This window comes from Bos javanicus, chromosome 22, assembly GCF_032452875.1.
Source record: "Bos javanicus breed banteng chromosome 22, ARS-OSU_banteng_1.0, whole genome shotgun sequence".
NCBI classification, from domain to species: domain Eukaryota; kingdom Metazoa; phylum Chordata; class Mammalia; order Artiodactyla; family Bovidae; genus Bos; species Bos javanicus.
The window spans coordinates 35,247,355-36,400,787 of NC_083889.1; the positions used below are offsets into that span (position 1 = coordinate 35,247,355).

At 40.9% G+C, this 1,153,433-nt stretch overlaps 2 protein-coding genes and 1 long non-coding RNA gene across 25 annotated transcripts; 2 read left to right on the top strand and 1 right to left on the bottom strand.

The window, feature by feature from the left end:
• The first annotated feature begins 157,256 nt into the window (after nt 1–157,256).
• On the top strand, nt 157,257–802,448 carry MAGI1 (membrane associated guanylate kinase, WW and PDZ domain containing 1). 23 transcript variants are annotated; one of them, XM_061396466.1, is made up of 25 exons: nt 157,257–158,217; nt 536,645–536,761; nt 669,657–669,776; nt 684,819–685,025; nt 692,963–693,164; nt 701,998–702,080; nt 705,981–706,019; nt 711,550–711,607; nt 713,408–713,517; nt 716,250–716,342; nt 722,051–722,233; nt 722,762–723,382; nt 755,192–755,223; nt 765,697–765,913; nt 769,503–769,586; nt 772,399–772,490; nt 774,793–774,985; nt 777,926–778,219; nt 781,243–781,446; nt 790,131–790,224; nt 790,364–790,424; nt 791,404–791,547; nt 794,662–794,800; nt 796,851–796,939; nt 798,848–802,448. In XM_061396466.1, exons 1-25 carry the CDS (start codon nt 157,905–157,907, stop codon nt 798,902–798,904), a joined length of 3,846 nt encoding a protein of 1,281 aa, XP_061252450.1. In that variant the 5' UTR covers nt 157,257–157,904; the 3' UTR covers nt 798,905–802,448. The 23 variants fall into 23 exon arrangements, with proteins under 23 accessions (XP_061252450.1, XP_061252456.1, XP_061252452.1 ...); XM_061396468.1 differs by having other exon boundaries at nt 157,258–158,217; nt 781,246–781,446; XM_061396467.1 differs by having other exon boundaries at nt 157,258–158,217; nt 705,984–706,019.
• A 104,025-nt stretch (nt 802,449–906,473) lies between these two features.
• Nucleotides 906,474–921,425, bottom strand: LOC133235246 (uncharacterized). Its single transcript, XR_009732495.1, has 3 exons — nt 921,238–921,425; nt 909,493–909,591; nt 906,474–906,849 (listed from the first exon to the last, which is right to left on the bottom strand). It is a non-coding gene; the product is annotated as an uncharacterized LOC133235246 (long non-coding RNA).
• On the top strand, nt 914,319–918,221 carry LOC133235244 (thymosin beta-4-like). The gene has a single exon (XM_061396474.1). The coding sequence runs from the start codon at nt 914,319–914,321 to the stop codon at nt 914,451–914,453; it is 135 nt and encodes a 44-aa protein (XP_061252458.1). The 3' UTR covers nt 914,454–918,221.
• Nucleotides 921,426–1,153,433: the final 232,008 nt, after the last annotated feature.

The following is a 1,153,433-nucleotide window of genomic DNA, read 5'->3' on the forward strand; positions in this document are numbered from 1 at the left end:
TTTCGTCCATCTGCCTTCTGTCTGTACAAAAACTTTTCAAAGAATACATTTAATCAGAGAAGTGACAAAATGCAGAAAGAAAGGAAAACGGTCAAGCAAGACAAGATAATAATACTTTGGCCATTAAACAGTCAAGAAAGGACCTTTAGTTCTTCCTCAAGGACTATAGATAATATCCTAAGTCATGTTCTTTGAGTTGTTTTGCAGATACTGAAACCCCCACCAGGTGGAAGAAGTTAACTGTGTGCTGCGCACAAACATGTAACCTCAGACCAATTAGAACCACAGGTTATATACTGACTCCTAATTACCTCACTACCAATCAATCAGAAGAATGTCCACAAGCTGATCACGCCCTATTCCTTAAACATGATAAGGCTCCTCGCTACCCACTCCAGAGTGGGACTCACAGTCTTAAGGGCATTATTCTGCTGTTGCCCCTTTGCCTGGCAAAGCAATAACTATTTCACCCAAAGCTCTGTCTCTGAGATTTAATTCAGCACCAGTGGACAGAGGCTGAATTTCAGCAACAAGCCTGTCTCAGTTCAGACTCAGGGTCTCTCTGATAAGACTGCAGTCAAGGTATTGGCTAGGGCTATATCTGAAGAGTTGGTGAGGACTGGAGGATCCACCTCCAAAATGGCATCTTTCCATGGCTACCAAAGTAGTGCCAGCTTTTGGCAGGTGGTCTCAGTCCCTCACCTCATAGACCTCTCTCCAGGATTGCTTGAGTGTCCTCAGCTGGTGAGTAACCTAAGAGAGAGCAAGACAGAAATGTTACATTCTATTGTACAGAGGTAAAAGCTCCATCAGGTATTTCATGATGCCACTGGAAAGCCTTTAGGAAATACAGATAAAACAAACATGACCTGGGGCCCCTGTTCTGTGAAATGCTTACCAGAAGATCCATTACCAGTTGTGCATGCCTTTTAAATGGAAAATTACAATGCATTGTCATTGTCACCACATTGCAAGGAGAGTATATACTCAGATCTTCTATTTCAAAAAAAAAATGGGAAATGCAATAACTACTGGTTTGCAGAAACATGTGAAATTATACTAATAATATTGTTTTCTTCCATTAAATCTACCTCTGTAAGCCAAGTTTACGTTTAAACAAGTTCTGAAATATTGAAAGTATTTATAAAAATAAGGAAGACATCAAAAACAATATATCAGAAAACAAATTAGGGGACTTCTCTGGTTGTCCAGTGCTTAAGATTCCATGCTCCCAATGCAGGGGGCCCAGGTTCGATCCCTGGTCAAGGAAGTAGATTCCACATGCCACGACTAAAAGCGATGCAGCCAAGTAAAAAAAACTTATATCCACATTAGGGGAAATAAAGGACATAATCTTTAACCAGAACTAGACCCAAGTTCTAAGTTCCTGTTACTGATCTTTATTGAAAGATAAAATAATAGAATCATTTTCAATACAAATATTCACATATCTTAACCCATATGCAAAGAAAATACAAAATGTAAAAATTCTGTTTTAAATGACAGTCTTCTTTTTGAGTGAAGTAAGTCAGAAAGAGAAGGAGAAATCTCATATGACATCCCTTATATGTAGAATCTGAAAAGAAATGATAAAAATGAAATTATAAAACAGAAAGATACTCACAGGCTTAGAGAATGAACTTAAGGTTTCCCAGAGGAAGGATGCGGGGAAGGAATAGTTATGCGGTTTGGGATGGACATGTACACACTGCTAAATTTAAAATGGATAACCAACAGGGACCTACACCTCTTTAGCTCGTAGAACTCTGCTCAACGTTATGTGGCAGCCTGGATAGGAGGGGAGTTTGGGGGAGAATAGATCCATGTATATATATGGCTGAGTCCCTTCCATGTTCACCTAAAACTGTCACAACATTGTTGATTGGGGTATACCCCAATACAAAATTAAAAGTTTAAAGAAAAAAAAGGACAGTCTTCTTTTAAGTAATAACAACAAGGTTATGCTTTCCATGCGGGTTTGTGTTTTCATTTCATATGAGTAAGGAAAAAAAAAAAAAAAACAAGGCTGTCCTTTCAATAAATGGCTTTGAGACAGTTCAGTTCAGTCGCTCAGTCGTGTCCGACTCTTTGCGACCCCATGAATCGCAGCACGCCAGGCCTCCGTGTCCATCACCAACTCCCAGAGTTCACCCATACTCACGTCCATCGAGTCAGTGATGCCATCCAGCCATCTCATCCTCTGTCACCTGCTTCTCCTCCTGCCCCCAATCCCTCCCAGCAGCAGAGTCTTTTCCAGTGAGTCAACTCTTCGCATCAGGTGGCCAAAATACTGGAGTTTCAGCTTTAGCATCATTCCTTCCAAAGAAATCCTGGGGCTGATCTCCTTCAGAATGGACTGGTTGGATCTCCTTGCAGTCCAAGGGACTCTCAAGAGTCTTCTCCAACATCACAGTTCAAAAGCATCAATTCTTCAGCGTTCAGCCTTCTTCACAGTCTAACTCTCACATCCATACATGACCACAGGAAAAACCATAGCCTTGACTAGACGGACCTTTGTTGGCAAAGAAATGTCTCTGCTTTTGAATATGCTATCTAGGTTGGTCATAACTTTCCTTCCAAGGAGTAAGCGTCTTTTAATTTCATGGCTGCAATCACCATCTGCAGTGATTTTGGAGCCCAAAAATATAAAGTCTGACACTGTTTCCACTGTTTCCCCATCTATTTCCCATGAAGTGATGGGACCGGATGCCATGATCTTCGTTTTCTGAATGTTGAGCTTGAAGCCCACTTTTTCACTCTCCTCTTTCACTTTCATCAAGAAGCTTTTTAGTTCCTCTTCACTTTCTGCCATAAGGGTGGTGTCATATCTGAGGTTATTGATATTTCTCCCGGCAATCTTGATTCCAGATTGTGCTTCTTCCAGCCCAGCGTTTCTCATGATGTACTCTGCATATAAGTTAAATAAGCAGGGTGACAATACACAGCCTTGACAAACTCCTTTTCCTATTTGGAACCAGTCTGTTGTTCCATGTCCAGTTCTAACTGTTGCTTCCTGACCTGCATACAAATTTCTCAAGAGGCAGATCAGATGGTCTGGTATTCCCATCTCTTTCAGAATTTTCCACAGTTTATTGTGATCCACACAGTCAAAGTCTTTGTCATAGTCAATAAAACAGAAATATATGTTTTTCTGGAACTCTCTTGCTTTTTCCATGATCCAGCGGATGCTGGCAATTTGAGACAGTTAGATGACCCTTTAGATGAAAATTATGTTTCATCCCTGTCTCATAATTTACCTCCAAAACCAGTTCCAAATGGGTTTAAAATTCTCACTTGACATAATTTGACTATTAAACTACTAGAAGGAAAAGGTAAATATTTTAATATTCTTAAGGTAAATAAACAGGTTTATGCATGAGTTTTTTTAACTAGGAAAAAATATTTGCAACACATATGACAAGAATGAATTCTTAATACTAAATAGCTCCTGTAAATTGAAAAGGGACTTCCCTGGTGGTCCAATGGCTAAGACCCCAAGCTCCCAATGCAGGGAGCCTGGGTTGGATCTCTGGTCAGGGAACTAGATCCCATATGCCACAACTAAGACCCAGAGCAGCCAAATAAATATACATTAAAAAAGAAAGAAAGAAAAACACCAATATCAATAGAAAGAAATGGAGAAAGTCACAAAGGAAGAAAAATAAGTAGCTAATGAACCTGTGAAAATATTTTAAATTCCTTAATAACATTGAAATGAAAATTAAAACAATACATTTTTTAAACTTATCAAATAGGCAAAGACTTTTCTAGAGTGTGTGTTTGTTTAGTCGCTGAGTTGTGTCTGACTCTTTGCAATCCCATAGACTGTAGCCCACCAGGCTCCTCTGTCCATGGGATTCTCCAGGCAAGAATCCTGGAGTGGGTTGCCATTTCCTTCACCAGGGATATTCAAGACACAGGGATCAAACCCTCAGCTCCTGCCACATATCCTGCATTGCAGGAAGATCCTTTTACCACTGAGCCACCAGGGAACCCCAAGATTTTTCTAAGGGGAGCATCAAAGCAACTTTTCTGGTGAGTGATATGGCAAGATATCAAAACCCTAAAAAATGTTTTCTATTCCTCAATTTTTCTACTTATTCCATTGTACTCTAAGGAACTATTTTTTTTAATCCATAGAAATATGACTATAAGGATACTCATTTCACAGTTATCCAGAGCAAAAGAAGAATTTTTCTACAACCAAAAATGTTCATCATTGCATGATTGAGATAATGTGGTTATAGTATCCATATGTATCTGTTTAAAGCCATGATGTAGAAGAATCTTTAATGATACAGAAGGATGGTAAACATAAAAACAGTTGCACAGGGACCTACCTGGTGGTCCAGTGGCTAAGATTCGAAGCTCCCTATGCAGGGGACTCAGGTTCGATCCCAGGGGATCAGGGAACTAACTAATTTCCACGTGCCTCAGCTAGGTGTTCATGTGCCACAACTAAGACCTGACGTAGCCAAATAAATAAGTAAACAAATAAAAATATTTTTTTAGAAACGTTGCACAAGAGCACTTGCATATGTTGGTTTCTCTCTTTATGCCCCAGCAAATCCACTCTCTATTTTCTCTTCTCTAATTTTCTGTCCTAGAGAGCCGACCCTTAGGAATTGCTCCCTAGTTTCCAATATGGTTTGGCCAATGAAAGTCATGGACAGATGTGAAGATTGCTGGAGAAAGAGGTCAGGGTAATTCGTCTGTGCTCCCTCCCTGCGCCCACCCGGATCCCTCCCATGGAACAGCTTCCACTCTCAGGCTCCCTTTCCCCTGCAGGTCTAGGGAGCATGATGGCTTCCCACTGTTGTAAGCACTGGCTCCCTCTTTGTACCTTATTGATTTTCCAACATTGCCCAAGTTTCTCTTCAAAATCCCAGTTGGGTGCCTTCTGTTTGCTGCTAGAACTCTGACTGACAGAAGACACTCTAATCCAGTTTTCTGAAACATTTACATAGTAATTATCTATTGCTACAATAACAAACTACCCTAATAACTTGGCAGCTTAGAAACATGTCCCACCTAAGAGTTTTTGTGGGTCTAAAATCCGGAAGTGGCATAGCTAGGCCAGGCTGCCTCAGAGTTTCCCATTACGCTGCAGTCAGCCAGGGCTGCAACCCCATCTGACGGCTCAAATGGAGACCTTCTTCCAAACTCACTCATATGGTTGTTGCCAAGATTCAGTCCTGCAAAGAGTTGGAGTGAGTGGCTCAATTCCTCAATGTCTGTCAACTGGAGGCCTCCCTCAGTTTCTTGCCACGGGGGCTTTACATATGGGAGCTTTCAACATAGCCCCTGGCTTCCATCAGAGAGAGAGCACCCGAGACAGAAGCCACAATCTTTTATAATCTAATTACACTCAAAGGGAGGGGATTATACAAGGGTAGGCTATAAGGCAGCGACAATCAATGGGGACAATCTTACAGGCAATATATCAATATAATTTACAAATGCACAGAAAAAATCTGTATGACGACTGGTTATCTTTGGGTACATTAAAAATGATTTCTATTTTCTTCCGGCGTTACTGGCCATTTCTAATGAATAAACATTACTGCTGCAAATTGTTACCATCATTTATTGTTTCTGACCCTCCAGCCAACAGCCACTCACATGATATTGCTTAATTTCTTTGCCTTTTCCATGGGCCAATTTATATAAACCTGCCTAGATTTCACCAAGCATGAATCAATTATGTCCCATTATTGGATTTTGTTTAGTATTTGACCCAAGAAGAAGCTCTAGCTATGTTTCTAAAACACACATTAAAATAATCAGGGTGAAATTTGCTCAGCTAATTTTTACATTTCTCTGACAAAGATCTCCACTTCGTTGGATGTGGGGAAAAAAAAGTTGTTCAGTCGTGTCCGACCCTTTGTGACCCTATGGACTATACAGTCCGTGGAATGCTCCAGGCCAGAATACTGGGAATGGGTAGCCTTTCCCTTCTCCGGGGATCTTCCCAACCCAGGGATCAAACCCAGGTCTCCCGCATTGCAGGAGGATTCTTTACCAGCTGAGCCACAAATTATCCTAAAACCTTGTGCCTTGTGCATCTACTGCCCATCAATTTGGCAAGCCTGTCACACTGAAATACAACAAGGAAGTGCCTTTGCTGTAATTGCTCTCCTCTGTTCAAGTGGCAAGTGATAATTATGTCACCTGTGTGATCCCTGACACAGATGACAACAGCAGGTGATTTTTCTCAGCCACTCACTACTGAAGTTCAAGGACAAATTGAGCTTTTTTTTTCTTTCTCTCTGCAGTAGAGGAAATAATGGGAATACAGAAATGAGGTCCATAATCTTCCCATTTTAGGAATTTAAAACAAAAATGTCCACCATTAAACCACAATCTTCTGGCTAATCACAAATAAGAACTTTATTAGTCTTCAAATTAATTCCATCAGCAAGTGCTAACCACATTGGTGTCCATAACAGACTTTCTTCTTTCTAAACATCTGATCTTCCCAACTTCATTTTTTATCATGGTGTTCCTTGATTCTTACAATCTGCTAGGCTAAGAAGCCTGCCTCTTGTCCAATTTCTTAATTATCCCTGATGCCTAAACCATTGCCTAATTCTTTAGAGGACTTCTTCCTCTCCTTTCTGCAAAACGACTTGGTTTAAGCCTTCATAAATCAAAACTTAATGACCGAAAAGATCATAAAGACCTTCTCCCAAATCCATATCCCCATTTCCAGTTCATCTGGACAACTATGCAAGAGTAAAGGAAAAAAAAAAAAGAACCATCTTATCCCAGGCCTTATGTAGATGACTGATTTCCCTATCAATTTTCTCAGTTAATTTACGCTGCCGACACCTGTGACTTAGGTATTAAAATCAAGTCTGGGCTCCTGGTTTTTGAAAGGAAAACAGTAAAACCCAAAAGGAAGTCATTGACACTTTGAAGGACAGTTTGGCAGTTTCTTACAAATCCAAATGTAGTCTTAACATATAATCTGCGAATTGTGTTCCATGGTATTTATTTCGTGTATTTCAAGTCAGTCAAAAACTTATGTCCACTCAAAAATCTGCAGATGGATGTTTGTAGCAGCTTTATTCATAACTGCCAAAACTTGGAAGTAACCAAGATGCCATTCAGTAAGTAAATGGATAAATAAACTGTGGTCTACCCAGATAATAGAATGGTATTCAGTGTTGAAGAAAAATGAGCTATCAAGCTGTGAAAAGACATGCTGGAACCTTAAACACGTGCTACCATTTGAGAGACGTCAATCTGAAAATGCTGTATACTGGATGATTTCCAACATTCTGGAAAAAGGCAAATCGAGACTCTTCTATGTGATGCTATAATGGTGGATATATGTCATTACGACTTGTCAAAACTGATAGAATGTACACTACTGAGTGATTCACCTAATGTAAAGTATGGATTTGGATGATAATAAAGTTTCAATGTAGACTTATCAGCTGTAACAAACACACGCCTCTCACGAGGGATGTTGATAGTGGGGGCAGCCGTGGGGTGTGGGCGGACAGGAACCAGGGAGCATATGGGAACTCCCCAGTGAGTACTGCACATGGAGCACTCTCTGCTCAGCTTTGCTGTAATCTAAAACCGCTCTAAAAGATAAATTATATAGTAATAATTTTGTAAAAGGTAGTCATTGTACTATACCCTGAGATTCCCACTGAAAACAAACTTCAGTCAAATTCTATCCTCCTTCTACGGGGGTTGGAGCTTCCCTGGTGGCTCAGAGGATAAAGCGGCTGCCTGCAATGCGGGAGACCAGGGTTCGATCCGTGGGTTGGGAAGATCCCCTGGAGAAGGAAATGGCAACCCACTCCAGTATTCTTGCCTGGACAATCCCATGGACAGAGGAGCCTGGTGGCCTACAGTCCACCGGGTTGCAAAGAGTCGGACTCCACTCGACTTCACTTCCACTTTCACTTTCTACAGGGGTTGGGATTAGCAAGGAAGGAGAGAAGGGAGGGATGGGAGAGAGGGAGGGAAGGGGAAAGGAAGCAAAGAGAGTGCAAAGAAAAAAGGGGATATAAAACTATATATGAAAAGAAAAATATGTTGTCTCTGCTCCATGGGCTGGAGATGCTTTTTCTCCACCCTAAATGTTCATTGACACATGAATAAACAAAATGTGGTGCATACATACAGTGAAACCGCATATGTATGCTCATTCACTAAGTCTTGACCGACTCTTTCACAACCCCATGGCCTGTAGCCCACCAGGCAAGAATACTAAAGTGGGTTGCCATTTCCTTCTCCAGGGGATCTTCCCAACCCAGGGATCAAACTCACGTCTCCTTCATTGATAGGCAGATTCTTTACCACTGAGCCACCTGGGAAGCCCATTTGCTTATTACCTTAGGTCAAACAAACAGCAGTCCTCCATTCAAAAGGACATGACCTTTTACTCTGGGTTACCAGCATGAGTCCTAAATGAACACTTTAGGCTTCGTGCTACACACTGAATAATCGTCTCCATCCATCCCCAGGTGAACCAATTAGAGCTCAAAAAATCACTTTTAAAAGGTGACTTAATAGCTTTGTCATGTCTCAGGTCTAATGTTACTGACATTGCAAAATGGCCTCTGTTCCCCCAAATAATCACAAGAGAGCGTTGTGTCACTTAGGTGCAAGTCCCATGTACTCTTAATTTTTAGTTCCTCTTGCAGGTTTTATTCCTCAACAGACATTCCTCAACAGCAGCTGAAGCTACTGCTTCAAGCTCGTGGCCTGCCAGGCACCTTTCTCTGCTCTTGATCCCCCAGGGAAGTTGATCTTCTCCACACCTTCTGCCTCAGGGCTTGTGCACAAACTCAACCCCTACTTCCACACCTTTCCTTCTTACTTGACCTTTACTGACGGCTCAGCTTACTGTGGTTTCCTGACACGTTGTCTTCTGTCACATCGCCCTCATCGTACTATATTTCTCCTGTAGCTTTTCCCCCGCACTTATCGTAATTTGTAATTCTATGTTTGTATGCTCATATGTCTCCACCATTAGATTATAGAAGACATGAGTGGGGACTTCTCTCTCAGTCCAGAGATTAAGAATCTGCCTTGCAGTGCAAGAGATGCGGGTTCCATCCCTGGTCAGGGAACTAAGATCTCACATGCCATGCAGCAACTAAGCCTGCGCAGGACAACTAAGACCCGGTGCAGCGTAATATATAAATAAGAATAAAATCCATGAAGACAAGGTCCACGTCTATCAAGTTCACCACTGTACTCAGCACCAGACACATAGGAGGAGTTCAGTTGTTGGAAGAATGAAGAACAGACAGGAGAGAGGAAAGGAGGAAGGGAATGAAGGAGACCATAAGAAATAGGTGCATCTTCAGGCATGTAGCAAAGCTGATGTGCATTGGGAAGATTCATCGGGAAGCCAAGACTTCTGGAGACCAATTCTAGAGGGTCTGTAATGCTATGTGAATCTTCAGGTGTCCTTTGCTCCAGAAAACTATTCCTCCTCTATGTCTGAGGGTTGGAAAGCAAAGGATGTCAATTCAGAGCATGTGGTCCTGACAAAGGAGCATATGTAATCCATACAGCAATCCCTAGCCTAATTTCCCTGATCCCTTCCCCTCCCAGAGTTCACTGTCATTGGCCTGCCATGGTATTTATTCAAAAAATGAGCTCTCCGGACTTCCCTGGTGGTTCAGTGGCTAAGACTCCGAGCTCCCAGTGCAAGGGGCCTGGGTTTGATCCTGGTCAGGGAACTAGATCCCACATGCTGCAACTAAAAAAGATATTGCATGCCATAACTAAGACCCACTGCAGCCAAAATAAATAATTTTTTTTTACAAAAAGAAATGAAACAAGCTCTTTCAGTAGCACAAGTGAATCCAACCAGTGCCATGAGAAACCAGTTGTGCTGTGACCTGGTTGGAAATATAGAATGGCCATTTCACAAAAGCAGGTAATCATCTCTCTTTTTAAAAGTCATTGAGATGATCGATGAGATTGTGTTGCTTGCAGATATTAAACATGAAGACTAAAGAAGAATCTAGATTTTATCTTAGTAAATCCAGAGAAAAAAATCATTAAAAATAATCTTCAAAAAAGCTAGAATACAGTTGGCAAATCCCTCAGAAACAAAGTGATTTTTCTGTAGTGTTTTAATTATAAAGTCTTTTCCCATGCAATATATGGTTTACTCTCGGCAAGTACTCAGCGAGTACTCAACCTACACAAGTACTCACAGTATGCTTACTTTATGCTTGCATATAATGAATTTTCTAAAAAGTTTTAATTGAATTTGTTACAATATTGATTCTGTTTTACGTTTTGGTTTTTTGGCTGTGAGGCATGCAGGATCTTAGCTCTCCGACCAGGGATTAAGCCTGCATCCCTTGCATTGGAAGGTGAAGTCTTAACCACTGGACCACCAGGGAAGTCCCTACAATGAATTTTTAAATCATGAAAAATAGGCAGAACTACTGTTGTGCTGATAAACTGTTTCAACAATTGATCAATAGTAATCAGTTCAGTTCAGTTCAGTCTCTCAGTCATGTCCGACTCTTTGCGACCCCATGAGCATGCCAGGCCTCCCTGTCCATCAGCAACTCCCGGAGTCCACCCAAATCCACGTCCACTGTGTCAGTGATGCCATCCAACCATCTCATCCTCTATTGTCCCCTTCTTCTCCTGCCCTCAATCTTTCCCAGCATCAGGGTCTTTTCAAATGAGTCAGCTCTCCGCATCAGGTGGCCAAAGTATTGGAGTTTCAGCTTCAACATCAGTCTCTCCAATGAACACCCAGGACTGATTTCCTTTAGGATGGACTGGTTGGATCTCCTTGCAGTCCATAATAGTGAAGAAGAAAAGTTAAAATTTTTACATAACCTCCTGCCCTTTCTGCCTCTGTAACTCAGCTTGCTCTTTGCAAAGTCTAGATCATATAGGTCTCAGAAAGTGGGGACTCACAATACTAGGAACTGGAGCTTATCTCATTCACTCTTGTCCTACTCTTTGCAATCGCCCTAGCCCCTACAAACCCGCAAACCCGCTTAATCATGCCTGTCCGTGTATAAAAACTCTGTAACCCCTTTGCGGCTCAGAGGTTGGCATGTTAACTCCTCTGGGCCTGCCGGCATAATAAACCTGAGTTCTCCAATCCTCCAAGTGTGGTGCTTGGTTTCCCAAGTACTGGTTTCTGCAATAATAGTAGATGATTATATCATACTGTCTTTCTTCTCTACTTGTATTTCTTCTCAGCTTCTAAAATAGTCCTCTAAAAGAAAGCTTAGATGGACAAGAAAATTGGGACAGTACTTATGATCAAGATTTAAAATTATAGCAAGACATATATTTCTAAAATGTGTATTATGTGCCTATCTTCTTTTCTAAATATTTTACAATTAATGATGAGACTCATTTGTAATTTTTTTAAAGGTTGATTTTAACTATGTATTTCTTTTAAATGAAAGTTTATATTGTTGTTGTTTAGTGGCTCAGTCATATCTGACTGCGACTCTGTGCACAGGATTTCCCAGGCAAGAATACTGGAGTGAGTTGCCATTTCCTTCTCCAGGGGATCTTCCCAACCCAGGGATCGAAACTGTGGCTCCTGCCAGGTCTCCTTCATTGCAGGTGGATTCTTTTAACTGCTGGGTCACCGGTGAAGCCCAAAGCCCATGAAAGTTTGTAGCATTTGTCAATTGCTTTAGGTAGGAATTTGAAGATGAGGGCCAAGTTTCATATGCATTGTATTCTTATTCATCAAAGAATCATGCAAAATATTGCAAGTGAATCATGCACAATATTGCATCGGGCCCTGGGCTGAACCAAGATCTGCCTTTGAAACCACTTCAGAGTGTGTCTTCTTGTAGTTCTGTCTCATTGGAAATGACAAACTAAGATACACATGGAAGGTTTTATCTGCCTTGTTTGCTGTGAAACATCTAATTGTTGGGACAATACCGGACTAGAATGGTCTAAAGGATTGGTAGAAAACTGAGACTGCAAACTCTCGGAGCTAATGTAACACACCTATACCTTGTACGCATGGCAGCTATGCCTGTCCATGTAGGTGAGGAAGGCCAGAGGACTGGGAATTTGAATAGCAGCTGGGTCCCTCAGTGAGGTGCAGATGCTGTGTGTGTGGTCTATATCCATCTAAAAAGCTAAGAAAAGATGCTGTTAGGCAAAGGTTTCTGGATCTCCAGAGTCTGACGGCCATTTAGAATCTGTAACTACCACTGGGCTGATACAATCATATTAACTGAAGTCCCTTTTTTCCTGAAATGTCTTCTGTCTGATGCTTTACAAAAATTTATTCACTCTTGCAAAAATAATATCTACCCTTCAGACTTTTTTTAATATAAAAGAAACTGTGTGGGGACTTCCCTGATTTAGTGGCTGACTCCACACTCCCAAAGCAGAGGGCTCAAGTTCGATCCCTGGTCAGGGAACTAGAACCCACGTGCTGTAACTAAGAGTTCAGAAGCTGCAACTAAAAATCCTGCATGCCGCAACAACGATCAGGTGGGGTGGTGCAACTGAAACCTGGTGCAGCTAAATAAATACATACATACATAAATAAAGAGAAACTGAGTGTACAGCTTTGCAGGTTGTGTGCCACATGGCTCCAAGAGGAGACAATCACAGAGTAGTTCTCGTGAACGTTTCACGCAGTGCTCATTGCACAGCTCTGGGAGACAAACATTACATTTCATTCCGTGTAACTGGCAAGCCTCGGAGCGGTAGTGCACAGCCTACCCAGCCTTACATGGCAGCCCTCGATCTACCTCAGTTTGATGTTTGTTAGTTCTAAAACTGGACCTGCCTTGGAGTAGAGAAAGTGAGGATTTTGCACTAAATGATACTGCTGCTTGGCCCCATATCTCTTTGGTTCGCCGGCAGTTGTAAACAGTCCCTGGCACAGTGACAACATCTCAACTCAGCAATCAGTGTCTCTTGTCCTCTATCTGAATGCTCTCCTGCTCCAAGAGCTTGGCGGGCACCATCAAGAAGTGTAGGTAAATCAATGCTCCACCCTTCACTCTAACAGGGACATTTTGTACATGTTCTACATCGTTTCTCAGAGGTTCCCCAGGATAACTGAGCCCTAGTAGCCCCTAGCCCTAACCGGCTATTTTATGCACACTTTGTCACTTTTTCCCCTTTCCTGTCTCACTTTTTCCACTTCCTCGTTTGTGCTTCCAGGAAGTGTCTCCCCCCAGAAACTACCTGCATCCAAGTCTTTGTCTCAGGATCTGTTGTAGAAGAAACTGAAATTGAGACAGATGCCCTTAGGAACAGATGACCTTAGTTGGTTCTGTAACCTGAGTGCTGGTCTGGGGCAAAATGCTTATTGGATGAATGAATGAATAATTCTCACACAGGGCAATGGACTGCCTCTACTCATCAGGAAGGTGCAAAGTGACAACAAATTAAGCAATGAGTTTTCAGGCCTCAAACTGCATCTGTGACAACATAACGGGAAACTCAGCTGCCCATCACAGAGCCAACAAAGCGTGCTGCATTCCAGATGAAAATGACTGCTCCTTGAGCAAGCACTGACATAGTTCACCTTGTAATTTTGAGTGGGGAGAAGTATAAGACCCTTTGTATTTATGCTATAGAGGGTCTTTCTCCACCTCTCAGATTCTCTTCAAGCTCTTAGTAAAATAGCTGCAGACACCCCTAGTCTGATCTGGGACACAAAGCCTTGAGATAATCTAGCTTTGGAAAAATGACAAGTGCATCTGCTTTCTAACCAGAGAAAGATATAAGACTCTGGGGATGAGGAATTATAAATCCATTTCTTTGTTCTTTAAAATCACTGCTTTATCTTTGAGCCTCAACAATGCTTTTTTTCTCCCTCTCTAATTCAGGAAGGAATACATGTGCAAAGAGTGTGAAATTAACAGAATGCATGCACAATCTTAATAAATAAACATGAAAACCTTTTCGTTGCACATCACTAGCTTCATTCAATTAGTATCATGTTAAAACACTGTTGCATTGCACAACCTTTTGATTTGTGGAAAAACTAAATAAAACAAACAAAAAGCTAGTGAATAAAAAAAAAGCCTAAACCTCTTCTATTTCCACCAGAGTACTCAGCCAAACATGGAAGCAGCAAAATCTGTCTTCCAGAATTCTCATTTCCATCTCAGAACCCCTTTAGTCCTCCTGGTTAATACACTTCTCCCATCCAGTACCACAGTCTTCCTCTTTGCAGTCACCTAACTGTCCAGAATGTTAGCTGATACCTAAGGCAAGGAGAGTGGTTTAACACACTCATGGCAAACATATTACAAAAATCCTCACTTTGCCTCATTTTGTACATGCAGACATTGCTAATCTATTGCTGAAACAACATCACTCAGCTCAACGAATTGCTGCCAGCAGACAGCAGCTATTAATAAGAATTGGTACCAGAAAGTCACTCCTTCAACTAATCTTTACAGAACTCCAACTACGTTCCAGTCACTATTCTTACTCAAGGAATGAAAATGAAAATGAAAGAGCAGTGTCCTTGATGACATGATAGAGTAGTGAACACAACAGACAGTATGTGCCTGTCTGTTGAGTATGAGGCATCAGCATTTTAACAAGTGCTTTTGAAAACAGAAAACTCTGAATATCCAAAAGAGTGAACCTACAGGAGTAAATGTTACGGGTGCTTTCGGCTGCATACACCATCCTGACACTTTCATTAAAGCTTCCAGCTATATGACAAGCAATTCTAGTACTGTATCATTAGGTCAATTATCTCATATTGATTACAAATTCAGACACAAAGGAAGGAGGTACATAAACTGAGTAGAGTATCCCTTTTTTTCACTTCTTCCCAACACTCTGCATGAGCACTATTTGCAGAGATGGTGATTGACAGGGAGGCCTGGCGTGCTGCACTTCATGGGATCGCAAAGAGCCGGACACGACTGAGCGACTGAACTGAAGTGAACTGAACTGAAACTATGCATGAGGATACAAAGATGACTAAGTTCCATTCTCTGCCATTGTACTGCTCACAGTGTCACAGGGGTTATGAGGACATCTTTACATTGTTTCTGACCTCCCCACCCTTGTAGCTTACTTGACATTCAACCTGGCTCTGACTCTAACTATACCCAGATCTTGACTCTGATGCTCACCCTAACCATCATACTACCTTCACCCTGGACCTGACCCTCACCCTACCTTGACTCTGATAATGACCCTGACCCTGACTATATACACCTTCACACTTGTGTCACACTGATACTAAATCTGACTCTGATCCTCACCCTGACTCTCCCCTAAACAGTGACCTTACATTCCCACCTTTTCCTTGATCTTAATCCTCACCTTGTTTCTGAAGCTGAACTCAACTTTACCCCAGATTTGACCCTTATGTGGCCTCCCTCTGTTCCTGATTCCCACAGTGAACCCAAGAGTAACCTTGATCTCCACCTGCCCTCAACACCCTGACACTGACCTAACAGCACACTCGCCCTCAACCTGATTCTGATTTCTACTTTCACTCTGACTATAAACCCTTCATTGGTCATGACTCTTAGGTTGACCTCAACACACATTTTGACCCTGATTCTGAGCCTGATCCTTTCTGTGACCCGAAGCTCACACTCACCGTGACAGTGACCCTGAACCTCACCGTCAAGCCTGTCTGTGATCCTCTTCTTGACACAAAACTTGGTCCTGACCCTCATTATTAACCTCACTGTGACCTGAAACCTACCCTCATCCTGAACCTGACAGCCTCTGTCATCATGAACCACTTAAACAATACCTTGACCCTTTCCAGAGCCTGATACTGACCCTCATTCTTATTATGACCTGCGCTCTGATGTGAGCCTTGCCTTCATCAGGAGGAATTTAAATATAAAATCTTGTACAATTATACTCTGGTTTATCAAGATTCCTTGTAACTCAAGATAAGAATGTATTTTTGAAAACTATGTATATACACTTTTGAAGTTTTGAACTCATACTGCATGCTTTCAAATATGCTGTTTTGATTTGTGTTAAGATAGTCTACTTCAAAGTAAGAAAGTGCAGTTGAGAAGAATGTGTGGTCCTCATTGATTTGCCTCAGAGAATAGGCTCAGTTTTGTTAATTCTAACAGTCATTAAGAATTTTCTTTAGATATGAAGGTTTTCTTTTCCTTCAGCTAAATAAAAGTAAGTTTTTCTTTTTTGGTAGCATCAAGACCATCATCTTTATTAGAGATGAAACTTTGATTCTGAGCTTGATTTCTTCTTTACAACTTGTCTGAACACATATATACAGTTTTCAACTATGTTTGCTTTAACTTACAAAAAGAAGTTATTGTTGGAAACAATTCATAAATACGAGCTCTTTCACATACACAACTTAAGTTCAGTTCAGTTCAGTTCAGTCGCTCAGTCGTGTCCGACTCTTTGCGACCCCATGAATCCCAGCATGCCAGGCCTCCCTGTCCATCACCAACTCCCAGAGTTCACCCAGACTCACATCCATCGAGTCAGTGATGCCATCCAGCCATCTCATCCTCTGTCCGTCCCCTTCTCCTCCTGCCCCCAATCCCTCCCAGCAGCAGAGTCTTTTCCAATGAGTCAACTCTTCGCATCAGGTGGCCAAAGTACTGGAGTTTCAGCTTTGGCATCATTCCTTCCAAAGAAATCCCAGGGCTGATCTCTTTCAGAATGGACTGGTTGGATCTCCCTGCAGTCCAAGGGACTCTCAAGAGTCTTCTCCAACACAACAGTTGAAAAGCATCAATTCTTCAGCACTCAGCCTTCTTCACAGTCCAACTCTCACATCCATACATGACCACAGGAAAAACCATAGCCTTGACTAGACGGACCTTTGTTGGCAAAGTAATGTCTCTGCTTTTGAATATGCTGTCTAGGTTAGGCAAGCCTTAAGCTTGAAGCTTGTTCAAACTCATAGGAAGAAAAAGCAGTTGAGATGAAATGCATTTGAGTTTTTTTTGTTTTTTCCTCACATAAATCTTGCATATGTCTCAGTTTAGGCAAACAAGAAACAGTATTGAGAACAATTCATATTGGTGCAAATCAGCTCAGCCTCACACAATCCTTTCATAAGAAAGTCCTTATTTCTCCTTAGAGTAAACCGAGATAAACGTAAGGACAGCAAAACAGATTCATTTCAAAGGTACACGCTTCCCTGAAGAAAAAAAATATATAAAACATTGTTTATAAACCATAATGACCCCATATTAACTGACTCCATATTTCTTAAATTATCAGTGAGTTAAAATATGCACAAACTTTTGGGTGATAATACATATATATTTGTATTTGTCTTACCAAAATGTTTAATTAATATGAGATAACGCTGACACCAAAAAATTACCGGGATGGCTTTTAACTTTCTGTCCTCTAGGTGTCACTTATGACTACAGAAAAAGAAAGAAAAGAATGATTACTTCAATTAAAAATAATAATTAATGTAGTTGATTGAGAGATTCTATTCGATTTTCTATGTGTTTATTTTACAAAGTTGCTGCAGTTCATTCACATAATAAATGTAATATGACCTATATATTGCTTTATTTAGTAAACTGGCAATTACATTACATTTTAGAGCTGTAAGTATAAAGTTTAAATTACTACCTAATTATGAGTCTGTGTATCCACAAAAATACTGGATTGTAGAACTAGCCCCGTTTTCTAGCAACAGCCAGTCTACAGCAAAGCCTTCACTTCCCTGGGCCTTCCCCAAATCACCCAACAAAAGACCAAATTCTGTAAGAGTTGTTTGTACCAGTCTCCTACTGAGACGCCCTGTGGCACACCAGAGCTGTGCATTCTCCCTCCATGCAACCAGTAATAAGCCCAGGTTATTCAACAGCTATGTTCCCAGGAGTCACTGATTCAAGGGCACTGACAAATCAAATGCACGCATGGGCTCAGGCCTTGTGGGTCAGCCTGCGTAGAGTTAGAATACCTTTTTTCTTGTTTTCCTTAACATTCAAAAATGTTAAAATAATAGAAAATAAAGACTATTTTCAGAAAAAAAGCTGGATGGTTTTAAACTTTCTACCCTCTGGGTATCTTTAATGTTTAAAGAAGAAAATAGGAGTTGCTTACTTTAATTAAAGATACTAAATAATTAACAGTATTAACTAATTGATGCTAATTTATATAAATTTCAATAGAAACTATACGAGGTATAACGATTTCACAGACATACAGACCTACATATAGGGTAATTAAAGCTATTGCCAGAAACTTGAAATTATCTCCTATTTATATGTTTGCATATATGTGTGTGCTTGAATTCATACAAATAAATGTATATCAATAGACCCTTTACTAAAATGCATTACATAAATAATGTTAAGAAATAAATTTGAATTTAAGATTTTCGTGTAAAATTACTTTAATCCGGATAAACAGAGGTTCCTTTTGTCACCAAATTATTGTTAATTCTCAATGCTTTATGCATACTCTTCAACTATTCTGTTGAGATTCCCTTGCATAGCCCTGACCTAATTTTACTTGTTAATGGTAAAAAAAAAAAAAAATGCCATCGCAAACTTGAATCCTTGCCTAAAGTATGGACCACAGACCTGCAGGTGGAGACACCCAGCGCGTGCCGTTGAAGCGAGCCCGCTGGCCTTCCCAGCGCAAGCGCACTTTCTCGAAGGAACAGGTAGTCACAATCTGATATTTATCTGAGCTTCGACCCTGCCTGCTGTGTTGTTCTTCCTTTTGAGGAAAGAGGAAGATGCAACAGATCTCCCTGTAAACCCTTCTCCTTGCCGCTAACGGGCACTCCAGGGGCTGCGTAAGGGTTCCCTCGAGCTGGAATTTGCAAAGACCCAAGGGACAGAGGAACCTGGTGGGCTGCAGTGCATGGGGTCACAAAGAGTTGGACACGACTAAGTGACTCACACACACACACACACACACACACACACACAAGGGTTTTTGAAACCTTAGTTAATTTCAGTTCTAAAATTCCTTTAGTCTTCTGGGTTGTTTGTGACTTGTAGGTGATAAGGACAGTGGAGTTTCTGTGTAAAAGCACTTAATCGCAGTGATAGTGAAATGAGTATCTCAGTCATTAAAGGAGTAACTGGGAATTCCCCTGGTGGGAAAACAAAACCCACCCCCCGACCCCCACTCCACCCCAAGTTTGGGCATAACTCTCCAGCAAGGAAAAGCTTAGATGCACTCTGACAGTAAATATCCAATGTAAGCAACAAATTCCTAATTTACTTCAAAAAGTATTTGTATGAAGTCCATTCGGAAGTATTTAAAGGACCCTGGGGCTCTTGGTTCCTGTTCTGGGTCCACCCACCTTGACAGTTTAAAGGTTGTATAATTGGCAAGTAAGACTTGTTTTGGAAACATCCCTGGTGTCTACTTGTAAAATTAGGCCACTGGTGTTGATCTGATACTGTTGCAGGTTTATCTTTGCTTCCTAGGCAACATTATGAAATACTGTTGTACAACTCCCTTCTGCAGTTGTTTATGGAGAAGGCAATGGCACCCCACTCCAGTACTCTTGCCTGGAAAATCCCATGGATGGAGGAGCCTGGAAGGCTGCAGTCCATGGGGTCGCTGAGGGTCGGACACGACAGTAACTTCACTTTCACTTGTCACTTTCATGCATTGGAGAAGGAAATGGCAACCCACTCCAGTGTTCTTGCCGGAGAATCCCAGGGACAGGGGAGCCTGGTGGGCTGCCGTCTATGGGGTCGCACAGAGTCGGACACGACTGAAGCGACTTAGCAGCAGCAGCAGCAGCAATTGTTTTGGCATAATCAGCCATCCAGAAATGTAATGAACATCTTAAGTTGAATTAGGGACGTGTTTCTGACATTTTTTGAATTTCTCAAAGATTTCTCTTGTCTGCATGATTATAAGAGTATTTATCTAGGTAAAAAAAAAATTTTTTTAACATCGTAACGGTCTGCTGAAGCGTTGCTATGAGATTATAAGTCTTATTCTTTGACCTTTTATTTTTCATTACAGCTATTTTCTTAGGTACTAACAAAGTACCTAAAAGTTCTTTAATGTGTTGTCCACTTTATTTAGATTTTCAAGGTTAGAAAAAACTTTTTTTTATATATTTATTTAATTAATTTGTTTGGCTGCATTGGTTCTTAGCTTCAGCATGTGGAATGTTTGATCTTCACTGAGGAATCTTTTTGTTATGGCATGCAGGATCCTTTAGTCCCAACATGCAGAATCTTTGGTTGCAGAATGCAGTTATTTGTTCCCTGACCAGGGATTGAACCTGGGCCCCCTGCATTGGGACCAAGGAGTCCTGGCCACTGGACCACCAGGGAAATCCCAGAAACACCTTTGTTTCTAAGTAACTCTGAATTTGTGAGCTACCTCAAGAGCATATTTGTATAAATATTTGCACTTTTATTTTTTGAGAGCAGGCAATCACGAATGAGGACAATTATGCTAGTCATCTGAGCTCATTTATTTGTGGAAGCTGTCTGTCTAAAGGATGACTTAACTTTGTTAAAAAGGATGCTTTTTAACTTTCAACAAATTGGGTCAAGGCTATCCAAGGGACTTGCCGAGAAAGTGGTTGAAGAGTATGCAAAAAACATAAGCGTTAATAATTAACCAACAGTTAACATTTGGTGACAAAAAGGAACTTCTGTTGATCTGGGCATAAAGTAATCATTTTACAGAAAAGTCTCAAATTTTAATATTATTCTTTGGGTACTTCACTTGTGTGACAAATTGTAGCAAAAGATCCACACCTATTCCGTATGCACCAAGACGTGTGCCTCTGTGTGCTCGGTCACTCGGCTGTGTCTGACTCTTTGCAACCCCTATGGACTGTAGCCTGCCAGGCTCCTCTGTCCATGACTTTTCTAGTCAAGAATATTGGAGTGAGTTGCCATTTCCTCCTTCAGGGGATCTTCCCAAGCCAGGGATCAAACCCGCATCTCCGGGGTCTCCTGCTTTGGCAGGCAGATTCTTTACCCCTGAACCACCTGAGAAGCTCAAGAGATAAATAGATATAAAACATATGAGTAGATAATTTAAAGTTTTAAACTTTAAACTATAATTGTCAGTATACTAAATAAAATATCATCTTAAATTTATTATGTGAATGAAGTGCACAACTTTTAAAAATAAACAGAAAATCGCTTCTTATGCTCACACCTGTATCTCTGCAGTTCAGTAGCTGTCCACACCAAGTACTTTCTTTAAATAATCCTTCCTTTCTTTTCTCTCTAGACATAAGGGACACCTAAAGGACAGAAAGTTAAAAACCATGTAGGTAACTTTTTATAAGCATTTATGTCATATTAATTAAAGGCTCTGAGAAGGCATATACAAATAAAAATGTATTATTCATCAAAATATTTGCATATTTTTTAATCCATGGACATTTTAAGAATAAAGGATTAATTAAAAATTACTTAGTAAACAGTAAATTTTTATCTTTTTGTCTTTTTAATAAGAATGTGCCTTTTCAAGTGTTATGCTGCACTTATATTTATCTTGCTTTCCTCTGAAAAGCAATACAGAGTTATCTTTGAAAAGAATGTCTGAAACTGAGCTTGTTTATACAAATACGGACTCTTTTCCCGACTGCTGCTTAGACTCTTCCTCATTGGCTCTAAAGGTGTGCCTTTGAGACGAACATCCACACTTGTGTTCATCTTAGTTTACTCTGAGAAGCACCAAAGAGTTTCTTTTTCGAGAAATATCTGAGACTGAGCTTTTTTTCCATTAATACGAATTTTTTTCCATTCTCCTTTCCGTTTGCCTACGCACAAACATATGTAAAATTTATACAAGCAAAAAACCCTCAGAAACTCACCCTCATCTTCACTGCATTTTCTTCCTGTGAGTTAGAACAAGATAAGAGGACTGTACCCCATATTTATGAAAATAAGTTCATATTTACACACTGTTCTCTATAGTAACTTCTTATTGTGAGTTAAGGCATGTATCACTGAAAATCACATTTGTGTGAAGAAACTAGCAGTACAGAAATCAGATGTTAATCTCTAAAGAAAATTCTTATTGAGAAATCAATGAGAACCACACATTCTCAAAAGTAGACCCTATTAACACGTCAAAGCAGGACATTTGAAAACATACAATACAAATGTAAGAAAGTTCAGAACTATACAAAGTTCTCAAAAGTATGTTCTTGTTGCTAGTTGTAAGAAATCTAGGTGAAATTAGTATGAGAGTATACAAGATTTCATGTTCAGACCCAACTTGGTGATGGTAGGTAATTGTTAGGGGCAGAACCATTCTGAAAAGCATTATGAGAGTCAGAGTCACATTGAGGGTCAGGCAAGGTGAGGTTAGGGGTCAAAGTCACAATGACAGTGAGCTTTAGGATCATGACGAAGGTCAGGATAGGTGTTAGGATCTGGGTCAGGGTATACGTTGAGGTCAGGATCAGTGAGGGAGTTACTGTCAGGGTGACAGAAGAGAAGGTCTGGTACAAGTTCAGAGTGAGGGTGGGTGTACATTTCAGAGTCAGTGTCAGGGTGAGGGTCAGGTTGAGGATCAGTGATCACCATCAAGGTCAGGCTAAGGGTCCTAATAAGTGTTAGGGTAAATATGTGAATGAATTTCAGGGTCAAGGTGGAAGTGATGATGAAACGCAGAGTAATTGTCCTTCTTCATATGAGGGACAGGATGAAGATTTGCTCAGGTTGAGATTCCAGTCAGGTTCACTGTCAGTGTGAGGAAAAAGTCAAGGTATGATCAGGATTAGGGTCATGTTGAGGATCAAAAAGGTGACAAAAAAAGTCAGGGTCAACTTCAGGGTGAGAGTAAGCAAGGGTCAAGGTCAGGGTGCTAATCAAGTTCAGAACGATGAACAGGGTCAAGATCACCCAAGAGTAATACTGGGGGCTTAAGGAAGTCAGATAGAGTCAGGGTGACGTCAAGGTCAGAGTCAGTTTGAGGTAAATAAGGTAAATATGGGCATTAGGGTCAGAGTGAGGATCAGGTTGATGAAGCAGAGGTTCTGTGTATTTAGGGTCAAGTTTATCGAAATGGTGAGAATAAGGATGAAGTTCAGGGACAGGGTCAGGGTCAGAGAGTCAGAGAAAGGGTTAAGTTCAAGCCACATTCAGAGAGAGGTAGATGGTCAGAGTAAAGGTTCATTGATGGTTCTGGTCAGAGTCAGCATGAGGGATATGTTAAAAGTCAGCGTAAAGCGTAGAATCAGGTCAAATCCAGTTTCTGGGTCGGTGTGAGAGTAGAGTCTGCATCAAGATCAGGGAAAAGGTTTTCAAAACAGGGTGATGATGCGGGTCCAGTTAAAGGCAGGGACAAGTTGAGAATCAATTCACGTAAGGCTCCGGGGTGGGAAAGTCAGGGGCAATGTGAAGGCTGACCTTAGAGTCAATTCCACTGAGAATGAGGGTCACAGTGAGGGTCAGGTTGAAGGTCAGTGTCAGGTCAGATCTGGGGACAAGGTCACTGTGGGGCTTGGGATTAGGGTCATTATTTATGCACAGAAAGCCGATAGCTACTTCATGATCCTCCACATTTTTACTGTCCAGTCCACCATGTCGGGTCTTTGGAAAGACCTACCTGAAAATCCGTGGCCTCTTAGGGCACATCTAGAACGGCAAGAAGTATCCGCAACCTCCATTGCAAAAGCTTCCATCACGTCCCTTGAGCCAGTGCCCTGGATGAGTCCTAGCCTCCTCCAGGCATATTTTAATTCTCTGTCAAAGAATTAGAGCACGGCTGCTTGGAGGTTCCCTAGCTTTTCACCCACACTCCCCTCCCTGCAAGCGCTGGTGAGGCCCCAAAACCACTGGCCCTCCAGCCAGAGACTTCTCTCTGGGTCTTAGTTGCCTCACCTGTAAAATAAGGAATTGGATGGTCTTTTCAGACTCCACGCGATCCTTTCAGGTGCTGACTCCTAACTTTCAGGCCCTGCTTCTCTTCTGAAGACTGGAGAATAATGTCTCCCAGCTTTTAAAACTCCCATCCCACGCAGCCCAAAATACAGGGTGATTGTCTCACCTCACAATTCAGAGCCTACCTCCTACACAGTTTCAGGGGTCAAGGAGATTCAGCCGAGCTGTGATTTCTATAGTTTGTGTTGTGAGAATAAGAGAGATTTTTGACGTTTCCCCAAACATGAACATCATAATGTGAGATCTGCTTTTTCAAGCAACACCGCATCCCTCACTCCCTTAGAAGAGCCCAGCGAGCTCTCTCAGGCTGTCATTTTCAGCTCTCTTTTCAGCTCTCTTTTGGGAATCTCTGTTCTCAAATCACTGAAAGATATTGATTATCTGCTCTACCACTGCCGTGTTCTCCTTCTTTTTGTCCTGATTGCCACTGTTTGCTGTCAGTTTTCAGATAAGAAAAGAGAGTGCTGTTGAGGCTCTATTTATAATATGTCCTTGAAGACTGAGTGCCGACTTCTTTGAGCTAAAAACTGGCAGGTTAGCAGCAAAGACTCAAGGTGGAGGGTGGTCCTCAGGCAGGTGTGTGTGCACGCACACACACACAGCACACACTTAGCCTCCAGGTCAAAATGAATAAAGAGAAAAGAAATATAGATTCAGGGAAAGAGGGGAAATGCCAGAAGCATAATAGAAACTCCATACAAGTTTGGTGAAAAAAAGACCAGAAAAGAGAGAATGAGAGAGGAAGGGAAGAATTCAGAGAGATAGCAAATTTAGTTCAGAAAGCACGAAACTTGACGTCAGGGGACTTACATTCGAAGCCTTTAGATTAGATTTGTTAGGCAATCGAGCTTGGGAAAGTTTCTTGGCTTCTCTGAACTTGGGTATCCTCTTCCCTCAAGTGGTTGTAATGTTTCCTTTCCAACGAATCTTAGATCAGATCAGATCAGATCAGATCAGTCGCTCAGTCGTGTCCAACTCTTTGCGACCCCATGAATCTCAGCACGCCAGGCCTCCCTGTCCATCACCAACTCCCACAGTTCACCCAGACTCACGTCCATCGAGTCAGTGATGCCATCCCACCATCTCATCCTCTGTCATCCCCTTCTCCTCCTGCCCCCAATCCCTCCCAGCATCAGAGTCTTTTCCAATGAGTCAACTCTTCACTTGAGGTGGCCAAAGTACTGGAGTTTCAGCTTTAGCATCATTCCTTCCAAAGAAATCCCAGGGCTGATCTCCTTCAGAATGGACTGGTTGGATCTCCTTGCAGTCCAAGGGACTCTCAAGAGTCTTCTCCAACACCACAGTTCAAAAGCATCAATTCTTCGGATGGCTATAAAAACCAAATGTAATCATAGTTATGGAAGCTCTTTGTAAACTCAAAATATTGGGGGGAAAAAAAAGCAAAAAACCTGAAAATACACAAGGCTCCCACCCTCCTTGACAGAGCTGCGATTTAGTAGAGCAAATTTAGTAGCAGCCTTTATGACTTGCTCTGCATACATTAAAGCATCTAACCTCACAACCATCTTGCAGGTATAAAGTACTACTATTCCTCTTCGGCAGATGAGGAGCCGCCAGCCATACAGAGAAACGGTCTTTTGGTGGAGGTCACGCCCTTAGGGAGCCATTAACTAGGATTTGAACAAGACCCTAGTGCAGCAGCCACTTCCCTTAACCACAGGGCCGCCTCTCAGACCCTAACATGCATCCTGAGCTGTTTAACATCCCCTTACGTGCGCTTAGTCACTCAGTCGTTCTCTGTGTGACCCATGGACTATAGCCTACCAGGCTCCTCTGTCCCTGGGGATTCTCCAGGCAAGAATACCGGAGTGTGTGGGATCATGCCCTCCTCCAGAGGATCTTCCCAACCCAGGGATCGAACCCAGGTCTCCTGCATTGCAGGTGGATTCTTTACCATCTGAGCCACCAGGGAAGCCCTTAACATCCCCATTGAGAAGAAATCCATCTCCCAGTGTTAATTGACATTGACACTGTGTGAGTTAGGGAGGGCCGCCACAAGAGAACACCACAGGCCAGGTGGCTTCCACAATAGCAGTGTATTCTCTCACGGTTCTGGGGCTGGAACTCCAAGAGTGAGGCGCCAATACGGCTGGTTTCTGGTGGGAGCTGTCTTCCTGGCTTGCAGATGGCTGCCTTGTGTCTGGGTCTGCACGTGGCCTTTTCTCTGAGTTTGTGGAGAGACTGGGATCTGTGGTGTCTCTTCCTTTCTTCCAAGGACACCAGTCCCATAGGGTTAGGGACCCACCCTATGACCTCATTCAGTATCAGTTACCTTGCTGCTGCTACTGCTGCTAAGTCGCTTCAGTCGTGTCCGACTCTGTGCGACCCCATAGACGGCAGCGCACCAGGCTCCCCCATCCCTGGGATTCTCCAGACAAGAACACTGTATTGGGTTGCCATTTCCTTCTCCAGTGCATGAAAGTGAAAAGTGAAAGTGAAGTCGCTCAGTCATGTCTAACTCTTCACGATCCCATGGACTGCAGCCCACCAGGCTCCTCCATCCATGGGATTTTCCAGGCAAGAGTACTGGAGTGGGGTGCCATTGCCTTCTCAGTTACCTTACTAAAGGTCTTATCTCCAAATAGTGTCACATTAATGGGAAAGGGTCAGGATTTCAACATACGAATTGGGGGAGGACGTAATTCAGTCCACACTAGACACATACTCCAAAAAATAAATAAATACTCTGTCAACTTTTTCTCCCCAAGGAGGAAATTTTTTAATCCCATCAGCTCAACAGCAGCCACTGCAGTATAATTCTTGAGCTCTGAGTCCTGCTCAGATAACTCCCATAATGACAAGCAGCTCTGCTGTCAAAGGAATGAAGCGGGTTTCGTGAAAAATACTTAAAACGTTCCAGCTCGCTCCCTCCCTCCTCTCCAGAGCATTCCGCAGAAGTGAAAGGTCTGTCCCTTGTTCCCCTCTTGCCAGGAGTTCCTATTTATAGTTTCTGGCACTGACGCGTCAGAAGAAGTCAAGAGTTTTCACATCACTTCCAAGGCTTTACAGCATGCCACCCCTTCCCTATCCCCCAGGCCATTATAAATTATTATTCCTTGTTCCCACAGGGTAGGAGCTGGGGGAGAAGGGAAACAGAGAGGTTTGCAGTATGCAAAGCTACAAGTTCTTTTAAAAAGCAAAGCAAAACAAAACCTAGAGGAAAAGGCATTCTGCTTTGTATCTCTATAGTGCTTTCTGTTGGCTGGCGGTGGTTTAGTCAAGTTGTGTCTGACTCTTGCGACCTCATGGACTATGAGTCCCATGGAGCCCTGCCAGGCTCCTCTGCCCATGGGATTTCCCAGGCAAGAATATTGGATTTCTATTTAGGTCTCTTCAGAACCAAGCCCTCCCCATCTGTTCCTTAAAACTTAGAGAAAAATTTCCTGTGGACTTCATCCTTGAATCCTACTTCAGAGAGATGCTGATGCATTCGAGGGGAGAGAGACAAAGGCCAGAAAGGTTTGTTGCCTGGAGGCCAGAAGCCATTAAAGCGTTTTACAACTCATCTCCCCACTTGTGCCTGCACATGATAAATTACCAGCATCCATCTATCTAACAGGATCAGACTTCAGAATTTGTGAGCCATATGCTCACGTCATTGCTTTGTGCAAATAGAGACTCTAAATATGCAACAACCTGGCACATTTCATGCGTATTTGTCAAAATGTTCTCTTGTCTCCCAACACGTATTAATATATTAATAAAAAATAATACTGAATAATTCCAAGTGGCAGCTGTGCACATGATTCCAAACTGGAAGTTCAGTTTGCACATTTAATGAAAGTTATTTTTAATCATTTGAAGGGGGAAAAAAATAGCCCAGCAACCAGAAGTCCTTATAGAAGATAGAATGAAGCTCATATGTTTACAGTTTTTATAGATGGCTGCAGTCCATGGGGTCGAAAAAAGCCGGACATGACTGAGCGACAGAACAGCAACAGAGGAAGGATAGAAATGTGGCTGAACTAGATTTATCCCCAGTAAAAATTCTGGATTGGGGGATCAGCTATGCGGGGCAATAGCAAACACTTTACTTTGGGAGCCTTATCCAGGTGACAGGGAAATCGATCACACCCCATCTTTACCCCCATAATGCTAATCTCACAAGATTCTGGAGAAGAAATTGATACATTTTTAAAAATTTGTCTGTTACCTGTGCTTCCCCCTTGGTTACTGTAGTCAACAACAGAAGCTTTGGGCTTCTAAAGAAAGCAATAAAGTTGCATTTCAAGGCAACAAATTATAAGTTAGAAAAAAAAAATCTGGAGGAAAATATATGGAATTGAGACTACAGGTTGTAGCTTTGAGCTGAATTTATGTAGGTCATTTTAAATCTTTTTTTAAAGTTTGAATTCACTGACTTACTAGGAAACATGTAATACTGCTTTAACTTTCTAATCAGGGAACATTTTAAAGTACATATTATGAGAAAATATAATAAATGCCTGCATACTTTGCAACCAAAATGAACAAATGTTAATATTCTGTCCACTTCAAATCTTTTCTTTAAAATACATAACAAAAGTTACAGATTAAGTTGAAATCCTCTCTGGAGCCCTTGCAAGCTCCATTTTCCTGTTTACTTCCCCAGAGGTGGCCACCACTGTGAATTAAGAATGCATCCTTCAGCCATAAGCACAGGTAGCCCATCAATTACATATGATATTGTATGTCCTTTGACAATTGTATACACATCTTACTGTATCATTCTTCAACTTAATTTTGCCTTATTATATGCATACTTGGGCTTCTCTGGTGGCTAAGTGGTAAAGAATCCACCTGCAATGGAGGAGCCACAGGAGACTTGGGTACAGTCCCCGGATTGGGAAGATCCCCTGGAGCAGGGCATGGCAACCCACTCCAGTATTCTTGCATGGAAAATTCCACAGACAGAGGGGCCTGGCAGACTATAGTCCATAGGGTTGCAAAGAGTCGGACACAACTGTAGTGGCTTAGCAAGCAAGCACATGCATTCTTAGGGCTTCTCTGGTGGCTCAGACGGTAAAGAATCTGCCCGCAGCGGAGGAGACCCAGTATCAGTCTCTGGGTCAGGAAGATGCCCTGGAGAAGGGCATGGCAACCCACTCCAGTATTCTTGCCTGGAAAATTCCATGGACAGAGGAGCCTGGAGAGTTACAGTCCATGGGGTAGCAAAGAGTTGGACACAACTGAGCAACTAACACTTCCACTTTCATGCATTCTTGAAGGCATTCCTCCTAATACTTGATGACATTTTTTTAAATGTTTAATAAAATTTTTTAACAATTTACATTTTTACTTTAATTTGCAGGAGGAGACATTTCATAAGCTCAATAAGTCTAAGTAATTGGGAGACACCTATATAGTTCCAGTACTTCACAGAATATTATCAGAGAACGGCACTCCCTCAATGATTTACTTTGGGAACCTCTAAGACAAAGATTTTGGGGCAATTAATCTCTTGAGAGTCCCTTAGACTGCAAGGAGATCCAACCAGTCCATTCTGAAGATCAGCCCTGGGATTTCTTTGAGGGAATGATGCCAAAGCTGAAACTCCAGTACTTTGGCCACCTCATGCGAAGAGTTAACTCATTGGAAAAGACTCTGATGCTGGGAGGGATTGGGGGCAGGAGGAGAAGGGGACGACAGAGGATGAGATGGCTGGATGGCATCACTGACTCGATGGACGTGAGTCTGGGTGAACTCCGGGAGTTGGTGATGGACAGGGAGGCCTGGCGTGCTTCGATTCATGGGGTCGCAAAGAGTCGGACACAACTGAGTGACTGAACTGAACTGAACGAATCTATTGAGAGAGTCCCAGGAAGCAAATGAATGAGAAAGTGTGGGTGAGAACGTCAGTACCAATGAATATGACTGAAACTGCTTTGGGTGGGGCCACAGAGCCTCAATACCACCAGGACCTCTTGTAAACACACGAAACACTGCCCAGGATTATCGGTCTAAAGGCGTGGCGGATGAGAAATTCAACCCTAAGTTCCTCTTCTCCACTGGTTGACGATGGGCTCCAGGGCATTAACTTCCCCCAAACTTCAGGGCTGCACCTTCCATGGATGGCAGGGGCATCAGGAGACACCCCAAAGGAGAATAAGACAGAAGCCCACCAGGATGCAGCCAGCCAAGGTGGAGCTGAGCTCACCCTGAATTGCTGGACCTTCTGAACCCCGACCTCCAGCCGCAAAAGCTAGAACACAGCTAGTGGCAGATCTTTTTGCCTTACAACTGAATCTGATTTCTCCACACAGAGTCGGCTTTGTCTGTCTTTAAACAATTAGAGAAGCATCTTACTGTGTCATTCTGCACCTTATTTTTGCATCCTCATTAGGCTTTCTTGAGGGCTTTCCTTCTATGTTACTTGCTCTGGCATTTTAAACATAGTTATTACATTTTAACAATTTACATATTTAAAATGTAATTAGCAGGAGAAGACAGTACATCACCTTAGTAAAGTCAAAGTAACTGAGAAACCCCCTCTATTACTTTGAAGTGAGCCTACTTGGAGAGAGTGGGCTGCTCCCGCAAATTCAACAAATATCAGGAAAATCAAATTTTTTAAGTCTAAAGAGCTGTCTCAAGTAGAAAATTCCACACAAGGGGTCACCATCTTTGAAGTCACCCATCTCCTATAGCCCAAAAGACAACCAAAGAAATAAATCAATTCTGTTTAGTTCACTCATTTTACCACTTTCTCTCCCAGAAGTAGAATAAGAGAGCAGCTGTCCAACAGTGTGAGAAAGCCAACAACATCTTCCTCTTAGGCCTGTACTTGACTAAAGTTAAAGGGAATGAGCCACAGCGGTTCATAAAACTCCAGCACAGGGACTATCCTGGTGGTCCAGAGGATAAGAATCTGCATGCCAATGCAGCGGACACGGGTTCAGTCCCTAGTCGGGGAAGATTCCAAATGCAGTGGAGCAACTAAGCCCCGCGTGCCACAACTGACCATGCGCACCTAGAGCCTGTGCTCTGCAACAGGAGAAGCCCCTGCAATGAGAAGCCCACAGACTGCAACGAAAACCCAGCCCAGCCAAAAGTAATAAATAAATGAGTGAACTAACTACTTAAAAAAAAAACCTTCCAGCACATAATAAATGCTCAGTAAACATATTGTGAACCGTTGACCCCACTTTGTACCTAAAATGCCAACTTTACTTAGCATGATTCTTGAAGGAAGGACAAGTCCATACCCTGAGGGTTTCATACACCATCTGGGTCACCCAGCGATCTCACTAATCCCCATCTCCTGGACAATCACAGGACGGACAGAAGATGGGTACCTCAGAGACATACAGGGGACCATTGCATCTGTTCTATGTGGGGGCAAAACGTAGCATGTGGATTCTATCTGAGGTGGAGGGGACAAGAGATGCTTGCCAGGAAGGGTAGGAGCTTGAAGTGTGTTAATCACTCAGTTGTGTCCAACTCTTTGTGCCCCCGTGGACTGTAGCCCTCCAGGTTCCTCTGTCCATGGGATTCTCCAAGCAAGAATACTGGGGTAGGTTGCCATGCCCTTCTCCAGGGAATCTTCCTGATCCAGAGACTGAACCCAGGTCTCCAGCATTGCAGGCAGATTCTTTACCATCTGAGCCACCAGGGAAGTCCTTGGTAGCTCAAAGCAGGAGAGCTGCTCACCAGGAAGTGTTGTGAATTTTTACTGAAAACAAGTTTCACTGGAGGTCCACTGTGATTCTCCTTTTGTCCTTTATTCTAGTGGTTTTGGGAATAGTTGCTCTGTTCAGAGCCTCCTTGTTACTTATCATTATCACTAAGATTGCCGAAACCTAATCTACTGTGTTCAATCCTGCTATGTCAGCAGTTCCAAAATTCTGCAGGCTAGAGATCACATCATCTGATGTTCACTGTGGTACCCAGGGAACCGTCCATTCACTCAGTCAACAGGGCCCATCCTTCGATTAAACCTGCCAAGCTCCCAATGCCAAAGGGAAGCTGAGGATGACAGTGATTGACCGGATGACCCCCACCATCACCTCGCTTTTGCCAAAGTGTGATTCTTACATTAATTGCTTGATGACTGGAGGGAGACTTTATTCTTAGAATTATAAAATTATAAGACTAGAAAGAAATCTAAGAAGGTCATTTATCTCCAGGACAATGAGCTCAGTTATGTGGTACAAAAAGATGTAAAGAACAGACTGTTGGACTCTGTGGGAGAAGGCGAGGGTGGGATGATTTGAGAGAACAGCATTGAAACATGTATATTAACATACGTGAAATAGATTTCCAGTCCAGGTTCGATGCATGAGGCAGGGTGCTCAGGGCTGGTGCACTGGGATGATCCAGAGGGATGGGATGGAGAGGGTCAGGATGGGGGACACACGTACACCCGTGGCTGATTCATGTGAATGTATGGCAAAACCACCACAATATTGTAAAGTAATCAGCCTCCAATTAAAACTTTAAATAATAATAATAATTTAAAAAAAACAATAAAAAAAATAAAAAAATAAAAATTGAAAAAACCAGAAAGATATGAGACACCTCTTCCTTTCCACGCGTAGTGGATGGGGGTTGGGGAGGGGAGAGATTTGTTACCCTCCCTGCCCTCATCCTTCCCAGGTGGCGCAGTAGTAAAGAGCCAGGAGATTCAAGAGATGCAGGTTTGATCCCTAGGTTGGGAAGATCCCCTGGAGAAGGAAATGGTAACCCACTCCAGTATTCTTGCCTGGGAAATTTCAAGGACAGAGGAGCCTGGCGGGTGATAGTCCGTGGCGTTGCAGAGTCGGACACAACTGAGCGCACGAGCATTGCTCTCGCTCTGTCTTACCAGCTTTCACGCCTTCCCCAACAAAAGCAACCAAAAATGAAGTCCTCAGCAGATCCTACAGATTCTGAAGTGTCCCTTAGGATCAAAGGATAATGCAGTTGAGGGGATGGGTGAAATGGGCGAGGGGGGGTAGGAGGTACAAACTTAGAGCGATAAGTAAGTCACAGGGACGTGATGGACAACACAGGGAGCAAAGTTAAAAACGTTGCAGGAACTCTGGATGGTGGTTGATGGCAACTAGACATAGTAATCATTTCATAATGTGTGAAGATATAAAAGCATTGTGGTATACACCTGAAACTAACATAATATTGTGTGTCAATTATAATTCAGTTAGAAAAAGGACAGGGACTTCCCCGATGGTTCAGGGGTTAAGACTGTGTGTTTCCACTACAGGGCGTGTAGGATCGATCCCTGGTCAGGGAACTAAAATCCCACAGGCTTCACGGCACAGACAGAAAAAAGAAAAAGGACAGTGTAAGCTGTCCTTTGACACCTGTCTTCAATGACCATTTATTTTGTTGGCTAGATATAAGGTGATGTTAGACTTGGAAATGGTGAATTTAAGTATACACAGACGCCTGAGAGCTTCTAAATTCCCACCCTCTGCTTTTGGCTGATATTTTTTCCTTAACAGTCTCAATTTTCCGGCAACATCCTGTAGCTGCAAATAGGTTTCAGAAGATTTGATTTCTTATTTAATCAATAAGGCTCAAATCTACTTTTGATTTACTGAGCTCCAAGGCATCCTCTGAATTTGTATTAGAGCAGCCTGCAACAGGCACAAGGACTGTCATTTGTAAACAATGCCACCATTCACCAGCTCTCTCTGTGTTTCCCTCTTCCGGCTGTAACAGCGTTCGTCATTTCCAGTTTGGGGGGTTTTTATGGTTATATAACACCTTAGTCGGAGAAGGCAATGGCACCCCACTCCAGTACTCTTGCCTGGAAAATCCCATGGACAGAGGAGCCTGGCAGTCTGCAGTCCATGGGGTCTCGAAGAGTCGGACACAACTGAGCGACTTCACTTTCAGTTTTCACTTTCTTGCATTGGAGAAGGAAATGGCAACCCACTCCAGTGTTCTTGCCTGGAGAATCCCAGGGACGGGGGAGCCTGGTGGGCTGCCATTTATGGGGCTGCACAGACTCGGACACGACTGAAGCGACTTAGCAGCAGCAGCAACACATCAATACTTTTCTCAGGTTTGATGGAAGATGCCAGAATATTTGCTCCAGTTTTTCTCTCTTTCTTAAAGAACTCTATGTAAGCCATAGACAGCTTTTTGAAACCATTACTTGGAGGTGTAATTCTCTTATACCACAAAGTAAAAACAGGATGAAACACTCCCTTTGACACGGCACCTCCTTAACGATGGGAAGAAAAAAAAAATCCAGGTGTGGGTTTTCAAAGATTCCGTTTATCTAAACACCATATTCAAGCCAAAGATCAAGTGCACTTATGATATTCTAATGACTAAAGAAAATTTGCCTTTTTTTAACTTCATAGTGGTTGCCATTTTGCCAAGTGCTTTCCTTCGACACTGTGCCCTGTAATCTCACAGGTTAATTATTTAATCCTCAAAATGACCATAAGGGCCACATATATTTATTGCCATATTGTAGATGAAGAAACTGACGCTTAGAAGTCAGGTGTTCAGATAAACTGTATGCTCAGTGTACCAACTGTGTTTCATTCAACACAGAAACACAACTTACTTTCTGGATTAACTAAACCAATGCAACTTACTTTTGGAATTAACTAAAGTGGGAAGCCAGGTAAACTGAAATGGACCCTCTGAACCTGTAAAGCTTCGAGTGCTATGCTCTGCATAGCAATAGTTGGTGACTTTTCATAATGCATTTTCATATGTCTGACATCATTTCATTTTAGTTTTCATTTAGAAATAATGATGAATATTAATAAGTGCTCAAGGCACTGTCTTTTCTTATGAGAGCCTTATCACACAAGTGGGAGAGCGTCTAAAAGTTTGGTTCAAAATGGAAATGTGGATATAAACACTGAAGTGCTGAGATGTGGGGATTCTGGGCTGCATAACTTAACTACAAGTCTGCAAACTGCTCCCTAGCCCTGATGAGTTTGGGGCGACTGTACTTTCCAGGGAGAGTCGTTTGTCGGCCATAACTTTATACAGAAGAGGAAAATAACTCAAATTTGGTTGAATACTGAACAATGGCATCCTATCTGTTTTCTGCTGCTTGTTATGTCAAAGACAAAGAAAGGCAGAAAACCACCTGGGCTGGGACAGCGGCAGCCTCAGGAGAAACCAAACCTGTTCAAACCTTGACCTTGGATTTCTACCCCCAAATCTGTGACAGTAAAGAACTTTGCTTTTGAACAAAAATGTCCACCAACAGATCAACGCACAAAGAAGTCGTGCTACACATATACAATGAACTATTACTCAGCCATAAAAAAGAAGAATGAAATAAAGTCATCGGCAGCAACATGTGGACACCGAGAATGATCATACACTAAATGAAGTAATTCAGGCAGAGAGGGACAAAGAGCCAATCACCTCACTTAAAAGTACAATGGGAAGAACAGATACAGCAGTTCATTTTGTAAAGAATAAATTTACAAAAAAGGAAACACACAAAGTTAAACCACCAACATAGGATTACACACTGGAAAGGTTAAGGAAAAAGAACACATTAGAAGGTCTGGATTCGCATGTACACAGAAATATAAAAGTAATAGGAATTCACGAGCAATTGACTTCAGACAAGAAAATCTACTCCACCTCCAGCTCTAACTGCTATGGGAAAATAATCAGAAAACTACTAGATGCACTGTGATATATGTATAAATGAAATTTTTGGCTGTACATAGAAAAAGCACACCATTGAAAACCAATTATTTTCACATCAAAACAAATATCAAGTTTCAAAAAAAAAATAATACAGGAATGGGAGTTATATTGGTTTCAGTCCTCGGGGACCTGGGCTGGAGACAGATCCCTGGACCCAGAGCAGCCTTGACTCCCAAGACTGGACTGGGCTGAATACAGGGTGCCAGGGGACAAGGGACTAGCGAAAGGAGCACAAATTTAAACAGAGAGCATTGAGGCCTGTGAACGGGACGTCAAACTACAGATCCTGGCAGTCTCTGCTGCTGCCGCCGCTGCTGCTAAGTCGCTTCAGTCGTGTCCGACTCTGTGCGACCCCATAGACGGCAGCCCACCAGGCTCCCCCGTCCCTGGGATTCTCCAGGCAAGAACACTGGAGTGGGTTGCCATTTCCTTCTCCAATGCAAGAAAGCGAAAACTGAAAGTGAAGTCGGTCAGTCGTGTCCGACTTTTAGCGACCCCATGGACTGCAGCCTACCAGGCTCCTCTGTCCATGGGATTTTCCAGGCAAGAGTACTGGAGTGGGGTGCCATTGCCTTCCCCGTGGCAGTCTCTAGTACACTTCAAGTTAGCCTGATGCATCTCAAGGACACTGGATCCTCTGGACTGAAAGCTCTTGAAAAGACACTTGGCCTCAGACTGCCAGTGATGGCGTTCCCCACAGCAGTCTGTTTCTCCTGAGACTCCGGGCCCCTTCAGACAGGACCCTGAGCATAGCTGTTTTGACAGGATTGGGGATTTTTCTGGGGGCGGGGTGCAGGGGAAGGGAAAAAGTCAAAAGACATGCGCCTTGGCACAGGTTTGCCACTCAAATCTATAACCCTGGAACTCAGCTCTGTTGGCAGAGGGACCCCAGTAAGGCATGAAACAGTGCTGCCGCCTTGTGGACATTTCTAGTAACAGCAAGAGGAAAACCGGTGCTTCAGTTCCGTTCAGTCGCTCAGTCGTGTCCGACTCTTTGCGACCCCATGAATCGCAGCACGCCAGGCTTCCCTGTCCATCACCAACTCCCGGAGTTCACTCAGACTCAAGTCCATCGAGTCAGTGATGCCATCCCGCCATCTCATCCTCTGTCGTCCCCTTCTCCTCCTGCCCCCAATCCCTCCCGCATCAGAGTCTTTTCCAGTGAGTCAACTCTTCGCATGAGGTAGCCAAAGTCCTGGAGTTTCAGCTTCAGCATCATTCCCTCCAAGGAAATCCCAGGGCTGATCTCTTTCAGAATGGACTGGTTGGATCTCCTTGCAGTCCAAGGGACTCTCAAGAGTCTTCTCCAACACCACAGTTCAAAAGCATCAATTCTTCGGCGCTCAGCCTTCTTCACAGTCCAACTCTCACATCCATACATGACCACAGGAAAAACCATAGCCTTGACTAGACGGACCTTTGTTGGCAAAGTAATGTCTCTGCTTTTGAATATGCCATCTAGGTTGGTCATAACTTTCCTTCCAAGGAGTAAGCGTCTTTTAATTTCATGGCTGCAGTCACCATCTTTAGTGATTTTGGAGCCCCCAAAAATAAAGTCTGACACTGTTTCCACTGTTTCCCCATCTATTTCCCATGAAGTGATGGGACTGGATGCACTTCTATTCACAAAGCCTGAAGGGCTGAGAATGATACCTGACCTCAAGCAACGCCCAGGGTAGATTGTTGAAAACACCTCAACAGGGTAGACTTTCAAGGACCCAATCTCTAGAGTTCAATTAACAAAAAGCATTTTGGTTTGTTTTTTTTTTTTTTAAGTCCATGAGAAGCTGATCCACGTCCCTAAATATCACAAAAAATATGAAAGCTGCAATAAGGAATCACCTGGCAGCCCTCAGAACTGCCATCATGAAAAAATTAAAACTGCAGTTTTGGGGAGAATGGATATGTGGGAATGGATGGCTGATTCTCTCCACTTTTCCCCTGAAACTCTTCAGTCTCAGTTCAGTTGCTCAGTCATATCTGACTCTGCGACCCCATGGACTGCAGCACGCCAGGCTTCCCTGTCCATCTTGAGCAAGCTCCAACTGCTGGAGCTTGCTCAAACTCATGTCCATCAAGTCGGTAATGCCATCCAACCATCTCATCCTTTGTCGTCCCCTTCTCTTCCTGCCTTCAATCTTCCCCAGCATCAGGGTCTTTTCCAGTGAGTCAGCTCTTCCCATCAGGTGGCCAAAGTATTGGAGCTTCAGCTTCAGCATCAGTCCTTCCAATGAAAATCAGGACTAATTTCCTTTAGGACTGACTGGTTTGATCTCCTGGCAGTCCAAGGGACTCTCGAGATTCTTTTTCAACACCACAGTTCAAAAGCATCAATTTTTTGATGCTCAGCTTTCTTTATGGTCCAACTCTCACATCCATACATGACCACAGGAAAAACCATAGCTTTGACTAGATGGACCTTTGTTGGCAAAGTAATGTCTCTGCTTTTGAATATGCTATCTAGGTTGGTCATAGCTTTTCTTCCAAGGAGCAAGTCTCTTTGAATTTCATGGCTGTGGTCACCATCTGCAGTGATTTTGGAGCCCAAGAAAATAAAGTCTGTCATGGTTTTCATTGTTTCCCCATATATTTGCCATGAAATGATGGGACCAGATGCCATGATCTTAGTTTTTGAATGTTGGATTTTAAGCCAGCTTTTCAACTCTTGCATTGATGCTAATTGGCTCTTCTCCACAGTAAAGTAAAAAGTTGAAGGAAAAAATACAAAGAAACAAACACAGCACCTCAGGGTACAAGGAGTAACAGTGTGAGAGGGCATGGAGAACTGATAACGCAACTACACTTCTCGGGGACTGTGTAGTTGCTAATAGTCAGGACAGAGGACAATAAAGAGATTGCTTAAAAAGCTGGAAATTGAGATGCCGCACAACTGGTCCTTTTCACTCCAGGCCTCTTCTGGGAGAAAGCTGCGATTCTGGAATGACACAAGCAACGTTCACTGCAGCATGACTTACATTCAGCAAAAAGAGAAGCACCCAAAAGTTCCAGGGACGATGGATGGAACAAGAAGCCGTTTCATATACCTACAATAATATGCCTCAGCCAGAGAAAATAATGAGCTAAAATCTTGTCCAGCAGCATGGACGTACTTGCAATGATCATACTAAGTGAAGGGAGACTCCGATAGGACAACAAAAGGTCTGGGATATCCCGCATGGGGGAAATATGAACATCCATACACATGGACTGGTTTTAAAAAGAGAAACCGACTCTGAAACGTAGAAAGGAAACTTCTGGTTACCAAAAAGAACGGTCAGGTTCAGGGAGGTTTAAATACAGAGGTTGGTTTGAACATATACACAGTAGTAGAGGCAATGTAAATAGTCCAACAAGACCTAAGGCATAACTCAGGGAAATCTACTCCATGCCCTGTAATAGCACCAATGGGAAAAGAGCCCCAAGAATACACATAGGTATATGGATACCGAACACAGAAGCCACCACTGCTTTTTAATCAGCTCCACTCCGGTATACAGTGATAACTCAATTTAAAAAAAGAAGAAAACCTCAGAAATAAATGCCTGGGGTATTGGCCTCAGGCCTAGGAGACCTGGGCTGGTGACACGTCCCTAGACCCTGAGCAACTGTGGATGTCGAGGCTGGACTGTACTGAATCGGAGGGTGTTAGGGAGCATGGATCAGCAAAGGAGCCCCACTTTAGAAGGGGAGTCCCCTGTGGCCTGTGGATGGGACCCTGATCTTCAGATGCAGGCATGTCCTCGGACACCCCCCCCCCGGACTGCTGCTGCTGCTGCTGCTAAGTCGCTTCAGTCGTGTCCGACTCTGTGCGACCCCACAGACGGCAGCCCACCAGGCTCCCCCGTCCCTGGGATTCTCCAGGCAAGAACACTGGAGTGGGTTGCCATTTCCTTCTCCAATGCATGAAAGTGAAAAGTGAAAGTGAAGACACTCAGTCGTGTCCGACTCTTCACAACCCCATGGACTGCAGCCCACCAGGCTCCTCCATCCATGGGATTTTCCAGGCAAGAGTACTGGAGTGGGGTGCCCTTGCCTTCTCCTAGTGCACCCAAAAGACAGCGGGGCTTCTGGGCAGAGAGCTCCTTGAAAACTCCCCTGGCCTCCGAGACTCTCAGTCCCGGGCGTCCCCGCTGCAGCCTGTGTCTCCCGAGACTTCGGGCCCATTCTGAAATTACCCTGAGCATCACTGTTTGGGCAGGACTTGGGAATCTGCCGGGGAGGTGGGGGGAAAGGTGCAGGGGAAGGAGAACAAATGTCAAAAGACACGAGCCTTGGCACAGGCTTCCCACTCGAACCCGGGAACGCAGCTCTCTGTAGAGATCCAGTTAGCCTAGGAGCCCCAGTAGCGTATGAGACAGTGCTGTCGCCTTGTGGACATTTCTGGTAACAGCAAGAGAAAAAACGGTGCTTTAGGGACACTTCCGGAGAAGGCAATGGCACCCCCACTCCAGTACTCTTGCCTGGAAAATCCCGTGGATGGAGGAGCCTGGTGGGCTGCAGTCCATGGGGTTGCGAAGAGTTGGACACGACTGAGTGTCTTCACTTTCACTTTTCACTTTCATGCATTGGAGAAGGAAGTGGCAACTCACTCCAGTGTTCTTGCCTGGAGAATCCCAGAGTCGGGGGAGCCTGGTGGGCTGCCGTCAGTGGGGTCGCACAGAGTCGAACACGACTGAAGCGACTTAGCAGCAGCAGCAGCAGGGGCACTTCCGATGCACAAAGCCTGAAGAGCTGAAAAGGATACCTGACCTCAGGTAACTGTCCAGGGCAGATAGTTGAAACAAACTCAACAGAGCCCATCTTCAAGAATCCAATCTCAAGAGTTCAACTTAACAAAAGTTGTTTGTTTGTTTTTGAAAGCCCTTGTAAGGTTGATCCACGTCCCTAAATGTCAGAAAAATGAAAATGGAAACTGCAATGAGGCAACCCTCAGAACCACAGTCATCAAAAAATTAACAAGTTCTGTTTCAGGAAGAACGGATATATGGGAATGAACAACTGAGCCTCTGGCTCTTCACCTTATACTGTCACATTCACGCTAATCAGCTGCTCTCCACAGTAAAGTAAAAAGTTAAAAGAAAAAAAAAAGGGCATTGGGGTACAAAGAGTAAATTCACGAGAGGGCATGGAGAACAGAACCGTACTACACTTCTTGGGAACCGTGTAATTGGCAACAGGACAGAGGACAGTATGGAGTTTCCTTAAAAAATGGAACATTGAGATGCCACGTGACTGATCCTTTTCGTTCTAGGCCTCTTCCTAGAGAAAGCCGGGACGTGGGGATGACACAAGCACTCCAGCATTCACTGCAGCATTATTCACATTTAGCAAAAAGCGAAGCACCTACAAGTCCCAGGGAAGATGGATGGATCAAGAAGCTGTTTCGTATACCTAGAACAATATGCCTCAGCCATAGAAAATAGAGAGCTAAAGTCATTTCCAGAAGCATGGGCGGACGTGAGATGATTACACTGAGTGAAGACGGACTCCCAGAGGATGACAAGATTTCTGTGACACCCTGATGGGGGGAACATGAACAGCTATACAAATGAACTGGTTTTAAAAGGAAAAACCGACTCAGAGACTTGGAAATGAGATTTCTGGTTACCAAAGAAGAACGGTGGGGTTCAGGCAGGTTTCAATACAGAGCATGGTTTGAACATCAACGCAGTAATAGAGGCAATATAAATTATCCACAAGAAGCTAAGGCTTAACTCAGTGAGCTCTACTCAACACTCTGTAATACCGCAGACGGAAAAAGAATCCAAAGAATACACGTTGACATCTCTATAACTGAATCAGGATACCGAACACCCAAGACAACACCACTTTGTTCATCAACTCTACCCCAGTAGGCAATGATATCTAAATAAAACAGAGAAGAAAAACTCAGAAACAAATGGTTTCCAAAGTTGGGATTTACTTCTGGGGTGAGGGGTTATGGTGAGGAAAGAACCCCTTGGGGTTTTTTTTTCCCCCTTTGGCTGCCTGGCAAATGGGATTCTAGTTCCCCCAAGAATTGATCCAGTTGCTGGATCAAATAGAAGCATGGAGTTTTCACCACTGGGCCACCAAGGAAGTCCCGTTGGGTACTTGTTCTAACACATAACACTTGAATTTGCAACCCGGGAACGGAACTTTCCATAAAGCTCTTGTCTGAGTAACCAGAACTGGGTATGAAGAAATCCTGCCACCTTGTGGCCATTTCCCATAACAACAACCTTAAAACCGGGGCTTAGGGACACTTCGTGGTAACAAAGACGTTCCCTTGGTAGGCTCAGACGGTTAAGAATCTGCCTGCAATGCAGGAGACCCAGGTTCGATTCCAGGGTCAGAAAGATCCCCTGGAGAAGGGTATGGCAATCTACTTCAGTATTCTTGCCTGGAGAATCCCATGGACAGAGGAGCCTGGCGGGCTACAGTCCATGGGGTTGCAAAAGAGTCGGACACAACTGAGCGACCAACACTTTCACTTCACAAGACCTGGGGGGCTGTAAATGACCCCTGCCCTCAAGAAAGGTCCTGTGTGGTAGGGAATCAGAAAAGAATGTAAAACACACAGCCTGCAAAAAAGTCGATTTCAAGACGTAACTTTTACTCACACTGTTTAAAAATATAACACATGACATGATGCTCAACATTCGTAATTATTAGAGAGATGCAAATCAGAACTACAACGAGGTATCGCCTTGCACCAGTCACAGCGGTCATTCTCAGAAATTCTACAAATAAAAGTAGCTGGAAAGGGTATGGAGAAAAGGGAGCCCTCCTAAGCTGCTGGTGGGAATGGAAACCGACAATCTCTGTAAAGAACAGTATGGCAGTTCCATAAAAAACTTGAAAGAACATTATCAGGTGATCTGACAGCTCCACCCCTGGGGTTTATCCAGAGAAAGCCAGTATTCAAAAAGACCCTCAACCCCAATGTCCATTGCAGCAGTTATTTACAAAAGACAAGACATGGAAGCAATGAAAATGTTCACAGACAGATGAACGGGTCAAGAACATGTGGTATATACAATGGAATACTACTCAGCCATTATAAAAGAATGAAATAATGCCATCTGCAGCAACACGAATGGGCCCAGAGATTATCATACTAAGTGAAGTGAGTAGAAAGAGAAGGATGAATACTGTAAGATACCACTGATATGTGGGATCTAAAATATGACCCAAATAAACTTGTCTATAAAACAGAAACAGACTCATAGGCATAGACAAGAGTTTTGTGGTTGCCTAGAGGGAGGGATGGATTGGGAATTTGGGGTTGGCAGATATAAACTATTAAATATCGAATGGAAAAACAGCAAGGTCCTACTGTATAGCACTATACAGGGAACTATATTCAATATCCTATAATAAACCATAACAGAAAAATACGAAAAGAATATACATACATATCTGAATCACTTTGTGGTATAGCAGAAATTAACACAATGTTGTAAATCAACTATACTTCAATAAAATAAATTAAATGGGTCTATATATATATATATATCTCTGTCTCTATACTTCTTGTTTAAAGCCATCCATCATGGAGGACTTTGTTAGGATAACCCTAACACATGCATACGGAGCCACTGACCAGTCTTGCCTGAACTTGATTTGCTAGAATTTTCAGTTTTCTGAGCCTATGTGTGGGTGTATATATATATATATATATACACATATTTTTTACTTAATCCAATATGATTGAGTTTCTAACACTTGATACTTAAGAGAGAATAGGATGGTGTTGGACTAAAACTGTGTCAACTAGGCACGGTTGAAGAAGCTGGGGATATTTAATCAGCAGAATGACAGCGCAGGAAGGGAGTAAAGGAGGACTGAGGCTATTTTACATGATCTCCAGGAGAGCAGGACCTTTTCCTGAGAGGTTCCGTGCTGTATCGCCAGTGCTTGCCACAAAGGAGTTGCTCTATAAATATGTGATGAACAAATGCCATGAAAATGGCAGAGGACTTAGTTGCAAGTAATAGCACATGTTTAACAACAATAAGGTGGGGCAGGGTTTATTAAAAGGCTACTGAATAAACCAAATAATTTCTGGGATGACTAGAGAATCTGATCAGAGGAAGCACACTGGGTCATAATCAAAATCATGCTACCAGGCACTTCCTGGTGGTCCAGTGGTTAAGAATCCACCTGCCACTGCAGGGGACACTGGTTGGATCCCTGGTCCAGGAAGACCCCACATGCCACGGAGCAACTATTGAGCCTGTGCCCCAGAGTCCATGAGCCACAACTACTGAACCCATGTACCGGGAGCCTGTGGCTCTGCAGTAAGAGAAGCCACTGCAATGAGAAGCCTGTGCTTTTTTGCATCCAGGTAATATTCTTTGAGTGTCTACCCTGCATCTGGCATAGTTTCTAGAAGCTGGTGATACAGATGTGAACAAGGCGAACAGGCCTGTGTCCTTGGGGAATTGAAATTCTAGGGGCAAGATTATAATAAATACAAAAAGCAAGATACAGAACGAGATGAGATACAGTAACCAAGAGTGACTAATAGGTGGCTGTTTTCATGGGTTGGGCAGGGTAGGTCCTTAGGAGTCTTTTGTGTTGATACCTAAATGGTAAGCCCAATGTTTAAAGAACTAAAAATTGTACTCCAAGGCAGAGGAAATACACAGTGCAAAGGGTCTGTCTAGGTAATGAATATGGTCTTAGAGGAATAGAGATGGGACCAGTGTAGGTGGCATATAGTAAATTAACACTGGATTTGAGGCCCCAGTAACTCAATAGTGCAATAAGCTTAGTTTCTGACCACTTCGTAACTATTTAATAGGCTTTTAGAAATAGACTCTGTGTGTACTAATGACAATTTAGGAAACCTGAAAGTCCTTGTAAAAATTCAAGAAAGGGCCAGCACTTTTAAAAATTATTAATTACCATTTTAGGAAGACCTGTGGGCTATAGATCAATTTTTAGAAATTACTTGACCTAGGTGGGTTCTGAAGGGCTCCAAACCACCTCTATCAGTTGGAAGCTCTAATTCACCAAATTTTTAGATTTCACTGCAGCCCCTACTTTCACTTCAACCGTCGACTCTTCAACATCTCTAAATTATACTCCAAAATGTCCTACTTTTAGAGAAAAACACAAAGTCCCATGTTTCCAGCAGAGATATTTCAAGTTTGGAGGAAAGAATAAGACTAATTATGGTTCCGACTTGAAGTCAAGGCTCCAAAAGGACTCCCTAAAAATGCTTTAGAAATGCAAGCTTTTGTAAAGAGCTCCCCACTCCAAAAGAGAGAGAAGTTAATTTGAGAGAACATCTGCAAAAGTTTTTCCCTCCTTCAGAATTTCAGGAATGTCACTGTAATAGATTCATCTTAGTGCAGATAAAATCAAAGGCAGTGAATGTTGGAGTGTTCTATCATCCAAAATGGCAGCCATTTCACTGCAATTTAAGCAAAACATTAAGGGAGCAATGGTTTCCTTAAGGTTCTTGTTATGCAAAAAGCTGTTTGCACTTAACTCTGAGCAGCGAGGCATTTTTAACCCATACGGAAAGAAGACAGAGCTCTGTCAGGTTATTATGTAGTTCATTGAGAAATTCAATAAATGAAACACATTAGCCTAATATCAAAGGAGGGAAAATTGAACATTTTCTCCACCATCAGGGCAACACAACTGCAGGACTGTGTTGAAGGAATCACGTTTATTGTGCACTTAAGGACACCTGGAGAGATTAAAGGATCAGCTCCAGAGAACATTATGGCAGTTTTTACACTTTCTGCTGGACAAAAGGTTTTCAGATATTTTTCTTGTCCTCATAATAACTCTTAGAGTTCGCAGGCTAGTAAGGATTCTTTAGGTTGCAGGTGAAAGATACATGTCTTAAGCATGCTTAAGCATAAGAGGGAATGTATTAGCATATATAAGTGTGTGTTAGTTGCTCAATCGTGTCTGACTCCTTGCAACCCCATAGACTACAGCCCGCAAAGCACCTCTGTCCATGGAATTCTCCAGGCAAGAATACTGAAATGGGTTCCATTCCCTTCTCCAGGGGATCTTCCTGACCCAGGGATTGAACCTGGGTCTCCTGCTTTGATTCAGATTCTGTACATCTGAGCTACCCGGAAGCCAATTGGCATATATAAAATGTATTATATTCAGGTCTGGCTGGGTCCAGAGGTCAAACAACCTCTCTCCCTCCCTCTCTTTCATTCTCTCTTAACCCTTCCCTCATGTATCTTGGTTTCATTTTTCTTGAACACATTAGTGTGATCTTCTTCTGTTGCAGATGGCTTCCTACAAGCAGCTAAAGCTTATGTCATCCTTGTAGATCGTACCTCCACATGAAGCAGAAATCAGATCATGTGGGGAGATTCTAACGGGCCCTGCCTCAGTCATGTACCCATCCCTTGAGCCAACCTCTGTGAACACTGGAGCAGTTTGTCACCGTTAGCTGGGCTCACGTGTATGGTTACTATGGTGACCAGACAGTAAATGTGATTGACAGTCCAGCTACAGCCACATGGAATTAGGGCTGGGGGTACTATTTCTGCAATGGAAGGAGGCATGCTACGCTGACAAAGGCTACAGATAGGCAGAGCCAATATCGTTAGTTCCATTTTGCCAATATACAAATTTTAACAGTGGACTTGCCCAAATTAAAACATGTCTGTTAATCATGACCTCGTTAAACTTCATTCCATAAGACAGATGAGGTTTAAAGTGTATGGTAACACAGATAAGTTAAACCAACATGGAAGAAAAAGTTCAAGATTCTGCTGAGAGTCAGTCTTATGTAGGAAGATGTATATAGTCTGTTTATGAAGGAGGAAGGAGGAAACACAGTAAAGAGAGTTATTTGAGTCCTTGTCACTTCCCCTCTAGACTGCAGACTTTTTTGAGGAAAGAGTCTGTGACTTCCCCCCCTTTCCCCCATGTAGGTCTTGGCAAATAATCGCAAGCAGCAGTAAATGTGTGCTGAATAAACAGAAATAAATTAGCACCTTTCCTTTTCCTCTTTTCCTTGGTAAATTGATGTGAGTTCACTATATCAACCTCAGCACTATGTCCATCTGATAGACAAAGCTGACCTTCTACATTAGCAGGAACTGAAGGCGTTGACAGGGATCTAAGAGCAGTACAAAGAAGCTGGAAGCATGAATTTGCAGATTAGAGCTGAGTTTTAAATAGCCTATGATTCAATTCCTCCAATTTTACATATCAGAGAATGGATGCCAGAAAATGCATATCAAGCCCCAAGTTGCCTGTGGAGGGAAGAGGCAGAGGTGCACAGGCTACTGTCCTTGGTTCTGAACCATTGCTTTTCCTAATGGTGGACACTTGTATGCCAGTCCAACCTCTCCTGGTCCTATGGGTGCTTTTGTATTTCTGTCTTTGAGATAAATGGGGAAAAAAGATAAGTTATTTACTGCCTCAGAGAAAATAACTGAGACTTGTATCACAATATATAGGTTATTCTACAAGCATTTGATAGTTCTCTCATTTTTTTTCTGACAACTATACCCTCTTCTTCCAAGATGTGCTTATGTCATCCCAAGAAGTGAGTCAGTTTGCCTCAAAGTTCACAAATGAAGCAGAGATCCCAGGCTTCCTGAGTCCTAGTCTGTTGGGTTTCTACCCACCTCTCCCTACTACACCTTACTGTCTTACTAATATTTGAAAATTCCATTTCAAAAGTCTTAAGACTAAGGCTTGTGTAAACTAATCACCCCAAAACTAAGGGACTTAATCAATATGTATTGTCTTACAGTTCCTGTGGGTCGGGAATTCGGAAGCTGCTAGCTGAGTTCTGGCTCAGGACCTCTCATGAGGTTAAGATATGAATCAGAGCTGCAGGCAAGCCGAAGGGTGTCTGGGTCTGGAGGAGCTGCTTCCAGGGACATTCATCCACACGGCTGACAAGTTGGAGCTGGTCGTGGGTGGGAAGCCTCAGCTCCTCTCTTTGTGGGCCTCTCAACAGTTCCTTACATTGTTCTCACAACAAGGCAACTACTTTCCCCCAGAATGGGCACTTCAAGAGAATGAGGGAAAGGCAGCAGTGTCTTTTAGGACCTAGCCTCCAAAGCCATATGCCGTCACTTCCATTAGTCAAAAAAACCAACCTAATACAAGCAGATAAATACTAGGAAGCAGGGATCATTGGGGCTCATCTAATGGCAAGAGCCTCTTTTATGCATTCTTATCACAGCACTTGTCCTGATGTGCTGTAATTACCTTTTATTTGCACACCCTTCTGTAGCATACACAGCTGTCTGCTTACCAAGAGTCTTTATTCCCATTCTCCTTGATAATAGAACGCTGCTTTTGTTCAGGTATTAGAAAGCAATTTTTCCAGGTATTAGCAAACTATGATCCATTGAGCTAAAGATAGTTTCAACAGTTATAAAAATTAAAAGAAGAATGAGCAACACAGACCATATATTGCACTCAAAGCCTAGAATATTTTCTGTATGATCCTTTACAGAAAAAGTTTGCTAATTCCTGATGGTAATCTCATTCCCAACTTTCCCTGAAGGGTTTAAGGACAGGTAGGGGTCCCAATTCTAGTCTGAAGAATAAAGAGAAAGCCTACTGGGCTTGGGGAGCTTTTGGAAAGATTTTTTTCTTCTTCATAAGAAAGAAATGATATCACTAAAGGAGATCCCATATACTTTTCATCTATCCTGCTTTTGGGGTTGTTTTGCAGTCAGCAAAAACAAGACCGGTAGCTGACTGTGGCTCAGATCATGAACTCCTTATTGCCAAATTCAGACTTAAATTGAAGAAAGTGGGGAAAACCACTAGACCATTCAGGTATGACATAAATCAAATCCCTTATGTTTATACAGTGAAAGTGAGAAATAGATTCAAGGGACTAGATCTGATAGATAGAGTGCCTGATGAACTATGGACGGAGGTTCCTGACATTGTACAGGAGACGGAATCAAGACCATCCCCGAGAAAAAGAAATGCAAAAAACCAAAATGGCTGTCTGAGGAGGCCTTACAAATAGCTGTGAAAAGAAGAGAAGTGAAAAGCAAAAGAGAAAAGTAGAGATATAAGCATCTGAATGCAGACTTCCTAAGAATAGCAAGGAGAGATAAAGCCTTTCTCTGCGATCAATGCAAAGAAATAGAGGAAAACAATAGAATAAGAAAGACTAGAGATCTCTTCAAGAAAATCAGAGATACCGAGGGAACATTTCATGCAAAGATGGGCTCGATAAAGGACAGAAATGCTATGGACCTAACAGAAGCAGAAATTAAGAAGAGGTAGCAAGAATACACAGAAGAACTATACAAAAATGATCTTCATGACTCAGATAATCATGATGGAGTGATCACTCACCAGAGCCAGACATCCTGGAATGTGAAGTCAAGTGGGTCTTAGGAAGTATCACTACAAACAAAGCTACTGGAGGTGATGGAATTCCAGTTGAGCTATTTCAATTCCTAAAAGATGATGCTGTGAAAGTGCTGCACTCAGTATGTCAGGAAGTTTGGAAAACTCAGCAGTGGCCACAGGACTGGAAAAGGTCAGTTTTCATTCCAATCCCAAAGAAAGGCAATGCCAAAGAATGCTCAAACTACCGTGAAATGACACTCATCTCACAGGCTAGTAAAGTAATGCTCAAAATTCTCCAAGCCAGGCTTCAGCAATACATGAACCGTGAACTTCCAGATGTCCAAGCTGGTTTTAGAAAAGGCAGAGGAACCAGAGATCAGATTGCCAACATCCTCTGGATCATGGAAAAAGCAAGAGAGCTCCAGAAAAACATTTACTTCTGCTTTATTGACTATGCCAAAGCCTTTGACTGTGTGGATCGCAATAAACTGTGGAAAATTCTGAAAGAGATGGGAATACCAGGCCACCTGATCTGCCTCTTGAGAAACCTGTATGCAGGTCAGGAAGCAACAGTTAGAACTGGACATGGAACAACAGACTGGTTCCAAATAAGAAAAGGAGTACATCAAGGCTGTATACTTTCACCCTGCTTATTTAACTTATATACAGAGTACATCATGAGAAATGCTGGGCTGGATGAAGCACAAGCTGGAATCAAGATTGCTGGGAGAAATATCAATAACCTCAGATATGCAGATGACACCACCCTTATGGCAGAAAGTGAAGAAGAACTAAAGAGCCTCTTGATGAAAGTGAAAGAAGAGAGTGAAAAAGTTGGCTTCAAGCTCAACATTCAGAAAATGAAGATCATGGCATCCAGTCCCATCACTTCATGGCAAATAGATGGGGAAACAGTGGAAACAGTGGCTGACTTTATTTTTGGGGGCTCCAAAATCACTGCAGATGGTGATTGTAGCCATGAAATTAAAAGATGTATACTCCTTGGAAGGAAAGTTATGACCAACCTAGACAGCATATTAAAAAGCAGAGACATTACTTTGTCAACAAAGTTCCGTCTAGTCAAGGCTATGGTTTTTCCAGTGGTCATGTATGGATGTGAGAGTTGGACTATAAAGAAAGCTGAGCACTGAAGAATTGATGCTTTTGAATTGTGGTGTTGGAGAAGACTCTTGAGAGTCCCTTGGACTGCAAGGAGATCCAACCAGTCCATCCTAAAGGAAATCAGTCCTGTGTGTTCATCGGAAGGACTGATGCTGAAGCTGAAACTCCAGTATTTTGGCCACTTGATGTGAAGAGCTGACTCATTTGAAAAGACCCTGATGCTGGGAAAGATTGAAGGCAGGAGGAGAAGGGGACAACAGAGGATGAGATGGTTAGATGTCATCACCGACTCGATGGACATGAGTCTGAGTGAACTCCGGGAGTTGGTAATGGACAGGGAGGCCTGGCGTGCTGAGGTTCATGGGGTCCCAAAGAGTTGGACACGACTGAGTGACTGAACTTAGTGACTGACTGTGAGAATGGTGCTGTGGCAGCCACTTTGTAAATATGAAAGGAAAGCCAAGAATATTCTGGAGAAGTTGACTCACACCTGACATTGTTGAGTTGCTTAGTTAACCAATCCTAAAACAACCTATTTCCATATTTTTGTTACATGAGAAAATTTAAACTATCTTTAAGCCAGTCCTTGGGATCTTGTTACTGGCGGCTTAAATCACACCAAATTATATATACCTTCCTCTAGACAGTGAATTTTTAGAGGGTAAAAATGCATGCTTATCACCGCCACCGCCGCCACCAAGTCACTTCAGTCGTGTCCGACTCTGTGCGACCCCACGGACTACAGCCTACCAGGCTTCTCCGTCCATGGGATTCTCCAGGCAAGAACACTGGAGTGGGTTGCCATTTCCTTCTCCAATGCATGAAAGTGAAGTCACTCAGTCGTGTTTGACTCCTAGGGACCCCATGGACTGCAGCCTACCAGGCTCCTGCGTCCATGGGATTTGCCAGACAAGAGTACTGGAGTGGGGTGCCATTGGCTTCTGCCATGCTTATCACAAAATCTTTTATTTCTACAATAAGGCCTGGCATAAAGTCTAAAGTATCAGTTGTATAAATCACGGTTTCTCCACCTCAGCATGACTGACTCTGGGGCCAGATAATTCTTTGTTGCAGAGGCTGTCATGTGGATTGTAGGATGCCTAGCAGCATCCCTGGCCACCACCCCACTAGATTTTTACTTTTTTTTTTATTTTGACAGCACCACTCAATATACAGGATCTTAGTTCCCCTACCAGGGATTGAACCCAAGACCCTTTCAGTAGAAGCACAGGGTCTTAACCACTGGTCCGCCAAGGAAGTCTCTCTACCTACTAAATCTCACAAACACCCTTCCCTTATACTGTGACCAAAAAAATGTTCCCAGACGTTTCCACATGCCCCCTGGGGAACAAAATCACTCCTGGTTGAGAATTAGTGGTATTGCGGAATGATTCCTAGGATATTCGTTTCTAGTGTACGTGATGTATTATGCAAAACTTTAGATCAAGTGTGGGGTTCGGCAGAGAGGCCTTCAAGACAATGGGTACATTGAGAGAGGGTGATGGAACCATAAAAGCAAAGGAAGAGGAGGGAGGTGGGCACAGTGGAAATCCTGGCTGTTCCTCAGGCTGGAGAGGGTACAGAGATAACCACTCCCATCTCCTCTTCTGATGCTTTTTGTTGTTGTTGTGTGGAAGTTATTGGGCATGATGACAAAGTTTCTTGGTCTGGGTCTTGGACAAAATGGTCCTGGGGACCATAAAATTTCTGATGATGAAGATGAAAAGAAAGAAATGTAATCTTGCTAACAGTACCCAGGCTTTAGGGAGGCCATGGCCCTTTGGGGCCAAGGTTTTGATAAAGGATGGGGTAGTGGGCTGGGGGGAGATTAAGTAGCACCCAGGACTTCCCTGGTAGTACACTGGATAATAATCCACCTGCCAATGCAAGGGAGATGGTTCGATCCCTGGTCCAGGAAGATTCCACATGCCTCTGAGAAACTAAAGGCCGTGCTCCACAACTACTGAGCCCAGGTGCTGCAAGTACTGAAGCTCGAGCACTCTATGGCCTGTGCTCCACACAAGAGAAGCCACTGCAGCGAGACGCCTATGCACGGCAACTGGAGAGTAGCCCACAGGCAGCAATGACGACCCAGTGCAACCAAAAATAAATAAATAAACCAATCAATTAAAAAAAAAAAAAAGGAGGTAGCACCTAAAAGTGGTTGAGAAAACATAACTCAGCAATGAGAAAAATCACTGTATCAAGAGTGGTTCCCAGCAATATGCCTATCTCTTTTGAAAACACAACAGAAAAGCTTCCAGCAAACTGTTTTCTGTCAAACGCTGGCCCCTGACAGATTGTGGCATATGGAGTGTGGTTTGTCTCTTAAGTCATTGGGGTTTTCTCACTCAACATCACCAAATGGTGGCTGTAATTATGGCAGTCAATGCTTCTCAAATGACAGCTTTCTTTCTGCCTTAAAAGGGTGAATGTTTTTAACAAGGCTGTGGAGTAGACCACAAAGAAATATGTGCTGCAGGGCTTTTTGGAAGGGCGGCTAGAGAATGCAGTTGATCACTCAGAAAGGAAGCTGGTTTCCTAGAAAGAGCCTGGGGTGAAGAGTGAGAGAGCCGAGTTCCAACCTGGATCGCGTCTCTGCCTCACAGGCCAGCTTGGTGACCTTGGCTGACAGGTCCCTCTGTCTCTCTGAGCCACGGTTTTCTCAGCTGTGACTTTGGAGGATTGAACAAAAACATCTTCATGAAAGAGCTTCTTTAACTGCACCTACATAAGCAAGGAGGATTCTTACCCTTATTACCTCCACAAATTGTATTCTACGAAAGGTGCGGGAGTTCTTCCCAGGTGGCACTTGTGGTAAAGAACCCAATGGCTGTGCAGGAGCCACAGGAGGCACAGGTTCAGTTCCTGGGTCAGGAAGATCCCCAGAGGAGGGTATGGCAATCCACTTTGGTATTCTTGCCTGGAGAATGCCATGGACAGAGGACCCTGGCCAGCTATGGGGCATGTGGTTGCAAAGAGTTGGACATGACTGAAGCAACTTGGCATGTGTGAAAGGTGAACAGCCTCCTGACTGCTTGTGCAAAGTCTTGCTACGTAAACATGCACTCTTGAGCAGCCTCTAGATACTACATTAATATAAATCTGATGTTCAGCCTTTTGCTTAAAATCCTTCCCTGTACCTCATTGTCCCAATGTTACCTTGGATGGCTGGGCATAGTCTAGCCTTTCTTATGCTCCAGCCCCAAATCTTATTGCTTTCCATGTTACTTCTAGGCTCTAGCTACCCCAAAGGACATGCAGTTTCCTGCAGCTGCCATGTCCTCTAACTTGCCTTGATAAATAGATATATGTGTACCTTTGGCACAGAATGGTCTCCCTCTACCCAGCCCTTCACCTGACTGAATCCTACTTTTGGTTCAAGTCCCAGTTTAAAAGCCCCTTCTTCTGTGTTATGGGCTGAATTGTGTCAGCCCTCAAGTTCATGTGCTGAAGCCCTAACCCCCAGTATTCTGAATGTGAGTATGTAGAGATAGAGCCTTTTGGTGGTTCTGGGTGTTCATTGGAAGGACTGATGTTGAGGCTAAAACTCCAATACTTTGGCCACCTCATGCGAAGAGTTGACTCATTGGAAAAGACTCTGATGCTGGGAGGGATTGGGGGCAGGAGGAGAAGGGGACGACAGAGGATGAGATGGCCGGATGGCATCACCGACTCGATGGACGTGAGTTTGAGTGAACTCCGGGAGTTGGTGATGGACAGGGAGGCCTGGCGTGCTGCAATTCATGGGGTCGCAAAGAGTCAGACACGACTGAGTGACTGAACTGAACTGAACTGAAGGTGAAATGAGGTCTTATGGGTGTACCTGATCCAGTATGACTGGTGTTCTTATGAGAAGAGATTAGGACACAGATATACACAGAGGAAAGACCAGGTGAAGATGGCTGTCCAAAAGCCAGGGAGTGAGGCCTTGGGAGAAATCAGCCCTGCCCACATCCTGACTTTGGACTTCCAGCCTCTAGAACTGTGAGGAAATAAATTTCAGTTGTTTAAGCCACCTAGTCTAGGGTACTTCATTGTGCAGCCCAAGCAAACTAATATACCCTAGGAAGTCTTCCATGAATTCCAGAAGACCAGCTATGACCTTCTGTCGCCATCCTTTATTTTTCTTTTCCAAACACTTATCATATTGAAATGTTCTGTCTCCTTAGTGTCTGAGTGTGTGGGCGTTGATGGCCTTGAGTTGTGGGCCTTGAGGGGTGGATGACTGAAAGTCTTGAAATCAGGGATTATGTATCTTATGTATCATCAAGACCTCCCTGAATGCCTGCAGGCATATAGAAGGCATGCAATGCAGTATGTTTCCATAGATGAATGGATGGGTATGAATGGAAAACATCATGTCAGTTATCCAGTAATTTAGGTAAACAAAACCTCTCTCACTTAAGAAAAGACAGATTCGGAGCGGCATTTCCCAGTTCTTCTTCCCTTCCCTTCGCTCAGTCGTGTCCGACTTTTGCGACCCCATGGACAGTAACCTACCAGGCTCCTCCATCCATGGGATTTTCCAGGCAAGAATACTGGAGTGGGCTGCCATTTCCTTCTCCAGGGGATCTTCCCAACCCAGGGATCGAACCCGGGTCTCCTGCATTGCAGACAGACGCTTTACCGTCTGAGCCAATAGTTTACCTAAATTCAGTAATTTCTAATCAAATTATCTATACCTCACTAGATCTATGAAGGTACACATTTCAAATGTTCCCCAAATTTGGCCTGAGAATCATGAATAGTCAAAGAAAATTTTCTGGTGGGTTTTCCATTATTTATCTATTTATCTAGGTTCTGTGTCTCACCATGTCTGTTTCACTCACATTCCCCATAAGAGTAAGAGTAAGTGACGATGGGAGGAGAAGATGAAAGAGAGAAGAGTTTCTTGGTGCATTTGCTGCTGCTGCTGCTGCTAAGTCACTTCAGTTGTGTCTGACTCTGTGCGACCCCATAGATGGCAGCCCACCAGGCTCCTCCATCCCTGGGATTCTCCAGGTAAGAACACTGCAGTGGGTTGCCATTTCCTTCTCCAATGCATGCATGCATGCCATCGCTTCAGTCGTGTCCGATTCTGTGCGACCCATGGACAGCAGCCCACCAGGCTCCTCTGTCCACGGAATTCTCTAGGCAAGAGTATTGGAGTGGGTTGCCACTTCCTTCTCCACTTGGTGCATTTAGGGATCCACAGTCTGGAAGCATCTTAATATCTCCTGTGTGCTCAGTCTCTCAGTTGTGTCTGACTCTTTGTGATCCCAAGGACTAGCCCACCAGGCTCCTCTGTCCATGGGATTTCCCAGGACAGAATACTGGAATGGGTAGTGATTTCCTTCTCCAGGGGATCTTCCTGACCCAGGGATGGAACCCACATCTGTTGCATCTCCTGAACTGGCAGGTGGATTCGTTACCCACTGAGCCACCTCATCAGCCCTAATACCTCCTGCTGCACCTCAAATCCATGTATGCTGATTCCATAGGAAAGCAATTGGCCTCCACTTTCTATGTAACCACCAATCATAGCTCAAAATGATAAGAGTTTAAAGGAATAAATACAAGACTGGAGAAATTCTTTAGAAAATAAAATCCTATTTTGCATTTTCAGTAATTAAAATCACCAATAATACCCAGACAAGATCCGCTTTCTTGATATTTGGATAATGAACAACTGAAAGCCAAGGCAGCCAGAGGGAGCAATTAGGGAGAAAAAGAAAATTAAGAACTTGCCAATACATTCTATCTGTCAACTTCATCAGTGAAGTGTTCCCTTTAATTGCTATTGATTTTCGTAATAGTTTATTAACCCAATATGTTAATTTAAGTTTGTCACAGGCTATACATGTAGAATAATGCATTTTTTTGTCTTGTTGTGGGGGGAGGGGGGCTAGTGTAATGGGAATAAATTTATCCCCCTTACACTTTTGTGTCTGATTTTTAAAAGTTGTTTTGCTTGGGCAGAACTTTATTTTATTTTGGGCAGAACTGACCCAAATGGATCAGTCATCCTGACAGTGTTTTGGTTTCCAGCATTAGCTTCTGAAGCACTCTATTTACTCGTTGGCTTTGGAGAGTGGTGGTGGTAGAGAAATGGGAGACAGACTGATTTGACAAATTAAGTCAATAAAACCATCTTATAACTTTCATTATCAATGTCTTATGAATGCAGCCTAGGACTTGTGTAGAACTGAGAGAATCACTGTCAGAACTCATTTGTTTTGCCACTGAAGACACTTTGTAAACCTCATGAGTTAAAAAATGCGGCTTCATGAACTTCCTTGGTGGCAGAGTGGATTAGAATCTGCTGCCAGTGCAGGGGACATGGGTTTGATACCTGGTCTGGGAAGATCCCACATGCTGCCGGAGCCGCTAAGCCCAGGCACCGCAACTACTGAGCCTGCGCTCCTAGAGCCCGGGCTCTGCAACAAGAGAAGCCACCACGATGAGAAGTCGTGCACTGCAGCAAAGAGTACCCCTGCTCACCCCAACTAGAGAGAGCCTAAGTGCAGCGAGAAAGACCCAGCACAACCAAAAATAAATTTAAAATAAATTTATTTTTAAAAAATGGGCCTTCACGATACCTGCTTCATCTTACCTTCTCAAGTGGGCACAGGGCCCACATCAGATCGTGGAAGGGCTTCTTAAAGGTAAGAACACAAAAAGAAAAGATGTTACAGGCTTCCTTGTTTACCGGAAAGTATCTTTAACCTCCAAACACTGAAGGACATAGCAGACTCTCAGAGCAAACGCCTGGAACCAGAAGCTTGCAAGATTTACCAATCTTGGCTAATAAAATAGAAATTAAACCCCGATTACTACAGAAGGGAAATCAGATTAATGGGGTGGTACCTTATCTGAATAATAATTATGAATTAGGAGATTCCATTACAAGGCCCAGGCAGGGCATGCTTTATTGGTTCATCAATAAGGCATGCATTCTAATGGACTGGCATAAAACATGCTCTGAGGATCTTCCCGCTCGATACCAGAAACTCAAAATAATTTACATGGTACAAAATCGCTTTTCTTCCAATCTGTAAAACACTCATGAGAAATACTGGGCTTTGTAGAAATATGAGGGTTTAAAAGGTCATGGATGCTTCCATCTTTCCTTCCTTCAGTAGGATTACAGCTACTGTGCTTATACTTGTCAGGCCTAGAATTCCCTAAAAGGCAAAAAGCAACAGTGGATTTGCACAAGGGTCTTTGAGGTAGGGCCACGGGATGTGATCATGGTAGTTGTTAGCCTATGGGTTAAAGATTCATTCCCAGATCGGGCTGACACTTACCCCCGAGCCCTTCCATGTGACAGTGCGTTCTCGCACCCAGGCCTCTTTGTGGAAGCCACTGCCCACCAGCTCATGTCCCTCAGCCACCTCCTTGTTGGCCTTCATTCCAGCATCAAAATGGGGACACAGTTCTCACCATATTGAACCCCATCCTTTGGGTCCCAAAGCATCCTGCTGGGGCACAGAGTATTATTACCAGGTGTTTCAGGAACTTCTTGAGCTCTAACTATTTACTCTCTTCCCTGAGACTCGAGATCAATTCATGAGACAAGGTTGTCTCTACCTTTCCCTTCTTCCCCTGCCTCTTCACATATAAAGAGATAACAAAAAACTACCTTATATAGTAATTGGTGAACAAAATACCTATAAGATACCAAAACACCCTATACCAACAAGAGAAACCTATAAAATACCTATAAAATACCAAAACACCCTATAACCAACAAGAGAAACAACAGCACTTAGGTTTGTACTTAAGGGAATTAAAAACAAGCATGCACAACACTTCTACGTACATGTTTGTTGGTGGCAATGTTATTCATAACAGCCAAAACGGAAAGCAACTCCAATGGCTATCAACTGATGAACAGACAAATAAAATGAATTACATCCACACAATAGAACAGTATTAAGCTTTAAAAAGGAACGAAGTACAGATACGTGCTACAACACGGATGAACCTCAAACATATGTTAAGTGAAGGAAGCTGAACACAAAGACTGCATGCTGTCTGATTCCATTTATATGAAAAGTCCAGAACATGTAAAGTCAGAGAGACAGAAAGTCAGCAGGTAGTTGCCAGGAGCTAAGGGAAGAGGGGAATGGGGAGTGACTGTGGGTTGATTTCCTTAACTGTAAAATGGGGATTATAATTGTACCTCATAGTATAATTGTAGAAATTAATACATGTAGAGCTTTTAGAACATAGCTGTGAGACTTCATTTTAGAACAAGAAATATATATTTGGTCTTCATCCCCATTTCTGGCACAGAGCTCCTAAAACCCTAAGTGATAAGTGTCAAAGGTGTCTTTTTATGTTAACAGGTGTGGGACTGAGTTCTTCACCTGTGGAACCTGGAGCTATCTCTCCTTAGAGACTGTCAGAATTGACTTGAATTGTAGGACACCCAGCTGACAGTGTAGAGTATCCTCTCTTACTCTGAAATTGTTGACCAGAATAGTTAATTGCTTCTTATAATTAAGTTTGCAGTAAACGTTATCTGTTGCTATTTCAAAGGATTCTGAGAGAATAGACTTGCCCATTGCTGCCTCCTTTCTGTGGAAGACTACTGGGAAAAGTCCAAGATGACTTGAAGTTAAGATAAACAGATGAACGTCTCTCCCATGCACTCCCTCGGCTCCCCCCACCCTGCTGATGCCGGCACTAGACAGGCCCCCAAAGAAAGCAAAGGTAGGTGGCTCTTCGAATATGGCTTGTCCTGAGCTATGGAGAGTTAGAGAAGGTGACTCCTGCACCTGGTTCTTCCTAAACCAGCCCAAACTCCATTCCTTGCCGCAGATTGTTCTTCATATCATGATAAGCACAGAGAGAAGTGCAAGGAACATTCTGGACTCTACTCTTAAGTCCTTCTTCAAAAATAGAACAACCAGATCCTGGCACTATTTTGGGCCATAATGACAGACTAAAACACTGTAAGTAGCCATTAAAAATAACCACCTCACTCCTTGCCCCATCGTCTTACATTATATTGCCAGTTCCTCCATGCACTTATCTGAAGTTATCCTGCTAGTGTTCACATTTGCTGTAATGTACAATTGTTGGTCTTGTAGAATGAGGGCTCCGGGAGGACAAAGTTCCTGACTGTCTTCCTTGTCGCTGCTGGATCCCAGCACCTGGAATAAAGACCAGAACATGGCAGGCATTTAGCGTCTATTTCTAAAATAATGAATGAATGGTCCTTGCCCCAGCACTCAACACAGTGCCGACGTTCCAGACACAATAATCTCTCTCGAAAATCACCGCTCAGCCTCCATTCCCGCTCTGAGAGAACCAGTCAGCGTTTGCCCTCTGCACCTCTGCTTCTGGGGCCCCTCCACACTGGGGGTGGCTCAGAGGACCTCCCTCACCACACACACTGCCTCTGCCATCATGGCTGGTTAGACCTGGGCTAGATTCCTTCTCTAAGCTGAGACATTCCTAATTTTGTTCTGGAAAATTTGGGCTTGGCACTCAGAGATTCCGATGAATAAGAGTTGGTGCTTAAAATGTGAAGCTGGAGAGGTCTGGATCTCAAATATATTCAAAGCAGAAGGAGCTAATATGAAGGTAAAGAGAATAAAACTCACTGGCACCCCACTCCAGTACTCTTGCCTGGAAAATCCCATGGACGGAGGAGCCTGGTGGGCTGAAGTCCATGGGGTTGCTGAGAGTTGGACATGACTCAGTGACTTCACTTTCACTTTTCCTTTTCATGCATTGGAGAAGGAAATGGCAACCCACTCCAGTGTTCTGGACTGGAGAATGCCAGGGATGGGGGAGCCTGGTGGGCTGCCGTGTATGGGGTCGCACAGAATTGGCCACGACTGAAGTGACTTAGCAGCAGCAGCAGCAGCAGAGAGGAAGTGAAGAGATGGGAGAAGAGTGAGGAAGAGAGAGGGAGAGCTAGTCCGGGCAAGTGAACTCATTGACTGGAGCATGCTGGTTTCCAGTTTTTCATCTTGCCCCTCAAGACTCGGCTGTGCTTCTAGCCTTGGTTATTTCTTTCACTTTACATTAGTTTGACTGGGTTTCTGTTTCTTGCCCACAAAGAATTCCTGACCACTAAACCCTAGCATGTGGGAGGCATCCTCAAAACCTTTGTTGACTTGACTTCATTTTTCATATATTCGTTCATTTGTTCACTTACCCAACAAGTATTTATCAAGCTGGGCACTGACCTAGAAAATAGAGGAAAACAGATGTGCAGAAAGTTAGACACTGCCTCTGCCTTGGTGGAATTAGGGCAGGGAGACAGCATTCATCAAATAAAGACAAGAAGAGAAACAGTGAATGTTTGCATCGTATACTGTCTGGTATGTGCCAGGAATGTGTTGGGCTTAGGTCATCATCAGTATTAAGGGGACCAGCATCTGCTTAGAATGGGGACCCACATACAGTTCTTTACCAACTAAAGAACCAAGCACTAATACACATTTTATCTGATTTGACCCTCAGACTGATCCCACATAATTGATTTTTAAAAGATGTCCATTTTATAGGCATGTTTGTAAAACTGAGCCCCACCCACAAGGGTTAAGTGACTTATCCAAAGTCAGTGAGGCTGGTCAGAGGCAGAGCCTGGACTTAACTGCTGTCTTCTGTCTCCAAAGCCCAGTAGGGTTCTTTAGCAGCCATCCTGCAAAATGCTGCCTCTACGAGGAGATGACAAGTGTGGCAGAACCATACACACTGCACAACCCTGAAGAAACATCGGGCAGAAGGTATCCAGGCAGGACTCTGCTCTGCTATTTTTAGGATAAATTCTGCTAAAACTATGCAAGCAGCAAAGGGAAGAGGCAGTTAGTTAGCTGTGGCTGCTGGAGCAGCGTGTCTATGCCCAGTGCTGGGTCTCTGACAGAGGCCCAGGATCCCCCACCTCAGGAGGCAGGATGGATGGCTGAAGTTCACGAGGCCTCCTATCTCTTCCCTAAATCTCCGGGCAGCCAGGGTCTGGTACCTGGGGGTTTCACATGCAGGCATCACAGTGAGATGATAAACACAGTCCTGGCCACAGAGCTTCTAGGAGGCTCAGACTAGGCTCACTGCAACTACATTAAAAGACTCAAATAAACTGGATGTTCCTGTGGTGGGGTTGGGGGGGGGGTGGTATCTTGTTTTTCTTTCTGACTCATCTCTCAGCATTCTCAGAAAGGAGAGAATTTACCTCCTCAGAGCTATAAAAACGAATGTCAGTGAAACCTTCAGAACTTGCTTGGTGCACTGGAACCCTGTCTTCAGGCAATCTTTCCTCCAAAGAAGACGAGAGCTGGGTTTTTATTTGATTTTACAAGGACAAGCAACATTCTGTTATTGTTTCTCAAGGTGTGCTCTGTGGAACACTGACATTCAAATCAACTTTATCAGAGTAAGTGTTCAGCTAACTGGACTCTCATTTCAGATTGGATGAATTAATTCTTCAGAGCATGGGACCCAGGACGTTTCATTTTAAACAAGTACTCTTCCTAATCCTTAAGTACAATAAAGCTTGAAAACAACCATTCTACACTATATGTTCCCCTACCAGGGTGCCAGAATACGCTGCAAACAAATGACTGGTTCTAACATCTTGGCCCTCTAGGTCAAATGTTCTCCACTTCCATACTATCAACACCTGGGCCAGGTAGTTATTTTTGCAGATGGGGGTTTATCCTCTACATTATAGAATGTTTAGCATCATCCTATTAGATACCTATAATGACTTCCCTCCAGTTGTGGCAACCAGAAACAGCTCCAAATGTCAATAGAATGTCAATGACCAATGACAAGTGTCCCCTGGGGACAGAACCCCCCCCTTTACACCCTACTGAGAAGCACTGTTGTAGATAAGTGGGTTCCAATCCCGGGTGAACATTGGAATCACTCAAGGATCTTTGTCAAACTTGGATTATTGAACTTAACCCTAAGAAAGTCTTGTTTGTTTGAGTTGGGGTGGAAGCTAGGCACCATTAAGTTTTCCCAGATGATTCAATATGGCAGAGTTGAGAATCCCTGCTCTAGGGAGATGCTGGAGGCATGAGTCTACACGTATGTTTGTGACTTCATGGGAGCTATAAACACTCAAGTCACATTGATGGCATTATCTGAGCACCTATGTATCATCAGGACCAGGCACCCAGATAGGATGACAAAAGCCACCTCTTTTGAAACTAACAAACACAGAGCTTCAGCCAAATACATTATAAATTCCTCCCATCTCACCCCACATATGACCTAAATCAGAATTTAAAACAGAACTTTTCTTGATGGCTAGGAAAACAGATACACTTTTTTCTACTGGACAGTAAAATATAGAGATATGACAGCTGAAAAAGCTGCAGTCATTTTGCTACTATCAAAGAAGTGGACCAAATATGGAAAGGGTGCTCAGAGGAGGGCAGCACCAAAAGAATCACAGAGCAACAGAGCTATAGCCTTGATCCAATTGTACCTGAATTCCACCCTGCCAAGTTGTAATCAGTTACACGACGAGATAAACCATCTTTATTTTTTAAGTAAGCCAGCTTGAGTGGGTTTTCTGTTACCTGCAATCCAAAGCACTCTAACTGATATACCACTCCAGACCAGCATCCTCTTGCAATTATAGATGGTCCCCAAATTACAGTGGTTTGACTCACAATTTTCCAACTTTATGATGACGTGAAAGAAACACACATTCAGTACAAACTGTACCTTAATTTTGAATGTTGATCTTTTCCAGTCTAGCAATATGATATTGTCTTGAGATGCCGGACAGGGCAGCGAGTGTAGCTGCCAGTCAATCATCAATCACAAGGTAAACAACTGATACACTTAGAACCATTCTGTACTCTGAGAACCACTCTGTTTTTCACTCTCAGTATAGCATTCAATAAATTACATGAGATAGTCAAGCTGCTGCTGCTGCTAAGTTGCTTCAGTCGTGTCCGACTCTGTGCGACCCCACAGACGGCAGCCCACTGGGCTCCTCTGTCCCTGGGATTCTCCAGGCAAGAATACTGGAGTGGGGTGCCATTTCCTTCTCCAATGCATGAAAGTGAAAAGTGAAAGTGAAGTCACTTCAGTCGTGTCCGACTCTGTGCGACCCCATAGACAGCAGCCCACCAGGCTCCTCCATCCATGGGATTTTCCAGGCAAGAGTACTGGAGTGGGTTGCCATTGCCTTCTCCGGAGATAGTCAAGACTTCATTATAAATTAGGGTTTGTGTTAGATGATCTTCCTCAACTTTAGGGTAATGTAGCTGGCACAGTGGTAAAGAATTTGCCTGCCAGCACAAGAGATGCAAGAGATTCAGGTTTGAACCCTGGGTCAGAAAGATCCTCTGGAGTAGAAAACAGCAACCCATTCCAGTATTCTCACCTGGAAAATTCCATAGACAGGGGAGCTTGGTGGGCTACAGTCCAGGGAGTCACAAAGAGTCAGACATGACTGAGTGACTGAGCACACACACATACAGGGTAATGTAAGTGTTCTGAGCACTTTAAGGTAGGCTAGGCCATGGTAGAACCATGGTATTCAGCAAGTTAGATACATTAAATGCATTTCCAACGTATAATATTTTTCAGTTATGATGGGCTTATCAGATATAAACTCATTATAAGTCAAGGAAGATCTATATAGTATATTGCTTAGAGCTAATGAAACGAAATAATTTTTAAGGTAGGGCAAGAAAAGAACTTAACATAAAATTTTCTCTATCTTTTGAGCTCCTAACCCTCTCCCTTTAGTGTGCATTGTACCTTAACTAGATCCCCTAAGAAGACTCAGGAATGCCTACTAGTCAAAAAAAAAAAGAAGAAGAAGAAGCAATTTCTTCCCCCAGCAAGGTAACACCCTTTAGGAGATGACATTCCTTTCTCAATTCTGTAAGGGGTTACAGTGACCCATTACTAGTTTTATTTTAATGTATAAAAATATACTAGTTTGTCTCCAAAACTTATATAAATGTGGTTTGACCTCTAATGGGTGGAACAGTCCTCAGAAGTTCCTGAACAACTGTCTCCTGGGTTATAATCCTCTGATTGGCCTGAATAAAATGTTCCATTTCTTTCTTAGATTGACTATCGATTAATTTTTTTTTATCAACAAGCCTTGATGAAGAGTGGTCCTTGAACCAGCAGCCTCAACATCATCTAGGAACTTCTTAGAAATGCAGAATCACAGGCTCCTCTTCAGATCTAGTGAATCAGAAACTGTGCTGTATTAAGAACCCTGAGGGACTCATATGAACATTAAAGTTTAAGAAACCTGGACTTAGGTAACTGGTCTCTTAAGCACTGAGCTAGATAATAGGGAGCCAAGGATAAGCAAAGAACAGACTTGGTTACTTGGTTCTATGACTTGGTTAAATGCCCTGTTTTATACTTGCCAACACTTCAACTCCATCAGTTCATCCATTCTTTCACTTATTCAACAAATATATATTTAGCACTACCTTTATGAGTTAAGGGCCTCCCTGGTGGCTCAGTCAGTAAAGAATCCACCCGCAATGCAGGAGTCTACCTGCAATGCAGGGACAAAAGTAGCAGAAACATTAAAAAGTGTGCTCAGAGAAGAGAGAAGAGGCATACTCTGCCCTTTAAGAAGCCCCTTGTGCATTTGAGAAAACAGATACCGAAATCACACAGATAAATGTTAACGTGCCAATGATACAAGTGCTACCCTGGAGAGGTCCTGTGGGGGTTCCTCCCATCCGGTTCCTCCGTGGGGGATATTTGATTTTATCTGAGTGGTCAGGCAAGACTGCCCTGAGGAGATCTGAAGGGCGAGTAGAGAAGAGTGGGACACATAAAGAGGAGAATATTTGAGGCACAAGGGAAGACAATGTGTAAGCTTTTCAAGCTGGAAGAAGCGAGTGAACGCAACAGTTGCCAGGAGCAGGGAGCAGGGAGGGTCAGAACGAGATCAGGTAACCAAGGGTCAGCGTCTTTAACAATATAAAAACCACGTTAAGGATTCCTCCCTTAATCCTCATAAACTAACAGCACTGATGCATTTTAATATTTATTTCACTTTGATAGGAATACTTAACATGAAATCTACCCTCTTACCACATTTTTACATGTACATTATTGTTGACTTTAGGCTGACAATGTTATACAGCATTTCTAGAGCTTATTTATCTTCCCTAACTGAAAGTTAATGCCTGTTGATGAGTATTTCCCTGTATCCCTCACTCCCAGCCCCTAGCAACCACCCTTCTTTGATTTTATAAATTTGACTATTTTACATATCTCAAATAAGCAGGGTCATGTAGTATTTGTCTTTCTGTAGCTGGCTTATTTCATTTAGCATAATATCCTTGAGGTTCATCCATGCTGTTGCATATTGCAGAGTTTTTTTTTTATCAATAGTATTCCCCCATGTGTATATACCACATTGATTTTATTCATTCATCCGTCAATGGACTTTTAGGTTGCTTCCACACCTTGTCTATTGTGAATACTGCTGTTTTGAACATGGAAATGTTAATTTCTCTTTGAGACTCTGATTGCAGTTCTTTGGATCAGATACCCAAAGTTGGGACTGCTGGATCACATAGTAGCTCTATTTTTTTTTTTTAAACTTTTTTGAGGAATCTCTATACTGTTCTCCATAGTGGGTGCATCAGCTTGCATTCTCACCAGCAGTGTGCAAACCTTCCCATCCTGGCCACAACCTCCACCTCCTCGCCAACATTTGCTGCCTCTTTTGAAAACAGCCATCCTGGCAGGTGTGAGGTGAGACCTGATTATGGTTTTGATTTGCATTTCCCATGGCAACCCACTCCAGCGTTCTTGCCTGGAGAATCCCAGGGACGGCAGGGCCTAGTGGGCTGCCGTCTACGGGGTCGCACAGAGTCGGACACGACTGAAGCGACTTAGCAGCAGCAGCAGATAATTAGTGATGTTAAGCACTTGTTCATCTGCCTGTCAGTTGTCTGTTTGTCTTCTTTGCAGAAAAGTGTCTTCAAGTCCTTAGCCCATTTAATCAAGTTTTCAGTTATCTTGCTATTGAGTTGTAGGAGTTTCTAATACACTTGGACATCAGATTTGTGGTTTCCATGTATTTTATCCCATCCCATAGGATAGCATCACCATGCTGATTCCTTTGCTGAGCAGGAAGTCATTGACATCTTTTAAATATAGTGCTTTCCCACATAGCACAGTTTGTCAGCTGAGAGTGTACACAATCTGAGCCCTTGTCCCAACACCTTTCGTTTTTGTCTTCCCCCTCCTTGCCTTATCACCCAGCAGAGTAGACCAGCATGGCCCCTAGCTTGTTCACACCACACTTGTTATTTGGGGCTGACAGACAGAATGGAGCTGTGGGTCAGGCTGACTTGAACCCAGTCCGTTTCTATATCTTCGTTGCTGTGAGGGCCACAATGACAGTGATTACAGGTGACAGCATCACAGCGTGCTCAGCACTCCACCACACACCTGGGCACAAAGAAGGGCAGACTAGGGACTTCTCTGGCGGCCCACTGGTTAACATTCCGTGCATCCAAGGCAGGAGGTATGGGTTCCATCTCTGGTTGGGGAACTAATGTTTAATGGTGAAGCCAGAAAAAAAAAGGACAGACTAAATAATCATTAGGTGAATGACGTAACCCAGGGAAGCTGCTGGGGGCTTCCTTAATCATCACCCCTAGTGACTGCTGGCATCAAGACTCCCTGGAGAGCTGGCTCTCTGTCTACTGAGGGAGGCGCCAGGTGGATGTGCCAGTGGGGTACTCAGAAGGACCCCTGGCTTTGCAGAGGCAGCTCTGGAAGCCCAGGTCTATGGTCTAGGCCAGGAAGCCTTGAACTTGGGCCTGCTTGGTCAGGATGCATGTCCTGTCCCCGGGAGAACCTTCTTATGCAATGTTCTCCAGGTCTTCGCATGAGAGCCAGTCAGCCTGGTCCCCCACGGAGCGTGCCCGCACATGTGTGGTTTTGGAGCCGTGTGTAGAGCTGGTGTGCTGGGGACGTGTCTACTTCTGCAGCCAAGAGTGTCCTGAGCAGGATTGTCCTGAGTGTCCTGCTTTTGTAGACAGCTCTACGGTTTCAGAAGGCTCCCCAGGCGGCACTAGTGGTGAAGAGCCCCGTGCCAATGCAGAAGACATGAGAGATGTGGGTTTGATCTCTGGGTTGGGAAGATCCCCTGGAGAAGGGCATGGCAATCCACTCCAGTATTCTTGCCTGGAGAATCCCATGGACAGAGGAACCTGGCCAAGCTATAGTCCATGAGGTTACAAAGAGCCGGACATGACTGAAGTGACTTAACATAACATTGTTAAAAAAATGTGAAAATATAAAAAAGAAAAGAATCACACCTTATCTCACCCTTAAAGGTGATGATTACGTGCATTTTGGGATATACTCTTTCATAATTTATTTTTTGCAGGTAAATACATATGTACACAAGGCTGTGGTTCATGTGATTAGTTTGATTCAGTTCAGTTAAGCCGCTCAGTCATATCCGACTCTTTGCGACCCCATGGACTGCAGCACACCAGGCTTTCCTGCCCATCACCAACTCCCAGAGCTTGCTCAAACTCATGTCCATGGAGTCAGTGATGTCATCCAACCATCTCATCCTCTGTCGTCCCCTTCTCCTCCCACCTTCATTCTTTCCCAGCATCAGGTTTTTTCCCATGAGTCAGTTATTTGCATCACATGGCCAAAGTATTGGAGTTTCAGCTTCAGCATCAGTCCTTCCAATGAATATTCAGGACTGGTCTGCTTTTGGATGGACTGGTTGGACCTCCTTGCAGTCCCAGGGATTCTCAAGAGTCTTCTCCTTCTTTTGGATCATCAAAAAAGCAAGAGAGTTCCAGAAAAACATCTACTTCTATTTTATTGACTATGCCTTTGACTGTGTGGATCACAACAAACTGTGGAAAATTCTTCAAGAGATGGGAATACCAGACCACCTGACCTGTCTCCTGAGAAATCTGTATGCAGGTCAAGAAGCAACAGTTAGAACTCGACATGGAACAACAGAATGGCTCCAAATTGGGGAAGGAGTATGTCAAGGCTGTATATTGTCACTGTGCTTATTTAACTTCTATGCAGAGTACATCATGAGAAACGCTGCGCTGGAAGAAGCTAGAATCAAGATTGCCGGGAGAAATAGCAATAACCTCAGATATGCAGATGACACCACCCTTATGGCAGAAAGTGAAGAGGAACTAAAGAGCCTCTTGATGAAGGTGAAAGAGGAGAGTGAAAAAGCTGGCCTAAAACTCAATATTCAAAAAACTAAGATCATGGCATCCAGTCCCATCACTTCATGGCAAATAGATGGGAAAACAATAGAAAGTGAGAGACTTTATTTTCTTGGGCTCCAAAATCACTGCAGAGACATTACTTTGCTGACAAAAGTCCATCTAGTCAAAGCTATGGTTTTTCCAGTGGTCATGTATAGATGTGAGAGTTGGACTATAAAGAAAGCTGAGCGCCAAAGAATGGATGCTTTTGAACTGTGGTGTTGGAGAAGACTCTTGAGAGTCCCTTGGACTGCAAGGAGATCCAACCAGTCCATCCTAAAGGAAATCAGTCCTGAATATTCATTGGAAGGACTGATGCTGAAGCTGAAACTCCAATACTTTGGCCACGTGACGCAAAGAACTGACTCATGGGAAAAAACCCTGATGTTGGGAAAGAATGAATGCGGGAGGATAAGGGGACAACAGGATGAGATGGTTGGATGGCATCACCAACTCAATGGACATGAGTTTGAGCAAGCTCTGGGAGCTGGTGATGGACAGGAAAGCCTGGTGTGCTACAGTCCATGGGGTCAGAAAAGGTCGGAAATGACTGAGCGACTGAAGTGAATTGAACATATATACATATTTTTTTAAACAAAGGTGAGATTATTATTCAGTTTTTAAATTAAAAGTTCTCAAAAGTGAAAAGTGCATAATAGTCTACCTTTCCTATTAAAACAAATCATAGGAAGTTAATGTTCTCAGATTAAATTTCAATCATACAAAAGATAACGTTATCTTTGCAGAACATTATTATTATTATTATTATTATTATAACATCACCTTTTCCCAAAACAATTACAAAAAACATATTTTCAGAGTTCTGGTTTATAAAGAAGTGACTTAACTTTCAAATTTTACTCAGGCTGGGAAAAATAAACGTGGGGAATATTTTTTTACTTAGCTGGTTTTCAGTGAATTTCTTCTATGATCATAGAGGAGAAAGGGGAAAAAAAGAATTAAAATAAGATAGCACATTTTCTAGTTTCAATTTCCATCTGGAGAGGTTATATTTAGCTTAAAATGAGAATATAACATTTTCCCTAGGTACCTCACTTTCAAAGGAAAAAAAAAACTGCCAAATGATGATGAGTATTAAAAAAAAAAAAAGGTATGTGTTTCACGATCTGAATGGAATGCTGAGTCAGCAATGCCTGTCAAAAAGGCAAGGGAATTTGGAATTTTGTATATTACCAAGGACTATCTTATAACTGGATGCCTGGACATGGCTGAAACCACGCAGAACATTCTCACTGGTTGGTACTTCCACAGATGTACTGAATATGAAGTACACTTTGGAACCTGATATGGCCAGCAATGGGCTTCCCAAGCGGTTCAGTGGTAAAGAATCTGCCTGACAATGTAAGAGATGTAGGTGGCACGGGTTCAACCCTTGGGTTGGGAAGATCCCTGGAGGATGAAATGGCAACACACTCCAGTATCCTTGCCTGGAGAATCCCATGGACAGAGGAGCCTGATGGGCTACAGTCCATGGGGTTGCAACGAGTCAGATGTGACTCAGTATGTACCTAAGGACATGATCAGCAATGAGCTACATTATTTGTATACTTTACACCCCACCACCCAATTCATATGTTGAAATTCTATCCTTAGTGTGATACTATTAGTTGGGGGAGGAGGGACTTTGGGAAGGTAATCAGTTCCCAAAGATGGAGCCCTCATGAATGAGATTAGCGTCCCATTTATTAGATCCTTTATAAAAGGGACCTGAGACAGCTCTCTCATCATCTTTCCACCATGTGAGGATACAGTGAAAAATCCATCTTTCCACCTAGAAGAAGGATCTCACCAAACCCAACCATGCTGGCACCCTGTCCCTAGAATTCCAGCCTCCAGAACTATGAGAAATAAATATTTGTTGTTTAAGACATCCAGTCTGTGGTAGTTTGTTACAACCACTTCAAATGACTGAAGCAGTGTCCTTTAAAATGAATATGATCACATTTATCTGTCCGTGCATGATCTAAGATAACAAAGTGTTTATCTAACCAAAAAGAACTAGGAAATATTTATTCATGAAAATCCTGTGAAGTGTTTATAGGGCCACATGATCGTTTCTGTGATCTGATATCTTCATTTTCTCCTCTTAGATGATACTCATTGCTGTTCTCTCTCAGTTTCTAGTACTAGCATGCTATGGGAAGACTTGGCGCATACAGGTTTCCCACCACGCCCCCAGTCTCCAACTTTATTAGCTCAGTTTTTTAAACCACTGATTTTACAGTAATTCCTAAAATATTCCTTTTGGACTGCATCACCTCTCTGAGTCACCCATCCTGCCCTCATGGCTCCAGAAACTTCTTGGCTTGGGTGTAAACCCTACTTCTTGGGCCAGGGCTTCCCCAGTTGCAGAAAGAACTGCTAGGTCAGCCAGATGTCTGACTGTTTCACCTACTTAGCGCTTGTAAATGCTGTCTGGCATCATGTTCTCCACATTCTTCCCAGTTTCCAGAGTACTGAAGTTTTGAAGGCATGCTGTGAGGGATGAAGGGACACGGAAGCCCTCAGCAGTGATGGCAACGCAGCGTCCGCTCCCGTGTCTGGGTGGTGCGTGCAAGAGTGTGCACAGAAGTCATTCTGTGCTCTTGGCCTCAGTTTAGCCTCCTTCCCCCCACGACTCTGCACTTAGAGACTCCTCTTCTAGTCCATCCCAGGAGATGGTCTTTGACCCTAGCTAGCATTATGGTATGCTTCTTAACATTGACTTGCATCACATTCTCCACACACACCACATCCGGCCACCCCTCAGCTCAGCACTCCTACAGACAACCACAAATTCTCTGTGAAGCAGAGTACATTTTACACATGCAGTGAAATCTGACCCCCACCCCGGCCCCCGCCGAGAAGGACCTGGGGAGCAGCGGTGTGCCACGTTCTGTTCATTGAGAATGATGGGTCCAGAGTCTAAAGTTACAAGCTTCACTGCCTTCACTCCAAAAACAGGTCCCAGTTTTTACTGAGTAGAATTGTAAAAACTCGGGGGCCCTCTTCCAGGAACGTATGGTTAGAAATCATACTTCAACACATGCTGAAGTCACAGGCTCCAGCCACAGTGGCCTGATTCTGTTGTTTTGGTTCTTTAACTACACCAAGAGCATTTACGCCTTGGGGCCTTTGTTCAGTCTATTCCATCTGCTTGGCTGCTCTGCCCTTAGATGGAGATAAACTGTTTCCTTTTTATCATCCAGGTCTGAGCTTGAATATAACCTCAGAAAGGCCCTTCCCCACCACCTACACTAAGTAGCTCACACATTCCTGCTTGTTGCTGCTCATCAAGTATCCCCATTTCATGTACTTGTGGGTGCTTGGCAGCTGAAATGACCATACTTATGTTTTTGTTGTCAGGATCAGCTTCAGCATGAGTGACACGTAAGTTCTCTTGGAATCCCGTGTTTATTCGGGTTCTCCATGTGGTTTAATGCTCTGCTGTCACTGTCTTGGGATTCTAACTTTTTTTTTTTCCAAGAAGACCTTCATTTTCATTTTATACCACAAGTTATGCACCTCTCCAGCTTACTGTTTATTATCTCTTTGCTAGTAGGTACCCAGGAGAGCAGGGTATCTCCTAGGTTCAATATTGTGTTGTCAGTACTTAGGACATTACAGAGAATACTGTAGCTGCTCAATGAGTATTTGTTAAGTTAGATAGAGGATTATTATGTGACCCAGCAATTTCACTCCTAGGTATATACCCAAAAGAACTGAAAACAGATGTTCAAGCAAAAACTTGTATACCAATGTTATAGTGGCACTATAACTAAAAGGTGGAAACAACTCAAATTTCCATCAGCTGTTGAATGGATGAAGAAAATGTGCTATATCTGTAAAACAGAATATTATTTGACCAGGAAAAAGAGTGAAACACTGATATGTGCTCTGATATGGATGAATGTTTTCCATAGCAAAATATTATGCTGAATCAGTCAGTTCAGTCACTCAGTTGTGTCCGACTCTGCGACCCCATGAATCGAAGCACTCCAGGCCTCCCTGTCCATCACCAACTCCCGGAGTTCACTCAAACTCATGTCCATCAAGTCCGTGACGCCATCCAGCCATCTCATCCTCTGTCGTCCCCTTCTCCTCCTGCGCCAATGCTATGTCAAATCAAATACAAAAGATCACATATTTATAATTCTGTCTTGTGAAGTATCCAGAAACAGTTAATCTGTAGAAATAGGAAGTAGATTGATGGTTGCCAGAGGCTAGAGGAGGCAGGGGAGGAAGGAGAGATGGAGAATAACTGCTTGACGAGTATGGGGTTTTATTTTGGTATAACAAACATGGATGGAGTTGGATAGAAATGGTGGTTGTGAAGTGAAGTGAAGTGAAAGTTGCTCAGTCGTGTCTGACTCTTTGCGACCCCATGGACTATACAGTCCATGGAATTCTCCAGGCCAGAATACTGGAGTGGGTATCCTTTCCCTACTCCAGGGGATCTTCCCAACCCAGGGGTCGAAACCAGGTCTCCCACATTGCAGGCAGATTCTTTACCAGCTGAGCCACAAGGGAAGCTGTTGTCGCACAAGCTTATTATGAATGTATATTACTAAATGCTGCACAATTGTTTCTTTTTAAAAGGTTAGTTTTGTTTTAACTGTGTATTGTTTTAAGTTTACCTTGTTTTTTTAAAAAAAGAAAACTGAAAAAAAAATAAGTATTTGTTGAAAGAATACATATTTATAGAACTTGTGACCAAACTCTTTCCAAAACCAAGTATAGCGTATTCTTAACTTAGCCTAGGGCTTCAGTAATTTCAGTCCATGAAGATAAGGGCACATTCACACCTTTCTTTGAAAAAACATTTTAAGTACTTGCTTCCGTCAAGTAACCTTGAGAGAAGGTTAAGGTTACTTCCAACTTCAGACCTTGTTATCATTAAGATGCCAACTTTTTTCTACATTTTTTTTTTTTGGTGGTTGTTTTGTTTGTTGGTCTTATGGTATCTTTATTTAAAAAAAATTGTAAAAGAACTTTTTAGATAATTATAGATGCATATGCAGCTGTAAAAAATATTATACAGAGAGATCCTGTGTTCCTCCTCCCAATGGTAATATCTTTCAAAATTATAGAACAATATCACAACCAGGAAATTGATATTTATACAATCCATCCATCTCATTCAGATTCAGTGGTTTTATCTGTACTCATTTGTGTGTGTGTGTTCTGTCTCTAGACTGAAATGTAACAACAGTTCCTTTTAGTATTTCTATAGTCTGTCAATGAGTAAGACATTCCAGAGAGATTGTGGCACAACCAGAATAACCACAAGTAAATGACTCTGAGCACAAGTTAAAAGAAAGAAACATTTCCAAAGAAGTAACAGGGGCCTAGCAGTCTGGAACCTGTTAGGTCAGCCATGCCTTATTTACATTCAGTTGACCCTTTCAGCGCCAGGATTCTCTAAAGGGCTGGCACATATTTTGGTTAATTCAACAGACTGAGGGATGGGGTACTCTAAGATACTCCTCTTTCATTTGAGAAAATGGGAAATGTAAAAGCCAGCAAACATTGGTGGGAGCATAGAAAAGATGCCAGCAAGATTGTTTTTACCTGTTAAGAACACGTGTTATTTCGTCCTGGTAACAAACGTAACTTGGAACTCCGCAGGCAAATACATAGACTTGAGGACATTTCCCAGTGTTGATGTAGGCTCCATCCTGTGTATTAACTTAATTTATGTGAAGGTTCTAGTGAATGTTCCTTTCTACATTGCATTTGTTAAAGGGTCAGACATCTCTTTTGCCTTGTCAACATCCCTTCACCATCATCTGCTAATAGCATGTAGGTTTTCCCTTGAAGGGCCACTCACCTCCTCCCTGGTTTTGGTAGTGTTACGTACAAACACCTCACCTCTCTACTTGTTTTGGTAGTGCAACGTACAAACCCTGTTTTCTCCCGCTCTGCCCCTCTGTCACCTCCCCCACCCCTGCCCTGACACACACACTCATGGCTCAGTGGAAGGACTCCATCAAAACATGTTTTTCTTCTGGACACAGTGATTGGTTCAGAAAATGCACATATTCAAAACTGGTCAAAGAGATGTAATCCATGATCTTGCCCGATTATGGGAAATGACGAAGAATCTCTTTCCATTGGGTTTGAAGGTGTTAATACATGTGGAGACCGTCAGGGATGTCATGCTGGAAAGGAAGCCAACAGGGAAGGGAGCAGAATTGACAGCCTTATTGATGGTTCTAAGTGTCTAGAACCAGCTATATCTAAAGCTCTGAACTTCTTAGTTACATGAACTAATAAGATTAAAAAATTACATTTTGGGGTGTAGTTTAATTTTTGTTTTGGTTTGGTTTTTTGGTCACTTGCAACTCACTGAGTAGGATCAAAGTACATAACATTCATTAGGCTAAGCTTGGAGCCATAAATCCTTAAGCTAATTTTAGTCTCTGTCCTCTCATCGTTCAACAATCCCCTTATCTTCTCATGTGTCTGCATTACTGCCTGCAATAATTTGCCTGACCCAGGCTTTGGTGCTTACTGCAAAAGAAGGAACTCAAGTAGCGTGAATGAATGGCACTGGGAGTACATTAATTCTCCTGCCCCTACAATGCTGTCTTTTAAATAGGTTATGCATGCGTCATGCTGCAGCTGACCATCTGTACTGATTATTTAAGTTCTGTAATGAAATGGTCAGGTCTCTCATTGTTTATTTATGTGATGCAGACAGCCACTCTCTAAATCCTACTTCAATCTTCAGTCACTGTTTTGTAGGCTACGCGCTCTAATGACTGCAAAAGAAATGTTTGCTGCTTCAGATGGTGTTATTAAAAGAAAATTGTTCCCAAAGAAATTCTTATCTCCTGATGGGGGGAGCTAAATCACTATAAATTATGGAAAAGGAAATTGCAAATGTGTCTTGCTTTCTCTTTATTGGAGGCATTGTTTTATCACAACTGTCAAGGAGAGCGCACACCTATTTTGAAAGCTTTTTACAGCTTTGAATTAAGCCCAAATGGAGAAATAAGAGGCTGCACGATTAGAGCAGCTGACTGGAGTTGTGCTTTGCAAGGCAAAGGCAGGGTTTTACTTTCTTATTCACAAATGGCACCAGCGAGGGGGTGGGGCGGGGCAAGGCGGTGGAAAAGCCGAGAAAAGCAACAGCAAAATACAGTTAAGAAAAACAACCGAAGAGATCACCGGAGACCTGGCAGGAGGATAATAAGAATCTTGAAAAGGAAAGGGGAGACCTTTAGAATTGCATTACTCTGGGGAGGAGACGGGAGGGGGGTTGCGGATTCTCATTTGTTTCAACCGAATAAGCACAATCAGTCAATCCATCAGTGTTGCTGTAAACTTTGTCCTTATAAAAATTGCATAAAGGGTGGCTGTTCCTCGTCTGTCCATCACAGGCGATTTCAATGGACTCGGCTCAAAGCATCACGCAGCGAATGTGTTCGCGGAGGCCAGCAGAGGGAGCGCGAGATTAATGGGTGGGCTCCCAGCGTCACCAAGGCGACCGGCTCCTCGCTCAGGACTGCCCAATCCAGTTTGTGCAGGTGAAGCTGTCTCCATAGCTCCTTTCCTACCCACCACCCTGCATCTCCTCTTCCTGACCTGCCCCCGAAAACAGCCATGAGCTCCCTCCAAGCTGTCTGATTGGTTCATCTGGGACCATTTCTACCCAAGGGTTCACAGGTTGACGTTCTCTCGGCAGATCCCACGATGAGCGCAAAAGCAAGGCCCTACTGCGGGGAAACATTAAAAATGGTGCTGAGGGAAAAGAATTCCGTAACACCAAGTAAAAGGCTGATGATCTAATGTTAAGTGAAGATAACTGGTTGCAAAACTGTGTATACAGTAGTAGCCTGGCGGGCTACAGTCCACAGAGTCGCAAAGAGCTGGACGAAACTGAGTGCACACGAGCACTCACACATATACATATATATATTTTTTTTAAATTATAGAAACACTGAATTTTGACAAGTTAAGAATGATTGACTTTGATGCGTGATGTGTGTGTGTGTGTGTGTGTACAGGGAGGTGGAATTTGAGGGAGGCCTTTTTTATTTGCTTTATTGTCTTTTCGTATGTTTCAAATGTGTATTCTGGGCACAGCGTATACAATGTGTACACTGACCACATACAGCTTTGATAATTGTGGGGGAAATGAAAGACTGGAAATGCTTGTATGTATTTCATGTGTTCATATGGTATACTCTCTACTTTATAATGACACAGGGAATCATGTGAGAACACCAAGTATCATCACAGAAAGAAAGAAGCAAACGAGGCTCTAATTAAGTCCTGTGTGCTAAGGACTGTGTGCGAAGCTGAAGGATTAAAAAGATAAGCTAGGTATACTCTGGGAAGCTTATAGTCACCTGTATCATCTTATTCCTTTGTCACAATGACTCTGGGAGGTAGATGGTAGTGTTCTCAGTTTGATGGCTAGGTTCCTAGAGGTGGTAATCGACCCAAGGCCACTTACTTAATACACAGCTGACTGTTTTTCATCTGGATTTTCACCTCCAAAGACTCTTCTCCATCCTAAATTTGAGGCCTCGTAAAACTCATTGGAAAAGACCCTGATGCTGAGAAAGATTGATGACAAAAGGAGAAGAGGGTGGCAGAGGATGAGACGGTTAGATAATTTCACCGATTCAAAGGCCATGAATCTGAGCAATCTGGGAGATAGCGAAGGACAGGAGAGCCTGGCATGCTGCAGTTCATGGGGTCACAAAGAGATTCGATTTAGTGATTGAACAACAATAAGAGTCATGGTATTTGCCATCTCCTAGTTCATCACTTCATGGTAAATAGATGGGGAAACAATGGAAATAGTGGCTGACTTTATTTTTGGGGGTTCCAAAATCACTGCAGATGGTGACCACAGCTGTGAAATTAAAAGACACTTGCTCCTTGGAAGAAAAGCTATGACCAACCTAGACAGCATATTAAAAAGCAGAGACATTACTTTGCTGATAAAGGTCCACCTAATCAATGCTATGGTTTTTCCAGTGATCATGTATGGATGTGAGAGTTGGACTATAAAAAAAGTTGAGCACCGAAGAATTGATGCTTTTGAACTGTGGTGTTGGAGAAGACTCTTGAGAGTCCCTTGGACTGCAAGAAGATCAAACCAGTTAATTCTAAAGGAAATCAGTCCTGAATGTTCACTGGAAAGACTGATGCTGAAGCTGAAACTCCAATACTTTGGCCACCTGATGTGAAGAACTGACTCATTGGAAAAGACCCTGATGCTGGGAAAGACTGAAGGTAGGAGGCGAAGGGGACGACAGAGGATGAGATGGTTGGATGGCATTACTGACTCGATGGACATGAATTTGAGCAAGCTCTGGGAGTTGGTGACGGACAGGGAAGCCTGGTGTGCTGCAGTCCACGGGATCACAAAGTGTCAGACACAACTGAGCAACTGAACTGAACTGAGTTCATAACTGTTATTGCAACCTATTTTTGACAGCAATCTATTTTAAGAGAAGTTTTATACTACTAAGGCAAATTCAAAACAGAATAATTTTCCATAAATAAAAGATAACCATTAAATAAGCACAATAAAAACAAACAAAAATAATTAAGTATTGACCGTGCTGGGGAAGCTCTGAGGCTCTCTTTGTTGTAGGAGAGTAGCAAGAATGAGAGAGATGTGAAAGGCTCACAGCCACTACATTGAGGCTTTCTTCTCGAATAATCAGAAGACCTGAGCGAGAACTGAGAGGGAGTAGCCACGTATGCAATTTAATGCATACCTTAAATGAGACCAACCGAAGCTTTCAGAAATATGGTATCATTTGATGCAAAGCCAAGAAAAACATCCCCACCAAAGCAGAACAGAGAAACCTAGCAGTTAGAAAGACAAAGCTGAGGTGTGAGACTGTATAAATCAAATTTATTATGAATCTCAAGATTATGGGGTATCCTTTTTTTTGATAACAAGTAATGACTTTGAATATCAGCATCAACTGGAACATAAAGCTAAAAGCAATCTTTTAATGCATAAAAATCTGTTTCTCAATAAGAAGGCAGTGCTAAGGGATAGAACAAAACAACAGTTTAGGAAGTGAGTGGACAGGATTCAAGTCCAGGTCGGCAGTTTATTGCCTGTATACAATACTCTGAGTTTCTGTGAGCCTAACTCTCTATCTATAAGCCTAGGGAGAAAACCTATAAGAGGTTTTCTATGATTCAGTGGCCATTTGTATAATACCTTAGGTTAAAGGATAATTTTCACAAAAAGGTAAAGGCATGACTCTCCTTAGATACGAAGGGTGAAGTGAAAGTGGAAGTCACTCAGTCCTGTCTGACTCTTTGTGACCCCATGGACTATACAGTCCATGGAATTCTCCAGGCCAGAATACTGGAGTGGGTAGCCTTTCGCTTCTCCAGGGGATCTTCCCAACCCAGGGATTGAACCCAGGTCCCCTGCATTACAGGTGGATTCTTTACCAGCTGAGCCACAAGGAAAGGAATACCTTGTAAATATTTTATTTCACTATCAGTGAAATGTGACAACTCATTCAAAGAAGAAGTCAAAGAGAAGAGACATGTATAGATGGGAATGCTAAAATAAATTTACAAATGGATACAAAGCTGTCTTCTTCCACAACGAGAGGAAAATCAATAGACTGTTCACGGGACACTCTTTGCTTGTCTATGGACAAGAATTATTTGTATTACTAGAGTTTCCTCATCAAACTCTGAATTGTTGTGGTCAACTAAAATAGTTTTCAAGTTGAATTTTAGCTCAATGGACTTGTAAAATAGCTTAGTCACAGATAAAAATGTGTGTTCCTGTAGGGGTACGAGATCCCCAGAGGTATCAGTATTCTGCTGAAAGACTATCCAGTCATCTCTTTTTTAAAATTCCAAAGTCTTAAATATTTCCTTATGCTTATGTCAAGACCTGATGTGCAGAAGTTAACACCACTTTGAAAATAAATTTATAATACAAAATAGATGAAGTAGGGGGAAAAGTGTGCTCAGAAGCTCAGTGGTGTCTGACTTTTTGTGACCCCATAGACTGTAGCCCACCAGGCTCCTCAGTCCTGGAATTCTCCAGGCAAGAATACTAGAATAGGTTGCCATCTCCTTCTCCAAGGGATCTTCCTGACCCAGGGATGGAACCTAGATCTCCCGCATTGCAGGCAGATTCTCTAGTATCTGAGCCACCAGGGAGATGAGGTGGGAAACCTGGGGAGGGAAGGGGAAGGGCTTCCCTGGGTGGCTCAGTGGTAAAGAATCTGCCTGCCAATGCAGTAGACAGAAGAGATGCAGGTTCGATCCCTGGGTCAGGAAGATCCCCTGGAGGAGGAAATGGCAGTGTTCTTGCCTGGGAAATCCCATTTCAGAGGGGCCTGGTGGGCTATGGTCCATGGGTCTGCAAAGAGTTGGACACGACTAGGTGACTGAGCACATAGTAATCATCTAACTAATGGAAAAGATGGGACAGAAAAGGCCCTTTCCAATTCTCAAATTTTAGGGTCCCATCACCTAGCAGTTTATTTACATTTTACAAAAAGCTAAGTTTTAAAAAGGCTGGGAGTAAATTGAAAATCATCCTGACACAGCCACTGTGGAAAGAAATATGGAGGTTTATTCAAAAACTAAAAGTAGAACATTCCAGCAATTCCACTCCTAGAATATACCAAAACCCCCCAAAAACACTAATTTGAAAAGACACATGCAATATCATCAAATTCACTTAAAAAAATCAACTTGAAATAAAAATAATTGCTGAAATTAAAATGTAAGTCAAGAAAAAAGAACTGCTTATAGGAAAACAAAATTAAATAACTTTCAGTAAAAGGTGTTATATAATCCCAGACTTTTCCTTATTTAAGAAATACTGACAAAGAATGACACTATCAAAGATGAAAGGTGGCAGAAGCTCTAACTCAATGTTCTGATCAATACAGAAATATATGGTAAAACAATTTCTGAGACTTTCTTCAAAGTGACCAACATAATGATTTTAAACTCATTCTTTTGCAAAGTTCTCTAACACTGTTTCAATAACAAAGAGTATCATTTTTTAATACAGTCAAAAAGGTAAACCAAGCTAAATTTCCTAACCAAATTAAGGTAGCTTGTGAGCATCCGAAAGTTGATTTCCTAATTTCACTAATTTCTTAATTTTACTGTGAACTCCAATTTCCCAGGAAGCTCTGTAAGTCTCTGAAATAGTTCACCCCAGCCCCTAAATGGACTGGTTCTTATGGTCAGTGCAGGGGCCGTTCCCAATGACAGATCCACAATCCAATAATTCTCTCTAAGCCTCTTAAACCACCCAAGCCTTCAAATAAATTTAGTGAACAAAGCAAAGGAGTTCAAGTGACATTTCCTTCTATTCACAAAAACTTCAACTTTTATGTTCAGTAATTAATGGCACTGTTTAACCAGGAACGACACTACAAAATGAGGGCAGTTGTTATTTACCATCACCGTGAAATAGAGTGTCAAAGGTTATCACAACAGGATATCTGTGTTTAAATGGAAAGAGATAAAGAGACAAAGTCAAGCTAGTTATGCCTGTTTTGTTTTCCAACTGGAGGGAAGTCTGCTAAAATAGACTTCTGAATACCTACAGCTGCCATCTCAGCACCAATGGTAATTTTGATGTTCTAGCCCTTCTTTCCTTTCAATTGGGGGTGACCGAAATGAACATTAGAATACAGCAGTTCTGAGTGCCTGCAATGTGAATTATTTTACTGGCATCTTCTCTTGATCCGGATGGAGTATGCATTTTCATTCTCATATTATAGAAGGAGGGTTGGTAGGTTCTAGAAGCAGTCTAGAAACACTGATAGTGAGCCTGTGCTGATGTTGGTTTGGGGAGTGCAGACATCCCCATGTCTTCACTTTAACCGTGAGAGATTGTGCTTTCTCACAGATTCCTCTGCCATCTTCTTATTAGGATTCATTAACAACTGTCATTTTGACCCTTCATCTTTATTTTTATTGAAAAAGGCACAGCTTTAGAGAAACACTCTTCCCTCTCCCTGAACTTATCTAGGAGAGATGTTGAAGCTTAGAGGTTTAGCTTGTATGTGCAGTCAGTAACCCACTGGATTCAAACCCACATCTGCTCAGTTCCTAAGCTGATGTTCTTTCTTCTTCATGCACTCTGTCCTCGTTGAATGTGTATTCATTTAAAAATTGCTTTTAGGAAATTCCCTGGTGGTCCAGTGGTTAGGATTCGGTGCTTCCAGCGCAGGGAGCATGGGTTCGATCCCTGGTTGGGGAATGAAGACCCCACAAGCTTCAGTTCGGCAAAAAAAAAAAAGAAAAAACATTGCCTTTACCTGTTCCGTGTAAAAAGAACTTAAACTTTGCAAGTAAAAGCAAAATAAGAAAGTAAAAATAACTCAAACTTCTATCCTACAATGTTTAATACATAAATATGGTGTTTTCCTGGTTTTTTAATGCATCTTAGGAAACTGGAATCATTCAGTAATTACATTATTTCATATCTTCCATATTTTTATTCAAGACATACTGCTGCTACTGCTGCTGCTGCTAAGTCGCTTCAGTTGTGTCCGACTCTGTGCAACCCCATAGATGGCAGCCCACCAGGCTTCCCCTGTCCCTGAGATTCTCCAGGCAAGAATACTGGAGTGGGTTGCCATTTCCTTCTCCAATGCATGAAAGTGAAAAGTGAAAGTGAAGTCGCTCAGTCATGTCTGACTCTGCGACCCCATGGACCGCAGCCTACCAGGCTCCTCCGCCCATGGGATTTTCCAGGCAAGAGTACTGGAGTGGGTGCCATCGCCTTCTCCTCAAGACATGCTAACATCATATTAATGTTTTTTAGAAAGTGGTTGCTAGTACTTGCAAGTAATTCCTTTGTATTCATGGACCAGTTTCTTCAAACCATTCAAGAAACATTTAAAAATCATTTTGATTATCAAAATCTTTCATCATAAATCTTTATCCTATAAGTAGAATTATTACATCAACAAGCTATGGAATTCAGAAATTGAGAGCATAGGGTTTTGTTGTCAGCAGTTTCAAATACAACTGAATAAGCAGCAGGGACTTCCTCTAAATAGATTATTAGCAAAAAAAGTTGTAGGTGATAAAAACATGAAAAGGTCTGAATCATTATAACTCAGATTTTTCACAATTAAAAAGAAAAATCTTTCACTTAGGCAGCATTTACACAGTACCAAAACATCCAGATAAAGAATGAAAAACCATCTTGATGTGGCAGTTTTGTTGAAGTGCTGAATCATCTGGGCAATCTTGGTAACATCAGGGGTAAAAGAAAGCAACACACAGCACAACACTGCAACCAAAAAGTGAGATGCAAAGGAAAGCCTTTTAAACATCTGTATGCAAAGTATAGGACTTCCCAGCGGGCTCAGTGGTAAAAAATCTGTCTGCAATGCAGAAGACCCAGGTTCGATCCCTGGGTCGGGAAGATCCCGTGGAGAAGGGAATAGCTATCTATTCCAGTATTCTTGCCAGGAAAATCCCATAGACCAAGAAGCCTGGTAAGCTACTGTTCATGGGGTTACAGAGTTGGACACGACTGTGCAACTGAGCACACACACACACACACAAAGCATAAAAAGTCACTGGTGAAGGTAACGGAAGGTAGTATATTATATCCATGTTACAGTCCCAGTGCTCACTGACATTGTTCCACCTTTCTCCTTAATGATTCTCTTGAAAGTGGACTTGGATGCACCTGAGGATTTGGGTGTAGGAAAGAGTTTTAGGAACCATACTTGTCAATTTGCACAAAGGTGCTATTATAGCATAAAAGGATTGGGAGAAAAAGAACTGGCAGCAGGAGACCATACATTAGCCCAGTCTCAAGAAAAAATAAATCCGATAGCATTTGAATTTGCAATTATGGTCAACAAACTTTCTAGATGCAAAAATAACATATCTGTTGCCATTTCCTTCTCCAGGGGATCTTCCCGACCCAGGGATTGAACCCAGGTCTCCTGCATTGCAGGCAGACACTTTACCCTCTGAGCCACCAGGGAAGCCCATCTTATAACACCTGAGCACCTGAGAACCTTTCTAAGGCTGTGTGTGAATCAGAACATAACACAGAGTTTCACCCAACACGGCAGCCTCTGGACGCTAAAACATCAAGCTCTCAAAATGCATCTTCTTTAATATTAACCTACATTCAAGAGGATATATGTACACATATAACTGATTCACTTTGCTGTATTGCAGAAACTAACACAACAGTATAAAGTCACTATACCCCAATAAAATTTTTTAAAAAATTAGTACATTTACCAGATGGGCTCATGATTGAACAGAATGTCTCTAAAATTACTCCCTCTCTTATAAATTGCCTGCATCCAGTTTATTTTCTGGAAACATTTTTTTCTTGCATTTGCGTATACCAAGCTTTAAAAACAAAACGAAACAATGCCCTCTGACCCCTCCATCTCATGATCATTTACCATTATTTCCAGGAACAATATCACTTTTGCTCTGTGTGTCAGGGAGAAGAGAGGAGAGAATTTTAAAAAGCATCAAAAAGGAGAAAAGGACTCATCACAGCTTTGAAAGAATGTTTAGGAAAACTAAGGATGATTTATCCCACTTCTTGAAAGCTGGATTTTATAGAACTAGGCAGACATGGTTATACTGCTTCCTTGTCCTGGATTAAATTATAACCAACAAAGGATCAGTAAAATTGCAATTGATCTTGGCAAGATTGTTTGTTTCCTCCTTGAGAATTCAGCTGAAATGTCACCTCTTTGGACAGCTGCTTCCCTCACTTCTAGGTACAATGTAGCATCTGAGTCACTCTAATGTCTCCCCTTATTTTACTACTGCAGCTGTTTGGCATTGTTGGTTTCTGGCAAGTGGGTATGTATTTACCGATGGGTGTGTGTTTGCTTTCTGGTTTTCTGTTTGCCTTAACTACAGTGACAGGTCTGAGGGAGTATGGTTCTTAGAAGTCTCGGGGCAGCTGGCATTGCTAGCCGCTTACTCCAGGATGCCTTTAATTGTACTCTTTTCCCCAATTTTGTTTATGAAATAACACAGCTGACCAAAGAAAATGAAGTAAACAAAAAATGCTGTGTTTCTTAGTATTGCTGCTAGGTGGCCAAGAGATGGGTACAAAGAAGTAAGTGGAGATTGTGCGGGTAGAACTTTACAGGAAGAGATTGATCGTAGGCTGAGGAGTCCTCTGGAACACACATTTTCCTTTGGCCGTTCCCCTGTTCCTGCCGGGAATCCAGACACTGACAGAGTCGAGGCAGCAAACTTGGGACCGCATGGAGAAGGCAGAAGCAGACAGGGTCCCTGGTGGCCCCTTGGAGCCACTGCACGAGCCCTGGACTGCCTTCGTCTAGACTTCTAATTATACGAGAAAAATAAAACCAACTCAGTTTAAGCCGTTGCTTCCGGTGTTTCTGCCTTCCAAAAGCCATTCCTAGCTACTATAAAGCGACGTTCCTAGTATTTAAACAGTGCCTGGTAGTTGACAGTCAACATTTTTGAGAGAGCATGAGGGCCGTTGAAGGCCATTCATAATCAGGTCCTAACGGGTATATGTTAGCATGTGTAGATGTCAATTAATCATATTTTTTCATCTCTTGGGGATTATAAGTCAATTGACATAGAGACACAGGACACTAATAGAGACTTTTTAAAATGACCTTTCATTCATTCATTTCATTCATAAATATTAAATCACTTTTCATTTTCATTTAATATTTATTGAACATCTACTATGTACCAGCCACCAGGCTAAGCATTGCAAGTAAAGCCACAAACACAACAGACCAAAATTCTGCCCTTGTGGTGCCTCTGTTAAATGGGGTGAGAAAGACAGTGAGCAAGATACACGTGTATGTTAGAAGTGGAGTGGCAATTTAAATACGGTGATCAGGTAAGGCCTCGCTGAAGAGTCATTTGAGCATAAACCTAAGAGGTTAAAACTCAGTCATCAAAGGGAAAAGCGTTCCAGGCAGAGCAAATGAGTGGGGCTGTCGTGGACATTTTCAGGGTCTTGCCCTTATGCCTCAGGCTTTATTAGTAGAGGGCCGGCCTGACGTCAAATTACCAGCATTTTTATCCTTTCTGCCTGTAGGCTTTCTCTGGGCGCTGGAGCCTTCTATGTTCACACAGGCAGATAGATGGACATACACACACACGACTAGCTGGCAGTACTGCAATCAACAGCTGCCAGCGACAGGAGAGAGTTGGGGCATCACCTCCAGGCTCCGTGCCTCTCGGGAGGGCTGACCCTGCCGTGTCCGTTCCCCACTGGCTCCCACACTTTGCCAGTGGAACTGAAATCAGTGGTCCACAGTGGCGGCTGCCTCAGTCACATTCCATATTAGGAGACTTTCCTTTCCAATCTCCCTTCCCAATGTCCTGTGGTATTTCCTTCACTTCCCCAGCTAAATAACTGACACTCAAATCCTTGTCTCTTGAGTCTGCTGCTGGGGGTGCGGGGGGACACAAACAGAAAGGCCCTGAGTGTGGGCACAGAAGGAGGCCTGGATTGTTGTATGGAAGGAGGCAGGGGAGTAACAGGAGAGAAACTCAGAGAACAAGACAAGATCACGCCACAAGCCCTGGAGGATGCTCAGATGTAGTAAAATGGGCTTCACGGGTGGTGCTAGTGGTTAAGAACCTGCCTGCCTATGCAGGAGACAGAAGAGATGCAAGTTCCATCACTGGGACATGAAGATCCCCTGGAGGAGGCCATGGCCACCAACTTTAGTATTCTTGCCTGGAGAATCCACACCCTGTAGGGTCACAGAGTCGGACACGACTGAAGTGACTTAGCACGCATAAGATGGGAAGCCATTGGAGTGTTTTATTTTTTGGCTGCACTTCACGACTTCTGGGATCTTAGTTCCCTGACCAGAGATAGAACTCATGCCCTCAGTAGTGAAAGTGTGAAGTCCTAACCCCTGGACTGCCAGGGAATTCCTGGGGTGACAAGTTCTGACTGATACGTTAAATGTTTGCTCCAGCTGCTGTGTGGGGAACAAATTGTAGGAAGAGACCATATTAGAAACAGGGAGACTTAGCAGGAAATTATTACAACTAACACAGATAATAGATGATGAGAGTTTGGACCAGAGTGGAAGTTTTATCGTCATTAAAGTTGGAGGGAAGAATACTGCCAACACAGAGCCAAAATAATCTTCCTGTCTCTCCTCGTCTCGGATGAATTTATTCTCCGCGTAGAGCAGCTGGAAAACTGCAGACCTCCCAGCACCGGGCAGGTCAGCATTCAGTAAGCTCCACATCCCTGGGTTTGAGTCCTGGCTCCATCACTTGCTATCACTGCATACTGTACAAGTTACCCAATTTCTCCAGGGCTAAAGATATTACCTTCACAGCTGCTGTGAAGATCAAACTAAATGAGAGAATGTTTGAAAATTGCTGCAACTGCCTAGACCAATAAATTACAGTTTTAATATCATCATTCTAATTACCAGATTTCATCAAAATATAAGACACCATTATTGGTAAATGCATTGTTATTTATCTACCTCCAAGGAAAAGTAAGGATTTCCCAGGTGGTATTAGTGATAAAGAACCTGCCTGGCAATGCAGGAGACATAAGAGATGCGGGTTCAATCCCTGGGTGGGGAAGATCCCCTGGAGAAGGGAATGGCAACCCACTCCAGTATTCTTGCCTGGAGATCCCATGGACAGAAGAGTCTGGAGGGCTACAGTCCATGGGGTCAACAGTCCAGGAGTCAGATATGACTGAAGTGACATAGCATGTAAGGAAAAGTAAAAATGCTGCCAAATGACAACACAAGGCTTTAATGACAATCCTGCATGATGCCTGAACAAGGTAACACCGGCTTCTCGATGCTTTAAAATTTCTTTCATCTATTTCGCGGAATTTGGCCATTTCTCCTTCCTTCAGCTCCATGACTTGACATGAGATGAGAAATACTTTTGCACATACCTGAGAAACAGCATGAACTCAAGTATGATTGGCAGTTTCGTCTCCTTGAGGGAATCTGTGTTCTTAGGTTTCTTCTACAAATATTTAGAAGAACTGAAGTAATCCTCCCTAGGTGAATGTTTGTATCAATCACATTATTTGTACCCTGCTACTCTGTTTCTGAATTCCCTTGGTGGCTCATCAGTAAAGAATCCTCCTGCCAATGTAGGAGACGCAAGATCGATCCTTGGGTTGGGAAGATGCCCTGCAAAAGGAAACGGCAACCCACTCCAGTATTTTTGCCTGGAAAATCTCATGGATGGAAGAGCCTGGCGGGCTACAGTCCACGGGGCTGCAAAAAAATCAGATACGACTTAGTGACCACCATCAACAACTCTTGTTTCTGTATCCATGAAAACTGTGGATATAACTTTTCATTTTAATGCTGAATCATTATGTTCTCTTTTCTCAAGTTTATCAAACATCAGTTAAACCCAATGTGTGTAATTTTAACAATGTACAAAATGTCATCGATATAACAAAGATGAACAGACATGACCAAGTTAATTAACAGATCCACAGGTAAAAACACCTGCATCACGACCCAAAAGAAATGCATACACATGTGCACCAAAACTCATATACTAAAATATTCACAGTCACCCTCTTCCTAAGAGCCTCCAGATGGAAACTTCCCAAAGATCTATCAGTGGTGGAATGGATAACGTTCAGTGTGTGCATACTGCAAAATACACAGCAATCAATAAGAATGAATAACCACTGTCAGCAATGACAAATATCAATCTCACAGACATAAGGTGGGGAAAAAGAAGGCAGATACAAAATGTAATTTTATTTATATCAAGTTTAAGAATAAGCAAACCTCACCTATGAGGCTATCAGAAGACAAGAGAGTTACTTGTTGAGGGGAGTATGGGGACGGTGGATGGCTGGATTTAACCATGAGACGAGCATTCAGGGTGCTAGCAAAGCTCCGTTCCTGGAGCTAGGTGCTGACTTCCTGGGTATGAAGAGTTTATGAAAATGAAAACTCATTGAGCTTTACACTTAAGGAGTTGTGCGCTTTTCTGTGAGTATATTATAGACCAGAAAAGTTTAAAGTATTGAAGCTCTGGATCATTACATACACACATACACAGCTATGCGTATACAAAAGCAAAACTGATCTTTTTTGTATTAGGCTAAAAAAGTGGCACTTGAGTTAAGGATGACGTGTCTTGCCCTTTATCATAAAATTTTATGTGTGAAAACTTTATGCCAAGCAAAACAATAAACACTTAATTCATTCTTTGCCTCTTGCATGTCGTTGCCATCAGAAACAACATTTTATCGAGTAAGAAATCATTTCTTTTTATAATTTCTTTCAACGTCAAGTCCCGCTAAGCCTGCTCTCACACCAAACACACATCCACATTAAGCACTGAAGTTTGCACCTCATTTGAAGTTTTGATCCAGTGCCAGGGACCTCTTGTGAGCATAAAATACTACAGGGACACAGCAGGACAAACAACCAGTTCTGCCTGGAGGAATCTGGAAAGCATTTCCCGAGAAGTATATGTAACAGGGCTTCTGCACGAGGATCCGTAGGTCACCAGGTCAAGGCTCAGTTATTAGATGAAATGAGAGTGATGAGCTGGAGGATGGGCCGTGCTCCGATGGGATTCTGGTTTCTTTGTATGTGAGTAAATTTGTCTCTTCTTATTTATGCTGCAATTTACCAAACGCCTGATCGCTCCTCCACCTTCTCTAACAGCCTTAGGGTCTGGGGAGGCTTCAGTCTTCTCTCCAAGACTGTCCATCCTGTCTTCCTGAAAAATACAGTGTCACTTATTTTTATCGGCTCTTACCTGCTCTGCTGTGAGAGTCAATTTACATCTCTCCTCAATGAATGTATTAGTTTATCCCCTAGCTAATACCATGGATAGACCTCCAGCTACCCCCACAAGGATCAGAAGAACTACTCAGCCCATATTCTGCACCCACAAAACCAGGAGATATAACAAAATGTTGGGTTTTAAAAAACTTTTTACTGGAGAATAGTTGATTTACAATGGCATGTTAGTTTCAGGTGTGCGGCAAAGTGAATCAGTTATATGTATATCTACTTGCCATTGTAGAGTATTGAGTAGAGTTCCCTGTGTTGTACAGTAGGTCTTTGTGAGTATTTGTTTATTTAATTTGGCAGCACCTGGTCTTAGTTTCAGCATGCGGCATCTTCAGTCTTCTTTGCAGCATGGGGGAACCTTTAATTGCGGCATGAGTGATCTAGTTCCATGACCAGGGATCGAACTCAGGCCCCTTGCTTTGGGGGCACACAGTCTTACCACTGGACCACCAGGGAAGTCCCAGTAGGTCTTTGTTGATTATCTATTTTATATATAGTAGTGTGCAATGTCAATGCCAATTTATCCCTCCCCCTCTTCCCCCCTGGTAATCACAAGAATGTTTTATGTATCTATAACTCTAAATGCTGGTGTTTTATGCCACTCTTTTGGTGAAGCTTGGTATACAGCAAGAGATGACTGGAGCAGTAATAACTGGATTCAGACGATGAATAATTTAAAGGAAATACACTGAATTTGGGGAAAGATTGAGAAACTTATTAGCCCAAATGAAGATAACAGAATAAGACAATAGAAATGAAACTTAGAGAACCACTGGGACAAACTTTCACGTTTTGGTGGTCTTGAAGCTCAGTCCTTGGCCTTCTGCTTTTCTCTAAATAAATACTCCCTGAATGATTTCTTTCAGTCCCATGACTCTAAACATCATCTATATACCAATAACTCCCCAGTGATATCTCTGGCTCAGATCTTTCTCCTAAAGTCCAGACTCACTGTTTCAACTACCTACTCAGTTGCTTCTCTTGGATGTATATCTAATAGACATGTGGAAATTAACACAGCCAAACTCTACACTCAATCCTCCACTCCACCCCTGACTTGTTCCCTTTGCAGTCTTCCGTATCTCAGCAAATTTCCACTTCCTCTCTCCAGTCGCTCTGGCCAAAAACCTGGGATTCATCCTCGTCTGCAATCTTTGTCTCACTTTCTGTATCCTATCCACCAGGAAATCCTGTTGGCTCTACCATCAAAATGAATCTATGCTCTGTGCTCTTTTATGAGACAGTCAGGCATGGCCATAAGAACAGACACAGGAGTGGCTCAGGCAAACAAGTTTTAATATCCTTACAGACCCTGGAAACAGGAGGCAGAACAGGTCACCTAGGGCCATATGAGGGACACCAGGTTGGGTCAGGGAAAGAAGACAGGAAGGAGGGGAAAATCTAGGTCAACCTTTACTGAAGTTTCTGCAGGAACTGCAAAGCAAGGCACAGCTGGGTGAATGGTTTAGGACTGGCTACTTGGAATAATTCTTTGGAACTTAAGCTCTCAGGGTGGTCTCTAGTTACCTGGTCCCTGGCTTCAGGATGATTAAGGCAGAGGAATGGGAAGCAGAGGTCAAGGAGAGGATGTCTATCTCTGAATTGGTTAGTCTGCAAACCAAAGGCATGCTGAGCCCTTTCCTATCTCTAAGAATAGCCTTGTGAGGGGCAGTCTTTTCCTAGCCAGAAAGGTGTGTTTTTTTTTTTTAAAGATGTCGAAACATCACAACATAAAGAAAATTTAAAAACATAAACAATGCAATCCAGAATCTGATCCCCTGTAACACTTCTACAGACAATACCATGGCCTAACTCATCATCTTCCCTCACTGCATTAGTCCATGCTTGCAGCCGCTGGAGGACAGATAAAGGCGATCAGGCCAAGGCACCAGCAGTACCAATTGCAGGGACATCACACAGAGTTGCACTAATGACCCGTGTCATCTGACTTTCCACGTTAGAGTGCTTCCAGCACAGACACATACAGACACGTACTCATTCAATGAACGTATCATGAGCGCCTGCCCCATGCCATGCACTTTTCCAAGCACTGTGGACACAGTGGTGAGTAGGGCAGGCAAGTTTTGTAGAGCTCATAAATGCACCCCGTCTTGTTCCAGAGGAGGCAGTAACGAGCCTGAACTTGGCAGTGATCAGATTGATTCATTTGCTTTATTTAACTATGACCAAGATTTAATTCAGATTCTTCCTTTATATATCCAATTGGTCTCCAATGGTGGGTCTTCCTACCTCAAAATATTTCAGGGACTCAGAGTGGATCCTCGCTTAGCCCACCATCTTTTCTTCTTCCTTCATTTCTGATTACTTCTCCAGCTGATGTCACTCAGTGCCATGACTTTAAAATACACTTACTTATTTGTGGACCACCCTTGGTTACAAAAAGAAAAAGAGGAAACACACTAAAGGAATTGCTTAATACTATGTTACTATGTACTGGCAGTAAAGGAGATTGCCAGCTCAGATTTCAGTCAGGACCACAATCTTAAAAGTACCCCTTGGTGAACTTAGAACAGAAATTATAAATTATAAAGCAAAGGCTCCACAAAGAACAAGAGGCCCAGAGTCTGAACCTGATTTCCTATCTTCTTCTATTACATATGGACATTTCCCATTGGAAGACTTTAAGAGTACAAATGTGCTCCCCACCCCACCATATTTAAAAACAGCATCTCCAGCCTAAGAAGCCTTTAGACTTCTGCATAGTAACAGAACCTCTAAACACCACTAAGGTGAGGGCCACTGTTCTCAGCCAAGGGCTATTTTGTTCCCAGGGGACATTTGGCAATATCTGGAGACATTTTTGGTTGCTGTGACAGCCAGAGGTTAGGTGCTAGAGGCATTTAGTAGGTGGAGGCCAAGCAGGCATCCTACAGGGCACAGGATGGTGCCTACAGCAAAGAATGATCCAGCCCCAAATCTCTAGAGTGCTGAGGCTAGTGATAAGTACCTTCCCTCCTTCCTCCTCACCCCGCCTCACTCCGTCCCTCTCTGCACCTCTCAGCCCTTCAACGATCAGCTAAATTCAATAGCTATGACTCTAGCAGCTTAGACCACCAGCCTTCACAGTCTGGGTCTCAGTGTCTGAGTGGCTAATACACACTGTCTCCAATAAAGCACACTTGCTGATGTGCATGCCCTTGGGTAATTCTCTACCCTTGAATCTAATTTAAATATATTGGCCATATGGGATGTGGGGATCTTAGTTCCCCAATCAGGAACTGAACCTGTGCCCCCTCCAGTGGAAGTGTGGAGTCTCAACCACCAGACCAGCAGGGAAGTCCCCTATCCGTGAATCTAAATGTCCCTGTGATTCACTGTCTCCAGTAGGTGCGTGCATACTCAGTCGCTTCAGCTGTGCCCGACTCTTTGCAACCCCATGGACCGTAGCCCACCTGGCTCCTCTGTCTGTGGGATTTTTCCCGGCAAATATACTGGAGTGAGTTGCCATGCCCTCCTCCCGGGTAACTTCCTAACACAATGATCGAACCTGTATCTACTGTGTCTCCTGCACTGTAGGCAGCTTCTTTGCACTGAGCCACTGGGGAAGCCCCATTGTCACCAGCAGAATGTGGCAAATGGGACACTGTGCATGATATCAGCCTAAGCCTTGGGAAGGCCTGGGAGCATCTGCTTTTGTACTTGGGAATTCCTGAGGTGCCATTTAAGACATCCAGCTACCTGATTAGAGAGACCAAATGGACAGGCGACATGGAGATGGGGAGGAAGAGGCTCTGAGATGACATGTAAACAGAGAGAGCAGCCCAGTGTCCCAAGTGAGTCAAACTTACAGGCATTCCTGTCAAAAGAGACAAGCTCACTGAGCCCCCAGATAACTGTAGCCCCGGAGATGTCACTAGGAGCAGCAGAACTGCCTGGCTGAGCCCAGCCAGCTCACAGAATTGTAGGAGACAACAGAAAGGCTGTTGTGTGAAGCCTTTATGAGTGAAGGTACCCTGCTCTGCAATGATGCTGCTGCTAAGTCGTTTTAGTCATGTCCGACTCTGTGTGACCCCATAGACGGCAGCCCACCAGGCTCCCCCGTCCCTGGGATTCTCCAGGCAAGAACACTGGAGTGGGTTGCCATTTCCTTCTCCAATGCATGAAAGTGAAAAGTGAAAGTGAAGTCGCTCAGTTGTGTCTGACTCTTAGCGACCCCATGGACTGCAGCCTAGGCTCCTCCGTCCATGGGATTTTCCAGGCAAGAGTACTGGAGTGGGTCGCCACTGCCTTCTCCACTCTGCAATGATAGACAGTTACAACTTTTTCCTTATCTTTAAGATGAGAAGAGGAGACAAGATCATGGTGTTTCAAATTCTTTTTAGTCTCAGATTCCTGATCTAAACAAAATCTTACCTGGAAGCACCATGTTTGTATATCTGTCAGGAAGGCCTTTTTGAATGCAAGTGAAACCCCTGGAGTAATAGGCACATTTGGCCTTGGAATACGGAATGAAGCAGGGCAAAGGCTAATAGAGTTTTGCCAAGAGAATGCACTGGTCATAGCAAACACCCTCTTCCAACAACACAAGAGAATACTCTACACATGGACATCACCAGATGGTCAACACCGAAATCAGATTGATTATATACTTGTAGCCAAAGATGGAGAAGCTCTATACTGTCAGCAAAAATAAGACTGGGAGCTGACTGTGGCTCAGATCATGAATTCCTTATTGCCAAATTCAGACTTAAATTGAAGCAAGTGGGGAAAACCACTAGACCATTCAGGTATGACCTAAATCAAATCCCTTATGATTATACAGTGGAAGTGAGAAATAGATTTAAGGGACTGGATCTGATAGATAGAGTGCCTGATGAGCTATGGACGGAAGTTCATGACACTGTACAGGAGACAGGGATCAAGACCATCCCCACGGAAAAGAAATGCAAAAAAGGAAATTGGCTGTCCGGTGAGGCCTTACAAATAGCTGTAAAAAGAAGAGAAGCAAAAAGCAAAGGAGAAAAGGAAAGATAGAAGCATCTGAATACAGTTCCAAAGAATAGCAAGAGATAAGAAAGCCTTCCTCAGTGATCAATGCAAAGAAATAGAGGAAAACAGAAGAACGGGAAAGACTAGGGATCTCTTCAAGATAATTAGAGATACCAAGGGAACATTTCATGCGAAGATGGGCTCGATAAAGGACAGAAATTGTATGGACCTAACAGAAGCAGAAGATATTAAGAAGAGGTGGCAAGAATACACAGAAGAACTGTACAAAAAAGATCTTCACGACCAAGATAATCATGATGGTGTGATCACTCACCTAGAGCCAGACATCCTGGAACGTGAAGTCAAGTGGGCCTTAGAAAGCATCACTACGAACAAAGCTAGTGGAGGTGATAGAATTCCAGTGGAGCTATTTCAAATCCTGAAAGATGATGATGTGAAAGTGCTGCACTCAATATGCCAGCAAATTTGGAAAACTCAGCAGTGGCCACAGGACTGGAAAAGGTCAGTTTTCATTCCAATCCCAAAGAAAGGCAATGCCAAAGAATGCTCAAACTACCACACAATTGCACTCATCTCACACGCTAGTAAAGTAATGCTCAAAATTTTCCAAACCAGGCTTCAGCAATACGTGAACTGTGAACTTCCAGATGTTCAAGCTGGTTTTAGAAAAGGCAGAGGAACCAGAGATCAAATTTCCAGCATCCGCTGGATCATGAAAAAGCAAGAGAGTTCCAGAAAAACATCTATTTCTGCTTTATTGACTATGCCAAAGCCTTTGACTGTGTGGATCACAATAAACTGTGGAAAATTCTTTAAGAGATGGGAATACCAGACCACCTGACCTGCCTCTTGAGAAACCTATATGCAGGTCAGGAAGCAACAGTTAGAACTGGACATGGAACAACAGACTGGTTCCAAATAGGAAAAGAAGTATGTCAAGGCTATATATTATCACCCTGTTTATTTAACCTATATGCAGAGTACATCATGAGAAACGCTGGACTGGAAGAAGCACAAGCTGGAATCAAGATTGCAGGGAGAAATATCAATTACTTCAGATATGCAGATGACATCACCCTTATGGCAGAAAGTAAAGAGGAACTAAAAAGCCTCTTGATGAAAGTGAAAGAGGAAAGTGAAAAAGTTGGCTTAAAACTCAACATTCAGAAAACAAAGATCATGGCATCTGGTCCGATCACTTCACGGCAAATAGATGGGGAAACAGTGGAAACAGTGTCAGACTTTATTTTGGGGGGCCCCAAAATCACTGAAGATGGTGACTGCAGCCATGAAATTAAAAGACGCTTACTCCTTGGAAGGAAAGTTATGACCAACCTAGACAGCATATTCAAAAGCAGAGACATTACTTTGCCAACAAAGGTCCGTCTAGTCAAGGCTATGGTGTTTCCAGTAGTCATGTATCGATGTGAGAGTTGGACTGTGAAGAAAGCTGAGCCCCGAAGAATTGATGCTTTTGAACTGTGGTGTTGGAGAAGACTCTTGAGAGTCCCTTGGACTGCAAGGAGATCCAACCAGTCCTTTCTGAAGGAGATCAGTACTGGGTGTTCTTTGGAAGGAATGATGCTAAAGCTGAAATTCCAGTACTTTAGCCACCTCATTCGAAGAGTTGACTCATTGGAAAAGACTCATGCTGGGAGGGATTGGGGGCAGGAGGAAAGGGGGACGACAGAGGATGAGATGGCTGGATGGCATCACTGACTCGATGGACGTGAGTCTGAGTGAACTCCGGGAGTTGGTGAGGGACAGGGAGGCCTGGCATGCTGCGATTCATGGGGTCGCAAAGAGTCGGACACGACTGGGCAACTGAACTGAACTGAACTGAACTGAACGAAAGCCCAAATGAAGTAGCTTAGACAGTAAGGGGTTCCTTTCCTCACATGGCAAGAATTCTGGAGCCAGATGTTTGCTGGCATTGATTCAGTAACTCATTGATCAAATTCCATGTGTGCGATTCCAGGCATTCCCATCATGCTTATGGACACATGGTGACAAGACTGCAAGTGGAGAAGCAGACACAATGCTGGCCATGAAGGGAGGCGGAGGAATAAAGGCAAGGTCAGAACCAGCCACACATGTCCCTACTACTAAGGAAATCAAAGTTTCCCCAAAGCTTCAGCATCACGGACTTCTCATGTTTCCATGAGAAGCCATAGTTGGGTCACATGTCAATCCATAGCTCCCAGCCAGACCAGGGATTGAGGGACAGGATTGTCGTGAATGACTCTGATCAGACCCCACAGCTTGAAGTTGGGCCCACTGCCACTGCACAGAAAATCAGGGTGTAGGAAGGAAGTGGGGGAAGAGGACTGAGCAGTAAATAGCTAGTTTCTGAAACAGGGCAAAAAGCATAAAAATGGAGTTGATCCGTCTGGACTGGGGAGGAAGGGCATGAATTCCTGTCACTTCAGTCTCCCATCTATTACAATTTCCCCTTTACCACTGTGAGACTCCAAGGGGGCTTCCAAGAAGACCCCAGAACTCTAGAAATCTGACTGTAAAACTCACTTGATTATAACTTGTCATTTATTTCAGCTTTAACTTTCTAGAATCTGTACAGTCAACTGATGTAACTTCTTAAGGTAGTAACTTCCATACTTTTTTTTTTTTTTCTGAGTGGGATAAGCATCTTAAATTTTAATCATCTCAAGTGGTTAAGACTCTCCACTTTTCATAATATTTCATTCATCCATTCACTAACCAGGTCTTTTACAAAACCCTGGGATTTCTCCCACATGTAATGATAACAGGTTAAAAATATATTTTCAGGATCATTGTTTCAGTGATCTTCACAGGTACTCTGTGAGGTAGGTATTATTATTTCTTTTTACAGGTGAGGGAAGGAGATCCAGGAAGATGGGAAATGAGTCAAAGTTGTTCATTGTTGGAAATGCCACCCAAATCATCTGACCCCTTGTCAAGTGCTCTTTGCACCTAGTAAGTACCATGATCTCTTCCAGAAGCTGGGGATGGAGTGGTGAACAGGGCAAGTGAAGGTCTTGCTCTCATACACCTTATGTGGAAGATGAGAAAGACATAAAATAAGCCAACTTGTAGGGCATTCCCTGGCCTTCTCTGGTGGCTCAGTGGTAAAAAATCTGCCTGCAAAGCACGAAACTCAGGATCCATCCCTGGGTTGGGAAGATCCCCTGGTGAAGGAAATGGCAATCTACTCCAGTATTTTTGCCTGGGAAATTCTATGGCCAGAGGAGCCTGGAGGGCTACAGTCCACGGGGTTGCAAAAGAGTCAGAGAGGACTTAGTGATTAAACAACAGCAACAAGGGAATTCCCTGGTAGTCCAGTGGTTAGGACTCTGCACTCCCATTGCAAAGAGCACGGGTTTGACCCTTAGTCAGGGAACTAAGATCCCATAAGCTGCACAGTGCAACCAAACAAAAAAGAAAAGTGAACTGGTAAGTGAATAAGCAGTTATTTCAGAGTCCAAAGGATTAAGGAAACAATAAAATGGGGTGAAGTGTTGAAAGAATATTGCTGGAGTAAGCTGGACGGGCTTCTTTCAGTGCAGTGATGAGGAAAGCTACTCTGAAGAAGTGATCCTTGAGCTGAGAAAGTGCCAAGCATGAGAAAATCTGGGAGGAAGAGCTCCACGTCATTATGGAAAAGCTTACATATTTGAGGGGTTGTGAGGAGACCACTGTGGTTGGACTGGAGGGTGGAAGAGGCATTGAGTCAAGAGGAGTGGTCTGAGAGAAGCCAGCCCACTTATTGGTCCATGACTTCATAAAGTCTCGAAATTCATCGTCCCCATCATTCTCTTTACAAGACTCTGGTTTCACTTTTGTCTTCTTTGAGGGTCAAAAGCTAGAAAAGTCAGATCCATTGATGTTGATTCTGGAACCCAGTGGCTTTATAAGAGTAGGCTTAGAGGAGAAATGGTGAGAGAGAGCCTACAGGTGAATCTCCCTAATGCTGTTTCTTTTTTTTTTCTTCTCATTTGGAAGCTGGCATTCACCTGACCAGATGAATCATGGTCTTTGCAGCTAAGAACTGCTGAGTCAAGAAAAGATGATGCTTTGCTTTATGGAACGTATGCTGTATCTGTAATACATCTATTCTGAAGTGGAGGGGTGGGGTGCCACTGTGGTGGTATATACTCCAAAATATGAAGGGACAGCCCTAATGTCCTTAGTTCCACAGCTGCAGAATTTATGGGATAAGCCCTTGGTATCTGTTAGAAACCAATCAACAGATTTTATAACTGCCAAATTACCCTAGACCAAGTGTAAACAAATTGATTAATGACATCTGCCGGCAATGAACAGTTTCACAGGATTATTGCCCTAACAAACTTTGTTCACATGAGATAGGAGTTTTTGTTTTTAAATAAGATAAAGAGTGGAATTTGAATGTTAGGTGAGGTCCTGTTGAGCCTGAGCATCAGGAAGCTTCAGTGGACAAGGAGAATCTTTCACTGTGCAGGGATGATTTGGCATCTTCACAGAGTTTCAACAATCCCCAAGTACTATTTATAAGGCTTCCTAACAAGACAATGGGAAATAAACTTGAGGTAACTACATTTGCCCTTTGACATGAGAGCTAAAGTGACTTTTAAAAGAAGCTTAACATAATGGTAATATAATCTGTAACCAATCAACAACTGACTGAGGCTGCAAGCACCACCCTTACGTGCTTCATGATTTATGACAGTGGCCATTATCCCTTTAACAGAATGAAAGGCCACTAACAAAACCTCAAATATTAACAACAAGGATATGTCAGTGAATGGAATAAGAATGAATCATACCATAAAATAATGTCGATAATGACAACGATGATGACCATGATAAATTTTGCCATTTATTAAGAGCATATTATGTGCCAGGAACTTGGCATGTTTTATCTCAGTTCTTACAACATCCCTGTGAGGTAGGTACTAGTGTAATGACAGCTACTGTCATAATACTGCTGCTGCTGCTAAGTCACTTCAGTCGTGTCCAACTCTGTGTGACCCCATAGACAGCAGCCCACCAGGCTCCCCATCCCTGGGATTCTCCAGGCAAGAACACTGGAGTGGGTTGCCATTTCCTTCTCCAATGCATGAAAGTGAAAAGTGAAAGTGAAGTAGCTCAGTCGTGTCCGACTCTTAGCGACCCCATGGACTGCAGCCTACCAGGCTCCTCCATCCATGGGATTTTCCAGGCAAGAGTACTGGAATGGGTTGCCATTGCCTTCTCCTAGATGCTCATTAAACAGAAAATAAAACTAGTCTAAGAATTTGGTAACATGCACTGAGATACTTAATTCTAGGTGTTCTGATTCTACAGGAAGTGAACTTAACCACTAGGCATTCTGCCCCTTAAGCAGCGTTTGTGCCAATTAGATCAGATTTCTGTTTTTAAAGATCCTTTGAAAACAGGTGTTTCAAAACCCACTGAGCCTGTTTATCCTCCGAGAGGGGGCTTTTAGTTATGTTTTGATTTGGCTGTATTTCTAAATTCACTGATTCACAGTAAACAAACATGTCAAGCTCAATCAAAGACAGCTTAAAGTATATACTGGTTTGGTTGGCTAGCCATCCACGTTCTATGTCATTTGAAATGGTTGGTTTGCACACTTGCTTGTTTGCCAGGAAAAATTCCATGATGGAGTTGATTCCATGAAGGAGTTTAACCTTCTTAACACAACAAAGGTAGTCACACACAGATCTCCCTTTGGAAGGAAGGGAAGAGGAAAGAAAGGTGGAAGGACAGCCTCTCATCACATCCTAATTGGTATCCATGAGGGGAGAAGAGCAAAAAGCAAATCATCCTTTAGGTTCCTGAGATGCCCAGCAAACACCATCCCTATGTCAGGAGAGTTACTGGCCGAAGATGAAGGGAGACTCCCCTCTCCCTACCAGCCTCTGATCAGTTAGTTTACTTTGTAAGGCAGTGAGCAACAGGTTCAGAACTCCAGGAGGCAGACTTCAGTTAGAATAGTTTTCCAAGAAGTTTCTTTTAGTGTCTACTCAAAATGACAGTAAATCATGTACTAAAACACACATTTCATAATTTTCTCAGATTCTAACTGCCTCCTTTTCTCTCCTGGTTAGTGCCTCATTCCTGTGTGGTCATTCTTCCACTTCAGGGGCAGGGCACCTGCTTCCTGAGCAGTTGCCAGGGGTTGGGCGATACAATAAGAAGAGAGGCAAATTAGTTCTCCATGAGGGTAGACTTTGACAGTTGGGAATGGGAAGAGGGAGGGAGAAGAACAGATAAGTCCCCTTCCTTTTCTCCTTCCATGAACTACTCCCAGGCACAATGCTTTCTTGCAACCCAGAGAAAAGCACTATGTGTAAAGCCTGAGGAGTGGTTCATGCATCTCTTCATGACTGACGGATAAAGCTAAGCATCACCCTGCTTCCCATCTTTCCTTGTCTGGCTACACTTTTTCCCTCACCATCACCTCCCTGGGTTTGAACATCCAAAATCAAAGTTTTAGTGCCGTACTCATGGCTTCACTGCGAGAGACCAAACTCTTGGATCTGGGTGTGGCTATTTGACTAAGTTCTTGCCAATGGGTTATGAGAAGTGGAATATACAAATTCTAGGTCTTGCCCTTAAAAACAATTTAGTAAACGCCTCCCTCCCGTCCTCTTTCTTTCTATCATCCCACTCCCCACTGGCAGGGAAGTAGCACTGATCTGGACAGTTTTGAGGCTGCAAATCAGCGATAGCTGAGCTGCCTCGCCAGTTCTGGACCATTCATCACTGGGTCTGCACATGAGAGAGAGAAACTTTGGTCTTTAGAATGAAAATGCATTGGGTGCCTCTATCTTTCCTTGGGTTCTACTTTCTGAAGAACTCAAGCCAAGGCCAGTAATAATCAGGTATTATCTGTATTCCATTTGCCAGCTTTCTTCTGGTAAATATTTTCCCCTGAATTATACGAAACATCCTGGCTAAAACAAAGGTGCTACTCCCACTCAGGAGGTTAGATACATCTGAAAAGAAATGCTTCCATGCTCAAGCATCGCAGCTGTTAACTTGGACCCAGCTTTTCCCCCTGTAGGGTGACCTTCTTTTATACCTGAAATGATTGACAGATGATATCCAAATGCAAGCATTGATCTCTGGACCACTGAACAGTTGGTTTGCTTTATTCTCAAATATAAGTATGACAAAGATAGAAAGCACACTCAAATTCTCATAATGTAGAGAAAGATAGAAAGACTCAAGAAGTTCCCAGGCTTCCATTCACGTCCCCAAGTAAAATCACTAAATTAATCCTTACAAATAAAATAGTCTGTGCCATAATCCTTAGTGCTCAACTCTTTGCATGTGAAGGAATGGTCACTGCAAGGCAAATAGCCGAGGTCTTGTCCTGCTGAGTCAGGGTCAACCAAGGGTCCTCTGACAAAATACCAAACCTAAGGACAATGTATCTGCAGTAGACTAGAGGGATTTTGGAAATGAAACAGAAGGGAAAAAACGCCAAATATCTCTCCAAATATCAGCAATTCTACTTCTAGGAATTTACCTTAAGGAAATTACTCAGTATAGAAAGTGCTTTATGTTGTTGTTTAGTCACTAAGTCGTGTCTGACTCTTTGTGACCATATGGGCTGGGGCCTGCCATGGGATTCTCCAGGCAAGAATACTGGAGTGGGTTGCCATTCCCTACTCCAGAGGATCTTCCCCACCCAGGGATCAAACCCACATCTTTTATGTCTCCTGCATTACAGGTGGACTCTTTACTGCTGAGCCACTGGGGAGTGGCTACCAGATAGCCACTGGATAGTCAGGAATACCATAAAATGATATTTATGGCAGGATTGTGCATGTTAATATAATAATACAACCCCCTGCTGAATAGAAGTATATATTATTTTAGTATCTATCTATTAGTAGCATGGTTTTGCAAGTTCTGATATAGCTGCACAATATATTACTAGGTAGTCACTCAAAAAGATGATAAAGGTCTGTACTCACTGACATGAAAAAGAAGTTCATGAAAGATTTGAGTCTTAAAAGCATGTTGCTAAATACAGTAAGATGGTGGGCTTTCTTGGTGGCTGAGTGGTAAAGAATCTGCCTGCCAATGCAGAGGATATAAGAGTTCGGTCATTGGTCATGGAAAATCCCACATAACTCGAAGCAAATAAGCCCGAGCATCACAACTATCGAGCCTGTGCTCTAGAGCCTGGGAGCCACAATTACAGCTGCAGCTACTGAAGCCTGCACACCCTAGAGCCCACGCTCTGCAATGAGAGGCCACTGAGAAGCCTGAGCCCAGCAAGTAGAGAGAAGCCCCTGTTGGCCACAACTAGAGAAAAGCCCACAAAGCAATGAAGACCCACCACAGCCAAAAATAAATAAATAAATAAAATTTTTAAAAAGAAAATTAAAACAAATAGATACATGCAGTAAGATAGTGTTTAAATTCTAGAGCTGCTGCTGCTGCTGCTAAGTCGCTTCAGTCATGTCCGACTCTGTGCGACCCCATAGATGGCAGCCCACCAGGCTCCCCCGTCCCTGGGATTCTCCAGGCAAGAACACTGGAGTGGGTTGCCATTTCCTTCTCCAATGCATGAAAGTGAAAAGGGAAAGTGAAGTCGCTCAGTCATGTCTGACTCTTAGCCACCCCATGGACTGCAGCCTACCAGGCTCCTCTGTCCATGGGATTTTCCAGGCAAGAGTACTGGAGTGGGGTGCCATTGCCTTCTCCGAATTCTAGAGCAGCAGTTCTCAAAGAGTGGTCCCAGGGCCAGCAGCATCAGCACCATTTGGGAAAATGCCCTATTTCAGACCTACTGACTCAGAAGCTCTTTAATGAATTAAGGCAAGCCTTTTTAATAGCTTTGTAGGTGATTCTAACACATGCTAAATATTGAAAATAATTAGCATCCCTTTGTTATTTTAATACAGCTTAATACCAGGGCTATTAGTTACAGTGTCCAGTAAAAAATACTCAGCCAAATGGTCTTAAACAATATGTAAATTTATTACTTCACATGAACTTGAATAGGGTAGGTTCTGAGACCTCTGTTTAAGGCTTCATCTCCATTTCTTATGATTCTTTCACATATGTGCTTCTTCTTCAGTCCTGGCAGTCAGGTGGCTATCGTAGTTCCATGTATCACACACCACATCCAGAGGCAAAATGGACAGTGTTTTCTGGAAGCTCCTTCTTAATAGTAAGGAAACTTTCCTAGGAGCTTCTGTTGCCCTCAGCAGACCTTTATTCCTTTCTCATTGACTGGACATGGTCACAAGCTTATTACTTAGTTAATTACTGGGGAAAGTAATAGGAAAACCAGGATTAACTTAGTAATGATTTGCCCCTGAGCTGGTCATCAGTTCACCTCTCCTGAAATATGGCCACTGAACAAAGTTGAGGTCCTGCTAGTAAGGAGGAAAAGGCGAAATGAATTTTGAGTTGAACAACAAACTGTATTCTACCCTAGGTCTGCATTAATAACTGCTTTTTCATATTTATTGGGCCAAATAGTTCATTCAGAAAAATCCAAATGAACTTGTGGGCCAGCACCATACTTTTCTACAAAACTAGAATGGGTTACCATTTACTTCTCCAGGGAATATTCCAGACTCAGGGGTTGAACCCCCGTCTTGTGCACTGCAGGCAGATTCCCTGCTGCTGAGCCACCAGGGAAGCCCCATCCACCACTCAAGTGAGTTAACTTGTCAGGTGTGATGAAAAATGGGGTCTGCTGTGTGTTTTTATTTTTTATTTCTAGGGTCTTCCTTGCTTTGGAAATGGCTCCTCAAGCTCCAAAAAAAGGATTTATATCATGCAAGGTTTTCCTTTTTTCTTTCTTTTCCTTTAAGACAACTTAAAAGACTAACAGTATCACAAACTCTGTGGTTGTGGGGCAACTGGAAACCACATACATAGTTGGTAGGAGTATAAATTAGTACAAACACTTTGAAAAAAACAGTCTTATTCTTTGACCTAGCAACTTCATTCCTAGAAATCCCAAAGATATGTGTGTATAAGCATGCATAAGAATATTCATAGAAGCTTTCAAACTGGAAACAACTTATATGTCTATCAACTAAGAAATGGATGAGACAATTGTGGTACAAGGCATACAATGCAATACTACATAGCAATGAAAATAAACAAGCTCCTGATACTAACAACTTCTGTGAATGCATCTCACAGATTTAAGATTTAATGAAAGAAATAAGACTCAAAGTAATACACACTGTATAGTTGTATACGAAGATTGAAAGCAGGCAAAATTAATCTAAGTGATGGAGTCAGAATAGTTTTTACCCATGCTAGAAAAGAAAAACTTCAAGTGTGGTCTCGGTCTATCAAATAAATAGCCTTTAAAATTAAAACAGTGTTGTATTTGCAAATGAAGACGCACTGACCTGTGCAATAGGAAGCCTCAAATTGACTCAAGGATATACAAGAATCTAGCATACGATAAAGGTGGCATCTCAAATCACACAAAGGACTATTCTTCAACCATAAAAAAGAAGGAAAAAACTCCATTTGTAGCAACATGGATAGACCCTAGAAATTATACTAAGTAAGTCAGAGAAAGACAAATATGTGATATTACTCATATGCGAAATCTAATTTTTAAAAAAATGATCAAATGAACTTACTTACAAAATAGACTCACAGATTTTGAAAACAAATTTATAGTTACCAGAGGGGAAACGTAGAGGAGGGGAGGGAGGGATAAACTAGGAGCTTGGGATTAACATAAACATGATGCCTTGTGTGCGTGCTCAATGGTGTCTGACTCTGCAACCCCATGGACTGTAGCCCACCAGGCTCCTCTGTCCATACCATTTCCTACTCCAGGGGATCTTCCTGACCCAGGATTGAACCCAAGTCTCTTACGTCTCCTGGATTGGCAGGTGGATTCTTTAGCACTGAGCCACCTGGAAAGCCCATAAACATTGTACTATATATAAAATAGACAACCAACAAGGACCTACTATATAGCACGGGGAACACTACTTAATATTCTGTGATAACCTGTATGATCAAAAAGAATCTGAAAAGGAATGAATATGTGTATAACTGAATCACTTGGCTGTACACCCGAAACTGAGACAATGTAAATCAACTCTACTCCAATAAAATTTTTTAAAAAGCAGATAATAAAAGGTCATGTTTAAAGGACACAGGAAGCAACAAGAAGGGACTTCCAATGGCCTAAATCTACCCAATGGACAATCTGAGAAAGAAATACTGATAATAATGAATTATAATGCATAGAATAAAAGAAATCTTCATAAGTACAGACTAATATTAATAAATAATTAAGTGAAGAAATAAATGTAGGAGAAGGGACAGTTCTTCCTTACAGGAGAGTTTCAATTCATAAGTAGGAAAGGAATGGTAAAAATAGAAAAGCACCGGTTTGGCAAATAATGGATGCTAAAATTAGTCAGTAAATGCCTGATGAGTAATAAGGTATTTGCATGGTCTCAAAATATCTCCCAAGATAATTATTAATTAGAAAGGGGGGAAATATCTTTACATTTGAGAACTCTGGGAGCTATTACCTTCATCGTGTGATCAAAGCTAATGTCAACAATATCGAGATGTTATCATATGTCTCCAGTTAGAAAGCACTAAGCCACGCACATCATTTCTGAAGCATTCTTGCCAAAATCACATAACCTGAATGTAATCTGGGGAAACATCACACGGACTAAATTGAGGGACATTCTGCAAAATAGTGGAATGGTCTCTTAAAATGTCATGAAAGACAGGAAAGCCAGAGAAACTGTCCCAGATTGGGATAGACTGAAGGGAGAAGAAACCAGGATACAATGTGTGACCCTGGCTTGAATCCTGGATCAGAAAAAGAACTCTAGTGGAATAATTGAGATAAGGTCTGTAGAAGAGTTAGCAGTATTGTATCAATGTTACAATGTTCTCTGGGTTTTGAGGATTGTCAATGATTAAGAAATATGTCACCACTGGGGAAAAGTGGGTGATGGGTAGACAGAAATTCTTTGTCCTACTTTTGCAACTTTTTGTTTTTGGTAAAGATGAGATTATTTCATAATGCAATGTTACAAAAAAACAAAGGAATATTGTTCCCTTCCTGAGAAGTATCGACTAGGAGGGATATAAGGAAAGCTGGGGTATAGATATTCTCTGTCTTGATGCTGGTTGGGGGTACATGGGTGCATACATATTTAAATTTCCCTGTACATTATGCTCAAGATTTATGCATTTTGCTGTAGGCATGTTGTTCCTCAATTTTTAAAAAGTTTTTAAAAAAGGGATCAAATCAACTTAAAGTACAAAGTATGAGCAAGCTCAGCAATGCTCAACCCTGCATTAGGCTGGGCTCTTAATCTTTAAAGTATTAGTCGCTCAGTCATGTCTGACTCTTTGGCTTATAGCCTGCCAGGCTCCTCTGTTGATGGAATTCTCCAAGTAAGAATACTGGAGTGAGTAGCCATTCCCTTCTCCAGGGGATCTTCCCGACCCAGGGATCAAACCTGGGTCTCTCGCATTGCAGGCAGATTCTTTACCGTCTGAGCCACTATGAAAGTTCAGACATGTACTATTTATCGTCATGGTGCTCTCAATGACTATGGCAAATCCCAGAGAGACATCACATGTTAAATTCACAGCCCAATTCAGGTTTTCATAGGTGCTTGTAATTGGCAGAGATTATGTGACATGGTTTTTATTTCACCAATTTTTCACGACGAAACATTGAAGGAGATTTCAGGACCCACTTCCAGCCTTTTTAAAGATAAGGAAACCAGGTCTCAGAGAAACAAGAAGACATTGACCACTCAGGCAGAAACTGGCAAAGCCAGTCTTTAAAAGCCAGATCCATCTAAGTCTTAGGTGTTTCCTGTTATTCCATACCGCCTTAAACAGGAAGATTTTTTATTTGCATGTTAAATGGATGAATTCCAAGACATTTTATAGCTCTTAGCACCTGAATTATGGTCATGATTTTAGCTGCAGTCTAACCCCCACCTCCCCCACACACAGACAAAATAGCTAATTTAATAAGGGTTTGGACACTTGACACTTGATAAAGAAATGTGACTTCAAATGTTTAAGAAAGAGATTTTTCCAGTTTAGCTTTTTATCAGTTTGATTTATTTTCTCCTTTTGCTAACTTTCAGACTTCACTTCATTAACTTTCCCTTGAATTTAAGTTGAATGCCTATCACTATTTATAATAAAATGAAAGAACAAATTAAGACAGGCTCATCATCAAGTCAATGAACAAAGACTAAGTGCAGTAATGCCTTCTCACAGTGCTTCTTTGTATCTCTTTGCCACATATATTAAAGGCAGGTCTGCTGCTGCTGCTGCTAAGTCGCTTCAGTCGTGTCCGACTCTGTGCGACCCCATAGATGGCAGCCCACCAGGCTCCACTGTCCCTGGGATTCTCCAGGCAAGAATACTGGAGTGGGGTTGCCATTTCCTTCTCCAAAAACAGGTCTGCTGCACCTCAAATACCTCTTATTCCCATGAGTCCAAGAAATCCTGAAATCATCTCTATCTAATCCACAGAATTCAGCAGGCCCCTCTGTGAGTAAAATAGGCATGCTAAGTTGCTTCAGTAGTGTCCAATTCTTTGCGACCCTATGGACTGTAGCCCACCAGGCTCCTCTGTCTATGGGATTCTCCAGGCAAGAATACTGGAGTGGGTTGCCATGCCCTCCTCCAGGAGATCTTCCCCACCCAGGGATCGAACCTGCGTCTCTTATGTCTCCTGCATTGGCAGGCGGGTTCTTTACCACTAGTGCCATCTAGGAAGCCCTCTGTGGATAATACAACCAGTGTTTGAGACTGAAAGAAAGTGTTAGTCACTCAGTGGTGTCCGACTGCTTTTGACCCCATGAACTGTAGCCCACCAGGCTCCTCAGTCCATGGAATTCTCCAGGCAAGGATACTGGAGAGAATAGCCATTTCCATCTCCAGGGGATCTTCCAGACCCAGGGAATGAACCTGGGTCTCTGCATTGTAGGCAGACTCTTTACTGACTGAGCCACCAGGGAAGAGCCCTTCAAATCTGAGATACCTGGGTCAAGTCCTCACTGTTTTTTCAGTGATATGACCTTGGGAAAGTTATTGAACTTCCCTGAAGTCCAGTTTTCTGATCATTAAGATGAGATTGACTGCTACCAATACTACAACTCATAGTCCTTGAATTTGGAGTAGGTGGAGGAGGTCAAACATGTAAAACACTTTGTATATCCTTCAGGACAAAATCATTGTTAACTATTATTATTTTCTGGCACGAACGCAAGCTGACAGATATTCTGTTCACGGTTCAAGCATTCACTCTTGTTATTTGCGTTGATTACTTACTATGCACAAATCACTCTGAAAGACACAAAGATGAATCCTTTCGTATGTCAAAGCTGAAATAATTTAACTCTGGAATACATTCTAAAGACAAGGAATGGGCATCTACAACATGCCAGCCACTGTATTAGGTACGGGACAAACAGTGGCAAATAAAGTCCCCAAACTCCTAAAGCTTGTATTCTATTGGGAGGAAACAGGCAATAAACAAAAAGATGAAAGATGATTGTAGCTTGTGCTGAAAGTAAAGCAAGTTCATGTGACATGGTGTGTACCTCAGGGGGTCACCGGGTGACTGTGAAAGCCTCTTCTAACCCTTCCAGCCCCGACCTGACCTTTCTGATTGCTTAAATGCCCACAGAGCCAGAGCATCCCATGTGGGGCTGGACAACAGTGCAGAGACAGGGGACCCAGACAGAAGGAGCCTCCATCCTGGGTGCCCGGCTGCCCCTGCTGCTCTTCTCTGAGCTCCTGGGAGTCTGTGTTTTTGTCACTCGCAGCCAAAACAATGACTTCCTCTTGGCTGAGGATGTTTCTGCTTCCCATTTTATCAAATACATAAATCTGGAAGAAACTCATAATTTGATTCACAAAAGTAGAGAGAAGGACAGACTATAAACCAGTGACAATTTAGACTTATTTTGTACAATTTTTGTTTTTTTTTTTTAGTATTTACTGAGTACTAAAGAGCTTGGTGGAGAAGGCAATGGCACCCCACTCCAGTACTCTTGCCTGGAAAATCCCATGGACAGAGGAGCCTGGTAGGCTACAGTCTATGGGGTCACAAAGAGTCAGACATGACTGAGCGACTTCACTTTTCAAAGAGCTTCCCAAGTGACTCAGTGAGTAAAGAATATGCCTGAAATGCAGGAGACACAGGTTTGATCTCTCGGTCAGGAAGATCCCCTGGAGAAGGGTATGGCAACCCACTCCAGTATTCTTGCCTGGAGAATCCCATGGACAGAGGAAGCCTGGCAGGCTACTCATAGGGTCGCAAAGATTTGGACATGACTGAGGCAACTGAGCATGCATGCACTGAGTACTAATTTGTGAAGCTTCATTCATATTCACGTGTGAACATCACAGTAACTTTACTGATTATCTACATCAATCCTTATTTGAAAGATCCAAGCAAACACAATCCCCATAGTCAAGCACTTACACAGGTGACTGAGGCAAGAGTTAAATCCAGGTGTGAACTAGAGTCAAGGCCAAAATTTGACCTCCTCCCTTTGCCCTCTCCAAGGTCAGCCAGGAAAGGAGAGAAAGTAAACTGAGAAGATAGAGGCACATGACAGAAGGGGGAAAATGAAGAATTAGTTATAGACTCATCTCCAGAGTCCTCTTGATGGTTCAGATCAGTTCAGTTCAGTTCAGTCGCTGAGTCGTGTCCAACTCTTTGCGACCCCATGACTCGCAGCACACCAGGCTTCGAGTCCATCACCAACTACCGGAGTTCACTCAGACTCACGTCCATCACGTCAGTGATGCCATCCAGCCATTTCATCCTCTGTCATCCCCTTCTCCTCCTGCCCCCAATCCCTCCTAGCATCAGAGTCTTTTCCAATGAGTCAACTCTTCGCATGAGGTGGCCAAAGTACTGGAGTTTCAGCTTTAGCATCATTCCCTCCAAAGAAATCCCAGAGCTGATCTCCTTCAAAATGGAAGGGTTGGATCTCCTTGCAGTCCAAGGGACTCTCAAGAGTCTTCTCCAACATCACAGTTCAAAAGTATCAATTGTTCGGCGCTCAGCCTTCTTCACAGTCCACCTCTCACATCCATACATGACCACAGGAAAAACCATAGCCTTGACTAGACGGACCTTTGTTGGCAAAGTAATGTCTCTGCTTTTGAATATGCTGTCTAGGTTGGTCATAACTTTCCTTCCAAGGAGTAAGCATCTTTTAATTTCATGGCTGCAGTCACCATCTGCAGTGATTTTGGAGCCCCCAAAAATAAAGTCTGACACTGTTTCCACTGTTTCCCCATTTTTTTGCCATGAAGTGATGGGACCAGATGCCATGATCTTCGTTTTCTGAATGTTGAGTTTTAAGCCAACTTTTTCACTCTCCACTTTCACTTTCACCAAAAAGCTTTTTAGTTCCTCTTCACTTTCTACCATAAGGGTGGTGTCATCTGCATATCTGAGGTTATTGATATTTCTCCCGGCAGTCTTGATTCCAGCTTGTGTTTCTTCCAGTCCAGCGTTTCTCATGATGTACTCTGCATATAAGTTAAATAAGCAGGGTGACAATATACAGCCTTGACGTACTCCTTTTCCTATTTGGAACCAGTCTGTTGTTCCATGTCCAGTTCTAACTGTTGCTTCCTGACCTGCATACAAATTTCTCAAGAGGCAGGTCAGTTGCTCTGGTATTCCCATCTCTTAAAGAAGTTTCCACAGTTTATTGTGATCCACACAGTCAAAGGCTTTGGCATAGTTAATAAAGCAGAAATAGATGTTTTTCTGGAACTCTCTTGCTTTTTCCATGATCCAGTGGATGTTGGCAATTTGATCTCTGGTTCCTCTGCATTTTCTAAAACCAGCTTGAACATCAGGAAGTTCATGGTTCACATATTGCTGAAGCCTGGCTTGGAGAATTTTGAGCATTACTTTACTAGCGTGTGAGATGAGTGCAATTGTGCAGTAGTTTGAGCATTCTTTGGCATTGCCTTTCTTTGGGATTGGAATGAAAACTGACCTTTTCCAGTCCTGTGGCCACTGCTGAGCCTTCCAAATTTGCTGGCATATTGAGTGCAACACTTTCACAGCAACATCTTTCAGGATTTGAAATAGCTCCACTGGAATTCCATCACCTCCACTAGCTTTGTTTGTAGTGATGCTTTCTAAGGCCCACTTGACTTCACATTCCAGGATGTCTGGCTCTATATGAGTGATCACCATATAGATCGCCATATAGATCACCATCGTGATTATCTGGGTCGTGAAGATCTTTTTTGTACAGTTCTTCTGTGTATTTTTGCCACCTCTTCTTAATATCTTCTGCTTCTGTTAGGTCCATACAATTTCTGTCCTTTATCGAGACCATCTTTGCATGAAATGTTCCCTTGGTATCTCTAATTTTCTTGAAGAGATCTCTAGTCTTTCCCATTCTTCTGTTTTCCTCTATTTCTTTGCATTGATTGCTGAGGAAGGCTTTCTTAGCTCTTCTGCTATTCTTAGGAACTCTGCATTCAGATGTTTATATCTTTCCTTTTCTCCTTTGCTTTTCCCTTCGCTTCTTTTCACAGCTATTTGTAAGGCCTCCCCAGACACCCATTTTGCTTTTTTGCATTTCTTTTCCATGGGGATGGTCTTGATCCCTGTCTCCTGCACAATGTCATGAACCTCCATCCATAGTTCATCAGGCACTCTATCTATCAGATCTAGGCCCTTAAATCTATTTCTCACTTCCACTGTATAATCATAAGGGATTTGATTTAGGTCATACCTAAATGGTCTAGTGGTTTTCCCTACTTTCTTCAATTTAAGTCTGAATTTGGCAATAAGGAGTTCATGATCTGAGCCACAGTCAGCTCCTGGTCTTGTTTTTGTTGACTGTATAGAGCTTCTCCATCTTTGGCTGCAAAGAATATAATCAATCTGATTTCAGTGTTGACCATCTGGTGATGTCCATGTGTACAGTCTTCTCTTGTGTTGTTGGAAGAGGGTGTTTGCTATGATGGTATCCAGTACTAATTGTGGCAATCACGACTGAGGCCATCACACATTTACAAATTTTTATAACTTGAAGGTACTGCCCAGAGTAAGATTTCCCATGCAGGAGAAGAGAGTCCTCAGACTCTGCTTTTTGGCAAGCTTAGGTATGGCTCTCAGACCCAACCCTACTCATTGCCTGTTTTGTTTCGTTTTTAATAAAGTTTTATTGATGTAGAGCCACTCTTGTTCATTCAGGTGTTGGTTTTGGCTGTGATTGCTTTCATACCTCAAGTGACAGAGGTGAGAGGTTGTAACAGAGGCATTAAAGCCTTAAATATCCTCTACTCAATACTCTATAATGACCTGTGTGGAAAAGAATTTAAAACAGAGTGGCTATATGCCTATGTATAACTGATTCTCTTTGCTATAGAACAGAAAGTAACACAACATTGTAAATTACCTATACACTCCAATAAAAATTAAGTTTTAAAAAGCCTTAATATTGACAATCTGTCTTTTGTAAAATAAAATAAATAAGCAAACAGAAGTGAAGTGAAAGTGAAGTCGCTCAGTCATGTCCGACTCTTTGCAACCCCATGGACTGTAGCCTACCAGGCTCCTCCATCCATGGGATTTTCCAGGCAAGAATACTGGAGTGGGGTGCCATTGCCTTCTCCACGGGACCTCCCCCACTCAGGGATTGAAACCGGGTCTCCCGCATTGCAGGCAGACGCTTTACTGTCTGAGCCACAGGGAAGTAAACCTCAGTTAAATAGAATCAGGAGACCAGAAGGGGGAGCCCTCATGCCCTAGGAAGAAAGACTTTTCTTTCCTGGCAAGGACTCAGCCAATGAACAGTCATGGAGCCTTTGTTTACTCTAGCCCTCCCAACTTCCTTTTCCCCTCTATAAAAGCAGTTTCCTTCCCTGGCTGTGCAAGGCTTGCTGGAGTTGCAGATTCAAATTGCAATTCTCTACTTATCCCAAATAAATGACCCCCACCTTTTTTTTTTTTTTTTTTGCTGGAGAAATATCCAGCGGTCTACTTATTTCAGGTCAACACCCTTTACAGAAAAGTTTACCAACCTTTGCTCTCTGATGTGGCTACAGTTCAAAGATCTTCGTATTTATACCACACCAGTTCCGTTGTAACATCAAGCTGAAGCCTTGGGACCAAACACTAAAAATCTGTTTCCATGGATTTTTCCACTGCTGAACACATGCATTCAGGGATAATGCTGGACCTCTGTATCATAATGAAAACTTTAATTAAATGCTCAGCAATGCAAAACCCATTCAGACTCCCACTCTTTCGTGTGTGTGACCAGTCTGTACACCAGGAGACACCCCCAAACCTTGTTAACACATGCCCTTGTGCACGCCAGCTACCTCGACAAAAAAACGTGACAATAATCTTAATTAAGTTTAAATCCACTGGATTCATATTCTATCGAGTCACAATAAATGAATGTGAAAGAAAATGAAGAAAGTCGCCTTAGGGAAGATGACTTTTAGAACACGGTTGGGAAATAGAGGGAAAATGGGCATCCTGGCTGTCTTTTTGAACTGACAGAAAACTGTACTGATTACATTATTCAGCAAGTAATGAAATGTTCCTACACACTTATTCTCAGAGGGGAGAACCTGGGGTTTTAATCAGTTGGTAATGCACTTCCCTCAAATCTTGCAGATTTGTCAAATGCTGTAAATGAACCACAGTTTTCTCTCTTTTCGTCTCTGGGGCCCAGCTCTAGTTTTTCAATCAGCACAGGCAACTTTAAGCAGACAGGACAGCTGGGAAGGGAAACAACCCTTCCAAAGAAGGCTGAGCTCCACGTGCTGGCCCCAGCTGTGTGTGAAGGGCTGCTGACCCCACCGATCCCTCAGGTTTTTCTGAAGCCTCCTTTAAGGCGGCAGAGGCAGAAGGAGCTGCAATATTTAAAAATTTTCTGGTCTCCTAATGGGAAAGCACTCTTGGTAGGTAAAGCCTGGTTTCTATGCTCGGTTCACAGCGACCACACAACGTGCTTTGATGCCTGACTCGGCTTGATCCTTTTCCTGTCTAATTTCAGCCACTTGTCATTTCTGTTTCCTCTTGGCTTCAAATGCATCGTGGCAATCCTTTCCTGAGGGTGGGGGTGGGGGGCTGTACCATCAATCTTCCTGCGGATTATTCACTGGTTGGATTATAGGACGCATGTTTCTAATCCCAGCTGGGCTTCCACATGCCACCCAGCACGATCTCAGCCAAACCCTCCTCTGCCATCTTACATGCTGGGGAAAGGAAAGCCAGTTCGAATTAGTTAATTCTGGTCTCTGCCTAAGAGAAACAGTACTACCAGAGGATTAAGAGAAAAGGCTTTTGCAGGGAGATGAACTTGGATCTGAGCATCGGTTTTGCCTCTTCCTGGCTGTGTGGCCTGCGGTTAGTGTCTTAACTGTTCTGAATCCGTTTTCTCATTTTAAAATGGGGTGGCAATACCCAACTACCAAGCTTGTTATGAGGATTAATTGAGTACATGTATAAAAAGGACTTAGATCCTTAAAATAAATGTTCACGAATAAGAGTAAATCCACCTAGAAACTGTGAAGGAGAAAAATATCAGCAAAGCAATAGAAATATGACTGGAACACTGACAGGTCACAGAAAAATAAATATAAATGGCTCTCACACATTTGAAAAGATGTTTGACCACCTCACTTATAATAGGAAAACTGCAAGTCAAAACTGCATAAGGATATCATTTTTCACCTATCAAGTTGGCAAAAATTCAATTCAAAAGTTTTACCCAGTACATTCTGTAATAAATAGTGGAATTGGGCATTTTCACACATTGCTGGCAAGAGTGAAAAATGGCCCACAACCCTTTGGGGAGCTTATTGGCAATCACTATTGAAGTTATGAATGCATTTACTTTTTAACTCAGCAATTTCACTCCTGGGATTTTTTTTTTTTTTTAACAGCTCTACTTAAACCAACGTGAAGTAAAGTGACAGATAAACCTCATTATTGATTGTAAGATTGTGAGCATGTGTGAGCAAGTGGCTGCAAATACCCAAGTGTCCATCTAAAGAGGAGTGGATAAATAATCCATGGTACCTCCATACAGTATCACGTGGCTGAGCAAAGGATGATGCAATTCTCCATGCCCTGTGGAAATATCTCAGGGAAACTATTAAGTGAGAGAGGAAGGATGTAGAGTAGTATATATAGCATTTCTATGTAAACAGGGGACGAATAAGAATATGTTTATATTTGCTTATATCTGGAGAAATACAAACACCAGAAGGTTATACAAGAAATTAATGAGTGGGTACATATAGGAGGCTGAAGGTGGAAAATTAGGTAGGTGGAGTCAGGAGATAGAATAAGACTTCTTTTGACTGCAATATATTTTTAAGTTGTGTGAATATATGACCAACTCCAATAATACAATCAAAATAAAGAAAATAATTAACATCTTCTAAAATGAATACAGACTTCCCAACTCAGATCCATATTTGACTTCTCTGTCATTTTGAAAACCCTAATGGTCCTGTGCAAGGTTGTACGCAGCGCCTATAAAACAGGTAGCCAGGTATGTCTCTTACTCTCAATCAGAGAGTTTAAGGCATACTTTTTCCTGAACAAATGAATAAATGAATGAGCTTGCTGCTTTCAACTGCAGAGAGAATGATCATTAGCTGACTCTGTCAGAAACTATCAAAGAACCAAGGAATGGCATGAAAACAATGAAGTTTTCATTTTTCAAATGGAAAGTAGAAAGCAGACCACTGAAGGAAGAGCTTAATGACCTTAGATATAAAAAAGAAAACTATAAATGTATTCCTTCTCTGAACCTGATGGAAGGCTTTAGTCCAGCTTCCTTTTGGAGGATTTCCATTTGAAATTGAAACCCCAACGCGACAGTGGTGCTGTCTCTACAGGCCAGGAAAGCAGCACTCACCTACCCGGTCGTGTTAAACCTGGAGAGAGACTTGTTAGGTCAAAGAGGATGTTCCTCCACAGAACTTTCAACTTTTTCCTCATCATCAATCCTCCAGGAAAAATGGAGGGGAAGATCAGCTCAGACAGATGACCAGTAAAGTGACTTCTATGCCAAGAAGCCAGTAAAAATTTGTTCACCCATGATTTTCCTTCCTGGATCCACAATAATTTATACAAAAATGCCATCTCCTTACCGCAGGGTGCCTGATTTATAAGATGGGGCATCTGTTTCATATCAAGGGCCTCTGAATGGAACAACACTCCACATTCTAACAAAACAGAGAACTCATTTCATAAATCACTTTCAACCTATCAGATATCTCACACTGAACTTCTTTTAAATCCAGGCACATTTTTCTTTGCCTCAGAGCTTGCCCTACATGTTGCTATTGAGAACACAAAAACACTTGAAGCTTTGAAAAGACTCCAGCAGAGCAATAGCAAACCTAGTAATCGGTCTATTTCTTTCGTTTGAGCTTAGAAGAAGAACCTGTTATAAATGTTTTCAGGAAGAAATATTTTTAAAAAGTTACTGTCCTCAGGGAGCCCAGAGAGTCCAGGAATTTGCAAACAAATGGAACTTATTTTGTCACTTCCTGTTCCTTTGCCCAGAGCAGACATTACTAATTGATCGACTACTTTTCCACTGAGCTTGCTTGAAGTCCTGCTGTCCTTCTCAGGCCCCAAATGCCAGGAAACCTCTGTTAGGGAGCAGCAGTTAACATGCAGGGTGAAATAGTCCAATTCCATCACTTTAAACAAAAAAACTTTTTTTAATTTATTGTTGGCTGTGTGGGTCTTCGTTTCTGCACAGGCTTTTCTCTAGTTGTGGCAAGTGGGGGCTACACTCTAGCTGCAGTTCGAGGGCTTCTCCTTGCCGTGGCTTCTCTTGTTGTGGAGCACAGGCTCTAGGGCACTTGGACTTCAGTGGCTGCAGCACATGGGTTCAGTGGTGGTGGTTCCCAGGCCCTAAGAGCACAGGCTCAGTAGTTGTGGCGCTTGGGCTTAGTTGCTCCGAGGCAAGTAGGATCCTCCCAGATGGGAGCTCAACCCTTGTCTCATACATTTGCAGGCAGACTCTACCTCTGTGCCTCCAGCAAAGCTCCTGATCACTTTCAAGATAATAGAACTGAACCCCAGAAGGGGAAAGAAATTTTGCTACAGTCACATTGTGAATCAGTGATGCATCTGACACATAATCCTGAGTACTGAGCCCCAGAGATCGCCTTTATCTGCACCAACACATGACTTAAATTCAGAAGATCAAGTAGAATTTTGGTGTATGTGCAATGGGGAAGCAGTGTGGGTTTTGTTTTTCAACAGAGCTTTCTTCAGAAGAAGTCCTTTTACACCAAACCGATCCCAATTAGCCATGCTTTTCAGATAAAGAGTTTACTAATCATTCTAATACAAATGATTCAGAAGCTCCTGGAAGCCTGCTGCTCTAAATATTATTTTGTTTTAGCAATAATCGTCTTTTACCATCAAATATGCTTCCTCCTCAATGCAGAAGAGATAATTGTTATTAAACAGGAAATTACTTTTCATTTGGGCTAACACAAAGGACATTCTTCATCACAGTTACGCAAAGACGTGGTGAATCTGCTATGCTAAGTCACTTCAGTCGTGTCCGACTCTGTGCAACCCCATAGACGGCAGCCCACCAGGTTCCCCCGTCCCTGGGATTCTCCAGGCAAGAACACTGGAGTGGGCTGCCATTTCCTTCTCCAATGCAGGAAAGTGAAAAGTGAAAGTGAAGTCTCTCAGTCGTGTCCGACTCTTAGAGACCTCATGGATTGCAGCCTACCAGGCCCCTCCATCCATGGGATTTTCCAAGCAAGAGTACTGGAGTGGGGTGCCATTGCCTTCTCCGGGTAAATCTGCAGTGGCTCTTTCATCAATTGATTACAGAGTTTATTAAATCTCAAGTGGGTTTTTTGTTTTGTTTTGTTTTGCTTCACTGAAATTTCTTAGAATTACAGAATGTCAGAGCCAGAGGGGACTTTACATTTCATCTGATGAGACAACTAGGAGAAAGCAGAAGGAGAGTCCTAGACATGACTTGCCCAGGGTAGCACAGTGAGGGCCCGGGTATCACAATTCCAAGCTCCTTTTAACTCAGCATCTCACAGGTCTGAGATCAAAACGAGCAATTCCCCATGTAGCAGACAATGCAAAACATACTGAATTCTCTGATCAAGCTTCTGAAATTGTAATGTGTGTATAAATCCCTTGATGATCTTGTTAGAATTATAGATTCCTCCTATGTAGGTCTGGGATAAAGCCTGAAATTCTGTAGTTCTGACAGCTCCCAGGGGACACTGATGCTGCTGATCCCTGGACCAGTCCTCTGTTTAGTCAAAGATAGCCATCTCAATAGAGAAACTTGACTTAATTCCAAATTTATAAGTCACATATAACTATTGGGTCAATCAGATTATCTCAGGTTGTAAAAACTGAATTACAGTTTACATAGTAATGAAGGTTTATGTGAGAAACTGGTTAATTAAATGAATTGAACTTGATAAGAGTTCCTTGATAAGGAAACAAATCAATTTCCCCCATTGCCATCTTCAGATCTTCTCTACTGTGTTTGTCTCCTCTACCCCAGGTCAATATCTAGGCCAGATTCCATGGCTTGTTCGGGAACATCTGAGATTAACAATCTCATTTTCAGGTATTAGAATGTCCAATGTAGTGTAAACTTCAGTTTCTCATCCATTCCAGCATTTTTTCCCAAGTAGCTCAGACCTGACCCTACATGGGAGAGCAAAATGCTTTGATGCTTCTCTCCTTGTTGTGCCTCCAATTTTAGCCACTTTTGGGTACTTCTGGATCACAAAGAGCTGAGGCTGGGAGAAAGGGAAGAGCTTATGGTCTTTACTGAACTTCAAATATGGTCCTGTCAATCCCTTCTTCGAACCTTTCCATTGTACTCCAGTAGGTGACATTTGCCTTTTTAAAAATACTCTTGACAACTATTATATGTATAATCTATGGACCTTAAATCCATAGAGGTGTATATTTGTGGACTAAAGCATGTTTCTGAATACAGATGGTTTTAAAGGTCTAATAAAATGGTGCTAATTCTACTAGCATAATGGTTGGCTAAAATGGCATTGAATATTTCTTCTACTTCCATTAATTATAGCAATTGAGCACCTACTAATTTCTAGGCACTCCTTGAAGACTTAAAATCCTAAAATTGCTATGAATTAATGATAAAAGTACTATTAGAATTCTAGTAAGTGACATTTTTTTTCTCCCCATGAAAAATGAATCATACAGAACCTTAAGCTCCTGGTACATTCACACAGTAAAATATCTATCAATGTATTTCTATAGAAAGACATCTATGATAGATTTAGTGAAAAAAATGTTTATAGAAGAGACTATACATAGTATGTATGTGTAATTACAGTTTACAAGGGTATAAACCATCATGTTAACAAAAATGATGATTCAGTTTGTGGGAGAGCTTTTATTTTCTAATTTATTCTTTCCTGTACTAACTTTTTTCTTTTTTACTGTAATCCATTTACAAACAGAAAAAAACATTATTAAGAACTAAATCTCCAGTTTTTCCCTTTCCAGGTATCTTTTGTGAGACTCTGTAATACGTTAAATTAGCCTACCCAATGGAAATAAATATATACGAGCTACAGATAAAATTTTATTCTGTTGACTAAAAAAGATGTACAACTTGAGAGTTGTGAGTTAAGTTTTATTTGTGGCAAAGTGAGAACTGCAGCCCGGGAGGCTGCATCTCAGATAGCCCTGAGAGTGCTCTAAAGTGGCAGTGGGGGGAAAGTCAATGTATATAAGGTTTTGGTGAAGGAGAGGTTCATGAAGCACTCATTTTACAAAAGGTTTTTGTTAGTCATGAAGATCTGATGTTACCTTGAAGGGATTTAGTGCTTCTCTAGATATGAGGAGATGCAAGGATTGAGATAATAAAATCTGTCCCTAAAAACATCCAACTATCTAAAGACCTGTCCCACGAGATTCCCTGGAGCACAGAGTGCCTCTCTCCATCCTGAACTCCCTCAGGGGTTGTTGAAGGTCAACAGCTACATCAGCATGGGTTTCAATTCCCATAGAGGCAGATGGCAAGAGCCTTTGTGTTCAGCCATGGGCAGTGCTCTTGGTAAGTGCCACTTTGTAGTTGACATAGTAATAAAATATTTTACTTAATCTACTATATCGAAAAGATTGTCATTTTAATATATAATCAATATAATGCCATTGATATATTCTTTTTTTTCCTAAGCCTTTGAAATTCTCTGTATTTTACATAGGACATCTCAGTATGGCTAGAGTCTTGCTGTATAGAACAGAGTGGTTTTAGATGGGCATATGCCCTAATTCTCCATAACAATAGGGTAGCCAGTTCTGTTATTGGTAACTTTCCGCTTTTTTTTTTTTTAAATTTAAACTGATCATTAAAAAAAAAACCAAAGCAAAATAAAACAAAGACCTGCTCAAGAGTTAATGGTGTTTATTTTTAGAAGGAGAGTCTTTAATTTACAGGTTGTTTATGTTAAAATTCTATTGTTAAAATATTATTATTACATATTATATCAGTAATATTCATTTATTTCAACTTCCCTGGTGGCTCAGACCATAAAGAATCCACCTGCAATGCAGGAGACCCGGGTTCAGTCCCTGGGTTGGGAAGATGCCCTGGAGGAGGGCATGGCAACCCACTCCAGTATTCTTGCTTGGAGAATCCCAGGGATGGAGGAGCCTGGTGGGCTACAGTCCATGGGTTCACAAAGAGTCAGACACGACTGAGCAACTAACACTTTCACTTTCAATATATATTTATTTAAATAGAAAGGAAAATATGGGGACTTGCGCTGCGGCCCAGTGGTTAAACCTCTATGTTTCCACTGCAGAGGGCCTGGGTTCAATCCCTAGCCGGGTAATGAAGTTCTCACATGCTGCTGGGTGCAGCCAAAAAGAAAAAAATATATAAGAAAGGAAAATATGTATAACAGGTTTTAAAATTTTTATTAGAGTATAGTTATGTATCAGTTTAAAAGAGAGTTGGTGCTGGGTTATTTGTTTGAAGAAACTGCTGCTGTCAGGAATGCCTTTCCCTGCACTAACACACCTTGGGTGAAACCTCTCATCCTTGTCTCTACTTTCATTCTCTATTGATGACAGGCAGAGTCAAAGCCAAAATCTTCACGAGCTACAATTTTTGCTAACCCCTGGAGGAAGGAAGGGCAGGGAGATAGCAAGAAAAGGCCACACTTAGCAGAGATCACTCAACTGCACCATGAGAGAAGGACTGAAACTATCTTCAAGCTTCTCTGAATAATCGAAGTGACATCGCAAAGGTCTGATTCCTTCTAAAGAGTAATCCTGTTCTCTTTTTTGCAGTAACATCAATCCCATGGGGATATTTTCATTGCCTGATCATGAACAAAAGAGAATGGCTACAGTGTATCCAGGTAGGCCTGGGTTTGTATGTCTCTGGGCTTCCTCAACTGTAGACATCATAATATATAACTTACTTCATAAGACTGTACCATAATTTGATGACTCTTTCATAACATTATCTTGCTATTCTGTAACAATATACAAAATACAGGGACTTCCTTGGCAGCCCAGTGGTTAAGAATCTGTCTTCCAATGCAGGGGATGTGGGTGCAAGTCCTGGTCAAGGAACTAGGATCCCACATGCTGCAGGGCAACTAAGTCCACCCACTGCAACAAAAGATGCCACGATGAAGATCCCACGTGCCACAACTAAGACCCAACAGAACCAAAATAAATAAATAAAATAAAATTTTAAAACACATATACAAAATACAAATAGAAAAGTGCATATATCCTAAGTATAAAGCACAATGAATCGTCACAACTTAACAATATACTGCTGTAGGAAATTCTCTGGAGATCCAGTGGTTAGGATTTGGTGCTTTCACTGCTGAGGCCCAGGTTCAATTCCTGGTTGGGGAACTAAGATCTTGCAAGCCTCAAAGCACAACCTACATATATATGAGTGAGTGAGTGAAAGTCACTCAGTCATGTCCAACTCTTTGTGACCCCATGAACTATACAGTCCACGGAATTCTCCAGGCCAGCATATTTTTAGCCGTTCCCTTCTCCAGGGGATGTTCCCAACCCAGGGATCAAACCCAGGTCTCTTACACTGCAGGTAGCATCTTTACCAGCTGAGCCATCAGGGGAGCCCAAGAATACTGAAGTGGGTAGCCTGTCCCTTCTCCAGTGGATCTTCCTGATCCAGGAATCAAACCGGGGTCTCCTGCATTGGAGGCAGATTCTTTACCAACTGAGCTACCAGGGAAGCCTATATATACATACACACACACACACACACACACATAGAAGTGTAACCATCACTTTGATCAGAAAACAGAATACTTTCAGTGGCCCAGTAGCTCTTTCCAGTCTCTATGATCTATGTTAATTTTCTTTTGCTATGTAAAAATCCAGTTTAGTGCCTTAAAACAAGATACATTGATTACCTCAGCTTCCACAGGGCAGGAGTCGGGGTGTGGCTTAGCTAGATCCTCTGCTCAGGTCAGAGGTGAGAATCAAGGTGTCACACAATGCTTGGGTCTTATTTGTGACCTGAGCTCATTCATGTTGTTGTTGGAACTCAGTTTCTTATGGCTCAATAACTGAGGTCCCCTCTTTCTTGCTAGTTGCTGGCAGGATACCAGTCTCAGCTCCTACAGGTTGCCCACAGTTTTTGCCATGTGGCTTTCATCCAGTTAACCCTGTTGCTTTCTTTCAGTCTAGCAGTAGCTGATCTCTCTAATTTCTATCTCTGACCTTTAAATGCTCTTTCAAGAGCTCACCTGGTTAGTTCAAGCTACCCAGGTCAATCTCCTGGGTGACTAAGATCTTAGTCACAGGAATTATATCCCATCAAATCACAGGTTCCACTGTATTAAAATGGCAGAGGTTATGCTAGGGAGTAATACTACTGGTATGGATCATGTGGCTGCCTTGGAATTCTCCTACCACACCCTTCTCTAAGGGTAGCTGCTCTCTGACATATATATAACACAGGAATTTTACCTATTTTTGATCTTTATAAAAACGGAATCATACAGTATGCTCTTGTGTCTTGTTTCCTTGAGTCGACATTACAGTTGTGAAATACACTCATCCTTCTATATGTAATTGTAGATGGTTTATTTGCATTGCTGCGAGTGTGAATATAACACAATTTACTTACTCATTTAAAAGTTGATGGGTATTGGGGTACTTCTTCTTTTGGGGCTATTACTAACATTGCTCCTATGCATATTCTAGAAGATATCTTTTGGTAAGCACTTGTACACATCTGTGTTGGGTATATTTTTACTAAGGAGTGGAATTGCTGGGTCATAGGGTATGCATGTGTTCAGCTTGGGAGAGAGTGCTAGTTTTCTAACGTGGCTTTACCAAGCTGTATACCCACCAACAATGTTAGAATATTCCATAAGCCTGTTTTGAAGAATGTAAAATATGATCATGATAAAGAACACAGGACAGGATCTGGGATATATTAATAGTAATAACTAAATAATAGTATTCCCAATGGAAATTAATTAATGCCAGGTGTTATCTTCTGTTACACTATTTTTTGAGATATGTGTGTCCTGCTTATTGATGTACCCCTAGTGCCAAGCCAAAATGTATTAAATAACCTAAGGAACATATCTGTGTAGAGTAGTTTCCTGATCAGAAACAACTTCTTTAGATTTGCATTTACTTTCCTTTTCCTGGGTCCCTGCATCAAGGCACACAATAAGAAGATACTGAATCTCCATTGGTCAGATCTGAAAGTTGTACAGGACTCACTGAGAAGGTAGTTTCTTCAAACTACAAGCCAGCCAGCAAAATAAAGGACCACGGTGATTTTGCATACAGCATCTATCTCTAGAACAAAACTACTCAGATTGTGTCTTGCAGGACAAGATTTAAAGAAAGATAGCTCAGTTGGTGGGATCACTAAACGAAAAGAAATGTTTTGCTTTAAAACCTAGCCTAGGGACTTCCCTGGTGGTCCAGTGGTTCAGAATCCGCCTAGCAACGCAGAGGACAGGGGTTCCATCCCCCGTCTGAGAGCTAAGGTCCTACATGCCAAGAGGGCACTAAGCCACAACGAGAGAAATCTTGTGGGCCTCAGTGAAGAGTCCATACCTGGAAATAAAGACTCAGGGCAGCCAAAAAACGAAAAACAGAGCTTAGGGAAAGATTTTATCTCCCTTTGCACGGGATTAAGGGCTTCCCTGGTGGCTCAGACGGTAAAGCATCTGCTTGTAATGCGGGAGACCCAGGTTCGATCCCTGGGTCGGGAAGATCCCTGGGAGAAGGAAATGGCAACCCACTCCAGTATTCTTGCCTGGAGAATTCCATGGATTGAGGAGCCTGGTAGGCTACAGTCCATGGGGTCGCAAAGAGTTGGACACGACTGAGTGACTTCATTTCACTTCGCTTTGCAGCTTTGCTTGCATGGGATTAAGACTTGAAAGAGGACACTTAGCAGTAAAGAAATGCTAATCTTCTGTACTGGGTTACCTTTTTATCCAAGGGCTCAAGCATACCAGCTCCTCCTAATTGTTTGTTTGTCCTTACTCTACTCCTAATAGTCTTCTAAGGCTGCAATTGCATGCCTTAGAAGGCCAAGTCAAGTTAAAGGGAGTAGTATCAGTAATAACCAGCTCTGGAACACCAGCCTTGAAATTAAAGTTCTTGCCTAGACCAAAAACTCTTCAGAAATTGGTCTGACTTTAATTAGTGGTCACTTCGCTCCTCTAAACTTCTAATTCCTCATTTGTAAAATAGGGCAAATAAAGGCAACAACTTTAAATCACTGATTCAAGAAAGATTTCATTTCCATTATATGCTAGATTCTGCTTCAGGCAATGAATAAGTTTATCAAATGCTAATCATAAATCAGCTACTGTTTAATAATTAATAGTAATAATAATTAAATAATTATTTGCAAATCAACTATCAACTTGGTGAAAATGTATCTGAAAAATGTGGAGTCTTATGTGCTGTGTGCTTAGTTGCTTCAGTCATGTCCAGCTCTTTGTGACCCCATAGACTCTAGCCCACCGCCTCCTCTGCCCATGGGATTCTCCAGGCAAGAATATTGGAGTGGGTTACAGTTCTCTTCTCCAGGAGATCTTCCTGACCCAGGGATCAAACCTGCATCTCCTGGGTCTCCTGCATTGGCAGAAGGGTTCTTTACCACCAGCGCCACTTGGGAAGCCCATGGAGTCTTGGGCTGGCTTAATTATTATCAACAATTATTTGCATACCAACTCTTCACTGGGTGGGAAAGTATCTGAAACATCTAGAGTCTGAGGCTGGCTTCCTAACCCACCTAACCCCAAACTTACACCCACCCACAAAAATAAATCATATGCCCACTGACGACCACAGTTAAATCCAACTCCTCAAGCCTGTATCCTCCAATTATTGTGAACCAGGAATGACAACTGAGTTTATTGTCAGCCTAAGAGCTTCATAATTAAAAAAGGGAAATTTGCCACGTTTTAAAATCATAGAAAAATTGGGGGATTATCTGCCCCACATTTCCCCTCCCATTGGCTAAGAAGATTAGGGGGCAGATCATGAGATGGGTCTGAAGGCAGACAGATTCTCATTCTCCTCTATTTTCTTACCTTCCCCACCTTCTGTCCCCTCCTGAGTCCCATCCCCACCTCCTAGAACAGTACAAGAAACTACCAGTGAGAAAACGTTTCCAGAGTGTCTTTTTCTTTCCTATTAGAGAAGTGTTCAAATTTGCTTATGGACTTATTCATATGATTAAAGAGTAAATACTAAATTAACATTGAAAGGGGAACAAAACCACAGGAAGAGAATGGTACTAAACAGAATATTCATCTCTGGAGGGACTTCCCTGGTGGTCCAGTGGTTGGGACTCCCAGCGCTTCCACTGCAGGGGGCATGGGTTCTATCCTAGCTGGGGAACTAGGATCCCAAATGCAGTGGGAAGTGGCCAAAAAATAAAAATAGAAATTGAAGCAAAAAAAAATAAAATTCCATGATAAATAACAACAAAAAATAATCTCTGGAGCCAAAATTCTTAGGTTCAAATCCTGGCCACTTCATTTTAAGGCTGCCAGATAAAATACATGGCAGCCAGTTAAGTTTAATTCTTAGATAAACACCAAATGCCCATTTAGCAAAAATACAGAGATATTTGTATTTACACAGTAGCGCTAGTGGTAAAGAACTCACTTGCCAATACAGGAGATACAAGAGACGTGGGTTCAAATCTGTCCCAGGAAGATCCCCTGGAGGAGGGCACGGCAACCCACTCCGGTATTCTTGCCTGGAGCAATCTCATGGACAGAGGAGCCTGGAAGGCTACAGTCCATAGCGTTGAAAAGAGTCGGATGGGACTGAAGGTGACTTACACGCACACACACTAAAAAATTATTTGTTGTTTGTCTGAAATTCAAATTGAACTAAGTGTCCTGTATTTTTATTTGCAAAACCTGGTCCTTCTACTCTGTTTACTGTTTTTGTGACCTAATGCAGGTTCCACAAATTCTCTATGCTTCAGCTTTCTCATCTGTAAAATGGATGAGAAATGGGTGTAGTAAAAGCACATTCTTCATAGAACAGTTGCAGAAGTTATTTTCCTTGTTCAATAAATATGTGTTTTTCTTCCTTCCAGAAACACGGGTAGGGCAGTACTTTCTTGCTCTCTTCAAATTAGGTGAGGCCTACAATCTGCTTTCAGTTCAGTTCAGTTCAGTCGCTCAGTCCTGTCCGACTCTTTGCAACCCCATGAATCGCAGCACGCCAGGCCTCCCTGTCCATCACCAACTCCCGGAGTTCACTCAAACTCATGTCCATCGAGTCAGTGATGCCATCCAGCCATCTCATCCTCTGTCGTCCCCTTCTCCTCCTGCCCCCAATCCCTCCCAGCATCAGAGTCTTTTCCAATGAGTCAACTCTTCGCATGACGTGGCCAAAGTCCTGGAGTTTCAGCTTTAGCAACATTCCCTCCAAAGAACACCCAGGGCTAATCTCTTTTAGAATGCACTGGTTGGATCTCCTTGCAGTCCAAGGGACTCTCAAGAGTCTTCTCCAACACCACAGCTCAAAAGCATCAATTCTTCGGCGCTCAGCTTTCTTCACAGTCCAACTCTCACATCCATACATGACTACTGGAAAAACCACAGCCTTGACTAGATGGGCCTTTGTTGACAAAGTAATGTCTCTGCTTTTCAATATGCTATCTGCTAAGTCACTTCAGTCGTGTCCGACTCTTTGTGACCCCATAGACAGCAGCCCACCAGGCTCCCCCGTCCCTGGGATTCTCTGGGCAAGAACACTGGAGTGGGTTGCCATTTCCTTCTCCAATGTGTGAAAGTGAAAAGTGAAAATGAAGTCGCTCAGTCGTGTCCGACCCTTAGCGACCCGATGGACTGCAGCCCACCAGGCTCCTCCGTCCGTGGGATTTCCCAGGCAAGAGTACTGGAGTGGGGTGCCATTGCTTCGGGTTACATGTGCTTTAATTTGCTTCCTGGGGGTCCCAGAGGCTGCTCTCCAGGCGGAGGCGCCAGGCTGGGCTCTCCTGCAGCGGGCCCCCCACGACAGCCCTGCAGACCCTTGGGAAGGGCCGTGTCCTCCTCCAGGCCGCCTGTGCCCTCCATGAACTCCTCGTAGGTGATATTCTCTGCAAACGGCCGCGGCCCGAGCAGCTCCACCATGTCGGCCCGCTCCAGCACCTCCTTCTCCAGCAGCCGCCTGCCCACCTTGTCCACCTGCTCGCAGCAGCGCGTGAGCAGGTCCGGGGTGCACGCATGCGCGGAGCCGATGAGCCGCCGCACCTCCTCGTCTGTGAGCTGGGCCGTGGCTTCGCTGAAAGGCTTCTCCACCAGCGCCTCGCCTGGCCGCGGGAAATCGAAGGACACCTGGCCCAGTTTCTCGCTCATCCCGAACTGCACAATCTGGGCGTAGGCACTCTGGGTGACCTTCCTCAGGTCGTCCTGGGCGCCCGTGGTGACCCGCCAGAAGAACAGCTGCTCAGCCACGTGGCCGCCCAGCATGGCACACATGCGGTCAAAGACCTGCTCCCGTGTGTACAGGTACTGCTCCCTGGGCAGGCACTGGGCATGTTATCTAGGTTGGTCATAACTTTCCTTCCAAGGAGTAAGCGTCTTTTAATTTCATGGCTGCAGTCACCATCTGCAGTGATTTTGGAGCCCCCCAAAATAAAGTCTGACACTGTTTCTACTGTTTCCCTATCTATTTCCCATGAAGTGGTTGCTGCTGCTGCTGTTGCTACTAAGTCGCTTCAGTCATGTCCGACTCTGTGCAACCCCATAGACGGCAGCTCACCAGGCTCCTTCGTCCCTGGGATTCTCCAGGCAAGAACACAATCTGCTTTAGCCAATGAGAAGTGAGCAGAAGGAAGGTATTACTTCGAGCAGAAGTCTTAAGTACTGCTGCACAATTTGCCAGCCTCTGTTTCCTAGTCAGAGGGGCCTGCAATTTTCCAGGTGCAGCCAAGGTAGACAGAGGATGATGTGGAGAGGAGCCTCCCACTTATACCCACAAGGACCCAGAAAAACTTAAGTGTGAAGGAGAAATGAACATATACAGTTTTTATTTTATGGAAGTATAGTTGGGAAAGGTCAGTTTTAATTCCAGGCCCAAAGAAGGACAATGCCAAAGAATGTTCAGACTACCACACAATTGCACTCATTTCACATGTTAGCAAGATAATGCTCAAAGTCCTTCAAGCTAGGCTTCAACAGTATGTGAACCGAAGACTTCCAGATGTACAAGCTGGATTTAGAAAAGGCAGAGAAACCAGAGATCAAATTGTCAACATCCGTTGGATCACAGAAAAACCAAGAGAACTCCAGAAAAAATTCTACTTCTGCTTCATTGACTACACTAAAGCTTTTACTGTGTGGATTACAACTAATTGTGGAAAATTCTTCAAGAGATGGGAATACCAGATCACCTTATCTGCCTTCTGAGAAATCTGTGTACAGGTCAAGAAGCAACTGTTAGAATCGGACATGGAACAATGGATTTTTTCCAAATTGGGAAAGGAGTACGTCAAGGTTGGATATCGTCAGCTTGCTTATTTAACTTATGTGCAGAGTATGTCATGAGAAATGCTGGATTGGCTGGAGCACAAACTGGAATCAAGATTGCTGGGAGAAATATCAATAACCTCAGATAGGCAGATGATACCACCCTTATAACAGAAAGCAAAGAGGAACTAAAGAGCCTCTTGATGAAGTTGAAAGAGGAGAGTGAAAAATCTGGGTAAAACTCAACATTTAGAAAACTAAGATCATGGCATCTCGTCCCATTACTTCATGGCAAGTAGATGGGGAAAAAATGAAAGTAGTGACAGACTTCATTTTCTTGGGCTCCAAAATCACTGCAGACATTGACTGTAGCCATGAAATTAAAAGATCTTGCTCCATGAAAGAAAAGTTTTGACAAGCCTAAGGCAATGGCACCCCACTCCAGCACTCTTGCCTGGAAAACCCCATGGACGGAGGAGCCTGGTGGGCTGCAGTCCATGGGGTCCCTAAGAGTCGGACACGACTGAGTGACTTCCCTTTCACTTTTCACTTTCCTGCATTGGAGAAGGAAATGGCAACCCACTCCAGTGTTCTTGCCTGGAGAATCCCAGGGACGGGGGAACCTGGTGGGCTGCCATCTATGGGGTTGCACAGAGTCGGACACGACTGAAGCGACTTAGCAGCAGTAGCAGTAGCAGTAGCAGACAGTGTATTAAAAAGCAGAGACATCACTTTGCCGACAAAAGTCCATCTAGTCAAAGCTACAGTTTTTCCAGTAGTCATGTACAGATGTGAGAGTTGGACCATAAAGAAGCCTGAGCACCAAACAATTGATGCTTTCAAACTGTGATTCTGGAGAAGACTCTTGAGAGTCCCTTGGACAGCAAAGAGATTAAACCAGTCAATCCTAAAGGAAATCGATTATTCATTGGAAGGACTGATGCTGAAGCTGAAGCTCCAATACTTAGGCCACTTGATGGGAAGATCAGATAATTGAAAAAGACCCTGATCCTGGGAAAGATTGAAGGCAGGAGGAGAAGGGGACAGAGCATGAGATGGTTAGATGACATCACCGACTCAATGGACAAGAGTTTGAGCAAACTCAAGGAGATAGTGAAGGACAGGGAGGGCTGGTGTGCTGCAGTCCATGGGGTCAAAAAGTGTCAGACAGGACAGTGACTGAACAACAACAATAGTTGATTTACAATGTTGTGTTAATTTATACTGTACAGCAAAGTGATTCACATATATATATATATATATGTATACATATTCTTTTAAAAATTATTTTCTATTATGGTTTATTTCAAGATACTGAATATAGTTTCCTATTCTATATAGTAGGACCTTGTTGCTTCAGATTTGCATCTGATAACCCACACTTGCAATCCATCCCTCCTTTGCCTCCCCTCCCACTTGTCAATTGCAAGTCTGTTCTCTATGTCTGTGAATCTGTTTCTGTTTGGTAGATAGGTTCATTTGTGTCTATGTTTAGATTCCACGTATTTGTGTCATATGTTTAAATTCCGCACATAAGTGACATCATATGGTATTTGTTTTTCTCTTTCTGACTATTTCACTCCACTATTATTTCTCTTTAGGTTCACCCAAGTTGTTGCAAATGGCATTATTTCATTCTTTCTTAGAGCTGAGTAATATTCCATTGTATATGTAAACAACATCTTCTTCAACCATTTATCTGTTGATTGACATTTAGGTTGTTTCGAAGTCTTGACTACTGTGAACAGTGCTTATATGAACATTGGGGTGCATTTTTCTTTTTGATTTGTAGGAGTTTGAGTAAACTCCGAGAGTTGGTGATGGGCAGGGAGGCCTGGCGTGCTGCAGTCCATGGGGTCACAAAGAGTTGGACACAAGTGAGTGAACTGAACTATTCAGATTTACATCCAGGAGTGGAATCACTAGATCATATGGCAACTCTATTTTAATGTTCTGAGGAGCCTCCATACTATTCTCCACAATGGCTATACCACTTTACATTCTCATCAACAGTAAAGGAGGGTTCTTTTTTTTTTTCAAACTGTCTGGAACTTTTGTTATTTGTAAACATTTTAATCATGGTCATCCTGACAAGTGTGAGGTGGTACCTCACTGTAGTTTTGTAAACACCTGTAGTTTTAAACACTGAAATGTGAGAGCTGTTCCTTAGCATCTCTGAGCCCACCCTGACAGAGTCCATAGGAAGACTGCATGACATAGCAGTTAGCACTGGGAACATGAATGGTATATAGCAACACTATGTAGGTAATTTGACTGTTCGGATCACAATAAACTGTGGAAAATTCTGAAAGAGGTTGGAATACCAGAACACCTGACCTGCCTCTTGAGAAACCTGTATGCAGGTCAGGAAGCAACAGTTAGAACTGGACATGGAACAACAGACTGGTTCCAAATAGGAAAAGGAGTATGTTGAGGTTGTATATTGTCACTGTGCTTATTTAACTTATATGAAGAGTACATCATGAGAAACATTGGGCTGAAAGAAGCACAAGCTGGAATCAAGATTGCTGGGAGAAATTTCAGTAGCCTCAGATATGCAGATGACACCACCCTTATGGCAGAAAGTGAAGAAGAACTAAAGGGCCTCTTGATGAAAGTGAAAGAGGAGAGTGGAAAAAGTTAGCTTAAAGCTCAACATTCAGAAAACTAAGATCATGGCATCCAGTCCCATCACTTCGTGGCAAATAGGTGGGGAAACAGGAAACAGTGGCTGACTTTATTTTTTGGGGCTTCAGAATCACTGCAGATGGTGACTGCAGCCATGAAATTAAAAGACGCTTACTCCTTGGAAGGAAAGTTATGACCAACCTAGACAGCATATTAAAAAGCAGAGACATTACTTTGTCAACAAAGGTCCGTCTAGTCAAGCCTATGGTTTTCCCAGTAGTCACGTATGGATGTTAGAGTTGGACTATAAAGAAAGCTAAGCACCGAAGAATTGATGCTTTTGAACTGTGGTGTTGGAGAAGACTCTTGAGAGTCCCTTGGACTGCAAGGAGATCCAACTAGTCCATCCTAAAGGAGATCAGTCCTGGATGTTCATTGGAAGGACTGATGTTGAAGCTGAAACTCCAATATTTTGGCCACCTGATGCAAAGAGCTGACTCATTTGAAAAGATCCTGATGCTGGGAAAGATTGAGGGCAGGAGGAAAAGGGGACAACAGAGGATGAGATTGTTGCATGGCGTCACCAACTCAATGGACATGAGTTTGGGTAGACTCTGGGAATCGGTGATGGACAGGGATGCCTGGTGTGCTGTGGTTCCGACACGACTGAGTAACTGAAGTGAACTGAACTGATGTAAGTAATTATTAGTTTAAAAAAAAGTGTGCAACACTCTTTCAGTACTAAACAGGGGTTGAGATAGGCCTTGATTGCTGTCCCAGTTTTGGTAATAAACATGTATTGTCCAATTTTCTGTCTCCAGGCCAAAGAAATCTAAGCTACCCCTTCCCCACAGTGTTTGGTAATAAGCTCTGTAAAGTCAGCAGCATTGAGCTCAGGAAGTTTCTTTAATCATTAGACAGAATTTTCATGTCGAAAGCACTCCTGATATAGGTCCACTCAAATTGCAGCATCGGTTCTAACTGAACGGCGGACTGGATCGCAGATGACCCGGGCTGAGCAATCTGCGGAAGCCAACCATGTGCACAGTAATTCAGAGAGGGCAGAGCCGCAGGATCCAGGGGAGAAATCATGGGCAGTTAATGAGAATCAGATGCAGTGTAACTCCGACCGCAGCGCTCGTCCTGATCTCTGGGCACAGAGAATTACATCCATAAACAGACCAGACTTGATTTTATACAGCACTTTCATCCCCCAAAGAATTCCAAAAGCGTTCCAAAAGAATGCTCTGGTTGCTGGTAGCTCAGTGATGGGGAAGACAAACAGGGAAATTGTTGTGTTCACAACCCAGGCTCTGAACCTTTGTTAGAATCTCTGCCCTCCAGAATAGGCTAGCTTGGGAGACCAGGAACCCTTTCCTGTTATGAAAAACATACTCCCCCTGTCCCTTTCAAATATAAACATGCTTATAAAAGAAAGCCAAGCGTGCATTCAAGAGGCTTTCAAACTCTAAGAACCATAGTAGAAGCACATAGTTCATATCAGATTCAATGATTCACTATATTGATTTCTATGTATACTTGGATATATACATATTTTTAAATATACAACTTAAACGAAACTTCACTAAATACTACTTACTCTTCTCTTCTAACATGTGATATATTCTGATGTTATCTATTCTATTTCATTTATAAAATGCTGACCACTCTCCATAAGTTAATACTGTTATTGTTTAGTCACTAAGTTCCATCCAACTCTTTGTAAACCCATGTAGTGTAGCCCTCCAGTCTTCTCTGTCCATGTGATTTCCCAGGCAAGAAAACTGGAGTGGGTTGCTATTTCCTTCTCTGGGGGATCTTTCTGACCCAGGGATGAAACCAGCGTGTCCTGAATTAGCAGATGGATTCTTTACCCACTAGCCTCCTGGGAAGCCCAAGTTGATGTTACAATCCACATATATGCAGGATCTTACATTTTGAAATTTGTTTCACTAAAAGATAGTGAAAGAGAGTGGAGGACTCTAACGTCACAGCCCTTTAGTTACACCACAACAGACAACCCTGGGACAGTTACTTCACCTTTTTAGGTCACAAACTTTCTGGGATTCTTTCTGGTTTAACTTGTGGAAATTTTTATGTATGGCACTTATGTAGAAAGTGAAAGTGAAAGTTGCTCAGTTGTGTCCGACTTTTTGCAACCCCATGGACTTACAGTCCATGGAATTCCCCAGGCCAGAATACTGGAGTGGGTGGCTTTTCCCTTCTCCAGGGGATTTTCCCAACCCAGAGATCAAACCCAGGTCTCCCACATTGCAGGCAGTATCTTTACCAGCTGAGTCACAAGAGAAGCTGAACCTAAATTCATATGCTGAGACTTTTCCCCAAATTCCTTTGTTGATTCAGAGTTGGGTTTAAGGTATGGAGAAAGTCCACTTTCTTTTAGTACTAAACACAGTTTTGGGCGGCCCCTGAATCAGAATGGTGAGCTTTTTGTCGTCGTCGTTGTTGTTTTTCTATTGCAGGTAACAAAATCCTCCCTGTATCCAAACACACACAAAGGAAATTACTGGTTCAAATAGTAAACTAGTCTAGAAGCTATAGATTTTAGCACAGATGGACACTGTCTTCCCTCATCTCTGGGTTCTACTTCTCTCTCTCAGCTATTATTTTGTCCTGTTATAGATAGGATTGCTCCTTGAAACTAGTGAAGATATTTGTTTGTCAACACCTCTAGACTTAAATTCTTCCAGCCTAATAATCCAAAGGAAAGAGGGCACCTCTTTCCTGACTGTTTAAGCAAAGTTCTAGACTTCTCATCAGCCCAGCTTAGGAGGTCACATTCCCATTCTTGAACCCAATACTGTGGCCAGGTATATGCACTGTTCCAAATGGTCACGTCTGGACCGCGTGTCTACCCCCAGGGCACAGTGATGGTCTCAGAACAAGCAAAGTACGTGAACTTGAGAATCTCACACAGGAAAATGAATGGGCCGTATCCAGAAGTCAGGGACACGAATTCTAAGTAGATGATGAAAAAGCAAAGGCCGTTACTGACCTCTGTGCAAATGTCCAGATATAACTCCAGTCTCTGCTTCCTATTCAGTCTTAAAGTACAGAGACAAAGCTGGCATTCTATCACTCCACTTGAAGAGTACTTTTCTCATCAAGAGAAATCCTGACATTTTCTGTCTCCAATCACTTTGAGAAGTTAGAAGCTGTGGCAAGGGATTCTCTTAGCTTTCAAATGGAAAACTTAATGTGCCATGAACTTCTGGTCATAAGCTAAGAAGTAAAAACTCTCTTTGGGCCTTTTAGAAATCAGCTCTCCAACTTTATGGCCATGGTTTGTAGTGTACTAATTACCTCCCTGGTTGTACAGCAGCTGCCTTCGCAAACAGAGTTGAAACCTGCAGGTCACCTTGGATTAACCAATGTATTGTGTGCACAACTGCCAGGGCCCAGAATATGTGCTCTGTCTTGAACAGAAAAGCACACGAAGAGGGAACACACACAGGCACACAAAACAACTTTGGCTAAATCTGACAAACAGGAAGAAAGCATATTGGAGAAAGATGGCTTGGGTATGATTATTTTCCTGCATTTTGCTAAACACCATTTATCTTCTGGGAAGAAGTACAAACAGAGCTGTGGCTTTCAGACTGTGCAAATATTATTGCTATGCATGCGAAGAGATTAACTCACTGAAACATAGAAAAACACAGACTCTAAGGAGTAGTACAGATTCTTTCTTTTGACTTGCGCCTTTCTCTTGTCAGATTATCATGGCCAGCATTTTGGTTTTTTGTTGGCTTGCCTTTTTAGGGTGTTTGTTCCTTGCTTTAGTTTGGGGTTTTTCTTTCTTTCTTCTTCTTTTTTAAATGATTTCTCACAGAATAGTTCAAAACAAACTGAGAAAATGCAACCTTACTGTGATGTAGGCTCATTTATCACCTTCAAGAAACTGACAGTTTTTCTTCGATAACACTATTTTGCCTTGGGTTTAAGATGCAAAATACAATAGTTATTACTTTATAGGTATCCCATCAGGAATAAAGAAACTGGTGTTTTACCCACTGCCTAGAACACTGTCCCCTCCTTTTTCCTTGGCTGTTTCTTTTTTCATTTTCATATCTTTGCTTAAATGTCAGGACTTAGTTTCTTAAAAATTAAACATACTCAAAAGTAAACAAAATTACCACAACAACTGAGCAATTCTATTTTTAGGCATGTGCCCAAGAGAAATGAAAACATCTGCACAAAAACTTGTGCATGATTGTTCGTAGTGACATTATTCTTAAGAGCCCCAAACTGGGAAACATCCAAAGATTTGTCAACTGGCAAATGGATAAAATGGATAAACAAAAATGATATATCCACAGATCAAAATATTATTTAGCTGCAAAAAGTACTGATATATGCTACAACACTGATTAACCGAAAAACCTTTATGCTAAATGAAAGCAGTCAATACAAAAGATCACATATTGTGTGATTCCCCTTGTATGAAATCTCCAGAAAAAAGAAAATCTATAGGAAGTACTCAACAGATTGCTTGTGACTAGAGATAGAAACAGAAATTAACTGTACATGGGAATGAGGGAGCTTATAGGGGTGATGAGAATGTTATAAATATTGTATTTTGATGATAGTTATACAACTCAGTCAATTGAATGAAAATCACCAAATTATACAACAAAAAAATTTTAATAATAATAAAGCCAGGCCTTTTTTAGCCTGAGATTAAATAAAATGCCCTTGCTGTACCTTCCCTTGGCTCCTGCTTTAGATAGCCTCATTCCATGTGAAAGTACCTGGATTTGGTCTCAGATACACATGGATTCTATTCTCAACTGTGCTATTTACTGGTTTGATCTTGGACAAATCACTTCCTCTCCTTAAGATTTCAGGGTGCAGGTCTGTTTGTATTGAATTATTTGTCATAGCATCAGAATGTTTTTGTGTTTGTATCCTTTCTACCTAACTAGACCATGCACTTAGGGCCTGTTCTTCTGTCTCTCTTGTACTATGCCTGGTGACACAGCTGACATCTCTGGGCAGTGCAGTGTGGTGGGTAAAACCTCTGCAACCAGGGTGCTTGCATTTAATGACCCACTCCCTAGCTGTGTGACCGTGGCCAAGGTATTTAACCACACTGATTCACTATTCTTAAATGTTGGTTTTTTTGGTGTGTATATGTGTGTGAGTTATTAAAGTCTTCTGAAAATTAAATGAGATGATACAAATTACATGAGGTGAAGCATGCTGACACATATACAGTGATCAGAACAGTGCCTGGGGGCCCATTAGAATTGCTACATGCTAGGTATAATCTGTATACTCCATATCTGGACAGATACACATAACACACATCTGCTTGGCTTTTCACTTCCCACAAGTGTTTGGATCCACTCTCGAAATGCATCACCACCAACCAGCCTTGGTAACACTCTTCAACAGAAAACGCTCACCTAGACCTCTGAAAGCCTGGGTGTTTATGGTTCTCCTTTAATCCTCCGCCTCAGTTCCTCATCAAAGTAGGTTGTCCTTCAGTAAAAACTTAACAAATGCTTTTGTACTTGGATTTTGTACTAGCAAATTCCATTAATTTGAAGAATTGTGCACTTAGCATAGTAATTGAATGCTCACTGAGTATTGGAATTCTAGGAGGTGGAGACTGAAATACTTGTCCTTGAGAAGTTTGAGATCAGCATCAGAGATTCCCAAACTCCCTGGGTATCAGTGACCTCGAGAAACAGTAGGTGATAAAGTGTGGCAGGAGGAAGGAAGGATTAAAAAATCACTCCTCTACCCCATCACCTCCAGAAAGTTACATCTAACTAAAACAATTTTTTTAAGTAATGTAATATCTGCAGAAGACCATCTTTAGAAAACCTTGCTATTTTCATTGATCAGTAACATGCAATCAATGTAAACATAACATGTTTGCTATGCAAACACAGTCTCAGTTAAGTCCCCTATGAGATTGTTCCTCAAAACGAACTTCTGACTTACCCCTATGTTGAAATTTTGGAATTGTCATCCAAGTATAAAGTTTTGTTTGCTCATTTACTTATTTAAACCAGTATTCTGGTGGATTTAAAAAATACAGATCCACTGGACTTTCTGACTCAGAATCTCTAGAGGTAGAACCCAGGCATCTGTCCTGTTTACTGTCCCCCGGGGTTCAGTTAACAGATCTGTGTTGGGGAACCACTGCTCACAGGTGGCAGAAAGGGAGGATGGGTTACACTAAAGACAGGGAGACCAGTGAGGAGGTGAGAAGTGAGGAAAAGGTGAGCAAGGCAAGGATGTGGGGGGCTTAGCCCCTCAAGATGTCCATGTCCTCATCCCTCATCTGACATGGCAAAGGACTTTGCAGATGTGATTAGGGACCTTGAGAGAGGGAGGTTATCTGGGTGAGGTCTTAGTGTTATCACAATATCCTTGTAAGACGAAAGGAGAGGGAGATTCAGTTGTACAAGAGGAAGAAGTCTTTGGATGGGTGACCATAGATGCAGGGAGAGGAAAACTGTTGTTCTTGTTGGAAGCAGCCATTAGGCTTGATCAACGCTGGTGTTAATCCACGTATAATTTACAGTTGGGCCTCCATGTCTATGCTTCTTCTGCAGCCATTGATTCAACCAACAGAGGACCATGTACTGCTATATTATTTACTATTGAGAAATATCCCCATATAAGTAGAAACATGCGGTTCAAACCTGTGTTGTTCAAGGGTCAACTGTACAGAAATATGTAGGAATGAAGCCATTAAGAGCTGGCAATTGTTAGATTATGCAAGGTTTAAAAACAGAGCGAGAAGGAAGAATCAAAAAAGAGTCAAGATTTCTAATTGTTGATGGATGAATTGATTCCTGACCCCCTCAAAAAAAAAACCCCAAAAACAAAAAAGGAGGTTATAAAAAAAAAAATAGTGTTTGGGCTTTTACTCAGGGAAGATACAGGTGAAGATGGCCAACAGATAGCTGGATATACAGGTTTAAGATTTGGGTTCTATCATCTGCAAAAGGGAAAGCTGAAATATAATCAATGTCTGCTGGTTGCGGGGACTAAAGGAGACAGTGTATGTGGAAGTCTGGTGTGTGAAGGTATTCAACACACCAGAGGAAATACCTCCACCACAGCAGAGTTCCATGATCTGGGGTCTGTTTCCAGGCAAAGGAGGCCATGAGACTTTGTCCCTTATCCCCACGGTCACCCCATTAGTCTATTTGGCAGAATGCAAAATGCTAACTGGAGTGGTCATTAAAATAGTCACTAACATCAGCTAAGGTTTAAATGCCTGGTGAAAGGTACCTCTGTTGACCCCAGAGGAAGACGCAGGCTAATGCAGCCAGTCGATATTTCTTAATTGAGTAAAGCTTCATTAATTGGGGCACAGAAAGGCTCAACTCTTAACAGAGTTTATGTTTTCCCTCTTTTTAAAGAAAAGGGAAGCAAATGAAGAGTTTAACAAGATTTCCAGAGGGACTATTTAAACACCTTACAAAAGCAAACTGCTTTTAATCACCTTCAAACACTTGAGAAGCACCATTGGCCGTCCAGCTGATTTCTGAATGGCAAATCATTTCTAATTCTTTATTAAGCAAGTACTCGAGGGAAGATGAAGGAATAATTTTATAACCTGGTTCTATTTCTTGGAAATAGTGAAACTGTTTCCTTTAAAATATGTCACCATTCTGACCTCCACTCATTCTAATTGGCTTTCCTCTAACAAGGAGTAGGGGCGTCCCTGGTGGCTCAAATGGTAAAGAATCTGCCTGCAGTGCAGGAGATGTGGGTTCAATCCCTGGGTTGGGAAGATTCCCTGGAGAAGATTTAGTGAAAGCTATGGTTTTTCCAGTAGTCATGTACAGATGTGAGAGTTGGCCCATAAAGAAGGCTGAGAGTGAAGAATTAATGCTTTTGAGTTTTGGTGTTGGAGAAGACTCTTGAGAGTCCTTTGGACTGCAAGGAGATCAAACCAATCAATCCTAAAGGAAATCAACCCTGAATATTCATTGGAAGGACTGATGCTGAAGAGGAAGCTCCAATACTTTGGCCACCTGATGGGAAGAGCTGACTCATTTGAAAAAACCCTGATGCTGGGAAAGATTGAAGGTGGGAGGAGAAGGGGATGACAGAGGATGAGATGGTTGGATGGCGTCATTGATTCAGTGGACATGAGTTTGTGCATACTCCGGGAGATGTTGAAAGAAAGGGAGGCCTGGCATGCTGTAGTCCATGGGGTCACAAACAGTCGAACACGACTGAGTGACTGAACAACAAAAACAAGGAGTCAGATAAATGAGAGTTTCATAGATCTTCTCCAGAGCTCCTTCTCCACCACCTGTCTTAGCCATGTATTTTGAGGTTCCTGGACTCAATTCCAGTGTATGAGTGTGTGTAGGGGTAGGGCTCCTTCCCATATCAACAAGCAATTCTCAGGACACCAGGTGGCGTCCTATGATTCAACTCAATTCTGACACTGCATACCCAGAGATAGCGTCAGGTTTCAGAGTCAGGGTTCAGTCCCACAGGAGTGCCCCATCTGCTCTCTGCTGTCCCACTTCAGTTAACTCCTGTGCTTGTGACCAGCTGGCTAGAGACTGGAGGTTCTGATGATTCTAATTCATGATGCCAAATGCAAGTCCAGGTTGTCAGCTGTGCATCTGACCAACTAGCTGGACTGAAGGTTCCCACAGTCTCCTCCCTTAATTAGCTAGAGCAGCTCGTAGAACTCAGAAACATTTATTTACTAGGTTACTGGTTTATTATAAATGGATTTAAAGTTAAAAGGATTTAACTTTAATAATAGCCAGATGGAAGTCAATAGCCAAAAATCAAAAAAATTCAATTAAAAAATAGGTTCAGTTCAGTTCAGTTGCTCAGTCATGTCTAACTCTTTGCGACCCCATAACTGCAGCACACCAGGCCTCCCTGTCCATCACCAACTCCTGGAGTTTACCCAGACTCATGTCCATTGAGTCGGTGATGCCATCCAGCCATCTCATCCTCTGTCGTCCCCTTCTCCTCCTGCCCCCAATCCCTCCCAGCATCAGAGTCTTTTCCAATGAGTCAACTCTTCGCATGAGGTGGCCAAAGTACTGGAGTTTCAGCTTTAGCATCATTCCTTCCAAAGAAATCCCAGGGCTGATCTCCTTCAGAATGGACTGGTTGGATCTCCTTGCAGTCCAAGGGACTCTCAAGAGTCTTCTCCAACACCACAGTTCAAAAGCATCAGTTCTTAGGCGCTCAGCCTTCTTCACAGTCCAACTCTCACATCCATACATGACCACAGGAAAAACCATAGCCTTGACTAGACGAACCTTTGTTGGCAAAGTAATGTCTCTGCTTTTGAATATGCTATCTAGGTTGGTCATAACTTTCCTTCCAAGGAGTAAGCATCTTTTAATTTCATGGCTGCAGTCACCATCTGTAGTGATTTTGGAGCCCAGAAAAATAAAGTCTGACACTGATTCCCTATACATACTACTATATTTGGCCAGCAAATCCAGAAGTTTCAGTTTGAGTAACAGAACATATAGACTTTGTGGAAGAGTCCAGAAACAGGGCCAGATTCAGTTGCTATCTGATTCATGTTATGGGGGCTCCGCTGCTCTTTCCACTCAGTTCTCTCATCTCTGGCCTCTGAATTAGCACTGGCCTCGGGCTGGCTTCCCCTATCAGTGGCAAAAAAATGTCACTGCTGTTGCAGGGGTTGGCAGCACCACCACACAGCCCAGCATTAGGGGAGCCTCTGTCCCAGCATTCCAAGTGCAGCGCCCGAGGTTCATGCCTGGAACCAGCCTAGCTCACAGGTGCAGAGCCTGGCATCCGTGATTGTGGCCAGGTGAACCAAATGGGCCACACCTGGGTTCCCTGCTCCTACCCCTGGGACGACAGAATTCACTTCCGTGGTACCATGATGTAATGGGATGCATGCATGCTCAGTCATGTCTGACTCTTTTCAGCCCCCCCTGGACTGTAGCCCTGCCAGGCTCCTCTGTCTATGGAATTTTCCAGGTAAGAATGCTGGAATGGGTTGCCAGTCCCTTCTCCAGGGGATCTTCACCACCCAGGGATCCAACCCTCATGCCACCTGCTTTGGCAGGTAGGTTTTTTACCACTGAGTCGCCAGGGAAGCCTCCCTGGTACCACAGGTGGCCTCAAATGCAAGATGAGAATTGTTGGGAAGCAGGAACTGAAGAGTGGAGGCTGATAAGAAATATCAGAAATTCTCCCCTGAAAGTTGATTTCAAGTTTGGAAAAGGAGGGGTTGGCTAACTCTTTGCACTTTGTCCCAGACTCATGCTATACCCTTTTGTTTGTGTGTTTGTTTCCTCGCAGATGAAATGCCTTGGCAATCCATCTACTGGATGGGCAGTGGTATCTTAGATAACACCACACATTCTTGAAATAAAAGAACAATATTGTCTTCTCATCTGACAGTTTGATTCTTTAAGACTATGCAGTAAGCACCCATCGTAGACTAGAAGTGCACTATGGCTAAGTCAAGATGAGAATGTCATCTTGGTATAACAAAGGGAGAAAAGTGCCGCATGGACTCTTTCTCAGTGGGAGGGGATCTTCAGGGTCACAGTCAGCTTTTATCTATGATTTTGAAACAGAAGTCACAGCTTTGAATACTACCGAATTTGCTGTGCTGTTCTGAACCCAGAATCTGGCATAGTCTACTCAAAAAACTCTAGTTGCCTGTTACCACTGAGGCTTTCAGCTGGTTGTAAGACTGCTGGAGCTGTTAGCCAGTCAGCCAGCCAGTCCACAGATAAAACCCCTGCCCTTGGGACTTCTCAGCTTGTCCAATGGTTAAGAATCTGCCTTCCAATGCAGGGGACATGGGGCTCCATCCCTGGTTGGGGAACTAAGAGCCCACATGCTGCAGGGCAATTGAGCCCTCACACCACAGCTACAGAGCCTACATGTGCTCTGAAACCAGCATGTACCACAACGGGAGAGAAGCCCATGCGTGTGCAGCTACTGTGCCCTTGAACTCTGGAGCCTGCGCTCCACAACAGATCCCGCGAGACTGGGGCTGGCGCACTGCAATTGGGAGCCATCTGCAGCCCTCTTACCTCAACGGAAAGATCCCATTTGACACAGGGATGATGCTGAGGGCTGCCTCCTTTCCCCTCAGTTCACCCTACTATTCCTAAGGGAACCCTGTGTTCAGATTTGATCAGGTATCTTTTCTATTTTTCTTTTGCAGGGGTGTGGGAAGGGGACATAGCAAACAGGCAGGATCTTCGTTTCTTGGCTGTGGCACTTTATTACTTTCTTTAAATATATGTATATAATTGAATTTGTTTATGTTATTTGGGGCTGTGCTGGTTCTTCGTTGCAGCTAAGGCTTTCTCTAGTTGCAGTGAGCAGGGGCTACTTCCTAGTTGTGGTTCGTGGTTGTGGTTCACGGTCTTCTCACCTCCGTGGCTTCTCTTGTGCGGAGGGCGGGCTTCCGGAGTCCTGGTGCAGGGGCTTAGTTGCGCTGAGGCAGGTGGAATCTTCCCGAACCGGGGATTCAACCCTTGTTTTCTGCATTGGCAGGTGAATTCTTAACCACTGGACCAGGGAAGTCCATTTCTTAAGATAACAATGAAAAGTTTGCCACACCGATTGACTCTTCCTTTCACAAATTATTTCTCTTTAGCATGCAATTTGATAGCATTACCCATAGTAGGACTTCTTTCAAATTACAGTCAACCATTTCCAACTCTGCTGCTCCTTTATCAACTAAGCTTATGTCATATTCTAAATCCTTTGTTGCCATTTCAATAATCTTTACAGCGTCTCCTCCAGGAGATGAAGGAAATAATGATCTCAAGAAACCATTTTCTTTGGTCATCCACAAGAAGCAACTCCTCATTTGTTCATGTTTTATTCTGAGATTGCAGCAATTTAGCCACATCTTCAGGCTCCACTTCTAATTCTAGTTCTCTTGCTATTTCTACCATAGCTGTGGTTACTTTATTCACTGAAGTCTTGAAAGTTATATAGTTATATGTATATATATATATAAAAGTTATACGGGAGGGTTAGAATCGACTTCTTCCAAACTCCCGTTAATATTGACATTTTGACCTCTTCCTATGAATCTTGAATATTCTTAACAGCATCTAAAATGGTGAATCCTTTCCAGAAGGTTTTCAATTTCTTTTGCCTAGATTCATCAGAGGAATCACTGTCTGTAGAAGCTATAGCCTTAGGAAATATATTTCATAATAATAAGACTTGAAAGTAAATATGACTCCTTGATCCACAAGCTGCAGAATGGATAATGTTGCTAGCAGGCATGAAAACATTATCTCATTGTACATCTCCGTCAGAGTGGTTGGACGACAAGATTCACTGTCACTGAGCAGCCGTAATATTTATTTTTAAAAATAATTTATTTATTAAGTTTTGGCTGTGCTGGGTCTTCATTGCTGTGTGGTCTTTTCTCTACTTGTGATGAGTGGGGGCTACTCTGTAGTTGTGGTGCGCAGACTTCTCATTGCTGTGGTTTGTCTTATTGGGGAGCGCAGGCTCTAGGGTGTGCAGGCTTCAGTAGTTACAGCACGTGGTCTCAGGAGTTGAGGTTTCTGGGCTCTAGAGCACAGGCTCAGTAGTTGTGGCACATGAATTTAATTGCTTCATGGCATGTGGGATCTTCCTGGACCAGGAATCAAACTCATGTCTCCTGCATTGGTGGGAGGATTCTTTACCACTGAGCCCCCAGAAAAGCCCAGTGAACAGTAATATTTTACAAGGAGATTTTTTTTTTTTTTCCCCCTGAGGAGTAGTTCTCAACAGTGGGCTTAAAATATCCAGTTAACCATGTTGTAAACAGATGTGCTGTCTGTCATCCAGGTTTTGTTGTTCCATTGACAATGCATAAGCAGAGTAGATTAAGCATAATTCTTAAGGGCCCTAAAATTCTCAGAATGGTAAACGAGCATTGGCTTCAACTGCAAATGACCAGCAGCAATAACCCCTCACAAGAGAATCAGCCAATCCTTTGAAGTTTTGAAGCTAGGCATCAACTTCTCCACTCTGGCTACCTCTCTAGCTATGAAAGTCCTAGAGGACATCTTCTTTCAAAAGAACATTGTTTTACGTATATTGAAAATCTCAGGATAGTCACCTTCATAAATTATCTTAGCTAAATATTTTGTATACCTTGCTGCAGCTTCTACATCAGCACTTGCTGCTTCTGTTTGCACTTTTCTGTTACAGATATGGTTTCTTTCCTTAAGCCTCATGAACCAACCTCTGATAGCTTTAAATTCGTGTTCTACAGCTTGCTTACCTCTCTCAGTCTTCATAGAATAGAAGAGAGTTAGGAACTGGCTCTGGATTAGGCTTTGGCTTAAGGGAATGTTCTGGCTGGTTTGATCTTCTATCCAGACCACTAATATGTTCTCCATATCAGCAGTAAGGCTGCTTCACTTTCTTATCATTTCTGGGTTCACTGGAGCAGCACTTGTAATTTTCTCCAAGAACTTTTTCCCTCTGCGTTCACATCTTGACTAACTGGTGCAAGAGGCCTGACTTTTGGCCTGTCTAGGCTTTTGGCATTCCTGCCTCACTAAGCTTCATCATTTCTAGTTTTTACTTAAAATTAGAGACATGAGACTTTTCCTTTCACTTGAAAACTTAGAGGCCATTTTAGGTTTATTAATTGGCCTAATGTCAATATCATTGCATCTCAGGGAATAGGACAGCAGGAGGAGAGGGGCCGAGATGGGGCCGGGGGAACAAGCCGTTTGTGGTGCAGTTGGAACACACACAGCATTTATCAGATGAGTTAACTATGTCCTTATAAAGCACAGTTTGTGGTGCTGGAAAACAATTACAATAGTAACATCAAAGATCACTGATCACACATCACCATAACAGATACAAAGATCACTGATCACACATCACCATAACAGATACAATGTTAATGAAAAAAATTGAAATACTGTAAGCATTAGCAAAATGTGACACAGAGACCAGGAGTGAGCAAATGTTGATGGAAAAATGGAACCAGTAGATTTGCTTGAGGTGGGATTGCCACAAACCTTCAATTTATAAAAATATTAATACAATATCTGCGAAATGCAGGAAACTGAGGTATGCGTCAGTTAGACTTTGTTACATTTGTTGGTAAGACTAGAATGTTTAAACAGGCACAGAAACTGTTAAACCTTTCCCTCCCCAAATACCCGTCAGACCCAGCTCCCTGCTCTTCACATAGTCACTCAGTTGGCAGTTTTGTTGGCCTGTAGTTTCTTGCCACAGAGGAGGCAATGGCACCCCACTCCAGTACTCTTGGACGGAGGAGCCTGGTGGGCTGCAGTTCAGGGGGTCGCGAAGATTCGGACACGACTGAGCGACTTCACTTTCACTTTTCAGTTTCATGCGTTGGAGAAGGAAATGGCAACCCACTCCAGTGTTCTTGCCTGGAGAATCCCAGGGACAGGGGAGCCTGGTGGGCTGCTGTCTCTGGGGTCGCACAGAGTCGGACACAACTGAAGCGACTTAGCAGCAGCAGCAGCAGTTTCTTGCCAAGAATGGAGATCGAAAATCTCCCATAGAGCAATTAGCGTCAGGGTTGACCAACTGGAAGCCAAACCCTGCAGCTATTTTTCTCCCCACATTCCTTAACTCCCAGGAGAGCCCAAGAGGATGAGGAACAGGGGTTAGAGGGCAGGGTTCTAGAAGTTTCTTTTTCTTACTTTAGAAAGGCTGACTTGTGTGGCTGGAAGAATTGTGTACGGTGTAGAGCAGAGAGTGCTGTGTCTGAATCTTTGGGAGATGAATTTCCTCTACCTCTTTAAATTTGGCCTTTCAGTTACTAATGACACTAAAGGAGCTACATGGTTTCTTCCTGAGCTGTGTCAGGATTTGCTCCATAAATTACCTGGGAAGATGCCATATGCAAATTCACAAAGAAATAGCACTCTTGATATTCATGGTGACAGCTTAGTTATCCTCAAGGGGAAGGGAAGGCAACGTAGGTATCTTTTTTTTTTCCCTAATAAAGCCTTTCCTATCAACTCCGATTCCATGACGATTCTTTTGTAGTAACAGTTGGAAGCAGCCTAGAAATTTTAGTAATAGCAATTTAGCCTAAATTTCAATATAACCTCACAAAATCGTTTTAAAGATCTGTTCACGGGATACTTTTCCTGGGATGTAAAAAGTCACATATGGTGATAAAACTATGATTGTTATCTCCCCAAACCCAGATCACTTTCCTTTTAATGAAATTATCATTAGGAAGACTAGTAACACTCAATTCACATATATACAAAGGTGAACAAAAAAAAGCATATATTAATCATCATTATTTTTAGGCTAGGTGACAACTTATATAAAAAGTATTTCATTATAACCAATAGCAATGACACACGGTTGACGAATGAGGACTCTGAGTCTCAGACAGGTTATAAAACTTGCCTAAGGATAACTAGTCATTATGTGAGAGCACTGGGCTTTGATTCTAGAGCTGCCAGTTTTGAAAGTCCATGCTCTAAATCAAGATGCTGTACTGAACGCTGGTATTTCATGTAATATTTACTTTTTTTCCTTTTTAAGTTGTATTGTATCTCCCAGTACATTCTGTTCCAGTATACTACCTTTTAAAAATGGTATCCCAGTGAGCTTTTAAATTGAGGTAGAATTCACTGAGCATAAAGTTTGCTATTTTAAGCTTATTATTATTATTATTGACACATGGCTTTTGGGACCAGGGATTGAACCTGGGCCACTGCAGTGAAAGCACCAAGCCCAACTACTGGACTGCAGGGAATTCCCTATCGTATCCATTTTAAAGTGTACAAGTCAGTAGCATTTAGTACATTCAAAGTACTGTGCAGCTATCACCATTATTTAGTTCCAGAACATTTTCATCATCCCAAAAGCAAATCCCGTGATCATTACCTAGCACTCCTCCTTCTGCCTCCCCACAATTCTGATAACCCCCAATTTATTTCTTATCTCTATGGATTTGCCTGTTCTGGACATTTCGTATAAATGGAATCACACATTATACGGTCTTTTGTATATGACTTCTTTCACTTAATATCATGTTTTCAGGGTTTTTTGCTTTATAGCATACGTCAGTCCTTTGTTCCTTTTTTACAGCTGAATACTATTCTACTGTATGGAAAGCTACATTTTCTTTAACATAATTTTTTGATGGATTTTTGGGTTATTCCCATCTTTGGCTATTATGACAATTGCCGCTATTAACATCCACATACAAGTTTTTGTTTGTACGTCTGTGTTCAATCCTTTTGCATATATAGATATATACCTAGGAATTAAATTGCTGGGTGATATAGGAATTCAACATTTAGCTTATTGAAGAGCCATCAAACTGTTTTACAGTGTATGCATTATTTTATAGTTCCAGCAAAAATGCATAAGTGTTCTAATTTCTTTGCATCTGCATCAACACTTGTTATTTTCCATTAAAAGAAAAATTGTACCCATCCTAGTGGAGGTATAGTAGTATCTCATTGGGGTTTTCGTTTGCATTTCTCTAATGACTAATGAAATTAAACATTTTTCCATGTGCTTCATTGTGTTCTTAAAAAATATTTTAGAATAATTTTAGATTTATAGAACATTTGCAAAAAATATAACACAACATTTTAATAACAATTTCCATATCAAATGTACTGGAAGGCATTTCTTTGCCTCCTCTACTTCTTCCACCTTGAGTTTTTAACTTTTTGGTAGAGAAATATGTCATTGGAAAATACAGTTATTAATGATCGTTCTGATACATTATCTATTTTGGTTACAAAATTATAGGGGTAGGTAGTATTACAGTGATATTAGAAATTAATAAATGGAGGTACATAGCATAGAATTAAGAAGATCATCTGTCTTAGTCACACCAGATCTAACTATAATGGTCGTATCATCTTAGGCAATGTACTTAACCTCTTTGGACCTCAGTCCTTCCTTTTGTAAAACAGGAGTAGCATCTACCTCACAGTGTCCTTATGAGGGTTAATTGAGTAAAGATATTGAAAGCAATTACATAAAGTAGTTGGTGGTGGTGGTGGTGGTGGTGGTTTAATCACTAAGTCATTTTAGACTCTTGTGACTGTAGCCCGCCAGGCTCCTCTGTCCATGGGATTTTCCAGGCAAGAATATTGCAATAGATTACCATTTCCTTTTCCAGGTGATCTTTCTGACCCAGGGATTGAACCTGAGTTTCCTGCATCTCCTTCACTGCAGGTGCGTTTCTTTACTGCTGAGCCACCAGGAAAGCCCACATGAAGTATTTAGCACTTAATAAATGAAGGATTTACCTTGTTTATTTGTTTGGTTGGTTGCTTTTTAAAGCAACAAGCAATCACCTAATTTATCTGTATTCTCATAGTTGGTCAGGGTCTATGGGATACCATCAATCTATCTCTGGATCATTCATACATGTATTCACTCATTCTTCGAATATACATTGGGTCCATATTATGTATGAAGCTATGGTCAAGAAGGTGAAAACATCAATAGTATTAAGAACCAAAAGTTTGGAAGCAGAGAAACCTAGGATTAAATCCTAATTACCACTTCCTAGGTGTGTAACCCTGTGCGAGTGATATAGCCTCTGTTTTGTTATCTATTAAGTGTGACTACTAATATCCCCTGCCTCATAGAGTGAAAGAGAAAATGTTGGTCACTTAGTCATGTCCGACTCTTTGTGACTCCATGGACTAGCTTGCCAGGCTCTCTATCCACGGAATTTTCCAGGCAATAATATTGGAGTGGGTTGCCATGCCCTTCTCCAGCGGATGTTCCCAACCCAGGAATTGAACCCAGGTCCCCCTCATAGCAGGCAGATTCTTTACCATTTGAGCTACCTGGGAAGCATCATTGAAAGCACTTACCAAAGCATCCTGCACACTGAGCACTCCCTCAAAATGTGTTAACCACTAAAGATTTAACAAGTCAATAAATGCAAAGGCTCAGAAGAGCACATGACATATTGTAAATGTGTCTCATTATAACTTGTTTGCTTTTTAACCACTGAAAAACATAAAACCTTTCTTAGCTTGTAGGTAGTACAGGGAAAGGTTAAGAAATATGGCTGTGGGCCATAACCCAAGGCATAGTACATCATATGCAGAAAGGGTAAATATGGTTTCTTGAAATTTTTGTTTCAATCATATATATATGTGTGTGTTTATATGTTTATGTGCTGTTTCTTATTCTGAACAGCAATCAAAGAATTTGAAAACATTAATCTAGAGAACAGTCTCAGCTCTCTGGAGAGCAGTGTCAAAATGCCAGCTTGCCTTAGCAGGTGGGTCACACAGCTTTACTAGTTTTAGGCTTTAGTGGTATCAATTCAAAGTATAAAGTCATACCAAGAGGATAGATTTAAATAAAATTAATAACTGAAACGGAAGTTGGGTCTAGTTTAAAACAAAGTAGCCTAAGATTTAAGCAAATAAATAAATAAAAGAAAAAGAGAATTGCTATCTGTCTAGTTTTGCTCCCATCACTCAGCTGTGAGTGTTCCCAGGACTCTCAGGATTTTAGAGGAAAGGTCACAAGATCAAGGTCAAACATTTTAAAAATGCAGTTGCTGTGAGTTTGGAAACAGAAACATTCCCAAGCATATGCCAACTTGTGCATTCACTAAAGCAGGGGGCTAACTTAATAATTAAAACTGCAATGTCTTCCAACACTTAGCTTAATTCAGCAGTTCTCTGCTGCATGTAAAATCCTTGGGGTACCCAAACTTAGGCAAGCTGAATTTCTCAGCCAGAATTGTCAGGAATGTTCAGAATACAAGCACTCCAAATTTGGGAACTGACTTCCTAGGGGATGTTGCTCATAACTGTTCCTGGCTTGGCTAAGCACCCCCTCACCTGGGCAACAGTCCATAAAAATGAGTTTAAAATTCTAGGAATGTGCTAAATCTGGAAAGTGAGTACCGCATCTTTGGGGGTCCTCGTTCATCTGGCTACAAGATTTTATAGGGAACAATTTTCCAAAGATAGTACAGTTCAAGGAGCAAGGCTGCTCAGATTCCAGATTGCTGAGTCATTTTCCAAAACTCCACCTAGTGTTTGCTGGATCACTTTGTGGCAAGACAGAGTTGTCCTTTATGGAAGCACATATTCACACTATATTCAACTGTAACCATCTGGGAACTCAGTGAATGGTTCCATAAAACATATTTTCAAGTATCATAACGTGATCATAAAACGACATTCTCTTTCACTTATTAAAATACTATTAAAATAAATTATAGGTGAAGGAGGCAAGAAGTTCTTCTAAAAATGGCACCTTTAATTTCTGAAGCCATGTTTGCAAATTATAATTTTCCTAAAGAGATGTCTACCAAGATGACCCTAGCTCCTTGTCACTGAACTTACCCAACACAGTTGAACTTGTATTTTTTTTTTTTTTTTGTCTATGTATCCAATTAGGAGGTAACCTTCCTCCAGCCAAAAAAAAAAACAAACAAAGCCTAGTGGGTCTTTTAGTTCTATATCATCAGTGCCTAGTGCAAACTGACAAAATAAGTATTTAATCAGCATTTGTTGAAGGAACAAATGAATGAAAACAATCTAACAACCTACCAACTGTCACAGATCATCTTAAAATATTTAACTTTCTCTTTTTTAGTTTAGCTTCAGAAAAACTTAGGACTCATTTCAGAATATTTGAAATTGATGTTATGTAAATAATTTAACAAACCATCTGTATTAAATAAGTATAACACTTGACTGGCTTCCTTTGTAAAGGGTACAATCCTGCACTACTGCCAGCTTCAGAGTTTATTCATAATAGCTACCAATGTGTGGGCCAACCACTGCAGCTTTGATTGAAATCAAACTCCCACTGTATTTGTATTCTTGGAACTCTTGGTTAACTGCGTTAAGAGGCAACCACCATAGGAGCTTGTAGAGAAAAGTACCTTAATGACCTTTCCCTGAGTCTCAAGTCTATACACACACTGCCAGGCTTGATCAGGTAGCCAATCATGTTTGTGCCTCGCTTGTGTTTATTCTCAAAGCCGGTGAAAAGTACACAAACTCCATCTGTACTCTCCACAATTGACACTGAAATCTTTAATACAGAATGAAATTTCTCGCATTGCTTTTCCCATCTGTTAGTGAAAATCTTTCTTTTGGGATTACTAAACGTAGATGCACGTGGTTGTCTTTCCTGGATTTTGGAAGAAGGTCAATCCATATGTAGTATGAGAGGATGAGGGCAACTAAGGAAAAAAGAACCAAGAGATGGAGGGATAAAGCTGACAGCATTGCTTGAGCCTCTTAATCTAGGCTTGCTGAAAACTAGTTTCATCTCTAGTCTTGCCAGTTATAATGGATTAATACATTTCCTTTTATTCCTAAGTTAGTTCAACTAAGTTTCTGTCCCTGGCAACCAAAACATCCTAATACAAATAATTACTGTAGTCTCATGCAGAATCCTAAATGATCATGAATAGGGCATTGTTTTAATAAATTTTGGAACATTTAAAGAATGGAATATTATTGAGCTGGTAAAAGTGATAGATATAGGTTTATATTTAACAAATAGAAAATTGAGGATATATTGGTGAGTAATAAATTGGTGGCACAGTGGTAAAGAATTCACCTGCCAATGCAGGAGATGCAGATTCAGTCCCTGGGTCGGGAAGATCCCCTGGAGGAGGACATGGCAACCCACTCTTGCCTGGGAAATCCCATGGACAGAGGAGCCTGATAGGCTACAGTTCATGGGGTCTCAAAGAGTTGGACACAACTGAGCAACTGAGCACACAAACACACACACAAATAAAAGGTATAAAGGATTATTTTATTCCATAAACTATAAATCCTAAATGAGGAGAGAGACAGCTAAAGAAAGTAGATTGTGTCAACGTGTGTATATTTGTATTGGCCAAAGTCCAGGAGGAGATAAACCCAAGTATAAAAGTAGGTAATACAATCTTGAATGATTTAATTCTGCCTTTTTATTTATCTATTTTTAAAGTTGTTCAGCAATAATTTATACTATGGAGTATTTTTAAAAATGCCCGTATTGCATCCTTGATTTCAATGTGTAATCTCCTCTTCTTTCATTCAGTTCTGCTTTAGTGCAATAAAAATTATTAAATATATAATAAGACATACACAGAATGAACACCTTCACTAATCAAATTATTATTTAAGCATCTACCATGTTCCAATTACTGTATTTTCGTAGAGTTGGTGGGAGATAAAATAGATACAAATATCTATTATGAAGAAAATTGCAAATATCCTGTTCATAAGGAAATTTACTGTCACCACGTATATTTTCAGTGGAATTATGCAGGATGATATACTTCAGTATAGCTGAATATTTGGGAAATTTTAGGAGAGATTTCCATAATAAATTCTTGGGTTTCTCTTGGTTCTTCACAGCCAATATTGAAATTTCAAATCTTCCAGTTACCAGTATTAATTTTTTCCCATGGAAGTGAACCAGAACATTAGCCAGGATTAAACTCTCTTCCTGGAGTTCTTCCTCTAGGATATGAAAATAATAGTTCACATGCGATTGCTTGGAAGATCACGAGAATTAACATTTTATTTTTACTTCCCTAGCTGAAAGGACTAGAGGGGTACTGTGGTCAGAAAAAACCTGTCTGCCTCCCTGTGAGGAAACGAACATGTTATCAAGTGAATCGTAAAAGTGCCTCCAGGAGGTGACTCAGAAAGTGGTCCTCACTATCTGTTTCCCTCTATCTGAAATAAGGGTTTTAACTTCCTTTGTTGATCTGCTCTAAATTACCAGTTTGGAGTCAGTTACCTCACTGAATATGAAGCATTTACCTTGATATCTATAATATATGCTTCTTGATGACATTCTTCAGAAACTAAAAGATAACCAATTTTTATGTCCTCTTTTGCCTCACAGTCAACCAACTTATCTCCTGTCTTCACAATTTCAGAAAAAGGAGGTAAGTTACCACTTTCGACTGCAGTAATGCTTTCTTTACTCACAACTAGAAACCTTTGAAAAGAAATGTCTTTGGAAGAAAGAAATGCACAATTTTACATTTGTGGATTTTCTTCTTCCTTTGAGTGGAACTACCTATAGGAAAATAAGACCATCATTTTTGCAGTTTATTATGTCACAGTTTACTTCTTAATCATGTTTATTAAGATTTTGTTGTTGAACTGCTTTTGCAGTAACAGTATATTGGCATGTCACCTGTACCAGAGCCCACAGATCTCTAGACACTTCAGAAATGTTTGCAAATTAATCTCTCTACATTCCAGTAAATTATTTGATCTTCAGAGCCCACTGAAGGAGGACTGCAGATTGGATTCCAGAGTGGAACACTGTATTCTTTCAGTTTATAAGGAAGAGATGGGAGAGTGTCTTAACTGTCTTAACTGGTATGCATACACTATGTGGTGGATACTGGAGCCAAAATATGCTGGTACCCAAATATGCTAGATGGTGGATGGCCACATCCTACCCCTCCCATAGGGGTGTAGTTCTGAATGTGGGCTTTGGTTCGGGCCCCTGCGTTCACATCCTAGCTCTATCATTTCCAGGCTCTTGAGCAAATTTCTTTACTTAACTAGCTTTACTTTCCTCTAAAATCAAAGTCACTCATACAAAATCAAGGCCATACCTACCTCACACAATTGTTATAATGATTAAATAAAATAATGTACATAACTATCCTGGCACACATGGTAAACCTCAAAGTTAGGTATTTTATGGCATTATTTCCCCCACTAGAATGTATTGTCAAAGTCATAATGTAAGTGAGGGAAGCCAGAACACAGGGTTCTTCTTTATATATATTCAAGAAAAATCTACTTCAAGATAACTATAAACTCTTAAGAAAACAGTCTATAAATATCAGTTTTAGCCACCAAATCTAAATGGGTTTCGTGTTTTTTTTTTTTTTTTTTTACTTACTTAATTTTTTGGCCATGCCACAGGGAACTCATGCCCCCTGCAACAGAAATGTGTAGTCCTAACTAACCACTGAAAGGCCAGGGAATCTAAATGGGTTTCATGCTAAAGGTCACATACTACATAGTTTAAGGTCACACTTCACCCATGCATTCACACATTCAGTCATCAAGTGTGTAAGTGCACACTCACCTCAAGGCATGGGTTTAAATGCTGAGGATTCAAAGTTTGGATAGAATAAATATGATTTCTGCCCTGAAGCTCCTTCCAATCTGGGACACAGAAACTGAACCAGGAGAAATAGAACAAACAGAAAGGTTCAGAGGAGAGGCAGAGAGTTTGGGAACATCATAAACTTAATGTCTGGAAATTGGCAGTCTCAGCTGTTTTGAAAGCTCAAACTACTCCTTTTTAAATTCCTGGATTTTAATATGTCTCTCTATACCTCTCTCTACCCTGGTGTCTGTGCCCTCACTTTTCCCTTCTTTTTTAGGGGGGTTATTCCACACCTAGAATCTGAAGTAGGCTGAATTCCAAGTCCTTTCCTCTTCTCTGCTTCAGGGTCATGTGGAACCCTGGAGAGGGAAGATGGTGCTGCTGCCAGTGGAAGGAACTGCCGACCACTTGATCTTGTTTGGACTCCTCTAGGTAGGTGACCGCTGATTAGAGGCAAGTGGGAAAATTCCTGGCAAGTGGGCACCCACAGTTATAAAATATGGAGTGTGGGAGGTGGGAAATATAGAAGGGCAAGCTTACCAATGATCTGTAGGGAAATCTGTGATTTCACTCTTAAGGTGCTATGCAAAAATGTGCATTTTGGGAAGAGGATTCACTCACCAAATACTTGAACATTAACAAGGTACCAGATACTGTTCTAAGAACTGGGACTACATCAGTAAACCAAACTGCCAAAATCCACTACCTTCCTGGAGTATATGCTGTCCAAGAAGATGTGGACATAGATTCTTATCCTAAAAGTGTCTGTGAGCTCAGGAATCAAGATGATAGACTGTGGTCCTCGGTGTTGTGTACTAGCACCCTGCATGTAAAGGCAAGCTTAAACATCCAGAGGATAGAACCTATCCTTAAGATTCTGACTGGCTGGATCTTTATTTGGTTTTGGGACTGAAGCTTTTTAATTTCTCATTCATTTTGATCCAGTCAAGCTGGAGACAAATGGATATCTTCTGAGAAAAGAGGCTGAAGATGGTTTCCCTTACCAAGAAGAGCCATGGAAAACTGGCCACTTCCTTCTTTTACAAATACTAGAAGGTAATAGGATTTTTCAGTTTTGGATATCTCAAGAGAGAAGTAGCAACGTTCTTCTCTTATTTTTATTGGCTTAGAAAAGTGCCCTATAAGCAGTGCTTTAAAATATTTAAATGTATGCCTATATATTTTAAGTTTTAGAGAGAAAAGGAGGAATTATCATGTAACTTGAAACCCCGAATGATTCCTATTTTCAAACTACTACTAGTAAGCTTTTTATTATATATCACTTTACAAGTGTCCTTCCCGTAATACTCCCCAAAATCTTGTCAGGTATTGTTACACTTACTTAAGAAACTCAGGCTCTGAGGGGTCCCAGCGCTTGGTCAAGATCACACGGACACTGGACCGGTGAGAACCTAAACCTCAGAGCCCGCCTCTCAACCCTGACCTCTGCGGCACCCCGTCCTTTCGGAGTCCTTTACACTCACTTCCCTTATTTAGCACTTGAAATCTCTCTTGTGACCCAAGATGGATAAATAAGTTATAAATCACTGAGGAAAAGAAAATGTTTAGGAGACTATCGCCCAGGCCGATTGGGGAGTATTTGGGGAGGGAAGCCTTGCCGGTGCAGGATATTCTTTCTGTCCGCAGCCCCCGAGCACGTTCCGAAACCTAGCAGGGACATTATTAGCTGGCTCTGCCCCCGCCCTCGGGCGCCGCCCGAGGCAGAAGCAACTCCCGGCTGTGAATTCCGAGAGGTGGCTGCCGCGCCCACGCCCCCGCGGGCGCCAGGACTCGGGTGCAGATCCCTGACCCAGGAATGATCCTTATCTCCTGGCCCCGGGGCGGGTCCAAAGGCTGCTTAGCTCAGCCAGGAACTTGAGTCCAGGACAGACGCCTGGTTCCAGAGGTCTCTAGCCGCAAGGGAGTTTTAAAGAGCTAGACCCTTTTCGGTTGAAGACCCCAAGCCCCTCTTGCTTTTTGGCTTCTTTCCCTCGCCTTATACTTTATCTGCGTCCAGAAAAGTTGGCCCTAAAGTTTAAGGATGCAGATAAATGTGTGTATACGTGTGTGAGCGTGTGACGGATCCCATTTGGGGGACCACCACAGCACCCCCCCCCCCCCTCCAGGGTCGCAGAGGCTGGAGCACACCCTGCTCCAAGACCAGAACCCGCCTGCACAGTGCAGGTTGGGGGGAAGCCGGGCAGGCGCACTCCTCTGGGTTGGGTTCAGGGTATTAGAGGGAATTGCGGCGGGGGGTGGGCTGGGTGACCGACAGCGTGGCCAGCCACTGGCCGAGGGCGGTAAGGAAGCTTAGGCCGGCGTGTGTGCGTGCGTGTGTGCGTGAGTGTGAGCGCAAGGGAGTGTGAGTCTCCCCAACCCCCACCTGTTTGAAATGGTTTTAAAATGCCCAAGCAGATTGCCTATGTTTTCAAAAGTTGCAGACAGTTGGAGTAAAACACTTGCTCGTCTCCCAGACCCCCGAAGGGCTATGCAGAGTCGTGAGCACTGAAATAAAAGTAGGAACGAGAAGGGCGTGTGAAGGGGGAGAAAAGTGGCTGATCCTGGAAGGGTCGGACTTAGGACCCAACGGGAAGCATATTGGAATCTCTCACTTCGGGAAGGCGGGGTGGGGCGGGCCGGCCGGCAGGCGGTCGCGGGGCGCATGCGCGCGCGTCTCCTCTTGCCGGCCGCTGCGCTCGGCGGCGCGGAATAGAATGAACTGTAACAAAACAAGCCGAGCCTTTGTATCTGCTTAAAGGGGACGCAGGCACTTCCCTCCTGTCCCCCCCGCCCCCGCTCAGCTACCGCGTCTCCAGGGCTCCCAGCAACTGCCTGGAAGGGCTTCCCTCACCCTCAGAAACTGCCCGCCCGCGAGGAAAGGCGAACCAGACGGGAGGCAAAGAGGAGACACCGCATTTCTAAGAGGCAAGAAAGAAAGAAAGAAAGGAAGGAAAAAAAAATAATCCAAGCGGCGCAGAGTGGACTCTGGTCCCAGAGAGCACGGTCGGGCGCCGGAACGTGGACCGAGAAGCACCGGAATGCAAACAAAGCTCGCGGGCGCCTGTGCAGGGCTCGCGGGGAAGCCCAGAAAGTTTGTTTTATGATGGCTTGAGTGAGCGAGTGTGTGCAAGGGAGCGAGGCTGCCAAGTTTCTCTCTCCCGCTGCGTTGTTTGGGGGGGGAGATGTCTCTCCCATGAACCAGCAGGGGCTTGGGGGCTTGTGCTGTGGGGGGCACCTGTCTCTCATTTTATCATTATTTTTTTTTGGCGGAGGTAGGAGGGGTGTAACTCATCATGTCGAAAGTGATCCAGAAGAAGAACCACTGGACTAGCAGGGTTCACGAATGCACCGTAAAGCGGGGACCCCAGGGAGAGCTGGGGGTGACGGTGCTGGGGGGCGCGGAGAACGGAGAGTTTCCGTATGTTGGAGCAGTGACGGCTACCGAAGCGGCGGGGCTTCCCGGTGGCGGCGAGGGCCCTCGGCTGGGCGAGGGCGAGTTGCTTCTGGAGGTGCAGGGGATCCGGGTGTCCGGCTTGCCCCGCTATGACGTACTGGGAGTCATCGACAGCTGCAAGGAGGCCGTCACCTTCAAAGCCGTCAGACAAGGTAAGTCGGGACGCGCCTCCTGGAGGCGCCCCCAGAGAAGGGAACCCGGCTGAGAAGCCTCCTCCCGCCCCCCTTTCGATTTCCCGCTTTTCTCCTGTGAACGCGGTATAGGGGCGATGTTGAGGCCGTGTGCCCAGTGATGGCGAAATACACCAAGTTGTTGAGAGGCTGTGGGTTGTTTGCCCACCTGCGTTGGGAAGAGGGGCTTGGGTTAGCTCGGGGAAGCGCAGAGATTTTTCCCTGGCCCGGTTTGCTAACCTGTTATCTCTGCCACCAAGTGCAGCAGTGGCTTGCCTGCACCGGGAGGAGAGTTGGGGAACTGAGGCAGGGGCAAAGTGGACGCTCTCCTGGTTCCCTGGGCGAGTGTTGCAGCGGGCGTAGCTACGGCGTTCTTTGATCTCTTAGCTGTTTTCAGACCTGGAGAATGGGTATGAAGGAGGTGAGGGTCTTTGATTGTTGGACCTCCTTAATCAGAAAATCAGCATCACCCCGTGACCGGCCAGGTGGGCTAGGGCATCACCACCTTTCAGTCCCAAAGCCTGCAGCCTGAAGATCTTGCATTCACCCCACAACTGGATGACTCATGTGTCTCTACCGTGTGGCCTGGCCCCAGACTTGTGGGTGGCGGTGGGGGGAGAGAATAGAGAGGGTATTTCAGCGCCATTCAAGCCCAAGTTTATACTACCACCAACATCACCACCATCCCCATCACTGCAACCATCGTTATCATCCCTGTGAAGATGATTATAGCTGCTATTTCTTGTCGCTTATTATGTGTCAGGTTCTGTGTAAAATTCTTTCCTTGCACTCTTTTGTTCTGATGCACAACAATTCTGAGAGCGAGTTTTTCTTATAAACCCCATGTTACGGATGAAGAAGGTGGGACTGACGTTGTTTCATTTACTGATGTTGGTTCAGTTACTTGCCCAAGGTCACACAGATACCAAGAGTGAGGGTTTGAAAATCCTTGTTGCAGAGCCTTAACCACCAAGGAGGAAGAGGTGGGGGATGAGTGTGGGAGACCTGAGGGGTGCACTTAAGAGAAGGGAGTGGAAGCAAATTCACCTCTCAGAAGCTTGGAGAGGAGTGATGACCCTTCTGATGGCTGCTGGCTAGGGGGAGTCCCTTGCGTCTTAGTTTGGTATAGGCTCAGGGCTGTCCCTGAGTAGAGAAGTAGAGAAGGAATGGATTTGGTTAAAGGGGTCCCTTGTATGACCAAACACCGTGATCCAGGTTCTTCCCTGCAAAAGCACCAGGTTGAGCCTTGGTGAAAAGTTCATACATGTGCCTGTGTGCTTGAAAGGGCAAGCAGCAGAGGAAAGGAGGGCTGGGCTGAGCTAGTCCTCTTTTGGAAACAGGCCTGTTCCAGATGACGTGGAGGAGGGGGACAGGGAGAAGAGACCGGCCTTTTGGTAGCTTTGGGAGCTGAGGGACTGACAGTTATGGAAATCTCCTTACATTTGTGTCCTCAGTATCTGATTGCACACCTCCTCCAAGAAGCCCCCAGGCATCCTGCCAGGATGAAGAAATCAGCCTTCTTCTGGATTCCCCTAAATGTGTGTCTTGTCAGTTTTTTACTTATTCTGAACTATGCATTAGATCCCTTCCCTTCTTTCCATACAAGGTGATAAGCTCATTGAAAGGAGAGAATATGCCTCATTTACTGCATATCACCTCAGCTTTGCTTAAGGTCCAACACCTTGTCTCACCTGGAAATATGTCTCCCGAATCTCTGAACTGGCTGTTTTGTATTACATAAACTTATAAAGGGTGCAGAATAGTGCCTGACACATAATAAGTGCTCAATAAAGACTAGCTATTGTTACGTTTCAAGTGAAATTGGGGCAGTTATTTATTTCTGTGTCTAGCTTTTAAGTTTAGCTTAAAAAAAAATGTGTTAGCACTTTATTAGATATTAGGTATAGAATGATAATAACCCAGTGTATTACCATTACTCCATTAAAACAGGTTCCACTTACTCCATATATCACCAAACATTTTGAGACATTTATGTGCTATGTACTGAGCTGGCAATGTTAGAGATAAAATGAAGTTTACAAAACAGTCCTCAATCTCTAGGAGCATCCAGTCTCAGGGAAGAAAATAATGCCTATGTACAAACAGGATCTTAAAGTGCAATATAAATGATACTTAAAAAAATGAGCATTAGCATTTAGGAAACTAGGAACTAACTTCCAGTTGTATGATCAGAGAAGGTTTCCTAGAGGACTTCGTTGTTGTTCAGTCTCTAAGTCATGTCTGACTTGGGTTTTTTTAGTGTCAGGAATCTGAATTATGAGGTTAACACCATAATTCAGGTTCCTGCATTACTAGGACTTGATACAACTGTAGAGAAAATACTGTCATAGCATTTGATGGGGTCGGCTGCAGGTCATCATGCAGGGGCATCTTGGAGACATGGCTGGTAGAGGATGGGCACGAGTTCCTGACTGTCCTGGAGATTACGGGCGCAGGGAGCGTTTTACTAGTGTCTAATTGATCGATGGGAGCTCATTCTCAGTGTGTGAGATACTATAGGTGGCTGAGCCTCCCTCCACCAGTTACCAAACATTGGGAGGCTTTGTCCCAATGCTGCATCATCGTGAAACTTTGGAAAGGTCAATCAGGTAACCCAAGTGTGTTTGGAATCAGAGGCCTCTGGGTTTGAAGGAAGCTAGTGTCTCCCCATCTTATTTCCTTTCACCCGGAATTATTCTGTGTGCTATGCAAGAATGCTCATAGAAAGTGTGTGTGCATGTGTGTGTATGCAAACCTACTTGTTCTTCTTATAGTGGAATAAAGTTATGGATGGGGACATTTGAATGGCCTGAAATCCACCACAATGTGAAAGCTACTATTTCCTGTCATGATTACACAGGCGCAGGCAGCTCTTCTAACATCTTCATTACAGAAAGAAGGCACTGGAAAGCATTTCACCAGCCTTCTCTCTCTCTTTTTTTGGTAGCTTGAAACTTTTTATTTTGTATTGGGATATAGCCGACTTAACAGTGTTGTGGTAGTTTTAGGTAAACAGGGAAGGGACTCAGTCATACATATATATGTGTATCCATTCTCCCCAAACTCCCCTCCCATCCAGGCTTCACCATCACCAGCCTTCTCTTTCATATTGAGAATATGATTTAAATTATAGGACAAAATTGTTCTTCTTGTGTTTTTATTACTGTGTTTTAATCATATTAAATAGGCTCCTACTTGGTAAAGGAAAATAATACTTTTGAGTTGTCTGCGCCTTAAACTAGCTACTCCCAGGGCCACGGGTCACTCTGGGTGCTGTCTGTATGGAAATGTCATGGTCCTCTTGTGGGAGAGAATTCTGCTCTATTTCACGGCAGCTCTCTGGAAAGTTGCACAGACTAAATTAGTCTGTTGTAAATGGTATATGAAATAGGACTGGTCTGTGAAAGAATCAAGCTAAATGGATCTACTTGGTTGGAGTTGGTTTATTTTAAATGAAGGATGACAGTTTTTTGTCACAAAAGTGCCTTAAGAAATTTACATATATATGCTATATAAAATAAATCACTTCATATATATAATAAGATATATATATACATGTACTATATATACTATAGGTTTATATTTACCTGTAGTAAAATGCACAGATCTTAAGTATATAGTTTGATGGGCTTTGACAAATGTATATGCTCATGTCTGCTTCACCCAGATCAAGATACAGAGCATTTCCATTACCTCAGAAATTTCCCTCCTATACTTTTCCAGTCAGCTCCCTCCACCTCTTCCCTCCACCTCCAGAGACATTGACTTTTTGATTTCTCTCACTTTGGGTTAGTCTTGTCTATCATTGAAATTCATATCAATGAAATAATGCACAAAAGACACTCTTTTGTGTCTGGGTTTTTGCCCTCAACAAAATATTTTGGAGATTTCGTACTGTGTGTATCATGGTTGTTTTGAATTGGGGAGTAGTATCACATTGCATACATATACCAGATTGTTGATATTTTTGTTTCTCAATGGACATTTGGACTGTTTTTTTCTTTCACCTATTATGAATAAAGCTGCTATAAATGTTCCAGTTCTGCCATATCTTTTCCAATCTTTGATCTTATCTATCTTTTGAACTTTATTCTAGTGTATGTTGAAAAAGGAGAAAAGTGAAGTATTTTTGAATGGTATATTCCAAATTAGGCACAGTGAGAGATTAACAACAACTTGAGAAAACAGAACAAATTATAACACTGTATACTGTAATAAAAGGTATGTGAATGTGGTCTCTCAAGATCCCTTACTGTACAAATTTAATGCCTTTTCTATCGTATCAATATCAAAGCATTTATCATGCACTGCAGCTGCAACTTTGCAATTTTAAGTATGAAAGCAAAACTAGCATGTATTTCTTTTTTCCTTCTTTATGATTTTACAGATAGAAAATTCATTCTTACTGTAGATCTTAGTATCCACAGCTTATGATTTTTTTTTGATTGTGCCATGTGGCATATGGGATCTTAGTTCCCAGATCAGGGATCAAAACCTTGCCCTCTGGGGTAGAAGTGCAGTCTTAACCAGGGAAGTCCCCACAGCATATGATTTTATTAAGTTGAGAACTTGTACCTTTTCACTTCAAGGAAGTACTTTATGGTTTCTCTTTGGCAGATCTGGACTACCAGCATCTCTCCTCTTGTGCTTTCTGGCCATTATTGATCACAGTAAGGGTCACTTGAATACAAGAACTGCTATACCTGGACAGTTGATTTGATAACGGGACTTCTAAGTGACTAATAGGCAGGATACCCTGGACAAAGGGATGATTCATGTCCTGGGCAGGACAGAGTGGGAAGGTGGGAACTTTCATCATGTTACTTGGTGCACAATTTAAAACGTGTGAATTGTGTATTTGTGGGATTTTCTGTTTAATATTTTCAGACTGGGGTTGACTGTAGGTAACTGAAATCACAGAAAGTGAAATAGCAGATAACGGGGAGCCATGATGATTAAGGAAACATTTCTGTAGGCTGTAACTAGTATTTTTTGAGCACTTGCTTCTAAAAGGCCTTGCCCTTGGCTGAGCTAGTGCTTTATGGGCATTTCTTTATTCCTCCCAACTGGACTTATGTGTCAGAGACTGAAGTCCAGAGGGTTTGGGTGGCTTTTCCAAGGGTCATACAAGTGGCTGAAGTGGAGCTGGAACTCAGCTGTGTTAGGTGGCAAAACCCATGCTTCCAGTTCTTGGATCAGTGAATTTCAAGTAGGGTCCCCAGACCAGTGGCATTGACATCACCAGGGAACCCGTTATATGTGCAGATTCCTGGCCCTTACCCCAGCCCTACAGATACCTAAACTCAGGAGTGTGCAGCCTGTGGGTGTTTTAAACAAGTCATCACGTGATTCTGATGCATGCTCAATTTTGAGCACCGCTGTCCTAGGATATAGAGTGACATTGAAAATATGGCATTGAACTTCCCTGGCAGTCTAGATGTTAAGACTCTGTGCTTCCAATGCAGAGGGCATGTGTTTGATCCCTGGTTGAGGAACTAAAATACCATATGCTGCACAGTGGGGCTGAAAAAAAGAAGAAGAAGAAAACAAATATGGCATCAAATGAAACAGATAATCGTGAACAAGCTAGGTGACTAGTGCTGTTATCTCCAGTATGTTACCTATTTGGACCTTTCTTTATACCTAAAATAAGTGGTTATGCCTCTTCAGTTCCTTTGCATTCATAAAATGCTAAGATTCCCTGAATAACCCAGACTCCAAAAGTTTAAAAGGGTGTGATTGTAGTTTCCCAAACTGGTAATATTATAGGTCACGCTTACATATTTTTGTAAGTGAATTTTGTGGTTTTGCAAATTACCCAGGAACCAAAACTGTCCCTCCACTTTTTTTTTTTACAGACAGAATGGAGACAATAAATAAGACACAATTTAAAAACCACAACACCACCACCAGACCCTTCCCCTCGCTGTAATGAGGGACTTAGGACCATTACACAATTGAATATAGTTCTTTGTGCTTTTTTGAGTTCTGCTTTGACATTGCGTGTTTATTTTGACCAATTGGAATGTATTACAACATTTTAACAAAATAATTCTGTTCGTGTTTTAAAACACAGTGCTTTATCTTGCTTGGTTTCCTGTGAATTCTGCTTTTGGGGTCTCTGGGCTTGCTTCCTCCCCCACCCCCCGACCCCACCCAAGATGGTCACAAGATTGACTTGTCTATTTAGTGTCTCTTCAGAAAGACCTCCTCATCTGGTGGTGTGCTCCTAAAGGCTTAACAACTGGCTCTGGTGGCAGGGAGACACTGATTTGTTGCATCACTGGAGTTGGAAAGAGATGGATGTAATTGGTTCTCCAGAGCCAGTCTGAGCTGGCCCCTGTGTTCACACTGATCCCCATATAAGAGAGCTCCCTGTATGACATGCCGTCTCCCCATTTTGGTTTGTGTTTTCATAGCCTTGATATAATTTCACATTATCTTCTTTTGTTGCTTCTTTATTGTCTGTCTCTCTTCCCATTGGAATGTAAGGCTCATGAAAATAAGAAATTTGTCTCATGTGTTCATGCCTCTGTTTCCCTAAAATAGTACCTGGCAAGTCATCAGTTTGGTACAGTCGCCCCGTCGTGTCTGTTTGCAACCCCATGGACTGCAGCATGCCAGGCTTCCCTATCCCCAGCTCCCAGAGCTTGCTCAAAGTCATGTCCATTGAGCTGGTGATGCCATCCAACCATCTCATCCTCTCTTGTCCCCTTCTCTTCCTGCCTTCAATCTTTCCCAGCATCAGGGTCTTTTCCAGTGAGTCAGTTCTTCTCAACAGGTGGCCAAAGTATTTGAGCTTCAGCTTCAGCATCAGTCCTTCCAGTAATTATTCAGGACTAATTTCCTTTAGAATGGACTGGTTGGATCTCCTTGCAGTCCAGGGTACTCTCAAGAGTCTTTTCCAACACCACAGTTCAAAAGCATCCATTCTTCAGTGCTCAGCTTTCTTTATAGTCCAACTCTCACATCCATACGTGACTCCTGGAAAAACCATAGCTTTGACTAGGCAGACCTTTGTGGGCAAAGTAATGTTTCTTTTTTTCAGTATGCTGTCTAGGTTTGTCATAGCTCTACTTCCAAGGACCAACCGTCTTTTAATTTCATGGCTGCAGTCGCCCTGTGCAGTGATTTTGGAGCCCAAGAAGATAAAGTCTGTCACTGTTTCCACAGGTGCTCGCTAGAATTTGTTGGCTGCATGAATGAATGTTCTCTTCCTGCTTCTTATTAGGATGCTGAATGTAGATCAGGCCATCTACAACATGTTTCCTCCTTTCCTCTCTATTCCTCTTTGATTTCTTCTCAGTTTGGATCCTAATATGTTCATTTTCTCATCACTAGGCGTTCTGATCAGCTGGTTCTCTAATAATTTATACTGAGCTATAAATAAATAAATAACTGACAAGGCTTCATGATTGTACTTAAGTATTTCTGCCTGTGGACTCTAGGTGGGGTTTAAGAGGTGAAATTTCAGCTGTTCATTCAACAGGATGACGAGGAACTGTCCTGTTTTCTGTTTATGTGGGACCTGGTCTATGTCAGCATCCAGAAGAATGACACTTTACCTCTGTCTTCTCTGGGTGCAGTTTTTCCAGCCAAGAGCGAATCGGATCTTTGCTGCAGAAAGCAGCCTGATTTTTGTCCTCTCTTGCTCTTAAACTGAGCTTTGTGTTTATGTCTTCTTTTTTTTAACTTAAACTTTCAAAAATCAATCTGTTTTTGTTCTTGGTGCCAAAAGACCACTCTCTGAAGGATATATTTAGGTTTTACTGTGGAACATTCTACAGCTTTTACAAAAAATAATGCAAGGACGGTGAACCCAACATGTCCACTGTTTCTGGTGGCTACTCTTTGCCAATGGCCGTGTTATTTAAAAATCGAATAACTTGACCTTATGATGCTGTGGCATACAGTGGGCTCACTGCATTTGTTGGCATTCATTACCCAGCTAGTTTCGGATGGCAGAATTGATGATATCCACCAAGGGGAATTAAGTGGTTTATAAGGGAAAACATTCTGACATCTCCTTACCACAAGGGTTTACATGAAGGATGTTGCTTTATAAACGATGATTATTTAATGCAAAACACCAGTCTGTGATGTCAGTGGTCCCTTCCTTAAGTTTGTATATACGTGTAACAGAATATACTGATTTTTGTATACACTGTGAATAAAGGCTGTCAAATTCGTTAAGGGCTGACATTCATATCCTAAAAAAAGGAGGTTACTGCCTTCCTGCCTGTCTTTATGGAGCTCATATGTGAGATCTATAACCTTGAAAAATCCTTGGTAAACACTGGAGCTTTGCTCTACTGCGCTCCTGTGGATGTCAACATCCATGTAGTATGTCTGGGGAATTTGTTTTGGTGTTTTTCGCAGCTGAACCTGCATGGATGTCAAGGACAAGCAAGTAATGCTGACTTTCGCTTTATGGTATAGCAGCCTGTGGAGGGTCCAGTGTGTTCTAGATGTTATCCTTTCTGAAAGCATGTAGCAACCCGAGAAGATGTAATTTGAACAATGTCTCTTATGATTAAATAGTAATCTCTTTTTATAGCTAAATAATTAAAGAATGGATAATCTATAACACAGTTGTTTCTCTAGTCCTTCTCTCTCTGAGTAAAAACTGAAATCCTCCTGGTGACTCACAAGACCCCCCACCCGCCAACGATCTGGCCTGTAACTTGTCCTCTGTCTCCCCGGCCGTGGCCTGGTGGTCCCCACCTGGTCACCTGGGAGGCTTACTCCCTCATGAACTTCAAATCTTTCCCACTTGTCTTTGTCATTCCCAATCCTGTCCTCTGCTTTATTTTACTTTATAATATGTGAAGTATTTCAGAATGACTAATTTCCTTACTTTGTCTCTCTCAAATATAAGCTCCAAGAGGGTAGGGTTGTTGTACATCTGTTTCCTGCTGGATCCCCAATACCAAGAATGGTGCCTAATGCATAGTAATTGCTCAAGTATTTCTTGAATGTCCACTGTCAACCTTAGAGTTAGAAGAATTCTCTCTGAACTTGGTTGCCTCTGAAAATTCTGATATTTGAAAGTCTCTGAAAATGTAGGTACTTTATGATAAACTGCATTAAACTTGATTTAACTTTTGCTGTCTATAACTTGGGCTAAATAGAGCTTCACTGATTGATTTCAGAGTAACCTTGAAGACAGTGAGCCTTGTAGGCTGGTCTCAAATGGTCTTTATTTTAGGGATTTAGACCAGCACCGTGCTGAGTGTGCCAGATAACTTTGCACACTCTCTCACCCTTCAGTGGATGATGGTGGAGATGTTCCAGGCACCGTCAGTTGTGTGTATCGACTTTTCCTGTTCCATCTGCAGTGTGGTGAGAATGAGTTACGTAAGAGAATTACATCCTCCCGGCTAAGGTGTCAGCCCTGTTCTTACTGCCAGTGGAGGCATTAGTGTGTGACTTTAATGGGATGCAGTTATGTTTTCCACAATAAGGCTAATCTTTCAGTCCATTGTGAGGAGAGACTCGAAGCTCTCTTTATGGACAGTGGCATGGTGGTGCAATTAAAAGGCCATTATGCCCTGATTTAAGCCATGTTTCACAGTTATTGCCATATACAGTGTTAACAGGACTGTATGCATTTATCAATGTGTTGTAGATTGGCAGGTTTTGGACTCAGGCTGGCCTGGGTTAGAAGTCAGGCTTTTCAGTATAATACCTGCGTGACTTAGGGCAAGATACTCTTCCTCACTGTGCCAGGATTTCCCCTTCTGAAAATGGGGATAATAATACCTACTACCTGAGGCTGATGGAAGGATCAAATTAGGAGACTGAGGTAAACCACATGGCCCAGGGCCTGGCACGTGGTGAGTGCTCACGAAATACCGGCTTCTGTTATTGTTTGAATGTTCCCTGTTGGAAAGCACGTGCGGGAGAAGAAAGGATCTCTTGAGAGATAGCAATTGTGGTACACAGTTCCCTAGAGAGCTTTTCAAGTCTAGAAAAAGCCCTCATTTTTCTGCCTGATTCAGATGCCACTATTTAAAAAGGCTGAGACTGGATTAGTGCAGACAAGGAAGAAGGAAACCTCTGGATCTCTGCCTGAATTTCTTCCGTGTTGTCACTGGTGAAGAATTAATTCTAATGAGTGTCCTCAGGACCCTGGTTCAGGAAGGTGTAGGGAGGATGATCCTCTCCCAGTTTCCTGGGGGTCCTGGGTAGGGCAGTACCAGCAAAAGTGATCCTTAAGAGCTTGACCCTGAGGTCCTCTGGCCTTCGTGGCACCATACCTAGACTCCTGAATCAAGAAAGGCTGGAGAGGCAGTGGGACTTGGTGGTACAAGCTTTTGAAGTCAGCCTGGTTGGGTCTGACTCCAGCTGAAGAGCCATAGGCATGTTAACCTCCCAGAACGTCAGTTGTTCCAGTTGAAAATGAGAATAATGCCTACCTCATAGGGGTGGTTGTGAGGATTAAATGAGAAAACATATGCAAAACAGTTTATCCTGTGCTTGGTGTGTATGGTATGTAGTCCTTACCGCCATACCTACCTAATAGCAGCCATGATAATTTTCAGTTCAGAAATGAAGACCCATCAACAAAGACCCAACAATCCATCCTCTGAAGAAGTGGTTTTTCAACTGAAGAGGATTTCGATCCCCAAGGGACATTTGGCCATGTCTGGAGATGTTGTTGGTTGTCTCAACTCTGCTGCTGCTGCTGCTAAGTCACGACAGTCGTGTCCGACTCTGTGCGACCCCATAGATGGCAGCCCACCAGGCTCCCCCGTCCCTGGGATTCTCCAGGCAAGAACACTGGAGTGGGTTGCCATTTCCTTCTCCAATGCATGAAAGTGAAAAGTGAAAGTGAAGTCGCTCAGTTGGGTCCGACTCTTCGCGACCCCATGGACTGCAGCCTATCAGGCTCCTCCATCCATGGGATTTTCCAGGCAAGAGTACTGGAGTGGGGTGCCATTGCCTTCTCCGTGTCTCAACTCAGGATGGGGCAATGCTAAGTGGCATTTAGAGAGCAGAGCCCAGAGATGTGACCAAACATCCTACAGTGCAGAATACGTCCACCTGATGCGAAGAGCTGTCTCGTTGGAAAAGACCCTGATGCTGGGAGAGATTGAGGGCAGGAGGAGAAGTGGGTGACAGAGGATGAGATGGTTACATAGGGTCACCAGCTCAGTGGACATGAATTTGAGCAAACTCCAGGAGATAGTGGAGGGCAGAGGAACCTGGCGTGCTTAGTGACTGGACAGCAACAACCATCGCAGAGAGATATCCAGCCCCAGAGGGCCCTGAGACTGAGTCCAGAAGCTCTTCTCTCAGGTGTAGTTTCATGGTTGAGATTGGGAATCTGAATTAGAAGCAGTAAACTGATCATCATAATTACTATATATTCATCTTCTGCCATGTCTCTGAGACCCCGGTTAGGGTTTTGCCTGGGTGGATGATGTCATTCTCATTTTAGCTATGAGAAAAGTAGCTTGAGAGCTCAGGTAATTTATCCTGGTCCCCAGGTAGCTTACTTATACTAGGTAGATTCCAGCTCAGATCTGCCTGGTTCCAAAATTCTCGTCCTAGGTTTTTCCACACTAGAAGTGTGTTGACCTCTGTTAAGCTGTACCATTGCTGTCTGAGACAGCAAACCATGCCCGGTGACCTCACCTATCCCCAAAAAGAGTCCCAGAATTAATAATAATAATCATAAAATGGATTTGCAAAGTGTTTATTGGGCAGAACACAGGGTGCTGCTACAGAGTTTCAAACAATTCTGCTTATTTGCCTTCTCTTTTCCCAGATCTCCATCACCAACACTGTTGATTATTTCCTCCTCTGTGCTCTGTCTTCCCGCACGCACATCATGATTTCAAGAGTCACAATAGTGTCTTGAACGCAGATTTGCTTGTCTGTCTCCTGCACTGGGTTATGTGCTTCTCACAGTCTTGAAGGCAGCATCCCTGTTTTATGTCTCTTTGTAATTTCTGCCCTCTCTAGGTTCTCAAGCAATCACCTTTGAATCGAAATCTTTTGAGGTAACGAGTAGGCATAACTTTTAAATAAATAAAAATTCTTGCCTAAGATCTCGTTGGCTCAAAAATCTGTGGCTTATTTTTAAAGCATATTAAATATACTTAGCCATATGTCTGACTTTTCCGTGATGATTTAAGATGGTTGTCTGCCAGTTGTCGTAGCATTTTGAACTGTCAGGAAAATATTGAATTAATTGTGTTGAAGGTCTTAGAGGGCCTTTATTCTGACCAGATGTGTGCAGCAGTGGAGCCTATTGCTTATGTAATGTGGCCACGGAAGGCATCACTTTGGCTTGATTTAAATAGAGTCAGTATTTTACCACCTGGATTCTTGGCTAAGCGTTGGAATTTACATCAGATAGGGAGAGCCTGTTCATTTCCTCCTCCAACTATCAGCCTGTTTAAGTCTGTGTGACTTGGTTAAGAATTCAAAACTCAAGATCAAGTTATTAAAAAATGACTTTCTTTGGTGTTGGAGCATGTAGTTTTTTTTCTTTTCCTCTTCCCAGAAAGCACAGGCATGTAGATTTTTTTGGTTTCTAATTTTTTAAAAACTCAAAGTTGTGATCTTGGATGACTGTCGATCACTCTCCATTGTTGTTCTGTGCTTCCATAGCTTATGGTTTTTTCATGGTGAAATTCAATTTGTTCCCTCATTTAAACAATGTGTACTATACAGAAAGATGTGACTGTATGAAAGGAAAATGTACCCACATTGCACATAATCCCGTCTCAGAGAAATACATGTGTTACTCTATTTTTACCCAGACATTTATATGTATATATAAACATATATAAATACACATACTTTTTTTTTTTGGTAGACTTTTTTGGGAGGGTCTTTTTCTTCTGAAAATTGAATAGTACTGCACATGTAGTTTTAGTGTGATTTTTCTTTGTGCCTAACGACATATCATAGACTTTTTTCTTACACTTATGTGTAGATCAACTTTAACATTTTGATGGCTGTGGAATCGGTTTTTAGTAGTGCTATAATATGTTAAATCGTGTTTTCAGAGTGAACATTTAGGTTGTTTTTAGTTCTTGTTTTATACAACACATTGCTGAATATCCTTATATATACATTTCAGTGAACTTCTTCAGCTATTTTCTTTGGATAGATGTCTAGAACTTCTTGTCTCACTTGAATTTTATCTTTTTAAAACTAAAATTTTAAAATGCCTTGAAAAAACCATTCAGGCTGCTTATCAACTTAACTCCCTGCCACCTGGATGTGACAGTCCTGTATATTTCTTAACTTAGCTCAGTTAGAACAGATCCTACCTAGCACTGGAATTGTTCCTTTGCAATAGTCATCACAAACGCAGATAATGAGTGGATATTTTAAAGGGCATCAGGGAATGGTGGGGACTGGGGTAAATTGGAAGGAGCTGTTTTGTTCAAAGGGAGCAGTTGCCACTCAGCTTCAGCTGGTTGTTGACTTGTCAGGGCACTGCCCATCGTTGCCAGATTTTTTTAAGCTTTAAAGAGAAGTGCAGAATCTTTGATTGTTAAAAAAAAATGAACTTTGCCAATTTGAAAGTGTTAGTTCAAAAATTTTCTAAAGCATGGATAAACCAAGCAACACATCTGGGAGCCATACTTGGTCCTCAAGCAACAAGCTGCAGCCTCTGGTTGACCTGTTTGCTTCTCTCACTTGATGTCTCTCATACTGTTTCTTCAAGAACATTTATCACATTTCTTACTCATCTGTGTTTTCAGGGCCCAGAATAGCCACTGGCTCCCAGAGAGGGCCCACAAACGTGTGTTGAGGAGAATAAGAAGTTCCAGAAGTGGTCAGGTTTGTCTCTTTAGACCATGTTAGTTTATTGGTCGCTTAGCTGGTGACAGCTCTCCCATTCGAGTCACAAGGAGATGGGGAGAGGCTATATTTTGACAGCTGATCTTGAGTCTTGGACTATTTTATTTCAGGGTCCTGGTCTGCTGAGTCTTAGAACTGGGTGCAAAATAACATCTTGATGACATTTATGTGAGTATGTACTGGGAACAGTATATATTCTCTGCCCTGAGGTTATTGTACTCTAAAATGTGTAGTCTTCCAAATTAAAGAATGAATGACTTTTATGTGTATTTCTTAGGGAACTTCTAAATATGGCAGGAAAATCCCTAATAACATGTCTCGTTTGGCTATTCTACAGGTAAATCAGGACCCTGACCTTTAGTCCAAGAGCAGATGCTTTCAGAGCACGATTCACCTCTGTTCTCCAGGCCAGCATTATCTGGTAGAATTCTAGTTTTTTGAAAACCAGTGCAGCCCTTCTTGCTTTCCTGCCTGCATCATAGATCGTTTTGTGTTGCAGGATTCATGGTGGGCACCAGGCTTGCTGACCTAGGATGGGGAAGGGGACTTGTGTAAATCAGATTTGAAATTTAGGGAGTGCAGTTTTTCTGTCATGGAGCCAACCAAGGACGGGCCTCTGTAAAATGAAAACTGTAGAGTTGGCAGTGAGAACCCGGCATAGAGCTCAGATTGTGCCAGGTGTGGATGGGGACTGTGTTTCTATTCTCTTCTGCTCCCATTGCCTTCTTTCTCTCCATATCTGTATCATAGTGAGAACATTCCAAGAGACTGTCTAGGAATTCAGATTTTAGATAAGATATACTATATGTAATTCAGGACTTTGAGTGTGAGACAAAACTAAGGAGTGTTTTCAAGTGGAGACTGCTGTATGCTCTGATCCGCCTCCTTCAGTATGATCACCACTTTTGGGGCACCCATGATTCCCCCAAGTTAGGATGAAATTTGGCTTCTGTCCTACTTTAAAATGCCCAAGGATAAGATGGAGCAGGAAAGGCTTATATTCTGCAGTGTTTTAACTGTTTTTATTTTTTTTTTAATTTTAATTTTTTGGCTGCCCTACGCCACATGCAGGATCTTCCCAGACCAGGGAATGAGCCTGTGCCCTCTGCAGTGGAGTCTTAACTACTGGACCACCAGGGAAGTCCTCTGCAGTGTTTTAGGCTGGACAGACACTGGTGAGCTTCCCGAGCTTTGGTATTTGGCAGAGAGAAGAGTCCAGCCATGAGGAATCATGCCACAGTGCAAAGTCACCGTTTAGTACCTACACAGGGTCTAGGAAGACTCTTTAGAAAGCACAAAGTGTTGTCTCAATATTGATGTATTGTACACATATCATGATTTGAAAAAGGAATGTCAGAGAGTTAGGATGCCCAGCAGAGGAAAACTCAGTGCAGCTCTTGGCTATTTCTGTCTCTGTCTGTGGGAAAATACTGCCATAAGGAAGAAAGGCCTAGGCTTTCTAAAGCAATGTGAATCTGTTTCTGAGACATTTTAGCTAAAAATGTAAGCTGAAGCTATTCTGCGTGAATTATCTCTGAGGAAGGCGATTGTTAGAAGACGGCGTTACTGGGGAAGATGATAGCTGGTTGTCACTGCTGGAATCTGTTTTGGTGGAAGGAGCCCGTCCATGGGGTTTGATAAAACATGATGAGTCACCCTATTGCCTGGATTCCTGAGGGAAGAAAGACATTCTGGAAGGGCTGTGGGGGAAATTGGAAGCCCTGGGTACCTGCTACCAGGCACTTGTAGTCACCTGGTGGCTGCCAGCAGCTTGCAGGCAGAGCTGCTTGGAGAAAATAATCAACTTCAGAAACAGGGGCCCACAAATTAGGTTTTGGGTAAATGGAAAGTACATCAGAATTACCTGGGAGAGTTTGTGAGCTCTGGACATCTGCGGGCGAGTCCGTTGGTGCCGCTGACTCATGTCTCCCTGCCCCGTGGAATCCTGATAACCCCAATTCCAAAGAGTGGTTCATAAAACGGTCACCGATTCAGAATCATCCAGTGTTTATGAAACTCGGGGGTTACTCGGCCCCATCTCAGACCTGTGGAATCTAGAATCCTAGAGGGTGGACCCTGTGAATCCACACGTTTGTTTAAAAAAAAATTTTGGCTTGTTGTTGTAAGTTTAAAGCTTGAGACTCCAGGCCTTGAGACATCCTAGCCTTTTCAAATCCAGTTCCCTAATAAATGATGGTAGCAGACCCCACTCTACATTTAAATGAACATTGATTGGGGAATGGAGTCAAGAATAGAAATACTAATTGAGTTATTTGAGCTGCTGGTTCTTTTAGGGTGCACATACTGGCTGTGTGCAGATGCGTATGTGGAAGGTCATCTTTTTGCTTCAGGATCCTAGCATTAGCCTAGTAATTTAAGAGACCTCTTCCTCATCACTGTGCTTGCCTTTTTGTAAAATAGAAAGTAAACTCTGGAGAAGGAAAGTATTAATACAACCCAGTAGAGTTGTTTTTTGCAGTGATGGAGATGTTCTTCACCTGTGCTGTCTGCTGTTTTATACACTAGCATAAGGAGATTGTGTACTTGTCATGCGGTGGCGTGGCTACCTCTCACCAGCCATGCTATGAAAAAGGTTTTTTTTCCTTTTTATTTACATAGCATTAAATTAAATTTAGCCATAAGTAGCCACGCTGCTGGAGAAGGAAATGGCAACCCACTCCAGTGTTCTTGCCTGGAGAATCCCATGGAAGGAGAAGCCTGGTGGGCTGCAGTCCATGGGGTTGCACAGAGTCGGACACGACTGAAGCGACTTGGCAGCAGCAGCAGCAGCCACGCTGGAGAAGGCAATGGCACCCCACTCTAGTACTCTTGCCTGGAAAATCCCATGGATGGAGGAGCCTGGAAGGCTGCAGTCCATGGGGTCGCTAAGAGTTGGATACGACTGAGTGACTTCACTTTCTCTTTTCACTTTCATGCATTGGAGAAGGAAATGGCAACCCACTCCAGTGTTCTTGCCTGGAGAATCCCAGGGACGGGGGAGCCTGGTGGGCTGCCGTCTATGGGGTCACACAGAGTCGGACACGACTGAAGTGACTTAGCAGTAGCAGCAGCCACGCGTGGCTAGAGTCTACCAGACTGAACAGCATGGGAGACGTTGCTATTACAAATGGTGAGGGCAGTCATATTTCTTTAGTGACACATTTATCTGTTCCAAGAAAAAGAGGCTGAAGTGACCCTTTGTGTTGATGTTTGTTAAGTGTGAAAGCCTGGGACAGGTAGATTTTAAGTGTCCTTTTGACCGTTTTATCAATATATTTACTGGTGGCACTTTTCTTGAAGAAGCTTGGTATGGCAGTGTGCTGCTTGTCTCAAATGGAGTGGTTTACATAGAACAGATAAATTCCATGAAGCTAGGGATGATGTTTTTCCTGTGGACTGCTCAGTCTCCAGCACCTAATATAACAGATGGTTGAATAAATTACTTCAATTTGAGTATTTTATGCAGGGAGGGAAACTCTTAAGTTACCTGGGAGTCGCATAAGCCATTTTATCACTTGATGCTTTTGGTTGCAAATCAAAGGAGAAAACAACTCAAATGGCTTAAACAGCAAAGAGGATTAACTGATACATGTAACCAAGGATTTCAGAATAAGAAGGGAGCTTCAGGTAGGGTTTGATCAGGGCATGGGCCATGTTTTTCTGATTTGCTTCGGAGCTGCCACTAGCCCATATAATGTCTTTGTTCAGAGTAGAAATTATATCTCTGCTGGGCAAACACATCCCTGCGTGGCGTGGAGAGCAGAGAATGGATTGGATTTCAGCCTATACTTACCAACTGTAGGGACACAGCCTAGATACTGTAAAGGGTAGCCTTGATTCTCTCAGTGCTCTCTTCACAATGCTGGCTTGACCTTAGGATGGCTTCTCTTGTTTGCAGACAGGTGACCGTGGCAAAAGGGGTGACAGGCCTGCTTATTTATAGCCAGGGGGAGAGAGATGGAGAAGAATGCCACATACTGTGTGTAAACCAGTCCTTGAGGCTTAAGCAGATCATTGGCCACTTGCAGTAGGACTGAGTTTAGTCATCTGGGTCCTTGGTATTGTACCAAGATTTAGAAATCCTGGTCTAGACTCGTGTTACCTTCTCATAGAACCTTCCCCTCCTCCAGTCACTCACCACTGCATCACTCTACTTTTGCTTTTGCCCTCATCGCCATCTGAAATTAACCCCTTTATTATCTGTCCCACCAGAATGTGATTACCTTAAGGGCAGGAACTTGAATCATATACTTTGCTATTCATCTTTTGGCTGCGCAGTGCAGCTTTCAGGATCTTAGTTCCCCAACCAGGGATCCAACCCAGGCCATGGCAGTGAAAGCACTAAGTCCTAAGCACTGGACCACCAGGGAATTCCCTGCTTTCTTATTCTTGTGGCCAGGCAGTTTCTGGCACTTGATAGCTGAGCAGAACAAACCAATGAATTGGTCCATTCATTCCATGGACCAGTGAATGAATGAAGCTGAATGGCTGCCTTCTCATGGTGGGTAGGTGCTTTCAGATATATGCATGGCTTAGGGAAGAGATGAAAATTATCGAGGAATTTTGATTGAGCAGTGCAGGAGAACTATGGAGACACACCATGGATTCCTGAAGGGCAGAGAGAGAGATGAGCAGACAGATTTTCAGTCTGCTGGCAAAGCTTGACAAGCACGGACTTGAAGAGAGAAATGGAATTAAGTAAGCAGAACAAGCATTGTGTTGTGCTGAGTGAGGTAACAGCCTGAGCACTCAAAATGCAAGGTCACCAGCCTCATTAGCTGTAGCGGGTATTGCTGGAATACATACAGAATCAGGCTATAGGGAACCATGAACTCTGTGAGTCAAAAGAGCTAGGTGGTTACAGTGGGCTGCCCTGATTTCAGTTCCAGTCTACTCTTTACCTGCTGTATGGCCTTGGGCATGTGACTTCACTTCTCTGTGTCTCAGTTCCCTTGTCTGTAAAATCCAGTGATAATTCTAGTTCCTGGCTGCAGGCCACATAGCTAGCTTCTTACTTAAGAGTTTTGGAAATGCAGATTGGGTTCAAATGCTGGCTCTGAATACCCTGGTAGATGGGTGTAGGAGGGGGATGCCATCTTTAGGGAAAGATAGTGTGGCCAAATTCTGTTACCCAAGCATACCGTCTTTGGAGGAAAATAGTCTTCTTTTACGGCTCCCAAGTAGTGGTAACAGAAAGTTGCAAATGTGAGAAGATGCCTCGGTTGCTCCTGTGTGTATTGTGTGTATGAGAAGTACAGCCAGCAATAATTAGGGACCCCATCTCTGACCAAGATAAGAGGGGGAAAGTTAAATGAATCCCAGATAAGAAAGCAATTGGCAGATTTTTAACTCCCGCAGAGGAGTAAGGATGCTTGCTTCTCCTTTATTAAGTTGGCTCCTGGCATTCTCACGGTTCAACTCTAATGCCTTTCTCCTGCTTTACTGTATGAGATCGTAAGTCCATCTTTCTTGTCAGAGTCGGGAGGCCTTCTGGCCCTCACCTCCTCATAGTTTGTCCTGTCGTCTGCCTTTTGGACTTCACTTATGGGAGTGAAAACCCAGCAGAGAAAGCTAGTACCAGTGATGCCCTCAAGAGCAGAACTAGGTTCAGTGCTGGGCAGGTCAGGCTTTGCTCTGAGGGCTGCACAAGCCTGATCTTTAATCCTCAGCACAAGCTGTGAAGTGTGTGTGGTGGTGGAGGTTGTGGTTTCGTCGCTTAGTCATGTCTGACTCTTTGAGACCCCATGGACTATAGCTCGCCAGGCTCCTCTGTCCGTGGAATTTCCCAGGCAAGAATACTGGAGTGGGTTGTCATTTCTTTCTCCAGGGGATCTTCCTGATCCAGGGATCGAACCTGGGTCTCCTGTGTTGCAGGCAGATTCTTTACCACCAGGTTCTGAACCACCAGGGAAGCCCATATATCCCCTCCTATCACCATCTGATTCAGCCTCAACACAGAAGTCACATCTGAACAGAAGACTGCTGCTGCTGCTAAGTCACTTCAGTCGTGTCCAACTCTGTGTGACTTCATAGACAACAGTCCACCAGGCTCCCCCGTCCCTGGGATTCTCCAGGCAAGAACACTGGAGTGGGTTGCCATTTCCTTCTCCAATGCATGAAAGTGAAAAAGTGAAAGTGAAGTCGCTCAGTCGTGTCTGACTCTCAGCGACCCCATGGACTGCAGCCCACCAGGCTCCTCCATCCATGGGATTTTCCAGGCAAGAGTACTGGAATGGGGTGCCATTGCCTTCTCCAGAACCGCAGACAGGCCTTGCCTAAAATTGAAGTGTGTATACCATCCTCCCATATTTAATTAATTAAATTAATTATTTTAAAAACTTTTAATTTTGTTTTGATTAACAATGTTGTGGTAGTTTCAGGTGAACAGTGAAGGGACTGAGCCATACATAGACATGTATCCGTTTTCCCTCATACTCCCCTCCCATCTAGGCTGCCATATAACACTGAACAGAGTTCCCTGTGCTATATAGTAGGTCTTTGTTGGTTATCCATTTAAAATATAGTAGTGTGTACATGCCCATCCCAAACTCCCTAACTATCTTTCTAGTTTAGAGGTTGAAGCATTGAGGCTTGAGAGGTCATTACAATCCTAGGGTTCTCCTCAGATTAAGTGCCAGGGATGGCATTTCTGCAGGCTTCCACCAGGATGCTGCATTACTGCCTTGTGGGATCAGCTTCAGATGGCACCACACCACTGTGTGAATTCAGGGTATGGGGACTTCTGGAGTGTAGTCTGGAGAAGGCGGGGAAGGCCGGAAGCCAGGCACCCTTTCTTGTGTTCGGGGAGTCTACAGTCCTTGTTCCTCTCTGGGGAAGGAAATGTCAGTGCCTGGGAGGTGGTTTGCAGTGAGTTTGCTTGGACCATCGCAGCTCAGAGCTTCTGTTTATCTGTCTGTACCCGTGCCCTGCGTAGATCCCGACCCAAGTGCCTGCCTTTCCCAGCACTTAGCACGACTCTCTTCTTACGGTTCCAGGCAATGGGACTTGCTCTTTATGGCCATAGCAAGGTTGTATTTGACTTTTTGAAAAATGGTGGTAAAGTATGTGTAACATGAAATTAATTTAACCATTTAAAAAATGTACAGTTCAGTGGCTTTAAGTACATTCACATTGTTGCGCAATCATTAGTCATCTGACTCCAGAACTCATCCATCTTCCCAAACTCGGTGTCCATTAAAATCTCAGTCCCCATTCTCCCCTCCCCTAGTGCCTGGCAGCTACTATTCTAGTCTCTGTCTCTATAACTCAGACAACTCCAGGTACCTCATATGAGTGAATCATACAGAGTTTGACCTTTTGTGTCTCGCTTCTTTCACTTAGCATATTGTGCTCAAGGCTCATCCAGGTTGTAGCATGTGTCAGAATTTCCTTTTAATGGCTGAGTAATATTCCATTGTATGGGTATACCACCATCGTGTATCCATTCTGCTGCCAATGGGCATTTGGATTTTTACCTTTTTCTATCTGATTTTTCCCACTGCCATCAGAAGCAGGTGCAGTTAGATTTTCTTGAGATCTTGGCTGCATCTGTTCTGCTTTTTCTTCTTTCTCATAGCTTTGCCTGACCTTCCCAGGTGTGTCAGGAACACCATTTGCTTGATGTCTCTGGCTCAGAGGATGGGGAATTTGTTGTCTGCGTTTGCCAGCTTTGCCATCAATACTTCCTCATCATCTCTTTGGCACTTAGAGGGGTATGTATATTGGTCACCAGGTTTTTTTTTTTTTTTTAAGCTGTCCCTGGTCAACTAGACTTAGAGGCGTCAATCTTACCATCAACTTTGATTTGGCCAACACTTCTTCCTGAGTTTGAGGCCATAAGCTTAGAAGTGATACTCACCAACTTTGCATTTCAGCTCTGTGTGCGCACTCAGTCTCTTTAGTTGTGTCTGACTCTTTGTGACACTATGGACTGTAGCCCGCCAGGCTCCTCTGTCCATGGAATTCTGCAGACAAGAATACTGGAGTGGGTTGCCATGCCTTCCTCTAGGGGATCTTTCTGACACAGGGATCAAACCTGGGTCTCCTGCATCTCCTGTATTGCACATGGATTCTTTACCCACTGGGTTCAAATCCAGTCCCACTGCTTGACTGCTGTGTGACCTTTGATGCATGGTTTTACTTCTGTGACCTTGTATGGTTGCTGCAAGGATTAAAAGAAATGTTGCAATGAAGCTCTTATTGTGGAACACAGAGCATTGAATGAATGATATTATATTACATTTGTCAGCTTCTCTCTTTTGAATCTGATTACTTTTGATTTTAGGTTTATGGAAGCACTGAATTTACTGCATAATTGACTTAAAACACTTCTGTTTAACACTCTGCATTTTTATATTCTTCTTTGGCACTAACACCTCGTCTTAGATTTTATGGAGCTGAATTTGTTGGACCAAATTATATGGAGCAGATTTGATAGAGACACATTCTAAGTATACTCTCTTTATGTCTTTATGTTATTTTTCTTAGATCTCTCTCTTGAGGTCTGAATTTAGTCACCACTCTGGAAGCTACAAATGATTACAGAGCAATTAAATGATTCCTGAGTCTTTAGAATTCTAGAATGATTGGTATAAAGATAGGCATTTTCCAATAAACTTGAGGCAAGAGTAGTTACCTAGTTCGGTCAGTTATTCTTGCAAATGTTTATTCCAGCTGTGAATGGGATCACGAGGGAACCACTAGACATTTATTGCTTATTAAATGTTTTGTATACTTTTCTCTCATTTAATCCTTCTTAAAAGTACTAGTTAGAGCCTGACTGTGTGCTATGCTTTGCTGTCAGTGCTCTATATTATTTTATTTACTCCTCAAACAACTCTGTGGAGTGTCGGTACTATAATCCTTCCCATTTTATGGAAGAAAAAAATTGAGGCTCAGAGAAGTTAAGAGTATTCTCTGCCATTGCTGTTAATCTCAGAACTGGAATACAAAGTGAGTCCAGGATGATGGATGCCCTTCTGAGCACTGGGAGGTGGTTGGCATCTTTACTTGTTGATAAAGAAATGGACCTCTCTGAGGATCAGCAGAGCCCATAGAGGTCTTTTTTTTTTTTTTTTTAATTTAAGTATAGTTGATTTACAGTGATGTGCTATTTACAGCTGTACAGCAAAGTGACTCATATATATATATATATATATATATATATATATATATATATACACACACACACACACACACACACACATACACATACATTCATTTTCATAATTGTTTTTCATCGTGGTTTATCATAGGATATTGAATATAGTTTCACCCATCCAGGTCTTTGATGCTGTGTCTTGAGCTGATTTTGATTTATTACAGCAATCTCCATTATGTACATTACATCTTCCATTTTTCCAGGTCCAGAAAAACCACTGATATATGACAAGGGCAGTTTGGACAAACCCTGCGAATGATGTAACAGATCAGCAAGGTGGTTGAAGGGAAAAAACTCTGTACTTCCCAACTATTCCATTTTACTCCTACTTTCAAATGATCCAGGACTCTGCTACTTTGTACTGCCAATACCTCAGTTTCTTTGTCTGTAGAAAGAGTACTATGCTGTATTTGTGGATGTCAAGACATATTTCTAGAATTCAGTGAGGTTATTGTTTGCGTGTCTGCCGAGGTTGAGTGTCTATCCTGAGCACATGGCTTCTTTGCCCCTTAAGTGCTAGCAGTGGCTTTGGCTATGCACTCCTCCCCAGTGGAGCTCCAAGTTGCTCATATGGTGCAAGTCTCATTTTGGAATTGTTCCCCAAGCTTCTGCAGTGCCCAGTTGTGTTTGCTGTCTTGAGGCCGCAGGCTGCAGCAGGGCTATATGAATATGTCTTGGGCTTGCAGAGTGCAGCGTGGGGCAGCTCCGGGACTGGCGGGACTGAAAGAACCCTCGGCTGAGCCTGGGTTCAGAGACCTGGCATTCTCCATCCACAGAACTGTTTCATCTGTCCCTGCTTTATATTTAAAATAAATATTTGGTTTCATTGAAAGGGAGAGCTGGTGATGGATAGGTGATTCAAGGTCAGGAATACCTGAGTGGTGATTCCACTAAGTAGCAGGTTCCCCACCCCCCCCGCCTGAAAATCGAGGCCCCATGCATATAAAGATATTTTATAATCCAGGAAAGAATTCATATGTAACTAAGGCAAGGAGGTCTTGGGACTCTGTTGATTTCCCTCTCAAGTGGGATTTTAGGTGCAGCGTGGGGTACAACATAGGGACACAGGGCCACTGTGTTAGGTACAGACTCTGGGGTCAGGCAGTGGAGAGTCTCAACCCACTCCAGTGTTCTTGCCTGGAGAATCCCAGGGATGGGGGAGCCTGGTGGGCTGCAGTCCATGGGGTCGCACAGAGTCGGACACGACTGAAGCGACTTGGCAGCAGCAGGCAGTGGTGAGTCTGAATGTCTGATTCGCCTGTGGCTTTGGGTGAGATTTGTAACCTCTTCAAGTCTTAGTTTTCTTACATGTAAAGTACCTACCTTATAGAATTATATGTGAGGATTAAGTTATGATAATGGATGAGAAATATTCATCAGAATGCCTTGTACTTTGTAAGTGCTCAATTCATGTGAAATACCATTGTTATTAGTATAATTTGAATCCATTGAGCAATAACATTAAAGGCTCCATTCAACAAACACATATATTATATGATTTCTATGTGCAATTGAATGTGCTAGATTCCAAAGGACTCACAGTCGAATGAAACTTAGCCCTCAAGGGTGTTCTATCATTAAATAGTAATAAATTAAATTGTTAGCATTTCTTTCTGTTATCTTATATGTTAAGTATTTTCTATACATTTGCTCCTATAATTTTCAAAATAAACCTTAGGGTAGTTACTATATAACATCCCCATTTTATGGATGCAGAAACTGAGGCCTGGAAATTGGGTTAGGGCAGGTCTTTTGCCTGTGTGTGCCCATTGACTCTTGTCTTTGAGTTCCTGTGATTTAGTGGTGATTGTGGACTCTAATTCAGGTTATGGGAAAGGGGTTACAGTGGGGGGAATTAGCATGGTGGGCTTTCGTAGGAGGAAAAGATGATGTGAAGACGGTTTGTAGTTAGTCTGGCTCAGGACAGGTCTTATGGAGGTTGTATTTATTGTTGGTAGCATATTTAAAGAGATGGGTAGAATGTTACTCTAAGTGGAGGGAGCAACAGAGTAGAGGCCTGGTGGCAGGAAAATTCCATATACACTCATGGCCCAGATTGTCTGGAATTGAGGGAACATATAAGGAAATCATGGAATGAGTTAACATCCTTTTTTGTTTGTTTGTTTTGTTTTCAATTTGGCACAGTTGATCAGGGTATGAGGATAGAAATGCCTTTGACATCTCATCTTGGATCATTTGGTCAAGGCTTCTCGGGCATGGTCTCTGACCCCTACCAAAAGGTCACTTACTGCCTATTCTTTTTTTCTCTCTCTAATTTTGTATACATTTGCTTTAAAAAAAGATCAGAAGATTGTTTACATTCTGTAGTGCTTTACAGTTTTCAGAAGTATCCCACACATGATTTCACATAATTCCATAATAACCTTTTTCATCTCCCTTACCCCTATATTGTCCCTCTCACCACTGGTAACCTATTTCTCTATATCTCTGAGTCTTCTTCATTTTTGTTTTATTTGCTAGTTTTATTTATTTATTTTTAGATTCCCCATATAACTGATGTGGGGCTTCCCAGGTGGCTCAGGGGGTAAAGAATCCACCTGCAGGGCAGGAGATGCGGATTCAATCCCTGGGTCAGAAAGTTCCCTTGGAAGAGAGCATGGCAACCCATTCCGGTATTCCTGCCTGGAGAGTCCCATGGACAGAGGTGCCTGGTGGGCTACAGTTCACAGGGTCGCAGAGTTGGACACGACTTAAGAGTGAGCATGCACGCACATAAGTGATAATCATACAGTATTTGCCTTTCTCTGACTTACTTCACTTAACAGAATGCTATCCAAGTCCATCCATGTTGTTATAAACAGCAAAATGTCATTCTTTTTTATGCCTGAGCAATATTCTATTGCATATTTCTGGCCCATCTTCTTTATCCATTTGTCTGTTGACGGACACCTAGATTACTTCCATACTGTGGCAGTTGTAAATAATGCTGCTATGAACACTGGGGTACATTAGCATGCTTCCTTTATCAGCTTGGCAGAAACTCAAAAACTGTCAAGGAACTGTCTTGATATGACCCGGGAAAGCATTTGGGGAGATCCCTTCAAAAATTGTAGCCTTTGATTTAGCATTTTCACCACCAGAAGCCTATTCTCTGGAAATACTGCTGCTACTGCTGCTGCCTAGTTGCTTCAGTCGTGTCCGACTCTATGCGACCCCATAGACGACTCTGCCGTCCCTGGGATTCTCCAGGCAAGAACACTGGAGCGGGTTGCCATTTCCTTCTCCATTGCGTGAAAGTGAAAAGTGAAAGTGAAGTCACTCAGTTGCGTCCAACTCGTAGTGACCCCATGGACTGCAGCCCACCAGGCTCCTCCGTCCATGGGGTTTTCTAGGCAAGAGTACTGGAGTGGGGTGCCATTGCCTTCTCCACTCCAGAAATACACAAGCCCATAAAAGATGTGTTTAAGGTTATGTTCCCTGTAGCACTACTTGTAATGATGAAAATATGAAGTTGCCTTACATGTGTTTGAAACATTATGGTACCTTATACAGTAGTATATTCTGCATTAACAACAACAACCAAAAAAACGAGGTGATCTCTGTTTTCTGACATGTAGACACATCATATGTTAAATTAAAAAAAAAAAAAACACCCCACAGGAGACAGCAGAATTTATAGGCTCATCCCATTAGTGTGACTCATTCACAGTTGACCTCATGGGTGCCTGTGTGTGTCCCTTAAAATTGTGAATGACAGGTAACTATGAGCCATGGCTACCGCTGAGTGGGATGGCATCTGTCACACTTTGCTGCAGAAATGCCTGGTCCACACCTGTTAACTCAGTGTGATTATTCTCATGCTCCCTTTCAGCCTTAAGTGCCCTGGTTGGGATGATGAATTACATGGTTACTTTACCTTCCTCTGAGGATTAGAATTGGGGCAAGAGGAAAGGGAAAGTGGATGTCACACACAGGACTTGGTATAGTTTATAACAGGCAAGTATTATTTTTATAAGGTAAACTGAGGATATGCTCCTAAGATATTATGCAGTGGTGTTCTGCGTAGCCACAATGTGAGGCCATTACTAAAGGATAAGTTACCTTTTTTTGGTTTTGTCTGATATCTGAGCATCTACTTTGTTCTGCTTAAATAAGTCTTGGGTCCACTCATTGAAGATACTCCTTTGTCTGAGAAAAGTGCTTATAAGGCTTCCAACTAACAGCCTTTTTCATTGATCTAGTGGGGGTTTTTGCATTTCCTTCTTTCATTTGGCTCCTAGGCCATTAAAATGAAATTCTCTTTTGGAAAAACAACACACCTTAAAAAAGAAATGTAAAAATTGTGGGCTTCCTCATCCCTGGGTTTCTCAAACATAAAAGACACAATAGGAGTCAGAATTATTAAATGAGCTAGATGTAAACTCTTGACCTAGAGTGGGCTTCAAAGTTGGCTGGGTTCCTCTTTTCTTTGCTTCGCAGTAAAATCATAGAGGAAATAGAGATGGGTGGGAAGTAGCTGCAGTTAAAAAACAGCAGTGATTCAGACTGCCCAGACATCATGGGCACCTTTGATGTGCTGAGCCATTTTCTCACATGCCATCTCATGTGTTCCTTACCAAAACTCTTCAAGAGTGTTATAGGCCCTGTTTTAAGCCTTTGGAGACCAAGGCTCAGCAAAGCGAAGTTCCTGGCCCAGGTACGTGGGATTCTACTTGGGTTCCTTTGGGGATTCTAGAGCTCCCTCCACGCCACTAGGATTTCCCCTCCTCAGCACTATAAACATTTTGTGCTGGATAATTATTTGAGTGCCACTTTCTTGAGTAACTTGACCAAGAAGATACATCTGTAAAGTAGATGTGTTTGGATTTGAGTTCACACACAAAAATTACTTTTTATCTTTTGGCTGTGCCACTCATGTGAGATCATAGTTCCCCGACCAGGAGTGGAACCAGAGTCCCTTGTGTTGGAAGCTCAGCTTCTTAACCACTGGACCGCCAGGGAAGTCCCCTGAATTCATATTTGACTGGTCCCCAAACCTATACTGAGACAGCTTGCAATGAGAGTTGCCACAGAAAAGAATACCCATGGCAGTCTGTTTCATTTTCCATGTGGCTTTATATCTGCTGAGTGTGGGGACCCCCTTGAGGTCTCTGAATTGGCTTTCTCTGACACTTTTGTTACAGGGGGTGAAAGGAAAGGTAAAATCATTTGTCCTAAACGAATCATCAGTTGGAAAAAACAAGTCTGAACTCTATGCCTCTATTATGTTCCTCAGCCAGGGGTGACTTCAAACACATTGGTGTCCCTCCAGTTCCTCTGGGAAGCACTTGACTCACCAGGTCCTTTACCATTAAAATCCGGTGGGGAGCACTTGGCTTCCTTTCAGAAAGCTCTCAAGTCCTGGTGCTTGGCTTACAGCTGACTGGCGTTCTGCTGGCCCCTGATCGCACTAGTACAGGACCAAAGATATAAAAGATTTCTTCTCCACTTTTGTCGATGCCTGGAAATCCTGATTGGTGGTGGCCATGGTGTGCAAAAAATTGGAAAATAAAGGTAGTTCAGTTTATGGTTGAATGAACCCAGAGTTGAAGCAATTCCTCTAAATACCCCAAACAGGAAATTCCGAGGAAAAAGTTACATTTTACCAAAATTCAGTCCTGAGGGATTTTCAGGTCACTGCCTGCTGAGGACATTGCAGTCCAGCCAAGACAGAGAGGTATAGTGAGGTGCTCCCGGTAAGTATACTTCTCTTCAGCCTTTCTTACTGTTTTTTTTTTACCTTTTCTTTTTTTGGCCTTGCCATATGGCATGTGGGATCTTAGTTCCCCAACCAGGGATGGATCCCATGCCCCTTGCATTGGAAGTGCGGGGTCTTAACCACTGGACCACCAGGGGAGTCCCCAACCTTTCTTACTCTTCACCTGACTCAGAGGGTCAGATTCTTTTAGCAGCAGCTTCCTTCATCCAAGCTTGTCACTCAGCTGAAATTTGGGTGCATCAGGTCTCATTGGGAATTGGTGAATCTCATGCTGATTGCTTCAAGGAGTGGGAGAGCCCTTAGTGGGAACTGCCACCCTACCACTTGGTGTGTGCCCACAGGGAGCCCTCAGGATCCATGAGCCTGCTTAGAGCCTGGGCTCACACTTGGCACATGAGCCAGCAGCTTGTCCTCTTTGTGCTTTGTTGTGCAGTGGGCTTAATAAAAGTGTCCACTTTGTAGAGCTGTTGTGGTGACTTAATGAAATAATAAATGAGAGATGAGGGCTTTACATTGTGTCTAAGTATTTGCTCCTTGGTAATGAAGATGATTTTTTAATAGAGAAGAGTTAATGTGTTCATGGAGACAGGTTGAGAACCACAGTGATGTGTAAAGAAAGACATTTTTCGTTGAACACATACTATATGCTAAGGGCATTGCTTAGGGCTTGTAGACTCTGTTTCTGCTTTGTTCAAACCAGTCAGACCCCTGTGATGTAGGGATTATTATGGCCTTGAGTAAATGAAGGCTCAGAGATGTCCAGCAGTAGAACCAGGTCTGAATTCAGACATTCCTAGAGTCTCAAGTACTACTTAACATCCCTCCAACATTACAGGAAGCCATTTAGGCTCATTGACTAGCTTAACTGTGTGTTTCTCTTGCTTTAGCATTGGGGCGCTTCTTGTATACTCTTCTGTAGGTAAGGGGCTCACTTTGTGTTGTGGGGTGGGTAGCTGGCAAGGTAGAGCCAAGGTGCAAAAGGAGGGAAGGTAAATGGTACAAAGAGGATTGTCTGAGATCTGAGTCTTGCTTCCAGAGTGAAATCTCTGCGATCTGTCCACTTGTCTTTTACTCTTTTTTTTTCTCACCTTGGGGAGCCTACCTAAAACCTGCCAGAGACTTCCCTCTGTTCTTAGGATCAAATCTTTCATGGATCTACAGGAGCCCATGTGATCTGCCCTCTGCCTCTCTTGCCAGTCTCATTTTGTACGTCTTGTGCCAATATAGTTCCTTTAATGTGTGGTGTTCCTTCAGGCCACAGGGCTTTTGCATGTCTTTCCTCTCTACCCGAATAACATACCTTCTCCTTACCTAGTTAATGTCTAAGTCATTCTGCAGATCTCAGTTCTATCATCAGTTTCTCTAGGGAGCCATCCTTGACAGGGTCTGATCTCCTTATTTTCTACTTTCTTAAGACCACACATTTTCCTTTGAAAGCATTCATCACACTTTTTATGTTGTACTTTTATATGTATTTGTGGTTGTATGAGTCTTATCTTCCCTCCACTGCTCCCCCTCCCCCCGCCCAGTGCTCAACTCAGCTGCATGAGGGCCAGTGACTTTCTGTTTATTTGTTTATTGCCTGCTCTGCATCTTCATTGCTGCGAGGGGACTTTCTCTAGTTGTGACAACTGGGGGCCACTCTCCAGTTGCATTATGGTGGCTTCTTTTGTTGTGGAGCACTGACTCTAGGGCACAGGCTTCAGTATTTGCAGAACATGGGCTTTGTTGCCCTGTGGCATGGTAAATCTTCCTGGACTAGGGATCAAACCCATGTCCCCTGCATTGGCAGGGGCATTCTTAACCGCTGGACCACCAAGAAAGTCCCAACATGCTGTTTTTTATATCAGTTTTATATATCTACACGCCCTGCCAGAGATGGTGCCTGCATTCCATGGGTCTTCACATTTTGGAGACTAACTGAAGGAAGAGATGAAGAGAAGATGGGTGGTTCTTCTGGGTTCACCAGATGGTGTAGAGCCCAGCAGAGTAAACTTGAATATGTATATGAATCATATGGGGATGTCAATTCTGACTCAGTGGCCCAGGTTGGGCAGCTCTAACAAGCTGCCAGGTGATGCTGATGCGTTGAATAGTAAGAATCTGTGCGGCCAGGTAAGATCCAGAGAGCAGGTGTGGCTGGTGTGCACACCCCTCCCCCATTTGTACCTTTCATTCTCTGTTGCTCCCGAGGAAAGTAGAACAGATACACTGACATGGTTTCCTCTTCTCTGTGGCTTGTCACATTTAGTTGTTCTCTGTTTTCCTTCTTGTGTGCAGTGTATTTTGTCTTTTGTGTCAAGCTCATCCGTATCATGTTCCAACTCCTGTGATGAATGGTCCTGAAGTATTTCCTCTGAAACAACACTGCGGCAACAACAGACCTTACCGAAGGTGGCTGCTTGGGATGCAGTTAAGGGATTTCTCCTCCATGTAGCAATGTTCTTTTCCTTGTACATTTATGGAGCTGAGTTTCTTTGTCCGCTTTCCTCCTCCTCGTCAGGCTTGGACTGTGCCTAAGACATGTGGTGCCAGAGGACTTGGAGGCAACTCCTGGTGTCTTAGGCACTGATTAGGTTCTGAGTGTGTGACCCAACTTTTCTGCTTCTTGTTTTTCTTATTGTCTTGTTTGTAGCTTGATTTTTGCCTGTTAATTAATTATATAGGAAAAGAGGCAGTGACTTATTGGGAAAATGGGAATGCCACTGTGACCAGGGGGCTTAGAAGAGATAATCAGATAGAGCTGATAATAACCTGAAGGTCTACCAGGATGGGACTGGGGACTCACCCTCCTCTCCTGACCCTCAAATCCGGCCTCTGCCCTGTGCTCTGAGCTTGGTAGAACTCAAATACATTTTATAGGAACTTTGTGCTTTAGATAAAACTGTTGAACTAAAAACAAACCAAACCAAAATTTAAAAATGTATAATCCCATTCTCCCTTAATATTTATGTGTCTGTTTAGATGTTTTTATATCATACTCTTTAAACAGTATAATATGTGACATCATTGGAAACTTCCTTAAGTCCTGATACCATAGGATAGTTAGCGTTAAGCAAATAAAAAAGCTTTATTTGGCATTTGCTGAAAGTAAATCACTTTAGTTTGACTTAGGCATACACACATACATACATACATATACCCAAATATATGCATGACTGTAGTTACATATAAACCCGTATACATACATGTGTGCACGCATTTGTGTTGCAAATTAAAAAAAATTACTTGATTGACATTATGAGAAGTTTCTAAGACTTTAAAACTGCAACTAAAATCCATGGCACTTTTCTCTTTTAGAAGGTTGGAATTCCTTTTATTTTACATTTAACCACTGGCAGTAATTTCTCAGTCTCTTGTGAGTTAATTTTTCTTTGTTGATATTATTTGTATAGTAGCAACACAGATGCCTCCTTTCCTGGTTGCTTGTCCTGCCTGGTGAATAGTTCATGCTGAGGAACAATAGATGAATCTGTATGATTTCTATTTGCCTACTGTGTTGCTTGGTCAATCACGTTCTTAGGCAGAACTGAGTTGTCAGTTTTCCAATTAAGCCTCAACTTATTATGATTTTTTTTTGGCCCTGCTGTGCAGTTTGTGGGATCTTAGTTCCCTAACTAGGGATCAAATCTGGGTCCCCCTGCAGTAGAATCACTGAGCCCTAACCACGGGACAATCAGGGAATTCTCTCTAAGCCTCTCTAAGCCTTTTTATCAGCTGTGTGGACCCCATGAAAATCCATAGGTCCTGGTGCAGCTTCTCCTTCAAGGAAAGTCTAGGGCCAACCGTAGAAGTGATTCTCATCTTACATCTCTTGAAGAACGTTTAGAGGAACTCAGGCAACACTTGCATCCTCTGACAGTTTGTCTTCAGTCCCATTCTTGGTACCTGGTAGATGCCTTGATGGTCTCCTCATTGTACATTCTGTATTCTCTAGCAAGTCTCTCCCTGACATCCTGTTGCCCTTCTTCTTGGTCTCTTCCTCCCTCTCTTTTTCTTTATCCTTCAGCTGCTATCTTCTAATCTCCCTTTGCATTTTACTCCTCCACCCACACACAGTAATTGCCTCAGTATGTTGAGTAAGACACAAGGAGATTTAGGCATGGAGTAAGTGCTAAGTGGAAAAGGCCAAAGTTTTCTTAGGAGGTGAGGGGAGGCAAAGAGGCTGTGGATATTGATTACTGAACAAGTATCAGTAGGGCAGTTACTTACATAATAAGTATCCTAACCTAATGTCAGATAGCGATGATGGTCCTGGTCGGTGATGGTACTAGAAATCTGAAAGATGAGTCTGTGTGTGTGTGTGTGTGTATGTGTGCACGCGCATATGCACTTTCAGTTGTGTCCCACTCTTTGTGACCCTGTGGACTGTGGCTTGCCAGGCTTCTCTCTCCATGGAGTTTCCCAGGCAAGAATACTGGAGGGGGTTGCCATTTCCTCCTCCAGGGGATCTTTCTGACCCAGGATCTAACCTGGGTTTCTTGTGTCTCCTGCATTGGCAGGCAGATTCTTTACCACTATACCACCCAGGAAGCCCAAAGATGTGTTTGTTACATCCTTAAAGAGGAAGAGGCATGAATAGGTATTTTAGGTTTAAAAAGGGGAAAGTTGCTGAAAAACCATGGGATAGTGTCGATCATCTCTGCTCTGCCTCTCCTTCTTGCCATCTTAGAGAGCAGACTTGCTTTGAATGCTACATTATCAAAGACTGAAGTCTCCCTTGCAGTACATCCAAAGATCTGTAGGTCACATCAGCTCTGAATTAAACCTCACCCATGGCTTTGCATGTGGGGCTGCTTTATAAACAGCTGCTCTCTGTGTTCCATTACAAATTGAAAAAAAAAATCTATTTAACATGGTGAATTCATGGTTTCATAGATTTCGTCTCAATGTCATCTGAACTTTGGAATTGTAATTCAGCAGATGTTGTATTACTCTCGGACGTTTACATCATATGTCAATGGAATACAGAAGGAACCAAACTGTAATAAAACAGGGGAGGTACATATTGTATGTTGAGGACACTTTTAATTGTTACCAGGGCCAGTGTTTGTAATCATGGCTTCAAAGGAAACTCAGTGGGCTTCTGTGGCTAAAAAGCCGTTCCTCTGGCTTTGGGCTGTGATCTTTTGCCTATCAAAGTGTTGGCTTTAAATTGACAATTGTCAAGGATACCTGAGATCCAGACTTTTGTACTTACCTTGGTCATGGGTTTCTTCTGTCAGGGGTCTGTCTGCATGGCAGACTGTATTTCCAAAGGTGGAGGCAAAACTCTGTCCCAATCCACAGGCTTATCTTATAACATGACTGTGACTCTTCTTCCATAGAGTAAGGAGGGGCTGTTTATATCTTCTCCTCTGGAACCTGGGCAGACCTTTGTGACCCTCTTGACCTACAGAGTATGACAAAAGTCATACTGTAACTTTTGAGGCAAGACCATAAAAATGCCATGTGTTTCTGCCTTACTCTTGGAACCCAGCCACCATGCTGTGAGGAAGCTCAAACTAACCCGTGCAGAGAGACCACATGGAGAGGCCATGTGTAGGTGTTCCAGCTAATGGCCAGTGTGAGCCTCCAGACATGTAAGTGAAGATGCCTTCAGACGTTCCAGTGCTTAGCTGTCAAGTCACCCCCAGCCAAAGCCCCAGACACTGTGGAGTCCAACTGTCTCCATTTTGCTCCATCCGAATTTCTGAATTCTAGAACCAGTGAGCCTAATAAAATGGTTATTTCATACCACAGAGTTTGAGGGTGATTTGTTTCAGAGCATTAGTAATCAGAGAGAGAGGGAGTGAAACAAAAAGTGTTCCATTCAAGTGAATTTTGAGTGTTCTTTCCCCCCCCACATATGTATATTTATAACATGAAATAATTCAAAACCTCTTGAATTATTTAGCTTGCCTCCCAGGTATAAAGGAAGTAGCATTGTTAGCTCAAGAAAGAGTACAGGTAGATGCTGTGATGTACTCACCTTTTCTTGGTACTGTTCTGTTACTAAAACAAACTAACAAAAAGGTGAGAATGTACACCAGGCAGTTACCAGGTTAGCCTTAAATTACCAGGTTAAGCCTTAAAAGCAATTGAGGTTTCTCTTTAACGTGAAATGTTTGAAAACTTCTGGTGTCCTGACATCCCATAGGATCTGCAGTTTTCTTGGTTTTGAGTTAATATCTTCCTATATAGCTCCCTATCCATGATAACTTTTCTAAACCACATTTGACAAATATTTGGTGAAAGGCACTTTCTGGTAACGTGTGTCAAGGCTACAATGACCTTGGCAGTCACATGTCTGTTATCTTTATCTTTTGTATTTTTTTGGCCATACTGCTGAGCTTGGACATTATTAGTTTCCTGAGCAGGGCTCAAACCCATTCCCTTTGCAGTAGAAACGCGGAGTCCTAACCACTGGACCCTCTCTGTTATCTTTATCTTACAGAAGCTGATACCGAGAGAGAGATGACTTGGCTGGGGTCACACAGCCAGGATGTGGTAGAGCTTAGACTGGGGTTCTGGCCTCCTGGCTCTCAGGCCAGCACTATTCTTGGGACACCATGCTGTTTTCAGACAGAAATTGCCTAAAGGAGATTTTTAGAAAGTGTTATGCACTCAGTGTTGTCTGACTCTTTGTGACCCCATGGACTGTAGCCCGTCAGGCTCCTCTGTCCATGGAATTCTCCAGGCAAGAATACTGGAGTGAATTGCCATTTCCTTCTCCAGAAGGTGATTTTAGTGTCAATAAAAGCTGTTTGTATTCACAGGAGATGTCCTGAGGACTATTACGTTCCTTTTTTCCTGGTACATAAATAGGTAAATACATTTAAAAAATTTTATCTGTCCGTGAGTGATAGAAACAAATAATATGACAGGACATTTCCCCCTTTTCTGTAGTGGAGTAGTTTTCTCTCATGCCTACCCTCTTTTAACCTGAGGAGTCAACAAGCCAATTTACTTGCTGTTATACTGTGGCCAGACTGCCAGTGCACAGGGCCAATGCCAAAGAAAGGGGAGGGGAGGAAGGGAAGGGACGAAGAGTTTGAATGAGAGTTTATGGCACCACCTGTCTGTGCCTCATCACTACATTATTAGGTACCAAAGTTATCATGTCTTCTTTTGTATGTTCATGGCGAACAGGTCTAAGTAGTTCAAGCAGAAGTTTTGCCTAATATTAGTGAATATAGATCTAATACTGCCTGGATGGTGTGTGTATGTGTTTGTGTATATGTGTGTTTATTGTTAATTCCACCCCTGCATTAATTCTCCTGTTGGGTCAGTCATTAATTTACCTGCATAAGCTAATGGTCCTTCTTACGCCCATTGTACCTGGAAATATTAGAGGCCAGCTCTGAAATGTAGTGAATCAGAAGCACTGCTTGGGACATGCAAGTGTTAAGTAGTCCTCATTCGTTTTGGAGAAAACACGGATCATCTTTTCCTCTCCGAGAAATGTCTTAAAAATAGTCTCCAATTCTTGCCTAAGACCTATGTCCTTTCACATAAAGTAGGGGCGGTAGCGTTGTCTGCTGTATGATTGCATGAAAAGGAAACAAAATGTCAAGTGGTTAAAGTGGATAGGTAGGGAATTTTTTTATTATAGAGATGTTTTAAAATAGTGAGATCTCACTTCTGCAGCCAGACTTTTTTTTTTTCTTTTCTGCAAATTGACCCTTTGTTTTGAAAAGTGCTAATTTAAAATGCTTTATTTATAAGCATTGATTAGAAGTTGATTGTAAGCATGATTATATGGTTATGGAAGTTAGTGTTTTTGTCTGAGGAAAATGAATGCCAGGGCCTTTACTGGCAAGAGATTTCCGTGTTGACCAGTTGTTTTTGTTTATAAGACTCACTCCATGGAATTGAAGCAGCAAGCGTGTCAGGTGACTTCAGAGGGTCTGAATTCTAGAGGCAGGAAGTAGTTTGTCAAAACTGAGCTTTCTGTTGGGAGGGATCAAGTATAGAAGCCGGGGAAATATCTGGACCTTGACAGTCATCACAGAGGATAGCTTTTTTTTGGCCACACTTCCCAGCACATAAGATTTTTGATTCCCATTCAGGGATTGAACCCTCACTCCCTGAATTTGGAGTGCAGTCTTAACCACTGGACTGCCAGGGAAGGCCCCAGGGTAGCTTTTCGTTTTATATACAGGAGAGCTTTCAACGTCCATCTCTTTCTAAGGGCTTACATAGCTTGGCCTGTGGGCAAGCAGTTATTTCATTGAATTTGGCATAAATGTCCAAGATTTTCCATTGTTTTTCAGATGATTTGTGTTTTGATTAGGCAGACATATTGTTATGAACTGCAGAGGAAGCAAAGTCTGAAGGGCAAGTAGGAACAGTTTTTAAGGCCTCAGTCATGTACATTTCTGTATTATATTGGAATGGAGTCCAATCAGTTATTTTCCTTGTTACTCAAACCCTCATTGAGGCTCAATTTTCCCTTCTGTAATATAGGGCTCATTATAGGAACTACTTTTAGTAGTCATGAGGATTTAAGAGAGATCCTGCCTGTTAGGCCTTTATGACAATGCCTGGCACATAATAATCACAATTATTTTTAGATGTTATGCATGTTTTTTGGAATATTCAATGTTTATTTCAAGATTTTCCTTTTAAAACCCCATTGGGGTGAATTTTCTTTTTTTAAATATATTTTTTGAATTTGAAATTTTATAATTGAAGTATGGTTGATTTACAATGTTGTGTTGGTTTCAGGTGTAGAGCAAAGTGATTCAGCAGAGTCGTTCAGTTATGTATACATGGGTGCTCAGTCGCTTCAGTCATGTACAGCTCTTTGCAACCCCATGGACTGTAGCCCACCAGGCTTGTCTGTCTATGGGATTTTCTCAGCAAGAGTATTGGAGCAGGTTGCCATGCCCTCCTCCAGGGGATCTCCTTGACCCAGGGAGCAAACCTGTGTCTTAGGGGCCTCCTCTGAACCCTTGTATTTGCTTCTTATTGTAATATTCAGTTATTGTCTGAAAACTTTTATATCTCTTCTGTTTGATAAGCAGGTACCTTAAAAAAAATTACGTTTCTCCATTTCACCACCTCCAGTACCAGGACAAGGTATCTTCCTATTGTCTTAGTACATGCTGACTGGAGCTCTTGGAGCCTCAGTTTCCTTATTGCTGACTAGATCATTGGGGTGGTTAAATGAAATAATGTGTGTGAAACACTTTAGACAGGGTTTAGCCTGGCGTGGATTGTCACTGAGGTTGGTGGACTGAGAGTAAATAATTCCCACCCTTTCATAAACTCTGATAGAGAAGATTGAACCCATGATCCAGGGGATTGCATTCCTTAAGTGCCCGCTCTGGGCCCAGCCTTTGTGCTAAGTGCTGACCACCCCGACATCAGCCCCCAGCTCTCCTGTCCCCCCAGGAAGCATAGGGCCTACGCCAAGTTTTTAGCCCACTTGCTTACTTTTTGAGATACTACAGATTGCAATACCTTTCATCTTGTGTGGTGCCATTGGATAGTCTTCATTTTTAATCCCTACCATTACTTGGTAAATAACCGGAGTTGAATCATCAGAGTATGTGTATATAGGAAGTAGTTTTTGCCTTAATTATATATATATACACACACACACACACATATATATATGTATATATATATATACACATTTTTTTTAAGCCTGTTTTCTTCAGTAAGAAAATTTAATTGGGATAGGAAGAAAGAGAAGGGAAATTATAGATTAAAACCACATACTATCTCTCAACCTGGTTTCCTGTGTCACAGAGTTCTTAAAAAAAACCTTTGGGGAGGGGGAATCTCAAGTTTTTTTCCTTGTTAAATGAGAACAAAACCTACTGGACTAGAGTTTGTTTTCTAAAGATATGGTTACGTAGGTTAACTAAAATGTCAAGTTTCTTTACTTTTAGTTGGAATTATCTCACCTCTGTTGGTTTCATTGGCTATCTTGGGAACAGATAAGTTTCTCATTAGTTCGTAAGTGCAGCTGGGGAGCTCAGGCTTCTCATGACTGGGCTGTATTTGCAAAGCATGATGCAGTTAGTTCTCTGGATGGCAAAAAGATAATGGACCACTGGTATATCCTACTGTGGCTCTGTTAGGTGCTTCTCCCCTATTTTTTCACACTTGGAAGGGACGAAGGCATCGATAGATTATACCCATCTGCACGTACAAAATTTTAGTATTTCATATGCTTGGCACATTCAAATTAAACATATCAGTACCATAGCTGGGAAACATATTGGTCTCAGATTTTATTGGTCCTTCCCCCTTTCTGTCTGTCTATCCTCCACCCCACTGAAATTGTATTTATGATTGTATTACAGAGGGGTTCTTTCATAGCTGTTGCATTGAGTAGTGAAGGGTCAAAATGAAAAGATACTTAGAGATTGTAATGTGGCTTTACTCCCATTTCAATGTGATTCTAGTCTCTGCTAAGAAATGAAGTAATTGTAAATACAGTATGTAAGTGAACTGTAAAACTACTTCCATTTAGTGTTCAAGTAATGGAAATAGATCAACAATAACCCTACAAAGCTATATGTCTTAAAAGTTTACAGCCTCAATTTTATGAGCTTCAAGGCTTTCTGCACTAGACGAAAGGGATAGTACCCCATTAAAGTTGGTATCTTATGAGCCTGAAGCCTTCACCAGCATTTTAGGAAAGGAGGAGGTTAAAAAAAAATTCATGGTTTCAGAGTATAATCTATAAATGGAAGAAGTAGTTATTATCTTTTGGTTCTGGTTAAATAAGAAAGACCAAACTGTTGGTCTCTTTGGTCCCAGTTTCTGAATATGTATTCTTTGTTACACAAAGGAAGCAAAACCAGGCTTAAAACTTGATGTGTTTAGAACTGTCACAAATAGTGGAGTTTTAGAAGGGCTAAGTGGAATGAAATTTTTTTCTTTAGTTACTTTAGCAAACGTACATGGGAAAAAGTGAAAAAAACATATCGAGAGGCTGCTGTATTAGTCATCTATCGGTACAAAAATGGTGTGTAACAAATCACTCCAAACTCCGTGGTATTCAACAGTAAGTTTTTATTCTCACACTTCCACGTCTGCAGGTTGGCCAAGGAGCTCTTTTCTGCAAGTCTCTTTCTGGGGACCAGGCTGGTGGGGGCATTGGTAATTTAGGGCAGGTTCTCCTTGTGGTGCAAGAACCCAAGCTCCTAGAAGGCAAGCAGGTATACATGTAGACAGATAAGTCTCGTCTTGGAAGTGACATGACACTGTCATTTAGACACATATCCAAGGCATGTTAATGAAGTATATTTCTCCCACCTTGGTTATAGGAGAAGGAGGGAGAGATATTTGCCAGGAAAAATTTGAATCCATACCCACTACTATTTGCTGTACCTTGTAAGTTCAGAGTTACAGTGATGAACAAGACTGATAAAATCCTTGCACTCAAGGATCATTTATTCTTGTTTCAGGTGAGCAGGGGTGGAGGGAAAAGATCGTAAACACAACAGGAAATACTGGGACAAGATAGTTTAGGTAGTGGGTGAGATGATGAGGTAGGACATACTGCCTGAGATATCATATGTGTGTATTTTACTTTGTCATTTGTTTAGAGTTCTTTAAGGCTGATAGTTTTTTCTTCCTAGTGTGATATCGCTATAGTTTTATAGGTCTTGGCAAATCTGAACATTGGTCTGTGGTCAACGTGGTGGAGGTTTTCGTGGTTTGGCTCTTGTATGAAGTTTCGCACATGCTGGTCAGAGGAAGTGAGGAAGTTTGTTGCCAGACCACGTCCATCAAGGCCGAGGTGTGCACTCACACACAGTTTTAAGTCGTCCCTGGAGCAGAAACTATTCTCTTGAGAGTGTCAAGGGCTGGAGGCAACAGAATCTGCGGGATGTAATCTAAAGAACCATCTATATCCCAATTAAATTTCTGCCTTCACTAAGCATATTTGGAGCCAGCAGGCTGTTTCCTTTTCAGGAGTGAGAAGTTGAAAGTTGAACACCCAGCAAGGTGTGTCCTGGTGATGATGTCATTTGATACTGCGTGTGGCCACACATGAGTTGCTTAAGCAGCAGGCATGTCCTTTGGTGATTAAATCTTTAACCCTGGCTGACTGGGGCCCTCTCAGATTAGGGTGCTTATACTATCAGAAACACCCCAGAAAGAATGGTAGAAAGCTTCCTGAGTTCCCAGCCCCTCCCCTGACTGTCCCAGCTGTCAACACAAACTGGAGTGTCTCTTGCTTTACCTGGCAGAGAGCTCCTGGCTCAGAACAGGAAATGTGGGAGTTCTCCACCCAACCTTGACAGACAGGAGTGGAAAGGAGCAAAGCTAGAGGAAGTCTAACTTCATTTTTGGTTTTCAGACCGGCAGACTGGGAGGGTGACTTGAAGTTGGGGATTTTTTTTTTCCTTAGTTTTTCATTTATAGTTATCACTAAATATATTCCAATGATGGAAAATTACGGCTTTTCACTTGCCATTTGGCAGCTGTGCCTGTATCTCTTTTTTAGTTTTTGGTGTATATTTGAAATTCAGTTAGACTTGAATGGGATGGAATTAGACTTAAAAAGAATGAAGTGTCTCACTGCTAATGTAGGGTTAGGTGTGGTATAAAAAGGCGAGTTATAATAGTAGCTAGCAATTATTGAGAGTTTACTGGGTGCTGTGTCCTGAGCAAAGCACTTGACGTATCATTTTTTTTCCCTAACTTCCTAACATCTTTATGAGGTGGGTGTTATAATTATTCTCTTATTATAGATGAGGAAACTGAGGCTTAGAGAAGTGCAGTAGTGGCCCAAGGTTACTGAGCTCATGACTGGTGGGTCCTAGATTCTGATCCACACTTGTATGTCTAGGACGCAAATTCATAGAACTCTGGTTATTATTAGGAAGCAGATAAAGAGCCTTTTGAATTGTTGTACAAACTCTCGTTACGAAGAACCTATTGCCAGGGTTCACACAGCATGGACTTGGTACTTGGATGTTGAGTACTATGGAAACCAGTGCGCTTGAATAATTACAGATGGGAATAGAAGGACCCAGTGGAGCAGTGCTCTCTCAGCTGGAAGAGATTATGGGAGGTTGTTAAGTTGGTGTTTTAGGAATGCGCTTGCTATTCCTTCATTTCCCCTGCTCCCCTGACTATAGCTGGAGTAGGATTTGAATTCGTTGTTTGGGGCCTGGAGACACACTTCGAATCTGACCCCTTTCTCAAAAAAAAAAAAAAAAAAAGCCTGTAAGGAGCCATCATTCCCTAATTGCCTACAGGGAAAATGGGAGAAAAGATTGTGTCCTCTTGTTTCCATCAGCTGTATGGTTAAAAAAAATATTTTCAATTTCCAGTTAACTTGAGCTTTCAGGGGGACCAAACCTGTCTGCCTCTTATTATTTCTCGACTTCCCTGTGTTGGGTCAACTCAAGCCACTTATCTCCTAAAGACTCATTGTAGTAATTGGCCAAACCCTCTGGACAGGCACTGTCGAGTAGAAAATTCATCCTGAGACCAGATTGCTTGTGTTATTTATGCTGCTGCTTATCTCGGCGCCTTTATGGAAATGTGTTTCTTGTTGTCTGCACCAGGGAGATGCCAAAGCTGTGTGACTCATCAGAGGGTCATGGACGGTGCCTTCCGTGTTTGTCTGAGGCCTGCAGTGTGTGAGCCAGGGGCAGTCAGCGAGGAACAATACAGTGTTCTCCCCTCCGAATCTTGTATGTTGGTGGGGAGGCTTCTGGTCCAAGACTCTGTGCTCCTCACTTTTAGCACCTGATTTCTTAACGCTCTGTAAGCATTTCTAACCATTCAACCGTTCTTGTTGGGACCCCCAACTCGTGGGTGTACAAGGCGTCTCAGAGACCTCAGCTCTATTAGATAAGATACCACTTTGAAAATAATGAAATGGTTGTTGAATTTGTTCTAAGCCCCTAAGTTTTGGTTAATTTGGTTTTAAAAAGGTAATTGAAACATACGTTCAGGAGATAGTTCAGTCTCTCAGGTGTGTCCGACTCTGCGACCACATGGACTGCAGCACGCCGGGCTTCCCTGTCCATCACCAGCTCCCAGAGTTTGCTCAAACTCATGTCTACATAGTTGGTGATGTCGTCCAATCATCTCATCCTCTGTCATCCCCTTCTCCTCCTGCCTTCAATCTTTCCCAGCATCAGGGTCTTTTCAAACGAGTCAGTTCTTTGCATCAGGTGGCCAAAATATTGGAGCTTCAGCTTTAGCATCAGTCCTTCCAATGAATATTCAGGATTGATCTCCTGTAGAATGGACTGGTTGGATCTCTTTTGCAGTCCAAGGGACTCTCAAGAGTCTTCTCCAACACCACAGTTCAAAAGCATCAATTCTTCGGTGCTCAGCTTTCTTTATGGTCCAACTCTCACATCCATACATCACTACTGGAAAAACCATAGCCTTGAGTAGACGGACCTTTGTTGGCAAAGTAATGTCTCTGCTTTTTAATATGCTGTCTAGGCTTGTCATAGCTTTTCTTCCAAGGAGTAAGCGTCTTTTAATTTCATGGCTGCAGTCACCTTCTGCAGTGATTTTGCAGCCTAAGAAAATAAAGTCTGTCACTGTTTCCATTGTTTCTGCATCTATTTTCCTTGAAGTGATGGGACCAGATGCCATGATCTTTGTTTTTTGAATGTTGAGTTTTAAGCCATCTATTTCACTCTCCTCTTTCACTTCATCAAGAGGCTCTTTAGTTCTTCTTTGCTTTCTGCCATCAGGGTGGTTTCATCTGCATATTTGAGGTTCTTGGTATTTCTCGTGGCAGTCTTGATTCCAGCTTGTGCTTCATCCAGCCCAAGCATTAAAAATATCCAGGAGATATTTAGTCAGCACTAAGTGTGGGTGCCTCACTGGGCTGGTCTCTGTACCTCCTGGAGCTTAGTGTATGTGTGCGTGCTAAGTTGCTTTGTTTGTGTCTGACTCTTTGCCACCCTATGGACCATACATTGCATGTAAGGATCCTCTGTCCTTGAGATTTCCCAGGGAAGAATATTGGAGTGAGTTGCCATGCTCTTCTCCAGGGGATCTTCCCAACCCAGGGATTGAACCCATGTCTCTTATGTCTCCTGTATTGGCAGGTGGTTTCTTTACCACCGGTGCCAACTTGGAAGCCATATTGTATGGATGGGAAGAAATAGATTTGATATAGTTTCCCAAGTTAAAAGTATTTTGAAAAGGGCAATGAGTTGCTCATGGGATGCTGAGTTCTAGAGGATTTTGTGTTGGAAGTGTTCCCTTTGGCTTACCATTTACCATTTTCTGTGTTTGTTGAATTGCCTTCAGGCTGTGGGTTGTTCTCTATTTTTCATGAGATGGTAAACTTCTTGAGGGCAGGCATGGAGTTGATTCTCTCCTCTGAGGAGGTAGAGCAGGCTCGAGATGGAGAGCATGGATCTTGGAGTCAGGCGGGATGTTGTTCCTTGGTATTTATTAGCTGTGTTGGGAGAAGTTTACTTAACCACCTGAGATGGGTATGTGTGTGTGTGATCTCTCTCTCTTTTTTTTTTGTCTATGCCATGTGGCATGTGGGATCTTAGTTCCCTAACCACGGATCAAACTGCTACCCCCTGCAGTGGTGGTGCAGAGTTTTAACCACTGGGTAGCCAGGGAATTCCCTGTGATCTCTTAACTACAGATAATGTTAACCTCCTGGAGTTCAAAAACTGTAAGATGATGTAGCAGGTAGTCTGATAAGATCTGATAAGATGGCGTTTGAACTGCTGAAGGCATAGGCTTGTTTTGATCAAATGTCATTCAGTTTGATTAAAAAAAAAAGAGAGAGAAGCTACCAAGGATTGTTAAGGGTACAATTGTGAACAAATTTCTGAGTTCGGTCTGTGGAACCTAGAACAGGCTTGGCACACAGTGCCTCGCCAGCATTTGTTGAATGAATGACTAATGTGTGAAGTCTGTTTGGATGGAAGTTATTCTTGGTCAGTAGGTGTTCAGTAAGGGCTTGCTGGTTTTTGTAATTGACTCTCAATTTCTACAGCAACCCAGCCTCTAGCTACCTCGACATTTGTTCCACCAACGCAGGGCCACACCCTGTGGAATAATGGGCCAAAAAACTGTCAGTTTGAAGTGTCATTGGGGAATCTGACATCAGATGAGTTGCTGGTAAAATCATGCAAAGCAAGCAGATTAGCTTTGTGTCATTATAACCAGCACCTTAAGGCCTGATCCAATGATTCTCCATTAAGTGGGGGAATTGTTTTAGACATTTTCTGCTTGGAACATCTGAAGATAAAGCTGAATGACAGTCAGACTCTTGGAAAGAAAAGGAAATTTGTGAGAATCTGATGAGGTTCTTCCCTTGTGCTAAGTACTGGATCTGGAAGGTGATGATGTGGTCTGGGTTTTTGCTACCTAAAATGTAGTCTTTGGACTGACTGGCTGCTTCAGCATCTCCTGAGAGCTTATTAAGTATGGAATCTCAGTCCCCTTCCCAGTCCTATGAGATGAGAATCTGCATTTGAACAGGATCCTCAGGTGATGCCTTGGCCCATTGAACGGGTGATGGGAGGAGAATTGGAGAGTTTTGGTTAAATGGGCCTGGTATTGAAGGGAAGGCAAAATGATGACTGTTAAACTAAAAGTGCTGTATAAAGGCAGACAGGATACACTGTTAATTGACAGTTAACTTTGGTCACAATTAACTTTGGTCTGTTTTTGGCTCAGTACAAACAGCATTCAATCCATGTATTTTTATTACAGAGAATGGAGAATATCACTCAGGGATCTGAGGAAGGAGAGCAAAATACTTGTCCTAAATTACTTATGGGCTGAATGTCTGTGTCAGGACATTGGTGAGGTCCTGATTCCTTAACTCTATAACTGGCTTTTTTTTTTTAAAAGAAAGGGAAAGCAGGCTGACATATGCCTATTATATGTCAGTTAGTACACGACCCACCTTTTGTGCGTTGTTTCAGTTCATCATCTTACAGCTTCGGGAAGATGTGGAGGTTTGAGGAGATTAATTTGATTGTGAAAGTTAAAGTGAAGTTGCTCAGTTGTGTCTGACCCTTTGTGACCCCATGGATTGTAGCCGGTATACCAAGCTCCTCTGTCCATGGGATTTTCCAGGCAAGGGTACTGGAGTGGGTTGCCATTTCCTTCTTGAGAGGATCTTCCTGACCCAGAGATCCAAGCCGGGTCTCCTGCACTGCAGGCAGACGCTTTGCCACCTGAGCTACCAGGAATTTGATTGCCCACGATCAAACTCTGCATCTCTCTGGCACGTAAACACGTCTGTGCCATCATCCTGCACACTTTTTTCCTCGTGGCTTTGGGATTTATTTTTTTTTTAAACTAAAATCAACATGAAATTTAGGGAGGAATCTAAGCAAGAAAAGCACATCTTTGGTCAGTTAAAGTCTTAGTGTAGTAGTGGTTGGTAAATGTTTGAATTTTATTGCATCAGAAGCAGGCCAGGAGACAGCTAGGATGAGCTCATGTGAGCTATTTTTTTCAGTTTTCTGGGAACGAGAAAAAGTGATGTCTAGTTCTGCATTTCCAACATCTATGTCTCATAAATATACTGAAGCTGTAGAGACACACATATAATGCCATTGAAAGAGAACACTAAAACACATATCTGAAACAGAAGTCCTCAAATATGAGTCATTTGGAAACCACCTTCACAATTTCCCCCCTGTTTTTCTGTAACTATTAACCTGTTTTTCTGTAACTGAGTCACTTTTAAAGAATTAGATGTGTTTTAGGAGCAAGCTTTATATCAGTTTTCCGTGGAAACCCGCACTGTTTGCCATGAATGTAACCCATCTTAAATACAAGCTTCTGGGCCTGAGTCCCGCTGTCCATTCATTAAAGAGTGACCTGGAGGAGTGGGGTGGGGGAGGGGAGCGAGGCCCTAGAAGGAGCTGTTATATGTGTAATTAGGGCTGATTTGCGCTGTTGTATGACGGAACCAACACAACAGTGTAAAGCAGAAAATGCGATTAATCAGTGTTAGATGGGAAAAACCCCATCTAGTTCTAAGCTCTGGCCTTCTGAGATCCAAAATTTGAAGAATTGAGAGAGAATTAGACAGGAGTAATTTTCTCAAAATGTGATTCACTCATTTCTGTGTCTGTCTACCATCGGAATTCTCCTCCTGTCTATTGGCACATATGACTGAAGATGAGTAAGTTTTCATGGTTGGAATTCTCTTCCTTGAGCCATCCCTGACCAAGTGGTTTGTAGACTTTAGGAACATTGTATTATACTGAGTTCATGCTCATCATTTACCCTGTGTGAGGAGGCAGACTGCCTCAAAGGAATATAGTGCCATGGCAGGAACTGAATTTGAAGAATGAAACTTGAAGCATGCGTGTGCCTGAGAATGGCTTGATAGCTATGCTCGGATGGTTTTAGAAACTTCAGCTAAATAAGGAGAGTCTCTTTTGCTCCAGGGCCGTTCTGTGGCAGGCTGCCATAGGAGGTGGCACCTTCCTCAAGGGACTTGTGGATCTTTCTAAGGCAGCTGGCCTGGGCATTTGGTTTAGATGTTGGTCTTCCATCAGCAACCTCCTTAATCTGTAATAACTTTTCCTTTTTCTGCCTGTGGTGGAATGCTTACTGAAACCCTCCCAGGTATTTATAGTACTTGGAGCAAGATAGCGAACTGAGAACTTGACTTCATTCTCCTGTACTTTGTCATGGTGCACTCTTGTTAACTCCTTCTGCCTCTTCCCGGCCACTTGCTGGTTCCTTGTCCTGTGTCTACTTTTTCCTGTCTGCTTTCTCTCCATTCCCCTCCCCACCTCCATCTTTTATCATCAAAGATCTAGACTTGAGCCATTCTTGAACCACCTTCATAATTTTTTTCTCTGTCTGTCTACCACCCGTACTATTTTTTACTTATATTTTTCTGTTGGTCAGAAACTTTTTACAAGATAGTCTGTTAAAGTCTGTAAAATCCTTGGTTTTATAGGATCACTAATGTTTTCCAAATATTCATAAAAATGAACATACAACTGTTAACACACAATGTGCCTGGTATGACAAAGTCATTTCACATACCATCCTGGCCCATGTATTTTGGGTACTGAGCTCTGACCTGTAGCAGCGGTTTTTCAGCTGAAGTACATTAGATTCATGTGGGAAGATATTAAAAAAAAAAAAAAAAGAAAACAACCCAGCAAACTCCATGTCCCAAGCTTTATCAGTTAAATCAGAATTCCTGATAATGGGTTACAAGTAGAACATGTTTTTCTAAAAAGTGTCTGTGGTGAGTCTGTTGTGCAGCTGGAATTGAAAACCACTGAGCCTAGAATAGGGTCAAATAGTCTTACTATCTTTAGTCTCTACCTGTTTTAACTCATGTTTTATTTTATGTCTATGTTAATCTTCTCAACGCTGTGATTATCAAGGCTCACTGGTTGTATAGAAATAATTACAGTGCTTTGAATAGTATCTGCAGAGGGAACATTTTAGGTATAGTTTGGTGATACTGGAGTGAAAGTGAGCAAACTTGGGTTCTAGGCTCAGGTCTGCCATGTTTTAACTTGAGGACTGTAGGTAAATGGCTGTATCTTTCTGAATTTTAGTTAAGTCAGTAGTCACATAGAGAGACTCATCCATAACCTGCGTATCTCCCAACTCAGTAATGTTCAAACGAGAAAATGCATTCTTAACATGTGCCATCAGGATATATAATATAATTATGATTGATTCACGTTGGTATGGCAGAAACCAACACAGCATTGTAAAGAAATTTTCCTTCAGTTAAAAAAAAATACCAAAAAAATGTGCCATCAAAAGTATTAAGGCTATCATGTCATGCAAGTATGATTAATTAGCAAGTCTGGGGAAAAATAAGAAATAGCATAGGAAGAGTATGAGGAGAGAATATTTCACATTAGTGGTGGATGATTTAAAAAAAATGACTACTTGATAATTATAATTATAGAACCTACCCTATATTTTTGCTCTCGGGCTGTTCATAGTCCCCAAAATGGAACAGCTGGGCTCATCGTAGTGCTTGAAATGAACAGTGGCTGTTAATTACAACTAAAATAAAATATATATTCGGGTCTGAATTTGGTGTCTTGAAGTTAGACTCCCTTTCCTTGTATCTCATTGTGTTTACTTTGTTTTTACTGCAGTGGGTTAGCTCTGGATTTGCCCTCATTTGTGGTAGAGTCTTGGAAGTTGCGTGTTTCCACACTGGTGATAGAAGTCTTGCTTTGTTCCAGATGACAGCTCAGGTGCAGGAGTGTGGGTGAAGAGAAACATCTACCTTCCCCATCTCCCAGGGGGCTTATGGGTGCTGTATGAATTCCTCCTCTTCCTAGGGACAGTTTCTAACATTATCAGGAACTCAATTATGCCTGATTTAACCTTCAACTCGAAAATAGCTGGCCTTCCTGGCTTCTGGGAGCCACAGGCTAAAAAAAATTGGATCTTACAGACAAACAAAAACGTTAAGTTTCAGGACAAGTGGACATCTGAGTGACTTGGAGAGGCTTCTGAATATTTCCATTACTTACTGATGTAGGTTTCTTTTTTGATTGGAATGTCCTAAGTCCCTATTAATAAGCTCTGAAAAGTTGAGAGGATTTTTGTTTTTCAAACTTTAAAAAAAAAAGTATTCAGATAATAACTTACACCTGTTTTATATTTTCAGTGCATTTGCAGATCCCTGTTCTCAGTTTAGCCTTATAACACACTATGAGGTAATCAGGAAAGGCATCAGCTTCGTTTGATAGAAGTAAATGGTGCTGGCAGTTAAAATCCAGCTTTAAGTAAGCTGGAGTCAGAAAGTAAGTGTTTTGAATTCTGGCTCCTATCACTTACAAGCTGTGTGACACTGGGCAAATTAGTTAGTTTCTCTGAGCCATATTATCATGGGCTGTAAGAATGTAGTATGTGGCTGTATGAAGAGTTAAAGGATAACACGTGGGAACCCTTGTGATTTAGCATAGAATTGCTGCTGCTGTTCAGTCGCTAAGTCGTGTCCGACACTTTGTGACCCCATGAAAGGCAGCACGCCCGTCTCCCTTGTCCTTCACCATCCCAGAGTTTGCTCAAACTTGTGTGTATTGTGTTGGTGATGCCATCCAACCGTTTTGTCTTAGTTAATAGCTAAGTTTCACAGTGGTTAAATGATGGGTGTAGGTCAGAGAACTAGCTTGTACACAGAACTCCTGATGTTTGATACTGTGGGAAAGAGCACTGGCCTGAGAGTTTGAAAGTTTACTTACTAGTGCCGACCAGGCCATGGATCATCCATGTGCTCAAGAGCTTACCCTGTCCTATGTTCGTATTATTTACATTTATATAATTACAATTAAATGAATAGAAATCAAATAAAATAATACATTTAATTCCTTAGTTACACTAGCCTCATTTCAAGAACTCAGTAGCCATGTGTGGCTGGTGGCTCCTGTAATTGGATAGCTTAGCTGGACAACAGTGGTCCCCAACCTTTTTGGCACCACTGACCGGGTGTGGAGGAATGGTTTCAGGATGATTCAAGTGTGTTACACTTGACAGGAGGTGGAGCTCAGGCAGTAGTGTGAGAGATGGGGAGTGGCTGTAAATACAGATGAAGCTTTGCTTCCTTGCCCACCTCCTGCTGTGCAGCCTGGTTCCATGGAGCTGCCTATATCCTCTGTCCATGAGATTCCTACTATGCCACCTTGAGCCTCCCCCGACCCCACTGCACATAATCCCTGTACAGACTTGTAAATATTCTATGAGAAGTTTTATACACTAAGACTCAAAAGATGGTGTATATGTATTTTGCATGTAGAGGCAATGGCACCCCACTCCAGTACTCTTGCCTGGAAAATCCTATGGATGGAGGAGCCTGGAAGGCTGCAGTCCCTGGGGTCGCTGAGGGTCGGACATGACTAAGCGACTTCATTTCACTTTTCACTTTCATGCATTGGAGAAGGAAATGGCAACCCATTCCAGTGTTCTTGCCTGGAGAATCCCTGGGATGGGGGCGCCTGGTGGGCTGCCATCTGTGGGGTTGCAAAGAGTCGGACACGACTGAAGTGACTTAGCAGTAGCAGCAGCACTTACCCCTAGTGTTGTAAGTGGGGACCTCTGGCTGCCTTCAGAGTTCAGATTAAAACAGCACTGCAGTGCAGCACCTTCTGACCTTGTAGGAGTGGACATCTTAATTATGTAACTTAAAATAGCAAAGCGATATTTTCCCTGCAGTGCTGTTTTGGCTGCAACTGGGTTTTATCTGAAGACAAGCTCCTTCAGTCTCTTGGCCTAGGCCCCCTGGGCATCTGACCTTTTCCTAGTGGCTCTGAAAAGAACCTAGTGATTTAGGGAGGGGATTTCTGTGAGCACTTCAGTCTGAGATTGGCTTGGGATTCAGTTCCCACCCTCTCCTTATCTCTGGGGCTAAACTTGGGCAGGCTCCCTGCTCCTTGTGTTGTGCTGGATATTCCTACACAAGGTGCAGCTTCCAGAATGAAGGCAGATCCCTGTTCTCGTTTCCTCACTGTTGACATACTTCAGTCCCAGTCCTGGACAGAGGTTGGGAGACACTTGGGTACTTTCCACCGTGCATTCATAAAGGGAATAAGTGCCAAACAGGCTATAAAAATGATGGTATATTTTAAATATTTATGCCTAATAAATTTGTGCTTTTAATGCATACCTAATATGCCATGTGGAGTTACTGCCATTATTATATGGTTATGGTTTCATAAAAAATATTAATTACTAGTGTCTTAGAGGATGTGCGGTCTGATAATGGGGCTCATGTGTAAAGTTGTATTGACAGTGATGTAATTTCATTCCTGTCAGTAGATTATAGTCACGTATATCTAAACTCACTATGAGACAATGTTGCAAGACTGAATTTGAAGCTCCCTGTGACTAAGAGACCCTGGAACTAAGAGCTTGCAAAAGCCTTCATGATAGTCTTGGGATGGCACAGTCTAGCCTATAAAAATTTTAAAAAAGAAAAAGTTTTTTAACAGCAAGGAGCATGGCTTTTTTAATGCATGGGGTTTCTTAGAGAAGAAGAAAAATCCAGGCTACCTCATAAAGGAGAACTTGTTTGCTTTCTGACATAAATATTTGCTTCCTTTTCTTTATTATGTAGACTTACTTTATTTTTCTCCTCTTGCTTTCTGCTTCAATAGCTCCTGATTTATAGACTATTGTTTACTTGTGTTCCCCTTTGAAGTTGTGAAAATTAAATGAAGTTCTTTCATCCCAGTAATGCAGAGTACAGCGTGGTTCTCTGAGGTCTCTGTGAAGTGACTTTAAAGCAACTGGTGAGCATGGCAACTGTAGGCTTTTCTGTCTTTTAAAATTTACTTACAGAATTTGGATTAAAAGAATTGGAATGAATGGGACTTCCCTGGCAGTCCAGTGGTTAAGACTCCATGCTTCCAGTGCAGGGGGCGTTGGCTCAATGCCTGGTCAGGGAATTAAGACCCTGCATACCAGTGCTGCATAGCCAAAAAAAGAAAAAAGAAAGAATTGGCACTGACAACGAGATTTAGATAGCATGATTTCAAACTTGAATGCTTTTTTCTAAGTACATTTTCTTTTTAGATAAATATTGTGTTTAAAAAAAAATCAAATTAAAGGGTTGGTGGCCAGTCCTTTAAATAAATCATTTATCCGCCCCTCCCATATTCTTCTCTTCCTCCCAATTATCCTCTCATTATTCCCTCATGCCCTCATCTTTCCATCACTCAGCATTCCTAGAGTGGACAGAAACATTAGTTGGGAGCAGCTACTTTCTTGGGTAACTTTGCCAGGTTACTTAACCTTTCTGTGTCTCAGTTTTCCAGATTTGTAAAATAGGAATGGTGATATTACAGCCTCAGATGATAACTACCATAGGTACAGTATATAAATTAGTGGGAGGTTTAAATGAGTTAATGCATATAATGTACCTGGCACCCAGGAAGTACTAAGTACATTGTCATTAATATTACTTTTCTGATGTTATTATTAGTCATCATTATCATCATCCTTCAATTCACCTGCTCTCTCATTCATCCACTATGAGCTGAATGCCTTCTTAGAAGGGAGTATGTTAGTGGTTAATGGAAAAATGTGGTTTTGCATTCATGGATGCTTGAACTTAATATTTATTAAAAAAAAAAATTCTGTTTATACCAGGGTGGGAATGCTTAATGGAATTGTCGTGGCCAATCTGTATGTTTATATCTTCCCCCTTTTAAAATATATAAATATAATAGACCATTATGTATTTTCAAAAGATAATGCCATTTTATTCTCAGATTGGGACTTCTCTGGTGGCTCAGATGGTAAAGAATCTGCCTGCAATGCCGGAGACCAGAGTTTGATCCCTGGGTCAGGAAGATCCCCTGGAGAAGGGAATGGCTTTCCTCTCCAGTATTCTTGCCTGGAGAATTCCATGGACAGAGGAGCCTGCTGGGCTACAGTCCATGGGATTGCAAAGAGTTGGACATGATTGAGCACCTAACACTTTTTTTTTCAGATTAATATTGTGGAGAGGAGGGGAGATTTTACTTTTGTTTTTCTTTGGAGTAATTTGAAGTTCTACCTCAGTCCAGTTCTTTGTAGCAGCCCTTGCAACCCACTTTTGGTACTGATGGCAAGCACATTTCCTCAGTTATTAACTATGTATTGTGAGCCTTTTGTAAGGCTGTTAGCCTCTCGAGTTCCATGATGAATTAGATAGCCATTCTCTTACTCTGAGCATGTAACTAGAAGTATGCTGAGTATTGGATGGAGTTCCCAGAGTTTCAGGAACATGTGAGAGAAGTTGTTCTTTACACCAACTGTATAGGGAGTGGCAAGTCAAGGACTTGGCAGAAGATAGCATTTAAACTGAGACCTCGTTCTTGACTTGAGTCTTTTCTGAGAAGGGCCAAAATGATCACAGTGGCCTATTCGGTAGCCTGATTATTTTTGTCATATTCAAGGATATTGTCAATGGCTGATTGGATCTAGTTGATAAGTCAGTATTTAGGCTCTTCCTCATTGGAAATGTATGTGATAAACAATTGGGAAAAGTTTGAAATGTCTATCTATCTGTCTTGATCTCATTGAAAAGTCTTTACATATCACATTCTGAAAAGGTCAATAGGATTGAAGGTTATGGAAGGGAGTACAGGACTAATAAACTGTATAAAGGAATGAATCCCATGCCTTTTTCCCCCTGGTACTTTGAGAGGCTAAAATAAACTTCATTTCCAGTATTTGATTGTTTATTTACTAACCACCTTTTTGGAGGAAATGTCATATTGTCTCAGAACAATGGGGGTATGATTTCAGACAGTGATTTGGGATAGACCCAATTTGGCTCAAGTGTTTTGCATCTGTGAGTTCAGGTGAAAAGGCTAGTGGCACTGCCGAAAATCCAAGAGAGCTGAAAATGGAAAACTAAAACAAAATAGTGTCCGTTTTGAGTCTACACCATGTCTCAATTTAGAACCATTAGTCAAGAGGGATGTGTTACATGCTGCAGACTTCTGCCCTAGTTGATAGATTGCTGTCTTTCACTGGCTTTTGGATGATCAACTCAAGGGCAAGGGTTTAGGATCAGAGTAGCAGATGGGTTAAGTCTATGTGGTCATTGTTTCCCCAAGCCCATGACAGACACAGCTGATCAATTTTGGCACCTTCTCCCACCAAACGCAGTTGTGGTTGCAGTTATTCTCAGGTTATTAGAATTGGCACATGAAATGAAACTGTGTGTTATTCATAATAATATGACATGATTTTTTTCTACTGATGTGTCCTAGATTTTACCCATATTAAATTAACTTAGAAAAAAAAGATCAAATTATCTTAGAAGCAGAGTTAATATTTGCAGAGATCCTTAGGTTCAGATGAAGACATAGGTTCTATAAATACATTTACAACCTATCCTAATTTTATCCATGGATGAGTTGGGGTGTGCATCTGAATCAGGGCCAACCTCTACGCTCTACTAGTATAAGTGTGTAATTAAGGTAAAGGGTTTGGAACACGCCAGCTAGTCCTAAAATTAGCTCTTGCTTTGATGTTCCCCAGGTGCAAATGCATACATCTCAGATTCTTTCGCCCTTGATTTCATTGTCTAAGGCATGTGCGTGGCCTTACCAAGGTTGCAGCAACTTTGGTTCTGGCTCAGATTAAGTAACTGAGGTTGTTTTTCTCTTATGGTACATAAGACATATTTGAAGTATCCATTGGACTTGCAGAAGCTTATATGCTTGTTTGTCTAAATATTCTTTTAAGGAAAAGTCTTACGTTGCTTGTATTTAGCTTGTGATAGTCCAGCACAAGCTATTTCAAGTTATTTTTGGTCTGATACATTGAGGGTTATGTTGTATTCCTTGGTATCCTTTAAGTGGAGGTAGGCAGTGCAATGCAGGAGGGGGTTTGAAGCTTACTTGTCAAGAGATACCAGTACAGCTACACATTCCCTCTGGCTCCTTTAGGAGGGAAGCCCTCGGACTCCCTGCAACCTTGGGCAAGTTATGTAACTTGTCTTGAGTAAAATGGGGATCATAACAGTACCTGCCTCATAGGGTTGTTATGAGGATTAAATCAAATGACAAAACAGAGATGAGTAAATCCACTGACCTTGGTTGCAAAATTTCTGGGGTGCCAAAAGCTGAATAATCAAGGTGCTGCCGCTACTGCTGCTAAGTTGCTTCAGTCGTGTCCGACTCTGTGTGACCCCATAGACGGCAGCCCACCAGGCTCCCCTGTCCCTGGGATTCTCCAGGCAAGAACACTGGAGTGGGTTGCCATTTCCTTCCCCAAATAATCAAGGTAAATAATAACAAATGCAATACTTTTAAATTTATGCAAACATTTATGACAAATACTAAAATTGAAAATAAATTCAGGATCTGACCCTGCACATGGGTGCCCCAGCCTCATTCTCCCCGTCTGCATCTGGCCCTGATGGTTGTTCAGATGTGCTCTCACCCAGGACCAAGGACTCAGCAGCTCTTTCAGGAATGGTGATCTGCTGTACTGACCCACTTTGCAGGTCAGTTCGTTTTGAGTCATTAGCACATACTTTCAAGATGGACTCTCTAAAGCCAAGAGTGCAGCCAAATCCTGAAATATTGCTGAGCTGTTTATCAGGAGAGACTGACTTTGCATCCTTGGTCTCATAGCCTGGTGCTAGAAACGTCTGGGGCTTCCCTTATAGCTCAGTTGGTAAAGAATCTGCCTGCAATTCAGGCAGATTCCTGGGTTCGATTACGGGGTTGGGAAGATCCCCTGGAGAAGGAAATGGCAACCCACTCCAGTATTCTTGCTTGGGAAATCCCATGGACAGAGGAGCCTGGCAGGCTACAGTCCATGGGGTTGAAAGAGTTGGATATGACTTAACTAAACCAGCACCAGAAGCACCTGAATGATGGAGTCCCCAGACATTGGAGTAATCAGTATGTCCTATTATTGCATAAAATATTCACTCATAAAGATCTCTTTAGGACCCCGTATCTTCAAGTGTATCAACGCAGCTGTTCTTTAGAGAGTTGAAGTGTAAGTTCCAGTTCCTACTGCTGACCTGGTTTCTAAAAACAAAATGAGGAACAGGGAGAGACAAGATTCCGGAAGAGGCTTCAATTGTTGCTCATATGTCTCTGAATATTTTATGTAGTAAAACAGAGATTCTGCCATTCAGTTCCCTAAAGTAAAGAGAGCTAAGAGTTCTATAAGCACGTCCCCAAAGAAGCTAATCAGGGTTCCTTGGGGTTACTGGGCTACACTGCTTTGAGGAAAAATAGCACAGCCCTGAAGAGTACAAATAGCTGAAACCACACATCCCAGCCAAGTGCTCCTGAAGGAAACCGTAGTTAACTGCTGGGAAGGGTTTGTTGGATGGCATTTTGATTAAGCATCAGGCTACTTACTTCCCAGCCCTGGGAATGTGATCTCTTGAAGATAGAAATACTGTAGTCCACATAGGAGTTAGAGGAGCAGCAAGGGCTTGTAGGCTGAGGTTGTGCATTGTGTGATAAATTACTGTAAAAGAAAATTGGACTGGGTTTTTAATGTTCAATTCTTATTTATTCAGAGATCCTGAGATCTCTGTAAGTTGACTGCGGCAAAAACAATAAACAACAAAACATGAAAACCCCCAAACCTGGCTGTGCTCTCTAAAACTCTTTTTTTCTGGAATTAAAAAAAAAAATGAGTGAGTTGAGTAGCTATTTAGGCCCACTGGATGAAGAAAGAGATGCTCTCTGGATACTTAAAATTGTTGCTCTGTGATTGAAGAAATTTATAGCTGAGTCACCCGTATTATATTATTTCAGATTGTACCTGGCAACAAAGAAGCTGAGTGCACTGGTGGAGGCTGGCAGTATTTGGGGGGATGGGGTAGGAGATGAATTAGCTCCCTTCTTCTCACCCTTTTCTTTCCAGCATCCGGCAGTGAGTAGAACAGAGAAGGTCTCTGCTCTGACGGGAGGGCAGCAGGATGTGATAGTTAAGAGTATGAATTCTGGACCCACACACTTCTGGATTTGAATCCTAGTTTTATCCCTGAGTAGCTGTGTGTCCTGGGCAAAGTATTTAACCTCAGTGTGTTTGGTGTTCCCATTTGTGAAATGAGGATGAAAGTATTGATTAGTTGCCTTATGTGGTTGTTGAGAGAACTAAGGTACTTGGAACTGTGCCTGGCAACCTAATGAATTTTATATCCAACATCAGCCTTAGTTTTTTATCAACTGCTGTTATTACAGAGCTTGTTGCCTTATGTGTACCCACATGCCAGGCACTAGGCATGTTAATGAGTAAATGCAGGTAAAAATAACAGCTAATGGTAAGAGAGAATGGGATATGCAATATTAGTTTGATTGGTTGCGGAGAGCTGTTCTGAGAAGTTGATACTTGAGGCAGGACCTGGATTCTAAGGAGTCTCCCTCGTGATCATCTGGGGGAAGAAGGAGCAGCACCACCAAAGGCCCTGAGACAGAAAAGAACCTAGTGAGCTTGAGGAAGAGCTGCAAGACCAGTGTGACTCAAAGATGAGGTAGTGGCCATTTCACGTAGAGCTTTGTAGACCTTGGAGGTGAACTTGGATTTTATCGTAAGGGTATTTGTAAGGTGGGTGTCCAAATGAGCAGGGTCTTGACTTGGTTTTGGAAAAGCTACTCTGGAACCTGTACCTGAGTGTGCTCTTAGAATGAAGTAAGTGAAGTTGCACACAGGTTGAAGGTGACCATGACACTGGCAGTGATGTTGACAACCTTTGAAGCATGTCATTGGATGGAGGAGAGGCCCACAAGGGTTAGAGTCTATGATGACCTCTGGCCTCCTTTCCAAGGCTGAGATGCTTAAAGCACAAATTAAATGGAAGGAAAGCCATGCTCTTTTATAAATAAGTATTGAACATCACTAAAGAGGGCCAAGGTTAACTGTTTTAATTGACATTTAGGTTTTCTGAAATTAGAATTTGAATGATTGCTGGAGTGGTTTCCATTTCTTATTAACTTAAAATATTCAAACGATTTCTGCTTGAAAATACCTGAAAGAGATACCACAGAGAATGAAGGTGTTTTTTTGAAATGCCTTCTGCCTTTGTTGCTTCTGAACAAAGCAGGTGTGAAAGTGTGATCTGAATTAGGGCAGGTAATAAAGCTTCTACCAATTTAGTATTACAACTTCTAATGCCTTTTCGTGGTTTAACTGCCCTTTAAACTAAGTGTGTTTTGATTGACTCATGTATGTAATTGAGTTTGCTTCAAAAGACTGACAGAATCAAATTCAAGAGTAATTAACTCTAGAATATGGTAACATCAATAAACTTAGTGGTGAGAAATGTCTTTTATATATATATATATATATATTTTTAAAGCATTGAAGTATATAGTTAGTTGATTTTTGTGTTAGTTTCAGGTGTACAGCACAGTGATTCAGTCATACATACATGCAAATATATGTGTGTGTTTATATTTGTATGTATATATTTTCCAGATTCTTTTCCATTATCGGTTATTACAAGGCACTGAATTTCGTTCCCTTTGTTGTATAACAGCAGTAGGTCTTTGTTGTTTAGCTGTTTTGTATATAGTCATGTATATCTGTTAATCTGATACTTCTAATTTATCCCTTCACCACCTTTCCCCTTTGGTTACCATACTTTATTTTCTATATGTGTGAGTCTGTTTCTGTTTTGCAAATAAGTTCATTTGTAACATTCTTTTTCAATTCCACATTTAAATAATATCATATGTTATTTGTCTTTCTCTCTCTGAGAGACCTGAAGAAAATTTTATCATTGCCTTGTGCATGGCCTATGTTTTAACCCCCCTTCTCACTTTGAAGAGCAGTCATGAACAATAATTTCCATCATTTGAAGGTGTTGCTGATAATTTGCCTTACTTACGAATATCCTACTACTCAGCAGCTTTTACAGAATCATCTAGGGTCATATATGGGCTGAACTGGGAGGGGCAGCAAGGGGTTACAACCCACAGAAGAAGGACGATTGAGGTTACCAAATGCCTGGCTTTTTTAGCATTTGCAATAGAACTTTGATGTATGTGTGTGTGTGCGCTCAGTTGCTCAGTTGCATCTGAATCTTTGCAGCCCATGGACTGTAGCCCACGGGCTCCTCCGTCCATGGAAATTTTCCTGGCAAGAATACTGGAGTGGGCTGCCATGTCCTCCTCCAGGGGATCTTCCTGACCCAGGGACTGGACCCGCGTCTCTTGCATCAGCAGGTCGATTCTTTACCACTGTGCCACCTGGGAACTCTAGAATACTGATGAAATATTTGCAAAGGGCAGTTTTGAACATACCAGAAGAGGAAGCAGCCATAAAGACTGTCCTTTGGGAGAGAGACCATCTCCATCATTCAGCAGTAAAACTGAGTTCAGCCTGGCGTTTCTTTCTTCTTAATTCCAGATCCAGAGGGGGGAAAAAGATTTAAAGTACTTTGTATTAATGTATGCTGGCCACTGCCACCATCCTCTGGAAGCATTTAAAAAGAGGAAGAATGTGCCACATAAGGGTATGCAGGAGCTTGATCCAGTCACGGAAGAAGAGCTCAAAAACAAGAGTCAACATTGGTCAGTTATAACTTTATTTCAGTTCAAGTCTGAGTGACGTCTGATTACAGACAAAGAAATAGAGGGAAACTGGTGCAAAGCTCTCGGTGATGTAAAAACCATCTTCCAATTCAGACTTGGGTAATAAGGCATTCTAAAAAAGTGTTTCCTTCTATTTTATGCCTTACTTAAAATGTAACTTATTTATACAAGGGCTCAAAATGACAGCTCGTTTTGTGGTCTAGATTGTTTCTTCATTTATATCTAACCTGTGCTCCAGAAAGAGCGAGATGTGATTTTAGAGATTTGCCTTTTTGGCATTGATGTGTTTGCTAAGTTAAGTTTTGAATTTTTAGAGTGTAAACCACTATTGCCATGAGTTGGGAGTTAGACAGCAGGAGCACTTCGGTCATTTTTGGATCAGGAAGAAAATTAAAGTTGACATTGCTCATAGATGGTTACTTTGCTTTTATAAAACCAAAAAGGTATTTCCCTTTTTGGTTTTATAACATAATATGAATGCTTTGTGTAAGCTTTTGCTACTGTACAAAAAGAAATCTGCCTCTGATGCTGTGTTACTTTGTCAGCATCTGAGCTTGGCTCAGAGATTTAGAAGAGTTGATGATTTCAAACTTTACAGCCTTTAGAGTGGCCCTCCATGATTCCAGGTATTCACACCCTTTTGTGCAGGACTGGCCTGTGTGACCCCTAGCAGACTTGATGGTGCATCTTTATAGAAGCCTGCCTTCTTTCCTCAGCACTTTTTCTCTTTCCCTCTCTCTTGGGATCCCTCACTCTGGGGAAAAATCCATGTTGTGAGCAGCCGTGTGGAGAGGAACATGCAAACAGACATATGCATGAGCTTGGAAGAGTATCTCCAGACCCAGTCAAGCTGTAGATGACTGCAGTCCTATTAATGTTTTGACTCCAAGACTGTGAGAGATCCTAACCCAGGACCACCCAACTGAGCCATTTCTGGTTTCCTGACCTACAGAAACTGCGAGATAATAAAATTTTATTGTTTGAAGCCAGTGCATTTGGGGTAATTTGTTATACACGAAAAGAAAATAAATACAGTCTAGTAATATAAGATTGGTTAATTTATCCACCCATGCATCTACCCTTCCATTCATCCATCCATCTACCCACCCCACCCATTCCACCTACTTTATCCATACATTCATCCATCTATCCAACTCTCTGCTTTCAACAAATATTTGAGGAATTACTCTTTCCTATGAACTATACTCAATGATTAGAAAGCTGAAGTGAATGCCACAATCAGTGTTCTCAAGGACTAAAAATATCTACTTTTCCCCATTAAATCAGAGTGGAATACTACCTTTCCACTTTCCTAGGATTAATTTTTTTAAAGGTAGAATTAAATATGACTTTAATAAGTGAATAAATATTTAAAGGAAATTCTTGTTTTGTTCTCTGTCTTTCCTTTTTTATATTCTTTATGCTACTCAAAACAGGTAACAATAAACATTGCATGCTAAGTCAGTTCAGTCTGTTCCTACTCTGTGTGACCCCATAGACTGTAGCCTTCCAGGCTCCTATATCCATGGGATTTCCTAGGCAAGAAATACTGAATGGGTTGCTCTTTCCTCCTCCAGGAGATCTTTCTGACCCAGGGATTGAACCTGAGTCTTTATGTCTCCTGCTTGGCAGGTGGATTCTTTTAGCGCCACCTGGGAAGCCCATAATAAACATTACTTTAAATCTTACTTGGTTTACATGATAAAAATGAATTTTAGATGAAATTAATGCAAAATATGTGGCATCAGTATTTATAAGTTGTATATAATGCTTTGATTGAATTCTTGATATTCATTGTTTATAATTTTCCCCTGATTATATGAATGATTCCAAAAATAAAAAGTTACTAAGGAATTTCAGGAAGAAAATGTGATTTGAGCCAGATTAATGCATGGGTACATGCTCTGTCATGTCTGACTCTTTGAGACCCCATAGACTGTAGCCCACCATGCTCTTCTATCTATGGAATTCTCTAGACAAGAATACTGAAGTGGGTTGTCATTTCTTCCTCCAGAGCATGCCAGACTCGGGGATCAAACCCATGTTTCCTATGTCTCCCGCATTGACAGGTGGATTCTTTACCACTGAGCCACCTGGAAAGCCCCAATTAATACTTAATTGTAAATACTATTAATAATATTTATTGGGGTGCTTTCTCTATGCCAGATTCTGTGCTAAGCAGTTTATTTACATATTTTCTTTTAGTCCTCAAAAGGTATTATAATTATTATCCCTATTTTGTGGATATGAAACTAAGATTTAGAACAATTAATCAGCACAGAGTCCAAAAATTAGTAAGGGTTGGAGGTGATTTTCAAGCTCGGGTCTCAAGATCTTCAGTACTCTGTTCCACGTCGATGTATGTGCTTGTATACCGATACGCAATGCCATACAAGATGTTTCAGGAGTTTGTAGTTTTTGCAGGGTACTCTCAGTTGTCCTGTTTTTTATGTGTAAACAGAGCCCTTAAAGCATGAGTTGGCCAAATTTGTATCAGAATATCCTGGGGGCTGTAATAGTCAGAACTGTAAATAGAGGTTTTTTATTAAGTCCTGTGCAGCCTAAAGGAACTCTTCCTTCGTAAAGATGCTGAAATTGGGGGAAAAAGAGAAAGAAACATAGATTACAGTTCTCATGAAAACTTACTTTATCTCATTAAATTTTGATCACTGTTAAGAGAGGAGGCCGAGATGAGTTGACTTATGCCTCCTTGGAGGAGAACAAGTCCCCTTACCTTTGGTCTTTAGAAAGCCGTGTTTGTCACCCACCTGGAGGGCAGTGCACTTGGGAAGGTGTTCCGAGATCAGGACTGGAATTCATTGGCCCTGGCTTTAACCCAAGCACCACTATTTACCAAGTGTACGACTTAAGTCAGAGGCCTAAGCATTTTTTAGCATATTTCCCATATCTAGAATTAGAATAATATTAGCATACTATTATGTTGTTCTGAGGATTGAGTAAATGCATATATATATGTGTTTAATAAACGTTGACTGTTAATAGTTTAATATAGGGTCGCTCTTCTTTTCCCTTTCTTCCTCTCTTCATCATCATCATCCTCATCATTAGCAATGATTTTACCAGGAATACCTGAGATTTTAGGCTGGCTAGAAACTTCAAATAAAAATTAAGGAACAAAATGGTTCCAGCCAAGTGAAGGTCATATGGTGCTGACTACCCAGGAGGTTACATAATAAAAACTGAGTTAAGAGGAATACTTTTAGTTAATTTACAATTTAAATAAAAGAAGAAATGTGTATGCATATGGCATACACAAAGGGGAGTGGAACATTACTGCATCAGGAAATATTCAGAATTGCCAGCAAACCTCCCTCCCACCCAACTAAAAACCAAAAAACTTCTAAAAATAAAAATAGAAAAATAAATTTGTCAGCGAAATTTCATCTTTTGGTAAACATCTTTCTAAAGTATTTCTATTCTGTCTTTTTTTTTTTAGCACTAATGTTTTGGATTTAAAACAATATGCCTTGGGTCACAAATTCCTCTTGTAATAGTTTTCTCCTTTCCGCTCTTTTCTCTGCTGCGAGTGTGTGTTTCTCTTCCCTGCTGTCTTGTATCCCTGGTGGTTTTCCAAATAAGAAATGGATGCTGCTTTGCCATGTGACGCGACCGAATTTGGAACCTGCTAGAGGCTGTGAGGATGGAGGGGGTGGGTGTGAGAAAACTTTGTCTTCATGCATTCTCTCTTGTGCCCCAGGTCAGTCTTCTCCTAGGTGCTGTTCCTCTTATTATCCCCGGATCGAATCTTTTTCCATTTGCCCTTGGATTCTTCTTCTGCTCCTTCTTGTATTGGTGCAGTATGATTATTGAATATGCCCCAAGGGTGAGCTTGGGGCATAGAAGCATTAGAAGTTTGCCTCTTGGAGAAAAAAATCCAAACCATTCTTCCTCCTTTAGGCACTTAGTGCAGAGGTGAAGGGAGGCTGGAGCTCTTGAAAGCCCAGGGAAGCACATCAGGCAAGAAACAGAAAAACTTCCTCCCAGCAAGATGCAAGAAGGCATCTCCGTGTTGTGGACATGATGGAGCATTGGAGTTGGCTTCACCGATCTTTGTGGATGTTGACAGGGCTCCTGTGAGCCTTCCGATGGTTCAAGGTTTGGTTTCTTTGACTTGGATCAAAACATGCACTTGACTTGATGTGAATTTTATTTCCTCCATGGGTGAAGGGTCTCGGATAGTATAGTCTGTTGGCTGCCAGCTTGGAGTGACTACCAGGGACTGCTGAAAGGAGAAATTTTGAAAGGAGAGTGCTAAATGAAGCTTGTGCTTCAGGGAGCAGTGCAAATTAGATCCTTTCTGAATCAGATGGTCTTCTCGGATGATAATGCATTATGAGAGGTGCCAGAATTTGTTTTCTTCAGATTTAACACCATTTAAGACTATAAGCCACCGGCCCTTAAGAAATGAAGCACACTTCTACATTGGACTTACCTTCTGCAAAACTCTGAGGCCTAGTGGGCCTCCTAAATAATTCATAAAAGTTTATAGTTCAGGGCATTACATTTAAAATAACCTATACACATATAATTCTAGAATGCAACTCCTAAGATACTTGTGGCAGGTACTCATTGATGATTCTCTTGGTGGTAAAACCATGACCACTAAAACTCTTTGTATCAGATAGCTTTTGGTATAAACATACTGTGTAACAAACTGCTCACATATCCCATAGCCTGTAATAATAACATGTCTTTCTCTCAGTCACAGGTTGGTGAAATGGCTTTAAGGCAGGCTGTGGGTTAATAGATCTTGGCTTCAGAGTATGGGGTTGGGTTTGGATCTGTTCTGTTTATTTCCTCTTTCTTTGACTAGCAGCTACTCTGGCATTTTCTTCTGATGGTGCATCAATCGAGTGTGAAAAGGCAAACCAGACTGCAAAGTACATGGAAACCTCTGTGTCTTGTCATCCTGCCCAAAGCAGATCATGTGGTTAGATCCAACATTAATGGTACAGGGAAATATACTGTATCCATATCAGAAAAAAGAAAACTATAAATTTACAGGGGAAAAGGGCATGGATGTATAATTTTTATGCAGAGATAGCATGAAGAATCATGAGGCATGGTTTAGTCTACCATACTGTGTTAGGTTTTATAGGTCCAACCCTCCATTCATCCATCCATCTGCCCTCCCTCCTTCTCTTTCTTTCTTTTTCTTTTGTGGTAAAATATACATAAATCTGGGCTTCCTGGGTAGCTCAACTTGTAAGAAATCTGCCTGCAATGCAGGAGACCCCAGTTCTATTCCTGGGTTGAAAAGTTCCCTGGAGAAGGGATAGGCTACCCACTCCTGTATTCTTGGGCTTCCCTGGTGGCTCAGCTGGTAAAGAATCTGCCTGCCATGCGGGAGACCTGGGTTCCATCCCTGGGTTGAGGAAATCCCCTGGAGGAGGGCATGGCAACCCACTCCAGTATTCTTGCCTGGAGAATCAGCATGGATAGAGGAGCCTGGTGGACTACAGTCCATGGGGTCACAAAGAGTCGGACACGACTGAGCGGCTAAGCACAGCACAACACATACATAAATCCATAGTTCTTTATGTGGCATTAACTACATTCATGTTTTTGTGAAGCCATCACTATCACCCAGAACTTTTCATCTTCCCCAAATGAAAGTCTGTGCCCATTAAACACCAACACCCCATTTCTTCTTTCCCCCAGCCCCTATCAACTTCCCTTCTATATAATGTCTCTATGAATTTGATAATTCTAGGAACCTCATGTAAGTAAAATCACCTAATATTTGTTACTTTGTGACTGGCTTATTTTACTTGGCATAATGTCTTCAAGATTCATTCATGTGGTAGCATGTGTCAAATTTTCCTTTCTTTTTCGGGCTGAATAATATACATATACCATATTTTGTTTATCTAATCATCTTTCAGTGGATACTTGGATTAATTTCATTTTTCTGATTCTTTCTCACTGATTTTCCATTTTTCCCTATGGCTGGAGTCATCTGACTTTGCCTAATAATCCTTTCCACTCCAGACCCTGTGTTCATTCTTGTTCATTCATTTATTCATTAATTCAACAAATATTGAGCGCCAGTATGTGCCAGCAGTTTTCCTCAAGCACCCTAAAATTTCTCAATAGACAGAGTTGTGCTCTCCTTTTTGGTAGCCAGTAGTTACATGTGGCTATTTAAATATAAATCAAAGTGAAACAAAATTTTAAAATGTGTTTCTTCACTTGCAGTAGCTGCCTTTCAAAGGATTAATAGCCACATGTGGTTAGTGACTACTGTATTGAATGATGCAGATATAAAACAGCTCTCTCCTTCTGGAAACTTTCTTCTTCTAAACCACAGACCTGTCAAAGTCACCTTTTGAGTGCAAGATGGCCATATTTTATTTGTCTAGATCTGAGCAACCAGCTAGCCAATCAGAGCCCTTCCTCAGCATTTAGGAAAGTAAACTGAGCAAATAATTTAGGTTTCTCTAGATCAGTGGTAATTTTACCCGCAGGAGGCATTTGGCAATGTTTGGCAAGAGTTTTGGTTGTCACAGCTGCAGGGAGAGGGAGGTGCTACTGGCATCTCATCTGGAGGGTGGAGGCCAGGGATGCTGATAAACCTCTTACAATGCACAGGGCGGTCCCTGCACCACAAAAGTATATGGCCCCAAATGCTAATGATTCCAAACTAGAGATATGTTCCTGCTCCTGGTGAACTGTTTACAGATGATACCCGATATCTGAGAGACATGGTTTCTGGTATGTAGAAGAGGTGGAGACCCCTGACCAGGATCCAGTTTCCTTGTTTCTGAGACCAGCCTCTTTCCTTTGTTGGGGTTCTGTATAGGACCTCAGTGTTATAAAACTTTCTTCTTTCACCTGAATTCTTTTGAGTTGGGTTTTTAGCCTTTTGCTGCATGTTCCTAATAAGGTAAGTTATTTAGTAGTTCCTTATCTTAATTCCACCCTGTGTAAACTGGCTCAGAGGGTAAAGCATCTGTCTGCAGTTGTAGGAGACCTGGGTTCCATCCCTGGGTTGGGAAGATACCCTGGAGGAGGGCATAGCAACAACCCACTCCAGTATTCTTGCCTGGAGAATCCCATGGACAAAGGAGCCTGGTGGGCTATAGTCCATGCGGTCGGAAAGAGTTGGACATGACCGAGCGACTAATACTCTCTTACTCTTATGTCTACACAGAGTAGGGATTCACTGCAGTAATCTTATGGAGATGTTTTAACTACATTCCAAAGGGAATATCTCATTCCCTATGAATGAAGTATTATTTTACATAAGCAAATCGTGGGACCTCATCATACTTTACTAGTGGCCTTTGGGTTGGTGATAATCTTTAGCCCTACTTGTCAAATCAAAGGGCATCAGTAAAATGCTTATTTAAGATTTTATCAACTCAGCAGGCAGTGGGAGCACCTGAGGATTTTCTGTCTTACATCACCTGTATGGACCGAAAGACCTGTATGTACTTAGTGAAAGTGTTAGACGCTCAGTCATGTCTGACTCTTTGAGACCCCATGGACTGCAGCCCACTAAGCTCCTCTGGCAATGGGATTTTTGAGGCAAGAAGACTGCTTTATTCTCTTCTCCAGGGGATCTTCCTGACCTAGGATTTTTGAGGCAAGAAGACCGCTCTATTCTCTTCTCCAAGGGATCTTCCTGACCCAGGATTGAACCTGGGTCTCCTTCATTGCAGGTGTATTCTTTACCATCTGAGCCACCAGAGAAGCCCATATGTACTTTAAGGGGCACCTATTTTTTATGGACATGCTGCAAGGCAAGTGGTATCTTAATTCCCTGACTAGGGGTTGAACTCATGTTCCTTGCATTTAAAGTGCAGAGTCTTAACCACTGGACCGCCAGAGATGTCCCAGGACCTGTGATTTTTGAAGAAGACTTGAATTTTAATAACTTGGAAACTGTATGAATTAACATGATTTCCCCAAATCGATAGCCCCTGAGATACTTTGATTTTATCCCTGAAAAAAATCCATGGCAGAATGTCCATGGAAGTGACACATTTTTGACCTGGATATTTTAATCAACAGCAGTTAATTAGACACATGCATACTTTTTTCCCATTTATCACTTTGCTGTACAGCAGAAATTAACACATTATAAATCTTTAATAAGAATATATAGAAAAATATATAGAAAAGAAAATTTACATAAATACATATACATGCATAGACTCTATGTAATTTTTTATGTTCTGTTCCTTATTGTTTTCACTTAATATTTACAACTTTGTCTCAGAGCTGTTTTTCCATCAGTAGTGAAACTGGCTTCATTCTTTTCAGTGACTTGGAGTTCGCCCTCCTGTCAGTGTTCCATACATAATTTATTGAACCAGTCTCCTGCTAATGTGCATTACAGTCCTCTCCAGCCTTTGGGTTTTATAAATGCTGCAATGAACAATACACTCTTGTATCTTAGTCTTTATGCATATATAATTATATTTGTAAAATAAAATCCCAGTAGTGGACATTCTGGTTCAAAAGGTAGGTACATTTTATGTTTCTGTGACATATTGCCAGTTTGCCTTTTAAAAAGATGCACCGTTTTCTACCTTAAACCTGTTTATGGACGTGCCTAAAATTTCATCCTTGTACTTCGTTATAGTCTTTACCACCCTGTTTCCCTCTCCAACTGTGCTTCCTGCCCCCAGACCCAGTCTAGAAGTTGAGATGCCTTCAGTGAAAGGGTTTATGTTATTGAAGTCTGTAGAACACAAACTGCAGGAGCTTTCATGAAAGACACAGACCTGTCCCCTGTGTAAGCCCTGCCCCGATTTCCTTCCCGGCGGGGTAGGCAATGCCGCCGGCCAGTGGCCCCCTTCCCCTTCATTTGCTGGCTCAGCCTCATCGGTGTGAATCCCTTTCCTCACTCTTCTCTCTTCATTCCTTTGGGAAGCTTTTAAGAGCTGGTATTCGTCGCTAGCACCCCGAAAGTCCAAATCTGCTCACTTGTCCTGGGCGCGTGCCAGCACTTAAAGATGGGCATGGTTGGACCACTGCATTCTTTGCCCTTTCGGACGAAGATGTGTCTTGTTTTATGTACAATGTCAAGAAACGATTTCCAGATGACTGCTTCGGCCTGGCATCTCCATTAACGCTTTCAGTGGGGGAGATGGTTTCTCTAGTGAAGCTGGCAGAAGACCAAGCTTTTCATCCCCCCAGCTCCTCTGTTTCCCAGCCCTCCATCCCATTTGGGGTTACCTGTAACTTGATTCTGTGGCTTCTGGAATTTAATGGGGACACTTAAAGAAAAGGGGATTAAAAAAGTCCTTTCAACATGACATCATTGGCAAATCCTTTTTTTCAGTGTTCTTCCATTTTTGAGCAAGAAAACAACATCCTGGGCTCATCCTCACTCTCCTTCCAGTATTTTATTATGAGAAATTCTAAACATCTAGCAAAGTTATAAAAATTTTATAGTGAACACTCATATGTCTGCTAATAGATTTTGTCCTAAACATTTTACTATACTTGTATTATTATATCGCTGTCTCCCCATTCATCATTTGAGGCTTTATTAGTGATACCTCTGGCATTTCAGAGGCATCATGGCATGAGTGTGGTTTGGAGTGTGAGCTGTGAGTTTGAATCCTGGCTCCTCTGTTTGAAGCCTGTGACCTTAGGTAAGTTACCAAACCTCTCTGTTGCCTCGGTGTTCTCATCTGCAAAATGGAAATAATAATAGTGCCTACTTCAGGGGGTTTGTGAGATTAAATGCATCAGTACATGTCTAGCATGTAGAACAGGACACAACATATCAGTCACTTAGTACATGCCATAAAGTAAGTGCTAAGTTAAGTTTAATTTCCTGGATTAAAAAAAGAAGCAATAAATTTCCTGGATTTTAAGGAGAAGCAACTGTGTACCTGATATTGGGCCAGACATTGTATGTACATTGCCTCATTTGAGCCTCAAAATAACCTTAAACAGGTTACCCCATTTGTGGATGAGCTAACTGAGGCCAGAAAGTGGCAGGGATTTAGTCACAAGTATATCCTACTCCAATGGTCATTATCTCCATGCTTTGTTCTTTCTTTTTTAATCACAAGATGGAGACATTGCTGGATTGTATAAGGTGGCAGAGATTTCTATGGCTAAGGAAAAAACTTTTCTTTGAATGCCAGAAGCAGGCACCAGCACTCAAGGTTTTACCACTTTGGTTTGACCTTGAGCTGCTGAAGGTCAGTCTTGTAGAAGAAAGAACTTGCTGTTTTTTTGTGTCTTGTTAAAATTCTTTGCCTTCCCATTCACACTTCCAGTTCTGGGTCCTCCTGCTGCCTGGTGTGCTGATTGACCTTGTGGGTAGGAACTACCTTGAGGGTGTTTTGGAGTACCATTGTATGTCACCTGTTTAACATCTCAAATGCTAGCTTGCCTGCTAAGTGGCTTCAGTTGTGTCCAACTCTTTGCAACCCTATGGACTGTAGGTTTTTTAATCCAGGAGATCCAGGTCCATCAGGCTCCTTTGTCCATGGGATTCTCCAGGCGAGAATACTGGAGTGTGTTGCCATGCCCTCCTTCAGGGGATCTTCCCTACCCCAGGGATCAAAGCACTTGGTGCTAGTGGCAGGATCTGCCTGCCAATGCAAGAGACAAAAGAGAGGCAGGTTCCATCCCTCTGTTGGGAAGATCCCCTGGAGGAGAGGAAGTCTGTTATGCATACACCTCAGGTAGTAAAGACGAGATTGAAATAAAGCCCCTAGGCATTTTTTGTCTTCTCCCTGGAGTTCCTGCCTCCATTCAGATTCAATCCTTTCCCCTGTTCCTCTTAATTCTAGGTGCTAGTATGTCTTTAATACCCTTTAACATTTGCTAATCTCCTTTTCTGTTGCTTAGGTAGAGCAACGGTAAAGAATCTGCCTGCCAGTGTTGGGAGACACACGTTCAGTCCCTGGGTCTGGAAGATTCCCCTGGGGTAGGAAATGGCAACTCACTTAAGTATTCTTGCCTGGAGAATCCCTTGGACAGATGAGCCTGGTGGGCTACAGTCCATGCCAAGAGTCTGACACGACTGAGCGTGCACACGTGCACAAATCTCCCTTTCTAGTTGAGAGGCCCTAGTTTTTAATGATATCATTTTGCCTTGCTTGTATTTGCTTTTGGAGTTACCTTATTTTTATGGCAACTGATTCTATATGTCTGCTTATAGAAGTGATAAAGTTTCCATATAAGATATGTTTATTTACATAAATATAAGCTGGGTTTTTTTTGGAAAGTGAAGATGGAATAATAAAATGGTACTCAATTGTGACCAGATTTGTGAGAATGAGGATACAGATGATGGTGTTTAAAGAAATACTGACCAGTCCTCAAGGTTTTTTGTCCTGTCTCTTGACAGTAAATGCTTTGAGCAGAGTGAACATTTATCAGGAAGTTGCTTCTGTTTTGAAGATACTCAGTGGAAAATGCTCACCCTACATCTGTCTCTTGGCTGAGAAGACATGTGCAGTAGGTTTTGGCCTCTCTGGAAGTTTTCAGAGCAAGGCTAATTAAAATTATGCCTTGGAGCTCTGGGCAAGCACACTTGTTTTTATAGGACAGCCCTTGGTATCATTGGTACCTAGAGTGGTTGAGTTGGATGCTGATGTTTTTAACTTCTCCTTGAATTTCTTTGCATTTCTTATGTGTCCGGACACCCAGGAAATGGTTACTATATGTCTTGTTATTCTTGGGGTGACTTCATAAGGCCAAGGGACATCAAAAAGGGCGTTCTCAGAGAGTGCCTGAAAGGGAGTCCAGGATAAGCCTCAGGATTGGCATGGTTCTCAGTGATTCTGTTCAGGAGGATAAATGTGTACCCCTGCTCTCAGAATCTGTCTGAGCTGGGTTAGTGCTAAATTATTGGATCATCCTTTGGAAAGGAGGGAAGGTAAGGACAGGATCTAACCTCAGAAATAGAAGCAGATGCTCACTGATAAGAACTTGTTCCAATTCATGGACCCTTGAGAAAGGTGCAAATGAAAAAGAGAGAAACCGATGATTGATTGGGAGAGACCGAGAGATTTCTAGGTATATAAAGGAGAACTCCTTTTCTTTGCATCACTTGGTAAAAGGGGAAACCATGACTCATGCCATTGTTCTGTGAAGAGTTTTCTTTCCCTTTGATTCACTTGCTGACACAGGGATAGGGGGCCCATTCAGATTGTCTGGGTGATTTCAGATGAGCTCCCTCTACCCTTTGCTTTCTCCTTCTTCTTGGTACTGATTTTGACATTAGTACAGAAGTGACTTTCTCCCACAGGGGCTATGGTATCCACAGGTCCATGGTTTGGCTTCTCCTGAGTTCTGGTGGTCTTCACTTCCCCACGTAGCTGTGCATGTGTGCTAGGTTGCTTCAGTTGTGTACGACTCTTTGTGACCCCATGGACTGTAGCCCGCCAGGCTCCTCTGTCCACAGGATTTCCCAGGCAAGAATACTGGAGTGGGTTGCCATTTCTTCCTCCAGGGAGCTTCTTGACCCAGGGATCTATCCCAGTCTCTTGTGTCTCCTGCATTGTCAGGTGGGTTTTTTTTTTTTTTTTTTTTTAACCACTGGGGCCACCTGGGAAGATCCTGTGGAGCTGTGGTGATGGTGGTTTAGTTGCTAAGTTATGTCTGACTCTTGCAACTCTGTGGACTATAGCCCACAAGGATTCTTCTCCAGGCAAGAATACTGGAGTGGGTTGCCATTTCTTTCTCCATGGAGCTGTAACTCTAAAGTAATTCTTGGGAGTCAGGTTTCCCGAAAGAGACTGGAAGGAGAGTGAAATTCATGGGCAGGGCAGTTACTGGGTTAATGGATTAAAAATATGTTTGTTTCTCATTCTACAGAATAGTGTCTTGTAGCTGCCTTGCAGGGGTATGATGTGATCTTAAAAGTGCTAGAAGTCGATTCTCTTTGTCTGAATCTCTATTCCCGGACTTGTGGACACAAGGGAAGGGAAGGGGAGGTGTGACAAATTGAGATAGTAGCATTGTCCTATATACAGAATAAAATAGATAGCTAGTAGGAAGCTACTGTATAACACCGGGAGCTCAGCCTTGTGCTCTGTGATGACCTAGAGGGGTGGGATGGAGTGTGTGTGTGTGAGGGAGGTTCAGAGCAAGGGGATATATGTATACATATAGCTGATTCATGTTGTTGTACAGAGAAACTAACAATAGTGTAAAGCAATTATACTCCAATTAAAAAAAATTTTTTTTAATGGCATTAAAAGGACCAGTCCTGCCAGGACTCAGGAATCCCACCACCTTTCATTGGGAGCCTGGCTCAGCCACTTCCTAGTCCTCTTCTGGTCTCCGACAAGGTGCTTGAGATTTTTGAGCTTCATTGTCTAACATATGACTTCAGTCAACAGATTTCATTATATACCTACTGTGCACCAGAGACCATGCCAGCTCTTAAGATAAATGAGTGAAAAAGCAGGCAAAGCTTTCTGCCCTCACAGAATTTTTTTTCCCCTTCTCACTTAAGATTATTGTGAAATTTAAATAAATTAGTGCCTGTAAAAGGGTATAAGGCTCTTGTTAAAATTAGAAAATAACTGTTATCGAGAAGTGATGAGCTGCCCATTCTACACTGGGGTGTCATTATTTAACAATAGAATTATTGAAAAATGACTTCATTATTCTACACACAGTATTTTTTAAAAATTTGTTTTCTTTTAATGTTCTTTTTTCTTTTTTTGGCCTATATGAGAGAAACCAAATTTCTTTGTCCCTGTGTCTTGACTTTTTAATCACTATTTTGATGTAACAAAGTCCATCTTTTTTTTTACATTAATTTTTATGGGAGTATAGTTGATTTGCAGTATTGTGAAAATGTATCTTCTTAAACAACTCAGTAGGAAAGTGCATTTATTTGGTGTGTGTATGCACACTTTTGTGCATGTGTATAACTCTTGGAAAAACTTGAATACATTTGAATAATACAGTTGAGTAGTGTCTGTGAGGAAAAAAAATAAAACTGGATATGCTTCCTTCTTATCTTGAACCTACTGATTATGAGAAAGGTAGTAGAAGAAAAAGAACCTGCTGTTGAATATTATTCCAAGTGGGTCGTTGAAAAGTGTCCCAATTGGAAATAACCTCTTCCAAAGACCTTAACTGATTTGCTCAGGTGGCTCCTAAGTGTTTAGTTCAAACCAAGCATCTTTCTTCTTGGCACAGTGGAATATTCATGATGTTTATCAGGGAGAAACTTCATTAAGGGAAGCCTGACAAGAAGGTCATGGGAAAGAGGAATGAGTCTGTTGCTACTGGAAAGCTTGATTTTTGAAACATGTAGAATTACATAAACAGATGTACTTCTGTATGATCTTTTCGGCTCCTGACTGTATTGAAAATGAGGATACTTATTCTTCGTAAAGTGTTTTTTGAGGCACAGTCTAGGTGCTAGGTCTTCCTTACTTCATTGTTAACTCCAAAGGAGCTCCATTAATATTATTGCTTTGTGGTAAGTTGAGTTGTATATTGAGGGTCCACCATGTGCTGTATATGGCTCAGGTAGCCCATCATGTGGGCCCTGTGGTCTGAACCACAAGGGGAGGGAGGCAACTGTTCCATCCATGGTGGAAGGACTAGATGGCCCTCTTGCAGATGGAATTTTGCCTCTTTGAGAATGCAGTGTGAGGTTCCCAGCATCTATTGGTAATACAAGGATTTCATGTTTTTTTTAGTAATATGGTGGGCATACGTATGTGAGTTTTTAGAATTGGTACTAGGAGGGTCTTCCCAGGTGGCGCAGTGGTAAAGAATCTGTCTGCCAAGGCAGGAGATGTAAGAGATGTGGGTTTGATCCCTGAGTCAGGAAGATCCCCTGGAGTAGGAAATGACAACTCAGTTCAGTATTCTTACCTGGAAGATTCCATGGACAGAGGAACCTGGCGGGCTGCAGTCCATTGGGTCCCAAAGAGTTGGACACAACCGAGTGACTGAGCGCCCATGGTAACAGCAGAGCACGTATACAAAGGTATTTCAGCTGCTAAAGACGACCATACAGTTCGCACGTTATTTTTCAATGTACTTTTTTAGTTTTATATTTTTTCTCAATTTACATAAGGAATCTTCAAGACCCTAGTAATTTATTCAGTGCTGACAGTATACAGTTCATTTGCACACGTTCAGGAGCTTAAGCAACTCTCTCTTAGGAAGGGATGGGCTGAGTCACTCAGTGAATTCAAAGAGGTAAGGGGAAATGAATGCTGGGCAAGTAGCACTAAGATCAAGGTGACTTTTGTTTCTACAGATCTGTGTTGAATAAGTTTCTGATTTGATCAAGAGTAGTTTTCTATCGTTTTCCTTCTGATGTATCTTAACACATGGGGATAGCCTTATGCAGGTTGCAAACAGCAGTAATCTTACCCTTCTTCATTCACAGAAGTTTGGTGTCAGGGAAGTTCAAAAGGTTATTCTGGAATTTCGTGTATTTCAAAGCAGAAAAGGAGCCTAACTTATCCATCTAGCCTATCAGCCTTTGCATGCCTGCTATGCCGACATATAGGGTGTACTCTGTGCTGAGAGTATGGAAAAGATGGATCAGTCCCTGTCTATCAACAGCTTAGAGCTTAGAGTCAAGGTACAGAAAGTCAGCAAAGGGTTATGGGTTATTAACAAACAAGGAAGGAATGCATGTATCTAGAGCATGAAACTCATTTCTTACAATTTTTTTCCTCATGGCCATATAGGAGGAAGGATAAGGAAATTGTATGTAAACTAAGGTGGGGACATTTTAGGGGAGAAGTGAGAGAATGGATATGGGTGAAGAGTACCAAAAACCCACTGCCCGGCACAGTTCTGCTCCCCTGCAGTCTTGTGTATTAACATATGTGTATGGGCACTGAGATCCACAATTCTAGCTTGAAACCTGGGAGATTTTCCCCTGTGGTTTCAGCATAAAAGATTGTAATTAGATCATGATTAAGCACATATTCACTGTTTTGGAGCCACTCCATAGGACAGGCCTTCTTTTTTGTTCGGCAACCGCAGGGACCAGTGACATCCTAGCCTTTTAGAATTGTTTGTACTTACTGGTTTGTTGGAAACCACTCTAAAGACTGCAGTCTGTCCACCCATCCCCCAACTCTCTTCTCCAGAGATGTCAAAACCCTCTTGTGGAATCTGTGAAATGTGAACTATGACTTGGTTATATGAGGTTCAGTGAAATAGCTGGAGGTTTTCCCAGCAGAAGGCTAAGCGGAATCGTCTAGACATCGCCTTCTCCTTATCTCGGCAAGCCTTTCTGGGAGCTTTTCCACATGGGGAATCTAGGCAGAAAGGAAAATGAACTTGACTGTCTAAAAACCCCTCTGACTTTTAGATCTCTCCTGAAACTTACCAGGCTGCAGTTTGTTGTTTTGAATAGAACAGGAAGATATTTGCCTTTGTTGTTATTACGAGAGAGATTTTTCATTTATCCATTAAGACTTTATCAAGCACCCACTGTGCACAGATATTTTGCCGTAAGCAATCAAAGATGGACAGAAAAGTGATGTTCTTTGCAGCAAATGAAATTAAGTAGATAAGGATATATGACAGTTTGAGTAAAGGGCTGATTGGAAAAGAATAACATTCTAAGGGTCTAGAAGATGAAAGGACCCACAGGGGAAGGGGAGGTCAGAGGAAGCTTGGAAGCAGCAAGCTTGAGGCAGGTCTGAAAAATATCTGAGAGTTAACCAAATGAAGGGACCAGACAAACAAACCACTTCAGAGTCCCAGGATCTGTATCTCTTGGAGGTACCATACCTTCAGGGGCTCTTGGAGAGTTTGAAAATTTTTTTAAAGAAATGTGGTTTTATTTTTATTTAGTTATTTAATGACTGCACTAAGTCTTTGTTGCTGTACGCAGACTTTTTCTAGTTGCAGCAAGTGGCCGGGGGGCAGAGGGTGCTCCTCTCTAGTTTTGCTGGATGGTTTCTCCTTGCGGTGGCTTCTGCTGTTGCCAAGCAAGGCTCTAGGGCATGAGTTTCAGTAGTTGCTACGCATGGTCTCTAGTGTACAGGGTCAGTGGTTATGGCCCATGGGCTTACTTGTTCCACAGTGTGTGGAATCTCCCCGGACCAGGGATCGAACCTGTGTCTTCTGCGTTGGTAGACGGATTCTTAACTGCTGGACCACCAGGGAAGTTCAAGTTTGAAATCTTATTTGTCCTTTGGCAGGTTGAGAAGCAGTGCAGTTCTTTCTATACTGGCCAAGGGGCATAGTGAGTATTTTTCCTCACTAGGAGCATCAAGATTTTTTTTTTAAATCTCAGATATATGGGCCATATCATACTTAGCCCTGTTGTCTTATAGGATTGCTGAAGTAAGTCTGCCATGGTAAAGATGACATTTAAGACCAGGCTGGTCCTTTGTTTTCTCTTAGTAGCTGATGTTGAGAATGCTCAGTTTTTCCCCTGGCATAGAGGATTTTGTACCAAAATACCAAATGACTTCATCATTGCAATAGGAGAGTTATACTTTCGAACCCCTGGCACTGTGTGTGTGCGTGCGCATGCGTGTGTGCCCCTTCCTGAGATGGATCACTATTGTGTCTCTTTGATGCCACAATAAGCAGGTCTTTATTGAATACAAACATGGTTTACAATACTGCTGAGAAGATTTCTCTGTAGAGCTTTTCCTGTGTGTTAAGATTATTGAACTTGATTTAGAATGTCTTATACAGTACCTACCCCTGCCTTCCCAGTACAGATCTTAAAAACCTGGTTTATTTTTCAAGGTTTTATGAATTTCCTTACTTTGTTTGTTTGTTTGTTTTGGAGAGAAGGGAGAGGAAGGTCATCTGAAAGAGAGTCACATAAGTCTTAAGCGGACAGTGGATAAGTTTACCCCGAAGGCCGGATCTGAAATTAGAACTTGGCAATAACCAAGAAGCTCCTTCTTAGGACTTGCTTCCTTCTCCCCGAAAGTAACCGCTGTCCTGACTTTGCTCCCCACTGATGAGTTGTGCTTGTTTTGGAACTCTGTATAAATGGATTCATTCAGTGTTGTGTTCTTTTGCTTTCATTTCCTCACCATTATCCTGAGGTTTGTCTGTGTATAGCTATGGTTCATTCATTTTCATTTTGGTATGGTATTACAATGTGGAGACAGCAACGTTTACAGGCATGCTTTACTTTTGGTGACATTTATGTTGCTTGCAATTTGGGACTCCTTTGAATAATATTACTGTCACTGTGACCATCGATGACCATCCATGTCTTGGTGCACATGCAAAGTACTTGCATGTCTCAGGGGTGAACCCTGGGATGCAATTGCAGGATTGGGGCATAGGATATGCATTTATCTAATTCTACTAGATAAGTTTAAATAGTGTTCCAAGGTGGTGCTGCCAGTCCACATTCCCACCAGCAGTATATGAATTTCTGTTGTTTAACATTCTCACCTACACTTGGTATTGCCATTCTTTTCATTTTAGACATAGAACAAGTATGCCTACTTTAAATTTTAAAAATTGGTCATTGTAGAGTCTAGGTGTTTTTGGTGAAAAGAATGAGATTTGGAGCCCAGAAACCTTGAATGAATTTCGCTTAAACCCTTGTTGAGGGACACTGAGGTACTGTCTGAGCCAATTTTCTTAAAGTTTGACCTCCAGAATCTCACAGACCAGGGTCCAAAAGCCAATGGCAAACTTTGTGAACCTACACCGTGGCTTGACCTCCATGAGCCTCAGTCTTCTCGCCTACAAAATGGGAATAATTTCAAATTCATCACAGCACTGGTATGAAGAGTCTGTGGGTCAGTCCACCAAAGAGCATGTCATTCCTGGCCCATGGTCATTACAAAAAAGAAGCTATGAGATCGTTGTGAGTCACAGGAAGAAGTGGCTGCTGACTACAATGCTTTGGAACACTCCTGTATTTGTTTTAGTTTACCTATTTTTAGGGGAAACAAAGTTATTTCACTCGGCGCGTTGGACGTCAAAACCCAATATATCCTTTCTGGAACAACCTCGCTTGTTTGATGTTGGGTGGCTCTGTGCGTTGTTTTGAAGGATGGCGTGTTTATAGCTCCGCGGGACTATAAACACTCCTTGAGCCCAGGGCAGCTCTGAATTTGTTTGCAGTTGACACCAGGGCAGCAGAGAAGGAAATCATCTTCAGCTTGTGTTTTGACACAGAGGAGTTTTTGTTTTTCCTTTGTCAAGTCTCAGCATCCTCCACCGAAAACTAACAAAACATTCCAGCCCTGGTAAATATTGTGACGAGCAGCCCTGTGTGGTTGTTTTTTTCCTTTCCTTGCCATCACGGGTGAGCGAGGGTGGCATTTTGAAAGATCAGTCATTGTCATGCTGATATTTGAAGGACAACCAACTGTAGCAATTCCAGAGATGAAAAAGTGATAATAAAGAAAAATAGGAACCTTAAGGTAAATATTTCTTTCGAGGGAAACTGGGAGACTTCTCAAGGAGGAAAAAGCAGAGAATAGTTATGTGGGTTGTTTGCATTCCCTTCCCTAAGCGCCTGGATTTATCATGCTGCCTCTCTTGAGCCTTAGGAGAGATTTTTCCAAGAAAGTTGAGCTGTGGTTAATTGAGTCTCTTCCCTGTGAGCATGGCCTTCCTCTGCTCTATTTGCCTGGCTGGGGAAGATCAACTACAGTTGGGGTGCAAGCCAGGCCAAGAGGGCAGGAGAAGAGTAGCCCCTTATCTCTCAGCCTCCAAGAGTTTGACTTGGTGGAATTTCATGTCATTAAGATTATTTTTATTAATTAAAAAAGTATAATATACCCTATTTTTTTTAAACTTCCCCTATCATTTTCTTTTTTTAAGAGAGAAATAAGTCAGTAAAGAAAAGCCAGACAAGAGACCAAAGAGACCTGCTGGGTTGTGAGTTGACACCACTGGTGTGCATCCCTCCACATGGTCTCTTATTAACTCCATGATGTAGAGCAAATTCTGTAATTTCTCTAAGCCTCTGTGCTTTCATCTCTGCATGGAGAAAGTAGTCCTACCTTTTGTTAGAAAGGTTGTGGCAAATGGGACAAATGTTACCAAATAACATGTGAAAATTGCAGTTACCTTAAGTACTTGGTATATATACGTTCATTAATTCTTACCACAACCGTGTGGGTTGTGGGCTCTAATCTACAGAGGAGGAAACTGAGGCAGAGAGTGTCTAAGTAACTTGACCAAGCATCACTCAGGTAAGAAGTAGCCGAGCTGGGATTTGCACAGGAGACAGTTTGGTTCCAGAGTTTATGTCTTTGTTACAATATTGCCAGTTTTCCACCATCCCTCCAACCAGGGTATCCCCATCCTTCACTCTTATCTAGAGATAGGCATTTCACAGGTTGGCATAACTCCTCCTATGTAATTTGAAGCAAGAAAGCAGATCCAAGAAACCGGGTCCGTGTTGCTTGTTCCCTGACACACTGTCATAAACATTTTTCCAGGTCAGTACCTATAGCTCTACCTGGGTCAAAATTTAACCGCCTTGGCGAGAGCTGGCCATTTTAGCCCAGCCTTGACGGGGGCTGGCTGGCTTTCAGAGAAACCCAGTTCTAGCTGGCTTGTTGCCTAGGAACTGGCTTTCTTTCCCACAAAGTAGCTTCTGAGAAAAACTGTGGGAAACAAATGACTTCAGAGGTTTTGAGAAACAAAAGTGCAAACTCTAACAAATTTCATCTGGCCCCAAAATGTTATTACCCCAAATCTTGAAAATATTTTCTTATAGGATTATTCCCCTAAGGTTGTTAATCTGAGAACGGGCCAGGCCTATTAGGCCTGACTTTTTGCCCCCTGATATTGAAATCCTGTGTATTTGAGTGCCGGAGTGCGGGGGTCGAGGTAAAAATATTTCTCTGGAGGAAATGAAGTCATTTTATTTAATATTATAGTTACCACTGGGCCTCCATCATTTCAGCAAGGGGATGGCAGTTAACATAGCCAAGAAGAAGCTTTTATATTAGTCCAAGAAATCTTTTAAAAGAGAGCAGTGGGTTTTCAGAGCCACAAATATTGATCGATTGTATCTGCCCTAAAGATTCTTGATGTAGTTAAATTTTACCTAAGAAGCCTTGTCTATCTAGATGAATGTTATTGTAACATTATCAGACTCTTTCTTTTAGTGGTTGGCATTCAAAGCTTTTTACTTTAGTGTTACAGAGTGGCAGCGTGCTAAAATGTTTCTGTGTTGAGATTACTGTGTGTATTTTTGTGGGGCTGTTATCTGGCTCTGGGAGCCTAGCACAGCCTGGAGACAATTCTGCGTTTGTTCACAGAAGGCAAGAATGTGGCCCTTGTACACCTGCCTCCCTGGATACACCTGTAGGGCTGGTTTCTCTGGTGGAAGCTTATGGCTGAGCGCCTGACACAGGCGGAGTTCGCGTGGTCCTGGCAACAGTGTCAATAGTGACTGGACACCTAGGAACTAAGGTTTCTGGGTCATTCTCCTGCTAGTTCAGTCCCATGAGCATATGTGTAATCTCTCTTGAGCTGGTGTGGTGAAGTCGAAACTTGGCTTATCACAGGCCTCAGTTCTCCTGGAATGTATTTCAGATAAGAGTTGGAAGAAATGGCAGGCCTAGCATTCTCTGTGCTGAGATACAGAGGAGCTTATTTTTCATCACAGACAAAGAAAGGCATTTGGTTTAATTTTGAAACCTGATTGTGAATAGGCTGCAAGGTATAAAGGTGGCCTTTATTATATACAGGTGGCCTTTCTTACCTCATCTAGCTTTACTTTTTCAACAAGTGATTAAGAAGCAAGAATGAAGATGGTAAAACAAAACAAAACAAAACCCTTAGCTCACTTGTAATGAGCAGTCTTGAGGTTCCATTGTTTGGTGTTGACCTCACCTTGAAGAATACAATAGGCAGCTGGTTTCTCTTGGAAGCCCAGCTGTGTGACCTTGGGAAAGTTATTTAACATCTCTCTGAGCCTCAGTTTTCTCATTTTTATTAGGGGATAATACTGATAATACTTAAGTCATAGGATTGTGTTAAGGATTTAGGAGTTATTACTTGGAGTCCTTAGAACAGTACCTCACAGACAATAGGTATAGTAGAAGTGTTTGTAAATTAAAATAAACTGGGAGATACTTTGTGCAATTATATTTAGTTGCTTAGTTGTGTCCGACTCTTTGTGACCCCCATTGACTGCAGCATGCCAGACTTCTCTGTCCATCACCAGCTCCTGGAGCTTGCTCAAACTCATGTCCATCGCATTGGTGATGCCATCCAACCATCTCATCCTGTCGTCCCCTTCTCCTGCCTTCAGTCTTTCCCAGCATCAGGGTCTTTTCCATTGAGTCAGTTCTCTGCATCAGGTGGCCAAAATACTGGAGCTTCAGCTTCAGCATCAGTCCTTCCAATGAATATTCAGGACTGATTTCCTTTGGGGTGACTGGTTGGATCTCCTTGCAGTCCAAGGTACTCTCAAGAGTCTTCTCTAACACCACAGATCAAAAGCATCCATTCTTTGGTGCTCAACTTTCTTTACAGTCCAATTCTTAAGTCCATATATGGCCCCTGGAAAAACCATAGCTTTGACTAGATGAACCTTTGTCAGTAAAGTAATGTTTCTGTTTTTTAATATGCTGTCTAGGTTGGTCAAAGCTTTTCTTCCAAGGAACACGCATCTTAATTTCATGGCTGCAGTCACCATCTGCAATGATTCTGGAGCCAAAAAAAAGTCTCTCACAGTTTCTATTGTTTCCGTATCTATTTGCTATGAAGTGATGGGACTGGATGCCATGATCTTCATTTTTTTTGAATGTTGAGTTTTAAGCCAACTTTTTCACTCTCCTCTTTTACTTTCATCAAGAGGCTCTTTAGTTCCTCTTGCTTTCTGCCATAAGGGTGGTGTCATCTCATATCTGAGGTTATTGATATTTGGTCCGAAATGCAGTAATTGGGTGTAATCTCAAAAATGACAGAATGATCTCTGTTTATTTCCATTCAGTATCAAACCATTCAGTATCACAGTAATCCAAGTCTATGCTCCAACTTCTAATGCCGAAGAAGCTAAAGTTGAACAGTTCTATGATGACCTATAAGACCTCCTAGAACCAACACCAAAAAAAGATGTCCTTTTCATCACAGGGGACTGGAATGCAAAAGTAGGAAGTCAAGAGATACCAGGAGTAACAGCTAAATTTGACCTTGGAGTACAAAATGAAGCAGGGCATGGGCTAACAGAGTTTTGCCAAGAGAATGCACTGGTCATAGGAAACACCCTCCTCCAACAACACAAGAGATGACTCTACACATGGACATCACCAGGTAGTCAGTTATATTAAGTGCCACTGAAATTTCTGTGGTTTTTGTGGTTGCTGAATATTCTGACACACAGAAATTAATCATTAGGTCAAAAGACTATTTTTTGATACTATGCACTTAAAAATTTTTTTCTTTCCTTTTAAATATACATTCTTCAACAAGGTTCTCCTGTATAGGATAGGAAATTATATGCAGTATCCTGTGATATATTATAATAGAAAAGAATATGAAAAATATATGTGTATAACTGAGTCATTTAGCTGTACAGCAGAAAATAACACATTGTAAGTCAACTATACTTCAATAAAATTAAAATATATACATTCTGAACTGCTCTTCCTGTTCCCTTTGGAGAGCAAAAGTATCGGAAAAACACAAGTGCAAGCGTTTCCTTATAATATTGGTTTGGTTGTGGTCAAAAACAGGAATTGTGAGTCATGACCTCCAAATGAACAGGAATGAGCCAAGGTAAAATGACATCCTAGGGATAGGGGTCATTTTTGACAAACAGATTCAGGAATTCACCAGGTATTAAAACAGTCCTTTTAACCTAGAGTCCATGGATCCCCACGGGGATCTATGAGTAAATATTAAGGGGTTTATACATTTGGGTGGAGTAAAAAGTAAGTACATCCACATTTCCCCCCCTCACCCTGAACTGCACTTGAGCATTTCCTTCAATTATAAATGTAGGCAACAAACCTCAGCAGCATAAACAATACCCATAACTTTGCCATCAATAGAAATCTTGGAAAATTTAATATGGCATGACAGATTCATTTATGCTTATCTCTAGTAAGAAATTTTACTAGTCATTAGACTCATCACTATTTATTTATGGTTTTTCAGTTCTTTAATTATGAAAAGTACAATTAAAAAAAGAAAAGCACAAATATAAAATTATTTTTGAAGTATTTGGGCAACAGTATTTTAGTATAATTGGTTTCATTTGTGAAACCAATTTATTTTATTGTATTCATTTAATAAAATAAACCACTCATTTTATTTATTTATAAGCATCATTCTTAGAAGGGTCCATAGGTTTTATCTGACTGCCAAAGTCCAGACACAGAAAAGGTTAAGAGGGAGTTTTAAAGCTGAAAGTTTAGGCTGATTTAAATCTGAAGAGTGGTGCTGTCCAATTAAATATAATGTGAACCACAAGTAGTTAAAAATTTTTAATAGCTACTTTAAAAGAATAAAATGAGTAGATATAATTACTGTTAATAATACAGTTTTATTATTGTATAAATAAAATTAATTTCAATTGGTAAATTAATTATAATAAGTTAATTTTAATGATACTCATTTTGACTGAGTCTATTCAGAATATTATCATTTCAACAAGTAGTCAATATTAAGTTACTAATGAGATTTTTACCTTTGTTTTCATACCGGTCTTTGAAATCAAGTGTATCTTTTACGTTTAGAGTACATCTCGGTTTAGATGCTATGATTTCATTGGAAATACTTGCTGTGTGTGTGTGTCTCCATACTTGAGTATATACGTTTAAAAGAATTTAGTTGGAAAAGTAGATTCAGGTGGTTTAAAATAAAATGAAAAGTTTTCCATTAACTGCACTATCTTTTTAAATCAGTGAAGATGAAATTAAAAATAAAGTTTCTCTGCCACACTCGCTCGCCTTATAGGTATGTAAGCAGTCCTGTGCGTGGCCTGTATTCATTCTGTTAGCCCATCTTGGGAGCCAGACTAGATATGAAGGCCTGGGCAGGGAGAAGCAGGAATAGGACTCCAGGGAGACTTGCTTAAGATAACATGCGCTCTTTTGCTACTTTGTTTAGTGAACCAAGTGCTTGTTTTGTCCTCTCCTTGAAGTCTCCCCAGCACTCTGTCTTCCAATAGACGCTCATCCTTCTTGTTCCCCACTAGACCCATACAGAATACAGAACTCTGGCTGGAGCTTTGTGTATTACAGGGTAGACATTTCCATTCAAGTGTTGGCTTTTGAAGATCAGTGGGAGCTGGCATTTTGTAATTTCCATTCCAACTGGTAGAAGAGGGATTTACAAATTCTTGGAGAGGAGAGATTCTAATTATTTTCCTTGAGCAATCCTTTGGCATAATAAGGGAATTAATTTACATATGAATTTATAGTAGTTATATCTGTGTTTTGCAGGACTCAGTTTCATCATTTAGTCTTTTACTTTAGTCCTTACTTTTTGGATTCAAAGCCTATCTTCTTTGACTATCATTCACGAGGTTGGGCAGGTGCAAGCCTAGTGTTTTGGTTTTGTGCCCGTGTGTGTGTGTGTGTGTGTGTGTGTGTGTGTGTGAGTGTGTGTGTGTGTGTGTACTGAGATATAGTTGGTGTATAATATTATATGTTTCAGGTGTCCAACATAGTGATTCACAGTTTTTAAAGATTGTACTCCATTTATAGTTATTGCAAAATAATGGATATATTCCCTATGCTGTACAATATATACTTTTAGCTTATTTTATACATAGTACTTTGTATCTCTTAATCCTCTGTCTTTACCCTGCCCCTTCTCCCCTCTCTCTTCTCACTGGTAACCACTAGTTCTCTATATCTTTAAGTCTGTTTCTTTTTTTGTTGTATTCACTCATTTTAGTTTTTAGATTCACATATAACTAATAACACAGAGTATGTATCCTGACCTACTTATTTCACTAAGCATGAAACCCTCCAGGTCCATCCATGCTGTTGCAAAAGGCAAAATTTCATGCTTTTTTATGACTGAGTGGTATCCGAGCCTAGTGTTTTTCAGTCTTAGCAGGGCTGAGAGGAGATGTAAATCCATGTGGAGTTCCTTTACCAGGAAGGTTAAGTGAGGCTCCACATTTTCCACAATTGACTGCAGTTGTTCATGTCTTTCCCTTCCAGGAATGGATCTCTGAATTAAGCTAGGTAATTTCAGCCAAGACTAAGCTCTCCACAAGACTAAGCTCTCCACTTGGGCGGTCTAGCTCTATTTTTATATCCTAACGTGTGTGTCTAATTTTTGATCCTGAATGTGGCCTTTTCATTTCTTCTGCTTAAAATTGACAAGCTGTGAAAACATTATGAACCAATAGAGTAGCTAGTCCCAATCCGGTTTATTGTTTCCTAGACATAAAAGTTTAAACATTTGAGGTTTAGATGGATATGGAAGGCAGTCAGATGCTGTTGGTAAATGAATTCTATACTCCTGGGTGTATTTGGCTCTTTGACAGAATGTTGAACTCTTTGGGACCTTAGAAACCTAGAAGCATGTCCCACCCTTCAGCTGAACTCTGGGCCTGCATGTTGATTGTCATGGTGTTTCTAGGGCTTCTGAAAGAGAACCAAAGGCACATTTCCTGCTCTTGGGGACTTGGAGTCGTTAGTCTTGGTAAAACTAAGCTGTGAATTTGGATAAGCCTGAATGATGATTGAGACAGAAGGTACAATGTCAGTGGATTCTGTTTTGTTTATTTAATCGCACACCTAACAGAAACTTAGGAATTTCCAGCTAAGCAGCAGTAATAACATCAGAAACAACAGTGGGCATTTACTGGTTCATTCAACAAGTGTTTAGTGGGTGCTTCCTGTGTGTCAAGCACTGTTCTAAAATATAGCTATCCACACAATGGATGCAGAGTTCTCTTGGGTTTATTGTGCAGATGTTGGGGACGTATCAGATGTGACACAGGCACACTTGTACTTTAACGAGTTGGGTGACTAAAAATTTATAGCTGAATGTTCCACTGCTATGGAAGTGTGCTCAGGAAGTGACAAATGCTTGGAAGAATATGGAGCAGTTAGTCTGCTGAGTGCATTTGAAGGAGTGACATTTGCCGTCTTTTCTCTTCACTTCTTCACTCTGCTCTTGTCATCTTTTTAGGTTGGTTACTGGGCAGTTGAAGGAGGCTGGGTGAGTCAGTTCAGTCCTTTTGCTTTGGGACATAAAAATTCAGCTGCATGGTTCACAGTGTATCTCTGCAGTAGCTTCTTCATGCATTGCAGCATTTGTTTCTTAATAAATCTCTTGTGAGATTTTATGATGCTAAAATGAAAACAGGTTTTAAATTGTTCAAACAATTTGAAGCAGTTTAAATTTTAGATAATTTAAATAGTTGCTTAGACATTATACATTGGTATGAATGAAGTTTGAAATGCTTGAGTTGAAGAGGAATGTCTTTGCTTGTGATATTAAGGGATTTGTTTTACAAATCTATTGAATAAGCTGAGCCAGTATGAATTATATTCTTATCATTTAAAGGAAAGATGTCCAAAGTTCAAACATGGGTTTTGAGGTTTTGAGTTAGTCCGACTGAACTTTCCAAGAATTTTCAACCTCTTGGGTTTAACACAAACTGAAGTTTAATGAGGCTTGCCCAGGTGACTTCTAATCCTGTTTCAAAGTTTACCATAGCTCTGCTTGAACACTTTGAATTTTATTACAATGAAAGGGAAAATTACTGAGCATTTTATTCAGGCTGCTGCAGTAGGGAAAACTTTCATTAATGAGGAAAGTCTCAAAGTAGAGAGAGAAAACTCGACATTTTATAGAACAAGAGAATCCCTGAGAGAGGGCCAAGGGAGGTGGGTCTCATCTCAGAATATTCCAGGTCTTGTCCTTTTGCCCTTAAAGAGGGAATTATTGAACTGGTCTTCTTTTCTTGGGCTTAAAGTTCCACACTGTCTTAGCCACACTGGGCAAAGTAGTTTTAAAAAGGTACCACTGGTAAAAGCTTCAATAGTTAATCAAAGATGTGCAGTTTATAATTAGTGTTATTTGATCACAATAATTTCATGATAGCTTGTCTCAGTGTAGTCTTTTGGCGATTTTAAGATATAAATACAGAATTTTTTTATATGGGCTTCTCTCGTGGATCAGCTGGTAAAGAATCCACCTGCAATGCAGGAGACCTTGGTTTGATCTCTGGGTTGGGAAGATCCCCTGGAGAAGGGAGTGGATACCCATTCCAGTATTCTGGCCTAGAGAATCCCATGGACTGTATAGTCCATGGGGTTGCAAAGAGTTGGACATGACTGAGCGACATTCATTTTTCACTTTCACAGGATTTTAAAATGCTTGCATATTATCTTAAGCCTGAATTTAGAGAAATGTTGTTTATTCTCCCCCTTGTGCCATTTTAGGTTGAGCATACATTTTTCTAGGTACTTAAACCTTTGTGGGGTGTAGTTCCATCTTGCAGTTATGTTTGGGAGTTTTACAAATTTCAATCCCAGCCTTAGTATGGATACAGGTATAAATATAAAAGGACAGAGGCTGACTCTCTTAGCATTTTGCTGGTCTGCTTTCAGAAACTGTTTACTGTGGCTTATAGATCTAATTCTCTTGTAACACTGGAATTCTGTTTCCTTTAGGGACTGCAGGAAGTGCAAGCTGGGAAATTATTTTACATAACAGTCAGGAGAAAATGTTATTTATTTATAAGCTACTCAGGGCCTGAAGGCCTTAGGGCACCAAACATAATGCCCTGTAGAAAGCAAACCAGTTTTCCTTGACATTTAGCTGTAAATTGAAATTAATTCATATAAAATACCTGAGATGAAACACTTTAGTAGTGGAATTTTGGGTACTGCTTGGCTTTCCTGGTTTTGTCATTTAACTTCAGAAGTATGCTGTATCAACTTATTAGTTGGATAAAATTCTCCAGCTATCCGCATTTTATTCTGTACTTTCTCTGTAGCTGAAAAAAATCTTTGTGTATTGAAAAATTTTATGTGTTTTGTTGCATGTGGATTTTATCTTTTTTGTTTTCATTCCCTTTTGTCTGGCCTTGCTTCTTTTGAAAGGCACTGGAAAGGTGGTATACCCTGGATGTGTGTGTGTGTGTGTGGGGTCAGGATACCATTTTTGGGAAATGGATGACTGCAAAACAGTCAGGCCTGCCTACTTGTGGGTGAATGACATAACCAGCAGCTTACTGAATGCCTTGCCAAGACAAATAGGACTGAGTTGTCCTCTTTGGTGGCTGATCCTGCCCAGGGTGAATTTCATACCCCCATTGAGTCTGTCTTTCTCTAACCTGGAGATGCTTTTGCTGAAATTTGGAACCAAAGGGGATGGGTGGAGGAGGACCAGAAATAGAACGTAGTTAAGCTTTAATATTTTAAATCAGGAAGTAAATGATAAAATGCAGAAAAGGGAGGGAGCAAATTCTAACTGCACTGAGTTCAGAGGTCAGCATCAGTAACCAGAAGGAGGAAGAGGAGGACTTGGAGCTTTGAAAGTCCTTTAACTGGGGCTTGTTGGCAAGAGAGCGGACATATTTTTTTGCTTCCTCTCTATCAGCACCCTTTCTGTTCTCCAGTGATTCTCCCATGGTCCCAGGGAGAGGGCATACACAGGACTGGCAGGAAAGGCTGGAGCCTCCTTTGCAGACCCTCTCCAGGTGGCTGCTAGCCCTTGTGGTCAGCCTACTCCACTCCCTCCCAGTGTCTACATCTGAGACCGACCTTTGGGTCAGCCCCAGACGGCTGCCTAGTGGCTTTTTCCTCTAATGTAATAAATAAATTACAGCAGGGAAATTTTGGTTCCTGAATTATTTTTTCGAATTTATTTGAGGAATACTATATTACTTTAAAATAATTTTTAAAAAGTTATTACAGCCTGAATGCTTGTTTCTCATGTGTGCTTTTCTCACTGATTGGATTTTAGCACCTCAAACTGGAATTGCCATGTATTAGGTACCCACTGAGGTTTCACTGAAAGAATGTGTGGTCTACAGACCACCGCCTCAGAAGCTGCTGCGTGGTTGTTAGAAATGCAGATTCTCAGGCACAGCACAGGCCTCAAGAATCAGAATGTCTGGAGAGTGGCCAGAATATCTGCATCTTAAGATTGATTTCTCCAGCAGACTCCTGTTGAGAACTGATGCCCTAATACACCAGCTATCTTCAGTTTTTCCTGTTGTAACGTGAGGATGTTAGTTCCTGTTCTCCAGTCCAGACTGCCTGCCTCTCCACAGCAATATCATATAAGGAATATCCCCTGTGTAACAGATGAGTGCTGATATTATATAATTCATATTTACCCAGTTACACATTTTGGTGTTATCCAGCGAACCGACAAGTCTCTATATTGCCTAAACAATTCCCTGTTTTTACCTAACCCCCCTCACCCCCGCATTTTTCATTGTTTCTTGTTTTGTTTTTTGCCTTGCTTTTTCACTTTTCCATTTTAATACTCTGGCAGACTAGAATTTAATAAACATTCGATGAGTGAATCAATGAATGAATGAGTGGGTATGTGAATGGCACACATACATGTGTGTGTGCGTGCACGCATACCCTGTTGCTCAGTAGTGTCTGACTTTCTGTGACCCCATGGACTCTAGCCAGCCAGACTCTTCTGTGGAATTTTCCAGGCAAGAATACTGGAGCGGGTTGTTATTTCCTCCTCCAGTGGATCTTCCAGACACAGGAATTGAATTCAGTCTCTGGCATCTCCTGCATTGGCCGGGGTGTTCTTTACCACTGGCGCTTCCTGGGAAGCCCTCTGTTATTCTTTAATGCTACAAAGAATAATTTAGGCATCAGTTCAGTTCAGTTCAGTTCAGTTGCTCAGTGATGTCCGACTCTTTGCGACCCCATGAATCACAGCACGCCAGGCCTCCCTGTCCATCACCAACTCCCGGAGTTCACTCAGACTCACGTCCATTGAGTCAGTGATGCCATCCAGCCATCTCATCCTCTGCCGTCCCCTTCTCCTGCTGCCCCCAATCCCTACCAGCATCAGAATCTTTTTCCAGTGAGTCAACTCTTTGCATGAGGTAGCCAAAGTACTGGAGTTTCAGCTTTAGCATCATTCCTTCCAAAGAAATCCCAGGGCTGATCTCCTGTAGAATGGACTGGTTGGATCTCCTTACAGTCCAAGGGACTCTCAAGAGTCTTCTCCAACACCACAGTTCAAAAGCATCAATTCTTCGGCACTTAGCCTTCTTCACAGTTCAACTCTGGTGAGCTAGTGGTTCTTTCTAGAAGTATCTTGTAGAGAGGAGATAGACTATCCAAAGGATTTTCTTCATGGTCTTAAAATGTTTTATTTATTTAAAAGACTGTATTAAAAAATTGCTAACTCTGTAAAGTAATAGATGTTAACTAAACTTACTATGGTAATCATTCAGAATATATATATATATATATCAAATTAATATTGTATATTGTAATACAACATTATATGTCAATTATATCTCATTTAAACTAGGAAAAGAAATGCCAACTCCTTCACGCTAAAACATTTATGTCTATATATTATAAAATTATTATATTAATAATATACAATTAATATAATTATATGCACACACATACACACATATATATAGGCACCCAGTGTAGTGCTTGTCCATAAACATTTGTTGGGTAGAATACTGCATAGATGGATGAATGAGCACCTTCCCCCAAAAAAGACTTTTGAAAGCTTTTAGCATCTATGTAGCAGTTTTAATCTCATTTAATCTTACTTATACAAAAAAGATCTTCATGACCTAGATAACCACGATGGTGTGATCACTTATCTAGAGCCAGACATCCTGGAATGTGAAGTCAAGTGGGCCTTAGAAAGCATCACTATGAACAAAGCTAGTGGAGGTGATGGAATTCCAGTTGAGCTATTTCAAATCCTAAAGGATGATGCTGTGAAAGTGCTGCACTCAATGTGCCAGCAAATCTGGAAAACTCAACAGTGGCCACAGGACTGAGAAAGGTCAGTTTTCATTCCAATCCCAAGGAAAGGCAATGCCAAAGAATGCTCAAACTACCGCACAATTGCACTCATCTTACATGCTAGCAAAATAATGCTCAAAATTCTCCAATCCAGGCTTCAACAGTACGTGAACCATGAACTTCCAGATGGTCAAACTGGATTTAGAAAAGGGAGAGGAACCAGAGATCAAATTGGTAACATTGGCTGGATCATGGAAAAAGCAAGAGAGTTCCAGAAAAACATCTACTTTTGCTTTATTGACTATGCCAAAGCCTTGGACTGTGTGGATCACAACAAGCTGTGGAAAATTCTTAAAGAGATGGAAATACCAGACTACCTCACCTGCCTCCTGAGAAATCTGTATGCAGGTCAAGAAGCAACAGTTAGTACTGGACATGGAACAACAGACTGGTTCCAAATTGGGAAAGGAGTACATCAAGGCTGTATATTGTCACCATGCTTATTTAACTTCTATGCAGAGTACATCATGAGAAACGCTGGGCTGGAAGAAGCACAAACTGGAATCAAGATTGCAGGGAGAAAGATCAATAACCTCAGATATGCAGATGACACCACCCTTATGGCAGAAAGTGAAGAGGAACTAAAGAGCCTCTTGATGAAAGTGAAAGAGCAGAGTGAAAAAGGTGACTTGAAACTCAACATTCAGAAAACTAAGATCATGTCATCTGGTCCCTTCACTTCATGGCAAATAGATGGGGAATCAGTGGAAACAGTGAGAGACTGTTTCTTGGACTCCAAAATCCCTGCAGATGGTGAATGCAGTCATAAAATTAAAAAATGCTTGCTCCTTGGAAGAAAACCTATGACCAACCTAGACTGCATATTAAAAAGCAGAGATATTACTTTACCAACAAAGGTCTGTCTAGTCAAATCTATGGTTTTTCCAGTGGTCATGTATGGGTGTGAGAGTTGGATTATAAAGAAAGCTGAGCGCTGAAGAATTAATGGTTTTGAACTGTGGTGTTGGAGAAGACTCTTGAGACTCCCTTGGACTGCAAGGAGATCCAACCAGTCCACCCTAAAGGAAATCAGTCCTGAATATTCATTGGAGAGACTGATCCTAAAGCTGAAACTCCAATACTTTGGCCACCTGATGAGAAGAACCGACTAATTGGAAAAGACCCTGATGCTGGGAAAAATTGAAGAAGGGAGGAGAAGGGGATAACAGAGGATGAGATTGTTGGATGGCCACCTGATGTCTATCACTGACTTGATAGACATGAGTTTGAGAAATTTCCAGGAGTTGATGATGGACAGGGAAGCCTGTCGTGCTGCAGTCCATGGGGTTGCAGAGTCGGATACGGCTGAGTGACTGAACTGAAGTGAACTGAATTTTACTTACTCAGTTAGGACATTCCTTTATAAGGGAAGAGGAATTCAGGATCAGTTCAGTTCAGTTCAGTTGCTCAGTTGTGTCCGACTCTTTGCAACCCCATGAACTGCAGCACGCCAGGCCTCTCTGCCCATCACCAACTCCCGAAGTCCACCCAGACCCATGTCCATTGAGTCAGTGATGCCATCCAACCATCTCATCCTCTGTCATCCCCTTCTCCTCCTGACCTCAATCTTTCCCAGCATCAGAGTCTTTTCTAATGAGTCAGCTCTTTGCCTCAGGTGGCCAAAGTATTGGAGTTTCAGCTTCAACATCTGTCCTTCCAGTGAACACCCAGGACTGATCTCCTTTAGGATGGACTGGTTGGATCTCCTTGCAGTCCAAGGGACTCTCAAGAGTCTTCTCCAACACCACAGTTCAAAAGCATCAATTCTTCGGCGCTCAGCCTTCTTCACAGTCCAACTCTCACATCCATACATGACCACAGGAAAAACCATAGCCTTGACTAGAAGAACCTTTGTTGGCAAAGTAATGTCTCTGCTTTTGAATATGCTATCTAGGTTGGTCATAACTTTCCTTCCACGGAGTAAGCGTCTTTTAATTTCATGGCTGCAGTCACCATCTGTAGTGATTTTGGAGCCCAGAAAAATAAAGTCTGACACTGTTTCCACTGTTTCCCCACATATTTGCCATGAAGTGATGGGACTGGATGCCATGATCTTAGTTTTCTGAATGTTGAGCTTTAAGCCAGCTTTTTCACTCTCCACTTTCACTTTCATCAAGAGGCTCTTTAGTTCTTCACTTTCTGCCATAAGGGTGGTGTCATCTGCATATCTGAGGTTATTGCTATTTCTCCCAGCAATCTTGATTCCAGCTTGTGTTTCCTCCAGCCCAGCGTTTCTCATGATGTACTCAGCATATAAGTTAAATAAGCAGGGTGACAATATACAGCCTTGACGTACTCCTTTTCCTATTTGGAACCAGTCTGTTGTTCCATGTCCAGTTCTAACTGTTGCTTCCTGACCTGCATACAGGTTTCTCAAGAGGCAGGTCAGCTTCTTTCATATCTTTCAGAATTTTCCACAATTTGTTGTGATCTACACAGTCAAAGGCTTTGGGATAGTCAATAAAGCAGAAATAAGATGTTTTTCTGGAATTCTCTTGCTTTTTCCATGATCCAGCGGATGTTAGCAATTTGATCTCTGGTTCCTCTGCCTTTTCTAAAACCAACTTGAACATCTGGAAGTTCACGGTTCATGTATTGCTGCAGCCTGGCTTGGAGAATTTTCAGCATTACTTTACTAGCGTGTGAGATGAGTGCAATTGTGCAGTAGTTTGAGCATTCTTTGGCATTGCCTTTCTTTGGCATTCAGGATCACTTGTCATTAACTCATCTTTAGAGACTGCAAAATGCTTAACAGAATTGAGTGAGAATTCCTAAGCACCTCCCTTCAGTTAGTCACAGGTTCAAGGCATTTGTAGGCTGCGTCACGAAGAATGCCTCTTTGAGGCTTTGTTTTCCTTCCATTTAAGAAATATGAGAATTAGCTATGATTCCTCAAGCTTTGTAGTACTACATTTTTTACCATGGAAGAAAAAATATTCCCAGTCCATAAATAAATTTGAGGTCTTTTGAGTTCTACAGAATGAATCCATTTCTTAATTTAGAATTTCTTGGCTTGCATTGTGTTTGAGGTATATGACATAAACTGTTTCCCAAACTTATTTGACTACAGAACCCCTTCTTTAATGCCTGCTGGTCTTACCTCTCTACAGGGCACCTCTGGCACATATGGTCCTGAAGTGGTGTTTTCAAATGGTAGGACAAGGTTCATAAATGATGGTAGGGAAATTTATGTAGTAGGTTGCAATCAATTTACATGTAGGAATATGTATGTACATAGGATTAGTACATCACATATAGTGGGGTGTTGTTTTCTAGGAAAAATAATATGACTTTTCTCCCAAGGTGTGAGTGTGTCCTAAAAGTCAGAGATAGAAAGGGACACTTCAAAACAGTGCTCCTACCAGAAGAAAAACAAAAGAACACAAAAATAACAGCCAATTTAACATGAAGAATGCCAGCATATAACCATTAAAATATCATGTTCAAATAACCAGGCCACATTAACTTTATTTAGCAATCACTTATGTTGATTCCTATGTTGCAACACTATTGTGAACCTTTTATAAATATTAATTTGATCCTCATAACAACCCCGTGCTATCATTATTCCGTTTTATGGATGAGAAAAGTGAGGTGCTTGCTAGCATTCTGTGTGATACAATGAACTGTAAAGTCAGAAAGTGGCAGTAATAATTTCTCCAGTATGTATTACTTTGACCTCTTGTTTAATAGTGGTCATTAAAAGCCAAAAAGAGAAGTCAACCATATAATATTGGAGTGGGTATCATGCCAAGTATTCTTTCTGGCCCCATAGTAATGAAGTTGAGGGACATAGCAAGTTATGCTCAGCTGCTGGAATGATCAACTGTCTGCTTGATAGCTCTTAAAATATGACAGCTGTCCAAAACATCGATGAAACTTCTTCAGATACTGTTTGCCAGCCATCCTTAGTAAGAAATATTTTTGTTTGATAATAAAGTGTTTCACTAATGTCAGGATTACTCTTCTTGTTGGTTTTGTATCTGTCTTCTCTGAAAGCAGGATAAAGCTTTGCTGAAAGTAACGGTTCTCACAAACTCCACTGTGTACATAGTGGCATGCTGAGTTGGCCACAGGTGAGGAAGAAAACAGTGTTCAGGACATACTACCCCGAAGTATGACCCTTGGCATGTTGGATATTCTTTTTATTGAAGTATAGGGGTTGGAAAGATCTCCTGGAGGAGGGAAGGGCTACCCACTCCAGTATCCTTGCCTAGAGAATTCCATGGACAGAGGATCCTGGCTGGCCACAGTCCCTAGGATCGCAAAAAGTCCGACATGACTGAGCGACTACCACTACTACTGCTACTGTAGTTGATTTACGCGGCTTCTCAGTTGGCTCTGTGGTAAAGAAATCGCCTGCTAGTGCAGGAGATGCGAGTTTTGATCCCTGGGTCGGAAAGATCCCCTGGAGAAGTAAATGGCAACCCACTCCAGTATGCTTGCCTGAGAAATCCCACAGACAGAGGATCCTGGTGGGCTACAGACTCAACAACAACAGCTGATTTACAGTGTTGTGTTAATTTCTACTATACAGCAAAGTGACTCAGGTTTTCATGCATATATATTCTTTTTCATATTGTTTTCCATTCTGGTTGATCACAGGATATTGAGTGTTGTTCCATGTGCTATATAGTAGGACATTTGTTGTTGGCATTTGACTGTTTTGAACTGAAGGAGTTTGAGAAGTGGCATTGGCATGAAGGGCTCTCTGACCGCCCCCTGAAGCAGGCTCATGACCTTTGTGTGCCGTGGAGGAAAGGAGCATCCTTGCTTCTCCTAAGACAGCACATGTGTGCTCATTTGCTCAGTCATCTCTGGCTCTCTGTCAGCCTTTGGACTGTGTAGCCTGCCAGGCTCCTCTTTCCATGAGATTTTTCAGGCAAGAATACTGGAGTGGGTTGCCTTTTTCCTCCTCTCAGGGATCTTCCCAGCCTAGGAATCAAACCTGCGTCTCCTGTACCTCCTGCATTGTAGACGGGTATTTACCCACTGAGCTGTTAAGACACCAGGAGAAATCTGAATTAAGAGGTTTTGCCAGGCTTCCCCCAGTTCACTACCCTTGCCTCACGTCCTTCTGTCCTGTCAGCTTTTTCATGACTTTGTGCTCTTCATCAAACAGTGTAAAAAAATGCTCAGATACTACTTTGGTCTTCATTTCCTTATGAAGGCTTCTGTGTCATGTAAAACTTATATTAAATAAATCTGTGCTTCTCTCTTGTTAATCTGTCTGTTGATATAGAGTCCTGGCTGAGAATTGAGCAGGACAAAGAAAAAAAGATGTTTTCCCCCCTCCTCAACAAAGGAAACTGGCATTCTCTAAGAAAGTTAATATTTTTTCCTCGACTGCCCCAGAGCTGTTGAGAACTACATTTTTATTTCTAAAGCAGTTATTTGATTCACTTAGGAGAGAAGCTAAACTCATGAGCCTTGTGACTTTATACTAGAGTTGTGGTTCTCATTTCAGTGATGTTAACCTAGCAGTGGTTCTCCACAGGGTTCATGGTGTCTCCCAGGAGACATTTGGCAATATCTGGACACAGTTTTGATTGTCACACCTGGGAGGGTGCTGTTGGCACCTTGAGGGTAGAGGCCAGGGATGCTGCTTAAACGTGCTGCAATGCACAGTATAGTTCCTCAGAGGAAAGAATTTACTAGCTGTGAGAGCAAACATTGCTACAGTTGAGAAAGCCTGCTTTGGAGAAATTAGATGCAGTTTAGTATTAGTGAACCATCTTGGGTTTAACTAAGGACAGTAGAATTCAACTCCTTTGCACCTTGATTATATTAATTTTTTTTTTCCCTTCGCTACAGTTTCATACGCAGTTGCAGATTTTAGTTGGCAGGGAATAGAATCCTGCAGTGGTGAGGAGAGGTGAAAAACAATGGCAGTTGCCTGGAAAATCATAGTATTTATAGAGTTTCTCTAATTGTTGAACTTTGGAATAACAGGAGGTTGTTTGGGGTTTGGATTGTACGTTGGTAGAGATCTTCTGCTGAAATACATGCTACAAACAAACTAAATCATGATTAAAAATTTCAGGTTGTCCCTGTGTTAGGTAGTGTGACAACTGCTTTGCATATATTATTTTGCTTACTCATGATAGTCAATAAAATTTAAAATCTTACTCACTTTAATGATGAAAAAAGAATCTCAGTAGTAAAATAACTGGATCCCCTAATTCTTTCTTTAAGCATGATGCAAGGTCTTTGGCATCACGGACTTGATGGACATGAATTTGGGCAAGCTCCGGGTATCGGTGATGGACAGGGAAGCCTGGCGTGCTGCAGTTCACGGGGTCGCAAGGAGCCGGACACGACTGAGCGACTGAACTGAACTGAAAGTCTTTGAGTGGGCATTCCTAAGAGTTGCTTTCCTTGTGAGCTTTGCTTTGTTTGGGATAAAGAGAAGTTGGATGTAGAGAACTTCATGAGTGTGACTCTGGTACTGTGAAACCTTTCCTCCCTGATGATCTCCTAGCCTACCTCCGGGTACTTGATTACCAGTAATGTGAAAGTTCTCTTACTAAGGGGCAAAAGGGTAGAACTGACAACAGGCAAGTTACAGCTTGTACTGCACTGATATTTCAAAATTCTTCTTTTTTTTAATTTCACTAAAAATTTGTCTTTCTCATTTTTTCTTCCTTTATCTGAGAAACTATAAATTGATCCAGAAACTAGGTAATATTTTGAGTGGCCATTTATCAAGTGGCCACAGTGTGCGTACTAATGTTCAAAGAATATGAGGAATGTCAGTTTTGCTTCCAAATCCTCATTAGCCCTGAACTACTTGATATCGTGACTGCTTCAGTCTTTTTACTCCCCAAATCAATCACCCTTTCCTTTCTTGTAGGGTCTGGGATGTGGATGATACATTCTAGGGAAGATCAGAGGGGCTAGTCTGAGTGATGGAGAAGTAGGAGTTGGTGTTTTATATGGCCCTTGTTACTCCTACTTAATAATTTAAATGGGCTCATCTTTGAACATCCACCATTGAAACATTTTCTCAGAAACTAGAAAATGAACCATCTTTAAGACAGTGTTTCATTGCTATACTTTCACATTACTTAGTCTGTGAGTAATTCAAGATCAGTTGTCTACATTTAGCTGTTTGTAATTTGTTTAGAATTAGCATTGGTGATCTGTCTGGTTATTGATCCCCGCCACCAACCCAGTGTTTAAATATGAAATACTGTGAAATACAGATAGTAAAATGTACTTTGTATATATTTTTAATAGTAAAGATTACACAGTTTGCTGTATATAGGTCTTTGTGCTGATAGTCATAAAATGTGGAAGCCTGCAGGACTTGAAAAAGGAAATTTAAAAAAACAGAGGAAATAAAAAGACTTCATGTCCAACTAGGGGGCCACCGTAAGTTCAAAAGAGAATATTTCATGGATGATCTGAGTGTTCTAGTTTCTGCGTAAACAGTCTACTTATTTTAAATTAATCTACATTAATTTAAAATATAAGTAGATTTATGTTTTTCTCTTTAGCTGTATAATCAATCACAAAGGAATTACTAATGCTAGTGTTCACTCTATAAGCATAGGGTCTCCTAAATTAATGAGTTAAGCAGGACAGGATGTAATAGCCTGAGAGTGTTCTTGCTGTTTACTTCCAATGGCTTCATCCTCTGTTCGTTTTTTTTTTTTTTTTAATGCCCCTCCCCCTGCTACAAAGGCTGAGCTCTGGCAGCCTACCACAATAAAATGATTTCAGTGATGTGGTCTCATTTCAGGAAATGTTTAATGAGTCTCAGGAAAACTATAAATAAATCTTATGTCACTGTTACACCAAAGAACAAGGACATCTTGAGGCCTGAGATAATTAGGATGTCCTACCTACGTACATTACAAGCACTCTGCATTTAAGGGGTGTGTGTTTGACACTTGTTTTAATTTATTCCATTCGGGGCTTTAAATTGTTTTGTCTAAATGCTGAAAAGGGAAAAATAACAAGTCTCCATGAATAATGGCTAGTAGTGAGGTTTTCCTTTTGAACAATGTCAAAGGAACAACATCTTAAGAATGTTGTTCAACAACATCCTTAAGAATGTTGTTCAACAACATCTTAAGAATGAAGGAGACATTCAGAGATTGTCCCTCCTGTCCCAGCCTCTATGTAGTGCTTGAATCACCTGGAGCAGGTAAGTGAGAGCAGAGCCTTTGTGTTGTACAGTTTCCCCCAAGTAACACTTCAGTTAACTAAGCTAAATTGGAAGATAGTGCATCTTTCCATGGATCAAGTTCTTTATTTCTCATGGTAGCTCTATTTTTATTTGTACCATGGATAATTGAAAAAACATTGGCAGTAGCTTGTAGATTGTCTTCCTTGTATGTATTTGAAGTTGAGCGCAAGGATGATCATATTGATATTTAATGTGAAATATATTCTAAGGTAAATAAAATATCTGATAAAGACTTAAAAAAATATTCTCTTAAGGTCACGTGTGTGTGTGCTCTGTCGTGTCTGACTTTTTGTGGCCCCGTGGATTGTAGCCTTCCAGGCTCCTCTGTCCATGGAATTTTCTAGGCAAGAATACTGGACTGGGTTGCCATTCCCTACTTCAGGAGATCTTCCCGACCCAGGGATCAAAGTCATGTCTTTTGCATCTTCTACATTAGCAGGTGGATTCTTTACCACTGCACCACTTGGGAAGCCCCCTTAAGGTCTCAGGTAGTTAAATAGTTCATCCTTAGAAAAATGTTATTTTGGCCATATTCCTTTGATTCTGGCAATTGCTGTTAAAAAAACTAAATACATAAATAAAATTAAATAAAAAGTAAAGAGCTGCCATATTCTTTTTTCATTGAATTGATTGGGAGGCTTACTTCCCCTGTTTAAAACTCTTTCGGGCTAAAGTAATCATCAAACTGAAGAATGTCCTTTAGGGAAAATTCTTATTTAATTTTGATGTAATTTCATTACCTCTCTCTTTACCCTTCTTGGATTGAGAGGTCACCCTTTGCAATAGCACTCCTATTTATCAGAAGTGAAGTTGGGGGAAAAAGAAAAAAAAACTAAAATTTATGACTTAAAAGTTCTATTTAGCAGGTGAGGGATAGTGAGTCCTGGGTGGTGCTTATTTGAAGCAGTCCATACAGCAGACACTCATGCAGACAGGTAATTCACACTGCAGAGGCTGCCTGAAGCCAGGTGGTTAGCCCAACATCCGCAAGTTGACCAGCCCGGGGAGACAGCTCCAGAGACAGTCTCCCTCTCTCCCTGTAGGCAGTCAGGCCACCTTCAGGAAAAAGCTGACTTCTAAACAATTTCCTGGTGAGCCAGCTGGGGAAGGAGGGGATTTCCTTAGCTGAACACTGTGCCCTGCCATTCAAAACAGACAAAGCTGGGGAGCCTGGGAAATAGGAGGGAAAGGGCAAAGGAGATGTGACAGGGAGGGGCAGACTGAGGTCCACAAATTGGTTGAAAGCATTTTCAAGGTATTTGGCTGCCATCCTTTTGACAGCTCTTGGTGATCTCCAGCGGTCATAACTTGCTGTTGGAATTTAGATTCCAGAAAATAGGCCTTCTTCTCTTTTGCTAGTTTACTTCCCTGATGAGATTCTCTGCCTGGTATAAGCACACGGGTATCAATTTGCTTTTGGTCATCTGTACAAACTGGCTCTTCATTGGGATGAAAGATACCATCTATAGAGAAAGTTAGGGAGAGAATTGTTTTTTTTTAAGCAGTTTGACTCAAATTTTGCTAAATTTTTGGCCTGCAAGATAGATAAAATGTCTTTGCTGTATTTATGAGTTGGCACCATGGTGTGGTAAGCCTTTTGGTGTCTCTGATCACTACTTTCACTTCTGAGACCTTCTCTTTGTTCCCATATTTGCCATTTAAAGACAAGGCTTTTTGGAAAGCTTTTCTTCTGTGGCTAGTCTAACAGGTTAAAATGAACCCATCTCCCAGATAAAAAATAATGTATGTAACTATCTAAGAATTAATTTGTAGTCATCCTGCTGCAGATTGTAGACAATCTAATGAAACATGAATGAGCTCAGATTCTGCCCCTTTTTTGTTTTTGTTTTATGTTCTTTTGCATTTCATAATCCATTCTGTCTCTCCTTTAACTTTACAAGATTTTTCAGCTCCTGGAAATCTTGTTGGCCTGGGCACTGTGTCTATGGTACTCATAGATTATGTTACTATATTCTAAAAACCCATCCATGTCTTGCCATTGATTTCAGGATGAATTTCAAAGTCTTGTACCTGGTCCTGTACAATTTGGCTTCTTTCTATTTGCTAACAAAATCCCCAAAGCATAGTAACTTAAAAAAAAATAAAAAAAAATAAGAATTTTTTATTTCTTATGATTTTTTGAGTTGACCAGATGGTAGTTGGGCTAATTTCACCTGGGTTCATGAGTCAGTTGGAGGGGTAACTGAGCTCTAGAAGGTCCAAGCTCATCTCCATCATGTGTTTGGTCTTTGGTTCTGGTTGTCTGCTGGGGCACCTTGCTTCTCTTCCAGGTGGTCCCTTTGCCTCCATTGGCCTAGACTGGTTTCCTTACCTGGTGGTTTTGGGACAGCATTCCAAAGGAGTGAAAGAGGATATGGCAAGGTCTCTTGGGGCCCAAACTAATAGAGATCACACAGTGTTACCTTCACCACATTTATTGGTCAAAGCACATCCCAGGCTGGCCAGAATTTAAAGGGTGAGGAAATAGACTTCTCTTCTTGCTGAAACTTGTTGCACAGAATTTACTCTGCTAAACCATTCCTTTCTCGTTTTCCACTTGCCCCCTTTCATTGCACCTTTTAGTCTCTTACTTCTTTCAGTTCCTTAAATTCATCTTGTTTTCTAGCTTTTGGCCTTCAAACATGTATGTCTCTCCACCTGGAATATACTTTCTTGCCTAACTCTCTCCACACCCCCTGCCCCTCTCCCCCGTTAATGTATACACATAGTTTAGTTTTTAATTTCATTATCCTTACTAGAGTTTAAAAAAAAAAAAAAAGTTTTTTTTTTTTTTTTTACCTTTCCTGGTAAACTGGAAACTATCAGAGATCAGGATTGGTGTCTTATCTTGTTCTTACTTTGTGTCTAGTACCCAGCACAGTGACTGGCTTATAACAGCTACCGTTAGATAAATACTTATGGAATCCCAAGATCAAATTGGTGTAGATTCGTTATTGTTGTTTGCTCACAAGATGATTTTGAAGTTCCCCTTGGAATACTACCTCCTAGCCACTCTAAAAGTTTTTTTTTTCCCCCTTCTCAGCCCAGCAATCTAGCATCAAGATGATAGCCCAGTTGAAGAGGTACTTGGTTGTGGAGTAATTAAGGTGGGACCTTTTTCTTGGATTTAATGAGTCATTAGAGCTGTTAAATCACTTGCTAGCCTCAAATGAGTGTTTGGAAGAAGTCCTACCTGTAATCCCTAAAATAGGTGGTTAAAAATGTGAAGTTAAGCTAAGCTTTTGTTTGTAAAGAGTGGAGAATGGCTTTCCAGTAGCTCAGCCACCCTATTAGTTCTTCCTTTTCTGAGTCTGTATTATACTTAGAATCAGTACACTCTAATTGCTCTCTAATTATGCCATGTGCAAATCTCAACCTCTCACCTAGAATCAACTTTTTGAAGGAATAGAAGTGTATTTCATACCTCATTTATTTTCTTCGCAGGGCATACTATCATAAATAATTAATAGACTCTGGCTCAGCCAAAACATCCTCCTTCTTTCTTCTTTTGCTCCAAGCATTAGATTTACTGTTAAGAGTTTCAGCGAATATGTTTTCTAATCTAGTCATTTGTGGTAGCTAGTCTCCAAGACAGCCCTCCCCCCTCCCCCCGACCTCAGCAGTTCTTACCTCCTTGTATTTATGTCCATGTATAGTCTCTTCCAGAGAAGGCACATTTCTTTTCCAGGTGGAACTTTTCAAACAAAGCTCTAAAAACAATAAAACAATGACATCTGCCATTCATTGAGCTTTTGTTTCATGCTAGGCCATATACTCGGAGAAGGCAATGGCACCCCACTCCAGTACTCTTGCCTGGAAAATCCCATGGACGGAGGAGCCTGGTGGGCTGCAGTCCATGAGGTCACTAAGAGTCGGACATGACTGAGCGACTTCACTTTGACTTTTCACTTTCATGCATTGGAGAAGGAAATGGCAACCCACTCCAGTGTTCTTGCCTGGAGAATCCCAGGGACGGTGGAGCCTGGTGGGCTGCCGTCTCTGGGGTCGCACAGAGTCGGACACGACTGAAGCTACTTAGCAGCAGCATAGTCTCTTCCCATACCAAATTATACCGACATTTGAGCCGGTCCAGTATGGTGGAATAAAAGACATTGTGGCTTCTGGTATGCTTTTTTTGATCATTTGCTGTGAGGTAAGCCAGATGCCACTTTAGGATATGCAAGCAGCCTTTGAGAATTGTCCATGTGGTCAATTGGACTATGATGTGAGGAACCCAGGTCTCTTGCCAACAACCATATGAGTTAGCATCTTAGAAGCAGATCCTCTAGCCTCCACATGACTGGTCAAAATCCTGACTGCACAAACATGAGGGACTGAGCCAGAGCCACGTAGCTATTTCCAAATCCTGACCAACAGAAATAGTAAATATAGAGATAATTCATGACTCTTGTTGTTTTAGGCTTGTTACATGTTGAGTAGTATGTTACATGGAAATAGAGAAGTATATATTGGCCATTTTGCATTCTCTCTGGATTCTAAGAAATAAATGTGGCCTTTGTCTGTGACAAGATTGACTGAGCTTTGCCCTGGAAAAGATACATATTACATAATATATCTATTTATTGGGAGAAACATAACTATAACTTTTCCTGGATACCCAGATTTCAGTGGAACATTGGGTTAGATGCTACCTAGAGACAGATGAGAAAATTGTGTCATCTTTCATATCATTCATACCTTATATGATTAAAACTTTGAAAAGATAGAAATGTTAAGTAAGTTAAGTCTGGTACAGGGTAGTATAGCAGAGTGCTTTATTTAAACTTACAAATTGGCTTTGGTTTAAAGTAACAGCATGAGCAGAAAGGAGATTTATTATATAGAAAGAGAAATGTTTCATGGAGCCCCAGGTTAAGGATGGAGGCAGGTCTCATAAAGGATCTAGAACTGGAGTAGATTTTTATAAGGAGTAGAAAATTATAAGGACTCTTAACTTCATCTCTTCTTGCTCTAGATATCTTTTTCTCCAGCTGGACTTTCTCTGATTTTCCATTTACGAGGTGGAATTTGGAACTACAGCTCCCTTTATTATGTGAGAGTTTTAGTCACACAGAGACTCCATTCAAGTTCCCCCCAAAGAGAGAATTTGATTGGTAGAGTCTCAGCCAGATGCCCATTCCTGAGCCAATCAGCCATTGCCCTAGGGGAGGAGCTGGAGTTGGGGGGCGGGACTATGGGACTGCTTGTAGCGTTTTCCTGTTGATGGTATAGGTATGTTGGGTGGGAGTTGGGTGGGGAGAGTAAGGATACTGTAGGGGGCGTTAGGTTCTAAAGGAGCCTGTGGGACAGACAGAAATCTCAGAGGTATTTGCTCAGATAAGAGAACCAGTTTTAGAAAACATGATGTATTATCTAAACTTTTGTGCTGCTTTGAGGCAGCACATTCTCAGCCTGTCGTTCTTTAAAATGGCAGTTGGTGATAAAACCCTAAATATCATTTCCCTTCCCTCCCTTATTCCCACTTAGATCCTGGGTTATAAATGTTACTACCAAGAACTTTAGTGAGAATGTAGTTTATTACCCATGTTAAAGGTCAAAATCAGAGACTGGTATCAATAATGTACTTTTATAACACCTATGAGGAAAGTCAGTGTTCTTGGCCATTCCAAATCGTCACTTGTAAATATACATTTGAAAGAGTGGGAGGAGTGAAAACAAATACCCTTCTTCTAGTCCATGTACACTTAAGCTTTGTCTGGGAATTTGGGCAAAATACATGTGGCAGTTCTGATGTTCTTAATTTGCCACATACATCTTAGAGTCAGGATGTCTGAAATACTTCCTCCTTGAACAATATAATGAAATAATTGGGATATGGCACTAGTTTCCAACAGGGCTTTCTCTGTGTTGTTTTAAACAGAATGGAAGAGAAAAATGAACAAGAAACTGACGTACTAGTCAGATTAAAAAGAGCAAGTCTGACGCATTCCTCGCTGAAAAAAATAGTTCACTGAACTCTTCTGAAATGTTTCTAAGCATTTGTGTCTTCACAAGTTTACTTTACTGCATTTTTTTTTCTATTCAAAAATGCTTGCATTCATCAATCTCTTAATTTATCTGTGGAATATTTGGCATTTCCCTGTTTCAGTGAAGTATTTGGAATAACGTATGTGATGGTAGGGCTTTCCTGGTGGCTCTGATGGTAAAGAATCTGCCTGCAATGCAGGAGACGAGGTTTGATCCCTGGATCAGGAAGATCCCTTGGAGATGGGAATGGCTACCCATTCCAGTATTCTTGCCTGGAGAATTCCATGGACAGAGGAGCCTGGTGGGCTACAGACCAGTTCACAAAAGAGTCAGATATGACTTAGGAACTATTGTAATATTCCAATGGGAAGGGGGTATTTTAAAACACGTGTTTTAGTTAGTGTCATAAGGCTTTTCTTTAAGTGTACATATCCGCATACGCTAGGTATAATACTATTACAGTAAGCGGGAGCCCTTCCCAGGGCTCTAGAGATCCTGTGTAACACTCAGAAATGCACGTGCTGATAAAGCAAGACTTCTGTTGGGAAGGGGCGCCTGTGCAGAGAACAGTAAGGCAAGGGAATCCAGGAGAACTCCTCTGCAATGTGGCTCGAAGTCTCAGGTTTTGTAGTAATGGGGTTACTTTCTGGATGATCATCTTGCTTGGCTCATGTCTGTCTTCTTGGTGGCACATGTGTCTCTCAGCCAAGATGAATCAGTGAAAAGGACTCTGGAAGGTTGGTCATCTCCTTCTTTTGGCCTCTCCCAAATTCTCATGGCTAGTGTTCTTTATTGGGACCTCCTGTTGTGGGACAGCTCAGGCAAGTAGTTATCACTTGCTTGGCCAAGTTGTGTGGTTCCCTAACAGTACAATGAAAAGTCAGTTGCAAGAAAATATAGGTGGGGATTTTCCCTGTGCCATACATAAAATTGGGTTCAAATCCTTTTTTAATGGTAGTATTTTTTGTGCCCTTGGGAATAATGCATAACTTGTTTCTTATCCTATAATATTGGAGAAGGAAATGGCAACCCACTCCAGTGTTCTTGCCTGGAAAATCACATGGACAGAGGAGCTTGGCGGGGTACACACCCCATGGGGTTGCAAAGAGTCGGACATGACTAAGTGACTAACCCACACATCCTGTAATATAACTTGAAAAGAAGTTGAGCAAACACAAGAATGCACGTCATCTTTTCGATAAATACTTGGAGAAGCTGAAGGCCGAGACATAATCGGAAGAACCTAATGCTTATTTTAGATACAATATACATTTTTGTTATTCAGAATTTGCTTTTAAAGAGTTTACACTGACACACTTTTAAGGGATTTACCCTGTAGGAAAGGTGTGAGGTCCCCACGGAACTAACTTCATTTAATTGCTTGCCCAAAGCCATGAAGGTATTATTACATCAAAGAATGAACTAGAACCCTGGATTTCTGACTGAGTACACCTCCCATGCTACATCCCCTCAGCTTCTCATCCTAAATAATTCCCCTGACTTGGTTTCTGGACCAGGCCTCCTGGTTTGTGGTTTATGGTACCTTATTTGTAAGGATTTGTTTTCATTTTTTACTTTATAACTTTGACAGCATGAAAGGATCTCAGTTAAAGAACAGGTGAAATTGTCCAGTATCTTACACAGATTGCATTACATTCTTGCTTTAAATATTTTGATTCCATTTCTTTGTAATGGTGGAGTTTTTGTCACCATTTTGTTACCACCAAGGGTGGAGAGGGTACTTGTGTAAATGAGTTTTGAATCAGAATGAGGAGAAAGGATGAATGAAGTAGAGATAGCTTTCAGGACAGAGGCGCTACAAACAGGTTCATTGTCACAGGCTTTTTTCATTGAATGCTCTGCGCACTCATTATCATTGCATCTCTGAAAACTGCTAATTGCATCATTTTCAGGGTGTGGGGGGGTGGTGGTGGTGGGAGATGTCCTTTTCATTGTTTTGCCTGTAGGCTAGAATGGTAACACTGCAAGCTATTCCTTGTGAAACAGCTCATTGTAACTTTCTTATTTGGAAGGTAGGTTTTAAAAGGTGAAACTGCACCTTTTCTATTTAAAGGAAGGCATTGGCTGCTTTTCTGTTGACATCAGGACCATGGAAATCAGATCTAATGTAATTTGACATGTATTACAGAATTTTAGAATCTTGAGGGAGAAGGAAGCATACAGCCAACTTATGCAGCATGCTTGCTCCTGTGGCAGTGTTGGAGGTGCGGAGATGGGGACAGTGGAGATTCCTGTGCGCACAGAGCTGAGTCAGTGGGAAAACAATGCATTGATTGCATTTCATGTACTTCTGACAAATGATGTCCATTTTCTGTTTAAACATGCTCCTGGGGCCACTTTGGAAAACTCTCTCACTGAAAGTTTGTCCTTAAGTTGCTCTTGCCCTGAATTCTGTCCTCAAATGTAACTAGTGGTATGCTGGTTAATGGTTATCAGCCTGCTCAGGGCAGGGAGTGCTGATGTGTAGTGTTTGCCAGTTTCCACTGTGTAAATACTCACACTTTGGCCAATGTTAAGTCACTAATGAAAAGACACTGAGCACAGGATTGGGAAGAGTTGCACACACTTGGCTCCTTGGTGTTAATATGAGTGGTTTCTGCCACCACTGAGCTCCATACACAGTAAATTATCATGGCTGTTAATATAATAACTGTAAATGAGAATGGATAACAGTTTATTGGGAACAAGAGTTTTAAAAGCTCTTTTACACACACACACACACACACGCACACACATTACCTTATTTGAGCACCATGATAACTGGGAAATAAGTGTTATTACTCACCTCATTTTAATACAGTCTCTATTCCCAAATACTTGGATTCTCAACTTCTTTATAGTTATCTCTGTGAAACTTGAGGTTATCCAAATATTTAGAGTGTAATTGCTTGTAAGTGGCAGATTCAAACCCATGTCTTTCTGATACCAGAATCTTCACAGAGAATCACTGTAAAATACAAAATTAAAAGCTGATTGCATTTCATCTAAGCATTTCCTTTCTGGTTGTATGCACCCACAATTCTAATAAAATAGCTCTTTCATTGATTGAGTTTACTGAGCACCTGTGTGTGTTAGTCATTGTTCTGGGCACTCCTGGTGCATCTGTTAACAAAACAGTAAATATCCTCCCCTTTATGGAGGGAGATAGACAACAGACTCATGTAAAAGCGAGCAATTTGCATGTTAGGAGGTGAAAATGCTGTGAAACAAAATAGAAGAGAATGAAGAGGATTTATGTATATTGGAGAGACTTGGGTTGCTGTTTTAAATATGGGGATAATATTCCTCACATGCCTTAATTTTCAGACCTTTCACGATTGCTCATTGCCTTTTCTCAAAAGGACATGCTGTGTTAAGTTGTGTGTCCTGAGCCCCAGGTGTCATAGTGCAAACTGGTCCCTAATAGGTTAAGAATGCAGCCTGAGAGGCCCTTCTGTCTCCATGGACCCAAGTCCCATTCTTGGCTGCTGTTGTCTTGCGGTCAGTGCAAGCCACAGGTCCCTAACCACAGGAATGCCTGCCAGCCATATTAGCTTTCCCTCATCAGATCGTTTTACCATTGACTGATGGAACCTAGAGGCAGTACTTTTGATTTCTGTGGTTTCTCATTATGCAAAATAACTACAGGGGCAGCTTAATTTATTGGCAGATGAATTTGCATTTGTGACATCTCTAGGTCTTAATGCTCCTTGAGGCAATGTTTTCCAAAGTGTGGAATCACTCATGAAAAGTGAGGGGATTGGCACTGAATGATGTTGAGTCTTAAAGAGAGTTGCTCCCCTTGTAGTTCACTGTCAGTGAGTGTGATGCAGTTGAGGATACAGTCTCATTTTGGTGCCAGTGAGTCTTTAATATCTTGTATCAGTTGGAAAGAGTTGGACACAACTGAGCAACTGAACAAAAACAACAATCAGTTGCTGATGTACCTTTTCTCAAAAGAGAAAGAAGACAGGGAGAAGAGGGTGTGTAGGAACTTTAGAGTCTCCTCAGATGACTGGTTTAGCTAGAAATGAACATTCCTTTAGTTACAATATATTGTATTTATTTATCTTTAGGGTTGTCTTATAGTAGATGATATTGATTTTCTTTCAAATTGAAACTGCTGCTGCTGCTGCTGCTAAGTTGCTTCAGTCATGTCCGACTCTGTGCGACCCCATAGATGGCAGCCCACCAGGCTCTCCCGTCCCTGGAATTCTCCAGGCAAGAATACTGGAGTGGGTTGCCATTTCCTTCTCCAGTGCATGAAAGTGAAAAGTTAAAGTGAAGTCGCTCAGTTGTGTCCAACTCTTCGCTACCCCATGGACTGCAGCCTACCAGGCTCCTCCATCCATGGGATTTTCCAGGCAAGAGTACTGGACTGGGGTGCCATTGCCTTCTCCGCAAATTGAAACTTTTCATGTTAAAATGTGTTTAAAGAAATTTGAAATAAATAGCAGATGGTTTTTAAGTTTGACACATGATGAAGGTAAATCTTCAAGTTCTTAAGTTTGGTTAATGTTTGAACTGAATGTTTGTCTAAACAATGCTGCAAGATCAGAAGTGGATACAAAGCTCTTTAAGAGGTCAGATCATAAAATAAGCAACACTTTAGAATCTAAGAACATTTCCTCATAATCATGGGTGTGTATAGCAGTCAGGAGTGTGAACCATAAGTCTCTTGACTTGAATTCCTCTCTTACTAGTTGTGTGATCTTGGGTAAGGTTCTTAATGCTTGGTGCATCCTCAGTGTGCTCATCTGAAAAATGGGGATAAAAGCCCTTATGTCAAAGGGTAGTAGTGAGGATTAAATGAGTTAAATACGTTAAAGATAGTTATGGCTATGTAAGTGTGAACTATTATAATTATTTTAAGAGAGTGATGTTCTTCATGGGAATTCTTCATGTTTATCAGTCTAACCCATACGTTCTAGTTCTTAAAGGAGTGTTATGTAGGGTTCTAGGTTATGTAAACAGAAAAAAGAATGAGCCACATTGTGTTAATATTATGAACAAAAGTTCTTATTGTTTTCCTCCCAGCTCCACTTTGGGAAATTATGTTTTCACTGGCCCTGGGTTGTTTATAATTGTCCTTGTTGAGTCAAGGTGGGCGTTTTTACACTAAGTCTGGGCAAGATGCCCTTTATTGTCATTTCATGTGACCTCTCAGCCAATTTCTGATGTATAAATAACACATAAAAACACCACCTGGATTGAGGCCTTTTATTACTTTGGAATTAAATTTCAACGGAAATATCAAGGACGATGCAATAGATGAGGAACTGGAAATTTAAAGGTGGCCTAAATATGGGTCTGCTTTTTCTTCTGCCATCTCGTGACTTCTGTTATAAATAAAATTTCCTTCTGGATTCCTGAATGAGCAGCTGCGTGTCCCATGGTGAGCTCTGTAGGACTTGAGCTCCCCTAGTGATAGAAAGTGTTTAACAGGTAGAAAAAAGGATCTGCTGGCCAGACAAGTTTGGGAAAGACTGGGACACGTAAAGCTCAATGGATTTATCTGCTCTTATGTTTGTTCACACGGTTTTATGCATGGAAACCCATCATGATGCTTTAAAAATGAAAACAGCAATAACAGTTAACTTTTATTTAGCACTTACTATGTGCCAAATGTGGTTCTGAGCACTTTACGTGTATTACCTTGTAAATCTTCAGATTGGCTCTAGGAGGTAATAAGCACGACTGTTATTCTCATTTGATATGTGAGGAAACTGAATCCTAGATTGGAGGATGTAGGATTTCTTAAATGTTATCTGACCAGAGACAAGTTTTTTGACTCACCTTATGTAATGAGAGCCGTGGGAAGCTTGGTCTAACGCTCTAAACACACTAATTCACATGTAGATAATTTTGGATGTCGGATGACCTTTTTCTGACCTCACGTTTCTAGGCCTTCTGGTTTCTGTGGAGGAAATGATGGCTTCTCTTAAAATCCCCATGTTATATAGATTTGTTTCCCAAAGATTTTCTTGCTTGCTTTGATGCTTTAAGTTCTGAAAGTGCAGGACTCATACATCTTAAAGTGACAGATTTAATTTTCCAACTTTACAGTCTCCTGGATGGAGAGAATAGATCCCTTTTCTGCAGACTGAAAAGGGATCTTCTTCATTTGAGCATTTTAGTAGCATCTCTTGAAGGTGAGAACTTGCTGTGTGGAAATGGAAGATAGCTTTGCATAGGGCTTGTGATCTTACTGGAGTCAAATGAAAGTACATCTGATTAATAAAGGGTTTATATCCTCCTGAAGTTAAAAGAATGAAAAAAAGCTATATTTTTCATCCTAGTTTTAAATGCACATCAGCTGGTAAAATGCCAAAATGGCATTTTGACAAATGGTCTTCACTTCAATTATTTATACATTTCCCTGAATTATTTCAATATTACACAAGTGATGAAATCATCTTGAGTAAATTACTGCCTCTGCTCCCATAGACAGTTGAGTCTAGTATGTACAGAATTCTTCCATTATTTCCCATCACTCTTAATATACAATCCAAATTTATTATTGCTACCTACAAGACCTAACCCCTGTCCTCTGCAGCTTCAGGGCTGATGCTAGTTTGAATCGCCTCTTTGTGGTAATGAGGAAATAATGCTCTTCTGGTCAGGCTCTACATATGGATAGGGCTACACATGTTCCTTGGCCATGTGCCCTTGTGCAGTGCACAGCCCGTACAGCTGCACATAACTGACCATCTCATAATATATTGCCCGTAACATCTTTTATGTTTCCTCGGTAATTCTTATCTCACTTAAAATGACTGATTGAATGTCTCTCATTTTTGCTAGAGGGTAAACTCTCTGTAAACTGTGTCTGTATTTGTCATTTTTACCACTGTATTGTTAAGAACAAGCAAAATGCCAGGTACCCAGTATGCTTTTTATGATGTTTATTGTTTATGATGTTTATTGAAGGCAGGCTTGACAATTGCATCCATGGCTGGGGCCATGGATGTCTATGGAATGAACAGAGCAAGCATAGGTCTTACATGGAAGGATTAGAAATCTTTTGACTGAGGTGTATGAACCTGGGATTTAGAATCAAACTTGCTGGTATAGAACAATCAAGTTTTATCTAGGTACTTTTCAGCCCTTAGGGAGGCTATATTTTGCACATATCTTCTGTTGTGAATCTCTTATATTTGACATAACCAGATGTTCCTGCTATCAAGAAGCAATGGTGTGTTTTCTCATTATGTGCTGTGTTAACAGAGCTCATCTTAGGTGTATGTAGTAGTAATAGAGTTGGGCAGTACACAGCCCTTAGCATGCGGCTGTTGCTCTATGCCATTACAGCACAACTTCTTACCAGGCAACGGTTACTGTGAAACCCCTAACGGGAGACCACTGATGTGAGATGGTTAGAGGTCCCTGCTCAGCCATTGGTTGGTGACACAGTGGGCTCCTCCCCCAAGTGAGCAACTGTCAATTGTCAAAGAGCGACTGTTAGTGATCCTGCTCAGACATTGGTTGGTGCTGCAGTGGGCCCCTCCCCCAGGTGAGCTCCTGTCAAGAGTGGCCGTTGGTGGCCTGTTCAGCCAGCAGTCAGTGGAGTGTTGGAGAACGAGGTAAGAGGTGGATCCCAGCCTTATCCCATGGCTCCTCGGTTCACCTGGCCTCGGGCTGGCACGTGAATTGGGGACCCAGGGAACAGGCTGGGGCCTTTGTCCTGCAGGGCTTCAGAGCCCACATCAAGGCTGCCCACTAGCCAAGCCCGGGCCTTGAGGCAGCGGTGAACCTCTCTTCCCTTTCCCTTTTCCTCAACCCGATGGCAGTGGCTGTCTGCTGTTCTTTATTTGACTTTGTGCATGTCATGTCGTGTATTAGATGCTCAATTTCAGTCGAAGGGCACCAGTGATAGTACTTGTGTCTTAGGAAGTTTTCAGCATTAAATGTGATAATGCAGATAGTGTAATACACAGCCAGTACAGGGTAAAGCATTTAATACTCTCTTCTTGTTCTTTTCTTTCGTATTTAACCTGAACCTAAAATTACTTTCTAAAAAGAATTTTTTTTGTTAACTTTTTCCAAATCAGTCCTGATTTTCTTCTTTGTTTCTCTGACTTTTGTTAGTAGGTTGCATACAATTATTCTTTTTAACTCATTCTTCTACGATTTCAGGACAAAATGATCATTCCTTGGGGATCAGGGAAATGGAGAGTGCAGAGTGTATTACAAGAGAGGTAATGGTGTCTGTGTTGATTGGAGATTATTCTGATCTGGAGGTAGAGTTTTTAAGAAAGTTGTTAAGTTGAGGCTAAAATACATACTTAAAAAAATTGTCTTTTAAAGTCAGTTTTTTTATGATTGCACATTGGCTTGAGCAGATATGTGATAAGGTTCTTTCAACTTGGTGAAACCATGTTAAATAATTTCTGCAGTGGGTTGAAATGGTAATAAAAAGTCAAAATCGTACGTTTGCACTTTTAGTGCAATTATCACTTTTTACTGAACTTATTTTGGCAGTGGAGTAGATTATAAGTATAAAATTGCAACCTAATTCTATTTTGTGCTTAGTGAATGTAAATATAATATAAATTAAAATCCATGTATAAATAATCACAAGGGATAATTTAACATTAATTTTCGTCTGAAATGTGAAATTGAATAAATGTTGTTAAGAGTCTTTTTGAGAAGTGGCAGAATGGGCTAAACTTAATTATACTGTATTGTTTAAAAAATATATAAGTTCCAGGAGAGAATGAAGTTTATAAATATGGAGTGCCTTGAGATGATTGAATCTAAGAGAAGTTAGGTTTTCTTCTGACTCATGTATTATGGCTTAAAATGCGATGGTTCAGGATTAGAAATTCATGTGGTGTTTGCATGTGACTGTCAGAATTTGATTGAAGATCCAGTATGTTTTGTTCCACACAGCTTAAAACTGGAAGGTAAGTAATTTTTGGAACAACTTGTACTTGAATATTACTGTCTTTAATGACTATTAACAGAGGCCTTAGAGAAAATGAGGGCAGAACTTGAGGAAATAATACAACAGAAAGGAGGTGGAGACCAACACTTTGAATAAGTGAACAACTGATATTTGTAAATGAACTTCCGTTTGTTTTCTGTGATGTGAACAGGACCGTGGCCGTAACTGGTGACGTGTGAAGTGCCCTAAAACAAGATGTGGCCGCCTTGAAAGGTGGCTCGTTCATTGGCATCTGAGCTCTCCAAACCCACCCTGGGTCATTCTAAGCAGAAGCTGTGAATGGACTCAGACATTAGATGAGAAGTTGGGCCAGGTGACCACTTAGATTCCTGTCATTCTTGCATTTCCAGAAATTTTAAACTGAGGACCGTTGGATACAATTGAAAAATTTAAAGGAGGCAACATGATTGAAGGTCTAGAATGTGTGTGTGTGTGTGTGCCTTTCTGTTTAACTGCTCTTGATTATCCTAAATCTGTTCCCTTACTCAGCTAAATGTCCTCCCTTTGGAGAGGCCATGCCTAGCTAAAGATTTGTTCTTGTTTAGTCGGTAAGTCATGTCTCATTGTTAGTGACCCCGTGGATTGTAGCCCTCCAGGCTCCTCTGTCCATGGAATTTCCCAGGCAAGAATACTGGAGTGGGTTGCCATTTCTTTCTCCAGGAGATCTTCCTGACCCAGGGATTGAACCTGCGCCTCTTGTGTCTCCCTCATTGGCAGGCGACACTGCCTGTTGCAGGCAACATTGCAACACCAGGAAGGTCCTTGAAGGTCTAGAATATTTAGTTGAGAAGTAGACTTTTGATACACAAATGAGTATCTGGCTATTAATGATACATTAGAGTATCATTAATACTCTAATGGCTAAGAGTATGTATGAGCAAAATTTTTCCAACAGTATTTAGTGTTCATTGTCAGCAAGGCCTCAAATGGTGGAAAATTGCCTTTTTCTCACTTGGCACAATGTGAGAGGTGTAGAGGATGGAGGGAGGAGAATAAATATGAATGAGAATATATCCAAATTCCCTCTTGGATGCCTTCTCTTGTGTAAGCATTTTGGGGATTAAGAAATAGCAAATCTGTATAAAAACATTGAATTCTTATGTTGTATACCTGAAACTAGTATAATGTTATATATCAATTTTAACTCAAAGAGAAAAGAAATGGAAAGCTGTGTTGTTTTTACATATATAGTTTCAGAATGAGAAGTCAGCATTTTATCTTCTGGGTGGGAAAAAAAGAACTCCAAAACCAGTTATATTAATTCACTCTTCTCCAAAATAAATGGTGATGAAATTCTCTTGAGTAGGGTCATGAAAACTGATCTTCTCAAATCAATGCTTAGCTTACTTCCTGGTTCCACGTACTCTGAATCCCCAGTAGACATGCTATTGTTGTCTGCCAGAATAATATAGGACTCAGATTTTATGCCCTTTTGGCTGGTGTTCATTTTGTAGTGGTTGTTCTATTTATTTTTATTTTTTGGAAAATGAGGATTATCATCTTTCCTTCAGAAAATCAGGTCTCTCTGGGTTTAACTGTTCAGCACTTTTTATAAGCATTTTCCATATGAGACATTTGTTTACGGGGATGGGGAGTAATCTGAAGTAAAGAAAAATATTTGAAATATTTCAGGCATAAATACCTTGATTTTCAATTCACCTGCCTAGCCCCTAAGCAGTAGAATGAAAACAATTTATTTATTGTAAATAGATCAGTTGAAGAATGTTGTGGAGCTAGATATTTCTATAGATTCTCAAAAGAATACATTGTACAGGTAAAAATTTCCTACTCTAGATTTTTAATCAAGATAAGCTAAGTAAAGAATGCATAGGGGAAAAAAAGAGGTTATTATATGAAATCATGTGTATCAAACTTTTGAAAATTGTAAAGAACTGTAGAATATAAATTCTTTCATTCAATAAAAAATAGAATTTTATATTAAATATCACACTGTGATTAAACTCAGAGTAATTACAAAATACATTGGAAGCCCAGTTGCTGCCAACAGTCAAATGATATATAAACTATTTGAGGGCGAGAAGCATCTTAATTTTAAGTACTTTTTAATTGTAAGTGCAGAAGATCTGTAGTGAAGAAATAGGAATATTCCTATACAGTAAGTTGAATCTGGAAGATAAAAAAAGAATGCAGAAAATTAACCTGATATAATTAAGTCCCTGTTTAAACTACAGTTGTCCTGAGCATTTAATAAAAATGCTTAAAGATAACAATTTATTTGTTAGGATTCTGACCCTACCTCAGTATGTAGCTATTCTCTTTATAAAATTAACTCAGTCTCATTCTGACATTTTTCTGTGTAGCTTAAAAAAAATAGATTTTGTTTTTTAGAGCAGTTTTAAGTTCATAGCAAAACTGAGAGTAAAGTACAGAGATTTGCCCTATACCCTCTGTCCCGACATGCGCACAACCTTGTGTGTTATCAACATGCCTCACCAGAGTGATAACGTTTGTTATAATTGATGAACCTACACTGACACATTGTTATCACCCAAAGTTCATAGTTTCCATTAGGGTTACCTCTTGATATAACGTAGTCTGTTCAGTTCAGTTCAGTCCCTCAGTCCTGTCCCAATCTTTGCGACCCCATGAATCGCAGCACGCCAGGCCTCCCTGCCCATCACCAACTCCCGGAGTTCACTCAAACTCATGTCCATTGAGTCGGTGATGCCATCCAGCCATCTCATCCTCTGTCGTCCCCTTCTCTTCCTGCCCCCAATTCCTCCCAGCATCAGGGTCTTTTCCAATGAGTCAGTCTTCACATGAGGTGGCCAAAGTACTGGAGTTTCAGCTTTAGCATCATTCCTTCCAAAGAAATCCCAGGGCTGATCTCCTTCAGAATGGACTGATTGGATCTCCTTGCAGTCCAAGGGACTCTCAAGAGTCTTCTCCAACACCACAGTTCAAAAGCATCAATTCTTCGGCACTTAACTTTCTTCACAGTCCAACTCTAACATCCATACGTGACCACTGGAAAAACCATAGCCTTGACTAGACGGACCTTTGTTGGCAAAGTAACGTCTCTGCTTTTGAATATGCTATCTAGGTTGGGCATAACTTTCCTTTCAAGGAGTAAGCGTCTTTTAATTTCATGGCTGCAGTCACCATCTGCAGTGATTTTGGAGCCCCCAAAAATAAAGTCTGCCACTGTTTCCACTGTTTCCCCATCTGTTTCCCATGAAATGATGGGACCAGATGCCATGATCTTCCTTTTCTGAATGTTGAGTTTTAAGCCAACTTTTTCACTCTCCTCTTTCACTTTCATCAAGAGGCTCTTTAGTTCTTCTTCACTTTCTGCCATAAGGGTCGTGTCACCTGCACCTGAGGTTATTGATATTTCTCCTGGCAATCTTGGTTCCAGTTTGTGATTCCTCCAGCCCAGCGTTTCTCATGATGTACTCTGCATATAAGTTTAATAAGCAGAGTGACAATATATAGCCTTGACGTACTCCTTTTCCTATTTGGAACCAGTCTGTTGTTCCATGTCCAGTTCTAACTGTTGCTTCCTGACCTGCATACGGGTTTCTCAAGAGGCAGGTCAGGTGGTCTGGTATTCCCATCTTTTCAGAATTGTTCACAGTTTATTGTGATCCACACAGTCAAAGGCTTTGGCATAGTCAATAAAGTAGAAATAGATGTTTTTCTGGAACACTATTGCTTTTTCGATGATCCAGCGGATGTTGGCAATTTGATCTCTGGTTCCTCTGCCTTTTCTAAAACCAGCTTGAACATCTGGAAGTTCACGATTCACATATTGCTGAAGCCTGGCTTGGAGAATTTTGAGCATTACTTTACTAGCGTGTGAGATGAGTGCAATTGTGCAGTAGTTTGAGCATTCTTTGGCAATGCCTTTCTTTGGGATTGGAATGAAAACTGACCTTTTCCAGTCCTGTGGCCACTGCTGAGTTTTCCAAATTTGCTGGCATGTTGAGTGGAGCACTTTTACAGCATCATCTTGTAGTCTGTGGGTATCAACAAATGTTTAAAGACTTATATTCTTGGTTATGGTATCATACAGAGTATTTTCTCTGCCCTAAAAATTATCTGTGTTCCTCTAGTCATCCTTCCTGCTGCTCTAACCTCTGGCAACCACTGATCTTTATAATCTTTGAGTAACTTTGCATTTTCCAGAATGTTATATAGTTGAAGTTGTATAGTATAGCCTTTTAAGATTGGTTTTTCATTTAGTCATATGCATGTAACATTCCTCCATGCCCTTTCATGTCTTCATGGCTCATTTCTTTTTAGTGCTGAAAAATATGGTCCAGATTTACCACAGGTTATTTATCCATTCTCTTACTGAAGGACATCTTGGTTACTTCCAGATTTTTACAATTGTGAATAAAGCTGCTCTAAACATCTGTGCATAGGTTTTTCTGTGAATGTAAGGTTTTTACCTCCTGTGGGTGAATACCAAGAAGCACGACTGTGTGGTAGCACTGTTTAGTTTTGTAAGAAATCACCAAAATGGCTTCCAAAGTGGCTGTACAATTCTTTGTTCCCACCAGAATGAATGAGAGTTCCTGCTGCTTCTATATCCTTGTCAGCATTTGGTCTTGTCAGTTCTGAATTGTGGCCGGCCGTTCTAATAGATGTGGAAGTGGTATCTCTTTGTTTACCCTCTAAATTCAGTTCAGTTCAGTCGCTCAGTCGTGTCCGACTCTTTGCGACTCCATGAATCTCAGCACGCCAGGCCTCCCTGTCCATCACCAACTCCCGGAGTTCACTCAGACTCATGTCCATCAAGTCAGTGATGCCATCCAGCCATCTCATCCTCTGTTGTCTGCTTTTCCTCCTGCCTTAATTTTTCCTAGCATCAGGGTCTTTTCCAGTGAGTCAGTTCTTCACATCAAGTGGCTAAAGTATTGGAGTTTCAGCTTCAGCATCAGTCCTTCCAATGAATATTCAGGACTGATTTCCTTTAGGATTGACTGGTTTCATCGGCTTTTACTTTATTATTATTATTTTTAAATTTTAAAGGTGACACTGTTACAGAAGGCTAGACAAAAAAGCGAACCTTCTAGTCACTTCTGCTTAGAGTTAGTGGTCTGATGTATGCCTTTCTAGATACTTTATTTATGTGTGAAAAAGAGAAATATCCATAGGTAAATTTTAGTTAAAAACAGATTAGTGTAAACTTCTTTTTTCATAGTTCTTTGATATGTAAGAAACACCTGGCAGTCCAGATGAAATTTTTAGAAGTCAAAGGTACATTTTAACTAAGAAAACTAACTAAGTCACTTCGGTCGTGTCTGACTCTGTGTGACTCCATAGACGGCAGCCCACCAGGCTCCCCCGACCCTGGGATTCTCCAGGCAAGAACACTGGAGTGGGTTACCATTTCCTTCTCCAATGCAGGAAAGTGAAAAGTGAAAGTGAAGTCGCTCAGTTGTGTCCAACTCTTAGCGACCCATGGACTGCAGCCTACCAGGCTCCTCCTTCTGTAGGATTTTCCAGGCAAGAGTACTGGAGTGGGGTGCCATTGCCTTCTCCAAGGTACATTTTGGGGGCTATTAATATATTCATCAGGTGTATAATTTCAGAAGGTAAGAGGGTGTACGATGAAACCCCTAATCAACGTGGTTCCCCTCAGCTCCCTTGGTGGGTTCTCCTGGGTTAATGACAAGGTATGCGTAGGTGTATATTGTGAAACACAAATGGTAACTTTATAGTCATTTTACATCTAGCTTTTTTATTTTTTTTTAACACTGACAGTACACTTTAATTTAAAAGAAATTAAAGCTTGATTTACTAAGCGCTGAGCCTCTTGCTTCATGGTTACTTAATTATTTTTAGAATTAAGGAAATACAAATGAACTGAGATGTCCATAGGGAGGAAAGCCAGGAAGCAGAAAATACCATTAGTTACCTGAGAGTCATCATTTTACCAAAGCTAAGAGACGGCAGTTTTCAGGAAAGCATATGGAATATGGCTCTTGATGGAGCTACGTGCCACTTGAAGGATACGTGTGGATAATCCACAGGGATGATTCACTATGGTGCAGCTGTAAACTTCTTTTAATTAGGTAGGAAGCACCTGGGTGTTATTACTTCATCATTTTTCCTCTTCCCAGTCCATTTTCTTCAGGGATTAAAAAAAGAAAAAAGCTCAACAAGTTAGAATTTAAATTTTTTGTAGGGGAAAGTGTTCAGTGTCGTAAAAAGGGGAATTATACTGATCATCTGCTGGAAGACGAGGTGAGAACAGTAACATTAATCCGTGTGAATTATAGAGGGAAAATGACTGTGTATATTGCAAAGTGTTTGACAGGGAGCTGTGTATTAGCATCCTATGTGTATTTGGATTTGCACTTCTGATTTGTGTTTAAAAATATTTAATAGAATTAATGCTAAATGTGTACAAACTACTGTTACGTTTGAATGGCACTAGTATTTTTTAATCTTCTCTGGGTTCTGAGCATTTCCATGAGGTGGCACTGGCATCTTTCCATGACTTCTGGAAAGTGACTGATGTTGGTCACAAGATAAGTAGCTTCTCCAAAGGGATTGATCAAGGTTGTTTACCTGTGAAATTTACTCTGTCCTCCAGTGAATCATTCTGTACATCATGAGTAGTAGTAACTAACATATCAGTTCAGTTCAGTCACTCAGTTGTGTCCGACTCTTTGCAACCCCATGAATCGCAGCATGCCAAGCCTCCCTGTCCATCGCCAACTCCCAGAGTTCACTCAGACTCACGTCCATGGAGTCGGTGATGCCATCCAGCCATCTCATCCTCTATCGTCCCCTGCTCTTCCTGCCCCCAATCCCTCCCAGCATCAGGGTCTTTTCCAGTGAGTCAACTCTTCGCATGAGGTGGCCAAAGTACTGGAGTTTCAGCTTTAGCATCATTCCCTCCAAAGAAATCCCAGGGCTGATCTCCTTCAGAATGGACTGGTTGGATCTCCTTGCAGTCCAAGGGACTCTCAAGAATCTTCTCCAACACCACAGTTCAAAAGCATCAATTCTTTGGCGCTCAGCTTTCTTCACAGTCCAACTCTCACATCCATACATGACTCTGGAAAAACCATAGCCTTGACTAGTCGGACTTTTGTTGGCAAAGTAATGTCTCTGCTTTTGAATATGCTATCTAGGTTGGTCATAACTTTCCTTCCAAGGAGTAAGCGTCTTTTAATTTCATGGCTGCAGTCACCATCTGTAGTGATTTTGGAGCCCAGAAAAATAAAGTCTGCCACTGTTTCCACTGTTTCCCCATTTATTTCCCATGAAGTGATGGGACTGGATGCCATGATCTTCGTTTTCTGATTGTTGAGTTTTAAGCCAACTTTTTCACTCTCCTCTTTCACGTTCATCAAGAGGGTTTTCAGTTCCTCTTCACTTTCTGCCATAAGGGTGGTGTCATCTGCATATCTGAGGTTATTGATATTTCTCCCGGCAATCTTGATTCCAACTTGTGCTTCTTCCAGCCCTACATTTCTCATGATGTACTCTACATATAAGTTAAATAAGCATGGTGACAATATACAGCCTTGACATACTCCTTTTCCTATTTGGAAACAGTCTGTTGTTCCATGTCCAGTTCTAACTGTTACTTCCTGACCTGCATACAAATTTCTCAAGAGGCAGGTCAGGTGCTCTGGTGTTCCCATCTCTTTCAGAATTGTCCACAGTTTATTGTGATCCACACAGTCAAAGGCTTTGGCATAGTCAATAAAGTAGAAATAGATGTTTTTCTGGAACTCTCTTGCTTTTTCCATGATTCAGTGGATGTTGGCAGTTTGGTCTCTGGTTCCTCTGCCTTTTCTAAAACCAGCTTGAACAACTGGAAATTCACGGTTCACGTATTGCTAAAGCCTGGCTTGGAGAATTTTGAGCATTACTTTACTAGTGTGTGAGATGAGTGCAATTGTGCGGTAGTATGAGCATTCTTTGGCATTGCCTTTGGGATTGGAATGAAAACTGACCTTTTCCAGTCCTGTGGCCACTGCTGAGTTTTCCAAATTTGCTGGCATATTGAGTGCAGCACTTTCACAGCATTATCTTTCAGGATTTGAAATAGCTCAACTGGAATTCCATCACCTCTACTAGCTTTGTTTGTAGTGATGCTCTCTAAGGCCCACTTCACTTCACATTCCAGGATCTGGCTCTAGATGAGTGATCACACCATCGTTATTATCTGGGTCGTGAAGATCTTTTTTGTACAGTTTTTCTGTGTATTCTTGCTACCTCTTCTTAATATCTTCTGCTTTTGTTAGGTCCATACCATTTCTGTCCTTTATTGAGCCCATGTTTGCATTAAATGTTCCCTTAGTATCTCTAAATTTCTTGAAGAGATCTCTAGTCTTTCCCATTCTATTGTTTTCCTCTATTTCTTTGATTTGATTGCTGAGGAAGGCTTTCTTATCTCTCCTTGCTATTCTTTGGAACTCTGCATTCAGATGCTTATATCTTTCCTTTTCTCCTTTGCTTCTTGCTTCTCTTCTTTTCACAGCTATTTGTAAGGCCTCCCCAGACAGCCATTTTGCTTTTTTGCATTTCTTTTCCATGGGGATGGTCTGATCCCTGTCTCCTGTACAGTGTCTCGAACCTCAGTCCATAGTTCATCAGGCACTCTATCTATCAGATCTAGGTCCTTAAATCTATTTCTCACTTCCACTGTATAATCATAAGGGATTTGATTTAGGTCATACCTGAATGGTCTAGTGGTTTTCCCTACTTTCTTCAATTTAAGTCTGAATTTGGCAATAAGGAGTTCATGATCTGAGCCACAGTCTGCTCCTGGTCTTGTTTTTGTTGACTGTATAGAGCTTCTCCATCTTTGGCTGCAAAAATATAATCAATCTGATTTCAGTGTTGACCATCTGGTGATATCCATGTGTAGAGTCTTCTGTTGTGTTGTTGGAAGAGGGTGTTTGCTATGACCAGTGCATTTTCTTGGCAAAACTCTATTAGTCTTTGCCCTGCTTCATATACTTCATAATAAAAATTAACTATTGTTTAATTGTGTGTGTAGGTCTGCAGTAAATAGATTGCCAGAAACTTCTCCAGCAAAAATATTTGGGGTCAGCAGAGAATCAAAGTTTGATAGTCTGCAACCTTGGCAAGTCACCTGCAAGTTCCTTCTTTGGCAAGGGAAGGAGACCACTTTAGCAGAGAGGAAAAGGAAATTGGAGGAGGGCTATAGTAAACAGAGACCCTGGCTTTTCATTGGCTGAGTCCTTGCCAGTTTCTTCCTCCCATTGGGTTCTTCTATCATAGCAGGTATTGACCCAGCTGTATTTAATTGAAATTTCTTTTTATTAATATTCTTAACAAATGCCTGCTATCTGCTAAAAGTGTTACAAATGTATTCTTGTGTAATCTGTACTGCAGTACAGAGGGCTTGATATTATCATCTTTATTTTATAAATGAGCAGACTCAGGCTCAGAGAGGTGACATATATTGCCTGAGGTCACTCAAGAGTTGATTGTAAGGCGTTCAACTCACTTGTACAGTGTTGAAAATCTGGTATGTTTGTATGTACACCTTGCAAATAGTCATCCACCATAAGCAAATGTATTTGACACATCTGGGTTGACACTCTATTCTCAACTTGGCAATTTGTGAGTTTAATGTGCTCATCAGGCATTTGCAGAGGAGTTGGGTCAAATCCTCTTAAGAATGGTGGGTCTCCAGAGGTCTCAAGCCAGAAGCCTGTAGGCTGAATGTAGACTGCGCCTGTTATGTTTTGTTTTGGAGAGGGGAGGAAGGGAGAAGCCAGTACTGTGTTTTAATTGAATGGAGCATGAAGGCCTTGAGCCTTATTTGTGCTCTCAAGCTCCGCCTTAGTCCCCATAACTCTTATTTCCTTAGGCCCTGCCTGCTTCACTCATTAAGGTTATCTACATGGGCCCTGATAGCATCCACATTTGCAATTGCAGAAACCATTAAATCAGGAAGTATGCTTGTTAGGATGTGTTCATTTGTGGGTTCAGATTTATTTACATTACTCTCTATAAAACAATGGGTCGACTTCATTACCAATTTACCGTTAACATGTTTCACAGAAGGCCTTTGGTAGGTAGAATTTCCTGCCTAACTTCTGTCTGCTGACCTGTGGTAGAGTCATATGTTGCATCCCCTGAAGACTGATGTTTGGTTGATTAGAATAATATACCCTGAGGTGAATTTTTTCGTAAGTCTAAATCTCTTGACTGAAAAAAAGGTGAAAGCAAGTTTGTTCATCATCATTAGGAGAGAAAGAAGAGTCTGATTTTTTTGTTTTCCTTTCCTTCCCTTTCTTCCTTCATTCCTTCCTTCCTCCCATCCTTCCTAATTGACTCTCCAGTTTTATTTATTTTTTTTCAAATCAAGAGTTTTTATTGTCTCTTTAAAACATCACAACTGAGTCCATAGAAGACTCTACAGTTTTAGATGACTTGCATTTTGGCCCCATATGAATGTTTTCTAAGTTATTAATAATGTTCAAGGAACCTTAGTACTCCTTGAATAGTATGAAGGGAACTTGGGATACTGAGTCAGCGGTAGAACTCCCCTCCCATGCTGCTATTTATGTGCATTGCTATGTTTTGAAAAGAGGTCTGTTTCATGTATTTCCATCTTTAAATATTTTCTACCATATTTTCAATGTGTCTCGCATTAAATACTTCCCTGTAGGATGCTCAATACAAATGTTTGGGAAATGTTTTTCATTCCAGCATTTACTCAGGAACTTAAAGTGCGTACTATATTAGAGTATGTGGGCAGTACCATATTTAAGGAATATACTTAGTTTACCAGAGAACTCCCCTGGAACCCATGCTTTCTGTACATCACCTCCTTGTCCTCCAAAACTGCACATACCTATCAGCTTTCTACAGAACATACATTGAGATCGCCTCTTAATAGAAGTTACCTAAAAAACATGAACCATGGTTTTTGTTGGTTTCTTTGGCTTTGTTTGGGCAGGGGGAGGGGGAGGGTGAGAGCATGATCCCAATTCCATTTCATTGGATTTATTTTGTGAAATTCAAGTTTGTCAAGTCTGAATAATTTTTAATGAAGCATTGAACTTCATAGCTTCGTTGCATTTTAAATGATTAGACTAAATAAAGCCTATGTCATTCTTCATGATGTCTGTGGGTGGATTGCTTGATGACATGGGAACTGCATTTCTTTCTGTTTTGGTGACTGGCAACTACTCTTATCCTGCAGTTTGTAACACATTGGACAAATTTGACCAGATGTCGACTCAGGTGGACCTGCTTTGCTTCTCCTGGTCATGTTTGTTAATATCTTGTCTTGGTCGTAAATCTTTCCTGAACAAAATACTTTCCTTTGATTCTTAAAATAATCCTGTGAGATTACTGTAGGAAACATATTTCCCCATTTTATTAAGGAAGCTAGTTCTAGAAAATCAAGTCACTTGCCCAGGGTCTCATGGTGAGTTAATTCAGTGACTTAGTCTTTCTAGCTGGAGAAGGAAATGGCAACCCACTCCAGTGTTCTTGCCTGGAGAATCCCAGGGATGGAGAAGCCTGGTAGGCTGCAGTCCATGGGGTCGCACAGAGTCGGACACGACTGAAGCGACTTAGCAGCAGCAGCAGTCTTTCTAGCTGTATGTCTGCATTCCCAAAACTAACCCTGCTTTGCGTATGACTTGAAAAAAATACCTTTGTGTTAACTTGATTTTTTTTTTTTTAAGCCCAAAATGAGAATTCCTTACATTTTGGCACTTGTTTATTAGACAAAACAGGGAGTCCAAATAAAACCAGATGTGAGCTGTTTTTAACTGTGCCTGAATCCTAATGATCCATATGTAAATTACCACTTGTAGCTAATTTTTAATCCACTGATGGATTCTTCCCAGCTTCTCTCTTGGCTGTTCTGTCACCCTGCCCCTGCCTTGGTTTTGTCAGAGCTGCTTATAAAGCAACTCTAAAGTCTGTGGACATTACTTTGCCAACAAAGGTCCATCTAGTCAAAGCTATGGTTTTTCTAGTAGTCATGTATGGATGTGAGAGAGTTGGACTATAAAGAAAACTGAAGAATTGATGCTTTTGAACTGTGGTGTTGGAGAAAACTCCTGAAAGTCCCTTGGACTGCAAGGAGATCCAACCCGTCCATCCTAAAGGAGATCAGTCCTGAATATTCATTGGAAGAATTGATGCTGAAACTGAAACTCCAATACTTTGGCCACCTGTTGCAGAGCTGACTCATTTGAAAAGACCCTGATGCTGGGAAAGATTGAAGGCGGGAGGAGAAGGAGACGACAGAGGATGAGGTGGCTGGATGGCATCACCGACTTGATGGACATGAGTCTGAGTGAACTCTGGGAGTTGGTGATGGTAGGGAGGCCTGGCGTGCTGCAGTCCCTGGGGTCGCAAAGAGTCGGACACGACTGAGCGACTGAACTGAACTGAACTGAAAGTCTGTGGACATGGCATGTGTGATTTAGGATGCTGACATTTTTCTTAAGAGAACAGCACTTTTTTTTTTTCTGTTTAGATGAAATAATGGATTGTTTCATTTAACTCTGAATAGTTTTCAAGACAGGGCTTGTGGACATTCAGATTGGCAGAGTTTTTAAATGAGACCCAAGGGAAGATATGGGTTGGTCATCTGCAACCAGTTAACAAAATAAAAATCGCCAAGGTACAATTAGTTTCATACCCATTTCCTCCATCCCAGTCAAATGTTATCATTGGTGGTTGGGAATTGAGGTTTTTGAGGGTATACTTGGATTTAAATCCTGGCTTGTTTTTTCCAGAGCAGTGTATGTATAGTCTTCGGCAAGATAATCTCTTTTCAGCCTTAGTATACTTGTCTGTTAAAGGGGATTGCACCACCTATCCTGTGTAGATTAGGTGAAATAAGGTATGGTGAGAGTAAACACCTAGGGATGGGTAGATAAAATAACTTTATCACCTTGGTAGCAAATTCAGTGCTGGAAAATTACAAGTTAGTGGGCTATAAAATTATGGTTTTGTATTTGTTTGAGAAAGCAGAGTACATAAAAAAGTAAGAGTACAGGATAGGAGTCATAAAAACTTTGAGGAAGGAGGTTCATGGTGTTGGGATGTAACATTGAGGGTCTTGAAAATTATCTGTGATTGGGTTTTGGTACCAAGCTGTCAGAATGATCCTGTCAAGCATGTGGGCTTTGTGTGTTTTGGGTGCAAGCAGCAGATTATCTGCCCTGCATACACTTTAAGCAGAAGATGCATTTATTAAAAACCAACAGTAGAGACATGGAGGAAGTAGCCTATGGAGTCTGAGGGTCACCTGAAAAATGGAATCAGAGTGGTTAGAAACTGGACACCTCCAGGGTTGCTGGGTGAAGGAACTGATGCAACCATCTCTGTCAAATGCCCCCTGTAGATTGATTGCCCCCTGGCCTTTTTTAGCCTTTTTCTGCTGGAACAAATGGTCCAGTTTGGGAAAGTGTCCACACAGAGTGCTTTGACTCTCTCTCAACCAGAGCCAGTGAAGAAAGGATTTTGCCTTTTGAAAAAATTGCGTTACTCCTACCAGATGCAGGGGAAATGCATGTTGGGTCGCAAAATTTTACCATGTACGGAAGAGACCTGAAGGTAGAAATCAATCAGTGATGTTGCATAGGTGATGAACAGAGATTTGATGAGACCAAGGCCTTTGCATCAGGAAGATATTGGGAAGGAAAGCTGGAGCCATTGTAATATTTTGGTGAAGGTTGAAGGTCATGTCTTGTTTTTACAGCAAAATATTGTAAGTAAATAGTTCTTATTTACTTATAATAATTCTTTACAAACCATCACTGACTCTTTCCTTAGATTAATTTCTAATTTTTCCTGGCTACCTCATACCTCCATCATTATAGTTTTCGGCATGTGCTGACCCAGCAACCACTTTAACATATAAATAAGAAAAACACTGACTAATGGTGACATGCTTTTTTGGTTGTTTTCAACTGTCTTATTTTCTAGGATATTGGATTTTCCTCTGGAATGTGTTTTTGACAGATTTGTATATTGTCAACACAGGATTTATCATCATTTTCTATATATCTGCTTTGAACTAACTGGTATAGTTAGCTCTCTGTATCCACGGGTTTTGCATCCATGGATTGAACCAACCACAGATTAAAAATATTTGAAAAAATTTTCCATAAATTTCCAAAAAGCAAAACTTTAATTTGCAGCACATTGGCAACTATTTACATAGCACTTACAATATATTTTACAACTATTTATGTGATATTTACTTTGTATTAGGTATTATACCTCATGTGGAGATGATTTAAAATATGTGGGAGGATATGCACAGCTTATAAGCAAATAGTGTACAATTTTATATAAGGGACCTGAGCACCTGCGGAATTTGATTTCCACGGGGAATCCTGGAACCAGTTTCCCTGGCAGATATTAGAGGGATCACTGTATATTCTTTTCATGGGGATAAAAAAATCTCATAAATTTGACATTCCTAGCTCATGACATATCTAGCTCATAACAAAGATGCTCTTTAAGTCTTTAAATTAATAGCCCAAGCTACTTAAACTACTTATTATTTTGTATTCAGTTATTCAGTATAATGTTTTCTAAACAGACATATGGTTATGAACTAACATTGTATTGATATTATTTGTGTTTGCTTATATTTGGAATCCCCAAACCTCTGAAATAAAGCTGGCAGCAGCTACTTTGGGAAGATGTGGGCTGTAGAACATAATATTGACACTCGCACTTCATTGATGGTGTCAGTGTAGGAAGAGGGATTTTATACTTGTGATTATAACTTGAGAGTCGCCTCCTGGAGCTGGGAGGCACTGTGAGCAGAAAGCACCCTCTAAAAAGAATTCAAATACTGTTCTTGGAAGTAGTTTCACTTTTGAGTCCCAGTTGTGTATAGGGTTGGCACTGCAAAATGAGTTAATTCCTCATAGCTGGGCGGAAATATTTTAAAACCATAAATGTACCATTTTTATTACTAAATTGATCTTCATCAGCATAACATGCTAGGGAATGAAAAGTCTTCTGAGTAGCAGGCCCACTGTGTTACAGATGGAAATGAGGGGACTGTGAATAGCCCTTATAGCTAATGACCAAGAAAATCCTCTGATGAGGTACATGGGAAGGTTGCCCTGCATTGGACAAATGTTGGAAAGACTGATCAATGTTTTTTAGAGGGGCAGGTGGCCAGAGAATCCTGATCTACTTTATTTTGGACAGGTTAGTCAGTTTTTTCTTAGCTGATTGTTGTATCCTAACCTATTTCTTGGCAACCCACTAGAGTATTCTTGCCTGGAGTATCCCATGGACAAAGGAACCTGGTGGGCTACAGTCCATAGGGTTACAAAGAGTTGGGCATGATGTAATCCTAGTAGGCCTCTTGGAGGAAGTGATGTTTGAGTTGCAATATTGAGCCAAGCTAGGCACATGGATATTGGGGAAAGAGAGTTCCCTGCAGAGAGAATGGCAAGTGTCAAGGGCCTCAGGCAGGAACAAGTCTGAATAAACCATTGGATGTTTGAGGAAGGAAGTGAGATGGAGAAGGAATAGTTAGAAACAGGTTCCAATGACATGACAGTGAAGTTTCCCAGGAGGATTAATGGTGACTAAATGAGGATTCTGGGTCAGGCAACATGAAAAGCCAGGTCTACTGAAGGCTTCTACCTGAAAAATGTCAAGCCTTTGATTGGCCAGTTCTGGAGAGCAGAGTCTTCCAGATTTTAAAACAATTTGTCCTTTTGCTTTTAACCCGATTGTTTGCTTTCATAATTCCTTATGTTTCAGTAGTGGAAGCTTGACTGATTGAGCTGTTATAAGATCCAGGACAGAGGTGGGAGTGGAAGCATTTTGCAGGTGGTAACCTTCAAAGTGTTTGGAACTGGAGACCTGGGTCTGAGTCTTAACTCTGTCACTGACAATCTATAGGACGCTGGGCAAATAACTTCATCTCACTAGGCCTCAGTCTGTGAAAAGATAGTGATATTCACCCACTAGAGTTTTCTGAAGGATAAATGGGTATAACATATATAGAATGTTTATTATTATTAATACATATGACATCATATTTGAAACCAAAGAGAGGTAAGCAGTAAAGATTCTTAGGATTTAAAAACTCTAATTAAAGGGCTTTTAAGGCAGTAGCATGACTAAAACTAATGTTACTGTTGTAACTGAGCTATTTCTTTTTGAAAATCCTTAACCTGCACCAAGATGAGCTTATTCCAGTGGTTATTGTTTTAAGTAAATAAGAAGCAAGATTTTTCTCACTGAATGTATGGATCCATGCTAGATCCAATGGGCTTCCCAGGTGGCTCAGTGCTAAAGAATATGCCTACTGATTGGCGAGGCTCCTCCGGGGCCCCCGCCAGCCACCTACGACGTCTCTGAGACCCAATTTGAAATAAGAGCCAGGCGGTCCCCGCTTCCCTGCGCCCGACTTTTCATAGGCTGGGAAGCGAAGCTTGAGAAACTTGACGTTGTCTTGGGCAGAGTGCGTGTAGCAACAGATCAAAGGAAAAAGGGGAAGAAAACGTGTTCTCAGCTGCCTGGCGAACTCGCTGAGTTGCTTTTGTCTTGCGGGCTTCTGCTGGCTTTGGTGTTTCCCCTCGGAAGACCGCGGCGTGGGCTTCAAAAGCATTAAAAAAAAAAAAAAAAAAGAATATGCCTACTAATACAGGAGACATGAGGTTGATCCCTGGGTCAGAAAGATCCCCTTGGATGAGGAAATGGCAACCCACTCCAGTATTCTTGCCTGAAAAGCCTCATGGACAAAGGAGCCTGGCGGGCCACAGTCCATAAGATCACAAAGAGTTGGACATGACTGACCATGCACACTAGATCCAATAGGGAGATCTCATTTTTCTCACCCAACTCAGATGCAGAAGTACATTCTTAATTTCTTTTTAAAACTTCTTGGGAAGACCATGGACTTTGTTTTAGATTTAGACTTTTAATTGTCTTTCCCTTGAGAGTTTAATGAAGGCATTGACTTTCATGGATACTGACGACAAGAAAGGTCTGGGAGCCTGGGGGCTGTTTCCCTCTAGGAAAAGATGTATACTCACTGTACACCTCCTCTCCCCACATGGCACAGCTCTTGTGCTGCAATTAGCTGCTTGTCTTGGCTGTTCTTCATACTGGGCTGAAATCCTTCCTTGCTTCTGTGTGCCTGCGTAATCCTAACCCTCTATAAGTCCCACCCCCAGTCTTTGAGCCACCTTAATCTCTCCAATCCTTTTATTAGACCATGAGTCTCCCTTTACTCTCTTAGTCCTGATTCAAGTCCTCCATTCTCTTTATGGTTAACTGCTATCGTTGTGAACATGTGCTTTCATGATAGCAGCATATTTTCAGGCAGAAGAATGACACACCTCTCCATTATTAGGTAATGCAAAACACATGTTCCAGTACAGAGATGTTAAAATAAAAAGTGAACAAATGCAAAGTTATTTTTTAAAAAAAGGAATACTTTAATTGTATATAAACCACCCCAGAGATTCCATTCTTTTAGCATTCTGAAAACTCTGGAGAATGCTTCCTTGTACCCAGAAATAGCACACACACGAAAATCTATCAGAGGACAAGTCTGTCTTGATCTTTATGGCACTGCTCTCTGGTTTAGATATATTATTTTTCCCTGCTGTGTAGTATAAGTTGAATGGTGTACAGTCCTCAACTGAATTGTTAGACTATATTTTCTCCCATTTCTGTACTCTTTGGGTAAGTGCCACTCTGAACATGGGTATTATAGACTCATGTTGCCTCATGTTGGGTGCAAATGGTGTTTTAATTCCTGGTGCACAATTATTGATACAATTCAACTTTTAGAGATGTAACAAGGGCCTTGAGATTGGATGACTTTAATGCCTCTTCCAATCCTGAGAATCTGCTTTCAGTCAAGTAGGGGAAATAGAAAATGAATCGCGGTTGGTCAATGTAGGTAACTCTGGCCTTCACCAGCTCTCCTCACCTCATAGATTGTAGATCTATCAGCCATGAATGTGATGGTGTTTCTGCACTGTCTAGAATTAGTTTGAAAGGTGAGTACTGAATCAAAAAGTTATTACACAATCTAGATGATTTCCCCAAAGATGACATATTCTGTGTTCCAACCTAATTTGCTAGGTTTGAGTGTTTTCAAGGAATTTAAAATTTTCTGTGCCTGATTTCCAGCACATTGTAAACTGGGCCATTTGTAAAAGGTACTTAGGAATTTTGATTAAAGTAAACCAATTGGCAAGGAATAAAAACAAAAACCTTTCAGGAAGTATCTTCTTTTCTTTCTTTTCAAGAAACTGGTCTTGAAGGTATGGGTGTGTGGGTGTGTGTACATACTCCTCTGTTCATTACCCTTAATAATGACATTTCGTAAGTGCTTTTTGTGTGTTCAGAATTTAATTCTCACCGCACCCTATGAAGTTTAGGCACTGCTGTTATCGCTGTTCTGTAGATGTAGAAACTTTACCCCAGAGAGGAGTGACTTGTCCAAGGTGGACAAGTTCCAACTAGGAACTGGCGGAGTCAGGATATAAACCAGGGTTGCATAGCTGGAGCTTTTATCTTCTGCTCTCCCACTGCATGAAGACTAAGAACTTCTGGCTGAGTGTGGACAAATTCCATGGCTCCTTTTTAAAGGATTGGCCCTGTGCCTAATTTCAGCCATTTGATTGACACTCATGATCTCTTTTGTTCTCTTCCTTTGATCTTTCATTTTTGATTCTGTTAAAGCTCCTTAGGGCAATTTTGGTTTCCTGAGACTAATAGTAATGTTGGAAGGTCAGTGCTAGTGTCCTGGTCTTGCTCTGAAGCTCCAGATGAAGGTGGTATCCTTGCCCTGGCATCTTCCTTGGGAGGGAGCATGATCAGTTTCCTGCACGCAGGTGTGAGCAGTCATTGTAGCAGCCCCGCCCCTTTCTCGGAGTTGCTGGGAGAGCCCTGATAGCCTGTCCCAAATTGGAATAAGGGGGAGGGAGCCGCAGGCTGGTACAGGTAAGAGAGCCCGAGCTCGTTCTGTTGTTTTACAGCTAAAACTCAGCCCTTCTGCTTGTGACTCCAGCAGGGCCGTGGGTGCTTTCTGCAGGAACGAATGACTCCATATGGGGGTTTATTTTTACACTTTCAAGGGGCTGGGGCTATCCCTGCCTCTGAAATCAGTTTTGGTGGGTGGCTGTCTTCCTGCATTGCTGGAATTTCAGTGTGAAGGAGCCATCTTGGCTCTTTTTATTTTCATTACACTCTTGGAAGCTGGGCTTCATGTTGAGGGCTGCCAGTCTGTGACTTCCCTCCTGGAGGGAGAGGCAGTGTTCCTGGGACCAGCTGTTTGGGAAGACAGAGCTCAGAGATGTGGGAAGTCCTTTCTCCTTCCACTTTGCTTGTGTGCCTCCCTTTCATTTGTGTAATGCTAACATCCCAACCTGTACAATTGTTTAGGAAGCAGAAGCAAATCCAGCTGTCTATTCCTTATTCTTACTGTATTAGAAGATATCATTGGTTTATAGCAGAGAATGCTCACAGAGGTTTTATTGTTACATTTTTTGATGTTTAGTATCATGGGGAAAAATTAAGTTATGTTTGTTCTTTTGCAGAAAACAGTCCTGGAAGGTTTTTGTTTGTTTGTTTGGTATGGTGAAAGGGGTGTATTTTAATAATAATGATTTTTTTTGAACCTGGCAGGTGTCTTCTGAAGCAGAATGAGCATGTTCTAGTAAAAGTGAAGACTATTGGAACTCTGTGGGATAGCAGGCATTTGGGGGATTTTTTAGCCATTCTTGGCTATTTCAGCCCAAGTGTGTGGAAATGAGAACAGTAGAATTAGTCTCTACAAAATTTGCCTTTTTCCCAGAATCTGGGGATTGGACAGAATCTTCCTGTAGCTTAAGCAGAAGTTATTTTTGTTTGTAGATAAATGATTTTCATCCTTCTGAAGCTTAGGAAAAATAGTTTTCGATAGAAACCCCCTCTTGTCACTGCAGTTCTTTCTTTTCCACAGCGGTAGCAAGTGGTGAATGAGAGAATGTTTCTAACTGAAATCACAAAACTTCATCTCAGCCAGCTTTCAATTGCATCCCCTGTGTAGGATTTGCCAGAGTTTCAAACAAGACTGTACAAGAAAGGAAAAGAATGTGGTGTTCACAGATACTAAAACATTGTAAAAACAGCGCTGATATCTGTAGCCAGTGGGATCACTGTCTTTCCCCAGCCCTTACTCAGTGGATGAACAGAACTGCAGTTCATCTGCTTGCTCTGAGCTCTCCGGGCTCGGTCTTGGTTCTGCGTGGTGGATTCTTTTTCTGTTCAAGTGCCACCTTGGATCATTTGCCCTTCCCTTTCTCGCCTTTCTTATCTGTTGATTATTTTTGTTAATCTTTCATGTAAGGCTGAGTTGCAAGTAGTATAATGCTTTTTAGCAAAAGCAAAACGAAGGTATGTATTTGTAGGAAATAAGGTGCCTAAGAGATAAGGTAAGGCATGTAGTCAAGGTAAGGCATGAAGTCAAGCCTTTAAAATACCCCAGGACTTGGGGCTTTGAACCTTATTTGGTTTTGCTATAAGTATCTGCCCTTTCCCCCTTAATATGCTGTTGCTTTAGTCTTCTGTTTCATAAAAATAGACTCATCTCCCTTCCATACCAGAACGTGATTCCCTGCAGTTCCCAGCATACATTTCTAAACTCTCACTGGCTCAGCCAGACTGAGGTTGGAATCATGTAGTCCCTGTTGAGAATTCCAGGGAGAGGAGCTCTGATTGAGAGAGTTGGGTCCATAAGAGCCTTGATCCATAAACGGTGCAATGGAGTTCTATGCAGCTGTGGTAGCTGGAAGTGTGTCCGCTGAAACCAGTAAATAGGAGTATAACAATGCCTAGATAATTGGTGGCAGAGTATTTCCCAGGCTTCCCGGTGGTATACACCACAGTTGGACTTTATGCTTGTCCACTGGACCTTGTAGGACCTCTTGCTAAGTCCCTCTCCATCCTAACTTCAGCTTTATCAGAACTTAAACACTGGTATTTATATGTGTGGTGTTGGACAGACAGATATGGCAAAGTAATTATGTCTAGAATATTATTATTATTTAGTGAGCATTTGAGTGTCTACTGTGTTACGCTTTGTTTCAAGTCTGGTATTAGACATTAATTACATGACTCATTGTATTTTTGTCCATATCTTTACTACCTCTTCCCGATTTTAACTGTTTTTTTCTGTCTGCTTGTCACGCATCATGTTGATTATAGTGAACAGCAAGTTATTTTGAGAGTTAGGTTGTGATGTTTGATATGTATCTTTTATGTTCTGGTGGTGGTTGTGATTTTAAATAGTTAATGAATTCAAAGATGCCCGATAAAGGCAAGATAAAATCTGTAAGAAACTGCATATGTTCTTGAAGGAAGCTGCATGTATCTTTGAAGAAATATCCATGGCATGAAGATTGGATATCTGCTGCCCATCACTTGTCCCAAAGACACTCAAAGAATAATTTACCAGTAGGCAAGAAAGCTCATTATATTCTGGGTCTAGGTAATTGAGGCTAGATGTGCATTTCCATGGGCTTAAGGCCATTTTAGTACTCTCACTTTGGACTTGACCAAGACTTCTGTTTTCTCTGGAAAAGGAATGCATCAGGGAGAGTTTGTTTTAATTTGCATTCCTTAATCCAATTTTAACTTTAATCCCCCTTTGCACATCTAATTCAAAATGTAAGCAAGTTACCTGAAGTATATTAGAAATTATATTAAAAATCTCTAGGGGTTTTTGGTGCATGTATGGAAAATTAACATCGATGCCAAGGTCCTTGCTCTAAATTAATTTTCCAGCATAAAAGTGAAAACAACTCATAAGTGTTCTATTCCCAGTCCTCTTATTTTATTTCTCTGGTATTGTTGTCTACAAAGGATTTTAGTCCAGTCATGGCACAGGGGTTGGTAGTTTTTGGCATGGGTGATATTTCCATTATCTGTCAGCACCTCTGAAAGGTTCTCTCTCTCTCTTTTTTATGAAGTTGACATTCCTCCTCTGCCTTCCTGTGATCTGTTTTCATTTCATGATAAGCCTGGTTTTTTTCAGATGAATGATCATGAAGGTACATGTTGTTAGTAAGAGTTATAGAGAGAAAATAGACCTGAGTAAGTGGGAATTTCCTGCCTCTGGTGACTGTTTTCATGGACCTGAATCCTCTTGGTGTAGATTTCACAGTGTGAATGCATTTTTTTACAGTGTATTGCTTTGTCATTGATTTCTGTTGTTTTTATTTGTTGCTCTAAGTCAGTTTTTTGAAGGACTTTGTATAATAAGCATTTCAAAATGGTAATAGAAACTTTTGCTGAAATGAATCATAGGAATGAATGAGCCATCAACTAACTTCTATTGTTTGTACTTGCCAAAATTTGAATTTCAGATTATATTTTTTGTTTGATATGTGTATGTGTGGGTAACTATACACACATACACATATAGATCCATAATACAAACAAATATGTATATTCAATTTTTACAAACAAATGACTACATTATATGTTGTGGCCACACTAAACTCTGCTATGTCACTACTTTTTCTTAAGGTATTAAAAAATAATACTTTTTCCTGCACCCCTTACCCCCACCCCATTTGTATTTAAAGTTTTCAGTGGAATATCATTTGGTAAGACTCAGAATTTGATTCTTTATAATTAATGTTGGACTTCTGGGTGAAAATACCTAGCAAAAATAGATAAACTGAAAAAAGTTATTTTGAGCACTGATTCTATTGAAAGAATTATTAAACTTGTGGCATATCAAATGTTCTGGCTGGCATATTAAATGTTATCTCAAGCATTTATCTTAAGAATTGTACAGAGAAAAAATAGCTAATTATGAAATTATCTTGAGTTAAATATTTGGATTTGGGCTACAAGTTAATTTTAGGGGCAAATATCTCTTTGAGAACAATATGCCTTTAAAAATGCTCCATTTAAAGGCATAGAACGTGGGAAACTGCTTATATGATTTCCATTAACTTTCTGATGCAAAAGAATGCTCTGTGTTTGTTAGAGTAACATTAGAATAGATTAAAAAAAACCTTCCACCAATGTTATCCTTTTGTGATATGTTACTCTAGTATATTTGTATATAAAATTAAGATTTATATTGAAGTGTGTACAGGTTGCTACTTGAATTTTCACTTTGCAATAAATTGTGAATATTTTGTTCTGCCAAAAACATCCCCATATGATTTTTACACTGTCACTTTAAGGTTTACTCAGTATGCACCGTGCGCGTGCGTGTGTGTGTGTGTGTGTGTGTGTTGTCGCTTCAGTCCTGCTCGACTTTTTGCGACCCTGTGGACTGTAGCCCGCTAGGCTCCTATGACCATGGGATTCTCTAGGCAAGAATATTAGAGTGAGTTGTCATTTCCTTCTCCAGGGGATCTTCCCAATCCAAGGATCAAACTTGCATCTCCTGCATTGACAGGCAGGTTCTTTATCACTAGCACCACCTAGGAAACCCACACTGTGTGTGTGTGTGTGTGTGTGTGTGTGTGTGTGTGTGTGGTTTCCTTATTGTCAGACATCTTGGTTGTGTCCCCTTTTTCACATTTTAAACAACTCTGTGATAAAACATCTTTATACTTAAATCTTTGCCTGACCAATGAATGTTTTTCCTGGAAGGGCTTTCCAGATACAGAATAGCTGAGTCCAAGGTGTTTATTGTTTACTGTTTCTAGCCCTTTTCTTTTTGACTCACATATAATAACCAAGTTTTCCGCTATTGATCACCTTCGCATTGTTGTGACTACTGCTGCTATTGTTGTTGTGATGATAATGATGGTGATTTCACATCCTGGTGGTTTCTGTTTTAACTAGGACTTCCGTTTTCTTCCTTGCCCAAATATGTCTACTCATGCCTGAATTTGAGGTTTTGTAACATTTTACTTTTGGCCTCAGCCTGTAAGAGGGAAAAGAACCACAGCTGGTAGAGATGTGATCTGTCTTGGACTTTCTCAGCCAGGCTGTTGGATGTTATTGATAGGATCCTCTTTGAGCATCCTTCAGCAGCGTGGCCCAGACGCAGTACGAGTGAATCTGTAGTCCTCTCCTTGCTGCAGGAATGCTAGGAAGTGTTTCCATTGCAGAGCAGTCAGGGTACCTCTTGGTGTCTAGGCAGCTAAGGGATGTTGAATAATTAATTGGTTTCCAGAGAGATGTTAATTTCTGTCATTGAATATTATTTTGGGCTTAATGGCAATTATAGTTTGATTATTGGAGAATCCAGTTAGAAGAGAAAAGCATTTAGAAGTAAGTATGTTGATGACATAAATATGCACTGTTTTCCAACATTAATATGGAGGTTGACTTGGTATAATTTTGGATGAGGCTTCTCCATCGAGATGGTTTATTTTGATGTGAGCCATTAACTATGCAATTGGCACTTTGAACTACAGTTAAAATATGTGATTCCCTTTGATAAAGCTCCAGGATAGGTAGATAGTCATTAATCATTTCAAAATTTATGGTGGGGGTTTGGAAAGAAAAATTGTGATTATTGTTTGAAGGCAGAGGTAGTGTCTCTGCTGTGCCTTGCATTCTGGAATGACGGACAGTAATTTTGAGAATTCTGGCCTCTGACTCTGGAGCATTAGTTTGATTCTGAACTCTTAAAATGTCACTGATTAAACTCAGACCAGGAAATACTGTGTGTATTTCACATGTTGTATTCTTGGGTGGAGAGAAGAGGGATTGAAAAAACAATAATTTTTAAAACCAGGCATTCTATGCTTCCGTGATGTCTCAGTGGTAAAGAATTCGCTGCCAGTGCAGGAGACACGGGATTGATTCCTGATCTGGGAAAATCTCACATGCCATGGAGCAACCAAGCCCATGTGCCACAACTATTGAGCCTGTGCTCTGGAGCATGGGAACTGCCATGACTGAAGCCTGCACTCACTAGAGTCCTTGCTCCCCAACGAGAGAAGTCACTGCAATGAGAAACTCACACACTGCAACTAGAGAAAAGCCCCCACTTGCCGCAACTAGAGAAAAGTCCATGCAGCAGTGAAGACACAACAGAGCCAAAAAAAAAGATATAGTGATTAAATAAAATAAGGCATTCTGCTTATTACACTTGATATGAACCCATCACGGAACAAGTGCTGACTCTGCCCACTTGAAAGATGCATTTGTCACATTCATGCCTGGCATTTCCTCAACCCAATGATCCAGTGGAGGATGGATAGATTTATTGTCAGGTTATGCAAGACCATGTGCAGATTTTTAAGTCTCCTGCAAACATCTCAGACCCCTATAAAAGAGAAATCTTGAATTGTTTTAATAGATAACGTGAAGTGTCTTCATTTCTGATCCTTGTTGTATCGTTCAGTCCTCTTTGGAAGCGTCACAGTAATGGGTGTGTGTTATCTTTGCCTCATGTGAGGGTGCTATGACAACAGTAAACATTCACATTACAGTTTTCATAAGGCAGTGACTGGGGATGATGCAGGCAGCCTTGGCTTGTAATAAAGATGTGTTGTGAAATTTCCCATGCCAGAAGAATCACTCATTGCTGGGCTTGGCACTTTCATGGCTGTGGATGGTGATGACTAAGGATTCCTTTCTTGACTTGACCTCAGGTGAAGATGGTAGCTCACTGGGTTCTCTGTGTTGCCTGGGTCTGTCCTATGTAGGCTTCTCTGGATGGTGGCATAGCTGCCCTAGGTGGCTCCTGTTCTTCTCAAGGACTGTCTTTACAGAATGCTCTTGGTACTCCATTTCTCTTAACACTAATCTTAACCCAATTAAAAACAAGCTCTAGTATTCAACATGCTTGACAAGGCTAAAAATATAATAGGATTTTTACTTGCCACCTTTCCAAAATCTGATAATTCTATATTTGGATCATCTTTTAGCATAATTTTTATGAGATGCTTTGCTTTTAAAAAATTTTTTTTCAAAAACACAGGTATGCTACCTTTTGCCAAAGAATAGCACAATTTCAGTGGTGGTTTTACAAGTAATGGTAAATTATATAGGTTTTGGAATCACCATGGCCTGTTTTAGCATCTTAATATAGTTTATTAGTTATGTCAACTTAGGAAGGTCACAGAGCCTTTCTGAAACTTAGTTTTTCAGTCTAGTTAGGAATCATAATACTCGTCCCTTGGGGATTATGGCACCAATTGCCTGTTGTGATAGCTCCCATTCGACTGGACACTGTTTCCATGGGGAGGAAGCAGGCAGTGGAGTCTATGTTGCTTCTCTTTTGAGTCAAGAGGAATTTGTGATGATGATGGGAGTGGTGCTGTGAGAATTCCAAGACAGTGTCCTGAAAACAGAGCTATTTGCTGAGTTGTCTTGGGACATTTGCCTTTGGAATCCAGCCAGCAGGCTGTGAGGAACCTCAGGCAACCACTTGGAGGTGCTCCCACTGGTGTTGTAGTGGACAGCCCCACTTGAGCTAGGGGGATACTGCATGAGTTACCCCTCGCTGTTGAGTCACCCTCAGTCTTACCAGCGGAAGCTCCAGGAGTCAAGAAGCAGAGACAAGACATTTCCACTGTGCTATGTGTAAAACTCTGATGCACCACAACTGTAAAAGATAGTACATGTCTGGTTGTTGTCTGAAGTCATGATATTTTGGGGTGATTTGCCATGTGGCAGTAAGTAACCAGAACAAGTTAATTGCGAGATTCAAATGAAGCAGTCCTTCTTTTAGATTTGAATCCTGTCTCCACTTTGTATTTGTTTCTTTAAGTATAAATGGGACTCCCTCTAGACTTATCATGATATTTAGTGTTTTAATACTTGTGAGATGTCAAATAAATGATAGTTGTTATTTCCTATGAAACTATATTGTTGGAGTTTGAGAATGTGTGGAGGGATTTATGTTGATTGTTGTGATTTTTAAAGGAGTTACGTAAATGTTGTTTAAGCACTTTTAGGTAAGAAACCAGGGGGGCTTTTGGATATCAAAGTTTGAATGTAATTTTTGTGAAATGAAAAAAATCTTTTACTAATATCTGTCAAAATATTTATTTTACACATCTTGCTAAGATTGTACATGTCCAAGAACCTTTGGTTTCAGTGGGTAGAAAGAGGAATACATATTCCATTATAGAAGATCAGATGAAGAAAAGGGCAGCAGAAGGAAATCTTACTTTACTCGTGTTACATACCAAAAACTGTGCTACAGGCTTTTATTTACTGTGGCTTTCGTAGGTACTTTGAGGCAAATAATTGTAGAAGAATCTTACTAAATCTTTGCTCTCACTGAAATTGAGTTTGTTACTGTCCTTCTTTGTTGTGTTTTGGGGAAAGAGGAATTTGTTTAAAGTCACTGATAGTATTCAACTAAGGGTAGTCAAGAATAGTCATTACTATGGCTCATTGTGTTGCAGAGTAGCTGAGAAGACAGAGAATATGACTCTGGATTGAAAATGTTGAGCTCATTGCTAAGCCCAGAAGAGAAGGATTTGTGCTGATTCAAAATCTGTGGAAGCAGTGGGACCTTTCCAAGGACTCCCAGAAACAGAAAGGAGTTCTTGGCTTTTTCAGCTGATCTTTCTTTTCTCCTTTCACACATGTTCCACTGCAGGTTGGATGATTGGTCTTTTTGCTTAGTTACTTCAGCCATTTCAGTCTGACCCAGGTCTGATTTAGTAACTCTCCCTGGCTATCAGACAGTATATTACCCAGGTTAATTGAAAGATCATTCTGGCTAAGGATGTGGTTTCTATTTTTTTAGAGTCTGTATTAAAAAAAAAAATTAGACACTTACTTAATATTAGTTATACTTTTAGGATCTGGTAGTTTTGGAAAGCTACTATGAATCTGGTAGTGCCTATTTATTATACATTGCATGTCTGTATTACCATATCTGTTACATATGTGTGTAATGGAAAATATTTAGTTTATATTATTTATTATACAGATAATATAGAGTACCAAACCTCTTGGAATAACTGTTTTCCATCTATCAGATTTTGTCACCTGAAGTTCATAGCAGCATTGGATTGAAATGTCTTGAACGTCTGGGCAATCTTTATGCTTTCTCTTTCTTTTAGAATGGGAGAATGAAAGGCTTTTAGTTTTTTATAATCAATATTTTGTTTTTGAGAGTTTTTTTTTAATTGTAAAGAATACTGTTTTAGCATTTTAAAATTTAATATCTGTGTGTGTATGTAAGACTGTAGTGAATCAATTTTCCAGTTTCAGGTTCACAATCTGAATCGTTATTATAAATTTTATCCCATTTATTACTTGAATACTTTGATTTTCTTAACTTCTGCCAGTAATAACTTGCAATAAACACCAACTTTTTTTTTTTTACTTCTCAGCTTAGCCTCATAAGAATTCATTTGGACCTTGAGAGTTATAATGAGTCTCTTAAAACTTTGGCTGACTGTATTAGACAGTCAACATGATGTATGCTCAACAGTTTTCCTTGATTCTGGCCATGAGGATGAAAGACAGTCCTTTTCTCCAGCTCTCTTTGAATACCCTTGGGCTTTTGTAAAGTTGTTTAGGTGAATTCTAGATGCTTAATATTTAATTCTAGATACTCTAATATTTGCTAACATTCAGTGTGTGTGATGTTACTCTGTTTGGTGTGTTACTCTGTTTGGTAGTGTAGCTGTGCTCTTACGTGAGAATAAGTACTTGGCAATGGATAGTATACCAGTGCCCAGGTTGGGTAACAGCAGCCTACCACACTCTCACAAGGTCTTGATAGCCTTCACACACTGATCCATGTTCAAAGATGTACTGATTTAACATTCAGATTGAAAATACTGTGCCTTAGATCCAGGGATGCCCTTTGATTGTTAGTTTATTAATATCTTAACCAGATATAGAATGTGTGTATTTCTGTTCCTTTAATTTTATGTGTTTCTTTTTTTTCCTGTTTACTGTATTAGTCTGAGATAAATTGTTATGTCCATTAAAGGAAAGAAAGTTTAAAAAATAGGTTTAAGTTTTGTGGTGTGCTGTATTTATTTTAATGTACAGTAGAACTTATATGAATGTATGGATTTACTTGATTGACTTCAGAAAGCTGTGGTTTTATTTGTAGATAGAAATTTCATTGCCTCCTCTTGCCTCTGCATTTTCTTTTTTAATTGGTGTAACTTACAGAGTTCTAATATATGCTTTATTTTTGAAGTTTTTGTATATTATTAAAGTAGTACACATTTATTATAAAAATTCTAATAAAACATAGATTTTTTTAGGAAGAAAACTACATTTTTTTCCTGTTACCTACCTCCTTCTTTCTCCAACCCAAATGTCCAGATCTATAGAGGTAAACCAATTTCACTTTTATTTATTCTGCACATATAAAGTATGTAGATAATCTTTAGAATTTAAAAAATTTAGATGATTTTTAAATAAGCTGCTGCTGCTGCTGCTAAATCACTTCAGTTGTGTCTGACTCTGTGCGACCCCATAGATGTCAGCCCACCAGGCTCCCCCATCCATGGGATTATCCAGGCAAGGACACTGGAGTGGGTTGTCATTTCCTTCTCCAATGCATGAAAGTGAAGTTGCTCAGTTGTGTACAACTCTTAGCGACCCCATGGACTACAGCCTACCAGGCTTCTCCATCCATGGGATTTTCCAGGCAAGAGTACTGGAGTGGGGTGCCATTTTTCTTCTTCGTTTAAATAAGCAGATATACTTATTTAATTCTTGTTTGAAAATCTGGCTTTCAACTTAGACTATCCTTAATATTTTATTATAGCTATACTTAGTATTTCATGTGTTGGCTCAGAAGTCTTGTGTCCAAGGCTACTGACTAGATTAGTACTCTAATCTATTAGAAATCTATTAGAAATTAGATACTCTGTTTTCTTAAATGATTAAGAAGTCACAAGCGTTATGTACAGCTTCTCAACTATTTTTTGAAGAAGAGATATGTAAGATCAAGTTCGAGAAATCAAACAGCCAGTTCACTGCTTCCACTGGATTCTAAGAACAGGTTTCAGTCAGTTCAGTTCAGTTACTAAGTCATGTCTAACCCTTCGTGACCCTATGAACTGCTGCACACCAGGCTTCCCTGTCCATCACCAACTCCCAGAGCTTGCTCAAATTCGTGTCCATCGAGTCGGTGATGCCATGCAATCATCTCATCCTCTGTCGTCCCCTTCTCCTCCCGCCTTCAATCTTTGCCAGCATCAGAGTATTTTCCAATGAGTCAGTTCTTCGCATCATCTGGCCAAAGTATTTGAGCTTCAACTTCAGCACCAGTCCTTCCAGATCCTTAAAGGATCAATTTCCTTTAAGATCGACTGGTTTGATCTCCTGGCAGTCCAGGGGACTCTCAATGGTCTCCCAACACCACAGCTCAAAAATATCAGTTCTTTGGTGCTCAACTTTCTTAATGGTCCAACTCTCACATCAATATATGACTACTGGAAAGACCATAGCTTTGACTAGATGGACTTTGTTGGCAAAGTAATGTCTCTGCTTTTTCATATGCTGTCTAGGTTGGTCATAGCTTTTCTTCCAAGGAGCAAGCATCTTTAATTATTTCATGGCTGCAGTCACCATCTGCAGTGATTTTGGAGCCCAAGAAAATAAAGTCTGTCACTGTTCCCATTGTTTCTGCATCTATTTGCCATGAAGTGATGGGACTGGATGCCATGATCTGCATTTTCTGAATGTTGAGTTTTAAGACACCCTTTTCACTCTCCTCTTTAAATTTCATTAAGAGGCTCTTTAGTTACTATTTGCTTTCTGCCATAAGGGTGGTGACATCTGCATATCTGAGGTTATTGATATTTCTCTCAGCAATCTTGATTCCAGCTTGTGGTTCATCAGTCTGCCATTTTGCATGATGTACACTGAATATAAGTTAAATAAGCAGGGTGACAGTATACAGCCTTGATGTACCCCTTTCTTAATTTGGAACTAGTCTAATCTTCCACGTACAGTTTTAACTCCTTGACATACGGGTTTCTCTGTATACAGAGAAAAATAAAATCTGCATACAGATTTCTCAGGAGGCAGGTAAGGTGGTCTGGCATTCTCATCTCTATAAGAATTTTCCACAGTATGTTGTGATCCACACAGTCAAAGGCTTTAGCACAGTTAATAAAGCAGATGTTTTTCTGGAACTCTCTTGATTTTTCAGTGATCCAGCGGATGTTGGCAGTTTGGTCCCTGATTCCTCTGCCCTTCCTAAATCTGACTTGAACATCTGGAAGTTCACAGTTCATGTACTGTTGAAGTCTAGCTTGGAGAATTTTGAGCGTTACTCTGCTAGCACGAGAGTTGAGTACAATTGTGTGGTAGTTTGAACATTCTTTTCCATTATCTTTCTTTGGGATTGGGATGAAAACTGACCTTTTCCAGTCCTGTGGCCACTGCTGAGTTGTCCAAATTTTCTGGCATATTGAGTGTAGCACTTTAAAAATATCATCTTTTACGGTTTGAAATAGCTCAACTAGAATTCCATCACCTCCACTAGTTTTGTTTGTAGTAATGCTTCTTAAGGCCCACTTGACTTTGCATTCCAGGATATCTGGCTCTAGGTGAGTGATGACACCATCGTGGTTATCTTGGTCATGAAGATCTCTTTTTATAGAGTTCTTCTGTGTATTCTTGCCACCTCTTCTTAATATCTTCTGCTTCTGTTAGGTCCATACTATTTCCGTCCTTTATTGTGTCCATCTTTGCATGAAATATTTCCTTGGTATCTCTAATTTTCTTGACGAGATCTTTAGTCTGTTACATTTTATTGTTTTCCTCTATTTCTTTGTATTGATCACTGAGGAAGGCTTTCTTATCTCTCTTTGCTATTCTTTGGAACTCTGCATTCAGATGGATATATCTTTCCTTTTCTCCTTTGCCTTTCTCTTCTCTCCTTTTCCCAGCTATTTGTAAGGCCTCCTCAGACAACCATTTTGCCTTTTTGCATTTCTTTTTCTTGGGAATGATCTTGGTCATGGCCTCCTGTACAGTATCATGAACCTCCGTCCATAGTTCTTCAGGCACTTTGTCAGATCTAATCCCTTCGATCAATTTGTCACTTCCACTGTACAATTGTAAGGGATTTGGTTTAGGTCATGCCTCAATGGTCTAGTGGTTTTCCCTACTTTCGTCAATTTACATCTGAATTTGGCAAGAAGGAGCTCATGATCTGAGCACAGTAAGCTCCTGGTCTTGGTTTTGCTGAGTGTATATAGAGCTTCTTCATCTTTGGCTGCAAAGAATATAATAGTCTGATTTTGGTATTGACCATCTGGTGATTTCTATGTGTAGAACCGTCTATTGTATTGTTGGAAAAGGGTTTTTCCTATGACTTCAGTATTCTTGCCTTGAGAACCCCATGAACAATATGAAGAGTATGAGAAGACTAGGTTTAGTTAGATTATTAGCTGCACTTAGTCACTCTTGTCTGACTCTTTATGACCCCATGGATGGTAGCCTGCCAGACTCCTCTGTCCATGGGATGTCCCAGGCAAGAATACTGGAATGGGTTGCCATTTTTTTCTCCAGGAGATCTTCCCAACCCAAGATCAAACCTACATCTCCTGTGTCTCCTCTTCTCTTGCATTGTAGGTGGATTCTTTACCCACTGAGCCATTGTAGTTTGCACATGCTCTCAAATGATAGTGGTTTTAGTATCACAGAAGTTCATTTCTGTCTCATCTAATGGTCAAACCCTATAACAGTTCAGGGTTAATGTGGTGCTTCTGTGGGGTTGTGAAGTTGGGTTCATTTCATTTATTACTCTGCTGTTTGCAACATTTTGTTCTCCATAGCATTCCTGCTAGTGGTCAGGGGACCACGGGAGTGCAGGGCTCTGCTTTTTGTAGACATGTCTTAGAAATTACACACTCCACTTCTGCTCACATCTCATTAGCCAGACCTCATCATATGGTCATAAGCAGATGCAGTAGAGCACTTTAATCAGAGCAGCCATATGCTCAGCTCAGAAATTTGGAGCACGTGGGGAACAGGTATTTTAGAAGGCATCTCACAGTCTTTGTGATGAGTATAACTTTATCATTTTGTTTAAAAGGAATCTTGAGACATAAACATTTTTTTGAGATTAAGTGAAAAATCCCCTTGATGGTACCAAATATAAGTTAACCAAATAGTTTTCTCTTTTAAGTATTTTCCTTGTTATTAATCATTTATGTAGTTTGACTGTCAAAAAGTATTACATATAATTTTGCTGATAATGAAACCTTTTTGTTGTTTTTTTTGGTAGTTGCTAAGTTGTTTCTGACATTTGTGACCCCATGGAGTATAACCTGCCAGGCTTCTGTGTCCTTGGGACTTTCCAGGCAAGAAAATTGGAGTTGGTTGTCATTTCCTCTTCAGGGGCATCTTCCTGACCCACGGATCGAACTCATTTTCTCCTGCATCTTCTGCATTGACAGGCAGATTCTTTACCTTTGAGCTACTTGGGAAGTTCAATGAAACTTTACATATGAATATTCTCTACAGAATAAGTATAAAGCTAAAATTAGGAAACTATGTAAAAAATAGGGAGTTTTGGAGTATAATAGTTCATTTCTCAGTCTAACGGAAAGTTGGCTCGTTACATACATATATGCCTAATCTTTAAGAAAGCATACCACCTTATTCTTGTAGAGTTACTTTTACTTGAATTTATCAAACTTGTTTGCTATACTCAGAAAATATAGACAAATAAAACTGTAATACCTCTTCTCAGAGATTACTGCTGTACAACATTTGATTTTTAAATAGTATTATATATATGTGAATATATCTGTATATAGAAATATATACACATAATACCCACAATTACATAAGCATTTGACTCAGAGATGTTAACTGCTTCATAGCCTGAATTTTTCCCACGTGATCTATATTTGATAATGTAGGATGTTCACGCTTCTATTGTGTTGTTGGAAGAGGGTGTTTGTTGTGACCAGTGTGTTCTCTTGGCAAAACTCTGTTAGCCTTTGACCTGCTTCGTTTTGTACTCCAAGGCCAGCCTGATTTGCCTGTTACTCCAGGTGTCTCCTGACTTCCTACTTTTGCATTCCAGTCCCCTTTAATGAAAAGGGCATCATTTTGGGATGTTAGTTCTATAAGGTCTTGTAGGTCTTCATAGAACCGTTCAACTTCAGCTTTTCCAGCACTACTGATCAGGACATAGATGTGGATTACTGTGATATTGAATGGTTTGCTTTGGAAACGAACAGAGATCATTCTGTTGTTTTAGAGATTGCGTCCAAATACTGCATTTTGGACTCTTTTGTTAACTCCATTTCTTCTAAGGGATTCCTGCCCACAGTAGTAGATATAATGGTCATCTGAGTTAAATTCACCCATTCCAGCCCATTTTAGTTTGCTGATTCCTAAAATGTCGAAGTTCACTCTTGCCAGCTCCTGTTTGACCACTTCCGATTTGCCTTGATTCATGGACATAACATTCCAGGTTCCTATGCAGTATTGCTCTTTACAGCTTCAGACATTGCTTCCAAAACCAGTCACATCCACAACTGGGTGTTGTTTTTGCTTTGGCTCCGTCTCTTCATTCTTTCTCGAGTTATTTCTCCGTTGATCTACAGTAGTGTATGGGCACCTACTGACCCAGGGAGCTCATCTTTCAGTGTCCTTTTTGCCTTGTCATACTGTTCATGGGGTTCTCAAGGCAAGAACTCTGAAGTGGTTTGCCATTCCCTTCTCCAGTGGACCACATTTTGTCACAACTCTCCACCATGACCCATCCATCTTGGGTGGCCCTACACGGCATGGGTCAAAGTTTTATTGAGTTAAACAAGGCTGTGGTCCATGTGATCAGTGTGGTTAGTTTTCTGTGATTGTGATTTTCATTCTACCTGCCCTCTGATGGAGAAGGATAAGAGGCTTATGGAAGCTTCCTGATGGGAGAGACTGACTGAGGAGAAAACTGGGTCCTATTCTGATGAGTGAGGCCTTGTTCAGGAAATCTTTAATTCAATTTTCTATTGACCGGCTGGGCTGTGTTTTCTCCCTGTTGTTTGACCTGAGGCCAAAGTATGGTGGAGCTAATGTGGACATCACCAGATGGTCAATACTGAAATCAGATTGATTATATTCTTTGCAGCCAAAGATGGAGAAGCTCTATACAGTCAGCAGAAACAAGACTGGGAGCTGACTGTGGCTCAGATCATGAACTCCTTATTGCCAAATTCAGACTTAAACTGAAGAAAGTAGGGAAAACCACTAGACCTTTCAGGTATGACCTAAATCAAATCCCTTACGATTATACAGTGGAAGTAACAATAGATCGAAGGGATTAGATCTGACAGACAGAGTGCCTGAAGAACTATGGTCGGAGGTTCGTGACATTGTACAGGACACAGGTATCAAGACCATCCCCAAGAAAAAGAAATGCAAAAAGGCAAAATGGTTGTCTGAGGAGGCCTTACAAATAGCTGAGAAAAGAAGAGAAGTGAAAGGCAAAGGAAAAAAGGAAAGATATACCCAACTGAATGCAGAGTTCCAAAGAATAGCAAGGAGAGACAAGAAAGCCTTCCTCAGTGATCAGTGCAAAGAAATAGAGGAAAACAGTAGAATGGGAAAGACTAGAGATCTCTTCAAGAAAATTAGAGATTCCAAGGGAATACTTCATGCAAAGATGGGCTCGATTAAGGAGAGAAATGGTATGGACCTAACAGAAGCAGAAGATACTAAGAAGAGGTGGCAAGAATACACAGAAGATCTATAGAAAAAAGATCTTCACCACCCAGATAATCATGATAGTGTGATTGCTCATCTGGAGCCAGACATCCTGGAATGTGAAGTCAGGTGGGCCTTATGAAGCATCACTATGAACAAATCTAGTAGAGGTGATGGAATTCCAGTTGAGCTATTTCAAATCCTAAAAGATGATGCTGTGAAAATGCAGCACTCAATATGCCACCAAATTTGGAAAACTCAACAGTGGCCACAGGGCTGGAAAAGTTTAGTTTTCATTTCAATCTCAAAAAAGGATAATTTGAAAGAATGTTTAAACTACCGCACAGTTGCACTCATCTCACACACTAGGAAAGTAATGCTCAAAATTCTCCAATCGAGGCTTCAACAGTACGTGAACTGTGAACTTCCGGATGTTCAAGCTGGATGTAGAAAAGGCAGAGGAATCAGAAATTGAATTGCCAACATCCGCTGGATCATCAAAAAAGGAAGAGAGCTCCAGAAAAACATCTATTTCTGCTTTATTGACTGTGCCAAAGCCTTTGACTCTGTGAGTCACAACAAACTGTGGAAAATTCTTAAAGAGATGGAAATACCAGTCCATCTGACCTGCCTCTTGAGAAATCTTTATGCCCGTCAAGGAACAACAAACTGATTCCAAATCGAGAAAGAAGTACATCAAGGCTGATATTATCACCCTGCTTATTTAACTTATATGCAGAACACATCATGTGAAATGCCGGGCTGATGAAGCATAAGCTGAATCACGATTACCAGACTAAATATCAGTAACCTCAGATATGCAGATGTCACCACCCTTATGTCAGAAATTGAATAATAACTAAAGAGCCTCTTGATGAAAATGAAAAGGAGAGTGAAAAAGATGGCTTAAAACTCAACATTTAGAAAACTGAATCATGGCATCCTGTCCCATCACTTTTTGGGAAATAGAGGCTGAAGAAATGGAAACAGTGAAAGACTTTATTTTTGGGGCTCCAAAATCACTGCAGATGGTGACTGCAGCTGTGAAATTAAAAGATGCTTGCTCCTTGGAAGGATAGCTATGACCAATCTAGACAGCATATTAAAAAGCAGAGACATTACTTTGCCAACAAACGTCCATCTAGTCAAAGCTTTGATTTTTCCAGTAGTCATGTATAGATGTGAGAGTTGGACCGTAAAGATAACCGAGTGCCAAAGAATTGATACTTTTGAGCTGTGGTGTTGGAGAAGACTCTGGAGAGTCCCTTGGACTGCCAGGAGGTCAAATCAGTTAATCCTAAAGGACATCAGTCCTGAGTAATCATTGGAAGGACTGATGTTGAAGCTGCAACTCCAATACTTTGGCCACCTGATGCGAAGAACTGACTCATTGGAGAAGACCCTGATGCTGGTAAAGATTGAAGGCATGAGGAGAAGGGGATGACAGAGGATAAGATGGTTGGATGGCATCACTGACCCAATGGACATGACTTTGAGTAAGCTCTGGGCATTGGTGATGGACAGGGAAGCCTGGTGTGCTGCAGTTCTTTGGGTTGCAGAGAGTTAAACATGACTGAGCGACTAAAGTGAACTTAACTGTCATTCATGCTACATGTAAAAACCATTTTGTACCACTATTAAGGTACCTATTTTATGGATATTTTAGAATCGATATAATGAGTTCCAATTTTGAATATTTAGGCTGTGTCTGCACTTCTGCTGTTCTAAACAATACCATGATGAATATTTTTGTGTACATAATGTTGTATATTTTTCTGAATATTTCCTTGAGACAGGTATTACATGCAGAACTGTTTGGTGATGGGATTTATACTTTTTTAAGGTTTTTGATAAATATCATGTTAATACAAATTTCCTTGTATCCTACTCAACGCTCGAGTTTTATCTTTCACTTAAATCTGTGATAATCTGATAATAAATATAGTTAATTGTTTTAGTAATTGGGAAATTGATTCTAGTTATTAAAATTTTTTTTCCTCCTTTGATTTTATCCCTCACTTGGAAATAGTGTCTCTTTGTATTCGAGGGGATTATTTTTATTAATGGTTTGCTTATGTTGTGTGTTTGTAGATGGTGGTATAATTGAGTTCTCCCTTTATTCTTCCACTCCATGTGGTACAATTTATCCTTTCTTATTGGTAATGAGTCTGCACTTGGATACCTCATGTTCTGTGCTTTCTGTCAATAGCTCCCTGTTGTATCTAAGGATAGGCAGCAATTGGTTGGCCATAGGGAATGGAGATTGGTAAGCTTTGTGTGGGCCTGCAGTTCTTTTTGTTAGATTGTGAGTTTGGGAATCACATTAGTGGACCATCACTTTAGATCGCTTTAATATATCCATCTGTTGGTGAATTACCTCTATTTATCTTCCTCTTTTCATTCTTGTTCTTTTCCATAACTTGTTTTTCAATTAGAATCTCTGTGTCTTTCTTTCTTTTTGTAACCTACTGGAGTATGATTCTGAAAGAATTCCTGTCTTCTTTCTTTTTGGTAAACTTGGGAAATTTAAGACTGAAAAGCTTTTTTTTTTTCCCTAATGAACAAGAAATATAGTAGCCCTGGTAGTTTATTTGGGAGAGTCACAGTTTATTGAATGCCCGTAGGCAATTCACATATACATAAAGCTCAAGATAAACCATTGTAATTTTTGCAGTTTCCTCTCTCTTTCTTTCTCAGGGTAAGAGACAGGGAAAATAAGACCCTAGAGTAGGTTAGAACAGTGGCTGTCCTGAAATACATCATTTGTCTCACAACTGGATATTCTGATGCCAGTGTTTAGAGTAACAATTTCTGTCAAAGAATATCTTTTGAAAACTGTCCATGTTAGTAATTCAGTAATTCACACATTCCATCTTAACTGGGTGGTCTTCCAGCAGTAGAATCTTAGTGCAAATTGCCATTTTCAGTGGAACTCCACAAATATGTCTTTACTGTAATTGTTGCAGAGTTATTTATCTTAACAAGTATGAAGTTCTTTGCTATGATCCATCCTGCTTATAAACAAGATACTGTTTTTCATTCTTGAGAATTACATTTCAGAATTTTTTCGACTATTTTTTTTAGGCAAGAAGTTTCTAGCGCAACTTCTGCATGCTTATGCTTTTTTAAATTGACTTTTAATTGGAAAATGATTGCTTTACAATGTTGTTGCTTTCTGCCATGCTTCTGCTAAGTCACTTCAGTCATGTCCGACTCCATAGACAGCAGCCCACCAACAACATAAATCAGCCATAAGTATACGTATGTCCTCTCCCTCTTGAACCTCCCTCCAATGCATATGTTTTTGAAACACTATTTCCAGCTTGTTTGGTTAACACAAAATCCAGCTTCAAAAACGATTGTATGATGAGGTACATCATAAAAAATTATTTGTTATGATTTTCACTGACTTTGGGGCTCCTTTTTAATATATATGTTTTACTTGTGCTCTTCTCATGAGAGTCCCTTGTTATATTTGTACCCAGTCTTCCACTTTTTCAGTGTAGCTAGGCCCATGAAAAGACTGGCATTTTAAAGAAATTGGAGAGATCGGCAGTCGTGTAAGCTGCTGCTGTGGGCTTCCTAACTGCACTTGAGATGACTTTGGGCATTTTCTTCACGGAGGTGATTGGCCCACATTTTCTTTGATCATTTTTTCCTCGTTCTTTTGCTTCCTTTTTCTCCCCTCCCCCCTTTTTTGCCCATTGGGGAACATCTCATTTAGTTTTAATGGTTTGGACAGCCAAAGTTCTCTGACTTCTGCTGGGAGAATATGTGACTTAAGCTAAACCCATAAGACCCTTCCAGAAGTTAAATACAGAACTGAGTGATGTGAAAACTTATTCACCCAGAGGTGAAGAGACCGTGGCCCCTGCTTCCTAGATCTTTAGAGTTATTTTGTTACCTGTTCTTCCTAAGGCTGTTTCTTCAGCCTTTTATTTTTTGGTCACATAATAAATTGCTTTTTTTCTTTTACATTAGCCAGAGTTGGTTTCTGTTGCTAACCAAAGAAGCCTATTTGAAATGTACAATGTACAATGGTACAAATGTACAATGAACAATTTCACAGTGGCTCAAGGGCAGCTAGTGCAGCAGCCGGGGAGCCTCCAAGGAGGGTATTTACCTAGCTGCCAGGAGCAAATTCACATTAGTTCATTTCACAGAACACCTGAGTTAGAATGAACACATACGAATTTATAAAAAGAAAGGCTGCTGTCAACGTGCAAGCTTAATATAACATTTTAATGCTTGCCTATTGGCAAGCCATGTGGAATTCAGGAATTTCCCAGATAGAAGACTGCTTGATGAATAGGGTAAGATAGTTGTATGATCCAGGATAGAAACCTGATTTCCTCTTGATAGTCCTTGAATGGACTCTGTCAACCCATAGCCCTTTTCTCTGCTAGATTTCCAGAGTGTCCCATGCCTTTTTAACCACTGTCTACTGTGAGGAAGAGAACTTTGAATTTCCTCTCCTACCCAGGTCACCTGCAAGGAAAGTTACAACTAATTTAGAAAGATGTGAAGAGCTGAGGTCCTCCACCATAAAATTGAGAGCACTTTCTTCTTTAAATTTATACTTTCTTAAGGCTAAGTCGTATCATTTTATAAAGCTACTCCAAATGTTACGATGAGCTTAATACAGCTGCATTATGTTCTCAAGTTCCTGGGACTTAAACCATGCTACCTGGATTGGACTCTAAATGCTTCTGAATTCTTCAGTGTATGTTAGAGAAAACCTCATGTTCATGCTCTAATGTGGCCATTCACAGTTGCTGGCCCAGAGGAACAGCTTTAGTCTCTACCTCCTTCTTATCCTATTTTCCTCTCAAGATCTTGGAGGAAACTTGACAATAACACGTCTAGATTAGAGGCTGAAAAAGGACCCAGCCTTCCCAGAAAGATAGCTAGACTTGATTTCCCCAGATGTTTTATGTGTCCAAGACTAGAACGTCTTAGGACTGTTGCTGCCCCTGATGTTTATTTTTCTTTTCTGTCACCTTCCCTTCCCTAAGGATTGTTATAATAAGTTTACCTGGTTTCCCTGACTTTAATCTCATCCTTTTACTTAATTTTGTTGATGTCATCAGAATAACTTTTCCAAGAAATTACTTTGATCCTTCTGGTTTCCGTATGCTTTCTGTCTGTAGAGGGGCTGTATAGCACACTGGTCTGGAGCACAGGTTCTTGAGTTTAAATGCTTGGGCTGACTGATTCTTCTCTTGGGTAAATTACTTCCCCTCACAGTGGCATGATTTCTTCATCTGTAGAGTGGGGGATAGTTATAGTACTTAGTGACTATTGAGAGGATTAAATATGTTTGATATTAAATATCAAAATGGCCTTTGTTCTACTTTTTAAGGCTAAAGTTGATTACCTTTTCTTAATCACTGGTATATGCCATGTACTGTGCTAAATTTTGTTAATATGTTGTGAAATAGCTATCCTCCAAGGTAGTCTTCAGCTCCATTTTTCATGTAGGAAAATGAGACTTGGAAAGGTTAGGGCCTGAAGTCAGATTACTTAGCTGGTGAGGTGGTAGAAGAAAAATTCAGAGCACGAACTGCCCTATCCACACTGTTGCTCTTGGTTCCTCTTGGAAACTGCACTGTATGAAGTTCTGACACACCTGGCCGTGGTCATCCAGCCAGTAGTGTGCCTGCTCGTGACTTTCAGTGTTGCATGCTCAAGAATTGTGCCATATATTATTTTTCTAATCAGTGGAAATGCTCTAGCACAGATTTTTAAACTACTTGGGAAAAAAAAAAAGACATAATTTCTTAGAATAGAATTCCTCCATATCAAAAGACCAAACAATGTTTAAATACTTTAAAATAATTTGTAAAGTTGACTCTCTTATTGAATCATTTTAAAGCAGATTCAGTGGTACATCTTGGCAGTTCTCATAAAATTTCAGTGTATTTAGAAAAGAGGGTCATTCTGGATAATGATTTTGTAGATAGAGAATTGAAGACAGAAGGTTGTTTATTGACTTGCCAAAGGCCACCTGGTAAATTAACAACAAAACTTGCTTTACAACCGTGTTTTCCAGCTCCTTCTGTGCAGTTTTCTACCCTGAGACCATCTTGTCCTTTAAGGCAAGAGAGTAATTTAAAATTTATATGTGATGCTTCCTGGGAAACCAAATCTGTTTGAAATTGTATTTGGGAGGAATTGACACATCTGCCAGGCAACATCCGTGTGTGGATTTCAGTGATGAAGGACGAAGACATATAGGTGCCTAGAAATGGGTTATTAATATTTTTTAAGTGTTGGGATGTCTATAGTGTGCCGGTTATTTGTAATCTTGACTTCAGGCTTGATATGAATCTGCTGTTCCTTCCACCTGGGAGAATCCACACCATTTCTGTTTCTCATCCTTCTCAACACACCTATTCTTGTCATAGTCCTACTTTAGGTCTCAGTGTCAAACTCTTTCTCAGAAAATCCAACCCTTATTCACTGCTCTGATTCTTCCTCATCTGACCTCACTTCTGTTCTTCAAATTTCCCCCAATTCCCATTTCAGTTTCTTCCTCCCTTTTAGGGGCCAATGTGTCAGAACTTGACTTTGAATCATGCCTATGAATTTCCTGCCCAAAACATATTGTCCTTGGTGAAATCATGGTCATCAGAATCTTCAGATTCAGTACATTCTACTCCTGGCTACAAAACATCCAGTGTTCCAAAATAATAAGCACCTTCATTCACATGGAGAACCTCTCACAAGAATCATTTTTTTTTAACTTGTTACTTATCCCAACCATTCCTAATTATGTAAACATAGGACACTTTTCTCCTGATCAGTACTACCCATCTGTATTATATAATTAATTCTGTAATATGATTCTTCACTTTTAAGAGTGAAGACTGCATGGCGACAGGTTCAGTTCCTGTCTTGGTCATTGATACATCCGCAGGGAAGTGTGTAACACAAAGGAGAAGCTTAGTAAATATTTGTTGTATAAATGCACATTTTGATGAGTGTGTGCAAATGGGCAGTGGTTGAGAGATTGAGGGTGAACGGGAGGGTAGCATGATGAATCTGGGCATCAAGGAGCTTCCAGTCCAGAGGAAGAGAAAAATGGTGAATGATAAAATTCATTTACAGGATCACTGAACTGAGGGTTAATTGGCAGATCAAGGAAAGGGATGACTTGATAAGAGAATGAGAAGTGATTGGTGCTAATTGGGCTGAGGAAAGATAAGGTAGAGCTCACAAAGTAGATGAAATTTAATTTGGCCTTGAAAGATAAACTGATTTAGGAGGGTGGGAAGGGTTCGAAAGCATGACAAATTGCTGTTGTATTTACGCATCCCTGGATCCCTCATATGATTTCTCTCCTGTCAGGATAGGAGACAGATCCTACGGTTGGGAATCAGGGAACCTGAGTTTGTTGCTGTTTATCATGGGACCTTGCTCACTGCTCTGTATTTCAGTTTATTTGTAACAGAAAGGTATTACACATGAGGTTGAAGGACTCTTTCTCCTCTAGAATTCTAGGATGCCACTTTGTCCTCTGACTCACCTGAGAAATGTGCCTTTCTATTGTGACCTTTCTTTTCTGCACGTCATGGAAAATGTCAGTGAGGAATTAGGGTTGTGTCGTGGTCCTCTTTGTGGCTTGCTGAGTGCGGACCTGTTCTAGTGTTTCTCTGGTTTTGTTTTAATAGGTGAGGTGCGCAGTTAGAGCACAGAGTGGGTAGTGGGATTACAACCTCTTGGGTTCTCCTTGGATCGCCCCAGGTCTCCAGGTCAGGGTTTTGTCAGGCTGAGTTGGGTCCACTTGACTTAGTGGAATACTGATGGTGAGCAACCCCATTGATACAGACTTGGTCATTCTCACTTCCTACATGTGGATTTGGAAATGCACGGCCTTTTGACCCATAGCTGCTGAAATTCCTTCTTGCACATGAGTTCCTGGGAGAGGTGTCAAGTTATGAAACAAGTAGAAGCAGGGGTCTGAAGAAAGGAATAAGGCTGGAGTTGAGCCCAAACTGCAAATATTTACAGGGTATCTGTGGCCTTTGCAGATCTAAAATTATCTTATGTTAATTATACTATATTTTGAGAACATCGAATGTCCTGAGTGTGATTTTGTTTTCATATGAAATTACTACATTTCTACTCTTCTTCCATGGTAAATTGAGAAGTTTGTTCATTAGATAATCTTTTATACTTCTTAAGTTATAACATGCTATGAATTTTTTAATGAAGGTAGGTGTAAGAGTGAATAGGTAACAGAAAAACTGGGATAGGGGAAGCATCTCCTGTTTGTTAAAACATCATTACCCTGGTACTTCCCTGGCAGTCCCGTGATTAAGACTCTGCAGTTCCAATGCAGGAGGCATGGGTTTGATCCCTGGATCAGGAAGAAAGTAGTAATCTTGCATTTCTCTCTTCTTCACTTTTTGCCCTCGAGAAATTTGCTTTCTGGTGCAAAGAGAGGAATCAACAAAGATGAACTTCCAGGTTGTGAAAACAATAGTGCCATCTGGTTAATTACCTTTTTTGCTGTGTGGATTTCTTCTGTATTTTCTGGGAAGGAAGTGTTCAATATATACACAATAAATTGTAGGAGTTGTGTGTCTGTGTATCTGTGATTCAGTTTGATTTAATCCCTCGTTTATGATGGCAGGGATCTGTTTGTGAAATGATGAATTGCAAATGTTCATCTTTTTTCTTCATTTCTGAGATATTAATGAACTTTGCATGTAAGGCTTGCAAACTGTGAGATCCAAAGAAATAGATTAATCCTTTTGTAGAGGAAAACAGAAAATATTAATAATCAGATACCATTAATTTAGTGAGTCCTTAGTGTTTGCCTGCTAAGAGATTTCGAGATATCATTTATGCATTCAGCAAATATTTAATATCTGCTTAGTTTGTGCCCAGGTACTGTTATAAGGTATTGGCTGTTTACTGGTGAACATGACTCAGTCCCTGTCCTTATAGACATTAGGGTGAAGAAGAATTAAAATCAGATCCAGAGATGTTTCATTGTTCAAGAAAATGATGAAAATGTGGAAGATGAAAGTGATGTGACATTGTTGAGGTGTGTCCTTGACCAAGAGTACTTTCCTAATCGTTAGTTCAGGAGTTACAACGATTTCGCCAACTTGTCTTTGATTTTCTCTATTGAAGAAAAATTAAGGCCATTTCCTCCCTGCTTAACCTGCTGAGATGGTTTAGTATGGACACCTCCCTGTGATCTGTGACTGTCAGCTGTTCTTCAAGTTCTCACTTGTGAGGTGTGTAATGCTTACTTTTATGGCACAAGCATTTGATCCTCCCACCCCGTCTGTTATAAAGATCCTTGTTTGGGTACCATTCTCCAGTATTTCTTGTCCATAATTGTCCCGCCAAAGCATAGCTCCCTTTCTGTGATACGACTTCCAGATCCCTGATGTTTTAGCTCATATGTAACCCTTGGATTCTCTGCTGACAGAAAAGGTGAGATATTGTATATACACACTTTAGTCCGCAGTGGCACGCAGAGGGTCCCTGAGGACTGCTATGATGGTGATAAGCACTGTCAACACCACCCCTGCCCCTATTGTTAGTACTGTATGGGCTTGCTAGGGAATTTTAATTTTTCTTCTAAGTTTTTTCTTTTTTTTTTTATCATATGGACAGGCCAACAGCTGATCTCATGTATCTGTTGCGGTTGATAAGGGGAAGGGTATAGGGGAGAGGAGGGACTGTGATAAAATGTGAGATCTGGGGCCCATCAGACCCACTTCTGCAACTTATCAGGTGTGTAATGTTAAGACAAGTTTTGTATGCCTTCTAAGCTGGTTTCCTTATCTGTAAAATGGGAATAATAATAACCATGAAATGATGTTGATTACTTATTATGAATCAGACATTTTACTCAGATGGTCTACTTCGAACCTTTTAAATAACTCCTCTTTGGGTTGTAGGAATCGTTATTATTTCCAATTTACATATGATTCTTAGCATGGAGAGATTAAGAGCTTTGTGGACACACAGCCAGCGTGAACTGGGGCTGGGATCGGAGCACAGGCAGTCTGGTTGCTCAGGTTGCTGTAATACATGAGACTTTGTACATCACTTCCCTTAGTACATTGTCATGTTTATTCAAAGTGTAGTATCACAACCACAGACTGGGCTTTCAGCATCAAATAAAGCTTCTTCTTCCCTCATGGAAGTGGCCTTGACTGCTCTCTCAGTTCAGTTCAGTTGTTCAGTTGTGTCTGACCTTTGCGACCCCACGGACTGCAGTACACCAGGCTTCCCTGTCCATCACCAACTCCTGGAGCTTGCTCAAACTCATGTTCTTCAAGTCGGTGATGCCATCCGGTCATCCTCTGTCGTCCCTTTCTCCTCCTGCCTTCAGTCTTTCCCAGGTAAACTGCTCTCTACCCAGAACCCTTATTCCCAACTTGGAGTTCTTTCTGCCGGCTGCAGGTGGAGGTGGGTCTGATGTTCCAAATTCCTTAACGCAAAGGAAGAATGATTACTTATCCAGTGTTTAACTGTTCATCCTGGGACTTCCTGGTGAACTTAGTCACTTCTTTTCACTCTCTGCTTCCACTTCAATTTCTGGTTTGGCATCAGCATGTTGAGAAATGTTAGAGGAGCTTTGCAGCTAGCCTCTGGTGCCTCGATGAGCTTTTGCACCCACAACTAGGTGTCAGACCTGCCAGGTGGGCATACTTTTTGTTTACTGAGAAGCATTTCTTTCTTTCTTTTTTTTTTTTTTTCTTAAGGTGGCTTGATGGCATGGAAGTTACTCCAAAGTAAGATCTGTATTGACTTTGATCACTTCACCCCCAGCTGGAGGAGTTCTGGCCCCAGGGGCAGCTGAAACCAGCTCCGGTGGGGTCAATGATGAGGATTTGGGGGAAGAAACTCTCTAGTGCAAAAGTCAGTTCCCACCTTAGCACCTCTGTTCATCCCCCAACCTGTTGCCTACATCAACTGGAGGTGGCTTCTGGTCTGAGCTGGTCACCAAATCAATCCAGGCAGCTTTCCTTTTGGGCTGTGACAAGGAGCTGGGTTCTGGGCTATTTGTAAACAGGTTGACAGCATCGAAACAAAGTGTAATATTTAAACCAAAACAGAACATGCAGTCATGGTGGCAAGCCTGTCCCATCTCTGGTGTGATTTGCCCTTTACTTTTATTTTTTCCTTCTCATCTTGTGGTAAAGATGTACTCATTTGAAGACTGGAGAGAATGATTATTTTGTGTTTATTTGGATAATTAAAGGATGGATATACACTCTCACATCTAAAATTTTGATTTGCAGTGTGAACCCTATGACCTGAGTATTTCATCCAACGCCAGAGTGGTTTGGCTATGGACCGTGGTTTGTTTTTGTTCTGTTTTTTTGTAGGTGATTAGATTCTTCTTTAAAAAACAAAAACAAAAACAGTTTATTTATTTAAAAAATATTTTGGCTGCGTGGTATAGCATGTAGATCTTAGTTCTCTGAGCAGGAATTGAACCCACATCCCTTTCAGTGGAAGCTTGGAGTCTTAACCACTGGACCGCTAGGGAAGTCTCTGATCGGGTTCTTTTCTGATGCTCAGAAAGCTTCAGCACATAAGTTAACTGAAAATTCAGGTTTGTATATTTGGTGGGAAACACTTTCTCTGTCTTTTTCTTACCATACTCATTCTGTTCCTGAGAGCTAAGACACTTTCTCCCTGGTTGAGGCCCTGTTCACTGCAGTTGGATGCAAGCTGAGATCATCTCTAGGGAACCAGCCCTCATGGGTGGAAGTGGAGAAAAACACATTAAAATATCTCTGGGCTTTTGAGAGCTCCTCATTTTTATAAGGAGGCTGCCGATGTTTATGGCCCTGACTAATTACTGGTGTTACTCATCTCAGTTAAGCGTTAGAAGACAAGGAGTTGAACTGTGGAGGGTTTCATCTCTTCTGTGGAATGAATAAACTCATATTGGTGGTTATGTCAAAATGTCTTAAAGATGTTTTCTAAGACATCTCCAAGATAATTTTTTAAATAAATTTCAGAGGGAAAAAGGCCCCGTAGGTTGGGCCACAGAGTGTGTTGATCACAGCATGAATTTTGAATTGAGACCTCCTTTTGAATCTCAGCTCAAACTTGAAGAGGGATTTTGGGTTTAACTTAATTTTTATTTTAAAAAATTAATAAAGCAGTACACATAGATAATTTTAAGAAGCTCGAAGATTTATAACAATAACTTTAGAGTCCCCAACATCACTCCTCCCTACCCTTCAATGGGATCCCCCAGAGGGTACCATTTTTAACTGTAAGTTTTTCTTTTGAAATTTCCCTTTATATTTAGAACTCATATGTTTGTGTCTGTTTTGTAAAGTTTCAAATGTAGGTATCTTGTCTTGTTATGTCTTATTATCCCTTGAAAGGACCTTGAGGTTTGTTTTCTCACTCCATCTAAAAACGCAAAATTCTTCCTCTGCCCTCCTAAAATCTGCATAGTAGTATCAGTGTATCAGCATTTTTGGATGAGCATTCACAGTGAAGTCTTATAGTGTACTATAATTACGTGTTTTTTTATGGCACAAGTGCTTTGCTTTTTCTGTTGCTTGTTTTTCTTTGTATCCTAATTCTTCTTCAAACTCTCTACCAGAACTGAAAAATCCTCCCAACATGGTCAAACCAATCAAATTCTTCAGTTCCTTTAAAAATTTTCTTTGGAGTCCTGTCTCATGTTGTTTACTGTCTTTCTGCCCTAATCGTAACTGGGTGTTTTCTGTGTCTGTCCCATAGTGTCATCTTGGAATTTCTCTTCCTAAAGTCTTTGAAAGGGAAAGTGTCTTAACCCTTCTCAGCCATGGTTCTTCCATCTGTGAAATGGGGATAATATTATCTATCACAGGGAGTTATTGTGAGAACTTAATAAGCTGAGAGAACTGGAAGGCAGTGGCATGAAATAAAAACTTAATCAGTGTTAGTTACTGTTATTCGTGTTAAAGAAAAACTTTCTCCTCTTCTTTATCATGTTAAATTATGCTCACTAATCTGCAATGCATCTTTAAGAATCAGGTGTATTTTTATAGCTGGAAAAGACCTGAGATATAACCTTTCATTTTGCAGGGAGACCCAGAGTAGATAATGTGTCTTTAACAAGGTCATGGGTCTAGTCAGTACAGAGAAGTGGAGCCGTAAGTAGATCCCTGTATCTCTAACATTAGTTATAGTCATGTGTTCTTTCCATTTTCTCATGTAGCCCAGTAGCTTGCAGGGTTTTTAATTTTGTTTTTATTGTGTTATGTCTTAGCCACTTCTTCTTCCTTTGCCTAATTTCTTAATTTAAAACAAATAAGTTGTAGCTTTATTGAAATACAGTTTGAATATCAATCACTCAAAGTTTGTAATTCAATAGTTTTAGCATATTTACAGAATTGTATGCCATTGCCAAAATCTGACTTAACATTTTCACCATCTCAAAAAGAAATCTTGGAATTTTGCTATTACTCCCCTGACCCTTAACCCTCAGTTCAGTTCAGTCGCTCAGTCGTTTCCGACTCTTTGCAATCCCATGAATTGCAGCACACCAGCCTCCCTGTCCATCACCAACTCCCAGAGTTCACTCAAACTCATGTCCATCGAGTCAGTGATGCCATCCAACCATCTCATCCTCTGTCGTCCCCTTCTCCTCCTGCCCCCAATCCCTCCCAGCATCAGAGTCTTTTCCAATGAGTCAACTCTTCACACGAGGTGTCCAAAGTATTGGAGTTTCAGCTTCAGCATCAGTCCTTCCAGTGAGCACCCAGGACTGATCTCCTTTAGCAGTATTAAACACAAGTACTTCATCCAGGATTTTCTGGAGTAGTTCAAGAAGGAACAATGATTGTATGGAGTGAAGGACAAAGGAGAGTTGGCGGATCTCTTTCCATAATATTTAGCCTCATCTTCATGGCAAGTTTTTGAGTTTCTTTTCCAGCATTCACTAGAAACTTTGCATCAGGGTAATGATAATGGTCCAGATCACGCCTTCCTGCCACTTCTTTCTGAAGTCTCATCCCTCAGTCTGGTCCCAGGTAAAAGTGCCTTCTTATTGCATTTTCTTCTGGCTCTACCTGCCATGTTTTGTGCTCTGTTGGCCTTACACCATGTTTCTGTTGCTTTCTAAGATCCTGCATTTGCCTCCTGGGAAGCACCCAGGGTTCCACAGTTATTTTTGTTCCTCTTCCCCTCCATAATTCCCCCATTGTCTTCTCTCGGTGCTGTGCTCTTAGCTGGATGGCTCTGCGGTATTTCCGTAACCCCAGTACTGGAGCAAGTCACGTATTACAGAGGTGCAGGAAAGAAATGTTAACCTCCCTCCTTCCCCCTCCAAACTCACCCTTCCCTCAGCCCCACTCCAGCCAGCCAATGATGCCAGATTGATTAGCTTTTTGTACTTGTAGGAACAAATAAAAGCCTTAAGACCATAGTCTGTCTTCCTTTCTTTACTAAAATGGTAGGGCCTCACTGTGCACACAGTCCAGTTTTCTCCTTCTCTCTCCTTTCCTCTTTCTTGTGATTTTTCCTCCTTCCCTCTCTCGCTCTCTGCTTTCTGCCTGCTTCCCTGCAGATCCATGCTCCCTCCTTTTCTGGCTCCTTTCCCCTTCATTTCCCCTCTCCCCTTCCTAATTTGAGTTGCTTGCTTCGTTCAGTCATCGTGTAGGGACCAGGGGTATAAAGATGCCCTGAGACAAGGCCATCACTTTCTAGGAGACCAAGATCTTGTGAGGAGATCAGAATATGAATAGTTTATTGTTATAAAAGCTTTCTGTCTTTTGGACAGTCCTCCTTACTCACTCAGAATGCAATTGAAGAACCATTGGCGACCCAAACTCCCTTCTCCAGTATTGAATTGACCTTGGGTCCTGAGAATTTAAAAAAAAATCATATCCCAGTGCTCAGGCCGCCTATTAAATTAAGTCCATTCCTATCCTTCCCATGTTTGTTTACATTATAGATATTTGTCAACATTATAGGCTTCTGTCTACAGTAGAAATAAACTCTCAGCATCGTTGGTAGAATAAATAGGTCTTTCTAAGAGGAATTGCATTTAATGAAGAATGGCTTTCCCAACCTCAGAAGCAACTTGATCCATTGTAAGGGTAGCAATCAGTGATTCAATCTGTACAGCCAGCTATTGGAATGCAATGCAGATTTCATTTTCTGGGTTGAAGAATAGGGGAGATATATTGACACTTTATTACTCTGTGCCCAGTCTTATACTGCATGGTCCACACCTCTCACCCTCTCATTCTCACTCTCAGACATGAAATAGCCGGCAGTGGAATTGTTTAATTGCAGACAAGAAATGTGAGGTGCTAAACAGTAAGAATCTCTATTTCAGTTTAGTTCACTTAGAAGTATTCATTGGGTGCCTATTGTGTGCCAGGCTCTGTTGTAAGACACTTGGAATACATCATTAAAAAACAAAGAGGCTCGCCCTTAGGCAGTGTACATTCTAAAAAGGGTAGGTAGGTAGGGTAGGATGGATACAAAAGTATGAGCATAATCAATTATAAAATTATAGAATACAGTAGAAGTTGGTAAGAACTGTGGGGGAAAATAAAGTAGAGCAAGGTAAGGGAATTGAAAGTGGTCAGGGTTTAGCAGATTATTGTAGTAAATGAAATAGTCAGGGTAGACTTCATGGAGAAGCCAAGAATTGAGTAAAATATGCAAAATATTACCTATTATCTCATTAAGAGTTGGAAAACTCATCTACCAAGTCTTTGTGGAGCTGGGCAATGCAGGAATGGTTCATCCTGTTACCCATGCCCCTTAATGGCTTATAGTTTCTCTAGGGAGATCCATTAGCCCCAGGAAGTGACTGGGTGGCGGAAGGAATAGAGCAGACAGTTTTTCAGTAAAGTTCAGAGGATGTGAGACTGTGAGACTGTATGTCGGTAGCACCTCCTGCAGGTAAATACTTAGCACATGTTACGTGGAGACTTTGTGACCAACTTCCAGAGATTTTGAGCCATTTTTCCAGAACACTAGGAACCTCTCTGGGATTTTAAGTGATGGAGCTCTGTGTTCAGAGTCATATTGCCTTTTGAATGTGAGTTTTACCATTTGACAATGATGATTGTGTTCCTTCACCTCTTTCAGCTTTACTTTCTTCCTCTGTAAAACAGGAAAATTGATACTTAGCTCAAAAGTTGTTGTAAAGCTGATATAAGTGTTATTGACAGTGTTTAGTATGGGCTCTGACACATTGTCACAGTGGTGATTATTCTTATCCATTCTCATCTGTAGAAACATCTACGGTTTTGTTTCAAGAAAGGAATCGTTGGCAAGATGGTTTAGATAACAATTAGTCTTGCAAGGCCCCTTGTCTAGGCCAGGTGAGAAGCCCAGAGTAGGGAGGCCCTGGCACTTCTCACTTCTGCTTCCTAACACGGGGCCAACTTTTCAGAACAGCATATGGACCAAAAGAACTCACGGGGATTTTTCTCAGCAGGTAGACTTGTAAACAAATGACAGGACAGAGAGAAGTGACTTGCGGAGTCTTGATAGATCAGCAGTTACACGGAGTCACCCCTGGGACCACCATCTGTTCCCAGTCCTCCCCTGGCTGAGGTTAGCTTTACGTGGTAGCTGTTTGCTGTGCAGCCCATTCACATCCTTTAAGATGAGGTGGGTTCTTGGTTAGTGATACAGAAAGGAATTCTGGACCTTAGCTCTTGGGGAAATATTCTAGGCCTGCTTCATGTATTCAGAAAGCATCGCTGCCATGAGTGTGTCAGACACTGCACTAGGGGTTGTGTAACCAAAACTAGTGGAGGCACAGGCCCTGCTCTCAGGGGGCTTCTGACATAGTGGTTCTTTGGGGTGACCATGGGAGCGTGGGTGGATGATGGTTGGATGATGATAAACACTAGGTGTTTATTTTGGGCCAGGTAAGGGCTGATTCACACAAAGCACTTCTAAGTCTAAAGTCATTTATATGTCACAAAAGCCTTGGGGGAGATACTGTTGTTATCTCCAATTTACAGATGAGAAAACTGTGCTGGAGAATGGACACTTAAAATATCAGATTTCCCAGATATCTGTGTTTTCAGCTTTTCCTTAAAAAGACCTGCAGATAGATGGACATGGATGGGCTTGCATCCTGCTCAGTGACGGCCGGCAGCAGTTGTGTGGCTGCTCATCCTGTTGGCTGTAGTCCTCACTGCTCCATAATCTCTCACCCTCTTCCCTGTGCTGACTACCTGACCTCCTCCACACTTGGTGAGCAACCTTGAGTTATGCTGTTTATCAAGTTTATTTGATTAATATGGTAGCACCTCAGTTGTGGAAAATGGTCAGCCTTAGAAAGAAGTGAAGTTCAGATGCCTGGGGAAGGAGAAGGGAAGGGGGACAGAGGAAAGGTGTAGGAGGCAGTGCCCACGGTGGAAACGCTATCTTGCCTCTATATGCATGTAATTGAGACACTGCCTCTCTTTAGTTCTAGAGCACATATTACATAGGTTATTCTGTCATAACCTGGCCTTGATGCTGAAACTTGACTTCTGTGCACTGTTGCAGGATTGATTTTCAGGGACAGAGTGTTGGGTGAAGTAGAAAAGAATAGCTTTAGTGCTTTGCCAGTCAGACCGGGATACAGTGGGCTAATGCCCTCAAAACTGTGTGTCCCAACCCAGGAGGATTGGGTGAGGAGTTTTATAGCAGTGGTTCAAGGGGAGTTGCTGATAGGGATTAAGGTATGTGAAGGGCCTGCAGTCCTTTAATCTGGCTTCAGGTGGTCTCCTGATCAGCCTCTGTGATTTTTCACGTTATCAGACTGTGGCCTTCTTCTCTGGAATGAAGAATGCTTCATCAAGTAGTTAGCATCTTCCATTTGTTGGGGGTTCTAGTTCTGTAGAAGAGTTCAAAGATATTGTTCTGTGTATCCCTTGAAGAGGAAGCAGGATCCTGGCTCAAGGCTGCACGATTGATTCTTGACTGCTCCTCCCTTTTGTCTCATCCCCTCCCTTCCCTGATCAGAACTGAGCTGTTGAACTTTGAAACTCAGGGAAGGTCTTGGAGGCTGAAGCCTATTCCCTGCAAATAAGAAACGGGACACAAAAAGGTTTCCATGCCCAGGAAACCCCCAGGGTCCTGCTCGGTTTCATTCTTTCTCAACTGGCTTTTCTGAACCCTTGTTTAGGTAGTCTTCCTTTTTGCTTTAGAGTTTTCTTTGTTCCCACCTTTTAAAAAAATCTGCATATCTCATTTTTAAAGAAAATACGGGAGAAAAACATAAAGAGAGTCAATATCAACAATCCCTCCCAAGCATATCTATGCTATTCATGTGTAGTATAACTTCAGTTTATATATGACTCATATAGTTTTATATCCTATGTAATATTTATATTTTAATAGAATAATATAAATTTTTGGTTTATATATATGTTATATGTTTATGTTAACAAAATTTGAATCAATATATGTAATATTTTGAAAACAATTACAGTATTTTGAAGTTTGTTTTTCATGTAATAATACATCATGAACATCATTCCCTGTCAGCAGATGTACCTGTGATTTTTAAAGTATGCAAAGTGATCCTTGTTTCGATGTACTAAAGTAACTGCTTTGGATATTTACATATTTGCATTTTGGCACACATCCTAGATTATTTTTTGGCTGCACCACACAGCATTCAGGGATCTTAGTTCCCCGACCAGGGATTGAACCTTGGCCACTGCCTTGGAAGCATGAAATCTTAACTAGTGGACTAACAGGGAAGTTTCCCAAGATTATTTGTTTGACAAATTTCCAGAAACAAATTGTACCATCAAAGCGTGAAGAATATCAGTCTATGCTGTCTTAGTTTCCCCTACTTCTGATTTTTTAATTAGAACATTATCATATGTATACCTTCCACATACATAGTATATGTATGTGAGTATGCGTGCATGTATTGTATGTATAGGCATGGATGAGCATGTATATATGTGTGTGTGCATATGTACGTGTGTGTGTGTGTAGCAGTACTGTAGATGTCCTTATCTAAAGTGTTGAAGGGCAGAGCTGCTTTTGTATATCCTGATGATAATGGTAGATATTTACATATATCCCTTTATCCCTGCCAGCTTTCCCTACAAAAATCTTCATTTCCCTTATTATGCAGCCTCATGAAATCTCCGTGTTGTGACTGAGGCTTGAGACTGAAGAGCAGAACAGTGACTAGGCAGAACTTTCCTATTAGTTCAGTATGTCCAGTGAATCACCTCGAAAAGCTACCTGGGTCTCCACCACAGCCTGGAGGCAGGTAGCGGGGAAAGGGCGCCAGTGCTTCCCTCCTTCTGTAACTCATCCAGTGTCCATAGTGAGCCTGCTCAACCTGGGAAACTGAAAATGCAAAGTGCTGTTTTTTCCAGTTTGATGTGCAGCTGGCAACACAGTAGCAGGCCCGGTGGTCTCACTGCTCAGCTTGTGCCCTGGGCCCTGTTGTGGTGCCGTGGCTGATGGATGGCCTGGACCATCCACACTTGCTCATCACAGCTGCTGTTTTCTCAGTTGGCAAGCAAAGCAGGGAAGCAAGCCACCTCTTCCACCTGCTCACAGAAGTGGTCCATTCCATCCATTGCTCAGGAGGAAACTCGATTGGACTGGACCAGGAAAAAGAAAGAGAAAGGGCCTGGAATCTTCTGATCAGGATTATAAACGCCCTACAGACGTTTTCATCTTGGGTAGAAAAGCCCATTATTGACATTTTGGTTAAAGATCTTCCATAGGTTCCTTACTGTGTGTGTGTGTGTGGTCAGGCGGATGTAAAATTTTTCTTTTGCAAAACAGGACTATGTTGAATATGCTCTTCTGTAACCTAAATTTTAAAATTTAGAAGTATATTATTTTTTCATGTCAGTATTCTGTTGAATATTCATTTATGTATTTATTTATTCACTAACTTTTAAAAATTACACAAAAGAACATGCTTTCCACCATCATTCAATATCATTGGGAGAGACAGATAATAGTCAAATAATTGTAGCAATGAATGTGAAGGAACTCTGAAGGAAAGTTACTTGGTGGGCGTTTAGCAGAGAGGACCCAATCCCCAAGGAACTGTCACTGCAGTTGCCATCTGAGGTCTGCATCTATTTTTATAGCTGTGTAATAATTCCATTTATGGATATGTCATAGATTATATTGGAGAAGGCATTGGCACCCCACTCCAGTACTCTTGCCTGGAAAATCCCATGGATGGAGGGGCCTGGTGGGCTGCAGTCCATGGGGTAGCTAGGAGTTGGATACAACTGAGTGACTTCACTTTCACTTTTCACTTTCATGCATTGGGGAAGGAAATGGCAACCCACTCCAGTGTTCTTGCCTGGAGAATCCCAGGGATGGGGGAGCCTGGTGGGCTGCTGTCTATGGGGTCGCACAGAGTCAGACATGACTGAAGCGACTTAGCAGCAGCAGCAGCAGCAGCATAGATTATATAACATTGTTGGGCTTTTTTTTTTTCCAGCTTTATTGATGTATGTGATGGCATTTAGATTATTGCTGATTTTTCATCCATTGTGTTCATTTTTTATGGATGGATTAGAGCTTTGAGCTCTTGGTCTGGTAGTGGAATGAATTTGCCTGTATTTATCAACATCCGTATCTGGCTTCTGATACTCAGTGGTCCAAGTTTCCAAAGCTCAGACTGGACTGTAGACAAAGGTAATAGACCTGCCAAGGAACTGCACAATGAAGTGGCCTCGTTTGGTAACTGGACTATGCCCCTTTTCCTTTGTGCCTCTATGAATCTACTTGTGTAACATTTACCAGGGCCCTACTCCTGCCAAATAGTATGTTAAGGGTTGAGAACATGAAGTTGGGAAGCTCTTAGCGTCTTCCTTCAAGTACACCCAGTATATGTGATGATTTAGAGGCTGTTCACTCTATAGTATTATAAGGCAGCTTCATGTAGTAAAGGATTGAACTAGTCTATTCCATCTGTTCTGGAAGCCCGAGGACATGGTCACCAGCTCCACATGGTTGGCTCAGTAGAGGTTGTATATGAACTAATCCTTGAAGGCTGATTGGAATTTTGTCAGGTATTGAGGGATTTGGGCCTTCTGATAGAAGGAACCCTAAGAGGAACAATATCAAGGATTACAGAGGCCTGGCAATATCTGGTACTTAATGGAAAGTAGTAGGTGCATCACTGGCTTTTTGGTGGGAAATGGGCTTGTAGAGTATTTGGGCCTGGATTGGCAGAGACCTTGAATGCTGTGCTAGGAAGGTTACATCTCATTCTGTAGGTAGTGAGGAGAGAATCGTTTCATCATGATTATGTTGAGGAATATTAGCTGATTTAGCAGATTAACTCCAGAGCCTCTGTGACTTCACACCATAGAAATTAATTTCTCCTTCACATAATGTCCAAAAACAGTGTTTGTAATTGACATGCAGCTGTCTTTCAAGTGCTAATTCAGGACCCCAGTCTTTTCCATTTCGGGGACTCTGCATCTTCAGTCTGTGGCTTCCATGTCATATCTGCAACAAGCTGGTGGAAGAAGAAAAAGCACAGAGCAGCCTGAAGTTTTTGTATGCCAAGTTTATAAATGGTCTCATGTCATATTTGTGCACATTTCATTGGTTATAGCTAAGTTCCAAGGCACCCTCAAGCTGGACATGGGCTTGGGAGTGGAGCCTAGGTGCATCGCTGTTTTAGTCGTGGTGGATTGAGTGTGATCTAGAGGAGAAGGAGCCCAAAGACAGGGAGGGCTCAGCATGAAGGCATGAATAATTAAGGCTAACATTTTTTTGTTAGTAAATGTTAACAGATGTCACTGTAAGACTGAAGCTAAGTTACTTCATAAGCACCAACCCTGTGAGGCAGTTTGGAGAAGGAAATGGCAACCCACTCCAGTATTCTTCCCTCGAGAATCCCATGGGCACAGGAGCCTAGTGGGCTACAGTCCATGGGGTCACAGCAAGTCAGACACGACTGAGCGACTAGCATGAAGTGGTCACTGTTGTTGCCCCCATTTTACAGAAGAAAAATCTCAGCCTGGGGATGGCTTGTTGAGAACTAGAAGAACCAGGGTTCAGAACGAGGCAGATCTTAGTCTAGCATCTGAGTTTTTAGTCTAGACTGACTCTTGCTGGGCTGTGCTGCCTTCCTAGAATGCAGGAGAAAGGGGAAGGTGAGCATTTGGACCAGGTGTGCACAGAGGTTGCCAGTGCCTCATGAGATGTGAGGATAAGAAAGAAGTCCAAGCTGAACAAGATGTCAGGCTTGGGGGCCCAGGGCTGCCCATTAGAAACAGGGCATGCTCTGTGTGACTCTGTGTGAGAGACCTTACCGGTTGTTCCAGATCTCCCATCTCACAATGCCTGACCCTGTTGTTCGCACATGGACTGTACATGCCTGTTCACATCTTGACAAGTTGCCTTGTAAGTAGTTTTATTGGTTTTTATTGGTTGCTCTGTAGTAAGGGAAAGTTTGATGCACTTTTAGATGGGACAGTGGAGGCACAGTCCCTGTGACTCAGCCCTTGAGTCATTCCGATCTTCATTGTCTCAGGCTGCCTCTCCCCTCTGCCACCTTCCAGTCATCTTCAAGACCAAGGTCAGATGGCCTCTCCTTGGGAAGCTTTCTCTAACTTCCGTAGTCAGAGGCAGTTTTCTCTCTTTTCTGTTCACGCTTTGACGTTATCTCTCTTTATGTTTATTTTTTGTAATAATCTATTCTGGACTCTTTCCTTTGTGAGGATATTAATTAACATCCCCAGTTTCTGGGGTTTATATACAAATGTGGTTGCAGGGGGCATACTTTTTGTGGACATGAGGTTTGTTCTTTTCCTCTTCTGAGTATATAAAATGGAGGTTGCAACAGAAAATGTTTAGGGGCCAGGGAGGTGACATAAGAGTGACCCTCACCTGTCTGGGACAGTCAGTTGGTGGGGTGGTAGCTCAATGAGAGAGTGCACACGTGGTCTGTAAAACTGCTAGCTAAACTTAAGAACAAAGCAAAATATTGTTTTGGCAAACAAAATAGTTACATGAGATATGTCCAGCCCTTTGGTTTCTTATTTGTGATCTCTGATAAAGAATATAGCTCTTTGGAGAAATCATAGAAAACAGAGATTATTAACATCAAGAGCATATAGCCAAGCCCACCTATCCCCTGCCCACCCCCCAAGCTGAAAACTAGTGTGAGGAGACCTTGTTTTCTGTCACTCTTAAATTTGGCCTTGTGGTCACAGGGTATGCCATCAGCTGACCCGCTGACATCCTTTGAAATACTGCTGAAATCAAGACCTTCACTGAGACACGAGCTGCTGCTGCTGCCAAGTCGCTTCAGTCGTGTCCAACTCTGTGCGACCCCATTGACGGCAGCCCACCAGGCTTCCCCGTCCCTGGGATTCTCCAGGCAAGAACACTGGAGTGGGTTGCCATTTCCCTCTTATTTGAATTCTGCATGTTACTTTGGAAGTAATGAGAAAACAAGGGAAGGTAATGAGTGTTGTTTGTTATTTTGAAATGGCTCAAAAGCATAATTTGTCATGTCAAACCCAGTTGAAATCTATGAAGGGCAGTCTCTTCTCAAAGGAGATGGTGGAAATGGAAGAAGAGGGAAAATTACTCACGATGAGTTTACTGTACACACATCCTGCTTTTCTCTCCTGAGGATGCCTTTCAGAGGCACCAGCTGCCTTGGTGGAGGGCAGCTCAAATCACAATCCCAGAGGGATGTTCTCTGTAGCATCTGACTGAGGATGCCATCACCATGGCAGATCCCCACAGGTCCTGTTAGAGATGTACCCAGAGATCCCTGTGACCTCCCACGAGGACTTCTCTCTTTTTGGAGCAGGAGGGAAGGGAGCAGGGCACAACCTTTGAAAGAATGACATAGCCCAAGGAGGCAACATAAGCTGATTAGAATCAGATGGGTCTGTAGTCAATCAGATGACAGTCAAGTCAACTTTGACTAGAACTTGATCCTCAGTATACACTCATCGTAACACATTAGAAAGCTAAATGATACACTCAGAGGTGCCATGACAGTTCAATGACTGACCATCAAGGACCAAAAGTGGGAGGTGGCCCAATTCCTGGAAATGTCTACCCCTTCCCCAAAATAGTGGGAATAATCCTCCCACTAATGGAGAAGGATAAGAGGCTTATGGAAGCTTTACTGAGGGGGAAACTGGGTTTTTCCCAAATTGGGAAAGGAGTACATCAAGGCTGTATATTGTCACCCTGTTTTTTTAACTTATATGCAGAGTATATCATTAGAAATGCTTGACTGGATGAAGCACAAGCTGAAATCAAGATTGCTGGGAGAAATATCAATAACTTCATATATGCAGATGGTACCACCCTTATGGCAGAAAGCAAAGTAGAACTAAAGAGCCCCTTGATTAAAGTGAAAGAGCAGAGTGAAAAAGCTGGCTTAAAACTCAACATTCAAATAATGAAGATCCTGGCATTTTGTCCCATCACTTCATGGCAAATAGATGGGGAAACAGTGGAAACAGAGACTTTATTTTCTTGGGTTCCAAAATCACTGCAGATGTTGACTGAAGCCATGAAATTAAAAGACAATTTACCCTTGGAAGAAAAGCTATGACCAACCTAGACAGCATATTAAAAAGCAGAGACATTACTTTGCCGACAAAGGTCCGTCTAGTCAAAGCTATGGTTTTTCCAGTAGTCATGTATGGATGTGAGAATTGGACAATAAAGAAGGCTGAGCTCTGAAGAAGGGATGCTTTTGAACTATGGTGTTGGAGAAGACTCTTGAGAGTCCTTTGGACAGCAAGGAGATCAAACTAGTTCATCCTAAAAGAAATCAGTCCTGAATATTCATTGGAAAGACTGATGCTGAAGCTGAAACTCCAGTACTTTGGCCACCTGATGCGAAGAACTGACTGGAAAACACCGTGATGCTGGGAAGGATAGAAGGCGGGAGGAGAAGGGGTGACAGAGGATGAAATGGTTGGATGGCATCACTGACTTGATGGACATGAGTTTGAGTAAGCTCTGGGAATGGACAAGGAAGCCTGGCGTGCTGCAGTCCATGGGGTTGCAAAAGTTGGACATGACTGAGTGACTGGACTGGACTGAGGTCCTGAAACCAGGTTTTGTGATCTCAGTTGAAAGATTGTGGGTTTTGGCTGGGTTTGAGTCCCAACCAGATGTGTTCAAGTCCCAGAGTGGGTTTTGGCTGGGTCCGAGTCCCAATCTGAGGTGAACTGTTTCATTTTGAGTAGTGTGGAGGGAGGGAGGGGAAGCACCAGCTCTCTCACTGCCCATCTGTGAAGCTCTGGTTCATCCTTGATCCACTGTTTGTGTCCATTTTTGACGATGCCTCTGTTAGTATGCTTGTTTACAATTCTGGTATAAGGAAAAAAGAAAATCACATATTTAAAGCACATGCCACAGTAGTGGTGCTGAAATCTCAGCTTCTCTGTACATCAGTGCTAAACCAAATCTTGGAGACAGGATTTTGGGTGAAGCATAAGAGTAGCTTTATTGTTTTGTCAGATAAAGGGGGCCACAGCTGGCTAATACCCTCAAAAGCATGTGTCCCAACTTGGGGGAGATAGTGAGCAGTTTTATAGCAGTTCTTCAAAGAGGGCGTGATCAGCTTGTGGACATTCTTTTCATGGATTGGTGGTGAGGTAGGTAGCAGTCAACATCATTAACCTTCAGGTCCAACTGGTCTGGGGTCTGCATTCTTGTGGGCAGCATACCATCATTAATTGTTCCCTTCTCCTCCTTTCCTGCCCATGGTAAGAATTTCTTGCTCTTTAAGTTTGAAGATTCTGCTTGTATTTATAGTTGATACAGAGGAACTTGGTGTTAGCTCATTCAGGAGTGAAGATGAGTTAACTTTGAATTACTAATGAAATCAGTGATAAAATGCAATTTGTTTTATTGCTAATGCAATTACATGTAGTTGGAGAGTATGTATTTTTCTAAAATAATTCTTGAAAATTGCAGTGTTGTTTTACCTCATGTAATCACACAGGTGGAGTTTCTTGCAGAAATGAGAAATACAGGTCCTCGGTGGGGTGTTTTTTTTTTTTTTTGAGTGAGTCATTAAACATTTATTTTCAACTTTCTCAGTGTTTTTACAAAGCAAACTTTTAGGGTCATAATGCTACCCATGACCCCTTACTTCTTCCCAAAAGAGGGAGAAAGTCAGAATTGTAGCACATGAAGAGGTAAGGAGTAGAATGGAGTTAAAAGAATTTTAAGTTCCTCCTGGGAAAAAGCAATGATTTAGTGATCTCTTATTAGAATTTTGAAATCCTGCTTCTCATCTTTTCAAATTTATAAATAGCATTTCCCATCCAAACAGAGTCACAAATCCACAAGGTTAAAAATTTGTAGAGTTCACGGACCCACTGATGTATTGTCTCCACAACAACTGGCTTGTGTTGTGAGTATTAGGCATGGAACTTTCTTTTTGCTAATCACGCTGTTTTAGAAACATCCCTTCATGTTATGTCAATGTGGAGCAGAGACTTCTGAAGTCATCTGGAAGCTTCATTTTGTCATGAATTTTTGTTCAATGCAATGATAACGTTTAAGATTATACCATTATTAAGGTATTATACTTATTATTATAATTTTGCAGTTAATACTGTTGAAAACACTAGGTTTTTATGAATCTTTACTTAATAGTGTAAATGTTACATCGCTTGGTCAATGCATTCCTTCCCTCTTCCCGGTCGTGTATCCTTTTAAATGCCTAAGGGATGTTTTCAGGGTTTCCCTCCAGAAAGGATGAAATACAGGTAAAGCAGGACCCACCTGTGACTGTCCCATATATAGTCTGACAGACTATAGCACCATCTAACCAGCTTCCTAGGGCATAGCACTTTTCAGGATTTCAAGAAAGGCAGCATCTCAGGTGTGCACATTTTTATCTTTTTAGGGAAGGAAAAGTAATATTATCTTTACCCTGTTGGTTTTAGCTGAGACACAACCCCCGCCACCCTCTTAGTAATAAATGAAAGATTCACAGGAGGAAAACAAATAGAGGTTTAATAACATCTTTACCTCTTGTATACAGGAAATATACCTAGGAAAACTGAATAAAATTCCCTGAAATAACCCAAACCATATCTTAAATGCCGTCTCCAGTAAAAGACAAAAGAAGATGTTAGGGATGAAAGAGGGGCTAGTCAGTTATGGGAGATTCCTAGAAAACCACAGTCAACCAGAGTATGGTTAATATGCAGCTTTAAATCCTTTATTCTCTGTTGATAAGAATTTCTTATTCATGTTCCTCTTCCTGGGACAGACAGGAAGATACCCTTACAAATGGAAATTTCCCTTATCAAGTAAATATCTCTTATAAAAGGTAACTCTTACTCACTTTTCAGAGCTTCACCCTGTCGGCTGTTTCTTAAAAATGATCAGCCCTAAAACAGTATTTTTGTCTGAGAGACATATTTTGGGGTGGCAAATTCTGCTTCCCTTCAGGTTCTTCCTTTAGGGGAATACTGGGCAGAAGAGCCAAAAAAATCACAGCCTTGCTGATCAGCTCCTTGTAGCATATCCCTGAGGGGAAGAAGATCAGAGATGCTGAACTCCGAACTGTGTGATCTGGCAGGAAACTCGACCTCCGTCAGTTGGGTTCCAAGATCTCTGCTCTGGCCCGAGTAATGTGAGGCTTAACCTGTGTAAATTTACAGAATAGCCATGAAAGCACTCTAATTTTCAATGATTCCTGGGTGATAATTACACAGTTTTCATCAATTTTAATGTTGTTAAAATGTGAAAAGTAGGACATAGCTGAAATCATAGATGACTTGGCTTCACTTTTGTGTTTTGCTGGTTTGTAAAATCTACAACAGTCTCAGACTTTGGGCAGGCCTCGTATGTTTCCTCCCTCCAGAAAACCACTTGCCAGTCCTCATAAAGACCAGTTCTGTTTCCTGTTCTGAATACCTCTGACCATGACTCTAGCAGCTGCCCCTAGGAAAAAGGCCAGCTCCTATGGAGAAATAAGGTCTGCCTTTCTGCCAGGTGTGCTTGTGTGTGTGTGCGGTGGCCATGAATCCCGCTAAGCACCATTACCTCTGTTTGAGCTGGCTGATTCCTGTCAAGTGAATAGGGCAGTTAGGTTATATTGGCTTTCATACGGTTCCTGCATTTTGAGGAGACTGGTTGACAGTTTTTCATATGTTACTCAATTAAGAAAAAAGGAAGTCTGGTGCAGTTTGAGGTCCACTTCCATTTGGCATCCTTATAAACTTGAGCATGTATCAAGCCTCCCAGAGAAGAGAAGATCCTGTTCCTTCGTGTGCTGACTGCAGTCAAAATCATGTTTCCTTGCCAAGTTGATGATTAACCTCTCTCTATTGAACTGTGGTGTTGGAGAAGACTCTTGAGAGTCCCTTGGACTGCAAGGAGATCCAACCAGTCCATTCTGAAAGAGATCAGCCCTGGGATTTCTTTGGCAGGAATGATGCTAAAGCTGAAACTCCAGTACTTTGGCCACCTCATGCAAAGAGTTGACTCATTGGAAAAGACTCTGATGCTGGGAGGGATTGGGGGCAGGAGGAGAAGGGGACGACAGAGGATGAGATGGCTGGATGGCATCACTGACTCGATGGACGTGAGTCTGAGTGAATTCCGGGAGTTGGTGATGGACAGGGAGGCCTGGCGTGCTGCGATTCATGGGGTTGCAAAGAGTCGGACATGACTGAGCGACTGATCTGATCTGATTGAAAACTGCAAGGCATTCAAACCAGTCAATCCTAAAGGAAATCAAACCTGAATATTCATTGGAAGGATGGATGCTGAAGCTGAAGCTCCAATATTTTGGCCACCTGATGCAAAGAGCCAACTCATTAGAAAAGACCCTGATGCTGGGAAAGATTGAAGGCAGGAGGAGAAGGGGACGACAGAAGACAAGATGGTTGGATGGCACCACCGACTTGATGGACATGAGTTTGAGCAAGCTCCGGGAGTTGATGAAGGACAGGGAAACCCGGTGTGCTGCAGTCCATAGGGTTGCAAAGAGTGGGACACAACTGAGCAAAACTATTCCCTTTCTTGTCCTTTTCTTATTCCCTTCAGGATTGAGAAGTATCACAGAAAAGGGGAAGTGAAACCCAGCAGCACTCTGGAGCCTCCCCTCTCTCCTAGGCCTTCCTAGAGTTCCAAGAAGCAGATTGAAGCAGTTACTAATTAGGAAAGTGAGGCAGAAACTAACAAAAGCAGTGAAGCTAACAAAATCCTGGTAACTTAAACAATAATTCAGCAATAAAACAAAACCCTAATTCCTCCTTGAGGGATATACATATGTGACAATCTGTTGCATATCTTTGAGTTGTTCTGCAGAAACTAAGACCCCTGCCCAGGTGGAGGGTGCTGACTACATGCTGATAACCCAGACTGGTTGGAACCAGAATATTGATGATTAAGATTCCTGAAACATCACCTCGTTACCTCACCATGAACCAATCAGAATAAAGTCCACAGACTTCAACCATCACCCCAAATAAGCTGATCACTTAAAAAACGATTGTTGACATGAAGGTTTAGCTCATGATATCCTCCCTTATTCATCCGAAATATGTCAGAATAAATAGGAGCAAAGCTTGATGTGTTCTCTTAGACTCATTGTTTTCTGTAGTGCTGCAGCATTTCTATTACATGATGTGAAGGTGATCTTGTCATTCTGCATGTTGGGGTGTGTGGAAAGAAAACAGCATCAGGCAGCGTGCAGTTTGGACTGAATTGGATTGGGCATCGGAGTTCATTCACTTAGTGCTCTTGTAGATACTTTATTGGATACGACTTTAAGTGTTTGTCACCACCTGCTATTTGATTTTAATTTCTGTCACCTGGGATAGTTTTTTTTTTTTTTTTTTAATGATTGGATGGAGGAGGTAGGCATGGAAAAGCTGAACATGTGAGCTGTATAATAGATACCGAAAGTTTAGTATACAGAAGGGTGTTGGGATGGGTCCTACATTCTGTCCCTCTGGAGTCTTCAATTTTCCTTGCTTTTCTTCTTTCCCATTGAGAATTGCTAGTCTCCAAGCTCTCCCTGTGCCTGTGCTATCCACTGTGGTGCCCATTAGCCACATGGGTCGATTTAAAATGAAATATAAATTGATGAAAATTTAAAAGAATGAAAAGACCCTCAATCCCTCCAACACAATAGCCATGTTTCAAGTGGTCTGTAACCACGTGTGGCTGCCGGGTAGGACAGTGCGATGTAATTGTTTCCATCCGGGTACAAAATTCTGTTGGACAGCACTACAGTCAGTCAACTCTGAAAGAGCAGACGGCCTCTGCGTGTGTGTGTGTGTACATGTGCATATGTACATATTAATTCCATAATCCTTAATGCAGAAATGGGGGTGCCTGACCACGAAAAGCTCCCAGTGACTATCCTCTGCACAAGTGAGTTCGAGAAGGAGAGGTGAATGAAGGGATTTCGTTCTCCATGTGCTTGGTTTAATGCTGTGCTTCCCCCCTCACTCGAACTGATGTCCCCAGCGAGTGTAATGCTTTCCAGGAGTGGTTCTTATAAGTATGCATGTGCCATCTGCCCCCTTCTGACTTCACTTATTTAATTACATTTCCTCCCAGTTCTTCAGAGCTGTTTGATCTTTTGCCTGAAGGTCTCAAAGCAAACATTTCACAGGCCATTTTCTGTCTTTTGGACTTATACTGGGTCCTACTCCTAATGGCATTTTTCTTTGAGTACATCCTGTACACTGGGCACCAAGTGTGTTAGGGCAATAATTTAGTGCAGTCCTTGCATTCTTTGTGGGAGGTAGATTCTCTTGGAGTCCCCATGGGAAAGCTGAGGACTGCCGGGATAAGAAGCTTGCCCAAGGTGAGCCAGCTGTGTAGAACGTGTCAGATCTAGTGTTCGCATCCATATCGAAGAATTGAAAACCACCAGGTTGGACCCTCTCACTATACCCTTGCTTTCATTTCTGCAAATATTCTGATTTATCTTGGAAGTACCTGGGGCTCTGTATCATTTAAGATTAATTGTATTATATCATTTAGGATTAATTGAATTAATGTCATTTAGGATTAATTATATTGGGATGATAGTGCAGAGACCCGAAAATGGTAGCCTATACAAGATTGACTTTTTCCCCCAGGAAATGAAAAGTCTAGGCAAAGGTGATCTAGGGTGTTTAAAGCCCATTGTAATATCATAATTTTTGTTTTCTATTCTGCTGTTCCTGAGTCAGGCTCTTATCCTCACCTTGAATGAGAGAGACTTCTTTGTCAAATTCAAGGTAGGAGGGAGCAAGAAGGATGAGAAGGAGGGTAAGATTAGATGACAGCTGTCTGTCCTGTTTTAAGGAAGTTTTTGGAAGTTCCACCCAGTGACTCTGCTGGCACCTCCTTGACTTTCCCTCACTGCAGGGGAAGCTGGGACATGTAGTCTTTCATCTGAACATCCTTTCCCTAGTGACATTGACCTTCTGCCCACAAGTAATAAGGGAAGAATGAGTATTAGGTAGGCACCCTGTAGCCTGGCTCAACCCCATGCTTTTATTTCCATTTTAGAGGTTGTGAATGCATATTCCATGGATGTGGGCAGGTTCTATTCTAGAAGCCCAGACCTTAACTATTTATTTTTATCCTTAAGGATAAGGCATACCCTCTCCAGCTGCAGTCAGCACACCCCCTCTTGTGTAATGCCCAGCACATGTGCTTGTTTATGGTCACTTTCCTGGTTTCTGCAGACACTTGAGTCTCCAGCCCCTGATCAGAGGATGCTATTCCCATCTTTCAGGTGCCACACTTTTCCCTAGATTGTGGGGTTTTGTTGTTTTCTTTGCAGTACCAAGCAGCTTGTGGGATCTTAGTTCCCCTGCTGCTGCTGCTGCTCAGTCGCTTCAGTCATGTCTGATTCTGTGCGATCCCATAGACAGCAGCCCACCAGGCTCCCCCGTCCCTGGTATTCTCCAGGCAAGAACACCGGAATGGGTTGCCATTCCCTTCTCCAGTGCGTGAAAAGTGAAAATGAAGTTGCTCAGTCATGTCCGACTCTTTGCGACCCCATGGACTGCAGCCTACCAGGCTCCTCCGCCCATGGAATTTTCCAGGCAAGAGTACTGGAGTGGGTTGCCATTGCCTTCTCCGCTTTGTTCCCCTACCAAGGATTAAACCCAAGTCCTTGGTAGTGATAGCACGGCGTCCTAACATCGGGGCTGTCGTGGAATTCTCATTGTGGGCTTTTAACAGGCATTTCGCTTTTCAGGGACGTGACCATCTGTCATGGCTTATCATCCAGGGGGTATGTGGGAACTGCCCTTCATAGTGCAACCTAAAGAGCCAGGTGACACAGCAGATAGCTTGATTTGTAGATCTCTGCTTCTTTTGTGGCACAGAGCACCGTCTGGGGGGATGTTGCAAATTACCCTGAATAGGATTTCCTGAAGTGGTGTTTTTAAGACTAACTTTAAGCTTTTCTATGAATATATTTGAAAGTTACCCATGTTGTAGAGAAGATGGTTCTCCTAAATCTAGCCTTTGAAACCACTTTTATTTATATGGTGGGCTTTTTGTATGAATCATATGGAAACGGCGATTCCTACAGTATAGGAATTACAGTATGGGAATTCCTGAGCTTTTTGAGTGGAGGGTGGATGCATGTGATTCACTTCATTCATTGAACCATCCATCCATCCATCCACCCATCCCTCATTCACCCATCCAAAGATCTGATATTTTGTATGTACAAAGCACACTCTAAGTTACTGGGTTTACAAAATCCTTGAGTGCAAGAAAGCATATTGCATTTGTTTATGTTTCTTTGTTTTTATCTGCTTAGTTTTTTCCCCCCTAAATGAAAGGTTAGACTTTTCATACAATCGATCTATTTTTGTCAAGGGCATTTCTGAGAGTTCTTGGTTTAGAAGACCATTTTCTTCCATAAAGATTTCTGCTTTTAGTATTAGCTACAAGATATGCCAGGGAAATCATTTTATCTCAATTTCATAAAATATGTTCTTGTATAGATAGAGACTGCTTTTCTTTCCTTGTCATCCAGTTACCCTTTTTGGACACATCTTAAGATTTATTTATTGATTCAGAAATTCATTGTATGTTTCTTTAATATTAAGCTGATGGGGGAGGACAGTATGGACAGAGCAGATTAATGAGTAAGTTTTAGATGTATCAGAACTTGCCAGCAGCCAAGAAAAGTGTAGTGTTCGAAACTTTTGATAGTAAGGCATTTGAGGGCTGGAGTGTGTGTTAAAAATATTATTAGCACAGGGTATGCATAGAAAAATGAGCTAAGATCTTGCTGCTGCCAGGAACTCACTTATCTGTATCTTAAACATGCACTCGTAGGACTGTTCATATCACACAAGTAAGGTAATGCTCACAGTTTCCCCTGAGCTGTTCACTACATCCATGTTGTGTTGGGCTAGCTAGAGATTGTCATCAATATTAAGACACTTCCTTTTGAATCTTGGGTTACAAATCAACAGAGGATCTGGTGGTGTGCCTCAGAGTAGAGACCACAAATGTTTTCTCATAGTTTACCATTTATTTAAAATATGGGTGTAAGGCATGTCTTCTGTACCGCCCCCTTTGTAATGGACATGTGTGTGAACACACCTCTAGGGTTGGTTTTTACTTATTAGGTATGAGCGCCACACTTCTACCCACCATCCTAAATGTGTTTGATCACTGTTCTCCTCTTGCTTTTCTGGGCAGGCTCAAACCTGATGCTGACCAGGGGCGGGAATTCCATCCCTGTCAGCCTGCCGTTCCCCTGACTGGGTGCTGTGTCACCTCATGGAAGCCACCAGGAGAAATGCCTTGGTCGGGATCTCTTCCTTGTGCTGGGGTGAAAAAGAGGGCAGTTGTAGGTAGTGCTGACCCACGGACACTTGATACATAGGCCAGTCGTAATCCCAGCTGGTAGAAGAATCGACTACTTGGCTTGGGCCCTTGTGCTCTTGAGCCCCCAGGTCGATTTATTCTCTTTTAAAACCTTAGAAACCTTTTCTATAGGATCTCAGCGTTTGGCCTTCATCCACATTGCTCTCAAATTCTTCCCCTTTTCCTCTTTCTCTTGTAGATCAAAACTCTGCCCCTTCTTCTTTCTTTTGATGCTTATGTTTTCATACTTTTTCACTTAAACTTTGTTTTTTTTTTTTTTTTTAAATTACTGAGTATAAACACATGATTTCTGCCAGCATAATATATTTTAGAAAATATTCCCGAACATATGTGGCCATGTCACTATAGATATATATATAACTTCGCCTAACAGATTTCCCCCAACTTAAGTTTACAAATATACACCCCATCACTACTACCCAACAAAATCCAAATCAAGCAATAACATAATATTTATAAATCACTGAAGTGGGAGAAAATAAGATAAAGAAATTTACAAAAATAAATGAGATCACTTTCATACAGCTATTACTAGTATGCTTCTGTAAATATGATCATCTTTGATAGTTTCGCAAGGGTGGTAGTTTTATCTCTGACTAGAGATTTAGCTACTCATTTAGTGAAACATTGCAGAGTGAGCCCTTCCCGTGTGCCAGGCCTAGTTCTAGATGCCAGGCACACAGGACATCATTAACAAAGCAAAGTCCCGGCCTTCTAGTGGGGGTTGTTTGAAAATAAAGGAAGTGTGGTTGTGCCTTTGTGGGGTTCAAGGCCTCGCCTAGGTTCATGTAGCAAGTTAGGGAGGGTGTGAACGTTGCATCCTAGATGTTTCTACGTCAGCAGTTTTTCTTCTGTAGTCTTGTTTATCAGTTCTTTCCACCTGTGCACCTCTGTAAAAACAGAGCATGAAAAACTCAACTACTTTGACTGCTTGAGTTTTGTTTTTTCCTGAAAGTTCATCCAGAGTTTATGTAGTATTCTATTTTATATCTTTGTTTTCATATGATGTAATGTCCCTCCTTTTATCTTTACATTCCAGGAAGATGTTTCTTGTTTACTTGATGCTTCAAGGATGTCTTTTCTTTACTGCGTGGCCCAGCTTCCTGGTTTGTCCTGGATTGAGGGGACTCTTGGGATGTGTGACTTTCTTAACATAGAGACAGAGCTGGACCATCCTCCTGGTTTGCCTGGGACTGAGTGGTTTCCTGGGTCTGTGGGACTTCCAGTGCTTAAACTGGGCAGGTGTCAGGCAAAACGGTACTTGTTGGTCATCCTTGATTGCATACCGGAAGTGGGAGGGGGCTACATTTATCTCAGTTTGTAGCACATCACAGACATGCTGGTACATACTCTTAGAACGTTCTACAAATAGTTACATTTAAATTAGCGTTATTATTATTATTTTAAATAGAGAAGGAAGTTTGGCTGCTGATATTCTATCTTGCTTCTTGTTGTTGTTCAATTGCTAAGTTGTGTTCTGTTCTTTGTGATCCCGTGGACACAGCACACCAGGCTTCTCTGCCCTTCACCATCTCCCAGAGCTTGCTCAAACTCATGTCTATTGAGTCAGTGATGCCATCCAACCATCTCATCCTCTGTTGTCCCCTTCTCCTCCTGCCTTCAATCTTTCCCAGCATCAGGGTCTTTTCTAATGAGTCAGCTGTTTGCATCAGGTGACCAGAGTATTGGGGCTTCAGTTTCAGCATCAGCCCTTCCAATGAATATTCAGGGTTGATTTCCTTTAGGATTGACTGGTTTGATCATTATTTTTTAAGGAGAGAAACCGGGTATCTAAATAAGTTTGGCTGGTGATATTTTGTCTCACTTCTAATGTTAGTTATTTTGGAGAAAAATATGATACGGCCTTTAAACTATGATAGTGCATAATTGATAAATTGATTTTAGGTATGTATACATGTTTTGTACCTTGCTAGCCAAGTATCTTATTTATCTGTACTGCAGAGAAAGGCTCTACAGTCTATGTGTGTTTGTATTTGTGTGTATTTTCCTTCTTGTGCTGAGAATTTTCAATGAAGGGAAGAAAATGAACTTAAATTTATAAAGAGATAAATACAGTTTGTAGTAGTGGGGGAAGAATAGCAGCTGTGTAATTTAGTGTCGAGGCTTGGGTTGCTGGACCCTGACAGTCCTGAGTTTTACCCCTGCCCACGAAAGCAAGATGCTCTTGGTTGAGTTGCTTAAACTCTCTTAGAAGCTGACTCTGGAGGAAAGAGTTTATTTCTTTGGGATTAAATTTCTGTAGGTTTCCAAACACCAACATCAAATCTTTAGTGGAACCTGGAAAGAAGGAAAAAAAAAATGTTTATTGGTTTATATTTTAGTTCTGTTAAATCTCTTCTGTGTTAGGTGTGAAGAAAAAAATATACCTCCAGTATACCCTCTGAGAAGGCAATGGCACCCCACTCCAGTACTCTTGCCTGGAAAATCCCATGGATGGAGGAGCCTGGTAGGCTGCAGTCCATGGGGTCGCAAAGAATCGGGCATGACTGAGCGACTTCACTTTCACTTTTCACTTTCACGCATTGGAGAAGGAAATGGCAACCCACTCCAGTGTTCTTGCCTCTAGAATCCCAGGGACGGAGGAGCCTGGTGGGCTGCTGTCTATGGGGTCGCACAGAGTCGGACACGACTGAAGTGATGCAGCAGCAGCAGCAGCAGCAGCAGCAGCAGCAATACACCCTGGGAACACCATTTAACCATTTGTACCAGTTTGGCAAAAATGTGTATTTCTTACCAAACAATCAAATGACAACAAACACAACAACAAAAAATCAGTTATTCATTGACTACTGAGGGACATCTTAACTTTACTCTTTATAATTAACTTATAAAAGTGGTCTATCAGTTGGTATTGTCCAAAGTAACAGATGCAACCAATCCCCCAAATACCAGTGCTACCAAAAAAAAAAAAACAACAAAAAAAAAAACGCAAAAAAGAAAGAAAAAAGACTTGCTTTTTTCTCAGCGTACTTATGCATCAGTTGAGTCAATGAGTGGGGAGTGGTCCTTCCCACTGTAGTCACTCAGAGCCATGGAGAACTCACCCTTCCTGGGTGGTTTTGAATCTGGGGTTCAGAGTTTGAAGTGGACACAGTACAGTTGATTTCTACATACATCTGATGGGCTAGAACCAAACATATGCTCTCCTACCCACCTCTCACTTAGAAAAGAGGAGACCGGGTAGTTAACCCTTTCATGTCTTCCCTGGCAAAGGGCAAAAAATGGTGAACTGCTCTGATGTCCACCACATGTGGAAATCTCTATTTGAAGATGAGGGACAAGAGACTAAGAAAATTTAAGTAACTAGATCTAGAGCATCCTGCTTGCAGGTGATAGGACTCAGTGCAGATTTTTTTTGCGGGGGAGGGTTCTGTTTATTTGGCCATGAAACTTCCCTATTAGCTCAGACAGTAAAGAATCTGCCTGCAGTGCAGGAGATGTAGGTTTGATCCCTGGGTCCAGAAGATCCCCTGGGGAAGGGAATGTCTACCCACTCAGTGTTCTTGCCTTGAGAGTTCCATGGATAGAAGAGCCTGGCGAGCTACAGTCCATGGGGTCACACAGTCAGACATGGCTAAGCGACTAACACTTATGTTTTCATTTGCCAACACCATATGGTATGTGGGATCTTAGTTCTTCCCCAGGAATTGAACCCACACCTCCTGCAGTGGAAGTTCAGAGTCTTAACCACTGGACCACCAGGGAAATCCCTGTCTCTGTATAAATTATCGTTTTTTCCCTTTATTGAAAACTCTCAGAAGAGAAGGAACACACACACAAACACAACGTAAGTTGAGTAACTCTACCAAAAAAGTAATTTTCTTTGTACAAATTATGCCCCAAGTTATTTTCAATGTATTTTAATTAAAATTTGCCTGTCGGCTCTTTGTAAGTGTTACTGTAAGCTGAGCACTAGTAGGTCTGTGGGACCAGGGGTAAATGTATTTACGTGCTGAAGTAGATACTCAGTTCATAGGACTTCAATGTGAGCATCTTATTAAGGTTGTTCAAGCCTAGCATGGGATGTGAAACATTCTAGGTCACTTGACTTTGCTTCATCCACCTCTTTAATTCTCCCATATATTTCCCATTTGGTTTTCTAATGCTCGAGACCATTCAGGATAACACACAGTTCTCATGGTCACCATACTTTCAGTTACTTAGAGAGACAGAGTTGGACAGAGTGGATTTCTTCAGACTTGTGTCTCCTTATTGATGCTTAGTTTAAGTTTACCAAACATCCTTCCTATCCTTTGGGTAATTCTTACGCTCTGGTTATCTCTTTTGTGCTTCTACTGGGCAAGGGTATTTAGGACTTTAGAGCTATCAAAGGTGTACTGAACTTTTAACTATTTAGCTAATGTTTGAGCACTTGTGTGTCCAGTATAATTACACCTATACTTAGTAGATTTCCAGCCAAGGACAATTTCAACTTGACTGCAGTTAGTTAATAGGATTTAAAGATAGAACTCTTAAAACAAAACTGGAACTTCTCCATTTTCATGCACATATATTTGGATGAATCATCATTGTGGTCATCATGACAAAGCAAATCATAGTATAGCAGTGAGGACCATTAAAGACAGGTAAAACAGTATTTAAATCCCTAGTTCTGGGAAAAGTTTTTAATTCAGGCTGAGCCTCATTTTTCTTACCTGTAAAATGATGACATGGACAGTACCCAGTGGAGTCACATTATCAGAAGCACATTTACCTTAGAGGAAACTGTCTCCCCATCCTCAGCATGAATGAATGTTGTGGGTGGTTCCCCATGCTATATGGTTTCAGAAGTGCTCCAGCTGAGCCGGGCGTGAGTCTTTTCAACTCATGTATTTTGATAGAAGTTCTGTATTTAAGAGAATGCTCTGGAGGTGAGTGTTTCCATGTAGATAAAAACTAAATTCGTTCAACACTTTAGTTAGAATTATGTGAATGAAATATAAAGATTGCCTTCTTTCTTCCGTGGATAACCCTGACAGAATATCTTCCAGGTCTTAGTTTCCTGGTTCGGTGGAATTTAGGTTTTAGAGGAGGAAGAAAGCCACCAGGTGGTGCCAGCCATTTTCTGATGCAGAAAGAAGACAACTCAGCTAAGGAATTTCATCCGGGATAACCTTAATAGTTTGGGATCTCTTAAGGCACTCAGCCATCTGCCTCAGATTTAATGTTATTAAGTACTTTGAAATTCTTGCGCTTTAAATCCCTATGGAGAAGACTGTGTCTCTGGCTTGTGATCTGTCATGCTATACTCTTAGCTGATTGGAGTTTTGTATTTACAAAGGAAAAGTAGTTGCCTGTAGTGATCAGCTGTTGCTTTTTTGCATAGCCATTTCATTATGCAGCAATGTTTAAGTACCTATTCTCAGGGTAGTAAAAATTTGGTTCAGCAAATTATTGTGTTAAAATCAGTACAAACAAATAATGCTTGGTATTTAGTAAGATAATTCTATCTGTAATCTGTAGGGAGAACAAATCAATGTTTCCCTCTTTTATTTTGGAAGGGGAAAAAAAGGCCCTGGAGGATGAAAAGATCAGATGATTGTATTAATTAACCCATCCATCCTTTCACATTTTAAATGCTTCCTTCCGGAAGCGATGTGGTCTGCTGGCTGTAACCTCAGATCCTGAAGGCAGATTGCCTGGGTTTGAATCCTTGCTCCAGCATTTCCTAGCTGCCTTGGATAGAAGTCCCTTGACCTCTCAGTCTACAGTTATCCCATCTGTTTTGGGGGTAAGAGGACCTAGCTTGGGGTTGTTGTGAGCTACAAATATGAAACATTTTTTTTTTTAACAGAATAAATGCTCAAAAGACATTGGTGACCATGAATATTGGTACTTTGATCCCAGTTGCTACCTAGGATTATTACAAGGACTTTCAGGGAGCCAGAGACCCCATCCCAGTTTCACTGCTCTACTGTGCCATTGGTGGCACAGCGTCATCTAACAACCCAGAACATCCAGAGCGTGATCCCCATTTTGCAGATGAGGAAATGTTGCTCAGAGTGGTTAAGTGACTTACGAGACCAAGCTGCATCCAGCGACTCAGTGTTGCTGTAGGTGTACAGTGCTGCACAGTCTAGGGTGAAGTTTACCTTTTCATCTGTTGTTCACTTGAAACCGTATTGTATCAGGGCTTGTTGCATCCTAGAATGACACCAGTGTTCAGTCAGCCCCTAGTCAGCTTTGGAGCTTCCTGTGAGCATCTTGAAAATAACACTTTTACATGAACACTACCTTCTGTTCCTGTTAGGATGAGGCTAGCAGTTGCTGCATTTATAGCTGCCTGATCTCCTGTGCCCTCGTTCTCTGTGTATGCCCGCAGCCCAAGTCAGTTTCTATGGGTTCAGAACTGGCCAAATGAAGGGCTTAAGGTTAGTACTTCTGATTTGTAGCTTTGATTCCCAAATTTTTCATAAGGAAGATTTATGTTTGTTTGTTTGTTTGTTTTAATCACAGCCTTCTACTTACTTTTTATCTTTTAATTCAATAAGGAGGGCAAAAGGATTGGATAGGTTTTGCATGTAATCTGTCCCTAGGCCATAAGGTCAGTAACATATTGGGTGATATCATGAATGATCTTGGAAGTAAGATAGCAAAGCTTACTCTTTGTAAAACACGGTGAGCTCTGAAGCTTGCTAGAAGGAAGGAAGGGTGGAATTATGGAGAAGCGTTTTGCTGTAGTCCAAATATTTCTTTCAGCAGGAAAAAAATATTAGGTTTAAAGTACACATGTATAAAATTCAAGGGAAAGAGAACGAAAAAGAGGCGAAAACAGGTGTGAATTTGTTTACTTGATTAAATAACCTTTTATACTTCCTCCCTTAGAAGAGTATAAATTGTGATGTTACAAATGCTGATATTATTTATTTGTTATCTCTTAAGAAACCCAGGAGGGAAAAATCAACTGCTTCCTCCTCTCTGGGAAACAGCTCCATAACTCAGGGCTGTGATATCTGTTTTGATGTTCAGAAAATGGTAATAAAAATTTGATTGAGGCAAAACATTTCTGTGGGTGGTGGGGAAGGTATGGGGCAAGATCTAGAAAGGTAGAAATAATAAAACAGTCTGCTGCTCATGTTTAAATATTGAGTTATTTAAATACTAATTACCAGGATTGGCTCCCTTTATGTCTATATTATCACCCTAGATAATGATCCTGTTTTGAAATGAGCCCCCGATGTCACTCAGACGTTTTGAGTTGGCTCCCTTCAAGCCAGTTGTAATATGGATCGTTTGTTTTCCATATGTGAAAACCCTCTTCACCTCTTCCCTCACTCACTCCTGGATAATGTCTGGACACATTTTTGATGAACTTGGTGCTAGTGGGAGATGCTCCTGACAGAGACGAAGGATGCTGCTAAACATCCCACAGTGCACAGCAAAGCCACAGCAGTAGAGAATTATCCAACCCCAAACATCAACGGTGTGAGGGTCGCAGAGTCGGACACAACTGAGTGAGCACGCACACAGTGCATAAGGAAGTGTGGGATTTGGGGTTATGCCTTTAAGTAACCAGAGAGCAATATCAGATAGGAGCAACATAGCAAAGACCATCATAGATTAGCATGCAGACAAAAACCACTCTTATGTCTCTAAAGGAGAAAAAAGTATAGCATAAAGAGAAGGAAAGTGACAACATGTTTTGAGTTATTTTGTGCTTTACAGTCACCTGTGGTTTTTAGGCCACAGGTAAATGCTCATTGTTGCCAAGCAGCAGGAGCTTGGCTGGAGCTTGGGTGAGCAGCTGGTTGCAGGAGCTGCAGATTTCATACGAGCAAAGGATGAAGACCCTGCTAGTGTGGTATTCCGTTGTGGTGAGCTGGAGAAATAGAGACAATGGTGGTCTGACTTTGCAGGTGGGTGGGTGTTGGAGAATGGGGCTGGAAGAAATCCAGGGGCTCTGTCTCACCTATGGGAGGTTGTTGCATTTCCCCCCTCTTTTGGCTTCAGTGTTGTGCTCTGTCTTCTCTCAGCAGGCACTGCAGCTGTTGTTGACCTGAGGCTTGTTCAGCCAGCTGCTGCAGAAACACCAGACAGGTCCTGGGATGGAGGAGGCAGGAACAGGGAGGCACACATCTGCCTTGGAAACTACATTTGCCTGGGATTATTCCTAGTAGGAAGTGGTTCCCATATCGCACCTGTGCTGCCTTGGAACTGGGATATCATGGTTGTTTCACAAGGAAACTGATCTGATTCCATTTTCCTGCGTGTGTGTTTTTAAAGATTTCATTTTGTTCATCATTTTTTTTTTATCAAAGTATAGTTAGTGTATTAGTGATCTTAATTTTTTCTTTGTTGACATCCTCAACTTCTGTTGCATTTTAGAGATCCTTTAAGGAACTAGAAAAACTGCAAGAGCACTGCGCTATGCCTGCAGAATTAGATTAGTCTCTTGGTTACCTAGGGCTAATCAAGGTAACTATCAGTACCTAAGGTTGTTTACTGTTCTGATTGTAATCTCTCATGCAGAGTTTTCAGATTTTCCAATGAAAAAGTTATCCTTCTTTGGCTTTGTGATGTTGTGTATTGCTCCTTTTACCTCTTACATGGGGCTGGATTCCCTCACTTCAATCCTGGATCCCACAGCCTGCTCTAGGCAACACGGAGCTGGTAAACCAAAGGAATATGTACCCGACACTGCGTGGGTGATGTGGCAGAAGCCACCCAACTAGAGTGTCCTGATACTGGGCCCTCAGGGTGAGCAGCCTGGTTGTATGCAATGATGTGGACTTCAGTTTGCCTTTCTTCTCTTCTTCATGATACCAATTTTGTTATTAAAGCAGAAATAAGCAAGAAGCCTAATACAATCTACAAGGGAAGAAACAGGGTGGTTGAACAGAAGGGCTGCATTTTGGTTTCAGGCACAAGGTCGGAGAGCCTATGTATGGTGCAGTGGGTGCTGAAATTGTAAATATAAATCATTAAATCTGCCAAATAAGGGTCTATAAATACCTAGTGTAAAAGAAGATTCTCATTTACATTTAAATAGTGTAGATTTCTTAGGTTTTACTATAAAAATGTAATATTAATGCAAATATTATTTGGCAGTGAAAGTAAATATACTACACAGAGTTATTAATTTGTTATACACAGTCATCTATTTTTAAATATTGGCTTATCATGAATGGTCTTTATCATACTTATGAGCCCGATTTGTTAAAGTGGCAAGAACTAGAGACAGAAAATGGAGATTCACGGAATTAGAAAATGCATTAGGTTTGGATTGAAAGTGAATCTTTTTTGTATTTGTTTGATATAAACTAGCTTGCTGGTACATTTGTCATTGCTATTAAGAGGCCCATCTAACACTTTTCTCTTCCTGTCAAACATACCTGAACTAGTGAATTTTAGAAAAGTTATGACCAACCTAGATAGCATATTCAAAAGCAGAGACATGACTTTGCCAACAAAGGTCCGTCTAGTCAAGGCTATGGTTTTTCCTGTGGTCATGTATGGATGTGAGAGTTGGACTGTGAAGAAAGCTGAGCGCCAAAGAATTGATGCTTTTGAACTGTGGTGTTGGAGAAGACTCTTGAGAGTCCCTTGGACTGCAAGGAGATCCAACCAGTCCATCCTAAAGGAAATCAGTTGTGAATATTCATTGGAAGGACTGATGTTGAAGCTGAAACTCCAATACTTTAGCCACCTGATGCAAAGAGCTGACTCATTAGAAAAGACCCTGATGCTGGGAAAGATTGAAGGCAGGAGGAGAAGGGGACGACAGAGGATGATATGGTTGGATGGCATCACCGACTCAATGGACGTGAGTTTGTGTAAGCTCCAAGAACTCACTTCAATTAATATGAAATAGGCAGGCTCAATGTAAAAGGATGGAAAAGTGTATCATGGAAACAGTAATCAAAGGAAAGCAAAGGTGGCTATATTAATATCAGATAAGGTAGGCTTCATAGCAAATAAAATAACTACAGATAGAGGCAGTTTATAATAAAAGGATCGTTCACCAAGTTGATATAGGAATTCTACATGTCTGTGCACCAAACAACAAAGCAGCCAACTATGTGAAGCAAAAACTTATAGATGAAAGGAAAAATAGACAAATCCATAGTTATGGTAGGAGACTTCAACACCTCTGTTTCAGCAATTGTGAGAACAAGTGAGAAGATGAGCAGATATTGAAGAATCTTTAGATTCCTCTTTAGATTCTTTAGATAATGAAGCAGCACCATCAACCATCAGGCTGGCATTTATAGATCACTCCACCCATCAAAAGTAGAACATGCATTCAAGTACCCACAGACCATATACCAAGATGGGCTGTATCTTAAGCCATAAAACAAGCCTCACCAAGTTTGAATGAATTGAGATTGTCCTTTGACCATGATGGAATCAAAAGTAGAAATCAGTAAGGGAATGAGAGCTCCAGCTATTTGGGCTTTCTGTTTTGTTTCTCTAACATATTAAACCCGTCCACACCACTTGAGGTCTCTGTCTAGATGTCTTTCCTCAGGTTTTCTGCTGACTTACTCATCTAAACTCTAAATTCACCACCATCTCAGAAACTTTGGTAGTTTATCTAAAGAAAATTTGGGTTTCCCTGGTGGGTCAGTCGGTAAAGAATCTGCCTGCAATGAGGAGACCTGGGTTCCATCCCTGGATTGAGAAGATCCCCTGGAGGAGTGCATGGCAGTCCACTCTAGTATTCTCCTCTGGAGAATCCCGATGGAGAGTGGAGCCTTACAGGCTACAGTCCTTGCAGTTGCAAAGAGTCTTACCTGACTGAGTGACTAAGCACACAAAGAAATTTTGCACAGCATTGTCTGGCTACTATCTTCTTGACTTCACCACCTTCATCAACTTTTGTATTAGTCTGCATTTTCTTAGTACCAGGTGGCTTAGTGGTAAAGAATTTGCCTGAAAAATCCCATGGACAGAGGAGCCTGATGGACCACAGTTCATAGGGTTGCAAAGAATTGGACACAACTGAACATGCATGCATGCACTTATTAATATCTGAAATTACCTTTTCTGTTGTTTACTTATTTATGAGCCAGTATTATACACAAGAATATTAGCTTCAGGAGACTTCCCTGGCAATCCAGTGGTTAAAACTCCATGCTTCCCCTGCAGGGGTGTGGGTTTGTTCCCTGGTTGGAGAACTAAGATCATGTATGCTGCATGATGCAGCCAAATAAATATATGTGTAAGTTTCAGAAAAGTAGGGATTACACTTGCTGTATCACCAGTCCCAGCCTCTGGGGCAGTACGTGCTGAGTAAGAATTTGTTGAATGGATTGTAGATTTCAATCACCTAGGTAGCCACATATACTAGTTATCCAAAGATACTCTCTCTGTCGCAGAAAGCCACTAGGGGTCTTGTGAAAGTTAATAAATAAACTCTTTACTGCATGCAAATGAGACAAAGAGAACTTGCCTCTTTCTGTTTAGCTAACCTTTGGTTCACATATTTGTTTTCCCAGCTAAGGAAACTCTTAGGGGAGCTTGGGTTGAAATAGGACAAATGCTTATAAGCATTCAGAAGCCTGCAGACTTAACTTGTGGAACAAGGCTGGTGGTTCCCTGAAGCTGATTGTAATAATGAAGTAAAAATGGAATTTAAAAATTAATATTCTCTATTTTATAGAGCATTGCTAAGACTTGAAAATAGGTAAATGATTACCAAACAGTGGTTACCCTATCAAATAGATAGTTGAGCATACACATGCATATTAAGTGAAAACTCATTGTCAAGTTTTTGTTCCTTCTATTTTGGAGTTGGACATGTGCTGTTGGGTAAATTGAAGAAATCAAAGTGCATAGCTTTGGGAGTTTGATAGATCTAGGGACCCAGTCCTTGGTTTGTCACTGGTTTTGTTGGGAGATACTTGGAAAGTCAGTTTACTCTTTCAAGACTTAGTTACATCAGCCATAAGAAGGCGAATGGCAAAAGCACCACTGTAGAGTTGCTGTATGTATTTTAATAAGAAAAAAAAATAATGCATTTTTAATTTGTTCCCTTGACACTGTCGTATACTGGCTGAAAGTAGTGAAGTAGTAAGTAGAGGTCAAGTTATCTCCCTCCCCCTGTCCCCAACCACATAAAAATAATCAGACTTGCAAACTCAACAGTATCCTTGATGGTGTGTCATTTCCGTCAAAGTGGATGGAGACCTAGATGGTTATATTTGAGGCACATCCTTTTCTTGATTGACAGTCATGGTAGTGAATGTCAAGTACCACTTGTATGTCTGGGGTGGGGCTAGGCTGTTGAGGTACAGAAATGAACAAAAAAATTAGGTCTTGGGAGAGAGATGGTCAGAAAAAAAGGACCAGCTACAAGGCATATAGTAATTGCTGGAACTGACGCTGTGGGCTGGGCTCTTTTGTACCGGAGACAAAGGAACATGCACCTTCCCTCAGCATTCTCCAAGGATGAGTGACTCTTCAGCCGACAAAGGTAGAGGAATCAGGCGGAGTTTACTTGCAGAGCAGAGAGGTATGGAAGAACACACATTCAGAGATTTGCTAGCAGTCTGGCTATGAAGAATTGCCATAAACTTTTTAGTTTTGTGATTTCCCAATCCCTAGGAATTTTATTTTCAATAGGTTTAGTTTTATTACATGTACTGAAAACACACTGAAAGTCTTTCCCCATTGTTAAAAAAAAAAAAAATATCTGTTTGCTTCTCCCTTGGCATAATTTTTTGAAGGCTTAACCAAATTATAAGGCATGAGGACCCTACAGAACCAGCTGCATTTGCAGGCACTGATGTGAGAGACATCAGTTCTGCCAGTTAAATGTGGCAGATAGTGGATCTGCAGCGTGATTTATGCTGATGGCTGTGTGGTTGTTCCTTTTCTGTACACGATTAAACATTCCTCTGTGGACAGACGAGAGAGGTGCTCTCGAAAAGAGAGATGGTTGAGAACAACAGAGACCAAAAGGCATTCGGGAGTGATGACAAGAAAGTGGTAGAGACTTCTTGATAAATAACGGTATGAAGTCTCTCAAGAGAGTATGGGCACTATTACTGAAAGCAAGGTCCCCACAATTACTAGTCACCATTCACTAAGTCCAGGAGGGGATAAATGACATAAATTAGAATTCTGAGGATGTTCTCCTCACTGTAACCTTGTGTCTCACATTGTGGTGGCAGGATTCAGATTTGCCTTTTTCAATTTCATATATGCAGTGAAGACTGATTACCTGCCACCTTTCTTCCCTCCCTCTCTTCCTTTCTTTAAAGTCCTTGCCGTTCAAGTGGGGCATTTAATCTAAAAGTCCCATTCTTGCAAGTAGGTTGTCTTTAGTAGGTGCTTTTAAAATTCTCTCTTGCAAAAAATATTTGTGGAATTCTGTTTTGTTTCATTTTGCTTTCCTGCCCAAATCTTAAGACTAGGAGTCATTTAGCCTGATTTTTTTTTTTTTTTTGGTTCAGAAACTTGGCATTCTTTATTGTGGTTGCAGGCCAACTGTCAGGAGTTAGAGGCCAATCTTCAAGTCTATTTTACGGATTAAGCATTCTATTTTGTGTGCTTTGGAAGAAGAATGGCCAAGTCCAACAGTGTATTTGGTCCCAGTGAGATGCTCTCCCTTTTTTATTTTTCCACTCCACACACTCCATTCTTAAAATTATAAAGGACGTGGAACTCACTAGCTTGGAATTTAATCTGAGCATTGTTTAGTTTTTATAAACAGGGATGCTACTTTGATTGTATAGGAATTTCTCCCCAGGTAGCCCTATTCTCTTCACAGTTAGAAAAGGAAGCTTTTAGCAAAGGAGAAGCTGAGGCTTGCTGGGAAATCCACACTTGCTTGAGGTTGCTCATCAAATCAGGGTTCAGAACAATGGGCTAACTGACTCCTAGCTCAGTCTTAGACGGAACATCCTCAGAACCTGACGACAATAGGAACACTGCTATTCCACTTTGCACTTGTGAATTTAGAGTGCAGAATCAAATGAGAACCAACCTCATTATTTTACACGAGGGGGAAAATCTTGAGGCCCGATTATTTGTCTAAAGATGTACATCAGATTATTGGCAGAGTCTAAATGCCAGCCTTGTTGTCACTTTAAAAATTTCATATAACCATCCTAAAACCATCAAATGCTGCCTTCTCTGTGGTTTTACGCACTTGTTTGGTTCAATTTAATATTATAAATCTCTTCATTGGTTATCACCAGATGTCACATTTGGGATTTGTGATAAACCATGGAATTATTTTCATCTATTTATATTTTACTTACCATAGTATTGAAGTAAGATTATATTCTAACCTTGATAAACTTTGGGCAAGTGTTCTGGTATTTGATTACATGGGCGTATCTAATTATTTTTAATGGATTGTGCAACAACATACTGTCACGTCGAGTGAACTCTGGGAGTTGGTGATGGACAGGGAGGCCTGGTGTGCTGTGATTCATGGGGTTGCAAAGAGTCGGGCACGACTGAGCGACTGAACTGAACTGAACTGAACTGATAAATTATATTGGAACTTGATTGTGTTTGTCAAGTCAGCCTTGTATTATTTGAGGTTGGTTGCTGGATCTCATATTGATATAAAGTCTGCCTTTGGGAGTCTTGTGGACATAATGTCTACTGCTGGAAAATGAGTATAGCAGCATATTCTCCAAGTATTGGTTTTGTGTGATTTAATATTTAGAAATATAATTGAATCATTTTTCTGTTTTAAAACATTTTCTGTTTGTCTTAAGAACTTAGTTGAACCAAGTTATGGGTTGGTGAAAAACAGAAACGTGCCAACATGCTGCCACATGTATTTTTTGGGAAGTGATTTTTGTTAGGGGAGAGGATAGTCATTCTGTTTATAGTATCTTTCCCAGGTGTGGTTTTACCAGTGTATAAAATAACTTCAGGTGGATTTGTGATTATTAAAAAATTCCTTAAAATGTTAAGAGAATTAAAAATCCTTAGATAGTAAAAATATCTTAAGACTTATCCATAAGATAGAATTTGGAAATCCTGCGATGCCTCTAACAGAGGTACCCTCTGACACATATGTGCCAAGACTAATGGTGGTATTTAGCCCATGATGCTGGTTTTCATTTTATGGGTCTGAGCAGTGCTGGTGGCCAGGACCCAGAAGAATCTTTGCCCCTCTCTGTGTACCAAGCTTTGTATAAATAATTTTCTCCTTTGTGTATGGGATGCAATTTTTCACCTGTATGTAGATTCTGTTGTGGTTAATAAGATGCAAAGTCATTTATAAGCATTAATGAATCCAAACTAGATTTGGGGGATTATGTCAATATATACTTTACTAAAAGCATAACTATTCATGTAGGAGCCCATGCCATTTATTGCTTCTATAATAGCTCCTTATACTTGAAAAAAACTTGGAATTACTGGTCAAAGTTAATTATCTTTGCTTTTGAGGATAATCTGGGTTGATTTAATATTTTTGGTAATAATCTTTCAGAGACTTTGCTGAACACCAACAGCTGTCTTTGGTATTGCAAATGTGGTTCTACAGCCGCTCTCACTTACTGAAGAACATTTGTAAACAATGTACTATGTAATTTGTTCCTTGTGATTTTAAAGACTGAAATCCTAGAAGATATTCTGTCTCACAAGGCTTCGTTTTGCCTGAGCTCATGTATTAGTTTTCTCTTGCTGCTATAACAAATTGTCATGAACCTAGTATCTTATGACAACACAAATTTATTTTATATTTCTGACACAGAATTTACTAGGCTAGTATCAAGGTGTTGGCAGGGCTGCATTCTTTTCTGGAGGCTCTTGGGAGAGATCTGTTTCCTTGATTGTTTGGCTTGTTGGCAAAATTCATTTCGTTGTCATTGTAGTAATGAGATCCCCATTTTCTTGCTGGCTGAGAGCCATTCTTAGCTTCTAAGGACCCTCCATTTTCACTAGCTGGTTACTATATAATCTTCCATCTTTAAGCCAGCAACAGTGGTTGTGTTCCTTTTGCTTTTGAAATCTGTCCTCCTCCTCCTATCCTATCTCTCTGACCAGGACTTGTTGTCAGTTCTTAAGGACTCATATGATTTATATTGCACCTACTGGATAATCCAGGATAGCCTTCACATCTAAAGGACCGTGTGTGTGTGTGTGCATGTGCTCAGTTGCACAGTTGTGTCTGACTTTTTGCAACCCCATGGACTGTAGTCTGCCAGACTCCTCTGTCCATGGGATTTCCCAGGCAAGAATGCCAGGGTGGGTTGCCATTTGCTACTCCAGGGGATCTTCCTGACCCAGAGATTGAACCCATATCTTTTGAATCTCCTACATTTCAGGCAGATTCTTCACTGCTGATCAACCAGGAAAGCCCCTAGAGGACCATACCTTTTCTTTATCCTCCCTGCCAAGTCCTTTAATGTAACATAACATAATATCTGGGCATTAGGATGTGGACATCCAACGGAATACTATCCTGCCTACATAGCCTAACATGACTTTAAAATTTGAAACCATGTTAGTTTGCTTAGATTTCTGCCTTCAGGATTTGGTGATCAGAGTATTAATCATTAACCATAGGGTAACACTGTAGTTCTTGCTCCCTTTCCTCTAGGCCCCATATTAAAGAGTCATTCAGAGAAATCTGGCCATATATCTAAGATTAGACTACCTCAGAGAATAGCAACAATGCAGAAGCTAGATTTAACTGTAGAGAAGTGGAGAGAAGTTTTGGTGGTGGAAAATCTTATTGCTGTGGGATGACCCTTCTTTCTCCTATCAAAGTTCAGCCCCAGAGTTAGCCTGTGATGCTGATGTTTGATGTTCACTCACCTTGTGATGGAACTTGATAAAGAAATAGTCCTCCTCTGGCCTTGAGATATGTTAAGATGTGCTGAGTTAAGACAGTGAAAAGTAGACCTAGAGGAGAACTTTCGGTTTCAAGTACAGATAGAAACATCCGAGACTCAGATCTTCCTTAAACTGACTTAAAATCCATCTCCTCTACACTGCCAGGAAAGCAGATGGGGTCTTGTCATTGCAGAGTGAAGCAGTGTTAATTAATATATTATGAAACTGACTCCAGTTGAACATGCACTTTATATGAATGAGTGGTTACGGATTCCTCTGAAAGGAGGTGCTCAGGGAATTTTTTGGATGGATATTAAGTCTCAGCATCATCATGATTGATGTAAAGATGCTATTTATTTTTACACATAACTTTTTATTGTACTGCAGGCAGTTGAAAGGACTTGATGGGATATAACTTACATACTACATAAATATGAGAGCTGTATTTCTCAGTACTGAAGTGATATCAGAGAAAGCTTATCTTTCTCTGTGATAATTATCTCAGTAATGTTATACAACTTCCTCCATGCTAATGTGCATAGCTGGGGAACTAGAAATTTAGTGTGTGGTGGAGGGAATGTAGGTGCGTAGGGCTTGAAGAAAAGATGCACCCGAAAATGCTGTGGTTTGCCCCCTTCACTCAGGCATCCTGGGTCAAAAACATAGTAAAATTTAGATCCTGGCTTGCTTGGAGGTAGAAGGTTATAGTGCTCAAGATAAAGAGTTTTGGACAAGGGTGATTTGACTTCATAGTTAACCAACTTTGCTGTGTGTGACTTTGGTATTGTCTTATTTTACTGAGTACGATCTGGATGTTAGTCTCCAGAAGGGATTTTTTGAGCATTGAGAGACTTCTTCTTTTTAAGTAATATGTTGGTACTGTGCTTGGCATGAGATGAAATGATCAATAAATGGAAATAGTTGCTTTCTTCTTCCCTTGCACCCCCACTTGCTGTCTGACATTCCAGTTCATCATTAACTTTCTCAAGTTCTGCAGATCTCTTATGCTTCTGGTCATGGGTATTCCTGTTTTGCTGCTGTATCAGGGAAACTAGTGGAATATAGAAAGGAAAGGAAAGAGTTACCCAGTGATTAGTGGTGAAGATAACAGGAATTCTCTCTCTCTCTGTGTATGTGTGTGTGCGTGTGAGTGACCAGTATCCCTCTGGGGCTATGCAGTGTGGTAGTTCTCAAGATGGCATACATTTGTAGACCAAATCTCAGATTCCTGGTACTATGGAACAACCACTGAAGCTGTGAAAATGTAACTGTAAGATAAACGAAATATTTCTATGTAACATAGCTGATGAGAAGATCCCAGATCTCAATTTCTCAAAAAATTGTGCAGGTTAAAAGTATAAATAGCAACAAAATAAATGATAACATTGAATTGTAGGCCAAAGAATAAAATGATTATCCATGAGCCCACAATGAGCCCTTCACTCTTAGAAGGGGGAGCTAAATTTGCCTCCTATGAAGTGTGGTGTGAACTCAGTAACTTGCTTTCAAAGAATATAAGGTAGGGAATGGAAAATAGTGACTTTACCATGGAGAAACCTGGTAGACACAACTTTACTAAGTGAATATGGTCAACATCACCAGTGATAAGCCATGCTAACATCATGTGCCCCTAATATGGTATGATTAGAAGCGTACCTCACCTGTTCGTATTTTTCCCACAAGTTTATAACCCTAGTCTAATGAGAAATACATCAAAGAGAAATGGAAGGTTGTTCTATAAAATACCAAATCAGTATTCTTCAGAAGTGTCAAAGTCATGAAGAAAAGGCAAGTCTGAAAAACTTGAAGAAAAGAAGGAAATCCTTATTTTAGGAGCCTTATAATCATCTGATTACTCTGGATTATGGAAATTGAACTCCCACGGGAGATGCTGTATCTCCTGAGATCTCTTTCCTGGAGTAGGATACAGGCGCTGGTGGTACAAATTCATATTAGATTCGAATAACTCAAGTAATGTGAGAAGAAGCTGGAGGATGTTGCTAAGAACAGTGCTAGTAGGATGGATTAATTTCCTCTTATTCGTTTTTAAAGACTTTCTCATTCCTCTCACTAATGTTATCGTTTGCATTATGTTTGATAAAATGTTTAAAGGCATTGGAAAATACTCACATTTGAAATAGGAAATGGGTCACGTTTCTGCCTTCAAAACCTACTGCAGACGGTTTTGGAGAATCTTGGATTACTAGAGCATCCGAATGGCGAAACTGTTGATTTCTCAATACAATGATGTCTTTGTGGTAATTAGAAAGTTAAAAAAAAAAATACGTGCTGGTATATGTCATGTTGGCCTGGTCTTCTGAGTTGGGCACAAAATTTTCCAAGTGTTGAATGCTATGGACCAGTGTATGCAGTGATAGGAAAGGTTCACTAAGAAAAGAATTCTTAATTATATGCTAGTTTTTTTTTCAAAGTTTCATCAGACTATCTATTCTTAATTAGTCTGGAAGCAGGTAAAGGTGCATTTAGGCCAAAACAACTTCTCAGAATTTACAGGGAACTCTGATACCTAATTCATTTCAATATTTTTTTAAAAATAAATAAAATGAAAAGGAGAGAATATTCCCCTCTACTTCTTACCCCAGTCATCTTCACATACAGGTGGTTCATGATTCTAGCATTGAAATTTGTATACTTGGGCCAGTATCATAACACTAATTTCTTTTCATGTAAGTTTTATTGTAGTCCCCTGCCCAGTTTGAAATTATAGCCATTTATTCCAAAAACTTTGGAAAATTCAGAAAAGTTAGATAAACTAGAATTTACTCATACTCTTACCAGCCATTGATAGATAGTGTGTTTTACATATTTTTCCAGATTTTTCTCCCTTTGTTTGTGTATGTATATGTAGTTATACATATGTAAGTTACTAAAATGGGATCCCATGTGAAAATACATATATATATATATGTAGTTTTAAAATTACCTCTAATATATAATTGTAACTTTAAAATACTGTGGACACCTTTCTTTCTCCATCAATATATAGTTCAGCATTACTTTTCAAGGTGTTTTGGAATTCTTTTGTATAGTTTTGCCCTAATTTATTAAATCTGTCAAAAAAATTTTTTTTTAATTTGTAAACTTTTGGCTCTGCTGGGTCTTGGTTGCTGTACAAGCTTTTCTCTACTTGTGGTGAGCAGGGACTATTTTCTAATTGTGGTGCATGGTCTTCTCAGTGTGCTGGCTTCCCTTGTGCTACACGGGCTCTGGGGTGCACGGTCTCCAGTAGTTGCGACACACGGGTCAGGAATTGCAGCTCTCGGGCTCCTGAGCACAGGCTCAATAGTTGCAGCACACAGGCTTAGTTGCTTTGAGGCATGTGGGATCTCCCCCGACCGGGGGATCAAACCCATATCTCCTGCATTGGCAGGCAAATTCTTTACCACTGAGCCACCAGGGAAGCCCAAACCAGTCCCTTTTGGATGGCTATTTTGCTCTGTTGGTGTGCTGGAAAAGAAAAGACTTCTGATTTGTAGCACTTGGTGATTTCCAAGGTGTAAACATAGCCACCGTGACCGATTTCAGCCTATTAACATGAATGTCACTGAACCTGCAATTGAAAAGAGATACTGCAAGCCAGCTTCAGCTACCTAGTGCTAGGGTTCAAAGTTTTATACAATTGATGTTAAGAACAGTTTTTTAAATAAAAATACTGTTTAAAAGCAAGGCCCTCAGGTAGAGAAAAGACAGTGCCATTGGCCAAAATGGTTAATTGGTGAGCTATAAAGTATGTTGCTTCTCTTAGATTTCCCAAAACTAACCTCAGGCTTATGTTTTCAAAAATAATACATTAAAATGTCTTAAACCAAGATGCTCTTTACAAATGGTTCATTCATTGTCTGCTCTACTTTTTGAAGATAATTCTTTCTCCACTTTGTACTTCAAGGATCTTTTCCCTTAAGCTGCTTGTGTGTGCATGTTTGATTGTTTGAGGTAGGCAGTGCAGATCATGCTTCTCACAGGGAGCATTTGTAAATATTTAGTATCCATGTAATCTTTAAATATTTTTGAATATTGCCACAGATTCGTTGTTGTGTGGCAGCAGAAGAGTTTATGATGGAAAGTAACATGGTGCTTTTCAGCAAGCAGATGTTTCCTGTAATTTACTGAGAGGTTAAATAATTGATAGGAAGAGAAAATCCACGGCTTCGAGCAATACTGGCTGCTTTCCTGACTAAAAACCCAAACCCTAGATGCTGCTATAGATTCCAAAGGTATTTAGGTGGCCACTTTCAGGAGGAAGTGGAGGGCTATTGTGTCTCGTTTCTTTGTTGGTGAGTCCATTAATGATGGAAAGAGGTTGAGTCGGCTGAGAGCAGTGGATGGATTTATTTTTGAAGATGGTGAAACTCATGCAAAATCCTTTCAACAACTCATTTGGCTTGTACATGCTGCTTTCTAAGGGTCTCCCTCACCATTCCTGTATATTTTAACAGCTCAAAGCTAGGGAATTAACTTTGGGCCTTCAAGACCTGCTGACCCCCTCCCTTGTTTGCCTTCATCCATGCAGTGGAGTATGGCTCATTTGCCTCATGCAGCAAGTGTACAAATAATACTTAAAACTTTGGAACTTGTGAAGTTCCAAAAAATTGGAACTTGGCCACCAAGGAGTTGGAGAGAAGTCCAGATGTGATGAGCAGCCAAGTCCTGTTATCTGCATTTCTGCAGCTCTGGCACTTGTTAGGTCTTTCATCTTAGACTCCCCAAGGGCTTAGGAAAAGAACGGGATGGGGATTCTCAAAATCATGTGCAATTCCAAGTTAGCAGGGGTAGTGAGTAGATGTGGGTAACTTGGCCAAACAGCCTTTAATCCTCTTTTAATTAAAACAAGTTAATCTTCAGACTTTTCCTGGGAATAAACCTGATACGACAACCAGTAGCCATAGTCATTATTTTAGCTAGGTATTGTGATAGCCATTTTGTGTTTAATTCCAACAACTCTAGGAAGTAGAATTTTAAATATTCTCTGTTTTACCAGTGAGGACACTGAGGCAAAGAGAGTTTAAAGGATTCATCTAGTGTCCCACCATTTGGTCAGGGGCAAAGCCAAGATTTATACACACGCTTAAATTCTAGAGCCTTCCTGTGCATTGCTGCCTCCCATGGTGACATTGGGGAGAGGGTGTGCCGGGCATGTGTCCATGCTTCAAAATGAAAGCCCCGTGAAAGGCTTATCATCCTCAGGATCTAGATCAGTACAGGTGCAGTATATACCATTTTTCAAAAGAAAAAAAAATTAGATTCCTTTGGGTTGGACTTTTCTCACTGTCATTGCATTCTAGTAATCATGGAAATGATGTGCCAAGCTGTGAGTACTGAAGGAGAAGCCCCCTGGAAGCACAACAGAAGTGGTAGACGGGAGGGGATGCTGTTGACAACAGCGGTGCATACAGCGTATGGAAATAACAGTAGAAGAAGGCTGGGAAAGGTTTTATTCAGATTTATGTAGGCCTCACCAGTTGCCACTAGCCTTCGGACTAGTGGAGTGAGTAATGTGAACCAAATGAATAATATGAACTAGTGGGGATACCTCTACATTCATTTCCTTTTCTCTCTCTTTTTTTTTTTTTTGGTTGAAATGTAATTGATGTACAATATTATGTTAGTTTCAGCTGTACTGCATAATGATTTGACATTTCACACATTATGAAAAGATTACAGTAAGTCTAGTAACCATCTGTCTCCATATAGTTATTAAAATATTTTTGACCATATTTGGTATGCTGTATTTGACATCCTTGTGGATAATTTATTTTATTGATACAGTTGGAGGTTTGTACCTCTTAGGGCTTCCCAGGCGGTGGTAGTGGTAAAGAATCTGTCTGCCAGTGCAGGAGACACGGGAGACACGGGTTTGATCCCTGGGTCGGGAATGGCAACCCACTCCAGTGTATTCTTGCCTGGGAAATCCCATGGACAGAGGAGCCTGGTGGGATACAGTCTGTGGGGTTCCCAAAGAGTCAAACATGACTGAGCATGCATGCATCTTGTACCTCTTAATTCTCTTCACCTATTTTGCCCTCCCACCCTCTGCCTTCCCCACTTCTGGCAGCTACTCTTGTTCTCTGTATCTATAAGTCTGTTTTCATTTTTTTTTAAATTACACATATAACTGAGATCATATGGTATTTGTCTTTCCTTTACTTTCCTGCATAGTACCCTCTAGATTTACCCATGTTGTTGCAAATGACAATATTTCTTTTCTTTAAAAAATCACTAAGTTTTATTCTTCTGTATGGGGTGTGTGTGTGTGTGTGTGTGTGTGTGTGTACCACATGTTCTTCATCCATCCATCTATTGATGAACGCTTAGGTTGCATCATACCTTCGCTATTGTAAATAATGCTGCTGTGAATATTATTATGCATATGTCTTTTGAATTAGTATTTAACCCTCTCTTTCATTTAACAAATATTTATTATGCTTTTTCTTCTTTTTTAATTACTGCAGTAAGGTTATTAAACATCCAACATTTTATATATATATATATATATGATGCATATACATATATGCATGTAACACTGCATATGTGTATGGAATGTTAAATGAAACAAAGTTTTTTCCTTGTATGAGAACTCTCCTATGATATGCTCTCTTAACAACTTTTATATATAACATACAACAATGTTAAGTATATTTGTCATGCTGTACATTACATCCATAATACCTATTAGGCTAAAAGGTTAAGGACCCTTGGTGAAGCTGTGTTTAAATCAGAGTTGAAGGCATACTTCTTGACTTAAATGGAAGAGATTGCTACTCTGTCACTGGGTTTCCCAGTTGGCGCTAGTGATAAAGAACCTGTCTGCCAATGCAAGGGACAAAAGAGACACAGGTTTGGTCTCTGGGTTGGGAAGATCCTCTGGAGAAGGAAATGACAATCTCCTCCAGTATTCTTGCCTGGAAAATTCCATGGACAAGAGTCGGACAGGACTGAGCAATTCAGCACGTAAGCATGCACTCTGTCCCTACCATTCTACCCGCTGGCCCCTCAAAATGGAGGATGATGTCACTGATGTAACTGGAGATGGGCTGTAAATAGCAAGAAAACCATGGAGAAATCTCAAATGCTAAAGAGCAGACTTCTAAAACTGTTCCCATTTGTGGTAAGAGCACCAGAGACTCATCTCCAGGGATCTCCCAGAAAATGGTAATTTTATGCGGTGCAAGCTGAAAGGCAGAAAAAAATATATGCTACAATAAATAACACTATTCAAGTATGGTGATTTTTTTTTTTTTTCTCTCACTTTGAAATACTTGCTTCTGTAGCAGTAAAGACTTGTTTCTCTTTGGGTACTAATTTTTGGGTATTCTAGAAAGTCAGCTTAAAGGTCACTTAGCTAATTTATAAATTGCTGGGATAATGCCTAGTATGGTCCAGTGGGATGCTTCTTGAGTGCAAATGCAGCATATTTGCTTGATATACAGGTATATAATTCTGCTCAACAATTTCTGGATGGATACGTTTATCCTTCAACTTTGGTTTTTATTGTTTTAATGCTGGGTGGACTGTATTATATTGGTAGAATCAACACTGTGTGAAAAAGAAATTACTTCAGTTCAGGGGAAGATCTATGTCTTAACTGTGACCTGCTGCTACGCAGGTGTATCCATTGATCACTAGAATGACCGATGTGAAGGTGGTGGGAAGAAGATAGAGTACCTAAAATTTGGGGGAAGCTAATTTAGTAATTATGAAACAGCTTAAACTCCATATCCTTACCACCTATGGATGGTAAGCACATACCTTGTTAGTAAAGAATGATAGAAATATGTATTTGGGGCGTGAATAGGTAAATAGATAGGTTTTCCAGCATGAATTAAGTTGAATCAATGCTGTCAATTGATCTTTCATTGAATCCTGTTAAAACTGCCTTCTGAGAGACAGTCATCAGGAGTCTTATGCACATTGGCCTCCTCTACACTCCAGTTTCTTTTCTCCAAGGCTACCAGGATAATTGTCCTATAAAACTCAAATCTGGCACCTCCAGGCTGTTAAGGATAGAAGCTGAGACTCCTTAATGTGATGTATAAATCCTTCACTGGTTACCTCTGCTCATTCTCGGGCCACGTCTTGAACCCACTTTCTTCTTGAGCTTAGTGAGCATTGCCTTCTCCTTTATTCAGTGCCCTGCTCACCACTGAACTGTTGTACATGTTAATTTTTTGGATAGTGATGCTCTTAACATCCCATATTTTCTGCTCCTCCATTGGTTCTGTTTTCCAACTTAGATCACATCTTCTGAAAGACGTTTTCTCACTTCCATATGTGGGCTGGATCCACCCTTCTCTATGTTCTGACAGCATCCTGATTGTGCTCCTATTAGAGAACTTATCAGCTCTTTTTTATCCATAAATTTATGTTGTTCCATCAGACCATTAAACTTACCATGTTCATTGTCAGATTGCCAGTGTCTGATATGGCACTTGGCATATGGAGCCTCAATAAGTATTTTTTGAATTAGATATTGAAGATAGATGTGCAAACAAAAATAGTACAGTGAATACTTTGATAGGAAAATGTATAAGATATCCCATGGAGGATCAGTTAACCAACTTTTTTTCAGGCCAGGGTAGTGTTTGAATTATATGGAATATTGTCTTTAAAGAAAAAAAGGACTATAAGCTTTAAAACAAATTCTTTTTTAAAAGATAAAGTGAGATATATTCATAATTTCACTCGTCCTTTGCTGCAGCTAATGTGTTATGTCTTTGACTTTCACTGTGTAATTGGAAAGGAACAATTAGTAGATATCATGTTCTCTTCAGTCCTGGGTGTACATTGGAAGGACTGATATTGAAGCTGAAACTCCAATATTTTGGCCACCTGATGTGAAGAGCTGACTCATTTGAAACGACCCTGATGTTGGGAAAGATTGAAGACAGGAGGAGAAGGGGACAACAGATGATGAGATAGTTAAATGGCATCACTGACTCAATGGACATGAGTTTGGGTAAACTCCGGGAGTTGTGATGGACAGGGAGGCCTGGGATGCTGTGGTTCATGGAGTTGCAAAAAGTCGGACATGACTGAGCAACTGAACTGAACTGATGGTCTCTTGCATTGGAAATGACTGTTTTAGGCCATTATTATAGTCCAGATTTCTTTTAAGATTTGCTTTTCCTTTTTATTGGACCATTGTGTCTTGTATTACATTTGTATGTCATTTTCTTGGAAACAAAGGCAATCTCTTTCTTTTCATTGCTGTCATAAAAGGGGGATTACAAAGGCCAGAATAGTAGTTGTTACTTAGATGATATAGAGTAGAATAGGAATGGTCCAAAAGAACTGTACCCGGAAAGCAACTGATGATCTTGGATCTTGAATACATTCAACACATTTTCAGTGTTACTAATCCCTCTTCCTCTCTCTTTTCTAGCAGCTCTTAGTCGTTAGCCTGTCTTGATTTTGGAAATTGGACATTCAAGTATATTATCAAGTTAATAAGAAGTGTATCAGGAAGTTTTTGGTGTTTATCTCCAGACAGTTTAATTTACCAGATGAAGTTCCTGGTTTTGTTTAGATTGGTATTATGCTCAGGTTTTGCATGACTGCATTATAAAGGTAAATACAGAGCCATAGAGGATGTTTCTTTTTGAAAGTCCCATTCAGAATATAGTAAATTGTTTTAAATAATTGAGGTATTCACATATATAATTAGTTAAATTCAGATATAAAATATTTTAACATTTGATATGCAAAATGCAAATAATCTGAGCTTTTGAAAAAGCCTCTCACTTGATGGCAGAATTTAGGGAAATATACACATCTCTAGAATGACTACTGACATTTAGTCTTATAGCCCAAATTAAGGAATGTTAACACACAGGCATGTTTCTTATCAGAGAATTTTTAGAATTCTTATTGAAGTAAAAGTGAGGCTTTTTGGTGGACTGTGGATATTTTTTTGACGTTTCAGGTGGTTCAGTGGTAAAGAATCCACCTGCCAATGCAGAAGATTTGAGTTCCATCTCTGGGTTGGGAAGATTACCTGGAGGAGGAAATAGCAACACAGTCCAGTATTCTTGTGTGGAAAATCCCATGGACAGATGAGCCCATGGGCTACCGTCTACAGGGTTGCAAAGAGTTGAACACGACTTAGTGACTGAGCACATATATTTTTAGACTGTAACTTGTGTCTAAGCCCTTATATTCCTCAAGTGTTATTAGCTACAATATTCACGATATTAGGTAAATGTATTTATATTTTCTACACTATTACTAATCAATCCGTGGAATATATATGTGTGTGTGTGTGTATATGTATATATACTTTAGTAGATGCCAAAGATATGAAGATGCAGTTTCTTCACATCCTTAACTGTCTTCATTTCTTTGCATTATCTGTATGATATGGTGTATATAACAGCCATGGCTTGCAGGTGGTACTTGCTTTATACAGAGCAAATAAAGAATGATTCTGAAGACTTGTGTCCTCAAAGCATATTTGGCTGGACATACTTTCTATGGCATTGATTTTTTTTTTTCCTGTAAGGTACTCAGAGCATCTGAATTGTTAACAAAGCTCCATTTTGGAAAATTGGTCCTGATGGATATGAACAGTAAGGCCTTATCTACTTTGCCTTGTGGCTTACAGTCCATATCCCTCTTTTTAGCTGTTGCAAACCAAGGATGCTGAGATGCATTGAGGGACCTCTGGAGCTATGTTATCCATTATAGTAGCATCTATTCTCGATTAAATGAAAAATAATTGAAATTAAATGTTAAATTGACTTCTTCAGTCACTCTAGCCACTGTAGCTAGTAGCTACCATACTAGACAAGGCAGATTATAGATTATTTCGAACATGGACAACACTGTGCTAGAGTATTCTAAAACTTCGTTTGGTCACTTAGCTCCTTTTTATTAACATTTAATTTCCACGCTGCATCATTCCAGATGGTAGTTTGACCTGTACTCTCTGTGTAAATCACCTGTGGAAGTATATAAAAATTCTGATGTAGAAACTAATTGGAATCAGAATAGGGATCAAGGCCTGGGGCCTGGGCACCAGCATTAAAAAAAAAAAAAAAAATTCCCTGAGCCATTCCAGTCTGCTGCTGACATTAAGAGCCACCATCTAGACAAAAACATTTTGTTTTTTAATGGGACAAATCAGTGTCCTTTGTACTTGCTACCTCTGTCTTTTGTTTACCAGCCTCCTTTGGAACGTGGCTGGAGAGAAATGTAGATATACTGTTAGAGTTCACATTTAGAGTCAAATGACCCTGGGTTGTTCTGCTTCTTTACTTGTTGCTTGACTTTTGGCCAGTTACTAAACCTGGCCAGACTAAGGTTTCGTAACTAAAATGTAGATAATAATAGAATTTGCCTTGAAGCATATGAGGATTAAGATAAGGTATACAAAACACTCCTATATAAACTGCATATAGTCACAGTTCCTGGCACAAAATCCCTTTATAAATATTAATATATCTTATAATAGAATATATTTTACAACATAAAATGGATTTTATAATTTAAAAATATAATATAAAATTCATGCTAAGATAATACTACAGGATTTATCTTCATGGATTTTGCCTTTTCTGACAGGGAAATTTTAAGTATTTCCTTACTATATCTCATGGTAACTCAAGGTAAGAATTTAGGCATGCCTGTCAAATGAGTAGGGAGATATTTTGCAACAGGAAGGTTCCTTTCTTTCTTTTAATAACAGACATTTATTTCTCACAAATATACATGTTTGGAATCTCAGATCAAGGTCCCAGCATTTTTGGCTTTTAATGAGAACTCTTTTCCTGGCTTTTCCATAGGAAGGTTTCTGTAGAGTCTGCTGTACCTACTAGAAGTTGCTTGCTCAGCTTTTCTGGTTCACAACATAAAATTGCTGAGCAGGCTTGAATTTGAGTGTTCTTAGCAGGTGTTCGGAGAAGGCAATGGCACCCCACTCCAGTACTCTTGCCTGGAAAATCCCATGGACGGAGGAGCCTGGTAGGCTGCAGTCCATGGGGTCGCTGAGGGTCGGACACGACTGAGCGACTTCACTTTGACTTTTCACTTTCATGCATTGGAGAAGGAAATGGCAACCCACTCCAGTATTCTTGCCTGGAGAATCCCAGGGTTGGGGGAGCCTGGTGGGCTGCCGTCTCTGGGGTCGCACAGAGTCGGACACGACTAAAGCGACTTAGCAGCAGCAGCAGCAGGTGTTCTCTCTTGAGACTTGACTGGATTTGGTATTGCCTCCATGCTTAGAGCAGTCAGGGCTTCACTGGTGGATCAGATGGTAAAGAATCGGCCTGCAATGCAGGAGACCTGGGTTCATTCTGTCCTGGGTTGAGAAGATCCCCTGGAGATGGGAATGGCTACCTACTCCAGTGTTTTTGCATGGAGAATTCCAGGGACAGAGGAGCTTGACTGGCTACAGTCAGTGGAGTTGCAAAGAGTCAGACATAACTGAGCAACTAACAATTTTCACTTTTTAGAGCAGTCAACAACCAGTTGGCGGCCCTGGTTTGGATTAGGCTGGACCAATTTATTCCCAGACATCAGGCCCAGACATGTCAGATTTTGAGGAAAGAAACTCCCTTCTAGTTCTCTGAGTCCTTGAGCCTTTCATGAGCTTACATGTAGAAGTGGTGATGGAGGAGCATATGTCAGCTCTGCTGTTCGCTATCGGCTCCTGGAACCCTTTAGACAAGGGACGCTCATTGCAGCAGCTGGCTGGGAATGTACCAGGTAGGACTTAGCAGTATATCAGTGGATCTATAGATTGAGTTTCCCAATGGATGATCTTGCAGCTTTCCCAAGTCAAAACTAAAATGCAGTTAAGTTTTATGAGCTTCATCCATCCTTTTCCTCTCTGTAGACACTAGTAATTTCTTTCAATAGGTATGTTTTCATAAGCTGCCTATTAAAATGCCAAGACTCTTAGCAACTGGTTATATAAATGAACCATTCTATGAGTGAATTTTAAAATGATCAAATCAAATTACTATAGAAGTGAAACCTGAATTATCGCCGTTTCTCAAAGACATAAAAACACAACAGCCATACTTTTCTAGATAAAAGACTTTTGTAATGTTCTGTGATGCTCTGAGTGTTCTTTGAATTGTCCTTTGGCTGTGGGGAAAGGCAACCTGTTGAGTTGTTAGTGAGGATATGCAGTTGTTTTAAGAAAATGAAATGCTTGCTTTGTTAGCTGCAAATGTCCCTGCCAATGCCTGTACAGTTCAGATTGGAGTCCTTTAGGTGAGATTTTTGACTATGTAAAAGACATGGCTTTGAACTATCTATAATGTGAAACATGCCATTTTAAAAAGCTTTGTTATCCTTTGTTGGGGAGGGGCTTTGAAAAAAATTGCTTCTATATTTGCTTTTGTTACTTATAAATGTATTCTCCATTATACCAGTTATCCATAAAGTTATTATATTTTAATAGAACAGCCAATGGAATCGAAACGTATGCATTCAGTTCAGTTCAGTTCAGTCTCTCAGTCATGTCTGACTCTTTGCGACTTCATGGACTGCAGCATGCCAGGGCTCCCTGTCCATCACCAACTCCCGGAGTTTATTCATACTCATGTCCATTGAGTCGGTGATGCAATCCAACCATCTCATCCTCTGTCATCCCCTTCTCTTCCCGCGTTCAGTCTTTCCCAGCATCAGGGTCTTTTCACATGAGTCAGTTCTTCGCATCAGGTGGCCAAAAGTACTGGAATTTCAGCTTCAGCATCAGTCCTTCCAATGAATATTCAGGAATGATTTCCTTTAGGATGGACTGGTTGGATCTCTTTGCAGTCCAAGTAACTCTCAAGAGTCTTCTCCAATACCACAGTTCAAAAGCATCAGTTCTTTGGCGCTCAGCTTTCTTTATAGTCCAGCTCTCACATCCATACATGACTACTGGAAAAACCACAGCCTTGACTAGACGTACCTTTGTTGGCATAGTAATGTCTCTGCTTTTTAGTATGCTGTCTAGGTTGGTCATAACTTTTCTCCTGAGGAGTAAGTGTCTTTTAATTTCATGGGTGCAGTCACCATCTGCAGTGATTTTGGAGCCCCCCAAAATAAAGTCTCTCAGTGTTTCCACTGTTTCCCCACCTATTTGCCATGAAGTAATGGGACCAGATGCCATAATCTTAGTTTTCTGAATGTTGAGCTTTAAGCCAACTTTTTCACTCTCCTCTTTCACTTTCATCAAGAGGCTCTTTAGTTCTTATTTGCTTTCTGCATAAGTTTGGTGTCATCTGCATATCTGAGGTTATCTATATTTCTTTTGGCAGTCTTGATTCCAGCTTGTGCTTCATCCAGTCCAGCATTTCTCATGATGTACTCTACATACAAGTTAAATAAGCAGGGTGACAGTATGCAACCTTGACATACTCCTTTCCCTATTTGGAACCAGTGTATTGTTCCATGTCCAGTTCTAACCATTGCTTCCTGACCTGCATACGATTTCTCAAGAGGCAGGTCAGGTGTTCTGGTATTCCATCTCTTTAAGAATTTTCCACAGTTTATTGTGATCCACACAGTCAAGCCTTTGGTATAGTCAATAAAGTAGAAATAGATGTTTTTCTGGAGCTCTGTTGCTTTTTTTAGGATCCAGAAGATGTTGACAATTTGATCTCTGGTTGCTCTGCCTTTTCTAAATCCAGCTGAAACATCTGGAATTTCGCGGTTCATATATTGTTCAAGCCTGGCTTGGAGAATTTTGAGCATTACTTTATTAGCGTATGAGATGAATGCCATTGTGCAGTAGTATGAGCATTCTTTGGCATTGCCTTTGGGATTGGAATGAAAACCGACTTTGTCCAGTCCTGTGGCCACTGCTGAGTTTTCCAAATTTGCTGGCATACTGAGTGCAGCACTTTCACAGCATCATCTTTCAGGATTTGAAATAGCTCAACTGGAATTCCATCACCTCCACTAGCTTTGTTCATAGTGATGCTTCCTAAGGCCCACTTGACTTCACATTCCAGGATGTCTGGCTCTAGGTGAGTGATCATACCATTGTGAATATCTTGGTCATGAAGATCTTTTTTGTATAGATCTTCTATGTATTCTTGCTACCTCTTCTTAATATCTTCTGCTTCTGTTAAGTCCATACCATTTCTGTGCTTTAGTGAGCCCATCTTTGCATGAAATGTTCCATTGGTATCTCTAATTTTCTTGAAGAAATCTCTAGTCTTTCCCATTTTATTGTTTTCCTCTGTTTCTTTGCACTGATCACTGAGGAAGGCTTTCTTACCTCTCCTGGTATTCGTTGGAAGTCTGCATTCAAATGGGTGTATCTTTCCTTTCTTCCTTTGCTTTTCACTTCTCTTCTTTTCTAAGCTATTTGTAAGACCTCCTCAGACAGCCGTTTTGCTTTTTTGCATTTCTTTTTCTTGGGGATGGTCTTGATCTCTCTCTCCTGTACAATGTCAGAAACCTGTGTCCATAGATCTTCAGACACTCTGTCTATCAGATCTAATCCTTTGAATCTATTTGTCACTTCTACTGTATAATCGTAAGGGTTTATATTCGTTAGGCATTTTTACTGAAGATAGTTTGCATTCTATTAAAATTTCACAGAAATAAAATATCTTTCATAACCAGGAAAAGAAAAGACTTGATTTTATGGGTGCCTTCTAGAAGGACTGAGCTGCTGATGATTTTAATTGCTACATTAATGGAAAGTGAAGGTTGAACACTGGCTAAAGTAAACTTCTAAGCTTTAGGCTGACGTGTAGGAAAAGGGCTTCCATTGTGGATTCTTGTGTACCAGACACTGAGGCAAAAACTTTTCTATCATCTTAATTAAATTTCCTCACCATCTTAAAGATGAATTTTATCTTAATTGCCTTATGCAGATAAAGTTAAAGAGCATGTTAAAAGTACATTTATGTATTTTCTTTTAAAAGATGTAAGCCAATTTTAACTAGTCATTTTGTGTCATTAATTTTAAGTCATCTAGAATTCCTTTAAAACATAGCATGCCAAGTGTCATTGCTAAATCTTTTAATTATCCTGTAATTTTATTCAATCCTTGCTAGGAAAAGATGTTTTTACAGTTTTGGACCACAGCAAAAATGTGCCCCCATCTCACACATCCTACTGGGGAGCACTGGGTCAGAAACAGATAATTAATAATAGCAACAATAACAGCTATTAACATTCCTAAAATACCCACTTTGTGGCAGCTTTTATGTTGTACCTACACTGAGTCAGAAATACCATGAGAGTCCAACTTGGTGGGGCATTCTTATTTTCCCTCTCTACTTAAAGAAATTATCATTTGTCTAGGAAAATATGTTTCCTGAAAACTATTTAGATGGCTTGTCTTTGAGCTTCATAAAGCAAAAAAAACAAACAAACAGTTTCGTGCTGAATTAATTTAGAGATGGTGTGATTCGGAGTTTTTGTGGGAGTTTGCAGTAAAAGAAAAAGTTTCATATTCATAGCCTGTTGTATGCCTGTTCCCATACATATGTATATAAATACATAAAAGGTTTTCATTTTCTTAGGGTATGTAAATATACATATTGGATTGTATTCAGTTAATTAGCTAGCAACAAAAGTAGCTCAGGTAAAAGAAGAAAAAGAGGGTATCTGTTATACCAGGGTGTTACATGGTGTTCACTGTCACCCGTGAGCTGGTACTTGGGAGTGAATGGGCTGTCTTCTGGACCTGAAAAACTACTAGGACATTGTCTGGCTCTCTTGCCTCTGCTTTTTAGTTTTTGCTGCATTCTGCTGAGCAGCTTTCTTATTGAAGAAAACATGAATAACCCCTAGCCGCTTCTACAATTCCAGCCACCCACGGAGACTGGCTGGCTGGCTCTCATTCACAGTTCCAATTTCCCTGGAAAGTTAGATTCTGCTTTGCCAAGCCTGGGTCATGTGACTGCTTTTGGCCAATGAGTGCAGCCTGGATTCACTGTCCAAACATGGCTGCCTGGGGCTCCCTTGGAGATCTGGCAAGAAGCTTCCCAAGAAGATGATTGGCTTCTGGGCTTGGCAGACAATCCAAAAGATGTCCAATATAATAAGAAAAAAGCTACCCAGGATTCAGCCACTAATCTCGTAGACTCTAACCAGGAAATGTTAGCAACTGTAGTCTTCATTGTTTGTTCATGTCAGTACTGTCTGAATTATAAGACCAAGGAAAGTTATCGTAACAGAAAGATGTTCTATTAACATTGAGGGGCCAAGATGCAAAGAGTTTTTTCTGTGAAACAACATGCAGATAAATAATGAAGTATGTATGCCAACTTTTTGCTTTCTTGTGTACTTGCTTTGGTATTATAGAATATTTTCTATTGTTAACTTGCAGAAGCTAAAAGTCTATGATGAATCAAGCAAAAAATCATTCTTTCCTTCTTCCATATGTGTTATGGACTGAATGTTTCCATCCCCTCCAAATTCATATGTGGCAGCCCTACTTGCTAATGAGATGATATTGGAGGTAGTGTCTTTGGGAAGTAATTAGATTTTGGTGAGGTCATGACCTTGTAGCCCCCTTGTTGGGAATAATGTCCTTATAAGAAGATAAACAGACCAGAGTGCTCCATTTTGTCACCATGTGAGAAGAGAGTGAGAACGTGGCCCATCTGGAAGCTGGGAAAGAGCTCTCCCCAGGAACCAAATCAGTTGGCGCCTGAATCTTCCACTTCCAAATTTTATTAACTCTGAGAACAAAATTTCTGATGTGTAAGCCACCCAGTATTTTGTTATATTTCTAGCTGATTGGGGCAGTATGTAGCAATTCATTAAATTATTCATCAGTCTTTTGTTTAAAACCAATGGATTAATTATGCCAAAAAATATGTATTAAGTGTTTATACTAGGTCAAGAACTTACAAGGTAATGAAGATACTGCCAGAAGCCTTCCTGAAACATGTGGTCTTGCATGGGAGAATGGGGAGAGAGACTGAACGCGTACATACATAACAAAACAAGTGCAATATCAAAAGTATGTAGGTGCTTTGAAGCGCAGAAATAGGTTGCTGAAAATGAGAGTCTGTGGAACTGAGGATGAAACAGGGCTGTTTCCATACCATTAATTTTAAGTCATGAAAAAGATGCATAGGCTTGAGACTGGAGGAAAGGGAAGAATTGGGCAAAGACTCCTCCAGATAGAGGGAAAGACAGTCTTTCGGCTGGGTCATAATGAGCTAGGCAGATCGGGTGTGCCTGATCCTGGGTCATGAAGGCCTGGTAGATGGTGAGTTTTTATTTTTTAACAAGTCTGCGTGGTTTGTAGTCCTTTTTTGGAATATATGACGGATATGACAACAAGCAAATACATCTGGGAATGAGAGGTCCAGAGAACTGTGGGGCCACAGTAAATGCAGCATCTAGATTTCTCAGGAGCGAGGAAAGAAAGTAGGGAAAACTTCTGACCATCCCAGGCTGAGTGAGGTGTGTCAGTGTAAGGTCTAGAGGCTAGATATTTTTGTTTCATCTCAAGGATCTGGACACATGGGGTGTCTTATCCCTACATTCAGAGGTGTGAGTTGAGAAAGTCGCTGAACAGGGAATGCCGTTGAAACTGGAAGACAGATCTCAAGGTTGCCATTAAAAAAAAAAGAAAATCTTTATCTGCTCTTCCCTAAAATACCTTTAGCAGATATTTAATGAAATTACTAAGAAGGCAAACCTATCCTTCTGGTAGTAACATTATTTGTGAGTCATTCTGCAGTTTGATTAACTGCATCATTATGTGTTTTTGTACATATGTATGTTGTGTAAGTAGCAGAGGAATGAGATTTGAACTTGTATCGCCTGTATTTTGTGGAAATGTAGAAACCTATTTGTTGCCATATGTTGACACTGGTCTGTGCCCCTTTGGCTGACTGAGGAACACAAGATATCCAACAGAAGCCTGCCATCATCTTCCCTGTGACTAACCTCTTAGCATCACTGACAGACAGGGAACCTTTGTTGGATTTTCAGAAATTAGAGAAGGAAAATACCCATCTGTTCATTCAGTTCTCTCCAGGGAGCCAAATTGGAACTCATTTTCCATTTGTTGTTGTGGTTACTATTTTCTTGTCTGGAGTAGTTTCTGCCTTGTGTTCGTAATCAACACTCTAATGGAATTACTCATGTTTCATTTAACAGTCTGTTTTGAAATAACCTTTTGGAAGTATTACTTTTCTGGGTGAAGACGTTACTAGCCATGCATATCCTTTTAGGTGGATGGAGCAGAAACTGGATAAAGAGAGGGGCTTCCTGTGGGCTATCTTTGTGGCTTGTCTATCTCTGTGGCATGATTTGAAACCCATTTGGAAGAAAGGTCTTCTTGGTCTCCCCAGAAGTGTCACAGTATCTGAAATTCCACCATTAGCATGCATGCCTTCAAGTTAAAATAACTTTATGTATAGGGACATTACAGGCAAAGAGGAATATGACCGCACCTTTTGGTGAATTAATTCTTATACTGGCTCATGTTTGTACTGTAGATTAAATTATAAGATACTTGTAATAAGTGGAGATCCTGAAATGGAGAAAAATGGCAGATAATGGAGAGAAGTTTGTGTGTGTTGAGTGGGGGATCAGAAGGGGGACTCAGACGAGCACACAGAAGAAGTAGGAGTACAGTTAAAGGAGGGGTGGTCAAACTGGGGATGTGTAGTAGGGCAGTAGAGATGAAAGGAACATAAATGAGTTTGAAAGACTGTCAGTTTTTCTAGAAAGAAGAGCTGTGCAGTATTTCGCATTATATGTACATGATACATGATTGGAATGTGCAGTATATGTTTTGCCTGCATCATCTCCATTCCCCTTACTTGATAACTGGCTACCACCTCCCACCCTTTTCTCCCTGGAGCTTCCAGGCTCCAGGGCTGGGCATGTCACTAGGTCAACAGGTGAGAGTGTCCCCGTCTTCAGCTTCAGTTGGGTTTTCTGTCGTAACTGAAAGGGTTTTGTTTTTTTAATTGTTTGGGATTTTTGCGTTGTGGTAGAACTGAGCCACCATAGTGTCAGAACTAAGTGAACAGCCCAGTGCAAGGTGTTCCTGAAAGACCCCTAATGTAAGTTGTCCTTTCCTGCTCCATAGTTGTCGCTTCTCCGCCACCTTTAACGCCTCCAGTTGTCTGGCTTGTGTAAGCTCTCCTTTGCCTATTGCAAAAGAACTTAAGATGGATGACATCTGAGAACTGAATTTCTGTGATCCTGAAAAATTATATAAAATTCTTTAACCTACTTATTTCACTTCCCTTTGGAAACAGTTGTTGCTATATTCTAATGGCCTTACATGTAAATTTATCTTCCACATGTGAGCTGCTGAAGTGTCCAGAAACAAGTGTAGGATCCCAGTGTGGTCAATTATCCTAGCTTTTAGATCATCTCATCACTGTCCGTGATGGGAGGGCTCTGTGAAACCTCAAACAATGCTTTTTAACTGGTGTGTGTAGGTAGAATAGTCTCTCAGTTAATAACAATCCCTGGGCCCTTCTAAACCATAATCATGGCCTCAATTCTCCTGTGTTATTCCCAATATCCAAATATTTCTCTCAGATTAAATATCTGTACTGTAGATTATTTCCTCCTTGAGTGTTGCTCTCGTTTTCCCACCATAAATCTCCCTTTGTGTCTTTCCTCCCCTTTTGGATTATCCGCCAGACACATTGTTCATGGACCTCACATGTCCCAGCTGACCTTTAACTGTGAAGTTAATATCCTGGTAAAGGGAAATTTCACTTAGAAAAAAAACCCCAAAATATCTGGTTCTACTTAAAATTGAAAAAGCCAATACCTAAATGGAGCCTGAGGTAGTCCAGAGGGACAGGATACCGGAACAGTCCCCAGTTTGTGAGGTGGTTGGATCATGAGTGAGTTCTGTTGGTCTTCTCAAGATCTCACCACAAAGTGGGACCCAAGGGGATTTCACCTGCATCGGTTACTGCCCATGGTATGTGTGCTGTTTATATTATTATTCTTTCTCAACCCATAAAATCATTGTATCCCTAGCAGTTGAAGCTCAGTTGTCAGAACAATCTCATTTTAAGTCTTGGCTCTATTCTGAAAGTCAGTTATGTGACCTTGAATTATTTATTCAAGTCTCTCCGGATGTAGTTTTTTTGTTTTCTTTTTTTTCTTTTTGTTTTTACCTGTAACATAGGAATGCTGGTGTCTATCTTGAGGGGTTGCTCTGAGGATGATCAAGATGGTATGTAAAGCATATGTTATTAACAGGAGCCTCCCAGGAGTTTCCTGGCCAGTGATGCCCTGCTTCACCTGCCTCTCCACAAAGTCTGTTGTATTCTTTGGGTACCACACTATACATTCACCTCTCTTTGCAATAGCCTATTAGTGTTGCATTAAAAAACACACTCATGATTCTCCTTGGGGAGATGGCAGTATGTAGCATGGTGGTTAAACTTACTGATTTAGAAATTGAACCCTTGTCACCCCCTTAATAATTAGACTTTGAATAAGGCACTTAACTTTTTAAAACTTCAGTTCCTTTATCTATAATATGTGGAAAATTGTAGTAACTATCTCATAGGGTTGTTTTATAGGATAAAGTATAGATAAAGTCCCTAGTACAATATCTGATGTAGAATACTAAGTTGAAATTGTTTTGATCTGCTATTATTACTGCTTTTTTACTATCTTCATCATCATCATTATCATCATCTGTGTCATTGTTGTTTCTTAGTGTTTCTCACCCAAGGGCTGTTTCAGCCCCCAGGAGATATCGGGAATGTCTGGAGATTTTTTTTTTTGGTTGTTGTGACTTGGGTGTTGGCATCTAGTGGGCAGAAACTTGGTATGTGATTAAGCATCCTGCAATGCACAGTCGCCTATAAAAAATAATTGTCTAGTCCCAAGTGCCAAGAGTGTTGGGGTAAGAAACTGATGTAAATAAATTGTCCATAGCAGTCAGTGATGTCATCTGGAAATCTTTCTTCTGTTTTGATATTCTGGAATTACTGTGTCTCTTTTGCTAAGCCATCTGAAAAATGCTCTGTTTTGAAGCATGATGAATTCTTTGGAACTTTCTGCCTTGCTTGTATTCTGCGCCAAGCAGAGTCTGTGCCAGGCTGTGTCAAGGAGCTAATGGTGTGATCCTTCTCTGGGTTTCTACATTGCTAAGACAAATGTTTGTTTTTCAAACTTCTTGAAGGTTACAAATGGGACTTGAATGTCCTTGGAGTTGTCCCAGGGAGAGATGGAGAGTGGATTTTAGAGATTCCTTAAACAGTTTGTGCTAGATTCATGTTATCATTATTATCTTAAAGATTTAAGTTGTTTTTATGGACCTTCTTTAAAAAAAATTTGAGGCCTTCATGTTATCATTCCTGTGTGAAAGAAGGTATGAGGTATTTTGTCCTTAGCAAAATTTATTTAACAAAATATTTTACCTTCGAACATTCAAGTGATGGGTGGAATAAGGTTTCCAAAGGGAACAATTTTAAGATGAGAAGTTTGAAGGGACACATTGTGTCACCTCTGAATATTTCCTTAGTGTATCTTTTAGTTTTAGTCAACAAGCATGTGAATAGACAATTATTTAAGCATTGACTATTGAGAATAAAAGTAATTTTCAAATAGAAATGTTTAATGCATTCTTATTTGCAGAATACCCTTTATAATATCACATATGTAGTTTAGATCCCAACAGTGTTAAATTTTCACCTCCTAACAGAATGCTGTTAGATTCCTCATACTATTTTTGGTCTATATCACCGCTAGATTAGAGATATTTTCTCTAATACAAAAGAAAAAAAAATCAACTTGTTTAATCATTGTCTTATTCAAAACCTGTTTCACTTTACAAGTAGCAGAAAACAAACAAAAAGTGGAGGAAGACATTACTAAAAACATAAAAGGAGGACCTACTGAGGGGGTCTGTTGGGATTGTTTACAATGTTGTCTCTGTCTTTATCTGCTTGATGGTTTCGTGGAATTAGCCATCAGCAGAAGACATCTACGTACAGGCCAAAATTTGCTCCTCACAGCAGCTAGGCTGTGCTCTGCTTAGTAGTGTCCCAATCTCTGCGACCCCACGAACTGGAGCCTGTCAGGCTCCTCTGTCCATGGCGATTCTCCAGGCAAGAGCATTGGAGTGTTTTGCCATGCCCTCCTCCAGGGGATCTTCCCAACCCATGGATTGAATCCAGGTGTCCTGCATTGCAGGCTGATTCTTTACCAGATGAGCCACCAGGGAAGCCCAAGAATACTGGAGTGGGTAGCCTAGCTCTTCTCCAGGGGATCTTCCTGACCCAGAAATCAACCCGGGGTCTCTTGAATTGCAGGCAGATTCTTTACTATCTGAGCTACCAGGGAAACCCAGCGAGTAAGCTAGCTGTCAACAAAATACAGACACTTAGGAGTGATCCTTTGAGGGGAGTCTCGGATAGTGGGCTGAAGTCACCAAGGAAGGAAAAATGATCAGCATTCAGTCCTTAAGACATGACCCTGGAGTTTCTTCAGGCACTTATTCTTTCAGCAAGCCATTTGATAAGTACATAATTCAGTGTTGGTTGTATGCCAGTCACTGTGTACTTGATGGGCTATACAGGGACCAACAAGAGAAAGAGGATTCTTGCTTGAGTGTTGCCAGTTTACTAATTCTCATTGATGTGAACAACTGCGGAGAGCCACTGGTTTCTCTTTCAACATGCAGTGTAGAGTTGGCTAGTCTTGTATGCTGAGGATGGCAAGGGCGAGGAAGGCTTAAAGTAGTTGCAAAGGACTGTTTACTTTTTCTAGGTATCTCTTAGTGTTAGTGTTAGTAACTCAGTCATGCCCGACTCTTTGCGACCCCATGGACTGCAGTCCACCAGGCTCCTCTGTCCGTGAGATTTTCCAGGCAAGGATACTGGAGTGGGTTGCCATTTCCTTCTCCAGGGATTCTTCCCAACCCAGGGATCGAACCCGGGTCTCCTGCACTGCAGGCAGATTCTTTACCGACTGAGCTACAAGGGAAGCTATCTCTTACATAATTATTTTACCCCCTCCCATTATGTTTAGTTTCATGACTAATTCATGAATACATGCAGGTAGTCAAAAATTAAAACACCAAAGATAAAGGAAAAATTACCTCCATCTCTTTCTCTTCCCTCCTTCCCTCAACCAAATAAAATTCAGAATTCTTCTGTCAGAAGAAGCCATTTTGTTCAGACCTCTTTTGAGACAGAGAGGTCTAGGAAGGAGGGAGAGAAGGAATGAGAAGTTTTGAGGGGCAAAATTTGTGTCTCAAGTTCTGTGAACAGTGTCTAGCACATAATAGGGTGTCAAATATCAGTGGAATGACTTGTTTTTAAGTGAATGCAGATACTTTGGGGATTAATAAAATACAAACTCTCTTGGTTTTTAAATGTTTTTAAAAACATGTTTGTTGGGGGTATAGTTGATTTACAAAGTTGTGTTAGTTTCACTTGTACATCAAAGTGAAACTGCCATACATGTACATATGTCAACTCTTATTTTGATTCTTTTCCTATATCGGCCATTACAGGGTATTAACTAGAGTTCCCTGTGCTATAACAGTAGGTCCTTTTTAGTTATCAATTTTATATATAGCAACGTGTATGTGTCAATCCCAATCTTCCAATTTATTCTTCCTCCCTTGGTGAATTTCTTAATGGTTTTTAAAATATGTATTTTCTTAAGCAACATATTAATAACTGAATACTTAGTCATTCCACTGAAGTTTAAAACCTGTCTACATTGTTGGAAAAGTTGGAGCCACTGAGTTGGAGTGCTGGACAAGCAGTGGGCGGGCAAGTTGCTGGAAAGTGAGACAGGCTTCCAGGATGATGGTTCCTCAGATTTTTAGAGATCTTCCTCAGACCTTGATAATGTGAAACTTTTTTCAGGCCAAGTTTGTCTAAGATGGTAACTTCAGTGAAGTTACTCAAGTGAAGAGTTTTTTTCTACAGAGTTTGCAGTCATCTTGATGGAATCTAAAATCTAAGGGGTCTGTCATTTTTCTATAATGTTATGACTTTGCGTCTGATCTCAAGACATTGGTACTTTTATCAGTTCAGAGCTTCCAATTGTTTTTTCTTTTTTTTTAACCCATCCTTTGAATGTATAGGATTAGATCTGGAAATCCTCAAGCTGTTGATATTGACTCCATCAGTGTTTTTGTATAACTGGAAGCTAAACACCTGCTGTTTAGGAAATCTGTATTCCCTCCCCCTCCTGACTGTGGTTGTCTCTTGCCATTTCTACAATGAATATTCTCCTGGAATTTTTAGCACCATGGTGTGAGTCTAAAGAATGTTACCCAGAGTTGTTCTTTATCTCTCATTTTCATAAACATCTAACATAGAAACCAGTGTTGCTTGGCAGTTTGCAAAGAAACATAAGGTGACTGAGAAGGAGAGTTAAGTAAGAACTTGCAGAGAAAATTGCTTGTACTCACTCATTTCATCCCACCCTCTTGTCTCCAAGAAAAACTTAAAAACTATGTAACAAATAGCCTCATTCTAAGGCATAGAAAGTATATATGCTGTGGAATTTCTGGTAGAATATAAGAATACTGAAGTGCTTGAAAACCATAGCAATGGACACATTTTAATTTTTTCAGTTTTTATTTCTCTTTCCCAGAAGTACCAATTTTGCCAGTTTCTTGTATGGCAATTTTTTCTTGCTTATTTAAAAATATGTCTCATGGTGGGTGTTACCTCTTTCAGTGAATACATTTCACACATTTGAAGCAGTTCCTGGTTTGCTCACAGAGCTCCTGTTTTCTGGGCTGTCTGGTGGATGATCAGGAGGCTGTGATAGTGTTGAGTTGGTCTCACTGACCCTCATGTCTGGCCTTCTCTAAAGATCCCTCTATTTCCTCTTGGGGATAAGAGAGAAGTTCAGAATTACTAAAGGCTGGTCTTCAATTTTAAATAAACTAAGTAATGGACGGTTGACTATATTTAACAGTTAATGCGCGTGCGCGCGCCCCCCCCCGCATTTTTATCTACTTGTACATTTAACTTTTATGGGACCTTTAAATGAGAGTACCAAAAATTGATGAAGAAAAAGATGATGATGGTGGTGATGATGATGATTAGCGCTTACTAAAGGCTTGCTATCTGCCAGGTATTTTCCTAAATACTTTACATGCATTGAGTCATCTTTCTTCCTTAGAGCCCAGTATGGGGGCAACATTATTAAGATCTCCATTTCCAAAACAGAAAACAGAGGTTTTGGGAGATGAAGTAACATCCTTAAAGGTGGTTCAACTAGTAAATGCTTGACCTGGAATTATGTAGCCTGAATATTCATTCATGGTATCAAAAAAAATCTGGAAACACATTATAAGATTATTTTTGACCATTATGTTAGCTGTTTGTTCAAATAATATGCTCACTTTTTAAACTACTAGGCAGGCATCTTTTCAACTGAAGAACATTGAAACGTTCTTTGGGTCCACTTACTCATCTGGAAAAGAATGTACAAAATGCTACAGTATTTCCAAATATATTTTTTAAACAAGAATCAAAAGAATATACTTTAAAAAATATTTAAATATGGGTTTTATTATGCTTAGTCCTTTCAGATGCTTTGTGACCCTATGAACTGTAGCCTACCAGGCTCCTCTGTCCACAGGATTCTCCAGGCAAGAATACTGTAGTGGTTGCCATTTCCTCCTCTAAGGGATCTTCCCAATCCAGGGATCGAATCCATGCCTCCTGCATCTCCTGCATTGCAAGCAGATTCTTTATGCTGAGCCGCACATTAGAACTACAGTTGTCTGATTTGTGAATCAGTCTTTAATATAGCTGTAGCATTTCTGTAAGTCTTTAAATTAAAAGAAGCCTCAGTTCACAATGAGGTTCTCAGTCAAGATTGCTTTAGATCTTGGAACTATTTATTTTGATTGCAATCTTCCTGAGCGTTGAGCTTAACGAAACTCAAGGCATTCTTCTGAAGCCACAGTAGAGACACAAAAGCCGTAGCAGCTCTACACTCATCTTGATGGGAGTCCTACCACTGATGCCTTTCTTTGAAACCTAAAGGTGACGTCTTTAATGTTCAGAATGATGTCAGCTCTCTGGGCTCTGATGACTCCGTTTCCTGTGAGGAAGAAGGACATGGAAGGGTGGGGAGGTCATTGTTCAAAGCACCTGTGGCTGTGTTTTTAAAAGGAAGAATTGAAGGTATGTTTTAGCAATTCAGGCAAGTTAAATCCCTGTCAAGAGTTGTACTGCCCATATACGAACAGTCCAGGTTTATCTAATCCAGGGATGTACTTACTCATAGCACTGTAATCATAACATACCTTCTAATGTGCTGAATCAAATTTGTATCTTTTTTCCCATGTCTCTATTTTGGACTCTTCTAAGTTCCTGATTATTAATATTGGTTAAAATGCTAAATTTATAGAAAATAGGTTTTTGTTGTTTTTCTACTTCAAATCTATTTCATCAGAAGAAGAAATTGAATTCTTATATCGCAGTAATTAAAAAGCTTTTCCAGAATAATACAGTTAGTCCTAGACTCTCTCAAGGCATCATGACTCCATTAGATGACTCCTTAGAAGCTTCTTCCCTGTTGACTGTGCTACAGTGTTTATCTGGCTCCACTTATTCTTTTGAAAACTTGAGAGACCATTGAAGCTGGGTAATGGCTTGTATTGTCCATGCTAATTACACTTGCTTTCTGTCTCAGAGAATGAGGCTTTTAATCATTTTTCCTTACAGTTAAAAAACTGCCAGCGGATAGTAATAACTCAAGATTCAACGTACAACAAGTAATCACGACTCCTGAGGCATAGCCAAAGTTTTCTACATGAATAGCAAGTGCTCTTAAAAAAAAGAGAAGTATGATTAGATTCACTTTAAGATCACACCCTGAAAAGTTGAAGGGGAGAATGAAAAATTCTTGAAAATCTGTTGGTAATAGCTAGGGCAAGGATCTTCAAACTGTGGCCCTCAGACCAAATCTGCCCTGTGATCTGTTTTATAAGTAATGTATGTTCCCCCCCCCCCCCCACCACCATGTGGCATGCAGGATCTTAGTTCCCTGACCAGGAATTGAACCCATGCTCCCTGCAGTGTGTAACCCCTGGACCAGAAGGGAAGTCCCTATAAGTAAAATTTTGATGGAACACAATCATTCTTATTCGTTTCTGTGTAGTCTAAGGCTGCTCTTCCAATACAACAGCAGACTTGAGAGGTTAGGGTAGAGAATGTATATCCTGCAGTGCATAAAATACTTACCAGTCCTTTCTTATACATATTAAGGTGAAAAGTGAAATTAGTCACTCAGTGGTGTCCAGTTCTTTGTGACCCCATGGGCTATAGCCCATGAGGCTCCTCTGTTCATGGAATTCTCCAGACAAGAATCCTGGAATGGCCAGAAAAATAAACAATCCAATAAAAAAAATGGGCCAAAGAACTAAACAGACATTTCTCCAAAAGAAGATATACAGATGGCTAACAAACACATGAAAAGATGCTCAACATCACTCATTATCAGAGAAATGCAAATCAAAACCACAATGAGGTACCATCTCACACCCGTCAGAATGGCTGCTATCCAAAAGTCTACAAACAATAAATGCTGGAGAGGGTGTGGAGAAAAGGGAACCCTCTTACACTGTTGGTGGGAATGCAAACTAGTACAGCCACTATGGAGAACAGTGTGGAGATTCCTTAAAAAACTGGAAATAGAACTGCCTTATGACCCAGCAATCCCACTGCTGGGCATACACACCAAGGAAACCAGAAGGGAAAGAGACACGTGTACCCCAATGTTCATCGCAGCACTGTTTATAATAGCCAGGACATGGAAGCAACCTAGATGCCCATCAGCAGATGAATGGATGAGAAAGCTGTGGTACATACACACAATGGAGTATTACTCAGCCATTAAAAAGAATACATTTGAATCAGTTCTAATGAGGTGGATGAAACTGGAGCCTATTATACAGAGTGAATAAGTCAGAAAGAAAAACACCAATACAGTATATTAACGCATATATATGGAATTTAGGACGATGCATTGCAGGCGGATGTTTTTACCATCTGAGCCACCTGTGAAGCCCTTTCACATACATAAGATATGCCAACCCCTTAGTTAGAGCATCAGAATCAGTGTAACTATTATTCATTAGGTTTAAGCTTTAAGTATTCAAACTGAATGAATAAAAATACCTTAATTCTGTTTCATGGAAAAGCTGAACTTACTAACAGCTTGCTTGCCCCACTTAGATGTCACGGTGCTCAGAGCCAATTCCTGTGAGAGCCGAATGCCCCAGTCCCTCCATGTTCTGTTTAGTAGTTGAACACCGAAGAGACAAGTGCAGGATGAGGGCCAGGTTGATGCAGGCAAGCCTGGGGACAGAAACGGTGGGGAAACCATGAAGTGAAAGTCTCCCCAAGGTGGCCTTTGCTTCCCCAGTAGGACTGAGCACTGTAGCGGCAGCTGAGGAAAAGAAAGGGTTGAGTTTTGAGAGTTGCCTATATATTCTGGGTCCTAGTCCAGTATCAGATACATGATTTGCAAATATTTCCTCCCAGTCTGTAGCTTGTCCTTCCGATGAGCAAAAGTTTTACATTTTATATCTCATTCACGGTTTCCCTTTCCATGGATGGTGCTGTTAGCCCTTCCATGGCTTTCCTCTCATCTTTTTACTGTTACTGTACCTCCTAGTTTGAGGATGTGGTCCAAGAAGGGGAAAACCTGGGACCCAACATGTATTTTTTATCGTGGATGTGCAGTAAATTCAAGATACTGTGGTTTCTATGTCCCAGGAGAAAAGAAGGGGATGCGTTTGCAGGCTCGCTGGAGTGCATTGTGAGGAGGAGGTTGGATAACTTCTCAGCCACTGGGAGCTTTAAGTATCATCTGGGTCCACAAGGTGCCAGCATCACATAGTGGAAAATAGACTTGTTTCTGTTTGTGTGGTATGGATGCAAAAATATATCCGTGTAATCCATAACTAGAGTCTCTGTTGGAGTATGGAGAAGATAAAGCAAGGAGAAGAACCAGGGGCACAGTGCTCTTGAAAGGCAGTTCTTCTGGACTAAACAGCTCAGATATCTGCTTCAGTATTCTCTGTGAAATCATAATTTCTTCTAGATACCACTCCAGATTCTTAGGCTAACCGCCTTGAAGTTAACTCAGTGGTTATTTTGATTCTCTAACTTGTCCATGGTCTCTTTTTGGATAAATACTTTGATATGCATAGCCCATGCCTCAGGGTGGGTTTTTTTTGATACTCCTTTTCTGATCTGCTTTGTGTAATTTCTCAGTTCCATCTCATATCTATCATTCTGTGATTCTGTGATTCACAGTGGGAAACAATTGGTTTCTTTATCTCAGGCTCTATTGGTGAGAACTCTTCATTAGTACCATTGTATATAATTAACCAACTTATGTATCAATCATTTTATCCTTTACCAGGGCCAGTAATTTTATTAAAGATGATTGCAAATAGATTCATCCCATGTACAATCTGTCACAACTAAACTGGCTTTTTCCCTTCAGCAGAGCCCAGAGAACCTAAATGGTCTGAATCCAGTTGAATATGACCAAGCCCTGCCAGTAATTGCCACCTTGGCTTCATGGCTCTGCCTTCCAGATTCCCTTCTTTCTGAGGTTGGCTCCCCCAGAGACAGCCTTCACAGGGTTTCTCAGCAAGAAAAGAAACCTATTCAGCTTAGCTGGTTGCCTGAACAAATCATTTGGATCAGAATTTAGCCTTATAATAAACCAATTTTTAAAACTCAGAGACGGTATTTCTCCTACATTGATGTGCTTTAGAGTAAATCACTAAGGGAGACTTAAAATACAAATTCTAGGACTGCCTCAGAAGTTCTGATTTAAAAGAATGGAGTGGAGGTAAGAACACTATTTTGAAAAGATACTTACAGGCCGTTGTGTTGCTTGTGGTTCCACAAGCCATACTATTATACTATTATAAAGGCCTTAAAGAAACATCAAAGGGTAGGTTTGTGTGTGTAGGTATATATGTACATACATATACATATGTTTTTCTTTTTTATAAATTATGGTCCAGTGGTCTTATAGTTGTTCCTAATTCTTTAATATTGTATCTTGATTTTTACATGTTGGGTTTGTTTAGTGAAATTCAGTTCAGTTCAGTTCAGTCGCTCAGTCGTGTCCGACTCTTTGCGATCCCAATGAATCGCAGCACACCAGGCCTCCCTGTCCATCACCAACTCCCAGAGCTCACTCAGACTCAGGTCCATCGAGTCAGTGATGCCATCCAGCCATCTCATCCTCTGTCGTCCCCTTTAATTACTTTGTAAGGTTTTTGGTTTGACCTCAAAGAAATTTAGAAGAGTCTAGAAAATATGGAGGAAAGGAAAAGTGCAGCTTCCAGACATGCAGCCCATTGTAGCCATGGCTCCCGTAGGATCTAGCCTAAATAAATTTTTTTGTGTGTGTGATTGGCTCCTCTTTACCTCCTTCATCCGTGTCAGCCTCTGTTCCATAGTTGGTTTCAACTATATTAAACCCTGTTATTTCTTGAACTTGCTAAGCTATTCTGCTCCCAAGTTTTTGTACAGGCTTTTTGTTTTCCTGCCTGGGCTATTTTTCTATTTATGTCAGTGGTTAGATTCTTCTCTTAAACTTCAGCTATATTATCACATCCAGATATAGTTCTTAGTAACCACCCAAAGTTAAATTAGGTGTTCAACCTCTGTGTTCCCACACCACCTGCCTACCCTGACATTCCTGTCTCTTTGGTTAGCACCGCTTTATATCTGTTCATCAGCTCTACTAGGCTCTGTGCTTCCAGAGGGCCAAAAGGGAATGTGACCTTTTTGGCCCTTTTTGCTGTTATGTCTCCAAGCACCTAATATAGCTCCGAGTTACATGGAATAATTTTTAGGTATATAAATGAATGACGTGTGAGAGTTAGTTTCCTTGTCACTCAAGTACAATGTGTTTTGGCGTTCTATTTAAAGTTTCTGGGCTGCCTAGAACTGGCTAAACATAACATCTTTGTTTTGACAATACACTCTTCACTAAAAAATGGCAGAGGAAGACTTTTCAAGTTGAGTTTATCATTTGGTGATCCAGTTTCTTGCAAAGTGTGTTGCTATGAAACTGTTTGAGTGCCTGATGAATTCAAGGTACCTTAAAGATGACCAGTGTCTGTGTCTGCAGCAGCTCATCCTCTACCCATTTGTTAATCCCAAATGAAAAAGCAGTCTAAAAAATCATGCCTAATTTTTATTGTGGTTGATCCTAGGGGGTAATAGAATTTTTGCAACTACACCTGGCTTCTGGGTAGGAAGTAGAGCCAGTATTATTATTGCTTTAGATGCTATTCTGATGTCAAACTGTTTGAAATATGAGAGGGATGGATAGGAATATGACTTCTGATGAAATGTTTTGTGCTTGTGGTTTATTGAGAGGTGCACTGATTGAGGAACTTTAAATAGGAAGACCAGAGACAATGCATTGAGAGAGAGACATCAGTCAGTATTAAAGGATTCCTTGGACAAAGAAATTATATTTAACACCACAGAATGTCTCTTAGAACTTGTTTGGGAGATACTTATTCGGTGAAATGACTGTAATGTTTTATTCATTTTTGGTATGAATCAAGGGAAATATTTTGATCTTGCTTCCAAGGCATAGGTAAAACTTTTTTTTTCTTATAAATTTAAGAACTGTGGATTTCACTCAGTCATTCGTTTCTCTGATTCATTTAATGAATATTTATTGAGTGCCACTTATACCAGGCATTGTTCCGATGGAAATAAATAACAAAGAACTGGAGACCAAGTATTTATAACATGTTTCATTTCTTGTAATGATTTTTTATTTTATGCTAAATAAATAACTTTGTATAATGTTATATAATGTACAGTTAGAAGGGAAAAAAAGAATGAGACACAATGTCATCCATAGTTTCTCTGAAAGAGGTTAATGTTAAACGTTTACTTTTTATCTGTGTTTAAGTCATGATTTTCTAAACCTGTCACCATCTCTGCTCACACTATTGGCTTAAATGTACTGGATGAAATATATACTCTAGCATTAACTCCAACAAAAATTGGAGAAGGAGATCAAACTGGTACATATTATCCAGGTGATGTAAAATTGGTCTTCCCTGGTGGCTCAGATGGGAGAGAATCTGCCTGCAATGCGGGAGCCCTGGGTTCAATCCCGGGGTTGGGAACAACCCCGGAGGAGGGCATGGCAATCCAATGCAGTATTCTTGCGTGGAGAATCCCCATGGACAGAGGCTGGCGGGCTACAGTCCATGGGGTCGCAAAGAGTCTGACTCAACTGAGCTACTAATGCTAAGCACAGTGTAGAATCTCCTGAGTCTGAAGCTATGAAGAAAGCGCCCTCTTGTGGCTGCCTGTGGTTTTAAATTGTTTTTCAAATTGCTTCCTTATTTAAAACTATGGAGCAGTTCATAAATACATATGGAGAACAGAATAGTATATTAATTATGTCTCAGTAAAGCTGTTTACAATGTAATTTAACTTCTGTACCCCATATGGTTTTTTCCTCTTGTGTATATACCTAGGAATGGAATTGCTAGGTTATAGGGTAATTCCATGTTTAACTTCTGAAAAACTACAGGACAGTTTTTCAAAGTGACTGACAGGTCTTAATTTCGCCACATCCTCACCAAAACTTGTTACTATGCCTTTTTAATTTAAGCCACTCTAGCGGATGTGAAGTGGTGTTTCATTGTAGCTTTGATTCACAAGTCCTTAGTGAGTAATAATGTTGAGCATCTTACATGCTTAGTGGCCACTATGTATCTTCTTTGAAGAAATGAGTATTTAAATTCTTAGTGAAAGTCTTCTCAGTCGTTGCCAACTCTTTGCAACCCCATGGACGATACAGTCCATGGAATTCTCCAGGCCAGAATACTGTAATGGGTAGCCTTTCCCTTCTCCAGGGGATCTTCCCAACCCAGGGATTGAAACCAGGTCTCCTGCATTGCAGGTGGATTCTTTACCAGCTGAGCCACCAGGGAAGCCCTTAAATTCTTAAGCCAGTTTTTTAATTGGACTGTTTTTTTACTGTTGAGCTTCAGGTTTTTTTTCCATCTTATAGAAGATAATGGACCCTAATCACTATATGGTTTCCAAATATTTTCCCCATTCTTCAGGTGTCTCTTCCCTTTCTTAATGGCATCGTTTACAGCCCCTAATTTCACTTTTAATGTAGTCCATTCTGTCTGCTTTTTTCTTTCATTGCTTATGCTTTTGGTCACACCTAAAAAACATATTTTGGTTAAAGGTCATGGAATTTACTTCTGTTTTCTTTTAAGAGTTTTAAAGTTTTAGCCCTTAAATTTCGGCTTATGATCCCTTAAATCAATTTTTGCCAGTGGCCCAACTGTATTTGCCTCATAGGTTGTGAGAACTTAATGAGGTTGTATTTGCCTCACAGGTGGTGAGAACTTATACCTAGAACATAGCCAACACTCAGCCAATATTAATGGTTGCTATTGAACTTGAAAACAGATAAATTTTACTAAAATAGAATCCTCCACCTATTAAGATCGTACACTAAAACTATAATAAAAGTGAACTTCAATTACTCTGGAAGGCAGATATCGTGAGGAAAATAATACTAATAATAAACAACTGTTCATCTAACTTGTGATTTTTTTTCTTTTGATAAAAATAATCCATGTAATTCTTTTAAAAAGAGTTTATATTATTCTTTGTTTAAAGAGGTCTAGACAAAAGTTCAGTAATTACTCCCTGTATTAATTTCCTTTTTACTACTGTTAAAAATTAAACAAATTTATGACTTATTATACTTTTTTAGGTTAGAAATCTGACAAGGGTCTCATGGGGATAAAATCAGGTTATCTGCAGGGTTGTGTTCCATTCAAATCTCTAGGATTCCTTGACTTCTCAGTTCATTTTGGTTCAGTCACAGTCGTGTCCAACTCTTTGTGACCCCATGGACTGCAGCACGCCAGGCTTCCCTTTCCATCACCAACTCCTGGAGCCTACTCAAACTCATGTCCATCAAGTTGGTGTGATTGCAGAGTATTTCCCTTTGATAGCCATGAGTTTCTAGACATGGTACCTATGAGAAACTGACATGCAAGGCATCTCATTCTAAGCTGTGTGAGATAGTCTGCCCAGGAGGATGCTCTTCTCACGTGTCTCTGTTTTTACAGAACCATTTGCAATGAGGGGCTCTCCAATCAGATGGTTCAGCCTCCCCCTGACCCTGTGAGGAAAGCTACCTCAACTGTGTTTTTGTAGCCTCAGAGGGAGAGGCAGAGTGATAGAGATTAATCAGAATTGACTTCAAACTGTTACCAGTTTGACAGCCTCATGGAGGCTGTTTTCATTATGGTTATTGCCAGTATGGCCCCCAAAGCTGTTATGATCCTATAACAGCATCTCAGTCATGAGATGAAACTGAATTATCTATAATATGACTTTAATGTCAAGTCAATTTCATTATATCCTTCTTTTTAGAAAAGCTGTAACTGTATATAATTTGTATAATAATTATTTTAATGAAACCGTTTCTATGAAACAAACTGTTTACTTAAAAAAATAAGACTCCATTCCCTGATCAGGGTTGATGAGGAAGTTAGGACAAAGAGAAAACCAAATGCTTGTAGCATCGAGAGAAACCCTTAGCTTAGTGCCTGGCACATGGATGTGCTCAGTGGATACTATGAACTAGCTTATGGAAGTGAAAGTGAAAATTGCTCATTCATGTCTGACTCTTTGCGACTCCATGGACTATACAGTCCGTGAAATTCTCCAGACCAGAATACCAGAAGGGAAAGTAGCCTTTCCCTTCTCCAAGGGATCTTCCCAACTCAGGGATCGAACCCAGGTCTCCTGCATTGCAGGTGGTTTCTCTACTAGTTGAGCCACAAGGGAAGCCCAATAATGCCGGAGTGGGTAGACTATCCCTTCTGCAGTGAATCTTCCTGACCCAAGAATCGAACCAGAATCTCCTACATTGCAGGTGGATTCTTTACCAACTGAGCTGTCAGGGAAGCCCGAATGAATTATCTTATGACGATGCACACCAGTATTTGTTTTTGAGGATTCTATTTGCAGGCGTTATTCTCTTTTCCTTCCAAATTTTAAAAATATAAATACAGAAGTATTACAACATAAAAACTTAAAAGCACTGAAAAAATAAAATTCATCCATAAACAGAGCCCTGAAAAGGTATAAGTGGTGCTAATACCTCCTTCTGCCCTCAGTGAGCTAGATTTTTTTCCTCTTCTCTCATCAGCCCCCCTCTGTGGACCACTGTTAATAATTTGATACCATCCTTCCTTAATTTTTTTAAGTTTTACACACAAATCCACATTTGCCCTTTAAACACACAGTGGGTTATTCATCTAATTGATCAAAATGGTGATTTATTTTAATGTTAGGATCATGTTGTTTTAGAAAAAAAAGAGGAACTTTAGTTCAACTGTTAACACTTTCTGACCTTGTGTAATCTTGAATATGAATATAAAAACTATTTGAAAATTAGCCTTCCCAGATTCTTCTTCATTTTAAAATTTCGTTTACTTATTTGTGACTGCACTGGGTCTGCACCGCTGCTCACGGGCTCTTTTCTAGTTGTGGTGAGCAGGGGCTACTCTCTGTATTTGCCCTGTGAGGGCTTTTCATTGCAGGGGCCTCTTTTGTTGTGGATCATGAGTTCAGGTTCTAGGGCTAAGTCCTCTGTATCTGAGGCGGGTGGACTTGGTTGCTTAGTTTCATGTGGTATCTTCCCAGACTGGGGATCAAACTTGAACTTGCATCCCCTGCATTGGCAGGCACATTTTTAACTGCTGGACCACCAGGGAAGCCCAGATGGTTTCAGATCTGCTTGTTCATCCTTTGGGGAAAGGGAAGTCGCTCAGTCGTGTCTGACCCTCTTCGACCTCATGGACTGTAGCCTACCAGGGTCCTCTGTCCATGGGATTTTCCAGGCAAGACTACCGGAGTGGGTTGCCACCTCCTTCTCCAGGGGATCCTCCCAACCCAGGGATTGAACCCGGGTCTCCTGCGTTGAGGGCAGACGCTTTACCATCTGAGCCACCAAACTGGATGAGAACAAATCAAATTAAATTTGTGGCTTTCTTATTTTCTGGAATTAAAATACCTTGAAATTAAAAGCACCTATGTTTAAATCAGTGCAGTTATTACTAATTTAACATTAATCAAAGAAAATCAACCTGTATAATCATAAATGGATGGATAAAGTTAGAAAGAAACTGTGTTCAGTAAATAACTATTGAGTACATCTGTTGAAACAGTGTCCCTTTTGGTCAGCTTCTCATTTTAAAAATTATCAGGGTCTTCTCTCTCTCTTTTTTGGTCACGCCTTGGCATTTGGGATCTTGATTTCCCAATCAGGGAAGAATCCAGTGCCCCCTGCAGTGGAAGCTGGAGTCCTAACCACTGGACTGGGACTTCCAGGGAATTCCCGGGTCTTCTCTTTCTAAATTACAAGTCCAGTTTAAAAATATGTCAGTTGGGTGTTAGTAATATAGCATTAAGTGTTGATTTAAAGTACTCTGTGTAAGTTTGCTGCTGCTGCTTCTAAGTCACTTCAGTCGTGTCTGACTCTGTGCGACCCCATAGACGGAAGCCCACCAGGCTCCCCTGTCCCTGGGATTCTCCAGGCAAGAACACTGGAGTGGGTTGCCATTTCCTTCTCCAGTGCATGAAAGTGAAAAGTGAAAGTGAAAGTTGCTCAGTCGTGTCCGACTCCTAGCGACCCCATGAACTGCAGCCATCAGGCTCCTCCATCCATGGGATTTGCCAGACAAGCGTACTGGAGTGGGGTGCCATTGACTTCTTCGGTGTAAGTTTGCTAGGGAGAGTATTTTTGCCATCCTGCTTACATGTTAGATGGCCATGGCCTTGAGTAAATCTTTCCTTTTTCCTGCTTCTTATTGTGACACATTAAGTTGACAGCATCATCTCACAAGGCACCACCTCTTTTTCAGGTTGTCAGAAGTGCTACATCTGTCATCCCACCCCCTTCTTAAATGCTGTGATTTGCGTGACAATTCAGATACCCATCACAAGTGATCTGTAACAGATCTAGCCAGTAAGAAGGTGGTTAGAATTACTTGCTACTGTCGTGGCTTAACAACATACTTGTTACTTTCAAAAGATGGGTCTTGGAGACCTTAAGATATCAAGATCTTTTTCTTTATGATGTGAGAAAAGTTCATTAGACTGTGACTTTACAAAAAGGCTTGTGTTCCCACGGGAGAACTATCCATTCAACTAGACCCATAAATCTTAAGTTGAATTTTTCTGGGAAGGGGCAGAGGCTATCAAATTAAGGGATAAATCTATCAAGTGACTATGTGGTTCCTGCCATTAGAAAGCAGATTTAACTTTGCCCTTGCAAAGTTTAATTTAAAATTTTTCCACAATTTCTTAGGCTGGAAAACACAGGCAGAGGAGACCTTATCACTAGGGTGAGCATGTATTATATCTGGAAAAAATTTTAAGTGTGAAAATGAATGTCATCTGAAAAAGCCTGCCCCTGACCTTCCTTACTTTGGGCTGAGTTCTTCCAGAAGCTAATTGAGAACCTTCTGTATCAACTTGAATCCAACCTCGGTCCATTTGTTGCCATCTACATGGAGAAGAGGGCCATGAACACAAATGCTGGCCAAGCCCAGGATGTGATGGATGAGGTCATATTGCCAGTAAGCTGAAGCAGAAACTTAATAGTGAAGAAAAAATGAGTATATTAAGTGGTTATTTGGAGAAGGCAATGGCACCCCACTCTAGTACTCTTGCCTGGAGAATCCCATGGACGGAGGGGCCTGGAAGGCTGCAGTCCATGGGGTCGCTGAGGGTCAGACACGACTGAGCGACTTCACTTTCACTTTTCATTTTCATGCACTGGAGAAGGAAATGGCAACCCACTCCAGTGTTCTTGCCTGGAGAATCCCAGGGACGGGGGAGCCTGGTGGGCTGCCGTCTATGGGGTCGCACATAGTCGGATAGGACTGAAGTGACGTAGCAGCAAGTGGTTTATTCCTGTGGAATTGTGGAGCATGACCAAGCACAAGCACAGTACAACTGTTTGGAGAGTCAAAGATTTTTACTTAATTGATTAATACAGGATTTCTTAACCTCTGCTCTATTGATGTTTGGACTGGATAATCCCTTACTGTGTATAGAAGGGCTGTTTGGGCTATTTTATGTATTGTTGTATATTTATCCACATCGTTGGCCTCTACCTGTAGGCACCAGTAGTACCTCAGTCATCGTGACAACCATTAATGTCACTGGACAGTGACAGGGTCCCTGGGAGCATCGTCACCCCTGTAGAGAGCTTTTGGAAATCATTGCCATCTTTGGAAATTTGTTAATAATAAGACCATGAGCTGAGATGAAGAGTTCTCTTTATAAAAGTTACTAAATATAAAGATAAATTCTGATTATTTGGCTTTATTCATCTCTGTTTATTTTTCTGTTTATGAAATTTAAAAAGAGAAGGGCATGAAGTTGGGTGGATCTGAGTTTGAGTTCTGGTCATTTCTGGTCCTGTGTGGTCTTGGCAAGTGGCTTAACTGCTGTGTTTCCTCACCTGTGCAGGTGAAATGATGGTATTAATCTTCTTGGTATGCAGTGAGGAAGAAATTAGATCATATATGTGAAGGGCTCTATAGAGGGCCTTGAACGTGCTGGATATTCAGCAAATGTATCTCTTGTTCTCACCTACATTCCCCCCAAGTTTTTTTTTTTTTTCTTTTCTTTTTAATGCTTTGTCTTTAATGAAGTTAGTGCTGTAAACTCTCTCGTTTGGCTCTTGTGGGACTTTTCAGAATATGGATCTAAAATTTCTTTGTATGCTGTAAGTTCTCATAAATATGAGTAAATGATACACAACATGAGTAAATGATACACAACATGTAAATTATTGTACAAGATCTGTTTAATCGTGATGTTGAAAAAATGAAAGGGAAAGTCACTCAGTGATGTCTGACTCTTTCTGAGCTCCTGGACCATACAGTCCTTGGAATTCTCCAGGCCAGAATACTAGAGTGGGTAGCTTTTCCCTTCTCCAGGGGATCTTCCCAACCCATATTACTAGGTCCTCAAATAGCACTCTTGTAGTGTAGCTGAAATGTATTGCTTGTTAACTTTGTGCCAGGGATCTTGCTAAATTCCTTACAAATACTATTAATTTAATCTTCACAAAAACCCTATGAGACGGGAACACAAAAACTTACCATCTCCATATAGAGATTGTTTACACAGAGGCCCATAGATTATATTAATACAGCACCCTGACCAAATAGGCAGGATTCAAAGCCAGCTGTGTGTATTTGATCCTCTTTTTTTGAGGAGACTGAACATATTTTTCATATTCATTTGATATTATACTAAGGATGGCCCCTTGAGTTTTAATAAACTAGTGATAATGAACTTGGTGTTTATTTGCTTCTAGTTACTTTTCCCCCTTGACTTTTATTCTGCAATCCTCATCCTGTTCCAGTTACAAGCAGTAGCTAATTTAACCCTTTCATGACGACCCCCTGAGACAGATACTATTACTCTTTGTTTTCCAGATGAGGAAACCAAGGCACAGAGGCTAAGGGATTTACCTAAGGTCACATAGCTATTGAGCACAGTATCTGTGTATCTGCCTCTGAACTTAGAATAAGGATCCTCAAAGACTTAAAAATAGAACTACCCTATGATCTAGCAAATCCACTTCTAGGTATGTAACCAAAGGAAACAAAAAGATTAACTTGAAAAGATATCTGCACCCCCATATTCATAGCAGTGTTATTTACAATAGCCTAGACATGACAGCATGCCAAATGTCTACTGAAGGATGGATGAATGAAGAAATTGATATATATACATACGATGGAGTGTTATCCATAAGAAATGAGGAAAACCTGCTGTTTGCAGCAACATGGATGAAGCTTGACTGCATTATGTTAAATGAAATGTCAAATGGGAAGAGACAAATATGATCTCACTTATATGTGGAATCTAAAATAACCATCTAAAATAACCAACCAACCCCCGCCCGCGCCCCCGCCAAACTCGTAGAAAAGTAGAGTACATTTGTAGTTGTCAGAGGTTGGGGTGGAAAGAGGGAGAATTTGAGGAAGGTGGTCAACAAGCTTCTGGCTATAAGGTAAATAAGTGCTAAGAATTTAACATATAACATGATGACAGAAGGTAACACTGCTGTGTAAGATGTAGAAAAAAATGTTACAGGTGTAAATCCTAAGAGTTCTCATCACAAAGAAAAAAAAATTATTTTTGCTCTTTCTTTTCTTTTTATTCTGTCTATATGAGATGATGGATGCTAACTAATTGTGATTATTTCACAATATATGTAAGTCAGACCATTATGCTGTGTACCTTAAGCTTAAACAGTGATATATAATAGTTATGTCTTGTCAACTGAAAAAGACGCACGTTGTGAGAACTGTAGCACTTTTATTCGGGGACCTGACTGTAGCCTGGGAGACAGCCTCTCAGATAGCTCTGAGGAATCACTTCAAAGAGACAGGAGGAGATGCCAGTCTTTATACCGTTCTGGTGAAGGAGTACATGCAACCCAGCATATATCTCAGTTACTGTCTTTCAGGAGAAACAGATGGCTCAGGGAGTTTAGTGCTTGTCAAACTATGGAAAGATGCAAGAATCCAGATTCATAAAAAATGTTTTCCCCTGAAGTATTACTAAGGACCTGTTTTGCTTGTTTTTCCAGAGCAGAGAGTGCCTCACCCTGTTTTTCATCCTGAATTCCTTTCAGGGTGGACTGTAAGTCAGCAACTGCAGTGGCTAATAACTTAATCCTTGTAGAACTGGATGGCAGGCAACACTGTTTTTTAATCTCAAGAAAACTAGAAAAAACTTTAAACAATAGGAAATTTTGTTTTTATAAATTTGTAAATGTTACAAACTTTTTAAATTTTTATTTGTGAATAGTTTTAGAATCAGGAATGTGTTTTAGTGTTCAGTGCTTGCTTTTGGTACACATTCTTTATTTTAAAAAATTATTTTATTGACATATAGTTGATTTGCAGTGTTGTATTAATTCCTGCTTTAAATTTTAGTGACTGGTTATACATATATATACATTTTTTTTATTCTCTTTTCCATTATGGTTTATCACAGAATACTGAACATAGTTCTCCGGGGGATACAGTAGGTCCTTGGTAGAAAGATTCGTATCTTTCTGTGTATAATGGTTTGTGTCTGCTGATGCCAAATCCCCAGTCCTTCCCTCCCCTACCTTCCTTCCCTTATTAACCATAGTCTTTCTTTACGTCTGTGAATCTGTTTCTGTTTTGTGTTCGGTTCATTTGCGTCATATTTTATACTCTACAATAAAGGGATTCATATGGTGTTTGTCATTCTCTTTCTGACTTACTTTACTTAGTATGATAATCTCTAATTGCACCCATGTTGCTGCTTATGGCATTATTTCATTCTTTTTAATGGCTGAGTAATCTTCTGTTAGGGCTTCCTTGGTGGCTCAGTGGTGAAGAATGTACCTGCCAATGCAGGAGACGCAGGTGTGATCCCTGGGTCAGGAGCATCCACTGGAGCGGGAAATGGCAACTCACTCCAGTATTCTTGTCTGGGAAATCTCATGGACAGAGGAGCCTGTTGGTCTGCAGTCCATGGGGACACAACTTAGTGACTAAACAACAACAGCAAATTTTCCATTGTGTATATGCGTACCACATCTTCTTTGTTCATTCATCTGTTGATGGACACATATGTTGTTTTCCATGTCTTGACTGTTGTAAATAGTTCTGCTCTGAATATAGTGATGCATGTATCTTTTTGAATTATACTCTTGTCTGGATATATGCCCAAGAGTGGAATTGCTGGATCATCTGGTAGTTCTGTTCTTAGTTTTTTGAGGAATCTCTACGCTGTTTTCCATACTGGCTATACACATTTACATTTGCACTAACAGTGAAGATGGATTCCCTTTCCTCCACGTTTTGGTGCACATTCTTGATCTGTGCGTTCATTTGCCACCCAGCCTGTCAATCCACGGCCTCTCATTGAGCATCTGCTGTGTTCTTGGCACTGTGCGAGCCCTTGAAGCCCCTCAGGGCTGTAGGCAGATGTAAAATGAGGAGAAAATAAAGGCCTTGTTGGAATCAGTGATAGAAGCCGCAAGTGGTGTTCAACCCAGAGATAATCTGGGTATGAATGAAGCAGCCAGTGATGGGAGTCAACAAGAATAGCTGAAATGCAGAAAAGGTCTGATGGAAGAGATCAAATCACTCTTTGTTCATGAATGACACAAATGTCTTTCAGCTGTTCTAGGCTAGAAGCCCTGTGGATTCATGTTTTACATTAAATCTGTGGTTATTGGGGCGGGGAGGGGGAGCGGGTGTACCATTTTTTGTTGCTGTCAGGATTTTTTTTTTTTCATTATGATGCCTGAAAGCTGGCATTAATTATTGTAGCGGTGAGTCTGCCCAGAGATTTCTTGCAACTGCCAAGAAAACCAAATATTCGCAAAGTCAAAATCACCCCAGATGTGTTCTATTATAATTTAGAAATCAGCCTTTACAAAACTGATGTCCAATTTATCGTTGAATGTGTTTGACAAGGAGATCTTTGTGTATGTTTTAAAAAGCATTACCATTTAAAAAATTATGTTTTCTGGGACTCAGAAACCTTAAAAATTCTTGGGAAGTATATCTTTCCTTCATTCACTTCATCTCTTTGGAAGTATATCTTTCATTCTTTCACTTCATCACTTTTTTTTTTTTTTTTTGATATTAATGTTCGTGTGCTGTTTTAAAAAGAAAAATTGAAAGGAGGATTTAATTAATGGAAGGTAAAACATTCCAAAGCCATAAAAAACCCCCAGCTGTCTAATGCCAGTAGTGTTTCATGCAGAAGGTAGTAAAGAATGCTTCATTAATTTCATTTATTCTTTCTGTACCACCTATGGAGAAGACAGAGGAATGAGTATTTATACCTCAAGGAACTGGTAAAAATTGCCAACTGGGTAGCAAGGGTGACCAAAAAAATGCATTCATGTAATATATTCACCTGTACTTTGAACACTTTGTAAGCTGGTGGTTTTTGTTTTCTTTCTTTTATAGAAGCCCATTTTCATTTCTTTATTTCATAAGTAATATTTGTTCATTGAACAGCAGTAAGAAAATGCTGTTAGAAAGACCTATGGTTTTACCATTTTTTATAACCTCGGCTGATACTCCTGTGTCGATTAGTACAGATATTTTCTGTGTATGTCCGTCAGCATACAGTCTTTGTTGTTTAGTTGCTCAGTCGTGTCCGACTCTTGCTACCCCATGGATTGTAGCTTGCCAGGCTCCCCTGTCCATGGGATTTCCCAGGCAAGAATACTGGGGTGTATTGCCAGTTCCATCTCCAGGGGATCTTCCTGACCCAGGGACTAAGCCTGTGTCGCCTGCATTGCAGACAGATTCTTCACCACTGAGGCACCAGGGAAGCTATGCTTTCTTCGAAGAATAGATACTTTCAAATTGTGGTGCTGGAGAAGGCTCCTGAAGGTCCCTTGGACATCAAGGATATCAAACCAAGCAGTCAGTCCTAAAGGAAATCAACCCTGAATAGTCATTGGAAGGATTGTTGCCAAAATAGAAGCTCTGATACTTTGGCCACTTGATGTGAAGAGCCAACTCATTGAAAAAGATCCTGGTGCTCGGAAAGATAGAAGTCAGGAGAAGGGGACGACAGAGGATGAGATGGTTAGATGGCATCACCGATTCAGTGGACATGAGTTTGAGCAAACTCCAAGAGATAGTGGAGGACGGAGGAGCCTGGGGTGTGGCAGTCCATGGGGTCACAAAGAGTAAGACGTGACTCAGCAGCTGAACAACAATGACAGCAGCTTTTACAATGTCTGTCCTTTTCCCCCAAAGTAAGCAGCAGTGTTTTTGCAGAGTGGTGGGGGGAAAGGTGAAACTTTTTTATATAACATGATTTCAGAAAATTTAGAAAAATACATTTGAGATTAATGTGTATCTATATTGTGTTAATGTGAGTCTCCTGTATTTAAGAATATAATGATGATAAAATTGTAGCCAATATTACTGACCTCTCTTTCTCAGTACCAGGCACTATGAACTTAATGTATATTGTTCTATCATATTTTCACGACTACCTTGTCATGACGGTAAAATTTTATCCTACATTTGTAGACAGATGAGGAAACCAAAGCTTAGAAAGGCTAGATAATTGGCTCATGTAGCTAATCAACTGCAGAGGCAGCAATCAACCCAGTCCTACCTGGTGCCAAACACATGACCTCTTAATACGGTCTCCCACTGGCCAAGGCCAGGAACGCCTTGCTAGGCACAGAACACCTGCTCATCTCCGTTTGGCTCTTTGTTTCAATTTCTTGACTGTCTTACTGTGATTTTAAGTTCCACATAGTTGTTCTTCAGCAAATGGGAAAGTATTGTGAGTGTGCTGTTTCTCTTAGCAGAATAGTTGAATATCAAGATGAAGAATGAGTACACAGCGCAGTCGTACGCTGTATGAACAGTAGCTTGACTGACTCTTGAGCTTTAGAGGACACCTGCCAGTGACGTTCTAAGGAAAATATGTGAGCACTTACTCTTAAGTCCTTTTCTACCAAAACCTGGGTATTCAAAATAAGAAGGAACCTTTTGCTCCAAGAAGCTTTTAAATGGAGGGCAAATTTGGCCTTTGGAAACTAATTATTCTAGAAGTGTTTGCAGGACAGAAGTTGTGCTCATTTCAAATGTATTTACAGTAAGTTTGTTGGGTGGGAAGAAAATCACAGGGAGATTTTAGAGGCAACAATAATATTATCTTGGTAATATCACTGATAAATGCCTTCTGTGCCTTTGATGGCAGCAGCATAGGTGATAAGCACCGTTTCGTCCTGCTCAGGACTTCTGTGCTTGTCAAAAACAGCATTTTACTTCAGCTGGAGTTATATGAATGTCATAAACAGAAATTCATAATAATGAAAAGTTTCATTCAGTATTAGGATAAAACGGAGAAGGCAACGGCACCCCACTCCAGTACTCTTGCCTGGAGAATCCCAAGGATGGGGGAGCCTGGTGGGCTTCCGTCTCTGCGGTCGCACAGAGTCAGACATGACTGAAGCGACTTAGCAGCAGCAGCATTAGGATAAAATGTTATACTCTTTTGGTTTTCAACTTTTTTTTATTAGCTAGAGAATCTGAGGCAATGAAAACAAATATCCTGTGCCACTTAATTATTGAGTTGGTTGCATTTGGGATTCTGTAGTGTGTAATTTTTACAACAGAGCTATGTACCCTTTGGAATTTTCTCTCTTCCTGTGAATTCTTCCTCTTTGTTCATTGTTCAGAATTATTCTAATTTGTAACTTGTTCAGCAACCACAAGTAATTCATATTAAATTGAAAGTACAATGGGATATAAAAATTCTAATCTTTGTATCTAATTACAAAAAATGTCATTAAAATTAATGACTTAAGTATAATTAAAGCATAGCCAGCCTAGTCAAGGAGATCTGAGGCCTGAGAAAAGCAAATTAGAACAGTTATATTTTCCTTCTGAATTGACCGTACTGTCCAGAAGGCAGTCTTGTGCACTTGTTAATCATAGACGAAATTCAAAGGTGATTGTAACTTAGAATTCCAAGTCCTGTCTACCAGCACCACAGCCTGTGTAACTTTCTAAGCCAGTGTTTGACTTTGTACATTCAGAATGGTGTTTTCAGACCTGGTGTCAGAATATTATGAGTTCATCTGCCAGCAATCCTTACCCAAACCCCATCCTGTTAGGTCATTAGTCTTCAGAAGGCGTTGACTCATGTTTTAATGTGTCAGTCCTTGGTCATTGTGATTCAGGGTCAGTGAGAACATGAGAGTTCGTGTTTTTTCTTTAACTTTGCATTTTATGGTGGTTAAAGTAGTAATAACTAATATTAATGGAGAGCCACCATATTTGAAGAAGTCTGGTTATATCTCATTTTAATAGCCAGTTTTTTTTAAATTGCAGTATGTAATATGATAATTGTGATTTTATATTATACAGTTATGAAATTTTCCTTGTGGTTTATGACACTATCTCTTCTCTGCCACCTGAAAACACTGAGAACCACATTTAAGATTTATTTTTCCCACTTTCACATATTACCTGTGCTGATATTTGCCTAATAATAGGGCGCTAGTGGACTGCAAGGAGATCCAACCAGTCAGTCCTACAGGAAATCAATCCTGAATATTCATTGGAAGAACTGATGCTGAAGCTGAAACTCCAATACTTTGACTACTTGATGCGAAGAACTGACTGTTGGAGAAGACTGATACTGGGAAAGTTTGAAGGCAGGAGGAGAAGGGGACGACAGAGGATGAGATGGTTGGATGGCATCACGGACTTGATGGACATGAGTTTGAACAAGCTCTGGGAGTTGGTGAAGGACAGGGAAGCCTCGTGTGCTGCAGTCCATGGGGTCGCAGAGAGTCGGACATGGCTGAACGACTGAACTGAACTGAATTGAGTGGTTAAGAACCCACCTGCAAATGCAGGAGACATAAAAGATGTGGTTCGATCCCTCGATTGGGAAGATCCCCTGGAGGAGGGCATGGCAACTCACTCCAGTATTGCCTGGAGAATCCCATGGACAGAGAAGCCTGGTGGGCTATAGTCCCTAGGTCGCAAACAGTCAGACATGACCGAAGCAACATCGACTTCCTTAAAAATTGGGGAAAAAAAATTACTAACGAAAGAAAACTCACCTGTATACGAACCGCTCATTTTTTGAATGCTTATTACTTATTAAAAAGCATCTTTCATAACCCTTTCCCACCCCTCTGTGCAAAGTGCACCACACTTTGAAAAACACTTGAGTCGAATAAGTGTCTTTTACCCATTTGAGCTGAGGCACACAGAGTGACTTGCTTCTGGGAAGGGCTAGTGTGTATGGTCAGAACAAGAACTGACCAGTGGAGTTTTGCCCAGCTCTGGTTCTTTTCACACCTGGCAAGATGAATGGCAGATTAACTTTACTAAGTGATGTCCTGTGGTATTGAAAAGGGTAGAGAAAAATGCATGTTAGCATTTTAAACACTAGTAATGGTGCTTGGCCAATTTTGATATAAGGACAGGAATGACAGTTTTCTAGGAGGCATCCTCTTTAGAACAGGGCCCAGATAGAGAATCCCAGGGAACAGTTGAATGGCCTGAAAGCTTTTGTCCCAGTGGATGCATTTCTGTAGGCAGAAAATTCAAATAAGCCTGTGGAAAACAGAGAGCAGTTAGCATTATGATATATTTTCCTCTCTATCCCTCACTTGCCCTGTATCCTCAGTAATAAGGTACATGAGAGCTATATCATGTCAGGGACCCAAGATAGCAGTCTTCCAGATGGCATATAGATCTGCCAGTTGAGACTTTCAGTGGTGAATTTTGGACACGAACATCTTTGCGCAAGAACCCTGTTGGGTGCATTGACTTTCATTAGAAGTTGTGACAGCAGAAGCTGTCTCATTCATTATGTTTAAGTGACTTTATTGGAGAAGTGATGCAAGCTGGGCAAACTGTTCCCAAATACCCTTCACCGCTCCCAAAACCTGAACTTTAAGGGTCTTTTAACATCTTTCTGCTTCACTTTCCTTTGTGTCAAACAAGTACATGAAATTTATTGCACCAAGATTAAATGAGATGGATAATGAGATTAGGTAGTTGCTTACAGTGGTTCTGAAATGGTTTTTAAATTGTGCTTTTGTTTTCACAACAGTTTAGAGGTAAATAAGACACATTATCATCATCTGTGGGTCCATTCTAGAAAAATCAGATCGTGCTATTTTTTTTAAGACATTGTTATATAGAGATGGTAGCAACACTTTTAAAACAAGGTGCATATTTATTTCCTTGGTGTCCCGGGGTATGTGTTATCAGTGTCTGGATCTGGATCTTCTCCCCACAGAAGAACAGAGAATGGTGCTTTAGAATCCCCTTACAGCCCAGGGCTTCTTCAACTTTCTTTTACATATGAATCCCCTTGAATATCCTTAAAATACAGCTAGGACCTGGGGTGGTGCCTGTCACTGTGTATTTTTAATAAGCTTCCTGTGATGCTAATGGCCTTTGAGCAGTAAAACCGAGGAAGGGCAAGTGCAATGTGAGCCCATGTTTGTAAAAAGATTGTTGCAAGAAGGGGACTCCTTCCAGGGCCCAAGAGTGTGTTCTTGTCTAACACTGGGAAATGAATTGTTCGAGACACATGTGCTGACAAAGCAAGGGACTTTATTGGGAAGGGGCGCCTGGGTGGAGACCAGCAGGGTAAGGGAACCAAGGAGAACTGCTCTGCCACGTGGCTTGCAGTCTCAGTTTTTACGGTAATGGGGTTAGTTTCCCGGTTGTCTCTGACCTATATTCTGACTCAAGGTCCTCCCTGGTGGCACACGCATCACTCAGCCAGGATGGCTTCCAGGGAGGAGGTTTCCAGGAAGTTGGTAGGACATGTGGACTTGTGTTTCCTCTCTCCTTACAACATGTCCTGAATTATTCCAGTTGGTGGTAGTGTGAGTTCCACGTTCCTTCCTAGGACCTCCTGTTGTAAAATAACTCATGCAGACGGTTGCTGTCAGGTCTGGCCAGCGCGGTCAATTTTGGTCAGTGGTTCTCCTGAGAAGATCATGAAACAACCTTTAAATACACACATTGATTAGAATTATATACATTAAAATAACCATTTTGCCTTGCTTACTTGGATTCCTTTGTCATTAAAAAAAAGATTGATGACTTTTGAAGAATTTTTTCCTGATTCTTTTCTTTGATGATAAAGCCCGACAATGAGTTCAGACTTTGCAAAAAAATATTTTAAGTCACTGCTTCTTATTAAGGAGATGTTGACTTTAAAACTGAAGTACTTCGATTGAAGTTACCAAGATCTATTTGCTAGTTTTACATTTCCTGAATTCTTGCCACTGAGTTTGGGATAGGAAGGCTTACTCAGAATCCCAGCGGGCTGCAGTAAGGTGGCACTGGAAAAATTTACCTTGTCCCTGGGGCTTAAAGGGGAAAATATTATTCTCTATGTGGTGCGGTTTTTATCTTTTAAGAACATATTTCTCACATTTTATAAAAGACAATGATTTCTTTAAAGTAATGCCACCATAGAGTTGTCTAAAGCAGAGATACTAAAAATTAAATTTTAGGAAGGTTCACACGCACAGTCGTGTGTGCTTTACCTTAACTGGAAAAAATGGGCCTTGACTGCTGCATTTCATCTTTGTCATTTATTTAATAGACGTGAATAAAGTCATTCCACCCCACAGCTGGCTCTATTATGTAAACCCCGCAGGAGTGATTAGTTTTTCAGAAACCATTCTAACTTTCTGCTCTTAGATTTCAGTAGTTGTTGTAAGCATGCGTGTGCACTTTAGTCAAGCAAAAATGATTAAAAAAACTTAATTGAGCCAAGTGACCTTTGTTTTACCAGTTCTTAAATTTGATATGGTAGAACCAATATCCTTAAAAAAATGTTTTTTTGTTTTTTTTTTCTTGCAGTTTGTTTAGAGGATTTCCATTAGGAAAAGGATGCTTGCCTTATTCTGTTGTCAGAGCTTCATCCTGGGATGTTCTGTCCTTCACAGAAGAGGATGGCTTTGTGCTTAATTAATTTTTTCCTTTTCTTTTTTCCTTTTAGCTGCCCTTGGTCTTTGTTGCTGTGCATGGGCTTTCTCTAGTTGTGGCATCAGGTGCCACCCTCTCGTTGTGGTGTGAGGGCTTCTTACTGCAGTGGCTTCTGCGAGCCTGGGCTCCAGGGCACACAGGCTCAGCGCTTGTGGCTCCCAGGCTCTGGAGTGCTAGCTCAGTAGCTGTGGTGCGTGGACTTGGTTGCCCCAAGGCATGTGGAATCTTCCTGTATCAGGGATCAAACCCTTGTCCCCTGCATTGGTAGGTAGATTATTAACCATACGACCAGCAGGAAAGTCTAGCTTTTGCTTTTTAAGTGCTATAAAAATATTCTCCAATTTAGGATGGTGGGGATTTTGGAAATGCGTTGAGGAAAGTCTTCATTAACCAAACAAAATTATGAGTGACTCAGAAAGAGAAAGCATATATATTTTTGGATCATACAGGGGTTAGGAAGGAACGTTAAAAGTGTGAATAGGTGATTATTGATAAGATGGAGAGGCAACAGTGTGAGGATCTGAGGAATTCTTACTGACCAAATGGAACCTCTGTGCTGGTTGATTTTGCATGCCATAGTTCTGCCATTTCTGCTAGATAATCGAGACCAAGCACATAGAAGATAAAAAGAAACTGCAAGTCAAAGAGAGGCATATGACTTACTCAGGATAGTGGTCTGCTATCAACCGTTAGGACAAGAACCAGGCATTTTCCCCCCATGCTGGTGTATTTTGTATTGCTCCGTCACACTAATGGCTGTGGTGAAGGTGTTCCTTTCACTTCAGCAGACCGTGTTTCCCACTCTTGCCATTTTATTGAACTTGCCAATTTGTCTTTACAGGTGTCTTGAAGCTCTTGTCAGTAGCTGATGTCTCCGCTTTTTTTTTTTTTTTTAAAGGGGGAAAAAAGCCTTTAGCATCTCTTCCCTAAATGTGTCCCTAAATGCTAAGAATGTTAGTATTTTTTTTTTATCTCCAGTAGGAAGATATTATGGTATCGTATCATTTCCAACTGTTTGACATACAACCCCCCACCTTGTTTTTGTTTTTTAGTGTATCCTATTAAACCCTTGTTTTGAGCTAATATAAGGAACATTTTTTCTTAGGTATATACCTCCCGTAGAATCCCTTTCAACCTGGTTTCAAATCTCTCTTACTTACATTTCCTTTGGGCAGAGTTTGGTTTGTGTTCCTCTTAAGGTGTGGCACCCAGACTGAATTACAGTAATTTGGGTGTTTTGTCAGTACCATTGATCTCCACTTATCCATGGTTTCACATTCTGTGGTTTCATTTATCCCAGGTCTACTGCGGTCTGAGAACATTAAGTGGAAACTTCCAGAAATAAACAGTTCATAGGTTTTAAATCATGTACCCCTCTGAGCAGCACGGTGGAATCTGCTGACCTGCCCTAGGAGAGCATCATCCCTCTGTACGTCATGTCCACCTGGTAGTCACAGGAGCAGATCAGATCAACTGTATTCACAGTCCTTGTGTTCTAGTTGCCTTTATTTTACTTAATGACCCCAAACGGCAGGAGTAGTAGTAACACTGGCAGTTCAGGTTTGCCAGCGAGAAGTCCCAGAGTGCTTCCTTGAAGGGAGTCCATGAGAGTTCTTGACTTAATGAGGAAAGAAAAAACTGTGTGCAGAGGTTGCTGAGATCTCTGGTAAGACTGAATCTTCTATCCGTGAAATTGTGAAAAAGGAAAAAGACATCCATGCTAGTTTTGTTGTTGCATCTCAAAGTGCAAAAGGTGTGGCCACAGTGAGTGATAGCTACTTAGTTAAGATGGAAAAGGCATTAAATTTGGTATTGAATATGGTATTTTAAAAGACAGATAATATTCACATAACTCTCATTACATTATATTGTTATAGTTGTTCCATTTTCTTATTAATTATTTTAGTCTCTTACTGTGCCTACTTTGTATATTAAACTTTACCATGGGTATGTACATCTAGGGAAAAACATAGTATACATAGGGCTGGGTATTACGTCCAGTTTTAGGTATCCACTGGAGGGGGAGTCGTAGCACATATCCCCTAGCAATAAGCGGGGAACTGTTATATTGCCTGCTAGAGCAGGATGCCTCCTTCTTTTTTAATTTTTATTGAAGCATAATTGATTTACAACGTTGTGTGAATTTCTGTTATACCGCAAAGAGACTCGGTTATACGTGTGTGTGTGTGTGATTCTTTTTCATATTCTTTCCCATTATGGTTTATCACAGGATATTTAATACAGTTTCCCGTTGTTTATCTATTCCACATATACTAAATTGCATCTGCTAATCCCATAGTCCCAGTCTACCACCTACCCTCAACCGCAACTGTTCTCTAGGTCTGTGAGGACACCTCCCTTCTTCTAGATCATGTGCTACATTGAATACCACCAAAACTCATTAAAATCTCTACTTCTGAGCTGAAGCAGATTCTTCACACTTATACCAATTTTCTGAGCATTAATTTGTTAACTTGTGCTGTGCCTTGTAGAAAGAGCTGTGCTAAATCTGTGAAGCTTAATTAGTACTAAATATGTTAGGAAGGCAAATGCAAATAGCCATAGTTGTTAATTAAATAAGCAGGGAAATGTTAGGTGTAGTTCATTCCTACCTCTTTATCTCAGGTTAGTAAGTAGCAAGAATAAAGCCACAGGTGGGACTGGTGTTTGGGATGGTCAAGTAATCAAGTTATTATTTAGTTAAGGGCAGCATGTATTTTGGTTATATTAAGCAGAGTTATGTTCATATTAACAGGTTAGGCAGATTTTGAAGAAATGAGAATATTGTCCAGGAAGAATCATTACCCTGCTTAGAAACAAGTTTAAGAAGGACAGGAAATCCGAAAATGTTAACCCATGTGAAGATTGTCCATTGACTTGCTTACAGAAACAAAGGAATTGATTCTGTAGGGAAGGAACCACTGGCATTCACCAGCTAGTGATAAATTCTCTACAAAATTAATTCCAAAATGCTGTATAAGCTCTGGTTGAATACTTCTAAAGGCTAGTGTCACACTTTTTTTTTTTTTTTAGTGTCACACTTTTTAAGACAAGGTAAAGATGGAGGAAAGCCACTATAGGTTAGTGAATTTGGGGTTAGGCTATGCTGAGCTTGATTCCTGACTTGTCCAGATCTCTAGTTGAATGACGTGGGTTTATTACTTAAATCCTTTAAAATTCAATTTTCTTTATTATGTAAGATAGAGTTAATCAGACACACTTTCTAAGATTGTTAAGAGCACTAATGAGACTCTTGTGTTTTACAGTTCTCAAATATTAGTACCTTTATAGTTGTCATTGCCATGACCAGTTACTGAAGGAGAACCAAATACTTGGCACTAAATAAAAATCGAGCCCCATATTAGCTATCTTGTTGTAGTTGGGTGGCTTTTACCTTTAGTATTAGCCCATTCGTAACACCAGTACTGTAAATGGGATTCATTGTGTTTGCCAGAGATTTTCATTCTATAGGAGCTGACTTCATGTATTATACTTTTAAAATAGAACAGATCAGTCAGAGATAGTGTTAATCACATAACATTAGCTTTTGAGTTCTGTAGGACTGAGGACACTATGGCAAGAGCCATCCATTGACCTCTAAGATGGAAAGTATGCACTGCATCCCCAGGGACATAGCCCCTTAGGAAAGCCAACCTCACTGTTTGGTTGACTTAATTTATTTCCTATGATTTCTTTGATGATTGAGTGTTCACTTTTCTGCCATAATCTTGGTTTAGTGTTGAAACTGCAAGGAGATAGTACACAGTGTGCTGCCAGGGTACTTTGAGTCAAATGAAAAAGACATGAAAGTGGACAAAACAGGAGTTGCTGTTCTTAAATGTCTGGCAGAAATCATGAAACCCCAGGCATGAACTGTATCTGTTGTGTAGGCACCACTAGTTCATGTCAGAAGTGAATGAATTTCCGAAATTCCATTCAAAAAGTCATGTTAATTGATACTTTTTTCCCCCATATCTTGTGCTTTTTGTAAAAAAGAAAACGGTAGATATAAATATATATATATCTCGATAATTCAGTATCATACCATTTTTGACATCTCTTTTTTTTTTTTTGGCAGAGGAGGGGTTGAGTTCTGGAAATTCTGCTAACTGTATGAAGTATTTTGTTATAAAATGAAAGAGAAAACTTTTAAAATACCCTATTATAAATTTTTTTTTGAACAATCAGGGTTTTTTCTTTATTAAAAAATGTGTGTATAAGTAATAAAATATGGAATATACATACATTCCCAAAAAGGAGATTGTGTTGTTTTGTAATGATTAATATAGGGTTCTGCTTAAGAACATACACTTTGGGCTGACAGCCTGGATTGGATCCCTAGCTTTTGAACTTAGCAGTCACGTGATTGGGTGCTTTGTCTGTCTGTGTCTCAGTTGTCTGAAGTGGTTGAGAGGATTAAATGAGCTAATAGGTGGAAAATATCTGACAGACAGTGAGTGCTATGTAAATGTTGCTGTCATCCTTTGCATATATTACATCGTATGACTTGATCACAATTTTGTGACCCAGCCCTACTTGGGGGATAGATGATATTTTCATTTTTTGGTTTTACTCTGTTGCAGTGAATATCCTTGTATGTACACCAATGCCTGCATTTAGTAGACCATGTCCTGAAGGTGATAGAATGATGTATACATTTAAACCATATAGAAAATGCTGCTCTATTTCTTTTTCTAAGTGCAGACCAGAGTTTAAATCCTATCTCAAGCCACTTACTAGCTATATGACTGGTAAGTTATTCAGCCTCTAAGGACCTGTTTCCTCTTTGATAAAATAAGAGGAACCAATAGTATCTACTTCAATGCTGTTTATAAGGATTATATGGAAAAAGCATGTAAAACACTTAGGGAAGTGGTTGGGCCATTATAAACGCATCAGACATGATGTAACCAAAGGAACAAATAGAAACAGGATCATTATTGTTAATGATAGCATTCTTGCTTCCCCAGAGTCCTGTTCACGATTCTCCAGTAAATGAATAAATGAAGAATGAGTGGTTCACTACTTTCATGGGATTATTATAAAGTAGAATAATGATGGTGTCTGAGAGCTTGTGCATTTTTGCTTTTTTTTCTTCCCCTTCCTACTCTTTGTTACCTCACTGTCTATCTGCTCTGCAATACTGAGATTCCTAAAAGAGGCTAGGTTTTAGAGAATGAATAGGTGCTTTGAAAGTACCTCTGCTGCAAAGATCTCTTTTCCATCATCAGAGAGGTCTATACAAAATTTCTGATTTGGAGAAGAGCGAAATGGATTTTCAAGGAGGTGCCAATGGAACCCCTTCCCAGGATACGTTTGTGGTTTTTGTTGGAAAGGAAAGTGAAACCAGATGAGCTGCGATTGTTTACGGCTTGCCTGCCTGAAAGGACCTGGGCATTTGAAGTGGTTTTTACCTGTTGAAATGCAATTGTTCTGGAGTATGTGAATGCTGGATACAGAAGACTGAGTTACAGAAACAAGAAAGGAAAGTGCTTGCCCTCATTGCCCTCTGGCCTCCTGAAACATTGTGGGTTTCTTTCACCATCTGCTCTTGAGAGGCTTGGATCTCCAAGGGTTAACAGTCCTCGCTTTGTGTCCATTGAGTCCTGTATACAAACAGGATGGAAAATGCAACTCTTCATCTTGTCAGGGCCATTTTTCATTTCTCTCAGCAGCTGACTTGTTTTCACAGACACCTGGAAGCCCAGCAATCCTCCCCTTGGAGGGGAAATAAAACCGATCGCATTCCCTACTATGTGGTCCTGAGAGGCAAGACCCGTCAGGTTTACCTGCAGTCGTCACTAGCCTCTCTTTGCTGTGACTGCCATGAAATTGTGCATTCCAGGCTCATTCTTGGCTGGTTAATGAGGAGCAGGCTGGCTGACAGAATAAAGACTTCTTTTGCGGCTTTGTGCATTCAGTTTGTGGCTTGTTTGAAACAAAATTGTTCTCTCCTCTTAACCTTTCTGCCTTTGCCACTGTAGACAAGAGACAGACATAAAAGCGTTTGGAGAGGTTAGGAATGAAACCTCATGTAATTACTGTAGGAAAAGGCTTAACAACGTTGGGATTTGGTATTCTGTTGTAGTTCTTTACAGTCCTTACTTGACAAGATTACGCCTAGGACTATTGGAAATGCTTTATTCTTCATAGAAATGTCTATAATGGTTTTCTTAAATTGACTCTATTTGCCTTCTCTGGCTGTGTTGGTATCTCCAGTTACAGTCTTGAGTTGAATAATTATTCCTCTGAATTTGGTTGGTGATCATATGGTGAAGTTGTATAGGTTTATGATGCCTGAAGGCTGTTTTCCTCCAAATATCCCATCTTTTGCCTTCTACATCTCAGGGACACTCTGGGAATTGGACTTGCTTGATGAGAGTCAAGATTGAGGGTTTAAAATAACATATGTTATTTTACTTCATCTGCCATGTGGAAAGGCTTCATTTTTTCCTTCTTCAATATCTGCCTTTTTCAGGGATCCTTGATCGTGCCTTTAGGTCATCTGTCCGTATACACTAAATATGTTTAATGACAAGCAAGCTCACTGCACTCAAATACAGTTTCCCACCTACCTCAATCCCTTATGTCAAAGGTGTGTTTCCAGAAGCTTCCCTCTACAGGCCAGCTCAGGCATGTAGTTTCTCTTCATGGTCTTGAGGTGAAGCTCGTGTGTTGAAATTTTAGGTTCATGAGAAATTTCTCAGCCTCAGTTTCACTGTTCCTCTTTTTTTTTCCCCTCGCCATGCCTCATGCATCATGCGAGATCATAGTTCCCTTATCAGGGATTGAGCCCGCACCCCATGCAGTGGAAGCCCGGAGTCCTAACCACTGGATCTCCAGGAAAGTCCCCACTGTTACTTTATTTTAAAACAGGGTGTCAGGTGGGTAAGGACTTAGACTTTGAAGCCTGACAGCCTGGGCTCCAATTTCAGCTCTGTTGCTTCCCAGCTGTGTGACCCTGAGCAAGTTTCTTAACCTCTCTGATGGCCAATTTCTTCCTTTTTCAAAGGGGATGGTATTAGTAACTACCTCATAGTACAGTGTTTGGCATGTAGTACACCATCATGAAATGTTTGCAATTGTTAATCAGTAGACATTCAAAATTGTGAGCCTGCTGTGAGCCTGGTCTTCCGGATGATGATGGTGTTGATGACAGTCATTGTGATGATAACAAAACGCAACATCAGTAGTGATGGTTAGCATTTATTCTGCATGTACTGTATGTTAAGAGTTCAACATGTGCTTTTTCATTTCAATCTCAAAGTAGTTCTATGAGGGAGAGGTACTGTTGTCATGTCCAAATTTGACAAGAAAGCTGAATTGTTACCAGTATTATGTAACTTTCTACTGATCAGAGCTAGAAAGTCGTAGAGCCAGGATTTGAATCTGGGTTGTATGATTTGAGTTGGGCTTGATTTTAATTTCAGTGCCACATCAGTCATGTTAAAATGAGCTTCATTTTGACTCTGTTTGACCTATCCCTTTCAATAGGGAGATTAGATTCAGATCAGTTTTACTGGACAAAGATATTTATGATAGGTGCTGCTTATGGTGGCTTTCCTCTCCTTCCATTGGGTTGCTGGCTTAAATATTATTCTGCTATAATTACACACTTGATCTGGAGTCCCACTTCATGCAAAGAACAATAGCAGCTGTTTGTTCTTCAGAGAGCTTGTTCTGTGCCAAGTTCAGATTTTTTTCCAAGTGTTTCACGAGTGCCTTTCTTGGGTACAAGCTCCACATGATTAAAAGAAAAAAAACAGTGAGACAGACTGTCCAATATGTGGAATGTTTTGAGTATAATAAAATCAGCTGCTAGATCTTTAAAGACAATGAATACCTTTCTTTCCCTCTCTTCTCTTGGTTTTGTCAGTTTTAGTCTGCCCCAGTCTTGACTTGGGAAGGTGATTAGTTTAACACTGTGTGTCTCTCGTTTTCCTTTTTTTGGTGTGTGTGTGTGTGTGTTCCTCTCTGTGCTTCTTTGAGAGACTCAACTAGAAGTCAGAGATTTATCTCCTAGAGGGTCAGTCAGTACACTCTTGAAGTCAGCAAGTGTCCTTTTTTTGGGTTTGAACCACTTAATTAGGCTCTAGGATTTCAGGTGTCTTTAAGCTGTGTGTAACACACTGAGATATCACAGAAATGGGCCTCTCATGTTCTCTCTTCCTTGGAGAAGTTCCTGGCAAGAGAAGAAATACTCCTAAATGTCTCCCTGGAGCAGAATGTCTTTCAGTATTTTTCAGAGGAAATTAGGTGCTTCATTTAGTTAAAATTTAAGTGTGTCTTACTTCCTATATCAAAAGATGGAAATCTTAACTTTAAACCAGGGAAAGCAGAAATGAGTATTTTTTTCTTTTTAATTTCTTTAAGAATCCATTTTAGAGTTCCAGTTTAATGAATCAGACTGTAAAGAAGCTGGCAGAGAAACCTCAAACTGAAGTTGTTATTTGTCCCTACATCTTCTGAGAAGATGGTTTAAGTAACTAAGTGGTTATGGTTTTATTTATAGAAATTTAGTTTACACTATATTTTAAAAAAATCAACTGGTTATATAGCTACAGTAGAGTCCGTTTGTTTTCATGTTCAGAAAATCTCTTTTCTGTAAATGCCCTCCAAAATGGTTATAAGTCAATGGTTATAAGTCACTTAATGGTTATAAGTCGCTTATTTATAAAAAAGAGTCCATATAGATAATCAAATATAGTTTTTCTCCAGGTTTCTGGTTAAAAAAAATTAGCTAATGGAAATCTACATAGTTTGGGAAAGGCTTTTGAATGATTTTATAAACTTTGCATTCAAAACTGTAATAACCTAAGGCTATGATATATTACAAGATTCTGAAGTATATTTTAAGTGTCTGAAAGCGAATTATTTCTTCACGGTTTTAGAGTTATTTTCTTGAACTGAAAAGCTTTCAAACTTCGCCATCTATGTAAAAGTTTAAATATAAGTTCCAAAGGAATTCTATTTTTTATCAAGGTTCAGTTCAGTTCAGAGTACTCTGCACTGATAATAAGAATGTCTGCCATTAACCTCACACAGAATGTGTCACTTGGGAATATTACCATAATTTTCCATACATGTAGTTTATAAGAAAAAGACTGCCACCATAATTCACGTTTGAGCATGTCCAGTGGGCAAAGGGCATATTTCAGGATGTCCAGAGACCATGAAAGGCTTGTTGTTGTGGACACCTCTGCAAATAGCAGGTCCTGGAGGCTGGCGTGCACACATCATGTTTATAACTCTGTACTCACCCCCTGTCCAGTCCCAGAGCCGTGTTGCATTTAAAGAAGCATAGTCCCATGTGAATTTTGATCTTCACTCATGTTTTTACAAAGAACCCAGGTGGTACCTGTAAAGAATTTGCCTGCCAGTGCTGGAGAGGTAAGAGATGCAGGTTTGAATCTGGGTGGGGAAGATCCCCTTCATGGCAACCCACTCCAGTATTCTTGCCTGGAGAATCCCATGGATGGAGGATTCTGGTGGCTTACAATCCGTGGGGTCGCAGAGAGTCAGAAACAACTGACGCAACTTCACGTGCACGCATGTTTTTACGAGGTATTGAAGGTTGTCCAAAACCACTGACTATATGACAGCTCTTACTGAAATTTTCTCGCAGCTCTTTTCTCTAGCTACTCAGTGCTTGAGAACTTGGCTTTCACTTACACCATCATGTACCACCATTCAGTTCCTTAGCTGTGCTGCAGAGAAATGTGTACAGTTTCTTCCTAACAGACTTTGTTTCCCCAGCGGTAGGCAGCCTCCATTCTAACTCTGATGTGGAAACTCATCAGATTGTCCCTTTCCTTTTCATCCAGTGGGGGTCAGGGAGGAAACCCAGTTGGGAAAGAGAAGAAGAAATCCAGGAATTCTCCTGTATTAATGTTTTCATCACCTGCATATTGTGTCGTTGTTCCCAGATTCAGAATATTTTTGGATATTCAGAATATTTTTAGATTCTTTCATTGTGAAAGTTTAAAGTATTTTAAAAATTTAAAGTGAGAGCTTATTCATAAGTGGAGAAGTAAAAATAGTAATGCTGTATGAATGTAACATGTAAGAGATCAGAAAGGACAGATTTTGAATTATCTAGGTTCAAAGGTGATTCATTATTTGTATTATAACATAATAATGCAGAAAGTTGCCTCTGGCGTAACAGTTTCCTCGAATGGGCACTATTTTAAATAAGTTGGCGCAGGGTTAATGAGATTTTATTTTAATAATTATGGTAACTTTGAAGAATAGCTGTTGCCTTAATTTTTTTCTAGACTTGACTGTGGTAAGTTAATTTCATTATTCACATGAGAAAATATTAAAGCATTATACTAACCTTCCTGTAGGTCATCAATATATATAGTCATATCCTTGGGTCTCATTTACATTTTTTAGAAGATATTTATTTTGTATGCTTATATGCCTACCATCCTCATGCTGAATTCCATCACATACGGTGTGGAAGAAATTAATTCTGATATTGCCCACGCTCTTTCCCTGCCTCGTCTACAACTCTGCACAAAATAGTGATTTTTATTTCAAATAAACTCCCCTGTGTTTGTGTAAATGTGCTGCTCTTAGAGACTGCAGGTATAGGGCACAAGAATATGGGCTGCATCTGGTCAGAAATGACCATGAACCCAGACAAGTCAATTAAGTTTTCTAAGCCCTTTCCTTAATTGTCAAAAGAAGGTAACTACCTTCTTGGGTGAATTGTTTAAGCATTCATTTGAGAGAATATGTAAGTTGGTATAGCTACTGTGGAAAATGTTATAGAGGTTCGTCAAAAAATTAGAAATAGAACTACCATAGAATCTAACAATTCAAATATATCTCAAGGAAATGAAATCACTGTGTCAAAGAGATATTTGCATCCCCCTCCCCACCATGTTCAGAGAAAAGTATTATTTATAATAGCCAAGACACAGAAGCAACCTGTGTTTCCATCAGCAGATGACTGGAAGAAAAAAATGTGGTGTATGCATATACAATGAAATGCTGTTCAGTCATAAAAAGGAAACTGTGATTTGTAACAACAGAGATAGGCCTCGATGCTACCAGGAAAGATGAATATTATATGATCTCACTTATGTATGAGAACTCATAGAAGCAAAGTAAAAATTGGTGTTTTCCAAAAGCCAGGAGCGGGGATGGGGTGGGGTGGGAAATGGGTGAAAAAATTGAAATATTCTAAATATACTGTGTTTGGGGGGATAGTAGGTGTTGAACTGACCCTTCTTCTACCCTCCTTTAATTGGAAGGTACTCAAATCTTTTAAACATGGAAAATAGCAATCAACTGATATGGATTTAACCTCTAAGATATAGATTTAACCTCTAATATTCAAATCAGTTGACTAGGAGTTTGCCATGTGTTTATCTGTAACTTGCATATTTGGTTTCAAATAATGAGAAGATAGAACTTAAAACCTAATAGGGCTTTTCCAAAGTTTTACTTCTTTTAGCTTCCTGGAGCTAACACTGCCTTTGGGGGGTAAAACTGGTTTATATAAAGCTGTTTTCCTTAAGGTATTTCCTTTCACAGTAGCACCGCTAAAAAGGTAGACTCAGCAATAAAAAAATTACATCATAAAATACAGTTAATAAAATGCTTGTCTTGGAAACCTGTGAAATAACTTACGTATTACTCTTGAAAAAATGATGAGGGTAAAAACCTGGGGACTAGAACAAGTGAGTAAGCATCAAATTGGTTGAACATGTTTTTGAGTGCCCATAATGTTAGTAAGTCTTTGATAGATATTTTAAATAGTTAACTGTTTCATTTTGTTATTACCAATTAGCTGTTTATTTTTTTTCCTTCTTGCAACTGTCACTTGAATAGAGACAAATTAATTTTTAATATGCCATTGTTTTTACATCAGATACTGGCATATTTGCTTGATTTACTGTTTGTGGTAATGATCAAAATTCTGTCTCTCATCAGTAACTAGGACATAACAGTTTTGCTTTTATGCCTTAAAATAATCGGTAAAAAGTTAGTTTTTCCAGCAGGAGCCATCATGTGTTAGATTTCAAGTGACTAGGAAGGAGAAGTAAGGTTTTCTAGGATAAATTTTGGAAAAACAATGAGAAAGATTTTGTGTGATTATAGCTAACGTTGAGGGCAAACTAACTTGCTTCTTCTATAAGACTTTGTGTCCATCAAAAATTGCCTGCATCCACATGGTCCGCTAACAGGATTGCGGCTGAAGGCAAGTCAAAGTAATTAGGTATCAAGGAGGGGAGAGTTATTATGATTTGTTAAAATGGAGCTAGGCAGGCCAAAAGTGGGATGAGGAACAAGGCCAAGAAGAAAGCTTAGAGGAGTCCAGCTAAAGTTTGGTGTAAGAGAAAGTCTTTGTCAACACACAGGGATACAGGAAGGCCTGTCCCCTTAGTCGCTTGGCTCTTTCTGGATGCTTAAAAATCACACCTCTGAGATTGCACTTATATCTTTACAAAATCATTTCTAAAATTTTATGGAGAGAAACCATTTTAGATTAATTATGTGATTCATTTTGACTTTAAATTTTCTTTATGAGCTGGGTTGCCATTTGTAAAGCACTTTCCTATACATTATTTCATTTATGCCTCACAAGAAATCTAAGTAGGCATCTTAAAGACAAAAATTAAAGCTTAAAGAGATTAAGTGACTTGGCTGACATCATACTAAAGTAAACTTCAAAACCTGAGGTTTGAATCTCGATCTTAAAAATATCTTTAGGTATCTTTAGAAACAGCTTTAAAGGTAAATACCTTTAAAAATTTCTTCTGTAAGGAATTCTGTATTTGCAAAAGACTGAACAGAACAAAGAAGGAAATTAAGAAAATTAGTGATCAAGTCTTTCAATTATTCTGTTTTCTTTTAAGCTGTAAAAATGTTACATGAACTTAATTGTAGAATTCGTATATATTTCAGTGAAGGAGAAAAATATGTTTAATATATAGGTGCATATACAAATTCACATGAACACATATTCTTGCAATACCTACCGTCCACATTTGCCTCAGTGACACTTACAAAGAACATTCTTCAGTGACATTTGGAAATCACTTTTGTCATTGGTGTCTTTTTCCTAAGGCTACTATTAAATGACACAATTGTCGTCTTGTCCTCTTGGTAAGAAGTATTGCTAGCGTCTAGGAAGTGTTTTTTAGAAAGCAGCTTATCAGAACTGTGTAGAACAGTGCCCTTTTCTCTAAAGGTTAGTGCGACATCATAATCTGAGATTGAAAAGAGACATCAAAGTAGACAAGGAGAGACACTGTTTGCTCTTTGAAGCTGACCCTGCCACACAGTGAAACCACTCTGGCCTGACTGATGCTGCAAACGTCTCATTCTTTCTCTCTCTGTGTTAATAACCCGTTGCCCAGCAGGGGGCAGGACAGTTTCTTTCTTTGTGAGAAGAGGGCAGCCAAAGGCTCCTTGTACTTCAGGGAGTCTCAGGGCTAAGGGCAGAAATGTAATTGGCACTTTCCTCCTCTTTTAAATGCAGAACTAGCTATCTCATTTTAAGCAAATATTTTATCCAGATAATTATAGCTTATAACTGTTAGGCACTTGCTCTCTGCCAGGCGCTGTGCACATGATGAATGTATTAGCTGGGTAAATTCTGTTAAGATTTATGACATTATTTTTAATACCCGTTTTAAAGATGAATAAAGTGAGGTTCTGAGAGGTTAAATAGCTTGCCCACTGCAGCTTTTTTTGGAGGGGGGTTCAGGATTGGGAACACGTGTACACCCATGGCGGATTCATGTTGATGTATGGCAAAACCAATACAATATTATAAAGTAATTAGCCTCTAATTAAAATAAATAAATTAACAACAACAAAAAACCAAAAAACACAAAAAAAAAAAAAAAAAAAAATAAAAAAAAAAAAGCTGGCATTGAGTCGTTTGTAAGTCATTAGTTGATTTACAATATTAAGTGTTTCAGATGTGTAACTTAGTGATTTGCAATTTTTAAGTTATGCTCCATTTATAGTTATTATAAAACATGGGCTATATTCCCGGTGCAATACAGTGTATCTTGGTAGCGTATTTATTTATTTTGCCCATAGCACTTTCTTAATCCTCTGCCCTGTCTTGTTCCTCCTCCGTTCCCTCTCCCTACTGGCAACCTCTAGTTTGTTCTCTGTATCCCTGAGTTTGTTTCTTTTTTGTTATGTTCACTCTTACGTTTTGACTGCATCTTATAAAGGAAGGTTCAGAGATTTTTTATAAGCTGCTGCTTCTTTGGTAATTCATTTCAGTATCCAAAGACACCTCCTGTTGTAAAACTCTTTGACTACAAAAACTCCAAGTAGTATTTTATTTCTTACGTTCATTGAGGACAGTTCACTGAGGACAGTTGCGTATGTAACAGCCCGTCCTTCAAGGTCTACTTCCTTTCCTCTCGGGGCTTTCAGATTTCACTGTTTGTAAAATTCTTCGGGGGAGCTTGTGAAAATTTCGTATTCCTGTGACCTGAAGATTCCAATGAAATGAATCTGACTTGAGTCCTAAAGTGTGCTTTTGTCGTTGTTGTTGTTGTTTTTTTACAAATATCTCTAGTGAGAAAGCACTAGGTTTGGAAAATTCTAATCTAAATAGCAAATTTTGAACTTAAGTCTGATTCTCAGAGTCACTACATGACATTAAATAGATTGTCTAAATGTATATAAACCAGTATTTGTGAAATAAATCTCAATTTAGAGGACCTATGTTGTGAGATCTTTTATAAAATTTGTGAGTTCATCTTCTTCATTCATCTCGTTTGTTAATGCCAGATTTTGTCTTAGAGGGAGATGCATCTCTACATGAGAAGCAGCATTAAAGATTTCTTTCCTACCTCTCTGCTTATAAATCCCAGCTCCTCAGTCACTTTTTAAAAAGCCTGTTCTCCCAACCCCTCTGTGACATGTGTACCTCCCTTTTGAACTCTCAGGTTTCACATATTTTCATCCCTGTCTCCATTAGCACACTTGGCAGAATTACAGGATGCTTCCTCGATGGTCCCCGACCATCATTTTACTGATTACCCACTCGTCTTGTTCTCCTGTTTGCCTGAGGGCTTTGATTTTTCTGATTTTAATTTGTGGCATGTATCTAAGCTTTAGCAGCAACTGGACCCCATCCTGTTTTGCCTGCCTTTAACCAGAGCTTTGCCCTCCAGGAAGTTGGATTTTCCTCATTTATGCTGTAGTCTTTCTGACCCGTCTTCCATTGCATCATTATTTTGACTTTAAATCCCACCCTCAAGGTTATGGAGCCTGGTGGAAAGAGGATGCTCTGTCTGTATCACCTGGACTTTGCCGGAGGAGGCTCAAACAAAGTATGTATTTTAGAATAAAGATTCCAGAACATGGCTGGAGGCCTTCCCTTTGTTTGCTTGGCCACGATTTGATTCTGTAATATCAGCTCTTTCTGAATATAACTTTCAACTTCACTCACATAATAAATGATTAGCCTGCAGCACAGTGTAATAGCTGATTTTGGTCTATGTTTTACGTGTAACAGAATCAAATTCATCTTTATTTGTCCTGATGCTCAGTTACAAGGAGAACTCCAGTAATAGCAGTAACAACAGTTATTATGAATCACATTTTTCAGACACTTCCAGGGCTTCCTTTCATTTCACGTTCCTTACAATCTTGGCTACAGTTTGCTGGCCACCACCAAATGCTTTCCACTCCTCTGTGACCAAGTCTTAGATGCCTGTCAGCTCTTCCACTAGAGAGAATTGGCTGTTTGTGCTGTTTTCCTCTCTTTAATTTTGTGCGTCCTGTCATTTGCAGAGTCCTGGGCTTCCCTGGTGGCTCAGATGGTAAAGAATCTGCCTGCAATTCAGGAGACCTGAGTTTGATCCCTGGGTCAGGAAGATCCCCTGAGGAAGGGATTCGCAACCCTCTCCAGGATTCTTGCCTAGAGAATTCCATGGACAGAGGAGCCTAATAGGCTACAGTCCATGGGGTCACAAAGAGTTGGACACCACTAAGCAACTAACACTTTTACTTCATTTTCATCAATGGTATTCCAAAGTATCTCTGTATCCATCTCCTTCTATCACTGTTCCTAACTGGCCAAGCTGACGATGCCAATCACGCCCACTGTCATCACTCCTCTGTCTTCTCCAGCATTTAGTTTAATCCCCTTTCCCAGAGTTGCTTTGGGATCCTGTGTTGCTTCTGCCTTTTGTACGTGTGTTCCCCCAAGTTTCAACATGGTTGGACCTTTCATTTCCTCACCTGGCCAAATACTACTTGTTAACCAGACTTCAGTTTTGACAACGTCTCCTCCAGAAAGATATGTTCTTCTTATTGTCCTTCCTTTGGGTGCCTATAGTATCCTTTCTTTATCTTTTAACATATATCAGACTCTATAATTCTGGTCTTTTTTTAAAAAAAAAATCAGTTCATCAACTTGATCACCAGGTCCTGGATGTCAGGTCTGACACACAGTTGGTGTTTAATAGGGGTCAGTTGAAAGAATGAATGGACAGCTGAACCTAGCCTGTCCTGTACTGAGTAGCAGCACAAAGCAATAGCTATAAATTTACATCATCCTGTGTCAGAAAATTGCATATCTTTAATTGCCTTTCCCTAGCATCCTGTACTCTCTGGGGGTTACTGCTCGGTTTTTAAAAACCCTAACCCAGAAGAGAGCTCAAAGATCTAAAGGCTCACACCCTTCCCCTAGCTTTACGTTAATCATGTCCAGAAGATTTGAACTTGAGAATTGGAATGTCTGTACAGTCTTTGCCTAAGTTTCCTTCTCTTTGTCACATAGACACACAAATGTCTATGATGACATTTTCAAGTTACCTGGTATATATTAAAACAGGAAAATCTTAATTCTTCTAATCTTGATAAGAACGGACCTGAAAAGTCTTAATAGCTAAATTCTGCTACTGTGGTGCCTACAGCCATTGGTTGTAGCTTGATTGTCTCTGAGACTTTTTGTTTTCGTAGTCCCTCTTAGCTGTCATTCGAGAGAGGAGGTGTTCTGTTTCAGGCAATCATGCTGGGAAGCATTTATCTTATCCATAGCATTCTTGAGAGTCACACCTTAGTTCTAGTCACCATCGCCTCTCATCCTGGTTGCCAAGCACTCCGTTTACAGGTTTCTCTGCCCACCTCCTTCAGTAGCTTCAATTCTTCTTTTTTATAGGTCAGTGGTTCTCAAACCATTTGATCTCAGCATTCTTAATCCCCCCTCTTTCTTTTGTAAGGAATAATTGATTTACAGTATTATTTTCAGGGGTACAACATAGTGATTCAAAATGTTTATAGATTATACTTCATTTGTAGTTATAAAATATTGGCTACATTCTCTTTGCTGTACAATATGTCTATGTTGCTTGTCTATTGTATATATAATTGTTTCTGCTTATTTATCCTCCACCTCTATCTTGCCCTTTTCCACCTTTCCTCTCCCCACTGGTAACCTCTAACTTGTTCTCTGTCTGAGTCTGTTTCTTTTTTCTTATATTCATTCAGTTCATTTCACTGACTCAGTCATGTCTGACTCTTTGTGACCCCATGGACTTCAGCACACCAGGTTTCCCTGTCCTTCACCAACTCCTGGAGCTTGCTCAAACTCATGTCCTTCAAGTTGGTGATGCCATCCAACCATCTCATCCCCTGTCATCCCTTTCTCTTGCCTTTAGTCTTTCCCAGCATCAGGATCTTTTCCAGTGAGTCACTTCTTCGCATCAGGTGGCCAAAGTATTAGAGCTTCAGCTTCAGCATTAATCCTTCCAATGAATATTCAGGACTGATTTCCTTTAGGATGGACTGGTTTGATCTCCTTGCAGTCCAAGGGACTCTCAGGAGTCTTCTCCAACACCACAGTTCAAAAGCATCAATTCTGCGGCACTCAGCTTTCTTCACGGTCCAACTCTCATATCCACACGTGACTACTGGAAAAGCCATAGCTTTGACTAGATGGACTTTTGTCAACAAAGTAACGTGTCTGCTTTTTAATATGCTGTCTAGTTTGATCATATATTCATATATATGCTGTCTAGGTTGGCTTACATTCATTAGTTTTATTTTTAAGGTTCCAAATATACATGATAACCTATAGTAACTATCTTTCCCTGACTTACTTCACTAAGTATAATATACTCTGGTTCCATCCATGTTGTTGCAAATGGCAACATTTCATTTTGATGGCTGAGTCATATTCCACAGAATGTGTGTGTGTGTGTGTAATGTCCTTGTCTATTCATCTGTTGTTGGACACGTAGGTTGTTTCCATATCTTGGCTACCATAAATACTGCTGTTGTGGACATTAGGTGCATGTGTCTTTCTGAATTATTGTTTTTGTTTTCTTCAGATCTATCATATGGTAATTCTATATTTAGTTTTGTGAAGAATCTTCATACTTTTTTCCACAGTGGTTTCACCAATTTATGTTCCCACCAACAGCGTTCAAGGCTTCCTTTTTTTTTCCACATCCTTGGCAATATTTGTTATTTGTGTTTCTCTTGATGATAGCCATTCTGACAGGTCTGAACTGATATATTATTGTGGTTTTGATTTGCATTTCTCTGATGATTAATGATGTTGAACATCTCTTCATATGCCTGTTGATCATCTGTGTATCTTCTTTGGAAAAGATAGCTGTTTAGGTCTTCTGTCCGTGTTTTTAGTCATGTGGTTTGTTATTTTGATGCTGAGTTGTATGAACTGTGTATACACTTTGATTATTTACTCCTTCTCAGTCACATCGTTTACACATATTTTCTCCCATTCAGTAGTTTGTCTTTTTGTTTTGCCGGTGACATCCTTTGCTGTGCCAAAGCTTTTAAGTTTAATTAGGTCCTGTTTGTTTCTGTTTTCTTTGCCTTAGGAGACAGATATTTAAAAAAAAAAATAGCTGCAATTTATGTCAAAGAGCATTTTACTTTTTTTTTTCTTCTAGGAGTTTTACAATTTCTGGTATTACATTTAGCTCTTTTATCCATTTTGAGTTTATTTTTTCATATTGGATGTGAATCTCTCTCTTTTTAATAGACTTTAGTTTTTAGAGGAGCTTTGGGTTTACTGAAAAATGGCACAGAAAATGTATAGAGTTCCCACATACCCTTTTCCCTTTACCTCATAGTTTCTCTTATTAATAACTTCTTGCGTTGCTGCTGAACAGTCACTAAGTCATGTCCAACTCTGTATTTTTATACAGTTTTTCTGTAAACCCAAAGCTGCTTTAAAAATCTCTTGTGTTAGTGTGTATTTTTGTTGGCATCGATGAACCAATGTCAATATATTATTTAATCAAAGTCCATAGTTTGATTCACTGAGTGAATGGATGGATATTCAACTAGTGAACAGGTGAATTCAGGGATTAGATGGGATTTTGAGTGAGAGTGGAGGACTTATTTCATTATGTAATTATTGTGTCCTGGAAATGACTAACTGCCCCATTAATAATATAATTGCTGTCAACTCTGAGTTAAGTTTGATGCAATGGTTTCATATATTTGTGTTAGGAGCGCTTATCAAATATACGTTCTAGATGGAAACGTTTCCATCAAAACAGTCTTGAGTTGGTGGGAACAACGCACTTTGAATTAAGACTTCAGTATTCCCTTGCCTTTGCCAGTCTTCCGTGAGAAGAAGAAATAATTGATTAAACATGTAGCTTAATTGACTAAGAAAGACATAAAATTATGCCAGTTGAATTTTAATATGTGTTATGTGTTTATGTTTTTCAGGTAAGGAATTATATTTCGTTCTGCCTGGTTTCCTAAGGAGGCTGACAGGTGCTGTCTTCTCGTGTTCATTTGTACCCTGCCAAGTCATGCAAAATGTGCTTGCCTGCAAAATTAGAGCTTCAGTTGTAAGTAAGATGCTCTGTGCTTTTGTCAGTGGAGTGAACCCGGAGGTAAGAGCTCTGCAAGACACTCTGCGTTGCATTTGCTCTCTCTTAGGCTGATGTCAGCGTGCCAGTCAGATTCATAACCTCTGATCGTAAGCTCCTCTCCCTACACCAATGTGTAGACCATCTGTCCTCATACCGTTCCTGCTATATTCTTCCTTCTTGGGGCGGCTTCCTTTTCCCCTTCTGCTTCATTGTTTATCATTCATTATTAAAACGCAAAGCCTGATGATTTCCTATATATAACAGTTCCACTGTAGTACAAAATTCAAATATGAAAATACAAATTTTAAAAAATTATCAGTTGTAGAGGAACCTCGAAAGCATTGTGGTACTTAAAAGAAGCCAGAGACAAAGGCACCGATATTATATGATGCCATTTATATGAATTCTTTAGACAACTTCATAGAAACGGGGAGTGGACTAGAGGTTACCAGGGATGGGAGGAGGGAGGCAGAGAGTATGAAGTTATTGCTTAATAATTACAGAACTTTTATTTGAGTTGATGACTAAGGTTTTTTCCCCTCCCTGTGTTATTGAAATATAACTGAAAAAGTTTTGTAAATAAATAGTGATGATGGTTGTATAACTGTGAATGTAAGTAATGCTGCCCAATTACTCATTTAAAAATGGCTAAAATGACTAATATAGTGTGTGTATATTTTTATATACACACACACATCTATATGTAATCACAGTTTTTAAAATGTTGAAAAATAAATCAACCATAATCCTACCCCTCTGAGATATCACTCAGGCACGTTTTTCTTACCTTTTACATTTTTAACAATTTTCTTGATAATGTTTCTTATTATTGAGTTAAACTCATGTAGTATAATAAATTCTACATCACTTCAGTATTTTTTCCATACCTTTGGAGCCTTCGCATCTATACTGTCAACTACATAAGATTTCATCCTGATCAGGGACATTGATCCAAGACCAAGTGCCGTTCATCTCATTCCTGGCCACGCGATCTGCCCATTTTGTTCATTCAGCATGCAGCTCTTGAGCACTCACCGTGTGCCAGTCATTCTTCTGGGCCCTCTGAACCCAGAGGGTTCATCTGACCTATGCAAACTACTTGTGTGGGATATATTTCGGGTGACACTGGGCTGAATGTTCTGGGATTCTGTCCCCTTCCTGGGGTCTGAGATTCTCTGATATAGGGCATTTAATTTTGACACTCTAAGTGCAGGTAACCTGGCCATGAACAAGCAATTATGAGCATTTTCCAAAGTAAGCTCTATTGGACATTCCCTGGTGGTCCAGTGGTTAGGACTCTGCAGTCTCATTGCTGAGGGCCGGGGTTCAATCCCTGGTCAGGGAACTAAAATCCCACAAGCATATGCTCCAGCCAAAAACCAAACAAACAAAACAAAGTAAGCTAGCTCTTCTTTCTTATTCAGTGGATGATCGACAGACATGCTTTAGGCCTTTCCTCAAAACTGATTTGTAATATAATAGCTTACTTTCCTAGAATGCTAATGAAGGAGGGTGTAGTCTCATATTTTAAGAAGGAGAAGGACAGAGCTCGCACACAATAGTGGAGTCTTGGTGAATACGTGTCTATCTTAACGTGTAAGTGAATTCTCCTCAGGCTTTCTTTTCTTCTATTAAAATGTATCCCATTCAAGATTAGAGAATCAACACAGGAAAAATGAATATATTTTAAAAATACGACAGGGACAGGGGAAAAATACACATTTTCACAAAAGCCTTAATGAAGTGCATTGAAGTGTTTTTTAGCATTTTTAAATACTGGTGGTAACTAGGTTTGCTTCAGAAACATTTATCTTGGTTGATTTATAAGTGAGATGGTGGAGTAAGAATAATTGGAGAAACTGTTTGGGATCTTCTGGACTATCTTATCATTGTGTATAACGGTACCAGGCGTATAGTAGGAACTTGATATGCAGCTAGATGAATGAAGGGATTTTTGAAAGGACAGAACTTTTTAACATTAGACCATGAATGTTATCACCACAGGGCCAAAGATATATTTTAACACATGATCTCAGGGAGATTGGAGAGGTGATCGTGGGATGGTATGACTCCTGTTTGTATTGTTATGAGCATCTGGCAGTAAGAACTCTGTGCTGATGCCTTTCTAGATAGAAAGCAGATAGCATTGCTTTTCCTAGAGATTGATAAAATAGGGCTTGTTTTACCCTACCTCCTATTATCCCCTTCAGAAGCTAAGTATCCTGTCTGTTTTCAGGCTTGTATGTGGGCAGATGTTTCAGAGTCTGTTTACAAACATTTCCCAGACATATTGTCGATCAGCAGGTTTCCTCAATTAACATGCAGCTTCTTCAGTCTGTTTTCTGTGTTCTGATTGTATGACAAATGCTATAGGGTTTTGTAGATGCAGGGACAGAGAAGTTTACCAACTCAGCAGAGTCCAGGGAAGCCTGATAAGGAGTCTGAGGGCGAAGTGTACAGCATGGAATTCATTAAAATTGCACAGGAAGCAGTTTGGTTGCAGTCTTGACTTGAGTAAGAACATGGCCAGTTGCTGTGTGCCTATCCTGCCGGGTCCCGGGCAGTGCACACACACATTCACTCACATGTGGTGTCTTATGGCATCCTCTGAAGAGTTTGGAAGAGAGACTGGAACCTTTATTTCACAGATGAGGACAGAGTGGCTCAGAGGCCATAGAATTGACCGCAGTTTGGACAAATTCTCAGTGCCCCCCAAGTCATACTCTGTTGTGTCAGGCTCCAAAGCCCTACCTGCTCGTATAAACAAGGAATTATTGAATGAGAAGCGTGTTCTGGGGTGTGTTGGATTTTTGTGAAAGGAAAAAGATATGGATGCATTGTCTCAAAACACGAGCACAGAGATTCTGAGAGTCATCTCTTAAATATGAGAGACAATGTAAAATTTTGACATGGTCCCTGATACCCTGTAAGTCGAGTCCTATTGCTGCTGTTTTTGTTATTGACACAGAATAGCGGAAGACTGCGTAGACAGCCTCTGTTCTTGTACTTAATATGGTGGGCATGGTTTTGAGAAACACGGGTTGGAGTCAGGCTCTCCAGGTTCAGATCTCAGGGTTGTAATTTCCTGGATTGGTAACCCGTGGCCAGCTCATTAACGTGCCTAAGCGCTGCTCTTTGTCTTTGCACATTGGGGATAGTAATTGCACTAACCTCCTAGGATCCATTCAAGGATTAAATGTTAAAGTCATGTGCGAACTGTACCTTGTACATCTGGCACTCAGAAAATGTGATTAATGTTATTATCAGTCATTAGTGTCATTGTCAGTTGATCATTATAAAACCCTAAAAGGCACCCCCATTGGAAGCTGATCCATGGTATTTCCTAGCAGAAATGTGAATCTAGGTTGCTGATTTGATATGTGAGTGGTGTGTGTGTGTGTGTATTGAGTATGCATTCTTATCAGATGCTTCAGCTGAACTAGCACAAGAGAACCAATTATAAGTCTCCTTGGAGGCAGTGGGGAGGATGGGTGCTCGTTTCATTGTAAACCTATGATTGAAAACACTTTGGGACTGGAGTGAGAAGATGTGGCCTGAAGCCATTGGCACAAAGTGGAAAGAAAACTGGGAGCTTTGGAAAACACTCTTGCTTACAGTGAGCCTTTTTATGTTAGAAAATTGTAAGAGGATACAGAATCTAATTTTAGGAGACCTAATGAGGCTGGTTTCACAGGCTAATGCTATGTGTGGTTGGGTGTGTGTATTCAGTCAGTGGAGAAGTGGAACCTCAATCTTGCCTTGTCACCCACTTCTGACCCATTTGCCAGAGGTAGCTGGCTGGAGTGATGCTGATGAAGTGGAATCTGATGGCCTCGATTTTTGAAGCCTTTCATTGATTCTAATTTGACAGGACTTACTTGGCTTTTGGTGACCTGGCCCTGGCCGCCTGCTCATCGAAAGTCTTTATTTCCTGCTTGCAGCAGAGTTGGAAGGGCTGATAGTAGGTGGTGGCGGTTGGTCGTCAGTGAGAAGTGGCTGAAGCCCTTAGACCAAGCTTTCAGGCTTATTAATGGCACTTGCCTGGCATCTGTAGACACTTGCCTGGTGCTACAGACATTTGTCACCTGTGGACAAAGATGACTGTGGTGTCTTTAGTATAGGAATTTATCTCCCCATTGCTATGTTCCCGTAAAACTTTCTTCTGCTTACCCTCATTGAGACATTTACACAATTGGAGCATTCCAGTGTCTACCATGTTAGATTCTGACTCCGGGCACACTTGGTGAATGAATAAATTAGTTCCAAAGATTGACTAGGGGGCTTCCCTGGTGGCTCAGACGGTAAAGCGTCTGTCTGCAATGCAGGAGACCCGGGTTCGATCCCTGGGCTGGGAAGATTCCCTGGAGAAGGAAACGGCAGCCCACTCCAGGATTCTTGCCTGGAAAATCCCGTGGACGGTGGAGCCTGGTAGGCTACTGTCCACGGGATCACAAAGAGTCAGACACGACTGAGTGAAGGGAAGAAGAAGAAGAAGAAAGATTGACTGGTCTCTTACCTGAGACCAGTAGAAGTTGCTTTTATCATTAATTTTGGGGCAGATCTCTGTCAAGCTAGACATCCATCCATCCATCCATCCACCCACCCACCCACCCATCTATTCCTTTTACTTTTATTTCTTAAATTTTAACAATTTAGAAGTCCTTCCAATTCAGTTGGTTCATTTATTTATTTATTTTGGCTGTGCAGTACGGCATTTGGAATCTTAGTTTCCCAACTGGGGATTGAACCCATGCCCCCTGCAGTGGAAGCACAGAGTCCTAACTTCTGGACTGCCAGAGAATTTCCCTCATCCCTCGTTTTAAAAAACTTGAAGTAGATAGTATTAATGTTCAGTTTTGGCAGGTGAGGATACAGGGATTTGTAATATTTGATGAACGTTGTTGTCTTTGACATTAATAGTATTCCCTTAAACAAGGCCCCTGGAGCATTATTCATCTAAAAATAACCACTGTCAAATCCTAAATAAGTCTGCTGCTGTGTCTGGGAACTTTTCGTATGTGTTCGAGATCCACAGATAGAATTGAAAGACCCTTTGCAGTGAGACACATATAAAGCTATAGGTGAGTTAAATGATGGAAACAGAGAATGAGGGGTGGGTAGCCAACCATTTCCTCTCTGAATTCATTTTAACAAATATCCGTGTTGTTTCTGAAAAGGCTGTGTCTGGGAATTTTAGGTGTTAGAGCTTCTTAGGTAAGATAGATAGCTTTGGATCTGGGTTTGGGCTATAGCTTGTGTACTCACTGGTGGGATGACCCTGAGTGGGCCATCTCATCTCCATGGGTGTCGTGAACCCTGACTATAGAGATAAGAATGGCAAGTCTCACAAAGACACCTTCAGAATTCATTGACACAGTGCCTGTTAAGTGCTTGGCATAGTGCCTGGCATGGTCTATACATTTAATGGATGGTGGCAGTTATCATTGTTAAACTGTTCATATTGAAATGCCTGATTTCTTCAGTTGTAAATGAGAATTAGCAGAGGAAAAAATCTTTGCTTGTGGAGCTCTTTGGTTACCATGTGTTGCATTTTGTTTGGTCTTTAATAGGCTGTTGATAATAATCACTATCTATGCTGCTCTGGGACCTGGGGGTTGCATTTTTACACAGTTTCCGCTGACTTTGATCCACAGCAAGAGTTATGTATACTCAATTTCAGTGCTATCTGAGCATGAGTGGAGTCTTCAGATTGCCCTTGACCCTTTGACAACATGACTGATTATTCTGATTTATAGTCTCCAAATGATAAAGCAAGTCCACAGAATCTCACTGATCCCACTTATTCTTCAGTTCAGTTCAGTTCAGTTCAGTCGCTCAGTTGTGTTCGACTCTTTGCGACCCCATGAATCACAGCATGCCAGGCCTCCCTGTCTATCACCAACTCCCGGAGTTCACCCAGACTTAATGTCCATCGAGTCGGTGATGCCATCCAGCCATCTCATCCTCTGTCGTCCCCTTCTCCTCCTGCCCCCAATCCCTCCCAGCATCAGACTCTTTTCCAATGAGTCAACTCTTCGCACGAGGTGGCCAAAGTACTGGTGTTTCAGCTTTAGCATCATTCCTTCCAAAGAACATCCAGGGCTGATCTCCTTCAGAATGGACTGGTTGGATGTCCTTGCAGTCCAAGGGACTCTCAAGAGTCTTCTCCAACACCACAGTTCAAAAGCATGAATTCTTCGGCGCTCAGCCTTCTTCACAGTCTAACTCTCACATCCATACATGACCACAGGAAAAACCATAGCCTTGACTAGACGAACCTTTGTTGGCAAAGTAATGTCTCTGCTTTTGAATATGCTATCTAGGTTGGGCATAACTTTCCTTCCAAGGAATAATCGTCTTTTAATTTCATGGCTGCAGTCACCATCTGCAGTGATTTTGGAGCCCAAAAAAATAAAGTCTGACACTGTTTCCACTGTTTCCCCATCTATTTCCCATGAAGTGGTGGAACCGGATGCCATGATCTTCGTTTTCTGAATGTTGAGCTTTAAGCCAACTTTTTCACTCTCCTCTTTCACTTTCATCAAGTTCCTCTTCACTTTCTGCCGTAAGGGTGGTGTCATCTGCATATCTGAGGTTATTGATATTTCTCCCGGCAATCTTGATTCCAGCTTGTGCTTCTTCCAGTCCAGCATTTCTCATGATGTACTCTGCATAGAAGTTAAACAATCAGGGTGACAATATACAGCCTTGACGTACTCCTTTTCCTATTTGGAACCAGTCTGTTGTTCCATGTCCAGTTCTAACTGTTGCTTCCTGACCTGCATACAAATTTCTCAAGATGCAGGTCAGGTGGTCTGGTATTCCCATCTCTTTCAGAATTTTCCACAGTTTATTGTGATCCACACAGTCAAAGGCTTCCTGATGTTCAAGCTGATTTTAGAAAAGGCAGAGGAACCAGAGATCAAATTGCCAACATCCGCTGGATCATGGAAAAAGCAAGAGAGTTCCAGAAAAACACTTATTCTTACATTACCTCAATTATCACATCAGCATTTGTTAAAAAAACCAAGTGATAAAAAGCATTTGATAAAAAACAAACTTAAAAATTTGATATCAAAAACATTTGATTAAAAAAACAAACTTAAAAAAATCAGCCTTATCCAGGGGAGAGGGGAGCAGAGGGTGAGATGTATGGAGAGAGTAACATGGAAACTTACATTATCATATGCAAAATAGATAGCCAATGGGAATTTCCTGTATGTCTCAGGAAACTCAAACAGAATCTCTGTATCAATCTAGCAGGGTGGGGTGGGGAGGAAGAAGGGAGGGAGGTTCAAAAGGGAGTGAATATATGTATACCTATGGCTGATTCATGTTGAAGTTTGACAGAAAACAACAAAATTCTGTAAAGCAGTTATCCTTCAATTTAAAAATAAGTAAATTTAAAAAAATAAGGGAAAAAACCTCAACATTCAAACAACGAACAAAAAATCAACCTTACTCACTTTTAAAATGAGAGACCTAAAACAATGCATTCTGCTTTCATTTGTCTATTATTAGAACACTTGCAGGGAGCAATCAATACAGTGAAACTGTAAACGAAGCAGTCTGCATGACTCTCGTACATTCATTTTCATGGGAAAAATTAAGTGCTACGAATATAATACAATTCCAGTAGGGATTTGAAGCAGTGTTTGGAAATGAAACGACATCCATTGGTCTTTAAATGTAACTTTGCATCTCCTTCAGGAATAATTTGCTTTTAAATGATCAATAAAGATTTGGCGAGCTTTTTGAGTAACTTAACTGTATGTACAGGTTCAAACATTGTTTAATATATAGAGAGAGACTCTCATGTGAATCACAGTGGTCAGTAGGATAATTTTAGGGTCTGTTCTCTTGCTCTTTATCTCTTTCTCACTTACTCACTCTGTCTCTTGTCCAGAGCTGTTAATCCAGATATGATACTGGATTTAGGCTCCCTGGGAACTCCTGGTAAATGCATAAATATATTGAGAGATTGCGTCTTTTTATTAAATTTTAGCAACTCTGCTTCCTTCAGAAATCTTCAAAGGTTATGTATCTGAGTGGAGAACAGTCACTAAGGAGATTTCAGTGCTGCTTGCTGAAATAGAGATTTGACTAATGATAGTAAAGGTTATATAGATAAGATAGTGTATTTAACCCTCAAATGAAAATGAGTTGGCACGTTGCCAGCTCATCCTCATTTGCTAAATCTTTTCTCATATGCCTTGGTCTGTCAGCTCTGGAGAAAATGGACTGAGAGTTTGTACTCGTTTTTGAAAAGGATAAATGGAAGTGAGGAAGGGCCATTATGCTGATAGGAAGGGTAGATTGGAATTTAAATCAGACCGAAGATGAGGAAAGGTAACAGTAGGAGTTAAGGCTAGAAATTTTGTTTTAGCAGCCCTGCATTGCCCTTCCGTGGGGGACAGCAACTGACAGCAGGGGTGCCTCGGCCTCCTGCAAACATGAAGGCTGTCCCGTTGCCTCCACTTCCTCCTTGGGGGATGACCTTCTGACTACCTGTCCTCTGAGCTTTTGGACTAAGCAGGCAGGGAAGAAATAGCCCAAACTGGGAGTGATTTATTTTTGTTTTAATATGCCATATAAAGCTACTTTGTTTCAAAATTAAGTTGAAAAACCCAAGAAAGGGACTAGCTGAAGATTTAAGCAGTCTTCAAATTACCACATCTGCTACATCTGTCCCTATTAACCAGATGGTTTTTTGATAGGCTGAATCTCATTGCAGGAGAGATGGATGAGTTTTCCTTGTCTGGTTTGTCTCTTGGTTTGTAGTTGGCCATTGACAGATGATGTTACAGCAGAGATATCTGCTCTGGTGGGCAAATCCAATTTATTGTTGTGATTTCTTTTACCCAGTATATAGTGTTTTGTGGTAATTTAAACATCAGAATCATGGACATTTTATATATATATTTGGGGACTTTTCTGTAGGAAAAAATCAAGTGTTTTTGCAACCCTGGGCCCAGGAACGAAGTAGATCCTCACCCCTAGAAGGGGCATGAGTTTTCCAGTTTGTCACAGTACTCACCATTCCTTAAGTTTTTATACCCAGCTTATTTCTCTGATTTGCATTTCTAATCAATGAATTCTAGAATCACTGAGTCACCATAAAAAAGAATAAAATAATGCCATTTGCAGCAACATGGATGGAACCTAGATGTTATATTAAGTGAAGTAAACCAGACAAAGACAAATATATGATACTGCTTATTTGTGGAATCTTTTTTAAAAAAGAGAAACTATACAAATGCATTTACTTATAAAACAAAAATAGACCCACTGCATAGAAAACAAATTTATGGTTATCAAAAGGGAAGGGGATGAGGGATAAATTAGTAGGAGTATGGGATTAACAGGTACGTACTATACTGAATAACTTATGCTTAAATGTTGATGTACAGTCAATCTATGACAAGATTTTTGCATGATTTCCTCAGGTAGTCAAAATGGAAAAACCTAAGTCTCAGAAGAGTTTTGAATGTTATATTGAAGAAATCCTCATTTTAAATCAATTTCACATTCTTGTTTTTAAGTCATCAGAAATAAATGAATAAAAAGTATGTAGTGATGTGAAAACTTTAGCAGTCTGGTCTTTTTTTTCCTGCTGTAATATTCAGCTCCTTTAGAAGGCAGTATAGAGCAGTTTAATGTTAGAGTCTGGGGCAGGGTCACCAGTTTGGAATAATTCTGAAACCTTCTATCTTTCTTGCATGTAAATTCTGGGAGTACAAGGAGTTCTTGGAGATGTGAGAAAAGGGATGAAAGTTAGATTTTCTGCTAGGTATTGTTTAGTATCATCCCTAGGAATCAACTAAGAAATGTGTATGTACAAAGTATTGGCAAGTTTTTGTGTCTTTTATTTTTTTGTGTGTGTCTTTTAAATCATTCTGGCCAAATATTGTCTTCATGTCTGTTTTGTTTGACTACTAAGTGCCAAAGAACTGGACTGTAATCCTAGCACAGAGACAATGAAAAGAAAGCCAGAAGCTCTTCCTCTCTAGTTTCTGTTGTCTCAGATTTCTGGCCTCTATCTTTAGACTAAGACTGAATTCATTTTATTCCTTAACAGGTTGGCAAGAGCTATTTTGCTTAATTGATTTACATGGTTATTTTCTACTAGGAAGCAAAGTAATTTAAAGGGGAAATTTTCCACAGGACTTAGAATTGTTTAATTTGACATTTTATTATCATCTTTATACCATATCTGAACCCCAGATAATCACTTTAACAATATTACATCTGGTGGTTTCTAAAATTTGCAGACCCTGTGCTTAAAACTTAGCAAGAATAGAGACTGCATCGTACTTTCCAATCTTGGCGACTACTAACATTTAATGTTTATCTTAGTCCTTGATTCCTGGGGATACATGTACACAGTTTGCTTATTGGCTGAGTTTTAGGAAATACTGTTGACTGTTTAAAACACTAAAAATTGCTAATTTATGTGTAATAATGTAAATTTCTTTATATGCTACTGGAATTCAGTTTTAGCCAGACTGCAACCAAATGTTAAGGTTGGCTGTGCAATAGTGTTTTTAGCTATAACATAGAAATTACTTGTATATGTGCCTGACTTGGCAGAGAAACATCCTCATGTTTCCTTTGGAGCTCTATATTCTGACAACAGATTGCCTCCAAGTTTCACCTTTTCTTTATATACTACTTGTTATATCACTGGAGTATGTGTTGTACATTTAAAATGGACATTTAAATCACCTTCCAGGGATAGTGGATGAAATAACCTGTTGTATTTTTGTTACCCTTGGAGTTATCCGATCACTGTATTTGGAGGGGTGGGAAGATATTTCCAGAGACGATTTGATCCTGCTTCTTTGCAGAGGATATGGTAAAACTTGGTATGGAGATGACCATCTCTCTTATTAAGAACAATCCTCAGAAAATCCAAGGAGGAGAGTTAGATAATAACTCACCTGCTTTTATAGTTGTGACCCATTTCAGTTTCCCACAATATTCAGGCTTAACAGGAGATGGAAGATATACTATTATATTTTTTTCTTTAATGGCCATGTGTTTATGTGGTTTTTCATAGATCCCTCCATTCTGTGAAACACTTGTGGCATAAACAACTATTTTTGCCTAACTAGCACCTATCCCCTCAGTTTTGTTTGTAGTCAGCTTGGTCTCAAGCAAAGCAGGTTGACTCCAGTAATCCTTGATGAATTGTGATTGGTCTAAGCCAGTCTAGTCAGTCCATTCTGGTTCAGCAGTGATTGGTATAAAGATGTGCATTTGACTCAGTCCTAACCAATGAGGCTTAAGGGGAAGTGGGAGAGATTCCCTTCCTGAATAAAAATGACTCCCATGAAGGTAAATCCTTTTGCCCCTGTCTCTTTTGCTTTCTGCTTTAATAGAGGATATGTTGCTTGGAAAGGTAGCAGCCAACTTGAAAAATGAGGAGACAGGCTTGAAGAAGAAAACTCACATGCTGAGGATGGTAGACTAGAAAGGGAGAGCTGTGTCTTCATCAGCATTGTGGAATAGCTGAATCACTCCCAGGGACCACCTCTCTCCAGATTTCTAGGCAAAAAATAAACTGCTAATTATTGAAGCCACTGTTATTTAAGGATTCTCTTATTTGCACTCAAAAGTATTCCTAATTGATATACCATGTAAAGGTAACATGCAGTGGAGAAGTTCAGCAACTCAACTAGATGAAAAGACAGCAGTATATGTTACCTCAATCTGCTATTCTGTAAATATTATTTTCTTTTGGCCTGGAATGAAAGACAGATGTTGAGAAATGTAGACTCCCGGTATTTGTGGCCAAGTTTTAATTTTTAATTGAACATGAGGTCCCAAAGTATTTGGCAACAGAAAGAAAATAATTTAGCATTTCTTTTTTAATTAAATCATCCTGTACTACTGTATAACTGAAGATCAGAGCTAGCAGGGTTGCATGTCACGGTGATTTTAGTGTTGCTGTCTTTTATTGCAAACTACTTGTTTTAAAATCTAGTCCAGTCTGCTGCTTAGGCTATAGTACTGTATTTACAGTAGACTGACCCAGAGTTTGCCTCCAGAGACTCTGAGTATGACTGTATTCCTGAAACAGCTGAAGAGGTCAGGAGGTGGAGTTTACTTTCATTAGTGATAGGAGCCTCCAGGATGGGTTCCCAGGGAGGGCAGGCACAGGTCTACTCAAGGAACCTGGGCTTGTTGGGGAGTTGCTGTAATATGTAGATAGAGCAAGATTAGTAGTGTCTCTTCTGAGTTAGATTCAGCTTCATTTCTAAACCTAAAGAGCTGTAGGTTACTGCACTTAGAAATTCAGGTAAAACCAAATCTACAAGGGACCAGACGGAATATGTCTGTTGTTTATTAAGTATTGTGCAAAATGTTATACCTGGAATATTAAAATGCACTGATTGTGTGTGATTCAAACCAACCTCAATGTTTAGCTAGAATTACTGAGAATTTTCATCTAGGAAATATTTTGAAATAAATACATTTGTTTGCTAATATATAGATGTAAGAAACGTCAAAGTAGCCTATGAATGTAATAGTAATCTTTAAGTGGTCTGCATGAATGAGTAGATGAACAGTTTGTAATCAGTGCTTGGTTCAGTATAAATATATTTCTGTATAGTTTGTTCTCTTCAGATTGAATACCCTCCTCCCTGTAATAATTTGTTAATCCCTAATTTGTAGAACAGAATTTGAAAAAATTGGATAAAGCAGAATACTGATTCAGATTACCCAGGTCCAGATTTTCACAGAATCCCATTTAATAGGACCAGAATTAATCAGATTTTGTCATATGCCAAGGTTTTCTCTTTTAAATCTCAAGAGTTATTAAACATGGTAAGTTATCATTTTGTGAGGCAATGTCATGTGGGTATTGATTAAAAATCAAGGTAAAGCCTTACTATTTTTAAAAAATAATTGGCTTCAGTACACACTTGGGCTCTACTAGAGGAATAATGCTTATGTAGGTAAAAAAAAAGTTTTATCCTCGAGTTCTTTCTCTTTTTTTCCCTTTCATTTACAATTCAAAAGAAGGTTGTTAAGAATAAATGATGCTGTAGACAAGCTAACATGAAAGCAAATTTTTTTATTTCTTTGTGTCACTTCTTTGGCATGACTGTATCTCCTCTGACAATAGTGCAGTGCCCCCGTGTGACAGAATATCTTAACTGGTCCTTCTTGCTGCTGCTGCTGCTGCTGCTAAGTCGCTTCAGTCGTGTCCGACTCTGTGCGACCCCGTAGACGGCAGCCCACCAGTCTCCCCCGTCCCTGGGATTCTCCAGGCAAGAACACTGGAGTGGGTTGCCATTTCCTTCTCCAGTGTGTGAAAGTGAAAAGTGAAAGTGAAGTCTCTCAGTCTTGTCTGACTCTTAGCAACCCCATGGACTGCAGCTCACCAGGCTCCTCCCTGCAGTTCACCAGGCTCCTCCACCCATGGGATTTTCCAGGCAAGAGTACTGGAGTGGGGTGCCATTGCCTTCTCCACTGGCCCTCCTTAGTTGGATGAAAATCGGGCCTGACTCATCCCTGCAGAATTTGGACTTTAGGCCCTAAGATTTGAGGAGGTAACCTACTATCAGTCAGTTCAGTTACTCAGTCGTGTCCGACTCTTTGCGACCCCATGAATTGCAGCACGCCAGGCCTCCCTGTCCATCACCAACTCCCGGAGTTCAATCAAAGTCATGTCCATCGAGTCGGTGATGCCATCCAGCCATCTCATCCTCTGTCGTCCCCTTCTCCCCCTGCCCCCAATCCCTCCCAGCATCAGAGTCTTTTCCAATGAGTCAGCTCTTCGCATGACGTGGTCAAAGTACTGGAGTTTCAGCTTTAGCATCATTCCTTCCAAAGAACATCCAGGGCTGATCTCCTTCAGAATGGACTGGTTGGATCTCCTTGCAGTCCAAGGGACTCTCAAGAGTCTTCTCCAACACCACAGTTCAAAAGCATCAATTCTTCGGTGCTCAGCTTATAATTATTCTATTTCATTTCTTTACTTTTTCCTATCACTGTTTCCCACACAACAGCACCCAACTTTATTTTAAAGAAAAATTTATTTATTTACTGATTTTTGGCTGTGCTGGGTCTTTGTTAAGGCTTCCCTGGTGGCTCAGATGATAAAGAATCTGCCTGCCAGTGCAGGAGACACGGGTTCGATTGCTAGGTCTGGAAGATCCCCTGGAGAAGGAAATGGCAACCCACTCCAGTAGTCTTGCCTGGGAAACACCATGGACAGAGGAGGCTGGAGGGCTACAGTCTATGGATTTGCAAAGCGCTGGACACGGCTTAGCAACTCGACAACAACAGGGTGTTTGTTGCTGCTCAGGCTTTTCTCCAGTTGGAGTGAGCTGGGGCTGCTCTTCAGTTGAGGTGCTTGGGCTTCGCATTGCAGGGGCGGAGCACGGGCTCTAGGGTGAGGGGCTTCAGTAGTTGAGGCTTGTGGGCTCGGTAGCTGCGGCTCATGGCCCTAGAACACAGGCTCAGGAGTTGTGGCGCACAGACTTAGTTGCTCTGCAGCTTGTGGAATCTTCTCAGATTAGGGATCAAAACTGTGTCTCCTGCATTTGCAAGTGGATTCTTTACCAGGAAGCCACCAGGGATGCCCTAACAGCACCCATTTTTAATGACAGAAATCATGTCAGGGCTTTTACTGTTAAAAAGTGCTGAGTTCCTTTCCTTAGATGTGCATCCGGATTCTTTACCCTGGGTTCTGTGGTCGCATGTGATCTGTTCCCTTCCTTGGTCTACAGGCTCATCTTTTGCCACCTTCTCCCTCATAGGAAGTTTTCTAACTGCACTTACTGTCTTTACCCCAAACTCACTTCTGTCTCTAAGCACTTGGATCTGTTGTTTGTCTAGTAAGGGAAATCTCTTTTCAGATCTTTGCTTGACTGACTTACTCTCCTGGTTACAGACTCCAGTCCTGTGTCACCCCAATCTTTCTTGCTATGTCACATCACCCAGGTTGATGAGTCACGCTTTCAAGTCTGAATTTATTTTGTATATCAGTATTTCTATTGTCCGTCTCCCTTTCTGTGGATGGAAGTTCCATGTGGCCCACTGTAGGTATTTCTAAGGACCATGGGATCGCCCAGTGCCTAAGGCACATAGTAGGCACTCATTGATGCTCCTCAAATGGAGCAAAAGGAAGAAAACAATGTAAAAAATATACCTGGAATATTTTAGAAGTAAAATGGCAGAATTAATTGAGGCCATCGGAGAAGGCAATGGCACCCCACTCCAGTAGTCTTGCCTGGAAAATCCCATGGATGGAGGAGCCTGGTAGGCTGCAGTCCAGGGGGTCGAAAAGAGTCGGACACAACTGAACGACTTCGCTTTCACTTTTCACGTTGGAGAAGGAAATGGCAACCCACTCCAGTGTTCTTGCCTGGAGAATCCCAGGGAGGGGGAGCCTGGTGGGCTGCTGTCTCTGGGGTCACACAGAGTCGGACACGACTGAATCGACTTAGCAGCAGCAGCAGCAGCAGCAGCAGCATCCAAATATATTCTTACTCTCTTCTTCCAGATCACATTCTGTCCTTTGTATCATAAAATGTCTACGTCATCAGGAACTCCATCTGGAATAATACCTCCTTTCTTTTTTTATTTATTTTAAAAACAATTCAGATGTAACTCAAATGCTTATTGAAGCCCCTTCATCCAGTCACAAGCTTAATACTCAGAGCATCAGTTCTCACACTGTGTTCTGTTCTTAATCCAGATGAAACACCATTAAAACGTGAGTGCTGTCAAATAAGTTGGTGAAATCCAGCAGTATCGTATTCCTTTAGCATATTCCAATAGCATATCAAGGGTTTTTCAAAGTCTGTAGTAGAGAAACCCCTTATTCCTTTGTGTTACTATTCACTATACTTACTTAGCTATGGAGTGCCCATCCCAGTATATTTTGCTTTCTTCCAAACTCCTGTTAAGATTGTATGGAACTATAGCCTGTCCTTCTGCCTACAACCTTTGGCATATCATGGCTGAAATAGCCAGTGGTATTATTAGCATGACATTTCAGAGAGAATTTAGAGCTCTAATAAAATGTATATAGGATGAGTTCATCCTGGGGCTCTCATCTCCCCAAATCCCCACTGAGGCCCCCAGGGCTGAGGGTATCAATTTTCCTAGGAACCCTAGTTGAGAAGCTATGCTTTCTAGCACATTTATGAATGGAGTCCTAGATAACGTAGACTATGGCCTTTCAAATCACTATGTGTAGAAGATCACTGGAGAGAATCACATTCTCTCCAGCTATTTCCTAGATGTCATCTGTGAAGTAAAAATGGCATCATTCAGAGATTTTTGGACTTTCTGAATGCTGCAGAAGTTTGGTTCCCCAACAAGAAAGTATGGTAGGACATGCCTGTGGTATAGTTGTTAAAGATTGGTAGAGTTTTAAAATCTACTTCCCAATCATAAGAAAATATACATTGCAATAGTTCTCCAATGTCAGAGACTCAGTGTCTTTACCAGATTGAATGGTTTAGCATCACACATACTAAATTTTCTCTTCTCCTAGACTCCCATTTTGGCATAATTTAATTCAAAAGCAAGGTTTCTTATTGTGAAATATTAAGCCAAGGTGTTTTATATAAAAAGTGTTGAATTATTTTATTCTCCGGGTGGCAGAGTTTAAATAAGATGAAAGTGTAAATCTAATCAACTACAAGACCATGTCTATTTTATGCTGTATAGATTCTTGAAAAAAGACTGATTCATATGCAACAGTAATTCATTTAATCTCAACAAGTCTTTGCATAATTTTATATTTCTTCACTCTACAGAGTCTGCCAAGAATTTGTTCATATAAATCTCTTTTCCCCTGCTAAATTGGCTTCAGAAAATATTTGAAAAGCAACCAGACTATTAACCCTTTAAATCATAGTTTCTTTCCCCCTTTTCTTTCCTTTTTTTTTTTTTTTGCTAGTTAGATTATCTGAAACCAGGTTTTCTGAGAGGTTGAGTTTCCACGTTTTTCTTATTATGCACAGAATTTTCTAATATTGGAGCAGCCAGCTTGGAGTGTCTCAGCTAACCTCTAGATTTTTTGGTCTATGATTGGTTGAGGCTGGCTCCTTCCACTTTTTTAGTTGGCTGGAATCAAATGTGTTGCCAGTCATTCTGCAGTTATGGTGGAGTGTAGATGGAGGAGATCATAGTTCTTTTCTTTCAACCCCTTGGCGTCAATGAAGTCCCTCACGTTCCTTCTTTTTTGTGCTGTGGATCAAAAAGCAAGCCCACATGTTTAGTTTCCAGTCTTAGTTTCTGAATAGCGGTTGGAAATTAAAAGCATCTATTCATTGTGATCTTCAGAGATTTGGTAGAGTTTCTAAGTCCACTTCCCAACTGTAGGAAAATGTCCACCAGTTTTTGCATAGTTGGGGCAGTGGAAGGCTGTCTCATGATTGTCCTTCTGCCTCCTGGTGGGGAGAGTTAAACATGTAGCCAGATATATAATATCTGCTGCTGTTGTAAGAACATGGGGATATTTTAGTCATTTTTTTTTTATCTATAGTGTGTGCTGAATGGTAATAGCCAACATTTGATGCCTGTTTCTCACTGTCTTTCTCAGATGGAAACACTGAGGCACACGCAGATTAGCTGATCGCTTTAAAGTCACTTGGTGATAGAGTCAGAATTCAAACCCAGGCTTCTTGGTCCCAGAGTCCATCTACTTCACCATTGTACTCCTGTGTCTGTTGAATGAGTTCATTATAAATGGAAGAGATAAAGAATAAAGCTTAAGGAATCTTGTTTGGATTTCTTCTGATCAGATTGAAAAATTGAGTACTCTTGACTCCAAACCTGGGCCTTTTGATTTTACAAGACTGTGGAGTTTTACACTGTGGTTCTCCTTAGTGCTGTGTTTTTCATTATGATCTTTCATTTAACATATATTTATTGAGCACTTAGCATGTGCCAGGCATTATCTGAGTTAATGCTGTTTCAGCAAAAAGTAAAACGGTGGAGAAACCCTACTTTCATGTAGCATACCTGCTACTGGGCAGTGCTGCCTATTTTTTTGAGCCAGGTGTGCAGTAAAATTTCCTGTCCAGAGACTTTGTAGTTATGGCCACACTCAGGTAATTCAGAACAGAGTCCTGTGCCTAAGGGACTTTCTTCTGGATGGCTGAAAGATAACTTGAGCAAGTCATTCTGGTAAGAACCTGAGAGATGAGACAGAATCACTTAGATATCTTCAGTATGGTGGCGATTTTTGTTGCTATGGTAACCACTTCTCTTAGCATCCCTCTCCACTGCTACATCATAATTTTGACAGGACAGTGTGAGTGAGTTTATGAACACACAAATGTGCTTTTTACAGAGCCTGGTTGGGACAGAGGAAATCTGTAATACCTGTGTTGTCTTTATAAAGATCTTCAATGTTCAGGGTAATTAAACCTGTCTGTGCAGGCTTCTAATTGCCCCTGCCTCGCCTGGAATATCAGATTGCTTTGTTTGTAATGATAGTCTGCCTACAAGCAATGGGCTTTTTAAAATATATATGTTCACAGGTACACCTAGCAGATTCTCACTTTTTCTAATCCAGAAAACATGCTAATTTTCACACAAAGCTCTCTGAAGCTCATGCTGCATCTCAGTGAAGATGAAATGCTTGAGGCTCTAATGAGGCCCTCCTCTGTGATTCAGATTTCATTGCTCTCACTTTAGCATAAGTTCTCCACCAAAACTGTGATTATGATGTGCATTTTACATGTCAGAATGACTGACTTTATCATCTTTTGTTGTTGTTGTTGCTGGTTTCCTGAGATTAATGAGGAAGCACTACTTAAAGAGGAGTTGTGTGTTCAAGAGGCATAGATGCCAGCCTGTTTTGAATGGTGGCACAAGTTACATCTGAGGAATCTAGTCACCATCCTGGGGAACCCTGTGAGCAGGAGAAAGGCCTTGGCAGAATGATTTAGGAAAATATAAAGAAGTCCTGAGACCTTGAGTAGTTTCCACAACCAGAGATACCAAGATAAGACTCTCTGCTCTTGTCTCTGCCATCTGGAGGGTCTCTGCTTCCTTCTTGAGCTACCTTGGGGTTGGGGGGGGTGTCAGATCAAGACATTCTGTGTGAAAACCCCAGTAGTGAACTTTTGATGAGGTAGCTCCTTTTTTCTCCCATACACCCACCCATTTTCCTCACTACAGTGTATCCACAGTGACAGAGGGATTTCACTGCTGGCCATACCCCGTCCCCCTCCTAGGGCCATCATTTTCTCATTCATGTATTGACAGTGATGTCATAGGGGAATATGAATTCCTATGAAGCAGTGTTCAAAGTATTTGTTACTGATAGTATTTGTTCATCTGGGAGAAACAAAGTTACAAAATAGCACATAATGTTCCATTGTTTATTAAAAGTTATTTGTATAGTCAATATAGGGCTTCCCAGATGACTCATGATAAAGAATCCGCCTGCCAGGGCAGGAGATGAGGGGTTGGGAAGATCCTCTGGAGGAGGAAATGGTAATCCACTCCAGTATTCTTGCCTGGGAAATCTCATGGACAGAGGACCGTGAAGGGCTACAGTTGTTGGGGTCACAAAAGAGTCGGACACGAATGAGCACACGCACAACAACAATGGATATAGTCAATGTAGTTTAATACAGAAATCTGTACAGTAAATATGGTATAATATCCATACAATAAATGTAGTGTATTATCTATGCTTTACAAAAATGAAGTTGTATATAGTAATACATGAGGACTGTATGTGTGCACGCATGCTAAGTTGCTTCAGTCATGTCCAATTCTGCGACGCTGTGGACCGTAGCCCACCAGGGTCCTCAGTTGATGGGATTCTCTAGGCAAGAATACTGGAGTGGGTCGCCATGCCCTCCCTCAGAGGATCTTGCCAACCCAGGTATCAAACCCAGGTCTCCTGCGTTGGCAGGTGAGTTCTTTACCACTAGTGCCACTGGGAAGGCCATATGTACCGTGTATGTATGTATACATTCTGTGTAGTTCATATGTGTTTGTATAAAGACACACATTTATGTACAGTTTGAACAAATCTAAAGCAGTATGCTTATACTGATTATCTTTGTGTGGACAGACTGCTGCTTGTAGATTTCTTGGTATTTGTGTCTCCTGGTGTTTTGCAATGAATATGTAATTTTTTGGTTCAGATGTTATTTTTTGAAAGGGCATTTACTCTGTGTCCTTTTGTTTGTAGGGCTGTGTGCTGCTGGTTGGAAATTCTGGAAGACAGCTCGTAGGATGGGGTGAGGAGCAGAGAGAGGGCAGGGTGGAGTTGGCAAGGACTCTTAGTGAGTTTTGAAAGGAAGGAATGATGGAAGGGAATAAGGAAGGAAAGGAAGAAATGAGAAATGAAGGAGGGAAAAGTACTGTGCTCTAGTTTGAAAGGAAGGGACACATCTGTAAAGGATGCTTAGTGATGCTTGACTTGGGAAGCACGAGTCCAAACAGGACACATACATTGTTCATGGGAGATTCATATGCAAAAAGAGGAGCTTATTCATCTTACTCTTATGTTGCCCTCCTTAGTGTTTTATCAACTTCTAGGTTCACATTCTCATGTTTGTATGTGACTCTTATAATAAGTTGACTTCATTTATGCTCAGAAATCTATATCATCCTTGATCACAGGCTACTTATGACTTTTTATAAAAGAGTTATGAAAAGGTAAGAAAATTTTAAGGCAGGGCACGTGACCAGTGCTTAACTAAAGTGAACCACTTATGCTTTGCAGATAAAAGAAGTGTGAGAGAAGAGGTCCGTTTGAAAAGATAAAGCAAATACTCAGCATTGCCACGTTTGGGCTGGGGCACGAAGGTCATCTCCCTTTCTCCTGGCTGTTGCTGTTACTGATCAAAAATTCGTTCGTCTTTGTCTTGGTCTAGAAATGTGTGCTGTGAAGAGAATTGCATCAAGTTCTGAGACTAATCCTCTTTTCATCATCTTAGGCAGTTAGGTGTTAGATCCAGCCACAGTGCTTCTGGCAGTTTTGTAGAGTTTACTTCTACTGTGAGAGTGCCCGGTCATAGCTTTCTTAAAAAGAAAGTCTTCTTGACCAAATCGTGTCATGTTAACCTGAGACAACACAGCCTGCCGGTTGTGTGTCGTTTTGACCCTTCAGAAACACTTTGATGGAGAGCTAGGGAGACAATTCAGAGCCCCAAGGAGAGATGTGGAGCCAACAGATTCCTGTTCATGGAAGATGTTGTTAGTGGTTATAGAACCCTCCAGAATCACTGTTGATCCACTCGATGAGACAGACTCTGCCTCAGCAGCAGACATTTAAGATTCTTACGTTGTTTCCTTCTGACGGTCATCTTCTGCCACTGCATAATGGTTTATGTGGGGCTGGAGCAGACTCAGCCCTTCTGGGCCTAGGGGAGGGCATGTAACTCAGCTTGGCCCATCAGAATAGTACTTCATCCTCATAGCCGCTGAGATTAATTTACGTTGTTGTTCAGTCACTCAGTCACGTCCGACTTTGCAACCCTGTGGACTGCAGTATGCCAGGCTTCTCTCTCCTTCATTGTCTCTCGGAGCTTGCTCAAACTCATGTCCATTGAGTCAATGATGCCATTCAACCATCTCACCCTCTGTCGTCCCCTTCTCCTCCTACCCTCAATCTTTCCCAGCATCAGGGTCTTTTCCAATGAGTCAGCTCTTTGCATCAGGTGGCCAAAGTATTGGAGCTTCAGTTTCAGCATCAGTCCTTCCAATGATTCAGGATTGATTTCCTTTAATCCTGGTTTGATCTCCTTGCTGTCTCTCAAGAGTTTAGGAGTCGGGATAAATCAAGATGGGCCAATCAGAATCACCCGCAGGACTTTGCCAGACCCATCAAAGAAGGGATTTTGGGGGTTGAAAGCAGTGGGCTTGAAGCTGTGTGCAGCCACTTTGCTACCATGTGGGGAGATCTTACCTAAGAATAAAACTAAACAAAGCCAAGACATACAGAGAAATGTGTCAGTATAATGTTAGGACAGAGCACTGTTGATGTTTTGGGCTGGGTGATCTTTGTTGATGGGGGCTGTGTTACACCTCATAGGACGTTTGACACCATGCTTGACCTCTACCCAGAGATGCCAATTGCACAGTCCCTGAACTTTAGGTTTGGTAACTGGACATGTTTCCAGGTTTTTCCAGATGTCCTCTGAAGGACAAAATTGCCTCTAGGTGAAAACTACTGGTTGAAGCAACAGGGTCTAATTGGGTTTGAAGAGAACGCGTGAACTTTTTGGTTGTTTGTACTGTATCAGTTTTCTGTTGCTGTTGTCTATATGACCCTGTTTCTGTCTTCGTATCTGTGACTAAAGCCAGAAAGTATTCTTCTCTTTTAAGGAGTCATATGATTAGATTGGCCCATCCAGGTAATCCAGAATAGCCTCCCCGTCTTGGTCCTTAATTTCCTCTGCTAAGTCATTTTGCCATGTAAGGAGACGTATTCATAAGTTCCGGGAGTTGGGGTGGACATTTTTCTGCCTCCTGCGTGCACTGATTAATTTCTTTTTTTTTTTTAATTTCTTTTTTGCTTGAACTAGATTGACGTCAGTGACTACAGCCAAAAATTAACAATAAAATGTTTGAGATCTAGTATTGGAAACCTCTTTTTAATCATGGTACAGTTTATAAACTCAGTTTTTTTAAACTGCCAGCACGTAACACAAAGCCTGTTACACAGTGGGCCCTCCCTGTGGACTCAGTAAATGTGAGTTTATTCTTTCCATTCGTCTTGGGTGCCATGAAGAAGAGTTATTAGAAACTTTACCACGTGAATTGTTAGACAGGACTCTGGGAGAGAAAATGAAGAGAAAGGAAGTAAACATTCCCTGCAAAGAGAAGCAATTAAGTGATTTTAAAGAGCTGGGATTTCAGAGTCAGGTAGCAAAGAACGAATTGCAGTTCCCCACTGTTCCTACCACTCTGTGAAATAAGATAGTCAGTCTTCATGGTAGCCTAATTGCTGCTCTTCCTTACCTTCATTTTTTGTGCCTTTAAATCAACCTGGGTGGATAAGAATTTATTACTTTTATTTTCCTTCTCAGAGCAGTTTCTCAAACTGCTCAGACTCAGAGCAGTTTCTCAAACATATATTTATGTTCTCAGCTGTGTGTCCTGGAGTCTGTGAATTTTCTAACAGGGAGATTACACAAATCCCTTTGGAATTACCATTTACCAGCCTGGAGCACATCCGGTGGTCCTTTCAATGCCTTGCATGTCCTCAGAGACTCTCCTGGCTTCTCAGGTTGGTCCTGCCTCTGATGTCCTTCCTCACTCCACAAGAGATGCTGTCTGGTGCATCAGCCCCCAAGGTGACGCCCAGGGATGCCTTTCATTTAAAGCGATCCAAGGGAGCCTGACTGCTTTAGTAGAGCACGTGCCCTCTTGGAGGCTAATTTTTTGTTTTCAAAGGCCTCAGGGAACAGAGAGACCTGAATCTCACATCCCTTGACTTATGACAGGGAACTGGGAACTTTTTGAAAACTCCATTCTCATGAACTGCTTCCAGCACCTCTGGTTGTTCAAAGGACAGCTTATATGGGAGTGTCCTGGCCTTACCGTGCTCAATTTGTGAATCCCAAACAGAATGAATTTAACAACCTAAACTCTTCCTGATTTTTTACTTCAGCAGAAAGCCTTGGTTATAAAATGCAATGTTTTCCTATAATGAGTGTGCATAAATATTTCACTAATGCAATTATCTTTGACGTGAAATAATTCTGCAGCTTGGCTAGTGCCTGGAAGAAATGATCAACCTACTTCCTTCCCCTGAGTGATTTCTTTTTTAAATAAACAACATGTGCGTCTGAAATGGCGGTTCATGTGTGTGCGTGTCTGTCTGTACCTGCCATTTCCTTCCCTGGAATTTGCATGTGACTTCTAAGAGGAAGTTGTAATGAGATAGGAAAGCAGTGGGTTTTTTTTTTTTTTCTTCTTCTTTTGTTTTTGGCAGTCACAATGAAATAGTCAATGGCTGGTCCAGTTGCAGTTTCCAGACTCCTAGCAGTATCCTTATTTGAAAATGCATTTCAGATTCTGAGCTTTTGCCATATATAATAAGCGGTAGTGAATTCAACTTACACCTTTGCACTTAAAAATAAAATGGCTTGGAGAGAAGAAAGAAAATACAATAATGAGAGTCTGGGAAAAGCTTCTGACCCTTCAAAAATAATAACTGCTGCCTGTCCATTTTTTACTTTTACTTGAGATAGAGGAAATTGTTACATACCATTTTTACCATCTGATACAAGTGATATGCCCTTTTGCTGATTAAAACTTACTTGTCTAAGCTCATTTTTCGTCCTAGATAGGTCTCCATTTGAGAGCAAATCTGTGTGCTTTATCTCATTTGCAAATTTGCCACCTTCTTTGTTTTTATGATTCTTTGGCGTTCCCTCTTTCCCTGTCTTTTTTCATAATTTCATCACTGTACTATATGCTGATTCTAAAGTTGTGTCTCTATAGGGTCTCTGGTCTTTCTGACTTGCTAGAGGAAGAAAAAAAAGCCATCGTTCATACAATTGTTCTCTAGTGATGAGGAATAAAAGAAACTGCCCTGCTTAGTGGTGGTGGGAAAAGAAATTGGAGATGATTTAGACTGGGGCTGTGTGATGTGTGTATATTTTGTGATGATGGTATCTGAAAACCATCATTAAGAGAGCCTGCTGTGTCAGGGAGGAAGTGACTGAGGACTTATCTATAGAAAACTAAGTTAAAGGTGACTGGTGATTTTGGAAGGATGCTATCAGGATTGGAGATTCTACCCTGCATATGAACTAGAATGGCCTATTATGGTATCATGCATGCTTCCAGAAAACATAAGGCTCCTGGGCCAGATAAAGAACTTAATCAGTCACAGCACAATAGGCACCAGGAGCATCACGTATATATCAGCTCCCCCACATCTCACGCAGGCGATGTGAAGGGGCCTCAGAGAATACTGTGTGCACTGGGTTTGCTGCAAAGCCAAGGAATTGGGAGCTTGGGGGATCCATCTCATTTATGCAAACCTGCTTTTTGCTCTGGAAGCAGACAAGACTTTTCCCCTCAAGATTGCTCTCTGCAGACAAAGACCTGTTGGTGGCCTTGGCAAAGAGTGGTCAGGACTTAGCATTCTTTGCTGGGACTCTCAGGGCTCATGGCCTGTGGTGAAATGCTACTCCCAAGGTACTTTGATGTGTCATATTAATCATACAACTAGCTGCCATTTACTGAGCATCATTGTGCTCCAATCACAGCATATGTACTCAGTGTAGTTTAATTTGCATCCCTGTGACAACTCCAGTGCAGTGTATGACTGTTTGCTGCTGCTGCTGCTGCTGCTAAGTTGCTTCAGTCGTGTCCGACTCTGTGCGACCCTATAGACAGCAGCCCTCCAGGTTCCACCATCCTTGGGGTTCTCCAGGCAAGAACACTGGAGTGGGTTGCCATTTCCTTCTCTAATGCATGAAAGTGAAAAGTGAAAGCAAAGTTGCTTGGTCTTGTCCGACTCTCACGACCCCATGGACTGCAGCCCACAAGGCTCCTCCACCCATGGGATTTTCCAGGCAAGAGTACTGGAGTGGGGTGCCATTGCATGCAAACTCACATGTAAAGAGTTGAAACAGCATTACCTGCACTAAGGTGAAACTGTTATTTTGTTTTAGCTTCTTATATGTCTCTTTCCTGGCTCTTATCACAACATGTCCTTTTGTTTAAATGTTTTTCTCTGTCTTCACTGCTAGAATGAAAGCACCTGAATGTCAAGGATTTCATCTCATTCACCTTTGTTTTCCCTGCAGCTAGATTATGTGCCTAGTGGTGTGTTAGGCATGAGGTAGATCTTTCTGGAGTATGTCTGTTTTGTATCCCAAGGGTTTTCTCAAAGCTACTGTGACCTAGTAGATACCTCAAATATTTGTTGAATGAATATATAAATGAGCAAATGGACTTGCCCAGCTACTTAGTAATGGAGTCAGGACTGGAAATGAGGTCTTCTGACTCGGAGTTAATTATTATTAGTCTCTGCCCTTCTCAATTAGTGGTGGAATCAGCCTGATGCACAACCATCCTTGGAGCTTATGGTTCTGTATCATTTGTTTTAGTAGTTCTAACAAGGTAGACAGTAAGTATAATTTTGGAAGTCAGTTACAAATGAGTTTCATTTGTTTTTATTTTTGGAATCTCTCTTACAGCTTCATAGGGAGAAAACAATGGGAGAAAGCAATAGGTGCCTCTCAGAATTTGAAACAACCATTTTTACTGAAGTATGAGCTTCTCCTTCCAGAGCTTTCTGTGAGTGATAGCATAGAGGGCTTGCCCAAGAATGTTGAGCTTCTTCCTGGGCTGGTTTCCATGGTAATGGTTGCAGCTTTGATTGGGCTGGGGCGCAGAGAGAGGAAGCAGCAGACAAGGTGATACTGCATCGTGAGGAATCCCAGATCCTTATGACCACAAATAGTATGGTCTGCAGCCAGTGACAGTGGGCAGAAACTGGCTCGTAATGTTCGAGGAATGGGTTCTGAAAAGCTGTTTTTGTCTTTGGAAGAGAGGTTTGCCTGTATTCAGGGTCAAGACTTAACAGTAGGATTACTTTTCTAACTAAGATTTGCCTCAATACATAGTAAGTTGGAGATTTTACCTGTGAGGGAGTAAAGGTAGAATGGTGCTCTTGTGGTAAGGTTCCCAGAGGCATCCCAAAGCACTATGGGCAAGATTTATAGGAATAAGTCAGAAAGAATTTCATGGAGAACATATTTAAAGAGTGCTGTTTGAGTAATCTCTTGCTGCATAACCTTTCCAAAGCAACACAGTTTAGCATAACAACTTTATATTATCTGCCCTGGTTTGGGGGTTGCTCTTGTTCTGGTCTCTTGTGTGGTTGCAGTTCAGGTGGGAACTGCAGCTGTATTCATCCTGGGGGTTCCTAATTCATGTTCTGGCTGATGCTGGCTCATAGTTGGGACCTCCCCTTGAACTGTCAGCCAGCACATGTGCTGGTGGTCTCTCTACCTGGCCTGGTTTCATCACCCTGTGCTGACTGGGGTGCAGGAGTACGTGTCCAGGAGAAAGGAACTGGAAGTCTCTTAAGCCCTCAGCCTGAAAACTGGCACAACATTGCTTCTGCCATATTCTGCATGGTCATGTTGTCTAAAAGCCCACATTAAAGGGGAGGAGACATAGACCCTACCTGCCAATGGAAAGAGTGTGAAAAATGTTTAGGTTGTCTTTTAAGCCATCACAAGTGGCAGCTCTGCCCTCTTGCTATCCTTCTGAAGTTCGTAGACAAAACAGTACTAAGTAGTCTTCCCAGGTGTAGCACTAGTAGTAAAAATCCTTCCTACTGTATAGGATCATAAGAGACCAGAGTTTGATCCCTGGGTCAGGAAGATGCCCTTCAGGAAGCAATGGCTACCTGCTCCAGTATTCTTGACTGGAGAATCCCATGGACAAAGGAGCCTGGTGGGCTACAGTCCACGGAGTCACAAAGAGTCGGACTCATCTAAAGCGACTGAGTACATAAGCACTCTTGAAATTTAAGGGGAGACATGATACTCAAAATCAAGGGTCTTCTAAACTTGCCCATTTTAAGCCTGTGTTTGTCCGTTATGGACTTCCCTGACGACTCAGATGGTAAAGAATCTGCCTGCAATGCAGGAGACCCAGGTTCAGTCCCTGCATCAGGAAGATCCCCTAGAGAAGGGATTGGCTCCGCACTCCAGTATTCTTGCCTGGAGAACCCCATGGACAGAGGAGCCCGGCGAGCTACAGTTCACGGAGTCACAGAGAGTTGGACACAACTGAGTAACGAACATTTTCGCTTTTTCAGTTATGCCTAAACTGTCTCCTTCCTGTAGTATTTTGCTTTTCTAAATCAACTCTAAAGGATTGTGAAGTCTTAGGGAATAACTTCTTCAGTTTAGTTCAGTCACTCAGTCATGTCCAACTCTTTGCGAGCACATGGACTGCAGCACACTAGGCTTCCATGTCCGTTGCCAACTCCCAGAGCTTGCTCAAACTCATGTCCATTGAGGCGGTGATGCCATCCAACCATCTCATCCTCTGTCATCCCCTTCTCCTCCCACCTTCAATCTTTCCCAGCATCCGGGTCTTTTCCAATGAGTCAGTTCTTTGCATCACGTGGCCAAAGTATTGGAGTTTCAGCTTCAGCATCAGTCCTTCCAATGAATATTAGGTGATCTCCAAAAGAGTACTTTCAAAAGCCAAAAACTTAGACTTCTGTGTTCTTCTATGTTCACTCTTTTCTCCTTGAGTAGGCTTTTTGGAGGACATATGGCCATAAGGTCACTGATTTTGGAGACAGTTATTCCCCATAACTTACAGCATACCAGACACTTCTACGCATATCAAGCATTGTCTGATTTACACCAGTTATAGTTTGCATTTCAATTAATATAGAGGCTGGTGTCATATGTATATTACAGCTACTCATTTTCTTTTCAAATTGCTTGACAAAAGCATGTCTTGAGTTTTTAACCTGTTACATATGACACATAAAGTGAGCACTTTTATGTACTGATGGAGGTGACAGAATTGGATGTCAGCTTGCTTAAACACAACTCTAATGGATAAGAAACAGAAAGGAAGGTATTAAATGTATCCTGTCTTGCTGGAAGCTCGTGTTAGCAAAAAAGTGCTGATATCCTTGCTTTGTCTATAGTTCACATCTTCATTTTCCCAAACCTCAACTATGATGTTTCTAAAAGAGATTTAAATATTTTGTCCTCCAATCTGTTTTTTTTTTCCAGTAGATCTTAAAAGTGAAGGGAAACCTCAGAAGTATTAACAGAGGTGGTTGAATTGACTCACTTTAAAAGGCAAAGTCTTGGCAAAAGACACAGCCTCAAAGATGAATTTTCTCAAAACTTTTGAGGACTCTGTAATCCAGTGTGCTAAGCATTGGACTGGAAACAAAGAGATAGAGGGTTTTTATTTCTGATGTGTCACTAACCACGTCTACCTTGGAAATTGGTTTAAGAAATGTGTCAGGCTGCATATCTTTCTTTCCTCCTCAACTCTTTTTATACTTGTAAAAAACTGAGTGATACTGATGTGAATATAGAGCGCATTTCCGTCACACAAAAGGGAACAGAGATCTCATATATATAACATATATGTGCATCCGTCCATCTTTATTGGAAAATGGCTGACTAGTTTTAAACTTACTTTCTACCCTGCAGAAGCTGGGATGTGGGGTCTGTCCCATTTTCTGAGGTCTGGTTAAATTAGAACAATTTGTTAACTCTTTTGAAACCTCAGATTTCCCTCTCTGAGCCACAGAGCCAGTGTAGAATTGGGAGAATATAATAGGGTGAGAGTGGGAAATTACTCCGCTTCTTGGCTGGATTTCTCCTTTTATCAGCTACCTTAGCAGTAAGGGGGGTAATAAGGGGAATGCTAATTGATATGAATGCAAGTTCTCTGTAAGCTGTCAGAAGACGTGGAGTGTTATCTTTTGTCTGTTCTTTCTCCTTTTTCCTTCCTCTTCTTTTTCTTTCTTTTTGTTGATCATACCGTATGGCATGTGGGATCATAGTTCCCTGACCAGGAATTGAACTCACTCCTCCTGTGGTGGAAATGGGACAGCTTAACCACTGGACTGCCAGGAAATGCCCCCTCCATCTCTTCTTTCTTCTTTAGCCTTCTTCCCCACCCCCATGCATCAACTCTTCTCTCCTCCTGTCTTGTTTTCTCAATTTCTGTTCAGTTCAGTCGCTCAGTCGTGTCTGACTCTTTGCGACCCCATGAATCGCAGTTGGTTACTTTGGTCAATAAGTTGTATGTAGAAGTACGTCCAACTTCATGCTCTTTGATGATGAAATGCCATTTTAGTATGTGTACATTAATGCTCTATCTAATGATGCATAGCTCTTTGTACCTATTCAGTTGTATATTCTTCACACAGTCACAGCCTCAGGTGGGACTGGCATGGTCATCACTTGGGTTTTGACACACCTTCTAATTGTCAGTATTTTATTGATCACTTTTCCTCTGGTTCGACTATTGATGAAGTTTAAAGGCTTTATGGAGAAAGAAACTTGAGAGGGAAGTTTTGATACCCTTGACTGGCAAAATATCTTTTATCTCTGTGGCTTAGTAACTCTCTCTTCTCCACAGGTGCCTTTTCCTTCTTGATTGCATATTTTGATTATTTACAAAGTGCTTCCATGTGGCATAACATCAAACCTGAAGCATATGAGTCATGAAATATTTAATTTGTAAGTGTGAAATGTCAGGTTTAGTTTGAAAGTTATACCTTAGGAGCCTTGCTAATCAGCCCTGAAGAATGTTTCCTACATCTAAGGTTTGGTCAGACTTTGGGGATAGAAGTTCCTATACTGTTTACAGTAACTATGGCATACACATTCATGTTTGATCAATGAGCTGTCACCTCTCTAAGTTCTTTGCCAAGGCTTTAGTTTATCCTGCTGCTTCCTGAAACAGTGGCTCACTGGAGATGATGGATGAAACCCACAGGTGGTTTTGGTATGGAAATTTTTTATGCCTCCCAAAGATGGAATTATAGGGCTGGATTTAAAGCAAATTGAGCATCCTAAATAAATGTCTTCAGTGTCTTCCTGCTGAAATGAGAATAAGGTGCAGAAACTTATTACCATGGCCAACCAAGCCCTGTGGTGTCTGGCCCCTCCCTGCTTTTTCAGTTCCATCCCATGCTACCCAGCCCTGTTTTCATTTGTCTGAAATCAACAGAAATGCCATAGTGCTGTCATAATTACTTTGTTTTAGAATCTTTGCATTTCCCTATCTTCTTTCTGAATCTCTCCCTTCTCCTCCCATGCGTGCTAGGTTGCTTCAATTGTGTCTGACCCTTTGCAACACTATGGACTGTAGCCTGCGAGGCTCCTCTGTCCTTGGGATTCTGCAGGCAGGAGTACTGGAGTGGGTTGCCATGCCCTCCTCCAGGGGATCTCCCCTACCCAGGGATTGCACCCTGCTCTCTTGTGTCTCCTGTGTTGGCAGGCAGGTTCTTTACCACTACTACCACCTGGGAAGTCCTCCTCATCTTTTACCCCAGTCAGGAGCATCCTGGGTTTCCTCCCAACATCCCAAGCTTCCCTATGCCCTTTTTATTTGGCAGATTCTATTGTAAGTAAGTATAAGTGTTAGTCGCTCAGTCGTGCCCAGCTCTTTGCGACCCCATGGACTGCAGCTCACCAGACTCTTCTGTCCATGAGATTTTCCAGGCAAGGATACTGGAGTGGGTTGCCATTTCCTTCTCCAGGGGATCTTTCCAACCCAGGGATCAAACCCCGGCCTCCACTGCAGGCAGATTCCTTACCGACTGAGCTACAAGGGAAGCCAATAGAAAAGCCAATAGAAAAGATTCTATTGTAGTGTTGTCTGTTTCCCAGCTCATTGAAACAGGGGACCTTGGCTCATTTTTAACCGTTTTCCCATGTGTTGGCTTGTGGTTCGTACCTAGGATATGCTCAATCTATACTTGTTGAACCAGTGAATGGAGTTAGAGAGGATGCGGGAAGAATTTGTTAACTCATGGACTTAGACTAAGTTTATGCTAAAAATCCAGTTCCTCCACAGAAATATACAGCAGGTAAGGAAATGATCTTTCTACTATAAGAGTTTTCCTTCATTAATAAAATTATCAGTACTAACTTCTTGTTTGATTCTGTAATGTGAGGACAGATGCTCTGAAACCTGAAGAATCTTGGAACTTTTGTTATGTGGCATTGAACTTAAAGGTCAATAGTTATTTAATTTTAAAATTAACTTTTTCATATGGAAGTAATCTTTGAAATGGGATGAGTGAAGGTCTCATCATTGAGGGGAGTGTGAAGATGTCCAGGATCAATTATAATTCAGAGACTTATAGCCATAGATTTCTTTTTAAGAATTGGGTGTATAATTTGTCTTTCTTCTCTTAAGGGTCTAGTTGGAATTTTAGTAAATTCCTAGAGAACCTCATAGATAGCCTTGGTTTGCCACTGAATGGTAACCACTTTCTAAAACTTCACAGGGCAGAAAAAATACTCAGTTAAGCTGCTGCTGCTGCTGCTAAGTCGCTTCAGTCGTGTCCGACTCTGTGCGACCCCATAGATGGCAGCCCACCAGGCTCCACCGCCCCTGGGATTCTCCAAGCAAGAACACTGGAGTGGGTTGCCATTTCCTTCTCCAATGCATGAAAGTGAAAAGTGAAAGTGAAGTTGCTCAGTCATATCCGACTCCCAGCGACCCCATGGACCGTAGCCCACTGGGCTCCTCTGTCCATGGGATTTTCCAGGCAAGAGTACTGGAGTGGAAGCTAACACACTCAAAATTTTTTTAATTAGCTAGAATAGCACTTTATTATCCAAATGTAAGCTTACAAAATTTCTCTTACTTCAAATGAACCTTGATACGAGCATATCTTGACTTATCATATCTTGACTTAACACCATGAAAATGAGAGTTTTTATAAAATCTTCCAAAATTCTTGGCATCAGTGTCCTATCTAGTATTTGTATGAAAGTAATATGTGATGAATTGTGACTGATCCTTCACATCAGCAAAATTCTCCAAAGATTTAGCCAGGCAGAGCCATTTTTAATTGATTGGAGATTTGGGAAAGCCACTAAGGAGTTTGTGCAGCAGTAGAAAGCCATATTTTGAGTCTAGAAGGAAAGTAGGGATTAATTGAAAGAGTAGGTAAATATGAGACATACCTCACAGGGCACATCTATTGCAGAATGGAATGAGATGGGGTCTTGTGCATGACTACGACAGAGGAGAAATATTTAGCTCATTAGATAGGTGCATGTCTGCATAGGGTTAGTGTTGATGCTATGTGTCATTAGAAAAAAAAAGAATCCAAAAAAAGTCAATCTTTACAAGTCAAGGCATTCAGTTCTCAGGAATTGATGAAAATAAATGTTGAAAAAGAAACTGATCTACAATAACATCCCTAAACTTAAAAATCCACTTCAACTCCATTGATTCTGTTGTAAAATGTGCAAGTTCTTGGTGCCAACTCAGATGAGGGGGATTAAAAAAAAGCCACACATTCAATTAAAAATAATCTGTCTGGACATAGATAATCGGAAACAGAGAGTATCAAGGGCAGGAGAAATCTGGCAAGGGGTAATGTCCAAAAACTCTCAAGGCAGCATGTGGAGAGTGGGTAGTACAGGCGGTCTGACCTGAGCATCTCCCTGGGCAGCATAGATGTTCCGCCCTGGGCACACTGGCTGAGGCAAACCTGAGGCAGGTGCACATTTGGTAACAACCGCGTCAAAGAAAATTGGAAAGAGTTGAAGCTTGGGAGCAAGCTGCAAATGAAACTGTGTCTTTTGAGAAGAACAGCACTCTGTTCAAGGATGTTGCTAACTAAGACTGTGTTGCTGAACAAAAACATAAAAGCAATGAGGCAGAACACTAGACTGGCTGGACTTGCATGGTGTTGCTCAAGAAACGGTATTTTCCTAAGAGGATTGTAAAAAGAGAACAGTGGATTGATGATCTCCATCCTCTTTCACTCCTTCTCATCTCCTGTCCTGGGAGATCCTTCATTAACTGAGACACCTTAAAAGCTAAGTAAGCAATAAAGGGCTATTAGGTTGTACCTGCTTCCCTGTAAACCTTCCCTGCACTTAATTCTAGGCAAGTGAATTTCTTACAGCAACTGTAAGGCCATCATTGTCTAAGAAATCCCCAGCTAACACTGTCGTTTACAATTGCCAGGTTAATGGGAGGTTGGGTAGCATTTTATTGACAGTGTTCACTGCCATTTGTGCTATAGAATTCATTTCCCTGAGGTTCATTTACCCAAGCAAATCAGTTCAGTGGCATCCTCCCTACAGGCATCCCCATCCATGAGAGGGAAAGACTGTGTATAGTCTTTTGTGTCATCTGAACCTGAAATGAACCTGCCACTTTCTATCAGCATGACCTTAGGCAAGTTTTGCACGTTATGAATTTGAGATGCCTGCAAGATATCCAAGTAGCCATGTCCAAGAGGCAGTTGGCCATATGGGAGAAGCTCAAGAGAAAGGTCCAGCCTGGAAGACTCATTAGCATTGAGAGAGTAATTGAAGACTTGAGCTCAGATTGAATTGCCTAAGGGCAACATGTCTAATGGAATGGGAAAGGGCACCAGGAGTGTATTTAAATTTTCTTGAGCAAGTTTTTATTGGGTCTTTATACTAATGAGCCAGAAAAGTTGTCCAGGGCAGTCTTGCTAGCATTTGAATAGATAATTGATTCACCAGTCTCTGGTCCTCACTTATACCTCATTCCTGGGTTCAGTGTATGCGCTCCTGGTGTTCATTACTCTAGTTAAGTTCACTCAGCCATTGGGGCAGCTGTCAGATGTGCTCATCTTCTGGTTGAGTAGCCATAAAACACATATAGCAGCAAAGGCTGAAAAGCCAGCCACCCTCTGCCCAAACAGTAGGGAAAAGTACATCATGCCTTGAAGCCCAAGTGAGGCAGATTGGCAAGTGCTGCATGGATCTCCTGAACTTGGAGGGTGCCCTGACTCCCTAGGCCCCTACCTCAGTGTTTCTGCTCCAGATTCTACTTGAAAGTGTTCTATGAAGGCAAATACCTTCCATTATCATTAGCAGGGGGATAGCCCTGGCTCTCTGATGTCTAAGGAAGAAAGTTCCTCAGTGCCATATGTGGAGCTCAAGCTTTTAGGAGTGGAAATTTTAAAAGCGAGCTGCATATTTATTTATTTACTTGGCAAGCATGCATTAAAAGCCTCTGCGTTTGAGATACCCTATTGTCAATACAAAGTCTCTGCTTTTAAGGAATTCACATTCTAGAAGAGAGATACATAGATAAAATAAATGAAATAATTATAAGTGATTAATATTCTGGTAGAAAATAATTGAGTAATCTTCTTAGCTTCCCCAATGGGTCAGCAGTAAAAATGTCCCTCTATAGTACAGGAGACAGAGGTTTGATCCTGGGTTGGGAGGATCCCCTGGAAGAAGTCATGGCAACCCACTCCAGTATTCTTGCCTGGGAAATCCCATGGACAGAGGAGCCTGCAGTTTGGACTGGTAGGTTACAGTCCATGGGGTTGCAAAAGAGTTGGACACAACTTAGTGACTTAGTGACTAAACAACAAGAAATGTTTAGCCTAGGGATGGCCTCTTCAAAGAGTGGACATTTAAGCCGAGTCCTGAAGGACGCAAAGGGGATAGATTTAGGACAATCAAGGGCAGTTAAATAGTTACAAAGGCCATGCTGGAGAGGCTTTGGTAATTCTAGGCAGTGGGAGGTGTATGCATGTGTGAGATGTCTCCCAGGCTGGTGACCCTATGACAGACGACAGCAGTGACTCAGAGAGTAGTGATGGCATTGAGCTTTCCTGGGTTTCCATTTGATTTCTCATTTCAAAGGCATTGAGTTCAACTGTGAAAAACTTTCTGCCTAATGAGTCCATCAAAGAGGTGGTTTGTTGTGTGCGTGTGTGGATTTTTAAAGAAGCAGGGTGGCAAGAGTCCGCCTGTAACTAGGCTGAGACCTTTGAAATTGACACTTAAAAAATGTGTGTATACAAATTCTTCTAGACGTTTGGATTTAGTGCTGCCATTGTAGGAGACCAGTGAACGTAGGTACAGAATACCGATCAGAAACTTCCCTCAGATTTGTCATCTCCACTGCAGCAAATATTCCATACAGAGCACTGAGCCAAGAGGACAGTCACAGTTCCATTGTTTTTACTTGGATTTCCTGAGGGCCGCGTCCAGGGGAGGGCAGAGCACAAAAAAAAAAAAAAAAAAAAAAAAAGGCAGGGAGGGAGGGGGAGGGACAGAGAGAGAGAGAGAGAGAGAGAGAGAGGTGGAAATATGTGCAGGCATTGTGGAGGAGAAGGCAATGGCACCCCATTCCAGTACTCTTGCCTGGAAAATTCCATGGACAGGAGAGCCTGGTGGGCTGCAGTCCATGGGGTCACTAAGAGTCGGACAAGACTGAGCGACTTCACTTTCACTTTTCACTTTCATGCACTGGAGAAGGAAATGGCAACCCACTCCAGTGTGCTTGCCTGGAGAATCCCAGGGATAGGGGAGCCTGGTGGGCTGCCATCTATGGGGTCGCACAGAGTCGGACACAACTGAAGTGACTTAGCAGCAGCAGCAGGCATTGTGGGGGATTTGCATGGGATTTACATAGCACTTGATAAGCTGAAATCTGGTCTCCGAAACTGTTCAAATTAAAATTTTATAACGGCTACCAGTGTAGCCATTTCTTACTATTTCCCTCTCTATTTCATTCTTTCCCTCACATTGACTGTCTGTGATGCATGTATCTTTTTGTTAGAAATGTACAGCTGTGATTCAGAGAATCTAAGAAGGAAAAACGGGGAAAATCTGAGTCTGCCAGAGACCATTTCTTGGCAAATGAAGTTTGCATTCAAGTGCTTCAAGTCTAGTCACATCTTCCTCTGTCCTTTAGTGGAAGTGCCTTTATTTGGGAAGCTCAAGGAAGCCATATGTGTGATAGGGAAAAAAGGAAGTCTTGTGTAGAAAGCTACTTGGATTCCAGTTCAGGCTTTGGTCTTTGTGTTGTACAATTTTAGATAAGTTACTTTGTCTGTTGGGACCTCAGTTCCTTTGTTTGTAACTGAGGATAAATACAAATGTCCGAGGGCCATTGGGAAAATAAAACACCATGTACTATGAATGTAGCACTTAGTGTAAGGCTAGCAATTCTTATCGCTAACTTGTTTATATAAACTGTCCTCAAGCCATATCATGGGCATGGTTTTTGTCTCTGAAATTTGATAATGAACACTGTTGTGGTGGCTGCAGAATGTCAACTGCAGTGATTTGGGGACCCCAACACTCTGTTCTCTAGAGGGAGTGACTTAAGCACTTTGGTTTTCTGAAGAGCTGTGCGCAGCTTATAAATACTCACATTTGCACTTAATATTTAATTAACACATGCACTGACTTCATTAGAAGCAATTAGAGAAACAACTTCAGGTAAAGACAATTTGTGAAATTTCTGGACATGGGGCCAATAGACACTCATGTTCTCAGTCCTTCGAGGATTTCTTACAGGACGTTTTGCAGTCATTTTTTAATTTGCTGATGCCTCAGAGAAGGCAATGGCAACCCACTCCAGTACTCTTGTCTGGAAAATCCCATGGACAGAAGAGCCTGGTGCGCCTCAGTCCATGGAGTTGCTAAGAGTCAGACACGACTGAGCGACTTCACTTTCACTTTTCACTTGCATGCATTGGAGAAGGAAATGGCAACCCACTCCAGTGTTCTTGCCTGGAGAATCCCAGGGACAGTGGAGCCTGGTGGGCTGCCGTCTATGGGGTCGCACAGAGTCGGACACAACTGAAGCGACTTAGCAGCAGCAGCTAATTATCAGAACTTCTACCTGAAACAGTCACAACAGTGGCATAAGGTTAGATGTGCTTGTTCCATTTTATTTATAAGTAGATCTGGGGCAGATATGGAATATGAAGCTTGATTCTTAAAAATGCTGAAAACATTGACTCTATTTTGTACAACTTTTTGTGAAAATTACAATCCCATTAAGGTGATAAGATCAAGTTTGCTATTATTTAAGAGCTATCTTATTCACCTTATAAGGAATCATGTTTTTAATTTACAAGACAAAAGAGTAAAGTTTTGCCTAGTTAAAGTTTGAAAAAGTTCACATCCATTTGGGGGCAGCAGTTATGAAACTGGAATGTACACCAGAATCGTTTAGAAGGCTTGTTAAAGGGCCCCTATTTCTGGGTCTTTACCTTTAGAGTTTTTGATTCAGGGTATGTAGAGTCAGGCCCAAGACTTTGCATTTCGAGCTTGGAAGGAGGGGGCCTGATGCTGAGCTTAGGGACTGCATTTTGAGAATCACTGCTTTAGGGAAAACCCATAATGGGTTATGCAGGGGCCTTTCCCCATCTTGTTTCCTTGTTACATGTGTGTCATGGTTGGGTGCATTGCTTTTTGCTGAGAATGTGGGTTTATGTTTGACTTCTGTCTAGAATTTTTTCAAATTGGGAAATTGGATTTATGGTATTTGGTAGCAAGATATGAAATCCATATATGTTGCAGGAAAGGGGACCCCTTCCAGGACCCAAGAGTGAGCTCTTGTCTGACACTCGGAAGTGAATTGTCCGAGGAGACAACACGAGCTGACAAAGCAAGAGACTTTATTGGAAAGGGGCGCCTGGGTGGAGAGCAGTAAGGCGAGGAAACCCAGGAGAACTGCTCTGCCACGTAGCTTGCAGTCACAGTAATGGGTTTAGTTTCCAGGTTGTCTTTGACCAATCGTCATGCTTGGCCTATGGTTGTTCTGACTCAGGTCCTTCCTGGTGGCACGAGCCTCTCTCACCCAAGGTGGATTCCAGGAGGTTGGTAGGATATATTGTGGGCTGGCGTCTCCTCCCTCCTTTTGGCCCCTCCCAATTTTTCCAGTTAGTTTTTAGCACCAGCACCATGTTCCTTTTTCAGACCTCCTGTTGCGAGACCACTCATGCAAGCAGTGACCATTGTGCCTGGCCAAGGTGGGCAGTTTCAGTCAACAGTTCCCTAACGTATAGACAGGCTTTCATGGGTGAATAAGCTATTCTTTCAATGAAAATAGGCTTTAATCATTTTAATTATCAGTGGGAATTTATTTATTTATTATTCATTCATTCAGCATATATGTTTGGGGGACTCTCCTTATGTACCCAGTATTATTCTCAGCGTTCTGGATACTTCTTGAATAAGGAAGACAAAATCACTTTTCTAATGGAGTTTAGGCATTTAGGTGGCACATGGGAAGGGATGGAGGGAGCAAACAGACAATAAATGATGTCAAGTAAGAAATATCCTAAAGAAGAATAAAGCTAATGGGATTACAAAAAGTGGTGGTGAGGGAGGGCAATTTTACAAAGGGGAAAAGCCATTGAATACCAGACCACCTGACTTGCCTCTTGAGAAATATGTATGCAAGTCAGGAAGTAACAGCACCAGACATGGAACAACAGACTAGTTCCAAATAGGAAAAGGAGTCAAGGCTGTATATTGTCACCCTGCTTATTTAACTTATATGCAGAGTACATCATGAGAAACGCTGTGCTGGAATCAAGATTGCTGGGAGAAATATACCAGAAATAACCTCAGATATGCAGATGACACCACCCTATGGCAGAAAGTGAAGAAAAACTAAAGAGCCTCTTGATGAAAGTGAAAGAGGAGAATGAAAAAGTTGGCTTAAAGCTCAGCATTCAGAAAACGAAGATCATGGCATCTGGTCCCATCACTTCATGGCAAATAGATGGGGACACAGTGGGAACAGTGGCTGACTTTATTTTTGGGGGGCTCCAAAATCACTGCAGATGGTGACTGCAGCCATGAAATTAAAAAGACACTTACCTCTTGGAAGGAAAGTTATGACCAACCTAGGCATATTAAAAAACAGAGACATTACTTTGCTAACAAAGGTCTGTCTAGTCAAGGCTATGGTTTTTCCAGTAGAATGGATGTATGTATGTATGTGATGTATGGATGTGAGAGTTGGACTATAAAGAAAGCTGAATGCCAAGAATTGATGCTTTTGAACTGTGGTGTTGGAGAAGACTCTTGAGAGTCCCTTGGACTGCAAGGAAATCCAACCAGTCCATCCTAAAGGAAACCCAACCAGTCCATCCTAAAGGAAACCAGTCATGAATATTCCTTGGAAGAACTGATGCTGAAGCTGAAACTCCAGTACTTTGGCCACCTGATGTGAAGAACTGACTCATGGGAAAAGACCATGATGCTGGGAAAGATTGAAGGTGGGAGGAAAAGGGGATGACAGAGGATGAGATGGTTGGATGGTATCACTGACTCAATGGACATGAGTTTGGGTAAATTCTGGGAGCTGGTGATGAACAGGGAGGCCTGGCGTGCTGCAGTCCATGGGGTCCCAAAGAGTCAGACGTGACTGAGCGACTAAACTGAATTGAACTGAAAAGCCATTGAGATGGCTTCCAACATAACATGCTCAGAATAGAACTCTTGGTGCCTGCACATGAAATGAAGTCTCTTTCTCTCTCTCCCAACAGTTCACATAGCAAATGACTTTCCAGTGCTGTATCTATCCTTCAAAGAGGTCTGGACACCTGCTTCAGTGACATTCATTCATTAACACTATATACTGAGTGTTGTGAGGCAGACAGTAAGAAGCCTATAAGTAGATTGACTTGATAATTTCAGATCATATGTGCTTCAAAGAAGAAGAACTTGATTGAGTCCTGAAAAATGAGGCCATTTACATAATAGGGGATGCAGAAGAGCAGCAGGTACAGGGTTCCATGGCTAGATGGACTGAATGAGAATGTGTCTTGGGCACAGATCCTGTTTTTTCTTAGTTCACATGTATCCTTCTGGTCCGTAAATCCTTTGATGGGGGTGATGGATGCCTGAGTCCGTTCTGGGCTTTCCCTTTAATATCCCCCACCATCCCACTCTCTTGCTCTCATTTCCATTTTGTCTTCCTTTCTGAAATTCTTTTATTTCTTATCCTCTTTTTTTTTCATTTTTCCATTACTTATGTTGATGAGGATTGTGTGGGGGACTCTATTAGGATGGATTTCACATGGCATTTATGTATTAATAAGCTTATTAGTTTGGGGACTTCCTTTGTTCTTTGCCTCCATAATTATTTTTTGTAATAAGAGCCCGTTTCATTTTCTATATTTTCCCTTGAGCCCAGGAGACCTTATATACAAAAGGTATTTCTCCTGTACCTTGATATAGTGTTTGCTCAAATACACACACAGAAAAAAAGTCATTCAACAGGAAAAATAAAACAAAAAGGAAACCAGTTGTTTCATCTGTTCAGAGAGGCAGCCAGCCAGAGTAGTGAGTAGTAATTACAGTAGTTTGTCATGGAAGTTTTTGGTTGTAAATAATAGATGTCTGTTTTTTGGCTTACTTTTGTCTTATTGCCCATTGGAGGGCCTTGCTTTGAATAGTGCACCTGAGGGCTTAGTCACGGGAGCGTGAATTAGCGAGAAGTATAGGGCAGCTGCTCTTTGCTGTGTAAGAGTTTCGAGGTGTGGTTGGTGCAGAACTGAGGCTCAGCCAGAACTGACCCTGTTGTCAGAGTGTGTCTTGATTAAGGGACTCTACAGTGAGCCCTTTTTGCTCTCCAACCTTGAAGATGGCTCACTATGCTTTGGTATACTCATCTGTAAAATGGAGTTAATTGGGCCCACCTTATTGGGTTTCTGTGGGGATTAACTCACGATGGTGATGAGAAGAGTTCACATTTTGAGTGCTTGAAATCCACCAGGCAGATGCCAGAGCACTTTCCATTCACCGTTTCTGTTGATCCTTGCAGTAGCTGCTGAGATCAGCACTGCTGCCCTCATGCTCCTCTTGGGGAAAGGACGGCATGGAAGGTTAGGTGAACCGCTCAAGGGCACCCCGGTTAGTGCAGTGCCTGATACACATGGAGCGTTTCTGGAAAGGAAATAGCTGCTGCTGCTGTTCTTTAGATTTAACAAAAGAGAGACATAGTTTGAATATATTACAGAGTATAAGAGATCTGATACCTAATATGTGTTGTTTTCTGTTTATGTAGTTGTCTGACTCCATTTCATAACACTAATTTTCATCTTTGTTTTTCTACTGATAAAAAATCAGTTTAAATCTTTTGTTTTTACCAATTTTTTTTCCTCCTCTAAATGCTCTGAATATGGACATCCTATCAGAACACAATATCTTTTGGTCCTCTTGGATCAAGCCTTCTTTGTGTCATCTAGGAAGACTCTTCTTGACTCCCCTTTGGGGATAGGGGAATAGACATTTTGTATAAGTCAATGAAGATCCTCCAGGAAATTATGACTGTGGGCATTCCTTCTACTTCTTCTAATTTTTAGCATCTTCAGAATCTCATTTGGCTTACTTGGAAACAGAGCCAATTTGTACACTACTTTTTATGTTTCTGGTGGGTTGGACCCAAGAGTGTGAGGGCAGGAAAGACGAGTCTATATCTGAGCTCTGTTTATAAAAGTTGCCTGATCTTAGGAAAGTCTCTCAGTGTTTCAGCATCTCAGCCCTCATAACCCCAAATGGGGCTGGTAGGGATGATGACATGATGATGATGCTAGTGAACTGTCCATCTTGTAGGGTTACATTAATTAAATACAACTTTGTAGGTTAAGGCTGCTGTAGGCTTTTATTCCTCCTCTCAAATTATATACTCCATTCTCTGTGTGTTCTACTTTTCCCTCATTTTCTGTTTCCTTTACAATGTTCCTTCCTGCCTTATGTACCCTTTCTTCCATTCTTTCCATCCTTCCATCTGTCCAATAGTCTATCCACTCACCCACCCACCCATTCTTCCTTCCATACACCCATCCATCCATGCATCTGTCTATCCATCCATCATCTATCCATCTGTCTATTCATCTGTCCATCCAGCTAGCCATTCAGCCATCCCCCACCCCCTCTTCAGCTTTGAGTTTCAGTTTTACCAAATGCCCCTTTGCACCCTGTGCCTACATCAGTGAACAAATTGTTGCCAGTTACAGTGCCATGGCCACATAGATGTTAATCTATACCATGATCTTTAGATAATATGCTTTTCTTATCTTATTGTGTTTATTTTCTGTTCTCCCCTCCACCCACTAGATTTTTTACTTAATGCTCTAAGTGTAGCTGTATCCCCAGTGTCTAGAACAGTTCCTGGCATGGAGTGAATTCTCAACAAATACTTTTGAATAAACAAATGGATCCCTACTGAAACTTAACATTCAGGCAAGTTGAGATATAGATGAGCTTGCTTTTTCTAAAGATTTTTTTAAATTTTTTTTAAGAGGTTTTGGTAGTTTCAGAATTGTTGTAGCAGAAGATAACTATGAACAGTTTGCAAATGATGGCCTTTGTAGATTTGGGAGTTTCTTTAAAGTGTGTTGAAATTGACTTTCTGGGAGAAGAGAGAAATGCTGAGCTGATGTGATTCTGGCTTCCCACACCCAGCTTTAGTCAGACTGGTTTTGCTTTTCTCTGATTTATGTATCTGGCTTCTACTTAAGATCTGATTTGAAGAATGGTTTCTCCTACTGAAAAGTTTTATTTTAGATTAGAAAATTCTTCAAATGCAACACTGCCCTGGAAGTCTCCTGTGTTGGACACTTTCTGACCTCCTTCAGGCATTTTCCACATCAGAGCCAAGATGGTATTCTGAAGTATAAACCTGACCACCATGTCACTCCCTCAAAACACTACAATGGATTCATGTTAATAATAAAAGCAATATCTGCTGTTTATTAAGGCTTACTAAGTCCATTCTGAGTGTTTTCTGTGTATTGACTCATTGGATCCTTTGTACTATAGAGAGAGTCTTCTAAATCCCCATTTTACAGATGAGGGAACCAGGTTTCAGAGATGTTAGAACTTGCCCAAGTGACACAGGTGGCAATTAAAATTAGAAGAGAGACAAAATAAAGATATTAAAAGTTCCTAAACTTTTTTTTTGTTTTGTTCCTAAACTTTTTTTGCCTGGACCCTTTCTGGCACTCTGGTAAAACCTATGGAAACTGTCTCAGCATATTATTTTTTAACTGTATAAATTAGTATTACAAAGGAAACAATTGCATTTAAATATAATGTGCAAAACATTTTAAATAAACTTGGAGCTTATGGATCATAGAAGTAATATATGAACTTCTTCAAATGTATTAAGTTACGAGATCCAGAGCTAGGCACAGTAACTCCATAATTTGTAAGTAGTGATAAATGTATATGAATTTCATGGTGTCTGCCAAACCCTAACAAGATAGGAAAATGGATTCTAATTTCTATTGCTGAGAAAGTGGCAGCTATTGCTATAATAGCATCATGATTTGTTGCCTACGCTCATAATAGAAGGAAATGCTGAATTTTAGTCAAAAGAGAATAAAGATAGAAATGTAATTTTTACCCATCCAAGTTCTGAGACCCTTGGAATATAATCTTAACAGTAGGTCCTTCCCTGTCTTGTACCCTACGGCTTGGCCTCTGGTTACCTTGCCAGACATGTATCTCCTTCCACATTAGCTTCCTCTTTGCTCCCAGTCACACTGCCGACTCTTGGTCCCTCATATGCCTCTCCATGAGACCTTCGCACATACTGGATCTCCTGCCTGGAATGTACACCCTCTCCTTTCTCACTCTGTTCTTTCCTCCCCATGTTGCTACAGTGTCTCTTCCCCAAGGAAAATCTCCTTAGTCTCCCCTCCAGGTCACAGAACCTCTTTTGGGATCTCCATGCTCCCACTCAGAACTCCAGGTTGGGGATTCTTTGTGTGATCATTTGAGCAAAGTCTGCCTCTATATAGAGTTTAAGCTTTCTGAGTGTATTTGTTTGCTAACATCACCAAATATTGACTAGGTGGCTTCAGCAACAGAAATTTATTCCCTCACAATTCTGGAGGCTAGAAGTTGGTTTCCAGCAGGATTGGCTTCTTCTGAAGTTTCATTCCTTGCCTTATAGATGGCCACCGTCCTTTTGTGTTTTCACATGGTCTTGCCTCTGTGCATGTCTGTGTCCTAATTTCTTCTTCATATAAAGATACCCTTTGTATTGGATTAGGACCACTCTTATGACCTCATTTTAACTTAATCACCTTTTTTAGGACCTTATCTCCAAATACAGTCACATTCTGAGAATGCTGGGAGTTAGAACTTAAATGAATTTGACCTGCATGGAGGTGGAGCACAGTTCAGCCAATAACACAAGTGAAGGGAGAAAGTGTGTTTCATTCGCCACACTTTCCCATCATCTAGCATCTAGCACCTAACCCAGAGTTGACCGATAAATATCTCATGGGCTTCCTTGGTAGCTCAGCTGATAAAGAATCGGCCTGCAATGCAGGAGACCCTGGTTCAATTCCTGGGTTGGCGAAGATCCCCTGGAGAAGGGATAGGCTACCCATTCCAGTATTCTTGGGCTTCCCTGGTGGCTCAAATGGTAAAGAACCAGCTTGCAGTGCTGGAGACCCGGGTTTGATCCCTGGGTTGGGAAGATCTGCTGGAGCAGGAAATGGTAACTTACCCCAGTATTCTTGCCTGGAGAATCCCCAGGGACAGAGGGAAGACTGGTGGGCTCCATGGAGTCACAAAGAGTGGGACATGACTAAGTGACTAACACACACACAAATATCTATTAAATGAATTAATATGGATGCAAGTATAAATGAATGAAATATACTTTGTTGACTCCTGAAACATTAAAAACATGCCTTTTTATCTCATGTTCTAACATTGAGCTTATTCTTTGGATTCTATTTTTCACTGTTCTGAAGTGAGTCCATCTGATCTAGGAATGTCCAAATCACATTAAATGGAAAATCTCATGTGCCTATACTTGTCTACTTGATTCAGCTCAAGTAGCGTTACTCATGTAATTAAATCACAGACTCAGAATATTTAAATTTCAATTCTGGGCTGATTAGTTATAACCTGAATGTTACTCTGTTCTGACATGCAGCACATTGACTTTGGTTGTTAAATCGAATCGCTATGTGGTTGTAGAAAGCAGGGTGTTAGCTTCTATGAGAAACTAATTAGATTGGAATTGGTTGAAGCAGCTATTTTCTGGGATGATTGCAGTCCCTGTACGCATGCCTTTTTCTTTTTGCTCCCATGTAAGTACAGGTGGCCACAGCGGTCTCAAATACAAAATTGAAAAATGTAACACAGTGCTGAGAGTATAACTTATAGAAGTACATTATCATGTGATAGGCTGTGATAGTGGGATTTAAATTCTGTTGGATTTCAAAAATCAAGGTTCTGAGCATTTTTATCAATGTAGCAGCAAACTGGGAAGAATGAGCTGAGGGATATACTTAACATGGGACTGGTGGGTTCTTTATTTTTTTTTTTAAGGTTTTGCATGTGTAAGTCGCTTCAGTTGTGCCCGACTCTTTGTGATCCCGTGGACTGTAGCCCTCCAGGCTCCTCTGTCCATGGAATTCTCCAGGCAAGAATACTGGAGTGGGTTGCCATTCCCTTCTCCATGTGTAACATAGGCAAAAATATTTAAGTCAATAAATTTTTAAGGAATTTCCTATATTTTGATTCTTTCCACTGCCAGTCACTTTAGTTCTACCAAAGTCATGATCTTCTAGATAAGATAGGCCTTTCACAAAGTTTTGTTCAATCCACAGCTGTCATTGTAGTCAGCCCACAGTTCTTGCAGTTGGACCTCTTTGATCTCCAGTGGAATACGGACACACTTCAAAATTCCCCATCTGTACTCTTTAGGATCCAATTTCCTCAAGCAGTTTACTGTAGGACCATGTTTAGGGTCAGAAGATGGATCTGCCTGAATTTGACATCCTCTAAAAGTATTAAGTTCGTATCATATTCACTCCTAAGTTGTCACACCCTAGATAGTACACATTGTTGGGATATGCCAAGACCTTTGTAAAATCCAGATACTGTGTTTTCAAGATAAAAGGCTAAAAAAAGAAGCCATCTTTGTTTCATGTCAACATTAAAATTAGAGTACTCAATCAATACAGCTGATGATTTAAATGTAGCTGATGGGATCTTGAGTGTAGTATTTTCCCTAATGTTCCTGCTGCTGCTTCTAAGTCACTTCAGTCGTGTCTGACTCTGTGTGACCCCACAGACAGCAGCCCACCAGCCTCCCCCATCCCTGGAATTCTCCAGGCAAGAACACTGGAGTGGGTTGCCATTTCCTTCTCCAGTGCATGCAAGTGAAAAGTGAAAATGAAGTCGCTCAGTCATGTCTGACTCTTAGCGACCCCATGGACTGCAGCCTACCAGGCTCCTCTGTCCATGGGATTCTCCAGGCTGGAGTACTGGAGTGGGGTGCCATTGCCTTCTCCAATGTTCCTGAGTACCGCTAAAAATAAATTAAAAATAAATAAATAAAAACATAATAATAAATGAAAGTTTTTTTGGTCAAAGAGCACAACCACTCTTAAAATGCTGATATTCGTTGTGACTTTCCAGGTCAGAAATACAGTGTGTACACTTGCACACATTCCCCCCCCCCTCCCCCGACTCTTTTTTTCTTAAGGGACTGGTATCCTGAGAAACATACTTTGAGGGTGGTCTCTGTAGACAGTCTGAAATTAGTTCACACATTTTGTTGCTTTGGGGATATTTCTTAGAATTTCATCTTTTACCATTTAAGATATCAGAATTATATGTTGGTATTTCACAGGCATCATTCTAAATATGTTTTTAATGCAGACCATTACAGTGGTTAAAGTGTAAGTTTTAAAACTATATTTAGCAATTAAAAAAAAAAAACTCCTCAAAGTTTCCTTGTTTATTGTTGCAAGTGTCAGAAAATCAACTCCAACTGGCTTTAACAAAAAATTGTGTGAAAGTGTCTGGACAGGGATTTTTAACTGCTAAAGAGTGTGTAATCAGGATTCAGCCCAGTTCTGTCTGCAGAATTTTCTCTCCCTCTGCAGTCACTTGATCATTAAGGAAGATCTTTTCCTGTCTAAGGAGAATGACTCTTGTAGGTCTGCTCACTTAGTGTGTGCAGTGGCTATTTCCTTTCTTCCAACAGAGTCCTAGATTTAATTCTCATTGGTCTGGTTTGGGTCCTGTGACTCCCTGCCTCCTACTTCCTCCTAGTCCTGTGTGGGCAAAACTGGATTGTGTACCCTGTCTTATGCTGAGGGGTGGGGGCTACCCCATTAAAAGTCCATGCACAGAGCAAGGAAGAGGACGTGGGGTATGGATCCCTAGGGGAAAATGGAAGTACAGTGGCCCAAAGAAGCAGAAATGTATGCCTGGCAGGTGAAAACATCAGAGGTATTCACAAGCCTGCCTTCAGGCTTGTGAATACCTCTTTTCCTGTAAATCCAATGAAAAAGATTTCAGTTAATTAAGTTTCTAGTTAGTTAAACTGCAGCTGATTAAGTTTGTTAGCTAACTAGGTACTGATGAAGTAAACAAATAGAAGAAATGTCACAGAAATAAAATCAACATATCCTGACAATTGATTCTGTGTGGGAAGCAAGTGAGAGGGAGGATTCAAGGATGACTTTATTCCAGATGAGATGACTGTTGACTATGAGGATTTCTTGTCTGTGAGCTTGACCACCTGGGGTACCATGTTTGTCCCATCTTGGTGTCACTGTAGCCTGGCATATAGTTAATTGTCAGTGACTTTTTTCACTGTTACAGGATTAGAGGATTGGGATTATTTATTTATTTATTTATTCTTGGTGAGAAGTCATGAGCTGAAATAAGGGAGCGTAGGGGAAAAAGCAGATTAAGGAGAAAAGATGCTGAGTGTGAATTTGGAAGTGAGACTCACTTGACCTATTAGTGGAACAGTGGCAGTTGGGAGCATGGAATCAGGTCCATTTGGTTGTATCCTGGGAAAATTCAATTTTAGCTGTAACTTCAGTTTAAAGCAAATTTTCCCTGGTAAAAGGGTAGGCATATTTCCTCATGAGATGCAGGAGGTGGGGTGCTGTATTAAGGAAAAAGACTATTCAAGGGAAGTATTTATGGGGCATTTTCTCTTAACTGCACTGATAAGTTTCCCAGTGTTTCCATTTGTGAGTGGCACATTGTGTTCCTGCCACGTTTTAGTAACATTAACATCTCACTGCCTCAATGAAGACAGTTTGGGGTACAAAAATTATAGTCAAGGAAAAATTCACATTTGTGAACTTCAACTCTTTTCCTAGGGCTAGAAAAATAATACTACAAACAGAGCTGGAAATGGGTAAATAGTTTCTTCAGTAGTTCTCAACGCTGAGACTCCCTATTTTATATTTAATAATAAATGTTTTAGTATTCCCTTTAGTTTCCAAAAATAAAACTAGTAGATAATATATTTTTAAATATGCCTGATTCTTCTCTCTCTGTTTATTATTTTTTGTTGAAGTATCATTGATTTATAATGTTTTGTTTCAAGTATATAGCAAAGTGCTTCAGTTATTACATTTATAAGATAATTGCATATGGTTCCCTGTGCTATAAAGTAGGTGATTGCTGTTTATCGATTTTATATATAGCACTGTGTATCTGTGAACCCCAAGTTCTTAATTTAACTTTAATTCATCTCATTCTTTAAAATCATGTACTTAAGTAACCCTAGAAAATAAAAATGAAAGTAATTTATAACAAATGATACATGTTGCAGTATGTGAGTGATGCTTCAGCACAGGTTTTCTAGAGCATCACTTCTCTTGAGAATTTTCTAAAATGCATATTCTGATTCTGCGGCTCTGGTGTGGGGCCTGAGATTATTCATTTCTAACAACCTACAAGGAAATGCTGGTACCAATGAGTTTGATCCCCATTTTGGACAAGAAGACTCTGAAGGACATAATAAGATATCAGATGCTTGCGCGTATACACAAATTCTTTATGAATGCTGCAGCTATGAAACCCGCTGCTACAGATGCATTGAATGGGCTACTGTTGCTGTGGGTGATGCCATTTTTGAAATGGTAAACAATCCTTAGTAAAGTTCCTAGCAAAGCGGAATAGCAGTTTCTTCTCATTTTACACAGTTTTACATGCTGAGCATATTAAGACTATAAAGCAAAAACAGAAACAAAAAATTATTATTTGCATTTTTGTGAACTGAAGGAGGTTTCTCTGTTTGGAGGCTTGGCATTTTGTTTCCTACCCGCTAGGGCAGCCCTGTATATTGGGCTGTATATTGTCACCCTGCTTATTTAACTTATATGCACAGTGCATCATGAGAAATGCTGGGCTGGAAGAAGCACAAGTTGGAATCAAGATTGCCAGGAGAAATATCAATAACCTCAGATATGCAGATGATACCACACTTATGGCAGAAAATGAAGAACAACTAAAGAGCCTCTTGATGAAAATGAAAGTGGAGAGTGAAAAAGTTGGCTTAAAGCTCAACATTTAGAAAACTAAGATCATGGCATCTGGTCCCATCACTTCATGGGAAATAGATGGGGAAACAGTGGAAACAGTGTCAGACTTTATTTTTCTGGGCTCCAAAATCACTGCAGATGATGATTGCAGCCACCATCTTAAATGGAATTAAATTAAATTTATTTTAATTAAAAGCATCTTAATTAAAAGACGCTTGCTCCTTGGAAGTAAAGTTATGACCAACCTAGACAGCATATTCAAAAGCAGAGGCATTACTTTTGCCAACAAAGGTCCATTTAGTCAAGGCTATGGTTTTTCCAGTAGTCATGTATGGATGTGAAAGTTGGACTATAAAGAAAGCTGAGTGCTGAAGAATTGATGCTTTTGAACTGAGGTGTTGGAGAAGACTCTTGAGAGTCCCTTGGATTGCAAGGAGATCCAACCAGTCCATCCTAAAGGAAATCAGTCCTGAATATTCACTGAGAGTACTGATGTTGAAGCTGAAACTCTAATACTTTGGCCACCTGCTGCAAAGAACTGACTCATTAGAAAAGACTGTGATGCTGGGAAAGATTGAAGGCACGAGGAGAAGGGGACGACAGAGGATGAGATGGTTGGATGGCATCACCGACTCAATGGACATGAGTTTGAGTAAACTCCGGGAGTTGGTGATGGACAGGGAGGCCTGACGTGCTGCAGTCCATGAGGTCGCAAAGAGTCGGACATGACTGAACGACTGAACTGAACTGAACTGAGGGCAGTCCCGAGTTATACACAATCCTGGGAGACACTCTACCCATCAGATCCCACTCCTGCCTCTCAATTGCTCCCTTTCCCTCTGGATTCAGAAAACACCCCGCAGAGTTCTAAGATGCTCCCTGGGAGCAAGTACCATCTGTTGAAGACTGATGAACCCAAAGACCAATAGACGGGAACAGGCCACAGGGACGGTCACAGGTGTGCTGTCACTCCCTATAGTTTATTTAGGCACATTGTCCCATAATCCAGGCCCGTGGTTAATAGAGAGATGGAAGTCCTTGCACAGCGCATGACAGCTGAAGGGCACATTCTTTTCGGAGGTGTTTTCCCTGCTGTTCACTTTGTTACCCTGGTAATTGGGGGAAGTTGCTATGGCCGTATTTGCTGCTGACAGATTTGTTTTGCAGTGCGTTGTGAGAGGGTGTTAAATGCAGGCCTGTGAAGAAACTGACGCAACTGGAGATAATTTGGGGGGTGGGGTGGAAATAAGCATTTGTGACTTCCTGGTAAGCACAGACTGAATTGTTTTTCCAGCTTAGTTTTTACCTCTCCCCATGGCCCTGTATTTCCAGTGTCAGAGACCATGGGTATCCTCCTGACACAGAAAAGGAAAGAGCAGTTATTCAGGGTGATGTAATCCTCTGAAGTCCTACCTTTGTACCATACAGTTCTGCTGAGTCTTATTCCTTGGTTTTAATAGTTGTATTGCAAGAAAGATTTATTTTCAAGGAACCACCACTTCTGGATTCAACGTTACTGCCTCAAATAGGTTCTTACCTTAAAAAATCTTAACACCTTAATCCTCGGACAAGTTGCCTTCTCTCTCATTGTGCTGGGTAAGAAATATATACAATGAGGATGATTTTTTTCCTCCTTTTGATATCAAGCATTTTTAATACCATTGGAGTATAAGAACCATTGGATTATATACATTTTAGAGTATTTGAAAAATAAATTACAAATTTGAGAGAAAAATTAAACAGCAAGTAACCGTGTGCCTCATCTCACCATCAGAAATGACAGCTGCAGACTTAATCCTTTTTTAATATAAAAATAGTATAGGCACATGTTCACGTTTTAACAGAATCAGAATAGTTCCACTCATTTTGTATGCTAATATTTTTATTTAGTGTTATAAAGTATGAATCTTAATGATGCTTCATATTAGCACTAATTTTTTATTAATAGAAAACTTAGAGATACTCATAGGTTTGCAGGCAGTTTCATGAGATAGATACCTTTGACACTTGGCCCAGTTTCATCCAATGGTTACATTTTGCAAAACTCAAGTCTAGAAACAGAAACACTGAGAACAGACCTGTGGTTGCCAAGGGGGAAGGGGTGGGGAGGGGTGGAGTGGAGATGGGGTTTAGCAGATGGAAACCATTATGTATAGAATGGATAAACCGCAAGGTCGTGCTGTACCTAGCAAGGGGAAATGTATTCAATATCTTGTGATAAGACAAAATGGAAAAAGGATAAAAAACGGATGTATATATGTGTATGTACATTTATGTACACATTTTATACATATATATGTATAACTGAATCAGTTTGCTGTACTGCACAAATCAACTCAACATTGTAAATCAACTATATTTCAATTAAAAAAAAAGAAAAGGCTCGAGTGATTAGAGGGTTGGAAATTTCATACTGTGCCACTGACTTTCAGGGAGAAAGAAGTAGCTGGAGATGAACTCTATGAAAACTTTTGAACCACAAGATTTGGGGAACTTCCCTGTTAGTGAAAACATCAGCACGACACACTACCAGCGGGCATGGAAGCCCCCCACACACACCCTCTTCTCTTTGGCTGTTCCTTAGTTGCATCTCTTTGTATTTAACCAGTAGCAGTAAGTAAAAACAAAAAAAACAACAAAAAACACCTCTAGTGTAATAGCCCACCACAGATATTGACACGGATACAGTCTACCAGTTTTGTTACAGTTTCTCCTGTTGTGCTTGTACTCATTTGTGTGGATACATGTACTGGGTTTTGTAAAGTTCAGTCACCTGCGTACGTTTGTGTGTCCACCGCCACAGTCAAATATGAACAGTTTGACATCACAACTAGCCCTCCTGTTTCCCTTTTACAGCCACACCCATCTCCCTCCTGGCTCCACTTCTAACCCCCGATAACCACTCCTCTGGCTCAATTTCTAAAATTTTGTCTTTTCAAAAATTTTGTTACTGCAATATTACATATTAACATTTTGGGGTGCCCATCCTAATTCTCTGGAGATTCATCCACATTGTTGTTAGTCAATATTCTGTTGCTTTTCAATTGCTGAGTAGTATATCATGATACATACACACATACCATATATATATATACAATATATATGTGTGTCCATCAATATATTATTACATATATATATTTAGATGTATGTATGTATACGTGTATAATTCTATGTATTCCACAGTTTGCTTAATCACTCACCTGTTGAAAGACACTTTGGCTGGATCCAGCTTTTAGCTGTGAGAAAGCTGCTGTGAACATTCATGTACAGTTTTTTTGTTTGGTTTCTTGTTTTGAATAAAAATTTTCATTTTTTCCCCCCTGGAATAAACACACATGAGTGCAATTGCTGATGAAATGTTTAGTTTTATAAGAAACTGACCAACCATTTTCCAGACTTGTATCATCCTCCCCAGCAGTATACGAGTATAATCCAGTTTTGTCGCATCCTCACTAGCACATGCTGTTGTCATTGTTTTAATTTTATCTATTCTGATAGGTGTGAAATGATCTCATTGTAGTTTAAATTGGCATTTCCCTAGTGCCTTATTATTGGTTCTTTATTACTGCTTATAAGCGCTTCCCTGGTTGCATAGTGGTAAAGAATCCTCCTGCCAATGCAGGAGATGTGGGTTCGATCCCTGGGTTGGGAAGATCCCCCGGAGAGGAAATACTTTTGAGGTGGCAACCCACTCCAGTATTCTTGCCTCAGAAATCCCATGGACAGAGGAGCCTGGCAGGCTACAGTCCATGAGGTCACAAGTTGGACACAACTGATCAGCTAAACAATAGCAATAATGCCTAATAATGTTGAACATCTCTTCATGTGCTTGCCGTCTGCAGATCTTCTTCAGTCAGATATCTATTCAGGCCTTTTGCTCATTTTTTTAAATTGGACTTTTTGTTTCTGATGTTGATGTTTGAGAGTTCTTTATATGTTATAGATACTAGTCACATATGTGATATGAAATATTTTCTCCCAGTCTGTAGGTTGTCTTTTTCTTTTTCTTCACGTGGGTTTTCATAGAGCAAAAGTTTTAAATTGATTAGGTTCAAATCATCAATTTTTTTGTTTTATGAATCAATATTTTGGTATCAAGTCTAGTAATTATAATAGCAAATAGCACTTGCTCTAGATCTAAAGATTTTTGCATTTATTCCTCTCTAAAAGTGTAAAAGTTTTACATCTTACATTTTAATCCTTGATCCGTCCTGAGTAAAGTTTTGTGTGTGGTGTGAGATTATGCCTTTTTTTTTTTTTTGCCAGTGAATATCTACTTGTTCTAGTACCATTTGTTAAAAGGACTAATCCTCTGTTTGAATGCTTTTTGTACCTTTGTCAATCAGTCAGGCATGTTTGTGTAGGTCTGTGTCTGGGTTCTAGATTATGTCCCATTGATTTTTGTGTTTTTCCCTCTGTCCTCATTACTGTAGCTCTGTAACAAACCTTAATATTAGGTAGAGTGATTCCTTCCACCTATTCTTTGTCAGAATTGTTGCAGCTCTTCTAGGGCTGCTTGTCATGGGTGGGTCCTCTGTTCTGCTTTTGCATACCTGTCCTTGATGTTCATTTTCAACCCTGGACTCAGTGTTCTAATTTTCTCTCCAGAGATTATTTTGTTTTACAGAGGGAACATTTCATTTTCCCAGGAAATCCTGTCTTTTATTTTTCCTTGCTCAGTTTTCACAATTGTAGATGTCAATGATTTTATTTATGTGTACCTAAACCTGCTGGACTTTTCAAGGACATTGCCGTACACTCATTCTGGCCTTTTTTTTTATCATCATCTACTTAGATACTTGGGTATCTAACTTCTTTCGATTTTGTTCAAGTTTATCTACATGATTGGGAATGGGGATGAAGAGTGGAAATTAGCCACTGACATTCTCACAGTATTATGTTCAAAAGCAAGAGGGTTTTGCACTGGAATCTCGGTGAACCTGAGCATAAATATAAGTGCTCAGGGTCTGCCAGTGTTTATTTAAACAGAAAGTTTTTTGGCGTTATCTTCTTTGGAAAATGTTTCCAAACAATATGACAGCAAAATGATAGTGTAAATTGTAATGTCTGTCTCAGTTAGATTTATAAACATAGGAAGAGTCTTTTTCTGAAAAATGTTTGAGTTGTTCATTAAGAGTGAAAATGATATAACTCATATTATGAAATAAGAGCAGGATGAAATAATGATTTTTATCTTTGAGAGTCATAGGTCCTTTGTTACTTGGAAGGGAGTTGAAGGGAACAGCTTGTTTGGGGCAGATGTTTTTAGATTGTGGTCTGTGAGTAAATCCCAGGTGTTTGGAAGAGAGAAGGAATACATTCAGGGAGAGATGATTTAGAATTATTCTTAGTTCATAAATAATGGAATGGGTGCTCTCAAGTGTCTCTGATCATGCTGTAGCGAATAAACCATGGAGTACCTAAGCTCTCTTCTCAAGGTTCCTGAGACACTTGTGCACAGAAGATGAATCAGAGTGCAAGCACGTAGAAGGCTTTGTCCCCATGCCCCCCTGCAGACCTTGGTTAAGCACGTCTGGACCTACGGACCTGTGGGGAACACCTTTCCTGAGCCCTGTCAGGCAAACCAGGAATCAGTTCTTCGGCGCTCAGCTTTCTTTATGGTCCAGCTCTGACACCCGTACATGACTACTGGAAAAACCATAGCTTTGATTAGATGGACCTTTGTTGGCAAAGTAATGTCTCTGCTTTTTAATATACTGTCTAGGTTGGTCATAGCTTTCCTTCCAAGGAGTAAGCGTCTTTTAATTTCATGGCTGCAGTCACCATCTGCAGTGATTTTGGAGCCCAAGAAAATAAAGTCTCTCACTGTTTCCATTTTTTTCCCCATCTATTTGCCTGAAGTGATGGGACTGTGATCTTCATTTTTTGAATGTTGAGTTTTAAGCCAACTTTTTCACTCTCCTCTTTCACTTTCATCAAGAGGCCCTTTAGTTCCTTTTTGCTTTCTGCCGTAAGGATAATGTCATCTGCATATATGAGGTTATTGAGATTTCTCTCAGCAATCTTGAGTCTAGCTTGTGCTTCATCCAGCTTGACATTTCTCATGATGCATATAAGTTAAATAAGCAGGGTGACAATAAACAGCCTTGATGTATTTATTTCTTTCCCAATTTGAAACCAGTCCATTGTTACATGTCTGGTTCTAACTGTTGCTTCTTGACCTGCATACAGATTTCTCAGGAGGCAGGTAAAGTGGTCTGGTACTCCCATATGTTTAAGAATTTTGCACAGTATGTTGTGATCCACACAATCTCAGGCTTTGGCATAGTCAATAAAGCAGAAGTAGTTGTTTTTCTGGAACTCTCTTGCTTTTTCTGTGATCTAAGGGATGTTGGCAATTTGATCTCTGGTTCCTCTGGCTTTTCTAAATCCAGCTTGAACATCTGTAAGTTCTCACGGTTCACGTACTGTTGAAGCCTCACTTGGAGAATTTTGAGCATTACTTTGCTAGCATGTAAGATCAGTGCAGTTGTGTGGTAGTTTGAACATTCTTTGGCATGTCACATGCTTGTGACAATTCTAATATATATCCCTGGTTGTCCCAGTATAATTAACTATTTAAAGTACTCCCTTTCACTCTGAAGAGGGTCCGTGTCTGGATGATATTACAGGCCCCATAGGCTTAGCACACTTAAGTCCTAAACAAATCTAAAGGAAAGTATTGATGACAGCACGAGGTGACCTCCCTTAAAGCCTGGAGGAGGCTGCCCGAGGCTTCTGTCCACTAATGTGCCCCGACTGAGATGAGTTAGGCGCAGCGCACGGGAATCTAATGGAAATACTTGCAGATCTGTTCTACTTTTTCTCATGAAGGAATAGGAAGCATACAAAGAAAAAAGTATGAAATGTCAGGGCTTTTCCTATGCATGCCTTTCCACCTTTTCTACCCATGTTTCAAAGGGGGGAATCTTTGAGGTCAAGGGAGAAAAAGGTTCTGTCTCCTTCATCCCCCTTCATCAAGAGAAGAGTCAATGCCAGAGTATCAGCAGCATCTTGCCATACTCTTTCCTAGAGCCTTAACCATGTTACTGCCCAAGAGCCATGGAAACTTGGAAGATGGGCAAGATCCTGCAGCCCCGTGCAGTCAGACTTCTGACTGGCAGAAAGCAACCCCCACCCAGTCATTGAAAACACCAGAATGACCTTTGCCCTCTCCGACCATGGCAGTCCTCTTACTGGATGGTAGAATGAAGGTGGGAGATATGAGGGGTTTTCTTAAAGCCACATCTGTCTCCTGCTCTTCATGAATAGTCCCCAGTTCTTATCATTATTTTGCCTCTAAGGAATGGGGTGACATGATGCAACTTTTCCACAAGGTAAGGGTAGCATCGGTGCCTCCAGTCTTCTTAGGTATAGCATGCTTAACAGTATTTTTTAAACACATAAGTAGTGATACCAACAATTTATATATCTCAAAAAGTCTCAGCAGGAAATGAAACTGGTATCTTAAACATTTCATTAGAAAGTATTTGTTACTATTAATGGCACTATCAGTAAGGAATGCATACAATATTTGACATTTGAGCAGTAAAATTCACACATTTCTCACTGAACTAAAGAAGATAGAGTAGAATGCAGATATGGGAGGACTACCTTTTTTGTGACTGTGCCTCTAATTCATACTAGTTTATGTGAAAAAGAGAAGAAAATAATTAGCAAACCTGAACGCTTGATTGCTAAGTTCCTTGTTTCATTCTTTCTACCCTTTTGGGAAGTATACTGGAGTGTTTGAGGACCTCTGAGCAAGAGTGGGGACATTAAACAGCTACAGGCCTTACGTCATCTGTCCAGGTAACATGTAGAACCCTCTGAAGGCAGCACCCTCTGTAAGGTCTTGTGGGTTTGATTTATTCTCCTTTCTTTTTTTTTTAAATTATTTATTCAATTTTGACTGCACTGGGTCTTCATTGCTACACATAGGATTTCTCACTGTGGTGGCTTCTCTTGTGGAACACACGCTCTAGGCACACGGGCTCCAGTTGTTGTAGCACAGAGGCTCAGTAGTTGCTGCTCATGGGCTCTAGAATGCAGGCTCACTAGTTGTGCTCTCGGGCTTAGTTGCTCTGAGACCTGTGGGATCTTCCCAGACCGGGGGTTGAACCCACTGTCCCTTGCATTGGGAGGCGGATCCTTATCCACTGCATCACCAGGGAAGTCTTCTCCTTTCTTTTTGATGGATTTTCTGATTAGTCCAGGGGAGGCTTTCATTAGGCCGTGGGAATGCTGTTAAGGAAACAGTAAGACTTATCCAAAAAATCCCCAGGGAAACATTGATCACAGTTCTTATCACCATAGATACCTGTACAGGGATGGTCCTAAAATGAAGTAATCACTGGCTCACTGTGTGTAATTCATGTATCAAACACAATGCAATTGCAGAATACTTGAGATAGTTGAGTATTTACCACATTCAGGTTTTTGAGCTGAAGGAGGTAGGCAGGTAAATGGCAAGCTCTTCCTGCAGAAATGGCACATGCAAGGGGAAAATTGATTTATTAGTCCAAAGATATGCTTAGCTGACGAGTAATTAAACAACATGATTGAGGAGGAAAAGCTAAGTAGGTAGAACATGGAAATAACAAAGAATTTTGTCACCATCTAGGCCATTATTCATGTTTGGAGATTAGATAGCTCTTAATTATTCATTTGGGTCTCCATGAGGATAGAGAACATCTATCTTTGAAGAAAAAAAGGATACGTTGAAATGAACAAGAGATTCACAAGATAAGTATGTGTGGAATTTTGTAGCTGTTCAGAAATCTGTTGAGTTTCGGAATAGGAGAGCCATGCTCCACTGATTGGAGAAGGTGATGGCACCCCACTCCAGTACTTTTGCCTGGAAAATCCCATGGATGGAGGAGCCTGGTAGGCTGCAGTCCATGGGGTCGGGAAGAGTCAGACGCGACTGAGCGACTTCACTTTCACTTTTCACTTTCATGCATTGGAGAAGGAAATGGCAACCCACTGTTGCCTGGAGAATCCCAGGGATGGGGGAGCCTGGTGGGCTGCCGTCTATGGGGTCGCACAGAGTTGGACACGACTTAGCAGCAGCAGCAGCTCCACTGCTGGACAGTATTGTTTGAAGGGCATTAGCACAACAAGCTGACAACAAGCACAGCACTGATAAGCAAAGGAATGAAAAGATGACTCTGAGGTTTTTGCATTGAAAAAGGCAAGCTGTGTGTTAGTATCAGTGCAACCAAATCCAACTACACTTCCTTGAATCTTCAGAAAGTCTAAAAAGACAGAGTGGACATGAGATAGTCTGGATTATCCATTCCTTCCATTTTTAGGACCAGAAAGTCTTCTGTACCTTTCCCTTAATCCCATTGTGCTGTTACTTGATCTGGTAGTAGTGCTCACATTTATTTTGTTGGCAAAGGGATTTGATTTAATTTTTGGTCTGCATGGTAGATACATAAAGAAAACAAAAATACTGCCACTTAGTAGATTTTTCTTTTTTTAGGGAATGGAAACACAGCCTACCAATGGTTAATAGTGTTGCATTTTTGTCCTCACCTGTGGCACATGCCCTGGTATCTGTTCTTTAGTGTATTTCTTTGTGTTTTTGCATTAGGCAGAGGTGGGTCACTTGGTATATGAAGAGTTTTACCGTTTGGCATGGATACAAAAGATCAAGCAGGAGAAGTTGCCACTAAGCTTTCATGGCAACTACAGAAAGCTGCAAGCTGTAGAAAGTATGGAGGCAATGAAAGTGCTCCTTTTCCTAAAGGATAAATCTGGATCCAAATTTGACTTTTTAAACTGCTTTCCTGTTTCCACAAACTGATGTGAATTCTTTTTCATTTTGTTAAGTACTCTTCTCGAATTCAACATCTTTCTTCCTGCTTGTGTCAGTTATTGGAACACCCCCCATTGCTGTTTATGACACTACCAGACCTTGCTCATTTGTCACCAAGCCAGGTCATATATTCTTTGATGGTCATTACCCTTAACTCAGCTGGCACTGCTGGATGGCTTATGGCTGTGGAAGGCTCTTTCTTACTCTTTATGCCTTCAACTTGCTGTATGGCCTGACCAGAGCTTCAGTGTACTCTTTTCCGAAGCTTATCTGATCTTGCTGGCGAATAGTAAATACCAAAGCAAGACAAAACCAAAAACTTAAGAAGGAAAACAAAATAAAATAGTAAAAATTTAAAAAGTCCATTAAATAGTTTTCTGCTTACCCTATTTAGCCTAGTCTCAACTCTATAAAGATCTTGTTTATGCTATAATAATAATGATCATAATTAATGATGATGATGGAATGCAGTCTCCTAGTTCATCTTAAACTACTCTGAATTGTTTATCTTCTTTCCTACTAAGAAGTTTTAAATTTGTAAAGTTCCCTCCCCTGCTCGTAATAAAATATCAGTGCATGGGAGACACTGAATTAATATTTGTTGAATTAAGTTAAAAACATCTGGTGAAATCCCTTTGAATAGCTCATTAGTAATGAAGTCTGGTAAGTTCCTGTATGAGCAGCAAACTGGGGTATGTCATTCTGTATTGTCAAACATGATATTGTCCCTCCAGAAAAACATTGTTGGTTTTGTGTGATTTCATTGACAAATTCAAAGGATGGGGTGACCATCTGTTTTCTATAGCTCCTGAGGAAAGAACAAAAAGACTGGGCTCTGAGCTGAGAAGAAGAAGAAGAGGGTAGATAAAAGGAAGAATTTTTTTTTTTTCACTGTTCATGTTATATAACCATTGACTGGATTATCTAGGAACTCTGCCATCTTCTTCCCTAGAGTCTTCATAAAAAGGAATGTCCTCTTTGATGGAGATGATGGGCACAGTTTTTCCAGATGACCTCTCTGGGCTGATTCCAATTCTGTGGTTTCTGGTTCAAGTGTTTCCCCCTCTTATTCTCCAGATTTTTTTTTTTAAATTATAAGGGAGATTTGTTTGTTTAAAAATATATGAGATTTCAGAAACATATAACATAAAAAAAAATGCAACCTCTGCTCCACTTTCTTTCCCCAGAACTAACCACTATTATTAATGGTTTATGCTATGCTAAGTCGCTTCAGTCGTGTCCGACTCTGTGTGACTCCAGAGATGGCAGCCCACCAGGCTCCCCCATTCCTGGGATTTTCCAGGCAAGAACACTGGAGTGGGTTGCCATTTCCTTCTCCAGTGCATGAAAGTGAAAAGTGAAAGTGAAGTCGCTCAGTCGTGTCCGATCCTCAGCGACCCCATGGACTGCAGCCCAGCAGGCTCCTCCATCCATGGGATTTTCCAGGCAAGAGTACTGGAGTGGGGTGCCATTGCCTTCTCCGTATTAATGGTTTAGTGCCTGTCTTTTTCTGCTTTTTACTTTAAATATAAAAACATATATACATGCATATATGACAAAACATGTCGTGACTTTTATAAAAGACGATTATAGTTTTTATTCTTTCTAATTTGCATATTTTCTTTCATTACTGTGTATGCACATTTCCTTCTTTTTAATGATTTTGTAGGATTTCAATATATATTTGTCATAATTCTGTAACTGCTCTCAAATAGATACATGTTGGGGTTGTTTCCAGAATTAAATATTGAATCCAATGCTGCAAATATCCTTGTACTTTACCAAAGCGTAATTTTTTGCTCAATTTTATCAGAGGCTTTCTTTATATTATATGCTCAGGTAATCATATGGTTTTTTTTCTCTAAATTATTGATATGTCTAGGGTATTAATGTTGAAGGGTTTCACAGGTGGTTCAGTGTTAAAGAATCTGCCTGCCAGTGCCGGAGACATGGGTTCAGTCCCTGGATTGGGGAGATCACCTGGAGAAGGAAATGACAACCCACTCCAGTATTCTTGTATTCCAGTATTGGGGAAAACCCCAAAGACAGAGGAGCCTGGTGGGCTATAGTCCATGCAGTCATGAAAGAGTCAGACGTGACTTAGCAACTAAACAACAAAACAAATTAATGTTGAAAGTTAATAAACAAGGTGAAAATTGTACAGACATTCCCTGACTTATCATGGTTTGACTTATGATTTTTTGGCAAAAGTGTTCTGTATCCAGTAGACACCATGCCTTGAAGTTTTATCTTTTCCTTGATTAGTGGCACATAGGGTGATCCTCTCCTGTGATGCTGGGCAGTGGCCGCCACTGCAGCTCCGCGTCGGCCATGTGAGCGCAAGGGTAAACAACCTTTAGGATTGCAACCATTCAGTACCCAGACAGCCATTCTGTTTCCACTTTGAATGCAGTGGACAACAAGTTACATGGGATATCAAGACTGCATTATAAAACCTTCTTTGTGCTAGATGGTTGTGTCCAACCACAGGCCAAGTATTCTGAGCATATTTAAGGTATGCCGACTAAGCCATGATGTTTGCTACCATTTAAACTTAATGGTTGGAGAAGGTGATGGCACCCCACTCCAGTACTCTTGCCTGGAAAATCCCATGGACGGAGGAGCCTGGTAGGCTGCAGTCCATGGGGTTGCGAAGAGTCGGATAGGACTGAGCGACTTCACTTTAACTTTTCACTTTCACGCACTGGAGAAGGAAATGGCAACCCACTCCAGTGTTCTTGCCTGGAGAATCCCAGGGACGGGGGAGCCTGAGAAGCTGCCATCTATGGGGTCGCAAAGAGTCGGACATGACTGAAGCGACTTAGCAGCAGCAGACTTAATGGTATTTTCCACTTATGATGGGTTTGTCAGCACATAATCACATTGTAAGTCAGGAAGTTTTGTACAATACTGTCATGATTTTTTTTGAAAATCTGTCAAACCATTCCCACTTCTGCTCTAGTATTTCTCAGTGAGAACAGCTCAGCTAATTTTTCCTCTGAGGTTGAAATAGATCATTGTTTCTTTGAATGAATCTCATGAACTGACTGGCTTGTGTTAAAGAACCATCTTTTATCAAAGACAGTTGTTCTTGGTTTTGTTGCTATTGTTTTGTTTTGAGCTAAGTAATACAGTTTAAATTCCTAAGTCAGATGTGGATATGAGACTCTACCATTGTAATGTACTCTGCAATAGATCTTTCTGTTGTTTTTCCCTTTAGTTTTGGGGTCAAGCCCCACTTGGTTCATGGTGGATTTGCTTTTGTTTTTAATACACTGTTGAATTCACTGTGCTCTATTTGTGTGTGAGTTTGTATGAGCTTATCTCTTTATGTTTTTCATAGGTTCCTTAATGGGTAACCTTTGTACATGTTCTATCATGTACTGTTAGTACACTTTTTCAAGTAGTATTTTTCTGGCACCTTTAAAAATTTTTCTTGTGTTTAAGTTGCCATTTATGCTTTGGCAGAGATTACTTTGAGACTGATGACTGCAGCTTTCCAAACTGATTTATTCAAAGCAAGCATCTTCCTTCCTCCTTGAAGTTTGGAGGCCATGGGGGTTCCATTTTTAAGGCTGATACGTTGCTGTTTTAAATTATACCTAAAACTCTAAACATATGGAGCTTTTCATCTACCCTTCCATCACACAAGTTAATGAATGTCATGATTTTATTTTTATTTGGCCTCATGAATCTCAGTGCCCACATGATGTGATTAAGAGTGATGATATGGTGGAAGTTTTGTTAGGAAGATTAGAGAGCATCAGGTCAGAATGTTTCTCCCCCTCTAATTTCTGAATCTTTTATCTTGTGAGATACAGCAGAGTCAGCTGCTTGCATCCTTGGGTACTGCACCCTTAGAATATCAATGGCGCTCTCCCCTCTTCTCTGTTGGGAACCTGATACAAAAGCAAAATTGGGAATGCACTTTACAGTGTCTGCAGGAAGTTTGAAGTTTATTTATTAACACTAAATGCATCTGTTGGGCTGCGGTGATGAGTTTAATCCTCTATTTTAATATTTGGTTTGCAACTGATTAATAGCTTGAAGCCTTCACTGTCATACAAATGTAGACTACTGATGTGACTGGGAAGTGTACCAGATTTTTAATTAGACAACAAGTTGTGTGGTGGGCAGCTCTCAAACCACAGAACACCTGGATCTAGGTTGGAGTGGAAATAGTGACAAGGTGAAGGGGTGCATTGGAATTTTTTTTTTTTTGCAGTGACTAGAGAATGAACCTTGTCTAAAAACATAAAATCTGGGAAATAGCTGCTGTAGGAATGAGGGAAAGCTGAACCGTGTCAGTAGAAGAGATGAACATGACTGAGTATCTCTTTGCAAGCCCATGGACTGTAGCTCCCCAGGCTCTTCTGTCCATGGGATTCTTCAGGCAAGAATACTGGAGTGGGTTGCCATTTCCTCTTCCATGGAATTTTCCCCACCCAGGGATCGAATTCCCATTTCCTGCATCTCCTGCATTGGCAGGCGGATTCTTTACCACTGAGCTCCCTGGGAAGCTCAAAAGAGAGGGAGGGTATTCTTTAACTTGTGCACTAGTGTTCTCCTTGGAACGAAAGTTATGACCAACCTAGATAGCATATTCAGAAGCAGAGACATTACTTTGCCAACAAAGGTTCATCTAGTCAAGGCTATGGTTTTTCCAGCGGTCATGAAGAAAGCTGAGCGCCAAAGAATTGATGCTTTTGAACTGTGGTGTTGGAGAAGACTCTTGAGAGTCCCTTGGACTGCAAGGAGATCCAACCAGTCCATCCTAAAGGAGGTCAGTCCTGGTGGAAGGACTAATGTTGAAGCTGAAACTACAATACTTTGGTCACCTGATGTGAAGAGCTGACTCATTTGAAAAGACCCTGATGCTGGGAAAGATTGAGGGCAGGAGGAGAAGGGGACGACAGAGGATGGGATGGTTGTATGGCATCACTGACTCAATGGACATGAGTTTGGGTAAATTCTGGGAGTTGGTGATGGACAGGGAGGCCTGACGTGCTGCGGTTCATGGGGTTGCAAAGAGTCAGACACGACTGTGCGACTGAACTGAACTGAACTGAAATCAATTAGCATTTCAACCTGAATATTTGGCGATAAAATATAAGAAGTTGAAGTGTAAGTAACCTTAAATATTTTTATGTGGACCAGGAGTGGATTACTCTGGTGCTGAACATAAAATTCTTAGGAAATTTTAATATGAATATATAAAACATCAGGAAATTTGAGGCAACTTTACCTCCAGGTCACTACAGGGAATTCATTCAATGTCCACATACGTAAGGGGTGCAGATATTGGGCAAAATGTTTAAGGACTTCTGTACCACACCATTAAGGATAGTATAAAGTTGCTCCTCCACATGCAAAATTTCAATTAAGGAACCTTGAACCAAAGTGAATAAAGAAACTGTGAACCAGAGTAAAAGTGCAACTCTACCGACCACCAACAGATGGCGGTAGTGGTCATTTAGTTGACACCCCTCTAGGCTTGAGCACAAGTATTTTTTAGCACTCATCTCTGTATAACCTATTGTATACATCAGTTTAGAAGCTTGTATAGAAGAAAGCAATTTTTGATACTTGTTTATGGCCTGGTGGCATGACACTTATGTTCAGTTGATTGCCTTCTGTAATTCCATACTTGCCAAGAAAGTTGAAATAGTTTCTTTCACACTTTAATATTGATAAGACCTGCCTTGATAGAGTGGCCTTGGTAGTATATATTTAAAGGAATGGATTTGAAACTACAGTTACAAGTCTGTTTTCTGTGAGATCAGTTTCTCGTAAGTTGATTTAGTGATATATGATCTTTTCTTAAGTGATAGCATGCAATTAATTTCTGGGCAGAAGACTGTATCCTGGTGTTTTAATTCAAGAAGTCTCTCCTTTCCTCTTGACCCCCTGCATATTCCCTTCTATTCAACATTCTTGCAGGAATTCTTTTCTTCCCCGTCCTATTTGAAGAATGAAAGAACGGTTATTCTGTCTTTCACTTTGGCCACTCCAGACACTTTCAAGTATAACCCCTTTCACTTCATTTCTACACATGGGCATATAAAGTAAAAGTGAGCTAAACTGATGTAGCATGCCGATTATATACAAATTTTTACAAGCAAACAAATGTGTCTTCTTTTAACTCTGTTTGTATAATCCCTCAGCAGTTGTTTCCTTACGCTCCTAAAAGTGAGCTAAACTGATGTAACATGCGGATTATATACGAATTTTTATAAGCAAACAAACGTGGCTTCTTTTAACTCTGTTTGTATAATCCCTCAGCAGTTGTTTCCTTACACTCCTAAAAGTGAGCTAAACTGATATAACATGCCGATTATATACGAATTTTTACAAGCAAACAAACGTGGCTTCTTTTAACTCTGTTTGTATAATCCCATAGCAGTTGTTTCCTTACGCTCCTAACTAGTACATACAGATAGAGCAATGACAGTTTGAGGCTCTAAAGTACTTTTTTTCAGTCATGGAATGAATTTTGTTGGGATAAAAACTGGGACTTTCAGACTAAAGCCTTCATGTTTATAGTGGAGATAATGCCCACTTTTTTTTTGCATTCTTTTACGTAAGTGACATGGACATATTTCATGAATCCAAAAGTGTGAGCACATTTCCCAGTGTTTCTTCAAATCGGAGATTTCTGGTGAATATAGTTCATGGCAATGCTGGTTTGGGGGATGGTTTTTTTCAGGGATGCAGTAGATACTTTGCTTAATGCCAAGCAGCGTTTCTAATTTGAGATTAAATTTCACTTTCCCTCAAATGTGAAGTGGAAATTAGCCTTTTTCCAGCAGTGATTCCTTACCAGTTTTGTGTCTGCAGTGAATAGATTGTGTTTCTATTTAGAAATCTGTCTTTGGCCAGATTGTCTCATAGCTCCATGATGGAGTTGTTCAAACTTTTCTGTTTGGGGAATTTGACCCACTTTGTGCAGCATGGCATAGAAATCGGGCTGGAGTGGAACACTGGTTGTCGGACGGTTTCACCAAGTGGATGGTTAACTGTGGAGAGGTCTCCACATTGTCTAGCTGTGTCTACTCAACTTACCAATAGGGGATTTGAGACTCTGAGAAGGCAAGTAGTTCCTCCAGATGCAACTAATGGGGCCAGGGACAAATGTCTCCTCCTCCTCTTAAGTTTCTCCTGAGCCATTTTGCTGGATCCCTAGAAATTGGAAGCTCTGGTAGGGCTTGGTGCCTGCAATTCTAATCTTATTTTTAAAAGCATCTAATTCATAGTCAGGTTGAGGAATTCCTCTACTCTGTTTCTCTTAATTTGCAACACTGCTGCTCAATAAGGGCAGTTTTGACTCACAGAGGTCATTTGGCAAGCTCATTGGAATGAGTTTTGTTCTTACCAGAGCCACTTTTAATTGTCACAAATGGAAATGGCTCCTGGTATCCAGTCGGTGGTGGCTAGAGATGCTGCTAAACACCTGTGATGCACAGCACGGAAGTATTGAGTCCTGTGTCCAAATTGAGAAACCTGATTACAGTAATTAATAGCACAGGGTCTCAAGTCTGCCAGACTCCAGATTGAATCTTACTAGCTCTGTGACCCTAGGCAAGTTACTTAATTCCTTGAAGCTTAGTTTTCCCATCTGTAAAATGGGGATACTTCACAACAGGGCACACTTAACAAAAACTTAGAAGCATGCATGGCTGGTAGCAAATTCTCAATAAACATTTGGTGTTATGACTAAATTATCATTACAGTGCATGATTTTTAGTTTTGATATAATATCGTTAAGACATGGCTGAAAACAGTGAATGAATGACCTTCAAAGGTGAAAACTTACAAAAAGCACTTTGGCACATTCTGGGGGCTTGATGCATGCTTGTTGATTTTTATTAAGTTAAAAATCTGAATGAGAGTGAAAGAGTGTGAGTGTGTGTGTGTGAGTGTGTGTGTGTGTGTGTGTGTGTGTGTGTGTATGTACCATCACTGTTTTTCTGTACCTATCTAGTAGGAATGATGAGCCCCCAGTATGCATAGCCTCAGGCTATACTGATCCATATCAACTGTGGAGGGAGCTGAGGTTTCTGGAGGAAGGACAGAAGACAGATAATGGTACTTAAAAGGACCCAGGGAAGGCAATGATCACTGACTACTTGGGGCCAGATTCCTGCTTGCTGTTCCTTTCATCCTACGAGAGAAGAGATTGAGTTTTACTTCTGGCATTTTCTTTGCAAACACTTTTAGCTAGGTGGTAAACTCTTTGTGGGCAAAGACCTTTGTTATGCCTCTTCTGTAGCCCATAATGACTAGGCCTGTGCACATACACACGTGTGTGTGTGTGTGTGTGTACATATATATATATATATATATGTATAGATATAGATATAGATATGATGTTCTGGGAAATGTTTAACACTGACTGCTTTTTCAGAGGATGACAGATGTCATTGAATATGGAGTTGGAAAAGAATTTTACTCTGAGCCAGTACAAGTGAACTCTAGTACACAGCTATTAATACTCCTTGTGTGTGCCAGGTACTGTGCTAAGTATTATAAGTATATTAATTCATTTACATACTTATGTATATAAGTATATAACTTCATGTCAGCCCTTTTGAGGTAGATGTACTAGTAACATCCCCATTTTGCAGGTGAGAAAACTGAGCACAGAAAGGTTAAACAAAGAACCTAAGGTCACAAAGCCGGTAAATGTCAGAGTTGGGTTGGGGACCCAGGCAGCCTAGTTTCAGAGTGTGTGTCCTGCACCTCAGCATTATATTGTTATCACTCAGAAAACTCTAACAGGTCCAGAATTACTTCTGAAAGACACCCCTTCCTCCTGGCTGTCTCCTTTTTGCTCACATGCAGCCCTCCCTTCCGTCACCAGTGCCAAGCACACATCACGCTTCTCATGTAGGCATGTCTCTGATGGCTTCAGAAAGCATAATTAAGTTTTACCTTCTGGCTGCTTTTCTCGTAGGAGCTAGCCACTGTGGAATTCTGAAGAACCAAACTCTATTCTGCATAACATTTGTTCATCCTGTTTAAACCACCCTTTCATATTCTCAAAAGACTCCAGTACTTGTCCATTTGGAATTGTCCCTCAAGGCCTAGCCCATTGCTTACTTCTTTATGGACTCTCTGCTGATGCCACCGAATTATTTACATAAAGGCCTTTTGAAAATGAACATATCTTAATTTGAAGACTTTCTCCTCTGTTCTTATTCCAGACAGAAGGAAGGCCATTTTCACTCCATGTGGACAAACAGGAAACTGTCAGTTTTCTTCTTTAAGAGCATTCTTTTGTCATGCTCGTCTCTCCCAGTGGGGTAGTTGTAGCTATTTGTAAAAAACTTAACTTGGATTGTATTGTCTGGTTTGGGATGGATGTTGTCATGGAGAAAAAAGAAGTGAAGCCCAGTCTTTGTCTCCCACTAAGGACCCTTAACTGTGGCATGCCACCATGAGGCAAATGGTGCAGCCGTGGAATTTCTGAAGGGCTCCAAAACTGTATAGAGAGGGATCTGTGATGAGTCCTTACATTTAGGAAAGGAGAGTGAGGAGTCACAGAGGACCCGTGAGAGCAGTGAAGGGCCCATTGGTGGCAGATGGTTTTATCTTTCTCTGTGGCCTCTGCCAGTAATATATTCAAACAATATTTCTCAGTGTTGTTCCCTGGAGTTTATAGGTGCTTAAAAGAAGTCCCTCATCATCTAAGTCTGAGAACTGCTTTTTGAAACATGTTTCAGACATGTTTCATTCCCTTTAGGGAGCCTCTGAGCTTTCATTATATTTTATGTGATGGAATGTCTGCAAGGTTTACCTAGCAATTTTCCTAGTCTCACCTGCCATAGAATTCTTTCTTCTCGAATAATTTTATGGGATTTGTGTTCAGTAGAAGATCCTCTGGGGAATTTTGTATTGAAGATAAAAATTGTTTGACATTTGAGGATGACCATGAGATCCACACTGAGCAGGAGTGTCTCTGATGATTACTTAACGTTTTAAAATAACTCTGTTTATTTATTTTTGGCTGTGCTGGGTCTTGGTCACTGTACGGGCTTTTCTCTAGCCACCGGGGCAGCTCTCTAATTGTGGTGCACAGGCTTCTCACTGTGATGGCTTCTCCTGGTGTGGAGCATGGACTCTAGCGGGCACGGACTTCAGCAGTTGTGGCTCCTTGAGCTTCGTTGCTCCATGGCATGTGGTATCTTCCTGGATTAGGGATCAGACCCGTGTCTCCTGCATTAGCAGGTGGACTCTTTACCAATGAGCCACCAGGGAAGCCCACTGTGATGATTTTTTAATGCTATTTGTCTATTGCTCTGATTATTAATGTAATAGTTCATGGTAAACAAAGGCACAAATGTGAAGTTTTCAAGAGGTGGGGAATTTAAATTTGCTGAGAGTGACCAGGAGTCGATGATGAACTCCTATTATATACTGATGAAAATGAGTGACAGAAGAGATGATTGCATGGCATTACCAAGTCAATGGGCATGAGTTTGAGCAAACTCTGGGAGATAGTAAAGGATAAGGAAGCCTGGCGTACTGCAGTCCACGAGGTTGCAAATGGTCAGGCATGATTTGGTGACTGAACACCCTCACCACCATGGGTTAGTGTAACTGTGGTTAGTATAGAAAGGCAAAAAACCTTCTGCCTCAGTGAGTACACTTTTGGCTGGAATTTTAGGTGGGGTTACTTTTTAAATAACCCCATGAAGGTGTTGGATTTTTTTTTTTCCCCTCTGGTGGTTTTAGGTAAATTGTTGACTGGAAGCAAAGATATAATCCAGATAGTTTCACGACATCGGCTTGTATTTCTGGCTCCACACATTTAATTCAGGGTTATGCCAGATTCTGGGATGAATAGTTAAATTTTGTTAGGGAGCATAGTATGCCCCAGATATTCATAGACACAGGTCTGTGGATAAAGAACATTCAGATTTATGGACGCTTGTGCTGAAATTTTAATTCAGAGCACCAAGGTAAGCTTAGAAACGTGTGATTTCTATGGGTAGTCTAAGAGGAGTTGGTGCTTGTTATTTGCAGTACTTATGTTCTGTAGGGCTGCCGGAATGCTGAGTTTGCAAATACTGAGCTATTACTCCTAGGGTAAATACAGAATTAGGTTCCTGCAAGTTTTTGGTCACATTTTCGTCCGTTACTCAGTGCATGTCTTTGTTTTATTTCTGTTTCTGTTTACGGACATTTTATGTAACATGTACTTCTAAAAATCATACATTCAGAATTTCTTTATAATGAAACAGGAAATAAGAAAGATTTAATATTTTCCTGACCCTGCATAATGTGACCATAAATTTCTTTGACTTTCAGTCTCACAGTGCTGTCTACTATGCTGTTTTTTAAAAAATCAGTTGTCATCTCAAGAACTCACAAATGTAGCCACTTTTCTATTTTTTTTTCTGTAGCTTCATCATGTGCTATAAATGTTACTTTTAGCACTTTCTGGAGCAGCCTCATGTACAGATGGGCAAATTTTCTATTCCTTTTTCTGGGTGTACCTACTATTGAACTCATGGCACTATATAGCCTCTTAATATCTGAGACTGATTGGTTCCAGGACCCCTGCCCCGGGGATACAAAAATCTAAGGATTTTTATATAAAGTGGTTTAGTATTTGCGTATAACCTAGGCTCATCCTATATGTGTATTGTGAATCATCTCTGGATGATTATAATACCGGATACAATGTAAATGCCATGTAAATAGTTGCTGGTGCATAGGGAAATCAAGTTTTGCTTCTTGGAACTTCCCGGAAATTTTTTTTTAATCTTTTTGATCTGAGATTGATTAAATATGCAGATGATGAAAGCCACCTGTAGTTCATGCCTAAATGAAACTTACCTAATGCGTATTTTTTCTGTAAGGCATATCACAACCTTCTTACACTTTGGGACACTAACAGCATTTTAGCAGTTTATTTGAGGGTTACTTTCAATAGAGAAATCACAACAAAAAGCACAAAAGTGTGAAAACATGGCACTTAATAGATCATGAGAAAAATGCTTGTTTACACTGTGAAACCTACAAAAAGAAGATAGAGCCTCACCTTCTTTAATCTCCTGTAATGTGATGTTGGTCAATGAAAATTTTTCACTGATTGTCATGTGTCTGTGAATTATTGGGAAAGTGCCGCAAATGTTGATTTAGGGGTTACATATAGGTGAATTCAGAAATACCTACTCCGTGGATAATCAGTATGAGGAACCACCTCTGGAGAAGAATTCAAAATCCCTCTTCTGACAGTTTGTGTCAGAGTGCTGTAACTTCAGACTCATTATTTAGTTTCTCTTATCCTCAGGTTATTTTTTGGTACAAAATGTGACAGTATCAGATGCTCTCTCATAGGCCGTCATGACCATTACTTGAGATAATGGTCAGAACAAGTTTGTATATGTGCATACTCCATAAATGTGAAACGTTCTGTGTTGGTGGCCGTTATGATCTTAGACTTGGAGTAAACTGGCCTACTTCATGCTAAAGGTTTAATTTAAGTATATCTGTTTACTTTCCCTTGCAAGCAGACTATAATAATTACAGTTGACTGTGTACAATGCTGGGATTAGGGAGAGTAACCTTCTGTGCCATTGAAAATCCATTTATAACTTTATAGTATTTGTGGTTCCACATCCACAGATTCAACCAGATTATGCAGTAATGTAGTAAATTACTGTAGAAAAAAAAATTTGTGTGTGAGTGGATCCACCCTGTTCACCCTGTGTTGTTCAAGGTTCATCTGTGCTTAAGAGGGCTGCAGTGTGCACTTTATCGACATACCATTGGTGACAGAATTTGGTTAGCTCTGAAGGCCAACAGAACAGTTACAGTGTGATGAAGCAGTATGAATGCAGTCTACCATTTTCCCAGTAGTCATAAATATCACTTAGTCAGCATTTACAGTATTTTTTCCCCGAGGTTTTAACATTTGGGGGTAAAGCCCCTTTCTCACCACTTAGCATATTATAGTTCCCGTCAACTATGATTATCATTCTTTTGCTTTCCACCAGTGGTTCACAGTGGAAGTGATTTTGCTTATCAGGGGCATTTGGCAGTGTCTGAAGATCTTTGTGGGTTGTCATAACTGGAGGTGCCACTGGCATCTAGTGGGTAGACGCCAGGGTTGCTGCTAAGTTTCTTACAGACACAGGACAGCTAGCTGCCCACAGCAAAGAACTCTCTGGTTCAAAATGGCCATTGGGCCAAGGGAGAAAAACCCTGAATGAAACTGAAAGCTTCCTGAGCTCAGGCACTGACTTACTCACCCTCCTGAACTCTGGCACAGGAGTGGATACTCAGTGGGCCCTCAAGGGATATTTGTAGATTGAAGGAATTTACAAATGCACAGACCTTTGGTTTGGCATGTCCGCAGGTGGGCTTCATGACTCTAATCTTAAGAATTAATCTTTGACTTTTCTCCTCCTTTTTCATTTTATTATTTATAAAATTTCAACTGTGCCATATTTCAAACATATGGAAAAAAAAAACAGAAAATAGTATAAACAGAGCTCACAGTGTGGTCTGTGGAGTGGTGCCAGTCTGCAAACTGTTATCAGTCCAGAAGGAGGCCAGTAGAGAATGTGGGAGTAAGAGTTTAGGCATTTTGAGAGCAATTGGCCAATCCTGTGATGTTTCTGTTGAATATACAGTATTATCGAACTGCAGCAGGTTGGAAATTTAAAAGCCTGATTCTTCACTTTTGCTAGTTTGAAAAGTATAGATTAAGAATTATCGGACTGCAGCAGGTTGGAAATTTAAAAGCCTGATTCTTCACTTCTGCTAGTTTGAGAAGTATAGATAACCAATGCTCAGATTCTGACTTTCTGACAATGCTCAGATTTCACAAATGTTGACAGTTTGGTATCTTTTTCTTTTTTTAAGTTGGCCAAGCCGCTTGTCTTTCAGGATCTTAGGCCCTTGAGCAGGGATCAAATCCATGCCCCCTGCTGTGGAAATGGGGAGTCCTAACCCCTGGATCGCCTGGGAATTCCTGACACTGCTATCTCAAGCTTGTATTTGTTATCTCCCTTTCAGCCTCACTCTGTCGCCTTTTCTCTGTCTGTTAAAGAGGTACAACATTGCTGACACTGAGCACCCAGTCCGTGCTTGGGCGCAGGTAGGGTGCCATTCTCTGGAACAGGTGTTGCAGCGCTCTGCTCAGCATGCTGCCTCTCCACTCCGCTCAGAACCCTGTCTTCGCCCACCCCAGCCCCATCCAGAACCACAGCGAGTCGACAGAACCAGCTGCTGGAAAAACAACAAGCACATACGTACCATACTGACTTCTCAAACTTCCATTTAGGTCAGAGATTGGCAAGCTACTCCCATTTCATAAAAGTTTTATTGGAACACAGCCATGTCCATGCATTGTCTGTGGCTGCTTGCACACTAACAAGCTGAATTGAGTGGTTGCTACAGAGTCTGTATGGTCTGCAAACTGTAAGATAATCAGTGTGGTCTTTTATAGAAAATGTTTGGTGATTCCTAATTTAGACAAGCACTTTTTCATGTAAAACCAGGCTAGGTGCTCATTTGCATATCTGATCTAAACAATTTGATTTCTCTTTGAACTAAATAGGTCCTACTTGTTATGATGGGGGTGAGAGAAAGTGGTTCCAGTCAAATGATGATTTTTTATTTTTATTTTTTTCTCCTTTAATGCACCTTTTGGTTCGTTTTGATAAAGCTTCTATCCTGAATTTGTTAGTGGAGTTCTTGGTAATTCCTGTTTTTTCAGTATGTCCATGGTTTGCTCTTTTGGTGGTCATAATAAAGAGATAAAGATGAAACTATGGTTTTCCAGTAGTCATGTACGGATGTGAGAGTTGGACCATAAAGAAGGCTGAGGGCTGAAGAACTGATGCTTTTGAATTGTGGTGCCAGAGAAAATGATTGAGAGTGCCCTGGATAGCAAGATCAAACTAGTCCATCCTAAAGGAAATCAAGCCTGCATATTCATTGAAAGGACTGCTGCTAAAGCTGAAAGTCCAATATTTTGGCCACCTGTTGCAAAGAGCTGACTCATTGGAAAACACCCTGATGCTGGGAAAGACTGAGGGTGGAAGAGGGCGACAGAAGATGAGATGGTTGGATGGCATCACCCATTCAGTGGACGTGGAATGGAATGGAATGAACTCAATGGACATGAGTTTGAACAAATTCTGGGAGATCATGAAGGACAGGGAAGCCTGGCATGCTGTAGTCCATGGGGTCGCAGAGTCTGACGTGACTTAGTGACTGAACAACAACAATAACATAAGAAATAACATAGAAATAACAGGTAATGATTACTAGTACACAGTACCAGGGTATGTACTTTGTATGCCTCACATCATAGCAAATATGCCCCTGTTTTCATATGGGGAACCCAAGGCCCAGATATGAGACACCCAAGGTCTTCTAGCTTAGAAGGAGCAGGACAGGGTTTCCAACTCAAATATCTTGACCTGAGTCTAGTCATAACCCTTATACATAAGAGGCTTTTGTTTATTGATGTGTTGCTGTGGTTTCTGTTTTCCCCATATGTTTTAGAATGTTAATTTTCCAGCTCTTTTTCTGAAAAACCAAGATGTCATTTTAAATGGCTGTTTTCCACTGAATTTGTCCTTGTTTAATTATGAAAATGACTTGTGCATTTAATAAGATGCCACTTCCAAAACAACCTACAGGATTCATTTTGTTGACAGGAAATCATTTATTCTGTAATTTACATAGGATAATGGGGGTATGCTTTGACATTTGCTTTTCTCCCCATTCATTCTGGATTGAGACTAGGGATCTGAAACGGCTAGTTCTGCCCCCTGGGGAGAACATATACCCACAATTAATCTAGTTGCAAACCATCTGCTGAGCAAATGTGTAGAAGATAGACATTTGGGCTTTTCAAGTTTGTTTGTTTGTTTTTTTCTAGAGCTCTCAACTAATGTTGGAAAAGATAATTCTGTGTCCTGAAGGGTGCCTGATTTGCTCGGAAAATGAGTATTGGTGCTGGAATCCTGGGGTGTAGTTTAGTGTTTTGTCTGATATGCCTTTGAGGTGCCAGTTTGATGAGTGTGTTTTTATTTGAACTTGATGCTTTTCTGCCTGCCATTTTTATTCCCAGAATTAACTTCTAGTAATAACTGGTCCTCTGGCACCGTGTAGTTGACTTCACTGTGTTGTAATAGCTTGTCATGGAAGACCGGACCCTGTGGCCTCCCATGGAGATGATGTTCCTTGTTAGTCTTGTTTCATTATAGCAAAATTTGTCTAATCTGAAAGTGAAAAGAATAATTAGAAGACAGATGTCAGGAAACTTTTTGACACCCCTGCTTTCTGTGATTTTAAGCCTAGTTTGAAGTAATCATGTGATAAGAGCAGAAATCTGGCGCATATTCCTCTAATGAGATCTGGAAACTTTCAAAAGACAATAATGTCCTTTGTTCCCCATGAATGTGTAGATTTCAGAGTTGTCAAGGGGCAATCACTTTGTATAGCTAGACCACTCCCTCAAAGGTGGCTAAATATTGGTGTTTGAGTATTTATCTTAACCTTGCTTGAGTTTTTTAGAATGTAATGTCTGTGGCCCTACACAAGACCACGTCTCCCCCAGCATTTTGTACTTGACTATTGTTCCACTCATCACAATTCTGATTATTTATATAATTTCACATTTAATGTGTATTTCTACTGCTTGACTATGAACTCAGGGTGAAACCGTTATCTGACAACTCTGCAGAGTGGGTGACATGGGATAATCACAGAGTGAATATTTGTGAAATGAATGAGTCAAATCAATAAAAGTTTTACCTCACCAAAAATACTGGGTTCCTTTGGAGGCTGAAACCATGCCTTCTCTTTCTTGTATGTACGTAACAACAAAGCAAGAGGAGTCATTTTCTAAATAGCTGTTAAATTGGACAGCTGAGTGATTTCTGTGTGGCTGATTTATAATCTGTGACTATTTAGTATTGTTCTCGGCAGGCTATAAAGCACAGATTCAGTCTATCACATGGAGAGACCCAACCAAACTCTGGGAACCTGCTCTCTTCACCATCCACTCATTCGGAAATTCTAGGGATGAGAAAGGTAGCACTTGAGGCCAACATCACTGTGATACAGGGAGTGATTTGGTGCTGAATTTTTCCGGAAGCAGAATTGGCAGTTCTGGGATAATTGTGCATCATGGCATAGTGTTTATGAGCATGGACTTGGTAGTCAGACACACTATACTTCCTGTCTGGTGACATTGGGCAAGTTATTTAATCTGGCTGAGCCTCACTTTCCTCTTGTATAGAGTAGAGTAAATACAGGACCTACCTGGTAGTTCCTTTTCATAGTGTTCATGGAAATGCCAGACTGGATGAAGCACAAGCTGGAATCAAGATTGCAGGGAGAAATATCAATAACCTCAGATATGCAGATAACACCACCCTTATGACAGAAAGTGAAGAGGAACTAAAGAGCCTCTTGATGAAAGTGAAAGAGGAGGGTGAAAAAGCTGGCTTGAAACTCAGCATTCAAAAAACTTAAGATTATGGCATCTGGTCCCATCACTTCATGGCAAATAGATCATGGCAAATGAAAACAGTGAGAGACTTTATTTTTGGGGGCTCCAAAATCATTGCAGATGGTGACTGCAGCCATGAAATTAAAAGACGCTTGCTCCTTGGAAGAAAAGCTATGACCAACCTAGACAGCATATTAAAAAGCAGAGACATTAGTTTGTCAATGATGGTCCATCTAGTCAAAGCTATGGTTTCCCCAGTAGTCATGTATGGATGTGAGAGCTGGTCTATAAAGAAAGCTGAACCCTGAAGAACTGATGCTTTTGAACTGTGGTGTTGGAGAAGACTCTTGAGAGTCCCTTGGACTGCAAGGAGATCCAACCAGTCCATCCTAAAGGAAATCAGTCCTGAATATTCATTGGAAGGACTGATGCTGAAGCTGAAGCTCCAATACTTTGGCCACCTGATGCAAAGAGCTGACTCCTTGGAAAAGACCTTGATGCCGGGAAAGACTGAAGGCAGGAAGAGAAGGGGACGACAGAGGATGAGATGGTTGGATGGCATCACCAACGTGATGGACATGAGTTTGAATAGGCTTCAGGAGTTGGTGATGGACAGGGAAGCCTGGTGTGCTGCAGTCCATGGGGTTGCAAAGAGTCAGACACGACTGAGGGACTGAACTGACTGACTGACTGACCTGGTAGTTGCTGAGATGAGGTGACTGTAGAGGACTGGCATGAAACACGTGAGGAGGGAGGCACCATCACTGATCCTTAAAAGAAGGAATTGTGGATATGCTGCTGCTAAGTCACTTCAGTCGTGTCCGACTCTGTGTGACCCCAGAGATGGCAGCCACCAGGCTCCCCCATCCCTGGGATTCTCCAGGCAAGAACACTGGAGTGGGTTGCCATTTCCTTCTCCAGTGCATGAAAGTGAAAAGTGAAAGTGAAGTCGCTTAGTCGTGTCCGACTCTTCGCGACCCGATGGACTGCAGCCTACCAGGCTCCTCCATCCATGGGATTTTCCAGGCAAAGTACTGGAGTGGGGTGCCATTGCCTTCTCCAATTGTGGATATAAGTTCTGGTTAATTCCTAGTATTTGCTATCTTCATCCTTGTGTAGTTACATTATGGCACTGGGAAAGAAAACCCTCAAATTTAGACCCACTGTACTTTTGTACTTTGTATATATTTCATTTGGTTTTGGCATTGGACAGAAACTTAGGGTAGGAGCACAGAATGTTGCTTATGAGCTGATAACTCTTTTTTTCAAAGCTGGACTTATGAGAGAGAGAGCATGCGTGCACATGTGCATGATGGTTGCCTTGTGGCCCACAACCTTGCTACTCAAAGTGTGATCCATGGACCAGCAGCATTGGCATCACCTGTGAGTTTGTTAGAAATGCAGAACTTCATGGCTCACGTCAGTCCGGAGGAACCAGATCAACATTGTAACCAAATTCCTAGATAATTGAAAAAAAGGCGCATTAACATCTGAGAAGATACATCTGCTAGAGTTCCTTCATTTGGTCACTAGCAAATGGGGATCTTGGTGCTTATAGATGGCATTGGAGGACAGAAAAGTTAAAAATCATTTTTTAAATTAAATGTTTAATTTAGTTTAATTGTTAAAATAGCAGCATTTTCCTTGACCACTGAATTTTGACTCAATAACTAACTGGAGCTTTCATTTCTTTACTGACATATTGATATTTGGTTTGTCACATCCTTACGGAAAGTCAACAGTGATATTTATAGAGATCTGTGTAGTTCTCTGGAGTCCAAAAGAAAGATTTTGTAAGTGATTTTGAGTCAGAAAGACTATAATAAATAAATGTTAAGAAACCCTCACCTCATTCCACCTTTGCAATACAGATTGTTCTTTTTGGCATTCAATCTCTTTCCCCAAGGAACATAACAGTTAAGTCACTGATTTTCCCTAGTGTGACTTCCACATCATTTGAAAGTCCTCACATACTCATTGACGTTAAATCCCAAATTGCTTTCTGTGTACACACTTAATGCTTCACTGATAAATATATCAGATGTGATGCAAACATTTCACATGCATTATCTCAATTGACAAAGACCCGCACGGGAAGATACTGCTCCACTAGTTTGATAGATGAGGAAATTTCACTCAGAATATTGGTGACCTTCCCAGTAGCAGGTGGTCATTCAGTGGCAGAATCAAGATTTAAACGAAGATCTTAGTACTATCGCTTCTATCGGAGGTTTTTTCCAAGCTCGTTTGATTTTTATTGGGCTTTGCTCCAGACATGGGAGCAAGTGTCATTGCTATCATGTTTTGGCTGCACAAAGCTCAGGCTAATTAGGATGCATGCAGATAGAGGTTTTTATAGAAAGCAAAGTTTAAGCAGACTGACCGTTGAAGCAGGTAGGAGGTAGGCAGGGGTGTTCAATTCCCCAATTGCTTGGGGGATCCTGCTTTGTGTTCCCTTTGACAGGGGAATTCATTTAGGAAATAACTGCAACTTTCTCCCTCAATAACTAGCTACATATGTCTATTGTACATATTAAATAGAGAGACTTTCCCCTACCTCTCTTAATTCAAAGGCATCTTTTCTGTTTGTTTTACCTGGGAGGCATTGCCACTACAGGCCCTGGAGGTGGATCTCAGCCCCACATTTGCTGTGCGCCTTCGGCAATGTACTTAGCCTGTCTGTGTTTCTGTTTCCTTCTCTTTAAATCGGAACTAACAGTAGTATTTACTTTTTAGAGATGTTGTGGCTTTGAAAGGGGTGTGTGTGTGTGTGTGTGTGTGTGTGCGCCCTAAACATGTGTGTGCATGTTCAGTCATGTCTGACTCTTTACCAACCCCATTGTAGCCCATGGACTAGCTAGCCCACCAGGCTCCTCTGCCCATGGAACTTTCCAGGCAAAAATACTGGAATGAGTTGAGATTTCCTCCTCCAGGGGATCTTCCCCACCCAGGGATTGAACCCATGTTCCTGCATTAACTGGTGGATTCTTTACCACTGTGCCACCTGGGAAGTCCCGGGAGGCTTATCAGGTTCTTAGCCCAATACTTGGCAGGTATTAGGCATTCCATAATATTAACTATTGATATCATTATCCTTAGCCTCTTTATCATCATGTTTGCTATTGTCTCTCTTTTTTGATACCTCCAGATATAGCCTATGTTTGGTGTGGAACACCGTAGATATTCTTCCATTTATTCCCTTTTTTTTAAATTTCTTTTTTTGTTAGATAGCCCTTCTTCATTTCCCCCATGGAATAAGAAGTTTGTACCAAAAGATTCCTTTATATTTTTACCTATGATGATTATCTTAAGTCCATTAGCCTCTTTTATATTCCGTAATATTTTATATTATGGAATGCATAATATAAATGATGAAATGCATATAATAACATATTATGAAATGCATAAGATTTAGAATTGAAAATTACTTAAAAGATGCATGTTATTCTGTGTTTAAGGATGGTTTGCCATATAGAATTTGATCTTCTTTGGATGTGAGATCTAGTTTGAAAATTGATACCAGACTTCACCTCATTTCTAATATTAAGCCTTCTGGGAGGCCAACTGGAAAAGAGAAAGAGAGTTAACATCATAGCAGTGTTATATGTAGTTTGAGATACAGTAAAATGCATCAGAGGCAAAGGGGCTTTGAGATGGATGCAAGTTTTCTTTTGATCAAGAATGAATTTTCTCAATATATGGCCTGGAATTTTTGTGGTGATATTGAGGGAAACTTTTTTTAAATTTAGCACTTCTGAAACTTCATTTCTCTTTCCCTGATGCAGACTTGATGAGATTGGAGGATTATGTTTTTATACTGAAATCTGGAATGGTTAGCAAGAAGACCCATGCGTGCATGCTCGGACAGTTCCAGTGTCTTTGGCACTAGAGCTTTCCAGGTTGTCAGTGAACTCAAGGTACAGTCCACCTTTGAGAAGAAACTAAACGATAAAAACCAAACAAATCCCCCAAACTTAGAAAGATGATTTCTTGCTAAACAGCATGACTTTTCGCAAGAGTGTGAAAGAGCCCTGGGAATTGGCTCTTACTAAGCTGTTTGAACTTGGGCAGCTTTCTCAACTTGTCTGTGCTTCCGTTTTTGTTTCCGAAAACAGAGATAATGATAGTTCCCATTTCGAAATGTGGTGAGGATTGAATTTAATAATGTATGTAAGCACTTACCACAGTCCTGCAATAAATTGCAGTCAGCGTGGTGATGGATGAGGATGATTCAGAATTCTCCTCTACATGTCAAAGTGAGCAACATGGAAAAACTCTTTGAGTTAACACATCTGTAGGCATTGTACCATCAGTGGAATGAAAACCAGAAAAGCTCTTCATTTTCTCATGTGTGTTTTGCTAGAGTTTGGGTTCTATTTCCAAAGTCACAGTTGACTGTATAATAATCTGTACCATAACTCTGTGTGGCTGGATGTAGATATTTTCCCCCCTTTTAATTAGTGCATTGCTTTATATTTTCTAAAGCCTTCATGGGTTTTCGGTGAAGAGTTTTCCAGTGCCATCTGGGATTACAGGTGGTGAGATGCTGATTTTTCCCCCTCTCTTCTCTCTGTGTCTGTATTCCCAGTCATCATACTGTTAGAATGCCAGGGAGTTGAATGAGACCCCCCCGCTGGCCTTCATACTGGTAGGAAAATGCATTGTGTGTAATAAAGAGAGCTTATAAAGGCTCCTGTAATGATTGCAACTGTGCTAAGGCAAGAGACAATTTTCACTTTTTGAAATTGATCTGAAAGAAACGCAAGAGGCATTTTCATGTTGAAATTTAGGTTTTTTGACAGTTACAAAATACGTAGTTCACTCCACATGTACTTTATGCTTACCGTTTTGCATTTCTCAAACTACTGGACAATGAAGTCAATGTAGTTTGTATTCTTACAAGCTGGGACCCTCAACACTCAGAAACTTGGAAAAAAAAATGCAGTAGACAGAAGGAGTCAGTGTGGAACGTGGTCCCTACACAAAGGTGCGTTTCTTGCCCTGACCAAAGTTCACACTGTTGCTTTGGGGCAAGAAGAGATAAAAGCAGGTAAAGTTAGGCAGATTGGCATGTCATCTTGCCCAGAATGAAAAGAGACATTCTTCAGGGCAAAAAGTAGGCAGTCACTGCCCATGTCACTAGCACAGAGAACAAGACTCAGCAGTGTGTGTTGAATTAAGCTGTGAATTTGAAGCTTTTTACTCTGCATGAAAGCGGCGAGGAAACCTTTTCACTGATCATTATCAGGCACTCATACTTCAAAACCACGCTTTTCCTTTTGCTTATATTCCCGGTGGGTCAGCGTTCCACAGCTTTCTCTGTACCTTTAACTTGTGCACTAGTGTTCTCCTGCCACCGTTTAACAATGTTACAGCACATTTCCCTGCCCTCGATTTTGTGTATCTTGCTGTGTGTTTGTCAAAAAGCTTAGGGCTGAATGAATTGAGGGGATAACTCTGGACACACCAGACCACAACAGTTTCTATTCTGTGCCCCGTTATCTGGGCACAGAGATCTGCAGCTTAGCAGAATAAGGGCAAGTGATAAATCTTTACATTCCAGAATAATTTGATGCTACCTTTGCCATCTGTTCTGTATCTTAGCAGATATATAAAGGCTTACTTTTTTTTATTAATTAATTTTTTACTGAAGGATAATTGCTTTATAGAATTTTGTTTTCTATCAAAGCTCAACATGAAGCAAAGGCTTACTTCAAGTTACCTTTTAGAGTTTTTGTTTACTTTTCCTATTCTGTTATTGATAGTGGAAACCACATGAAAGTATGGAAAATCAAATGAATCATCTCTAATCTCAGCATCCAGAGATATTCCTGTTAACATATGGCTGTATTTCTTTCTGGTTCATTTGCCTTGCTTAGAACTCTCTCTGTAACAGCTTCCTCTACCCCATGGAAATATACCACGTGTGTGTATGTATATTTTGAACATAGCTGGAGTTGTGTTTTATATTCCAGAATCACATTCTAAATAATGTTTATCACCAATTTAACTTCCCCAAACCTTCACCCCTGCCACATTTAAACTAATCTTGGCCTAACCCCCTCACTGTCTCAGGGAAAAGGAAGGCACAACAGAAATTCAAAGAAAAACTAAGGTTGGTTCTTGGCCTTTGAGCTTCCAAAAGCCCAGGTTCTGGCAGCTTAGTGGGATTTTTAGATATAATTTAGATTACCAGTAATTCTGGCTTTTTAAACTTTTAGTACCAGACTCAGCTTAAGGTCTGATTCCATTGCATGTGATACTGATTTTTTTAATATATATATCCCTCCCCTGCACCCACATTGATGGACCAGATAATGTAGAAGCATAAGGATGTTTGGATTTCATTTAAGAACAGTGGGACACCCGTGAAGAAATACAAGCTGGAGAAAGGTGATCAGATTTGTGTGTTTGAAAAATTGTTTTATGTCCCATGGGAGAGGCCAAGACTAGAAGCTCAGTATTTGGTTAGGAGGTGTCTGTAGTAATTCAGCAGTGAAATGTATGATGGAAAGAAGTGGGCCTATTCAAGAGAGACACAGAGGTGGAATTGGGAAAACTTGGCAACTATTGTGGTATGGGGGATGTGGGAAATAGAAAGAGTCAAAGATGCCTTTCAGGTATAAGAAGGTGCCTTTTCCTGTTCACCAGGTTGTGAGTTGAGTGGAGATTTTCATTGGGAAAGAAATGGAAAAATAACATACAGAGTTGCTTACCTCTTTGAATGTATTTGTTAAACACTAGTGACCTCTGTGGATGAGTTAGTTCACCTTGTGCCCTTCTCCTAACTATTCAGTGTTCCTGGACTCCAGCAATTTAGGCTAATAGGCGGTCATATTTTGATGATAACTTTGGCCAGGACTGCAGTCTACTTGCCCATAGTTTTGGGCATAGTGACTATTTCAGGTATGCCTCACAATAATTCTAGTCACTGGCTTCAGCCTTCAAAGTATACATATATTCAGTCTCTAGAAAATCAGTGAGCAGTTGACACCACCATTATTTCAATCCCAGTAAAGCTGAGGCCTCTTCATGCATGGACTTGCATTGCGTGCCCTCTGCTAATACTTGATGATTCCTCAAATGCAGTCATAGGAGGTTGAATGGTGGCAGTCATTCTGTTGTGTTGGCAAACCACTAAGCCACAGAGGCCAAGAGAGAGTTCAGTTACATTTAGGATTCACTAGGCTACTCTGTTGCTTAAGCAGTGGTGCTCAGTCGAGGACAGTTAATTCCCCAGGAGAAATTTGGCAATGTCTAGAGATGTGTTTGGTTTTCACAACTGGCCACAAATGAGTTTTGGCATCTCGTGGGTAGATACCAGGGATGCTGCTGAACATCCCACAATACACAGCACAGCCCCCACAACAAAGAATTATCTCACCCTGGATGTCAGTAGTGCTAAGGGTAAAAGTCCTGAATTAGAGTAAAACTTTTATTTGTTCTAGTTGTTATGGCTCTCTTACTGTCTTTGAGTGACTGTGAATCACCCTTCCTTTTTGAAATCTTTAAAAAATGACCAGTGACTTCATATTTAAAAGTAAAAACCAATTTTCTTACAAGAGTGTTTATTTATCTACCCTTTGATAATCAGAGTTTAAAAATACTTAAGTAATGATTTTATAGCATGAGTGTGACTAGTATAGAAACAGTAATAAAGCTCCTTTAGTTTTCATTTTGGATGGCATGTGTATAAATAATCGTTGAACTTTGAAAGTAGATATTGTTTTGTTCAGCCAGTGTAGCATTATCCCTTTAATTAAAGTGTTTTTTTTCCCCCTTCAGTGTAATAGTTAAGGAATATAGGGTTTTAGATGTTTACATATAAATATTCCCAGAACATGTTTGAACTGGGTCACTACACACAGAGTTTATCTGAAATGTAGTCATTTTGAGATGAGGTGGGGAAAGTTGGCTTGTAGTAAAAAATCATTTGAAGAATTAACTTTGGTGTTAAGTTAAGCATATAGTTTTTTTCAACTGTGGGACACGGATTATCTCTTGGATCCTTTGAAAATCTGGTGGTGTTTTCTTGGTGCCATTTACAAGGATGACATGCTTGGGATTCTGCCTGCAGTGAGGAAAAAAAGGAAACAAAGAATTTAAAAGTTGACTCACTGATGAGCAGTCAGTTGCTTTCTTTGTCTGGTGCTGATGCCATGTGTCTGGAGGAGTGGGTTTAATGTACAGTCTCAGAGACCGTAATGTCCAGGCATACAGCTAGCCACCATCACAGTCAGGACATTGTGTATTTCTGGTGAGTGTTGGGCTCTCGCTGCCATATCTGCATCCTGAAGCCAGTGTAGATCCAAAGACTTTGGACCTGCAGGGAGTGTTACTCTACCGACAAGTTGGACCTTATGTCTAGGGCATATTTGAGCTGCTTTGGGTGTGCCTTCAAATGAGAGTCCTTTGGACCACTCTTTGTTCTTTTTGCAGGTAGTTAAACTGGCTAAAACCAAGCCAGGGCCCTTGCAGATCTGGTTGTTCATGAGCCTGGGTAACCTCAAGTATGTGGGATTTCATTCTACCAGGCCGTCATGATCTTAGGAAAGCAGCAAGCCAGAAAGTAAAAAGTGTTGATCCTCATACATTGGCCCTGGCATCTTGTCATGTAACATATTAGCAGGATTATAAGTGTTAAGAACAAAGTGGGGGACTTGGTGGGGAAAGAGTCATAACCCCTCTGCCCCCAAACCGCTCTTTTTATGTTGTGCTCATTTCCTGCCAGGCACACACAAATTTCACTGGCATTAAGGAATTTCAGATGTGTCCCCTGCTTATTTTGCTTATGGGGATATAATACATACATTCCATGTTGGTACAAAGTCATCACTATGGTGAATTAAGAATTGTGTAGTAGGGAATTCCCTGGTGGTTCAGTGGTCAGGACTCTGTGCTTTCACTGCTAAAGGCCTGGGTTGATCTCTGGATGAGGAACTAAGATCCCACAAGCTGTGTGGTCTCCATCCTCCCAATCATGTAATAGTTCATATCAGTGCCCCTCAAACTTTATTTGCATGTTCATCACTTGGCAACATTTATTTTTTTGAATGTTTATTTGTATTTATTTATTTGCCCGCACCAGGTCTTAATTACGGCACGTAAGATCTTTCATTGCAGCATACAGAATCTTTTAGTTGTGGCGTGTAACTTCTCGGTTTCAGCCTGTGAACTCTTAGTTGATTTATGTGAGATCTCGTTCCGTGACTAGGGATCAAACCCAGGCCCCCCTGCCTTGAACCTATTACCTGGTTCCTTAGGTAGAGAGAACAGACTTTTGTTGGACTCTTGTCATCTGCACCTATTGACATTTACTTGTCAGCGTCTTCTGCTGCGATGCTGGGTTATATGGGACATAAAGAAAGAGAACTCATCTGCATGCTGAGGTCTTTCCTGAGAGTCCTAAGAGGTCTGCCTCTGTTCACATTTCAGAGCCTTCTTGTCAGTTTCATAGATGACATTGGAGGTCTGCTGTTGTGATCCGTGGGAGGATGAGGGAAATGCACATCTGCATTATCGTCCCAGAAGAGGAGGTGTTACTCCTTTACTGTTTATAGACAGCAGATGTGACATTGACTTGGCTCTGTAAGCCAGAACATTTATTAATGAGAGCTGTCGAGTTGGCATGAGATGTTTGATAAAGGCATGGTTTTAAAGGAGATAATAATTCCCCAGAAAACTGGTTATATGCATTTATCCAGTTCTTGTCTTTCCAACCCTTGTAAGGCACCCTCACCTGGAGAGGCTCTATTGTAAGGGCAGAGATGATGAGAAGCTGAGAAATGAATAACCTACCCCACCATCTGGCCTGTTGCAGTTCCAAAAGTCACATGGCATAGCCAAGTTAGTTCTTCTTCTCTGTGTTTATTTGAGGTGCCAAATGCTAGATTTAAGCCAAGAACTGATTTTGAAAATATTTTTCTACTTCTGTTTTGTCAAACGTGTTCCTTGGCATATTATGTTAGGGCTTGTTCTGCTAAAGCTTAGCAGAGCCTTCTGTTTCTTCAAGCTGATTTGGCTTGCACAATTTAAACATTAGACCCTGGTTTTGGAACAGAATTCTTCTCTAGAGATAGCACGAAGTGTTCTAATTTCCAATCAGGGTAATACCTATCAAATGAAGGATGGAGCTTTTATTCTTTAATTGTTATTCTTTTGTATATGGGGCTTCTATTTTAGCTATTTTCTGCTCAAGCCTGTTTGACTACATTTTCTCTTCTCTTTCCATAATCTTTCTAATTATGGGGGGAAACGCAAATGTTAAGCTAGAATTCTTTTAACAAGAAAAAGAAATGAAAGTGTAACTGCTTTACTTTCATAATTTGATTTTGCTTGAACTTTTAAGATACCAGTGTGATTTTAATATAAAGAAATAAAGACTACACATGAGGGTTTTGGGGAGTATACATGTCTAGGTATGATAGTACAGAAATACCTCAAGGAAAATTTTAATATACAGATGAGGAAAAAGTTTTCTGCTGGGGTTAAATATATGTAGTTGCTGATGAAAAAGCTTTAAAGCCTTTTCACTTATTCCCTGGGCGTCTTTTGGAGAGAGGGATGATTGTAGTAGCTTCTATATCTCTGACTAGTGGCAGAATAATATTTCATTAAAGGAAATTGATTGTTTGTGAGCACTGAACAGCTTGATTGAGAGCTGAGGGTGACTGAAAGCATCACTTGGTGTTGGTACTTGAAGAAATGAAGTAGCCCATGGTTCAGTGTCAGCTTAAGTGTAGAATCCATCAACAGAATAATCACCCAATTCACAGCAGTTACATTTGTGCTGTGTTTAATTTAGGGGAGACTTCTGTTTGTTCTTCCATCGTCTCTGTTTCTTCCTAAGTGTGTCAGTGCTTTCTTCAGCTCCAGAAGTCAGCCTGTACCACTTTTCAGACATCAGCATTACTGTGTTCATGTGGGAAAGCCCTGCATTTGTGCTCACAGTCCACCCTGTCCCACCTTGTTCTTTGTCATTGGTTGTAGCCCCTTTCCCACCTTTTCACTTGATATGTGTTCTTCAAACTAAATATATGTAACTTATTACTTTTCTCAGGAATTGGTCAGAAAGCCAAAGGAATGGCTGAGCTGCAGTGAGAGACATCAAAGTCCAAGTCACCCAGCGTCCCTAGAGCCTTTGAAATGAATTTTCTACCTGGCTAATTTGAGTTTTCTTCCCTAGTCAGAGCAGGCAGAAACCCAATTTAATTTCCCAGGGCTATGGCTCTAAGAGGGTGTTAGATTTTGTTTGTTTGTTTGTTTTAAGCTCTCTTTCCTCTTGGTGTTCTTCACTCCACCCATCCCACCCTGCTCCTGGTTCAGAGTCTGATTTCACCTTTGAAGCTCAGGGCACTTCATCTTAGGAGATCCTACAGGATTCTCTCTACACAGAAGGTTCTGCATAGATATTCTCACAATTAGTGACTTCACTAAGTATCCAGAATCAGAGAAGTAGGCTAGGCTTAGAATGCCGACTGCATACTGCAATCCCTAGGGAAGATGAAAAACCAAAACAACCCACCACTGTCCAGTCTCTCCTCATAGATTCTTATTTAGTTGCTCAGAGATGGGAGATTGGACACTGGTATTATTTCAGCTGTGCCCTAGTGATTCTAATGTTCATCAAGGTTCATAACCCTCCCTTCCAGGTAATATCCAGTTACCTCTTCCATTCTGAGTGAACCTGGCTGGTTGCTTGTCATTAGGACATTCCAGGCCCCAAGGAGAGACCAGTTCCCTGCTTTTGCTGTTAGAGACATGTGAGGGAAGCCAGATGGACTCCATTCCTTCAGGTTCTTACGGTGACCCTAAATCATTATCACCTAATTTTCTTATTTAATATGGCTTATTCTAAAGCAGGAATTCTCAAATGTGGCTTGACATCTCCCTGGGGTGTAGGCTGGTCTCAAAAGGCGTCGCAAAATTTATTTAAGATCACTTTAATTTCTAAAGAAAATTTTCTGTCTCCTGTGAACTGGTCTGAAATCAAGCAATGGAAAAGAGGGTGTCAGAGGTTCCCAAAGGCTGAGGTGTTGACATACTTCTGTTTGTTCCTCTGACAAATGTTAGACCCCCTTCTATGTTTTGGTACCTCTGGAGTGTCACCTGTGACTTGCTTGCCTCATAACAACAATCAGTAATTAGATTTATTGCCTCATTTGGTGACTTTGTTGCAGTTTTTAAAATGTCAGTTTAGAAGTCTTGTGAGTATGTCTGTGTATCAGTAATTTTTTAATTTATTGGTTTTTGGTTTGTTTTAGCATACTGGGTTTTTTTAATTGAAACATAGTTGATTTACAATGCTGTTTTAGTTGCAAGTGCATAGCCATGATTCAGTTATACATATATATATGAATCAGTTATATATATATATATATGATTCTATTTTAGATTAATTTAGATTAACATTCTTTTTTAGATTCTTTCCCATTGTAGGTTATTACAAGATCTTGAGTAGAGTTCCCTGTGCTATTATGAATTCGGCTGCTGTAACCTCTATGATGTGTAAATACTCAAATAACTTTAAACTGTCTGAACTCCTTAGCTAGCACTCTGCTTCCTCAAAGTGGGGGCAAACAAGCCAGAACAGGTTTACATGTAGCAGGGCCTGTTAAGAGTGACTGCTGAGCTGATGAGCCAAGAGAATGGTTTGTCACTTTTTCTGAGAGGCATAGCTGGATTAATTTTGTGAGAGGACACCCGAGGGAGGAGCCCTTGCTGGAATAGAAAGGAGAGATCAAGATAAGTTATCAGAATGGGAGAGAACTCTGGGATTGTCAAATCTAGCCTTACAGGTATGTGAACCAAGCTGATTTATTAGGGATTTCAGCAAGATTCATTAAGTGCCTGTTAGAATACTGCATGTTGTGTTGGAACTACAAGAGGCAGTTAATGTATTTGGGTTCTGCAGAGAAACAGAACCAATAGGAAGTCTTTTCTATTTATGGATATTTATGATAAGAAATTGGGCTTCCCTTGTGGCTCAGCTGGGAAAGAATATGCCTGCAATGCAGGAGACCTTGGTTTGATCCCTGGGTTGGGAAGATCCCTTGGAGAAGGGAACAGCTATCCACTCCAATATTCTTGTCTGGAGAATTCCGTGATCTGTATAGTCCATGGGATCGCAAAGACACATGACTGAGCGACTTTTCTTTACTTACTTTACCGTAAGAAATTGGTTTATGCAGTTATGTAGGCTGACAAGCCCCAAGGTCTATAGTTGGTAAGCTGGAGGCCCAGAAATACTGATGGTATGAGTCTAGAGGCTTGAGATCTGGGAGAGCTGATGGTGTAAGTTCTAGTCTGAAGGCTGCAGGCTTGTGACAAGGAGAGCTGATGTTTTGGTTTAGTATGAAATCTGGAAAGCTGATGTCTTAGTTTCAAGGTTGAGGCAGGAGCTCTTATTCATGAGCTTATTCATGGGCAAGTCAGCTTGCCCTCAACTGATTGGGTGAGGCCCACTTATATTAGAGATGGTGATCTGCTTTACTCAGTATATTAGTTGAAACATGAAAGTCATACAGTAGGATTCTCATAAGAAGCATGCTAAATAATACTTGACTAGATACATAGATATCTAGACACCTTGTGGTCCAGTCAGGCTGATGCATAAAGTCAGCCCTTACCCATGACTTTTCCAAAACATATGGCACAGATGTAGGTCTCAAATCAACATCTCCTGACCCTTGCTCAGAGTTCTGTCTGCTTCATGTTCCTATTTTATGACTCATCTGTAACAAATGAACAATAAAGACAAAAGTAGCCGTAAAAATCAATAAATGAGGCTTCATCAACCATCAAAACTTCCACTCATCAAAAGATATCCCTAACAAAGTGAATAGACGAGTCACAGGCTAGGAGAAGGGGTCTGCAAAATTTATTTCTGACAAAGGACTGATACGCAGGATGTGTAAGGAACTCTTAAAGTCAATATTAAGAAGATAAACTAATAAAAAGCTAAACAATTTGAATAGAAATTTCACAAATGAATAGAAGATACTTCATATCCTTATCCATCAGGGTAATACAAATTAAAGTAATGAAGAAGCAATATAACACATATATGAAGAACATTGAAATAAATAGTAAAGTCAAACATGAATGCCAGATTTCCTGGTAACTGGTGCTGGACTGAAGGGTGTTTGATACTCTGCACTGTCATTCATATTCCATACAAACCTAAAAGTCCTGTCTCTTTGGCCTCCGCACACCTTTGGCCATAGAGTGTGCCATGGATGCACTATTTTTAAGTGTTCGGTGTATGAAAGCAGTCCAGTGACCGCATCCAAGTTTTAGTTAGTTTTCAGCCTAGTAATATGGAAAGCTTAACTTGTTTAACTTGTTTTATACATTTTGTCATAAGCATTAATCATTAAAAAAACTCTCCTTGAGGACAAACAACTCCACAAAAGGTACATTTTAGAATATGATACTGATACTTCCAAGTCAAGGGGAGGGGAGCTAGCATTTGCGGAACATTGCATGTTTTCATTTAATAATCTTGACCACCCTGTTGTATGTACTGTCATTATCCCCATTTTCCTAATAAGGAAACAGAGACCCAGAGTGATTAAGGAACTTGCCTAAGAACACTGAGGTAGCAAATGGCAAAGTCAGGATGGGAATGTAGTTCTGCTTAGTCCTTCTTTAGTCACTAGTGTTATTTTAAGTAGTGTTTTCATCCTTCATCCACTCATTTAATCATCACTAGGTCTATGCCGATTTCTCCTCTAAGCTGAGAGGGTCTCAGCTCTCATGTGAAACTATCATGGTGGTGGAGGACACATAATAAACGAGATAAAGAAATATATTGATAAACCACCTCAGATGGCTCAGTGGGTAAAAAAATCATCACTTTAAGTGGCTCAGTGGGTGAAAAATTCACCTGCAGTGCAGGAGATGCAGGAGACAAGGGTTCTATTCCCAGGTCAGGAAGAGCCCCTAGAGAAGGGCACAGCAACCTACTGCAGTATTCTTGCCTGGAGAATCCCTTGGACAGAGGAGCCTGGTGGGCTACAGTCCATAGGGTCACAAAGAGTTGGACATAACTGAAGCAACTGAGCAGTCATACAAAGCCTGTGAACACAATAAACCAGAACGATGGGCTAGACACTGGTGGAGGGGCTTTCTGTTGAGAGCCTTGCCCGAGACTATCTCTGCTGCATCATTGTTAAGACTAGCACAAACCTCTGGTCTCAGCATTAAGCTCTGATTCCTCTTTCCCAGCATCCCTGCACTAGAAGACAGATATGTTTATGTAAGTATGTGCAGAGGAGATCTTAGCTGTTTGAAATCATCCCCAGTATGAGGGTTTTTCCCCCAGTATTCTTCTAATATGCTCTTAGATCTAAATGGAGAAAAGAAAGAAGCTCAACAGGAATAACTATTCCTGATTGCTCTTCATTTATCCATCTCCCAGGGTGGTACTGCCTCACTGGGCTTGTTGCAGTGACTGGGGATCACTTCAGGCATTTATTTGGAAGCTGCCAAGAACCGGGCTGCTGAGGTTCAGAGAGTAAACCCACAACAAAGAATTTTCTTGTCCAAGATGCCAGTGGCACTCCTGTAAGAAACCCTTGGTGAATCGTGCCATGGGCTTAAGCTTGTATCTCTTAAAGTCTTGTGTATCAAGGGGGTGAGATTTGACCAGCTAGGTCTGAGTTCTTTCATCCGTGGATTTCCTTTAGGTCTTTCCCATTCTGTGACAAAGGCCAGGATTCTGACCAGATCCAGTTGATGATGTTCTGTGCTTTTCCTCTGGTTATCTGGATCCATGAGATGGCAAGACAGAGAATGGTTTATTGAGTCTGTTTTTCTTTACTTGTATATAAAATTTTAAATGCTGTAGCACTTTGGCTTGCAAGTCTGTGCTCTAGTTAAGAAAAAGATGACTATTAAGAGCCATGTTTTCATCTACAATTGGAGAGTTCATCAGAGAGAAACCAGCTTGGCAGATGTGCTGGGGTTTCCTTACATAAATCACCTCCCACTGTCGGGGTGGGCATATGGCCAGTGAGTGTCCTAATTATTGAATGGCTTTTATAGCCCCATTATTTATAATCACTTTTGAATAACAGCTGAAAGATGGTGATGGAATGAAAATAGTAGTGTGAAAACGATAATCACTTATGGAATTACAGGAATTAGAAATATCTTGTGACCACCTATGAATTAAGAACTCTTTCTCCCAAATAATTTTTAGCCACATATACTGTATATCATACTCTCTATAAATGAGAACTGTGATCAGTCCCTGTAAGAATTCTTACCTACTGGTTTCACGAAAGTAAAACAGCCCGAGAACCCTGCACATAGGCACATTCACATAGGTGCATTATGTACATTTTTTTAGAAATAAATTCTGTTTTGGGAATATTTTAGATGCAAAAAGCTGCAAAGATAGTACAGAGCATTCTGGAATCTCCTTTACCTAATTTTCCCCAGTGCCAACATCTTGCATAGTCATGATACATCTGACCTAAGTTGCTTTTACCAGTGTCTATTTTCTGTCTATGTTGTATTTAGTTGTCATGTCTTAAACTCCTCTAGTCTGTACAAGGTTCTTAATCTTTTCTTGTTTTTCCATGACCTTGACAGTTGCAATAAATACCAGTATATGTTTTCAACAAAAAGTTTCACCCTCCACTGCTGGATAAACACCTGGTTTAGAATCACAGAGATGAAAGGGGGAAAGTGTAGAGGTTTGGAGTTAGGATATCTGAGTTCTAGTCCTACCTCCATCTGATCCCTTCAGTACCTGAGAGTCTCACTTTCTTCATCTGTTTTGAAGTGGGAACAATATTACCATTCTCCCTGGGTTTTATGAGGTTTAAATGAGATAAAGTTCATGAAAGAGATTTATGATAAAGCATCAAACATATGATCGTCAAAGGGAAATTCTTGTTTATAATGTCTGAGTTTTTCAATCCTGCAGATCTGTATAGAGTGGAGATTGACACCAGTAACATTCCATTCCAGGAAACATTTAGTACATTTCTCAGAAGGCTCTTTAAATGTGTAAAATTGTTCTGCTTTGTAGAGGCCATGAGAATGGGTTATGTTTAAGCCATTGAGTTTTTTTATGAAAGCCCCACCAGTGCAGATCTGTGGCTCACCCTCCTACTCTTTTTCTAAGGCAGTTGTTTGTACACCAGAGCTACCTGTATACACACAGATGCACAGTCATGTAAAGCCTGGCAAGCTTAGGCAAACATCACGTTTTTGAGAGAGAGACAATCCTTGGAATGGGGTGGTGGCAAACTACAGCTTGTGGGCCAAGTCCAGGCTACTGTATGTTTTTGTAATAAGGTTTTATTAGAACATAGCCAGGCACAATTGTTTACATCTTGTTTAGAGTTGATTTACTGGTAAAACAGAGCTGAAGAGTTGGAACACAGACCTTACAGCCTACGAAGCCTAAAATATTTACTATCTGACCTTGCAGAAAAGTTTTGCCTGCATCTGCTGTAGAATCTTACTGATGCAAGATGTCTTTCTTTCCATTCTCACCTGTCTGGGACCATATACTTGTGATTCTCTTATTTGTTCTCAGTTCTGAAACATTTTTAAAGAGGAGTACTGTGCAAAGCATAGACTTATTAGGATGCTTTGCTCAGGGAAAATGGTCTCACCTTTTTCAGACCCATCAAATAATGTGTAGATATTGTTGGTGGGCTCTGTTCTCACAATCCAGCAGAAATTGGAGTGGCATGTGCTAATGTAATCCTTGTTGTTCAGTCACTCAGTAGTTTCTGACTCTTTGCAATCCCGTGGCCTGCAGCATAACAGGCTTCTCTGTCCTTCACTATCCCCTGGAGTTTGCTCAAACTCACGTCCATTGAGCTGATGATGCCGTCCAGCAGTTTCATCCTCTGCCGCCTCCTCCTCCTCCTGCCTTCAGTCTTTCCCAGCACCGTTTGTATGGCTTGGTGGCTTCCCTAGTGATTCAGACGGTAAAGCATCTGCCCACAATGCAGACCTGGGTTCAGTCCCTGGGTCAGGAAGATCCCCTGGAGAAGGAAATGACAATCCATTCCAGTACTGTTGCCTGGAAAATCCCATGGACGGAGGAGCCTGGTAGGCTACGGTCCGTGGGGTCCCAAAGAGTTGGAACACGACTGAGTGAATTCACTTTAACTTTATGCTTCTATGATATTTCCTTGTGTAGGTCAGAGGACCTGGAACTCTAGTCCTAGTCTGCTGTTGCTTGAATGATATCAGACCATATTAGAATATAGTTTACCACCTGCATTATCTATTCTTATCTGAGAATAAATTGGAGTGAGATTGGGACGGTAGGGGAACAGCTGTGTTAATTACTATGGATGTTCAAACTATGGAATGCCAATGGCATCTCAGTTTGTATTTGCCTTCAGAGCCATGTCCATCCAGTGTTCACTGTTAGCACTTGAGTCCTGCAGGTTGGTTGAGCACAGTTCTGTTAGATCCTAATGTCTTTTTAAGAATTTAGTGTCTTCTTGAAGGACACACACACACTATCGTCAGATTCCACTCGTGGTTCTGATTGTAGAGACATTTGACTTCAACTTTACATGAGGTCATGCAGCTGTTTATTGATTAGGGTTGGGCAGAAGCTCATATCAGCTATATAGTGTTGCCAGCAGGGGACCATTGTCTTTTCTGCTCTCAGTAAACCTTTTATTTATTCATTTTTCTGAGCAGGTGTTATTCTACTACCCTGTTTAACTAGAACGAATATAAGAAGCACAAAAGGCTGGAAATAATGAGAAAAATAGAGATGATGGAATTTGAACCTTGTTTTCTTTTCCATGCTTAATTCAGGTTTCTTCTCGCTGTGGGATGAAATTTATCAAAAGATTGACCAGGAGAAAAAGAACTGAGAAAACAGGCAGGATAATAATAATAAAGCAGCTATCCTGAAGTGCTAGCAAAATGTTTCATGCTTGTCCATGTGGGGAGTTAAATGTAGATAGTAATTTCTGGAGCTTCATCAGCATACAGAAATCTGTCCTGCAGCCTCTGTTTCACATCACAGACTCACCATGTATTTTTCTTTTCTGTTTTTTAAGTTCTGCAGAAACAAGATTGTAAGGATAGCAGTCTTTGTACCACTAGGGGAAAGGATTCAATCTCTGCTGGTCTAATGAGATACCACCTGCCTGGAGTCATGTGTGCTGTGCCTCTTATTATAAAGTGTTATTACTGGCTCACTAGTGGAGTGGCAGCATCTCTTGAGGTTTGCAAGAGATGGGAGAAATAGGGAAAAGCTCATTCTTAGAACCTAGTTCCCCAAGTTTTATTAAGGAACTTTGCTGGACTTAGACCTTTAATTTGAAGACTTTAGCATGTATAAAATCACTTGAAGGCTTGTTAAACCATAGATTGGTGAACCTGACTTTCAGAGATTTTAGTTCAGTAGGTCCTGAGTACAATGTAGTAATCTGAATTTCAGTAAGTTTCTGAGTAGAGCCGCTTAGGCTAATGTTAGAGATGATGAATATCCTGTACCCCAAGTATTACACAAGAATTGCTCACCTGGAGATGCAGAACCAACGTCTGGACCAAGAGTTAGCCAAATGTGGCCCCTGGGCCGAATCTGCTGCCTACGTTTGTAAATAAGTTCTATTGGAAAACAACTTTTTTTACATATAATCTATGGCTGTTTTCATACTACAAAGGCAGAGTTGACCAGTTGGACTGAGTCCATGCATGCCCCCAAAGCTGAAAAATATGTGCTGTCTGGCTGTTGGCCCTTTACAGAAAAATTTTGCTGACCCCTGACCTAGACCAGTGCTTCCATGCCATTTGGGGGAAGGCGGCTTGGAAGTAATTCTGTAACTGGCACACTGAGTGTTACCAATTTCTGTATTTTTTAGACACAAGGGTTCTTTTGTTTTTATTTTTATTTTTTTACTTAAATACATATGATAATGGAATTCATTTGTTATTTCTCAACAAGCCGTTCTCCAAATCAGTTTTCTCATTGGAACCAACAGTTTCTCAGAATTAAAGGAAACATAGTTTTAGTAGCCATGCTTCCTCTCTTAATACAGAGCTTTGAATTAGAATTATTTGAATTATTGGTGGAAACTTTTTTTATAATTGCATAATTTAAAGGAGAAAAATCATTCTCATATGGACTCTGTAATTGTCAGATGTGTGTTAGTTGCTCAGTCATGTCTGACTCTTAGTGACCCCGTGGACTGCCCACCAGGCTCCTCTGTCCATGGAATTCTTCAGGCAAGAATACTGGAGTGGGTAGCCATTCTCTTCTCCAGGGGATCTTCCTGACCCAGGGATTGAACTCAGGTCTCCTACATTACAGGCAGATTCTTTACCTTGTGAGCCACCAGGGAAGCCCCCAGTTGTCAGATCAGTGATACTATATTTCCTTCAAAAACTGCTGTATGGAAGGCAGTTTGTCAATATGTTATCAAAAATCTTTAATGTTCATACTCATTGCTCTATTCACTCTACTTCCAGGAAATTTCAGCAAAAATTCATATTTAATGTTTTCCATTACAGCACTATTTATATTATTTTTTTTTTAAGAAAAAAAAAAAAAAACATCTAATTGACTGTTAATGTGAAGCTAATAATATTAAGGTGAACCCACACTGCTATTTTGGGACCATTTAAAATCAAGCTGGAAGGAAATGCCCTGGCTGTTCAGTGGTTGAGACTCCGTGTTTGTACTGCAGGGGGCATAGATTTGATTTCTGGTTGGGGAACTAAGATCCCACATGCCTTGTGATGTGGTGAAAATAAATGAAATCAAGCTGGATGAAGTGATGCTGATACAATCTTTTTGGAGAGGATTTTCTGTCAAGAACCTTAAACGTTTTTATACCTTTTGTACCAACATTTTCACTTAAGAATCATGAGAAAGTAATAAGAAATACAGATAGATTTTGTATAAGGAAGATAAGCACAGTGGAAACAATTTGTATGCTTAATAATTGGTAATGATTACATAGGTTGTGATAAATTGATAAGCTAAAGTACTATGTAAATTAAAAGTATATTTTGAGCTCTAATAGTATATTGGAAATGCTTATGAATTATTAGAATATTTGGGTATGAATCATGTATATCACACGATCTTACGCATCCCATGTTAAATAGGTACTCATGGAACTCTTAGTTCCACTCAGACCTGTTCATCACAGCTTAACTGAAGCTCAGACACCAAAGTCATTTTTGAGTCCTCTCTTGTATTTGGTATTTTCCTCCATCACATAGGTGAACTCTATCAGTTTCAGCTTTAAATTGCACCTCCTCTGTCCCCTCTGCCCTTCTATTTGGTCATTTCCTTAATCCAGGTCATCTCAGGTCTCGTTGGGTCAGCTTCATCCCATTTCCTCCCTGTACCCTCACCCACTGCATGGCTGCAAGAGTCATCTCAAAATTTAGACCAGACCTTCCCACCTCCCTGACTAAAATCCCTTGAGTGGATTCCTACTGAGCTTGGAATGAAGTGCAGACTCTTATGGTCTGCAAGGTACAAAATTATCTGGTCCCTGCTTATCTTTGGAACCTCAATATGAGCCTAGGCCTTGTCTGAGCTTTATGCTGTTTCTCTAAATTTTTAACCTCTTTTCCGCTTCTGGAACTTTTACACATGCTGTCCCTCTGCCTACAGTGCTTTACCCCACACTGAGCAAAACTAACCAGCTTCTCGTCTTCCTTTTCATCTTACTATTATCTCAGACCCGAGGCCTGCTTTTTGCTTCCCGAAACGGGTGTGTCAGTCCTGACTCAGAAACTCAGTGTTTTCATGCCCTCTCTTCTGGGCCCACAGGGTATCTGGCTGAAGGCACTTAAGAAAGATTTGTTGAGTGAATCAACGAATCTGCTCCAATATTTAAGCATATTATAAGTATATATGTATATGCATACTCAGGGCATATAGTACTAAATGTTAATGGTGATGCAAATTAAATAACAGTTTATTTTTAAACTTTTGGCAGAAAACAACAAAATTCTGTAAAGCAGTTATCTTTCAATTAAAAATAAATAAACTTTCTTTGGGAAGTTTTGTATATTTTTTAAATCTTGTAATTAATTTATATTGCTTCTTTATTGTGGTAAAATAATACATAATATAAAATATATCATTTTAACCATTTTTAAGTATACAGGTCTGTGGCATTAAGTACATTCACTTTGTTGTACAGCCATCAACACCATACATTTCCAGAATTTTTTTCGTCCTTCCCAGGTGAAACTCTGTACCCATTAAATATTAAATTTCACCAGTAACTTATCTTATTTTCACAATAAGAAAAACATTAGGAAAAATATGTTATGACAAAACAGATAGCGAACATATTTTTCGGACAAAGCTCATTTAAACATATATCAGATTGTAAGTCTGAGTGACTACAAAGCTAGTACATTTGTTCTTCACCTTATAATTTTGTATTAGAAAAGCCTATCCTGTATATAGTTCATATATACAGATGTATATATATATATAAAGGTGTGTGTGTGTATATATATATATATATACATACATACATCTAAAGAATATATATATTCTTTTCAGATTCTTTTCTGTTATAGTTTATTATAAGATATTGAATATAATTATTTGCGCTATACAGTGAGTTCTTATTGTTTATTTAGAATAGTGTGTATCTGTTAATCCAAACCTCTAAATTTATTACCCCTCCCTTTTCCTTTGGTAACCATAAGTTTGTTTTCTATGTCTATGAGCCTATTTCTGTTTTGTAAATAAGTTCATTTGTATCATTCTTTAGATTCCACATATAAGTGGTATCATATAGCATTTGCCTTTCTCAGTCTGACTTCACTTAATATAATATTCTCTAGGTCCATCCATTTTGTTGCAAATGACAGTATTTTATTCTTTTTTATGGCTGAGTAATATTTCAGGTTTTTTTTTTTTTTGAGTGTGTGTGCACATGCCTGCGTGTATACACACACATACACTGTATCTTCTTTAGTCATTGATCTACCGCTGGACACTTAGGTTGCTTCCATGACTTGGCTATTGTTAATATTTCTGCTATGAGCATAGGAGTTCACATATCTTTTTGAATTAGAGTTTTCACCTTTTCCAAGTATATGCCCAGAAGTGGGGTTGGTGGATCATATGGTAGCTTTATTTTTTGTTTTTTTAAGGAACCTCTATACTATTCTCTGTAGTGCTTGCACAGATTTACTTTTTCCCATCAACAATGTAGGAGAGTTCTCTTTTCTCCACATGCTCTTCAGCATTTATTAATTGTAGACTTTTTGATGGTGGCAGTTCTGGTTGATATAAGGTGATATCTCATTGTAGTTTTGATTTGCATTTCTCTAATAATTAGCAATGTTGAGCATATTTTCATGTGTCTCTTGGCTGTCTGTGTATCTTCTTTGGAAAAATATCTACCTAGGTCTTCTGTCCATTTTTTGATTATTTTTGGGTTTTTTTGTTGTTGGGCTGCGTGAGCTGTTTCTATATTTTGGAAATAAATCCGAAATAGGTTGCATCGTTTGTACATACTGAATATTTTCTCCCATTCCGTAGGTACTTTTGTTTATGTGGAAAACTAATTTCTTGACCGTGCAGATTTCTACTGACTAGCATTCCTGCTTAGAATCTATATTCTAGGAGATAGAGATCAGAGCAGAGTTCCCTCATAATCCCTCATAGAGACCAGAGCAGAAAATGATGCTCTGGTTGAGTTGGTAGAAAACTATCTAGCATGGGAGAGCAATAGTTGGAGAATAGCACAACGCAGTTATTTTGGGAATTGTTTCATGTTTAAATAATAATAGGCAAGGTTTGTAACATAAATACTTGATGAAGGAATCATACCCAGAATATATAAATAGCATCTTATCAAGAATAACAAGACAACCTATTAGGAAAATACACAAAGACTATGAACAGGCAAGTTACAGGAGAAGAAATGTTAAAAAGAAAAAAAGAAGGTCCAATTTCATTAATACATGGTTTGTAAATAAATTAGTGTAATGTATCAAATAAATTGATAAAATATCAATTCATCTTTATTAGATCAGGAAGATTTTTTAAAAAGATGGGTGGTTTGTATATGCTCAGTTATGTGTGACTCTTTGCCCTCCCATGGACTGTGTAGCCCACCAGGCTCCTCTGTCCATGGAATTTTCTAGGCAAGAATACTGGAGTGGGTTGCCATTTCCTACTCCAGGGGATCATCCTGACCCAGGGATTGAATCCTTGTCTCTTGCATCTCCTGCATTGGCAGGTGGATTCTTTACCATTGCACCACCTGGGAAACACAATGGACAGCGCAGAAAAGAGTTGCTGGTTAGTTTGAATGCCAGCGTACCAAATTGGCTCTTGGCTTGGGTCTAGGAAATTGCATTTCCAGAGGGTTCTCTCCATTCCCAGAACTAATAGCAGCTTATTGTGCTTTAACTGTTGATGCAAAAGATACATTTTATCCTTTCCTTCTGAGAGTTTGGAACTTGATTTTATGCCAGGCAGAGGCTGCCTACATGATTAGTTCCTAATACAAATTCTGGGCCCTTATGTGTAATGAGCTGCCTTGAGTGTCTAAAGGGCACATTTCACATTGTTGCCCTGGGAGTTAGAGTGACTTCACCGGGGAGGGGGCTCTCAGAAGCTTGTACCTGATTTCCTTTGGACTTTACTGCCCCTGGAACCTTTTCCCTTTGCTGCACTTGAGTTGTACCCTTTTTCCATAATGAAATATAGCTTTGAGTACAAGTATATTCTGAGTCATGTGAATCTTCCTAGCAAATCTTCAAATCTGGGACTAGTCCCAGGACCCTACATACACAAATAATGGCAAATGTTGGCCTAAGTGTGGGGAAATGGGACTTCCCAGCCTTTTGGTAGAAAAGCAAGTTGACCCCAATGATTTTGAGAATTTAGAGATACCTAGGTAAGTTAGAAGGTGACTACATCTATTTCCAGGTTTAGATATTTTAAGAGTAAAAAAATACACAGTTTTGCTTTTTTTTTTCAAGTATTTTAATGACACTTACTGCAGCATTGTTGAATTGTCAGCAACATTGGAAATAGCCTAATTATCTCTGAAGGAGAAATAAAATTACTGTATTTTAAAAATGGAATATTATACAGCATTTAAATAATTCAAAAGTACACTGATTGACATGGTTAAATTTCTGTCAAGTAATGGTAATCAAAAGAGCAGAGCTATATTGTTGTACATTTAAAACCACAGAATTCCAGATATATACATATGAAAATATGAAATAGTGGCTAATCCAAGACAGGGTCTAAAGTCCCCCTTTTGCTATTTAAATAATAAAATTATCTTAAAATTAGCTCTGAAACCTTTTGTTGGAAAAAGTTCTGTATGTTGCTGACCTGTGTTCTCTTTTCCATTTGCAAAACAAATCTTGAATTTCACAGAGAGCGAAGATGCTATGACAAACCCTTCCTCTAACAATTATTATTTCATTGGCTCACTGCCCTTGACAATTAGGAGAAGATTTATAGACATGTTCCCCTGAATAATTGGCAATTAATTTGAGATTAGATGCCCAAAAAGTACAGTATTTCTAATGTAATGCGAAGGTTGAGGCTTTTGGCTTATAAATGTCATGGAACACAGAGTAAATGTTAACCGGCAGCGAAGTTAACCTTGCCCTTTTGCACATCCGCAGTAGGGAGGAGTTTTAGTTTGATGATCATAAACTTTAGCTAGCTTGGCTAGTTTGATTGTAAAGCTCAAGTGTCAACAAAGAGTGTCTATGAATTAAGAATGCTTCCAGTCTCAGTGCCCCAGGTTCATCTTGATAGGTATTGAATATGATTCATAAGGATCTATGTGGGATAAAGGAACACTCTATCCTGAGTCTTCTTTGGATTTTTGTTTTGGACTCGTCAGGACCTATATGAAATAAAGAGATACTGAATCCCGAGTCTTCGGAATTGCTTTTGACTTAGGCAGTGGTACATTTGGATCCCATAACATCTTTACAACTTACAGATCAAATGTTAGCTGTAAGTGTGTTTTTATTGCACAGAACTCTGGTCTCCTAGGGGAATATAAATACTAGGTTCTAGGCAATGGGGATTTTGCTGATAAACTTTCTTTTCCTTGTGGTCAAATTCAAGAACGTTTAGACCTAGAAGTAGAGTTGACCAGCATGACTATCACATGTCAGTAATTTACTAGTTGATTTTATTTTCTGAACAATTCCAGTGCAGTGCCAGTTCAGTTCAGTCCAGTCGCTCAACCGTGTCCAGTTCTTTGCGACCCCATGGGCTATAGCACACCAGGCAGGGGTCCATCACCAACTCCTGGAGCTTGCTTAAGCTCATGTCTATCAAGTTGGTGGCACAGTGCCAGAAGTATATTAAATCTGTGCTAAATGTTAACCAGTTTACACATGTCCAGAAAATTTTAGTGCAGTAGAGTTTTATTAGAGTGCTGAATATTCATTGGAAGGACTGATGCTGAAGCTGAAACTCCAATACTTTGGCCACCCAATGCGAAGAACTGATTCTCTGGAAAAGACCCTAATGCTGGGAAAGATTGAAGGCAGGAGGAGAAGGGGATGACAGAGGATGAGATGGTTGGATGGCATCACCAACGCGATGGACATGAGTTTGAGTAGGCTCCATGAGTTGGTGATGGACAGGAAAGCCTAGTGTGCTGCAGTCCATGGGGTCTCTAAGAGTCAGACACAGCTGAGCGACTGAACTAAACTGAGAGTTTTATTCCCTTCTGGAAACTCTAGAAGTAGCCTTTATTCCAAATTTCCCTGTGCCTGTATTTTGTTTCTGGCCATGTAAGTCAAAAGTTTTATGTGCATTTTTTAAAAGCTCATTTTAATGATAATTTCTTATATATCTAATTCATAGTTAGTATTTTGTATGTGTGTGTGTTTGGCCACTCTGTGTGGCTTTTTAGGATCTTGGTTCCTTAACCAGTGATTGAACTGAGGGAGGCCCTTGGCAGCGAGAGCTTGGTGTCCTAAGCATTGGACCACCAGGGAATTGCCTCTGTGTATTTTTAAAAGGAATACCAGTCCGTTTTTGGACTGATCTAAGCTCTTTCTTCACTTGCTTCAATGGTGGCCCACTCTAGTGATAATCTCCATCTTTTATTAAGTGCTTTCTCTTCGCCAAGTACTGTCTGAATCTCCTTTAATCTTTACAAGTCTTGTATTAGAGCTACGTTACGTCAGTGCTCTGTTTTCATAAATGAGAAAAGTGAGGTTCAGAGAGTAAGCAAGGCACTTAGGTTCACCAGCTAATAAAGAGTAGAACCAGGATTCACACACAAACCTGTCTGTCTCAACCACCAAGATTTACTCCACTCTTCTTTCAGTTTCTCTCTTTAATGAGAAATTGAAAACTAAGCATTTAGAACAGTGCCTACCATATAGTCTTTCGATAATTATGTACAGTTTAAATTTTTGAAATTGATTTTATGATAGTGCAATTTCTATACTATAAAATGTCTCCATTTAGATATACTATTCTGTAAGTTTTGATAAATGTGTAAACCTGTGTTATCACTAATACAATTGAGATATACTGCATTGGAATCCCTGCCGCCCGTCCCCCGCCACCCCCCCCCCCACCCCCCACCAAGTTTCCTTTTGATTTCCCTGTTTAAAAAAGTTTTTGTCTTGATATCAGTGTTGGCTCTCAGGAAGTCATAAAAAATAGTTCAGACTTCTTGCTTATCCTTCACCCTGCCTCTTCCAGTGGTAGCATTCTTATGTAGCTATATAGTACAGTTGCAAAACCAGGAAATTACAGGTATACTCTATAGATTTTGTTCCCTGTGTGTTAATCTCTGCCTGTTCTCACTCCAGGTAACTGCTAAACTGTTTTCTGTCATTGTAGATAGGCCTGCTGTGAAGCTTTATATATAAATGGAATCAGATAATATGTTGTCTTTTGTGTCTGGCTTCTTTTGCTCAGCATAATGTATTTGAGATTCATCAATATTCGTGGTTTGTATCTTTTAATTGTTGTGTAGCATCCTGTTGTTTGAATATAATACAGTTCCCTTATCCATTCAGTGTTGATAATCATTTGGATTGTTTCCAATTTGGGGCTAGTATATAATGAATGAAGTTGCTGTGATGATTCATCTGTAAGTTTTGTGTTTATATGTGTGTACTTGTTTTCACTTCTCTTGCATAAATAACAGTGGAATTGGGTCATTTGGTTAGTGAAGATTAGTTTATAAAATACTGTCAAGTTGTTTTCCCATTTTAGACGCCCACTAGCAGTATATTGCCTGGAAAATCCCATGGACAGAGGAGCTTGGTAGGCTATAGTCTATGGGGTCACAAAGAGTCAGACACAACTGAGCGACTTCACTTTCACTTTCACTTAGCAGTATATAGGAGTTCCTGTTGCTTCACAGTCTTGCTAAAACCTAATATTGATTTTTTCCATTGTGGCAGGTATGTAGTAGGATCTCACTATGACTTTAATTTGCCTTTCTCTAATAATTAGCGGTATTGAATATCTTTTCATATGCTTAATGCACAATTGTATATATTTTATAAACTATATATTCAGACCATTGTGGGGAGGTGGGAAATGTGTGTGTGTGTGTGTGTGTCTTCTTAATAAATATTTGATGAATAATTGAATGACCTGAGATAGAGCTATGTATTTTTCTTTTGGCCACTTGAAATCTTAGGTGTACTACAATTCAAATAAAGTAGTTCAAATTGAGTTTCATTAGTCTATTCTAAAATGATCAGCTATAGTAGGAAATCTGGTTTAGAATATGATACTAAAATAAAGATCAGTAATTCCTCTCCTAGGAATCATAGCATCTTCTTAACCATCAAACTTTCATGCTCATAACTTGCTCTTTTTGACTATGGGAAAATTATCTTCTGAAGACGTGAATTCTGTGGTTCACACGGATACTGCATTGTTTCTCTAATGCTAAAAATGCTCTTACCTAATTTTTATCTTGTCTAAAAACAGAAGGACAATCTTAGCCTTGTTATTTTTAGCTGTCACTGAAGCAGTTTTCTCCATTAAGAATAAGTGTTAGCTATGTTGATCTATAACCCATCTGCTGATCATGTAGACTATAATTTGTGTTTATAATTTTTTTAAAAAGTTTGGTTACCTTCTTCTTTCTGTGATACATTTTGTAATAATATATTTTTTAAGCTTTTGTTTAGGTCTGTTAACTGTAGAGAATTAAAAAGAAATAAACACATAGACCAGCCCAGATAACTATTGCTTAAGCAACACCAATTAAAAAAAAAATGTGTTCAGTGATTATAAATCAACACAGAATAGTAAGATCTATATATCTCTTTCTGTCTGTATAATGAAGAGTGACGTATCCTCTTTTATTTCCCAAACTCAAGTCCTTCTTCCTAAAGGAGACTGTTGTTAAAACTTTTTGGTGGTTCCTTCCATTAATACATGTCTCTCCTTTTCTTTATTCTTCTCACATAAAAGGTCAGATGGTAGTTACCATTCCACATATTTTCCTGCAGTTCCAACACATGAAGATCTAGCTTTTGTAGAGTAGTTATTATGCAGATGATAGTTTTACTTAGTTGATTCCTGATGGTTGTTTCCAGGGTTTTTTTGTGATTATTTTTATTTATTCACTGCTACAAAAATGTTTCAGTGAACAATACTGGAGATTTGGGCAGACTTTTGCAAGTATAGCCATAGAGTAAATTTATTCCAGTTGAATCCCTAGTCAAAGAGCATTTTATAATTTGTCAGCTATTGATAGATTGTCCTCTGTAAGATTTCAGCCATCCACTTTCCATCTAATAATGTTTGCAAGTGTCTATAATACATATTTTAAATGTAATAGCTTCTTTTGAATTCTTTGTTGTTTGATTCTCCTAGTATTATGTGAATTGGGACCCCCAAATTAATACTGTTTCAGTGCTGTTTTATCTTTATTACATTCCTGCTTGCTTTTTCCCCTGCATAGGAAAACCAAAACTTAAGTCTTCCTGATGACAGAGGGTAGCAGACTAGAATGGCTTCTTGTGGCTTTCCTATACATGGCTCTCAGGCTGCTCAGTCTCTAGGAAACCTGATGTTTGATGCCTTCTGTTTTATATATTTCCTGTAGGAGGAAAGCTGAACAAAGACCTGCGACATTTTCTCAATCAGAGGTTCCAGAAAGGGTCGCCTGATCATGAGCTCCAGCAGACCATAAGAGATAACCTTTACCGCCATGCTGTGCCTTGTAAGTAGCCAGTTTGGGACATCTTACTGCTGGTGGGTGTGTGAAAAGTTGAGGGAAGACAAACAATAGCTGGTTCTGGAGTACTTGGCAGTTTGCTCATTTAGTGACTCCCTAAGTGCGGGGAGTCCAAATTGACAGTGTGGGACTAGCAATCCAGTGATTAAGACTCTGCGCTTCCAATGTAGGGGGTGTGAGTTCTATCCCTAGTTAGGACACTAAGACCCCACATACTGCAAGGGGAGGCCCCAAAATGGCGAAACAATTTAAAAACAAGCAAAACAATTGACAGACAGAGTACCTAACCAGGTGAATTACTTAGTTTTTCAAGTTCTGGCTTGAATATGCCAGGCAAATTATTTATCCTTTGTAAGGGCATGTTTTCACAGTAGTGAAAAAGACATCTCACTCTTACTAACTTCACAGAACTGTTAGAAAGTCAGAGGAGTGACATTTATCAAGTGTTTGTATCGTATGGGCACGGTGTAAGCCTCATAAATGTTAACCATTTTTGTTATGAGTGGAGAGGACCAGGCCAGAGGCCTTCAAACTGACCTCTGAGGATTTCAGTAGGTCTCTGGTGGCCCTCAACAAAGGGAATGCCTCAGTGAACTCTCTCTTCCCACCTTAATGAGATTCATAAATCATGATTTCATGTATGATTTCCTTTGAAGAAAGCCTCTGTGATTCCACAGATTAAAAAGCCCAAAGTTCCAAACCTATTCAGTTCAGTTCAGTTCAGTTCAGTCTCTCAGTCATGTCCTACTCTTTGCGATACCATGAATTGCAGCACGCCAGGCCTCCCTGTCCATTGCCAACTCCTGGAGTTCACTCAAACTCACGTCCATTGAGTCGATGATGCCATCCAGCCATCTCATCCTCTGTCGTCCCCTTCTCCCCCTGCCCCAAGTCCCTGCCAGCATCAGACTCTTTTCCAATGAGTCAACTCTTCACATGAGGTGGCCAAAGTACTGGAGTTTCAGCTTTAGCATCATTCCTTCCAAAGAACACCCAGGACTGATCTCCTTTAGAATGGACTGGTTGGATCTCCTTGCAGTCCAAGGGACCTATTAGATAAGACCAAATCTGAGAAAGCAAGATAATAGAACATAGGGACTATGACATTGGGAATTTTGTGGTTAAGGGAAAGAAGGAAGGGAGGAGGGAATCAGCCTACCAGATCATGAGGTTTAACCATGCTCTATCAGTCTACATTCTCATCCAGCTCATTATGAGATGAGAATCCTGGGAAGATGTGTGATTATTTACCTTCATTCAAAATAGGAAGAGAAAAAGAAGAAAATAAGAAGAAAGAATGATTTTTATTTTATTACTTGGGAGTTTTCTTTTTTCCTGTTATCCAGTCCTTCAAAATTTTATAATTAAAAAAAATTTTTTTAATCACCTAAAAAAAGGAGGACAAATTTGAAGTTCAAGGTACTCTGCCTATTGTTCTAATTCATTTGCTATGGATGGTTTTCTTTAAAAGAAGTAATATTTTTCCAGTGATGTGCTTGAGTGCTAGTGTTTCCTCATACTACTGCAAAATGATGAACAGAATTGATTTCAGGCATGCCGTGGTTCTTCAGGGACTTAGACTGGAAGCGTAGCTGGGGACCTTTAGCGATCAGATTTTAGAACAGACCCTGCCTTCCATTTCACCTATTCATAAAGCCAAGAGTAAGAGACTGAGTTGACTGCAAGTGACTTGGGCCAGTGCCCCAAAGTTGCCTCTTTCTGCTGAGTGGAAGAGCCACATTTATTTATTTATTTATTTTCAGAGCTGCATTTGACAGAGAAAATATGATCATGCATTAATGTGAATCTCTGGCCCCCAGTTCTTTTAATTTTGTATTATTAGTATTGAAAGCCATAATCCTAATAGTATCCTAACTGTTCCTTACACTTGGATTAATAATAATAATGATGACAATACCTGTGGTTACTCACATGAATGGGCAGGGATTGCCTTTCTATTTTTATAGAAATAAAGAAAGAAATCAAGACAGGAAGGTAAGCCAATTAAAGTAAGGCCAAATGTGACTAGGGTTTCAAGCCATTGTCCTACCTCTGATATACTGTCCCATTTTACACTTAGAATAGCAGCCCTTTGAGGTTGAGGTTTCCAGTACCCATTTTCCAGATGAGGAAACACAGAGCAATCAAGTAACTGTTACATGGCAGATCCAGGGCTTTGGGACTTGTAAGCCATCCAGGGCTATTTCTGTAGCTCGACCGTTGCTGCCTCCGAAGTTCTAGTAAGCAGGTTGGATGCAATTTTGCATAATTCAGTAATTGCAGAATCATGATTGTTCTCTGTGTAATTTTTCCCCTACTCAGATTCCAATTTAAGAAATGGGGAATGAAGCAAATGAGCACACCATTTCTTGACGCATCTGTGGTGTTACTATGGTTACATTTTGGCAAGATTTTCCATTTATTTTTTCCAGTGATTTATTGGACCTGACTGTGAGCTAAATGGCTTGATTTTAAGCTTATCACTCTGTAGGAATTGGGGCAAAAATGACCTCAGCCTTTTAAAAAACAGTGGAAAATAATATTTTGTCTTTGCTTATATAGAGCCATTGGTATTGATGTTTCATGTCTATGAAACCAATAAATCAGAAATTGAGAATGTGGAGAGAGATTTTTTTTTCACTAAAGAGAAAACAGGTAACATTTCATTTTATATTTCCTGCATAAAACAGGAAGGAAACTTGGAAGAGGTCTGTTTCTGAATCTGGCGCCGTGTGTGTGCCTTGGAACAGGGGTCCCGTGGGATTTGGTTATGGGCTTAGATGACTGGGTTCACACGTGTGTTTATTTTGGTTCTTTGGCCCATGTGACTGATAGAGCAGAGCTCAGTACCAAGCTGTCATGCTCATGGGTGAGGAAGCCCTGGACCGAGTCACGGATCTTCCCAGTGATGTTGTTGACTGTGCCACAGGGAAATGAACTCCTGCAATCTATATTTTCCAGAACTTCCTGCTGCCGGTATTTCAGTACCTTTGGTCTTTTGAGAAGGGATGATCTCATGAGCAGGTGCTTGCGAGCTGGGGTAGACTTCCCTTTCTGTACATTTTAGGAGGCTCACATGTCACAAGAAATGAACAGATAAGGCTGTTTGTTCTCAAGTTTGTTTTAGTGTCACCATAGTGTAGTAGAACCTTCTGGGCACCATGATGGGTTTTGCCATTCAGAATTCCATTTTATCCTAGTTTTTTGGCAAAGACAGTGGAAGTTTTGCATCCGTATTTTTGGGTAAAAAAATGAAGTAACAAATGTAGTTTCCTTAAAATCATACCAGTTCTAATGCCGCATTACTCACTTCTCATCCAGAATTTACCTAGTTAAATTGTTCATTTAGTGCTATTTTTGCTATAGTCATTATTATTTTCTACTCCTCTTTTGTTTTGATTCAAAAACATTTTATTCCATAGTATGAAAAGGGTCATCATAGATAAAATTTAATTATATTATCATTGAAAATTATTTGTTTCAGTTCATTTGCTCAGTTGTGTTTGACTCTTTGTGACCCCACAGACTGCAGCACACCAGGCTTTCCTGTCCATCACCAACTTCTAGAGCTTTCTTAAACTCATGTCCATGGAGTCGATGATGCCATCCAACCATCTCATCCTCTGTCATCCCCCTTCTCCTCCTGCCTTCAATCTTTCCTAGCATCACAGTCTTTTCTAATGAGTCAGTTTTTGACATCAGGTGGCTAAAGTATTGGAGCTTCAGCTTCAGCAACAGTCCTTCCAGTGAGTATTCATGAGGAGTTCATGATCTGATCCACAGTCAGCTCCCAGTCTTGTTTTTACTGACTGTATAGAGCTTCTCTATCTTTGGCTGCAAAGAATATAATCAGTTTGATTTTGGTATTGACCATTTGGTGATGTCCATGTGTAGAGTTGTCTCTTGTATTGTTGGAAGAGGGTATTTGCTATGACCAGTGTGTTCTCTTGGCAAAACTCTATTTGCCGTTGCCCTGCTTCATTCTGTCCTCCAAGACCAAACTTCCCTGTTACACCAGGTATTTCTTGACTTCCTACTTTTGCATTCCAGTCCCCTATGAGGAAAGGACATCTTTTTTGGGTGTTAGTTCTAGAAGGTCTTATAGGTCATCATAGAACCGTTCAACTTCAGCTTTGTCAGCGTTAGTGGTTGGGGCGTAGACTTGAATTGCTGTTATACTGAATGGCTTGCCTTGGAAATGAACAGAGATCATTCTGTCATTTTTCAGATTGCTCCCAAGCACTGCATTTCAGACTCTTGTTGAGTATAAGGGCTACTCCATTTGTTCTAAGGGATTCTTGCCCACAATAGTAGATAGAATGGTCATCTGAATTAAATTCACCCATTCCGGTCCATTTTAGTTCGCTGATTCCTAAAATGTCGATGTTCACTCTTAAAATGTCCTGTTTGACCACTTTCAATTTACCTTGATTCATGGACCTAACATTCCAGGTTTCTATGCAATATTGTTCTTTACAGTATTGGACTTTATTTCCATCACTAATCACATCCACAACTGGGCATTGTTTTCGCTTTGGTTCTGTTTCTTCATTCTTTCTGGAGTATTTTCCCACTCTTCTCCAGTAGCATATCGGGCACCTACCGACCTGGGGAGTTCATCTTTCAGTATCATATATTTTTGCCTTTTCATACTGAAAATTACTACCACCTCCCCCCACCCCCCACCCCAAATTACTGTGGAAAAAGAGAGAACTAGATGCAGAATGAGTCAGAAGCCTTGGTGTAAAATATGAGGGCTGTTCTATAACTGGTCAGCTTGGTCAGATAGCCTCTCTGAGTCTCTCTCTGTCTCTTTTTTTTTTTTTTCTTAAATCTCTAGTAAAATGGAACTAGAAATATCTATCTCCAACATTGTCTCACCAAACACTGACAGCAGCCCCAAGAGATGGATCCATTGGAGGAGACAGAGGCTCAGAGAGATTGCTTCGAATCACACAGTTAGCAAGAGCATGGACAGGGTTTAACCAATTCTCTAACTCCTGTACTGGGTATAATTGACAGTAATGTAATTAGAGAAACCTGTTTGCAGTTCAAGAAGCAACCATTAGAACTGGACATGGAACAATGAACTGGTTCAAAATTAGGAAAGAGTATGTATGTCAAGGCTGTGTATTGTTACCCTGCTTATTTAACTTATATGCAGAGTACATCATGTGAAATGCTGGGCTGAATGAAGCACAACCTGGAATCCAGATTGCAGGGAGAAATATAAATAATCCCCAATATGCAGATGATACCACCCTTATGGCTGGAAAGCGAAGAGGAACTAACTGAAGAGCCTTTGATAAGGGTGAAAGAGGAGAGTGAAAAAGCTGGCTTAAAACTCAACAATCAAAAAAATAAGATCATGGCATCCAGTCCTACCACTTCATCACTTCATGGCAAATAGATGGGGAAACAATGACACTGTTATTTTCTTAGGCTCCAAAAGCACTGCAGATAGTGACTGCAGCCTTGAAATTAAAAAACACTTGCTCCTTGTAAGAAAAGCTATGGCAAGCCAGAACAGCATATTAAAAAGCAGAGGCATTAATTTACCAATAAATGTTTGTTTAGTCAGCGCCATGGTTTTTTTAATAGTCATGTATGGATGTGAGAGTTGGACTATAAAGAAAGCTGAGCCCTGAAGCATTGATGCTTTTGAACTGTGGTGTTGGAGAAGACTGTTGAGAGTCTGTTGGACTGCAAGGAGTTCAAACCAGTCAACCCTAAAGGAAATCAATCCTGAATATTCATTGTAAGGACTGATCTGAAGCTGCAACTCCAATACTTTGGCCACCTGATGCGAAAAGCTGACTCATTAGAAAAGACCCTGATGTTGGGAAAGATTGAGGCCGGAGGAGAAGAGAATGACAGAGGACCTGATGGTTGGATGGAATCTCTGATTCAATGGACATGAGTTTGAGTAAGCTCCTGGAGGTGGCGGTGAACAGGAAAGCCTGGCATGCTGCAGTCTATGGGGTCGCAAAGAGTCAGACACAACTGAGAGACTAAACAACAATGATGTGATTAGAGCAGTATACCATGAACCACTGAGATTGAAAGAAGAAAGAAAGAAAAACCTCACTGTTGAATTATAAATGTTTAAAATCATAGAGTTTTATGTCTTGGGGGTGGGAAGCTAGATAAGTCATTGTATCTAAGAAATAAGCGTCTTCTCTCTGATTTTCATGTATTTCACTGATGTGTAGTATTGAATTTTAATAACTGCTTAATGATTATTCAGCTTTAAAAAAAATCACTGTAGGAATCTCTTGAGATATATCAGTGGTCTACTCATGGAAAACCACCTTAAGATAAATGGATCTTTTAAAAAAGAATTTTTAAAATTTTCAGCTGTCTTGGGTCTTCCTTGCTGCATAAGCTTGTCTCTAGTTGCAGTGAATGGGGGCTATTCTGTAGTTGCAATGAGCAGGCTTCATTGGTTTTATCTCAGTAATTGTGGTTCCCGGGCTCTAGGGCACAGGCTCAATGGTTGTGGTGCACAGGCTTAGTTGCTCCTCAGCATGTGGGATATTCCTGAACCAGGAATCCAATCCGCAGGCAGATTCTTTACCACTGAGCTCCAGGGGGATCCCCAATAAGTAGATTTCAAATGCATGTAAACATCATCAGTGTTGCTGACTTCTGTCATTCCTCAGAATCATCTGGTTAATATTTCTGTCTCCTGCCCCTCAAATCCTGCTTACATTCCCAATCCCCTTCCCCTAAATTCTTTAGTCATACAAACTTTGTCCATTTCTCAAATATGCCTGATATCTTCTTATAACTGGGTATAAATTATTATCTCTTTTCTCTCCATCTTTCCATCTAACCAGTTCATAAGCTTCTTGTAAGCTTTAGTCTAGATGCTGCTACCTCCAGGAAGGCCTCCGTAGATTGTGCCCACCGCCTTCCTCACTGCTCCCCCAGCCCCGCCACCCCATTTGACCACGTACCCTGCCTGCTGTATATCTATCTGTTCTTTTAGAATCCTACTCTTCTGAGGCCAGCGACTGGATCTACCTCAGTGATCAGCCCACACCTGGCTGGCTGAGTTTCTGGAACATGGGATAAATATCTATTGATTGAAAGAACTGATGAAGAGATGGATAGAGACCCACTTTGTTTTTCTTGTTTTATTATTTTTTTTCTTCATTACTTAACATTTTGGGGAATCAGCAGAGCTACTCTTGCCATAAAACTCTCAGAATAAAGGGCAGCTCAGCGGCTTGAGCTCCGAGTTGGCTGATGAAGACTCCACTGATTACATGACTGAGAATCTAAACCCAGAAAGTCCAGGCTCCTGGTGAGCTTGGAGCTGGAGTGCCCATTCACAGCCCCTCCTAATTACAGTCTAGATATCACTGCACTTCCTGCAATGATAGCCATTCTGCTTTATGACTTCTTGTCTTAGCTGATGTGACAACATCTGAGATTCTTGTTGGAACGGCTGCTTTGCCCGTGAAGATAAATGCGTTACCTGACAGGGCTTGTCATTTACTCTACTGCTGCTGTCAAAACGAGATACAACTCATCTAGGAGTCTCAGGGCTCTGGAATGCCGAAGTCCACCCCTCCTGTTCCTTCTCCCTTCTCTGGGCTCAATAGAGATTGAACACCTCTTTCTTTTCAAGCAGAGGTCATTTGAAAGAGGAAAGGATAAGTCAGTTTTTTCTGTAGCTTAACATGTTGATCAAGGCTCTCCCTGATACTGAGATCATTGCAACCTGTAAGAGGCATTGATCATTGACTTAAAGGAGTTTACAAAGGAATTAAACATCTTTGATCTCTAAGATTATTTAAATCTAATGTGGTAAACATAGGTGATCCTGCTTTTTATTTGTAGTGGTGGTAGATTTTAATGGGCATGTTAGCATCTGCTAACCAACAGTTGATGTGTTTATTATTTTGAATGTGACTGTGATGTCAGGACCATAAGTTACCTTTGGTGTTATTCAAATGTGTTAGTTTCTCTTAAGCATAGCTGTTTCCAGTACTTCTTGCCTGGAACTAACTCATTTTTCATTTACAGCTGATGATACTAACTAGACCAGTTTATCAGCAAGAGGCCAGGATAAAGAACTGGGTATAGGAACTTTGCTTCTTTCTTGGACTGTACATCTCTGTGTTTAGGTTGTGTTTGACACAAGTAGAAGGCTTCGGATTTTCATTCATGATGTAGACAGTTCTGTAAGCAACCCCAGAACTAATTAGATGAAAGTCACTAGAAATGTTCTCACTGTGACTGTTTCCCTTTTCCTCTTACCAGTTAGTGATGGCTGATATTGAAGGATCACTTTAGTCTTTACCAAGCCCAGCCTTGTTGCAAAACTCTGACTAGTAACAGTTATAACAGCTCTCCAAGTGCTCTCTTTTGTGCTCATACTGTGTCCCACAAGCCTTGCCATAATGCTGATACATAGGCTGTCTCTCACTCTGGGCTCAAAAAAAAACAAAAAAAAACAGTCTACTGAGGACCTGAACTGAAGCTCACTGCACTGGTAGACCCTCCCCCTTTTCTATTCAGTTGCAAATGTTTGTTGCCCACAATCAGATCAGTGTATGTCCTCATCCCTTCTCCATCACTTCCCCACTTTTTCTCTCCTCTTCCATTCTACCCATCAGTCCTGTTTTTTACCATGTGCTCCTAGCTGGTCTGAGGTCTGGAGACTCCCATTACCCACTGGCCCATCCCTTACTGCCTATGCCTGTCCTTTCTTTCTTTCTCCATCAGATCTTACTTGTTCTACATTGATCTTACTTGTTCTACATTGGTTTCCCATGGGGCTGTCCAATAAGAAGCCAAGAATTATAATAAAGAAGTGAATGGTTCATATGATGGTACAGAGTTCTCTCTTACATAATACTTATATCTTAACACATATAAGTTTAAACTGATGCTTCTGTAAACATTCTATAAAATGGGATATTCTGGCAACAAGGGATGTACATAGGTAGGGATGAATTCTTAGGGTTTTGATTTGTTTTTGTACTTTTTCTAGGTTTAACACAGTATGGTATACACAGAAGATATTTTAAACATAGGCTTGTCTATGTCAAGGGGATTTCCCCCACTGCTGGCTGTTTCACTTCTCAGACGTATGAATTTTCCCATTTCATCAAGTACAAGCTGAGAAGGTAAAGCAATAGTAGGCAAGGAGTTTTGTGCCAAATTAAAAGCTGGCTTAAAGCTCAACATTCAGAAAACTAAGATCATGGCATCTGGTCCCATCACTTTGTGGCAAATAGATGGGGAAACAGTGGAAACAGTGGCTGACTTTATTTTTTGGGCTCCAAAATCACTGCAGATGGTGATTGCAGCCATGAAATTAAAATACGCTTACTTCTTGGAAGGAAAGTTATGACCAACCTAGATAGCTTATTAAAAAGCAGAGACATTACTTTGCCAACAAAGGTCCGTCTAGTCAAGGCTATGGTTTTTCCAGTGGTCATGTATGGATGTGAGGGTTGGACTATAAAGAAAGCTGAGCACTGAAGAATTGCTGCTTTTGAACTGTAGTGTTGGAGAAGACTCTTGAGAGTCCCTTGGACTGCAAGAAGTTCCAACCAGTCCATCCTAAAGGAGATCAGTCTTGGGTGTTCATTGGAAGGACTGATGTTGAAGCTGAAACTCCAATACTTTGGCCACCTGATGTGAAGAGCTGACTCATTGGAAAAGACCCTGATGCTGGGAAAGATTGACAGCAGGAGGAGAAGGGGACGGCAGGAGGAGAAGGGGACGATAGAGGATGAGATGGTTGGATGGCATCACCGACTTGATGGATATGTGTTTAGGTGAACTCCGGGAGTTGGTGATGGACAGGGAGGCCTGGCGTGCTGCGGTTCATGGTGTCGCAAAGAGTCGGACACGACTGAATGACTGAACTGATTAGGGAAAAAACAAAAACAAAAAACTTGTTTCTTAGGTGTAATCTAGATTTAGAGTTATCCCATCAGTGAGTTCATGAGAAAAACTTGGACATTCCTGATCTGGATGTTCTCTCTTCTTCTTGGGGCTAGATCTTCACATGTGCTGGGCTTTCTGCTATGCCGGACCAGAGAGGCTGGCAGGACCCTAACCAGTGCTGTTGACTTGGGTTCTTTGAGACTCCGTTTCCTCATTACCTGTGTTGATGTTTCTGAGGTACCTAAGCCCCCCGCAGTGATCATGGCAGTTCATAGATCCTCTATTTAAGGGTCCTCTTTGTATAAGTTTTTTGTTTTGTTTTGGTTGTACCGTGTGGCTTGTAAGATCTGTTTCCCCACCAGGGATGGAACCTGGGCCATGATAGTGAAAGACCAGAATTCTAACCCCTGGGCCACCAGGGAAGTACCAAAGGTCCTCTGTGTAAAGTAGTCTTCTTTCTTCCAGACCCTTTTCCCTTTCCTTTCTAACATGACTCTTCAAGTTCAGCTGTTTTCCCTTTTTTCATGTTGTCATTAGACTTTGGGCTTTATGTATATGGTTCTCTGTTTTATGATTTTTATAATTTTTTTTGCAGGGTGGGGGTGGAGAACAAGCTAAGTTTAAAGAAAAAAGATTCTCCAATGTTTGTTGAGTAACAACCCAATATTCAGTGTTAGGTAAGAACATAGTGGAGATTAATGATTGGCTCATTTAGCCTATAATAGGCACACTTGAAATAGCACATTCTCTGAATATCCCCAGCATCAGCTAGTTCCCTAATGTTCTTTCTTCTTTGTATTTATTATTATATGTTGTTAACTCTAATTGCCATTGCATATTTGGTGAGTGGATGGAGTCATATTGGAAAAAAAAAATGAAAAACTATGAACTTAAAGGCTCATTACACTGGATTTGATTTATATGTGTCTGTTAATAGACTCATATAAACATGGTTTGGCTGGTGTTCTTTATTCTAAGGTTCTCAGGAGTGTAGAACAAGGAAAAGCCATAGGAGTTTAGATTTAAGTTCAATTACAGTTGATGGAATTTCTGATCTTCTTGTGAAAACATGTTAGACCAACCTTATTGCTTAATAATAACATCTGTCATTAATCGAGTATTTACCATTACATACCAGGTACTGTGCCCAGTGATTTACAAGTTTTGTCTCTTTTATCCTTCACCAGACTCTGAAAGGCATGATGTTACCATCCCTGTGTTAGGAGCATGGAATGAGGAGCTTATAAGTGACTTGTTCAAGATAAGCAGTTTAATAATGATGGAACCCAGATTCAAATCCAGTACTAACCTCCCTTGAGAGGCCATGCTCTTGGTTTATATCTCTGGGTTCAGTCACCTTAAAGACCAGTTTTTAAATTAATGTATTGAGTTTAAAAGAGTCTTAATAACATATAGATTAGTCCTTGGCTGGATGTAGGATGCTAGCATATCTGTTTGGCAGCCATGTTAATTCATTTAATTGCTTTATAATTTTAGCTGACATTTTTCATCAAGATTTGTTGAAATTATAAAGCAATTTCCATAGAAACTTATGTAGGGACAGGGAAGTTTCACAGTATCCTTACCACTTAGTTATTTTAAGAATAGATCTGATGAAATTTTAGTAATTTTAGATTTAGGAAGAATCATTTAAGAGAATGACATACAATATATGTTTAAAGAAATCTTGTATCAAAAGTGTTTTATAAAACTATGTACAAATAAAATTTCTAGCTTCTCTAATGGATAATGGGCACTTATGATGAGATCCAAGTAAGAACACTTCACCAGTTATGCTATGTTAAGGTTACCTAAAGTCTCTATGAAATGAGCTACCCACAGTTTAAACAATAAGAAGATGTCACTTTTGTTAGTTTCATTCATGATAAGAATAAAGTAGACTTATGACCTGCCTATTGCATTTAAATTTTAACCAAATATACATCTCTATTTTGGGAAAATACACTGTAATGTTTTTAGGGATATAGGGCCATGGTGAATGCAGCTTACTTTCACATGGCTACAAAACATTAGAAATGGTTAAAATTTTGTATTATTCTTACAAATTTCTATAAATATGCAATTATTTCCAAATAAAAGTATTTTTAAAACAGTTCAGTTCAGTCACTCATTTGTGTCCGACTCTTTGCGACCCCATAGACTGCAGCACACAGGCTTTCCTGTCCATCACCAAGTCCCGGGGCCTACTGAAACTCATGTCCATCACGTTGGTGACACCATCAACCGTCTCATCCTTTGTCATCCCCTTCTCCTCCCACCTTCATCTTTCCCAGCATCAGGGTCTTTTCCAAAAGTCAGTTCTTTGCATCAGGTGGCCAAAGTATTGGAGCTTCAGGTTTAGCATCAGTCCTTCCAATGAATATTCAGAACCAATTTCCTTTAGGATGGATCTCCTTGCAATCCAAGGGACTCTCAAGAGTCTTCTCCAACACCACAGTTCAAAAGCATCAGTTTTTCGGTACTCAGCTTTCTTTATGGTCCAACTCTCACATCCATACATGGCTACTGGAAAAACCATAGCTTTGACTAGATGGGCCTTTGTTGGCAAAATAATGTCTCTGTTTTTTAATATGCTGTCTAGGTTTGTCATAGCTTTTCTTCCAAGGAGCAAGTGTCATGGTTTCATGGTTGCAGTCACCATCTGCAGTGATTTTGGAGCCCCCCAAAATAAAGTCTCTGTTTCCAGTGTTTCCCCATCTATTTACCCATACCAAAAGTTTTTTTAAAAAAACGAATGTAGTTTTTGGAAAAGGGGATTATATATTAGTGTTATATTTTTGTTTTTCCAGATTATTAATGTTTTTAACATAACATTGAGATTTTGTTAGTACTTTGATAGATCTTATTTATTAAACTATAGTGGGACTAGCCTGAGACATTGTGCATATATTAAAACAAAAACCCTACACTTACGGAATACCAAATACATGCTAGGTGTTGTAGTTTTAGTTTCTCATTTAACCTTTGCGGAAAAACTGTGGGTATAAAGTAATTGTTATTGTAAATAACAATTTACGTAAATGAGTTTCCTCATTTACGGATGAGGAAACTGAGACTTGGTAAGGTTAATACTTTGTCTTAAAATTGTGGAGTCGAACTGCAACCGAGGCACTCGCCATGGATGTTAATGCTGCCAGTAGTAGCCACCACATTTTCTTCACTCAGACTGTGTGCATAGATTCATATACACAGACTCAATATATTTAGGAAATAAGCTAGGAAGAATTCTTTTAAATGGATCCTAAGTATCTGCTAATGGCATTCTAGATTACTATGAGTATAATTATCATCATTAGAATTCTTACCATATATTGAGTGCTTGCAAGGTGCTAGGTTTTATCTTATATTTGTGTAATAGCTCATTTAATCCTCACAGTAGCCTTGTATGTATATGTTATTACTCTCCACATTTAGGGAAACTGAGGAACAAGGTGATTGGATACCTTGCTGAAGATGTCATGGTGAAGGTAGAACGGTGTTGTCTTGTTCTAAAAGTTTCCTTCTTAGCCCGTGGCTCATATTGCTTGCTATTTATAAAACCTGGAGAACATTAGAAAAAAAAAAAGGAAAATAATCAGTAATTCAACATACTCCTTCTTTTTTGGAGAACAGAAGAACTATTTTTTCATACTCTTTTTTTGGTGGGGGAATGAGGGTATTAGGTCCATGACCAGGAATTGATCTCACTCCACAACAGTGAAAAGTGTGGAGTCCTAATCACTGAACTGACAGGAAACTCCCTGTTTTTCAAGAAAATATGTCTTAGTCTTAGATTCGATCAAAGCTACCACATTATACAATTCCAGGGGGCACTATTCAGTTTATAATCTATGTAAATGGTGCCCTGGGTTGTGGGCAGCACCCTGACTGCCTGGCTTTATGTCGTGGCTGAGTTCCAGTAGTAGATACTCAGCTAGCCTGAGAGAGAACCAGTTGCCATTCATTTGGGATGCATGCGTCTCATTCATGGTAAAACGGTACCTTACTCCTATGAGGGTAATACCCACCAGATACTTGAACACCAGAAGCCTAATCCAGTCCAATTACAAGATCTCTTCATCCTTAATTCTGCTAATTAAAGGTTTGAGACAGTACTGGAATTGAATCTTTTAGGGTAGAAGCTGATATTTCTTTCATTTATCCTGCCTTCATTCATTTGCTCTAACTATTCACACAGCCATTCTCCATTTATTTCATGTATCTGTCTATTCAGCAAGCGTGTATTGAATACTACTGTGAGCAGGTCACCATGATAGACGCTCAACATTTAGGGGGGAAACTGGTTACCTTTCCTGCTTCCAGGGAGTTTACAGCATAGTGGGCAACCACTGTAACAAAGAGACAGCTGTAAGAGAGTGAAGTAAATCCCATGGTAGGGTAAGCCCAGGACTACATGACATACAAGGACAGACACCAAGCTCAGTCTTGAGATCAATGAATCGGTGTGACCAGGACGTGAAATAAATCCCCAAACTGAAGACATAAGGAAAAGGAGTGGAATACCTTTCCTAGGAAGAATCAGGAAATATCGACTCATGTAACCACGGGCAAGTGACTAACATCTCCGGGCTTAATTCCTCTTTAAAAAGGAGTATGTTTATTAGGGGTATAATTGACTCGTTAAGCATCTTAATATCCCAGGCCCAGTCTCAAGATAATATAGTCCTTTGTACAGTGCTCTCTCCTGAGGACTCTTCAAGAATAGACTGCTTAGAGTTTTGTTTCTTGTGAAATGTTTAAAAGTAACAACAACAAAACCCAGTGCCACAGTAAAAGATAGGACGTGGTTTTAATGCTTGCATTTACTTAATCCTTTTAGCATACACATAACAATGCAGTATGATAGGGCCGTTCACTAACTGCAAGATGCATAAAACATTAACTCAAGGTATATTAAAGGCAGGAGAGTCTAGTAAAAGACTCCAAGTCCAAATACATTTCTTTTAGTGTATCTTTGTCACTGTAGACATAACTTTATTTGATGATAACAAAAGTCTAATTTTAAGGCCCTATGTGAATAGTAGACGTGGATTAAAGACCTTGCGCCTTTGCCTCCTTGGCAATCCCAGTAGATATAGGATGCTATGAGATGAGATAGGGGCATCCCTGATAACTCAGTTGGTAAAGAATCTGCTGCAATGCAGGAGACTCTGGTTTGATTCTTGGGTCGGGAAGATCCGCTGGAGAAGGAATAGACCACCCACTCCAGTATTCTTGGGCTTCCCTTGTGGTTCAGCTGGTAGAGAATCCACCTGCAATGCGGGAGACCTGGGTTTGATCCATGGGTTGGGAAGATCTCCCAGAGAAGGGAAAAGCTACCCACTCCAGTATTCTGGCCTGAAGAATTCCAAGGACCGCATAGTCCATGGAGTCACAAAGAGTGGGACACAACTGAGCGACTTTCTAAAACCAGTTTGAACATCTGGAAGTTCACGGTTCACGTATTGCTGAAGCCTGGCTTGGAGAATTTTGAGCATTACTTTACTAGCATGTGAGATGAGTGCAATTGTGCGGTAGTTTGAGCATTCTTTGGCATTGCCTTTCTTTGGGATTCGAATGAAAACTGACCTTTTCCAGTCCTGTGGCCACTGCTGAGTTTTCCAAATTTGCTGGCATATTGAGTGCAGCACTTTCACAGCATCATCTTTCAGGATTTGAAATAGCTCCACTGGAATTCCATCGCCTCCACTAGCTTTGTTTGTAGTGAAGCTTTCTAAGGCCCACTTGACTTCACATTCCAGGATGTCTGGCTCTAGGTGACTTATCACACTCTCGTGATTATCTGGGTCATGAAGCTCTTTTTTGTACAGTTCTTCTGTGTATTCTTGCCACCTCTTAATATGTTCTGCTTCTGTTAGGTCCATACCATTTCTGTCCTTTATTGTGCCCATCTTTGCATGAAATGTTCCCTTGGTATCTCTAATTCTCTTGAAGAGATCTCTAGTCTTCCCCATTCTGTTGTTTTCCTCTATTTCTTTGCATTGATCTCTGAGGAAGGCTTTCTTATCTCTCCTTGCTATTCTTTGAAACTCTGCATTCAGATGCTTATATCTTTCCTTTTCTCCTTTGCTTTTCGCTTCTCTTCTTTTCACAGCTATTTGTAAGTCCTCCTCAGACAGCCATTTTGGTTTTTTGCATTTCTTTTCCATGGGGATGGTCTTGATCCCTGTCTCCTGTACAGTGTCAGGAACCTCTGTCCATAGTTCATCAGGCACTCTGTCTATCAGATCTAGTCCCTTAAATCTATTTCTCACTTCCACTGTATAATCATAAGGGATTTGATTTAGGTCATACCTGAATGGTCTAGTGGTTTTCCCCACTTTCTTCAATTTAAGTCTGAATTTGGCAATAAGGAGTTCATGATCTGAGCCACAGTCAGCTCCTGGTCTTGTTTTTGCTCCATCTTTGGCTCCAAAGAATATAATCAGTCTGATTTCAGAGGAACCAGAGATCAAATTGCCAACATCTGCTGGATCATGGAAAAAGCAAGAGAGTTCCAGAAAAACATCTATTTCTGCTTTATTGACTATGCCAAAGCCTTTGACTGTGTGGATCACAGTAAACTGTGGAAAATTCTGAAAGAGATGGGAATACCAGACCATCTGACCTGCCTCTTGAGAAACCTATATGCAGGTCAGGAAGCAACAGTTAGAACTGGACAGGAAACAACTGAGTGGTTCCAAATAGGAAAAGGAATACATCAAGGCTGTATATTGTCACCCTGCTTATTTAAATTATATGCAGAGTACATCATGAGAAATGCTGGGCTTGAAGAAGCATCCAATAAAACCATCCTATAAAAGAAACATCCTATAAAACCATCAGATGGACTGAAATTTGGCCTAAAATCTGATGGTTTGGTGCATGACTGTAAATAAGTCTGAGGATCTACATGTTTTTGCCCTAGTGAATAGAAGTTTGTGACTAATAGAGGTTCTGTTGAATTTCAAGTTTGCTGCTTAATGTGGTCCTCCCATGCAGGCCACCTGCTAGAAGGTAGGCATTCAGCTTCCTCCATTACACTGGAATCAGACACCCCATGCAAATCCACCATCATCTGGGATCCTTTGGAAGAATTTCGTACCTTCTGACTGTAGATGTGGATGATCTGCAGAAGCAAACTGTTCGGTTCAGTTCAGTTCAGTCGCTCAGTCGTGTCCGACTCTTTGCGACCCCATGAATCGCAGTACGCCAGGCCTCCCTGTCCATCACCAACTCCTGGAGTTCACTCAGACTCACGTCCATCGAGTCGTGATGCCATCCAGCCATCTCATCCTCTGTCGTCCCCTTCTCCTCCTGCCCCCAATCCCTCCCAGCATCAGAGTCTTTTCCAGTGAGTCAACTCTTCGCATGAGGTGGCCAAAGTACTGGAGTTTCAGCTTTAGCATCATTCCTTCCAAAGAAATCCCAGGGCTGATCTCCTTCAGAATGGACTGGTTGGATCTCCTTGCAGTCCAAGGGACTCTCAAGAGTCTTCTCCAACACCACAGTTCAAAAGCATCAATTCTTCGGTGCTCAGCCTTCTTCACAGTCCAACTCTCACATCCATACATGACCACTGAAAAAACCATAGCCTTGACTAGACGGACCTTTGTTGGCAAAGTCATGTCTCTGCTTTTGAATATGCTATCTAGGTTGGTCATAGCCTTCCTTCCAAGGAGTAAGCGTCTTTTAATTTCATGGCTGCAGTCACCATCTGCAGTGATTTTGGAGCCCAAAACAATAAAGTCTGACACTGTTTCCACTGTTCCCCATCTACTTCCCATGAAGTGATGGGACCGGATGCCATGATCTTCGTTTTCTGAATGTTGAGCTTTAAGCCAACTTTTTCACTCTCCGCTTTCACTTTCATCAAGAGGCTTTTTAGTTCCTCTTCACTTTCTGCCATAAGTGTGGTGTCATCTGCATATCTGAGGTTATTGATATTTCTCCTGGCAATCTTGATTCCAGCTTGTGCTTCTTCCAGTCCAGCGTTTCTCATGATGTACTCTGCATATAAGTTAAATAAGCAGGGTGACAATATACAGCCTTGATGTATTCCTTTTCCTGTTTGGAACCAGTCTGTTGTTCCATGTCCAGTTCTAACTGTTGCTTCCTGACCTGCACACAGATTTCTCAAGAGGCAGGTCAGGTGGTCTGGTATTCCCATCTCTTTCAGAATTTTCCACAGTTTATTGTGATCCACACAGTCAAAGTTGTCTGGGGAGGCCTTACAAATAGCTGTGAAAAGAAGAGAAGCCAAAAGCAAAGGAGAAAAGGAAAGATATAAGCATCTGAATGCAGAGTTCCAAAGAATAGCAAGAAAAGATAAGAAAGCAAGCTATTAGATACAACTAAAAAAATGATATCTTTAGAGACCATGGAGCAGTTAAAAAAAATAATTTGATATAATACTTGCTGTTGTGTTCTGAATTCATGTCGTATACTTCAGGGGCCTGGCCTGCCATGACCTGTCAGCCTTCTTTCTCCTTTCCTCTGTTCTTTCCTTCCTTCCATTGTCCTTCCCACCCTCCATTTCCTACCCCCTCTTTCTTTTCTTTCCTTCTACCACAAACTGTCTTCTTTCTTCCCCTTGTTCCAATCTCTGGCAGTAGAGCAGTCCATAGCCATTATTGGAGCTATGTGTACATGGGTTCTAACAGAGACCCTAAAAAAAAAGTTAAGGTAGAAAACAAATAAAACATCTATAATAAATTATATAAATCCTAAATTCATAGCTCGCTGAATTTTTGTGCACATTCACGTTCATACCCCCACCCCCATGTCTATGCAACCATTACGCAGATCCACATGGAGAGCACTGAGCGTTCCAGCAGGCCCCTCATGTCTCCTCTGATGATTGTGACTTAAGTGCCCTGGATTGTTTGGTCTGTTGTTGAATTTCCTATAAACAGAATCATACAATGTGTATTATTTTGTTCTAACTCCTTTTTCTTCCTTAGTGTTTGCATGTAACAGCAGCAGTAGTTTGGGTTTTTGTTGTTTTTGTGCTGAGTCTTGCATTGTGTGACTATAGCACCATCTTTATCCATTTTTCTGTTGATTTAAACTATCTCCCAGTTTTAGCTTACTTACTGCTGGGAACATTCTTATGTAAGGGGATGTGTGTACTCATTTCACACCCAGAATTGTTGGCATATGTGTAGGCATATGCAGCCATAAGCTGTTCCCTGTAACAGAGATCGTCACAGTTTCCAAAGTGATTGTTCCGATTTGCACCAGTACTTCCATGCGTGAGAGCTCCAGTTGCTCCTCATCCTCGCTGACATTTCCTATTGTCAGTCTTTTAGATTTTTCATCCTCCTGGTAGATGTGCCATGGTATTTCATTATCATTTGAATTTTCATTTTTTTTAAAATATATAATGATATTAAGCACATTTTCAAATGTTTATTGTCTACTTGGGGACCTTCTTTTGTGAAATACAATTGAAATCCTTTCCCATTTTTCTTTTTAATTGGGTAGTTTGTCTTTTTATTGCTGATTGGTAGAAGAAGCTGGGTTTTAAACCCTGACTCTGCTGCTTATTAGATGTGCTTGGAAAGGTTGCCTCACCTTTTTGAGTTTCATCTATAGGATCGGGCCAGTAACACCTATTTTATAGGTTGAGGTGAGAGTGACTTGAAGAATTGTATGTTAATTTCTAGTAATATACATTAGTATGCCTGTGTTTCCAAGCACAGAAAAGGCATGGGTGACTTATACCTAAACTGAAAAAAAGTCTGTTCTGCTATCAGGTGAACAGCCTATTGAGATATTTTAAATACCTTTCTTTTTCTTTCCCAATATTCTCTTCTATTTTTTATACTTACATAACAAAAGGGAAGACAGTGCCCATCTGCATAATACACTATAGGCCAAAGTGATTTATCTCCTACAAAAGAACACTGGAAGTTGTATCTGTTCTCCTAAGAAGTCTGTGCTTGCAACTGGGACAAGTGAGAACCAAGAGAGTTTCTGAAAAGGAGAGAATAAGATAAAATGCAGATGTAGGACCCAATTAAAGAAATCTGCCTGCCCCGGGTAGTGGTGGGAAGCATGTCTTTTATTTCCTTTTTCTTCCTAGTCAGCCAGTTTCTTGAGACTTTGCTTTCTCATTTGCAAAATAGGAATAACAATACTTTTCTTAAAGGGTGATTCAGGTGGCCTGGAGCAATCTTGATCTCCTGTAAGCACTTCACATCTGGACAATGCGGGGATGGGTCATGGGCTTGGTGATTGTGCTGGCCATGATGGGGATAGTGGTGATGGTATTGAAGATACTGAAGGGACGACTTATGTTAGCAGACTTGTTTACAGCCCACGTGAAAGGCTGTTTTGGGGCAGACAATAGCAGTTTCAGGAAGTAGGTGGGAAGGCTAGAAAAGAGCAAAGAATCCTCTGTTCTGAGAGGAATTAGCATAGGTTGCCCATTTGTACACCAGATTTGTGTGTGTTGAAGATGACCTGGGCATCCCAAACCATATTACTGTGATAGATTATTTATTCCTAAAAATATCAAAATCAGAATATCCTAATGGTATAGGCAGTTATTGAAACTCGCCTTGAATACCTGTGTCAACATTGAGCAGAACCTTATTTCAAGGGAACTTCCTGGAAAATCAGTCCCCTTCAGTTTTCAGGATGCTGAAGAGGCACAGGGTTGTGACTGCTTAGTCAACATGAGCTTCGGTTGTGGATGGAACTGGTTTGACTCAACACCCCTCCACTCTGTGGCTCTGTGATCTCAGATAAATTACTTCCCTGAAGTTTCCTAGTTTATAAAATTGGGACAGTAGTATCATCCCAATAGAACTGTGGTGAGAGTTATGTGACATAAGACATAAGAAGCACCAAGAGAGGTCCTGGCAAGTAATAGTTGCTCAAACTGCAGAAATGTATTCATGTTATCTGATGAGTAGATGTGCATGCTTTATTTCTATGACAACTGTTTAGTGAGCAGAGTGGAGTGGTGCAGAGGAGGACGAAAGGGTCTTTCGATATAACTACTCTGCTGTACAAGAGGACTTGCTAGACCTCATCTCTGGGTTGTGGACAAAAATGGGCTTTCTTTTTTAAAAAAAAAAAAAAAAGGCTTTCTTGCAAGGTTTGGTCTCTATAATTCTTCCACTATAATGTTTGATGTTAGAGCAATTACCATTGAGAAAAGTCTACCATATAACTCACCTACTATCGAGGAGGCCATGTTGGACAATTTATACATAAGGCCCACTGATAGGTACTTTCAAATGCTGCATAGTGTAAGCTTAATTTATTCTCTCCTCCTCATTAACTCTGATCTGCTGAAAGCCCTTCAGCAGACTCTAAAGGTAGGATAGGCACCCTGCAAAGGACTAGTTGGCCTCCAAGGGCTAGTTTTTCTTTTATTGCCAGCTCTTGGGCTCTCCATCTCTGAGTCATTGCATATCTGCAAGAAGATAAGCACTCCCTGCAGTGGTGCATGGTCCCCAAGAAGCACAGTTGTCTTTCACAACAGACTCTCTGCAAAGTATCAAATCTGTATTTCATGCCCCCTTTACTCATTCACTGTGACAGATTTATTCAGAAGCCTTTTTGGCTGGTATATGAATGTAGTGAAAGGTTCTAACATGCACATGGTGAATATACTCTTGGGAGTCCTAATTTGTATCCTGAAGGCAGCAGGAGTCAAAAGACACAAAGATGATACTGTAGGTTCAATGTAAGTTTCGCAGTTTAAAGGAGGGAGAGATGTGGTCTTGTAAAGCAGGTCATTTGTAGAGAAATCTGGTCATAAAAATGTAAAGAGTCAGTTTTGACACCATCCTTTGTGCAGTTAAAGTCTGAAGTTCCTGAAACTTTGATCTTTGATAGCACCATTGCAGGATCCTTCTCCTATTAATTATCTTAAATTGTGTATTTTCATTGCATGAGCCATTTTCTTGTGTAATAGCTGGAAGCCTGATTTTTTTTTTTTTTGCATTTTTTTGGAAAACCTGTAAAAAATCTCATTTGAGTCCCATCCAAGAATATGATCATCTTTCACACCTTGAAGAGAAGTAATGCTAGAATTATGACACTTTAATGTAAATGTTCAGTGTCTATCCTATTTCCATTTCTTGTTGAAATTTACAGCCATAAGCATTCTATATATTTCCCCTTTGCTATTTGGCTCCTCTGTTGACTAACAAAAGCCAGAAAATTGTCAGTGGAGTTTTTGCTTCATAAAGGGTCTCTTCCTCACACTTCCGTGGAAATTTGAGTTAAATATCCAGCTGGAAAATACCATCTCAAGTTGATCTATATATTTTTTAATGCTGGAAATCCAAGTTTATTATAAGGAAAATACCCATTTCTTTGGGTATGTAAATACTCAAAGCTAAGTGATATGTCATTTGTCTTTGACATATGAAAGTTGTTATCTTTCATCCATAAGTCATGAAAAAACATGAACAATATAAACTCCAGTATCACTCTTATAAGTTGATCTTATATTCAGGCCCCTTGGTCACTTTAAAAAGCATCAGATATAATGAGATGCTTCTGATTTCCTTCCTAACCAATGCTGTTTTCCTTAATAACCAAAATATTTGTTATTTCTTATAATTAATGTCCATATCTGATTAAATATCATTTTCCAAACCGAACTTGGCTACAGAATCTAAACAACACAGATTAAATTATTATCATTTGAAGAATATTTTTCATTTTTATCAGCATCTCACTTGGTTAGATAGCACCATTATTTCTTGATTCTCAAACAGTAAGAAATCAATATTTTTTTCTGTGATTGGCTGTTGTCGAACACAGATGTAGATGTTTATTGTGGTAGTTTTTTTTTTTTTTTCTGGAAAGCTGTTAATTCAAAGATGTATTTTATAATTAATGATATCTTAGAAGTAAGAAAATTTTGGTATTATAAAAATTACCAGGCTACTGCTTTAACATTCTGGTCAGGCTTGCAAATCCAGCATTCACAGACTATTTATTTAGTTCCTTAGGGATTTTTGCCTGCAATTAGAATACATTGCCATAAGGTGGCAATAATGGTACCCTCTTATCTACCCTCCATGTTCCAGTCAGAGAGACAGAAAATTTAGTCTCCAGTGAACACTTTAATTTTTTTTCACTTCAAATTCCTTTTTCTATTATGTAAGTGATGCATCTCAATTTTTTCATTAAAAACAAAAGCATCACAATGACTGTCAGCATCCTCTGTGACCATCCCACCCTCATGCTGTTTTCTTTTGTTTTCCCCAAAGGCAACCACAGATCACCATTTAAAATTGTCCTCTGGGATAGTTTCCTAATCATTCATAAATATATATACAAATCCACAGAAAATGGATAATACATAGTTGTGTGTGTTTTGATTACCATAAAGGGTACCACATTCTTCTTTGAAAGTCTTTATAAAATCTGCCCATAAAGCATCCTGGCCTGGGACATGTTTTTTCCCTTATAAATGCTAGGAAAAGGGAACAAGGAGATAATTCTTTAACATCATTTCATTTTAGTTAAAGCCATTGTTCTACTTAGGATTCCTATTGCTTCTTGAGGTAGTTCCATTAATTTATTGCCCTGGAAAATGATCTGTTCCTACTAGATTTTGAAATTAAACTGGTATAAAGCTGTACATGGTATTCTCTTATACATGAAAATAAATCTCTTTTATCTATTTTTAATGCCACCTCTTTTGTGCTAAAGTTGATTTTTTTTTTTTTTGAGTGTGTGTCATTTCTCCTCCCCACTCCATACCCATCCATGGTCATAATTGCCAAAGGCTTTTCAGTTTTATTAATCCTATAATAAAACAGCTTTTTTTTTTTTCCTCTTGATTTTTTTTCTTTGTTGCCTCCAGTTACCTATCTATATTTCCACCTTAATTTCATTATTCCTTCTTTCTACATTTTTAGAACAACTTTATGGAAATGTAATTCACATACTATGTAGTTTACCTGCTTTTCAAAAATTCAGTGTTTTTTAGTATATTCACAAGGTTGTGAGGGTATCACCATAATCAAATTTTAGGGTGTTTTAATCTTCCCCACACGGAATCCTTGACTAATTAACAGTTATGCCCCATTTCCTCCCAAATCCCAAAGCTTTAGGTAACTATAATACTAGTCTATTCTCCGTCTATAAATTTGCCTGCTCTTGGACATTTCATATCAATGTCTTCCATAGTGCAGCATTTTGTGTCTAGTTTCTTTAACTTAGCACAATGTTTTCAAGGTTCATCCAAGTTGCAGCATCTATCAGTACTTAATTCCTTTTTATTGCTGAGTAATATCCCATTGTACGGATACACCACATTTATGAATTCATTTGTTAGTTGATGGACCTTTGGTTTATTTCCTCTTTGGGTTGTTATGAATAATGTTGCTAGCAACATTCAATTAAAAGTTTTGTGTAGAAGTAGTTTTAATTTCTCTTGGCCATAGATCTAGGAATAGAGTTGCTGAGTTTTCAATGATAGCCACCCAAGTGAGTTTGAAGTGGTATCTCGTCTTGGTTTTGATTGACATTTCCCTAATGACTAATGATGTTGTACTTCTAACATGCTTATTGGCCACCTGTGTTTTGTCTTTGGAGAAATATCTAAGTACTTTCTCTTTTTTTAATTGGGCTATTTGTCTTTATTGTTAAGTTGGAGGGATTCTTTGTACAGTCTAGATGCAAGTCCCTTATCAGGTATATGATTCACAACTATCCTCTTCCATTTTGTGGATTGTCATTAAAAAAAAAAATGTTGGACTATAGTTGATTTATAATAAATGCATTTAAAGCTATAATTTCCTTCTGTTTAGGAATCTAGGTACATCCCACAGATTTTATTGTTATTATTGATAATTTTTCTTCTTTTTCTATTAATTTTTTTCTGTTTTTGTTGCATTTTACTCCACAAAGGTAGCCTGTATTATTAATGTCACATAAAAAAATCAATATAATTTTATCCAAAGTATATTTCTATTAAAAAATAAAGTTTTTTTCAACTCTATCATGTACTACTTATTACATGCAAATGCCGTGTACTTGGTATGTGCTAATACATATTTATGGGAAGACATATGTAGAGCAACCTAAATGTTAGAAGTGATTGATGTCACAGTAATAACACTTACTAAGTACTTTTCTCTGCCCCAGCCACTCATATAAGTGCCTTGCCCAGTATGTACTCAGTCTTTGTAACAATCCTGTGAGGCAGGAACGCTTTATTCCCACTTTATAGGTGAGAAAGTGAAGGTGTAGCAAGGTGATGTCTCTTAGCCAATGATTCATACCGAGAGAGAGCCAGAGGTGGGTTTTCAACCCAGCTAGTCTGGCCCCAAATGCCACTCTGATAATTACTACATTCTATCGCCTCCTAAGTGGTCACTCTCCCACATTTAATTGGTCTGATTTATAATTATTTCTGTAATTGCTTTGAACACAGTCAGTGGAGGAAATTCTTGGCCCTTTTCTTTCCGTTGTTAGTTAAATATTGTCATAAAGGCATATCTACATTTCGCTACAACTCTGAACTGTGCTATGGAGACACTGCATAGCTCCCCCTTAAGTTTCAGAAGTTAGACATCCAGGAAGAAAGGCTAGTTCAGGACCTACTGGTTTTCATTTGTGTGTGTGTGTGACAAAAAGAAACTCAGAAGAAATGCAGTGAAGCATCTCTCCTGGCTTATGCTGGAGACCACACAAGCTCAGAGAGCCAGTTTTTGAGATCAAGTGTGTACTCTGATAAAAACCAAGTAGATTTTCATGGAATCTTTTCCTTGTGCTTCATTAGACATAGAGAAACCTGGTTTTTGGAGCTCTGATTGAAAATAATTTGTTATTGTTAGGGACATTTCCAAACCAAATGAGGGCTATTTTTCTCCCCCTATTGAAGATTGGAAAGCTACATCCTTGAATACTTATTGAATAAAAGTTCCCTTCTTTCTTTCATAAGGAGAATGGCTTTTGTATTTTTGTTCCCATCAGTGCAGTCTCTAAGCAGATTCCTTGCAAAAGAGCAATTTAATTTGTACTGCACAATCATTTTCTTGTGGAAAACTAATAATACACAAATTCCATTTTTCAGCATTGGGTTGTAGCTAAAGGCTTTTAAAAGTTTTGTGTAGAATCTTCTTTCCTTTTTGTTTCTTCTTTTTTGATGATGATCAAGAGGGGAAATGATGTAAATGTTCACATGTTTTATGTACATGATTGATAAAGAAACCATCCCCTTAAGTTTTTATTGTTTCTTGCAAACCAAAAATGTAATCTAATACTCCTCATTCACCTCTCAAGGCCTTTCCAGCTTCCTCAAAGTAGATGTGAGTCAAGAATGAAGCAGATGAAACTGCTTTTTCTTCCAGGGTATCTGTTTCTGACCAGGTGACATCCAGGGTGCTGCTGTGTGCCTTTTGCTAAGCCTGGGGAGCTGTCCCAGTTTGTAGGTGTCCACAGAAGCAGAGGATGGAGGTTTTCATGTTGTGAGGACTCTTTACATAGAGATAAAGTCATAATAATCGTAGGTGACATTTAGTGAGCACCGTTTTTTTGTGTGGTGAACTGTGCCAGGCACTTGGTATATATTATCCAACAAGTAGATAGTTTTAGTACCTTTTACATGTGGAGAAAAACAGATGCAGACCTAGCAAGTAAGTTACCCTCTGCCCCACAGCAGAAAGCTAGAGAGAATAGGGAGAACCCAATGAGTGTGACTCCAGAGTTGAGGGTTTTGACCATCATGAATGACTAGAAGGACAAGGAGCTTTAGCAGTGCTGTCCGTCCACATCCCGGTTAGTCAGGGAGCAGATAGCAAGATGGATGTGCACACAGACTGTTTACTGGGTAGCAAACATCGAAGGAACACATTTTGTTTTCTCATCTGGTGCGAAATGCAACTGACACTGCCTTCAAGGGTGAACTCTCTGTTACCCTGTGATTTGAATGTCTCTGCTGCCCTCTCACCTTTCCCTCCATCATCCTGCTTTACCATCACATGAAATCTGGTCTTCTGTCCATGTTGAATATAGGTTCTGCATTGTCCTTGTCCACCCTAACCCCCAGGAATAGACATGTCCCTTGCTTCCTCCCTCCCTTCTCTTATATTCTTCTCACTTGTCCCCCTGAAATATTTCTCCTGCCCCCTTATCTCCTCCTGTCCCAACTGACTCAGGAATTTTCAGAGGCTGCTTACATAGGGCTCTGTCACACCTGGGTGAGGGGAAGGCAGGCAGTGGATTGTCTCCCTCCTTTGACAGTCTGTGGGCGTTCTCTGCCTTACAAGTGGTTTCAGCAGTTTCTAAGGACTGACCATTTGACAATAGAGGGAAAAAATGTACCTCTTTGGAGCCAGATGGCTTTCAATAAAGTTTTCTCTGTAAGGAGGGTGAGGGCCCCTAAGGAGGGGAGGGATGCCTCTTTGGAAGCAGAGGCGAGATAACACCACTAGTCTCTTACGTTTAAAGAGTGGATTTGAATGACACAGAGATAAGCCCTAAAGAAACAGCTTGATTCTGAGCCCACTTCTGCTCTGAGTTCTTGAAGTGGCTGTTCCTTGAAAGTAGATTTCACAAATTAATATGCTAAGCTTCTCCATCCACCTCTAACTCCAGGGAAAACTATTATTTCAAACATCAGAGTTATTATCTTTGAAGTTCCCTCCAGAGTTGGGGACAAGGCAGAAGGACAGAAATGAGTCCCACCTGAAGGTGCTTGGAAGCCGGCTGCCCCTTCCTCTTGGGAAGTCAGGGTTGCATCCTTAGCCAAGAGAATCACCACCTCCCCCCGTCTTTCCTTCCCCCAGCCTTCTGCGTCTTGCAAATGGAGCAGCCTTATATCCCGCCTTTCCTTGGCCAGGGTCTCCCCCAGGACCTCACGGCGACGGGGACCTGACACGCCTGGCGGGAGAGAGAGGCCGTGCCTGCTTCGCTTGGCTCTTGGCTTCCGCCCTCTCCGCAGGTGCGGCCCTAATCCCCCTGGCCTAGATATCCGGCAGCCTCTAGGAACCCGGGCTCTGTGATGTAATGCTCTTTTTTCACACTCCCGGCTTAAATACAGATGGAAATTGTTGTCATGTGTTAGAAATGTCGCCTGTAATATAAAAGGCGCAAGCTTGGGCATCTTCGTTTCCTTCTCGCACCGTCAGCTGCTCCTGCCGCCAGCGCCTGCTTCCCTCGCAAAACCTCTCCTCACCATGGTCAGGTGGCCGAGGCGCCCCCAGCTCGCCTAGGAAGGGGTTCGGATCCCACCCCACCCCCTCAACCCCCGCCTCTCTTTACAGCCGCTGCAGAGCCGAGGACCAGCGTGGTGGGAGGCTCTTTCTGGCTCACAAAGGGAAGGATTAATCTTGGCGATTGGGCTGGGGTTTGCAGGCAAGTACAAGAGGTCCACGATCGCCCGCTCTTCGCCCCCGCCGCCCCCTGCCCACCTCTGGATTCGAACGCTCCGCTGCGGGAGGAAGCCTGGGCACAGGCAGGCGTCGGCAGAGGCGCACCGTCGCCCGAGGTTTGCGCTTGGGTTGTGGGAACATCCATGGAGGTGAAGATGCCCTGTGTGGTGTGTGGACCAGGGAGGAGGGGCGGGGAGAAACCGGGCCAGCTTGGGAGGGCCAGATGGCTGCGGCTGCGTTCTAATTCACCGGACAGGCCCGTTTGGCCCGGCAGGGCGGGCGGGAGGGGGTGGGGGGAGAAAAAAAAATCAGGGGTCAGTGGGTAGGGAGAGGCCGGGCTCTGGAGCAGATGCCTGGCGAACAATGGGGCTTTTGAAGGGGATGCTGGAGGAAGTGTGGCGCGCGCTTTGTATCGCCTCCTCCGCATTGCAGGTTGGAATCGGGCAGCTAAATTTTAATGAAGTGCATTCCAAAGTGTGCTCGTCAGCCTGGGCTTTCGAGAGAGGGGCTCGGCTGAATGGGAACCAGCGGTGGGAGGGGGAAGGGGGCGCCGAAATGAGTTCCTGATGGATGGTAAAGGAGGAGATGAAAGCCTGCTCAGTGTGGAGGGCAGGGGAAGGGACGGGGGAAAAATCAATAGGTCCCCGTGCATGTTAATAGGCTCCAGCAGGTGTTGGGAAATGTATGTTACTGCATTGTTCCGGCGCCCAGGCTGGGGTAGGCGGGGAAGAGGGTGAGCTACTTCGCCCGGGCACTGGTGGGCAAATGTCTTTGCACTTTGGAGGGCTTTGCAAGCTCCCGGGGAAATGAGAGGAAAGAGCTGACATCCCTTCCTCCCGTTTTACCCATTTTTAAAAGTAAGAGAGTACCTGCAGGTGCAGGCGGCTTTTTAAGTTTCCTGGAAATTAACATGTGTGTATCAGAGCACTGTCTTATCTAGGTAAGATATGGATGTCTGTGGGCAACCAGAAAATAGCAATCAGAATCTAGAGTCTGTGGCTTGCTGAGTGCTTGGGAGCTGAAAGGCTCTTCTCGCTGTCTGGTTCTTCTAAGTGAGTGGGCCAAGCAAGGAAGGCTGGGAGGGTTTTAGAGAGGCATGAAGGCTGGCCCTTCCCCTTCCCAAGTCGTGAGTCTGTCTGACCTGAGTGCCAGGCAACAGTGGAGTGTGCATGGAAGCTGTCATGTCGTGGTGTTGAAACACAGACTTTTGCCTGGAACACAAAGGGAATGGATTTGTGCCTGAGCCAAATTATTTGAGGGTATGTGTAGCATATTTATAAGGATTAGGAGGTATGTAGTGTCCTTTTCTCTTTCCTAGAGTTTACCGAGCTCGTGCTTTGTCAGTTGAGAATCATTGAGGAGGCTACTTACTCATGAGCGTGTGCTGACCAAAAAAACCTTGCTGGTTTTTGTGGTGGTCTGTTTGTTTGTTTTACTATTCATCTTGAATAATTCTTCAGTGCTTTCAAAACGTTCAGACATGTTTGTTGGGGGAGCCAATAAAACTGGAAGCTTTTGCATGAGGTCATCGTGACTTTTTCATTTTAAAAATACTTGAGAGTGGGTATGTATACAACGCAGATGAACCCATGTATATGAACTCGGTAACCCCAATAATAACATACTGTCTTTCTGGTTCTGGGAAAATACATTTCTTTAGTTGAGAAAAAGCTTGTCTTGTATCACCTGTAAGGCTATTACCTTCTAAAAATTGGTGTTTTTGATAACTTTGCAAGCGCTCAAGTATTGATTGGATATGCCTGTAGGTTCTTTTCTTGATTTAACTTGCACTGGAACTTGTCAACAAGATGCAGCTCATCAGTTGCCCATGAATTTTAGTGCCGTTGAAAGCTTTAGCAGATTAATGGTATCAACAGGGTCTTGATTCCTCCATTTCTCAACTGAGCAAACAGAAGCAGTCTGCCCTGGCCTCCCAGTGTCTTTCCTTTTACCTTTTGGAGAAGGGGATGGGCCAGAGGGAAAAGCTCCCTGCTGAGGACACTGGTCTCTACTCCTGAAGCCCACCTCACCCCTCCTGGACCTCACCAAATGAAATACTGAATGTATAGGTTTGCATCCCTATGTAGTTTTTTTCATAGGCTATATTTCTGTGGCAGCATTATAAAAAAAACAAGTTTGGGTTTTGGTATTTGAATTTGCTGTGCATGTAATAAAGATATGTGGGATCAGTTTTTTGTTCTTTTCACTTACTATAGCTCCTGAATGGATCTGTATTTCCTTTAGACTTGAGTCTTACCTGCTGGTTTGTGCTGAGCAAAAACATGGAGAGTTGTGTTTATCTTGACACCTCCCACAGGGGAGTCCAGAGCCTCACTACCTTTTAAGTTAACTGTGGTCAGAGGAGCAGTTTGTGATGGAGCCTCTGGTGTGTTTCCTAGAGCTACCAATCATGGAACTTGGGTTCTCTGAAAACTTGCAGGTAACAATTTCATTAACAGAAAGGACCACCTCAAACCAGTATATTTTTTCCGACAGCAGGACTGTTTTTGTAGTCAACAGCTGTAGCTCTTTGACATGCATAAGTGTGAAAACAGAAACGGTGCCCGTACATTAAAGGCACCACAGAAGCCATGACAATAGCTGATGTTACTAAGACTCATGTAGCAGAGGCTTCTGATGAGACACTCCTTCTCTCCCCCTTGTTTCCATTCTCTCATAGCATCTGGATGTGGGTAGAGGAGAGGAAAAAGAGGAGAGAGAGAGAGAGAATGAGACTCCCATATTCACAGAGGAGCCAATCTCCATGATTACGTGATACCAGTGATAGAAAAATTAAATTGTAATTTCTGTTTGATCCTCTGTTGTGTCACTTAAAGCAGGTGATGTAATACCAACAGAGATTGCTGATTTACTGATCCCAAGAAGTACATAGATCCATGATGCTGGCTGATTATAGAGTTGCTGTAGGGAAAAGAATTTGGGAGACACCTATAACTAAAAGTAAAAGAATTTCTAAAAGGAGAAGTAAACACAGAGATGATAGTGTTAGAAAAAGGGAAATCACAGGAATCCCTCAGCTCCCTCAAATACACAGCAAGTATTTTTTTTTCCCCTTGTAACTATATTTTCATGGCAAAATCCAGTTAGTTTGGTGATCACCATTTTCATATTATGTTTGCTTCTTCTTTTTAAAATTGTTTTTATGTTGATAATCAGACCCCAAATATTTGACTGTAAGCACATCCCTTGCAGTCATACTGACACCCTCTGGCACCAGAAAAACTGTCAGAAAAAATTTGAGAATTCTGGTGGGAAGAAGAGAGAGCAGTGCCAACCATTAATTCAGTAACTCTTCTGATGGCTGTGTCTGACAGCTGGTCGGCTCTGGGTGACTTTTAGAGCATTATAAACACTAAGTGCAGAGATCTTGCTGGCTTGTTGGGTCTTGATGACAATTTTTGGCCCCTGGGGATCTCTGGCACAACTGATCAATTTAGGATGCTCACAGCCAGGAAAATTATGCCCAAACAGTACCTCTGAAAGAGTGTAGTATGCCGTTTTCACTGATAAACCTACTTGATATGTGGTGCCATGGTGATAAAAATGCCACACTGAACCCATTCACTTCCCCATAGTCTATTGAGTTGATGACTGAATGTGATCTAGATACCTGTTTTTGTTTTTTGTTGATGCAGTTCTGGAGCTGCTGTTAATGATTTTTATTCTTTGTTCCAATGAGGTTGACATCCGTTAAAGTTTGAATCGACTATCAGACTTAACAGAATGGAAGAAATATTGCCTAGTACTTACTAAGATGTTTGAGAAGATTGTAAGCATGAGAGTAGAAGAGGTCTTAGAAATGAATTAATAGGCTGAAAGTTCTTGAATGAAAGGATTTTGAATGTGTTGACATTTACGTTTACCTAACCTGAAAGGACAGCAAAAAAGCATAGTGCACGTAACTCTGCTTTGTGAGGCTCAGCATTTTTGTCCCTGGAGGGTTTTGCTATTCCTTTTTCTGTGTATGAGTTCTGAGCCCAGCACTTAACCTATCACATGTGTTCAACAAGCAGTTGAATGAGTGGTTGCATCGAGAACGTAGACCAGTCACTGTGAAAAAGTTTGAGTTATTTCCTGGAGTGGAATTACTCAGCAAAACAGCAAAAAGCACAGTTTTATCAAATGTTGTTTTAAAAATAGAAAAAGGAAACAACACTTTTTATCAAATTTAAAAACATTATTCTTTCCCACAAGCCAGTTTTTCCTGTTGTTCTATTGGAAATTTAAATCATTTAGGTTTCTACTAATTGGTTAATTGATCTTAAATGCTCAGCTATTCTCTTTATTAGAGAGTCTCCTTTTTCCATGACCTGTCCCACTGTAGTTGACCTTGGGTCTGAATTATTGCACTGGGTATTCTTCGTTGCCGCCATGAATATTAGATCAGTGGGAATCTACACATTTGACAATTACCATATGAAGTAACTTGCCTATGAGACAATAAATGCCATAATTTTCAAGTTGTGGAGCAATGCCAAAGAGAGTTGCTCTAAAAATACGCAATGATTGTGAGAGAGACCTGAAAGGGAGCAAAAATGTCTAAAACGTTTTAACTCCTTATTTGGAGGCTTAATACTCTAGTTTATGGAGGCCTTTGATATTTCTTTTTGAACTGTTTCATTCATTGCTTATATTTTTACCTGGAGGTGGTCTCATATTAGAACCAATTTACTTTATAAATATTTAAGAGCCTACTATGTGCCAGACACTTCCTGAGTATTAGCACAGTGACCAAATCAGACAGTTTCCCTGCCCTCCTCGAGCTTGTATTAGAATCTGTATTAATTTAGTCCTAATAAGATCAGGGAATAGGGAATAAGGTTGAAATGATTAGTTAAAATGAAATCTTTCAGCTGTGAGAAGCTTGTTCCTAAAAATGTCTGTGGTTGATAAAACTGAGGTTTGCTTGATTCCTTGTACAATGAAACAATGCAGTATAAAATTACACAGGAGCCTTCTTTCTCTCCTCAACTTCACTCCTCAAAAATAACTTATTTTAAAATATGTCTTTCAAATATAAAAACTATAGAAATTTGGTTTCCCTCCTTTTTTGCTTTAATATTTATACACACAACTTCTTTTCTTTTTTTTTTTAATTTCAAAGTAAATGGTTCAGTTCAGTTCAGTTCAGTCGCTCAGTCGTGTCCGACTCTTTGCGACCCCATGAATCGCAGCACACCAGGCCTCCCTGTCCATCACCAACTCCAGGAGTTCACCCAGACTCACGTCCATCGAGTCAGTGATGCCGTCCAGCCATCTCATCCTCTGTCGTCCCCTTCTCCTCCTGCCCCCAATCCCTCTCAGCATCAGAGTCTTTTCCAATGAGTCAACTCTTCACATGAGATGGCCAAAGTAATGGAGGTTCAGCTTTAGCATCATTCCTGCCAAAGAAATCCCAGGGCTGATCTCCTTCAGAATGGACTGGTTGGATCTCCTTGCAGTCCAAGGGACTCTCAAGAGTCTTCTCCAACACCACAGTTCAAAAGCATCAATTCTTCAGCGCTCAGCTTTCTTCACAGTCCAACTCTCACATCCATACATGACCACTGGAAAAACCACAGCCTTGACTAGATGGACCTTTGTTGGCAAAGTCATGTCTCTGCTTCTGGATATGCTATCTAGGTTGGTCATAACTTTCCTTCCAAGGAGTAAGCGTCTTTTAATTTCATGACTGCAGTCACCATCTGCAGTGATTTTGGAGCCCCAAAAAATAGTCTGACACTGTTTCCACTGTTTCCCCATCTATTTCCCATGAAGTGATGGGACCGGATGCCATGATCTTCATTTTCTGAATGTTGAGTTTTAAGCCAACTTTTTCACTCTCCTCTTTCACCTTCATCAAGAGGCTTTTTAGTTCCTCTTTACCTTCTGCCATAAGGGTGGTGTCATCTACATATCTGAGGTTATTGATATTTCTCCCGGCAATCTTGATTCCAGCTTGTCTGTTTAGTCGATAACAACTTTTTTCCCGTAGCTGAAATTGATATCTTAATATGATAAAGTAAGTATTCATACATAGTTCTTGGTAACGACTATGTGGTATCCAAAGCACGACTTGAGGATTGGCATAATCTATTTAAATATTACCTGGGTAAAGAGATTTTAGATTGTTTCTGTTTGTCTTTTTTTTTTTTTTTTCAGTATTGCTAATAGTGCTGTGATAACTATCTTTGCATACTAGTAACTTGGCTTTTATTATTGTCGTTATGACTGGCCAACCTTCCACATCAGTACCTGTATGCTTACTTCATTCTTTCTAATAACTGGAACCCATATTTATCAGATGACTATTTGCTAGGGCTGGTTCATTTTCTTCTCACAAAATCATTAAGATTTTCATTCAGCAAATACTTATTAAACAACCTTCATGTGCTAGAAACTGTTCTAGGTGCTTGGGATATTATTGATCAAAAGAGATAAAGATTCTTCTTGGGGGTTTATGTTCTAGTCAGGGAAACAGACAATAAACAGTTAATGTACTCAAATAAGTAAATTATTTTGTATATTAGAAGGTGGTATGCGGGAGGGGAAGCAATGCAGAGTAACATTGTCAAGACTGTGGAAATGGGGCATGTTGTAATTTTAAACAGGGTTATCAGGGTAGACCTCTCTGGGAAAGTAGCATTTAAGCAGAAATTTGAAAGAGTGAACTGAGGGGCCATGTGTATATCTGGCTGAAGTACAGATGTCCTTTGGTGGAGGTGCAAAGGCCCTGAGACAGAAGTAGTACCTGCGTTGTGACAAGAGTGGCTGGAATAAAGAGAGCAGAGGCTAGAAATGTGGAAAGAGAGGTCAAACTGTAAGGGACAGCAGACAGGTCATGCCAAGCATTGTGGATCCTTTTAGTTACTTGACTCCGAGTGCAGCGGTAGTCATTGCAGGGTCTTGATTGGGATAATGACATGTCTCAATTAACATAGGAGAAGTCTCACTTTGGTTAATGCATTAAGGATTTATGGAAGGGTAGAAGCAGGGAGCACAGCTAGGAATCTGTTATCGAAATCCTAGTGCAAGATGGTAGTGGTTAGACCAGAGTAGCAGTAGGAGTAAAGGTGGTATAAGTGGTTGGGTGATTTTGAAAGCATCCCCAAAGCAATTGCCTGATGGCTTAGATGAGGGATGTGAGAATGACTACAAAATTTTGTTTGTTTGTTTGTTTAAATGGAGCACCTTAAAAGACGGAGTTGCTCTTTACTGGATGGGGAGAGCTAGGGCTGTGTCAGAAAGTGAAAAGTGAAAGTGTTAGTCTCTAAGTCATGTCTGACCCTTTGCGATCCCATGGACTGTAGTCTGTCACGCTGCTCTGTCCATGGTATTTTCCAGGCAAGAATACTGGAGTGGGTTGCCATTCCCTTTTCCAGTTAGATCTTCCCAACCCAGAGATTGAACCTGGGTATCCTGCACTGCAGGCGGATTCTTAACGGTCTGGGCCCCACCAGGGAGGCCATGTGGCTGGGTCATCTCTTGTTGTAAGATCTGGAGTTTATTTTGGACTTACTGAATTTGAGATGTTCATTAGACACGGACGTGGGCTGTCAGGAACTCAGTGGGTGAATTCATGGAGAACATGGCTGTACCATCATCCCGCAGTTGTGGAAAGGTAGAAACAGTGCTGAAAAAGAGCATCTTGCACATACACCTGGGCGCCCACCTGTGAATCCTAATGAAAGCTAAACTGAAGCTGGCCTCACTGAGTTTCAGAGTGTGTGCATTTTAGGATTTGAAAGTACTTCCAAATTACTCTACCAAAAGGATTGTATGATTTACATTCCCATTAGTGTGTACAAGAGTATTTATTTCGCTTCATTTTTGCTGAAACTTAACATAGTTTTTTAAAGTTTTGCAACTTCAATAGGTCAAAGACTTTTTATGGGCTTTTACTTTGAGCTCACATGTCCTCAGATCTCAGAAGCTCTGTCCAGCTCTGGAACACATAGGACTGTTCCCTGTTCTGTGAAGGTTTGCACAGGGGTAATGCAGGTCATACTTGGTAGCTTGAGGACTAATTGCTTGAGGATTTAGCTCTCTGGAAGAGGATGCAACCTATTCAGCATTGTTCAAGCAGCTAATTAAAGACTAATGGGGAGACAGCTAAGTAGCAGTTTTAAAGTACATCTCTTTTAAAAGGGGAAATGTTGAATTATATCCTCTTGAAAAAGAACAGTTCATACTGACATTTGGACAACTTTTAATAGCGAGTGTTGAATTCAAATCATTGACATCACCAAGATAGTTAGAACTTTGAGAGAATTGCAGTCTCTCTATTTAAAGTTAGGCCAAGTCAAATGAGCACCAAGTTAGAAGTTTTGTGACTTCCTTTTACTAATTAAATAAATAGTTGCTATGACACAGCTAAGTTCTAGATACTATGTTAGATCTAGAGGATGAAAGATATATGAAACACAACCTTTATCCTCACAGAGGGTCCATTGGAGTTGGTGGGGGAAGACACATATACAACCAGACGTTCCAGTGTGCCATGGGCTATAAAAGAATTATGTAAAAGTTCTTGGGGAATAAAGACATTGGCCTGAATTTTGTCCAGAATTCAGGTCAGGGAATTTTCATGAAAGAAACATTGGTTATGGGTTTGAAGGACAGATGTAATGTATTAGAGACGTGATGTATTAGAGGATGTGTGTAGCCAGTTATACTAGAGGAGACATTGCAGAAAGAGGACCCAAGCATGTGCAAATCATGGCGTGAGAGGTTGGTATTTCTGGGAAGCATCAAGTCATTGATTGCTGAATGTGCAGTCTTAAGAGCTGTGAGGGACTGGCGAGGGGAGAGACACAGAGGCCCTTGTATGTCCTGCCAAGGAGCCTGGAACTTCTCCTGAGGGCAGTGGGAGACTTAGAGTTTAGGGTAGGGAATAACATGGTCTTATTTGTATTTTGAAAGCCACTCTGGCAGACATCTAAGACAGGGTTCATCAAACTATGATCCTCAGGCCACTGCCTGTTTTTGTTAAAGATGTTTTAGTGGAACACAGTCCTGTGTTTATGTATTGTTTGTGGCTGCTTTTGTGCTACAGTGGCATTGTTGAGTAGTTGAATCAGAGACTGTACGGTCTCCAAAGCCTGAGCTATTCACTTTCTGGCCCTTTACAGAAAAAGTTTGTCAACCCTTAATTTATGGGATGAAATTAATGTGGGTGGTGAGGAGTAGAGTGGAAACAGAGAAGCTAAAGTGAAAACTTAAGGCAAAGGAGGCCAGGAGGAGGGGAGACTCAGGAGGTATTCAGGGGAGAGAATTTAGTGAGTCATGGGATGGGAGGTGTAGAAAGAGGGAGGAGGCCAAGATTGTGTGCAGGGTCCTGGGAAGAGTGACCAGGCTGACCAGAAGGTCATAAGGGACATCTGAATGGAAATGTCCAGCTGAATGAGGAATAAATGAGCCTAATGTGGTAGAAACGGGTGTTCAAAACGGTGAGTTTGAACCTGTGTTCAAAGTATCTTGTTATCATGTAAAAGTCCAGAACCATCTAATCCCACTGCCCCATCAAACATCATATTCTGGAAATGAGTCCATTCTTTGACATTTTTGATCTTTCTTGACCAGTCAATGCTTGTTGTCGTGTGTGTGCCCTTCAGGAGGCCTTGTTTGCAGACTACAGGATGTCCGTGCTGACTCTCGATCCTTTTGTGTGGATTCAGTGGAAACACTTTACTGCCTATGTAGTTCTTATATCAAATAATCATTTCTTGTTTCCCTATCTAGATCGTAAGTTCAAGGATACACTCTGTGTCTCATGCATGTTTGTGTGTGTGCTAGGTCTACCATGAAGTCTCAAATTAGGTGTATAAATGTTTGTTTCTAATTTACAGAAGCCAATAGTCACATGATGGGACAAAAGCATTCTTATCTTACCTCTAATATCATTCACTCAGTTGTTCAACAACAATTTATTGAGCACATTGTACATATATGCCACTCTGCTAGGTATCAGTTCAGTTCAGTCACTCATTCGTGTCCGACTCTTCGCGACCCCCATGGACCGCAGCACGCCAGGCCACCCTCTACATCACCAACTCCGGGAGTTTACTCAAACTCATGTCCATTGAGTTGGTGATGCCATCCAACCATCTCATTCTCTGTCATCCCCTTCTTCTCCCACCTTCAATCTTTTCCAGCATCAGGGTCTTTTCAAATGACTCAGTTCTTTGCATCAGGTGGCCAAAGTATTGGAGTTGCAGCTTCAGCATCAGTCTTTCCAATGAATATTCAGGACTGATTTCCTTTAGGATGGACTCGTTGTATCTCCTTGCAGTCCAAGGGGCTCTCAGGAATCTTCTCCAACACCACAGTTCAAAAGCATCAGTTCTTTACCACTCCGTTTTCTTTATAGTCCAACTCTCACATTCATACATGACTACTGCAAAAACCATAGCTTTGACTAGACGGACCTTTGTTGGCAAAGTAATGTCTCTGCTTTTTAATATGCTCTCTAGGTTGGTCATAATTTTTTTTCCAAGGAGGATGCGTCTTTTAATTTCATGGCCGCAATCACCATCTGCAGTGATTTTGGAGCCCAAAAAAATAAAGTCTGTCACTGCTTCCACTGTTTCCCCATCTGTTTGCCATGAAGTGGTGGGACCAGATGCCATGATCTTAGCTTTCTGAATGTTGAGTTTTAAGCCAACTTTTTCACTCTCCTCTTTTACTTTCATCAAGAGGCTCTTTAGTTCCTCTTTGCTTTCTGCCATAAGTGTGGTGTCATCTGCATATTTGAGGTTATTGATATTTCTCCCAGCAATCTTGATTCCAGCTTATGCTTCATCCAGTACTCCATTTCCTATAATGTACTCTGCATATAAGTTAAATAAGCAGGGTGACAATGTACAGCCTTGATACACTTCTTTCCTGGTTTGGAACCAGTCTGTTGTTCCATGTCCAGTTCTAACTGTTGCTTCCTGACCTGCATACAGATTTCTCAGGAGGCAGGTCAGGTGGTCTGCTATTCCTATCTCTTTCAGAAATTTCCACAGTTTATTGTGATCCACACAGTCAAAGGCTTTGACGTAGTCAATAAAGCAGAAGTAGACACTTTTCTGGAACTCTCTTGCTTTTTGTATGATCCAGTGGATGTTGGAAATTTGATCTCTGGTTCCTCTGCCTTTTCTAAATCCAGCTTGAACATCTGGAATTTCACGGTTCACGTACTGTTGAAGCCTGGCTTGGAGAATTTTGAGCATTACTTTCCTAGCATGTGAGATGAGTGTGCAATTGTGCGGTAGTATGAGCATTCTTTGGCATTGCCTTTCTTTGGGATTGGAATAAAAATTGACCTTTTTGAGTCCTGTGGCCACTGCTGAGGTTTTGAAATTTGCTGGTATACTGAGTGCAGCACTTTCACAACATCATCTTTTAGGATTTGAAATAGCTCAGCTGAAATTCCATCACCTCCATTAGCTTTGTTCATAGTGATGCTTCCTAAGGCCCACTCGACTTCACATTCCAGTATGTCTGGCTCTAGGTGAGTGATCACACCATTGTGATTATCTGGCTCATGAAGATCTTTTTTGTACAGTTCTTCTGTGTATTCTTGCCACCTCTTCTTAATATGTTCTGCTTCTGTTGGGTCCATACCATTTCTGTCCTTTATTGTGCCCATCTTTGCATGAAATGTTCCCTTGGTATCTCTAATTTCTTGAAGAGAACTCTAGTCTTTCCCGTTCTATTGTTTTTCTCTATTTCTTTGCATTGATCACTGAAGAAGGCTTTCTTGTCTCTCCTTGGTAATCTTTGGAACTCGGCATTGAAATGGGTGTATCTTTCCTTTTCTCCTTTGCCTTTTGCTTCTTTTCTTTTCATAGCTATTTGTAAGGTCTCCTTAGACAACCATTTTGCTTTTTGCCTTTATTTTTCATGGGGATGGTCTTGATCACTGCCTCCTGTACAATGTCAGGAACCTCCAACCATAGTTCTTCAGGCACTCTATCAGATCTAATCCCTTGAATCTATTTCTCACTTCCACTGGATAATCATAAGGTATTTGATTTAGGTCATGCCTGAATGGTCTAGTGGTTTTCCCTACTTTTGTCAATTTAAGTCTGAATTTGGCAATAAGGAGTTCATGATCTGAGCCACAGTCTGCTCCCAATCTTGTTTTTACTAACTGTATACAGCTTTTCCATCTTTGACTTCAAAGAATATAATCAATCTGATTTTGGTGTTAACCATATGGTGATGTCCATGTGTAGAGTCTTCTCTTGTGTTGTTGGAAGAGGGTGTTTGCTATGACCAGTGCATTCTCTTGGCAAAACTCTATTAGCCTTTGCCCTGCTTCATTCTGTCCTCCATGGCCGAATTTGCCTGTTACTCGAGGTGTTTCTTGACTTCCTACTTTTTCATTCCAGTCCCCTATATTGAAAAGGACATCTTTTTGGGTGTTAGTTCTAGAAGGTCTTTTGGGTCTTCATAGAACCATTCAACTTCAACTTCTTGAGCATTACTGGTTGGGGCATAGACCTGGATTACTGTGATACTGAATGGTTTGCCTTGAAAATGAAAAGAGATCCTTCTGTCATTTTTAAGATTGCATCCGAGTACTGCATTTTGTGCTCTTTCGTTGACTATGATGGCTACTCCATTTCTTCTAAGGGATTCTTGCCCACAGTAGTTGATATAATGGTCTTCTGAGGTAAATTCACCCATTCCAGTTCATTTTAGTTCGCTGATTCCTAGAATGTTGACGTTCACTCTTGCCATCTCCTGTTTGACCACTTCCAATTTGCCTTGATTCATGGACCTAACATTCCAGGTTCCTATGCAGTATTGCTCTTTACAGCACCTGACTTTCCTTCCATCACAAGTCACATCCACAGCTGGGTGTTGTTTTTGCTTTGGTTCCATCTCTTCATTCTTTCTGGAGTTATTTTTTCACTGATCTCCAGTAGCATATTGGGCACCTACCTACTGACCTGGGGAGTTCATCTTTCAGTGTCTTATCTTTTTGTCTTTCCATACTGTTCATGGGATTCTCAAGACAAGAATCCTGAAGTGGTTTGCTAGGTATCAAGGATACAGTGATTGCCCTCATGAAACTTAAATTTTAATAGAAGAGAGAAAAGATGTTACCCTCTACGCTTTTCTTAAAAGTATAGAATATAATATTGCAAGAGAACACTGAGATTGCATTCTTGCTCAGTTGTCTTATTTTACATATGTTTAAATTGTGCATATATAGACCTTGAACTGCCCATTTCAGAAGTAGAGTGACAAGGCTTTCATTCATGTTGTTCAGATTGAACAGTGTGATTTGATTTCCATTCAAGAACATTGCAATTCATTGTTTCAATGCACTTTTGTATACAGAGAGTTGCTTGTTATATTTACTCTGGTGAGTGTCCATTCTGAAGTGTCAGGGTTTTATTTTTGTTTTTTTTCTGCTTTCAGACTTGTGTTTTCCTGCAAAATCTCTGCCATACTGGGGTCAAATGTAGGGAGGAATGCTTCACCCTGGTTCCCAGTTTATTCTCATGTAACATGCGATATCTGTATTCTTGGAAACTGACATGGAAAATGAAGGAACACGGAGTCTCTGGCGGCTTCCCGTTTTCATCATTATAGGAGTTGAAAGCATCAATTTTCATTTCATGCTTTGAATTGCTTGTAATATATAGGTTTTTAACAAGTCTTTGGTAGGCAGATGAGCCAGAGCTCGGGGGCTGTTCATGAAAGGATCCTCTAAGGAAAGCAAGAGAATAAGCTCTCGAGCCCCAGGGAGGGAACCATATGTGTGCTGGGGAATTGAGCCATGAGTGTTACTCTCCCAAAACTGCCAAGCGGAGCTGCTCTGGCTTGCCAGAGACTTCATTTATACTTACTGATTGAGAGCCTCTGTTAGGTCTCTTTGTGTTTGATGAGTCTTGCAAAAAAGTGGGATGGAGAGTGTGGCTAATATTCTAGTGATAGTAAGAAAAACATCAGGGGAAGGAGAGACTTGGGGCCCAAAGATAACTTATTGGGGAATGGCACAAGATGTCAAAAGGAGATAACCGTGACTTTGACAGCAGAGCATTTACCCAGCAGTAGCTGAGGATGGAAACTCCTGGGACGGTTGACCAGGTTATTCTTATGGTGCATCTTCCCTAATGGGAAACCAGCAAGCCTTTGGGAAATTACAGCTTTGTGACAGTTTCTCTCTTGTAAAGACATACATTAGTTACAGCAGATTTTATGACATTACAGACTGAGGAGAAACCTGTCTCCCCTGTCCCAGGAGCTCCCCTGTACCACGTTTTTGTATTTTCCAGCATTCAGAGTGAAGGTACTGGAGGGAACTGTTCTACTTGCCAACCAGAGGGAAGGTGTTAAGGGAAAAAAGTCTGTTACTTGCCAGTAGGAAAGTATGTGTGGTCCAACATTTTGTCTTTAAGAAAATTACTTGAAATTTGAGATGGCTATAATCAAGATGAGTTTCCAGCATCATAATGCATCTATGAGAGGTGTTTAATTTGTCATGTTAAAAAAGCACAATTTTTTGAAGTGAGCTTTATTCACCTTTCAGAGTGTACTTGCAATAAAGTTTGCTCTTCTTGCTAAACTATTCTCTGAGTTTTGGTAAATGCATACAATCTTGTGACCATCATTTCATTCAAGATACAGAACAGTCTCACCCCTTCCGTCTGCAAAATTCTTTCCTCTTACTCTTTTGTTCTTAGTCTCTTCCCCATCACTTGGCAACCACAGCTGTTTTCTATTCTTAATAATTTTGCCTTTTTCCGAATGTTGTATAAATGAAATCATATAGTATGAAGCTTTTGGATTTAGCTTCTTTCACTTACTAAGAGGATTTCAGGTTCATTCATTTTGTTGCTTCTATCACATTTGTTCATTTTTCTCACTGCTTCATATTCCACTTTATGGACATACCAGAGTGTGTTTATTTTTTTGCTAGTTAAAGGACAGTTGAGTTGTTGCTGGTTTTAGGGGATTATGAGCTTCCAAAGGAAGCAAGAGAATAGACTTAAGCCCTAGGGAAAGAATCAAAGATATAGTAGAGAGGTTTTGTGTAAATACACGTTCTCAGTTTGCTTGGGTAGATCCCTAGGAGTGAGATCACTGGTTATGGTGAATATGTACAACTTTATAAGAAACTGCCAGTCTTTTGCAAAAAGCTGAACCATTTTGCATTCTTTCTTGGCAATGTTTAAAAGTTCCAGTTGCTCTGCATCTTCACAGGCAGTTGGTGTTGTCAATTAAAAATAAGTTTCCCTCACCTCCAGACAAATACATAATATGGGGGTATTTCTTTGTGATTTTAACTTGCATTTTCCAAATGATTAAAATGTTGAACATGTTTTCATGTGTATATTTGACATCAATGTTTTTGGTGAAGTGTCTTTTATCCATTTTTTAAAGTGGAATTTTTTTCAATTACACAGTTTAAGAGAAAAACTATCACTCTATCACTCTATGTACAACTATCACTCAATCCTGCTCATGTTTGGCTTGCCTGATTTTTTTCAATACAAAATAACACTTTCAAGCATTATTTATAAACATTTTATTTTTTAAAACTTAGAGTTGACTTACAATATTGTATTAGTTTCAAGTGTACAGCAAAGTGGTTAAAGTATATATGTGCATATATATGGAAAAGGATCTATATATAAGGATGTATCCATACACATGTATTCTTTAGAATATATTTAGATTCTTTTCCATTATAAGTTATTATAAGATAATGAATAAAGTTTCCTGTGCTATACAGTATAAACACTTTATTTTCAAACATTAAGCTTATTACAGGAATCAGACAAATCTGGACATCTTGGCTCTGTCATTGACTATCTGATTGACCTTGGCAAGTCATTTGACCTCTTCAGCATTCAGTTACATCGTCTGTAAAATGGTCTCAATGCCTACTTACTGATGGTTGTTAGGACTGAGTGCCTTGCATAGAACATAACACATAGTAGGTATTCACCAAATACCAGTTCTCATAAATATCAGCGTCACTGACTCAGGTGAACTTAGGTAGGCAGGTCTGTGTCAACCATTGCCGTGTCAGTGTCTAGCATGGTGCCCAGTGAAGTGATTGAATGAAGATATGAAGTGATTGAATGAAGAGATGAGTCAAGGAAAGCATATTTATGCTTAACTCACCGAGAATATCACGCATATGGTTTTGTGAGACAGTGTCGTGAATCTAGGAGTATTTGTTGAGTTGTAGCCCTGTTACATTTTACATTTATTTTAGTGTGTAGTTATTGATATCTTTTTACCCACACACTTCAGATTTATTTTTAGGGAGGCTGAGGGTGGAAGCATTTGGGATGCTGCATGATTTTCTTTTTCTTCTCTCTGCTTTTATATGCTTTCTCAAGGGCCAAAGAACCATGACCCATGACTCATTCTTAGGTGTCTCTCCCACTTGAATGGGATGCTAGCAAATAATTGCAGATAGATCAATGGCTTCCCAGCTTTGCTGAACACTGCTTATCACTCAGCTCTGCTAGAGGTTGCTGCCAGTTTCGTTTTGGCTGTTTTCTGGCTAGTGGGTGTGTGTAGGCTGGTCTTTGCCTTTTCCAAGAAAGAAGGCCGGTAGATAGAGCATCTGAGTTCCTGTGTCCTGACCCCATTTTGAAGAAATCGCTGATTTTGGCAGGGTGATTTCAGAGCTTCACCAACTCCAGAAATGGTCTGGAAAACCGTTTTTTCAGCTGGTCGCTGCTGAGTCAGCCGTTAGAAGTGGGCCTGAATGTCTCATTCTGTAGGCAGAACAATACTGGAAACTAGCCTTCCACCCTCAAAGGAGGCAGTTAGCATTCAACCAGTATGTTCTCTTTTGCAGAAGTAACTTTTTTTTAGGTCGTGGTAGATGGAAATAAGGGTGGGGAATGTCTGAGTCTGGATGCTCGGTGATGTGTTAGGTCCATTGTGCTACAGACTTCACACCACTGTCGCTGTGGAAAGTTCTGCAAATTGAACTGCCTCTCATATTCTGGTAATCCATTTCACCTTTGAGAGGCTAGTAGAAGCTCTAATCTCATCTTTGAGGAGAAAATGACAGAGCTCTTCTTGGTATAGATTTTCAAAGCAACTTTCTCACCTGGTAAATTCCCTCCTAACCTGAATATGTTTAAAGTTCTTCTTCATTAAAAAGGTGGTTAGAGCATTCCTTTGAGTTCTCAGAGTCCTGTCCTGTTCTTCTCAAGCCTCATCTTGGTTTTATCTATTGGATCACAAAGAGCTGACTTACAGGCATGCAATTACAATGAGAAGGTAAATGCCCTTGAACTTTGCCCTGTTTTAACTTCTTTTCTGTTGCTGTGCATTTGTTTGTTGTTGGGGATGTTGGCATGCTGTTTCAAGAAACCTTGCAGTCAGCACAGACTTGCCCTTGCTATCCATAAGGAACTCCACTATAAGAAACTTAAGGAACCTGATGAAATTAACTGAAATGGGTTCTAGTTAGAGGTCAGAGAAACACACATACTATTTTCAAATGAGAGACAGGTTATCTCTTACTCACCTGTCCTTTCATGCTGTGATATTCTTCATTTAACTGCCTTGCAAGGAACATGTTTTTGAATCTGAGAATAATGAAAGTGATGTCATTATAGGTGAGGAGACATTTTAAAATCAGTTGTAAAATCTTGAAATGATGCTAGTCTGAGAGTAACACTAACATCCTGAAGGAGAAAGAACTTAACATACAGACTTGGCTGCCCACTCTGGTAGCCTCTAGCCATTCGTGACTTGGAGCGTTTCTTATGTGACCAGGTTGCACTGAAGTAAGCTGTTCATGCAAAATATATACTAGATTTTGAAGAATTGGTATGAAAAAGACATTTTCATTAACATTTCGTTGTTGACTTCATGTTATAATTACAGTATTTTGGATATATCCGGTTAGGATAAAAATTTAAACAGTATTAAATTAATTTCACTTGTTTATTTTTACTTTTTTAAAAATAATTTTAAATTGAAGTATAATTATAATGCTGTGTTAGTTCAGGTATACAGCAAAGTGATTCAGCTTTATATGCACATACATACATTTTATATATATGTATATATTTCAGGTTCTTTTCCATTATTGGTTATTATAAGAATGTAGTTTCTTGTGCTATACGATGGATCCTTAATGTCTGTTTTATATGTGTATATGTATATACATACACACACACACACACACACACACACACATATATAGTGTATATGTTAATCGTAAACTTATTTTTAATGTTATGCATGTAATTTAACATTGCATGTGTGGTTCACATTATGTCTTTATTAGACAGTGCTGAAAGACTGAGTATGAAAATGGTACCCTTCATCCCAAAGGCTGGAGACATTGTAGTCCTGTCTCATAGCAGTGTTCATTTGCTTAAGAGGTCTATCCATCTTTGGAACATTCACATTCATGAAGTAGAGCCTGTGAGAATTGTGATAGATCAGACACAGGTGATGATCGAGGTTTCTTCCCTGGATAGTTGGGCTCATGGCAGGGAATATCACCTGAGTGGTGACATTCAAGATGAGAGAAGTGGTCACAAGGTGAGAATATGAAGGGCAACCCCAGCAATTTCCCTAGTAAAGCTTGCTTTCCACAAGAGTCTTACTTGACCTCGTTTTTGTGTTCAGCATCCTCACGTACGTCAGCACTGGTGAGGCTCTCTCTGCTGTGATGTAATAGGAATTCCGAAGGGCTGTCACCTGACGTGAAATGCTTCTGTGCCATGTTTACAATCATCCCTTTTGCTAATATTCCCAGGAATAATGAGAGAGGCCCCTGTGTGTAGTGCTGCCACCTGGTTTGTTTGTTTTTTTCTTTCCTCTAGTCATTACCCAGAGCTGAGCCTCTGTGTCTGGTGTGACTTCTGTGTCTGGGTAGGATCAGACACTCAGAACCAAAAGAGCTGTATTTCATGTCCACAGGGAGCTTACAGCATGCCACATGTTATCTGGGTTTGAGGATGCAGCAGTGAGAAAGCAGATTTAAGTTCCTACCTATAGGGAGCTTACATTCTGGTGGAGCCTGTGGTATAGTTTAAAACCTCAACTGGAATAAATTTGTGAGCTGGGGAGGAGGGTTGCCTTGGGGATTATGTAGCCCAACCCATTTATTTAACAGAATAACTGATATTTTACATGTTAAATGTATCATAGGGGTTAGTGCGATACCTCACACACGGCAGGCTCCAGTTGTGTATATTCATTTATTCCACAGGTATTTATTAAATGCCTACTACATTCTAGGCACTTTTCTAAGCATTGGGAATATATTGGTAAGTAGAAGAAAGATTAGTGTTCTCAAGGAACTTTGATTCCATCTGAGTGTAGGTAATGGGGTATTTGACAATGGCATAAGATAAAGTAAGTTATATGGCATGTCTGTAATTGATAAAAATGTATGAAAGGAAAAAGACAAGTATAGCAGGGTAGTAGTGGGTATTGGGAATGCTGGTGGGAGATGGGTTGCAACTTTCAATAGAGCCTAATTTGAGAGGTATCTGCTGTGCAAGAGTTGGTGTGGAGGATATTAAGGACTGGCAGGGATGAGGGGCTAGAGGGGTTGGGTTACATTCCAGGTAAAGGGAAGAAACTGGTACAAAGTTGCCAAGGCAGGAGTCTACCTAATCTGTTTGAGGAGTAGTCAGAGGGCTAGTGTGACTGGACCACAATGTGCCAGAGGAGAAAGAATATTAGAAGATGAAGTCAGGGAGGTGAATAGGCAATTGGATCAAAGGGTAATTTCACTTTTACAATCCAGGATTTTGAACAGAGAACTTCACTGGTCTGACTTAACATTTTTCATTAAAATTTTTTTTAAACATACCTTTTTTGGTGTACAGTTCTCTGAGCTTTGATAAATGCACACAGTCATATGACCGCAACCACAATCAAAGCGCACAGTCAGTCTTCCCATCACTTCAGAAACGTCCCTCGTTCTACCACTTTGCTGATAACTTAATACTTGAGAGGACAGTTTTGGATGCTCTGTGGATTGTAGACTATGGGAGAGCACCTGAGATGCAGGAAGACCAGTAGGGACACTTATGCAGTTATTAAGGTGAGTAGTGATGGAGGGTTGCCTGGAGCAAGTGAGGACTGGTCTTTTCTGAAGGTAGAGGTGTGGTAGGTGTAAAAGAAAGCGAGCAGAAAATAATGACATTTTGCCCTGAGCCAAAAGGAAAACTGGTGTCATTTATTGAGATAGGACAAGTTGTAGGTTTGAAGGGGAAGAATATTGTGCAGCTTTGGACATTTTTGATTTCATTAGCTATCCAAGTAGAGATATCAGTCGGAAAGTCAGATGAATTGAAATGCACAAATAATTTTTAGAAACCAATTTTTTAATATCATGAAACAGTTGGGGAAAATGTGCAATTCTTAAAGGAATCCACTTGTAAGTCTTTAGCATTCAAAAGTTCCTGAGTAATCTGATACCCAGGATTTTTGTGTGCACAACTTTATGGTCCTTCAATTCGTTCTCTTTCTTATGTTTTTCTATTTTTGCCTATGCCACACTGCATGTAGGAACTTAGTTTCCCAACCAGGGATCAAACCCATGCCCCCTGCAGTGGAAGTGGGGCATCTTGTCCCCTGGACCACCAGGGAAGTCCTTCAGTTCATTTCTTTATCTGTTCTTTGGTAGACAGACCTACATCCTTTCTGTGCAGAGAATACCACAGAGTTCAATATGATGATAATGGTCCTGGTGTTTGCTTAACTTAATTGAAAACATGACCTGTGTTGGTAGTGAGGAAGAACTAGTTCAGAAGAACTCTTTTTATTCCACCAAAGATGTTTAACTCCAGGAAGAACTTCCAGTGTTTGACTTTAGGTCACCATATATTGACTGACTCATTTCTGGTGCCTTTAGCTGCCAATGTACTTGAGTTGAAGAAGAGAGAACCGAAGGGAAGGCTAAAAATAAAAGCAAGATATGATGTTAGTTGGCAAAGAAAAGTAGAATGCAAAATTCTGTATATGGTCTAATCTCAAACTAGATTGAAAGCTTGTATGTACATGTACAGAATACATTCTGAACAGAGTATTCTGAAATAGAACAGCCACTATCTCTCTGTTGTGAAATGATGGGAGAGTTTTATTTCATTTAAAGTATTTTTTGGGGGGAATTTCAATAAGTAGTTATATTTTTCTTTTTTAAAAAAGTATTCAGGAAATGTTTATTCAATATTAGATTCAGACACAGATGAAGGCAGATCGGTGAATAAGACAGGAAGAGGTTTTGCAGCTTCAGGGAGCTAATAGCCTTGTGAGATCATTGTAGTTTTATAATTAGAAGAAAGATACACTAATTAATGAAGAAAGAATGCAAGTGAACTTGTCTAGTTTCATTGGCTTTTTTATACACATGGACTGAGCGAGTTTTTTATGAATCACTCTCTGTCCACCTTCCTTCCTGTGATGGTCTCAAAGAAGTGAGCCTTGGCTGTGTGTGACTCTTGGCTGAATTTCTGAAGCCACTCGTATAATACGGCATATCTTGTAGTAGTGGGTTGAAGGGTCTATCTCGCCTTACCATGGTGAGGGGCTACATAATGCCTGGACATGTAACAGCCTTGGGCTTAAGTGATCCTGCCACAGGGCAGCTACAAAGATCATACTTCCTTGACGGAAGCTTTGGGGAAAAGTCAAACCTGCTGTTGCCTTCCCAGGGGGCTCAGTGGTAAAGAATCTGCCAATGCAGGAGATTCAGGAGACACAGGTTCGACCCCTGGGTTGGGAAGATAGCCTGGAGGGGGAAATGACAACCCACTCCAGTATTCTTGCCTGGGAAATCTATGGACAGATGAGCCTGGCGGGCTACAATCTATGGGGTCGCAAAGAGTCAGACGTGACTGAGCATGCACACATACATACCTGCTGTCAGTATGATCTAAAATGAGTTACCCAGCCTTGCTAAGCAAGCTTCTGCTACCTCATTTGAATAATATCTGGGACTAGTTGAATCTGATCCTCTGCGAGTCCAGAATTTACACAATGGTGGTGCTGGACAATGCCTGATTTGAATGTGAAGAACATTCACCTCATGGATATTTACATGAATATAATTATCCAGCCTCCCTTCTGTTAAGAGATGTCCTGTGCCAAATCCATGCTTTGTTTCAGTGACCCAAAAAATGGAGCTGATTGCGGAGAGCTCACAGAGAATACCCATTCTCACTGAGAGACTTAGATCAGGGAGGTTTCATTTTCCCCTATGACTGTCTTTCCATTTAGACTCAAATACATTGAATAGAATTGGCATCCAGCTCTTAGATTAGTGACTGGCTAGATGCCACAAGGAGGAACAAAGAGAAATAGGAGGGGTTATTTTGTACCTGAGGATTTGAAATCTGCAAGACACATTTGCTCTTATCTTCTCTGTACTGGATTTTGTAGCTGGTTGAGTTTTGCTTTCCTCCTTTTTTTCTCTCTTGTGTGAAAATGTTGATATGGTGACTTTCTTCTAATTTTATCAAATACAGTATGTCCAGAAACAAAACAGAACCATGTTTCCGTGTGTGATTCCTGGCAGAAATGGTGCGATTTCATCTCAGGATGAAACTGTGAATTTGTGAGAAGCAATATGGTACGGGTACTTAGGGAAAGCAAAAGGAATACAGAGCCTGGCTGCCAGTCGCCTTTGTCTTGGTGACTGGAGGAAAACACTCGTGATTTGTAGGAGCTGAGGCCCCTGAGGAGAGAGTCGGTCAATGAGCAGGCAAGCCGGGTAAGGCCAAGGCTCAGGCAGTATTATGTTTCCAGTAGAGCCATATAATTTATGCATTCACATTGCACAAGTGTGTGTGTTTATGTGCATGTGAGAGAGAGAAAGAGAAAAAGACAGAAATGGAGAGAAAGAGGCACAGAGGGAAAGAAAGAACACAAATGAAAACACATATGGACAGAAGAGCATAACTGGGTCCAGCTGCCTTGGAGGCTGTGCCTGGAGTCGGGGTGACATGGAAGACAAGATTCTGTTGATCTCAGTTCCCAGGGACCTCACACAGCATCAGCACCTCAAGCTGAGTGTGACAGTGCTAAAGACACATTTCGTGTATGGTGAGGCTCTTTAAATATAAGCCAGCATCTTCACGCAGGGCTTATCTGGAGAAGCAGTAAGCTGTTCCAACACTGGCGACAAATGAACTGGGTTGAATGTGTGGAGAGGAGAATTTATTTCATAGGCAGTCTAAGGGATTTTTCAAGGTCAATTTTGATAGTCAAGCAGAGCTGGGGTTAGGTGAAGCCAATGAGCCACTCACCTTCAGCACAAAATTAATGCAAGTGCTAAAAAAAAAATTCATAATCATGAGAAATAATGTTTTTTAAAAGTCAAAAATTTTTTAAAATAAATGTAGAATCGGTGTAACTATTTTTTTTCCTTTTGCCTCAGGCTTCAGTACGACTCAGCATGACACTATTAACTGATTTCATCTTTATTTAAAACTGATGCTTGGCTCATCAGGGATTTGTTTGCATTAATTTTGATTTTAAAAAATGTTACATGAAAATAACTATTTCTCCCAGTTACTGAATTCTGGGGGCAGTTCAGTGAAATTTGCACTCAAGTGATGTGGCTTAGTTGTTTCACTATAGTCCAGCTCTGTTCATGACATTTGCATTAGTTTTTAACTTTAGAAGCCCTGAGTAAAAAATGACTCCAAGGGACAAATAAAGCACACAGGGTGACTATCTTCAAGAACCTCAGTATTTATAGAATATTATCTATGTATATGAATTGAAGTCTTTTTAATATGCTATGATATGGGAAAGGCTATTTACACATTCATTTATTTAGTAGCTCTTTATTCAGCACTTCGTATGTGCTTGGCACTATTTTAGGTGCTGGAGTTACAGCAATACACCAATTAGACAAAATGTCAGTATTTGTAGAGCTCACATCCCATTGGTAACCATATATCATCTCTAGTTTTCACAACTCTGTAATATAGATATCAGTTTCACCATTTCATAGGTGAGAAAAATGATGCTCAAACATAACTCTAACTACAAATAACTATGGCATTGTCTAGTACAGAATCTAGTGTTGAAAGGATTCAGAGAAAGCCATAGTTACTGTGATACGGGCTTAGTCAATAGGAAACTTCTGGAATGAGTCTTAAATTGATTCTTAGAGGAGAACATTATGGAAACATATTTAAACACAAGACTTAATGTCAGCAATAATACCAAGCCCATTTCCCTTGATTTTAGTAAAGCAATAAATGGCACACTGAAAGCCAGGCAAGAAAATAAAGATAGAAAAGTGTTTACCTACCTTAATCAGCAGCACCCTCTAGACATCTGGAGTGGCATGAGGGTTAACCTTTTGTACCAGCTCCAAGCTGTTAGAACTGGAATCCTTTATCCAGGCTTAGAGAGGAAGAGTATAGTGATTGGTTAGTCATATCTCCATGGATCACCACTAGTTTTATTCTAGTATGTTACATACATTATGATATTGGTGCCACTATGTTGATTATCCTAGTGTCTCAAGGTAAATTTCCAGATTGTCAGTGTTGAGATACATCAAAATTATTGTTGAATGGGTTATTAATAAGTGTCACTGTATAGGAGAGTATGTCTATTTCTACAAAAAGGCATGGTGGGATTTTGATTGTGATTACATTGACTATAGAGAGATCAATTTAGGGGAGAATTGACATTTTAAAAACATTTGATCATGAAAGGAATACATCTTTTAAAATATTTCACAGTACATTTTTAATAGTACTTATATAGGTCATTCAAATTTTTAGTCAGTTATCCCTGAGTATTTTTTATTTTTAATGCTATTATAAGTATGATTTTAAATATGCAATTTCTGATTACCAAGGACAAGTATGCTGCTGCTGCTGCTAAGTCACTTCAGTCGTGTCCGACTCTGTGCGACCCCATAGACGGCAGCCCACCAGGCTCCCCCGTCCCTGGGATTCTCTAGGCAAGAACACTGGAGTGGGTTGCCATTTCCTTCTCCAACGCATGAAAGTGAAAAGTGAAAGTGAAGTTGCTCAGTCGCATCTGACCCTCAGTGACCCCGTGGACTGCAGCCCACCAGGCTCCTCCATCCATGGGATTTTCCAGGGAAGAATACTGGAGTGGGGTGCCATTGCCTTCTCTGAAGGACAAGTATAGGTATGCTTTATTGCAATAATGTGCCCCACACAAATTTTTTAGTTTCCCAATATGTATTTGCTTTTTCTTATTCTTTATGAATAAAATGTGTGAACCCAAAGTGAAATTCATAGTAACTCCTGGGAAATTCTTTGGGGAGTGTGTAAGTGGGAGAGAAATCATCTGGGTTTAGGTGAGAGATCCTTCCTAAAACTGTTGAACAAATCAGGTGTTTCTATGATCTGGTTGCTCTTTTGGGAAGAAAATATTATAGGTAGGCATGGGTTTTTGTAACTAGACGGATCTGACCTTGAATCTCTGTCCGGTTAACTGACGTGCCTGTGGGCTTTTACTTTTTCTGTTTTTAAAATGGGCATAATATCTACCAGGCAATATTGTGACAATGATACAGGGTACTATAAAAAAAAAAACTAACATAGAACATTTAAACTAAATGGTAATAAATGGTCATCTCTACTAAAACTGTTATTGCTGGTCCATTTATATGATCAAAGAAACACAACGTCTCTCTCAAATCTACCTTTACACTCAGTGCCTACATTATCTTCATGTTTGACAGGTGATCTCCTGCTTCTGCTTAACTACTTTGAAGGATAGATGTTTATGACTTTATAGTCTTTTAATTCTTCTGCTGCAATGGTCAGCAGTGTCTACCTGATTGGTTGTCCAGTCTCCCCTCATATTGTGCCACACATCATGGGCTAGCAGCACTGGCTTTCTTTCTGTCCCTCTAATATCTTTAGCTTGTCCTTAGCTTGAGGTGGTTACATTACCTGCTCTCTTAGCCTGGGATATAAATCCAGATTGCCTCACTGAGAGTAATGTGATCTTGGACCATCCTTTGAGTCTTAATTTAATTATCCATGAAAATGGGATAGTAAGGATACCCTCCTTGTTAGTGATGTTGATGAAATATAACTTGTAAAATATTCAGAACTAACGACAGACTGGTTCCAAATAGGAAAAGGAGTACGTCAAGGCTGTGTATTGTCACCCTGCTTATTTAACTTATATGCAGAGTACATCATGAGAAACGCTGGGCTGCAAGAAACACAAGCTGGAATCAAGATTGCTGGGAGAAATATCAATAACCTCAGATATGCAGATGACACCACCCTTATGGCAGAAAGTAAAGAGGAACTAAAAAGCCTCTTGATGAAGGTGAAAGTGGAGAGTGAAAAGGTTGGCTTAAAGCTCAACATTCAGAAAACGAAGATCATGGCATCTGGTCCCATCACTTCATGGGAAATAGATGGGGAACAGTGGAAACAGTGTCAGACTTTATTTTTGGGGGCTCCAAAATCACTGCACGTGGTGACTGCAGCCATGAAATTAAAAGACGCTTACTCCTTGGAAGGAAAGCTATGACCAACCTAGATAGCATATTCAAAAGCAGAGACATTACTTTGCCAACAAAGGTCCATCTAGTCAAGGCTATGGTTTCTCCTGTGGTCACGTATGGATGTGAGAGTTGGACTGTGAAGAAGTCTGAGCACTGAAGAATGGACGCTTTTGAACTGTGGTGTTGGAGAAGACTCTTGAGAGTCCCTTGGACTGCAAGGAGATCCAACCAGTCCATTCTGAAGGAAATCAGCCCTGGGATTTCTTTGGAAGGAATGATGCTAAAGCTGAAACTCCAGTACTTTGGCCACCTCATGTGAAGAGTTGACTCATTGGAAAAGACTCTGATGCTGGGAGGGATTGGGAGCAAGAGGAGAAGGGGACGACAGAGGATGAGATGGCTGGATGGCATCACTGACTCGATGGACGTGAGTCTGGGTGAACTCCGGGAGTTGGTGATGCACAGGGAGGCCTGGCGTGCTGGGATTCATGGGGTCACAAAGAGTCAGACGCGACTGAGGGACTGAACTGAACTGAACTGAACAGTGCTTGACACACACTAAGTGTTCAGTATTATCAACCAGTCTGATCTGCCTCACTCTCATTAATCACAAGGTAGTAGGATTAGTTCCTCCCATGTTTTTCACATGACTTCTCTGTTAAAGGATAAATTCTTCCTGTCCCTGTCTCCTAAATGCCCTAACCCCATTGTGATATATGTGATATATACATACAGAATGGGTAGCCTTTCCCTTCTCCAGGGGATTTTCCCAACCCAAGGATCAAATCTGGGTCTCCCACATTGCAGGCAGGTTATTTACCATCTGATCCACCAGGGAGGTCCCATATAAATGAGCATAATACACCACTTGGGGGGGTGGGAGGGGACATTTAGGAAAGTATACAAATATATAAATATATTTGTTTGACTGACCAAGTGATTTTAAACCTTTTAAAATGCAGCAAATTATCAACATTATCTTGGAGCTATTTTTGATCAGCATGCCATTTGAGTTTTCATCATGGATAAGCACACATCACTGAATGGGACAGAGTCAAATATGGAATTTGTTTATATCTCTCAAAATTGAGCCATCAATCAAAACTCTTGTCCAGTTACTTTTGGCTCCTCCCTTGTCAAGGATGTCATAGGTAAACCCTCAGTTCAGCTCAGTTCATACGCTCAGTTGTGTCCAACTCTTTGCGACCCCATGAATTGCAGCATGCCAGGCCTCCCTGTCCATCACCGACTCCCGGAGTTCACTCGGACTCACGTCCATCGAGTCGGTTATGCCATCCAGCCATCTCATCCTCTGTCATCCCCTTCTCCTCCTGCCCCCAATCCCTCCCAGCATCAGAGTCTTTTCCGATGAGTAAACTCTACCCATGAGATGGCCAAAGTACTGGAGTTTCAGCTTTAGCATCATTCCTTCCAAAGAACACCCAGGACTGATCTCCTTTAGAATGGACTGGTTGGATCTCCTTGCAATTCAAGCGACTCTCAAGAGTCTTCTCTAACACCAAAGTTCAAAAGCATCCATTCTTTGGCGCTTAGCCTTCTTCACAGTCCAACTCTCACATCCATACGTGACCACAGGAAAAACTATAGCCTTCACTAGAGACACCTTTGTTGGCAAAGTAATGTCTCTGCTTTTCAATATGCTATCTAGGTTGGTCATAACTTTCCTTCCAAGGAATAAGCGTCTTTTAATTTCATGGCTGCAGTCACCACGTGCAGTGATTTTGGAGCCCCCAAAAATAAAGTCTGACACTGTTTCCACTGTTCCCCATCTATTTCCCATGAAGTGATGGGACCAGATGCCATAATCTTAGCTTTCTGAATGTTGAGCTTTAAGCCAACTTTTTCACTCTCCTCTTTCACTTTCATCAAGAGGCTTTTCAGTTCCTCTTCACTTTCTGCCATAAGGGTGGTGTCATCTGCATATCTGAGGTTATTTATATTTTCCCCAGCAATCTTGATTCCAGCTTCTGCTTCTTGCAGCCCAGCGTTTCTCATGATGTACTCTGCATAGAAGTTAAATAAGCAGGGTGACAATATACAGCCTTGACGTACTGCTTTTCCTATTTGGAACCAGTCTGTCGTTCTGTTTCCAGTTCTGACTGCTGCTTCCTTACCAAATGGCTTTTGAAGTCCCGATGCACTTTGCTATATTCTTTGACCTATACTCTGTAATAACGAACCCTAAGAATTATTGAAAGAAGCTGATTGGTTATGATTTTCTCTTGCTGATCCCATGGTTATATCATTATGTACTTTTGAAGGGTGCATTTTTTTAAAAGCAGCCTTTACAAATTGCTTACTTATTTATGGCTGTGCTGCGTCTTCAGTGCTGTGCATGGGCTTTCCCCAGTTGCATTGTGTGGGCTTCTCATTGCAAGGGCTTCTCTCGTTGTGGAGGCTGTAGTCTGTAGTCTGCTGTAGGCTGTAGTCTGCCCAGGCTTCGGTAGTTGTGGCTCCTGGGCTCTCGAGCACAGGTTCAGTAGTTGTGGCACACGGGCTTAGTTGCTCTGAGGCATGTAGAAACTTCCTAGACCAGGGAACTGGACCTACGTCCCCTGCACTGGCAAGCAGTTTCCCACTGTACCGCCAGGGAAATGCTTGGATACATTTCACAAATTTATGAAATACAAAAGTCTGTTTAAGAAAGTCTTCGGAAAATTTCATTTAAGGATTCATTTGAAGATCATCTGGACACTTTTTAAGAATAACACTATACAACTTCCTTTTAGTGATAGGCCTTTATTACATGTGTTCATGATGTTTAAAATCATGCAAAGAACACTTGTTTTCTTTTGCATTTTCCATGGTACAAAATTTGAGAAATAGTTTCTTTTAGATATTTGTATTGCTCAATAGAAAAGTTCTACGATATAATTCACATGTAGTTGAGTGATGGGGTCAGTGCACCTTAGTTTCAACCACTGCAGTTTTTAAAATGGAATTTTCCAAGCATTTAAAGCCTAATGTGGGCAGGTGCATTTGGGTTTTTCATTTGCCGGAACATATTTCATGTTTAAAATTTTAATGAAAAACAATAAAAAGGAAACTGGTTTATAGGTTTCTGGAAAAAGAGATGAACTTTCTGTCTGCCCTCTTCAAGGTAAAAATATTAAAATAGTAAATATACCTGATTTTAAAAAACACTGAAGGCCATTTTCTTCAGATAAAGTGGCAAAACTGAATATGTTATACTGTAATTGACAGTTTGCTTTGGTTTCCTTTTTATATATATATATATATTTCTTTTGAATCATTAAATTAAAAAAAGACCCAAAACCACTTGACAGCTAAAGGTTGAGCAGTGCACTGGGGGAAAAAAGTTATTTTATCTGTTTTCATTGCTTATTCTGTTTTCTATTTTTAACTTGATTTTCCCCCCAGAAATGAGATAGACTATTATAATAAATCTAGATATACCCAACACCTTGTTTTTATAGTTATCAACTCTTGGCAAATCTTGTCTTATCTATGCACTTATATCCTCTGACACTGGATTAATTTGAAGCAAATTTTTGACATTGAATAATTTCACTTGTTCAGTTCAGTTCAGTTGCTCAGTCATGTCGGACTCTTGGCGACCCCATGGACTGCAGCACGCCAGGCCTCCCTGTCCATCACCAACTTCCAGAGTTTACTCAGAATCATATCCATTGAGTCGGTGATGCCATACAACCATCTCATCCTCTGTCGTCCCCATCTCCTCCTGCCCTCAATCTTTCCCAGCATCAGGGTCTTTTCAAATGAGTTAGTTCTTCGCATCAGGTGGCCAAAGTATTGGAGTTTCAGCTTCAGCATCAGTCCTTCCAATGACCACCCAGGACTGATCCCCTTTAGGATGGACTGGTTGGATCTCCTTGCATTCCAAGGGGCTCTCAAGAGTCTTCTCCAACACCACAGTTCAAAAGCATCAATTCTTCGGTGCTCAGCTTTCTTTATAGTCTAACTCTCGCATCCATACATGACTACTGGAAAAACCATAGCTTTGACTAGACAGACCTTTGTTGGCAAAGTAATGTCTCTGCTTTTGAATATGCTCTCTAGGTTGGTCATAACTTTTCTTCCAAGGAGGAAGCGTCTTTTAATTTCATGGCTGCAGTCACCATCTGCAGTGATTTTGGAGCCCCGAAAAAGAAAGTCTGTCACTGCTTCCACTGTTTCCCCTTCTATTTGCCATAAAGTGATGGGACCAGATGCCATCATCTTAGCTTTCTGAATGTTGAGTTTTAAGCCAACTTTTTCACTCTCCTCTTTCACTTTCATCAAGAGGCTCTGTAGTTCTTTGCTTTCTGCCGTAAGTGTGGTGTCATCTGCAAATCTGAGATTATGGATATTTCTCCCAGCAATCTTGATTCCAGCTTGTGCCTCATCCAGCCCAGCATTTCTCATAATGTACTCTGCATATAAATTAAATAAGCAGGGTAACAATTTACAGCCTTGACGTACTCATTTCCCTATTTGGAACCAGTGTGTTGTTCCATGTCCAGTTCTAACTGTTGCTTCATGACCTGTATACAGGTTTCTCAGGAGGCAGGTCAGGTGGTCTGCTATTCCCATCTCTTTAAGAATTTCCCACAGTTTGTTGTGATCCACACAGTCAAAGGCTTTGACATAGTCAATAAAGCAGAAGTAGACATTTTTCTGGACCTTTCTTGCTTGCTTTCTCAATGATCCAACGGTTATTGGCAGTTTGTTTTCTGGTTCTTCTGCCTTTTCTAAATCCAGCTTGAACATCTGGAATTTCACGGTTCACATACTGTTGAAGCCTGGCGTGGAGAATTTTGAGCATTACTTTGCTAGCATGTGAGATGAGTGCAATTGTGGAGTAGTTTGAGCATTCTTTGGCATTGCCTCTCTTTGGGATTGGAATAAAGACTGACCTTGTCTATTCCTGCTGTGGCTACTGCTGTTTTCCAAATTTGCTGGCATATTGAGTGCAGCACTTTCACAGCATCATCTTTTAGGATTTGAAATAGCTCAGCTAAAATTCCATCACCTCCATTAGCTTTGTTCGTAGTGATGCTTCCTAAGGCCCACTTGACTTCACATTCCAGGATGTCTGGCTCTAGGTGAGTGATCACAACATTGTGATTATCTGGCTCGTGAAGATCTTTTTTGTACAGTTCTTCTGTGTTTTCTTGCCACCTCTTCTTAATATCTTTCGTTTCTGTTAGGCCCATACTATTTCTGTCCTTTATTGTGTCCATCTTTTTATGAAATGTTCCCTTGGTATCTCTAATTTTCTTGAAGAGATCTCTAGTCCTTCCCATTCTGTTGTTTTCCTCTATTTCTTTGCATTGATCACTGAGGAAGGCATTCTTATCTCTCCTTGGTATTCTTTGGAACTCTGCATTCAAATAGGTATATCTTTCGTTTTCTCCTTTGCCTTTCACTTCTCTTCTTTTCTCGGCTATTTGTAAGACCACCTCGGACAACCATTTTGCCTTTTTGCATTTCTTTTTCATGGGGATGGTCTTGATCACTGCCTCCTGTACAGTGTCACAAACCTCCAACCATAGTTCTTCAGGCACTCTCTCTATCAGGTCTAATCCCTTGGATTTATTTCTCACTTCCACTGGATAAGTCTAAGGGGTTTGATTTAGGTCATACCTGAATGGTCTAGTGGTTTTCCCTACTTTCTTCAATTTAAGTCTGAATTTGGCAATAAGGAGTTCATGATCTGAGCCAGAGTCAGCTCCCGGTCTTGTTTTTGCTAACTATATAGAGCTTCTCCATCTTTGGCTGCAAAGAATATAATAGGTCTGATTTCGGTATTGATCATCTGGTGATGTCTATGTGTAGTATCTCCTCTTGTGTTGTTGCAAGAGAGTGTTTGCTATGACCAGTATGTTCTCTTGGCAAAACTCTATTAGCCTTTGCCCTGCTTCATTCTGTCCTCCACGGCCAAATTTGCCTGTTACTCCAGGTATTTCTTGATTTCCTGCTTTTGCATTCCAGTCCCGTATAATGAAAAGGACGTCTTTTTGGGTGTTAGTTCTAGAAGATCTTGTGGGTCTTCATAGAATCGTTCACCTTCAGCTTCTTGAGCATTACTGGTTGGGGCATAGACCTGGATTACTATGATATTGAATGGTTTGCCTTGAAAACGCCCAGAGATCCTTCTGTCGTTTTTAAGATTGCATCCAAGTACTGCATTTTGTGCTCTTTTGTTCACTATGATGGCTACTCCATTTCTTCTAAGGGATTCTTGCCCACTGTAATAGATATAATGGTCTTCTGAGTTAAATTCACCCATTCCAGTCCATTTTAGTTTGCTGATTCCTAGAATGTTGATGTTTACTCTTGCCATCTCCTGTTTGACCACTTCCAATTTGCCTTGATTCATTGACCTAACATTCCGAGTTCCTATGCAGTATTGCTCTTTATAGCATCTGACTTTCCTTCCATCACTAGTCACATCCACAACTGGGTATTGTTTTTGGTTTGGCTCCGTCTCTTCATTGTTTCTGAAGTTATTTTTCCACTGATCTCCAGTGGCGTATTGGGCACCTACTGACCTGGGGAATTCCTCTTTCAGTGTCCTATCTATCTTTTTGCCTTTCCATATTGTTCATGGGGTTCTCAAGGCAAGAATTTTGAAGTAGTTTACAAATTTCGTTTGTAAATATTTCAGTACCTTTGATCTGATGATCATAGGTTTTACAGATAGTGGACTTTTCTTGATGTTTGGTATTCTTTTTTAGTACAGTATTAAATTTCTAATCAACTTATAATTTTTTTCTTTCATTGTTACATTTTAATGTGATCAGATTAAGCATATATTCTTTAAAATTTTGTAGAAATGAAGGAAGCTTACTTATGTGTTGAGGGAAAGTGTTGCCTGTCACCTTCCTTCTCATCTGCAAATTCCTCAATTGCTTCATCCCAACTGAGTATTTCAGTAAAAATAGTGTAAGTCTCAACAATCAGCAGTTAAGGTTCTCTTGAAAATTATTCATCTTAGATCATTAATAGAAAAAGTCCTGAGGTGGATTTATACCAAAATAGTGAGCATGGTTATTTCTGCATTGTGCAAGGAGTTATATTTTCGTATCCGCATTTTTGATTCTACAATGCACATATATTCATTTTTATAAATGAGTATGGTTTTGTAATATTTAAAATTATAGCTAAATATACATAACAAAATTTAACATTTTGACTATTTTAAACTATGCGGTTCATTTCTGTGAAGTACATTTATACTGTTACACAACCACTACCGTCATCCGTCTCCAGATCTTTTTCATCCTCTCACACTGAAACTGTGTGGTCTCCAAAGTATAATTTCCTATCCCATCCTTTCCCCAGCAGATGGTAACCATGTTTCTTCTTTTTTTTGTAAATTTAATTTTTTAAGATATCTCATATAAGTGAAATTATATAATATTTGTATCTGGCTTATTTCACTGCACGTGTCTTCAGAGTTTATCCTTTGATGTGTATCACATTTTAAAATTAAAAACTTTTTTTTACAGCCAGCCTTTAATTGTGCCCCTTGTTTTATAGTTGCAGAAACTGTTTGACACTCATTCAAACCTCCAGAAAACTTGAAGGTGAATGGGGGTCACAGGACTCTTTTTGCAGATGCAGAAACTGAGATTCTGAAAGCCTATATAGGCTTGCAAGGAGTACATGGTGTTCATATCCGCAGACAGACCTTGGGACTCTGGGTGTACTTATTCTCTATTTGAATCACTTGGTGAAAGGCCTATTGATGGCAAGATGTTAACATAAGTCAACATTTCGTCTTATTTTAATGGCTTTATTGGCCCTGTGGGTGGCACAGTTCCATTGTGTGATGTTGTCTCAGGTATCAGAGACCATTTCACATCTCTGCCTCTGCACAGTGCCCATCCCTTAATGTGTGACAACCAAAATCACATCCATGCATTTTCTAAAAGTTTCCTGGTAAAGAGGGGTTGGTTATGGTGGTGGTAGGCATTACCCTCTGTCAGATGTATAGGGTCTGAGATATGCAAACCACTTTACATTCATTTCCCATGATTAAGCATAAAATAATATGGAAACTGCCCAGAAGTAAAAAATCAAGGATTACTATTGTTATATAATTCACAGTAATAGAGAATCTACCTGCAGTGCAAGAGACACACATTTGATCCCCGGGTCAAGAAGATCCCCTGGAAAAGGAAATGGCAACCCACTCCAGTATTCTTACCTCGAGCATCCCATGAATAGAGGAGCCTGGTGGGCTACAGTCCATGGAGTTGCAGAAGAGTTGAATATGACTTAGTGACTGAGCACACGCAGCAAAATGTTGCCTAACATAAAATGAATCTACCCAAATGAAATCTTCCTAAGAATACACATCACACTGACGTTCCTTCAGGTGGGGTGGCCTATCACAGGGCATTCTGTCTAAGTGGGTGTCTGCAGTGGGCCATTAGTCACTTTGGAGAAGGAGAAGGATCTTTGTGTTACCAGTGACCAGAGAGGACATCACTATGAGTTGAGTCTGATTTTTTCGCTCTCAACAGAGAGAGATTGACAATCTCTGCTGAGAGGCTGAACCTCTCAGTAGTGGGAGAGTGAAGGGCTGCATTCATCCCTGCAGAGAGACTGAATGTCATTGAGCTATGGAAGCTCAGGGCTTTTCGTCTTTAGCGGATCCCAGTTTATTGGTCTTTGTTATAGCTCTTACACATGCTTTCTTACTTTTATCCATTTAATTTTAGGCTTTATACCAGACTGGATAAGATTCTCTGGATACACCCAGAATATTATGAATATAATATGTGGGTATCTTAAGGGTACTGTGGCTAGAACTGAAACTAAGCACCATCATTCATACACGCAAAGCACTCTGCATGCCCCATGTTGGGAACTCTTACTGTAACTAAATGAAATGGGCTGTGCAGGTTGACGACAGGGAGGGTAGGGAATTTGAGAAGCTAGGGCACATAAAGGGTATATTCTCCTCTGCTCCAGCCTCCATGCCAGGCACAATGCAGGCCCCATGCTGTCACATCTCCGTTTTTTCTAAGGCAAGCTAGAAATGTGGATTTTTTTTTCTATGACTTCTCCCAGTTTTTAAATTTATTTTTAAACTTTTACTTGGATGATAATTACTTTACAATACTGTGATGGTTTCTACTATATATCAGCATGAATCAGCCATGAGTATGTATGGGGGAGGTATGCCCCCGCACTTAAACCTCCCTCCCACCTGCCTCCCCATCCCACTCCTCCGTGTTGTCACAGACCACTGGCTTTGGGTTCCCTGTGTCATACAGCAAATTCCTACTGGCTATCTACTTTACATACGGTAATGTGTATGTTTCAGTGCTACTCTCTTAAATCATTCCATCTTCTCTCTCCCCCGAGCTGTGTCCAAAAGTCTGTTCTCTATGTCTGCATCTTCATTGCTGCTCTATAGGTAGGTTCATCAGTACTATCTATTGGCAATATTTTAAATTGTGCTAAAATACATATAAAACTTACCATCTCACACAGTTTTAAGTGTATAGCTCAGTTGCACTACATGCACACTGTCGTGCAGCCAGTCTCCAGAACTTTCTTTTCCTTGTGAAACTGAAACTGTACCCATTAAACAACTCCCCGTTGCCCCTCCCCCAGCCCTTGACGACCGTCCTTCTACTTTCCATCTCTGAGTTTGACTACTTTAGGGACCTCATATAAGTGTGTGTGTGTGTGTGTGTGTGTGTGTGTGTGTGTGTGGCTGTAGCACACAGAATGTAGTATCTTGTTCCCTGACCAAGGAACAAACTTGAACCCTCTGCATTGGAAGCGTGTAGTCTTAAGCACTGGATCTCCAGGGAAGTCCTCTCAAATAAGTGGAATCATAGACAATGCTTGTTTTTTTGTGATGGGCTTGTTTCACTTAGTATAATGTCTTCAAGGTTCCATCTATGTTGTAGCATGTGTCAGAACTTCCTTTTTAAGGCTGAATCATATTCCTTTGTATGTGTAGGCCACCTTTTATTTATCCATTCATCCGTTGATCAGTACTTGGGTTGCTCAGCAACTAATTTATCAAAGGAATTGGAAGCACAGTGTGACAAAAAAAATTTCAGGTGTCTGGATTTAGGACATGGGCTGCCATTTGCATCAGCTGCCCTACACAGATAATAAAATTACACATGGACGTTTTTATGCACTCATTGCTATCGGTCACGGAAACCTTGAAAGTGCAGAGGATAAAGTAACCCCGGAAATCACACTAATGGGTCAGGCCTCCATCTACTTAAAGGCTTGATTTGTTCTGTAAGTGAAATTTATGGAGCATTATCAGAGACTTTTCAGGACACCCTGCACTTATATTTAATACTGAATGTGGTTAAAGTCCTAAAGCAAACTTGGCAGCAGTTCTTTGGGAACCAGCACACAACACCTTGCATGGAGCTTAGCCCAACAGCAGGCACTAGTAAGTGCAGGATGAATGAATAAATTCCAGACCCAAGTTGCACTCAGTCCCTGTTATCTGGTACACTGCTAGAGAAATGAAATCTTTTGCCAAAGCAGCCAACCTGAGCACAGCCTGAGGGCTAATCAAGTGAAAGCTTCCTGCCCATGTGCAGTGGCTGCCTGACTCGGAGTTTCACAGAGATGTCTCCTTTCTGTGCCTTGATTTGCTTGTGGTTAAGGACTGATGACAGACCATGCAGCACATCACCTGGATTCCTTGAATGCATGTAACAAGGCCTCTCTACGCTCATGTGGACAACAAACAAAAGCCCCAAATACATGTTTCCCAGTCAGTTATTATTTTACTTTCATTGCCACAAAGCTTGGTTTATAAACCAGAGAAGATGAGGGAATGAGCTGCGGAAACAATTCCTGCTTCTCTCCCAATATGAACAGTGCCTATGATTTACTCAGAGATGTGAAGAATTTATGAACAGTCGGTCTTAAAGTAGTGGCTTGGCTCTTTAGCAGTCTTCCGTGTCACTTGCCCCTCTGGTTGGGTCCTTCCCCTGGTAAATATGTTCCCTTAGGACCGTGCTTTTTAAAGTTTCTGTGTTGGTGTTGACATAGATGCTGATAAAAGGATTTATGTTCTAAGATTCCTTTGAAGGAAACATTGAGTGACTAAGAGAGATTTACTAGAGACCTGTTCAGCCTCAATTAAGTGTGAATATCACCTGCCTGTGGGGTACGTGATAGCAGTATATGAGAAGTGCCTGCAGCTTCCCCTCCTCTTTTTTTTTCCTTATTTCAATTTGATGAAATGGTAATGGACACAGTTATAGGGCTGTGTCCCATCAAATACTTTGGACATTAATTTTTTTAAATTTAATTAACTGATTTTTGGCTGCTCTGGGTGTTCGTTGCTGTGCATAGCCTTTGTGGATCATGGGCTTTAGTTACTCAGGCTTCAGCAGTTGCACTGTGTGGGCTCTAGAGCATGGGCTCAGGAATTATGGGACACAGGCTTAGTTGCTCCATGGCATGTGGGATCTTCCCAGACTAGGGATCGAACCGCATCCTCCGTATTGGCAGGCGGATTCTTCACCACTGACCACGTTAATTTTTTTTAAAGTTAATTTTTCCACCAAATGCTTAGGACATTTTTTTTAAGTATTAGTAGCTCTCCTTCTCGGAGAAGGCAGTGGCAGCCCACTCCAGTACTCTTGCCTGGAAAATCCCATGGACGGAGGAGCCTGGTGGGCTGCAGTCCATGGGATCGAGAAGAGTCGGACACGACCGAGCGACCTCACTTTCACTTTTCACTTTCATGCATTGGAGAAGGAAATGGCACCCACTCCAGTGTTCTTGCCTGGAGAATCCCAGGGACGGGGGAGCCTGATGGGCTGCCGTCTATGGGGTCGCACAGAGTTGGACACGACTGAAGCGACTTAGCAGCAGCAGCAGCTCTCCTTGTATAGAATCATTTGACGGGGGGCATTTCTTTTCATCCTTCACAGGGTTGGAATAGTTATCAAGGGAGGAAGAATGGCCCCAAATTTAGACTTTTGACATCATCTGCAAATGAAGGGTGACATAGATTCATATAGATACATTCACAAGATTTTAACTAGTATTGTTGTTGTTTAGTTGCTAAGTCACGGCTAACTCTTATGACCCCATGGACTGAAGCCCACCAGGCTTCTCTGCCATGGGATTTCCCAGACAAAAATACCTAAGTGGGTTGCCATTCCCTTCTCCAGATCTTCCCAACCCAGGGATCGAACCTATGTCTCCTGCATTGGCAGGTGGATTCTTCACCACTTAGCCACCAGGGAGGCTGTTAACTAGTCTATGTAAAGATAAATCATAATTTTTATAAGAATTTCTGTGTGTTTGTACAAAAGGCCTCAAAAAACCAGAAGCTTCCTGGGCTTCTTCTGACACGGAAGAGGCCCTGTTGATTTTGCCTGCTTTTAGAGAAGTACTACTAATTAAAGCTGTATTGTACCTTGGATTGCTTTTTGCAAAATGCCTAAACTCTTGAGCAGAAGCATGTGCTTCTTATTGCAAAGCAAAACAAACCAAACCTCAGTAGTATTGACTTGGGAAAACTGACCTTTATGTTAACATGTCATGTTAACCAAAGCCTTAAGAAACTCTGAAAACAAATGTCCCCAGGTTATGAGTATGAAGTGTGTACTTCAGCTTTTTCTACCATTTGCAGTTCACGTAACTATCACAGATCATTTGTGTTAATTGTGGAAAGAAAAGACAGATAAACAAAAGGGGGAAACGAAAATCATCCAAATTTCCTTCCTATCTTTTTTCTGTGAGTATATACATGAAGTTTGTAGATGTGTAACACGACTGAGCGACTTCACTTTCACTTTTCACTTTCATGCATTGGAGAAGGAAATGGCACTCCACTGTTCTTGCCTGGAGAATCCCAGGGACGGGGGAGCCTGGTGGGCTGCCGTCTATGGGGTCACACGGAGTCGGACTCGACTGAAGTGACTTAGCAGCAGCAGCAACATGTGTGCATATGTTAACTAGACTTGCTTTTTATCCTTTTTTCCTACTTCAAATGTTGTGCCATTTTTCTCTTCCAGTTCCTATACCTGCCACTTAAGTGGTAAAAGCTCTTTCTGAGTCCATTGAGTGGTGGATTTTTCCTTAGCTGCTACTTGGTGCCCGATTAGGGGCATGTAGATTGCTGCAGAAATATTTCTTAATAAGAGTAGTTTTACCCAAACTGAACCACATTGTTTAGCTGAAGAGGGTTAGAATCTGAGATACTAAACCAACCAAAACACTTTGACTTAACAGTCATGAGTGCAGGTGGCCACTGCATGTTTTTATTTTAAACTTCTCCTACAGTTCTACCCTTAAACAGTCTTCTACAGTCTTATGAAATACTTGTTGTCCGTTACTGTGCCTGCATATTTTCTAATTAGTACAGACATGCTAGATTTGGCTACATACTGTGGGTTCACAGCAAGGAATATGATAGGCCATTGATAAGAATAATAGAGTTAGTCTGTATCTGATACAGGCCACAGCATTTGATAATGAGAAATAAAGAGAAAAGGTGTCTTAAATCATGTACCCTTCTTTCCTCTTGCTTTTGATCACTAGAACCGTGTTTAATCGTTTCATGAATTGCTTGTACATTCATGTTTATGTGTGTATGTGTGTGTGTGAGTCGCTCAGTCGTGTCCAACTCGTTGCGACCCCATGGACTGTAGCCCACCAGGCTCCTCTGTCCATGGAGTTCTTCAGGCAAGAATCCTGGAGTGGGTTGCCATGCCCTTTTCCAGGGGATCTTTCTGACCCAGGGATCAAACCTGGGCCTCCTGCATTGCTGGCAGATTCTTTACTGTCTGAGCCATGAGGGGAGCCCAGTATATATACCCCTATGTGTGCATGTGTGCATATGGGCTTGCGTTGGTGCCTATTGGTGAGCATCTAGGTTTGGGCAGAAGTTACTGTTAGTATCCATAGTATCGTGGCAGTTCAGCTGGTCTCAATTGAAGTTTTACTGCATTTGTCTTCTCTGGGGTACCTGTAGGCTGAATATGTAGCCTGCTGGCTCATCTCTATTTTTAAGTTGGTATCCTACTTGGTCTGAAGCCTTTGGAAACACACTGTATTTCTGCCATGGATGGATTGGTTGGCAGTGAGAGAGCAGTAAACTTATTCTCTCATAGGCATTTAATGACGTTCAAACATTGGTGATGCCATTTAAGAGCAGTTTTGACAATTAGTCTCTCTGCTAAAGACCCTGGCTGCAGGTTAGAATACTGTTAGACCATCAAAATGTTAAGCAAATAAATCTTGAGTTTGCTATTGAACATGAGATGAGGCTGTGCCTATCTTTAATTTCCTGGGGGATTCAGGAATAGCTATTACATGGCCCGCTATTTTTTTTTTTTTGTCTACTTGTTGTTAGTATTGTAAATTAGATGACAACTCTTGTCCACAGTTATTTCAAGATTTCTGCAGGGAGTTATTTATAAGGGATTTTTAAAATAAAATCTCATTCATTCTTACGCCATCTAATCATCTCTTTGCCTTGGCTAGATCTAGTCAGTGAAAAAGAAAAATCAGAATTAGATGTGGAAGGAGGCCAGAAGCAGGGGCAGAACATGGCAGTGGAAATATCAAAATCAGGGCATTTGTGAAGCACATTGTGATTGTAAAGGGAAGGAAAGAATCTTTAAAATAGATCTGTTCTGACGTTCTATTTTTTATTTTTTTCCTTAAAAGATTTGTTATCTATTTTTGTAGCCTTGTCTAAGGCAGGGTCCAGGATCCATGAGGTCACCTGCCAGCCCTGCACTCCATTCTGATCAGTTTTTCTGGCCTAGTGAGGAAGCCCTTTAATAGGAGAGAAGGAATGGAGAACAGTGAATCCAGGAGCTCAGGTGGTCCATTTGGCCTGAGGGGACCTGTGTCTTGTTTCCCTGGAGCCCAGCCTCTGAGTGCTGGAGTGCTTCCTTATCATATGTCCTTTTGCTGGAAGCTGCATCTTTGATGTATTTTCCAAGTGCCACACTCTAGTACCTACCTTAGTGAGAAAGTAAGGATGAAGAAGGCTTATGGATCACCATAAGAAGGCTTATGATCACCGTAATATGACTACACACATTAAGGCTTGGTTTGATGTAAGTTTGCATTCGGTAACCATTAGCTGTTGGCAGTATTTGTACTGAATTTATAACAACTCCTGATAACAACCCAGTGAATTCGCACGAATGTCAATCCCATTTTATTGATGAGAATATTGAGTCTTAGGAGAGTGGAGTACCTCACTTACCGAGCTATCAGTGGCTGCATCTGGGTTTGAATCCAGGTCGGAAAGATGACAAAACTTATTCTCATAAGCACTGATTATATTAGAGATCAGTATCATGTATGTAATGGGTGTTTGCTGTTGTCAGTTATTTTGTAGACATTCTTATGTAATCTTTATGAAACCCAGTGATGTTGGTCTGATCTGACTCACCCAAGATCACAGAGCTTACAAGAGGTAAGGTGAAGTTGTGAATTCTATCCTTGATTTTGTTTTCTGTGCTGTCAAACTGATTTCAGTCCTGGAGGCAAAGGAACTATAGGAATTATCTATGTTTTTACCAAAATTAGGCTCTTACTTTTGAGCTGGAGTTCAGCTCTTTCTGCAGCCTCTCTACCCTTCTTGTACGATGATGTTGGGGATAGTTAGAGGGAACCCACCACCATCCCAGAGAGTGAACATCTGGAATGCCCCTGCTCTGACCAGTGCCAATGGAAGAAGGGACCAGGAGAGACACATCTGTGCATTAGCTTCCCCATCTTAGCTTAGAGCAAGGGAAATGGGTACTCACTGTGTGATTTGGGGTAAATTCTTAATCCCCATGACTTGAAATGTTTCCTTATCTGTAAAATTTATGGGATAATTATAAGAAAGTATATTCAGGACACATGAGAACCATGGTATCTATTTCTGTTTTTGCCAGTCGGAGTCTCCTCTTGCCCTTCTCTGATTTTGAGGTCTTAAAAGCCAGCTTCATCTAATACATGCTTCTATGTTAGCCTCTTTTGTATTTCATAAAACAGATTTATTTAGCTAAGGCTTGACCATGAGGATTTGAATAAGACATCACTAGTTTCTGCTAATTGATTTTCTTTGCATATAAAGAGGGACTGGATTGGCTATACTGAAATGTAGGTATTTTCTAGATCACTTATCTGGGTTTTTTTCTGCCCCAGATTTTGTTTTTTATAAAAGAGATTTATATGTGGGCTTCAGAGACCTACTTTTTCAAGCTTGGCTATTCCAAGGACCGATGACTCCCCAGTGTAGACCTTCAGAAGTACAGTGCAGTGCAGGAGAAGAAAGCAGACAGAATTGAGGTTTTGGCTAGGAGCCACCTGCAGGTGTTAAGGATGGGTAGCAGGCAGTGGACACTGGTTTGACATCATGAAGGCACCAAGCAAGCACAGAGTGGGTTGGATTTTCCCAGATCCTCTTTTTTCCCCAACTTCCATTTGTTACAGGGCTCAGCCACCTTTACTCCAACCCTCTTGCTTATTGGTACCCTTGTTACCATCTCTTAATTTATTACTCATCTTTGATTCAGTACCATTCTGGGGAATTAGGAAAGAAGACTGCCATGTGGTAAGTCACTTCAATCATATCCGACTCTTTGTGACCCTATGGACTGTAGCCCACCAGGCTCCTCTGTTCATGGGATTCTCCAGACGAGCATACTGGAGTGGGTTGCCATTCCCTCCTCTAGGGGATCTTCCCGACTCAGGGATTGAACCCGAATCTCCTGCATTGAAAGGCGGATTCTTTACCCCCGAGCCACCAGGGAGGCCTGAAACGGAGACTAGAGCCTCACATATAAAAGGGGTATTTGGTAGCCTCCAGTAGTACAGAAGCGCTTCCCTGTGGCTCAGCTGGTAAACAGTCCACCTGCAATGAGGGAGACCTGGGTTCAATCCCTGGGTTGGGAAGATCCCCTGGAAAAGGGAAAGGCTACCCACTCCAGTATTCTGGCCTGGAGAATTCCATGGACTGTATAGTCCATGGGGTCACAAAGAGTCGGACACAGTTGAGCCGCTTTTACTTTCAGTAATATAGAAATTCAGAGAACTTGTAGGAAGCTTCACTTAATCAATTCACTCTTCATTCTGAAAGGTGCCCTCAGTCTGCTAACTGCCTATGTTGTTTAGAAGGCTGCTGTATTTGTTATTACTTTTATGTGATGAACTATCCACAGACTTTGTGACTTAAAACAATGGATGGCTTCATATAGTTCTTGTAGAAGGGGAAACTGGGAGTGCCTTAGCTGGGCTGTTCTGGGCCAACTTCATCTCAGTGGATATCAGCCTAGGTGGCTGAATCCTCCAAAGGCTTGGCTGGGGCTGGATGATCTATTTCCTAGCTGTCTCACTTGCATACCTGGTTACTGGGTGTTGGTTGTGGGCAGGTTGTTAAATTAGGTGTTGGAATAACTGCAAAATGTAAAGAGAAGTCATTAAAAGAAAATCTAAAACATTCACGTTGCTTTGCAAGTGTCTTTACATTATCACTCCATTTCAACTGAACCCAAATGGGAAATCATAGACTCTAAATTGTAAGTGTTTATATCAAGAAAGAGCCTATAGAATCCTAAACTGGTAACATATGTCCAAAAATAGTTCTCAATCTACTTTAAAAGATGGATGAAGGAATGAACACCCTGTGTGTTAAAATAAGATACTTGACGTATGTATGAATAATTTTGTATGATTTTTTCTCTTGTGATTAACTCAGTATGTGCTAGTCTCAAACATGGTGAAAAGAGGACTCAAGTTTCACAGGCTTTCTCTTACAGTTTAATTTTTACAAAGGAAGTTTAATACATTCTGTTCTTCCAAGAGTCATATAAATCAAGGCATTACTTTTTTTGCAATATTGCATTTCATCAAATCTGAGATGCAGCGTTTTAGAAATGCAAATACATTCAACCATCTTGTTATTTAACTGGCAGTATATTTCCTGCCTTATTGCTTCATAAATTACAATTGTTATCTTACATTTGGTGAAGCACGGTATGTCTTATGATTTTATTTTCTAGAAAACATGTTAAATACTTGTTAATTGCTCATTATAGTTGAGGTGGGCATATCTGCCCAGCTGTGGTTTGGCCAAGTCTGTCTAAATGTATTAATAAAGTTTTATAAAGCAATGGTTTCTTTTAAAAAGTGAAAAACTCGTATTTTATCTTCTTTGAGTGAAAGTAATCATCACATCTGTGTGTCTCATTTTTCTCATGTGTCAAATAAGAGTGGCCATAAATTAGGTCTAAAAAGTCTCTGTCAGTTTGATTATCCTAAGATTTTGGATCTTTTCTAGAAGAAAACAGAACTTAATTCTTCATCTGCGTGGTTGGGGGAAAGTCAGAAATTTTTTATAGTAGGATGAAATCCATCAATCCTCTCCAACAAATAGTGCTCATGAGAGCATAGTATCAGAGTTTGTGATTTCAGGAGGGTCATGAACTCTTGGGCTTTCCACATGGCTCTAGTTGGCTCTCTGCCAATGCAGGAGATAACGGGTTCAATCCCTGGGTCAGGAAGATCCCCTGGAGAAGGGCATGGCAATCCACTGCAGTCTTCATGCCTAGAGAATTCCATGGACAGAGGAGTCTGGCGGGCTACAGTCCATCGGGTCGCAAAGAGTCAGACACTACTGAAGTGACTTAGCATGCACCACACATGGATCCCTGCCTCAGAGCCCTTTCCTAAACATCTCAGGGTTCTTTGACCTCCAGCTAAGCAGATACTAGGATTTTGCTTCTTGAGTTTAGACTTTTCTGTGTGGTGTTTTTTTCCTTTGTGAAAAACAGGTGAAATAGAACTTTTTTGAATTATTAGTTTATCTGTTGCTAATATCCTCCACTTTAATCTGGCTAGAATCCTAACTTTTCCTTTGCCCCAACCATAGATACTGTAAACAGGGCCCTGGTACTGAGGATAAAGGACTGAATACATGTATGGAGGGGGGAAAAAGCTCTCAAAATACTTTTATGAAATGAGATCTTTATAACTCAAAGCTATGCCAAATAGGGAAGTGTTACTAATAAAAAAAAAATCATTGTTATATGGTCTGAGTTTTCTTAATCATGTTTGAAGATCTGTGAAATATTTTTCTATATAGAGGTACAAAGTCTTGATAAAACCCTAAGGTATAGAGCCTGTTACCGAAATAAGGAGAGCACCAGGTTTGACACTGAAGTGCCTCAAACAGGTTGTTTTTATTTCCTCTCCAGTCTTTATTGGGACTTTACTGGTGGCTCAGTGGTAAAGAATTTGTTTGCAATGTAGGAAATGCGGGTCCTATCCTTGGGTTGGGAAAATGTAGAGAAGGAAATGGCAAGCCACTCCAGTATTATTGCCTGGGAAATCCCGTGGACAGAGGAGCCTGGGGGGCTACAGTCCATAGGGTCACAAGAGTCAGACACAACTTAGCAACTAAACCACCACCACATCCAATCTTTATTGTTTCCTTCCTTCTGCTGACTTTAGGTTTTATTTGTTCTTCTTTTTCTCACTCTTTTAGGTGGTGGGTTAGGTTGTTTATCTGAGATTTTTCTTGCTTTTTGAGGAAGGCTTGTATCACTATGAACTTCCCTCTAAGAACTGCTTTTGCTACATCTCATAGATCAAACAACTTTTTCTCTTTCTCTGTGTATCTGTCGTACTGGTTGTGTTGTTGCAGTAAGACTACTGATAGAAGGATGCTTTGCCTGTAACATTTTCAAAAAGTGGACTGCATCTGTACTGATGCAAAAATTTATTCCAATGGATCACCTTTTATGCCTTTTATGAGCTTTTATGCCTGGCAGTAGAGTCCATTTCTTCAGTTACTTGTTAAAAAGGCTGATTCCAAGGCTCTTTCTCTGGAAATTCTGACTGAATGTATTGAGATGGGGTCAAAAATCCAGGTTTTTTTTTTGTTTGTTTGTTTGTTTTTTTTAAAGCAAGCACCCCTGTTGAAAGTATGTATTCAAGAAAGGCTGCACAACCCTAGCTTCCACATGCAACCCACTGGAAGTGATGGCTAAAGCCCTGTGTTTCTTGGAAGTGAATCGTGGGCCTTGTGTTCCCCTTGTCTACCCATAAGACCTTAAGTGGGGAAGTAGCTGAAGGTGCATTGTGCAAGGAGAGAATAAAATATATCATCAGCTTTGAATTAACACTGGGTATTGATGGCCTGTCACATCTCTTTGGGGTACCGCTGGCTGTATTTTACTTCAAAGATGATTCCGTTTATGACCAGCAGTCTTAATGTTACAGAGGGGAGACCAACAGTGTAGTTTTCATCTTTGGTTGAATGAAAATCAACCAATTAAAAATAGAAACAAGTCAGGGCACTTAGTCCCCTGGTTGGGTATTGAGAACATTTACCTCTAGTTCTTAGGAAGACATTGTGCTTAACATGCAGTACTCTGATAATTATCCTTCAAGGGTGAGAAAGTCTATTAGTGCCCCGGACTTCCATAGATCTCCATGACAGTGACAGGAGGGAGAGTGCAATCTGGCCAGATCGGGATCAGATGCTATTTTATTGTTATGATTAGCCTCTTGGGTTTGACAGCCAGTGTTCCCTGTTGAAGTTATGCTGCAGAGTGACAGTAATGGTGGATGAGGCTGTGTTTGGATACTTGTTTACAGGGATCTCTCATATTAATTACTGACTACATCTAGGGCTCATGTTATGTATGAAAGTTAAAGTGAAGTCGCTCAGTCGTGTCCGACTCTTTTGCGACCCATTGGACTGTAGCCTACCAGGCTTCTCCATCCATGGGATTCTCCAGGCAGGAATACTGGAGTGGGTTACCATTTCCTTCTCCAGGGGATCTTCCTGACCCAGGGATCAACCCCGGGTCTTCCACATTGGAGGCAGACGCTTTAACCTCTGAGCCACCAGGGAAGCCCCATGTTATGTATAGTGACTCCCTACCAAAAGCAAGTTTAGCAAGGTGATTACATTAATGAAGGAAAATCTTCCCGGTATATGACTCTGAAAATAGAATCACCTAATGTCAGAAAGTGAAGAGGAACTAAAAAGCCTCTAGTTGAAAGTGAAAGAAGAGAATGAAAAAGTTGGCTTAAAGCTCAACATTCAGAAAACTAAGATCATGGCATCTGGTCCCATCACTTCATGGCAAATAGATGGGGAAACAGTGGAAACAGTGTCAGACTTTATTTTTCTGGGCTCCAAAATCACTGCAGATGGTGATGGCAGCCATGAAATTAAAAGACGCTTATTCCTTGGAAGGAAAGTTATGACCAACCTAGATAGCATATTCAAAAGCAGAGACGTTACTTTGCCAACAAAGGTCCGTGTAGTCAAGGCTATGGTTTTTCCAGTGGTTATGTATGGATTTGAGAGTTGGACTGTGAAGAAAGGCAGAGGAAAAGAGCCATATGCCTGGGTATATGGCTTACACTCCCAGCACAGGGCATGGCACGAGCACACGGATGGCACAGCAGTAGCAGCAAGATTTGGCCCATAGGTGTTGCCCCATAGCTATACTCAGAAAGGGTGAAATCCCTAAAATATAGAATAATATCCATGGCATTAGGAATTTTTGTTTTGCTTGGTTCATTGCTGATTACCAGCCTCTGGGCACACTTGTTGCAAGAATGAATGAAAAAATCATCATCTTTCTTAAATTTACTATTTCAAAATCATTTAAATTTGGAGAAAAGTTGCAGAAATAGTATGAAGTTTTGCCATAACCAGCTTCCCCTAATGTTAGCCTCTTACGTAACCATGTATGATGATCAAAACTGAGAAATTAACATTGACACAATACTGTTAACTAAGGACTCTTTGGATTTCACTGTTTTTTTCCCCACTAGAGTCTTTTTCTGTTTCAGGGTCCGTCTAGGGTACCATATTGTACTTAGATGTCTTGTCCTCTCCAATTTGGGGGATTTCCTCCTCAACCAATCCTAGTCTTTCATGACCTCAACATTTTTTTTTAATAAACTGTAATAAGTTATTCTGTAAATTGTCCTTCAGCTTAGATTTATGTGATGACTGAAACCTGGAAAAGCCTTTGTACTGAAAAAGACATCATGAGGAATTGGTGCTTTGGGTGGACTTGATGGAGGAGTGAGACTTGGATGGACAGAAAGGTGGAAGGTGGAGTTTTCGGGCCAGAAAGAACTCTGTGCCCACATCTCTAACTGGGAGCACCTTGGTGCTGTCGTGGCTCTTTTCTGCATGTGTAAGTGATGGGTAACCTGAGTTGACTGAGTAAGAGTTGTAAGCACACCTTGTCTAGCTGCCCTGCTTCTTTGCATCTTGCCGTTTTCTCATCAGCAAGAAGATCTGATTCGGGCTCAACTCTAGCTTCCAGATGCTGCTGGCTGTGATACTGGATTTGGGCTTTGGTTCCCTGGATAACAGAGCTGATGGGCTTTTTGCTATCTTTTTATCAGAATTTATGCTCTTCTGTAGTCTGGTGACATAGGGCCTTCTATTTATTTTTACTATGACTATTATATTGGTTAAGACTCAGCAAGCACTGTGCCAGGCTCTAAGCCAACTTTTCTCAATGGGGAGCAGTATCACCCGTAAGGGGAAAAAACATTGGTTTTTTGGGAAGTGAAAAAAAAATTCTTCTTGTGTATAAGTACACAATACCAAAACAGCCATATGAGATATCTGTGGTATTAAAATTTCACTGAAGGGGGGGGGTGTTGATTAGGGGAAAAGAAATCTTAAAAAACTTACTGATAGGATCAATGAGGGAGAAAAAAGGTTGAGATATGTTGATTTAGGCCAGATGACTTGGCTTATGTCATCTCATTTTAATTCTCAACATTATCTCAAGGGACATATTATTCCCATTAAAAAATACAAATGGGGAAATTGTGAATTAGCAGAATTGAGTACCTTCCTCAAGGTCACAGAGCCAAGTGTAGATTGCTGCTGCTACTGCTAAGTCGCTTCAGTCGTGTCTGACTCTGTGCGACCCCATAGACGGCAGCCCACCAGGCTCCCCGTCCCTGGGATTCTCCAGGCAAGAACACTGGAGTGGGTTGCCATTTCCTTCTCCAATGCATGAAAGTGAAAAGTGAAAGTGAAGTCGCTCAGTTGTGTCCAACTCGTAGCAACCTCATGAACTGCAGCCTACCAGGCTCCTCCGCCCATGGGATTTTCCAGGCAAGAGTACTGGAGTCGGGTGCCATATTAGGCATATCCATTCAGGACAGGTAGGCTCCAAGGTCAAGGTCTAAACAGTGATCATCCATGTCAATTTGTAGCCTTATTTATGAAAACCAGTAAAAAAGAAAGTCAATAGAATAAAACCATAACATATCCTAAGGAAAAGTTTTCTAGGCTTACTCAGTAATTAGAATTTCCTGTTATATTATTTCCCCATGATTAAGGTTAATAATTGTGGGTCAGTTCTGCATACATTTACAGTGTTGATATTAGGAGTCCAGTCAGCTACAGGAATATAATTGCATGAAGGCAGGTTTTTTGTCTGTCCACTGTTGTATCTCCAATGCTGAGAACAATGCAACACATACTAAGTGCTCAAAAAATACGTGTTGAATAAATCAAAACAAAAGGTTATTGTATTTTAAGAAAAAAAAATTCAAAGCCGAACTCAATTACATCTGTTTGATGTTAATGCTGTGATGCTTCCTCTTAAAAAAATAAACAGCAACCACCAAAGTGTATGACAAGACGCATACCTACCACAGAGAAAATAAGTTCTGGGTGGCCATTTGAGTTTGATGTAGAAACTGCCTCCAGCTACTCAAACTCCAAACATATGACTTAATATTGTTATACCATGCAGAGCTAAGAGAGATTAAATCAGACTTAATTTTTCCATCCATTTTGAGGGGTTAAAAAAAAACAACAACCAATATTATTGTTTGAGACAGAATATTGATAATACAATTGGCTGAAATATACAGTGTCATCTTTTCTTTTTCAGTTGAATGTCAAGACCAGCTATTTCTGTTTTGGGGTAGGGACTAAACCTATCTGAGATGTATTATAGTCATGGACAGATGAACACAAACCCCAAGTTGTATGGGATGTAATTTCTTCCCCTTGAGAAACTTTACATTTACCATCTGTGAACAGGAAACATAAATTAGGTTATTACACACAATGCATCTCATAAACCTTACCAAGTGGAAGCACATGCATTTCCTTGAGATACTGCAAAGGTTCAGGAGTGACTAAGGAATTAAGTTGGATTTGCCAAACTATCCCTTCCAGACAAATGCAAATTTCAGTTTTTCACAGACCCTTCCTGAAATAAGTAATTCAGAGGATCAGGGCCCAAGAAAGGCTTGGTTGGCTCAGAAGAAGCCCATTTTCATATATATGAGTCGAGATAGACAAAAAGGTGGTGACTTCACCACCAATCCTCATTTTCTTATTCTCAGTGGCATATACCCGCAGCATTGAGAGGGCTTCTAAGAAGGTTTACCATGAGTGCAAATGAAATAAGAAGTCATGAAGGTCAGAATCTGAGAGTGGGGAGGAATTTTGCTGGCTGCTTCAAAGGCTAAGCCACTCTCCTGCCCCCATGTTAGATGAGCTGCTTTTGGATGTGGGTTCAAATATCTCTTTCTCTAACTCACATTTTTTTAGGGTCCTGTTAAGTGGCTTTTTTTGTTTCCCTTTGTTTTTATTTCTTTTTTTCCCACCACTGGAAACTTATAAACCTTGGTATTATATGGTAATTAGATGGGGATGCTGGGAAATGGAGACTAAGGACACACACTCTCTCACTCTCTCTCACTCTTACAAAGACACACTCACCCTCAAACCCTATTACCTGGGCAGGCTGCCCTCCAGCCTTCATGGAGAGGTGGGGACTTCAGGGCTTCTAATTACAGGCTTTCTGCCTTTGAGAACCCTCTCAGCAGGAACACCGTGTACTACAGACACTCCTTTCTACACACTGAAAGCCCTAGCATAATTGTTTGAAATGGAAAGTCACTTTCACTTCAACCTGCACCCACCCGCTTACCTTTCTGGAGTTATTAGCATAGACATTCCTTTACTGCATCTTTTCACAATCAGGCTTATCTAGTCTTGTAATGAGCTCCACTAGAGAAATTGTCGGAGAAGGCAATGGCACCCCACTCCAGTACTCTTGCCTGGAAAATCCCATGGACGGAGGAGCCTGGTGGGCTGCAGTCCATGGGGTCGCTGGGAGTCGGACACGACTGAGTGACTTCACTTTCACTTTTCAATTTCATGCATTGGAGAAGGAAATGGCAACCCACTCCAGTGTTCTTGCCTTGAGAATCCCAGGGACGGCGGAGCCTGGTGGGCTGCCGTCTATGGGGTCGCACAGAGTCGGACACGAGTGAAGCAACTTAGCAGCAGAGAAATTGTGCTAGGTTCACTCTGGGAAACCCCTCATGTCAAATCCTTCTCCTGTGGCTGCTGGGGGGAAAAAAAGACACAGGAGTAAATGGGTTGTGGTGTTTGCTCTTTTGGCTAATATTTTTCCACACGTTGGAAGGGAGTCCCACTCAGACCGTTGATGTGGATTTTATTGTCCTCCGCTTCTATAACTCACATGGAAACTTCATTTTAACATTATGTAAAGTGTTTCAAATAACTGCATTAGGGCTTCTTCCTTGGGAGATACTTTGGGGTCCCAGGCAGTGACATGCATATGCTGGGGACCAATCCCAGTGTTGTCAAATTGATGACTTCCTGTGAATGCTCCACTCACTACCGCCACACTCCACCTGAAATTAGAACTAAAATTCTATATGAATCGAAAGGAAATGCTGAGGTGAGGTGATAGATTCAAAGGGAGCTCTGTTTTTTTTTTTTCCCCTCTTAGCCCAGGGAACTCACCTTTTTCAGGTTTTTTTCACCAGAGAAGAGGTGAAGTATTTTCCAGAGTTCAAAAGGCATGCCTCTTGACCTTAAAAGTTCACAAAAGGCAGAAGCATAGGGAGACCAAGATTCAGGACTTTGAACTTGGACTGACCTGAGACATTGCTCCAAGCTCTTAGCTGAGTGACCTTTGACTGTTACTTAACCTCTTTGAGCTTCATCCTTTTCATCTTTCAGAGGCCAGACAAATAGTTCCCTCTTTCCAGGGCTGCATGATGATGAGATGGATTGGCTTTGCAACTGGAGAGTAGGGGTCTTTTTTAGGATTTCTTTCTTTGTTTTTTTTAAGGGACCTTGAATGCTAAGCTCAGGTGTTTGGCTTTTATTCTATGGATTGGGGCCAATCTAAGTTTCCTGAAGAGTGAAGAGACGATTTGTATTAACCAAAGGGTCACAGTGGTATACTGGAACACCAGCACAGTACTTTCAGAATCGTCTGTACCAGGAGAGAATAAAAGGCTCCTCATAGTCATTAGTAAAAGAGCAGGTGCTATTTAAGAATTGTTATTTTAAATAAAATAATGATGAGGAAGGAAGGTTCAACTTTATTCCTGATATATTTTAAAGTATATCTGACTCTCCTGTTTGACCACCGTCTCCACATCCGTTTCCAAGGTTGCAACTCTTCGTGGGCCCATATTTCCTTGGTTACCCTGGACCGGGACCACGTGACCTCCCCTCCCACGCTGGGTACCGTGAAAGCCCTGCTTATCCACACCCCACCCCCTCCGCACCCCTACCCAGGCCCTGTGGATGGGGGTGGGCGGGAGGCCGCCGCTCACTACCGGGGACCCAGCAGCGGCCCCTGAGTGTGAATAGCGCACATTGACGACGCTGCCGCCCAAGAGGGCTGGGGACGCCAGGGCACTGCCTCTGCCTGCGGGCCCCATAAAAGGAGCAGCTGCCGCTGGGGCCGCTCAGATGCGCGGGGATGAGGCGGGCGGCGGCTGAGTGCGCGCCTGGACTCCGGCAGTGACCGAGGCAGACCTTGGGGCCACTCTAAGGGCCCGCAGGTAACCGCGGGCGGGCGGGTTTTGTCCCCGGGCTTGGGAGGGACAGCAGGAGGAGGGCAGGGACGAGGGTCAGGGTGGCAGGAAGGAGGCTGGGCAGGGATGAAGAAGGGAGGAAGCCAGGAAGACGGGAAGGAGGGAGAGGGAGGGAGGAAGGAAGGAGCCACGCCAAGGAGCAGCTGGCACGCGCTGCACTTGCCTCCAGCCCAAGCGTTCAAATTCCCCACCTCCGACCTCTCCCAGCTGCGGGGCCGGGCGCCCGGCGCATCCCTCCCCAAAACGCTCCCGCGTCGCGCGCGCCTCGCGGATACTCAGCCATGTTTTCTGCGCGAGCATCTCCGGCGGCACAGCTGAGCGGCAAGGCCCCCACGCAGGGACAGCCTTGGCTGCGGCGTGGGGGCAGGTGGAAGGGGATGAGAGCGGTCGCTCTGCTCCAGGCTCGCGCTGCTTAGGGCAGAGGGCCCGCTGGATGATGCTTTACTTTGCTTCCAGTTGGGTAAAAGCCAGGGTTGCCCCCCGCCCCCCGCTGCCTCCCGTTCCTGCAAACCCCACTTCACTGGCCTGCTGCCACTCTCTGAACTGTTGGCTCCCCCACCCTGTTCTTCCTCAGCCATCCAGCAGCCTGTATTTTGAGCTTCTTTTAGAGCGTTGTTTGCATATAACTGGGCTCAGCTGGAGAAAAAGGAGAGGGACTGAAAAGGAGGAGGGCCTTTTGTGCTGAGCCCCATTGTAAAGCCCTCTTCCCCCCACCCCAACTCTGAGCCGCTGAAGGTTCCCAACAGAGAAGGATGGATGCTAAGGCACCCCAGAAGTCCTTGGCTTGCTGTCTGTCAACTGCCCTTCTCCTCTATTGGGCTTCTTCTTCTGTGGGTAAAAGGTCGCTCTGAAGCTGTGAGGGCTCCATTTCACCTGGGATGCCCCCAGACATCCCGTGGCTCTAGTTGCCATGGCTTCGCTGCCCACTCACAGGAAATGCAACTCCTGGCAATCACGCCTGTCTGCCAAAGACAGAGTTTCTTCCTCCAGCCCGAAGTAGATCCACGTTAGCAGGCTCTGCGAATTCTCAGCAGGGTTTGGTGGTTATTACAGATGCTTGCTTGAGGAGCTCTTGGATGGGAGTTCAGGAGTTCCTCAGTGACTCCTCAGTTGAATATTGTCCTTAATTTTCTCCTAATAATGAATTTTCACAGTTGGCCTTTTCTACAACATATGATGTGTTTCAACCCCAGGCTGTGCTCCCTGAGGTAGTTTTGTGGTTGTTTGTATTTTGTTGTTTGGTTGCTCAGTTGTGTCAGACTCTTTGTGATCCATGGCTGCAGCACGCCAGGCTTCCCTGTCCCTCACCATCTCCCGGAGTTTGCTCAGACTCATGTCCATTGAGTTGGTGATGCCATCCAACCATCTCATCCTCTGTCGTCTGTATGTAAGATAGGTGATTGTAGCTCTATTCTAGAATGAGTAATGGCAGTGTTGTCGTAGTGGTGAGCTGTCTAGAGAGCCTAAGCATTGACTGGGCACAGTTCTCAGCTATATTATCCCTTTGATACATAGAGCTACCAAGAATCTCTAATAGATAAATGGAAACATGGAGAGATTAATTTATCCAGTGTCCACAGTAACCACTTGCTGGGATTTGAATCTAGGCAGTATTAGTCTGGAGCTGATGCCCTTAACTCTTCTTCTTTGAGGAAGGTGGGCAGTAAAATCTGTCCATGGCATCATCATTCTTAGGTTCCACCAGGTGGATTCAAGAAGACTCACTGTAGAGTCAGATAGACTGGAGTTGAATCTTGGATCCAACATATGTAGAATTGTGAGTTAACCTTTATCACTCCTCCATGGTTTGTCATTTTAAATGACTGGTACATAATTTATAAACAGTTGTTAAATGGATTTTGTAGTTGCAGGAGCACAGTGTCATAACCAGTTACAGATTTTAAAGCCAAGGCTGTCCATGTTTATGTTCAGTCCTATCATGTAGGGGCTGAATGAACTTGGCAAAATATCTAAACTTCTCTTAAGCCTCAGTTTTCACATATGTAGAGGGGTTCTCCTGCAACCAAATGAGAAGATGTACTTAAAATCCTTGACACAGGTCTGGCATACATGGTACTCAAGAAATGTCATTGTTGGAGTTTGTTGTTTGGTTTGGTTTGATTGTGTCTTTTTGTGAATCTGTGCAGGTTCCTGTATTGGGATTGTTTTTATTTTGTCATTTCTGAATTTGTCTGGTTCAGCAATTACAATTCCTTGGGCTGCAGTGCATAATGTGCTTAGTCTTTCAGTTGTGTCTGACTCTTTGTGACCCCATGGACTGTAGCCCACCAGGTTCCTCTGTCCATGAGGATACTCCAGGCAAGAATACTGGAGTGGATGCATCATAGACCCTTTGCAAATGTTGTGGGACACACACACACACACACCCAGAACATGTACATTTGAAATGATAAGTACTAAGTGAATTCTGTCTTGTTCATTAAGAACTCTGTTTCTCTTGGCGAAGCAGTCACTCTGACTTTTAAGGGTTAGAGAAACTTCAAAGTTAATTTTAAAGCTGTCTGAAAACCAGCTGGAAGAATTAGCACTGCACCTAACAGTTGCAAGGGGGGAGAAATGGATTGGCAATGACATTTGCTTTCTTCCTGGGTTCTGAAAAACTGTAACATATTCTGCTAAACTGTTACAAATAATCAACTGGAATTTTAACTTAGTTAAACAATTCTAGGAGAATATCTTCTCCCATGTGGTTTTATAGATACTGGTTAAATGAAAAGAACTTAATGAATAAAACATTTTCAAGATACAATGTTGACGTAAATTAACTGGTTTTAAATGGCTGTTTAGAATTTGGCCCAAATATTTGTTTATAAATGAAGAGAATGCTATAAGATCAACATTTATTAAAAAAAAAAATGAAGCATGCATTAACTGGAAAAGGCCCTAAAAGCCCATCAGTAAGGGATTGGTTAAAGGCATAGTAGCATGTACTTACAGTGGGTGAGTACAGCCCTTGAGAGAATGAATTATGGTTTCTATGCTAAGAGAAGGCGATGGCACCCTACTCCAGTACTCTTGCCTGGAAAATCCCATGGATGGAGGAGCCTAGTGGGCTGCAGTCCATGGGGTTGCGAAGAGTCGGACACTTTCACTTTTCACTTTCATGCATTGGAGAAGGAAAATGGCAACCCACTCCAGTGTTCTTGCCTGGAGAATCCCAGGGACGGGGGAGCCTGGTGGGCTGCCGTCTATGGGGTCGCACAGAGTCGGACACGACTGAAGCGACTTAGCAGCAGCATAGAATGTAATACTGCAGTATCAACTCCATGAGTTTAAGGATTTCATCCATTTTGGTCAGCTCTCTAGCACCTGTACAATAGTGCTTGCTATGTAATAGATGCTTAGTAAACACTGACTGAATAAATGAATGTTGTTCATTGAGGCAAAACAAGGTATTGAACAGAGTTTATAGTTCAATGCCATGTATGTTTTTAAATGCGTGAATATATATTTGTTTGCAAATGTAGGGCTGGGGGTGGGAGGCAATTTTTGTGTTTGCTGGTTGGTTGATTGTTGTCTTGTTTTATTTTTTAAACCCTTCCCCATTTTGTACATGTACTAGTCAAAAACTGAAAAGTTAAGAGTACCTAATTTTCCCCAGTGTTGTTCTATTTAACTAACCTTTCTGTTATTCTTTGATTATATGCTGTTTAATTTCTTTGCCTTGTTTAAATACTTGCAACCCTTTGATAGGACTTCCCAGGTGGAGCTAGTGGTAGAGAACTCACCTGCCAATGCAGGAGACATAAGAGACTCAGGTTTGATCCCTGGGTTGGGAAGATCCCCTGAAGGAGGAAATGGCAATCCACTCCAGTATTCTTGCCTGGAGAATCCCATGGACATGGGGGCCTGGCAAGCTACGGTCCATGGGGTTGCAAAGAGTTGAACATGACTGAAGTGACTTAGCAAGTCACACACACAAAACTCTTTGATATGATGATAGGACTGGAATTTTTTTTTTTTTTTTTTTTTTGAGAGTTGTCTACTGGATGTAATTCCTACATTGATTCATTGTCCTGCCTTTGGAGTTGCTCATGAGAGAGACCCTTTTTTTGTCTATTAGAACAGGTTTCATACACCTTCATGCCTTATACAAAGCATGGTCCCTCTCAGGAACCCCATAAATTATTTTGTAATGAATGGATAGCTAAAGTATGAGTCACATCAGTTCAGTTCAGTCACTCAGTCATGTCCGACTCTTTGGGACACCGTGGACTACAGCATGCTAGGCTTCCCTGTCCATCACCATCTCCAAGAGCTTGCTCAAACTCATGTCCATAGAGTCAGTGATGCCGTCCAACCATCTCATCCTCTGTCGTCCCCTTCTCCTCCTGCCTTCAATCTTTCCCAGCATCAGGGTCTTTTCCAATGAGTACGTTCTTCCCATCAGGCCAAAATACTGGGGCTTCAGGTTCAGCATCAGTCCTTCCAATGAATATTCAGGACTGATTTCCTTTAGGATGGACTGGTTTGATCTCCTTGCAGTCCAAGGGACTCTCAAGAGTCTTCTCCAACACCACAGTTCAAAAGCATAAATTCTTCGGCGCTCAGCTTTGTTTACGGTCCAACTGTCACATCCATACATGACTACTGGAAAAACCAAAACTTTGACTATATGGAACTTGTCAGTAATGTCTCTGCTTTTTTAATATGCTGTCTAGAGGTTGGTCATAGCTTTTCTTCCAAGGAGCAAGTGTCTTTTAATTTCAAGGCTGCAGTCAGCATCTGTTGTGATTTTGGAGCCCCAAAAAATAAAGTCTGTCACTGCTTCCACTGTTTCCTCATCTATTTGCCATGAAGTGTTGGGACCAGATGCCATGATCTTAGTTTTCTGAATGTTGAGTTTTAAGCAAAATTTTTCACTCTCCTCTTTCACTTTCAAGAGACTCTTTAGTTCTTCTTCACTTTCTGCCATAATAAGAATTTTAGTTTCATAACAATAAGGGCTAGTCTCATTAAGCAGTTTTTGCTTCAAGACAAGTACTTCCTAATTTTTGAAAAACATCTTATATGTACTTTCAGAATTCCAACCCTTATGTAGGTTCTAGAAGGAGGTAGTCTCCAAAATATGAGATGCCCCAGGAGAATGCAGGAAGAAACTCTCAAGAGTTCTGTATCTTTTTAATACTGTTTGCTGGCTCAGATGTTGATAGTGTGGGATACCTGCTTTCTCTCATTGCTTTGTTTTGTTTCTGACCGGACCATTGAAAGTTTGTTGCACACATCATACTCTCACCTTTGCTCCTCTTCCCCCTCAATCTTTCTTTTAGTTACTATATTTGGGGATAGGTATTACACTGCTTTCTTTCTTATGCATTTTTAAGGATACATGTTACAGTTAAGAGATAGATGTTTTAAAAGTTGTCTTAATATTTAGTATCTATCCTTTTTAAAGATCTGGGCCTTAATTTTTACCATCCTTAACCATCTTGGTAGAGTAATACCAATGTACAAGTTTCCATTGCTGACCTCTAAAAGAATACTGATTCTTATGTCTTAGAAGGGATTGTTACAGATACGTGTTCTTGAACCACCCACAAACCTCAAAGTGTGCACTCTCCCTGTTGCAATGAGGAATAAACCAACTCGTTCAACTATAAGTATTTTCCTGATTGTTTTGAAAGCGTTTGGTATTTAGTTGTGAATAAACCACATTTTGTCAGACCTCTCCACCATGACCCGCCCATCTTGGTTGGCCCCACATGGCATGGCTTAGTTTCATTGAATTAGACAAGACTGCCGTCCGTGTGATTAGATAGTTTTCTGTGATTATGGTTTAGTGTTTCTGCCCTCTGATGCCCTCTCACAACACCTACCATCTTACTTGGGTTTCTCTTACCTTGGATGTAAGATATCTCATCACAGCTGCTCCAGCAAAGCGCAGCTGCTGCTCCTTACCTTGGACGAGGGGTATCTCCTCACCATTGCCCCTCCTGACCTTGAATGTGGAGTAGCTCCTCTCAGCCCTCCTGCACCCCTGCAGCCACTGCTCCTTGGATGTGGGGTTGCTCCTCTCGGCTGCCACCCCTGACCTTGGGCATGGGTTAGCTCCTCCTGGCCACCGCCCCTGGTTTTGAACTGTGGTGTTGGAGAAGACTCTTGAGAATCCCTTGGACTGCAAGGATATCCAACCAGTCCATCCTAAAGGAGATCAGTCCTGGGTGTTCATTGGAAGGAGTGATGCTGAAGCTGAAACTCCAGTAATTTGGCCACCTCATGTAAAGAGTTGACTCATTGGAAAAGACTCTGATGCTGGGAGGGATTGGGGGCAGGAGGAGAAGGGGACGACAGAGGATGAGATGGCTGGATGGCATCACCGACTCGATGGACATGACTTTGAGTGAACTCCGGAAGTTGGTGATGGATAGGGAGGCCTGGCGTGCTGCGATTCATGGGATCGCAAAGAGTCGGACACGACTGAGCAACAACTGAACTGAACTGTGAATAAACAGAATATTTCAGAAGTGCTTGAGTAATATTCTAAAGTACAGCATTTTGTCTGAAAATTACGAAAAGAAACTGAGAAGTACAAAAAGATATCAAGAATAAATGGTTCTTAATTACATAAACTAGGAATCATCATTTTGAATACAGCTATATTTTCTTTACCTATATCCACTTCTATATCTTTCTTTCCATATGTATACATACTCTCTCTTCATGTGTGTCTGTATAAATAATGTGTATAAATATGTGTGTATATACGTATTTATATTATTTTGATCAGAAAATTCATTCAGGATTTCCTGTAACATCTAATGTACTTTTGTATCCTGCTTTTTACATTTAACATGAAATCATGAATATGACCTTATATAAATCTGATTTTGCTCAAGTACTTATTTTTTTATTATTAAATAGTATCTTGACATTAGATAGTTGCTCATTCATTATCCTCCATAAAATTATCAGCTTTTACTTTTGAACTGGCTATGAGCCACATCTTCATGTTTTAATGTATGTTTAGATTTCTGTTTATTTCTTTAGCCTAGTTTTCCCTAGAAAGGTATATACTGTAAAGAAGTTCTTCTTATCTAGTGCCTAATTATTCCCCACCACCCCCGCCCCCTCAGAATTGTTGATTCTTGTACCACCCAGAGATTTGGTGCCAGTTGGAAACTGGGACTGGCAGCACTGTGGGGAGCCCTGAAGTCCTCTTTCAGCTCTGCTGCATCTCTGTACATCTGCTTCCTTCATCCTTCTCCCTGCACACTTGTTGTTACTTACATTTTACCCATGTGGCTGCCTTTGCTTTCATCACATAGGAGGATGGCGAAGGGCAGTTCTAGTGAAAGAAGAATTACTGTACATTGATGCATCCCAGGGCTTCCTCAATAGCTCCATTGGTAAAGAATCCTCTGGAATCCAGTGCAGGAAACCCCGGTTCAATTCCTGGGTCAGGAAGATCCGCTGGAAAAGGGATAGGCTTCCCACTCCAGTATTCTTAGGCTTCCTTTGTGGCTCAGCTGGTAACGAATCTGCCTGCACTGCGGGAGACCTGGGTTCAATCCATGGGTTGGGAGGACCCCCTCGAGAAGGGAAAAGCTACCCACTCCAGTATTCTGGCCTGGAGAATTCCATAGTCCGTATAGTCCATGGGGTCGAATAGAGTTGGATACGACTGAGTGACTTTCACTTTCACTTTGATGCACCCCAGTGTATGGAAACCAGATTATTCTAAAACTTCTTTAAGGTCAGTATCTGATTAATCATTAGCTCTTCGTCCATGCCTAGGAGGTAACATTGTAAAATGTACTCTCCAATAAATATTTCTTGCCTAAGTAGAGGATAATCCTGTTTGACTTAAAATAACCTGCAATATTAAAAATACTTTTATCAAAGACAGCCTTCTCCCCAGAACAAATACATAAATTTATAACCCTTATACTTTTTGACTTCATTCAATCATCCTCCAGATTTTTATTCAGGGCCTCTTTTTATCCAGACACTGTTATGGGAACTGGGAGGTATAGCAGTGAGCTCAACTAACCTTACATTATGGAGTGTGGATACAGAAAATAAATCCCTAATAAATATACAATGCCAGGGAGTGGTACATGTTTTGATATGAAATAATAAAGCAGAATGAGAAGATAGAGTATAGTTATTCACAGTTTCGTGTTCCTTGGTTTCAGTTACCTGAGATCAACCATGGTCCAGAAATGTCAAATGGAAAATTCTAGAAGTAAACAATGTACTAGTTTTAAATTGTGCACCATTCTGTGTTGCATGAAGAAGTCTCAGGCCATCCTGTTCTGTCCCACCTGGATGTGAATCATCCCTTTGTCCAGCGAGTTCTGTCCATTTGTTACTTAATAATAGTAGCTCTCTTGGTTATCAGGCTGGCTGTCCTGCTATCAAAGTGTTTGTGTTCGAATGATCATTATTTTACTCAATAATTGCCTCAAAGCACAAGAGGAGTGATACTGGCAGTTCAAAAGTGCTAAAGAGAAGCCATGAAGTGTTTCCTTTAAGTGAAAAGAGTCAAGTCCTTGTCTTAATTAAAAAAAAAAAAAAAACATGCTGAGGTTGCTAAGATCTATAGGAAGAACAAATCTTCTATCCATGAAATTATGAAGAATGAAAAAGAATTCATATTTGTTTTGCTTTTACACCTCATACTGCAAAAGTTATGGTCATAGCTTATGATAAGCATTTTTTTAAGATGGAAAAGGCATTAAATTTGTTCAGTAAGATATTTTGAGAGATCACATTCACATAACTCCTATTACATTATATTGTGATTGTTGTTCTACTGTTTGCTAGTTATTGTTGTTAGTCTGTTACTGAATCTAATTTATAGATTAAATTTTATCATAAATATATATGATGAGAAAAAATGTAGTGTGTGTGTGTGTGTGTGTGTGTGTGTGTGTATATAGATTCTGTATTATCTGTAGTTTTAAATGTCCACGTCCACTGGCATTGTTGAAAGGTTTCTTCCTGGGATAAGGAGGGACTACTTTAAAGGGATTTAGAAAAGGCAGAACTAGAGATCAAATTGCCAACATCTGCTCCATCATCAAAAAAGCCAGAGTTCCAGAAAAGCATCTACTTCTCCTCTATTGACCATGCCAAAGCCTTTGACTGTGTGGATCACAACAAACTGTGGAAAATTCTTAAAGAGATGGGAATACCAGACCACCTGACCTGCCTCCTGAGAAATCTGTATGCAGGTCAAGAAGCAACAGTTAGAACCAGACATGGAAGAAAAGACTGGCTCCAGATCGGGAAAGGAGTACGTCAAGGCTGTGTATTGTCACCCTGCTTATTTAACTTATATGCAGACTACATCATGAGAAACGCTGGGTTGGATGAAGCACAAGCTGGAATCAAGATTGCCGGGAGAAATATCAGTAACCTCAGATACGCAGATGATACCACCCTTATGGCAGAAAGTGAAGAGGTACTAAAAAGCTTCTTGATGAAAGTGAAAGAGGAGAGTGAAAAAGTTGGCTTAAAGCTCAACATTCAGAAAGCTAAGATCATGGCATCCAGTCCCATCACTTCATGGGAAATAGATGGGGAAACAGTGGAAGCAGTGACAGACTTTATTTTTTTGGGCTGCAAAATCACTGCAGATGGTGACTGCAGCCATGAAATTAAAAGACTCTTGCTCCTTGGAAGAAAAGTTATGACCAACCTAGACAGCATATTGAAGACCAGAGACATTACTTTGCCAACAAAGGTCCGTCTAATCAAAGCTATGGTTTTTCCAGTGGTCATGCATGTATGGATGTGAGAGTTGGATTATAAAGAAAGCTGAGCACCAAAGAATTGATCTTTTTGAATTGTGGTTTGGAGGAGATTCCTGAGAGTCCCTTGGAGTGCAAGGAGATCCAACCTACGATCCTTTAGGAGTCCATCCTAAAGGAAATCAGTCCTGAGTATTCATTGGAGGGACTGATACTGAAGCTGAAACTCCAATACTTTGGCCACCTGATGCGAAGAACTGACTCATGGGAAAAGACCCTGATTCTGGGAAAGACTGAAGACGGGAGGAGAAGGGGATGACAGAGGATGAGATGGTTGGATGGCATCACCGACTCAATGGACATGAGTTTGAGTAAACTCTGGGAGTTGGTGATGGACAGGGAGGCCTGGCATGCTGCATTCCATGGGGTCACAGGAATAGGACACTACTCAGCAAATGAACTGAATTTCAAAGAGATCTGTATTTCTTCAGGGTAGAGTGGTCCAGGAAGTCAAATCTAAATTAAGAAGCCTCTTCTGTTGTCTGTGATAGTTGATCTAGAATAGTTATCATAACATAGCTGTTACTGAACGTCTAACTACCAGCTGTCACCGTGTGTGCTTTGTGAGTCTCCCTTAAGCACTTCATGGTGACAGGCACTTCCATCCATTATTTAACCTCATATTCTCACTGGTCTTATGAGAGAGCTATTATGCCTTTTCTAAGTATATGGCAAAGCAAGAGAAGTTAAGTTACTGACCCAAGTTCACACAGCTCCTAAGTAGCAGAGGTGATACTGAAATCCAGAATTGAAATCCCTTTAAAACCAAAGGCTATGAGTCTAGAGTTAGTCCTCTGGCTCCTGAGGCTCAGAAGGAAAAGGCCCTTGTGGTCAAAACCACTGGTGAAAGGTTAATTAGAAACTATTGGTATGTAAACTATTTGTATTGATGACAGACTGCTTTTCTTTCCAGAAAGTGGGTATGGGCACAGGGCCTCTCTTCATATGCTAACTAGTTGTACACAAGCTGCTGAAGTTCTGAGGACGCCAGCTCCCTTTGTGTCTTGCAATAGCATTGCAAGGTTTGCTCTGCTTTTGATCCCGAGTTGTGCTGTAGTGAGTTATTTAACATATGTTTCCTTACACCGCTATTATTGAGCACATATGCTTTGGCCCATGATCACAAATCCGGGTCCAGGTTAAAAGGACACAGGCATCTTTTTTTGGTTGTTGTTCGTATTCCTCAGAGAACGGGGATATCCATTTCAGATGGCCCCTTGGCAATAGCGGGAGAGAATTTGCTGTTTGATGGTAGTTGGTGCGTCTGTCTTGTTTCACAAAAGAAAAATATTGAGGACCAAATGGAGAGAAAGTGGCTGGTCTGGGTCTGGCTGCTGCCTTTCACATCCATCTGGTTCTGACATGAATCTTGTTCAGTGAGATTGAGATGATAGTGCAGTGTCTAGCAAATCTTACCAATTGAAGAGAATTACATTGAGGCTGTAATTAATTTTTCAGCTCAATTACATGCTTCTCTTGATAGCCTTAATGTTTTCTTTTCCTGATTTCAAAGAGCTTTGGTAATTTTACAGTTAAACCCAGCCTAACGTGCGGTGCATCTACCTGTAGGAGATTTCTGGATGTATGTATTTCTTTCCAACAATGCTTAACACAAGACAAATATTTTTGGATGAGAGAAGGAGAGAGATCAGTGTCACACTGTGCTAAAAGTGTGATGTGTACTTTTCTGTCTGGGCGACCAATTTCCCGTTGAGTCCATCCCTGTTAAAGGATTATTTGTAGCTGAGGCAGTTTGTTGCCTGTACTGAGAGTAGGTGGCCTTGAAGCCATTGCTTTCCTGAAATCCGTATTTCTACCTTATGATTTCATTCTTATGCTCTAACCTGTACATTATGGAAAATGTGAGAGGCAGATCCACAGTTGTGATTACATTTAACTTCATTAAGTTTGTTCTCTGTCTCTTTAAACGTAGTTCTCAGAAGTTAGTGGGAAGAACATGGAATCCTAATTTGACTATAGCAGTGATTGTTTCTAGTGATTCTTCAGTGTAAGGAGGAAGACGGGAAGGTTATTTTGGAAATATTTGAATCGAATACTGATCTCCTGATTTTTGCTTTTATTACAAGTTGTTTTTAGGTCCTCGAGAATCTTGTTCAGAAAATATCCTTTTCCTCTACCTCTCATCCCTTTTTCCTTCATACAGTCATTTAGTCAACATTAAACTGTGAGGAAACAAAAGTGAGTAAGTTCACGTTCTTGAATATGGACTGTTGAACAGGAGGAGAGATAAAGGAACATTTAATAGTAGTCCAGTGTGGTAAATGCCATCACATGCCATATTGTAGGAGGAAATACAAAGGAGGCATGGAGAAGGGAGTTGTTGTTTCTGCTAATGAGTCTTGGGAGATGGTTATAGAAAAATGGGCTTTGTAGTATAAATAGTTTGCCAGGCAAAGAAAGGAGGAAGGATCTCGTGAAGAGAGCTAATATCACGAGCAAAGGCATGTTGGCATAAATGTGCCTGGTCTTTTCATGCACAGTTGATAATGGAGGGCATCTAATATTTAAATGCATGAAATGAATGGTAGATGATGGCAGGTGAGGTTAGAGAAAGTAGATTGGGATATATTGTGAAGAATCTGAGAGTTGCAAACCTGTGGTAATCCTCAGAAACACCCATATTTCACTTAGAACTCCTTTCCATTACCATAGTTAGAATCTGAAATTAGTCCTGATTTAATTAGAAAAGAATTTATTGGCTTATCTAATGGGAAAAAGTCTGAAGATACAGCTGCCTTCAGGAATGACTGGATCCAGGTACCCAGAATTTGTTACCATGAATCTGTACCTCAGCTCTGCTCTGTGCTGTGTTGGTTGAATTCCCAGGCTCGTCTCTGATGGGAATGATACTGTTCCTCACAGCTGTAGACTCCCATCCTTGCAGCTTAGCAATCTCCCAGAAAAGTGAGTTTCTTTTTCTTAATGGTTGCAATCATAAGTAAGTCCTGAGATTGAATCCAGTCGGATTAACTTGGATCATATGACCACTGCTGAACACTTTGGCTAGAGAATGGACCACGCTGATAGCTAGATCAGGGTCACTCACCAGACTGTAGGAAAATAGGGAATGGAGAGTAGATAGAACAAAACAGTACGTTCTCAATGCAAATTCTACTCTGTAAATTAAAAGGATTGTCTTCTTTGAAAAGACTGTGAAATCCTTTCGGATGCCTTTTTACCTTCCTTACTGTTGTAAGGAGGCCAGCCAGAAGGCATAGTATCCTTTTCGGTGCGTTGGGACAACCCTGAGGGATGGGATGGGGAGAGAGGTGGGAGGGGGGTTCAGGATGGGGGACACATGTACACCCATGGCTGATTCATGTGAATGTATAGCAAAAACCACTACAATGTTGTAAAGTAATTAGCCTTCAATTAAAATAAATTAATTTACAAAAAAATAAATTAAAAAAATTTCTAGAAAAGATAAGATGTAGCAACATTTTCATACCTTCCATTTAAAAAATTCATATTTCACTAGCACATCATTTTTCCCCCATTACTATTATCCAGTATAAGGTTCCTGAAAACCTCCTGTGTGGAAAGTACTAGAAGCTAGGAACCTGAAGTGTCCTAGGAGTTATTACACAAAGATGAACTCCAGCTTCACAGAAGTTACAGCTTGTTAGGGGAGAGAAGATTAGAACAAAAAGAATAAAATAATAAGTAGTGAAATGTGAGTCTATGTAAAAAACTAAATCAAAATCAAAATTTATAAGGAAAAACATACATATAATACAGTCCATGTCAGCTACCTTTCAATACTGTGGGTAAAATCTCCAGAGTGAGCAGAAATTGAGGCATGAATCTTTTTCATTTGTTCTCAGTTTTCATGTGCCCCTTATGGTGTGAGCATCTGACCAAGTAGGTATGAATCTAGTGCTTTTCTTTATTTTTTTTTAAACGTGGTCCTCAGAGGGAAGGGATGGGGAGGGAGGTGGGAGGGGGGGCTCAGGATGGGGAGCACACGTACACTCGTGGCTGATTCATGTCAAGTATGGCAAAACCACTACAGTATTGTAAAGTAATTAGCCTCCAATTTAAAAAAAATAAACACATAAACGTGGTCGTTGAATTCAAGCCAGCTTGCTCAGCTGCTGTTTAACCAAAGCAGCAGCCATGAAGGGTGATTTTGACTGTAAGCTGTCAAGAAAAAAATATTGAGGTGTCATAATTAAGAAAGAGATGACCTAACTGATCTCTGTTTTAAGAAATGTTAATTTTCATTTTGTCAAGTACAGCCGTTTGCCGTTTTTCTTTGAATCATCCCTCATAGTCAAAGGCATAAAATAGCTTTCAGTTGAATGAAATGTATGTGCATGTCATTGATAGTTTCATTCTATTAAAAGAGAAACAATATTTGCGTTACTTTCTGGATTGAAAAGATCACCGTGTTCGTTTTTCTGGTGTGATACATACGTGTATACTCATAGAAATACACGTGAGCTCACATTCTTATGGATCCTATTTCAGTGTTCCCTGCCCTTTTCCTTTGAAGATGAACTTTACTCTCAGAGACTGGTGGGATCCGTCTCCACAGCTTCCTTCCTCCTCTCCCCTTTGCCATCTCTGGCACATGACCTCAGAAACTTATTTCAGAGCTACAAGAGATGAGCCATCTCATCTAGTTCACCTGCTTTTTTTTTTTTTTAACAGAGGAGAGTGAGGTCGTTAAGCTTCCTCAAAGTTAACAATGATCTTCCCTTTGAAGAGTTATTGATGCACCAGGCTTATAGGAAAGGGTAAAATTGTTTTAATGGCCTGGCCTTAGAAATATCTGCTGTCATCAGTTTTCCTTTTCATCTTTCAGTTTCTTTTCAAATTCATCACAAATCAGTAAAATCTTTTGGGGAACAAGAACAGCCCCAAGAAGGAGCTGACCTGGGCCAACATCTCCTACCAGCCGTTTTGGATTTCGCCAGGGTTATTTTTGCTCTTGGCAGTCTAATTCCTCCCTAATTGCAGGGCCATATGGTGCCTTGTCCCCCATGTGGAGCATTGGCATTCCCCTTCAGTCTCTGTCCTTCCTGCTGCACAGATTACCTGCCATGGTGAAGGGGTTGAACAGACTCATCCTGCAGAGATTTTGCATCTTCTACACCTTAAGAATCAGAGCTGAATGCTTGTCTTGATGCTCTAGATTGGAGACCATAGTTGAAAAAAGTTGTACAACAGATAGTAAAATGAGATTGAGTTTCAGAGGCAATCAGACCTGGATTCCAATTCTGGCTCACTCTTGCTGTCATTATCGTCATACTCACTTATGTCATAGTGCTCGTTTATGCCAGGAGCTGTCATCTCATTTCCTGATCTCATTTATTTGTCACCTCAGGCCTTGTGGAACTGAGGCTTGAAGTAGTTACTGAGGCACTTGTCCACATCACATAGCTCAGGCCAATTTCAGACTCTGGTCTTTCTTTTTCCTAACCCCACACTCCTAACCAATAGTCCTTTTTAACTCTAAAATAGTATCTAGTTTTGTGCTTTATACTGCATTCTTTGTCATGATGTAATCTGGAAGTGGAACCATTAGTGGTCATTTTTTGAAAAACTATCCCAAGGTAACATTTACAAAAGTGATAAAAAGCTTTCACAAGCAATCTTAGATAGTAGTGGAAAATCTGAGACTGGATGGAGGTAGTAAGTGAGATGATTTTATAAGACTTTGTAGACTGAATTTTCAAGGCTTCTTCCTTGCATTGAATTAAATCAAGAAACCGTCTTAACCATGAGGATAATTCCTTACTCATATGCACAGAAAATGTTTTGAGATGGGTGGTCTGTTTGGAATTGCCTTTTTTGAGAATATTTGGTCTCTTTAAAAGCACTTCGTAAAATCCTATTTGTTACTATTCTCAGGGGGGTAATCAAAGTCTTTGAATTCTGGAGAGTGATTTTGAAGAGAGGACGGAGCAATGACAGAACTTTTCAATAATTGAGTGTTTTGTGACATTTTTAAAGCTATCTTTTGGAAGATATCCATGTTTTGTTGATAGAACACTACACAAGTGATTCCAACGTTCTCCAAAATTAGATCCAAAGATGAAAATAATGGGTAATGTCTAAGCTCCTCTTTAAGTATACACTGAGCAAAAGTTACCATCAACTTACCATTTACTTCTTGAATATTTAATGGTGCTCTAAGGAATGAGGAAAACAGTATTGTCACACCATGAAGTCACTGGGGACAGTGACTGTGTCAGCTGTCTTTGTTTCGCCAGTGTTTCCACCCTGTGGGTGCTGAGTTACTGTTTATTTTACATTAATTCTACCAATACTGAGATTAGTTATTAACTAGCACCTGCCCTTTTAATCCTTCTAATAACTCTGTCCTGTAGGTGCTATTTATTCTCATTTTACAGACGACAATACTGAAGTAAGGGAAGGTCAGGTCATTTGTCTAAGGTCATTTGGCTGGAAACTGGAGGAGCCAGGATGATGTCTGATTGCTTCCCTTCCATTAGGTGCACCGTAGTTCTTTTATTGAGATGGCTAGGGAATTTAGAGGTAGAGAGCAAACCTATACTCGTTCAGTTTGGGCCAGGTTAGTTTTAGTAATCATTAATGACTTAAAAATCATTAATGACTTTTACTCTGAAAATAGTGTGACTCACATAAAGTTGCAAATATAGTACAGAGAGTTTCTGTGTTTCCTTCCCCCAGCTTCTACCAATAATAATTTCTTAGGCATGCACTATATTAATTCTGAGATGCTTCAGTGATCTGAGTGAAGATTTCACATAGACTTTTGGATAATAGACAAATCTGCAGCTCACACTGCAGCTATAAATTTAAAATCCATCAGTATGTATATGTAGAACCATGGGTCTGGATTGAAACAGTTAGGGTTAATGTTCCCAGAGATTCTGGTGTGTCCTGGGAGACTTTAGGCTTCGCAGGTGGCTCTGGGGTGAAGAATCTGCCTGTTAGTGCAGAAGACTCAGGAAACGTGAGTTTGATCCCTGAGTCAGGGAAGATCCCCTAGAGGAAGAAATGACAACCCACTCCAGTATTCTTGCCTGGATAATCCCGTGGACACAGGAGCCTGACGGGCTACAGCCCATGGGGTTGCAAAGAGTTGGGCATGATTGAGTGACTGAGCACGCCCATGTGGGAGACTTTAGTGTAAGAGGAGAGTTTTGGCACAGACTTGGAATCTACTTAATTAATGGTTAGAGGTACACTTCATGTGAATTATGTCATTCACTTCTCTTAGCGACTCAAAGACATGTGAATTATTTTCCTTGTTTCTTAGACAGGCAAATGGAAGCTTACAGGAACTGTAGATAGCAACATGGCCGGTAGAGATTCCAGCAGTGATCTGTCTCCAAACCTATATTTTTAATTGCTATGCCATACCATTTGGAGGAGTTTTGTGATAGACGAGAGAAATCAAGGTCAGCTTTAGCACTTGCCTAATTAAATAAAATGGGTGAATGGTAACAGGTATTCTGAAACTGAAAATCAGAGTAGTACTCTGAGCACTGAAGGCTGCTCTTTATTTTAACCTTGAATATTGATTATGGGGTCAATTTTCCTTCAGGTGCTCACTTTATTTTTGCTCTACACAAGGTACTACTTCATTCATTCAGTTCAGTTGCTCAGTTCTGTCCAACTCTTTGCGACCCCATGGACTGCAGCATGCCAGGCCTCCCTGTCCATCACCAACTCCAGGAGTTTACTCAAATTCATGTCCATTGAGTTGGTGATGCCATCCAACCGTCTCATCCTCTGTTGTCCCCTTCTCCTCCTGCCTTCAGTCTTTCCCAGCATCAGGATCTTATCAAATGAGTTAGTTCTTTGCATCTGGTGGCCAAAGTATTGGAGTTTCAGCTTCAGCATCAGTCCTTCCAGTGAATATTCAGGACTGATTTCCTTTAGCATCGACTGGTTGGATCTCCTTGCAATCCAAGGGACTCTCAAGAGTCTTCTTCAACACCGTAGTTCAAAAACATCAATTCTTCGGCACTCAGCTTTCTTTATAGTTCACCTCTCACATTCATACATAGCATCCATTCATTCAGCAGACATTAATGGAACAGCTAGTACATGCTAGGAACTCTGCTAGATATAAGGGTAATACATAAGCAGGGGGTATGGAAAGGACATAAAATTGTTTTAGGAGATTGCAATTTGAAAGTGAGAGTTGGTCAAAATCAGCTAGTGATGGAGCTGCTGCTGCCGCTGCTGCTAAGTCGCTTCAGTCGTGTCCGACTCTGTGCGACCCCATAGACGGCAGCCCACCAGGCTTCCCCGTCCCTGGGATTCTCCAGGCAAGAACACTGGAGTGGGTTGCCATTTCCTTCTCCAACGCAGGAAAGTAAAAAGTGAAAGTAAAGTCGCTCAGTCGTGTCCGACTCTTAGCGACCCCATGGACTGCAGCCTACCAGGCTCCCCTGTCCATGGATTTTCCAGGCAAGAGTACTGGAGTGGGGTGCCATTGCCTTCTCCGCAATGATGGAGCAGGGAATAGGAAAGGTCTTAACTGAACAAGTATAACAGGATTATTACAGAAGGTGTGTGCTATATGTATGTACATATTTAGTGTAAGTACATATTAATTATATCTACGTATATGTAACAGATGTGTATATTTATATATATTATTTTATGTATGTGTGTGTATTTCATATATATGATATATTTAACATATTTAAAACCCATTCTACTCCTAGGTATATACTCAATATAGTTGCAAACAGATGCTCAAACAAAAACTTGTTCAGAAATGTTCATAGCAGCTTGCTGTTCACAATAGCTAAAAGGTAGAAACAACTCAGACATCCCTCAACTGTAGATAAAGAAAATGTGGGGTGTGCACACAACAGAATATTATTCAGGAATGAAAAGAAATGAAGTGCTGACATATGCTACAATATAAGTGAACCTTGAACACTTTATGCTCAGTGCAGGAAGCCAGGCAGAAAAGGCCTCATTTTGTACAGTTGCGTTTATATGCGAAGAACCAACTCACTGTAAAAGACCCTGATGCTGGGAAAGATTAAAGGCAGGAGGAGAAGGGGACAACAGAGGATAAAATGGTCGGATGGCATCACTGACTCAGTGGACATGAGTTTGAGCAAACTTGGGGAAATAGTGAAGGAATAAAGAGTCTGACACGGCGTATCAACTGAACAACAATAAATTTATATGAAATGTCCATAACAGGCAAGCCCATAGCAGTTACTGGGAGTTGGGGTAGAGGGGAATAGGAGTAAACGCTTAATGGGTATGGAATTTCCATTTGGGGTAACAAATGTTTTGGAATCAGATTACGATGATGGTTGCACAGCATTGTGAATGTACTAAATGCACTGAATTTATACAGTAAAATGATTTGAATGGTGAATTGTATATTTTTTCTATTTTACCTCTATAAAAATAAGTATTCAAAACCTTCCACTTTTAAAATGGAACAGAACTTCCAGGATTTCTTTTTTTATTTTTAGAGCAGAAAACATTCTCATTAGACATTAATTAATGGCAATATTTTGAATAGCTGCAAGTACTGTATTGGCACAGTGGTGAATTTTTACCTTGGAAAGAAGGAAAAGAAAGGTGTGTTGACATTTGCTGTGTGTGTGCTCTCTTTTTAGACCCTGTGCAAAATGTTTAACCAGGTTATCAAGTTTAAATAGCTCTTTGTTGAGGGTGGGGTGGATGTATTTTCTCCGTGTTACAGATTCAAAAGTAGAGGTGTAGGTGTTCTGTAATCTGCCCAGCGTTGCGCAGAGAGGTATAGTCTCTGTGAGTGCTGGGGTCCTTGGATGTTCCGCTACATGGGGCCAGGTACCCATCTCCGGCCCTGACTCCTGGCCCACCATGGCAAATGTATTCAGTCTGGTCAATGAATGGACATAGGTCTTTAGCTACATAAAGCAGCTCCATTTTTGATGACAAGTGGACCACTTTTGGGGGAGGCGGGGAATCATTCCTGAGAAAACAGATGAATTTTGCACCATTAGATGAATCTCTACTGATTGACATGGAATAAAAGTGAAGTGCAAACATGGTGTTTCTGATTGGTTTTAAAAGTCTTGAGTTTGAAGTCACGCTTTTCAAGGTGTTTGAATTCTTCCTGATGTAAATGATAGAAGTGGAACAAGAAGGACTTAATAAGTAATTTAGAATTACTTTATTGTCCTTTTAAAGTCTTGATATTCTTTTCAGTCAACCAAAAAAGGCAGTCTATAAAATTAACTTTAAGTAAAGCTCAGTATTCTACACTTCTTGTGAACTTGCCAGTTGGTACTTATAATCTCTCTGAAATGTAATTGACTTTGAAAACAGTATTGCAAATATGTATCTGTGAGATGATACTGAGGGTCTTCATGGTAGCATCCCCAGCAGCCGTGTAAGTGCTGGTTCTGCTGGCTGCATCTTGGCCTCCTTGGATGTAGACTGCTGGAGTGACCAAGGGATGCTTACTTTTACTCTGCAGGTTTAGCCTAAAAGCAGTGATTCAGAACGGCTATTTGAGAAATCAAGAAAATACCAGAGAAAGAGAAAATGTATGATTGTTAGCCTTCCTGAAATTTAATGGCCCTTGTCAATGGGTTAAGCCTGCATTCTTGCTTTTATGCATGGTTTCAAGCCTGGAAATAAGGACTGAATATTCTTTTTTCCTTTCTCACTCCTACCTTCTGATAGCCTTTACAATTTATAGGAAAACCTAAGGCTGAACACCTGTGAGTTTGATGGCTGTTTAATTTTTTAACCTTTAGAGGACTGTGGAATTACTTAATCACCCAGTTACCCATATTGTTAATTGAGGGAGCATTCCCATCACAGGATTGAAGAAGACAGGTCTGTGAAAGGTAGCCTGGAGATTTACCCCCCTTGGCTGTTGCACTTATTTAAAGCACTGTAGAGGTGGGTTAAATGCAGGGTCCCACGTGCTGGAAGGTGGTTAGTTAGGCCTTTGGTTGGTAAACTATTGTGGGTATATGCAGTGGGTTATTAGAGTAATTGAACTGTGCTTCCATAAAGAGGAGAGTTTCATTATCAGATTCTTGTTTGAATACTGTCATAATAGCAGCTGTGGCACATATGACCTAATTTGCATGCAGATAAGAATTCTAGACAGCTTGGTAGCATAATTACTACATAACATACGTTGCTAGTAAGAACTGGGGCTTTTACCAGAGGTGTGCTCCTGGGACGCATCTCCCTGACTTTGTTAAGTTTCTAATGATAGACAAGTAGGAAGTGGCCATTTCAGTGATGCCCTACTTCTTTTACAGCATCCTAATTTGAGCAGCCTTTTTGGTGTAATATGGTAGTGGTGTCAACAACACCTTCCCAATGAACCAAATCGCAGGAGGGCAGGGAAAATAAGAGTGGGTTGCCCTTTCCTACTCCATGGGATCTTCTGACCCAGGGATCAAACCTGCATCTCCTGAATTAGCAGGCAGATTCTTTACCACTGCACCACCAGGAAAGCCCGAAAGGCACAATAGATGTTACTAACTAGAAAGTCTGATGAATTGGGGCAATGTAAATTATGATGAAAATAGAGACTATAAGATTAATTCTTTGAAAATCTAACAATAAGTAATAGAAGGTTTTTTGTTGTCTTTGCAAAGATCGGGAAGCCTTTTTTTCTGTGCACATTGTGTAAAAACTTTCATCTTCCTGTGGCTGTGATTCGGTGAAGTCACTGAGGTCCCCAGGGAAGTGAGCACCTGTTTGCATGCAAGCAAGAGACTGTTTGCATCCCTTACACTGGGCATGGTGATTATAGTATGTGCTCAGTAAATAATTATAGAATGAAGAATTAGATTTTTTTATTATCATCAAAAAGTCTACATGTGGGACTTCGCTGATGGTCCAGTGGTTGAGACCTTGCCATCCAATACAGGAGATACAGGTTTTATCCCTGGTCCTGGAGCTAAGTTCCTACATGTCTCATAGCCAAAAACAAAAAGCATATCTTAAAGCAAAAACAATATTGTAACAAATTCAATAAAGACTTTAAAGATGGTCCTCATCAAAAAGAAAAAAAGTCCACACATAGTGATTGTTGGAGAATATAGAAGAAGAGGTTACCTTTGTACACTGTTAGTGGGAAATTAAATTGGTGCAACTGCTATGGAAAACAGAAAGAAGCTTCCTTAAAAAATTCAACATAGAACCACCATATGATACAGCAATTCCACTCCTGGGTGTATATCTGGAAAAAAAAGAAAACACCAATTCACAGAGATACATGTATCCCAGTATTTAGAGCAGGATTATTTATAGTATGATACCACTTATATGTGGACTCTAAAAAATAAAACAAATGTATACACAAAAGAGAAACAGACTCATGGGTATAGAATACAAACTTGTGGTTACCAAAGGGAAGAAGGGAAGGGGACAGGGACACATTAGGGGTATGGGATTAGCAGATACCAACTACCATATACAGTAGTAGGTTCACAGTATTGTAAATCAACTATAGTTCAATTTTTCAAAGATACCATTTTATTTTACCTTTCTCAAGCTACTCTATTGGACTTGAAGACTCAATATCCTTAAACTTAATGTTTACATTTCTGATTACCACTGGTTCTTTAGTGAAAATCTTTGGGTATCATGAATTTATCTTAAATACTTGATTGTTAAAAGCATTCCAAACATTAGTTATTTCTCTGCAGATTGCCTCAGTATAGCAGATGATAACCAATAATATGCTTGGTTATAAAGAGTCTAAGGAGAAGAAAGCAAACAGAACGACTAAGTGTTGATGGGATTTGTGGGGCTCAGTTGAAGCTGTTGATTTGAGGAAGGTGTTCTGTTCAGTGCTTGCTGGAATTTTCCCAGGACGCTTATCTAGAAATGAGGCAGCCTTGACATCAGGACAGAGGGATGGCTGCATCTGGGGAACATGCTGATTGATCATTGTGAGCTGAAAGGGGGGACCACAGACTCGTTCTAGGGAGATGAGAATGTTTACAATTTGAGTCTAGAAATGCAGCTAAGTAGGTATTAAAATTCTGGCTGAGGTAAGTGGAGCAGGAGGGAGTGGAGAATCTAGCGAACTACACAAATGAACCTCTGTTTTAAAGTAATTGTTTCTGGAAGACATATGTGAGGCTGCACCTCCAAGCTCTGTGGTCTTGAGTGCTTGATCTGAGGGGCACAGTTTGCCAATTATTAATGGGCTAGCCTGGGAGCTTTGCCAGTTTTCCTATTACATTTTTCTGGATCACAGCCAGAACCTTGTGGATGAGCTCCCACCTCCAGAGAGAGCCCCATGGAGCTGAGAGAGCTGGAATGTGAGTGGCCGCAAGGAATTCTGCCTGGCCCTACTGACCAGAGATCCCCCTGCTGTCATCCATCGTGTGCCTCATCCTGGTTCTGTGGTGAGGACTGCACACTTACTTGCTTACTGCTCGCTCGTCTGCACACTCCCCCAGCAGGCCGGAGGAGCAGGCTGTGTTCACACCCTGTAGGGTGTGCTGCGTTTGCTTCGTTTTTCTTTGTTTCCTGTGTTGCCCGACCCTACTCCATTCTAGCATGATCAGTCTGGAACTGAGTGATGCCCTGAAACACCTGAGCAGTTGCTCTGGAAATTGGTCAAAAAACAACTAAATGCCTCTGTCTTTTCTGTAAGCAAGAAGAGAACGAGAGAAGAGCTATGGGCTCACATTCATTAAATCCTGTGAAAGGCCAAGCCTTGTATATACAAGAGTTCTACCAGTTATCTCAGAACTTTCAGAATAGAGCAGTTGAGCTGTGATGAGAAATGAGCACTACTGCTTTATTGGGGTCCTTTGTCTTCTTATGGAGTCTATCAGAGACTCCATTGTTTCTAGATAGAACATGTTGGAAGTTTTCCACTGGGTAGCATCCATTTTCATTGTATACCAAGGCTCGTGGTTTGAGAGTATCGGTTACTATTTTGGTTGTCCCACATTGCTGTGGAATTACAGAAATATCCTAAAGGCCAAAACCAACTTGCCTTGTTTCTTTCACTCCCTCTTTACTTTTCTTCCTCATTCTTTCTGTTGTTCCTCTTTTCCTTCCTTCCCTCCTCCTTGTCCTCCCTTCCTTTCTTCCCACCCTTTCTCAAAATTTTACTGAGCAAAATTTTACTGGAGTAACTTGAGGGCAGTGTTTTCTGAGATCTCTAAATTTGAGTTTCTGTTGCTGTCAGGAGCTTCATTGACTCTTCTGTAGTGAGATCTCCCAGGATGTGCACTCTGGAAATATTAATGTTTGTCCAAATGACACAAAATTAAGAAAAGGATTTTTTTCAGCTTGGTGTCTAATTTGTGTCTTCTTCTCAGTTCTCACCACTATTTCTAATTCGTGCTGGCACTGAAAAGAGTCCTTTGTTAGAATGCTTAGGCAGTTGAGTTTTAACTTAGGATGAGTTCATTTTCAAGCACATGATGCAAATGAAACAGCTTTAAGGTCTAATTTTCCATTGAAATTTTCGTGTTTGGTGAAGTGTCTAACTTCACCATGGGGCAAGATGCTTGCTTTGAGATGCACAGGAAGCAGAGACCACTGGGAGAGCAGCCTTTCATTTCCTGGTTACTCAAAGACAGAAGGTCATGTAAATGGAGTAACAAGAGCACTCTCCCTTGTTTTTCTGTCTTTTGTGTTTATTTTTTTTCCTCCTCCATCTCTCTCCTTTTTTCTGATGTCACTCATAAAGTTTGCTCACATCAGGTGACATTTATAATGATTGCCCTGTAATGCTCTCTTGGACCTTTATAGTGTGTAGACTAGAACATCGTCTCATTCAGCATTCCTAGCATCTGAAGTAGAATTTTCTCTTCTTGAGATTAAATGGCAGGGATACAATGGTTCAAAAACCATTTGTTTAGTGATTCTTATGGGCTAGCACACCTCTGAGCAACTGCCTGTGCTTTATTGATTGATTGCGGTGTAAAAGACTCCTTAGTAGACATGACATGTGTGCCCAAACGCTACAGTTACTAACAGCACCCAGGGCATGGACGTGCTGGTTGAGGAAACAGCTGAGTTCTTTGACTGCAGAGTGGTAAGTGGCTGTGGTGTGGCCGAGGACCGGGTACTGTGAGAATCCACAGTAATGATACCCAGCCCAGTCTCTGTGTGTCAGGCTAGGATTCCTGGAAGAGTTGGCATCTGCCCTGAGAATTACACTGGAGGAGCACATGGGGTGCAGTAGGGATTGGTAGGGTAAGTGTTGTGTGAGAGGGAAACAGCAAGCTTGGGGTTTCCACGTGTAGACAGTTACAGTAGGTGCCACATTCAGAAGTTAGCCAAGACTGCCCTGCCTTTGGAGCAATTGCTTGGCTGGGGGTTCCAGGGCACCGGAAGCAGCAAAACTGAGATCCTCAGCGCCGACGGATATGACTGGAGGAGAAAGCTCGAGCCACTCATGGGAAGCTTCCAGGAACGCTACAGAAACTGAGTTTTATGTTTGTAGACTTTGGCAAGCTTCAAACAGGTGAATGATGTAATTACATTTGAATTTGCTGTTCTTGTCTCCTGAGCCTAGAAGGTATAATCTGTATAATTAATTGTTGTCAGATTTTTATCCTAAACTTAGCTTTATGTGGTAGATGAGGCGTCATTTCTTCATACTGAGATCCTCTAAAACCATGAGTAAGCTTCGTAGGAAGTTAAGGATAGTGGTACTCAAATTTTGCTTGCTTCTGTTAGTATTTCTCAACGTGTGTGTCAAGGAATACTAGTCCTGTGAAATGCCCACTGAAGAAAGAGTTGGGTAAACAGAAGTCTTGCAGTAAAGAATTCTGTTGAATTGGATTAAACCTGGTGCTTTCCAAAATCATTTGACTTAGATTTCTTTACGGCTGAAAATCTGTTAACATTTGCAGGCTATGCTGTGGGAGAAAGCATTGTTCTTAATGAAGGATATTGAATGAAATATTCAGTATTCAGTGAGGAATGAAACTGGTTTTTCCTTTCTCTGTGATATGTTCTCTTGATTGCTACCTCTCTATAGCAGTTAAGGGAATCAGGAACCCATTGCTAACTTAAGCTAGTGTAGTTGTAAAGAAGAACATTAGAAATTGTAGAGAAACACATCTTCAGTAAATTGAATCTTGTTAAACTAAAGCATAAGGTTAATAGCCATTGCAGGCTTTTTGTTTCTTTTTGCTTTGGGCCACATCCCACCATTTGTGAGATCTTAGTTCCCCAGTCAGGGTTTGAACCTGGATTCTCTGCAGTGAAAGCACAGAGTCCTAACCACTTGACCACCAGAGAATTCCCCGAAAGTCTTTTTAAATAGCAGACCTTTGGTTTCTGCTTTAGCAGATACATGGTGACTTCTCTATAAAAATGAAAAGTTTTAGAACTGTTAGTTTGTAATGACTTTCTAATGCATTTCACCATTTGGCAGTTTAAAATGATAACTTGAGTCTTCATAAAGCTCTTATGCCTTAAATTACTCTTTAACATATGGTAAGAGGTATAATGTTTATCATAATCTAACAACCACCAAATAGGAAACTAAATCACTCAGAAACTCAGGTATGCATATTTAGATTAAAACAGTGAATTTTCGTCATTCATGAATATTCATTGTGCTTTGTATTTACTCGGTAAGTAGTACAGGCCTCATGTCAATATTTTCTGAAGTCTGTATTTCACAAACTAATGGCGCATCAGCATGCATGTTTAAATATTTATTAAACTAGTTCTAAATGTCTGTCATACTTGCTCCTAAATCACGGACTGCTGATGTTTTTTAAGAAATATTCGTTTCTAATGTCCTTCCAGTGATGTATCTTGAAGGCTGATTATTTAATGTAGAGATATGTGACAATAGGTTTTTCTGTTTTGTTATAGTTGTTAGGTCAGAATTTTATTGCTCATGGCTAAATGCCACGGAAAGACTTCTACTGTTAAAAGCAACTCTCTGTTCAGTGTAATCTCTGTGATAAAGTGGAAATGGAATGTGAGTCTCAAACAGTGATCTGTTATCAAACCCAGGTTAATAAAGTGGTCAAGCGATGCTTCTGTTTAAGTCTCTCCCACTGTTTGTGGTGAATGTTACAGTGTATGTCTTGGGTTTTATGATGAAGTTTGCACTAATTATCAGCAGCAAGATTCTGGATAGAATGATAAAATCATTCTTTTTTTTATGAACTTACAGAACCTCTTAAGTTGGTGTCATGATGGTTTGCCCTCCCCTGGGTTGGCTAAAACTTAAATAGATTTGGTGGTCTTAAATTTTGGTAAGGGTTATTATGCCGAGGTATTTAGTTAGCTTCGTTACCACCATGCTTCTTCAGTCACAAGAGGCTTCTGAAAGGAAGTTTGACAGATCATAATAAGACAAATAAGACATCTTAATAAACACTGTTCACGCTTAGAAGATGGGTAGTCAGCTGTGGTTGCTCATTCCCCTGGGGCTAATTCCTTTTGTAGTTCAGCTCTTAATGTAATGGAAATCAGGGAGTCATGCCACACAAGTTTCCATTTTGAAAATGTTCCGTGATAATGCCATTTTTTAAAAAGGTGAAAACCAATTCTTTTGCTAGCATACTTTTTTTGGGGCGGGGGTGGGGAGGGTCGGGGAGAGCACTCATCATGTGTCAGGCACTCGCTGAGTATTTTATGAACATTATCTCAGTGTAACCTCACAATATTTTTAGGAACTAGGCCCTATTATTAATCTCATTTACAGACAGGGAAGCTGAAGTTCAGAAAAATCAATGAATTTGCCTTGGGTCACCTGTTAAGCAGCTTACCTGAGTTTAAATACAAATCTTTCTGACTCCTAAACTCAAGTTCTTAACTGTATTAATGTAATATCTCCCACATAAGTGCTTCGGAACTTTTTTTTCCCCTTTTGGCTGATCCAATCCCCAGTGAATTGTTTGTTAGCCACCTCTGTGTCACAGATCACTCCATCACTCCAAAATTTAGCGGCTTAAAAACAATAGCAAGCATTTATCTTGTTCGTGAATCTGCAGTTAGGCTCAGTCTCAGTGGGGTGTCTTCACTAAGGGTAGGCTGGGTGTCAGTCTCAGTGGGGTGTCTTCACTAAGGGTAGGCTGGGTGTCAGTCTCAGTGGGGTGTCTTCACTAAGGGTAGGCTGGGTGTCAGTCTCAGTGGGGTGTCTTCACTAAGGGTAGGCTGGGTGTCAGTCTCAGTGGGGTGTCTTCACTAAGGGTAGGCTGGGTGTCAGTCTCAGTGGGGTGTCTTCACTAAGGGTAGGCTGGGTGTCAGTCTCAGTGGGGTGTCTTCACTAAGGGTAGGCTGGGTGTCAGTCTCAGTGGGGTGTCTTCACTAAGGGTAGGCTGGGTGTCAGTCTCAGTGGGGTGTCTTCACTAAGGGTAGGCTGGGTGTCAGTCTCAGTGGGGTGTCTTCACTAAGGGTAGGCTGGGTGTCAGTCTCAGTGGGGTGTCTTCACTAAGGGTAGGCTGGGTGTCAGTCTCAGTGGGGTGTCTTCACTAAGGGTAGGCTGGGTGTCAGTCTCAGTGGGTGTCTTCACTAAGGGTAGGCTGGGTGTCAGTCTCAGTGGGGTGTCTTCACTAAGGGTAGGCTGGGTGTCAGTCTCAGTGGGTGTCTTCACTAAGGGTAGGCTGGGTGTCAGTCTCAGTGGGGTGTCTTCACTAAGGGTAGGCTGGTGTCAGTCTCAGTGGGGTGTCTTCACTAAGGGTAGGCTGGGTGTCAGTCTCAGTGGGTGTCTTCACTAAGGGTAGCTGGTGTCAGTCTCAGTGGGGTGTCTTCACTAAGGGTAGGCTGGGTGTCAGTCTCAGTGGGGTGTCTTCACTAAGGGTAGGCTGGGTGTCAGTCTCAGTGGGTGTCTTCACTAAGGGTAGGCTGGGTGTCAGTCTCAGTGGGGTGTCTTCACTAAGGGTAGGCTGGGTGTCAGTCTCAGTGGGGTGTCTTCACTAAGGGTAGGCTGGGTGTCAGTCTCAGTGGGGTGTCTTCACTAAGGGTAGGCTGGGTGTCAGTCTCAGTGGGGTGTCTTCACTAAGGGTAGGCTGGGTGTCAGTCTCAGTGGGGTGTCTTCACTAAGGGTAGGCTGGGTGTCAGTCTCAGTGGGGTGTCTTCACTAAGGGTAGGCTGGGTGTCAGTCTCAGTGGGGTGTCTTCACTAAGGGTAGGCTGGGTGTCAGTCTCAGTGGGGTGTCTTCACTAAGGGTAGGCTGGGTGTCAGTCTCAGTGGGGTGTCTTCACTAAGGGTAGGCTGGGTGTCAGTCTCAGTGGGGTGTCTTCACTAAGGGTAGGCTGGTGTCAGTCTCAGTGGGGTGTCTTCACTAAGGGTAGGCTGGGTGTCAGTCTCAGTGGGGTGTCTTCACTAAGGGTAGGCTGGGTGTCAGTCTCAGTGGGGTGTCTTCACTAAGGGTAGGCTGGGTGTCAGTCTCAGTGGGGTGTCTTCACTAAGGGTAGGCTGGGTGTCAGTCTCAGTGGGGTGTCTTCACTAAGGGTAGGCTGGGTGTCAGTCTCAGTGGGGTGTCTTCACTAAGGGTAGGCTGGGTGTCAGTCTCAGTGGGGTGTCTTCACTAAGGGTAGGCTGGGTGTCAGTCTCAGTGGGGTGTCTTCACTAAGGGTAGGCTGGGTGTCAGTCTCAGTGGGGTGTCTTCACTAAGGGTAGGCTGGGTGTCAGTCTCAGTGGGGTGTCTTCACTAAGGGTAGGCTGGGTGTCAGTCTCAGTGGGGTGTCTTCACTAAGGGTAGGCTGGGTGTCAGTCTCAGTGGGGTGTCTTCACTAAGGGTAGGCTGGGTGTCAGTCTCAGTGGGGTGTCTTCACTAAGGGTAGGCTGGGTGTCAGTCTCAGTGGGGTGTCTTCACTAAGGGTAGGCTGGGTGTCAGTCTCAGTGGGGTGTCTTCACTAAGGGTAGGCTGGGTGTCAGTCTCAGTGGGGTGTCTTCACTAAGGGTAGGCTGGGTGTCAGTCTCAGTGGGGTGTCTTCACTAAGGGTAGGCTGGGTGTCAGTCTCAGTGGGGTGTCTTCACTAAGGGTAGGCTGGGTGTCAGTCTCAGTGGGGTGTCTTCACTAAGGGTAGGCTGGGTGTCAGTCTCAGTGGGGTGTCTTCACTAAGGGTAGGCTGGGTGTCAGTCTCAGTGGGGTGTCTTCACTAAGGGTAGGCTGGGTGTCAGTCTCAGTGGGGTGTCTTCACTAAGGGTAGGCTGGGTGTCAGTCTCAGTGGGGTGTCTTCACTAAGGGTAGGCTGGGTGTCAGTCTCAGTGGGGTGTCTTCACTAAGGGTAGGCTGGGTGTCAGTCTCAGTGGGGTGTCTTCACTAAGGGTAGGCTGGGTGTCAGTCTCAGTGGGGTGTCTTCACTAAGGGTAGGCTGGGTGTCAGTCTCAGTGGGGTGTCTTCACTAAGGGTAGGCTGGGTGTCAGTCTCAGTGGGGTGTCTTCACTAAGGGTAGGCTGGGTGTCAGTCTCAGTGGGGTGTCTTCACTAAGGGTAGGCTGGGTGTCAGTCTCAGTGGGGTGTCTTCACTAAGGGTAGGCTGGGTGTCAGTCTCAGTGGGGTGTCTTCACTAAGGGTAGGCTGGGTGTCAGTCTCAGTGGGGTGTCTTCACTAAGGGTAGGCTGGGTGTCAGTCTCAGTGGGGTGTCTTCACTAAGGGTAGGCTGGGTGTCAGTCTCAGTGGGGTGTCTTCACTAAGGGTAGGCTGGGTGTCAGTCTCAGTGGGGTGTCTTCACTAAGGGTAGGCTGGGTGTCAGTCTCAGTGGGGTGTCTTCACTAAGGGTAGGCTGGGTGTCAGTCTCAGTGGGGTGTCTTCACTAAGGGTAGGCTGGGTGTCAGTCTCAGTGGGGTGTCTTCACTAAGGGTAGGCTGGGTGTCAGTCTCAGTGGGGTGTCTTCACTAAGGGTAGGCTGGGTGTCAGTCTCAGTGGGGTGTCTTCACTAAGGGTAGGCTGGGTGTCAGTCTCAGTGGGGTGTCTTCACTAAGGGTAGGCTGGGTGTCAGTCTCAGTGGGGTGTCTTCACTAAGGGTAGGCTGGGTGTCAGTCTCAGTGGGGTGTCTTCACTAAGGGTAGGCTGGGTGTCAGTCTCAGTGGGGTGTCTTCACTAAGGGTAGGCTGGGTGTCAGTCTCAGTGGGGTGTCTTCACTAAGGGTAGGCTGGGTGTCAGTCTCAGTGGGGTGTCTTCACTAAGGGTAGGCTGGGTGTCAGTCTCAGTGGGGTGTCTTCACTAAGGGTAGGCTGGGTGTCAGTCTCAGTGGGGTGTCTTCACTAAGGGTAGGCTGGGTGTCAGTCTCAGTGGGGTGTCTTCACTAAGGGTAGGCTGGGTGTCAGTCTCAGTGGGGTGTCTTCACTAAGGGTAGGCTGGGTGTCAGTCTCAGTGGGGTGTCTTCACTAAGGGTAGGCTGGGTGTCAGTCTCAGTGGGGTGTCTTCACTAAGGGTAGGCTGGGTGTCAGTCTCAGTGGGGTGTCTTCACTAAGGGTAGGCTGGGTGTCAGTCTCAGTGGGGTGTCTTCACTAAGGGTAGGCTGGGTGTCAGTCTCAGTGGGGTGTCTTCACTAAGGGTAGGCTGGGTGCTTCAAGTGAAGTTCCAGGGTTTACTTCTTGTAGCTGCAGAGTTGTGTGGACTGTTGATTGGGAGCCCAACCGGGACTGTTGGAGGGAACTTTGGTTCCTCTCTGTTGTCTGTCCAGCTCCCTCCTAGCATGGCTGCTGTGTTACAAAAGCCTATTAGCAAGTATAAGAGGCCACATCCCAAGCTACAAGAGTTCTTTTGACTGGGCTCAGTAATAGCATAGCATCACTTTCTCTATATTCTCTTGGCCAAGCAAGTTATTGGTGATGGTTTAGTCACTCAGTCATGTCTGACTCTTTGTGACCCCATGGACTGTAGCCCGTCAGGCTCCCCTGTCCATGGGACTTCCCCAGCAAGAATACTGGAGTGGGTTGCCATTTCCTTCGCCAGGGGATCTTCCTGACACAGGGATCAAAGCTGGGTCCCCTGCATTGCAGGCAGATTTCTTTACCAGCTGAGCCACCAGGGAAGCCCAAGCAAGTTAATAAGCAGATTCAAATTCAAGAGGAGTAGAGTTGGGCACCGTGTTTTAATGGGCAGGATTAGTAGCTCTTTTCCATTCTCACAATCTATTACTTCAGTTGCTATAATATCCTCTTAACTATTGTTCCTCTTCCTTTTCTAGTCCAGCGTGGAGTTTGTTCTCAACCCAGTAGACAGAGTGACCTACTTAAAATCAGTCTGTAAAACCTCTTGACCCTGCTCTGGTGAAAACCCTCTAACTGCTTCCCTTCTTATTTGAAGTAATAAACAAAGTCCTCATGGGGGCCTGCATCTCCTTGTGTTATCAAATCTTTGTCCTCGCTGCTCTAATGTTTGTCTGTCTCTGTTCCGTGTTCTCATTCGAACACCAAGTATGTTCCTGCCTCAGGGCAGTTGTATTTGGTGTTGCATGCTGTGTATGCCTAGAATACTCTCTCGGATTGTTTATGTCACTCCCACCTTTCTTTCCTCTAGACCTCTGTGCGTTTTATCTTCCAAGTGAGGCATCCGCTGACCAGAGAAGACTGAATGCCGCTTCACCATCCACAATTTGCTTTCACTCTTATTCCACTTTTGCTCCCTTACACTGAGTGTCACGTGACATTTTTATTAACTTATTTATTGTGTTATCTCCACGCATTAGAATATAATCTCCATGAGGACAGAGACTGGTTTATTTTGTTGCTGGATCCCAGTAACTTGCACAATGCAATACCTGGCGTGTAGTAGGTGTTCGGTGAATATTTGTCAGATGCACAGAGGAACTTGATTTCAACACAGATTTAAATTTTTCATGGCATTAATGTTTATGAAGTATTTTAATTTATGAGTATAACTTTGTGTCTCATAATGCTGTGGGATTAAGTCTGGTTTAACAACAGCCATTTGGAATTTCAGGTCTTATCGAGGAGATCCACAATGAAATCTCTGCTTATTCCAATCTCCTCCTCCTTTTTCTTTTTGTAAACATTCATGGAGATTATCATCTTGTGAAGTTTTCTAAGCCCCAATGTACCTTTCTTTCAATAAATACTTGTACAACTGCCGCATGCCCAGTCTGTGCTAGTCACTGAGGATATAGTAGGACAGGCACAGCCCTGTCCTTACAATGTTAACCTCATGATGAAAGAGAAAGACAGTAAATAATTGTACATATATACCAAGTCATTACAGAGTCTTTAAAAAGCACTCTGAAAGCTATGCAGCGGTCTGTGAAGGGGAGTTAGGCAGGATTTGCTTTAGATATAGACAGGGAGAAACTGGGTACAAGGAGGGCTTTAGGCTGAAATGTAGACAGTGGTTTTTGGTTAGTTTTAAGCTACCAACCAGAGGGATATGTTTATTCAACTAATGTGAATTTAGCACCTACCATGTGCCAGATGTTTTTCCACACAGTAGGGATTCTGCTTTAACAGGACAGAAAACCCCTCTATTTTCATGGATTTTACATTCCACTATGAGAAGATACTAAAAAAATTTTTTTTATAATCTAACATTAAAATTACTATAATACTTTACAGTATATTCAGCAGGGTCAAGTCAGGAAGACAGAAGCAATACTAGGTATTTCAGCAGAGAGAATCTAGTAATGTAGGGTCTGAAAGAGCTAAAGGAGAGCTCAGTGTTACTCAAAGAGAAAACAATAAGGTCATGAAGCGGCTCACACTGTTAGGGAGGGAGAGTCCAATGAAAGGGGGAAATGTTAGGAGAGCGACTTCATGGCTGAGAGCTCAAGAGACCTCTAAGGAGGCAGCACTGGCCTGGGGTATAGGTACCTCTCGGATGGCTTGGGGAAAGTGCAAAGGCCCTGAGGCAGGAACCTGCCTGGAGTGTTGTGGGAACAAGGAGACCAACGTGGCTGACACAGAGGGAGACATCAAGATATCTGGTATCAGACTTAATGCTCCAGTGTCAGGAAACCCCAAATTTTAATACCAGTTCAGCTCCCTCTTTAACTGACCATCGAAAGCAAGTAATACATGCTTTCCAATGCTCAGTTTGCCCATTTGGGAAACAGGGATACAAACACTATGTCCTATGGTTATGATGACGTTTCAAGGGGAAAAATGTACTTTACACAGTGGCTGACACATAGTAAGTGCTTCATAAATGCTTGGTTGTGGTGGTGATAATAGTAGACCTATATTACTATTTTATACAGCTCTACTACTACAGAGAATTCCAGAAAACCCCTACTTCTGCTTCATTGACTGTGCTAAAGCCTTTGACTATATATGATAAGAAAAAAATGTAGTGTGTATATATATACACATATATATATATACACATACACACACACACACACATACATACACATATATATATGGATTCTGTATTATCTGTAGCTTTAAGCATCCACCGGGGTTGTTGAAAGGTATCCTCCTAGGCTAAGGAGGGACTACTTTAAAGGGATTTAGAAAAGGCAGAGGAACCAGAGATCAAATTGCCAACATCCGCTGGATCATCAAAAAAGCGAGAGAGTTCCAGAAAAACATCTACTTCTGCCTTATTGATTATGCCAAAGCCTTTAAATATGTGGATCACAACAAACTGTGGAAAATTCTGAAAGCGATGGGAATACCAGACCACCTGACCTGCCTCCTGAGAAATCTGTATGCAGGTCAAGAAGCAACAGTTAGAACTGGACATGGAACAACAGACTGGTTCCAAATTGGGAAAGGGGTATGTCAAGGCTGTATATTGTCACCTTGCTTATTTAACTTAAATAAATTAGTTATTTATTAAACTATAAAAATTCAGTTATATAACTAACTTATTTAACTTATATCGTGTGAAAGCCAAGCTGGTTGAAGCACAAGATGGAATTAAAATTGTTGGGAAAAATATCAATAACCTCAGCTATGCAGATGACACCACCCTTATGGCAGAAAGCGAAGTGAAACTAAAGAACCTCTTGATGAAAGTGAAAGAGGAAAGTGAAAAAGTTGGCTTAAAACTCAACATTCCAAAAACAAAGGTCATGGCATCCGGTCCCATCACTTCATGGCGAATAGATGAGAAGCAATGGAAACAGTGAGAGACTTTATTTTCTTGGGCTCCAAAATCACTGCAGCCATGAAATTAAAAGACACTTACTCTTTGGAAGAAAAGCTATCGTCAACCTAGATAGCATACTAAAAAAGTAGAGAAAGTACGGACAAGTTCCATCTAGTCAAAGCTTTGATTTTTCCAGTAGTCATGTATGGATGTGAGAGTTGGACCGTAAACAAAGCTGAGGGCCAAAGGATTGATGCTTCTCCAACACTGTGGTGTTGGAGAAGACTCTTGAGAGTCCCTTGGACTGCAAGGTAATCAAACCAGTGAATCCTAAAGGTTGGAAGGACAGATGCTGAACCTGAAGCTCCAGTAATTTGGCCACCTGATGTGAAGAAGTGACTCATAGGAAAAGACCCTGATGCTGGGAAAGATTGAAGGCAGAAGGAGAAGGGGACGACAGAGGATGAGATGGTTGGATAGTACCACTGACTCGATGGCCATGAGTTTGAGCAAACTCCCAGCAATAGTGAAGGACAGGGAAGACTGGTGTGCTGCTGTCCATGGGGTCCCAAAGAGTTGGACAGGACGGAGCAACTGACCTGATCTGATTATTATTTTAACACCTGCTGTCAGAAATGCTGCTGCTTCTCTTCCTTTCCTTCTTGATCCTGACTGCTACTGCTGTGAAACTTCTTTCATGACCCAGAGCCTGGAGCCCAGGACAAGACATTGCTTTTAATCAATTTCGAAATGTTTAGAACAGGTTTCTGAGTTGTGCATCAGTCAGTACTGCTTCCTACAGTAAACTTTGTGATGTGTCCTCCCTCTCAGTTTTAGAATTTGTGTAATTGAAGCATTACAGCGGTAGGTGTGCTGGTGTGTTTAGAAAAACAAAAAACAGTTGTTTCCCTCTGTCCAATATTGGCCACGGTTATTACGCTGATTGTAATGGAGGCTGCAGTAGTTAGGGATGATTCTGATGACTGAGAGTTTACCTCACAATGCCAGGACTCAGTGGTGACTGGGGACTTAAGGTCCTTGAATATTGATACATTGACATGTTCCTTTCCGGATGGTGGAGAGGCTTGTTTTCTTTATGCTTTTTATGGGTTTGACATATTCTAGAGCATGTACTTTTTATCTCTGAAGAGATGAAAAATCTAATCTCTGAAGAGAGAAATAAGAGAGTAAAAGTTATTGATTTTTAAGCTAGCCACTTCTTCCTCAATTTTGATCAGGCCCTATTTTATGAATGTCCTATAGCACTTTTATTTTGTTGTAAATGTCATTCACTGACCTTAGTTGCTTATTTAAAGGTTTAGGAAAGCACTCTTCCCTTTTAAATGTCTCATTTCCTGTTTTACATATGTACAACAAAAATCTTCTGTACAGATTGGTAAAAAGTCCCTAACTTTAAAAATTAATTGCTTTAGTCTCTTATTACTCTTTTCAGATGTAACATGTATGGCATGTTGAGAGTAAAATAAGCTTTCTGGATTTCCCAGCTGGCTCAATCAAATACCTATACCATTTTTTGTTTATTTATTTTGTTGTGTGAAACCAAATCTGTGGATGGCCATGGTAGTAGCTTTTGGATAAAACTCAGTTTTTATGCTTTTTGGATTTATTGAAGATGTTGACTCTTTGCTCCCTCCGGGCAAAAATGTGGGTTTCCTAGAAAATGAAAGTGTAAGTGCTGGGTAAATAGGTTAAGAGGCAGGTATCTGGTGAAAACTCCTTGTAAGAGCTCCGGGATCATCTATCACGTCCTCAGGTCTTCACCTGCTGACAGGAAGCTAATGGCAGTGGTACCCATGCTGCCAGATCAAGGAAATAAAGATTGCCTCTCCCTGCTCCTTGCCCTTGATCAGCAGGCGCTGTCAATAGGGCTGATGAATGAGAGAAACTCAAGAGTGAGGACCAGGAAGCATTGTGCAATATGACATTTAATTACTAGGTGTGAAATAAACCAGAAACAAATGAAACCACTCGATTTTTTTCTAAAGATAGATTGTTCATATGTCAGAGCTAAGATGTCATTGCCTTTTAATGAATTGGTTTATAAAATGCTGTCCTTAATAGTCATTGATTTGATCCTTGACCTGATTTTATCTGGACACATATTAGGTCTAGTTTGTGTTAAGGACACGGGCATAATTTGCTTTCTTGAGGTAAGGAGAAGCCTGTGGACTGAAAATGATGTGGCTGTTTTTGAAGGCAGCTCTTTCACTCACCTGACATCTCTGAAATAAGGTTTCTTTGAAAAGGGCCAATTTCTATTAGAAAGCATAGAATAATTTAGAGTTTTATGTAGTAATTATTATAAGTAACTCACAATAACATTTCTACTTGATTTTACTTATTCAAAACTGGCCACTCACTTCCTAATAATACCTTTGCTATCTCATACACTATTCTAATGAAATCATTTCTTTCAAAGTCAGTGTAGGTGATATCATATGAACTCAGGCTTCCGTTCATTACTGTCTGCATTTTTCCTAGCAAATGTTTAGAAGCATTAATAATTTGTGTTTAATTTCAACTCTGAAAGATACTTCATTTGGCTTACCAGGCAGAGTGAAAAATAATAATTTATATGAGTCATCTATCTAGGAAGTGTAGTCTATAACATAAAATGACCCAGAGCTGTGACAAGAGAAGTACTGCATAATGTGAGACTATAATTGCTCATTGAGAAATGAATTAAGCAAAAGAAGGGCAATAACAGTTCATCAGCTGGATCTCTACATCATTTTGCAGTTGTTCCCAGTCCATATTTTTTTGGAATGTGACTTAGAGTTGGAGAGGTAGTTGGCAAGAATTAGATACGGTAATGTATGGTCCCAGGGTGGGGGAAGTCAAGGCCGTAATTCAGTTTTCTGGGAATCTGCTGATGTCATCATTTATGGGGTAAAGCATAAGTAGCTTATGAACAATAGCAGAGTCCCAGGAGTGAATTCAGCTGCCTGGGATCCCATCCTTATGTGATGTTCACATGTTCATATTTCTCAGACTTGGCTCATAAGACACTTTTTGAATGTTAGAGTTTTGAGTGCCAATATAGTCTTCTCAAGGTGAAGGGTGGTATTAAGGGAAATTTAAAAGGCAGAGAAGGACATGCTAAAAAATAGAAATACTCAGTTTTTATGCTTTTTGCTCAGTTTTAACACTTTTGAAACATAATCCTAGAAATTTTACTGTTCACATCATGTTTTCCTTTATTATAAAGGCCATACTCTGGTGTTTAAGTAAGGAAACACATAAACAGTGCCATAACATGTATGTCTTTGGTATATGCTTAATGTTGTTCAGTTCAGTTCAGTTCAGTTGCTCAGTCGTATCTGACTCTTTGTGACCCCATGAATCGCAGCACACCAGGCCTCCCTGTCTATCACCAACTCCTGGAGTTCACTCAGACTCACGTCCATCGAGTCAGTGATGCCATCTAGCCATCTCATCCTCTGTCGTCCCCTTCTCCTCTTGCCCCCAATCCCTCCCAGCGTCAGAGTCTTTTCCAGTGAGTCAACTCTTCGCATGAGGTGGCCAAAGTACTGGAGTTTCAGCTTTAGCATCTTTCCTTCCAAAGAAATCCCAGGGCTGATCTCCTTCAGAATGGACTGGTTGGATCTCCTTGCAGGCCAAGGGACTCTCAAGAGTCTTCTCCAACACCACAGTTCAAAAGCATCAATTCTTCGGCGCTCAGCCTTCTTCACAGTCCGACTCTCACATCCATACATGACCACGGGAAAAACCATAGCCTTGACTAGACGAACCTTTATTGGCAAAGTCATGTCTCTGCTTCTGAATATGCTATCTAGGTTGGTCATAACTTTCCTTCCAAGGAGTAAGCATCTTTTAATTTCATGGCTGCAGTCACCATCTGCAGTGATTTTGGAGCCCCCCAAAAATAAAGTCTGACACTGTTTCCACTGTCCCCATCTATTTCCCATGAAGTGATGGGACCGGATGCCATGATCTTCGTTTTCTGAATGTTGAGCTTTAAGCCAACTTTTTCACTCTCCACTTTCACTTTCATCAAGAGGCTTTTTAGTTCCTCTTCACTTTCTGCCATAAGGGTGGTGTCATCTGCATATCTGAGATTATTGATATTTCTCCCGGCAATCTTGATTCCAGCTTGTGTTTCTTGCAGTCCAGCATTTCTCATGATGTACTCTGCATAGAAGTTAAATAAGCAGGGCGACTATATATAACCTTGATGTACTCCGTTTCCTATTTGGAACCAGTCTGTTGTTCCATGTCCAGTTCTAACTGTTGCTTCCTGACCTGCATACAGATTTCTCAAGAGGCAGGTCAGGTGGTCTGGTATTCCCATCTCTTTCAGAATTTTCCACAGTTTATTGTGATCCACACAGTCAAAGGCTTTGGCATAGTCAATAAAGCAGAAATAGATGTTTTTCTGGAACTCTCTTGCTTTTCCCAAACTGCTTTATTCTTTTAGCATCTCATATTGTGTGTCACACAGTATTTCCTTCTGTTTTCTTTGACAGAGCAGTTATACACTTGACAAGAGCCAAAGTAAAATTTACATGGTGATGAGTGTTAGTCTGAATACTTGAGAAGACTTTAAGAATTGTCATGCCTAGGTCAACAGAGAACCAGTGTATTAATTAAATCAATGCAAACTCTTTTTTTCTTATGTCCATCTCGACTTGCTCTTGTAACTGTTCTCTCTTGGTGTTAGATATAAATTGTTTTCTCTCTTTATATCCAGGTTTATGGTATTTCTTTAGTAAGTCTATATTTACCCTTTCCATGAGAAGGAGTTAATTGTATGAAGAATAGCATGATAACATGAAATTATGGGACTTGAGGGCCTCACATTCAGACATACTGTATTCCAGCAAATAGGCATCTATCTATCCTTATAGATACATGCTAGTGCTTAATGACAATGATCATTTAAAATTATGGTATTTACAGAACAAGTTGACTTTATGATTTCTTAGCAAAATACAGTCTACAAAGTTGTGGCTGGGAGTTGTTTGCTTTTGTATGAGAGGTTTTGACAAATAATAATTAAAAATAGAAAATTTTGTGTGATGTGAAACTTGTGGGAAAAGAATGCCACTCTTGGGATAATTAAATTAGGCGTTATGTACAGAAAACCTGTGTTCCACAATAGCAGTGTAATGAAGGGGCAGTAGTTACTTTCTTTTCTTTTAAAGGGAAATGGTTGGAGAGAGAGAAGAGGGCGTTGTGGTGGTGATGGTGATGATGCTTTTGTTGTTACAGTCAGTGTTCATTGAATGCAGATTATGACCAGACCTAGCAGGTTATATGTATTGTCTTAATCCTTACACAAGTTTATGAGGCAGGTATTATTGTTCCCATTTTGGAGATGAAGAAATCATGGCCCAAAATGTTTAACTTGGCTATGGTTACACAGTCAGTATCAGAGCTGGAGTTTGAACTCACCAAGTCTGATTTTAGATCTTGTAACAGTTTCTGTCTATATGGCTGTTCTGGGAGAATTTCAGACCCCTGCAGTTTTTAGGAAGATATAACATAACATGGTCAATAATTTCTGATCTCACGCTTACACTTGATTCATATATTAGAAGAACTAATGAAAGCAGGTTACTGTTGAAGAAGAAATTTATGCCATGCACGTATTATTCACAGAAATGTTAACAACTCCTCTACTGAATAGTCATATCCTTGGAGACAGAGACTACCTTCTGTTTATCTCTGCATATCTATAGTTTAGTATTATTTTTAATAGTGTTATTGATAGTGTAAACTCCATAAAAGTCAGCATTTTTATTATATTCCTTAAACTGTGAAACCAGCTATCTAATTTCAGGACATTCTTTTTACCCCTGAAAGAAACCATCTACCCATTGGCAGTCAGTCTTATTTTTTTTTTAAACTAAAGAAAGAAAGCTGCCAGAGATTAGCAGCATTTAGCATTGGCTTGCAGTCACCTAATTTATGAAAACTTGACATTCTCCATTAATTATAGCTTTTCACCGAAATAACCATTTTCTTTCACATGCTTTTGAAATTACCTGGTTGAAATCATTGGCATTAGTTCATTCCATTTTATACAAACAATTGCTGTCATTAATTCAGAGAAAGTAAAATGTATAAACTGTCATAATACTGAAAGTCTATCTGATCTAATCCCTTCTTATCATAGACAGCCTTTAGTACTAAACTATGGCATTACTGATTTTCAGAATTCCTTTCTGAGTAAAAAAATGCCTCAAGATAATCCCCCCAAAGTTGATTTTTGATAAGCGTGTATGGAGTGTTGGAAATTCTTTTTGTTCATTGCCTGAATGCTGAATGTTTGCAATGAATCTGTGACAGCTTGAAAATTTTCCCTTTCCTGTTTTTAATGAACGCAGGATTTCCATGACTATATTTGCCTCTCCCCCGCATCAAAGAGGAAGAATGGTTAATATGCATGTTCAAGTTATTGCTTGACTTGCCTATTCAGTGATTCTGGCCTGAATTACCTCATTATTCTGATTAAGAGGTAGTAAAACATATTTCCTGGGAGCTCAGGGTTTGGATTAAGGAAGTCATAGAGGGTGAGGCTGAGCATTCTCCCCCAGGCTTAACTCCATCAGCACCCCTTCGTTTTGTTTGATGAGGACAGAGATGAAGAGCTATGAAAACTAAGCTGTCTCCCTCCTCCCACTAGTTTGTTCCTGTACCCAGTGCTTTCTTCATATACAGGGGTTTTTGCTGCCCTGTGGAAATAAAGTCTTGAGTTCAAATCCTGGTTCTGCCACTTAGCAACTGTGTAATTTTTGGCAAGTCACTTCATCTCTATGTGCCTATTCTGTCACCTGTGAAGTGGGGACAATAATAATAACTATAGGGTTGTTTTTGTTTGACTATTTATTGGATTTAAAAGGACACAAGCAGGGCACTTGTTTTAAATATTTTGTTCTTTTCCTGATTATTAAAAATTGAGGTATAGTTGATTTATGATGTTTAGGTATACAGCAAAGCGATTTTGTTATACATATATATATCTGTAAGTATGTATATGTATGTATGCATTCTTTCTCAGATTCTTCTCTGTTATAGGTTATTGTAAGACATTGAATATAGTTATAGTTCCCTGTGCTATACAGTAGGTCCTTGTTGTTTATCTGCTTTATATATAGTATTTATATATATAAATACTTTATATATAGTATATATACTGTAAATGTTAATCTCAGACTCCTAATTTATTTCCCTCCACCAACCCCAATTCTCCTTTGGTAACCATAAGTTTGTTTTCTATGCCTCTGAATTAATTTCTGCTTTATAAATAAATTTATTTGTATAATTTTTTTAGGTCCCACATGTGAGAGAGATCATGTGATATTTGTCTTTCTCTGTCTGATTTACTCCACTGATGAATGTCTAGGTCCATCCTTGTTAGTGCAAATGGCATTATTTTATTCCTTTTTATGACTGAGTAGTATTCCATTTTATGTATATATACCACATTTTCTTTAGCCATTCATCTGTTGATGGACTGACTTTAAACATGAACACATTCTCTTAGGAGAAAAGGTATATTGGTCTTCTGTCCTCAGTTCTCTGTTCCTGCCTCCTGTTCACTGGCAGCCCTGGTAATACAAAAGTTTCAGTAAAAGCAAGTGCTGTTTATCCAGGAGGAAACACCCACTAGCTATTCAAGGGGCTCCACATTTGGGTGCCTAAAGCCATGATTAAGGCGCCATAGAAAATCACTAGTGTTTTGAGTCTATTAGACATGCAAGGCTTTGTGGTCAGTATTAGTAGATACATTGTTTCTAAATCTCTGGGGAGGAAGGGGATTTACACCCTTGTGGTTGGTCAGGCTCCCTAGAAAAGGGCATGTACTCATAGAAAAATGTTTGTTATGGTACATGCTACAAGATTTGTATTTCTGAGATGGTGACAAGAGGACACGAGCATTCATGAATTGGAGCCAAAGAGTTAGGACTTATCCCTACAGGGGAAAAACATAATGATCGCTTAGTTGTAGGACACACCTTCCTTCCATTTTTAAAAAACATAAAGATCGCTTAGTTGTAGGACATACGTTCCTTTCATTTTTATGTTGAAATGAAATAGATGGGGTGGACATGGTAAATAGGCAGATGATCTCCTAGCCGGGGTAAAGAAGCTTGCATTAACTGAGGGCCAGAAATGACGCAGGTTTGACTGTGAGAATATCTAGTAGGAAAACAAAATAATATGTAATGTATTTAAATCATATGCAGAGAGGTTTTTCTCCTTGAACATATCTCCAAGAGTGTTGATGAAACTCACCTCCGAGTTTCCAAGCTAGCCAAATCCAAGTCAGCTGCTCATCACCTACTTGTTTGTTTCGGGTACTCTGTCCCCGCTGGACACCGTGATGGGAGTGCCACATACCTTGTCTCCCTTTGTTCCTGCACAAAGCCCAGAGGTATAGGTGTTTTTAGTACTTAAAATTGTTGTCTTAAATTTTGATGGTTTTATTTTTTTCCACCCTCAATGTAGGTGAGGAAGCTGAGACTTAGATGGATCAACCTAAATTCTTTAGAGAGTAAGGTGATGGAGTAGGACTCTGAAACTGCTGTTTTCCACCTTAAAAACTAGAGGCTCTAATGTCTGTCCTGGGTTTTCCTGGTTGGTAGAGAACTAGTCCTAGTGGTTCCCAGCATGACTTCAGTGATGAAGTGAGATGATTTTAAGCAGTGTTCTTGATGCTACTTAAAGATCTAATCTAATACTGAGCATATGACTCTCTGTAATTAAAAATAAAATGCTTGTAATTGTGTTAAGGAGAAAGTCTCAGTTTGGAGCTAATAAATCTCTAATGTTTGTTAATCTCCCTTTGTAATGAGAGAATGTGGACTTCAGGCTCAGAGCCTAAGACTCTAGATAAAATGAACCAATTTTATTTTTGTTGTATTTATTTTTAGTTGTTTATGACAGGCTGGAACTGATTGTTCATTGTAGGTAATGCTAAGTGTTTCCTTTTTGAAGTTTTATAACAGTAAAATCTGCTCTTTGTCGTGTACAGTTCTATAGGTTTTGAGAAGTACATTGTCCTTCACCTTCCACCGCAATCAGGATACAGAACTTTTCTGCCTCCTCAAACCCTCTCCACTCCTCCCATTCCCTGGTGCTGCCCCCTTGCAGTCAACGTCAACCATACACTTGGCAACAGCTGGTTTATTCTCCATCTCTATTGTAGTTTTGCCTTTTATAGACTATCACTGAAATGGAATATGCAGTATCTAACCTTTTGAGTCTGGCTTTTTTTTTTTTTTTTTACACTTATTAAAATGTATTTGGGATTAATCCACATTGTTGTGTACATTTAAACTGTTGTTGAGTTCATTGTAAGGACTTTACACTGTGTATCCAATTGTCAATTGAAGCACATTCAGGTTGTCTGTCTGTTTTGGGCTGATTATGTGTAGAGCTGCTTAAACATTTGTATATAGGTTTTTGTATAAATGTGAGTTTTCATTTATTGAGGATAAATATTTAGGAGTATGATTTGGGGGTCCTATGTAGATTTGTGTTTAACTTTTTAACAAGCTGCCAAACTCTTTTTCAAGTGGCTGTACCATTTTGCATCCTTACCAACAATGTATTAAAAAGTTCCAGTTGCTCCATGTTTTCACCAGCATCTGGTACTGTAAGTTTTTTTTTTTTTTTAAGCCCATTCTAATAGGTATATAGCAGTTAAGCATTTCTTTTGATCTCAAGATACGGTACAAACCGTGTGCGTGCATGCCAAGTCACTTCAGTCGTTTTCAACTCTTAGTGACCCCAGGGACTGTAGCCTGCAAGGTTCCTCTGTCCATGGGACTCTCCAGGCAAGAATACTGGAGTGAGTAGCCATGCCCTCCCTGAGGGGATCTTTCCGACCTAGGGATCGAACCTGTGGCTCCTGCATTGCAGGCAGATTTTTTCCACTGAGCCACTGGGGAAAAATTGTGTAAGTGGTAGGTAACTTAGTGAATTTGGGGAAAAAACATGTTCTACTCTACTGTATCTCTGGCAACTAAAGAATAAAGACTATGAGGTTATCTTGGATATCTAATGAATTTCAAGCAACATAAACACTTGTTTTCTTAACCTGTAAGCAGATGGAGTGACTATGATTTTTGAAAGTCTCGTTACATTTAGATAAGCAAAACCCAGATGAAGTTAACATCAGATGATCCCATTGAGTATTAACAATTTACTCTTAGTAATGATCCCTCTACTAGCAGTCTGGCCTTGAGGCCAGTTGGAGTGATGACTTGCCTTGAAACTTAATGGCATTGGGAACACTTAGCAGTAGGAAATAGCATATTAGTGTTTCATTTCTAAATTTTTTTTTCTGACTTGAACTGGATATTTCAAAAGAAATTCTAGAAATAAGGCGAGAATGCAGATGAGCTCCAAATCTGGTTTTGTTTCTGTAGCCATTTGTTGTTCAGTCACTGTTGTGTGAGATTCTGCCCCCCCATGGACTGCAGCACACCAGGCGTCCCTGTCCTTCACTGTCTCTCAGTTTGCTTAAACTCGAATCCATGGATTCGGTAATGCTATCCAACCATCTCGTTCTCTGTAGCCGTAGTTTGTGGAGCTTGATGATAAGGAAGGTAGTTTTTTGATTTCCTCATCAAGATTCCCTCGTGCCAGGTACACTGAAAGTTTATGAACCATACAATGTGCCCAAGAAGCAAGCAGCCACTCAAGCTTTGGAGGCAAACTTTTTTGGGTACTGCTAATGCGTACTGAGACAGTCAACAGGGCAGAGCTCAAATTCATTTATCTGGTGCAGAAAAGGCTGATAGTATTCACTTCTCTGGTGCACATTTTGTTAAATTTTAACACTTAAAAAAGACTCTGTGTAAGTGATGAATGATTTGAAATTTAAAAACCAAAATCAGGCAGAAAAATATTGCCACCTTCTCCTAACTTTAGGTCGCAAAGTGTCGGATACAACTGAGCGACTGAACAACCACAACCTATTCATAGCTAAAGGCAAGTAGTGAGGACCTTGATGCTAGCTTTCTATAGTTGGAAACCTTGGGACGTATTATGTGTTGATTCAGTTGGAGCCTCTATTCTTTGGCATGTTCTTGCAAGGATTAAGCTAATATCGAAGTTGTTTGAGTAGGATGCCTATCAATCAGGACTTTCAGGATTATTTTATTATTTTATTCAATTTATAAAATACCAAAACAGCTAACTACAAGCACAGTGGTACAATTCAGAGGGATGTAAAGAAACATTTTTTTTTCTCCTCCCATTTCTGCACCCACTCTCTTTGGGTTACAGCTGTTAAGGATTTATTCCATCCATTTGCTGCTGCTGCTGCGTCACTTCAGTCGTGTCCAACTCTGTACAACCTCATAGACGGCAGCCCACCAGGCTCCACCGTCCCCGGGATTCTCTAGGCAAGAACACTGGAGTGGGTTGCCATTTCCTTCTCCAATGCATGAAAGTGAAAAGTGAAAGGGAAGTCGCTCAGTTGTGTCCGACCCTCAGCGACCACATAGACTGCAGCCCACCAGGCTCCTCCGTCCATGGGATTCTCCAGGCAAGAGTACTGGAGTGGGGTGCCATTGCCTTCTCCGTCCATTTAACTATTTATTAACTCAGAAAACATGTAGCACCCATAGGGCTTTCTTTTCTCTTTTTCAGTAAAATGCAGTGATTATTTTTATACTTTATGTTACTCAACTGTATATTATAGATATTCTTTCTCATAACTGCTTGGGCATCTAACTAGTACTTCTTTACAGAGGAAAAAAAAAAATTTCCTAAGGGCAGATCTACCATATTTCATTTACTCATTCCTGTGTTCACAGGAACTCACTTTGTGTGTGTGTATGTATTTTGGAGGACTGCTTTTGTTTTGATCTTGTTGCTTTTGGTTTTTGTTTTGGCTGCCAAAAGTGATGGCACAAATATCTAGGAAGACTTTTTTCCCAAGATACCATATCCAAAAGAAACATAAAGCTTGACTGTCATTTTTCAAAGCAGATAAGAGGCTTTTAAAGGATGAGTTTACTGTGTGAGGACAAGATTCTGCCGTTTGATTGTTGTTGTTAAGTCGGTAAGTCATGTCTGACTCTCTGTGACCCTGTGGACTGTTGTTTGCCAGGCTCCTGTGTCCATGGCATTTCCCAGACAAGAATACTGGAGTGGGTTGCCATTTCCTTCTCAAGCAATTTGATATGGTTCTTATTTTTATTTCAAAAGCTGAAAGTGCTTTGCGGGCATGGTAGTGAACATAGTACTGGAAACGCCCTCCTGGTTTAGAAATGCACTGGCCAATCCAGTTGCCGCTAGCCACGTGTGCCTCTTTAAATCTAAAGTAATTAACATTAGATAAAATTTCCGTTCAGTTCCTCTGTCACGTTAGCCACATATCAATAGCTACATGTGTACACGTGTTGAACTTTAATGCTGTGCACCTGAAATGTATTTAATAAAAATAATAATAATAACCAGATGTGGCTCGTGGCTACCATCTTAGACTCACATCTATGAAACATTTCCCATACGGCAGAACGTTCTTTTGGACAACAATGATTTCAAATGACTAAAGTCAGATTGCCTAACTTTCAAATCATAGTTTTCCCCAGCTGAGTTGTATGTGACCTTGGGAAGGTTACTTTGCTTCTCTAGGTGTCAGCTTCCTCATCTTAAAAAAAGTGAGTATAATAGCAATCCTTCTGTGTTTCTGAGAAAGATTAGCTATAGCACTGTTGATTAACTGTTGAACACTTTACCTAAGATATAGGTAAGCATCAAATAAGTGGAAGCTGTTCTTTTTTCCTAGTGTTTGATTATCTCTTTTTTCTTTTGGAAGGCCAGGGGTGAGCTCTGTTTGTTTGTTCAGACATGGTAGCTGCAAGATATTGTTGCCCTGGTTTCTAGCTGGACCAAGAAAAGACGGTATAGTAAGCTGGAAGCAACCTCCATTTGTCAGCCTGGTGGTTTTTTTTAAATACGTTGTCCCTGAGAAACATGGTAGAATTTGTTTTACTTCTCTTCTGCCAGGAAGTAACCCTTCTGGCTTTGTTAGAAGTGTGGTTTGTAATAATTGTACCCACCCCAGATGGCTCCTGAAAAACCTTTGAAATGCCATCTGCCAGGCGTGTGTCCAGCAGGCAGCCTGTCATTCTGCTGAAAGAAAAGAGAGGGCGGGGTCCCCTCCCAGGCCCTTTCTCCCTAGCATCTCTGAATGGGAGCCTGATCATGTGGACCAGGCCCAGGGCCGGTTGCTCAGAGGATAACTCCAGTAAGCTCCTGCTGGCCTGCAGAGAGGAAAGGTTTTGTCTGGGTAGTAAACCCTGAAGGTTTTGTGGGTGGAGATGACTCCTCCCCCACCCCCTTCCCCTGCTGTTTAAAGGCCATTCTAAGCGTATTTATTTCCAAGGGAAAATGGTGTCTGCATGTTTTCATTTTTCCTCTACAATGTACCATTTTCCCCCAAGTTCTTGATTATTTTCAATCCTTTCAGGAAATTAAGTCCCAGAGGTTAGTGTTGTCTCAACAGTTACTCTGACAGATTGTTTCAGAAAACATGACTGGAAGAAATGTCAACGATAAGATGATTATAGGAAGGGGAGAAAAAACCAAAATATTGTCTGGTGTGGAAGACTTTAAAAAAACAACCAAACAGATCTTCTGTTTGGTCTTCCTCATTTACCCGCATTTGGGGGCGCTGGGAATGGAGGGATGGATTTAGTTAATAGAATTTTGGTATGGAGACTTGAGTGTGAGAGTTGCCATATAGAACATATTTAAGACAGATTCTTTCACAGCAAGTTTCAAAGAGGTTCTGTTCTTGCCCTACACGGGAATTTCCCAGTATGATGCATGCAGACTGTTCGTGTTTTCCAAATAGCTGGCTGAACAGCTTCTGCACTTGGCTCTGAGACATCACACCCTCCTCCTCTGCTCCTGCTTTGTTGACAGCTGCCTCTTCATCTCCTCTGAGGATCTTTTCCTCTTCTCAGTTTCCAAAAATTGTAAAGTTTTTGTGTTTAAGTCAGACTTCTTGACTGCTTTTTCTATACTGTCTCTCTCCCTAGATTCTCTCTCTTGCCTTCAAATGCCAGTGGTTTAGTGATAACTCTCAAATTTAGGGCCCAGCCACCCATCTGTTTTTTGGTTTACATATTCAGCTGTCCAGAGCTCTCTACACCCAAGGTGTCTGATAGGCATCTCAAGCTTTCACATATTCAGAAGTGAACTCTTAATTTTTTTTCCCTTATACACCATTCCCCCATCTTCTTGATGTCTGTAAGTAGCACATCCCGTTTGCCCAGGGATGTGCTACTTATTCTTCTGTTTTTCTTACACACTCCATCAGAGGTTTCTGTCTTTAAAATCTAAACCTAGCCTGGCCTGATGAGTTGATGTACTTTGAACACATCTATCCTGTATACTCTCTTACAGCTGTTTAAAGTGTTCACCATTCATAATAGAAATCTCATGGCTTCTTATCACCTCCGTCCTATTGTTCTTGTCTGTGCCTTGATTTTTTTTCTCAACTGGACACTGAAAAGAGTGAAAGTGTTAGTCTCTCAGTCATGTCTGACTCTTTGCCACCCCATGGACTATAGCTCGCCAAGCTTCTCGTTCATGGCAAGTTTCTAGGCAAGAGTACTGGAGTGTATTGCCATTCCCTTCTTCAGGGGATCTTTCCCAACCAGGGATCAAAGCAGGGTCTTCTGCATTGCATGCAGATTCTTTACCATCTGAGCCACCAGGGAAGCTCAATTATGTATATAATTTGAACTATAATACCAACTCATTTCATTCTATAATAACATAAACTGTGTATCTGGTAGCAGGTACTGAGCTAGGCCTTTTAAAAGCCTTGTCTTATTCAATACACACAACAAACTTATAGGTAGTTTATTGTCCTTATTTCACAGATTAGGAAACGGAGAAACAGCAGAAGCTCAGAAACCAGACAGACCATGAATTCATCATTCCCTTTCTATGTGTACCTCCTCCACAGCAGTATATGGTACTCTTTATGCTTCCGGAGTACCCACTGTATGCCTGACACCCGAGATGTAAATTTAAACATTGTAAAGTACCTCAAGGGTGTCATAGTCTGCCAGGGAAGCAAGAAATGGAAACAACTTAGGAAACAGTTTAAGAATAGACTTTTGGACACTACACAAGCAGGCTTCTATACCAGAAAGTCCTGGTGTGCTGAGCATGACAAGCAAACATTTATAACATAACTGGTACTATGGGCAATTTGCAGCTTTTTGTAACACTCAGACTTCAGATATTAGAAAAATTGGACTTGTTTAAAAATGTTTTGCTTGAGTAAAATATGTAAGAAGTGTTGACTTCTTGACGTAAGAGAATTCTAGATATCCATTGTAGATGCATGGGAATTCACATGGGCAGGTAACCAGAGACTGTGTTCTGCCATGAACACTGGAGACAACATACAGTTGGTTATGTAATTGCTTTTTAGGGAGAATTAGAACTAGGACTAAGGGGGAAAATTCCTACTTATTATATTTTTAAAAATGACTTAAAAGCACTATGGGTAAGTGTGCCTTGCAGAGTGAACCCATGCTGGTTGTATGCCTTACCTAACTTAAATGTTGGAGCAGAAATCATGAATTTTGCTTTTTTTTTTTTTTTTTAATCTCCCCTACCATTTAATGTAGATTTCTAGTATGTACTCCGAAAGTGCTTATGGTTTCTTTTCTTTTTTTAGTTTGAGTGTAAACCACACTCCTTCACTTTTGATCGAGGTTGAGTGGGCTAAAATGACAGGTCTTTCGCCCAGCACCTCAGCTGGGTGACTTAAATATTCTAGAGGGTCTGTGTTATTTCATAAGAAGAATTGTTATATTTATGAGTCTTTGAATGCATGATGAGATTAATTCAGGGGGAGAATTTTCTACCAAAAGCAGTGTCCTTTTTCTCCTGTCAGAACTTACGGGTGGCCTCTTTTTGCCAAACATATTAATTACATGGAGACACAGCAACATTTTGATCCCTGGGAGGTATCCAGCCACAGATCTTGGGCAATTGAATTTCTCTAGTGATGTGTTTATGCAGCGGGTGTCATTTTCTTCAAAGGGCTTATTACATTGGAAGTTGCCGGATATATTGAGGAACACAAGAATTTCAAGGCCTGTGATAAAAATATAAACCCCTTAGGCTGAGCTTAAGGTGGATAATGTTTTTAGAATTTACTGGAGCCCGAAAAGCTGCTGATTGTGAATGTTGTCTGTATAAAATACAGTTCACCCTTTTCATTCAGTGCATTCATCATTTTTTTCAGTGATAAAAATCTCCCTGGGCTGCCTTGCTGTGTTTGGTTTTCTCTTTCTGGTATTTGAGGGGCCCAGGCTCGAGAGGATGAAAGTCAGGATGCTTTTCTGCTAGAAAGACATTACCTTTGCCAGCTCCCTGTCTCAGTAGGTGGGTCTGTCAGCTTAGGTACTTACTGAACTGGTTATTTTAATTACACCTGGATGGGGCGCTTCCTCTTTCAGTGGACTGATGTTTTCTTGTGCCTTTTGTCTTGTCTGCCACAGGCACAACCCGGTCTCCCAGAGAAGGAGAGGTGCCTGGCGTGGACTATAACTTTCTGACTGTGAAGGAGTTCTTGGACCTCGAGCAGAGCGGGACTCTTCTAGAAGTTGGCACCTATGAAGGTGAGCTGATCTGTATGGCAGCAATGAGCATGCCTCTCTGCTGGGCACCGCAGAGGATCCTGGGCCATTGAGGCAGAGATGTTCTGTGGACTAGTGAAGTCTAAACATCTGTAGGAGATGGCAGTTCACCTTAATGGGATTAATAATAACAAAATATATGGAATAAGGCTTTGTGGAACTCTTTAAAAATACTTTGGATTTTTTTTTTTCCTCCAGGATTTTTCTCCTTTAATTTGTTGATTTAAATGCGGGCACGTGTGAGTGTGGGCGTGTGTGTGTGTGTTTAATATGGGTATGTATGGTATTAGAAAGAAGAGGAAGAAGACTCATAGCATAAAATGTGACCTTATAGGTGGTGGTGTTTTAGTCTCAAAAGGACTGGAATGTCATTTGTACCACCAATTGATGTTTAATATATTTTGGAATAGATGATACATTTTCATGGAATATTTCAAAGCAGAATATTTCAGAAGTATTCAGTAAGTAAGCTCTTTCCTAGATCTATCTTCCACCTGCCTAATTTCCATTTCTCTTTTCCCCAGATACTAAAACCAGTGTTATTCATTTCTGATTACTCTTCTGAAGTTTTTTTTTTTTTTATGTAAATACAAACACATATATGCAAGTGTCCACATACATGTATTTGTTTCATACATGTGTTCTCATATCTTCCCTTATAGAAGGTATATATGCTAGTTGGCATCTTACTCTTTTATATCATGAAAGTATGTCTTCTGAGTCTTCGAGGTTCAGTACTAGAGTGCTTTTTGTTTTCTTTTTTAAGTGAGTAAGTAATCTCCTGAATACGTGGACCATAATTTATTTAACTAGGTCTTTTTGAATAAACATTTTTTAATATTTCAAAACATGACTGTGTTGAATAACATGAGTATAAATCATTTCACATAGGTGAAAGTAAATCTGTAGGATGGGATCAAAGCCTAATGTGGGGAGAAAATTAAACTTACATCTTCTGAAGACAGTGTTATAGCTTGATTGTTTTGTTGAGTGTCATTATTTGAGACAGAAGGATATACTATGATACTGTTAATAACTGGATCAAGTTATTAAGTTTTGTGTACTTTTTAGAAACTCTCAAAATCTGGATTTATGGGACGAACACAGAGGCATTTTGCAGATGAGATTTAAAAACAAAGGATGAATACAAAATAGACTAATTTTCTTAGGGGCATTATAACTCTGACGTGATAATTGCTCTGTTTCAGGGGCACTTTTTGCAGTGGGGACAGGGAAGAATGTTAACTTTGTGCCTACTGTTCATGTCCAAATTTTGAATATACATTTAACATTAGGTAGATATTAATGAGATTCCTGATTGTGAATACAAGAAGATTTGCTTTGAGTATTGCTGGTTATCCATTGTTGTGAAAGTCGCTCAGTCATGTCCAGCCCTTTGCAACTCCATGGACTGTAGCCTGTCAGGCTCCTCTGTCCATGGAATTCTCCAGATCAGAATACTGGAGTGAGTAGCCATTCCCTTCTCCAGGGGGTCTTCCCACCCCAGGGATCGAACCCAGGTCTCCTGCATTGCAGGCAGATTCTTTATCGTCTGAGCCATCGTTATCCATTGTTGTAGTTTCCTTGAAGTATTGGGATTTGACTGGGGGTTGGTGGGCTGGGAGATCTGAGAGTGCCCCAAGGAAGAATGATTTGTTCAGACTGGTTCATATATACAATGGAATATTACTCAGCAATAAAAAGAAATGCATTTGAGTCCGTTCTAATGAAATGGATGAAGAGTGAAGTAAGTCAGAAAGAGTGAGACTAATATCATATATTAATGCACATATATGGAATCTAGACAGATAATACCTCTGATCCTATTTGCAGGGTAGCAAAGGAGACGCAGACATAAAGGACAGACTTTTGGAAAAACTGAGGGAAGGAAAGGGTGGGATGATTTGAGAAAGTAGCATTGAAACATATACATTATCATATGGAAAATAGATAGCCAGTGGTATGACACAGGGAACCCAAAGCTGGTGCTCTGTGACAACCTAGAGGGCTGGGATGGGAAGGGAGATGGAAAGGCGGTTTAAGAGGAAGGGGACCTATGTATACCTATGGCTGATTCATGTTGATGAATGGCAGAAGCCATCACAATATTGTAAAGTACTTATCCTCCAATAAAAAGAATTGACCTAGTTGTGAGGTTAGAAAAGGGATGGGGGCTCAGTGGATATACCAAGAGCTTCTTCAGTGTGTTCTTTTGTAAATGTGAATATGGTTAAAAATTCACGTGGCTAAGAAGAGAGCAAGTGTTGCATCCTCTTTGCTGTAAGAAAGTGAGTTGTCCTGTCTGAAATCACTTATTATGACCATCAGAGGAGCTTTAATCCAGAATATAAAAAATATTCATTTGCATGTTTGGAGAGGTTAAGGGTGGGAGTGGCTGTGCAAAGCCAAAGAGTACTTTGTTGAAAAAGAAAAGCATGTGATTAGGTAACAGCATATCAGGGACAAAAAAGAAAATCAACTCATTTTATTGAGGTGTTTATGTTACAAGTGGTACGTAGGTGGAGTCACTTTTTTCCCCATTAGTTTTATCGCTTTGACAGAGGTAGCTATTATCCCCAGCTTTTTCAATGAGGATGCTTAGACCAGATAGCACTTTGGGACTTTGTTAAGGTTGTGCAGCTGGTTCCAGAAGGCGAGAGCCAGGAAACAGACCCGGCTGTTGGATTTTTAGATCCCATGCTCTTTCCTGGAAATGCCAAGATGATACTGATGTAACTAAAAAGTTGTGATAATAGACCCTTAGTACTTTCACCCAACTTCTTGCTGGGCAACAACAGGAAAAAGTTTTTCAGAAAATGTCTGGTCATCCGTCTTTCTGTGAATGTCATTCAGTTATTTTAGAGTTGAAATTCTCATGCTGCATATGGGTCCAGTGTCTTTTAGCCTTTTACCTGTGTTCTTCAGCATTTTGACCTTTTGGCTGTATGATTTCCCTGCTGTACGAGACGGCTCCTAATTTTTTGGTAGCAATTGGAATGTATTGTATTGACTTTCATAAGGTGAAAGCAAAATGGAATTTTTATGATATGCCAGATAGTGTTACAGGAATAGGGCTGGAGAGATCTTTGTGAGCCCCTCTGGGCCCCCTTAATGGGGATTCTGTCAATTGGACACTAACAAGCCTGCAGGCTGGGCTGTGGCCCTGCCAGAGTTTAAGTCTCAGCCCCTTTGCTGCTGAGCTGTGTGCCCTCTGGCAAGTTACTTAATGCTCCATGTCTCCTTTTTCCCTTCGGTAAAATGAGGATAATAATAGTGCTTTCTCATAGGTAGGATTAAATGAGACAATAATTGGAAAGGGCTGAGCACAGCGTCTGACACACGTAAGCTCTCCGTCAGCGTTAGCTCTTATATTTACACACACGACTGGCCCCAAATTGCCACCCTGTTGGATGGATTCTCTCCTCCTTCTCCTAGTCAGTAAACTAGTGGATTTACCAGTAAAATATCTTTATTTACTTCCCTAGGTACTCACTGTCTATTTCCCTTGCTCACATTTTTTCCCTCTTGTCCTGACCTGGCTCCAAAGAGGAAAACACCGCAACGCAAATCACTCTTCAAAGCAAGACTTTTAAACAGCTTGAAGTAAAAGTAATGAATATACACTATGGAATTCTTTCTAGAGTAAAGAACTTAAACATCTTTAAGTCTGAATTGATTCTCCTCCTTCTCACAGGAAACCTCTGTTAAGGGTCTGGTGCAAAGATTCAGAAAACGTAGACATAAATGGCATAAACCTAAGTATTGTTGTCCGTCGACTTAACACATCCTGGAGATCTTTCCAGTTACCCCACGCAGTTCCACCTCATTCTTTATAAATGCTGCAAAATATCCCATTGTATGAATTTATATAGTTGGTTTAACTAGCCCCCTGCAGGTGGACATTTAATATGCCTCCTTCCCCCACCTTTTAATGTTTTGTAAACAATACTGCTGCGAACACCTCTGTACAAATGTCTCACTGTACTGTTTTGAATGGATTTATAGAGGAAATTCCTGGCAGTGCAGTTTTAAAGGCAGCCCTTCTGTGCCTACATGGTTCATTTCAACATTTTCCATGGCATAGGGTGTGATGTATGGGGCAGAAGATCAAAGTAGCTCTGCCTTTGAAGGTGCTTATGCTTCATAGTGATTTATTTCTGACAGTGTTTGTTCAGTATATACATGATGAGTGCTTTTCAAAGTGCATTATGTATAACAACTCACTTAATTATCCAGTAATCCTATGAGCTGAGGACAGTTTGTCCCCATTTTACAGAAGAAGAGTATGAGGCCCAGAGATGCCCACTGTCTTTTTTAACTCCACATGGTGAGCCCAAGATAGAGCTGGCATTCAAACCCAGGCTTATCTGGCTCTAGGGTCTCTACAGCTCCTCAATCTTGGGAAGCAAAATAATTTAAACAGCTTCTAGAGAAGTGATGAGTGCTCAGAGAAGAGAACTACAAGAGCGCTCCATTGACTCTAACATTAGGGTCAGTCCCCTTGAAGAAATGGACTTTGATCTGAAGCTTGTCGGAGGATCTCATGAGTTCAGGTGTGTTAGCACCGACCCTAAAGCCTGAATCTCGAGAAAGCAAATGCAGTGTGAACCAAGAAAAGGTCAGAACGTGTGTGCTAGAGATGGAAGATCAGGGAATCATTTCTTGCTTCCTGTACAACCAACGCCATCCAACAGGACTTTCTTCAGTGATGAAAATGTTCAATATTCCGAGCTGTCCAACACAATAGTCACGGACCACATGTGATTTTTGTGACTGAGAAGCTGCATTTTAAAATTAATTTAGTTTAAACTAATTTAGCCTTAAATAGTCCCATGTGTCTGATGACTGCCATATTTTCTAGGGCAGTTCTAGAATGAAAGCTTCTGCAAGGATGGTTGAGGACCTACTCAAGAAGGTCTTTCTCTTCTCCGTCATCTGACTTCAGAGAGCTAAGGTCATCTTTAAGAGCTAATCTCCTTTTGGAAAACATAGTTTTGAATCCTCCCAAAGAGGATGTCACTACAGAGGAGAGGTGATCTTCCTTATGTACATTCTGTGACATATATAGGGCAGACAAGTAGAGTGAACCAATAAAGCCTCAAGGCCTGATAACCTTCTGAATATTCTTTCAGGTCCAGTATTTGTTTGGGGTTTAGAATTTCAGGGTTGTAAAAGTTTAAACTGAAAGGCAGTAGAGCTCATCTCTTCAGAAAACAAAACCAAGGTCCAGAAAGAGAATGTCTAAGACACTAAAGGGAATTGGGGACCAAATCTGGCCAAATGCCTTTCACTAAGGTCATGTTCCAGGCAGGACTGAAATGCTCATCTTGCCTGAGTCTGCTGCTTGGAAATGGATACTCTTCCTGTAGACTCTCTTACTAGTTTGTGCATGCATCCATTTAACCATTAATGATAAAATGTTTAGCAAAACCAGACATGATTGTTGTCCTTAGAGGGCTAACAGTAGTCTGTAGCTCCTAGTAGACTGTAGCCTGCCAGGCACCTCTGTCCATGGGATTCTTCAGGCAAGAATACTGGAGTGGGTTGCCATTCCCTTCTCCAGGGGATTTTCCCAACCCAGGGATCGAACCTAGATCTCCCACAGGCAGATTCTTTACCATCTGAGCCACCATTTTTAAGACAGTGTCACATTATTATATCAACGGTATGAAAAGTTTATGTGGACTTGCTAATGTATTAGTTATTAGAAGAAGAGATAAAAGATTCAGGTGATGATATTCCACCTAGGATGACTCCTGCTTCTGTCTTAGAAAACTGGAAAGATGTTGGTACTGTTTGCTTAGATTAGAAACACTGGGAAAAGCCAGGATTGGTGTGGGGTGTCAGGGGCTCCATGATGGAATTTTCCACCCCCATCAGCTGTAATGCTGGCATACTATGTGTATCCTCCAACAGAGTAGATGCCCTTTGTGACTGTTTAAGGAACCTAAGTATTACCCCTCACAAAGGCATACGAGTTATGAGTAGAGTTCATAATTGGTCTCAGCTCTGCAGTTTGAGCCAACTCCTCATTCTGTCACTGGCTGCAGTCAACATCAAGGCAAGACACAGAAGACAAGACTAAACGTGTCTTTCCTCCTTGGCCCAGCTTAATTGCGACACTGAGCTCATTTATTGGATGGCATTCTTGAAATAAATCAGAAGGACCATCTCCTTTTTTCCTTGCTTTTTTTTTTTTTTCTCCTGTTGACATTTTTGCTCAATACGACAGGTCACTGCCTCAGCCAGCCCTTGGGACTTCTCTGGGAGAGAGTTTGTAAGGTCGGAATGTTCAATGAGGGTGGTTCCAAACATGCCTGTTTTACAAATGCCTCTGGGTAGAAGAGGCTGATTGATTATACACTCTGAGCTTGCAAAGCTTTTCCCTCAGCATGGAAGTGCAGTCCCAATGTGACATTTCCAGTTGTAGTTATGTGTTGCATATCTCTTCATGCTAATTAGGAAGGGAGTATGTCTGTCAGCCTTCAATAATGGTACTGTTCTGCTTCTTAGAAGGTCTGCAAAAAGGCAGTTGCCAAGGGTCTGCTTTGGGGGGACATAGTAATAAAGGTGGGGTGAAGAGAGTTCTTGTTTGTCATTGAAGAAGACGAGACCGTCTGGAGTCCTGTTCTTTGGCAGGCCTCAGCAGCCGTCTGTTGTGATAAGCTCTGTTGGCAAACTCCACTGTGGAGTGTTCTCTGTTGATAATGAAAGAACCAAAGGAAATCTGTATGACAATTGTATGTTCCTCTGCCTTTCAAGACAAGGAAGCCAAGCCCAGGGACGTTTTGGTTAACTTTCTGCTCAGAGATCCCCAACCATTCCTGGAGTCGAGAACATAGACAGTGAAGACAGATCCATGTTTAAATGCCAGCTGTCATTAAGCAGTGTGTGAATGTCAGTTTCTTCGTCTGAAAATGGGAATATTATTTTTTTTTTCTGTAGAATTGTTAATGATTAGAATAAGTGAGGGAGAAGGCAATGGCACCCCACTCTAGTACTCTTGCCTGGAAAATCCCATGGATGGTGGAGCCTGGTAGGCTGTAGTCCATGGGGTCGCTAAGAGTCAGACACGACTGAGCAATTTCACTTTCACTTTTCATTTTCATGCATTGGAGAAGGAAATGGCAACCCACTCCAGTATTCTTGCCTGGAGAATCCCAGGGACGGGGGAGCCTGGTGGGCTGCCATCTACGGGGTCGCACAGAGTCGGACACGACTTAAGTGACTTAGCAGCAGCAGCAGAATAAGTGAATGTGTAGGTAGCAACATATGGTAGATGCACAATAAAGGTAACTTTTTGTTAACGTTCTTTAAATATGTGCTTTGATAACAATACCCAATTTTACATCTTAGAGCTGCTTAGAGTATCAGGAACAACTGATGCTGGGGTTTATTACATGCTCATATTGTGCCAAGCACAGTACTGAGTGCTTTATATATGTGATCCAGTTTAATCTGGCAAAAACTCTGTCTCACGAGTACTGGTCTTTCTACATGAGAACCGAGGCTGGAAAGAAAGCGGTCCCTTACCTTGTTCAGGATCACAACACTATTAACTTACTTTGCCCTTTCTGGTCTTAAATTCAAAGCCAAATGGCACTAGTAAGAACAAACCTCTACTTACAGAGCATGGGCTTCTTATCCTTCTGTGCATGCAGATCATAGATTTGTAGAGTGGAGCAGGTCAGTCAAGAAAGAATAAATAGAAAGTGATGGGCGTTTTATGAATGATACCATCATGTGTTGAGTAAGCAAGTGGCAAAGTGAAGTGATGTGGATCTGAGATAATTCAGATAGAATTGATGGCCTGAAAAGAAACTGCCATGAGTCATGCTCTTAAAAACCAGATCCGCGGTATAGGTATTGAGCATCCTGGGCTGGGCTTTGTGTGTGCTGTCTCCACTTGATTCAGTTACTCATTCTGCAGAGAATCACCGAGTGGCACCGTGTGCCCGGCACCATGTTTGTTTTGGGAATGCCGTAGTGCACAAAACACATGTGGATCCTGCCTTCATGGAGCTTACAGTTTAGAGGTAAAGACAGATATCATTTCATTAAATAGCCTGATAAACTGAGCAAAGGGCCTTGGGAAGGAAGAGATACAAGCTTCCCTAAAAACATATACTGGAGACTTTGATCTAGTTGGTGGGGACAGAGGATCAGCAGGTGGTATTGGGATGAGAAGCAGAGGAAAGAAAGTTAAACAGAGAGAAGAGTGAGTGCAAGAGCTGTGAGGAGAGTGAGGGCACAGATTGCATATGAGGCCTGAAAGAAAACCAGTGAGATTTGAGCAGAGACAGCAAGGGGTTCAACTGTGAAGCTTGCCTGCAGAGCCTGCAAGGGTCAAACATGCATGACCTTGAGACCAAGACAAAATCAGATATGCTGGATCTATGTCCTTAAGTACTGTATACATATTTGTGCTTTACAAAGAGCAAGAGTAAGGTTTTTGGACCCCACACATCTTACCCTGGGCTTCCGAGGTGGCTCAGTGGTAATGAATCTTCCTGTCAATGCAGGAGACGCAGGAGACTCGAGTTCGATCCCTGGGTTGGAAAGATCCTCTTGAAGAAGAAATGGTAACCCACTCCAGTATTCTTGCCTGAAAACGTCCACGGACAAAGGAGCCTGATGAGCTATAGTCCATGGTGTCACAAAGAGTTGGACACAACTGAGCACACACTCAACTTTTGCCCCTTGGGTATAGTATTGCCCCTTTGATAATAATATGCTCTAGATTTCCAGCCATTCGTGGTCACTGTCATCCTGTCCTGCTGTTTATTTTCAAAGCTTGTTCTGTTTGGAAAAAGACAAGCAAGCCATCTCTCCCTTCATCTCCCCCACCTCTGCCACCTCCCAGTTCTAAAGAAACATAGGACTACAGGACAAAGGACCTAAATGTGAATTCTTTTCTCTGATTTCTTCACCTTTGCTGCACAGAAGGTGGTCCATGGACCAGTATTATCAGCATCACCTGAGTCCTTGTTAGAAATTCAAAATTTCAAGCCCCACCTTGACCTTTTAAAAGAGAATCTTCATTTGATGTAACTATTATTTGTACAGAGTTTTAAAAAGTGATGTATACCATGCAGAGCATTTGTGAAAATCATGTTCTAGTTCCATTTCTGCCTTTCCAGCATAGTGCCTAGCATAACAAGAGGTTCTCTGTAAGGAAATGAATGAATGAATATTAAATTTATACAAAGTGAAAGGCTTTAAAGATTTGATTCATTCTGGCTTAAAACTCAGGGTTGCAGTCCTCCTTCAATATTTTATCAAGCTCTAAAAATTTATTTGCAGTCCCCATTAATTTTTAACTGTGTGTCAGAAAATATTTTCTTTGGCTTGGTCATGGCCAAAGAATGTGCCTGTTAATTATGGCCATTGGTGGCTTCCTCTTGCGTCTTCCCTGCCCTCCTCTCCCTCCCCAGCCATCATCCCTGCTGAGTTGTGTTGTGGAGCCAGTTCTGAAAATAGCAGCTGGGACATGCACAATTGTCACTTGGGAGAGAGCCCAGTCACCTCAGGAAGTGTGTGTTGGCTAACATGGGGACTGTGGGATGGTCAGGCTCGTGTCTCTTAGAAACTGTGCAGCCTGCCAAGTGATAACCTAAATTAATCTTTTATTCATGTATAATTCTTCAAGTGATTTTTACTTAGTACCATTAAGTGATCCATATAGTCTTCACAGAAAGTCTCTTGTGCATATTCTATGTAAGGTTCGCGTTTCTGGATAGGCTTGACTTGATGCTGACCAGAGTGGAAATGATTGATGAGGTGGAGAGTTTCCTGGAAGGGCAAGGTTTTGAATTTAAATGCCTGGAGGTCAAAATGAGTGGAGTGAGTAAATACATGGCGGGTGAAGGTAGTGTTGGTGGGAACGGTGGTAAACGGAGGAGTGCACGAGTCATCTTGCCCTTGGTTGTGTGGAAAGATAACGTGGCCAATCCCAGATTCAGCAAAAATCACTTCATTCACAGACCCATCGGAATTCCTCAAGTTTAAAGTTTTCTTCCATCTCTCTTATGTCCATGCCCCTTTATCTGCTCAGACCTTAGGGCACTCTTCTAGGTTGAGGTCAAGGTGTTTGTCTGGCAAAGGCTGAGACACACCAAAGATAGGAGCCAAAACCTCTGTGCAGAAATCCTTAATTGTGTGTGTTCAGTTCGGTTGCTCAGTTGTGTCCGATTCTTTGCAACCCCATGGACTGCAGCACGCCAGGTTTCCCTGTCTATCACCATATCCCAGAGTTTGCTCCAACTCATGTCCATCGAATCAGTGATGCCATCCAACCATATCATCCTCTGTTGTCCCTTTCTCCTCCTGCCTTTAATGTTTCCCAGCATCAGGGTCTTTTTCCAATGAGTCAGTTCTTCGCATCAGGTAGCCAAAGTGTTGGAGTTTTTCAGCTTCAGCATCAGTCCTTCCAATGAATATTCAGAATTGATTTCCTTTAGGATTGACTGGTTTGATCTCCTTGCAGTCCAAGGGACTTTCAGAAGTCTCCTCCAACACCACAGTGTAGTGTGGTCCTGGTGAATTTGGTCACACACTTGTCACCAACATTGCCCATAAGAGACAAATATCAGGAAAACAGACCTTACAGTTTATCCAGCAGCATGTCTCAGTATATCCAGACTTGAATCAGAGATATCAGTTTTTAAATGTGGGTCACTAAATTCTTTATTTTGAAAAATGTATCTGCAGTGGAAAGTGGAACCCTCTGCCCTTAGGAAACACCACTTGATAGAAGCTTTTCTGTAAAGGTTGTAGGTAATACGCTAGAGAAGTTTGAATAATTACACTCTCTCGTATTTATAACACCTTATAGTTTACAGGGTACGTTCAAGAAAGTTACATCATTTGATTGTCGTGGTAATCCCTTGATGTTATTTGAGCTCATGCTGCCATTATCATATCACAGAGAAAGTATGAGATGATAGTAAGTAATTTGCTCAAGGTTATTTGGTCATTGGGAGGTTTACCTGCTTGTTCCTTTATGTCAGTAAAGTGGTACTCTGTTACCATGTGGCAAGCACTTCAGACACATTGTCTCATTCATCCTACTAAGGTGTAAAGAGCTTCCTTTTAAAGATTCGAAACATACACTGTTAACATTAAGTATTATAGCATGTATCAAGCCTTGTAATGAAGTCTTTTGCAAGTGCTAAAAGCATTAAATGGACTGTCTCATTGTATCCTCATAATAGGATGAGTTGGCTCTTCACATCAGGTAGCCAAAGTATTGGAGCTTCAGCTTCAGCATCAGTCCTTCCAGTGAATATTCACTGTTGATTTCCTTTAGGATTGACTATTTTGCTCTCCATGCAGACCAAGGAACTCATGAGTTTTCTCCAGTACCACAATTCGAAAGCATTATTTCTTTAGCACTCAGCCTTCTTTATGGTCCAACTGTCACATTCATATATGACTACTGGAAAACGGAGCTTTGACTACATGGACCTTTGTCAGCAAAGTAATATCTGCTTTTTAATATGTTATCTAGGTTTGTCATAGCTTTCCTTCCAAGGAGCAGGCATCTTTTAATTTTATGGCTACAGTCACCATCCATAATGACTTTGGAGACCAATAAAATAAAATCTGTCACTACTTCCACTTTTACCCCTTCTATTTGTCATAAAGTGATGGGACCAGATGCCGTGATCTTAGTTTTTTTAATGTTGAGTTTTAAGCCAGCTTTTTCAACCTCATCAAGAGGATCTTTAGTTCCTTTTCACTTCCTACCATTATAGTGGTATCATCTGCATATCTGAGGTTGTTGATATTCCTCCCTGCAATCCTGATTCTAACTTGTGATCTATCCAGCCTGGTATTTTTGCACAATGTACTCTCCATATAAGTAAATAAACAGGGTGACAGTATGCAGCCTTGTCATATTCCTTTCCCGATTTTGGACAAGTCATTCTATGTAAGGTTCTCACTGTGGCTTTCTGACTCACATACTGGTTTCTCAGGAGACAGGTCAGGTGGTCTGGTACTCTCATCTCTTTAAGAATTTTCCACAGTTTGTTGTGATCCACATGATCAAAGGCTTTAACATAGTCAGTGAAGCAGAAGTAGATGTTTTTCTGGAACTCTCTTGCTTTTTCTGTGATCCAGTGATTGTTGAGCATACATTAATCTGTACTTTGCTGCTGCTAAGTCACTTCAGTCATGTCTGACTCTGTCGACCCCATAGATGGCAGCCCACCAGGCTCCCCCATCCCTGGGATTCTCTAGGCAAGAACACTGGAGTGGGTTGCCATTTCCTTCTCCAATGCACGAAAGTGAAAAGTGAAAGTGAAGTCGCTCAGTCGTGTCCGACTCTTAGCGACCCCATGGACTTCAGCCCACCAGGCTCCTCCATCCATGGGATTTTCCAGGCAAGAGTACTGGAGTGGGGTGCCATCGCTTTCTCCATGTCTATACTTTAGATTAACCCAAATGAAATTGCTGATATTTGACAGTTTGCCTTCTACATCAACAGTTGCATATGGTTCAGTCTAATAATATGTACTTTATCTGTCTCTAATCAATCTTATACTGATTTCCAGAAGCAGGAAACAACTATGAATAAGTGGGTTGTTTGGGGGGAATTTGTAATTGTGTTGAGAAACGTGCTAATCATTTACTAACTTAAGAAAGACCCTGACCTCCCTTGAAAACTGAGGAAAATCCACATAAATTTGTCAAATTTAGGTAGAACATTTCTTTTCCAGACATTTATTTCTGTCATAAACAAGGATGTCTAAGTTTTAATTGATTTTTAAATGACAATAGCTTCATGTATGTTATAAAATTATAATTATAAAACTATGAATCAAGAGTTTTTTAAATCACATCCTTTAGTGGAAGATTCTTATTTGTAGACATTGGCCTTACTTTAATCTCTAACTCAAAAATGTACACTATGTTTTGGTATGATAAAGATCATAAAGAATTCGGTAGAGCTTTGTCTTTATTTCTTGTTCACCATGAAAATTACTTTTTAAATAGTCAACTGTTTTATTTATCTAAACCCCACTTAGAATCTTCAGTTAGTGAAAATAGTCAATGCTGCGGCCTTCAACTTAAGAAAGATCCTTAAGACCCTCGTCAACTGCGAGTTTCAACTTCATCAAATGGGCAGCCTTTGGTGTAACCTGTTGAGAAACACACGCTGAGTCTTGGCTTATGCGTGTGTGCATTTTCCCTGCACTTGTGTTAGTCCCTAGAAACACACACGGATGCCGTTTCTTCACGCTGGTTCCACTCTGTCTCTGTACCTTTGAGTCAGAAAGCTGAATGAAGGTTTTGAAGAGGTCGAGATAGCACCTTGTGTGAGAGAAGTGATTGAATTGAGCGTAAGCCACCAGAATGTGCTCATCGGCTTCTGTGTGGTTTCCTTTAAGTTCAAACATGGTGCCCTTTAGTCTGCTGCTCTTTTTAATACGTGTGTTCAAGATTTCCCTGCTGACACATGCTGTTTACACCACTCTCAAAGAAAGTGGATGCATATGTTCATAAATTCGATGATTCAAAAAGTAGTTCAAAGAAATAATGTTCATAAAGAAAATTTAATATAAAGATAAAGCAATGTATATAAATTCTGTAATATCTGTGTGTCTCATACAGAGAATCATACTCCTGTCTTCTCTGCTTCTGTGCTTGTATCATTAAAATGTGTATTTTATATGATTTAACTATGTGGTGAGGTTCGACAATGGGATGTGTTTCTTGGGAAGAAACAGTGTGTATAGGATTTGTTATTATTTACAAATTCTACTTTACCAAGCACAAAACTAGAGACATTACATAGGATTTTTTGTAGGGCTTAATAAGATCTGTCTATCTGGCCTTACTCTAAAAGATGTGAGATGGTAAGTGGACGGTTGGCAATCTGATGTTGATGCTTTTGGTCATATGGTCACTGAATATTATTGATTTTAAGCTGTCGTTTTCAAACGTTGCCCATTAGTGAATTACCTTCAAGATTTTGTCTATATCTTGTTATAGTGTCCATTATTTTCTTGACACTTTCTTTAAAATAACTTAATTGTTAACTTGTGTTCAAAAGGAACATCATTGCTACCATTGTTATTATGTACTCAATTAATTTCTTATTAAATATATCTGCTTTTTTTAAACTTGAAGTTTAATCTTCACATTTTAAAAAGTCAATTTTATAAAGTATTGCTTTATCACTTAACTTTTTAAAGTAAATATTTTATTTTACTAGTTAGATTTCTGTACTGCATACTAAAAATATACACATTTAAAAAAAAAAAATTAAGACATAAAAGCCTATCCTGGTCCTGCCCAGAGTCACTTTGCACATGAGAGTCAGAGCTGAGCCAAACTCTAGAGGGAAGTGGCTAAAAATGAAAATGGGCACTGACCAAACAAGTGACCCGTGAAGGGTGCCACTCTGCCACTGCTGACCCAGAGTTTCCTGTGAAAGCTAGGCAAGGGTTTGTTCCAGCCACACATGGCTGTGCCAGTCAGACCTGCCATTCAGTTAAAGAGGTGGCACGTGGTGCTCACGCTCTTTTTTTAAAAAAAATACTGCTTGGGTTCCCTCTTGAGGAGTTTCCTTATTAAGGGAGGGTGACCTCCACTGTGTCAGCTTGTAAGGGTGCTGGCGGTAATGAATTTGTTATTTTGTGTGCCACTCACTCCAAATTGGATTCTGCATTATGCTAGTGCATATATGTGAAACGGTGACCAATTGAAATTCAAATGTAATGAGGATGAAGCTTTTCCATTCTGCACAGCCGCTTTTGTTTTCATCCCTAGTAGGTTCTTTCCCCACCACAATGCAGCTTTCCTCCTGGCTTCTGAAATCTCCATGTCTAACTGGGTAGGACCAACATGTTTTCTTACCCATTCCAGAAATGAAATACAGTTTGTTCTGGTTTTCTAATCTTAAAAAAAAAAAAAAAAATTTTTTTTTTTAAATGGGCTAAGAGATTTGGATTTGCAGACTTGAGAAAAACAAAGTATTCTTTCTAAAACATGCAAATGTGTCTCTCCATCACCTAGGAAACTATTATGGGACACCCAAACCTCCTAGCCAGCCAGTCAGTGGGAAAGTGATCACGACGGATGCCTTGCAAAACCTTCACTCTGGCTCCAAGCAGTCGACCCCAAAGCGAACCAAGTCCTACAATGATATGCAAAATGCTGGCATAGTCCACGCGGAGAATGAGGAAGAGGATGATGTTCCTGAAATGAACAGTAGCTTTACAGGTAAAGACCAGATGATGCTCCCCCTCAGTGGACTTGGGAAAGGAGGGCGGGGGGAGGATTTACAAGGAGTTGTGAGGAGGTTTCTGTTCTCAGCAAGAATTTGGAAGGATCACCAAAATTCAAACTCTGACCACACAGTGCTTATGGAAGAGATGGTCTTTTTATCTTTTTCCTGTGCCCAGAAATTTTTTTTTTCTTTTTTAAATTTTATTAATTTTTTTAATTGAAGGATCATTGCTTTACAGAATTTTGTTGTTTTCTGTCAAACATCAACATGAATCAGCCATAGGTATACATATGTCCCCTTCCTCTTGAACCTCCCTCCCATCTCCCTTATTTTTAAAATTTTTATTTTTAATTGAAGGGTAATTGCTTTACAATACGGTTTTGGTTACTGCCATACATTAATGTGAATCGGCCATAGGTATACATATGTCCCCTCCCTTTTGAACCTCCCTCCCACTAGGTTGTCAGAATACTGGCTTGAGCTCCCTGGGTCATACAGCAAATTCCCACAGGCTGTCTGTTTCACATGTGTTCGCGGGTATGTCTCCATGCTACGCTCTCCGTTCGTCCCACCCTGCCTTCCACCACTGTGTCCGCAGGTCTGCTCTGTATGTCTGAGTCTTCCACTGTTGCCCTGCGATGGTTCATCAGTACCGTCTTTCTAGATTCCACATATATGCATTAATATACGACATTTGTGTTTCTCTTTCTGACTTACTTCGCTCTGTATAATAGCTGATCTTTTCCCTGGTTTTTTTTTCATGCTTCTTGTCAAGAATCTTTTAACTTCACCCAGCTATCTTAAAGGGACAGGAGGGAAGTGTTTGTAGAAGGAAATAAAAAATAATCGGCATCCTTTCTCTCTCTTCAAAATGATACCTATAAGAATCACTATTTTGTTCATTTATTACTTGGCCTTGACACTGCTCCATAATTATGGCTGATTGTTTATAAAGAAAAGTAGGAGAATTTGTTTAATATCACTTTGATGCTATATGGAATGCATCCTTTTATCTCATACCTTTGTAAATAGAGATACAGTGGAAGTAAATCATGTTTTCAGTTAATTAATGCAAAGTTTACTACATTCCATAAGAAATAAAAAATGGAAAAATAATAAATATTCTAAGATTATATTTTGTATATGTATTTTACATTGCATAGTATATATTACTCATTGCAGTATAATTTTTAATATACAGTCAGAGCTATCTATGCTCAAGCTTAGTAGGCTGTATTTTATGAAAGGCTCTTCAAGGACAAACCCTCTGCATAAAGCTATGCAGATTAGGAAGTGCACATTCCTGGGAGGCACTGTTCACTGAGGCCATGATATATGCTCTGTAGGTTAGCACAGTGACCCAGAATGGGTCAATAATATTTTTGGCTTTGTGGGGGTTTAATACACAGAGTAACTCAAAATTTAACAAATGCGTAAGACATGAGTTACTCCAGTCTATAAGGTTGTGACTTTGAAGACCATCTTGTTTCTTCTGTTTTTCCTGTACTTGTTTTCTTTGATATTTTAGAATATTTTCCTCCTTGTGCTGTCAAGTCTAACAGTCTTTCAGAAAAACAGCTTCTATTAGTTGAGTGCTTTCTACTGCCTGTATGGACCTCTCTGAAGCTTTCTCATTCATTGAACACAGAAGTCTAAAATTTTTCAAGTTAACAATTAAAAAAAAAATGTTTTTGGTGGCTTATCATCATAACAGTAGCCCAGCCATTCTGCAAGAAGCACTAGAGAAAGGAGGAGACCCGGTTTGCTACCCTAGCTTTGTTCTTGGTAGCTGTCTTGTTATGAACTTAGTATCTAACTTCTCTAATTACTGATTAGGGTTCAATCACATCAGGTTCCCCCTTCCAGCTTTAAGGATTCAAGTTCATGAAAATTTCCATTTTCTTCATTAGGCCGGTCACTGACCTATTGTTAACAGTATCTAGGAGAAATTTACCTGTTTTTACTTAGGCATTTATTGAAATCAGCTAATTTCACCTACTTCAAAATATTTTATCCATATATAGTAGCTGTCACCAAAATGAAAGCACATTATGGATAAAAAAAAAGGGTCTTGATTTTTCAGCAAGTAAGATTAGCAAATCACGATATAACCCCAAAATATAGACGTGTACCTTTGTATGTCCTCCATTGACTAAGTAGATTTGTTGGTACAAAGCATGAACAGAGCAGGGATAGCTGATTGTAGGTCTGGGTGTTTCCTAATTTCTAACTGCTAAAAATCTCTGTTGTAGAAGCCAAGCCTCAGAAAATCTGACCTTGTAACACCCCTATTTGAAATCCTGGTGTCAAAAAAAACCAAAAATCTGGCCCCAGGTCATCATTGCTAAAAGCAGTCTAAACATTCATCTATGCACAAAGAAAGAAAGCTGATTGTCACCTGATCAGATGTACAGGGAGAGAATTGATCTTGAGATAGACAAGCAATCGGGCATCTTCAGTATGCAAGGGATATGTTGAATATGGCTTCTTATTTACCAGACTGCAAGTATGACAGCTGAGAAGCTGTCATACTCTCACCCGTGTGAATTCTTCGAAATAATTGACACTGCCCAGTCTGTGAGATGTGTACCATGCCAGCTGTGTCAAAGCATATTGCATTCTGAACCACTGATAAGTAGCAATCCACCAGCCGCTTCGAGGTCTTGGCTCCTGGTTGGGCCAGTTGTGATGAAGGGTACCGGATTCAAATGTAGAAACACAATACCGCTATTTAAAATGATATTTAACTAGGATGTTTTTAAATAATGGGCTGTTGGTACGATTTCAGCTGACATCTGCTTGGGTTTTTTGAAAGGAACACAGGATATCTAAATAACACGCCTAAATAATATTGGCGCTGTCTGCTGCCAGAAGAACAGGCTACTGAAGGCCTGGAGCATCCTGGGGAGGTTGTGCCTTCCTTTCTGAAAGCGAAGATGGAGGCAGGAGCTGAGTAATGAGCAGTCATCCCAGGTTCATTACCATAGAACTTACTGTCGAACACAAGGCAGAAGGAGAATCGTCCTCAAATAATGCCCAAATTATAGATTTAAAGGAGGCCCTAGAGAGAGAATACTGTATGTGCTTCACGAAGATAGATGTAAGCTTAAATTGTTGGGCAAAACACACAGTTATTTACATAATAAATTAAAACTTTTTTTTAAAAGATTTTGTTCACTAATGAAAAACTTGGAAAATATATAACAAACCACTACAACTAAAAAGTAGTTGATGCATCCATCAACCGTATCTAAGAGACACCAAAAGTGTTATTTAATTGTCTTCCAAAGCTTGTTTCCTCAACGGCTTCCCTATTGTTCAACATTAGGCTGCCGATGCTTCTTTTCATTAATGATTAATGATAAAATACTGCTTTGGAATGTCAAGAGATAACGATATTACCAAAAGAGCTAATGTTTCCCAGTGCTCTGTGGCAGGCATTTTGGTAAGCTCTCATGCATATTACTGGGGAGTCCTAACCACTTGTCCAGTATTACTCAGCCAGTGAGGGTCAAAGCTGTCATTTCAACCCAAAAACCTTGACTCCAGAATCTATATGGCTTTGTGTTTTAAGTTAAGTTTGTTAGCCCTTTGCAGCATCAAAGGTTTTGACTGGTTATGTACACAGTGAGTGTACACATAAATCTAAATGCATGTGTAATTTAAAATAAGCTCCAGAATGTGTGTTTGACATGAGCTTATGTTCTCAAAGTCATCTTCAAAATCTCCCGAGTGTGTGTGTGTATGTGTGATGTAACTACTGGGAAGTGTCTGCAAATGAAAATTTTTCTGTGTTTGTTTATGGTTTATGAGTCTTTTTCACATGTATATTATAAACCTTTTGGAAATTTTGAGAAATAAGCAGTCTAACTATTATCTTCCCCATTTTGTAGACAGAAACCCTGAGAAATAGTGTTATCAATCCCACTGGGCAGTTGGAGCATGTAGCTTCTTATCTACTTGCCAGTCTCAGTATTCCAGTAATCCATTCTACCTGTCCTCTTTGGATACATTGGCAATCTTTAGTAATAATTTAGTAATCTAATCGTTAGAGCATGATAGCAGTGCTCTTAAATGTTTGTAAATTAAATGAAAGAGTTTTTGAAGTCAGAGCATGTGTCAGGGTCAAAGCTGTGATAAGGAGTATGAATTTTTAAAATCTGCCCCACTCTCTCATTTTTGAACTTCTCATTTTCTTTCAGAGAATGAGAATGTTTAAGGTTCTATTGAAAAAAGAAACAGAAAACTAAACATATCAAGCTGTATGTGTTTAATATCTATCTTTTTTTTTTCCCCCAAAAAATTAACTAGATGGAAGGAATCCTTGGGTAACACATGTCAAATTGTCATGATGTACATTTTAAATATCTTACAGTTTTGTCAGTTATACCTCAAAGCTGAGAAATTAATATCTGTAACTTTTCGTATGTCAGTTATATGTAAATAAAGTGGTTTTAAAACAGGAAGACACTGAGACCCTATAAAATAAATAATTTGATAATTTAAAATAAGGATTCATTGCTAGAGGAATTTCTTTTTTCTCTAGGAAGTTACAATTTACATATATGTATTTCCAGTGAGCTAATATTCCCTTCATGTAGTCGAGATTTTGGAATGCTGGCAGGACTTTCTTCCTCTCCCTCCTCTCTCTTCTTCTCAGCATAAATTGTATACATTAGGTATTAAATCACATTATTCTCTTTTCATTTGTAGTGAGCTACCTATGGCTACCATCCTTTTCCTGTTACATCTAGTTTCTATTAAAATGGGTTAATTAAGATTTTTCAGTCAAATTATTCAGTGTCTACTATTGTCCCAGCATTTCTCTGACTCTTAAATGTCATATTAAGAGATAACCACTGACTTTGGCCCTGGGTATTTCTGGTAGCCAGTCGTGGTCCTGAGCTCTCTGGAGCACTCTGAGCGCCAGGTGCTTTGGCAGCTGCTTTGCGTGTATTGAAAACGTTCCATTCTTATAGTGCATGTGTTATGCCCATTTTACAGATGAGAAAACAGATGCCCAGAAAGGTAAAGTCTCTTTCAAAGACACACAGCTAGAAACAGGCACACTGTGATTTGATCTGTGGTTTGATGTCTAATCCATCCTTTTCTGCCTGTTTGTTATGAATCTGCAGCCTATGGGCCAGCTCTGGCCAGGAAGAAAAGATTAATAATAACGACTTTAATGAGAAAGATGAGGTTTATTGTATATTAAAAACTGTTCTGAGTGCTTTACATAAACTAATCCTCCCTACAATCTTATAAGGTAGGTACTGTTACTATTCTGACTGTAAAGATAAGGAAACTCAAGCACGTAAAGGTTGAGTAAACCCAGTAAACATAAAGCCAAGATTCAGACTCAAGTAGACTGGCCTCACAGTCAGTGCTTATAGTCACTACCTTTCTTTTTTTTTTTTTTTTTGCTTGAGCCAGACACACTGCTTTATTTTGTTAAGGAATTATGATTGGTAGATTGGTAATTTTTGCATCGAAATATAAATTTCCACCTTCTCGTAAAGAGTCAGAGATCTGGAAACCCTGAGTCCACTTTTTTCAGGATGTTAATTGCCTGGCACAGAGTTCTCTACTTCCTTCTGATAGGATGTAGTGTTCTGGATATCCATTATTTGTACCATGTGGCTGCACCGTACTCTGGCACATTGCCAGCTGACTAAACCTATCTGAGAAACTAAAGATTCCAGTGAATTTTTCTTTTTTTTTTTTTTTAGTACTTTTTGTATCTCAGTCTTCAAAATGTAATGCTTGTACTTGAATCTCAATCACCTGGGTGCTCTCAAAGTATGTATTTTGAACCTAATTCCAAATCTATTCTCTGAAGTAGGGAGCCATGCCTGAAGGAGGGAATGGCATCCCACTGCAGTATTCTTGCCTGAAGAATCCCATAAACAGATGAGCCTAGAGGGCTACAGTCCATGTGGTCACAAAGGGTCAGACATGACTGAGGAGACTTAGCACACATGCATGCTTTTAATTCTTGCCAACTTTTGAATTTTTGTTATTCATTACCAATTTCAAGGGCTTTTCTGGTGGCTCAGCTGTGAAGTGTCTGCCTACAGTGCAGGAGACAGAGGAGACACAGGTTCAGTACCTGGTTAGGGAAGATCCCCTGGAGTAGGGCATGGCAACCCACTCCAGTATCCTTGCATGGAGAATCTCATGGACAGAAGAGCCTGGTGGGCTACAGTCCTAGGGTTGCAAAGAGTCGATCACGACTGAAGCAACTGAACACATACACTCACACCAGTTTCAAACTGTTTCTCCCATGGTGGCCTAATTTCCTCTTTTTTTCTTCTAACTTAAAATTTTACTAATCGCCACTCATGGGTGCAAATTGTAAAAGCAGTTCAGATTGGTTTAAGCAGGAGAGGGAGTTGAGGGGATCAAGCAATTGGAGAAGCCAGGAGTACATGTAATCAGAGAGGCTTCATCAGGGGTTTTGGGTGACTTTCTCATATTTCATCTTTTCTCCATGAGGGTTTAGTTCTCAGATAAGCCTTGCCAAGGTTCATCAAGATGGCCATCAGCACCATCAGCATTCTCATCTCACAACATGAGACTCTACCAGCTTATTAATTTTAGCATCAAGAGGCTACCTCTTGCCTAATAGTTCAGCAAGCACTTGTATGCTGAACCATCAGTAGTTTGCTAGGGATCATGTGCCTGATCCAACCGTAAAGGCAAGAGTGAAATGGGTGTGACTTGAGCCTCCTGCGTGAGCTTGGAGTGGGCATAGGTCAGTGTCCACCCGGACCACACAAACCTCCGATGAAGGAGAAGATTTCCAAATGCAGATCCGAGTGGTTGGTACCAGAGGAAGAGGTTATAGATGCAGGGCATTGAAAGACCCCAGGCTTCCTTCTCCAAGGCAGTGGATATTTGGTGGAGGTAGTTGTTTAATAGGCTTGACGCATCCTCCATCCAGCTTTTGGATTGCCTTTATTCTCATGTGTGTCATTGGGAGCTACTCATCAGAGAAAGATTTGAAAGCAACCTTTTATTATTCCTCAGTTGGCTTTGAGTAAATCAGAAATGTCTGTAGGAGAACTATTGTGGGAGACAGAAAATGACTACATCCCCCGATTAATGTTTTAAAGTCCCATAGAGATTGACATTTAATATCATCAGCCTCTATAAAAATTCAACCAGAATGTCAACAATGCCGTTTGTGGAAACTCTGATGACATCCCCTCTGGATATTTCTAGTTAACAAGAAGGCAAAGAGATTCAGAAACTTAGAGCCTTCAAGACCCAAGTCAAATCAGTCCACCCACAGGATACTTTTTGGGGGTAACTGTCTTGGTTTTCACAGGAACATTCTACTCACTTTTCCAAAAGAGGCTAGACTGACTCATTGGTGGAGCTGTCTCTATATTCTAAACCTTTGTAGACTTGTTAGTTTGATTTGTCATTCTTTGATATTCACCACCATCTACCAAAAATATTTTAGATAAATTTTTACAAATGGATGATAATGTCACTATCTCTGTGTTTTCAGCATGGACTTTTTCCTTGCCCCAGAAGTCCTTTTGAGTCATGAAGCCAAATGATACCTAAGTAATGAGAGTTCAGCTCAGTCTGTGACTTGATGGCCTTCTTAAAGTTAGAGGGACTTGAGGGTTTGAGTCATGAATATGTTTCTTCTTTGACATTTCCGGGATTGTGAGTAATGCATTATTTGAGCGTATTTTCTCCTTTTACTTCTTTTTCAGTAAAATAAATTTGGTTCATCATGTCAGTGTTTTCTATTAAAAGAACTTTCATCTAAGTAAGACAGAATATAGTTGATGTCCTGCAGTTAGGAAAGGATTTTAAGAACATAAGTGTGCACAATAATGATCACCCTGGTTTGGAGTATGATTGATGAATTTTTTTGTTTTCCTCTCTCTTTCTCTCTCTGGTGAATAAATAGCCGATTCTGGTGACCAAGAAGAGCACAGTCTCCAAGAAGCAGCACACCCACCTGTGAATAGTAGCATCATCGCTGCTCCCATCACGGACCCTTCTCAGAAGTTCCCTCAATACCTACCTCTTTCTGCAGAGGATAATTTAGGTCCTCTACCTGAAAACTGGGAGATGGCCTATACCGAAAATGGAGAAGTCTATTTTATAGAGTAAAGTACCATTATTTCTACTTGAATCTCTCCCTTTTCCCCCCATTTCCTTTCTCTTTCTCTAGCAGCTACAGATGTAAATTAACTCTAAAAGGATTGATCACATGCTGTTGGTCTTCTCTCCTACAATTTAACAAGCCTTGTACAAAAAAAGCAATTAGCATAACATCCTAACCATTGCATCTGAAGAGCTGGAGGAAGCATAAGAATAATTATTTCCCTAAAGAGTCAAACAACTAAATTATGGTGCATATATAAATTATGATATTATATATTAATATGAAGAATATATCTAGCTCCTTAGAAGAGGTAAATCCTTTGCTTTTTTTTTTTTCTTAATTGGGTTACAGTTTCCTTTGAGTGTTAAAGAGTTCTTCACATATTTTTGATTCAATTTCTTAATTACATTTGTGATTTGCAAACATTTTGTCCAAATTTGATTTTTCATTCTTAACTGCATCTTTTAAAGAGCCAGAAGTTCTTAATTTTTATGAACTCTAATCACTTTCTTTTTTCCTTTGTGAATTGTGCTTTTATTGTGGAACCTAAGAAATCGTTACCTGACTTGAAGTCAAAATTCAGTCATTTTCTGCTATATTTGTTTTAGAAGTTTTACAGCTTACATTTTACATTTTGGTATATGATATATTTTTAGTTAATTTTTTTACATGGTGCAAGGCAAATGGGTTAAAGTTTGAGAATATAAAGATGTGAAAAGTCTTTTAAAATTAAAAACTTAAATATTATATAGTTAAACATTAGCAACCAATACTGGAAAGAAACAAAAAAATTTATAAAATTGAAACCTTTCTAGAAAATCTGAGCTAATATAATTTCTTAACCATGACAGTCAATTTTTAAAATTTTTTGTCCATCCTTTTGAGATTTCCTATTAACATTCACCATAGTATTATGAACCTGTAAAAAATAAAAATAAAAAGACCAATTAAACTTTGAAACAATTCAAAACGTAGGTAAATCTGTTCTACTCAGATGGATTAATGTTACAGGTCTGCTGTTCATGGAACAATAACAACAGAGGACATTTCTGAACAACATGAAGTATCTTATTTTGTAAAATACATGGGTATATACACTTATGTACTGTGCTGTGTGTATATTTGTTTTCTGTGAAAATGTAGATATAATTCTATGTGAAGAAAATTCCAGAAATATCTGTTAACACTTGAGTTTAAGTAAGGAATTTAAGGAATTTATTTTCTTAACTACATTATACATTTCTGTGGGGTTTGAATACATATTCCCACTTAGAAAGATATTCCAGCATACATTCTGTAATCAGAAAAATCAGCAAGGATAAGAAAGTACAATTTTCTTAAAGATTTGGGAATAAGGGAGAAGGCTTGGGTCTCAAAACATCCTTTCTCAGAACTAACCTAGGAAATCAGAGATGAGTGAGCTATTGCTCCTGGGTTATTTTCCAGCCTGAAGGAGATGACAGTCCACATTTGTGTCTTCATGTTAATAACAAATGCTTGTTGAAGACATGGGTGGACAGTGAAGTCTTTGCCTTGGATTTAGGAAAGTACAGTGGTTAAGAACTCCCCAAAGTTCATTATCTGTGTGACCTTGAGTTTGCCTCTCCGCATCTCAGTTTTCCCTATCTGTAGAAGGACATGAGTGTTATTGATCACGCCTACCCTGTCAGATTTTCGTGAGAGTTAGATGAGATAAGGGATATAAAACTTGGGCTTGTGCCAATTAGTGAGTATTATTGTTACTGTTACCATGTTTATCTTCATCATGTGGTTATTACAGAGAAACGTAAATGTTATGAAAACGGATGTCAGCTATAAGCTTAGAATTTTGTACTTAGCTTTTGTGAGAAGTTGTCCTTTAAATTATGTCTGTTAGTAAGGAAGAATTGTATGGAGCAAAGGAAAATAACAACAGAGGAATTCCTAATACAGTAATATGTGAAACTCAAACTTTTGGAAAAGAATGTGTTAATAGTTTTGCTCAAGACTGACTTGATAAATTTGAAAAAAAAAATTGGTTATTTTGAGGGTTAGTGAGGACTGTGGTTAGTAAAAATAGTTAATGAAGATCCAAGACTTTGAGTTCTTTAGAGGAGAGTATGCTGATTTGCTTACTTTTTATAACCTAGTTTAGCTTTTAATCAGTGCTAGAGTTGGAGTGTGAAGAAAGCTGAGTGCTGAAGAATTGATGCTTTTGAATTGTGGTGTTGGAGAAGACTCTTGAGAGTCCCTTGGACTGCAAGGAGATCCAACCAGTCCATTCTAAAGGAGATCAGCCCTGGGTGTTCTTTGGAAGGAATGATGCTAAAGCTGAAACTCCTGTACTTTGGCCACCTCATGCGAATTGACTCATTGGAAAAGACCCTGACTCTGGGAGGGATTGGGGGCAGGGGGAGAAGGGGACGACAGAGGATGAGATGGCTGGATGGCATCACCAACTCGATGGACATGAGCTTGAGTGAAATCCAGGAGATGGTGATGGACAGGGAGGCCTGGCGTGCTGCGATTCATGGGGTCGCAAAGAACCAGACACGACTGAGCAACTGAACTGAACTGAGGCCAATCTTTTGTCTGTTGTTTAATAGAAAATTTATGCAAAAGTATAGCTTATGATGACAACTCTGTGATTTGGTCTGCAGCGGCCCAATTCCATACACATTAAATTATTAGATGCACACCATTTGGGCTTCCCTCATGGCTCAGTGTTACAGACTCCACCTGCCAATGAAGGATATGTAGGTTCAACCCCTGGGTTGGGAAAATCCCCTGTAAAAGGAAATAGCGACCCACTCCAGTATTCTTGCCTGGGAAATTCCATGGACAGAGGAGCCTGGCAGGCTACAATCCATGGGGTCACTAAAGAGTCAGATACAACTGAGCAACTAAACAACAGTAGTGTATCCTGTTTGATGAGTTTTCCAGTGTCCCGCGTCCTGAAAACTTCATCTTAGACTGTCTTACATCGAGTAGCAAGTTAAATTTCTATAGACTCAGATCTACCTTGTTTTACTTATACACATGTAAGTCTATGTTAGCTCTACAGTTTTATGGGAAATCTAAGAAATACTGGAACATTAAAAATTAAGCATAAACTTGCAGACCCTAGATATTGTATAGAAAATGAACATAAGAAGACTTGAAAAGGAAATAAAAATAATGCAGATTGGCTAGGGAACTTGGGATCACAGAAATGACAAGTCATAAATTCCCTGAATTTTCTTTTTACCTCATATATCCCAGATTTAGAGCTGTAGAAGCCAGTAATCCAGAAACACCAACAAATGGACACCAAAAAACAAAACCCTCATGAAAGGAAATAAAAGGTACATAGACTGGTTGTCTAACTGGAAAATCACCAGAAATATATAAGAAGTTCTAGAATAAATGAGTTCAGCAAGATAGAAGCTAATCATACAAATATCCATGGTATATCTATATACTAACAATGAACAAGCAGATAACAAAATTCAAAATAAAATATAATTTACATTTACTTTAAAAAATCAATTAGGTATAAATATAATGAAATATGTACAGTATTTGTATTCTGTAAACTACAAAATGCTGATGAAAGAAATAAATGAAAGTTTAAGTAAATTGAGAGACCTACTCTATTCATGGATTGAAAGACTCAGAATTGGTATAGTAAAGATGTCAGTTATCCCCAAATGTGTGTACAGGTTTAATATAAATCCTGTCAAAAATCTCAGTGAGGCATTTTGTTAGTATTGACAAGTTTATTCTAAAATTTATTATCGAAAGGAAAAGGAACTAGACTAGTTAAAACAGTTTTGAAAAGGAGAATAAAGTCATAGTAATCGGTCTACCCAATATCAGGCTTATTATAAATCTACTGTCATAAAGGTTGAATGCTACTGATGAAGAAAAAGACCCATAGATCAAAGGAACGCACAAACAGACCCACAAATGTGTCCAACTTTCAGTAGAGAATGCAAAAGCAGTTCAATGCACGGAAGGTAACCTTTTCAATAAAATGGTACTCTAAGCAGCTCTACAGCCAAAGGCAAATAAATTAACCTGAAACTAAACCTCTTGCCTTATTAAAAAAAAAAAAAAACCTCAAATCATCATAAAGTATAAAATGTAAAGTAATAGAATTTTTAGGGGGAAAAAATAGAAATTCTTTGAGACCTAGTAATAGGCAAAGGGTTCTCAGATGTGACATCAAAAGCATAATCCTACAAGGAATAATTGGTCAACACAGCTTTATCAAAATGAAAAAATTTCACTTTGCAGAGACTGATAAGTAAATGAAAGGACAATCTATACACAGGGAAAAAATATTTATAAAGCTTTGTATCTCAAAATGGACTGGTATCTAGAATATGTAAAAGTGAAGTCACTCAGTTGTGTCTGACTCTTTGTGACCCCATGGATTGTAGCCTACTAGGCTTCTCTGTCCATGGGATTTTCCAGGCAAGAGTACTCAAGTGAGTCGGCATTTCCTTCTCCAGGGGATCTTCCTGACCCAGGGATCGAACCCGGATCTCCCGCACTGTAGGCAGATGCTTTTACCATCTGAGCCACTCTCAAAACTCAACAGTAAAAAGAAAAAAAAATCCAATTAGAGAATGAACTAAAAAGCACTAAATGATGGTAAAGATGCAGAGAAGCTGTATCACTAACACATTGCTGGTGGGTATGTAAAATTCTGTGGTATTCCAAAAAGCAGTTTGGCACTTTTTTAAACTAAACATTTCAATTAGCATAGAACCCAGCCATTGCACATTTGTCCAGAGAAGAGAATACTTCGTTGTGGTTGTTTAATCACCAAGTTGTGTTGGACTCTTTTGCAACCCCATGAACTGTAGCCTGCCAGGCTCCTCTGTCCGTGGGATTTTCCAGGCACGAATACTGGAGTGGGTTGGCATTTCCTTCTCCAGGGGATTTTTCCAACCTAAAAATCATACTTGTGTCTCCTGCATTGACAGGCAGATTCTTTACCTCTGAGCCATCTAGGAAGCCCAAGTGAACACTTACATTCACATAAAAGCTTGTGCATAGATGTTTATAGTAGTCAGTTCAGTCACTCCGTTATGTCCGACTCTTTGGAACCCCGTGAACTGCATATAACATACCAGGCTTCCCTGTCCATCACCAACTCCTAGTGCTTGCTCAGACTTATGTCCATCGAGTCGGTGATGCCATCCAACCGTCTTATCCTCTGTCGTCCCTTCTCCTTCTGCCTTCAGTCTTTCCCAGCAACGGGGTCTTTTCCAGTGAGTCAGTTCTTCACATCAGGTGGCCAAAGTATTGGAGCTTCAGTATCAGTCCTTCCAATGAATACTCAGGATTGATTTCCTTTAGAATTGACTGGTTTGATCTCTTTCCAACTCAAGGGACTCTTAAGAGTCTTCTCCAACACCACAGTTCAAAAGCATCAATTCTTGGGTGCTCAGCTTTCTTTATGGTCCAACTCACAAATCCATACATGATTACTGGAAAAACAATAGCTTTGACTAGATGAACCTTTGTTGGTAAAGTAATGTCTCTGCTTTTTAATATGCTGTTTAGGTTAGTCATAGCTTTTCTTTCAAAGAGCAAGTGTCTTTTAATTTCATGGCTGCAGTCATTCTCTTCTGTAATTTTGGAGCCCAAGAAAATAAAGTCTCTCACTGTTTCCATTGTTTCTGCATCTATTTGCCATGAAATGATGGGACCGGATGCCATGATCTTTGTTTTTTGGCATGTTGAGTTTTAAGCCAGCTTTTTCACTCTCCTGTTTCACCTTCATCAAGAGGCTCTTTAGTTCCTCATTGCTTTCTGCCATAAGGGTGGCATCATTTGCATGTCTGAGGTTATTGATATTTCTCCCAGCAATCTTGATTCCAGCTTGTGCTTCATCCAGCCCGGCATTTCACATAATGTTCTCTGCATATAAGTTAAATAAGCAGGGTGACACTATATATCCTTGACTTACTCCTTTCCCAATTTGGAACCAGTCCATCGTTCCATGTCCAGTTCTAATTGTTGCTTCTTGACCTGCATACAGATTTTATAGGAGGCAGGTTAGGTTGTCTGGTATTCCCATCTCTTTAAGAATTTTCCGCAGTTTGTTGTGATCCACACAGTCAAAGGCTTTAGCATAGTCAGTGAAGCAGAAGTAGATGTTTTTTTTCTGGAATTCTCTTGCTTTTTCTATGATCCAGTGGATGTCTTTCCCTTCTCCAGGGGATCTTCCCAACCAGGGGTCGAACCCAGGTCTCCCACATTGCAGGTGGATTCTTTATCAGCTGAGCCACCAGGAAAGCCTGTTTATAATAGGTTTTCTTCTAAATAACCCAAAGCTAGAAGCCACTCAGGTGTCCTTCAGTGGTTAAACTGTAGTACATTCATGCCATGAAATACTGCTGACAATAAAAACAGTTACTGATGTATGCAACAATCTTGAGGAGAGTTATGCTGAATGAAAAATGCAAATCCCCAAAGATTATATACCATATGATTTCATTTATATAACATTTTTGATATGACAAAAGTATGGAAATGGAGAGCAGATTAGCGGTTGCCATGGAGAAGAAAGTGGCAGCCCACTCCAGTATTCTTGCCTGGAGAATCCCAGGAACGGAGGAGCCTGGTGGGCTGCCTTCTGTGGGGTCGCACAGAATCGGACACGACTGAAGTGACTTAGCAGCAGCAGGGATTAACAGTGGGTTTTTTGTAGGTAAGGGTTGGAAGGGAACCGAGTGTGGCTATCAAAGGGCGACACGAGGGATCCTGTGATGATGGAAGCCTTCCATATATTGACTGGCTGTTAGTATCCCAGTTGTGACTTTGTACTGTAGTTCTGCAAGATGTTACCTTTGGTGGTATCTTGGTAAGGTGAATGTAGGCTCTCTCTTTGTTCATTCTTACAACTGCATGTGAATCTACAATTATCTTGAGATACAAGTGTTTTTTTAAAATATCACACCTAATATTCCCTCCCGTCATTCTCCATTTTTGCTCTCTTATTTGTAAGATTAGCACAGACCATGGTTTCTAGTGTGGGACTCCTTGGATTTGATTCCGTGTGTCAGCAGGGTGTCCTTTGCAGGTTTCTTCACATCTCTGTCCTCAGTTTTCTCATGTGTAAAATAGGGAGTCATCATTTTAATACTAATGATACTCCTCTCACAGGGCTCTTGGTAAGGATTAAGTAAATTGTAATTTATATGTAAATGACAAAGCAGGTTAAGATAGTTTTAATTGGGCTTTTGGTTATTCTAGAGGTCCTGCTTCATGATAAAAATAATGGTTCCCCAGCTCCCTCTCTCTTCCCCTTCAGCTTTCTTTGCTTATTGGACCCCATCTCCCAAGAGCTCTGTCTCTGCCCAGACTTTCCTGCAGGCATCTCAGCCAGGCCCTGGGTTATACCCTGTTCTCTGAGCCAGTTATTTCTCTTCCTTCATCTCCAGGTCCAAACTGTTGTGAGCACTAGTCTTGTATATTCTCCACATACCCTTCCCAAATATACCCTCCAGTTTCTTCTCCACTCCCCACCTACACTGGTGCTTAAAACCTTCAGAAAGTTCTCCTTGTTCTGAGGATAAAACCCCCAAATTCTTAACATGCCTGCAAAAGTATGCATGATTGGCAAAATTAGGACAGATTAGATTCGGATAGTTCTACATAGACAAGTAAGTATTGTTGGTTGAGATACTTGTAACTGTATTACCTTTCATTTGTTTTATTTTATTTGAACACATTTTAGACAATGTTTGTAGGCTTTTGCATATTCTGTTTCTCACTTAAGCCTTAAGTTTTTCCCATCAATTAATAAGATTTGAATTAGAATTAAAAACTGTGACAGTTTTTTCAACATTACTCCTTGGAAGGAAAGTTATGTCCAACTTAGATAGCATATTGAAAAGCAGAGACATTGCTTTGTCAACAAAGGTCTGTCTAGTCAAGGCTATGGTTTTTCCTGTGGTCATATATGGATGTGAGAGTTAGACTGTGAAGAAGGCTGAGCGCCGAAGAACTGATGCTTTTGAACTGTGATGTTGGAGAAGACTCTTGAGAACCCCTTGGACTGCAAAGAGATCCAACCAGTCCATTCTGAAGGAGATCAGCCCTGGGATTTCTTTGGAAGGAATGATGCTAAAGCTGAAAGTCCAGTACTTTGGCCACCTCATGCGAAGAGTTGACTCATTGGAAACGACTCTGATGCTGGGAGGGATTGGGGGCAGGAGGAGAAGGGGACGACAGAGGATGAGGTGGCTGGATGGCATCACTGACTCGATGGACGTGAGTCTGAGTGAACTCCGGGAGTTGGTGATGGACAGGGAGGCCTAGCGTGCTGCGATTCATGGGGTCGCAAAGAGTCGGACACGACTGAGCAACTGAACTGAACTAAGCTGAACTGAAACTTAAGACTTCACTACCTACACTTGGGGAAAAAAAATTTTTTTTCTTTGTTTCATTTTTGGTTTGCAGCTTGAACCGTTGGACTTGTAGCTCTTTGATCCTCTTGTTTAGTTTGCATAGAATGGACTGGTTGCTCAAGCAGAATTTTGTCCCAAATCTACTTCAGGTCAATCAGCCCAGTCATTTGCCTATCATCTGTCTCTTGATCGAAGGAAAACGGTGTCTATTGAAACACTTCTCTGGTTGGGCTCGACCCTCCTGAAGGAAGTAGGGTTTCATGTCCAGCCTCTCCAAGCTTCTTATTCCAGGGCTCTCTTTTGCCCTCAGTTGACTGTTGACAGTATCTTTGCTTTAGTGAAGAGTAAATATTCAAGACTGTTTAAATCTTTTGTCATTGAGTTTTTACATTCCACGCCCCCCCCACCACCACCCTTTCAAACGTATTTCTTGTTTCTGAATTTCAGCCACAACACAAAAACAACATCTTGGTTAGACCCTCGGTGCCTGAACAAGCAGCAGAAGCCTCTGGAGGAGTGTGAAGATGATGGTAAGGGGATAAGAAAGTCTGGGTTTAAGTGGGGTTGTTCACACATGCAAATTTTATTTTATTTTTTATCCTTTTCCTGTACTGTATGGCATGTGGGATCTTAGTTCACCAACCAGATTGAACCTGTGCCCCTTGCAGTGGAAGTGCAGAGTTGTAGCAAGGTCAGCCAGGTTTCTAACAAAGAGTTTTTGAAAGGTAATCCAGTTTCTAGTAAGTGCATTATGGTTTTCAAAAGCAGGAGAGAAATCTCTACAATTGTTTTAGAAGAACAGTTTGTTTAAACATAAAGACGTACTCAGCTCTCTCTTAGAGACAGAGCTGCAGCACAGCCAGGAAGGATTCAGATGTGGATGCAACCGAAGCCCTTCAGAAACTTGGAGAAAACTCTAGAAAGTCTCTACGAATTTAGAACCCAAAAATGCTTTGGTCACTTACCTACTGAACCGTAATCATATATTGTGACAGTATTAAAGAAAAAAATATTAGAAACTTTTCTTAAAGTGTTCATGCTTCATAATTTGAGTGTTTCTCCAGGTTTAGCATTAAGAAAGCAGATCTTATTATGTTTGGGAATCTCTGTGTGACTTAGAGTGTATCCTAAATATGAGAAAGTACATTCTTCCACAAAAGAGGCTGAGGTGTTACCCTTAGCCCTACTCTTCCTGTTAATTTAAAGAAAAAAGGTTCAGCTGTCAATAAAGTCTAATTCAAGGCTTTGGCATTTCTAGTTACTTTTGCAAAAGTGAAGAAGAAATTAAGGTTGAACAAGTGTGTTCCCTTTTGATTTGTCCTGTTTTACCAAAATTGCTGTTTGACACAGACAAATTAAAAGGGAAATGGCTTGATTTACTACTCATTATTCATTCCTGGCATTTGAATTAGTAGTATAATTATTGAATACACATTTTACTGTAAGTTAGTGAAACTTTATTATTCTATGGGGCAGAATTATTGTCTGTGTAAACTTGATATTTGTTTGAAAATATAAGCCAGTAAAGTATGATCGTGTGAAAGCTTTAAACTACAGGATATATGTGGATTGTAAGATTGCATGAAATGAACATAAAATTGTGTGTTCATGTTTATCTGAGTAACTTCAAGTGGAAATACAAATCCTTCTGACTGAGGAGGCATAACTGAGAGACCCATTTTATTCTGATTGCTTAGTCGTAAAGTCGGAACAGGCATGGGCAAATGCATTATTTCGCATGCTTAAGGATAATGGGCTATCATGATCATTCACATATTCTCTTAAACATGTGATACAGAAGTGACCAGTTTTCAAAGATAAGAACATAAAATACATCCAACCATAAAACTTCTTGGAACAGAATGTAATCTTCATTTGATGCCTGAGATTTTGAAACTGTTTTAGGCCCTCTTATTACCATCAGATCTTCAGTTTCACTATCCATTATAATTATACTGGGAATGTATGAAAATGCCTGTTAGTATAATTTGATAGATAATAGAAGATTCCAATAGCTTTTACTGAGAAAAATGATACAATTTTGATACAATTACTGAATTTTCTTTTTAGCCATTCTAATAATTTTTAATTCTTAGAGTTCATGTCACTGGTGTGAACATTATTCCCTTTGGAGCAAGTATGTATTCATATCCAGTGCAGTTCACTTAGTGATGGTCGCTTCACCGTTAGAATTCGTATGTTCTTTTTCTGGTAGAAACTATATGTATGTCCGTGTGCCTGTAAAACCACAAATGGTTTTAGTATATACAGGCAGATTCTACCACAGTGGCAAGTATCCATTCCCACATCTGCCTTTTCTCCTGCCAATTACCACAAAACCGTCTTGTGTTGTTTATATCAGGTCACAAGAATCACATTGTTCTTTTGCAATACTGTTGCTGTGTTTCTTTCTGCTCTCTAGAGGTCATATGCATGTTGAATGTAACAGTATAACATTATATAAAAAATATTCTGTTATCTTTTTCCTGTCTCAAAAAAGCAGAAACTAATCTGGGATTTTGATATTCAGTGTATAACCCTTGTTGTGATTTCTATGTTTTAGTAGTTCCATTAGATTTCTCCCTTGCTTGTGAGCTCCGGGCCAGTATTGTAATATTTAATAATGCTTTTTGTCCTAAAGAGAGTTTACATTCATTTTGATTAAAACCCAACTAATGATTCCCATCAACCCAAATGTGGTCTTCTAAAAGTATTCCCTGTCAGTACTACCAGCTGAGTTCACCTTGCCTCCCTGGCGTCTCTGGAATTCATTCTCCATTTTCCTCACCATGTATACCATCCTAGTCAAGGTCATGCCGATCTTCGACCCACACTCTTGCCCACTCTCCTTCTTGCACTGTATTCAGAGCAGTCTGTTAAAATGTGTTTGTGTTATCACCACTGCCTCAAGCCCTGTTTAATGCTGTAGCTCTCTGGTCTGTTCAGTGAATGCCAGGTTCAAAGCTTGTCTTTCCAAGTTCTCTGTGGTTCAGCCTCTAAGCTTGTCTGACTCTAGTTCCATCGCACATTCTGTCCATCACCCCCAGTCCGTATTGAGTTCCTGCTCTGTGATAGTTAGATGTGCAGTTCTCCCTTCTTAGAATGCTCTTACATTCCACGAATAATTGTTGAATGCTTTTTGTATGTCACGTGCATTCTGGGAATGTCAGTTGCATCATTGAACACAATAAACAAGAAGCCCCACTCTAGCCGAGCTTGAATTCTAGCCATTTTTCACTCTAAGTCTTTTCCTTAAATTTTACATAACGTTCAGATGACGGCTCAGGGACTTGCACATTTTAAATCTCGTTAAAGAATTTTTAAGGGAATGAATGAGTGCCCCAAAAGATATTTTAAATAATATCCTAATGGGCATTTTCATGAAAGATTTTATGTAACTAAGATTCCCTTCTTAGGGAACAGTGCCAGTGTCCGCCTGATTACCTTATTGTTGGCAGTTGGTGACTAAAGTCAGTAATCGATTCATTTGTTTGTTTGTTTATTCATCCATTTGAGAAATATTTGGTGCCTGTTATATATCCAGGGCTCCAGTGGGCACTGAGCGCTGCAGTAGTGAAAGCTGCCTTGATCCCGTGCTTGTTTAGCTCGTGGTGGAGGGGACAACCATAACTGTGTATGAAGTGACTTGTTGTATGGTGTCCTATATTCTCTTTGCAGTTATCACAAAATGTTTTACTGACAGCAAGAGGTGGTCAGGAGTGAAAAGGATCTGGACTTGTTTTGCTTATTGAAATTACAGAGAACATTTTCATTCTAATATTTCTGAGCTGCTTGACTTAGAAATCTTACACAAAGTAAACTCTGCTTCCCAATCGTCCTTTCAGGGCAGCCTTCAAGCCTCACCCCCCGATGTATATCATCCTGACATAGTTCATTTTTCTAACTGCTTTTGAAAGATAAAAGTATAGCTTATCTTAGAATCTTTGTTCTCAGTTTGACCTCACCTTCCGTTTTTCAGGCAGTAGTATTACTTATAGGTTAAGTAATTTTTTAATTGTGAGTATAATTGCCTCACAGATTAGAGGATCATAGAAGGATTAAAAGGACTAATATTGAAAGGTCTAGCAGCTTTGTTTGCTCGAAATAAGGTCTGTAATAAGTGACTTCCCACGTATGAACACCAAAAACCGCAAAGGTGTTTGTCATCTTTTACAACCAGTCAAACCTTATTTTGACTTGCAAGGAAATGAGCCATGTAATTATGTTGCCAATATCAGCTCTTCCCGTTTTGTGATTTACACTGAGGTCTCGAGTTGAGTAGCCAAGCCAATGAAATAGCCACAATGCAGGTAAGGACAAAATAAAGTGATGTGTTTGCTGTTTTTCTTGAAGGGAGTTTCTTTCCTTGGTGCTGGTGTCTGAATTTTTCTTTCTCTCTTTTCTGTCTCATTCCTGCTATTCCTTTGGAGAAGAAGGGATCCATACGGAGGAGCTGGACAGTGAACTAGGTAAACCCTCCCAGCCTGCATGACTTGCTCTGGTGCTTTGGTTTCCAGTGACTTGCTTAATCCCTCTGTTTCTTTAGTTTGAACTTCTTCAATTACGATTTTCATTCCGGCTTAGCCACGAAAGGTCAGTCGTATACAACTCATGTGTCTGACTGCAGACATCATACAGAGTTGTAATAAATTGTGTCTACAAAGAAAATGTCTGAGGGAATTGGGGCTAGAATGAGAGTTAGCAGATCAGTACTCTCGTAAATTAAGGATTAAGAAAAAACCGAGGGATAGATGCTTGCCATGTCCCCTGAACTCTCCTATAGTCTATCTCAGTCTCAATTATTTATTTGGTATGAGTGGTTTTCTCCATGGGGAATATAGAAAAGCAAAACAAACAAAAATCTACCAGACTAATTGAAAGATCTTAGGGAGAGTAACAGCAGTACAACAGTTCCACTGATAAACTGAATGGTTGCTAAGTCCTAGTGTAATATTGTTAGTCACAGGCTACTTGTTGAGTTTGTAACTGTAGTGAATGGCTTGAAAACCAGATGCTGGTTTCTGTGTTATTGTCCTTCGAATGTGTATGTCAGTAGAAATCAAGTCTTGACTACTCTGAGTTCTTGCAGTTTGGGAATAATTTACATTAGTTGATCATGCCAAACTCTTTTATCTTTGCTGTTGGAACATATTGAATTATGTTCCCTGGTAAGTTAAACGTTTAATGTTCATCTTTGAACGGTATAAAAATTAGTTTGCTTTCCATCTGATGCATGTATGAAACGATAGATGGGAAAGCACAAGTTTTGGCTAAATTGCACTTGAAAGCCTTGGCTGATTGAAAATTGACAATAATATATTTTTAAAACAAGATTATTTAACATCAGTATGAATAGAACTGTCCTGAGATTATTCAATCAGGCTAGTATTTTTAAGTTTGCCTTAAAAACTGATAATATAAATATTTAATACAGATTATTGGGTTTTGTTCAGTTTGATGTTTTATTATCTAAATAAAGATGATTTATCATGGTTGGCTCAGGATATAATAGAATTTTGCTCTATTTTTGTTAATGTTTGGAACGTATCCTGTTGTTTTTGGTGGATATGTCAACAGTGGTCAATAACTGTTGAAAGATATATTTTTAAAGACATACAGTAAGTTGTCATTGTGGTAGGAATGATTTGAGATTCAGCCTGTGTAATAGAACAATTTGAAACTCATTTTGTAAGTTAAAAAATATATTAATCTAGTGATATTAATTATTGTTGAAAAAGACAGAACTAGGTTTTCCAGATGAAAAATGAGCGCCTCAGTCCTTCGTGGAACCAGTTTAAACTACTCTGTGTGTGTGCTCAGTCGTGTCTGACTCTCTGCAACTCCATGGACTGTAGCCCCTGGCTGCCTGACTGATGTGTGTGAGCGCCCACCACCATGTATAGCTGGCTGGTGAGATAATTCCACTGTGCACAGGGGCACAACCTATTTGCTTCTTGGAAGCTTGAATGTTGAAATTTTTAGGGAAAAATCAGTTGTCCTCTTTTTTGGTATACCTGTAACATTGTGGAAACATTCCTGTGCTGTTAAAGACTGCAAAGTAAGTGTTACTGGCTGCATAGTATCCCTTTTCATGTTCAGAGCCACAGTTCTGGGAGATGGTTTGGTAAAGCAGAAGCTGTCTCAGGGGTCAAGGCACATTGCCTGGCTTCATTTCTGGGCTCTCCCACCTACTGACTCTGTCACCTTGGGGAAGTCATTCACCTTCTCTTAGCTTCCTGTTCCTAACCTGTAAAGACGAGCTCCTATGGGGCTTAAGAGAAAACTTAATGATATTGTATCTTACTATGTATTTGTCCCTGTGATCACATATTGTTTTTGCCAATTTTCTGATTTATTAACCAGTTCTTCCCTGTTGGACATTTTTCTTCTTCCTTGTGATACTTTTTGTGTCTAATATGGGACAGGAGAGCAACATGTATACTACAGAGTTGGCCCAAATGTGTCCTTGTGGGTAGAGATAGGACTCCCTGGTTTTTGTCTATCTGTGTCCTCTGTATAAAGAGTGGTGTACATACACACACACACACTTTTTCCTTGCATTCACTTCAGGTTCTTTTGACAAGCTCACTGCCCATTTTCTTAATAAGAGGATCCTAATTTCAGACAATAGCAACTGTCAAGGTTTTCATTGGAAAATATGATTCTAGATGTGACAAGGACACCCTCTCTATAATCTGCCTCTGAGAAGTAGGGGTTGTGGGCTTGAGTATTGGACCCAGATCATTTGCTTACAGAGTTGTCATTTCTGAGCTCTGTTGTTTGTGCTGAATCGGTAGCTCCATTATGCACTTTGGGTTTGTAGAATTTATCACATCTTCTGTAGTAAACTCCCCAGAATCAAAAAGCACTTGGACAGGCTTCTTTTTGAATTACAGAGTATTCATGTGCTGCAGCCAGTTAGGAGGCAGAGACAGAGAAGTGAGGTCCCCTCTCAGCCAACACTGAATCACAGTTTAGAAATTTATCTCTGTTTGTGAACATGACTTTTAATCTGTGTGTTGACAAAACTCTGGGAACATTAGTCTGCTCCATATTCGCTTCCATGGTGATGATTAGTACAGCGTGAATTTTTTAGTGGTAGGAACAGCAAGCTAACAGGCCACGTGGATCTGTCCTGCTCCTTTTGGCCTTTCTTACAATTGCCATTAGCTAAGCTTAGGTGCCAGGTGCTATGTAAAAGGTTTTCAAACCTTATTTAATCTACATTTGACCTTCGAGGTAAATCTAGGGGAAAGGTGTGGTTTCAAGATGTTAGTAAGTAGCTGAACATGAGGCAGATAGAAAAGAGTATGGCTAAGGTTCATACCTTAGATCTGGACAACCCCAAAAGGATCTTTGCCACCTTCAGTCTCAGTGATATCTTGTCCAGACTGGTCTGAGGTCTGACAGTTGTTAGACACGAGGGCGTGGCTCTCTTAAGTAACTTTAGAGTAAGAAAAAAATTTTAATGTCATCATTTTTTAGGCTTCAGTATTTTCTCCCATTTTCAACTTTTTAGACCCAAATGGCACACTGCAAGACAAGCATCCTGTTTTAAATCGATGACCAATTTCTATTTTAAGCTTTCAGAAATGAATTCCTATTATTAAGTTAATCACCACATTGGAAGAGAGAGATCTATCTTTTCAATGTTAAATGAGCTTTATCTTGAAAAGCTGGACCATTTTTGGAGTTTGTTAATCTGTCCCAGAAGAGCAAATGTCCAAGTACCAGTTGGCCAACGTCGTGTCTCAACCCTAGTATGTAAGTTGTCGAGTAGGTGACACGGCTAAGTCAAGGGTGGCTTCTCTTCTTGAAGCCCTCTTGGATCTCCATTAGAGCACTCCCTGTGCCATATTTGAATTGTCTGCCCAAACGGTGCCCTTGTAATTATCTCTGTGTCCTTGGTGTCTAGCACACCCTCAGGCACTCAACAAATGTTTGAGTAGGCACTCAACAAATGTTTGACAAGTAATGGAATGGATCGAATTCTTAATTTTTTCCCTATGTTAGCCAAAGATGATCAGGCCATATATATCTATTTAAGTTTTTTTTTTTTTCTTTCCCCAAATGTGGACCATTTTTTAAAAAAGAGTCTTTGTTGAATTTGTTACAATGTTGCTTCTCTTTTTTATGTTTTGGTTTTTTGGCTCAGAGTCTTATGGGATCTTAGCTCCCCAACCACCAGTGATAGAACTCGGACCCTCTGCACTGGGAGACAAAGTCTTAACCACTGGACTGCCAGTGAAGTCCCTAGGTCATACATTAAGGCTGCCGAATTTGAAAAGAAGTTTGATTCATTAAACAAGGTGCAGTCAGTCCCCTAATACCCACTCACTCTTCTGCCCTGTGCCAGCACAAACATATGCCTGGGCACCAATTTGCATTTTTCTAATCTTCAGATTTCCCAGCTCTTTGGAAATATTTTTCCTGGTTCGTTTTCATTTAAATGGTAATTTCCAGCATTGTAAGGGGAAACCACTTCCCAGGCATTTGATTCGCATCACTTCACAAGACACTGCGTATAAAAAAGCCAAGTTGTGTCAACATCTGCACATTGGACCTGCCTTGCATTTTAGTAGCTGTGTCTCCCAGTATTCAGACTTCTTTAGAACCTGCTAAGTGTTCCCCTCGCCTGTGAAGAAAGGGGGAGGGGAAAACATGTCTCTGTTTGCAAACAAATAACATGTGGAGCAAAACCCATAAAATTAATGTCTCTTGATGTGCAGCCAAATCTGAGCAAAATGTAAACTTTGAGTAATTAGCCTGTGTGTGTGTGTGTGTGTGTGTCTGTGTATCTGTGTCTGCACATATGTGTGTGTGCATGCACGACTCCATTTTAGTGTAGAACTGTTTGTGTCTTATGGAAAACCTAAGCCCTGATGAAATGGTCACTATTTTCAAATGGTGACCACAAAATCATGGATTGTTTTTTAAAGTCTTGTTTTTCAATCAAGTGTAATGTTCAGTTCAAGTCAGTCCTAACGTGTCCTAGGAATAAAGGTTCGCTTTGGAGTACAGTGTTCTATACCACCTTGCCTCAGCTACACACAGAGCAGAGTGGCTTTGAAATTAAGTTGAGAATTGCAGCTCTGCCTGAAAAATTGTTTAGTGACACAAAATACCACGTAGCTGCTCTTTCACAGGGTCATCTGGTGCAGTGGGCTTTTGGAAATAAGCTCTTGTTATGACAGAACCCTCTGTTACCTCGTTAACGGAGTTGCAACTTTCGATATGAAACTGTATGAAGTGAAGTTCAGTGGAGCACAGAGGAGTTTTCCAAAAGGCATGCATATTCCCCAGCACCATTTTACCACCAGCATTTAAAGGAATGAAGTATACCCAGTTATGTGGAGAGTTTTGGGAGAGCAGGACCGATGTTTCTGCTTTCATAGGCACAGCCTGGTGAAGATTTGGGCCTGTCCAGATGTAGCCAGTTGAGTGATAGGTGTGTACAACTCAAGAACTCAACTCCAGGTGGGCATTTTTATTTACTTGGTAGCATTTTAATTAGGAACAAGGAGAAAATTAGATGCAAGTTTTAATGTATTCTAGGGAGAGCAAAAATGGGACTTGCATTGAAAATGAAAAAGAACATTTATTTTCATCCATTTTTGCTTGTGTGGTAAGGCAGTCTAGCAATAGAATGAGAACACTGCAGATACTTAGGATGGGAACCAGGCATTCAAGGCAAAATTTAAATATATTTTCATTAAAATCTAGTTTAATAGTTGATTTAGAATGAAGGCACCTAAGACTGCATTATATTAAGTTTCCTTTGCTTATACAAAATATCAGTAAAGAATTGTTCTTTGTGTGGAAAAACACTGATAATATAATGCTCACTTTTTAATTGAACTTTAGACAGTATTTTTATTTGGACTTAAGACAGTATTTTTATGACTTTTTTTTTTTTTTTTTGCCTAAGTTGGTTGTTGAAAATCTCTAGGCTCTTCAGGAATATCTTCTTCTTGCTCTGAATGTTCTTTTATTTTTCAGAACTGCCTGCTGGTTGGGAAAAGATTGAAGACCCTGTCTATGGTATCTACTATGTAGAGTAAGTGCCTATTAAGATACATTTTAGTTTGCATTCTTCTGTAATTATATACATTTATGCTGAATAGAATTTGCCATTGTGATAAGGTAAAAACAAGTACTAATAGTAGCATTATATTAATCTTATAATGAAAAAAATAATGAATAAGAAAATATTCAGCAAATCTGATGATGATATATAATAAAATCCCTGAGGGCAACATGTCTTCTGTTTACTACGGTATTGCCAGAGCCAAACATAGTCCTGGTCTATGGCAGGTACTTAATAATAGGTATTATTTGAATGAAGGCGAAAAGCAACTACTCAATAGACCATATGAATATGAGTTGTTTATCTTCAGGAAGAGCATCAGCTTTGCCTACTGTTTTGCCCTGCTCAGGTCTGAGATTCTCAGTGATTACTTATTCATTTAAACTTTCTAAATTCTCCAGTACCAGAAGGTAGCCGTTTCCTTCTCCAGGGGATCTTCCCAACCCAGGGATCGAACCCAGGTCTCCCGCATTGCAGGTGGATTCTTTAGCAGCTGAGCTTCCAGGGAAACTGTTAAAAAATAAAGCCTGGCTTGAAAACAGTATTTTGAGTTCTAAATAATCACAGAGTAGGAATATTTCTAAACTTCTTATGAAATATGATTTTGATGAGGTAAAAAATATGTGTAGGCCTGTATATATATGTGTTGATGTAATATGTGTATATATACATATATCGTAATCGTTGCTTAGTTTCTCAGTTGTGTCTGACTCTTTTGTGTCTGCATGGACTGTAACCTGCCAGGCTCCTCTGTCCATGGGATTTCCCAGGCAAGAATAGTGGTGTCGGTTGCCATGTCCTTCTCCAGGGGATCTTTTTGACCCAGGGATCAAGCCCAGGTCTCCTGCACTGGCAGACGAATTCTTTACTGCTGAGCCAACAGGGGAGCCTACATATATATACACTGAATAAGAATGGCAAAAAAGTGCTTTGGATTCATATATATATTTGTAATGAATGTGTGTGTATTTTTATGTTTCCTTGGCCTTATTCATTTTGGAGCCATCTGAAGTATCTGGGTCTTTGTCGCTTTGAACACATCACATTTGCTTAGGTTAGCTGCATTTGGATGGAATCTTTTTGCCTAGGGCTTATACTTTGAATCCTGACTCCATGCCTATTGATCAAAATAGTTGACAGATGTTGGTATAGTCCTTCTTTTAACTTGATCTTTGGGGGGCAGGGTGCTTATGGTTCCATGAACTGTATTGTAGAAAGTTACACGCAGTTTCTGGCACTACATGTTACAGACAACACCACATATCCACTTTCAGCTCCATTTTAAAATGATTCTGTAACTGACTTCTTGTTGAATTAAAGAAATGTCCTTTGTCACGTGATTCTTTGGACATTTGGGAGAGTCGGTGTTTACAGTCCTGGGACTTGAGAGCTGACCATGCTGAGCTTGAAGCCTCCTTAGTGCTGACTAGCTCTGTTTTGTTAGGTCAGCTGTTACTTAACTGCTCAGAAACTTATTTTCCTTATCCACAAAATAACAATAAAAATAGGACCTTCATCTTGGCATTTACTGGAGATTTTTAAAATAAATCACATGTAAAACTGGTTGTACAATACTTGGTACAGATAAGCAGTCAACGTGTGGAAACCATTCGTTTTTATTTTTATTGTATCTTCCTAACTGTGCTTTTTGACACAAAATGCTCAACCACCTGCTTTGCTCAGGTCCAATCAAGGGAACTTGGCCTGATTGGCATTTTGCTTGTGGGACAAAATGTTTCCTAACTGAGTGCAATATGCCTTCTGTTCCAGCCACATCAACAGGAAGACACAATATGAGAACCCAGTTCTAGAAGCCAAACGGAAGAAGCAGCTGGAGCAGCAGCAACAACAACAACAGCAACAGCAACAGCAGCCAGAAGGTTGGCTTTCCCTTTATCTGTGGGCCAGAAGCTCCAGGCAAAGCCTGGGCACTGACACCCCCGTGTGGTCAGAAGAGGCCGCAAGGATCATGTCCTGTGTGGTGCTAGGAACTCAATGTCCTGGAAGTGAGGGGAGTGATGCAGAACCTCTGCTAGAGTCCACACCCTGAACCCAGACAGCTAAAGTGGGGGGCCCAGTTTAAAAGCACCCAATCTCCACTCGGATTTAGAAAGGGGCTGTTGTTAGATTGGAGAACATTTCTGATGGTGACAGAATTCCCTTGTCCCCGGGAGCTTTTGCACAGCTGCTGCTGCTAAGTCACTTCAGTCGTGTCCGACTCTGTGCGACCCCATAGACGGCAGCCCACCAGGCACCACCATCCCTGGTATTCTCCAGGCAAGAATGCTAGAGTGGGTTGCCATTTCCTCCTCCAGTGCATGAAAGTGAAAAGTGAAAGTGAAGTCGCTCAGTCGTGTCCTGTATCTAAATCCAAACCACTGCTAGCACTTTAAGAAGATGTGCAGGGTATGGAACTAACTTTTAATTGTAGGCATGTAGGCATCAGGGACGGAGAAGGCAATGGCACCCCACTCCAGTACTCTTGCCTGGAAAATCCCATGGACGGAGGAGCCTGGTAGGCTGCAGTCCATGGCGTCGCTAGGAGTCAGACACGACCGAGCAACTTCACTTTGACTTTTCACTTTCATGCATTGGAGAAGGAAATGGCAACCCACTCCAGTGTTCTTGCCTGGAGAATCCCGGGGACAGGGGAGCCTGGTGGGCTGCTGTCTCTGGGGTCGCACAGAGTTGGACACTACTGGAGCGACTTAGCAGCAGCAGCAGCAGGCATCAGACAAAGCTGATAATTTTCGGGGCTCTCAAAAAATTAAAAGTTACTTCGTGCTCTTCACAAAAACATGAACAGTTCAGAAGTGGAGAACATTTGCATCTCCCTGCTGGCTCCCATTCTATTCTCAGCAATAAGCAATGTGCAGAAATTTTCTGGGGATATACAAATATGCAGATTTTAACAAACACCAGGTCATAATTTATGTATATGAATACATTCTGTATTTACATACATATTAGTTTTCTGGCCTGTTTTTCTCAGTTAAATATATCTCTTGCACCTTTTCAAGGATGCTTAATATAGATTTACCTTGGGATTTTTAATGACTGCATAATATTCCTTTTATGAATCTCTTTACTTCATTTAGCCATCTGTGTATTAGCAGATGCTTAGATTGTTCTTCATTTTTCATTGCAGTCTTTAAAAATATTAGGTTTACTGCTCCTTTTATATGAATATAAAATTCAGTACTTCTCTTATTATCATATTGAACTTAATAAATATAGACCATAGCATGGAAGTTGGCAAACTTTTTTGTAAATGACCAGATTATAAACACTTTAGGCTTTTCTATTCTTACAGCATCTATTACAGCTACTCATCTCTGCCCTTATGGTATGAAATATGTTATAGACTGTAAACAAATGTATGTGGCTGAAACACTGAACCCTGAAATTTGAGTGTCATGTAATTTATGTGTCAACAAAATATTCTTCTGAATCATTTAGAAATGTGTGAAAGCCGTCTTGACTTGCAAGCTTGATAGAAATAGGCATGGGGGCCAATTTGGCCTGTAAGCCATAGTTTGCCAACCACGGCCATAGGCTGTATTTTAGAGAGAGAGTGTGTGTGTGTGTGTGTGTGTGTGTGTGTGTGTGCGCGCGCACGCTCGCGCGTGCCCTCAGCTATTGAGAAGTTCTCCTTTCTACCTTAATCTCTTTTCTATTTAAAAATTTTAAAAAATATTTTTATGAATTTGGGGAATGAGAATGTACAATTGAAAAATGAGTATAAAATTGACTATATGTACACAGTTGACTGTGTACATAAACTCACAAATGAATCTTAATGATTCTTAAGATTCATTCGCAGTGAGTTATTTCTTGGTCTTCAAAGTGAACGAGACTACCCTTAGTTCGTAAACTTAGACTAGTTAGGACTCGGGGGTTTTTCTAATGGGTCCCCCTCGGGTTTTAGAGATGATAGGGGACAGCACCTTACCAAACTCCTGAAACCTACCTTTACTGCCCCAGCCAAGCAGACTTCGGCTGCCCAGCCAAGTCTCAGATGAATTATGGAAGTTTCTGCCTTATTGGGCCTGCTTTAGTTTACTGTATATCTTTTCTGATATTTTTTTACTTGGTCTCACTTTGAACTCTGCAGCCAGAGAGAACTGGAGATATTATTGGTTGTATTTTTATTGGTTTTAGTTCTGTCCTCAGAGGTCTTAGGAGAAAGAGACAAAAACGCACACACACACAGGGAGGGACCTTAACACAGAGTAGGTGTGCTAAGTGGTGTCCTACTCTGTGCAGCCATATGGGCTGTAGCCCGCCAGGCTCCTCTGTCCATGGGATTCTCCACACAAGAACGCTGGAGCAGGTTGCCAGTGCCCTTCTCTAGGGGATCTTCCTGATCCAGGGATCGAACCCACATCTATCTCTTACGTCTCCTGCATTGGCAGGGGGGTTCTTTACCACTAGCGCCACCTGGGAAGCCCTACATAGAATAGCATCAGATACCAATTTCTTTTCAAGTAAAGCTCTCTGCTTCTGGTTTTATTGGTTTGGGTAGTTTTATAATGAAGAAGGTGGTGAATCCTGAGTAAGGTGACCAGTGATTGGAAGGAAAACAGTAAACTGTTTCTTGTTTTCATTGTAGAATGGACAGAAGATCATTCATCGCTTGTGCCTCCTGCTATTCCAAACCACCCCCCAAGTAATCCGGAGCCAGCCAGAGAAGCTCCACTTCAGGGTAAAGTGTTTTTATAATTGCATCCTAGTTTGACTCAAAAGTTTAATTTTTTTCAAGAAACTTTAAAAAATGAAATCTGATAATTCCCAGACCTTTGCAAAGGATTGTTCCAAGATAGTTCTTTGTTGTGAGGCTGACCTGTATATATGGTAGGGAATGAGCAATGTTCCCAGCCTCTACCCACTCAGTGCCAGGAGAAACCCTCCCCCAATGTGACAAACAAAGCTGTCTCCAGATATTGCCAGATGCTGCTGGGAGTGGGGGGATGGTGGTATGCAAAATCATGTTGAGTTGTGAACCCTAAATTTAGAAGACACACCCATTTAATACTGTGTTAAATAAGATACATTGAAAATTCAGCACTGCATGTTTTAAGATTCTAGTCAATGTATTTGCTTTTGAGTAAGATTTTCTTGTAAAATGGTTTGATATTACTGTGTTTTACACTCTAACCTCTGTTCTTGTTGCAGTTTGGGCATTTATGCATGTATTCCAACGTTTCATTGGCTCTCACTTATTTACATTCACAAACAGTATGCATCCCTACTGAGCTTCATTACAGAAAATTGGAAGCTCAGAATCTTGCTACTTTCAGGCCTCATTACTTTTAAAGGATAGAAAAGATTTGGGGATTTTTTTTCTTTAGCTTTTTTCTTTTAGATAAAAAAATAGAATAAACATCATATTTAATAGTGTTGGGGAGTATGTTACAGAACCAATAAAAAGCTGTAAAATTTGTCTTTTCTTCTCTCTACATTTTTAAAGATATAAATGTGTTAGATATTAAAAGATAGGGAAGATACCCCTTTTCCCTAATTGTCATTCCTCCATTTTTTTATAAGAAAAATTATTTCCCTTTTAGCTGATATTATCATGAGATTAGTGTTAATATCAACTTGTATAAAATAGTTTGATACCATTTAATGGTGGTAATGTTTTTAATACAGACAAAACATAGAAGATAATGATATATAAATTAATATCAACAGGATTGTGGTCTCCTCTGTATTTTTAAAGTATAAAATTCCCTCTTCAACTTCATGTTGTCTTCTTTCTTTCTCTCATGGTAAGTTAACTACACTAACTTTTCAGTTCCTTGAACCTCTTGTTAATTCCTTGAATCCTTGAAACTGTGGACCACATTAGGGTCTTTGCATATGCTGTTCTCTGTTTGCAGCTGTCTTTTCCTCCCACTCTTTGCTTTGCCAACTTCTGCTCATCTAAGGTTTTTGTTGGATTCTGTCCTATTCACTCTTCCCATGTCAAACTTCTCATTTATAGAATTTAACAGTTGGTAATTAGTGTTCATTTGAGTTCAGTTATTTAGCAAGTTTCCTCTTCAGACTTTAAATCCCATGGAGGTATGAGACTGTGTTTTGTTTTGTTTTGTTTTTCCACTGTAGGATATCCTGAACTAGATCTCATCCTCTCTGCTAAATTTATTATTGTGTGAAATAACGTATGTACATCCATGATAAACAGCCTGGCTTCCTTAAAGGATTGTCTTAGAGATTAAATAAATTAGAGCTTTAAAGTTTCAGATTCTGAGTGTCAAATGCTTTGTGCACCAACTGAGTTAAGAGTCCAGACAGTATTGATCTGTATGAGGAACTTTATTTCAGATTCTTCTCTTTCTTTCCCCCCTTCCCCTTTCTTCTTTAATCTTCTTGGGTTCCCTAGTGGTTGGAGTTTGGGAGAGGCTCACTGAACTCCCTGTGGGAAATAGTCTATTCTTAAAACTTTCTACTCTATAGTCTCTGTATTGATTGTTGTCTTTCAAGCATAATCGTAATCTTCAAAGTATAACCAATACCATAGAAGCCAGTTTAAATCCATACTCTCTGACTCCAAGCTACAGTTGTAAGAAACATTAAGTTGGGCTTTATCACCATAGGTTACAACTCTGAGTTCCCTATGTACCTGTTAAGCATCCTGGTCTGTGTTCCTGACAGTACTCTCAGGAAGAAGCTGTGTAGCTAATAGGGTTAGATTTGTTTGGTATTAATTTTGCCGAGTTCATTGCTCAACTGAACTTTCCTCTGATCAAGAGAGTATCCTTCTCAAACTCAGAAAATGTTAACTTTAAAGAGATTTGCTCTTGGGAAGTCTCTCCAGCTTCCAGCTTTATGCTCAGAGATTTTGCAGCTACCCCTTCACCCTACCCATTTCACCACCACCATCAACAAAATAATAACCTACATTGATAACCTCTTTTTATGCATCAGGCACCTCCTTGAGCACTTCAGCTATGTTATCTGTCACTGTTCCTTCTTACAACTATCGTGTAAATAGTGAGGTTAGTACCCTCATTATCTCCACTTATACACCCGACACTCAGGCAGAGAGAGGTTTAGTAATTCACACACAGCCAGGAAGTAGTAGAGCACAGATTTGAACCCTGGGTGTCCTTAGGAACAGTTTAACTTCTGACTTAAACCTTTTTGTTGTGTTTTTTTTGTTTTTTGTTTTTTTTTTTATTTTGTGGGATACCTCATCGTCTTAATGTATGCCATTCAGTTTGGATGCTACTGGGTACATGTTACCGTTTAAATTCAAGTTAATTCCAGTTTTAAAAAATAAAAAAGTTAGTTTCTTGTTTCCACTGGCCACATTTTAAGGGGTCAGGAGAGCCTCGTTTTTGACTAGCGGCTGCTGTATTGGATAGTATAGATACCGAGCATTTCCTGTGTCACAGGAAGTACTCTGGGGCAACACTGTTCTATGGTATTCACACACTAGTTCAAAGAATAGTGCCAACTTGGCGGAGAAGCAGGCAGCTACAGGTTGTTCATGAGTAGATGTTTTTGGGCCGAGACCTGGAAGTTCCAGATTCAGTGAATCCAGGGCAGGCCCTAGAAATGAATACATAAAAAAAAGCTACCCAGGTGATCCTTCCACCTCACCAGATCTTACAACTGGTGACTAGTCAGCAGATTAGCCTGTCTTAGAAAATTACATATGCCACCAGGCTGCAGCAGAGAGCTCCTCATTCCACTGCTTGTATATAGAAAAGCACTTCTCCAAAGCTACAGTAACTGATGACCTACCTGTACATAAAACGTAATAAAATGTGCATAAATGTGGAACCCTCTGATCTTCCCTCCCTAGTTAAATGTTGAAACAGAAAGTCAGTGTGTAATTTCAAAGTCCTCTTCATGTCTCTTTTAAGCTGAAAGCATTCTCAGCTCAAAATATGCTAATGGCTTTTTAAAATATTCATTTAGATAAACTGCCACATTTTTACATTTTCTAACTTTGCTATAATCAGGGTGAAAAACTTACACACCCAGCCACCTCTTGCAGCCTTCTCAAAAACACATTAAATTTCATTTCTTTGTGTTCTTATTCATTTCGTTCATTCAACACACATTTTTGGAGCACACGCAATGAAACAGGCCATGTTTTATTTACACTCTGGACGTGCAATCAGGAATCCTTGTGGAGTTGGTTCTAGTGTTGTACGTGTGAGCATGTGCTGTGCCTCTCCTGCAGTGGGGTATGGGGGAGAGGGAGAAAAAACTCCCAATCAGTGAGTAAGCTGTATCCCATGTAGGATGGTGATAAATGCTGAGATCAATAATAAAGCAGGTAGGGGGGATTGTGAATGCTGGAGGAGATATTGCAGTATTTAATAAGGGGTCAGAGAGTGTCTCACTGGAAAGTTGATGGTTATTGATGTCTTTGCCTAAGTGAAATATGTGTTTTCCTTAAAGCTTTCCCTAGTAGCCTCTGCTTCAAGAATAGCTGTTATTCGCATATCCCATAAAGGGAAATTAGGGGGTTATCTGAATGGTTCTCAATTTTCCATCTAGTCATTGCCATGGCAACTCTTTCAGTACAATCCCTGACTGCGCTTGACATCCCTTCCCTGGTGCTTTGGCAGATGCCTTCACATGGTGAATCCAGCTCGGTCTTGCCATGGTGACAAGACTGTAGTTTGTCGTGCTTCCAGCCAGCCTTGGGACTACAGTAGAGGGGAGGAGGTTAGTGAGCAGACCTGTGACTCCAGGCAATTTAAAAAAGCCTTCTTAAGAGCCAGAGACTTTTGAAATGTGCAATTAAAAATTGTATGTGTTCCCAGAGACCTTTTTAAAAAGACCTTTTAGATGTAGCTAACCAAAAATAACTTGCCTTCCTGTGTGCCAGCCTCCTAGTGCAGGGGTATATGGAGACATGGAGATTCTTTTCTCCTTTTTTTGGATAGCATTTTTGGTAGTAAAGTAATAGGGCATATGGGGAAGCTGTGTCAAGGGCAGGAGACAGGAAGTATAATAGGAGAGCTGAAAGAGTCTGAGCCCAGAATGATGTTCACTACTTTGGAATAATCAGGAAAATTCAATTGAGCTTCTCAATTACAGAGAAAGGCCCAAACTCAAAATAAAATATTGGGTTTGTGTATAAAATGTTGTTTGTGAATGTTATCAAGAGAATTCACTAAATGTTTAGAAGCTATTTAGCTGTATATGTGTTAATTTATTTTTAATGAGACAACTGATTTTGGACATACCTAGGCTATTTCACAAATTGTTAAATGATGCAAATGGACAGGAAAAATCAGTTGAATTTAGAATTCAATTCAAAATAGTGACTCCTTTTAATTTTTAAAATAGCGATGCTCTGTTTATTTATTTATTTATTTTTGGTTGTGCTGGATCTTCGTTGATGTGCATGGGCTTTCTCGCATTGCATCGAGCGGGGGCCTGCTCTCTAGTTGCGATTTGTGGGCTCCTTATTGTGGTGGTGTCTCCTGTCCTGGAGCACGGGCTCTAGGTTGTTCAGGCTTCAGTGATTTGTTGCATGGTCTCAGCCGTTGTGGTGCACAGGCTTAGTTGTGCTGGGGCGTGTACAATCTTCCCAGACACCCAGGCATGCGGGATGAACCCAGGCCCCTGCACTGGAAGGTGAAGTCTTAGAGAGTGTGTATTAGTCACTCAGTTGTTTCTGGCTCTTGGTGACCCTGTAGACTGTAGTCCACCAGGCTCCTCCATCCATGGGATTCCCCACGACAAGAATACTGGAGTGGGTTGTCATTTCCTTCTCCAGGGGATCTTCCCGACCCAGGGATTGAACCCGGGTCTCCTGCATTGCAGGCAGACTCTTTACCAACTGAGCCACAGGGAAGACCTCCTAACCAGTGGACAAACAGGGAAGTCCCATGATTCTCCATTTTTTATTTATATGAGTTATTCTTTGTGACCATACTATGTCTCCTGGTATCATCTGTTTATTTTCAGAATGAGTTTTCTCTTTGAAAAGTTATTGTGTAATTGACTCTACAAATGGGAGCCAAACTCAAAACAATACACTGGAAGCCATAGTAGAAAATATAATCTGTAACAAAACAAAAGACACAAAGCAAAGACCCACTCCATTTTTTTTTTGAAGGGCCTCATAGCAGATCAGTTGCTATCAAACTACATGAAACAAGACCAAGGATCTGTGTCAGACAGTGGACACCAATGTCATCCTTCTGTTATATTTTCTTTTGATCTTTGTGCTGACACACAGTGAACCCTAGCCCCCTCCTTACACTAAAGGGTCTGGGAATTCCCTTATAACTGAAATCAAGAAGGGCTTTATTGAAACACCTCTGTGTCCCCATGCCCCAGCACAGGAGTTTGGAGAGAGATCTCTAACTTGTATCATTTCTTATTTACTTCATCTTTTCACTCATGGTGACCTTCCTTCCACATCTTGTTTTGATGCAGGCAAACCCTTTTTTACACGAAACCCTTCAGAGTTGAAAGGCAAATTCATTCACACAAAGCTGCGGAAAAGCAGTCGTGGCTTTGGCTTCACAGTTGTTGGAGGGGATGAACCTGACGAGTTTCTACAAATCAAGAGCTTGGTCCTAGATGGTCCTGCCGCCCTGGATGGCAAGATGGAAACAGGTATGAGACACCACATGGTCTTCTGTGGTCAGGACCAGACAACACCATGATTTCTTGAGCTTGTCATTGTCCTTTAAAAACTTGGCGAATGAGCAAGCTTACTGTACTACGTAAATGTGTTCCCTGGTATAGATGAAAACCTTTGAAGCTGCTTTAACATTTTCCCTTTTGGGTAACTGTTAGGGTGCTGATGAGTATAGTAAAGGAGTAATTTACTAAAAATGCAGATCCATTTGAATGAATGAATTCTCAACTTGGTATTCTGCAGTGATTTTTTTTTTTTTTTTTTTTTTTACAAAAAAGCTCAAATGTTCTTTCAATGATCATTATACTCCCATTAGCAGGGAAGCCGGTAAATGCTACAAGAATGCCTTATTAGCATAAACAAAGTAGTAGCAGCTGTCTTTTCGTGCCTTGCAGTATCACCCCCTAATCCAATTTCAGTTCAACTTCTTACTGGTAGGATTTTATAGTATAAAATCGATAGACTTTCCTGGGCAGTGTTCTTAATCCCCAACTCTTTTGCAGGAGACGTAATTGTGAGCGTGAATGACACCTGTGTTTTGGGACACACGCATGCACAAGTTGTGAAAATCTTCCAGTCCATTCCCATCGGTGCCAGCGTGGACCTTGAACTCTGCCGAGGTTATCCACTGCCCTTTGACCCAGATGACCCCAACACGAGTTTAGTGACTTCGGTGGCCATTCTGGATAAAGAACCAATTATTGTGAATGGGCAAGAGACCTATGACTCGCCAGCTAGTCACAGTAGTAAAACAGGCAAAGTCAGCAGTATGAAGGATGCCAGGCCAAGCAGCCCTGCGGATGTGGCTTCAAATGGTTCCCATGGTTACCCCAACGACACTGTCTCTTTGGCTTCCTCCATAGCCACTCAGCCAGAACTCATAACTGTTCATATAGTGAAAGGGCCAATGGGTTTTGGTTTTACTATCGCGGACAGTCCTGGGGGTGGCGGCCAAAGAGTGAAACAGATTGTTGACAGTCCAAGGTGCCGAGGCCTGAAAGAAGGGGATCTTATAGTGGAAGTTAATAAGAAGAATGTGCAGGCCCTAACTCACAACCAAGTCGTGGACATGCTCATCGAATGTCCAAAGGGAAGTGAGGTCACATTATTGGTGCAACGAGGAGGTATGTAGATTTATTTTGTTTCATTTTTTTAAAACCTTACATCCATTGTTATATATACTGGTTATCAGGTGGCTCTTTGGGGCTTTCTAAATGTCTACTCCTTTAAGATCATTTTTATTTAAATACTGGGAAATGCATTCAAAATGCCTTCTGATTTCTCCAAATGCTAGCCTCTTTAGACTAAAGGTTATGTTTATACATTATGTGTTTATACAAAGGGCATGCACATGGGGTAATACTGTTGCTGAGAGTGGGATCCAGCTGCTCGAGACTCAAAAGCCAATAAAAATGCAAGGCTGGTGGAAAGGAAAATTCGCTTTGTTTTGGAGGCGGGCAACCTGAGGGAGGGTGGACTCATGTCCAGAGGCCGAGTCCCACCCGCCCCTCCCCCACTGACATTCAGTGGGCCAGAACTTTTATAGCAGGAGGAGGAGGTGTATAGGCAGAGAGAAGAGGCTACATGTGGAAATAGCACCGTCGTCTTAAAATTGGTCATGCAGCGGTCTGATCAGTGTCATCTTGATTGTTTCAAAGGCAGTTAGTTTTCAGTTCCAGGGTCAGTTTATTCCCGTTTCTTTGAGGCCGGTTCTCAGAATTGTGCCAGCTTATGTCATGGCTACATTCTGATCATCAGGTAGTTAGCTTATTCCATCTGATGAGGGTTTCAGTGTTTATAAAACAGCTCAAAGGATATGGCTCCAAATGCTATTTGTAGCCATTGAGGAAGACCTCAAGGTCCCTGATTTTGCTTACTGACTAAACTAATATTTTTTGGTTCTGTTTGATTGTTTTCATTTGCTTCTGCATTTTCTCACTTCTCCAATTAAACTTAATCTTTGACTAAAGTTTTTCTATGGACAAAAGACAGGCGGAAGACCTGGAGGGAAAGAACCATAGTATCCTGCTCTGTTTCAATTTCCTTTAAACGTAAATCAAACTGTGCCTTTTAAAACCCGTTAAGATTTGAAAACCTTTATCCTGTAAGTCTCCTGAACCTGGTCTGCACAGCATGCATGTGAAATGTAGCTCTTGTCCACTCTTCCAGCCTCATCTCACACTCCTCTCCCTTCCTCAGTGTGCTTGGCCACCTGGCTTCTCTGTGATGCCTTCAGTTCTCTAAGCCCTTCTGTCTCAGGGCCTTTGCACTTTCTGTTTCCATTGCTTGGAAAACTTTTCCCCAACTCTTCACTTGGCTGGCTCAGTCTCCCTCAAGTCTCCTCCTGAGAGAGGGATTCTCTGATTATTTCTCTAACGTAGCCCCCGCAATCCTGTGTAATCCCTGTTGCATCACTCCATTTCTTGTTAGCTTTTATCATAGTCATTATTATCGCAAGCCATTGTTTTGTACATTTTCTTATTTTTCTTTGTTGCTTTCCCTTTTTCATTAGAATCTAATATCCTTAAAGCCAGGGCCCATGTCTGCATGTTGACAGTTGTCCCTGGCATTTAACATAGTACCTGACTCCTGCTAGGTGTTCATGCATGAACAGATAATGAATGAATGGACACGTGATTATTATTTCCCTGGTGGGAGCAACAGTTCCGTGAATCATATTAAAAACATCTCAGCATACCTACATTTTGATGAAGTGGTTAAGAATCTCAGAGAAGTGAGGTATTCTAAATAAATCTTGAGACAGTTGGCTTTCTTCTTTTTCCCCTGTCAGCACCCCCATCCCCCCACCCCTGTCCCACCAGAACTTCCAGGACCTCACACTGAGAAATATTTCCTGGGTCAGTGTTTGTGGCCAATCTTGATTGATTACCCCCCACAATGGGCAGGAGATTGGTAGTTCCCCTGACTCTTGCCAACATGATGTGTTTATGCACAGAGTATTCTGACCCTCTGAAAAAAGATCAGGACCAGACTTCTACTTTCTCTCTGTTTCACTGAGATGGAAAAGCTTGTGTATGTTGCAACAGCGATGATCTTGGGCTCTCATGAAACTATGTGTTCTGTGATCAAAATGATTGGGGTTGTTGGAAGGGAATCCAGAATTCAGAACTGTCTTTGTGAATCACAGTGCTCAGTTCACCATTCTTAAACAGGTATAAAAGCCATTTGCACATTTTTTCAAAGAGTTATTTCTACCAATAATATTTTGAAGTGTCTTCTTGTACCCAGATCACTTGATTTCACAGATGTGTTTTAAACAGTGACCAAAATGTAACAGGAAGTGACCTGAGGTTAAGGATGAGGAGGGGGAGAGGGTGGAGGATGGTAGTACCTGGCACTCACAAGCAGGAAAGCAGTTTACAAAGTGCTTTTCAAACCTACATACGCCTCTCAGGCCGTGTTTACCATGTCCCTGAAAAGGTAGGCAGGTACCAACCAAGAGCAGGATTGAGAAGTTCACCTGGATTCTTTGGTTTCCAGTCCAGTATTCTGCTTTACTTTGAATACCACTGATTTTTGCATATTTGCTGGTTTTAGTGGCCAGCAAGTTGGAAACTTGTAAATAGTTTTTGGTACATTAGGGCATCTCTGATTCAGCCACTGCTCATTTGACATTACAAATCACACTGTTCTCCTTCTTCATTTATTTGCCCCTCCATTTCTTTTGTCATTTTGTTCAGTTTTTCTTTTCCATTCAATTTAATTTTGAAGGGACGAAAAACAAAGTATCATTGTAATCTACTAAACCACGATGGTTAATGGAACCATTTTATAATGAATCTGCCCAAGCCAGCAAACAACTCATTATAAAAACATATCCCTAGCTGATTCACTTTGTTGTACAGCAGAAACTAACACAACATTGTAAAGCAATTACACTCCAATAATAAAATTTAAAAGTTTTTTTAAAGAGTGTACAGGGAAGCATGTTAAAGAATCTTAACCACAGCGAAATACAATGGAAATGATCAGACTATTCATCAATAAAGTATGGGTTAAAAATAAAATACCCTTGATTTCAAATATGTTTATTTTCTCTCTTAATTCCTCAGACCGTCTTTCAGTTAATGCCATTACATTATAACATTAAATTAACAAGAGAAGCTCCAGAATACATTACCACATTAGTCAAGATCTGCATAGTTTATTCCAGAACCTGAGTAATTTAAAATCACTGTAACATCAGCAGTCTTTAAATATGCTATATGCTTTGCATTTGATTTATGTATGGGATAGAACGTTTGTACATCTTCCCGTGGCAAGCCAGCACCAGCTACTATTAATCTTTCTAGAAAGCATATAAATATATTTGTTTCTGCCATATATCAGTTATTTGAATCAGGGCTGGCATTTTAATCATTCTTCTTGTATGATGGGAGTGTAAATGAGAAGGTTTGATGATCAATAAGGATAGCAGCTAGGTTAAATGAGAAAGCAAATGGCCACTTCACTGATTCTTTCTAATGAATCTCATTTGTGTCTTAACTCCTGGTAAGCAGATTGATAAACTCATTAAGTCCACACTTGGCTTGATTCTCAGGATTTTATATCTCAAGGATGGTACTTTCTGTGCTTTAAAGAAGTAGTCTTTCTACTTTGGGGCAAAACTTAGCTACATTTGCATTTTGGTTTTCACTCGTAGTCTCCTAAACTCATTTTTTATTTTTGTTCTGGTTGAGATCAGGTGTGTTTTGTTTTTCTTTCCATCTCCCTCCTGCCAACCTGAAAATAAGCAGAGGTTGAAATATTGTTTGTAAATTTCTGGAGACAGTTCTCTGGGTCAGGCTTGGGCTTGCTGGGGGTGTCCATCCATAGCTTGTCAGTTGGGATCGTTACTGATTTGTTTATAGGTGTCTTCTCCGTAAACAAGGCCGTGTCTGTGGCTAGCAGTCAAGTTCTATAAAGGGCAGCCCCTTCTTCCTTAGCCTGGCTTCCCATCGTCCCATGGCCAGTCCATTCCTCCTTCTCCCTCTGCTGTCCAGTCAGGAGAATGCCTTTTATTTTTCTTAATTTTTCACAGAGCATTTGCATTCAGAAGACCCATCACCTGACACCAGTGTGAGTCTAGAGTCTTTTTTATGTTTGGAAAATGGTGCTACAAGGTTATTACTATTGTTTTGAATAATTTTTTTTTAATTTACAAAAGATGAAGAATTTGTTTCATAAAGGTTTTTTACTTTAAAAAGGGATTATACTATATGTAGCATAACTACCTGTGCCCCCTGTGTATTTTGTGTATTTGGCTAATTTCTGCCTAGTAGGAAGTGCGATGCTTTTGAAGATACCATTGGGGGTGGAGTCAGAATACTCTTGTTTCAAGAGACAACTTGGAATATTTCTTGAAAGAGAAGAATGTGTGTTTTACTTTGACAGAATATGTGTATTGAAAAAGCTGAACTGAGAACTTCGCTGGTGGTCCAGTGGTTAAGACTCTGAGTTCCCAATGAAGAGGCCTGACTTCATTCCCTGGTCAGGGAACTGGATCCCACATGCCACAACTAAGATTCAGCGTGGCCAAATTAAAAAAAAAAAAGAAAGTACATATCATTTTGTGTTTGTTGTTGTTCGGTCACTAGGTCATGTCCGACTCTTTGCAACCCCACGGACTGTAGCGTGCCAGGCCTCTCTGTCCTATACTATCTGCTGGAGTTGGCTCAAACCCCTGGCCATTGAGTTCTTGATGCCATCCAACCATCTCACCCTCTGTCGCCCTCTTCTCCTCCTGCCCTCAGACCTTCACAGCATCAGGGCCTTTTCAACGAGTCAGCTCTTTGCATCAAGTGGCCAAAGTATTGGAACTTCAGCTTTGGCATCAGTGCTTCCTATGAATATTCAGAGTTAATGTCCTTTAAAATTGACTGGTTTGACCTCCTTGCAATCCAAGGGACTCTCAGGAATCTTCTCTAGCACCACAGTTAGAAAACATCAGTTCTTTGGTGCTCAGCCTTCTTTATGGTCCAACTCTCACATCTATCCATGACTACTGAAAAAACCATAGTTTTGACTGTAATGGACCTTTGTTGACTAAGTGACATCTTTGATTTTTATGCACTGTCTAAGTTTGCTACAGCTTCTCTTCCAAGGAGTAAGCATGTTTTAATCATCTTGTTTTAAGTGTTATTTAAAAGAAAAAGCTAAACTAGGGTTCCAGGAGTCTGCCTCTAGTTCAACCTCTGCCTGTAACTCCTCTATAACTCTGACTGGGTTACAACTCCTGCCCTGAGACTCATTTCTTTATCTTAAAAAAAAAAAAAGGAAAGAAAAGAATATTTTGAACTAGATCATCTTTAGGATAACCGCTCTAATTTTATGCCAGTACTTTCATTGACGTGTAGAGGAAAGAAAGATTTGAGAGTTGGATGATGCAAGTTTAAATTCCAACTCCTGCCTTTATTCCCTTTGTGACTTTAGGCAAGTCATCTGAAAAAAGTAGCACTTGCGCCAGTTCCGGACCTAGAAGCAGTCACGTGATGAGTAGTGTGTTACTGATCTTATCTAGTATCAGAAGCCCCTGAGTGTGGTAGCTTATTTTTTCTCTTTTTAAAAAGAGTTTTATCCTTTATCTGCAGAATCTTAATCTGAGTACACGATGTGCAGGCACCTGTGTTTTTTTTTTAGAAGCTCTACCAGCAATTCTGATATAAAATCAGAATTGGAATCAGTCTTAGGCTCCTGCCCTCCTGATTCTTTCTCATTTTGATTCTGTGACATATAAATGGAAGTTAAATAAGTTTATAAAGTTTAACAGTTGTTTTCATTTCTAAGTAATATTCTTCTAAAGTCTACTTTCTAAGCAACAGATTTCTCCATCTTTGCTAAGGTCCATTGCAGCTCCCAAATTTGATATTTTTCTACTTTAGAGGAGGTTAGAAAGGAGGACTTGGTCTCAGAGATGCTTCTTTTGAGCTCATCCCCCGAGTGGCTTTAGCTGATCAAAACGGAATTAGAAGTGATGCTTTGTTTACTGAGTGCTCTTGTCAGGACACTGAGTAATTTTAGGATCTGAATGTAAAGTAATGAAATGCTAGGATTCCTGGAGGGCAAGACTCTATCCAACTTGTACTTTTGTATCTCTGGACATCATGGGGAACCTGGTATGTAGTAAGGTCTCAGTTAAATACCAACTGGATAAATTTAACTTCCTCTGCAAGTCACATTAGAAAATTAATTTCTTAGCTTCACAGTCACTCTTCATAACTTCTGAAACATAAGAGAGAGATGTTAAAAGACAACAAATTAGGTATAAAAATGGTGGTAGTGATAGTAATGATCATGTTAAAAACATTGTTGGTTATACTATGTACCAGAATTGTTACCGTGGTACGAGCAATACATACACACTTAAATAAACCCCTTAGCATCCCGTTGTTGTGACCACAGTGGAAGCATCCATTTGGAGTGTGATTCTGAACAGGGCTCTGTGGGAAATGAAGGCAGTGATTGGTAGGGAGAGAAAAGGAATTGCTTTTGCTGTAGGTGTTGAGACTCCACAGTTAAATTTGCTTAGTATATAAAGCAAAAGGGAAATTTCTGGTTTAGTTGGTATGTATAAGACACTTCCTTGCTTAAAGCTTTTGTAATAAAAACACTAAACGCTTCCATAGTGTGCCAGGCTGACTTGGTTCTAAACATTTTACATGTCATAATTCAGGAGCCCTCTGAAGTGATTAAAACCTGGTTGTTGTTTAGTCGCTAAGTAGTGTCTAACTCTTTTGCGACCATGTGGACTGTAGTGCACCAGGCTCCTCTGCCCATGGGATTTTCCAGGTAAGAATATTGGAGTCGGTTGCCATTTCCTTCTCCAGAGGATCTTCCTGACTCAGGGATCGAACATGCATCTCCTGCATTGGCAGGCGGATTCTTGACTGCTGAGCCACCAGGGGAGCCTGATTAAAACCTTATCTCCCCTTTAATGATTTTTTAAATAGGAAATCATTTACATTTTTATTTGTTTATCTTTGGGGTCTTTATTGAATTTGTTGCAATATTGCTTCTGTTTTATGTTTTGTTTTTTTGGCCCCGAGGCATGTGGAATCTTAGTTCCCTGACCAGGGATCAAACCTACACCCCAAGAATTGGAAGGCAGAGTCTTAACCACTGGACCAGCAGGGTAGTCTCTACCTCCACTTAAGAGGAGAGGATCCTGAGGCCCAGAGAAGCTCACTGATTTACCCGGAATCACACAGCTGAATTTGAACCCAGCGATTCTACTTCCAAAGACAAATGTCTTACCCACTATGTTAAGCAGCCTCCTGGCTTTTAGATGAGAAGCTCCAATACCGTAACTGTTGAGCAGTACGCCTTATACATAAAGGAATGAATGAGGTCTGAAGTCCGTGGCAAATTAATGCAACTTAATTTTCATACAAATTAATGATGATATTTAGTTGATTAAATCGTCATCGATCCACATAGGGAAAGCAATATCTAATCTCATCATCCAAGCACATGATTAGCATTAGCTCTTCTTTGTGTGTGTTTTTCCTCTGTCTGAAACGATGTAGAACCATCATAATTAGAACTGCAGTGAGCTGTGCCCTGCCTCAGAGTTAAACCCCAGTTATCTGGCGCCTCTGTTCTCTTTGCCCTCTGGTCACGGACTGGAGAATGAATTGCAAATTGCACCACTTAAGGTTTGACTGCCAGAATCTCTTCAGTTGAGCTGCAGGGCCTCGGAAAGGAAAATTCAGGTTGCTGGCTGAGTGATACCCTAATAGAGGTGGAGAGTCCTGTGTATTCACATCAGCACAACCCATCCCGTCCCCCTCCTCTGTCCTGTCATCCTCCCCTGTCTTCCCCGGCCTCTGCTATCCATCATGTGGCACCTGGCCTTGACGTGGCCTTGCAACAGGTCTCGAAGCTTCCTGTAGTCCATTCTCCAGCTAGAGTGATTTAAAGTCAATTGGCTCCAGTCACTGCTAGTGTCAGGATGACGTCCCATCATTCAGAGGAAACTCCAAAGTCCTGTGTCACAGCCGAGAGCTGCTGTTTTTTCTGTCTGTGTATTTCTTCTTGCAGAGAGCCACGGGGCTCTCTCCCTGCTGTCCTTCAGGCTTCTGCTCTGACCGCTACATAGCAAACAGTGTCCACCGCCATCATGCTCTGCCCTTTCCTCCGTGAGAGCAAAGACTGGGTCTCAATCACGATTGGATCCTCACCACCTAAAATTGTGCCTGGCACATTGTAGGTCTTCAGAAAATTCTCTATACTGAAAGAAAAATAGAAATTAATGCCAGGCCATTTGTTTTCATAAGTCCTCATCATCTTGGACAGAACTTTCTGGGATGAGCGCTTATCATTAGAGCTGGGAAGATGGGCAGCAGGAGATGGACCACCTCAGAAATCACAGAGCATGAAGGTGACCTAGCCTGACTTCCAACCCAGGCTTCTTGGCCTACAAAACCCATCCCTCTATCATGGGCTGTTCTAAATGGTAAGGGAAACATGGTAGAAATGAACTTATATACAAGATAGAAATAGACCCACAGACAGTAGATAACAAACTGATGGTTACCAAAGGGAAGGGATAAATTAGGAGTTTGGCATTAATAGATACACACTGCTATGTATATAATAGATAAACGACAAAGACCCACGGTATAGCATAGGAAATGTTTTATAATAACCTATAAGAGAAAAGAGTCTGAAAAATATTACACACACACATACACACACACACGTGTGTGTGTATGTGTGTGCTTAGTCACTCAGTCATGCCTGACTCTTATGTGACCCCATGGACTGTAGCCTGCTAGGCTCCTCTGTGGGATTTTCCAGGCAGGAATTCTGGAGCAGGGTGCCATTTCCTACTCGAGGGGATCTTCCCGACCCAGGAATCGAACCCATATTTCTTGAGTCTCCTGCATTGGCAGGTGGATTCTTTACCACTGCGCTACCTGGGAAGCCTGTGTGTGTGTGTGTGTGTGTGTGTGTGTGTGTGTGTGTGTGTATGTAACTGAATCACTGTGCTATGTACCTAAAACTAACACAACATTGTAAATCAACTCTACTTCATGTAAATAAATAAATGACAAAGAAATACATTACATGACAGTGAATCATGGTCCAATTAAACCTGTTCTCCAGGTCCAGTGCAGTTGTTACTATCTACATGTGGCTATTTAATTAAAGTTAAATACAATGGAAAATGTAGTCTGATGGACCACATTTCAAGAACTGAAGAGCCATATGTGGCCCATGGCTACCATATTGGACAGTGCAGTTTTAGAATCTTTGCATCCTCGTAGAAAATGCTGTTGGACAGTGTTGCTTTAGAGATTTTGATTATTTTGCCCTCAAAAGTGCTATGTTGATTATCCTTCATTTTACCTTTTCTCTTATTTTTAATGCCTTTTAAAGCAGAAAAATATGAAATTGAAGGCAACTTCATGGTTAATGTACTTCTTTTATACAGATGATAATAATAATAGGTCCTATTTATTAAATTCTTTCCATGTGTAGGTACTGCTCTCAGCTGTCTACATGTGTTAACTGGATGTTAGGGGGTCACAAGGAATTGAGACTCAGAGAACATGAAACACTTGAAACATATTAGCGCTTGGGCGATCTGCTGTGTTCCAGTCCTGAGATAGCTTATCAGCTTTTAACCTGGCCAGGAAGCATCTCATGTGTTATACTGGACTGCTGTTAAGGAGTTTAATTTACATTATTACATTATGTAAAGTATCTTTACCCCAAAAAGGGAAGAAACTTTAACACAAGAAAAATTCACCTTAAATTCTTATATATAAAATAGTTATACTATCAGCAATTTACAGTTGGTCAGACCTCTACTTAAAAAAGGAAGGTGTAGATGTCATCTTGGTGTGTTTATCTGGTTTGGTACCTCAAACTAATTGACCTCCCCGCTTACCTGTGATGCTTGGTTTTTCTAGTAATTTTGAAAGTCAAGTCCTCTTATTAAATCCAGTGTGCTACCTAATAATTTCTTAGTGATTAAATGTAAACTTAATGTACCAAGTTATTTGCTTTTGTGCATTATTTATTATAAATGTATATGTGATTTATAATCTTCATTAAGGAGTGGTGACGTTGTCTCCCCTTTCTGGAAGAGTGTAGGAATTTCAAGTTAGAATTATTGCATTGGTCTGTGGGCTGTAGAGAAGGCAATGGCACCCCACTCCAGTACTCTTGCCTGGAAAATCGCATGGACAGAGGAGCCTGGAAGGCTGCAGTCCATGGGGTTGCTAAGATTTGGGCATGACAGAGCGACTTCACATTCACTTTTCACTTTCATGCATTGGAGAAGGAAATGGCAACCCACTCCAGTGTTCTTGCCTGGAGAATCCCAGGGACGGGGGAGCCTGGTGGGCTGCCATCTATGGGGTCGCACAGAGTCGGACACGACTGAAGCGACTTAGCAGCAGCAGCAGCAGTGGGCTGTAGAATACTCATTCTACCTGCAGGTCTGCATTTAAATGTCAAGAGGTTCTTTTGTTTTCCCTTTTGGGGGGACAAATTCCTAAACATTGTGGGCCAGGCATTGTCTAGGTGCTGGGAATGAAACAGATCATCCACAAACCAAACAAGTTTACTGCAGATTTCACGACCCTTTTATTCTACAGGAAGGAGAAAAAGGGCAGAAATATTCAGATGAGCAAGAAAATATCCAGAGAGAAGTGCTGTGAGGAAACTGGATGAAGTGGTGTGGGAGTCACAGAGGAGTAGGGCTGCTTTCAATTAGGTGACAAGATTTGAGTGACCCCAAGGAAGGAAACAGCATTCCAGGAACAAGGGACAGTTAATGCCAAGGCCCCAAGAAGGAACTAGAATGGGGGACAGTGTGGCTGAAGAAAGGTGAGCAAGGGGAGTGGTGATGAGCTTCAGAGACCAGCACCCAGGGTCTAGAATTTGGATTTTATTTTTTGTGTGATGTCTGGTTTTAAGAAATGCAAGGATGAGATCTCGTTAACATTTTAAACAATCCCTCTGGCATATTTGTCAAGAATATATTTTAGAGGAATTGATGTGGAAGGGGAGACCCAGTAGGGCCATTGTGGTGGTTGGAGAAGGGTGTTTGCAGTGTAAACTCTTGTGATGGCCATCGAGACAGAAGGAAGTTGGGGGTCGGGGGTGGTGTTTAAGGAGTGTTAAGGAGTGCTCAGGAGAGTTGACAGCACTGGGTAGGTTGACTCAAGATAAGGCTTGGCCAACTCTTGTCTCTGAAGGACCAGATGGTCTGTATTTTCACTTTGTGGGCCACATTCTCTGTTACCACTACTCTCCTCTGCCATTGTAGCAGATGACGTGAACACAAATGGATTGGTTGTGTTCCAAGAAAACATTATTTGGTCCTGGGGCTACAGTTTGCTGAGCCCTGCTGAAGAAGGAAAGGAAAGGAGAGGAACCAGGAATGACCCCCAAGTTTCTTGCTGGGGCAGGTAGATAGACAGAGGGACCATTTGTTGAGATGTGTGTACTGAGGTAGGAGTGGATGGGCCTTGAACTCAGGCATCAAGGGTGCCTTCTCAGACATGGTAACTGTGAAATGCCCATCTGACATCCAAGTGGAGCAGAAACACAGGCAGTTGTCTGGGACCTGGAGTTCATTACTGGCAAGTTAGGACAGGCGAGATAAACACTTAGGAGCCATTATCTTAGTAAGTTTGCTGCATACCACAAGCCATGGCCTGTTACTAGGTCCTGAAACTACTGTACTGGGCTATGACCAGTGTTTTTCTCAAAAGCAAAATAAAATAGAAACAGTAATAATATGTCTTCCTCAGTAAAGATAAGCACATGTTCATGAAACTTTGACTTATATGTGTGCATACACATATACACTCACATATGAACACATGTATGTATGTGTGTGTCAATCTGTTACCAAGTGCATTTCTCACTGTGGATTATGTTCACTACCATTTGTCAAACACACATGTAGATAGTATATAGAGCCATGAGGGTGAATGAAATTAGGAAAAGAGTAGAAAGGAAAGAAAGAGCCAGGACAGAGGCCTGGGGCACATCATCTTGCAGGGATCAAGCTGAGGAAGAGGGACTGGTAACGGAGATCATGGGGCACCCAGTGCAAACAGGAAGTGTGGTGTTACGAGTCCCAGAGAAAAAAGTATCTCAAGTGTATTCCTTCCACATCAGGAAGTGGAGGCATGTGAGGGTGGAAACATTGTGTGTGGCATTGGTCATCTCTGAGAGCAGAGTTCATGATGTGTCTATAAGCAGCAGCCTGGAGTGGGGCATAGAAGGCAGGAGTGGGGTGGGGATTTGATCAAGTGGTCCAAGAATTCTCCCTGTGAAATGGAGCAGAGAAAAGAGCTACTGGCTAGAGAGGTCGAGAGGGCTGTGCAGTTGAGAGAATTTGCCTTGGTTTTTTACATGGGAGACCGTGCAAAATGTATGTCGATAGAAACAACCCAGAGGATAGAGAAACTGGATATGCAGAGGAGAAAGGGGCATCATTGTAGGAGTGAGGGCTTTAAGAAGGGAAGGAAGTAGGACCCAGCGTCAGAGAGGAGGGGTTGGCCTTTCGAACTGTATTTGTAAGTTGCAGAAAACAGAACTAGATTTGGTGACTCCCTTTTCTCCTAAAATTAAGCTAGTGAAATTTCTGTGTATTTGAGGTTTTCTGTTTGTAGAATCAGTTGAGCTTATATATTGTAGCTGTTCTTCCTCTCTCTTTCGCATCCTTGTTCTAAACTGGTGACAAGCCTTTTTCCAGTTGACCCATCGTGTAATCGAGGTCTGAGTGCATTCCATGTGCACAGCCCTAGGATAAGGGGAGAGGAACCAAGGTACCCGCAACCCAGATACAGAAACAAGACTAACCTGTGAATGTAACCAGCAGTAATCTGTAGTCTGAATCTGTGCCTACAGATTGGGGTAAGAGGTGCATCAAGGAGGAAAGGGGTGACAAATGGCACCTTTTAAATGACATGAGGCCACAGCGGAGTGTCTCAGCCTCAGTACTATTGACATTTAGGGTCAGATTTTTTTTTTTTTTAATTGGAGTTTAGTTGATTTACCGTGTTGTGTTACTTTCAGGTGTGTAGCAAAGTGACTTGGTTATACAAGCGTCTATTCTTTTTCAAATTCTTTTCCCATAGAAACCATTATAGAGTACTGAGTAGAGTTCCCTATGGTATACAGTAGGTCTTTATTAGTTATCTGTTTTGTATATAATAGTGTGTATATGTCAATTCCAGTCTCATAATCCCCGCCTTCCGCCCCCACACTTAGGGCCAGATAATTGTTGCAAGGGTTCATCCTGTGCGTTGCCAGATGTTGAGCAACTTCCCTGGTCTCTGCCCAGTGTGTGCCTGCCTCCACATTCCCTCCCCGAATGTCTTCAGACGTGACAGATGACCAATGGGAATGGGACACAATTACCATTTGCTGAGAACTACTAGTTCTACTAGTAGTTCTACTAGAACTACTACTGAAGTACCTGAAGAATTGAGAGTTGTGAGTGGGTGGTCCATGAGTAGTATTTGGCATGACCCACTCATGTATTTTTTAGTAGTCTCTTTAAAAAGTATTTTTAAATTTACATGCCTTTGGTTGGTGCCAACAATTCCAATTTGCCACAGCCTGCCATTTCCTTTTTTATCCCATCTGGCCTCACACACTCCTGTGCTTTTCCTGCCCACTGCTCATACACAGTGGACTTTGAGACCCCAAAACAGCATGTGTGCAGGCACTGTGAGGAGGACCTGTTTCCTAGGAATTTCTTTTTACCATCCTTATCTCAAAATTTCAGGAACTGGCTGCTTTTCTTTTCTTTTGGATTTAATTTATACTTTTTTTTTTGGTGACAAAAGAAAGATGACATCCTCAGACTTTTTTTTTTTTCTTGACATTGAAGTTTATTTTCTTCCTTTACTTGGGTTCTATATGAAAATTAGTTAGTGATCACCTCTTTGGAATGGGGGCTGTGGTGTGAGAGGCATCTGATACAAGAAACATTATGTTGGTTTTTTAAATTACTATTCTCCCTTATTTGATACTAGTTTTGTGACCTCACTTCATTAAGCTTCTCTTTATTGGAAGAGGTATCTTCCTAGCCTTTCCTCTAAGCATTTTGCAGTTCTGAACATTTTCAAAACAGTTATTGAGGCAGAGAGTTTACTCAGGGTAATATTTTTCCACCTTCCTTCATTTTCCTTAAATTAAATCACACATTCTTTACCACCATCTGGAGTTAAGTGTCTGCTATGGTTTTTATTGAGTCTGTCTTTGCATTGCACCTGCAAATTTTAAAACATTCCCCAACTTGTATCCTGCCTGGTATTTCACATGTTTGTATTCCTGCTCAAAGATTAGTCATGTCCTTCGTTTATGAACATAATCCTTTTTGGTTCCGAAATCATGTTGGTAGAATTTTAACATCTTTGAAAATAGCACTGGGTCGTTAGAAGTGTTGTTTCCACTGGCAGCGTGGAACCTGCCTTTTTATATGCCAAGTTGCTGCCTGGGTTTATGTGACAATCCTGTTTAGTGTGTGTGTGTTTCTAATGTTCTTGATGTGTTTCGTTTCTCACCACACGCAACAAATGCTGTTCAGCCTTTCTTTTATGCAGTGGGCTTTCAGCACTGTGATAATCTCTCATTATAGATGAATGACATGTGAGTAAACATCTAAAATACAGTGTGGTTAATCATATCCTCTCCATTTCCTTATGCTCAGTTCTTTTTCTAGAAATTCCATTTAGCATATCACCTTTGCCATGAAAACTTCTCATATCCTAGTTTTGTAATTTTAACACTTGAGGCAGAGTTATTCAAAAGATACTTTTGCACTGTATCTTTTGTTTTTTCAAAAGTTTTAAATTTTATTTTATTTTTAAACTTTACAATATTGTATTAGTTTTGCCAAATATCGAAATGAATCCGCCACAGGTATACCTGTGTTCCCCATCCTGAACCCTCCTCCCTCCTCCCTCCCCATACCCTGCCTCTGGGTCGTCCCAGTGCACCAGCCCCAAGCATCCAGTATCGTGCATCAAACCTGGACTGGCGACTCATTTCATACATGATATTGTCTTAGGATAGCAGTCAAAATAGCTAGGAAACTGCAGCGTGGAGCAATTTTAAGATCCTGTAATAGAGGGAATTCCTTTCCTCTCAGGTGTTGGGTATCAGCATGCCTTATTCAGCCACCTGTTTTGTTTTGTCTTTTGATATGGTTTGTTTATTTATTTGGCTGTCCACGTCTTAGCTGTGGCCTGTGTAATCTAGTTCTCTGACCAGGGATCAGACCCAGGGCCCCTGCATTGGGAGCACAGAGTCTTAGCCACTGGACCACCAGGGAAGTGCCTTCTGTTTTTATGAGACATTTATTTTAACAGTTGGTGTGTTCAGGGTCCATGGCATGAGGAACCCATCAAAAAAAACCCTATATTTTAAAAATCTTTCTTATGGTTGCATAATACAAAGCAGTTTATTTTAATCATTTGGAGACAGTTGGAATTAGATCTATGCTTCCTGAGATATTTATATTGTTTCTAAACTGAAGAATGTTCTCTGTGATTACTTTTGCCATAGATACCAATGACCAAAGTGGGAAATGTTTGTGTCGGAAAAATAATAACAGTGCACATGAATTCATGGAGTCTTTGTTTTTGTAGTTTGCCCCTGCAAAATAACTGTCACTTTGACTTTGGTGATGAAACAGGAAGGTGCAGTTGTTTTTTTATCCCAAAGTTTCTCAAACCGGGCCCTATTGATATCATGGACCAGGCAGTTCTTTGTTAGGGGGGCTGCCCTGTGCATCATGGGATGTGTCACAGCGTCCTTTGCCTCTGTCCTCTAGATGCCAGCAGCACTCTCCTCCTCCTCCCCAGCAATGATACCCGACAGTGTATTCAGACATGGCCGATGTCCACTGAAGGGCAGTAGCAACCTGGAATGAGACTCCTTAGACACCCTTTATTTTTACTTCTTGGAAATGGTGTCTTATTTTTTTTTTAAGATGTAAATGGAATTAGTTTATGGACTTTTGTGTATTGAATTTGGATGGAAGAGAGTTCATGGGAGAAGTCCCCGTTCGTTCTCAATCGTTGCTTCTATATTGATGCAATCAGCTGCATCGATCAGCTCACTGATGGAAGTGACCCATTGGCCCACATCATGTTCTCCGTTCAGTCCTCCTCTCTGCCACTTGCCAGCAGTTCTGCCTGGGCCAGCCATGGGCAATGTCCCTGAGCCTCGCACTGTCATCCGAAATACAAGGGGATCTGTACCTTCCTCAGTATTTCAGTGAGGATGGAACGAGACGAGGACTCGTCTTACTCACCCTGCGGCCCGGTCCTGATGGAGGGTTGACTGCTCTGTATGATTGGATGGGGCTTCAAGCCATCCAGGAGAAAGAGGGTGGATGAAATATTCAGGTGGTCCTCCCGTTTTCAATACTTCAGGAGAAGTTTTCTGGGGGAGAGACAAGAGAAGGCAAAAAAGAGTCACCTCAAGAAAAAATGTGGCCAGAGATGTTTCTTATTCTACTCTGTGATGACAGTGATTTTCAGTAAACAGTGAAATGAGAATAAAGCAGGATAGAGAAGTAGGTTATTCGTGAAGTTTTATAAGCTCTCAAAGACTCTCTTTGGGAGATTATATTCCTCTATCTTTTTTTTTTTTCTTTTGAAGTATCCTTTTACTTACGGAATAGTAGTTGGTTGTTACCTTTCCACCCCCTTTTTAATGTTTCTAGTTTGCAAAATAAGGAATTGGCACTTTGTGGTCAGTTGCTCAAATCCATTTAGTGAAAAATTGCTGGTTCCTAAAATCTGAAATGCAGGAATCACTGCTGTAGAAAAGGAGGCTGTCAGGATGTTAGAGCAGAGGAAAGGAGGTGGGATTCTTGGAAGTAATGTATGAGTGGGGAGTCTAGAATCCAAGCCACAGGAAGAGCAGTGGGAACCTCCTTGGTCTTAACCAGGGCTTCCACAGTCTCTTAATTTAGGGAGAAAGTGAGTGAGAAGTTCAAGGCCAGGGGTGGATTCATCTGTCTGCCCTGTGTTGCCCTTGCAAAATACTACCTTTATTGGTTAGACTCTTTCAGAAATTCTTTCGTCATGTATAAGTTATTAAGGTAACTCAGAGAATGTTAAATCCAAAAGCTAGAGAAAAATTGGATGAACTATACACATTCATGATGCATGAGGCATGCCAAAATATCTGTGGCTAATTCCGCGTATATAAAAGAGTGTCAAAAACTTAATGATAGCTTTTTTAAAAAATCCATTTTCAGTGGGTCCGTTTGCATTAAGTTCTCCCTCTGCATTAACTCTAAACCTGATTAGAGCTTTATTTACTAAGAAAAAAAAAAAACTGCCAAAATCAGATAGGGGAGGGAGCAAAAGGATTCTGGCATTTGATCTCCACCATGAGAAATGTGTTGAGTGCCTTCTTCAGTGTAAATGCTTACTGGGGATCATCTGTGTCATTTCCAATATGAATTTATGCTACTTACTCTTCCTTGCCATAAATGGAATGTACTTCTTGAAGGCAAATGCCCTGTTGTACATCTTGTTCCCAGCTGAAATATTTCATTAAAAGGACTTGCAGTCCTTGAATTTCCCTGCATCTTAAATGTACTTGACCTATAAAAGTTCTTTCTAATTGAGATTCATCCTGAGTGGGGCATTATGTGTGTTGGGGTGTGTGTGGGTGAAACCGATTCCCATATTCTGCCTTTAAGCAAATCCAATTCGCAAAATGAGTATTGACTCACTGAAACCTGCAATCTAATAGTTGAACAAAGCATGAGCTTCTACTGCTTCCCATGGCCGTATGAAGCAGCTGTCATTAGAAATTGACAAAGTCAAGGTAACAGCTTTTTTCCCTCTGCAATTCACATAATCACTTAGACCAGGGCAGATATTGTTTCAGCAAGAGGATTTTGAAGACATTTAATATCTCCATGGGAGAAGAATGGGGCTGCTCATCATATGTCCTTTGCCCGTTGGAAAAACATGACCCGTTAGTAAATGGCTCTTTGGGTCTGACTGCCAGACACTTTGAATAATGCAGTGCTATCGGACTCATAAGTTGGATCTCCTTGCCTTTGTTAACATGACCCATGCTTTCCAAAAGCTAATATGATTTTCTAAATTTAAGAGATTGGAGTCAGGTTTGATACAGTGCCAGGGGTGGCTTCCGTCGCAATTAAGCAGTTTGGTAATGAAGTTAATTGAAATGGCTGAATAATAGGTGCCCTTACAGAGCAGACGGGAAAATTGCCCTCCTATTTGGCAAAAGTACACTGTGACAGAAAAGTGATTGTCACACCCAATCAAGGCTGTTAAAACTGCTCAAGAGATTCATGGATTTGACGAAGAAAAGAACGTGAAATAGTTTTCATCCTCCCGTGTTTGCCTTTTGTCAGGAAGGGTGAAGCATTTGGAGCTTTTTAACTCAGTGTTGTCATAAGAAGTTGCTTTTCTAAGGAAAGGGATGAAGCTGTCCTTAACTGAAAATGTGTTTAGATTCTCCAGGAGTCCCTGAGAACACACTCCTCTGATGAGACCAATAACTGTCAGGCTTGGGGTTGCTTTGTGAGCCTCCTGTTAATCCTGGGACTTGAGCGATTCCCATTCGTTGTGATAAGGAATTTAGAACACCAGGTGGCACAGTGGAACCTTGCTCTCCGCGCAGAGGGAGGCAGCGGTGAGTCAAGCTGAGCCTGGCAGCTCACCAATAAATCAAGGAGCAGCCCAAGGATCAAGAGCTGTTAAGCAGTCACAGCAGAGATGATGGTGATCAAAAGAAAGGCCAAGTCGCCCTCCCCTTTGCCTCATCAGCTCTTCTTGCAACTCTCAAGACATTTACTCACTTTCTGAGTTCCCAGCAATCATGCATTCATTCCAAAGATACTTGTTGAACTGGGACCAGATACCCTCAAGGGCTGGGGGACTAACTTTAGTATAACATGCAAAGTCCCTGAAACAGAGACAATAAACAAGTAAATGGTAATAAACAATATAAACAGTAAACAAATAAATATATAAGTCACAGGGTCTATGAAAACAAACTGAGCTATGTGAATATAGTGGGACAAGAAGGATCTTTTCTTCTGCTGGCCAGGGTTCCTAAATAGCTTCTCTGAGGAAGTGACATTTGAGGAGAGCCCTGAGTAATGGGAAAAAGCTGCCCCATGTAGATCTGCAGGAACAGTGTTCCAGACAGAGGGAACAGCCAGTGAAAGTGCCCAGAGGAATGAAAGGAAAGAGCCCAGAAGCCGAGAGAGTGCACCTCTGGCTGTGGTGCATGGTCAAGGGGAAGAGTGGTGGGATTTAAAGAAGCAAGCAGGCTCAGAGCAAGGAGGGCTTTGTGGGACACAGAGTTTGTGTTTTGTTGAAACTGTGTTGGGAAGCCACAGGGATGTGTAGTCAGGAGTCCATGTAATCTGATTTATGCTGTAGAAAGATGTCTCTGGCCTCTTTGTGGACAATGAATTAAAGTGGATGAAGAATAAAACAGGGAGACCAGGTTTTTGGCCCTTGTGGTCACACAAGCAAGAAAAGGTGGTGGCAGTGGAGATAGACAGATGTTTCAGAATACATTTAGAAGATGGACATGGTAAGAAAGATAAATAAGCCTCAAGAAGGGCCTCAAATTTTAGAGGTTTGAGGTCTAGTAAGGTTAAGACTGGAGAAGGCAATGGCACCCCACTCCAGTACTCTTGCCTGGAAAATCCCATGGACAGAGGAGCCTGGTAGGCTGAAGTCCATGGGGTCGCTAAGAGTTGGACACGACTGAGTGACTTCACTTTCACTTTTCACTTTTCACTTTCATGCACTGGAAAAGAAAATGGCAACCCACTCCAGTGTTCTTGCCTGGAGAATCCCAGGGACAGGGAGCCTGGTGGGCTGCCATCTATGGGGTCACACAGTTGGACGTGACTGAAGCGACTTAGCAGCAGCAGCAAGGTTAAGACTGGGGATACCCTCATAGATCTCATACCTGGTCCTGTGTCCAACTTACATTGCTAAAAATAGGCAGGCAGGATAAGAATCATCCTCAAGGTCATAATCCTGAAGAAAAAGATTCTGGCATGTATTTTTTTTTTTTAACCTAGAAACATCTCAGCACCAATTACAGTACTATTTGTGATAGGTTTCCCTTTGGGCCAGTGACCTTAATTTAAAATAAGGACTCACACAGCATCCTGTTTTTCACCCCAGGAAAGGAATCCTTATCAGTTTTTTCTTTCAGTGAGCTGTTTTGGGCTATTGTTTCATGATCCCCCCATATACTTTATGCAGCTGAAAGTCAAACTTAACTTTGGAGGCACTGCCCTGGAGACAAGTTTTCTCTCCTATCCCTTGGAGACCTTGATGAACTATTGGTAAGGAGAATGGGTGTAACAGGGCCAACCCTTAAGCATTTGTTCAACAAGTATTTCAGATTTGAAATATAGGTGGTAGGAAAGCCAGCTGGGTAGTCCTCCTTGGAGGCAGAAGCATTTGTAAACTAAGGTAAGATCTTATGCCCAAATACCCATATTAGAGACATTTCCAGTCCACATTGAGAGGTTTCCGGGAACCACTTGAAAAACTGGGTTAATTCCATTGTTTTAAGTAGATCTTGGTAGGAATATTCCCTAGAGAAGAAAGATTGGTCCTCATAGTACACCATGAGCAATTAGTGGACTTTATAAGTTGACTGTTTAGTTACTTTTCTTTTCCTACCTGGAGAGATGGTGCCACAACCCACTCTCCTTCTGACTCTCTCCATTTTTTTTCCCTGTTGTTTTCCCAATAGCAATAACAACAAAAATCTGTTACCAAGTAGTGTCAGAATGCATTTTCAAGCTAGAAAAAAGCAGAAACTTTTAAAAGTATATCACAGGACTTGGTGTCCAGGCAACCTATTAGTTATATAGCTTAAAAGACTGGCTTCATTGCCTTCAAATTAGAGACCCAGATTATTAGCATGTGTAGCTTTAGATGGCCAATGATTTCCATACTGTGACTTGGAGTAAAATATCACAGACATCTTAGGGATTTGATTGACCATACATGGACTCTCATGCTGTTTGTAGAAAGGAAGCTCTCTTTCTAGATTCACGTTACAATTATGGGTCCAAGATACCTCTACCCATTGACCTATAGGTTGATATTCATATATTCCATGAAGCTATGTGCCAAATTTGCTATGAATACATTTTGATGCACAAACACTGTCATTCTAATCACTTCACGATGGGCTACGGTCCAAATAGATGAAGCACCTTTAAATGAGACTGTACAGTTCAGTGTTTAAATGCATAAACTTGACATTAGACCAGATCTTCAGACCACTGCTCACCTAACTGTGTGACCTTGGCCATGTTATTTACCCATCACTGTCTCAATATTCTCATCTGTAATCACAGAGATGCTATTAGTACTTGGATAACAGTTATGAAGAATAAGTGTATGTCCGAGGCAAGCTCTCAGTTCTTGTTATTTTTGCATTTAGCTTACTTTTAAAGACCCCCTTTGTGTTTACTTCTTAACAAATAGGAAGCTGAGTCAGAGACCCTTCAAAGTGTTTTTTATATTTTCAAAAGTCAACAGTAGGACTATCCATGTTACTTCAGTGACACTCTATCTGAAGTGACCATTTATCTTTCAAGAATTGCACGAGGACAATCCATCCATCTTACCCAGATTTTGGAGCAGCTCAAAGTATTATTGACTCTGGGTCTTTCCTCACCTGTGCCAGTTCAAGGCTTATGACTTTGAGGTGAAAGGCCCTGTAAACCATTAGCAATCACCAGCCTTGCAAGCCATTTATTTCTCTTCAGGACATATTTATTAGGCTATATGTACTGTGTAATTGAAGCAGACTTCTCCATGGCTGTAAAGTTGTACAACTGTATTCTTAATCTTCCTAACAAAATGCCACCTGACGTAGCATTGGGAGCTCACTTAGTCCAAACGTCAGAAGTCTAAGCATCTCTTTAAATTATGGTGGCTGTACTATTTAATAATGACCATTATGAGGTCCCCAAAGGAAAGAATGTCTTCATCTTTTTAGAGACATTGAGTCTGATGCTCCTGTTCTTGGCAGCTGGTATCATATTTGCTTTGAAAAATTATGCTGCAGGGTTGATGATGGTATTTGGCTAGAAGAAGGAGATAAAAATCAAACATAGCTAAATTAGTACCATTTTTCATTTTGCTTTATGGATTCAGTTTTGTGATACATTGTGTTTATAAGGTCCTTCAGTGGAAATGTACTCTAGTTTTAACTTGGCATTGAGTTTATGCTGGCACACTAACTTTGTTTGAAGGGACGGTAACTTTTTAAAAAAAGGTCATCATTATTATTCAATCAGGAATCAGTTATTGCATGTTCCAACGTCTTGACCTCATGTTTAGGTGCTTCAGTGGTCATTGTCCCCTCTGCTCCCTTCTTCACATTGGATTTGCTTTTTTCTCTCATACTTCCAAGAGCAGTGGAGCTCCCTCTTATCACAGCACTTAGTACTGATCACATTGCATCATAACTGTTATTTTGCATCTTTCTCTCTTTAAAAAAAAGAAAATTATTGTTTTGGCTGTACTAAGTCTCATTTGTGGCATGTGGGATCTAGTTCCCTGACTAGTGATTGAACCCAGGCCCTGTCTTAAAAGAGAAAGAGGTGGGACTTCCCTCATGGTCCCCTGCATTGGGAGCTCAGAGACTTAGCCATGGGACCTCCAGGGAAGTCTCACCTCTTTCTCTTTTAAGACAGACTATAAACTTGTCCAGGTCAGGGCCATGTCTGATTTACCTTTCATGCTTCAATAGGCACTTGGCAGAGCTCAATAAATCTTGAATGGATGAATAGGTACATGGACAGTCTCGTCTCATGATTCAGGTCTTATTTTAAATACTCTATTTAAGAAAGAGATGCTTGGCCACTGAGTATAAAGTAGCCATGCATGCCAGGCACTGCATGTTCCATCATCCTGCTTCAGTTCAGTTCACTCGCTCAGTCGTGTCCGACTCTGCGAGCCCATGAATTGCAGCACACCAGGCCTCCCTGTCCATCACCAACTCCCGGAGTTCACTCGGACTCATGTGCATCGAGTTGGTGATGCCATCCAGCCATCTCATCCTCTGTCGTCCTCTTCTCCTCCTGCCCCCAATCCCTCCCAGCATCAGAGTCTTTTCCAGTGATTTCAACTCTTTGCATGAGGTGGCCAAAGTATTGGAGTTTCAGCTTCAGCATCAGTCCTTCCAATGAACACCCAGGACTGGTCTCCTTTAGGATGGACTGGTTGGATCTCCTTGCAGTCCAAGGGACTCTCAAGAGTCTTCTCCAACACCACAGTTTAAAAGCATCAATTCTTTGGTGCTCAGCTTTCTTCACAGTCCAACTCTCACATCCATACATGACCACTGGAAAAACCATAGCCTTGACTAGACGGACCTTAGTTGGCAAAGTAATATCTCTGCTTTTTAATATGCTGTCTAGGTTGGTCATAACTTTCTTTCCAAGGAGTAAGCGTCTTTTAATTTCATGGCTGCAGTCACCATCTGCAGTGATTTTGGAGCCCAAAAAAATAAAGCCTGCCAGTGTTTCCACTGTTTCCCCATCTATTTGCCATGAAGTGATGGGACCAGATGCCATGATCTTAGTTTTCTGAATGTTGAGCTTTAAGCCAACTTTTTCACTCTCCTCTTTCACTTTCAACAAGAGGCTCTTTAGTTCCTCTTCCCTTTCTGCCATAAGGGTGGTGTCATCTGCATATCTGAGGTTATTGATATTTCTCCCGGCAATCTTTATTCTAGCTTGTGCTTCTTCCAGCCCAGCGTTTCTCATGATGTACTCTGCATATAAGTTAAATAAGCAGGGTGACAATACACAGCCTTGACGTACTCCTTTTCCTATTTGGAATCAGTCTGTTGTTCCATGTCCAGTTCTAACTGTTGCTTTCTGACCTGCATATAGGTTTGTCAAGAGGCAGGTCATGTGGTCTGGTATTCCCATCTCTTTCAGAATTTTCCACAGCTTATTGTGATCCACACAGTCAAAGGCTTTGGCATAGTCAATAAAGCAGAAACATGTTTTTCTGGAACTCTCTTGCTTTTTCCATGATCCAGCGGATGTTGGCAATGTGATCTCTGGTTCCTCTGCCTTTTCTAAAACTAGCTTGAACATCTGGAAGTTCACGGTTCACGTATTACTGAAGCCTGGCTTGGAGAATTTTGAGCATTACTTTACTAGTGTGTGAGATGAGTGCAATTTTGCGGTAGTCTGAGCATTCTTTGGCATTGCCTGTCTTTGGGATTGGAATGAAAACTGACCTTTTCCAGTCCTGTGGCCACTGCTGAGTTTTCCAAATTTGCTGGCATATTGAGTGCAGCACTTTCAGAACATCATCTTTCAGGATTTGAAATCTCAAAAACGAAAGAATGATCTCTGTTCGTTTCCAAGGCAAACCATTCAATATCACGATGATCCAAGCCTGTGCCCCAACCAGTAACGCTGAAGAAGCTGAAGTTGAACGGTTCTATGAAGACATACAAGACCTTTTAGAACTAACACCCAAAAAAGATGTCCTTTTCATTATAGGGGACTGGAATGCAAAAGTAGGAAGTCAAGAAACACCTGGAGTAACAGGCAGATTTGGCCTTGGGGTATGAAATGAAGCAGGACAAAGGCAATAGAGTTTTGCCAAGAGAACACACTGGTCATGGCAAACACCCTCTTCCAACAACACAAGAGAAGACACTACACATGGACATCACCAGATGGTCAACACTAAAATCAGATTGATTATATTATTCTTTGCAGCCAAAGATGGAGAAGCTCTATACAGTCAGCAAAAACAAGACCGGGAGCTGAATGTGGCTCAGATAATGAACTCCTTTTTATTCTGCTTAATTTCCTTTAAAAAAAAAAAAAGTTAAGTGATTTATTTGTTTATTGGCTGCACTGGGTCTTCACTGCTGCACACCCGCTCTCTCTAGTTCTGGCAAGTGGGGGCTACTGTGTTGCAGTGTTTAGGATTCTCACTGTGATAGTTTCTCCTTGTGGGCCATGTGCTGTAGAGCGCAGGCTCAGTAGTTGTGGCATATGGGCTTAGCTGCCCTGAGGCATGTGGAATCTTCCCAGACCAGGGATCAAACCGTGTTCCCTGCATTGGCAGGAAGATTCTTATGCACTGACCACAAGGGGAGTCCTATCCTGCTTCATTTTCTTCACCAAAATTATCACTCTGAAATTATTTGTGGATTTTGTTTTTCTATTTCCCCACAGAATGTGAACACTGCAAAAACAGGTTCAGTTAAATGCTGTATCTCATGCCAGCTCTTGGCACCTAGCAGGCCCTTAGCCCACTTTACTTAAATGAGTGAGTGCATTTTCCCTAATTTCCTTCCTGCCTTTAGCGAAAAAAGTTAGCGCCAACTGTACCTACCTTTTTCAGTTTTCTGGACTGTCCTTATTAGCATTTCACTGGTAAGGTGAGGGCAAATTAAATTTGTTTTGTGGTTTATATATTATGTATTGAACAAAACAAACGAAATACTAATTGATAGAGAATGGTGCAGATGGCTTTTTTCCAGAAAGGTTACTGGCCATTAATGTTAATTGTTCAGAGCCATTGGTTTGCAATCGAATGATCATCACATCTGCATTACCAGGAACATCACAGATTTTCTCACTCCCTTTGCCCTGTACCTCTTCCCATCTGGATCTTAATGATCTCTTGGTATTTGGCTCCCTCAGCATACTACTCTATCCTCCACCAGTAAAAGCATTACCTGCTAGTTTCATAATTTTTTCATGCAGCAGCATTTTTGCACATAAGTATTAGTGTTCTGGTGTGTTCTTTAATGCAGTATCGCTCCTCAATTTTTTTTCTTAGCTGTGCCCTTTAGATCTTCCCAAGAAAGAAGGAGAGGAAAGCAGTGAAACCTTCCCCTTTCTGCTTGATTCTTCTCATTGTCCCCTCTATTTGCAGATGAAGTATTTTGCATACCCTGTTCTTAGAGACACAAACTCAGCAGAAATGAACTTCATTCTAGGAATTGCTTCTAACACCATACTCATGTGCTTGAACAAGATGATTTAACCTGCAGATCATATACCCCAACAGAAGGGGCTTCTCAGGCTCCCTGGTCAAGGTTTCAGACGCTCCTTGAATTTGTATGCAAAACTGTGTGCTTCTCTGCAGCTTTGCTTCAGAAAGGCTCAACAGCTTTGTATCCCATTTTCAATCGAGGCCATGGCCCATAATTTAGTAGTACAGACACTTGAGTAGAAATGGCATCATTGAATCAAGAGAGAGCTAAAACAAACTCCAGTTATTTTTTAATCTAGCAGTGCACTAAAGCCAGTAGGTATATCCCACTGTCCAAGTACATTCAGTGTGGCTAAATGTTCAATAAAAATTAACTCTTTATGATTCTAGTTGTAGTGTATATAAATTATTGGAAAACACCAAAAATAAGATGAATCACCTATTCATCCTAGCAGTCTGGAAGGATATTTTAATACATCTTTCTGTAGTCTTTGGGTGTGTGATGTATGTGTATGATATAACATTTTTTAAAAACGAATTTATATTGTCTGGCGGGTTTTAATCTGCTTTTCATGTCTTGTCCCATGTTGCTTGATAGTCTTCACTTTTACAATCCATTCATTTTTAATCAATTCATAATTTTCCATCTTGTTGATATAACAGTATGCTTGCTCATTCCTCGGTTCTTGGAAGTTCAATTTGTTTCCATTTCTGCCTTCTTTAAATAACACTGTGTGGAACATCTTTTCTATGTATATCTGTGTGACACTCTTTGTGTTCCCTTAATACAAATCCTAATGATAAGTTTACTGAGTTAAAGTCAGTTGTAATCTTTGAATCCTGCATTTAGCGTTATGCATTGTTAAGTCTTAGAATAAGAAAGAAAACTTGTAGGGTCTGAAATGAAAATGTGCTCAAAAGTAGTCTTATTCTCTTTGAATTCTAAGACTAGCCTCTGACCAAGTTCTTAGTCTTCTTTCTGTGGCTTTTCTGTGAGCTACCTCTGTCTTTCTGAATATATATAAGTTCCTTGCTCCTTACACATGGCATTACCATGTTCAGCAGTGGTAAATGCATCATTTTGCTCTGCACACTTCTAAGGAATCCCTGGTGTTTGATGATGTAAATTAGTGACATAGCATATGTTAGAATACTGAGGCAGAAACCAAATGTTTCCATTAAAATTCTCAAATCTAGAGACTAGGTGAAAAGGGGAATGACTATCACAATGAAAAAAAAAAAGGAAATTGATGACCCAGTACATTTTTCTTATTTGAAGATCCACTTTGCTTTTGACAATGACTTTAACATTCCCCCCTTTCAAACCCTTTGTGCAATTTTTCTTGGTTCTTTCAGAGAGTAAGGTTGGTAGACATTCTCACTTCCTTTCAGCCTAGAGGAAATTAGGTCCAGCGAAGTCCAATCTCTTTCCCAGCATCTCAGGTTTTATTTATCTTGGTGACAAAATGGGAAAGAGATTGACTTCTGTTTGGCTTGCCTGATACCCAGCTGAGCTATCCAGTGTCTTCCCTATTTCCATCTAGTCAGTAGGACAAACACAAGTCTTAATCTCAACAGGATGTTTAAAGAAACTCAACGTGTATATATTCATTTGGGGAAAAAGTAAGCAACTCTTGGAGAAGAAGTCAGTAGTGGCTCTAGAGATTTAAAAATGTAATAAAATGTTCTGAAATTTGCTGCATTTATCTTACTTAAAGAGGCAGTATAGACCTTATTGTGGGATCTGTGAGTATGTATATGTTCATAAGTAAATAAAGCTTTTCTTGTTGTGGAAGATTCTAAAATAGGTAATAAAGCCATCCATGATATCATTGGCCCAAGAACACACGGTTTTAACATATAAATTTCTGTGCTTTATTCCCAAATGCTTTGTATTCTGTTATATTTTTACTTTTTTCATATAAACTTTCATGTACAACCATTTTAAAAATTCACCAAGAATAACACTTGCCATTTAGTTGTATGAGAACACGTTCAGTAGCATAGTTTATGGCCTTGATAGCTAAAGGAAAGAGATTCCTCCTCCTCCTCATGTTAATTGGTCATTTATCAGTCACTAGCAGATCATTTGCCATTTGTTTTCTCCAGAGGCACACCTTGTTCATTGGAAACTTTAGAAATTCAGGCCCCCAGGTTTTCTCACTTCTGTAGATCACACCCAGAGTGACACTTTGAAGGTACACTTTCCTGTGAAATTTCCTGGGATCCCTTTGAAGTTCCAGGCTCTAAGAGCAGATGGTGCTGTCCATGGATTTTTTCTTCTGCCTCTTCTCAAAATCCCCCTTCCTTTCCCTGAAGGGAGCAGATGAGCCCATTAAAACAGGTGCCCTTTCTGCCCATATGCCTCCTATGTAGTATGTGACATGATTTCTACAAGACGGGCTTCCTGCTTCCCCTGGGAACACAAAGTTTACCTTTGTCCTAAGGAAAACCACTGACATGCTGTTGGTATGGGATGGTTCTGCTTTCTGTGGCCCATCCAAGGTAGGATGGCCTGCAGTCACCTCCAGCTAAAGCAGAGCCACCTAGCAGGGTTTCTCAGTCTTGGAAAATTCTGCCGAAAAGGGATCTCTTTTAGTGCTTTCCATTAGGTCTTCACAGCTATTTTCAGCCCATCTGAATAGCTTTGGTTGAAATAAATTATAAATTGTTCATCAGGAGCTTGGTTCCAACATTCATATTCATTAGATTTTAAGGTTTAATGATGATGTGGACCTAAAACAAATCTTTGATTTCTTCTTTTTTTAGCAGTCAAATGGAGTCTCTTGATTTTTGACTTTTTAAATACTGTTTTGTGGGCACATTTGGCTCCTGTCAATGGTGTGGCTTTTTTAAAAAGAAGAGTTTTGGCAACTAGCCAGCACAGAAGAGCAAATCCCTCTTTATTTGTAAAACAACTTGCTGGGTCACTTGAGCCTGGGATTTTTTAGAAGTGTCCATGGACTGCTTCTTCAGAGCAAACAGACTAACTGGTTACCACAATATGCTGTAGACTGGTTGATTTTGTACAGTTAATGGAAGGGCCATTAATTAATGTTTAGTTTATTGCCTCAACAAGATGTGAATATGTTGTTGTGGAAAGAATTCTAGATTAAGTCTGAAGCCTGCTTAAAATAGTCCATCCACTCCCTGCCCCTTATTTCCCCACTGGAAATACTTCACTTGCCAATATTTGTGTGTGACAGTCCAGAGCACGGAGGTGTCTGAATCTGTATAATACCCATCTCTTATGCCTTCCCTTCAGCTTCATGCTGTTCTCATTCAGCATTATAGTTTGGAGACCATTCATGCTGTCACTAATAGAGATAGCTTGTACCTTTTAACCTCTGCTTCATAGGTTGGCTGTCCCTGAGTTTATCTAGAACTTCCAGTCGTTTCCAGATTCTTTTTGTACTAGTCACGCTGCAGTGAGCAGCATGTACCTGTAAAACTTTGAATGTGGGTGTGAATATTTCACTATGATAGAGGATCCAAAGTACCCTTTATTTTATATATGAAAATCGTAAGAGATTGAGGATTTGAGATGGTCAGAGTTTTAGGACTGATAAGCAGAGTGTAAATTGAAGTCGTTTTCCCTGACTCCTCCGAACTAGTTGTAGATTCTTTACAAAGTTTTGTAGAGGGTTGTTGGAATCCTGGGCGATGACAAGTCTAGCAAAAGCTCACTCCTGTGAAGTATTGTTTATTCCAATGCACTAAGATCAGTCTGAATTAGAGAAAAATCTATATTTAAAGATGTAATATTAGACCATTTTAATGTGTACACAGTGACTCAAAACTAATATCACTTGATAAAATTCCTTAAGGGAATCTCATTAATGAACAAATCAAAGCACCTAATGATTATTTTTAAGAAAAAAATGACACATCTAAATTGCTCAAGACAGTTATTCTCATCCATAGGCAAAATATTTCCCCTAGCATGTTAAAATGCAATATATATATATATTGCATTTTATATATATAAATTGTTACAAATAATAAATATTAATATAGTCTATAAATATAAAGAAATATATATTTTTATATATTGCATTTTAACATGCGAGGCAAATGCTTTCTCCTAATTAGAGTAAGATAACCATAACCATTTATTTTTCCTCCTGAATGGTGTAAATTAGCAAAGAAGGGTAAAAGGGTTGACATTTGAGGTCCCACCTGCTCTATGCCAGGTTTGAGGCTTTTAAACATTTTGTCTATTAAATTACCCCAAACGGGCACAAAGAGTCTTTAGTCTCTCCGTTTCCTAAACTGAGGAATGAAGGACGGTAAAGCAACTGACTGAAGTTAGCCTACGCAGATTTGCCAGAATTGAGAGAGTGGTAATCCTTGTCCTACAGTGGCATAGTTCCCTTAAAAGAGTCCTCAGACCTTCTGCGTCAAAATCTCCTGGGATATATTTTCATTCTGCAGGTTCCTGGGCCCCTGACGGTGGGCCCTGGGATTCTGCTCTGGTAAGAAGTTGCCAGGTCCTCCATGTGCGCTCTGAAGTCCCAGAGCCACTGTGCCAGACCGTGCTGACCTCCTTTCAGTGAGATGACAGTCCATCCCAGAAGAGTGGCCCCGCTGCCCATGGGGCCGAGCAGCCCCGCCACGCCCTCTTGCAGGCCCCATTAGCAGTGCTCCTCTGCACTTCCGCCTACTCACCCACTTCCGCCACCTCCCCCTACTTGCATTGGACTTAGCACGCCTCGTGGTTTGACAAGTCACTTCTAAGTAGAGGTGAAATCATCACTACCTACAGATCGTGTTCCAAAAAAGGTTGACATTTCCGGTGCAAAGTCATCAGATCCCAATACATCAGGACCTGTATTGTGCCTAACACAGGTGGAATCTGCGTTTTGCAATCTAACCTTGGCTCAAACCAAAAATTAAAAAAAGAAAAAAAGAGAGAGGACAGCTTGCAGAAATGATTACTTTTTAAACACCGATAAACGCTGTGCTTTTCCTTTCCAGCCCTCCTTGGCCACACTCTTCTTGGTGACAGGTTTCCCATAAGTCTGCCCCTAATGGCTGCTGAGTTTCCCAGAAGTGAGAGCAACGGTCCCTTTCAGCTCTCCCTCTCCCAGTAAAGACAGTGGGGGGGTTTGGAAGAGCCTGCTAGGATCTGTGAGCACCTTTTCTCCTCTGCCTTTCTCTTTCTACATTATTATCTTTTTCTGTCAGCACCATGAAATTTCTCTTTTTACTTCCTAACCATCTGCTTTCGAGGGGCTGGTCCTGGGAAACTGAATAGGAGTGTACTTGCACGAGTGACGTGTGGAGAGGTGTGCCATGATCCAGAGGGGTTCCTAGACTGGCTTAGGTTTGTGATCTGTATGTGCTGGCAAAAGAGGATCTGTCTTTGTTTTGGTATTCAGCTCATCCAAATAAAGAAGGCATTTCCTCTCCTAAAAGGCAGGGGGGAAAAAAAGACTGAGAAAAAAATTTCTTTTTTAATTTTGACCATGGACTCCTCTGAAACTAAATATACACCCCCTTCCTCTGTCCTGATTGGTCCTCATCAACTGACAAGTGGATCGTGTGGAAAGGAAATATCTTGGACTTAATTGTAAGTTAAGTCTCTCTTAATCCAGAAGAGCATTTGAGATTCTGTCCAAGTGTTCAATTTCCCAGGCCGCTGAGGTCTGTGAATTTCTTTTCCCAGCCTCCAGGCTGCTGCAGTACAAGTCAGCATAGCTAATGCAGATAGATCTCCTGCCTCTCGCTCTCCTCCTCCCTCTGCTTTGATTCGATATGAACAGCCTGGTAACTCCGATGCTGGGGAGAAATCTGACATAACTCTGCAGATGGCTAGGTTGCCATGAAACACCTGGGGATTGTTCTTTAAGGAAAAGGTAACATTTATATGCTAATGATTTCTCCCCCCCCTCCCCCCTACCCCTTCCCTCCTTGTTGCATTTTTTCCAGGACTGCCAGTTCCCAAGAAGAGCCCAAAGTCGGTAAGGACTTGTCAGTTACTTGATACTGGTTTTTTGGGGGGTGGAGGGTGGGAGGCTGGTGGTGGGAGCAGATGCTATCTGGCTGGACTTCACTAAATGTGTTTTAGAGTGGGTGGAGGAGACAAGAACCAAGGCTCATTTTATTAAGTTCTGGAGCTCCATTTGGTATAGAAGGTATTATCTGGGTTTGTCTTTAACTGTCCAGTGATTTGTAGGCAGGGTGCAGAAGCCTGGATAAAGAATGCACGTTTGTAATCTTCTCTGTATAAATGCTTCACAACTCTCATTCCAATGCATGAGTCTCTTAGATGTTTTAACTTGATATAAATGCTATTGTTTCTTTTGGGAGGAGGGAAAAAAAACCCTCCACCTGCTTCCTGAATAGCATTGCTCTCAACTGGTGTTTCCAGCCATTCACATGGGTGGATTCCCTCCCTAAGCTTTCTTATGCACTGGATGATAAATTATTTAAAAATTGTAAAGCCTGTAGGTTTACGGAGGAATAACTCTGTCCTGTGTATATGCCCATGCTCACATGGAAAATGCCCCAGAACTGAGAATAAGACATTTTCCCCTCTGTGGAAATGTCCTTTGTTGTTTTTCCGGCTTTAGCGGCATTATGCTGCAGGTATAGGATTCTTTAAAAAAAAAAAAAATCAATGTTATGCTGTCCTTTCTAATCTGGTTTCCCTGAAGATGCATTACCTAGTTGACATGTTAGCTAATAGCTTAGAGGCTCTAGTGTTTTGCTTGGTGGTGGTGAGCTTCTACTCCCAGGGCACTGACAACAAATTAAAATGCTACTTAAAAACTCAAAATCTGGAACTCCGGTGCCTGTGCAATTGATCCAGGTGAAAGAACTTTTCCCAAATCTTTAACACCAAGATACAGAGAGAGGAGTGTGCTTCCTTGTGGCTTAGAATATTAGGGGGCGGGGGAGGGAAAATTGACAACCTTCTGCCATCCGGGAGCGGAGAACCCTTAAAAACTTTGCAGCTTATGTGCTGCAGCTGAATTTTTCCACCTGTCTCCAAGACTGGCAGCGAGAGGCAGAAGTTTATTCATGAGATGAGAGAGGGGGCTTCCTGCATTCATAAGCCCTGCTCCTAAGTTCTCCAAAGAGAAAAACCTGCAATAATTGATGTGATTCCAGTGGCATGATGCTATGGTGATGGGAACATGTGACTTTGTCTGCCTCCCTTGTCATTTTGTGTTAATGTCCAAGCTGAGAAGGGCTGGTCGGTGTCCGTGTTGGAACTATGGAGATTCCAAAGCCTCTGTGTGTGTGTGTGCATGTGCACACGTGTGTGTGTGTATGTGCATGCATATGTGTCTCCCCATCCCTGGGTCATAGTCCAGAAACCTTTTCAGCCTTCAGAAAAAAATAGAAGCACAACTGAGAGAGGTGTCACATGAGCTTGAGTTATCAGGAGTCATCCTTTTTTCTCCCCCGCCCCCTGGCATGCTGCGTGATGCATGGACTTACTTTATGCACTCCACATGAAATGGAGTCTTGACATGGAGCGTACTGGGGGAGAGAGCAGTTTGGCACAGGCAGGATGACATCAGTAGCAAGGTGTTCTGTGTTGTTTTGCATTCCATTTAAACTTGCTGTGCAAAAGGATCTTTGTAGATTCATTTGCATCTTTTTTTCCCCCAACACATTGTGGAATTTCCTGCTGAACTTAAAGGATATCAAACAGGTATAGGGGCCCGCATTCACCAAGTCAGTTAAGAATTCCCCATGACCGTTTATTTTTATGGAAGCTGTGTCATTAGCAAGCAGCAAACCAATTACTCAGGCTACATTCCTAGGGAAAAAGCCTCTCTTAACTGCTTTGCCCACAGTCTGCTGGCTCTTAATTACCACAAGCTAAGAGACTGGTGTGTTGCTGGGTTAGAAAAGAGCCAGCCCCCAGCTTGGGGCTTGTCCTTCCCTGGTTTCTCTGCCAGGACAGGGATGGTGGTTTTCACAGCATTGCTGGCACCCTCTGGCAGCTGCTGCACAAAACTGGGGGGGCTATCAGCCAAGGTCTGCTGTTGCCAGTTAGAGCCTTGCTAACATCTGTGATCAGTAGGAGTTCTGTACAGGTGGGTTGAAAGCTGTTCCCCTTTCCCAGTATGAATTTTGATGAAGTCCTGCCAGAGAGACAGATGACGATGAGATTTTTTTGGGTAGGATGGGAGGAAATCCGTGGGGAAGTTGAATGTCCTGGTTCCAGAACGCCATTCCCATAGTGACAGACAGACAGGCTGCAGAATGAAATGTACACTGTCTGTGCCTGGGTTATGATACGCTGAGAGTTACTGTTAGTTCTGAGATACACTGTCTGAACTGAGGATGGTGTCTGTTCTTTATTCATAGAGGCTCCTGATATTGTTGACTTGCTCATGTGACTGACAGCTTCCTTTGCCCTCATATCTTTTTTCCCCTAAAATTTCAATAATTAAGTAGTTGGGGTTTTTTTTAGAATGGAAGGACTTCTCTTGTTTATCTCATTTCCCCTCCTGGATAGTCTCTGTAACTTACTCTCAATCAGCAATTTCACCTACTAGGTTTAGTGTAAATGTTAAATTTATGGTTTATATACTCATGGGGGACAATGGTGGTGTCTTAATAAAATCTTTCTAATTTAATACCTGGACATCCATATAGCATCAGGGATTTTTCTGCCAAATGGCAGAGACAAAAATAAGACATATTTGCTGTCAGGTTTTAGTCCTCACTGGGAAACATTTGGTGGCCCAATTTAATCATCTTGACTGGAAACTTGTTTAACAGAGACTCTGTCAAAATCGCACACAAGGATTTTGTGTGTGAGAATTGAAAACTCTCAGTATCACACTAAACCCTGAATTTGAAGTCAGTGTTCACCTAGGTTTGTTCGATAGTTCATTTCCCAACCGTTGCTTTCTTTTCTCTCTTCTTTCATCTGCCCATCTGGCCATACATTTCTCTTTTATCTACTCATCCTTTCATCCATCCATTCAGCAAGCTGGTGTTGAAAAACTACTAAGTGTCAGGTTTGGTGTGAGCCACTGGAAATGATGTAATAAATAAGATGGTGCCTTCTTGGAGCCTACAAATGATTTATTGATTGCTCCTTTCAAAAAAAGGATGCCCTGTCACAGATCAGTAAAAACTTTTATGCATTTGTTCCATCAATGGGTATTTATTGGGTATCTCCTATGAGCCAGACCCAGACCCAGGAACTAAAACAGAAAACATTCAAGCCCTCATACAACTGGAGAGAGAGAAAAAGACAAATCTATACTCACCGTCTTCATGAGGCCTAAAGTCTGATAAGCATGTATTTTTAAAAGGTCGCCAAGCAGATATACAACATTGAACAAGTATACACATAATAAAAGTCATTGAGCACTTAACGATAATAACCTTAGTGAAGTAGTCATCCAAAGCCATAAAAAGCCATTTAAAAAATTGAGTTAGATGCTGTGATGGGGCTATGAAACTCTTCTGAGTTCCCCAGCAGCCTATGCAATGTAGGTAACCACATTATTTACTTATCTTTTATTTTCAAATTAAAAAAAAAAAGCATAATGTGTTCACTAAAGAGACAGTATGTTTCTAGTTTTGAAAAAAAGTTCTCGCACAAAGTTTTGCTGCTACTGCTGTTGCTAAGTTGCTTCAGTCGTCTCCGACTCTCTGCGACCCCATAGATGGCAGCTCACCAGGCTCCCCCGTCCCTGGGATTCTCCAGGCAAGAACACTGGAGTGGGTTGCCATTTCCTTCTCCAGTGCATGAAAGTGAAAAGTGAAAGTGAAGTCGTGCAGTTGTATCCAACTCTTCGCAACCCCATGGACTGCAGCCTACCAGGCTCCTCTGTCCATGGGATTTTCCAGGCAAGAGTACTGGAGTGGGGTGCCATTGCCTTCTCCAAAGTTTTCCTAAAGGACGCCAAATGACGGGCAAAGAAGTATCTTCAATGAACACAAGGGATGAAAGTAGCAACAACAACAGGTTTCTGTTCCATTGTTCTCTGTCCCTTACTCCTGGAAGGACTGCCAAAGACATAGTTGACAGCTAGTCATTAAAAAATACAAGAGAGAGATGTTAGGCAATGTACACAGTTAAGTAACCCAGCCTGAATCCGCCTGAATGCCGCCTCTTTCTCACATTCTCCGTTGCCTTAGTGCCCCGAATGCCACCTGACCCAGAACCAGGACAGTGGTACAGCCCACCTAAGTCCAAGCTGCAAGGAAAAGCAGTGGGAGAAGTAGATGGTAGAAGGCCTAGGGTTGCTTACGTAAGTCTTCTTGCCTCTCATTGCTCACAGTAGCTCAGACCCTCAGCCCTTTGGAGCCCTACAAAATAGACTTTGCTGTTGTATTCGACTCCATTAAAACATGCGTAATTCATTTTCATATTAATCAATACTTCCCTTTTCTTCTCCATTAACTCCTTCCTCTTTCTTGCTTTTTGGAAAAAAATCATTTGACTTAGACCCATAAATGATAAAAGAAAGAGAAAAAAGGACCGTCCTCTGCTTTGGCTTGTATTTGAGACTGATTTTGGAGCAACCTTTAATGACATTGGCCTAATACCTCATCAGCACTTGGAGTTTTTCCTGTTGTCCATGTAAATCACTGCAGTGGCCTTCAGTCTTGGCAGATACATGAACTGTAAATAATTTTGCTTTAAAAATGGATCAATTTGTCATTTTTAAGCCACATGAATTCTTTTCATCATTTAAGCACCTAAGTGCTGTCTGTATTAGTTTGCTCTTCTGAGCAAATATTTTCAGCTCACTTTATAAGTACCTCGACTTTGAAATCATTCTGTGAAATACTAATGAGCTGACTTTTTCCCCCATTCCCATTTGTAAAATCCATTGCATCTTTCCAATTTCCCTGGCCTGTCAGTAATAAGGAAATCATTTGTTTTAGGGGGATTGGATCAGTGTTATTTTCAAAGGTCTTATGACACAAGTTCAAGGCTAGTGTGTGGCCAAGGACTTCCAAGGAGTTTTCAAAATTGAACCCGTTTCTTTCTTCCTAGTTGGCCCTGATGTGATACTCAGAAATAAAAAGTCTTGCTCCAAAAGTGTCCACCTAGTGATAACAGCTTGTGTTGGAGATATTCAGCTCAATATGTGGTACTCCTTTCCAATCGTTTATTTAAGCTGGAGACCTAAAGGTAGATATCCATGTCTCTAGGATCTCCTTTTCCTCTGCCTAACCATTCCTCCTCCCCTCTGCTCCTCCTCCTCGTCTTCTCCTCCTTTCAAGCTTTCAGCAATGCCTGTCAATCTGGCACCAAAACGTCTTTTGACTTTACTTGTCCCTCCTCTTTGTCGCTGCTTTTCCCCTGGGGTAAACCACCCTCGGTCCTTCACCTGTTCTGTACAGTAGCCTCCTGACTGGTGTTATGCTTTTACTCCCATCCCCGCCCACATATTCTCCAGGTAGAAGCCAGACCAAACTTTCTGGAAATAAGTTGGCTCTTGGCACATCCCTGCTTTAATTTGTTAATGGAGTCTTCCTCCCCAGAACTGAGAGTGAACCCAGACTCCTTAGAGTAGCCCACAAGGCCCTTGCATTATTTGGTCTCCAAGTTCATCTCAGGCCACCTCTGCACCCCGCCTGCCCCCCAACCCCAGTGTGCCTCCATAGCCGTCTCTCAGTTCTTCTAACAGTTTAGGCTCCGTTTTGCTTTGCAGACTTAGCACATGCTGCTTTTAGCAATGGAATATTCTTCCAGAAGCCACCCCTTACTATTTTCCTAAAGGATGTTGCAGTATGTTGTCATCAGTCTGTGTTGATTATTTGATTACTGTCCATCTACATGCACATGTACACATGCACACACACGTACCTCCCCTAATAACTTCTCAGATAATATCTCTTTCTTACTTATACATTATATCTTTCAGAATCTGGCTCACAGCAGGCGATCAGTATATATTTATTGGATGAGGGAATAAATGTATGGCAGGTATTTACTCAAGAGGGGCTGTTCTGGGTGTTCTGTCATTGATGTTCTGGGTGTTTGCACCATCCATGTTCTTAGCATGCACAGAACTACTTCAGCATGTATGAGTGTGTGGGTGCCAAGTAGCTTCAATCGTGTCCAATTCTTTGCAACCACGTGGACTGTAGCCCACCAGACTCTTCTGTCCATGGGATTCTCCTGGCAAGAATAATGGGGAGGATTACCATGCCCTTCTACAGGGGATCTTCCAGACCCAGGGAATCCAACCCATGTCTCTTATGTTTTCTGCAATGACAGGCAGGTTCTTTACCACTGATGCTACCTGGGAAGCCCTTGAAAGTATATCTTTAACTATTAATGCTTATTTGGGGGCCAGTTTCTCACCTAGAAAAATGAGGTGAAAGATAGTCATACTATCTTTGCATTTTTCTGATGCAAGTCAGATCCTGTGTTATAACAAGTTCAGAAGTAAATCTGTTCTTATGCCCCAAGTCTTCTGGGAGGTAATGCAGACTGTTGAAAGGCATACAAGATGACTTTAATTTGAGAGCTATATAAACATTGGTTTTCTCCTGGACAGTTCTGGACCTTAACCAAATAAAAGACAATGTCACAGCTAATTAACATGTTCTCAGAAAATAAAAAGGTGTATTTTGAACTTCTCTACACCCACCAAACATAGCTTCAGAAAGTTTAGGTGCCAAGATATTAAATACAGAATGCATCTTCCAATTAAGTCATTTTTATAATTGAACTTGAGAAGAAACATAAAGCAAGGTTAAATCTTATCAGGGAAAAGTCCAAAAAGCTTCCAGATGCTCATATGTTTAGCCCCTGAGGGTAGGTTAGAATTATTCCAATTAGTGATAGGTTAGTGGTGGCATAGTTTTTAAAGCATATTCTCAGGATGCTGCTTTGCTTTGATTTTCCACATTTAGGAACAAAGTTTAGATGGGATTCAAAGGGGATGCAGAGGTGCAGTTTGATGGAGAGGCAGGTTTGCAAACTCAGTCTGGATCGTATCTGTCATTTTGTGATAAATTGGACCTAAATGTGTCCTTTATGGGAAAGTTGAGAAAAGGTGATAAAAATTTTTAAATGGCCTAAGCCATTTCCAGTAAACTTCATTTACACTCTTTGGTTATGGTGAGGCTGTCTCTTTAGTTAAACACAAGATTTCCAGGTCCTCCATGTCAGATCTGTTACACTGGGATAGCCATCAGAGTGTCTTGGAAACCCCTGAGGTGACAGACAGAATCTCTGTGCATGCCTTTGTGGGCATGTGTGTGAGAGCACATGTGTTCTCTGTTGGAGAAATGTCCAAACTCTTTCAGTGGGACAGGGCTGTCGGAAGAAGGGTGTGAGGTTTCCCTCAGGTAATCCTGTAGTGGCCCTCACAGGGTCCCAGAGGCTTCGTGAAGAGGAGCCTCTGTACAAAGGATGTGAGAGCTTCCAGAGTCTGAGTCCGACTTTAACCGTAAACTGAACTTAGTGATAATGGTCGGAACCCACATCTGTCATTTGCTACTCGTTTGAAAAGCTGGGAAAGGGAGGGCATTTGAAGAGAAGGATGCAACTCTCATGGTAAACCCAGAGGTTCTTCATCTATTGAATTGTTTGCTTTCACTTTTATTTATTTATTTTAAGTTTTTCACTTTTTTATTAATTCAGCTATGTATTTTATTTTTTAAAATTTTAAAAAATTAAGTTTATTTTAAATAATTTTAAATTATTTTAATTGGACACTACTTTACGGTATTGTAGTGGTTTTTGCCATACATTGACATGAATCAGCCATGGGTGTACATGTGCCCCCCATTCTGAACGCCCCTCCTGCCTCGCTCCCCATCCCATCCCTCAGGGCTGTTCCTGTGCACTGGCTTTGAGTGCCCTGTTTCATGCATGGAACTTGGACTGGTCGTCTTTTTCACATATGGTAATATACATGTTGCTTTCACTTTTAAAATATCATTTTCCTCCCCGTCCACGTGGTAGTCACTTAGTTGTGTCCAGTTCTTTGCAACACTATGGACTGTAGTCCACCAGGTTCCTCTGACCATGGGGATTCTCCAGGCAAGAATACTGGAGTGGGTTGCCATGCCCTTCTCCAAGGGATCTTCCCAACGTAGGGATCAAACCCCATCTCCTGAATTACAGGCAGATCTTTACCATTTGAGCCACCAGGGAAGCCCCCTCCCCCACTCCTTTCTAGGCGGGCGGAAACAAAACGCTTCCAAATTGTAACAAGTAGAAAGTTACAGCCCCATTAATTCTCCTTACTAAGGTTCATTTCTAAATGAAAACAGGTTTACATTTGGTCTGGATTATAAAAACATTCTCTGTGCATTATGCAAGTAAGAAGCAGGCAGTACAGGAAAATACAAGAGGGGGAAAATTACCCCCAACCCAATATATTTTCTGTTTGTGCTGGGATGTTTACACACCCAAAATGGGCTGACACTGCACATATTTGTTTATAACGGAGACCCTTGTAAAGACTGCAGTGAAGAGAAAAACAAATTCCCATATATGTGTATAAGGGGATAGGAGTGTATCCGTCATTAACATTTTTCTGACTCTGAACATCTTCAGCATGTCTCTAGGGGAAGCAAGAAGGCAGTATTGACCTTCTTAGGAAATAGAAAGGGGATACCTGGCCCTGAGAGCTGAATTCACCTTGGTGGGGGGCATTGTTGGAAGTTGGCAGAACCAGGTTCTGTCCCAAGTCTTGGAATGCTGATCCATCCAGGTCTGAACTGAGCCCCTGGTCCTCAAAAGGGAACGTGGTGACGTGGGGTAATGGTGATGGTTGTCCTTGCCGGCGTGTTTTCCTGACCTCTCCATCGGCTTTTCCCTTGCGTCTGAGTGCGTTAAGCCTCTCATACCATTGGTTACCAAGACTTCTTTGCTAGTTTAGAATACGTTCCTCAAGTTTCTCCCACAGGCCACACCGAGTATAATTTTAAAGCATGTATTTTACCTTCATGAAACACATGCCCCATTTTCCTCAACTTTGAAGCCTTGCTAAAACCTATATTCAGATCTGTAATCTGGAACAGTCAAGGGAAAATTAAGTTTTTGTCCTCCTTGACCTTACTTTGATGTTTATTTCAAAGCAAGGACTGGAAAGGGAGGGAGTAGAGGGACCTAAGAAGTAAATGAGAGGGACCTTGGAAATTTCCGTTGAGATGGGAATAAAAGTTGGAGGCTACCTGGGGAGAGAGCAAGGAAGAATGATGTGATAGGACTGATTGTGAGGCCAAGGGCAAGAGTTTGATACTATAAAGAACATTAGGGAACTGGAATGTCTAGGTCAGAGATCTTATAAGCTACTGATAGGCTACACAGAATCTATAACACAAGCTGGAGATGCCCTTTTACTATAACTGTAGGGATAGTGTGCTGTAAGAGACAGGACTCCAGGATTTTTCTTTTGAATGAGGAGAACACACACCTGGGCTTACCACATCTTTCGTTGGAGAAAATAAGAGCAGAAATTATTTTATTTCCCATCCAGTATTTTTCCTCCCACTAGATTTTGCTCTCCCTTCAGTGGTCCTTTCTCCAAAGAGCATCTCATAAAATGGGAAGGGTCTTTTGCTGAGCCTATTTTAAGGAACAGGAATTTGCTTATTCTAACTGAAATTCTAGTGAAACGCTGTGCCTTTGACTACTGCTTGGAGTTTGGACAAGTCAGTGCACATCTAAGAAGGCTTAGCCCTGGAGGTCAACCCATATATAAAGTTGGATCTTGGTTTTCAAGCGACAGTAGTTATCAGGAGATCAGAGGTGAAATGTGATGCCTGCAAAACTGATTCGCTAAGAATTATGAGAGCTCTTCAGATAGTAGCTATTTATATAGTTGTAAGTACAAGCGCACACATAATGCTAGGCATGGGTTGTTGTTTTTAAAGATCTGATCCTTATTTCTTACAGACTAAAAAGACTGCTAGTAAACCCTCAACTAGAGGTTGGGTATTTTATTATTGAAAGATGGAAAATGCAGGATCTGAAGGAACCTTGTTAACCCTGATTTACTTCCTTGGATATTTTAGCCTTCTGTTTAAACCATGCATGATATTTTCTGTCAGATATTTGATTTTAAAATGACAATGTTTATGCAAGTATTAAGATGGAAGGATTTAACTCCTGAATAAAATTCTTTGTAATTAGAAAAAAAGAAGATGTTAAAACAGATACATCTCATAATAAATAAGCCTGGTGTCTTAGCTGAGAACCTGTGATGAAAATTGGATTTGTTTTCTGCTCCAGCCCTGAAAGCAGTATGTTTTGTGATGATGTCCTTCTATCTGGCCCACCCCTCTATCTGTCTGTCAATCACCTGGAGATTTATCTGCATTCAGCATGAGCCCGACGAAGGTGGAAGCCAAAATGTTGTTGATAAATTTATGTATGTGTGCACAGAAGTGATGAACAAAAAGTGAGCTGATGGAAAACACCCACTCAGGGAACCAATAATAATCTTCTCTTCTTGCCCCTCTCACTTGCTTCCTTTCAGCAACCACTGGAAAGAAAAGACAGCCAGAATAGTTCCCAGCATAGTGTCGCCAGCCACCGAAGCCTGCACACTGCCTCCCCCAGCCACAGCACACAGGTGCTGCCCGAGCTCCCACCCGCCGAGGCCCCGGCTCCAGATCAGACCGACAATTCTGGGCAGAAAAAACCAGATCCTTTTAAAATCTGGGCCCAGTCCAGGAGCATGTATGAAAATCGACGTAAGTAGCACCCTGGCTCCTGTCTTGCCTGGACCCCATCTTGGTGCTCCAACTCTGTCTTGAGGGTTGTTGAGAATAGATTGTCAGTGTGTGAACAGGAGAGAGGTGAATCTGGGTGAAAGGTGACAGCATCTCAGAGCAGTGATAGAATCTGCTGGACATTCATGGAGGCTCTGTTCTGTCATCTGTTTGGGCGGGGTGGGGTAGTCATGGATGGTCATCAGATGAAGGGCCTGGGGGAAAAATGGCTTTATTTTTCCTTTCTGTTAGAAGAAGTGGCAGATAAGAACTACTGCCTCATTAATGCTTCCCTGCGTGGAGACGGTGGCCTCCTTCGAGCTCCTGTCTAGTGAAAGGGCTCTCATATACAATAGAACATAAATACGATTGGTGTGGATTACAAGAGTAATAAGAAGAAATTCAGTGCTTTTTTAGTGGTCTCTTGGTTTTTAAGAATACTTATAATGTTTTAAACTGTTATTAATCTTTCTAAACATTCCTTTCAAAAAGGAAAAAAACAAGCAGTGGGTATTTGTGCTTTAATTGTTCATGCTGTAGTTTTGTGTATTCCTTCAGCTTCACCTTTTTGATAAATATGAACTACTGTTGTCTTATTGGCTCTGATAAACTGAATAGTCCCTGGACTTTTTTTTTTTTTTTTGCTTTTTATTATGAGATGATTTCCAAAGACTGTTCACCACAAATAATATTCATTTATCTTACTAAATCCATGTCCCTAAAAATGCTTTAATCTTAGGGCGTGCAAATAGACACCCCTTCTCCTTTTTTTTTTAGCTGTTGATTTTACTGACGTTTTTTCGTACGTGTGGTCAGGACAAAGTAACTATAAAGTACATGCACTTTAGATTGTCATGGGATAGGAGAGCATGTTTAGTGAGGGTCTGCTAAAGGGTCTGATTAAAATTGGAATAGAGAAAGGAATCACTCTGTCCATCCTCGTGGCCCCCACTCCCCTCAGCGTAAGTGTCCTTTGGAGTCACAGCTGGGGTTCTCTCCGTACAGCCCTCTGGAGAGGCGAGACACAGAGGTGATGGGGGCTGTGGGAAGTGCTACAGCCTGCTGCCCACCCACTTGGACTTGGCCAGGAAGCAATTCCCTGGCTGGCTGAAGCAGCTCCTCTGTGACCCAAACCGGACAGGAGAGTGAACCCAGCAACCTGTCTGAAAGCAGGCCACACTGCTGGGTGAAAGTCAGCACTTAGGGGACACAAGGCCTGTCTGCAGTCTTGGTGATGGTCAAGTGTTAGAAGTTACCCAGAGGTTTGTCTGTCTTCTTTTCCTCTCCAAGGGAGAGATATCATTACCTTCTCACTACAGTAGTATGTGGAATTAAGTACAGTCTTTTGGCTAAGGTTTCACTATGCTGGCAAAAGCCCGATAATTTGAGAAGGATTTATTTAGTCTCTGGACTAGAAAGACCCCTGGAGTATGCCTGACTTCAGGCCAGAAGAAATGAAGTTCCATTTGGAGCATCCCTTGTAAGCAGTATTGCTAAGCATGAACCTGGCGTCTGTTTTCACTGGGACTTCTCATTGATTGTAATGATTTCATTGAAGAAAAGTTTTTCAAAGAGTATGTTCACATTCCCTTCACATTTCCAAGCACACGGCTCCTCCAATCAATGACCCAACTTCAGCTGATGTGAAGATACCGCTTTATTGACCATGTCCCTGCTCTTCTCAGTTAGTACACATTTATGACTGAGTTTCCCATGTATGAATCTTTTTGCAGTAAAACAAATTGTGTTCTGAAGTGCTGGTGAGGGCTACATGGATTGACAGACAATTCTAACACACCCGAGGAACACAAGGCTCTAGCTCAGAGGCCATTTTTACCTTGATGGAAATGGTATTTCTGTTATATCAAGCGGTATTTCTATTATATCAAGACTTTGGTATTTACTTTTTTTAAAGTTTTTACCAGGAAAAAAAAAACTAATTCTGCCATAGCCAGCTGCTCTAAACCTAGAATGAGAAGCAGACCGAAACATTTGGAATGGTGCCTCTTTAGGCCTTGACTTTCTAGGACATCTAAGGAATAGGATCTAGCAGCACAAATGAGAAGCAATTTTTTTTTTTTTTGGTGATTAGAGGCTCCATAATTGAGTGATCGTAGAACCTAATTGATGTTAAAATTGACACGGATTTCTTCCTCACAACTAAATGAGGATAATGATAAGATTTCTCTCTCCATGTTATTCAGTATCTATCACAGATTTTTTTTTCCTTCACAATATCTATTGAATGAACCTACGTTAGTCTTGTCTTTTAATCAGTATTTTGCTTTATTCCAGATCAGTTTCTGCCATTCCCACAGGCTGTTTTTTAATCTGCTTTTTTGAAAAAAAGAAAAATTGCAACATGTAGCCGCATTAAGTGTGATTCCCTGCCCCTCCCTGCAAGGCAAAGTACTCCAGGAAAAACAGGAAAATTAAAGTCAACGGGAGCACCTTCATTGTACCCTTAATTTATCCCCCTTTTGAGGGGGAAATATATTTTCCTTATATTTCATTTTATTGTGAAGGGCGGTGTGAAGATTCTTAACCAAGTCTCTGATCCAGTTCCTTCACATGGTATGAATGCCATGAATACCGCATTCTTTATATGGCCATCTGTCAAAACAGCAGTGTCCAGATGAATCAATCTGAATTACAGATGTGTTAATAAATCCCTTTGATAAACTTAAATGTTCAGTTAAAAACAAGCATGGAAGTCCCTTAAAAGTCACATTGACTGTTTTGTATTTTTTCTAGATTACATGGCAGTTGTGCATATCTTTAAAAAATGACATTGATGAAGTCAGTTATTTGTAAATGTTCAGGAAGAGCAGCTGGTATCCTCTAGTGTTTACTACAAAAGAAAATCTAAAGCCTTCACTTGAAACTTTACCTGTTCGCAAGAGAGTTGGGAAAGAAAAAATGACAAAGCTGTCATATTAACCGGCTTACACCTGTCCCTTGAGAGACATGCTTACTGATCTCAAATTGGTGTACAGCTCCTTTATCATGGTTTAAGAAGCTTGGAAGCTCTAGATTTTAAGAGCTATTGTGACGGTTCTTACTTGTGTATTTGTTCAACTCTTGGCCAGATGTGATGACTTGTGTCACTAAATAACAGTATTTTGGTTGAACTGCCAAGAATACATCTGAACAGGTATTAGTCAAAGAATTAATCGCATCAGAAACTTGATACTATTTTAAATGACAAAAGCATGCTTACATTTTTCTCAAAAGGAAATAAGTGGTTTAGATAAATCTCAGGTTCATGACATGATTCAAACAAGGTCGTATGAGAATGGGTACTTTAGAGTATAATTAAATAGGAGTCTTAAGATGGTAATGCTGGTTCAATGAAATTCTCAATGGTACTGTTGTAAATTCTAGCTTTTTGACGAGAAAAGTACCATGAAAAAGAAAAGACTCAAACTATAGTCTTTTAAAATCCACAGCAGCCTTGACCTTTACTGTGAAAGCTTAACTGCACATTCCTTATCAATCAGAACTAAATTAAAATGAAGTAAGAGAAAGCACATACATTAAGCTTTGCAAAATTGTGACATTAATATTCCAGCTATGTCACCTTCGCCTGCATCGGGATTGAGCAAGGGTGAAAGAGAGAGAGAAATCAATTCCACGAATTTTGGAGAATGTCAGAGTAAGGATCCGCTGAAAACTTTCATTTCTGTATTATTACTCATCCTGTTTGATGTTCCCATTGGTCTGGGGGTGGGAAGAAACTCAGAAAAAGGAGGGAAGAAAGAGGGATGCCAGGAACAGAAGTGTTTGGGACTTTCTTGTTGACCAAGCCTAGATCAAAGACAAGGTGAAGTAAAAAAGTGATAGGCATGTTGTAACCAAGTCTGCAAATATGTTGTGTGTCTGTAGTAATGGAGACACCAGGAGGGTTCTCTGCAAACCTGGTGATCCCATTGTCTCTAACGATCAAAGGAAGTCTTTTGACTGCTCTGTCGGGTTGTTGATGGAATTACAACGGAAACGAGCTGCTCTTCCTGTCCCCTGTACCAGTGCTTAGAATAAAGAGAGCTGGATGAGATTTTCTTAGCTCTTCTTGATTTAGACTGGGAAAAATAAAAAGGCGATAGTAATATCAGAAAGTTGGTTCTACCCTGCTACCTCCTAAAAACTTAATTCTAATAAAATCTTCCTGAAATGAAGAAGAAAACAAAAACAAACATTTTGGGGGAGTAGTTTAGAAACTGTAATGCCATTGGGAATAAGTGGCAGCAGAGGACAGAGAAGATAAAATAATTCTGTAATGTGTTTCGGTACTGATTGATCACCAAAGTTCTATATTTGGTACATGGTGTTTGGTTGGTGGAAGAATATAATTGTCAAAATGCTCAAGTTCAAGGGCCAAAAGACTTTCTTTGTAACTTATCTGTGTTTGTGTGTGTTTTCCTGAAGGTTCATTGTTAGCATCTTCTGCACCCTTGGGGTCTGTCATTGGGCATCTTCATTTTCAATTGGAAGCTCTTTAAGTAAATTTGCCATTTGCTTATTTCTGAGAAGAATTTTTTTCCCCAATGGGCTAAGCTGTTTGATAAGCCTAAGTCTGTTGCTACATTTGGTGTCACTATAGAATGGGCAGGTGTTCTGGTGTTACATGATGCTGTAATAAAAATAAAAATTGGTCTGGGCTGGAGGTCTCTGCAGAGGTCTTTGCTTGTTCACAGAAAAGTTCAGCTATTTTCAGGCAGACTCTGCCAAGAACCTTGTGTTGGCTGGAAAGCACCCATGGTCTATTTTGGTAATAATTCTCCTGCTTGAGTGAACCTAAGACGGAGACTCAAGTTGATTTAATTTGTTGTTTCAATGAGGCTATTACAGCAAATACCCTTTAGCCAGCTACTCAAACAGAAAGAAAATATTGTTACCTTAGCACGCTCAAGAAAATACCATTCTCAAATTGTGTTTCTGGGAGTACTGTGATGTAGCTTAACTCCATGTACCATGGCGTCTGACAGCTTAGCCCTGGCAATTATAATGAAATGTGTTGGATAAGAAGATTCATTGAAAGCACAGCATTAAGATAGCTCAAGCACAAATATTGGATTCAGGCTCCTCTGACTTGGATTTACCTGTTCATTTAGTTTCTTTTCTCTTGACATATTCATTCACTGTCATTTTAAGCTTATGGGTGAGTCCCCAAAGTGGGACATCTGTCACCGGCTTGAAATCTGAAAAGCCACCTTCTTCTTCCCATTGCCATTGTACAAAATCAGAGAAGGTGGAAACTAAATTCTTAGTATCTACACACTCCTTTAGCCCCAAAGCCAAGGAATTAAAGAAACCAGAAATTCTGCAGAGCAGTATTTGAAAATCTCTTTTAGGATTCACAGCCACTAAATTATTTTTTTTGTCTTTAAATAAAAGATTGGTCATCTTATAGACTATAAAACACACTACAAATACACTAAAATATTAAGTAAGAATTAAATAGGAATAACCCTTTTTTATTACCTTAGTTAAGTCATAATGGTGTATAGGACAGTCTCATGTACAGTAAGCATGGTCTTACGGAAATTTCTTTAAACAAAAAATGAGATTTCCATTTCAAAACCCTGAACTGTTACTGCATTTTGAAAGTAAAATATCAAGTTATTGGCTAATAAATTAGTACTTACAATGTTGAAATATAGGCAAATCATGGAGTAAAAAACTCATTTAGTGATGAAATATGGTTCATTTTCATAGAACAATTTGTTGTTGCAAATTGTAAATTGTTCATTTACATAGAACAATTGATCTTAAGGATATAGAAGGCTGGCTACTTTTTGGTAATAGTAGTGAAATCATAGTAAATGTTCTAAATTGGGAAATATTAGGATGTTTGAGAGTAACTAGTTTGGCAAAAATGACCTAACAGATCATATTATCAGCGTGCTAGTCTTGGTTACTTTAAGGAAAAACAGAAGCGGTGTTGTTTTTTTAATAGTTTTTGCCATAAGCTGTTTTTTTTCATCTTGTAGTTTATAACATCGGCACTTAACAGGTCTCCTGACTCCTCGTCCCCAGCCTCCGCATCAGAGGTCAGTCTGACTTAGCATGAACTCCTTCCTCAGATATGGGCACCCACTTTGTGGTGCAGAGCATGATAATTTTAATTTACTAAATTCCTCTTGCAACAATACCCAGGAGAGTGGCGAGCACTGACTGCAGCCTTCATCAGGGATAATTTCTTGATGAGGAACTATCAAACAGTGATTAGTCCTTTGGAAAAAAGAAACAAAAAACAACACTTCAGGCTCAATGACTGTCCCCACCATTTATTCTCGCTCACCGTCCTCTTTTATTTCACCTGTCCAGATTATTTTGTTTGCTTGTCTGTGTTTGAAAACTGTCATCCATTCAGGCACGGTCAGTATTGGTCCTGTGACTATGTTCGCCTTAGGGCTCTGATTCCTTTTATCACAGAAATAATCTCTCTTCCTCTCCCTTCTCTGCAGTTCCAGATTATCAAGAACAGGACATCTTCCTCTGGAGAAAAGAGACCGGATTTGGATTTAGGATTCTGGGTGGCAATGAACCAGGGGAACCTGTGAGTCTCTTGTCTCCCTGCCCCATCCTGTCCCTCACAGTACTAATTTCTAAGAATTCAAAACCAATTGGCAGCAGTGACAGATCACCAAGATTCGAGTTCCACTAGGTGCACCCAAAACTGTTTTCATCTTTTGAAAAAAAAAGTTTGATTTACAATGTTGGTGTTAATTTCTGCTATTCAGCAAAGTGACTCAGTTATATATATATATATATCTTCTCTGGCTCTTTCATCTTAACCAGTGGGAATTATTCTTTGGGTTTTGTGGAGCTCTTTCTGTCTTGAGGAAGAAGAGACTAGATCCTTTCTAAAGAGTGTGTATTCATGTTTGTGGAGGGCGGCAGCTGCAGCATCTGTAGCTCCCTATCAAAGAAACAGAAACCAAAAAAAGCAAAACAGGAATAGACATCAACTGAGAACACAATGGCCTGATCCTTCTGGGCAATTCTGTTAAATCTACCAGCAGGTCGTTGGCTTTGTATATTGAGTAGCTAGGACATAGAAGGCACTTCACAAGGCATTATGAGAGATTAGAGAAAGTAGGAGCACTCTCTTTACAAAATTAGAGAAAGAACCCTGAACAAGGATCAGGAGACATTTAATCTCTCCGGGCCTCATCTTTAGAGTACATTGAGGAGACCACCGTGAGATTCTTTTGAAAGGGGAAAAAAGAACTAAAGATAAGTATTGTTCAAATTTTCCTCATCACAGTAAAAATAGTTATCATTTCTTGTCTGCTTACTATGTGCCAGTTGCTATGCTAAAGGCTTTTAACGTACATCCTTCTCATGTATGCATCAAATCTATGAATTTACCCCCATTTTCAAATCATGAAATAAAGACACAGAAAGATTAATGTGATCTTGCCTGGGATCACAGAGTTAGTAAATGGAGGGACTGGAAAGGCTGTGATTCCAGAGTCCGTATTCTTAACCGCTCTTCTACCAAAGTTCTTTGTAAAAGATAAATGTCATGTAAAGACCGTTGTGCATTATTACCTAGTGAAAAGGCAAGGAAAACAGATGTTTTAGCTAAAGTTTGTAATGTGCTCAGTCATTCAGTTGTGTCTGACTCTTAGCAACTCCACAGACTGTAGCCCGCCAGCCTCCTCTGTCCGTGGTATTTTCCAGGCAAGAATACTGGAGTGGGTTGTCATTTCTTTATCCTGGGGATCTTCCCGACCTAGGGATCGAACCTGTGTCTCTTGTATCTCCTGCATTGCAGGCAGATTCTTTACCACTGTGCCACCTGTGAAGTTTAGTGACCGGTTAATATAACAATACCAAGACACTAAAAATAAAGACCTGTTCTGCATGCCAATGCTATAGACTATGGAAATAGGGATGCCCAACCAGACTTTGCTTGATTCACCCTTTCATTTAACAGTATTTATCGTGCATTCCCTATTGCTAGGCACATGCTGACCTTTAAAGAAAAGTTGTATTACTGTTATGCTTAGCAGAATTTTCTGAATAGAAGGCTTATAGAAAAGGAGAAAAGGTTTTGCCCATGAAGGGAGTAAAATGATTGATTTCTGCAAAGGGGAAAAAAGAATGAGTCATCAGCAAACCACAGATAAATGTCAAGGAAGCAAACAACAAAAAGTTATTTTTTTGCACCACTTAAGAATTATTGTACCACCTAGCACAGCAGCTAGAACCCAGTGAAGGGCACGGATACAGACACAAATGAATGGGCTGAATTTTGCTCAGAGATGTGAAGGCCATCATTACACAGACAAGCCTTGTTTTATTAAGCTTTGCAAAAATTACATTTTTTTGCAAGTTGGAGTTTGGTGCCAACCTTCCATTGTCAGTTGATGGTTAGCATTTTTTACCACTTAAGTTTGTTTTTTTTTTTAAATTAAGGTATGTAATACCTTAGGTTTTAGACATACTATTGCACACTTACTAAACTACAGTATCTGTGTTTGTTTGAGCAGTTAGTCGTGTCCAACTCTTTGTGACCCCATTGTCTGTAGCCCACCAGGCTCCCATGACCATGGAATTTCCCAGGCAAGAATACTGGAGCAGGTTGCCATTTTTATCTCTAGGGGGTCTGTCTGACCCAGGGATTGAATCCGTCTCTCTTAGGTCTCCTGAATTGGCAGGCAGATTCCTTACCACCAGTGCCGGGTAAACATAACTTGTATGCATTGGGGAGAAAAATCATGTGACTCACTTTGTGGTGATACTTGCTTTATTGCGGTGATCCAGAACTGAACCCACAATGTCACCAAGGTGTGCCTGTAATAGTCAACCAAAAAGGTTAGTGTTTCATCTATCATCTAATTACTCAACAGATTTATATTGGTCACATCGTACCACTGGGTGCTGCTGATACGGACGGCCGTCTGAGGTCTGGGGATGAATTAATCTGTGTGGATGGGACACCAGTCATTGGAAAATCACACCAGCTTGTGGTCCAGCTTATGCAACAAGCCGCCAAGCAAGGCCACGTCAATCTAACAGTGCGGCGTAAAGTGGTGTTTGCGGGTATGTTTTTCATTCATTCCTTTAGACGTTGCCTTGTCACTTTATGCACAGAAGAGGCCCCCTTCCTGTGTCTGCCTCCTCAAGCATCTATTTTAGCAAATGTTTGCAAATGTGATTAAGCACAGAATTTCCAGATGGTTTGCTTCTCTCAAACCCTGCAAAACCACTGTCACTCAAAAGTACTGTAATGTGCCAGCCGTGCATATCCAACAAAGGCTTTTAGAGCAAAGCTAGTTGAATATATGGTTACGTCCCTCCATCCCCTTGCCAACCAGAACTTAGTCGTTGTCTTCATTTGATGAGGATTCTCAACAAAAGAGGTCACTGTGACAGGTGAATTGTAGCACCCAAATAAGAGAGCAAAAATCAGTCTCATGCTGCCAGATAAGCTTATAAAAAGTTACTCTATTGTTGACAGTCATATGTATTAAACTATTTTAATTTTTTACTTTTTCTCTATAAGAAAGCTGTATGGCTAGCCAGTTTTAGGTACTCTTTGATTTCTTCCTCTACACCCAGAAGTCCTATACGTTCTTAACTCAAATATAACCTGTTTTGTAAAACCGTTGGCAATTCTCTACTCCGTCCAACTGCCTGCTGATTTTAGCCTTCCTTTCTTGCCATCCTTGGCAATCATGATTTACTTCTGTGTTAGAATCTGCCATTTTGAGACAGTCCATTGAGTGTCTTCCTTTCACATTCATTCATCACCTTTGTTGGCAGCCCCCACCTCCAAGTATTCAAGACAACCCAGAATGCTGAAGAAAGAAATTCCATGTTATATCAGTGGAATTACTGAAAAAGTATGACATGAAATTTTATGAATTATCCATAGCTATGGTACTAGTGAAACAGCTACTTATCAAATAAAATCAACTGGCTCCTTGTTTAGGAAAAATTAGTAGAACTCACTTCAATGGTATATAATTAATTTCAAAAGAATTAAGACATCAGGGTCCAGTGTGAAAGCCCTGCTACCTGTTGCCGCCATGGAAAGCAGTGTTAATCATTTATGTCCTGAGAGCTTGTTTATGGTGTCAGATTAACGTGGTGTCCCGTGTAGCCAAAAGCAATCAGAAATGACTTTAGAGATGAGTTGAAAACTTTTTATTTCACTGGTCCAGATAAAAATAATAGAACAATGAGATGTTTGTTTCAGATTTATTTTTTTAAATTTTAAATATTGGGGTTTTTAAGCTCTTGGGTAAAAAGGCATATTAAATCTTTGAAGAGACATAAGGCTCAGTGAAATAAGCCAGTCACAAAAGGACAAAAATGGTATGCTTATACCTCTATGAGGTGCCTAGAGTAGTCAATGTATAGACAGAAAGAATGGTGGCTGCCAGGGGTTGGTGATTAGTGATTAGTTGCCAGGGAAAGTGATTAGTGTTTAAAAGATAACAAAACTTCAGTTTCAGAAGATGAAAATTTCTGGAGATAGCTGGTGGGGATGGTTGGACAACAGTGATTCTGTACTTCATGCCACTGAAGGACACATCTAAATGGTTACAATAATAAGTTTTAGGTTCTGTATATTCTACTACTATAAAATGAAATCTATGAAAGCAGATGCTTTAGGGAATAAATTTAGTAGTCCTATCCAAAATCTGAACCCATATTTTGCTTTTGGCATGAAAAATGAGTGGTCCCACCTACTTTTGTGGCTATCTAGAAGTGGTTTACCCTGCCACTTGATAAAGCAATAAAACTGGAATTTGATAAAATGAATTCTGAGGGAGGTTAATGTATCCAATTCTGTGATCAGAGTGGATCATTGACATCTGGAAGCTGGGAAGAAAAGCGAAGTATACCTCTGACAGGTGTTGTCAGGAATCCTGCAGTAGGGAGGTCATAATGGTGCTGTCAACTTACAGTCTCTCTGATGGAAAAAGCAGAAGCAGAGCTGAGCAGAAATGTGACTTGAGGGTAATGACAACTTGAATGCAGATATGTCTCTGAGGCAAAGATGGTGGGCCACATCTTATGCTTCCTTCAATGGGTCGTTTCTGTTTGTTTCATTGAAGTCTTACTGCTGTACAATATCACATATGTTACAAGTGTATAATATAGTGATTCACAATTTTTAAAGGTTATACTCCATTTGTGAAATGAAGTGAAAAATCGCTTAGTCATGTCCAACTCTTTGCAACCTCATGGACTGTAGCCTGCCAGGCTCCTCTGTCATGGAATTCTCCAGGCAAGAATACCAGAGTGGGTAGCGATTCCCTTCTCCAGGGGATCTTCCCAACCCAGAGATCAAACTCAAGTCTCCTGCATTGCAGGCAGATTCTTTTCCATCTGAACCACCAGGGAAGCCCATTTATAGTTATTATAAAATACTGGCTATATTGCAACATTGTAGAATATATCTTTATAGCTCATTTTATACCTAATAGTTTGTACCTCTTACTCCCCTACCCCTATCCTGCCCCTCCACCCATCTTCTGCCCTCCGATAACTGCTAGTTTGTTCTCTGTACGTTTGTCTGCTTCTTTTTTGTTAATCCACTAGTTGGTTGTATTTTTTAGATTCTACATGTAAGTGATACCATGCAATATTTGTTTTCTCTGTCTGACTTATTTCACTTAGCATAATGCCAAGGGGTCATTTTTCGATCTGTGAAGCAGGAAATATTTCAGAATGGGCCAGTCTTGCTGCAGATTTGAGTCCAAATACAGATGCTGAGACACAGTATGCCCTAAATGTAACAGACTCTGGGTGTCCCCTTTGTTCTCCCATGGTATCGATGTCTGCAGATCCTGAATGTAAATACTAATGAGAGTGGTTTTCAGTTCCTGTGTCTCAGTTATGTGAGGCCAGGTGCTGTCATAGCTGTCACTCTCTTGGTTTGGTTGTGGAGTGGATGGGGGAAGGAGGAAGGGGTTGACAGGGCACATTTCTTGCAAAGGCGGGTAACCAAGAGGTACATCTCTTGCACAGCCCCCAAAACCGAGAACGAGGTACCCTCGCCAGCCTCATCCCATCACAGTAGCAACCAGCCGGCCTCGCTGACGGAGGAGAAGCGGACCCCGCAGGGCAGCCAGAACTCCCTGAACACGGTGAGCTCAGGCAGTGGCAGCACCAGTGGCATCGGCAGTGGCGGCGGCGGCGGCAGCGGTGTGGTGAGCACCGTGGTCCAGCCCTATGACGTGGAGATCCGGCGCGGCGAGAACGAGGGCTTCGGCTTTGTCATCGTGTCATCGGTGAGCAGGCCCGAGGCCGGCACGACGTTCGGTGAGTGTGGTCACTTCTGCTCCCCAGCGTTTCCTGGGGTGACTGTTCTCTGGAGAGGGAAAGACGAGCCAGAATCTCATTAACAGAAATGCTTGTCATGCTTTCCGCTTCAGGTAATGAAAGTCTTAATTGGGGACGGACTTCATTGGGTAGCTTTTCCCCTCCTGAAGGTTGGGGTTTTTTTTTTTTTTAACTCTTCAGCTTCCATTCTGGTGGCACGTTCACAGGCAGACAACGTCATGCATAGGTGAAATTTGCAAAGAAGCCCCTTGACAGGATAAACTGTGAGAAATTCTTGCCATAGAGAGACCTTTGCAAGGTCCTGAGCAGGGTATCAATCATAGCAGTTGTCTCAGAAGGTCTCCTTATTTTTAAAAGAAGCATATGGTTTTAGAAATAAATGCCTGGGGGGAAAAATAGAGGTGTGAGGAGTAAAAAATATACATGCAATGCCCTTTCCATCTTATCTGTGTCCTTCCTCTACTCTACCTATCTCCATCTGAAATTTTAAAATTTTAATTTAAAATAATATGTTTACTGTTGCCTGGTGGAGAATCTAATTAAAATCTGAGTGCAGAGCTGTTTGTCTTCACTGCCCTTGAATTCTAGCAGGGGTGGTTGTCCTGTCTCACCCAGATGTTGGGGGTTTCAGCAGAGAGTGGAGAAGCGCAACTGTCACCCTCTCACAAGGTCAGCTCTCTGCAGGGTGCACGGGCTGAGACAAATAGGAAGCCAGGTGATTCTAGGAACTAGGAATCACGAGTCTTCCTACTAGAATGGATCATAAGTATATACTCCAGAACTGATCCACCTTCTTCATTAAATAAAATGTCATTTGTTGTTTTTCCCAAGCACATTTGTTAGTTAATATGGAATATGATGGGAGACGGGAAGGGCTGTGAAACATGCTTCAGCTCTGTCTCCAAATGGCCTACCCACAAGGAGTCTGAGGACCAGTGGTCCAGGTCGCTTGCTGGCTAACATCAGCTAGGTGCTCCATCCTGTTGGATTTCTGCTCTGGTACAACTCTGTTTGTCTCCATTTAGTCTTGGTACTTTGCTTCCTGCTAAAGTCATGTCCCTTTAAGGTGCAAACTTCAGGGGACAGTGCGTCAAGCCAGGTCTGTGCATGTGTGGCTGCAATAACAAACACGCATTACTAACAGTGCCTCTCTGAGCTCTGTTAATAGCATTATCACAGCATGTTGTGGGTATTGGGTGACTTGACCTCCAGGCAGGGTGGTTTTCTGGCTTGTTTCTCCATTAGTTTTGAAGACTTTTCAGTCCAATTTGAAAAGAAAAGAAAAGCAGAGGGGACAAAGACATCTCAAGTTATTTTCTTCAGATCTGCAGTTTGTCCCTATGCACCCGGTGATATTCTCAGAATTTGAGTTCTCAGTTTCTCCTTCTAGAGTGAAACAACAGATATGTCTGGTGGGAGGTTTTGTGTTGTTAACAAATATCGAATGTCTTCACTCACAGTTTGGTGTCTGATTGTTTTCCTCCAACTTCTACAATGAGCAAATTAAACTGTCCCTAATACCTTGCATGTGACCTCTCTCCTGAGCTATGCAGACTTTCCTCCCACCTGCTGTATGATACCTTTCCCATGGACTTGTCCTTGGAGATGGGCTAAACTTAATCAAGACCTTGAATTTGAGTATGGAGGCTTTCCACCACACCTGCTTGTTGCTTTCCAGAAGACTGTTTAACTCTCTTTTGAAAAATTCTTTAACTTTAACCTTAACATCTAGTGATACAGACTCAGGCAAATATGCTGAAATTCAAAGCAATTGCAGCTCATTTCCCATACATTTTATCCTTACGCTCTGAATTAGGATGGAAGAGCCTTCTCTTTCAGGGTTTCCCATGTTAATTTTGTCACCCTTTCCCAAAGATGGCTCAACTACGTAACTATCTTTACAGAAAGACAAACTCTCAAAATCAGTGGACGTGCCCAAGGAAGTTTACAACTCAGTTTGCAAGTATCTGGAAACACTAGATCAGGCCTCAAAGCCTATTTTCCACCTCTCTTCTAAAAGTTACCAGTCACTCTTGGTTGTGACATGAAGTGCCTCAGAGCACACAGTAAACTTTCTTCTTCAAATGCACTTTTCCTGATTTTTCCTGTCAGAGCTGTGTAGTAACTGAGGAGGACAAAGGAAATGATTAAAGAAAAAGGGTTGAGGAATGATTTGAACCTAGCTTCAGATCACTGTCCTCCATCTGAGTATGTACTAGATTTTCTTACAGCTTTGAGGGGATTTCTATGAGGAAGAAGGAGGATTTCAGAGCTAATGAGCCATTTGGGCCCTTCTCTGAAAGCCCGCGAGAGCAGCTGATTGAGCAAAGGTCATAAAAGGAAAAACGCGTGTCAAGGTTGGGTGCTTTCTTGGCTCGTCTCGTAATTACGCCCCTTTGCTAAAGCTTTCCTCATGCTGGATAGCAGGCAGAAAGTCTACGTGTTCGCCTCTTCGGTGTTTTCAGATTGGATTTTTGGCACTGGTGGACTCTCTGACCTCACTAGACACCCAGGGGTTGTGTTTTCTAAATGGAGGAAGAACAAAACATTGGCAGAAGCGTAAGCAACAGCTGGCAAAAAGGAAGTGACATGAACACAGAATGTGCGAAAGCTTCCATCCCAGCTCTGGGTTTCGTGTTTGAAGTCCCCACATAAGCCCACAGCAAGTTACTTTGGGGGCTCTTGAGAATCTTTGGAAATTGCTAAAGATCCCAAATTTTGCCACTGATAGAAAGAGGAAAGCTGGGGTGTCCCCCTCATTTTTAATCGGAAAAGGACTGCAGCGATGAACTATCATTTAGGGCTGTAACTCTTTACACAAACGCCCGAAACTTTGCCAATGTTTTGACCCTCGGCACAGAGTTCTCCTTTAATAACATTTGCTTAATGCTTTAATTAATTAACACTTAACCTTCTCTTTCCCTTTTCAACCCTTTTTCTCCTCCCTTCACTCTATTCCCATGTAACGTTAAAAAAAAAAAAATTAAAACTGACTATCAAAGCAGGCAATGCATGTGTGGCCATGCCTCACAAAATAGGTCGGATTATTGAGGGGAGCCCTGCTGACCGATGCGGCAAGCTGAAAGTGGGAGACCGGATCTTGGCAGTAAATGGATGTTCCATCACCAACAAATCCCACTCTGACATTGTCAACCTCATCAAGGAAGCGGGCAACACAGTCACCCTCCGCATCATCCCTGGGGATGGTAAAGTATACCTCTCGCGTGTGTCTCTGTCTTTCTCTCTCTCTTCGTTCTTATTCTGTCTTTGGTGTTCATGTAATTGAATAGTGTTGACTTAGAGACACTCTCTGAGTATACCCATCAAGCACTCGTGAGCCACTGTTACTAAATCTTACCTCACCGTCTTGACTTCATCCTCTTGCCCAGGGACCCTGTCTTGCTACAGAGATAAACATACCAGAATTTTTAACTCTCTCCAATTTATTTTGGCTGTGGTGCCCTTGTCTTTAAAACAACAGAATAGTTTGGGTATAGGTGGTAAAACTTGCCTGATATTCTACCTGGAAATTATAGACTTTTTTAAAAAAACAGGAATGTAAAATCTGAGTGTATAGTATGATGATATCATAAAACCTATGTAAGGACAGTGGAGAGCCAATGCTGGTGTTTTGTTTTGTTTTTTTTTTTCGATCAGAGTAAGTGAATGTATCCATGTTTTTTATTTAATAGGAGGTTATTAGAATTTGTGCTATATGATTTGTCTCTACTTTTTGCATGTGGATGAAGAAAGAATAAAATCTCAGTATTTTCAGTATTTTGACAGGCTTCCATTAAACTAGGCCTGTTCATATTTATTTGGTTTATATGGTTCAATTCAGATCTTTGATTCTTTTATAACAGTGGTGATTCTGCCCCTTGAGGGACATTTGACATTGTCTGGAGTAGGTACTAAATGATAATCTAGCGGGTAGAGACCAAGGACACTTCTAGACATCCTACAGTACACAGGACAGCCCCCACTACCAAACGTTTTCCAGCAAAAAATATCAGTACTTACTTTATTATTCTTGCTGCTAAGTCACTTCAGTCGTGTCCGACTCTTTGTGACCCCATAGACAGCAGCCCACAAGGCTCCCCCGTCCTTGGGATTCTCCAGGCAAGAACACTGGAGTGGGTTGCCATTTCCTTCTCCAATGCAGGAAAGTGAAAAGTGAGAGTGAAGTCGCTCAGTCATGTCTAACTCTTAGCAACCCCATGGACTGCAGCCTACCAGGCTCCTCCATCCATGAGATTTTCTAGGCAAGAGTACTGGAGTGGGGTGCCATTGCCTTCTCCAAATTACTCTTACATACTATATTATTATAGTATATAATACTTATTATATTATATTATATTTACTTATTTTATTATTATTTAATAAAAATGGAGTTGATACACTAATGTCTCTAAGAACCTTCAGAGAATTAAGTCCTGTATATTGACTTCCTTCTAAGCAGATTTTGCCCTTGGGAAAAAAGTGATATTTTTCCCAGAATGTTTCAGTGCCTTTTTTTTTTTCCATTCTTACTATATATTTATAAAATAAAATATATTCCAAAGTCAGTGGTTATTTCTCGAGAGACAACTGTGGTTTATGGTTATAGTGTGATAAAATTCTATGCCACTGATCTGTAAAATAAGAAAATCAGAAGTTTTATCTGAAAGTAATTCACCAGATCAACATTTTTATCTACTAATTGCTAGAAAGTGAGCCATGTTAGTTTAAAATTTGAGTACTATAGCCTGTGTATTTCAGAAGATGTAAGTCTAAAACCAAACAATAAATATTTGAAAATTGTTCATTCTAAGAACAAGGATATTTCACTGTACCAGAAATACCCGCTGCCAAATGTGGAGGGAAAAAATAGCTCCTTGAATGATGGTCTATTTCAGCCTGCCTCAAATGCATGGTTAGTAATTTACCATCTGGTCTAGAGTCCATTCTACCAAATCACCACTCTGGAAAGCTATTAGAATTTAGGAAAGTGGTCACAAGATGATATAACCTAGGTTCCTAATGGAAAAGATGAAGGAAGCTAGGAAAATTTGGTGACAAATGGTGGAGAGAGCCTAATGTAATATATAAATTTAGATACATTTATCTCCATGCTGTGGTGAGATTTCAGAAAATTAATTCAAAAGAAATGAACACAGGATATAACTTGCTGAGTCTATGTTGGTTAGTCTGTGGGAATGAAAATTTCCAAAAAGGAAGGAAGGAGAGAAAGAGCTCCTTGAGGGAAGAGCTTAGAAAAGAATTCACAATCAGAAAAGATAAATATGCAGAAGCAACTTATACTCCTGTGCACGTACTTGTTGACTTAAATTAATATTGGGCAAGGGAAAGTATTTTTTGAGAACCTGAACACCAAGAACTGGAAAACAAGATAGATTATCCAATAACATTTGTCAATAAAAAGATGTTTTTTAAAACCACAGTCCTTCAAAAGTGTAAAATTTGAACAGAGCTATCACAGGCTGTCTTGGTGAGAAGAAAGTAGATGTTAAAGTTGATACAGTGTAGTTAAGGATTGATGTGCTGCTGAGGATGTGATTTCATCACAAGATATTTCAGGAATTCACCACCATGATAATAAAACTCTTCACCAATTACTTTGTCATTTTCAAAGTGCAGGTAAAGGGAATCAAGTCTGACAGAAAGTGGATTTCTAATACTCATCTTTGTGCAGGTAAAGGGAATCAAGTCTGGCAGAGGGTGGATTTCTAATACTCATCTTTAAAGTGGGGCCAAAAATTGCCATCTTGGAAGTTAGAATGAAGGCAGTAGGGTTAGATTTCTGGAGAGATGCTGAAGCAATCCATGAGGATTTTACAAGAACCTATAGAACAGAGAGTGACCTTTGCAATCTGATGAAGAGAAAATCATGCTGGATCCACTTCCTCTCCATAAAAGTGTGCTGGACATGGTAGATTGTAAGGTAAAAGGAAGGCATTCTCTCCATGTCAGAAAGTTCTGGTCTCCTTCAGTCTCTTACTCTAGTGTTTAATGGACTAGCCCAGAGACATTTTGTTGAGTGATCTTCATAAAAAAACTGAAGTCCTTCATCAGAGTGGCTCAGGAGCTCTTAGAAATCCATCTTGTTCAGGGTACTGTTCTCAGAAACACAAGGAGCCACTTTAGGAAGAGGCACTCTTATGAGCCAGACAGAAAGAGATAAGCTGACCAAACTTGGAGGAGATGAGGCTAAACACTTTATATTAGTTTCTGGGCTAGTTACTTGTTCATTATGGAGTTGAAGACTAACTCATCCTTTCTTTGCACAGCTCCTCAAAGGGGAACTTAAAAAGCAAAGTAGTCTTGAAATAATATCACAACGTGGTTGAGCAATTTTAACAGTTCTTGGCGGTTATTTTTATCAGACAAGGATTGAACTGCAGTCATCATTTTCACACTGTCATTGAATACTTGTGTTTTCTGATTTTATCCTGTCATGTCAGTCATATTTCAATTCAGGATAAATGTTTGCAAAATGTATATTCAAAGATGCCTCTAATAGATAACCCATTTACTATTAATGGAGTCATGAATTAAGGAGAGATCACATATACTTAATGACTGAGAATGGCCCTAAATGAAATTCACAACCAAAATATTAATATATGGTTTAAAGGAATAAACCATACCTGGCATTAGTCCCCAAGTAACTTTTATATATATTTTTTTCCCTTCTATTTTACATAAGGCATCATAACCATTTTAAAAATTTTCTTACTACAAACTGTTTTAGTTTTCTCACTAAAAAATGATCAAATTAAAAAAAAGAGGACGATGCACCCTTGATTGGGCCATGCTGGGAACTTACTCCCTATCCATTGGCTGTGCCTTGTGGCAATTCTTCCCCAACCAGGAACCATACCCACGCCTCCTGCAATGGAAGCATGGGATCAAGATCGACTGTTTTCCAGGGAAGCAGCATGCTCATGTTCGTTCTTGTCATCAGTCACCTGATTTCTCCAGCTTCACTTCTCTCCTCACTCTCTTTCTCCCATTCCCCTCTCACCGTTCTGTCTCTGCTAGCCCCCTCCAACAAAAGCTTTGAAACATGACCCCCCTTGATTTGGGCACTATTGTGTCATTCACAGTTCTCAGACAGGCGTGTTCAGGGGGGTTCTCACCATCCTAGGCTTTTACAACCTTTGGGAAGAGGCTGGGAGGTGGAGTGAGGGCAGAGCCTCTTCCCCTGTGAGAGGTGGACAGCTGGATAGGAAATTTATCATGGCAACACAGAAAGGCCCACAGACTGGCTTACATACTGAATTTGAACTTGAATTCTGGCAAGTCAGAGCACACATGCCTCCTACTACTGGAGTGTATAGAGATACCCTGTGAAGTCTATGAGTGAGACTAATCAGACAGAGCAGATCCTGACTGAGCCAGGCTCTCATGGAATCATCAGATTGAGTCAAGTTCAAACTAATGAAAATATTTATGAAATTAAAAATACATTATTTAGGGACTTACTTGGAGGTCCAGTGGTTAAGTATCCATGCTTCCGCTGCATGGGGCGTGGGTTTGATCCCTGGTTGGGGAACTAAGATCCTGCTTGCCCCGTGGTGCACCCTAAATAAATAAATAATAAAAATAAAAGACATTATTTAAATATAGTCTCTTTTCCCTGAAGTCTTTTTATTTTTTAATTTTTTCTTTTTATTGACGTATAGTTAGTTAACAACGCTGTGTTAGTTTCTGGTGCACAACAAAGTGATTCAGTTATACGTGTTTATGTATCTGTTTCTGTACTTCACATCTCTCTGACTTAAAGTATTTACTTGTATAGGAAGTAAGGCTTGGTGACACAGGTAATGCCATTTCCTTGGCAAAGGTAGATATGATAGCTAGCATATACTCAGGCAAGAAGAACAGAGTTTCTATCATACACATTTTAAAAGCCTCCCCAAACTTTTCAAATATTTATGGGATTTAAATTTTCAAATGCTTCCTTCAGGTGTTTATTACATATGTGTTTATGCATTAAAATATTTATGAATAGAATAATTGTATCCATTGTCTATTTGCTTGGCCTTGTAATGTGGTTCTGTAAGGGCAGCTAAGGATATTAACATGGGAGCAAGGTTAGAATGGTAATCACTTGTCACGGAGATAAGTTGAAACCCAAGATAGAAGCTCCTTTCAGAAGTTAGTGCCCTGGTTTAGCACAGCACCGTGACGGTGCCTTGAGAGCTAGGATACGCTCCTCTCGATACGTGATTGCTGTGGAAACGGTAGTAATATCCATTTTCATTCTCCCAGGAGAGTTAAAGCAGGTATAAACACTGTTTAAGAAAGCACATAGGGCACTTGCTGGAATTTATCATGAAAACAGTCAACCTGTCCATCTGCCTTAAGAGTTCCACAAGTCAAATACATTGACAGTCCTTTTTAAAACTGTTGCTAGGGTGTATATTATATCAGACCCGTCTTTTGTGTTTATTCTTTTATATGGGGGACATTTTACTTTGGACTAGAGATAGAAATTTGTGAGGATGGGCTTCAACTCCGTAGTTTTAAAAGCTGGAGAGAATTTCAGCACACACTGTCTTGGTTTGATTCTAAATGAAGACTTAAAAGCTTATTTAAATATATATATAACATTATAGATCTTTTAAAAAGCATCCTGGAAATTGAGGATATGCTAAAAGTTACAGTGCTTGAAAATGACCCAGGAAATCTAGAAGTCAAAACCAGAGTGTTTTGTATTTTAATTCATCTGTGATACAACTTAGTGAAGTTGGTATTTATACAGAAAGGTAAAAGTACTTGCTTGTTAAGAAGGAAATGTACCAATCACATCCAATTTCCTTGACCCCTGAATAATTCCCTTGTAAACAGAGTGAAACTAAAAGTTAACTATCAGGCAGGCCCTGGGTTTAATTGCCAGTGCCTCCACTTGCTCTCTGGATGACCTTGGACATATTGCCTACTTTTTGTAAGCCTCAGCGTCTTCAGCTTTAAAATGGGCATAATTAATCGCACCTATTTCTTTGAGTTATGAGGATGAAATGAAACAGTGCATGTGGGAAGGAACCGTACATGGTGTGTGGCACATTGGAAATAATTGAAATATGGTGGTTGTCCATAGATTAAGAAAAACAAACAAAAGGAGAAAAAATTCAGTGGGCTCGCTCAAATAGGCACTTGCATACCAAATGTTAATTTCCGAAATGCTTAACGTTAAGCTTCAACTCAGAACAGATTTGCATATAAATATTTGAAAATAGCAAAGGAATGATGGGAGGAAAATAAATAAAAGAATTCTACTTATACGTATGTTGAGTGGTTATCTGTTACATCTCATCAAACCTTGAAAATGGCAGAAGTACTAAAAAGGCTTGAGAATAGGATCTGATCTGCCTAGAAAACTCTGGCTACCAAAAACACCCAAGAACTCTAAAGGGGAACCTCTGCACAATTCAGTAATTATAATCACTCTAATTACAAGGAAACTTTCTTTTTGGTATCCTGATAGTGATTTCCCCATGGCCCAAGCAATCTTGTGATTTCCCAGAGAGTCTCCATAAAATTAATTACAGTACATAATATGAAGTTTTTTTAAAGGACCAATACATGTTTATGAAACTTCTGGCAAGTCACATTGACAGGCTTTGCAGTCTACTAGTCCTTTGTAGGGGCACAGCAGGTAGACTTTATGAAATACCACTTCAATTTATCACCTTGGTTACGCTGGTTAACTGCGGTCATAAAAACAGACTAATATTATGCTCTTAATATTGTGATAACGGTAATAAATACATGCCACCCATAAAAAAGATAGTCTTCAATTTTTGAGCAGTTTTTACGTGCCGGGCACGAGCTCAAACACTTTTCCTCCCGGGTAGTCTTTGCATCAGTGTTCTTAGATACTTCTGTTGTTCTGTATGTGTAGATGAGGAAACTCAAGCATAGAAGGTCTAAGTAACTTTCCTTCAAGTCCCAGCTAGTAAATTGCAAAGTTTGGGTTGCAAAGCCAGGTAGTCTGAGTCTAGTCTCTGACCTTGTAACCAGAACACCCGACGAGCTTGAGGAGCACCACGTCCCCCTCTTGGAGGGTCCCAAGGTATACTGGCACCATTAAGGGCCCAGAGAGAACACAAAACACAGACACGCAAAAACGCTTCTGTCTCATCCACTGGTTTTCAGCCCTGCTTGACCACAGATTCCTGTTCCCTCAGATTCTGGTGCAGCAGTTGGTAGAACAGGTTCTGTGGGAGACATCGTTCTGAAGCATGAACTGGATTCACAGTTTTTGTTCACCTGATTGCGTTACATTTTCTTACTAATCTTGCACCACCACTATCCAGATCATAAGCTTTAGGGCTGGAATAGAAACTGTTAAAGTCATATTTCAACTGTTTCATTTTGCAGAGAGTTTAAAAAACTTAAACCCATTTCCACAGTAGTAAATACAGAATAGAAACAGTAGCAAGGGCACTGGCTGCAGTCAGTGTATGTTGAGTGCTTACTATATGTCAGATATAGTGCTACGCGTTTCATATACTTTACTCCAAGGAAAGGGATGATTGTTGTCATCATCCCTTTCAAGGAAAAGAAGACATACAGATAGTGAGTCAAGGACAAAGAGGTTTGAACCCGGGTCTGATCTCCAGCCCTTTGCCTTTAACAGCTATTTGTAATGAAAATAGAATAACGGAAAGTCAGACCTAAGCTGAGTAGCATTTTTAGCAAAGTACAATGGAAGATAGAGCACAAATAAGTGGGATTAGTGAGATATCCATAGAAACTCCGTTATACGTGGTGGGTAGATACATGTATTCCACAAACTATGGAGTGCCTACTGCAAACCTCAGAACTCCTAGAAACTTCTAGACTTCATGGTACACTGTGAAGTAAAGGGGTAGTTTACAGGCTAATCTAAGAACTTCACCCCCACATTTAGCATTTTCTTGATTAGAAAATGTGTGGCAGGTTCCAAAGTGTCAATCTAAAAATAAATTCAAATAGTGCAGCTTACTCATCATTGTTTATTATCTGCCTTGATCTTAATGGAGAAATAATTAGTAAAAGAACATAAGACTGATACTATGTAAATTATTTTAATATATTTTTATATATGCACGTCGGTTAGCAGTCTGTAGGCATGTTCATGAGTGTTTTCAAATCCTAGGTTTCCAAGCTCCCAGAGATTAATGAAGATGTTTATGAATGTGTTTAGTGAAGAAGAAAGTCAATTTACATAAGAATACAATCATATTTGTTACATTAGGGTGGCTTCCTGATTTGTACAACTTAGATTTACATACTGGCTCTGACTAATGCAAGTTTTAAAAATAACTCTTCATGAGTGATACTACGCAAGATCTCACAAGAATTCCACATTTTTAGTTGTGTTTCATTAAAAGCTTTGGGAAAGAAAGTAGATGTTCTCTGTATGTATATTTATTAGTAGCAAGAAGTTAGAACACTGACTATTCACATGAGAAAATCAAGCAGACTCACTAAAGATCACCGATAAATTGCAGGGACATTAGCAGAGACATTTATTATTAGCCTGTAAAAGTCTGGGAAATAATTTGCAGTGATTTGATGGGACTGCCCTTTTCAAGTGATGGGGGAAGAGTGAAAGGCACCTACCTTGGCTATGATTTTTAAAGTACCATTTTCTTGGGCAAACTCTTTATTTCATTTGTGGAGATACCTAGTTGGAGGAGTGTCATGGGGGTGTACATGGCTCACATCATAGAAGATCTTAGAATGGTTCTTTACACTCTTGTTTAGAAATTCAAGTCAGAACATTTTGAAATGGTGACAGAGAATTCAGATGTCATTCAGGTGTGGGGCTTCTGCACACCCGATTTGATGATGTCTTCTCCGGGGCCTTCATTTCATGATGTTCTCTCTTACCCTGCAGAGTCTTCAAATGCCACTCTGCTGACCAATGCGGAGAAGATAGCCACCATCACCACCACACACACCCCTTCGCAGCAAGGAGCCCAGGAGACCAGGTCAGACATGACTTTGGCTTCTTTTGTTACTTTCAGGGGAAAAAAGTAACTCTTGGTGGTGTGATGATACTGCTCTTTGATTCTTTCTCAGGCTCTCCACGGCTTGCTCTTATATATATTTTTTCTCTTGCTTTGGCAGGAATACCACCAAACCAAAGCCAGAATCTCAGTTTGAATTCAAAGCACCCCAGGCAACGCAGGTGAGGACTGTTTCTCTTTTTGCCTTATTGGCTTTGTGCATTTCCTTCCAATTTCCTGAAGCTCTTTTTACCAGGTATCTTATAAGGTACTTGCAATTAACATAAATAACCTTTTATGTACTAAATATATACTAAACATAAACTCACATTGGGTTATCAAGTAAATAACATTACTTTACTACCTTTGAAAAATATCCCTAGACATCCTTTTTCTGGAGGCAGGGGACAAGGAGGACCAAACAAAATAAAATGCTACCAATTATCTCAATAATAGGTGATCAGAGAAAGAGCAAAACAGGAGATAGCTGGTCATGGTATTCGTAAAGGCATTTATGTCAAGAAAATGTCTTTTGGTTAAGCTGTTTCTCAGACTTGTGAATTTCAGGTGAGGCTCCTAAAGCTACCTACCTGTCCCACAAGGTGGTAATGGAGGGTGCACACGTGATAATAAGTGAAGCAGATTTGGGAAACATTGGGTGATACAGAGTTAAGTAGTTTTTTTTGTTGTTTTTCCTCCCCCTCACTGGCCTTCTCAAAGCCTTTCCTAATCTTTTCCCAATTCTCCTAACCAGCATAGGAACCACTGTCAGGATGTGTGGGGCTTGCCATTGCTATCCAAATGATGAGATATTTTAGGGCCTTGGGCAGGGAGGCTAAAACACCAGCGATGTGCAGGATGGTATTATTTAATGAAGGATTTTTCCTGCCACAAATGCAAGTCACAGCCTCACTGATTAAATTTTAATATATGTGTGTTGGTATGCAATCTGTATGCACACTCATGAATGTTTTCATATTCTGGATCTCCAAACTCCTAAGGTTAATTGATATTAATAAACAATTAGAAACCACCAAGAAGGGGATACAAATTGTGCCTTTGGGTCAAATGAGCCATAATGGAGAGTGTTTGGGAAAAGAGAGAGAAATGTGTGTCAATTTAAGTCCTCCCAGAATAACTGCGTTTAATTTCTTTGAATAGGAGCAAGATTTTTACACTGTGGAGCTGGAAAGAGGAGCCAAGGGATTTGGTTTCAGTCTTCGAGGAGGTCGAGAGTATAACATGGACCTCTACGTTCTGCGCTTAGCAGAGGATGGTCCTGCCGAAAGGTGTGGGAAGATGAAGGTAAGTAAGGGAGAGGCATCTGGGATGGACGTGAATAAGTCATCTGCAGTGACTTCTTGACATCTTATGATTAGGGCCTGCACGCTCGTGAGCATTACATGTTTCTACAGCTTTTCATCTCTCCCTCAAGCTTAGATGTATCTACCAGAATTAGGTGAGCTCTTCCAACTCTGGCATTGAATAAAGGATTAAAATCACCCATGAACTTAATAAAGTGGATATTGTCTGAATCCCATTTCCAAATCCCAATCCCATTTTCCATCTCTTATACTTAATCTCGTATTCAGTTCAGTTCAGTTCAGTCTCTCAGTCGTGTCCGACTCTTTGCGACCCCATGAATTGCAGCACCAACTCCCGGAGTTCACTCAAACTCATGTCCATGGAGTCGGTGATGCCATCCAGCTATCTCATCCTCTGTCGTCCCCTTCTCCTCCTGCCCCCAATCCCTCCCAGCATCAGAGTCTTTTCCAATGAGTTAACTCTTCCCATGAGGTGGCCAAAGTATTGGCGTTTCAGCCTCAGCATCATTCCTTCCAGAGAACACCCAGGACTGATCCCCTTTAGAATGGACTGGTTGAATCTCCTTGCAGTCCAAGGGACTCTCAAGAGTCTTCTCCAACACCACAGTTCAAAAGCATCAATTCTTCGGCGCTCAGCCTTCTTCACAGTCCAACTCTCCCATCCATACATGATGTGAGAAAAACCATAGCCTTGTTGGCAAAGTAATGTCTCTGCTTTTCAATATGCTATCTAGGTTAGTCATAACTTTCCTTCCAAGGAATAAGCATCTTTTAATTTCATGGCTGCAATCACCATCTGCAGTGATTCTGGAGCCCCAAAAATAAAGTCAGCCACTGTTTCCCGATCTATTTCCTATGAAGTGATGGGACCAGATGCCATGATCTTAGTTTTCTGAATGTTGAGCTTTAAGCCACCTTTTTCACTCTCCTCTTTCACTTTCATCAAGAGGCTTTTTAGTTGCTCTTCACTTTCTGCCATAAGGGTGGTGTCATCTGCATATCTGAGGTTATTGATATTTCTCCCGGCAATCTTGATTCCAGCTTGTGCTTCTTCCAGCCTTACTTCCCTGGAATTCCTGGATATCCCAGCATGCTTTGAGAGCAGGAAGCCATGTGGTTCTGTAGGTTCTGGGTGGTGAGCTCCGTTCAGTCTCTCACTACTCACTGCCACCTTTCCCTGGCCTCAGGAATGAGTTAACTGTCTTTCTTAACAGTGGGCCAAGTTCACCATAGCATGAATATTCAAGATCATTTGGTATTACTCAGTAATGCAAATTTTAAATGCACACATGCCAAAAAAACCACTGTGTTCTATTTCGATATCTAATATCTCCTACCACGTATGAATATGTTGCTCTTCTGGGCAGATCAAATGATTTTTAAAAAATCATTTGTTCATTATATCTAGGGGGCATAGATTGAGACATACATAGGGAGCAGTTTGGAAGGAATTAAAAGAAATCAAGAGTCAGATCAGGAAAGGAAAAAAGTGAATAAAATTAGTCCTGAGCAGAAAGGGCGGAAAGTGACCAAAGATAAGGAATTTAATAATTGTAACTTAAGACAGAATCTTGAAGTTTATATTTCTGAAGACTGAATTTTTTAATAAGATTTTTTTAATTGAGAAAGTAGACCAGGAATGTGATTTTTTAGAATTAGATAAAAAAAATAATGCATAGTAAGAATTTCCAAGGTCAAATTATGTACCAGTTTCTTATATATCCTTCCTCTATATATACACACGCATAATTTGTGCATATACAGTGGTATATAGTCCTTTTGTTCATATTTCAAACACATGGATTTTGCTTTTAGCACCCCACTCCAGTACTCTTGCCTAGAAAATCCCATGGACAGAGGGGCCTGGTGGGCTGCAGTCCATGGGGTCGCTAGGAGTCGGACACGACTGAGCGACCTCACTTTATTTTTTCACTTTCATGCATTGGAGAAGGAAATGGCAACCCACTCCAGTGTTCTTTCCTGGAGAATCCCAGGGACGGGGGAACCTGGTGGGCTGCCATCTATGGGGTCGCACAGAGTCGGACACGACTGAAGCGACTTAGCAGCAGTTACTCATTTAAAAAAGTTTCTGATTGAAAGAAATACCATTATTATATTTTGTATCATGTTATCTAGTTCACATGACATACTGTAACATTTAATTGGACCTCAACATGAAAGGCATGAGTTGTTATCCTCCCCTTACTCAGATAGGAAATGAACTGCAAAAAAGTAGAGAACTTAGCCAAGATCACTTAGCTAACAAGTGATAGGACTCAAATTCAGTGCCTTAAACTCCAGCACCAGTCTTTTTCTCTTCTGCCTTCTAGAATATGTGCTTCTTGAGAGGAAGTATCTGGCCTGTCTTGTTCACTCCTTTACCTCCAGCGTATTAGCAGTCAGTGTATCAGCCTGGAGTGTGGTCTCATCTGAAGGCTCCTCTAGGGAAGGATTTGCCTCTAAAGCTTCATGGTTGTTGTCAGGATCAGTGCAGCTTGGGCTGTTGGCCCAAGCCCTCTCTCGTTTCAGTACCATAGGCTCTGTCACAACATGCATCAGAATAGACAAGTGAGACGACAAATGAGGGCCAGTAAGGCAAAAGCCAAAGTTGTTTTGTAACCTTACCTTTGACCTCTCATCACATTTACCATGTTCTGTTCGTGAAAAGCAAGTCATTCATTCCAGCCCACATCCAAAGGAAAGGAGTTTACACAGGGTTTGAATTCAAGTAGGCAAGGATCACTGGGGGCCATTCTAGAAGCTGTCAACCACATCCTCTTCCTTCAGCAACTTATATTTCACATCCTCTTCCTTCAGCAACTTATATTTCCCTCTGCTTTATTTTTTTACCTTAGCGCTTACACGATCTAGCATACCATGTGTTTTTTTAAGTTGCCTGTTGTATTATATTTCCCATATTAGAATGTCATCTCCTTGAGGACAGAGAGTTTGGGGTTGTTTTTTTTTTTTTTTCATTTCTGTCTCCTAAGTAATAGGATATTTTTCTGGAACATGTCCAATGAAATCATAAAGCATCTCCATAGCTGATGAAACCCTTTGGTGATCTTCTCACTTGGCTCTCTCTTTCTGGCAGGTTGGTGATGAAATTTTAGAGATCAATGGTGAGACCACCAAAAACATGAAGCATTCTCGGGCTATAGAACTGATTAAGAATGGTGGCCGCAGAGTGCGTCTGTTTCTGAAGCGGGGAGACGGCTCGGTCCCAGAATATGGTGGGTCAAACTATGAAAACATTCCTTCCTTCCCTGGCATGACTCCATGAATTTGTCTCCAGAACTGCAGCAGGAAAGTCTTTGTTTCCCCTGTTCACCAGTGTCTTACCAGCCTCTCGCACCATGTGATTATTTGCCTCGCTTGTTCTGAAATCTCTACACATTTCATCCTTTTGCTTGCTCACGTGGACTGGGGCATGGTCTAAGACGAGATCTTTATATAGCCCCCTTTCTGATAATCAGAGAGAACATTTTGTCTAGTCCGACCAAGAGCGAAGGAATGTTTGTTTGAACTGTGCCAAACCGTTTCTCAGATCCAATTGTTAGCACAAAATGACTCTACTCCTTTTAAGAAGCAGGAAAGCAGGTTTCCTGAGTGATAATGTTGAGGCACAATTTTTTTTCTCCTCTCTTGTTTTTGATTACTTGATATCTTTATTTAAGAGGCATGAATTTTGGAGATGATTTGGGGGCCTTGCTCAGCATCAAGGAGGTGGATACAGTTCTTCTGCATGCCTCCCACTGGTCCCTACCCCAAATCAGACCACCTGAGCCCACAACTCAAACAAACAAACAAACAAAACTGTTGAAACTTTAGCCATATGTTTTTAGATGATAAAGGATGAAATCAATTCCCAGTGCCCATCATGAGGGAAACATGTTACTATACCTTTCCTGTGAGGAAAGCCAGCTTATGCATAGAGTTCCTTTGTCATATCTGTAGACATGATTTGACCAAACAGCAATGATCTTTACATAGCTTAGTGTTCTGATGGCGAAATATTGTATATTATAATAATTGTGTCCTATTTGAGATTCTTGTTTAAAATTTAAAGGAAAAAAAAAAAAAGCTATGCCCTAGATGTAGGGCTCTTCTTCCCAACCAAAGGTCTACAAAAGTTTCTATAGAAACTGTGATTGAATGGTCCCCATATACATTGGTCCCCTTTATTAGGGATTTATCTGTTATTACCCTCTTTTCTGAAAGTCATTTGGCACAATTCCCAGTTGCGTTTTGGACTTGATGAGATCCTTAATTCAGGTGCAGGTCAAGGAGAACAAGAACTCCTTTGAAGGACAGTCTTCCCAGGTGTTGGACATCCATACAGGTGCAAAATATGAGGGGCCCGTGGTGGGGGAGGGGTGGGTATCTGATGAGGCCCCTTTAGACATGCCCAACCACAGGGGAAGTATTTTGACAGCATTACGATGCCACAACTGTGCGCTGTACTAAACCTTGACTGTAGGTGTACCGATGCCACTGAAACTGTGTAACACTGTCTCCCTTTTCTGTCTTCCCTATGCTTCTGTTGGATGTGATCTTTCATTTGCGAGTCATCATCAGTAACCTGTGTACCTTCTCAAAACCTATGTCTGTTGCACTGAGGATGAAAATCCAACACTAATCAATGTTCTTTGGGCTAAAAATAAAGATCATTTCAATACACCGTTTTTTTTTTTTTCCAAAAAGGGTTGAATGTGCCAGGGTTGTGCTACTGTAACGTCTCCATATGTCATTGGGACTAAATTTCTCTAATTCTATTGATTAGAGTCACAAATGGGTTATAATATGTTAAGTTCCAATATTTTTCTGACTTGATTGGAACCTGCTTCTCTGTGAGGCTATTTTTGTAATGAGTTTTTTGTACTTAATTTAACTGCCGCGGTCTTGGGGGCGGGGAGGGGGAGGGAGGGAACTTTGTTTTTCTGTTGTTTATTGTTAATGCTCTCCTATGCCAGCCTGTCATTGTTCCAGTTGTTTGAAAAAGAAAGAAAGTAAAAGAAAAAAAAGGATGCATCCATTGTCTGGGTTCTCTCACCTTATCTGGCTGTCTGAAAACGTCACTGTTCTGATTTTGGTCTCTGCAGCCTTATTTGAGTGTTGCCTTAGACTGTCTGACTGGACAAATAAACTCTCTTTACCCTATGTTAACAAATGCAGATTTTTTTTCTTTCCTCTTTGTTATAGGGAATCTAAATGTTCAACTTTTTCTCTTTCTCTCTTTCTCTCTCTTTGACTGTTCTTGGTGCTGGGCCCTCCCTTCTACAGCGATGATACCTCCTAATATCGCTGCATGTATGAGAAATGAAAAGCTCGGGGAGGCTTGCTTCTACCTTATGGGCCATAATCAAACTACGGTTTGTAGCTCAATCAATACTAGGTGTTTCTGTGCTGTGGCCTAATTTCCTCATTGCTTCTGCTTTAGCTCTGTTTTGATATGTTTGGCAATTCATTCTGAGCACCCTGCGTTCTTTGAATTGTAAGTACACCACTGACTCTGTGGAAGCCTTACTCTCCCTTCTCTTAAATATAGGTGTAGGAAACCCCAAGGTTAGATTTAGGATGGTCACTGAAGCCCCTTCCCTCACCTAGATCTTAAAATGACTTCATAAGCTTCTGTGTGTGTTATTTCTAGACACCTCCCCAGCCATTCCAAAACAACAAATCTCAGATCGAAAAGCTCTCACCTCAAGAGATAAGACTCTGCTAAAACAGGAAGATGAGATTTCCTACTTAGTTATCTCTTGTCGAATGACGGTCCAGGGGCCAAATCTTGTTCACAGCCTGTTTTTGAATTGATAAGTAAAGTTTTATTGGCACATAACCATGGCCATTTCTTGAATGTGTTGTCTATGGCTGCGTTTGCCATATAGTGGCAGATGAACAGTTGTGACAAAGTATGTGGCATGCAAAAACCATAAATATTTTACTCTTTGGCCCTTTACAGAAAAAAGTTTACTGATTCCTGCTTTAGGCTATGTTCCTGTTTTTGTTAAAACTCACCCTAGGTTTTGGGAGATCATTCGTGAAAGATTAATTGCCTAATGTTGACCTTGTTGACTCATTAAAGATCCTTAAAGAGCACCAATGATTTCTTAGTCTCTGTGACTGTGGCCCTGGTTTGTCCTCTATGATACAGCACATCATGTCTGGTGCTGAGCCTGGAATGGGATAGTATGTATGACTTACTGGGTTTAGGTATGACAAAGCTTTGAAAAGAACTCTCCTAAATCCAGGATGCTATTTAATGTTTTTGCAGTGTCATTTCAGATAGTTTAACAATAAGAACAGGAGCCTTTATAGGGCTCTTCTGCTTTTTAATCTACAGATGTCTTAAGGTTATAAAAAGTCACCCAGTGAATCCACACCTTAGATGTAATTCTGGCTGCTTTTATAGCATCAAGAAGAGTGCCTCTGTGCAAACCCCATGTAATGTCAAATGTGCACTTGACAACCGCTCTTCCACTTCCTTTTATCTGTCAGATGACTCCACAGTTTAAAAACAGCTCCTTAAACATATGCAAAAATAAAGAAAATAGTTGCACAGCACTCACACAGGTAGAGAGATGTTTAATGGACCCTCCCATAATGTCACGTTTGCCTGTTGTCAGCATCTGGCTGTGTTGCCTCTGTCATCACCAGCCTGGATTTTTTTTTTTTTTAATGAAAGTATACTTTGCTTACAGTAACGTTCATAAAGCCTGAGGGTCCAGAGCAGTGAATTTCTACCTCTCTATGAACCCATTTAATCCCTACTCAGATCAAAACATAGATTCTTTCCATTCCCTTACAAAGTTCCCTCATGCCCCTCTAGTTCAACAGCCCAGATTTTTGTAAGCAAATTAAAACAATCTTTAAACAAAGGAATATTTTCTGTCATGGAGTGGGGGGAGATGTCAGGGAGGAAGGGTGATGGCTGGGGAAAAAAGAACGGGAGATACTAAGGGGGAGGGCCATTTTGATACTTCTAGACAGATTACTTGGGTTATACCTTTAAAGACTAAACTCATGACTGATGTTACAAGTTGAATGATCTATATGAGTATAAAGATAGTAGGCTAGATACCAAAAGCCACAAGTACCAGTTTTTAACCATGGCTAGTTGCAATTATACTTAAATTAACTCAGAGTCAGTTTGGCTTTGATTCTGACTGCTTTTAACAGTTGTTTGTTTGTTGTGACTAATGGGGTCTCAAGAGGGCGGGTGGGGACAGGAGCCAAGGTCCTTGATACCAAACTGTTGCTCTCGTTTCTCTTCCTGGCAGACCCCGGCAGCGACGGGAACGGCCCCCCCACCGGTCCACAAGGTGTTCCGGAAATGAGGGCTGGGCCCCCGGACCGCCGACAGCATCCATCATTGGAGTCCAGCTACCCACCCGATCTTCACAAATCATCACCACATGGGGAAAAGCGGGCACACGTGAGAGATCCCAAAGGCAGCAGAGAGTATAGCAGACAACCCAATGAACATCACACGTGGAACGGAACTTCTAGAAAACCCGACAGTGGGGCTTGCCGACCCAAGGACCGGGCACCCGAGGGACGAAGAGACGCCCAACCCGAGCGGATGGTGACCAATGGCCCCAAGAGGAGGTCTCCGGAGAAGCGGAGGGAAGGCACACGCAGCGCTGACAACACTTTGGAGAGAAGGGAGAAGCAGGAGAAGAGGAAGGAGGTTTCCCCGGAGAGGAGGCGAGAGCGGTCCCCGACCCGCCGGAGGGACGGCTCTCCAGGCCGGCGGCGGCGGTCTCTGGAGAGACTCTTGGATCAGAGAAGATCGCCCGAGCGCAAGAGAGGAAGCTCGCCCGAAAGGAGAGCCAAATCCACCGACCGGAGGCGGACCAAGTCCCCCGAGCGGAGGAGAGAGCGGTCCCTGGAGAAAAGGAACAAAGAGGACAGAGGCAGCCACCGGGAGAGGGACGAGACGAGTCTAAGACAGGACACCGGCCGGAGTTCCAGACATCCCCCGGAGCAGCGGAGAAGACCTTACAAAGAATGCAGCACCGACCTCAGTATCTGAGAGCCTGCGTCACATTTCCAGCCTTTACCATGTCAAAGGTTCGAAGAGGAAGCTCACAAACCTGAAATCATTTAGTTTCTTACCTAATGAAGCATCTGACGTCAGCTTGATGATCCTCTGACTAGCGACATTTGATGCATTTGAAATCTTATAAGAAAAAAATATATATATGAAAAGTGTTGTGCCTGATGTATCATATTAAAGAAAGTATTTTTAAATGCATACTTTTTTGGGAAATTATTTGCTAAATGCTTCCCCAAAGGGATATAAATTTTGTTTCTACATAAACTGTAGAATTGTTAAGAATTGTTCCCTTTGGGGGTGGGGGTGATCTTTTTCTCTCCTGGTTAATTGCGACTGTTGATCATTTTCTCTAAGTAAGGAAAATTATTGATCAAATTTAATTAATTTGATGGAGACTGTTATGTACTGATGTAGTGCTGTAGTGTAGTTAGGAGTTTGGTGGTGGTTGTTGTTTTTTGATAAAAGCAAAAAGGCAAAAGTTATATTTGTAAAAGCTGAGGACTCTGAAATAAATGAGGATTACTGATGATCCTAAAGTTAAGCAAACTGTATGAAGAGACTACTGTTGCAAATGAAGGATATTTATAGCTAAAGGACACAGCACAAAGCACAAAGAAATGTTATGTTCTCAAGTTATTCTCCATTCAGAAAACAGTTTGTACTCTCCCTGGCTATAGAAAGGTGCAGAGAGGAGAAGGTTGGTCGCCATTACCTAAACGCAGCCCAAGCACAGATGGTCAGGTTCGTTAGCATCACCAACACTGAATGAGAATCTCATTAAGGCAGTGCCATGAAAGTTTTGCTCACCTACTAGAAGGAACGCACAGCAAACACCTTTGGTGTTGTCTTGCCTGATTTGAGACTGAATAGTAAATGGCGTGGGAGACAATGTGCTGGTGTGAGGAGCCCGAAGAATCACTAGTACAGAAAGTTAAGTTTCCCCTTTTTATCATGAGCCTGTGGTTGCCCTTTGCCAAACTGGGGAGGAGGGAGTAAGCCTTGGTAGAAGGAACTTCTCTGTTGATATTTAAAGACATGAGGGTTGGGCATGCTCATTCTTAGAAATGCCAGTTTTCTTTGGAACCATAATAAAAATCTCCAAAATGGTTGAAAGAGAAGGATTTGATTTCATTGGTTCTAGATCTGGTTGACAAACATCTGCACTTATGACCCTGTCCTTTTAATCTTTGGACAGAACAAAGTATAGAAATTTTTCTTTAATAGAAGACATTCTTCTGCTATCTCACAGGAGGTTGGTTGGGTCGGCTGTAGCCCCGGGTTGTGGTTGAAATGAATTACTGCCTAGCTGAGCCAAAACCTTTGCTCGTACCTGTTGGATCACGACAACAAATCGCTGCTTGTGATGCATTGCGTATTTCCGTAGTACTGTTTTGCATTTTCCATACAGACACAAAACTTTGCAAGTCAATCACTGTTGTTCTCATGGTACTGTTTAAAAAAAAAAAAAAAAGGATAAAGAAAAAAAATGGAGAAAACCAGCCAATTATCTTGTGTACAGAGTTAAAAATTGTAATTAATAGAGCCTGTTTTAAAAACAAACAACTGTTGCCTTTTTTTCTTGTATAAAAGAGAATTTATGACAAAAAAATTAGCTGTGAGGAATGTGACATGTGTTTATATTTCTGAATATGGAACAAATTGATTCATTGGGATATATTTTACTGTAAACTAAATCAGGTATGTAAAGCTGTTTTAAAAATGGGGGACTATATAAGTAATTCTCTAAAGCTTTAGTTGGTTTGAATATCATCATTTCCTCCATGGTGAGCCTGCTTGTGAATTATTAAGCACTTGTTTGCATTTCTGTTCTTCATTCATTTCTTGCGGTGTGCTGTGGACTTAATGCTCTTTCTGTATTGATGAAAAGCAGTATGCGGGCCAATCTTTTTATAAAACACTATGCATATATAAATATTACATTGTTCATAGCTTTATTTGACTTATGGGTTTATACAACATTACAATGAGTAGCTGTCCTTCTGTGGATATGCACAAACCAAGTTCATTTCCTGGAACAGACACAATGCACATTCTATAGCTAAAAAAGAGGAAAAAGTCTGAGACTGCTATTTTTATCTTCAGAGTTTTCCATACAGAGCATACATTGAGCTACAGTAGTATGGTGAGGGAGAACGCAACTGAATAATGATGTTCTTTTTTCATCAATTTCCTAAGAGCCAACTGGGGATTTTATTCCTAAGGCTCCACTGCTAGGAATTCTCTCACTCATTCTAGCCAAATCCATGATATTAAATGATCGATGCTCTCAATTGTGGTCCAGAGTTTTAAATAAATGAAATCAAGAGGTGGATTTTTGGAGTGGATCGTGACGTTAACATCTCAGTGTCTCTCTTGTTGTCAGAGATGTTTGACATGTTAAAATCTATGTGCTGCCCACCTGGGCTTGGCTTTATCCGTGAAGACTTAGTGTGGCAGTGTCATCTGAGTTTCATACTTTGAAAATACCGTACTTTACAGGGACTGTACATTAACCAGAAAGATAAGAGTTTTTCTCTGAACTACTGTAACAAATTGGAGACTGATTCTTTTGAGCCTACTTTCCCTAGTTCCCCACTTCATGTAAATGTCTTGATGAGAGATGATATGAATGAGTATTTTGTATGATTAAATCAAACCCTTTAGGAACTCCCCTCCCACCCATGAGACAGTTGATGCTGGAAAGAATGTTGTGGGGAGGACTTAACACCCTACTTGTATTTTTTAAGTTTCTTTTGTGAAAGATTTTTTAATGCATTTTTACTGTAAAAATACATGGAAATGTATGCATTCCATAACCACGATTGCTTCTGGATTGATATCTTTCTTGTCTCTGTGTTGTCTCAAATATATCAGGGTCACGTAACCAAGTAAGAGTGTCTGGCTCCTAATGCAATGAACTATCATAACATTCTGTTGAAAGGGAAGAGATGATGGTCTTTCAGTAGTATAGTTAGTGCCTTGCTACTCAAAATCCAGTCTGTAGACCAACTGCCATCTCGTCACTGGAGAGCATATTAGAAATGCAAAGTTTCAAACCCCACTCTTGACCTACTGAGTCAGAATGTGCCTTTAGCAAGATCCCCATCTAATATGAATGCACATGAAAGTCTGAGCTGCATGGTATTGCACAGAACCCTGGTGATAAAGCACAACCTGCTAAGCCAAGAACTTCATTGCCTCCTGACTGTGTGATATTGGGCCAGTTCCTTAACCTCTTTTAAAGAATCAGTTTCCTCATCTTTGAAGGGGCAGATGTCATAGAGTTGGTGAAAGGAAATGCAAAGTGATTAGCACACCTCTGACAATCAGAAAAATCCTCAGTAAATAACACTAAACTTTTTTTTTTAAGGAGGATTTTCTGCATTCCAGTCAGTATTCTACTCCTTTGTATTGTCCTGGTTTATTTTCCAATCAAAACGAAGAAGTATTTTCTCGATTAAAATGGGGAAGAAGGCCTTCTATTTTAATTGTAAAGTTAGCAAATAATGTGGTTCATACTACTTCACAAGTATAAAAATTACAGTGACCAGTGTTTTAAAATAGGAATCCAAAATGCCATGCTGTGAAAGTTAAGATGAAAATAGCCTCAAAACTTATCTTTTGGTGATAGAGATGTATGTGAAGTTACACATACTTTTAACTTGATGAAAAGGCTAACCAGTCAGTGAGTGACTCTGCATGTATTCTGGCTGATCATGTAGTTTGTAATCCTTTCCAATTTCCTTACAGTTTTTGGATTGTTCTTTCAGATGACTTAGTAGTTAGGATTTTCCTACAGAACCTGAGTTCCTAGGCACTCAAAAAGTATCGTGTGTGATAGTATATTGCTTTATTTTGTCACCAACATGGTGATTGTAGACACTGCTCACTTCCCAAAACTCTTTTGCTAAAGATGCTATCTAGATTGGTCCTTGGCTTAACTGACAATGGAAACTGTTTGTGAAACCCTTACATTGCACAAGTTCTTTGCCTGTCATAAATGGTCACACCACAAAGAAGGAAGGTGCTGAGGGTCAATTAGAGCTCTCAGGATTTTTCCTGCTGGGGGGCCAGTGTGAGACCACCTCAGGTGGTCTGCATCAATTGGGAAAGGTCCTTCCGAGTTCTTGCAGGAGACTTTTCTTACCATCCCTCAGCATCATCAGCATGAGGTATTTAGCACAGTAAGATGCTAGTGCTCTTGCACTATGTGTAATTACAAACTTTTAAGAAAAATAACGAAGCTGGCCCCTTCCAGTACGGTTATTTGTTTTTGTTTTTGCAGGAGTGGACCTTCTGTGAAAATGTTTTGACAGTTTCCTCTAGTGATGTCTTTAATCATTGTGCTCATTGTCAGGGGCAGGAGTGGTGTGGTTTTACTTCTCCACACCACACAAGACATCAGGTGTTCCCTCAAGCCAAAGGGCAAGGCCTTTTTGAAAGCACATAGATCTCAGCAAGGTGGTGGAACTGCACAACTCAGATTGGAACTTGAACCCACTGTCTTTGAATTGAGATCACATACCGGGCCTCAGAACTTTATGAAACTCAGATTCTTTGTGTCTCATCGCAGAAAGAATTCAGTGGGAGACAAAGTGATAGGTAAGAAGTGGACTTCTTTAGAGCCATACACATTCCATAGACAGAATGCAGTCTGTCTCAGAAGACAAGAGAGACCCTAAGGCATGGTCATCTCAGAAAGAGAGCAGCCAAGGCCGAAACACACACTACAGTGTGGAGTGTGGGCAGGCTCCATAGGTGAGAGACCCTGAAATACGGGGTGGTGAGTTTTTATGCCCTGGATAATTTTTTTTTTTTTTTGGCCGTGTCCGTGGGCTTCCCAAGTTGCACTCGCGCTACCTGTCAGTGCAGGAGACGTGCAGTGTAAGAGATGCATGTTCAATCCGTGGGTCCGGAAGATCCCCTGGAAAGGGGCGTGGCAAACCACTCCAGTGTTCTTGCCTGGAGAATTCCAAGGACAGTGGAACCTGGCAGACGACAGTCCATAGGGTCACACAGAGTCAGACAGGAGTGAAGTGACTTAGCACGCACACACTCACAGTCACAGGCCACGGCAGTGGAAGTGCAGAGTCCTAACCACTAGACTGCCAGAAAATTCCCTGGGGTGGGTAAGTTCATATGCTAATGAGCAGGAGGATTATTCCAACTATTTGAGGGGGGTGGTGCTGGGAAGGGCTGGAATTTCTAGGAACTGTCATGGTGCTGGTGGGCGTGTCATTTAGCTAATTATTATAATGAGTGAGTAAGGAGGCCCAAGGTACACTGGAGGTTGAGGCTTCCGCCATCTTGGACCTAGGCAGTTCTAACCAGTTCAGCAGTGTCCTCTGGCTTCAGTTGTGCCCTGGCCGCTTCCCTCCACTTTCTGTGGTATTAACAGTAAATACTGGAGTTTTGCATGTGACTGCTGCCTTTCCACCTAACTGCTAAGTGTGCTTTGTCATGTTGAGGAAATAATAACTTGGTCTGCACAGCAGGGCCCTCTAAATGCCACACCATACTGGTAAGCATTGACTTTCTAAGTATATTTATCTCTCAGGGAAGAAATTCCCTTTGATTGCCTAGGATCCTACAGGTGAAGGGAAAAGAGCTCAAAAAGGCTGCTAATTCCTACATGTGTCATAGTCAAGGCTGTGACACATTCATTCTTTCAACACATTGAGGACCACTGTGGGCCAGGTACAGCCTGCGACTAGAAACACCTGCTCCCGGTCTTGAACACGTATAGCTTAGTGGGGGAAAGTGAATGGTCAAATACTTATAAACTCCATTTCAAGCAGAAGCACAGGGTATTGTGAGAGAAAGTAATTGGGGTTTTACGCAGACTGAGGAAGGTTATGTTTCCATAAGGAAGAGGGGTTAACTGGTCAAAGGGAGAGAACATGGTTCAAAATGGAAAAGAGAGCGCTTTGAAGGGCCATGGGGCCGGGAGGGTGGTTATTTTGAATTTTAGACTTTGTTGTAATAAGTGACCACAGGAGAGTGTAATGGACCCCCTCACCCCACCCACCCAACCCGGCTCCGCAAGCTATATGTGTGCTGGGGAGGGGCTGGTGACCAGCTCAGGTTTGAACTTAACAAAGATGGCCTTGGATCTGCACAGAGAGCAGATGAGAGGAGGGTGGAGGTGAATCTTCAGAGAGCATCGCTTATCGTAAAACAGCATCCTGGTCAAGACAGGAGTTCTCTTAGGCGTGTTTATCATCCTCTTGTGAGGAGAATTCGTTTCCTTTCCAACCTAATCCTGCTGCCCCACCCCACCCCCACCCCTACTGCCTTCACTAGACGTTTGTTAAGACATGCAGAACACTCTGTACCTGGTTTCTTTCTTTTTTTAATAGATGATTTTGTATTTTATGTATGTATTTATTTTTGGATGTGCTGAGTCCTTGTTGCTGCACAAGGGCTTTCTTTGGTTGCCATGAGTGGGGGCCGCTCTCTTGTGGAGCACCAGCTCTAGAGCATGGGCTCCATGGTGTGGCACACAGGCTTAGCTGCTCCATGGCACATGGAATCTCACCAGACCAGGGATCAAAACCAGATCCCTTCATTGGCAGGCGGATTGTTAACCACTGACCAACAGTAAAATCCTATATCCTGTTTCTAGAGTTAAAGTCAGTCAGTCTTCTACCCGGTTTTCTTCAGGTTTCTTCCCACCTCACTACCTTTTTTTTTTTTTTCCAGCTTCTGGTTTAAAACCTCGTAATCCTGTTTTCTTTTTGAGATCATCTGTAATACATCTTTCTTAAACTATAGAAGCTCAGTTGAGTATTACCCCATCTTTGTTAAACATCCCCATATTTGTATTCAGAAAGGAACTGCTCCTAGAATATCGCACTTGGAAAAGTAGTGTGTTTGGGGGTTTATTTTTTTGGCTGTGTCACATGGCATATGGGACCTGAGAACCTGAACCCCATGCAGTGGAAGCACGGAGTCCTAACTGCTAAACTTCCAGGCAATTCCCAGCAGTGGAATTTTTTTTTAAATTTTACAAAACTAACTTATTCTTAAAATATTCATGTGTTGGAAGAGTATAAAATAAAATATGACATTGTTCCTTACTATCTGTCATTCCCAATCCCGAGAAATTATTATTAACAGCATAGTTTATGACATTTACAATCTTTTTCTACATAAGTATGTGTGTATACATACATATACATACATATATATGTATATATATATATATATATACACCACACACACACACTTGGGAGTTTGATTTTATACAACAAAAATGGGCCATTGGGACTTTCCAGGTGGTCCAATGGTTAAGAATCCATCTTACAATGCAGGGAACGTGGGTTCAGTCCCTGGTTGGGGAACTAAGATCTCACATGCCCCAGGGGGGTGGAAGGCACCTCAGCACAACTGATATATGTATCAGTTCAGTTCAGTCGCTCAGTCCTGTCCAACTCTGTGATCTCATGGACTGCAGCACACCAGGCTTCCCTGTCCATCACCAACTCCCGGAGCTTACTCAAACTCATGTCCATTGAGTCCGAGATGCCATCCAACCATCTCATCCTCTGTCATCCCCTTCTCTTCCCACCTTCAATCTTTCCCAGAATCAGGATCTTTCCTAGTGAGTCAGTTCTTCACATCAGATGGCCAAAGTATTGGAGTTTCAGCTTCAGCATCAGTCCTTCCAATGAATATTCAGGACTGATTTCCTTCAGGATGGACTGGTTGGACCTCCTTGCAGTCCAAGGGACTCTCAAGAGTCTTCCCCAACACCACAGTTCAAAAGCATCAATTCTTCGGCGCTCAGCTTTCTTTATAGTCCAACTCTCACATCCGTACATGACTACTGGAAAAACCATTGCTTTGACTAGACAGACCTTTGTTGGCAAAGTAATGTCTCTGCTTTTAAGTATGCTGTCTAGGTTTGTCATAGCTTTTCTTCCAAAGAGTAAGTGTCTTTTAATTTCATGGCTGCAGTCACCATCTGCAGTGATTTTGGCGCCCCAAAAAATAAAAGTCTCTCACGTTTTCCATTGTTTCCTCATCTATTTGCAATGAAGTGATGGGACCGGATGCCATGATCTTAGTTTTCTGAATGTTGAGTTTTAAGCCACCTTTTTCACTCTCCTCTTTCACTTTCATCAAGAGGCTCTTTGGTTCTTCTTCGCTTTCTGCCATAAGAGTGTTGTCATCTGCATATTTGAGGTTGTTGGTATTTCTCCCAGCAATCTTGATTCCAGTTTGTGCTTCATCCAGCCTGGCATTTCGCATGATGTACTCTGCGTATAAGTTAAATAAGCAGGGTGACAATATACAGCCTTGACGTACTCCTTTTCCTATTTGGAACCAGTCTGTTGTTCATCCTGAGTTACTTCAATAGCTTTCTTCTTGTTTTTCTTGCCCACCTACAGACTGTCTCCACACAGCAAACCTTTCAAAATCCCAAGTGAAGGGCCAGAGTCCTTATAGCAGACTCTAAAGCGCTGTGTGACCCAGCCTTTCCTTCTCTCCTGATGCTACCTCTCCAGTTCTGCTCCATCCACACTCCAGGCATGCTCCCAGCCTCACTTACTACCTTTGCTCTAGCTAGTCCTTCATCTGGAAAGCTCTTTCCCCAAGGATTCACAATGGACTCCCTCATTTCATTCATTCTGCTCAAATCTCCCCCTTCCAACAGGGCTTATCCTGGCCACTTCTGTTTACAACTTGATTCCCTTTCTTAGTTCTCTTTTCCCCTCCATGGCACTTAGCAGCTTCTAACATGTTGTACACTGTATGTACTTATTATCTTTATTGTGTATCACTTGTCTCCCTCCTTTAGAAACTGGGTTGACTTTATGTATGTGCAGTCCTGCACATCCGTGGATCCCATACTTGATTTAATGCTCTGCCATCACCATCTTAAAATTTAGTAATTCTTGAGCAAGGAGCAGCACATTTGCGGTTTGCACTGAGCCCTGCAAATGATGTAGCTTGCCTTGTACAGAATACAAGATTCACAAGATCTTGGTGCTGAACCCTGATGTATTTCAAGTTCCCGTGATAGGATCATATTTATAGTAGATGCACATAATATTTGCTCAGTAAGTAGAAGTATTATATTTCTTAGTTTTTTAGTTTTCTGAAGTTGAACGTTTACTTAACTAGTTGAGTCACAAAAACACGCTGCTGCGAACAACCTAATACGAAAACTCAGTACTCTTGGGTAGTTTGAACACTTTTAAAGGGATACATTGTGAGTGCTAGTTCTTTTTATTTTTGGTAATACTAGTATTGTTGAGACTTTGCCTGCTTTCATTGGAAATAGCTGTCTTGAGAAAAGTGCTTGCAGACTGGAGACCTATATCTTATCAGGGAGAGTTACCAAACACAGTGTAGCCACTAAACCACCAGTTCAAGGAAATCACCCAGAAGCTTTCAAAATGCCTGGACCCACCCTCAGAGATCCTGGCATAATTAGTCTGGGGTGTGACCTGGCTTTTCTTAAGTTCCCAGAGGATTCCAATTGGCTGCAGTTGCATTCTTCATTTACTTTAACCTCATAGACTGTGTGGGATTTTCTTTCTGCTTTATCGTATCTACTATTGTCATTTTTAGTTTGCAATATAGCAACAGCTCAAAGGAAAGATGGTTAGAGAATATTTTCCCAAAGTAAACTAATGGCCTATACAGTCCATGTAATTCTCTAAGCCAGAATACTGGAGTGGGTAGCCTTTACTTCTCCAGGGGATCTGCCCAACCCAGGGATCAAACCCAGGTCTCCCACATTGCAGACAGATTCTTTACCAGTTGAGCCACCAGGGAAGCCCAAAGTAAACTAAAATGCCTTTCAATTCCAAGAAGCTAGTAGTCAAATAAAAAGATAATAAGTGTATATATTTCCATTGTGAGTTCTGTTTAATATTCCTGCCACTGCTAAACTTATTCATTAGTAAGGATAATGGAGAGATGTCTACATCCTGAACAAGAGATCTGAGCACTATCATTTAAACCAAAATTTAGCTGGTGTACTTCCACTTAAATTAGTTTGAGAAATACTTTAATGATCTTACAAAATGGAGCAATACAATGCAATGCTAAGTCGCTTCAGTCATGTCTGACTCTGTGCTACCCTCTGGACTGTAGCCCATCAGGCTTCTCTGTCCATCACCAACTCCCGGAGCTTACTCAAACTCATGTCCATTGAGTCCGAGATGCCATCCAACCATCTCATCCTCTGTCATCCCCTTCTCTTCCCACCTTCAATCTTTCCCAGAATCAGGATCTTTCCTAGTGAGTCAGTTCTTCACATCAGATGGCCAAAGTATTGGAGTTTCAGCTTCAGCATCAGTCCTTCCAATGAATATTCAGGACTGATTTCCTTCAGGATGGACTGGTTGGACCTCCTTGCAGTCCAAGGGACTCTCAAGAGTCTTCCCCAACACCACAGTTCAAAAGCATCAATTCTTCGGCGCTCAGCTTTCTTTATAGTCCAACTCTCACATCCGTACATGACTACTGGAAAAACCATTGCTTTGACTAGACAGACCTTTGTTGGCAAAGTAATGTCTCTGCTTTTAAGTATGCTGTCTAGGTTTGTCATAGCTTTTCTTCCAAAGAGTAAGTGTCTTTTAATTTCATGGCTGCAGTCACCATCTGCAGTGATTTTGGCGCCCCAAAAAATAAAAGTCTCTCACGTTTTCCATTGTTTCCTCATCTATTTGCAATGAAGTGATGGGACCGGATGCCATGATCTTAGTTTTCTGAATGTTGAGTTTTAAGCCACCTTTTTCACTCTCCTCTTTCACTTTCATCAAGAGGCTCTTTGGTTCTTCTTCGCTTTCTGCCATAAGAGTGTTGTCATCTGCATATTTGAGGTTGTTGGTATTTCTCCCAGCAATCTTGATTCCAGTTTGTGCTTCATCCAGCCTGGCATTTCGCATGATGTACTCTGCGTATAAGTTAAATAAGCAGGGTGACAATATACAGCCTTGACGTACTCCTTTTCCTATTTGGAACCAGTCTGTTGTTCCATGTCCAGTTCTACTTCATCCTGAGTTACTTCAATAGCTTTCTTCTTGTTTTTCTTGCCCACCTACAGACTGTCTCCACATACTACCTTTGCTCTAGCTAGTCCTTCATCTGGAAAGCTCTTTCCCCAAGGATTCACAATGGACTCCCTCATTTCATTCATTCTGCTCAAATCTCCCCCTTCCAACAGGGCTTATCCTGGCCACTTCTGTTTACAACTTGATTCCCTTTCTTAGTTCTCTTTTCCCCTCCATGGCACTTAGCAGCTTCTAACATGTTGTACACTGTATGTACTTATTATCTTTATTGTGTATCACTTGTCTCCCTCCTTTAGAAACTGGGTTGACTTTATGTATGTGCAGTCCTGCACATCCGTGGATCCCATACTTGATTTAATGCTCTGCCATCACCATCTTAAAATTTAGTAATTCTTGAGCAAGGAGCAGCACATTTGCGGTTTGCACTGAGCCCTGCAAATGATGTAGCTTGCCTTGTACAGAATACAAGATTCACAAGATCTTGGTGCTGAACCCTGATGTATTTCAAGTTCCCGTGATAGGATCATATTTATAGTAGATGCACATAATATTTGCTCAGTAAGTAGAAGTATTATATTTCTTAGTTTTTTAGTTTTCTGAAGTTGAACGTTTACTTAACTAGTTGAGTCACAAAAACACGCTGCTGCGAACAACCTAATACGAAAACTCAGTACTCTTGGGTAGTTTGAACACTTTTAAAGGGATACATTGTGAGTGCTAGTTCTTTTTATTTTTGGTAATACTAGTATTGTTGAGACTTTGCCTGCTTTCATTGGAAATAGCTGTCTTGAGAAAAGTGCTTGCAGACTGGAGACCTATATCTTATCAGGGAGAGTTACCAAACACAGTGTAGCCACTAAACCACCAGTTCAAGGAAATCACCCAGAAGCTTTCAAAATGCCTGGACCCACCCTCAGAGATCCTGGCATAATTAGTCTGGGGTGTGACCTGGCTTTTCTTAAGTTCCCAGAGGATTCCAATTGGCTGCAGTTGCATTCTTCATTTACTTTAACCTCATAGACTGTGTGGGATTTTCTTTCTGCTTTATCGTATCTACTATTGTCATTTTTAGTTTGCAATATAGCAACAGCTCAAAGGAAAGATGGTTAGAGAATATTTTCCCAAAGTAAACTAATGGCCTATACAGTCCATGTAATTCTCTAAGCCAGAATACTGGAGTGGGTAGCCTTTACTTCTCCAGGGGATCTGCCCAACCCAGGGATCAAACCCAGGTCTCCCACATTGCAGACAGATTCTTTACCAGTTGAGCCACCAGGGAAGCCCAAAGTAAACTAAAATGCCTTTCAATTCCAAGAAGCTAGTAGTCAAATAAAAAGATAATAAGTGTATATATTTCCATTGTGAGTTCTGTTTAATATTCCTGCCACTGCTAAACTTATTCATTAGTAAGGATAATGGAGAGATGTCTACATCCTGAACAAGAGATCTGAGCACTATCATTTAAACCAAAATTTAGCTGGTGTACTTCCACTTAAATTAGTTTGAGAAATACTTTAATGATCTTACAAAATGGAGCAATACAATGCAATGCTAAGTCGCTTCAGTCATGTCTGACTCTGTGCTACCCTCTGGACTGTAGCCCATCAGGCTTCTCTGTCCATGGGATTCTCCAGGCAAGAATACTGGAGTGGGTTGCCATTCCCTTCTCCAGGGGATCTTCCCAACCCAGGGGTCAAACCAGCTTCTCTTACACCTAACCCGTGCTGGCAGGTGGGTTGTTTACCTCTAGCGCCACCTGGGAAGCCCATGAAATGGGACATGTGGTATGTTAAATAAAACCTAATGAAATAACGAGAATACTGAATAATTAGCAATTAGCAATCATGATGATGAACCATTGTTTTCTAACAAGTTCTTCCAAAGTATTTATCATTCTTCTTCCCTCAACCCCCTACACAGCTATTGTACTTTTAGCAGACAACTTTGGGGCTGAAAAGTAATTATTCCGTGGCTGAATAAGGGGAATGTGACATTCCTATGACCAAAACAACATCCATACTTTAAAATCCACGGGGTATAAAATTCTTGGGAAAACAGTGCTGGGAATAAGTGCCATTTACATAGATTAACATAAAAGACTCTAACATTTATCTAGGCCACTGGTGTGGGATCCACCATTGAGATGACCAGCCCTAACTCTGAACCAAAGGGAAATATATTTGAAATAGTCATAGTGTCTAGACGGAGGCAGGATACATCTTTCACTGACTGATGAATGTGGCAAGACCAGTGAAAATTTCATCTGTCTACCCAACACATCAACTTGGTAGCCCTCCCTGTAGTCACCCTTTATGTAAGGAATTTTATCAGGCAAATTCTCCATATATCCTTGGAATAATAACTTAGTTGACTTTAACTCCTCCCGTTGTCTCCTGAAAATAGAGCTTTGTTCAAAGCAGTTTGTTAGCAAGTATGTAGTGACTACTGTTTTCCAGGCACAGTGCTCATTGTCAAAGGCAACAAAAACCCCAACCTTCCTGAAGTTTAGAGTCTGACAGGGTGGATGGACATTGAATGATGAACTTAAATTGTGGTAAGAGCTATAGATGTGGCTGCAGTGCTCATAACTGTCTGTAAGAAGGCAACTTACTCTGGACAGTGCAAAGAAAGGCAAAGAGGAAGAAGGGCTTGCCAAAGAGAAAGGAGAGCTGGGCAGAGGCCTCATGGCAGAGGGAGTGCAGCTTGTTCCAGGAGTGAATCCAGAGACCCATGGGACTAGAAATCTAGGCCAACAAGAGAGGAAGAGGGAGGAGCAAGACTTGGAATGTGTCTGTAAGCCATAGGGAGAGAGCCTTACTGGGTGAGAAAAGAGAGCCCAAAAGAGCAATTAACAAGGGATCAAGTGATTCCCCCATCACTAAAATGTCACACACACACAAAAGCTGTGAGAATGGAGGACATTTGACATCTCTATAATCCTGAAATCTGCTAGAGTAACCACAAATATTTGAAAGAAAAATCATGTATTAATCTCCTTTTTACAAAGAAGCAAATATTGTGTGTATTCTTGCTGTAAAAGCCAACCTTTAGGTTATAGAAAATGCACTGAGGTTGGGTGTACCTCTGCCCTTGGTCACTTTTTTTGTTTATTTTAAATCAAGTAGGTCTTACTGGAAATGTGTAATAGGAAACATTTCCTGCAGATAGATGGGAAAAATTATTGAGCAAGGTTACAAACCCTGTGAAATCACCCAGTCTGATTTATGATGTCTTTTCCCCTCAGCCTGTTTTGGTTTTATTTTAGAAATGTATTTCATGGGGGGTTATTTTTATTACTTGGATGTATTATGTTTGGATGGCTCTTGTTTTGGTCTTTCTTACTAAAAATTTGTTTTCTTTCTCTCTCTGACTTCAACTGATATGAACTGAATAAGAAATTCCAAAGGTGCGTGCCTGGAGAATGAAAATGTTTTAATTGTACCCCATATTAGTGAACTTTAATTTGGATTTGAGAAAGAGTTAGTGCCTCTGTGTGCCCCGCCCCCCCCCCCCCCATGATGGCATGAACAGTGACATTCAAAGATTGGCAAGAGATCTGCTCCATTCATAGGATTTAGACCAAAAAGGATTCCCTATTCTCTTACTGTTTTTAATACTGTTAGAAAGAGCCAGGTGTGAGCATCACTGAGAGTATGACTCAGGCTTTGAAAATACTCCAAGGACAGGTGTGACAAAAACCTTAACTTTTTATTTGTTTTGTGACACAAATAATAGATACTACATTAGCTTTGTTTAAAAATAATCTAAATAGCATAAAATAAAAGACCCTGTTGATGACACCCCCACCCCCAATTCCAGTCATACCCCACAGCTAGCCACTGTTATCACATCGGGTCTGTCCATGAGACACATCACTGTACATACGTAAATGTGTGTGTGTGTGTATATATATACACACATATATACAGAATAGAGAATATAGAATAGAATAGGGAATAGAGATGGGGAGTTTTTGTGGAATTCTAAAATAAGTGCATGATAATATACATATTGCTTGGCAGTGTTATTTGTTTTTTCTCACATAATATATTTTGTAGATCTTACCAGTTTAGCTAGTGTTCTCACACTTTTTTTCTTGTTTTTTAAACTGCTGAATAGTATTCTGTAGTCTACTAGTCTGCTCATGCTGCTGTAACGGAACACCATAGATTCAGTGATTTAGAGAACAGCAGTTTATTTTCTCATCTTTTTCTAGGCTAGAAGTCCAGAATTAAACTCCTTGGATTGGTTCCTGGTGACTACCCTTCCTGGCTTACAGATGGTTGTCTTCTCTTTCTGTTCTCATATAGTCTTTTCTCTGGGCATAAGCCCTGCTGCTGTCTCTCCCTCCTCTTGTAAGGACACTAATCCTTCCTGATTAGGGCCCACCCTTATAACCTCATTTAAGCGTAGTTATATCCTTAAAGACTATCTCTGCAGTCACACAGGGATTAGAGCTTCAACATAAGAATTTCAAGGAAATGTAATTCTGCCCATAGCATTTATATGGATGTATTATACTTTCTTTAATCTCTTTAACTGTATCTGCCATGTAGAAATTCCTTTACATTTTTTTGAAGTTTCACTACAGCATGATTTTGTCCTCTTAATCTAAGAGACTGAGATTTCCTTCGCCTCTGGGGGTATGGGAGTCGAGTGAGAGGGAATAGAGATAGGGAGGGATAGGAAGTAAGAGATTGATTTCTAAAAGGCTGATTCCCCAATTACTCATTATCACTTTGCCAAAGTGCCCACTTTGCCCACTTTCAGCTTCTTCTCTCCCTGCAAAGAAAGTGGGAGAATTTGGCATTTGAGGACGCAAAGTTGGAGGAGGCTGGCAAGGCCAGAAATGTCCGCTGTGGGCTGCACATCCTCCGTAAAAATGAGCATTGCCAGTGGGAAACCTCGGAGGACCAGAAAAAGCTCCAGGCCACAGGCAGACACCCCCAGCTTAGTTCCCAGCCACTATTCAGACAGGTTGCCCAGGGGGATTTGCATCCAGTTACCAAAGGCTGCATTCACTATTCTGTGCATCTTTAGGAACCCTCTGCATGCATCCACACCCAAGTCCCTGATGCATGGGAAAGTCTGGAATTCCCTGTTCATTTAGATGAAAGAGTAATAACCCAGGGAAGATAAAAACTGTTTTTTTCTGGTAAATCTACCAAGGCCCTCTGGAGGTGAGCACTACTGGAGAGAAACACTTTGACCTCTTGCTTAAGACAACGATTCTCAGTTTTGCCCCCAGGGCACAGTTATCAGCATCTGGAGACACTTTCTTTGTCATAACTAGGGGAGGGGGAAGGGTGCTGGCTACTACATTTAGAGGATAGAGGCCAGGGATGCTGCTGAACATTCTCCAAAGTACACGACAGGAACAACGAACTATCTAGCCTCCAGTGTCAGCAGTGCCAAGGTTGAGAAAAACTGGTTTAACCCAAATGATAGAAATTTGCTGGGGACTTGCAGCTGGGGACTTGTATCTTTTTTTATTGAAGTATAGTTGACTTAAAATGTTGTGTCAGTTTCAGGTATATAGCAAAGTGATTCTGTTTTATATATAAAAATATATATGTATATTACTTTTTTATTACCTTATACTGCATAGGTTATTGCAAGATACTGAATATACTTCCCTGTGCTATGCAGTGGGTCCTTGCTGTTTATCTCTTTTATATATAGTACTATGTATCTGTTAATCCCAAACTCCTAATTTATCCCTTCTCCCCCTTTCTCCTTTGGAGACCTTAAGTTTGTTTTCTGTCTGTGAGTCTGTTTCTATTTTGTAAATAAATTCATCTGCACTAACTTTTAGATTCCACGTATAAGTGATATCATATAATATTTGTCTTTGACTTATGTCACTTAGTATGATAATCTCTGGCTCCATCCATGTTGCTGCAAATGACATTATTTCATTGCTTTTTAATGGCTGAGTAATATTCCATTGTGTGTATATATGAAAGTGAAGTCGCTCAGTCATGTCCGACTCTTTGTGACCCCATGGACTGTAGCCTATCAGGCTCCTCCATCCATGGGATTTTCCTGGCAAGAGTGCTGGAGTGGATTGCCATTTCCTTCTCCAGGGGATCTTCCCGACCCAGGAATCGAACCCGGGTCTCTCACATTGCAGGCAGACGCTTTTACCATCTGAGCCACCAGTGTATATATATATATATGTATATGTATATATACCATATCATCTTTATTCATTCATCTGTTGATGGACACTTAGGTTGCTTCCATTTCTTGGCTTTTTTGAATAGTGTTGCTGTGAACATTGGGATACATGTATCTTTTTGAATTACAGTTTGCATTTTCTCTGGATATATGCCCAAGAGGGAGACGACAGGATCATACAGTAATTCCATTTTTAGTTTTAAGGCACCTCCATGATATTTTTCATAATGCTTGCACTAATATACATTCCCACCAGTGTAGGAGGGTTCCCTTTTCTCCACACTCTCTCCAGATTGATTATTTGTAGAATTTTTTATGATGGCCAGTCTGATCCAGTGTGAGATGATACCTCACTGTGCTTTTGATTTATATTTCTCTAGTGTTGAGTACTTTTTTATGTGCCTGTTGGCCATCTCTCTGTCTTCTTTGGAGAAATATGTTGGGGTCTTCTGCCACTTTTTGAATAGGTTGTTGGGTTTTTTTTTTATATTGAGCTGAATGAGCTGTTATGTATTTTGGAAATTAAATCTTTGTCAGTTATATTGTTTGAAAATATTTTCTCCAGTTTGTCTTTTTGTTTTGTTTATGGTATCCTCTACTGTGCAAAGTCTTATGTGTGATTGGGTCTCATTTGTTTAGTTTTGCTTTTATTTCTATTGTTTTGGGAGACTGACCTAAGAGGATATATTTATATTTAAAGAATGTATTGCTTATGTTCTCTTGTAGGATTTTTATGGTATCATGTCTTGTATTTAAGTCTTTAAGCCATTTTGAGTTTATGTTTGTATATGGTGTGAAGGAGTGTTTTAACGTCAGCAATTTATATGTGGCTGACCAGATTTCCCAAAACTACTTGCTGAAGAGATTCACTTTCCTCCATTGTGTATTCTTGCCTCCTTTGTTGAAGATTAATCGACCATCTGTGTGGGGTATTACTTCTGTCCTTTCTTTTCTGTTCCTCTGATCTATGTCTGCTTTTGCAGCAATACCACACTCTTGTGGTTACTGTAGTTTGTAGTATTGCCTGAAATCAGAAAAGGTTATGCCTTCAGCTTTGTTCTTTTTCCTCAGGATTGCTTTGGCAATTCTGGGTCTTTTGTGGTTCAATATATATTTTAGGATTATTTGTTCCAGTTCTATGAACAATGTCATGAGTAATTTGATAGAGATCTCATTAAATCTGTAGACTGCTTTGAGTTTTATTGCCATTTTAGCTCTATTAATTATTCCAATCCAAGAGCATGGGATATCTTTCCATTTCTTTGAATCATCTTCAGTTTCCTTCATCAGTGTTTTATAGCTCTTAGCATATAAGTCACCTCCTCCTTGGTCAGGTTACTTCCAAGGTTTGGGGTTTTTTTTAATTTATTTTAATGCAATTTTAAATGGGATTTTAAAAAACTGTCAGTGTAAAGAAATACATCAGATTTCTGCATATTAATCTTGTATCCTGCTACCATGCTGAATTCATTCATCAGTTCTAATAGTTTTTGTGTGAAGTCTGTAGGGTTTTCTATAGAGTATCATTTCATTTGCTTACAATGTCAATTTAACCACTTCCAGGGATTCCCTGGTGGCTCAGACTGTAAAGACCCAGGTTTGATCCCTGGGTTGGGAAAGTCCCAAGGAGAAGGGAAGATCCCCTAGAGGAGGGCATGGCAGTCTAGTTTTCTTTCCTGGAGAATTCCATGGGCAGAGGAGCCTGGCAGGTTATAGTCCATGGGGTTGCAAAAAAGTCAGACACAACTGAGCAACTTCACTTTTACTTTTCCAATTTGGATACCTTTTATTTCTTTTTCTTTTGTGATTGGACTTCCAATACAATGTTGGATAGAAATGGTTGGAGTGAGCATCCTTGTCCTGTTAGCAAGAAGGCTTTCAGCTTTTTGTCATAACTGGCTTTTATTTTGTTGAGATATGTTTCCTCTGTATTCACTTTGGTGAGAGTTTCATGGATGTTGAATTTTATCCAATGCTTTTCCTGTACCTATTGAGGTGTTCATGTGGTTTTTGTCTTTTCTTGGTGTGTTATATCACACTGATTGATGTGTATATGCCAAACTATCTTTGTGACCTAGAACAACTCCAACTTGATCATAATATGATCCTTTTTATGTGTTTGCTAATTTTGTTGAAGGTTTTTGCATCTATATTCATAAAGACATTGACCTATATCTTTCTTTTTTGATATCGTCTTTGTCTGATTTTGGTATCAAGGTGATGGTGGCTTCATAGAATGACTGAGAGTATTCCCTCTTCTTTGATCTTTTGGAAGAGTTCAAAAAGGATAGTTATGAATTCTTCTTTGTAGTTTTGGTAGAACTTAGGGAAATAGTTTTAAAGAATATTGACATCTTAATTTTGCAGAAGATACAATTTTTAGACGAGCCTCCAAAATTGGTAATTTGAATGTTTCCTTGAAATGGTAGACATCTCAGTGAACAGTTTCCTTTTATTTATTTATTTTCAGATAGCTACTGAAGCAGTCTGTTAAATTTCTTAGTTGTAACATACAGGTTTCTTAGGAGGGCTGACATCTACAGCCCTCCTAAGTTTGGTTACATATTCAGTTGCATTATTTCTCACTATCAAGTGGCCTTGATCTGAATTTCAACCACCAACTGAGGCTTCACCTTGAATTAAATAGTAATGCATGCATCAGAAGGTGTTATGGGAATTAATTAGTTAACTTTTGTAAAGTTCTTTAAAGATAAAAAATCCTGCTTTTGAGTTCTCAGTTTTATAAATAGGCAGGTTAGGCATTTTTTAGCCATTAGGAGTAGCTTTGATTCTGTCTGGTTCTTCCTTGCCCAAGCAGTTAGTTTGCTGTGAGGAAGGATATTGGAATAAGCAGTAGTGACCCACGGTGGAAAAACGCTAACCTCGTTTGTGATGGCTATTTTCAGATTCTCTTTTAGTGGCAAGATGAGGAGAAAAAACATCCCCAAGGGAAATTAACATCCCTTAGTAGTGATGGGAGACTTCAAGGCAGTACTTCTGAAACACTGATAAGTAAATTCGAGAAATGGTGTGTGTTCTCTTATGTACTTTATCCATTCCCCCTGTGTCCCCTACTCCCTGTCCCTTATAAAATGGAAAATATGACTGAGTCTGCTAAAATCTTTCAAGTAAACCACAGCCTATATTAGGGAATCTTTATTTCCTATTCAGACTCTTATCTTTTAACCCCTCTGGTGTTTGTCTCTTTCTTCCCTTATAATGATCAGCTTTGTCATTTTCGTCATTAACTTTTATTTGTACAACCTTTTGTAGTTTGGAAAAAAAGTTGTAGTCAGAATGTGCCAAGCTCTGTCCTTGCCTGCTGCACACCCCATCTAATCGTCACAACACCTACTGAGGTGGGTACCACTGTCCCCAATTCACAGATGCCATAACTGAGGCTCACAGAGGTGCTCTCATGACCCTGGACACATCTGGGAAGCGGTGATGCTGAGACTGATTGTTTCAGTGTTGTATTCTTTCCAGCACCTCATGCAAAAGAATTTTCATTGCACCTTTTCTTTTCCACTCTGGCTTTTGACTCCCTGTGATAGACGTCTAGTAGGAACGGTGGTATTTTCTCTGTTCTTCAGATTAAAGAGACAGGAAATAAAGGATTTGCCTACAAATGCCAACAAATGTTGTTGAGTTCATTTGCTCACCTCACAGGTACTCTGCAGCCCCTGCAGTTCAGACTGTGTATTGACCCCTGGTGACCCAAGCCCATAAAGGCTAATAGACAAGTCTTAAGAGACAAGTTCAATGCCCGTTTCCTGCTTTCCCTCTCTTCCCTTTCTGCAGCACTGCGCACACAGCTGACCGCCCTCTCCTTGGCTCTCCACCTGGGCTGTTCCCTTCCTTTCCTCTGACCTATACTGTCCACCCATCTTCATTGTCTCCTTGCCCCTGTGTCCTTTTAGATGCTAATAGCTTCCCATGGGACCATCCTGGGTATTCTTCTCTACTTTGGTGTTTCCACCTATGTTCATAATCAATGTGTCCTAAATTTTGCTGCCATTTTAGAATTACCTGAGGATGCATTTAAACATCCCAGTGCCCAGACTGCACTGTAGATCAATTAAAACAGAGTTTCTAATCACTGGTGTTTTAAAAAATCTCTCTAGATGATTCCCAAGCGCAGCCAAGTACAAGAAGCAGAAGTGCGAATCATTTCCCAAAAGTGATTCTCAGGTATCTACTTCTAGCCTCAACCTCTCCTCTCAATATGAGACCTAGGTCTCCATCTGCTCTCCATGTCCCATTGACACCTCAAACTCAGTACATCCAAAACCTAGGGTTACCAAACTTAGCAAGAAAAGTACAGAAGGCTTCATTACATGTATATTTCAGATAAACAATGAATAACTTTTTAGGTTAAGTATGTTCTAAGTTTTGCATGGGATATGCTTTTCCTAAAAACGTATCCATTGTTTTTCTTGTATTCATATGCAACTGGGCCTCCTGTATTTTATCTGGCAATCCACCCTAGAGAAAAACTATCTCTGCTGTTGAATTCCCTTAGCTTGGGAGAGAGCTTGCCTGTGTTCCCTGTTGACCTAAAGTCAACGTCAGAGCTTTCTTTCTTTGACCCAGTTCTTCCAACTTCACGTCCTAGCTCCAGCTCTTCTGAGCAGTCCTGAAATGCTCCCCAAGTGTCTTCTCACTTCTTTGCCAGTGTGTCTCCCTCAGCCTGTCTCAAGTTGCCTCAAGACTTCTTCTTATCCTTTCAGGAGTATGTCAGTTTTGTAGCTGGACCCCTTTGCATCTATACTCTTCCCTCAAGTAATGTGATTCCCTTGATTTGCCAAAAGAACTTTATAAAACACAGATCTCATTATGTCACTCTTCCCTATAAAAGCCTACTTACCAGGGTCACTCACTGCTGAAGACAAGGCAGTGCTCCTCCAAATTAGACCCCAACCTAACTTTCTAATAGCTCCCCTACCTCCATCCTAGACCCCCAAGCATACAGTCTTAGAAAACATTGTAGTCTGGCACTTGCCTACACTTCAGTTGCTGCTTGGCCTTGGATGCCTTCCCCTTCCTAACAAAACTATAACAAACAAAAAATGTACTTTGAGGCCACTCTTGTGACTTTCTAATCTATTAGTAATTCATGTAGACTTGACCTTCTAACTCTTACCAGCCATCAGCCACTTCTCCCTAGCCTCACCATTCATGCTTTTTCAAGATACTAGCATCTGAAGCCTGGACTAATGTAGAACTTACTTATTGGTCTCATTTGCCCCCTTCTAAGTGTGAACCTTTTTAGAAGTAGGTCAGATGCTGCCTGGGTGCCCCCTCCCTGCTTCATCACACCCTCTCCCCTGGTTGGTTATGGTCAGTGCACATCAGCTGGACTTCCAATGGCTAGAATCTGAATTTTGAAGCCTATGAGCAATCTCTGGCCATTGGAACCATTCTTACTATGTAAGCAGCAGACTGGCAGGACCAGGGATTAAATAATCCAGTCCTAACAGCCCTCAACCAGTGCTTGACAAGTCTTATGTGTGTGACCAACACTGCTTCTTAAGAGTTTCCCAGCAGGATTAAGTGTTAATTGCTCACCATGATAATTTGCTTGTTAATTCACCATTAATTTGTTCCTTCTGGTCTCTGGTTTTCCTCACTCCTGTGTTGACTTTTCCTGGGATTACCTCCCAAAGAAGCTGAAAAGTGAAAGTGAAATTGTTCTGTCGTGTCTGATTCTTTGCAATTCCATGGATTGCCTGCCAGCCATGTTGCTCTGTCCATGGGATTCTCCAGGCAAGAATATTGGAGTGGGTTGCCATTTCCTTCTCCAGGGATCTTCCCATCTCAGGGATTGAACCCGGGTCTCCCACACTGCAGGCAGACTCTTTATTGTCTGAGTCACTTAGGAAGCTCCCAAAGAAGCTAATTGCCCTTAAATCTTTGACTCAGATTCTGTTGCTAGGGATCCCTCAAACTCAAACTAAAACTAAAATACTTCTCTTAAGCATGGTTAGATACAGGAAAATAAGCAATGCCATTTTTCAGCTATTCTAAAAACTTAATATATCGGAACACAGATTTTCAAAGAACCAAAATGAATGAATGAATTTCTATGATATCACAAGATTGACTTCTTTCCCTCCTTATTGAAACCCCTTCCTAAAGCTGGGGAGAATTATTGTCATCAACACTTTAGAGGTATGCCTATGCAACCTCTTAAGTGCCTCCCTCACCCATGAAACAAGGGGCCCTGGGAACCATTTTTACAGTCTCTAACCCTGGTCATATATGGTTGGACAAGTGTGGCCCTCTGACTCAAGCTGGACCAATAAAATCTACCTTATCAGGAATATGAAATTAGGACTTAGACTTTCTGGATCAGTTTGAGCTGAGAAAAATAAACCATAGGAAAAACAGGACAGCCATTTTCCACCCTGTATTCTCTACCATGTGGGTTAAGGAACAGAAAAAACTAGTTTGCAGAGAGAGGAAAATAAAGTCAGCAGAGATGAGAGAAAGACTGTCTTGTTTCCTGGCTGCTTTTCAGCCTCTTCTGGAAACTGCTGCATCTTTGTCCATCAATTCTGAGAAACAACCTCTATCCTCTTAAGTCTCTCTCTCTCTTTTTTTTTTTTTTCAATGCCTTAGCCAATTCAAGTTGGTTTCTGTTACTTGCAACCAAAAGATTCAAATGAATACAGTTTCCATGGAGCTTGCAACAAAAGAAGGAAAACATCTTTGATGTGTTTTCTTGGTGGAAGATTTTTGTTCAGATCACTCAGGCGGCTAAACAGAAAGCACCCTGTGCCCACAGGAGAACAGTCTGGATGAAGGTAGGGAGCACAGTGCTCTGTGTTTTTGTTTCCTGACAGGCTTTTTTTGTTTGTTTTAGTTTGCCTCTCTAACCAGAGTATTTTGATGCTATTTTACTTCTTAAGACTTCTTGTCTCTGTTAAGTCTTAACTTTGGGGGAAAGTATATTTGAAAATAATCACCACTGAAATTATAAAAGACTTCTTTTCAGCATGGTTAAGTAGAGAAAAGAAGCAGTACTGTCTTTCAGCTATTCTAAAATTTTGAAACATAGATTTTCAGAGAATCAGAATCAGTTGATTCCTCCCACTCTTTCCCCTGGTTGAGTGATAGCATGATGTGTTCCAATCCCAGAGAATGCGTGGCTGTATGGAGCTGATACTGGGGTGGCCACAGGGATGGGCCAGCTGCATTGATGACCTCAAATCATTGTCTGTCTGGATTTATTCCTTTTGCCCTGAAACTTCATAGTTTCCATTTCAGTATGATTCTTGGCCAGCTTTGTGATTTGCATTAGCCAAGAGAATGTGTTGGAAATGATGACACAACGGTTTGGGGCCTAGGTCTCAAGAGGGCTCACATGTTCCACCTGTTCTCTTGCATAATTGGTCTCGCTCATGTTTGGACTCCAGCCATGGCATGAGAACCAGCCCTGGCTAGTGTTCTAGAGGACGAAGACCTTAGGGAGAAGAGCTAAGTCATCCTAGTCAAGGCCATCCAAGGCCACCCAGCCCCAGCCGACCCACTGGCTGACTGCAGACATATGCAAATCCAGCCAAGATCAGCAAATCAGGCCCAGTTTAGCAGAACCATCCAGGGGATCACTAGATGTTGGAGAAATGACAGATCGGTGTTGTATTCAGTTACTGAATTTGGGGATGATTTGTTTAATAGCCTCACTGTAGTAATAGATACAGCATATAGACCACCTGATTTTTCTTCTATTGGAATTAAAATGCTTAAATCCCTGACACTTGAAAGAGAAAGATATTATAAGTCTGTTCATTTGTGTTATTATTTGCTTTTCAACAGATTAGGAGGCTATACTCTGTATGATTGTCTTAATATGGGCCCCACTGTGTACATGAAAGTCACTTGAGGGTTGACCGGGATGTCATCTGCAAGAGATTAATCCTACAGAGCAGCGCTCTGTAACCCATGGACCAAATCCCACCTGTGGCCAGTTTTTGTCTAGTTTTATTGGGACACACTCATACTCACTTGTTCACATGTTATCTGTGGTTGCTTTTGGGCTACTTGATAGAGCTGTATACTTTTGACAGACACTATATGGTCTGCAAAGCCTAGAATATATATTTTCTGGCCTTTATAGGAAAAAATTTGCTGATCCTTACTCCAGAGAATCTAAAACTAAGGTTCCATGTCCTAATGATTGGAAGAGAGGTGCCATATGGGTTAAGACTACAAGGGCAGAGAAATCAGCAGTGACAAATAACAAGCTAAAAACCTGAAGTCTCAGAGATAGAAGCTGCAAATGGCAACCACCCACTGGTGCTTTTCACGGGAACACACGCATGCACACGCTCCACGGAGAGACACAGCAGGGGTTTGTTTAATTAATGACCAGTAGCAGTTTCTCGACTCAACCCCAGAAGGCCCAGCTTGTTCTAAATATAAACGTCACCCTTAAACTCCTTAAAAATCACTTTTGTCTGTAGTCAACATCTGAGTCTGTAATCCTTCTCTCTGGAGTGCAACTTATTATTTTTTTTTTCTTTTCAGTGTAAGAAACCATAGAGAAAAATATTGTAAAGAGATTGGTCCCAAAGAACCCTGCCACTGATTTACCACCTAACAAATAAATGAAGGGAGAGTCAGGAAAATTAACCCAACTTCTCATGGATGATGGATCCCAGTTACTCAAATCATTCCTCCTATCAACTATCAACTATCCTATTTCAGCAAGAAAAACTATTCTATTTTAGCAAATGGGAATGAAAGGTATGGGTAAGTGACATGGATACAATTTTCTTCACAAATTTGTCTTAACTGAAATGTCTGCAGGAAACACATAATTTAAATAGCAGTTCAGAGGCTTTCATAAAGAATTCTAGGCTATGATTATTCAGCTGTGTCTGCTTCCCCCCTCTCTTTTTCTCGCCCCATTGATAGAGCTCTCGCTATGTGCCAGGCGTTGTACAGACCCTCTCCCCACCCCCTACCTTCATGCCAGAGGAGAACCATGTCAAAGGCAGCAAGTCCAAGTTGACACTATTGATTCCTCCATCCGAACTCACTCCTGCTGTCTTGCCCAGCCACGTGAAATTTCAGCAGCCCCACCCGGATGTTCACACCCCAAGTTAAGCATTTCTTTGGCTTCTGTTCCCTTTGTTTCTCCCTTCTGATATATCTCCTGATTCTAACAGTTCTTCCATCAACATATAACATTTTCTGACAACTGCTCCATGTGCGCATTGCTATCATCACAGTCTCCACACCAGCATCTCTCCTTGGGTGCCTGAGTGAGCCTCTGTAAGTGGACCCATTTCTTCTATTCTACCCTTGAGGGTCAGTTCTCCCCATGGTAGCCAGTGATCTCTTCAAGAGGAAAACAAAGTCAAATTCTTTTCACAACTTCTCTTAGCTTCTCTTGCCACTCACATTCCAAATCTCTTACTACCATCTCTGAGGACCTGCATGATCTAGTTCCTCACTGATCCCGACTCAACGTCTTCTTCCTTTTGACATCAGCGTTTTAGACATCTACACTCCTTCCTGTTCTTCCAAACCACTGGCTGATTCTCACCCTAAGGGTAGGTGCATTTATACTTGCGCTTCCTTCTCCCTGTAAGACTCTGCCCTTGAACAGCCACATCCCTCTCCCCCTTACTGTTCTCTTAGTGCTTCTCACCTGGGGCAGTTGCACCCAACAGAGGACATCTGACAGCTGCCTGGAAACATATTTGATTGTCACAACTGAGGAAGATGCTAGTACATCTAGTGGGTAGAATCCAGGGGTGCTGCTAGGCTTCCTACATACACAGGACAGCCCCCATGTTGGGAGTTACCTGGCCCCAGACGTCAGTAATGCTGCCAAGGATGAGAATCCCTGCCCTCCTCAGTCCTTTGCCCCATTATTTTCTCCTTGAGAAAAGAGAAAACTTTGATGCTCACTCCCTGAAACAGTGTTTCCCCTCTTCTGATTCCAATTCAGTTCAGTCACTCAGTCGTGTCCAACTCTTTGCAACCCAGTGGACTGCAGCACGCCAGGCTTCCCTGTCCATCACCAACTCCCAGAGCTTACTCAAACTCCAGCCATCTCATCCTCTGTCATCACCTTCTCCTCCCGCCTTCAATCTTTCCCAGCATCAGGGTCTTTCGCAATGAGTCAGTTCTTAATATCAGGTGGCCAAAGTATTGGAGTTTCAGCTTCAGCATCAGTACTTCCAATGAATATTCAGGACTTCCTTTAGGATGGACTGGCTGGATCTCCTTGCTGACCAAGAGAGATTCAGTTCAGTTCAGTCGCTCAGTCATATCTGACTCTTTGTGACCCCATGATTCCCAGCACGCCAGGCCTCCCTGTCCATCACCGACTCCCGGAATTCACTCAAACTCATGTCCATCGAGTTGGTGATGCCATCCAGCCATCTCATCCTCTGTCGTCCCCTTCTCCTCCTGCCCCCAGCCCCTCCCAGCATCAGAGTCTTTTCCAATGAGTCAACTCTTCGCATGAGGTGGCAAAAGTATTGGAGTTTCAGCTTCAGCATCAGTCCTTCCAATGAACACCCAGGACTGATCTCCTTTAGGATGGACTGATTGGATCTCCTTGCAGGCAAAGGGACTCTCAAGAGTCTTCTCCAACACCACAGTTCAAAAGCATCAATTCTTTACCGCTAGCTTTCTTTACGTTCCAATTCTCACATCTGTACAGGACTACTGGAAAAAACCATAGCTTTGACTAGACAGACCTTTGTCAGCAAAGTAATGTCTCTGCTTTTTAATATGCTGTCTAGGTTGGTCATAGCTTTTCTTCCAAGGAGCAGTTCAGTTTAGTTCAGTTGCTCAGTCGTGTCCGACTCTTTGCGACCCCATGGACTGCAGCATGCCAGGCCTCCCTGTCCATCACCAACTCCCAGAGTTTACTCAAGCTCATGTCCATTGAGTTGTTGATGCCATCCAACCATCTCATCCTCTGTCGTCCCCTTCTCCTCCTGCCTTCAATCTTTCCCAGCATCAGCAAGTGTCTTTTAATTTCATGGCTGCAGTCACCATCTGCAGTGATTTTGGAGCCCCCCAATATAGTCTCACTTTTCCCACTGTTTCCCCATCTATTTTCCATGAAGTGATGGGACCAGATGCCATGATCTTAGTTTTCTGAATGTTGCATTTTAAGCCAACTTTTTCACTCTCTTCTTTCACTTTCATTAAGAGGCTCTTTAGTTCTTTGCTTTTTGCCGTAAGTGTGGTGTCATCTGCATATCTGAGGTTATTGATATTTCTCCCAGCAATCTTGATTCCAGCTTGTGCCTCATCGAGCCTGGCATTTCACATGATGTACTCTGCATATAAGTTAAATAAGCAGGGTGGCAATAAGCAGCCTTGATGTACTCCTTTCCCGATTTGGAACCAGTCTGTTGTTCCATGTCCATTTCTAACTATTGCTCCTTGACCTGCATACAGATTTCTCAGGAGGCAGGTCAGGTGGTCTGGTATTATCATCTCTAAGAATTTTCCATAGTTTGTTGTGATCGACACAGTCAAAGGCTTTGGCATAGTCAATAAAGCAGAAGTAGATTTTTATCTGGAACTCTTTTGGTTTTTTGATGATCCAGTGGATGCTGGCAATTTGATCTCTGGTTCCTCTGCCTTTCTAAATCCAGCTTGAACATCTGGAAGTCCATGGTTCACGTATTGTTGAAGCCTGGCTTGGAGAATTTTGAGCACTACTTTGCTAGCATGTGAGATGAGTGCAGTTGTGCAGTAGTTTGAACATTCTTTGGCATTGCCTTTCTTTGGGATTGGAATGAAAACTGACCTTTTCCAGTCATGTGGCCACTGCTGAGTTTTCCAAATTTGCTGGTATATTGAGTGCAGCACTTTCACAGCATCATCTTTTAGGATTTGAAATAGCTCAACTGGAATTCCATCACCTCCACTAGCTTTGTTTGTAATGATGCTTCCTAAGACCCATTTGACTTCACATTCCAGGATGTCTGGCTCTCGGTGAGTGATCATACCATCATGGTTGTCTTGGTCATGAAGATCTATTTTGTACAGTTCTTCTGTGTATTCTTGCCACCTCTTCGTAATATCTTCTGCTTCTGTTAGGTCCATACCATTTCTGTCTTTTATTGTGTCCATCTTTGCATGAGAAGTTCCCTTGGTATCTCTAATTTTCTTGAAGAGATCTAGTTTTTCCCAATCTATTGTTTTCCTCTATTTCTTTGCATTGATCACCGAGGAAGTCTTTCTTATCTCTCCTTGCTATTCTTTGGAACTCTGCATTCAAATGGGTATATCTTTCCTTTTCTCCTTTACTTTTTGCTTCTCTTCTTTTCTCAGCTATTTGTAAGGCCTCCTCAGACAACCATTTTGCCTTTTTGCAATTCTTTTTCTTGGGAATGGTCTTGATCACTGCCTCCTGTAGAATGTCACAAACCTTCACGAATCTTCTGATTTCACTCACTCCTTATTCTCTTATTCAGCTTAACAACCACCTGGAATCAGAGTTCCATTTAGGTTTTGTGTCTTTCATCCCTTAAATTTCAGTTTCCTGAGGGCAGGAGCTCGTCTGCTTTACCACTGGTTCTTAAGTGTCCGTGGCCAATGCCTGGCACACAGTAAGCCTTCAGTACATGTTGATGGATCTCTGAGGTTTGGAAAGGTTAGTAATTTGCCAAAGATCACATGTGGCTAGGAAGAAGCAAAGTCACCCATGTGTCTATCACTCCCTTAAAGGCCCCGCACAGACACATACAATCCAAGGGAACAGTTTTATGCTGGTTATGTAAATGTACTTTAAGACAGTTTTCTCAGCTTTCCCTTTTCAATTTCCCATAGTCTTCCCATGCCCTATTGCAGGTTGCTCCTATGTAGAAATTCTCAATTCATTAAAACCCAGATCCTCTGACAAACAGTTCTTGAACCTTCTCTTCCTAATCCAAAAAATGGCTAATGAAAGTGAGATGGAAATGCCAGGCAGCTGGGACCCAGATAAGTCTATCAGCAAGTCCCACTGTCAATATTGCATTAATTGCTTGTTTAACCTTGAGATCTCTGTAGCTTTTCGCTCCCAGACAAAAATTACCAGTCCCCTTTAGTACCAACTTGGCAGCGACAGAGGAAGATTTGAAACGATTATCCCCATTTAAAGATACCATGAATTTCTGGCTCTTTTTTTAAGTGAACATATTATAGTGTCTTTTGTTCTTGCAAAAGTGAAGAGCTTAGAAAAAGTCATTTATTGTCCCTTCTTGACTTTTCTGTAGTCAAGAAGGGACAATAAATGTCTTTGTATTTTATTCCTCAAAGACTTGGCATTTCTGTAGTTTAACATTGAACATTGTCATCTTAGGCTTGGCCCATTTCCCTAGATTTTCTTCCATCCTGCCTATGTTCTCCCAGTCTCTTCTGCCCCCCAACACATCATTTCTAATGATGAATAAATAGCCATTCTAACCATGGAAAGAGTTGACTCATTGGAAAAGACTGTGATACTGGGAGGGATTGGGGGCAGGAGGAGAAGGGACGACAGAGGATGAGATGGCTGGATGACATCACTGACTCGATGGACGTGAGTCTGGGTGAACTCCGGGAGTTGGTGATGGACAGAGAGGCCTGGCGTGCTGCGATTCATGGGGTCGCAAAGAGTCGGACACAACTGAGCGACTGATCTGATCTGATCTGAACCATGGAAATGATCTTGACCTGGAGAGCCAGTTGTTTAAGGGAGCCCCCAGCTGGACACCACCAAGGTTGCAAAATGGATTGAGCCATTTCCTTATTTACAAGGAGGTTCCCAGGCCTTTGGCTGTGTGCTTGCCTTTCTGTCTTATCAAAAGCTGTGTGCTTTCCATGGCACTGGAGCCTGTTTCTTTAGTGAATCAATTTCTTGGCAGCCTTCTTGGTGTACAGCTGAGCACTTCATTTTCTCATTTGGGATTTCCTGTCAACCTTGACCTTGGCTGGCTCTGGCTGGGAAAGTAGCCTGCAGACTGGCTTCGCTTAGACTGAATTACCGCTTTTTTAGGAGACAAGTTGCATGTGTTCCCCCTCCATAATCCCTCTGAGGTCTTCAACTTGAGAGGACCCTGAAGCTCTTTGAATTACATTCAAACAGCTGTTGTGTTGGCTGCAAAATTTAAATTAGCCAAGCTCAGGAGAAAGCTACTAAGACAATTCATGTTTCAAGGAGGTAGTATATATTGAACATGCAGCAGGATGTCACAGAGCGCATAGAACTCAGGCTTTGGGGAATGAACTGGTTCGCATTTTATTCCAGTGTGTACATGTTGTGTGACCCAGGCTAAATCACTGAACCTCTCTGGGCTTTAATTGCCCCACAAAATGGGATTTCCTATATATATTTAATATCATTTTAGAGTTTGGGGGAAGATTGGAAATAGCATATGTATAGTGACTAATAAAGTGACTGACATGTAGTGAGGCTATTTGTATCTTTACTGAAAAATAAATAGCTATGGAATTTTTATTTTCTGTGAAAAGCTCAGTGCCTTTTGTTTCTGTTGAGAGACAGTCTGAATGATGACCCTCTGCACTCGTGTGTTGGGGAGGGCAGATGAAAGACTGAGTTTTCTGAGGTTGGGAATTTCCGTTTGAAGAATACATGGGGAGAGGGAGGTTTTTAAGGGAGAAGAAAAACAGTGTGCTCTATCTGCTGGCAGAGTTATCGGTATGAGATTCTGGTTGTGCTGTGGGACCATCCATAGGAGGGGTCTGGTGACTTTGCCATTGCCTGACAGTCTGACCCGGAGATATGCCAGGCAACTGGAACTTAAGGTTCTCTAGTCTGTGTAACCCCAATGACCACTTTGTACTTTCTGATTCAACTCTCCGTAATGCCTAGATTATATTTAAATGCTCTGCAAGCAGTGTGTTTTATTTTATACTGATTTTTTCCTGTTATATTATCCTTCCTTTTCCCCTCCTTTTCAAACAAGTGTTTGATATGTGAGTTTCTTAGGTTGTGCTCCTCTAGAAGCAAACCGCAAGGGAAACCATTGAATGCAAATTGTTGCTTTGGAAGGTGATTCTAGGATGCACTGGGAAGGTGACGGGGGAAGTGAGACAGGAAAAGAAGGAAGCCCACCCAAGGTAGCTTGGTTGTTGGATACCTCCGGGGGCTGCTGGGGCTCAGTCCCACAAGCAGTTCCCTGGGAGACAGTGGGCAGCATCCTCAGGGATGTTCCACCAGAAGCTAGGACATAAGCCAAGCAGAAAATGCTGAGAGGTGGTGGCTGGGGCATTGGTAGCAACCGAGAAGTGGGATAAGGTAAAGACAACAGTACCTAAAAATGAGGAGGAGACCAGTTTGATGTTGTTAAAGGAACCCTAGACCAGGAAATGAGGAGAACCAGTTTTGAATCCTCTGACTCTACCCAGGTGGGTAAGCTTGGGCAAGTGACTTCCCCTCTCTGGGTCTCAGATTTTCTCATCTGTGGAGAAAGGACCATGGGCTAAATGATCCTGGAGGCATCTGGCAGCTTAGAAAGTCACTGGTCCTTTGAATCAGAGTACCATGATGGACTCAAAGGAACATGTTGATGTTCCCCACGAGCTTGTTTGATTGCTCAATCATATCTGACTCTTTGCAGCCCCATGGAATACAGCCCACCAGGCTCCTCTGTCCATGGAATTTTTCAGGCAGGAACACTGGAGTGGGTTGCCATTTCCTCCTCCAGGGGATCTTCCCAATCCAGGGATTGAACTCTGTCTCCTGCATTGGCAGGTGGGTTCTTTACCACCAGCGCCACCTGGGAGGCACTTGTCCTTGCTGCATAGATATTAAGTGATAGAGGTGAGCTTTGAGATCATGCCCGTCTGACTTGTAACCGCTATTTTCTACTGCCTCCCACTTTTGTGGTGATGGCCCAGAACATCCGTGCTATAGAATCCTCTCACATGTGGACCCATCTGTGCACATTCAGTGAGACCCCCCCTTCCTCTGTCATATCTTAGGACCTCTAGATTATGAACACAACCTAGATCTGTCCAAAATATAAGCTTTTAGAATGGAATGGAATCTCTACTTACAATACACTTTTCTCAACATCATCGTTGTTGTCATCATAGATCAATCACTTCTTGGTGAGTGACTACTTTCCTGGTACTTTTGGCACTTTATGTTTGTCAACTTTCTCAATCTGTACAAGGCTGTGAAATTGGTGCAATTATTATTCCTGTTTTAGATACAGGAAAACTGAAGCCCAGAGATGTTCAGTAACTTGATTGGGTCTCTTGGTCACATATGACCGGATAAGGGCAAAGCTAGGGGTCTGGCTGAGAGCCTACACTCATTTCTCTACCACTAGTTGGTCTTTGCAGTCTCTCATACTTACCACCTTGGCATTTGCATTTGCAGGGTGTCCCGCCAAGTTAGAGCTCAGACTGCATTTCCCTGTGCCACCTAGAAATCAACAGAGGAGTGACTGAGAGCCATTTCAGCCAAGATGATCCAGGTGCCAGTATGTGACTTGAAACCCTTTCATATTGTCTTTGTTTCCTGGTACGTTCTCCTTACTGTAAATGCTGTTACCCTGAAAGAAGTGGGTTAAGTCCAAAGAGACTTTTTCTTCTTGAACCCATTTAGGAACACGGCATCTGCCTGGGTCCTTATTACTGTTTGAAAACCATGTTGCCTCCCAGTGTTCTCACAGTATCTGTCCTTCATCTGTCCCCAGTTACTCCTGAGCTAGCGTAAGCACGGTTATTCTGCACAACAGCCAAGTTCCACTGGTAAAAGTGCTTCTGGTTGCAGGCTCCAGAGCATTCTGCAAGTGAAGACACACAGGCAAGACTGGCCGTGCCACAGGCACCTGTGGTGGCTTTTGTTTTTTCTTTGATTGAATGAAAGATTCTTTAATTTCTAAACAGGATTGGATATAATCCCTAATAAACTCCCCCCTCATACTGTGCCTTCCCTGTCCCCACTGGTAACTGCTTGCTTGTTCTCCGTATCTGTGAGTCTGCTTCTCTTTTGTTCTATTCACGAGTTTGTTGTGAAAGTGAAGGTCGCTCAGTCATGTCCAAATCTTTGCAACCCCTTGGACTGTACAGTTCATGGAATTCTCCAGGCTAGAATACTGAAGTGGGTAGCCTTTCCCTTCTCCAGGGGATCTTTCCAGCTCCAGGGAATCAAACCCAGGTCTCCTGCATTACAGGCAGATTCTTTACCCAGCTGAGCCACAAGGGAAGCCCAAGAATACTGGAGTGGACAGCCTATCCCTTCTGCAGCAGATCTTCCTGACCCAGGAATCAAACCGGGGTCTCCTGCATTGCAGGCAGATTCTTTACCAACTGAGCTATCAGGGATAGTTTTTAAAATTTCACATAGGAGTGATATCATACAGTATTTGTCTTTCTCTGTCTGACTTATTTCATTTAGCAGAATGCCCTCCATTATATATATGCACACACACACACACACACACACACACACAAACATATGTATGCCACATCTTCTTTTTCCATTCTTCTGTTGATGACACTTAGGCTGCTTCCATACCTTGGTAATTGTAGACAATGTTGCTATGAACATTGGGGTGCATGTTTCTTTCTGAATTAGTGTTTTTGCTTTTTTTTCGGGTACCTACCCAGGAGTGGAATTGCTATGTCATAAGGTCTTTTGATTTTTAGTTTTTAAAGAGACCTCCATATTGTTTTCCACAGTGGCTGCACCAATTTACATTCGTACCCACAGTACACGAGGGCTCCCTTTTCTCCACATCTTCTGCGACATTGGTTATTTGTGGTCTTTTTGATGATAACCGTTCTGACAGGTATGAGGTGATTATCTCACTGTGATTCTGATCCACATTCCCCTGATGATTAGTGTTGGTGATAATGCGATGACTTCTTTACCTACTTGCTCTGCATTCATTCATTTGTACATTCATTCAAGAATCCCACACCAATTCATGATCAGATTCTCTACGAGGTACCATGAGGAACACAACAGGTGAATAAGACTTACTCAGAATCCTCAGAGGTCTACTGGTCAGCTTTCTAAAATACAGAGTGGAGGTAGAGATAAGGAAAGAACCAGTTAATCACGGAATGAAATTAGGACACTATCATGAAAAAAAACATTAACTAGTGAAAAGTCACCACCTTAAATATTTGAAAATACATACTTCCTTCACAAAATGATAGGAACATTTTGGCTGGGAAATAACAAGCATTCCTCTAGTTAGAAAAAGCAAGGGGATAAGACATGGCGTATTTTCAAAATAAATTAATTTTAATTGCAAATTTTAAAATGTCAAGCTCTTTTTAAAAGCTTGCTTAATTTTTTTTTTTCCGTTAGTTATTTAGCAATGTTAGAAGTAGATCAAATTGTGCTGGTAGCTCATTTGAACTTAACCTCTGATCTTAGCTCTGAGGGATCTTAAGGCTTGCTGTCCACCAGGGGTAGGTACAGTTCCTTAGATGGATATGAAAGCAGTTTGTAATTAGACAGGAAGATGGAGAGAGACTGCAGTTGTTCCTGAGGGTGGTGGTTACAGGTGTTGAAGTGTGGACTTTCTTTAACAGTGACAGATCCATTTGTCCTCAGGAGAGGAGAGAGCTGAAGGCAGGAGGAGAAAAACACTTCATTTTGAAGGATAGTTGCCCATCGTGATCTCTGCAGGTGGCTTGCTGGATTATTTAGAGAGCACGGGTAAGATGTCCATGGGAGGTATCAGTGATGATGCAGAATGTGGATCCCATGGTCTCCTGAAACAAAAACTGGTAATGGGCACTTCTTCCTGGGTTATCAAAATCCTCAAGCTGTAAATAACTAGTGTAAACCATGCTGTTCTCCTCTAAAGAGACTCGTTGGCTATTGTGAAGTAACCAAAGCATTATAGGATAAGGCCTATAGTGTAGGGACAAAGAGGCTCCTAAAATACCAACAGTTGCTGAGCTTCATTGAATTTTGTCCCCAGTCATGCATTTGCCTATACTCTTCACTAGATAAATATTTATTAAGCAGCTACCATGTACTTGCAATGTTCTAGGTGCTGGGACTTAATAGTGAATGGACAGAAGAAATCTTTGTCTTTATGCAGTGTATATTTTAGTGGAGTGATATATTCACTGCCTCTTGAGAAACCAGTATGCAGGTCAGGAAGCAACAGTTAGAACTGGACATGGAACAACAGACTGGTTCCAAATAGGAAAAGGAGTATGTCAAGGCTGTATATTGTCACCCTGCTTATTTAACTTATATGCAGAGTACATCATGAGAAATGCTGGGCTAGAAGAAGCACAAGCTGGAATCAAGATTGCCAGGAGAAATGCCAGTAACCTCAGATATGCAGATGACACCACCCTTATGGCAGAAAGTGAAGAGGAACTAAAAAGCCTCTTGATGAAAGTGAAAGTGGAGAGTGAAAAAGTTGGTTTAAAGCTCAACATTCAGAAAACTAAGATCATGGCATCCAGTCCCATCACTTCATGGCAAATAGATGGAGAAACAGTGGACACAGTGTCAGACTTTATTTTTGGGGGCTCCAAAATCACTGCAGATGGTGATTGCAGCCATGAAATTAAAAGATGCTTACTCCTTGGAAGGAAAATTATGACCAACCTAGTCAGCATCATGTATGGCAAAACCACTACAATATTGTAAAGTAATTAGCCTCCAATAAAGATAAATAAATAAATAAAAAGCAGAGACATTACTTTGTTAACAAAGGTCCGTCTAGTGAAGGCTATGGTTCTTCCAGTACTCATGTATGGATGTGAGAGTTGGACTATAAACAAGGCTGAGCCAAAGAATTGATGCTTTGAACTGTGGTGTTGGAGAAGACTCTTGAGAGTCCCTTGGACTGCAAGGAGATCCAACCAGTCCATCCTAAAGGAGATCAGTCCTGGGTGTTCATTGGAAGGATTGATGTTGAAGCTGAAACTCCAATTCTTTGGCCACCTGATGCAAAGAGCTGACTATTTGAAAAGACCCGGATGCTGGAAAAGATTGAGGGCAGGAGGAGAAGGGGATGACAGAGGATGAGATGATTAGACGGCATCACCGACTCAGTGGACATGAGTTTGGGTAAATTTCGGGAGTTGGTGATAGACAGGGAGGCCTGGCGTGCTGCAGTTCATGGGGTTGCAAAGAGTCGGACATGACTGAGCGACTGAACTGAACTGATATATCCACTAAATAAGTAAGTAATAAAATTATGCAGGATGTCAACTGATGATGAATGATATGTACAAGTGAGGGACAAGGGTTGGAAAGAGGGGATATGGGAGCTGCAATTATAGATTGTTTATTTTTAGCCATTGTTGTTGTTTAGTTGCTAAGTTGTGTCTGCCTCTTTGTGACCCCATGGACTAGACCACCAGGCTTCTCTCTCCATGGGATTTCCCAGGCAAGAAAACTAGAGTGGGTTACCATTTCCTTCTCCAGGGGATCTTCCCCACCCAGGGATTGAACTCACATCTCCTGCATTGGCAGGCAGATTCCTTACCCCTGAGCCACCTGGAAAGCCTACAGTTATAAACAGGAAGGTGTATAAGGTCTCACTGAGAAGGTGAAGGAGACAGGTCAAGCTGTGCTTATCTGGTGACAGAGCACAGGTCAAAGCTGGGGAGAACTAGAAACTCAAAAGTCCTGAGTTGGGTGGTTCCTGTCCAGTTCAAGGAGTAAGAGTGAGATTGCTATGGTGCAAAGGAGAGTAGTAGGAGATATAAAGAGATGGAAGCAGTGGAGGTGAATACCCTTTGCTAGTTGAGCCACTGGTATTTACTGACAAATTAGATGTGGCCTGGAAGAGTGAACTGGGAGTCCAGAATGATTCCAAGGATGTTGGTCCAAGCAAATCAGATGATGGAGTTGCCATTTACTGACATGGTGGACCATATTTACAATATAATGTTGACTTACAGTAAGAGGTTAAATGAGAGATGGTAAGTCACCATTTCTTCATGCTGGATCCATGGGAGACATTAAGTATGGGTTTGAATGTGATTTCAGAACAATTCTTAACATAGTTCTCCTGGAAGCCAATATGTGTCAAAGTTGGCATTCAGGATGAAACCACTGCTGTGTTGCCTATGACTCAGGTACAGGGGTGAGAAAATATGTGACCTACTTCATGAAGAGTTCTAGCCAAGAATGATTTAATTTCTATAAAATATAGTTTATTAATATGCTTCATAATATAGTTGATTAATACTCTTCAATTCCTTACCCTGGAAGTCCATGCAAGGAAAAGATTGGCAGAAGCGTGCAGAATTATCCTCAGAAACTCTGCCATCCTGACTATAACATCTTTCATTGTAGAGTGGAATTTCATATGGCATGGAGCTGATTGATGCCACTATAGCGTGACTCTTTGAAGGACAGGAGCCATGTTCCATTCATTTCCATCTGTTTAGTACTTGGATCACTACAAATGATCAATAAAGTTGATTACCTTGAACATTTTTGGATTAGTGCAGGGCCTGATTTTAAAGTGACCTTACCACATTATGTAAAACTATCAAGCATTTATTAAGTACCTGCCTTGTACTGATTATATGAGGTCTAGTGGAGCCAATCAAGAGAAGGACAGTGTGGGCTGTCTAAGCCAATATGTATGGAGAACTTACTGCATGTCACACACTGGGCTTGATTCCATCTGGCCCTCAAGTAGCCCTGAGTTTCACAAGGATGCTCTCAATCTATTTTAATGGCTTCATTAAGGATCACAAATTCACATAAGCATAGAACTTGCACAGAGATGTCAGAGAATCATGTCATCCAACTTCCTATCCTTAAGGCACGTAGAATAACGTTATCCACACTGTTGGTGTGAACAACAAAAGGCCAGAGAAGCCTGGCCAAGGGCATACACCTGAGCCTTTCTGGAAACTGTTCTCAACTGGGGCATTTTGTCCTCTAAAGGACATTTGGCAATGTTTGTATTGCCAAAAGAGACACTTTTGTCTGTATTAAAAAGCAGGAAGGTTCTATTGGCATCTAGTGAGTAGAGGCTGGGGATGCTATTACTCATCCGCTAGCATACAGAATAGCCCCATAGCAAGGAGTTTTACGGGTCAGAATGTCAAGAGTGCCAAGGCTGAGAAACCACTATGCCTATGCTAGACAGCATCAGAGCTTTGGGTCTGCTTACCATAATCTGAAGGAGAGGATGAAACAAGAAGTATAGTTTTAGAAATATATAATATATGGCACAGAGTCTCTTTAAACTGCGAGGCCCCCTGTGTGTGCTGGACAGTGTGGGAGTGTTTGCTTACACAGATACTCAGGCTTGTCTTCATCTAATGGGGCTCTGGACTTCATTTTAACTAGTGTTTGTGTGTTCTCAGACAAATTGGGTAGTGTTTGTTTGGAGAAAAGAGGTTTGCTTAGAAATAAAAAATAAAAAATATTTCTGTGGTTCTGTTGGCAATTTGCTATTGATCTTTCCAATGCAGCCAAGGAGAGAACAGGGGCAAAAGCTCTGATGTATGGCAATGAGGTTGATGATGGTGAACCGTGGTGTGTGGGTATATCATATGCTGATGATTTGTAAACTCTCCCCACTTTGAAACAGGTGAAAGAAAAACTGTCAAAGTCAGGATGATATTAAGGGTCAGAAAGTAGCCTAAAAATACTTCGTTCTCTTACTGTATGACATGGACTTGAAAAGTAAAATTTAACCCTACACTGGCTTCTTGACACCTTTCAAGCAAAGCACCAAAATTCTTACCCTGATCTACAAGGCCTTGCCTATGTCTCTGACCATCTCTCTTGGTTGTTCACTTCCCTGGCTTCCTTTCCATGCCTTAAGCACACGAGGCATGGTCCTACCTCAGGGCCTTTGCATTCCCTGTTCCTTCTTCTCAGAACTTTCTTCTCCTGCATTTCCCCCACTCCTTCATGTCTCCATTCAGAGTGGCTGTCTTCGAACATTACTTCCCTCAATGTCTCTCTTTATTCAAGAGAATACCATGTTAATATCTGATATAAGTTTTTAATTGAAGTAGAGTTGATTTGTAATGTATTAGCTGCAGGTGTACAGCAAAGTGATTCAGTTATACACACACACACACACACACACACACACACACACTTTCTTTTTCAGATTCTTTTCCCTCGTAGGTAATTATAAAATATTGAGTACAGGTCCCTGTGCTATACAATAGCTCCTTGTTGTTTATATATTTTATGTAGAGTGGTCCCAAACTCCTAATATATCCCTCCCCCTCTTTCCCCTTTGGTAACCATAAGTTTGTTTTCTACGACTATAGGTCTATGTGTGTTTTGTAAATAATTTCATTTGTATCATTTTTTTTAGATTCCACATGTAAGTGATATCATATGATATTTGTCTTTGGCTTACTTCAGTTAGTTTGATAATCTTTAGGTCCATCTGTGCTGCTGGAAATGGCGTTATTTCACTTTTCATGTCTTAATATTCCATTGTGTATGTATACTCTACCTTCTTTATCCATTCATCTACTGATGGACATTTAGGCGGTTTACATGTCTTGGCTGTTGTAAATAATGGTGCAATGAACACTGGGGTGTGTGTATCTTTTCGTGTTAGAGTTTTCTCTGGATATATGTCCAAGAGTGGGATTGCTGGATCAAATGGTAGCTCTTTCTTTCATTTTTTAGGGAACCTCCATACTGTTCTCCATAGCGGCAGCACCAATTTACATTCCCACTAATAGTGTCAGAGGGTTCCTTTTTCTCCTCTCCAGCACTTCTCATCTCACATAGCATATCATTTGGTATAGCTTTTCAGTTTGCTTGTCCATTCCCTGCCATCCTTCAACACCTGCCCCACCCCTCTTTAAACCTGCAACTGCTCATCTCTCCTCCATTTCTATTATTTTATGATTCCAAGAATGTTACATAAATGGCATGTCACAGTGTGTAATCTTTTGTGATTGATTCTTTTCAGTCAGTGTAATTCTCTGGAGGTTTGTTCACATTTTCACATGTATTCAGAGTTCCTTTTTTTTGCTGAATCATATTCCATAGTATGGATGTACCACACATGTAATTTTTCACCCATGGAAGGTCAACTTGGCTGTTTCCATTTGGGGACCATTAAGAATGTTGTAAACCTTTGTGTACAAGTTGGATTTTGGCTTCTTTGGCTTCATTTGGGGATATACAAGGCAAACAGAAAATCCAAGATATTTAGCACCGTTTCATTCCTTTGATCTCAGATCCCTAGCTGAACTGCCTTCTTCATTCCTTTTAGAGTTTCCTTATGCTTGGCACCCCACTCCAGTACTCTTGCCTGGAAAATCCCATGGACGGAGGAGCCTGGTGGGCTGCAGTCCATGGGGTCGCTAAGAGTCGGACACGACTGAGCGACTTCACTTTCACTTTTCACTTTCCTGCATTGGAGAAGGAGATGGCAACCCATTCCAGTGTTCTTGCCTGGAGAATCCCGGGACGGGGAAGCCTGGTGGGCTGCCATCTATGGGGTCACACAGAGTCGGACACAACTGAAGTGACTTAGCAGCAGCAGCAGCAGCTTGTTTCATATACAACACCCAGGGTTTTAGTTATACTTAGCAGAAAGACTACTGAAAAGTACATTCTCTTCTCCCAGAAGCAGCAGCCCTGGCATTCTTTTTCATTGGTGAGTGCCACCCTGTAGATGAGTGCATGGGTATATCATAGTGCAGGTCATCCAACGTAACATTTTCCCACATTTTTATTCAAAAAACCATGCTCCCCAGAATGGCCTAGTGCACGTCTATTTGTGCTCCTGTGAAGATGCTTTTCTGTGATATTAACCAGAGTGCAATTTCTTGATCAAAGGGTATAAACCCTTTTGTTATTATGTAAGTTTCAGGTGTACAGCATTGTCATCTGACACGTATAAAAGGGTATAAACTCATATTTTGATAGATACTCCAAATTCTTTTACAAAAACGCCTTCCTATTATACGTCCCCAGCCATCCTAATAGTCACTGGGTAATATCTGATGGGTGTGGAAGGCCGACTCTGTCCTCACTCGATGTGTAGTAGGTGCAGGTGAGGTAAAGTGGGGCAGATCCATTGTGACCTGGAAGTGGGCTCAAACATGGGATCATCTGTTCCTGCATCTGAGTGTTGAGTGCTTATTTATTTTTTACATAACAACTTAAAAGATTTATTGTTGGAGGATAATTGCTATAAATTGTTATGTTAGTCTCTGTACAACATAGTGAATCAGCTATGTGTACATAGATCCCCTCCCTCTAGAGCCTCCCCCGCCCATCCCATCCCTCTAGGTGATCACCGAGCACTGAGCTGAGCTCCCTGTGCTATAGCAGCTTCCTCCTAGTTACCCATTTTACACGTGGTAGTATATATATGTCAGTGCTTGAGTGTTGAGAATTTAAAAAGCCGGTCAGATGACTGATAAGAAGCTGGTCCCACAGCTCTTAGTTCCAGTGTATCGGTGGTGAGGGCCTCATTGAACTGATCAGAGAGCTGTGTTTTACAATGGGATGATTCCTCACTGAGCCCTTCTCAAGCTCGTGAGAGAGTTTGGTTGGCTGGAGAAATCAGCCTGGGCTCAGAGTCAAGAAGAAACCAACTTACAGCTCTAAAGGTAGGTGTGTGTGTGTGTGTGTGTCACTAAAGTTCAGGAAGATGCTAGGGGTTGTCTTTGTTGTAGGGAGAGGAAGAGAGCCAAGTGGTGAGAAAAGGAAAAGTGATGGAGCCAGGAAAGCAGGACTACAGAACCACGAAGGTCTTACAGGTGGAGGGAATCGACTGAGTTGGATATATCTGAAGTTATGGTGATCTGTGTGGACATAGGCAGAGAAATCCCTGTAAGAAGATAGGCCCAGAGTCACCCCTGTGGGAAAGGGATATTGAGAAGAGGCTAAAAACCAAACTACTAGGGAGGCCCTGGGACACACGTGAGGAGATAGCAGAGGAGAAATTTTGGATATGATTCTTTACAAAAGAACAGGATTTCAAAGACAAGGGAGAGCATTCTCGAAAGACAGCACAGTACTTACTATATTAGTTTTCCCTGCTGTGTAACAAACTTAGCAGCTTAAAATAACACACAATTATTATCTCACCATTTTTGTGGGTCAGGCATTTGGGCAAAGCTTGGCTGAGTTCTATATGCAAAATCTCACAAGGCTTCAATGAAGGTGTTAACTACGGTTGGTTCTCATCAGAGGCTCAACTGGGGTAGGCTCCACTTCTAAGTTTCATTAAATTGGTGGCAGAATTAATTTCCTCGACATTGTAGAGTTCAGGGCAGCCTGCTTCATTAAAATGAGCAATGGAGAGAGAGAGAGATAGAGATTCTAGAATGAATATGCTAGCAATAGAGAATGTTATATAACATGATCAGGGGGTTTCATCCCATCCTTTTGGTCATATTCTGTTGATCGAAAGCAGACACTCAAGGGGATTGGGTGACACAAAGATGTGAATGCACCAGGCATGTTGGGGATGGTGGTTGCCCATTTGTATTTGGTCTGTCACGGTAGCAAAACACTGGAGGTTATTAGAATATTGGTTTCAACTATTGGACACAAAGCTAGATCTGAAGTTTCCTGCTACATTTTATTTTTTTTTTATTATTATTTTTTAAATTTTATTTTATTTTTAAACTTTATATAATTGTATTAATTTTGCCAAATATCAAAATGAATCCGCCACAGGTATACATGTGTTCCCCATCCTGAGCCCTCCTCCCTCCTCCCTCCCCATACCATCCCTCTGGGTCATCCCAGTGCACCAGCCCCAAGCATCCAGTATCGTGCATCAAACCTGGACTGGCGACTCGTTTCATACATGATATTATACATGTTTCAATGCCATTCTCCCAAATCTTCCCACCCTCTCCCTCTGCAACAGAGTCCATAAGACTGTTCTATACATCAGTGTCTCTTTTGCTGTCTCGTACACAGGGTTATTGTTAGCATCTTTCTAAATTCCATATATATGCGTAGGTATACTGTATTGGTGTTTTTCTTTCTGGCTTATTTCACTCTATATAATAGGCTCCAGTTTCATCCACCTCATCAGAACTGATTCAAATGTATTCTTTTTGATGGCTGAGTAATACTCCATTGTGTATATGTACCCCAGCTTTCTTATCCATTCATCTGCTGATGGACATCTAGGTTGCTTCAAACACTCTCTGACATACATCACAGCAGGATCCTGCTACATTTTAAAAATTACTTTATTTTAATTGGAGAATAATTGCAATACTGTGAAGGTTTTTGCCATACATCAACATGAATCAGCCACAGGTATACATGTGTTCCCCACCTTCCTGAACCCCCCTCACTTCCCTCCATTACACTACATTTTCAGGATCCTTGAAAGACAGTTTGAGAGATTTGCCCTTTGGGCATTATGGAATTCTTAAAGGACCTTTCCATCCTTGGCCTCATGGTGCTTCCTGAAGCCAGCATCCTTGCTAAACAACCCATTTTTAAAATTTCAGTTCTGTGCTTTGATACTCATTTCCCAAGCAATCATTTCTTTTTAGAAGTGTTGTAGAAATGAAATGACAATTGCATTTCAAGTGCAGTATCTACATTAAAATTAACCTTGACCATTTTCTGTGGTTTCATTATTTATATAGTTGTTGAAGCCAAATACACAAACTCATCCTGCATTGAGAAGGAAAACAATAGGTAACCTTTTCTACCTTTTCTCTACCTTGACTACTCTGTGGGACTAATTGTGGAGAATAGAATATGCTACCCACTCAATGCTTCATATCTTTATTCTCTCCTGTGAGTGTCTGTTTAAGGAGATTTGTGAGAAAAGAAAAGATTCTTCAGAAGTGTTCAGGAAGGTAAAAATTTATGGAGATGTAGCTCGTTTGGACTATGTCATAAATAGTTCTCAAATATCATAGAAAAGATTGAAATATAACAGTAGCACCAAATAAAAATGTTCCCTGTAGGCGGAATTTATAAGCCTCTAAAATAGTGTTTTGCACTGTTTTAATTATCAAAATGTTTTGTGAACTTCATATGATGTATATTTGACCAAAAGTAAAATCTTTATAATGTACTTATACCTTATTGAAAATGACAATCTCATTGGTGATTAATTTTTTGCTTGTGTATGACGAGGATTAAAAAAAAATCTTGTTGAAAAGTGTGGACTTTTTTCCTGAAAGATGCTTATAGGCAGAACATGAGTGCTTATAGTGGTCATGGACACCCCCATCCCCAAACCACCTGTTGTGGACATCCGTGGTCTCTACATTAAGAAACTCTGAGTTGCATATATTTGGGAAAAATCAGATCAGATCAGTCGCTCAGTCGTGTCCGACTCTTTGCGACCCCATGAATCGCAGCACGCCAGGCCTCCCTGTCCATCACCAACTCCCGGAGTTCACTCAGACTCACGTCCATTGAGTCAGTGATGCCATCCAGACATCTCATCCTCTGTCGTCCCCTTCTCCTGCTGCCCCCAATCCCTCCCAGCATCAGAGTCTTTTCCAATGAGTCAACTCTTCGCATGAGGTGGCCAAAGTACTGGAGTTTCAGCTTTAGCATCATTCCTTCCAAAGAAATCCCAGGGCTGATCTCCTTCAGAATGGACTGGTTGGATCTCCTTGCAGTCCAAGGGACTCTCAAGAGTCTTCTCCAACACCACAGTTCAAAAGCATCAATTCTTTGGCGCTCAGCCTTCTTCACAGTCCAACTCTCACATCCATACATGACCACAGGAAAAACCATAGCCTTGACTAGACGAACCTTTGTCTCTGCTTTTGAATATGCTATCTAGGTTGGTCATAACTTTCCTTCCAAGGAGTAAGTGTCTTTTAATTTCATGGCTGCAGTCAACATCTGTAGTGATTTTGGAGCCCAGAAAAATAAAGTCTGACACTGTTTCCACTGTTTCCCCATCTATTTCCCATGAAGTGATGGGACCGGATGCCATGACCTTCGTTTTCTGAATGTTGAGCTTTAAGCCAACTTTTTCACTCTCTACTTTCATCTTCATCAAGCGTCTTTTTAGTTCCTCTTCTCTTTCTGCCATAAGGGTGGTGTCATCTGCATATCTGAGCTTATTGATATTTCTCCCGGCAATCTTGATTCCAGCTTGTGCTTCCTCCAGCCCAGCGTTTCTCATGATGTACTCTGCATAGAAGTTAAATAAGCAGGGTGACAATATACAACCTTGACATACTCTTTTTCCTATTTGGAACCAAAAATAGTAAATTCAAATATAAAATATATAACATATTTAGTCTATACCTGGTGATTTTTGTTGTTGTTCAGTTGCTCAGTCGTGTCTGACTGTGCAACCCCATGAACTGCAGTATACTAGGCTTCCCTGTCCTTCATCATCTCCCAGAGTTTGCTCAAACTCATGTCCATTGAGTTGGTGATGCCATCCAACCATCTCATCCTCTGTCATCCCCTTCTCCTCCTGCCTTCAATCTTTCCCAGCATCAGGAAAAGATTTGGCTTTTCTAATGATTTGGCTCTTTGTATCAGTTGGTCAAAGTATTGGAGCTTCCGTTTCAGCATCAGTCCTTCCAATGAATAGTCTGGGTTGATTTCCTTTAGGACTGACTGGTTTGATCTCCTTACTGTCAAGGGAGTCTCAAAAGTCTTCTCCAACACCCCAGTTCACAAGCATCAATTCTTTGGCACTCAGCCTAGGTACCTATAGACTTGAGGATATCTCTGGACATATTTTGGACTACTGATCTAAGTGACAAGAAGGAGCCTTCACTAAATGTTTGGGTCCTCGTGGGAAATCCTGGATGCTGAGGATAATGAAGACCCTGCCCTGTGTTTGTATTGAGACTTTGTTTTAGTAATGAATGACAGTTCTCTGCAGGGAAACATTGTTTTCCATTGTGCTAGTGTGGGAGACATGTAACAGTTTATTGGGGTTAATAGTGAGGAGAAAACAGGAATGCCATTGGTTGTTTGTGTATGCATGAACAGGTATGAGAGAGTGAGAGACAGAGAAAGAGAGAGGGGAGAAAGGCACACACATACACACACATACAGAAACAGAGACACACACACAGAGACACACTGCTGCTTTCTCTCTATAGAGAGCCAGAGGGGGAGAGACGAAGGAGCAAGGAAAAGAGAGAGACTGAGACAAATAGAAAGACACAGAGAAATACACATAGAGAGGAACATAAAGAGAGAGACGGACAAACAGAGAGGCATGTGGAGACAGAAATTAAGTTAGGGAGGGAGAAAGAATAAGAGGTAGAGACAGAGCCAGGGACAGAGTCTGTCAGATTGCTGTGAAGACTAACAGACAAGCATGACACGGGCAGAATGAGAGGCAGAGAATTTCTTAGCCTGTGAACTCCCAGGGGTGCTCTTACCTGCTGACCAGCAGCTGGGTACCAGTGATGTGCTTTATCTCCACGGCTGTACTGTGAAGGGGCTGCTGGATGATTGAACAGAGGCAAGGCCCTTCTGGGTGAGTTACTTCCTGGGTAAAATTAGGCGATTGAGAAAGGACATCAATATGGACCTTGCTCTACCACTTGTTAAGCCCTTGGCTGGGACTGTGCTGCTGGGCTGGAAGGAATTGATCAATACCTCTTAGCTTTGCAGGAGATTTTTGTTGAATTTCTGAAAAAGTTTAGCTGAACTTCTGGAAATGTGTTTATCTCATCTCTCCATGAATGCGAGAACGTCTAAAACAAAACATGCTTTCAACTCTTCCCAGAAATTTGCTAAGTTTTTTTCCCCCTGAATGCCTGGTCCGTGAATGTTACATAAGGCAAAAAAAAAGTTATTTACAAAGACATTATACTAGTCTTTCATGGGGGATCAGTCAGGGCAAGCATTAACGTCCACAGAGAGATGGAAAATTTGCTGGCAGCATCTTTTGATGTGCAGAGAATTGCCCACTGGTTCCTCACACAGTAAATGGCTGTAATTCATGCAGTGACTGTTCAGTGCCTTTAATGTCTTGTAACATGAAAGACTTGGATTTTAAAAATCTTGCTTGGAAAAATGATAGGTCATGTCTTCGTGCATATGTCCCTGATAAACATATGCTTTGAGCAGGTATTCAATCTCTCCTACCTGCTGAGTTGATGAAAACTCTAGAGAATTTACCAGAAAAACCTCCTTTTCATATGTCATCATCACATTGCATTAGGACCTCATTTGTGTCAGAGGAATGACTTATTGTTCAATCAAACTTTGACACGAGCACTTTTCCAACCACCAAAATTAAGCATCAATATTTCTGTCCATCCTGGGACCCACTAACTTGAAAAAGTGTGGGTGAGAGAATAGAAGTGGAAATCAAAATCACCCTGATGAATTGTAGCCTATAAATAAAGATGGGAGTTTAGTGGATACTTATATCATAGACCATCTTTAAAGGATGACATTTTACAATGAGTGGCCAGGAAAGTGCATGGTGTGAAAGAAAGACATTTTAGAACAGCAGCCTTGACTAAAATAGCTGGGATTAGGAACTGTGTCTATCTTGGTGATTTTGTGTTACATTCAGAACAGTGTCTAGCTCTTTAGGAGATGCCCAAATAATATTTTTAATGAATTAAGTGAACAAATGAATAAAAATAGTGTTGTTAGAAATATGCATATGTTAGAAAGGAGGACCTAGAAAATCATGCTTAGTAATACAGAACTGTTCATTTTAAAGAGAAGATGGAGACAGGAATTTTAGAAGACCGTTGATTGATAATGCAAAGCAGATGTAGCTGATTCTACAACTGGCAAAAGCATTTAAAGTGTTGTTTTTAGTCACTCAGTTGTGGCCTACTCTTTGCGACCACATAAACTGTAGTCTGTCAGGCTCCTCTGTCCGTGGAATTCTCCAGGCAAGAATACTGGAACGGAGTGCCATTTTCTTCTCCAGGGGATCTTCCTGCCCCAGGTATCGAACCTTGGCCTCCTGCATGGCAGGCTGATTCTTTACCATCTGAATCAATGTAGTTTCTTCTCATACTTTCCACCCCCATATTCTTTTCCTCAATAAGACGTTTTGCTTTGGTGAGAACTGAGTCATTAGGGACAGATCAGGGACCCTGGCTCTTTGGTGGAAAAAAGGTAAGTCTGTGAAATTGCCACATAACATAGTATGTAAAGCCTTTACCTTCCTAGTGATATTAATATTGTTTAGGTGATTGTCATATTGTAGGAGCAGCTATTAAAAGTACTTTCTATTTAAGCTGTGCTGGACATTGTGCTATATATTTTATATGCTGTTATTTAATCATCAGAGAATCTGCAATGTTAGATGTTATTAGCTTTGTTTACTCATGAGGAGAATGAGGCTCACAGAGGCTCTGCAATTGGCCCAAGTTTGCTCAACTAGATTGGGAATAGAAGTTTATGCAAAAACATTTTCATTACACATCCAGTTACTCTTAGTTGCAAACATTAACTTCAATGCTAAGCTCTTTGTCTGTGACACAAATACTTCACTGTCTGGGAATGTCCCAGATTAATTCTTTTATTCTGTTGCCATAAGGTCTGTGTCTATCAGTGTGAGTATTAGATTATTTATTAACTCTTAGAGCACAGAGTTGGCTTCTTAAATCTCTACACAAAGTACCTGGCTTTGTGTCCCCAGAGTCGGCCACTTAGAAAGCACTCACTAATTTATCCAACAAGTCACCGAATGAGTGAGCAAGTGTCACATGTGAATTAGGACCTTTCCTTTGGGCTCACTTTTAATGTATAAATAAGTTTGTGCTTTACATGCTCATTATACACAAATTCTAAAGTATCAGGGAAAATGATCAAACAGAATGTTGAATTTTACATCAGGAAAGCTTTTGTGATGCTGATGAGGTATGTGGTCCTGTTCTCTCTCCTGGGGCTAGAGGTGGGACTGGTGGCTCATGTCTCATTTTCTAGGTTGAGAGCACTGGTGATTTCAAAGTTCCTTTGTGGGCAGTTATGAGGAACTCCATGTGGAAGGGGCTGGCGCATTTTCTCTCCATATCCCTTAGACTTCTACTGCTGCTGCTGCTGCTGCTGCTAAGTCGCTTCAGTCATGTCCGATTCTGTGCGACCCCATAGACGGCAGCCCACCAGGCTCCCCCATCCCTGGGATTCTCCAGGCAAGACTTCTGGAGTGGGTTGCCATTTCCTTCTGCAATGCAGGAAAGTGAAAAGTGAAAGTGAAGTCACTCAGTCGTGTCCAACTCTTAGCGACCCCATGGACTGCAGCCCACCAGGCTCCTCCATCCATGGGAGGATGGAGTACTGGGATTTTCCAGGCAAGAGTACTGGAGTGGGGTGCCATTGCCTTCTCTGAGACTTCTAGTATAGGTATTCTTTCAGGGCTAGTTAATACTAAGCCACAATTACCAGTTTTCCTCACTATCCTTAACTCCCTTAATATTCGTGTTTGTGTTCTACTACCCTTCCTGTGGATTTTCTATTTTTAAACAATTTATTTATGTATTAAAAAAAAATTATTTATGTATGTATTTGACGGTACTGAGTCTTAGTTATGCTATGTGGTATTTGATTCCTTGACCAGGGATCAAATCCGGGCCCCCTACTTTGGGAGAGTGGAGTCTTAGCCACTGGATCTCCCTGTGGATTTTCTAAATGTCAAATTCTGGGGGGTAGAGACACCTCATAAAAAACTCACTCATAAAGGAAGCCTTGGGTTTTCTTTTATAGTTGCCCAAGAGCTGGTCCTGACTCATGTTTCAGGATTGTATCTGACTGCTGTGTGCTGGTTCAACTTGGGTGTCCACTTGACTGGGTCACAGGGTGCCCAGATATTTGGTAAAATGTTCTTTTGGGTGTGTCTTTGAGTGTGCTTTTGGATAAGGTTAATATTTGAATGGTAGACTGAGAAAAGCAGATTGCTCTACCTAATGTGGATGGCCCTCAGCCAATCCACTGAAGGCCTCAATAGAACACAAAAGCTGACTTTCCCATGATGAAGGGATAAACTCCTCCTGCCAGACTGCGGAGCTGGGACGTCGCTTTTTTCCTGGCTTTAAACTTGAAACATTGGCTGTTCTTAAGTCTCGAGCCTGCTGGCTTTTGGATTGGGGTTAATTCCATCGGTTCTCCTGTTTCTCAGGCCTTTGGATTTAGCCTGGACTTAGATCATTGGTTCTGTTGAGTCTCCAGCTTGCTGACTGCAGCTCTTATGACTTCTCAGTCTCCCAAATCACATAAGTCAATTCTTTACAAATAAGAATCTCTTTATATCTTCATTTATCCTGTTGGTTCTGTTTCTCTGGAGAACCCCAAGTAATACAGCTTGTTATGATAAAGCCTGTAAAACTTGTATGAAAAAGAGGTCTAATTGTCTCAGAGAAGAAGGAAAGGTCTGGCAGTAGGCAGTACTGGGTCAACACGTAGCCCGCTGATCAAGTATCCAGGCTCGCTCTCTCCTCTTTCTTTGCCTTTCTGTGTGACTTTTTCTCATACTCATAAGGTGGTTATGAGTCTTCTTACCTTCCAGGCAGGAAGGAAGTCCAGGGACAAAAGTTAAAGGGCTCGTGGGAATGCTCATGTGGTAGCTAATACCTCATTGGCCAGACTTACAGGTGTCACATGGACACTCTTCTTCCAAGGAGTTGGGAGATAAAGCCTTAGGTCATTATGTTACTGCTACAAATAAATTTTGGGTTCTGTTAGGAAGAAGTGAAAGTGAAAGTGTTAGCTGCTCAGTCATGTCCGACTCTGCGACTCCATGGACTGTGGCCCTCCAGTCTCCTCTGTCCATGGAATTCTCCAGGTAAGAATACTGAAGTTGGTTGGCATCCCTCTCTCAAAGGGGTCTTCCCAACCCAGGGATTGAACCCGGGTCTCCTGTATTACAGGCAGATTGTTTACTGTCTGAGCCACCAGGGAAGCCCATTAGAAAGAAAAGGGGATGGATATATATATATATATATATTTTTTTTTTTTTTGCTAGGTCACTAAGTCACTAGCAATATTCTCCACAAATTGTTGGGTAACTATGCCATAAGCATATCGTTAGGTAACTGTGACAATCAAAAAGAGATTTCAGTATTTCTTTGGCTTTGGAGATTATGTGAATTCATAATTCATTTGAAATTAAATATTATATATAAGTTTCTCCAAATTCAGTGCATGATTAAATGTTTCTAGTTAATGAGAGAAGATAGTTACATTTACTGAGCAGATACTATATACCATGAGCAAAGCCATTGCTTTTCTATATTACCTTTTTGTTTCTATTGTCCCTATCTTAAAAATAGAGTAAACGAGCCTCAGGGAGATTTTACCTAAGTTGTCTAAAACTGCAAAGCACGGAAGTAGAAAAGTCAGGTTAGAACTCATAAAACTCTTGTTCTTATAAGAAAGAACATATAAATTACATGTAGCAACATAGGTATTTTTAATTCTGCTCAGCACAGTGTTTTGCATTTAGTAAGCTCTCAGTAAATGTCTGTTGATCATATCAATTTTTTTTTTCAGTTGCAGCCACTGACATTGATACTTCTTTTACAAGATCCTTTCTAAGTCCCAATCTAGAAGAGCCAGCTCACATCTGAAGCCAGAAAATAATCTCATCAGTAAAATTAGAGTGCCGTTGGTTTTCAGAGCATCCAGCAACCATTTGTTGAATACCTTTTCTAAGCCAGTCCCCTCTAAAGCCTCTCTTATTTTTCTAGCTGTTTGTTTTGTGTGCTGCATTCTGGATAAGTGCCTTCTCTCTTCTGTTCCACTTATTCTCTTGTTATGTGATCTCCTGCTCAATTTATTGTTTCAACTTTCAGTTGTTGTATTTTTAATTTATGCAAGTTTAATTTGGTTCTTTTTTCAATCTGCTGGAACACTTTTAGAGTTTCCTATACCCTTCATTTTCAAATTTATCTCATTTCCTTAAGCAAAGAAGCATAGCTTTTTAAAAATGCTCCATGTCTTATAATTGCAGTATCTGAAGTATTTAAGTGTCTGTTATATCTGCTGTTTCTCACTCATGGTATATTATTTCCTTAGGTAATTTTTGTCACCTTTGTGGCTCACTGACCTTAAGCAACTGTGTGTGTGTGTGTGTGTGTGTGTGTGTGTGTGTGTGTGTGTAGGGGCACTTCCTGATGACCAGAGAACTATTTTAAGCTAAAACCATCGTGTATAGTTTTTTGATTGCTTAGGTGCTGCAAAATTGAGACAGTAAGCCCTAGAGAGCTTATCCATGGTTTACACCCTCTCAAGGACAATTCTCTTTTCTTTTTCTTTCCTTTCTTTACTCCTGCTCTGCTCAGCAACAAGGTACATTTCCCCAAAACTACTGGGATGGAGGGAGTGGGGTGGAAAAACTGTCGGTTGATCCTTTCTCTGATGCTGTAACCCTTTGAGATCTCAGCTTAGTGCATACCCTGTGAGGTGGGTTACCAGACACACAACAATGAACGGGCCCCATACTTTTGTAGCCCTCGTCCCACTAGGCCATCAAAACACAATTTCGTTTCTTCCAGATTGGCAAATGCCTTCAGAGCTAAAGCAACTCATAAGTTTTCCATTTACCTTTCTTATTTTAGTATTGTACTTATTCGGTATTTCCTCTCTATTTTGTCAGCTCTTTGATGCTGCTAAAAGGATTACAAATGTTTAATGCAGCAGTTTCAGCTGTTTTCAGTAGGAGAGCTAGTCCAAATAACTTGGTCTGTCATTGTCACCTCATCAGCCTTTTAAAGAATCATCCTATTATACAGAGTGAAGTAAGCCAGAAGGAAAAACACCAATACAGTATACTAACGCATATATATGGAATTTAGAAAGATGGTAACGATAACCCTGTATACGAGACAGCAAAAGAGACACTGATGTATAGAACAGTCTTATGGACTCTGTGGGAGAGGGAGAGGGTGGGAAGATTTGGGAGAATGGCATTGAAACATGTAAAATATCATGTATGAAACGAGATGCCAGTCCAGGTTCAATGCAAAAAAAAATAATAAAAATAAAAAAAAAATAAAGAATCATCCTTAATAACCTTTCTCCTTTTATAATTAGGGGAAAAAAACTAAGAAATTCAGCAATTTTGCTTTCCTTTTGTTGGACTTATGTTCTATTCTTTTCCTTTCTTCTTTTAAATTTTGAGATTACTTCTAACTTTCTGAGATTTATTATTTTTTTCCAATTGTACCATCAGCTTCAGAGTGCTGAGGGGAAATGGAGTGAGCATATGGTAACTACAGCAATGAAATTTGGTTCTTTACTCATGTCTCTATAGGATGTGGTATTAGGCACAGAATCACCATTTCTTTATAAAATTGACCAAATTGGCTGATTTCCTTAATGTGTTTAACATATTTCCATAATGAAAGTGATCTGAGCTGAATTAGCCTGGTAGAAAAATGAGTTATGCATGAAGACATAAATTGGGAGGGGGAAGTATGAACCATTTCATTCACTTCTTTAACATGAATGCAACTTCAGATTACATGGATTTTACAGATCTGGCCACTAACTTCATTCACTTGCACTTTTCATTAACCTTTAGCTGGTTTATTTCTTTTTTCTTTCATGCTTCATGAAGTGCACTTAAGAACTCTGTTTTGTTCTTATGGGAATGTGACATAAGATGTATCATCCCCTGTTGAATGAGTTTTTTCAGATTATGAATTCCTCTCTCCATCCTTATTATAAATGTCTTTTTTTCTTTCTTTTGAAAAAACATTCTCTGTAGTTCTATGTAGACTTTTTATGTTTATTACTCACTTAACTTTTCTAAATGGAGATAGTTCCACTTTTGTATTCTCATTGTTTGAGTAATACATCTCTGTAAAAATGCAGAAAATCAAAACCTTTGGGGGATGCTGCAATGGCACCCCACTCCAGTACTCTTGCCTGGAAAATCCTATGGATGGAGGAGCCTGGTAGGCTGCAGTCCATGGGGTTGCTAAGAGTCAGACACGACTGAGTGACTTCACTTTGACTTTTCACTTTCATTCATTGGAGGAGGAAATGGCAACCCACTCCGGTGTTCTTGCCTGGAGAATCCCATGGACAGAGGAGCCTGGTGGGCTGCCGTCTATGGGGTCGCACAGAGTTGGACACGACCAGCAGCAGCAGCAGCAAAAGCTTTATTATTTTCACATCCTGGGAAAGGTATCCAAGGCTGTTAAAAAGCTGCCTAGTGGCTGCAGAAAGGAGCTTCGAGAAGAAGCTCTGACACCAAAGAGGCTCCTCAAAGTCCACTGGGCTTCCGAGGCTGCTAGTCAAGCTTGAGGGTGAGCCTTTCAATGAGATGCTGGCCCAGCCTCACCCGCGGACCAGTCATCCTGCGGAGGTTAGTCACATGGTCATACATTGTCTCGATGCGTTTCACCTGCTCCTGTGAGAAGCTGCTTTCGGTAAGTCACAGAGGTGTGGGTTTGCCTGGGCAAAACCAGGGTGTGCAGGCCCACCAGCTCGTAGTTCAGGTTCTTCTCCATAAGAATGACTGCTTCCACAGCACTCTGGTTTTGCCCCACCTGTCTTGGGACGGCTACTGGATGTTCTGGAAGAGAGGGGCTGCTGCCACAGTGGTTTTGCGTTTTCAAGAGGTGCTGGGTGCCCTCTTATTTCTCCCCCGCCGATTGCTGGAAAAAGCCGGCACACACCTTCTGGAGACATTGTGGAGGTGAAAATAGAAGCCAGAGAGAGGCAGGTATAGGAGGCCCACAGATGCATGGTGGTTGATGACAGCTTCCATGTTAGTAAAATAACTCTGACAAACCCAGGAGCTTGTGGTTGATCCCTAATAAGGAGTAAAGCTCAAAAAATGGTATTGGCTGGCCCCAGTGACTGAGGATAGTTGAGAGGCTGGTTCCAAAGGTTGTGACTGGAAACCTCTGAGACACTGTCCAAAGCTCTTCTTTTTTTTGAAGATAGTATATTCTTTGCTATTATATTATTGGTGGTGGTTTAGTTGCTAAGACATGTCTGATTCTTGCGACCCCATGGACTGTGGCCCACGAGGCTTGTCTATCCATGGGATTTTCCAGGCAAGAATACTGCAGTGGGATGCCATTTCCTTCTCCAGGGGATATTCCTGACCCAGGGGTTGAATCTGGGTCTCCTGCACTGCAGGCAGATTCTTTACTCACTGAGCTACCTAGGAATTCCCCATTATTATTATTGCTTGGGTTATTGTTTTAATCTTTTTTATTTTTTAACTGGAGGATAATTGCTTTGCAATATTGTGTTGGCTTCTGACATACATCAACATGAATCAGCCATAGGTATACGTATGTCCCCCCGCACCCGGAACCTCCCTCCCACCTCCCACCCCATCCCACCCCTCTAGGTTGCCACAGAGCACTGACTTTCCAGAATTAATTTCTCTGATGGTTGATTAAGAGTTTTGGTAAATATAATTCCAAATTTCTCTTTCTCTATCTGCTACTGCTGCTGAGTCACTTCAGTCATGTTTGACTCTGTGTGACCCCATAGACGGCAGCCCACCAGGATCCCTCATCCCTGAGATTCTCCAGGTAAGAACACTGGAGTGGGTTGCCATTTCCTTCCCCAATGCATAAAAGTGAAAAGTGAAAGTGAAGTCGCTCAGTCGTGTCTGACTCTTAGCGACCCCATGGATTGCAGCCTACCAGGCTCCTCCATCCATGGGATTTTCCAGGCAAGAGTATTGGAGTGGGGTGCCATTTCCTCTCCAACATGTCTAAATTTGTGTGTATAGTATATACATGTATGCATGTATATGAAGTGTATGTGTATATGTGCATACACACATACGTATTTATAAAAATGTGACCACACCATACAGCTATAAGCAGGTGTGAGGAAAATAAAACTGTTCTTCTAATGACACAGGTACATCCACATCTGTCTCTTTAAGGGGTGGCAGCATTTCTTTCTGCATCAGATAACTTTTGGCTTAGCAAAAATACACGAATAGGCTATTTATCCACAAAACGATGGTCTCTGTAGATGTCTTAAAAGTAGAAAATTGAAACAAAGGAATTAAATTCCGCTCATAAAAAAAGAATGTGAGCGCTCTCCAGGAACCACTGTGGAAAGGGGCAGAGGGGCTCTGGAGGAAAGACAGCTAGCTAGCAAATTAGCTAGAGACAAACTAAAAGCCAGTGGCAGTTAGAGAGGATTTGAAAGAAATGATGGCGAAGATCCAATCCTTAGTCAATTTATGTAAAAGTGTTGAGACTCCCCCCTTCCCTGCCTCTGGCCCGTAACTGTTTTCTAAACCATCTATAGGTGGTTTAGAAATCTCTTTTGTCTGGGGCACTTTCTGGAGTGAAGGCACTGGGATAGTGTTCAACATGGCCTGATATTCTGCCGAAACACACAAGAAGGGAGAGATTCAGAGTGGTGATGGGGAATTCAGTATGAGATATAAACTGGATCCAGAGCTGATGAGACGCTATTAAGCTGGGACTACACCCTGGATCCCTGTTCTTAACCACTGGAGTCCTGAGCATGGTAGCCTCCATCCTTCCCACGCGCTAGCCTTTACTGTCCTCAGGTATAGACCAGTATCATTTTTATTTCTCAACTAGTATTACATCCCTAGTCATTTTAGGATTTCTTAACTCCATTTATTACTCTATCCTCACCCCATACCTGTTCTCGAATTCTCCAATACAGCTTCAATAGACAGTTAGCAAATGCCATCTTTTCCTTTTCAACATGTATAAGTTAGAACCTTTTAGAGTCATTCTTATCATGATTAAAAAAGCAATATTTGAGGAGATGATTTGGTTGAATAAGTGAAAGTTAGTCACAGTCATGTCTGGCTCTTTGTGACCCCATGGACTGTAGCCCACCAGTCTTCTCTGTGCATGGAATTCTCCAGGCAAGAACACTGGAATGGGTTGCCATTTCCTTCTACAGGGGATCTTCCTGGCCCAGAGATCAAACCCATGTCTCTCGCCTTGCGGGCAGACTCTATACTGACCGAGCCACCAGGGAAGCCCCTGATTTGGTTGATGGCAGCCTCAAATGTTAGAAATAGACCTTTTTAAAATTTGATAAAGTGTCTGGTACATACTGTCCCTAACATTAATAACTTTTTTTTCTCATTTGTATTCAAAAAAGCTATAACTAAGGGCAGGGTAATGAATATGGCTAAAGAAACAGATGGGTTAGAAAAGAAAATAATATGGAGCTCTTAATGCCAAGATTCCCCATTCCACTCTTTTCAGCCAGTAGACTACCCTTCCCTGTGCACTCCTAACAAGAGACAGGATATTTATTTTCTGGGGAGATGACTCTTTCATGCTTGCAAAGACTTAAAATGTATTCATAGTATCCTGCCCTACGAAGATTCTGGAGGTTGTACTCCTATAAACAATTGGGTAGAAAACAGCAAAAAAGCAAACGTAGAATTCAGGTATGGGCACTCTAATACAAAGGAAAAGACCTAGAATGACCATTGAGTAGCAGGCCTAGAAATGAAGGTCCAGAATGGAGCAAAAGTGGGTGGAGATCTTTGGTGAAGAAAGAAAATAGAACTGATGTGAGTGGGTAAGTGGAAAATATTATTCACAGGTGTGTAGTAGAGATGTTGAAGCATTTGAAATTTTTAACAAATTGTACTCAGAAAATCAGGCTAAAACAAGAAAATAAACCCAAGGCAGTGATTGACTCCAAAAACTATGAAGGACTGTCCAAAGAAGGCATGGTCAGAAAATACAGACTGGCTCAGAAGTATCATAAAATGTGTAGATAATATCTAAAATGGGTGAGTTAGGAAAGAATAGTACAGCCCTATTATTTATAAATATGGAAATAAATATTAATTTAAGGAAAGCAATAGAAGAGTTTGCATGTTTGTTGCCTGTGGGGAGTTGGTCTGAAGGATGCAGAAGAATCTGGATATGTCATTAAAATAAGTGCACTGTTGGCAACCCACTCCAGTATTCTTGCCTGGAGAATTCCATAGACAAAGGAGCCCGGAAGGCTACATTCCATGGGGTCACAGAGTCAGACACAACTGAGCGATTCGTTGGTTGGTTGGCAGGCATTTAAAACCATGCACCTGTAATTTTTTGATAAACATTAACTTTAAAAGTCAGACTTTATTTATTTATACAACAGGGCCCATAAACACAACCCAAAGACTTCATTTGGTGTTCAACTGAGAATTTGTCAACACTGGGAGAAAAATGGTCTGTTTGGAATCACTGAGAGATAGTACACTGATACAAAATCAAGTAGATTAAGACTGTGGCGGATTCATTTTGATATTTGGCAAAACTAATACAATTATGTAAAGTTTAAAAACAAAATCAATCAATGCAAAAATAAATAAATAAAAAAAATTAAAAAATAAAAAAAAAAAAAATAAAAAAACTCTATGTACTATTCAGAAACGTGCCCTTAATTGTTTAATTTGTGGTATTGTATTTGCATGAATGTTTCCCCTGTGGTAACTTGGGAGGCTTATGGTTTGTTTGTCATTCTTCCAGCGGTTACCTTTATGCCATTGTTGAATATGCATAAATACTGTTATTGCTTTAGCTACTATAGATGGTCTCTACTAACTCCCTGCTGGGAAAATGGAAAAATTATTAAACTATGTCTTTTCTTTAAAAAAAAAAAAAAACAACAAAGACTTGGAGTGATTTAAATCATTTTTCTTGATATTTTTAAAGCCAGGCAATTTTTCCTTAATCACCATGTGAGTTGGGACCCTACATGAACAGAGACTAAGGTGCCAGACTTAGCAAAAATGAGTGAGCAAGCAAACAAGCAAAAGAAAAATATATCAAACCAAACCAAAGTGATTAGTTACATTTGAATTTCAGATAAACGATACCTTTTTAAGTACAAGTATATTTCAAATACTGTATGGGATATCCTTACACTAAAAATCTCTGAAACTTAAATTGAATTGGGTGTCATGAATTTTAGGTGGAGACCCTATATGATGCCCAAAAGATAATTGTTGGGTCTCTCTTTTCTTCATGACCCGTTATTATCTGACATCTAAGAATTATGAAAACCTGCTTGTAATCTATCTCTATTTTCAAGCTCTATCAGCTTTGGGGATTAATGAGTTCCATAAGGTCACTAACCCACCTATAAGTTTAGAAGAATGAGTCTATCTGTGCCTCTCTGTCATAAATTTGTCTGTAACTTTCCAATGGCCAAACTAATGACTTGGATGCAAAACCTTAAGAACAAATCCAGGTACAAGTCATGTTAAACAAATCTGATAGCAGTTTTTAAAACTTTGGTGGTTAAAGAAAGGATGTATGACATGGAATGACATATCTGAATAAGCTGGCTTATACTTGATAGAAGGTGGTGACCTTGTTTTAAGACTGTCAGACATAAAGTTGATCTTGTCCTCTCTTTGAACTCAAGCCCAACATGTTAATAGTCATGGCTGTTACCAATCAAGCTTTTATCCCAAGTCAGTCCATTTTTCTGGTTATAATTTTTCTCTGGGACCTCTTTCACCTTTAATATAATTGCAGAGTAATTCATTTTTCTTCATTGGCAATTAGGTGGTCAGAGTTCCAGCGCCCAGTTTTCAAATCCTTTCCAGAATTCAACTCTTCAAACAGCTTGGAGAAATCAAAGAAGCCATAAAGTGGTCTATTGCATGCCTCTGCTTTTCAATTATTTCCAGCATGGTAAAGATTCTATCTGTAATGGACTTAGGAGTATTAAGTCCCTAACTTTATAATGTGGCATTTTCTGGTTATCAAAGAAATTTTCTGAAACTAAATGTATCTTACTATAATTACTTCCCTAGCTTGTACTGCTCTTTTTTCCCTGTCCTTCTTCTCATTTATAAAAGGCAGAATAATTTTCTCCTCATAATTCCCATCTCTTTGATTTTCCATATCTAGCCAAAATGTCAATAAGCCTCTTTGTTTGAAGATTATTGGCTTCTATAAGTGTGGTTGCTTCAGCAATTTTATTCCTTTCATTTTTTCAACTTAATCTGTATCAGTCATTTTATTCATCTTCTGATAATTCACCCCAAACTGCAAGATCTAAAATGGATTGTGTTATCTGTGTGTATGCTCACATATGTGTTTGTTTCAAAAAAAAGCAGATATGTCTAGGGAAGATGGGATACTAGAGTAAGTTGTTGAGCTTCATCTGAAGATTCTAAAATATTATCTTGGGCAGACCTGAAGGACAGTGAGATGTTTTGGAAAATAGACAAGACTAGAGAATACGACTACAGCAATCACAGTCACTGAATGTATGTATGTGTGTGTTTTTGGGCAAGAGAGAGAGAGACTCTAAATAAAAAAAAACATAATAATAATCCTGTAATGGATGGAGCCATACAGATCCACAATTGAATCCAAGCCCTATGATTTTCTGTCTGTGTCATAAGACTAAGTCACTATAGTTCCTCCTATCCCCAAGTTTATCACCTCTAAAGCAGTAACAGCATCTACCATGTAGATTGGGCTCCAATGAGATGAGAGTAAAGTTTGCATGGGCTCTGCCACAAACTTGTCTCATAATAAAATGTAGCTATCCAGTAAGCATTTTCACATAAAATGCCATTTTTGGGGAGTCAACCCCAGATCCACCCCCTCAACCTGGTGTTTTGCAGAAAATAGCTCAGTGTCAGCATAAATGAATTGCTTCGTGCCTCAGGGCTTCTAGCTAGACGAACAGGGCTTAGAATGTAGGAATTCTGATGCTCTCTGTTCTGTCTAACACACCACACTGCCTCATGGTTTCAGTGGTACGGAGATTCTTTAGAAGCATCTGCTTTCCCTGAGTTAATTTAAAAAGTTCTCTGCATCGTGGTTTCATTAGATTATTTGAGGACGAATCATTGTTTTTCAAGGCTGTCTTGTACTTTTATGAGCTTTTGGAAAATTTCCATTGTAGAATATGCCTCCGGGGGCTCTCTGGCCCCACAAAGAATGGAGAATGGTGACAAAAATCATCAAATACAAAAAATAATGAAAAAGGAGATTTGTTCTATGTGATGTGTATAATGTCTGTGATTCGGAGTTGTGAGAACATTTGTTGCTACCTACCAGGAGCAGGAGTAGTATCCTGAAGTACCTCAGAAGGGAGCACAGGGCTGTGCAGACACTGGCAAGGACAGTAAGGGCAGACGGTATTTAGCAGTGACAACCTCGTTTGGCTCAGTTGCCGAGGGGTTATATTGTTTGCTGTCCTTTAAGAGCCTTTGCTAAGTTGAAGTCAGCTTTGTCTCACCTGCCACTGAGAGATGCTGTAAACAGAACTAGATGTTTCCAAGGAGCCATTTGCCCAGTGGCTTTTCTTCAGTTTTTTTTTTTTTTAATTTATTATTTCTTTGCTTTTGGCTGTGCTGGGTCTTCATTGCTGCACACGGGCTTCCTCTAGTTGAGGTGAATAGGGAGCTGGTCTTCACTGTGGTGTGAGGGCTTCTCATTATAGTGCCTTCTCATGTCGCAGAGCATGGACTCTAGGCGTGAAGGCTTCAGTGGTTGTGGTGCATGGGCTTAGTTGCTCCATGGCGTGTGGTATCTTCCCAGACCAGGGATCGAACCCATGTCCCCTGGATTGGCAGGTGGATTCTTAACCAGTGGACCACCAGGGAAGTCCTCTTTTGCAGTTTTTGTATCTCTGACATAGAAGCTACAAAGTTATGATAACTCTTCTCAGTTATTATGAAAGTATTTGCATAGATTTCACCTGAAAAGTGTGGAACACACGACCGTGCTTGGTGGGTGCTTTTCTCTTGGGGAATCCACTTGAGTATGGAGGAACCTGTCACTTGTCTGCAGGAGACACAGCCATTTCTTTTTTTCCAAGAACAGAACACAGATTTTTCTTGGACAGTAATGTGTCTAGGTCTGCGGGTGAGTCATGATTGGTCGAAGTCTAGCCTTTGCCACCTACCCCTGTACTAGGGAGCTGCTGATACAGCTCTTGCTGATTAGGTGTAAATAAAAGTCAGCTGAGGCATCTTGGAAAGCAGAGGTTGTGCGTACCACCCCTCTCTCTTCCTGAATTGTCAATGTGATGCCAGAAGCTACAAGAGTCATCTTGTAACTATGAAACAAGAAACATGAAGACAAAAGGCCAAAAGGTAACCATCAGAATGAAAGCTAGTGATTATTGACCTTCATACTCCTTGTGTAAGCCACAGAGAGTTGGGTTTTCTATTGATTTAAGCCAAAAAGCACTCCTAATAGCTTATAGCTGGTTATTGCTGGTGGAGTAGGTTTTGAGTCTTTTTGCCTTTCTTTCCTCATATAATTTTAATTTTCTTATTCTTGCTTTGGAATAATCGTCAGATCTTTTATCTATCTTTTCCAAGGTATCTATGAGGTGTGTGTTAGTCTCTCAGTCATGTCCGTTAGTCGTTAGTCTCTTTGCAACCCCATGGACTGTAGCCCACCAGGCTCCTTTGTCCATGGGATTCTCCAGGCAAGAATACTGGAGTGGGTTGCCATTTCCATCTCCAAACCTATGAGGTAGTAAAGTAAAGAAAGAAGCTATCGAATTCAGAAAGTTTGAATATGATTATCATTTGTTTCAGGGACATGACCATCAAGGAGGATTTAAATCTTTTTCTTGGACAAAGATTTTATTTTATTTTATTATTTATTTTTTCTTAATTTTTTTAAAATTTTATTTTATTTTTTAATTTTACAATATTGTATTGGTTTTGCCATATATCAACATGAATCCGCCACAGGACAACTATTTCATTGATTTTTATCAGAGTATAGTTGCTTTAGAGGATTTAAATCTTGAAGGCTCAGTTTTCTCATCTGTAAAATGAGGATGATGATAACCACATCAACAGTAATGATAATAGCTGACTGACATGTGATGCTCGTTTATGAAATGCCAGGCTCTGAGCCAAAGAAATTTGTTGATATTATCAAAGACTTCATAACATGGTGACAATGTAGATATTTTAAACATTTCTAGTGTATTGAGAAAATGAAATTTATAAAAATTAAGTTATTCATCTGAAGGTTTATGTCTTTGAACTCATCTCTTTCAGGTATTTATTCAATCTCAGTGTTAGCCAGCCTCCAAGGAAGCCCCTAGGGGTCCTGGCATCCTAATAGCCACACGCTGGTAGTCTCCCACAGTGTCCCAGGTTTCATATGTGTGAACATGGGAATACAGCAGAAGGATTGGTCTGTCACTTCTGGGATGAGATTATAAAAGCCTGTGGCTTGCATGAGTTCTCTCTCTCATCACTTGCTCTGGGGGATGGAGTAGCTAACTGCCAGGTTGCAAATACTTTCAGAAGCACACAGAGACATTCACACAGAAATGAACTGAGGTTTGCCAAACTGTGGATTCCTCAGCCCCAGGCCACTCTCAGATGCCTGCAGCCCCAGCTGACATCATCTTTATGAGAGACCTTGAGTCAGAAGCACCCAACTTAGCTGCTCTTGAATTCCTGACCCATAGAAATTATGGGATAATAAATGTTTGTTGTTTTAAGATGCAAAGTTAAGGAATGTTTTTCTACTGGAGCAACAGATAATGAATACAGTCACCTTCTCAGGGCGTCTTTCCCTGATTCTCCTATTTAAAACTGACTCCCTCCCTTGCTATCCCAGAACTCCCCAACCTCCTTACACTTTTTCTTCTTAGCCCTTATTACCACCTGAAGCCTCTAAAGACAGGGGTTTCTTATCCATTTCATTTAACACTATATCCTTAGCACGTAGAGTGGCTCACGGCTCATAGTAAGGGCAATCACTAGGAAATGAACAAATGCTCAGCTCCACAGTCTCCACTCTTAAATATGTTTCCTGTCTCATTTGCAAAATAATGCATGAAAATGCCTCCTGGAATGTCTGGTGTTTGTTTTCAAATTTGAATGACCTTTTGCAGTAGGAGGCTATCAATCTTAAGCCATATTTCTGTTAGGACTTATCCCTACTGTAAGTCTTCTGAGTCTGTGAATCAATACATAGAAGGAATTTTAAGAAAGATGTCTATTAGAACAAGTAGACCCCAATTCTAATTCCATCTCTACCTCTCATTTGTTTGTAACCATGAAGAATGAACTTTCTTCCAACTTCTTTTTTCTCATCTTTGCAGTTTCCTTTTTATTCAAACACGTTGTCCTATTCATCTTCGTTATCTTAGAAAAAAGCAAACTATTTTTAATAATTTGCTAATAATTGTGCCTATTTCATCTTCATTTATATTAAAAGTTTTGCCTAGCAACTTTTTGATGATGATCTTCGGGAAAATAAAGGCCAGAAGGCTTGTACTTGCTTGGTCTTGTCATCAGAGCCCAGAGTTAAAGAAGCTTAGATAACATACTTGGAAATTTACAAAGCTGTGTTCAAGGACTTGCACTGACCACCACAGTGGAATATTTGAAGAGTTAAGGCCAGGGGCATCTACCCAAGTCTTTGATCTACAATAGTTGCTAACTTAATGAGGCTTTTAGGTTTAAGGCATCATCTCACCTACCAAAGTCTTTTCTATGGAAGAGGGTGGAGTAAAGAGTGATTTCACAGTAGAGTTTAATACCCACTACCTACTTTGGGAAAGAATTATTTAGAACATACTTCTTGACTGCTCAGTACCAGCTCTTCTTTGTCATGTATCCTTTGTTCTGAGTTTTGGTAGTATTTGGGTTATCTGCTCTTGTTGATATTCAACACTTCCAATTTCATTTATATCCTCCCTGTTTCTGAAGGTAACTTTGGTCAAGGTTTTGTGTTAATGATTATTTCTCATCTTTCAGTATTTACCTTGGCCTTTCTTCCCATCTCTTTCTCTGTCCCTATCTCATTCTGTATCTTAGGATGTTTTGATTGAAAATAAGAACATTTCAGTTCAAGCTCTTTTGGAAAATATGGACAATCTACAGAGGTGACATAAATGAAAACTGTGAAGATAGAGCTTCAGATGTGGTTTGATCCAGAATTTTATGATGTTACTAGATATCTAGATACTTTTTTCTGGGATTTGCTTGATTCCACTTGGCAGCTTCATCCTTTTACTGGTTTCCTTATGGTTTCAAAAATCGGTACTGTCAGGGAGCTCCCACTTCAGCAAACCATACATCCAGAAAAAGAATATGCACCTGTTTTCTTGGGTTCCAGGCTACAACATGAGGATCTGCAAGAGTTCAATTCCAGGCCAGGAAGAGGCTACTGGTTGACCCCTAATATCTATTCTTCTTTCCTAGTAACGTAATTGTAGCCAGGCACATATATGCTGTTAGTGTGACTGTGTGACTGAGTTCTAGCCAATGAGAAGTAAGTGAAACTATTGTGTACAGTTTTGCTGTTTTTTCCCTGGAGTAAAAAGAGGAAATGAGTGCTTTTTCGTTGCAAGCACTCTTGGAAATATGCAGATAAGAGTAGAACTTGAGGAAGAGAAGAGTAACAAGACAGAAAGAGCTTGGGCCCCTGCTACTGGCACAGAGCAGAATTGTTATACCAGCTTGAGTTGTATCTGATAGAGAAATACACTTTGATCTTGTTTAAGTCACTGCTAGGGCTTCCCCCATAGCTCAGTCGGTAAAGAATCTGCCTGCAATGCAGGTGACCCAGGTTCGATCCCTGGGTTGGGAAGATCCCCCGGAGAAGGAAATGGCAACCCACTCCACTATTCTTGCCTGGAGACTCCCCTGGGCAGAGGAGCCTGGTAGACTACAGTCCATGGGGTTGCAAGAGTCAGACACAATTTAGCAACTACACCACCACCACCACTCCCCCAAGTCACTGCTCATTTGGAGTCTCTGTCCCATTCACAGCTGCATCCTTTTAAAAACACCTGCCTAATACTGACACAATCACTGACCTAAGGGGTGAAATGCAAGGATGGGTTCAGCTGAGGTCACACATTCCCCTGCTGAGTTTGGGGTGGAGTCAGCTGATCTCCAAATACAAATTGAAGACTGTTTAGAACAAAGAGGGAAACTACCACCAATTATTCAGTAAGCCTTGATTTCCTTTCTCTACCTCTATTTATTCTGGTTTTAGCTTTCATAACTAGTTTGCTTACAACTCAGAGATTGCTGTTGGCTTTAAGCAGCCCAAACAGATAAATAAACAACAAAACCAGGAGGTTGTCACGACATCTTAGAAAATGGTGGTACTCAAACCAGGGTCTGGTGACCGCCGTGAAGGGCATGTTGCCCCTTTGCAAAGATGACAGAAGATTGAGATGCACGTCTTCCTTTGATTTTCATTTTTTGTCAGGAAAGGCTGTGTCTTTATCATGAAGAATATGCTCAGTACTTGTTTGTCACTTGAATGTGTTTAATCACCGCAGCACAGAGAATTAAACAGGCTCTCCAAAGAGAATCCTGAATGTGCCATTAACCAAGAAAAATGGGGGTAAGAAATAGATTGTAAAAATACGGAAATAGCTCTAAAGGAAAATACATTTCCCCAGTGGCACCAAAGAATAAGTTTTAGGATATATGAATAACGGCACAGTGATATGTACCACAATTATGGAGAGGAATCAGAAATAGGGAGAGAAAAATCTTAGAGTAGACATTTGCCAAGTTCACCTGCTTTCATTTCATTTCATGGTTTGCTTGTTCATCTGGTAATTCATGGATGGGGATTCAGAACTTAGCATGCTGAGAATTTGTTTTCACTGTGTATACGTGGGAGGCAGTTAAGGGTGGGGTGAGCTGGAAGGCAATTCACTGTTCTGCTTGTCCAGATTTACCTGGAAGACCCATTTCACAGATTGAAGTCAACTGCCAGCAAGTAGTATTGTTTACCCTTATAATTTCTCTTGTGTAAAAAATAAAGTCTTTTGGATTTGAAAAGACATTGCCCCAGACTTTTTGAACAGAGTTAATCAATTTATCTTTAATAAAGTAGAAATCAATTTATCTTTAATAGAGTTAAAAATCTGTATTAAAAATGCATGAAAGTCAGTGGAAGAAGTCCCCACAGTACTCTGGCAAGGAAGATAGAGCAAACACAAGAGTGCAGAAAAACCACCAGCAGATAATGAGGAAATTGCTGTGAAGGTTCTTGTGCTTGCATTTGCATAAGAGCTCCAGCTATGTGCATTGTTTCACCTAAATATTTTATATTATGTCACCTTAGGCTGTATCACACATCAGTCAAAGCTCGGAGCTTTTGCTCAGTCTCTCTCTTTCCACTGTTGTGTGAACAATGTGCTTCAAACACTTGTCTAAACAAGGTCTATTGCTGCTGCAGGCGGCAGCAGTGACTGCTGGGATATCGAACGAGAAGAGTGGGAGAGGAGTTGAGCTGTTGGTTGGTTCCACCGCATGCAAATGCCTGGCCTGGATTAAACCCAGACTTGGTGCCCATTGATTCTGGCTGTTATTGGATATATTTGCCTGGGTTATTGTACTGTAGCCTGCCAGGTTCCTCTATCCATGGGATTCTCCAGGCAAGAACACTGGAGTGGGTTGCCATTTTCTTCTCCAGGAGATCTTCTGAACCCAGGAATCTCACCCAGGTCTCTAGCATTGCAGTCAGATTCTTTACCGACTGAGCTATGAGGGAAGCTCATGGGTATGGGCACCGCATGTCTTTAAAGACTTTCCAGGATAGTATGGTGAAAGTGATTGCTTTGTTTGGGCCGAATGGACAGTCACATGTATACAGCCCTCAGTTCTGGTGTTTTTTATAGACTTAAAGGAACAACTTCCCATCCTAGTTAAGTGGCCTGTGGAGAGTATCATTCATTCTCAATGTTTCCGGAAAATCAGATAGAGCTTTTCCTTGTTTGCTGAGTCTGTGCCAAGAATGTACCAAGACCACTTAAGCATCTGACTCCTCTGCTCCAGGCTTGCACACAAGCTCATGGTGGGACCTTGTGGCTCAGAATTAGATGGAGAATGTTCGATATCTCTTGGCAATGACTGAGGGGATGGTTCCTGTCCGTGATCTGGGGGACCAGGATGGCCATTAATGGACAGCATAACATTCTGGGAGTGAGTGGGATAAATAGAGGGAGAGTGGAACACAGAATTCGTCACTCTAGGGAGCTCAAAATGTTTTCAAGAACAGTGGGCACGGGCCACAACTTGTGATTTATAATGGAACTGAAATTGATATTTGAGTGACTCTTAAGTCTGAGCAAAGAAAGCTCTTGATTTTGATGTAGGGAGTTGACACCTGGAATGAGTCCCTGCCTGCTGAGCTATACTGGTCCCAACTGAGTTAAGCTCTGCAGGAAAACACTTCTGTCATGTTGGCGCATGATGCTACATTGTCTATTGTAGAGACCATGGTGCTGGAGGCAGGGGACCGCTAAAGTTAACTCCCTGCCAGGGTCATCAGTGTCCTGGTCCTCTAAAGCCAGAGTTTCTAAAGTCCTTTGAATCCCCCGGAGAGCTTTAAGCATTCTGATTTTAGGTCTACCTTGACTTACTGATTGGGACCCTTTGGTATGAGTCCTGAGATGAAGTCTTTGAAAAAAAAAGTCTTTGCAGGAGGTTTTGAGGATTGCCTAGAATTAAGAATTGCCTTGAGCAGCACTGCATCATGGTGAAGTGTGGATACTTAGAATCAGACTGTACAGGGTTAACCCCTGTGTTGCTACTTCTGAGCTCTGAGCCTAGACTAGCAACTTTTCTGTATTTCAGTGCTGTCACCTGTAGACAAGGGGAATGATAGTACTTCCCCACTATGCATGAGTGAGGAATAATGTGTGAAGAACTTAGCATAATGTCTGGCATGCAGTCAATACTCTCTATAACTGCTGCTATTAGCTATTAGGACATGTTAGTCTTTAAGAGCCAGATCTAGTCATAGCTTCTCCATGCATCAAAGACCAGAACAATGATAATAGCAAAGCGTTATGCAGTGAGGAGGCAATGGTGACCCACTTCAGTATTCTTGCCTGGAAAATCCCATGGATGGAGGAGCTTGGTGGGCTGCAGTTCATGGGGTCGTTAAGAGTCGGACATGACTGAGTGACTTCACTTTCACTTTTCACTTTCATGCATTGGAGAAGGAAATGGCAGCCCACTCCAGTGTTCTTGCCTGGAGAATCCCAGGGACAGGGGAGTCTGGTGGGCTGCCGTCTATGGGGTAGCACAGAGTTGGACACAACCGAAGTGCCTTAGCAGCAGCAGCATGCAATATTTGTTTTGTGTCAGAAAGCACAAGGTTTTTCCCAACAATTATACCATCTCGTCATCACAAGTTCTCCCTAAAGTAGGCTGTGTTAGTATCTCTGTTATTTAAAGGAGGTATCTGATATTCAGAAAAGTGAGGTCCTATAACCAGAGTCCCATTCCTTACAGCTAGTGAGTGGCAGTGCTGGGGTTTGAACTCGGGTCTAACTGACCCCAAAGCCCTCGTACCTAATAACGGCTATCTTCTTCTGCTGTTGTACCTACCATAAACCTCTCCTTTATCTGAAAAAATTATAGAACTGAAAAAAAAACCCATGTTCACTCAATACTCCTCCCTGTCTTCTTTGTGTCTGTACCAGCCACAAACTTATTTAATAAAGCCTTATGTTTTTACGGTGTTGAATGTTTTCTCAAATATCTAACACCTTCTTCCTCTCTGCTGAGAATGACTGTCCTTGAACATGGTTTAATCTGCTTCACACAACTATGATCTTGGATAAGCCAGCTTATTGTTTCCTGTATGAACACTGTGAGCATTTTAAGGACAACAAGAGTATTTATTGTCCTTCTTTTACCATCCTCAGGGCCCAGCCCAGTGCAGATGAAATAAGATATCATGGGCAGATGCTCAAAGAGCCTTTGCTGAAAGCAGACTGACCAAGTTTGGGTTCATATACGATTTTTCTTTCTGAAATCTCTCCATTGGAAGTTGAGACTATATTCCCTGCTCTGGAACACTTAAAATTTCTTATTCTCAATTCCATATCCACAGTCTATCTTGGGGAGCCTTAAAAAGATCCAAAAGAATCGAAATTAAGCTTTTGGAGAGATATCTGTACTCCCATATTCATTGGAGCTTTATGCATAAAGGCCAAAAGTAGACATAGTGTAAATGCCTGTCACAGATGAACAGATGATGAAAATGTGGTGTATACATACAAGGGATTATGACTCAACCTTCAGAAAGAAGGCAGTCCTGCTATTTCCAGGTCCTTCAGGACATTGTGGACATTGTGTCAAGTGAAATAAGTCAGTCACAGGAGGGCAAATACTGCATGATTCCACTTTCATGAGGGGTATGAGCCCGTGAAATGCACAGAAGCAGAGAGTAGAACGGTGGTTGCCAGGGGTTGGGGAAGGCGAACTGAGGAGTTACTGTTCACCAGGTATAAATTTACAGCTTTTCTAGATGACTAAGTTCTTGAGATCTGCTGTATAATATTGCACCTATAGTTACCAACACTGTACTGTGTACTTAAACAGTTGAGTAGATCTCATCTTAAGTATTATTTCCATAATTAAAAAAAAAACACAGGGTTACTCACATGAAGTGGGAGTGAAACAGCCTTACCTGTCAGGTTAGATCTGTCTCTCATTTGCCTTTGTCTCTCCTGCCTCTTTACTGCTCCCTGACACCAGCATCCTCTCTACCTGTGGACATTTCATGGTCTCTTTTGTGTTCAGGGAGTAGTCAGATAGACCTTCATTATAGCCTTGAAGGGCTCTATATTTTCCTTCTTAGCATGTTTTCCTAGCATACTGTCCTTTCAAAGCCTTTTTTTTTCTTTTTTAAAAGATGCTTACTTAAATTTATGTTTTCATTTTTTGGCCGCATTGCATGGGATCTTAGTTCTCCGACCAGGGATCGAACCTGTGTCCCCTGCAATGGAAGTATGCAGTCTTAACCACTGGAAAACCAGGGAAGTCCCTCAAAGCCTGTTTATCTGTGCCTTTACTTGACTCATGTCTCCACTCTCAGAATGAAGTGCCTATTTTGCACATAATATTTTCCCTTATCAGAGTACCTGGTCCTCACAGAATATTTTATGAATGAGTGGATGGATTTATTATTCTTATATTTGTGAAAAATAAGCATGGAGAGTAATACAAGTCAAATGGTCTCAGTCACAAAAAGGGAATAATTGACTCACATAATTGAACACGTCAGGTTTCGATTCAGGAATGGAGGCAAAAGGAGGCAGATGCTTAAACAGTGAGCATCAAAATCTGCTTTTCTACATGTCTCAGCTTCACTTATATTACCTTCATGATTAGGAAGTCTATTATCTCATGGTGAATAGGCTGCCACCAGCTACAGGCAAGTATACTCACAATTTCATCATCTCACTGAAAAAAAAGCTGTTTTCTTCTACATTCTTCCATCAGAAGTCCTGGACTTGAATGTCACTGGCCCAACTTGAATAACATACTCATGTCCTGAACCAATCACTGTTGCCTGGAGGGAGGATCATGTGAATGGTCCAGGCTTTGATCATGCCCATGCCAGGATCTGGGGAGGGTGCGCTCAGCCCCACTAGCAAAGTGTATTCTGAGAGTTGGGGAGGTATTTTCCCCTTGCTAGGTCCTAGATGTTATCCCCGGAAGGAAGAAGATGGGGTCCTGGAGAGACAAAACTCACAATTATTCACTGTGGTTCAAACTACTTCTAAGTCTGATGAGTGTCCCTGAAGTTAAGAAGTAGAAAAGCTCTTAGAAAGAAAAAGCTCATTAACTAAAAGAACTCTCTAGATTACTAAATGAGGCCCTCAACGGCAAATTTCAAAGTAAAGGCAAAAATTATCTGTACCAGCGTACTCTTCACTTCTTTGCTAGTAAGAACCTTCACTGTGATTTATTATGGTGAAGAGGTGAACCCTGAGCCGGGTGGAGCACACTGTGGATGAAAGACAGCGCAGGATGGAGCAGGGCTTAACCAACGCAATGATCTGTACACGTGTGCTTCCTTGAGTGGAAATTACAGAGCCTCCTTCCACCCATATCTCACCAAGTCAGCCAGGCTTTCTAGGCTTCTGTATGTCCTACTAGCTTCTGTTTTCACTACGTTATTCCAGGGACCCCAAGAATGGTCCAAATGATGGGAAATGGTCTAGCTGTCTATAGTAAGGCTTTAACTTCCTAGTGAAATTCTCTTGGATAATATATTTATCTCTAACCTGAGGTAGCAAGTGCTTGACTTTCATTTTGGGCTCAGCAATCATTCATCTTCTTAATGCCATCAGTTTTTTTCCCCCCCCTGGAGAACTAGCCCTCCTGCAGTGAATGTGGGCTTGCATGTACCACTCTCCTGCTACAGAAACTGAAAGGTGAGGAGAGGAGAGCAGACTCCTCCTCTGCCAGTTCTTTGAAAGAGCCAGGGGCTGGATGTGTGGCTTGAGTTCAGCCAGTCAGATGCTCTCTCTTGTGACTTAATTCTTGAAATAGTGATACAAGCCTAAAAATTTGGAGGAATTTCATGGCTGTTGGTGGCAATGGTAGTGACAAGAGTGGTATCACCTGTAATATACTTGACTAGACTATTTCCGAAGAGAGTTACTATGCGTCCTGTTTCTATCAAAATCACCCCTGCAGAGCCCTGGCTGTCCCCACACCCTACTTCCCAGCTGCTTATTGGAACTGAGCCATTTAAATCGTTCCAATGAATCCTTCTTGCTAAAGGTCATCCCAGTTTGTTTATCTTCCTTGAAGCCAGGAATCCCAACTGATGCCTTTTTTTTTTTTAATTGCTTAAACTGTATTTTATAGGTAAGCAATTCTAATTCCAAATTCATCCACCTTCTGGAAAAGCTTGCACCTTAGGGTGAAGCCACTGGGCTGGGACTCAGAAGCACTAAATTTAACCCTCAGTGCTGTAGCCATTTAGGTGTAGGATTTCAGTAAGTTATCTAATGTCCATCTCAGTTTCTTCATGAAATGGGAATAGAAAGACTTTCTGAGCATAAGGATATTGTGAGTGCCAGAAAGAATGTGTAGCAGAGTCCTGAAAAGATAAAAGGCCATGTAAACTATCAATGTGAGATAGAATTATGTGGATCATCCATGAGTGGATGAATTTAATCGAATTCTTCAGGGTTGCAACTTTATTCTACCTCCACTCAGCACATGCTAATTACTGACATTGGGATTCATGTATTCATTCCAGAGACTTTTATTAAGTGCCCACTATGTGCCAGTCACCAGTTTCTAATTAGCATTTTTATAAGGAATTTATCATTTGCTACGTGTCTGTCATCTTCTTCCACTTCTACAGAATACATGAGTCAGATCTCCATGCCTGCAGGAGGAAATCACTGACTAGTTTCCAGATGTCCTGCCTCCATTGCTGAGTATCTTTTTCCTCCTAAGAAAGCCTTGATGAAACAAGGGCAGCCAGGAAGCAGCCTTTCTTTCCTGCAATGCTTTTACTTTCCCCAACCAAAAAAAAATTTTTTTTTCAACTGTGTAAGTCTTGGTGCTATATCCCCCACCTCTACATACACCTGCCCCAGCATTTCTCAAGTTGTCCCTGCTGGCAAGGGGAGAAGACCCTGATTAGCAAGCATTAAGACTTTGATATCAGTAAGTTCTGGCAGAACAAGCAAGGAGGCAGGTGATAATGTTCCCAACTAAAGAAATATTATTTTCTGACAAGAATCAAAAAGTAAAGAAAAAAGGTGAGATCTTCAGTTCAATAACTGAGTGCAGTGCACAAGTCTTGAAATGAAATGTATGTGATATGCACTGAAAGCTACATTGTGTGATCAGCAGGGCAAAATTTCAGAAAATGGTTGCAGGTAATAGTGATGACTTGGAAACCTTGACAAATGGAGTTTACCTGAAATGAGCTAAGGATTTGCTTATTCTTGTAGGAACCTAAGTAGACCCTTCTTTCCTGCAAAGTATTATAGAATCAGTTTTTCTTGGAGATTTATTTGTCTACTGTAATAGAGCTACAAAATGATGCTAGCCGCAATTACTATCTAGCTAATTCCAATGATGTAGGGGGTGAGACCTGAGGTGAAGTTGACATTTTTAATGTCAACTATTCATAATTCTTAAAGGAACACAAAGAAGAGAAAATTTGGCTGCCACCTAATTATTCATGGTGATTCAATATTTCTGGAGTGCCAGCTCTACCAAGGGCACATGAGAGTGAGCACAAGAGCACATTTCGAGAGGGGCCCTTTGCTTTTGTTCCTCAAAGCTGCTTGTTTTACTGAGGCGGACAAGCCTCCCTCTGCTGGGACTGGCTTCTGTTTACCACTTAAAAGCAAGCCTTTGCAAGAGGTGACCCATAGGAATGTGGATTCTCAAAATGTGGGACCTTAAAGGGACCTTGGAAATCATCACATTCAACCTCCCCTCCCTGCTCCTGCCACATTTCCCCCCCAGAAACTCAAGCTGTAGGACCTAAGGGAGTTGTAAGATGGTGACACATGTCATACTGGAATAGAAAACTAAGAACTTTGAAATCCTTCCACCAGCTATATTGTCTCTCCATTTTTGAAAAACAGAACCAATTTGAAGATATAGCACAGTTTATATACCAGGTTATAAATGGCTCTATCAATCTATGAGATAGGGTCTTTGCATCCCCTTTCTTAGGGGTTATCTTGTTCATTTTAAATAGATTGTTTTCTAAACTCTTGTGGAGTGGAGGAAGGGAGAGGCAGATGTCAATTTCCAGAAAACATCTTCTGTGAGAGCAAACAGAGAAGACTGGAGAGTGTGAGAAATTCAGCTTCCGGAGAGAGGCTCAGTGGGCTTGATGACCTTGATGTTCATGCTATAGTTGTTATGGCAACAGGAAAGTGAAATGATGGTTGCTAAGGGACACCGAACTGAAGCAATCTCCATTACTTACTGGTCACTCCACTTTGAAACTCAGAAATCCACCCCAAGCTGGAATGAGTCAGCAAAACAAATTTTTAAAGATGGAGTTAAAATCGGGTTACATTTAGTACTTTTTGTTCTTGAAGAAGGTCCCAAGATTTGGTCATGGTTGGAGCAATTGTTTTAAAGGCCTCAGATGACTTAAATGCGGTAAAATCTTCCAAATGGGAGGCATTCTCATGTGGCCACGTCTGCAAACCTTTGCAGGCACCATGCCACCGTTTCATTTACAAACAGATGAGTTTTGAAACAGGTAATATATTCACAGTGTCAATCTTTGCCTCAAGAAAGGTCAATATAATTAGTGAAGAGAAAGCTCAGGCTGTACCTGAAAATGACTAATGAGTCATTGAGTGGAATGTTGCCCTGTGCCATCTTGGGGGAACTGTCAGTGACATCAAAGTTCATTTTCCTGAGCGATGACTCTCACCCTCCCTCAAAAATTTCCCGGTGTACGGAGGATACTTTGTTGACCAAGTAATGCTGGGAAACAGTGACCACAGTGGAATTAAATGCCCTGTGTTGTGATGCTCAGGTCGGAGACCACATGCATGAGTCATGTGGAGATGTCCTTTCTCCATCTGGTACACAGTAGGCACTCAATATATATTTGATAAGTTGTGTGGGTGACAAGAAGGGACAGACGACTGTATGCATGCAGCCGGTGGATGAACATTTTTGGACATGTGCAGAGATACATGAAAAATGGTTCCTGTCCTTTAACCCTTCTTCTTTCATTCTTTCCCTCCTGCTTGAGCATCTTTCTTTCTTTATGCATACATTTCCTGAACATTTCCTATCTGCCAGGTGCTGGAGATACAGTGATAAGTAAGGGTACGCACTTAGCCTTCAAGAGGCATGTTCACAGTAGGATCGTGGACTTGTAAACAACTGTGACAGGCTGCAAAGTGTGATCATGGAGGTATGAGTGATGCAATGGAAATAGAGAAGAGCCAGCACTGTCTGGGGATGTCAGGTGGGCGCTGAGAGAGGCATCCTCGTGCAGCATCCTTAACCATGGGTGTGCGTGCTCATGCATGTCCTCTCTCGCATGGGTGTGTGCGAGAACTTGTTTGTGGGTGGTGTTGGTGATTTGTGCCAGGGAGGTTCCTTGGGAAGCAGATACCAAGTTAGAGGTAGGCATGGAAGAGGGTTAATACCAGTGGAGGATGAGAGGAAGGGAGGAAGAGTGGGCAGGGAAAGCCTTCAGACCATGAAGTAGGGCTGGCACCTAGGACCGGTAAGGTGAAAGGAAGGCCTAGGAGCCTCACATTGTAGGATAGACCTGAGAGAGTCTCGGCTCGTCCAAAGGGAGCCCTGGTGTGAAGGTTACCTGCAGAGGCATTTCAGTACATGTCAGGCCTGTACCATGCTGTGCTTCAGTCTTGGCTGGAGTGTACCTGGGACTGGGGGGCCTCCGCTAAAAATTGAAGCAGATTCTGAAACAACCATGGTGGAGACTGAGAGCTAACTGCACTCTCTGTTTCCGTCTCTCTCATTTTTCTTTCTCCTTCCCTCCACCCACCCACTATTGTGGTAAAAAAACACACAACATAAAATTTACCATGTTAGCCATTTTCAAGTGTACAGTCATGTTAAGAATATGCACATTGTTGTATAACAGTCTCTGGAACTGTTTCATCTTGTACAACAGAAATTTGATATCTCCCAAACAACTTTCCTTTCTCCCCTCTCACAGTCCTCCAGTGACCACCATTCTATTTGCTGTTGCTAAGAGTTTGATTCTATTCTGCTTTCTGTGACTGGCTTATTTCACTAAGCATACTGTCCTTAAGGTTCATCCCTGTTGTAGCATGTGTCAGAATTTCATTCTTTTCTCAGGCTGAGTAGTATTCCCTTGTAGGTATGGATCACACTTTTTTATTCATTCATCTGTTGATGGACACTTAGGTTGATTCTACCTGTTGGGTATTGTGACTACTCAAGATGAACATAGCTGTGAAGATATTTCGTCAAGATGCCATTGTCTTTTGAAGGAGATGTGAGTGGTATACCCCCATGACTTCGGCACTGTTAGAGGTCACATCTCTTTTTGGATGGATTGCCACAATGCATAAATGGAGATGCCCATCACCCAGATGTTTGGGAGTAGCTGGATGATTGATACCAGGCTACTGTTTTAATATCCACATTTATTCTGATAGTTTCTTTTGGGCAACTCCTTCTCTGAGAAATTGTCCCTCTCTGCACACAAAGACGTGCCACCTTGCAATCATGATTATGTTATGTAACTATATTTCTAAATGACTTCAGCAGTTTGGATGAAAATAGACTCCTGAGTAAAGTGAGTCTTTTCATTGGTTGGGCTCAGCTATGAGATGTTCTGACCTGGGAATTTGGAATTGGGACACAGGGATGAGAGGGAGCTGGTTGGTGGCACTGGATCTGGGAAACAGTATAAAGTGTTGAGGTAGCTGTGCTTCACTAGCTGTTAAGAAGAAGCAGAGAAATCTGGGCTTGAGAAGAATGTGCACATGAGGAGTGAATAACTGAAAAGAGCAAGACAGAAAATAGCTTTGCCCCAGCTCTTCCAGTTTCAGTTTCTCAACAGCCTTAAAATTCCATGAGATATTCCTGACCCTTAGAAAAATTTCTCCTCTTAAGGCAGTCTGGGTGGGTTTCATTTTTGGTAACCAAATAATTCTGAACCTTTGTTAAAATGAAACTAACATTAATCTCTTCTGATATACCAGCCAGAGTTTTCACCCTGTGGCTGAGAGCAAGCTAACCTGATAAGAAATAACCTTGCTAATCTGTGAACTAGAGAAAAGATGTTAGTCTTGGACTCAATTTTAGCTCCCATCCTGCTACTTTTTGACGGTGTGACCTTGGACAATTGCTTACTCTTTGGGCTGAAATTACTGCATTTGTAAAATGAGAATTGCTCCTGGCTTATAAAATACTGTGCTTTGGGAGTGTGTGTGATGCGATGGTCTGTGACAAGTACCAATGGCTGCCGTGTTTTGGCTGCACAGTTGGTGGAAAGGCAGAGGGATTAGTTGGTGTTTTGTAAAAGATAATGAGACTAAAATATATATTTGGACTTGCATGTTGTGCACATTAAATATGTTGTTACTGTTTAGTAACCTATCAGGAGAATGATACCTGATGCTGTGAATCAAGTTTGGTGCACAAACTATCATCACTACAGTAGCTCATTGAAGGGCTACAGTGGGATGGAAGATTCTCAAAGGCCATGATGGGAGAATGGATCTGGATGAGTTATCTCATACTTCCAAGACAGGCCTCCCCATGGGGAAAATGGAAATAACAGTGCTCTGCTTTATTCATGGTGATTTTGTGAAATCAAGTCAGGTAAAGTGTATTAAAGCGCTGTGAATTCTCCGAGTGCTTTTCAAATGTGAGGACTTGGTTATACTTATTTATAAAATTTATTCACTTGTAATTTATTTTGAGTTTTGCTATCATAAATAAAATTCTTTTCTTATACAGTTGATTTATTTTTAACTTTTTTGTTTTATATGATAATATAGTTGATTAACGATGTTGTGTTAGTTTTAGGGGTACAGCGAAGTGATTTAATTATATATTCATGATTCTATTCTTTTCCAAGTTCTTTTCCCATTTAGGTTGTTATATAATATTGAACAGAGTTCCCTGTGCTGTATGGTAGGTACTCGTTGGTTATCTATTTTAAATATAATGCATACATGTTAATCCCAAACTCCCTGACTAAGGGATTGGTGTTATGAATAAGAATAGGTAGGATTTATACTAGCAGAGAAAGACAAGGAAAAGGAATTCCAGGAAGGGAGAAGATCATGAGGACAGATAGAAGTAAAATTGTATGTGATCTCTTGCTCTCTCTCTCATCTCTGTATCTCTCTCTATTACTACCCCTCTCTCTCCATGTCCATTCCTGTCGTCTCCAGAGACAGAGATAGCTGTGTAGAAAGATACAGAAATATACAGAGATAAGGACAGGAATGAGGAAGGAGTTGATGGAGGAGGGTGGGGGAACAAAGCTCACCTGACCTCAAAGGAATTTCCTAGGATTTGAAGAATAGAACTATACATTGAGAACTATTTGCTAATGGAAGCATTTAATCTAACATGGAAAAGTATTGGGACATAGTGAATATTGGGACATATTCCATTTTCTTTGGTTACCCAGTATCCAAGCCCTGTTATATTTACAGCAAAACTCTCCTATCAAGGGTAGTTCTTTCTGGGAAACTGAGGGGGCCAACAGAGGTTGAAGATGACCCTGAGACAGACGTTTGTCTGTATGTGGTTCACTGGGATGCACTCTTCGGAGAAATGCCTGTAAGGGAGACAGGAAAACAGGATGATGTTGAACTGTGTTGTAGTTTGTCAACCCACAGGAGCTCTCAGTCTGGGATGGTCCTTTGCTGCTGCTGCTGCTAAGTTGCTTCAGTCATGTCTGACTCTGTGTGACCCCATAGACCGCAGCCCACCCGGCTCCCATCCCTGGGATTCTCCAGGCACGAACACTGGAGTGGGCTGCCATTTCCTTCTCCAATGCATGAAAGGGAAAAGTGAAAGTGAAGTCACTCAGTCGCGTCCGACTCTTAGCAACCTCATGGACAGCAGCCCACCAGGCTCCTCTGTCCATGGGATTTTCCAGGCAAAAGTACTGGAGTGGGGTGCCATCACCTTCTCCGCTGGGATGGTCCTTTAATGATGTCCAAATTGAGGCATGGGGGCCAGACTTTAGTGTCCCTGTATCCATTGGCATTGATTATGGGCTGCCCCTAAAAGAGAATGTACCCCAGGGTGAGGCGACCCCTCCCACTCGAGGATGATTCCTTGGGAAGGGCATCAGTAGGTGACATCCCAAGGGGTGGGAGGAGCTGGCCGTGGATGACAGCATCCCCTCCTTGGGCCACTTTCCCTGTCTCTATGCTGCCTGGCTGCTCTGGCATGTGCACTTGTGTGAGAGCAGCCCATCCTGGTCTCTCACCACAGAATTTAAATCTTGAGCAAAGGAAACAGAGAAGAAGGACCCATTAGTATTCACTTGGGGCCATGACAGCAGCTGCAGGCATGCTTGTCTTTTGAGGTTTGTGGAAGCAGTAACTAGCCCAAATATGTCTGATACCCAGCTTTCCAGTGTCTCATGGTTCCTTAGCATTTCCACGTCCTGGCTCTTGAATCTCTGATTGATACTGTCTTTCTAATATCCTTCCAGTAAATTTCTTTTTATCAGTAAACACTGAGAGTTCATTTTGGTTTCTTGGACTTAGGAATTCATGACTAGTTTATTTATTTATCTAGGGCTTCACTGGGTCTGTGTTGCGGCGTGTGGGCTTCTCGTGGCGGTGGCTTCTCTTGTGTGGAGTCCAGGCTCTAGGCAGCACGGGCTTCAGCAGTTGCAGCACAAGGACTCGGTAGTTGCAGCTCATGGGCGTAGCTGGCTCTGTGGCATGTGGAATCTTCCCAGACCAAGGATCGAACCTGTGTCCCCTGCATTTGCAGGTAGATTCTTATCCACTGTACTACTAAGGAAGTTTGGACTTAGGAATTCTGATTACTAAAAGCAATGAATGCCAAAAGAGAAAGAGGAAAGAAGGAAAACTAAATTCTAGAATAATGCTGATTATCTATACTAGTATTAAAGGAAGAAACTATCTTTTTAATAAGATATGACAATGGTAATAATAAGTTGACTATTATTTCCCCATCCCCTCAGACTTCACATCTTTAACCCCAGAGAAGGATAAAAAAGAGATATAATTTTGTTTCAAAAAATACATTTAAAAATAACTTTACAAAATGAGCAATTTGATGGGCTGTGTCAGAGGTGGCATACATTTGGTGACACAAGTTCAATCCTTGATCCGGGAAGATTCCACATGCCACAGAGCAACTAAGCCTGTGAACTGTAACTACTGAGTCCTTGCTGCCACTAATGAATCCCATGCCCCCTAGAGCCTGTACTCTGCAGCAAAGGTGGCATACACCTCCTCTGCATCACATTATCAAGCATATTTGCAAAAACAAGTGGATTTTCAGAAGATGGATCTGATTAAGTGGGTTAAGCTAATCAGTTGAGAAAAATGGGGAACTGCCACTTGACATATTAACATCTTCAGGGGCAGGACAGGCAAAGTCATATTAAGAAGTATAGAAGCTGGTTAAGACTTTGGTGGCAGTTCTGTGAAGGCCTCTCTGGCTAAATCAGAATTAAAGGTTGAAGGGTGTACATAGAACATGAGGTGAGTTGGGGATACCATTGGCTCTTGGGGCACATACTCAAGGTAGCAGCCCCTAGTAGACTTTCCAAGAAGTGGAAAAGAAAGGTGAGGGATAGGGTAGCTTAAGTATTAATGACAGCATGTTTGGGGTGTTGAAGTCTTTGACTAATGGCTTAATAAATCATGGATTAATAGAGAGGTCTCTGGTGGGGAAATCAAAGTTCTCAACCAATCAACTGATATGTAGATAGAATGCTCCCTGGGTTAGGTTATTAAAACTCTGTTAGAATGTACTTATCAAAGCAAGTGGTACTAAATGGGAGACTAAATTGCCTTTCCTTGTTGACTGGATTGAAAGCAAATCAGCTCAAGTGGGTCCCCCGCCATCCGCATGTTATCCCTTTTGGAGCGTGCCTGCTGATAGAGGAAATGGATCCCAGCAGGAACAGATCTTGAAGTGTTTAATCTCTTACTGATGCTGCTGCAGCGTTGACCGGCTTGAAAGAGCCCGGCTAAAAATTGGAATTTCTGTTTCTTAGACTCTTGAGAATGGGGATAATATGAAAACCCTAGCAGAAGGTATCAAACTTCCTTTCTGGGAAAATTGTGTTGCAAGGTGTTGGGCTTGGAAGAATAAAGAATACTCTTTGGGCAGGTTGGTCAGAAACCTCCTCAGTGAGGAGGTGATATTTCGGGCGAGACCAGTAAGATCAGAAGGAGCCAGCCATGCAAAAAGGTTGGGGATGAGGCTGGGTGTGGTAGGGAAGAATGTTTTAGGCAGAGGAAATTGCGCCAAGAGGAAAGAATTTGGTTTGGTGGGCAGTGTGGCTGAAATTAGTAAGTAGGGGAGGATAGTGGAAGGGGAGGGGGCAATTGGGTACTAGTCATTGTTAGAGAGGCAGGAAGGGCAACAGTATACTTGGCCAAGTAGACTACGATACATAGTTTGGATTTTTGTGGCATCTAAGAGACTAAAACAAACTACTGATTATAACAAAAAAGAAACAGACTTATAGGTACAGAGAACAACCAATAGTTACCAGCGGAGGAGAGGGAAGGGGGAGGGGCAAGATAAGGGTAGAAGATGAAGAAGTACTAACTACTGTGTATAAAGTAAATAAGCTATAAGGATATATTGACAACACAGGGATTATAGTCAATCAGTTCAGTTCAGTCGCTCAGTCGTGTCCGACTCTTTGCGACCCCATGAATGGCAGCACATCAGGCCTCCCTGTCCATCACCAACTCCCGGAGTTCACTTAAACTCATGTCCATCGAGTCGGTGGTGCCATCCAGCCATCTCATCCTCTGTCGTCCCCTTCTCCTCCTGCCCCCAGTCCCTCCTAGCATCAGAGTCTTTTCCAATGAGTCAACTCTTCTCATCAGGTGCCAAAGTTTGGAGTTTCAGCTTTAGCATCAGTCCTTCCAATGAACACCCAGGATTGATCTCCTTTAGAATGGACTGGTTGGATCTCCTTGCAGTCCAAGGGACTCTCAAGAGTCTTCTCCAACACCACAGTTCAAAAGCATCAAGTCTTCGGCACTCAGCTTTCTTCACAGTCCAACTCTCACATCCATACATGACTACTGGGGAAAAACCATAGCCTTGACTAGACGGACCTTTGTTGGAAAGTAATGTCTCTGCTTTTCAATATACTATCTAGGTTGGTCATAACTTTTCTTCCAAGGAGTAAGCATCTTTTAATTTCATGGCTGCATTCACCATCTGCGGTGGTTTTGGAGCCCAGAAAAATAAAGTCTGACACTGTTTCCACTGTTTCCCCATCTATTTCCCATGAAGTGATGGGACCAGATGCCATGATCTTCATTTTCTGAATGTTGAGCTTTAAACCAACTTTTTCACTCTCCTCTTTCACTTTCATCAAGAGGCTTTTTAGTTCCTCTTCACTTTCTGCCATCAGGGTGGTATCATCTGCATATCTGAGGTTATTGATATTTCTCCCGGCAATCTTGATTCCAGCTTGTGCTTCTTCCAGCCCAGCGTTCTCATGATGTATGCTGCATATAAGTTAAATAAGCAGGGTGACAATATGCAGCCTTGACGTATTCCTTTTCCTATTTGGAACCAGTCTGTTGTTCCATGTCCAGTTCTAACTGTTGCTTCCTGACCTGCATATAGGTTTCTCAAGAGGCAGGTCAGGTGGTCTGGTATTCCCATCTCTTTCAGAATTTTCCACAGTTTATTGTGATCCACACAGTCAAAGGCTTTGGCATAGTCAATAAAGCAGAAATAGATGTTTTTCTGGAACTCTCTTGCTTTTTCACAATATTTAATAATAATTATAAATGGAATATAACCTTTAAAATTGTGCATCACTGTTGTACACCTGAAGATTATTCAACATTGTACAACAACTATACCTCAATAAAAATGTTTGGATTTTACCCTAAGTTTAATGGTTTTTAAGGTATAATGTGATCAGATTTCTATTTATAAAAATCACTATGACTTCCACAAGGAGAATGGAGTAGGGGGAAAGGAGTGGAACCAGGCAATTACAGTACAGGAGACATGATAATGGCTTGGTCTAGGGTAGTGATGCCAGTGGAGGTCGAGAGAGACTGATGAATTAAGGGTATAATTATGTGGCAAAAAATGAGGGTCGACTGATGGTTTGGCTGGTGGAGAGGGATCGTTAGAATGGGAGGCAGACAGTATAATACCCAGGTTTCTGTGTTGAGTTTATTGATGGTATGTGGTCTGTTGGGCAGTGTTATATTCTTACATTTTATTCTGTTGAACTTTTGCTAAGTCAGGGTCTCAGTTGTTCCTTCTCCCCCATCATGCCTGTCCAGTGTCCAGAGACTGAAAAAAAAAAAGAAGAAGAAGAAAACCCAGCTTCTCTCCTATGCAAGCTATGCCTCTTGCCAATAGAAATGAAAAATGGAGCTCCTTTTGGGTTATCAGCACTGCATGACTCACCTTGTTCGCATGCAGTGCTAGATTCCTGAATGATTTAGAATCAGCTCTTCCTGCTCAGCCCTAATATGAATGCATTGCCTGTTGATTATTTCAGACACAACTTATTACCCTGAATTTAAGACTCCTTCAGCGTTGTTTCAATTAATGTGGCGATGAGTGTGCACATTAGAATGGCCAAGCAATAGCTAGGATTTAATTGATTTAATTTGCATATCTCATTCTGAAAGAATTATATGTTATAAATTCACCCGCTGGCAGGACCTGACCACTGCTGCCTCCTTTGTGAATGCAAAATTAGCTTCCCTGAAGGTTTTCCCAACCCTGGTTGCCTTTCGATCACTTAAATTCGTGGTGTTTGTTCCATCTTTTAAGAGGAGAGTACTGAACCCTCTTGGTAAATGAATGTGAGTTCAGGGGAAGCCTGTGAGTAAGGCTAGATTGCTTATGAGAGGACCAGTTGACAATGAGACTAGTCTCACTTTGGAGCCATCTCCAAGGGATCTTTCAGGAACTGTTTCTTTGGGAGCTGAAGTCAAAGCAGATGCTTCTTTGATGGAAAGAATAATGGGAAAGAGAGTTAATGTATCTTTCTGGGCAAAAGTATCTTTCTCAGATATCTGGATACTTGTGTGCATATCATTGGAAGTTAGAAAAGAGAATGTGTAAAATGCAAACTGTTGGAAATCTTATTTTTCATATGTATACCTGTATATAAATTATATTACCCATATAAATACACACAAACACATATACAGCTGGTTAATCACCAAGAGTGCACCAGTACATTTATATTGGGCTTCCCTGGTGGCTCAACGATAAAGAATCTGCCTGTTAATGTAGGAGACATGAATTCAATCCCTAGATTGGGAAGATCCCCTGGAGAATGAATGGCAACCTACTTCAGTATTCCTGCCTGGGAAATCCCATGGACAGAGGAGCCTGGTGGTGGTGGTGGTATAGTCGCTAAGTTGTGTCCAACTCTTGAGACCCCATGGACTATAGCCTGCCAGGCTCCTCTGTCCATGGGATTCTCCAGGCAAGAATACTTCAGTGGGTTACCATTTCCTTCTCTACTAAATGGGGCTTAATGACATCCACCTCACTGGACCGTGAAGGGGCTCAAGAGAGACAAAGACTCCTAAAGTTCTCTCCACAAGGCTTGGTACCCAAGAAGTCTTCCATACACGTTAAGTTTGTTGTGAGCAGTGATCAGGAACACTCCCGGGGGCCTGCAGCATTCCCTCAGGGAAAGGAGCGGGGCACCCACCTCCCCAGTCTGATAGCGCCAGGAAACACTGGCGCACGGCCCTCCTTGCGGAAGCAGCCTGACGGGTTGTAATCTATGGGGTCACAGAAGAGTTGGACTTGACTTAGTGACTAAACAACAACAAAGTTGTATTAGCTGATGAAGTACTGAAATACTTCCACAGCACTTGCTAAGTAGCTGCTGACTTCACATGCTTCTCTTGCCACCCCTGAAAACGCTGGTCTCCCCATGATAGAGCAGCTAAAGTGGCAAAACTTGGCCCTTGGAGGGTGCCTCCATGCCCCTGTCCCAGTCTTACGGCCAGCATCTGTTCTAAATGATCCATGAATTTACAGGTTGCTGACTATTTTGTATATTATCTGTGTGGAATGGGCATGTAATCAAGGTCTGGCTAAATGTGTCTCCTTTCCCCTTGATTGGTTCAGTGATGAATATAGGACCTCGGTTCAGTCCAGTAAGTTTCAGTCCCAAGATACGTGATGGACATGTTAGAAAAAGGAGGTTTCTCTCATTCTGCTGGTGTTGCTAAGCAGATCAGCATCTGGTTGTCAACTTGCTACTGTGAGGAGAGCTAGACCATCTTGGAAAGCAGAGTTGAGCTATGAAAAGAAACCCGGATTCCTAATGGATACCATCTAGGCATTTGGATTCTGGCATGCTGATGCCTATAGAGAGAGACCTTGGCTCTTTTAGTTTTGTTGGCAGTAATACCCCTTTCAGCTTAACTCAGTCATGGTAAGGTCCTGCCATGTGTAAGTGAAGAGACCTGACTGGTACCTCTTACCCAGTAGAGTAACCCACTGGGACTCTTGGGAACAACACCAATTAAGAGGCAAGTGGATTTAGAGGACTTTGCCAAGGATGTAAAAATGGAAATGTCAGAAAATGGGAGGAGAACCCACACAGTTGCTTGTACAAAGAGCTGTCGGTCAAGGTGAATATATTTTATTTTCTTAAGTAAGTCTGGGACCAGAAGTCACCTTTGCATACTGACCATGCATGCAGCCTCCTTTTTCTGTTGAACTTGCTCATATGCAATCCATATAATCTACTTTCCATCATTTTATTTGTTTTAAAACCACTTCTTAAAAATCAGCAGTTCAAAGGGAAATGCCAATAAGGCATTTTCCTTAACAGCACTGGATCTGAAGAAGTGAATTTTAATTTAAAGATGTTTTATCATAATGCCCTCAAGCACTGTATTCTTTTCCTCCTGGGCTTATATCAGTTTATTTGAAGACCACTTCATTTTGTCACTTGTACTTTTTGATTTCATAGTAAACTAACTTAATAATAATGTTGTAGCATCAATAATAATATTGATCACTTACTCCATGCTGAAGACTCCTTTAAGCTCTTTGTATGCAGCTAGCCTGTGAGGATGGCAACCATTGTTAACCCCATTTTAGAGATGAGTAAGCTAAGGTGTTGAAAGACTGAAATGTGCCCAAACTCATACAGCTAGTAAGTGACAAAGTCAGGTCATTGAGCTCACTTTTATAGGATTCTTTTTTTCTATTTTGTACACACATATGGAAAAAACTAACCTTCAAAGGCCTAGGTTTTATGCTCTCTGACATTCATTTTATGTGACTTTTAATTTCTTAGTCCTTCAATGATGTCTTACTTCTCTGTATATCACCTCTAAGTCAATAATTTACAAGACATCTCATTAGCAACAGGTAATAACTCTTTTTTTCTGGGCAACTCTGATGACCAGTCTCTCTAGCCATCTCCCCTCCCTGTTAAAAGTGATTGCCTTCCATGCATCATTTTGTGTGATTTCTGAAACATCACAGCCAATATTTATCCTCGGTTGCTTAATAAATACAGTGAGCACAGCAGCCCTAAGTATTTCGTGAGAACCACTCCTTGATTTCTCAGCAGTAATGAATCTGTCGACCAGAGGAGCAGCCTGGAGGGATGCTATTTTTTGTAGAATGGGATGAAAAATTTTGCCCATAAAACAAAACCAGAAAATCTGGGGTTTCCCTCAGTGCTGTTGCCTGATTTTTCTCCACTCCGATGGCTTTAATCTCTATGATGGTTATCTCTCTGCACCATGACAGATGCAAATAATTTCTCAAGTGACTGTTAAGAGATCCAGGCTTAGACCAGTTCGGATTTTTGATAAGCATTAAAGTAGGCATACATTCCTTTACAGAAGTGTTTCTTACAAATGCCAAAGCAAGACATACAATAGATGATAAAGTCTCATATCTTTCAAATTTAAATTCTTTGTAAAACATGTGCAAGTCAAGCTCCCTCCTACTCACTGAGAGGAAATTGTTTTTACCCACAACACATCTTTTCTGAACTGCCAACTGAAAAATAAATATGACAAAAAAAAAAAAAAAACTTCATGGGAAAACTATCTTAGAACCTCTTAGCTTATTAGTAGTGAGGAGAAAGCAGAGCAGTTCTTGGTAATGAAGTCATTCTAGCAGTTGCTTCCTGTGTAAGACCTGCCTTTCTTAGCATATAACGAGTGTTCCTTGACAGAAGAGTTTTCAGTCACTGTCTGATTTTTTGGAGTGAAGACAGAAGTTTCTTGGCTGTTAATTTTCTCAAAATGATTGTTTCAACCCTTCAGTCCTGTCTGACTCTTTTGCAACCCCATGGACTGTAGCCCACCAGGCTCCTCTGACAATGGGATTTTCCAGGCAAATCCTGGAGTGGGTTGCCATTTCCTCCTCCAGGGGATCTTCCCAACTCAGGGCTTGAACCCATGTCTCCTGCATTGCAGGCAGATTCTTTACTGCTGAGCCACTGGGGAAGCCCCCTTTAAGTGGAGGCAGTCTGATTTTCTACCACTTAGGATAAAAGAGCTGGAATATTTTCCACCTAATTTTTGGTAGAGTCTCTCCATAATCTAAGCTCAACTGACCAATTAAATGAACCTGTTTACCTAGACACCTGACTCAGAGGTTAAAGCGTCTGCCTGCTATGCAGGAGACCTGGGTTCGATCCCTGGGTTGGGAAGATCCCCTGGAGAAGGAAATGGCAACCCACTCCAGAATTCTTGCCTGGAGAATCCTATGGATGGAGGAGCCTGGTGGGCTACAGTCTGGGGTCGCAAAGAGTCGGATACGACTGAGCTTCTTCACTCACCTAGACACCATGATGGGTTTAGAGATGTGCTCTTGATCCATTTTAGTTCTGTTCCATAAAAGTCTTCCTTTCTCACCTCCCAAGGTTCCTCTTCTTTCCCCTCCCCAAGCTATGAAAAAAGGCTTAGTTTTACTACCAAGACTCCTAAACATGTAGGATATGAGTGGGGGCAGAAGATGGCAATAATAAACATCTACATCTTAGGGAAATCAGTGAACTAAAGTAGATGGGAATGGGAAAATTTAATTCAGATGACCACTATATCTACTACTGTGGCAAGAATCTAATAGAAGAAATGGAGTAGCCCTCATAGTCAACAAAAGAGTCCAAAATGCAGTACTTGGGTGCAACCTCAAAAACAATAGAATGATCTCAGTTTGTTTTCCAGGCAAACCATTCAACATCACAGTAATCTAAGTCTATGCCCCAACCACTAATGCCAAAAAAGCTGAAGTTGATAATTTCCATGAAGACCTACAAGACCTCCTAGAACTAACACCAAAAAACATGTCCTATTCATCACAGGGGATTGGAGTGCAAACGTAAGAAGTCAAGAGATAACTGGAGTAACCAGCAAGTTTGGCCTTGAGGTACAAAATGAAGCAGGGTGAAGGCTAACAAAATTCTGCCAAGAGAATGTAAACAGTTTTGTTCAACAACATAAGAGATGACCTAACACATAGACATAACCAAATGTTCAATACCAAAATCAGATTGATTACATTCTTTGTAGCTGGAGATGGAGAAGAGAAGCTGTATACAGGAACCAAAGACAAGACCAGGAGCTGACTGTGACTCAGAATCATCAGCTCCTTATAGCAAAATTCGGGCTTAAACTAATGAAAGTGGGGAAAACCACTAAGCTAGTCAGGTACAACTTAAATCAAATCCCCTATGAATATACAGTGGAGGTGACGAATAGATTCAAGGGATTAGATCTCCTAAACAGAGTGCCTGAAGAACTGTGGTTCATAATATTGTATAGGAGGCAGCAAACAAAACCATCCCAAAGAAAAAGAAATGCAAGAAGGCAAAGTCGTTGTCTGAGGAGGCTTTACAATACTGAGGAAAGAAGAGAAGTGAAAAGCAAGGGAGAAAAGGAAAGTTATATTCAACTAAATGCAGTTTCACAGAATAGCAAGGAGAACCAAAAAGGCTTTCTTCCATGAACAATGCAGAGAAACAGAGGAAAACAGTTGAAGGGGAAAGACTAGAGATCTCTTCAAGAAAGTTAGAAATATAAAAGGAACACTTCATCCAAAGATGGGCACAATAAAGGACAAAAATGGTAGAGAACTAACAGAAGCAGAAGAGATCAAAGAGAGATGGCAAGCACACACGGAAGAACTGTACAAAAAAGATCATAATGACCCGGATAAACACGATGGTGTGGTCACCCACCCAGAGCCAGACATGGTGGAGTGTGAAGTCAAGTGGGCCTTAGGAAGCATTGCTGCCAATAAAGCTAGTGGAGGTGATGGAATTCCAGCAGAGCTATTTAAAACTCCTAAAGATGATGCTCTTAAAGTGCTGCATTCAGTGCGTCAGCAAATTTGGAAAACTCAGCAGTGGCCACAGGACTGGAAAAGGTCAATCTTCATCCCAGTTCCCAAGAAGGGCAGTATTAAAGAATGTTCAAACTACCAGAAAACTGCACTCATCTTCCATGCTAATAAAGTTATGCTCAAAATCGTTCAAGTTAGACTTTAGCAGTGTATGAACTGAGAACTCCCAGATGGTCAAGCTGGATTTAGAAAAGGCAGAGATCACAGAGAAAGCAAGAGAATTCCAGAAAAAAATCTACCTCTGTTTCATTGTCTCTGCTAAATTCTTTGACTGTGTGGATCATAACAAACTGTGGAAAACTCTTAAAGAGATGGGAATACCAGACCATCTAACCTGTCCTGAGAAACCTGCATACAGGTCAAGAAGCAACAGTTAGATCCTTATATGGAACGATGGACTGGTTCAAAATTGAGAAAGGAGTATGATGAGGCTGTTTATTGTCACTCTTTTTATTTAACTTATACACTGAGCACATCATGTGAAACGCTGGGCTGGTTGAGTTATAAGCTAGACTCAAGATTGCCGGGGGAAATATCAACAACCTCAGATATGCAGATGATATCATTTTGAAGGTAGAAAGTGAAAAGGAATTTAAGAGCCTCTTGATGAGTCTGAAATAGGAAAGGGAAAAAGTAAAACTCAATATTAAAAAAAAAAAAAAAACACTAATATCATGGCATCTGGTCCCATCACTTCATGGCAAATAAAAGGGGAAAAGGTGGAAGCAGTGACAGACTTTCCCTTCTTGGGTTCTAAAACCACTGAGTATGGTAACTGCAGCCATGAAATTAGATGATTGCTTCTTTGCAGGAAAACTATTACAAACCTAGACAGTGTGTTAAAAAGTGAAGACATCACTTTGATGAGTCAAGGCTGTGGTCTTTCCAGTAGTCTCATATGGATGTGAGCTGCTGCTGCTGCTGCTAAGTCACTTCAATCCTGTCCGACTCTGTGTGACCCCATAGACGGCAGCCCACTAGGCTCCTCTGTCCCTGGGATTCTCCAGGCAAGAGTAGAGTTGGGCCATAAAGAAGGCTGAGTGCCAAAGAACTGATGTTTTCAAACTGTGGTGCTGGAGAAGACTCTTGAGAGTCTCTTGGACAGCAAGGAGATCAAACCAGTCAGTCCTAAAGGAAATCTACCCTTATTACTCATTGGAAGGACTGATGCTGAAGCTGAAGCTCCAATCCTTTGGCCACCTGATGCAAAGAGCTGACTCATTGGAAAAGACCCTGATGCTGGGGAGGATCAAAGGCAGGAGGAGAAGAGGACGACAGAGGATGAGATGGTTGGATGGCATCACTGACTCAATGGACATGAATTTGGACAAGCTCTGGAAGATGGTGAGGGACAGGGAAGCCTGGCATGCTGCAGTCCATGGGGTTGCAAAGAGTTGGACAGAACTTGGCAACTGAACAACAGGGCTGCTTGTGGTGGTTTGCAACCATGAAGAGAGGACCTATCTAAAAAAAAAAAAAAAAGCCAAAGGGATTCAGAAAGATACAAGAAATAAAGGGAGACACAGATTTCCTTTGACTTTACTTGGACCTCTGGGTCAAACTATGCCTAAGTCTGTTATCCTTTTGATTCCTCAATTATATGATCTTATAGCTTCCCTTTTGCTTATACCAGTTGGGTTTCTGTTGCTTGTGATACAGAGTTCTGACTCATAATTGTGTAATTTAACCTGATTTAAGTTTCCCCTTCTGAATTTATGGTTAGAAAACATCTCTTTTTGTAAAACTGAGCATGCAGATTGTAGCATTGTGCTTGTCACAGAAACCCACATTTCATTGGTAAAAGAAAAACACATTTCATGGTGGGAGGGCTTCCCAGAGGCTCATTTTGGGCATACGTTGGAGCTCCTTGTGGTGGGAGTGTGGGCAGTTCAGCCCTTTGCGATAGTAGAATGGACACTGGATGAATGAGGTTGTGTCATTTAAAACTGATGTGATCATATCAACAATGAATGCTAGTTCATACAATATTTTGTACTTTTTAATAGTTACATTTTCAGGTATAAGACTCATTTATCCATTCAACATTTTGAAATCTCAACTCCATGGATGAGAGTAGTTAACTTTAAACAAAGGAGTGGCTATACATCTCAACTGTTTACAAAGTGTATTGGCTCCCTGTTGCCTAGAAAAAGAAAAGTCACATTTTGGTCCTTCTCAGTCAAAGCTTAACCTGCCTTTGAAGCCATAGTTCCTGCCATACTTTCTCAGAGAGTTTGTGTGACAGTCATGCTGTGTTATTGATCTCTTACCAAGCCCGGGCACCGCTACTCCCTGCGGCCGCCATTGCCTCCGCTCACCTGAATTCCTTGGATTGGATGCACTTCTTTGGGTACTCATTTTTCAAGATATGGATGAAGTGAAACTTAATCCATGACCTGCTGTTCACATTAAGATCAAACCCTCCTTTAAACCCTGAATGTATTTTTTGTTTCACATTCCTCTTACTAGACTTCTCAGATCATAAAAAAGTTGATTTGTATTTTCCCCTTTATTATGCTGTGAGGTATATCTCTTTTATATTCAGTGCCCCAGAGAAACTAACTAGGTCCATTCCTCTAGCATATTCTGTTGTGGCATCACTTATTTCTCTACAATATTTGTCATGATTGGAGTTTTATAGTTGTTTTTGTGACTTTTGGATTAATTTGTTTCTTCTTTACTACATCAGAAGCCTAAAAGGGTCAGGATCAAGATGAATTTTGTTTGCCAGTGTAACCCTCTGGCCTAACATAGTTCCTGACACGTGACGGGTGCTAAAAAATAATCATCGAATAGACGGGTAAATTTTTGTCAAATGAATGAATGAATATGTATTCTCCTTCAGGAATATTAGTAGTTAAAAAAGATAAACCAAAAGAAGATAATACTTTCATCTAGTGGAGACAGCTAGTAATGTCAATAATAGTGGAATTTTAGGATGAAGGGCTACTTAAAAAGAATGTTTGAATTTCTTCTTACAGAAAAATTGAAGAAACTACACAAAGAACTTTTTCCCCACCTGAATCACTGGAGAGTAAGTTGTAAACATAGAGGCCATTCATTCCCCAGAACTTTGGAGTATACTTAACCTAAATGAGGACATACTCCTGTATAACTAGAATATAACCATCAGCATCACGAAGTTAACATTTATAAATGACTATCATTTAATTCATAGATCACATTCAAGTTTTGTTCATTGTTCCATTAATGTCATTTATAGTGAATGGATCTAATCTTGGATCACACGTTGCATTCGATTGTCCTATCTCCTTTTATTTATCTAAATACATTTAGTTAGCTTGACTTATAAAACAGATTACTGTAGTATGTAGATCTTCATTTGAACTCTTGCCCTAGGCTCTGCATATGTTACTGGTGGGATTTTCTCAGATTTCCCTATCTACACCACTCCTTATGTAAGTCCCCAAATTTATCATTATCTTGAACTCTAGAGACAGCTCAGAGATAATTTTCAAATTCTATGCATTGGAGAGGATTGGATGTGTTTGTCCATTTAGTAACCATTGCCATCTGCTTCATAATCACACAGCCTTGTGGATTGTCAGGGGACTCCTGTGTGCAGTGTCTTCTTTTGGTTCAGGTCTGATGGCAGTTGACAGTTAAAGCTTGGCTTTAAGCATGTTGCCTTTTCCTACTCCAGGGAATCTTCCCAACCCAGGGATTGAACCCATATCTCTTGCATCTACTGTACTGGCAGGCAGATTTTTTACTGGAGCCACCTGGGAAACCCCAAATAACAAAGTTAATACGGTTAAAAAATGAGTCTGATCATTTAGAGTTGCCCAGGTTATTGTTTAATTATCTGTTCACAAGTTGGTGTTGGTCTGCAGTATACAATGGTGTTTTGTGCCACTTCTTGCCTGGAGAATCCCAGGGACGGGGGAGCCTGGTGGGCTGCCGTCTATGGGGTCTCATAGAGTCGGACACGACTGAAGCGACTTAGCAGCAGCAGCAGCTGCAGCAGCAGCCCTTCTAATGAGTTCTTGTGGAATCTCAATTTAGACAGTGTAGCATGTAAGTGTTTCCAGAATGGAAACTCTTCCCATTCCAGTAAGGAGCTAGCTGATGTTAAAGCACTGTCTCCACTCTACTCTCCTCCTACTGTCCCTTTGATCATACAGTTTTTTTTTTTCTTATCATAAAACCGATACATGTTTATAGAAGGAAAGAAAAAGATAAGCGAAGAAAAGAAAATAACAGCTCCAGAAATTCTACCAGGCAGACAGTCACTGATTACTTATCAGTATATCTTTAGAATCACTTGGGGAGCTTTTAAGGAATAACAATGGCTATGTTTCCCTTCAAGAGATTCTGATTCCAGTGGTCAAGAGTGCACTTGGGCAGGGGTCATTGTATGGGTCTAAAGTTCAGGCAAAAACAATAGATCTGGGCATTTAGTATGTATATAAAATGTATATTTTACCAAAATGGGCATTCTATAATGCAGTTTTATAACCTGATTTTATCATTCAATAGTTTATTACCAACATCTTGCCATAGAAGGATGAGTTATCTAAGCAGGATGTTTTCACCCAGGCCAAGGGACAGAGCGGGAGTGGGGATTGAGGATAGGGGAGGCAGCAGAAAATGCTTCAGAAAGCTCACTGGCGCCGAGAAAACAGAACCACACTTGGTTTGGATTATGACAAATGAAACAAAGACCGGAATTCTCTGGCTATAAAGCTGTGATTTTCAGTGGAACTGTCTCTAAATAATTGCTTATTAGCCATAGACATAACTGGAAATTCTTCCAATTATTTCTCATTCATTCCTTCTTTCAGTCAACACATACAGAACACTACTTAGGGTATACTACTAGAGATATAAAGATGGATAAGATTTTGTTCTTCAAGGAGTTTATAATCTCAGAAGAGCTGAGACATGTACAAACACTTGCATGTGTATTTATTGAGCACTTATTCTGTTCCACCTCATGCGAAGAGTTCTGGGAGGGATTGGGGGCAGGAGGAAAAGGGGACGACAGAGGATGAGATGGCTGGGTGGCATCACCCACTCGATGGATATGAGTTTGAGTGAACTCTGGGAGTTGGTGATGGACAGGGAGGCCTGGTGGGCTGCGATTCATGGGGTCGCAAAGAGTCGGACATGACTGAGCGACTGAACTGAACTGATTCTGTTCCACATACTCTTCCAGGCACACTAAATAAATTTCCTCAATAAATGTTCCCCACTACCTGATTAAATCAGTAGTATTATTACCCTTTTCTACCCACGAGGAGACTGAGGCCTGAGAGGTTACATTGTCTGGCTCCAGAGTTCAAGCTCTTAACCTGTATACTCTGCTACATCAAAGAATATGCCAAAGGACCATATGTACCATAGTAAGGTTCATAAAGGAGGAAATGATGAATTCTGATGTGAGGAATGAGGAAGAGCTTCAGGAAAGACTGTGGAGTCAGACAGATTATTTTATTTTATAAGGGAAAATACCATAAGTAGGGAAGATATGTAAATACTTGCCATATATAGCCATAGTGCTGTTTGTTGGGAATATTTTGTTTCTTCTCTATGTCTCCTATGTCTTCATAGCCCACAGAAGCTGCAGGAAGACCAACTGAGTTAGTCTGGTAGCCACTAGAGTGTGGATCCATTCATGCTTCAGTACCAGGTGGGGCAATGGAGCCCCCATGGATGCACTGGAACTCCTGCATGGGAGAAAAGTCACACTGGCGCCTTTTGATTAGGGGCAGATAAAAGTGTGCACAAAAGGAGGGTATCATCACCTCAAGGTCCTTCTCCTAAAGGAAGACCACTGAACCAAGAACTGAGAAGATGGTACTCAGGTGAAAGTCCAATTTGTTGTGAGATCTGAGGAAACTGCTCGAGGAGTTCTGATCAATACACTTACTGAGAGAGAGATTCCAGAATGCCTGCTGCTACAACCCACATTGGTATAGGTGCCCTGGCTGTCTGGAAGAGGATACTGGTTAGAATTTACTGGACTGTCAAGCAGAAATAAGCACAGAAATATATCTTGCGAATTGAGGGGCAGAAAATCACATGGTGAGGATTAGAAAGTAGACTACTCCTGAAGAGTGTTCAGAATTTTTACATACACTGATAATCTTTAACAGGGTGAATCCAGGCCTTGGTTCTATGAACATATAGATGGGTTTGTTTATGCATGTATAAAAGTAAGAACTGTAAAGATCTGAGTTTCGCTGTTAAAATGCTTTGTATCAAAGGAAAAACAAGATCTTGCCCCAAATAGGTTTAAAAATTAAAGAAAGCTTGGCTCGTAAGAGTTCAAAGTCTAATATTAGAAAGACTTCAGGCTTGGTTGATTCAGTACCCAAGGAATTTGGTTATATTAATTAGTGTAGGAAATGCCGTGTGCCATGTCTTTGTCATTTGTGCCACTGTAACAGAATGTCATAAGCGGAGTGACTTAAAATCAACAGAAATCTGGAGATTGCAAGTCCAAGATGAGGATTCCAGCATGGCTAGGTTCTGTTGAGGGGTCTTTTTGGGGGTTGCAGACTGCCAACTTCTTATACTTTCACAGTGTTGAAAGACAATGAGCTCTCTGGCCTCTTCTTATGAGGACACTAATCCTGTTCATGAGGGCTTCACCCTCATAACTTAATTACCTTGCAAAGACCTCACCTTGAGTACCATTACACTGGAAGTTAGATTTCAGCATATGAATTTGGGAAAGACACAAACATTCAGTCTATAATAGGCTACAACAAACTAGTTGTGAGATCTCAAGGGCATCATACAATACAGCAGTACTATTCTATGCAAGTGGAGGCTTCTACTACATCCATGGACCTTGCCTCCTTTTATGCTATAGTCCTGCCATCTTGAACATAGCTTCACACTCATCCTGGCACAATCTATTCTACAGTGGAGAAGCAGAAGGTTGTGAAGGATCAAGCAGGACATTTTCCAGCCCAGTCCCAGAAGCTGTAAACATCATTTCCATCCATAATCCACTAGTCAGGACTCAATTGTGTGGCACTGCCTAACTTCAGGAGAGGCTATCAACTATGGTTTCCTTGGTGCCTAGGAAGAAAATCAAATGAATTTGGTGAGTTTACCATCTCGATCTCATGAGTTCTTTCCATTTTTCTGCTTTGACATTCTCAAAGTCTTCTGGTAGCTACCTTCTCTGATAGCAACATGGCTGCAGCAGTTCCAGGTGTCACATCCTGTCTCCATGGCTGAGGAAAGAAAGGAAATTGTCTCTGTTTTTGGCTGTCTCCTTTGAATGAGTACACCTCTTCCAGAAACCTCCCAGCAAACCTTGCCTCACTTCTCATTGACCATCAGTTGCCCCTACCTGCATATATCACTCGGAGAAGGCAATGGCACCCCACTCCAGTACTCTTGCCTGGAAAATCCCACGGATGGAGGAGCCTGGTGGGCTGCAGTCCATGGGGTCGCTAAGAGTCGGACACAACTGAGCGACTTCACTTTCACTTTTCACTTTCATGCATTGCAGAAGGAAATGGCAACCCACTCCAGTGTTCTTGCCTGGAGAATCCCAGGGACGGGGAGCCTGGTGGGCTGCCATCTCTGGGGTCGCACAGAGTCAGACACGACTGAAGCTACTTAGCAGCAGCAGCAGCAGCATATATCGCTGGAAGGTGAATGAGATTCCTCTCTGACAAATCAAGTCTGTTGTTGGAGCTGGTGAGAGGGGACGTGTCCTCTGAAGCATGGAGTTGCCTGTACAGTTGGATTGCTAAAAATTTCAAGGTTCTATTAGAATGCAAAAGAGGGAAATGTTGCTGATTACATGAACATCAGTGTCTGGTGTATTTATTCTGCATATTCGAGAGGGACTAGATAGGTTTCTCTGGGAAATGACTGAGAAGGGCAGTAAGGAGAAAGGTTAGTGATATGGAGTTCTGATAGGACTGTTCTCCTTGTCCCCTGCCCTCTAATAAATTCTTCCTTGCTTCCAGCATTGCTTTTGCAGAAACTGGCAAAGGACTGAATTTCTCATCTGGATTAACAAAGGGTAACAGAACACACATGGAAGCTGAGGCTATAGGAGAGATGGGAACGTGGCAGAAGACATTGGGAGGGCAATGTAATTGTGAGTTAAAGCTGAGGTTGTCTAAATCTCAGATGAAGACAAGTCTCACCAGCAGCCATGCAGGTAACAAGAGGACAGCTGTGGACTTTAGGGTTTTTTTTTTGGCTGTGACTGGTCTTAATTGTGGCCCATGGGATCTTCAGTCTTTGTTGTGGCATATGAGATCTTTAGTTGTGGCACGTGGAATCTTCAGTCTTCATTGGGGCATGCAAACTCTTAATTGCATCAGGTAAGATCTAGTTCCATGCCCAGGGATTGAACATGTGTTGGGAGCATGGAGTCTTAGCCACTTGACTTGATCCACTTCCCTGGATCACCAGGGAAATTCCAGAAATTGAAAGTAACACTAAGGAAAACACCTTAGTGTTTTTAAGGAGGAGGCTTAGGATTTGTGGAAATCTTTGGGTAGTTTTAATGTGCCATTTACTAACTACAAGATACATGTTGATTCTCCACCACTACTTTAATAAAATAAGACACAAAAGTGAAGAAATTTAAGGTTGTCCAGGAGGGTGAATTTCCAAAGGTCTGGATGGGAGCTGTGGCTAAGTTGAGTGTAATTTACCCCCTAGGAACTAATGCAGTGATGTTCTTCTGTCAAGGAAATTTCAATGCTGAACACTTCCAATGGTCATCCAGTGAAGTGGTGACAAACCCAGAGTTCTCTCCAGACAAATGTCCCAAAGGCTTTGATGTGCCTGTGAGTGACCAAAGCATGTTCCTTGGGAGGTTCTGTGATGTAGAGTTTAAAAGTATGGTTTCTGAGGTCAGAGAGTCCCGGGTTCCAAGTTCCACTCTACTTCCAGCTCTTTGACCTTGGGTGGCTAACACAACCTCTTTAATCTCATCATGTATCCTCTAGTAGGGTCATTATACAGTTTCTAAGAGGTATTTAAAGTAAAAGCACTACAGCATTCCTGGATGGTAAAAAGTACTTAATAAATTCCAGCTGCTCTTGTTACTATAATTTGGTTTATAATACAGTAGCTACAGTGGTAGAAACAGAGATGCATTTTGTGGATTACATAAGGGTGAATAAAGTCACACATACAGCACAGTGGAAGAAGACACCCTCAAACAACTTTTTAAGAAGACTATATTGTCAGCTGTCTAGCATGGTTGGAAGCCAAAATAGAGGACATAGTGCCCTTCTTGGGAAGAGGAGCTCTGTTTTTAGAGATACTTGACATTTTTTGGTGTGGGATTTTAATGAGCACACATGGTGATTTTTGTCGCTATGCATTTAGCTAAATGTATTTTAAACAATTCCTAAGAATTTATTCAAGTAAAACTTCTATATGTGTCTAGATGAAAAGGTTGATCTGCCCCTCATTCATTCGTTCATTCATTCTCTGTCTACCTGTCTATCTCTGTCCATCCGTAAATTCATCCATCCTTTTATCTATCTATCTATCCATCCTTTTATCTATTACTCAGTGCTGAGTAATGTCCATGGTTTATAAATGAGAAAGAATTTCCTGACCTCACATTCCTTGCAAACTATGAGGGAGAAATGCAAGGATACTGAACATTAGGGTTAAAGTATTCATGGAGTGCTTGAAAGCAGCATAGGAGGGTATTCATTCCAGATTTGCCGTGGGCCTAGAGGCTTGGCATGCTCCTGAGAGAAAGCTACAGTTCATTGCTCTTCAGAGTGTGGTCCTTGAAGTCAGCACCTCATCATCACCTGGGAGCTTGGAAGAAATGCAACATCTTAGACCCCACTCCTGATCTTCTGAATCAGAATCTGCATTTTGACAAGACCCTCAAGCGATGTGATGCCCATTAAAGTTTGTAAAAGATTTCTATGAGTTATTCATCAGGGTGCATGCATGCTCAGTCATATCCACCTTTTTGCGACCCTATGGACTATAGTCTGCCAGCCTCCTCTTGGCCATGGAATTTTTCAGGCAAGAATACCGGAGTGGGTTACCATTTTCTTCTTCCGGGGGATCTTTCCAACCCAGAGATTGAATCACATTTCTTCCATCCCCTGCATTGGCAGGTAAAAAAAAATTTTTTTAACCACTAGTGCCACCTGGGGAGCCCTATAGTACCTTGGTCAGGGGCAACCCTGTAGGCGGTCTTGTCAGTAATGGTCAGATCCTTAATCTAATAGGGTATGGCATGCCATGAAAAGATGTTCATTAGGGAGGTGGTGTGGTCACATTTGTTCTTTGTTTTATTTTCAGTATTTGTATGTTAGTATTTAATATATTTCTTTTCTAGTTGAAGTATGGTTGACATACATTAGTCTCAAGTGTACAACAAAGTCACAACTGGAAAGCAATCTTGATTTCAGCTTGTGTTTCCAAATCGGGAAAGGAGTACATCAAGGCTATATATTGTCACCCTGCTTATTTAACTTATATACAGAGTACATCATGTGAAATGCTGGGCTGGATGAAGCACAAGCTGAAATCAAGATTGCTGGGAGAAATACCAATAACCTCAGATATGCAGGTGACACCACCCTTCTGGAAGAAAGTGAAGAACTAAAGAGCCTCTTAATGAAAGTGAAAGAGGAGAGTGAAAAAGGTGGCTTAAAACTCAACATTCAAAAAACTAAGATCATGGCATCCTGTCCCATCACTTCTTGGCAAATAGATGGGGAAACAATGGAAACAGTGAGAGACTTTATTTTTGGGGCTCCAAAGTCAATGCAGATGGTGACTGCAACCATGAAATTAAAAGATGCTTGCTTCTTGGAACAAAAGCTATGACAGCATATTAAAAAGCAGGGTCATTACTTTGCTGACAAAGGTCCGTCTAGTCAAAGCCATGGTTTTTCCAGTAGTCATGTATGAATGTGAGTTGGTCTAAGCCCCAAAGAATTGTTGCTTTTGAACTGTGATGTTGGAAAAGACTCTTGAGAGTCCCTTGGACAGCAAGGAGATCCAACCATTCCATCCTAAAGGAAATCATTCCTGACTATTCATTGGAAGGACCGATGCTGAGGCTGAAACTCCAATACTTTGGCCACCTGATGTGAAGAACCGATTCATTGGAAAAGACCCTGATGCTGGGAAAGATTGAAGGTGGAAGGAGAAGGGGATGACAGAGGATGAGATAGTTGGATGGCATCACCGACTCAATGGACATGAGTTTGAGCAAGCTCCAGGAGTTGGTGATGGACAGGGAACCCAGGCATGCTGCAGTCCATGGGGTTGCAAGAGTCAGACATGATTGAGAGACTGAACTGAACTGATACATTACAAACAGATCACCGCAATAAGTCTAGTAGCCGTTTGTCACCACATAAAGTTATTACAGTGTTATTGACTTTATTTCCTATCTGCACATCACGTGGTTGTGACCCATTTGCTTTAAATATGAAGTTTTATTCTAGGCCCATTCATGTTATCAAAAATGGCAAAATTTCATTCTTTTAAATGACTGAAGAATATTCCATTGTATATATACTGCATCTTTCTTATCCATTCACTTATCAGTGGATATTTAGAGTGCTTCCACTTCTTGGCAGTTGTAAATAGTGCTGCAGTGAACATAGGGGGGCCTCTCTCTCTTCTAGTTAGTGTGTCTATTTTCTTCAGACAGATACCCAGAAGTGAAATTGCTATATAATACGGTAAAGTTCTATGTTTAGTTTTTCAAGAAATCTCCACACTGTTCTCCCTAGTGGCTACATATATTTACATTCTTAGCAAAAGTGCACAAAGATGCCCTGTTTTACATATACTTGCTAACACTTATATGTTGTCTTCTTAAAAAATATGTTGTCATTTTACTGATAGCCATTCTGATTTTCCTGATGATTAGTGATCCTGATAATCCTTTCAGGTCTCTCTTGATCATCTTTGTGTCTTCCTTTGAAAAATGTCTATTCAGATCCTCTGCCTCCTTTTTAATAGGATTTTTTGATATTGATTTATATGAGTTATTTGTGTATTTTCAATATTACGTGCTTCTTGAATGTATCATTTACAAGTATCTTCCATTCAGGAGGTTGCCTTTTTGTTTTGTTGATAGCCTCTTTCCCTGTGCAGAACTTTTTCCGTTTAATTTGATCCTACTTGTTAAGTTTTGTTTTTGTTGCCCTTGCCTGAGAAGGCATATCAAAAATATTGCTGAGATCTGTGTCAAAGAACATGTTGCCTGTATTTTCTTCTAGGATTTTGAAGGTTTCATTTTATATTTAAGTCTTTGATCCATTTTGAGTTTATTTTTTATATATAATGCCAGAAAGTGGTCCAGTTTCAGTCTTTTGCATATGTCCAACTTTCTCTACACCATATATTAAAGAGACTCTTCCCTCACTGTATAGTTTTAGCACCTTCTCATAAATTAATTGACCATATAAATGTGGGTTTATTTCTGGGCTTTCTATTCTGTTCCAATGATCTGTATCTGTTTTGGTGCCAATACTACACAGTTTTATTATTATATCTTTGTCATATAGCTTGAAATCAGGCAGCATACTTCTAGCTTTGTTCTCCTAAAGATTTCTGTGATTATTAAGGGTATTTTATGGTTCCATACAAATTTTAGAATTATTTGTTCCAGTTGTATTAAAAAATACAATTGGTATTTTGATAGGGATTGCCTTGAATCTGTAGATTGCTATGTGTAGTATAGACATTTTAAACATGAGTTTGAATAAACTTTGGGAGTTGGTGATGGACAGGGAGGCCTGGCATGCTGCAGTCCATGGGGTCACAAAGAGCTGGACACGACTGAACGACTGAGCTGAATTGAACTGAACTGATTTCTAGTATCCTCATTTTTTAACATTATTTTTTTCTTTTCTGCTACTACAGTTGGGTGATTTTAACTACCCCATCTTCCACATTGCTCATTGGTTTTTCTGCATCCTCTAATATACTGTTGGTTCCTTATAGAGTATCTTTCGTTTCACTTATTGCATTCTTTAGATCAGATTAAAAAATATTTTTTAATCTCTTTGTTGATTTTCTCACTGAGTTTAGCGAACATCTTTGTGACTATGTGAATTCTTTGTTTCATAAATTGGTTATCTCCATTTTATTTAGTTCTTTTTCTGAGGTCTTTGTCTTATCCTTTCATTTGCAAGGTTTTCCTTTGTCTTCTCACTTTGCCTAACTCTCTGTGTTTCTATGTATTAGGTATATTATCTACAATTTCCTAGTCTTGAAAGAGTGGCCTAAAATAGAGTGTGTCCTGTGGGGCCCGTTGGCATAATACCTCTTGGTCACCTGAGCCAGGCGCTCCAGGGGTGGCCCTTGTGTTTGCCTCTCCAGTGTGGTTTAGCCACAATTGCTGTGGGGACACTGGTGGGTGGGGTTGGTCCCCAGGCAAGGTGGCTGCAAACTCAGCCTTGACTCATACAGGTTTATGAAGTGTATCTTGCTTTGCTTCATGAGGTAGTAAGTCTGGTCTTTCGGTGTGCTGAGTTGGCGCTCTGCACACGACTCTGAGGTGAACAAAAGGCATATCCCCTTTCCAGCCCACTTGTACCTCAGATGCCACCACATCTGTTCTTTCTGCCTAAAGTTCTGTGCATAATTGAAATGCAAATAATGGCTAAGATTATTTTGCTGTGATGCGTTAGGTACTCTGCTAAGCAGTGTAACATCTTGGAAATCCTCACAAAAGCCTTGCCTGAAAGGTACTATATTAATACTTACATTTTACAGATGAGGAAACTGAAAGCCAGAGTGAAATACTGGATTTGACCTCGGGCCATCTACAGATGCCATGGCTTTTGTAGTCTATGAGACTTCGACTTGCTAGTCACTTCTCCATGCGACCGAGTTTTATCAGCTGTGTGACTGAGATGTAGTTTTGATAGGTAGAGGGAATTACTGGGTACAGAGCTCTGTGTGCTCTGAAAAACAGAGGTACTTAAGATCAAGAAAGAGGAATGTGATAGTATAGTGGTGATGAATTCTGATTCTTTCCTGAAAAATGGAGCAAAAAGAACCTTCCCATGCCTCAATATGTGACATTGTTTATCTTCTGCTTATTTGATGATGTTAACTCTGTTTTAAAATTCTCTCAACACATCAAGCTTCCCTATTTATTATTTATTATGATTTTAACCTGTGCTGTACCTCTCTTTGGAAATGATCCTTCTTTTCTCTTCCTTTTCCTTACCCAGTTCAGGGTATCTTTTCTCAGGGAGAGTAGAAGTCCTCAGGGAAGATTGTTCCCACCTGCTAACCTAGGTAACATGACCCTGTCATCACCTTTCAGAATACTTTTGCTTCTCTGTCATGCAACACTGATGGTGGTTCTGTGTGAAGGAGACCGGCAGGGGGCATAATACTTAAAAACAAAAAAGTGGTAATACAAGATAAAGGGAAAGGGGGCGTCTTGGTCATTCAGGACATCAGGAATGTACCAACCCTTGGGCAAAACTGAAAATTCTGGACTAGATAAAAAGAGTTCATCAGAAAGCACAGGATAAGTAAGGCAGTGGAAAAGAAACACAAACTGGATTTTTTAGGCTTCCCTGCTGTGATGCAATCCTCAGACATCTGTCCTGGCCAAAGCGTTCATCTTCTTCATCCAGAGATGGATGCTGGAGTTAGAAAACCAGATGGAAATAGATCAATTCTTAGGAGCTCTGTCCCTGGAAGAGTGAAGAGCACACCTCCAGAGGTGTCTCTGCAGCCCCTTTCTGTTTCACCTTTTCTTAGAGGGCAGCTTGGTTGCATCCTTTTTGTTTCTGTGACTTAGAGAGAGTATCTGTGGCTTTCTGGATCATTTTCCTACCCATCATTATTTGCTCAGAGTGCTGACTGATCAAGAGAAAAATATTAAAACCCAATTTTTGTGCTAGGAATATGACTCAAAAAATGGCAGTTTGTGTGTTATTTGATATTAGGTTCTGCCCTTACATTGCATATTCCTTACAAATAACCTTTTGTAAACTGGAACCACTGACTATCAGTTTTATGAGATACACTGCTCAGAAGTCTTTTGAGCATGCCACCATTTAAAAAAATTTTCTGATCTGTCTTACTGAGTTTAGTTTTAGGTTGTGATTGAAACTCTTAATTAATCTCTGCAAACATGGAGATGTGGAAAGGAACTCAGCAGAAAAGCAATTAAAGGACTCTCTCTGATTGTTTTTCCCATTAACCAAGTCTATTGAAATCACTAAGCCAGCTGTGGAGAGTCTATTTAATAACTTTCTTTTCATTTCCTGATTTCTTACTCAGTTTCTCCTGCACTCCTCATTCCTGGGCAGCCTGGCTTCATTGTTTGCTATTTCCGCCCATATGCTACTTTAAAATAATCACATGTGGATTTATGTTAAAGTCTGCCTTTAGAATTGATTTCCTTGGCCAGCAGTTATCATTGATGGAAACCAGTATAACAGAAGACTGGGATAAATGATGAAGGGAGATAAGAAATACATCTTCCCCTCTCCAGCATACAGTTCAATAAGGTACTGAAATTATAAATTTTATTATATATATGTGTTTTTTTTTTTAAATTAAAGATAATCTTTGCCCAAAAAGGGCCCTCGCATGGTGAGGCACAAGAGGGCAGTGTTACGTTAAATTACATTAAATTAAACTTCATGAAGATGCGATTAGTTGTGGAAACATGAGGGTATTAGATGAATCATGATGCTGGAAATGAGACTTTGGTGCTAATGGCAGTGAGAACTTGAATAATGCAAGAGGAGAGATCGGAATCCATCTCCCAGTGCTCAGGTCCACTGGCTATGCTCCATGGTATCAGCTAGTAGATTAATCTGAGAGGAGATGGGAAACTGGTCCTCTGCAACTTAGCCATAGCAGGGACTTTGCAGGCCATGCTAACTCTTGAATCTATTTTTAATTACCCTTGGGTTTTTAAAAGTCATGCTTATCTTTTTAATTTGATATTGCCTTAGAGAGCTCTGGAGAGACAGCGTACAGCCAAGAAAAAGCTGGGGGGTGGGGAAGATTGACATGACAAGAAACTTTATTATTGCAAAGGTTTGTATCCCAGTATTCTGGAGTCAGTGGACTTCAGGCCTTCTTGTAACCTTATGGGCTGCTGAATATTTGACCTAAATATTTGACTCCAAAGCCAAGAAGTGTTCGTGTTTCACCTTCTATAAGGCGGTAGCCAAGGGATGTGATTGTCCTTCAACGAAGCAGACTTCCTTGTCTTTGCGTTGTGCTCAGTTGCCAGCCTCTTTTTCTTTTAGTAACTTCTGCATCTTCTCTGGATATCATGACTGTGTCTTCCTCCCACAGCACTGTTCCTCCCACCCCTGGTTGATTCCTCCACAAGACGTTGCTCTGTGTCTTGCGCCTCATTTCCACATGTATAGAAACTGGTTAAAAATAAAACTGTAAAACTTACATGTGAAATAAAATCAGCAAATGACCATAATGACAAGTGAACTTGCTTTTTAATAAATGGTAAATAAATGCTTGTCACTATGGTTCTACCAATCTATGACATGAATGATACTGAAAGTGAGTCCAACTTCTCAGAATGTTAAGGTATCTTCAACATCAAAATACCCTTAGGCTTCTATTTTTTTCAAATTTTAGAGAGATTTACTAAAATTAGGTGGACTCCACACCTGAAACTAACACAACATTGTAAATCAACTATCAGGAATCAGTTCAGTCGCTCAGTCGTATCCAACTCTTTGCAACCCCATAGACTGCAGCATGCCAGGAAATCAACTATACTCCAATAAAAATTTAAAAACAAATTAGATTAACTGTATAAATGCATTTAGCATTCAAGCTCAGATACCTTTGCAAGTGAAAGGTAATGCTATTAATAACTACATCAGGACAACAGGAATAAAGCTGGACTATCATAACCGAATCAGGATGTATGGTCATGCTAATAAAATGTACATGCTTTGTTGAAGCAATAAATTCAGATTTGAAATTCAAGGAGACTGTCAAGTGAAGCTTTATGACATGAGCATGCAGTGAGAAATGATTGCAGAAGTTGTGAAGAGGAAAATAAAACAATTGGATTTCCCCAATTATATTAGAATAGAAGCTCTATTTTTATGCTTTTTGTTATCACTGCCTCCAGTACACAAGCAAGAAAACCATGCCCATCTCAAGACCTCAGTTCCAATACCTTAGAATTTGCTAATGTCTTCTGGAGCTCTTTCGTTCAGGCCAGTTTTCATAGCACTGAAATCTGGGTGGGGAGTTTTCCTTTAGTTTCTTAATACCTGTTGAGTGATGTTTGCAGGTCCTGTTTGGGATGTAGCTGGGCCTGGGAAGAGGGTAACCTTCAAATATCCCCTGTTCAGGGTAAGACCACCGGAACCCTCTTTCCTGGTGCCACAGCCTTTTTTCTGCATTACATTCTGATTGCATTGTCCTTTTGGAACAAAGAAATCTGTCTCATTCATCATTGTCAACAATCTGTAAGGACAGTGCCTGGCACATAATGCAATGCCCTTGAATTAAAGAGGGAAATAAAACAAAGGCTTCAACCCCTTAAAAAGTTAAAAAGGAAAGGGCTACGCAACACAGGTAGATGTTCCTACCAAGTTCCTACCAAGGAATACAGAAACATTTATTGAGCTCTGACTCTGTGCCAGGCCTTGCTAAGCTCTTTATATTTTGATTTCATTTAATCTTTACAACAGTCTTAGTCCTAATTTATAGATGGAGAAATTGAGGCTCAGAGATTTTAGATAACTAGCCAGAGATCATATGACCTCTAAGTCAACTTAGACAAAGGCAAAGGTTTCAGACACAGTTGCTGAAAGAATTGCGGAGTATTCCTCATATACATGAGGTGTGGACTCTCAAAGGTGAGTGAGGGCCATTGCTATGCTGTGCATGACAGGGAGCCATCATTAACCAGAAACTCTGTGATCCTTTCCTTCTAATAAAGACCTAAAAAATCCATCATGCCACTTACCTCGTCTTCCTCTGCTCTCAGAGAATCTTTGTTCCAGTCAGTATGGATTCCAGGTGACTTCTCCACTTTTAAACGATTTCTCCTTGGAGAGGTCACTTGAGCTACTTAAAAAAAAATCCAATACTGACCTTTCAAGTACCACTTGCCGCAACAAGTAACGCTTGTGGAGTTGGTGCAATGGGTTTTGAGTGGTTAAGAAAGATTTCCTCTAAGTGGTAGAAAGAAGCAGTTTACTTCTCTAGTTGGTACTGCTGGTGAATTCCAGTTGCCTGTGACAACCTCTCCATGGAAACTTCCTCAAGGCCAGGTACATTTGCCCCATTTCTTTGTCTCACTGTTAGATTTAATAGGCAGTGATCTGCCTTCCAAAGTGCTGGTTGCTCACACCCCCCTGCTGAGTCACAAGCAGCCAGCTTATAGGGCAGATTCTAGTTTTTTTGCAAAGGTTCTTGCCAGCTCCTTAGACACCATTCTGCAATATATTTTTGGCAGATAACAATGAAGGAAATACAGGAGTTGGAATGGTTTCTTCAATATGATATTTAACAGCACAGATATCTTAAAAGAATGAGCACAATGTGTTTGGTATTGGGCCACAACGAAATCGATTCTTTGAAACAATAACATCAGTATTTTTAGCCTGCTCTGAGTGTGTGCTTTTGAAACCCACTATTTAGGAGGGGTCTATGCCACCTCAAGCGAAGAGCTGACTCATTGGAAAAGACCCTGATGCTGAGAGGGATTGGGGGCAGGACGAGAAGGGGACGACAGAGGATGAGATGGCTGGATGGCATTACCGACCCGATGCACATGAGTTTGGGTGAACTCTGGGAGTTGGTGATGGACAGGGAGGCCTGGCATGCTGCAATTCATGGGGTCTCAAAGAGTCAGACATGACTGAGCGACTGAACTGAACTGAACTGAACTGAGGAGTTAAGATTTTATGGTTAAAGCTTCCTGTTATTTAGAGGATGAAGTGTTGATTTTCCTGTACAACATACATTCTCTTCCCCCTCAGGATGAGCTAGCTGCTGTAACAAACAGCCCCTCAGTTCTATTAAATGCTTACCTGCATGTCCACTGTGCTTTGACTGGGGCTTGTTCTCAAACAGTCTCTCAGAGACCCAAGTTGAGGGAGGTTTCATCTTAACATATGCTTCCTTGATCACTGCAATAGTCAGGTGGGAACAAGCACAATCACAAATAGGCCCCCACAGGTTCTTCCAGAAGCAACACTAGGTTACATTTCTAGGCCAAAGCAAGTCATTTGTCCACATCTAAATTCAAAGAGGACGGGAGGTACAAACTCATCCAATTCCCTGAAGTCAGAAAGCTAAAAATACTTGATGAATAGCACTCCATGCCTTCTTTTTTCAACAAACTTTTTATTATGAAAATGTCTACAGGAAGAAGTTGGCTTGGATCAGCTGCCCTTTTTTGGATCAACTGATATTGCAGGGAAATCTGGAAATACTTTCTTTCATATGACCAGGGAAGGTAGTGGACACCATGGTTGACCACTCACAGAATAGGTGGTCATGGTTGTGGATCCCAATTCCAGAATTGAGGACACTAGGCAAAGGAAAGCACCTGGGTCCTCTCCATCCACCTACATAGTAAAAAAAAAAAAAAAAAAAAGGTAGATGAATGAATGCCGGGCTGGATGAATCACAAGTCGGAATCAAGATTGCCCAGAGAAATGTCAACAACCTCGGATATGCCGATGATACCACTCTAATGGCAGAAGGTGAAGAGGAACTAAAGTGCCTCTTGATGAGGGTGAAAGAGGAGGGGGAAAAAGCTGGCTTGAAACTCAACATGAAAAAACAAAGATCACGGCATCCAGTCCAATCACTTCATGGCAAATAGATGAGAAAAAAATGGAAGCAGTGACAGATTTTATTTTTTTGGGGGGGGGGGCTCCAAAATCACTGTGGATGGTGACTGCAGCCGTGAAATTAAAAGATGCTTGCTCCTTGAAAGGAAAGTTATGACAAACCTAGACAATGTATTAAAAAGCAGAGACATCACTTTGCTGACAAAGGTCTGTATAGTCAAAGCTATGGTTTTTCCAGCTTTTTCTCACTCTCACAGATGTGAGAGTTGGACCATAAAGAAGGGTGAGCACTGAAGAATTGATGCTTTTGAATTGTGGTGCTTGAGAAGACTCTTGAGAATCCTTTGGACTGCAGGGAGATCAAACCAGTCAATCCTAAAGGAAATCAATCCTGCATAGTCATTGGACAGACTGGTGCTAAAGCTCCAATACTTTGGCCACCTGATGTGAAGAGCTGACTCATTGGGGAAGACTCTGATGCTGGGGGAGATTGAAGGCAGGAGGAGATAAGAACAGAGGATGAGATGGTTGGATGGCATCACTGACTCAATGGACATGAATTTGAGCAAACTCCGGGAAATAGTGGAGGACACAGGAGCCTGGATCCTGCAGTCCATGAGGTTGCAGAGTTGGACATGACTTCATGATTGAACAACAGCAAGAAATTTTAAGTGTCCTAATGCCTGTATGAGACCCTGAGACCCTGAGGGATTGTTCAGCTCACTCAGGATAGGGCAAGGTCAGAAGTGCTAAGTAGGGTAAGAGAGAGAGAGTTGAAGGGTGTTACTTTTCAGATGAAGGAACTATTCCCTACAGCCAGGGGAAATTAGCTATGACTTTTCAGAGGTACTATTAACTTGATAATGAAATGCGCACAATACTGGCACTTAAAAGACTAGAGTTTGATTCTTGGCTGCTCTAGTTATCAGCTGTGTAACACTGGCACTGTCTAAACTCATTGTCTCCAAAATGGGAGTATGATAGTTTGTGCCTCCTCAGGACATGGCCTGGAAAAGAGGCACATTTTTAGTATAAGGCCCGCTGCTGCTGCTGCTAAGTCGCTTCAGTCGTGTCCGACTCTGTGCGACCCCAGAGACGGCAACCCACCAGGCTCCCCCATCCCTTGGATTCTCCGGGCAAGAACACTGGAGTGTGTTGCCATTTCCTTCTCCAATACATGAAAGTGAAAAGTGAAAGTGAAGTCGCTCAGTCGTGTCCGACTCTTCGTGACCCCATGGACTGCAGCCTACCAGGCTCCTCCATCCATGGGATTTTCCAGGCAAGAGTACTGGAGTGGGGTGCCATTGCCTTCTCCGAGTATATGGCCTAGCATGAAACAAAAGCTCAATGAATGGCAGATGTCATTGTTTTATTGTTTTTAGAGCTTTGTTTGAAAAGTTCCACCTGGAAAAGAAATGTGACATCCTTAATGACATTTGTGAATGTGCTAAGGATACAGAAAGATGGTGTGACTATAAAGACACCAGTGTTAGTTCTGTGGAAATGGTGGAGGAAGGGGGGGTCTCTGTTTTTGTGTGATGGGCAGTAGCCTCATGGTGGGTGGCAGCTGCATTGTGTCATAGCCAGTTGTGTGCCCAGAACTTTGTGTTTCCTATTGAAGAGGATAAAGAGACAACTAAGGAAAAATAGACATGAATTATAGGGGAAATGGCACTGAGTCTGTTTTGGATTAGTGGCAATGAAATGGGTGGAAAACATTTGGTTGTTTGATCATAAGAGCTATTTAAGAAGTCCCAGGTTTATATGTTCTCCAGAATGCTGCTTCTAGTAATAATGCCAGGGGAGTCATGTAATGTAGGAAAGAAGTTGTAGGTTGGACTCAAAAGAATTAGTTTTAGTCTTAAGCTATCAGGTTCTGGTATGGGAACCTGGCCAGGCTCACCTCGAATTGTCAGCCTCTATTTCCTCATCTGCAAGTTAGGGTGATGCTCTGTCTTCCTTGCAAGGTTATTAGGGGGAAAATCAAGTAACACAACAAATTACGAGTCGTTAGCACTGCAGGGCAGTGTAAGTGTTGGCCTCAGGGTTCAAGAGACGTGTCTGGTTACGTCAACACAGCTTAGGATTCCCTATCACAATGTGGAACTTTTATAACTAGGGTGACTGCCCAAGCCTGGAATCCATAGCCCTGTCTTTAGGGTATGACTTGTTTTCTTCTTTTTTAAATCATTTTAAAAAAATGTTTTTTAAATTGAAGTGCAGTTGATTTATAATGTTGTGTTAATTACTGTTATACAGCAAAGTGATTCAATTATACATATGTACATTCTTTTTTCTTTAAATTATTTTCCATTACGGTTTATCATAGGATATTGAATATAATTCCTCATGCTATACAGGAGGACCTTGTTGTTTATCCATTCTATATATAAAAGCTTGTATCTATTAACCCCCACTCCCTCTCCTTTGGCAATCACTGCTGCTGCTGCTACTGCTGCTAAGTTGCTTCAGTCGTGTCCGACTCTGTGTGACCCCACAGATGGCAGCCTACCAGGCTCCGCCGTCCCTAGGATTCTCCAGGCAAGAATACTGGAGTGGGTTGCCATTTCCTTCTCCAATGCATGAAAAGGAAAAGTGAAAGTGAAGTCGCTCAGTCATGCCGACTCTCAGCGACCCCGTGGACTGCAGCCCACCAGGCTCCTCCATCCATAGGAATCACAGTCTGTTCTTTATGTCCATGATTCTGTTTCTGTTTCATAGTTAAGTTCATTTGTTTTAGATTCCACCTGTTAGTGGTATCATATGGTATTTGTCTTTCCCTTTCTGACTTACTTCACTTAATATGATAATCTCTAGGTTCATCCAGGTTGCTGCAGATGGCATTATTTCATTCTTTTTTATAGTTCAGTAGTAGAGAATGTGGAGAAGGCAACGGCACCCCACTCCAGTACTCTTGCCTGGAAAATCCCATGGACAGAGGAGCCTGGTAGGCTGCAGTCCGTGGGGTCGTGAAGAGTCGGACACGACTGAGTGACTTCACTTTAACTTTTCACTTTCCTGCATTGGAGAAGGAAATGGCAACCCACTCCAGTGTTCTTGCCTGGAGAATTCCAGGGACGGCAGAGCCTGGTGGGCTGCCATCTATGGGGTCACACAGAGTTGGACACGACTGAAGCGACTTAGCAGCAGCAGCAGCAGTAGCAGTAGAGAATGAGTTGTTGTCTATAAGGGTATTTTAGTGTTGTGTTTTTTTGTTTGTTTGTTTTGATGAAAATCTAACAAAAGCAATACATGCATCTTCTGGATCATCTGTTTCTCCTTATAACCAAGTATTGCCACTCAATACCAAGGCCTACATTTGCATTGGTGTTTATGACTCTTTTGGAGCCAAGAAGAACTACTTCATCTCAGGCTAAAGAGTAAAGGCAGAACTTCCACAAAAATTCTTAATACATGCCAAGGGAGGGCCACATAATATCATGGCACACTGTATGAACAGTTCAAGTAAATTTGCAAGTGGTGATTTAGGGTCAGCAAGCAGCAGTATCTCTCTGACCATTGTTCATATTCTGTTTCATAGATGAGTTCATTTGTGCCGAATTTTGCTTAGATTTAGTCTTTAATTTTTATAGTCACATAAAATTAATAAGTAAAAGAAGTGTTTGCCTGATTTTATATTGGCACTTTATTAATATCGTAATAAAAATAGGAATTTCCCTGGCTGTCCAGTGGTTAGGACTCTGCGCTCCCAGTGCAGGGGGCACGGCTTTGATCCCGGGTCAGGGAACTAAGATCCCATAGGTCATATGGTGTGGCCAAAAACCACATATATAGGCACACACATAACAGTATAAAACTTATTTAAGTAAAGTTTAGGGATTGGTGTGATTTTATTTTTTTCATTTAAAAAGAATCACATTGTCTTGTTTGGGAAACAGTGATGTTGAATATAAAAGCTTGCATTTTAAAATAAGCACATGAAAAGATGTTCAACATCATTACTCACTGGGAAAATTCAAGTTAAAACCACATCAAGACTCCGCAGCTGCCACCACGGACTTGACTCACTCACAGCTTGCTTGGCTCCCTCTGCAGCCATGTCTTACAAGCCCGATACGGCTGAGATTGAGAAATTCGGTAAGTCGACGTTGAAGAAAGCAGAAATGCAAGAGAAAAATCCACTGCCTTCAAAAGAAATGATTGAAGAGGAGAGGCAAGCAGGCGAGTCGTGATGAAGTGTGCGCTGCCAGTATGCACTATATATTCCACAAGCATCGCCTTATTTTACTTCTTTTAGCTGTTCAGCTTTGTAATATGCAAAGAGATTGGATCAAGTTTAAATGACTGTGCTACCCTTTTCAGACCAAAGAATGGAGAAATACTGACAACGTAGGCCGCGCCTGCCTCTCCCACCTGTCTGCTTGCCTGGCAGGGAAGGAAAAGAACTTGCTTGGTGGTAAAGGAGAAAGCTGGATGGAATGAGAGTGAAATCTGGAGTAAAAAGCAAGCTGGTCCAGGCTGACTTGTGGGCTGTAAAATGCACTTTAATCAGAGTGCCATTTTTTTGTTGTTCAGATGATTTTAATTATTGGAATGTACAGGTTTTTAATATGCAAATAAAAAGTTGTAAAACCTGAAAAAAACCCACAACAAGGTATCACCACGTATCCATTACAATTGTTAAAATTAAAAAGACTAGCCTATACTAAGTGTGGATGAGAACATGTAGTCACCAGAACCCTGTAACACTGCTGGTAAGAATGTAAAGTGGTGCAGTCACCTTGGAAGGAAATCTGGCCATTCCTCAAAAAGTTAAATGCAGCTAATATATGACCTGGTCATCCCACTCCTGCATATTTATCCAAGAGATATGAAAGCATATATTCCCACAAAGATATTACGATTGCTCTTTGCAGTGTATTTGTAGTTGTCTCAAACTGGAAACAAACCAGTGTTCATTAACAGGTGAATGGATGAACAAATTGTGGAATATTCATAAAATGGAATATCACTTAGGAAAAAAATAAGAGGGAACTATTGACACCCCCGATAATGTGGATGAATCTCAAAATTTATATGCTGAGTAAAAGTAGGCAGCTGAGAAGGTACCTAGTCTATAATTCCATTTAAATATAATTCTCAAAAGCCAAAGTATAGTGACAAAAAAGCCACTGGTCGTGTAGGGTTAGGGTAGCGATCAGGAGAGAGGGATGATACAAGAGCATGAGAAAGCTTTTAGGGGAGGTGGAATCACTTTTTTGGATCATGATGATGATTTTTTAGATGTAGACATATTTCAAAACTCATCAAATCATCCCCTTTATGCGCAGTTAATTGTATGCCAGTTAGACCTCAGTACAGCTGTTAAAGAAATAAAAAAGATGCACTGCTAAACCTTGCCTTCAGACTGTCTTGGTTTTGATCCCACCTTTGACTCTAGGGTGTACCTGATGGCTCAGATGGTAAAGAATCCACCTGCAATGTGGGAGACCTGGGTTCAATCCCTGGGTTGGGAAGAGTTTCTTGGAGGAGGGCATGGCAACCCACTCCAGTATTCTTGCCTGGGGAATCCTCATGCACAGAGGAGCCTGTGCATGCTCCTGGGCTGCAATCAATGGGGTCATAAAGAGTTGGACATGGGTGTCTGACTCTTTGTGACCGCATGGACTGCATCATGCCAGGCCTCCCTCTCCATCACCAACTCCCGGAGTTTACTCAAACTCATGTCCATTGAGTTGGTCATGCCATCCAACTATCTCATCCTCTGTCATCCCCTTCTTCTCCCGCCTTCAATCTTTCCCAGCATCAGGGTATTTTCCAATGAATCAGCTCTTTGCATCAAGTGGCCAAATTATTGGAGTTTCAGCTTCAGCATCAGTCCTTCCAATGAATATTCAGGACTGATCTCCTTTAGGATGGACTGGTTGGATCTCCTTGCAGTCCAAGGGACTCTCAAGAGTCTTCTCAAACACCACAGTTCAAAAGCATCAATTCTTCAGCACTCAGCTTTCTTTACAGTCCAACTTTCACATCCATACATCACTACTGGGAAAACCATAGCTTTGACTAGATGGACCTTTGTTGGCAAAGTAATGTCTCTGCTTATTAATATGCTGTTGGTTGGTCATAGCTTTTCTTCCAAGAAGCAAGTGTGTTTTAATTTCATGGCAGCAGTCACCATCTGCAGTGATTTTAGAGCCCCCCAAAATAAAGTCTGTCACTGTTTGCATTGTTTCCCCATCTATTCACCATTAAGTGAAGCTGTCTTAGCTGCAAGCTGTTTGACTCTTGGACAATTGGTTAATTTTTGAGTGTCACGTGAAATGGGTATGATAATACCTACCCTAGTAGGTTATCTTAGATCAAGTGAAATATATGTGCCTTCTAACAAAGGACTTGCTTCTTAGTAAATACCCAGTAAGTAGCAATCGTACTTCAGTGGTATTCTACCTGAGAGAAAGCAATCTAGGCCATATGTCTACATAAATATTTTCTTTTTCCTGGAGATCATAGTATATTCTCTCTATTTATGACCTATGACAACTTCTATATAAATGTGCTACCATTTCCTTGTATGTAGCGGTACTAACAACAAAAATGCCCATTGCCTAGGGTACATCCTACATCTGCAAAATTAGAATCTATATGGGTGAAAACCCGGCAGCAGTATTTTAACAGCTTTGAAGTGAATCAGATATATGGGGAAGTTAAAGAAAGAGGACTCTGAGGCTGTGCTCCTCTCAATGTGATCCCCAGACCAGCAGCGCCACATCACATGGGAGCATCTTAGAAATATAGCAGCTCAGGCCCAAACCCAGATCTGCTAAATCAGAAGCTGTGTTTGATTTATTCCAAACCTCAGGTTGATTTGTGTGCACCTTAAAGATGGAGGAGCAACAGGAGTCGTCGTCTCAGAGGGTCCTTCCTTCTTTCAAATGCTGTGCCAAATTTTTTGAGTATGATGTAACATAATATCTCATTTTAAATCTTGTTGGGAGGAATCACAGAGACCAGAAGATAATACCTCTGAGAGAAAGGCAGTTCAGAGAAATGTTTGCTAGAGGAGGTGCTTACTTCCCAGAACAGAAGGCTCTCCATCAGACCTGTATAAAATGATAATATGGGATGACTGGGGACAAATTGACCTCGATAGAAACTCAGCATTTATATACTTAGCAAATGGCTCTATTTATATGGTTCATTTTCAGACACTTTCCAAATGTTGCAATTAACACAAAAAATTTTTCTTTCAGGAATCTGGTTTGATGGGCCACTATTTCAGTTCAATTATAATCAATTGAACTAAAATTGTATGCTGGGTTTTGCTGAACTGTCTTATTTAATTTAACCCTCATGTTAACCCTATGAAACACTTACCATTGGTTAACCCATTTTTATAATGGAAGGAAACATGGTTTTGAGTTCTTGGTGATTTGCCCTAGATCCCATCCAGCTAGAAGCTGGCAGCATGGGGATTTGAACCCATGTCTGTAAAGATCAGAACTTGTTTGTGTGCCAAGGCTAGTTGGGCGAAGATGAGAAGTGTTTGATTCTGGAGTTGGCCTGCTGGGGTTCGTGCCTGACTCACTGTTGAATGGAAGAATACATGAGTGGTTTTGCTGTATAACGTGACTGTGGGGTGGGGAAGAAGGTCCAGAACAGGAGGGAAGCATGTGGCAGTCAGCCTCTAACTCAGAAGGTTGGTGGTGGGGGACCGGCGACATAGAGTTGATAGGAAGGATGGAGTTGCGGGAGGATGGAGGTGTTGATCATGAAATGTACCTGTATCACGTCTTTGGCCAAATTAAGTGATACATGTAAGGTTTATATCTGGCGCATGGCCTGACATCTATTAGCACTTAAATGGTAACTATCTCTAGGCTCAAGGACAAATCTATTGTTACTGTTTTCTGTCAAACAAGAGTCTGTGCAGGAACCAGCTGCCTCATCTATTATTTCATTATCCTCCTTTCCTAAAGGTGATTACTGCAAACTGGAAATCCCACACAGCTCCATCCTAAAGGTCTATTTCAAAGATTACAAAATAATTCTTTGCAATTTCTCTCCTATATTATCTTCTTTAGTAATCTAACTTGATTTTTAATATTACTTAATTTAAAATATCTTAAATAAGAAATTGATTTTTTGTGAAAAAACAGAAAGCACATTTAAGCAAAAATATAAAACATATAACTCTAATCTTTTGTTCTTTAATATTTAGGTAATTGGCAATATCTTACCATTATAAAGAGGCTTCCATGGTGGCCCAGACAGTAGAGAATCTGCCTGAGACCCAGGTTCAAATCCGTGGGTTGGGAGGATCCCCTAGAGAAGGAAATGGCAACCCACTCCAGTATCTTTGCCTGGAGAATTCCATGGACAGAGAAGCCTGGCAGGTTGCAAAGAGCTGGACACACCTGAGCAACTAACATTTTCACACTTTCACTTTTTCCATTATAAATAATGCTGATATGACCATCCTTGTTTGCAAATCTTTGTGCATATCCTTTATTATTTCATTAAGATATATTTTGCAAGAAGAACCAACAAAGGTATTTGTCACCAGTGCTGGTTGTGATTTCCAGCCCTAGATTCAGGGTATAAGCCCCTAGAAACTTAGGTCTGTCACTAAGAAGAGAGACTTGCTAAGTGGAGAAAATTTGCCCTTCCTAATTTACATGTAGCTTCCCCTGAGATTGAGCCTGCTCTGGTGTGTTTCAGAGGTAACATTTCAAAATAATTAGGTGGGGAACTCACCTAATAAAAATCCCTGAGGACAGCATTTTCAATTCTGCAGATCTTTCCCCCAGGGTTTTCCTCTATCAGTTCAGTTCAGTTCAGTCCCTCGGTCATGTCCGACTCTTTGCGATCCCATGAATCGCAGCTCGCCAGGCCTCCCTGTCCATCACCAACTCCCGGAGTTCACTCAGACTCATGTCCATCGAGTCACTGATGCCATCCAGCCATCTCATCCTCTGTCGTCCCCTTCTCCTTCTGCCCCCAATCCCTCCCAGCATCAGGGTCTTTTCCAATGAGTCAACTCTTCACATGAGGTGGCCAAGGTACTGGAGTTTCAGCTTTAGCATCATTCCTTCCAAAGAAATCCCAGGGCTGATCTCCTTCAGAATGGACTGGTTGGATCTCCTTGCAGTCCAAGGGACTCTCAAGAGTCTTCTCCAACACCATAGTTCAAAAGCATCAATTCTTCGGTGCACAGCCTTCTTCACAGTCCAACTCTCCCATCCATACGTGATGTGAGAAAAACCATAGCCTTGACTAGACGAACCTTTGTTGGCAAAGTAATGTCTCTGCTTTTCAATATGTTATCTAGGTTGGTCATAACTGTCCTTCCAAGGAGTAAGCGTCTTTTAATTTCATGGCTGCAGTCACTATCTGTAGTGATTTTGGAGCCCAAAACAATAAAGTCTGACACTGTTTCCACTGTTTCTCCATCTATTTCCCATGAAGTGATGGGACCAGATGCCATGATCTTTGTTTTCTGAATGTTGAGTTTTAAGCCAACTTTTTCACTCTCCACTTTCACTTTCATCAAGAGGCTTTTTAGTTCCTCTTCACTTTCTGCCATAAGAGTGGTGTCATCTGCATATCTAAGGTTATTGATATTTCTCCCAGCAATCTTGATTCCAGCTTGTGTTTCTTCCAGTCCAGCGTTTCTTATGACGTACTCAGCATATAAGTTAAATAAGCAGGGTGACAATATATAGCCTTGACGTACTCCTTTTCCTATTTGGAACCAGTCTAACCCAAGGTCTGAAATGCCAATAGGAATGGTAATCTCTCTGTTTAGTATAACACTTTCTTCACTCCTCAGGAGAACTCAAAGTACTATTTTAGGTACTTTTAGCACAGTCTGAATTCTGGAAAATTGCATCACTTTACCATCAACAAAGCCAAAATAGTTCAAATTGGTCATTCCAATGAACAGAGCATCGGTATGAACAGAAACCATATCTAAAGTAACCAATCATACTTATTGGAACAAAATATTTTCCCTGAAAGCAAAGTAAAAATTAGAAAGAAAAGCAATTCTTTTTACTAGGACAAGGAAGGATATAGAAGAACACTGCAGGGATTCACGGGGGGACAAAAAAACCTCATCTCCATGTATCAAAATAAAGTAATCACTGATGGATGAGTTTCCTATGAGCTGAGAAAAGGAGCCCTGAATCATTTGTGCTGCCTTCCCATTACTTATGAAAAGAGAGAGGGGCAAAGATGTGGCTGCTGACATGGAAATGAAGGATTTAAAATGTTCTCCAACTGACTTCCAGGGGAATTCCACAGCCTGTTCGCCTCCACATATCCAGTTTTATGGCCCCAAATGGACCTCGAGCCTCAAGACTCAGCTCCCATATCTTTTTTCAAGACTTTCCTCTGTCCAACAAAAAAGGGAGGTGATCTAACCACATAGCAAGACAAAAATTTCTGTTCTTCTCAGACTCTTGTTTATAGTACTTGGCTTGCTGAAATGTTTATCATGTGATCTTTGTAAAATATTTACATGGAAAACCTTAAGCTAAAAATGTGTTCAAGTTGGCAACCAATTTTTTTTTGTTAAATGGGAAGACTTATATAGGCACTTGACCAAAGAGAACAATCAATATTTGAAAATATTTGAAAGGTGCCCAACACTGTAATTACAACAGTAACACAAATGAAAACCACCATGAAATTGCCACTAAAAATCTATGAAAATAGCAAAAATTGTATATCAGAAAGCTGAAAGTGTGTATGGATATCTAATGCCTTCATAATTCAACACTTACATGTTAACTATCCCAAAGGAAACGTTCGTATCTACACTGAGAGGCAGATAGGAAAATGTTCATAGAACGTTATTCCAATGTTGTGGCCACTAAACCCTAAATCAACAATACAGTTGATAATTAAATTATTATATTTACACAGAAATCCCAAACTACAAACTACCGTCTATGCAACAACATGGATAAATCTCAGAGATGTTGGCAAAACAAGCTGACATGGAATAAATACCGTGTGATTCCATTATATAATTTTCAAAACAGGCCAAACTGATCGAAGATGTAGGTCAGGATGGTGGCTACCTCTCATGGAGGAGGAGTAGTGATTGGTGGAGAGACAGGGGAGAGGCTTCTAGAATGCTGATCAAGTTCTAGTTCTTTCTTGATTCCATGGGTATGAACAGTTCGAAAAATTCACCAAGCCACACAGCATGCAGGAAACGTTTCTACATGTAGGTTATACTTCAACGAACTGGTTTACTTTAAAACAAGATCAGAAGGGAGATGCCTAATAAATATGCAGCTCAGCTCTTTTTATGGGGTGAAGATAAGAACTGTAGTTGATTCCAGGACAACAGTTTTTATAATTGTATCTTATTCTGCTCACCAAGTGTGGGCTAAAAACTTGTGGGTAAACAAGTTATGCTAAATTGAATCTAGTTCTTTAAGGCAATCTTGTGCCAAATAATTTTGAGAAGGTCCTTGCTCTCTAATTCATCTTGTCTGTGAATTAAGAAATTTATTCATTAAGCATGTATGTCTCCAGAGAGGTACACCTATAATGCTTCAAATATGGGTCATTTGTAGTTGTTTTATTTAAGCTATAAGCTGTATTCTCAAACAGCATCTACATTCCCTGGTGGCCCTGATCTGCCTGCAGTGCAGGAGATGCAGATTTGATCCCTGGATCGGGAAGATCCCCTGGAGAAGGAAATGGTTACTCACTTCAGTATTCTTGCCTGGGAAATGCCCTGGCAGGGGAGCCTGGCAGGCTACGAATCCATGGGGTCATGAAGAGTCAGCTATGACTGAGCAACTAACACTTTTTCTCACTACTATATTTGATTCCTAGGGCTGCCATTACAAAGTACTACAAACTGGATAGCTTAAAACAACAGAAATGTGTTCTCTCACAGTTCTGGAGATCAGAAGTCTGGAATGGCTGTGTCAGTAGGGCTACATGCCTGACAAGGCTTTAGAGGGGAATCCTGGTCTCATCTAGGTTCTGGCGGCTACTGGCATTCCTTGGCTTATGGCATCATAACTCCAGGTTTCGCCCCTGCATCTGCACAGGGCCTTGCTCTCTGGGTTACTCTGTGTTCTCTCTTCTTCTTTAAAAGAGAAAGGGCCACCCTAAATTCTAGATGATTTTTATCTTTATTTTAGATTCTTAACTAGTGACATCAGCAGAAGATCCTATTTCCAGGTAGGTCACATGCTGAGGTTCTGGGTGCATATGAATTTGGGAGAACCGAGACCAATTTTAATGGACTCAGCCTACCCACAATCCTGTACTCCATGCTCTTGGCTTCATGGCCTGGAAGCTGTCAGGAGCTCCATCTCCCCGAACACTGATTTCCCTTTCAGTAATTCAACAAATATTTTTGAGCCTCTGCTATATGCCTGACATTACCCCAGACATAGAAGATCAAGAACATGGCAAGTAATGTTAGGAAGTGACTAGGTGCCAAGATTTTTATCATTTAATCCTCTGCACAATTCTATCATTTTATAGATGTTGCAACTGTGGTGACACAAATTGTTTAAGTAACTTTCTCAAGCTTAAACAATTATCATGTGATTAAGCTCAGGTCTGTCTGCTCCTAAGGGCATATACCTGTTCTTCTTCTTCTTTAAATTGGCTGCCTTGGGTCTTAGTTGTGGCATGTGGGCCCTTTCATTGTAGCACACAGATTCAGTTGTGGTGCACAGGCTTAGTTGCCTGTGGGCTATTTTGAAATAGCTTAGTTCCCTGCTGCTACTGCTGCTAAGTCACTTCAGTCGTGTCTGACTCTGTGCGACCCCATAGACGGCAGCCCACCAGGCTCCCCCATCCCTGGGATTCTCCAGGCAAGAACACTGGAGTGGGTTGTCATTTCCTTTCCAGGGATCAAAACCACATATCCTGCAAGGTAGATTCTTAACCACTGGACCACCGGGGAAGTTCCTACCTGTTTTCAGACACCTGTTTTATACTACATGGCACTGAACATTAATTGCATACTCAATTTGGGTCAAGGCCCTGAATTAGACAGTGGGCCATGGAAACAAATGAAACACATGCCCTGCCTCTGGGAAGCTCATGACCTAAATTCATACTTAAACCAAGAGTATGAATGGCAAACCGTTCATTCAACAAATATGGAATGAAAGCTTCGCATGTGTTGAGCATGGTTTTAGATGATGAATCACTAGCAAATGTGATACACAGGATCCTCTTTCTCTTGGAGCTTATAGTCTATTGGGGAGAACAGAATGATAATAAATAAGCCAAGAGGAAATAAATATGTCCACGTTGTGATAGATATTATGAAGTGAACCAGGAAATCAGTAATGGTGTGGTGTCATCCCTTCTGGAGAAATAATAATTTAGCAGTGGCCTTGGAGAGCAGATCCAAGTGTAAATACTTCAGGTGATCTAGCCTACACTTAGGGTATAAGGCTCTACATAAAACCTGGTAGAGCTACTCATGACATGGGTGACTCCATGGAAGTTACTAAAAACCCTCATCTGTATATTAGGGATAACAATAGTCTCCACTTCAGAGGGTTGTTTTATAAAGTGAATACACACATAAAGAACTTGGCATAGTGCTTGGCACATAGCAAAAGGCTCAGTAATAATTAGGACCCATAGTTTAGTGCAGGAGGGTGGAAAGGTTACTAGTTGCTAAACCTTTCCTGCCTCCCTCTTCCTCTGATACCTCTGTGCACTGACTCATCTCCCCTGCACAGGGGGCTGGGACTTCCAGTAAGATCGCATTCGGTTTACGGAGATAGTGGCTGACCATGGGGGAAGATGGATGCAGTGTGAAGATTCTCCCTCGTAGAATCCTGCTTTTATTCCTCCTGACAGTTTATAGCCTTCGAACCACGCCCACCTCTCGTTTTCCCTGCACTGAGCCTGTTTCCTCCTACATCAAAGTGGCTCTGTCCTGTGGAGCCTCACGTCCCTATTGGTCAGTGCTGTGCGCATGTGCAGATATTGCTGGTTGCATCTTATTAAGCGTCCAGGGGAAATTTGAATATTGACAGCTGTGACTGGTCGCTGGACGCAGCCCACAACTGCAGAGCTGATTTCTCTCTCTCCTCTTCCAGTGATATGATAGATTTCATTCCCGGAGAGCTTTATGGACAAGATTTACGTCTGTTTTTCCCTGCTGTGAGCCTGGAATAAAGTCTTTGCAGATTGCCGAAGCAGGTTTAGTGAATCACTCCCGCTTATTTACTCCTGCTCCTCATTCCTCCGCATGGAGGATACAACCTGATTTAATAAATGTCACTCTCCTCTTCTATCCATCACTAGCCTCAGACACACTGCCAGGCAGTGGCACTCAGTTGCAATGGTTCCTATCAGGGCATTACAGAAGAGCCTTTTCCCAATGCAATCTTTCAAATAGAAGATTGCCCTTCTGCAAGACCCAGAATGGCAACATGCCAGGGCCACTCTGTGGCCTAAGAAGCCAGTGATCCCTGGGACCAAATACAGAAACATCAGCTCTGGAAAAAGCCTGTGTCAAAGCCGATGATAGCTTCTGTCAAGATGTAGAATTTTTTGTTGTTGGAGAGGCGGGCTGTCTGGATTGTTTGGACAAAATGTTTGCAGAAGATAAAACTGCTGGCTTAGGAATGATGAATGATGTGGCTCATGTTCGAATATACTAGTTACTATTTTGTAGCTGTGGGCAAGTTTTTGAACTTCTCTGATCCTCAGTTTGATTGTCTGTAGAACAGTACTTAATGTGGGGTTTTGTGATAGGGTATAATGTGTGAGAGTGTGGTACCTGACGCCTAGTAAATGTGAGATAGATACTATCTTCAGCTCCAGGTGACTCCAAACCCTTAGGTTTAACTACTGTCTGGTCAAATGAATTCATGTTTTTAAAGATGAAAAATCTTCTCAAACTCATTTTTTAAAGAAGACTTCTTCAATATCTTTTGGTGTCCTGAATCCTTTACATGGCATTTAAAGGCCTTTGAGGGCTAACCTAGACCATGCTCCCATCCTCACGTCCTAGTGTTTCTGGGGGTCTATGCCTTCTCACTGCACCCATCATTTTCTTGCTATTTCCCAGAACTTGCCGTTCACATCGGCCTCTGAGCCTTTGGTGTCTGTTCCCTCTGACTATGATGTCCTTCTCCTGTCTGCTTGTTTACCTGAAAAAATTGTGGCTTTCTTTAGGCTCGGGATTGTTGACCTTCTCTATGATGCGTGATTCTGACCTCTCAGAGCCTGTTACCTTGTCATTTGTGTTTTTAGGGCACCTGGCTCATGACACACGGCACGTTGTCACATCCTTCCAGGATTATCTATGAATCTGTCATTATCTCTGTTCAAAATGCTGGTTGGTATCACTAGCACCATTCACAGTACCTGGCATAAACTGTGTTTAATACATGCTTGTGGAATGGGTGAGTGGAATGTGCCTTGTAGGGGTTCTATCCCCTTTGCCTTATTGGTCTTCCCCTACTTGACAGGTGATGGGGAGGAGGCACTTCAGCTCAGTCATATGTTGAGCACTGCAGTATAGGCTAGGACAGGAGGTCATGCTGTTTAAAAAGGTTGGTTTGCCTTAGAGTTACTCTTCTCTTGTGCTAACACCTTGGGCAAATGGTTGTGGACTGGGCTGGGGCCAGGAAAACTTGGTATTATGTGTATCACAAGAATATTCTTGATCACCAAATTCCACGTCTAGAAATTCATCCTGAAAATTTAATCACTGGTGAAAATATTTTATTGTTGTTCATGGTCGTAATTATTTAATAGCAAACAATTTGAAAAAATTGAAATGTCTGCCAGTGTGTAATCGATTGACTATATTTTTGTATATCTGTATAATAGAATTCAAGTTATTGATTAAAAATAACATTGTAGATGAATATTTTTGATACAGGAAAATATGTTCACAGGTAGAGTAAGAAGAGCAGCTTACAAAACGGATGTATGGCATACTGCCTTATTTATAAAATTATCTTATATGTAATTTTATAATATTTCTCTAAAATATTTTTCATATGTATAATTCAAATCTCTGTGTGTGTGTGTACGTGTGACAGGGAGAGAGAGACAGAGACAGAGATACATTTAGGAAAAGATTTGGAATGTTATATACCAAAATGTTAACAGTGTTTCTCTCTGGTTGGTAGAATTACAAGCATAAAAGTTATTTTTCTTGTAACAAAGATATTCTGAAGTTATGTTTAAAGTATATTTATATCCAAAGCCATGTTAAGTAGGGTTTAATTCAAAATGAATACAGGTTCCCCATGCCTGGACTGGCAACTCGGCCCCTACGTGATATTTTACATGTTTCACTTTTGCTGTCTCGTCACGGGTTATTGTTACCATCTTTCTAAATTCCATATATATGCATTAGTATACTGTATTTATGTTTTTCCTTCTGGCTTACTTCACTCTGTATAATAGGCTCCAGTTTCATCCACCTCATTAGAACTGATTCAAATGTATTCTTTTTAATGGCTGAGTAATTCTAAATGCTAGTATTTCCTTTATATTAAGACAAAAATTCTTTTACAGTAGTGTAGTAAAATGAAGCTAGCTACAAGTGATCAAAGTTTCCTTTTTATTATATATGACAAACTTTCTGAAAGTGATGGGTTTTTGGCAATTTACAATCCAATTGCTGGGGTGAAAAATTATTTTACCACAGACAGAAGGAGAGGGTGAAGTATAATTGCTTCTTTAAATTTACTTTATGTTGGGGGGATTACCTGATTGCTTTATGGTAAAAACCAGGCTTTCAAGAAAGCTCCCCAGATATATCAGCTGACAAAAACAGTTAACCCATCCAGGCTCCAGGGATGGTAATATAATGAGACATTTAAAATAAAGATCATGAGACACTGCTCAGTTGCAGGCAAGCTGCCATCTGCAAGGCTAATGTAATTATAGAGACCAAATCTTGTATAGTTTTTTTCTTCACTAAATTCCTTTGGCACTCAGGATCTTTTCTTCACAATGTAGCTCTTGATTACACAGTGTCTTTTATTCTTCCCTTGTTATTCGAAATAAACTCTGTTCTCCTTATCACTCTGTGAGTATCCTAAGATATATACTTTCCTAGCAAACTGAAGCAATGAGTATGAGTAATGAAGCAATGATGAATGAGTAGGGAGTAGTAGGTGAGAAGCCTTGGGTGTTTCTAGTATTTCAAAATGCCAACCAGACAAGGTATATTTCCCCACCCTAAAGCCATTTAGGCCAACTAAAATGTCAGTTGTCCTTGCTCTTTGCTGGAATTATATAAACAAGGCAATAATCCTAGTTTTTTTTTTTTTTTGCTCGATGTGCAAATTGGCTCTCGAGGATGTTATAGAAATTTTGGGGGTGTTTATGGGGGACTAGTTATCAGAGTCCTATGGTTTGATTATGAAAGAATGGCAAACCATTGGTTGAGGACACAGATGAGCACAATATTTATGCTTAATATATATTAGTTGGCTTGATTGAGGGGACATTTATTTCATCAAGATAATTATTCAATTTATTCAATTTATTTGACACTGAATCAAGCAGACAAAATAACAAGTTCTTGACTGAGATTTTGCTTGTTTTGTGGCTGTGGTTCCCCACTGGTTGCATCAGCATCATGTAGAGAACTTGTAACACTACAGATTCTCCCATTTCCCTATTCTAAATTCTAGGATTCTAATTTAGCAGGTTTGAGCTGAATCATGGGAATGTGAATTTTTGACAAACCTCTAGGTGGTTACTATGCACATTTAAGTTTAAGAACGTCCAATGTAGATTAACATTAAATAACTTACAAAAGCTAAATAGGCGTAAAGTTTCAACAAACTTTGCATAAATGTATACAACAATAAGGATGCCTACGAATGACCTACCTAGGATGATTGCTAGAATGTTCTAGCTCTTGCTGACTCTTCTTTCTGCCTGCTGTAATCCCTAGGACAGCTTCTGTAGAATGTTCCCTGAATGAAATGCAGACTGTGTTACTTGCCATGAGGTTAATGAGATTCTCTGCTGATAAGATGATTCTTTCCCCTCTGGCTTGAAGGATGTGCAGACTCGATAAATAATTAAGGGAAGAAAAAATATAACCAGATGTAATTAGTGTAAATTCTTAATTCAGTAAGAAAACAAAAAAGACAGAGTGTGCTTCCAGATTATATTCCAATAGATACACATAACTTAACTATTATTCTCCTCTCCTTATAAGATCATTAGTGTTTCTAACACTGAATAAACAAGGTGGACTCATAGCTTGGCTGGGTTTGAATCCAGAATATTTTCCACTTTGGAAGCAGAACCGCTGAGAATACTTTATTTACTATAGTGATGCAGTAAGAAGCTCCACTGCTGTTAAGAAAATTCTATCTAAATTATCAAAACCAATATCATTTAATAGAAATAAATGCTCAATTAAATTGAAAATCAACCCATGGGAATCCATGTAAAGAATATTGTTGAGAGTAAACACATTTTGGGGAAAGAATAATGACTTATAAAAAATTATTTATTTTTAAGTGAAAGATAATTACTTTAAAATATTGTATTTTTTTTTTGCCACACAGCAACGTGAATCCACCATAGGTATACATATGTCCCCTGCCTCTTGCTCCTCCCTCCCAGAATGATGACTTTTAAAATGTTTAGGATATAGTGTTAAGTGATACAAACAATTAAAAAAATATATACTGGCATAGACCAACTTTGGGTAATCCAAATAGAAAAATAAATTGGTTAGTAAGGGATACCCCAAAAATATCATCAGTGGTTATCTTTGGTTGACATAATTAAAGTCATTTTTCTTTATCTTATTATAATTATTGTCATTTTCCCTTCATTTTATATATTTGCTACACAAAGTACATGATAACATTCTGATAGGAAAACAAATAAATTTATTTTAAAGCAATTGCCTACATATATATTGGGTAGCGATCTAACTTTTATTGATCTATACCCATACAATAAAAGTTAGATCGCTACCCAATATAATCATGGCATCTGGTCCCATCACTTCACAGGAAATAGATGGGAAAACAGTGAAAACAGTGTCAGACTTTATTTTTTGGGCTCCGAAATCACTGCAGATGGTGATTGCAGCCAGGAAATTAAAAGACGCTTGCTCCTTGGAAGAAAAACTATGACAAACCTAGATAGCATATTCAAAAGCAGAGACGTTACTTTGCCAAAAAAGGTCCGTCTAGTCAAGGCTATGGTTTTTGCAGTGGTCATGTATGGATGTGAGAGTTGGACTGTGAAGAAAGCTGAGCACCGAAGAATTGATGCTTTTGAACTGTGGTGTTGGAGAAGACTCTTGAGAGTCCCTTGGACTGCAAGGAGATCCAACCAGTCCATCCTAAAGGAGATCAGTCCTGGGTGTTCATTGGAAGGACTCATGCTGAAGCTGAAACTCCAATACTTTGGCCACCTCATACGAAGGGTTGACTCATTGGAAAAGCCTCTGATGCTGGGAGGGATTGGGGGCAGAAGGAGAAGGGGACGACAGAGGATGAGATGGCTGGATGGCATCACTGACTCGATGGACATGAGTTTGAGTGAACTCCGGGAGTTGATGAGGGACAGGGGGGCCTGGCATGCTGCGATTCATGGGGTCACAGAGAGTCAGACACGACTGAGCGACTGAACTGAACTGAACCGATACCTATACAAAGATTAGAATCCTGGATAAAGAAAATATATTGGTGTTTCATGAAAAACATGAAGCTCTTGTGTCAAATGAGAGGGGAGCTGGGGACTGGGTTGATGGGGGGACAAGGCAGATTAACTTGAGGTCACCCACTCCTGCCCTATGAGACCCATGGCAGGCATGACCAATGACTTCAGCCTTCTTTCCCATAGAGCCCTGACATTAAACTTCCCAACATCCTACCAGTTCATAGTACTTGATTGGAAATGGCACAAAGGGAGCTGGTCTTCACTGGCTTATTAAAAAGTCCATGTCCTCAAGTCATGGTATCTAACTGGGAGACAAAGCAAACATAAGACATGTTAAACATAAAGATTTAATTCCTGGTTCAAAATAACTGAGAAAGAAGCATCACAAGGCAGTCCATGATTAATTACCAAATGAATCAGACAAGGAGGATGTTTTCTTTGAGGATGGTGAGAATATCAAATGTTCTCCAGTATGTTCGGGTTTTGTCCTTGTGACGTCAAAGTATGTGGAAGAAAATGTCTCTGCCTTCCACTTGGGAAGTCAGAATCCTTTCCACTCCTGGGTGATCAGAGTTGAGACATATCTAGTCAAACAATGAAACTGAACATGCTGATTTCACCCTATGGGTCTTAATTTTCTTTTTCTATACAGTGAGCTAGAGTGACTTCACTTTCACTTTTCACTTTCATGCATTGGAGAAGGCAATGGCAACCCACTCCAGTGTTCTTGCCTGGAGAATCCCAGGGACGGGGAGCCTGGTGGGCTGCCATCTATGGTGTCACACAGAGTTGGACACGACTGAAGCGACTTAGCAGCAGCAGCAGCAGGAGGCTTTGTCATCAGAGGTTGTGGCAAATGTGATAATATGTCAGTATTTTGAAACTGTAGCAGAAAAACATGAAGTTACTTAAGTATAATAAAAGTTCCTTTCAGGATTTTATTTTCACAGACCCATATTATCCCATGTATCAAGCAATGACCTCCCAATGTTTCGTGTGATAAGGTACATTTTACACTTTACTCGGGAGCGTTTGAAAAACTGATTGGTTGTGATAATTAAACTTAACCTCCTTTTAGAATGTATGTATTACTTTTCATTTAATTACTGGTAGAGTCATAGAACAGGTTAAGGCACATAGGGGTTGGTGGCTACAAGATAGTTATGGAAAGAAGGAATGCAATTTTATTGCTTCCCTAAAATGGATGATGGCTGCTTCATTTTAACTTGTGAAAACAGCATTTTGTCATGAGTTTTCACACAGCAGAATGTTTCATATTTTTTTTTTTTTACACTTCTTAGCAGATAGAGGAAGAGTGCAAAAGCAGAGATGAATAGACCGTATTCCAGTGTGTGGAATGGTGTTTTCCAGTGCTGTGCTGGGGGTCAGAATACCTGGGAGTTAGTCCCAACTTGGTCACTTACTGGTTTTCCCTGGTGCGTCAAATGGTAAAGAATCTGCCTGCAATATGAGAGACCTGGGTTCCATCCCTGGATTGGGAAGATCCCCTGGCAAAGAGAATGGCTACCCACTCCAGTATTCTTCCCTGGAGAATTCCATGGACAGAGAAGCCTGGTGGCCTACAATCCATGGGGTTGCAGAGTCTGACATGACTGAGTGACTAACACTTTCACTTCACTTTTTCACTGTGGTCATTTACTAGTTATATGTTCTTAGGTATTAAAGCCTGTTTTTTTGTGTGTGTGTTTTTTTTTTTAATTTCCCCTGCCAAACTCCCACTTTACCCTTTTCAGAGCAGTGGTGCCTCAATTTTCCTTTGAATAACTGTCCTTTCTCCATTCAGTGCCAACCTGTGAATGAGGTATGCAGTGTGAACAAGCCTGGCTGATAAGGACAGCAGTGATCACTTGAGAGATGGGCATGTGACCCAAACTGGACCAGTTAAAGTGAATCCTGAAATTTGCCAGAATTTCTGGGAAAGGAGAATTCTCTTTTACTTGGGAGACTGCTAACCCTCCACTCCCGCATCTTCTCACTGTTGGAATTACCTGCCTGAGAATGAAAGATAATTTCTACTACTTCTATTAGTAGTAGAAGAAATGAAGATATAAAAAGGAGAAAAATATTCAGACAAATATTTTGATCATCTAAATTCAGCTGTTACTGAAACTGGAGGCCTCAGAATCCTGTGAATCAGTAAGTTAGCTGATTTGCTGAAATTTTGAGTCAGATTTTTGCCACTTGTAGCCAGAGTTCTTGCCAGTTGGGCAATACCCCTTGAGGGTTTTAGTTTTCTTCTCTTTAGAAGGTGAGATACTTTAAAATTTTTAATTTTGCTTTAGAAAGCAATACATTTTTCTTATTGTAAAACTGTAACATTGTAGGAAGGGATTATCAGGTTGTATTCACTTAACCATTATGTGTTAGTCACTCAGTTATGTCCAACTCTTCAGGATCGCATGGACTGTAGGCTGCCAGGCTCCTTCTTCCAAGCAAGAATACTGGAGTAGGTATCCATTCCCATCTCCAGGGGATCTTCCCCACCCAGGGATTGACCCCGGGTCTCCTGCATTGCAGGCAGATTCCTTACCATCTGAACAACCAGGATGTCAGTTAACTATTACTATATAACAAATCTCACCTGAATCCAGTGGCTTGAAATAGTAAGTGTTTATATTGCTCATGACTTTAAATATTTGTTGGGTGGTTCTGCTAATCTGGTCCAAGCTTAGTAGATCATACCTGAACTGGCTTATCTGTCTGTGGTTAGCAAGTATGTTGGCTAGAGTAACTGGTTTAGGATAGCCTCATTTGCAAATCTGGTGGAGCTGGCTGTCAGTTGGGGCAATGGAGGTGTCTGGGTTGTGTGTTTTTTATCACCAGCAGGCTGGTTCTCATGATGGCTGAGCAGGGCCCTACAAGAGCAAGTGGAAGCTTTTTGAGGCCTGGGTTTGTACTGGCATTCCCCTTTTCCTGCTTCTTCTATTGGCCAAAGCAGACTCATGGCCAGCCAAGATTCAAGTAGAGGAGAAATTGACTCCATATTTTGGTTGCAAAGTCACATTTTAAGCAGCATATATACAGAAAGGGGAAATAATGTGAGCTCTTATTGTAGTCACTGTATAACTTTATTCCCTCAAAAATAATCACTATTTGTATTTTAAAATTCTTCTGGATTTATCCAGAATATTTCTATCTATTTTTATTTTTTAGAACATATTTTTTTCCAGAAAAGGTATATATATTTTTTTGCTCCTTATATTTATAAGGGCTTCTCTGGTGGTTCAGTGGTAAAGAATCTGCCTGCCAATGCAGGAGATGTGGGTTCAATCCCTGGGTTGGGAAGATGCCCTGGAAAAGAAAATGGCAACCCACTCCAGTGTTCTTGCTTGGGAAATCTCATGGGCAGAGGAGCCTCTTGGGCTATAGTCCATGGGGTCACAAAAGAGTCAGATATGACTTAGCAACTAAACAACGTCAGCAAATTTATAAAAATTGATATTATATATATATTGTTTTGCAGTTTATTGTTTTCATTGACAGTATATTTTGAACATTTTCATGCTTATACATATCAATGTCTTATAAAGAAATTGAATATAGATGCTTTTCTTGGTTTTGACCTTTTGAGACTCTGGAATTCTATGACTCATTATGAACCAAATTTTCCAAATCCTCAAGCTCATTTCCTGAAAGTGGTAAGAAAACTGTTAGATTCCCAAGCAGCTAAGAAGTTGATCCTATAATTCTAACTGAGATTATGTGTCAATTTCAGTGTTGAGTGATTTCACCCTAGCTGGTTAGAAAATTACCTATATTATTATTATTAATTATAATGATAATTAAAAGACTATTTCTGTTGAAATTCCAGCAATTGTTCTCATTAGCCCACGGAACTATATGTTGATTATTCTGGATATACTGCTTGTCTTCTGGTCTGTACTGATTTAATAAATATGCTAAATATGGAAGAAGAACCTGCTACTAAGAATAGGTAACCGAGTTAAGTGCTCACCATGTGGTTTCCACAGTGTCAAGTTAAAAAAGAATGATGGACCGAGGTTTATTGGGCTCTGGCTTCTTTCTGGCCATTTGGTTTTGAGAACTCATGACGTCTTAAGAGCTGTTTGTATTTCTTGTCCTCCTAGTTCTTAAGCAACTTCAGCCTGAGGACAGCTGACACTGTAGTAACTGGAAGAAATTCTTTCTGTATTATGATTAAGAACTTTGGGGAAATTTGAGCTAACAAATGTTAGCTAAAGACTGACAAAAGTGTTACTGATTCTATAAGTGACTCATCCCTGAAATAGTTGCTTCTAATCTCTTTTCTTTAATATGCTATCTAGCTTGGTCATAACTTTCCTTCCAAGGAGTAAGCGTCTTTTAATTTCATGGCTGCAATCACCATCTGCAGTGATTTTGGAGAATCACCCAAAAAATAAAGTCTGCCAGTGTGTCCACTGTTTCCCCATCTATTTCCCATTAAGTGATGGGACCAGTGATGGACTAAGATGCCATGATCTTCGTTTTCTGAATGTTGAGCTTTAAGCCAACTTTTTCACTCTCCTCTTTCACTTTCATCACGAGGCTTTTTAGTTCCTCTTCATTTTCTGCCATAAAGGTGGTGTCATCTGCATATCTGAGGTTATTGATATTTCTCCCAGCAATCTTCATTCCAGCTTGTGCTTCTTCCAGCCCAGCGTTTTTCATGATGTACTCTGCATATAAATAAGCAGGGTGACAATATATAGCCTTGATGTACTCCTTTTCCTATTTGGAACCAGTCTGTTTTTCCATGTCCAGTTCTAACTGTTGCTTCCTGACCTGCATATAGGTTTCTCAAGAGGCAGATCAGGTGGTCTGGTATTTCCAACTCTTTCAGAATTTTCCACAGTTTATTGTGATCCACACAGTCAAAGGCTTTGGCATAGTCAATAAAGCAGAAATAGATGTTTTTCTGGGACTCTCTTGCTTTTTTGATGATCCAGCAGATGTTGGCAATTTGATCTCTGGTTCCTCTGCCTTTTCTAAAACCAGCTTGAACATCTGGAAGTTCACAGTTCACGTATTGCTGAAGCCTGGCTTGGAGAATTTTGAGCATTATTTTACTAGCATGTGAGATGAGTGCAATTGTGTGGTAGTTTGAGCATTCCTTGGCATCGCCTTTCTTTGGGATTGGAATGAAAACTGACCTTTTCCAGTCCTGTGGCCACTGCTGAGCTTTCCAAATTTACTGGCATATTGAGTGCAGCACTTTCACAGCATCGTCTTTCAGGATTGGAAATAGTTCAACTGGAATTCCATCACTTCCACTAGCTTTGTTCGTAGTGATGCTCTCTAAGGCCCACTTGACTTCACATTCCAGGATGTCTGGCTCTAGGTCAGTGATCACACCACCGTGATTATCTTGGTCATGAAGATCTTTTTTGTACAGTTCTTCTGTGTATTCTTGCCACCTCTTCTTAATATCTTCTGCTTCTGTTAGATCCATACCATTTCTGTCCTTTATCGAGCCCATCTTTGCATGAAATGTTCCCTTGGTATCTCTAATTTTCTTGAAGAGATCTCTAGTCTTTCCCATTCTGTTGTTTTCCTCTATTTCTTTGCAGTGATGGCTGAGGAAGGCTTTCTTATCTCTTCTTGCTATTCTTTGGAACTCTGCATTCAGATGCTTATATCTCTCCTTTTCTCTTTGCTTTTCACTTCTCTTCTTTTCACAGCTATTTGTAAGGCCTCCTCAGACAGCCATTTTGTTTTTTTACATTTCTTTTCCATGGGGATGGTCTTGATCCCTGTCTCCTCTGCAATGTCACGAACCTCTGTCTATAGTTCATCAGGCACTCTGTCTATCAAATGTAGTCCCTTAAGTCTATTTCTCACTTCCACTGTATAATCATAAGGGATTTGATTTAGGTCATACCTGAATGGCCTAGTGGTTTTCCCTACTTTCTTCAATTTAAGTCTGAATTTGGCAATAAGGAGTTCATGATCTGAGCCACAGTCAGCTCCCAGTCTTGTTTTTGCTGACTGTATAGAGCTTCTTCATCTTTGGAGATGGAGAAGCTCTATACAGCTCTATATAATCAATCTGATTTCGGTGTTGACCATCTGGTGATGTCCATGTGTAGAGTCTTCTCTTGTGTTGTTGGAAGAGGGTGTTTGCTATGACCAGTGTGTTCTCTTGGCAAAACTGTATTAGCCTTTGCCCTGCTTCATTCTGTATTCCAAGGCCAAATTTGCCTGTTACTCCAGGTTTTTCTTGACTTCCTACTTTTGCGTTCCAGTCCCCTATAATATTAAAAAGCAGAGACATTACTTTGCCAACAAAGGTCTGTTTAGTCAAGGCTATGGTTATTCCAGTGGTCATGTATGGATATGAGAGTTGGACTGTGAAGAAAGCTGAGCACCGAAGAATTGATGCTTTTGAACTGTGGTGTTGGAGAAGATTCTTGAGAGTCCCTTGGACTGCAAGGAGATCCAACCAGTCCATCCTAAAGGAGATCAGTCCTGGGTGTTCATTGGAAGGACTGATGCTGAAGCTGAAACTCCAATACTTTTGCCACCTCATGCGAAGAGTTGACTCATTGGAAAAGACTCTGATGCTGGGAGGGGCTGGGGGCAGGAGGAGAAGGGGATGACAGCGGATGAGATGGCTGGATGGCATCACCAACTCGATGGACATGAGTTTGAGTGAACTCCGGGAGTCGGTGATGGACAGGGAGGCCTGGCGTGCTGGGAATCATGGGGTCGCAAAGAGTCAGATATGACTGAGCGACTGAACTGAACTGAATCTCTCTTTTAGCATAACCTCAGGTTAGCCATCAGTTCCACTGACAGAACTGATCAGACTAATGTGACATGAGCTAAGAACAAGTTGATTTTTTGGATGCTTTGGGGCAGAATTTTTTCATCCATCCATTCATTTATTCATTAAAATATTTATTGATCATCTGTAATTTGTTAAGAAAATGTAAAGATTACTGCAAACAGTTTTTGTCCTTAAAGTCTTACATTTTAGTTAAGGGAGAGTCATACCTATAATGTGATTTACAGTGTTCCGTGAGTAGAAATTGATGTCATAGTTAAAAGGAAAATTGAGATGTCGTACAAAGATACAAAGCCCAAAGCCTTGACTGTGTAGATCACAACAAACTGTGGAAAATTCTTAAAAAGATGGGAATATCAGACCACCTGACCTGCCTCCTGAGAAATCTGTATGCAGGTCAAGAAGCAACAGTTAGAACCAGACATGGAACAACAGACTGATTCCAAATTGGGAAAGGAGTATGTCAAGGCTGTATATTGTCACCCTGCTTATTTAACTTCTATGCAGAGTACATCATGGGAAATGCTGGACTGGATGAAGCACAAGCTAGAATCAAGATTGCTGGGAGAAATATCAATAACCTCAGTTATGCAGATGATACCACACTTATGGCAGAAAGTGAAGAGGAACTAAAGTGCCTCTTGATGAAAGTGAAAGAGGAGAGTGAAAAGCTGGCTTAAAGCTCAACATTCAGAAAACTAAGATCATGGCATCTGGTCCCATTACTTCATGGCAAATAAATGGGGAAACAGTGGAAACAATGAGAGACTTAATATTCTTGGGCTCCAAAATCACTGCAGATGGTGACTGCGGCCATGAAATTAAAAGACGCTTGCTCCTTGGAAGAAAAGCTATGACAAACCTAGACAGCATATTCAAAAGCAGAGACGTTACTTTGCCAACAAAGGTCTGTCTAGTTAAAGATATAGTTTTCCCAGTAGTTATGTATGAATGTGAGAGTTGGGCTATAAAGAAAGCTGAGCGCCAAAGAACTGTGGTGTTGGAGAAGACTCTTGAGAGTCCCTTGGACTGCAAGGAGATCCAACCAGTCCATCCTAACGGAAATCAGTCCTGAATATTCACTGGGAGGACTGATGCTGAAGCTGAAACTCCAGTACTCTGGTCACCTGATGCGAGGAACTGACTCACTGGAAAAGACCCTGATGCCGGGAAAGATAGAAGGCAGGAGGAGAAGGGGACGACAGAGGATGAGATGGTTGAATGGCATCACCGCCTCAACGGACATGAGCTTGAGCAAGCTCCAGGAGTTGGTGATGGACAGGGAAGGCTGGTGTGTTGCAGTCTGTGGGTTCCCAAAAAGTCAGACATGTCTGAGCAACTGAACGAAACTGAACAAATGAAGTACATTGTAATAATATATGGTAATAGAGTATGCTTGTGTAGTGTTCCTATCAGTCAGAGTTCTCCAGTGAAACAGAACCCATAGGAGTTCGACAAATAATCAATAAATGTTTTATCGTATTGGTAAGAGGGAGAGGGAGAAGGAGTGGGAGAGAAAAGGATGATGGTCAAAAGAAGACCGTTAGTGCACCTGCTCAGCTATTGGTTGGTGCTGCGGTGGGCCCCTCCCCCAAGTGAGCAACTGTCAAACGAGGACCGTTAGTGCACCTGCTCAGCTATTGGTTGGTGCTGTGGTGGGCCCCTCCCCCAAGTGAGCAACTGTCAAATGAGGACCCCTCCCCCAAGTGAGCAACTGTCAAATGAGGACCGTTAGTGCACCTGCTCAGCTATTGGTTGGTGCTGTGGTGGGCCCCTCCCCCCAATGAGCAACTGTCAAGCGAGGCCCGTTAGTGGACCTTCTCAGCTATTGGTTGGTGCTGCAGTGTGCCCCTCTCCCAAGTGACCAGCTGTCAAAGGGCGACCCTTATTGGCTATTCCGCCAACAGTCAGTGGAATGGTGGTCCTCAGGCGGAGAGCGAGGTAAGAGTTGGATCCTGCCTTTCTCCTTAGGGCTCTTCTGGTCACTCGACCTGTGCCACTAGGTGAGCTGGGGGTCCCCAGGGAACAGGCTGGAACCTGCAGGGCTCCAGAGCCCTCGTCATGGCTGCTCACTGGCCAGTTCCAGGTCTTGAAGTGGCAGTGAACCTCTCCCCCGTCCCCACCTTGGCAACCTAATGACAGCAGCCGTCCAGGTATAATGCAGTCTGAGGGACCTGCCCCACTGTGTGGACGGCCTGAGGAACCTGGGGGCCAGCTGTCTCTTGGCCACCTGGCTCCCTCAGCAATGACAGCTGGGTGGAAGTGACCCTGAGGAGCTGCCAACTGAGACCTGCCTCCTCTCAGTCAGGGTGAAAACTGTGCCTGGGGACCTTGCACTTTCTTCTCACAACAGAGAGTAACAATCTGTTTGGTGGAGATTTATAGGAACATCGTTACCTGACCATGATCTGACCTCAAGAACAAGACCTCTGACAAAGCTTACGAGGAGTTTGGGGTTTTAAAGACATGAAACACCCATTTCCTTCCACGGCCCTCAATAAAGCTTTCTCTCTTCCAGACTCTAATGTTTTGGTATAGTTTGGCCTCACTGTCCATTGGGCACATGGACTTCTGTTTCCATAACAGTTAAGTGAATAAGAGAGGGAAGAGAAAGATATTTGCTTAATACACACAGATTCACATTTGTAACAAAATGAGAAAACACTGATGACAACAACCTGTTTCTGAAACTGATCTCATGATCTTCGCTGGTGTTTATAACTACTTTCCTCTACTACCTGTTCTATGTCCTCACCTCAGGACAAAGAACAGGTACTTCTCTGTCCTCACCTTTACCTGGTGATGTGACCCAAACCTTCATTCCTGAAGACTCTTGGCCCTAAGTAGCCTTGCTTCAATTGAGTTTTTGTGATTTTCTATTGATTTTAACCACAAAGCAAAGAGTACATAACAAGAGACACCCTAAGAGCCCTTCTGTATTCCAAATGTACTCTTCTTTACCTCCAGTGGGAGTAGTCATCTAATTTCCCCTTGATAATCAGAATCAGTCACGCTAGCCAGTGTGGTAACTCTCTTCTTTGCCTACTAATTCAGAATCATGAGGAGCGCAAAGTGGCTGGGTGGCAGTCTTAACTTTCTGTTTAATGGAATCATTGTCATGGCTTCTGGTAAAGGATTGCTTTGGAACTAAGACCTGTAGATTTTCAGAAAAAAGTTTCCAGGAGTAAGAAGCAAAATTTGTTAGTGGATCATTAGAGTTATTTTCTAGTGAATCCCCTTTTGACTCCTGGATCCATCAGTTTCTTGACTGTGGGAGAAATGTTGGCTGTAGGGCGCATATATAGCTTCTTGGAGAATCTTGCTCCTGCCCTGCAAGGCATTGCCACTTAAATGACACTGTGACTGAGACATCAGATCATTCCACCAATCTATCAAGCCACCCACTTCAGGATGGTGGGGAACATGGCAGGACAAGTAAATTGCACAAATGTGGACTCATAGCCAGTTCATTCGCTGTGAAGCAAGTTCCTTGGTCAGAAGCAATGCTGTGTGGAATGGCATGAATGTGGATGAGGCATTCTGTAAACCTACAAATGGTGGTTTTGGCAGAATTTTTGACTGCTGGGAAGGCGAATCCATATTTAGATTAAGTGTCTGTTCCAGTAAGAGCAAAATGCTGCCCCTTCCATGATGGAAGTGGTCCAGTGTAATCAACATGTGCCCAGGGAATGGTGCCATATTGGGAACTCAGTGTTGGTCTCTGCTGCTGGGAGAAGTCAAGGTCACAAAGCTAGAAAGGGAATGTGGCCCCAGAGTCTGTGTCATAACTCTGCTCTCTATCTAGCCTGTCATAGTGAGAAACATCCCCAGAGTGTGCACAAGATGAAGTAGTTTTCAGGAAAACCCTGGTGTTGAGCATGACATACTAAAGTAAGCCTCTGGAGACCTGACTCTGATTACAAGTCAGCTAGTAACTTGACACGAGTAACCCCCTTTCTTCTGTGTGTTGTCTATAAAATCACAGTGTTAAATTACAGATCTTCAAATGGTGTTAATGATGTTTGGTCACTCAAAGTTTTGGCAGTGAGAGATCTCTGAGAGGCAGAGATGCTGAAGAGGTGGGTTTCTGGGTATCTTCCCACTACCAGCTCTGCTTCAAGTAGAGAAGCTCAGCTTTCATCTAGTTTCATCTATGGGAGGTTGAAACCCCCAGGACCAGAAGATTAGGTGTCTTCTGTCTTCAACATTATAGAGGAATAAGATTGAGCTTCAGTCAAAATGTGCTATATACTAAGTTTCTCTACTTAGGAGCTCTAAACCCGAAAACTGTTTTCAGCTATCACTTAGTGGCTTAACGTAACCCTGTGTTTTTTCTTACAACTCTGTCAGTGGGCTGCATGGTTCTTTTGCTCCAAGTGGTGTTGGCTGGGAGACCTCATGAAGTTTCATTCAGCTGGTGGCGGGGCTGGGCTGTAAGACTTCACCATCTTGTCTCACATGTCGGGGGCTTCAGTGCTGGCTAACGTTGGGAAGCCCTTGCTCTCCACCTTGTGCCCTCTCTTCCTCCAGGACTTTCCTTGAGGCCTCTGTCACAGCAGGCTAGGCCAGACCTGTGCAGCAAGATATCCTCTTTAATGACCATTTCTGCTACATTTGTTTGGTCAGTGCAAGTTACAAGACATTCCCAATTAAGAGAGAAGAGAAATAGACCCCCATCTCTTGATGGGACGAATGGCGTGTGTGTACAGGGAAGGAGGCTTTGTTATTGACTTGTCTTTTGATTCACTGATTTTCTTTACTTTCTAACCCTTTATACTTCTATATGTTACAGGCCTAGGAATACAATTATGTATGCATTTTTGGTACAGTTGCCTTTTAAATTAGTTAAGAAAAGAAAGTAAAAGAAACAAGAATTTGTACCATCTTTTATAATTACATAATTACCTTAACTGGTGTGTACTTTATTTTTTGGTTGGATTTGAATTACCACCTGGGAATGCTTTCTTTAAGCCTAATGAACTTCCTTTAGTATTTCTTGTAAGGCGGATTAGTGACCATCTTAGATGATCTGCCATAAATCATAGAATTTAAGAAAGCCATACACTAGACCAAGTGCATATCATCACTACCCACCACCAACAGATGGCATTAGAGGTTGAAGCAATGGCATTATAAACACACTGATGATCACCTTGGTTGGAGCTTTAATTGTAAGTAGAGGACATTTCAATGATGCTGGGCAGTGTGCTAAACAAACCTTCTGGGGAGGGGCTCAGGAAGGTGGAGGATGCTCCTAGGCTTGGGTCAGGGCCTCAAAGTTGTCAAATAGTCTGCCTTGGTTGGTCTGACCCACAAAGCAGAAGAGAGGAAGCTTCCAACTCTGGCTCCTTCCCAAGGCAAAGAAAATATTCCCAATTATGCTGTGGCAGCTTAAAAATAGGTCACATCTACAGCCTCAGCTATTTTGTGGTGACTCTGTAATCTAAACCAGCTTCTTGTTCTCTATTTAATTTGGAAAATCATTAAAACAAAACAAAACAAGAGTCCAATTAGGAAAGACCTGCTGCATAACAGATAATCACTGGCTTTTCAGAAAATGAGTACCTTTGGGTATACCTGGATTTGGAGAGGCAGTGCCAAATGCCATGGACTGGACAGTCTACTGGGCATTGTCAATAATTTCTCTCTAATGCGTCATGAAAAAACCCCGTGAGTCAGATGTTTCTATCTCCTGTTTATAGAAGCAGAATCTGGAGCCATGAGAGTTTAAGTAACTGGGTCCAGTCACATAGCTTGTAAGTGGAAGAGAGTCGAAATGTATGTCACTGTGTCTCAAGTCTCGTGACAGTTTTAAGGGTCAAAATGATAAATTCAGAGAGGTGAGAGCACCTTTAGTTCTCCTGGTCTAGCTTGAAGCAGTTTTGTTCATCATCATCTTCCTCGATCTGTCTGTACCAAGTTTGTGTTTCGTGCTGTGCTCTATTTTATGTATAGATTGATGCTCTAATGTAAGTACATTCTATTTGATGATTCAATGGTTTGATAATTTTAGCATTATGATATTTGCTTTCTGTTCTTCTCCCTGTTGGAAAGGAATTTGTGGGGCCATCAGTTCAGTTCGGTTCAATCGCTCAGTCATGTCCGACTCTTTGCGACACCATGAATCGCAGCACGCCAGGCCTCCCTGTCCATCACCAACTCCCGCAGTTCACCCAGACTTATGTCCATCAAGTCAGTGATGCCATCCAGCCATCTCATCCTCTGTCATCCCCTTCTCCTCCCGCCCGCAATCCCTCCCAACATCAGAGTCTTTTCCAATGAGTCAACTCTTCGCATGAGGTGGCCCAAGTACTGGAGTTTCAGCTTTAGCGTCATTCCTTCCAAGGAAATCCCAGGGCTAATCTCCCTCAGAATGGACTGGTTGGATCTCCTTGCAGGCCAAGGGACTGTCAAGAGTCTTCTCCAACACCACAGTTCAAAAGCATCAATTCTTTGGCGTTCAGCCTTCTTCACAGTCCAACTCTTACATCCGTACATGACCACAGGAAAAACCATAGCCTTGACTAGACGAACCTTTGTTGGCAAAGTAATGTCTCTGTTTTTGAATATGCTATCTAGATTGGTCATAACTTTCCTTCCAAGGAGTAAGCGTCTTTTAATTTCATGGCTGCAGTCACCATCTGCAGTGATTTTGGAGCCCCTCAAAATAAAGTCTGCCACTATTTCCACTGTTTCCCCATCTATTTCTCATGAAGTGATGGGACTGGATGCCATACTGACCTCTAATAAAAACTTAAACAGAAGTTTGTGTGTAAGGTTGACCTGCAGGTCATGACACTTTGAATACATTCATGATAGCATCATAATAAGAGCCAGTTATAAAAATCAATTTTAAAAAGACATCAGAATAAATAAAATAGAGCTAATTAGATTCCTCTGGTTGATGGGTAAAAAATACTGGTGTTGGCTGTCATGAGATCTTAATGTATCACTACTTCTACCACAAACAAATTGCATGATTTTGGGCAAGTCATTTTATCTTGCTGGACCTCCATTTTTTCCATCTGTGAAATTAGAGGGTTGCACTTGATACTTCCAAATTTCTATGATTTTTGACTTAAGACTTCGTTATGGCCTCATCAGATGATTAGAGGTTGGGAGAGTAATTAGAAATGTGCATAAGCTTGTGTTTTCCATGTCCCACTATCATTCCAGCCACAGCAGCGCATACAAGCCAATTGCCCAGCTACTGGCGTGTTCACTCTCTCTCTTTCCCACTCGACTTGGAAGCCTGTGGATTGTTACTGTCTTGGTTTTCTGGTTTGAGAATGCAAAGACTCACTCTTTTCATAACCTTTGTCCCACCAGTACAGTGTTGGCGCTTGCTGCCTTCAGTTGAGTCCTGCTGTACTCCAATTCCCTGCCATTGTTTGAGCATCCACTATTTGTAGATTATCTCATTTAATCCTCACAACATGCCTGTAAAGTGGACACTATTATTATACCCAGTGAGATAGGATTTAGGAAAAAAAAAAGCCCAGAGAGAGTAAGTGGCAGAACTAGGATTAGAACTCAGACTCTCCAACACCTGAACCTGTGTGCTTAGCCACGAGGAAAAGTGAAAGACTGGGAAACCTCAGCACAACTCACCGGGAGTGTGGGTCCTGGATGTGAGGTCCACCTTCCCAAACTATGTGTCTTTTTTCCAGTGGGGAATGCATAGAATGAATATTTGGAGGTAACGACGATGTCTATTCTGGGGTTTTAGATAAACTTGCTAAATATAACTTACATTCAGATAGGAAGTTATCAGTAGTTCATAACTATCACCTGTCAAATAAGGGGGTTAAGATTACAGAAAAGACAAATGTGTTTTTCCCATGGGCAGATGGAAAGGACAGGACTCTCTCATCCAAGATGGAGGATCTGAGAATGAAGACCAATAAAACAAGTTTTTGGCTATCATGTCCACTGTTACATTTGCATCCAATGGAGTTATATATGTCAAGAAACCACTTCAAAATAGCTTCAAGGACCATTTCCACCTTGGAGTTCCTAGAAGTATATACCTATTATGTCCCTCCTCTAGCCACAAGTCCTGAGACTTCTAACCCAGCCATGTGAGATGCTTTTCATGGATAACACTGAATGAGACCACAAAGTGGAGATGCTTGTCCTTTCCAACCTCGTTTCTAGTCTTTGAGTTGAAAGGCATAGGAAGAGAGAGGAGCATTCAAGCCACTTCTCACAGAAAACTTTGAGTCTTAAACTTTGTGCTGTGATTGTTCATAACTGGTTTGGGAAGAAATGTTAAGAAGGGTTGATGACAATTTTGAAAGTCAGAACCAACTATAAAGTATCAATTATTATAATGATATTTTGGTGATGGGAAGTAGCTTTGTAGCAGAGCTCTCTACTGATGAGCAACATTTCTCTGTAGATCACGTATCTTGGTTTAAAAATTAGATGGCAGGTTATTTTTCGTTTCCTTGAATGAAATTGACCCATGCAAAACTTGAATCAAGATGAACAAATTTTCTGTTGTGGCTTTAGTCTCAGTCTCACCCTAGTCTTCCCATATGGGAGCACAAGAAAGATCTTCAGCCTACCGGTTAGTGCCTGTGATTCTCTGGGGGCAATTTAACACTGTCTTCTACACAGCTGGGAAAAGGAAGACGCTTTTTCAAGAATAAGTAGGAAACATGCAAAATCTAGAAGTGCCAGTCTATGTGGAGAAAAAATTAAGTAAAAAACTGCAAATAATTCCTTCTATACATACTTCTCTAGAAAGCAGTGAAACAGTTTTTAAAATAAAGCTCTCTGGAGTCTAAAACTTCTTTTAAAATGTATATTCAATAACTTTTGCCAATGATTTCATCCTTTTTTTTGGGTGCCAAATCTGAATAATGATAGTTCTTTTTCTAAAGCTTAACAGAGAGCTGTTTAATGGTGTCAGTTTGGTTTTACGGATTCATTTTGCTAGAGGAACATGTTAACAAAAGCAAATAGGATTTTATGGAGTAATTAGTGGTTAGAAAGGAGGAGCGAACATTTTTTTTTTAATGGAGGATGCCCAAGTGCTACTGATAACAGATAGCTTATGATGTACTTCCTATTCCACCAAAGTAATTTACTCTGAACTCTAGCTACATTCCTACAGACCCAGGTACACCTGTGTCCCTAAGCAGCTGAGAGTGACCTCAGTGGCTTGGATGGGAAAGCCTTGGTCCAAGGCCAGTCTTCCTTTAGACCAAGAAAGCTGTGGCTTTTGTGTTAATGATTTTTAAATATATCGTGATGGCACACCTGAGATTTGGAGAAGGTCTAGTACTGTATTTTGTGTCTGTTAGTCTCACTCCTCAACCACTCACTGAGAAGCTAAAAGAAGAAAAATCTAGTTTCTACCTTCTAACAAGACTGTTGACCATAGTCCCCTAATATATAGTCATAGTAATTCTGAAATAGCCTTGGTTTTAGGGAACCCCACCCTTCAATTTCCTAAAAGGATTTTTTTTTTTGTTCATCACTAATTTCTGTACCAAGAACCCCATCATAACACACTTGTGACTTTAAGTTTGGCCTTAGAAGATACAGAAGACTTCAGTGAAGGAAGAACGTCCATGGAGAAATATTTAGTATCTAAAATGCTGCCCATTGACCCTCCCTTGCAGTCTGTATAAGAGTGGGCTGGACCTAGTACTTGCTTTTGTTGTTCTTCGGTTGCTAAAAGGAAAAAAAAATCTGAGCAGGTAAAAAATGAGCGGTCATTCCAACTTGGTGGCATGAAATAATAATAATCACTCATTATTATCTTTCACAGTCCTGTTGGCTAGCAAGCTTTATGGTTTCTACTTGGGGTCGTTAAGGCAGTTGCAGTCAGATGGTGGCAAACCTAGAGTCATGTTAAGGGCATCATCACTCATACATTTGACACCTGGGCTGGGAAGATTTGAACAGCTAGAATTCCTGGCTCATCTCTCTCTCTTTGTTGTTTTGCCAGTAATGGTGGCTCAGGGTTCCAGAGGTCTATGTCCCAAGAGGCAAGAGAGCCAGGTGTCTTTTATGGGTCTAGCCCCAGAAGCCACACAGAAATCCATTGCTTCCTCTTCCTCAAAAGGGAGCTATATTCTAGGGAAATGGAATAAGAGTTCACTCTTGATGAGAAGAGCATAAGAGAATATATTTTAAATATCACTGGTGGATTAAAAAAGTTTTTTTTTTCCTTTCTGAATCAGCACTTACTTGTGAATTATTCCCAGATGAGACCAAGATTTGACTGAATCCTATGTGTATTTGACCAAGGATATCATCACTGAATCCAAGGACTGAGGTTTTTAATTTCCGGACTAGAAAAAAATTACATATATTTTCTTAATCAGAGCTCCAAATCTGAAAGAAATGTGGGATTTAATACTAAGAATTTATACACACACCGATATGTGTTTGCATTTTTATTTATTGACTTGAGCAATCCTCCTAGTGAAGGGAGGGTGTGTACCTGCTCAGCTATAAGCCATTGTATTTCCTGTGCATGCAGAGGGTCCTTGTTATCCTCAGGGTTTGCTTTCTTATGCACAGCATCATTTTTTATTGAGGAAAGAGATTCTGAGTGGTAGAATTGCTTTTTGCTCTCTAAAAGTTGGTTAATCTCCTTCATGTCATTATTTGTTGTGTATTTCCCAAGGATTTCTAAATGTACAGTTGTGTTTGTGTGTGTGTGAATAAATGGTTTAAAATGTTTTATTAGTCAAACCAAAGTGAAGTAGCCATCCTTTTGAGAAAAATTTGAATGCCTGGCCTTACAAACTCTTTTTGCCACAGACTTGAATTGTATCTCTGGGCAAGTTGTTTCATCTTTCTGTGCCTCAGTTTCTTTGTTAGGCTACATTGGGCATGGAGTGTAATGCACTCAGAAGCTCATATCTAAAATTCATACACCTTTAAGCCTGGGGTTCTGGGCCTCACATACATAAAAAAAAGCCCTCCTGTATATGTATCTTAACAGATTCCTTCTAGATGTGCTTAAGCCCCATGAACCATAAAATGGACAAGTTCTTCCTCTCAGTAATTCTTCAGTGCCTCTCTGTCACTGCCACAAGCTTCTACCCTTCTCTTGATGATAAGATACAAGAAGAGATGGGATGTACAAAGTAGATTTTATGATTTCTCTATTCCTCTACTGGCATGGCTCAGGAAGAGGAGAAAAAGCAAGATGGATTTCATGAGATTATTTGGGATTTGGGGGTCACTTGCTATGGGAGCAGGAGACAATAAAATATGCATTTTTGACAAGCTTGTGGTGCTCCGTCCAGACTCCCTGTTAGTGTATCTCCAGGGGGAGGTGGGGATGGTTGGCGGGAACTCAACCAAAAAGGAGATGTACAAGTGAGCTCAGGCAGGATGTATCCGTGAATTGTGGTGGTGGGAGTCTTGGAGGTCAGAGACCCCTCTGAGAATCTCTGAGCACAGTTACCTCTCCTGACATTTTAGTAAAAGAATATAATTTTCTCAGATTAGGAGATTCTTGTGATTCATTTCTTGGATAGTGAAACCAGTGAAGCCTTCTCTCAGTTCCTGAGTTGACCTTTGGAGTTTGTGGCCATAGCATAGGAAGAATCTTGAGGCAGGCTGACTCTTGGGAAGGAAATCCTCTTAACCCTTTTATCCATAAACACAGGGTCCAAGGTGTGGTCACATTTGAGGCCTTTCCCAGCTTTTAGAATCTTATTCATCTTCTTCCTAGTACAGCGCCTAGCAGGCAATGGGAACTCATTGAATACTAAGTGAATGAATGGATTTATCTGAGCAGCATGAAGTAGTGGGAAAATATGGCTGTTGGATGCACACAGACTTGAATTTCAGCCCCAGCTCACCTTTTTTTTAACTGTGACCTTGGACATGTAAGGTATGGTCTCTGGTTCAGTTAGGAACCAACCAGAAAAAGACAACACTCTATTTGTTTAAAATCCTGCATTGACAGGCGGATTTTTTTACTGCCTGTGTCACTTTACCACTAGTGCCACCTGGGAAGCCCGTGTTTAAATCAAGCGGATATAATGCAGAGAATCAGTTACATGGATCATCAAAGATGGGCTGAGTGGCCAGTGGGAATTGACAACCAGTCAGCCACTAAAGTAAGCATGTAGCATGCCAACGGGTCAGGGACAAAGAGGAAAGGTAGGATTATTGAAGCTTAAGGTCTAGAGTCAGATGTTGTAAGGCCACTAGCTAAGTAGTCTTTGGTTCAACTTTAGTTTATATAGTTTATAGCATGAAAATAATAAGAGTTATTACACACATTTTTTTTCAAACCACTTGTATGCTCTTCCCTCCCCCTCTCCCTAACCTAATTCTTATAGCCTCATTCTATTAAAAGCCACTGAAATAAGACAAGTTTAATCAGGGATCAGAAAGCCTTATTCATAGCAGATGGTTAATAAGTTTTTCAGCAAAATGAAATTGTAATGCAAACATCTGGGGGAGGTACCAGATTATGACACCTTCACCTTGGGATGAGGTAGATTATAAGATTTTTTTCCTGTTTACTGGGTGATGCATAGATGGGCCTGATATCCCTTGTGGCTCAAATTCAGAGGCACATAAACAGGTCAAGGGCTCCCTGATATCTCAGTTGGTAAAGAATTCGCCTGCAATTCAGGAGACCCTGGTTCAATTCCTGAGTCAGAAAGATCTACTGGAGAAGGGATAGGCTACCCACTCCAGTATTCTTGAGCTTCCCTGGTGGCTCAGCTTGTAAAGAATCCACCTGCAATGTGGGAGACCTGGGTTTGATCCCTGGGTTCAGAAGATTCCCTGGAGAAGGGAAAGGCTACCCACTCCAGTATTCTGGCCTAGAGAATTCCATGGGCTGTATAGTCCATTGGGTCACAAAGAGTCAGACACAACTGAGCGACTTTCACTTTCACTTTCAAAGAGGTCAAAGTGTCTTAAAAAAATGACCAACTCAGAACTCAGATCTTTTGGCATAATGAAATTACAAATGTTTGCCCTAAATTCTTCAACCTACTCCAATGATATTATCTGGCAGGTAATTGTTTGCTCTAAACTAAGCTTTGGTATGTATGTCTTATATACATTTTAATGATTCACAGCATCTGAAATACTATTTCTTCCTAAAAAAAGAAAATATATCCATTATAACCATGAATTAGCCCTTAGCCTTTGGGAAGAAAGACCACTGGGCTGTCTTTTTAAACTCTTTTAGAAAATCAGGCTTTTGCCTGTTTGCTCTGTAAACCACTCTTTTTCGGTATCAGTCAAAAAGCTCCAAAACTTTGGCCATCTGATTTGAAGAGCCAACTCATTGGAAAAGACCCTGATATTAGGAAAGATGGAGGGCATGATGAGGAAGGGGTGGCAGAAGATGAAATGGTTAGACAGCATCACCAACTCAATTAGTTCAGTTCAGTTCAGTCACTCAGTTGTGTCCGACTCTTTGAGACCCCATGGACTGCAGCATGCCTGGCTTCCCTGTCCATCACCAACTCCTGGAGCTTGCTCAAACTCATGTCCATTGAGTTGGTGATGCCATCTCATCCTCTCTTATCCCCTTCTCTTCCTGCCTTCAATCTTTCCCTCAGGGTCTTTTTCCAATGAGTCCGTTCTTCACAGAAGATAGTATGGCCAATGTATTGGAGTTTCAGCTTCAGCATCAGTCCTTCCAATGAATATTCAGGACTGATTTCCTTTAGAATGGACTGCTTTGATCTCCTTGCAGTCCAAGGGACTCTCAAGAGTCTTCTCCAACACCACAGTTCAAAAGCATCAATTCTTCAGCACTCAGCTTTCTTTATAGTCCAACTCTCATATCCATACATGACTACTAGAAAAACCATAGCTTTGACTAGATGGAACTTCGTTGGCAAAGTAATGTCTCTGCTTTAGAATATGCTCCCTAGGTTGGTCACAGCTTTTCTTCCAAGGAGCAAGCATCTTTTAATTTCATGGCTGGAGCCCAGGAATATAAAGTCTCTCACTGTTTCTGTTATTTCCTCATCTATTTGCCATAAAGTGATGGGACCAGATACCATGATCTTAGTTTTCTGAAGATTGAGTTTTAAGCCAGCTTTTTCACTCTCCTCTTTCACTTTCATCAAGAGTCTCTTTAGTTCTTTTTTGTTTTTTGCCATAAGGATGGTGTCATCTGTGTATGTGAGGTTATTGATATTTCTCCCAGCAATCTTGATTCTAGCTTGTGCTTCATCCAGCCTGGCATTTTGCCTGATGTACTCTGCATATAGGTTAAATAAGCAGGGTGACAATATACACCCTTGACATATTCCTTTCCCAATTTGGAACCAGTCTGTTGTTCCATGTCTGGTTCTAACGGTTGCTTCTTGACCTGCATACAGATTTCTCAGGAGGCAGGTCAGGTGGGCTGGTATTCCCATCTCTTTAAGATTTTTCCACAGTTTGTTGTGGTCCACACAACAAAGGCTTTGGCATAGTCAATAAAGCAGAAGTAGATGCTTTTCTGGAACTCTCTTTATTTATCAGTGATCCAATGGATGTTGGTCATTTGATCTCTGGTTCCTCTGCCTTTTCTAAATCCAGGTTGAACATCTGGAAGTTCATGATTAACATACTGTTGAGGCCTGGCTTGGAGAGTTTTGAGCATTACTTTGCTAGCATATGAGATGAGTACAACTGTGCAATAGTTTGAACATTTTTTGGCATTGCCTTTCTTTGGGATTGGAATGAAAACTGAACTTTTTCCAGTCCTGTGGCCACTGCTGAGTTTTCCAAATTTGCTGGCATATTGAGTGCAGCACTTTCTCAGCATCATCTTTTAGGATTTGAAATGGCTCAACTGGAATTCCATCACCTCCACTAACTTTGTTTGTAGTGATGCTTCCTAAGGCTCATTTGACTTCACATTCCAGGATGTCTGGCTCGAGGTGAGTGATCACATCATCATGGTTATCTGGGTCATAAAGATCTTTTCTGTATAGTTCTTCGTGTATTCTTGCTACCTCTTCTTAATATCTTCTACTTCTGTTAGGTCCATACCATTTCTGTCCTTTATTGAGCCCATCATTGCATGAAATATTCCCTTGGTATCTCTAATTTTCTTGAAGAGATCTGTAGTCTAGACTCTAGTCAAGAGTCTTGAGTCTAGTTAACTCAATGTACATGAACAAACTCTGGGAGATACTGAAGGTCAGGTGAATCTGGTGTTTTATAGTCCATGTGTTACAAAGAGTTGGACATGACTTAGTGACTGAACAACAAACATTGTTTGCTTAATCCCTATTTTCTAAAAAGGTCAGAAATAAGCTCGTTAAAAGCATTTAAAAAGTCCAGATAAGAATCTCCATGGGGGCTAGTAGTGGGTTAGATTAGCAGTCCAACTTCTTTCCCCCCGCAAGGTTCACCATGTTGCACAAAACACTAATTGGCCCCTCATTGTTGTTCAGCCACTCAGTTGTGTCTGACTCTTTGCAACCCCATGGACTGCAGCACATCAGGCTTCCCTGTCCTTCACCATCTCCTGGAGTTTGCTCAAATTCATGTCCATAGAGTCTGTGATGCCATCCAACCATCTTGTCCTCTGTTGTCCCCTTCTCCTCCTGCCTTCAATCTTCACAGCATCAGAGTCTTTCCTAATGAGTCAGCTTTTTGCATCAGGTGGCCAAAGTATTGGAGTTTCAGCTTCAACATCAGTCCTTCCAATGAATATTCAGGATTGATTTCCTTTAGGATGGACTGGTTTGACCTTTTTGCAGTCCAAGGGACTTGCAAGAGTCTTCAATACCACAGTTCAAAAGTATCAATTCTTTTCGCTCAATCTTCTTTATGGTTCAACTCTCCCATCCCCTCATATCTTACTTCAGAAAATGGTCATTCTCAGAGAAGAGAATTTGTAAATATATAAGAACACAAAGTCTTCATCTACTTCTATCAAATATAACAAATACCTTTGAAAAGGAAGTTTGTTTTTTCCAAAAAGAAAAGATGCCAACATTAAAAAATTACCATAAAATAATGGCAAAGCTGTTTTCCTTGTTTCTCAGCATGGCGAAGCTCTGTCTGGTCTCAGATTTGTTATGTTTGTGGCCTGACCAGTGCTGTCTTCACCCATCTTGATCCCTTATTTCATTCAGGGATCCCTGAGGTCTCTGCTTAAGTGTCATCTCTTCAGAGACGTCTTCCTTGATCATGCTGGTGACAGTGTCTCTGCTCTGATAGAGGGGGATGTCACATAAGCCAATTAAAGCTTAATGTGACACAAAACCAGGGTAAAGGGCATTAGAGAATAAGCTGGTGGGAGGAGGGGATTTTATTGATCAGTCAGCAAAGGCCTTCCTGAAGAGTGGACATTTGTGCCCAGTAATGACAGGAGCTTGCTCTATATGTTCAAAGAAAAGAAAGCAAGCCAAAAGCCTGGATTGTTGTCCCTGAAAGTCACAGATAGGAAGTGAGATCCAACAGGTAGCAGATCACAGAGGCTGGAATAAACTTTGGACTTCATGGTTCTAAGTGGAGGGGTAACATGGCCAAATTTCCTTTGGTCATTCCAGTTACTTTATGGAAAATACACTGTTGTAGCTTAAGGGAGAACATAGAGAGACTAGGTAAGGGTTCCTTTTTGGCTTTTCTTTGGATGACTGAGTAAAGAGATCACGTGTGTGACTTCTCTTTTGGTTTTTGGACTGTGTTCCATTGACTGCCATTCTCTAAACTGTCACAAAAGTGGCTGTATTGGTCTGTGGGATTTATCTCCTTTACATGTACATGAAGTATTCCCAACATACCAGCCTCAGTGCCAAGCACCAGGGTAAGAACTTGCCAACCCACAGTTTTAGTTACTGCTGAAACCAAAGGATGACATGATCCTAAGCAGGGAACAAATTTTAGATGTGGATCTTTCAGCCATTTTGGGGGGCTTATTTGACAGAAGAGTTGGGTAGGATAGGAGAATATAACATAGCTGCTATGTTTTCCCTTTTTTTACTCTCTGACTTGTAAAAATGTTTGTGAGACACGCACATGGCCTGAACTTCAGAAGGAAGATTAGTGGGAAGGAAGAAAAAAATCAGACTCATTGTTTGAGTCATCTGGCAGGGGCAGAGAGGTTTTGTGCTCAAAGGAGGCCCTCCTGCATGAAATAACTCATTCTGTCAGCTCAGTATAGAGGCAGGAAGAGTATTCAAGGCCAAACTTGGGCCCAGGCTCCAATTCACTTGAGGGAAATCCCCAAAATTATTTCTATCAGGGATACAATGCTATAGGTTCAATTTGAGACCCCCAGATGCCAAGACAGAAGTGCCCATGTGGTGTGAATATCATTTCCAGGTCCCAGTGGCTGACAGCCAAACTAGTAATATCCTGTTGCCATGACAGTGAAAGTATCATACCTCCAATGACATCTGAGGTGGCAGGAGGCAACAGGACCCTGAGAAGACCAAGTATAAAACTTTTCAATGTTGTGTGTAACTCTGCAGAGCCTGCTGTCTTGAGTGTGAAACAAAATTTGCAGGTGTACTTGTATGGAGGAGTTCTGGAATCTTAGAACATTCTTGGGGCTCTTAGAACATTCCTTTCTCCCTCCCTCTTTACTTGTTATCAGCTGTTGATGACATGGCTCACATTTGTCCTACATATCGCCTTGAACTCACGCTGAAAGCATTCATAATTCTACCAGGGCCAACACTTGGGAGGATAAAAAGATCAGTGTGCCAAGACCAACACATGAATTAACGCAGTGTCACAGCTACTCTGTTTGCTAACACAACCTGATGCTCAGGTTAAAATTTCTTACGTGGAGCCTCTTAAGCTCTTTATTCTAACATAAGCCTCAACATTCCAATATTGAAAGAACTTTTGATTAAGAACTATTTTCCTTGGGGTAGAGGTGTCAGTGATTTGTGTTACAATGGGTTGAAAGACCTTGTGTTATATGATAGAAAGACGTTTGGTAGAACAGGAATAATCTTTATCCTGTGAAAGAAACCAGACTAGTAACAAGACTTTACATCAACATCGAACTCAAGAGTTTATCTTTGTCATCTCCGTGACTGCCTCTGTTTTCTGCTCTCCTTTTGAGAGATGGGAAATGGAGACCCTAGGATATAGCAGACAATAGATCTGATAGGGTGTGATGTAAACCAGACACTGCAAGGTGGTATCAGTTGGGTGGTTCTAGAAAAAAATATGAACACGGCTCTCCATAAAGAGTGATTCGCTGGCTTTCACTGTGGTGTGGACTCCAGTGCAGTCAGGCCAGTGGGCAAATAAATGCTTTAGGGGCATCTCAAACCCCTCTGTTCTCATGGCAGCCATTCCTCTTTGATTTGACTTATTTTGTTAGATCCCTGTTTTTATTCAAAGCCTTTTAGTAATGGATGGTTGGAGCAGGGCTGATGTCCTGGTGCCTTTCACAGGCTCCCCATTCTTATGTCACTGGTTTTCAGTTGGGGATGATTGTGCCCCCAGAGACATTTTCCAGTGTCTGGAGTCATTTGTGGTCATCACTACTGGGAAGGGGGTGCTTCTGACATCTAGTGTGTAGAGGAGGGACGCTAAACATCTTACAATGCACTGTACAGACCCCTTCAACAAGGAATGATCTGGCCCAAAATGTCTACAGTGAGAGGTGGAGAAACCCTTTGGTGTTATTTTTCAGATCAGTTCAGTTCAGTTCGGTCGCTCAGTCATGTCCGACTCTTTGCGACCCCATGAATCGCAGCACGCCAGGCCTCCCTGTCCATCACCAACTCCCGGAGTTCACTCAGACTCACATCCATCGAGTCTGTGATGCCGTCCAGCCATCTCATCCTCTGTCATCCCCTTCTCTTCCTGCCCCCAATTCCTCCCAGCATAGAGACTTTTCCAGTGAGTCAACTCTTTGCATGAGGTGACCAAAGTACTGGAGTTTCAGCTTTAGCATCATTCCTCCCAAAGAAATCCCAGGGCTGATCTCCTTAAGAATGGACTGTTTGGATCTCCTTGCAGTCCCAGGGACTCTCAAGAGTCTTCTCCAACACCACATTTTAAAAGCATCAATTCTTTGTCGCTCAGCTTTCTTCACAGTCCAACTCTCATATCCATACATGACCACTGGAAAAACCATAGCCTTGACTAGACGGACCTTTGTTGGCAAAGTAATGTCTCTGATTTTCAATATGCTATCTAGGTTGGTCATAGCTTTTCTTCCAAGGAGTAAGTGTCTTTTAATTTCATGGCTGTAGTCACCATCTGTAGTGATTTTGGAGCCCAGAAAATAAAGTCTGACACTGTTTCCACTGTTTCTCCATCTATTTCCCATGAAGTGATGGGACCAGATGCCATGATCTTCGTTTTCTGAATGTTGAGCTTTAAAGCCAACTTTTTCACTCTCTACTTTCACTTTCATCAAGAGGCTTTTGAGTTCCTCTTCACTTTCTGCCATAAGGGTGGTGTCATCTGCATATCTGAGGTTACTGATATTTCTCCCGGCAATCTTGATTCCAGCTTGTGTTTCTTCCAGTCCAGCGTTTCTCATGATGTACTCTGAATATAAGTTAAATAAGCAGGGTGATAATATACAGGTTTGACGTACTCCTTTTCCTACTTGGAACCAGTCTGTTGTTCCATGTCTGTTGCTTCCTGACCTGCATACAGATTTCTCAAGAGGCAGATCAGGTAATCTGGTATTCCCATCTCTTTCAGAATTTTCCACAGTTTATCGTGATCCACACAGTCAAAGGCTTTGGCATAGTCAATAAAGCAGAAACAGATGTTTCTCTGGAACTCTCTTGCTTTTTCGATGATCCAGCAGATGTTGGCAATTTGGTCTCTGGTTCCTCTGCCTTTTCTAAAACCAGCTTGAACAACTGGAAGTTCACGGTTCACGTATTACTGAAGCCTGGCTTGGAGAATTTTGAGCATTACTTTACTAGCGTGTGAGATGAGTGCAATTGTGCAGTAGTTTGAGCATTCTTTGGCATTGCCTTTCTTTGGGATTGGAATGAAAACTGACCTTTTCCAGTCCTGTGGCCACTGCTGAGTTTTCCAAATTTGCTGGCATATTGAGTGCAGCACTTTCACAGCATCATCTTTCAGGATTTGAAATAGCTCAACTGGAATTCCATCACATCCACTAGCTTTGTTCATAGTGATGCTCTCTAAGGCCCACTTGACTTCACATTCCAGGATGTCTGGCTCTAGGTCAGTGATCACATCACCGTGATTATCTTGGTCATGAAGATCTTTTTTGTACAGTTTTTCTGTGTATTCTTGCCACCTCTTCTTAATATTTTCTGCTTCTGTTAGGTCCATACCATTTCTGTCCTTTATCGAGCCCATCTTTGCATGAAATGTTCCCTTGGTATCTCTAATTTTCTTGAAGAGATCTCTGGTCTTTCCCATTCTGTTGTTTTCCTCTATTTCTTTGCAGTGATGGCTGAGGAAGGCTTTCTTATCTCTCCTTGCTATTCTTTGGAACTCTGCATTCAAATGGGTATATCTTTCCCTTTCTCCTTTGCTTTTCGCTTCTTTCACAGCTATTTGTAAGGCCTCCCCAGACAACCATTTTGCTTTTTTGCATTTCTTTTCCATGGGGATGGTCTTGATCCCTGTCTCTTGTACAATGTCACGAACCTCCATCCATAGTTCATCAGGTACTCTATCTATGAGATCTAGGCCCTTAAATCTATTTCTCACTTCCACTGTATAATCATAAGGGATTTGATTTAGGTCATACCTGAATGGTCTAGTGGTTTTCCCTACTTTCTTCAATTTAATTCTGAATTTGGCAATAAGGAGTTCATGATCTGAGCCACAGTCAGCTCACGGTCTTGTACACCCAAAAAAGATGTCCTTTTCATTATAGGGGACTGGAATGCAAGTGTAGGAAGTCAAGAAACACCTGGAGTAACAGGCAAATTTGGCTTTGGAATACAGAATGAAGCAGGGCGAAGACTAATAGAGTTTTGCCAGGAAAATGCACTGGTCATAGCAAACACCCTTTTCTAACAACACAAGAGAAAACTCTACACATGGATATCACCAGATGGTCAACACCGAAATCAGATTGATTATATTCTTTGCAGCCAAAGGTGGAGAAGCTCTATACAGTCAGCAAAAACAAGACCAGGAGCTGACTGTGGCTCAGATCATGAACTCCTTATTGCCAAATTCAGGTGTTATTTTTACTCTTTTTAAAAAATTTTATTGGAGTATAATTGATTTACAATGTTGTGTTAATATCTGACATACAGCAAAGTGATTTAGTTATGCATATATGTATATATTCTTTTAAAACATTCTTTTAAATTATAGTTTATCACAGTATATTGAATATAGTTCCCTGTGCTGTACAGTAGAACCTTGTTGTTCATCCATTTTATATATAGTAGTTTGCATCTTGTTGTCCAGTCGTCCCGTTGTGTGTGATTCTGCGGCCCCATAGACTGCAGCATTGCAGCACAGGTTGCAGCTGCTAAACTCCCACTTCATCCCCCCACCACTACCGTACACTGTTGGCAACCACAAGTGTACTCTCTATGTCTGTTAGTCTGTGAGAAATCCTGCTCTAAATGAATGATCTGATCCCCGGCCTCCCCACCCTCTACCCCATCTCATGTCTTTCAGCATGGTCCGTAGGAAGATTCTGAACAGAAGATAGGCCTGCATGTGTTTTGTGTTCAGATTTTGTTTAAAAGTCATGTGCTGTGCTGTGCTTAGTTGCTCAGTTGTGTCCAACTTTTGCAGCCCCATGGACTGTAGCCCACCAGGCTCCTCTGTCCATGGGGATAAAAATCTATATTAAATAGTATTTTGTATTAATACTCTAAATGTTAATAATATAAATACTATCTGATAATCTCTATTATATTTAATAGCCTATATTCCACAATACAAATGCAAAGTTGCTGTTAAGAGCTCATAGACTTTGGAGTGAGAAAAACTGGGATTCCCTTTGGGTCTGCTACATGCAATCTGTGCTTAACTACTTGGAGCTCAGTTTTTTCATTTGTAAAGTGAAAGGACTATCTGTGGTGAGAATTTAGTGAAACTTAGAACATAGCAGTTCTATGAAGAAGACACAAGACTCCATGAGCTGAACTTGTAACGTGCTGCCTAAGCCTCTGTGCTAAGCTGACTGAATGATTGCTGCATTGATCGTTTTTATTATCTGTAGTTAGGAAAATATATATGGCAGTTTCTGTGTCAAATAAAGATTTCCTGACCACATCCCCTTTTCAGAAAAATGCTGCTTTTATGTACAGTGTAATCTTTGGTATGGAGGCCTCAGAATCAAAATAGAAAATACAACTACAAACAAAAGTAACTGAGGATAGAAGAAACATTGAACCCATACAGAATTAAACAATGAGTTGGATTTTGTGGTGATATCATTCTGAAAGAACTCTAATGGGAAAAAAAATGCTATTTTTAGGAAAACGTTTCTCTATTCTTGAGTTATTTAGCTGAATGATTCTTGCCTGTACCTCCCACCCTAACTGTGACTCCCCAGAAATGTTTCTGAGTTACCAGAATTTCCAAGTGAGTGTCTCTGTGTTCACATGAGGAGGGCTTCTAATAGGATTCTGAGAATGCCTTCAACATGGCTTATGATGGATGTCTGTGATGGAAGGCCCCCGCGGTTTTCATTTTGGACTTGACTTAATCAAAAACAATCATGCTAACAAAAGAGGGTGGGAGGGAGTCTGCTTCTCCCAGTTTTTCTATTGTGTGGCCAATTTAATGTCGGACTTCTTAAAGGGCTTTAAAATATAAGATGGCAGGAAAAACAATTTAATATAGAAATGCCAGCATGGACTAAACTTAAGTAGAGTAAATCAAGCATGAAGTAGAGTGTCTTAAGGATATAGATTTTGCTTTATTTTTTTTTTTAATTTCAATGCTCAACTGCTCAGGGCCATGGAGTTTGCCTTTCCATGCATTAATATAACCATCAAGAGAAGACTTTAATCAGACACACCCCAGTCGGTATCAGAGCCCCTCTCATAGAGTCTTGAGCCAGTCTAATTTCCCTGTTGGTTAAGAAAGATGAGAATTTCAGACACAATGCTGGCATCCTGTGCCAAGATGGAAGAAGAAACTGATTCTATCAAGTGATACCCAAACAAAACCAAAATATTTCCTTTCCTCAGCTAGAGTTCTTGAAATTCCTCGTTGGCGTTAAAATCTTATAGACCCTCGATTACAGATATTCTATCTGGAACAGCAATCCAGTAGTTATCAAGCTCAGCTGCAATCAATTGGAGAGTCTTTAAGAATTACTGATGCTATTCAATATCTATAAGAAAATAACTTAGCTGACATAGGGTAGAACTGGCCATCAGTATTTAAAAAAAAAAAAAAAAGCTCTTTCACATAATTTCCAACCTGCAGCCAGTCTTGAAAACCATTGCAATAACAATTGAAGCTCTGGTCCTTGGATTTTTTTTTTTTTTTCTGAATCAAAATACCTAAAGATGAATACACATCTTCATTGATCACATTGACTCCCTTTGTCACTGATTCATGAGATAGAGTTTTGAATTTGGGTAAGGAGCAGAGAAACTGGAGGGAAGAGAAGGCATGACATACATACATACACACACATATATATGTATGTATAGACATGTTGCATGTGCAGGGTGGCGGTGGTGGTGTTAAAGTCTTTAACAGTGTGCCACAGGCCCTGAGCTGTTAGCACAGATGCTCCTTAATACCAGGTCTGTGCATTGACGTCCCTCTATTTTTGAGAATCTGGGTATTAGGACACTGGCAGCTCCTGACTCTTTCACACTGTGAATTCATCCTATCATTTTTGCAAACTTCTAGCAAAAATCCAAGTCAGGGGAGTGGAGAAGAAGTTGAATATTGGGGGACCACAGGTGCAGGGTGTCTGACTGCCTATTTAGTCAGGGAGAGGAGGATTTAATAATAGAGCAGCAATGGACAGAAGGCTGATAGTGTTGAGATGCAGAAACAGATATTACCTACTTCCCAGGGTTGCCTTGGTTCCGCCATGTTCTTGGGTATTGAGATGCTTTATGAATATGATGCCCCTTATAAGAATTCTGGAGATGGGAACTATTAAAAACTTGGAACTTAAAAACATGTCTTCTAATTAGAATTAATGGTTCTCAATAAACCCCCTCAGGTCACATAATAATCAAACTATAAAACATAGAGCCTGAGACCTAAGTGAGGGGTCACCATGACATTGTGTACATCATTAAGTTAGTGACCCTTACTTGCCTGTTGGTGGCTGAGGACCTCTCTCCTGCAGCCTCAATCATCTGTGTTCTTTGTGAGTCCAAGAAATTCCTGGGAAAAGACCAGTCCTGGTTTCAACTGTACCTCCAACCCCAGTTTGGCTTACATCAGCACTTTTCCCCCTTAAACCATCCCTTTGGCAGTCCTGTTCTGTTGATAAAAGGGAAAAACTGGAAATTTAAGTTGGTATAGAATTGAAAATTCATAGTTTGGAAAAGGAAATGGCAACCCATTCCAGTATTCTTGCCTGGGAAGTCCTGTGGACAAAGGAGCCTGGCAGACAATAGTTTGTGGGATCACAAAAGAGTTGAACACGACTTAGTGATTAAACAACATCTTGTGATTAAAAAAAAAGAAAGTTCATAGTTAAAACTCCAGTGTGTAATTATCCTGTGACCTGGGAAATATGCCTTGTTCCACATTTGTCAGAGATGCTCTTTGACTTTAGTCCACCTTTAACTCAATTCACATTGATTTGAAAAATGATGTGCATTGAAGTAGATCTGTTTTTGCAGATATCAAGCATGTTCAAACCGTTAAGATCAGAAATCTAAAAATCAATTTATGCCATGCACCTTTCAGACACATTTCCAAGCTGTGGTGATTTATTAAAACATTTGCCAGATACTGTCTTTTTCTTCATTCTCTACAAATGCTAAACTGCTCGTGGTCAAGATTTTTCTTGACAACAATGAAGCATTGCATTGCTGAGCTGTTATTTATGTGATTTTTGAGGTCAAGAGGATATTTGATCTTTCTATCACTACCACCTTCAAAGAAAAGAAGAGTTAGTCTTATTTCCTAGCATCTCCTGGTAAGTGAAAAATATCCTGGTGGCAAAGATAAACTGTTATTTACAGGTCATTTCAGCTGCACTGTATAACAGCCTTTATTTCTGGTTCAGAATCCATACAGATGATTAGTTATAGGTCTTCATATGCAGCTTAGAGGCTGTCTTCTCAGCCTGAGACCTCCCAATCTTTCTGAAACTGCAGTCATAAAAGTGTTTTATTTATTTATTTAAAATTTTATAGACAACCTATGGAATGGGGAAGAAAATATTTGCAAATGATGTGACCCAGCAAGGAGCCAGAGTGCAAAATATACAGACAACTCATATAACTCAATATCAAAATAACAAACAACCCAATCAAAGGCGACGTACAGTTGACTAAAAGGCATCTGAAAAGATGTTCAAGAAAGTTAATTATTAGAGAAATGCAAATCAAAACCACAATGAGGTATCACTTCATACCTGTCAGAATGGTGTGGCCAAAAAGAACACAAATAACAGATATTGGCAAGCATGTGGAGAAAAGGGAACCCTCCTACAGCCCTTCATGGGGCTGTAAATTGGTGCAGCTACTGTGGAAAACTGTGGATGTTTCTCAAGAAACTAAAAACAAAACTACCATATGACCCAGCAATTCCACTCATGGGTATATATCCAAAAAACAAAACAAAAAGACTAATTCAGAAAGATACATGCACCCCAATGTTCATAGCAGTGCTATTTATAATAGCCAAAGCATGAAAGCAACCCAAGTGCCCATCAACAGACTGTTGGCTTAAGAAAATGTGCTAGATATACACAATGGAATACTATTCAGCCATAAACAGAATGAAATAACAGCATTTGTAGCATCATGGAAGGACTAGAGAATATTATGTTTAGTGAAATAAGTCAAAGAAAGACAAATACTATATGATATCACTTATATGTGGAATCTAGAAAATAACACAAATGAATGTATATCTAAAACGGAAACAGAGTCATAGACATAGAAGACAAACTTGTGGTTAGCAAAGGGGAGAAGGAAGGGGGAGGGACAAATTAGGAGTATAGGATTAACCAATACAACTACTATACATAAAATAGGTAATCAATAAGAATTTACTGTGCAGCACAGGGAATTATACCCATTATCTTGTAATAGCCTAAAATGGAATATAAACTGCAAAAGTACCGAATCATTATCTTGCACACTTGAAGCTAACACATTATAAATGAACTATACTTTAAAAAAGGAAAAACGATTATTTGTTGTGGTTGTTTTGGACCTCCAGGATAAAGCCTTTAGTTGGTTGTACATACCAGTTGCTGCCACATTACCATCATTGTTCTGTGGAAGATCTCTTTTTGTTCCATTTATCATTCACCCCATTTCATTTGCACATCCCCCACTCCCATTTATGCCAATGGTACTCTTTATTATTTTATAGACATTTTTATATTAACTACCTTTTTTCATTAAGCATTGTGTATTTCAGATTTGCAGTGACCAATAGGACGTCAATTGTAGGATCCAGCATCTCTTCCCATCAACTATAAATGAGCTGGCTGGTATTAGGAGCTCCTTTCCTCTCTCCAGTAGGGATGGACTGTAGCCAGTCTCAGTTTCCCTAAAGTTCTGCAGATGCATTCAGCATTGCAACTACCTTGAAGCCAGTAGGTACAGCTTGGTTTCCCCGGTGGCTCAGACTTAAAGAGTCTGCCAGTCATGGGGAGATGACCCGGGTTTGATCCCTGGGTCCGAAAGGTCCCCTAGAAAGGAATGGCTACCCACTCCAGTATTCTTGCCTGGAGAATTTCATGGAGAGAGAAGCCCGGTGGGCTACAGCTATCACAAAGGGTCGGATACAACTGGGCAACTAACACTTGCACTTTTCTTTTCTCCAGCCTGGTTTGGCCCTGTGTTGCTGCATGCAAGGCAGCTCTCACAAACCTTATGAAAAGGAGTGGGTCTCCCTCCTTGTGCACAACCCACCATCCATCTGGCTACACTCTGACCTAAGAACTTCTCTCCAGGGGATGCCATGGTAAAGGACAACTATGTGTCCTACCTTGTGCTGTAGCTCTTCTCCCTGGGATTCCTGATCTGTCTCTAAGTAGCTTACACCATGAGTGACAAAGCCCCACACTCAACAAACATCTTCTATGTGCCACTGTGTAGTCCTTTGCTTCTATTTGCTGCATAATACTCTGCCATGTGTATCCACTGAATTTTACCTCACTTCCTCTTGCTGTGATAGACACACAACTTCTTGCCAATACAGTGTGCAAAGAATATCCTTATTCATGTCCCTTTATGAACCTGTGTAAATTTTCCTTGAAGTGGAGCTTCTAGGTCACAGGAAATGCATATACAGCATTTGCCTGAGTGGTTCTTCTACTAGGAGATTGTTCTTGTATGAGAACTTTCTCCTCTGTTGAAACCTGATTGGAGGTTGGATTTCATGTGGAAATTCAGAGTCAGGAAAAGTAGTCTGTTTAATCATTCAAATTCATTTCCGTTCAGTCGCTCAGTCATGTCCAACTCTTTGAGACCCCATGAACTGCAGCACTCCAGGCCTCCCTGTCCATCCCAGAGCTTACTCAAACTCATGTCCATTGAGTCAGAGAGGCCATCCAACCATCTCATTCTCTGTCGTCCCCATCTCCTCCCGCCTTCAATCTTTCCCAGCATCAGGGTCTTTTCAGATGAGTCAGTTCTTTGCATCAGGTGGCCAAAGTATTGGAGTTTCAGCTTCAGCATCAGTCCTTCCAATGAATATTCAGGACTGATTTCCTTTAGGATGGACTGGTTGGATCTCCTTGCAGACCAAGGGACTCTCAAGAGTCTTCTCCAACACCACAGTTCAAAAACATAAATTCTTCAGTGCTCAGCTTTCCTTATAGTCCAACTCTCATATCTGTACATGACTGCTGGAAAAACCATAGCTTTGACTAGATGGACCTTTGTTGGCAAAGTAATGTCTCTGCCTTTTAATAACGCTGTCTAGGTTGATCATAGCTTTTCTTCCAAGGAGCATCTTTTAATTTCATGGCTGCAGTTACCATCTGCAGTGATTTTGGAGCCCAAGAAAAGAAAGTATGTCACTGTTTCTGCTGTTTCCCATCTATTTGCCATGAAGTGATGGGACCAGATGCCATGATCTTCGTTTTCGGAATGTTGAGCTTTAAGCCAACTTTTTCACTCTCCCCTGTCACTTTCATCAAGAGGCTCTTTAGTTCTTTTTTGCTTTCTGCCATAAGGGTGGTGTCATCTGCATATCTGAGGTTATTGATATTTCTCCCAGCAATCTTGATTCCAGTTTGTGCTTCATTCAGTCCAGCATTTCTCATGATGTACTCTGCATATAAGTTAAATAAGCAGGGTGACACTATATAGCCTTGATGTACTCCTTTCCCAATTTGGAACCAGTCTGTTGTTCCATGTCTGGTTCTAACTGTTGCTTCTTTGCCTGCATACAGATTTCTCAGGAAGCAGGTCAGGTGGCCTGGTATTCCCATCACTTGAAGAATTTTTCACAGTTTGTGTGATCCAAACAGTCAAAGCCTTTGGCATAGTCAATAAAATTATTCAAATTGGGGATCTGCAAAATTGTGAGTTGCAGGAATGGCCAGTTTCTGTCATGCATGCCTGCAGTGGCAGAGGAAGCTATTTTACACAGAGAAGACTGAAATCGACTCCACAGATATGCAGAAATGACAGAATATCATGCAGGTAGATCAGGATTCAGAGACTGGCTGTCTAGATCTTGGTTCATGTCCAAGAACTATTCCCTGCCCTTGAGTTCTACAGTATATTCTGTTCATCTCCTATCCCAAAGCAAGATTCAAAGAATTTCTGTTACTGTGACCAAATGAGCTTTTAACACAAAAGGAATTCATCCTTCTAAAAATTGACAATAGCAACAACAAACATTCAGAAATTTTTTTTTAAGTTTGCTGAGAGTCATATTCTAGAGATTTTTGGAAATAAAGTTTTAGGTTGAAAATTAAGTTTTATCAGTGCCTTTTCTCATGAGAAGAGAAGGCAATGGCACCCCACTCCAGTACTCCTGCCTAGAAAATCCCATGGACGGAGGAGCCTGGTGGGCTGCAGTCCATGGGGTCGCTAAGAGTCGGACACGACTGAGCGACTTCCCTTTCACTTTTCACTTTCATGCATTGGAGAAGGAAATGGCAATCCACTCCAGTATTCTTGCCTAGAGAATCCCAGGGACGGGGGAGCCTGGTTGGCTGCTGTCTATGGGGTCACACAGAGTCGGACACGACTGAAATGACTTAGCAGCAGCAGCAGTTACTCATGAGAAAGGTGGTTCTTCTATCAGATAAAGACTGTTCTTGAATTTCTACTGAGAGAATAAAAGAAGTAAGACCGTGGTATACATCAGAAAAGTTTTGCAGGACTAGGACCCTATAAAAATTAGATAGCAAGTCCCTAATGTGAAGATAGTTGTTTTAATGTATGATCTGTTTTTTGGTATCAGGTAGGCATAGTGTATGTGTTTAAGTATATATATATGTGTAGATTTATTTTCTATTTAAACATTTTGTGTCATGGTATAAATTGCTCTTCTGCCATTAATCTTGAATTTTAGCATAACTTTTAAGATTGCAGACACTTGTTCAATCAGTTGACTCTATTCTCACCTGTCTTGGAATGTTTGGATGGGCTAGATTTCAGTGGACCTTGATTTCCATAACATCTTTTTTCAAGGCTGGTTAAAGATGTCTGGTGAGTTTTGTTTCAGGAAGAATGCAATTTTGAGTCAGGAATATGGGAGTTGGAGGATTTAACATCACTGAACATGGTTGCTCTGTTTTATGACCACTAAGTATGCAGAGAGCAATGGAAACAAATCCTTTATGTCAGGACATTAAAATATGATGGATATAATGCCAAAGTATCTTCTCTCTTTCCAGGCTGCAATAATGCTTAAGGTGAATGCAGCTGTTTCTTCAGTTAAAAAAAAATGTTTTTCTTCATTTAAAGGTAGTTATCAAATCTTTTGTTTTGTTAAGACTACCTCTTGCATCCTTGTTTTATCCTTTCTGAGAGCTGTTCTATCTTCTCTGTAGTTTTTGCCCAGTAATTTTATCTTTCCTTTCTTCCCATTTTATTTTTGTTGATTCATAGCCCATCTGTTGTGAATCTCAGATAAAATGTAGTAAAAATTCAGATTTATGGCAAGGGAAAATCAGAATCAGGTGGTTTTCAGTTAAAGAAAAACAGATTTGTAATGACAAAAATCTAGTAAAATCACATGTAAACCTAGAATATATTGAGTTCCCTTCACAGAAAAGTGTACGAAAGATAAGTGAAAATGACCTTGATTTTTCATTTGAACATTTCTACATGATCAAGGCATAGATCATTTGAGGTCATGGGGAAGCAATACCCAGGGTCCTGTGAATTTACCAAAAGGAAACTTATTTTTTTCAGCTTGTAAACTTTTGCTTTTCCCATGAAGATAAAAAGCAGAATTTCAAAGCCACAAGTCTCCTTTTGCTCCTAGGAAATGTTTTTGTACTTATACTATTGTTACAAAGTTTAACTTTTTTTTTCTTTTTAATTGAACAAATGAATTTCTGGGGTTATACCACATATTTGAATTTCAAACTTCTTTTAGTCATTTAAACTTTATGAAATGAGTCAGAATTAAGTAGATGTGAGAATTCTGGTCTCTGGCTTTCAAGTTATGGGATAGACTTCTTCACCGGGCTTGAATTAGTGTGGATACCCTTTGCTCCATGTGAACAGAACTTGCCTTCTGAAAGCAGAGGTCTTAGTGTGATGGTTGTTTGTGACCTCCAAAATTCTCTTTCTGTCTGAGAAGTGGTACTTCAAGTCTTCCAGTAGTTTCTTTCAGTGCTTTCTCTACTACTCTGTTTACTAATTCCCAGCACAATTCACACATTTATGCTATATGCTTGGTTCCTCAGGGGATTTTTGTAATGCTTGGCTTAGTTGATAAATAAATGGTACCTAAGACAGTTCACTCAACCATCTACCCATTCATCTATCCATGGAAGTTTATTTAGTGCCTCTATGGGCTAGGTCCTGTTACATGTTGAGAATGTAATGGCAAACATTAAAATACCAAGTCTCTGCTCTTCAGGAATTTAGAGTCTGGTAAAAAAGACAAATATTGCTCAAGTAGTCCAACTGGATGAATGCATAATTAGAAACATTTAGAGACATATCTAAATCCTGTAAAGGGGAGAAAAAAATCTGGCTTTAGACTAGGGTAGGAACTGTGTCCACAAAAGGCTCTCTGAAGCAGGACTGCTGAGCAGGAATCTGACAAATGAGCAGGGTTAATGGGGGAAAGAGCACTGCGGGCTGAGGGAGCCTTTGCTCAAGACCCTGTGAAACCAAGGGCCTGGTGTGGCCACAGGTCTGAAGATGGCCAGAATGGCTGAACATGTGGGGAACTGGCTCTAGTTGAGGTGAGTGAGGGGCACAGTGGTCATCTCTGTGAGGGCCTCGTAGACCAATTAAGGCTTTCGTTTCCAGTCCCAAGAACAGTGGGAAGTCACTGAAAGCAGTGGTGTGGTGTGGCAGGTATTTCACCAGGACATTCTGCCTGCTAAGTGGAGAATAGAGGGGAGCAGGGGGAAAGGGAAGCAGTGGGACCAGATAGAAGAAGGCTGTTGCTAGAAGAGAATGGAAGAAGGGTTGGCAGGGGTGATAAAATCGATTGTCTTAAGTGACAGTGAGGGAGAGTTATGTCATTTTATGTCAGTGTGTGTATTCTCAGTCGTGTCCAATTCTGCATTGCCAAGGACTGTAGCCCACCAGAGTCCTCTGTACACATCCAGGCAAGAAAACTGGAATGGGTTGCCATTTCCTCCTCCAGGGGATCTTCTCTATCCAGGGATTGAACCCAAGTCTCTTGCATCCCCTGAATTCGAAGGCAGGCTTTTTACCACTGAGACAGGCTATTACAGAGGAGGGGCAACATTGCTGCATCTTGGTCCCTGATGTCTAACAGCCTCCCTCTGATCAACTGAGTTTCATTTCCAAGTCATTGTACACTGAGATACAACTTGGGAAAGAGGGTGCAGTGAGGTGGGGCGGAGTTTGAAAAGTGATAGCAAAAGGAGCAACAGATTTTTACTGAGCACTTACTATGTGCCAAGCAATGAGTTAATTGCCGGGATGCTAGGAGTAAGGAAAGTAAAATCGTGTTCTTGCCTTCTTGGAATATCTCTCTAATAGGAGAGACAAAATGTATATAATTACTTCATTAATTATTTTTGCTTTTGTGATCAATATGATAAAGCAAATTAAACTAATCAGCTCTGGTTGGAGGTAGGGTGGGGAACAAGGTCAAGACAGGTGCTCAAAGGATGAGAAGACACAACCTAGGATTCCCACTGCTGGACATACACACTGAGGAAACCAGAATTGAAAGAGACACATGTACCCTATTGTTTATTGCATCACTGTTTACAATAGCTAGGACATGGAAGCAACCTATATGCCCATCAGCAGATGAATGGATAAGGAAGTTGTGGTACATGTACACAATGGAATACTACTCAGCTATAAAAAACAACACATTTGAGTCAGTTCTCATGAGGTCGATGAAACTGGAGCCTATGATACAGAGTGAAGTAAGTCAGAAAGAGAAACACCAATACAGTATATTAATGTATATATGTGGAATTTAGAAAGATGGTAATGACAACCCTATATGTAAGACAGCAAAAGAGACAGATATAAAGAACAGATGTTTGGACAATGTGGGAGAAGGTGAGGGTGGGATGATTTGAGAGAACAGCACTGAAACATGTATATTACCATATGTAAAATAGATGACGAAGGCAAGTTCAAAGCATGAAGCAGAACACTCAAAGCTGGTGCTCTGGTACAACCCAGAGGGATGGGATGGGGAGGGAGGTGGGAGGGGGTTTAGGATGGGGGGCCACTTGTGCACCCATGGCTGATTCATGTTGATGTATGGCAAAACCACCACATTATTGTAAGGTAATTAGCTTCCAATTAAAATAAATTAATTTTTACAAAAGAAGGCTGAGAAGAAAAAGAAACCAGTCCAGACAAGGGAATAAACATTTTTGAAGTTTCCAAGGAATCTGTAGTATGGTGTGTTTAAAGAACCGAGAGAGAGGGACGTCCTTCTAGCTGGTGAAGGTGGAGGGTGCACTGTGACAATCCTGTGGACAGAAATGCAGTGCAGACATGATCCTGGCAAGTCACTGTGTCACTGCTTTCATTGACCCAGACATCTGAAAGCTGTTGTTTCTTTTCTTTTTTTGAAATAACTTCCCATCCTGAGAACTCAAGAGAGAAAAGAAAACTTTCAGTTGGGAGGTGTATGGTTCTTACAAAGTAGAACTTGGAGAAAGAAGGGGAAGGACTACATAGCAAGATAGGCAAAGAGACTGGGCTAGAGGAAGAATTTTGAATCTTTGTGTATTTCAGACTCAAGCTTAAATTCGTCCCCCCGCCTTTGTTTTGCACTTCATTTCTTGGTCTGGGATGATTTTATTTTATTACCTTTTAGATCCCATTAGTTCCTGAGCTTACATCTTGATCATAGTTACGGAATATGTGCCATCTGGTAACCAGTCTCTTCAAGGGACTCACAGAGGCGTTTTCCCTTTGGTACTTACCCAACAGCCTTCTCCAGAGAGTGTGGGTGCTGTTTTTATTCTGGATGAGAGGGGAGATTTAGAAGATTCATAAGGAAATAAGATGCGCAGTGAGACAGTCTTGTAGAACAATGTCCCCTGTCTGCTTTCTATTCTAATGTGTATTTTGGTATACATGTGTGCTTGCATGCTAACTCAGTTCAGTCGTGCCTGACTCTTCGTGCCCCCATGGACAGTAGCCAGCTAAGCTGCTCTGTCCATAGGATTCTCCAAATCAGAATACTAGAGTGGGCTGCCATGCCCTCCTCCAGGGGATCTTCCTGACCCAGGGATTGAACCAGCCTCTCTTACGTCTCCTGTCTGGGCAGGGGGATTCTTTACCACTAGCACCACCTGGGAAATCATTTGGGTATGAAGATACCTTATGATTCTCTCCTTATTTTTTCTGAAATTTTCTCTAGTCTCCTTTCTCAGTTTTAGTCTACTTTACCCTGTCTTTTATCATGTTGTAGTTCCTTCTGTGAGCTACCAGAAATATAGGCCTCACAAGGAGATCTGTCTCATTTAAGAACTTGCTTGAAAAAAAGAAAAGCATCATGGAACATTTTAATCTTTCCCATTTTCTAGATACACTCAGCTGAACATTAATTTGAGGCACTTCCTTTGAAAGGAGATCATGGCTTTCTTATCTCCATGGCTTTTCCTGATAATCTGAGTTGTGTGCATGTTCTGAGGTTGGGAGTTTCTTCTTGGGCAGCATTGGGGACAGCATGATTGGTTCTATCTTGGGAATGAAATAATCTCTTGTACACTTCTGTTATCACGGATTTTTCAAGCAATAGTTTCTCTCTGACTCAAGACAGAATAATATAAATAGCTTTAAGATTTGTTTTGAAACAGATTAGACACCCTAGATTTCACTTGAATTGGTGTATGTGTGCGTGTGCCTGCATGGATATGAGTGTGTGTGTTTGTGTGGTGGAGAGAAGAGGAAACAATGCATTGGAAAGAACATAAGATAAGGAATTTGGAATTTCAAATCAGAATATTGGTTCTGTCTGTCCCCAGACTAAATTGTACAACCCCAGGTGCATCATTCTACTCCCTGACCACCATTTTTGAAATCCAAAAATGGAAATAATAATAATAATTTCCACCTCTCCTCAGCAAAATGCTGATTTGAGGACATGAACAAAGGCTTTATACATATGAGAACATTATTATTAGAATTGGTGCTTCTTCTCCTATGATTCTTCATTCATTCATTTGTTCATTCATTCAAAAATGATGGGGTGTGATGAGATGTGACTTGCTCGGTGAAGGGTGAGCTGAAGGGGAGCATGAGTAGAGGTGGGAGAACAGTAGGGTGACTGCAGTCATCCAGGAAGGAATGGCCCAGACCTGGCGGTGGCTGGAGAAGTGGAAAGATGTGGATGGTTCATCATGATAGAGTGCACTGATTAGAATCTTTCTGCAGGAAATGAAACTTAAGCTTAGGTAACTGAAGAACAAGACGAGTACTTAGGAACAAATGTGTAGCAAAATGTGTCCCAAGAAGGAAGAGGTCAATGAGGAATAGGTGGGAATATTCCGTTTTGTTTTTCTTTTAATTCTCAAAGTCATATATTCAGAAAGGAAAAGGAAAAAAAAAAAGTTGCTTTCCATGTAAAAGATCACAATCCATCAGATTGATGGTATGTCATTTTAAGTTCATATGGTGTGAATGATTTCTGTCTTTATTAACTTCCAATTACTTTAATTTCTCAGGGTGTGGCAATAGCAACCTCAAAACCCCAAAGAAACAAACTTTGTAGCATGGTTCAGAATGCCTTTTATGTTCTATTGAACAAGGCTGGCTTGTGGGAGAATCACAGCATCTGTGGAATGTGTTAAGACACAGAGTCACGAGAGAGCCGCCGACACTTTAATTTGCTGTTACACAGTCATTGTTCACAGAATCAGAATCCACACATCCATGCTAGTCTGTGCAATACAGTCTGCATTACACATCAGCATCATCAGCTGTTGCCTGACTCATTAATTCTTTTTTAGCATCACTGAGTAACAAATGTACAGCACGTGGATATAAGTTTTGTTGGTTGAAAATACCACAGTAGCAGACAACACTCTTTAGAGACTGTGATTGAATTAATTACGGTAGGTATCAGTATGCCTATGTTCAATACATTCTCCATTTCTAGTTTGACCAGTGCATGTGTCTTATGGAAATACACCATTATTATTCTATCTAAATAAATGAAGGACAGGAATGTGCATCATTTTTCACTCATGTAGCACTATGTATTATCTAGCTATATTTGGGGAGGATCATTTTTTTAACCTTTAAATTATTCATGCATTTGGTGAGCGTGTGTTTTACCATATGCTAGGAGAAGGCAATGGCACCCCACTCCAGTACTTTTGCCTGGAAAATCCCATGGATGGAGGAGCCTAGTGGGCTGCAGTCCATGGGGTCGCTAAGAGTCGGACACAACTGAGCGACTTCGCTTTCACTTTTCACTTTCTTGCATTGGAGAAGGAAATGGCAACCCACTCCAGTGTTCTTGCCTGGAGAATCCCAGGGATGGGGGAGCCTGGTGGGCTGCAGTCCATGGGGTCGCTAAGAGTCAGACACAACTGAGCGACTTCACTTTCACTTTTCACTTTCATGCATTGGAGAAGGAAATGGCAACCCACTCCAGTGTTCTTGCCTGGAGAATCCCAGGGACAGGGGAGCCTGGTGGGCTGCCGTCTATGGGGTTGCACAGAGTCGGACACGACTGAAGTGACTTAGCATAGCATAGCATAGGCGTTGTTTTAGACATGGGGATACAGAGGACGGGCAGACATTATTCCTGCTCTTCTGAATGGGAAAGTCTGACACATACCCTGAAATGAAGTATTAAACATTGAATAATATTGAATATATTATAATGAAAATTACAAAATAAATATATGATAAATGTTGGATAATGATAATGTATTGTTCATTATTTTAGTAAATTAAAGTCAGTAAAATAATTTCAAATTAGTAATTTCAAGTTATAGTACTATGCACGGCCCAGTATGCTGTGGGAGGGATTTGGATTTTAGTCTAAGTGTAATGGGGTAACCTTGTAAAATTTTAGGCAAAGAAGTATTGAGACCTGGTGTAGGTTACAGACTATAATTTTGCTTCTGTGTGAAGAGTAGATTGAGCAGAAATAGAATAGCCAATATGTACAATAATAGATGCTCAACATAATTAGTTGTTAGGGTAAGGCAGATCAAACTATAATGAGGTACTATAATGAGATATCACTTCATATCCACTATGAAGACTATAATCAAAATGACAGATATAGTAAGAGTTGGTAAGGATGTAGAGGAACTGGCACCTCAAATATTGTTGGTGATAATGTAAAATAGTACAGCCACTTTGGAAAATAGGCCATTTCTCAAAAAATTAAAGGTTGAGTGAACCATATGACCCAACAATTCTACTCCTGTGTATACTGTTTTTGTTGCTCAGTCATTCAGTCATATCTGATTCTTTGCAACCCCAAGGACACCAGGCTCCCCTGTCCTTCACCATCTCCCGGAGTTTGCTCAAACTCATGTCCATTGAGTTGGTGATGCCATCCAACCATCTCATCTTCTATTGTCCCCTTCTCTTCCTGTCTTCAATCTTTCCCAGCATCAGGGTCTTTTCCAATGAATTGGTTTTTTGCATCAGGTGGCCAAAGTATTGGAGCTTCAGCTTCAGCATCAGTCCTTCCAATGAATATTCCTAGGTATATACCCAGGACAAATAAAAATATATACTCATGGAAGTACTTGTATATGAATATTGAGAGCAGCATCATTCATAATGGCCAAAAGGTGGAAATAATTCAAAGGTCCATAAGCTGATGAGTTGAGGAATGTATATATAAAATGTACTGTATCCATGCAGTGCAATATTATTGAGCCATGAAAAGGAGTGAACTACTGATACATGCTACAACAAAGTTGACTCTAGAAAACATTGTGCTAAGTAAGATAAGTCAGAGAAGACTAGATATTGTAGAATTCCTTTTATATGAAATCTCCAGAACTGGCAAATATGTAGAGACTGAAGTAGATTAATGTTTGCCTATGGGTGGAGTGTGGGGATGAGGGCTGATTTAGTGGATATGAGGCTTCTTTTTGGGGGTGATGAAAATGTTCTGGAATTAGTGGTGATCGTTGTACAACTCAGTGACTATACTAAATCTATTGACTTGTACACTTACACAGGTGAATTGGATAATATGTGTATTATATATTTGTAAAGATGTCAAAGAAAAGAAAAAAAGAGAAAAACAAGAGAGGAATCTAGTAGGAACATGGGCTTTCTGGCTGGCCTTCTTGCTATGGTTCACAACTGGCATACTTGGGGAATGAATGTGCCAGATACATTCATACTAGCTGTCAGAATGACTTCTGACCACCCTCCGTATTCATACACCAGCCCTGCAAAATGACCTTCATTTCTCTGAACCAGCCCTGCACTTTTGTTTTTGCTTACCTTTGATTATTGACTATGCCAAAGCCTTTGACTGTGTGGATCACAATAAGCTGTGGAAAATTCTGAAAGAGATGGGAATACCAGACCACCTGATCTGCCTCTTGAGAAATTTGTATGCAGGTCAGGAAGCAACAGTTAGAACTGGACATGGAACAACAGACTGGTTCCAAATGGGAAAAGGAGTTCATCAAGGCTATATATTGTCACCCTGTGTATTTAACTTATATGCAGAGTACATCATGAGAAACGCTGGACTGGAAGAAACACAAGCTGGAATCAAGATTGCTGGGAGAAATATCAATAATCTCAGATATGCAGATGACACCACCCTTATGGCAGAAAGTGAAGAGGAACTAAAAAGCCTGTTGATGAAAGTGAAAGAGGAGAGTGAAAAAGTTGGCTTAAAGCTCAACATTCAGAAAAGTAAGATCATGGCATCTGGTCCCATCACTTCATGGGAAATAGATGGGGAAACAGTGGAAACAGTGTCAGACTTTATTTTTTTGGGCTCCAAAATCACTGCAGATGGTGACTGCAGCCATGAAATTAAAAGACGCTTACTCCTTGGAAGGAAAGTTATGACCAACCTAGATAGCAATATTCAAAAGCAGAGACATTACTTTGCCAACAAAGGTTTGTCTAGTCAAAGCTATGGTTTTTCCTGTGGTCATGTATGGATATGAGAGTTGGACTGTGAAGAAGGCTGAGCGCCGAAGAATTGATGCTTTTGAATTGTGGTGTTGGAGAAGACTCTCGAGAGTCCCTTGGACTGCAAGGAGATCCAACCAGTCCACTCTGAAGGAGATCAGCCCTGGGATTTCTTTGGGAGGAATGATGCTAAAGCTGAAACTCCAGTACTTTGGCCACCTCATGCGAAGAGTTGACTGATTGGAAAAGACTCTGATGCTGGGAGGGATTGGGGGCAAGAGGAGAAGGGGACAACAGAGGATGAGATGGCTGGATGGCATCACTGACTCGATGGACGTGAGTCTGAGTGAACTCCGGGAGTTGGTGATGGTAGGGAGGCCTGGTGTGCTGTGATTCATGGGGTCGCAAAAGTCGGACACGACTGAGCGACTGATCTGATCTGATGTTTTTCTTTTCCTTCTCTTTCTGTTAGGAAAAAAAAACGTTACTAAATCTACAAGTTTAATTCAAATTCCTCCTTGAAACTCACCTTGATTTCCCAGTAATATATTGTTCTTGTTTTTTGTGGGTTCATTTAATGTGGTTTGTGCCTCTGTAAGATCTTAACCACATAGCATTTCAAGATCCATTTTGAATTCACTTTTTCTCTTCCTCTCTCTCTTATCTCTTTCCTTTCCTTCCTTTCATCTGCTCCAGCTTGTGTTCTCTCTCTCCTTACATTCCTTTTTGACAATCAGAAGGAAGTTTCCCTGATATTTTAAAGTCTCCAAATCTATCTTCTCGCATTTGATATCTGTAGATTTGCTTGGGCTTCCCTGATGGCTCAGTGGTAAGGAATCTGCCTGCCAATGCAGGAGACGCAGGTTCAATCCTTGGGTAGGGAAGATCCCTTGGAGAAGGATATGGCAACACACTCCAGTATTCTTGCCTGAAAAATTCCATGGACAGAGAAGCCTGCAAACTACATGCATAGGCTGGCAGTTTCAAACAGTATATAATAAGCAATTCTGAAAATAATCAATTCAATAAATGCTTATTAAACACCTCCTATGTGCCAGGCATCAGTTCCTAGGAATACAGCAGAGAACAACAGGTATCTTCTTTGAGATTATTTAAGATCAGAAAATGACAGCTGTACTGCAGAGACATACTGAGTAATAGGAGAAGGAATAAAGACATCTTAAGATATTCCCTGGCCATTTAATCTTAAGATGTCTTTATTCCTTCCCCTATTACTCAGTATAAGTCTCTGCAGTACAGCTGTCATTTTCTGATCTGAATGACAGAAAGGAGCAGAATATCCTCCCGGCAGAGGGAAAAGTTCATGTGTAGGCCCTAGAGTCAGGAGGTGCTTGGACCAAAAGAATGTTTCCTGTGATGAGAGTTTGGTGGGCAAAGGAGTGAGAGAGGCAGCAATGCAGTTGGAGAACTCGCCAGGAGCTGGGTCTTCTGTTTCGCATTTCCGTGGAAGGAGTTTTGTTTTAATTTCAATGAGAAATCGCTAAAGGAAATGTGTGTGCGTGTGTACCAGTTTCCAAATTTGTTAAACTTGCGGATTTCATGTTTAAAACTTTCTATGGTCTATGGAAAAGTAACATTCCAGTCCAAAAAGTGTAAAAGAGAAGTGAAGAGATGGTTAGGAGAATGGAACTCATATAGCTAAGGGTCAAACTGGAAAAGAATGGAACTTACAAAATACTGGACTTCAAGTGATAAAGGACAACATTTAGAGATGCTGTTACCAGAGGTTGCACAACATGTATTGTGGGCTTCTTATTTTTGCATAATCCAATTCCAGCTTAAATGACAGAGGAAAGAATTATTTTCTATCAGAAAACTTTAAAAGCCTTTCTTACTGTCACACAGAAGAGTGTGTGTGTATTGTAATGAAACTGAAAATAAGATGTGATTGGTTACCAAGACAAAGAAGTATAGCATCACATTCTTAGCCAGAATTGTAAAGAACATTTTGAAAGGAAAAATGTATTCAAATAGAAATCCATTGAATATACCAAAAGGTTTCATAATGTTTATTCATTTTAGACATTGGAAACTTTACTTCTAGGAATTTATCTTAAGGAAGAGATCTTAAATCTGTGTAAACATTTACCAGCAAGTATGTTCAACAGTGTTGTAAAACTAATAAAAATTTGGAAACCTTCTAAATATCCAGTAATGGGACAATGGTTAAATAAATACTCTAAGCAATGCAATGCTAAGATTTTTTTCCATAAAGTATGGTTAAGTGAAAAATATGACATTTTCCAATTAGTGATGGTTATAAGCAAACAAATTAGGTAAAAAAATAACATCTGTACTTTATTTCTAGTTCTGAGATTGTATATTAAAAACTCAGGAAGGAAACTTTTCCAAAATGTTAACAGTGGTTATTTCTAAGAGACTACTACTACTACTACTAAGTCGCTTCAGTCGTGTCTGACTCTGTGCTGGATAACAGAAAATTTTAAATGTTCTTATTTTTATTTTTCTCCTTTTTAATTTATTTTCTGAAATTTCTAATGCAAATATAAGTAAATATTAATAGAAATTTATTAATCAAAAATTAATTAATAAAAATAGCTGAAGATTTATCTACTGCTTACCATGCTCTAAATGCTTTATCATAAGTAAGTTGATTTAATGCTTACAATCATTTTTTGAAACAGGTAATCCCATTTAGTGTTGACAAAATTGAAGCACAGAGATGTTAGTAATATACTCAAATCACACATCTAGCAAACATTGATGCTGGATTTAGAATCCCAGGCATTTGGATACTATGCTTCTTGCAAATAGCTAAACAGAAAGTAAAAAGTTCATCTGTTACCAGACACAGAATGAGAACTGTTTCTTCAACTTTATTGTTGAGAGTTTGTCACCAGCTCCTTAGTGAGGAGTGGCTCAAGATTACATGTCATCTATTACCAATTTTATAGAACGTGGATTTTCTTATGGAATACAAATTCTAACATTTTCTATGAGCCTTTCAGATTTTTTGATTAAACACATCTCATTTGTAGGTACTTAGACAAGAGGCCATCTGACCTGCCTCTTGAGAAACCTGTATGCAGGTCAGGAAGCAACAGTTAGAACTGGACATGGAACAACAGACTGGTTCCAAAGAGGAAAAGAAGTACGTCAAGGATGTATATTGTCACCCTGCTTATTTAACTTATACGCAGAGTACAAGATGAGAAATGTTGGGCTGGAAGAAACACAAGCTGGAATCAAGATTGCCGGGAGAAATATCAATAACCTCAGATATGCAGATCACACCACCATTATGGCTGAAAGTGAAGAGGAACTAAAGAGCCTCTTGATGAAAGTGAAAGTGGAGAGTGAAAAAGTTGGCTTCAAGCTCAGTATTCAGAAAACAAAGATCATGGCATCTGGTCCCATCACTTCGTGGGAAATAGATGGGGAAACAGTGGAAACAGTGTCAGACTTTATTTTTTGGGCTCCAAAATCACTGCAGATGGTGATTGCAGCCATGAAATTAAAAGATGCTTACTCCTTAGAAGGAAAGTTATGACCAACCTAGATAGCATATTAAAAAGCACAGATATTAGTTTCCAACAAAGGTCCGTCTAGTCAAGGCTATGGTTTTTCCAGTGGTCGTGTATGGATGTGAGAGTTGGACTGTGAAGAAAGCTGAGTGCCGAAGAATTGATGCTTTTGAACTGTGGTGTTGGAGAAGACTCTTGAGAGTCCCTGGGACTGCAAGGAGATCCAACCAGTTCATCCTAAGGGAGATCAGTCCTGGATATTCATTGGAAGGACTGATGTTGAAGCTGAAACTCCAGTACTTTGGCCACCTCATGTGAAGAGTTGACTCACTGGAAAAGACCCTGATGCTGGGAGGGATTGAGGGCAGGAGGAGAAGGGGACGACAGAGGATGAGATGGCTGGATGGCATCACTGACTCGATGGACATGAGTTTGAGTGAACTCCAGGAGTTGGTGATGGACAGGGAGGCCTGGCGTGCTGCGATTCATGGGGTCACAAAGAGTCGGACACGAATGAGCGACTGCAGTGAACTGAGACAAGAGGCTTATATCAGACTTCATGAGTCAAGATTCTGATGTCTCTCCAATGAGAAAAACCAGGTAAGCTTATTTTGCATAATGTCTTTAGACTCTAATTTCACTGGATTTGCAATGGACTATCCCCCTTCCACTTATTGTGGCCTTTTGTCAGATGGCTTGGACTGGCCCTTGTCGTGTACACCTTTTATACGGTTAGACTATATTTTAGCAAAAAGAGGACACAATAAGAAACATGAAAAAGTAGACTTTACACTAGGAATGAAACTGGAACAAGATGTCAAATGAGACTGTGATGAGAACTGCCCATAACTATGACACTAGCATGTATCACGTAATAGATATAATTATTATTATTAATTGAAGTATGCTGATTTATAATATTGTATTAGTTTCAAGTTTATAGCAAAGTGATTCAGTTATATATATTAATATATGTATGCTGCTGCTGCTACTGCTTAGTCGCTTCAGTCGTGTCCGACTCTGTGCGACCCCATAGATGGCAGCCCACCAGGCTCCCCCGTCCCTGGGATTCTCCAGGCAAGAACACTGGAGTGGGTTGCCATTTCCTTCTCCAACACATGAAAGTAAAAAGTGAAAGTAAAGTCGCTCAGTTGTGTCCGACTCTTAGCAACCCCATGGACTGCAGCCCACCAGGCTCCTCCGTCCATGGATTTTCCAGGCAAGAGTACTGGACTGGGGTGCCATTGCCTTCTCCAAATATATGTATAGATAGAAGGACCTACTATATAGCACAGGGAACTATATTCAATATGTTGTAATAAGCTATAATGGAAAAGAATCTGAAAAAGAATATCTATTAATATCTATCTATACATATATTAGATATTAATAGATATTCTTTTTCAGATTCTTTTCCATTATAGCTTATTACAAGATATTGAATATAGTTCCCTGTGCTATATTGTAGGTCCTTGTTTTTTATCTATTTTATATATACTGGTGTTTATCTGTTCACTCCATACTCCTAATTTATTACCTGTGCCTTTCCCCCCTAATCACCTTAAGTTTATTTTCTTTGTCTGTGAGTCTGTTTCATAAGATAGATTTTATTAATAAGTGCTTGCTAAGTGCATATAACGTCTGTGAGTCTTTCATACAGCAGCAGCACCAAGTGCATACAATACGTGTAATCCCCCCTACTCAAAGCCGTCTGTGAGATGGGTGTCGTCTTTCTCCCGCTCACGCAGAGAGAGGTAAATTGCCCGAGGCCACGCAGCCCGCCCTAGTGCTCTCATCACAAGTCTACTTTTGCTTCCGCAAAAGCAAATGTCATCTTTCACAGCCAGCACGCTATCTTTCTGTTCCTTCTTCAAATAGAAATCCTTAAAGTACTATTTTCATTATTGTTTTACTTCTACTAAGTAATAAAGAAATGAAAGATTTTCTTTTGGTGGGCTTTCGATGTTCTTTGTGAGAGATCTTTTCTCTCCTATTATTAAAACTCTTTGCTGAAATGTTATGTGTTCCTTCAGCTGCCCCTGGGGATTCATGATCCTGAGTTGTGCTGGCAGAGAATGTGATGGTTCACTGTATGGGGCTCTGGGAATAGGCCGATCATCATGAAATGATTTCAGTAGGCACTGAGTCAGGATGGCTAGAAGCCTTTGGAATCTAACAAATTCACACCCTTCTTTATTCACCTGTCACTGTGCTTTACTCTGGGTGTTCCTGGGCAAAAGGGCTGACAGCCCTGTTACTCTGGTGTCTGAACATGACTGAGTAACAGGGCTGTCAGCCCTTTTGCTCAGGAACACCCAGAGTAAAGCACAGTGACAGGTAAATAAAGAAGGGTGTGGTTTTCTTGCTTTTGCATCTGTGTCTAGCCTGTCTGCTGTACAGCATCTTAGGCTGCCTCTGGAAGAGCCTGCCATTGTCAGAGGACTGGGCTCACTCTTGGCCAGCTGGGAGATCAGAGCCATGTTTCGGTCACAGCCCTTCTGTCTCTTGCCAGAAATCCTTAACTGGTTGTCAGCAGTTATGCTCTGGCCCTTAAGATTGGACACTCCCATTTGGACGCATCATCACTTCAGTTTGGATCATTTTTCAACTAGTTTTAAACATGGCACCTTTTTCCCATTGGCATTCTATACTGACTTCCATTCTCCTGTCTTGAAAAAGACACTCCCTTTCACCTTGCTGTTTAGCACACACTCTATGTGTTACAGTGTTTATAACCTCACTTTCAGTGTTGCCTTTCTCTTCTATTCCATTCTTCAATGAATTATAATGCATCTTTAAAGGATATTCACTTTTTCCCTTAAAACAACAACAAATGAAAATTATGTGCAATTAAGGTGCCCAGAGATTATTGCTATTGTCATTATGCAAGTGTCTTCCCTTTGTATTGGTGCCTGTGTCCTATACTTTACAGGCAGAGGTATGCTTACAGCTGAACAGCAATGAAAATTGTCTTCAAAATTTGCCTGCTGGTGAAAGAAGGTGGACATGTTTGTTTGAGATAATTGTTGTTTTGTTTAGGCTAATGCTAATTTTTCCCCTTTAAAGAAGTTATAACATGCATCCATTATAGTACACAAATATTCAGTGCATAATTTGTCTTGCATATGTGTATACCTGTGTAATAAGCCCCCAAGATTAAGACAGAATGTCTTCAGCACCCTTCACCTAAGAAGATCCCCTCATGGCCCATCCCAGTCAATAACCCCTCTTCCCTAAGAGGACTGTTCTGATCCTTATCACCTTAAATTAGTTTTGTCACTTCTTGAACTTTATATAAATGGAGTCATCCAGTCATTCCTTTGGTGTCTGATTTCTTTTGCTTAATATTATGTCTGTAAAAGTCATCCATTTTGTTGCATTAACAGTAGTTTGCTCTTTAGAAAAAACTAGCTGCATAGTATTCCTTGTCTGAATACACTGCAGTTGATTTTGTTGATGAACATTCTGGATTGTTTCCACTTTTAGGCTTCGATGAATAGAGATGCTATTTTGATTAAAGGTGAGAACTTTGTAGTGATTGCATTGGTAGTGATTGCATTGTTGCCCAACTTCTCCCTCTGCCCAGTCCAGCTCTCTTTCCTCCCAATCCCATTACCAATTTTGAAGGACTCCTTAATAATCTTCTCTGCTGCTGCTGCTAAGTCACTTCAGTCGTGTCCGACTCTGTGTGACTCCATAGACGGCAGCCCACCAGGCTCCCTTGTCCCTGGGATTCTCCAGGCAAAAACACTGGAGTGGGTTGCCATTTCCTTCTCCAATGCATGAAACTGAAAAGTGAAAGTGAAGTCGCTCAGTCGTGTCCGACTCTTAGCGACCCCATGGACTGCAGCCTACCAGGCTCCTCTGTCCATGGGGTTTTCCATGCAAGAGTACTGGAGTGGGGTGCCATTGCCTTCTCCAAATAATCTTCTCTAATGGTGTTAATTCCATTTCACAGTTCACTTTCTGAAAACCTGACCCTCAACAGCAGCTTTGATGAATGTGTTATGTTATGTCATGTTGTTGGTGCTGGTTTTTTTTTTTCCTCTAAGACTTGAAAATGCTGAACCTTAGAAGTCAAGTTTTCATAAGGTCCTGGTCATAAAAGGGACATAACTTGACATACCAGGTGCACTGTCATATTGAATGTCATGGTGAAAAGTAATTTCCCAAGCACAGATGAGAGTTCTTTAGATTTTTAGGCAAAAGCTTCATGTAAAATGAGAAAAGTGGTGTTGTAGGAGGTGTCATCTGGCTTTGACGTACAAAATGAATTGAGAAGAAATCTTTTCTGGACAATTACAAAAGTTCTGACATAAGGAAGCAATAATCATGGAGGGAGGAATGGATGGAAGGACCTTTGTGAAGGAAAGAGATCCAGCTTGAGGCATTGAGACTCTGTGTAGACTTGTCAGTGCAGAGGATGGGGAAGTTAATGATGACACCAGTGCTCTGAATTCAAATGGCTGGGATTACATTTCTCATTCCATTCATCTGGGCTTTGGGAAAGAGGAAAGAAGAGGGTAAAGGAGCATGCTTTTGAAAAAAAGAAAAAGCATGTATGTGGATAAGAAGATGCAGGGTTTAGCACATGCAGTTGGAACCATTTTATTCCATCAAAGGATAAAGATATGGGCCTTTTATGTACATGGGGATTCAAAAAAGAGGGATAAAGATCTGGAGGTCATACCATATTCAGTTATCTATTGCTGCGTAACAGGTTACCCCAAGACTTATCAGCTGGTAAAAGACAAGATTTTTCTTATTTCACAGATCCTGTGGATCAGGAATCCAACTTAACTGGGTTTCTCATGGGGCGACTGTCATCTCAAGGCTTAACTGGGAAGGATTTGCTTCCAAGATCACTCACATGTCGGTTGGCAAGATTCATTTCCATGTGGGTTGTTGGGCTAAGTTTCAGTTCCTTGTGAGCTCTTGACCACCATCAGTTGGTTTCCAGCTGGCCCTCTCCACAGGGCAACAGACAGCAATGCTAACAGGGGATCGAGAAGCTCAGAGAGAGTGCCAGCAGAAGAGAGAAAAAGTGAGAAAGATGCGAGTCTGACTTCTTTGTAACTTGATCATGGAAATGACATCCCATCACCTTTGTTATATTCTGCTTGTTACGAGTGAGTCCCTAGGTTCTGCAGGTACTCATGGAAAGTGGGGATCACAGAAAAGTGTGGGTCCAAGGAGGCAAAGATCATTGGGAACCCTGCCAAATGCTGCCTACCACATCTAGATAAAGTAATATTGGAGGACATGGTGCTGATACACTATGAAGAGACTCTCCAAGCATTGTTGACTTCTTATATCTTTGTAATTAGGAACTTCCAGAAGAACATTAGAAACATTTTCCTTCGATAGAAGGTCATATGTCAGTGGAGGTGTTCTGGACGTTTATTAGTGCACTAAGTAACCTGATTTGAAAAGTGAACTGTGTGATACTATAAAATATCAAACACTTTTCTAGCAAAAGCATATTACCTTTAATTACACTGATTTAAAGCTGTTAATATTTTTGTCAGAAATAATTTTTAAATGGATGTGTCAAGGTAAAAACAGCAGTTGTCAAGTGAAGAAAGAAGTAATTTGTGCCTGTGCTGTCTGTTTTATGAGCAATTGAGTCTTTAAATACTGAGCATTTGTGCTTACCATTTCTTTTCTAGAAAGCCTTCTGACAGTGAGGGATTCTAACTGCTGGAATACTATTGTTTGTGGTAAATATTTGTCCTATGACTAGGGAATTAAATTTGGTTTCTACCCTGTAATATAGACAAAAGCATCACTAAGAAGTGAAAGCATTTAAGCAATTCACCAATTGGTCAAACACATAGCATAAGCAAGGCACTCTGGGTGATTACAGAGTGGAATAATAACAGTAATGATGACTACTCTTTGATGAGAGCAAATCAGGGTGACTTAGAGCACTTGAAAAGGCTTGAATTCTATTTGCAGTCTTTTTAAGCTATTAATTTCTTTAGCAAGTCTTTGTTATTGGGCAGTGAAAAGGAGGGCTTTTGCTTGACCTCTATGGCAGGGTTTCATAGTAGTGGCTTTATTGACATTTTGAGTCATGTAATTCTTTGTTGTAGGGGGTGGTGGGGCTGTCCTGTGCACTGTAAGATGCTGAGCAGCATTCCTGGCTTCTATCCACTGGATGCCAATAGCTTTGCTCCTCCCACCCAAGTTGTGACAATGAAATATATTTCCAGACATTGCCACGTGTACCTGGGGGTGGAAGGAGAAAGGCAAAATCATCATATTATGGAAATTAACACAACTTTGCAATTAACATTCTGAACTAACAAGAGGTACTGTTATTTTACTTTTACCTGTTGCACTTATGAACAGGTTGTCTTTTCTCTTGATCCTCAAAAGCAAAATTCTATATGCTATATACAAGATAATTCATTCTTTTATTCATTGAGCCAATAAACATCCATTAGACACATCCATTGAGTGCCTATTGCATGCAATTAACTTTAGGCATTGTAAAGAATAAAGAAAAAAAAATACTAGATACAGATTTTTTTCCTCCAGAAGCTTGAGATCTTAGAGGAGGTGGAGTAGATATTTAGGCCATGAATGTGTATAGCTTTGGTGCAAGTAGGAAGCATTAAATTTGAAAAAAGAAAGAGATAAAATTTATGAAATGTTTTAAAGGAGGGGAACTCTTATTTTTCTTTTGCAGATCAGTGGTCGATAAGAAGCTCATTCCTGGGCTGGGATTCTGTGGTCTGAGTTTAATAGGGTGAGGTTGACCTACAGTTTGGAATATAAGAGTAGATTGGAGTTAGAACTAGACCTCAGGAATAAAACATCAAATCCAGAGAGAGAGACAGAGATGGAAACTCCCTCTGAAGCTTAATGTGGGTTCTCAGCCAGAAATGGCAAGATGGAGGAAGCATGCATGCATGCTAGGTCACTTCAGTCGTGTCCAACTCTTTGTGACACTATGGACTGTAGCCCACCAGGCTCCTCTGTCCATGGGTTTCTCTAGGCAAGAATACTGATGATGCCATGCCCTCCTCCAGGGAATCTTCCCGACCCAGGGACTGGACCTGCATCTCTTTTGTCTCCTGCACTGGCAGGTGGGTCTTTACCACTAGTGCCTCCCGGGAAGCCTGGAAGAAGCACATGTGTGTTTGTTAGTTGCTCAGTTGTGTCTGACTCTTCTCAGCCCCATGGACTGTAGCCCACCAGCCTACCAATGCAGGAGACCCAGGTCTGATCCCTGATCCCAGAAGATCCCACATGCCTTGGAGCAACTAAGCCCATGTGCCACAACTACTGAGCCTGTGCTCTAGAACTTGGGAAAGCAACTACTGAGCTCACATGCCTAGAGTCTGTGTGCCTAGAGTCCATGGAATTCTCCAGGCAAGGATACTGGAGTGGATTGCCATTTCCGTCTCCATGGGATCTTCCCAACCCAGGGACTGAACCCGGGTCTCCTGCATTGCAGGCAGATTCTTTACTTCTGAGCCAGCATATTTAAGACCAAAAATGTGAGGAACCAGGAGAACTTTTCCTACAATACTGTTAAACAACATTTAGTCCCCTTTGTACAAATCTGTTAATGGCCAATGTACAGAGGGAGCTGTAAGTGTACTAAACAGATTTGATGAGAGGGAGACCTCCCAGTGGGACCAAATTTATTTTTCTATTACTCATGGTATCCAATTACTCAGGACTGGTATATGGAGAGCAGTTCAAGTTGAATCCAGGAGGAGAAGTGTAGCCATTAGAAGGTACCAATCACCTTCCACTGACCAGCCATGTGCCCTCCATCTCCTTCATTAGAGGTGCATTGTTTGGATGAGCCTTCAAAGAAAAATTCTCCAGAGAGGATGTTATTAACCACAAATCTCATGGTGTTAAAATTCTTCAAGTCTATTCCAAGACTGTTAATAGGTATTACCTTAAAGAGTTTAATCCACAGATTTGTTTTTGAAATGCCACGTAAAGCAAATTAAACACATTTGTTTACTGCACAACTTGTCAGAGCCATTCAGATACATCATACATCTCAAATGGAGGGATATAAATAATATGAAACATTTCCAAATTATTTGATTGCTAACTTGTTTTGTCCTGTAGCATCTCATGAGAACAGGTCTAGGCTACACGCTTTGTAGAGCCCTGCCTGCTTATGAATGAGTTTGTGAAATGAGAGGCTGTTGAGGGTACAGTAGGGAAAATTCATCCGCATGTGAATATTCACGTGTCCCTCTCTTCTTCACTTGCTCAACAAGGATCTGGCTCTGCCAACATGGTTCCATCACTTCCATTCTACCAAACAGGTTTCTGTCTTGATCACTAGCTTCTTGATCTTTATAAAACATCACTGGACATAGTGAGGACGCCACTGGACATGGTGAGGTCTGGAGATACTAGTTAATTACTCTGAAAAGGTCAAAGAGCAAACGGTAGGAGAAAAATAATAGTGAGGGGAAAATGAAAAGTGGGACCAGTTTGAAAAGCAGGTGTTTGGCAAAACTAATACAATTATGTAAAGTTTAAAAAATAAAATAAAATTTAAAAAAAATAAAGAGGATAAAAAAATAAATAAAGTATTTTCTGGGAATAAAAAAAAAAAAAAAGAAAAGCAGGTGTTGGTGTTAGCTTTCATGCATCTTAGAGTTTGAGAAAGAGGGAATATTTGGCAAGAGACTTTTTCTGGATGTTACAAGATTAATTTTTGAAAGAGTTTTATCTATTTGTTTTTGGCTGTGCTGGGTCTTGGTTTCTGTGTGGGCTTTTCTCTAGTTGCAGCAAGTAGGGGCTACTCTAGTTGTGGTGCATGGGCCTCTCACTGTGTTGGCTTCTCTCGTGAAGCATGGGCTCTCGGCACACAGACTCTAGGCCTGTGGGCTCAGTTGTTGCCTTCCCCAGTTCTAGAGCGCAGGCTCAGTAGTTGTGGGACCTGAGCTTAGTTGCTCTGAGTCATGTGGGATCTTCTGGGATCAGGGATCAGACCTGGGTCTCCCGCATTGATATGCAGATTCTTTACTACTGAGCTGCCAAGGAAGTCTACAAAAGTAATTCTTAAGTTGACTTTTTTCCTTATCAAACGGTAATAAGCATTTAAATTGCTTTTTATTTACTGGTTACTAGGATAAATTTCTTTAAATATAAAAATGAGTTGAAATGAAGCTTTTAAGATGGATCCAAAAAGCTTTTATAACCATTAAAATGTTATTACAGGGAGTATTTAATTGGAATCAGAGCTTGTGGGTTAAGGTGAAAGAGTGTCAGAGTATATGGATATCCTGGAAATAAAGGCTTAATGGAATGAATTGATGAATATCTCTTATTTTTATTTTCCCACCCATGTTCTCAGAACAGCAAATATGCCCCATTTTCTAGGAACTGTTCCTCTTCTACTCCATGTGGTTCTGAGGAGCTGCTGATCCCAGGTCATAGCCTTGTGGCCACAGGAATGGACACATGAAAGAGTCCTGGCCAATCACAATCACGCATTCCCATAGCTGCAGGTATGAGCATGTGACTCAATCCAGGCCAATCAGAATCTTTCCCTGCAATTTTATATAGAGAGATGGTGAACTAAAGAAATGGTGATGGGATTAAGCAGGGGTGATGGAAACCTGGCATTGTCTGCATCCGCATTTCTGTTACCACTCCATCCCTCATGCTGGCCACCAGGAAAAAGCCAGTCTATAGACATGAAGGGAGGCACCAGCAGAATCTGAGTTGGGAAACAGGAGAAGATTGTAAAACATCATTGCATTGTCTAAGTTACTGGGTTCCCTGTGACCAGTTACCTCTGGACTCTCTTGTTATCTGGACCAGTCATTCCAGTCTAGTTTAATTAATGTTAGTTTCTGTCCCTGGTAAACAAAGGCATCCTGGGGAATTATCTAGACATGTTCAGAGTGTTATGAGGACAGAAATGTATACATGACAGTGATGAAGTAGAAGGGTCTTGAAGATGGAGAGAGAAGAGATTGCTGTCAACTTTCTCATGAGCTCTGTTTGCTCAGAGCAGAGGCTGATAGGAGACTGAGGATATGAGGAGGGAGTGGCAATCATGAAGTGATCAAAAACTGAGAAACTAATTTCATCTCCTCCTTGAGTTTGCTGCCTAACTGAAGTGATAAGGCAAGATGAGCTGGATGCCCTGGATGGTGATTTGATTTTGAATTACCTAAGTTTACAATCTAAAGATTGATCTATCTTTTCTCTGATCTGTTTATCACTATAGTCACGGTATATTACCATAAAATACTTTTAGGGTGTACTATCATAACAAATAAATGGTATATTATCATAATATAATACAGACCCACACTTTTTATCATTTGCTTGTTTTAAGCGCATCTTTATGGTTTGAAGAGGCTGTAGGTACAAAGAAAATACGATACTTCTCCAGATTCATCTGGTGCAGTATTCAGGCTGTGGATGTGAGCAGAATGAAACTGTGGTAAAATCTACCCACATCTGGCTGGGCAGGGTTATTCACTCATCAATGCCAGGTGGCACCCACAGATCCTTCTCATATCCATTCCCTGTATATTTCTTTAGAAAATTCAGTTCTTCCTGTACAAATTCACATCTCACTTTGTGTCTTTGTGAAAGGCAGTAACTAAGCAGACGATATGCTTTGAAGTGGGAAGCATTTGAATTCTTGAAAGAAAACACAGAGACCATATTGATTTTTCACTGTGAACCCGAAACATAAATGAGAGCACCACATCAGGGTTTTTTTTTTTTTCCCCACCCACCTCGGCATTTACTTTATTTTATTCCTCTGTCTATTAAAAAATAAAGTTCTTATGATGCTACCTCTGATCTTAGCATGTCATTTTCCTTCTCTTCTATTGCCTGTGTACCTAGGATTGATACCTAGGATAAACTCAAATTGAATCAGAAATACATTTCCAAAGGCAACTAAACTGGGAAATTAATTCACCCTTTGGTCTGTGTGCATGCGTGTGAGGTGTGGGCTTGGCTTAGTGGGAGGAGGTGGACAATAGGCCTGTGGTCCCGGTCAGCAAACACCTCATAAACTTGGCAGCAGGGCTAGGGAACCTCCAAACATAATGTAGGACCTTTTCTCCTCAGATAAAAAGGTCTTGGGATCTATGTCCTATGATGGCTCAATAAATGTTAGCTGACTTTTTTTAGCTAGTTAATACAATTATGCATTGTTTAAAGACACTTGGGGTGTGTAGCCAAGTGAATGGAAGGGATGTGGGGAAATGGATGATGATAATGCTGGAGACTAGTGTTTATTAAACACCCACTCTGTGTAAAGGCACTACTGGAAGTGCTCTGTGCATGTTTTCATTTAATTGCTACAATGACCTTATGAGGTTATCCATCTCTCACATGAGGAGACAGAAGATCTGAGACAGAGCTCATGTAGCTAGTGTGTAGTGGATCCAGATCTCTGTGACTCCAGAGGCTAAGTTATAAAAGAGCTAATTGTGAGTCAACTAGTGAATGGTAATTTGACGTCTAGCAAGGGAATGGCTGTCTTGTTGTAGCTGTTCCTAGAGATGCCCAATCCTAGGCTGAGGTTTATGGTCAAGGCTGTGGTAGAGAGGCATTCCATCCACTGTATAAAGAGGACAGGGTGAAAACTCAGAGGAGAAAGACAGCTTGTGGGGCAGTGACCTCGGAATCTGGACAAATGAGCCAGGGTCATATATTATTTATAAGGGTTTGATATCTTCATCCTAAAAGCCTTACAAAGGATTGGAGAGGCTTAATGCCAGAGTGGGCATTTTTATAAGATTTACACTTGTTTCACTACAAAATGGATCCAAGTGTCCAGATGGGGTCAGCAGGGACTTCTAGGAGGTCATTCCATTGATACCATTGGTATGGGAGAGCTAATCAAGGCTTGAATTAAGCTACTTGATTAAAATAAATCCAACTTGGGCAATATCATCCCACATGTTTAGTCTGTCACATTCATACATTCCTCTTGCTTTGTAATTTGGTCACCACTTTCAGCTGAACAAGGAAACTTGGGGGATTTTGTGAAGAAGTTACTCATCAAATATGGGTAGCGAAGGGGAGAAGTATAAATAAGTGACTAAATCTTGTTTCTGGGTAGAGGTGTTTGGATGAAGGAGGAATGTGGATCTGAAGGACAGGGTTTGCTGTTAGTGAGAGGTGGAAGAATTGAAGTTACTATTTGTTCCAAAGACAGGCAACTCAGGCAAGTACAAAAACCTGTGAACTGAGAATCAGGAGACTGCTACTTTTTATTCATTAAAAAAAATTATTTCATTGAAATGTAGTTGATTTATAATGTTGTATTAATTTCTATTGTACCAGCAAAGTGATCCAGTTATACATATGTATACATTCTTTTTCTTATTGTTTTCCATCATGGTTTATAACAGAATATTGAATGTAAGCCCCTATGGTGGGACCTTGTTGTTTATCCATCCTATATGTAATAATTTGCATCTGCTAATTTAATCTGCTAATCCCAAATCACTCAATTGTGTCTGACATGGTAGCTATTACTATTTCAATGTGTTTTCAATTTTACAGGGCACTTTTCAGCTGCATTTTCTCATTTAATCATCCTTAACATTACTGATAAGGTGGTGGTGGTGGGGATGCATGATTATTATGCATCTTACACCATTTATCCACTTACAAAGGTTTTGCATGGATATGTGAATGATCTTCCCTGCCCTCCTTTCCCCATATTCCCTGGGAAATTCTCTAAGAGAGAGAATCAGTGGGAGAGGGTTGGAGACAGCTTGTTAGAAGGGATAATGATGACAGCAAATGACATTAAGACTCAAGACATTCCCATGCCCCTGGGCACCTATAACACTGTATAGAGGTTCAGATCAGCCTTTGCATCATCAGTGACCTGCCTTCCCATCGACCCATGGGGGATCACGGTGGTGGTACACCCTGAGGTGATGCTGACGCATGGCCCCGCAATGTTCCAAACAGTTCTGGGGTGGTAGTGGGCACCCAGCCGAGCTGGAACTCATGATGTCACAGAGGAATCTTAGCACTTGGAAGGCTGACAGAGCCTGCCTTTGCCAGCTACACACTGCAAATCAGAAGGGAATTGGACCGCCACAAAGCACACTCTCACTCCAGCCTGGAGCCAGTCAAAATCAGAACAAGACTCTTCATGGTTATAGATTGATTTAGTTGAAAGTGAGGAGTAGCACCCACTAATCCTCTCTAAGATGACTGATTAAAAATTATTCCCATCCTTACAGGGCAAACACCTAGCTCCGCCTTCCTGCATCAGACCTGAATGTTCTCAACCTCCTTCCCTAAAGCCGAGGACCTGCAAGGAGCAAAACTGTAGGGGGAGCTGTTTTGTTTTGAATGTGGAGTATAATCTTGCCTTTTTGAAAGATAGTCAAATTTTCTCTGAGTTTCTTCTGGAGAAAAAATTGTACTTTCTGAGACATTACAAAAATGTCATAGAAAGAAGTCTTCATCATTGTATAGGAAACCTCACTTGATATAGTTCAAGGCTGAGTCTGAATTAGGAAATGAGGCACATGCTCTTTGCAACAATACCAAATGAAATACGGACATTTTGGAGATAAGGAAAAAACACAGGCTTTGAAGTTGAAGAGACCTGGGTTCAGGTCCTAGCTCAACTGCTTACTAGCTAAGTGACCTAGGACATGTTGCCTCCTAACCCTGTGAAAAGGAAATAGAAGAGCATCAATCACCTACCCATGTTATTATTTGGATTTAATTTGACAAATGCATTTAAAGCTTGACCTGCAGAACAAGTGCTCAACGAATGATTTTTCTACCCTTCTCATTTCTTAAGAGTTTCAGACATGATACCCATACATCCCATCTATGAATTTTACCTCTCTAATTGGTATTTGGCTTTTCATATGAAAGATGTGATTAGGTTCACAAAACAGGGCACAGACTCAAAATTAGTGGTGCTATTAAGCTAGGCATCCTCCTTCCAGGATAGCTGGATGATTGAGCCTCAGCAGAAGAGTGTTTGGTGCTGTGGGGAAATGTATTTGTGCTCAGGTCAGAGAGAAAATAATGACAGAATGGCATTTGCTTCTGTGGAAATGCCTGGGAAGTGACTTGAAAATGATTCTTGAACAAAAGCATATTTTCTAGCATGCTATGGATATATGACTGTTGCAGCCTAGGGACTGCTTGGCTCCTCAGACGTAATATTCTGCTCAGGTTAAGCCTCCTTCAGAACCCAAAAGCCTAGAGGTCCAGCAAGCCAATTGCTCTGCCTGCAACAAAACAAAGATTGCTTTGGAATCCATCTTACAAATCACAAAGGGGCTTACTACCTGACCAAGAAAACTATGAGTAGTTAAGTAATAACTGGAATCAGGATGGCGGGGCGGGGAACAGTCCCACAAAAGACCAGCAACAGATTACAAGGGAAAGTGTTCTGCGTGTTCTCTTGTTCTGCCGTGTTCGGACACAAGCATCTTAATGAGAAGCTCTGTTCTCTCAGGATATTACCTCAGAGAGTCTCTCAGAAGCCTTGCTAAGAGGTTGCTTTCTTAGATTTTTGTTCCTCCTGTCTCATGTATACAAGAGAATTCCATATTTGACAGTGTCCTGGTACTTCCTTTATTGAACAAAGGCATCTTAATTTTTCCATGACGGTAGCATTTAAGTTACCTCAGGTCCAGTCTTAAAATAGCTGTTACACTTAAGGGGTATTATTAGAATAAAGGTGGAAGGAAACATGGAGACAATTACTCCAATTCCCTCATTTTGTAGGTGACAATTTGGGTGCCCAAGTTTAGTGCCTTTTTAAAGCAACACAATGACTAAGGTCAGGGCTTAGTCAAGAACTCATTTGCATTTCTACACTGAAGCTCCTTTGACATATCGTCCTTTGGGTGATTAATTTAGAACGTTAAAAGGGATGTAAGTCTAAAAGGATAACACTACACAGGACCACTGTAGAAAATGGTAACACACAGAATGAAGGCACCACAGAGATCATGCGGTTTATGCTTTATACAGAAAATGTAGCAAAGATAAGGCAACAGGGCTAATCACCTATGGAGCCAAAATTTGAACTCATTGTGTCTGGTGCATCTGGTATCAGTTATAAATTAAGCTGGAGCTAGCCAAGGGTTTTACTGGACTAATCTGTGTTTGGAATATTCTGAAAGATTTGCTGATCCAACTTCAGTGGTGTGTGAAGAAGTTTGCACTTTGGGAGCACACAGAGGCTGGAAATGGGAATTCCCACTGAGCCTGAATGGAGAGAGTTTTCCAGTTGCATCTCCAGTCCTATACCACACAAGAGAGTAGGTTTGCTTCATAAGAAGAGCAGAAGTGACTTTGAAATGTGTGTGTGTGTATTCCCGGGGTGAGGGAGTCGGGGAGAGGCTGTGTTCTGCTTGAATACAATCTGTCATTTCCTTTTTTGCCTTTCAGCTCGTTTAGGGACTTTTACAGCCAGAAGAGCTTTCATGGTTTCACTGATTTGACAAGGTGTAGACACAGATGGCCCCTATGAAAGCCCCTCTCCAGGGTGCTTAAATTTGGGCATAGTGATTGAATTAGTCACCTTTGGAGAGATGAAAGTCATATAGACTTATGATTTGATGCCACAAGGGATGCCATGATCAGATATGTTTTTGAAAGCAGAGAACAGCTAAGTGGAGAGACAAAGATAACCAGATGAATGAATGAACAAACAAATGAATGAATTGCATGTGCTGTATCATCTAGCTCTAAGGGGTACTTGACCTATGATTTTTCATTATGACCATTAAGGGTCTGACCATAAAGTCAACACAGTGGAAGGCAGAGTGGTGACAGGGAATAAAAATAGGTCAAGATAATATCATTTGGATATGGAATCTAGTTGAGCCAAAGCCAACCTCTATTATGGACATTTCTGAAAAACAGGCCAATAGCTTCTCTCTTTTAACTTAATTCTGTTCAAGTCGAGTTTTCAGCTCCATGCAAAAGACAGTTGTAACTGACACATGAACTTCAATTGCCAGTAAATTGCTTTGTTTTGCAGGATGCCCAGCCAAGCTTTAAGAAAAAAGAAAAGAAGTGCTAGGTTGGCAGCTTACTTATTGCAGTTGCTTTATTTATTTTTTTCTTTTTATTATTTTTGTAAAGAACATGTTAAGAAACACTCCAACTGAATTCCACATGGTGCCTAGATCCTGATCCTTCTGAAGCAAAAAATTTTTTTTCCATTCTCTGGATGGTTCCTGGATACTGAGGTTCTGAAAGAATAAGAAACAAAAGAGTTGGTCAGAGTACAATTTTTTTTAAGAAGTCAGAGAACTAAAGGGGTGTAGAAATGATCAAAACAAAGGAAAACAAACAAAAAGGAGTGAAATATCCAAGTTTGAGCTTGATTTCATTTGCTAAATGTTCCTAGTAAATTGAGAAATTGGCCAAAAGCATCATAAAGGAAAAGCTTGTTTGGAAAGGTATGTATTAATCAAGTAACTCCCATAGAAACAGTAAGTATTTTTTTCCAAAGTAGTCTCCAGACATTGAAACTCATTGGCCTTAACCAGCCTAGATTGAGTTCCTTTGTTCATCCCTGAACTAATCGCTATGGTCCCAGGGATGAGATGCTGTGATCGGTTAGGCTCATATCTAGCTGGAGCTATGGAGTTGATGGATGCCACTCTATTGAGATGGTGGAAAGGCAGTACAAGGAAAATCAGGATGTGAAAGGTAAGTGAAGAGAGATTAGGCAGGTAACAGCCTAGAACATTCATACTAGAATTGTCTCTAAAGTGGCCACTAGGTCGAATCAAAACTCCTTTAATGGCATATTTCTAAGGAAACATTAGTGTCCAAGGTAAGTATTTCTGTGAGATTTATAATAAACATACCTGTTTCTGTATGTTGGCATTTTCACATTTACAGGAATAGTCCTCAAACACAGAGAAACTGCTAGGAACCTATAGAATACTTGGGGTTTATATAACAGTGAGAAAGTTGAGAACTGAACATTTGAAAATCATAAAGACTTCACTTTCAGTTACTTGTTATATCATCTTATTATAGACTCAAGATTTCCTTCAGAGCATATTAATATAAATAATTTCAGAGTCATAAAACTGTGATTTTTGTGAAACTATCAGCCTTGCGCTCTTTTATTGTAACACATTCAGAGCTTTCTCACTGATGCAGATGTACAGAAAGAATCCATTTGTTTGGGGTGACTAATTGGGGTGACTAACCAAAATGATTGCTTGGAATTATTTGGCCCTCTTGTAAGAAGTTTCCTATGAAACAAAATCTATATATTGTGTCTTTTCATAGAGTTGGGTTTGGTGACTTTCTTATTGCACTTTTCATATTCCTTTCCCTCAGAATATTTGGTACATAAATAATTCACTAATTTAAAAACCTTCCCTCATACCTAGGAAATGTGTCTTATTCTGAGAGGAAGATGGATGCTTACAATAAAAATAAAGCAAGGGAAAGATGAATGGGCAGTGTTGGATAAATGCTGGAAGAAAATAAGATGGTGGTCATGTCATTCTGGCCTGAGTTTCCTCTGTTTGACTTGCTAGTCCACCTTCAGAAACAGGTGACTGTGCCATCCATCATATTCTCCATTTCCTTTGTAGTAGATTTCACTGGTTTTAATTACCATATGTCATTGACTGCATGTAACATGCAGTATTTGAGTTGAAAGGGGGCATGGACAACTAAAATGACATCTCATTTTTAAAGGAACCTCTGTTCTTAAATACAGGAAGTTGTAAAATCTCCAGTAGCAAATTTCATTAGTTCTTAGGCAGTACTATAAGTGATGGTATTCTATCGAGTCAATATCTTGAACATGAATCAGGAGTTTAACTTTTGTAACAAACTGTCAGTCTTCACTCTTAAATTATGGTGAGTAGTATTTTTTGTTTGTTTTAACTTTGAAGTTGAATTATTCTTTTTCCTCAGTTCTGTCAATCAGAAAGGAGATTTTTCTTCTCATTTGCGTTCTGCATGGTTTTCTGTAGATAATTAACATCTCTTCCCCCTCCTCCACTATGTCATTACTTTGTTATTATTCTCATTCATCAAGTTCTAAGTATTTCTTTAAAATTTTGAGGAGCTTGACAGGTAAAACTATATCCCATTATTTATGATATTAAAAAACACCTTCTGAAAACCCCTTTTCAGGCTTTCTGTCACATTTTTAGTAAAATGTCATTATATTTGTATCTTTATTTCTTTAAGAGAGAGACACACACACAGAGAGGTCATTTCAGAACCATTTGCCAAAGCTCTCTGCAATATGATACTATCTGTGTCAACAGACCTATGAGCTTGACTGTTTACATATTGTGTCCAAAAGATTTTATTTCTGCCTTATTTTTATTAGCTAAAAAACAAGAGTAGAAATGATCTAAATTTCCAAGTAGGTGAAACATTAAAAAAAACCATGTCACAACATAATGTTAGATAATATCAATAAAGGATAAAGTAGATTTACTTGGACTCACTTGAAATGAAGTTTATGGAGTATTATTAGAAATAAAACAATGAAACTAGAACACTTTCTAACACCACACACAAAAATAAACTCAAAATGGATTAAAGATCTCAACGTAAGACCAGAAACTATAGAACTCCTAGAGGAGAACATAGGCAAAACACTCTCCGACATACATCACAGCAGGATCCTCTATGACCCACCTCCCAGAATATTGGAAATAAAAGCAAAAATAAATAAATGGGACCTAATTAAACTTAAAAGCTTCTGCACAACAAAGGAAACTATTAGCAAGGTGAAAAGGCAGCCTTCAGAATGGGAGAAGATAATAGCAAATGAAGCAACTGACAAACAACTGATCTCAAAAATATACAAGCAACTCCTACAGCTCAACTCCAGAAAAATAAATGACCCAATCAAAAAATGGGCCAAAAAACTAAATAGACATTTCTCCAAAGAAGACATACAGATGGCTAACAAACACATGAAAAGATGCTCAACATCACTCATTATCAGAGAAATGCAAATCAAAACCACTATGAGGTACCATTTCACACCAGTCAGAATGGCTGCTATCCAAAAGTCTACAAGCAATAAATGCTGGAGAGGGTGTGGAGAAAAGGGAACCCTCTTACACTGTTGGTGGGAATGCAAACTAGTACAGCCACTATGGAGAACAGTGTGGAGATTCCTTAAAAAACTGGAAATAGAACTGCCTTATGAACCAACAATCCCACTGCTGGGCATACACACTGAGGAAACCAGAAGGGAAAGAGACACATGTACCCCAATGTTCATCGCAGCACTGTTTATAATAGCCAGGACATGGAAGCAACCTAGATGTCCATCAGCAGATGAATGGATAAGAAAGCTGTGGTACATATACACAATGGAGTATTACTCAGCCATTAAAAAGAATACATTTGAATCAGTTCTAATGAGGTGGATGAAACTGGAACCTATTATACAGAGTGAAGTAAGCCAGAAAGAAAAACACCAATACAGTATACTAACACATATATATGGAATTTAGAAAGATGGTAACAATAACCCTGTGTATGAGACAGCAAAAGAGACACTGATGTATAGATCAGTCTTATGGACTCTGTGGGAGAGGGATAGGGAGAGGGTGGGGAGATTTGGGAGAATGGCATTGAAACATGTATAATATCATGTATGAAATGAGTCAGCAGTCCAGGTTTGATGCATGATACTGGATGCTTGGGGCTGGTGTACTGGGATGACCCAGAGGGAGGGTATGGGAAGGGAGGAGGGAGGAGGGTTCAGGATGGGGAGCACGGGTATACCTGTGGCGGATTCATCTTGATGTTTGGCAAAACTAATACAATATTGTAAAGTTTAAAAATAAAATAAAATTTTTAAAAAAAAAAGTGAAAGTGAAAGTTAAAAAAAAAAGAAATAAAAAAGCAATTGCATTATAGTCCATAGAGTAGAGTAATTTTTAAAATAAATATTTTTATCTCATGTATCTATGAATACATAGAAACTATCTTCTGTGGTTATCTTTGAGCAGTGAGAATTATGGCTAATCAATTGGAGAGGAGTGTTCCTGTTATGTTGACATACCCCTGCATTTTTTTTTATAAGAAAGTATAAAGATTCTAGAATGCACATAGATGGAAGAAAATACATTATCACACACCCTCATTTTATAAGTAAGAGAAATGAGAATGGAGGAATTAAATGACTTTCTCACAGTAACACTGCCCATTTGAGCCAGAGATGGACTTTGGATCCAAATCTTTGGACTTCAACTTCTGTATGATTGTTCATGTATCAGATTGGCCTTCCTCATATGAACTAATTTTTAAAAATTAATCATCAATACTAATATCTTTAAAATCAAATAGAAACAAAACTTACAACTCCTACCACAAAAGCTTGGAATTTACATTTTAAAAGTTTAAAAAAAAAAAAATAAAATAAATTTTAAAAGTTTAGATTTTACTCTTCCTCATCTATAAATGTACTTTTCCTGAATGAGTTAAAATTAAATGCTTCTCTTCATTTTTTCAAGTGAGCTTTATCATCTAATAGAAAGGATAACCCTTTCCTTTAAGGGAAGAAATATCTTAATTAACAGAAAAGTTAAATTGAGTCATCAAATCAATGTGTGAAATTAAGAGGAAGAGGGCAGAGGGAGGAAGGGAAGACTGCATTTGGGCTGCTTTAGGTAATAGTCTAATCTTCCAACACCAGGGAAAGTCTCCGTGCCTCAGCTCTTCCATCACAGATGCTCACTGGAATGATATCTGTGAATTGACTTTACAAAGACCATCTACACAGGTGAATTCTCTCTTTTTGAAATTGTTGTCTTTTGTATTTATTTATTTGGTCATACTGTGCAGCATGTGGGATCTTAGTTCCTCAACCAGGGATTAAATCTGGGCCTCCTGCATTGTCAGTGTGATGTCCATACTGGACCACCAGGTTAGTCCCCAGATGGGTTCTCAATTGAGCTCAGCTTCTTTTACTCTTTCCTTGGTCTCATTCATTCTTTCCTCCCTGGCTGCCCACAAAAAGTTGCCCTGGATAGATGCTAAAGCACCTGAATTCACCTTGCTGAGTACTTTATTCGCTATTTTCTTGCTGCTATCTTTGACTTACAAATATTTAAATTTATCAGCGTGTTGATATTCTCTTTCTGTCTGGGTGATATAGATTCCTTGAGTTTTGAGGAAAGAACATTGTGAAAAAGAGAGAAAGGCAATAATCAAAAAGAGTTTCTGAGCTGAATTTTGATATGACCTTATCATGAGTGTTGTCTTCCTTACCAATTATCAATCACCACTATCATCAGTCGAATCCCTGTCTTCATCACAACTACTATTTGTTGAACACTGACTGGGAGCCAGGCATGGCAATAGGCATTTTATATAGCCTTCTGCTTCATACAACTCATGAGGGTAGGTGCTGTTATTATTCTTGTTTGTATGTAAGGAGAGTGAAGCCAATAAGGCTTACATGATTTGTAAGCCAAGGTCACATTGGTAGGACTGTCTTAGCTGTTTTGGAGTAAGAGATTTAGGGTAGGCAAATAGGCCAATGGAACATAGTAACACACTCATCACAGAAATGGAATCCTCCAACACTTTCCGCCTCTACTGTGTTCAGCTTCTTACTTTATAAGGGATCTCTTTGACTTTCTGAAAACGTCTATTGATTGCTTTGTGTGGGGAGATTTAAACAGACAATTTGTAGGTCTCAGATGCCATTCAAACATTCACTGCTTGGTTGTGGATAGGAAGGATGTTTGTAAAAGGAAGGCCAAGTAATGTCATCATTTGGCTTCATTTGTGCAATGGATGACTGTGTTCCTGGCACTGAGAGAGATGCCCCAAAGCCATTTGAAAGATGAAAGTGCTTATCTTGAAGCAAGGTTTTCTGCAAGATCACAAACCAACCATCTAAAAGGCTGGTTCAAAAAAAAAAAAAAAAAAGAGCAAAGAACTATCAGACTCTTCAAATCGAAATTTCTAATTAGGATTTTAACAGCATGTAGGAAAATTATCTTTGCCCTGGTCTTTGATTCTTCTTATAGGATGGGGAGAAGGTTTTCTTATCCTTTGGTATTGAAACTTCAAAGACACATAGCAATTATGGAGTTTTCACTTGGCCTAACTTTGGTATCTGGGCATTCTTGCTGGATTCTATAGTCAAAATTCTTGTCTGCAGCTTGGGACCGATTTTTATATAAATAGTAGGTTTGTCCTATCTCGGGTGCTTATTAAAATGTCATTAAGTAATTAGCTGAATCAAAAAAGGATCATTGTACACCTATGTTCTGACTCAAAGCTTGTCCATATCTGAGTTGAGAATCTTACTTTACCCCCATTACATTGAAGCAACTGTTGAGTTGGGTGCCTGCGCTATTAATGGAGAAGGAACAAGTGCCACTCTTCAGTTATCTGAAGGAAACCATTTCTGTTACTCTCTCTGCTAACACCACCAACTAGTTTTGGAAGTGATAAGGGTACATGTCCTGAGGTCATCAGTGGCTATGTAACACATTATGAAAACAAATAATTGTATTGTAATGTTACTTCTTATAGCACTTTCCACAAATGTTTAGATTTTGTGTAATCTTGAAAGTTGGATATTAAACAGTGTTCTAAAAAAGTTTTTTTTTCTAAAGATTTACCCCTACATAATCTCAGACTGCAATAATGTAGTTATTACCAGTGGGATTTTGTTTTTTGTTTCCCTTCCAATAAATTTGGAAGAACTCCCTGAGATGTTGCTATCACACTAAATGGTTGTTTTTTTAGGGCAAGTCTGAAGCAATTTGATTTTCTCAATATTTTGCCTTATTTCTAGTATCTGCTAGAACATGCCTCATTTTGGTAGCAATATAGTTGAGACATACTTTGGGCATGGAAAAAGTAACAAAAATAGGGAATCTCCCCTCTTCACTCTCCCTGGAGAGTACATAATATGTACATGGATGTTTGGTATGGTGAAATATTACTTCCAACTCTGCTTGATTCTGAGTTCATAGTAAGGATGAAGCTTATATGTACAAAGAACTTTGTCATTGAAAAAAAGATTTCCAAACCTTTTGGTCAACTGGCACATAACATTATTCTTCATTTTATTTCATTGATCTACATGTCTACCCTTATGCCAGTACTGCCCTGTCTTTATTAATGTAGATTTTTAAGAAGATTTGAAATCAGAAAGTGTGATTTCAAACAGCCTTGCACTGTGATAGCTAGCTACAAATACCAGCAGTCTACCAGCCACTGAAGGCAGAAAATGTGTTTGGAACTCCCCCGAAGCCCAGTCCCCAGAGAATTTCCACTATTTAGCTCATCTGGAAGCTTGCTGAAAAACTATTCTCAGAGCTTGCTCTTACCTTACCCGATTCAGAACTAACTCTGTATCAGCAGCATTTTCCTCTGGGTATTCGTTGGAAACAATAAGTGGCAATTATTTATAATGGCCAAAGTTGGCTTAAAATTCAACATTTAGAAAACTAAGATCATGGCACCTGGTCCCATCACTTCACGGCAAATAGATGGGGAAACAATGGAAACAGTGACAGATTTTATTTTGGGGAGCTTCAAAATCACTGCAGATTGTGATTGCAGCCATGAAATTAAAAGACGCTTGCTCCTTGGAAGAAAAGCTATGACCAACTTAGACAGCATATTAAAAAGCAGAGACAATAGTTTGTCAACAAAGGTCCATCTAGTCAAAGCTATGGAATTTCCAGTAGTCATGTATAGATGTGAGAGTTGGACTATAAAGAAAGCTGAGCACTGAAGAATTGATGCTTTTGAACTGTGGTGTTGGAGAAGACTCTTGAGAGTCCCTTGGGCATCAAGGAGATCCAATCAGTTCCAAATATTCATTGGAAGGACTGATGTTGTAGCTGAAACTCCAATACTTTGGCCACCTGATGCAAAGAACTGACTCATTTAAAAAGACCCTGATGCTGGGGAAGATTGAAGGAGGGGACCACAGAGGATGAGATGGTTGGATGGCATCACTGACATGATGGACATGAGTTTGAGTAGGCTCCGGGAGTTGGTGATGAACAGGGAAGCCTGGCATGCTGCAGTCCATGGGGTTTCAAAGAGTCAGACACAACTGAGTGACTGAACTGAACTGGTACCATTACCATTAGGGTTAACAAGAGGTTGACCAACAAATGAGGAAAAAATAAGGAACGGGAGACCCATAGTGGGTTTTGAAAGTTTCTGACATATTCCTAGGAATCTAAAAGACCATAGAAATTTTATGCAGAAAATCTTCAGGAACCCGTCTCCCCCCAACACACAAATGATTAGAGCTAATAAATGAGTTCAACAAGTTGCAGGACATAAGATCAGCATTCACTATCAATTGTATTTTCCAGTTTTATCAGTTAATAAATTGAAAATGAAATGAAAGCAATTCTATTTCCAATAGCATCAAAAAGAATGAAATACTTAAGAATAAAGTTAACAAAATAAATGTAAGACTTGTACCCTGAAAACTAAAAGAAATCATTGATTGAAGCTAAAGAATACTTAGATGAGTTGAAAAATATCCCAAGTCTATGGATTGGAAAATTAATAATATTAAGAAACAAAGCTTCCTCAATTAATCTACAGATCTAACACTATCTCTTTCAAAATCCAAGCTGCCTTTCTTTGCAAAAATGGACAAGCTGTTCTTAAAATTCATATGGAAAAATAAGGGACCCAGAGAAGAAAAAACAAGCTTGAAAAAGGAGAACAAAGCTTAAAAATTCAAATTTGAAATTCAAATTTGAAAATTCAAATTTGAAATCACTTCCTGATTTCAAATCTTATTAAAAATCTACAATAATAAAGACAGGGTGGTACTGGCATGCTGCTGCTGCTGCTGCTAAGTTGCATCAGTTGTGTCCGACTCTTCGCAACCCCATGGACTGTAGCCCACCAGGCTCTTCCGTCCATGGGATTCTCCAGGCAAGAGTACTAGTGTGGGTTGCCATTGTCTTCTCTGGTACTGGCATAAGGGTAGACATATAGATCAATGGAATAAACTGAAATGTCCAGAGATAAACCCTGAAATTTATTTTAATTGATTTTTGGCAAGAGTGGTAAGAAAATTCAATAGGGAAAGCATAAACTTTTCAACAACTGCTACTGATACAACTGGATACCCACAGGCAATAGAATGAATTTGTATCCCTATTCACCATTATATACAAAAATTACCTCAAAATGCATCATATCCCTAAATATAAGAAATTAATCTTAATGACATTTGATTAGGCATGGTTTCCTGGAAATTACAATAAAAGCAAAAATAGAAAGTATAGATAAGTCTGATATCCTCAGAATTTAAAACTTGTGTGCTTCAAAAGATCGTCAATAAAGTAAAAGTAAAGTCATCAGTAAAGTAAAAAGACCATCCAGATAATTGGAGAATATATTTTCAAATTATATGTCTAATAAGAATCTAGTATCCAGGATATATAAAGAATTCTTATAGCTCAACAATAAAAGGACAACCTAATATAAAAATGAGCAAAGGATTTCAATAGACTTTTCTCAGGAAAATATACAAATAGTCCATAATCATATGAAAACATGCTGAATATCATTAGTCAATCAGTTCAGTTCAGTCACTCAGTCATATCCAACTCTTTGCGACCCCATGAACCACAGCACGCCAGGCTTTCCTGTCCATCACTAACTCCCTGAGTTTACCCAAACTCATGTCCATTGAGTCGGTGATGCCATCCAGCCATCTCATCCTCTGTCGTCCCCTTCTCCTCCTGCCCCCAATCCCTCCCAGCATCAGAGTCTTTTCCAATGAGTCAACTCTTCACATGAGGTGGCCAAAGTACTGGAGTTTCAGCTTTAGCATCATTTCTTCCAAAGAAATCCCAGGGCTGATCTCCTTCAGAATGGACTGGTTGGATCTCCTTGCAGTCCAAGGGACTCTCAAGAGTCTTCTCCAACACCACAGTTCAAAAACATCAATTCTTCGGCACTCAGTCTTCTTCACAGTCCAACTCTCACATCCATACATGACCACAGGAAAAACCATAACCTTGACTAGACGATCCTTTGTTGGAAAAGTAATGTCTTTGCTTTTGAACATGCTATCTAGGTTGGTCATAACTTTCCTTCCAAGGAGTAAGCGTCTTTTAATTTCATGGCTGCAGTCACCATCTGCAGTGATTTTGGAGCCCAGAAAAATAAAGTCTGCCACTGTTTCCACTGTTTCCCCATCTATTTCCCTTGAAGTGGTGGGACCCGATGCCATGATCTTCATTTTCTGAATGTTGAGCTTTAAGCCAACTTTTTCACTCTCCACTTTCACTTTCATCAAGAGGCTTTTGAGTTCCTCTTCACTTTCTGCTATAAGGGTGGTGTCATCTGCATATTTGAGGTTATTGATATTTCTCCCGGCAATCTTGATTCCAGCTTGTGTTTCTTCCAGTCCAGCATTTCTCATGATGTACTCTGCATATAAGTTAAATAAACAGGGTGACAATATACAGCCTTGATGAACTCATTTTCCTATTTGGAACCAGTCTGTTGTTCCATGTCCAGTTCTAACTGTTGCTTCCTGACCTGCATACAAATTTCTCAAGAGGCAGATCAGGTGGTCTGGTATTACCATATCTTTCAGAATTTTCCACAGTTTATTGTGATCCACAATAATCACACTAGGACCACAGCCTTGTCTAACTCAATGAAACTAAGCCATGCCCGTGGGGTAACCCAAGACGGGCGGGTCGTGGTGGAGAGATCTGACAGAATGTGGTCCACTGGAGAAGGGAATGGCAAACCACTTCAGTATTCTTGCCTTGAGAACCCCATGAACAGTATGAAAAGGCAAAATGATAGGATACTGAAAGAGAAACTCCCCAGGTCAGTAGGTGCCCAATATGCTACTGGAGATCAGTGGAGAAATAACTCCAGAAAGAATGAAGGGATGGAGCTAAAGCAAAAAGAATACCCAGCTGTGGATATGACTGGTGATAGAAGCAAGATCCGATGCTGTAAAGAGCAATATTGCATAGGATCCTGGAATGTTAGGTCCATGAATCAAGGCAAATTGGAAGTGGTCAAACAAGATATGGCAAGAGTGAATGTCGACATTCTAGGAATCAGCGAACTGAAATGGACTGGAATGTTTCCAAGAAACTGTAAATTTTTACTGGTAAGAATGTAAAATGGTGAGGCCACTTTGAAGAAAGTTTGGCAGTTTCTCAAAAATTCAACATAGGGTTATCATGGCCAAAAATTTCCAACTTTAGGTATAAACTCTAGAGAATTGAAAATATGTTCACACAAAAATGTTTATTCAAATGTTCATGATAACATTATTCATAATAGCCAAAAGTTAAAGCAAGCCAAACATCCATCTATTAATGAATGGATAAACAAAACCTGATATATGTATATAATGGAATATTATTCAACCATACAAAAGTGAATACCACTATATGCTACAACGTGGGTGAACCTTGAAACAAACACTAAGTTCAGTGAAAGAAGTCCATCACAAAAGGCCACATATTGTCACATTCTGTCTATATAAATTGCCTGTAGGCAAATTTATGGAGTCATAAAGTAAATTAATGCAGCGCCTGAGTGGAGGAGGTGGTGAGGAGTGACTTTTTAATGGGTATGGCGATTCTTTTGGACATAATGAAAATGTTTTGGAATTATATAGTGGTGATGATTGCACAATTTTGTGAATATACTGAAAACACTGAGTTGTATGTTTTAAAAAGGTCAATTTTATGGGATGTGAATTTTATCTCAATAAAGCTGTTTTTAAAAAGATAAAGGCTTTTCCCAGCTGCTCCCAAATAATTGCTCTCTGGTCTTTTGTGGATGAGTGACTCAGCAGAAGCCAGTAGTTTTTAACTTACCTTTTTAAGAAAGCTAAACTGTTTTTGCAACACAGCAAACATGTATTAAACAAAATGTAATCATCACATCTCCCTGTTAAAAACTAGATAAACAAAGCAGATTTCTTCACAAACAACATATGTAAATGAGACTCATCCATCAATACATCCAGTTAGCTTTGGTCACTTTGCACTGAGCTTGTGCTGCAGAGAAAAAGAAAAGGGAAATTAAGACTGAATAACCTCAGCCTGATGATTCTGCTCTTCATCAAAAACAGTAAAAAGGTTTTGTTGGATCCTTACCTGTCCAGTCTGGCTCCCTATACCGATTATGTTTGACAGATAATAGTGTGTTGGCTAGGTACTGCTAATTATTTTAGATGGTGAGATTTCACTATGATTAAATTAATTAAAATCTGTCTCCTTGGCATACTAAATAAAGCCTGTAGGTCTCACGGTTTAAGTCTTTTTTTTTTTTTTTCCCTTAAATTAGAGAATAGTTAAAGAGAGATTGGTGTTTCCTTGAAAAAGAAAAAAGTCAGACTCTTCTGTGTTATGTGTTAGTTGCTCAGTCGTGTCCTACTCTTCGTGATCCATGGACTGTAGCCCACCAGGCGCCTCTGTCTGTGGGATTCTCCGGGCAAGAATACTGGAGTGGGTTGCCATTTCCTTCTCTAGACTCTTCTACTTGGTGTCATAATAAAAGCTGATAATCAAGTAAGAGTTGAGCCTTTTTGCAGTGAAGATGGCTTTAAACCTGAAACTCTCCTGTTGTATTTCTTCTTGGTCTCATCATTTCCTTTCCGAGTCAGTATCTTTGTCTATTTAATGTCAGATTTTATTCTCACATTTTAATGTTAATATTTTAGTCCCAGAACCTTGGAAGCATAAGAATTCAGTTCAGATCAGTCGCTCAGTCATGTCTGACTCTTTGCAACCCCATGGACTGCAGCATGCCAGGCTTCCCTGTCCATCACCAACTCCAGGAGCCTACTCAAACTCATGCCCATCATGTCGGTGATGCCATCCAAGCATCTCATCCTCTGTCATCCCCTTCTTCTCCCACCTTCAATCTTTCCCAGTACCAGGGTCTTTTCCAAGGAATCAGTTCTTTGCATCAGATGGCCAAAATATTGGAGTTTTAGCTTCAGCATCAGTTCTTCCAATGAATATTCAGGACTGATTTCCTTTAGGATGGACTGGTTGAATCTCCTTGCAGTCCCAGGGACTCTCAAGTTTTCTCCAACATCACAGTTCAAAAGCATCAATTCTTCAGCACTCAGCTTTCTTTATATTCCAACCCTCACACCTGTACATGACTGCTGGAATATCCTGCTAGGATTCTTTTAATTGCCATGAGAAATGACTAAGTGTATCCTAAAAAGAAGGGGCACATGAGAAATTTAAACAGTTTAAGTTTTGAGATTTTAGTTTTTAGTTGTTTGTATACATAGATATTTATATTTTGTTCTGTGTTTGCTAACATAAGTCTTACATGGTCATATGATCTTGGGTATAACCAAGGCCATACTCTTGAGGAAATGAAATTGTGACATTGTATTGCAATTTAAATATTCCGTGGGGACAATCTAAAGATACTGTTCATTTTATGGATTGACAATTTTTGGGGGGGGAGAGTTTGAAATATAGGTCATGCATAACTCTTCCTCCTGGTTAACCTCTTTAGCCACTTGACAATGAATCTACTTTGGACACATCTATCTTAAGTTTGTCACAAGAGGACAAAGAGGAGGGCTTTGAACTGTCATCTGCAAGCGAATTATCTGATATCATTTATACATTTTAAGGAACCTGGGGGCAGATCTTGTTTAGATTTGATATATACTGTGTAATTCTCATGTGGATATGAATATGGTAATCTTGAAGGGTAATTTAGATTTTCTGTTGCTTTTTTGTAGTGACTGGTTTTTGCTAAAGAATGCATGTAAATTACAAATTAGAACAACTTCTTTAGAATTTTGAACTTATATTGGTGATTGATGCAGTCTAACATTGCCATAAACAGTGGAGAGATCTGAAAATATTTCTAAACGAAGTGGAAAGTTATTGTCCCAGATCCACTCAGCAACACGAATCCCAAAAGGAAGAGTATATTAGTAGGAAAATGAAAGGTTGGCTTAATTTTGGAGCAGTTACATCCAAAATGGGAGTATGTTTTCAGAACCTGATCAGAATCTGCTGACTCTCTGAAAGTTTTGGAGATTAAAGACAAAAGGAATTTTAGGGTCCCAGCACGCATGCAAGAATGCATGACGGCGCTCTGATGGTCCATTCAGGGCAGAAATCACCAACAGAACAGAACCAACTTGGCTGATAAACCCTAAGATAAAGTATGACAGTCAGTCTCCAAAATGTCTCCCAATGATCCTAGCCTCCCTGTGTATCCACTCCCTTGTGTAATTCCTTCCTATATTGCATAAAGCTGTCCTGTTTGAATCTTAGAATAGAGTGTAAGTGACAGTGTGTGACTTCTGAGACCAAGTCAAAAAGATGTTGTGACCTACTCCCTTTGTTCTCTTTTGGATCCTTTCTTGGGAGGGAGGCTAGCTGCCCTGTTGTGAGGAACCCTCAAGCAACACTGTGGAGAATTCCTTGTGGTGAGTCCTCCTGCTAATAGCCAGTAGAAACTTGCCAGTCTTCTGAGTGAGCCACCTGGGAAGTGGACCCTCCAGGTCCATCACGCCATCATTTGACTGCAACCTTGGGAGAGGCCCTGGGGCAGAACCATACAACTATGCTTTTCCTGACCTATAGAAACTATAAGAGATAGTAGGTATTCTTTATTGTCTCAAGCTGAATTTGGGGGCCATTTGTTACACAGCAGTAGATAACTAATGCATAATGTTTGAATGGTGATCCTAGGAAGCAGAAATGAAGGAGTGAGGAAAGTGAGTCAGGGGACAGAGAATAAAGGATACCTTAATATGGACAGTTGGGTTCAGTCCCATCAGCATATCATTGAGGATGATTTGTGACATACCTGAGAATTATGTAACCAAGACACAGGGCTTGTGTACTTTTCCACTGACTTCGATTTCTCATGGACACAAAGTTTCCCTGTGGGGGCATGAAATTGTTAATCTTTCAGGCTGCTCTGACCTTGGGCTCCTAGAATCAGAGAAAATCCTCAGAGAAGCAGAATGCTGTAGGTGGTTGAAATAGGAGGCTGTCAGCATGCAACAGAATTGTCCACTGAGGCTACAGGTGAACTCAAGGGTGGACAGAATTGAGGAAAAGTGGACCTTCAGTAACATCAGCCTCATAGCTTCATCGTGTTTCTCATTGCCACACTTGGAGCGACCACTCCCAGTCAATTAGCATTAGGATTTGAGATGAAGTCACTTGTTTTCACTAGTCTGGAATATACTCCTCACTCTTTGTTCTGTCTCCTCCACTCAACACTACTTTTCACCTGGTAAATTCTTACTTAATTCTCAAGGGTCAAGGGTTACCTACCCAATGACCCTTACCTAATAACACCCCTTTGCCTGACTAAATTAACCTTCCTTTCCTCATCAGTCGCCTGCTTTCAATAGTCACACAAATGGACTGTAATCATTTCTTTATGTGCTTATCTCCCTGACTTACCTCCTGGTGAATGTTTGCTCATCTTCATATATCCAATGTCTAGCATATATTAGGCCCTTAAAAAATGCAAACTAAATGAGCAAGACTTAGAGGATTTGAAGTAAAGGTACAAATCTCCTAAGTGTTCCACAGCACCACAGTGCTCTCCCAGACTTTATTTTCTCTACCAAGGTACCCACAGATGTGTGTTTTACTATGGATAAAAGGAACATATTGACATGCTTTTAGATTACTTAGATTGCTCTGTATAAAAGGAACAAACCAAGTGAGAATAAACAGCCTGGCAAACTGGGTTTGGGAAAATATAATTTTAAGCCTTAGGCTCTCCATTACCTGAATTTATTAATATATATACTACGTGTATTTTTTTCAAACTGTTGTCTTCTACTGATTTGGTAGTGAAACACTTTTATGCAGAAAAAAATATGGACTCTTCATAGCAAAGTCATGGAATGGCTATGTTGCCATGTGAAGTGTGGTATAAAGTTTGGTTCTGATTATTAAAGTTTGAAGAATTCTGTTTATATGGGGTAGGGGGAAGGGGAAAGTGACCAGCACTATTTCAAAGCTGGCATTGTTTCTAAAGGTCCCTGGGGAATGTTTCCATCCCCAAACACTAACAGATGTCATTCTCCTGTCCTGGATTGACCTGAGGCCCTTACCCATGGTTCACTTGTGCAGCGATTCAGCCCATATGCATTTCGTCATATTTCCCTTCAGGGCAGGACAAGCAAAGAGAAGAGAAGTGATTTTCATTTTGGCTTATTTTGGGTTCTTTTTTTTTTGTCCCATCAGAGCCACTCCATGGCTTTGTTTAGAGCATCTAATACTTGCTGGACCTGGAGAATCCCTTCTTGTTGGATGCCAAGAGTTAAATGGATTCAGTGTATTTTCCAGGGGGCTTGATGAAAGGTGCTAACAGATGTTGATTTCAGCTTTGTCATTCAAGTGCTTCTCAAAAACCACCTGATGTATCTGTGTTAGAGCTTTTCTTTCAGCCTTTTCTCATTACATTTTAGCTCTATTTTGTGACTAAAGCTTTGAAGAAATTTGAGAGCTATTTTGGAAACCTAAGGAGTAGAAAGCTTGAAATATCTAAGCTGTGAAATATGCATTTGACCTTATTCCCAATGCCCATAATCTAGGGAAGGCAACAGCAGATGCTCAGTATTTTTCTGTGCTCTGAAAAGATGATATTTCATTAAAAAACTAATCATTAATTCTATTATAATTATATATATACACATTCTACTTTTTCCACTGTGGTCTTTGTAAAAATCCTTTAAATTTGGTGTTGAAAAGTTCATATGTTTAGAACTTTGAAATGATTTTATTTATCCTAAAGGTGGATATAATAAAGCTTCATTCAAATACTTTTTTTTCTGTAGGAATCTGTAGTAGAGACAAGGATTACATGCCAGTATTAGGCTCAGGGTTTGCATTTTCAGAAGTAGTTTGGGACGCATTTGATTTTTAGGAAAATACAGAAGTCTTAATTCAGCTAATTTCCCTTCAGTTCTAGTTTAAGCCTGATTCAATTAGGACAGTAAACAGTGTTTGACTATTTACATGAGTGAATAGAAGTGTTAAGTGTATCTCTGAGATGCCATTTCACATAAATAGTCCTACTTTCAGCAAGTTGGAAATGACCTGCCAGAGACATGCAATGTCAAGGATATGTCTTTTTTTTTTTCTTTTTTTCCAGTTTTATTTATTTATTTACTTCACAATATTGTATTGGTTTTGCCATACATTGACATGAATCTGCCATGGGTGTACATGTGTTCCCCATCCTGAACCCCCCTCCAGCCTCCCTCCCATCCCATCCTTCTGGGTCATCCCAGTGCGCCAGCCCCAAGCACCCTGTATCATACATCAAACCTGGACTAGCAATCTGTTTCACATGTGATAATTTACATGTTTCAATGCCATTCTCCTATAACATCCCACCCTCGCCCTCTCCCACAGAGTCCAAAAGACTGTTCTATACATCTGTGTCTCTTTTGCTGTCTCACATACAGGGTTATCCTTACCCTCTCTCTAAATTCTGTGTATATGCATTATTATACTGTATTGGTGTTTTTCTTTCTGGCTTACTTCACTCTGTATAATAGGCTCCAGTTTCATCCACCTCATTAGAACTGATTCAAATGTATGTGGTGGATTCATTTTGATATTTGGCAAAACTAATACAATTTGTAAAGTTTAAAAAGAAAATAAAATTAAAAAAAAAAACAAATGTATTCTTTTTAATGGCTGAGTAATATTCCATTGTGTATATGTACCACAGCTTTCTTATCCACTCGTCTGCCGATGGACATCTAGGTTGCTTCCATGTCCTGGCTATTATAAACAGTGCTGCGATGAACATTGGGATACATGTGTCTCAATTCTGGTTTCCTCGGTGTGTATGCCCAGCAGTGGGATTGCTGGATCATAAGGCAGTTCTATTTCCAGATTTTTAAGGAATCTCCACACTGTTCTCCATAGTGGCTGTACTAGTTTGCATTCCCACCAACAGTGTTAGAGGGTTCCCTTTTCTCCACGCCCTCTCCAGCATTTATTGCTTGTAGACTTTTGGATCGCACCCATTCTGACTGGCATGATGAAATGGTACCTCATTGTGGTTTTGATTTACATTTCTCTGATAATGAGTGATATTGAGCATCCTTTCATGTGTTTGTTATCCATCTGTATGTCTTCTTTGGAGAAATGTCTGTTTAGTTCTTTTGCCCACTTTTTGATTGGGTCGTTTATTTTTCTGGAATTGAGCTTCAGGAGTTGCTTGTATATTTTTGAGATTAATTCTTTGTCCATTGCTTCATTTGCTATTATTTTCTCCCTTTCCGAAGGCTGTCTTTTCACCTTGCTTATAGTTTCCTTTGTTGTGCAGAAGCCTTTAATTTTAATTAAGTCCCATTTGTTTATTTTTGCTTTTATTTCCAATATTCTGGGAGGTAGGTCATAGAGGATCCTGCTGTGGTTTATGTCGGAGTGTTTTTCCTATGTTTTCCTCTAGGACTTTTATAGTTTCTGGTCTTACATTTAGATCTTTACTCCACTTTGAGTTTCTTTTTGGGTATGGTGTTAGAAAGTGTTCTTGTTTAATTCTTTTACAAGTGGTTGACCAGTTTTCCCAGCACCACTTTTTGAAGAGTTGTCTTTTCTCCATTGTATATTCTTTCCTCCTTTGTCAAAGATAAGGGGTCCATAGGTGTGTGGATTTATCTCTGGGCTTTCTATTTTGTTCCCTTGATCTATATTTCTGTCTTTGTGCCAGTAGCATACTCTTTTGATGACTGTGGCTTTGTAGTAGAGCCTGAAGTCAGGCAGGTTGATTCCTCCAGTCCCATTCTTCTTTCTCAAGACTGCTTTGGCTATTAGAAGTTTTTTGTATTCCCATACAAGTTGTGAAAGTATTTGTTCTAATTCTCTGAAAAATACTGTTGGTAGCTTAATAGGGATTGCATTGAATCTATAGATTGCTTTGGGTAGTATACTCATTTTCACTATATTGATTCTTCCGATCCATGAACACGGTATATTTCTCCATCTATTAGTGTCCTCTTTGATTTCTTTCACCAGTGTTTTATAGTTTCTTTAGGTAGATATATTCCTAAGTATTTTATTATTTTCATTGCAATGATGAATGGAATTGTTTCCTTAATTTCTCTTTCTGTTTTTCTCATTGTTCGTATATAGGAATGCAAGGTTATGTCTTATATGTGCTGGCCAAGCACTCCTGCCCTTTCCTAGAGAACAGCTGGTCAATTCCATTGAGGAACCACTGATCTCTAATTACTAGTCTCCCCCACCCACTAATCCCTAGATGTGGGAATGTTTCTACTTTGTTGACTCAAGATTCAGCCTGGGCCAGTTAGAAGATCACAGTTGCCCTGATCACAGTTATTGGTTCAGGCAGATCAAAGCCTTTCTGAAGACTTTTGCTGAAGCTGTAGTGCAACAGTTTCCCTTGTCTTCAAGGACATAGATGTCAAGAAATTTAAACTCAGACCTGTCAGTGGCCACACTGATGAAGAGATCTACCTTCGGTAAGAAGCATTTCAGAGGAAAACTGAAACAGGTGATGGTGAGAAAGAGTGCTTCTGAGATCTTGCCATACCAGGAACAACTGACCTTAGTCTTCCCTTCTAAGTGAGCCAAAATGATCCACTTTTGTTGTTGTTGAAGTTCTTTGAGTTGAAATGCAAACTAATATACAGCACTCCCTGGGAGCTCCTTTGTAGGGTGGAGTTGGACTTCCTGAAGACTGGAGAGAGGGTCCTTGGAAGTGAAATGGGGTTCCATAAAGAGATGTACTCTGGCTGAACTTCACTTCTTCATCATGAACACTGCAATTTCTGGCAATCATTTTTAAAGCCATTTTTTTTTTTTCTTGGTGGGGGGTGGAGTGGAGAAAGCCAGAGTGAATGCAGAACATGTGTCTGAGTTCATGCTCCTCTTCTGCACTAACGCATAACTTTGTACCAATACTTACCATGGTAAAAGTTTTGACTTCCTTTCAGTAGACTGCAGTTTCTTGCAAAGTAAACCTAGGTTGGTAAATTTCAAACTACTATGCAGAGCTCTTGGAGGAAGAAGTAACCTTAGGAAATAGAGGAAATCAAGTCATCACAGTTTGGATTTCCCAACCATATTCCCCATCCTGTTCAATGTGCAATAATCTTTTACTTATTTTATGTTGAAAATTTCATTTGAAAAGGAGAAAAACCTTTTTTCTTAAAAAGCATTTGAAAACCACTTAAGAGTTCTCTGAGTAAGTTTCCTTCTAGCTTGTTTCTCTGTCATCCTCAAGATAGTCATCTCTGAGGACTTCATGTTGAAGGCTCCAGATAGAGTCTGGTCTGCATCCCAGTTGAGTTATATCTCTTGATTGATGTGCAGAGGCAAAGATCCTGTTTTTACCTCTTCCCTGTTTCTAAATTTTGAGTTTGCTTTCTTGGTGATGTTAGCAGTCTTTAGTTCATTGACCTTCTCTCCAAGAAGGGCTTGTTTGGTGGATAGTTTATTGTATTTATCTCTTTTTAAAGCGAGTTTTAAAAAAGCTGTTTATCAATGGCATAACTATACTCGCTCATTTTAGAATTTTTAAAAATCTAAAAGTTAAGGGGGAAAATATCTTTCTTAGTCTCACTACCTGAAGAGAAGACATTGTTCTGCTGAAAATCTGCCTGATGCTTTCCAGTATATTAGAGATCAAATCCCCTCTTTCAAGCCTGCCCTCCTGCCAGGGCCTCCATCTGACCTAGACTGAGCCAAGTCTACCACTATACCTGGTGGCTCCTAGCATCTTATGACTTCTCCTACTTCTTTCTGTTCTTCGGAAGGACTCATTTCCTTTTACCTCCAAATCTTTGTACTGCTATTACACACCTCCTTCACAATGAAAGTTTCTCCTTGCATTGTGGATCTCAGCTGAGCTGGCCCAACCTGTAGGAAAGCTGCTTTTCACAATCAGGGGTTTGCTAGGCATATACTCCTGGAGCACCTTGTACTTTCCTGAGCACTCAGTTCAGTTCAGTTGCTCAGTCGTGTCCAACTCTTTGTGACCCCATGGACTGTAGCATGCCAGGCTTCCCTGTCCATCACCAAACCCTGGAGCTTACCCAAACTCACGTCCATTGAGTTGGTGAGGCCATCCAACCATCTCATCCTCTGCCATCCCTTTCTCCTCCCACGTTCAATCTTGCCTAGCATTAGGGTTTTTGCCAGTGAGTCAGTTCTTCACATCAGGTGGCCAAAGTATTGGATTTTCAGCTTCAACATCAGTCCTTCCAATGAATATTCAGGACTGATTTCCTTTGGAATGGACTGGTTGGATCTCCTTGCAGTCCAAGGGACTCTCAAGAGTCTTCTCCAACACCACAGTTCAAACGCATCAATTCTTCAGTGCTCAGCTTTCTTCACAGTCCAACTCTCATCTATACATGACTGCTGGAAAAACCATAGCCTTGACTAGATGGACCTTTGTTGGCAAAGTAATGTCTCTGCTTTTCAATATGCTATCTAGTTTGGTCATAACTTTTCTTTCAAGGAGTGAGAGTCTTTTAATTTCAGTCACCATCTGCAGTGGTTTTGGAGCTCCCCAAAATAAAGTCTGTCACTGTTTCCACTGTTTCTCCATCTATTTGCCATGAAGTGATGGGACTGGATGCCATGATCTTAGTTTTCTGAATGTTGAGTTTGAAGCCAACTTTTTCACTCTCCTCTTTCACTTTCATCAAGAGACTCTTTTGTTCTTCTTTGCTTTCTGCCATAGTGTGATGTCATCTGCATATCTGAGGTTATTGATATTTCTGAGCACTATTGATATTTCCTGAGCACTACCATGATATAATATTGTCAGTAGTTTATTTACCTCCATCTCCCAGCAGTTTCATGATAACAGACATTAATTATGTCTTTTTCACCATTATATTGCTGCCCCCTCCCACTACCATATTTAGCCCTAATCTGATATAAAGTTGTTACCCAGTATAAATTGGCAGAATGAGTCAATGCCATTCAGTAACTGAATTTTTATTAAGACTTAATTTTTTTCAAGCAGTTTAGGTTCACAGTAAAATTGAATGGAAGGCACAGAGATATCCCATTTACATGCTTAGCCACATGCTTAGCCTCCCCCATTACCAACATGCCCCATAGTAGAGAACATTTGTTAAAATTGATGAACCTATGATGATACACTGTGGGGCTTCCCAGGTGGCTAAGTGGTAAAGAATGCACCTGACAATGCAGGAGACACTGGAGACATGGGTTCAATCCCTGCTCCGGAAGAGCCCTGGAGAAGGGAATGGCAACCCACTCCAGTATTCTTGCCTGGAAAACCCTGTGGACAGAGGAGCCTGGCAGTTTGCAATCCATAGGGTTTCAAAGAGCTGGACAGGACTTAGTGACTTTCACTTCACACTTGTGAAAGATATAAGATCAATGTCTTGATGTATTTCTTTGTATGTGCCTGTCCAGTTGTTCTAGCACCATTGATTGAGAAGACTGTCTTTGCTCCGTTGTATTTTCTGTTTTCCTTTGTCAAAAATCAATTAACTATATTTATGGAAGTCTATTTTGGGGCCCTCTATTCTGTTCCATTGATTTGTTTATTTATTCTTTTGCCAGTGCCATAATGTTTTTGATTATAGCAGTTTTATAGTTAAGCCTTGAAATCAAGTATTATTATTAATAGTTTTCTAACTTTGTTCTTTCACTATGGTGTTGGCTAGTCTGTGTCTGTTGTCTCTCCATATAAACTTTAAAACTAGTTTGTTCATATCTATAAACAAGCTTTTGCAGAACTTCTTCTGTCATATGATTACTGTACTGACAAAGGTCACTATAGTCAAAGCTATGGTTTTTCCAGTAGTCGTGTATGGATGTGAGAACTGGACCATAAATAAAGCTGAGCACCAAAGAATTGATGCTTTTGAACTGTGGTGTTGGAGAAGACTTGTGAGAGTTCCTTGGTCAGAGGGAGATCAAACCAGCCAATCCTAAAGGAAATCAGTCCTGAATATTCATTGGAAAGACTGATGCTAAAGTGGAAGCTCCGGTGTTTTGGCCACCTAATGCAAAGAACTGACTCATTGGAAAAGACCCCGATGCTGGGTAAGATTGAAGGCAGAAGGAGAAGGGGACAACAGAGGATGAGATGGTTGGATGGCATCATGGACTCGATGGACATAAGTTTGAGCAAGCTCTGGGAGTTGGTGATGGACAGGGAAGCCTGGTGTGCTGCAGTCCGTGGGGTTGCAGAGTCAGACATGACTGAGCAACAGAACTGACTGACTGATATCTATAAAACAACTTTCTGGGGTGCTTCCTGGGTAGTACTAGTGGTAAAGAACCCGCCTGTTAATGCAGGAGATGTAAGAGATGCAGGTTCGATCTCTGGATTGGGAAGATCCCTTGGAGGAGGGCATGGCAACCCACTCCAGTATTCTTGTCTGGAGAATCCTATGGTCAGGGGAGCCTGGCTGGCTACAATTCATGAGGTCGCAAAGAGTCGGACATGACTCAAGTGACTTGGCGTGCACACATGCATTGACTACAGATCAAAGGAAAGAACTGACATCTTGACAGTATTGAGTGTTCCTATTCAAGAACATGGGATATTTCTTTGTTTATTTAGTCTTTGTGGATTTCTTTTTGTTATGTATTTCCTTGGTCAATCCTTCTACCTCAAAATTTTCTTTCAAATATAACTCAAGGTTGACGCTTCCGCCGTACTCTGGATGTTCTGTTAAACATTGATACAGAAAGTGAGAGCCATCTCTCTTTGCTTTAACTGCTGTCTCTTCTGTGCCATGACATCATTTTTGTTTTTGTGCCCTGACACTGCTCTGTGCCAGGTACTGTGCTGAGTGCTTGTCCATGTATTAGCTCTGAAGTATTGCCTAGGGCCATGCAGAGTAGGGAGGCTTTATCACTCTCATTCTCTAGATTAGAATTTGAAGGCTTAAAGAAGTTAAATAACTTGCCCAAGGACACCAAAAAATTAAGTATCTTGACTTGAGGTCTGAACCGGGATTCAGGTATATCTGAATTCAAGTTATTGCTTGACTTCTATGATGGTTCTCTGGCCTGTGAACTCAGATCACTCTGTAAAGAAGTTTTTGTTGACTCTAATTAAATGAAGAATTTGAAAAAGTGAAAGTTTTCTACCAGTTAGCATATCTAGAGGATGAGGTTATACACAGTATAAATGTAATTCTAGGTAAAGTTCAGCCTGTTTTAATATGGAAAGTCTATTGTTGCTTCTGCTATGGAAGAGGTGATTTAGCCCATCTGAGAATGAGGTGTCTTCCTGAAGGATGGCAAGTAAATATTTTTTCTCACTTCTATGAATTGAAATTAAAGAATCTTATTTTAAAGACCAAGCCCTTCTTGTCCTCAAGGGAGTGGCAACCAAATTTTTGCTTGTTGATTTAGATTCTGCTTTCAATGGAGCTGTGAAAGTTTCCAAGTGGGCCAAACAAAGGAAATAAGAGGATTTCAGAGGGTGGTGTGAAGCTAAGTGATAATCTATGGGAAGGAAAGCACAGAGAAAGGAGCCTAAAGCCTGTGACTCTGGGCAGAAGGGATTTGGCAGTACCTCTGATCTGCTTAGGAAGTGCTTGGTTAAATGGCCCTGGAGAAAAAGTACTGGTCACAGCATATATTAACACACTGCTCAGTCCCACAAAATTAGTAACTCTACATGACCTCTGCCAAAAGGTCTGACTGATTGGCAGGCCAATCTTGACGCAAAGTTACTCTTAGCAATGACTGCCCAGCAGGAACAACACTTGGTCTAAGCCACAAGGCTTCCATCTGAGGACCGGTGTGTGTACCTCCCCACAGTTCTCCCAGAGCTACTGCAAATTCAAAGGGACCCCTTGAAGTGGTAGGGAAGCAAACACCCTCCTGGATGTGAAATGAGACCGAGCAAGAAGCAGATGTCTCTCTTATGCCTAGTTGGATGAAAGACCTTGCCTTGGGCAGTTTTGGATTGTGAGATTGGAATCAGAATATAAGATGCACACTTCAGACATCCTTTCATCCTGTGTAGCAAATGGCATCATCACCAAATCATTAGAGAGCTCCTGCTGTGTGTTCTGATAAGACCATGTTTAAGTTGAATCTCCTACAACTCAAGGAAGCTCTAAGCATTCTCCGTGATTTTGTAGCATTAGTACTTCTGCTTTTCACTTTCTGCTTCCTGAGTTTACTCAGCCTTCCAGACTTTGCCTTATGCTTGCTCTTAACAAGTTCTGACTCTTCTTTTTCCATTAAAAAAAAAAAAAAAAGGTCTTTCTGAATACTTTGTGAAGCATTAGTAATTTTCCTAAAAAGTTGGGCATGTCATCCAAGGCTGACCATCTGTTACCTTCAGGTACTCACATTACCCTCCCCATCACGGCAGCCACCTGGGAAAGTAACCTTTTGTTCCCTCTTTACCCACCATTTTACTTTGGGGTTTTATAGTGTCTGGCACAGTGCCCAGAGCTTCATCGACATTTATTGAATGAATTAGTGAATTTGTCCAAAAATGCATGATTGGAAGGACTGATGCTCATGCTGAAACTCCAATACTTTGGCCACCTGATGCAAAGAACTGACTCACTGGAAAAGACCCTGATGCTGGGAAAGATTGAAGAAAGGAGGAAAAGGGGACAACAGAGTATGAGATGGTTGGATGGCATCACTGACTCAATGGACATGAGTTTGAGCAGGCTTCAGGAGTTGGTGATGGACAGGGAAGCCTGGCATGCTGTAGTCTTTGGGGCCACAAAGAGTCAGATATGACTGAGTAACTGAACTGAACTGAAAAACCTTTCTCCTGTGGATGACAAAGTGAAATCGAGCCACTTACAACATTGCAGAATGAAGAGTTACTGTCTCTTATCTGAAGAGTACATTCAATACAGTAATGAGAAGTACTAAAGTACTGTTGTGAGCTCCTTCTCAGGCTCCACAGATGGTCAAGTGTCTCATCTAGACCTGCTGCTGCTGCTGCTAAGTCGCTTCAGTCATGTCCGACTCTGTGCAGCCCCATAGATGGCAGCCCACTAGGCTCCTCTGTCCCTGGGATTCTCCAGGCAAGAATACTGGAGTGGGTTGCCATTTCCTTCTCCACATCTAGACCTAGGCCAGTTCTTTTCTTTGTTATTCTATGCACAGGAAGAACTTGCTTAGGCAGCCTGTGAAACAGTGACAAGCTCATTTCTCACTACTGTGATAAAAAGTTTAATGCTTTAGTGTCCTATCTGAGTTTTAAAACTTATGGAATCACAGTATCTAGCCTGGCCTCATATTTTTAAAATGTGCATACAGGGAGTAAGGATAGTATTACCAGTTCCATAACTAGAAATAGAAACACTTAATTTCACCTCTTGGTTCAGAATTCTTTCCTCTATAACACCCCCTTTCTTCTAAATAGGAGTCTACTTGCTCAAATGTGTTATGACATCCTAAGAGGGAATATAAGGGAAAGAAGTTGTGAGGTATAATACAATAGGGAGTGGTGGTGAGTATGGCAAACTAGATTATATGCTCCATTTCAAGGACAAGACCTACATTTTTGCTCTTGCTAGTGTTGCATGAGGAGAAGGCAGTGGCACCCCACTCCAGTACTCTTGCCTGGAAAATCCCATGGACAGTGGAGCCTGGTAGGCTGCAGTCCATGGGGTTGCTAAGATTTGGACACAACTGAGCGACTTCAATTTCCCTTTTCTCTTTCATGCATTGGAGAAGGAAATGGCAACCCACTCCAGTGTTCTTGCCTGGAGAATCCCAGGGATGGGGGAGCCTGCCAGGCTACGGTTCCTAGGGTCGCAGAGTTAGACATGACTGAGCGACCAAGACTTTCACACTTCCCTTCACATTTTTTATATTAATTTAAATAAATCACACTTTGTTTTTAAACAATATAAAAAGAGAAGTATCACTGGATGGCGAAAGGATCAGTGGTTTGGAAACCAGCTATGGCACCCCACCCCAGTACTCTTGCCTGGAAAATCCCATGGACGGAGGAGCCTGGAAGGCTGCAGTCCATGGGGTTGCTGAGGGTCGGACACAACTGAGCAGCTTCACTTTCACTTTTCACTTTCATGCATTGGAGAAGGAAATGGCAACCCACTCCAGTATTCTTGCCTGGAGAATCCCAGGGACGGGGGAGCCTGGTGGGCTGCTGTCTATGGGGTCGCACAGAGTCGGACACGACTGAAGTGACTTAGCAGCAGTAGCAGCAGTGTTGTATGAGGGAGCATTGATAAACCTGCTTATCCTAGAAAAGCCTAAAACCTGAATATTTATGTAAAAATGTTCAACCTTTACATTTTGACAAAACATTTTTTAAAACTTAAAGATATCATATAGACTGAGCAGAGCATATATTCAAAATTTGCCCAAGCAACTTCTGCTCTGTGCCTTCCAGTAAACGTGACCACAGAGCTAGGATAGAGAATTTTAAGTGTTGTCTCAAGTCATTTGACACTGGTCTGTGGTTCTCTATACCAATATCTGAAATAAGCAATTTCCTATTTAAAAGTATTTTTGTGTGAATTTAAAATTCTCTAAAGCTAATTCTTACTTTCTTTGCCTTTGGTGATGTTTTATGAAGAGGAGCGAAAAGGATGCAGTTACATTTCTGTTTCTTAGCAGGTAGAGGAGATAGCAGTCAAGAGCAGAATCTGTGGAAGCTGTCTGCTTGGATATGTGACCTTGGGCAAGTTACTTAATCTTCCCATGTCTTGGTTTCTTCAAACTGACTCATTTGAAAAGACCCTGATGTTGGGAAAGATTGAACGGAGGATGAGATGATTAGGTGGTGTCACCGACTCAATGGATATGAGTTTGGGTAAACTCCAGGAGTTGGTGATAGACAGGGAGGCCTGGCGTACTGCAGCCCATGGGGTCGCAAAGAGTCGGACACAACGGAGCGACTGAACTGCCTGACTGCATAGGGTTGCTGCAAGGATTAATTGAGTTATATGTTAATTGCTTAGAATAGTGCCTAGGCACCCAGTAAGCACACAGCAATTTCTGGTGTTTTTAGGATTATTTTGCTAGTATTGCTAGTGAATTGTGCTTATCCTTGGATTTACTGCAAATCAGTTTTGTCCCTCATGTGGATCAGAGCTGAACAAAGGGTGGGTTTAAGCACTACTCTTTATGACATGTAGGCGGATGAAGGTTAAGAGTAGCAACACATAATCCCTAGGTCTTCTCATTTGGATAGCCTTTCAGAGGGATCAGGAAGCCATCAGGCTATGTAGACACTGGCAAAAATAAGGAATAAAGCTGAGGGTTGAGACTGTCCAGAGATGGCTGTACTGAGAGAGCCCAGCTGATTTAAAACAGAGACCTCTTTAAAGTTAGTCTATTACCTATTTCTGATTTTGTCACAAATATGTCGTTAAAAATGACCACCTCTGTTGCTCTAATAGATTATTGGCTACTCACTGTTCTCAGAATTTCTACTAAAGCATTGTAATGTCTTTGCAGTCACTTTCTGATACTACTGCCTTTTATTAAACTTAACCTACTTCATTGAATTTATTTATTATCTTGGTCATTATTTTGCAACATTATTTTTCCACTTTTATTGATAAATAATTGATGTGCATCACTTGTATAAGTTTAAGGTGTACAGCATGGTGGTTTGATTTTAGATATGTTGTGAGATGACCACAACACGAACAGTTGGTTTAGCTAACCATCTGTTCTTCTCATACAGACATAGTGTTAAGAAAAAGAAAAAGGGAAGGAAAATTCTTCTTTGTAATGAGGTCTTTTAGGATTCACTCTTTTAACAACTTTTTTATATATCATACAGCAACGTTAGCTATAGTCATTACATTATACTTAGTATCCTCAGTTTGTATTAAAACTGGAAGTCTGTACATGTTGACTACCTTGGAGCATATATTTTCTAACTGGTTGAACAAGCTGGAATCTCTTGCTCAGGTAGAGGAAGAAGCTCATTTTATGTGGAGAGAGAGTGTCCAGAAAGAAATCATGTGATAGATTTCTTGTGTTTCTTAATAGTGCAGACAGCTGGAGTATGATAGGAGCAGTGCAAGATCTGACCTCATAAACATCTCAGAACCATACTCTGAGGCTTTCAACCAATAGCTTGCCTTTCACTTGACCCCATCTTGCCATGTGCAGAAACCCTCCAAGGAAAGGAGATGATCACATCTCTCCAGGTGGCAGACAAGTGTCATAAGAAAGGAATGTGGAGACTCCAGAGGGTTGTGGCCATGATGTGGAGATCACGGCCATTTCTCTTTGAGCTGTCAAAGAGTTCATAGTGAATGTGTATGGAGACGGCTCCTCCTCCTTAAGAAAGGCTCTTTCTTCAGGTGTTCGTTCTCTGACCCCTTTCTTTGTGTGAATCATCAACTCTTTCATTAACCTTTTTTTTTTCCAGGGAGAGGGCTCTATGTGACAGTGATGTCAGGAATATATTTTGGGGGCCTGCCCTACAGACCCTCCCACCTCCCATGTTGACATTTATGAGACAGAAAGAAGATAACCCGGAATCCATAAAAATTGGTGTGGATGCCTGAAGGCATGCCAGACTTATTTTCTGAGTCTGAGCAAGGCTCGACGGGGTGACTGTGGCAGGCATCCATGGATGGTCCCTTCTGTCTGTCCTAGAGACTCATTGGATGGTGAGTTATATGCGAGATAAGGCATGTTTGGCATGGCCAAACAAGAAAAGGGCTTGCCTGATGACCCTACTGGGGTGAATTCCAGTGAACGTGTACACTGTCTTATTCCTCTTGGACAGGCCTTTGCCTGGATGTAAAGGGCTCAGTGGTACATGGTCTCTGATTTATCCACCTGTCTGTTCCACAGAACCAAAGATCCTATCACCCCTTTATGCTTGGGATCAAGTGATTTCTTTAGAGTTTTGGGCTTTTATCCAAGAGTTCAAATGTCCTTTTCAATGTCATCTATGATTAGTAGGAAACTGAACTTTATTTCTCTATTTTGATTTGCTTTTTCTTGAACTGTGATTTCCCCATCTTGATTGAAGCAGGAGTGATTTGCCTATTATACTCTTTCCCTGTCTGGAAATTGTATCAAGATTGGAGACATCATGGGCTGTCTCTTGAGCTATTCATTGCATAATGCCTTCTTGATAGGCCAATTACAGTGAACAAAGCATTTTAGGTGACATCTAACTGGTGACTTGTAAACTATAATTGTCACTTTGATTTCTGTTCTATCATTTAGTACTGTGTTTTCTCTGCTTTGGTTACAATCCCGCATGTGGTTTTTAATCCATCCCAGGTGCTGAACTTTAGAAATGTATTTGTGTGGTCAGCACATTGTACCAGAATAGCCTCTCTTAATCTGGCATGAGTTTGGGGTTCAGTTTACATGTGTTTGTACCAATTCTTGTTTCCAAAATTCAAAGCCCTTTTCATTTTTATGGATACTGCTGAGGGAGCTATTCATATCCCAGTATTTACATGATTAATCCACACCCCATATCATGGCTTCTAGCATCTCCAACTATAGATGAAAAAGTCTTGGTAGCAGTACCTTCTATTTGAAGTTGTGATAAGAACTGACTTTTGTGTTTACTGATGATAAAGGGATTTTTAAAATGTCCATTTACTGATGCATCGTTGGAAATCTTTTATAAGTTGAAAAGAAAATACCACACCATTGACATCTTGGCCTCTGTCTCTGTAAAATCTTTACCTTAAAGGGTGGTGACATCAACATCCAACATATCTCCCTGCAATGCTGGAAATGTTCTATTCTGTGCCATCCAGTATGGTAGTCACTAGCTACATGTGACTGTTGAGCATTTGAAAGATGGCTAACATGCCTCAGAGACTGAAGTTTTCATTTCATTTTATAATTCAAATTTGAATAGCCACATGTGTCTAATAGCTCCCTTATTGGGCAAGTAGTAGTATATGTGAACTGAAGGTTGATTATTGAGACTAAGTTTGTGAATTATTCTTTTGTTGTTGTAGTTTTTTACCCCCTTCTGTTTAAATCTGCCTGAAAAATCAATAATGTTGATGGTAATGATAGTTTTGAGTCCTTATTCTGTGCTGTGTGTTATCTGTGCTTTGTGTTTTCACATGCATTGCCTCATTTAATCTTTACCTCCAACTATAAGGGAACTATCAATACTGTCTTGTCTTTGTTGTTAAAAGAGAGACCAAGAAAAGAGAAACCACTTGTTCAAGGTCACACTGGAAACAGGAGTTGTAGCCCAAGGCCAAGTGATCCCAGGAGGGTACTTTTCTGTCTCTCTTCCAGACATTAAACTGTTTGTGCTTTCCCCTTGTTTATGGATTGTCTAAATGAGAGTGGAATTAATTCCCTGGGGCTGTCATAAAAAATACCACAAATTGGGTGGTTTAGGATGACACATATTTATTGTCTCACAGCTCTGGAGGCCAGTGCTCATAGTGCTGTGAATCTCTCGGAAACCTGCAGGGAAGAACCCCTCCCTGTCTCTTCCTGGCGTCTAACAATTTGCTGGCAATCTTTGGCATCCTGTCTTGTAAATGAGTGCCCCCAAAACTCCTTACCACATGGTGGGCTCCTTTTGTGTTTCCATTCACATGGCTTCCTTCTTATAAGGACACTAGTCTTATTGCACTGTAGGCCCACCCTACCCCATGTGAGCTCACCTTGACTAATTACATCTGCAATGATTATATTTCCAAAGAAGGTCACCTTCTGAGATCCTAGGGTTTAGGACCTCAACATATCTTTTGGGGGGACACAATTCAACCCATAGCAAGAACCTATCTTATTTTATTAGGATGGGGGCTTTTCTGCATTATTTGATAATTTTAGACTGAAAGTTTTCTGGTGAAGGAGGGAACAGACAGAACAGGCTCCATCTTGAAAGCAGGACTCCATCGTGGGCCAGACTGTGGACTTTGAGCTATATGCTCAGTATCTATGGAAACGGCATACCAACTGAAAAAGCAGGTCCACTGGATGGAAGAGCCCCAGGGCTCCTACCTAGACTCTCTGTTGCCTGAAAGAATACCCTAATTATCTGTGTAACTGAATAAAATCATAAATTCTATTATGCTTATTGGGGTGTGACCACAGGCCTATTGATAATTGTCCACTGTAGACTACCTAGGCTTAAGGCATATGAATCACGGGTTAACTTTGATTGTATCTTTCTTTTCCTTTGTTCAGACTAGTTTCAGGGAATTTGGGGAGGTGGGTTTGGCCTCGTACACTTAGGGTGTATAAGGTTTTCAGAAAAACTGGTCAGGGTCCTTGGCTAAGAAGAGACTCTGCCTTGGGCCCGCTGGTATAATAAACTGCAGTCCACTATCTGCATTGTCCTTCTGAGTGAGTTTGTTTCCCAGAACGCGTGGCTACAACATATGGCCCATGTCATACAACATTTGACATGTGTCAGGAAACTCCTCACTTTGAGGAGACAAGTCCCATTTGGGACTACTGCGAGGACCTGTGGATCAAATCTTCTAGAGGGGAAAAGGCGCCTTGCCCTTCTGGAAGGATTCTGCTTCTCAATGCCCAGACCTTTCATGTTAGCAGGTAGTGGATGGCAGCAGGGGAACTGAGCACTCAGGTGAGGAGGAACCCACCCAGTAGAGTGGAAGAGTGGCCTGATCAGCCCCCTGGGAGGGATTAGAAGGGGCACAGACCCACAGGAGCCTGGAATAGGCAGGTGGCAACAATTGCTTGGTACACAGGTTGACAAGCGTGTTAGGGCATAGCGTGGAAATTTGTGAAGGTCATTTAGGACGTGGTGTCCATGCTGTCTCGGGGAAAATTATTACCAAGCAAATGCCAGGGGATTTTTAGGAGAAGAAACTTGGTTTTTGTGTGCTTGTATTCTACCCTCCCCAAGGTGGTGTCCCAACTGCTATGAATTTCTTGACCCCCTCGTAATTGTCAGGCTAGAAGGAGGGGGATACATAAGTGAGTACAAATTGGCTTTTCCAGAGATGGCCTGGGACGTGGGATATTTAACCCATCTGTATTTTCATCCGGACCTGATCAAGCCCACCAAGGCAGAATGGACTTTAAAAGTTAAGGGAGAAACAGTCTTGGATCACGTGGTGTTCCGGTTCGGCTCTGCTGACTGGTAGGTGAAGACACCCCGATCCTCCTTCTCCCTCTGGGATCTGGCAGGTAAGGCCCTTCTCACTCCAATTAGGAAGGAGGCAAAATGGCAATTGAAGTGTCATTGAGTGGAAATATCAGAAGTACATAGGGTACCGAGAACTTCGTAGACAGAACAAAAAGGAAAAGTAGAAGAAGGTCTGAGAATGTAAGCAAGATCGGGGGAAGTTAATGTAAGGCAACTGTATTGGAGTGCATGATTAAAAATTTAAAGAAGGGATTTGGAGGAGACTGTGGGGTGAAGATGAAGCCTAACCACCTCCACATACTCTGTGAGGTTGAATGGCCCCCTATGGGAGTAGGATGGCCACCAGAGAACACCATGAACTTACAAATAGTGGAAGCAGTCTATACAGTAGTCACAGGAGAGCCAGGACACCTGGATCAATACCCATATACTGACTCATGGCTAGGATTAGCTCAAGACCCTCCTACTTGGATAAGGTTCTGTATCCAGAAGGGAAAGGGGAAAATATTAATGGCACAAAAACTGACTGATGATAAAAAAGGAAATTCTACAGGATTTGGACGGGGATGACCTGACCCCTCCCCTATACTGGATAATGACACGCCTGCCTCCCAGTGCTCCACCAAGACCAGAGGCCGCCTTAATGCCCAATCTAGGGCCAGGTGAAGTTCCTGCAGCAGCCACTGCTCTTCCACTAGCTCTCCCGGAGTTCATAGAGCTGCTGTTTCGGCAGGCTCCAATCCCAGCAATGGAGACCTCTGGTCAATGCCCCCAGAATTCCACCTCAGCTGGACCTCCTGGACTGTATCCACCTCTCCCGCTGAGTACTGACGGGAAAGGGAAAGAAAACACAGCAATTAGATAGAGGCTGCGCTCCGCCAAGGAACAGGGGGAAAGAACCCCACTACAGATGCCCCTCAGAGAGCTACAACAGCCTCAGTTCAGGACGCATGGGGCACTACCATCAGCCCCCTGTAGCCTATTGTTACCAGCCATTTTCCTCTACGAATATATTAAACTGGCAGAGACATGCTCCACTGTACTCGGGGGAGCCACAAGCCATGATTAGGCTAATGGAGACTATTTGTCGAACCCACCGCCCTACATAGGATGACATAATCCAACTACTAGTCTCCCTTTTCAGCCCTGAGGAAAGACACAGGATCCTACCTGAGGCCAGAAAATGGTTAAGAGCAATGGCACCAGAGGGTACTGCAAACCCGCAGCGGTGGGCAGAACTAGCCACCCCCGATAAGAGGCCCAACTGGGACTGTAACACAGAGAAGGGAGGGGCCACCTGGAGACCTACCAGGTGGCTATTTTACAAGGCCTCAAGAGGGGAGCCCGAAAAGCTATGAGTATCGCAAAACCCTCCAAAGTGATTCAAAGGGAAAGCGAATCACCCTCTGACTTCTGCGAAAGATTGTGAGAGGCCTATAGATTCTATACGCCAGTAGACCCAGCCAGAGGCTGCTGGGTCTCAGGTGGTGATAAATGCAGCCTTTGTGTCTCTAGCCTACCCTGAAAATGTCAGATAGGGGGACACCAAGTGACTCGTGAATTTTTATACATCCCTGAATGCCCAGTACCTGTTAGGAAGAGACTTGCTGTCTAAACTTGGGGCACAAGTGGCCTTTCCCCCACGAAAGACCCACTGTTTGAGTGGCTCAACCTTCTGTTTACTCTTCCACTCAGTAATCCCTCAAGATAAATGGAGGTTGCACAATCTCCCGGCAAGGAAACCGGACGGGCTAAACAGTCAAGAGAGAGAGTTAACAATTCCTCGAGGTCTGGGCGCAAGACAACCCCAACTCCCACCCCCACCCCCACCACCCCAGGCTTGCAAAACAAGTTCCACTGGTAATAGAACTCAAACCCCCTACAATTACGTCAGCACCCGCCTTGGGCCTGCCAGACCTTGCTAAGCCATTTACTGTTTACATGACTGAAAAGGACAAGGTGGCTATGGGAGTGTTGTCCCAGACTATGGGGACATGGGACAGACCAGTGACTTATCTCTAATCAGCTGGACAATGTTGCCACTGGGATGCTGGAGGCTTACGGACAGTTGCTGCGGTTGCCTTACTGGTCCGGGAGGCAACCAAGCTGACTTTGGGCCAAGATTTTTTCGTAAAAGTCCCTCATGAGGTCAGCACTCTCCTGCAAGGGGACCCCCATAAGTGGCTGTCAACATCCTGGACTACTCAATACCAGGGACTGTTATGTGAGAACCCCCATGTCACTACTGAGCCTTCTCAGGCCCTGAATCTGGCCACTCTCTTTCTTGTGGGAGAAGGTGGGCCCTCACATGATTGCAAGGAAATATGCTAGCAGCCCTGACTTGAGAGACCAGCCAATCCCAGACCCAGAATTGGTCCTGTACACCAAGGGCACCAGCCTAGTGAAACAAGGACAATGACTGTCGGGATATGCAGTAGTCATGGAAGAAACCATCGTTGAGGCTAGCTCTCTGCCATCACACTGGTCCGCTCAACAGGCCGAACTATATGCTCTAATCCAGGCCCTCCAGCTGTCAAAAGGACAGAATCTCAGAACTGCACTGCCTGCTCACAGGTCAATGTTGCCTCGGCACAGACAGAAACCTCCAGGGATTCAGGTAAAAGGCACTCTGCCCTTCGAACACCTGGAATTGGACTTCACTGAAATGAAACCTCACCGACACTACCATTACCTGCTGGTCATAGTATGTACGTTCTCCGGATGGGTAGAAGCTTTTCCTACCCGGGCTGGAAGAGCATCAAAAGTAGCCTGGTGCCTGCTTAGGGAGATAGTTCCCAGATTTGGATTTCCTACCAGCATTGTATCAGACATTGGCCTGGCTTTTGTAGCTGATTTAGTATAACAAGTAAGCAAAACTTTAAACCTCAAGTGGAAATTATATACGACATACAGGCCCCAGAGTCCTGGGATGGTGGAAGGAACCAACTGGACACTTAAAGAGACACTCTCCAAGTGGTCTTAGACACTGACTGTTCCTGGGTGGGCTTTTTTCCCGACGACTCTGCTCAGACTCAGGATGACCCCACAGTCCTATGGCTCTTCTCTGTACAGAATTGTGTATGGGAGGTCCCCTCCCATAATAAAAGAGGTGTCCACAATTTGCCTCAGATAAGGGGAGATGAGATTTCACAGCAGATGGAACAACTGGGTAAGGTAATAAACCAGGTAACTAAGCTTGTAGAAGAAAGCTTGCCGTTTCCCTTTGGTGAACAGATTCACAAATTTGTGCCCAGGGATCAGGTGTGGTCAAGGACTGGAAACACGACTCATTGGCCCCACATTGGAAGGGTCCATATACTGTTGTTCTAACCAGCCCTACTGCAGTTAAAGTGGCAGGTGTCACTCCCTGGATCTACCACATGAGAGTGAAGAGAGCATACCACGCAGACCCGGAGGACGCCTAGTGGACTACACAAAAGGACCCCACTGATGCCCGTGAAACCAAGATCATCTCAAAGAAGAAAAAGAGATGCAGCTCTATAATCAACTGCTGCTACAAGAACTTGCTGGTATCATCTTGAGACTAACCATAGTTTCAATACAAAGAGGGACCTGTGCTAGAATTAAAGTTGACTGTTGTGTATATATTCCTGATTTATCTCGCTATATATCAGCCACCCTAGATGACATGAAAGGTCGGGTAAAAGTTATGTCTGATGATAACCTTCCTTTTTGGACTTCGGTCCTATCGTGGGTGAAGGGCGATTGGTGGAAACTATATTTACCATTATTATAGATGCCTTGATAGCTCTGCTTTGTGGACCCTTTAGTTTACAATGTCTTATGAACTTAGTAACCCAAAGGTTGATGTCTTTCTCCCAAATTGGAGGTCGGAGAGTCAGGGTGCAATATATCCCTATGAATGATGCTCATACTATTAGTTAAGACATCAAAAGTGGGGAATGAAGGAAGAAACAGACAGAACAGGCTCCGTCTTCAAAATGGGACTCCATCTTGAGCCGGACTCCATCTGGAGCCAGACTGTGGGCTTTGAGCTATATTCCCAGTATCTACGGAAACGACATACCAACTAGAAAAGCAGGTCCACTGGAGGAAGAGCCCCAGGGCTCCTACCTAGACTCTCTGTTGCCTGAGAGAATACCCTAATTACCTGTGTAACCGAATAAAACCATAAATTCTATTATGCTTATTGGGGTATGACCACAGGCCTATTGATAATTGTCCACTGTTGACTACCTAGGCTTAAGGCATATGAATCACGGGTTAACTTTGATTGTATCTTTCTTTTCCTTTGTTCAGACTAGTTTCAGGGAATTTGGGGAGGTGGGTTTGGGCAGGTACACTTAGGGTGTATAAGGTTTTCAGAAAAACTGGTCAAGGTCCTTGGCTAAGAAGAGACTCTGCCTTGGGCCCGCCGGTGTAATAAACTGCAGTCCACTATCTGCACTGTCCTTCTGAGTGAGTTTGTTTCCCAGAACGCGTGGCTACAACATATGGCCCATGTCATACAACATTTGACATGTGTCAGGAAACTCCTCACTTTGAGAAGACAAATCCCATTTGGGACTACTGCGAGGACCTGTGGATCAAATCTTCTAGAGGGGAGAAGGTGCCTCGCCCTTCTGGAAGGATTCTGCTTCTCAATGCCCAGACCTTTCATGTTAGCAGGTAGTGGACGGCAGCAGGGGAACTGAGCGCTCAGGTGAGGAGGAACCCACCCAGTAGGGTGGAAGAGGGGCCTGATCACCCCCCTGGGAGGGATTAGAAGGGGCACAGACCCACAGGAGCCTGGAATAGGCAGGTGGCAACAATTGCTTGGTACACAGGTTGACGAGCGTGTTAGGGCATAGCGTGGAAATTTGTGAAGGTCATTTAGGACGTGGTGTCCATGTTGTCTCGGGGAAAATTATTACCAAGCAAATGCCAGGGGATTTTTAGGAGAAGAAACTTGGTTTTTGTGTGCTTGTATTCTACCCTCCCCAAGGTGGTGTCCCAACTGCTATGAAATTCTTGACTCCCTCGGAATTGTCAGGCTAGAAGGAGGGGGATACATAAGTGAGTATAAATTGGCTTTTCCAGAGATGGCCTGGGACGTGGGATATTTAACCCATCTGTATTTTCATCCGGACCTGGTCAAGCCCACCAAGGCAGAATGAACTTTAAAAGTTAAGGGAGAAACAGTCTTGGATCACGTGGTGTTCCGGTTCGGCTCTGCTGACTGGTAGGTGAAGACACCCCGATCCTCCTTCTCCCTCTGGGATCTGGCAGGTAAGGCCCTTCTCGCCCCAATTAGGAAGGAGGCAAAATGGCAATTGAAGTGTCATTGAGTGGAAATATCAGAAGTACATAGGGTACCGAGAACTTCGTAGACAGAACAAAAAGGAAAAGTAGAAGAAGGTCTGAGAATGTAAGCAAGATCGGGGGTAGTGAATCTAAGGCAACTGTATTGGAGTGCATGATTAAAAATTTAAAGAAGGGATTTGGAGGAGACTGTGGGGTGAAGATGAAGCCTAACCACCTCCACATACTCTGTGAGGTCGAATGGCCCCCTATGGGAGTAGGATGGCCACCAGAGAACACCATGAACTTACAAATAGTGGAAGCAGTCTATACAGTAGTCACAGGAGAGCCAGGACACCTGGATCAATACCCATATACTGACTCATGGCTAGGATTAGCTCAAGACTCTCCTACTTGGACAAGGTTCTGTATCCAGAAGGGAAAGGGGAAAATATTAATGGCACAAAAACTGACTGATGATAAAAAAGGAAATTCTACAGGATTTGGACGGGGATGACCTGACCCCTCCCCTATACTGGATAATGACACGCCTGCCTCCCAGTGCTCCACCAAGACCAGAGGCCGCCTTAATGCCCAATCCAGGACCAGGTGAAGTTCCTGCAGCAGCCACTGCTCTTCCACTAGCTCTTCCGGAGTTCATAGAGCTGCTGTTTCGGCAGGCTCCAATCCCAGCAATGGAGACCTCTGGTCAATGCCCCCAGAATTCCACCTCAGCTGGACCTCCTGGACTGTATCCACCTCTCCCGCTGAGTACTGACGGGAAAGGGAAAGAAAACACAGCAATTAGATAGAGGCTGCGCTCCGCCAAGGAACAGGGGGAAAGAACCCCACTACAGATGCCCCTCAGAGAGCTACAACAGCCTCCAGTTCAGGACGCATGGGACACTACCATCAGCCCCCTGTAGCCTATTGTTACCAGCCATTTTCCTCTGCGGATATATTAAACTGGCAGAGACATGCTCCACTGTACTCGGGGGAGCCACAAGCCATGATTAGGCTAATGGAGACTATTTGTCGAACCCACCGCCCTACATAGGATGACATAATCCAACTACTAGTCTCCCTTTTCAGCCCTGAGGAAAGACACAGGATCCTACCTGAGGCCAGAAAATGGTTAAGAGCAATGGCACCAGAGGGTACTGCAAACCCGCAGCGGTGGGCAGAACTAGCCACCCCCGATAAGAGGCCCAACTGGGACTGTAACACAGAGGAAGGGAGGGGCCACCTGGAGACCTACCAGGTGGCTATTTTACAAGGCCTCAAGAGGGGAGCCCGAAAAGCTATGAGTATCGCAAAACCCTCCAAAGTGATTCAAAGGGAAAGCGAATCACCCTCTGACTTCTGCGAAAGATTGTGCGAGGCCTATAGATTCTCTCTTTTTTTTTTTTTTAATTTTTTAATTTCAGATATACACATGTTCCCCATCCTGAACCCTCCTCCCTCCCAACCTCCCCATACCATCCCCCTGGGCCTTCCCAGCGCACCAGCCCCAAGCATCCAGCATCGTGCACTGAACCTGGACTGGCATCTCGTTTCATACATGACATTTCACATGTTTCAATGCCATTCTCCCAAATCTTCCCACCCTCTCCCACAGAGTCCATAAGACTGTTCTATACATCAGTGTCTCTTTTGCTGTCTCGTATACAGGGTTATCGTTACCATCTTTCTAAATTCCATATATATGCGTTAGTATACTGTATTTATGTTTTTCCTTCTGGCTTACTTCACTCTGTATAATAGGCTCCAGTTTCATCCACCTCATTAGAACTGATTCAAATGTATTCTTTTTAATGGCTGAGTAATACTCCATTGTGTATATGTACCACAGCTTTCTTATCCATTCATCTGCTGATGGGCATCTAGGTTGCTTCCATGTCCTGGCTATTATAAACAGTGCTGCGATGAACATTGGGGTACACGTGTCTGTTTCCCTTCTGGTTTCCTCGGTGTGTATGCCCAGCAGTGGGATTGCTGGATCATAAAGCAGTTCTATTTCCAGTTTTTTAAGGAATCTCCACACTGTTCTCCATAGTGGCTGTACTAGTTTGCATTCCCACCAACAGTGTAAGAGGGTTCCCTTTTCTCCACACCCTCTCCAGCATTTATTATTTGTAGACTTTTGGATCGCAGCCATTCTGACTGGTGTGAAATGGTACCTCAGAGTGGTTTTGATTTGCATTTCTCTGATAAAGAGTGATGTTGAGCATCTTTTCATGTGTTTGTTAGCCATCTGTATGTCTTCTTTGGAGAAATGTCTATTTAGATCTTTGGCCCATTTTTTGATTGGGTCATTTATTTTTCTGGAGTTGAGCTGTAGGAGTTGCTTGTATATTTTTGAGATTAGTTGTTTGTCGGTTGCTTCATATGCTATTATTTTCTCCCATTCTGAAGGCTGTCTTTTCACCTTGCTAATAGTTTCCTTTGATGTGCAGAAGCTTTTAAGTTTAATTAGGTCCCATTTGTTTATTTTTGCTTTTATTTCCAATATTCTGGGAGGTGGGTCATAGAGGATCCTGCTGTGATGTATGTCAGAGAGTGTTTTGCCTATGTTCTCCTCTAGGAGTTTTATAGTTTCTGGTCTTATGTTGAGATCTTTAATCCATTTTGAGTTTATTTTTGTGTATGGTGTTAGAAAGTGTTCTAGTTTCATTCTTTTACAAGTGGTTGACCAGATTTCCCAGCACCACTTGTTAAAGAGATTGTCTTTAATCCACTGTATATTCTTGCCTCCTTTGTCAAAGATAAGGTGTCCATATGTGCGTGGATTTATCTCTGGGCTTTCTATTTTGTTCCATTGATCTATATTTCTGTCTTTGTGCCAGTACCATACTGTCTTGATAACTGTGGCTTTGTAGTAGAGCCTGAAGTCAGGTAGGTTGATTCCTCCAGTTCCATTTTTCTTTCTCAAGATCGCTTTGGCTATTCGAGGTTTTTTGTATTTCCATACAAATTGTGAAATTATTTGTTCTAGCTCTGTGAAGAATACTGTTGGTAGCTTGATAGGGATTGCATTGAATCTATAAATTGCTTTGGGTAGTATACTCATTTTCACTATATTGATTCTTCCAATCCATGAACATGGTATATTTCTGCATCTATTAGTGTCCTCTTTGATTTCTTTCACCAGTGTTTTATAGTTTTCTATATATAGGTCTTTAGTTTCTTTAGGTAGATATATTCCTAAGTATTTTATTCTTTTCGTTGCAATGGTGAATGGAATTGTTTCCTTAATTTCTCTTTCTGTTTTCTCATTATTAGTGTATAGGAACGCAAGGGATTTCTGTGTGTTGATTTTATATCCTGCAACTTTACTATAATCATTGATTAGTTCTAGTAATTTTCTGGTGGAGTCTTTAGGGTTTTCTATGTAGAGGATCATGTCATCTGCAAATAGTGAGAGTTTTACTTCTTCTTTTCCAATTTGGATTCCTTTTATTTCTTTTTCTGCTCTGATTGCTGTGGCCAAAACTTCCAAAACTATGTTGAATAGTAATGGTGAAAGTGGGCACCCTTGTCTTGTTCCTGACTTTAGAGGAAATGCTTTCAATTTTTCACCATTGAGGATAATGTTTGCTGTGGGTTTGTCATATATAGCTTTTATTATGTTGAGGTATGTTCCTTCTATTCCTGCTTTCTGGAGAGTTTTTATCATAAATGGGTGTTGAATTTTGTCAAAGGCTTTCTCTGCATCTATTGAGATAATCATATGGTTTTTGTTTCTCAATTTGTTAATGTGGTGTATTACATTGATTGATTTGCGGATATTGAAGAATCCTTGCATCCCTGGGATAAAGCCCACTTGGTCATGGTGTATGATCTTTTTAATGTGTTGTTGGATTCTGATTGCTAGAATTTTGTTTAGGATTTTTGCATCTATGTTCATCAGTGATATTGGCCTATAGTTTTCTTTTTTTGTGGCATCTTTGTCAGGTTTTGGTATTAGGGTGATGGTGGCCTCATAGAATGAGTTTGGAAGTTTACCTTCCTCTTCAATTTTCTGGAAGAGTTTGAGCAGGATAGGTGTTAGCTCTTCTCTAAATTTTTGGTAGAATTCAGCCGTGAAGCCGTCTGGACCTGGGCTTTTGTTTGCTGGAAGATTTTTGATTACAGTTTCAATTTCCATGCTTGTAATGGGTCTGTTAAGGTTTTCTATTTCTTCCTGGTCGAGTTTTGGAAAGTTGTACTTTTCTAAGAATTTGTCCATTTCTTCCTCGTTGTCCATTTTATTGGCATATAATTGTTGATAATAGTCTCTTATGATCCTTTGTATTTCTATGTTGTCTGTTGTGATCTCTCCACTGTCATTTCTAATTTTATTGATTTGATTTTTCTCCCTTTGTTTCTTGATGAGTCTGGCTAATGGTTTGTCAATTTTATTTATCCTTTCAAAGAACCAGCTTTTGGCTTTGTTGATTTTTGCTATGGTCTCTTTTGTTTCTTTTGCATTTATTTCTGCTCTAATTTTTAAGATTTCTTTCCTTCTACTAACCCTGGGGTTCTTCATTTCTTCCTTTTCTAGTTGCTTTAGGTGTAGAGTTAGGTTATTTATTTGACTTTTTTCTTGTTTCTTGAGGTGTGCCTGTATTGCTATGAACTTTCCCCTTAGGACTGCTTTTACTGTGTCCCACAGGTTTTGGGTTGTTGTGTTTTCATTTTCATTCGTTTCTATACAAATTTTGATTTCTTTTTTGATTTCTTCTGTGATTTGTTGGTTATTCAGCAGCGTGTTGTTCAGCCTCCATATGTTGGAATTTTTAATAGTTTTTCTCCTGTAATTGAGATCTAATCTTACTGCATTGTGGTCAGAAAAGATGCTTGGAATGATTTCTATTTTTTTGAATTTACCAAGGCTAGCTTTATGGCCCAGGATGTGATCTATCCTGGAGAAGGTTCCATGTGCGCTTGAGAAAAAGGTGAAATTCATTGTTTTGGGATGAAATGTCCTGTAGATATCAATTAGGTCTAACTGGTCTATTGTATCGTTTAAAGTTTGTGTTTCCTTGTTAATTTTCTGTTTAGTTGATCTATCCATAGGTGTGAGTGGGGTATTAAAGTCTCCCACTATTATTGTGTTATTGTTAATTTCTCCTTTCATACTTGTTAGCATTTGTCTTACATACTGCGGTACTCCCGTGTTGGGTGCATATATATTTATAATTGTTATATCTTCTTCTTGGATTGATCCTTTGATCATTATGTAGTGACCTTCTTTGTCTCTTTTCACAGCCTTTGTTTTAAAGTCTATTTTATCTGATATGAGTATTGCTACTCCTGCTTTCTTTTGGTCCCTATTTGCATGGAAAATCTTTTTCCAGCCCTTCACTTTCAGTCTGTATGTGTCCCCTGTTTTGAGGTGGGTCTCCTGTAGACAACATATATAGGGGTCTTGTTTTTGTATCCATTCAGCCAGTCTTTGTCTTTTGGTTGGGGCATTCAACCCATTTACGTTTAAGGTAATTACTGATAAGTATGATCCCGTTGCCATTTACTTTATTGTTTGGGGTTCGAATTTATACACCATTTTTGTGTTTCCTGTCTAGAGAATATCCTTTAGTATTTGTTGTAGAGCTGGTTTGGTGGTGCAGAATTCTCTCAGCTTTTGCTTGTCTGAAAAACTTTTGATTTCTCCTTCATACTTGAATGAAATCCTTGCTGGGTACAATAATCTGGGCTGTAGGTTATTTTCTTTCATCATTTTAAGTATGTCTTGCCATTCCCTCCTGGCTTGAAGAGTTTCTATTGAAAGATCAGCTGTTATCCTTATGGGAATTCCCTTGTGTGTTATTTGTTGTTTTTCCCTTGCTGCTTTTAATATTTGTTCTTTGTGTTTGATCTTCGTTAATTTGAGTAATATGTGTCTTGGGGTGTTTCGCCTTGGGTTTATCCTGTTTGGGATTCTCTGGGTTTCTTGGACTTGGGTGATTATTTCCTTCCCCAGTTTAGGGAAGTTTTCAACTATTATCTCCTCAAGTATTTTCTCATGATCTTTCTTTTTGTCTTCTTCTTCTGGAACCCCTATGATTCGAATGTTGTAGCGTTTAATATTGTCCTGGAGGTCTCTGAGATTGTCCTCATTTCTTTTAATTCGTTTTTCTTTTATTCTCTCTGATTCATTTATTTCTACCAATCTATCTTCTAGTTCACTAATCCTATCTTCTGCCTCTGTTATTCTACTATTTGTTGCCTCCAGAGTGTTTTTAATTTCATTTATTGCATTATTCATTGTATATTGACTCTTTTTTATTTCTTCTAGGTCCTTGTTAAACCTTTCTTGCATCTTCTCAATCCTTGTCTCCAAGCTATTTATCTGTGATTCCATTTTAATTTCAAGATTTTGGATCAATTTCACTATCATTATTCGGAATTCTTTATCAGGTAGATTCCCTATCTCTTCCTCTTTTGTTTGGTTTGGTGGGCATTTATCCTGTTCCTTTATCTGCTGGCTATTCCTCTGTCTCTTCATCTTGTTTAAATTGCTGAGTTTGGGGTGTCCTTTCTGTATTCTGGCAGTTTGTGGAGTTCTCTTTATTGTGGCTATTCCTCGCTGTGTGTGGGTTTGTACAGGTGGCTTGTCAAGGTTTCCTGGTTAGGGAAGCTTGTGTCAGTGTTCTGATGGGTGGAACTATATTTCTTCTCTTTGTTCAGTCGCGCTGTGGGGAGGGAGGGAGGGATGCTGCAAGCAAATAACACTGGCGTGCGCTCGCAGTGCCTCAGCCACACTGGGTCTGCCCCTGCTCACTGCGCGTGTAGCCTCCCTGCCCACACTGCTCAGGCCCCAGGTTGCTCCGCCGGGAACAATCTGAGGCTGGCCCTGGGTTGTATGTACCTCCCAGGTCCAAGCCGCCCAGGTCCAGGCACTCGGGCAGTCCTCAGAGGCGCAGACTCAGTTGGGCCTGAGTGTTGTGCTCTTCCCAGGTCCGAGCAGCTCAAGTGATGAGGTGTTTGGCGAGCGCCAATGCTGCGACTTATCGCCTCCCCGCCACTCGGTTATCTGGGCGCAAAACCGGCGCACCTTCTTAGGCAGACGTTAACCGTCCAGACCCCCAAGAAGTTTTAGTTAGCAAAGAAGCCTGCTTACAGTTTTATAGATAATGTCTCTCTGGGGCTGCGATTGCCCCCTTCCGGCTCTGGCTGCCTGTCACCGGAGGGGGAAGGTCTGCAGCCGGCTATCTCTGTTCAATTCTTTGTTCCGTGCGCGGGCCTGGCGGTCTTAGGTTGGGGCTGGCTTTTCGCGTGGTAGACATCCCACAGTCTGGTTTGTTAGCCCAAATTATTTCGCTCAGATAGTGCTTAGGGTATTCAGGCCAGATTCTTACTCTAAGCGATGCAGCCCGCGCTGCGCCTCCCTGCCCAGCCCCCGCTTGTTAATGGCGCCTGCAGGCGTCTGCGCTGCTTCTCCGCTGGGGGAGTTACCGTAGGACTCGCAATCTTCGAGTTTTAATTGTTTATTTATTTTTTCTTCCTGTTATGTTGCCCTCTGTGCTTCCAAAGCTCGGCACAGACTCGGCAGTGAGAAGGTTTCCTGGTGCTTGGAAACCTCTCTCTTCCCAAGACTCCCCTCCCGGGACGGAGCTCCGTCCCTCCCTCCTTTGTCTCTCTTTTTTGTCTTTTATATTTTTTCCTACCTCCTTTCGAAGAGTTGGATTGCTTTTCTGGGTGCCTGATGTCCTCTGCCGGCATTCAGAAGTTCTGTGCGAGGCCTATAGATTCTATACACCAGTAGACCCAGCCAGAGGCTGCTGGGTCTCAGGTGGTGATAAATGCAGCCTTTGTGTCTCTAGCCTACCCTGAAAATGTCAGATAGGGGGACACCAAGTGACTCGTGAATTTTTATACATCCCTGAATGCCCAGTACCTGTTAGGAAGAGACTTGCTGTCTAAACTGGGGGCACAAGAGGCCTTTCCCCCACGAAAGACCCACTGTTCGAGTGGCTCAACCATCTGTTTACTCTTCCACTCAGTAATCCCTCAAGATAAATGGAGGTTGCACAATCTCCCGGCAAGGAAACCGGACGGGCTAAACAGTCAAGAGAGAGAGTTAACAATTCCTCGAGGTCTGGGCGCAAGACAACCCCAACTCCCACCCCCACCCCCACCACCCCAGGCTTGCAAAACAAGTTCCACTGGTAATAGAACTCAAACCCCCTACAATTACGTCAGCACCCGCCTTGGGCCTGCCAGACCTTGCTAAGCCATTTACTGTTTACATGACTGAAAAGGACAAGGTGGCTATGGGAGTGTTGTCCCAGACTATGGGGACATGGGACAGACCAGTGACTTATCTCTAATCAGCTGGACAATGTTGCCACTGGGATGCTGGAGGCTTACGGACAGTTGCTGCGGTTGCCTTACTGGTCCGGGAGGCAACCAAGCTGACTTTGGGCCAAGATTTTTTCGTAAAAGTCCCTCATGAGGTCAGCACTCTCCTGCAAGGGGACCCCCATAAGTGGCTGTCAACATCCTGGACTACTCAATACCAGGGACTGTTATGTGAGAACCCCCATGTCACTACTGAGCCTTCTCAGGCCCTGAATCTGGCCACTCTCTTTCTTGTGGGAGAAGGTGGGCCCTCACATGATTGCAAGGAAATATGCTAGCAGACCTGACTTGAGAGACCAGCCAATCCCAGACCCAGAATTGGTCCTGTACACCAAGGGCACCAGCCTAGTGAAACAAGGACAATGACTGTCGGGATATGCAGTAGTCATGGAAGAAACCATCGTTGAGGCTAGCTCTCTGCCATCACACTGGTCCGCTCAACAGGCCGAACTATATGCTCTAATCCAGGCCCTCCAGCTGTCAAAAGGACAGAATCTCAGAACTGCACTGCCTGCTCACAGGTCAATGTTGCCTCGGCACAGACAGAAACCTCCAGGGATTCAGGTAAAAGGCACTCTGCCCTTCGAACACCTGGAATTGGACTTCACTGAAATGAAACCTCACCGACACTACCATTACCTGCTGGTCATAGTATGTACGTTCTCCGGATGGGTAGAAGCTTTTCCTACCCGGGCTGGAAGAGCATCAAAAGTAGCCTGGTGCCTGCTTAGGGAGATAGTTCCCAGATTTGGATTTCCTACCAGCATTGTATCAGACATTGGCCTGGCTTTTGTAGCTGATTTAGTATAACAAGTAAGCAAAACTTTAAACCTCAAGTGGGAATTACATAGGGCATACAGGCCCCAGAGTCCTGGGATGGTGGACACTTAAAGAGACACTCTTCAAGTGGATCTTAGACACTGACTGTTCCTGGGTGGACTTGTTCCCGATGGCTCATCTCAGACTAGGGATGACCCCACAGTCCCATGGCTCTTCTCCATACAAAATTGTGTATGGGAGGCCCCCTCCCATAATAAAAGAGGTGTTAACAAATTTGCCTCAGATAAGGGGAGATGAGATTTCACAGCAGATGGAACAACTGGGTAAAGTAATAAATCAGGTAACTAAGCTTGTAGAAGAAAGGGTGCCATTCCCCCTTGGGGAATAGATTCACGAATTTGTGCCCAGGGATCAGGTGTGGTCAAGGACTGGAAACACGACTCATTGGCCCCACATTGGAAGGGTCCATATACTGTTGTTCTAACCAGCCCTACTGTAGTTAAAGTGGTAGGTGTCACTCCCTGGATCTACCACATGAGAGTGAAGAGAGCATACCAGGCAGACCCGGAGGACGCCTAGTGGACTACACAAAAGGACCCCACTGATGCCCGTGAAACCAAGATCATCTTAAAGAAGAAAAAGAGATGCAGCTCTATAATCAACTGCTGCTACAAGAACTTGCTGGTATCATCTTGAGACTAACCATAGTTTCAATACAAAGAGGGACCTGTGCTAGGATTAAAGTTGAATGATGTGTATATATTCCTGGTTTATCTCGCTATATATCAGCCACCCTAGATGACATGAAAGGTCAGGTAAAAGTTATATCTGATGATATTCTTCCTTTTTGGGCTTCAGTCCTATCGTGGGTTGAAGGGCAATTGGTGGAAACTATATTTACCATTGTTATAGTTGCCTTGATAGCTCTGCTTTGTGAACCCTTTAGTTTACAACGTATTATGAAATTTGTAGCCCAAAGGTTGATGTTGTTCTCCCAAATTGGAGGTCGGAGAGTCAGGGTGCAATTATATCCCTAAGAACGATGCTCATATTATGAGTTAAAATATCAAAAGTGGGGAATGAAGGAAGAAACAGACAGAACAGGCTCCGTCTTCAAAGCTGGATTCCATCTTGAGCCAGACTCCAACTTGAGCCAGACTGTGGACTTTGAGCTGTATGCCCAATATCTATGGAAACGACATACCAAATGGAAAAGCAGGTCCACTGGATGGAAGAGCCCCAGGGCTCCTACCTAGACTCTCTGTTGCCTGAAAGAATACCCTAATTATCTGTGTAACCGAATAAAATCATAAATTCTATTAAGCTTATTGGGGTGTGACCACAGGCCTATTGATAATTGTCCACTGTAGACTACCTAGGCTTAAGGCATATGAATCACGGGTTAACTTTGATTGTATCTTTCTTTTCCTTTGTTCAGACTAGTTTCAGGGAATTTGGGGAGGTGGGTTTGGCCTCGTACACTTAAGGTGTATAAGGTTTTCAGAAAAACTGGTCAGGGTCCTTCGCTAAGAAGAGATTCTGCCTTGGGCCCGCCGGTGTAATAAATTGCAGTCCACTATCCGCATTGTCCTTCTGAGTGAGTTTGTTTCCCAGAACGCATGGCTACAACATATGGCCCGTGTCATACAACATTTGACATGTGTCAGGAAACTCCTCACTTTGAGAAGACAAGTCCCATTTGGGACTACTGCGAGGACCTGCGGATCAAATCTTCTAGAGGGGAGAAGGCGCCTCGCCCTTCTGGAAGGATTCTGCTTCTCAATGCCCAGACCTTTCATGTTAGCAGGTAGTGGATGGCAGCAGGGGAACTGAGCACTCAGGTGAGGAGGAACCCACCCGGTAGGGTGGAAGAGGGGCCTGATCACCCCCCTGGGAGGGATTAGAAGGGGCACAGACCCATATGCACCTGGAATAGGCTGGTGGCAACAATTGCTTGGTTCACAGGTTGACGAGTGTGTTAGGGCTTAGGAAGGACATTTATGAAGGTCATTTAGGAGGTGGTGTCCATGCCATCTTGGGGAAAATTATTACCAAGCAAATGCCAGGGGATTTTTAGGAGAAGAAACTTGGTTTTTGTGTGCTCATATTCTGCCCTCCCCAAGGTGGTGTCCCATCTGCTATGAAATCTTGACCCCCTTGGAATTGTAGGGATAGAACGAGGGGGATATATAAGTGAGTACGAATTGGCTTTTCCAGAGACGGCCTGGGACATGGGATATTTAACCCATCTGTATTTTTATCCGCACATGATCAAGCTCACCAAGGCAGAATGGACTTTAAAAGTTAAGGGAGAAACAGTCTTGAATCACGTGGTGTTCTGGTTCAGCTGTGCTGACCAGCAGGTGAAGACACACCAATCCTCCTTCTCCCTCTGGGATCTGGCAGGTAAGGCTCTTCTCACCCCAGTTAGGAAGGAGGCAAAATGGCAATTGAAGTGTCATTGAGTGGAAATATCAGAAGTACATAGGGTACCGAGAACTTCGTAGACAGAACAAAAAGGAAAAGTAGAAGAAGGTCTGAGAATGTAAGCAAGATAGGGGGTAGTGAATCTAAGGCAACTGTATTGGAGTGCATGATTAAAAATTTAAAGAAGGGATTTGGAGGAGACTGTGGGGTGAAGATGAAGCCTAACCACCTCCACACTCTGTGAGGTCGAATGGCCCCCTATGGGAGTAGGATGGCCACCAGAGAACACCATGAACTTACAAATAGTGGAAGCAGTCTATACAGTAGTCACAGGAGAGCCAGGACACCTGGATCAATACCCATATACTGACTCATGGCTAGGATTAGCTCAAGACCCTCCTACTTGGACAAGGTTCTGTATCCAGAAGGGAAAGGGGAAAATATTAATGGCACAAAAACTGACTGATGATAAAAAAGGAAATTCTACAGGATTTGGACGGGGATGACCTGACCCCTCCCCTATACTGGATAATGACACGCCTGCCTCCCAGTGCTCCACCAAGACCAGAGGCCGCCTTAATGCCCAATCCAGGACCAGGTGAAGTTCCTGCAGCAGCCACTGCTCTTCCACTAGCTCTCCCGGAGTTCATAGAGCTGCTGTTTCAGCAGGCTCCAATCCCAGCAATGGAGACCTCTGGTCAATGCCCCCAGAATTCCACCTCAGCTGGACCTCCTGGACTGTATCCACCTCTCCCGCTGAGTACTGACGGGAAAGGGAAAGAAAACACAGCAATTAGATAGAGGCTGCGCTTCGCCAAGGAACAGGGGGAAAGAACCCCACTACAGATGCCCCTCAGAGAGCTACAACAGCCTCCAGTTCAGGACGCATGGGACACTATCATCAGCCCCCTGTAGCCTATTGTTACCAGCCATTTTCCTCTACGGATATATTAAACTGGCAGAGACATGCTCCACTGTACTCGGGGGAGCCACAAGCCATGATTAGGCTAATGGAGACTATTTGTCGAACCCACCGCCCTACATAGGATGACATAATCCAACTACTAGTCTCCCTTTTCAGCCCTGAGGAAAGACACAGGATCCTACCTGAGGCCAGAAAATGGTTAAGAGCAATGGCACCAGAGGGTACTGCAAACCCGCAGCGGTGGGCAGAACTAGCCACCCCCGATAAGAGGCCCAACTGGGACTGTAACACAGAGGAAGGGAGGGGCCACCTGGAGACCTACCAGGTGGCTATTTTACAAGGCCTCAAGAGGGGAGCCCGAAAAGCTATGAGTATCGCAAAACCCTCCAAAGTGATTCAAAGGGAAAGCGAATCACCCTCTGACTTCTGTGAAAGATTGTTCGAGGCCTATAGATTCTATACACCAGTAGACCCAGCCAGAGGCTGCTGGGTCTCAGGTGGTGATAAATGCAGCCTTTGTGTCTCTAGCCTACCCTGAAAATGTCAGATGGGGGGACACCAAGTGACTCATGAATTTTTATACATTCCTGAGACTCCAGTACTTTGGCCACCTCATGGGAAGAGTTGACTTATTGGAAAAGACTCTGATGCTGGGAGGGATTGGGGGCAGGAGGAGGAGGGGATGACAGAGGATGAGATGGCTGGATGGCATCACTGACTTGATGGATGTGAGTCTGAGTGAACTCCGGGAATGTGATGGACAGGGAGGCCTGGTGTGCTGCAATTCATGGGGTCGCAAAGAGTCGGACACGACTGAGCGGCTGATCTGATCTGAATGCCCAGTACCTTTGTTAGGAAGAGACTTGCTGTCTAAATTGGGGGTACAAGTGACCTTTCCCCCCACGAAAGACCCACTGTTCAAGTGGGCTCAACCACCTGTTTACTCTTCCACTCAGTAATCCCTCAAGATAAATGGAGGTTGCACAATCTCCCGGCAAGGAAACCGGACGGGCTAAACAGTCAAGAGACAGAGTTAACAACAATTCCCCGAGGTCTGGGCACAAGACAACCTGCCACTCCACCCCTCCCCAAGCATGCAAAACAAGTCCTACTGGTAATAGAACTCAAACCCCGTACAATTATGTCAACACCGCCTTGGGCCTGCCAGACCTTGCTAAGCCGTTTACTCTTTACATGACTGAAAAGGACAAGGTGGCTATGGGAGTGTTGTCCCAGACTATGGGGACATGGGACAGACCAGTGACTTACCTCTAATCAGCTGGACAAAGTTGCCACTGGGATGTTGAAATGCTTATGGGCAGTTGCCGCAGTTGCCTTACTGGTCCGGGAGGCAACCAAGCTGATTTTGGGCCAAGATTTGTTCGTAAAAGTCCCTCATGAGGTCAACACTCTCCTGTGAGGGGACCCCCATAAGTGGCTGTCAACATCCTGGACTACTCAATACCAGGGACTGTTATGTGAGAACCCCCATGTCACTACTGAGCCTTCTCAGGCCCTGAATCTGGCCACTCTCTTTCTTGTGGGAGAAGGTGGGCCCTCACATGATTGCAAGGAAATATGCCAGCAGACCTGACTTGAGAGACCAGCCAATCCCAGACCCAGAATTGGTCCTGTACACCAAGGGCACCAGCCTGGTGAAACAAGGACAATGACTGTCGGGATATGCAGTAGTCATGGAGGAAACCATCGTTGAGGCTAGCTCTCTGCCATCACACTGGTCCGCTCAACAGGCCGAACTATATGCTCTAATCCAGGCCCTCCAGCTGTCAAAAGGACAGAATCTCAGAACTGCACTGCCTGCTCACAGGTCAATGTTGCCTCGGCACAGACAGAAACCTCCAGGGATTCAGGTAAAAGGCACTCTGCCCTTCGAACACCTGGAATTGGACTTCACTGAAATGAAACCTCACCGACACTACCATTACCTGCTGGTCATAGTATGTACGTTCTCCGGATGGGTAGAAGCTTTTCCTACCCGGGCTGGAAGAGCATCAAAAGTAGCCTGGTGCCTGCTTAGGGAGATAGTTCCCAGATTTGGATTTCCTACCAGCATTGTATCAGACATTGGCCTGGCTTTTGTAGCTGATTTAGTATAACAAGTAAGCAAAACTTTAAACCTCAAGTGGGAATTACATAGGGCATACAGGCCCCAGAGTCCTGGGATGGTGGAAGGACCAACCGGACACTTAAAGAGATACTCTTCAAGTGGATCTTAGACACTCACTGTTCCTGAGTGGACTTGTTCCCGATGGCTCATCTCAGGCTAGGGATGACCCCACAGTCGCATGGCTCTTCTCCATACAAAATTGTGTATGGGAGGCCCCCTCCCATAATAAAAGAGGTGTTAACAAATTTGCCTCAGGTAAAGGGAGATGAGATTTCACAGCAGATGGGACAACTGGGTAAGGTAATAAATCAGGTAACTGAGCTTGTACAAGAAAGGGTGCCATTCCCCCTTGGGGAATAGATTCACGAATTTGTGCCCAGGGATCGGGTGTGGTCAAGGACTGGAAACACGACTCATTGGCCCCACATTGGAAGGGTCCATATACTGTTGTTCTAACCAGCCCTACTGCAGTTAAAGTGGCAGGTGTCACTCCCTGGATCTACCACACGAGAGTGAAGAGAGCATACCACGCAGACCTGGAGGATGCCTAGCGGACTACACAAAAGGACCCCACTGATGCCCGTGAAACCAAGATCATCTTAAAGAAGAAAAAGAGATGCAGCTCTATAATCAACTGCTCCTTCAAGAACTTGCTGGTATCATCTTGAGACTAACCATAGTTTCAATACAAAGGGGGACCTGTGCTAGAATTAAAGTTGAATGTTGTGTATATATTCCTGATTTATCTGGCTATATATCAGCCACCCTAGATGACATGAAAGGTCAGGTAAAAGTTATGTCTGATGACAGTCTTCCTTTTTGGACTTCGGTCCTATCGTGGGTGAAGGGCGATTGGTGGAAACTATATTTACCATTATTATAGTTGCCTTGATAGCTCTGCTTTGTGGACCCTTTAGTTTACAACGTCTTATGAACTTAGTAACCCAAAGGTTGATGTTGTTCTCCCAAATTGGAGGTCGGAGAGTCAGGGTGCAATATATCCCTATGAATGATGCTTATACTATTAGTTAAGACATCAAGAACGGGGAGTGAAGGAGGAAACAGACAGAACAGGCTCCGTCTTCAAAGCTGTACTCCACCTTGAGCTGGACTTGGACTTTTAGCTATATGCTCAGTATCTATGGAAACAACAAACCAAGTGAAAAAGCAAGCCCCCTGGATGGAGAGCCCCAGGGCTCATACCTAGACTCTCCGTTGTCTAAAAGAATACCCTAATTATCTCTGTAACCGAGTAGAATCATAAATTGTATTATTCTTATTGGGGTATGACCACAGGCCTATTGATAATTGTCCATTGTTAACTACCTAGGCTTAAGGCATATGAATCACGGGTTAACTTTGATTGTATCTTTCTTTTCCTTTGTTCAGACTAGTTTCAGGGAATTTGGGGAGTTTGGTTTGGACAAGTACGCTTAGGGTATATAAGGTTTTCAGAAAAACTGGTCAGGGTTCTTGGCTAAGAGGAGATTCTGCCTTTGGCCCACCAGTGTAATAAACTGCACTCCACTATCTACATTGTCCTTCTGAGTGAGTTTGTTTTCCAGAACACGTGGCTATGACACTGGGAGCAAATTGTCATAATGGGAAGAGCACTACAGTGGGAATCAGAAAGCCTGTGTTTGAATTCTGGGAACCCTTTAGTCTAACCTCCATTCCTTGGTTCTCTGTCTGTAAAATGTGCATGGCATGAACCGTGGTCTGGTTGTCCATTTCTCTCCTCTTCCTCTGGCAGAGCTTGCTAAGCAGTGGAAAGCGTGCAGCCTTTCTCACCTGGCAGAGCCTGCCAGTTAACGGTGATGGCTCTTTGTCCCATACCTCTCATCCCCATGCAGGTGTCAGGACATAGTCCTTCCCACAGGTTCAGGTGAAGACAGGGGAAGGGGGTGGCAGAAGATGGCATGACTTTGCACTCACATTGGTTCTCTGGATTCCTGAGGACACATTGGTATTGCACAATGAGTGGTCCTGGTGGAAGAGAAGGAAGCATATGGGAGTAGGGAGCACCACCACGTGCCGTGATGATGTGGAGAGATGGCTGAGTAGTCGGATGCATGCTTGGGATCTAGCTCTGTGGTCTCCATCTGTGTGACCACTGGGGAGAGATTTCCTCTCTGCATTCCAATCCTTTCTCCTACTGTGAGTGCAGGATTAGATTCCATGTTCACTGAGCCGTCCTCTTTCCCTAGATTTATTGATTGATGCAGACTTAAGCCAAAGACCAGCGAGGCCTTTAAAAAAAATTTGTTTAATCTGAAATCATTTCCTCCTTTTGCAGACTTGGATGTTTCTTTGGAATTATGGAAGCAAAGTTTGACCTTTCCTTATGCTGCATTCAACAGCTTAATACTGATATGGTCTCAGAAGGTAAGGAAGTTGCATTGTGTGCATGCTGCTCATACTTCACATATTTAAAGGCTGAATTCTTAAATCTTTTGTGCTGCTGCTGTCTAAAAAATCTGGTGGTAATTCATCTGAATATCTCTTACTCAGTGTCTTTGCAGTACATTGTGTTTTATATTCTCCTTTTGACTCTCCATGGCTCAATCTTCTGATAGAATTCCTGGGTTCATTGACTGAAGTCTTACACTGTTCTTTTTCCTGTATTGGCTTATCAGGTAAGAAAGCACAGTCATCAGAGGGCAAATCAAGAAGAGTTTGGGACTATATCCGTTCTTGTCTCCTGATTAGCTGTACCTCAGATGATACCCAGAGACAGAATCTTGATCTTCCCCAAATTTCTCAGGTATTGAATAGACAGAAATTAAAGAAATGCCCACTGCTCTAGTCATGAGCTGTCATGGTCTGAGCAGACCTGGTTGCATTATTGGTCAATATCTACTTCCACCCTTTTAAAGTTAGTTTTTAAAGAAATTGACTTGCTTGGTAGTATCCAGTGATTTGAAGACTGTCTTTTAAAAGATGATTCTCTTAAATGGACATTTCAGCTTGTCAGGCAGTATTTCTTCTTAAAATATGGTTTTTACTTTCAAAGATTTTGTTCCACATATATACTAACCTTGCCCTTTGCTAAGATTTCTTGAGGGAACCTTTATTTTCCAGTTATGATTATGCCAATTTTGTACATTGTGTAATAACGTATTAGAGGAATTTAATAAATATTTTTTTAATAGTTAGCCCTGGGTTATACTTCAGTGGGAATAACAGAAAAAATTCCCCAATAGCCATGGTTTAATAAAAGGTTGAAGTGAATTTCTTTTTCATACTTAAGAAGTTAGAGGAAGTCCACCCAGGAATGCCACAATGGCATATGGCATCAGAGAGGAAGATTTCTTTCATCCTTTGCTTCTGTCAGGTGTATTTTTTGCTCCATGTATATCTCATTGTTCAAGACGGCTGCTTACTTGAAGCAATTGCATGACTACTCTAACCAACACTAACAGAAAGTAGCAGCAAATGGCACTCCCCGTCGCTTTAAGGAAAATTCATAAAAGTTGCACACACACTGGTTTTGCTTATATCCCATAAGTATATTTGAGCCAAGGTTATGATTAATTGTGAAGGGGTCTAGGGAGTGTAGAGTTTATTTCAGGTTGCTTTGTGCACAGCTAAAAAGCAAGTGTTCTTTTCTGTTTTTTAATTGAAGTAGAGTTGATTTGCAATGTTGTTTGCAAAATTTGTACTCTGTTTCTGGTGTATAGCAAAGTGATTCACTTGTATACGTGTATATGTGTGTGTGTGTGTGTGTATTCTTTTTCAAATTCTTTTCCCATTATAGGTTATTACAAGATAATGAATATAATCCCTTTGCTATACAGTGAGTCCTTGTTGGTTATCTACTTTATATACAGAAGTGTGTGTATGTTAATCCAAACCCCTAATTTGTCCCTTCTTCATCCTCTTTCCCCTTTGGTAACCATAAGTTTGTTTTCTGTATCTGTGAGTCTATTTCTGTTTTGTAAATAAGTTAATTTGTATCATTTTTTTAGATTCCACATATAAGTGATGTCATATGATACCTGTCTTACTTCACTTAGTATGATGATCTCTAGGTCCATTCATGTTGCTGTGAATGGTATTATTTCATTCTTTTTATCTCTGTGTAATATTTCATTGTGTGTATATGAAGCATCTTCTTTACTCATTCATCTGTTGATGGACATTTATGTTGCCTCTATGTCTTGGCTATTGTAAATGGTGCTACTGCAAACATTGGGCTGCAGGTATCTTTTCAAATTAGAGTTTTTATCTTTTCTGGATATATGCCCAGGAGTGGGAATGCTGGATCATATGGCTATGATATTTTCAGATAAAGTAACCTCCATACTGTTTTCCATAGTGGTTGCACCCATATACATTGCCACCAACAGTGTAAGAGGCTTCCGTTTTCTCTCCACCCTCTGCAGCATATATTATTTGTAAACTTTTTGATGATGGCCATTTTGACTGGAGTGAGGTGGTACCTCATTGTCATTTTGATTTGCATTTCTCTAATAATTAGTAATTTTTTAATTTAATTTTTTTTGGAAAATTGCTTTATAATGTTATGTTGGTTTCTGCCACACAACAACACAAATCAGCCATAATTATACATATATCCTTTCCCTGTTGCACCTCCCTTCTCTCCCCATCCCATCCCACTAAGTTGTCACAGCGTTCCAGGCTGGGCTCCCTGTGTTATGTAGCAACATCCTACCAGCTATTTAACACGTGATAATGTATATATGTCAATGTTACTGTCTCCATTTGTCTCACCTGCTCCTTCCCCCACTGTGTCTACTGAGATGTAGACCATTATCTGCATCTGCATCTCCACTCCTTCCCTGCAAATAGGTTCATCAGTACCACTTTTCTAGATTTCCATATACATGCATTAATATACAATGTTTGCTTTTCTCTTTTTGGCTTGTTTACTCTGTATAACAGGCTCTAGGTTCATCCACCTCACTACCACTGACTCAAATTCACTCCTTCTTTTTGGCAGAGTATTATTCCTTTGTATAGATGGACCACATGTTCTTTATCCATTCTTCTGTCAACGGACATCTAGGTTGTTTCCATGTCCTGGCTATTGTAAATAGTGCTGCAATGAACATTGGAATACATGTGTCTTTTAGAATTGTGGTTTTCTCAGTATATATGCCCAGTAGTGGGATTGCTGGGTCATATGGTAAATTTATTCCTAGTTTTTTAAGGAATCTCTGTACTGTTTTCCATAATGACTGTATCAGTTTACATTCCCACCAACGGGGCAGGAGTGTTCCCTTTTTTCCACACCCTCTACAGCATTTATAGTTTGTACATTTTTTTGATGATGGCCTTTCTGATTGGTACGAAGTGGTATCTCATAGTAATTTTGATTTATATTTCGCTAATGATTAGTGATGTTGAGCATCTTTTCATGTATTTATTGACCATCAGTATGTCTTCCTTGGAGAAATGTCTGTTTAGATCTGCCCATTTTTTATTTGGGCTGTTTGTTTTTCTGATACTGAATTGTATGCGCTGCTTATATATTTCGGAAACTAATCCTTTGTCAGTTGCTTCATTTGCAATTATTTTCTCCCATTCTGAGGGTTGTCTTTTCATCTTGTTAATAGTTTCCTTTGCTGTGCAAAAGCTTTTATGTTTAATTAGATCCAATTTATCTTAATTTTTATTTTCATTACTCTAGGAGGTGGGTCAAAGAGGATCTTGCTGTGATTTATGGCAAAGAGTGTATTGCCTATATTTTCCTGTAAGATCTTTATAGTTTCTGGCCTTATATTTAAGTCTTTAACCCATTTTGAGTTTATTTTTGTGTGTTGTATTAGGAAATGTTCTAGTTTCTTTCTTTTACATGTAGCTATTCAGTTTTCCTAGCATCACTTATTGAAGAGGCTGTCTTTTCTCCATTGTATATCTTGCCTCCCTTGTCAAAGATAAGGTGCCCATAGGTGCATGGGTTTATCTCTGGGCTTTCTGTCATGTTCCATTGGTTTATATCTCTGCTTTTGTGCCAGTACCATACTGACTCAATGACTGTAACTTTGTAACATAGACTGACGTCTGGAAGGTTGATTTATTCAGCTTTGGCTATTCAGGGTCTTTTGTGTTCCTACACAAGTTGTGAAATCTTTTGTTCTAGTTCTGTGAAAAATACCATTGGTAGTTTGATATGGATTGCATTGCATTGTAGATTGTTTTGCAATCCAAAAACATGGTATGTCTCTCTGTTTTTGTTGCTGTATATTTCTTTCATTAGTGTCTGATAGTTTTCTGCATACAGGTGTTTTATCTCTTTTGGTCTGTTTATTCCTAGGTAATTGATATACAATCTTACAGCATTGTGATCAGGAAAAATGCTTGATACAATTCCAATTTTTAAAAATTTACCCAGGCTTGATTTGTGACCGAAGATGTGACATATCCTAAAAAACATTCCGTGTGCACTTGAGAAAAAGGTGAAATATACTCTTTTGGATGAAATATCCTATAGATATCAATTAGATATTTTGGACATCTTTTCATGTTCCTGTTGGCCATTTGTGTATCTTTTTAGGAGAAATGTCCAGAAATGTCCAAACAAACCAATCAAAAGTACCCAATTTTTTATTGGTTTGTTTGTTTTGGTATTGAGCTGTCTGAGCTGTTTGCCTATTGAGAGAAGGTAGAGAGGATTTTAAGAGAAGAATCAGTAGCCTCTCATCAAGTGCTGTACCCCAAGCCATGTAGGATGCTAAATAATCAGAGAACATAGCCCAGTCTAAAATTCCCTCCCATACTTAGTCTCTGCTTATCTTTTGAGATTCGTTTTTCAATCATCTCTTCATAAATATTCTAATCTCCTATGCATTGACCTTCTCTCAATTCATCCCATTACTCTTTCTTAGCATTGAATCTTTATGTTGTTTCTTTGGTCTAAACTGCTCTCCTCTTTTCCTACCCTCCATATAAAACACTGATTTTTTTTTCTTCTAAATTTTCTCTCAAGTTCCATATCCTCAAGGAACATTTTGCTGGTTCTGTGTGTGTAAGGTTCTGTAGTCACATATTTTCATTGAACCATATTCCTTTAGAGCATTGATCACTGTCTTTAAATGTACTCCTATTCATGTCTTTATCTGATGACCATCCCTCCTCTCACTTAGACTGTAAGTGCTGCTTGAAGGTAGAGATGATGCCTGTGTTTTTCATTGCCAAACCTACTGTGACCATCAGGATCCTGAACATATGATTGACAATTAATAAATATACATTGAGCAAAATGAAATGTATCAATATATTTTGTGTGCTAAGATGCTCAGTTGACTCTGACTCTTTGTGACCCCATGGACTGTAGCCCACCAGGCTCCTCCACCCATGGGATTCTCCCAGCAAGAACACTGGAGTAGGGTACCATTTCCTCGTCCTGGGGGGTCTTCCTGACCCAGGGATTGAACCTGCATCTCTGGTGTATCCTGCATAGGGAAGTGGATTCTTTACCACTAGTGCCACCTGGGAAGCTCTGAGCAAAAAAAAAAAAAATAAGTTTTACTAGGGTAGTATAATGCAGAGTTTACTTAGTATATGCAAGAAATGCATGCAAATGGCTAAATGAATTAAAAAATTAAGAGAGAGAGCAACCTAGTGAATCCAAGGCTTCCAGTTATGAAAAGTTCCATTTTTCCCTTCTGCTGATTTTTTTTTTGATTGGCATTTAGAATTAGCTTAATAGTAAATCTCATCTCCATATTAGGAAAAGTGGTGTTTTCTCTCAGTTGTCAGTTAGCTTTACAATGTTCCTATTGAGTATTTTGTTCCTGTTTTGATCTGATTTTGCAAGTAAGGGACTGTGGTTCTGTCTGTACCAGGTGTGAGTGACTTCACTCTCCATATTCTCAGATTCTGTACCCTCTGTTCTCTTAGATACTTCACTCTCAGAATCTCATTTTATTTTATTTTTTAATATAAATTTATTTATTTTAATTGGAGGCTAATTACTTTACAATATTGTATTGGTTTTGCCATACATTGATATGAATCCACACGGGTGTACATGTGTTCCCCACCCTGGACCCCCTCCCACCTCCCTCTCCATACCATTCCTCTGGGTCATCTCAGTGCACCAGCCCCAAGCATCCTGTGTCATGCATTGAACCTGGACTGGTGATTTGTTTCACATACGATAATATGCATGTTTCAATGCCATTCTCCCAGATTATCCCACCCGCGCCCTCTCCCACAGAGTCCAAAAGACTGTTCTATACATCCGTGTCTCTTTTGCTGTCTCACACACAGGGTTATCCTTACCATCTTTCTAAATTCCATATATATGTGTTAGTATACTGTATTGGTGTTTCTCTTTCTGGCTTACTTTACTCTGTATAATGGGCTCCAGTTTCATCCACTTCATTAGAACTGATTCAAATGTATTCTTTTTAATGGCTGAGTAATACTCCGTTGTGTATATGTACCACAGCTTTCTTATCCATTCGTCTGCTGATGGACATCTAGGTTGCTTCCATGTCCTGGCTATTATAAACAGTGCTGCGATGGACATTGGGGTACACGTGTCTCTTTCAATTCTGGTTTCCTCGGGGTGTATTCCCAGAAGTGGGACTGCTGGGTCATATGGCAGTTCTATTTCCAGATTTTTAAGGAATCTCTACACTGTTCTCCATAGTGGCTGTACTAGTTTGCATTCCCACCAACAGTGTAAGAGAGTTCCCTTTTCTCCGCACCCTCTCCAGCATTTATTGCTTGTAGACTTTTGGATAGCAGCCATTCTGACTGGCGTGAAATGGTACCTCATAGTGGTTTTGATTTGCATTTCTCTGATAATGAGTGATGTTGAGCATCTTTTCATGTGTTTGTTAGCCATCTGTATGTCTTCTTTGGAGAAATGTCTGTTTAGTTCTTTGGCCCACTTTTTGATTGGGTCATTTATTTTCCTGGAATTGAGCTGCAGGAGTTGCTTGTATATTTTTGAGATTAATTATTTGTTCATTGCTTCATTTGCTATTATTTTCTCCCATTCCAAAGGCTGTCTTTTCACCTCGCTTATAGTTTCCTTTGTTGTGCAGAAGCTTTTAATTTTAATTAGGTCCCATTTGTTTATTTTTGCTTTTATTTCCAATATTCTGGGAGGTGGGTCATAGAGGATCCTGCTGTGGTTTATGTCAGAGAGTGTTTTGCCTATATTCTCCTCTAGGAGTTTTATAGTTTCTGGTCTTATGTTTAGATCTTTAATCCATTTTGAGTTTATTTTTGTGTATGGTGTTAGAAAGTGTTCTAATTTCATTCTTTTACAAGTGGTTAACTAGTTTTCCCATCACCATTTGTTAGAGATTGTCTTTTCTCCATTGTATATTCTTGCCTCCTTTGTCAAAGATGAGGTGTCCATAGGTGCGTGGATTTATCTCTGGGCTTTCTATTTTGTTCCCTTGATCTATATTTCTGTCTTTGTGCCAGTACCATACTGTTTTGATGACAGTGGCTTTGTAGTAGAGCCTGAAGTCAGGCAGGCTGATTTCTTCAGTTCCATTCTTCTTTCTCAAGATTTCTTTGGCTATTAGAGGTTTTTTGTATTTCCATACAAATTGTGAAATTATTTGTTCTAGTTCTCTGAAAAATACCGTTGGTAGCTTGATAGGGATTGCATTGAATCTATAGATTTCTTTGGATAGTATACTCATTTTCACTATATTGATTCTTCTGATCCATGAACACGGTATATTTCTCCGTCTATTAGTGTCCTCTTTGATTTCTTTCACCAGTGTTTTATAGTTTTCTATATATAGGTCTTTTGTTTCTTTAGGTAGATATATTCCTAAGTATTTTATTCTTTTCATTGCAATGGTGAATGGAATTGTTTCCTTAATTTCTCTTCCTATTTTATCATTTATTAGTGTATAGGAATGCAAGGGATTTCTGTGTGTTGATTTTATATCCTGCATCTTTACTATATTCATTGATTAGCTCTAGTAATTTTCTGGTGGAGTCTTTAGGGTTTTCTATGTAGAGGATCATGTCATCTGCAAACAGTGAGAGTTTTACTTCTTCTTTTCCAATTTGGATTCCTTCTATTTCTTTTTCTGCTCTGATTGCTGTGGCCAAAACTTCCAAAACTATGTTGAATAGTAATGGTGAAAGTGGGCACCCTTGTCTTGTTCCTGACTTTAGAGGAAATGCTTTCAATTTTTCACCATTGAGGATAATGTTTGCTGTGGGTTTGTCATATATAGCTTTTATTATGTTGAGGTATATTCCTTCTATTCCTACTTTCTGGAGGGTTTTTGTCATAAATGGATATTGAATTTTGTCAAAGGCTTTCTCTGCATCTATTGAGATAATCCTATGGCTTTTAGTTTTCAATTTGTTAATGTGGTATATTACATTGATTGATTTGCAGATATTGAAGAACGCTTGCATCCCTGGGATAAAGCCCACTTGGTCATGATGTATGATCTTTTTAATGTGTTGTTAGATTCTGATTGCTAGAATTTTGTTAAGGAGTTTTGCATCTATGTTCATCAGTGATATTGGCCTGTAGTTTTCTTTTTTTGTGTCATCTTTGTCAGGTTTTGGTATTAGGGTGACGGTGGCCTCATAGAATGAGTTTGGAAGTTTACCTTCCTCTGCAATTTTCTGGAAGAGTTTGAGTAGGATAGGTATTAGCTCTTCTCTAAATTTTTGGTAGAATTCAGCTGTGAAGTCGTCTGGATCTGGGCTTTTGTTTGCTGGAATATTTCTGATTACAGTTTCAATTTCCATGCTTGTGATGAGTCTGTTAAGATTTTCTATTTCTTCCTGGTTCAGTTTTGGAAAAATGTACTTTTCTAAGAATTTGTCCATTTCTTCCACGTTGTCTATTTTATTGGCATATAATTGCTGATAGTAGTCTCTTATGATCCTTTGTATTTCTGTGTTGTCTGTTGTAGAATCTCATTTTAAAATGGGCTTGATACAGAAAGAAAAACACCAATACAGTGTACTAACACATATATATGGAATTTAGAAAGATGGTAATGATAACCCTATATGCGAGACAGCGAAAGAGACACAGATGTATAGAACAGTCTTTTGGACTCTGTAGGAGAAGGTGAGGGTGGGAAGATCTGAGAGAATAGCATTGAAACATGTATATTATTATATATGAAATAGATCACCAGTCCAGGTTCAATGCATGAGACAGGGTGCTCAGGGCTGGTGCACTGGGATGACCCAGAGGGATGGGATTGAGAGGGAGGTCGGAGGGGGGTTCAGGATGGGGAATACATGTAAACCCATGGCTGATTCATATCAATGTATGGCAAAAAAACATTACAATATTGTAAAGTAATTAGCCTCTGACTAAAATTAAAAAATAATGAAAATTAAAAAGTGAAAAAAAAAAATAAAATGGGCTTGATAAGAGTATCTAACTCTTAAGTATTACACTGATTTGGATGGGCCAAGCTGCACTGACAAGTCCCCCAAAACTTTGGTGCTCAATCTGACAAAGCTTTATTTCTCATTTAAATCTCCCAAGAGTCAGGTAACTCCCCAGAGCAACTACTCTCCATTCACTGGCTTTGTGGTAATCTAGGTGACCTCAGTCTTGTGACATTGTCCTTTTAATGCAACTTCCAGGAATGGGAGAGGAAGCTGGAAGAAAAGGGGTCATCATTCCCCAGGCTTTAAATGCTTCAGGTGGGAGGGGAAACGTGACACATCTCCTCACAGCCCGTTTATCAGAACTACTCCCATCACCTCCTCTAAAGCCAGAGGACAGCAAAGTGTGGGCAAGCACATGGATTTCAGTTCAGTTCAGTCGCTCAGTCATGTCTGACTCTTTGCGACCCCATGGACTGCAGCATACCAGGCATCCCTGTCCATCACCAACTCCTGGAGCTTACTCAAACTCTTGTCCATCAAGCCACTAATTCCATCCAACCATTGTCCCCTTCTCCTCCTGCCTTCAATCTTTCCCAGCATCAGTCTTTTCACATGAGTCAGTTCTTTGCATCAGGTGGCCAAAGTATTGGAGTTTCAGCTTCAGCATCAGTCCTTCCAATGAATATTCAGGACTGATTTATTTTAAGATGGACTGGTTGGATCTCCTTGCAGTCCAAGGGACTCTCAAGAGTCTTCTCCAACACCGCAGTTCAAAAGCATCCATTCTTTGGTGCTCAGCTTTGCTTATGGTCCAACTCTCACATCTGTACATGACTACTGGAAAAACCATAGCTTTGACTAGACAGATCCTTGTCGGCAAAGTAAGGTTTTTAATATGCTGTCTAGGTTGGTCATAGCTTTTCTTCCAAGGAGCAAGCGTCTTTTAAATTCATGGCTGTAATCACTATCTGCAGTGATTTTGGAGCCCCCTCAAGAATAAAGTTTCACACTGATACCATTGTTTCCCCATTTATTTGCCATGAAGTGATATGACTGGATGCCATGATCTTAGTTTTCTGAATGTTGAATTTTAAGCCAACTTTTTCACTCTCCTCTTTCAATTTCATCAACATGCTCTTTAGTCTTCTTTGCTTTCTGCCAGAAGGGTGGTGTCATCTGCGTGTCTGAGGTTACTAATATTTCTCCCAGCAATTTTGATTCCAGCTTATGCTTCATCCAGTCCAGCATTTTGCATGATGTACTCTGCATATAAGTTAAATAAGCAGGGTGACAATATGCAGCCGTGACATACTCCTATCCTGATTTTGAACCAGTCTGTTGTTCCATGTCCACTTCTAACTGTTGCTTCTTGACCTGCCTACAGACTTCTCAGAAGGCAGGTCAGGTGGTCTAGTATTCCCATGTCTTGAAGAATTTTCTACAGTTTGTTGTGATTCACACAGTCAAAGGCCTTGGTGTAGTCCATAAAGCAGAAGTAGATATTTTTCCGGAACTCTTGTACTTTCTCAATGATCCAGCATGGGTTTCAGTGGGCAATAAATATATCAGCCATGGGGTAACACCAGGGGTTAATTAATTGATGATGATGATGACATTCTGATAGATATTTCATTAAGAGCACAAGTTTGATTTCTCTTTATCCCTCACACCCACCTTCCCACTTAGAAACAAGCAGCAATTAACACCACAAATACCCTAAATATTATGTTTGCTAAGTAACAGAACACTAAGGAAAAAATAGAAGCCAGCATTCATTGAGTGATGGCTGTGATGATGATGATGGGGTTCCTATGAGGGAGGAAGAAATGGCAGTTAATGCACTGGAAAATTTTTCAGGGCTTGTCCTGCTATGTAGAACAAGTAGGATTTGAGAAGTAGAGAAAGTAGTTGAGATGGAGGAAGTGGGGAGTTCCTAAAACATAAGCAGTGTCCCCAAGGTCTTACAATGCCATCTGTGACCACTGGGGAATTATATGTGGTGAGACCAATAGAAAGAGCTGAGATGGACATGAGGATCCTTATGAGGGAAGTGTCTCAAGTATTAAGTGACTGATTATACATTTGTCTTCAATTAGATGCTATGATTTTCCTTCACTCTATTCCTAGTTTTGTCCTCATGCTCTCTCTCTGCTCCTCCCACTTTCAACATATCAGATCCCAAAGACAGGAAAATAGTCACATTTTTGTGATCTGTTGGTCTGATGTGCAGTGAATGAAGAAAGCCTTTGCCTCCACTCCTCCAAACCTACTCTATAATTTTTGTACATTTTGTAATAAAATTATGGGGAAAGGCTTTGAAACAAAAATATCTTTGTATTTTTTTTTATGCTTTCATCGGATCTCCTTGTTACTCTCTAACAGCTGACAGGGTTGGGTCAGCTTTAACTGGGCCTCTATTTTTCTCATCTATTTTAGGAAAATAGGTTTGTGAGGAGACTTCTGATTTGTCTTTTCATTTGTTGTTTTTCAAATTTTCATAGAGTGAGCAAATGTCATTTGACTTTGTTCCCTTTTCCTTTTGTGAGTAAAATGTCCTTTTTTGTCTCTATGGAAACCCTCTGGAAGTGCTACCAGTATTTCTGGTAGAAGCCACTGATGCTTTATGTTTGAATTATTTCTTCCTGATGGAAATCTGAGGCATTATCATTTGATTGGGCAAAATCTCTGAGAGTGTCTCTTCTAAAAGTCAAGTTTCTCATGGAACCACAAGAAGAAGGCAAAGATACAAAACTCATGGTGGAACTTAAGGTGAGGGATGGTTTCCAGGGTGTCTTCACCAGAGGGTGAAGCTCCATGATGAGTCTGAAGAAGTTCAGAGTGGGAACAGCACCCCAGGTTGGACATGGTGGCTGCCAGCATTGCACATCATGGGCAGATCTTTCTGTATGTGATTAGGAGCACAAATGAAGGCTCTAGGGGGAGTGGATCAGTACATTCATCATAGGAATTGATCTTCTCATGCTTTCTTTATGCAGGCTGGAATATATTAAACTAAAAACCAATCCATCATGGCCACTCCAAGGTACAGGCACCTTGCCTAGAAAATGAAAAGGGAAGGAAAGGAATTACATCAGGTGGTAAAGGTTATTGCTCTCAGACCAGCCGAATTAATGAGTGCTTGGAAGAGGTCTGGCAGCCAGGTGGATTGCTGGCTTGTTGGTATCACTCTAGTGGTTGGGGATTTTGAGATAATGGGAAAAGTGGAGAGGACTGGGGCATTATAGGCTGAGAGAGGGCAGACTGTATCAGAAGCCCATGAGAGCAGAGAGCTTAGATGTCATTAAAAAAATGACCTGACTAGCCACAAAGATTGATTATAATAAAAGAAAGAAAAGGAAAAGAGCTTTTGCCTCAATAGGTGGTAATTTATTTACTGTTTAATATAATGAGAAATACAAATGAGATTTTGGGTTAGAAAGAGGGATTTCAGGTATGACCATCAATGGAAACTTAAAATAGAGCTTCCCAAATCCATTAGCCAAACAGGCATGGCAGCTTAGCAGTGTGTGCCTAAGCAGGAAATAGCCTACAGTGTTGTAGGAGAACCAACATCTGGTAGCTGTCACTGCACATAGACCTGGAGATAGAACTTGGAAGATTTGAAATCAAACAAAACAAAGTGTAGTGTCAAAGACATAAGGAGGAAGATCTCTGGGCCACCTTGTAGAGTAGACTTCCATCAAAATAGTATCTCTCATTTATTGAGATTTAACCATGAATAAATGTATTATTTGAATTAATCCTTGCAACAAATTATGAGTTAGACCAAACTGTTATATTCATTTTACAGATGGATAGACTAGGACTCTGAAGAAGGCAATGGCACCCCACTCCAGTACTCTTGCCTGGAAAATCCCATGGGTGGAGGAGCCTGGTAGGCTGCAGTCCATGGGGTTGCAAAGAGTCGGACTCGACTGAGTGACTTCACTTTCACTTTTCACTTTCATTCATTGGAGAAGGAAATGGCAACCCACTCCAGTGTTCTTGCCTGGAGAATCCCAGGGACGGGGGAGCCTGGTGGGCTGCCGTCTATGGGGTCGCACAGAGTCGGACACGACTAAAGCGACTTAGCAGCAGCAGCAGCAGACTAGGGCTCACAGATGTTAAGTGATACAACCAGAACACAAAAGTAGGGTAGAGGGTTGAGTTGTTGTTTAGTCACTAAGTTGCATATGACTCTATTGCGACCCCATGGACTATAGCCCACTAGGCTTCCCTGTCCATGGGATTTCCCAGGCAAGAATACTGGAGTGGGTTGCCAATTCCTCTTCCAGGGGATCTTCTCAACCCAGAGGTCGAACCCGTGCCTCCTGAATTACAGGCAGATTCTTTACCATCTGAGCTGCCAGGAGAGCTTGAGAGTTAAAGAATACTGGAGTAGATAGCCATTCTCTTCTCCAGGGGCTCTTCCTGACCCAGGGATAGAGCCCAGGTCTCCTGCGTTGCAGGCAGATCCTTTACCATCTGAGCCACCAGGGGAGCTTGAGAGTTAAAGTTGAAGCTCTTAGCTGCTTTCCTCACAAGGGATTGTATATGGGACTCACAAAGTATCGTATATGTGTGTGAAGACCAAGGTAAATGTGTCCTGCTTCACACAGGGGTTAAAAGGCAAAAATATGTGTTGGAAACCATTCTGTTTCTTATACACTTTCTTGCCTCTATTACCTCATATCCTTGGCCTGATATTTTTAGTTTTGTTTCCTTTTCCCCTTCCTATATTTGTACCCATCTCTTAGACTGCAGCTTTGATCTGCCCTTTCATTCTACTTTGCTTTTGTTTATATCAAAACAGTCAACAAAGAATAGTGGTTGAAGGTGTGACTTCTGATGCTGAGTAGCCTGGGTTCAAATCTTAAGTTTTCCTGCTTGATTAGCTATCACGGCCCTTTGTGATCCTGTTTTCTCATCAGTTTTGGTGGTGTTGGAGAAGACTCTTGAGAGTCCCTTGGACTGCAAGGAGATCCAACTAGTCCATTCTGAAGGAGATCAGCCCTGGGATTTCTTTGGAAGGAATGATGCTAAAGCTGAAACTCCAGTACTTTGGCCACCTCATGCAAAGAGTTGACTCATTGGAAGAGACTCTGATGCTGGGAGGGACTGGGGGCAGGAGGAGAAGGGGATGACAGAGGATGAGATGGCTGGATGGCATCACTGACTCGATGGACGTGAGTCTGGGTGAACTCCGGGAGTTGGTGTTGGACAGGGAGGCCTGGCGTGCTGTGATTCATGGGGTCACAAAGAGTCGGACACAACTGAGTGACTGATCTGATCTGATCTGATCTGATGGCTGTGTAACAACCCACCCCACAACTTAAGAGTTTTAAAATAATCATAACCATTTATTTGCTCACACATTGGCCAGAACTCGACATGGATGGCTCATCTCTGCTCCAAATAGTGCTGGCCTGCAGGGAGGCAGGGGTTTGACTGGTGATTGAGGAGCCACATGGCCTCATTCACGTGCCTAGGGCTTCAGGGATAGGGATGGATGGAACAGGAACAGCCCAGGGTTGACTGACTCTCTCCCTCTTGTCTCTCATCATTCAAAAGTCTAGTCCAAACTTTTAAACATGGTGGCTGGATCTCAAGACTGCAAATATAGAACCTACCAAGTCCCTTACAGTCTAGGTCCAAAAATACATTGGCTGCATTATATGGCCAAAGAGAGTCATGAGGTCACCCTAGTTTCAAGAGAAGGTGAAATATGCTCTACCTCCTGGTGGGAGGAACAGCATAGGTGGAATTGAGGGGGCATTTTTTTCAGATCATCTACCATGGAGAGGTGAGTAGGTTGTTGAGGTAGTTGGTTCATATTGTCCTAACCACAACTTCTTGAGTTATCAGGAGAAAAATATCATAAAGTATAGACTCTTGGATTCTGTTTGAGATGAAATGCACACCTGTGCAAATTTGGAACAGAAAAAGAATTCACTGGCACTAAATCCTCATTAGAAGCCAAATGGATGTGCTAATGTAAAAAATTAAAACATCTACCATTCAGCTGACATTTTTGTTTCCTGAAAAGGCAGAGTCACGCTGAGCTTTTCCAGATAGTTCATTAATTATAGTCCTCTAAATAGTCATCTAAATTATAATTTGAATTTCATCAGGGTTTTGAAGAATTATTGTTAGAGGAACAGAAATGAAATAAGGCCAACTTCCCTAGTAAATCAGGAATTCACAAATTCTTGAAAGTAGCTAATTGAAGACACTGTGAAATATTTACTATCTACTGCTTTTAACAATGCCTGTATCACAGCATGTTGCATTTGTCATAAATATGTGGACCCAGTCAGCAAAGGTATACCCATGACCATGACTGCTGAGATGTATCACAGCTTCTGAAGAGGAGCCCATGAGATATATAGAATTATCCTAGGCAGAAACAGACAGGAACCTTAGCAAATCCAGTAAGCTAAATATCTTGAATCTCACATCTTGTTGTCGACATGAAGAGACTGATTTTTTTTTTTCCTTTTATGTGGAATCTTGAGATTCTCTCTTCTGAAGTCTTCCATGCCCCTTTCAAGACACAAAGCTAAGCACTAAGTTCTCAAGGTCATCTCCATGCAGAACCATCATCTGCCCATCAGCTTATATGAGTTCAAGCACACACAAGAAGTGAGACCCCTGTTGCTTCACTTATCAACAGGCATAAATGAAATTAGTCTGAATGTGATTCAAGTATCATTGTATTGTCTTTTCTTGAATGTACATTTATGCTCATGTGTCTGTCTTAGAACATTAGTTCCATGAGAACAAGGATTAATTGTTTTAATCGATTCAGCAAAAGCTTATATGTAAATATAGCATACATACATATAATAGCTTATACAAGTTAGACATTCATCCATAGTCAACAAATGTTTACAAAGCACCTACTATGTGCCACACACTTTTCTAGGCTCTTTGGATATAAAAGAGAATGAGATTGATGTAATTCTTGACCTCTAGGATTTTTATCCAAGGTGGGATGGTAGATATTTAATAAATAATTGTTAATAGTTAAGTAAATAATTTTAAAAGCACATACTATCACAAAGGGAAAGTTCAGAGTGATATGGAGTATATATTAGGGAACCCAACTTGGTCTGGAGAGTAAGAGAGTCCTCCCTGAAGGAAGTCCATGTTTAAATTCAGTCAATCAAAGGATAGTTATTGAGTATTTACTATAATCTGGGTACTTTCCCAGGAATTGGGGATAGCAAAAGAACATGATAACACTAGGGAATACCTAGATGAATAGAGTGGGGAAGAATATCTCGCACAAAGGGAATAGCATGTGTAGTGACCTGGAGAGAGCCTAGAATATTCTAGGAATTGAGGAAAGTCAGCACAGCTGAAGCTGAAAGAGAGTGGGAACACTGGAGAGGTATATAGGACACAGGTCATACCAGTCTCTGGAGGCCCTGTTGAGGTTTTGGGTCTTCATCCTGCAAGCAGTGGAAAATCTTTGAGTGTATAAAAGCCAAGGAAAGCAATTCATTCACTTATTTTCATCCAACAGATGGCTTTTGAGCCTTTTTAATTGGCAATCATTGGCCAGGTATTAGGTATAGAGCAGCAAATAGGACAAATGTGTCTGAGCCTGCTAATTGCATTCTGGTATTAGTTTTTCCTATCTTCTTTAATAATAGAATCCCTGTTTTTTGTCTGAACCAGTTCAGAAACAAAGACTACATTTCCTAGCCTCCCTTGCAGAAAATATGACAATGTGATTTAGTATAGGCCAGTGAGATGTAAACAGTAGTATATTTAAGGCAAGAAGGGCTTTGCTTCTTCTCACCTAGTCTTTCTTGCTACTCATTAGAAAACAGAAGCCATGACTGAACATTGAGGTGAAAGTTTGTTGAAGGCAAATTCAAAAGTTTGAAAGAATCTGAGCCCCTTGAGGGTCTTGGATTATCCTTATCAGCCCTAGACTTCTTACTTCTGATCAACTTCAATGTGAAAGAAAAATGAGTTCTTATCTGGTTGATGAATTTCCATGAACAGCAGAGCAAACTCATCTTAATTGGAACAATAGTTAAGGCTCCAGTTCTCATGGAGTTTATACTCTGTTGTAGGGAAATAAGTCAGAAAAAAACTGGAAGGGAAAGTCGTTTGGAGAGAGGCACTGGGAAGACAAATGTTGCCTGGCTACTTTAGATTAATGGTTCAAGATCTCTTTGAAGAAGTGTGAGTTAAGCTGTGGCAGTGACAGATGTTATGAAAGATTGCTGGCAGAAGTGTGGTGTGGCAAATCAGTTTTAAGAGGAGACATTCTCCTCTTCTTTGAACAACACAAAAGGATATGATTTATGGGAGTTGTCTAACATCTGTCCTATATACTTAGATTAAACTGTGCACGACATCCTCTTACATACAAATATCATCTTCTCACATGGTGGATACCTCAAATAAAAGTCCAAAGAAACGTCAACTCATTATGTCTGCACACCTGCCCTCATAACAGTTACCAAAGTATTGTTCTCATTTCCCAGCCATAGGGACAGGCTGCCCTGGGTCTGAATCAGTGATGAAATATGAGTGCATTTGTATTATATTGAATGATAGACCTTGTGGCTCACACTACCAATCTCCATTGGCAAATCCCAGATTTTAAATGAATTCAGTGGTTTACCCCATGTTGAAGCTGATGAACATTTTGGAAAGCATCTAATAGATACACGAGAAGAGAAAGCAGTGATCTGTGAGGCCCCCACTTTACAGAGAGGTTGCATTTCACCTACCAGTGAGGATACTCAACACTCCAAAATTAAGACTTTTGTTCTTGGACTAGAGGCCACATTTAGAGCAGTTGACATGTACACTTCCCCTCTCCTGACTTGGTTTTCTCCTTTTCCCAGAACCAGAGCATCATTTTGTCTCATTCACTGGGACTGACAGACTAAGATACTCTTTTAAGTTGTTGGGGAATGGATGTGGCAGAAGCAATCTTGTCCTGTGGACGCAGTGAAATCAAATACTTTACTACAGTCTTCACCAAGATAGCAGGGAGTGTAAGAAGGACTACTGTAACCAGAATTTGGAAGGAGAGTTTAGATACCTGCCATGACTGTGGTCCTTGTCCACAACTTTTGACTTGTTTAACAACCATGGGAAAACTACCACAGTTCTCCCCTATTGGGTTTGCCCCTTTTTATCAATGTTAATATCACTTGCTGACATTTACTAGGGGGCCTTAAGGAGGTTACCTGGGTGATGAGAAGAACCCCTGAACTTTATGGGAGAATGGTTTGTATTCTAGATGGGAACTTTTTTATCTATGAGAAGAGCTGTGGTCTAGGAGTCAGAAACTCTGGTTTTAATTCTAGTTCAGTTCAGTTCAGTCACTCAGTCGTGTCTGACTCTTTGCGACCCCATGAATCACAGCACGCCAGGCCTCCCTGTCCAACACCAACTCCCAGAGTTCACTCGAACTCACATCCATCAAGTCAGTGATGCCATCCAGCCATCTCATCCTCTGTCGTCCCCTTCTCCTCCTGCCCCCAATCCCTCCCAGCATCAGAGTCTTTTCCAATGAGTCAACTCTTCGTGTGAGGTGGCCAAAGTACTGGAGTTTCAGCTTTAGCATCATTCCTTCCAAAGAACACCCAGGGCTGATCTCCTTTAATTCTAAGCTTCTGCCAATTCTAAGAGAGTTCCAGAAACACACATATTTCTGCTTTATTTACTATGCCAAAGCCTTTGACTGTGTGGATCACAACAACTTGTGGAAAATTTTCCAAGAGATGGGAATACCAGACCATCTGACCTGCCTCTTCAGAAATCTGTATGCAGGTCAGGAAGCAACAGTTAGAACTGGACATGGAACAATAGACTGGTTTCAAATAGGAAAAGGGGTATGTCAAGGCTGTATATTGTTACCCTGCTATTTAACTTATACACAGAGTGCATCATGAAAAATGCTGGGCTGGAAGAAGCACAAGCTGGAATCAAGATTGCTGGGAGAAATATCAATAACCTCAGATATGCAGATGACACCACCCTTATGGCAGAAAGTGAAGAAGAACTAAAGAGCCTCTTGATGAAAGTGAAAGAGGAGAGTGAAAAATTTGGCTTAAAGCTCAACATTCAGAAAATTAAGATATGGCATCTGGTCCCATCACTTCATGGCAAATAGATGGGGAAACAGTGGCAGACCTTAACTGTGGGGCTCCAAAATCACTGCAGGTAGTGACTGGAGCCATGAATTTAAAATACACTCCTTGGAAGAAAAGTTATGACCAACCTAGACAGCATATTAAAAAGCAGAGACGTTACTTTGCCAACAAAGGTCTGTCTAGTCAAGGCCGTGGTTTTTCCAGTAGTCATGTATGGATGTGAGAGTTGGATTATAAAGAAAGCTGAATGTCAAAGAATTGATGCTTTTGAACTGTGGTGTTGGAGAAGACTTTTGAGAGTCCCTTGGACTGCAAGGAGATCCAACCAGTCCATCCTAAAGGAAATCAGTTGTGAATATTCACTGGAAGGACTGATGTTGAAGCTGAAACTCCAATACTTTGGCCATCTGATGCAAAGAGCTGACTCATTAGAAAAGACCCTGATTCTGGGAAAGATTGAAGGCAGGAGGAGAAGGGGACGACAGAGGATGAGATGGTTGGATGGCATCACCGACTCAGTGGACATGAGTTTGTGTAAGCTCTAGGAGTTGGTGATGGACAGGGAACCCTGATGTGCTACAGTCCATGGGGTTGCAAAGAGCTGGACATGACTGAGCAACTGAACTGAACTGAATTCTAAGCTCTTCCTCTGACTGACTCACCTAGTGACTTATACCCATGCTGCTAATGATCCCAGCCCATTCCTAGTTCTCAGGAACTCTGAGGATAGGGTATCATGATGTATATTTTCCTTGAGCTATGTAGAAGGCTGAAACTCTGAATAATTACAAACATGGAAATCAGTCAATGATTATATTAACTTATTAACTATGGCTTCTAATCTGAGAGAAGATATCAAACAATGAGTAAGTGATTAGGCATGGGTCACGGAGTTAGATAAATCCAGGATGAAGGACCAGCTCTGCCACTTTTACTTGTGTGACTTTGAAAAAGTGCCTTACCTCTCTGGGGTTCAGTTTCTTTATCACAAAAGCATAAAATGATACCTTCCTCTGAAATACAATGATGGTCACATAAGTCTGCCTAGGAAGCATTTAGCACCATGCCTGGCATTTATTAACATTCAGTAAAAGGAAACTTTTAAACTTAAATTATTTTTCAGTTCAGCTCAGTCACTCAGTCGTGTCCAACTCTTTGCAACCCCATGGACTACAGCACAACAGGCTTCCCTGTCCATCACCAACCCCCGGAGTTTATTCAAACTCATGTCCATTGAGTTGGTGATGCCATACAACCGTCTCATCCTCTGTCATCCCCTTCTCCTCCTGCCTTCAATCTTTCCCAGCATCAAGGTCTTTTCCAATGAGTCAGCTCTTTGCATCTGGTGGACAAAGTATTGGAGTCTCAGCTTCAACATCAGTCTTTCCAGTGAATATTCACAACTGATTTCCTTTAGGATGGACTGGTTGGATCTCCTTGCAGTCCAAGGGACTCTCAAAAGTCTTCTACAACACCACAGTTCAAAAGCATCAATTCTTTGACATTCAGCTTTCTTTATAGTCCAACTCTCATGTCCATACATGACTACTGGAAAAACCACAGCCTTGACTAGACAGACCTTTGTTGGCAAAGTAACGTCTCTGCTTTTTAATATGCTGTCTAGTTTGGTCATAACTTTTTTCCCAAAGAGTAAACGTCTTTTAATTTCATGGCTCCAGTCACCATCTGCAGTGATTTTGGAACCCCCCAAAATAAAGTCTGTCACTGTTTCCACTGTTTGTCCATCTATTTGCCATGAAGTGATCTGCTGGATCATAGAAAAAGCAAGAGAGTTCCAGAAAAACATCTATTTCTGCTTTATTGACTATGCCAGAGCCTTTGACTGTGTGGATCACAATAAACTGTGGAAAATTCTGAAAGAGATGGGAATACCAGACCACCTGATCTGCCTCTTGAGAAATCTGTATGCAGGTCAGGAAGCAACAGTTAGAACTGGACATGGAACAACAGACTGGTTCCAAATAGGAAAAGGAGTACGTCAAGGCTGTATATTGTCACCCTGTTTATTTAACTTATATGCAGAGTACATCATGAGAAACACTGGACTGGAAGAAACACAAGCTGGAATCAAGATTGCCGGGAGAAATACCAGTAACCTCAGATATGCAGATGACACCACCCTTATGGCAGAAAGTGAAGAGGAACTCAAAAGCCTCTTGATGAAAGTGCAAGTGGAGAGTGAAAAAGTTGACTTAAAGCTCAACATTCAGAAAACGAAAATCATGGCATCCGGTCCCACCACTTCATGGGAAATAGATGGGGAAACAGTGGAAACAGTGTCAGACTTTATTTTTTGGGGCTCCAAAATCACTGCATATGGTGACTGCAGCCATGAAATTAAAAGACGCTTACTCCTTGGAAGGAAAGTTATGACCAACCTAGATAGCATATTCAAAAGCAGAGATATTACTTTGCCAACAAAGGTACGTCTAGTCAAGGCTATGGTTTTTCCTGTGGTCATGTATGGATGTGAGAGTTGGACTGTGAAGAAGGCTGAGCACCGAAGAATGGATGCTTTTGAACTGTGGTGTTGGAGAAGACTCTTGAGAACCCCTTGGACTGCAAAGAGATCCAACCAGTCCATTCTGAAGGAGATCAGCCCTGGGATTTCTTTGGAAGGAATGATGCTAAAGCTGAAACTCCAGTACTTTGGCCACCTCATGCGAAGAGTTGACTCATTGGAAAAGACTCTGATGCTGGGAGGTATTGGGGGCAAGAGGAGAAGGGGACAACAGAGGATGAGATGGCTGGATGGCATCACTGACTCGATGGACGTGAGTCTGAGTGAACTCCGGGAGTTGGTGATGGACAGGGAGGCCTGGCGTGCTGCGATTCATGGGGTCGCAAAGAGTCGGACATGACTGAGCGACTGATCTGATCTGATCTGATGGGACTGGATGCCATGATCTTAATTTTTTGAATGTTGAGCTTTAAGCCAACTTTTTCACTCTCTGCTTTTACTTTCATCAAGAGACTCTTTAGTTCTTCTTCACTTTCTGCCATCAGGGTGGTGTCATCTACATATCTGAGGTTATTGATATTTCTCCTGGCAATCTTAATTGCAGCTTGTGCTTCATCCAGCCCATTAACAATACATAAATAATAGTACTTTGCACTTTGAAGCACCCTATATGACCTTTCTTGGGAGTCCCAGTTAGAAGAGACTAAAGAGAACATTCTGTACAAGCAACAATGTAGAGGAGGCAAGAAATTATAAATGACACTATTGTATGGAAATGTATAAGTATGAAAATGCTTGAGAAATCCTTAAAATTAGAAAAGCTAAATGGTGAAAATTTCTTGGATAGCTTCTAGAAACCCTATATAACAGACAGTATTTATTGCCTTTGCTCCCATCCCCACCAAAAGTAAGCAAGCAAATAAACACAAACTAGCTCATTCCTTTTCAATAGAACTCCCTTCCTCCTCTGCCCCCACATATTCTCGTTAGCCAAAAGATCAATCCAGAGTCGATCAAGAATTTCCCTTCTCAATCAGTTGTTTTAGGTGTGAGCATGAAACCCAGCTCTGGCCAATGAGAAATGAGAGGTTGGCTCGGGACTTTTTGAAAGAATTTTCCCAAAGAAATTTCTGTCTCAGTCAAGTTCAGGAAGAGGTGGTCTCTTTTCTACTAGATGTTGTTTCATCACATGTGAAGCCTGGAACTGTGTGGCAGCCATTTTATGACCACGAGGAGAGCTAACCCAAAGTAGAGCTTCTGTGTTGAGGATGGTAGAGTCTAAAACTAGAGAAAAAGATTTTTCTAATGCACACCATGAGTGATTCTCTTGAAATCATCTTCATATAAAAATTGTGTCCTGATGTCACACACATGTGTACCTGTCTACTCTTCTGACATTGTAAGTATAGCACTTGAATTATGCTACTACTCTTAGCTATTGCCTGCTTGAGGGCAATCATGGAAGTCAGAGAAATTATCTAGTCTTTACAGGAGGCAAATTATCGAAGGGACAGAAGGGTATTTTCTTGTAGATTATTGGTGGAATAGAAAGAACAAACTATTTGTAGCGTGAATATCTTGACAATGTTTTTTTTTTTTTTGCCTTTTTTTTCCCCTAATTTTATTTTATTTTTAAACTTTACATAATTGTATTAGTTTTGCCAAATATCAAAATGAATCCGCCACAGGTATACATGTGTTCCCCATCCCGAACCCTCCTCCCTCCTCCCTCCCCATACCATCCCTCTGGGACGTCCCAGTGCACCAGCCCCAAGCATCCAGCATCGTGCATCGAACCTAGACTGGCAACTCGTTTCCTACATGATATTTTACGTGTTTCATTGCCATTCTCCCAAATCTTCCCACCCTCTCCCTCTCCCACAGAGTCCATAAGACTGTTCTATACATTAGTGTCTCTTTTGCTGTCTCGTACACCGGGTTATTGTTACCATCTTTCTAAATTCCATATATATGCGTTAGTATACTGTATTTATGTTTTTCCTTCTGGCTTACTTCACTCTGTATAATAGGCTCCAGTTTCATCCACCTCATTAGAACTGATTCAAATGTATTCTTTTGAATGGCTGAGTAATACTCCATTGTGTATATGTACCACAGCTTTCTTATCCATTCATCTGCTGATGGACATCTAGGTTGCTTCCATGTCCTGGCTATTATAAACAGTGCTGCGATGAACATTGGGGTACACGTGTCTCTTTCAATTCTGGTTTCCTCAGTGTGTGTGCCCAGCAGTGGGGTTGCTGGATCATAAGGCAGTTCTATTTCCAGTTTTTTAAGGAATCTCCACATTGTTCTCCACAGTGGCTGTACTAGTTTGCATTCCCACCAACAGTGTAAGAGGGTTCCCTTTTCTCCACACCCTCTCCAGCATTTATTGCTTGTAGACTTTTGGATCGCAGCCATTCTGACTGGTGTGAAATGGTACCTCATAGTGGTTTTGATTTGCATTTCTCTGATAATGAGTGATGTTGAGCATCTTTTCATGTGTTTGTTAGCCATCTGTATGTCTTCTTTGGAGAAACGTCTATTTAGTTCTTTGGCCCATTTTTTGATTGGGCTTGACAATGTTTATAGAATAATGTGATACAGAAGATATATATGGATATATATACACCTACACACACACACACACACATATATGGATACACACACACATATGGTATGTAAACGTCATTGATATCTTTAGCAAGTACGAAATCTCATTACATATCTACAGCTAAGCAGGAAGCATACTATTGATATATTGGAATGCTTTGTGTTTTTTGGTTTTATCCCTGTGATTTGTCATTGTTTAGTCACTGTTGTGTTCTACTCTTTTGTGATCCCATGGACTGTAACCCAACAGATTCCTCTGTCCATGGGATTTCTCAAGCAAGAATACTGGAGTGGGTTGCCAATTCCTTCTACAAAAGATCTTCCCGGACCAAGGTATCAAACTTGTGTCCCCTCCATTGGCAGGCAGATTCTTTACTGCTGAGTCACCAGGGAAGCCTATCTCTGTGATTTACCACAAGAGAAATTCCAACTGATTTTTATTCCAAGATAACTTAAGAAGACTCAGCGATAATAATTCATCCTTCTTTCTCTTGGTAATATTAAGACTAATAAAACATAATATTTCTCTGCGTGGGCTCTAAAATCCACAGATGGTGACTGCAGTCATGAAATTAGAAGACAATTGCCTCTTGAAAGGAAAGCTATGACAAACCTAACAGTATATTAATAAGTGAAGACATCACTTTGCGACAAAGGTTCATGTAGTCAAGGCTGTGGTCTTACCAGTAGTCATGTGTGGATATGAGAGCTGGACCATAGAGAAGCAGAGTGCCAAAGGATTTATGGTTTTGACCTGTGGTGCTGGATAAGACTCTTGAGAATCCTTTGCACAGCAAGGAGATCAACCAGTCAATCCTAAAGAAAATCAACCCTGAATACTCATTGGAAGAACTGGTGCTGACCCTGAATTTCCAATACTCTGGCCACCTGATGTGAAGAGTCGACTCTTAGGAAAAGACCCTGATGCTGGGATAGATTGACGGCAGGAGAAGGGGACAACAGAGGATGAGATGGCTGGATGGCATCACTGATTCAGTGGACATGAACTTGGGCAAACTCCAGGAGATGGTGAGTGACAGGGAGGCCTGGCATGCTGCAATCCATGGGGTTGCAAAGAGTCAGTCATGACTTGCTGACTGACCAGCAACAACAAAAACCAGTATTAATAGAGAGAATTTCCTCACCAATTTGCAGAATAGGTGAGAGTATTTTCATCACCTCTAGTTCTCCATGTCATAGTGAGATACAAAGGAGTTCAAATTCTTTTACCCTTAGTAAAAGACAGAGTTCCATGTAGAATCCCAAGAATGATACTGTCCATTTTTGGACACTAATAAGCTGCTTTCCAGACTCAGATAAAACCAGGGAGATGTCTTTTAAAGTTTCAGAGACCCAACTCAAGGGAAATAGAGAAAATCTATTTGCTTCTGCCTAAAAGACAAACCTCAGAATGTCTTTGGACTGGACTATTTTGGACTGGACTCTCTTTCCCCTCAGTTTGTGTTGTTTTCTTCTGTTGGTACTATCTTTGCAAGGCCATGGAATGAGACCAGTTTCTAAGCTTTGTTCATTAACATTGTAATGTTAGAGAATTGTACTTAGGGACAGAGATGAAAAAAACTTAAGGTTTGTGGTTCTAAATTCTCTTCAGTGGCTATGATGCTGTGAGCTTAAGAAAGCAGTAATATCAGAAAGAGATGATCAAACAAACCATTTAATATTGGAGAAACATGTAAGTTTCAATAAAGGGAGGTTTCACCTCCCTTCACGGGTTATGTGGGAGTTACAGGTACAGTTTTGGTTGTTCCAAGGATTGGGAGTATTTGTAGCTTTTGTGCTCCTCTGCACAGATGAAATCTTCTGACTCTTTTATTTATGACTTTCAATGCCCAAACATGCAAATATTGTAATGCATAACATATAAAGATAAGTGGCTTTTCCCCCTCTAGATTACAGGCAGGGAATATTTATCTATCTTTTATTTAAATGATATGTTGGTATGTTATCTGTGACTTTTATTTCTGAAGACAGGTGTGGCAAAATGAATGGCTGCTAACCACTGGTTTACACAGAAGAAAACTTCCCTGTGGTTCAGCAGAAGTTTTCAACTTTATAACCAGTTGATTCAGGGTTGTATGAATAAAACCTGTCTCCTTGCCGAAAGCAAGAATGCATTTCATCAGTTTCAACTCCTTGCAGCACCCAAAGTGTTTGAAGACAAAAAAAAATCATTCACTGGCAAATAATTTAGTAATGAGTCATTGGAGAGCTAGGATGTTAGAAGAATAATTTAGAGGACAATTTTGTATGTTCTGGGTAATTGACTTATCTGTTTCATGATTTACAGTACTGACTATAAATGTGTATTTACTACATGTGATTGTTTCTCCCTCCTCCCAGGTTATTTTTGTATAGGAGGTTTATTTCTTTAGTTGTGTTTCTTGGTTACCAGTTCTTAAAAGAACTGAAATCTGCATGAGTATTTAATGTGGAATGTTGAGCTAGTTTTAATCAGCAAAGTGCACTGTAGTAAAAATTGCCACTCAGATCTTTTTTGTGTGGTTACAAAATACTGTCCATTCTGTGCATAGATTTACAGCTCACTTCTTATAGGACTTAAGTCCTGAGGTTATGAGACTCTCTTGTGCACTGTTTTAATGAGCAAAATAAAAATTGGAGTTATACCAGACCTGACATAATAAGGTGGGATTGGCCATTTGGGTATGATATGAGGAGCTGTAAAACACTGTGTACATGATGAGATGGATTCAAGTCTATTCTCTGGCTTTTTAAAGCCCCAAATTTGAGTAAAAATGTAAATGGGTAATGTGGGCAGCATAATTCATTTAAAAATTCTCATTTAGCCTTGCTCTAATGCAAATTACTTATAAAATTAACCTGGAAACTGAAACACAAAGAATGAGTCATGTTGCAGGCAACTTGAGGTTAAATTGAGTGTCCAGGGTCTATTTCTCAAAGTCAGGGTAACCTGAAAAGAAAATGGACCAACATCTTTGGTTAAAAGACAAAAAAATAAATAAATAAAACCAGAGGATTTCCCCATGATCCAGTGGTTAGGACTCCTTGCTTCCCCTGAGTGGAACATGGGTTTAGTCCCTAGTTGGGGAACTAAGATCCCACAAGCCATGAAGTGCTGGGATTAAGTGGACAGTTCAAGATGAAATCTATCAAAAGAAACACTCATTAGGGGACAGATTGTGGAAACGTAACTTGTGTCCCTATGCAGCTTGGTATTTTTATGGACACAGCCCTGATGATCTGGGCATTCATTCCTGTTAAGGGAAGATGTAGCCTCAGAATCATTTTAAAACCCAGAAGACACTACTAACCCATTCTTCGCACATGAAATGAAACATTTCTTTTTGTACATACTAGGGTATTCCTTTTCAGTGGTGGCAACATATAGTTAAACCCAAAGTATAAAAGAACCCAAACTTCATCTGGAGAAGTGCAAGAAGTTCCTTTAGTTCCTTTAGTTGATGCAGAGCATTGCCTACTGTGTGCAGAGGTTTAGCACTGAAAGTTCTCTAGTTAGCTGGTCACTAGAACCAACATCCTAAGATAGAGCTTTTCTTAAGCTGGAACAAATAGAAAGGGTTAAGAGAGGTAACTTTAAAATGTCCAAGATTTCTTTGATGGAAAAAAGCAGAGAGAGGAAAAATGATCTTTAAGTCTGTAGCCACACACATAGACAGTGCAGTTAATCTCAGGGGAAACAGAAGTCAAAACAAAAATATGGAATCACTTTGCAGGTGAAATCATTTATCAGTTGTGCTCGCAGACAGGATATAATGATGCCTTTGATTTTGCAGGTACAATTGCCTAATCTATCATTTTGGATACAGGAAACTTTTCAGGTTTGCTGCTTAACAATTGGATTTTGTGAAAACGTACTGAAGATATCCAGCTTATTGGTAGCATTCCCTTGTAAACACTTTAAAATTTGGATTCTAATTGAGAACTTTCACCCTTACATAATTTCGTTAAAAAGTATTCATGGACACTGCATGTAGAAAAATCTCAACATTGCTCATTAGAGATGTGATTATAAGATGAGAAATATTCCCCTGGCTTTACTCTATTAGAAAACAAAACATCTCAAAGCATCTAAATATCTTATCTCTACAATGACTCCCCTTGGGTTTTCTGACTCATTTCCTGAAGTGCTTTAGTTCTCCTTCTGAGCTTTGCCGCATGAGAGATGCTCTGAAGGAGCTAAGTTTTGACATTGTATGTAATTCAATCTTTCAGGGCAGAGGCAATGGTGGATCAAACAGAGTCTATCTTGAGTCTTTTTAGGAGAGCAAATGGAAAATGCCACAAGTCTACCTACCCCCAGGCAGATTTATGGCTTGGTGTCTGGTGAATCTTTAGATTAACACTCTCCAACCCCTATTGTCTAGACCTGCCAAAGGCAAGAAGATTAATGTCAACAGGGAGGCAGTCTGCTCTAGATGTTGGAAACAGAGATCCTACCTTTGACTGGGCTATAGATCAAAGAAGCTTGCCATTTAGACAGCCCTTGGAAGGAGATTTGCAAATCAAGGAGAGGGATCTATGTCACAAGTGAAAATGTAAGCCTCAGAAAAGAAAAAGGAAGTGTGTGAAAACTTGAGTTAAGAGACCACAGCAATCTTGAATTTTAACTTGAACAACTTCTGTCTTATGGGTTAAAGTTAGTTGGAAATGGAGGTAAGAATGAAGGTGGAGATTTTGTCTATGTATTACAATCTTTGTTCAGTGATGACAGATACAAGAGTCCTCTCTGTGGTCTCATGGGCAGAAGCAGGGTGTTTGTTTACCCCCCAGTCAAATGTGTGAGTTTGGAAATTTGCTTTCATCAAAAGAAGTTTAAAGGGGATGTTTGCAGAAAACATTTACCATCCCTCCTCCCCTGAGTAAAATGTTTCAGTGATTTATTTCTATGGAAGTTAGGAGGATGAAGATAAATCATAAAATACACTCTCTCTGAAATGAGAGCACTGGGCTGCCTGACATCCAGAGCAGGAGTGGTCAGTGGTCCTGATTTCTGATGGGAAGGGTCACAAATGGACCCGGGGTGAGTTTCAGTGGGCTATAAGTCACCAATGGTTTTGACTCAGTCTTTGGTTCTGCTGTTTTAATTCTTCATTGTTTATTTGTTCATTCAACAATGAAGTATTACTCTGTCTTTAGTTTTGAGCTTGACATTGGGTTTTAAAGACCTACTGTCTATTAGAGTGGTTCTCACTTGCTGCCATTTTGGCTCCCTTACATTCCATTCTCTGCACAGAGCCAAAGTAAACTCTTCAAAAATGAGAATCACATGAGATCATACCTTAAGCAAGACCCCCCAAGTGGCTCCCCCTCTCCCACTTAAAACAGCATCCCAACTCCTTCCATTGACCTTTAAAGCCAGCAGGAGGTGGACCCCACCAAGTGCCACATTTATTGTGGATGAGTGACCCAGGACGGGTGAGGACACCACGGTGAATGTGTGTGTCGTGTTAATAAATATTAACTTGTAAAATAAAAATAAATGTAAAGGAAATGGACTGGAGAGTAATATAAGGTGAATTTACACAGAATGGTGAGACTTTTTAGGGTACGAGTAAAGAGTTATACTTTATCCTAACTGGAGGGAAAATCACTAAAAGTTGATTTGATCAGATGCATGCTTTAAAAGGTCTCTTGGGCTGATGTGTGAAAGTTGGATTGAAGACATAGAGAATATAAAGAGAAGCCTTATTAGGACACCATTGTAGTAGCTTAGAGAATGGGAAATGGGTGGATATGAAATGTATATTAGAAGTAAAATTCACGGGATTGGAGTTAGATTGGACTTAGAGTGGGGTGAGGGAAAGGGAGAATCTTGCTCAGTTAATGGTTCCCAGCTTCTCTGTGAGGTACTCTTCCTAAGACCCTCAAAGTGTCACTATTTTCTCATTGGTATCAATGTGGTTGGTAGCATCATTGGTATCATCCACTCCTATATGCAGAGTTTAGTTGGCTTTTATTTGCTTTTGGCAAAAATATGATGAATTATGTAAAAAAATCACTGGATTTGATTTAAGAGACAGTCAAACCAGATACTCCATCTTTTCTTAAACATGAATGAAGCTCTCACTAAGAGATTTCATTAAGTTTCCTTTTTCTTCTCCAAAAAGTATATGATTGTGTACAAAAGTATGTGTCCTGAGATTTAAAAAAAACAAGGAGTTGAGACATGGTAACAATATACACTTCTTGTGAGAAGTTGACAGTGAGCAAATATATTGTGTTGGATGAATTAGTATAAATAAGAAGTGCAAACTATTGGATAATTGAAGACTTTCTGATGGAACCATCTATAGAGTAAAGCCCAATGCATTTTTAATACATCTTATAAAACTACAGAATATTAACACCAAAATATCTGCAACATGTAGTTGAAAGTTCTGGCATCACAGCAACTCATTGGGTGAAATTCTTTTAGCTAAAAGAATCAGAAGGCTGGCTTTATGCCATCTTGCAAAGTGCAATGTCTTTTCATGCTTTCAATTAAAATCAACGAATAATTTAGTCTAACAATCTGGAGCTGCCTAAGAAGTCCTCTTCAAGTCTGAGTTTTGCATATGAACAGTTAGTCATTGGTCTTCATTCTGTACCACTTACAGCTGGTCCTCATTTTATTCAAAGTAAGCAACATCACAAAACTTCCCAAGAATCATTGAGTGTGGTACTACATTGGTAATACATGGGTTTCTAACAATTTTTAAATTTGTATTTATTTATTTTAATTGACAGATAATTGCCTTACAATATTGTGATAGCTGTTCTTATACATCAACATGAATTGGCCACAGGTATACATGTGTCCCACCCATTCTGAACCTCTGTCCCACCTCTGTTCCCACCTCATCCCTCCAGGTTGTCACAGAGCACTGAGGTTTCTAACAATTTAAAGTGCACTCTTATGTCCCACAGAAATTTTAACCTGAAGTCAAAATTATTAATAGTTCTGATCAGAACATGATCAGCAGGAATTTTAACCTTCTGTTTGTCTTTCTAAAATAACTTTTTCATCTTACTATTTATGATATGTCATCAACATGCCACATTTGTTTGGCATGCAGTCCAAAGGGTTGCATAAGCCTTTTCTTCTCCCAAAAGAAGGTTTTCATCATGAATTTTCTCTTATGTATGTACTAATATTCCATCTTACTTGTTTTAAGAACTTGCTAAAAGTTATCTTGATTACGACTGTCTTTTGCATCCTTAGAAACTCTATCCTTTATCGTTTTTCCTTTTCTCCCACATCTGTAGCTTTTCTCCTTCCTTCTTGTCATCCATCTCTGTCTCCATGTCTTCCTCCCTTTCTTTTCCAAGCAGTTTATCTTTAAGCTACTTTATATGTGTCAGTCCCTAAACTATGCATGAAGGCAGACAAAGACCTTAGCCTGAAGGTCACACAATTAAATAGGTAAGACAGATTCAGAAACTAGAAATTGCAATATTGGTAAAAGAGGCTCTTAGAAAAAATATGGATAAATTAGGTAGGTGGCTAATGGGATTACCTGACATATCTGTTCTTCATTTTATTCATTCATTCTGTTAACAAATATTTATTGAGCCGGAGAGAGCTTAAAGCCCAGGAGAACTGGCATTTTTGAAAAACTGCACTTGTAGCAGTATAATTGCAATTGTGGTATACATTATCATGGAAAAGTTTAGGATCCTGTGAGGTCACATTACAGAACATAGACTAGTAGTTGGAGTATGAATGGTGGACTTCTCCTGACAAATAGACTTTCACACTATGACTGACGGGTGGAAAGAAAGAGAAAATCAGGGGCAGGGGACAGTGGTCTCAGTGGAGACCCTATGGTGGAAGAAAGCCGATATAGTTGAAGACCAGTAAGCCTGGAAAGAGTGATGAGCAAGGACTAAGGAGTTGCCAGATTAGCCTAAAGACTTTGACCTTAATCCCAAGAGCCATAGAAAATGGTTAAGCAGAAGAGGGACAAGATCTTGTACTTCTCAACATTTAATTTTACCTTGCCTCTCCACCTTTGACTTTTGGCCAATTTCAACAATGGGTTTTGTAGCTGAAGAAGTGGAAATCAGTACCTAGGATTAGTGTCTAATGATAATTAGAATTCATATACTGACACCCCAAGCCAGAAAACACACTGACAACATGGCCTGGAGATGTAATAGTCTGTTAAGAGATACACTGCCCATTATCACAGAGGTTTAAACAGTGACCTTTGGGAGCAGCAATAATCCAGTGCAATTTTTTGCCTTTGCCATGTTTGTAAATAGTATAGCATATAACAACTTGAAATATGATAGCTTTGATAAGGTCTTTGGAAGGCACATTCAGGTGAGCAAGCTCCTCTTTTCTCACTCTTTCTTTTTTAAATCTGGAGAATTTTGGTGATATCCACACCAGCAATTAGTGATAATAAATCATAAAAACTGAGCACTCATACAATATTCTCATGAAGTTTAGCACTTTTCTCTCCATCTGGTATTTGTGTATATCTGTGTTATAGGCCTTTTCAGTTTCGTTAGTTAAGTATTAATTGGAAAAAAGAGCACTTAGTCTTGTGAGGATCTTTGTTCTGAAGTCACATACATGGTACTATATCTAAGTCAAGGAAGATCATGTGTTGCCATGTGTAGGTAATGTAACATCCAAGATTGTGCTTAAATTTAAACAAAATCCTTTATTTTTGTAATAAGAACCCCCAACCATGAGGTCAGATCAGACAGGCACCAAGAAGAGAAAAAGAGTCAGGAAGGGGTTCTCTCTGATTTTTCTTCCTGATCTGAAAATTTTTTTTTGAAAATTATTTTTAAAAATAAAGGTTACAAGAGTTTGTTTTCCAAAGAGAGCCATCACTTTACCTTCAAAGACTCTTCATGACAGATTTTTTGGTTGTAGATATATTTTTTTGATTTGCACAAATTTTACCCAGGAGTCCCAAGGGCTGAGGTTATTGTATTCTACCACGCAGTTTATAAATTCCCTTTTGCACTGTCGCCTTTACTTATTTACATTCTAAAATCAATATTCTGTTATGTGCATAGAAGGAATAATGGCTATAATGCATAGAAGGAATAATGGCTGTTGATGTTCTAGTAATTCACTTAAACAAAAACGAAGACAAAACTATTCTTATGGATAATTTAGTTCCACAAGTTGGAGATTATTTTAATTTATTTTCATTCACACTTGTCAGGAATATACAGCTAAATCCAGCGTTCAGCATCTGTCTTGTCTTTTCCTCTCTTACAAACTGCTAAATTATAGCTACGTGGGGATCTAGCTCTAATTTAGCATTATTAAATAATTCAGTGCAAAGATGGATGAACATCAACAAAAACATTGCAAAATAATGGAAAAAAACTTCTATTTTTGGAAATGATATAGAATGGTTACTGCATATTTATAGATTATAGGAGTTGTCTTGAATTCTTCTTGCCTTAGTCATCATCCTGCCTAAAAAAGATGAGAAAAGTCCGTAAATATGTAACTCATCTAAAGTCAGGGTCTCTCAGTTCAGTTCAGTCACTCAGTTGTGTCCGACTCTTTGTGACCCCATGAACTGCAGCACACCAGGCCTCCCTGTGCATCACCAACTCCTGGAGTCCACCCAAACCCATGTTCACTGAGTCAGTGATGCCATCCAACCATCTCATCCTCTGTTGTGCCCTTCTCTTCCTGCCCTCAATCTTTCCCAGCATCAGGGTCTTTTCGAATGAGTCAGCTCTTTACATCAGGTGGACAAAGTATTGGAGTTTCAGCTTCAACATCAGTCCTTCCAATGAACACCCAGGATTGATCTCCTTTAGGATGGACTGGTTGGATCTCCTTGCAGTCCAAGGGACTCTCAAGAGTCTTCTCCAACACCACAGTTCAAAAGCATCAATTCTTCTGCAGTCAGCTTTCTTTATAGTCCAACTCTCACATCCATACATGACTACTGGAAAAACCATAGCCTTGACTAGATGGACCTTTGTTGGCAGAGTAACATCTCTGCTTTTTAATATGCTGTCTAGGTTGGTCATAACTTTTCTCCCAAAGAGTAAGCATCTTTTAATTTCATGGCTGCAGTCACTATCTGCAGTGATTTTGGAGCCCAGAAAAATAAAGTCTGCCACTGTTTCCACTGTTTCCCCATCTGTTTGCCATGAAGTGATGGGACCGGATGCCATGATCTTTGTTTTCTGAATGTTGAACTTTAAGCCAACTTTTTCATTCTCCTCTTTCACTTTCATCAAGAGGCTCTTTAGTTCTTCTTCACTTTCTGCCATAAGAGTGGTGTCATCTGCCTATCTGAGGTTATTGATATTTCTCCCAGCAATCTTGATTCCAGCTTGTGCTTCCTCCAGCCCAGTGTTTCTCATGATCTGTAGTGGCCCCCTTTTATCCAGTTTCATGTAAAAAAAATCAGCAGTAATAACACCTAAAGATAGTGCAGAAAAATTTTTAAATTTTTGTGGGGTTCCTAAAAAAATGACAGATGGAAAACCATTTAACACTGTCCAGCAAGACTTTTCTCATCTTTCTGTATATTTATCTGTCATCTTTCTATATATTTATCTGTGATTGCCCTCCATTTCATTTTTGTGTCTCTACATTTTCCTAAAGTTCACCCACAAACTCACCCTGTCTGAATCTCTTTGCCTTTCCCTCTCTGCTTATTTATCTCATGATGAATGTCTGCTTCTCCTATCTCAGTTTTCCTTTCTATCCATTAGCCTTTCTAGGTGGCTCAGTGGTAAAGAATCTACCCGCCGATGCAGGATACATGGATTTGACCCCTGGGTCAGGCAGATTCCCCAGAGAAGGAAATGGCAACACACTCCAGTGTTCCTGCCTGGCAAATCCCATGGACAGAGGAGCCTGGAGGGCTACAGTTGATGGGGTTGCAAAGAGCTGAACGACTGAGCGCATGCACACACAAACACACACACATCTATCCACTGCAAAATAAGTAGGAAGACTTTCTCCTTAATAGAGTGGGTTGTAGGGTAGAGGTGGGGATGGAGGCAGATAGAACCTACACCCGTGGTTCTCATATTTGAATGTTCACATGAACCCTGGGGTGTAAAGTGTGAATGTGTTAGTCACTGAGTTGTGTCTGACTCTTTGCAACCCGTGGACTGTAGCCCACCAGGCTCCTCTGTCCACAGAACTTTCCAGGCAGAATTACTGGAGTATGTTGCCATTCCCTTCTCCAGGGGATCTTCCTGACCCGGGGATTGAACCTGGGTCTCCTGCCATTGCAGGCAGATTCTTTACCGTCAGGCTCAGACAGTAAAGAATCCTGCAGAACCTGTCCGAAAAGCGGATCCTGACTCACTGGGCCTGAGATGGGGCCTCAGATTCTGCACTTCCAGTCAGCTCCAGGACAGTCTGTTGCTTCTGGTTCCTGGACCACTCTGAATAGGAAGGCCTTAAAGAACAGTCAAGCTAGGTACCAAGGAAGAGAAGGCCTGGGTGTAAAGAAAGTAGCTAGACTGTACACCCCACAAAGACACTAATGGTGTCTGCTTTACTTGCCACTGTAGCACATGGCCTGATACAGTTACCATATTCTGTAAATGTGTATGTTTTCCCTGATGATCTTCAATCAGCATGCCCTGAAGGCTCCTATTTTTTTTTTTCAATCTTGTCTTATTTTAACAGTTAAAAAGCCTGAGCAGTATCCACATTTCTTGGAGCAACCCCATTTATTCCAGACATTTATCCATCTTCTAGTTCACACTGAATCCCGTGGCACTGAAGTAGTTTTGTCTGACCCTTACAGTCTTCAGAGATTCATTCTTCACTCCCAACTATGCTCACATCCCACCCTTGGCCATAGCTCACTTCTGACAGGCTGGTTTGGATCTTAATCACGGCTCCCAAAGTTAGTTAATACAGCTTTATCCGTAAACGTAATCAGCAAGCTCTCTACTTTATCATTTCAGCCATTGATCAAACAACAGCCACTAAATCATAGAGGGCCCTGGCTGATTCCTGAAAACTATGCCCATTCTTGACCCTGAGCCACTGATGGAAAGTACTTGTATGTTGCTTTTTAACCACTTATTTACCAGTTTCATTTCAACAGAATCACTCATAATTAGCAGTTTTAAAAATTTATTTATAAGCAAATGTGAAACTTGCTTTTTGTTTTAAAAATGTAAGAAACCAATCATAACCTCATACATCTACAGTTTTTTTTTTTTTAAGATCAAACTATGGATATTGATCTGCCGCTTATTTTGCTCATTTAGTATTTCTAGGCAGCAATCCTTGTCAGTATTATCCTAAGATTATAAATGATACAACTGAATTTTAACATTTAAATAGCCATCCTTTTAACATCAAGTCTGATAAAATTTATGTATAAGGTAAATTTGACTATATGCTTATCTGTAAATATATATTTAAATATTTGCTTTGCCATTTAGTCATTTGTAAATGTGTTTTACAATAATTATGTATAATCTTATATGTAAAAATAATCTGGGAGACCTAAGTAGCATACTCATGAAGAAAAAATATTGAAAGCAATTTTATAAGATAAAATATTTAAGAATGTAATGAATAACAAGCCAGAAGCAACACCAACCAAATGAATAACAAAACTCCTTATCTTTAAAGTTAAGTGATATAGAAAACATCAGTTTGTTTCTACATGATAAACTTTAGTATAGCTAATTTTATAAAAGGGGAGGAGATAACAAAGCACATAAATGTAAAAACATAAATATAAAAACAACAGTATATGAAGGTATAGCTAATTTCAGTTTTCAGTAGATGATGTTTTCTCATTTTTAATGGAAAATTTGAGAAGTCAGAGTTCAGTTAATCTAAGGATTTTATTGTAGAAGCAGATTCACATCATAGGAAAGGTACATTGAGTTTTTATTTGCAGTCTTGATCTGAGGTTAGGTCAAGAGGGAAAAAAAAATATTTTCTGTTGTCTAAGCCTAGTTTATGGTATTTTGTTACAGCAGGCCTATCAAAGGAACACACTGGAAAATGTAGACTTTGATGTGGACCTGGATATTAATCCAATCTTTGCTCCATTACATACTAGCTTTTGACTTTTGACAAGTAATTTTAACATCCTCATGGTTTGTTGTTGTTCAGTTACTAGGTTGTGTCCGAGTCTGCAGTCCCATGGATTGCAGCATGCCAGGCTTAAGTCAGGGGAATTTTTCAAACCATCATTTATAAACTTTTTTTTTTTTTAATGCCTCTGCTTCTCAGCTTTCCTTCATTAAGTGATGAGTAGTTAACATTTAATGCAAGATTGGACTAGTTCAGGGAATCACTTCTGTTGTGGACATTGGTTCATTAACTGTGTTTTGATTGCCCAGCATTACTTAACTTTTCTTCAGGCACTCTGATTTCCTTAGGCTGAGCCCATTGTAAACAATCTTATAACCGTACATTTTGTGCAACCCCATTTTTTTGCTGTTTTGATGGGAAAGAAAATTAAGCTGTGCATCCTTCTTAACATGGAAGTGAGGGAGAACCTGGGAAGTATCTTCAGTCAGCTTTTTTTTTTCCATTGTGGTGTGACAGAAAGTAGGTAAGAGGAGAAAGTGAAGGTAGTGATGGATTAGACATTAAAAGACTGGTTCTTAACTTCTAAGATGTACCCTTGGAAGGATAGGGATACACATTAGACAACCTCTTCTGTTTCTCTTTCTCATCTCTCTTTTCTATTTCCATTCTTCTTTTTCTCCACAAACTTCTTTATCATTATTTATTTTCTCCTACTTCCTTGTCCCCTGACTTTTATTTCCTTTTTCTTGCTAGCCTATACTTTTTCTTCCTTTGGTACAAAAGGCATTCATGTCTGAAAATCTCTGTTATCCTATGTCTCTTTTCTGTCTAGTCATCCAACAGTGTTGGTGTTTTTAATAGTTTTCTCCTTTTCTTTATCCCCTCTCATATTCTTATCAACATACTCAAAGGAAGAAAAAAGTGACTGTGTTTTCCACCACTCAAATCAGATGTTATCCCATAGTTTGCTGAGAAAAGAATTTCATGTTACTTGCAGTGGTTTCCCTTATCTGCATGTCTCACTTATCACTGGCTACTCTGACTGTGAGGGATATATATGGGGCTCAAACTGTGTTCTTTTCCCAAACCTTTGCAATAGAGGTTGGTCCCAAGGTCTCCAGTCTTCTGCATGTAATGGTTGTTTTTCCAAGTTCTATGCATCTCATTTTTATGGTTTTTTCATTATTTCAAATGTATTCTAGCTGGAGCTTCACAACCCACAAAAATGTAAATGTTTCTGTCCACTGTGGACTACAGGCCAAATAGCTTCAGGCGTCTTCGAGCGCCCTCCACTGTAGCCTCTACTTCCTCTCTCTCATCACTTTTCTATCCTCTCCCTTCCCCCCAGCATACTCTCCCATTGTATTTTACAGTAACAGTACTGTTAGAAAAATAATACATAAAAGCATATTCTATTGGAAACTGTAAACCACTGAGCTGGTCACCAGAAGACCAGTTTCATTTGTATTATGCAAACATGTATTATTTTTCAGCAGAGAAGAAGATGGTGTCAGAAAGTCTGAATCTGTACACTCTGTAGAGACAATGAGGTTATACAAATGCATAGACTCCAGAAATATGCTCTTGTGGTTTGTGTGATCTCTTTCTGTGATGAATGGCAAGCCACTAAGCAGGATCAGTTAAAGTTGAAGGAGGAAACCTCAGGTTTATATTAGACCAAGGTCATTAAGGTCAGATGTAGATATTTTCTTGGGCATTTTATCATGAATCTGATTATTAGTTCTGCTCATGATGACATGTTTTGGCTGTCTCAGAGGAAATATTGGGGTGTATTATTATTTGATCCAAATAAATGGAAAGGAAGAAAATATATTTTAAAAGACCTTCTAATGCCAGAGAGAAGTTCAAGATGACTTGGTCCAACTCCTTTACTCTTCAACATAGAAGCCAAGGTCCAGAGAAATTAGAAATCTGCTTGAGTCACACAGGCATTTCTGGACAAAACCAGGTTCAGAATCATGGTCTCTGGTCTCTGTGATTGGTGCCCGTGCCTCTTCTTTGAATTTACATTTGTAAGGACTTAAGTCCTTTTGAATAGTTGTAGCAAGTTCAACAAATATATATTCATTCTTATCTTTACTCTTAAAAATGTCTGATACGCGTGCAAAGAATTGTACTTGTGGTTTGAATGGTTTGAATGTGTATGGGAGTAGTATTGTATTTGTTTTACATTGCTAATATAACAAACAGTTGACAAAGTTAGTGTCTTAAAACCGCAGAAATGCATGATCTTACAGTTCTGTAAGTCAGAAGTCTCATAATACTGGTTAAGAGTTTGGATTCTAGACCCCTAAATGGCGGTCTTTGAACAACAGATGTGTTACTGGACATCTTAACTGTTCACTGACTCAGTTTTCCTTTCTGTAAAATGTGCACATTGAGGGTATCTGATACTTAGACCTACTGTGAAGATTATAGGTGTTAATTCCATTAAACACAGTGGCACATTGTAAGCACAGGAGAGAGAAAGATTGATTCTTATTATTATAATTGTCATTACTACTAAGAAAATTGGGCAACAAAATTCTTCCTATTTAGGAGCTTACAGTTGAGATGCTAAGAAGTGTTTTACGATGAGTAGTGTTTTACACTATGAGTTACTCAGTTTTCTGGAATGGTTTTGATAATGTAGTAAGATGACTGTACTTGATGTTCAAGAGAACAGGAGGCATTTTGAGTGGGGGAAGGGGCAGGAAAAGAAAGGCTTAAATCCAAAATGTAGAATCTGAGCACTGTTGTATCCAGTATGTAAGCCAGACAAGTGTCATAAATGGAGTTACCTTGTTGGTTCACATTTGTTGAGATCATTCAGCAAGTATTGGTAGCCTCTGACAAGAAAAGCAGGGTGGGAAGTGGATGTCTCTTCCCCTGCATATATATTTTTCTATCAAGTCATTTGTCATTAATGAGGGCAAGACTTGAAAAAAGTTTCTGCCCAAAGTATGAACCTTTACTCATAGTTCTCTTCTGTGAACCTGTGGCTAACTCCGTTCTTGTTGTTTTAAGTTCTCTAAACAATACCTTGAGGGAAAGGGTCACTCTAAGACAGACACGGCCATGCTCTGATGGTGAGATTAACTAAGGTAGTTGTGCTGGGCCACAGACGCAGCTGTGATGTAGGCCTACCTATGGCTGAATGGCATTGTAGTAGAGTTGCTAGGCTGTTAGGCCCACCAGATTCCTAGATCCCATCTTTGTAAGGCTGAGAGGTCCTGGATAGCATTTAAAATCAACTACCTGTCTTGAGTATCATTCACTTGACCAATGGAAACACTACTTCCAACATCTGTTTTGCTCATTCATGGATCCACTATTAGGCCTTTTTAAAAAAAATTATCTATTTTTAACTGGAGTATAATTGCTTTACAATATTGTGTTGATTTCTGTCATACATCTGGCTGTTGTACATTTTTATGGAGTTATTTGAAATGCTTGCTGTAGAACTACTAGATTATGGGTTCCTGTTTGTCTTTTAAATGCTAACTAAACAGATTAGGATTCTTCAGATTTAATCACCTGACCCCAGATTCTATATTAGATTTAATTTATACATATGCACCTATATATTACATGACCTATTAAAATATTTTCAAGTAAATTGCATACAAATGGCTACAGTTGAAGATTTGTGTTATGGACCTAGAAGCAGTAATATTACAAATGAGTTTTGGCTGTTTGGTGCTCAAGCTCTTCCTGACATTCCAAATTCTTTGTTGTAAATAAAGCTTCAGCATAAAAACATGTTCAGATCTCTTACAGTACTAAAATTTTCCTTTGAGTCCACCTCTCCTAGGGTTATACCTCATTTCTTTGCTTTCCTTCAGAAGCACACCATAATAATTCCAGTTCTCAATTCCCCTTTTTAACATTTTTTATGATAAAAAATATTTTTGAAACTATCAAATGTATCTTCCACATAAGAAGAGTGTATAAAATGCCTTTATGGCTAAAAGAATAAAAATAACATGCACATCACATGTACAGTCAAGAATCTCAGATGTTCTATCCTTGGATAAGAATAATCAACAACAGGTATGGTGATGGCAGGCTCAGATTTCCTGTTTCCTCAGTCACACTGATCCAATCTGGACTCACAGTCTTCTGGAAAATCTAGGAAAATCTGTCTCATGTGATTGGGCTTTTTGTATTCATTTCTTTCTCTTCTTTTGATTTGTTTCTTATTTTTTACGGGGTTTATCCTTTGATAGCTTTTGAAGAAAGATTAGAGAGGCAGTACTATTTTTTAGGATATGTGTATTTAAATGTGGTCTTCCAACCCTCATATTTGACTCATAGCTTAGCTGAGTTTGGGATTTAAGTTGAAAATGATTTTCCTTGCTTCCAGGGCTGTGTTGAAAACCTCAAAATTGTTCTGATTTCTGATTTTTTGTTTCTTACATATTATTTTTTCATTTCTCTATGAAAAATTAGGGACTCTTATCTTTATCCATGAATAACAGCCTGGTTCCAAACAGGAAAAAGAGTACATCAAGGCTGTATATTGTCACCCTGCTTATTTAACTTATATGCAGCATACATCATGAGAACGCTGGGCTGGAAGAAGCACAAGCTGGAATCAAGATTGCTGGGAGAAATATCAATAACCTCAGATATGCAGATGACACCACCCTTATGGCAGAAAGTGAAGAAGAACTAAAGAGCCTCTTGATGAAAGCAAAAGAGGAGAGTGAAAAATTTGGCTTAAAGTCCAACATTCAGAAAACAAAGATCATGGCATCCAGTCCCATCACTTCATGGCAAATAGATGGGGAAACAGTAGAAACAGTGTCAGACTTTATTTTTCTGGGCTCCAAAATAACTGCAGATGGTGACTGCAGCCATGAAATTAAAAGACTCTTGCTCCTTGGAAGAAAAGTCATGACCAACCTAGACAGCATATTAAAAAGCAGAGACATTACTTTGCCAACAAAGGTCCTTCTAGCTGAGGCTATGGTTTTTCCAGTAGTCATGTATGGATGTGAGAGTTGGACTATAAAGAAATCTGAGTGCTGAATAATTGATGCTTTTGAACTGTGGTGTTGGAGAACACTCTTGAGAGTCTTGGATTGCAAGGAGATCCAACCAGTCCATCCTAAAGGAAATCAGTCCTGAATATTCATTGGAAGGACTGATGTTGAAGCTGAAACTCCAATACTTTGGCCACCTGATGCGAAGAGCTGACTCATTCGAAAAGACCCTGATGCTGGAAAAGACTGAAGGTGGGAGGAGAAGGGGATGATAGAGGATGAGATGGTTGGATGGCATCACTGACTCAATGGACATGAGTTCAAGTAAAATCCAGGAGTTGATGATGGACAGAGAGGCCTGGCACGCTGCAGTCCATGGGGTCACAAAGAGTCGGACACTCCTGAGTGACTGAACTAAACTGAACTGATCTTTATCCTCACTGATGTGTTTATTTTCATCTGTTATTTTAGGCACTCTGTGGGTCCTTTCAATCTGGTGACTAATGTCCTTCAGGAAATACTGCATCATTTTGTTGATGATTTCTACTCCTCTCTTTCCTTTGTTTATCATACCCTTATTTCTTGGACGGTAGACTTTCCGAACTTTTTTTCCTTGTCTATCTTTTCCTCTTCTGTTTTCTCCCTGTTTATTTATTTTTTAGCTTTCTTTTTGAGCGATTTCCTTAATTTTATCTTACAATTCTTGCGTTACATAATTTTTCAATGTGTTTTAATGTATTTAATTTTCAAGAGAATCTTGTTTTGCTTATGGGAGCATTATCTTTCTTTTACTATTTGGAAGGTATTCACATTGGTAATTTTGAAGTTATGTCTGTGTAGTGCTTGTTTCCTCCAAGTTGTTTTTTTTTTTCCTCTTTGTATTGTAATAATTTCTGTCTTCCATGTTAGAGACTTTCTTCCACATGTCTGATGATGCTTGAGCATATACTCATGATTAAGAGTAGAGGGGAACGGAACTGTTGGGATGACCTGAGTACATGGGTGGGGCTTATCAACTTTGGACTCATTTTTGAACAAACTCTCAAAGTAAGTATCTTTATTCTCCATGGATTTGATCAGGTTCCCCAGGGAAGTGTTTTCCCATCTCCTGGCTCAAAGAATAGGTTCTGAATCCTTGTTATTTTGGAGCCAAGTAGGAAAAGAGAGATAGGGTGCCTCTCTATTCATCACTGAATATTCATGCAATCATTTATGCTCTGGAAAATCTTTGGGCAGAAGAGCCTGTCAGGGTATAGTTCATGGAGCCACAAAGAGTCGGACAAAACTGAGCACACACAGGAAAAGAGAGATAGTGGATCTCTGTATTCAGCGTTGAATATTCACATAATCATTTAATCTGCCTTGTTTTCAGTATGTCATTCACTTTCTTGACTAATCCAGAGATTCTCTGTTTTACTTTCTTTAGGTAAAAAAATCCCCTAGACTTCTATGGGGTAGAAGAGGGACAGTTACGCAACAGAGTGAAATGGGGGAGGAATTGAGGAATCTGTTTTTCAAACAATTTTCACCAAGTCCTTTTCATTTTGGTAAACTCCCCCAGCACCTAGTTCTCGAGTTACTGGCTGCTACTAATTCCTGTGTCTGTTGAGGACTTTGTGGTACAAATTGGCTTGTGCTCAGATTTCCTCATGACTAGCTTGGATTCAGCTTTCTTGAGTCTGCTAAGCCATTTGCCACTCATCCATCTGCTTTTAAGCTTCCAAAATTTTGTTACTTTTGTCTTTTTTCCTCCTCCTTGTCTCATCCTTGTAGTCCTGTGGCTTTCTTTCTTTTTTTTTTTTTTTGATGGCTTTTTACTGAACTTTTGTGAGAACATGAATTAGATGTATGTTCAGTCTATTAACTTGGTCCAGACAGTCCCCATTCTTCTTCAACTTGTTTTGATCTGGTTTCTGCTTCTATTGTACCAATAAAAGTGATCATATTTGGGTCACTAGTGACTTCCGTGTCGCTCATTCAGCATCCATTTTGGGTACTCATTTCATTGGGCCTCTCCACATCACCTGATACTATTCCTTGGAACCACCAACTTGCCTTCTGTGGTATGGCTCTTATCTGACTTTTCCCCGATGTCTTTTCATTAGCCTTACTTTCTGGTTTCTCTACCTCAGAACCACACTCTAAGTCATAATGTTCTTTGGTTCCTTGTATCTTGTATTTATTCTGTCACCCTAGGTTAGCAATCTGTTGTCCATCACAGCATCAAGAAAAGACCTGTATGTTGATTATGCCCCACATTTCATCTCCATTATTAATCTCTCTTCTGAGTTTTCAGTCTTATATATCCAATTATTCATTTTCCTTATCACATGTTCCATTTTTCATTATGTAGTAATTTACATTGGAGAAGGAAATGGCAGCCCACTCTAGTATTCTTGCCTGGAGAATCCCAGGGATGGAGGAGCCTGGTGGGCTGCCATCTATGGGGTCGCATGGAGTCGGATACAACTGAAGCGACTTAGCAATAGCAGCAGCAGTAATTTACATATTTAATTATATCTTCATTTTCTTCCTAGACTCTGAAGCCTATTAAGGAAGAAACTTATCTGTGTGCTTACTATTATTTATCTAGTATTGCATCTGTCACATGGAAGGGTCTCGATAATGCATGTTGAATTAATTAGATATAAATATCTATGAATATGACTTTAGCCCCATATTTTCTATTCTCCAACATATTCTCCAACTCTTTGTCTAGGACTGAGCTATGGACTTTTCAGACTGTTAAAAACTGGCATGGATCACTGCCCTTGTTTTCTTTTATTTTCTGCATGTGCCCTTATCAAGCCTTAGAGAAAAGATTCAACCACATACATTTAAAATCAGACATCTTAAGAGAAGGTGGTGAATAATATGAGGACAGTTGAGTAAAATTTCTTTCTTTAAAAATACCTATTTAATTTGTAAAAAATAAACTCCAAATTATCAGCATTTAACTTCTCGCCAAAATTAACAACAACATAAAACCATGAGTTTCCCCCTCCGCCCCCACCCCACTCAATTTTCATAGTCTTCCATTAGGGAAAAAGATACGATGAGATTTTCAGGCACTTAATCATGGGTTTTTACCTAGTTCTGGAGTCTCCATTAACTCCTGACATCTTTATTTGTTGAGATAACATTTTGGGGATCCAGGTAGAGTAGAATTGAAAAACAGGGGATTTCCATCAGCCTCCTGGCTGGAAGTTTCCCCTTTAGTTTTTCGCATTGCCTAAGGATGGTAAGCCAAAGATTATTGAAAAGAAAACAATGATTTGCCAGGTAATGTGATATGGAAAGCCAGTGTTGGCTGTTCAGGGAATTGCACCTCCCACACTGTTGAAACAGGCTTGCTTTATCATGTGTTAAAATCACATTTTAGATATTCTGCTATGCTTCTATGTCTCTGGTGGCTGAGCCTGTCTCTGAAGTGATTTCAACTGGGCCTAGATTAAAATCCAGTTTAGTTCAAAGAGCATTTGCACTGTATACTACGTATCCATGGCCAGTGAAATCACCCCTTAGGAGTCTTTTTTTTTTTTTTTAATGTACAATTAGCTTGATAATGATTGATACAGTTCAGTCATTAAAGTAGTCTGCTGCTGCTGCTGCTGAGTTGCTTCAGTCGTGTCTGACTCTGTGTGACCCCATGGATGGCAGCCCACCAGGCTTCCCCCGTCCCTGGGATTCTCCAGGCAAGAACATTGGAGAGGGTTGCCATTTCCTTCTCCAATGCATGAAAGTGAAAAGTGAAAGTGAAGTCGCTCAGTCATGTCTGACTCCTAGTAACCCTATGGACTGCAGCCCACCAGGCTCCTCCATCCATGGGATTTTTCAGGCAAGAGTACTGGAGTGGGGTGCCATTGCCTTCTCCGATAAAGTAGTCTAAGACATTGTTTTTTACACACACATTTTGAAGGGCTGCTACACAATAGATGCTGTCTTAGGTACTATAGACATTGTAGCAAACAAGTTTGAAAGTTGGACGAAGATAGAAAATAAAGGATAAACAAATATATTGAAAACCCAAGTACCTTTCAATAAAAGAAAACAAGTAGTGTGGAGTGATTTTCTAATGCTTTGGAGTGGGTGCATGTGTTTGGGTTCTTTAGATCAAGGTGGTCATGGAAGACCTCTATGAGGAGGTACTTTCAAGCTAAAATTTAGACAATAACAAGAGGTCAGTCATTTAATGACCTGAAAAGAGCGTTTTGTGTCAGAAAAATAGGGTCAAAAATCTATGTCATCAGAGATCTGGGTGATGGAATTCAAAGACCAGCTTGGCTGACTGCAGTGAGCAAAGTGGGATAGTGTTTGGTGATGACTGTTTGGAGAAAGACTGAAGTTGGGGTAAGAATTCAGAGTAAACCTCTATTGGTGGTGCAGGCCTGGAGGAGGGAACAACAATTTCTGTGGGAAAGGCATGAAGCCCAACCAAGTCCTTCAACTGGAACCATTGGACAAAGGATTTAAAATTAATTGAACGAGTATCTTATAGGTTCTAGTAAAACAGAAGATGACACACAATATCAGATGATGAACTTCAGCAGAGAGATGGAAATAACAGAAAATGATCAAACAGAAATGCTGTACGTGAAAAACAGATTAAAAAAAATGTCACTGAGAAGCTTATAAGTAGACTTAATCTGGCTGAGAAAAGAATCAGTGGAATTAAAAGTAGGCCAGTAGAAATTGCTCAGTATGAAACACAAATGGAAAAAATAATTTTTGGAAAAGAGATCTGAGCATTCAAGACCTGTGGAACAATATCAGATGATTCTACACACATGTGATTAGAATCCTAGGAAAAGAAGAGATAAAGAATAGGACAGAAGCAATGTTTGAAAAACTGGCTGAGAATTTTCTAACATTAATGAAAGATTCCAAGCCACAGATCTGAGAAGCTTGGAGACTACTACAGATTTAAAACAAAAGAACAAAACCAAATCCAGAAACCTGGACACCATATACTCAAACTTCTGAAAAACAAAGATAAAACCTTGAAGGCAGTATGAGAAAAAGGGACATTACATAAACAAGAACAAAGCTGAAAATTACAGGAGACACTTTTTCCAAACTCTTTAAACTGGAAGACAGGAGAGTGACATTTTTAAAGCATGGCAAACCAGAAGACAGGAGAGTGACATTTTTAAAGCATGGCAAAAAAAGTCAATGCAGATTTATATACCCCCAAAAAAAATCTTTCAAAAATGAAAGAGAAGTAGAGGCTTTTTCAGACCAATAAAAACTGAGTGATTCTTTACTATCAGATCTTTTTTATTAAAAATGTTAAAGGAATTCCTTCAGGCAGAATAATATAATACAATAAAAACTTGGATCTATATGAAGAAGTAAAGAGCACTGGAAATGGCATTAATGAAAGTAGATATAAAATTCACGCTTTTTATTTTTCACTTTGCTCTAAAAGATAACTTACTTTTCTAAGTATTAATATTTGTCTAAAGCAAGTAGTAGTATATTTACAACATATGTAAATAAAACGTATAAAATAATTACAAAAGTAGAGGACAGAAAAAGCAAGACTACTGTTTTGTTTCTTATACATAATGCAAAAGAGTATAATATTATTTGAAAGTAGATTGATTAAAGATAGAGTAAATTCTAGAGCAACCACTAATAGTTATACTAAAAGAGGCCTCAGTTCAGTCCAGTTCAGTCACTCAGTCATGTCCGACATTTGCGATCCCATGAATCGCAGCACACCAGGCCTCCCTGTCCATCACCATCTCCCGGAGTTCACTCAAACTCACGTCCATCGAGTCAGAGATGCCATCCAGCCACCTCATCCTCTGTCATCCCCTTCTTCTCCTGCCCCCAATCCCTCCCAGCATCAGGATCTTTTCCAATGAGTCAGCTCTTTGGCGTGAGGTGGCCAAAGTACTGGAGTTTCAGCTTCAGCATCAGTCCTTCCAATGAACACCCAGGACTGATCTCCTTTAGGATGGACTGGTTGGATCTCCTTGCAGTCCAAGGGACTCTCAAGAGTCTTCTCCAACACCACAGTTCAAAAGCATCAATTCTTCGGTGCTCAGCTTTCTTCACAGTCCAACTCTCACATCCATACATGATCACTGGAAAAACCATAGACTTGACTAGACGGACCTTTGTTGGCAAAGTAATGTCTCTGCTTTAGCTCCTCAATAAAAAATAAATTAGTTAATTAAATAAAAATACATTGTAATCACAAAAAATAAAAGAGGCGTAACAATATTTCAGCTTTAATTTCGAATACAGTAAGCATGATAGGTATAACCCAGCTTTTTGCATTTTTGTTAATTTTTAGGAGTGTAAAAGAATACAGAAACCAAAAAGTTTTACAGTTGATGTAACACCTTAAAGGCCTTGGAAGAAATGTCTCTTTATTTTTTTCTAAGTATGATTTGAAGCTCTTTGAAAATTTTTTAATTTATTTTAAATTGGAGAATAGCTGCTTTACCATATTGTGTTGGTTTCTGCCATATCAACATGGATCAGTTATAGGTATATGTATGTTCCCTCCCTCTTGAACCTCCCTTCTACCTCCCATCCCATCCCACCCCTCTTGGTTGTCACAGAGCACTAGATTTGAGCTCCCTGTGTCATACAGAAAATTTCCACTGGCTATCTAAGTTTACGTGTGGTAATGTACATGTTTCGATGCTGATCCCTTGATTTGCCCCAGCCTTTCCTCCCTGCCCCATGTCTACAAGTACTTTCTCTGTGTCTGTGTCTCCACTGCTGCCCTGCAGATAGGTTCATCAGTACCATCTTTCTAGATTCCATATATGTGCATTAATATGCAATATTTGTTTTTCTCTTTCTGACATTTCACTCTGTATAATAGGCTTTAGATTCATCTACCTTATTAGAACTGAGTCAAACGTGTTCCTTTTTATGGTTGAGTAATATTCCATTGTGTGTATGTACCACAGTCTATCAATTCATCTGTCGATGGACATCTAGGTTGCTTCCATGTCCTAGCTATTGTAAACAGTGCTGTGATGAACATTGGGGTACATGTGATTTTTTTTCAGTTATGGTTTTCTCAGAGTATATGCCCAATAGTGGGATTTCTGGGTCATATGGTAGTTTTATTTCTACTTTTTTTTTTTTAAAGGAATCTCCATACCTTTGAAAGTTTTAAGTAAAGGCATAGGATGACCAACTGGATTTACATCATTAACCATTATTAACAGACATGGAGAAAAGAATAGAGGCAAAGACCACTCAAGAGTCATCCAGGCTACATGGACTGGTGACTTAGCCAAAAGTGGTGGCAATGGAGAGGAGTGGATGGATTGGGCTGGTCTCATAAGATGCACTTAGAAGTTTGAGTTGAGAAAAAAGATTAATCAAGGATAACTTCTAGATTTTCAATCAACTTTATTGATTAAACTTTACCATTTTAAAGTGCTCAACTGGATGCAAGTAGACAGATGTATACACCTGTGAACAAACCACAGTATAGGAATACTGAATATTTCTACCAATCCTAAAGAATTCCTTCTGCCTCTTCCTAGGACTCCTAGATTTTTTACTTTAGCAACTAAAAGAATAATGGTGTAATTAGGTTCAATAAGGAAGAAATATGTTTGAAATGGGAGAGCTGCTGCTGCTGCTAAGTCGCTTCAGTAATGTCTGACTCTGTGCGACCCCATAGATGGCAACCCACCAGGCTCCCCTGTCTCTGGAATTCTCAAGGCAAGAACACCGGAGTGGGTTGCCATTTCCTTCTCCAATGCATGAAAGTGAAAAGTGAAAATGAAGTCGTTCAGTCGTGTCTGACTCTTCGTGACCCCATGGACTGCAGCCTACCAGGCTTTTCCGTCCATGGGATTTTCCAGGCAAGAGTACTGGAGTGGGTTGCCATTGTCTTCTCCTGAAATGGGGAGAGGTGAGAATTAATAATTCTGGCACTAGATTGATGGACTTTTTTTTTTTTTTTGCCACACCATGTAGAACTTCCCTGACCAGGGATCAAGCCTGTGCCCCCTGCAGTAGAACCATGGAGTCTTAACCACTGGGCCATCAGGGAAATCCTGATAGACTCTTTTTAATGATCATGTTTAATATCCTCCAAAAAGACATCCGTATCATTGCCTTTTAATCTTCTCCACCTGGGGGAGAGCCTTCCAATTCTACCCTGGAATGATATTCTATAATTCCATTTATCGTACACTCACCATGTTGCTGGATTGTAATTGCTTGTGTATCTGCAACTACAGTGAGCTCTTAGGTGTTCCAACTGCTCTCCTGCACAAAGTTTGACAGATAATGAGCATGCAGTAAATGCTGGACTAATAAGTGTGTGTGGGCTATTCTCAGTTTGCTGGGATTTCCCATCATTATTAAGGTGGCATTCTTTATACCTGACTGGAATACAAAATATCCACCACCATTCTCCAGCTGCAATGTCAGTTGTAAGATACTATTTCATTGGTTAATATACCTCTCTTTGATGCGATTCTGGCATTTTTGAGCAACAGACAGCATCTGTAAGCTGGCTGGTTGGGATGGAAAAGCCTTTTAGGATTAGAGCAGAGAGATGATAACTGCTCCACAAAGACTCCAGCCCTTTGAGCTCTGAGTGTTGACACAGGAAGCCCAGACAGCCTCCAGAATATGCTCCATCCACATTTTCTTTAATGTGGTACTGCCTTCTGGAACAGCAATGATGAAGACTTAGAGTGGGCATCACATTTTAAACATTGGGTTATAACATACATATAATAAAGTACACAATGAATTTTTATATGTATATTCACCCTTGGAACCATCAACCAAATTGAAGAAATGGAACCCAGAATCTAACAGTAAAGGGAGGAAAAGTGAGTGGTCATTCATCATGCAAGAGATTGAAGTGTAGAGCATAACACATCCAACTGTATTTTCACTTCCACGTGTTATGTAAGGAAAGCAATTTAAATGCTATCTTACCTGCCATGTGAAGCAGTATAATATTATTTGAAGGCAGACTGAGGAACTAAACTTGTATATTGTGAACCTGTGGGCAAACACTGGACATTCTTTTCAAGAGGTTTAAAAGTTTAGGCAACATGTGATTGCTGCTATATAATCATTATTTTTCTTGATTTTTGCATCAGGAAGTATTCACAACTTAAAAAAATATCTTTTAAACTTTCTCCTCTGAACTCTTATTTTATTGATACTTTCATTCACCTTATGATTAGCTTCATCAGAGAGCTGAGAGAAAAACTTCAGCACAGATTAGGTTGAATAATTGAAATGTTTGAATTAGTGGGAGCTGACTGAAAAGGTTGTGCAGATAATAATAAAGGGTTATTTTCTGTATGTCTTGTCCTAGTCAGATGTATCGCATAAAACTGGGGACAGTGTCTGGGCCGAGCAGACCACACCAGTGCATTTGAGAGCCTTATGGATTCACTCACTGATTTGAAGTGTGTCAACACCCAGAAAATGGAAACAAGAGATACGAAAATCACGTCTGTCCGTGTTTCACTTAAAGTCAGATTTACGGGAAGAATTTGAAAGGCATAACCCATTTCTCCAGGAGGATGCTGGATAAGAGATTGACATGCATTACATAACAAATGTTCTTCCAGTAATAACAATACTTGCATTTATAAGCAGCTTTTAACTTTTCACTGGGTTTTTAACACATATTATCTCATTTAAGATCATTTTATATGCCTCCTAAAACGCACATAAATGCTGGATTTCAAACATAGGTGAAATTTGCAGTGGATTTTGAAGTAGTCATAGATGGCTGTGGAAGTACCCCCAAGAACATGCCTTCCGTAACAAGAACAGAGTGTATCTTTAAACCTCCGATGTTAAAAAGCTGACAGTTGATGTATTACTGTAAGAAGCAAGCTCTTTTCCAAGTCCCTCCCAGGAATCATTTGCACGTTTTTCAGATATGGAGCGTCCAGAATTGTTTTTAATTTGGAGCCAAGAACTTTTCAGCTGACTCCTTTTCTTGTTTTTACCTGTATCCCCTTAAGCTGAGATTGTAAGGAGAGTGATTAAAATCAAACAGATACCTCCTTTCTGTAGGCCGGGAGAGAATATTCTGTAAGACAGGAGAATTATTGGTAGAGGGAACAACAGATTTTAGGTAAAATCTTGTACAGTTAGATTTGAGGACAGAGGGGTGTTGCGTGAGGGTGTTAACAAAGTTGGGGAGACAGAAAAGTCTGTGATTTGAGAAACACTGCTCAAGGGAAAAAAATAGATAAAAGTTGGGTAGGTCTGTCTGGTGTTGTTCATGGTCAGTGCGTTGTCACACCAAAGCTGGAGCTAGCAGTATAATTGTTACTATAGGAGGGCTTGGGAGCCTGATTCTGGTTTAAGACTGAATTATGTCTGATTCCTACTTTAGTGATTTAGAGTGACTTACGCAACCTCTTTTGAGCCTCAGTGCTTGCCCTGTAAATTGGGGGTGATATGGTCCCAACATATCCTAGATTCATTCAAAGATTAATTGAAATAATGTACATAAAGCATTTAGCATTCCATTTGGCACACAAAAATTGCTTCATAAATGCTACGCTTCATCAGGGTTGAATTTTAACTAGCATTATCAGAGTGAATGCTCATAAATTGAAGAAGATAAAAGAATCAAAACTGTGGGAGAGAAAACAGGTTTTGAAATGAAACCTAGAAATTTCATGTATTTCATGGGTAACCAGTTAAAGGATTACCTCATCATTTAGAGTTTCCTGTTTAAATAAAATGGTAGTGGTGGTTTAGTTGCTAAGTCGTGTCCAACTCTTGTGACCCCATGGACTGTAACCCGCCAGGCTCCTCTCTCCATGGGATTCTCTAGGCAAGAATACTGGAGTAGGTTGCCATTTCCTCCTCCAAGGGATCTTTCCAACCCAGGGACTGAACCTGGGTCTCAGGTTCAGTAGGCGGATTGTAGGCGGATTCTTGACTAACTGAGCTACCAGGGAAGCCCCTCATAAATAAATAAATAAAATGGTAGCGCACTTAAGTTGAGATGCTGTTTCTACAAGGAAGAGAAATTTGTTTTTCCTAGAGTTTAGCTTTTCCCACAGTAATCTGGATTGTGGTACTATTACATTTATAAACATGATAACTGTAAGTTTTGTATCAGTAACTTAACTTCATATTTATTTAGGTAGCCACATCATTAAAAAAAAAAAAAAACTAGCAAGATTGGAAGTGATATTTTTGCTTGTCATATTCCATGAAGTGTTATGACACATTTTTTTTCTAGGAAAATTAATGTCTTTCTTTTTCCCATCTCTTCCGCTATACTCCTCTCAGCCATTTGCATTAAATACTTCTTAGGATTCCAGTCATAATATGTATACATGCATGACAGCACCTACTAAACTTATCATGATGATGATAATATTGTTGTTGTTCTTGACTGACTACTAGATGCCAGGCACTGTACTCAGATTTTAAAAATGAACTCCTTTCATCACTCCAGCAACTCTGTGAGGCAGATACTAACATTTCAAGTGGGGAAAACTCAGGAGAGTTTAAACAACCACAACCTGCCCACAGTCAGTGGGCAGCAGTCAGTCAGTAAGCAGCAGTATGAGTGTTTGAATCAGGGCGGTTGTCACCAGAGCCCTAATCTTAGCTTCGATGGCTTGACTAGGGCCTGTGTGTATGTGTATTAGTCACTCAGTTGTGTCCAACTCTTTGCAACCCCATGGACTGTAGCCCACCAGGCTCCTCTGTCCATGGAATTCTCCAGGCAAGAATACCAGAGTGGGTTGTCGTTTCCTCCTCCTGATCAGGGCCTACATGAAGCCAAAGCATGTTGGCTTTTGGTAGAGAATCTATATGTCCCGGGTTGCCCAAGGCAGTCCAGTTTACATGCTATGTTATTATTAACGGTGCCCATGTTTACTCCCCAAATAGTCCCAGCCTTGTTTGGATGATAAATTCTCCAGTCTCCCTAGTCTTTTGTCTCTTTTTATCCTCATCTCTCCTTAGGTCTCATATTTCCATTTATAATCTCTCCCCCAGGCACCAAGTGTCATGTGATGCACTGGGTTTTCTCCATTTCTCTGCAGTGGCAGCTTTTAATAGCATGTTGCTACAAGTGTCAGCCGTGTTGGGTAGGCTCTTGGTGGGGCTGCAGACATTCGTCTTCACCATGATATCCTTCATTCATCTTTGGGTTTCTCTGCTTAAACACCTGGAATGACCTTGAATAACTTTTATTTTAAAAATTCAACCTAAAAGAAAAACTTGGAAAACTAGACGTTTCAACAGCCTTCACAGAGGGTTATGGGTGTCCTTTTTAGTTGTTGTTTATTGTTTTGCCTAAAGAAAGGTGAGCTAATATTTTGGAAAGATTCATCAGCTGGTGAACTTCATCTTGTCTCCACTTTATGTCTTTTAGCCCTTGAAAATGTCTTTTCAAAGCAGTGTTATCTGCCCATGGAGTATTTAAACAGGAGTCGTTGTCATTTTCTTCCAATTTCTTATTTTATTTATTTGTTTATTCTTGTGGCCACACCACATGACTTGTCCTCCTATTTCTTGAGTTCCCCTTGTCTTCTGGGATAATACAGCCTCAGTTGATTCCTTTCCTCACTGCTAATGATGGGTTCTTGTGCTGGATCTCTTTGCACCCTTTGCTGAACCTTGATGACAATTTTTTTTTTCATTCTTCCCCACACGGTCTGAAAGGTTCTTTTTCTTTCTTAACTCCTTGTCACTACACCTGTATACCGACAGAGTGCTTCTAGTTTGTGGATGATCTCACTCAACTCTTTGTATGTGACTTCTGACATTTGTTCCTGAGCTCCAAGGACCCATAACTCCCTGATTCCAGAAAATTCTCTGCTTTGAGGCACCTTAGCTTGGTTCTGTGACTGTGTTTCCTTTCATGAGAAGCTGATGAGCAAAAATTGCAGCCATTGTTCTCAAGTTGGGTGTCCCTTCTTAGAAATAGGCTGTCCACCTATTAGGAGGAAGGAAGACATTGAATACTATATATTCTCTGCTGAAAGGCTCATTTGTTGAGGACTTATTCTTTTACAAAACATGTTTTTCATATAAATGTATATGTGTACCAAAATAGGTTATGAAAAACGTGCCTGTGATGTGACAAACAAAAGAATGTTGACTAGATCAAGGAACCCATTATTTCAACTCAGTTAAGGGGGTAGAAATGGCCCCATTCAGCACCCTCATGTGTCCTCTGGGACCCCTGTAATGCCTGCAGCCCATCCTCCTCCCCTTTTCTGGGTGAACCTGCTCCATGTCCACACAGAGCCTGAGGCTGAGGATCCTGAGACAGGGAGACAGTGGGTAGTACTTTGCACTGCAGTCATCTTGAGATCTTGTCCAGAACCTCTGTTATTGTGTGAATGCAAAGACCCAAGAGTGACTGTGAGATCATAATAACTTAAGAAAGCAAGTGCTGTGTGCACAGTACATCCCTACATTTGTTCCTTTAAATAAGGTGGGGTTTAAGGCTCTTACTTGAAACTATTGCTAACAATCATCCAATACGTTCAAGACACTCTATCCCAGTGACAGTCTCATTATTACCTTACCCTGTGATGTGAATAATGTGATTTTCAGTTTCATCAAGCAGGTCTCACGTTTCATCAGACTCATGTCTGGCTCAAAGTCACATGACTAGCCAATGGGCACGCCAGGCCCAGATCAGATAGATACCATTTCCCCTATATTGAGCTTCCTTCGGATTTCTCTTCATTCCTCTACAACAGAAATCCTACATAGCCAAACAAAAGAGGTAGAAAATCCAGTGTGTGGAAAGGAGTATTTCTTTAGATAGCTTGTTCACAAAGCACATCCAGTACTGCATTTAAATGAGCATCCTGGCTTTCATTTATATGCAGGCAATCTGATGTGCAGAAGTGAGAGGCAGAGCAGAGTATGACCGTAGTCATGCTGTGTCCATCTGATGCAGCTGGACAGCTTTAAAGCTACACACACAAAGAATCTGGCAAATGTAAATGTCCTCTGACATCTACTTGGTAGTAAACACAAGCATCTGACTTCCTCAGCCTTGTTTGCTTTCTTACTGAAAGTATCCCCTCTCCCTGTCTTTCTCCCACTCAGTTTAAAAAAAAATTAAACTACTTGATATCTTCTTTCATGGGTCAGAACACAATTTGGAGAGAACAATGGAACATCAAATTTAGCAAGAAATGTGGTTTATACCAATCAACTTGCTGAATGTAAAAATTTAGAAAGGAGGAAAGGGAAGTAGAAAAAATATTAAAAGCTGAATCTTTATACCCAAAAGGATTTTTTGCATCAGTGAGCTTTATTTTTTAGAGCAATTTTGAGTTCATGGCAAAAGGAATCACCTTTGATGGTGTACATTTTATTGGTTTGAACAGATGTATAATGATAAATGTAAAATGACACCAATCCACCATTGTCATAGTTACAGGGTAGTTTCTCTGACCTCTGCATGCCATCTATTCATCTTCCCATCCCAGGCCCTGGTCACCACTGATCTTTTTTAATGTTTCTACTTGGTCATGGGCTTTTAAGCCACAGAAGTGTCTCTGTGTCACACCCTCAGCCTCTAGTGAGGGATCCCTCCTGGCCCAACATCTTGAACTTGTTCATTTCTGTCTTAAGGAGGGATGACTGGCTTCTATAAAAAGATACTCTCAAGTTCGTTCAAGTAAAGAAGGTAATTTAAGGATACAACAAGAAGTGTATAGTTGCGCTTAACAGTGAGAGCCTTAGAATCAGAAATGAACTTTACTACCATTTACATCATGAGGCAAATCACTATGTCTCTCAGCTTCACTCTGTCATCCATAAAATGGGAACAATAACAGTTCTTCCTAGGGTTGTTTGAGGATGTAATGAAACATCATATGTATGTATGTATGTATAATGTCTTGTATGCTGCTGCTTCTGCTGAGTTGCTTCAGTCGTGTCCGACTCTGTGCAACCCAAGAGATGGCAGCCCACCAGGCTCCGCCGTCCCTGAGATTCTCCAGGCAAGAATATGTGCTCAATAAAATTGACCGTTGTACCTTTGTCATGAATTTGGATACTGAGTCTTCATGAGACTGGAGGCGGCAAGTTGATAAGAAAGGAAGATACTTCTCTCTGGGGCTACCCATTCTGTCTTTTTCTTCCTTTCAGTTTGAATGCTAAGTTGCTTCAGTCGTGTCTGGCTCTTTGCAACCCTGTGGACAGTAGCCCACCAGGCTCCTCTGTCCTTAGGATTTCCAGGCAAGAATACTGGAGTGGATTGCCATGCCCTCCTCCAGGGGAATCTTCCCAACCCAGGAATCGAACCCACGTCTCTTATGTCTTACATTGGCAGAAGGGTTCTTTAGCGCTAGCGCCACCTGGGAAACCCTGGTTTTGTGTCTTTTAATTTTTTCTCTTTCCTGACTGAGGTCCTCAGTTTTCTGTTTCTGTCTCTCAGTTAGCGTGGCCTACCTGACCACCAGTCCTAAATCTGTTTGACTTTATGATCCAGTGTTCATCACCAGTTGACTATAGACTCTAAATAGCTTAGTTCAAATTTCCCATAATGACAATCTGATTGGTTGCTGGGTTGACACCTTGGTTCAATTTTCCACTCATAGTGTAATTAAGCTCATGGTCAAGTTGTTGACTCCCAGCATCAAATAAGTTCCACTTTTCATTCTACATTGAATCTCAGAGTGTTTTATGCCACCGTCCCTGACCCTCTGGCTTTAGATTCAAGGATTTGAGCAAAATGCTTTCCTTGTCTGAAATCTAAAAGATCTGTCACTTAATGTGTTCAGGCTTCTTGTAAGTTCTGCAGACCTTTCAAAGGGAAGTTTCGAAAGCTTCTCAACAAAGATAATTGTGTCAAAAGGGAAACAGCTGTCTCTGTATTTGCAGAGGAGAAGAAAATTAAACAAATAGCAAAGATGAGACTCATGTATAATTAAAATTGGATTATTTCAACATTTGACTCACCAGCTGGGAGCTCAATTCCTCTGCCTTGGTATCCAGTTCTGACCATTTCTTCATGCTTACCCTGCATTCCCATCTTTCATTCAGTATTTCCCTTTCATTTAGCTGGAATGCTTTTCTCCGTGCTTCATAGCACATTTCTCCATTCCTGTACTTCATCATCAATCCTTTCTTCCAGTTCTTTTGTTCTTTGCTTCTTGTTTGTTTTGTCTGTTTTGGGTTTTGTTTTGTCTTTTTTTCATTTCTGAGAGAAGAATAAATGAAGGATATGATAAATTCTTACATTACTTCTCTTTATTTCTGAAAACAATCATTTCAGCTTATTGTGTGGTGAAATCTCACAGAACTCATTAAAATCAAAAGCACAGTATTAATCTCTTGCTGTTTACATGTAAGCAATTTCAGCCAGTTTTTTGAATGTTTAAATATGTGGTCAGAAGCTGTGGTTTACCTCCCGACTTTGTTTGGGAAAACCTAACTAAAACAGCTAGGCTTTTTCTCTTTAGCCTGGGTTCATGACCAGAGTTTCTTCCTTGAATCAATTGACATTATTCTGTTGTGTCTTAAATGTTAAAAAGTCACAAAGTAACTTGTTCTGAAAAAATCTCTAAATTCATACCAATCAGAAAAGATATATATGTTATAAAGATACATTTTTACTTTCATTAAAATATCAACAACTTGTTGGTAGTATTTCCTTTTAACTGAAATATAGTTAGTTGACTTATTATACTAGTTTCAGGTATATGACCTGAAAGATGATTCAATATTTTTATAGATTATACTCCTTTTAAAGTTATTATAAAGTCATAGCTATATTCTCTGTGTTGTATAATATATCCTTGTTATTTATTTATTTTATACATAGCAGTTTGTACTGCTTAAACACATAACCTTGGCCCTCCCCTTTTCCTTCTCCCCACTAGTAACCACTAGCTTGTTTTCTATATCTGTGAATCTATTTCTGTTTTGTTTTTTATTCAGTATATTCATTTGTTTTAGTTTCTAGATTCCACGTGTGTAACAGTATTTGTCTTTCTTTGATTTATTTCACTAAGGATAAATGCTGCAGCATTTCATTTTTTAAGGCTGAGTAATATTCCACTGTAACTCTATACCACCTTTTCTTGATCCATTCATGCGTTTACGGACACTTAGGTTGCTTCCATCTCCTGGTTATTGTAACTAATGCTTCTGTGAACATTGGAGTACATTCACCTTTTCAGATTAGCGTTCCTGTTTTCTTTGAATATGTATCCAGCAGTGAAATTGCTGAATTATCTGGTAATTCTAATTTTAGTTTTTTGAGGAAACTCTATGTTGCTTTCCATAATGGCTGCACTAGTTTATGGATATACTCCCACCAACAGTATATTAGGATTCCCTTTTCTTCACATTCTTGTTGACATTTGTTAGTTGTTAGTTATTTGTAGGCTTTTTTTGGATGATAACCATTCTGGTGGATGTGTATGGCATTGTCTCATTGTGATTTTGATTTACATTTCTCAGATAATTGGCAACGTTGAACATATATTTATGTGCCTGTTAGCCATCTCTATGTTTTCTTTGGAAAAATGTCTATTCAGGTTATCTGCCCATTAAAAAAAAATTTTTTATATACTGAGTTATATGAACTGTGTATATATTTTGAATATTAACCTCTTATCAGTCATATCATTTGCAAATATTTTTTCCCATTCTATAAGTTGTTTTTCATTTTGTTGGTGGTTTCCTTTGCTGTACAAAAACTTTTAAGTTCCATTTAATTAGGAACTTTGTTTAGTAGGTTCCATTTGCTTATTTTTGCTTTTGTTTCTTTTTCCTCAAGAGACAGAACCCCAGGAATATAGCTACATTTATGTCACATGGTGTTCTGCCCTTATTCTCTTCTGAGAGTTTTATGATTTCAGGCCTACATTTAGGTCTTTAATCCATTTTGAGTTTATTTTTGTATATGCTGTGAGGAAATGTTCTAATTTCATCCTTTTACATATAACTGTTCAATTTTCCCAGCACTATTTATTAAAGAAACTGTCTGTTTTTATTTGTACATTCTTTACTTCTTTGTCATAGGTTAATTGAACCTAGGGGCTTAGGTTTATTTCTGGACTTTCTATTCTGTATCACTGATCTTTAAGTCTGCTTTTGTGCCAGTACCATCCTGTTTTGATTACTATACTTGGTAGTATAGTCTGACGGAGAAGGCAATGGCACCCCACTCCAGTACTTTTGCCTGGAAAATCCCATGGACGGAGGAGCCTGGTGGGCTGCAGTCCATGGGGTCACTAAGAGTCAGATATGACTGAGCGACTTCACTCTCACTTTTCACTTTCATGCATTGGAGAAGGAAATGGCAACCCACTCCAGTGTTCTTGCTTGGAGAATCCCAGGGATGGGGGAGCCTGGTGGGCTGCCGTCTATGGGGTCTCACAGAGTCGGACACGACTGAAGTGACTTAGTAGTAGTAGTATAGTCTGAAGTCAGGGAGCATGACACCTCCAGCTTTGTTCTTTTTTTCTCAAGATGACTTTAGCTATATGTGATCTTTTTGGTTCCATAAAAATTTTAGTATGACTTTTCACTTTTCTGTGAAAAGTCATGGGTATTTTGATAGGATTTGTGTTAAGTCCATCAACAGTATTTTTGTTTGGTTTGTTCCACAAATAATAGTTTAGTGCCTACTAAGAACTGGAAATAAAAAGAGGTAAAAGGGTACATGATAGATATATACTGGCAGCTGTTTACTGGAAGAGTCAAACAATACATAATAAATGGATAAATTGCACAGCTGTTTGAATTTCCCATGTTATTGTGGAATAACTATGCAAAGAATTATTAGAAACTCTTACAAACTGATTTTATTTTGAGAAGGCAAAAATCACTAAGTAGAAGAGTTTGGGGTGCTTTTAATTTATTTTAAAAAACTAAATAAATTTTGATCTTAATCTGAAATCTCAGTTTAGGTCCACTTTATGTTTAATTACATATTTGACAGATCTTGTGTAGTACTGAGGCAGGTATTAGACAACTAATCACATATTTATATGTTTATTTACAAATTAAGTTCAATGGTATGAAGAAAAACTACAAGGGATTGCAAGAATATCCTTGGGAACCAAATTTAGTTTGTGGTGTTATGGTCTAGAGCAGAGTGTTTAGTTGTGGAGGAGCTGGAACCAGAGAGACCTAGGTACCAGTTTTGACTATACTGCCTACTAAGTGTATGACCATGTGATGTAACCTCTTTTAGCCCCTAGCTGTGAAATGGACACATATACAATACTTCCTGTTTCAAGGGTTTGTTGCAACAAGCACTTAGGCATAGAATAAGGACTTATAGAAAGTAGCTTTTACTGTAAATTCTAACAGAGACATTAAATACAAAGAACAGGAAGTAAGAAAATAAACAATTATTTGGAAACATTTACGTTCATAAAACCTCAGTGCAGCACAAAGCCAAGACATGACCATTTTTTCCAGAAATCCTGGGGATTATGTGTTATTGAGCTTTCCTTCATTCTGAAACTGTGTCCCTGTTTTGAATGTTGTGGCTCCATTTCCTCTCAATTCTGAAGTAGGTTGAAGGCTGTGTGTGGGCCTGGTCATGAGTCTACCTGAGGTTATGTTTTACATCCGTTTCCACTGTTATCTGTGTTTCATCGATCTCCATCCCTGACATGCCTTGAAATATGAGCTTTGCCTCCACCAGGCTGCTCTTCATGTCCTCCTCCCCAAAGCTAGAAGCAAAATAATTGCTTTTAAAGTGTGTTTAAGGCCTCAGGAAGCTAACACAGTGGACAGCCTGAGACCCAAATATCCTTTGATTTACAAAGTGTACAACTCAGAGGCAGACAAGCCAGCTGCTACACACTGCCCTTCATGGGGTCTAAGAGGCCATCCCTACTCTCCAATCCTAAGATAGTGTTTTCCAAAACATGAGCAAGGGTAAGGTAGCTTCTTCACCACTAAGCTCCTTTCTAGCTCTATGTCAGTGCTCTTAGTAAAGATGGGGAAAAATACATAGATGTGGAATTTTGTATATTTGTTGGATATTTATTCTGCCCTAGTTTATGGTTTAGGAATAAAGACAATATCGATAATCATCGCCAACAATTTTGAAGCACCTACAGTGTGCTAGAGACCATGTCAGAGGTTGTCCTTGCATGCACCTTTTTTGTCATTACAATAGCCTTAGGGGGAAGGAACTACCATTGTCTGTGTTTCAAGGATTAAGAAACTGAGATTCAAAGAAAATCCAGCCTTGCTGAGTTCACTGACACTCAAAATATGAGCTTGTACCCATATATGTCTGTATTCACTCATTTACTCATTTGACATTGATTTGCTGAGTATGTACTACCTATCAGACAAAATTCTGGGCACCAGAGATAAAGGAGTAGGCAAAATTCCTACGCTCATGAAGCTTACTTACATTCTAGTAGAACACAGAAAGTAAAATATATAAATTTTATAGTGCAAAGTGATAAATGCCAAGGGGAGAAACTAAAGAGGGGGAGGTATAGTTTTAAACAGGGTGGTCAGCAAGGTCTCAATGAAAAGGTGACCTTTCATGTATCACAAACGTCAAGTGCGTCATTCAGGGTCTGGTACTGGGAATGTACTTGAGGTCAGTTCTAGTCTTTCTTTCCTTTCTTGTCTCGTCTTCCTTTCTTCCTCCAGGCAGTCTTCTTCAGGTTGTCTTCTTTTCCAGGATCTCTGAGCAAGCCGTCTGTAGAGTGACCCCAGCCAAAACACACAAGGACACTTGTAACCCTCCTGAACTAGTGTGTCCTTTTATAGGCACCTCACTCTTAAAAGTGACGGACGTGGAATTAAACAAGAGCTTTGGACTTGAAAATTCCGTTAAGATAACTTTTGGTTATGAGCTGCTGTTGAAATAGGTTTGGACGTGAATACTGTTCTCCTGTTCAACATACATTTAAGGACCAGATGCTGATAAAACATAGCTTCCAAATGAAGTCTTTATTAGTTCAAGAGTCATCAGAAAATACATTAGTGAGGAAAGACCCTGGTCAATGTGTATAGAGCGTCCCAAATCACCCAAGGAGAAAAACCACAAAACAAACATTGGAGATCAGAGTTGCCTCCGAGAGTTCATTTTATTCCATCAAATATGCTATAGCAATATAGTAGATGGCAAGGTTAAGTTTTACATATGTAGGTGCCCACACTCACACACACTTATATAAATATACATACATATGTATGTTTTACTTTTCAGACTTGCCTCACTTGTAACAGCAAAAGCTTTTAAGATCATTTTTTGTTGATGTTTTTGTTGTTCAGCAGCTAAGTTGTGTCCAACTCTTCGTGACCCCATGGACTGTAGCACCACGCTAGGCCCTTCTGTCGTCCACTGTCTCCCAGAATTTGCTCACATTTGTGTCCACGGAGTTAGTTGGTGATGCTATCTAACCTTCTCACCCTCTGCTACCCTCTTCTCCTTTTGTCTTCCATCTTTCTCAGCATCAGGATTGGTTACCAATATTGTGAAATGTGTTCTTCAGAAAACAGCTTGGGCTCAAAGTTTTCTAGCATTCCTGAAGAAAAATGGTTGCATTAACAGCAAAGATAAGATAGAAGGAGATGGTTTAGCTTTTTAACATCAAACTGCTTTACAGTGATTGGTACACCCTGAATAGCATCCCTGCCCTCGAATAATTCTACCTCTTAGCAGCCCTAGCGGGACCTTACCACCCTGAGAAAGTCATTCACTATTGGTCTTTCCTCTTGAAACAATACTGCTACATCTCCTTCATAATTCTCCACACTTAAGATTTCATAGTAATTCCAAGTGGCCATTACCCCAGTTATTCCTAATTAGTGAGATTTGCCACTTAGGAGCTTGCTGTGATTACATGTGAATGGTCACAGATTCTTAACATCACTGTTCCATTTCCTTTTAGGTTCTGGCTTCTAACCCCACCTTGCCTTTTACCAGTTCGCACAAGTCAGGTAAATAAGATTAATTCTGTTTCAGTATCTTCAGCTGTTTTCTGAATCAATTCTGCTTTTATTGCACTGTATTTCCTATGCATTACAGAATAAAAATGAACTTTCCTTGGGGCACTTTACATTCCTTCAGACTTTTCAGCTCTACTTTTTAGAAAGCCCACTCTGAATGTCCACAGATTTAGTGTGTTCTCTGGGGTAAGTCCTATCTGGTGGTGATAGGTTTGTTTTGCTAAAATCAAGTCATTTCCCAGTTTTGACTGGGAAATTTCATTTAATGAGTCCCAAATTTCTTTAGCTCAGTTCAGTTCAGTTGCTCAGTCGTGTCTGACTCTTTGCAACCCCATGGACTGCAGCACACCAGGCTTCCCTGTCCATCACCAACTCCTGGAGCTTACTCAAACTCATGTCCATTGAGTCGGTGATGCCATCCAACAATCTCATCATCCTCTGTCATCCCCTTTTCCTTCCTCCTTTAGTCTTTCCCAGCATTAGGGTCTTTTCTAATGAGTCAGTTTTTCACATCAGGTTCCCTAACATCCCAAATTTCTAAGCCATTGCAAAACAGATCAACAATCTGGACTAAATGTGAATCATATACAATGTAATTCTACACCTTTACTGAGAAACTTATTTCCTCCCAAAGTTTCATATAGTTTTATATCACTCACCGAAGATCAATTAAAATTCTTGTGGAAAAACCTATGCTTTCACTAGTAAAGTGAAAAAAAATGAGGTATAGTTAGAAATCATCAGAGAAGAATGCTAGAATTGAAGGGTGATTTTGTAAATTATACACCAGGGGTCAAAACCTCAAGTCTGCCCAGGGGATTGGTTGGTAACTTAAAGATGTCATCATTCTAGGCAAGGACTACCTCCAGTATCTACATATTGGAAAAATGTCAGGACAAGGTTATACAGAAAGGAGCAAGAGTTCATTTTAGCCATTCATGTTCAATGTTTAAAGGCACAACAACAGGAACAAAATATACAGGTCAACAAATGGTACCTATTGGTCATATTTGGCCTGTGTGCTGTCATCTTAAACACTTGGTTATTGGCAAAACTAACTAGCTTTTCACAGTAATACAAGTCTATGCCCCAACCAGTAACGCTGAAGAAGCTGAAGTTGAATGGTTCTATGAAGACCTACAAGACCTTTTAGAACTAACACCCAAAAAAGATGTCCTTTTCATTATAGGGGACTGGAATGCAAAAGTAGGTAGTCAAGAAACACCTGGAGTAACAGGCAAATTTGGCCTTGGAATATGGAATGAAGCAGGGCAAAGACTAATAGAGTTTTGCCAAGAAAATGCACTGGTCATGGCAAACACCCTCTTCCAACAACACAAGAGAAGACTCTATACATGGACATCACCAGATGGTCAACACCAAAATCAGATTGATTATATTCTTTGCAGCCAAAGATGGAGAAGCTCTATACAGTCAGCAAAAACAAGACCAGGAGCTGACTGTGGCTAAGACCTTGAACTCCTTATTGCCAAATTCAGACTTAAATTGAAGAAAGTAGGGAAAACCACTAGACTATTCAGGTATGACCTAAATAAAATCCCTTATGATTATGCAGTGGAAGTGAGAAATAGATTTAAGGGCCAAGATCTGATAGATAGAGTGCCTGATGAACTATGGAATGAGGTTCATGACATTGTACAGGAGACAGGGATCAAGACCATCCCCATGGAAAAGAAATGCAAAATAGCAAAATGGCTGTCTGGGGAGGCCTTGCAAATAGCTGGGAAAAGAAGAGAAGCAAAAAGCAAAGGAGAAAAGGGAAGATATAAACATCTGAATGCAGAGTTCCAAAGAATAGCAAGAAGAGATAAGAAAGCCTTCTTCACCGATCAATGCAAAGAAATAGAGGAAAACAACAGAATGGGAAAGACTAGAGATCTCTTCAAGAAAATCAGAGATACAAAAGGAATATTTCATGCAAAGATGGGCTCGATAAAGGACAGAAATGGTATGGACCTAACAGAAGCAGAAGATATTAAGAAGAGATGGCAAGAATACACAGAAGAACTGTACAAAAAAGATCTTCATGACCCAGATAATCACGATGGTGTGATCGCTGGCCTAGAGCCAGACATCCTGTAATGTGAAGTCAAGTGAGCCTTAGAAAGCATCACTACGAACAAAGCTAGTGGAGGTGATAGAATTCCAGTTGAGCTATTCCAAATCCTGAAAGATGATGCTGTGAAAGTGCTGCACTCAATATGCCAGCAAATTTGGAAAACTCAGCAGTGGCCACAGGACTGGAAAAGGTCAGTTTTCATTCCAATCCCAAAGAAAGGCAATGCCAAAGAATGCTCAAACTACTGCACAATTGCACTCATCTCACACGCTAGTAATGCTCAAAATTCTCCAAGCCAGGCTTCAGCAATACGTGAACCGTGAACTTCCTGATGTTCAAGCTGGTTTTAGAAAGGGCAGAGGAACCAGAGATCAAATTGCCAACATCCTCTGGATCATGGAAAAAGCAAGAGAGTTCCAGAAAAACATCTATTTCTGCTTTATTGACTATGCCAAAGCCTTTGACTGTGTGGATCACAATAAACTGTGGAAAATTCTTCAAGGGATGGGAATACCAGACCACCTGATCTGCCTCTTGAGAAATTTGTATGCAGGTGAGGAAGCAACAGTTAGAACTGGACATGGAACAACAGACTGGTTCCAAATAGGAAAAAGAGTAGTTGAGGCTGTGTATTGTCACCCTGTTTATTTAACTTATATGCAGAGTACATCATGAGAAATGCTGGACTGGAAGAAACGCAAGCTGGAATCAAGATTGCCGGGAGAAATATCAATAACCTCAGATATGCAGATGACACCACCCTTATGGCAGAAAGTGAAGAGGAACTCAAAAGCCTCTTGATGAAAGTGAAAGTAAAGAGTGAAAAAGTTGGCTTAAAGCTCAACATTCAGAAAATGAAGATCATGGCATCCGGTCCCACCACTTCATGGGAAATAGATGGGGAAACAGTGGAAACAGTGTCAGACTTTATTTTGGGGGGCTCCAAAATCACTGCAGATGGTGACTGCAGCCATGAAATTAAAAGACACTTACTCCTTGGAAGGAAAGTTATGACCAACCTAGATAGCATATTCAAAAGCAGAGACATTACTTTGCCAACAAAGATCCGTCTAGTCAAGGCTGTGGTTTTTCCTGTGGTCATGTATGGATGTGAGAGTTGGACTGTGAAGAAGGCTGAGCACCGAAGAATGGATGCTTTTGAACTGTGGTGTTGGAGAAGACTCTTGAGAGTCCCTTGGACTGCAAGGAGATCCAACCAGTCCATTCTGAAGGAGATCAGCCCTGGGATTTCTTTGGAAGAAATGATGCTAAAGCTGAAACTCCAGTACTTTGGCCACCTCACACGAAGAGTTGACTCATTGGAAAAGACTCTGATGCTGGGAGGGATAGGGGGCAGGAGGAGAAGGGGACGACAGAGGATGAGATGGCTGGATGGCATCACTGACTCGATGGACGTGAGTCTGGGTGAACTCCGGGAGTTGGTGATGGACAGGGAGGCCTGGTGTGCTGCAATTCATGGGGTCGCAAAGAGTCGGACACGACTGAGCGACTGATCTGATCTGATCTGAACTAGCTTTTAATTACCTGTGCCAAGACAAAGAATGGGCAACCAGATCGCTATGACTTTCCAGATCACTTGCATCTGTCTTTAAGGTTGGATGTTTATTTGCCCAACTAGTTAGTTTCCTTTGTGGCTTTAGCAGAAGACTGCAGAGCACAACAAAATGGCATCCCCAGTGTGAGCAGTTCATTCTACTTGGTCTGGAAGAAAGGTCAGCCAAATGCGAAAACTTGTGTTGATCATTTCTGCTCCCTCCTATCCTGTAGTATTAAACTATCCACTCTTTTTTTGGAAAAAAAAAAATATATATATATATACATATATAAAATTGTTCAGTTCACAGATAATGCCGCTTTTATATCCACATATGGTTTTCGAAGAAGTTGGCCTTTTCCCAATTTTTCTTTTCACTCTTGCCATGGATCTTTCCAATAGACAAGAAGGCCATGAATCTGGAAAGTCTCCCTTTTATAGACAAGGAATACTCAGGCTTTTTTTTTTCCCCCTCTAATATATATTGAAACCAGATCCAGGAGACTGGAGGAAATTTGAATCATCATGTCAATTAAATGAGAGTGTATCATTATCTGTAAGAATGAAATGTTTCTTTGATTGGTGAGCAAAAATATTCCCCTTTAGTAGGTTCTCTTCCCATTAGCAGCCCATCAATATGTTAAATGCTACTTTCCCATTACTCAATAATGCACTCAAGACATCACACTCTGGCCTGATGTTTTACTTTTCATTTTGGCTCTGTGGTAGCTAAGCTTACCTAATGTATATCTTATTCTATTAAATCTTGTGTCAAGTGACTATTGGTGGCTGGATGTGTTACCCATGTTAGGGAACATGTTGATCTTTTAAGGCAGAGTGAGAGCTATTCCCAGCAGGCCACTAATTAGATCGATATAGTTCCTTGGCTCTTCTTTCTAAGTTCAGAATTACCCTCTGCAGATCCACAGGACAACATGAAGAAATATTTCTCCCCCAGCTAAATAACCCTTACAGCAGTGGTTTCAAACCATGCCTCCTCCTCATGCATTGTTAGGAATGCAAATTCTTGGGCCTAAAATCAGATCTGGGAGAAGGCAATGGCAACCCACTCCAGTACTCTTGCCTGGCAAATCCCATGGATGGAGGAGCCTGGTAGGCTGCAGTCCATGGGGTCGCTAGGAGTCGGACACAACTGAGCAACTTCACTTTCACTTTTCACTTTCATGCATTGGAGAAGGAAATGGCAACCCACTCCAGTGTTCTTGCCTGGAGAATCCCAGGGACGGGGGAGCCTGGTGGGCTGCTGTCTATGGGATCACACAGAGTCAGACACGACTGAAGCGACTTAGTAGCAGCAGCAGCAGCAAAATCAGATCTACTGAATCAGAAACTATGGGAATCAGGTCCAGCAATGCCTCTTTAATAAGCCCTCTTGGCAATTCTGACACATGTTAAAACTTCCAGACCCACTTGAATATTTGGATCTTCCCTCCAAAGCTTTGTAGGCAGCCTGGATTTTTCCACCAATCTCCCCAACCAGATTGTAAATTCCAAAACAACAAGAATCTCACCTGATTGTTTGTCATTAAATTCCCAGTCTCCAGTGGGAACACATGGCACATAGTAGGTGCTTCATATATATTTATTGAATGTGTGAGCAAATGCCTGAGTAGTTGGCTAATGCCTACTTCTGTAATGGTTGTTGTAGTTCAGCCGCTCAGTCATGTCTGACTGTTTGCAAACCCATGGGCTGCAGAATTCTAGGATTTCCTGTCCCTCACCATCTCCCAGAGCTTGCTCAAACTCATGCCTGTTGACTCAGTGATGCCATTCAATCACCTCATCTTCTGTTATCCCCTTCTCCTCCTGTCTTCAATCTTTCCCAGCATCAGGGTCTTTTCTGATGAGTCAGCTTTTTGCAACAGGTGGCCAAAATATTGGAGCTTCAACATCAGTCCTTCCAATGAATATTCAGGGTTGATTTCCTTTAGGATTGACTGGTTTGATCTTGCTGTCTAAGGCACTCTCAAGAGTCTTCTCTAGCACCATAGTTCGAAGGTGCCGCTTCTTTGTCACTCAGCCTTTTTATCGTCCAGCTCTCACACCCATACATGACTACTGGGAAAACCATAACTTTGACTATACAGACCGTTATAGACAAAGTAATATCTCTGATTTTCAATACGCTGTCTAGGTTTGTCATAGCTTTTCTTCCAAGGAGCAAGTGTCTGTTAATTTCATGGTTGCAGTCATTGCCCACAGTGATTTTGGAGCCCAAGAAAATGTCTGTCACTGTTTCCATTGTTTCCCCATCTATTTGCCATGAAGTGATGGAACCAGATGCCATAATCTTCATTTTTTGAATGATGAGTTTTAAGCCAGCTTTTTCACTATCCTCTTTCACATTCATCAAGAGGCTGTTTAGTTCCTCTTGGCTTTCTGCCATAAGCGTGGTGTTATCTGCATATCTGAGGTCATTGATATTTCTCCTACATCTTGATTCCATCCAGTAACTCATCCAGCCTGGCATTTCTCATGATGTACTCTGCATATGAGTTGATAAGCAGGGTGACAATATACAGCCTCAAAGTACTCCTTTCCAAATTTTAAACCAGTCCATTGTTCCATGTCCAGTTCTAACTGTTGCCACAACTTTCCCAACCCATTCATGCCAACCTGAGAGTGAATTGAATAGAGAGATTTTTATGAGCTGCACTGCTTTGGTTTAAATCTTTGTTCCAACGTCTATCAGCTGTGCAACCTTTGGCAAATTGATTCAGCTCTCTTGATATACCTTGATTTTCTCATCTGTAATATGGGAATGAAAATAGTACATCAACCTCATTGGGTGCTTTTTTTTTTAAAGATTAGTCGTGGTGGTGGTATTTTTTTCTTATTTTAGCATAATGTTTCTCCATTCCTGTATGGCAGCCTGGCCACCCTCCACCTTAACCTGCAGAGATTCTGAAAAGATCTGGGTTGTGTTTGTCCCACACTTTCATTAGCATGATATTAAGAGAACTGGATCCTGCAGGCCTCAGTCTAACTCTTAGCTTTGTACCTTCCTCCTCAAGATTTTCTACATCATTTATTACTTCGATTAGTATTTGCATTGCAAATAATGCCTTGTGGGAATACTTGAATTGACTCTCAATCTGTTTGCATAAACAATGTCAATGACCTGATATGATTTCCATGATAAAGCTTCTCTCCAATCTTTTCCTACTTCTTGACAGGCCTGTGTTCCTATTACCTTTACAAAGACCTCAAAGGGTCGTCATGGTTAAACCACTAAAATACAAACAAGTTATTTTTTGTTCTGCCACATGCAATAATGTGCTATTTATTATCTCCTTGTGACTAATCCCGATTTTGTTTTTAATGCTCAGCATTTTCCTTTCTGTTCAGAGCCCTAGACTGGCAGGAGTTCAAGGAAAGGCTGAAAATGCTTCTTAGAAACTATTTTAATCCCAAACGGTTAATGTTTGGGGAGCAGGTTGAAACATATGTAATATAGGCACCCAAATGTAGGCAATTATCTCCAAAGGGCAAAAGGGGACAGAGAAGAGAGAGAATAAAGGCCATGCTGCCCTGAGGTCGAGGGTAAAGCACTGAAGAAACGCCTTCTTTGGTTTTCCAAGTGTCACAATGTCAACTGAAGAATGAAATGGTAATACAAATGGAACAGCTTGATAACACCCAAATGAGTGTATTTATTCGCACAGTTCAAGCCTGATGATTGGAGCTCTTTTTCTGTCTGCTGACAGCAATTCTGAGCATTATAACAAGATCCAGAACTTAATGTCTAGAAACCCTTAATGATACTTTGTACAAAGTGGATGAAGGGTGACAGGGCAGAGGGGAGCGCGTATAGAAGTTTTGGGTCAAAAAACTTGTGGCTTTCAGAGGTTCTTTGTGTTGACTTGTACCTTTGAACAACACAAAGACAAGAGCTCACATTTCTGAAGGTGGAAAGGGATGTCCCAGAGTTAGAATTGCCTTCTCTTTCAATAATGCCATTTCTGCTATCCTTGAAGCTCTGCATGGGACAGGACGAGCTGCCTCTGGTCTTCCTTCCATAGTTTCAACTGCTGTTTAACCACGTATATTCAAAAGCATGCACACACACATACCACCCTTGGTAAAGCAATACAACTGCTGTTTAACCATGTATATTCACAAGCATGCACACGCACACACCATCCTCGGTAAAGTATTTACAACTGCTGTTTAACCATATATATTCATAAGCATGCACAGACACACACCATCCTTAGTAAAGCAATACACACTAGGGTATTCAACACAATAAGGTAGCACAATTACTTATTATTTGATACTTACCATGCAGCTATAATTCAAAATGATTTTCAGAGAGGAAATACACTGTTAAAAGCGTAACACCACCTTGCAGGATCAGTTAGAGGGAAAATATGAGCTAAGGAGCCGGAAATCCTTGTTTAGTATTACCGAGAAATTATGACAAGCCATGAAAAGTTCCATAGGCTTTTGTAGCACTCAAGCCATTCCTTTAAAACTGACTTCTATGAAAATCTCCTATGCCTGGAATTTGCCCTGTCAAAGCCAGACACATTTTTTTAATTGAATCTTGCTCTGAGAGTAGTAGTTTTTTTCCCCCCCTGCATCTGTAATTTGCTTTTTATGTGAATGGAGAGCTGTTCTGTTTCTCTTCTTTGGGGAGTTGTCATTTTCCTGTAAAAACAATCAATGATGGGCCATTTATCTCTTGCTGCATCAAACTGTGATGTGGGGTGGAAGTATGTGTACATTTGCAATATAGATTTTTCATTTCTGTATTTTATAGTCATATTATTGGCAAGTGGCCCTCATTTATTTTCCAGAACATTTCTAAGCTAATGACAACTCTTTAGTCTTTGTTAACTGTGTCTTACCTGTCTACCTTTTCATGTAATAGTTGCTTTCAGGGAATACAACAGAAATCGAGTATTGCTTTGTTGAAAATTTTTCAAATCAAATACACCATAGCACAACCATCTGTGAAAATACATTTCATCTTTCATCAAATTCTGCCAAGGTTTTTGGGGGATTAATAATCCCTTCCTGGGGGTGTGCATCTATGGCTAATGTAATATCGTTGGGTACAGACTAGGTTATACTTATGTTCAGACTCAGGGTAAAAAAGAAAAGGATGTGTTGAAGGGAGAATTATTGAATGTTTTCCCTTCTAAATTCTTGTTACTTGCAGGACAAATGCCTTTAAAATGGAAAATACAATTGAGAAACTGTTTGTGGCAGAGTGGGGAGAGAGATATAGAAGTAAAAGCCATATTCACTTTTCTTGTATGTAGAGTCCAGTTCTCTACCAACCAATCAGCCCCTAGGAGAGGTACATGCATAGTAACAGAACAAGAACTGCCTGATGCCCTTCAAAGGTTGATTCTGGGGAAAGGGGTGTATGTCTCTCTTGTTTTTTCTTGGCAATTGTGACCCTTGTGCTTCCTGCCTATCTTCGTGTCCCATACATTAATCTCTCCTTTCATTCTCCAGACCCCCATTAGTATAGAGCTCTTGCATGTAAGAGAAGATATGGTGGGGCAGGCTGTGGTGGGGACTATAAGATACTAAAGTACGTGAAGCAACTGGAATTCCATTAAGACACATCTCTGTCTCTGAAAGTTCCTTGGCAACTACTTATTTCTTTTCAGGTTCTGAACTCCTACTGTATTGCCAGAACCCTTGTCCACAGAATGCCCTTCCCCCTCTCTCTCTAGGTGTTACAATAAGAAACAGAAGACATAATTCACAATTAAATGTGATAACTGAGAAGAATATAGAAAAGGGACTATTATTTATAAGGTCATTCATAGGCCAGGTATTTTGGGGGCTCCCAAGTCACCACAGATGGTGATTGCAGCCATAAAATTAAAAGACGCTTACTACTTGGAAGAAAAGTTATGACCAACCTAGATAGCATATTCAAAAGCAGAGACATTACTTTGCCAATAAAGGTCCATCTAGTCAAGGCTATGGTCTTTCCAGTAGTCATGTATGGATGTGAGAGTTGGACTGTGAAGAAAGCTGATCACCGAAGAATTGATGCTTTTGGACTGTGGTGTTGGAGAAGACTCTTGAGAGTCCCTTGGACTGCAAGGAGATCCAACCAGTCCATTCTAAAGGAGATCAGTCCTGGGTGTTTTTTGGAAAGAATGATGCTAAAGCTGAAACTCCAATACTTTGGCCACCTCATGCGAAGAGTTGACTCATTGGCAAAGACTCTGATGCTGGGAGGGCTTGGGGGCAGGAGGAGAAGGGGACGACAGAAGACGAGATGGCTGGATGGCATCACCGACTCGATGGACGTGAGTCTGAGTGAACTCCGGGAGTTGGTGATGGACAGGGAGGCCTGGCGTGCTGTGATTCATGGAGTCACATAGAGTCAGACACGACTGAGCGACTGAACTGAACTGAGGCCAGGTATAGAAAAATGAACTATGTACAGTCAGTTACGTTTTAACAGTTGTTTTGAAAATTCAAATTTGTGCCAGTGTCCTTGATGTCTTTGGAAGCAGCTTGAACCTAGGTTTACACTTGTTCTTATGTGATTTTGCCCATGAGAAAGTTAGGAGAACCCAGAAATTTGTATCTAGTTGAACCAAGTGTGTAGGAACCTATCAATGCATACCATCCCCCAAATACCCTCTGCCCACCTCAGCTGACTACACAGTTATGCACCACACCATCCCCATCTGGTGGGGCAGTTTTCTGTCCCCATTTCAGATAAGCTTCCTGATGCCGCTTCACAATAGCTTACAAGCTACAACTCTTTGGAAGCTTAATTCCACCAGCAAACTCCAAGGTCTTGTTCAAAGTAAAATGCAGTATTTATTGTATTTCTTAATCATGTGACAAGTGTAACACTGGCAACTGTTTTTGTTAGGGTCTTCTCTTTTTCAAATGTCATAGGTAATAGTTTTTGTATGTGCGTGCCTTTAACCCCTTTTTCCCATAAGCACCATGTTTTTTATTGCACAGTTTTGTATTGCATGATGATTTTTAAGAACACATATGTTGCTTGTGGCAGAGCTGAATGTATGTTGAAGCTTTGTGTGGCTGGCAACAGTGGGGAACTGTTACTAACTTTTAGCTGGAAGGACAAGGGCAGAGAAGCAGTCTCTGAAACCTTGAGGGAGGAGCCCCACTGTGGGAAAGAATTGCCTCGCTTCTGCTGGCCAGAGGCCCAGCACAGAGAGGGCTTCGGGAATAAACACCCTGACTTCACCCTCCAATCATCAGTAGTTATCCCCTGGTACAACCCAGTTGGAAACAAGTGGGTTAGGGAGTCTGTTTCATGCCTTCCACAGGACAGGTTAAACATATCAGAGTAAAGTAGGATGGAGGAATAGATCACAAGGTATCTCTTGCCTTTGGGAAAATTACTTTTTAAGGAATTGTTTTTATTTCACTATGTAAGTCAGTTTTATTCTTCTCTTTCTGGATGGCTGTTATCTAGGCCAGGGGATAGGTAATAAGGCGACTCATACAGGTGTTTTTCTAAACAAAGAACATCTTTCTGCCAACAAAGAGAATCTGCACTTCTTTTAGTCCAATCAGTTCAAACAGTAGCTGCCTTAGAAAATAGCATATTTTTTCCCACTTCTCATTATGTATGTACACATATCTATATTCACAGCCCCTTGTATATGAATTTCTTTCTAAGGGCAATCATGTTTTCACCTTTAATACTTGAATATTGCCCCAATTGGCTGGATACTGTTAAATAATTTACTACCTTTTGTGATTGGTCAGGAAGAGAAATACAGAGGAGCTGGTGTAATTTACTTGCCTACATACCTCCCCTTTGATTAGGATATTAATTTCTTTTATAGGCCTATTACAAGACAGCTGGCCATTTCCTCTAATGTTTAAGTAATAGAGAGGAGAGGTGGGGACTGGCTTGAAATGAGCATCTGTAATAGGTTCTGCCGATTTTCCAGATGCCTCAGCTTGATCTGAAATTCAGAAGACACATTGAGCTCATAAGTTTCAGGGTAATTATGCAAAATGATGTTAAAACTGAAACGGGTCAATTTATCATTGATTAGTATTTGTCTTCCTTGCCCAGAAAGAACTTGAAACAAAGAGAGAGAGATAAATCGTATAGAGTTAAGATGTTTATTTGAGGAAAAAAATACAAAAAATTTGAAACTTCAAGAGAGAGTAAAATATGTATCTTAAAAAAATTTCCCCAGAGTTTCCTTTCTATGAAAGAAGAAACTCAAGTTTTATTCTTTCATAAGTAAAATTAATTTCTCCAACTCAAGTTTTATTCTTTCATAAGTAAAATTCACTTCATCATTGTCATAATTTGCTGTGTTTTATGCTAAAGTGGATAGCTCATACCTGTTAACCTGTGACTGAGGAAAGTAATACCATATTGACAATGTTAATAGGGATAATAGAGATGAAGATTTAGATCCTACTGGAGGCTCATGTACTTTTAAAACTGAGATAGAATACATTTACTACTAAATCTACCCTTTTAAAGTATACAATTTAGTGGTTGTTTGTTTTTTTTTTAAGCATACTGGCAAAATTTATAAAACCGTCACCACAATCTAATGTCACCACATTTTCATCACCCCAGAAAGAAACCCCATATTCATTACGAGTCACTCTATATTCCTCCTCCCCTGGCAACTGCCAATCTACTTTCTGTTCTGTGTGTTTACCTATTCTGGACATTTCATATAAGTGGAATCATGCCATATGGCCTTTCGTATCTGACTTTCTTCATTTAGTATTGTTCTAAAGGTTCATCCTTGCTGTTGCTTGTTTCTGTGTTTCATTCCTTTTGTGTTGTTGTTGTTCTGTCACTCAGTTGTGTCTGACTCTTTGTGACCCCATGGACTGCAGCATGCCAGGCTTCCCTGTCCTTCACTGTCTTCTGAAGTTTGTTCAGACTCGTGTCCACTGAATTGGTGATGCCATCCAACCATCTCATCCTCTGTCTTCCTCTTCTCCTTCTGCCCTCAGTCTTTCCCAGCATCCGGGATTTTTCCCATGAGTTGGCTCTTCATATCAGGTGGCCAAAGTATTGGAGCTTCAGCTTTAGCATCAGTTCTTCCAATGAATATTCAGGGTTGATTTTCCTGAGGATTGACTGGTTTGATCTCCTTACTGTGCAAAGGACTCTCAGGAGTCTTCTCCAACACCACAGTTGAAAGCATCAATTCTTCAGGGCTCAGCCTTCTTTATGGTCCAGCTCTCACATCCATACATGACTACTGGAAAAACAAAGCTTTGACTATACAGACCTTTGTCAGCAAAGTGATGTCTCTGCTTTTTTAATATGCAGTCTGGGTTTGTCATAGCTTTTCTTCCAAGGAGCAAGTGTCTTTTAATTTTGGCTGCAGTCTCTGTCTGCAGTGATTTTGGAGCCCAAGATAATAAAGTCTGTCACTGTTTTCATTTTTTCCCCTATCTATTTGCCATGAAGTGATGGGACCAGACACAGTGGCCTTAGCTTTTTGAATGTTGAGTTTTAAGTCAGCTTTTTCACCCTCCTCTTTCACCTTCATCAAGAGGTTCTTTAGTTCCTCTTCACTTTCTGCCATTAGGGTGGTGTCATCTGCATATCTGAGGTGTCATCTGCATATCTGAGGTTATTGATATTTCTCCTGGCAATCTTGAACCAGTCCATTCCAAACATTCCATGTTTAGTCCAACTCTTGCTTCTTGACCTGCCTCCAGGTTTCTCAGGAGGTAGATAAGGTGTTCTGTCATTTCCTATCTCTTTCAGAATTTTCTAGTTTATTGCATTCATTTTTATTGCAAATGGATGGGCATCTGGTTGTTTCTATATTTTGGTTATAGTGAATAATGCTGCTATAAACATTCATGTACAAGTTTTCCTTTGGACATATATTGTCACTTCCTTTGGGTATGTATCTAGTAGTGGAATTACTGGGTATATGGTAGTTTCACATTTAACCTTTTAATGAACTTTCAGACTGTTTTCAGAAGTGAGTACAAAATTTTACATTCCTACCAAAAAATTTCTTCATATTTCTGTCAGCACTAGTTTGTATGTATCTTTTTGGTTATAGTCATTTTAGTGGGTATGAAGTTGTATTTCATTGTGATTTTTATTTGTATTTCCCTGATAATGGTGAGCATCTTTTCATATGCTTTTTGACTATTTGCATATCTTTAGAGAAATGTTTATTCAGGTCCCTTACTTGTTTTCTAAGAGGGTTATTCATCATTTTATTATTGCATTATAACAACAAAATTCTTTATATACTCCATCTTACAGATCCCTTATCAGATACAGGATTTGCAAATATTTTGTCTCATTCTGTGGGGTGTCTTTTTATTTTGTTAGGTATCCTTTGAAGCACAAATATTTTTAAAATTTTGATGAAGTCCAATTTATCTTTTTTCTTTCATCACTTGATCTTTTGGTGTCATATCTCAGACAACTTTGCCTAATCTAGGATCATGAAGATTTTTTCTATATTTTCTTCTAATAGTTTTATAGTTTGATCTCTTATATCTGGATCTATGATCCATCTTGATTTGTTATGTATATGAGGAAGGGGTCTAACTTCATTTAGTTGCATGGAGATATCAAGTTGTCTCAGGACCATTTGTTGAAAAGACTATTATTTTCTCATTGAGTTGTCTTGACACACTTACTGAAAAATCAATTGATAATGAATATAGATGGGTTTGTTTCTAGACTCTCAGTTTTATTCTAGTCTCACAGACCTTTAGAACTAGACAGACCCTTTGAGGTAATGAAGTGTAGGAGTCACACATTCACAGGCATAAATGAATGAAGTGGGTAACATATACCTGAAAAATATTTGCTTTGCCCAATGGCTGCCATATGGGAATACAGGATGAGGTTGTTTAATCTTTTGATTTTTCAAAGGAGCCAGAGAGTGTATTATTTTTCTGCCAAAATGTCTTGAGTTAAAGTTAAGCAACTAATTCAACTAGCCAAAGAAAACACATCTTTAAGCAGCACCTGGCTCATAAACCACCAGTTTTCAATCTGTGAAACACTTCAGTGCTTTCATTTGTATAGATAAGGTTGCCAGGTCACAGAGTGTTTAGGTGACTAATCCTAGGTTGTGTTGTTAGTTTATGTCAGACTCAGATCTGGAAATCAAAATCTGTGCTTTCTACCCACCCCCGGCCCGCCAGTTCCATATATCTGATATACTAATATTCTAAGAATTCTCTAATTTTCTAATTGTATTTTCTTATTACTGTGATCAGATAATGTGTTTTCCTTTAATATTAAAAAACTTTGAGGCCTAAACAAACGTTCAGTTAAGATATATGTCAGTAACAGTTTTGCACTGTAAGCAGATGGGGGAGCCTGGTGGGCTGCCGTCTATGGGGTCGCACAGAGTCGGACATGACTGAAGTGACTTAGCAGCAGCAGCATTTAAAAGTAGAAATCTAACATGTTTTCAGAAGTGCAGTAGAAAACCTTTGTTTTTTGTCTGACAATAGATGAGAAAGAAGTGCACACCTCTGTCTCCTGGAACACAGATACATATACTCCTGGAACACAGAACACAGATACACAGAGACACACACAACACTCCCTTTCCACACAACAACGAATAAGGCATGGTTTGTAGAGTCTTCCCACAGTTGGCATGGTTGTAAATATACTACATGTTGAAGGGTTATAACGCATCATTTTCAATTTGCTCTGCTCAGTTTTGTGTTTAAAGCCTTTGTTAGGAGCAGACATTTTCATCCCTGAGATTCTCAATGGCATATTTTCTCACTCTAATAACCACTCCTTGAGGGACGTTTCCAACTCCTGGGGGAACGTTCCTAATCTGTTGCATAAATGTTGGTCTCCAACAATATTAATGTACTCTATTTTCCAACTCTTTTATATTTACTTCAGTTCAGCAAATGTGCAATGATGACTGATAAAGAAAGTATGAGGAAGAATCAGGGGATTACTAAAATGAATAAAAAGTATGATGATCTCAGAGACAAATATATTTCCAGAAAGAAGTAAGTTATAATTAAAAGTGCAAATAGACTGAAGTGGGATCAACAGTGACAATAATTGGGGAAGTTAGACAAGGCTTCACCCTGTATGGATATTTGTACCTCTGGGCCAGGTGAATAGCACCCACCAAGGCAAAAACATGCAAACCTGCAGAAATTCAGAGCTAATGGACATTAGCTATACTAGGTTCAATCAGGCCAAAGATGGATGAAATATTTAGTCAGCCTGAATCCTGTATGTGCTTACCACCAACCATCCCGCTGTTTGATACTTAAGCAAAGCAATTAGCTAATTGATAAAATTTTACTTCTCGTTCATTTATTTGCAGTCAATAGTATGCAGTTTGCCAAATCTTGAGAGAAAATTCTATTGCCCACATAATTTATTTCCTAATAAGAGCAGATAATTTGGAAGTCAGCAGGAGGTTGTGTGGGGCAAGTAAGGTGTAAGATATCCAAGTCTGTTTCTTTTCCTGGAAAGTTACCTTGGGTTAATAGGCTTGTGACAAGACTGCTTTATTACTCAGTAAGATTCTTATGCCCTTATTTTGCCGGAAGTTCTCATTGTTCATGAACTTTTGAGAAAATGTGGTGTGTTAATCTGAAAAGAAGATGCCAAGATGGGATTAAATGAGTAGGAACTTAACTAGGGAAACACCTGGGAGAGAATACAGGGAAGGAAGAAACTGATACGGTTGGGAGCTCCATCACATGGTGAAACCACCTGCCCCAAGTGAGGGGAGAGTGAAGGAAGATTGACTGGAAGTATTTTAGACTGCTATACTATCTAAGGAGCTGCAGCAAAGCCACCGAGGAGTCCTTGAGTCATTTGGCTGTTAGAGGAGTCTTGGGTCTCCCCAAAATGAGAGTGCATCCCCACCACACTGAGATTATGGGAGCAGCTTATGGGAAGTGAGTGCTGGGTGCAGATGTGATGGTGAGTTTCAGATTGTAGCCTCTGGGTCTTGGTTAATTATACTCCCTATAGTCGCAAGCCTTTGGGTTGCAGCCTCGTGGCTGATGAAGAGTAGTTTTGTTAAAATATAGATTAGCTACAATAAGAGAATCCAGAATAGTGGCTGACACAAGATAGAATTTTATATCTCTCTCAAATTGGGATTTTAAGGTAAATGTTGGGGACCCAGGCCCCTTCTGTCTTGTTGCTCCAACATCCTCCCATGTTACTGTTATTCACACAATGAGTGATGGTACAAGTTGGCTCACCAGCACTTCTTCACTGCAGCCACCTGGATAGAAGAGAGACGAAAGGGAAAGAAGCACCTTTCCTTTGAAGAGCATGAACTGGAAGCTGGACATCTCCTTTTCTGCTCAAATTTTGTTTGTCAGAACTTAGTTAGATTAGTTACCTGTAACTGTTATAACAAATTACCCAAATGTAGTGGCTTAAAACAAGAGAAGTGTATACTCTAACAGTTCTTTCTTGGTCTCTCTGAGCTGAAATCAGGATGCCCAAATGGCTGCACTCCTTCTGGAGGCTTTTGGGAGAGTTTCCTTGCAGCTTTCAGCTTCTGGTGGCTGGCTGTGTCCCTGGGCTGGGAATGCGTCACCCCCATTTCTGCCTATGTGGTCACATGACATTCTTCTCCTCTGTATGTCATACCTCTTGATCTCTATTTCATAAGGACATTTGTGATTGCCTTTGGGAATCACCCCGTAATCCAGAATAATCTCTCCATCTTGAGATCCTTAACTTAACCAAGTTGGCAAGAAGTCTGTTACCACATAGGGAATTTTCACACGTTCCAGGGATTAAGACTTGGATATCTTTGGAAGCCGTAACTACAATTACCACATCAGTCCTGTGGTTGTATTTGGCTACAGGGAAGTGTGGGAAATAATACTCTTTTGCTGCCTGATGTGCACATATCCAAACTGAGATGGGGTGGGTAGGACAGGTTATTACTGAAAGTAGAGTAGGTTTTTCCAGTAGGATGTATGAGTTGGACCATAAAGAAGGCTGAGCACCAAAGAACTGATGCTTTTGAACTGTGGTGTTGGAGAACTCTTGAGAGTCTGTTGAACTTCAAGAAGATCAAACCAGTCAATCCTAAAGGAAATCAACCCTGAATATTCATTGGAAGGACTGATGCTGAAGCTGAAACTCCAGTACTTTGGCCACCTGATGTGAAGAGCCATCTTATTGGAAAGACCCTGATGCTGGGAAAGATTGAATGCAGGAAGAGAAGGGGAGGAGAGTGGATGAGATGGTTGGATGGTATCACCAAATCAATGCACATGAGTTTGAGCAAGCTCCAGGAGATGGTGAGGGACAGGGAGGCCTGGTGTGCTGCAGTCCATGGGGTCTTAAAGAGTCCATCGTGACTGAGTGACTGAATAACAAGAGTAGGAGAGTCAATATTAGGTTTCAGCCATCTCTTCCTCAAAAGATTCTTTGAAATACTGTAGTTTGAATCTTAGAGTAAACAGCTTTACATTATCAGCTCTAAATTCTGTATTTTATTGAGTACTTTGAAATCCAAGAGAGGTTGGGATGGAAATGCATTTTTTTTTACTTATCCACTATTTATCATGCATTCCCCACTTTTTCTGGGAACAGTGTCCTGATTTGCCTGTGAACAAACACCTCATCTTAAATTTCAGTCCACGCAGTATGTGGGCCTATAGTCTGCTGCTGCTGCTAAGTCACTTCAGTCGTGTCCAACTCTGTGCCACCCCATAGACGGCAGCCTACTAGGCTCCCCCATCCCTAGGATTCTCCAGGCAAGAACACTGGAGTGGGTTGCCATTTCCTTCTCCAATGCATGAAAGTGAAAAGTGAAAGTGAAGTCATTTAGTCATGTCCGACTCTTTGCGACCCCATGGACTGCAGCCTACCAGGCTCCTCCGTCCATGGGATTTTCCAGGCAAGAGTACTGGAGTGGGTTGCCATTGCCTTCTCAGGGCCTATAGTCTAGACCTGGCTAATTTACAGTTTTCATTGGTTCAAGGTAGGGTCTGAGACCTAAAGGTTCTCTCCAATGACCATGGGACTTTTATGAAAACAGAAAAAGTGGTGGTCTCCTGCCCCAAGGATTGCTGATAGACATAGCTAGAACTGCTAATAATAATCTTTTCATAGGGTGTGAAAATTCTATCTAAAAGTAAAGTCAGCTTATAGGAAAAGGGAGCTGCGGGTCAGGGAGAAACCTGTTCTTGATGACGTCTTTAAAACACCTGGATCCAGCCACGCCAAATATACTCCTGGACTTTTTATATGAGCTAGTGAGTGGCTCTTCTCTACCTCTGCTTTTATTTCTTGTTTTGCCAGTTGCCTTGAGTTCTGTCGCTTGAAACCAAGAGGCCTGGCTAATGCAAAGTGAGTGATGTGTGCTGAAGGAAATGGATCACATTATGGGCAAAGTCAAAGCTAAAATTAAGATGTCCTTCCTTCTAAGCTTTTCTATTTTGCTGCCTTTCCTTCTTTTCATATAATAGCTGTTTACCAATTTCTTTTGAGTCCACTATGAAGTGGAAGTCGTTTAGTCCTTTTAGTCAGTCTTGAATTTTACAAATGGTTTGAGTTTTTATGTGATTTCTTTTCATCTGGCCAATAAGTTTCGATAGTTTATCAAAGGGACATCACTGACAAATAGATTCTGTGACAACATTGAATACCGTGGTTTTGTTTGGGAAGTAGCAGAGAGGCAGGAAAAGACAGTAATTTCAAAATGCCAACAGAACGTGAGGAAGAGACTGATGACATTTTTCTGTTGTTTCTGGCAGATTTATATTGCAATATAAAATTTGTTCTGCAATCCTTCAGCACATGTGGTTGATATTATACTTTTTAGTCAAAATTGTTCATGTCTTCAAGAGGCTCTGAAGATTTTTATTTAAGTGAAGGATGCTGCTAAAATGTTGAACTCAACATTCCCCCTAAGTTCTTACAAGACTGTTATTATGAATAGTCTAGTTTTAAGAAATTCCAGATGAATTGTGCAAACCAAGATGAAAGACAAAGCTTATAAGCAGCTGTGCAGAGGAGTTATGCAGAAGTATGCAAATTTTAACCCCGGTGATGATGGAAATGTTAACCTTATGTTTCAGTAATAATAATAACTTCACTGATCTAATGGTGAGCCAAAAGGTGCAAAGGGCACTTGGAGTCAAGAATTAATAAGAAGTAAAGAGAGCCTTCCCCCCACAGTATCAGGTTATTTTTCTGAATACCTTATTGTTCAGTGCAGTTCACCTGGAAACAAATATTAGCAATGACATGTTCATGGCACAGGTACTTCTCATTAAGTATAATCCTATTTTATAGAAATTTGATCCTTAAGCTTCCAAAAAACTGGGTACAGTAGTCTTTCCTTATCGGAGGGAGATGGACAAAATCACCAGTAGTACCAAACCCTATATATACTGTATTTTCTTCCCTACATTCATATCTATGATAAAGTTTAATTTACAAATTAGGCACAGTAAGAGATTAACAACTATAGCTAGTAATGAAATAGAACAATTATAACAATATACTATAATAAAAGATATGTGAATGTGGTTTTTCTTTTAAAATACCTTGCTCCCTCTATGCTGCTGCTGCTGCTGCTAAATCGCGTCAGTCATGTCCGACTCTGTGCGACCCCATAGACGGCAGCCCACCAGGCTCCCCTGTCCCTGGGATTCTCCAGGCAAGAACATATATATAATGCCTTTTTCATCTTAACTAAGCACTTATCCAGAGAAGGCAATGGCACCCCACTCTAGTACTCTTGCCTGGAAAATCCCATGGACAGAGGAGCCTGGTCGGCTGCAGTCCATGAGGTCGCTAAGAGTCAGGCATGACTGAGCGACTTCACTTTCATTTTTCACTTTCATGCATTGGAGAAGGAAATGACAACCCACTCCAGTGTTCTTGCCTGGAGAATCCCAAGGACAGAGGAGCCTAGTGGGCTGCCGTCTATGGGGTCACACAGAGTCGGACACGACTGAAGCGTCAGCAGCAGCAGCAAGCACTTATCATGCAAGATGGCCATAACTTTTAGTTTAAGATACAACAGCAAAGTGAAAGTGAAAGTCGCTCAGTCATGTCCAACTCTTTTCGACTCCGTGGACTATACAGTCCATGGAATTCTCCAGGCTAGAATACTGGAGTGGGTAGCCTTTTCCTTCTTCAGGGGATCTTCCCAACCCAGGGATCGAACCCAGGTCTCCCTCATTGCAGGTGGAGTCTTTACCAGCTGAGCCACAAGGGAAACAAGCCCAAGAATACTGGAGTGGGTAGCCTATCCCTTCTCCATCGGATCTTCCAGACCCAGGAATCGAACTGGGGTCTCCTGCATTGCTGGCGGATTCTTTACCAACTGAGCTATGAGGGAAGCCCCAAACTAGCACTAATTTCTTTGTTCTTCTTCTTCTTGGATAGGAGATTTGTTCTTACTGTAGATCTTAGTAACCTCAGCATATGATTTGTTTCTCTCTTTACTTACTAAGTTGAGAACTTTCACCTTTTCACTTAAAGGAAACAATTTAAGGCTTCTCTTTTTGGCATCTGAACTGCCAGCATCACTACTGTTATGCTTCAGGGCCATTTGAAGTAAAATAAGGGTTACTTGAACCCAAAGAGTTTGTTATCAGGATAGATGATCTGTTAACTGAGAGGCTCCTATGTAAGGCACAGGACATGTTAGACGAAGATCACTTGGTGTCTCACAGTGCAGAGTGGGGTGATTGAAATTTCATCATAGTGTAGTGTGCAATTTAATATTGATGAGTTCTTTTCTTCTGGATTTTTCCACTTAATATGTTTGGATTGTGGTTAACCATGGGTAACTGAAACTGTGTAAAGAAAGCCCATGGATGAGGGGTAACTACTGTACATACTAATTTATTTTTTTCAGAAGCTAAATCCTTAAACCTTATAACACTATTAGAATTTGGGGGCAAGACTGAGTCATATTTCTATGTTTTGAAGGGAAAAAAGAGAAATGGGCTTTGGACAATGCTAAGAAGAAGAATCCAGACCTGGGCAAGTATTATAAAGTTCTGGCAACATGAAGGGCTGTCACTGAGTAAGCACTTTGTGCCGGATACCATATAATACTTTACGGTTACAAGGTCATTAAAACCACAGAATAACCCTATGAATTAGGGAGAACAGAGACTTCCCTGGGATTTCAAAACTGAAACGAGGTGTGAATACGTGTGTGCTCAGTCATGTCCAAGTCTTTGCAACCCCACAGACTGTAGCCTGCCAGGCTCCTCAGTCCGTGGGATTCTCTAGGCACGAATATTGTAGTGGGTTGCCATGTTCTCCTCCAAGGGAGCTTCCTGACCTAGGGATTGAACTTGGGTCTCCAGCATCCCCTGCATTGCAGACGGATTCTTTACCACTGAGCCACTAGGGAAGCCAAGAAAGAGGTGGGGCAAAGCCTATTTAGGTGTATTAGAACTATATGTGGGTGCCCTCCAACCTTGTCCTGTGAAAGCATCATGCCACACATCAGGATGCTACATTTATCTCTTATATAACCAAATATATATAACCTTTTATCTCTTAGGTTGATGTTGAAAAGCTTTATTTCAAATATTTCTTGTTTAAGTTTTAAAAACCAGTGATTATTTTGTAATATCTGTATAACTAACTCTTCTCTAAAAAGTAAAATAAAACATTGCAGGTAAGGCTGAACTTTGCTTTGCCTACCCCCAGTAATATTATTTCTTCCTTGCCTCTCTACTGGGACTGCACAATGACCAGCCATTTCTGTCTCTTGTATTTTTTCCTCTCTTTTATCTGTTCCTTTCTCTTTGTACTATTAAGTGAACCCTGTTCATTCCTTGAAAGTTCTTTGTCTAAGTCCTCAGAAATCTACACATTTATTTACCAAAGGAGGTATCCAGTGGTGTGATGGAGCCTACTTATACTAGAAAAAAGAATTCCTAGCAAATGAAAAATCTATAGCAAACATTATAGTTAAACAACATTAGAAGCATTACTTTTAAATTCAGGGAAATATCAATAAATATTGTCACTGACTGTTATTTGCATTTAATTTTAAGTAGACTTCTGTCTATTTCCCATAAAATGATGGGACCCAATGCCATGATCTTTGTTTTCTGAATGTTGAGCTTTAAGCCAACTTTTTCACTCTCCACTTTCACTTTCATCAAGAGGCTTTTGAGTTCCTCTTCACTTTCTGCCATAAGGGTGGTATCATCTGCATATCTGAGGGTATTGATATTTCTCACGGCAATCTTGATTCCAGCTTGTGTTTCTTCCAGTCCAGCTTTTCTCATGATGTACTCTGCATATAAGTTAAATAAACAGGGTGACAATATACAGCCTTGATGTACTCCTTTTCCTATTTGGAACCAGTCTGTTGTTCCATGTCCAGTTCTAACTGTTGCTTCCTCACCTGCCTACAAATTTCTCAAGAGGCAGGTCAGATGCTCTGGTATTCCCATCTCTTGAAGAATTTTCCACAGTTTATTGTGATCCACACAGTCAAAGGCTTTGGCATAGTCAATAAAGCAGAAATAGATGCTTTTCTGGAACTCTCTTGCTTTTTCCATGATCCAGCGGATGTTGGCAGTTTGATCTCTGGTTCCTCTGCCTTTTCTAAAACCAGCTTGAACATCAGGAAGTTCACGGTTCACATATTGCTGAAGCCTGGCTTGGAGAATTTTGAGCATTACTAGCGTGTGAGATGAGTGCAATTGTGCAGTAGTTTGAGCATTCTTTGGCATTGCCTTTCTTTGGGATTGGAATGAAAACTGACCTTTTCCAGTCCTTTAGCCACTGCTGAGTTTTCCAAATTTGCTGGCATATTGAGTGCAACACTTTCATAGCATCATCCTTCAGGATTTGAAATAGCTCAATTGGAATTCCATCACCTCCACTAGCTTTGTTCGTAGTGATGCTTTCTAAGGCCCACTTGACTTCACATTCCAGGATGTCTGGCTCTAGGTCAGTGATCACACCACTGTGATTATCTAGGTAGTGAAGATCTTTTTTGTACAGTTCTTCTGTGTATTCTTGCCATCTCTTCTTAATATCTTCTGCTTCTGTTAGGTCCATACCATTTCTGTCCTTTATCGAGCCCATCTTTGCATGAAATGTTCCTTTGGTATCTCTGATTTTCTTGAAGAGATCTCTAGTCTTTCCCATTCTGTTGTTTTCCTCTATTTCTTTGCATTGATCGCTGAAGAAGGCTTTCTTATCTCTTCTTGCTATTCTTTGGAACTCTGCATTCATATACTTATATCTTTCCTTTTCTCCTTTGCTTTTCACTTCTCTTCTTTTCCCAGCTATTTGTAAGGCCTCCCCAGACAGCCATTTTGCTGTTTTGCATTTCTTTTCCATGGGGATGGTCTTGATCCCTGTCTCCTGTACAATGTCACGAACCTCATTCCATAGTTCATCAGGCACTCTATCTATCAGATCTTGGCCCTTAAATCTATTTCTCACTTCCACTGTATAATCATAAGGGATTTGATTTAGGTTATACCTGAATGGTCTAGTGGTTTTCCCTACTTTCTTCAATTTAAGTCTGAATTTGGCAATAAGGAGTTCAAGGTCTTAGCCACAGTCAGCTCCTGGTCTTGTTTTTGCTGAGTGTAAAGAGCTTCTCCATCTTTGGCTGCAAAGAATATAATCAATCTGATTTTGGTGTTGACCATCTGGTGATGTCCATGTATAGAGTCTTCTCTTGTGTTGTTGGAAGAGGGTGTTTGTTATGACCAGTGCATTTTCTTGGCAAAACTCTATTAGTCTTTGCCCTGCTTCATTCCATATTCCAAGGCCAAATTTGCCTGTTAGTCCAGGTGTTTCTTGACTTCCTCCTTTTGCATTCCAGTCCCCTGTAATGAAAAGGACATCTTTTTTGGGTGTTAGTTCTAAAAGGTCTTGTAGGTCTTCATAGAACCATTCAACTTCAGCTTCTTCAACATTACTGGTTGGGGCATAGACTTGGATTTCTGTGATATTGAATGGTTTGCCTTGGAAATGAAGAGAGATTATTCTGTCGTTTTTGAGATTGCATCCAAGTACTGCATTTCGGCTTAAAGCTCAACATTCAGAAAACGAAGATCATGGCATCCAGCCCCATCACTTCATGGGAAATAGATGGGGAAACAGTGGAAACAGTGTCAGACTTTATTTTGGGGGGCTCCAAAATCACTGCAGATGGTGACTGCAGCCATGAAATTAAAAGACACTTACTCCTTGGAAGGAAAGTTATGACCAACCTAGATAGCATATTCAAAAGCAGAGACAGTACTTTGCCAACAAAGGCTCGTCTAGTCAAGGCTGTGGTTTTTCCTGTGGTCATGTGTGGATGTGACAGTTGGACTGTGAAGAAGGCTGAGGGTCGAAGAATTGATGCTTTGAACTGTGGTGTTGGAGAAGACTCTTGAGAGTCCCTTGGACTTCAAGGAGATCCAACCAGTCCATTCTGAAGGAGATCAGCCCTGGGATTTCTTTGGAAGGAATGATGCTAAAGCTGAAACTCCAGTACTTTGGCCATCTCATGCCAAGAATTGACTCATTGGAAAAGACTCTGATGCTGGGAGGGATTGGGGGCAGGAGGAGAAGGGGACAACAGAGGATGAGATGGCTGGATGGCATCACTGACTCGATGGACATGAGTCTGGGTGAACTCCGGGAGTTGGTGATGGACAGGGAGGCCTGGCGTGCTTCGATACATGGGGTCGCAAAGAGTCAGACACGACTGAGTGACTGATCTGATCTGATTTATGTGCCAGTCAATATACTAAAAGCTTTGTGTAGCTTTTCTCGTTTTGACCTCAAACTAATATGGCATAATTAGTCTCAATTTATCAGTTAGGAAATCGAAATTCAGAAAAATAGGGAAATTAGTAAGGTCATCTAATACATAACCAATGGGTGGAGTAATGAGACATAAAAATAGACTTGGGCCCTTAGATACAAAGTGACATAGTCTTTTAATTGTGAGCTATTCATTCATGAACCAACAATTTACTGAATGCCTAATATGTGGGGGACATATTAGAGGTACTGAGAGGACACTATACTGAAGGACACTATTCCTTCAGCCTCTATACTGAAGGAATCTAGAGTCCTTCAATAGTAGTTACTATTGTAGGCTCTGGAGAAAATTCTATTTAAGTCTTCAAACCCTACTTGTGTTTTCGTTAATGCACAAAACCTAATATGAGTGTCTCATTCTAAATGGTTAATACCTCTTTCTGTTGGGAGGGACAGAAATGAAAATTCTCAAGACACTTCCCATAGACTATATTAAGCATTCAAGACAAATGCACTGGTAATTCAGCTCAAGGTACATAATTGTCACTCAGAGATTGTTTTGTAAAGCATGTCAGCAGATATATTTTTGAATTAGAATTGAGTGCAAAAATCTGGTTAAAACAATGTTATATTATTGCCTTCCAGTTTTAGAGGAGTGGAGAGGGCAATGGCACCCCACTCCAGTATTCTTGCCTGGAGAATCCCATGGATGGAGGAGTCTGGTAGGCTACAGTCCATGGGGTCGAGAAGAGTCGGGCATGACTGAGCAACTTCACTTTCACTTTTCACTTTCATGCATTGGAGAAGGAAATGGCAACCCACTCCAGTGTTCTTGCCTGGAGAGTCCCAGGGATGGGGGAGCCTGGTGGGCTGCTGTCTATGGGGTCTCACAGTGTCGGACATGACTGAAGTGACTTAGCAGCTGCAGCAGTTTTAGAGGAGAGTGAAAATGTAGTTTTTTAGACTTTTGACAATGGAGATTTCCTTTCAAAAGAATGTGACAGCGAGTTTAATTCTAGAATTATCTTTCGATACCAAAGGAAAAAAAAAAAACACACACACACACATTTGGCTTACTTACATAACTGTAGACACAGAAAATTATGATTCCTTCACCCTAGTTAAGTCAATCCTGGTCATGGTACACATCATGCATTTGTGGAGTGGTTTCTCTCTGCAAGTCCTTATTATGAGGTTAGCTCATCCTTCTGGGCTAAGTTATTCTATGAGCTTCCTCTAAACAGAGTTTTATTTTGCCAGGTCAGTCACAGGCTACTGCTTGCTTACGGATCAGGGTAGGAAGGTGCACTTACTTTTCTCACCAGACTTAAGACCACATTGGTATATTACAAACACCATGTTTCCACAAGTATTCTGTGTTGTATCTCCAGTAGATAAGGAATTTTCAAAAACACAACTACAATGCTATTAATACACATAGCAAAATTATAAATAATTCTCTTATCTCACTTATATCTTGTTGACCACTGAATCTGGCCCTTCCACAAGCCAATCAAGTTCCTTTTCTATTTAAGACAATTCTATTTATAGAAAGACTTCAATTTTAAGTTGAAGTTTCTAGTACTCATAACCAAAGTTATATGCTGAGTGCAATATCAGAAAAAGAGTTTAAATTATTTAAGTAGGATACAATTTTTTTTCAGATGAACATTGATAGTGTACATTAACATATAAGTAATGACTGTACTGCATAAGAAACATTACATGAATAATGAATCCTTTATAGCTTTGTGTTTCATGGGTTGTAAAATGCTTTTGCATACATTCTATTCACTGTTCACAGATGCTGTATAAGCAGTGATTATCTCATCTCATGTGAGAAGTGATTATCATTCGTGATTTATATGAGGAAATTAAGATACACATGAATTAAGAAACTTCCAAAAATCAACAAAAGTGAGATGAAAGGTTGTAATCAGAAGCATCTTCCTCCTAACACTCCCCTTGGTTCCTGTGAGTCTCTGCAAGTCACTAGCTCCAGGCCAGTAGGGCTTCCCTGGTGGCTAAGATGGTAAAGAATCCACCTGCAATACGAGAGACCTGCGTTTGATTCCTGGGTTGGGAAGATTCCCTGGAGGAGGGCATGGCAACACACTCTAGTATTCTTGCCTGGAGAATCCCCATGAACAGAGGAGCCTGGCGGGCTACAGTCCATAGGGTTGCAAAGAGTCAGACATGACTGAACAACTAAGCACAGCGCAGGAGCATCCAACAAAAGATGTAAGCAGGTTAATAAGGTGGATGAAGAACAATTCCAGTGTGTGTGTGTGTGGTGTGTTTCATGAATAGCTTCTATTTAAAAAGTCGGGCAAAATTTTCCAGCAGAAAGTAGTATTAGTCCTTTTAAAGAGGTACTTCCCTAGCAGCATTTAGCTTTGATCTAGTGATCCAAGGTAAAGTCAACACGTTTTCTTAAAAGACCAACATCCCAAAACCTTAAAATTAGACCTTTGCTTTCCAAAGTCTTAGCCAAGAAATCAGTGTGGTAAACTGTCTTCTCTGTTTATCTAATTTGGGAGGATGAAGGCCCATGCTGACCTGGCAGGATTTGAACTCATGGTTCCAGGAAGTCTAAATGAGCTAAAGATAATGCTTGGCCATGGATCATTACCCCTGTCGGAGAACAGGCAGAGCTTGAAGCTTGTTTACTCTGACAAAGTGTTTTAAGATAAGGGATTAAAATCCTCCCTAAAAGCAGAGTCTTGATGTCTGCCTTCATGCAATAGGTAGGTAGATCGTTCCAGAATATGTCTATAAAGTATTTGAGGTACTCTTCATAGGATGGAATAAGGAACTTATTTACCTGTGACAGAAAAAAAAATGACAAGCAAACTGTTCTTCCCTATCTTAAGAAGAGTAAGGCCTAGGGTGAGAGACGAGTTTCATACTACTCTAAGAAATCATTAAAAAGAAGTAATTTTCTCCTCCCTCAGGCTCTGCGGTAAAGTGGTTCCAGTCAGAACCTAAAACAAGACTAGCAGCTTCTGTTTGCAGCTTAGATAATCATTTCCTGCTTGTCCTTAGGCACATTGCCTCATCAGTTTGGGGAGCCTTGATTAAGAGTATCTCAATTTACCCATCTAAAATAATAGCTGCTTTATCAAGCATATTGTGGGATTTAATTAAAGCCTGTGAAGGGTAATGAGATCCTTAGATAAGACCCTGTGTAAACACTAAGTAAGGTATGTCTGTACGTACTCACCATGTACAGATATAGGTCTGGTTCTAGCAAACTGAATTTTCTGGCAAAGTTGTTTCCTTCATCACATCAACATGCCTCACCCCGGTTTGTTGTCCCACACTTTAGAACATAAATTCCTCCAGGCCAGTATTCTCCAAGGATTGCCAAATGCTTAGGTAAGACACCTTGGTGAGGTGTTAAATGCCATAGCCAAGGTCAGGTCTGGCTGCAATATTTCCTAAATTTCGGGCATTCATTTCCCAGATTCACAATTTTACTCTTTCTGCTTACTATAGTTTACTTAATACCTTTAAACTGAGATAGTTTTTGTTTGAAAAGTTTATTTAAAACAAATACTTTATGTGATCTTTGTTTATAGAAAACCAGTGTTTCCTAACATACACTAATCTACGTATGGTGGTGGTTTGGTCACTAAGTCATGTCTGACTCTTGTGACCACATGGGCTGTAGCCTGCCAGGCTCCTCTGTCCATAGAATTCTCCAGGCCAGAACACTGGAGTGGATTGCCATTTCCTTCTCCAAATCTATGTATATACCTATGAAAATTTTAAAGGTTTATTTGTGTTATTTTAAAATTATCTTGCATACCACTAGTTTATGCATATCACATTTTGATGAGGTCAAAAGTAAAGATAACTCAAAATTGCATATATATATATGTGTGTGTGTGTGTGTGTGTGTGTGTGTAGAATACACTTTGATGCTATTCTTTTAGGCAGCTTTATCAACAAGCTACTGGAGTATAACAAACTCGTCCAAAACTCAGAGGCTTGGAACAACACCCATTTATTATTACTGAAGTGTCCATGAGTCAACTGGACAGTTCTGATGGTCTAGGTCAGATGTCCCTGATTTGTCTGGCTGGCTTATGTGTTCCTGGCCAGCTGGCAGGTTGGCTGGGGCTGGATGGGCTAAGATGGCTTCATTCACATCTCTAGTGGTTGTCTGAGTTTTGCTTTGGAGTAAAGCACTGACTGGAGGGCTTGCCAGATTGCACAGTGGTAAAGAATTAAAAAATACATGGGTTCAATTCCTGGATCAGGAAGATCCCTTGGAGTAGGAAATGGCAACCCATTCCAGAATTCTTACCTGGAAAATTCCATGGACAGAGGAACCTGGAGGGCTACAGTCCATGAGGTCACAAAGAGATGGACATGACTGAGCACAGAGTATACACACAATGCACTGACTAGACCACATATCTTTTCTCATCCAATAGGCTATACTAGATTTATTCCCAAGTTTCAAGGTTCCAAAAGAAAGCAGAGCCATGAGGCCTGTTGAGACGTAGCTGGGTTTGAGAACAACTTTCCTTTCAGCACATTTTATTGACCATAGAAAACTGCAATTCCAGCCCACATTTAAGCAATAAGAAAATAGATTCTGCCTTCTCATAAGAAAAGAGAGTACGGAGTCAAAGAGGAGTAAAGACCTAGAGCCATTTTGGGGTAGCTTTAACGCTTGTTTGGTTTTAGCTTAGGAAAATATGAAAATGAGTGAGCCTTTCTTGGATTCACATGAAGTGATGGAGGAAAAATGACACAGATTTGGGAAACTTGGCTCATGGATTCACTGTATATAGTGTGTGACCTTGGCCAACTGTTCCCAAAAAAATAGAAGAAAAGAGAACATTTCCCAACTCAGTCTGACTCTAGGATTACTCTGATACCAAAACTTGACAAAGACATCACAAGAAAAGAAAACTGCAGCTTATATCTCCTATGGATAAGACACAAAATTCTCCATAAAATACCAGAAAACTGAATCCAGCAATACAAAAAAAGAAGAGTATACATTATGATAAAATGGGATTTATCCCAAAAATGTAAGTTTGGTTTAACATCCAAAAATTTAATGTAATGTACTGTCAATATATCAACATAACCCAGGACAAAAAACATGAGATCATCTTAGAAGGTCCAGAAAAAGCATTTGACAAAACTCAAAATGCTTTAGGACAAAACACTCAATAAATTAGGAGTAGAAGGGAATTCCTCAACCTGATTAAGGGCATCTACAAAAAATCAGAGAGAGCATAGTTAACATTATCCTTAAAGGAGAAAAACTGAAAGCTTTCCACTGAAAATCAGGAACAGGACAAGAATGTCCCTTTATGCCACTTTAAATAAAATATATACTTGAGTTAGGAAATTAGGTGAGAAAAAGTCATTTAAATTGAACAGGATATAGTAAAACTATGTCTATTTTCAGATGACATGATCTTATATGTAAAAAATTCTAAAGAATTAAAAAAACATTAAAACTAATAAATGAGTTCAACAAGTTTAAAGGACATAGATCAATGCACAAAAATCATTCATAATTTTTATACAGTCAGTTCACTTCAGTCACTCAGTCATGTCTGACTCTTTGCAACTCCATGAATTGCAGTACACCAGGCCTCCCTGTCCATCACCATCTCCCGGAGTTCACTCAAACTCATGTCCATCGAGTCGGTGATACCATCCAGCCATCTCATCCTCTGTCGTCCCCTTTTCCTCCTTCCCCCAATCCCTCCCACCATCAGAGTCTTTTCCAGTGAGTCAACTCTTCGCATGAGGTGGCCAAAGTACTGGAGTTTCAGCTTTAGCATCATTCCTTCCAAAGAAATCCCAGGGCTGATCTCCTTCAGAATGGACTGGTTGGATCTCCTTGCAGTCCAAGGGACTCTCAAAAGTCTTCTCCAACACCACAGTTCAAAAGCATCAGTTCTTCAGTGCTCAGCTTTCTTCACAGTCCAACTCTCATATGACCACTGGAAAAAACCATAGCCTTGACTAGACGGACCTTTGTTGGCAAAGTAATGTCTCTGATTTTCAATATGCTATCTAGGTTGGTCATAACTTTCTTCCAAGGAGTAAGTGTCTTTTAATTTCATGGCTGCAGTCACCATCTGCAGTGATTTTGGAGCCCAAAAATAAAGTCTGACGCTGTTTCCACTGTTTCCCCATCTATTTCCCATGAAGTGATGGGGCTGGATGCCATGATCTTCGTTTTCTGAATGTTGAGCTTTAAGTCAACTTTTTCACTCTCCTCTTTCACTTTCATCAAGAGGCTTTTGAGTTCCTCTTCACTTTCTGCCATAAGGGTGGTGTCATCTGCATGTCTGAGGTTATTGATATTTCTCCCAGCAATCTTGATTCCAGCTTGTGCTTCTTCCAGCAAGGGACAAAATGAAAATGACATTAAGAAATGAATTCCATTTTCATTAGCTTGTTCAAAAAGAATAAAACTCTTAGGAATAAATTTATCAAAGTAGTACAGAATTTACACTGAAAACTACAAAGCATTACTGAAAGAAATTTAAATGACACAAATAAATAAAAAGTTATTCCATATTCATGGGCTGGAAGATCTAATGTTATTAAGATGACAGTACTCCCCAAATTGATCCACAGACTCATTGCAATCCTATTCAAAAGCTGAGGTGTTTTTTTTTTTTTCCCCAGAAATTGAGAAGATGAACCTAATATTTATATAAAAAAATCAAGGAATTAATAGTAGACAAAACAACCTTGAAAATGAGAGCATATTTGAAGAACTCACATCAATTTAAAAATTTACTACAAAGCCTTTAATTAAGACAGTGTGGTACTAACATAAGTATAAATATATACATCAATAGAGAGGATTGAAAATCTGGAAAGAAACCCTCACAATCACAGTAAATGGTTTTCTACAATGGGACATAGAGAATTTAAGGAGGTAAAATGAATCTTTTCAACAAATGATACTAAGACAACTTGGTAGCCACATGTGAAAAAGTGAAGTTGGACCCCCTCTCTCACCCCATATACAAAAATTAACTGAAAATGGATCACACACTTAAATATGAGAGTTGAAACTGTAAAAGTTTTGGAAGAAAACATAGGAGTAGATCTTTTTGACTTTGTTAGACAATAGATTCTTAGATATGACATCAAAAGTACAAGTGACATTGGAAAAATAGATAACATGGGCTTAATCATAATTAAAGCTCTGTACTGAAAGAATACAATCAAGAAAAAGGAAAGATAATAACCCACAAACTGAGAGAAATCATATATTTGATAAGGGACTTGCATCTGAATTACAGAAACAAAAACTCTTACTATTCAAAAAATAAAATGACAACCCACTTAAATAATGGATACAAGATCTGAATGGACATTTCTCTGAAGAAAATATGCAAGTACCAATGAGCATATGCAACGATCTTTAAATATTCAGTTCAGTTCAGTTCAGTCACTCAGTCATGTCCGACTCTTTGCGACCCCATGAATCACAGCACGCCAGACCTCCCTGTCCCTCACCAACTCCCGGAGTTCACCCAGACTCACGTCCATCGAGTCAGTAATGCCATCCAGCCATCTCATCCTCTGTCGTCCCCTTCTCCTCTTGCCCCCAATCCCTCCCAGCATCAGAGTCTTTGCCAATGAGTCAATTCGTCGCATGAGGTGGCCAAAGTATTGGAGTTTCAGCTTTAGCATCATTCCCTCCAAAGAAATCCCAGGGCTGATCTCCTTCAGAATGGACTGGTTGGATCTCCTTGCAGTCCAAGGGACTCTCAAGAGTCTTCTCCAACACCACAGTTCAAAAGCATCAATTCTTTGGCGCTCAGCCTTCTTCACAGTCCAACTCTCACATCCATACATGACCACAGGAAAAACCATAGCCTTGACTAGATGAACCTTTGTCGGCAAAGTAATGTCTCTGCTTTTGAATATGCTATCTAGGTTGGTCAAAACTTTCCTTCCAAGGAGTAAGCGTCTTTTAATTTCATGGCTGCAGTCACCATCTGCAGTGATTTTGGAGCCCCCCAAAATAAAGTCTGACACTGTTTCCACTGTTTCCCCATCTATTTCCCATGAAGTGATGGGACCGGATGCCATGATCTTCATTTTCTGAATGTTGAGCTTTAAGCCAACTTTTTCACTCTCCACTTTCACTTTCATCAAAAGGCTTTTGAGTTCCTCTTCACTTTCTGCCATAAGGGTGGTATCATCTGCATATCTGAGGGTATTGATATTTCTCACGGCAATCTTGATTCCAGCTTGTGCTTCTTCCAGTCCTGCGTTTCTCATGATGTACTCTGCATATAAGTTAAATAAACAAGGTGACAATATACAGCCTTGACGTACTCCTTTTCGTATTTGGAACCAGTCTGTTGTTCCATGTCCAGTTCTAACTGTTGCTTCCTGACCTGCATATAGGTTTCTCAAGAGGCAGATCAGGTGGTCTGGTATTCCCAACTCTTTCAGAATTTTCCAGTTTATTGTGATCCACACAGTCAAAGGCTTTGGCATAGTCAATAAAGCAGAAATAGATGCTTTTCTGGAACTCTCTTGCTTTTTCCATGATCCAGCGGATGTTGGCAGTTTGATCTCTGGTTCCTCTGCCCTTTCTAAAACCAGCTTGAACATCAGGAAGTTCACGGTTCACATATTGCTGAAGCCTGGCTTGGAGAATTTTGAGCATTACTAGCGTGTGAGATGAGTGCAATTGTGCAGTAGTTTGAGCATTCTTTGGCATTGCCTTTCTTTGGGATTGGAATGAAAACTGACCTTTTACAGTCCTGTGGCCACTGCTGAGTTTTCCAAATTTGCTGGCATATTGAGTGCAACACTTTCACAGCATCATCTTTCAGGATTTGAAATAACTCTACTGGAATTCCATCACCTCCACTAGCTTTGTTCGTAGTGATGCTTTCTAAGGCCCACTTGACTTCACATTCCAGGATGTCTGGCTCTAGGTCAGTGATCACACCATCATGATTATCTGGGTCATGAAGATCTTTTTTGTACAGTTCTTCTGTGTATTCTTGCCATCTCTTCTTAATATCTTCTGCTTCTGTTAGGTCCATACCATTTCTGTCCTTTATCGAGCCCATCTTTGCATGAAATGTTCCCTTGGTATCTCTGATTTTCTTGAAGAGATCTCTTGTCTTTCCCATTCTGTTGTTTTCCTCTATTTCTTTGCATTGATCACTGAAAAAGGCTTTCTTATCTCTTCTTGCTATTCTTTGGAACTCTGCATTCAGATATTTATATCTTTCCTTTTCTCCTTTGCTTTTCACTTCTCTTCTTTTCCCAGCTATTTGTAAGGCCTCCCCAGACAGCCATTTTGCTGTTTTGCATTTCTTTTCCATGGGGATGGTCTTGATCCCTGTTTCCTGTACAATGTCACGAACCTCATTCCATAGTTCATCAGGCACTCTATCTATCAGATCTAGGCCCTTAAATCTATTTCTCACTTCTGCTGTATAATCATAAGGGATTTGATTTAGGTTATACCTGAATAGTCTAGTGGTTTTCCCTACTTTCTTCAATTTAAGTCTGAATTTGGCAATAAGGAGTTCATGGTCTGAGCCACAGTCAGCTCCTGGTCTTGTTTTTGCTGAGTGTAAAGAGCTTCTCCATCTTTGGCTGCAAAGAATATAATCAATCTGATTTTGGTGTTGACCATCTGGTGATGTCCATGTATAGAGTCTTCTCTTGTGTTGTTGGAAGAGGGTGTTTGCCATGACCAGTGCATTTTCTTGGCAAATCTCTATTAGTCTTTGCCCTGCTTCATTCCATATTCCAAGGCCAAATTTGCCTGTTACTCCAGGTGTTTCTTGACTTCCTCCTTTTGCATTCCAGTCCCCTATAATGAAAAGGACATCTTTTTTGGGTGTTAGTCCTAAAAGGTCTTATAGGTCTTCATAGAACCGTTGAACTTCAGCTTCTTCAGCATTACTGGTGGGAGCATAGACTTGGATTTGTGTGATATTGAATGGTTTGCCTTGGAAACGAACAGAGATCATTCTGTCGTTTTTGAGATTGCATCCAAGTGCTGCATTTTGGACTCTTTTGTTGACCATGATGGCTACTCCATTTCTTCTGAGGGATTCCTGCCCGCAGTAGTAGATATATTGGTCATCTGAGTTAAATTCACCCATTCCAGTCCATTTCAGTTCGCTGATTCCTAGAATGTCAACATTCACTCACTCTTGCCATCTCTTGTTTGACCACTTCCAATTTGCCTTGATTCATGGACCTGACATTCCAGGTTCCTATGCAATATTGCTCTTTACAGCATTGGACCTTGCTTCTATCACCAGTCACATCCACAGCTGGGTATTCTTTTTGCTTTGGCTCCATCCCTTCATTCTTTCTGGAGTTATTTCTCCACTGATGTCCAGTAGCATATGGGGCACCTACTGACCTGGGGAGTTTCTCTTTCAGTATCCTATCATTTTGTGTTTTCATACTGTTCATGGGGTTCTCAAGGCAAGAATACTGAAGTGGTTTGCCATTCCCTTCTCCAGCGGACCACATTCTGTCAGATCTCTCCACCATGACCCGCCTATCTTGGGTTGCCCCAGCGGCATGACTTAGTTTCATTGAGTTAGACAAGGCTGTGGTCCTAGTGTGATTAGATTGACTAGTTTTCTGTGATTATGGTTTTAGTGTGTCTGCCCCCTGATGCCCACTCGCAACATCTACCGTCTTACTTGGGTTTCTCTTACCTTGGGCGTGGGGTATCTCTTCACGGCTGCTCCAGCAAAGCGCAGCCACTGCTCCTTACCTTGGACGAGGGGTATCTCCTCACCGGCGCCCTTCCTAACCTTCAACGTGGGATAGCTCCTCTAGGCCCTCCTGTGCTCGCGCAGCCACGGCTCCTTGGACGTGGGGTTGGTCCTCGCTGCCGCTGCCCCTGGCCTCAGGCTTGGGGTTGCTCCTCCCTGACGCTGCCCCTGGCCTCAGGCTTGGGGTTGCTCTTCCCGGCCGCTGCCCCTGGCCTCTGGCATGGGTGCGTGGGGTAGCTCCTCCCAGCCGCCGCCCCTGACCTCCGACGCGAGGTAACTCCTCTCGTCGCTGCCCTGACTTCAGAGGCGGGTTAGCGCCCCTTGGCCACCCCGCTGACCTCAGACGCGGGGTAGCTCCTCTCAGCCGGTAAATGCAAATGAAAATTATACTGAGCTATCATTCAACACCCATTAAGACAGCTATAATAAAAAGACCAGACAATAACAAGTTGGCAAAGGCATGGAGAAGTGAGACTTCTTACGCACTACTGGTGAGAAATTAAAATTTTGAAGACACTCTGAAAAACGGTCTGGCAGTTAGTTCCTCAAATGATTAGGCAGAGTTACTATACTATGTGATCTTATAATTCCTCTCCTAGATACATACCCACAGAGAAGGCAATGGCACCCCACTCCAGTACTGTTCCTGGAAAATCCCATGGACAGAGGAGCCTGGTAGGAAACGACTGAGCAACTTCACTTTCACTTTCACTTTTCAGTTTCATGCATTGGAGAAGGAAATGGCAACCCACCCCAGTGTTCTTGCCTGGAGAATCCCAGGGACAGCGGAGCCTGGTGGGCTGCCGTCTATGGGGTCGCACAGAGTCGGACACGACTGAAGCGACTTAGCAGCAGCAGCAGATACATACAGAGAAATGAAAATATATGTTCACACTAAAATTTGTCTATCAGTGTTCATAGCAGCTTGTTTCTAATGGCCAAAAACCAGAAACAACTCATATGTCCATCAGCTGGTAAATGGATATGTAAAATGTGATATATCCATCCATAATATGAAATATTCCTGAGCCATAAAAATAAATAATGTATTACAGCATGAATAAACTTTGAAAACATTGTGCTAACAATGAAACAAGTGAAAGAAGTGAGTGAAATGACCAAGCGTTGTATAATCCCATGTATATGAAATGCCTAGAATAGGCAAATATATAGAGACAGAAATTAGATTAGTCATTGCTGAGACGTGGAGGATTTTATTGTAGTGGGTGGAGAATAACTCTTCACTCATATTGATTTCTTTTGCAAGTGGTGAAGATGTGCTAAAATTGTGGCGATGGCTACAGACTTTTGAATACACTGAAAACCATGGAATTGTACCTTTTAAATGGGTGAATTGTGTTATATGTGAATTACATCTCAAGAAGTTTATATATAGAAGAGAATATGCTAGCTCTAAGAGGATGGTTGATCAACAGCTACAAGAATAACAAAACACGCCTGGGGTTACATTTAGCTCACATATCACTGATTTGTCCTTTAGGATTTTCATTTTATGTCAGAGAAGTCTCACTCAGAAACAAAGGGATTAATGTTCAGTATGTAGAACCAACATGTGACTGGAGTTGACTAGATAGCCATCTATCTGTCTAAGCTGATCAACATTGTGAGGAGATGGGAACAAAAGTTACGCCTAACTGACTCAGGTGGACAAGAAGAAAGAGTCGGTTGCTAATTCCAAACTTAACACAGTCTAAAGACTAAAACTGCCTCCTTAGCAAGGACACCTGATCTTCTGAACTTAGAAGGAAAGAAGGTCTTGTGATGAGCAAGAAGTGTAGGCTTCAAATAGGATCGGGTACAAATTCAGGCTCTGTCAACTGTCACTGTAACCTCAGAATTCCTCGGCCTCGATTGTCTTATCTATAAGGGAAGACAACATAGCTATCCTGAAAAATTTGGGAGGACTGTTAAAATACGGTTATAAAATGCCTAGCCTGTTAAAGGTACTCAGAAATTAATTTTTTTTTTCTTTTTATGTGGCAGGAAACCTAGCCAGAGTGTAAGATAATACAAAATACAAGAAAATATTTCTTTAAATTCATTAGCATAGACCCCAATATATCATACTGTTCTGTACTGGTATTCCTTCCTTTAAAAAAATTCACAAGTACACTCCTCCTATATTCTGCAGGAAGCATAGTTTACTATCAACATGATGGTATTTGATTGAGAAAATCATGTTATTAATATTTCATTTAAAGAGGAAAGGAAAACTCCCTACCACTGCTATTACTACTACCAAATAGCATCAACCCACAGCTTCTGGATTTCAAACTAAGTTGATTGGGAAGGATAAAGAAAATTATTTGCCCAGAAAAAAGTAAAATTCAGATTCAAACCTAAATGTGGTTCCAAACCCTGTGAGTGCAGTCAAACGCTGCAAAGGAGAGGAACAAGGTATTCCAGGAGAATACAGAACAAGAGGACCTCGCTTGGTCCAACTGGCTCTTAAAGTAGCTGCATTACTGTTTTTGCTACCTCCAACCCCTCCCCACCAAATGGTTTGAAACTGGCCTTTGTGAAGTTGGTCTTTCAAACAATCATTTGCTGCCTCTAACACGTTTTAAATGGCTGTCTTGGTAAAAGTGAAATCAATATTCTTTCAGCCTGGGCTTTTAGCAGATAATGTCTCCCCATAAATCAGGGGCATAATGACACTGGAATAATTCATCATCTCATTACATTTACATATGATGCGCCACATTGTTCTGAGGCGAAGGTTATCTTCCCTGCCTGGGATTCCATCCAGAAACAAATAAAAACCAAGGAACCTGATGATTTCATGTTCCGTTTATAGATGCTATTGTGGATCAGTTTTCTGTCCATCAGCTACTTTTTCTTTACAGCCCTTCTGTGCACACACTGCAGGAATATATCCTTCCAGCCTAAGAATTTCAATAACATTTAAAACTTTGTGAAAATGCATCTGTCTGGGTTGA

Bases quoted from the DNA above. Each gene is read 5' to 3' on its own strand.
- MAGI1 (XM_061396451.1), top strand. From the start codon at position 157,905: ATGTCGAAAGTGATCCAGAAGAAGAACCACTGGACTAGCAGGGTTCAC. The intron at 722,234-722,761 runs GTATGAGACACC...ACTCTTTTGCAG, and splicing joins GGATGGCAAGATGGAAACAG to GAGACGTAATTGTGAGCGTG. The intron at 790,425-791,403 runs GTGAGGACTGTT...TTCTTTGAATAG, and splicing joins AAGCACCCCAGGCAACGCAG to GAGCAAGATTTTTACACTGT.
- LOC133235244 (XM_061396474.1), top strand. From the start codon at position 914,319: ATGTCTTACAAGCCCGATACGGCTGAGATTGAGAAATTCGGTAAGTCG.